Source organism: Cetorhinus maximus, chromosome 18 (genome assembly GCF_964194155.1).
Source record: "Cetorhinus maximus chromosome 18, sCetMax3.hap1.1, whole genome shotgun sequence".
Lineage (NCBI taxonomy): Eukaryota > Metazoa > Chordata > Chondrichthyes > Lamniformes > Cetorhinidae > Cetorhinus > Cetorhinus maximus.
In genome coordinates this window covers 10601450-11754882 of record NC_135896.1, presented here as the reverse complement: position 1 = coordinate 11754882, position 1153433 = coordinate 10601450, and the positions used below count along the sequence as shown (strand labels likewise).

The window sequence follows — 1153433 nt, the reverse complement described above, 5'->3', positions numbered from 1 at the left end:
AATATCCCACCCTTAGCCTCCTCGTTATTTGTTTAAAAAATCTGCTGGATTTGTATGTTAATTGCCCATTAAGGGCTGATAATTGACCAATTAACCATAAGTGATAACTGTTAATTCAATCTCTCTGACCCAGAGAGGGAACAATTTAAACGGCCGAGTCTCATTCCTGGATGTAGTAAATTGTTGTTCAGGGATTTAAAACATTTTAAATCTTTTCCTTGTTCTATGTTTTCTCTCTTAATCTAATCTTCCTTTCCCTCTCTTAATTTCACTTTCTGCACCAGATTTGATCCACCTTCTCTGTCCTCCTCCTTTCTCTCTCAATTCTTAAAATCTCATTGATTAAGGAGTTTGTTTCACTGCTCACTAAGGTGATGTTTAGTTATTGCTTTGCATCGCTGGTAAGTTATGGCGCAATTTGTTTTGACCTGATGGGCGTAGAAAAATGTTTGAATGGCACACGCCTCATCCAGTGAGATTTGGCCCAATGTTTCTCTTTGCTAAATGGACATTATTTCTTAAGAAAAGACGCAAAGCTAAAGTTTGCCTCATAATGACAAAAAGTGTAACTCAGCAACTAAAATCAGAAAATTCATTTTGAAAGAGAGCAGGCAGGTTAACATTTAGCATTTTTATTCCTGATGTTAAGCATTCCCAAGATTTACTTCTCATTTTAAACTGTGAATTCTGTTTTGATTTTGAATGCCTTTTGTGCAGATGGAGTTTATTGATGAATGACATCAGACCATAGTTTATTTTAATAGGCATTTTTAAAGAACAGAGTATAAACATTATATGCAGCAGCTTTCTGGAATTAACAATACATTTTTTGAGAGAGTAGATATTGAACATAAGAAATAGGAGCAGGAGTAGGCCATTCGGTTCATCAAGCTAGCTCCACCATTCAACTAGATCATGGCTGATCATCTATCTCTACACCATTTCTTCCCCACTATCCCCCTATCCCTTGTTGTCATTAGTCTCCAGAAATCTGTTCATTTCTGTCTTGAACATACACAACGACTGAGCTTCCACAGTACTCTGGGCTAGAGAATTCCAAAGATTCACCACCCTCTGAGTGAAGAAATTCCTCCTCATCTCGGTCTTAAATGGCCTACCCCTTACTCTGAGGCTGCGTCCCCTGTCTCTAGATCCCTCAGCCAGGGAAACATCCCATCCACATCTACCCTGTCATCCCCCGTAAGGATTTCAATTTGATCGCCTCATTCTTCGAAACTCTAGAGAATACAGGCCCAGTTTCCTCAGTCTCCCCTCATGAGACAATCCCGCCATCCCAGGGATTAGTCTGGTGAACCTCAGTTGCGCTCCCTCTATGGTAAGTACAACCTTCCTTAGATAAGTGACCAAAACTGTACACAATACTCCAGGTACAGCCTCAGCAAGGTTCTACACAATTTTAGCAAGGCATCTTTACTCCTGTACTCAAATCCCCTTGTGATGAAGGCCAACATACCATTTGTTTCCTAATCACTTGCTGCACCTGCATGTTGGCTTTCAGTGACTCATGAACAAGGACACCCAGGTCCCTTTGGACATCAACACTTCCCACTCTCTCACCATTTAAGAAGGAGAAGCAGTTTAGTTTGGGCAAAGTGGCTGCTAAATCTATTAGCCAAGGTAAGAATCTAAAGTATAGAATGAAGTAAAACCCATCTGGCCTATCTATTCCTCTCAATCAGGAAGAGCTGGAAGAAAAACCCAGCAGCAACATATATGATTTCAGTACCTCAGTGTCCGAGGATTGAATCTGACTGTTTCTTTTTTATTCATTCATGGGATATGGGCATCGCTGGCTAGGCCAGCATTTATTGCCCATCCCTAATTGCCCTTGCGTAAGAGACCACATTGCTGTGGGTCTGGAGTCACATGTAGGCCAGACCAGGTGAGGACGGCAGATTTCCTTCCCTAAAGGACATTAGCGAACCAGATGGGTTTTTTATGACAATCGACCATGGTTTCGTGGTCATCATTAGACTTTTATATATTAGATTTTTTTTATTGAATTCAAATTTCACCGTTTCAGGTGGGATTTGAATCTGGGTCCCCAGAGCATTGGCCTGTACTGCAGAAAAGAACATGGAGAGGCACAGATAGAAAGTGAAACATTACCAATGCTGGGATATCTGAAAGATGAGGAGAAAAGGACCAGTAACCACACAGAGCACGTCGGTTGGTATTTGTGTTGAGAGCAGATGGTTGATGGTTCAGGTGGCTTGTATCCTTTTCGGAGCCCTCCTGAGCTAATGAAGGGAATGAGCCCACACCATCTGTTCTCTCCGGAGGCACCGATTGACTTCCTCACTGTTCTTTTCTCCAATTAAATCAGGTTCAATCCCATTGTGGTTGCTGCCTGAACCCTCCTTAAAGCTCCAGTGTCCTTTTGAAAGTAGAATTCCCAAACTGCCTATGCTTAGTTCAACCATCCACATCTCTGGTGCACATCTCTGAGCTTTTGCTAAGCACCTAGCCATGCAGTTTAGCATCTATTCAATCTATCACCGCCCTTAAGAGGCAATGCATTCCAGATCATCAGAACTAATAGTATTTTTAAAAAAATCTTCTTCCCACCACAGTTCTTTTTCCTGTCCTTAAATCTGTCCCCTGGTTACTGACCCTCTTACTCTATCAACTTTATATACTAGGGGGAGGTGTGGTATAGTGATATTGTCACTGGAGTAGTATGTCAGAGACTCAGTATAATGATGTGGGTTTGAATCCCACCACAGCAGATGGTGAAATTTGAAATCAATAAAAATCTGGAATTAAAAGATGATGACCATGAAACCATTGCCAATTGTTGTAAAAACCCATCTGGTTCACTAATGCCCCTTTAGGGAAGGAAATCTGCCATCCTTCCCTGGTCTGGCCTACATGTTGACTCTTAACTGCCCTCTGACCAAGGACAGTTAGGGAAGCCCACATCCCACAAATGAATATAAAAAAAGCTTCCACAGATAAGTCCTGAACGATGTGGGGTGCCCAGAATGGTTGCCTGGACAACTTTGGTCAGTCCTCCTCAGACAGACCCTTTTTTTATTCTTCATCTCCACCAACTGCTTTCAGGTGCCAAAACCAGTGTGTGATAATCAACTAATTTCCCCAATTATCATTTAACTTCCCAATTTTCAAACGTGTCCTGAAAATCTGTGTATGTTTGGACCACTCTTGTGCACTGATTTATTTCCTTGCTCAGTGTATTCTAGCCGATGTAAGATGGGAGGCAGAATATGATCCAATGGTCAGGATGGCTTTCTTTATCCAACACCCTGTTATGATTTGTTGCTTTCCTGACTTGCAATTTTAGTAACTGGCAGATTTAGGTTTTCTTTTGGAACATTTGTTCTCGTTCCGTCCACAGTTGTGAGTCCTTAATTAAATATTCAAGTATTAATTTGGATGTGAACAGGTTTCCTTTCTCTTTTCTTAGGGGATTCTAGGGCTTCTTACTCTTGCTGGATATATACATTTAATTCAGTTTGTCCATACATGTGCTTTAGATTCCCCAGCTGAAGTAACCAAATCTGGAATTTATCTAGTTTTAAATAAAGTCTGACATGAAGAATTTATCTGCTCTTTCCTGATTGCCCATAATATCTCTGCCCCACTTATCCCATAGTAGTTCTTACATCTTTATCTATTAATTGTTTTTTTAATGACGCTTGACCTCACTACTCTTGGTCTGCTTGAGGGCAGTAGGTTAGTGCACTGCTCTTTTACCTCTGGGAGCTGGGTATAAATCACAGCAAGGGAATGAAAGGCTTCGTGTTGTGCTGACTGTAATGATTCTGGGCTGGGCTATCTCAATCTAGCTGCTGGTGGTGGATGTTGGCTCACAGCAGTGAAACCAGCTACACTTCAGCATTAGGTTACACCGTCATTCAGGATGTGTAAAGATGGGGAAGTGAAGTGGGTGGTTAGGGGCAGGGGTCACTGGGGGCAATACTGTTAGGGTAAAGGATGCTTTTCTGAGATTGGGGTTAAGGCCCCCTCTGATTCTGTCCATACCACATCTGACCAGGCAGCATTTAATGCTGGCAAATGGTGTCCCAAGTAAAGAAAACTGTCCCATTCTAGCACCTTTACTTTCAGGAACACAAAATTAGGGAATTGTTATGTAGAAAGTGCCACAATATTCCAGTTTGTGCTCATTTAAGGGGCTTCCTATTCCTCTTCAGACACAACTGGTCACAATTTAGACATCGACGTGTATACCTGTGGGGGCTCATCTTTGCCTCAAATACATAGGTATTTTCACAGACCTCCCCACAGCACCTCAAAAATCCACAAGGCCAGCCAAGCTCACAATTTATGATTACAATGAGTTCCAACATTTGCTGATTGCTCATTAGATATTGAAATGAGACACAAAAAAATTGGAGAAGATGCAGGTCAGGCAGCACCCATAGGGCAAGAGAGAAATAAGTTAACATTTCAGGTGGATGACCTTTGGGTGTGGGGGATGGATGAATTTTACAAAGATGGCTTTGAACTGTACATAATACACCACGATGATCTAATGTGTACCCATGGGACTGTGTGGCTCACCACATGAAAATTTAAAACTCCCAATGTATCCAACCTATATTAACAGGTGAAAGCAAGGTTAGGCTACACTGAAGGAGTTCAGGCCCAAAGTATTTCTGTTCGACTGCCACTCGAAACCTTGACAATGTATTATCTCTATGTAATTCACTATTATTCAGCATGTCAATGGGGCATTTCTTAATTGCACCAAGTGCGTACTGATGTCACTTTATATTTGCACGGTCATGTCACTCACAGATGCGCAGAGGCGTACGGCAGGCTGGACACAGCAAAATGATGTCATTGGCTTTTGGCGCATGTGGGGGCCAGTGCACATGTGCAGACCTGTTTTGGTGGCCATCTTGTGTTAATTTCCAATACACTAATTTTGACCAATATTGAAACAGTTGGTGATTAAATACAAAACAGAGAACACGAGAGTGAAGTAAGGAGACAAAGCAAATAGTGTAATAGATTTTGTTAAAGGACCACAAATGATGACTTCAAATAAAACAAACAGCATTCAATTGCGCCCGATTTGCATTTGGTATATATAATCGATTGAAGAGAATTCTAATGCATTTAATTACTAAAGTTTGACCTCTGGCAGTTTTCCTATATCTTGTTAGAAAGTTTTGCATCTTCTTCTACTTTTATGATGTGACCTCACACTCACTAATACCTCTGTCAAGACTGTAGTAAACTGATGTCACATGGGGACACTCAGCAGGGGGAAGAGCGAGAGAGAAAGAAAGAAAGAAAGAGGGCGGGGAAATGAGAGAAAAATGGAGAGAGGAGAAAACTTCCCACAGGAACAGGAGCAGGCCATTCTGCCCTTCAAGCTTGTTCTGCCATGCAATTAGATTGTGGTGGATCTGCATTTTAACTCCACCTACCCCCCCCCATGGAAACATTAGAGCTGAACTCTCCTGAAAACAAAAAATTCAATGCATTAACATTGTTCCTCTCATGGGTGCCCAACTGTTTTATTTGAAATCTTTCCCAGACCTTTAACACAATCTATTTCACTTTGATTGCATTTGTGTTGATTCTATTTTGCATTTAACTGCTAATAGGATACTGGCCCGAATGGTTGAAGTGCAGCAAAAGTCAGGCTTAAATCATGACCAGAATTAAACCTTGAACAATATGGAAGATGGAGACTGGCTTGTAGGAATTGTTGTTGGTTTGTGTTGGGACATTACCACATTCATCAGGTGATTCCTCCCTGGCCTCTCCAAATAAAACTTGGTTTTGCACCAACTAAATTGCAGCTGAGCTCAATCCTAAAGACATGGTTCGAAACGGATCTAGATGCCAGAAAGGCCTCACATTAGAGTCATGTTCTATAGCAATGATAGGGATGCAACAAATAACCTTAGTTTCCTTGGGAAAGGCAGGAGGGTGAATGGGCATCAGCCAAGGCTCCTGGTCTACTTGTTCTCCAGTAATGCCTGTAGGAGGTGCGCAAGTGTGGAAATCGAGACAGACCAGGATTCGACTTGGCTGCAGAAAATAAGTTTTATTTACGAGCTATTAGTAGGCAGGAGCGAATGTCACCTAATTAAAAGGGCAGTGTTAAGAGCACAGATATCAGTGTGCCAGAAAGGTTTGTGAATCCAAGTTACCTCAACTCCCAAAATAAGTCAGCAACAACTAGTTTCCACTTTCCAGCATCAACACACTAGCACTCAGTAAAAATAAACCACTCTCAGGATGGTGGCGGTGTTGCTGCTGCCAAGGCCAGCATTTATTACTCATCTTTGGTTGCCAAACCAAGTGGGTTGCCCAGCCACTGCTTGGTAGAAAAACATCATAGAATGTGAACAGATATTTTACTTTATTTTATAAAGTCTAATAAGACTCCATTAATTCAGTTGAACTTGGTGAGGTGAGCCAGGATATCAGACTGCGGAATGAGTCAAGGTAGCACCATTCCGTAATTAACAGAATTCCTTCAACACCTTTTACCAGATAATCCTGCACTACAACAGTGACCGCCACTTCAAAACTACTTCATTGGCTGTAAAGTGCTTCGAAACATCCAGTGGTCATGCTAGCCATGTAACAGCAGCTCTACAGGGTTTCAGTCAACATGACGAGATGCTAATAAAACAAAATAACTTGCGTGAGACAACAGAATTTGATTAGATTTATTGATGCATTTCACTGAACTGCATCTTATGCAGTAAATAAGGTTGTTAAATTATCTTTACAGTTTTAACCTTACTCTTGCAGAACTGTGCCATCAAGGATTTTAGTTGCTGCCTCAGGATCCATTTTACAGAACAGCTTTTAGAAAATTGTTCAGTGGGGAAATTCAGACACCACCATTCTGTTAAGTGATAAATGTACTTTCATTGCATGTAAAGTGTATTGATCCATACTCAGGGTGAACTTCTACAACTCACTGCTCCAGTTGAGGCTGAACCAGCATGTCCAATTCTTGGCACCACACTACATGGAGGATATGAATGCTTCAGAAAAGGTACAGACAAGATTTACCAGAATGGTTCCAGGGATGAGGAGCTTTAGTTATGTGGACAGGTAGGAGAACAACCCCAGCTTCTCCATAGAGAGATTTAATAGAGGTGCTCAAAAACATGAGGAGGTTTGGACAGGATAGAGAAAACGTTCCCTTTGGCAGAAGGGTCGAAAACCAGAGGACACCAATTTAAGGTGATTGGCAAAAGAACTAATGATGACATGAGGAGGAGAAACTTTTTTTAAGCAGCAAGCATTCAGAGATCTGGATTGCACAGCCTGAAAGTGTAGTGGCGGCAGAATCAATAGAGGCCTTCAAAAGAGAATTGGATAATTATCTGAAGAGAAAAAAATTGTGGAGTTACAGATTAGGGTAGGGGAATGGGACTAGCTGACTTGCTCTCAGAGCTGGCATGGACACAATGAGCTGAATATCCCCTTCCATGCTGTAACTATTCAATGATTCTACGATAAACATTCTAGAAATGCAGTAAAGCTTTCTCTATGCCAGTACTGCTATGGCTCCAAGTGCTTGTGGAATTCACAATCACACCTTTAATAAACCTCTTTCAACCTTGCCAAGAACAATATACTCAGATACCAAGACATGGAAATTACACTGAGTGTAAACCATGGATCTTCAATATTTGATTCACATCATGCACCAAAGGACCTCTGTGAAAGCTAGAAGATTAAGGGATACACTAAGTTATACTGCTGAACTAAGGATCTGGAGACATTAGTTCAAATCCCACAAGGGCAGCTGGAGAATTTAAATTCAGTTAGTCATGTAAACAAATCTGAAATTAAAAAAAACTAGCAACAGTAATGGCCACTATGGAAATACCAAACCGTCATTAAAAATCCTTCTGGTTCACTAATATCCATCAGGGAAGAAAATCCACTGTCCATACTTGGTTTGGTCTATATGTGACTCCAGGCCCGCATCAACATGGGTGACTCTTAACTGCTCAGTTGTCTTGTTTAGGCCATTCACTCAGTTATACGCAAGACGCTCACCAGCGATCTTCAAGACCAGTTAGCTATGAAAAATAAATGCTGGCCTTGCCAGTGATGTGTGTTTTTAATTTATTGACATGTAGGCAAGTCCAGCATAATGGAAAGGCTCATCATTCTCAGATGGTGCTCCTCTCCTACAGCTGGTTTGACATACCAATTAAAGCAGGAAGTCACTATTATTTTGTTGGAAGATATAAAGGCAAAAAATGTTGGAAACATTCAGCAAGTCTGGCAGCAGAGAGTTAACATTTCAGTTTGATAATCTTTCATCAGAACTGGAAATAGTTTGAGATTTAAATATAAAGCCGGGGAAAGTGGCGGGAGCTGGGGATGGGGGTGGGTGGGGAAACGGTGGTGAAGGAACCAAATTTATTTATAATGGAGGTTGGGGAGGGGAAGAGAATAAAGCCATGGAAATTCTTTACCAAGCTCATACACCAATGAGCTATGCTGCTAGCCTAAGCAAGTATCAAGACACCTGCTTTCATTTCACAACATTTCAGGGGGAGGCGGTGGTGGAGTGTTGTCACTGGACTAGTGATCCAGAGAGCCAGGGTAATGCTCTGGAGACCTGGCTTCAGATCCCACTATGACAGATAGTGGAATTTGAATTCAATAAATATCTGGAATTAAAAAGTCTAATGGCCATGAAATCATTGTTGATTGTCGTAAAAACGCTGGTTAAAAAATCTGGTTCATGGATGTCTTTAGGGAAGGAATTCTGCCATCCTTACCTGGTCTGGCCTACATACAACTCCAGACCAAGGCTCACAACAATGTGGCTGACTCTTAAATGCCCTCTGAAATGGCCTAGCAAGCAACTCCGTTGTATCAAACTGCAATGAAATCTAAGGAATGAAACCAGACAGATAACTCTGCATCACTTTAGGCACTGGAAAGGTCAACGGCAAACTCGGCCCAGAGGCCTCCTTACTAACATCTGGGGCTAGTGCCAAAATTGGGAGAGTTGTCCCACAGACTAGTCAAGGAACAGCCTTACAGTGACATCATAGATTACAGATAATGTCCCAGACACCCACTATCACCATCGCTGGGTCTGTCCTGCCAGTGAGACAGGACAGCAGAGGTGGCAGTATAATGGTATACAGGCAGGAGGGAGTTGCCATGGGAGTCCTCATCAACAATGGCTCTAGACTCCATGAAGTCTCATGGCGTCAGGTCAAACATGGACAAGGTAATGTCCTGATTACTGCCACCTGCCCCTCCAGCTGATAAGTGCTCCTCCATGTTGAACACCACTTGGAAGAAGCACTGAGCATGGCAAGGGCACAGAATTTACTCTGGATGGGGGATTTCAAAGTCCATCACCGAGAGTGGCTCAGTAGCACCAGAGCTGGCCGAGTCCCAAAGGACATAGCTTCCAGACTGGGTCTGCAGCAGGTGGTGATGAACCAACAAGAGGGAAAAAACATACTTGGCTTCATCTTCACCAATCTACTTGTCACAGAAGCATCTGTCCATAACAGTATCGGTAGGAGTGACCAACGCACAGTCCTTGTGGAGACAAACTCCCATCTCCACAATGATGATATCCTCCATTGTGTTATGTGGCACAATCATGCTAAATAGATTTCGAACAGATCTAGCAACTCAAAACTGGGCATCCATGAGGTGCTATGGACCATCAGCAGCAGCAGAATTGTACTCAACCACAATCTGTAACCTCATGGCCCAGCATATCCCCCACTTTACCATTACCACCAAGCCAGTGGATCAACCCTGGTTCAAGGAAGAGTGCAGGAGTACATGCCAAGAGATCAGGCATACCTAAAAATGGTGTTAACCTGCTGAAGCTACAACATAGGATGGCTTGCATACCAAAGAACATAAGCAGCATGCAATAGACAGAGCAAAGTGATCCTGCATCCAACGGATCAGATCTAAGCTCTGCAGTCCTGCCCCATTCAGTCGTGAATGGTGGTGGATAAAGAACTCACTGGAGGAGGTGGCTCCACAAATATCCCCATCCTTAATGGTGGGGGAGCCCAGTAATCAGTGCTGAAGTATTTGCAACATTCAGCCAGCAGTGCCAATTGGATGATCCATCTTGGCCTCCTCTGGAGGTCTCCAGCCAATTCGATTCACTCCACGTGATAAAGAAATGGCTGAAAGCAAAGTCTATGGGCCTTGACAATATTCCAGCAAGATTGCTCCAGAACTTGTCACACTCCAGTACAGCTACAACACTGGCATCTACCCAGCAATGTGGAAAATTACCCAGGTATCTCCAGTACATTAAGGACAAATCCAACCCAACCAATTACCACCCCATCAGTATACTCTCCATCATCAGTCAAGTGATGGAAAGGGGTCATCAACAGTGCTATCAAGCAGCACTTGCTTCACAATAACCTGCTCACTGATGCTCAGTTTGGGTTCTCCCAAGGCCATTCAGCTCCTGACCTCACTACAAATATGGACAAAAGAACGGAACCCCAAAAGGTGAAGTGAGAGTGACTGCCCTTGACATTACGGCAGCATTTGACAGAGTGTGGCATCAAGGTACCCAAGCAAAACTGGAGTCAAATGGGAATCAGGAGGAAAACTCTTTGCTGATTGGAATCATACCTAGCACAAAGGAAGATAGTTGTGGTTGTTGGAGTTCAATCATCTCAGCTCCAGGACATTGTACGAGTCCTCAGGGTAGTGTCCAAGGCTCAACCATCTTCAGCTGCTTCATCAATGGTCTTCCCTCCATAAAAGGTCAGAAGTGGGGATGTTCGCTGATGATTGCACAACGTTCAACACCATTCGTGACTCCTCAAATACTGAACCAGTCCATGTCCAAATATAGCAAGACCTGGACACTATCCAGGTCTGACAAATGGCAAGTAAATTTCATGCCACAAGTGCCAGGCAGTGACCATCTCCAACAAGAAAATCTAACCACTGTCCCTTGACATTCAATGGCATTATGATTGCTGAATCCCCTACTACCAACATCCTGGGGCTTACCATTGACTGGAAACTGAACTAGACTATCACAAATACTGTGGCTACAAGAGCGGGTCAGATGCTAGGAATCCTGCGGCAAGTAATCCTGACCCCCCCGCACCCCCAACCCAAGCCTGTCAACCATCTACAGGGCATAATTCAGGAGTGTGATGGAATACTCCCCACTTGCCTGAATGAGTGTAGCTCCAAAAACACCCAAGAAGCTTGACACCATCCAGGACAAAACAGCCTGCTTGATTGGTCACAAACATTCAATCCTTCCACCACTGAAGCAGTGCACAGAGCTGCCACAATCTACAAATATGCCCTGCAGGAACTCACCAGGGCTCCTCGGACAGCACCTTCCAAATCCATGACCACTACCATCTAGAAGGACAAGAGCAGCATATGCATGGGAACACCATCATCTGGAAGTTCCCCTCCAAGCAACAAACCAGCCTGACTTGAAACTATATCTCCATTCCTTCACTGTCACTGAGTCAACATCCTGGAACTCCCCCCCTAACAGCACTGTGAGTGTAACTACACCATATGGACTGCAGCAGTTCAGGGTGGCAGCTCACCACCACCTTAAGGGCATTTAGGGCTGGGCAATTGCTGGTCTAGCCAGTGACACCCACATCACATGAATGAATTAAAAAAACGGTCATCATACTACGATGAAAAATAAGGTATGCTTAAGTCAGGTAATTTGCAGCATGTAAACCATCACTCCCTCCAGACAGCTGATGCAAAACCTACATTGAGAGCAGTAACAAAAACAGAAAATGCTGGAAAAACTCAGCAGGTCTAGCAGCATCTGTGGAGAGAGAAAGTCGTTTCGTGTCTATATGACCCTTCTTCAGAGCAGTAATTCTGTTACATATGGCAAATGTACAATTCCTTTTAAAAAACAAAAACAAGTTTTTAATGTTGTGGCAAATTAGTGGCCTTTGGCATTACTGAAGTCGCAGTGGAATCTAGTAATGTCATAAACACAGAATGTTCTAGATTGGAAAGACAGCACCAAAAGCTGAAATGAAAATTAAGAGAAAGCATCTTCACACATTGATCCAAAATGTATTGAAAGTCTTTATTTAGAACATTATACATTTCAGTTAACATTTTTCCAAGCAGTTATTGATTCTCCAGTGTTTTCAACATGCATTGTATTTCTAACATAATGCATGAATAAATTACACTTTCATAAACCAATGATGCACGTAAAACCACGTTTAAGGTAAAAGGCCAGTAAGGTTTCAATATAAAACATTCCTGCACTTAGGGAGTCCCATCAAAAAAGTACATTTATAACATCTCATGTACAAAAGACCAGGATATGTACAGAAACAGCAATAGTAAGTGATATTAATTGCATTGATAATACACTGCAATTGGTATTCCACTATTGGAGTTTATCAGATTTGATAAAGCAAACTAAACAAACATTTGATTGCTGAAATGTGCAAAGACAGGCAGCATTTTTAAAGGGCAAAAGGAAACTTTATTTCTACCCACTGCTGCCCCTACCTCTCCAACAAATAATGGATGAAGTCACTCGCTAGGATTTCAGAAATCTCTACAAAATTGCATTTTCTTGCACTCTAGGCATAATTTAGAGACTTCTGTTACAAACATCAATGTAACATGTGGTCATTCTGGGTTAAAATTCATACAAGTACAAAAACATTAAGCAGTCGTTAACCAAAATCTTTGAGAAAAATGCAGGCCAAAAAAAAAAAATTGCATAATTTTGTACACATTTCTCAAAACGTAGAAAGTAGTAACTCTGCCACAATTTTATCCTTAAATTAAATGCCGTGAACATGGTTGCACTTGGGTGTCTGCACACAGCTCAGAGACTGTTCACATGGTGTGGTCTGAAAATTATAAATCACACAACACTTTCCTTAGTCTTTCTTGGATTGACAACCGTAACATAAAATGGATTTTTAATCCAAAGCCAAAGATATCAGCTAAATACAAAAAGTGTAGCATTAACCTATGTGAATAAAGGTGGCTCTGCTTTTGATTTTAAAATATGTTCATAGAAAATAAAGCTGCTTTAATCGGGTGGCGGTTTCGATTTCTCCCAAGTTCAAAGATTGCTTAAATGATGTGGAACTGCATCTATAGATCAACACAACACCACATCGTAAAAAGGAAACACAATTACAAATCCAGATGCTAGTCTGGGGTCAAGGGAGGATAGTGGACATCAAGTCTGACAAAAATTAGGATTCAAATGCTGCACAGGCTTTTGTTTTTAATGACATGTGGGCAATGGCCATCCTGTTTTTCAACAGCAGCACATACTGGGTATGGGTTATAATAGTCCTACTCTTGCTAGCTGCAAAGTCCAACATCTGCTTTTTTTCTGGTCCCATTAGAAATACTTCATCTGCCTTACTTCAGCAACACCTGAACGCAGCATCAGGTTACTTACCCAGACATTCCTGCAACGCTACTTGGCTTGGTTTGCATAACTACAGTCAACACTTCTCAAACATCAACACAAGATGCTACAAGTTAGCATCAACCTTTTAAAGCCGACAATAAACTGAATCAGCGTGTTTGGCGTATACATCCGTGGACGAGTTTTTGATATCTAACATTGTATAGTACAACAAAACAGACTTGCATTCAAGTTCTTCTCTTTCTCTTCCCATTTCCCATTCTAAGTAAAACTTAATATGCCACATAACAAGGCGGCGCTGTAGTTCACACTTATTAGTTTTCCACAATATAACCAGCACAGTCCCTCCACAGTCCTTCTTGACTGCACATCACCCTGAGGTGTCTTCCCTGGTCCTCCCTGCAAAAAGCACTTCCTTTTCTTTTTAAAGAAGGGTTCAGAAGTATTTTAATACCTGAAGTGTGCAAACCTGTACAGTCCTTATTTTCCAGCATTAAGACTTTAATTCAAAATAATCACTCTCTTCCTTTTTATAGTTGAAGTGAAGACTACATTGACCGCCAATGTGAAAAATTAGAAAAGATTCGTCCAGTTTTCAAAATTGAACAGCAATTTATAAAATGCAATGAGCGAAAAACTCCTGGAAAAATAAAAAGGTGACTGACTTCTCGGGATTTCCCTGTAGTGGGCGGTACAACAGACCCTAATGTTGCCAAAAGGCAATGCTTTGAACCCAGGTTTAAATGCATCAACAAGAAGTTCCTTTCGAAGCTCTAGTCACACCGATAAACCCAGTGTATCAAAATTTTGAAAGCTTTTAAAATTTCCTGATCATTTCCTCCCCGTCTCCCGATTGCCTCAGACCATTACCATTCGTTGGCAGAGAAAATGGATGTGGCCTCACCACTGCGTTAACTGGCCAGCACGAGGTGAGCACACATCATTTTTCTCCTCCATTTTCATGACGGCATGGCCGAGTTTGGGAGCACGCTCCCTATGGTGCTGAACAAACGCACCGCGTCATCTTCAGGAAATAAACAAAAGGTGCTCTCTTGCTGAAAAGAGCAAATGTGCCTAACAGAAGGTGCGGCCGACTCAGGCAACATCATACATTAATTGGCTTCCAGCGATTTATCTAAATCCTTTTCAAGAAATGACATCTTCCATCAAGGAAAGTAACTTTAAAAAAGTCATTATGAAAAATTTTATTCTTTATACAAAAAAAAGACGTTCTGCATAGCTTTAACACGCCGTAGGCTTCTGTAAGGGTCTCTGTATGGTCTTTCATAACTGCCTCGACCGTCAGTTGTATAAACACAGCTACTGACTTGTCTAGAATTGACAGCATCCTGATCACACAGCTAAAAATAACTGCACTTGTGAGCTTAAAAGAAGAAAAAAAATTAGTCGTCTTAAAGGCAAAGCTACATTGATGACCTATGATGGATTTTGGATGTACAAATATAAAAAACATCATAGCGAAAAGATTGTTTACGACACATTCAAATGTGATTTCATGAAGTTGCAAAGCATAATTCACAAATATATCAATATATCAAAAGGATTAAAGATTTATGATAATATGAAAGCTTATATGGGCACGTACAATACAGGGAGAATGCTGCAACACCTCTCCCCAGTCTCCAAAACACTACTACCACCAGTCTATCCATCAAGTTAGTGAGATCCTGTTACCCAGGCTTAGCATGCACTGTCACAGCAAAAACATTCCACTCCTGTATTTAAAGCAATAAGCTGTGGCAGAAGACATTTCTTTCTGCTGCTTGCATTTGTTCATAGTGTTTACGGAATCACCTGGACACTAGCAACTGAATTACACTCTTAAAGCTCCCAGCTAGGTGTCATTTTCTTAAACTTGCTATTCTAACTACCTAGAAGTTGTTTTCTTCTCCTGCCTTAACCTTGGATATTACTTTCCAAAAGGTATGGGCAAAGTAGATTTGAAGTTGAAGCTGAGATGTATGCCAAGTCAGCCTTTCCAATACTGAATTTATATTTTTTACAGCTAGAAATGTGTAAGTACAGTTAAATGGGCCTTTAACTACAAATATATTATCAGGGAAGTTAAAGGTGGAAAATAAATGCTCTTCTAGTATTTGGTTGTTTGTTGAATCATTGCTATTTATTTTAAAAAACATGCTTTATGCAGGAAACCTTGGCAAGCCTGCACTCTTTACACCTTAGGTGAGAGAGCTGACTTTCATCGGAGTGCTCAACTGTGATGTGCTTAAAGCAGAAAGGACATCTATACAGTTTAATCTTAAAAGGAGATGGGTCAATAAGCATCAATTGCATCTTCTACACTGCACGGAACTTACAAAAAGTCAGAAAGCTTCAGTGCAGATGAGCAATTATGAGCAGATTTCTCCTTTTTGAACATCAACTGGAGGTTACATTTCAAATCGATGGGAAAGTTTATGCTCGAATGCAAACTTCACTGAAAAGCAGTGTCCTTTTCGCATCCCCGAATAGAAGGGGAGAAGAGAAACTAGCGCCATGTCACAGAAGCTAATCAATATGCAAGATGTTATATGCAAGAGGCAATGGAGAAAACTAGAGGCAAGGCTGAAAGAGAAAGTGCATCAGAAGTTGGGATGTCATGGGGAGGAGGAAAGGAAAGAGCTTGTAGGACTTGCTTGCAGAATAAGGTAACTGTAGAATAGAATAAGTCTGGACAGTGATTTAGTATAATAATACTTTGCCTAGGGCAAGAGTCTGGTCTTTAACTGAGCAAAAACACAAGACAGAACGCAAGTCCAATAACTACAACTGCACATCCTCTTAGCAAAAAGGGAGAAGGGAGAAAGAGGCAGAACACTAACCTGGAATGACAGTTTGAGAACATAATTGTGCAATTAATTTAACTGTACACAGGCTGATTAGAGTTACTTAAAAATAAAAAGCACCATTTTGAATATATTACACAAGTTGCCTCGGTGACAGCCCACAAACACAGCTTGAAACAGGAATAGCTGTTCAAGCATTTCAATAGAACAATATGATACTCAGATTTTTCTCTTAAAAGTAGTAAACATTGCCCCAGAGAAACTAAAGCTTCATTTGCTTACAATGATCTAGTGCTTAAATCAATTTAAGCAGAAAATGAACCCAATAAACAACAAAAAAAAAATCAATTCTTGATTATGTAATTTAGTACAAAAAGTTACTACCGGTCTACAGAGAAGTTAAGAGAAGCTCATCCCTTAAATTTGAGTAGGCGAGACTTGTAATATGTTCAAACTGGTCTGGAGTTAGGAAAACAAAAACAAAGCAGAATGAATGTGGAATGATTTCAAATTGCTGCTCTGAAACAAAAATAAAGAACATGATGGCAATGGATCTGGTGTTCTCAGATTCACAAGCCTTGTCCTTCTTCATGACAATTAATATCATTCATTCAGTCTTACATTTGGGGAAAAGAGGGTACAAAATTAAAATTTCTATTCTCCGCCCCTGGTCCAGCCAACAATCTGACTATCCTTTGAATTCAATTTTCTTCTCTGCTGCCCTCTAGTTTCCTCTTCTATTTTGGAGGCACAGACTGATTTGTGTTGGGGTTTAGCTTCACAGGCAACAGTTGCCCTCTGGTACCTCACCCAAGACGCCAACCCTCAAATGCGTGCCTCAGTAGTGAGTGTTAAGGCAAGCAGATATGCATGATCCTGATCCTGTCCTCACCCAAAATCCACATGTTCCAGGAGGGGTCACTGGACAGCAATACAATATCAGTGCCACACTGACTACACAGTACATTTAACTATTGTTACTGGGAACCCACCTGTTACAAATTAATGAATAGAATCATAAAGACTACCACTTCAGAGGCATTTGGGAACAAAATACACAACATACACAGCGTGATGAGAGGTACTAGTCTGGATGCAAGCAGTATGGGAGGGCATCTCAGCCCTGTAAACCAGCATTTCTTGATATTGTCTCACTTTCACCACAGGCCCTTAAAGGCTAAAACCAATGGCCAGCATACTTAGAAACGTGCCCAGTAAGCCCATCACCCTCAACCTGAAACCTAAAATAAGCAGAATTGTGGAAGTTAACCCGTGTCTTCCACTCAAGACACTTCTATTGATATCTATATTAATTGTGCAGAAATCGTGCACCTCAGTTGCCAATCAACACAAATCTGGAAGTTTTATTACCATCTTAAACTGTGTGTGCAAGAAACACTTTCCAATATTACAATGCCACCTCCAACAACATACATGGTCTAAATTTTCAGTTCTAGCCCTGGGCAATGATCAACCTACAACAAACACACAAAACCTGCAACATGGAGGGCTGCCCTCTTACCTCATCTTCACTCATCTTGTACAAGGAAAAAAAAGTAGTTGAAATTCTAACTATGCTCCTTCCCCTCTCTCCAAATTAAAACAAATGGACTCAAAAATACAAATATTCAAACTGTTAATTGTGATAGAAGAGCAAATGTGCTATCAGGGAACTCAACAATAAATGAAATTCAACTGCATAATTTTTGTATGTGCACCCATTACTGAAGAAAGTGTTAGCAAAACATTCATTTTACACACACATACACACCAGCAAAACCATTTCTGTTTCAGGCAAGAGTGTTCTAGCACCTCAGTGTCACTGTGAGTAGAAAAGAGGAAGGAAGGTGAGGAAATACTTTTGTTATATTATTTGGGGTCTCACAGGTTACAGGGTTCAGGAGATGGTGGTAACTAGATGATTTCAGTTTTGGGTGTGACTTGAGATTTTCAGAGTACAGGTAAATTAAATTATCACGATCTCCAAAACATAATTTCTAAAACAGATACAGACAAAACCCTTCTTGCCTACTTAATTTTAAAAATCCAAAGATTCCCATTGCTTGAAATGTAAAGCTCTGGCTTCTAACAAACTCCATATACTATTTTTCTGGAATTTCAATTCAAAGTTTACAGAAGCTTATCCAGTATTACCTTCTTATTTGACAGTTTTACCCGGCTTCGCTTTTTTTGTAAGTGAAACTGCATATTATAAAAGTCGACTTAATTTTTAAAAATGTAGCTTTTGTGAAGCGGAGGAGAGAGGAGTCATTGAAATTAGGCAAAAGCCACCTAAATCAAGATAGTCTTACTCATATAATCAGTATTATTTTCAGGGAAGTGAATTAATTGGTAATTCAGTGCTAGCCAACACCTGTTTTAGCCTCAGGAGCTCTTAATTTGTCTCTTCAATTGCACACAACACTTAAAAATGAATTAGACCATTGCAGGTTACTCAATGCCACACTCCCACCCCACCTTTCTGAAGATTTTGATTGGGTCAAGTATAGGGCCACATTAAAGATCATTAAGACCAGAGTAGTCAACAAGTGCATTTAAAGCAAACGCATTGAAGTCTTGTGTGTGGAGGGAAGAAAGAGGAATGGGGGTGTGTGTAAGTAGAAAATTATTCAAACCACGCAAAAAGATTCAGCAGCAGAGATTTCATGGTTGTGGGCAGAGGTCCCATCTTGCCAATATACTGATTTGATTTATGCTGTAGCTTATAATGGACAGGGTTTAAGAGGAAAAACTTGGATCAAATGCTGCAAATCTATATAACTGAGAAATCAAAACAAATAAGGGCGATGCTGAAAACCTGCGTACATAGCTCCAGTTAATGAAACGCAATGGCTTTAGTGAATGAGCACTTATTCAACACCTTAAAGTTCAATTTGGGTTTTTAAAAAAATAAATAAACAGGTCTGAAGAGTTGAAGCACAAAAGAAGCAGAGTGGTATTGAACTGAAAGGAGAGACTTCGACTTGCAAGTGTTTGTTCGAGACAGAGCTCAGTCTTCATTTTCTTCATAGGTGGTTTCATCAAATGGATGGTCAATTAAAGGGTCCAACTTGTGTCGTGAGTATTTCAACTGCAGGAGGTCACCAACTTCTCCTATTACTTTTAAAGCCTAAAAAAAAGTGGAGGGGTAAAACATTATAACGTGCCATCAAATGCCCACTCCTTAAGAAACATTCAGCATATCTCTAATAAGCAGCCCCTTTGCCTTGACTGTGACATCTAAATGGTTAAAAAAGCTTGTAGCACCTGTGCCATCATAGCTTGAAGTACAGTCACTCGTAACACTGGAATTGTGGGTAGCCAATTTACACACAGCGACCAAACAGCGATGATGATGATGATGACGACAATGACCAACGTTAGGACATAGGAAAACTACTCTGCTTTGGATATTACATTTATCTACAGTTTAGGATTGTTTGCAAAGCAAATCATTTTGAGGTGGTTGATATTATGAGTTCTCATTTTAGGCATTTGTCAAAAAACACCACAGTAATGCTGAACAGCTGGAAAGATGTTACAACATCATTGGCTTGCTTGGCAGGAGCCCGAGAGCTTGCAGATCACAAGGTTAGCAGCACAGTGGAAGGAAAATAACGACCGATAACTTAAAGACACGTCAAAGCCTAACCCGTTCAAAGATAGCAGACTGCTTCAAAGTGAAATCAAATTAACTCAAAGGCTTTGATGGAACACCAGAGTGAAATTATTTGGAGAAGTTGCGTCCAATTTATGGAGAATTGCTCCACAGACTTTGAACAGGGTCACGGTGGTAAGCACAAAAGGGATTTAACTGCTAAATGCAATTCATTTTATTGCTGAAAGTTTAGATAATGTTTATAAAATGCTCACACCCCTCTCTTATACAAAACTAGAAAATGCCCAATGCTTCATGATCTGAAGAAAGCCTCATCAAATACTGCAAGTGACTCAAACAGTATTAAACTTAAACCTCCAGTGCTTGGTGAACGCAGCTGAATAAAAAATAAGCTAGTATTCCCATGATTGGCACAGTGGGCGGGTACAGTAGTCGGGTGCTGCAAACCGATTCCAAAGTAAATATGAAAGACATTACATTTTCCAATGGACTTTATTCAAAAATATAACTAATGGGTGAGCACTACAGGATTATTAATGGAAAATGACCACAGGGCAGCTTCAAACAAATTAATAGGCTGCGAAGTTGAACCAAAGATGCATTAAAAGCAAATTGAAAACAGCTAAGGGTATAACAGACTCAATAGTAGAGATAGTGCAGAAATGTTCTAGGAAGAGAAGAATTTGGGCCATGACTTGACCTCACATTAGTTAAAACCACCAGAAATTATCAATAAAATTTAAATGATTTCATAGGCATGTGCACCTGGTCCTTAGATTTGTTCACATAACTGTCATAGACTCCAAAAAAAGTGTGAAGCAGTCAGTTTTTATTTGGATTGATCCCACATCAAATACTTTGGCATAACATAGGCCTTTTCAAACACTACGCAAAGCACGTAGAGGTTTCGACAAGCAGCTTCTAACGTTACCAGGCTAGAAGGACCTACGTACTAATTTCCTTTTGGCTATAAAGATGTGCAAAACATGCTATAAACATGCTATAAATGTGTGCAATAACTTAAAGGCTGGAGTTTTAAAATTTGCAATTACAAAACCTGGTGCTGCAGATCTGTTTTCTTCATCCAGGAAGACTCCTGCATGACCACTGAGTGAATAATACTCCATTGCTCTTCACCACGTTGTATTATTCACTCAGTAGTCATGCAGGAATCTTCCTGGATCAAGAAAACTGATCCGCAGCACCAGGTTTTGTAATTGCAAATTTAAAAAAATTAAAAAAGAAAAAAATTCCAGTCACAAAGACTCCCGAACTTGGCATGGTACCATTCATATCGAAATCGATTTTCTTACTTTCCTGCTTTCACTGGGTTTACCGAGTTCGCCCTTTCATAGACATCTTGCAAGAATTCCAAAGCATTTCAATTGCACCAAAATCTCTGGTGCGTGATCATCTCAAAATGGGACTATTGATTAAATATAAAATAAACAATGAATTGTACAAACAGCTCCTCTCCTCCCATCTGAAGAGCTATTTTAAAAAGAGAGGCCCCTCCATAACTCTCAACTGGATAATGACCTTGGTGGGGAATGGCGGAGCATAACCAAGAGGAAAACAAAACCCATATAATCCAGACTCTTCACTTTCCTGAATAAAAACAGTATAAGAATGATCGGTTCTTCCTACGTGCATGTCAACTGAACATAGCACCATGACATCTTTTGACAGTTATATGGAGTTCATTAGATGAATCCTGAAACCCTACCAGTAATGCTTAAAACCGCACGTTCAAACAGTGTAACAAGAAACTTCTTTCGGATTAAATTGCCATGGCCATGTGGTACTGATTTTGTTATTTTGTTTAAATAAAATGTGAAGAGTTTTTTTAAAAAAAAAATGGAACTTCAGGATATAATAGGCTTTCTAATTTAAAATAAAACACCGTATGATTGCAGAAACTACAAAGAGGATATTATTTAGGAGCTCACAGTTGTATGAATACTGGTAATATATTTTCAATGTCGTTAAGGTACTTGATCCTGAGGGAGTTAGATCGTTTGATACTTAACTTTCATCTTTGGCCAAAAATCTCAGAATTAGAAAGCTGATAAGTGTTTCATTAGATAAGTATTTCAAAGTCATGGCTGAAAAACATGCCCATATTTTAACACTTTCGTCAGCATTTAAAAAATGTGCAGCTCATGTTGCTCAGCATTTTGGTTCTGTAAATGTTATTTCGCATTAACACAGCAAAAAGAAAGTGACCAAAAAGGAAATGCCATTAAGCAGGAACTTTAACAATATTCCATGATTGATAAAAAGGGATAAGGACAACATCACAAGCATCAGAATGCAACAAGTTACCAAGGGCTTTTGTACAATACTGGGAAATGACAGAGTCCCACTGATTGGTCATCCTTGTGCTTGGTGACCTGTATTGGCTCTTGTTCCTAAATGTCTCAAAGTTAAAATTCTGTGTTCACATCACTACACCCCTTCTGATCTTTAATTTGCTCCAGCCCTAAAGCCCTCCAAGTACTCTAACCTTTTCTCTCCCCCTTGGACATTTTACTCAAATTAGCTGGACTGGCTTTCAATTCCCACGTCTACTCGAGTGATCTAGCTATTAATCAGCTCTCTCTAGGGCTCATCTGCAGTTCTCCATCTTCTCTTGTTTGCTCTCTTCTAATTAGGCTCACCGAATGCTTCAGCTCTTTATTCTGCCCTCCCCAGTCACTTACCCCAACTTCAGATTCTACTGTGCTCTCTATAGACACCAGCTTTGAAATCCCTTCCATTGGGCCCAAGAACTCACTTGGATCCAACTCTGTCCATGACTGAGCAATCTTTGTAAGATGATCGTCTTTGAAGCTTTATGCTATCAAAATAATTCTGTAGTTCTAACTCAGTGTACAGGAAAATTTGTAATTCAGGAATGCATATGAACAGATACCCTACTCTGAACACAATATTAATGTTTAGTATTAGCTATGCTTAATGGGTAATGCACTCAGCTGAATCAGAAAGTTGTAGGTTCAAGTCCTCCTCCAGTAACTTGAGCACAAAATTCACGCTGAATACTTCAGTGCAGAACTGAGGGAATGCTTCACTACTGGAAATGTCATCTTTCTGATGAGGCATTGAACCAAGGCCTCATCTGATCTTAGGTGGATGTAAGAGATACTCTGCCATTATTCCAAAGAATAAGGGAGCTCTCCCTGGTGTCCCAGCCAACATTTATCCCTCAAACAGTAAAAGTTTAGCAAGGGAGCAAATTATCTGGTCATTACCATATTGCTGTTTGTGGGAGCTTGCTGTGCACAAATTGGTTGCTCTGTGCTTCCTACATTACAACAGCAACTATACTTCAAAATTACTTCATCAGCTGTACAATGCTTTAACATGTCCTGAGATTGTGAAAAGAAAGTTTATAAGCATCAAATTCATGAATCTACAGTGGAACTTAATGTTATGATTTTACGATCTAAATTAGAAGGATGGCCTTGAACCATTTTTGGTGCAGGGAAAAAACTGAAGAGAACAAATTGAGGTATTAACCTTCTCAACTTTTGCCTCCAATTTTAAGAAGAATTCATCATATCTATTTAGCTAGGAGATTAAATTTGTGAAACTTATTAACATCCACTTACATTATATCAAATTATACCTTTTAATTGCCTAAGTGACTATGCTAACTTGTAACACAATGTTCATTTCCAATAATGTGCTTCAACAACATTTAACAAAATAAATACTGTCTTTAGTACTTAGTATTCAAGAGCATCTCAAACGTGTGGTAGTAAAAAAATAATTTGTAGCAGTGCTCTGATATTTCAATGTTAAATGGTGAAAATCCATAAGTTGAATGTACTGAAATGATGCAACATCCAATCCAACCCAATTTAAGGGGCTGGCTGTTCCAAAAGGCTCTGGTGTATTGTTGTAATGCCAATTCAATGATATTTTAATGAACATTTAACAATGCGGTGGCCATTTCAGTGATGAAGCTTGCCCAGAACAGCAAAACAGTGTAAATACAACATTTTACTCTCAACTATACTGTAAGGAAAAGAATAGCTTTAAAATAGAAAAAAAAAAACTTACCGTATCCAACATCTCTCTGGTATGAGCGGCAGATACACAAAACCTGGCTCGGGATTCAATGATGGGAGTAGCGGGAAATCCAACCACCACAACACCTACGTTTCTTTTTAACATTTCTCGCCCAAAAGCACTGTATAAATAATATACACATTTCAGGCCTAAAGCTTTTTAGAAATTATAAGTGAATCATATTCAAAACAGGTAGCTGTGAGGGAGCAAAGTTGTAGGACTGTGGAGGAGTGCAACAGACAATAAGGAGGTAAACTGAGTATTAGTTAAAAGCAAAACTGCAGTAAACTAGTTTCTTTTTCTGAAGCTACATTAGAAACACCAATTATTTCTGCTTTGCAGCAGACCTTTTTTTAAAAAATATAGCATAAGAACCAATAAGGTGCTGATATTATGCGAGATCCATTGAGACAACTATTCCAGGATACTTACAAAGAAGTTGGTGACACCTATGAAGAGGCTAAAACTTGTAATAAAACCTCCTCTGCCTCAAATAGTATATGTGCTTGTTTTCTAAACAAACTGTCAACAGGATAGCCCAAATTGGTTATCATGGCCAGTTAATATTTTGTTTTGATAATCCAATGTTAACGGAATTCACTGAATGTTTTCTATTCTAAATCGGATCACCCTAACCTATCCATGCACATTAAGTCTAGTCAATCTCATGAATCGACTATGGCCTGCGACTCCTGTAACAAAGGAAATAGGAGATTCAAAAGAGAAAGTAACATTTGCTTTCTCTTTCAGTTCCACTTAACTCATGCTGCAGTACCATGGCAGCAGTACCTCAACCAAGGGCACATTGTTCCTTACATGTCCAAGTAGCCAGCATCCGTGACTGCTCAATTGTGGAAGTCACTAGAGTCAAGATTGACCTACTTTTTTATGGGCTAACTTCCAGGGAGGTGGCGTGTTCAATATCAGGCTCAGAACCCTACCAATTCCGGTCTTCCCCACCTCTGTGCAGTGACATTGAACTCAATAGCTACTCCACCATATCAGAGAGTGCCTCAGACTAGGGATCTTCTGGGTTCTATAATTCAGTGTCATACTATGTGCTGTATTCGTCTGAGGTGCTAGAAGTGGATTCTTCTAACATATTCCTCTTCATTTAAAATCTAGTTTCAGGACAGGCTAATAACATTTACTGACCACAAAATCAAATTTCACAGGTTATCAAAATCCTGCTTAAATGTTTTTGACGCAACTTCCATAGCCAAAAGTGATAATGGATTCCATATTCTAGTAACTGAAAACTTTCCTCCCAACTACGCACTTCATTCTTTTAATACTAATCCTACATTTATGCCCCTTACCAATTCGCCCACTGGTAGAAACAATCTTTCACTATTTACCTTCTCCATAACTTTCAAAACTATGAACCCATCTCTCCTACCCCACACCTTAGCTGCCCAGTGAAGTGCTCGTTTTCCCAAGTGGCTCATATTTGCATCCTCTGCCTGCTGTAATCAACCTTGTAAATATACAATTCACTTTTTTTCTTGGCTCCAATGTCATTCCTAAAACGAGATGCCTAAAGCTGCAGGAAGCACTCCAATTGTGGCCTAATCTATGTCTTGTACATTTTTATAATCACCTCTGTTTTTGTATTCAATAATTCATTAGAGTCCAGGGCAGATATGACCCAAGTCTCAAATGGTGAAGGAGATATCTAGTTAGATTAGATAGGGCATCCATGGGTCCAATTTCACTAGGACCATGAAAATGTTCCCTTCTGACATCAATAGTAAGGATCGATATTTCTGCTTTTACCTATAATTGATTTTGAATTCATAAGTTAGTAGAAAAAACTGCAAATTACACTGTTGTTGTGATCACAAGATTACTCTGCTATGCAAGGTACTTCAACTCCTGGGCCAGGATTTCCCGGTCGGCAAGTGGGGGGCGGGGCCCGCTTGCCGATGCGTAAAATGACGCAGGATGCCGTCGGGCGGAACTCCCGAAGTCACCCCGCCTCATTTCAATTTTCAGGTGGGTGGGGGCTCAGCAGAATCAGCTGTGCACCCGCCGACCTGTCAATGGCCAATTGAGGCCATTGACAAAGTAATTAGAGTACTTAATGGACCTGCCCGTCCAATCTTAAGGTTGGCGGGCAGGCCAGGAGCCCTGGCAGGCATTGGAAAAAGCATGAAATCTCACCCACGGTGGGATGAGGTTTCATGTAGGTTTTTAAATTAATAAAAGTGTTAATGAAAGTGATGGACATGTCCCAACTCATGTGACATTGTCACATGAGGGGACTGTCAGGGGAATTTTTTTTATTTTTGGTTAACATTTTAAAATTTGGCGCCAATCTCCCTGAGGCAGCACTTAGCCTCAGGGAGATGAATGCGCTCTCTCACGCACATGCGTGAATGAGCGCACTCTTGGTTTAGGGATTCCCCCCAGCCCACACAGGGAGCGCATAGCGCTTCCTTGCGGACGCCACGCTGGGCAGGCCTTAATTGGCCCGCCCACGTAAAATGGCGGCATCACCCCGATCGGGGGCGCACCCATTAATTTCTTAATCTGTGAATCACAACTCTAATCATAACTATGCTCAGCAATTACTCAATGCTTTCTGGAATGTATCATCAAGGATTTATAGCTGCAAAGTTATGTACTATGAGTAATAGGCATTCTTTTGAACTGAGCCAAATGAGGTGGACCTGAACTTGGGCTTTGAAAAGTTTTGCAACAGAAATTAGCTCAAAGGTTTTGGGTTATAATGTTATTTTTGGAAACCATTATTTCACCATCTTCTCTCTTCTCGACCCAACCCCTAAAAAGCATGAATGTTAAAATGGGAAACAGGAATAGGCCATGCAGTCCCTCAAACCTGCTCTGCCATTCAATATGATCATGACTGATCTTCTGCCTCAACTCCATTTTGACGCCCACTCCTCATATCCCTTGATTCTCTGGAAAACAAAAAAGCCTTGAATATACTCAACAATGGAGCACCCACAACTCTCTGGAGTAGAGAATTCAGAAGATTCACAGCCCTTTGAGTGAACAAAGTTCTCCCCATTTCAGTCCTAAATAATAAATCACTTATCCTGAGACAGTGACTGTGTTCTAGATTCTTCAGCCAGGGGAAACAACATCTACCCTGTTATGTCCCTTCAGAATCCTGAATGTTTCAATGAGATTATCTCACAGCTAAATTCTTCTAAACTAGAGAGCATAGGCCCAATTTACTTCATCTCTCACCACAGGACAACTCTCTCATCCCTGGAACTGATCTAATGAACAACATAATGAACCTTAGCCTCCAATGCAAGATGTGGAGACCAAAATTGCATATAGTACTCTAGGTGTGGTTTCACCCAAGCCTTAGACAACTGCAGCAAGACTTCCTTATCTTGTTCTCCAATCCCCTGCAATAAAGGCCAACATGCCATTTACTTTTACTTACTGTACCTGCATGCTAACTTTGTGTTCCTTGTATGAATACACCCAAATCTTAGCACCAACATTAAAAAATGCTCTGCTTTTCTACTCTTACTACCAAAGTGAATAACCTTACACTTCCCCACATAATACTACATCTGCTACCTTGTTACCCTCTTTCTTAACTTGCCTACATTTCTTTATAGCCGTTGTTCTCCTCAGTTTATATTCCCACGTAACTTTATATCGCCAGCAAGCCTGGATACATTGCAATCTATATTAACTTAGACGAAGAGATCGAGAGTAAACAGCTGAGGCCCCAGCACTGATCCTTGTGGCATTCCTCTAGTTACAACCTGTCATCTTGAAAATATCCCGTTTATCCCTACTCTGCTTCTTGTCCATTAACCAGTCCTCCATCTAAGCTAATTGATTACCACCATCCCCAGGAGCCCTTAACCTTTTGTGGCACCTTATCGAATGCCTTTTGTAAATCCAAGTACACTATGGCTACTGGTTCCCCTTTATCTCCCCTATTAGTAACATCCTCAAAAAAACTAAAATTTGTCAAACACAATCTACCTTTTGCAAATTAAAAACAAAAAAATGCTGGAAACGCTCAGTAAGTCTGGCATCATATGTAGAGAGAGGGACCGCGTTGATGTTTCAGATCTGTGATCTTTCATCAGAACTGGGAAAAGTTAGGTTTTGAGCAAGTGAAGTGAAAAGGGAGTGGGTGGGAAAAGAACAAAAGGGAAAGTCCGATAGGGTGGAGGGCAGGAGAGATTAAATGACAAAAGGTTTCATTATGCTCGGCCAATGTTATGGGACGAGTAAAGAAACAAAGGGTGCGTCTCGAAGACGTGCGAATGGCAGGATAGCTGCTGCCCAAATGCAAAGCAAATAAGAGAGGAACAAAAAGCAAAATATAAACCAAGTAAACACAATAAAATGGAGGCAGAGTTTAGGATCTAAACTTGTTCAACTCAATGCTGAGCCGAGAAGGCTGTGAAGTGCCCAATTAAAAGACGAGATGCTATTCCTCGAGCTTATGTTGAGCTTCATTGGAACACTAACAAGCCAAGGATAGAAAGGTCAGAGTGGAAGCAAGGTAGAGAATTAAAATGACAGTCAACTGGGAGTTGTCAGATCATACAATCTTTTCATTTCATCATTAAGACTCAATAGATCCCAGCATTTTCCTGACAACTGGAGTCAGGTTAACTGGTCTGTAGTTCCCAGTTTTCACTCCCTCCTTTGTTGAATAGTGGTGTTATATTTGCCAACTTCCAATGCTAGGGCCATTCTATAATTTAGGGAATTTTGAAAAATCATAACCAGATGGGAAGACAATGTAGACCCAACTTATAGATTAGTCTACAGTAAATAACTCTTCATGGTTGGTTCAGAAGATACAACGAAGCAATGCAGCAAAGGGATCTGGCCAATTTTGCTTTCGCTCCCCATGCACAGCCAAAACTACTAACTCTCCGTTACAGAGCAAGCCAGAGTGCAAATGGTAGGAGAAACAGGTCTGCGTTCCTGTCTCCTAACTGAGAACACAAGCATTGCAGGCATTCGGTCTAAAATCAATGGAATTTTGGCAGTTACTAACCTTTCCCCAAGAGACATATTGACTGCACAGCCCAGAATTCCAAAGGTAGTTTGCCAAATTTCAAATAAGGGGAAGTGACACTACTCAATTTTAATTTGTCCTATTGTATTTTTTATTTGAAGCTAGATTCTAGTGCAGGTATTTTGTGAAACCGCCAGTAAGGTAATAATTTTGTAACAACAGACAGCTGAAGGAAACCAAAAACAAAGTCTGAGTCTACACTACAAAGCCCAAATATGTTTTTAATTTACCCAATTTTGGCTGGCATGTACAGCATCAAAGGCACGACTGGTGAATCATCATTTCCATAGATAATGAATCCCATTTCCTTCAGTCTTCTTCTGAAGTACCGAGTGTTCTCCGCCAGCTGTTGAACCCGGGTTTGACCTAAACATGAAGCAAAGAAAAAACACACGACACATTAGTGATTTAAAACTACAGGTGCTCCTAAAAAAAGGCAATGCACCAGCTAGGAAACAAAAATGCATTGCAGAGAGGCTCATTGAAGTGCACATTTTGGTTAAATGCTCAGTGTCTTCTGAAAACTGTGTGTCAGAAATGAAATGTTAAATTACGTTGGTTGTGTGTGTACTGGTTTAAAACATGTCCTATTTAAGATCTAGCAACTCCAGAGATAAATTTTCACATTTTTCTCCTCATGTCCTCGCCTATTCAAATATGGCAATCTGTTACACAGGACTAATGCTGCTCTGTTGACTGATGCCACAATTGTGGTTTCATGGAACACGCACACATATGCATGCACACAAAATCCACTTGCTGAATTCAACAGCAAATCAGTTAAATGCACAGGCTGCTAAACTGCATATTTTCAGCTGGCAAAGGCCATGTGCTGTAAGCAGATTTAACCAAGATGAAATAAACAGCCAGAAAGTTGCAATATAATTAGGAGTGCGTGCAATAGTAAAATGAGATTTAAAAATTGTAAACTATTACATACTGGCTAAAAATGTGAATGTAAATATAGAGTTAAGTTAATACAGGGGCATAGATAGCAGGGAGAACTCATTTTTCTCAAAGTAATCATGTGTTTGGAATAATCTCATACAAGCTCTTAGGGGTAAAAACGTTGGGGTTATTCGAGGTTCAGGGATGCCATGATGATGAAGTTAATATACTGCAGTACAGGGATGATTTTCAATGGGTACTGGTCTTTTTGATTCTAAGTTGAGCTTCAATCTTGCAGTTTATGGCAAACAGATGTATTCAATATTTATCATAGTACATCAATTCACAGAACCTATTTGTGCAATTTTAATCATGAATATTGCCTTTAAAAACCATGTTATCAACTTTGAGTAAAAGAATGTTGTAACATGCCGATTAGATTGGAAGTCACTGATAACTGGCAAGGGAACTGAAACAAACAATTAATAGTTGTACCTGCTCGAGTTACCACACAACTTAGCCTCAGTACCTCCTATAATGTCATGTCATTCAAGATTTTAGAACAAACTTGACAGCACAAGTTCACCCAGTGAGTAGCTTAGTTGTACAGACCAGGAAGGCCCCAGGTTAAATTCCCCCATCTGTATTGAATTAACTCATTTCAGCTGATGTAAGTGGAATGTGCAGTTATCCTTTGTACGATTGGGCTGGGGAAGGGAGCAATTAAAAAAAAAAAATTAGCTAGTATTCCCCTTCCCAATCTCCAGCCAGTGACACCTACTTGAAAGCATCAGCAACAAGCCACAAGAGAACAGGATCTGACGTAGCTGTGGTGTCCTTCGTGATAAATGGTTTGCCAAGACTCACTGGTTTAACTCGAGGGCTGGCCACTTGAAGGTACCGGGGGTTATTGGTCTAGGAGTATGCACCCCTTCAAAAATAATCCAAATCCTAAATAATACTTTCCCGTGGAAAAAACGGTGGCCAATATTATCCCTCACCGAAGAAAATTTGAAGTGCAAAAATAAAAGGTTTGGTCCCCAACATGTCTCATTAAATGTATTGGAGTGCTGTGACTACATCGTTTCACACCAATCAATCACATGAATTACCAACTGAGCTGGAATTTTCAGAGAGGAGCAGGGTGGGAGAGAGGTTGAATTTTGCATTTGAAAATTGTGTCTTTTTTTTAAGCTTGCATTCAATGGCAGGATACGGCAGATAGTTTTAGCTTATGCCCTAAGTACAAGGCAAAGTAGTACATCAAATGACACCATTTTGTTTAAAACGAACACATTCCAACAGCTCCTGCCTTGGACCACTTAGCTCCTTCACAGCTTACTGTGATTCTATGCATTTGTAAACCAAGCAGCTCTTCGGAGGGGTGCTGGAATTTTCTACTGCCCTTCGTTGTAATGCTGAGCACAAATAAAGTCCCAACAGCTGTTGTCAATAGACTGTCAAAATACTGGGAGAGATAAAAAGGTGTTCACTGCATTGGTTTTGGGGTCAGTGTATTCACACATTCCACAGAAATTACCCCGACAAGTGCAACCAAAAGTAACAGGTCATTACTTCTGATGTAAAGAGAGATTCGGGCATCAACTCCAAAAGGTTAAGTTATCTACACATTCTGATTGATAACATGCAAAATCCAAGGATAATATTCAGTATGTAGGAATTACCAATAACATGGATACGTTTCAATAAGTAAAACCTGACGATAGCACCATTTATTATAACACCAGTGTTATAACAATGAAACCCTCAACAGAAAGGAGTTTGGAGTCATAAGTTGTGCAATCAGTTCTGCTTACTTGTTGTGAAATTATTCCCTACATTTAGTTAACTTGTTGTTCTGATATTTGTATCTGCATAAATCACCTCTCTACACATAGCTCATGGATTTCCTTCAAGAAGTTTAATCACATCAGATACCCTTTTACTATTTTCTATTGGAGTACATTTTATATATTCAATTGCTTCATGCACAGCAAAATCTGCACAACGTTAAATTCTAAAGAATATGATTACAATGACATGGGGCGGGGGGGGAAGAGAGAAGTCAGTAATTACTCCGCTCAGTGTGAGGTAGATGAATAAGTATGGTCAACATGCTTGCTGGAATACCCATGGAGTTTCAAAAAATTTACACAATTTAATAATGCTTAATGATCAAGGCTATGAAAAAGAAAGTGTGTTATTTGTGTAGAAGAGATACCTGGAATGATTTGCTGGACTACATGGGATTTAAAGGGTTCTGGTTACATCAAAGAATCAGAGTGAAGCAATTTTATTGCATAAAAGTTTAAGTTGTGGCAAACTGAAAAGCAACATTTCAATTTCAGCACAATCATTTTTGTAATAAAGTCTAAAATGGTTATTTTCAGGCTAAGTTAACAAGTAAGCCAATGTTATAGTAAATCTTTCCGTTCCTCAGAACAAATTAAGAGTTGTTCTGATCTTTCTCAAAAAAAAACCATCATCTGAAATCGGATTAAACGCCTTCAGTCTGCTAACCGTCAATCAATTTACTGATTTGAATATTGCTGAAAATAGCCACGTTGCCAAAGCTTTTCATCTTGCACTCGTCAGAATAAACTCGAGTGACAAATTTCAAATGAATAACAATTTATTACTACAGGAGAAAAAGGGTGCTGTTTGGTTATGAAGTTGACTCTTGGGCCAAGGTATACCCACAGAGGAAGCAGTGGGGAATGATAGGCTCCCCAAGTTCCCGGGTAATTCAAAAAGGCACAAGTCTTGAACATATTCCTTTCGTTTGTAGGGAACAGGTCCCTGTGCACGAATGTATCTCCTGTAGTAGAAATGGTTGCGATCATTTAAAATTTTGGCATTCTTGACTTTGTCCTGGATAGGGCAAGACGAAACGCTTTGGCAACATGTCCTCCCTTTTCAAGCAATATTCAAGTTCTGTACTACCCACCAAGCGACTGTAAATTTATTGATTAATAGCTTTTCTTTGCCAAAATTATGAAAAAAAACCTTATTTCGATGGCACCAGCCATGTACAAATGAAAAAGATGGACAGGAAAAGACCCACTGGTCTTTGAAATGTGGTTGACCAACCAATGTGGTTGACTCTTAAAAGCAATTAGGGATGGGCAATAAATGCTGCCTAGCCAGTGACACCCACATCCCATGAATGAATAAATTATAAAAAATCTAGTCTAGCCCACACAAGTACAATGCCTTGTGCATTATAATAGATACATTCCCTGCCCCACCAGACAACCATGTAACCTCCTAGTGAGGCAATAAATTAGATTAAAAAGCCCAGGCCAATTACGGAAAAATATAATCTGAAAAATTCCTCTCCTATCCCTAAAACTAGTTCAGGGGATCACTCTAACTGATTATTATACCTTTTATGCAAGGTGATCTCTGCCTCAGGGAGAAGCTAGGATGAGCTTTTGCTGGTTCTGGCCTTACATAATTGAAGATTGTGACCATTGATCCTCCCAAACTTATCAAGTTGAAACAAACTGCCTACACAAACACAATCTATTCCCTTTATCTTATAAACCTCAAATCAAATCACGCCTAAGTCTACTCCTCTCTATAGAGTCCCAGTCTTTTGAGCTTATCTTACTAAGATGCTTTAAACTGGGTATTAATCATGTGACCCTTCTGTGCACCCTTTTCAAAGCCTCAATATCACCCACCATGTAATAGTGATTGCCATAACAATTCAGATACCATAAATTTATCTGGTGTTACTAGATTAAGGATAAATGTAAAGGCAAATTCTGTCATGTGAGCTTGTATTCACAACCAACCCAATCATGCTGTAGCATATGATGTTTCATAATGTGACCCATAACATTTCAAACTCATGCCTGCATCTTACGATTCAGATTAAATCTTTATTTGATATTTTGCATCTTATGAATCTGTCAAAAGATCACAACGGTGAAATTTTTCTTAATTTTTATTTTATAAATTCACACTTGGAATCAAGCACATGCCAGTTTTAAAGGCAAATCAACCATAGTTTTGAAGTCACAAATTCCAGTATATTATTCATCCTGCTCTATTAGTTTCTGCAATTTATCAGCTTTTTCTCATTCCTCTGCTGACTCAAGCACTTTGGATTGACACGTAGGCCTGAGGACAAAACTACCCCAGTAGAGTAACTCTGACACATGCTGAGTGGTTTCACTGAAGTTTCTATTGTACTGCAATAAAGCGTAGAAGTGGAAACATCTTTAGGCCAGTGACAGCAAGCAGCTCCACGTTTACATGCACCACACAAAATAAAACCCTGGGGAGGAGGAGGAGAAACAATACAGATTAAAGAAGATAGCTCAGTGGAATTGATACTAGATGAAGAATTTTAGCAGCTTGGTTAGTTTACACGAGGATAATTACAACTAAATTTAAATTAGAGGCCTACAGTATCAAAGCAAACTCCTCTGCCAACCCATATTAGTAGTTTGTGTCAAAGATGAAAAGTTCCAACCACATTAAAGTTGTAGCATGAGAATTAAACTAAGCCTTCTGATCAACTTCACCAGAAAAGCATAGCTGAAGTATCCCACTTCCGACAGTTCTCCAAAAGGCCAACTCTGACTTGGATTATTCAAAATTAGCAGTAAAAATTGTGGTTCAACATTTTCTACCTTGGACGGGTATATTCAGTTTAAAAAAACATCTGTCATGCTCAGTTAATAAGCAAACTCAAGACACTGGGACCAACCTACAGCCCTCAAATACTAGTCAACACAGTCCTATTTAAACTTCTAGCCCTGGCTGGTTGGTTTGTTTAAATTTTGGAAGTTTGAAAAGGGCTTTTTTTTTAAAAAAAAAGTGCTGAGTGGTGGGTAAACCTTAAATTAGACAGCCAACATGGGCTAGCATCAGCAGCTTCATGCTTTATTATGTGGCTCCTTTGCTCGATCATACGCAGCTATGCAACCCACAAGGACAGAAGTGTGCACACCAGCAACCTATAGTACAGCTCTTAGTGTTAGGCATACCAGGTCAGGCCAATGGACAGGACATACTCCAATTGCACATTATTACAAATAAGAACAGTCCTGACAGTCGGATAACAGTAAAGAATAAGAAGCATGCAAAATTTTGCACTGCGAACACTTTAGCAGCGCGAATACACAATCAAGGAACTATCAGTACTGAAGGACACCACTCAGCATACTGCTGAACACTAATAGGACTGCTCATTAAATCTGAGAAAAGGCTTCCATGGTATCAATGTCACTGGCATTATTTAGTAAATAGTCTCACATTGAGAATGCACATTGAAGATAGGTTAACAGGAGACAGCATCTGTCCCAATTGAATTCCTTGACTCCAATGCTCTTGGAAATTGGATAAGGAGTTATTGTGGATTCCTGGTTTCAGAATGTTTGATCTGACAGTGTTAAGTACATTTAGTTTCAAAGGTCTTTTTGCAACATGCATCTCGTGTGTTCTATAAATACACAGCTAGTAATTAAGATTTTTGGTATTTATGTTTCTTAAATGTAGATGTTTAAGAAATACAAAATATGCTGACCACACCGCATTTTCAATGGTGGAGGTGTAAACAACACCCAGCACATTAAGAATTATAGAATGATACAGCGTAGATGATGGCCTTGATGGCTTTTTGAAAGAGCTATCTAATTAATCCCACTCCCCAATTGTAATATGACAATATGTGAAAGACAAAAACAAACTTCTGTATTTGATCCAATCCCTACCTGAACATGGAACTCCATTGATGAACACTGCAGTATTGGAATTTGAACCAGAGATTAATTTTGGATGTCGGAACAGGGAAAGAGTTGTTTTTCAAAAAAAAGTAAAAGAATTACATTAGATAGATTACAGAAAAAAGGGAAAGCAAATAATGGAAGTTGAAATGATTTTTATTTTATTTAGTTCTTAAATGAACTAGTTGATTTCCTAATTACATTTGTTGGCTTCACTTGTTTCTTTTGTGTGTGGTGCATTTTTATAATTCATTCATGGGATGTGGGCTTCGCTGGCTGGGCCAGCATTTATTGCCCATCCCTAATTGCTCTTGAGGTGGTGGTGGTGAGCTGCCTTCTTGAACCGCCACAGTTCATGTGGTGTAGGTACACCCACAGTGCTGTTAGGGAGTTCCAGGATTTTGACCCAGTGACAGTGAAGGAACGGCGATATATTTCCAAGTCAGGATAGTGAGTGACTTGGAGGGGAACTTCCAGCTGGTGGTATTCCCATCTATCTGCTGCCCTTGTCCTTATAGGTGGTAGTGGTCGTGGGTTTGGAAGGTGCTGTCAAAGGAGCCTTGGTGAATTCCTGCAGTGTATCTTGTAGATGGCACACTGCTGTTATTGTGCGTTGGTGGTGGTGGGAGTGAATGTTTGTGGGTGTGGTGCCAATCAAGCGGGCTGCTTTGTCCTGGACGGTGTCAAGCTTTTTCAGTGTTGTGGGAGCTGCACTCATCCAGGCAAGTGGGGAGTATTCCATCACACTCCTGACTTGTGCCTAGTAGAAGGCTTTGCCAGGGGGTGGGGGTGGGTGTCAGGAGGTGAGTTACTTGTTGCACGATTCCTAGCCTTTGACCTGCTCTTGTAGCCACAGTATGTATATGGCTAGTCCAGTTCAGTTTCTGGTCAATGGCAACCCCCAGGATGTTGATAAGCGGGGGATTCAGTGATGGCAATGCCATTGAACATCAGGGGGCGATGGTTGGATTGTCTCTTGTTGGAGATGGTCATTGCCTGACACTTGTGGCGCGAATGTTACTGGTCACCCCAATATTTTTCAGGTCTTGCTGCATTTGGACATGGACTGCTTCATTGAGTCGTCATGAATGGTGAATATCATGTAATCATCAGCAAACATCCCCACTTCTGACCATATGAAGTAAGGGCCATTCCAGTCAGTGGTCCTTTGCTCTCTACAAATAGAGTGTGACTTTATGAACAAAACCTGGAAAAGTGATCCTTGGGATTAAACAGAAATCCTCACAGCTGTATTTACCTTACTGAATACGCCATCAGTTCTCTTTCAATGGTCTAGACCTTCAGAAAATAGTCGAAAGAACATCATCAGTTTGTGGCTTAGACTATATTTTACACTACAGGCTATACCTCCATTACAAGGATATCTGCAAATGAGATGTGAAGATGGTAGACATTGACAATGACAACTGGTAAACAGTTGCCATGACCTCTGGAGGCTGATTGTTTGGGACAGCATTGGAAGAGGCAACCAGATAGAAAAAGCTCAGCTGGGCCAAGAAGGGAAAAAAAAAAGAGGCCAGCAAATCGCACCTCTTCTCAGCCCAATATCCTCCTCTCCACTAAATGGGAAAGCAACTACCTACCAGAATGGAGCTCCTGAACCACACCAGGTGATATTTAACACAGATGACAACCACAGTGCAAACCATTGTCTTACGAGACAAAGTTGCCACCCGCTTATTAAAAAATTAGCAATACTAGACCTATATCAATGGCTGTATGTGGGACTTTGCTGGACCTAAAGAATCTCCAGCTCGGAGAACTGAACTGCAGCAAGGCTTTCAGATATATTTCCCATCATCTCTGAAATGTGACCAGGAACAAAGAAATAATCAAATGCATATTCTTCAGACTGAAACATACTTGAAGATACAGAAAATATTTGCAGCCCCAGGGACCACTCCACAATGGCAGTATATTCTGGCTATAGTGTGAACCAAAAGTCCTTTTACTAGCTTGCAGCAACCCCATTTAATCATACATTGGAATAAAGCGAACTTCTGGTGAAATCAATACAAACATCTTTGCAATTAACACATTAAAGCCATTATGTCTCATCTCAGCCAGTATGCCCTTAGGAGTGAGCACACTGGGATAACAAGTTATTTCTTCATGCAAAATTGACTTCAAGTCCAAAATATCTGGAGAACAAGACATAAAAATACACCATGAACAGCATATTTCACTTCATCTTGCAGGGCCTTGTTCAAATTGGGACAGTACTCAGTGTATGAAAGCAGAGTCCTTGCTTATTTCCAGCTTGGTTCCTTTGCTTCAAAGGCTTTCACAGAGTGAAAGCTCATTCCATTCTCTGTCATCTCTGAATGAGATGCAAAATTGAGACTCTGACTGCCTGTTCTAGGAGTCATTAAAGAATCCCATCGCTGCATTTTTACTACGCAACAAAAGGGCGGCAATTCATTTTATGTCAAAACTCTGAGATGTGACAAGCTATCATGGTTAATTGCAAGTTACTTCTTTCTTGTAATTCTCCCTCTCCACTGTTAAAGAGTGACGGCTTTGCTGTACAGTTTCACTCCAAGTCTGGTTGTTATTCTACATTTCTTTAACCATGCAACGCACGCTACTCCATTTGCATGTGCAGATGCATTAAAACCAGCTGTGCCAACCCTTCAAGGGATCAAGTCTCATGTGTGGTCACCTAGCAGGTTAGTGCATGCGGATGGATATGTTTTGGGAGGATGGGAATGGGGATGGATGGGGGGAAGAATGAGCTTGGAATGTAATCCAAGATGCTCAGAGGGCTAGTGGGGCACAGATCAGACAGTTTATGGGTAAAGATAGAGGAAGGCCAGAATTTATTGGGGCCAAGTTTGTAAATCTATATGGAACTTCATTAGTAAGGGAGAGGGGGTTGAGAAAATCTTCATAGGGTCTAATGTGGAGAATTTATTTTGCTGGAATCTAACGACGGAAAAATCATGTACAGATTTTGAGTTTTTATTGGAGACACTGCATTTCCTGTATCCCGTTAACAGGTTAGGATTAAAAAATATACAATAAATTAATCTGTTTATGCATATTGTACATTTGTTTTGCGCTGTGCAACTGTTGACATTTTCAGGAAATGGCTTTAAGAATTCAGGTAGACTTCTAAAATGGCCAATTTTAACACTATTCTTTTGGCTGGATGGGTTTGGGATTGGGGTTGGGGGGGGGGGGGGGGGGGGGGGGGGGTAAGAGAACAAAATTACTCTATTCTTCTGCCAAAACCATAGAGAGAACATGAATGCATATACAGTAAAGAGGTCTTTGTTAAACACAGGGGCATACAAGTTGAAGCAATTTAAAGCCTGGGACCATTAAGCATGATTGTAATTCAGAGTTTCAGCCAAGTGATTTGATATCTTTTATGTCACTATGCAATTGTATTGCCCAAGATCTTACACCCTCATGGTTCTGGCGCCAGAACTTGTGTTAGGCCAGTATCGTTTTCAACTTCCCACGCATTGTTTGCAGGTAAAGTTACAGCCCTTGAGTGCAGTCGACAGGCTTAGAGAGGTCAGTTCTTGATTTCTTTCTCCCCAGACATGAGCGCATGCACCCTAACAATAAAGTCCTCTGCACCCTAACAATAAAGTCCTCTGCTACATGCCACCTAGAGACACCAATAAATACGGCAGTATTTAAAAATAACATTTGCTAAATTGGATTACATGCAGCAAAACAAGGGGGCCCACCTGCAAAAAAAAAAACATTATGAAACTCAAGGTGGGCTGCATCCTTCAAATCATGACTTTTTAAATATGCATTTAGCATCTATGGAGACAGTTTGAATTTTTTGTTGTTGTTGCCATAATCAGGATGGGAAGTACTTGGAAATTCAATTTGAAACTTTTGAGGTCTGTGAAATCTTAACTGATGAGTGCAACACCAAGAAAATTACACCTATTAACTGTACTTCGGGAAAATAATCAGGAAAATAAGCACTACAATTCACCAATAAAACAGTTAAAGAAAAACAAACTGAAGTTATGATTTTAAACATGGTTACAGAATTATCAGCAGTACCTATGCTAGCTTGGCTCAGTTGCAAGCACTCTTATCCATATCAGAAGATTGCAAACACTCACATCGAATTTCGGACCGTATGATCGAGGAGGAAATTAGTGTATTACTGAAGGAATGCTACATTGTTAGAGAATCTGTCAGTTGGATGAGGTATTAGACCGTACCATCTGCCTGTTTAGGTGTACGTAAACATCCCTTTACAATATTTAAACAATGTTGTTCTCCTGGTGTCTTGGCCAACATTCCCACAAACAAATTACCTAGTAGTTCATTAATCTGCCATTTGTGGAGCCTTGCTGTGCACCTTTTGACTACAGCGTTTGTTGATATGAAACATCACCTGCACTTACAAATTAATCCACTGGCTCTCAAACACTTTGGAATATCGAAGATTGTGACAGGGTATTATATATGCAAATATCTCTTTTCTCTACTCAATTTGCTAGTTAGATACAACAGCACCAGAATCTCAAAAAAGTAATATTTTGAGTCTGAGATTGGGATTCAAATTGATTTGAGGTAGTGACAGGCTGAAGGATTTCTTAATGCATCACACAAATAGCATCTGGCAGTGATCACATCTGCGGAAGTTGCTACACTGTTATAGAAACACGAGGTCATTCCACTCTTCATACCTATTCCGCCAAATAAATCAGGTGCAGATCTACAGTTGAACTCCAATTACCTTTTTAAAAATGTATTTATGGGACATGGGTGTTGCTGGCTAGGCCAGCATTTTTTGCCCGTCCCTAATTGCCCTTGAGGTGGTGGTGGTGAGCTGCATTCTTGAACCGCTGCAGTCCATGTGGTGCAGGTACACCTATAGTGCTGATAGGGAGGGAATTCCAAGGTTTTCACCCAGGGACAGTGAAGGAATGGCAATATATTTCCAAGTCAGTATGGTGAGTGGCTTGGAGGGGAATTTCCAGGTGGCAGTGTTCCCATGTGTCTGCTGTCCTTGCCCTTCTGGCTGGTAGTGGTCATGGGTTTGGAAGATGCTATCTAAGGAAGCTTGGTGAATTCCTGTAGTGCATCATGTAGATGGTACACGCTGCTGCCATTGTACATCAGTAAGGGGGGGAGTTAATGTTTGTGGAAGGGGTGCCAACCAAGCGGGTTGCTTTGTCCTGGATGATGTCGAGCTTCTGGAGTGTTGTTGGAGCTGCACTCATCCAGGCAAGTGGAGAGCATTCCATCAAACTCCTAACTTGTGCCTTGTAGATGGTGGACAGGCTTTAGGGAGAAAAGGTGGAGAGTTACTTGCCACACAGATTCCTAGCCTCTGACCTGCTCTTGCAGCCACAGTATTTGTATGGCTAGTCCAGTTCAGTTTCTGGTCAATGGTAACCCCCAGGATGTTGATCGTGATAATGCCATTGAATATCAAGGGGCGATGGTTAGATTCTCCTTTGTTGGAGTTGCTCATTGCGTGGCACTCGTGTGGCATGAATGTTACTTGTCACTTGTCTGCCCAAGCCTGGATATTGCTTAGGTCTTGCTGCATTTGGACATGGACTGCTTCACTATCTGAGGAGTTGCAAATGGTGAACATTGTGCAATCAGCAAACATCCTCACTTCTGATGGAAGGAGGGTCATTGATGAAGCAGCTGAAGATGGTTGGGCCTAGGACATTGTCTGATCTTTGGTCCACATCCCTCAGCCTCATATCACTATTCGAAGAGCAGCAGGGAGTTCTCCTGGTGTCCTGGCGAATATTTATCCTTCAATCAACATCACAAAATACAGATTCTTCTCCAATATTTTTATTGGAAAGCACATATAAACTCAGGCTTCATTTCCCAGAGTACTCTATATTCCTGTGAAAATGCTGAATGACCTGAACCTTGTGTGCATATATTGATTGAAAACTTGAGATATAAGGTTAAAGGAAAATTATGCTTTAATTCTATGGTGGTCACTAGACTAAAAAAGGTTAGTTTGAGTAAAATGCAAATAGCACTTCACAGTAATCAAAAATCACACCATACCATCAAAGCAGGGGAATGCCGCTTTCAGGGTTTTTAAACACAGGAGATTTGCATATCAAAGACAAGATTATGTTCCAGCACTGCAGTATACAGCATACCAGAACTGGTATACGAGTTCCATAGCTGTCTATAAATGAGTTACATCCTGGAAAAGGTAATTCTAGCAGTAAAGTTCAAAAGTCTTAGAAACCTAGTCTCTTTGGAATGGCAGGGTAAATTTGATGGCTGGGGTTGGGGCAGGGTGAGCTGCTTCAGAAGAGAAAATGAGATCAGTCAGCTTTTTCTCGCTTGTGGGAGGATGGTTGAATGGAAACAAGGGAGCATGTGTAAAAAGGCACACCAAATTTACCACCACATGAAGCAACTACGTGCAGGAGTGAAACAGTTGCAGTAAAATATAAATTCAGGTAGTTTTCAATAGCTGAAATGTGCAAGTAATTTTTTGAAAATCCCAACATTTTAACGGCTTGTTTCTGACAGTCTTCAGTGATCAAGTATCACTCTTGTTCAGTGCACCTGGCAATGCTCATACCTGGTTACTGAAGTTCAAGCTTCCCAACCAGAAAATATATTTTCTAGGCTGAAACCCCAATGAAGTCGGGTTGGCTACTGAATTGTCAGGAGCGCTGCCATCATGCTCTGCAGTTTCAAGTCAATTTTAAAAGACAGGAACACCAAATAATGTAGGGCTCAAAAAACCTCTGCAGTTCATCTGGCTGATCTTAAAAATGTATCCCAGGGCATTATTTGAACAGCAGGGCCCAGAGTTGTTCTTCATCCAACACCAAAAAGAGAGTTCAGCTGTTTACTCATGTCATCGTTGTTCAGATTGTGCTGTGCACAAAATGGCTGCTGCACTTAGTTAACAATGACTGTACGTCAATGCAAGGCTGAGCATGAAAAACAGTTTGAGAGTTTGCCAAGAAATTTCTTTTATAAAAAAAAAAGGCTCTACATAAAACACAAGCCTAATTTTTATATTGAAATCACTGCCCTGGCCCCATATCCAGTTAAATCATACTGACTAAATTTGTTATATATTTTTATGAGGCCCAAAATTCTAAAAATAACTACATGAAAAAAATGTCAGCCATAACCACCATTTAAATTCAGTTATCTTCATTGATTGGGTGGGGAATGGGATGCATCTAAATGCAAGTTGTTGTAGTAAATTAAGAATTCTAATACCATGTCTCACGATGGCACTGACTCATGTTTTGATATTGCTCCATTGGTCTCAAGACACCCTGACCTCATCCCAATGCTCATTATCCATATGAGCTTTAGCACCAATAGGGAGCTATTCCACCATGTATGACTGTTGAAGTGAAACCGCTGCTCACTCAATGCTTTTCAGTAGGAGTCAATGAATAACTGGGAAAGCAGCCTAATTTTTTATTAGCCAGGGGGTGCCGCGGGCATCTACACAAGCTTTAATGTCATGCTGGCTGAAATCCATTAGCTTGGAAGCAACTGGGTTGAAATGCTATTGTTCTGGTCTACCTGGTATATCAAGACAACAGCCAGTATACTTTCTCAATCAGTGCCATTAAACAAGAGTATTATACCAGTATAAGTCAAACTTTGTCTTAATTTTACAGAATCAATTTCAGTAAGTCTTACGCACTTCATTTGTGTCTAATTCCCTCACCTTATAAAAGATAGCCTAATGGTTATTCTGCTCGAATAGCAACCATGATAAACTGTGAAACTGAATTTATACTGTGTTAAAATGACCAAGAAAGCACCAGATTATTGTAAAAACTGTACTGGTTCACTAATGCCTTCAGAGAAGAGATTTTCCACACTGACCTGCTCAAGTCAATAGGACTAGTTCCACACTAGATAGTTAACAAAATGCCCCAAGGGCAACTGGAAGTGGGCAACAGGTATTCTCTTGCCAGTGCCATCCACATCCAAGAACAAATTTTTAAAACTGTAGAGATGCAACTTATGCACAGCCTTGAAGGATTTTTTTTTCAAGCTAGAACATTCAATAAGAATCAATTGCAATGGTAAATGAGAACTAAATTATCACTGGATTGTGCTTTATAGAGGAAGTGTGTAAAGTATTAAATTTACAAAATTGGAACTTCTTTTATTGCTCAGATATTGTGGCTGCTTATGGCTCAAAGCTACTTCATCTAGACTTTATATTTTAGCTTCTGAACTGAAGCTTTAAATTACTTGGTGCTATCACATAATAGAACAATGAATGTAATAAATCAGAGGACTTCATTAATCAGAATGTTACCATGTATCTCCATCTTAACATTTTATGGCATGGCATAGCCATGAGCAACATTCTACAAATTGATTGATGCAATCTTTTGTGCAGTTTAACAGTCTACTACAGGGAGCCATAATGCTAGCACGATCTAACTGGTAACCTGAGGAAGACATCAAGGGCCTTTTGACCTAATTCCTAACAAAAATAAATAAATTGAAACAAAGCTGCCCCACACGTTGGCCACTTACATTACTTTTTTTACCTTAAAGTAGGTGCTGTGATAATAAGTACCCTGTATGCTGAACAAGCTTTCACCACTATGGTAAGGCTCTTGCGATCTTCTGAAACAAACATCATTGCCCTGTATGATTAAAACAGACTCAGCTGTAGAACGTGACATTTGAAATGCTCCAACTACTTACCACATGATTTTGTCTCACAAACAGGTCACTTCAGGGCCCATGAAAAAATTCAATGGCAAACCCACACAGTCCATTTTCATACACTACAGTTTTAACATTAGGTTTATTCAACTTACTGGTACCAATGCACTGCAAGAAAACAAGCATCTTTGATTTGCTTCTTGTATACTATTAATTCATCACCAAACTCAAACTCAACTGAGATATGTAATCAAATTTGAAAGGATAATCTCCATATACATCACTAGGCGTTTCTGATCAGGTGCATACAGAATGAAAATACTACTGGACCATTTTACGTAAATTCTAGTGGTTCTGCTTGACAGTCTAACTTAGCAACTGACTATCCCTCTGCAATCTTATCTGTAGAGAAAGGGTTGCAACAATGACAGCAGTTTTCATTCACAGACAAAGGATGAGCTTTAATGGACGCCAATAAATACTAATGACACTGCCCGCCTGTCAAGTACAACATGGTTACACTTGAACCATTTAATCCTTTTACTTGCATCCATTAGCAGTTGTCAAAGCCTACTGACCCTCAAATCTCACCCAAAGGAATAAACCCTAAATGAAGCCCTTGGCTGTTTACAGTCCACTGCATCATTAATGATTTGCTTCAGCAAATCTAAAGTGGCACAACGTCAAACATCAGGAAAGTGATCAAATTTAGCTTAATGCCAGATACACTCTCAACCAGAACATCCCTTTAGTTCTAATAAGTAGAGTCCTTCATAGTGGCAGTTGGGGAACACAAGTAGGATTAACAGTCCCAACTTTATTTACGAGGCAAAAGGCAGAGTCAAGGGAAAGCTTCGTAATGTTGGAAGATCAGTGCTGCAATTAAAGTTCTAATTACAAACTTTGCTTCTCAAACAACCCTTACAAAAGGTGTCCAATTATTTTAAGTACTCCATTCCCAAATGCTCAAGATGAAAATGGCCACTCTCCTGGCCATATAAGGAGAAATTAAGAGAAATAAGAGATAATTCTTCCCTCTGAAAGGGTGAAACAAATGGGTCAGCACAGTCAGTTTTCAAATTAACTGCATTACAGCAATTTCATTATATATCCATTCTGTAGGTATTCTGTAGACAGGAAAATCAAAACCTTAAGTTGTGTTCTCTAGTCTATTAGAGTTAAAAATTTATTTTGTAATGTATCTGCAGCAGGTTTAAGTAACCTGCTTGTCTAATAGAGAAAACTGTTATTGAAAACATTTGAGAATATTGGCTATTGTGTGCATGTAGTCGAGTTAGGATTAGTTTCTCCTTTACAAAACAGCATTTCAAACACGTTTAGAAGAATCTAACTCAATGCTGCACTCCCACCCCACCACCCATTAATGAGGACTCCTGTGACAACAGTTCTTTGACACTTAGAACAGCAGGCATTTATCAATAGCTGTCAATCTGATTTTCATTGACTTAACATAATTTGGGAAATGAAGATATGCACCAATGGGCAGGCTTGTTACGTAAGGCTTCGGAGCAGAACCATGCCACTGCCATGACAGGTAACCAAAAGAACTTTCACAGCACCAGAAACGCGGGTAACAAAAAGAAATAAGACAAATCTGAACAGGATAGTTACATAACTGTAGGGTTATGAAGGATTTAGATAAAGCAAATAAAAAGAGAAACCATTTCCAATGGTTGAAAGGTCGATAACTAGAGCGCACCGATTTGAGATTGGCAAAAGAGCCAAAGACAATGAGGGAAAACTGGAGCAGTTAGGATTTGGAATGCACTGCCTGATAAGGTGGTAAATACAGTTTCAACAGTAGCCTTTAAAAAGGAATTGGATAAATACTCGGAGAACAAATTTCTTGGGACATGGGCAAAGAGCAGGGAATAGGACTATGAGGATTGCTCTCTGAAAGAGTTGAATGGCCTTCTTCTGTGCTTCATTATTTCACAAGATTCAGAACAAACTATCCCTGCCAGTCTACTGGCTATCCAACAACACTTCATCCCATTATAAAGCTCAAATTTGAGAAGACAATATACATGCTAGGTGTTTCAGATCAGGTGGATACACAATGAAAATGCGACTCATCCACACTACCCAATTTCTGCTGATGCCACCAACATTGTATTGTATATGGGTTCTGTTTGGAAAGTGTCAATAACTGTGTCGCTATTTCTTGCATAGCTTCCCATAATGATGGTCACAGTTCGGCAGGTCAAACTTAACCCAAAAGTCTTTAATGGAAGGCAAAGCAATTAACAGGCTGCAGATGTTTTTCTTGTCTCAAGAAAAAAAACCCCGCTGGACAAAAATCTAAGAACAGCTTCTTCATTTCCTGGAAATCTATCTTAAAACTGCAAATTCCTATTTAAAAGAGGGCGACCCTAAACCTGGGCCGAATAACCCGCAGTAATTTTCATCAACCAGCTAAGAATGGTTACCCTATTAATCTCTGCGGTTTGAGTGCCGCTTTATTTCCTGTCGAGACTATAAGACCCTTTGCAGATTGACTGATACTCTGCGTAGGCGTCCCTGCCCCTTAGAAGCTTGAAAATGGAAGCCGACCGCTGTAATTATCTGTCGGCAGATGAAAAGGAAGTAGAGAGAACTGTTTTTCAAAAGGATTCGGCCTCTACATCTGGAAGCTTTTTTTAAACCCACCCCCCCCCTTGAAATTTCTTGCAACATATCTGGAGTTACTTAAGGCCAACATGCAAGCGTTCTGGGTGCGAGAATGCGTATTGTAAGACCAGCAGTAAAATTGAATGTCAGAATGATTTACTTCAAGTTGTAACCCCCACTACCCCCGCCGCATCCCACTAGAAGTCATAGACCTGCGTAATGAGTGTGTCTTTGAATGTTTGTCATGTTTTCAAAAACCACTGATTAGGATGAGCTCCAGGTCAAATTGGTGCTTCATCCAACTGCAAAAACGTACTGGTCAAGCAACGAGATTAGCTCCAAATGTGTCAAATTTTGCTAATTTTAAGTGCATATACCTTTTTATGATACGCATTCAGGGATGGTTAATTCAAATTAATCACAATTTCAGGGTCTTGAGTTGAGCAGGTTGTACACAGTTATTTTTGTTGTGAGAAACAACTTTTCATTAACTGCTTTGCGTTCCAATACCTAAAACTTTTACTGTTACACATCTTGAAATTGAAACAGGTACATAAAGATATGTAACCACACTCACCACCCGTGAACTACAAACACAGGACTTAGATTACAAAAATATCTCTGCATCACAGAACAGGGTAATGACTTCCAGTCGAGTGGAAAATCATCTGGTACAAGTTAAACATGGAGTTCACCTTGAACATAAACAAGATGACCCAGTGAGCATTTGCTTCAACCTATGCTCATAAGAACTTGAATTAAATTGAGTAATCTGCTACAGTAATTACAAATTTTTGTTCGTCTTCAGAGAGTAGTATTAAATAAAAACTTATTGAAAATACAATAACCGTTAGTTGCTTACAAAATGTAGTTTGACTTGTCCTCGTGAAGCACTTTGCATTTCTTTACACGGATTTCATCTGCCACCTGCCTGCCCAATTCCCAAGTATATTCACATTTTCCTATAACTCATTTTAGCTTTGTCATTTCCTACACCAGCTTTCTACCATCTGCAACTTTCCATTTTCTGCGTTTGTGACTTCTACCTCCAGGTCATTTGAGGATATTAAATGAGGACGACCCAAAACAGAACAATGTGGGACCCCAATGATGAGATTCTCCCAGATGGGAGACAACCCCCAGCCCCTCACCCACCCCCTGGATTCTATTGGTCAATTAATTATGTATCCAATATAAAATATTTCCCGATTCCTTTTTCTTTATAGTATCAGCCTTTCCAGAAAAACAATTAAAAGTCTTACTGAAATTCAAATATATCACATCATCTATTTTACTCCTATAAAGCTCCTTTGTCAGACTCTCAAAAGAAAACCAGTATATTTGATTGGCAAGACCTCCTTTATAAACCACACTGGTTATTCTGTACAATTTTATTTCTATCCATTTGAAGAGGAGCAGGGGAGTTACCCTGTGTCCTAGACAACATTTATTAATGAACCAACAATAAAACTGATTATTTGGTCATTATCACACTTTATGTAATCTTGGTGTGCACAAATTGATTGCTGTTTCCTACATTACAACAGTGACTACAAAAGTACTTCACTGGCTTTAAAGTGGATTGGGACATCCTGAGGTTTGAAAAGGCACTGTATAAAAGCAAGCTTTCTCCCCCACAATCTTATCTTTAAGGATTTCCGCAACTTTACCCACAATGGGCATTTAACACTGGTCTGTAGCTTCCTGGGTCACTTTTGCTATCTTTTGGAAAAACTTAAGTAACATTTTTCTCTCTCCCACCTTTAGGCCATTCTCCAATATTCAGTGACTTCTGGAAGATTTGTGCTGCAGTTCATTAAGGATCCTCAAAATGCAGGTTATCTGGCTCCTGAGATTTATTCACCAGTTTGCTCAGCTGTTTGGCAACCATGCTCCTAGATATGAACAGTGTTACAACTTGTCTCTGCAACACCCTCTCATTCAGTTGTTTTAAAAAGTTGCCCATCTCATCCTTGATAACAATGGAGTCAAAAAATTATTTTGCGCTTTTGCAGCAAATGTAGAATCAATTGTCATGCCCTCATTTTCAATGGTTTAACACCATCCTTATTTGTTCTCATATACTTCACTTCTTGTCATATTCAATTAAAATTCCCTTCGGGATTGAATCAGTTTTAATTCATACACTTTTTTAATGGCCTTAAATGCCTCTTTTTTAAATCCAGGTTGCTTCATAGTTATGTTCAACCAGGCAGGAGTGCTTTACAGCTTAGCAATTTTGCTTTGCACGGGTACACAATGGTTCACAGGGTTCAGAATCATGCCTGAGAAGGAACCATTGGAAGTCAGCGGCATTCCACTATGGCCCTGGTGCTGGCGTGGCTCTCCTTGCACCTCCTCTCTGCGTCAGGTCTGGGCACACTCACGGATGTCATTAGCCAACTTTTTCAGTTACTAGCCCTTAACACCTAATAGCTATCCCTCCAAGGAATTTGGGCCGATGTAAAGGTCTGGAATCAGAGTTCCTGAGGATGTATGAGTTGCGACTGCTGCCCAGGTACTTGGCACACACCTGCATGACCCACCGATTATGGTCACACACCAGCTGCACAGTGATCGAGTGGAAGCCTTGTCTGATTATGAAGGTGCATGGCTGTCCACCAGGAGCCTTAGCGGCTATGTGCATGAGGTTAATGGCTCCTTGCACTCAGGGGAAACCTTCAATCGCTACAAATCCTCAGGCTCTATCCATTTGACTTTGGACATCCTGCGTGAAGATGCAATTCCCAGCCCTACGAACACTGCATCTGTGAACACCTTGATGCAATGGTGGGCAACAGGGTGTTATCCCACTGAATTCTCTACAGTTGCCTCTGTCACCTTCAATGCAACAAGGCAACTGGATCGGATCTCCCCTGCAAACCTCTCTCCAAGTGATGTCACAGTCACCCTTGAAAACCTGGGTCTTTTGTATTGAGTCTCACTCAGTTGCAGATAGCTGAATTGCTACCTAGATGCCCTTTGGGAGGCATAAAATTAGTCTACACCTCTGATGAGGGCTTCTGGGCTCCTCTTGATCGAGGTCTGGCACTGCAGTGTCCCCTTCCTGGGAAGCAACAGCATCCTGAGCCTCCCTGTGTTCCCTTCTTCCTCTCACCCTACTCCTCCTCCCCAATCCTTCTCTCCTCCTCACTGGAGGCTGTATCGCCAACTGAGACCACAACCCCCATTTGTCTCCAAGAGGTTGCACCCCTTACTCCTGGGTTACAGACAAGTGAATATTCTATGTACAATCAAAAGGCCCCTCAATGAGAGGAGATTTATCCTTATGAAAAAATATCCAAAATGTCACTCTGCACACTCAAATGAGCAGTCCCTGCTATTCAGTGAGCTCGAACTGAGGCTCTGGTCTCAGCTGCAGTTTTAAAACACACCTAAACAAGCTTGCCCTTAAAAAAAGATTCCCCACTTGTCGTAAACCTCACACTGAAGGCGTATTATTGCCTTCTAGCCGTATTATTGCAGTGAGATAAGTAATTATTAGCTCAATTGCCTTTTAAATTGCTATTTAAGTAATGCAGGCAGGTTCCTGACTCACCAGAGTGTTGTACTATCAGAAACCTGCACGATGACGTGGTAAACGGCACCTGATGTTATCACGCCCCATAAAATACTCCACAAAGTGGGAAATGCTCCCGATCTTAGATGTATTATTCAGCCCTTAAGAGTGTCAAATGTTACGATCACTGGCACTTAAATGCCTCATCCATCTTTATCTCGTAAATATGAGCACTTCTACTAAAGCAAATCTAATAGGTTTCCATCCTTTCTTTGCCTTCTTTTACAAACTGAGCCATTAACTCTAGCCAATTTCTTGTAAATTGCTATCTTTGTTGATCTTTACTAGTCACCTTCCTCATCTTACCCTGGAGTTTCAGATCAAGGGCTTAACCCAGGGATGGGGATCTAAAGCATACTCCAGTCATAGTTTACCTGTTACCATTGATTAATTCTACACAAAAGTGATTGCATAAGTCCTTTTCTTAGCATATTTTCAAGTAGCTACGATTGATTTTTGGAAAGGTTACTTGAGCTAAGTAGGGAAGAAATTAGGTGGCAAGAGAACAAGTTATGGAAATAGTATTTGGCAAGATGCCAGGTAGTATCTTCTCTTGCAGAATCATTGACCTCTGCATTAAGTTGCAAGTATATGCAGATTTGTTGCAGGTCTTCAAAAGGGAAGATGGATGAGCCAGAGTGGAAGACTTTGAATGTATCTCAGAGCAGTGACACTTGTCACTGTGGTCTATTGAAGTTCATTTGATTTCTTTTGGTTATTGGAGAGTAATTTCCAAGACATCCCCCTTAGGTTGGCCCATGCGTGTTTTGTCATTTCCAGAAAATTTACATGACTGAGGCTGTGGGTGAGTGTACATGATGGGTGCAGGTTGGGCCAATTGGTCTAGAGTCCCTTTCTGGCCTATCTATTTGTACATTGAACAATTCTAGCTTTGTAAAAAGCACATCAATGGTTAATGCTGACTGCACAGCCACTGCTCCAAAGTACTATGGTTTCCATTCATTTCCTGTCTGTGTTGTCACTAGTGAGGCAGCAGCATGCAGGTACTTAAGGAAAACATCCATGAGGTTAAACAGGGAACTGTTTGTATTCTTTCAGCCAGTAAACACTAGGTGATCTAGATATGGTATAGTGAGCCTAATATCAGTGATGGATTAGTGACTGACAAAGCTGAAGTTGAACATTGTGCATCTTAAAAAAAATGTAAGGCAGATCTGTAGGAGGGAAAACTAGTCTGCAAACAGTAACATAAATGAGTCTACCTACTCACCTGAATCAATGCAGACAACATCTAATCTGCAACCAGCTGTCCCACAGATCACAATCTGATCTGAACATTTGAACAGAATAGTAGTGTACAATTGTAGAAACTGTAATCTTTGCGGTCCACATCAACTTGGGCTGAAATTCAGCTTTTTCCCAGAATGCAAATTGTGGGAAAAACTTACTTTATTCAAACAGCTTGTCAAAACTAGTATTTTTTGTAGCAGTCTTGCTTTTCTTTGTTCTTTTCCCTCAACAAAAATGAGCACTGAAGTCCAAAGGATGAGACTGTGATTTTCAGCCTCTACAGTACAGATTTTATTGAATGTTAGACTAAGAATGGGAATACAGATCACTTTACAAAAAGCTTAGAAGCTACTGCACCAGAAGTCCCAAAGTAAAAACTGCTAAAAAATACACAGCCAGCCAATCAGCATTTGAAATAGAAAGGCAAGGCAATGGTTCAGGTGGGAGCCTTCAAATGGTTGATCAATTATCTAGATTTCTTTGCTCCAAATTGCTTAAAGATGCTGCTTGGTCTGTTTTGTGTTTACAGAATTAGCTGCTAACTTTAAAAAAACCCACCAGGAATACTAATAAACTAGACATCCTTTGAGACTTTGGAAATGAAATAGTACTTCATTATATTGGTTCCTCGGCTAGAATTAACTCACTCATTAAACAATGAGATCTGGCAGAATGTTTGATCCTACAGCTTTACCAGAGTGAGTTTTTGTCTGTTTGGACAAAATAAGCTATTCAACTTCCAGAAAGGTTGCATCATTGTCAGGGCATCACTACAGAATTTTGATTGTTTTGTATGGGAGTTCACTGATCACCAAAGGCTACACAACGTTGAAAACTTAAGTTAGACCCTTGCTCCAAAATAAAGCATTGTCATTCTGGTAAGTGCTTGTTTCCAATTTTAAGCTTACGATCCTGTGACATCGTAATGGAGGGGAGAGAGAGATGATGACCTACACCAATGCCCCTACTAAATGTTACTCTTGACCAATACAGGTGGAAGTCTTTCTTATTGTTGACTCTCTGCATTAGTCACTCCTCCTGATGTGTCCTTTGGTTTGACATTGATTTTTGTCTGTTGCAAAGCAGCTTGAATATTTTTTGCAAGTGGTGTAACACCTGCCTCTTTATCTCCTCCCAGTCCAAGACCCCAAACGCTTCAAGGTGAAACAGCAGTTTACTTGCACTTCTTTCAATTTAGTGTACTGTATCGCTGCTCATAATGTGGTTTTCTTTACACGGGGTGGGTGTGTGTGTGTGTCAAACGCAGGCTAGGTAACCACCTTGTGGAACACCTTCGTTCAGTGCGCAAGCATGAGCTCGACCTTCCGGTCACTTGCCATTTCAATTCATCATCTTGCTCTCATGCTCACATTTCCATCCTGGGCCTGCTACAATGTTCCAGTGAAGCCCAACACAAGCTAGACAGACAGCACCTCTTCTCCGATTAAACACTTTACAGCCTTTTGGACTTGACAATGATCTCTGTCCTTCATTTTGAATTTTATTTCAATTGCCCCCATCCACCCACATGCCAGTCTGTATCTTCTCATGTTTTTGCTTTCAGACAGTGCTGACCCTTTTTCTGCTATTAACACATTCTATTTTGCTTTGACAATGCTGACCTTTACTCTATTGACACCTACTCTGTACCAAAGCTTTAGTCGTTATCACTCCCTTTGTCTTATGTTCCATGATATCTTTGCCATTTAATCTCTCCTGCCCGCTAATCTATCCCTGACCTTCTATTTTGCTCCACCTGCCCCTCCCCATCTTTTCAACAGTGAAAAGCCCATCACATTTCTACCTCTCCAGTTCCAAAGAGGAGTCACACTGGACTCATATTTTTCTCTCCACAGATGCTGCCAGACCTGCTGAATTTTTCTAGCACTTAGATTTTATTTGGAACATTTTTGCTGTTTTAAGGCTGTATATAAATGCAAGTTACTGCTGTCACAGGTAAATGAGCATTCCTCCATTTAGATTTAATTAATAGAACCTAAAGTATGAAGCACGCGATTTGAGGAAAGTACTTTGAACCCAAGTATAGCTCTTGAATTTTAACAATAACTATTCAAAGGTTGGCATTAGCCTAATAGTTTGAATGACCTGTATCATTCTGTAGTCCAATCAGGAGCATCTATAACTTAGTTTCTCTCCATGGCAATTAATATTTTTACCAGTTTAATCGGCACTGATGACAAGCTTGGAGCAGTTTGAGCCAATGTGAAGGAGACGCTTTAGTAGACTCATTACCCTTTTTGTTTCACAACCTTGCAATTTCAGTTTGCATATTAGATAAACTCAGTCACATTAGTCAGGCTCAACCAATTGTTGTACGATGCTTTTAATATGGGATTTGCCAATTAAAAGTTACACATATAGTTAAACCAAGGACAGTATTAAATCATTTCATCAGTAGCAAGGAGAACTGATCTGTACAGTAGTGCTAAATTAGAAATGAAATACAATGGACATCAGGGGCAATTAAGCAGCTTAATTCTCAGCAGCAGGTTTGGATGATACTGAAATATTAAAGCAACGCTTGAGTGGTTTTTAACCACCTAGATACCAACATTATAGCTTTGAAATCACTGTGCACCAATCACAATATGCAAAAAAACTCAATTGTTATAGTAAAGCCAGGCGTATACAATGTACCTCAGCACATAATTGCATACATATAGAACCATTAAATATAGCAACACTTCTAGGAACTTGAATGAGCCATTTAAGCATGTTCTGCTGCCATTCAATTAGACCATGGCTGATCTGACTGCTACCTCCACTTACCCACTTTGATTAGGAATACCCTTGGTTAACAAAAAAAAATTGAAACTTCCAATTGATCTAACCTTGTGGGAGAGTTCCCAATTTCCACTAGCCTTTGTAAGAAGAAATGCTTCCCAACATCACCTCCAAAATCTACAGTTGATTTCCAGCAAATGAGGTACCTTATAAATAGATGGATTCAGTGTGCCAATGAAGTGCACTGGAAACTTTACATTTCCAATATCAAGTACAGCAACTCTGGTATATTGCCCACTTTCAACTTTATATTACTTTCTTCCGTCAAAATGGATTGTTCCAAAAATGATTTTTTTTTAAACAGGAGATGACTAATTATTTCCATATTTTCCTTCTTGGTTTGTGAATAGATTTTGGCAAATCACCGACTTGTTGTATAACCTGAATGATTCAAATTGTACCATTAATCAAACTACAATGAGCTTGGAATTTGGCAGCTTTTGGCTAGGTTCCATTGCTGGAACAACCTGTTATGATTATTCAATTTAGATGTTGCAGTATTAACCAACTTGAAAGGTTCTCATCTTCCATTCTCCGTAAATTTGAAATCAAAACTCTGCTGCTTTTGTCCTAACACACACCAAGCCTAGCTCAACCATCACCTCTCCATTCTTTGAACCTACTCCCTATTCTAGTATTGCCACAATTTTAATTTTAAAATTTTGATCCTTATTTTCAATCCTGCCATAGCCTTGCTCTGTAACCTTCTTCACCCCTACGACAATCAGATTTCTGCATTCCTTGAATTTTGGCTTCTTGTTTCCTCAATTTTCATCATTTCACCATTGGTGGCCAGTCTTCAACTGTCTGAATCCAAACACTTATACCTCAGCCTGCATTTCCTGCTCATCCTTTAACTTACTCCTTAAAAATCTTTCTCTTGAATAAGCTTTTGATCATCTGTCTCAATAGCTCATGGCTTGGTATCAAATTTTGTAAGTGCCTTGAAGTGTTTTACAACATGAAAACTGCTATACAAAAGGCAATATGTTGCAGGCAAAAACCCATTTAAAGCTTCCAGTTTCACCAAATTCTGCCTTAAAGAACTATTAAAATTTACCACAGTTTCTATGAAATAGGGCATATGGAGCACAGAATGAGGTAATTAGATTAAATAGGGATAACGGAAAGGGGGTAGAGATGATGAGAGGTAGCAGCCCACTACACCTCCGCTGGCTTCTCACAACGCTGCACTTGTGTGATTCTTGATTTTGTGATTCAGAATCATTACATTCTACGAAAAAGTTGGGTGAAATTTTAAAGAAATGCATCTGTTGTTGCAATGTGATGCCAATGCCACATTTATTGACCATCCTTAGTTACCCAGTGGGCCTTCTTGAAGAAATGAAATTGCTGGGTCACTTTAGAAGCAATTAAGAGTCAACCACATGGTATGAAACCAGAATCACATGTAGGCTAAATTAAGTAGGTTCACAGGTTACCTTCACTGAAGGAAGAGTGAACCAACTGAGAACAATTCAGCAATATTTTTCTTTGCCTTACTGACCCCTTTTTTTGTTTTATTATCTCTCTACATTGCTGTTGCGCAGGGTGGAGGAGCTGATTGGATGGGTTTAGTCCCGATGTTCTGGTGATCAGCAATGTTGAGCAGGCTTGGTGGACCAGCTGGTCTTATCCTGCCGCGAAAGTTTTTTTAAGCTTTTTGGGAACAAAGGGTGTTGTTTTTGGCTCAGTATTTCACATTTAGATAGACGTTTGTCTAATGACTAAGAATTAGTATAAAAGGATGGAATAAGGACTTCCACTGACCTCAGTTTATAAGCAACATTGTATCACAAGCTTTATCTTTCTAAAAGAGAGATACCTGGAGTTACGATTTAAAATAAACAAACATGATCTGAACTCTAGATTGTACCTTACTTATCTTTATCTTTTGTCCAGAAGCAACCCAGGTGCAAGTGTTTTTTTGTTCAAGTCTACGTGCACCAGTGCAAATGTTTTTTTGGGGTGGGGGGTGGTGGGAGAAATATATCAAGTCCCAAGGTTAACCTTGCACGAGTCAAATTAAAGTCAGACACACCCAAGCAAAATATTTTTAAAAAATTCTTCACCACTGGAATGCAAGTACAATATATTGGATGCAAACCTAGTTTGTTATGAAATTCCCAAATTCAGAATCTACCCATCCACTCCTCCTCCTGCTCAAATTATAGCAATGAAGCTCAAATCATCTCTATTATGAACACGAATGAGGGGGCAATGACAATTCCTTAGTCAAGTACAGAGACTCAGCTAATAAACTGAGTGAAACGCCCAAGTTCTGAAATTTAGGATACATCCCTGCAACACACAATGCACGGAATGATTACTTTCCACAACAGGTTTCTAGGCCATTTAAGAGTCCTGTTGATTCTTTGCTTTACAGGAACTATTCCATAATACTTTGCTAATCTAATGGTCTCATCTGAGCTAAGTAGTTCACTGCCAGCCAAAGTGCCCAACACTGGCGAAGGATGTAGTATTGTAGAATCCTACAGCACAGGAGGCAGCCTTTTTTTGGTCCTTCACGCCTATTCTGGCTTGTCCAGTCCAATTTAGTCCCACACCAAGTTTTTCTCCCAAATCATGCACATTAGTCCTCGTCAAGTGCATGCCAAATTGTCTTCTGAAATTTACTTTGTAATCAGTTTCCATCGTCCTGTCAGGTAATGATCAGTTCTCAACAACCCTCTGAAAAAAATTCTCATTTTCCCTCTAGTTCTTATTACAATTATTTTAAACCTACGACTGCTGGTTACCCACCCACTTACCCTCAAGCCTAGCCAATTGCCTTCTTAAACACCACCAGTGCTTCAGGACCATACAACCTATGCCTTTGACTTTCAGTTAATTATGGGCAAAGTAACTCAAGCAACTGCCTCTTGATAAGGAAACTTTTTTTCTACAATTTGTAGATTTAAGCTTTATACCTCCCTCCAATGGCCTCATAAAAGCCAAGCACACAACCAGATTTAAAAACACCCAAGAATTGTTTGTTTAATATTTGTGGACGCCAAGCTGTTTCTCTGGCCTCAAGAGTTCATGGAAAACTCAAAAAGAGGATCTAGTATCAAGAATAAACTCAATGACATTGACTAGAGAATACTTGGAGACCTCTCTCCAGCAGTAGATGCTTTCTCAACATTTTTCCATTTATGGTTCAGCTTACTGTATAATCAAAATTCCAAGTGAAGTGGAATGCAATTTTTGTTTCAAATCCTCAAGTTCCAGAAGCATCCGACAGATCAAAGCAGGGCGTGACAAGAACTCTCTACATTCAAAAATGCATTCAGATGAAGTGACTCAAAATGGCATTGGAGGACAGTTTCACGAAAGGGGCAGAACCAATAGTGGCAGATGCCCTCCACCAGGCTGTCATGGGCTTTACTATGACTTTTGCCATACCTTTGTACCCAGTTTTAAAAGGGAACTCAAAAAACACTATGAAAAGCCATACATATGTCAGCTGTCGACTAATACTGACCCAATCTTCACTCTGCACATTTTCCATGCTGAGTTTCAAAGTGATGCAAAGGAGGCTCAGCTGAAAGTGCCTTAAGACTGGCTGGAGGAGCACAGCACTGTATATTCTGCTCTGTATTGTGAAACACATCAGCATTTGAACTGGGAGGAGCTTAATGTTTGGATAATGCAAAACAAAGATCACCCAAAAAAGTGGGTTCCATTTATTCAGGCAAACAGACTATACATTTAGTGGAGAACAGCTGCCAACACTTTAGAAATCCGATTCTCATTTAGCACATGGTAATACAATAGTGGAGTAGGTGCCAATGCAACCGAATATTAAACTGAAGATTTCTCTTTCTTCTCCAGGAGTATGAAACTTGGCACCCATGGTATTAACCAACTAAACTAATTATTAACTATTAATCAACAGCACCAAGTGTCAGTCCTCTCGAATTTCTCCAGCCACCAAAACTCAATGGCATGACTGTCACCCAATTAACAGATTAGGAGTGAAGCTGTTGCTGTGTATAGCTGTATTTACTCAGGAAATTCAAGTTGCATCTCTTGGCTTCCAATTACCCCAATCCTTGTGGGTTCTTTTGATTTGTGATATTAGAATTCAGTAAAAACAAAAAAAGATGACTAGATGATGTGTGAGCTGGCACTGTAGTAGCACAAGTGGAGTTTTTTCATCACACGGACTTGATCTCAGCAAGGTATCAGTTGGCCGAAGCAACTCAATGATAATGGATTTGAGGGGTTTTGAAAAGTTCATTCACAGGATGTGGGCGTCGCTGGCTAGGCCAACATTTATTGCCCATCCCTAACCGCCCTCGAGAAGGTGGTGGTGAGCTGCCTTCTTGAACTGCTGCAGTCCATGTGGTGTAGGTAGACCCACAGTGCTATTAGGGAGTTCCAGGATTCTGACCCAGTGACAGTGAAGGAACGGTGATATATTTCCAAGTCATGATGGTGAGTGGCTTGGAGGGGAACTTTCAGCTGGTGGTGTTCCCATCTGTCTTCTACCATTGTCCTTCCAGATGGTAGTGGTTGTGGGTTTGGAAAATGCTGTCTAAGGAGGATTGGTGAATTTCTGAAGTGCATCTTGTACACACTGCTGCTACTGTTCAGTGGTGAGGGAGTGAATATTTGTGGATGGGATGCCAATTAAGCGAGCTGCTTTGTCCTGGATGGTGTCAAGTTTCGAGTATTGTTGGAGCTGCACTCATCCAGGCAAGGGGAGAGTATTCTATCACACTCCTACTTCTGCCTTGTAGATGGTGGACAGGCTTTGGGGAGTTGTGGTGAGTTACTCGACGCAGGATTCCTAGCCTCTGACCAGCTATTGTAGCCACAGTATTTATATGGCTAGTCCAGTTCAGTTTCTGGTCAATGATAACTCCCAGGATGTTGATAGTGGGGGATTCAGTGATAGTACTGCCACTGAATGTCAAGGGCAATGGTTAGGTTCTCCCTCGTTGGAGCTGGTCATTGCCTGGCACTTGTGTGGTGCAAATGTTACTTGCTACTTGTCAGCCCAAGTCTGGATATTATCCAGGTCATGCAGCATTTGGACATGGACTGCTTCAGTAATTGAGGAATCACAATTGAACCTTATGCAATCAGCAGCAAATATCCCCACTTCTGACCTTATGATGGAGGGAAGGTCATTGATGGAGCAGCTGATGATGATTGGGCCTAGGACACTACCCTGAGGAACTCCTGTAGTGATGCCCTGGAGCCCAGATGACTGACCAACAACCACAACCATCTTCCTTTGTGCTCAGTATGACTCCAACCAGTGGAGAGTTTTCCCAGTTTCCCACTGATTCCAGTTTTGCTAGGGCTCCTTGCTGCCACACTTGGATAAATGTGGCCTTCATGTCAAGGGCAGTCACCCTCACCTAACACCTGGATTCCGCTCTTTTGTCCATGCTTGAACCAAGACTGTAATGAGGTCAGGAGCTGAGTGGCCCTGGCGGAACCCAAACTGGGTGTCAGTGAGCAGGTTATTGCTAAGCAAATGCAGCTTGATAGCACTGTTGATGACCCCTTCCATCGCTTTACTGACGATCGAGAGTGGATAAATGGTGTGGTAATTGGCCGGGTTGGATTTGTCCTGCTTTTTGTGTACAAGACATACCTGGGCAATTTTCTACATAGCTGGGTAGATGGCAGTGATGTAGCTGTACCTGAACAGCTTGGCTAGAAGCATCTTCAGTACTATTTCAGAAATATTGTCAGGGCCCATAATCTTCAAGCCTTGTGCCTTTTTTTGAATTACCCAGGAGGTTGGGGAGCTTATTGCTTTCTCCATGGCAATGCCTCAGCCAATCAGAATAGACTTGCAAATCAGCACCCTTTTCTGTGGTATAAATTGTTGTCATTGTTTTAAATTTGACATTCTTGCATTTGTCCAGATGAGTGCAAGGCAAAAAGTTTCAACAACATGTCTCTTTTTTCAGCAATTTTAAAGCTGCAGGCATTAAATGTTTAACGTACACAGTTGAGTACAAATGCAGCTACTCAATAGTTACATCTGGCTGCCTACAAGCTCACCAGGGAAACCATGCCGTAGACTAACCTGAAACACTCCTATAGAATTATTGCATTAAATTTCATCCGTCAGGTGTGCACCCATTTCACCAGCCTACATCCTCTTGAAGTCTACCACTACTGTCCTCACGGTTCACAATACTTCTAAGTTTTGTCTCATCTGCAAATTTTGAAGTGGTGCCCTGTACACCTAAATCTAATAACAAAGAAAATCCTACTACTGAGCTCTGGGGAATCCCACTGTAGTCCACACTGAAAAAACACAAATATTCAGCACTGTTTTCCTTTTCCAGTCACTCAGCCCACTTTGTATCCATGCTGCCACTGTCCCTTTTATCCCATGGGCTTCAACATTGCCAGCAAGCCAATTATGCAGCACTATATCAAACACCTTATGGAAGTCCATGTACACCACGTCAATCACTTTACCCACATCAACCCTCTGTTAGCTCACCAAAAAACTCAAATCAAATAATTTGCCTTTTACAAGCTTATGCTGGCTTTCCTTAATTAATCCATGCTTGCCTGTTAATTTTGTCCCAGATTATTGTTTCTAAGAACTTTTCCGCTGCTGAGGTTAAACTGACTGGCCTATAATTGCTGCGTTTATCCTTATACACTTTTACAGACTAAGGTGCAACATTTGCAATTCTTCAGTTCTCTGGCACCATCCCCATGCCCAAGGATGACTGGAGGGTTATCATAGGATCTCAGAATTTTAACGGCACAGGAGGTGGCCATTCAGCCCATCGTGTCTGCACCGGCTCTCCAAATGAGCATCGTGACCTAGTGCCATTATTCTGCCTTTTCCCTATACCCTTGTACATTGTTTCTATTCAAATAATCGTCTAATGCCCCCTTGAATGCCTCGATTGAACCTGCCTCCACTACACTTCCAGGCAGTGGATTCCAGGCCCGAACCACTAGTTTTGTGAAAAAGTTTTTTCTCACGTCACATTTGCTTCTTTCTTTTGCAAATCATTTTGAATCTGTGCCCTCTCGTTCTTGATCTTTTTATGAGAGGGAACAGCTTCTCTCTATCTACTCTGTCGAGCCTCATGATTTTGAGCATCTCTATCAAATCTCCTCTTAGCCACCTTCTCTACAAAGGAGAACAGTCCCAACCTCTCCAATCTATCTTCATAACTGAAGTTTCTCATCCCTGGGACCATTCTTGTAAGCCTCTTCTGCACACTCTCCAATGCGTTCACATCCTTCCCATAGTGTAGTGCCCAGAACTGTACACAGTACTCCAGTTGAGGTCTAACGAGTGTCTTATATAAATTCAGCATAACCTGCGTGCTCTTGTACTCTCTTCACCTGTCCTGCCACCTTCAATGATCTATGCACATATACATCCAGGTCTTTCTGCTTCTGCATCCCCTTCAAAATTTCACCCCTTATTTTATATTGACTGTCCATGTTCTTCTTACCAAAATGCATCACCTCACACTTCTCCGCATTGAACTTCATCTGCCACTTATCTGCCCACTCCACCAATCTGTCTATTTCCTCTTGAAGTTCCACACCGTCGTCCTTGCAGTTCACAACACTCCCAAGCATCGTATCATCCGCAAACTTTGAAACCATCCCCTGCACACCAAGATCTAGATCATTAATATATATCAGGGAAAGCAAGGGTCCCAATACTGACCCCTGGGGAACTTCACTACAAACCTTCCTCCAGCCCAAAAAATATCTATTGCCCATTAGTCTCTGCTTCCTATTTTTCAGCCAATTTGCATCCACATTGCTACTGTCCCTTTTACTCCATGAGCAAAAACTTCAAGTCTGTTGTGTGGCACTGTATCAAATGTCTTTTGAAAGTCGATTTATACCACATCAAGAGCATCACCCTCACTGACCTTTTCTGTTACCTCTTCAAAAGACTCCAGCAAGTTAGTTAAACATGATTTCCCCTTTAGAAATCCAAGTTGGCTGTTCCTAATCAACCCACATTTTTCCATGTGACTACTAATTCTATCCCAAATAATTGTTTCTAGAACCTTGCCCACCACTGAAGTTAAACTGGCTGGTCTGTAATTGCTGGGCTTATCCTTTCTACTCTCATTTCCTTCAATATCCTTGGATACATCTCACCCGGTCCCAGTGCCTTGTCAATTTTAAGTACCGACAGTCTATTCAACACTTCCTCCTTATCAATTTTGAACCTATGGCCAGTATCTTTGCAGTTCCCACCCTTATTTACCTCAGCATCCATAGATGCATCCCATGTGGTCCTGGTGACTTATCAACTTTAGGTACAGTCATCAATACAAACAGAAAACGCTGCAAATATTCAGCAGGTCTGGCACCATCTTAAAAGTCACCGACCTGAAATGTTAGCTCTATTTTTCTGTCCACAGATGCCGCTAGACCTGTTAAGTATTTCTAGCATTTTGCGCTTTTAATTGCAAATTTCCAGTAAGTGCAGTATCTTGCTCAAGTACACTAGCCTTTCCAATACCTCCTCTATCACTTTTTAGTCCAGTGTTTCAACTATCTCCTCTTTCACTATGACTTTGACAGCTTGTTCTTCCTTGGTAAAGACAGACACAAGTACTCATTTAGTACCTCAGGTATACTCTTTGCCTCCATATATGGATCTCTTTTTGATCCCTAATTGTGCCCCACCCCCACCATTTTTATTACCCTTTAAACATGCATAAATACGACTTTTGTATTCCTTTTATCATTAAGTTCTCTCTTCCCACCCCACCCTCAAAGCAGCAGAGCCTTTTAACTTCACTCACGTTTATAGTACACCAAATGGAAAGCTTACAACAACCACACAAGGCAGGATGATCATAGGTCACCTCTGGGTGGAGAAAATTAATAAAACAGTCCACAAATCATTTCCCACACTGAAGTTTATGCAGTTTCCTATTAACATATGAGACAGACAGACAGATTTACACACACACTCATGTAGCTTTATGCAGAGAAGAAACCGAGTTACTCTTGTCAAGATGGCTAATCATATTAAACAGAGCCAGGGCCACAGGGAATCCTGATTGGAAAACAGTCCTAAATTTGATCAATCAAGACCTTTTTTTGACTTGCACTTGGTGCCTTGGGAAAAGTAAATGCCGAAGGGAAACTCCTATGAATCTAACTCTGCTCTTTTCAAAAAAAATGAACCATTTCTAAACACTCCAATACGTAATACCTTTAACTGGAAAATGAGAACTATAGCACAGTATATTGTGCAAGAAACAATTTTTAAAGTGAAAGGGAAGGCTCATGGCAGCTGTCGTTTCCTAGACATAGAGCCAAGGCTAATTTTCCCATGAAAAGAGGGGCAAATTTAAGCAAAACCACACTTCTTTAAAGCTGCATGTTCCCCACGTAGAATTAAACATATACATTCATGCCTTCTGTTTAATCCCCTGAGGTGGTATGCAAGACAGTGCACTTGTTTATACCTCAAATGCCTCCATGAAATAACAGTTTGTAATACTGTGGACTACGAGTGCTATGGAACCCCTGGCCTTTGACACTGCAAGCCCAGATGCCAAAGCAACAACTCTAAATGAGGTTTGCCCACAGATATCTGGAACTTGCCATTTGCAAATTTTTCATCAGACCTTCCCTAATGTATGAGGAAGACTGGTAAGGAAATCAACCAGGAATTTACATCAAGGCAGCTTTACAGCAATCTCAATGCTTAGTTTGTTCACAGACAGCGATTTCATTACAGTCATGGCACTGATGCCTCTGGTGTACAAGTGGACCCATCTTTTTAGGCAAGAGCCTGTGCCTCTGGAGTGAGCATTTTCTTGCAAGGCAAAATGCACCAAATCCTTCCTCCCAAGGATCATTTAACACCTCTCTTTATACAGTTTTTTGGCCATGAGCTCATTGCACTGAATTTGTGCCCCATCACTGCACTCTATCTTGCAGTGCTAATACACTATAACTAGTCCGTTATTTTTTCAATCTGCTTCAATTGCCAGGTCATTAAATGGAAGCTGATTACAAAGTGCTGGTGTGTATTAACTGGAATACCACAAAATATCTATGTGTTTGAATGACTTGGAGAAGAAACTGGATTACCAATGGAGGACTTTGTTGATTTTCTACCATGTCAGCAAGAATGTCACTACAAATTAGATATCCATGGACACCCATACCAAGCGAATCTTGGCAAGACATTTACTCAACTGGTTTACTTAACAAAACTATACTTAGTGGTGTCCGAGGAAATCTGCATGAACCTGGTCAGAAAGTGGACTAACATCCTTCCCAAATAGCAGCACTGTCAGGAGCTTGACTGCAAGATGCTTGCCCCTCTTCCTGGATGGCAGGGATGGCACGATGTGCTTTAGGCTGAGGTAGGGGAGGGTAGAATGAAATTAGTTGTAGACACACTGAGTTTCTGATGTAAAGCCAAAAGTTTTTTCATTCAGATAGCAGCACCGTTGCAGCTCACAGACATGGGGATAGGGGCTGGAGAATAGTTAGGTTTGCGGCAACTTTGCTTGTGATCAGTCATAAGCAGGAACAGCAACATTTCAGGTTGCATTACCCAAGACAAACACTTGCACACGCAACTCCAGGAGCTGAGGTTTCAAACCCCACACTAAATGATGGAACAAATCTTTCCAAAAGGACCTTGTCTGAAGTAATTGAGCCAGTCTCAAATTGGTTGTTAGCATACATGGGTCTGGCAGGAATTCAGCACAAACCAGCAATAAGCTGACTCAGAAATCAGAAGTATGGTGGACAGTTGTGGGAAATGGAATGACACATACATGCAGCAGGAATACTCCAAAGTTGGGCTTAAGCAGGGGAATCTGTCAATCTGAACTGTCCTGCATTTTACCTGGCAGTCCCTAATAGTCACCAAGTGCTGAAAGTAACATTGTCCCCAGTTGCCAACTTCTACCACCCTGACTCAGTCTGATTTAGTTTAAAAATGAAAAAAAAAAACATGCTAATACCCAACATGTTCAGGGAAACACATGTTAACATTTCAGCTTTACAAACCTCAAGATACTCTCCCTCCATAATCATAGAGATTCCTGTGTGATACTTCAAACAGGTTCCAATGTGTCATATTAAATATTTAAAACTGGAAACTATTATTGGAAGAGGTGGAAGATAGGAAGGAGAGGCAGGGCAGACTGAAAAGTAATGCTGGAAAATTTACTCCACACAGGCTAGCTGCCAATCCTCAAGGAATCACTCCAACATTGGAGCTCTCAAACACATACAGCACCATCCAGTGGCACCATGCTGTTTCTGCTTCCCTATCAATTTAAATCTACAGTGCATGTAACATAGAAAAATACCAAAAGGGTAAAGCTGCAATAACTTATCAGTGGAATTGTTCAAAAAAAAATTAAGAAAAATTTGTCTATAAGGTCATTTCCCCCTTTCTACTACGCTGCTCCGCCAGATTTTCCACAATGCAATAAGTGGTTTAGCACAAAGCACGGCCTTCAATTTACTTTCTCTTCATTTAACTAATTAATCAGGTTAAACCTTTTTAAAAGCAGACAAGTCAGTTGTAACCTTAGAACAGGATTAAACCAAATGCATCCTAGCTCACAAGCTTCTTAAATACCAAATCATTTCCTATTTGTACTGTGCGCACAAATCATAATTAAAGGATAAAATGTCTTTCTAAAATTTAAACAAACATTTCTACAGGACCTTTTAATACACAAAGAAACATCTCAGTCCTTTACAGGATGATGAGTAGCAAATGAAAGGAATTGTTGTGGAGGAAGCAAGAGAAAACACACACAAAGAAAACTGATCTTTTAATAATTTTCTGCATTAGCTTTTTCTGTTTGCAGGTCAGATTGTTGGAAATTGGCAGTGAGCCACCACCTGGCACTGACAAGATCACATTCGACTCCAGCCACTGCAACAAAATTTATAGATCCAACAACATCTCCATTGTCCCTCCAGGATCAGGAAGCTGAATCCAGTATAAATGAGAGAATTGGTTTCTGGAATACGACTGAAACAAGCGCCAGCATTTGTACAAAAAGCAAGACCCAGTGTGCAGACATGGTGAGATTAGCTGGATCAGGAAGCCAACATCAGGCAAGGACATATTTCTATTTTTAAAAACATGCTGACTGCAGAGAAAAGGAAAGACCAAGTGTGGTTTGAAACCTCAGATGCGTGTGAGTGTTTGCCTTGGGTAGGATTTCACAAAATCTTAGAAAACAAGTTAAGAGTCTTGGAATTTGTAGCATCTTCATTTTTAATGTATGGAAAAGCACAAAGAATGCTGAAATGAAGGAACAAAATTTAGAGCAGTGTCAACCCATGGCTGATACACTCCTCTTGAATTTTATTTCTAAAAAACATATCTCATGTAGAACCCCTTTGAGTGCTTTTAGAAGGGGGAAGAGTAATTGAAACTACTGTCAGTCAATGAAGGGGCGTTTGAAGTAAGGAGAGTTGACAAGGCAATTCAGACTCAATTTATAACCTGGATGAAAAGTACCCAGACTCAACACAAAGGGCAAGGAAAAATGCAGAGATGTACAACTGCCTTGGTGAAGGCCGTATGCTGAAAGCACAATCCAACAGATGTTTCAGCAATAGATCTTTGGGTGCTGAGTCAAAAACATGGAACTCCCTACCTAACAGCACTGTGGACATACCTACACCACCTAGACCGCAGCAGTTCAAGAAGGTGGCTCATCACCTTCTCAAAGGCAATCAGGGATGGGCAATAATTGTCTTCAACCTTCACATCCCATGAATAAATAAAAAAAGAGAACATTATCACTTCTGCTCCTCCACCCCAATCTGACTGCTATAGTTTATACTTGCAAAACATTAGGATATTGTAATGTTGAAATTGATAATTTACAGAGTAGACTTAAGGGCACTACTCTGAAGCCACAATAGGAGGAAGATCTGAATTCCACACAATTAAAAAAATCAGCAAAGTAACATCACTGGTGTAATAAGTAAACAACAAATCTTGAAATGCATAGTAGGCATTTGAAAACTAAGGTTACTATGCAAAACATTAGTCTTAATTCAAATGCTAACTGGCCGGCTCTTCACTTTCAGCATTTTCTGATTCTATTTCAGGCTCCCAGGTTTCTCTTCCTTTAATGCATTGGTAACGGGGAACAGTAACTTTTAGATTGAAATGATTGCATTTGACATGAGTCAGAGACTGTCCTGAATCCAAGCCATATGTGGTTGAAAATTCTAAGAACGTCAGGACACGAGCCTAATCGCTCACCCACACACAAAATAAGTCTGCAATCCTTGCATTAACCGCCCCTATACCTGAACGAGACTGAAGTGCATCCTTTTTGAATCATATAATTGAGGTTTGGTCAATAAACACAAACCATCTGATAAACAACTGTTGGGTGGTGGTGGGGGGGGGGGGGGGGCGCGGGGAAGAACCACTAAATCATGGTTATCTAAAGTGCAATCCACGGTATTCTTGTGAACTAAATGCAACGTCAACTGTTGCGTTTTCATTCCTGCAGGAGTTTGAGTGTTCAGTTAATTGAGAAGTGGGTAAATTTCTGGACTTTGCTGGATATGAATCAAAGGATATGGGGATAGGGCAGGAAAGGATTTGAGGTAAACGATCAATAATAAATGAATGGTGGAGGAGCTGTAAGGCCCATTCCTGCTCCTATTTCTTATGTTCTTACTAGAATTTGCCAGAAAAGCAACACTGTCATCAGGGTCCATTGCATGAATACTTACAGCATCAACACTAAAACCTGCAGGCTTTATTGGAATGTCTGTATTATGTATAAACATTTTAATAGTAAACATGATTAAATATTTGTGAACTAAAATACATTCCACAATTCTCACACACGCAGATCTCAAAGCTGGGCTGCCACAGAAACAACCAAAAGGCAGGATCTCAATACTTCTGGAATTCAACTTCATACGAAACACTGTCACTTAGCAGAACAATGCCGGTGACTGAAAAACAGAAAATGTTGGAAATACTCAGTGGGTCAGACAGCACCTGTGGAAAGAAACAGTTAATATTTCGGGTCCACTATGTTTCACCAGAGTGTTGATGAAAACTCTCAGACCTGAAACGTTAACTCTGTTTCTCTCTCCACAGATACTGTCTGGCCTGATGAGCATTTCCAGCATTTTCTACCTTTATTTCAGATATCCAACATGTGCAGTATTTTGCTTTTGTGATTGTGGTAACTTGCTGTTGACAGTGACAGCACAAAGGAATGCCAAGGAACCACAGTCTGAGAGAAGAGGATACAAACAGAATCCTGACCAATGATAGTCCAGGTCATTCCAGGTCAGATTTTAAGATTACAGAGCGAGCATAACTTGACCACATGAATTACCACATGAACAATCTGACCACTCCATTCAAATCTGAAATATTAACTCTGGATGTTGATGTATCACTTGTAGCCAAAAATTGAAATGTTTCACTGTGAAGGATTGTGAAACTCCAACATACCACTGTGGCTGCCACCTGTACAGTGACTATGACTAGAGACAGATATAAACTGGCTCCACCATTAGTCAACAACCTATGTGATTCAATTAGATTTTCTGGTATATAGGGCTCACCACACTTAAACTCGAGAATGATACCAATAGTCTAGCCAAGGTTGTATACAGAAACATATGACCAATACAATTTGCTACCCTTTACCCAACATGTACGCTATTTTATTGCAATCTCATATTTTGGCCAAATTTATGATGGTTATACCACTGGAGGGTTCCCCGTACTAAAATATGGATATTTGTCTTAAGAGCCTCCCCAGGCCAAAGTTGGATGATCTACTACCTAGGAAAAAGACTTACCAAGGGTTGTGCCATCTTCTCCCATGATGCACTTCATGGATGCAATGATTTGCTCTGCAACAGGTGCAGACATTGAGGTAGCATAGACTGTGCTGTGAGAATGTGAGCGAAGGTAGTCTACAAGCTCCTGTAATGTAAACACAAATATTTGTTGAGCTATTTCGCACTGGGTGATAAAAGATGAAAATCAATAAACTGTTAGTAGCTTGTAAACCACCCAGCTATTGATTTCTCCAAAGGTTTGTGTGTTTATACAAGTATCAGTGCACAATTAGCTCTTATAGCTTTCTTAGATGCGGCACTGAAGCCCATTTTATTCAGTGCTGTGTACAGCATGCCAGAACTTCGCACCTTGACAGCAATGTTTAAACCCAAGTATTGCCAACAGGCAGGAGACCTTATAAAGCTAATTCAAAATGAACATAGCTGTTTTCCCTGAGCTGTTTAACTTGGATATCATTTAAACCAATTTTTTTTTTAAGTTCCACATTAATGAAGCCACATCTGCATACTATACCACAGTTTTAATATTTTTGGTCAGTTAAGATTAATAAAGCACAGGGTTACTTTGACCAACAGAAGGGATGATATTAGGAAAATGAATCATTAACCACAAAGCTCTCTCAGGTTAGGTGTATTCATGAAATATGGAACAATTTCCAACCTTCAACTACTCAATGGTGAACTTAACTCTCAGCTTCAGAAAAACATTGACCATAAACCCACACCATTTACCAAGGCTCTAAAGTCTAGAGCAAAACATTGTGGGAAAAGGTTTATTTACAAATCAAAAAAACCCAGCAAAAATATTACATGTATTTTATAGTTGTGTATTGCAACATCATCAGCTGCAGCAGTTTTGCTCCAATGACCTTAATTAAGGTACATTAGAGAGCAAGGCATGGTCAGCAACCTCAGACTACATTCAGAATCAAACATTTGTTTTTTGTCATGAGCTGGACTACATTTACCAAGTACCTCACACGTCCATTAATGCTAACATGATATTTATCACTGTTGAAACTTTTCAAGTGCTTCATAAATTGCTCTTAAAAAGTGTAGTAATTTCCAGAGACAACCCATTTAAGTGATCTCACTGGTCTATGACTAAAAGTAGCAAAGTAAACTTTACCCAGGTACCCTCGCAAGCAACATGTGAAGCAAGACTAAAGGCAATTTAGTGGTAGTGTTACTCATAACTGCCAGGAGGTGGAGATGTTGAGCACCAATATCCCTGCACCCAAAATCACCATCTGCTGGTAACCACAGCTCTGTTAAAAGGAGTCTTTTTTTTTACACACAATACATACTTTGAAATATTGGGACATCCTTTTCATCCTTGTTCATTAGTTTTGCCAAGTTAGAAGATCTGAACCATTATTATTTTTGTGGTCAGCTGGATGCCTGATATGCACATTAACCAACAACTAAGAGTGCCCAAACTGAAGAATTACGAAATCCAGACAGATGGCTTGCCTGCCTAATGTGAAGCAAACATCTATATCTACTCCCTGACCCACTGGGAGACACTCCACTCATCTCATCCAGAGAGCAGAGTGTCAGTTTAGCAGGGCCAAGAAGTAGGGACCCAAGTGTGTGAAGGAATACTGTTGGAGTTTAACCAACCAATCCATGCAGTTTACCAGCACAGAGTAATTCTGTGGATTCCAGTTATCTTGGATCAAGTACTTGTAGAACAATTCCCAACCTGGCTGGCAGTTTCACTTATAATGGAATTAATTAGGCTGACTGATCAAAGCATTAACTTAAAATGCCTAAGAGATAGAAAGTGTGAGAAGCAGCTCCTTGATGTAAACTAAACCAACTAGCCTTGAGGCAATTAATCTGCAAATACAAGATAAACTATGGTACTCTAGAGCAGTCAATGCGTATACAAGGTTGAAATGGGGAAGTCCCAGGCCAGTTGTACCTTTTTGCCACCTATGTATCCACCAGCTGCTCCAAAACTCTTTGTGAAGGTTCCCATCATAACATCCACGTCCTTGGGATTGAGGTCAAAATATTCCACCACACCTCGGCCTGTAGGTCCCAGAGCCCCGATACTATGAGCCTCATCCAAGTACAGGTAAGCCTTGTACTTTTTCTTTAAAGCCACTATCTCAGGCAAACGGACGATGGAGCCCTCCATACTGTGAAACATAAACAGCACTGCTAAATCTAACACGACAAACCCAATTCATACATAGCTTGGCCATTGCCATCTAAAAGAGCCCTCTGAACTGAAATGGAGTAAGCAAGTAAATATTTAGTAATTCGTGGTAACGAGATTCATTTTATGGTCAACATTTAACAAAAAACTGCCAACAGTCAAATAAAATGCCTGCATCAGTTATAATGAGAATTCCTAATGTCAACAGGTCTTGGTGATGCATTGTTGTATCTTATGCTAATTCAATACTGTTACAGCTTCACTGAATCCTCTGATGCTGAGCAGCATCACAAGAAGTCTGCAAATAAAACATTTATCATCAAGCCCAATCAGTGCCACAGCCTAGGCAAGAAGTGGTGAGCCCTCCCAAGACCTCTGCAAGTGTCCCTCATAGCAGCCTTACCCTGGAGGAGCATAGGCACCAGAGGGCACTGCAGATTTTCCTCTGTCACCTGAAATCCGTGATGTAAACAACCAAAGTTCAGAACACAGGTAAGGTGGTATCACACATCCAGGCACAAAGATGAGTATCGAAAAATATAACGGATTATAGGTCAACAGTTTCATGTAAATACAGTGTCCAGATTATAGCTGAGCCCAAAATACCTGCAGAGGCTGGCAAAGAGTGTAAAAGCACAAGATCCGCAACGGAGGCTGTTCTCTTGAAAGTAAATCCCTTATCACAATGGAACAACATTTTAGCTGTTCTACAAGGGTAGTATGAGCCAACTTTCTCACTCTCTATATCATGAGTACTAGGTGACAGGCTCAAGGAGCTGAGTGGACTACTCTTGCTCCTATTTTTCCACTTAACTTGTGATTGTAGCCCGATGCATTAATATAAGGACCCTCTGAAACAAAAAAGGTCAAATCCAGCTCCACAGCATTTTGAAATAATACTTGAAATGCAAACCAATTTATATAAATTCAACTTAAGGTTGCTGGCATGCTCACAAACCCTCAGCTCCTACAGACCAATTCCTGTTTTGACTATTAAATCTACATTCTCCTACCACATGTTTGTAAGTGAATCACTCAAAATGCCAATGGAGGGGGAGAGACACCAAGGACAAAGCTCAGCCATCCAAATAAACGTACAAGCATGGCTTTTAACAACCCCAAAAGACAATAACTTGCATTTATATAAAATCTTTCATGCAGAAAACCTCAGCAAGGCTCAAACTACAAAAAAAAAGGACAGCAATATTTTCAATAGAATCCTTTATCTGAACATTTATGGTATCTAACCTGTCCTTCCCTTTCAGATATTAACAGACGGACAACGTATTTTCACCATTTTCTGCTTCTATTTGATATTTTCCAAATTCAGATGATGGCTTTGAACTCATAGTAAGCTATTCATTACAAATAGCAGCAGTTTGTTTAAATTGATAGTACCTTTTGCCCACTGGAGTCAGCAGTTTTGGCTGCAAACCTGCATAAGCAATGAGCCTCTGAGCACTTTGCACAGCGAGTCAGTGCTCCATTCAATTTCGTTGAAGGTTGACAGCAATGAAGATCAAAGTGCTAAAATTCTGGTTATAAACAGCACTGTTCTGAGCAGCTTTTTAAATCAGCTGGTTGAAGTGCTGGTGAGTACTGCTCAGCAATGCAGGCAAATATCCAATATACAGATCACTTGATCCTATCTATCTCTTTGTAATTCTGCCAATGTTAAATATTTTACAGGGAGGAGCAAGGAATTTCCCTGGTGTCTGGGCCAAAACACATCAGTGCTATTTACAGAAAATGATCGCACACAAAATAGTTACCCCGTTTGCCAAAGGTATTCATTATGCGAAACCCTAGGATGTTTGAGATGGAATGAGGAGCTAGCTACATGTTCTCAGCAACTGGGATAGGAGATTTGATCAGCTTAGTTTTAGTGTAACAATCCTTATTAACAACTTTACAGCAATTGCCTGCTGTGTTCTACTTCTGCTTATGTCAGTTTAATATCAACGTCACAAACTTATAGCCTTACTGCCATACACACAACGAAACTAGCAAGCACCTGTACTGTACTAACCTCAAAACTAATAGATGTGAGCTACACTTTGTCAACACCTCCTTTTTAAAGTACTACTTTTCAGAATTTTACTTGTAAAAAGGGAGGGACAAATAGAATGCAGCTTCAGTAAAATTGGTGGTTTTTTAAAATCTTAGCTTTTAAAAAAATGCATTTCTATATTCACGCAAAAAACGTGTATACGGGATCTTTAGACAGCATTTTTCTGCACTGCTGCCAGTCTGCGCAATTTCGCATTTTCCCAATTACTTATGAGACAACAACACTTGCTCGTTAATGTCACAAGAGTGATGTCAGTGAATGGGAAGGCACAAAGAATGGATCAAAAGACCTGTAGATATGAAGATAGTAGCTGCTATTCCAGAGTTGTGCGTTTTTAAAAAAGAAAAGTCAGAAGAAAGGAACACAGACCAACTGAAATTCCATTTAAAAACATGACACCATTTAAAGGGCACAAAAAAAAAGCACAAATTAAAGAGGAAAGAACAGTTTGTGGGAGGGGAAGCTGGCAAAAGGGCTGGGGCAGGGTGGGTAAAGGGATCTTATAGTTAAAATACAGTCCCTTGTTATATAGGATGAAAAGTACTCCCCATAATGAAAACCTGCAACTTAAAAGGAAAAATCAATTAACACTTCTCTCGGTATCCCACCTATAAAAAAGCAGTAACAATGCATATTTAGAGTCTTTGACCGAAGAACATCCTAAAGTCCTGCATAGAGGCACGAATTAAATGGAGGCTGGTGACTGCCTTCAGCTGCTTAGGCCCTAAGCTCAGGAATTCCCACCCTAAGCCTATCTAGCTCTTTCCTCCTTTAAGAGGCTCCTTAAGAATTATCTTTTTACCAAACTTGTCCAACTTCTCCAATATTTACTTGTGGCTCAATGTCAATTTTTTTTCAATTACACTACTGTGAAACATCTTCTGATGTTTTACTACATTAGAGGTATTATGTAAATGTCACGTATTCTGGTTGATGGAAATGTCACCTGGAGCAGAATATTACAGGATGTGCACACTGCAGAGGTGGTGACATTTTAAAATGCCAGCTCTGCAGTTACAAGATTTGGTGGCGTGAGCAGAAAAACATGAAACTTGCAAGGCAGTGAACGCAAGGTACCTTCCTAGCATTTCACTCGCCAACGTGGCTTACATACTGCAAAGTGCACAAAGCCTCATTCTGATTGAATTCTGTAGCTCAATGCAAGGACTTGTGTTTGTACCTGTAAATGCCCTCTACCACAATGAGAATCTTTTTCCATGGTCTGCGAGTCCGAGGCTGCCCGTGCACAATAGCGTCTTTCAACAATTTATCCAAGCTCTGCATATCTGAAAATAAAACAAGCATTGTAATGACTATGGAGTTGGTATTACACAAACATCCATTGATAAACGAGCTCGCACTTTTAGCTATGGTCAGCTGTCGGTACCCACAGAAAAGCTCTTCATTGTTACCTTCAAATGTTGAGCCAAATGCAAAGGATAAAGAACGAGAATTGAAGCAAACAGTATCAATACTAGTAGGTGACGCATTTCGGCTTATTGTAGCCTGTCCATCCAGAAAGAATCCACATTCCCCTAGCAATATGTTTTTAAATAATTCCAGCATTTTTGCCTCCACTGCAATCTCTCATTCCAGGATAGTGGGAACCTGGAACGCCACCCCAAAAATCTGCTGAGGCTGGGGTCAATTGAAAATGTCAGAAGTGAGACTTGTGACTTTAAGGGTTACAAAACCAAGGCAGGTAAAACAGTGAAGATACAGATCAGCAACGATTTAATTGAATGGTTGAACAGGCTCGAGTGGCAGAATGACCTACTCTTCTTCCTACTATCATTGTTCGTTTAGGTTTAGCCAATTCTTAACAATTCCTTGATAGCACTGCATAGTTAAATATAGCATTTACACAACCTGCCATTTGCTTACAATTTTAGTGAAATTTGCAGCACCTTGCTTAATTTTGCTAATGTATTAATTGCCAGAGGGGAGGGGGAGGAAATGAGCATTATTCTAACCCTGTTAAGTGCATTTGCCTTGGAGGGTGTGCCGTTTTTGTCGAAACCCTTGTATCTGGCCTTGCATCATGACAATTTAGATTACCACAAAAAAATTCTACTGCCTCCATACTTGGGATAACTTCAATGGTTCCTTTTGCTGTATGACCCTCATGCAGGAAGGTAGTAATTGTGCAGCCAAAAAAATAAACGACCAAGGTCAATCTACATCACCTCCTGCTACCCTGGAAGTTGCATAACGAAGGTGAACTAGAGTATTGCTGGGAAAAAAAAAGGATACATGCTGTCTAAGCTTTTTGTCTTGCACTCATGAGGACAGATCCTAAGATTACCAACAGTAAAGGGAACAACAATTCATACTGCAGAAGAAGAGTGTGCCGATTGGTTGGAAAGTGGACTCTAGTAGAGGCATTGCCATGGAGAACGCAGAAAGAAACAATGGTTTAATCAGGGTAGTCATTATCCTGCAGAATAATAGCCATTATCCCACTACCCTGGTCAGGTCATTGCTCACTGCATATTGCACAAACTCATGAATGGGCCTAAGGCCACCACTTTCGGTCCTGAAAAGTGCCCAGTCTACTTCAGATTAACCTGGAGGATAGATAAGGTGTCTCATAAAATTTGAGCAACACTTGAAGCTAGCCTTTTAAAGCTTTTACTGTGTAGCAGCAATACAAGTGGTATTATCCACTAACAGGATGCTGCCGTCAAGTCATAAAGGTGTTCTTGCCCATCACACAAATGAGTAATGTGGTATATGAATTTTCAGAGGTGTTGACAGCCAGGTATTTAGGCCATACATCCCAATGACTGGCGGATTGTATCAAACAGCAGGTACCTTCAGCTGTTTGCAAAATACTGACCCGTACTCAACCAGACTGTGCTTGCAAAACTCAAGTGTTCAAAATTAGATGCGATTCCACGATTGGACAACACTTGCTAAATAATCCTGACTGTGCTAAGAATTACACTGAAAATCAATTTATCAGTCAGGCTCTCAGTGTGGCTCTCTTATGTTAGAAGCCACATATATTCACACACAGGGCCCTGTCATTTGCAGACAGAAGGAGCATGCCCAAGCATTGTACCTTTTCAACTAAAAAGCTTGGGGACAGCCATTCCCTGGTTCATTCCCCATGGCAATGCCTTGGCCAGAGTCAGCCTGCCTGGTTTGAATTTGAACAAAAGCTTGGCAGTTAACTGTTCCCTGCTTCATTCTCCATGGCAACACCTCTGAGGATCAACCTGTCAACCAATCAGCACACACTTCTCATGCAGTATAAATTGTTCCCTTTACTGCTGGTAATCTTGTAATCTGTCCTGATGAGTACAAGACAAAGCTTAGACAGCACGTCTCTTTTTTTCCCAGCAATACTCAAGTTCTGAACTATTAAACAACTAAAAGATGAACTTATTGGACTCAGCATGGCCACCAACTGTTATCAATTAGTTGATACATCAGAAGGGTGCAGGGAATATTTAAAAAAAGGAAAAGGAGGTCTGATTTTCCTGTTTATCCTCCTCGGTTTTTGAATCAACGACCATGAGACTGGAAGAGAAAAGTTCTCATTCTTATATTTGGACTGAAAGGATGTTTTTGGGGGAGTTGAAGAAAGCCCCCATTCCCTGACAGCAGACAAGCACTAAAAAGGAGGTAAAAGGAAAAGGCATTACTTTTATACCTCAATCATCAGCTGTCTCCTACTTCCTGCAAAGAACTATTTCTCAGATTTAACTGTAGCCATTGAGCTAGTTGTGTATCCTCCTTCCCTCCACTGCTTCCCTTTGCTTAAACCATTGATGGTTCAACTGAGTTAAAGGTAGGTGACACACCTTTGAGGACAGCTAGGGATAAGCAATGAATGCCAGCCTTGCCCACATCCAGAGAATGAATTCTAAATGAACAGGTTAGAACTCCCCCAATCTCCAAATAGTTAACATAAAATTGTTGAAGTGATGTAAATTCTCAGAAATACGGCCATCACAATTTCCCTCTTCGAATAATTAACATGTTTCCAGCCCATTGGGTTAATAAGCACCTTTTAAATGAAGTTAATAACCCCACAAACATGCTGTTTTTCATGGATAGTGGCTTATTCATGAAAATTCCTTGCTTTTAGTTAAAAAAAATCAAATGAATCCTTTGCCTCCCACTATGTAAAACAATGGTGTCACTTCACTGTTAAATCTATGAGAAGGCACCAGAGGAAAGGCTTACAATGTAAGTGAGCTGGTTAAATAAGTGACAATCACTAGTCATCACATTAAGCAATGGGATTTATCTAGTTGAGTTTAATATTTGAATTAAGTTTACGTCAGTTAACAATCCAATTGTCTTGCCTCATGTAAAACACACAATTAATTCTACAGATCTCAGCACATCCTTAAGAAAGCCAAACAAAAGCAAAGCAAAGATAACCAAAAATGGGAATAGCAAGTTCTTGGTTCCGATGAAAAGATTCGCTTCCCCAAAATGTTTCCACCCCAGCTGCTGATTGGCCTGTTGTGTATTTCGACCCAATTTCAGCTTTTGTTGGGTTACATGCAGCCAACTGTGACAAGTAAAATGCTGGAGGTGGAATGCATCCTTTCTGGAATTTGTTTAATACCGACAGAATATTTCCTATGATAAACACTGGGTACAGAAACAGAAAGCTGAAAAATCACTGGCAGCACCATTGTTGAATTCTCTGGATAGTGGTCAGAAGCAGGATTGCTGACTGATTATTCTCTCTCTAACCTACAGATGTTTAGTTTGGTGGCTATTGTGCTTCTAGAACTCATCTGGCCAGGGTCTGATTGATTGAACTGGGGAGCTGTTGATTTGTGGGGTTCACTGCCTGAACAGCTGAGGCTTCAGGAGCCCAAAAGGTTATGGTCGTGAAGTTTTTAAAAAAAAGTGTAGTTTGTTATATAAATTGACATTAGTAAAAAAAAACTAATACAACCCTGGTGCTTGTGAACAGCTCAACAAAATGAAACTAATTTGCAATTCACATCCAGGTACCCATTATTCTGCATTTATTTCAATATGCTGAGTTTCCACTGGTCAACCCTTATTTCGACTTACTGTTGTGCTTGAAAACTCTGATGGTTGCACCTGAAAGTCTGGCTCCAAGCACCAACGAGGCATGATTCAACTCATCACTCAAGATCAGACAGCCCTGAAGATGAAAAATAGAGTTTTAGGAAAACTTCAGAACTTCATTTTGTTTTAAGCTGAGGGACTTTGGTTTGCAAAAATGCACTTTTCTTCTGCACATAGAAACAGTTTTTCCTCTCTGCAAAGTAAGTCTCTGTTCAACGCTGCTTCAAAACAGGTGAAAGTGGGACAGTGTTACATGGGGAACTGAAGGTATGATCACCAACCCTACAACTTTCAGCATGTTGGCAACAATTAACACTATTCCAGAGTACTCTGCTATACTTCAATTGCACTGGTGGGGTTGCAATCAGATCCAACTTAGAGAAAAATTGTTATTGCTCAGTAGACCACTGCTAATTGTTACTTAATCTTATTAGTTAGAGTGTTAATCCCTCAACATGGATGTCATTATCTAACTCCAGAACACAAATCAGTGAGCACCAAGATACCTGCTGTGGGCATAAATGCACATACTCAAATGTCAGTAAGCTAAACTCCACATCATGTAGTGAGGCAGACAGTGGTAGTGGTAATGTCACTGGACCCAGCTAATGGTCTGGGGGGGGCATGGGTTCAAATCCCACCATGGTAGCTGGTGGAATTTGAATTCAGTTAATAAATCTGGGATACAAAGCTAGTCTCAGTAATGGCGACCATGATCGTGATTGTGGTAAAAACCCATCTGTGGTTCACTATGTCCTTTAGGGAAGCCAATCTGCCATCCTTACCTGGTCTAACCCACATGACTCTAGATCCACAGCAATGTGATTTACTCTTAACTGTCCACTGAAATGGCCTAGCAAATCACTCAGTTCAAGAGCAATTAGGGATGGGCAACAAATACTGACTTTGCTAGTAACGCTCACATCCCATAAAGAAGAAAAAAATAGTACTCAAAAGTATTCGGGAGGAAATGCAGGGTGAAACAATCTTGCAACTACTACCAAAGGAATACTGACAATTTTGTAAGTTTCTTATACAAAAAAAATTTAGCACATTGTCGAAGTATTTTAGCATCACAAGATCAGTCATAAATATGAATCCCAATTCCTTTAGGAGACAGTCTATTTAAGAGTGAATTCATTCCATGAAAGCAGGCAAGCTAACATCCTGTTAATATACAATTCATTTCACAAAAAACTGTCTCTTGCTCATCAAAGTAATACAATAATATTCCTGCAATATAATAAATTTTGTCCAAACTCTATCATGGCCAAAGGAGGGGGGTGGGGGTGAATAAAAGGCATCAGTGTCTCCAGTCTGCTCTCACACCTGTGTGGTAACCAGCTCAGATCGCAAAGGTATCTCTGAGCACATTACTCGGCAGGCACAGGAGAAACCTTGAATTTAAACTCTTCCAAAGCTCCTGCCACCCACCTCCTCAAAAAAAGATTGGATGTTGGCTATTAGTTGCTGTACAACCCGAGGGTTCTACTGGTCAACTGGTAGGGTTGAAATGAGATGTTCTAGAGAGCTGTTAGCGTCTATAAGTCAGATCACCCAGAGTGAATCTGAAATTTTTCTCCACATTGCTAGCAAAATAAATTTGGAGGTTGGTGAGCCAGCTGGCTGGCTGGAAGAGGAGGGAGTGCACACATTACTTTGTTGTTCCATCAGTGTCTTGTTTAGATCTGTACCTCGTCACCAGGCAGTGGTCCCAGAGGATGGCTGCATTCAAGGGTCTAAACTTTGAAAAAATCGTAAACACAGTACAGCTTATACCTCAACGGCAATTCCCAACACTCTAGTGTGGAAAGATTTCACTTCAGTGACCAATGATATTTAAGCAGTGTTGCCAGGTACTTCCAAGTTCAATATTATTAACAGCTGAATTTTAAAAATGTATCTCAAAGTATGTGCATAAACAGCTCAGATTCCAGTACTACCAAAATATTCAAAATGTGTTTTATTGTGTTCACAATGTTGAAGTTGCACTGAGGTGACTTTTCCTTTGAAAAGTCTCTCACAATTGAGTGGGCTTGCTGGGTTACTTCAAAATGCATTAAGAGTCAATTGCTAGAGTCAGGTGTAGGCCAGACAAGGGGGGTGGAAGATTCCCTTCCCTGAAGGAGTAGTGGTGAACCAGCTGGGTTTCTAATAATGGTTATATTCATTTCTCCCCCGACCAGTTTTGATCCACAAATTTCCTGAATTCATTTTGACACTTTACCCACAATGGGATTTGAATTACAAACAGATTGGCTAATCCAGTATCAAAGCCATTAGTTTACAGTTTGCCAGTTTTATAATTTGTAATCATGATTCTGGTCACTAAAAATAAAAATCAGTGCACCATTAAAAAAAAACAACCCAAATGGCTGAAAATACAAGCCAGCTGCTCCCCAGTTAGCAAAGTAGGTAAACAGCTTAATGCAGCACTGAAGATCCAGATTCTATCCCTAGATCTGGACTAACTGACCTCAGTACACAAGTGCTACAGTTTGCATCAATGTTGTAGGCTCTTGTTTTTTTCTACTTCAAGGTGCTTTGTGGGGGGCGGGGGGTTAGTGGGTGGAGGGAAGAAAGAGAAAGGGAACCAGTCAGGTTCCCTGCAGAAGAGGCTGTGCAAACTTCAGGTGAGGCTTGGCTTTATCTACAGCAATAGCTTACCACTCATTGTAAAGAAAGATGTAAATGCATTAGAAGCAATTCAGAGAAGGTCTACTAGATTAATACCAGGAATGGGCGGGTTGTCTTATGAAGAAAGGCTGGGTAGGTTAGGCTTGTATCCAGTGGAATTTAAAAGAGTAAGAGGCAACTTAATTGAAATCTTTAACATCCTCAGGGGTCTTGACAGGGTGGATGTAGAGAGGATGTTGCCTCTTGTGGGAGAATCTAGAACTAGGAGTCACTGTTTAAAAATAAGGGGGTCGCTCATTAAGACAGAGATGAGGAGAAATTTTCTGAGGATTGAGTGTCTTTGGAACTCTTTTCCTCAGAAGGCAGTGGAAGCAGAGTCTTTGAATATTTTTAAGACAGAGCTAGATAGGTCCTTGATTAACAAAGGGGTGAAAGGTTATTGGGGGTAGGCAGGAATGTGGGGTTGAGGTGACATTCAGATCAGCCATGATCTTATTGAATGGTGGAGCAGACTCGAGGGGTCAAATGGCCTACTCCTGCTCCTAATTCATGTGTTCGTATAATAGTCACTTAAGTGAGATTGCAGAGGAATGTCATTGTCTGTGATTCTATACTCCAGGTCAATGCCTTCCCAGAGAGAAGTTAGGGTGGGGAAAATAAGGAAACAGTGAACAAACCTTGCCAACAAGAGAAGGAATGTTCATAGAGTTTGTTGCGAATCCCATTCCAAACGCCATGGCAGCTTCAACTCCCAAGAACCGAGCCACTAACTTTTCCAGCTCTTCATGTTTGTCTAAGTTACCTGTAAATGGAATTAACCATCTTGAGAATCTGAAATTGAATTGAGCTTGAACGTTTTTAAAGTTCTGTCCTCCATTTTTGCACAACGCCCATTATTTGATTAGAGTACGGTTCTTCCTTTGATTTAAATATCAAACAATTTTAAGAGGCATAGCTGATATCCAATTACAGTACGCTTTTTTTTCCAAAAGTCACTTGCATAACTGATTCAGTGCCTCTACTGGAAGAGCAGTACTGCAGTAGAGTTTTACACCCGTCTATCAACTTTCATCTGCCAAGGCTTGAATTTGAACACTAAAGGCCAAAGGATGGATGAACCAGAAGATGATGCTTTGTTAAGAAACCACTTAATCTTCAGAGAAAAAAAAATAAAAACAGCAAACACTGGCTCCTGAATGCATTAATGAGATCAGACAGAAATAGATTTTCACACTATCGCAGTTCTGGCTCAGCAACAACTATACAGAGCATAGAATAAAAACATTTTTATTTTCACTTTACGTTATTCCCTTTACACCCTATTGAGTGGTCAGCAGGAACAAAAATCAGCCTGTAACTGCAAGTTCACACTGGGAATTTGTCTATATATTGGAGTCACTCAGTTACAAAGCATTGAATATCCCTTTCTATTACATCTAGAATAACTTAAAAATAATCATCCCAATGTCATAGAAGCAGGTCATTAACAAAAAACTGCCACTCTTGGTACTCAGAGCTGCCCAACATGCTGTGTTCTGGGATCTTATTTACAGTAAGATAATTTACATAGAAATAGGAACAGGAAAACAGGCTACTCTGCTGAACTAGTCTGCACTGGCGTTTTCCTTCTACACACAGAGTAGCCCTAATCCCACTCAGTTGTTTCCATACCTCTTGATTCCCCTTTCCTTCGATCACCTGTCTAACTTATCCTCAAATGTTGTGATGATCTCTGCTTTAATCATGTAGCTCCAGTATAGTATTCAACTGTCTCTCAATCGTGCATAAAAAGTTTTTGCTGCTCTGTTCCAAATTTCTTGTATTTAATCTAAGCTATCAATATTCATCTATATGTATTCATCTGGAAACATCTATATTTATTAATAGGTTTTGAAATCACTTGTAGCAAATGCTTATGATTGCCTATGCAACAACCATTACTGCATTTCAAACTGGTCAAGCATTCTTCTAGTGTTTAAACAGAAAAAGGGTACCACAGAAATGTGTCATCACTGCACGTTATGACAATAGTTACCTCACACCATTCTGTATCAGAATGTTTTTCAAGCAGATCCTGATTTACATTTAAATAACTTTAACCCAGACCAATTCTTAACCAAAAAGGACTTGTTCTGCAGTCAAAGCTGAAGTAAAGCAGGCTGCCTGCAGTTTATGCCTTTTCCCCAATTATTTATTTCCCTTCTATTCTCCCTCTTGTCGTCTCCCTGTGCCCCAGCCAACTGTCGCTAAACAACTGCTTGCTGCCTTCTTCTGGCTGTCACTCTCATTCTATATTTAGAAGTAAACACCCAAGAGATACTCAGGTGAACAGATCTTCCCATTTCTTCTCCCTTTCACCCTGTTCACAAGTAGCTACTTTCTTCAGAGCAATGTGAGCCAATACAGGGAACAATCAGCATTAAGATTTCACAGCATAGTGACATGTTTGAGGCTGTGTGAAGGATCCACATACATGTCCTCCTCTGCTGCATTATTCTTGCAGTGAGCTTGAAAAAAAATTGTAACTCACTGTATAATAGCACACATCACTGGACATATTTCTTTAAGAGTAGTACTTCCTTAGGTGCCTTAGGACATTTTATTAGGTTGAAGATGCTATATAAATAGTTGTTTGCTGTAAGAACCTGTGCAACAAATGTGAAGTAGAAGGAAAGTTGTTTCAGAGAGATCATTCAGCATCAGCTGAACCAGCTAACAATACTATTTCCTCTAAAGTTTAACAACAGGTCAAAATAATTGAGATGTGTCAGTGATAGTGTAACTCACCAATTTCTTGCCGTGTGCTACAAACCCCAGCTCCATACTGGATAGTTGCTCTGGTGGCTGCATCAGCACAGAAGCCTTGGCGTTCAGCAAAGCCCAGGTAGTTGTATGAACCCATGTTGAGGACATCTTTGATAATTGTGCCGGTAAACCTAAATTTAAAAAAGGTCCATCGATCACCTTTAGCAGCTAATGTGCCAGTAAAACAATGCTTTTTAATTGCAACACAGAAAAATCAGCATCAGGGCTTATAGTAGGGGACCTCTGGAATGGCAAGATTACACTCTGCAATAAAACTTCCATCAATTCAATATAATTTGTTCTAAAATCCCAATTGTGGATTTCAGTTTCAATGTTGAGTATAAATAAGTATTAGCAACATTAAAGTTTGTTTAATACTGGTCTTTTGCCTCTGGGTCTGGAGTCCAAATCCAACTCAAACTGAACAGGTCCTTTGCTAACTAATGATCCTGTGGAAAATGAGTTTGGACAGGCTCAATCCAGTGCCACTGAGCATGGGCTTGCATCACGAAACTGCTTCTCACTTTGACATGCATTGGAAACATGACAATGATTTTTATGGAAAAATGTCATATAATGCAGTAGGGAATGTTCTGAGGCGGAGCTGAGGCATGATGTTGAGTGTTGATGGAGCTTTACCTCGCATCTAGCTGTGCTGTACATAATCTGGGAATACTTGCTATTTCAGATATCCAGTGTCAGCAGCAAGTGTTTTCTCAGCACTAATGTACTTCATCTTGATGGGGGTGGAGGCATAGCAAAATCTGAAAATGCTGGAAACGTACAGAACAGTCTACACCTGAACTCTTCACCTGTTGTCTCCTTCTGCATTTCTAACATTCTGTGCTTTCCAACCTCCTTTTCCTCTTCAAGGCTCTTGAATGTACTGTTGACTCGTGCCCATCTTTCCCAAAACGCCATGTTTGAATCACTGCAATCAGGTTTCCACCCAACGGTGCTGAAACACCATTCATTAAATGTCACAAATGGCATCTGACAACTGCAATGAAAAAAAAACTATTTCTCCTTATCCTCCACGACCAGTCTGCAGCCTTTGACATGGCAACCCCTCCAGCATCTCTCCACTGTGACCCAGCCAGGTGGAACTGCACTCGCGTGGTTCCATTCTCATCTTTCCAGTCATCCCAGAAAGAATGGCGTCCCTTCCTGCTCCCACACCAAAGTTATTGTCTTCATTGCCCACGACAAACTCATTCCTTACTCATCAACTCCATCCGTCTCCCTGGCAACCATGAAGTTCAACCACACTGCTTGCAGCCTTAGTGTCACATTTGACTCCAAGATCAGCTTCCAAAAAACACACCTGCACTAAGACCACTCATTTCCACCTCTAGTATTGTCAGATTCCACCCTGTCCGAGTTCATCTGCTGCTGAAACCCTCATCCGTGTCTTTGTTACCTCTATTCTTGACTATTCCAATACATTCTTGTCTGGCCTCCCTCAAGTTTACAGAGGGTAGAATGTGGTTGTCCAAAACACGCCTCAAGTTTCTTTCACCCATCACCCTTGTGGTCACTGATCTATACAGGCTTCTGGTTAAAGGGTCAACTTTAAAATTCTCATCCTGGTTTTGAAATTCCTCCATAGCCACCCTTTCCTTACCGCTATAATCACCTCCAGCCCCACAACCCCCTTGAGAAATCTATATTCATCCTATTCTGGTCTCTCATGGACCAATTTTAAGAAAAAATACTTGCATTTATATAAAGCGACTAATGGACATCCATACAGCCACAGTGCTTTTGAAATGTAGTTACTGTTGTAATGCAAGAAACATGGCAGCTAATTTATGCACAGCAAGATCCCCCAAATAGCAATGTGATAATGACCAGGAAACCTGTTTTTGCAATACTGATTTAGGGATATAACCAAGACACAAAGGATAATCTTCTCCTGTTCTTTGAAGCAGTGCTATGGGGTCTTTCACTTCCACCTGAAAGAGATAGGCCCTGGCTTAAAGTCACATTCAAAACATGCCACCTCTGACAGTGAGCGCACTCTCAGTAATGCATTAGAGTGTCTTGCTTTTTGTGCTCAAACCTGGGAGTGGGATTTAAAACCTGAATATTTAACTGAAAGGTGCAAGTGCTACCAACTGAGCCGCGGCTGACACTTCGTTGTCAGCCATGCCTTCAGCTGCCAAGACCCTAAGCTCTGGAATTCCCTGCCTACACCTCTCTACCTTTCTCTCTGCTCTTAGACACTCCTTAAAACTTACCTCTTTCACCAAGTTTTTGGCCATCTGCCTTAATATGTCCCAATGTAGCTTGGTGTTTGATATTGCTCTTGTGAAGTGTCCTGGGCTGTTTCGTTACATTAAAAATGCCATATAAATACAAGCTGTTGTTTGTGCAAGTTAAAGCACTAAATTGGGAAGATGGGATACAAAAATTTACTGACAAGGAGCTCTAGGAACAGTTCACCCATGAATCTGCTCCACCATTCCATGAGATTGATTTGTATTCTCAATGCCATTTACCTGCCCTTGCTCCCTATCCCTCAACAACCTCATCCAATAAACATCTATTGAACTCAGCTTTGAACATCAATTAATCCAAGTCCACAGCCTTTTGAGAGACTAGCTCCAAATTTCTACTACTGTGTACAAAAGTGCTTCCTGATTTTCCAGCTAAATTACTTAATATATTTTAAGATTATGCTTTTTAAAAAAAGTCATTCAAGCGATATGAGCACCACTAACAAGGCCAGCATTTATTGCCCATCCCCACTTACCCTTGAACCAAGGCAGTCCATCTTCTGTAGGTACACCCACAATGCTGTTAGGGAGGAGCTCCAGGATTTTGACCGAGTGACAGTGAAGGAACTGGATTTCCCTGCAAGACTAAATAGCTTATCTGTATCCACCCATCAAATACCACTATTATTTAAAACTCCCTGATTAGCTCATCCTGTCACTTCGTACTTCTGTAATCCAAGTGCTCCAAACTGAATGTTCTGTTCCAGGAGGTAAGTGATGGTGTCTTGTAGTTTGTGGGAATATCATCACAAAACATCTTTCTGAATTGCTAACCGAATTGCATATACCAATCCTAAAAAAATACATTAATGTACTAAAACTGGCCTTGTGGTCGATAGCGAGGAAGAAAGCTGTAGACTGCAGAAAGATAAAGGAACTGGTCAGGGAGGTAGAAAAGTGGCAAAGGAATTCCAGTTGGGAAGTGAGATGTGTGTATTTGAGGAGGGCAACCAAGCCAAGGTAATACACAATAAATGGTAGGATATCAAGAAGTGTAAAGGAATAGAGAGACGTTGAAATACATGTCCACAGATCACTGATGTGGGACAGGCAGATAAACGCAGTTAAGGAAGTTGGCTGCCAAGTTTCCTACATTATAACACAGCTACACTTTAAGAGTACTTATTTGATTGTGAAGAGCTTTGGAATGTCCTGAGGCACTATATGAATGCAAGTTCTTTTCTTTTGTCATAATCATGTTGCTTCAGGGCACTCAGTCAATTTTGTCAGTTTAAAAGTAATAGAAAAATGCTTGGACTCAGCTGCTTGCTGCAGCAATGCTGTTGAGATCGAAATCTCAATAAATCTAAAATAATTAATGTCCCACCACTGAAGCTTTACAATGCCAGTTTCCATTTCAATTTGCTGCTGCTGTTTTTGTGTGTGTTTTTCTCCGTTTGTGTGGTATACTTGATTAATGTGATAAGAAAATTTCCTCCCCCACAACCCATCCTAAAGGGTGTCCTTCAGTGTCAAAAAAGACTGCCCTCCTAATTCTTTCTCTATCTAGCATAATTTCCAGTGCAGCGTTAATCATTTCTGGGCATGTGTAGGTTTTAACACAAACATATAGAAATTTTATGGACTGTTTCCTTGTAGGCAAGAATGCAGCTGGAGTGAATATAAACTTCAAATACTGCAAACATGGATTCACTAAAAGAACTGGACAAACGTTAGATGGTTTAGCTGGTACTAGTGATTCAGTTACTGTAGCCTTCTGGGGCTTGCGTGTTTGTCCTTGGATGTCAGAGAAATTGTCTGATTTTCTTTTGTAGTTCATAGAAGGTAGCGTAATTGGGGAGTGGATTGATGGTACCCCAAACTGCATCATGGCTGGATAGGAATGGTTGGATGAATTATTTGGTCTTTTGCTGTCCTTTCTTTATATCCAAGTGGCATTGTGAATGCAATGACAGAAACATCCTATTTGTGCATGTTTAGGGGTTTTATGCTGCTGCTGTCAGTCGGTGGGAAAAAAAAGGAAGTGCCGGTAATGTTTACATTTCTGATATATTTATTATGTTTGATATATGCAGTTACTGTTGGAAATATTTGAAATATAGCATGGCACAAGGTTGTAGAAGGTGGGGGAGAGAGCAAGGCAATAGGAACAATCTGGCTCTGGTGTCTGCTAATTTCCCTTTCCTCTTGTACCACTTTCACCATGAAATGCAATATTTGTGATGCTTCAAAACCAACCATTTTAATGACAGTGCAATATTGACTTTATCTTAAAGGTGTTGGAAAACAAAAGTGAAGAAATGGTTGAGGGTCTGACCAAGGCCCTATGTGAAGTGCTGCATTCAGTTTTGGCCACTGAATCTCAGGAAAGATATATTGCATTGAAGGATGTACAGTGTAGTTCACCACAATGATACCAGGACTTAAAAACATTAAATTTTGAGGGCAGAGAACATAAATTTAGTAGTCCCTTGAGTTTAGAAGATTAAGGAGTTATCTTGGGATGAACTGTTTAAAATGAGGAGATTTGTTTGGGTAGATGCAGAAGAAACTATTTCCTGTGGTGCTGGATTTCGGAACAAGGGAAATAATCCCAAACAGAATTAGAGCTAAGCCTATTTGCAAGTGAAAACAGAAAGGTGATAAAAATCTGAAATTCTGTTCCAAAAAGATAGAACAAATGAGTAAAGAGTTGAGCTACAGGTCAACCATGATCTAACTGAATTTCAGAATAAACTGGACAGGCCTACCCCTATTCCCATAGGGCTGATTACTTCATGGAGAACCGGCATGGACACAATGGGTCTAATGGCCTCCTGTGCCGTAAATGACTAAAGTATACAGGATGCTTTTCTTCATTTGCCAAAGTATAGAATGCAAGCACAGAGGTTAGGCTAGAGTATATAAGACACTAGTTAGGTCCTAAATAGAGTACTCCGTACAGTGATGACCAAATTACAGGAAGGACGCAACTGCACTCGAGGTGCGGAGGAGATTTACAAGGATAAAGACAAAAATAAAAACAAAAAACTGCGGATGCTGGAAATCCAAAACAAAAACAGAAATACCTGGAAGAACTCAGCAAGTCTGGCAGCATCGGCAGAGAAGAGCAAAGTTGATGTTTCGAGTCCTCATGACCCTTCAACAGATTTACAAGGATGTTGCCAGGAATGGAGAATTTTAGCTATGAGGAAAGATTGTGGAACAAAGGAGGCTAAGGGGAGATTTAATGCAGGTGTATAAAATTATGAGGGATCCAGACAGAGTGGATAGGAAGGATCAAATTCCCTCAGCAGAGAGAGGCATAGATTCATGGTGGAAAGAATCAGAACAGTTGAGGAGGAATCTTGTTAGCCAGAGGGTGGAGGAGGTCTTGAACTCTCTGCCTGCAAAGCTGAAACCCTCATAGCATTTAAAAAGTACTCTCATGCACTTGAAATGTTGGAACCTACAAAGCTAGGCCAAACGTTGGAAAGTGGGGTTTGCCCTGCATCATTCTTTTTCAGCCAGCACACACCCAATGGACTAAATGGCCTACTTCTGAGCTGTAAATTTTGATGATTCTGCAATTGCCCTAAATACTGAAAATTTCCATAAATATATTTCAATTAAATTATGCATGCTGCTGACTCACTCTCTCCAGGCAAAACTGCTGCCCGTCTTGAAAGTTATCAGTGGGAATAAAATTGACAGGCTCTTGCTTACACAGAGCAATAGTACTTTCACCACATCACTGGCATTACACATTTCAAATATAGTGTCAGCTGTTTGAATGAGGGGCTACTTTTACTTTCAACTCCATGTGTCAAAAAAAAGTGATATCTTCAATGGTAAAGACAAACCACAATTAAAAATATTATATAAACGGAAGCTTCCGTTTTCTTTAATGATTCAATTTGCTGAACAGATGGAAACAATTACCATTAATTTTGCCTTTTGCATGCAGAGATAATGGAACACAATTAAGAGATCTTAAATATCAGTCAACCAGTCACTCCCCTTTAAATATCACTGGGTAAATGGAGGGCATTATACAGTCCTAAATTCAACGGTTTACAGAATTTCAGGAATACAGGCTATCAATGGGCTATAAGAGTACTCTTCATCACCATGACTCGGGAGTTACTTTGCCGCACTAAACGGCTGGAAAGCCTAGTGATTTGGCCTCTAATCAACTTCAGCTCATTTCCCTCACCTTCCAGTTGCCTGATTTTATCGGTTCTAGCACATTTGTGGCTGGTATTGAAAAGGTGTATTATTTGCAGAGAACAGTGCGTTGTAAAATACATAAAAGAAACTGAAACCCAAAATTTTAAACCAAATTAAAATCAAAAAGAAATACCAACCCAAATTGAAATGAACCTATACAAGCACACAATCAATGCCTCCCCTTCTGTAATATTTCCTGATTATCTATTTTTATTGACAATTTACCACCCTATCCTTGTGGCAAACTGTTAAGAAAACAAAATGTTGGCATTTCACGAAGCTGTGCCTAGAGGCAACCATGCAGTTCACATCTCGCTATTATCCCACAGTGAGACCAAACCAAAAGGAGATTTGAAAATGGTTGTGATGATCCCTTTCACACAGTCCCCATTCCCAACAGTAAAACAGCAGTAACTATATTTAATTTTCAGTTTTGAGTAACACAAGGATAACCAAAAGCCTTCAAGTCTGCTCAGCGGTTCTTGATCTTTTTGAAATTACAACTTCTGTGACATTGCTTAAAGGTGGCCTGGGAACAGCATGCAGTTTGAGACTTGCTCCAACTTACTCCCCATCCAAATAAAATCAATAACTAACCTGAAAAACTTTAGTGATGTAAACCTCAGGCATGTTTGCAATACTGTCTGTATATGGGGAGATGGTGGCACAGTGGTATTGTCGCTGGACCAGTAATCCAGAGGCCCAGGCTAATGCTCTGGGAACATGGGTTCAAATCCCATGGCTGGTGGAATTTGAATTCAGTTAATAAAGTGGAATATAAAAGGTAGTCTCAGTAATGGTGACCATGAAACTATATCATTGATTGTTGTAAAAACCCATCTGGCTCACTAATGCCCTTTAGGACCTTGTCATCCTTACCTGGTCTGGCCTACATGTGACTCCAGACCCACAGCAATGTGGCTGACTCTTAACTGCCCTCTGAAATGGCCTAGCAAGGGCAATTAGGGATGGGCAACAAATGCTGGCCTTGCCAGCGACACCCACATCCCATGAAATAATAAAGGGAAAAAAGAAATCACTTTACAACTTGTTCTTTCTTCTCCCAAGGTATCAAAACTTTACACACACTTCCAACTCCATCCCTTCACAGCCATTACCTTGGTCTGAGCCAGCCTGTTTGTAACAATGTCCTACTCGGCCCAATTTGAGCTTCTGACCCTGCACCTTATTCACATGGTCGTCCTTGGTAAAATTAGTCCTCTGCCATTGAAACCCATATTCACGTTAGTCACCTCCAAACTTTTGACTGCGAATATCAGTTTTGGATTAGTTAGGAAAGTGTGGGTTGAAGCCAGGACCTTGATACACATTCCAGGATGACACTTCAGAGAAGTACTGAGTGCTGTATTGTTGGTGACATCTTTCATGAGACATAAAACAAGGCCTTGTTTTCCCACTCAGGTGGGCATAAAACATGCTGCAACACAACTGTACTATTGGAGAAGGAGCTGAGAGTTCACTATATCCTGGACAATATTCATTCATCAAAATCAGATTAACTGGTCTTTCCTTTCACAGTATCTTTACAGTGCAGGAGGCAGCCATCTGGCACATCAAGTCTGCACTGGCTCTCAAAGAGCATTTCACCTAGTTCCACTCCCCTGCCTTATCCCTGTAACCTTGCACATTCTCTTTTCAGGTAGCAACCCAATTTCCAATTTGAATACCTCCATCGAACCTGCCTCCACCACCCTCCCAGGAAGTTTGTTTCAGACGCCAGCCACCCACAAGGTGTAATCACATTTACTCCTTTTGCCAATTATTCTGAATCCGTGCCCTCTAGTTCTTGATGTTCTCTCTAGTGGGAACAGTTTCTCACTATTTACCCTGTCCATACTCCTCATGATCTTGAGTACCACTATGTTTCCTCTCAGCCTTCTTTTCTCCAAGGAAAACCATCCTAACCTCTCAATTTGTCCTCACAGGTACACTTCTTCATCCCAGGAATCATTTGTGAATCTCCTCTGCACTCTCTTCAATGCCTTCACATCCTTTCTCCAGTATGGCACCCAGAACCAGACGCAGTACTCCAGAGGAGGCCTAACTAGTGTCTTATATAAGTTCAACATGGCCTCCTTACTCTTGTACTCAATGCCTCTAGTAATAAAGCCTAAGATACCATACGCTTTATTAACTGCTCTCTCAACATGCTCTGCCATCTTCAATGACCTATGTATATATAAACCTCCTTTAGAGGCTCTCCCTTTATTTTATACTGTCTCACCGTATCTTTCCTGCCAAAATGAATAATCTCACTTCTCTGCATTAACTTCATCTGCCACTTGTTTGCCCAATCCACCGACATGTCTACGCTCTTTTGAAGTTCAAGACTATACCCATCACAGTTGACATTTCCAATCTTCGTATCATCTGCTAAATTTGAAATCACGGCCTGCACACCAAAATCTCGGTCATTAATATATATCAAGAAGTCTTACCTAGCAGAAAGGAAGATGGTTGTGGTTGCTGGAGATCAGTCATCTCAGCTTCAGGATGTCACTGCAGGAGTTTCTTAGAGCAGTGTCCTAGAACCAACCATCTTCAGCTGCTTTATCAATGACCTTCCTTCCATCATAAGGTCAGACGTGGGGATGTTCGCTGATGATTGCACAATGTTCAGCACCATTTGCATCTCCTCAGATACTGAAGCAGTCTATGTCCAAATGCAGAAAGAGCTGGACAACATCCAAGCTTGGGCTGACAAGTAACATTCACGCCACACAAGTGTCAGGCAATGACCATCTCCGACAAGAGAGAATCCAACCGTCGCCCTTTGATGTTCAATGGCATCACCATCACTGAATCCCCCACTATCAACATCCTGGGGGTTACCACTGACCAGGAACTGAACTAGCCATATAAATACTGTGGCTACAAGAGCAGGTCAGAGGCTCAGAATCACAAACGAGGAACTCACCTCCTGACTCCCCAGAGCCTGTCCACCATCTACAAGGCACAAGTCAGGAGTGTGATGGAATACTCCCCACTTGCCTGGATGAGTGCAGCTCCCACAATACAAGAAGCTGGACACTGTCCAGGACAAAGCAGACTGCTTGATTGGCACCATATCCACAAACAGTCACTCCCTCCACCACTGACGCACAATAGCAGCAGGTTGTACCATCACAAGATGCACTGCAGGAATTCACCAAGGCTCCTTAGACAGCACTTTCCAGACCCACGACCACTACCATCTAGAAGGACAAGGGCAGCAGATAGATGGGAACACCACCACCTGGTGGTTCCCCTCCATGTAACTCACCATCCTGACTTGGAAATATATCGCCGTTCCTTCACTGTCGCTGGGTCAAAATCCTGGAACTCCCTAACAGCAGTGTGGGTGTACCTACACCACATGGACTGCAGCGGTTCATGAAGGCAGCTCACCACCACCTTCTCAAGGGCAACTAGGGATGGGCAATAAATGCAGGCCCAGCCAACGAAGCCCATATCCCATGAATGAATGAATTTAAAAAAAAGAGCAAGAGTCCCACTGACACGAGGAACTCCGCTACAAACATTCCTCTGATCAGAAAAACAACCATTTATCACTATTCTGTTTCCTGTCACTCAGCCAATTTCTTATCCAAGTGCCTACTTTCCATTTTATTCAAGGATTGCTATTTATGTACCCTGCCTGCAAATTGCCTGCTGTTTGCACTTACAAAATGCTTTGGAATGTTCTGAGGATGTGAAAGGTACTTTATAAATTGAAGCTGTTTCTTAATTTATTCCAATGTTTCCCATTCTCATCCCACTGTAAACTTCAACCCATCTGCAAACCTATACCCTCTCCCACACCAAGGTCCACTCACCCATCTCCTGTCGTTGCTGACCTAAACTGACAGTTGTTCAACAGCTCAAACTTGACTTTCTCATCTGTGTTTAAATCCCTTCACAGCCTCAGCTCCCCATCGGCTCCCTAACCTCATCCAGAGCGACAAACTGTCGCCCAGTACACTTTCAGATGCTGGCCTTTTGCACAGCCCCTCATCACTGGCAGGCATGCCTTCAGCTGTCTAGGCCTCAAGTTCTGGATTTCCTCCCCAAAACCACTCTGCCTCTCAATCTCACCCCAACCTTTCAGACCTTCATTAAAATCCATCTATATGACCTGGCTTTGGTCACTCCCCTCCTAATCTTTTGGTTCAGTGTCCCATTTTTTCCTTCTGACTCCTGGATGCTTTTCTATGTGAAATGTGGGATGTAAGCAAGTATAAATAAATCCAGAAAGGACTTTCTATATGAATATACAAACAAGGAGCAGCAGTAGGACATTCAGTCCCTCAAACCTGCTCTGCCATTTAATAAGATCTTGGCTGATCTGATAGTAACCAGAAATTTGCATCCCACCTACAACCTATCACTGCCCTGCTTACCAAGGATCTATCCAGTTCTGCCTTAAAAATGTTCAAAGACTCTCTTCCTGAAGAGGTGGTGGAAGCGGAGTTCCAAAGGCTCAGAGCGCTTGGTGAAAAAAATTCAGCTCATGTTTTAAATGGGCGACCCCTTACTGTTAAACAGTGACCCCTAGTTCTAGATTCTCCCAGAAGGGGAAACATCCTCTCCACATCCATCCTGACAAGACCCCTCAGGATCTTAAAGGTTTCAATTAAGTCACCTCTTACTCTTCTAAGCTCGTAGATAGAGCCTAGCCTGTCCAACCTTTCCTTAAGACAACCCACCCATTCCAGGTATTAGTTTGGTAAACCTCGTCTGAACTGCTTCCAATGCATTTACATCCTTCTTTAAATAAGGTGACCAATACTGTACACAGTGCTCCAAATGTGGTCTCACTAATGCCCTGTACAACTGAAGCATAACCTCCATACTTTTGTATTCAATTCCCCTTGCAATAAATAACATTCTATTAGCTTTCCCAATTACTTGCTGTACTTGCATACTAGCCTTTTGTGATTCATGCGCAAGGACACCCAGATCCCTCCGCATCTCAGAGCTCTGTAATCTCTCACCATTTAGACAATATGCTTATCTTTTATTCTTCCTGCCAAAATGGACAATTTCACATTTTCCCCACATTAAACTCCATCTGTCAGATCTTTGCTCACCCCACTCACTTAACCTATCTATTCTTGTTTGTAGCCTCCTTATGTCCTCTTCCCAGCTTACTTTCCTACCTACCTTTGTATCATCAGCAAATTTGGAAACCATCCCTTCATCCAAGTCATTTATATAAATTGTAAACAGTTGGGGCCCCAGCACTGATGCCTGTGGCACCCCACTCGTTACACCTTACCAACCTGAAAAAGACCCATTTATGCCTACTCTGCTTCCTGTTAGTAAGCCAATATTCTACCCATGCCAATATGTTAACCTCTATACCATGAGTTATTATTTTCCTGCAATACCCTTTGATATGGCACTTTATGAAATGCCTTCTGCATTCTAGTTTGTTCAAATGCAAGAACTTGATTTGTTCTTTCCCACAACCAACCCCATCCCCCTTTTCTGTTGTCTACAGTACACTTATTTTCATCTCTTCCCACCCATCCTCCAGTGAATTCGTTCTCACTAAAGCAGCCGTTATGAGAGGTCATCCATCATTATCTGATTCTGATGGGTGACTGCAACATCCAAGGTAAACAAAGCATCTGAAAAGTCCTCCCCCACCCCTAACCCCATTGAAATTAGTCTCCTGTGAGTGACAAGAATACTCAGTTAACTTAGACCTTTTAAGCCAGTTAAATAAAAAAAGACTGGAAAAATTCCAATTTTTCTTTTGGTGCTTGTTATTGTTTGAGCCTCACTGAGTTTAAACACTCATGCATATCACATGCTTCTTAAGCACATAACAGCTTCAAACAACAAATTAGATGGGTGCCCAACACCACAAACTTCAGTTAGCGAGTCAGCTCATTAACCCTGAATAAAATTAGCAGGTACATTAAGTGTGCGTAGGGTGACTCACTTGAATGTCCAGTTGTAGTCATGGGAAACCCTCTCCATTACATCAAACTTTGCCCCGGGGACACTGCAGATTGGCCGGTTCCAGCTGTCTCGAATTCTCATGTACAGGTTCCTGGTATAGAAATTTTCAAAGTCTTGGTACAATGGCACAAAATCCTACAGAAGAAAAATTTAAAATTATTCCAAGGCTAAGTATTTTGTTGTTTTATTGCAGACCTGAAGGTCTATAATCAAAACAATTTTAATGATGCCGAAATTAACTTCCTTCTCCCAATTTAGAATACTTTGCAAAATAGTGCAGTTATTAATTAACTCAGCTAATCTATATAATTAAACTCAGCAAACATTACTCCAGTTCAGTAAAAATGAACTTAAGTGTTTAAGTGTCTGGTTGTAGAACAAATACCTGCAAAATTTTGGGCAACATTTGTAAATTTGAGACTCAGCAAAACCAAGTTTAGAACCCATGATCTGGAAATTGAAGAAACCACTTGACTAAATTCATATACAACCAAAGAATGTTTTCACTGCAAGCTTCAGTGGTTCTTTGAAAGCAATGTTCTACTGCCCAATAATGAGCAGCTATGCCCCTTAGCAATGATACTGCATGACTTTTTTTTAAAGACATAAATCAGGCAAAGATCCAATAACATAGACAGTATAAACTTTCCCAATAAAAAAAATTCATATTTTCAAAATTCTGCAGTTTAGGAAAATATTTGTACCATAAGTGCTATTGTTTCAACAATTTATACTTAAGTAACACCCCTATAATGAAACATACCAAGGTGCATTATTAACAAAAATGATACCAAGTTACATAAGGAGATATTAGGTCAGATGACCAAAGGCTAAGTTTTAAGGAATATCTTGGAGGAGGAAAGCAAGGTAGAGGTGCTAAGAGGCACAGGGAAGGTACTCCAGAGCTTAAAGCACAGGCAGCTGAAGGCACAGCCATCAATAGTGGAATGATTAAAATCAGGGATACTCAAGAGACCAGAATTAGAGTGCAGATATCAGAGGTTATGGGGCTGGTGATTACAGAGATAGGGAGGGGTGAGACTAAGCAGGGATTTGAAAACAAGGATGAGAATTTTAAAATCAAGATGTTGCCTGACCAGGAGCCAATGTAGGCCAGCGAGCACAGGAATGAAAACTTTGTTCAAGTTAAGACACAGGCAGAAGAATTTTGGATGACTTCAAGTTTAGACGGTAATGTGGGAGACCAGCAAGTAATGCATTGGAATAGACAGGTCTGGAGTTAACGAATGAGGAATGAGGGTTGCAGCAGCAAAAGATTGGAGATGGATGAAATCAGGCAATGTTACAGAGATGGAAATAGGCAGTCTTCATGATGGCACAAATAGGAGGTTGGAAGCTTATCTCGGGGTCAAATGTGACACCAAGGTTGTGAACAGACCAACTTAATCTGACTGTTGTCGGGGAGAGGGATGGAGTCAGTAGGTAGAGAATGGAGTTTGCAGCAGGGACAAGAAACAATGACTTCAGTCTTCCCACTATTTAATTGGAGGAAATTTCTGCTCATTCAGTACTGGATATCAGATAAGCATTATAGTTTAACAATGGAGTCATCAAGAGGTGTTGAGAAGTAGATGTGAAAATTAAAACTACTTTTGGATGATGTCACTGAGGAACAGCATATAAATCAGAAATTGGGGGGCCCCAAGGGTAGATCCTCGGGAAGACACCAGGGGGTAACGATGCAATGCGGGAGCAGGAAGAGAAGCCATTGCAAGGGATTCTCTGGTTGCGATTAGATAGATAAGAACCACTACCTCTGGCAAGAGCAGTCCCATTTAGCTGGACGACAGTGGCGAGGAGAATGGCGTGTTCAACCATAACAAAAAGCTGTAGACAGGTCAAGAAGAATGAGGGAAAGTTCACCTCTGTCACAGTCACATAGGATGTTATCGGTGATTTTACTAAGAGCTGTTTCAGGACTGTGGCAGGGGCAGTAACCTGACAGGAGGGATTCCAACAAATTTCCAACCTTGTGGGAACCTTTGATTTATCTTCTTTCCAGTGGAGACCACCCATCATGTCTACTGCATCAAAAAGTGTGTAGGATTTGGGCAGGTAAAGGAGCAAGGCCACCCAAGAAATTCAAAAACTAGCATCTAGCACTTGCATAGCTGCCAAAACATATACATTCCACAAACAATGCTGTTTGTTTCTGTTGTAAATATGCCAGGCCAGTTTCAAAATCACTGTGACAAAGTATCCCAAACATTCTTTCTCCAACACCACCACCCCCACACCACCCCCAAAAAAAAACTTATTCCCCATAACATTTTCCCATTTAAAAGGTCTAGCGTGCACGTATACTGAGTTTTGGAAGCAAAGTCATTATCAGGAGCACCGTTAATGGTCCAAATGCTGTTATAAAGCACTTCTGAGATGCTTTGTGACTCATCAAGTACTAATACCACACCCAAGTGAGCCACATTCATTGTGTAAGCATATTAAATGTAAATAATCAACTCCTTTATTTCTCCATGTGTATTGCCAAAACATTGTGCCATAATGCATAAACAGTGCAGCTTTTATTCTACATGTTTCAAAGTAACTTCAATAAGGAATCAACTGCATTGCAATTGGATTTTATCTTGAGTGGAGGCAATGGGAATGGCTTATTTCTCACACCTTTTGCTTTGCCATAAAGGATCAGGCTTGTTTGTCCAGCAGCAGAGCCCCTTCGTGAGTTTTGAGAATTATTACTAGATAGCCAGTTTGGCTTTGGTCCACTGAATATACAAGGCCAGCTGTTGACATAAAATAGCACGAAAGATGCCCAATTAAACGCTCAAATTGAGTCAGACAAATGATGTCATTACACGCAAGCATGGGAATAGAAGGAGTATTTCGAATTCCAAATGGTGCCTCGAGTGTGGAATCAGGAGAGAAGTGGTGAACTGTAGTACCAGGTGATTTATATAAATTGCCTCCTGAAGCTAGCAAAGTAATACTATATTAAATCAGGTAGTTTGTGTCAAAAACAAAAATACCTGGAAAAACTCAGCAGGTCTGACAGCATCTACAGAGAGGAATACAGTTAACGTTTCGAGTCCATATGACTCATCAGAATTAAGAAATATAGAAACAGCTTGTGTTGTATATTAATGCTTGTAGTTCTCTGTTGGTAAATGCCATCACTGATTGTAATCACTTGCTCCTGAAGGCCTCTAATTCTCTGGTTTTCAAATATAGTTAGTTCTGTTGGCATCTGTTACAAGAGTCTGCATGCATCAGACAGGGTGAAGTGACATCAATTCTTTATTTGGTGGCTGTAGCGTGGGGTGGGGTGCAGCAGGGAAACAGAAGATCAATCTTTCAGCAGGTTAGCTTCATAGGGTAGGATCTGAAGAAACCCAATCAGTCCATTGCTCTTAGGATGACCTCTCAGTAGTGGGCAATGCTAACACTGGCATCCAACAAGCCTCCCGAGCGCAGATAGAAACAGCTAGGATAGTCATACCTTGGAGCAATGTTTGACAAGCTGTTGCTGGGCATGCTATCCACCTCAAACCACCACCCCCTTCCCACCCACAGCCTTCTGATACTTTAACCTACAACATAAAGGGTCAAGCTTCACAAATCTTTACATTAAGCACAATTATGGAGTAAAAATGAGGGATTCATTAAGCCTTGGAGCCAGTATAAAGAACCACAGAATGGATTCTCAGCACCAAGTGGCTGGATTATGACAAAGCACTGTAAAAATAAGACTAGCATACACAAAATAATAGAATAAATAGCATTTGGAACTCTCAAAGTTAAACCATGATGGGCTTGAACTTATCAATTCTAAATTTGTCTTTCACAAGATAGTCAAGAGATAGAATGATCCCACCACCCCCATTACTGGGGTCAAAATGGAAGCTTATATTTTTGGGGATATGGAGATGAAGGAGGAAAATAGATCCTTAGACATTTCTAGTTGGGTGAGCTATGTCTGGATTCATTTTTACCTATTTTATGAATGATCGAGACTGGATAAAGTGCAACGTCACAGTTGCAAGGCAGCCAAGATCTTTGTACAAATTGAGAAAATGCCCAAAAGCATAAAAAGCAGATTCAAAGTCACCTCTGCTACATTTTGCTTTCGAGCACCAATAAAAAATTGATGTCAAGAGGTCAACTAATTCTGGCATCACCACAGCCCCAAAGTCAATGTGTTGTCCTTCCCACATGGAAACTTCAAAATAATTTATTTTTGGATGTTTTATTCTTGGAATGACTTTTTAAAAAAGCATTGCAGGTATTCTGGCAGTGTGAAAGAAGATCCATTGATAAATTACATCACATGGCAGTCAGGAACTCAAAAGGAACTAATCTCATGGTTCAATCTAAATATTTCAGCTGAATTTAAAAAAAAGCAGTATAGTAAGGAAAATTTATAATTGCTTTAAAATGTCTAGGGAACCTGTAATTGTTTTTAAAAATGTTTGAAAATGTCTTGGAAGTTAACATACAAAAGCTGTGTGGCCAGACAGAGCAGAAAGCCAAAGAAGCTATTGCTGTAAAAGGGGGTGGTGGTGGCATTAGACTGGCAGATGGTGGAATCTGAATCCAATAAAAACCTGCAATTAAAAGTCTAATGACAACTGTGCAACCATTGCCGACTGCCACTAAATCCCATCTGGTTCACTACTGTCCATTAGGGAAAGGAAATCTGCCATCCTTACCTGGTCTGGCCTACATGTGACTCCAGACCCACAGCAACGTGGTTGATTCTTAAATGCCCTCCAGGGATGGGCAATAAATGCTGGCTGAGCCAGCGACGCCCACATCCCATGAACGAATATAAAAAAGAGAGAGCTGCAGCAGAGGGGAGGACAGAGAAGGTACGTTTACAAGGAGCTGTGCACGCATCCGTGCATATTACAATTAAAACAGACCAGAAAGCTAAAAACAGGGTTAGAGCAGGGATTGTGAATTGGGCAATTTTCCTGCTGTTGCTTCAGTTTCGCCTGACCGAACAGGCTGTTTAACAAGGTTTATTAGGAGGGTGGGGTGAAGGAGGCTCTGGGGAATCTGTGCCATCAAGACTGTTGTGAACTTAACCTAAGGAGGCTCTGCAAAAACGTGCTGCTCGGGTGACAACTGTTTCCAGGGACCTTGAATGGAATACAGCTGCCAGTGAACGTGACTTGAGAGCCGAATTGATTGAGTGGGAAAGTGAGATCCTACGTATCAGAGGTTGAGTTAGGGCGCTCTGGAACTGCACGTAGTGCCACGTCTGCGGGGAGCGATACAGGTGCTTGTGGTTATGTACGGCATTTCTTTGTTGTATTGACTATTTAAAGTGAAGTTTACTTAATTTGAATTAATATTTGTCTGGTGTTAATTCATGTTTAATTTGTTAAAGTAAAAGTTACAAAAAGCAAAATCTTGTGGGCAATTTCTGCACGGAGGTCTTTTGATAAATGGTTATTTTGGTTTATGCTTCCCCCCGCAGGGATTGTAACATTATGTAATCAGAGAGATGGGTTGCTTATTTTCAAGCTACTAGTTTAATTGCTGTGTTGATAGCCCAAAGTTATAATTGCAAACACTACTTCAGTCTTGTATCTTCTGACTAAACATTTCAATTACTTCCTGATTATTTTCTTTGCGCTTTTACCCAGCTCTGCACTGTTAAACTTGGTTACAAATGATGGGAAAGCAGATAGTTTATCCTTTCTCCCTTTCCATGCCAAAACTAGAAGTGAATCTACATTTGAGGGGATTTTTATTTGCTAATGGGCAGACATGGCCTCAGGGTCTGTAACACTGATTGTTTACAGAACACCAACATCTCCATTTGGAAGTACAATTTTTGCAGAATATAACTTCCAGTAACTTTAGGTCTGGCATAAATGCGAGTGTGTAAAGAAATAATCAGTTTCATACTGCAGGTGCACCACCAGTAATAGAAGTGCAATACATAAACAACAGCACACCAAAATCTCTGACAGCAGGGCTTCTGAGGGTCAGCTATGGAAAACAAGTGTCTCTATCAGAGGAGTATTCAATGAACAATCATTGTCTGCACCTCACTGTCATGCTCCTGGAGTCAGATCACTAACATAAAGAGGCTTAAAATAACTCCCAATGAAAGCGAGCTTTCGCACCACACAAGTGTCAGGCAATGACCATCTCCAACAAGAGAGGATCCAACCATCACCCCTTGATATTCAACGGCATTACCATCACTGAATCCCCCACGATCAACATCCTGGGGGAGTTACCATTGACCTGAAACTGAACTGGGCTAGCCATATAAATACTGTGCCTACAAGAGCAGGTCAAAGGCTAGGAATCCTGTGATGAGTAACTTACCTCCTGACTCCCCAAAGCCTGTCCACAAACTACAAGGCACAAATCAGGAGTGTGATGGAATACTCCCCACTTGCCTGGATGAGTGCAGCTCCCACAACACTGAAGAAGCTTTACACCGTCCAGCACAAAGCAGCCTGCCTGATTGGCACCACATCCACAAACATTTACTCCCTCCACCACTGACACAGTAGCAGCAGTATGTACCATCTAAAGCTGCAGTGTAGGAATTCACCAAGGCTCCTTCAACAGCACCTTCCAAACCCACGACCACTACCATCTAAAAGGACAAGGACAGCAGACAGATGGAAACACCACCACCTCCAAGTCATTCACCATCCTGACTTGCATATCGTCATTCCTTCATTGTCACTGGGTCAAAATCCTGGATCTCCCTTCCTAACAGCACTGTAGGTGTACCCACACCACATGGACTGCAGCGGTTCAAGGTGGCAACTCACCACCACTTTCTCAAGGGCAACTAGGGATAGGCAAATTCTGGCCCAGCCAGCAAAGCCCACATCCCATGAATGGATAAAAACATTTGGTCCATCAGTTGACCACAGTTTCTAATACAGAAATATTCCTCCAACAAGTCATCTTTGGCCCCCCATGCCTCCCCAGCCTTTCATCACATCTCAAATAGATGCAAGTAGTTTCAGGTCAGTGAAAATTCCAACAATGAAGAACTAAGATTTTCTGCAGCTTTTGAAAGGCTAATAGGTTTATACTTCCCTCATCCATTTAGAACCTATAGGTGCAATCTAGCTGAGACACAATTCTTGAGTACTTGTTGGCAAATTGAAATTGCTTTAAAAGTGGGCACTATCACTCCAGTGGGAGATTTCAAAAAAACCAACTGGGGACAAAGGAATGTTTTGCACTGCAGATGGCATCTCTGCACCAGTTACTTGCACAATGAGTTTTTGAAGTTTAAAGTTACAGCTCAACAATGATGGATCTGGTGTCAGGCACGCACTACCAATCAGATCATTATGCTCAGTGGCCTATTTTCACCTGAAAACTCCAGTTCAGGTGCTGATGACTTTCAGTCCACAACAATGGCTGCACCCAAACTCACTGGAGCTGTTTTAAAGCTGTTCGAGACCTGCACGAATGCCACCGGTTTCCAACATGTAGGGTTTCATGAAGACAACTTTTATTCTAGGTCTGTGCGGCAAGCTTTTAAATTGGCCGCCATTAGTTATGGTGAAAGATCTTTCTCACTTTGGGGAAAGACTCGTGTAATCTTATATCATGGAGTATACTTAAAATATAAGAATATGTTAGCACTACATATCATCAGAAGATTTTGATTATGGTTTGAGATAGGAAGAAAGGGCAAGTAAAGTGAGCTAGAAAGAGAAACAGTGAGCACAATAGAAAGTGAGAGAGCAACAAATTGTATTTATAAAGTGCCTTTAATGTAATAAAATGACTCAAGGCACTTCATAGGAGTATTATAAAGCAAAATTAGACACTAAGCCAGTGATTGAGGCAGATGGCCAAAAGCTTGGTCAGAGGTTAGGTTTTGAAGAGCATCTCAACGAAAGGACAGATCGAGCAACGGGGAGAGTTTTAGCAAAGCAATTCGAGCTTAGGGAGCTGGTGGAATGATTAAGTCAGGATGCTCAAGAGGCCAAAACTAGATGAGTGCTGCTGTCTTGGAAAGTTGGAGTGCTGGAGGAGAGTACTGACATAGGGAGGGGCAAAATCATGGAGGGCTTCAAAAAAGAGGGACAAAAATTTTAACACTGAGGCATCGCTTGACCAGCAACCAGAATGCCAGAGACACAGTCAGGTACAGGAAGACAAAACAGTTTTCCACATTAAAATGAAAGGGCTTATGATTAACTGGTCATTGTAGATTAGTCATTTCAACTCTAGAAATATATTAACTTAATAACTAAACCTAAAGAAACTCTAGGCTTTGGACTATTACAACATTGGATCAGAGGTCTGGCAGCTGAAGCAATTCAAGGTAAAATCAGAATACCAGATTTGGGAAATGAGTATGTGCAAACAATTGAGACAAATGTTTGGGAGCACATATCCTGTAATTAGTATATGATGCAACTTAGGAGGAAATCCTTTCAATTGACTCAAATCTGAAAAACTGTGAACATTTTTGTTTAGAGCTAGTACTGAAGGAAGTACAAATAAGGTTTGATCTTAAAACAGATTTAAAATTAATCCACCACAACTTAAAATGTTTTTATTCATGCATGGGTGTGGATGCCACTGGCAAGGCAATATTTGCTGCTTATGCTCTAATCACCCTTAAGGTGGTGGTGGTGAGGCGTTGGGCTTTTGCAGTACATTTGAAGGTATTTCTACAGGGTATTCTAAAGCTTTAGATTGCTGCTTGAAGCAGATAAAGCGCCAAAACATCCTTATATGTCTGCAGTGGGCTTCAGAGGTTCTTTCAGGATCTGTGAAAATGCCACAAAAGATTCTAAAGAGAAATATAATGCCGTTTAAACAGATAATTCCTCCAATCTAAGCATTCTTCCAAGGTCAGGGCAGTGCACATTCATTCTTGTTCATGAAGATTAAATTTGGAGTGGTCAGGAAGACCCAGTCAAGCTAAAAACACAGGTTAATCAACTTGTTGATCAGCATCAGAATGAGAAAGAGACGAAGGTTTCAGGTGATCCTTCATTAGTTTTGATGGATTACACCCTAAACTGGGATTCCCCTTTCAGGTTGTACCCTTTGCAGCAGGGTTTGTTCCAAAAAGAGAGCACCATAGATTGGAGTCCAAATAGTCGTTTGGTAGTACGGAGCTCGAGTATTGCTTGAAAAAAAAAGACATGCTGCTGAAGTTTTTCATCTTGCCATCAGGACAAACACAATGCCAAATCTCAACTGATCACAGCAATTTATATTCTGGGGGGCCTGTCCTCTGCAAGAAGAAGGAACATGCCCAGGCCTTTTAAAAAAAAATTAAACATAAGTGTGTGGAGACAACTTGTGCATTCACCATGGCAACACCTCAACCAAGCAAAGTCAACTTGCCAATCAATCAGCACCCTTTTATGTAGGATAAATTGTTGCTCCCTTTGAAATTTGGCATTCTTGTGTCTGTCCTGATGAGTGCAAGACGAAAAGCTTCAACAGCATGTCTCTTATGAGCAATACTCAAGATTGGACTCCAGTAATTAATTTGCAAGTTTAAAGCCAAACAGTGTTGCTCACTTCAGGAGGACAGTGAGAATTATCTTGAATGATAAAATCTCTCTTTTAATGGATAGTTAACACTGCACAAATACCAAACATGCAGTCTAATGCTGCCGACTGGGTAACAGCAAAATCGCTTGGGAGCTGTGCTGGACAGCTGACTTCTAAACTGTGTTTAGACAGTTTTACATTAGCACAATTTAGATTGCAGGAAGTTTCACTGAAGACTGGGTGATGACCAACCTTTTATGGACTGGCACTCTCCACTCAATGTTGTCTGACATCTAGCTGTCATGAAGGTATAATAATTTTCATAATATTTTTCTGGTTTATTGTAAAGTAGGTTTACGGGGGTAAATAGTTAGCTTTGTGCGAGATTTGGTTACATTTAAAGTCAGGTAGACTGCAGGCTTTGACTCATTAAAAGAAGCTTGGCATGCCAATGAGTAAACATGGATGTTGGCTTAGCATGTAAGGTGTGAAGGGAATTTGCATTTTTAGATAGATGAAGAGTGATTTGGATTTCAAAGGGATCTCAGTCTGTTTACAAATAGCTAGACAAGCAAGCTAAGGAATAGGTTTATTTTTCCCCTAAGGGTTACTGACAATATATAGTGACAACATGAAAGTTATGTCATGAGATATAGTTTCAAAAGACTTATGAAGCAATAGAATTTACATGTTAAGAGAAAAACATATATAAAAGGAGAATGAGGCCATGTGTCAGGAGAAGGCATTGCAAGATCTAACAGAAGTGAGAGAAATAGCCTTAATGAAGCCTCCAGTAATTTGTGCATAAGCCTGCCATTTACAGAAATTGGAGCTGGAGAAAAGTCATTTGGAATTCCACTGTCCAGGGTAGCATGCTAATCTATTTTTGGGCCGTTGCCTTAAGAGGGTGTAAGTTTATTAGGAATTTTAGGAGTTATTATAGTAGTAATTTGTAGTCCTATATACACACTTGAAATCTTTTCTTTTGTTAATAAATATTTTAATTTAGTTTTCTTTAAAAATCTCTAAAAATCTTGGCAGTCTTATTACTTTTGAATTCAGTGCGCTCATCTCAAAATAAATACAAATTGCGAAACCATGGTGATGGTGCGATCAGGTTTCCCTTGTGGATTTGCTCTGCCTGGCACACATCTGCCACTAGCCTTGGATAATCCACAATACCATTTGATTAGACATTAAATTGAAGCCATCGTCTTCAGCTCCTGCCACTGATTGCATCATCCTTCTATGTACAGTCTCAGGCTGAACCAGACTATGTGCAAGTTCCGTCCCATTCAACATGGTATACGTCTTGCAACCCCTCTTTGGCAAAGATTGCCACCTGCCCCACCGAATCACACTGCCGCCTGCTCCCCCTCCAAGTAACACCACCACCTGTCCTTCACCGAGCCATTGCCTGCCTCTGCCACTACTTTAGGTCATCTGCTCCTGAAACCCTCATCTGTGCCTTTGTGAACTACAGTTTTGATTATTCCATAAAGCTCTTGAGTGGTTTCTAATAGTCCTACCTCAAGTTCATTCACTTCCAAAACAATGACACCAAATCACACCGATCCAACCTTTCCAGCATACATTGGTCCTTCAACGTCCCAAATTAAAAACTCTCCTGTGTTTAAATTCCTTGCCTGGAATGTCCTCCAACATGACCACCATCTTCTAAATGCTCCATTCCTGACTCTAGCCTCCTGTATATTGATCCCCATTCCTCCCTTCACTCCATCAAGGGCAGTCATGCCCCTCTCTGTCTCTCATACCCAGCAGTGCCACAGGAAATTCAAAAATGTACTATTAATGGAAATTATTCACCTCTGGAAAAATACATTGTCAGAAACAGATTTCCCATATGGAAGCAGCAGCCTTGTCAGCTTTCAGCAGAGGCAAACAACTGCACGTTCCACTTTCAGTGCTGCTCCTTCCCCTTCTCATTGGGATCCAGCTCAGGAAGCTTCATTAGTTGTAATTCCAACATCCTCAGGTCAGCCAAACAAATCTTGAAATTTTTCCACAAACTCCTGAAGTTCAGAATACCCTGCTCCTCTACAGTATGCACATGTGCTCGCTTCCTCCAACACCCTGACGTAAGGCTACAAACTGGGAAATTATTATAGCCTTCTCCCACCTCCTTTCCAAACATGCGGACACAAAATATTACACAATATAAGAGCTCAAGGATTTGGGGCTCTCATGTTAGCATGGATGGAGGATTGGTTAATAGACAGAAAACATAGCAAGGATAAAAGGGGCAGTTTTCCAAGATGGTAGGCAGCAACGAGTGAAGTGTCACAAGGATCAGTGCTGTGGCCGCAGCTATTTACAATCTATATTCAGGATCTGGTCAAAGAGACACAGAGTAACGTATCCAAGTTTACTGACAATACAAGATTAGGTGGGAACGCAGGTACAGCAGGCAATTAGGAAGGCAAATGGCATGCTGGCTTTTATGGCAAGGAATTGGAGTATGAAAGTAATGAAGCCTTACTATAATTGTACAGGGCTTTGGTGAGATCACACCTGGAGTGAGTACTGTGCCCAGTTGGTCTCCATATCTCATGAAGGATTACTTGGTACAGGTACAAGGTGGTACAGTGACGGTTCACTCAATTAGTTCCTGGGATGAGGGGGTTATCCTATGTTAAGAAGCTGAGTAAATTGAATATATCCTCTCTGGAGTTTAGAAGAGCTGAGGGGTGATCTCATTGAAACATACAAAATTCTGAGGGGGCTTGATAGAGTAGACACACTGGTTGTTTTCCCTGTCTAGGGGATCTAGACCACAGAGGCAGAGTCTCAGGATAAGGGGTTGATCATTTAGGACTGAGATGAGGAGAGCTTTGTTCACTCAGACAGCTGTGAATCTTTGGAATTGTTTACCCCACAGGGCTGTGATGCTTCATTGCTGAGTATAATTTAAGACGGAGATTGATAGATCTTTGATCTCTCATGGAATCAAGAGGTATAGGGAGCAAGCAGGAATGTGAAGTTGAGGTAGATCAGCCACATCCGTATTGAATGGCAGAGCAGGCTTGAGGGGTTGAATAGTCTACTTCTCCTATTTGTTATGTTCTTATATACAGCAGTCTCAGAAGCATTACTTCCCACCAAGCTCTGAACACCAGGGATACTAAACAATGCAGCACAACCCCATCAAGATCTGTTGTCCATAGACCCAAACACAGCAGTCCAGGAACCACATATAGATCAGCTTGGAAACTAAAGGACTCCATCACCTAAGCAAGTTGTAGCTTTGTTACCACAAAAGTATGTCCTTTATGTATTTTAATATGACAAAACTTGAGACACCCAATACTACTATACTATTGAAGTCTAAGTGGGACTGTTGCTCATATTTTCAAAAGTCCAGAACTTAATGCAATTAGCCTGTTTAGTCACTGGAGTCAGTGGCCTGGCCTTGAGCATGCAATTCTGCAACATGAGACAAGGTATTTTAAATTCATCTAGCACCATTATTTTAAAACTACAATAAAATAAAAAGGAAACTTTGGAAATTCTGCCCTTACCTTTTGCTCTTCACGCTCAGTAGCATGATGACACTTTTCAATCTTCCACTCCCGAAGAAAATCCCTGAGGTAGCCAAACAGTGTAAGAATTCCATAACCCATATAGGTCAACACAGCAACGAGCATAGGAGTTTCCTCAAAGGATTGATTAAATGGCTTTTTGTATAGTCCGTCATTCTGGGCAATGTGATGAATCTGGAACAGAAAAGTCCATGCATGCCATGAATATTCTGCAGTTTTGGTAACGTTAAACTTTTAAAAGCAAAAGTTCACGAAGAGAACCACTGAGACTGTCACTCGTAAGTATAAAAGTTTAGTGCAATCAGCTCTTACACAACTTATTCCAGCTGAACTGGGCTGCTTGCAATTTTATGTTAAGTATGAAGTGATCTGGGTATTTGAGCAAAACAGAACTCAAGCATAAGATTCCAAGAAAAACTTACGTCAATCATTGAAATTAAAAGAAATGAGTTAATTTAGGATGTTTTTGAGCAATGTTAGACAGTACTGTTACAAAAACATTGATTTAGTGGGGTGGGGTGGGCACATGTTATTAATAGTACAGTACTCTTCAGCATCCAGCATTTTAGCAGTATTGAAGTCAAGACCTGCTGTCAAATCGTGGCCTGTGGAAAAAACTTTTCCTAAACCTACAAAAGGTCAGCCAATCTCACTGAATTCAAATACCAATTGCCAGTCTTCAACTGAAATGCTTATTCGGTTTTCAGTAAATTAATAAATCAAGTTGCCACTGCGGTTGTCTTAATATAATGATTACCCTAGGGATTTATTTTTAAAAAAAAAAGTAGTCCTCCTGGATATAAACTTCATTTTAGATTAAATAATGTCACTATCAGCGTCATGTTTCAACATAGCCACTCAATTACAAGACCTCAAATGGGGAATTTAACTGCAGATGAAAGCTAAGTGAACATGACAAAAGAGGTATGGAAGTGCAAATCATTTGGCAAAGTTGTGCAATAAAAACAGATTTCCATGTGCTTTAAAATATTGAGAATCACAAAAGCACCCATGTGGGAAGAATAAGCCAAGATTCACATGTTGTGGGCTTTACACGCATGTAATATTTTTCCTATGTCTTCATTTTTGTGCATGTGCATTTTTACATGGCATTGTTTTGTTTTGACATTTCGAAAGAGTCTATATTTGATATGTTAACATTGCTAACTGTCCTTAGTATTTTCAGTTTCTGTAATGTGCAAAGGAAACGCTTTTTGCCTGATATTACTGTGAGATACTGAAGCGTGTGCGCGCGGATGTCATTTAATTAAACTGCAGACAGTCAGACTGGCAAGGTTCGAATCATCAAAAGGGTTTAGGCGTAAAACAGGCATCTGAAATGGAAATGGGGATGCTAAGATGAAGTTTCAACAGATACATTGTGAATGGAGTTTGCATTTTTAGATAAGTTGAGAGGTTGTTTGATTTTCAAAGGTACATGAGGTTAACAACTGGCAAGATAAATAAGGCAAAGTTAAGTTTATTTTTCCCAAAAGTGCTGGCCATAATGACAACATGAAAGATTTTTATATTCTAGGAAATAACTTCTAAGGAAAGATTGAAACAATGGGATTTACAGATCAAAAGAGAGGAAATATATTTAAAGAAAGATGGATAGCTGTGTGGGGTGTGGCCAAGAGGGATCTTGAAAGGTGCACTATGTGAAACAGACTTGTGGAAAAAGCCTCTAGCCACCCTGGAGAAGTTTGCTGTTCCAGTAACCAAGGTTATGTTAAAAGCTCCAAGTTCCATTGTTGAGTGAGGGAGAAAAAGGAGCTGTGAAGTACCTCCCTTATAGCAACAGTAGGTGCTTGTGCTAATATTGCTGGATGTTTTATAGATTAAGAATTTATTTGGACTGTTGCCTGAAATAGGTATGTAATTGGGAGTTTAGTTAAGTAGAAATCCTGTGAGAACTGTTATAAAACTAAATGTAACTGTGTAACTGTAGTCTTGTGTGTAAAAGTTTAAATTAATTGTTGAAATCTCTAAAGGTGGTAATGGACTCATTACTTCTGACTTCAGTGCACACACCTTGTAATAAATACAAATTGCAAAATCGTTGTGATAGCAGGGTCAAGTTTCCCTTCAGGATTTGGTCAGCCTGGCAAATACCACCTGCCATATCATAACAAATACACTATAACTTTGCAATGCATATGGCAATCTCAAGACAACCATAAGTATAAAACATGCAGAAATGAAGGGCTTAAATATTTGTAGCCCGAGTCCACATTGAGATGGTTACATTTGATGTTTGCTCCGTTTTCCACCACGAAAATTTGCTAATCATTCAGGAGAACACTTCCGAGCACAATTACAGTTTTAACCCGAGTATATATTTCTAAAAATAAACTGGAACAGGAAGGATAGTATAACCAGAAGAGTTTGGCAATGTACTGTCAAACCATTCTCGTCATTAATCTACAGTTGGTCCTTTGTTGTTACAATTATAGACACGAAACATGACTATGAACATGGAGTTTTTAAGCATGGCTCTCAAACTCCAAAACCTGACTAGATCAGCTTAAGAGAATCATGGAACACAGAAATTCAAGCTACATCATCCAAAATTATTAAATATTTAATAATCTACACACAAATAGGAAGAATGATTACAACTGAATGGAGGTACCCAGATTACAGTTAGAGTGAGCTTTAGCATTTTCAAGGTGCACTGCGGCAACTCACCCAAGGCTTCTTCAAAACCTGTGACCTCTGTTGCCTTGAAGATCAAGGGCCACAGGCACATGGGAACACCACGACATGCAAGTTACCCTTCATCTTATACCCTATCCTGATTTGGAAGTGCATTGTCATTCCATCACTGTCACTGGGTCAAAATCCTAGAATTCTCTACTTCACAGCATTATGGGAGTACCCACACTTGTGGACTGCAGTAATTCAAAACAGTAGCTCACCACCACCTTCTCAAGGGCAATAAATGCTGGACTTGACAGCTAAGCCCACACACCATGGAGTAATTAAAAAAATTGTAAGATTTATTTTCATCAATATTAATTTCTAAGAAAGTCATGGAAATTGTGGGAGTGATTAGATGTGTTTTTGGTTTTGAAAGGCTGAAATGACCTCTCCTTGTTACTGGTCATGCTCTTTTGGGCATTAATAGTCAAAATGTTCCATCCACACCTCTAAGAAGCGCTACATTCTGATGAGATTCAGTGTTATCCGCTCACTTATGACCTCACAAAGGTTTCAAACATTCCAGCCAGATTCAGCCAACTCATATCTCAGTGGGTACCACTTGCATTATCAAGGTTGTTGGTGTAGAGCTCCACACCAGAGGCTTAGCGCATAATTTAGCCTGACACAGACAGAGTGCTGTACCATTGGAGGCTCTGCCTTTCAGATAAGGTGTTGACCTGAGCTACCGCCTGCCTCTCAGGTGGGCATAAAAGATCCCCTGGTACTATTTCGAAGGAGAGCAGGGAGCTCTCCCCAGTGACCTGGCCAATATTTATACTTCAATCAAAATCACAAATAAATTATTGGGTTATTATTGCATTGCTGTTTTAGGACTTTGCTGTGCACAAATTGGTTGTCATGTTTCCTACATTATTATAGTGATCATGTTTCAAAAATACATCATTTGTTGTGAAGTGCTTTGGGGCGGCTGTGTTTATGAAAGCCAGTATGTAAATGCAAATCTTTATTTCCCTTTGATACCTGCGTGCTTACAGAAGGGGAAAAATGGCTGAACAAGCTGGATGACTAGGGAGAAACTTCAAGCAAGCTCACCCATATTGGAAGCTGTCAGCAGGCAAAGCCTACAGCTAACGGAAATTTATAGCTCCTTTTGTTAGGTTTCAGCAAAAAAAAAATCTATCCTTTATTCCTGAAGCCTTGCACCAGTGGACTTGGAACAAGTTTGCTCCCTCCTTAACACCAAAGTTATCAGTGTTTAAGTTGTTACATTTATAAATGAGAAATATGAGAAACATTCTGGATTTAAAAAACATTAGTTTCCATAACATCAACAGCAAAACGCTACACCCCATTTCTCTGCTTCTGGGAAATTCTTAATATCATTGAATTCCAGGCAAGTTCATGTACAAGACATTAAACACAAGATTAGTTATAATTTACTGGAGGACATGTTGAATCAGGCAATATATTGGTATTCAGTACAACCACTGTTGATCTCATGATATATAGTTCCTCATTAATTATCTCTGACTGTACCATGTTACATCACTCGTAATGGAAAATATGCAGAGTACATTGGCAGGGAGAAGGCAACTGCAAGTTTTGTCATTGGTACAACTACACTTCCCATCAGCCAACGATAAAGAACAATTCACCTCCAAGTTACACCAGGTAAATGCAATCACAACTTGCGAAATAGGATTGGAGTAGTTTTAAAATTATAATTAATTCTCAACTGTCAATATTTGGGTCAGTACAATTGCAGGCCATCAGACTTTAAGGAAAAACTGCTTGTGACCACAAACATTAAGTATTCTACAATAGCAGGGTGACTTGTGATCTGTTAACCAGCTTCCTTGTGTTAATACAATTAAAGTGTGGAGTGCCTCATTTTTATGCAACCTAAGTGCTTTCATGATTATATACCAGTTACTGCTGCATAATCAGGTTATATGATTTGGATTGCTTGAAAAGGTCGGAGGGGGATTTTCTACAATATTATTTTCTTTACTGACCCTGCTTTTTAACCCCCTCTTTTTTGCCTCAGGGGGTTACATGGTTGTGGGATTGGGATGAGGGGCAGGGTTGGTGGAGTCACGTCATGACCCTCCAGTCATCTTGGTGTGGGGCAGCTATATAGACAAGCAGGTCTCTTCCTGCGTGACAATTTTCTATGTCTGTAGAGAGCTTTCCAGCCTGGATCCAATTGCAAGTAAGTGTAATGGAGGTCCTCCAGAGTTGAGCAGAGCTGCTGCAGGGAACGGATGTTCTGTTCTCCCTCAAGAGGCAAAATAGCAGACCCCCCCATCAGGGAATTAATCTGTTTCAAAACAAATACCGCACAACAACATTTTGTGACAGAAAAACATGGGGATATAATCTCCCAGACTTTCCTTCCCTCAATCTTTAGCAATATTCAGAGTTAACTTGCACATATTCTCAGCAGTTGGTAGTTATAAGCCTGTAGTCAAATTCAGGTTTCTGATAAAATTGCTCACTCATCATTCCCTCAGACAGATCCTGTTACTGCCTTGTTTCAACTCATTGTATATTTTTTTTGAGGTTATGTTTAACAATAAACAAAGCCTGATACAATACTACTTCCTTCCAGAAGAACAATATATAGATCTACTTGTGTATGGCTCCATTAATACCACTTTGGCTAATATTTATTAACACCTGAGTGGAATCTGACAGGCAACAACTGTGCCGGTCTTTGGGAATGTTAGACATGCACAGCAGGTTCAACAGCAGTGCTTTGGTTTGGAATGGTGCGAGTGATTTTTTTTTTGTGTTATACATTGTAATAAGCCCATCACCCTATCTACTAGTGATATTCAGGTTAGTTAAATTACTATTCCTAAATAATTCAAGACAAACACAGATCAGTCTCCATGAATGTTTTGTAGCAGGTAGGAACACAAACAAGTTCATTGCACAGGGACAATGACATTGCTTAACTAGGCTGATATTGAACAACTCAAAACTTTTGGCTAAATTTTGTTTAAACATAAATTGCTTTCAATCCAGAGTTGATGTGTACTCCCCCCACCCCCACCACCACCCCCACCACCCCCCACCCCCCAACCCACAAAAAAAAAATCACTTCCACATCTGAAGCTGTTGCGTGCTCCCTGAGATTGCACAAGCTCTGGCAACCTTAAACACAGCTGACTATATGATGGCCTCTTAATGGGCCATGACTTTGTCAAGCACCTGACAGGGAAACACAACAGTCCCTGATATCAACGCCAATCTGACATTAATTAGTGAGCAGCATTCTTTTTTTAAAGAGCACATTTTCAAATAAAAACCAAGAGCGCCCAAAAATCTCTCTCAACTAATGCTATTGTTCCCCTATCAAGCATTTTACTGTGCTCTCAAACTTATTTCCTTAAACTCAGTACAGTACTTGTACATCGGGGAGCTGGCTGTATTATATTCTAGTGTGGCATCAAGTACCACTTTAAGATTGCAGTTTATGATGTGTCAAGATTATATTGGATTATATAAAAAGTTATTTGACCTATTGAACCTGAGCTAGTAGTATGGTGGAAACAGGGATGCATTGACAGTGGCTTCAAGAAAACCAGTATTTACAGACTTCCATTCCCACAATAAATTGATTTGGATGCACATTCTTAAAATATACTGCTTACGGTGCTATAGGACTTGTCACAGGTACAGTATTGAACTAAATGGGTGCCGAGGGAGGGACCTGTGGTTGTTAATGAATTCAAATTCTACTACCAACTACCCGCTCCCCCCATATTTGACAATTAAGTTTAATGTATATTTAACAACATATTGGGCACAAGATGTTTAGTCAAAACTAAACTCACGATTGACATTCCCACGAATGTTGCCACACTGTTAGCATGTCACATACTGAAATGACAGTCAAATTTAACTTAATCTTTAACATGATTGAGTTACTCTTTCCTTAATTGTCAAAGTCTAGCAAGTTGATGATTCTATTCATAAACTGCAAGATTTTATTCCCACCCACCCACAAATCAGACGGACTTCAAGTTATTGCTTTTGCTAAACATTCAGGACATTTTTAATTACTCATTTCCCCTGCTATTCCAGCCAGTTGTGATATTTACCAGATCTCTGCTTCAGCAGATGAAAGAATGTCATGGGTGGGTCCAGAATGCTAGCAATTTTGAGGACATTCCGGCAACAAAGCAAATATGGAATGCATGGCACATAGCCATTACAAGCAGTATAAATGCAGATACAAACCTGCGCAGAATAGAGATCTATAAACATCAGCAAATCCACTTAAAACCTGTTGTAAACAACTGAAACTGGTTTGCACTGCAAATTTAGTTTTTCTTTTTTCCCCTCTATTCTCTGTCATTGCTAGTCCATGACTCTTCCATCCAGTTCTCCTTCATGCTGATTAAATGCCAAATGCACAACCTGGAGATTAATAGCTCAATACACGATAAATTTTAGAAACAACCCCGCGTCCAGCCTCTCTATGGTGCATTTTTAAAAAGGCTGCAAATCTAAGACATCAATTGTTTTCTCCTCTGATCAAACAAAACAGGACTAAATGGGTATTGAACGTAAAATGGAAACTGAATAAATCAAGTGCATCAAACCAAATAAGTAGACACCTTTGTTTTCATTGTTGCTTTAACGTCTGACCTATTTCACATTTTTAAAGCAAAAAACGGTATACAGACAAACTTACAATAAGAATTGCTTCTATCCATTACAACAGACAATTCCAATGTCAAAATGTAACTCAAATCACAGTACTGAACCATCTGTGATGTACTTGGATCAAAAGGACACTGGAAAAGGCAAATATTTTTAACTAGTCAGCCTTCTCTTTAAAGAAACTGGTGTGGATCTCATCTCCTCAGGAGATTCCAACTAACTTGTTTATCTTTCAACACATACATCATGACCATCTGCGCTCCCAATTCTAACTATAGTACTACACCAAGACGACACATATTGAGCGATAATCACAATCATGCTCCTGTGCACCAGTTCCAAACACTTGAAACTGCAGTGCTTGCAGAGCTCATGAATCGGTTGAATTTCATGCCTTCATCCTACAGACTGGCATATTCACATTCCCACAATGTATGCGGATGAGACGATGCCTCAACAAGAAACTTTTTCTCTTTCTCTCAGGTGCTAAGGAACGCAAGCTCCAACAACTCATCGACACCAACACCCATTCAGGACCCTCCGCCCCTGCCTGTCCCTCTGTCTCCATCCCATCTTCCAATCCCAGCCCCAGCCGTATATTCACCATACCTCCTGACCTTCCCCTCTCCGATGCTGAACGTTCAGTGCTCAGCAAAGGACTTAATTTCATACCCTTACGCCCTCATCTCAATGAATTTCGGGCTCGGCACAATGCTGAACTCTTCTTCCGCCGCCTTCGTCTCCGTGCTCACTTCTTGGGGCAGGAGTCCTCTCCCTATTCAACGGATCCTTTTACCCACCTCCAATATTCTCCCTCCACCTGGACCCCTCCCTCTGGATTCTTACCTTGTCTTGATCTTTTCATTGAGAACTGTCGGCATGACATTAGTCGTCTCAATTTCTCTGCTCCTCTCACCCATTCAAACCTGTCTCTCTTTGAACTTGCTGCACTCCGTTCTCTCAGGTCCAACCCTGACATTGTCATCAAACCAGCTGACAAGGGTGGTGCTGTTGTCTGGCGCACTGACCTCTACCTCGCAGAGGCTGAGCGTCAACTCGCAGACACTTCCTCCTACCTCTCCCTGGACCATGACCCCACGACTGAACATTAAGCCATTGTTTCCAGGATTGTCACTGACCTCATCTCCTCTGGAGATCTTCCTTCTACAGCTTCCAACCTGATAGTCGCCCAACCTCGGACAGCCCGCTTCTACTTCCTACCCAAAATCCACAAACAGGACTGTCCCGGCAGACCGATCGTGTCAGCCTGTTCCTGCCCCACGGAACTCATTTCTCGCTATCTTGACTCCCTTCTCTCTCCCCTTGTCCAGTCCCTTCCCACCTACATCCGTGATTCCTCTGACACCCTACATCACATCAACAATTTCCAGTTCCCTGGATCCCAACCGCCTCCTCTTCACCATGGACGTCCAATCCCTCTACACCTCCATCCCCCACTGGGATGGTCTGGTGGCTCTCTGCTTCTTCCTCGAACAGAGGCCCGAACAATCCCCATCCACCACTACTCTCCTCCGTCTGGCTGAACTTGTTCTCACACTGAACAATTTCTCCTTTAACTCCTCTCACTTCCTCCAAATAAAAGGTGTGGCTATGGGTACCTGCATGGGCCCCAGCTATGCCTGTCTCTTTATGGGGTATGTGGAACATTCCTGGTTCCAGTCCTACTCCGGCCCCCTCCCACAACTCTTTCTCCGGTACATCGATGATTACTTCGGTGCTGCTTCATGCTCTGGTCGGGACCTGGAAAAATTTATTAATTTTGCTTCCAATTTCCACCCCTCCATCATTTTCACATGGTCTATCTCTGACACTTCCCTTCCCTTCCTTGACCTCTCTGTCTCAATTTCTGGTGATAGACTGTCCACCAATATCCATTACAAGCCTACCGACTCCCACAGCTACCTCGACTACAGCTCCTCACACCCCGCTTCCTATAAGGACTCCATCCCATTCTCTCAGTTCCTTCGCCTCCGTCGCATCTGTTCTGATGATGCCACTTTCAAAAACAGTTCCGCTGACATGTCCTCCTCCTTCCTTAACCGAGGTTTTCCACCCACGGTGGTTGACAGGGCCCTCAACCGTGTCCAGCCCATCTCCCGCGCATCCGCTCTCACCTTCTCCTCCCTCCCAGAAACATGATAGGGTCCCCCTTGTCCTCACTTATCACCCCACCAGCCTCCACATTCAAAGGATCATCCTCCGCCATTTCCGCCAACTCCAGCATGATGCCACCACCAAACACATCTTCCCTTCACCCCCCCGGCAGCGTTCCGTAGGGATCGTTCCCTCCGTGACACCCTGGTCCACTCCTCCATCAGCCCCTACTCCTCAACCTCCTCCCATGGCACCTTCTCATGCAACCGCAGAAGATGCAACACCTGCCCCTTCACTTCCCCTCTCATCACCGTCCAAGGGCCCAAACACTCTTTTCAAGTGAAGCAGCATTTCACTTGCACTTCCCTCAACTTAGTCTACTGCATTCGTTGCTCCCAATGCGGTTTCCTCTACATTGGAGAGACCAAACACAGACTGGGTGACCGCTTTGCAGAACACCTTTGGTCTGTCCGCAAGCATTACCCAGACCTCCCTGTCGTTTGCCATTTCAACACTCCACCCTGCTCTCTTGCCCACATGTCTGTCCTTGGCTTGCTGCATTGCTCCAGTGAAGCTTAACACAAACTGGAGGAACAGCACTTCATCTTCCGACTAGGCACTTTACAGCCTTCCGGACTGAATATTGAGTTCAATAATTTTAGATCATGAACTCTCTCCTCCATCCCCACCCCCTTTCCGTTTTCCCCCCCCTGCTTTTTGTTTTTTCCAGTAATTTATATAGATTTTTCTTTTCCCACCTACTTCCATTATTTTTAAATGTATTTCCATCCATTGTTTTATCTCTACCTTTTAGCCTTTTTAGATTCCTTCACCCCACCCCACCCCCACTAGGGCTATCTGTACCTTGTTTGTCCTGCTTTCTACCCTTAACTAGCACCTTCCTTTAGACAATATCACCACCTTCAACACCTTTTTGTCCCTTTGTCTGTGACCTCTTTTGGTTATCTCCACCTATCAGTGGCCCTTTACCTAGCTCTTCTTGTCCCAACCTCCGCCCCCCTTCCCTAAACCAGCTTATATTTCAACCCTTTCCTATTTTTACTTAGTTCTGTTGAAGGGTCATGAGGACTCAAAACGTCAACTGTGCTCTTCTCCACCGATGCTGCCAGACCTGCTGAGTTTTTCCAGGTATTTTTGTTTTTGTTTTGGATTTCCAGCATCCGCAGTTCTTTGCTTTTATCTCTGTTGCTAAATACATGCTTGGCAACGTTCATACATTTGATAAGTCATCCAAACCTGTTCCACAGAAACATGGTGACATTGTTGCAAAGAAAATAAACACTACCACGCTTGCTCTAACTTAATAATTGATGGGGCTTTTTAAGAAAAAAACAATTCTTTGGCCAACATTAGCAAGGGCATTACCAGAGGTGGCAGTAGAATAATCAAACTCCTTATCACTAAATATTTTAGTGATTAATATAACCTGTAGGCACATTCCTGTTCAAAACATTTTAATGAGGGCAACATTCTCAACAGCAGAGTCAAGCACATGTAATGGGAATGGAAAATAAACATTTAAACAACTGTTCACATTTTACCCATGCCTCAAGGTGGCACAATACAGCATGTATTGAAAAATGCCGTTGTGGGACATTTTTATCTCTGGACAGCAGCACCACAGAAGCTGGCTTTTAAGACAACAAATGGAGCGATCAAAGGTCACGAAAGAGATAAGGTAACGTCTTGGGCATTGTTCCAGCCATGGGAAGTGCAGGAACACCCCACAAAAGAAAATCTAAAAAATTGTATACAAAAAAAAGCTCCATTCCCCATTGAAAACAATAATAGAAGCTAATCCATCTCCGGTGTCATTACACAGGAAGTTCAGTGGAGTCTTCAGAAACAACACTACAGGGGATAATTGGATCAGGATATGGAAACAAAATCCTAGCCCCAGTTTCAAGTCATATATGCTGTCCTTGCTTTTATACATCCATTAAAAATTTCCATCTTGACATTTATAACAGTAATTGCCCAGGTAAACGTTTTAATTACACTCCTGCAAGTGCTGGCACTGCAAAGCATCTACTGATGGAAGGTTTGTTTACAACATATCAAGTCCACATAGTTCCCTTACAAATATGGGATGCAGCAAGTCGTTGATGGAAAAACTGAGTGCAGATGAAAGTTTTTATTTTACAAAATTGAAGATAGAGTTTTCACAAAAAAGTGTCAAACCTGTTGTTTTGCAAGTCATTTGCCATTTTTGGCTACAGGGTATTCACATTGTGCCAACAAGTGCAGGTGGAATAGGTTGATCAATGGTTGGATGTTATATTCCCTTATTTGCTTTAAGGAGTTTCTGTTCTTGGAGGAGAATCCACTAGCTATTAACAAAGTAGCGAAAGTGAAAGTCGCCATTGTGAGGACCACAGGCTGCTCTCTCATCAGAGAGACACGACTGGTGGTAAGTTTAACCGGAAGGTCACAACACCTCAGGTGAGGTTGAGAAGGCGGGGCCTTCATGGATGACTTCAGCCGGTACAAGAATTTAACCCACGCTGTTGGCGTTGCTCTGCACCACAAACCAGCCATCCAGCCAACTGAGCTAACCGACCCCCAAAATAGATCCAAAGGCATACTTGCTTGAAAAAATAGCCTTTGTCCAATTCTGTAAACCAGCAGCTCCTTATTAATTGAACAGGGGAAAACCGCAAGCTTAAAGTATTCCTATGCTTTTATCTTGGAATTTAGAAGTGATTTGTATTTATACAGTGACCTTCAGACATCCCAAAGAGCTTTACACTCAATTGAGTACCCTGTACTTCTGAAATAAAGTCACTGTTGCAGTGCTGGGAACACATCAACCAATTTACATACAGCCAAGTCCCAAAAACAGCAATATGATAGTGAGCACATTATCTATTTCTTTAAGGTTTTGGTTAGCAGGACACTGGGGAAAATTTCCCTGCTCTCCTTCAGATAGTGCAATGGAAACTTTCACGTCTGAGAGAGTGAACTGACAGGACCCCTGGTCTAAATATATATAAAAACAAAAAACTGCGGATGCTGGAAATCCAAAACAAAGACAGAAATACCTGGAAAAGCTCAGCAGTTCTGGCAGCATCGGCGGAGAAGAACAAAGTTGACGTATCGAGTCCTCATGACCCTTGTGTTGAAGGTGCTGCCATTGAGCCACAGTTGACATGGGGTCAGGAATTAGTCTGACAATATCTTTGTTTTATTTATTTCAGCATTTCCCTATAATTATTACACCTGAATTTAGCTCTCCAAATGCTGCCAGATCTGCGGAAGGGTCATGAGGACTTGAAACGTCAACTCTTTTCTTCTCCACTGATGCTGCCAGACCTGCTGAGTTTTTCCAGGTAATTCTGCTTTTGTTTTGGATTTCCAGCATTCGCAGTAGTTTTTTGTTTTTATCTCAGTGTTTAATTGACTGCCACTCCTCTTCAAGAAATGCCTACCTTGAAGAAGTATTGCTCTGCTCTCCGACAGGATTTCCGTCTGTCTCTTCTGCCTTGTTCACCTTCATTGCTTTATATTTCACCCCTCTCCTAACTTTACTCAGTTCTGCGGAAGGGTCATGAGGACTCGAAACGTCAACTCTTTTCTTCTCCGCCAATGCTGCCAGACCTGCTAAGTTTTTCCAGGTAATTCTGTTTTTGTTTTACATTGTAAATTAAGCTGGAGGCACAATTTCCCAGATCAAAGCTTAGCTACTCAAGCCTGTCCATAGTCAGTCTCCCTTGCAACCAATGGAGCTGCTCAGGAAGGCAGGAGGCTCTGACCAGACAACGAAAACAGACATGTTAGGTCTCCTTATAATACAACAGACCAGCTTTTATAAATAATTATGACAGCAGATTTTTCAGGATAAGGCATTTGACTTTGAACAAAATATAACTTTTCCTCTTAACCATACAGCAGTTGCTGACTACTTCAAATCCTTTCAAATCACAAAGCATCACTAAAATTATACAGAAACTAAAGACAGCTCCGTAGAGAAGCTTCAAATTAGTGAGTATATTTAGTATTTTTGGGATCTGATAGTTTTGATTCAGCCTGCGGTGGGGAGGACACAGAGCTTACAAAGAGATATGGGCAAGTTAAGTGAATGGGCAACAAGATGGCAGATGGAGTATAATACAAGGAAATGTGAAGTTATTCATTTTGGTCGTGAGAATGAAAAAGCAGAATGTTTTTTTTTTAAGTAGGTGAGAAACTTCTAAGTGTCGATGTCCAAAGAGACTTGGGTGTGACTTGGCTTTTATGAGGAACACAAAGTTAGCATGCAGGTGCAGCAAGCAATTAGGAAGGCAAGTGGCATGTTGGCTTTATTGCAAGGGGATTGGAGTACAGGAATGAAAGCCTTGCTACAATTATACAGGGTTTTGGTGAGACCACATGTAGAATACTGTCTGAAATTTTGGTCTCCACATTTAAGAAAGGATGTACTTGCATTGGAGGCAATACAGCGAAGGTTCACAAAATTGGTCCCTGGGATGGGGGGGGGGGGGGGGGGGGGCGGATTGCCCTATGATGAAGCGCTGAGTATACACTCGAGTTTAGAAGTGTGAGGTGCAATCTCAATGAAACCTACAAAATTCTGAAGGAGCTTGTTAGGGTAGATGCCAAGAGATTGTTTCTGCTGGTCAAGAAGGTACAGGCTCAGGATAAGGGGCCGATCATTTAGGACTGGGCAGAGGAGAAATTGCTTCACTCAAAAGATTGCAAATCTTAGGAATTCTCTACCCCAGAGGGTTGTGGGTGCTCCATCATTGAATGCATTTAAGGATGGGATAGACAGATTTTTGGTGTCTCAAGGAATTAAGGGACATGGGGAGCAGGCAGGAAAATGAAGTTGAAACCCAAGATCAGCCATGATCATACTGAATGGCAGAGCAGGTTCAACAGGCCACATGGTCTACTCCTATGTCCTTGTATTCTTGACGTGAAGCTACTAATGTATATAACATTTTGGAAAATATTTTTCTTTTAAAATAGAGGTTTAGTCTGTGGGTGTATCTTAATTGGATTAAAGCCAGCTAGTCAGGGTGTTTTGATATGTACTAGTTTTGATATGAGAGAGCATGCATTTGCATTTTTTGAATAGAGCATTCATGAAGTGGGTGTAAACTTGACACCTTTCTAGCAGCTATCAGGCAATATGTTTATATTACTAATAAAATTGGTACAATGAATGGGGTTTCATTGTTAAAACAAAGTTCAAAGAGACTGGTGAGACAATGAGAATTTGAATTCAGTGGTGGTAGGTATAACTTCAGTAGTTTTCAGGTGTGCAGAATAGAGACAATGTAAGATCAAAAGGCAGATGCAAGCCTCCAACTGGCACCAGTGAAAAGAACCTCATTGAATTTGTATGGTGAAAATGCTTTGTCTTGTGTTTGGTTAAGGCTATGGGTTGCCGTTGTCTTAATGGAGATTAGTTTGGGAATTTGTTAAAAGTTATGATAGTAGTACTTTGTAGCCATGTGTATATATATTTTTAACCTGTGTAAATTAATAAAGTGTTTCAATTAGTTTAATGTAAAACCTCAAGAACTGATGGTCTGATTCCTGAATTTAGAGTCGCATCTCAAACATAACACTTAAAATTATAGGTCATGACAGTTGTTTAAAGTTTCCCTCTGGGACTTCTAAACAACTCTGCTTTACCAACCGCATCGGTCATAACAATTCTCATGTCATGATGATTTTGCAAACATTTGTCACCAACAAACAAAAGATGAAGAGATACTGCACATGACAAATTCAACCAAAACGACCATAGATGTCAGTGCATAAGCTGACCTCTGAAGCCTCGAAAAATCCTTCCAAAAACAGGGGTCAACTTGTAGGCTGAACTTATGCTAAAACATGAATTTTGGGGCTGAAAAGATGGGGGTCACCTTTTATGCCCATTCCACGGTAATATTTTGTCAGTAGGTAGCATTTGCCTCTGAGGTGCAAGGTTGTGTGTTCAAAACCCGGTCCAAATATTATTCAAGAAGGGAGGAAGGGATAAACCAGGGAACTACAGGCAGGTCAGTCTAACCTCAGTGGGGAAACTATTGGAAGCAATTCTGAGGGACAGAATTAATCTACACTTAGAGAGGCAGGGATTAATCAGGGTCAGTCAGCATGGTTTTGTTAAGGGGAGGTCATGTCTGACCAATTTTGATTGAATTTTTCGAAGAGGTGACCAGGTTTATCGATGAGGGCAATGCCTTTGACGTAGTGTACTTGGACTTCAGCAAGGCCTTTGATAAGGTCCCACATGGGAGACTGATAATGAAGGTAAGAGCCAATGGGATCCAAGGCAATTTGGCAAATTGGATCCAGAATTGGCTGAGTGGCAGGAAGCAGAGGGTGATGGTCGAGAGATGTTTTTGTGACTGGATGCCTGTGTCCATTGGGGTTCCACAGCGATTGGTGTTGGGTCCCTTGCTGTTTGTGGTGTATATATATATATATATAATATAAATAAACATATTACACTTGAATGTAGCTGGGTTGATCAGTAAGTTTGCGGATGACATGGCAATTGGTGGGGTGGTAAATAGTGAGGAGGATAGCTTTAGATTACAGGAGGATATAGACGGGCTGGTCAGATGGGCTGATCAGTGGCAAATGGAATTTAATCCGGATAAGTGTGAGGTGATGCACTTGGGCAGGACAAACAAGGCACGGGAATACACAATGAATGGTAGGACCCTGGGAAGTACCGAAGACCAGAGGGACCTTGGTGTGCATGTCCACTGGTCCCCTAAGGTAGCGGGACAGGTAGGTAAGGTGGTTAAGAAGGCATACGGGATACTTGCCTTTATTAGCCGAGGCATAGAATATAAGAGCAGGGAGGTTATGCTGGAACTGTATAAAACGCTGGTTAGGCCACAGCTAGTGTATTGCGTGCAGTTCTGGAATCCACATTATAGGAAGGATGTGATTGCACTAGAGAATGCGCAGAGGAGATTTACCAGGATGTTGCCTGGGCTGGAGAGTTTTCGTTATGAGGAGAGTTTGGATAGACTGGGGTTATTTTCCCTGGAGCAGAGGAGGTTGAGAGGGGACATAATTGAGGTGCATAAAATTATGAGGGGCATGGATAGGGTAGACAGGAAGGAACTTTTCCCCTTGGTGGAGGGAATAACAACCAGGGGGCATAGATTTAAGGTAAGGGGCAGGAGGTTTAGAGGGAACGTGAGGAAGAATTTTTTCACCCAGAAGGTGGTGGGAATCTGAAACTCATTGCCTGAAAGGGTGGTAGAGGCAGAAACCTTCATAACATTTAAGAAGTATTTGAATGTGCACTTGCGATGCCATGGCATTCAAGGCTATGGACCTCATGCTGGAAAGTGGGATTAAAATAGTTAGGTACTTGTTTGACCGGCGCAGACTGGATGGGCCGAAGGGCCTTTTTCTGCGCTGTAGACCTCTATGACCTCTGTGACTCTATTCCATGGCACCATTTAAAGTAGAGCAGGAGAATTCTTTAGGTGCCATGCCAACATTTATCACAACCAACATCACAAATATAGATGTGGCTATTTATTTCACTGCTGTTTTTACATAGCCTGGTTGTGTAGAAATTGGCTGTCATGTTTGCCTGCATTTCAAAACTACTTCAATAGCTGCAGAGCATTTTGTGACACCCCGAGAACAGAAAAGGTTATATATAAATCCAGGATCTTCTACTTTCATGAGTAAACCAGGTCATTCTTTAACACAACTGCGTTTGCATTTCGAAAGTGACAACCAGAAATTTAACATTTTAACATTCTTTTGTAATATTACATGGAGTTGGGACAGTGAGGAAATATCTAAGGAATGTGGATTAAGATGCAAAGTCAACAAAATAATGATGTTACCGCTGAAGAGAAATAGGGAAAAGCCCAAATAGATATGGGGCCACAGAGAAGATGTTTATAAAAGGAGAACATGATTTGCCATTTCTTTTTGTTGGGGAGTGCTGGAAGGCATGCCAAGAGGAGCACCAAGCACACCTAAAAATGAGCTGTCAACCTGGTGAAGCTACAACACAGGACAACTTGCATGCCAAAAAGCAGAAGCAGCATGCATTGGACAGGGCTAAGTGATCACATAATCAATGTATCAAATCTAAGCTCTCGAGTCCTGTCACATCCAGTCTTGAATGATGGTGGATAATTGAACAACTGGAGGAGGAGAGTCCACGAATATCCCCAGCCTCAAATGATGGGGGAGCCTAGCACATCAGTGCAAAAGACAAGGCTGAAGCCTTTGCAACCATGTTCAGCGAGAAGTGCAGAGTAGATGATCCATCTCTGCCTCCTCTGAGGGCCCCCAGCATCACAGATGCCGGTCTTCAGCCAATTCGATTCACTCCATGTGATATCAAGAAACGCTTAAGGCACGGGATACTGCAAAGACAATGAACCCTCAATATTCGGCAATAGGACTGAAGATTTATGCCCCAGGACTAGCTGTACCCTGAGCTAAATTGTTCCAGTACAGCTACAACACTGGCACCTTCCTGGCATTGAGGAAAATTACCCATGTATGTCCTGTCCACAAAAAGGCAAATCCAACCCAGCCATTTACCACCCCAGTCTACTTTCAATCATCAGCAAAGTGTTAGAAAGTGTGCTATCAAGCTGCACTTACTCAGCAATAACCTGCTCACTGATACTCAGTTTGGGTTCCGTCAAGCCACTCTATCTACTGACCTCAATACAGCCTTGGTCCAAACTTGGACAAAAGAGCTGAACTCCAGATAGGAGGGGATAGTGACTGCCCTTGACATCACACTCACATTTGAGTGCTGGCAAAACTGGAGTCAATGGGAATCGAGGGAAATCTCTTCACTGGTTGGAGACATGGCTAATACAAAGGAAGATGGTTGTGGTTGCTGGAGGTCAGTCATCTCAGCTTCAGGACATCACTGCAGGAGTTCCTCAGAGTAGTGTCCTAGGCACAACCATCTTCAGCTGCTTTATCAATGACCTTCCTTCCATCATAAAGGTCAGATGTGGGGATGTTCGCTGATGATTGCACAATGTTCAGCACCATTCGCGACTCCTCAGACACTGCCCTACCTGTCCATATGCAGCAAGACCAGGACAATATTCAGGCTTGGACTGAAAAGTGGTAAGTAACATTGCACCACACAAGTGCCAGGCAATGACCATTGCCAAGGAGAGAATCCGACCATCTACCCTTGACATGCAATGGCATTATTGTCACTGAATCCCCACTATCAACATCCTGGGCATTACTATTGACCAGAAACGGAACAGGACTAGCCATATAAATACTGTGGCTACATGAGCAAGTCAGAGGCTGGGAATCCTGCAGCGAGCAACTCACCTCGACTTCCTAAAGCCTGTCCACCATCTACAAAGCACAAGTCAGGAGTGTGACAGAATACACTACTTGCCTGGATAAGCGCAATTTCAACAACACTCAAAGCTCGACACCATCCATACCAAAGCAACCCCCTTGAATGGCACCCACCCACTCCCTCCACCACTGATGCGCAGTGGCAGCAGTGTGTACCATCTACAAAATGCACTGCAGCAACTCACCAAGGCTCCTTCGACAGCACCTTCCCATTCAGCGACCTCTACCAACGAGAAAGACAAGACCAGATGTATGGGAACAACCCCTTTCAATTCCCCTCCAAGCCATACACCATCCTGACTTGGAACTATATCACTATTCCTTCACTGTTCTCAATCAAAATCCTGGAACTCCCTTCCTAAAGTGGGTGCACTTACACCACATGGACCGCAGCGGTTCAAGAAGGTGCCTCATCACCTTCTCTACGGTAATTAGGGATGGACCACAAATGCTAGTCCAGCCAGCGACACCCACATCCCTCGAACGATTAAAGAGAGAAAAAGTACCCATGTATCCAGCAGTGAGACAGCCAGTACATAACTTTATGCTACATTGATCATGTGGCACGTTGTGCCAGGAATGAGGATAGTATTCATTGTAGTTTATAAATTGCAGATTTATATTGGAACCAGTGTACAATATTAAATATTTTGGAATAATTTTCATTTCTATCCCCTTATCAAGTACAAAGAAATGTCCAATTATTGAACAAAGTAGAATAAAGCCAGTTTTATGTAACTTTGCTGGAATTCAATAAGACTGACTCTATGCATTTGAAAAGTGGATGTAGGCAAAGTTTAAGCAAAATGCAAGAAATAAAAAGGAACTTTGTTTCAGTGCAAACAAATTAAAAACAAAACACGATGTTGGAATCTGAAATAAAAACAAAATGCTGGAATCCCACAGGACTGGCAGCATCTGGACAGAGAAACAGAGTTAACATTTCAAGTCTGTATGGCTCTTCAGACCTGCTGAGTTTTTCTAGTATTTAGTTTTTTCTAATTTTTATTTCACTGCAAACAATTTTTTTTACTATGACAGAGATAGGGTTAAATAGCTGTGGTTTCACACCCCATCCCACACTTTAGCACAATCTAGGCTTACAGCCACCTCAGTGCCATTCTAAGTATTGCAAAGTTGCAGTCTTTGAGATGAAATATTAAACCAAAGCCCTGTTTATCTTTGCAGTTGGATGTAAAAGATCCCATAGTGCTGTGAAATGGGAGTTTGCTGCTTTTGGGATCTTGAACATAAATTAACTTCTTCGTTTTGTTACACAACAGTGACTGTACTTCAAAAGCGATATGTTAAATGCTTTGGAATATCCTGAAGCTGTGATAAATTCAGGTTCTCTCAAAGTGTTAACAGCCATACTGTAGTGAAACTTGATATATCGCAGCTCCAATTGTGCATTTTGAAGGTTTAATGACCTTATCTAAGAATACTCCCAAAGCAGGCTCAAACCAGCTCCCTGCACTCAATAGTAGCTCTCTTGATGCAACAGAAGGATCTTCCTAACATAGACCAAGTGGAACTCTTGCACTTACAAAAGAACATGCATTTATATAGCGCTTTTCACAACAGGACATCCAAAAGCACTTTGCAACAAAAACAAACTAATTCATGACTGCAATGTCTACACTCAGCCAAAGTAAAAAAAATGCAAAGGTTAATTTGCACACAGCAGCAATGAGGTAAAAACGAAAAACTACTGCGGATGCTGGAAATCCAAAACAAAAACAGAATTACCTGGAAAAACTCAACAGGTCTGGCAGCATTGGCGGAGAAGAAAAGAGTTGACGTTTCGAGTCCTCATGACCCTTCAGCAGAACTGAGTAAAGTTAGGAGAGGGGTGAAATATAAGCTGGTTTAAGATGGGGGGGAGAGAAGTTGAGGGGCGGGGGGGGCGTGGTTGGTGGTTGTAGGGACAAGCAAGCAGTGATAGGAGTAGATAATCAAAAGATGTCACAGACAAAGGAACAAAGACGTGTTAAAGGTGGTGATATTATCTAAGAGAATGTGCTAATTAAGAATGGATGGCAGGACACTCAAAGTACAGCTCTAGTGGGGGTGGGGTGGAAAGACCGACAGGGCATTACAGATTTAAAAGTAATGGAAGTAGGTGGGAAAAGAAAAATCTATATAAATTATTGGAAAAAACAAAAGGGAGGGGGAAGAAACGGAAAGGGGGTTGACAGGGCCCTCAACCGTGTCTGGCCCATCTCCCGTGCATCCGCCCTCATGCCTTCTCCTCCTTCCCAGAAACACTTATCACTTATCATCCCACCAGCCTCCGCATTCAAAGGATCATCCTCCGCCATTTCCGCCAACCCCAGCATGATGCCGCCACCAAACACATCTTCCCTTCACCCACCCTGGCGGCATTCCGTAGGGATCGTTCCCTCCGGGACACCCTGGTCCACTCTTCCATCACCCCCTACTCCTCAACCCCCACCGATGGCACCTCCCCATGCCCACGCAGAAGATGCAACACCTGCCCCTTCACTTCCTCTCTCCTCACCGTCCAAGGGCCCAAACACTCCTTTCAAGTGAAGCAGCATTTCACCTAACTTAGTCTACTGCATTCGTTGCTCCCAATGCGGTCTCCTCTACATTGGAGAGACCAAACGTAAACTGGGCGACCGCTTTGCAGAACACCTGTGGTCTGTCCGCAAGAAAGACCCAAACCTCCCTGTCGCTTGCCATTTTAACACTCCACCCTGCTCTCGTGCCCACGTCTGTCCTTGGCTTGCTGCATTGTTCCAGTGAAGCCCAACGCAAACTGGAGGAACAGCACCTCATCTTCCGACTAGGCACTTTACAGCCTTCCGGACTGAATATTGAATTCAACAACTTTAGATCTTGAACTCCCTCCCCCATCCCCACCCCCTTTCCGTTTCTTCCCCCTCCCTTTTGTTTTTTTCCAATAAATTATAGATTTTTCTTTTCCCACCTATTTCCTTTACTTTTAAATATGTAATGCCCTGTCAGTCTTTCCACCCCACCCCCACTAGAGCTGTACCTTGAGTGTCCTGCCATCCATTCTTAATTAGCACATTCTCTTAGATAATATCACCACCTTTTAACATGTCCTTGTTCCTTTGTCTGTGACATCTTTTGATTATCTGCTCCTATCACTGCTTGCTTGTCCCTACTACCACCCCCCACCCCGCCCTCCCCCCCAACTTCTCTCCCCCCACCTTAAACCAGCTTATATTTCACCCCTCTCCTAACTTTACTCAGTTCTGCTGAAGGGTCACGAGGACTCGAAACGTCAACTCTTTTCTTCTCCGCCGATGCTGCCAGACCTGCTGAGTTTTTCCAGGTAATTCTGTTTTTGTTGTGCAGCAATGAGGTACATGAACAGCTAATCTGTTTTTTTTTGAAAGTTTTCTCACTCCCTCCAAATAGAAGGTGCGGCTATGGGTACCCGCATGGGCCCCAGTTATGCCTGTCTCTTTGTAGGGTATGTGGAACATTCCTTGTTCCAGTCCTACTCAGGACCCCTCCCACAACTCTTTTCGGTACATCAATGACTGTTTCGGTGCCACTTCATGCTCTCGTCTGGACTTGGAAAAGATTACCAATTTTGCTTCCAATTTCAACCCCTCCATCACTTTCACATGGTCCATCTCCAACATTTCCATTCCCTTCCTTGACCTCTGTCTCACTTTCTGGTGATAGACTGTCCACCAATATTCATTGCAAACCCACCAAATCCCACAGCTACCTCGACTACAGCTGCTCACACCCTGCTTCCTGTAAGGACTCCATCACACTCTCTCAGTTCCTTCAACTTCGTCTTTCCAAAACGGTGCTCCTTACATGTCTTTCTTCTTCCTGAACCGAGGTTTCCCACCCACTGTGGTTGACAGAGCCCTCAACCGTGTCCGGCCCATCTCCCATGCCTCTGCCCTCACACCTTCCTCTCCCTCCCAGAAGGGGAATAATAGGGTTCCCCATGTCCTCACTCTTCACCCCACCAGCCTCCATATTCAAAGGATCATTCTGCGCCATTTCCACCAACTCCAGCATGATGCCATCACCAAACACATCTTCCCCTCACCCCGTCAGCATTCCGTAGGGACCGCTCCCTCTGGGACACCCTGGTCCACTCCTCCATCACCCCCAACACCTCATCCCCCTCTCACAGCACCTTCCCATGCAATCACAGATGATGCAACACCTGCCTCTTTACCTCCTCCCTCCTCACCGTCCAAGGGCCCAAACACTCCTTCAATTTGGTCTACTGCATTCACTGCTCCCAATGTGGTCTCCTCTACATCAGAGAGACTAAACACAGACTGGGTGACCGCTTTGTGGAATACCTTCGGTCTGTCTGCAAGCATGACCCAGACCTTCCTGTCGCTTGCCATTTCAACACACCATCCTGCTCTCATGCCCATCCTTGACCTGCTGCAATGTTCCAGTGAAGCTCAACGCAAACTGGAGGAACAGCACCTCATGTTCCAATTAGGCACTTTGCAGCCTTCCGGGCTTAACACTGAGTTCAACAACTTCAGACCATGAACACTCTCCTCTATCCTCACCCAGTTTTTACCCCCTTTTTTCAATGTTCATTGTTTTATCCCACCTTTTATCCTATTTTCGATCCTTTTTCCCCACCGTCAACTCCCCCCACCCCATCCCTACAAAGGCCATCTGTTATTTGTTTATGTTGTTCTTTTCAGAGTGCTTACCCTTGTCCTGCTATTATCATATTTTGCTTTCTTACCTTAATGCCACTATCAGCACCTCCTTTAGCCCTCACCACTACCATTAAAACCCCCTTTGTCCTTTTGTTCATGACATTTTTGTCAATATCTCCTTTGCCTCCAGCTATCGCTGGCCTTCTATCCACTTCACCTGCTCCACCCCCTGAAACAGTATAAATTTCATCACATTTCTACTTCTCTGTAGCTCTGAAGAAGGGTCATACGGACTCGAGACGTTAACTATTTTTCCCTCCACAGATGCTGTTAGACCTGCTGAGTTTTTCCAGCATTTTCTGTTTTTGTTCCAGGTCCATAACCATGAGATTGACTTAACTGCTCTCCGAAATGTCCTCTCGACTGTATTCAAGACAGTGGCTCAACACAAAGGCAATAAATGCTGGTCTTGACTTCCCATGAATCATCATTTGTGGTTTAGATAAACACCATCAAGGAGTCGAGCTGCTGCAGTTCTTGTGATGTCAAACACACATCTACTAACACCTGCACAGCAGCATCATGCACAAAGCTCCCAAATTAACCTATTTTAACAATTTAGAAATGAGAAAGCTATCAAAACAGTCCTTTAAGCTAGTTATACACAGTGGAAAACCTGTAGTGTTTAATTTGGCCAGTATACAGGACCTGTATGCATACAGCACAATGTATCTTAGAAACACTGCAAAATCCTTCATATACGTATCACTTTACAACAATGTCTTAAGCTCCCAAGCAATGAAATGAGTGGTTAGTTAATTTGTTTTGGTGGTGTTGGTCAAGCGTTCAATGCTAGCCACAAGAACATTATGCTTTTCAAATAGTGCAAAGGGATTTTTGAATCATCCACTGAGCCAAAGGAATGTAAAGAAAGGACCAACTGATCACTGCAACTGATGGATCATTATCAAGCAGTAATCCCAGATGAGTTACTGCAGATCCCATGATCCAGAATGCTCATCAGCAATCTGACACAAACAGCTGCTCAGTTGCTCTTCCCCAACATGTTGCTCAAATTGTTAGTACAATGGTTTTAATTTTTCCCCACTTTTTAAAATTCCTTCTCAGGATGTAGGCACCAATGGCAAAGCTGGCATTTATTGTCCAAACCTAGTTGCCCAGTAGTACAACTCAACGGCTTGCTAGGTCACTTCAGAGAGCAGTTATCACAGTGGTGTGATACTGGAGTTACATGTAGGCCAATTAGGCAAAAATAACATGTCCTTCCCCAAAGACATCTGTAAACCATTTTCCCCTCAAGGGATTAGTCTGATAGCTTCATTACTTTATTTATACCAGCTTTTATTTTCTAGCTATTTTAAAAACAGAATTCAAATTTTCAAATGACTATGGTGGTTTCAGAACTCATGCTCCAGATCATTAGTCCAAGCCTCTTGATTACTGGTCCAGTGATATAATGTTACCACACCAACCATTTTTGAAAATCTAACACTTCAAACTCAAAAATTGGAATAGTGCACTGCCGTGGAGCTGGATATCATTACATATCTTAATGATTACATTGATAGTCAGATGGTTCAGGAGTCTGGGCTATTTGTGCCTAGCCTCTCTTAACATTTACTGTAATTATCAAGAGCAGACTGCCATATAAAGAACTCCTTTCCAGTCATTATTGTTTAATTAAAGAGTTTTGCATTACAACATCTCATAGCAAAGCTTATGACTAGGTGACCACAGGTTGCCCCATTTGGGAGGTAAGAATATCCTTAAAATACATTAAACAGTTTTGTGGGATGTTGCTCATCATAGACTTTCAGTAATTCAATGTTCTTTTACAGACAACCAGTTGAAGGTAACTAACAGCCTTTTGGTATCTCGATTATCTATTCAGTTTAGTGGTACTACAGCTGCTTTTCAACATCATGAAATAGCCATAAACTGATCACTAACTGAACTAGGCTGATCACTACAAATGATTACTACATCAATACGATCAGATGGGTTGGTGTTTAGGAAGCAGATTTAATTAGTGCCAAGTGACAAAACCATTACAAAGAGTAACAAAAACAAGAGTAATCCGTTTAACAAAGTTAATTTTACTGGTCAGACTTTCCTGTCAATTGATTGCAAATTATTTCTCCACTAAATATTACAAGCTAGAATTCTTACATGGTAAATATACCAGCACTGATATGAGTGCACCAGCAGATGCAAATTGGCATTGGGAACATAAGATTAGAGAGGTAAGCGCATGGCTCAAAGATTGGTGTGGGAGAAATGGGTTCCAATTCATGGGGCACTGCCACCAGTACTGGGGAAGGAGAGTTGTTCTGTTGGGACGGGCTTCATTTGAACCATGCTGGGACCAGTGTCCTGGCGAATCGTATAACTAGGGTTGTAGATAGGACTTTAAACTAATTAGTTGTCAATTGAAGGGAGGTTTAAAAAAACAAAAAGAAACGAGAGAGCAGAGGTGCAGGGTAGTGAAGAGGCGAACGATAATCAAAGCGTGACAGGAAGGGGCAGAAAGTATAAGCAGAAGAGTGCAGCAGAAATTAGAACCAGGAAGAGTAATATGGTAAAAAGTTGAAGCTTAAGGCTCTTTATCTGAATGCACGAGCATTTGTAACAAGATAGTTGAGTTGACAGCACAAATAGAAATAAATAGATGTGACTTGATAGTTATTACAGAGATGTGGTTGCAGGGTGACCAAGACTGGGTACTCAATATTCAAGCGTATTTGACATGCCGGAAAAATAGGCAAAAAGGAAACGGTGGTGGGGTAGCTTTGTTAATAAAGGAAGGTATCAGTATGGTTGTGAGTAGTGATATAGGTGTCATAGATCATGATGTGGGATCAGTGTGGGTTGAATTAAGGAATAGCAAGGGGAAGAAGTCACCAGCGGGAGTCATCTATAAGCCCCCAAAGTGTTGCCTTACTGTCGGACAAAGTATAAATCAGGAAATAGAGGAGGCATGTAAGAAGGGTGCTACAATCATGGGTGATTTTAATCTGCATATTGACTGGACAAATAAGATTGGCAGGGGTAACATGGAAGACGAATTTGTAGAGTGCATCAAGGATTGTTCCTTAGAGCAATATGTTTCAGAACCTACTCGGGAGCAGGCTATTTTAGATCTAGTAATGTGTAATGAGGTAGGATAAATAAGACATCTCGTAGTTAAGGGTCTTCTAGAGGGTAGCGATCACAACATGGTAAAATTTCAAATTCAGTTTGAGAGCGAGCAACTCAGGTCTCAAACTAGTGTCCTCAACTTAAATAAGGACAATTATAGAGGTATGAAGAATAAGTTGTCTAAAGCGGGCTGGGAAAATAGGCTAAGGGGAAAGTCGTAGATGAGCAGTGGCAGACATTTAAGCAGATATTTCATAACACTCAGTAAAAATTTATCCCGGTCAAAAAGGACTCAATAAGAAGGACGAATCACCCATGGTTAACAAAGGTGGTCAAGGAGAGTATCCAAATCAAAAACTAAGGTATACAAAGTGGCGAAAACTAGTGATAGGCCAGAGGATTTTTTAAAGGAACCAGCAGCAGATGACTAAAAAGCTAATAAAGAGGGAGAAAATTGATTAAGTAAATTGGCAAGAAATATAAAAACAAACAGCAAGAGCTTCTAGGGGTATATAAAAAGAGTAGCTAAAATGAGCGTGGGACCCTTGGAGGTTGCCACTGGAGAATCGCTAACAGGGAACAGGGAAATGGCACATAATTTAAACTAATATTTTGCATCAGTCTTCACGGTGGAGGATACCATAAACATTCCAAAGACATCAGATAAGGAAGGAGCTAATGGGAGGAAAGATCTTGTAACAGTCTCTATCAATAGGGACAAAGTATTTGACAAACTAAGGGACTAAAGGCAGACATGTCGCCAGGACCTGACAGCCTGCATCTAAGGGTTTTAAAAGAAGTGGCTGCAGAGATAGTGGAGGCATTGGTCAAAATATTCCAGAACTCACTGGATTCCAGGAGGGTCCCAGCAGATTAGAAAACCACTAATGTGACGCCCCTGTTCAAGAAGGGAGGGAGACAAAAAGCAGGTAACTATAGGCCAGTCAGCCTAACATCTGTCGTTGGGAAAATGTTAGAGTCCATGATTAAGGAAAGAATAGCAGGACATTTAGAAACGCAATCAAACAGAGTCAACATGGCTTTGTGAAAGGGAAATCATGTTTGACAAATTTGCTAGAGTTCTTCGAGCATATAACAAGCAGGGTTAATAAAGGGGAACCGGTAGATGTAATGTATTTGGATTTCCGGAAGGCATTTGATAAGGTGCCACATAAAAGGTTATTGCATAAGATAGGAGCTCACGCTATAGGCAGTAAAGTATTAACATGGATTGAGGGTTGATTAACACACAAGACAGAGTCGGGATTAATGGGTCTTTTTTAGGTTGGAAAGGCGTAACTAGTGGAGTGCCACAAGGATCAGTCCTAGAGCCTCAATTATTTACTATGTTAATGAATTGGAGGAGGGGGCAGAGTGTAATGTATCCAAATTTGTTGTTGATACCAAAATAGGTGGGGGTCATGTTGTGATGAGGACAAAAGGAATCTACAAGGGGATATAGGTAGATTGAGTGAGTGGGCAAAAACTTGGCAGATGGAGTTTAATGTAGGGAAGTGTGAGATCGTGCACTTTGGTAGGAAAAATCAAAAGGCAGATTATTTAAGTGGAGAGACACTCCAAAAAAGTGCAGCAGAGGGATCTAGGTGTTATTATGCATGGAACACAAAGTTAGCATGCAGGTGCAGCAAGTAATTAAGAAGGCAAATGGAATTTTGGCCTGTATTGCTAGGGGATTGGAGTTTAAAAATAAGTAAATCTTTGTTACAACTGTACAGGGTGTTGGTGAGGCCACACCTAGAGTACTGTGTACAGTTTTGGACCCTATATTTAAGAAAGGATAGACTGGCATTGGAGCCAGTTCAAACGAAATTCACTAGGGCTGATTCCTGGGATGAAGGGGTTGACTTATCAAGAATGGCTAAACAAGTTAGGCCTTCATTCATTAGAGTTCAGAAGAATGAGGGGTGACCTTATTGAAATGTACAAGATTCTGAGAGGACTTGACAGGGTAGATGTTGAGATGATGTTTCCACTAGTGAGGGAATCTCGAACTAGGGGACATAGTTACAGAATAAGGGGGCACTCATTTAAAACTGAGATGCAAAGGGATTTCTTCTTTCAGAGGGTAGTGAACGTCTGGAATTCTCCACCCCAGAGAGTTGTGGAGGCTAGATCACTGAAAGTATTTAAAGAGGAGGTAGATTTTTGAAATATCAGGGAGTTGAGGGCTATGAGGAGCTGGCACGAAAGAGGAGTGAGACCTGAATGGCACAGCAGGCTTGAGGGGCCGAATGGCCTACTCCTGCTCCTATTTCTTATGTTCTTAGATGCAGAATACTGAAACAACCAGCAACAGAAAACTGATTCAAAATGCTATTTTCTAAACGCTTAACACGAGTTTAATTTAAACCAACAGCAAAGTGAAATTCAATGACACTATTTCAGAATCATGGAATTGTCACAAAGAAGATGGTCATTCAGCCCTGTAATCCAACGTATTATTTACCTTTTTAATGTACACTTAACTATGCACACTCTGTCTTGTGTGTTAACCAACATTCAATCCATGTTAATACTTTACTGCCTATAGCATGTGCTCCTATCTTGTGCAATAACCTTTTATGTGGCACCTTATCGAATGCCTTCCGGAAATCCAAATACATTACATCTACCGGTTTTGTATTAATTAATGCAAACCAGTTGTGGTGCAACCCTGTGCATGGAGTCTGAAAGAACATTGAGATGAAAGAACCCAGACTGAAGATGAACTGCACCATGGGTTCAAATTGCAAAACATGACGGTCAATTTAGTCAAGACAAGGCCCTGCTAGAATTAGCAAGTTCTGCAAAATGAATTAAACTGTACAGGAGAACTGGCCTCAAACTGTGAGAAAGAGAGACTCTTTTGGTGCTCATTAGAGGTAGTAAAGATGGGGATTGGCAATAGTACAAAAGATAAAGTGGAGTCAGGCTGGTTCTATTCTTTAAAGCATGACTTTTAGGGGCCGAGGACATAAGGGAAAAGGCACAATGTAATTGAAAACCAATTAAATGGGCTAAAAAAGGTATTACCTTACCTTTTTTTTGCCATGGCCCTGTGCCATATATGAGAGAGTCCACAGTACCATCTTGACTGCTGTGGTTACAGCAATTTGGTCAGTTGCTCAGAAGACACGTATGGAGAATTCATCATCGGATTGACCACTGAGACAGGCTCCAGCTTGCAGGGAAGCTAAGCAACTGGTATTGAGTATGTACTATTGCTCAGTGGTTTAATAAAAAGTGTATCACATTTGGTGAAACTTCATCCAAGTTATTGTGCCAGTGACATCCAGAGTAGAGGCAAAAGAATCTTTAGACCAGATATCAGGTCTTACAGCCCATTGTGTCTATGCTGATTCTCCAGGTCTTCCCCTTCAGATTAAAATCCAATTCCCCCTTGGGTGCCTCAATTGAATCTGCCTCCACTACACTTTCAGGCTGTATATTCCAGATCCTAACCACTTGCTGCATGAAAAAGTTTCTTCTCATATCTCCATTGCTTCATTTGCCAATTACCTTAAATCTGTACCCTCTTGTTCTCCATCCTTCCATGAGTGGGAACAGTTTCTCCCTATCTGCTCTGTCCAGATCCCTCATGATTTTGAATACCTCAATCAGATCTCCTCTCAGCCTTCTTTTCTCTAAGGAAAAGAGTCCCAGTTTCTCCAACCTTCATAGCCGAGGTTCCTCAGACCTGGAACAATTCTCGTGAATTTTTTCTGCACTCTCCCTCTAATGCCTTCACATCTTTCCTGAAGTGTGGGCCTATAACTGGACACAATACTCTAGCTGAGGCCAGACCAGTATTATATACAAGTTTGCCAATCTCCTTGCTCTTAAACTCTACACCCCTATTAAAAAAAGCCTAGGATACTGTATGCTTATATTAACCGCACAACCTGTACAAAAGAATTTAGAGGTTAGAACCATTAGGAAAGGCTCAACAGGCCAGGGCTCTTTTAGTCAAGTTGCCTCCAACTCAGAAGGCTGAGAATTAAGTCCCGCTCCAGAACTACAGCACATAATCCAGGTAGAAACTTCAACAGTACTGAGGGAATGCTGCATTGTCACAGGTAATGTCTTTTGGATGAGACAATAAATTGATGCCCAATGCTTGTCCAAGTGGATGATAAATATTCCATGGTACTTTTCCAAGGAGTAGGGAGTTCTTGCAGCTATCAGGCCAACATTCACCCCTCAACCATCACCAAAAAAAAACCTGGTCACCCATCTTGTCGCTGTTTGCAGTACCCTAGCTGACACATTTACCTATAAACACAGTTGCTAGATTTTTTTTAAAAATTGAGGCAATTGGGGGATCTTGAGTATACAAAGCCCAAGTGTAGTCACTGCTTTTAGGCAAAGGCAACAGTTAACACAACTAGATAAATATCGGTTAACGTCTGCTAGCATTGCTCACAACACTGGCAAATCTCCAACCTTCTTCAAACAAGTAGCATGATTTATTTTACATTCATCTGAAGGGAGACAGGGTCTCAGTTTAACATGTAGTATGGTATTTGTCACAATGCATAACCTTCTCAGTGTTGCACTTAAATGCCAGGGTAGGTTACATCCTTAAGTCTCAAGTGAGACTTGAACCCACAACCTTCCTGCTCAGTAGGCCTCTTGCAAGACCTTTTTTTTTAAAGAACATGTTGGTATCTGACTCAAATATTTCACGATTCTTTTAATAAGCAAGCTGCCCACAATTATTCTAGGCTTTACTAAGGGTCACAAGGACAAATAACAGAAAAGAAAGAGAAACACTGATGAGAGCAAGAAACAAAATAAATATAGGAGGGCAATTCAAGTTATACAATGTCTCGCTGTGACACTTGGCGATTTCATACAAATTTTCAATAGAAATATTGCAGCACCAAAATAAAATTCCACTTATACTATCATCTATACACCTATATATGGAAAGAGGGATCTCAAAGATTCACTTTGGCATTTTAATTTGATGTTTTCTTAATGTTTCAACTATTTACCTGGATACAATATTTTTTAAGTTTGGTCTTCATATCGCTATTTATTCCCGTGGTCTAAATTATGAAGAATATTTAAGAAGGCCAACAAAGCTGCAATCGAATTCAGGTCCTGAGGACTGGCTACATATATGTTTACAATCTTCTTTGGTTATGTTAAATCCACTGGATTTAGAGTCTTGACAAAAAAACAATTGAAATCGCTGAATGTGATCTCTACAATTGTAATGATCACAGAATATTTAACAGAAATTGATACAAGTCACTGAAATTCAGAGGGCCAAATTAGCTCCTGTTTTAAGCAGAGTTAGTGGCAGCAGAAAGACTGATGCCATTATTCTCGATGTGCCAAGAAACGGCCTAGAAATGATCAGCAATAAATTCTCTGGGTTGTTTTTACATTGATAAATATACAATTAAGAATGTCTCAAATGACTTAAATGAAGGTGTTTATTTTAATGTGGATTTCTGAAGGAACCAATCTCAAGCACACATTGTTTTATCAGTGTCAACAATTGTACTTAGAAGAGCCAATATGATGAAACAACTTACTTTCCAATAACCAGACCCAAATAATATGCTGTTGGTTTTATATGATACTTTTGGTAGAACAAGTTACAGGCATGAGTCTTGTTGCTGAGTTTCAAGGTGAGCAACTGGCGCAGCAGTGTAGTGGAGTTCTCTGATCAATACATGCCGTATACTTTGTCTTCGCTTTCAGTATGGACAGATTGTAGAACTTGCTGTCTAACTAAGTAGATAAACTTCCATATCTGCGGGGAAGGCAAAAGTCAAGAGCGTGGAGAAGACAATGTCAAGTAAAGTGGGGCTCGGACACAACCCTGTTTCACTCAATTCTTCACCCCGAAACTGTCAAAGTGGTGCCATAAAACTGGACAGTACAATATATGTTATGAAAGGAGCAGATGAGATGGAGGAGCCTTGGCAGACAGTCAATTCTCCCCAAAATGTTGGAAAGTCCTGCCCTGTTGACAGTGTTGAAAGCTTCAGCGAGATCTGTGAAAGGTAGAGATATATCCTGTTCCCTACACTTCTCATGTAGCTGACGTGCAGATAAGATCATGTCCACTGTAGATCTACCAGTATGGAAACCTCATGCGCTTCTGGATACACTCCATCTGTGAGCATGAACCTAGCAAAGGCCTTCTCATTAATGCCAAGAGGGGACACACACCCCTCACTATAAGCCTGAAGAAAATCACAGTTATGGGACAGGGTGTCACAACCTCACCCCTGATCACACTAAATATCCCCCACGCCCCGACGAGAAGCAGTTAGCAAATTCTGTTACCTTGGATCCACATTGACAGACAATGTCCCTTAATGCAGGACTCAATACACACATACCACTTTAGTTGACTTATGAAATGAACATGGAATATCAAGCTGACTCTTTGGACCAAGCTGATGATTTATGAGGCCTGTGTTCTTAGCACTTTGTTGTATGGCTCTGAAGCATGGACAACTTAGTTATCAAGAAAGGAAAGCTCAACAAAGTTCATCTTCGCTGTTTGCTGCACATTCTGGACATCTCTTGGAAGGACAGAAATCACAAGTGTGGCAGTCTCCTCAAAGGCAAAGCTCCCAACTATGTTGGCATTCATCAAGCAGAAGTGACTTCGCCAGCCCTGGCACTTTTGTAGGTTGAAAGATGGCCACATACCGCAAAGATTTTCTGTACAGCAGGGTAGCTGGAACCAGAAGATCGGTAGGATGTCCAAAGCTCTGTTTCAAGGATGTTTGCATGATATGAAGGCCCTAAACATTGATTTTAGCACCTAGGAGACAAGCCAGCGTCAGGGAAAATTGGCAACATCACTGCAGGCAGGCACGCACCTACACAACAGTCAGTGGCTACAGCACCTTGGCAAGTACCAGCATCAAAAATAATCCACACCACCACCTGATAACCACTTCATATGTGACAACTGTGGCAGAATCTGCCTCATGAATTGGTCTCTTCAGCCATCAGCAAAAGCGCACCATGTGAAGCTACTCCAACCCCAACAGATTTGACTGACAGTCCACCAAATTACACATATGAAAGAGTAATATCTGGTAGCAATTGCAGGTGATGAGATTTAAGATGACTAACATTTGCCACTGACTGAACATCCATAAGGAAACCACCATTAAGATCTAAACCAGTTTTCCAGGAATAGGCAATCTAGGATTAGAATTTACTAGTCAAGAATTCTGTACAAAATGATGAAATCTTGCTGAGTGAGGAATGAAACTTCTCACTGTTGAGTCTGACTGAGGCAGAATGCCTTTATTCCTGGGTGATATGCAATGGAAGTCACTGCTTCACAAATTATTGATCCATTTTCTAATGGAGACCTCAGATAAATCTACGAGATCATTGGTGATTGGAGGTGAGCTGTAATAATGGACTTTTTAATGTACCCATTATATTCTAGTAATTACCATGCTTGCCCCTTGAGAGTCATTCATCTTTTGACAGTTAGGAACGTGTACAATGGAAAATATCCATTGTGTCTTAGTATTTACAGAGTAATTTCTGAACATGTATTCCAGCACCAAGCTTAAAGATAAGGCCATAAGACGTAGGAGCAGAAGTAGGCCATTCGGCCCATCGAGCCTGCTCCGCCATTCAATGAGATCATGGCTGATCTGATTATCCTCAACTCCACTTTCCTGCCTTTTCCCCATAACCCTTGATTCCCTTACTGATTCAAGGCTGAGATAGATTAACAACCTAGCTTCTACAGTCCTCTGTGGTAAAGAATTTTACAGATTCACCAGCCTAAGAAATTCCTCCTCATCTGTTTTAAATGGGCACCCCTTACTCAGATTATGCCCCCTGGTCCTAGACTCTCCCACAAGTGAAAACAACCTCTCAGCATCTACCCTGTCAAGCCCCCTAAGAATTTTATATGTTTCAATAAGGTTGCCTCTCATTCTTCTGAACTCCAATGAGTACAACCTACTCAACCTCCATACCTGGAATCAACCTAGTTAACCTTCGCTGGACTGCCTCCGACGTCAGTATATTTTTCCTTAGATATGGGAACCAAAACTGTTCACAGTATTCTAGGTGTGGTCTAACTAGTGCCTTGTATAGTTTTAGCAAGACATCCCTATTTTTATACTCCATTCCCTTTGAAATAAAGGCCTTCATTCCATTCGCCTTCCCTATTATCTGTTGAACTTGTGTGTTAGCTTTTTGGGGTTCATGCACAAGGACTCCCAAATCCGTGTGCGCTATAAGCCTTTCTCCATTTAAATAATATTCAGCTCCTCTATTCTTCCTGCCAAAGTGCATAAACTCACATTTTCCCACATTATATTTCATCTTCCACTTTTTTGCCCACTCATTTAACCTGCATATCAAGCATGATTTCCCCTTCATGAAGCCATGCTGGCTCTGTCCAATTAGATTATGCATTTTTAAATGCTCTGCTATTACATCCTTTATAATAGACTCTAACATTTTCCCAATGACAGATGTTAAGTTAACTGGCCTATAGTTACCTGTTTTTGTCTCCCTCCCTCCCTTTTTGAATAAGGATGTTACATTGGCAGTGTTCCAAGATCAGGATTCTTGGAAGATTACTACCAGTGCCTTCACTATCTCTGCAGCTACTTCCTTTAATATCCTAGGATGCAACCTATCAGGTCCAGGGGACTTATCGACCTTTAGCCCCATTAGTTTCCCTAGTGCTTTTCTCCAGTGATAGTTATTGCATTTATTTCCTCCCCCTCTTTTGCCCCTTGATTATTTAGTATTGGAATGCTGTTAGTATCTTCGACCGTGAAGACTGAAGCAAAATATTTATTCAGCTTCTCTATCATTTCCTGGTTCCCCATTATTTCTCCAGCTTCATTCTGTAAGGGGCCTATGTTCACTTTGGCGCCTCTCTTCTTTTTTATATTTAAAAGAAACTCTTACTGTCCATTTTTATATTATTTGCTAGTTTACCCTCAGTTTATTTTCTGCCTCTAGTTTTTTTGGTCATCTTTTGTTGATTTTTAAAACTTTCCCATTCCTCTGATTTACTGCTAATCTTTGCCACCATACTATCAAGTTAAAAGAAAATGCATACAATCCTTAACTTCCTTGGTTAACCATGGTTGGTTTATCCCCTTCTTTGAATCTCGGATACATCTTTGTTGTGAATCATGAACTACTTTCTTAAACATCTGCCATTGTTCATCAACCGTTTTTTCTGCTAAAATCCTATCCCAGTCCAGTCCAGCTAACTTTGCCTTCATTCCTTTGTGATTACCCTTATTTAAGTTTAGCACAGTTGTTTCCGACCCAAGTTTCTCACTCAAACTGAATGCTAAATTCTACCATATTAGGGTCACTGCTTCCTAGGGTATCGGTTACTCAGATCATTTATTAAATCTGCCTCATTACACATTACCAGATCCAAAATAGCCTGGTTAATTATTAATTTATGGTCATTATGTTTAGAATTCTTAACTGTACTTGTATTCCAATCTATGCTGGAAAATTCCCACACTTGTTATTTGATTCTTTAGATTAATTAGCAAAGCTGTCTCCATTTAGCTTGTTTTCAAGTAAGGTGAATAAAAGTGACATGTGCCTCTGCTCCATAAAGCTATATAGCAGTGCTGTGCTGTATTTGCAAATTTTAGCAATGAGTTTTTATTAATATGAGGACAAGTCACAGCATTATACTGAATTAAGGCAATTGTAAATCAAAACTGACACTGCCATGCTAGTCACCAAGCATAAAATGTGTTGACTAATTAAAAGCTGTTAAACCCTAATCCAGACAGACAGTTTTGCACACAATAACCCTTCTAGAAGTGGGTATAATAAATAAACTCCATATAGTTACTGCAAGAACAAATTGTTTCATCTTACAAACAAAACACTCTCCCAGGAAATTTTCATTGCCTTAAAAAGAATCTTTTACACAATATCTTAGTAGGTAATACAAAATTTGAATGATGTACAGGAATTAGCTGGGCCATTCCTAAACTGTTTCTGGGTGTGGCATTATAATCACACACTCAATACAATCACAGAACAAGTTCAGCAACCTGATATATAGATTGGATGCCAAGAGGCGCTGGATAACAATACACACAGAACTGTGACAAAGAGCTATATGCATAAAAACAAAGCGGAACTGTACACAGACCAAGAGTGCAATTACATGAAGAAACAAAATCAATTAATTGTTTACAAAAAAAACTTTTAAACTGGCTCATAACATTGCAGCAATTGTTTACAATTAGCAGGTATGAATCTTTGTCCCTCCAATTCTCCATTCCTGTTGCAATTTTAAATCTTTTATAAGCCTTTAGGTGTGTTGTGCAGCTGTTGTCACCAATCCCTCCCGAATTCTAGTCAAGGTTGGTAACACTGCATCGCATTCCCATTTTTAAATTCTTGTTTGTGTTTGAGCATTTTTTTTTGAAAGGGCTCCTGTTCCAGTTTTAGAATAAATTACACTACAAATTCTGACAAATGCAAAAATACCATTCTCAGACAGGGTAATCCTGAGTAAACATTAAAAAGAAACCTTGCAACTGAATTGTGAAGCATGCCTTCCTGGATTACGGTGTCAATATTGCATTTTCTACAGAGCACCTGTACAGTTAATGGACGTATCCAACAAGTGAGTCCTTAAAAGATAGAATATTTCAATTTGGGACTGAATTAGTTGATGTTAACACCACAGGAACTATTAGCGTCTGGAAATATCATGGAGCTCCGAAGACACCAGATCCCAAGGGGGACTCAGGTGACAAAAAGGCTGAAAATTGTCAAAGAAACCCAATAAGCTGGGCATAAAAGCTATTAAAAAAGGGAGTGATATTTTACTTTCTTTCCCATCACTAAGGCCTTGGCCTGGTCTTGCTTCATGCTCATTTTCTGCCTAGTTAGATCTTAGCAATTATAAAAATGGCAGAATTGACAATGGGAGAGACTTAGGGTACGAAACATCAAAATGTTAAGTTTAAATTAGATTTGTTAATAACATGAAACAATAACCTACAAAAAAGAACCCACCCACACAAGTACAATAATGTGACGTATTAACTTTATGGGAAGGAAATACAACAGGATCTTACAGCACAGGAAGATAATTCGGCCTGTTATACATGTGCCAGTTCCTGCAAGAGCTATCCAAATTGTCCCATTCCCTTGTTCTTGACTATCACTTGCAGGTTTTTGACATCACATTTAATTATACATTCAACAAACAGAAATGTTCACTGCGTGGTATCAGAGCCAACTAAGGTCATATCAGTAAATATCTGTAACAGTGGTCCAGCCAAGTGACAAAGTGTGTACCAATCTTAAAGAGACAGCAACAATTGCTGTATTTGTTAAAGAGGTTAAATGTGCACATTGAGGGCTCACAAATAAAAAATAATAAACACTTTCTCTAGTCAAATGGGAAACATTTGGAGACACGTGGTTTTACATATAGGAGCTTTCAGAGTTTTATCATCATTGCAGGACAAAGTAACTTACTTTTAAGCAATGCAACAGCACTATAAATTCTAATTTCAGGCAACATGCTGTTAATTCTGCTTCTACACAAGGGCTCCACTGAGCTCAGTACTGGATCCCTTACTACTTATGGTTATATATCATTGATTTACACTTAAATGTAGGGAGTATGATTAAGAAGTCTGCAGATAATATAAAAATTGGCCATGTTATTGATGGTGAGGAAGAAAGCTGTCGACTGTAGGAAGATTCCAATGGACTGGTCAGGTGGGTGGAAAAATGGCAAATGGAATTCAATCCAGAGAAGTGTGAGGTAATGTATTTGGGAAGGACAAAAAAGGCAAGGGGTACACAATAAATAGGAGGATCCTGAGAAGTGTAGAGGAGCAGTGGGATCTTTGGTGTATGTCTACAGAGCCCTGAAGTTAGCAGGGCAAGTGGATAAAGTTTGTTAAGATGACATGAGAGATACAGCTCTGAAGAAGAGCGATACGGACTTGAAACGTTAACTCTATCTCTCTCTCCCCACAGATGCTGCAGACTTGCGTTTTTCCAGCATTTTCTGTTTTTATTATATAAGGAATACTTTCCTTTATCAGCTGTGGCCGGGAGTATAAGAGCAGGCAGGCAATGCTAGAACTGTATAAAACACAAGTTAGACCGTAGCTGCATACAGTCTAGTGACCGCATTACAGGAAGAATGTGCTCACAATAAACAGCATATAGAGCCACAGAATGGTTACAGCACAGAAAGAGGGGTCACTTGACCTGTCATGCCGCTACCAGCTTTGCAAGAGCAACTCACCTAGCCCCATTCCCCCTCTTTTTTCCCTGTAACCATACAAACTTTTTCTCAAAATAATTATCCATTTCAGTTTTGAAGGTCTCAGTTGTATCTGCCTGCACCCACACAGTGTATTCCAGATCATAACCCCTTGTTGTGTAAAAGTTCTTCCTCATGTTGCCATTGGCAGAAGAAACAATCATCTTCGATAGGTGCCCTTTGGTTCTCAATTCTTCCACTAACAGGAACAGTTTTTCCCAATCCACTCGATCAAATCTCCTTTTCTCCAATCTATCCAAGTAATTGAAGTTCCTCATCCCAGATCCATTCTCTTGAATCCTTTCAACAGCCTCTCTAATGCCTTTGTTGACAGGAATGGACAATTTTAGTTATGAAGGAAAGATTAGATAGACTGGATTTGTTTTCTTTGAAAAGGAGATTTAACTGAGGTGTATAAAGATCATGGACACATATAGAACAATGGGATTGCTCTAGCAAAGAACTAGACAACAAACTAAATGCCGTCTTGTGATTCGGAGAGCTTCAACTGAGACAGTTAATATTTTAATGAACCAAATTATTCATAATGAGGACTCGAAACGTCAACTGTGCTCTTCTCCGCCGATGCTGCCAGACCTGCTGAGTTTTTCCAGGTATTTGTTTTTGTTTACTCATAATGGGTATCTCAAACAGTAGTTCGTTCTCAAAAGCCACAGCATTGCTTTCTTATAGACAAGTTTGTAGATCATTTAATATAAAACTTGTCCGAATTGCTTTAGCTGGTTCAGTCTTAGGTAGAATTTCACAGAAAAGTTGCACTTAAACAAAAGTGGCTACAATGGTAAATAACTGTGCAGCACAAGTGTTAACATAATCAAAGCCGAGCTATTACCTTCAAACTCTGCCTAATCCGCTACATATGTTTACACAGTCTAGGGTTCAAATTTGTATCTTTGGATCATTGGGTGGTTCGCAAAACATGCACACATCCCAGCTCCCCAGGGCACCCCTCTCTCCACAACATGCCCAACTCAGGGCAACTACCCCCCTCCCGCCTTCAATAGCCCCAAACACCTTCCTGTCAACACCTGTCCAGGACGGTCTGGCGCCCGCCTCCCCATCTCCCCTCCCCATCTCTTGTGCCTTACCTTCCCGTTCTGGACGAACGCCGGCTTCACGAAGCCGTTCTTCCTGGCCGACACCTTGCCCTCCGAGTGCGCTTTCTCCATGAAACCGTTGACGGTACTGTAAATGTCCCCGTTGGGCGCCAGCTTGCTCTCCATGCCGCCCGCCTCTTCACCTGCCCGGTTGCCTCAAACCCCACCTCTGCCCCCGATCACTCCACCCGACAGGGTCCGCTCTGCCTTTGCCCCTACTCGGTCCGCTTTGCCGTTGCCCCTACTCGGTCCGCTCTACCCTTGCCCCTACTCGGTCCGCTCTGCCCTTGCCCCTACTCGGTCCGCTCTCCCCTCGATCGCTATCTTTCCCGCCCTCCTGCCGTTAACACTTCTCGTCGCCTTTTCCGCTTTCCCCCGCCCCCCCCCAGTCAAGCGGAATAAAATAGATGCTTTTTCCTCCCGTTGTCCCAACCAGGGGCCTTTGCCCGCGGAAATGCCCAAAACAGCTGGAAGGCTTGCAAGCGAACGAAGGAGTGACTGATCGACAAATACCGGAAAGACGTCATGTCCCAGCCTTGCACCAATAGCCAGCCGCGTTCTGGCGTCACGTGCACCTGCGGGGAATCGCTTCACGTTCCGTGACCCCGCCCTCCCGCCGCCGATGAACTCCAGTAACCTCTGGGTGGCCTAGGTTTTCAGTCATTGAATAGGAGCCAGATGGTCAATGCTGGACAAATACTTAAATCACCCTGGCCATTTTTCCACTGTTATTTCAGATGTAAAATCACATCAAATTTATCCTTCAAAAATTCATCCACAGAATGCCAGAGGGGAATTTCCCTAGTTTTTGCCATGTTTTTTGCACGTAGGAAACATTTTGTTCCGGATATTACAATATGCTGCCGTTCTTCCCAACCTTTCTTCCCATTCTCTTCAGTTTCCTGTTGCTTTCTGAGTGCCTCTCGAGAGTCTCTAATTTGTGTTTTTGTCTGAATCACTTCAACTTTTCTAACAACCCTGAAGTCATTGACAGTAAACCAAATTTACGTGGCCCCTAAAAGGAGCTCAACTAATAGAGAAAAAAATCCCAAATTAAAATATACATTCAACAAAAGAAAAGGACATTTATGAAGGATGAGAGGAGATCTAATTGAGGTATATAAGATGCTAAAGGGGATAGACAAAGTAGACGTGGAACCGATGTTTCCCCTTGCGGGGCATCCTAGAACGAGAGGCCATAGTTTTAGGCTAAAGGGTGGTAGATTTAAACCAGAGATGAGGAGGAATGACTTTTCTCAAAGGGTCGTGAATCTGTGGAATTCACCGCCTCAGAGTGCAGTGGATGCCGGGACGCTGAATAAATTTAAGGAGGAGCTAGGCAGATTTTTAATTAGTAACGGGTTGAAAGGTTATGGGGAGAGGGCGGGAAATTGGAGTTGAGGCCGAAATGAGATCAGCCATGATCGTATTGAATGGCAGGGATGATTTGGGATAGTGGGTTCTTTTAGTGTGGATATTGGAAACCCTCATGTGACAGACAGTTCAATGAGGCCTGTTGGTTCACGGTGTGACAAGTGTCTGGGGGGAGTTGAAAAGGGATCCATGTTATCTGTTTGGGGTGGCATCTGTCACTTGGTTTCAGAGTGCGGTGTGCCTGACCACAGGTCGCCTATTGGTTTACATGGACTGTGTACTTACTGTGAACATTAGAGTATAAGATAGCTTTTGTAACTTATGATATCCTTATGAATCTGTATATATCTGTAAAGGTGGGTGAAGGAGTATTGTAATATAGTTAATCTCTTTCTGCTTAATAAATATTTTATTCTTTTGTTCAAAATTCATCAGCTAACTTCTCTGACTCTGTTCAGTAGCCACCCTCCACTTTTCTAAACAAAAAATAAAAGTTAGGATCTATCAAGCCGGGTTCCACCCTGGGATCTGACATCCAGTAGTAACATCAGCTGGGACCATAACACTTGTGACTTCCCTCTTACTGACTGATGTCCTTTGACAGACCAATTCATACAACAAAAGCCTGAATTAAATTAGAATATTTGCAGGACTTGACTATTTCCTCCTGTAATTTTGCCAATTACTTTAGGGATTTCTTTTTCTATGGCTTTTTAGAAGTTTGGAAACCATCAGAAGTGTTCAGACTAACTCGAAAATGTCTATCTCTAAATGTTAGCAGGGTTCTTGTAAAATATTTGCATCAGCAAAACACTAGGTACATCCTGATAAGCGTATGACTAATTGTAAAAATTGGGTGGTATACATTCTTCCTTCACTCTGTAATCTAGGATTAGTTGTTAGTCCTTTTGCCTCATAGAATTGCTAAATCTCATTCCAGGATTTAATCTTGGCTAACTACTGCAAAACTATACATTATCAGAGGTTTCAAACAGGAAGCATTATAAATTAATCACAGGCATGGCTGAAATTTATTGCTCAGCACTAATTTGCTCTTGGGACTGCGGTGGTGAACCTCTTTCTTCAGTCTATGAGGTCAAGGTATGCCAACAATGCTGTTAAGGAATGGTAATATATGTCCAAGTCAGGATGAAGTGTGCCCTGGAATGGAACTTGAGGTATTCCAATGTCATAATGAGCACAGGTGAAGAACCTGGATGTCTGCCTAACTGAAACAGTTCCCAGATGGCCTCATTATGAATGCTTGGCTGATCTCCAAGAGTTACACATACATTAGCTCAGCAGGAGTTTTGGTTTTGACAACTGAATTGTTTACTTTGCCTGATTGACATCTATATGTTGTTATAATAAATTATTTTTCTGTGCTCCTCTTGTCAATGTCTGAATGTTTATTTGGACAAGAATAAGAAATGTGAATTGGTTAAAGCTTCTGTTATTGATACTATCATTGCCTGATTGACTCAGTGTCTGATTGACATTTTTATAGGGTTGTAGGAACAATAGTTTTTTTCAAATGTTTCTGAATGGGTGTTTATTTTAGCATTTTGACACTTGCTATTGTTACTATATGGCTCATTGGCTCTGTACATAGTACACACAGGGCATGGAAGGGCTTTGGAGGGGTTGTGGAGTTGGCATGGAGGGCATGGAGGCCATGGGGGCAAGGAGGTGGCATGGGGAGTGGGCAGGAGTGGAGGGCTGTGTAGGGTGATGAGTAGAGGGCCCAACTTCATTTAATACAACTGAGATAAAGTCCTAAAGAACCAAGGTGGGCCTCACAACTAGCTCACCTTGGCACCTGCCTGCCGCCCCCCCACCCCCCACCTACGTTCTGCTTCCAGGGTTGGCAGGCTCGACTCAATCCCAGCCCTGTCTCCTGGGGGCTAAAATTGGGTATAACTGAGCCCATTAAACCGAGGTGGATCTGCCTAGTCAGGAAGTTCCCTGGAAAAACTCAGCAGGTCTGGCAGCATCGGCGGAGAAGAAATCAGTTAACGTTTCGAGCCTTCATGGCCCTTCGGCAGAACTGAAGCATAGTTAGGAGAAGGGAGAAATATAAACTGGTTTAAGGTGGGGGGGGGGTGGGGAGAGAGACGTTGAGGGTGTGGTGATTGTGGAGATGAGCAGATAATCAAAAGATGTCACAGACAAAAGGGTCAAAGAGGTGTTGAAGGTGGTGATATTTGTCTAAGAAAAGTGCTAATTAAGAATGGAAGACAGGATATTCAAAGTACAGCTCTAGTCGGGGTGGGGTGGAAAGACTAACAAGGTTTTAGTTTTAGATTTTAAAATAATGGAAATAGGTGGGGAAAGAAGAATCTATATAAATTATTGAAAAAAAAAGAGAGGGGGGGAGAAACGGGGTGGGGATGGGGGGAGGGGGAGTTTAAGATCTAAAGTTGTTGAATTCAATATTCAGCCCGGAAGGCTGTAAAGTGCCTAGTCGGAAGATGAGGTGCTGTTCCTCCAGTTTGGTTGGGCTTCACTGGAACAATGCAGCAAGCCAAGGACAGACATGCGGGCAAGAGAACAGGGTGGAGTGTTAAAATGGCAAGCGACAGGGAGGTTTGGGTCTTTCTTGCGGACAGACCGCAGGTGACCCTATCATGTTTCTGGGCAGGAGGAGAAGGCGTGAGGGAGGATGCGCGGGATATGGGCCGGACACGGTTGAGGGCCCTGTCAACGACCGTGGATGGAAAACCTCGGTTAAGGAAGAAGGAGGACATGTCAGAGGAGCTGTTTTTGAAGGTAGCGTCATCAGAACAGATGTGACGGAGGCGAAGGAACTGAGAGAATGGGATGGAGTCTTTACAAGAAGCGGGGTGTGAGGAGCTGTAGTCGAGGTAGCTGTGGGAGTCGGTAGGCTTGTAATGGATATTGGTGGACAGTCTATCATCAGAAATTGAGACAGAGAGGTCAAGGAAGGGAAGAGAAGTGTCAGAGATGGACCATGTGAAGATGATGGAGGGGTGGAGATTGGAAGCAAAATTAATAAATTTTTCCAGGTCCCGACGAGAGCATGAAGCAGCACCGAAGTAATCATCGATGTACCGGAGAAGGAGTTGTGGGAGGGGGCCGGAGTAGGACTGGAACAAGGAATGTTCCACATACCCCATAAAGAGACAAGCATAGCTGGGGCCCATGCAGGTACCCATAGCCACACCTTTTATTTGGAGGAAGTGAGAGGAGTTAAAGGAGAAATTGTTCAGTGTGAGAACAAGTTCAGCCAGACGGAGGAGAGTAGTGGTGGATGGGGATTGTTGGGGCCTCTGTTCAAGGAAGAAGCTAAGGGCCCTCAGACCATCCTGGTGGGGGATGGAGGTGTAGAGGGATTGGACATCCATGGTGAAGAGGAAGCGGAAGAGGAAGAGGAAGAGGAAGCCCAGAAACATGATAGGGTCACCTGCGGTCTGTCCGCAAGAAAGACCCAAACCTCCCTGTCGCTTGCCATTTTAACACTCCACCCTGTTCTCTTGCCCACATATCTGTCCTTGGCTTGCTGCATTGTTCCAGTGAAGCCCAACCAAACTGGAGGAACAGCACCTCATCTTCCGACTAGGCACTTTACAGCCTTCCGGGCTGAATATTGAATTCAACAACTTTAGATCTTAAACTCCCCTTCCCCCCATCCCCACCCCGTTTCTCCACCCCCCCCTCTTTTTTTTTTTCAATAATTTATATAGATTCTTCTTTCCCCACCTATTTCCATTATTTTTAAATCTAAAACTAAAACCTTGTTAGTCTTTCCACCCCACCCCCACTAGAGCTGTACTTTGAATATCCTGTCTTCCATTCTTAATTAGCACTTTTCTTAGACAAATATCACCACCTTCAACACCTCTTTGACCCTTTTGTCTGTGACATCTTTTGATTATCTGCTCATCTCCACAATCACCACACCCTCAACGTCTCTCTCCCCCCCCCCCCCCCACCCCCCCTCCCCACCTTAAACCAGTTTATATTTCTCCCTTCTCCTAACTATGCTTCAGTTCTGCCGAAGGGCCATGAAGGCTCGAAACGTTAACTGATTTCTTCTCCGCCGATGCTGCCAGACCTGCTGAGTTTTTCCAGGTAATTCTGTTTTTGTTTTGGATTTCCAGCATCCGCAGTAGCTTTTAGCTTTTTGTTTTTATCTTAGGAAGTTCCCTGACTGGAGCTACTTGCCTCAGTAGTGAAAATCCAGCCCAAAGGGTTCATTTTCTGATTTGGAGGATGTAGGAAATGCAGTCTGTTCAGGAGCCTCAGCTATTGATCAGAACATTTTGAGGGGGAAGGAGAAGAGCCAGAAGTTATGGTTCATGTGGAAGTCAATGACATAAGAAAGAACTATTTAAGATCCTGTGGTTAGAATTTCAGAAGCTGGGAGAAAAATAAAGAGCAGGATCTCAACGAGAGAAACAGAGGTAACATTTCGAGTCCAGTATGACTGTTCTGTGGAACTGAGGTGGGCCTTCTAACCAGCCCACCCCCATGGCCGCCAACCATCTGTTTCCAAGATCGGCAGCCCGACTCAATCCTGCCTCCACCTCCTGGGAATGAAAAGAGAAGCTAAAGTCAAGAATCGTTTATGGACTGGACTTAATAATATCTGGCCAGATTTTGCACACCATTTGAAATTTGGTAGTCCTGCATTCGTCCTGATGAGTGCAAGATGAAAAGTCTCGGCAACATGTCTTCTCTTTTCAGCAAGCATTTCTGTACTTCCAAGCAACTGTTTCCTCCTCCATGTTCTGTCATCCTGTCTGTGTTTCTCTCTCCCCCCCACTTCCCCCTCCCCCTCCCTCTTTCTCTCTCCCCTCTTTCTCTCTCTCTTCACCCTTCTCTCTCTCTCCCCCCCCACTCTCTCTCTCTGTGGCCTCCTTCTTTATGATCTCTGACTCTGCCTCTCTCTCCCCCATCCCTTTTCACTCCATGGGTGGAATTTTACGCCTGCAGGGTTTTACAGTCCCGCTGACGTTAATGGACTTTTGAACGGCTTGCCCCATTTAACGGCCCCGCCCCCGTAATGATGTGGGCATGAAATTCCGCCCTATGTTTCTCAAGTTTAGGTGCTGTCAGGAAGAAGTTCCATGAGATATTTTTGATCCATGTACAAAGTTCCAGAATATTTTTTTCAACTAACCTATAATTATAAACCACACACAAATATATATCGAGTTATAGTGACTGCAGCGGTAAGGCTGTAAGGTATTATGATAGCCATATAGTGTTAGTTTTATCTTTCCCAAGCATTGGGTGATAATTCAGCAGATTAAAGTTCATTCTATTTAGCACTATATGAAACCAGTATCTCATCTCCGGTACACAAAGGTGTGGCTGACCAGTTTGCTGTACAAAACTGTGAGAAATTGTGGCGAGGTTGACACACCTTAAAATCTGCCTGAAAAGCTGAGAGTTATTTGTCTTTGTTTTCATAAGAAAATAATTCAGCTTCAATGAGCGAGCGAGAACTGGTTTTCTGATTTATCGCTGTTTGGGTTACAGCATTCTGAATGGTTAATGGTGTCTGGTTATGTTTATTGAACTGGGTACTAATTCTGGGCACACTCTGAGAGAGACTGAGAGACTATGGCTAATACAGCACTATCATGATTTTTGGTGGCAGAGGGGTGAGGTGTGCACTTTCATGCCCCTTATATACTGACCTGAGACATATGAGGGTCAATTTTGTTACTATGCAATGACATAAAACATCTAATAGTGAAATGCCAATAAAACATAATTTCCAAACACCCTTTGCAAGACAAAATCTTGTTTGGTTGGAGCCTACCATTTCCTAATCCTCAGCCACTTTGTCCTTGGCAAAGGCAACCGACGAGTTGTGATGCCTCTTAAAAGGTTGCTGAATTTTTCTTCTCCATTGTGACACTCACCTTTAATTGCCCCACCCCTTTAAATTTTGTTTTCATGCAATTTTCTGTCCCAGCTCCTTGGGTCATCTCCAGTTCCATCTGAGTTTGCACTTGAAATTGTGAATAATTACTCAAATGAGGTTAAACCAGGGAATTGAGCACCATTTGTACTTGAGTTTCAGGTGACATTGGCACTAGTTCTAAACCATTTACAGTTGATTTGGACCCATAGGAGGTGAAATGCATCGTGGCAAAGGCACAGGACTGACTAGTTGCAATATTCCTCTGCAGACTTCAATAGACCATCCACTGACTAACCGAATCCCACAAAGGAACATAGGAACTGGAGTAGGCTATTCAGTCTGTCGAGCCTGCTCGGCCGTTCAATTAGATCATGGCTGATCATGTACCTTAACGCCACTTTCCGCACTATTTGCATATCCCTTGATGTTATTAGTCTCCAGAAATCTATCGATTTCTGTTTTGAACATGCTCAATGATTGAGCTTCCACAGCCCTCTAGGGTAGAGAATTCCAAAGATACACCTTGCTCTGAGTGAAGAAATTCCTCCTCAACTCAGATTTAAATGACCTATCGCTTATTCTGAGATTACGCCCTCTGGTTCTTGACTCACCAGCCAGGTATTCTATCTACATCCATCCTGTTACACCCTGTAAGAATTTTGTAAGTTTCAATGAGATCACTTCTCATTCTTTGAAACTCTAGAGAATACAGGCCCAGTTTCCTCAATCTCTCCTCATCAGACAATCCAGCCATCCCAGGGATTAGTCTGGTGAATTTCTGTTGCACTCCCTCTATGGCAAGTATATCCTTCCTTAGATAAGGAGAACAAAACTGTACACAATGCTCCAGGTCTGGTCTCGCCAAGGCTCTATACAATTACAGCAAGACATCTTTACACCTGTACTCAAATCCCCTTGTGATGAAGGCCTACATAGCATTTGCTTCCCTTAGTGATTGTTGCACCTGCATGCTGTCTTTTACTGACTCATGAACAAGAACACCCAGATCCCTTTGGATATCAACACTTCCCAATCTCTCACTGTCATAGAAATAATCTGTCTTTCTGTTTTTCCTGCCAAAGTGGATAACTTCACACTTATTCACATTGGTCCGTAACTTTCAGTGGAGCGGCAATTGAGTCGGATTGCAACTCTGCCTTGTAGTGACTTACCTTGAAATCCAACCTCTCCAATCTTGCCTGACCTTCTGACTTAGGTCGGCGAGATCTGTGTAACGCAGCGGGTTCCCAAGACCTACGTCGAGGGCAGCCCAATAGAAAACAAGTAAGCCATGCCCCCTTTTTCATGGCATTAGCTGCCGTAAAGCAAGTAAGCTTAATGGTCCAGCCATTTTGACAAGCCAGGGAGAAGGTAAGTGGGTAGGATTTGGTGGGTGGTTGGGTCAGGTTGGGTCCGGGGTTGGGGCTGTCGGGTCAGGTTGGGTCAGGCCTGGGTGAGGGGGGGTGGTGTGGTCGGGCCTACGGGGGAGGAATGGGCTGGATCAGGTCGGGAGAAGAGAGTAGTCAAGTACTGGAGGAGGGGGATGGGTGCAGTCCTGTGTAGGGAGTCCCATTGGGAGGGGTATTGGGGAGGTGGAGGGAGTTCCGTGGGTGGTAGGAGGGAGCACCATGGTAGGGGGGAGAGGGTGTTCAGGGCAGATCAATGCTATAGTTACCCAGGAGCTAGAAGTGGTTTTAATTCTCCTAACTTATTCTGGGTAACTACTGTATGACGGTCGGAACCATCCAAAGTTTGTGATTTGAATCGCATTTTCAGATGGTTCCCAGTGCAGGGCAATTGTCTAAAGGAAGTTTGAACTCCTGAGCAATTGCTGTGCAATGTTTACCTGGGAACCTCTGGGGGGATGTACCCCAGCACATCTTTGGGGTACTCTCCAGACACAATGTCCTGGAAATTGGATGATATGGCTCAATATTTTCCATGTGCCATGTTCTTGCCCATTCAATTAACCTGTCCAAGTCCGTGCACCCTCCTCACAACTCACATTCCCACCTAGTTTTGTGTCATTAGCAATTTTGGAAATGTTACTATTGGTCCCCACATCCAAATCATTTATATAGATTGTGGGTAGCTCCAGCACTGATCCTTGTGGTACCCCACTAGTAACAGCCGGCCATACTGAAAATGATCCATTTATTTCTACTCTCTGCTTTCTGTCTGTTAACCAATTGTCAATCTATACTAGTTATATTACCCCCAATCCCATGCGCTCAGATTTTGTTTACTAACCTCCTGTGTGGGACCTTATCAAAAGCCTACTGAATATCCAGATACACCACATCCACTAGTTCTCCTCTAGCTATGCTACAAGTAACATCCTCAAAAAACTCCAACAGGTTTGAAAAACATGATTTTCTTTTCATGAATCCAAGTTGACTCTGCCCAGTTTTACCATTACTTTCTAAGTGTCCAGTTATCACATCCTTTATAAAAGATTCAAACATTTTCTCTGCTATTGACGTCAAACTAACAGGTCTGTAGTTCTCCATTCTCCGCCTCCCTCCATTCTTAAATAGTGGGGTTACATTTGCTACTTTCCAGTCTTCAGGAACCTTTCCAGAATTTATAGAATTTTGGAAGATAACCACTATCTCTCTAGCCACCTCCTTCAGCACTCTGGGATGTAGCTCATCTGGCCCAGGGGATTTATCAACCTTTAATCCAGTTAACTTTTCAAGTACTACTTCTTTACTAATATTAATTTCTTTCAGTGTCTCAGTTTCACAAGTCCCTTTGTTCCCTAGATTTCTGTTGTATTTTCTATATCTTTTTCTGTGAAGACAGACACAAAGTAATTGTTTAGTTCCTCTGGCATTTCCCCGTTCTTCACTATAAATTCTCTTTTCTCCACCTGTAATGGGCCCACATTTGACATAGTTAATTTTTTCCTTTTCACATACCCAACCAAGGAAGCTTTTATGGTCTGCCTTTATGTTTTTCGCTAGTTTGCATTCATATTCCCTTTTCCCTTTATCAGTTTCTTGGTTCCCCCTTTGCTGGGTTCTAAATTGCTCCCAATCCTCAGGCTTACCACTTTTTCTTTAATCATTGTGAGCCACTTCCTTTCCCACTGTGGAATGGTGTCTTTTATTTCATCCACTCTCCTCCTTTCCCATTTTCCCTGACTTTTATTAAAGATCCTACAGCCTGGAATATTTAGATCCCAATCATTTCTAGCTTGTATCCAGCTCTCTGTAATGGTAACTACGTCATCCTCTGAAGCAGAATTTGTGCTTCTGACTCATTGCTTTTATTTCTTACGCAGCGTACATTACTTCTGCTTGCGTTATTGTCCTCACCCTGAAGATTGAATCCTCACACATTTTGTTACAGGTGCCTCTGTACGTTTCTATATGGGTAACTTAATGTCTCCTTAGTTATTCCCGCAATCCTGTATTTTTACAGTCAGACACAGTTCTCCAAAAATGCAGAGTATTAATGATGGTGCACATGCCCAAGGCCAACATGTTCAAGAATAGGGAGGAGCTCCCACGCTCAGATTGCACTGTGACCATATGAGTTGTTGCTAAATTGTCAATAGTATATCAGTTGGTAGCACTCTTGCCTCTGAATCAGAAGGCTGTGGATTCGAGTCCCACTCCACGGACCTGAGTATGTAATCTTGGCTGACAACTGAGCACTGCTGACGGAGTGCTGCACTGTTGGAAGTGCCACTTTTTGGATATGACGTTAAACCACGTCTGTCCCTGCAACTGGATGTAAAAATTCCACGGTGCTTTTTTGAAGAGAAGCAGAACAGTTCTCTCAGCCATCCTGGCCAATAATTATCCTTAACCAACATCACCGAAAGCCGATTATCTGGTTATTATTCTGTTGCTGTTTGTGGGATCTTGCTGTGCACAAATTGGTGCCGCGTTTCCTACATTACTACAGTAACTAAACTTCAAAAGTACTTCATTAGCTGTAAAGCACTTTGGAATGTTCTGATGTCATGAAAGGTGCACTATAGATGCAAGGCTTCCTTTCATCTTCCCATAGTCACCGAATAATACACTTTAATAAGCAGTAGCTGGAAGTCACTATGATTCCTTCATCTTATGGCAATCTGCGATACCACTGAGTGTTTCAAGGCCTTAATTAGCGACTATGAGAAAGTAAAGCTATGTACTGAAACCATGTCTTGTTCCATTGAGACACCCACAGGGAAGATCTGAAAAATGATATAATGCAGTGCACACAGCTATCAGGAGGAAACCATGTGAGGAAGTCCTGCACAGGAAAAATAACAATGCAGCATCCTGATATATAGGGTTGCCAACTGGGATTAAATTTATTCCTGGAGGTTTCATTACATGACTTGCCCCCCAGACCCTCCCACTCCCCACCCCCCAACCCCCACTCCCCGACCCCCTCTCCAGCTATTAGTTGGCCAACACATCCATCCTTGTGCCTTCCTACGCCAATTGGAAAGTAAAAAGACTTGTTACCCAATTGGATGATGCTTGACTATCAGCCAAACAGCCTTTTTTCTCCCCATTTTCAATATTTTTATATCTGGTAAAGTGAAATGGTAAAAAAAATGACAGAATAAGGCAAAAAAATTTTAATGTCCCAATGATTTTTCTCCAGGGTTGCACACAGCAGTTGTCCTGGAGATTGATCTTCAATTCCTGGAGATTCCAGGCCAATCCTGCAGGGTTGACAATCCTACTGGCATCACCTCCCAGCTATGTGGAAAATGAGGAGCAATGATTTTCTGAAACAGGTTTCAAAGCCCTGTAGACTCAAAGCAAATTTTGCCGCAGGTTTCGGGGCCAGCACAGACCCCTTTTGATTGCTGTCCTGGAGTAGGAATGTAGCTGAATGGAGTACTGAGCCCAGAACACTACAGTGGGGAGGCTCTAGGGTCCCACCTCCAACCTCCCTATTGTGAGTGACTAATCCGTCCCTGGGAGGTGCAGAGGGGGGTCAGGCCACACAGGGAAAGACAGAATCACCCCTGGCCAGTGACACTGAACAATGGGAACAGGTCACTTTTTTGTTGCTTAATTTCTGCACTATAGGGCAGTGTTGGGGAAAGTAGACTCTAAAACCTGATCAAAAAAAAGTTCATACAAAGAAAAACGTCACCATGGACCTTTCCATAACCGGAGGGGGTTAATGAAACAACAAAAACAAAACACTGCTGGGAATCTGAAAACAAGAAAAGAAAATTGGCACTTTTTAAAATCTTTTTCAGGATTTGACCATTGTGGCATTTATTACCCATCGCCAGTTGCCCAATGGCAGTGGGCTGAATTTTGCACATCCCCGACAGGTGTGTTTCCTGTGGCGGGGGAGGGGGTGGGGTGGGTGGCACATAAACTAGGGCGGCGCCCAACCCCCCCACTTTCCTGCCCACCATAATACAGTGGGCGGGCGAGCTGCCAGTTTTGGCCCCCGCCCACCCTATTTAAGTGAATAATCAAGGGTCAATTAAGCTTGTTATCAAGCCAATTAACCCTGATAATATGCTGCCCACTTTATAAAACGTTTGGCATGGGCAAACAGGGAACAGGAAGCCCAATTCTTTTCACTGAAATGCTTAAAGGGCGGAGAGGAAGGGGAGGGTTTGCTCATTGGGAGCTGTCCTTTGCTGATCGTGGAATGGCCCCCTTTAGGCTGAACACCCCCCACTTCCTTCCTACCCGCTCCCTCCCTTAAACCCAGCCCCTCTCGCACGCTGCCCCTCTCCCTAACCTACTCAAACTGTCCCGGCCCAAGACCCCGGATTTACCTGCTCTGGGGATCCATGGGCCTGGGTCTTCCTCTTTACCTTCTTCTTCTGCAGTCCCGGCGGCGGCCACTGACATCCTCCTGGCGTTGCCGGGACTACGGAGCTGCCAGCCAATCGGCAGCTCTGGAGGGCGAGACTTCCTCCTCAATGAGGGGCAGAAGTCCCACTCGGCTGTCGTTAATCCATCCACCCCGTAGCACTTTATGGCTGCAGGGCGGGTCGGCATGGAGCATGTTGGCTCTGTGCTGATGTTGTTTCCAGGGAGGCATGCAGTCTGCCCCCCTGTAATATTCAGCCCACTGCATGTCTTCAGAGGGCCACAGTGACTATACCTCCATGCCCGTATACCTATATTGGCTTTGGCATGTCCTAAGGTTGTGAAAGGCGCTATATAAATGCTAAGATAAAAGTAAAATACTGTGAATGCTGGAAATCTGAAACAAAAACAGAAATGTTGGAAAAACACAGCGGGTCTAACAGCATCTGTGGAGATGGAAACAGAGTTAATGTTTTGAGTCCGTGTGACCCTTCTTCACATACAGACTCAAAACGTCAACTCTGTTTCTCTCTCCACAGATGCTGTTAGACCTGTTGAGTTTTTCCAGCATTTTCAGCTTTTGTTGCTGTATAAATGCATGTCATTATGCCCAATAGATATACCATATTCCTAACTTTCAAGATACAGATTTTATTCAAGGTGGACTTTTTGAAATTGACTTTAAAACGTGGACAATGCGCTGCTAAAATGGCCACCAAGGGGTCTGGTGACCTTATGTGATTTCTGCACAAAGAATTAACTCAGGTCTCTGGAAAGTTCTTAAAATGTAAATGTCCCTGGGTGGAATGCCCTCCCTTGGCAAAACCAATTGTGAACTTACGCCTTCTATTGACTGAAACTCAAAATCAGTATCTAAATCAAATCTACTCAGATTTGATGTCTGCGAGCTTGACACTTTACAAAGAGAGGTTGTTATGGCACAGCTGATAGTAAATGCTGAGTTATTCAAATCCCAAGGGGAAACTTGAAACAACTGCCACAACCTGCTTTGCAATTTGTATAAATTTTGACATGCGTGCCTTAAATTCAGTAAAACCACCTTCGCTCCTTTATACATATTTTCCCTTTTGAATGCAAATTCCCATTGTTTCACTATGTCTTTGGACTTTATCTTTCTGATAATAAAAACCTCTCATAGTACTAAGTTTTACCAGTAATCTTTGGGAAAAATAAACACACTGTTTCTAAACTTCACCTGGCGAGGTGACACATTTCACTCCCTCCTTTGAAAATAATCTAGTCTGATTTATTTAAAAATGCAAATGTCCTTTTACACCTTACACTCTAAACTTCCCCATGGAAAGAATTTTCCGGTTGGCGGGGCCCGCTCGCCAACGTGTAAAATGACGCTCGGTGACGTCGGGCGGGCATCCCGAGGTCACTGCGTGCCATTTAGATTTTCAATTTGGTGGGCGCGCAGCCAAACCAGCTGCGCCCCTGCTGAACTGTCAAAGGCCTATTAAGGCCTGTTAAAAATTAATTGATATATTTAAATGAGCTGCTCGTCCAACCTTAATGTTGGCGGGCAGACGAAGAGCCCAGGTGACCTTTGCATTTTTCATGGAACCTCATCCACGGGCAGATGAGGTTTCCCGAGGTGTTTAAAAATTCAATTAAAATTACTTTTAAAATTCATTGACATCTCCCAGCTCGTGTGACACTGTCACATGAGGGGACATGTTTTAAAAGTTTTTAATTACTTTATTCAGATGTTTAAAGGTTAAAAGTACCTCTGTGCCTCAGGGAGATTTCTGCGCTCTTTCGGACGTGTGCGTGAAACAGTGCAGGCCCGGAATCAGGGAAACCCCCTTGCCCGCACAGAGAGCGCTCAGCGAGCATCACGCTGGCCCACGTAAAATGGCAGCGCGGATCTGATCGGGGGCGCCGATTAGGTTTGCGCTCGCTCCTGACCACCCCCACATAATCCCCCCACCGATGGGGGGAAAATTCAGCCCCATGTTTACCATGTTTACATGAAAGCCTTCAGGCCAGCTGCCTTTAATCCAATTAAGTCTCTCTCTCTTTCTCTCTCTCACACACACACACACTCACATATAGTCACAGATACCACTATTTTACAATAAATTCCAATGACATTATTATATCTTCCTGACAAGGTGCAGAGAAAACAGCTTATCACAAGCAGGTGTGAACATACGAACATACATATGTTCATGCAGTAAGATCATGGCTGATCTGATTGTAACCACCCATCTACCCCCAATAAACTTTCACCCCCTACTTATCAAGAATCTATCTAGCTCTGTCTTAAAAATATTCAAAGACTCTGTTTCCATTGCCTTTTGAGGAACGGAGTTCCAAAGACTCATGGCTTTCTGCAAGAAAAAAATTCTCCTCATCTCTGCCTTAAATGAGCAAACCTTTGTTTTTAAATAGTGACCCCTAGTTTTAGATTCTCCCCCAAGAGGAAACATCCTCTCCACACTCACCCTGTCAAGACTCCTCAGGATCTTAAAGGTTTCAATCAAGTCACCTCTTACTCTTCTAAACTCCAGGGGAGACAGGCTTAGCCTGTCCATCTTTCCTAATAAGACAACCCACCTATTCCTGGTATTAGCGCATTTACATCAATACTGTATACAGTACTCTAGATGTGGTCTCACAAGTGCCCTGTGCAACTGAAGCATAACCTCCCTACTTTTGTATTCAATTCTCCTCTCAATTAATGATAGCATTCTATTAGCTTTCCTAATTACCTGCTGTACCTACATACTAACTTTTTGTGATTCATGCATTAGGACTGAATCTCAGAGCTCTGCAATCTCTCACCATTTATATAATAAGCTTCTTTTTTATTCTTCCTGCCAAAATGGACAATTTCACTTTGGCCACATTATACTCCATTTGCCAGATTTTTGCCCACTCAATTAAATTATATATGTCCCTTTGTAGCCTCTTCACAGCTTACTTTCCTACCTATCTTTGTGTCATTAGCAAATTTAGCAACCATACCTTTGGTCCCTTCATTCAAGTCATTTATATAAATAGTAAAAAGTTGAGGCCCCAGCACTGATCCCTGTGGCACATCACTCATTACATCCTGCCAACCAGAAAAAAGACCCGTTTATGCCTACTCCCTGTTTCCTGTGAGCTAGCCAATCTTCTATCCTCACCGATTTGTTACCCCACTACACCATGAGCTTTTATTTTCCGCAATAATCTTTGATGTGGCACCTTATCAAATGCCTTCTGGAAATCTAAGTATAGTACATCCGCTGGTTCCCCTTTATCCTTTTTTTTATTCACTCACAGGATGTGGCCTTCGCTGGCTGGGCCAACATTTAATGCCCATACCTAGTTTCCCTTGAGAAGGTGGTGGTGAGCTGTGTTCTTGAACCGCTGCAGTCCATATGGTTTAGGTACACCCACAGTGCTATTAGGAAGGGAGTTCCAGGGTTTTGACCCAGTTTGTTCTGTCTCATTTCAAATTGCAAAATTTCCAGTTAGTTGCAAGTTAAAAAGTCACATTTTCAAAAATAAAGTGGCATAGTCTCTGTATTTTACCCCAGCCACAGTGAAGACATGGCAATATATTTCCAAGTCAGGATGGTGAGTAACTTGGAGGGGAACTTCCAGGTGGTGATGTTCCCATGTATCTGCTGCCCTTGTCTTTCTAGATGGTTGTGGTCATGCGTTTGGAAGGTGCTGTCTAAGGAGCTTTGGTGAATTCCTGCAGTGCACCTTGTAGATGGTACACGTTGCTGCTATTGCATGTCAGTGGTGGAGGGAGTGAACTGTTTGTGGATGTGGTGCCAATCAAGTGGGTTGCTTTGTCCTGGACGTTGTTAAGCTTCTTCAGTGTTGTGGGAGTTGCACTCATCCAGGCAATTGGGGAGTATTCCATCACACTCTTGACTTGTGCCTTGTAGATGGTGGACAGGCTTTGGGGAGACAGGAGGTGAGTTACTTGCTGCAGGATTCCTAATCTCTGACCTGCTCTTGTAGCCACAGTATTTATATGGTTAGTCCAGTTCAGTTTCTGGTCAATGGTAACCCCCAGGATGTTGATAGTGGGGGATTCAGTGATGGTAATGCCATTGAATGTCAATGAGTGATGGTTAGGTTCTGTATTGTTGGAGATGGTCATTGTCTGGCACTTGAGTGGCATGAATGTTACTTGCCACTTGTCAGCCCAAACCTGGATATTGTCCAGCTCTTGCTGCATTTAGACATGGACTGCTTCAGCATCTGAGGAGTCATGAATGGTGCTGAACATTATGAAATCATTAGCGAGTATCCACGGCACATGTGACCTCTTCAAATAAATTGGTTAAAGGTTAATTCCCTTTCAGAAAGCCATATTGAGTCTGCCTGATTGCTTTTTATTTTTCTAAATGACCTGCCATAACACATTTAATCATAGCTTCTAACATTTCCTCTATTACAGAAGTTAAGCCAACTGCCTATAGTTTTATGCTTTCTGTCTCCCTCCCTTTTTGAATAAAGGAGTTACATTTGTTATTTTCCCTTATTTAAGTTTAAAAGTTGAACAGCCACCATTCATCCCCTGTTACGTAGCAATGGGTTCTAACCTTGATTCGTTTGTCTGGGCAGTAGAAATATTGATCATATATGATTGAAAGTGACTTCAGATAACAAATCTTATTACTCCAAGAGCCAGCCGGAAACAGGTCAGCCTGGAAACCAACAGGACACAAAGAGGAACCATTCCTCCAGCAAGCGGAATAGAACTGCACCGGAACAATCAAGCAGTGAAACGGAGAGAGAGAGAGAGAGAGAGCGAGGGTTTGCACGGCAGATGGTGAAATTTGAATTCAATAAAAAGTCTGGAATTAGATGTCTGATGATAGCTATGAAACCATTGCTGATTGTCATAAAACCCCATCTGGCTTACCATTGTCCTTTAGGGAAGGAATCTGCTGTCCTTACCTGCACATGTGACTCCAGACCCACAGCAATGTGGTTGACTCTTAAATGCCCCCTGAACAAGGGCAATAAATGCTGGCCTAGTCAGAGATGCCCACACCCCATGAACGAATAAGAAAAACCTACAAAGATTCGCCTCTGCAGAAACTTGGCCACAACTTCATCTGGAAACCCAGAGGCATCTAACTTCCATTCATCCAAAGAGCCACAAGAGAGAACCCATCCAGGCCTTCAACGTGTACATCTTAAAGGGCTGAAATTTGGACGCTTGATTTACTTTTTGTATTTCTGCTAATCACCTTAATGCATGCTTCACCTCCAGAGCGGACGTCATGTTGAGCGGGCCTTAATTGGCCTGCCCACGTAAAATGGCGGCATGCCCCCAACTGGGGTGCACCGATCGGGAACCCCACCGCCCGCTCCCGCACAACCCCCACCCCACCAACGGGGGGAAAATGCTGCCCAACATCACACACTCAGGTATCAGGAATAAGGGACATTAAAGTTCAATAAAGAAAATTAAAATAATTTACAGTTAAGGGACCTTTGATTGTCCTTGAGGTGTAGATTCTAAACATTGTGGCTAATTTGGATTGGCAGGTTTCTTGGGTGCAGTCAGATGCAGAAGATATTGAAATTATTACGAGATCTCGGTTTGCTGGAAGGTTTCTGATAGTTGACTTCTCGAACCAGGTGAAAAACATTTCTTCCATAGGAGACAGCGGGAAAGACTGCAGCTTTTCAGCCTGTTTCCTCTGCTGAAAACTTTCTTGACACTCCCTGTGTCACTTGCAATCTCTCTGCAGTGGCTGGCAGTCTGGCTTATTATACTTCACCCATTGTGTACTTCCAATGGATTTTGGGTGGGTCTGTCTGTGGCAGCCATTGTTTCAATATCCAGAATTTTGCATTTTAATGTGTCTTCCTTAGATAGTGACGTGTTTTGATGGATCTCTGAATTATTGGAAATGTCCCTCTCTTCACACTCCCCTGAGGATGTCTTGTTTCCTTTTTCACCTTTGCCCTGGAAGGTGGCCTTGCATTTTTAAGTAGTTTTAAAAAAAAATCATTCACCGGATGTGGGCTTCGCTGGCTGGGCCAGCATTTATTGCCCATCCCTAGTTGCCCTTGAGAAGGTGGTGGTGAGCTGCACTCTTGAGCCGCTGCAGTCCACGTGGTGTAGGTCCACCCACAGGGCTGTTAGGAAGGGAGTTCCAGGATTTTGACCCAGTTTGTTCTGTCTCATTTCAGATTGCAAAATTTCCAGTTAGTTGCAAGTTAAAAATTAACATTTTCAAAAGTAAAGGGGCATAGTGTCATCTCAGCCTGCTTCATGTTTATTATTGAAAATCACAACACGCAGTAGTTTAAAAACACTCCCTCTAAAACATGTTTTGTTACGGGCAACCGAGAGGTGAGGAGAAAGGGGAAAATTTATCCTACCCCCTCTCTCTCCGATGATAACAATGTTCTTTGTAAAGTTCAACCACACAAACCAGACCAGGGCAATTGGTAGGTTTCTTTTATCTATGGGATATTAATTCACCAACTGAGTTTTATTTTACAAAACTCTGACAGCTCTGTGATTGCTTTTATTGATATATTATTTTACTTCCATTTTTTTTTTAGAAAACTGAATTCCAATTCTCGACCCGCCGTGATGAGGTTTCCCCTCATGTTCCCTGGCTTTACTAGTTCAGGAACATAACCACCACACGACCAAAGGGTTAGACACAGAGCATTGAATTTTTTTTGCATTTGCTCTTTAGGTGCTGCCTGATTGGCTGAGGATTACTGGCACCTTCCATTGAAGCAATGAACCAGTAAGTGATGAATGGTAATCCATTGCCATCTACTGGCAACAAAGGAGTTTTTCAGTGATTAGTGGTATATGCTTAAGTGCGAGGTGTCCCCTACATTTAAGTCAAAATCACTGATCTATACTGCGACAGCAAGGGAGCCAGTGTTGAGCCCTGCAGAATCCCACTGGAAACAGCCTTCCAGCCACAAAAAATACCCGTCAACCATTACCCTTTGTTCCCTGCCACTGAACCAATTTTGGATCCAATTTGCCACGTGCCCTGGCATCCCCATGAGCTTTTAATTTTCTGGCCAGCCTGCCGTGTGGGACCTTGTCAAAAGCCTCGTTAAAATCCCTAGACTGGATCGTCCAGCCTCGCCGAAAGTCAATGGACGTTCGGCTAGCCGGCTGAATCTCCCGTGGTGGGTCCTGCCACAGCGGGGCTGAAATATTCTGGCCCTTAATATTCCCTCCCTCATTGTGTAGTTTATCCTATCCAATATTTCACACCCCTCCTCCTCCTCCTCAACTACAACGTCTGCTGTCTCCGGTTGAATTCCACAGGTCTCAGTACAGGGTCCTTATTCATGGCATACATCAATAGACTTTAAATGTAGGGGGATTAAGAAACTTTCGAATGATTCAAGAGTTGGTTGTGTGGTTGCTAGTGAGGTAGGAAGCTAACGGCTGCAGGAAGATATCAATGGACTGGTCAGATGGGCAGAAAAGTGGCAAATGGAATTAAATTTGGAAAAATGTGAGGTAATGCATTTGGGAAGACCAAACAAGACAAGGGGATACACAATAAATAGAAATAAACAGTAGAAGTGTAGAAGGGAGGATCCCAGAGTGTATGTCCACCGATCCCTAAAGGTAGCAGGACAGGTTGATAAAGTGCTCATGAAGAAACATGGGATACTTTCCTATATTGGCCAAGGCTTAGAGTATAAGAACAAGGGGGGCTATAGCCAGAACTGTACAAAACACAAGTTAGAACACAGCTAGAGTACTGTATAGAGTTCTGGTCACTGCATTATAGGAAGGATGAAATCACACGAGTGAGTTTACAGAGGAGGTTTGCAAGGATGTTGCCAGGAATGGAGAATTTTAGCTCTGAGGGAAGATTATATAGGCCTACGTTGTTTTTGTTGAAACAAAGGAGGCTGAAGGGAGATTTAATGTGTATAAATTCATGAGGGCCCTAGGTAGAGTGGATAGGAAGGATCTATTTCCCTGAGCAGAGTGGTCAACAACCAAAGACACAGATTTAACACCACCAGTTTCCATGGGGTTGCAGTCAGGTCAGCCGAAGGGGGATTGACAGGGGGTAGCCAGCCAAATCGATGCCAACAGTGCTCCGGACCTGGCAATGGTAGATTTGGTGCTTGGGGGGTGGGGGGGTGAAGGCCTGACAGGCCATGCAGATTCCACACCTGCTACACTGAGTGAATATGGGGTGGGATTCCTGCCTTCCACTCACTATGACACTTAAATTAACTCCACCCAGAAACATGGGCTGGGCTCAGTGGAATTCGGGGTAGGAACATGTAGAATACACAGCGGATGAGGAACATATGCAGACGTGTTACAGGCACTTAGTTCAAACCACGACTGGGCCATTCGCAGTCTGTATGGTTTGGCTAGGTGCATGGGATCTCTCCCTCTCCCTCTCTCTCTCTCAATGTATCAGATATCAAGAAGGTATGTAATAACAACAACAACTTGCATTTATAGAGCACATGGTAAAACATCCCAAAGTGTTTCACAGGAATGTTATCAGTCAAAAAAATGAAACCATGCCACATATGAGGGGAGATGGTGGTAATGTCACTGATTTAATAATCTGGAGGCCCAGACTAAGCTCTAGGGGCAGGGGTTCAAATCCACCAGGGCAGCTGGTGGAATGTAAATTCAATTAATAAAATCTGGAATATAAATCTGGTGTCAGGAATGGTGACCAGGAAGCTATCCTTGATTTTTGTTGTTTAAAAACCCATCTGGTTCACTAATACCCTTCAGGGAAGGAAATCTGCCTTTCTTACCTGGTCTGGCCTACACCACTGTGATTGACTCTTAACTGCCCTCTGCATTGAGAGAGAGAGAGAGAGAGAGAGGGAGAGGGAGAGATCCCATGCATCTAACCAAACCAAACAGACTGCGAATGACCCAGTCATGGTTTAAACCAAGTGTCTATAACATGTCTGCATATGTTCCTCATCTGCTGTATATTCTGCATGTTCCTATCCTGAATTCCACTGAGCCCAGCCCATGTTTCCAAGTGGAGTTAATGGACTGAGCAAGCCACTCAGTTCAAGGGCAGTTAGGGATGGGCAACAAATGCTGGCCTTGCCAGCGACGTCCACATCCCCCATGTACAAAAAATACAAAGATTTTAGGACAGGAGTCCAAAGGTTTGGTCAAATGGAAGGTTTTAAGGAGCAACCTCGAGAGGCACAGAGGTTTGGGGAGGGAATTTCAGAACTTAGGGCCTAGGCAGCTGGAGGCCCAGCCGCCAATGGTGGGGCGATGGATACAGGGGAAGTGTAAGAGACCAGAAATGGAGGAGCACTGAGATCTCGGAGGGTTGTTGAGCTGGACGAGGTTACAGGGATAGAGAGGCCCTGGAGTGTTCTTCGTAAGAAAAATTGCCCAGATGTCAGTGTGGGCATCAATCAGGAAACTCCAGCTCTCCAGTGCAGTGGGAGGAACACCATTAGGATATGCCACAATGCAAGTTAAGTGTTAAAATGATAGAAGCAGACATTGTTTTCACTCCTGTATCAAATTTAATTGCCTTTTGCCAGAGGAATGGTCGAGCTGGGATAAACCACAGAGGACTGGATCAGGACAAGCTAGCAGAATTGAAATTAGACAAGTAAATACTTGATTTACTACACACGGGTGATCGAGCAGAGGATATTCTGGCAACATTTGACCTGCTGGAAAGTAAGAAGTATGACACAGTGGTGATAAAGTTCGATTTTACCATCAAGAATGACGTGATTTATGAGAAGCCTGGATCTCATAAAGAAAACAGCAGCAATGCCAGCCTCCCAAAGCATTTATTGCTGAACATCTCAGACAAGCAGAACGCAGTGAGTCAGGATGAATTGTCCAAGGAAGACATGATCATGGACGGGAGCATGGGAACGCCATCACCTCCGAGTTCCCTTCCAAGTTACACACCATCGCATCTTGGAAATATATCGCTGTTCCCTCTTCGCTGTTGCTGGGTCAAAATCCCAGAGGTACCTCCCTAACAGCACTGTGGGTGTCGCATGGACTACAATGGACTACAACCATTCAAGAAGGTGGCTCACCACCACCCTCTCAAGGGCCACTGAGGATAACTAAGAAATGCTGGCCTTGCCAATGATGCCCAGGTCCCAAGAATAAATAAGAATAGGAGTGGGAATGCTCGATAAATTCTTGAGGGATCATCTGCTGCTAAGCGTGAATGACGTTTGAGAACATGATGCGGATATATGGGAAAGCCACAGAAGTTCTATGCAATGAGAGTTGTTACACAACAACGCCAGAGTGCGGGGTTGAGACCTCAACCATACATTATTCTAACTGCACACAAACAACCAATCTGCCAGGTGCCATGTCCTGGAACAAAAGACAAAATATTCCAAATATGGGCATTATGATAAACCCAAAGATTTACGATGTGAGTTTGTATATTTGCAACTAAAACTATATGCTCTCAGTAACTACACTGAAAGAACGCCAGCTCACTCTGTCTTGCACATTTTTGACGTCACAATCTATTTGAATACCAAAATGAGTGTTTATTCGGTATATTTTGGTGTCCTATCTGTGATCATTTACAGTTAAACTGATTAACAAAGGGACAATGATGCATCAAAGTGCCCAAGAGAGCAGCTAAGCAGTGGGAATAGCTATAGTAATGGGTATTTGTACATCATGTACAAATGTAAATGTACAAATCATGTAGCGTTTATGTTCTGGAGAGGGGGAAAGGGGGGTAGGGATCCTGGATTTGATCTGCCCCTAAAATTTAGGATTCTGAGACATCATGGTATCGGGGAAATCTGACCATAACTCTTCGCTCCCATTACAGATTGCACCTCAGTAAGTACTGGGGCTAGAGGGCTTTGATCAGAGCTGAAAAAAATCAGTGGACTGATGTGACCGGCTACATCGGCCAAATAATAGGGAGAAATGGAACTCCTGCGTCCCAATAGCCATAGCACAGCGGACGTGGAATTCTATAAGTGTAAGGACAGTGCTACAGCAACCCTCGTCTCAAACATTGTGATCCTGAACAATGGGGAGGTGGTGGCATAGTGGTATTGTCACTGGACTGGTAATCCAGAGACCTGGGGTAATCATCTAGGGACCTGGGTTTGAATCCTATCACGGTAGCAGATGGTGGAATTTGAATTCGATAATTCGTAATTCAATGAACATCTGGAATTGAAAGTCCAATGATGTGATTGTTGTAAAAACCCATCTGGTTCATTAATGTATTTTAAGGAAGGAAATCTGCCGCCCTTACCTGGCCTGGTGTGACTCCAGACCCACAGCATGGCTCTTAAAAAAATGCCCCCTGAACAAGGGCAATTAGGGATGGGCAATAAATACTCGCCAGTGACGCCCACATTCCACAAGCAAATAAAAAACATTTGGACAATGGAAAGGAATGCACCAGATTATGGCGGGCGACTGCAAATAACAGAAAGACAAGGCGACAGTCTCAGTCTGTGGCACACGCTAACTCCTGAGTCAGAGGTTTGGGGTTCAAGTCCTGCTCCAGAGACTTGAGTCCACAATCCAGCCTCCCAATCCCAGTGCAGTACAGGCTCCATTGTCACAAGTGCCATCTTTCAGATGAGGCATTAAAATGAGGCCCCATCTGCCCTCTCAGGTGAACGTAAAATATCTATTTTAAAGAAGACTAAGATGAGTTCTCCTGGCGTCCTGCTCAATATTTATCCCTCATCCAACATCACTAAAGCAAATTTGTCATTATCGGTTTGCTCTTTGCGGCAGCTTGCCATACTGCAAAGGCTATGGGCCCTGACAATATTCCAGCAATAGTACCAAAGGAATGCGTTCCAGAACTAGCCATGCCCCTGGGCAAGCTGTTCCAGTACAGCTACAACACTGGCACCTACACACTATGTGGAAAATCGCCCAGGTATGTCCTGTACACAAAAAGCAGGTCAAATCCAACCCAGCCAATTACCGCCCCATCAATCTACTTTCCATCATCAGTAAATTGATGAAAGGGGTCATTAACAGTGTTATCAAGCAGCACTTGCTTAGCAATAACCTGCTCAATGAGGTTTGGTTTGGGATCCACCAGGGTCACTCAATTTCTGACCTCATTACAGCCTTGGTTCAAACATGGATGAAAGTGCTGAACTCCCGAGGTGAGGTGAGAGTGACTTTCCTTGATATCAAGGCAGCATTTGACTGAATGTGGCATCAAGGAGCCCTAGCAAAACTGGAGTCATGAGAATCGGGGGGAAAACTCTCCGCTGGTTGGAGTCATACCTAGCACAAAGGAAGATGGTTGTGGTTGTTGGATGTCAATCATCTCAGCTCCAGGACATCACTGCAGGAATTCCTCAGGGTAGTGTCCTCAGCCCAACCATCTTCAGCTGCTTCATCAGTGACCTTCCTTCCATCATAAGGTCAGAAGTGGGTATGTTCGCTGATGATTTCACAATGTTCAGCACCAATCACGACTCCTCAGATACTGAAGCAGTCCATGTCCAAATGCAGCAAGACCTGGACAATATTCGGGCTTGGGCTGACAAGTGGCAAGTAACGTTCGCGCCACACAAGTGCCAGGCAATGACCATCTCCAGCAAGAGAGAATATAACCATCGCCCCTTGAAATTCAATGGCTATGCACATCCTGGGGGTAACCATTGATCAGAAACTGAACTGGACCAGCCATATAAATACTGTGGTTACAAGAGCAGGTCAGAGGCTAGTAATCCTGTAATGAGTAATTCACTCCTGACTCCCCAAAGCCTGTCCACCAACTACAAAGCACAAGTCAGGAATGTGATGGAATGCTCTCCACCTGCCAGGATGAGTGCGGCTCCCACAACACTCAAGAAGCTTGACACCATCCAGGATAAAGCAGCCCGCTTGATTGGCACCACATCCACAAACATTCATTCCTTCCACCATCGACGCACAGTAACAGCAGTGTGTACCATCTACAAGATGCACTGCAGAAACTCACCAAGCCTCCTTTGACAGCACCTTCCAAGACTTACCACCTAGAAGGACAAGGGCAGTAGATACATGGGAACACCACCACATGGAAGTACCCTTCCAAGCCACTCACCATCCTGACTTGGAAATATATCGGCCGTTCCTTCACTGTTGCTGGGTCAAAATCCTGGAACTCCCTCTCTCACAGCACTGTGAGTGTACCTACACCTCATGGACTGCAGCGGTTCAAGAATTAAGCTCACCACCACCTTCTCAAGGGCAACTAGGGATGGGCAATAAATGTGGCCCAGCCAGTGACACCCACATCCCTAAATAAATAAAAAAGAATAAATTGGCTTCCTTGTTCCCTACATTACAGCAGTGACTATGCTTCAAAAGTATTACATTAACAGTGAAGTGTTTTGGGATGTCCCAAAGTTGTAAAAGGCACAGGTCTTTATTTACTAGAGTACAGTCTGACAGGCTGCTATGTAATCTCACCCTTCTGGAATTATGTATGTTGACACTGTAATTAGATTTGTGATTTTTATACATGCTGTATTATTGTACACCTGATCTTCCTTTGTTCTCTAGATGCAGAGACACTGGGCATTGAATGAAATTCAATTTTACTGCCTGGCCTTGATTTAATCAGAGTGTCATATGTTGAGGTTATTATGGTGTTGTCACATTTAGTTAACATCGTGCTCTTAGTAACTGCACTGAGAGAACACAGGCTCATATTTTACAACCCTGATGGGGATGAGACTGCTGCACAGAGATCACATTCAGTTACTGAGGCGATGGAGGACCCAGGCTATGAAATGAAAGGCAACAAGTGTAAACACTATTGGAGGTAAGGTGAACAGGGAGCCCAAGTTAGAAAAAAGGTAGAAACCGTCACCCTATGTACAATAAATTGTTCAGAAGAGACATTTGCCACTGGCGGACTTGAAGTCATAGAATCATCAGAACCTAGGTAGAGGGTGTGAGGAAGGTCGGGGAGTGTGGCGGTGGGGTGGGGGTGGTTGGGGCGGGGGTGGGGGGGGGGGGGGCAGTTAAAATTAGAGGAATTACTTCCTTCCTATCAACCAGCTAACAAATGTAGAATTAAAAACTGGGGAAATTAACACTCTGATGTCGGTGTAGAATTGAAGTTAGATGGACGAACATACCATTGCTGGAGTAGAATGAGCAGAAACTTTCCCCAACTAAATTTTGGGAAGACCAAAGCCCTTTGTCTTCAATCCCTGTCACAAACTCTGTTCCCTAGCCACTGACTCCATCACTCGCCCTGGTCACTGTCTGAGCCTGAACTGAATATTGCCATCTTGTTTGACCCAAGATGAGCTTCCAACCACATATCTATGTTATTACAAGATCATCTCTGTCTCTGCATATGTTCATCTGCTGATGAAACCCTCATACATGCCTTTGTTACCTCAAGACTTAGCTATTTTCTTGCCACCAGTCTTCAAAAGACTAGAATTAATCCAAAACTCTAAACTTGACTATTCCAATGCACTCCTGACTGGCCTCCCACATTCTACCCTCTGTAAACTTGAGGTCATCCAAAACGTTGCTGTCCATAACCTAATTCACATCAAGCCCAGGGGCTCCCTGTGCTCACTGATCTTCTTTGGCTCCCAGTTGAGCAATGCGTCGATTTTAAAATTCTTATCCTTCTTTTCAAAACCCTCCATGGCCTTGCCTCCTCCTTACCTCTGTGACTTCTTCCCGCCCCGGAAGCCTCCAGGGTCTCAGTGTTGCTCCAATTCTGGCATTTTTGCGCATCTCTGAATTTTATTGCTCCATGTCTTGAAGATATTAACGTATATAATGTTATTGGAAAACATTTTTAAATTGGACTTGGAGTAGGGACTGTGCCTGTGTGTGTGTGTGTGTGTGTTGTGTGTGTGTGTGTTGTGTGTGTGTGTGGCTTAATTGGATTAAAGCCAGCTAGTCTTGAAACTTTGATCTATTAGTAGTTTTGAGATGTTAATTGGGTGAACAGTAAGGAGAACAGTAAGGTAAAGAGTACATATGCATTTGTTGAATAAACCATTCAAAAGAAGGGAGTAAAATCTTGCACCTCGCTAGGAGACACAGAGCAATATATTACTAATAAAATTGATGCTGTGAAAGGGGTTTTATTGCTAGAAGAGGTGGATTTCAAAGACCTAGTGATACAATGAGAATTGACATTCAAAGGGAAAGCTCGGTATAACCCGGGAGGAGTTTGTGTGTGCAGGTCGGAGGCATGTAAAATCTAAGCAGCCTGTAAGCCCTACAGCTGTCTGCAAAGGAAACAAATTGAAAGGAACCTCATTTTGAATTCATAAGATCAAATGTGCTTTGCCTGGTGTCTGTTTAAAGTCTATGGGCAGAATTTGATGGCAGCGGGATTTTACGTTCCTGCTGCAGTCAATGGGGTTTATAATGTCTCGCTGCATTTTATGGCCCCGTCCCTGCCGAAACGGGGCTGTAAAATTCTGCCCTATGGGTTGTTGTTGCCTTGGCAAAGATTTACCTGGGAGTGATTCATTTGGGGATTTGTTTAAAAATTATTATGATAGTAATTTGTAGATATGCGTATGTGTTTAATTAGTTGTTAAATCAATAAATGTTTAAGTTAGTTTGATATAAAAAACCTCTTGAGGCTTGTGGCTTTATTTCTGAACTCAGAGCTGGACCTCAAACATACCGTTTGAACATAAAGGCTATGACAGTTGTTTAAAGTTTTCCTCTGGGATTTTAAATAACTCAGCCTTTACCAACTGCTGTGTCATAGCATCCATCATTGGCACCTGTGCCTTCAGCTGCCTAGGCCCGAACATCTGGAAGTCCCTCTCTAAAACCTCTTCGCTTCTCTGCTTGCCTCTCCTTTAAGACGCTCCTTAAAACTTTGACCAAGATTGGTCATCTACCCTCATATCTCCTTATGTGACTTAATGTTTGATAACACTTCTGTGAAGCATGAAGGGGAAACTTTACTATCTTAAAGGCACGATACAAGTGCAAGTGGTTGTTGAATTGCAGTTGGATGAATGAACACACTAATGTTAGCACAGAATCAGACATAGCCTTTGCAGGTTGGTGAATTAATTTCCTTTTTTGTAGCTCTATTTGGGCTGTGAGTGGAATTTCCCTGCATCAATGTTCCTTCACCTTTTTGCCAAGAATTTGAATCCAGCTTCCTGTTGTTGGGTCAAAGTCTCTTCTCTCTCTGCTGTCCATTGCAGGCATTGTATGTAATATGCTTGACTAATCCTAATGAAAATCCAGGCTGTAATTGGCGAAGAGTCAAAGACATAAAACTGACCTGACCATTTATGATGGAGACCATTGGCCCATCTGAGTTTCTCCATCAAGAGAAACAAACAGCCTCCAGTCGCAGCACCTAACTATGTGCTTCCAAGATTTTGACTTGCATTTCCCCATTCAGCATCCATTCCATCGAATAGAATATCCACTGGATTTTCTCTAATCATCCGTCATAAATTCCCCGGAATTTCCCTGGATCTTCCATCAGTGATCGGATGAACCCACTCGAGTCTTTGGCTGAAGAACTTTCTGCCAGTAATCCTAAGTTTACCTCTTACTAGTTTGAACCCATGTCTCCCTGTCATAGTGTAATATAAAGATATGGATTTCCATCCTTGTATCGCTTTGTGAGATTCCCTTTTAATATTCCTTCAAAACTAAAATGTGTCTCAGATGGTCCTCCTTTAACACTCTTCTCAAATCTGCATGCAAGAATTGAATGTTATTCCTGAGTCTGACCATTTGAAGTATGGCTTTTTTTTTGCATAGAATATGCAGCACAGAAATGGATCATTCCACGTTGGTGTTTAAATTTCACACAAATCTCCCTCCATTCCATCAACCACGTCTCAGCCTTTCAGCATAAACTTCTATTCCCTTTTCACTCAGGTACTCATCCAGTGTCCTTTTAAAAGCACCTCTGCTATTTGCCTCAACAACTTCCCGTTTCCACATTCTAAACACTCTCTGGCATTTCTCAGTTTTAAACCGGTTGGATTTATTAGCAACCATCTTGTGCTTATGGCTGCTAATTTTGGATTCCCCCAAAAGCGGAAACATTCTCTCCACATCAACCCTGAGATAAGGATAAAATTGTATCAAATCATGACTGAGTCTTCTCTTTTCTAAAGAAGGAAGCCCCAGTTTGTTCAATCTTTTCATATAGCTGCACTCTCTCACTTCTGGTGCCATCCTTGTAAATCTTTTTTGCACTTTATTTCTTCAACCTGTACTCACTTCTTGGGCTTTATAGCTCACATGCTCAAGTCACCCAAAGAATATTAAAAGTAACGAGGGAATTGAAGTTTTGTCTCCGTGATATTTTAAGGCATGGTTTTTACACTTATCAAGAGGACCATAAATGAACATTACAATATGGGAGAGGGTCACAGTCAAATCCTTAGGGCAGATGTAAAACTGTGACAGGAATTAAATTGGTGTTAACGTGTTCATTTTTTCCACAGCTACGTTTCAAAAGTTGCCTTTTCTTTTTGTACCAACTCTCCAAGTTACACTTTGTTTATATTTTATGTCCTTTCCAGATCCCGGCAACAGGATGATTCAAAGGAAAGATCGGCGATCGCCTTTATTCTTTTTCTTTATTTTGCTCTTAATTCATTCAGAGGATGTGGATGTCACTAGCAAGGCCAGCATTTATTGCCCATCCCTAATTGCCCTTGAGAAGGTGGTGGTGAGCCAGCTTCTTGAACCGCTGTAGACCATGTGGTGGAGGTTCACCCACACAGTGCCTTCAGGAAGGGAGTTTCAGGATTTTGGCTCAGGGGCAGTGAAGGAACGGCGATATAGCAGGTGGTAGTGCCACACAAACACAACGTGTGAAGGAAGGACTTTGTTTCCACAAGGATTGAAGCCACTTCTACCAATACTGTCCCGGACAGATGCATCTGTGACATGGGGCAGAATTTTTCCGTCGGCGAGCTGGGGGCGGGGCCTGCTCGCCGGCATGAAAATGACGTGGGATGACATCAGGCGGAACCCCTGACATCATCCCGCCCCATTTAAATATTTAGGAAGGTGGGCGGACAGCGCGATCAGCTGTCCGCCCGCCGACCTGTCAATGGCCAATTGAGGCCATTGACAGGATAATTAAGCCAATTAAAGGCTCTGCCTGTCCAACCTTAAGGTTGGCGGGCAGGCCAGGAGCCCCAGCGGGGTTCTGAAAAAACATGAAACCTCATCCACTGGCGGGATGAGGTTTCATGTCTGCGTTAAAAACTTTAATAAAGCTTATGTGATATTTATTGACATGTCCCATCTCGCGTGACATTGTCACATGAGGGGGACATGTTGATAATTTTTTTCTTTTTCTATTTTTGAAGTTTACAAACCTTTCAGTGCTCTCCCTGAGGCAGCACTTAGTCTCAGGGAGATGTGCGCTTTTCTGTGCGCATGTGCGAAAGAGCGCACTCTGACAGCTGGGGAATCCCTCCCCCCTGCACAGGAAGTGCATAGTGATTCCTGTCGGGTGGCCCGCAGGGCGGGCCTTAATTGGCCCGCCCACTCAAAATGGCGGCGGGGCCCGTTTTGGTGGTGGCGATCGGCTGCCCGCCTGCCGCCGAGCCAGTGGGGCACGCCTGCCCATCAAGGGCAAAATTCTGCCCATGTAGATTGATGAGGATGAGGCCAAGTATATTTTTCCCTCATGTTGCTCTGTCCATCACCTACCCTGAGCGCAGTCTGGCAGTTATCTCCTTCAGGGCTTGGGCAGCTTCTTTTTTCTTACTTCTTTCTTTTTATATTATTGTTTATAATTGTTATATCATTATTATATCATTAGAATTGTCATTATTCAATAATCAATAAAATTGGCACATTACCTGTCACTTATCCCTGTTACATCCAGAGATGGCTCTGAACCTAAGTGAGACTCTGTAAGAGACTCTCAACCTACAGCTTCTTCCAGCTTCTGTTCAACGTGGATAGAGGACAAGTGATAAGCAGCAGGAGGCTTCCTTGCCTATGTTTGACCTGATGCAAAGAGACCGCATGGGGTCTGGAGTCAATGCTGAGAACTCCCACTGTATCAAGAATACCACTGTGCTGACACCTCTGTTGTGTCTGTTCTGCTGACAAGAGAGGACATACCCAAGGATGATGCTGGAGAGCCTAGGATTGTGCCTCTAAGGTATGATTCTGTGAGTGAGACTATGGCCCGGATTTTCTGAGCAGCGGCAATGATCATCGAATTACCGTTGAGTTAGAAAATTCCCCTGACTCAACACTGCTGTGCATTTCTACCGGGGTATTCCGAGCCCGACTTTCAGAGAAACACGTAGCGCAGAGCATCCATTGGGGAACTCCATTGGAGCAGAGTCAGGTAAAGACAGGACACAGAGATAAAAACAAAAAGCTAAAAGCTACTGCGGATGCTGGAAATCCAAAACAAAAACAGAATTACCTGGAAAAACTCAGCAGGTCTGGCAGCATCGGTGGAGAAGAAAACAGTTGACGTTTTGTGTCCTCATGACCCTTCAGCAGAACTGAAGTATAGTTAGGAGAGAGGTGAAATATAAGCTGGTCGAAGATGGGGGGCGGGGGGAGAGAGAAGTTGAGGGTGGGGTGGTTGTAGGGATAAGCAAGCAGGGATAGGAGCAGATAATCAAAAGATGTCACAGACAAAAGGATCAAAGAGGTGTTGAAGGTGGTGATATTATCTAAGAAAAGTGCTAATTAAGAATGGATGGCAGGATACTCAAGGTACAGCTCTAGTGGGGGTGGGGTGGAAAGACTAAAAAAGTATTAGTTGTAGATTTAAAAATAATGGAAATAGGTGGGAAAAGAAGAATCTATATAAATTATTGAAAAAAAAGGGGGAGGGGGAAGAAACTGGGTGGGGAAGGGGGGAGGGGGAGTTTAAGATCTAAAGTTGTTGAATTCAATACTCAGCCCAGAAGGCTGTAAAGTGCCTAGTCGGAAGATGAGGTGCTGTTCCTCCAGTTTGCGTTGGGCTTCACTGGAACAATGCAGCAAGCCAAGGACAGACATGTGGGCAAGAGAACAGGGTGGAGTGTTAAAATGGCAAGCGACAGGGAGGTTTGGGTCTTTCTTGCGGACAGACCGCAGGTGTTCTGCAAAGCGGTCGCCCAGTTTGCGTTTGGTCTCTCCAATGTAGAGGAGACCGCATTGGGAGCAACGAATGCAGTAGACTAAGTTAGGGGAAATGCAAGTGAAATGCTGCTTCACTTGAAAGGAGTGTTTGGGCCCTTGGACGATGAGGAGAGAGGAAGTGAAGGGGCAGGTGTTGCATCTTCTGCATGGGCATGGGGAGGTGCCATAGGTGGGGGTTGAGGAGTAGGGAGTGATGGAGGAGTGGACCAGGGTGTCCCGGAGGGAACGATCCCTACGGAATGCCGCCAGGGGGGGTGAAGGGAAGATGTGTTTGGTGGTGGCATCATGCTGGAGTTGGCGGAAATGGCGGAGGATGATCCTTTGAATGCAGAGGCTGGTGGGGTGATAAGTGAGGACAAGGGGGACCCTATCATGTTTCTGGGAGGGAGGAGAAGGCATGAAGGCGGATGCGCGGGATATAGGCCGGACACGGTTGAGGGCCCTGTCAACGACCGTGGGTGGAAAACCTCGGTTAAGGAAGAAGGAGGACATGTCAGAGGAGCTGTTTTTGAAAGTGGCATCATCAGAACAGATGCGACGGAGGCGAAGGAACTGAGAGAATGGGATGGAGTCCTTACAGGAAGCGGGGTGTGAGGAGCTGTAGTCGAGGTAGCTGTGGGAGTCGGTAGGCTTGTAATGGATATTGGTGGACAGTCTATCATCAGAAATTGAGACAGAGAGGTCAAGGAAGGGAAGGGAAGTGTCAGAGATGGACCATGTGAAAATGATGGAGGGGTGGAGATTGGAAGCAAAATTAATAAAATTTTCCAGGTCCAGACGAGAGCATGAAGCAGCACCGAAGTAATCATCGATGTACCGGAGAAAGAGTTGTGGGAGGGGGCCGGAGTAGGACTGGAACAAGGAATGTTCCACATACCCCACAAAGAGACAGGCATAGCTGACTCATCCACGTTGTGTCTTAACTCCAGGAAACCACATCCAAGGGCAGTGAGGAAACCGCAACCGAGGGCAGTGAATCAGGTGGGAGCGGAGCTCTGGGACGACTGATCTTGATTTTCAGTAAGAAGCAAACAAAATTTAGGCAAGCGTAGAAGTTCGTCACTTAGGTATTGAAGAAACTGGGTAGCCGATGACATGGTTAGTGGTCCTGAGACCCACCCTGAATTACATCATTTGAAAGTGTGTCACCTTTATTAATTAATTTTACATTAACTCAGGACACGTTCCCTTTTTTATGGCACGAGCTGCTGTATGGTAAGTTTAAAGGTCCAGTTTGAATGTTAGTGAATGGGTGAGTGAGTGAATGGGCAGGTGGGTGAAGTGGTAGGATGAGTGAGGGGCAGTGAGCTGGTAAGGTGGGTGAGGTGATAGGATGAGTGAGGTGGTAGGGTGGGTGAGGTGGTAGTGTGCATGAGGTGGTAGAGTGGGTGAGATGGTAGGTGGATGAGGTGGTAAGTGGTGAGGTGCTGGGTGGGTAGGGTGAGTGAGGTGGGTGAGTGAGTAGTTGGCGTACTTGGGCGGGGTTGGGGGAGTATTCAGGTCGGGGGGTTTCATTGAATGGCCAGGGAGGTAGTTGAGTTGGGCTAGTGGGATAGCCGGGTTGTCAGGGGTTAGTCAGGTTGTCAGGGTTTAGTCAGGTGGTCGGAGGGTAGTTGTTGGGGGGTTCTGGAGGTAGTCGAGGGGTCAGGGGGGTGATTAGGGGGTTAGTTGTGTAGTTACCCAGGAGTTAGTTTAGGTTTTAATCTGTCTAACATTTCCTGGGTAACTACCCAGGTAAGTGCTGTGGAACTGACAGAACTCTAACTCAGAGTCGGAGACATTCATGGAATGTCCCAGGAAGCAGGGGAATTTCCCATCTGAAGTCAAAGCTTCCTGAATAATTCCCATATAGGTCCACACGTCAGGGCTTCCACAGGATCCTAATGTGCATCTTCAGTTGTACACCTGGTCTCTGATGATCCACTGACTGGAAGATTTGGCCCCACGCCTATGAAATAGTTTTCCCAATTTTGACTCAAGTCCCTAGATGCTACTGATGAAGACTTTGCAGGATGTGCCTTTGTTATGTCCAAATTGCTGAAACCCTTACCAGCTGCTGGGCTTCATTCTTATTAGACTTTGTCAGAATGATTTTGTGCAACTGAATGGCTTGGTTCGACCATTTCAGAGGACAGTTAAGAGACAACCACATTGCTGTGGGGTCACATGTAGGCCAGACCAGGTAAGGATGGCAGATTTCCTTCTCTAAAGGACACCTAGTGAACCAGATAGGTTTTTAGGACAATTTTCAAGTTTCATGTTTAGTGTTACTGAGACTAGCTTTTTCTCCAAGGTTTATTTAATGGAATTCAAGCTTATGTTTCTGATTTATTAGTCCAGTCATCTCACCACTATGCTACTGTACTTTCGAGGTCCCCATTCTGGGCTGGTGACTGTAGCACATTTTCCTAACTAAGTAAAACTATTTTTAACTTTGCTTTTTTCCTGCTTTAAATCTCTCCACGCTTTGATTTCTTTCCTCAGTTTCTTTTATGATCTCCTGCCCTTTGAGGCCTAGTGAATCCTGTGGTTCATTGACATTCGCAACCACTTACAGTTAAATGTCATCTCAACCCTTTGATGTACTACTATCTTATATCCTACTACACATTGTATATTATCCTATCTTCCCAGTGACATGATTTATATAATATATGTGGAATAATGGAAGAGCTGACAATAGGTGATTAGACATTTATTTAGTCGAGAGGCGCTACTAAAATTAAACAGCAACAATAACTTGCATTTATGTAGCACCTTTAATATAATAAAACCTCTCAAAGCGATTTACATGAAGGTTATAAAGCAAAATTTGACACCGAGCCACATAAGGAGATATGAGGGCAGATGACCAAAAACAGGCAGGTTTTAAGGAGCATCTTAAAGGTAGAAAACGAGGTAGAGCAGAGGAGAGATTTAGGGGCGGGGGGCGGAATTCAGAACCCAGGCTTTGGCTGCTGAAGACTCAGCCACATAAAGGTGGAACGATTGAAGTAGAGGAGCACGGAGATCCCAGAGTGTTGTGGGGCTCGAGGAAATTACAGTGATAGGGAAGAGGGGAGACCATGGAGGGATTTGAAAACAAGGGTGAGAAATTTAAAATCAAGATGTTGGGTGGAATTTTCCCTGAATTGCCTGAAGTATGGCGGCGGGTGTGAAGAATGTTTATCCCACCAGCTGCGATGGTGGGTTTTTGCACTGTATCATCCGCTTCCCAGCACATCCCGCCTCATTGATAATGTATGCACGGGAAACGTGCCGGATCGCTGGGGGGGGGGGGCGGGCTCGGATTTACTCGCCACGCCGTGACCTTGGCGCTTCCTTGCTCTGGGCGCCATATTTAAAGGGCGCCAGAGCGCAGCCTACTTCATGTCTACAGACCAGGGCTGCTCCAGGCGACAGCTGGCCCCGAAAGCAAAGGTGACGGCAGCCCCCAAATTTAGTGACACCTCCCTGGGGCGCCTGCTGGACGCAGCAGGATCCCGCTGTGAATTCCTGTACCCTCCCCCCTGCTCTGGGCGAAGATCAAGGTCACCAATCCAGCATGGGAGGCAGTGGCGGTAGTGGTGAGCGCCAAAACCCTCCAAAAGAGGGTAGCCACCTAGTGACACAAGAGGATGAATGATCTCCTCTGTCCGCCAGAGTAAGTCACTCTTCTCATCACTCTTAACTCCCACACTCACAAACCCATCACACATCCACAGGGTTCACACTCACTGCCATCACACTCACACCCTCATCTCCCCTGCCCATCATGTCCTCTTGCCATCCATGGCACCACTCATACTCCACACGTGCCAAGCATCCTTCCCATCTGGCCTGGCAGGCATCTTGCTTGCACTCTCTCCATCTGTCTCCATGCAGGAAAAGCTAGCCTACAACAAGAGGGAGACATGTCAGACTGGGGGTTGCATGCCTGAGCTGAAGGTCCTCATGGCCTTTGAAAATAGAGCCATCCAGCTGGCTGGCGAGGATCTGGACCATTCCTGTATGGACAACGAGGATCCTGCACTGCAACATCCATCAGGCAACCATACTGTGAGTGATGTCTCCTGTTTCACAATACCCTGCCATGCACCAATTATTTCTCTTTTCTCTCACAGGCTCATCCAGGGAGCAGCCAAGGGTGGCCACGAGCTAGGTCATTGACTCCAGCCTGAGGACACTTGGGAAGAGCAATCAACAGGCACCGACATTGAAGACCCATCATAGTGCTGACCCACACCCTCCACCACCGCAGAGACACACACCTCGGTGGCAACTAGTCCTAGATTAGCTTGCGGTCACAAACTGTTGTGCAAACTGCACTGTCTGATCCACAGCCGGTAGTGGCAGGGAGATCCAAGGGTGCCGGCACTCAGAGGACAGCTGGAGGCCAGGAATCTGCTGAGTTTGGGTCAGATGAGGAGCCTCTGGACTCGGTCATATCTCAACTGGAGCTGCAAAGACAATCTTAGGAACATCAGGAAGGGATGTCTGCTGCACTCCTCAGGCACGATGGAGGAGTCCATCTGCCTTCAGTCTGAGGTGATAATGCCGGCATGCCAAGACGCCGAGGTCAACACTGGTAGGAAAGTGGCCACCATGGAGACCTTGGTCTAAGGCAATGGTCTTGCATTGCTGCAGGAGCTGCACTCCATCACTGAGACACTTGCTGGCATCCATCAGTGTCAACGTGAGAGAGGAGTGGGGCATCTCAAACTCATTCCAGCGGCCCCTTCCTCTCAAGGAGTCAGCCAGGGGCCCTCCAGCACCCACAGGGAGGAGAATCAGCAGGTGCACACTCCAGGGCCATCTACCCAGGTGACCCTGGGAGTGCCTGGCCTCTTCCTGTGAGCCCTGTAGCTCCAGCTCCACAGGCTGCGGCAACTGGCCCAAAGCAGGACACCCAAAGCAGGCCGTGGCCCTCCAGGTCTTGGCCCTCCAGAGGTCATCCACCAAAGTCATCACAGACAGGGTGTAGCAGTCAGCAGGCTGCCTCCACCTCCGCTATGGGTGTCTGGGGAGCACCAAGACATAGGCAGGGTTAGGAAGGTTAAGAAGTTGTAGTTGCACAGACTGATCGTGGGTGTTAATCACTTGTACATAATGTTCATGATTGTAAATAAACTCCCAATAATGTCGCCTTGCCTATGGCTCTTTGTTATAATGAGCAGTGTTTGTCTCATTCAGATGTGAAACTTTGGTTCCTGCACAAGATGAAGATGGTGTCTCAGTCCAGGGCCTCTTTGCTCTGCAGTGTGTAACCTTCAGACCAAAGTGATTGTCCGGCTTCACACTCACTGGACACATCACTGATGCCAGCACCACTGTTGTGGCTTGTCATTGCTGCCAGAATGTCGTGGGTGGGCGTCACAGAGTACCGAGATTCTCTCTGTGTGCTCTCAGCACCTTTGAGGTGGGGCTGTCCCCCAATCTTTTCAGCTTCTGTGTCCGGTGACGGGTGCTCCTGAAGGGGTCAGGTGCTGAAGGCTGACGAAGGATCAGGTGCATTTAAAGTATCACAGCTGCGTCTCCATGATATGACCCTAATCACAGAGCACAAGTGAGCTGCCCTCAGCCAGACAGGAGTCAGACATTCCCAGAAGCAATGTGAAGATCTATGTAGTGTCCTCACTGCATGTCGTCATCATCTTCCTGGAAACTTGCAATGATTAGGGCCTCCGCTGTGTCTCCATGACATGAGCCTGAGCATTGAGGGTATGTGCGCCGCCATCAGCCACACAGGAGTCAAACATTCACAGATGCAAGGTGAGGATGTCAGGACAGTCCTCACTGCATCTCGTCATCATCCTCCCCGAATCTTGCGGCTATGAGGGCCTCCTGAGTGTGCCTGCCTCGCCTGGCCAGAGCAATGGCCTCATCGCCGGCATCCTTGCCTTCGAGGACCTCATCACCCTCACCCCCTTCAACATCCTCCTCATTGGAGAAGATGTGAAGCTCTTCCATCTCCTCCTCAGCCAGATCCTCTTCCTGTTGCAGCGCCGGGTTGTGCAGTGCACAGCAGGCTATGTTGACACCCAAATTTACTGGGGACTGATTTGCATTGTTTGACCAGACCTGTCGAGGCACCGGAATCTCATTTTCAAGGTGCCAATCGTGTGCCCCACCAAAGTCCAGGTTACGGCATGAGCCTCGTTACACCGTCGCATTGCTGCAGTCTGAGGCTGCCGCATGTGTGTCATCAGCCCCGTCCTCTGTGGGTAGCCCTTGTCCCAGAGGAGCCAACCCTGCAGCCTCTGTGGACCCTGGGAGATCTGAGACCTGCTCAGGATGTAGGAGTCGTGGATATTTCCAGGTGTGCAGACCTGCATGATGCATTTGTTGTGGTCACAGAGCAGTCAGACATTCAGTAAGTGGAAACACTTGCGGTTCGCATAGTGGGCTGCTTGTTGCCATGGACCAGGCGAATGCAGTCGATGGCACTCTACACGTCATCGTGGAAAATCAGGGATCACCACAAATCCCAGCGCTCTCGCTTCCTGGCTTGCCTGATCCCGGTTGAAATGCACAAAATTCTGAGCCTTCACGGAGATGGCGTCTGTGACCTCCTGGATACACTTGAGGGTGGAGGCTTGTGAGACCCCACAGAGTTCACCTGTGCAGCCCTGGAAGGAGCCACCAGCGTAAAAATTGAGCGCCATGGTCCCTTTCACTGCCACCAAGTCCCCGTGGCACCAAATCCTGCAGAAGGTGGTATATGTGAGGGACCAGTTCCCTAGACGTGTGCAGCCTTCGGTGACACTGGTTCTCACTCATCTGCAGGAATGACAAGCACCATCTACAGACCCTGGGTCTAGTGAGGGGCCTACGAGCAACAACTCGCTGTGGGGGAGGTCCTATTGCACCTTCATCTTGCAGGTGGTGCTCCTCCCTTTGCTGAGTCAGGGGCCACAGTTGCAATCTTCTCCTTCTTCTCTGTTCCCTGTAAGCCATAAGGCATATCGCTAGATCACCAGTCTCCATGATCCTGATGTTCTCCTCCTGCGGTATCAAAGAGAGAGACATGAATGCTAGCAATGTCTCGTAAGGGCCTCTCTTGGTTAAGTCTTCGGCTCTGGCTGTGTCTCAAGGACCCTTCATGCATGCTGAAGAGTGCTGGCCACCACTTGGATGGCCAGTGTTTAGTGTGCTTCATGGTTGTCCAAAATTGTATCTAATGTTTGTTTACGCTACAACATTAACTATATATTTCATAAACTGTGAAATACTTTGGGAGGTTCTATGGATTTGAAAGGCACTGTATAAATGTGTGTTAGCTGTGGCTCAGTTGGTAGTACTTTTGTCTTTGAGTCAGAAAGCTGTGGGTTCAAGTCCTACTCCAGAGACTTGAGTTTAAGGATCTTGGCTGACATTCCAGTGCAGTACTGAAGGAGTGCTGCACTGTCAATATCGCTCTCTTTCCAATGGGACACTAAGTTGAGGACCTGCCTTTTAAAGAGCTTTAAGAAGCTCTTTAAAACCACATGCTTTGGCCAAAGTTTTGGTCACCTACCTTAATATTTCCTTATGTGCCTTGGTATAAACTTGGTTTGATAACATCCCTGTGAAGGGCATTGGGATGTTTTTACTACACCAAAGGTGCTATATAAATGCAATTTGTCATTTTTCCATACTTTCTCAGCATCAGATTCCATGCTTGAGAGAAAAAGAGGGAAATTACCGAACTGGGAATGACCCAGTTCTGGTCTGTACTAAGTTAGTTGACTTAATTTATTTCAGTGAGTTATGATAATCTGGCATGCGCCTCCTGAAAGGCCGATGGAAGCAGATTCAACAGTGACTTTCAAAAGGAACTGGATAAATAATTGAAAATGTAAAATGTTTGCAGAACTATGGGGGAAGATCAAGGGGAGTGGGTTTAATTGGATAGTTCTTTCAGAGAGCCGGCACAAGCATGATGGGCTGAATGGCCCCCCACTGTGCTGCACCATTCTATGATTCTCAGGTAGGGCAGGAGCTGATGGGACCTATAACTGCCTCGTTGGGCTATGGAGGTACGAGATTAGCCCTCCTAGATCCTACTCCTGAACATGATTGGACAAGCCCTCCACTTGGAGTTCAGTGAGGGGAATTGATGAAAACAGCAACCTAGATTAATGGGGGGGGGGGGGGGGGGGGGGGGGGGGGTGCTGCTCAGTGGTCTTCACTGATGTACCAAGTCTCGGGGCACTTCACAGCTGAGGAAGTGAGAGAAACTGAATCAAATAGAAATCAGTTGAAGAGCCAGGGGAGGGAACTGAAAGCAAGGCCAACGAGGATGTTTTTGAGGAAGATTTGGAATGTAAGAAGAGAGGAAGCAAGGTGGCGGAGTTGTAAGGAGAGAATTTCAGGATCAGGCATTGATGGTGGGATGGGGCATTGGGATGATGCACAGTAATATTCAAATCGGGAGTATGTTGGGCTCTAGCGCTGAGGGGGTTATTGAGATAGGATAGAGCTAGACTGAGAAGAGGTATTAAGATGAGAAAAAAGATTTTATAATTGTGGGGTGGGCTTGTTGAGGACATATTTGAGCTTGGCTCTGATCCCCCAAACACCCAGTACTAATGTGCACTGTCTAGATCCCCAGGTGTGAAAATGGTCCTTTGGATGATGTACCGGAGGGCTGCTAGAATCCTAGAATCCAGAGTGAGACAGAGAGGAACAGAATGGAAGAAACATTGGACCATTTTAGGGAAAACCTCAATATATATAAGAATGCTTTAGTCCATCAGAGTCACTGGCTGAGTTTTGCCTGTTGGGGTCCTTCTAACACCTTGTAGTGCTGACACTTACAGCTCCTCCTGTGGCTTCTGCTCCCTCTGTGATTTCAGTTGCAAATCAAGATTATGAGTAGTGTGTCTGCATGTTAGACAGGTGGAGGCACATGCCCACACCCACCCACACACCCACACCCACACCCACACACCCACACCCACACACATCCACACCCGCACACACACACCCATGTGCACACACACACCCACACACACAATGACACCCACCCACGCGCACACACAGGCATCCATCCACCCACGCACACACACACCCACCCACACACACACAAAAACATACACAGAGACTGAAACACACACACACATGCACAGACACAGAAACACATGCACGCACATATACAGACAAACACACATACACAGAAACACACAGTCATACATATATAGACACGCAGCTAAACATGCACATACACATTCACAGACATGCAAACAGAGACATACAGACATACACACAATCACATGCTAATAGTTCTTTATGTTAGCTGCTTTTGGTGTGTTCAATGAATTGTCTGTCAAGGTCAAATCCAAACAACAGCAACTGTACTGGGCAAAAATTGTAATGTGTAGATATACATACATACAACACACGGAGACACAGACACACATAGACAAACAGATACACACAAATACACACTGACAGACAGACATAGACAAACACACACACAGACACATGGACATGTACAACCACGCACACAGACAAAGGCACAGACACATAGACCAACATACAAACACGCACATATAGTTTGATACACACATAAGAACACACAAACAGACTGACACACACACACATATACACACATACATACAGATATGCACAAACACATATACACAGACGCACACAAATACTTCCTTATGTCAGCTGCCGTTTGATGTATTTGACAAAATGATTTTCAAAATTCAAACAACTAAACAACAGCAGCCAAACTGGACAAAAACTGTAATATGTAAATACACACACTCACTCACACATCCACAAACACACATGTAATGTGTAAATCTGAGTTTTGGAGGTCTATGAACAATGAAACATTTTGGAGATGTTCCCTGGTTAAAGACAGAGCTGATGGATAGATAGTGTTGTAATGTGTTGGTTACAGAACATGTCTGTTAAGCAAATCTGTGTAGTCTGTATGTTAACAGCAAGTTTATTAACTACGTGTAACTAGATACATATACACAGTAAAGGGTACACATCCATGTCTAGATCTTAACAAGCATCTGCTCAATACCACACTGACCCTAGGTCTCAGTCATGTGCCTTCTTACATCATTGTGTGGGTGGTACTGTACTCAGTCTCACAATAATGCTGTTTCTAAGGGACTTCCTGAAACCTGCAATGATAATGGACAAACCTGCTCCGCAAATAAAGAGAGATTGAAGGTGAGATCTGAGTCGGAATATTCTTCAGCGTTTGAGTACTCAGGGCTGTGCTGTTTTGGCTGTCTAATGACTGGGTACTCGAACACTGAAGAATATTCAGACTCAGATCTCACCTTCAATCTCTCTTCTCTATTTGCAGAGCAGGTTTGTCCATTATAATTGCAGGTTTCAGGAAGTCCTCAGTGGTCCAACCAACCTATCGCCCACAAAATTATTATCAGACTTCCAATGGAAGTGGTACCTGAGAATGAGTCGGAATATTCTTCAGTGTTTGAGTACCCAGGGCTGTGCTGTTTTGGCTGTCTAAGGACAGTGGTAGTCTTGACATCCTCTGCTGTCTGGAGGAGATCCAGGGCTATTCAGGCATCCCTGCTCAGGAGAGAGGAAGGCTGCTTATGGAAACATATATTAGGTCAAAGATTTGTTTGCTGCTCCATGTTGTATTCTCTCCACCGGTCAGTTTTTCCTAGGCAGAGTTTAGTTCCTCTGTGCTACCTTTCAAGCTCACATTCTGTAATTGTGCCTCTACGAATTGTTTTTGAAAGACCTCATGCTCTTTAGTGTAGACTTCTACCTTCGCTTGCCATTCTACGTTCTTGATTTTCTTGATGTTTGTATATCTCTTTGGGAACATAATGTTTTTCCTTCCAAATGTACAAACGTTTTCTTCAGCTCTGCTGTCTCATTCTTGTAGCTCTCGGCTTCCTCCCAGAATAGTGAACATTCCTGAGCCTTCTCTGCAAACTGGCTGAGCAGTTATTTCACAGTGGCATTAAATTCATTTTGCTTCGTTTCATAATGTCCCGAGGGACAAGCTCGAACCTGAGGGATCCTTTTAGCTTGTGAAGATCCTTCAGCAGGTTTTTCTTCTTGTCGCGAAGCTCAGATACTTCATATCGAGTTTTCTTGTAATTTACCAGAGTCTCACTGAGTTTCTCCTGCTGTGCTGCCATTTTGCTGCTCAAGGTATTCTTCATTCCGTCGTGTTGCTGAAGGGTAAAGCACTGTTTGTGAATCTGATCCTGAAGGACAATTAGCTGTTCTTTCAACTGTTTATTTTCTTGTTTAACTCTTTTCTTCTCGCTCTGCATATCAGTATATAGCTTTATCATTACTGATAGCTCCAACACAGCTTTTTCTGAAGTAACAGTCAACTCCTCGTGTGTTTCCAGGGGCATCTATTGGTTCTTCAAAGAGTCTTTCAAGGCATTGACTGCTGGGAGGTACTTTCCTGTAGACTGTCGTGCCTGCCTGTACTTCAGGTTGAGTTCTCCCAACTCAGCTTGGGAGACGAACATTATCTGATTGTATTTCTGCTTTTTTGTGCTCTGCTTGGTGCAGGGCCTTTTCCTTGTCATTCACTACCAGCTGTTGGTACAGTTCTGGAGACATGTCCATGTCTTTGAAAAGGAAATCATTTGGGACTTTTGTTTCAGGCTTCCCATAAAGATATATAACTGGGGTTTCCAGAAAGTTCTGTGCCTCTCTGGTGCCCTCATATGATTTGTTTGGGTGCAGTCTTTGGTCTTTTTGTAAGTTTGTTGGCTGTTTTCTATGCCTCTTTTTAAGCTCTGTACGCTCCTCTACTTGAAGATTAAAACATTCGTCAAAGGCTGTTAATATTTTATGGAAGCTGGTTGAGGACTCATCAATGCACTGCATTAGAATTACATAATCAGCAAGAATGAAAAGGTATTAACCTGGACTTCTTCTGATTTCTTACTGAGACCTGATGTTCTCCAATAGTTTAAAAGCTCCGTTCTCCAGGATACTCAATTTTTCATTAGGTTTGGTCCTGGGATGAGTCTAAACTGGTCTGGTAAGTTGCATTTTTGATCCATGATAATTAAATGTTTTTTTTGTGCAGTCATAGCTTTAAATGTTGTTGCCCTTTTAAGAATGGCTGTGCAGGAACCGCTTTATTTCTCTCTTCAAAATGGCTCCACAGCTGCCAATTTTTTCTTCTGATCTTCCAACGCTTTTTGTCAGGTTGTCACAGGTTCCCACTGCGATCATGGGCCCTGTTTAAAAAAACCTATCAACTGTTTAACTCCACAAAAAAAGAAACTTTTAAACTAATAGTGTTTGCCAGCAATTTGCTCCCCTGAGCTTCAGAAATCGATTGCTAGACGATTTTTTGCTCTGCCTTCTTTTTTTCTTGAAAGCTTTATTTTCAGTGGAGCTTGTTTCAGCTCTCCAGATTTCAAGATGGTCTCGTCAAAGACAAAGGGGAGTTCCTGCACTTACCCATTTTGGCAGGCTCTGCAAAATGGCAGCGGCTCCCTTCTGGCTGAAATTTATTTACCAATGGCTGTGTGAGTTGGTGGTCTGCTGACGTTTTTCATTCAGCGATTTACTATCATCAGTAGCGAGGCGTCCAAAGCTTGGCTGTTCTATGAACTGGATGGTTGTGATGCTCCTGCGAGGCCGAGTAATTTAATTATTAATTTTTTTCCTTTCCAAACTCGGGAGCCACCTATTGAGACTCGGAGTCGGGGATCGGGATTAGCGACGGGTTTTGTTCGAACGGCACTTCCGACTGAATTAGTGAAAGGGGCTTCCCAGGACTGGCTGCTGCCCGGAAGTTAAAAAAAATTAAGCTCGCCCTTGTAGGCTATGTCATCTCTGCACTCTGAAGCTGGACTTCCAAGGGAGATTTTGGAGTCTTCTGCCGCGGTAAAAGCTCTGCCTCCAGCTTCCAGGCTCTTTTCTCTGGAGCTGTTTCCTGGTGAATTTCCTGCATCTTCACCTTCGGTTGGGAGTTGCTTTCAGTTCAGAATTCATTGAAGATTTTCTTTTACTTAGCTTTTCAGCATTCTTGTGAGGTTGAGGGTTTTTTGATCCCTAGCTGTCACCATGTTGTAATGGTGTTAGTTACAGAACGTGCCTGTAAGGAAGTCTTCGTAGTCTTCTGCATGTTAACAGTAAGTCTTTATCAACTACTTATAACTATATACAGGGTACAGATAAGGACCAATCTCCCTATCTAGATCTTAAGACATGTTTGCTCAACAGCACACTGACCCTAGGTCTCAGTTATATGCCTTCTTACATCATTGTGTACTGTGTTCAATCCCACATTAACCCTGCACAGACCAAACTCTTACACTACAGCAAGGAGTTCAAGGGGGGGGTGCAAGAGTTCTGCAAACCATCAAACTCAAGTCTCTGCCTTGAACTTCACTGCACAATCCCAATGGCCTAGCAACCATTTACACCTGCCTTTCTGCAGCCAATTTTCCAAGCAACCTTTCCTCATCTCCTCCTTCTTCAATGCTAAGATTTCTCGATGTCCCAAGTGAAACAATCAGCGAGGAAAATGTGTTTCTGGCCCCGTGACCTCTTTGGTCCTGGATACATGTATTGCAAAAGATGCTTAGTACCTCCTGCTTAACTCATAAATAGTCATCAAGACCAGGTGCCGTTCGACAAAAGAAATAATGTGAAAACTGCTGGGTCAGAACAGACCTCAGGAATATTAATTGTTTATGAGGAAAACTTCATTCGGAATAGTTTCAAAGGGATTTGAATGTAATGAGCTCTGTAGCTCCCTGGAAGATATTACAGTTCAGCACCTAATGCTGCTGACCTGGGGCTCCAAGTCCGTAAGTGCCAGGGTGTAGCTGGGCCAGATACAAACAGGATTAGACTCAATCACAAAGCAAAGTTACCCCTGCCCTGCCACCCCTCCACATGCACTCCTGCCCCCGAACACTGCAAATATTTTCCTTTGCACTATTCATTAAGAGAAGTAAAACTCGCTGTTTTCAAGACAGAATTAAATAATGCGGGAATAAGCTTAAGGACCCTTAGAGGAATCTTGTACTTCCTCTGTACGAATTGATTCCTGCTTATTCATTGCAACCAAACAGCGCTCACTCACAGGCTGATGCCAATGCTGGGTAACAGCTTTCCTCCCAAATGATGCAGGCCCATTAATATTTACTGCATACCCAGAGAGCTCCCTGTCACAGAGCGAGAGACCGGTTCACTCAGTGTCACTGCCCTCACAGCACAACATTTTACATCACACCCTGGGGCTGAATTTTACCCTTGGTGGAGGTGCTGGGCGGGCGGGAAGCTGCCCGCGATCAGCAGCGCACCGTGATTTTACGCGGGTGGGCCAATTAAGGGACGTGGCCTGTGAATGAGCGCGAAGGGGCAGGGCTGGGGGCTGGGGGCCAGGGGGCCAGGGGGCCGGGGGCTTAATGTCCGCCGTGTCCACTGGCGACCCGGCGGCCGATTCAGCCGTGGCCTCAGCAGCCCACGGAAGGCTGCCACCGAAGGTTGCGCAAGTCCTGTGCATGGAGACCGTAGCGGGTGGACATGGCAGGTGGGAGGGCAGGTGGGTGGGGCAGTCAGCCCCGCGTTCCTCAGATGAGTGCCCCGCAGCCCACCTGGAGGAGGCAGCAGCGAGGAGAGAAACATTTGTTCACAGGGATGGGAGGAGGAGCCCTCCCACCCCCCACTCCCTCCCCCCCACTCCACTCCCACCCCCGCCCCACCTCATCAAAAAGGCCTGGGAGGAGGCGGCACCCAGGGTCAGCGGCCAGCACGTGGGTCTGGCTGGTGCTGGAAGCGCCTCAACGATCTGCTGCGATCGGGAAGGGTGAGTACCGTGTTGGTATGGGTCACTTTGCAGAACAGGGAAGAGTTGCCTATCCACCCCGTGGACCCCAGAGGTGTCACAGTGTGAGTGGCAAATGTCAGTGAGGCAGGATCTGGCCAAGAGGGTGAGGTCCAGCTGCTTGGACTGAGTGCCTTGCGGCTCCAGGGTCACGAATGGGCTGAACCCTGAGAGGTGCTCTTCAGGTGGGGTTGGCCAGGCTGCAGTGGCGCTGCAGGTAGAGGGTGGACTAATCAATGCTCCTCTATCCTTCCAGGAGAAAACATCCCATAACAATGCTGAGAGGTTGTGGACTGGCGAGGGGACCCTCACACCTCCTCATCCTCAGTAGATATGAAGTTATCCAGTCTATGCCCTCAGCGTTCTCCTGAACATGCTCGTCCTCGGACTCATCACTAGACTCATCGCCTTTGGCCTGTGCAGCTGTGTCAAGATCTTCTTCCTTCAGTGCGTCCCCCCCTTTCCAGTGCCAGATAATGGTGAGCACAGCATGCAACCACTATCAGTGACACACGATCTGGGGGGGTATTGCAGTGCGCCCCCTGAACAGTCCAGGCATTGGAAGCGCATCTTGAAAAGACCAAGGGCTCTCTCTACCACCGTCCTTGTGGAGGCATGGCTCCTATTGTAACCCCGCTCGGCCTCTGTTCTTGGATGGCGGAGAGGTGTCATAAGCAACATTTTGAGGGGATAGCCCTTGTCACCCAGCAGCCATCCACCCAGTCGGGCTGGAGCACTGAAGAGCCCCGGCACCTGGGAGTGTCTCAGGATGTAAGTGTCATGGGAGCTGCCTGGGTACCTTGCACAAACTTGCAGAATCAGCATCCTGTGGTCACACACTATCTGCACGTTCATGGAGTGGAATCCCTTCATGTTGACAAAGGCACCCGGCTCACCCACTGGCGCCTTGATGGCCACATGTGTGCAGTCTATAGGACCCTGGACACGGGGGAACCCAGCAATGGCCGCAAAGCTTCTGGCTCACTCAGCCTGCTGGCCTTGTCCGTATGGTAATGAATGAAAGTCAATACCTGCCTGAACAGAGCTTCTGTCACCGGTTTGACACAAGTGTGGACTGCTGATCAGGAGATTCCACACAGATCCCCCACTGAGCCCTGGAAAGAGCCGGAGGCATAGAAGTTGAGGGCCACTGTGACCTTCAGAGCCACTGGCATGGGGTGTCCACCCACACAGTTGGAGCTGATCTCAGGGCCAATCCTCTGACAGATGGAGGTCACTGTCTCCTTTGAAAGGTGGAGCCTCCTTCGGCACTGCACCTCAGCCATATTGAGGTAGCTGTACCTGTAAACGCTGGCAGCAGGATAGTGGCGTCTTCTGCGGCCCTTTCCGCCTTGGACTTCCTGTTGGCCCTGGGCCCCTTGTGCCTGCGCCTCTCCTCCCACAGGACAGACCCCTGGAAGCTGCATAGGGACTCCTGGCCTCCTCCCCCTTCTGGCCCTCTCTTCCTCCTCAGAGAAGGTGCCTCCAGCGGAGAGCACAATCCCCATTACCAGGGTAACAGAAGGTTGTCTGATACCTGGAAGGCCCCACACGGTGTGAATCCTCCGGGGGCCTGGAAGACAACACTGAGTCCTGAACTGAAGCCTGTAAATGCTCTGGATGCAGCGCTGAAGCGAAATGAAGCTGTTCTCTTCACAGAAGCAAGCAGCAGCAAGTGATATTGAAAACTACTCAATATTCGCTTTGTCAAGGCCACTGACTCCTCTTATCCCGCCTGTGAACGATAATTGTGGGCCTGCCTGCCCGTTTTGCCCGTGTGACAGCCTGAAAATCGCACGGGCCACGTAAACTCAGAGACAATTGCTCTTTTAACTGGCCACTTAATTAATGGTGGACGCAGCTCCGTCTTCATCGCACGCCCGCCTAGCGAAATATCGCGAGATTATGTGTGTTGATGTCGGGACGCTCGTCCGACATCAACGCACTTTATTTCCCGCGCGGCGAGGGTAAAACTCTGCCCATGATCTCTGTGTGGGATCAGTATCACTTTGGTGCTCTGACTGAGAGAAAGTTAAGTCTAAGCCTTGAGTCATCCTGTGCACTGTTTTAAAAAATATTCCTATTTTTACCTTTGAGAAGCAGACACTATAATAGAGGACAGAGAGTGTGAAGTGATTGGAGATGTGCTTGTTCACAAATGACAGAGAATGCACATCTCATGAGTAGTGAGATCACGGTCAAGGTGACATATCTGTCTTCACTAGATGAGCAAATCTCTAAACAGTGGCCGATTTATATCAGTGAGATTTCAGACAATGCTATGTCTAAAACTTTCTGGAAATATTGGCCGAGAATTTCCTCAGAGAAGCTCTTGTTCCCAGGGCTCCCTGTAAATACTGACATAGAACCATAGAACCATAGAACACTACAGCACAGAAAACAGGCCATTTGGCCCTTCTAGTCTGTGCCGAAATATTATTCCGCTAGTCCCATTGACCTGCACCTAGTCCATAACCCTCCAGACCTCTCCCATCCTTGTATCTATCTATATACACCCTGGGGCTCCCGGTAAATGCTGACACACTCCCCGGGGCTCCCTGTAAATACTGACATACACCCTGGGGCTCCTGGTAAATACTGACACACTCCCAGGGACCCCCTGTAAATACTGACATACACCCTGGGGCTCCTGGTAAATACTGACACACTCCCCGGGGCTCCCTGTAAATACTGACACACTCCCCGGGGACCCCCTGTAAATACTGACACACTCCCCGGGGACCCCCTGTAAATACTGACACACTCCCCGGGGACCCCCTGTAAATACTAACACATTGCCCGAGGACCCCCTGTAAATACTGACACACTCCCAGGGACCCCCTGTAAATACTGACACATCCCCCAGGGACCCTCCATAAATACTGACACACTCCCTGGGGCTCCCTGTAAACACTGACACATCCCCCAGGGACCCCCTGTAAATACTGACACATCCCCCAGGGACCCGTTGTAAATGTGACGCACTGCCGGGGACCCCCGATAAGCATGATACACTCTCATTTGTACAGCCAGTGCGATTTTCATTCCAATTGGAAATTAAAATTCTGAGACATGTATGTGGTCCAGTATCATCCTATATACACTATCGTCTAAAGTTTATATTCATCTTGTTAGCTTTGTTATACCATTCCAGGGACTATCCAGCAGCATATAGCCACATGTAAAATTCAATAACTCAAGAAAGAATGAAAGAGAGGCGGAACACATAAGCACAGAGACTCTGCCTACAATATACACCATGAGCAACCCCAGACAGACATCAGTCCAATGACCCTACAAGCTCTTTTGCATCCTCTGTCAGCAGCCAGTGTGAAAGTCTATGGCCATGCAGTGTATGGGTGGGGAGTTTCACGGAGGCAATGGGATTCTTGGCTGCTGGCTGGAGAGCTGGTGAGAGACCTACATTGCCTTCTTTGGGGGAGGCTCCACTGAATTACGAGCCAATCAGGCAATTAATAGGCCACTGGCGGGCCTTCCCCAGGATTAGGACCCCGGTGGCGAGAAGTCCCGCCGGTAGAGAGCTGCCAGCCAATCAGTGGCTGGCAGCATTTTTGCTCAGGAGCGCCTCTGCAGAGACAGTGGCTGCTGCTGGAATGGCACCCACTGGAGACCCAGGATCGTGGACTGACCCAGGCCATAGGTAACTGATTTGTTGGGGGGGGGGGGGGGGGGGGGGGGTGGGGGGAAATGGGGTTGGGAGGTGCAGTTGTAGGGGCATCAGAAGCAGGGACAAGGGGGTGGCTCTCAGCAGGCTGCCCCCTTCCCGATGCCAGGTCTCTCAATCAGGCACTTGGTGTCTTTGAACAAGGGACCCTCACCCCCGGGAGCCCGCACACAACCCCGCAAAGGTTTGCTTGTCGTGCTCCTCACATGGTGACAGACCCACTTGCCACTGGGTTAATATCTGTGGCAGCGGAAAGAGGCCCTTAATTGGGCAATAATTGCCCACATAAAGCCCTCAATTGGCAGCAAGGCAGGTAGACCGTCCGTAAACCTTCCCACCATGGATTTAATCGGGGTGGAGGTGGGGAAGGTTGCGGCACCCCCGCCCTCCAACATCCCGCCTGATTAAATGTCCTCCCTGTCTCCAAACGCGCCACGGGGGAGGACATAAAATGCTGCCCTGTGGCGCGTATGGAGCATTACAAATTCAAGTGAAACTCACTGAGTCAAAGTAAAAATGGATAATGCTCTCAGCGCTCAGCTGGTCAGGCAGCATCTGTGTTCAGAGGAACTAAAGTAGGGTTAATGTTTCAATGATCTTTGGTCAGGACCTCAGAGCGTCCCAAAGCGCTTGACACCCAACTGAAGTGTCATCTTTGTTGTAACGTAGGAAACACAGCAGCCAATTTGTGCACAGCAAGCTCCCACAAACAGCGCTGTGACAAGGATCAAGTAATCTGTTTTAGGTTCTACGTTAACATTAAACGTTAAGTCTGTTTCTCTTTCCACAGATGCTGCCTGAGTGTTTCCAGCATTTTCTGTTTTTATTTTACATTTTAATCTGCTCAAGGTATTGGTTGAAGGATAAACAATAGACAGGATACCAGGGAGAACTCCCCATCTTTTCTTCAAACAGTGTCGAATTAGGTCCCACTTCAGGACTTGATGGCCATGGAAGATGTGTTATAAAGTGACCAAACAGGTTGATTGTCGGTCTGTAAATGCTTCTGATACACCTATGGCAGGCAGTAAGAGCAGGAGAGTTTCCTGGTCAGCCATACTGCAGAAGGCAATGGCAAACTTCGCCAAGCATAATCATGGACCAATCACAGAAGCCCAAGGTCACCAACACACTTTCAGGTCATGGTACCTGAAGAGAGAGAGAGAGAGAGAGGGAAAGAAAGAGTTTTGAATTATGACCACCTTAGAGGGCAGGCAGACCCTTGGGTCATCCAGCAGCCAACATTTCCAACAGACTCTTATAGCACTGCACTGAAACATCAGCCTGGGTTACATGCTCATGTCTCTGGGAGTGAGGTGTAAACCCACAACCTTCTGACTCAGAGGCAGAAGTGCTACCCACTAAGCCACAGGTGACACCTCATAGATCACTCCCCTGACAGGCTTTACAGCTTCATTAGAGCAATTACAATAATTAAGATGGAATCCAGGCTCAGTTACATCAGCTCTGTCAAGGGAGGGCTCTGAGGTGTCAACCATAGTTCAGTGGATAGCACTTCTGTCTCTGAATCAGAAAGCCATGAGTTCAAAACTTCATTCCAGAGACTTAAATACATAATCTGGGCTGATGTTCCAGCATCATTGGACAGGTATAGATCAAAGCACATCCGCTCTCTGCTGATTCAGAATGATTCTTATTTATCACTAGCCCACCCCCAAACAGGTGTACAGATGGCAGTGACAGACAATAATACACTGACATTAGCAATAAGGACTTTGCATCTCCTCCCCACCAGGGCTGCTTTGCGAAGTGATACAGTTTGTCAGGAGAGACAATATAAGATAAAGATTACAATTCTAAAGCAGGTGCAGGAGTAGAGGAACCTGGGGGTATCTGTGCACAAATCGTTGAAGGTGGGAGAGCAGGTTGGGAAAGGCAGATAGAACCCAAGCTTTATAAATAGGGGCACAGATACAGAAGCAAGGGAGTTATGATGAACGTTTATAAAATACTGGTTCAGCCTCAGCTGGAGTATTGTGTCCAATTCTGGGCACTGCACTTTAGTAAGCATGCAAAGATATTGGAGAAGGAGCAAAGGAAGATTCATGAGAATGGTTGCAGGATAAGGGACTTCATACTCAGTTCTGTTGAAGGGTCATGTGGACTCGAAATGTTGACTCTTTTCTTCTCCACCGATGCTGCCAGACCTGCTGAGTTTTTCCAGGTAATTCTGTTTTTGTAAGGGACTTCAGTTACCTGGGTAGATTGGAGAAGCTGGGGCTGTTCTTCTAACAACAGAGGAGATTTGGTGGACTTGTTTTCTATATGTCTTAGTTCTGATGAAGAGTCATAAGAACTCGAAACGTCAACTGTATCCCTCTCCACAGATGCTGTCAGACCTGCTGAGTTTTTCCAGGTATTTTTGTTATTTGTTCAAAATCATGATGGGCCTGGACAGAGGAGATGGACAGAAACTGTTCTCATTGGTGGAAGGGTCAGGAAGGACATGGATATAAAGTGATTAGCATTTATTAAAACTTCCTAAGCAGTTTCATAGAGACAGATGAAGGGAATGGATAAGGAATGGGAAATGGTCAGGAAGGCAGGGATTAGGAAGGAGGACTAAAAACCTGGTCAAAGACATGGGTTTGGAGAAGGCTTCTTAAATGGGGAGAGGGAAGTGGAGTGGAAGAAATGTTTAGAGAGGGCGCTCCAGAGAGTGGGACTCAGAGGCTGATGGCTCTAAACAACCCCCAGTGGTGGGACAAGGGGAGAAGGTGGTGCAGAATGGGAAGGAGAATGTGGGGATATAAGACTGCAGGGCAACATTGGGCAGATAAGATAAAAGCACAAAGCACATCTACTGTCTGCCGATTCAGGAGTACTGTTATTTATCATTATTCTCCAAAACAAATAATAGCGACAGAAAATAATACACTGACATTAGCAATAAGGATTTCATATCTCCTCCCCACCAGGGCTGCTTGTTCACAGTGACACAGCAAAGTGACACTATGATGTTTAAAAACACAAGAGTTTTTCATACCTTTAATAACTATAATCTGTTATATGCATAGCAAGAAATTAAATCTGGATGTCCTTACAAATCAGCCAGCCAATGACATCTTTCTCCTCCTCTCTTGTTGTATACTGTTATTTGCAATGGCAGCTCCACATGAACCTCTATTTGACAGCTACACGGTACCATTTCAATATTTAGATTGGGAATATTTTAACCGTTTGTGCAGATATTAACTCGGGGAGTGGGAGGAATCTCTGGGACTCAACAGATGGACCTTTTAATAAGCAGAAATTTCATAAGTAAGGCTCTCGCAAATCATTTTCTCGCAGCATTGTGCCTCCCATCGCATTGATTATTTAGTTTTCTCATGAGCAGAGTTACCCTGTAGCAATGCTCGTAGGACATCAAGGAAGAGGCACTGCTGACTCGATGCAGGCACAGGCAAGTCGCTTCTTCCCGGCGGCTTTCAGTGTAGTGCTGGGGCAAGGGATCCAGTGTGGATGGAGCCAGGGGTGGCGCAGCCAAGGTGAAACAGAGTGAAGGAAGCACACAAGCAAGCGCTGAGGATGAGGCTTGTGCCGGGGGGGAGGGAGGTGGTGGTGAGGGAAGCGCCCTTGCGCTTGGGAAAGCTTGTCAAAAGTGAGCATTCTTCCGCAGCTGAGACCGTTCAGCAGCAGCTCCATTGACAGGCTTGGAGTTGGGCCTCCGAAACTTTCCTACCCAATCAAACAATGCAAAAGCACGAAAGTGCCACCAATTGCTCCAGAACTTTTCACCCTCGGTGAATTAATGTGCGTTTTAGAGGGCAGCAGAACAATGGGCGGCCATGTTGCAGTCACTGGCGGAGGTGCTCACAGTTCCTTGCAATGTCTTTATTAAGGTTTGGACCAGTATCCATTATGGTTGAAGCTAACAGTGCAGCCTTGTGAGAGCACAGCATGCAGTCCAGTGGCTGAAGCTACCGCCAATTGGTCAAGTGCAGTAGGGCGGAGAGGGGTGGGGTTTCAGACAGCCAATGAGCACACTACACACTGGCCATCCAAGCGGTGGCCAGCACTCCCCGGCCTTTAGACTTAACCAAGAGAGGTTCTTAGGGCACATAAGCTAATACACACATCTCTCTCTTTGATTCTGTAGGAGGAGAACATCAGGATCTTGGAGCCTGATGACTTAGCAGTATGCCTCATGGCTTACAAGGAGCAGAGAAGAAGAAGAGAGTGGCAGAGGTGCCTGGCTCAGCAAAGGGAGGAGCACCTCCCTCAAGATGAAGGGCCGGCAGGGCCTGCTGTGCTCACAGTTGAAGATCCACAGAGAACTGGCGCTTGTAGGTGCCTCACTAGACTCAGCGTCTATAGCTGGCACTTGTCATTCTTGCAGATGACTGAGAACCAGTGTTGTCGAAGACTACACATGTCTAGGGAACTGGTCGGTCACATGTGCAGGATTTGGTGCCACAGGGACATGGAGGGCATCCACTGCCAGTGGCCGTGAAAGTGACTGTGGTGTTCAATTCTTACGCCAGTGGCTCCTTTCAGGGTTCCACATGTGACCTGTGCAGGATCTCGCAAGCCTCCATGCACAAGTATATCCAGGAGGTCATGGATACCATCTTCACGAAGGCACAGGACTTTGAGCATTTCGAATGGGGTCAGGGAATCCAGGAAGCAAGAGCACTGGGATTTGCGCAGGTCTCAGGTTTTCCACAGGTGCAGGGTGCCCACTGACTGCACTCACACTGCACTTAGATCTCCATGGCAACAAGCAGCCAACTACATCAACTGCAAGGTCTTCCACTCATTGAATATTCAGCTGGTGTGCGGCCACCACAAATGCATCCTACAGGTCTGCACACGAATCCCAGGGAGCGTGCTCACTCTTACACCCTTAGCAGGTCTCAGGTCCCTGGCATCTTCCAGGGTCCAGAGAGGCTGCAGCATTGGCCCCTCGAGGACAAAGGCTACCCACAGCGGACGTGGCTGATGACGCCAGTGCGGTGGCCTCAGCAGACTGATGGTACAATGAGGCTCATGCTGCTACCTGGAATTTGGTGGAGCAAATGATAGGCATTTTGAAAATGAGCTTCTAGTGCCTTGACATGCCCGGTGCAGGACTGCAATCCAGTCATCGTAGCTTGCTGTGCGCTCCACAAACTGGCGCTGTAACGGGAAGAGGACCTGGCTGATGAGGAGATGGAGGAGCTGCACGCCCCCTCTGATGAGGAGGATGTTGAAGGGAATGATGATATTGTCCTTGAAGGCGAGGACGGCGGCGATGAGGCCATTGCTCTGGCCAGGTGAGGCAGGCGCACTCGGGAGGCCCTCATAGCCGCAAGATTTGGGGAGGATGATGATGAGATGCAGCGAGGACAGTCCTGATATCCTCACCTTGCATCTGTGAACGTGTGACTCCTGTGTGGCCGATGGCAGCACACATACCCTCAGTGCTCAGGCTCATGTCATGGAGACGCAGTGGAGGCCCTAATAGGTGCTAGATTCCAGGAGGATGATGATGACATGCAGTGAGGTCACTCCACAGATCTTCACATTGCCTCCGTGAATGTCTGACTCCTGTCTGGCTGAGGGGAGGTCGATGCACTCTGTGATCAGGATGATATCATGGATACGTAGCTGTGAAACTTTAAATGCACCTGATCGGAGGCAGAGGTAGCCTCCTGACTGCTAAGCCCCGTCTGTGATCACCTTCGCAGGCGTCCACCTCCGAGGGCCGAGACCTGGAGGGCCCCTGCCTGCTTTGGGTGTCCTGCTGTGGGCCAGCTGCAACCTCCTCTGCCTGTGGGCCGGGGGTTACAGGAAGAGGGGATTTGGAATGGCTGGACATTCCCGGAGTCACCTGGGTGGATGGCCCCGGGGTGTATACCTGCTGGTCTTGCTCTCTATGGGTGCCTGACAGCTCCTGGCTTGAGGAGAAAGGGAAGTTGGAGTGAGGTCAAGCTGCCCCGCACCCCTCTCGCGTTGACACTGTTGGAGGCTAACAATGGCATCAGTGATGGAGCTTAGCTGTGCAGCAGTGCAGGACCGATGTCCAGGACCAAGGTCTCCGTGGCAGCTGCCATCCTACCAGTGGTGACCTCGGTGTGTTGTCATGCTGACGCTTCCATCTCAGACTGAAGGTGGACAGACTCCTCCGTCGTTCCTTGTAACCTGAGGAGTGCACCAGACATCCCTCCCTGTTGTTCCCCTGATCGTCTTTGAAGCTCCAACAATTGATTGGGGACCGAGTCCGGGAGGCTCATTTATCTGATTCGGACCCAGGAGATTCCTTGTCTCCAGCGGTCCACTGAGTGTCGACGACCAAGGGTGTCCCTGTCTCCGCCTGCCGTGGAACAGGTTGTGCCCCTGTGCTCACCAGATTGTGATCCCGAGGCTGCCCTACATCTAGGTTCCACAGAGGTCCGAGTCGCTGGACTGGTGGAGGGTGTGGGTGAGCGCTGAGACGGGTCTTCAATGGTGCTGCCCTAAGGGTCCTCATCTGAGGTGCTCTCGGCGCTGGGGTCGGGCTCAAGGTTGCCTGGGGGGGGGTGGGGGTGACACCTCAGATGTGCCTAGGAGAGAAAGTGGAGATTATTAGTGCTTTGCAGCCGCGTTGAACACAGAACATTGGACTCAGAATAACATTGAGAGAGAGATGATCTGGTGCAGGATCCTCAGGTGGGTGTTCGCCGCTGACCTCACCATCGCCGCAGTAGTGGTCCACGTCCTCTCCGGCCAGCTCCAATGCGCGACTCTCAAACGGAGTGCAGACCTTGATGTCCGGCACTCCACCCCCTGGCCTGGGACCTCTCCCGGTGATTGTGCGCGATCTTGTCCTGCATAAAGACAGATGGAGAGAGTGTGAGAAAAGTACATGCCAGACCAAATAAGAAGGATGCCGGGTGTGCGTGTGTGCTGAGTGGAGCCACGGACGGGATGAGGAGGCAGTCTCCAGAGGAGATGAGGCCAAATAGAGATGTGAGGGTGCATGTGAGGAAGTGCATGACGATGCCCTTGAGCTGGCAGCGAGTGAGATGCCAGTGAATGTGCGATGGGCTTGTGAGTGGGTGAGTTGAGAGTGATGAGATGGTTGACGACAACGTTGAGACCATTCACCTGTTTTCTGCGCTGGTTTGCCGACCTCTTGTGCGCAGCATTGACAATGACCATCTCTGCCGCTGCCTCCTAAGCCGGAGTGGTGAGACTGATGGGCCACCTGCGGCCAGGGTGGGGATAGAGGACCTTGCGTCGGACCTCCGCGGTGTCCAACAGGCATTCCAGGGATGCGTCACTGAATTGAGGGGCTGCACTCTTCTTGGCGTTTGGGGCCATGTCTTCAGTGGAGCCGTCCTGGGCTGCAAGCGTTGAGAAGCGCGCATGCGGCTGCATTTTAAACATGGCGCCCGGCGTGAGGAGGCGGCTAGGTAACGGTGTGGCGGGCCAATCGGAGGCCGCCTGCCAGCGAGACGGTGAGATTCCGTGACTGCCTAATTTATGAGGCAGGAAGGGGACGATAGGGTGTGAAAACTCGCCATTGTGGCTGGCGGGTAAAACGCCTTCTTTCACGCCCACTACCGCACTGAGTGCAAACCTGGGACGATTCCGCCCATAGTCTAGAAGTACATTGATTCTGTGCTTGGAGTAAACATCGAACAATAGCAGGTGTGAATCCCATAAAGGGGTGCTTGTCTGTGCATTTCCACTCGAGGGGGGAGGTCCCCATCCAATATGATTCAACTTGGAACTTTCTGGAAGCTTGAGATAGTCTGTGTTGAAGTTGCAAAGGTCACCTGACCCTTGGCGGCCATCTTAGCCATCTTAGTGTCCATTTTAAAATGTAAAAGACAGTTCCTCAAGAACGCAATCCGTGTTTGAAGTTATGAATCAGGCGTGCCTTCACCGCTTGTCATGTGGTTTTCAGCTAAGGCCTGTCTGCCAGCTCAGGTGCTCAGCCAAGACCCTATGTCCCTTCTTAAAGAAGAAAGGGCAGACTGGTGTCCTGACTAAGGCTTTTTCTCCCACCACCATCCCCAAAACCAGATTATCTGGGTACACTGAACAAGGGTCCACACCTGAATCATGGATTGTTGGTTCCTTCCACAAATACTGACTGACCTGCTGATTCCTACAACAATAACAACTTTTTTCATATAGCAGCAGGAACAGGCCAAGGTGCCTCATGGGAGAATTAAAAAACAAAGCACTGAGCCACATAAGGAGATGCCAGGTCAGATGACCAAAAGCTTGGTCAAAGAGGTAGGTCTTATGGGGTGTTTTAAAGAAGGAAAGCGAAATAGGGAGGCTGAGAGGTGTAGGAAAGGAATTCCAGAGCTTGGGGTCAAGGCAACTGAAGGCACGGCCACCAACGGTGGAGCGATTATAATTGGGAATGCTCAACAGGCCAGAATTAGAGGAGTGCAGATATCTTGGAGGTTTGTTGTGTGAGAGGAGATGACAGAGATAGGGAGGAGCAAGGCCACGGAGAGATTTGAAAGCAAGGACGAGAATTTTAAAATCAAGATGTAGCTTGACCAGTGCAGGTCGGTCAGTGTAGGGTTGTTGGGGGGAACAGAACTTGCTGCAGAGTTTTGGATGACCTCAAGTCTACGGAGGGTAGAAAGTGGGAGACCAGTCAGGTGTGCATTAGAATAGCCAAGCCTAGAGGTAATGAAGACAGGAAAGGGTTTCCGCAGCAGATGAGCTGAGGCAGGAGTGAAATCGATGCCAAGGAATCTGCAGGGCTTTTCTTACCTTTTGTCTGTCTGGATCTTCTTTTTCTGCAAACAAAATGCCGGCACAGGATAGAAATCACCACCAACAGTATGGCAGTTCCCCAGTGGTCTTTTGGACTAGATTCGATCAGCTAAAGCAGTAAAAGAGGAATTTTCCAGATTCCTACTCCTTCCAAGTTGGCCTGGGTTTTTTAACCCAGTTTTTTCCTCTGCTAGGCTATTGGGAGGGGTGGGAAGCGTATATATTGTAATGCACAAGGCATCATGTGGTACTGGCTGGATGGACCACTGAGTCTTTTCATAGTTCTGTATGCTGGTGTAACAGTAACAATAACCCATTGGTTGTAAAGTGCTTCAGGAACACCCTGACAATGTGGTTAAGAGGGAGGGCTTACTGAAGGAAAGTCTCAGTGCTCTCAGTGAGTGGTTATTATTTCTGTCAATCACAGGTGAGACAAACTGTGGCTATGCTTGGGTTGCCAGTCCTCCACAAGCATCCTGGAGTCTCCAGGAATTAAGATAACCTGAGAGATAAATCATTAGGGGTATTAAAAAGATATTTTCTTTTCATGCTCTGTCAATGCTTTGCTTACTAGTTGTAGACTAGTGGGGTGGTGGGGAAATAAGGCTATTTGATCGGGCAGGTGGTTGGAGGTGGGAGACCATGTGATGGAATATGACCAATCAAAGTTGGCATCATTAAACTGCATTCTGGGAGCGATGATGAAGAGAGTTCTTGTAGACTGCACCATTGTTGCATTCTAGAAGTTTTGTCCAGAGAATTTATACACAGATCAATACTGCGCACTCTGGGAATTGCAGTGTTGTTTTGACTTAAGTAAGACTCTTTGATCTGTTGATAACTCCAGGCAGCACCATGAGCTCGTATAGGCCTCCAATAGAAATCATTGTTAAAGACATCTAAAACACAAAAGTCAACTGCCTATTAATGCTTTATGAATTTGGAACTTTAATTTTTTACAGAAAATTATTTTAAGAGTCTTTTTACAGCACCAAGTTCTTTTTAAAAACGCACTTCTTTCTTAGGGTATGAAGGTTGCTGCCAAGGCCAGAATTATTTTTGTCCTTGAGGAGGTCGTGGGGAGCCATCCTCTTGAATAACTGCAGTCTGTGTGGTGTAGATACAACCACAGAGCTGTCCGGGGGGGAGTTCCAGGGTTTTGATCCAGCAACACTGAAGGAATGGCCAAAATAGTTACAAGTCAGGTATTTCCACAGACCTGGTGCCTTGTCCTTCCTGATGGTAGAGATCCTGGGTTTGGGAAATGTTGTTGAAGGAGCCTTGATGAGTTGCTGCAGAGTACTTTGTAGATGTTATATACTGCTACCACTGTGCATCAGTGATGGAGGGACTGAAGGCCAGTGCTCAGCGGAGTGACAGTAAGAATTTTTGAAGGGTGCTTGGAGTGCTTTTCTTGTTTCCCGACGCTATTGGTTTCTGTTTGCTGGCTTCCGTCATTTAATTGGTCATTTTTTTTGAGCTTTGTGATTGGTTGCTTCCATTTTCACTTGCTTATTGGTACATGCCAATTTTTCTCCGTTTCAATTCGCTGATGAATCTGAGATTTATGCAAATCGGATGCAAATATGATACAGGTCAAAGGTGATGCCTGAGGGGTGGATAAGCTGGGTCCTGATGGACACAGGCATGTAGGAAAAGAGTTTTAGATTTATCAATTATATGCATATTGTATTTATCCTATAAAAGAGAATAAATGTTCTCACAAATGCTGGCAAATGGTAGAAAACCCTGGAGCGTTCTGATTAAATACTGTGCAGCGAAAGCAGGCGTTATTCATTTTTATCAAACTTCTGTATGAAATGCTGATTTGTAGCTGTCATGCTCTGCCTTAAAAAAATCTGTTATTCAAAACAACATTCTTGCCCAGCAGAAGCTGAGTCGCAGCCTCCTGTTTGTGTTGACTTTCACTGAAGATTGCTGCTGGTTTTTTATAATTACAGAGGCAGAATGTCACTCAAGGAGATTGGTGTCAGCCCCCTGATAACACACAAAAGCGGTGGCCTGCGAGATCACAAACGCCTCATTAGTACCAGCTTCTCAAGGCCCACATGTGGCAGTTCCAGATAAGACCGAGGGCTGATCAGTATGTGCCAGGTTGAAGGAATAATAGCACAAACAGAAGCTCTCTCGCTCCCCTTCGCTGCTCCGGAGGTTTTGTTTGTGCTGCTGCTGAAATGTCGCGCGCTGCAGATCACTGCAGCTTCGAAGGGACGCCGCCCTGATCCATTGAATTATAAGCAAATTGAACACAGGCTTCCCAATCTTTTTTAGAAAAATTATATAAAGGAGATCAGGCTTCTCAGATGTGATGTCTCCACAACAAGAGGTCGCATCAAAATATCATCAATAAAACCAAACAGATGTTTTAAACCCTCCAAGGTGCGGAGATGAGGTGAATTTATTTATTTTTTTTGCAATGTGAGTTTTATGATCTGGAACACACTGCCTGAAAGGGTGGTAGAGGCAGATTCAATTATAAAATTCAAGAAGGGATTGGATAAATGCTTGAAAAGAAAACGTTTGCAGGGCTATGGGGAAAGGAGAGATGGAGTGAGACCACTTGGAGAGCTCTTTCAAAGATCTGGCAAAGGCACAATGGGCCAAATGGCCTCCTTCTATGTTGTGTGAGCCTATGATTCCAAGAAGCAGGGCTGCCACTGATACACTCTGCAGCTTGTTCTTGGATTTTACCTGCCAGTCAGAGAGCACAATGTAACCAGAGCATTTCCAGCATTGGCTTCTCTTCCCACTCCTGCATTGTTACCTCTGCAGTGTTATGATCCACGGATTTGTCCTTGATCCCTTGCACAACATGCTGCCCCTTCCTCGTGGTGACACCATCCTCAGTCAAAATATTAACTTCCACACCAATCTTCCGCCAATCACACCCAGCTCCACCACCTCACCATCTCTCACAACCGTCACTGCCTCTGCATTGTTGGGCTGCTTGTCCGACATCCAGTCTTGGATGAGCTGCGATACCTTCTGGCCAAACATTGTGAAGACTGAAGCTATTGTCTTCAGAGTATACTATAAGCTTCATACCCTTACCATTGATTCCATTTCTCTCCCTGACCACTGTCTCAGGTTGAACCAACCTGATTGCAAGCTTTGCATCCTAGTCAATCCTGAGCTCAGCTTTCAACCCCATTGCCTGTCCACCACAAAGACCATCTACATCCACTCCTGCCTCAGCCTTCACTGCTGTAATCTGCATCCCTGAGTACCTGACTGCTTAGTGTTTGTAGCACTCTCAGATTTTGTTTTCAATTTCCAGTGTTATGCTTTCTTTCTCTTCTCACTCACTCAAAGTTACTTAAATTCCTCATTCCGTGGGATAGGGACATTCACAGCCAGCCTAGTGAGAGCTCTTTCTGACTTTGGGTGAGAGTGGAAAATGGTGATATTTGTTTAGCCACTTCTTATACATTTTTCCCTACGTTCATTTTCATGGAAATCAACTGGGAGGGATGGGCAACTGGTGGTTCAAACACCATCATGCATTTCACAGTCAAGATCCCTCCCTTGTGAGTCTTAGATACACTTTCGTGACCCACTTGGAATTCTCTCAGGCCTGGGTGTGAGCCTTACAACTTCTGCTTCACTAAATTACACCTGAGTTTGGCACTTTGCGTTAAAACAGTGACAACAACCCACATGTATAAGAATTTGGTGGTTAAACCCTTTCTGGAAGAGACTTCAGGTTGAGAAGCAGTTCCCGGAAGGGACTGGGATTTTACATTTGAGTTGTGCACATGTAACCACCAAGTGCTTCTATGTTCCTGTATTCTGGGGCAGACACTTCCGTCGATCATTCTGTCCCTGGGGCAAGAGGACCGCAACATGGATGTGGAGAGCTGGGGCATGGGCATCAATCTCCTTCAGCATAAACCACAGGAGCTGTCACCTACTGCAGACCAAACCAACGGCTACTCCTTCCTAGGGTCAGCATGAAGAAGCACAGTCAGCAGAGATTACCCTTCATAAACAGGCAGCCAGGTGAGCTTAGGTAGGTTTAAGCAGAAACAGCACAAAACAGAAACAGGTGATAGCATCCTTATATGTGGCTCCCAGAATGGAGCTTCACTCTCCTGCAGGCAATTGTGAGGTGCCGGCAGACAGAGGGAAGGAAACGATTTAGAACGCAGGGAAGAATTTTGCATTGTTCCAGCACTGTTCACCCATGTCTTCGGGTGTCCCCAAGGTCTTCACAGCCAAGCAATTACTTTTGAGAAGGGAAAAGGGTGACTGTGCACAGCAAGCTCCCACTGAAGCATGGAGATGAACTGTTGTGCTGTGGTGTACACATATCTTTAGGGAGTGTATCTTAAACTGCTGTCCATCACTATTCACCAGGAGACAGGATGCGATGTATAATCCCATGACTCTGCAGACAGAATGCAGCAGCACTCCTACAGGTCAGACATGTCGACATAACCTTTCGGTTAACATTGCCTGTCTGTAACTTTATCTTCAAATAAAGAACCCACATTATTGTTTTCCCAATCCTCGTTGCATGATTGGTCCGTATGTGATAAACAGGAGACCGCAATATGCACGATCGGATAGTCTATTTTGAGGGATGAATATTAGGGTGGACACTGGAATAGTTCATTGCTGTTCTTTGGAAAAAACACCATGGAATTGTTTACAGCCACGGAAGTCAGGTACAGTTAAAAATCAAAAAGTTTAAGGGGGTGTTAGCCTTGAGAACAAGATGGGCTCGAACATAAAGGGGAGAAAGCTTTGCCACAGCTATACAAAGCTCTGAGGAAGTCTTTTGGTGCAGTGGGTAGTGTCTTTTCCTCTGGGCCAGAAGCTCTGGGTTCAAGTCCCCGTGCAAGGTACGTTTGTAATATGGCTACACAGGGAGATTATCAGCCTAAAAATTAGTGGTGGCCAAACTTACTGAACTTAAGAGCCACCTACAATAACCTTCAGATGTTTGACAGCTGCAAGACATGAATAAACTTTATACAGACTAATTACCCTTAGGTCACTATCCTCACCTTAAGCGAAAGGTTAAGGAAAGGTTCCATCAGATTGGAAAGTAGCAAATATAACCCCAAATCCAAGAAGGGAGGGAGGCAGAAAACAGGAAACCATAGGCCAGTTAGCTTGATGTCTGTTGTAGGGAAGTTATTAGAATCGATCATTAAGAAGGTTATAGCTGGGTGCTTAGAAGAGCTCAAGGCAATAGGGAAGAGTCAGCATGGTTTTGTGAAAGGAAAATCATGTTTAACCAATTTATTGGAGTTTTTTGAAGGAGTAACATGTGCTGTGGATAAAGGGGAGCCTGTAGATGTACTGTACTTGGATTTCCAGAAGGCTTTTGACAAGGTGCCACATCAAAGATTATTACAGAAAATAAAAGCGCATGGCGTAGTGGGTAACATATTAGCATAGACAGAAAATTGGCTTGTTGGCAGAAAGCAGAGAGTATGCATAAATGGGTATTTTTCTGATTGGCAGGATGTGATGAGTGGCATCCCAAAGAGGTCTGTACTGGGGCCTCAATTTTTTACAATTTACATCAATGACTTAGATGAGGGGAGTAAAGACATGGTAGCTAAATTTGCAGATGACACAAAGATAGGTAGGAAAGTATGTTGTGAAGAGGACATGAGGAGTTTGCAGATGAATATAGATAGGTTGAGTGAGTGGGCAAAGATCTGGCAAATAGAGTTTAATGTGGGAAAATGTGAAGTTGTTCACTTTGGCAGGAAGAAGAAAAAAGCAGAGTATTACTTAAATGGAGGACGGCTGCATAATTCTGAGGTGCAGGGGGATCTAGGTGTTCAAGTACATGAGTCACAAAAAGTTAGTATGCAGGTACACCAAGTAATTAAGAAGGCTGTTAGAATGCTATCCTTTATTACAAGAGGGATTGAACATAAAAGTAAGGATGTTATGCTGCAGTTGATGAGACTGCACCTCGAATACAGTTTTGGTCTTCTTATTTAATGAAGGATGTAAATGCATTTGAGGCAGTTCAATGGAGGTTTACTAGATTGATACCTGGAATGAGTGGGTTGCCTTATGAGGAAACGTTGGACAGACTGGGCTTGTTTCCACTGGAGTTTAGAAGAGTGAGGAGTGATTTGATTGAAGTACATAAGATCCTGAATGGCCTTGACAAGGTGGATGTCGAAAGGATGTTTCCTCCTGTGGGTGAGTCCAGAACTAGGAGGCACTGTTTTAAAATTAGGGGTTGCCCTTTTAGGACAGAGCTAAGGAGAAATTTTTTCTCTCAGACGGTTATGTGACTTTGGAGCTCTCTGCCTCAGAAGGCAGGGTCATTGAGTATTTTTAAGGCAGAGGTAGATATATTCTTGTTAGGCAAGGGAATCAAAGGTTATCGGGGTTAGATGGGAATGTGAAAATCAAAACACAAGAAGATCAGCCATGATCTTATTGAAAGACAGAGCAGGCTCGAGGGGCCGAATGGTCTACTTCTGTCCCTGTTTCTTTGAAAATCTGATATATTTCCAAGGATATATAAAGGAGCACCATCAGATGTTGATGTGTAAGGACTCCACGATGTTTTGACTTGACAAACTTCATTACAGAGCATAGCATTTCGCAGCTCTACCTTGTGCTGAAAATTGAAATGAATCGCTCACTAGTTTTCTTGAGTTGAGGATATTTTGTTTCTAGCACTCGCTCCCAGAACTCAACTGTAGATTGCAATTTATGCATCACCTATAGACCCCGGTCCCCCTGGAAATCCCATAGTTCCATTTCTACAGCAGGTGTTTCCGTAACCGGAGGTTCGAGAATTGGATGACCATCGTTGACCACATCAACCAGGAGTGGATTCACAAGGAAGGGGAGGCAGGATCTCAACTTCTGCAAGTCATCAAACCTGGCTCGAAAATTATCAAGCAGTCCTTGTATTTTTTCAGTGTATTCTTCGAGTTCATGATCTTTTACTTCAATGTCAGGGAATGGTTTAACCTCCAATTGAGATGGGGAAAGTGGTTGAAGTCTCTTTGACAGTATGTCTCTTTGTAAAAGCCTTACTTTATTCCGGAAGCTGAAAACTGTCTGAATAAAGTCAGAAATAATCTTAACCTTTCCCTGGAGTGCCAAGTTGAGAGTTTGTAGATGCTGCATAATATCAGTGAGAAACATCAGATCCTACATCCATTCGATACCTTCCAGCTGTGGATAGGATCTTTTCTTTTCTTCAAGAAAAGCAATGATAGGCTCCAACAGTTCCACAAAACTATTCAAGAGATTGTTGGTTGACAACCACCTCACAATGAAGTGGAAAAATCTTCCCCGCGTCCTGGCCTAAAATTTCTATTTTCATCTTCATACTTTTGCTTCTTACAATTTGACAGCGTCATTTTCTATCACAAAGTTTACACAGGGTTAACACTTAAATCTTCAGTATTTTTCCCTCGTAACCTTCCAGGCTTTTTCCTCTCTTATCTTCCAGGCTTCCTTCACACACTATGCAGATTATGACAAAAATAAATCTGCTTCACTGATGCACATCAGAGCGAGCACATGCTCGCTGCTTAACTGGCTTTTACAGCCTTGCTCTTCCAATGTGGAAAATCAGTCAGGAGGTTTAAAAAAAATATTGATCTTACTTGAAAAAAGAGCTGTAATCACCTCCTGAACAACAAAGTTGAATCAAAGTGCCCATGTCCCAATGCAGTAGACTCCTATTCTGTATTAAACTCTGCTTCCTCCCTTTCTAGGCGGAAGCCGCAAGTTGGAGGGTCAGCAGCGAGTGAGTGGGTTAGGGAGCTGGAGAAAATGTCCACTGTGGGTCACGTGGTCCTATGTGGGGAAACCACAAAAGAAATCTCACGACAGTTCTGGAACGAATTGGTAAATAGGAGGGGGGGGGGGCGCTGCGGTTAAGAAGATTAACGATACATTCCAGTACTGTTGCGGGATTTGTTTTGTAATTTCCCACTGGGCTGCATGAGTCAAACGACAGCACTTTAGATATGTTTAACCTCAGTGACTGCACCTGTATACCGTCACATAAAAGAATAGAATTCAGTATCATTGCAACAGTCCATATTTTAAATGTTCACGATTGTATGGAATGAGAAATTTGACTGTCAATTATCGAGAGCTTGATCTGACGATAAAAATATAAAAAGTCTTGCTAAAACTATACAAGTTTAGACAAGTTATACTAGTTAGACCACACCTAGAATACTGTGACAGTTTTGGTCCCCTTATCTAAGGAAAGATATACTGGCATTGGAGGCAGTCCGGAGAAGGTTCACTAAGATTATCCTGGGTATTGAGGGATTTTCCTTTGAGGAGAGGTTGAGTAGGTTGAGCCTGTGTACATTGGAGTTTAGAAGAATGAGAGGTGACCTTATTGAAACATATAAGATTCTGAGGGGGCTTGACAGGGTAGATGCTGAGATGTTGTTTCTCCTTGTGAGAGAGTTTAGGACCAGAGGGCATAATCTCAGAGTAAGGGGGCGTCCATTTAAAACAGAGATGAGGAGGAATTTCTTCTCTGAGAGGGTGGTCAATCTGTGGAATTCTTTACCACAGAGGGTTGTAGGGGTTGGATCGTCAATTATATTCAAGACGTGATATAGACAGATTTTTAATCAGTAAGGGAATCAAAGGTTATGGGGAAAAGGCAGGAAAGTGGAGTTGAGGATTATCAGATTAGCCATGATCTCATTGAATGGCGGAGCAGACTCGATGGGCTGAATGGCCTACTTCTGCTCCTACTTCTTATGGTCTTATGGCCTGACCAGAATGGCGATTTCATTTGCTGGAAAAACTTATAGAGATGTATTTACCGACAAAGGATGTTGTTTTGGTTGTTTCTGTTCAGACTTGCTACACAATTCCCAAATGTTTCATGGTTGATGAAGCGAGCCCTGTTAACTCAAGAGAACCTCAAAATATACTTCATAAAAAAAAAATGCAAAAACCTTTTAAAAAATGCATTGGTAACTTCTCCTTGCTATGGGTTTTTAAAAAAAATCATCTGGCAATTAAGCCGCATCTTGGGATGAACTGAATCCGGATTTTTTTTTGTTTGGTATTAAATCTGCAACAAGCACCAATGAAAGTGCACGGAAGTGTTTGTTTTAAAATGGCCCCCTGAAACTTTGTAATAAAGATTGGGTTCCTGCGTTCTCTGATATTGTCAGGGGCAATATAAAAAGAATAAACTAAAAGATACAATCATTATAGGATATCTAATCTCAATTCAGCCAGAATGATATTGAAATAACTATATTTGCCACACGGTTTACCTCAGTGGCCAGTTTCTGCTGCTCGTTGACCTCCTTAACCTCTCCCCTCCCTCCTCCCAGTGTTTCTGCCTACTCTCCGGTTCGATCCCACCTTCCTCCAAAGTATAATTAACCAGTTCCGCAGCACAAAGGAAGAGCCACACTCTACGTGTTGAAGAGCCGCGTGCGACTCGGGAGCTGTGGTTTGGCAGCCCCCCCGCCGCCCCCCCACTGTAAATCCTTCCAGGCGCCTGATAACAGGCGGTAAGAGCGGGAGAGTTTCCTGGTCAGCTGCACTGTAGAAGGCAATAGCAAATCGCTGCAGTACTTTGCCAAGCATAATCATAAACCAATCCAATGGAAGTCCATGGTCGCCAACACCCTTATAGGGCATGGCAGCTGAAGGAGGAGGATATAAAGCTTTGGTTAGACCACATCTAGAGTACTTTGTATAGCTCTGGGCATCACACCTCAGAAAGGAGATATTGTTCATGGAAAGAGTACAGCACAGACTTACCATAATGTTACCAGGGTTCTAACGGTTAAATAGTAAGGAGCAATTACATACAGTAGGCATTGGAGAGACCAAACGCAAACTGGGCGACCGTTTTGCGGAACACCTGCGGTCTGTCCGCAAGAAAGAGCCAAACCTCCCTGTCGCTTGCCATTTTAACACTCCACCCTGTTCTCTTGCCCACATGTCTGTCCTTGGCTTGCTGCATTGTTCCAGTGAAGCCCAACGCAAACTGGAGGAACAGCACCTCATCTTCCGACTAGGCACTTTACAGCCTTCTGGGCTGAATATTGAATTCAACAACTTTAGATCTTAAACCCCCCTCCCCCCATCCCCACCCCGTTTCTTTTCCCCCCCCACCCGCCTTTTTTTTCAATAATTTATATAGATTCTTCTTTCCCCACCTATTTCCATTATTTTTAAATCTAAAACTAAAACCTTTAGTCTTTCCACCCCACCCCCACTAGAGCTGTACTTTGAATATCCTGTCTTGCATTCTTAATTAGCACTTTTCTCAGACAAAGACCACCACCTTCAACACCTCTTTGACCCTTTTGTCTCTGACATCTTTTGATTATCTGCTCACACCACACCCTCAATGTGTCTCTTCCCCCCCACCCACCTTAAACCAATTTATATTTCTCCCTTGTTGAAACTATGCTTCAGTTCTGCTGAAGGGCCATGAGGGCTCGAAACGTTGACTGATTTCTTCTCCGCCGATGCTGCCAGACTTGCTGAGTTTTTCCAGGTAATTCTGTTTTTATTTTGTTTTGGATTTCCAGCATCCGCAGTAGCTTTTAGCTTTTTGTTTTTATCTTAGGTTAAGGAGTGGTTTGATTGAGGTTTCTTGGATTTTGAAGTGTATTAATAGGGTAGATAGAGAGAAATATTTTCTGTCGGAGGGGGAGAGCCTAAGACAAGGGGACAAAAAAAATCAAAGAAATTAAAAAACACTTCTTCACACAAGCATTGGCAGAAGTGTGGAATGCTCTCCATGAAAAAGGAGTAGATGTTTGCTCAATTAACAATTTTAAATATGACTGTAATACATTTTTGCTAGCTAAAGGTATGAAAGGATATGGAAGATGGAGTTAAGGTACAGATCAGCCATGTTCTCAAGGGACTGAATGGCCTCCTTCTGTTCCTATGAAACAAGCAAATGGGGCCTCCATTTAACATCTCAGCCAAAAGGCACCAGCCTCTTAATAGTCAGTTATGTTGGTTGCCACGTCCTACACTATAACAGTAATTACCCATCAATTAGATACTCATACTCTCTTCCCACATCTAGAGGTGCATGACAGACAAAGCATATACATATATCCATTTCTATAGCTTATTTCCACCTGGAGCAGGTCACCAGGGTAAAACTATAGCTTGAGGGGCACCACTCCACATCAAGCATAGCTGACCAAGTGCTCCTGCACTTACCACCTGCCGTGGGTATGTTGAAAGGACCTGCAGGTTGATAACTCGACCTGTTTGGCTACATTATGAACCACCTTATGTGGGAATCAAGTCCTAAAGGGAGACTTGAACCCAGAGCTTCTAGCTTAGAAACCAGGGCAGTACCCACTGCACCACAAGACCTCCACTGACTCAGATGGAGAACCCTTTCTCAGCTGCCATGCTGCAGAGAAGAAGCCCTTTTGGCCCATTGTGACATCATGGTTGAAAATTAGTAGCACCATGGCTTCAAGAAAAGCATTACTTACAAAATTACATTCCCACGTTAAATTGATTCTGATGCACACCTTTAAATATACGACTTAAGGTACCACTTGACTCATTACCGGTAAGGAATTCAACTAAATGGGTGCCCGAGGAAAGGGTCTAGTTATTACTGAATTCAGACTCCCCCCTTTTTGTCGACAATTGATAAATACACATTTAGCATTGACAAAACATCTTGCACCCAAAGTCATGATTGACGTGTACATGGATGTTACTGTATATTTCAGTGCCTGTTTCTGTTTGATTTTAAATTTTTTTAACTCCCCTTGAAGTGGAGTTCCTACTCCTCCCAAAACAACGAGGTCGCAGTCAGAAGTGTTCTTCACCCTGAGAAATCTCTTACATTTGACACACAGCGAGATCGACAGCTGCGGTATCTGTTCCCACAAGCCCTCACCCAGCACAGCAGCAGCAAACCTGGCTGGGTAAATAAGTCTCAGGCCAGACCTGAAAATCCACTTGAATAAACATAATCATCACTCACATATATTCAGGGGATCAACGCTTTAAGGATTAAGGGTTCTCTTTTTAAGATGAAGCTATGATGTTCCAGGAAAATCATTGATGCACTTTTACTTTGGCCCTTGACATTGGGGAGATGGGGGGGGTGCAAGGCGAAGAACAGATAACTGTCACCGGGAGAGGCAAACAAGTCAAACACTCCACAAATGCACTGGATTCAGCCTCATCGGGGTGAGGCAGTAACATTGTCAGCACTCACTCAGAATCCAGTTGGCTTGAAAAATCAGGAGTCAATTTTCTGAGGAACATAGGGACAGCAAGAGGCCATTCAGCCCCTTGTGCCTGTTCTGTCATTCAGCTGGATCATGGCTGATTTGCACCTCACACCAATTACCTGTGTTTAATCCACATCCCTTGAAACCTTTAAAATCTGTCCGTCTCATTGTTGAGGATTTCAGTTGATGGGCAGAACCGTCCCAGATTTGCACAAAGTGGGGTAGTGTGCGGGAAAAAGTCATGTTATCTGCAATGGCGAGTTTTTGCGCTGTATTGCCCCATTCCTGCCTCATTAATTATACAGCCACAGGAAACAAGCCATCTCGCTGGCGGGCGACCTCCGACTTGCCCACCATGCCGTTACCTCGGCGCTTCCTCACGCAGGGTGCCATATTTAAACTGCAGCCTCATGCACACAGTTCTCAATGAATCCAGCCCAGGACTGTTCTGGTGAAGACATGGCCCCAAAAGCCAAGAAGAGTGCAGCCCCCCGATTAAGTGACGCATCCCTGGGACGCCTTCTGGACCCCGTGGAGGCCTGTCACGATGCCCTCTACCCCACTCTGGCTGCAGGAGACCCGTCAGTCTCACTACCTTGGTTTGGGAGGTGGTGGCAGTGGTGGTCAGTGCCAATGCTGCATTAAAGAGGTTGGCCATCCAGTGCAGAAAGAGGATGAATGATCTCATCCGTGCCGCCAGGGTAAGACAACCATCTCATCACTCTAAACTCACAAATTCACAAGCCCATCACACATTCACTGGCATCTCATTCACTGCCAGCTCAAGGGACATCACCACCTATTCTCATACACATACCCTCACATTTCCATCTGGCCTCATCTCCTCTGGAGACTCCTCCAGCCCTCACCATCTTGAGGCCACTAACACAGATCAACATTTGCCCCCAAACACACTCTGGGATACCCCTCCTTCCCCAGTACAGCCCTTGCCCTGCTGCCTCTTCCCTCACCTGAGGCCACCTCTCCCCCTTCCCCAAGCAAGCCCTCGCCCTGCAGCCATTGAAAACCCAACCCTGCCTTACTGCTCGTCTGGCAAGTAGAGACCTGCCCAAGATCCCCCCTAAAAGTGATGTGGTTCTGCCTGTGAAGCCTGGCGCTGATGATCGCAGGTGCTGCCCGAAGCAAGGTGGGCAAACAAACCTCGAAGTCCCGAGCGAAATGCAGCTCACCAGGTGGAAGTTGCTTATGTACAGTTGTGAAACACGTCTGTGTGGAATCACGCCAATGGGCCCAGATGATCCAGCATGGGGGGATGATTCCGGCAAGCAGGAAACGCGTCCCACCATTGACGGGCGGAGCGGATGATCGCAAACTGGTTTCATGACGTTGTGAAACCGATTTTTGGCCATCTCGCCATACTGTCCCCCCCTCCTGCCCGCCATGACAACTGACGTCAACAAGGCTGGAAAATTCTGGTCAATGTTTCAGGGGCAGGGGTTCCACATTTTTACTACCCTTTGTGTGAAAAGATATACAGTATATCCCCTGGCCATATCCCTAGGCAGGGCATGTGTCAGCCTTGGCTCAATGGGTAGCACTCGTGCTTTTGAGTTAGGAAGTTGTGGGTTCAGGTCAGTTTGTGGGTTTGAGCTCCCCTTACAAATGCTTGCGGACAAAATTCTAATTAATGCTCCATTACGAAATGAGGGAGTTTTAAGCTTGGCCAAAGAGGAGGTTTTAAAGAGGCACCTTGGAGAAGAAGTAAAGAGGTTTAGGGAGAGCTTGGGGCCTAGACAGCAGGTAGGGTGTAGGAAATCAGAGACGCACAAGAGATCAGAGCTGGGGTAACACAGGATATCTCAGAGGGTTATAGAGTTGGAGGAGGTTACGGAAATAGAAAGGGGCAAGGCTAGTGAGGGATTTAAACACTAGGATGCAAATATTAAACTTGAGGCACTGGCAGACCAGGAGCCACTGTCAGTCAGTGAGCACAGGGCGATGGGTGAACAGGGATTGGCATGAATTGATGATATGGGCAGCAGAGTTTTGTCTCAGGCTCAAGTTTGTGAAGGGTGGAAAATTGGTGGCCAACCAGGAGTGCCTTGAAACAGTCAAGTCTGAAGGTGACAAAAGCAATGAGGAGGGTTTCACCAGCAGATTGGCTGAGGGAAAGGCAGCGATGGGCATTATTAGAGAGGTGGAAGTAGCTGGTCTTGGTGATGGAGAGGATTGGGGTTGGATGCTCAGCTCAGTCAATGAGACGCCAATGTTGTGAGCACCGTTGGGATATTCTTGGAAAATACTGAGCTACCCTATATTTTTACTCAACATTGGCATAATTTTTTGATTTATTCATTTGTGGGATGTGGGCCTCACTGGTAAGGCCAGCTTTTGAAGCCCACTCCTAATTGCCCTTGAGAAGGTGATGGTGAGTTGCCTGATTGAACCGCCTCACTCCGTGTGGTGGAGGTGCATCCGCAGTGCTATGAGAGAATGAGTCCCAGCATTATGACCCGGCGACGAGGAAGGAATGAAGATGTAGTTCCAAGAAAATTTGCAGCCATTTCATATTTCCCGAAGTGGTACAATGTGCAGAGTGCATCCAGGCGCATTGTAATGCATTACCTCACACTCTGGAGATAACGTAACATCCCTTGCTGCCCAATCCAGGTTTTTAATTGCATGAGAGAATAGAGAACAAAATCAGTCAAGGTGGGCAAACATATATCAATAGCTTTCGTTGTGAAAGCTCTTCACCACAACATTATACCAGGCCCACATCTCCCACACTTTCTAACTCTTGGTACTAGGACTGTTGCTGTCAGCTGAAAACAGTCAGAGGTAAAACTGGGAGGGATTTTGTGTCGAAAAAACTACTTAAGGCCTGCGAAACTCTTCTAACTGGGCTCATTGCCCGCCTTGAGGAAGCTAAATCCAATGAGCGTTACCATCTTTCGCGTGATATTAGAACCAACTTTGTCATTCAAAATACACGAAGGCAATTGGGGTTGAATTTAACGTTCCTCCAATGGTGTGTTTGAAGGCAGCAGAGCTCGTGAAATGCAGCATGTGGCCTTCCCACTGCCTTCCGCCTACCCCCGGCCTATCTCCCATATTACAGTGGGCAGGGGGTTGGCTATCAGCCTTCCCACCCTTCTGCGTATTGAAGCCATTTAATGCCCGCTTAAATGTCTCATCCTGCCTTGGCTATTTTACCTGGGACAGGGGGAGGCTCACGCCAGGTGGGTTAGCCTGGGAGCTTTTACTGCATGGGCTGGTCTCAGGCAAGAGGAGAGGCCTCTTTTGGGTGTCCCCTGTGCCCATTGGAAGCACATGCCCCAAGGTCATACACCACCCCCCCCCACCTCATTTACCCTCCCCCAGACTCTCAAATCCTGCCCCCCCATTCACTCCCTTGCTGGGGTCTGCCAGCTGCGCTAATACCCTGGACTTACCTTGAAGTCCGGCTCCAAAACAGGGACTGCCGGCGGTCCCAGCAGTGGTCACTGCTCCAATCTGGCACTGCTCAGACTACAGAGCTGCTGACCAATCAGATTGTCCAGCAGCTCTCTTTCCCAGATGAAGTCAGAAGTAAAGACCTGAGGTCATTAACGCTGCTTCCAGGGTAAAATGGCTGTAGGGAAGCTGGCTTTGTTGGTGGGCTGGCTTCCTACGGACTCTTTAGCTGGGGGACGGGGAATACGGCACCCAGTCAAATCCTGCCCTTGTATACAAAATCTGACAGCCCAGTGCAGTACTGAGGGAGCACTGCACTGCTGGAGGTGCTGTCTTTCAGATACGACATTAAGCGGAGGCCCCATTTGCCCTCTTCGGTGGATGTAAAAGATCCCATGGTGTTATTTCAAGGAAGAGCAGGGGAGTTTTCCCGGGCATCCTGATCAATGTTCATCCTTCAACAAACCTCACTAAAACCAAATTATTTGGTCATGATCTCATTGTTGTTTGTGGGGCCTCGCTGTGAGCCAATTGACTGCCTACAGCCAACATTATAGCAGTGACCATACTTCAAAAAGTACTTCATTGGCTGTAAAGCACATTGGAACATCCTGAAGTTGTGAAAGGCGCTACATAAATGCAAGTTATCTTCATTGTAAAACCTACAGTAAAGCAGGTAACACACACATTTGATCTTTTGGTAATTAGAAAAATGGCCTATTTAGATCAACCAGAAAAGAAAATTAAACTAATAAAATGTTTGAGTAAATCCCTTGGAATCAACTTCCGGATGTATTACCCCTGCCCCCTCAAAAAGATCATTTTAATTAATCTGAAGTCAATTCAAGAGCAGACCAGTGAAAGTCTAGCAAATTACCTGTCACACAGGCAGCATATGCTTCAGTGATCTTAATGGTAGCTGTGACCTATATTCACTTAGGAGAAACATGCAGTATCTTTGAGCGGATTATTAGATGAAGTGAAGTGAGATGAATGGTTACAGAGATGAAGTCACTTTAAAGAAGTCACTGTTTTCATGAAGAAATGTTTGGCAAATCTTTTTCTTTTTGTTTGGGAAGGGAGAATTTTCTTCTATACCTCAGTGACGTCCCATATAAATGGCCCAGTTAAGATGTTAAATGATATGTAATTGGTGGACAGAAGAAATATGGTTTGTACAACATATTTGCATGGAAGATGCATCTTCTGTCGAAAAGGCTTTAAAAATGTTTTCCCAGCAACCCGGTATCTCAGCGCCTTTAGGATGAGCTGCGCAAAAAAAGAGGATGACCCCTAGGTTCAAACCCAGGTTCATGCTGAAGTTTGCTGCCTTCAGCTGGTTCTCCAGTGAGAGGAGGTTGCAGCTGGCTTAAGTCAGCTGTGATTCAGTGGCTGATGCTCTTGCTTCTGAGTCAGACACTGAAAGGTCCAAGTCCCACTTGAACCTTTCGGGCTGTGGTGTCGGAGGTGCTGTCTTTTGGGCGAGCTGCTCAACCAAAGACGTGTCTGCCTTCTCAGGTCAAAGATCCTGCTATTTTAAAGAAGAGCAGGGTGTCCTGAACAACATCGTTGTTTTAAAAAAATCTGGCCTTCATCACATTGCTGTTTACGGGAGTGTGCAAATTGGCAACTGCATTCCCTACATTACAGCAGTGGCTACACTTCTAGCACTTGATTGGCTGTAAAGTGCTCTAGAACATCCTGAGGTTGTGAAAGGTGCTATATAAATGCAAGTCTTTCTTTTTAACGTCACTGGATTGGGGAGTAAGGAGGCTGCTAATCCCCCACGGATCCTGCTCCAAATCACTAGCTTGCTGGAACTGTCAATGTGTGGATGTTGGGTGAGGATGGAACTAGGCTGGCTTGTGTTAATGTTTGAGGCTTTACTATCATCAGTTAATAACGGGTGGGGCATTGGAGACTGCCTGATGTCTGGAGAAAATCACAACCCCAAGAGAGAGGCAATCGTTTCAAGAGAGGTGGGGGAGAAAATAGTGAGTTTTCTTCTCTGGTGGGCTTGGTTGAGGGAGGAATGTTGGCCAGGACAGCAGGAAAGTTGGCACAATGGGCTGAATAGCAGTCTCCTCTGCTGTATCCTTTGATGAACTTCGTGCTTTTATTAAGGGAGAACCATGGGATCGTCAACATCCACCTGACCCACAGGAGGAGGTGGCAGGTCCTGAGTTCAACCTTTCACCCAAAGGGCTAGCAAGAGTCTGACAATACTGCACTCCTTCAGTACTGCACTGGAATGTCAACCTCATTCCATGCGCTCACGCGACTTGGTGGGATTTTAACCCGTGATCTTCACTCAGAGAGCAGCAAGCTACCAACTGATTCCAAGTGACACGTCAAGATAGCACAGCGCACAACTAGAAATCATTAAAAAGTTCTCATGAATGTAAGGAGTTGTTTATGGATTTTCCATCTGATTACAGCTAGTAGGAATTATTGGGAACTGTGCCACAGTTTTCTGTCTGAATCACTTAGCCCTGTCGAGTCAGGAGTGTGATTCTCTGAACTAACTACAGCCTTCTTTCAAGTGCAGAATTAAGGCTCACTGAAAGAAAACAAAACAGCTTGCATTTATATAGCACCTTTCCCAACCTCAGGATGCCTCCAAGCACATTATGGGAATTGGAGTACTTTTTTAAAAGTGTAATCACTGTTGCATTGTAGGAAATGTGGCAGCCAATTTGTGCACAGCAAGATCCCACAAACAGCTACGTGTTAATGACCTGATAATCTGGTTTCAATGGTGTTGGTCAGGCATAAATACTGGCCCAGTATGCCGGGGATAACTCCCCGATCACCTTTAAAATAGTGGATCTTTTCACCACCTGAGAGAGCAGAGGGCAGACAGGGAGAGATGGTGGTGTGGTGGCAACATCACTGGACTAGTAATACAGATGCCTAGCCTAATCTTCTGGGGGGAAGCTGGGTTCAAATCCCACCATGGTAGCTGGTGGAATTTAAATTCAATTATTAAGTCTGGAACTGGAAGCTAATCACAGTAATGGTGACCATGAAACCATCAGTTGTTATAAAACCCCATCTGGTTCACTAATGCCCCTTTAGGGAAGGAAATCTGCCGTCCTGACCTTGTCTGGCCTACATGTGACTCCAGACCCACAGCAATGTGGTTGACTCTTCACTGCCCTCTGGAATGGCTGAGCAAGCCACCCAGTTCAAGGGCAATTAGGGATGGGCAACAAATGCTGGCCTAGCCAACGATGCCCACATCCTGCAAATGAATAGTAGAAGAAAAAGCCACATCCCATGAAAGGATAAAGAAATAAAAATAAAGACAGGACTTCAGTTTAACATCTCATCTGAAAGACAGCACATCCAACAGTGCAAAACCGCCCCATCAATACTGGCACTGAGAGTGACAGCCTGGATTATGTGCTCAAGTCTCTGGAGTGGGGCTTGAACCCCAATCTTCGTGTTTCACAGGCACGAGTGCTACCCGCTGAGTCATCTAACAACAAAACCAAGCCTGAGATCTGCACCTTCCCCGAGAATAAAAATAGTTATCACTGGAAATTGAACACGTTAGATTTATGAATATAGTGTAATTTATAACATTATTTTTCCATTATAAATGGCTAACTAATGGCTCGGTTTATACAGCTGAGTGTAAAAATTTCATAACATAAATCTTGTTGACGCAATTACTAGGGATGACCATGTTTGAAATATGTATCTGTGAAATGTATGGTATAACAAATAACTTATACCCATGGTATGGTACAATTTAATCCTCCTACTACACATTAAGGATGCAGTTGTTACACTGGTGCAAAGGCACTTTGGGCTGGATACTAGTCAAGTCAACAACTAAACTCCTGAATGCGCTAAATGAGAAGGGAGGAGACCTCTCCCAGTGGGTATCAGTGCCATGGAAAATTCTAGAAATACTTAGCTGCTCCGACAGCATGTGAAAAGATGTAGGTGCGTTCTCAGGGCAGGAAGATAAGAGATATTCCTAGGACTGAATAAAATGAAACTAGAAGAAGAGGAATGGGGTGTGAGAGGAACATGGAAAGGTTAAGTCAGAGAGGAATAGCCATTGAATACAGGTTTATTTCAAAGCTAGAAAGAGGTGAAAATTGGAGGATACGGAACCAGTGATGCAATGCAAAGATGGAAAAAGATACGGAGTGAAAATGAGTTTTTGAAAGAGGATGAGAAAGTTAGACACAAGAAATTTTCAAAATCCGAGCGGAGTACAGGGGAATGTGAGTGAGTAAAGGCAAGGGAGGGTGTGTGGAGGGGAGGGGCTGATGGGCAGAGGGTGAATGAAGGGGGCGATGGGCAAGGGGAGGATGGGTGGGTGGTGTGAGAGGGGAGGGTGGGTAGAGGAGAAGGAGAGGTGGGTCAAGGGGTGGGGAATTAGGGGAAGGTGGGTGAGCAGCAGGGGAGGGGAGGATAGTTGGAGAGAGGGTGAGTGAGTGGTGGGTGAGGGGATGGGGAGGGGGGCTCATGGTGGACAAGTGGAGTGGTGGGGTGGGTAGGTAGAGAGAAAGGTGAGGGAAGGTGAGAAGAGGGAGTCAAATGCTCATGAGGCCCGGAGATTAAATTGTTTCACTCCTCAGGTTTGAGAAGGGGACAGGGGGGTGAGTGGGGAACAGATTGTTGCCTTCTTTGGCTCCCGGACCCTGATTCTCTCCCTGAGTAAAAATGGGGACTGTGTTATCAAGCCTATATACTTCACAAATAACAGACACATTCCCATATCATTCCTAAAGAACTCTGGATAAAAATATCTTCATCCCCTTTCTTCATTCACCGGAATTCCATTTACACCATTTCATTTAATTCTATTCATTGAGCTGTTCAGGTTCTAAGACCAATGACTTTATTTAGAGAATCCATCAGCCAAATTGGAGAGAGGGATTCAGAGATAGGGAAATTATTCAATTTCACTGACAGGGGCTAGTGGCACTATCGCCTGTGATCTTCCCTAGGCCAATAGAGAGTTCTTACTGCTGGTTCTGAGGAGAGAGACGGTCTGCTAGTTTCACAGAAGTATTGGCTGTGTTGCTGCTTAGATCAAAATAAAGATCTTTTTTGAGTGATCCACTGCTTGGTAATGGAATATCTTTTTTTTTCTCTTTCATGCAGCCCAGGGAGATTATGATTATAATTAAGGAGCATAAATGGACCTGACACAAACTCTTTTTAACCAAAATATAGACCGCTGGAGTTTGATGATATGATCATTCTTCATAAATAGGTACTGACAGCATCTGTTGTGTGCAGGAAAGCACAATCACAATGCACTGTGAATGGTTACAAGTCTACAGGTAGTTCCTCAGGATGGTGCTCTGAACAACCGGCCTGCTTCACTGAGCTTATTCAGTAGACTCTCGTTTTAGTACTCTGAACACAGCATCAATGGGAACATTCAATGTGGAAGAGGGTAGATTGGTTGAGCAGAGATTTGAGAGATAGGGCACCACACTGAAAAGGATGAGGAAATATTTCAAATAGATCATATATGTGGACCTAACTGATGAAATGATACAAATAAACTAAATTATCATCCTATCTTACCTCACAGTCTTCCTTGACTGCCATGACTTCTTGATTTATCATATCTTCTCTCCCATTCTGAGATGGGTTTGGTCAGTCTGGTGCTGTTTGAATGTGGCTTTGTGTTTTATTTTTTGACCTGTGATGAGGTGGAGGGTTGACACCTAAAGGCCCAGTTAGTTATGGGCATTCATTCAATTTTTAAAAAATGGGATGTGGATGTTACTGGCATTTTTTGCGCATCCCTAACTGCCCTTGAACTGAATGGCTTATTAGGCCATTTCACGGGCCAGTTAAGGGTCAACCATACTACTGTGAATATGGAGTCACATGTAGGCCAGACTGGGTAAGGATGGTAGATTTCCTTCCCTTAAAGGACATTAGTGAATCAGATGTGTTTTTATTACAATCAATGATAGCTTCATTGCCACCATTATTGAGTCTAGCTTTTAATTCTATTGTATTTAAATTCCAGCACCTGTCATGGTGGGATTTGAACCCATGTCCCCGGAGTATTAGTCTGGGCCTTTGGACTACTAGTATAGTTTTTTTTCAGTCTTTCATGGCATGCGGGCATCACTGGCAAAGATATCATTTATTGCCCATCCCTAATTGCACTGAACTGAGTGCCTTGCTCAGCCATTTCAGAGTCAACCATATTACTGTGGGTCTGGAGTCACATGTAGGCCAGACCAGGTAAGGACAGCAGGTTTCCTTCCCTAAATGGGAATTAGTGAACCAGATGTTTTTTTTTCAACAATTGGCAATGGTTTCATGGTTACCATTACTAAGACTAGCTTTCAATTCATTCATTCATTGAACTTATGGTGGGATTTGAACCCAAACCCATCTCTCTAGAATATTAGCCTAGGCCTGCTGGATTACTAGTCCAGTGACATTACCATTATGCCACCACCTTCCCTATTATTACCACTATGCCACTGTCTCCCCTTAAACATCACTGTTGACCATACAGCAGGAAGTGTATGGCACTGGGCGGACCACCAGGCCTGTCACCATAGAAAGAGAGAAGGCCAAGTTTCAGTCCAGCAGAGCTCTATTCCCATTACAAACCAATATTCTATCGTGGACTCAAAGTCCCTGCCCATTAAGCTCTTAGACTCCTGCAAATGTTCTCCCCCAGAACCAAGGAAATATAATGAATTGGGCGGGTTTTATGACAATTTAACACTAGTTTTTCTGTACAATCCTTTTCTTCTTCGGGCCAGCAAACAAATTGCCAGATTTCTGAACCTAGTTCTATAATTTATCACGGTGGGATTTGAATTTACTGCCTCTAGTTTGCTAGTCCGCTATCATAACAATAATAGCTTGCATCTACATAGCACTGGATAAGGTAGTAAAACATCCCAGGGCACTTCACAGGTGCATTATCAAATAAAATTTGATGCTGAGCTTTCTAAGGAGATATGAGTTCAGGTGACCAAAAGCTTGGCCAAAGTGCGAGGTTTTAGGGAGCAGCTTAAAGAAGGAGGAAGAGAGAAAGAGAGAGAGTGGGGGAGGGGGGATCTAGTATCAAAGCTTAACTACTATTGTTCTCAGTGAAGGCACCTCTTCCCAGGTCTGTTGTCCACATTTTCTTTTACAGCCACATCTACCTCCTTGCGCCTGGTGGGGATGGCACCATAGAAAAGAACATGAAGTGGAAGAGGGGGCAAGAACTCCAAGGGTTAATGCTGCGTCGTCGGTGTGAGAAATGCAAAAACCATTACTCACTGCAGTAACAGTTGCTCAGGCAATGCAATTAACAGGCCATCATACAGGCACCACTTGTCAGGAATATAAATCAGGTTTGTGGTAATGTTGTGACTGAGCGCACACAGACTGATGTGTCTCTCCACACACGGTGTCTCTGAACTGGAGTCTGTGGCGAATGACTCAGAAGTTAACAGCACTGGCGACCTTTCACATCAATTCCCACATTTTCACTGGCAGTAAATAGCAACCTTCATTTGCGAAACCCTCACATTGACATATTCTCCACCTCGCCACTCCTGTCGGTGTCCCATCCGGAGGAGTACGGAGAAGGAAGCCTGTCTCAAACTGTTCTCCAGCACGTTTCTTGAGGTGTGCTTCATGAGGCTTTTGACAAACAGTTTTCAAGCGGGCTCAAGGCTATTTTGGTTCTTAAATTTGCAAAATCGAACTCCTTTCCATTTCTTAGCAGCTAACTGTAATCCAGAAACTTTGTGCATTCCAATTCCTGCTCTCCTGTTGGAATAGCTCTGCTCCAAAAACTCTTTTCCCATTTCCTAATTACCTTGTGGCAATGGGCGTGAAATTGGTTTCGGGCAGTAGCGCAGGACGCGCAATAGAGAGTCTGCCTCCCGTTTCCTGCACTACCCATCTTTCTTTCAATTATGGATCTGCAAATACAAACTTCCCATAGCGGAAAACCACAAGCTACTGGATAGAAGGCAAGGTGGTACAAACTAGCTAACCTCCGTTGGCACCCCATCGCCCGCTGCATTGAATACATGTTGTTAAATATTATTTACCAGCACAGAAGCAGGCCATTCAGCTCAACAGGTCCATGTTGGTAATTATGCCTTCCCCCCAACTCCTCTTCATCTAACCCCATCAACATATCCTTCTATTCCTTTCCGCCTCGTACTCATCACTGTAGCTATGCCATTTACATTAGCCAAGACAGGGGGAGGGGGCACATGGTTGAGCGGCAATGTCGCTGGGCTAACAATCCAGGAGCCCAGGTTAATGCCCTGGGGGCACAAGCTCAAATCCCACCACAGTAGCTGCTGGAATTTAAATTCAATTAATAAAATTGAAGGCTAGTGACAACCATTATCGATTGCTGTAAAAACCCATCTGGCTCACTAATGTCCTTTAGGGAAGGAGAACTCTGCCATCCTTCCCCAGTCTGGCCTACATGTGACTCCAGATCCACGACAATGTGTTTGACTCTTAACTGCCCCTCTGAAATGGCTGCACAAGGGACTCAGTTCAAGGGCAGTTAGGGATGGGCAATAAATGCTCACCTTGCCAGTGACATCCACATCCCATGGAAGAATTAAAACAAAACTCCTTGTGGTAGTGAGTTCCACATTCTCACCACTCTCCAGGTGTTTGGCCTGAATTCCCTCTTGGATTTATTAGTGACTATCTCATATTTATAATCCTAATTCAGGTCTTGCCTGCAAGAGGAAAAATCTTCTTTAGGTCTAACCTTTCCAGAATTTACAAAAAAAAAACTCACACCCCGGTCTTCTCTTTTCTTGAGAAAAGGGCTCCAGCCTGTTCAATCTTTCCTGATAGGTGTAACCTGTGAGTTCTGGTTTCATCCTAGTGAATCTATTTTTTTTGCACCCTCTCCAGTGCTTCTATCTCCTTTTGTACAATATGGTGATCCGGACTGTTAATAGGATACAGAATTCCTGTTCTCAGACCCATGGTCTTGCTCCAGTCTATTGCTACAGTTTCTTCTATTCCTTAGCTCCTTCAGTCCTCTGATTCCCCTCTTGTCTGGCACCTCCCTCTGCTTCACCATTGCCAGCAAAGTCCTTGGCCATCTTTAACTATTCTCCAGGACTCCATCCCTAACCCCCACCAGGCTTGCTACATTTCTCATTGTTTTTAAAAGTTCCCTCAAAGCCCATTTTTATGACCTCTTTCTCCTATTACTGCTTGGCATCTGTGTCCCCTTTGTGGAAAGCAGAGTGAAACAGCCCTTGGCACCCACTCTCTAGGCTGGTACATTAAAAACAGCCAGGCTAGTGAGATGCTGGGTGCAAGCTGGTTGCCGATGAAATGCCGGTGGGAATTAGTACCTTTGGGGGAAAAAGCAGAGAAAAATGAAGAAAACTGAACCGAAATTCTTACGAGAATCCACATTTCAACATTAATACAAGAGGCAAAGGCCCCTATCCTACTATACTAACCTTCCCTGAGACCCTGTGTCATGACAGCCCAGAATAGTCAGACCACCCGATTAGGTCAATCAACTCACCCAGACCCACATCTTCCCAATCACACCACCCAGCCCCTCCTCCCAGTAAGAATCCTTGCCGGATATGAACTCAAGTGCGAGTTATAAAGCTGAATTTTCCATAAATTCTCTGTTGGCTATGGCCCATCTCCTTGCATGTCAGCTGTAGTTCTGTGTGTAGCACTGTTGTCTCAGAGTCAGAAGGTTATGGGTTCAAATCTTACTCCAGGACTTGAGTGCACCTAGGCTGACGTCCCAGTGCAGGACTGAGGAAGGTGCTAATTTTTTCATGGGATGTGGGTGGCATTTATTGCCCATCTCTAATCGCCCTCGAACTGAGCGGCTTGCTAGGCTATTTTTGGATGAGATGTTAAACTGAGACCCCACCTGCCTCTCACAGGTGGACATAAACGATCCTATAGCACTACTCCAGGAAAAGCAGGGCGTTTTCCCTGGTGCCTTGGCCAAATATTCATCCCTCAACCAACATCAATGAAAGAAAACAGATTACCTGCTCACTTTAACTCATGGCTCTTTGTGGGAGCTTGCTGTGTGCAAATTGGCTGCTGCATTTGCTACATTACAACCGTGGCTACACTTCGAAATTATCCCATTGCCTGAAAAGTGCTTTAGGACTTCCTGAGCCCACGAAATGGGCTATATAAATGTAAGTGCTTATTTCTTCAACCGGCTAACAGGAACCAGTCTGTTCAGCGCGAGGCCCTCGGCCTTTCAGTTACAGTCTGGATGTCACATGAATCATTTGAGAAAAGTTGTATTAAATTTGCCTGGACATTTATTTGGCTTTGTTTGTATTCAGTACTCATTTTAAGGGATCCTTTTAGTCTAATTGGCCTGTCTGACTGTGTGTCCTGCATTCATTACCCTCTGTCTCATCGAGCACTTTCTTGTTTCCAGAGCCCACAATCAATCTCTTGTATTGATTAAAAAATGAGCAGGTTTGTTCAAACATCACGTGGATGCAGCCCTTAATGTAACTTATTTTTCTTTGTGAAAGAGGAATTTAAATCAGTGGTCATGTTCTGTTGCTCCGCGCTACAACATTAGGAAATGTCATTTCAGCAAATTGAATTTTATGTTTTGAGCTCGCTGTTTGCGATCCATGCAGAAAATGCGGGCTTTCTGTAGGGACTGAGGCTCACTGGCACTGCAGTGTAAGATGAGATCTCCAGGGCAGCTCCTCCGTGCTCCAGTAACAAAGATACTTTAATGCTCAATTCATTATCTGTCAGATAATTAGCTACCTCAGCGTTCAGAGAGAGGCTGAAGTCATGGTCCTTTCATCTCTGGGCTCAATCCAGCACAGATGGAGATGACTGGGAGAGGGAGGGAATGAAAGTTTCTTTTCCATTATGGAAAGGCATTATAAGTCTGAGGTAAAAATGCATTTTTTCCCCCTTCTACTCTGACTCCGAATGGATGTTGTTCTCAGCTAAGCGCTAATCCACCTCTACTCTTGTGCCTGTCTGGAAGGATGTGGCAGGAGAGGATTGAAGTATCATAGAAATGCAGCAAAGACACTCACACAAGACTGGGGCAAATGCCTTCTCCACCACACCCTGCCTCATCTGTATGGATCGCAACACTGGAATAGAAAAGTTATATTAAATTTGTCTGGACATCTATTTGGCTTTGTTTGTATTCAGTCTTCATTTTAACGGATCCTTTTAGTCTTACTCACTTGACATCCGTTGTGCGTTTTTCCCAGGAGTTTTCCCAGGAGTTTTCGCTGCAAGTAAAGTCCATTGTAAGGCCCAGGTTACCTCCTCCTCCACTTTCCGCCAAGCTCCATCCAGGTGCCGACTGGAGATATGCCCAAAGTGGCTCTCCAATCCGGGCAGCTCAATTTGGGGGAGTGGGGAGCTTTAGCCTAGAAATGATTCTTGGTTATATTGGCAGGCAAACACTGAGCACAGTTATAGGTCAATTCATCTTGGCCACTATATCGCAAACATTAACCCCTTTATTTAACACTTTAGTCTTTTGTTTTTACACAATAAGTGGTTCATTCCATAGAGCTGCCAACTTTGATCAAAGGCAAAAAGAAGGTTTGATTGGCTTGGACAGATTGGACTCGTGGGCTGGGACCTTGCGTTCTGGAGTCTAAGTTTGGTGCCGGGCAGAAGGCGGGGGGGGGGGGGGGTGGGGGTGTGGTTTGGATGGCTGAGTACTCATGATCTTATGCTGTTCAGCTATATACCTATGCATCCATGCAGAGCATCGCGAATCTTGTGGCGGGTATGGGCAGGAAGTCACTGGCCTGCCGTTATCAGGGAGTCAAACATCCGGGCACCACATTTAAAGGGCACCTGGACAGCTATTCACTCACTGAAGGCCAGGCGCTTCAGTCTGGCTGTCCTTAATGTTCCAGAGAAGAAAACAATGTCTGGCCCCACGGTTCAGTGAAGCCTCCCTGGAGACTCTCCTCCAAGGAGAGGCGGGAGCTGCTGTTTCCTGGGATGGCAGCAGGAGGCCCTCCCGTCTGACCACGGCAGTCTGGATGGAGGTCGCAATGGAGGTTAGTGCCTGTGGGGTCTGGCATAGAAATGCCCAGCAGTGTCAGAAGAGGATGAATGATCTACTGAGTCCTGCCAGAGCAAATGTACTGTATACTTTCACTGCAAACTGACACTCATAAGGACATCAGACAATCTAAACGTGTGAGTGCCCAGGGATGTCACACAGGAGTTTGTGTTGCAGCACTCAGCAGCAGATGGGACATTTGTACTGAATGTGTGCCAGCCACTTCATACTCTCAATCTTCTATCAGTTGCAGGGCATCCTGCTTCTTAACCACTTCCTGGGAGGGCTCAGGAGCTGCCATAGGCATGCATGTTACTGAACTGCTCATGCAACCATTGGAATGACGATCAATCCTTCTGTCTGCCCGCAGGACAAGAACGTCCACAATGAGTGGGGGCACTCACAGAGTGGAGGCAGAATTCCAGACATCCAAGTCCTCAGCCCTTTCGAGGAGCAGGGTCGCTGAATAGCCAGGACCATGCCTGTGCTGAAGGTGAGATAGACTCCCCCAGGAAACCAGTGAGGATGCTCCTTCTGGAGTTATCAGCTGTGCCAACAGAGTAACACACTGCTTTAATTAAGGAGCCTCTTTTTCTCTATTCCAGGTACCAGCAAGAAAAAGGGGAGGCCCACAGCTGAGCCCCATGCAAATGATGAGCCTCTGGACTCGACCGTAAGAGACCTGATGGAGAGGCAGAGACAGGTAGAGGAAACATCAGGCAGAGGTGATAGAGGCCATGTGTAGACTCGACTGAACGATAACATTCTATTAGTTTTTCCTAATTATTTGCTGTACCTGCATACTAACCTTTTGCGATTCATGACTAGGACACCAAAGACTTTCTGAGTCTCAGAGCTCTGCAATCTCTCACCATTTAGATAATAAGCTTCTTTTTTATTCTTTCTGCCAAAATGGACAACGTTACATTTTCCCACATTATAGTCCACTTGTCAGATCTTTGCCCACTCACCTAGCCTATCTATATCCCTTTGTAGCCTCCTCATGTCCTCTTCACAACTTACTTTCCTACCTAGCTTCGTGTCATCAGCAAATTTAGCAACCATACCATTGGTCCCTTCATCCAAATCATTTATATAAATGGTAAAGAATTGAGGCCCCAGCACTGATCCCTGTGGCACACCACTCACCCCATCCTGCCAACCAGAAAATGACCCGTTTATGCCTACTCTTTGTTTCCTGTTAGCTAGCCAATCTTTTATCCATGCCAATATGTTACCCCCTACACCATGAACTTTTATTTTCCACAATAAATTTTGATGTAGCACCTTATCAAATGCCTTCTTGAAACCTAATATAGTCCATCCACCAGTTTCCCTTTATCCACAGTACAAAGAACTCCAATAAATTGGTTAAACATGATTTCACTTTCACAAAACCATGTTGACTCTGCCTGATTACCTTGAATTTATCAAAGTCCCCTGCTATAACATCTTTAATAATGGCTCCTAACATTTTCCCTATGATAGCTGTTAAGCTAACTCGCCTGTAGTTTCCTGCTTTCTGTGACCCTCTTTTTTGAAGAAAGGAGTTACATTAGCTATTTTCTAATCTAATAGAACATTCCCCTAATCTAGTGAATTTTGGAAAATTAAAACCAACACATCAACTATCTCAATCAACACTTCTTTTACTATCCTAGGATGAAACCCATCAGGACCCAAGTACTTCTCAGCCTGCAGCTCCAACAATTTACTCAGTACCACTTCCCTGGTGATTGTTATTTTCTGGAGTTCCTCCCTCCCTTCCAATTCCTGATTTACAGATATTTCTGGGATGTTACTTGTATCCTCTATAGTGAAGACCAATGAAAATTACCTATTCAATTCATCTGCCTTCTCCTTATTTTCCATTATTAATTCCCCAGACTCACTTTCTATAGGATCAACATTGACTTTGTTAACTCTTTTCTTTTTAAATATCTGTAGAAACTCTTACTACCTGTCTTTATATTTCTAGCTAACTTTCTCTCCTGCTCTGATCTTTCCCCCCTTATTAATCTTTTAGTCATTCTTTGCTGTTTTTTTTAATATTCTGTCCACTCTTCCGACCTTGCACAATTATGTGCTTTTTCTTTAAGCTTGATACTGTCTTAGGTAGCGTGGACCTGTGTGCTGAACTATGCTGAGGACTGTGAGGCTATCCATGTGAAGCATCAGCAGCTCTAACAGGCCTCTGCAGGGTCCATGCAGGAAAGATGTTTACTGTGGCTGGGGTGTCCAGAATATCTGACCACAGTCTCACACTAATGCTAAGGCCATCTAGGACTGAGACCTGTGTGGTTGGAGAGTCTGGAGTGGTTGCAACTCATGAACCCTTGGTGCAGGTGAGATACGCTCAGTGACTGGACTCCAGAGCTACCTTGAAGCTTCTCAGCATGACAAAGATATCAAGGATTATGGGTTTACTATGAGCGAGTGGCGATTGGGGTAGGGGGGGAGACAGGAACATGGGGCAGAATTTCACCCACGTTGGGTGGGCTCGGCAGGGGTGGGTGGGGGCTTTCAGAAAGCCGCCTGCCGCCTGCCGCCCATGATCGGGGCAGGAAGGCGATTTCACGTTGGCGGGCCAATTAAGGTCTGCTCAGCATGAAACGCGGGCAGCAGCGTGAAACGCCGGCCATGCGGGCAGCGGGGGTGCTGATGGTGGGGGAGTGCAAGCGGATGAGGTTTTGCCGGTGGTTGAGGTTCCCAAAAAAGTGCAAAGGCTGCTTGGCCTTTTCTCCTGCCCGCCAACTGTAAGGTTGGGTGGGCAGCGAAAAATTTCTTTTAATTAACTTTTTAATGGCCTTAATAGGCCCTTTAATTGTCGGCGGGTGTGCTGCCGACTCCGCTGATCTTCACGGATCAGTCTGCATAGAGGAGCGATCTCGAGGGGCCAAATGGTGCTTTCATCTTTCTCCTTCCTGTGAACCCATCTATCTGGTTCTGCCTGGAAAGCTCTCTGTCAGATTTGCCTGCCTTTGGGAGCAGGTGTGAGGGTGACATCCTTGCTGAAGTTAGATTTGATTTTGCTCCCAAGTGGCCATGCACACAGACTTTGTGAGGGCATGGGTGAAATCACAATTCTGCTTACAGGTGTCCGAGTTTGCAGGAGAACGGAGTGCTGTGCAGGTTCTAATGCATGCATTTAGTGACAGGGCTCTGCATATTAGCTTAGTTTGAGGCATGCAAAGGACCAAACCACCAGCAGGGCAGATGGCAATGAATGTAATTTAATTCAGCTATCATGAACCAGGGTACATGAGAGAAAAGTATAATATCTGTAACCAAAAAGGAGCTGGGGCATTCCAAAGGATAGAAAACCAGAAAGTTAAGGAAATGTGTTTACTCTGCTTGGAATCTGGCAGCTATCAGATTGGCATGGGCCGGTCATGCTACGTTGTAGCCCCTGCTATGGCCTCTGCACGTAACTCAGCGACATCCTGGCCTTTGTCAGCTCCATTTCCTTCACCACCCTCATCGTCGAAGGAGAATTCTGGTTCTCCAAGTCTCCCTCAGCCAAGACATCCCTCCTTTGTAGTGCAAGGGCTTAGCAGACAATGATGACCTGGGACACTCGGTGGTGAGTACTGGAGAGCCCCGCCTGAGCAAACATCTGAACCTCATCTTTAGGAGGCCTATTGTCTTCTGAACTGTGGATCTGGTGGAGGCATGTGTGGCATTGTAGCTTTCCTGAGCAGCACTCTGCGGACAGCAAACTGGCCAGGTCTTCTGAGGTGTCCTTTGTCCCTGAGGAGCCGGCTCTGTAATCCTTCAAAAACCTCTGGCATCTGGGAGAGGGTAAGGACGTAGGCATTGTGAGAGCTCCCTGAGACCTGAGCGCAAACAGGCAGTATTTGCCTTCTATGGTCACATGTGAGCTGCAGGTTTAAAGAGTGGAAACCTTTTCTGTTGATGAATGTGACTGTCTGTTGCCAGGGAGCTCTCAAGGCTACATGCGTGCAGCCAATAGCCCCTTGCACTTGCGGGAAACCTAAGATTGCTGCAAATCCCAACGCTCTTGCAGCCTGGCTTTTGGGATCCAGGTGGAAATGGACTAATTGGTGCGCTTTCCTGAACAGGGCATCTTTCACATCCCGTATGCACTTGTGTGTCACTGTCCGGCAGATGCCGCACTGGTCCCCAGTGGAGCCCTGGAAGGAGCCACTGGCAAAGAAGTTTAAGGCAGTGGTGACCTTCATGCACTAATATTCATCCCATTACCAACAGGTCACTGAGAAGCAAGTAACAGACATCACTTCCAACTGTCAGTCATAGAGGAGACCCTTTGTTGGTTTTAAGGGCCTTATGTGAACAACGTCTGGCTAGTTGCAATCCAGCTGTCAGTAGGCATAGAGCTGCCCCTAGTCTGGCTTTAATTGGGGAAGCCACAAGATAGCCAATGGTAAACTGAAATACCAATACAATCAGCATGCTTTTCTGAGGTTGGGAATGAGAGTCATCGAAACCATAGTCTAGAAAGAAACCATTTAGGCCATTTTGCTGGTGCTGAGGGATGATTTTTCCATCTTAATCCTGGTTTAATTTCCAAATTCCTTTTTTAATGACGCTATAGGTTCTGCCCCAAATACTCGTAGTCAAGCACTCCATGTACTAACTTTTCATTGAAAAAGTTTCTTCTAACTTCTCGTTCCTACATCTATCCATCCATGACCCCTTGATTCTCTTTGATTACGGTGAAAAGCTCTACCGTGTTTCAACGTAGAGAGAGCAATAAACTTGCCATCAGCCTGACTCTGAACCGGGCACATCTTCAGTTTCCCAGGGCTAACAATCCCTTTCGGTGAGTGTGATTTAAAAAAAAGTGACACTCCAGACTGAGGAACACCTTCTTCCAAAAGTGAATGGGATTGAACCCTCCGCCAATGGGACATTCCACATGAAATGATCAACAATGGGTTGCCAAGGGATACCAAGGCTGTGGCATGATCAGAATTCCACTCATGGGATAACTCTCTCACTGTTAGCTACTTGAAGCTACTTTGTGGTTGATCAAAAAATCCTTCCCACAGCTTAGATCACTGAAAATGTACAAATAACACTTGCAATTATAGAACGCTTTAGTGAATCAATACATCTCGAATTGCTTCCCATATTACATTAGATGAAGTGCAGTAACTGTTAAAAAGGCAAACTCGAGGCGATCCAAATATGTCTAGAGTAAAATAGACCCCCATTTTCCAACAATAGTTCGACTCTAAGCGCATTGCTCATCAGAGAAATAGGTGCATGACCAATCAGATTAAGGACTGGAATTTGCAATTCTCACCTTCTGGCAGTGATGGTCAATAACAAGGGTAAGGTGCCAGCTGTGGCTCACTGAGTGCCCCTTTTGCCTCTAAATCAGAAGGTTGTGTGTTCAGTTCCCACTCCAAAGACTTGAGTACAAAATCTAGCCTGACACGACAGTGCAGTCCTGAGGGAGTGCTGCACTGTCAGAGATGCCAACTTTTGAATGAGATTTTAAACTCTTGAGACTCTGTCGGCCTTTTCAGGTGGAAGTGAAAGAGCCCAAGGCACTATTTCAAAGAATAGAAGGGGAGTTTGCGACGGTATTCTGGTGAACATTTATCATCTAATACTTGGAACACCGCCAGCTGGAAGTTCCCCCTCCAGGCCGCTCACCATCCTGATTTGGAACTATGGGCGGAATCGCCTGTGCCTGCTGGCGTCAGGCATGCTCGGCGGCGTGAGCGGACAATATGGCGGGAAGGCCAAAAATTGGCTTCACAGAGTTGTGAAACCAGTTTTTGGCCGTCGGCTCAGTCAGTTGATGGCGGGCCGTGTTTCCCACCATCGGATGTCGGGAACCCCATTGTAATACATCTGCATATCATCATAAGGCCAGCCCTGCGGAATCATCCCCCCACATTGGATCATCCATCCACGTTGGCGTGATTGCACGCCGACATGTTTCACAACAGCATGTAAAAGACGTGCGCTTGGCGGGCTGCACTTTGAGGGAAACTCGGAGGTGAGCGCACAGTAACATTGTGGAGCGCTCGCCCGAGTTGCCTGTTGGACTTCAAGGTGGAGGCGCGTTGGAGGTGTGGGGGAAAGGGCTGCCCTGAGGTTGAGGAGACTTGGGGTTGGGGGCAAGGGCTGCCCTGCGGTTGAAGGTCGTGCACAAGCACGTGTGGGCTCGGGGGGAGGGAAGCGGCCAGGTATTAGGGAAACCTTGAACAAAGTGACTGTCCCTCTGGAGCTGAGGCAGTTCAGATGCAGCCACGTTGACGTTGCTTGGAGTTGGGCCTCTAGCTTATCTAAAAGCAAAATACCGCAGATGCTGGAAATCTGAAACAAAAACAGAAAATGTTGGAAAAACTCAGCAGGTCTGGCAGCATCTGTGGAGAAAAAAAAACAGAGTTAACGTTTCAAGTCCTTATGACTCTTCTTCAGAGCTAAAGAGAAGTAAAAATGTGATGAAATTTATACTGTTTAAGGGGTGTAGAGCAGGTGAAGCTGGATAGAAGGCCAGAGATACGGGGAAGCAAAGGAGAGATTGCCAGAGGTGTCATGGACAAAAGGACAAAGGGGTGTTAATGGTGGTGGTGCTGGCTAAAGGAGGTGCTGATGGTGGCATTAAGGTCAGAAAGCAGAATGTGATATTAGCAGGACAAGGGTAAGCATTTTGGAAAGAACAACATGAACAAGTGACAGATGGTCCTAGTGGGGGTGAGGTGGGGGGAGGGGATGGTGGTGGGAAAAACCATCTTTATTCATTGTTTTATCCCCACCTTTTATCCTATTTTCAATTTTCTTTCCCACCACCACCACCCCCTCACCCCACCCCACCCACACTAGGGCCATCTGTCACTTGTTAATGTTGTTCTTTCCAGAGCGCTTACTCTTGTCCTGCTACTATCAAACTGCTTTCTGACCTTATTGCTACCATCAGCCAGCACCACTACCATTAACACCCCTTTGTCATTTTGTTCATGACACCTCTGGCAATCTCTCCTTTGCCCCCACCTATCGCTGGCTTTCTATCCAGCTTCACCCGCTCCACCCCCCTTAAACAGTATAAATTTCATTACATTTTTACTTCTCTTTAGCTCTGAAGAAGAGTCATACAGACTCCAAAAGTTAACTCTGTCTTTCTCTCCACAGATGCTGTTAGACCTGCTGAGTTTTTCCAGTGTTTCCTGTTTTTGCTCTAGCTTATCTGCCCACTCAAGCAACACAGGAGCCTCAAATTGCCACCAAGTGCTTCAGAGCTTTTCACCCCTTGGGCACAGAGTGCAAATGAATGTGCGTTTTAGTACACTACAGAACAGGTGGACGACTGGGCACTTTGTACAATCTCCTTGCTAAAGCGGCCATGGAGCAGTCACTGCTGGAGGTACTCAAAGCCCCTTGCAATGTCAGCATCCCGGTTTGGATCAGCCTTCCCCATGGTTCAAACTAACAGTGCAGCCTTGCAACGCGGGTTAGGAGAATGCCTGCGCCTGAGCTGAGAGTACAGCACGCAGTCCAATGGGTAAAGCTGCCGCCAATTGGTCAGGTGGAGTGGGGCGGACGTGGGTGGGGTTTCGGGCAGCCATGCAGCACACTAATCTCTGGCCATCCAAGTGGTGGCCAGCATTCTCCGAGAAGCATTAAGGGGCCTTCAGACCTTAACCAAAAGAGATTCTTAGTATACCCAAGTTAACCCAAGCATCTCTCTCTTTCACCCTGCAGGAGGAGTACATCAGGAGCATGGACCCTGCTGAACAAGCTGTATACCTTGTGGCTTACAGGGAGTGAAGGTGAAGTAGAAGAGCGTGATGGAGGAGCCTGGCTGTACAGAGGGAGGAGCAGCACCGCCGCTGAACAGCCACAGCGAACTGTTGTTGATCGTCACCGAGCTAGACCCAGGGCCTATAGATACCACCTTTCATTCCTGCAGATGACTGACAACCAGTGTCGCTGAAGACTGCATGTGCCTAGGGAACTATTTGGTCACATCTGCCAGCTACTGCAGGATTTGGCACCACGGGGACATGGAGGGCATCCACTGTGAGCAGCCATGAAAGTAACTGCAGCGCTCAGTTTTTACACCAGTGGCTCCTTTCAGGGCTCCACAGATGGCCTCTGGGATATCACAAGCCTCCACCCATAAATGCATCCACTTGCTGTGTCCCTAGCCAAGCTGTTCAGGTACAGCTACAACACTGGCATCTACCCAGCTATGTGGAAAATTGCCCAGTTATGTTCTGTACACAAAAAGCAGGACAAATCCAACCCAGCCAATTACTGCCCCATCAGTCTACTCTTGATCATCAGTAAAGCGATCGAAGGGGTCATCAACAGTGCTATCAAGCGGCACTTGCTTAACAATAACCTGCTCACTGAGGCCCAGTTTGGGTTCCGCCAGGGCCACTCAGCTCCTGACCTCATTACAGCCTTGGTTCAAACATGAACAAAAGAGCTGAAATCCCAGGGTGAGGTGAGAATGACTGCCCTTGACATCAAGACTGCATTTGACAGAGTGTGACATCAAGGAGCCATAGCAAAACTGGAGTCAATGGGAATCAGGGGGAAAACTCTCCACTGGTTGGAGTCATACCTAGTACAAAGGAAGATGGTTGTGGTTGTTGGAGGTCAATCATCTCAGCTTCAGGACATCACTGCAGGAGTTCCTCAGGGTAGTGTCCTCAGCCCAGCCATCTTCAGCTGCTTCATCAATGACCTTCCTTCCATCATAAGGTCAGAAGTGGGGATGTTCACTGATGATTGCACAATGTTCAGCACCATTCGCAACTCCTCAGATACTGAAGCAGTCCATGTCCAAATGCAGCAGGACCTGGACAATATCCAGGCTTGGGCTGACAAGTGGTAAGTAACATTCATGCCACACAAGTGTCAGGCAATGACCAGAGACGCTGGACAGAGACACCTGCCTTTATCTTGTGGAGAAAGGTTTCACATCTGAGTGACATAAACACTGCTTACCAGAACAAGGAGCCACAGGCAGGAAGACATTCTTGGGAATTTATTGACAATAGTGAACAGTATGTACAAGTACAAGTAATCAACAGCCATACCCAGGCTGTGCAACTACATCTTCTTACCTTTCCTAACCCTGCCGCCAAGTCTTGGTGTTCCCCAGAGATCCACAGCAGTGGTGGAGGCAGCCTGCTGACTGCGACACCCTGTCTGTGATGACCTTGGCAGGAGTTCTCTGGAGGGCCAAGACCTGGAGGACCCTGGTCTGCTTTCAGGGTCCTGCTGTGTGGCAGTGGCCCCCTCCTCAGCCTGCAGAGTTAGAGCTGCTGAGGTCACAGGAAGAGGGGAGTCAGATGGGCTGGACATTCTTGGAGTCACCTGGATGGATGGCCCTGGGGGGTATACCTGCTGATCCTCCTCCCTATGGGTTCCCTGGGGCTCTGCTGACTCCTTGAGGAGAAGGGATAGCTGGAGTGAGATTGGGCTGCCCCACATCCCTCTCGCTGTTGGAGTCCAACTATGGCATCAGTGATGGAGTTGAGTCCGCCCAGCAGTGCAGGAGCGACATCCTGGGCCACATGACGACCGCCAACCTACGGCCTTGGTGCGTTGGCATGCTGGCGCTAACACCTCAGCCTGAAGGCGGACGGACTCCTCCATCGTGCCTTGCAATCTGGGGAGTGCAGCAGACATCCCTTCCTGATGTCCCCGAGCTTGCCTTTGCAGCTCCAGCCACTGTGACATGTCCGAGTCCAGAGGCTCCTCATCTGACTTGAACTCAGCAGATTTCTGGCCTCCAGCAGTCCTCTGAATGCCGGGGACCTGGGAAGTCCCTGCCTCCACCTGCTGTGGATCAGACAGTGTGATGTGCTCACCAGATTGTGATCCTGAGGCTGCTCTACAGCTAGGTCCCACCGAGGTGTGTGTCTCTGCGCTGGTGGAGGGTGTGGGTGAGCGCCGTGATGGGACTTCAATTCGGGTTTCAGCAGATTCCTCTTCTGAGCTTTATTCAGGGCTTGATTGGAGGCCCTGGGTCATAGACTCTCTTGGCAGTTTCCCAATGTGCCTGCGGAAGCAAGGAGATATAATTAGTGCATGGCAATGGCCTGTGATAGAGGACACATCACTCACAGCATGGTTGTCTGATGGATGTTGCACTGCTGGATCCTCACTTGGTAGAGCAGCGCTGACCTTACCGTCAGCACAGGACCGGTCCAGATCCTCGCCGGCCAGCTGGATGGCTCTATTTTCAAAGTCCGTGAGGACCTTGATTTCAGGCATTCCTTGACCGGTCTGCGATCTCTCCCTCTTGTTGTGTGCCAGCTTAACCTGCATGAATAGAGATGGAGAGAGTGTAAGCAGAATGCCCGCCAGGCCAGATGATAAGTATGTCTGGCATGTGTGGGTGGAGAGTGGTCCCACGGATGGGATGAGGACTATGAAGCTGTGTGCGCGAGAGTGAATGGTGATGTCCCTTGTACCAGCAGTGAGCGAGGGCCCTGTGGATGTGTGATGGGTTTGTGAGTGTGTGAGTTGAGAGTGTGAGAAGAGTGACTTACCCTGGCGGAACAGAGGAGATCATTCATCCTCTTATGGCACCAGGTGGCTGCCCTCTTTTGCAGGGCATTTGCGCTGACCACGGATGCCACCACTTCCCAAGCTGGATTAGTGAGGTTGCTGCCCGTCTTGTGGCCAGAGCACAGGTAGAGGACATCACGGCGAGCCTCCACTGTGTCCAGAAGACGCTCGAGGGACATGTCATTGAACTTGAGGGCTGCAGTCTTCTTGCTTTTTGGGGCCAATCTTCCCTGCGGCAGTGGTGGGCTGGAAACACTGAGAGGTGTGCGCGTAGCTGCACTTTAAATATGGCGCCCGGTGTGACGATGCGGCGAGGTGATGGTGTGGCGGGCAAATGAGAGCCCGCCCATCGTGGAAACACCGTGTTCACCGGGAATGCAGAATTAATGTGGCAGGTTTGGGATGATACGACATGAGAAGCCGCCATTGCGGCCAGCAGATAAAATGTCGTTTTACCCACCCGCTACCGCACCTAGTGCAAATCTGGGACAATTCCGCCCCATATCACTGTTCCTTCACTGTCGCTGGGTTAATATCCTGGAACTCCCTCCCTAACAGCACTGTGAGTGCACCTCCACCACATGGGCTGCAGCGGTTCAAGAAGGCTGCTCACCATCACCTTCTCAAGGGAAATTTGGGATGAGCAATAAATGCTGGTCCAGCCAGCGATGCCCACATTCCAGGAATGAATTTTAAAAATCTATAAATGTATTATCTGGTCATTTAACTCATTGGTATTTGTAGGAGCTCGCTGTGTGAAAATTGGCTTCCCATGTTTCCCACATGACAAGAGTGACCATACTTAAAAAGTACCTCATTGGCAGTAAAGCATTTTGAGATGCCTCGAGACTGTGAAAGGCTCGATATAAATCATAGAATAATGCCATGCGAAAGGAGGCAATTCAGCCTGTGCTTATTCTTCGAACGAACTACCCAGTCACTCCCCATTCGCCTGCTCTTTCCAAATGAGTCCTGCAAAATTTTTACCTTTAACTATTTATGCAATTCCCTTTTGAAAGTTACTATTGAATCTTCTTTCATCGCGCAGATCATCATAACTTGCGGAATAAATTCTCTTTCTCCTCGTGTCGCCTCTGATTCTTTTGCCAATCACCATAAATCTGTGTCCCCTGGTTACCAACCCTTCTGCCACTTGAAACAGTTTCTCCTTATTGACTATCAAAACCCTCCATGATTTTGAACACCTCTATCAGATCTCCTCATAAGCCTCTGTGCTCAAAGGATAACAAATCCCAGCTTCTCCAGTTGCCCCATATAACTGAAGTCCCTCGTTGCTGGTACCATTCCAAACGCAGCAGAAGATCAAGGCCCTAGATCGAGGATCCAGAACCTTGAATAAGACAGCAAAGCCTTATGACTAAGTGCAATCCAGAGTCAGGGGTTAATCTTCATGAAGTGTGGATGGAACGTCAGCCCCAGGAATGTGCCTCCATGGGCAATATTGTGTAAGCACTGCTCAAACACTGCAGCCCTCACCTCATACTACTTAAGTCCGAAGTATGAAAGGTGGAATGAACTCTTGCAGCAATTTCCAGGATGGTTTGTGGCTTGGAGGGGAACTTCTAGGTGGTGGTGTTCCCATGTATCCGCTGCCTTTGTCCTTCTAGGTGGTAGAGGTCATGGATTTGGAAGGTGCTGTTGAAGGAGCCTTGGCAAGTTACTGTACTGCACTTAGTACATTGCTACCACTGTGCGTCAGTAGTGGAGGAACTGAATGTTGAAGTTGGTGCCAATCAAGTAGGCTGCTTTGTCCTGATTGGTGTAGAGCTTTTTGAGTGTTGTTGGAGCTGCACTCATCCAAGCAAGTGGAGGGTGTTCCATCATACCCCTGATTTGTGCCTTGTAGATAATGGACAGGCTTTGGGGAGTCAGAAAGTGAGTTATTCACTGCAGAATTCCCAGCCTCTGACCTGCTCTTGTAGCCACAGTATTTATATGGCTTGTCCGGTTCAGTTTCTGATCAATGGTAACTCCCAGGATGCTGATGCTAGGGGATTCAGCAATGGTAATTTCATTGAATGTCAAGGGGCGATAGAGATAGCACTTGTGTGGTGCAAATGTTACTTGTCATTTGTCAGTCCAAGCCTGAATGTTGTCCAGGTCTTGCTGCATGTAGAAATGGACTGCTTCAGCATTTGAAGAGTTGAGAATGGTACAGAAGACTGTGCACTCATTAGTGACCACTTCCAACCTTTTGATGGAGGGAAGGTCATTGAAGAAGTAGCTGAAGTTGTTTGGGCCTAGAGGCCTTGAGGAACATCTGTAGCCATGTCCTGAGGCTGAGATGATTGGCCTCCAACAACCACAGCCATCTTCCTCTGTGCTAGGTATGACTCCAACCAGTGGAGAGTTTTCCCCCTGATTCCCATTGACTCTAGTTTTACTAGGCTTCCTTGATACCTCATTCGGTCGAATGTTGCCTTGATGTCAGGGGCAGTCACTCTCACCTTGTCTCTTGGATTCACTCTTTTGCTCAGACCAAAGCTGTAATGAGGTCAGGAACTGAGTGGCCCTGACGAAACCCAAATCGAGCATCACTGAGCAGGTTATTGCTGAGTAAATGAAATGAGGTGATGCACTCCCTTTGAGATCTGCATCCTATCAGAGCAGTGGTTCAGTGTGGGGAATGTGGGTGGGGGGCTGACTTTTACATGAGCTTGGCATCAAACCTGTACCAACACTTGATGGTGCCACCAAGCACAGTTGGAGGAAAGGTAAATTTTCATTGCCTTCATCCCTCTTTGAGGTGAAGCACATATACATATGAAACCTACTTAGAGTTGGAAATTAGCAAATCCCATTCACTTCCTCAAAGGGAAGCTAACTCACTTGAATTGGCAGCCTTCAATGTTTGTGTACCTCAAACCTCCATCTGTGGCTTGAAGACAGATGTTCTCAAGAAATTTGTGAACAGGCATTGCTCCTCGCCTCACCGCTCCTTCCCAGCAGACAATCCAAAAGGAGACTGGGGTCTGAAGAGCGTGCAGAAAGTCCAGTCGTCGCCAGTCTATTGGTGCCTGCTCTAAGCTAGTCAAAGACATGATCATGAGGATGTACTATAGTTCACTGCATTAGTTAACCTCACGAGAATAACTATCCATTTATTCAGTCACACTTGCATTAAACATCTATTAAATCAATTGTAAAAAACAGCCGATTTCATCTTGTCTGCTACAATTTATAACATGTTAAATCTTCCTGTCTGCAGAACTTACTTCCACTTCTTAACGTTTTTGTCAGACTTTGTTGGTCAACTTTTCTCCATCGTAAATAATTTCTAGTGGGTCCTGCCTATATGTAAACTTGTCACACGGTAATTACGCACATCCTACCAATGGTGGCACTATAGCTTTGTCTTTCGTCTGTGCTCCACAGAAACTCCTCCAATCTCTATAATGCTGCTTCCCACTTTACTGTAAGTTTTTGCAGTTTCACTATAAATAATGATATGAAATGATGTGAAGCATATATAAAATTAGAGACCTTTAAAATGCAACTGAGTTATATCTGAATGCCCTGGTCTCTCTCAACCTGCTTAAGGGGAACACTGCACCTCAGTATGCCATTGACAGGAGAGTGACCAGTGAATGAAAGGCTTGCATTTGTGTAGCGCCTTTTATGTCCTCAGGACCTCCCAAACCACATCACAGCCAATCCAAATACTTTTTGAAGTGTAGTCAGTGTTAGAAATGCAACAGTTAATTTGTCAATAGTCAGGTCCCACAAACAGCAATATTGTAGTGACCAGATAATCTGTTTTAAGTGTTGGTTGAGGGATAAATCTGGCCTGGACATCAGGCAGAACTGACCTGCTTTTAAAGTACCTTGAGATCTTCTGCACTCACGTAGGATAGAAATCAGATCCGAGGCTTAACGCCTCATCCAAAGGCGGCACCTCCGACAGTGCGGCACTCCCACAGTGCTGCATCGCAGCGTCAGCCTGAAGTATGCGCTCAAGTCTCTGGGGTGGGACTTGAACCCACAACCTTCTGAGCCAGACCCAAGACCCACAGCTGGCCACCTGGCATAGGGTCTAGGTCAAAGCAAATTGTGAACTCGGGGTTAGGGTTAGGGTTATCCCTGTCATCGGTGACATGACTGCTGTCGGAGTTTGATGCAGGGCCTCTCAGCTCCGGGGGCAAAGTAAACATTGGGTGGGGGGGGCAGGCTTGCCCTGCAGTCTCAGGAAGCAGCCCGAGCTGGGGAAACGTGAGTGGCGTGTGGACAATTGATTTTCCTTCAACTGAGGAAAGATCACACTGCCTCACTTGGCATGCATGAGACGACAGGGCCCTGGAGGGCGAGCTGACCCGGGCATACCTCTTTTGTTACAGAAGACAAGGAGCTGAAGCATGTCGGCCGGGCAAAGTTGCTTGTGTATTCATGCTCAGCTGCAGGAAATCAATAACTGCCCGACAGCGTCCTCGTTGCTGGTTGTATAATCATTGCGTGTTTGCATTTTATATTCATTCACTGCTGCCTTCACAAGGAGGTCTATAGACTTTGAGAAAGCCTCTATATTGACCTAGCCGTGGCTGACTGCTTACATCCAGTGCCAACAAATCTATCTCTAAGACTCTGCTGCCAGTTTGAGCTGCTGCCAGGTAAAGCGGCACTGCTTCCTCATCTAACGACGCAATATTCTATATCACCTCCCCCCCATCTCGGCAAACAGTTCCTGCAATAATGAAGAGCTCCTTTAAACAGGCTCTAATGGGAAGTTTCTGCAAATGGAAAACTGTAATAGACTTGGAGTGCGGGATAAGTTTCTTGTAAGAAACAATAAACTTCATTGACAGACCCCAGATGAGACTACATGCTTGTTCTGAGACCAAGGCTAAGAAGCTCCGCCCCTAAGATTCCCCGTGCTTAGGGCTGATTCATCTGTACAGTCACACGATTCCCACAACAGTAAGAAAAGGTTCAACTTACAATTACTACCAAAACTTACTTGCACCACAGTCTGACCTCTCAAGTGGAGTAAAAGGTCCCGTGTTACTATAACCGAGCAGAGGGGGGAAAAAAAATCAGATTATCTGGTCATTTATCTCATTGCTGCTTGTGGGTGCTTGCTGTGCACAAATTGGTTGCTACACTTCCTGTGTTACAACAATGACTGCACTTCACAAGTATTTCATTGGCTGCAAAGTGATTTGGGATGTCCTGAGATCATGGAAGGGGTTATAAAAATGCAATTCCTATTTTTTCTTCCTTCCATCCTTCCTTCGAGTTATGTACCTCCGTTGCAATGTGTCCAGGGCATGAGTAAGAGAACTCGCAGGGGCCAGAATTCTGTTGCTCTCCTCCATTTAGACACGGTGCCAAGTGATATGGAGCGTGGTTGGGTAAATTGCGTTGGGGGCAGATCAGCCACTGACTTGGCGTATTAGGGGGTGGCCTCACCCAGCTGAAACCCTTTGTCGTCATTTCCAGTATTTTTCAAACCAAGGGTCAAAAGTTGTTCAAAGGAAATGAAGGCGACAGAATCTTCTTTAATGCCCTGGTGATTTTTCTCCTGGCTTTGCTTGTGGAAGTGTACGCGAGATTAATCTTTAATTCGTGGAGAAGCCACAGTAAGAAGGTAAGATTTTCTCCTCAGTCAGTCCAGGCACATCTCGAGTTCACTGTTTCAGTTTTGATAACTTTCTGGGACAATTAGCCGTATAATTAAGGAGCGCCAGGCTCTCTGGAAACGAGCGACTCATCCAAGGCGGCTCAGCACATTGAAGCCCCGGGCCAGGGACTGCACGTGGAGGATGTGCAGGAACGTGCGGTGCATCACCTACCAGGACACAGCGTAACAGAGCGCACTTACTGCCTGCTGACCAACAGGCCACCAACAGCGGGAGCTGTACATTTGCAATTTCTCAGTCTCCCTCTGAAAAACTGCAATGGAATCTCAAAATCAGATCAATGCGATGAGTAAGAATTCCTCTGATCCCAAACCTGTTTAGAATTTCACTCCAGATTCCAAAGACAGGTAATTTTCACAGGGGTGATTTGCAGGCATTCACAGGAGTGCTGTGCATGGTGGCTAGGTGGAGTTTCTTATTCTTCTGTGGGGGCTTCCACTGCCTATAGGATACGAACGTTAAGTAGACTCGGAATTTTACAATGGGGTTCAGCACGCCAAGTGATTTATTGGCATTAAGACATGACAGTTTCTCAGATAAACATGCTGTACAACCTTATTCCAGGGGCTGCAACTCGAAACTTAGAATGATCTCTTTGGTTGTTCCAGGAGACTGAGGGTTTAATTCTGTGTCAAGTCCCTCCCTAACAGCACTGCAGCACTGCCCTCGCTACATGGGCTGCAGCGGTTTGAGGCTGCAGCTCATCGCCACCTTCTCAAGGGCAGCCAGGAATCAGCAATGAATGCTGGTCTCGCCTACGGCAGCACATCCTATGAATGACTAAATATTTTTTTCCTTTAAAGGATGCTGCAAAATGTCTGTTCAATATCCCTTTGTTGCTACAGAACAGGCTGCCAGTCATTTCCCTCACAAACCACTTCTCACGGCGTGAAAGGACACCTTTGTTATGCTCCTCTTACCTTGACAGTATTAACTAATGTCCTTTGTAAGCCAGCAAACCGTTCTCATAACTGTTAAATGCAACAATGGTATCCGTGATCCCTTTCCAACTTGACCAAGGTGACCAGCATGCCGGAGAAGAAAAGAGTTGACGTTTCGAGTCCTCATGACCCTTCAGCAGAACTGTTCAGCAGAAGTTCTGCTGAAGGGTCATGAGGACTCGAAACGTCAACTCTTTTCTTCTCCGCCGATGCTGCCGGACCTGCTGAGTTTTTCCAGGTAATTCTGTTTTTGTTTTGGATTTCCAGCATCCGCAGTAGTTTTTTGTTTTTACCAGCATGCCTCCTGATCCTTGTCCAAGTTCCCATAACTCTTTGCTCCAGTGGTGTTTTAATAGTAATGGCCCATTACCTCAGTACGTTATTGGTGAAAACAAGCCCGCCTGTAATTTCGTCTGGATTGTGATTGAGTACAGGTGAGCGAGCGATCCTCAATTTCCTGTTCGCACCATCACCCGTCAGCTTACGCGGGCAGACTAAGGGCAGGATTTTTACCTCGGGTGGGCGGCACCAGCCGTGAAATCACAGCCGTTGCCTGCGATTGGGCCCCGGTTGCGATTTCACGCTGGCTTGGCCAATTAACGGCCAACGCTCAGGACTGCCGGGGTGGGGGGGGGCAGGTGGGGGGGGTGGGGGGGGTGGGGGGGGTGGGGGATGGCGGGAGGATGGCAGACGTGGGAGTTTGCACATTGCGCACTGAAAGCTCCCTGAAGGCACAGATCTGCCTCAGGGAGCTGAAGATTTATAACACTACAAATAAAGGTTTTAAAAATAAGGTAAGCATGTCCTCTCATGTGACTCTTTCACATGACAAATGAGATCTTAGCATTTTTATTTTTATTTTTAATTAACGTCAGGAGCCTCATCCCGGCCGTGGGTGAGGGTTTCTTCAAAATTCCAAAGGCCACTTGACCTTTTCGCCTGCCCGCCAACCGAACGGTTGGACGGACAGCGAAAAATCCGATTTAATTAATTAATTAATTAATTAATTAAGGGCCTTAATACGCCTCTTCATTGTCAGCATGTGCATTGTCACTTTGTGTGCCAACCGAGTGAAATATTGCGAGGGCGCGCAATGGTGTCAGGACACTAGCCCGACGTCATCGTGCACTATTTTACTCTTGATCGGGTTGGGCACCCGCCCGACGAGAGAAATGTTCTGCCCTACGTTTGTTTAGAAGCAAAACCCTTATCGTTATTTTCTATTGTGAAGGAGTTAATGTAGCTCCAGTTTCACAGTTGTCCCTGAATCACAGTAGATTGCTTAGTGGAGAGACGACAGCCTTGTCCTTCCATTACTTCAAACGGTGAAAGCTAAAACAGCACCTGACAACGACATACAGGCAAAACTATTTTGTCAGATTTATTTACAGGTGAAGGAATATATAAAATCATAAAGACGTAGCAAGACATTAAACAGTGCAGAACCTAAATAATGTGGTAGCAATCAGTCCACAATGGGTTAATAATAAAAATCATAGAAATTTATGCCACGGAAGGAGGCCATTTGGGCCATTATGCTTTTACTATTATTTTAATAGTGGTTTAGATTCCCCTGAGCAAAGGAGACCAGGTTACATAAAATTGTTTTTTGTGTGAACTCGTTCAAAAGAAAAGTGAATGATCAATAGTGGCAATAAAGCGCAAGGTGGATGGCTTCATCAGATGGAATGCACTGTGTCAGTCATCTTTACTGTTATCACAACTGGAGGACCAACACAGCTGAGTAATAAAAGTGAAAGTGGCCATTTGTCAGTGGCAACAGAGAACGATGTAGGACCAACAATCTGTTCTCAAAATGGGGTTTGAACTCAGCATTTGGCTGGTCACTGATTTAAATGGAACAAGAAGTCGTTTGGGAAATAAGCAGCTCATCCAGCGCCACAGGCTGAGATATGATTCATGAGGTGGAAGATTCAGAACTCGGAGCCCTTTCCGTGGCTCTCTCTATTTATAGAAGAGCTTGTACAGCCCCTGGCAGTCTATGCCTGGTGTAGGCACAGGATTTAACTCAGGGTGTTAAACAATTAATTGGTCCTTTTTGTGGGGAGGTTGGTTGGTGGTTGTAAGGGGGACACTATTGCATTTGGAACACCGGTTTCATTCTTGTTATAACACACTTCAATTTAGATGCATCATTTTTGTGACTACTGGCTTGTAGGCGAAAGTTGTTGAAGCCATAGAACTTATATTTGCAAAGTTAGCCAGCCAAGGTTGAATGGTGTTGATTATTTTGTTGAAATGATAATATTGGAACACAGGTACAGGAGGAGGCCATTCAGCCCTTCAAGGCTGTTGTGCCATTCAATTAGATCCGAGCTGACCTGCACCTTAACTCCATCTACCCACTTTGGATCTGTAACCCTTAATATCATTCCTTAACAAAAATCGGTCTATCTCAGTTTTGATATTTACAGTTGATCCCCAGCCTCAACAGCTTCTTGAGAGGGAGTTTCAAATCTCCATAATCCCTTTGTGTGAAGAAGTGATTCCTGACATCACCCATGAGTGGTCTAGCTCTAATTCTAAGGTTTTTTTCTTTGTTCTGGACCACCACCCCTCCCACCGCTGCCCGCCAACCCACCCTGACTAGAGGAAATGGCTTCTCTCCATCTATCCAACTGATTCCTTTAATCATATTGAATATTCCAATTGATATCCCAATTGTATAACCCCTTAATACTGAATGAGGTTAGCGTATGCAACCTGTCCTCATAACTTAACCTTTTTAGCCCTGGTATCTTTCTGGAACATGGAGAGGGTTACCTCAGCGGTGAGGGAGAAATTGAGGAGGTTTTTCCCCTGAATATTACCTGTGTTTTTTTTTCACACGCTCGGTGCAGGGGCTTGAGTGAATCGGAGGGATACTGTGGCGAATACCTTGGAGTGTAGCTGGAAGGGGCAGTTTCAAAGAGCCAGATTGGGAATTTGGTACTTTGTTCCACGATTTCTCACCTCCTCGTAGGTTTCCTTCTTTCTGGGTTTCTCCCCTTTTGCTTCATGTGGGAATGAGCAATAACCGAGGAAACATGTTAGGTTCTGAAATTCTGTAAACACAAAAAGATTCTAAAGGGGCTTGATAGGGCAGACACTGAGAGAGGGTTTCTGCTGCTGGTCGGGGAGTCTAAAACACGGGGACACAGTCTCAGGATAAGGGGCCGATCATTTAGGACTGAGATGAGGAGAAATTATTCACTCAAAATGTTGTGAATCCTTGGAATTCTCTACCCCAGAGGGTTGTGGATGGTCCATCATTGAATACATTTAAGGCTGGGGTAGACAGATTTTTGGTTTCCCAGGGAATTAAGGGATAAGGGGGGCGCAGGAAGGAAAATGGAGTTGAAGCCCAAGATCAGCCATGATCATATTGAATGGCGGAGCAGGCTCGATGGGCCGTGTGGTCTACTCCTGCTCCTATTTGCTATGTTTTGTTCTAGACCTACTTACAGTTCCCCACTCGCTACCTCCAAATACCAAAGTCTTATCACCCGCAGCTAGGATTTTGGCAGAGAGCAACCTCCGTACAAAATGAGTGGATACACCTCGTTCCAGCGGTTGCAGGAGAGGAGAGCGAGGAGGAAGAGAGCGGAGGGAGACAGGAGCTGAAAAGAGGGGGAGAAGAGAGGAGAAGGTGAGAGGAAAGTAGGGGAGATCAGAGGAGATGGAGGGAGAGGAGAGGGAGGGAAAGGAGAGTGAGGGATGGAAGAGGGCAGGGGAGGAGAGGGCAGGAGAGGAGAGAGAGGGAAAAAGGGAGAGGGGGAACAAAGAATGAGAAAGCATTTACTTCATGACCTATCACATCTTTCTTGTGGAGATTCCAAAGTCCTTTGCATGGAATGAATGACCTTCTGCAGCTCCTGTTGTGAGAGGAATGCTGTCACGTAGCCACTTTCCCTATTTCTGGGGCTTGCCGAATTGTATTCAGGAGCAAACTGATTTGACAATAAAAAGAAAAATCAAGAAAATAAATCTGTAAACAATTGAAATCTGAAATAAAAACAGTAAAATTCTGGAAACACTCAGCAGATAGTCTGATCTGGGCCCTTGGTTTGTATTGACCTTTCTGAGGTGACTCACTTACAAGAAACAAAGACTTGCATTTCAAAAGCGCCTTTCATGACTTCAGGGTGTCCCAAAGTGCTTCACAACCGGTGAAGTGCTTTTGAAGTGTGGCATACTGTCACAATGTATGGAGTGAGGCAGCCAATTTGTGCACAGGAAGCTCCCACAAACTGCAATGAGATAACTTACCAGGTCATCATCATCAGTGATGTTGGTTGATGGATACTTGGAGTACTTGGAGGGTCAGCCTACATCTTGTGCCCAAGCCCTGGTGTGGGGAGCTTGGATTCATGACCCCCTGACTCCGCAGCAAGAGCCCGATAACCACCGAGCGACAGCTGACTGGCTGACAGCTGAACACTGTCGATAGCGACTGCTGCTCCGCCCAGAGCAAATTCCAGCCTCGTTCACTAAATGGAATGTGTTAACGAACCCTTACAGTGTCAAGTCAAGAATAAGATGTGTGTTAGTTTGTTTGCACAGCACGGAGTGCTTAGAATTTTCTCAATGGGGGCGGACAAAGAATGGGCTGTTTAGCTTCTATAAATAATGAATAAGGATTGCTCACTGAGCAGTTTCTCCAATTATCATTGAATTGCCAATTAGGCCTGCAACAGGAACAGATCTGACAGGAACCAGGCTCCAGGTTGGATTGTTTCTTTAAGACTTCCTTTCTGTCTGCTCAATGTCCCCAGATGCCAACAGCCCTGTGGTGCCTCACCCAAGTGGCTAATCACCATCCGTGTGCCCGGACAATGAGAGCCACGGAAGGCATTTGTAGCTGAGATGACTCAAGGCCTACAGATCATGGAACTGGGTACTTTAATAATGGAGTCTAATCACCAACGCTGGCTGCTGCAATGAGTTACAAGCTGGTCTCTTATCTCTCTAGACCCAAGTTCAAATTCTCCATGATTTTGATGCCTGACGGTTATCCAGTGATGTCTGCTAGTGAGTTCCTCAGTGTGGAAACTGGGTAAAGATCAGGATTGGACTTGGCCTATGATGCTGTCCTCCCATACTCAATAGCCCTGCCAATGCTGGCTACCTTGGCTTAGAAGTGAACTGCAACACCTTGGGAGAACCACTTGCTCATGGTATTGTGATTTCGAGTCCCATTCCAGAGGCTGGAGCACAAACTCCAGGCTAACATCTCTCTCCAGTACTGAGTGAATTCTGCATTGTCAGAAATGTTGGCTTTTGGATGAGAGGGTAAACTGAGGACCCATTTGCTCTCGCGGGTGGACGTAAAATATCCTCACGGCATTATTTTGAAGTAGGGGAGTTATTCCTGGTGCCCTGGCCAGCATTATATCCTCCATCAGTGAGATTATCTAGTAATTACTACATGGCCAGTGTAGGAACTTGCTGTGTGCAAAGTGGCCGCAGTGTTTCCTACGTTACAGCAGTGGACAAACTTCAAACGTACTTAAGAATATAGGAACGTAAGAAATAGGATCTGGCCCTTCGAGCCTGCTCCCCTAGTCAATATGACCTTCGACCTCAACTCCTACTTTTCTGCGCTATTCTTACATTTCTCAATTCCCCTAGTACTCAAAAATCTATTGATGTCAGTCTCGAATATACTCAAAGACTGAGCATCCACAGCCCTCTGGGGTGGAGAATTCTCCTCATCTCAGTACCAAAAACTAAATGGCCCCCTCCTTTATTCTGAGACTGTTACCCTATGTTCCAGATTCCCATTATTTCTGGAATGGTTTTCGTATCTTCTACCGCGAAGACAGATACAAAGTGTTTGCTTAATGTCGCATAGCAGTTACATTCATCTAATTCAGTTTACAGCTTAACATTACACAATAATACAAGATAAAGAACATGCCATGCTTCCCCACATTAGTGGGTTACCTTTATTTGACGTAAATGAGATGGCATTTAACTTTCTCCAACCTTTTTAGTCCTGGCAAAGGCCCTTACAGCCTTCTCTTTATCTATCTGGCTGCTTGTTTCTGTGTGGTTTCAGTGGTTTACCTTTCCCCTGTTCACACCAGGAAAGGGATCAAAGATCTTCCAATCCAATGAGTGTGAAGGAGGCTTATTAATTAATGCTTACAGTCCTCAGCGAAGTAAGATCCATTAGCACATTAACCCCCTTTCATCTAGTCATCTTTTTAATTTAAAAAAAAGCCAGGATCACATTTAACTTTAAAAGCCTCACATTAAAATGGTCAGTGTTCAAAATTCTTTCTGTCGGGGGAGAAAAGGTTATTAAAATATCCTGAAATGTGACACCAAAAATGCAGAAAGCAGCTGACGGCTCTAATCTGGGTGGGAGTCGGCAGGAGGGAGAGGCTGCCTAAAGCTGAACTAAAATTCCCCACACACTCCCAGAAGCAGCACCTGCTTATGTTTGCCACTGGAGGCACTGTGCCTGGAGGTGAGCACAGGAAGAAGGTGGCATTTGTGACGGTAATCTCTACTGTAAGGGCTGCTTTGCCACCCGATTCCCAACGCCAGCTCTGGGTTAGAATGCATGGCATTGGGTTCTGCTTTATCGTCCCTCCTCCAGATCGCGTGATCGAGAAACTGAAACGCCCTTAAAAAAAACACATTCGTATTTACATAGCGCTTTTCAGAGCCACCAGACCTCTCTTTACAGCCAATGAAGTAATTTTTGAAGTGTTGTCATGTAGGAAACCTGCCAACTAACTTACGCACAGCAAGATCCCACAAACAACAATGTGATAATCTGAGTAGATAATCTGTTTTGGGATAAGTATCAGCCAGAGCACCGGGGAGAACTCCCTGTGCTCCTTCGAAATAGTGCAGTGGGATTGTTTACACTCACCCAAGCAGGCAGATGGTGCCTCTCTTTATCCAGAGGCGAGTGTGCTATCAATGGGGCCACAGCTGGCGCGCGCCCGATGTGATGTCCTGGCCTGCTTTCGAGTGCCTGAGCGGGGTGAGGAAGGAATTTCCCAGAGTATTTTTTTCACTTATCAGCCACGGGTTTTCTTTGTTTCGGCCTCTCTCAGGAGATTATGTGGCTGCAGGCAGGGGTGAGTTGAAATCGTCTATAGTCATGATGCTTGCCCATTACAATTGTGGAGCCGGCTGGATGAATCAGCTGTTCTGTCTTGCTCATCAATTTCATCTGTTTCTATCCATTCATATTTTTTTAATAATAAATACTCCTTTTTTAGGTGGGTGATATTGAAAATCAATTTCCAGGTCCTCGGCAACAATAGTAACAGCTTTTTTGCATAAACAGTGGGAGTCTTTAGAGGTGGTCAGGTTTGAAGGTGCTGAAATTGCCTTACGTTTCCACATTGGCCAAAAGAAAGCTGGGGTCAGGAACCTCAGGGACATCCTAAATAAAAAGTAATGAGTCTGTGTTGTATAAGGCACATATACTCTCCAGTGACAGGTGTTACTGGCTCCCTGGTTACTGTCGGACCCATTATGAAAGGACATATGCATTGTGCTAACATCAAGGCAAAATTCGTTGACTGGCCCACTCAAAATATCCACCGCTTCCCGTAACAGAAGAAAGCAGCCAATGAAATTCTGCTGAAGTACATTTAAAAAGAAGAGGGAACAGAAAAGGGCAACACATTTCTGTTAGCAGTTCTGCCTCAGTCTAAATCACTTTTAGTTCCTGTATATATTAATACTCATAAGGCACAAACTTCTCTCTGCGATTCAGGGGGGGAGGTGCTGGCGTCGTGGTGTTGTCACTGGACTGGTTTATCCAGAGACCCAGGGTAACGCTTGAGGGACCTGGGTTTGACTCCCACCACAGCAGATGGTGAAATTTGCAATTCAATAAAAATCTGGAATTAAAAATCTAATGATGATCATGAAAACCTAACTGGTTCACCAGTGCCCCTTTAGGGAAGGGAAAATCTGCCAGCCTTCCCTGGTCTGACCTACTTGTGATTCCAGACCCACAGCAATGTGGTTGACCTTTTGAATGCCCTCTGAAATGGCAAGCAAGCCACTCAAGTACAATTAGGGATGGGCAATAAATGCTGGCCTAGCCAGCGATGCCCCCATCCTATGAACAAGTGTTAGCCTCCTTAGTATCAGGTCCTGGATCACATGCACAGAGTAATAGATGGTTTACGTGGAATTTGAATGAGTGGGTTTGATTAGTTTTGACTGATAACTCTTGTGAAAGTGCCGAGGGATGAGTTACCACAATAAGGGTGCTATGTAAATATAAGTTGTTGTTGCGCTGATGGGCTGAACCATCACTGGTTTAACCATTTGTTGAAAAGGGAGTGGGGGGCAGAGTGTGAGATGGGGCTGCCTATTAACAATTGCCAATTTCTCAGCCCTCAGCTGTAGATTAATTACACACATTTCATTCCAGCTTCAGTTTGAAAAATATTGATTTGCCCCCCAACCTACATTGGCTTCCGGTTAAGCAACACTTTGATTTAAAATTCTCATCCTCGCTCCTCACCCTGTTCAGAGGGTGTTGGATACAGAACAGTGTCTCTTAAAGAAGTCTTACTGACTTACCCCCACGAGAGTGACGAGTAGGTTTGACACACATGTCAGTACTCAATTGCCAGGGAAACATGGCCACATCCCAATCATCTTTGTGCACTCCTGAACATATAACTGTGTTCCAGAGGGATTGGTGCTGGGACCACAATTTACCATTTACAGGAACGAGGTGGTCCCAAAATTCAGAAATTTAATCTCAAAATTTGCGGGTGACACCAAGTTGAGGGGTGTAGTTAATATGGAGGAGGACTGCGACAAAATCCAGGAAGACATTCATAAATTTGTATAATGCGTGTGTAATTAGCAAATGAACTTCAATATAGATATGTGTGAGGGTCAGGTGGTACACTTTGGTCAGAAGAATAAGGAGGCCACATAATCTTTGGAATGCAGAGGGATCAGGGGGATATTGGTATACACACCAGTAAATGGAGTGACACAGATAATTAAGGTATTTAAAGAGCAAATAAAGCACTGGGGTTCATATCTAGATGGGTAGAATTGAATGGCAGAGACGTATGTTAAACTTGTATCAAATCTTGGTTAAGCCACACCTTGGATTATTGTGAATGGACGTAGAGAAGGTGTTTTTCACTTGGTCATGAGACCAGAATGAGGGGCTGTAAATTTGAGATCGTCCCTAAAAAATTCAGCAGGGAATTCAGGAGAAACTTGTTTTACCCAAAGAGTGATTAAAATGTGGAACTCACGACTAGATGGAGCAGTTGAGCTGACTAGCATAGATGCATTTAAGAGGGAGCTAGATAAACACATGAAGGAGAAGTGTACATGACATAGAAGGGTATGTCAATAGATGAAGAGAGGTGGGAGGAGGCTCATTTGAAGCATAAATACCATCATAGACCTGTTGGGTTGATGAACTGGTTTTTGTGCTGTAAATGCTTTGTACTTAGTAATACTTTGTAGATAGAAGCTCTTACGTGCAAGACAGATGAAAATAGCAAACTGTCCTAGCGCATAAAAATGACATGATTGTGACATGTCATGGGGTAAAGGTCACCTGAACTGAAATTAAAGGACAGTGCATATAATCCCAAATGAATATGAGCTGGCCAGGTTCAGAATCCCGATAGTTAGAGTTAGGATTCTGAACAGGTTTCTAAACATGTAGCCCTCAGCTGTAGATTAATTACACACATTTTGTTCCAGCTTCAGTTTGAAAAATATTGATTCCCCCCAACCTAAATTTGACCCCCTTCCAAAGCTCTGGAGTCTGTACACTAACTAGCATCAAGTCCTGTTCACCCATCACCACAGTGCTTGCTGACCTACATTGGCTCCCAGTTAAGCAATGCTTTGATTTTAAAATTCTCATCCTCGCTCCTCATCCTGCTGGGAGGGTGTTGGTTACAGAACATGTCTCTTAAAGAAGTCTTTGTAGTCTTCAGTAGGTTAACTGCAAGTCTTTATTAACAAGTAGAGCGATTTACAAATGTACAGTAAAGAGTATAGGCTAGGAACTGTCTCCATACTTAGGTCTTTTGCCGTCTCTGCTCAACACCATGCTGACCCCTCGGTCTGGGTCATCTTTCTTCTTACATCACTGTGTGGGTGCTACTGTACTCAGTCCCACATTAACCCTGTATGTGCCTGACCCTTATACTACACCCCCCTTTCCATCTCAGTAATCTCTTCCAGGCCCACAACCCTCAGTGATATCAATGCACTCTAATCCTGGCCTCTTCTTATTCCTGATTTTAATCACTCCACCATTGGCAGTCTTGCCTTTCAGCTGCCTGGGCTCTAAGCTCTGAAATGTCCCCCCTCTCTCCACCTCTCTGCCTCACTTTCCTCCTTTAAGACACTCCTTAAAATCTAGTTCCTTGACCAAGGTTTTGGTCATCTGCCCGAATATCTCCTTTTGTGGCTCAGTGTCATATTTTGTTTCATAACAATCCTGTGAAGCGCTCTGGGATGTTTTATTAGGTGCTGGAGAAATACAAGTTGTTTTTGTACATAGTTGAGTCACTCAGGAGGGAGGCTGGAAACTATTTGGAGTTGGAAGGCTGTTCAGGATGCAATCATACTTCATATTATTTGCATCATTTGTTAAGTCAATTCGTCCATGAATTCTGATTGTCAACAAAATCAATGTGCCACTAAACACTGATTCTGGACAAGCATATGCATCAATGTCATAGAGTCATGGGGCAGAATTTAATGCCCTCCCCTGAGGTGAGTATGGAGGTGGAGGGGGCATTTAACCAATTAATTCTCATTCAGAGAACCGCCATCCTGCCCCGATACCCTTGACATCCCATGCAGGGCGATGTCTTTAACCAGAGGGTTGGGTTCAGATCTCCTGATGAATGACTTCGGATTTAAAAGTAACTAAAGCTGGTTTTACATTCATATTCTTGCAATGTGACTACACAAGAGAACGGTATTTTCTACATCACATCAATGTACTGCAATGTACTATAATGGTACTGCATTGCTGGTGAAGCAATTTGGGTCAGTTTGAGGTTGTGAAATGAGCAGGATAAAGGTAAATACTTTTCTTTTTATTAAACATTATTAATTTAACATTACACTTGCCAGTACCTTAAAAAGGAGCACAGGAGTGTGAACTAAAGTAGCTGTTATTTTCCTACACTTTTTTGTTAGAAGCAGCATAGTTGATCTATTGGTTGACATATTCTGGGGTATGGTCAACCAGAGAATTTCCAAGCCTGCCTGGCTTGCCTGAATTGATACCTCTCAGCTATTTGTAAAACTGCAGGCGACTCCATGGCCTGGGTTTTGTGCTATGAATGACGGTGGGGCTATCGGTGCTTATTGTTATTAAGGAGTAAATTGGACAACGATTCCACAAGCTTTACTGCACCATTAAACCAAATGAAGCAAGAGGTTAGATGATGCCAACTCTGGATTCTAAAGCTTATGGATTGTTGAGGAAGGTGTTGTAAAGGTTCGTTTGGTGTCTCATGGAGAGGTCTAGATGCTCGGTTAAACATAAACCATTTATTGTTAACACATAAACATATACAACCCCAAGATGCAGCCCTGCATGGGTGCTGTCTCCATGCCAGCTCCTTCCAGACTCTCCTACACACACAGTCCACTATCATGTGGCTTCCTACATTATACGAACATACCAACATATGAACAAGGGGCAGGAGTATGCCATCCAGCCCCTCCAGGCTGCTCTGCCATTTAATAAGATCATGGTTGATCTGTAAGTAACCTCAAATCTGCATCCCGCCTACCCCCGATAACCTATCACCCCCTTGCTAACCAAGAATCTATCCACCTCTGCCTTAAAAATACTCAAAGACTCTGCTTCCACCACCTTTTCAGGAAGAGAGTTCCAAAGACTCACAACCCCCTGAGAGAAAGAATTTTGCCTCATTTTCATTTTAAATGGGCGGCCACTTATTTTTAAAGAATGACCCCTAGTATTAGATTCTCCCACAAGAGGAAACATCCTCTCTGCATCCACCCTGTCAAGTCCCCTCAGGGTCATATATGTTTCAATTAAGTTGCCTCTTACTCTAAAAGCCTAATCTGTCCAACCTTTCCTCATAACACAACCTGCCCATTCCAGGTATTAATCTGTTATACTGTGGGTGGTACTGTTCTGAGTCCCACATTAACCCTTGCTCTGCCGAACACCCGTGTACTACAATGGCATGTTGCTATCCCTTAAAGGCATATACAACAAAAGGAGGGTCCAGGGTGTTCTACCATTCTGAGGCCAATACTGAATCTGAGCATTAACACTGCCTCCGGACATAACCTGGGACTTTGAATGTTTGATGGACAGCAGAGCTGGAATGGAGTGTGTGTCTGGTCTGGACCGTACCACAGTCAGGACCATGTGGAGCAGACCATTACCAAAGCGTTAATAAGGTCATTAGTTTGGACTATATTTGAAACCAGTTCATAAAGGTCAAAGGTTACTGACAACTGCTGCTGCATCAACCAGTCTCTCTGTTTTATGACTATTATATTGCTCCAACCTTCTTTCTTTCCCAACTATTTAGTTTACCTTCAGTGCCATGGCATTGACTCTTTTAAGGTGGCTTTCCTGCATATTGTGTACAAATACATACACTTGAGCGCAGTACTGAGTGAGTCCTGCACTGTTGGAGGTGCCATATTTCTCTAAATCAAGGGCCCATCTGCTCTATCAGGTGGGCATACAAGATCCCTTGGCACTATTTTGAAGACGAGCAGGGGAGTTCTCCCCGGTGTCCTGAACAATATTTCTCACTTGGTCAACATCTCAAAAGCTGGTCATTCTCACGTTGCTGTTTATAGGACCTTGCTGTGTGCAAATTGTCTGCCTCATTTCCTACATTACAACAGCGATTATACTCCAACAAGTACATTGTTGACTTTAACACTTTGACATTGGGTTGTCCTGAGGTTGTGAAGGGAGCTGCATGCACCTTGAATGTAGTGAAACATCCCAATGTGCTTCACAGGAGCATTATCAAACAGAGTTTGACACTGGGTCACAGAAGGAGATATTGGGGCAGGTGGCTAAAAGCTTGGCCAAAGCAGTAGGTTTTAAAAAGCGTCTTAAAAGAGGAGAAAGAGATAGCGAGGAGAGGTTTAGAGATGGAATTCCAGAGCTTAGGGTCTTTGCAGCTGACGGCATAGCCACCAAAAGTGGGGTGAAGAAAATTAGGGTTGTACAAATTGCCAGAGATGGAGGAGTGCAGAATCTTGGAGGGTTGTAGGGGTGGAGGAGATTACAGAGATAGGAAAGGGTGAGATCATGGAGGGAGTTGAAAACAAGGATGAGGGTTTTAAAATTGAGGCGTTGCCAGGCCAGGAGCCAATCAAGGTCAGCGAGCCCAGGGATGGTGGGTTGAAAGGGACTTGGTGTGACTGAGGGTATAGGCGGCAGACTTTTGGGTGAGCTCAAGTTTCTGGAGGATGGGAGGTGGGAGGCCGGCTGGAAAAGCAATGTCAAGAGTTGAAAGAGCTGCCCTTGGGCGAAAAGCTTGCCAGGAAGGGCAGCACTCACTCAAGTGAGCAGAGAACAGCCAGCATCTATGACACTGCTTCCCAGGAACAGTAAGGGTTAAATATGAGAAAACTGGGAGGAAATACATCTGCAGAAAAATCAAATGGTTGCAAATTTTGAAAGTATAAAAACTCCACTCAGTTCTCAAAGTGTTAGGATCAATTGTATAAATGCACCAGCAGTGATGTGCTATTATGGCTGAGATCCAACACAACCTAAAGAGTATATTGCTATTGATCTGTATTCCAGGCTGTCAGCACATCAATGTATTTCAGGCTAAAGATATTTCTTTGCCTCGTCAGGCTCTATAAGATCTTTGGCACTGTAAAGACAAACTCTAAATCCCTCAGGAACAGAAGGACATCTGTATTGTTATCATTCAAAGTCTAGTGTTTTTTTTAAAATAAAAGAAGAAATCACACTCTGTGGCTCAGTTGCTAAATTCCCCCTCTCTGCACGACACAGTGACTAGATTCCTGCGTGTAGTTGCCTGGTTTCAGATGAGGCAGTGATGGAAATGCCACATGTGGCTGCTTTGTAGGAAGAGGGGGTGGGGGTGGTGTGGGGGTGGTGGTGGTGGTGGTGGTGGCTGCAGAACAATTGGACGGGATCCACATTTCCGATTGCCGTCCAACCACCCCCCCCCCCCCCAACCCGGTAGAAAGCGCAGATGTGTTGCAGATACCAGGCGAAAATGAGGACCGGGGTCAGCTGTGATGCACCCTGCATTCAAATAGCCCAGTGGCACTGTCCAGGTGCATGTATGATGGCAGCCACTGGGGATGGGTAACCTTCCATAGGGTATACTCAGTGCCTTCCATAGACTAGGGGATGGAAGAAATTGGGTGAAAGGGAAAACCAAGGTGTGGTTAATGGAAAAAATATCAACTGAAGATCGCGCTGCAAAACTTTCATTAAAATGTAGCCTGTTAGGAGGTAGTCAAGATCAATCCTAAAGGAATTATAAATCGCCCAAATTCATGGCCTCAAGTGTTTGACAGTTAATGAAGTACTTTTAGTTGTAATGTAAGAAATGTGCCAGCTAACTTATGCACAGCAATCTTCCACAGCAATGGGATAATAAGAACATATGAGCTAGGAGCTGGAGTTGTCCATTCAGCCCCTCAACCTGCTCCGCCATTTGATAAGATCATGGCTGACCTGATTGTGGCCTCAACTCTACCTTCCTATCTATCCCTTCTAACCTTTGGCTCCCTTGTCAGTCAAGAATCGATCTAACTCAGCCTTTAAAATATTCAACGACCCAGCCTCCACTGCTCTCTGGGGAAGAGAATTCCACATGACCCTCTGAGAGAAAAAAAATTCTCTTCACCTCTGTCTTAAATGGGAGAACTCTTATTTTTAAATCGTGTCTCCAAGTTCTAGCCCCTCCCATAAGGGAAACTTCCTCTCAGAATCCACCCTGTCAAGTCCCCTCAGGATCTTATATATTTCAATAAGGTCACCTCTCATTCTTCTAAACTTGATTGAATACAGGACCAAACTGTGCAACCTTTCCTCATGAGATAACTCCCCCCATCCCAGATATCAGTTGAGTGAATCTTCTCTGAAACGCTTTCTTTTTAAATTAATTCATGGGGTGTGGGCTTCACTGGCTGGGCCAGCACTTATTGTCCATCGCTAATTGCCCTTGTGAAGGTGGTGGTGAGCTGCCTTCTTGAATCGCTGCAGTACATGTGGTGTAGGTACACCCACAGTGCTGTTAGGGAGGAAGTTCCAGGATTTTGACCCAGCGATAGTGAAGGAACGGCGATATAGTTCTAAGTCAGGATGGTGAGTGGCTTGGAGGGGAACTTCCAGGTGGTGGTGCTCCCATCTATCTGCTGCCCTTGTCCTTCTAGGTGGTAATGGCTATGGGTTTGGAAGGTGCTGTCGAAGGAGCCTAGGTGAATTCCTGCAGTGCATCTTGTAGATGGTACACACGGCTGCTACTGTGTGTTGGTGGTGGAGGGAGTGAATGTTTGTGGATGTGGTGCCAATAAAGCGGGCTGCTTTGTCCTGGGTGGTGTCAAGCCTCTTGAGTGTTGTGGGAGCTGCACTCATCCAGGCAAGCGGGGGATATTCCATCACAATCCTGACTTGTGCTTTGTAGATGGTGCATTGGCTTTGGGGAGTCAGGAGGTGAGTTATTCGTCACACGATTCCTAGCCTCTGAGCTGCTCTTGTAGCCCAAGTATTTATTTGGCAAGTCCAGTTCAGTTTCTGGTCAATGATAACCCCCAGGATGTTGATAATGGGGGATTCTGTGATGGTAATGCCATTGAGTGTCAAGTGGCAGGATTGGATTTTCTCTTGTTGAAGATGGTCATTGCCTGGCACTTGTATGGCGCGAATGTTACTTGCCACTTGTCCACCCAAGCCTGGATATTGTCCAGGTCCTGCTGCATTTGGACATGGACTGCTTCAGTATCTGAGGAGTCGCGAATGGTGCTGAACATTGTGCAATCATCAGCGAATACCCCCACTTCTGATCTTATGATGGAAGGCCATTGATGAAGCAGCTGATGATGGCTGGCTGAGGACACTACCCTGAGGAACGCCTGCAGTGATGTTTGATAAGAGAATTTTCCCCCTGATTCCCATTGACTCCAGTTTTGCTAGGGCTCCTTGATGTCACACTTGGTCAAATGTGGCCTTGATGTCAAGGAAAGTTACTCTGACCTCACCTCAGGAGTTCAGCTCTTTTGTCCATGTTTGAACCAAGGCTGTAATGAGGTCAGGAGCTGAGTGGCCCTGGTGGAACCCAAACTGGGTGTCAGTGAGCAGGTTATTGCTAAGCAAGCATCGCTTGATAGCATTGTTGATGGCCTCTACCATTACTTTACTGATGATCGAGGTAGACTGATGGGGTGGTAATTGGCTGAGTTGGATTTGTCCTGCTTTTTGTGTACAGGACATACCTGGGCAATTTTCCACATTGCTGGGTAGATGCCAGTGTTGTAGTTGTACTGGAACAGCTTGGCTAGGGGCGCGGTTAATTCTGGAGCACAAGTCTTCAGTACTATTGCCGGAGTAATGTCAGGGCCCATAGCCTTTGCACTATCCAGTGCCCTCAGCCGTTTCTTGATATCACGGGGAGTGAATCGAATTGGCTGAAGATTGGCATCTGTGATGTTGGGGACCTCTGGAGGAAGCTGAGATGGATCATCCACTTGGCACTTCTGGCTGAAGATTGTTGCAAATACTTCAGCCTTATCTTTTGAACTGATGTGCTGGGCTCCTCCATCATTGAGGATGGGGATATTTGTGGAGTCTCCTCCTCCAGTGAGTTGTTTAATTGACCACCATCATTCACGACTAGATGTGGCAGGACTGCAGGGCTTAGGTCTGATCCATTGGTTGATGGGATCACTTAGCTCTGTCTACACTTGCTGATTATGCTGTTTGGCACGCAAGTAGTCCTGTGCTATTGCTTCACCAGGTTGACACCACATTTTTAGGTATGCCTGGTGCTGCTCCTGGCATGCCCTCCTGCACCCTTCATTGAACCAGGGTTGATCCCCTGGCTTGATGGTAATGGTAGAGTGGAGGATATGCCGGGCCATGAGTTTACAGATTGTGTTCGAGTACAATTCTGCTGCTGCTGATGGCCCACATCACCTCATGGAGTTGCTAATGCAATTATTTCCCTTCTTAAATAAAGAGACCAGAACTGTACACAGAACTCCAGATGTGGTCTCACCAACACCCTGTACAACTGTAGCAGAACTTCCCTACTTTTATATTCCATTCCTTTTGCAAGAAACAAGAATTCTGGTTGCTTTCCTAATCACTTGCTGTACCTGCATACTAACTTTTTGTACCAGGACTCCCAGAACCCTCTGTGCCAGAGTCCTGCGATCTCTCTCCTTTTAAATAATACGCTGCTTTTCTCTCCTTCCTGTCAAAGTGGTCAAGCTCACATTTTCCTGCATTATATTCCGGCTGCCAAATTTTTGCCCACTCACTTAACACGAGCAGTTAGTCTGTTTCCGGTGTTGATGAGGGATAAATATTGGTCAGGATACGGGGAAATAACTCCTCTGCTCTTCTTTGAAATAGTGTAATGGGATCTCTTACATTCACCTGAGAGGGCGGATGGGCCTCGGTTTACTATGTGAAAGATAGCAATCCTATAAGATAAGGAGATGGAACGAGATGATCTCCAGTCTGACTCTATTGAAATTGTCTGGGGGTAAATCCCGACTTTGTATGGCACCGTAAAATGATTTTTATTTCCATCGGCTTCGATGGCGGACTCACTATCCCCCGTTTACACAAACACACAAAAGTCCAAGTCTTTCTCTGCGGGAAACTGCCTAATTAGATTATAGGAGCATCTTAAATGGATATCGGTTTCCCTTACACTATTCTTGAAGTGGCTCTGAAATATATTTTATCAAAGATATTGGCTGGAATTTTCCTGGCCCTTTGGAGTTGGATTTGGAATTGGGGTGCTGGGAAACTTGCTAAAATATGTTCGCTGACATGTTTCCACCTCCAGGGGCAGTATTGAGGGGCTGACAGCAACCTGCCCGCCTGTGCTCATCGAGACAGTTGAATAGGCAATGAAGCTGGATTCCCTGATGACATTCCAATTTTTCCGGAGCTGACCAAGATCCTACACCCCGCCCCCACCAATTCCCCCTCCCTCCTGCTCTACAGTGTTTATGACTCGCCAGCTCGCAGGACTGTACAGCAGGAAAACCCAACAGTTTTGAGGGGAGATGTTGGAGTAGTGGCAATGTCACGAGACCCAGTAAACTAAAAGCCTAGAGTAATGTCCTGGGGACGTGAGTTCAAATCCTGCCACAGCACGTGGTGGAGTTTAACTTCAATGAATAAAATTTGGAATTGAAAGCTAGTCTTTGTAATGATAACTATTATTGATTGCAGTTAAAAAAAACCCATCTGGTTCACTAATACCCCTTTAGGGAAGGAAATCTGCCACCCTTAGGTCTGGCCTACATGTGACTCCAGACCCTCAGCAACGTGGTTCACTCTTAATCGCCCTTATGAAATGGCCGAGTGGGCAATTAGGGATGGGCAACAAATGCTGGCCTTGCCAGTGATGCCCACATCCCATGAAAGAATAACAAAGCTTAAGCCTTATATGAGATTTGCAAATTATCTCAGGAAAACGTGAAACCTGCGTTCAAGGGTAGGCAGAGGCTGGCTATTGTGGCAGACTCTCCCTGCTGCCAGTGGGTATGTTGCATGGAGCTTTAGAGAACCAGCTTGTTCCTTCCCTCTGGTTGTGGTGCTCCCTCTTGCACCCCCCCCCCCCCCCACTCCCCTATTCATTGTAGCCGCATTCCCACTGCTAGCTATCCTCACATACTGGGTCCTGATTGTCCACCACCCCCCACCCCCCCCAATCCCTAATTGGACTGTGAACGTGGAGACTGATGGTCTGTTCTGAAGAAAGATTCCTTGACCCGAAACGTCAATTATCTCCACAGATGCTGCCAGACTTGCTGAATATTTCTGGCATTTTCCGTTTTTATTTCAAGCATCCGCAGTGTTTTGCTTTTGTTTTGCTCAGATGGTTTGTTAATTGGCCCGTCACACGTAAGGTCACACAGGAAGGCGCACCACTGTCAAACCAGGGTTCGTGTCCCCGAAATGCTCCTGATGTCTGATACTTTAATAAGTCCAGGAGATTCTGGCCATTGGATTGAATCCAAGCAGGCATGACCATTTCTCATTCTTCAACTTATTCCATCATTTTCCCATAGGACGGCTTCCTAGCTTCAAAATTATTGTATCCACTGAAAATATCCAGGTTCGATCAACTGAGCGCTAATAGGATTCACGTGTAAAATCGATGAATCACTTGCGTGAGCTTAGGACTAAGCTCTCTGCTTCCATGAATCAAACCTAAAGCCGTTTGAAAACATTTTTAAACTGACTTTCAGCATCTTCTTATACCTAGAGGAACTGTGACTTAACCATAGTACAACAATATTGAAACAAAACTAAGACTGTAGGAAAAGTGAGACCACCTTTGGACAGTAGCCAAAGTGTAGGGAATATATAATCATAATCCTAATATTTAGCACATGTTGGATTATCAGCTGTGGCTCAGTTGGTAACATTCTGCCTTCAAGTCAGAAAGTTCTGGGTCCAATTCTCACTCCAGTGACTTCAATTTAGATAAAATTTAGGCTGACATTCACAGCACTGAGGGAGTGCTGCACTGTTGAAGATGCTGTCTTTCGGATGAGATTTTAAACCAAGGCCTGGCCTTTCCTCTCGTGTGGAATGGGAAGTTTCCATGGTACTATTTCTTCGCTTGAAGAACTCTGAATCTTTAGAATTCCCTACCCCAGGGGGTTGTGGATGCTCCATTGTTGAATACATTTAAGGCTGCGATAGACAGATGTTTGATCTCTCAGGGAATCATGGGATATGGGGAGTTGGCAGGAAAGTGGAGTTGAAGCTGAAGATCAGCCATGATTTATAATGAATGGCGGAGCAGGCTTGACAGGCTATATGGTCTACTTCTGCTCCTATTTCTTATGTTCTTCCTATTTCGAAGAAGAATGGGGAAGATGTCTCTGCTGCCTGGGTCAATACCGATCCCTCAACCAACGCCTAAAACATCTGGTCATTTGTTTCATCATTGTGGGAGTTTGCTGTGCGCAAATATGCTGAGGTTTTTCCTATGTTACAACAGTGACTACACTTTAAAACTACTTCATTTGTTGCGAAGAGCCATAAGACATTGAGTTTGTGACAAGCATGATGTAAATGTAAGTCTTTCTCTAAGGTAGATGAAGATAAGCCCCACCCTTACCTTTAATAAATAATTGTGTGTGTCCAAAGATTAAATAAAAGCTCTTAAGTTGTTCTCCACCAACCGCTTTGATTGATGTTGTATAACTAGTGCTTTGCTTGCAATGGTACAAAACTGACTTAAACGTCAAATAACTCCGGATTGTGAGGCTTTGCTTCGGCTCAAATGAGGTTCTCTATCCCCAACATGGGTCCACTGTTCCCTAACAGTACATCCATTTCAGACTCTCCATCACAAAGTCCCCTTGACCAATTTCACTCAATAAAGGCCAGCAGCAAAAAACTTCACTCAGCAACTTTATCCAGTGTCTATCAATAATACAATTACAAAAAAACCAAGAACTAATCACTCTCATGTATTCCTTTAGTGTCTGTCGTGCAGGTGCCCTTGCCTGGCCTAGAGCTCCTACACAGTGTTATCCCAGTGGCCGCAGCACGGCTGGTGGAAAGCTGATACCTTTCACTGGGGGTAGATGGTATTGCAGGATAAACTTGAGCAGCTCTAAGGTAGGCTTGTGCCCCTCATGTCACTGTCACTTCCACCCAGTGACATCTCAGCAATTTTCGTAATCCGCTGGAGCACGGATTGTTGGACTGCTGTGAGAGCTTGCATGCCCTGCTGAGCACTGGGATCTGTATTCACGATGTCAGCAGTCTGAGATTGGATGGCAGTAGCCAAGGATCCCCTGCCCCTTGTCTGAGCTTACACTGTGGCAATGATGCATTAGGTGGCCTCTGCTTGTGCTGCAATGGAAACAGGCATTGGCCAGCAGATGCTCCATCATGGGTTGCTCTGGTAATGCTGTGTCATGTCCATAAGACATGAAAGATCATAAACTGTTTCAATCAAACCTTACTTTCTGCTTATTTAAAAATGGACTTTGCTGGACGAAAAGCATGGCTGCTACAGGTCACATGATTTGCAAGTTGGGTACAGTTCTGGGAACTTCCAACAGTACTTACAGGACAAAGCGCAACCCTCATCTTTGTGGAATTTCACACCTATCATTGTGTGGACCCATTACAATCAATGAAACAAGGGAGCAGCAGGTGGTCTGTCTCCGCAGCCTGGACTTATAACAAAGAGGGAGCCAACAAAACTCATTATACCTGTGGAGGCGCTAATAGTCACCAACTTTCTCCTAAGGTGAACAATGGATTTTGACCAGAGGCATAAAAACTGATTGTTCACCTGAGACTGACTCAACAGTGGGCAACACCACATGACCTAAGCTTCTTTGGCCTTTGGATAGTTTTAATGTTACATTCCTGGACTCCCAGAGCAGTCTTCTGTTAACATCCAGCCTCTCAACACCAAAGCAGGACTCCAGACTAACAACAAAGCCTGCCTCAAGCCTAAACCTCCTCAAAGCCTGGTTCTCTGGAAGATTCTTGCCATCATCTCTATAGTGGACCAAGTCTCTGTGTACCAACCTCAACATGCTGCTTCATCACCAACTCTGAAGGAATTTGGCCACTCCTGGTTTCAGCTAGCGGAACCCACCTGAACTTTAATTCCTTTGTGAAGCAACCCTCACTGGACTCTAACATGCTGGACTCTAACATTCACGTGAATTAATATCCCTATCTTTGTTTTTTTTGTTCTGTTATTCCTAGTTGTAACATTCATTTCTTTCCTATCACTTTCTTGTGTATCTGTGTGTATATGTATGTGTGTGCGTGTGTATGTGTATGTACGTGTGTGTATGTGTATGTGTTTGTATGTGTATCGTTGCGACGACCATCCCATGGGTTTGAATCAATGAATAAATAATATTTCTGATTTAACCCTAAAGAGTTTGCTGTGAGCCACTTTAAAATTGACTTCACAAACAGAGGGTTTGGGAAAGTACGCCACAGTCTATTTCAAAAAATTAAAACACCTCTGCTTAAGGACAGACGGTGAGAAAAATAAAGGAGTTCAGTTTGCATCTCTCCCCTGTCCATAACAGCTGCCATAGAGGTGCTCACTACTTCCACGTGATGTCCTGTGGCACAGTGGAGCTGGACTCGTGACTGGAGGCTATCTGGCAGGCCTCCTATGTCCCAAGCATCTTGGTGTGCATGTTTATCAGCATTCTCCTATAGTCTGCTCCAATAAGTTCTTCATCTGAATGCCCTGCAGTAGAACCGGTGTGTGGCCTCGCCTTCCAGGGAGTTCGCACACGAGCTGACCTATCTGCCTCTCCTGACGGCAGCCCACTTTTAAGCCTGTTGACTCAATACGTGCAGATTGCGACTGTGAACTAGCTTCTAACGTTTGCACAGTACCACTATCTGAGCTGGTGGCTGCGAGCATATGGTCAAGTGACGGTGCATCTTCCTCAGAGGTAAGCTCTTCATTCACCCTTCTGCCCGAGGCTGCAGTAGCTGAGCAGCCAGCAGTAACTATCTGGAAGCATAAAAACAGAAGGAGAGCCTAGGGGTGAGAGAAGCAGAGGGGTGGGGAGAAAAGCAGAAGGTCCTTGGACACTGCAACGGCAGTTCCTATTTCATGGTACCTTTCATGAGGAGTGTGAGGAGTGAGTGGAGAAGATGCTTAAGGCAGCAACTCACCGTCACCCAGGGTAGCCTCGGCAGTGCTGGGTGCCACTGGCTCTGGGGCATTGGTATCCATTATCTTGTAAACCAGCTCCTTGACGGTGGTGGAGGGAATGGATGCATGGTGGTCTATTGCCAGTCCTTTGGGTCTTCCCCTTGTTGTGAGCAACCAACTGCTGCAAGAGGAGCAGAACGTCTGTGACTATGCGTCAGTGTGGGTGAATGATGTGCCTGCTGTGGCTGAACATCTGTAGGTCTATGGAGGTGTGTAGAGATGTGTGTGTGGCTGGCATGATTGGAAGGCTTATGTAGGTGAGGTGTATTGTAAGGATGTTAGGGGTGATTCCTGAGTATCTGGGTGTGCTGCTGGGTGACTGATGGGCCTGTGGTGCATTGAGCAGTGGGAGGGCTGGATAGTATGGTGAGAGAGAGTTGTGATGTATAGACTCTGACTACCTGAATGAGGTCAGTAAACATTTCCTGGTTCTGGGAGCCACACTCTGGGCATTAACCACTCTTGCCAGGTGCTCCATTCCTTGAGGGCTCCCAGTCACATCCCCAGCCTTCTGCTAGAAACATGGCCTCCACCTCTAGGCAGAATGCTTTCAGGGTGCTGTCACTAACACAGGGAGCCCTCTCCTTCCCCGGGTGTGTCTCACTCCTTCTCCCTCTGGACTGAAATGCAATTAGAATTCAGCGCATTGCTGCAACATCCCTTTAATAAGGGCAGCATCTTTTAAAAGGGAAGGCCCCAGGGACACAAGTTCAAATAGCCAATCATAAAATCTCATCTGGTTCACCAGTGTCTTTCAGGGAAGGAAATCTGCCGTCATTACCTGGTGGCCTACATGTGATTCCAGATCCGCAGCAATGTGGTTGACTCTGAATTGCCTTCTGAAATGGCCCAGTAAGCCACTCACTTGTATCAAACTGCTATAGAAAAGTTGAATATCCACACTACATGGTTTGCAGCGGGTTCAAGAAGGCAGCTCACTGCCATCTTCTCAACGGCAATAAATGTTGGCCTCATCAGTGACGCTCACATCTTACTGTTGCGAATAAAAAAGTACCAAGGTGCTTCACAGTAGTGTTATCAAACAAAATTTGACACAGAGCCACATAAAGAGACAGGTAATTAAAAGGCTGGTCAAAGCAGTGGGTTTTAAGAAGTGTCCTAAAGGAGAACAGACACAGACAGATTTAGGACGGGCTGCTGTCTTTCTATGTAGATTCTGACGTGTTAAAACTGTAACCAGAAGTAAAATCCTGTTTCTGCAATCATTTGAGAACACGAGATTAAAAACTGAATTTAAAGAAATACTTTAAAAGGGAATGGGTAGAAAGAGTTATATAGTTGTATTCCGAGAGAAAGGGAGAGATCGATAGGACAGGTTGTAGTGTCTACCTAAATGTGATTTTTACCACATGGGCATGAGAGGGAGGAGGAGAGATGTAGCAGATATCATACTACCTGCCCGTTAGACTGCCTCCTTTTCTCATTGCTCCCTGCAGCAAAACATGAACAAAGTCCACAGCACTCAAGAAGCACTAGTAGAAATACCTCCATCTCAGTTCCAAGTCCAATAAACATAACCTAACTATGGTAGAAGCACAGCCCATAAACTATGAATTGTAAAGAGCAATAAAAATTGAATTATGCGACTCTCTATGTTCTACATTTAAAACCCAGCAACGTTGTACTAAAACCATATTTCACTCTGTTCCATAACCGAGAATGAATTGATGGTGCATGGCATGGCAGATGATGAGAGTAATAAAATTCATCAAAGGTTTGTCAGCTTAAACGAGCACCACCAACTGTTTTAAACACATTCAGGTCTTGTTATTAGAGAAATATTCTAATGGAGCTTTCTTCCAGTTGCAATGCTTGATACTGCTGGGAAAAAAAGAGGGATTGAAGCTGGGCTTGAAAAGGGGACTCTTTAAAACAATTCATTCGCTTTTGAGTGTGTGGACAGGGAACAGAAACATAGCTCCTCTTCATTGCAGGAGGCTCTTTGGGCAAAAGAAAAATTGGAGCCAGGTCATTCAGGAGAGAAGTCAGGAAACGCTTCTTCCCAGAAAAGGTGGTTGAAACAAAAGTAAAATACTGCGGATGCTGGAAATCTTAAATAAAAACAGAAAATGTTAGAAAAACTCAGCAGATCTGACAGCATCTGTGGAGAATGGTTGAAATGTTGGACTCTCCCCACCCCACCCCACCCCACCCGCCCCCACAAAAAGCAGTAGGTGCTAGATCAATTAATAATTCCCAATCTGGGATCAATAGGTTTTTTGCTGGTCAAGGGTTTTAATTATGGGAGGGAGGGAGATAATATTACTGCCCTTTCTTTAGTCACTCTGAATGCTCATTTGCCATGGAATAACCAACACTATTCCTATTGATGGGCAAAGGTTGTCTTGGAATTGCGTTCCTGCAAAGGACACACATAACCCAATCAGATCACTATTATTATTGTCCCTGGGTTATGCAATTGTATCAGTAGATGTAGCGCCAGGTAGGTCAACTGCCATAGCAGCAAGATGCTCAGACCACTTATGGGACCATCAGAACACAAAAAGGAAACTCCCACAGCCCCGCATTAGTAGCATTTACCTTTACAAGGCTAGCACTGTGTTCCTCAAAGTTCAACACTGTTAATATGTTCGCCTTAGAATTAGAGTAATAACGTGGTTATTGGTTATACATCTGACTGTGTCTTGTTCAGTCCTTGGGAGACCCAAATACTAAATGAGCTGCTTTATGTAGGGTGAAACAAAAGCCAAATTAGAGTTTAACAATTAATTAGATATTTTCAACAGTAGTAAAGTTCAGGTTTTAGAAGGGATAGTGGATAAAACACTCGTTATTTTGGTCTCTCCTGTGTTTCCTTCTATAGTCCTTGTTTCTATATTTAGTATATATTTTATATGCTTATAAGGAATTCTCGACTACAGTGGAGGGAATTTAGATACCAATTTATCAATTCTGACATGATGCTCAGCATTTGAAGTATTTCAGGCAACAGAGAAACCAATATTCATGTATGAATACTTTTTATTATTCATATGGCATAAAACTGGAACTCCCACTAGGTTTGATTACCTTGTAACATCTGTTCATTATTTAAATATCACTTCAAAGTCTCCACCTGTTACAGCATATTTTCTCTCGCAAGTAGAAGGTAACTTACAGGCTTTTTCTATACTACTGCCCAGCTTGAGGGATCAAGTCTGCCACAAGTGAAGGGTTGGGCTAGACTGCCTGAACGTCTTTTCATGGGTTTTATCCACTTACACTGTTACAAGATTCTTCTGTACTCATTCAGCTTTGTTACAACAACTGCTCCAAAGCCAGCCTTTGATGGCACGATTAATCAAAATGAGCATTAAATCAGGTAAGGTGACTGTGTGGCCAACAAACTATGTTTTCCCTCTCTGATCTTGTTTAAATTCATTGCACACTAACAGGAGGAAAGTTTTTTCTGTATGTGTTAGGTTATAATTCGGGAAATCTCAATACAGTCTCTAGAGGGCAGAAAACGGCTGTTGTAAGTTAGGCACAGAAACTCAAAAGGCCACAAAGTTGGCTGAAGAAAGAAATATGATGCCAGCTTTACAATTAGGAGTGCTACTCCAACAGGGTAAAGCCTGGGGCAAAGCGTATGATGGCTTTACAGCGAGCCTAATCCATGCTACACTTGTTAGACTGACGAGACACTGAGCTTCCCCCCCACCACCTGCGCTGGGTTCCCCAGGGTTGGGGAGCTATTGAAATCTCCATTCACATCGGTGGGACCAGAAGATCCCGCTGGCATGAGGGGCTAGAAAATTCCGGCCTGGGTATCCAACATATAGATTGTGTTCCTTTCTCCTGCACGACTTCCTTCGTCTCAATTTTTGAGTACTTGAAACAACCCCAAAATATGGGTACTGATGGTGAGACCCATTAAAACAGGTACTGACAGGAGAATGCTGGAAAATGGCTGCGGATGAGGCCACCCATGAGTGCTGGCATTGAGAGTGAGAACCCGTACTGATGGGGTGGTCTGTGAATACTGACGTGATGGAAAGATCCTTTAGTATTTCCTCAACAGTTTTTCCAAGTGCATAAGGTACAGAAATCTTGCAATACAGACGTCACGAACTAATACATCTCTGCCTCCGTGAACTTGCCAGCACACAAAAGTATCACTTAACTACCCCTCCAGAAAAGATTAGTAGAATTATGGAGACTTTGCTGCTGTTTCCAGTTTCTGTCGTTTATGTTCATTCTCCTCTTTGGGATCTTGGTGATAAGAGTACGGCTGGGAATCTGTTATCTTTTCAGTGTCTGACGTGACTGGGAAACTCTGTCCGACTCCTACCACTTGGCGCACAGTCATGTTTACCCTGGAGCTCTGTAGGTATTTCGCACAGATTTCCCAGTCACCTTCGTCACTTTGTCCATAGCTTGTGTCAGCAGAGCAGTTGTCCCTGGTCGTCGTGTGCTCTAAGCAGCTGGGGATTGCCCTTCCTTCCAGATTGGGGACAATCCGGGGAACTGCGTGATAGAAAAGACGGCTCCTGCCTGACATGATTATGATGTCACCGCTGTGAATGAACATTGGAAGGGGAGGGTCCTGCCTCTTCAGGCCTCCAAGTAAAAACACAGCTGACTGGCCAAAACTAGAGGAACAGGAGAGAAAAGGAAAACTTGAGATTAGCAATTTCAATTACTTTCAGCCTGTCTATTTTCTCCCCTCCCCTCCTGAAGCAGTGGCTTAATGGTGCTGTGATTTCACAGGTATAGATCATTCTTTGGTGCTTCACCCAGAAAACTATTCTTCAAAAAAGATGCTTGACAGTGTCTATGGATGCTTCCATCATGCTGACACAGTAACTAGTTTCATCTGACATTGGGACTAACCAGCTCAGCACAGACCAAGGACTTTGACATGGGAAACTATACAGACAGCAGAATTTTGCATGATGTTTATGGAGGGTGCATGATGGGAGGCAACCAAGAGAGAGTAATTAAGTCTGGAGGTGACAGTGAAGGACAGTTTCAGCTGTAGATGGAATGATACAATGGCAGAAATGGACTCTGTTGCAGGGGTGGAAGTAAAATGGACTGCCTGATTAGAGACAATATAAGATCTGAAACTCAGTGTTGTTTTGGCAGTTAAGCATTCTGATCCAGCTCAAGACAATGATTGGGAGGATGGGGATTGGAGCCAGTGACTAGTCATTGTACAATGCATTTAAAATAAATCAAATTGATCCAATAGTTTATCTGATTGATTCAGTCACCAAGAAATATCATAATAATTATCGTGGTCTTGAAATAATAACATTTATATATCACAACTTTTCCACATTTATTACCATATTACACTGAAAAAGATTTCAACTTCTTATGTTGCATTCAGGATAGTAATGTGTTTTTGACTTCATTAAACAGTTTGGCTTCTCACTTTGATGAATTAAAATGCCTGTATCATTCTTTGGTCACATCTATTTCATAAGTACTGTTTGACATGAGAACCCCGGAGGCTGGTGGTGCAAATGCTGGAGCAACAACACTGTTGTGGAATTGAAACTCGCACCCATGATCTTCCCCTGCTCAAATCAACTGCCAGGAGATATCCATAGCAAAGGTGTCTCCCTAAAAACACAACAAGCTAAGCTGCACTGCACTCACTGTCTGCTGGGTAATTTCAGAGTTGTTATTATCCCTCAGATGCGAATTGTGCAATACCGGGAGAAATAAAAGATCAATGTACTGCAAATTGCTAGTATTCATTACTTTCATTGATCTTCTCAATGTTTACTCGCCCCCTCTCTCTATCCAACACCTCCCTCCAGCCTGTAGAATTGGTCAACCAAGGCCATATAATTCCAAATGTCACAGACATTGCTGAGAAAAAGATTAAAGTGTCAGTGCAACTGAAGTTACAGTCTATGCAAAAATCTCTCTCCCTGCAGATGCTAAGTGTGTTTTGAGATGAGGAGTAAAGGTGCTTACAGCTTGAACAACAGTTCCTTCTCCCCAACCCAAGTCCTAGTCCACTTAGATGGAGAACAAGCTGAAGAATTGAAATTTATGGTACTCAAGGCTGTTAGGTCGAGGCACCAGCAATAAGTGTCAGCAATGGATCAGCTGGTATCCCTCGCCTCTGAGTTAAAAGGTTGCGAGTTCAAGGACAATTCAATGACTTGAGCACAAAATCCTGCCTAACACCCAATGCAATACTGAGTGAGTGTTGCAGTGTCAAGTTGCTGCCTTTTGAATGAGATATTAAACCAGCTCTGAGTTGGTAAAAACTGAGCTCTCTCAGTTGGTAAAAGGTCCCATGGCAGCATTCGCAGAAGAGCAGGAGAGTTATCCCTGGTGTCCTGGCCATTATTTATACCTCAAGTAACATCACTAAAGTCTAGATTATCTGGTCATTATCGTTATTCTGGGAACTCGTTGTGTGCAAATAGGCTACCACATTTCGTAGATTACAACAGTGACTCTATTTCAAATGTGCTCAATTGGCTGTAAAGTGCTTTGGGGTGTCCTGAGATTGTGAAAGAAGTGAGATAAATCCAAGTTTGTTTTTACTTATCCAGTAAATAACAAAGGCACCATTCTGTTTAAACTATTAATAAAAAGGAACAACTAGAATCATAGAATGATACAGCCCATCGGGCCTATGCTAGCTCTTTGAAAGACCTGGTCAGTTAATTCCAGTCCTCTGACCTTTCCTCACGGCTCCGTACATTTTCCCCTTCAGTTATTTATCCAACTCTCTTCTGAAAGTCATTACAGAATCTGCTTCCACCACCCTTTGAGATAGTGAAGTCCAGATTACAACAACTCATTATAAACAAATGTCTTCACATTTTGCCTCTGGATCTTTACCAATTACTTTAAATCAGTGTCCTCTAGTTACTGACCTCTTTGCCAATGGAAATGCTAGTTCCTGACACTGATTGAGATGACTAATAAAGATATTCATTAAAAGGAACATTTTCTTCCCCCTCCTACACAAAATGTGCCATTTTGTTCACTTTTCTTTACCTGAATGATAAAAGGGGTTTGGAATAATCCATCTCAGATTCATCCACATGAATACCCAATGATGAGTCAAAACGGTAATAATTCAGTATTCCAGCTTCTGCCTTAAACTGCTGAAAGCCACATGCTGCCGCCACTTGTTCAGACAGGTAAGCGAGGTCCGTGGGAAATGCTGTATAGTGATCGGGTGAATACTTCTGCAAACAAAACGTACGAGCAAACAAGTGCTGAGATTTGAGTGTTGGTATGGTTACAACCATCCAGACAAGTGGTGAATATTCCATCACACTCCTGACCCAGGTCTTATGGCTGGTAAAGAGGCTTTTGAGTATCTAGCCTATCTCCTGCCCTTGTTACCACAGTATCAATATGATTGGTCCAGTTATGCTTCTGCCAGTGGAAGCCGCCAAATTGTTGATGTTGGGGGAATTGGAAACTATGCTGTTGTTGAAACTCGGGGGAGCTGGCTGGGATTATCTTTTGATGAAGGTGGTCATTGCATAGCACATCTGGTTAAAATATTACATTCCATTTGTCACCCCAGGCCTGGAATATGTCCAGATTCTATTTAGGTCAGGTTGGGCAGTGGAGGGATTTTGAATGGAGTTGAACGCTCTGGAGTAGTCAGCAAATAACTTTACTCCTGATCTTATGGTCTGGAGAAGGGGAGGTCATTAAACACACACTGCGAGACTCCAGACTGGTAAAAGTAAATTTTCAGTGCCAGAGAGGCTGTTTGGCAGTAATTAAAACTCATCATACCCTTAAACATTGAACGGAACTTGAATGGACAAGTCCCAACTATTTCTGGCATGTTTAATTGATAATTAATGGGCAAGTACTGCGACTACATCTCCTTCTGAAGCTTTAATGCAGTATCTGTGAGGTACCAGTGTAGTGAAGCTGACAGTCTCACTGTTATTATTAGCGCAAAATCCAGGCTATGATCTACATTTGGGCTTTCATGTTGGCTCACGGTTAAGGCAGTGAACAGCTGAACCACATGAATCAAGGAGGTCCCAAGTTTGAATGGTCACAATGAGTTTGATGTTCTCATCTGAGGTATGTAGAGCTTGTAGCAGTAGGTCTGCCATACTGGTTTCTGGACCCTTGGGTTTACAGAATGGAAAAAGAGAGGAGGATGAAAACGTTTCCAACATTTCCCTCTGAATCACTAACCAGTTGACTTCTAATGAGAACGGGCTCGGCTGGGGCTCAGGTCCAACTCCCCTGTAATGCATACTCATAGTACAAGCTCATACAGGAAGAATGGTCATTTGGCTGAGTTATAGGAGGATATCTAGCATCATTGCTTGCTGCAGTGGGATGAAACCATTGACACAGAAAGAAAGAGTGAGCAAAAAAACAATCCACTCATGCAAGTACTTCCCCACAGAATAAGATGGTTTCAAGAAAGCACTAGTCCCCTTTTGCTTCTGGTTTACACCTCTGACAAGCTAAATGGAATCAAGTGTCAGATTTTCAGCTTCCTTGCAATCATTTAGCTTTGTGAGAGTCCTAATGGCTGCGTGGAAGTTGGCAGGAAGCTAGGAACAGGTCACCTGTTCATCTTCCCGACAGATGTAAGGTGTTAAGCTACAGGCTGAAATCACGAAATGGAACCTGATAGAAAGGAGGGAGTACTCATTTTTCCTGAAAATGTTTTCTTAATCACAGAGCAAAGTTACCTTAGTCTCCCAGTTGTAATGATATCCTAGGGTAACCCATCGCAACTTCTCCAGCAAGCTTTTAGCCTCTCGTTTACCAGGGGTTTTAAGCCTGGAAAAGATAGGAAGAAAGATAGGAAGTTCCATTAAAAAATGCACTTCACTTTTCACTCCCATTCCTAGAGTGTACAACATGGCATCTAAGGGTGTCTGAATGAACTCCACAGTGTGGTCGACCCTAAGCTCCCCAAGGACTAGCTGGATCAGCATGTAGTATCTGGAAGGGTCCCGTGCTCAGGGTTATGAGCAAAGGCCAACGGTGGATCCGACGGATTCTATGGCGGTGAAGGTGCAGGAGCTATAACTGTGGAGGACAACATAGTCCGAGTTGGTGCCAGATGAAGAAGCCTCTGGGAACAGAGGTTGTGTTCCCTTCAAATACACGGGGGAAGGTGGCAATGTCACTGGACTAGTAATCCAGAGGTTCAGGCTAATATTTTGAGGACATGGGTTCAAATCCCACTACGGCATCTGGTAGTTTAAATTCAATTAATAAAATCTGGAATTGAAAGTTAGTCTCAGTTTCATGGTCACCATAACTATCACCGATTATCTACAAATCCACCTGGTTCACTAATGTCCTTTAGGGAGGGAAATCTGCCATCCTTTTCTGGTCTGGACTACACATAACTCCAAACCCACAGCAATGCAGCTCTTATCTGCCCTCTGAAATGACCTAGTAAGCCACTCAGTTCAAGGGCAACTAGGGATGGGCAACAAATTCTGGCCTTGCCAGTGACGCCCACATCCCATGAAAGAATAAAACACATGAGGAAGGCAATGGGAAATCACCTCAAGCTTCACTCTACTCAAGTCAAATGTGGTTAGTACAAACAATTCTTATCAAGACAACAGTGTGAATGGGATTGGTACCACTTGTGTCAACACCTCTCTCGCTTCGGATGTCCACTGATGTGCAAGTCATCATGCACAACCCTCAAAAAGCTCTAAGAACAAGCATAAGAAAAGAATAACTGACACCAAAAGAATTGCTACTTGGAACGTTACAACATTCTATCAAGCAGGGCAAGCAAAAACTGTCACTCAAAAGATGTGCAGATTGTCAATCAATATTCTTAGCTTGCGTGAAGTAAGGTGGACGGAAGCTGGGAAGTACCAACACAATGATGGGGTCATTATCTGCTCGGCTGGAGAGAATCATCTACCACCCAGGCACTTTTATCCAAGAGAGTCAGTGGCCCAATGATACAGCTTGGGACTGCACATCACTGGAGTACATCCTGTCAGTCTGCACCAGTCTTCACTTTTCTTACCCATGAGATTTCGTGGTTCATATCCATACAGTACAGCATCCAGTGTTTTGGGCAAGGATGGACTAGAAACTCACTCAACCAAATAAAACAAGCGGGTAGTGATTGGCAGCTCAGGGACTCAAAGCACACACCATTAAGCGTACAGGCTGCATGCTCCTGGCAGTTGGAAACTGCATGCTTTAGTTTTCAGGAATCGTACATGTTGGTACTGCTATTTCACTGATGTTGGGGTAGGCTGCTGGAAGATTTTAATATTTACAAAATATTGCATTTGGTTGGAAGAAACAAAATCAAAAAATACCCTTTATCACTATAAAATTTGCTAATGCCCCCCTTAAAATAAGGATTAGCAATTAATTAATAAGAGAAAAAGAAGAGACATACACTGAGAGAAACGGGGAGAAAGGAAAAACAGTATGAAGAGAAAGAGAGAAATGGAAAGATACAAGAGACAGAGACAGCGGGAAATAGAAAGAAAAAAGTTTCTAGTCCATCCTTGCCCAAAACACTGGATGCTGTACTGTATGGATATGAAATACAAAATCTCATGAGTAAGGAAAGAGTTGAAGACTGGTGCAGACTGACAGGATGTTCCAAGGGTCCTTAGAGTCTGGAAAAGTTCCAGAGTATTGACAAACTGCCAATATAACACTTTTATTCAAAAAGGGAGGGAGGCAAAAAACAGGTAACTAAAGGCCAGTTACCTTAACATATCTCATTGGGAAAATGTTGGGGTCTATTATAAAGGATGTGGTAGCAGAGCATTTAGAAACGCATAATCTAATCAAGCAGAGTCAGCATGGCTTCATGAAGGGGAAAATCATGCCTGACAAATTTATTAGAATTCTTTGAGGAGGTAACAAGCAAGATAAAGGGGAACCTGTAGATGTAATGTATTTGGATTTCCAAAAGGCGTTTGATAAGGTAGCACACATAAGGCCACTTAATAAGATAAGAGCCCATGGTGTTGGGGGTAATATATTAGCATGGATAGAGGACTGGCTAACTAATAGAAGACAGAGAGCTCGGATACAGGGGGGAATTTTCAGGATGGCAACCTGTAACTAATGAAGTGCCACTGGGATCAGTGCTAGGGCCACAATTATTTACAATATATATTAATGACTTGGATGAGGGAAATTAATGTACTATCGCCAAGTTTGCGGATGACACAAAAATAGGTGGGAAGGCAAGTGGTGAGGGTGACACAGAGTCTATAGAGGGATATGGACAGGTTAAATGAGTGGGAAAAAATGTGGCAGCTGGAATATAGGGATGAATTTTCCTGTCGGCGAGCGGGGTCAGGGACTGCTCGCCGACGTGTAAAATGACGAGCGGTGACGTTGGGTGGGCGTCCTGATGTCACTGTGCGTCATTTAGATTGTCAGTTTGGTGGATGTGCAGTTGTGCGCCCGCCGAACTGTCAAAGGCCTTTAAGGCCATTAAGGAAGTCATTAAAGCTGTTAAGAATGCTGCCCGTTCAACCTTAAGGTTGGCGGGCAGGCGAAGAGCCCAGGTGGCCTTCGCATTTTTCATGAAACCTCATCCACGGGTGGGATGAAATTTCATGAAGTGTTTTAAAATGTAATAAAAATTTATACTTTTATTCTTTGACATGTCCCAGCTCATGTGATACTGTCACATGAGGGGACATGTTTTAAAAGTGTTACAAACCTTTATTTGAAACTTTAGCACTGAAACAAATCTGCCTGAGGCACCTCTGTGCCTCGGGGAGATCTCTGTGCTCTTTCGCGCGCATGTGCAAAAGGGCGCAGGGAACCTCTCAGGGAATCGCCCCCCGCCCGCACAGGGAGCGCTCAGCACTTCCGGGTGTGCGTCACACTGGGCAGGTCTTAATTGGCCCACCCACGTAAAATGGCGGCGCGAACCCAATTGTTCTCCTGCCCGCCCCCCCAATGGAGGGAAAATTCAGCCCATAATGTGTGAAAGTGTAAGGTTATGCACTTGGCAGGAAGACTAGAGGAGCTGAATATTATTTAAATGGAGAAAGACTGAAGAAAGCTGCAGCACAGAGGGATTTGGGGGTCCTCGTGCATGAATCCCAAAAAGCTAGCATACAAGTTCAGCAGGTAATAGATAAGACAAATGGAATGTTGGCCTTTATTTCAAAGGGAATGGCGTCTAAAAATAGAGAAGTCTCGCTAAAACTATACAAGGCACTAGTTAGACCACACCTAGAATACTGTGAACAGTTTTGGTCCCCTTACCTAAGGAAAGATATACTGGCATTGGAGGCAGTCCAAACAAGGTTCACTAGGTTGATCCCAGGTATGGAGGGAATTTCTTATGAGGTGAGGTTGAGTGGGTTGGGCCTGTACTCATTTGGAGTTTAGGAGAATGAGAGGCAACCTTATTGAAACATATAAGAATCATAGAGGGCTTGACAGGGTAGACGCTGAGAAGTTGTTTCCCCTTGTGGGAGAGTCTAGGACCAGAGGGCATGATCTCAGAGTAAGGGGACACCCATTTAAAACAGAGATGAGGAGGAATTTCTTCTCTCAGAGGGCAGTCAATCTGTGGAATTCTTTACCGCAGAGGGTGGGTTGTTAAATATATTCAAGACTGAAGATAGACAGATTTTTAATCACTAAGGGAATCAAGGGTTATGGGGAAAAGGCAGGAAAGTGGAGTTGAAGATTAGCAGATCAGCCTTGATCTCATTGAATGGCAGAGCAGACTTGATGGGCTGAATGGCCTACTTCTACTCCTGTGTCTTATGGTCTTAAAGGATTTTTGATTCTGCATTGAAAGATTTGGTAGCTTTCAAATTAAATCAACTATACTGAAATCAACAATAATCCCTCTGCTGATGTCCTCTGTCATTTCTGATTGACAGAAGGGAGCCTAAAAAAGGTCAGTGTCAAACTGTTTTGACAAAATTCTGTCTGAATAAACAGACAAGGGTTAGATTCTCTTTTCTTGAAATCCACATCCATGGAGTTTATGGCTGGTGAATGGACAAGGATTAGTTAATGTGCTTTTCCACACATTCAGTCTGAATTTAACTTTATTGAATGGGAAGTGCAATTTAAACAGGTGATTCCAGTTCACAACTCGGTTTCTGTGTGAGGTTACATCTGGCAATCAAGTGGAAAATGGATGAATATCATCCAATCTCTTCCTGCAAACCAGTTTCTGTAAAAGTCAGTGCTGGCACACATTAGGTTCTTGACTTTCTGGCTGAGTTTCATAACTATTTGAGCTACTGAGCTGGCCCAGATCTGATATTTTGGTTACACTGTAAGATTACACTCAACACCACATTGTAGATATATCTAACGCTTTTAAAAAGCATTTATAAACGGGAAGAACATTCAGAAAAAATAACATTTGGTTCTTGCATTACAGTCAGATCACTGTGGAATCATTACCAACATGTTAATCAGCCATAACCGTGCATTGTAGCACCTGGAGTGCACATGGAACGCATTTTAACATCAGGATTGGTTTCATTATACATCTCTTCAACAAAATAGTCAATCCAATGCTGGTGTAAGAGCCAATGAAAGTTAAACTGGCACCAAATGTGTTGCATAAAGTGTGGTTTTAAATATAAAGTTCACTGTGTCCATTAGGTCCTTGTCAATTTTATAAATACTGCACATAAGATAATGAAAGGTATTGAAAACAAAGCTAGTAATGGGGTCTGTTTTGTTACATAACAAAGTGGTATAAACACAGCAGCCCAATTTATACATAATTATACAATATTCAATGAGACATGACCAGCAGAAGAAAATCTTTTGCTGGTCTCTTGTGGAACACAAGACTGGTGGAGTGATGAAAGAAGGTCACCAGTAAGCCTTTTTGGCTGCTTATGGTGTTTAGTACAAGTAGGTACTGCTTTATATATGCAGTTACAGAAGGATCTCAATACCATTCTATTCTTTCTTCCAGTAGGAAATTCAACATCTGAATTTACTAGATTCTGTTCCTTTAGGGCCCTTGCACTATTGGGTTTGTAGTACAATTAGGAATGTGACGATGCTGCTAGTAATGGGAATCTGGAATGTTTATACAGCATGTAGCATAATAAATCAGTACATAAACTGTACTGCACAGCATTCAAGTGTAAAATTCGCAAGTTTCAAATCTACTATGTGATCACAGCTTTTATTAGCTGATGGAACAGAAAATGTGAGAGGCAATAGGAGATACAGCCTCCTTGCCACCTTTCCTCATAAAAGAACAGAAAATACATTGTCCATTGACCATATTCAGCTGCTTCATCCACCTTCCCTCTAAACTAAGGTTAGAAGAGATACTCGCTGATGATCGCACTATATTCAGTTCCATTTGTGACTCCTCAGATAATGAAGCAGACTGTATCTCAATGCAGCAAGGCATGGGCAACATTCAAGCCTGGGCTGTTAAGTGACAAAAGAATACTCACTCCACACAATTACCACCCTGAACTAGAGAGTCTAATCACTTCCCCAAGATACTTTATTATGTAAAAACTTAAATTGACAAGCCATATAAATATTAGAGGAGGCTAGCAGCTGGGTAACCTGTAGCTAGTTACTTACCTCCTGCCCAAAGTATTTTCACTATCTACAAGGCATAAGTCAGGAGTGTGATGGAATACTCTCCTCTTGCCTGGATGAGTGCAGCTCCAACAACATTTGAAAAGCTTGACACCATCCAGGTCAAAGTAGTCCACTTGATTGGCAGGGGCACCCCATCCATCAGCGATGCACAATAACAGCTGTGTGTACCATCTACAAGATGTACTGCAGCAACTCACCAAAGCTTCAAACCCTTGACCTCTACCACCTACAAGGTGAAGGGCAGCAGGTGCATGGGAACATCAACATCTCCAAGTCACACACCATCCTGACTTGGAAGATATTGTTTCCCTTCCTCCTCAGTGGGTCAAAATCCTGGAACTTCCAACTAACAGCAGTGTCAGAATACCTTCACCACAAAGACTGCAGCAATTCTAGTTGTTCCCCCCACTACCATTTCAAGAGCAATTAAGGATCGGTAATAAATGCTGGTCTTGCCAGTGACATCCATATCCTTTAAATGAATAAAAAACAAGGAGTTTGGTTAATATGTTACTACACATCTCTACAAACCTGTTCAGTATAATGCAGTAGGCAGAGGGCTGACATCGGTTATTAACTCTTTCTCCGTTCCTGCTTTTGGAGTCAAAGCACATTTAGGTGTGCTAGCAAAGAGATCCTAACTTGTATCTATTACTTAAGGATTAGTCCTGAATACTGTCTGCTTTTCACGTTTTAAAGAAAATAAAATAATTATATACCACCTGAAAAACTGAATTTCTGTACACTAGCATCCTAGATGATACTAAGGATTAAAGAAACACATTTAGAATTAAATAAAACCAGTTTATTCACAAGATTCTGTAAATGAAGGTTAGATTTTTGTTTTCAACTTGGTCCAGGCATTGAGCCAGTCAAAAGATTCAGTAAAATTACTAAGTGAGAAGCAGGCTGCAGTACAATAAAAACATTTGCAAAGCGCTGTAAACACATTTATTATTACACTGTTATAACTCTGAACAGATGCTACTGGGTCAGATGTGCATTTCCAACACTATATTTATTTCACAGATTAGCAGGATCTGGGTGCTACCCAACAATTGACCCTGAGATAAATTTTGCAAATCTCCTACATACTATCGGGTAGAATCAGCAAGTGGAAGCTAGAGAAGCAGGCACTTCTCCCGTGGGAATGGAGAAAAAGAAAGGACCATTTATCAAGCCAGTGAAGTGGGAGGGTTTGAAAACGTGCACTGTGTAGAAAGGGATCCACCAAAGCATGCATGCTATTTTCAATCCTCTAGCTGGTGGTTTAGGGCATAGTTGCTAACGTTACGTGTGTATTAATTTACTATTAACATTGTTTTCTAATAATGCTTATGTTAAAATTGATTAAATTAGTTTTATGTAAACCGATGCAAGTATTAGTTGATTTTGCGAGGGAAGATGGAAACTGGGGGGAGTTAAAGCTAGATGAAAGGCTGGAGTAGCATATTACTGACACACACACACATGCAAACACGCACAGAAGGATGAAAGGCACAAGACACATATAGCCAAAGTCCAGAAGCAAAGAGGTTTGCACACTTTTTGAAGCTGGGAATGATATGTGGCTGGGGATGAGAAAGAGGAAGAATAGATGAACATACTACTTCTCCAAAAATGCAACAAGCCTCCATGCAGAAAAAAGCACACCTGGAAAACTATTACACCCATTTTACTGCTCTTTCAAGGTTTATAAAATCAGTTGACTTCAAGGAGTACAGCGACCACATCATTCTGCATAGCTCATTAGAGATTTGGGGAGCTTGCTACAGGATGAATCTTTGGGTTGTACCCATATCCTGTAATTGTTAAATTAAATTGCAGCAAGCCGGAACAAAGGCTGTAAATGAGGAAAAACTGAGGCTTATCAATTGCTAGAATACCTCCCAGTTTGAAGCAGTTACCTCAGCTGTTCTCTACTCTGCTCCCAAAGGTCTCTGGTCTCCTCTGGTGACATGTGAAGGTCCAGGTTGCAAACGTTTGGTTTCCGAGGGTAGATTTTCAAACATTGCTTTGCCCAATAACACTGCCATCCAGGAAGAAATGGATCCGAAATGAACATGAACCCTAATAGAAAGACAGAACTGGATAGATAAAATTATCAATCAAGTAATTTACACTAAAACATTTTCAAATGATACATGGCCAAGTCTATTTGTTTCTGTTAAAAGCAAAATACTGCAGATGCTGGAAATCTGAAATAAAAACTGAAAATGCTGGAAAAACTCAGCAGGTCTGGCAGCATCTGTGGAGAGAAACAGAATTAACGTTTTGAGTCTGTATGATTCTTCTTCACTCTGTCTCTGTAACTGGAACTCTACATCTCCCCCCGACCACCTACCCATAGCAGCAGGCTGGAAAATTAGATGGAATGGCAGGGTGTGCCGTACCCTTCGCCTAACTACCTCCTTTTGAATTTCACCAGCAGCGGGGTAGATGTTGGGCGGCTCACTGTCCTTGGGCCAATTCAGGCCACTTGAGGGCCTCTTCCCACCATGCTGGTATTTTACTAGCGGTTGGGGGGGGGGGGAGGTGCCCAAGCCACATGGTGAGGCTACCTGGTAATTTGTTGGTAGCCTTGCTGTGGTTGGGAGGGGGGGGTGGGAGTGTCAGAGCCCTTCTGGCCAAAGGAGTCTCCCTCCAGTGAAAAGGGCTCCCACCCCACTTGAAGACCACCCCCTTGCCAGGGCCTGCCTCACCGGCCCTGGTGAGGTTGCTCCACCTGCCTTACAGCCTAGCCTCCTCCATGACTGCAGTGCCAGCCATGGCCACCACTCCCAGTGGTAGCAAGATCGGGAGAATGGTTGGTCATCTGATTGATCAGCAGTTCCTGAAGGAAGTCACCACCTCAGGCAGTTTCCTGGCGACCATAAAATCCAGTCATGGTTTCCTAGCCCAGTGGAGGCGGGTTCTCCCCTGACTTTTAAGCCAGTGGGCAGGGCCACTGGCTCCATGTTAAATCAAGCTCTCTATCTCCCTTGGGCAAAAATCATGGTTTTTCTCACTTGTGAGGAACCAATACATATGGGATATTAGATAGAAAAGTCATCCTGACAGCACCAGTCAAAAACCAGGCATCTAGCACCAACACAAATTCCTAGCTTATCTGGTCTGGCCATTAATGAATATTTTCAAAACAGTGGGTGCTCAGAAGATCTTCTGCTTTTATTCTGGGTAGATATATATTAGATCATGATAAAAGGTACACAGAGATATAAAGTTATGACCTAGTTTTTAAGGGATGTTCATGCACATCTTTATGTAACATCAAAGTTCAGCCATTAGGATGGTCTTCATGGAACGGTGCTTGCTGAAAAAGAGATTTTCCTCAGCAGACTGTTCTTTTAAACTTGCTCAATTTATAACACACCTCCAATCTACCAGGACAGTGTGGCTAATGTTATTGGAGAAATGTGCTGGAGCAGGTCTAGTGCTGAGCACCCTTGGACTGACTAAAATTAGACTTCTTGTCAATGTATGTAGGGGCGAGAATAATCAGTCTTGGGGGTGGTGGGGGGGATAGTGTGGGGAAGGCACTTTATTTCTGTTTTTGTTACCCAGTGCAACCATTATGTATTCTCAGCTACTATTGTACCCTGGTGCTAGGACAGATTTAAAGTAAGTGGCAAAAGAAACAGAAGTGATATGAGAAAAAACTTTTTCACGTAGCGAGTGATAAAGATCTGGAATGCAATGCCTGAGAGGGCAGCGGAGGCAGGTTCAATCGAAGCATTCAAAAGGGAATTAGACTGTTATCTGAAAAGGAAGAACGTGCAGGGGTATGGGACAAGATTCTCTCTCTCTCTTGTGCGTGCTCTCTCTCTCGTGCGCTCATTTGGAGAGCTGGTGCAGGCATGGTGGGCAGAATGGCCTCCTTCTGCACGTAAAAATTCTGTGATTATGTGCTTCTATTTATAAAATCCAAAAAACTTGACTCTTTTTAATGGCTTTATCTACTGACACGCTACTGTACAGGTTAACATTCACACTCCTCTCCTGGCATTCTAAATTTGGATTCTCACCCTCTTGTACTCTCACAATAGAAGTCCTTTACATTTCTCAGAGTGATCATTAGAACCTTTCAAGGTCCTGAAGGATAAGAAACTGCTTCTTGCTTCCATGCAACTAGTGTACTCTTTCAGAAATAAGAGGTATTTGATTTAGTATTTGGAAAGCAGAATTTTTGGAAACGCAGTTTATTTCAAAAAATACACAAAATATAAGCAGAGTGATGAAGCCACAAAATATAATTGCTACCGTTTTATAAGTGACTGAAATAAATATTTTCCACTATTCTCTTCTCGATGATATAGTACATAGCTTTTCACTATTATTTAATCTAGAATCCAGAAGAAAGAGACTGAGTGAGCATGTGCGGGAGAGAGAGCGCGAGTGGGCGAGAGAGTACGAGCGGGCAAGAGAGTGCAATCGAGCGTGGGAGAGAGAGGGAGAGCTCGAGCGCACGGGCGTCCGTGGAAGAGAGAGAGGGAGAGCGTGCCTGGGAGAGAGAGAGTTCGTAAGTGTGAGTGGGAGAGAGAGTGAGTGTGCGGGAAGGAGAGCGCGAGAGGGAGAGGATGATAGAGAGAGCGTGAGAGAGGAGAGCGATAGACTGTTAATGCCCCAGATTCAATAATGACATCTATCAACAGCAAGACAAGCTCAGTCATCTGGATAAGTACAAAGTAAAAGGTCTGATGGAACATTATTCTGAGATAAACTGAGAGCCTAAGAAAGGATTGACCAAGGATAGCAGAACACTATTCCCTACAGCTGATGCAGAAAACTGCACTAAATCTATTGCGACATCAATTTCCTACTTGCAGGCAGCCCAGTCACCTGGACAGTGCCTGCTGTTCCAAGAGCAATGTTGCCTGACTCTCGCAATCTTCATTCAAAAGCCCAGGGTAATCTTGTACAATATATTTCCCAGCTTTCAAAGAGCCAGCACAGGCACGATGGGCCAAGTAGCCTCCTTCTGTGCTGTATGATTCTATTCATGTTTATTTTGAAACTGCAAAGTGAGGGGTCTCCATTACCAGATTCAGCTGCTGCAGGATATGGGCCTGGTCAGGCTGATCATTTGAAGACACATGTACAGTAATTCCATTCATATTTCACTGGCAATGATAGGGTGCTATGATGTGCTTGGGTCGGATGATGTACAGTACCTGGATAGCCATCTAAACTATAAGCTTTCCATTTGCAAACTGGCTGCAGTCCAGCTTTACAGGCATCCTGGTCACTGATGGAGGTCACATTAAGTGGTGCGATCAATACCTGCAAGGGAAAGAAGAGGTTACACAATGATTTGGCAGATCACTGGAATTATTAAAGTGATTATTGAACATTGTATTCCCTTGATATAGAAGATTAACGAGTGATCAAATTGAGGTGTTTACGTTGATTAAAGGACTTGATAGGGTAGATAGAAAGAAACTATTTCCTCTTTTGGTGGAGTCCAGAATATGGAGCATAATCTTAAAATTTAAGCCAGGCTGTTCAGGGATAAAATCAGGGAGCACTTCCTCACATAGGTGATCGGGAAACTCTGGAACCCTGTTAAGGATATGTCAATCAGCCATAATCTAACCGAATGGTGGAACAGGTTTGAAGGGCTGAATGATTACTCCTGTTCCACCTTCCTAAAGCACAGGGTCACTTAGGATATACCACACAGAAACAGGCAATTCATACCAATCAGTCCACGCTAGTATTTATGCTCCACTCGAGTCTCTTCCTGTTTTTCCCTGTGTAACTCTATCAGCATAATTTGCTATTCTCAACTCCCTCAAGTACTCATCTAGCCTCCCTTTAAATGCATCTATACCTTTCGCTTAAACCACTCCATGCGGTAGCGAGTTTCACAATCTCACCCCTCTCTGGGTAAAGAAGTTTCTTCTGAATTCCCTATTTCATTTCTTGGCAACTATCTTAAGTTGATGGCCTCTAGGTTTGTTCTTCCCCCAAGTGGAAACATTCTCTCGGAGTCTACTCTTCCAAAACCTTTCATAACTTTAAAGATCTCTATTACGTCACCATCAGCCTTTTCTTTTCAAGAGAGGCCTAGCCTGTTCATTCTGCTCTGATTGAGATGACCATACATTTCTGGTATCATCCTTGGAAATCTCTTATGTACCCTCTCCAGTGCCTCTGTAGTTTTCTTATAATATGGCAACCAGAATTATACTCAGTACTCCAGGTGTGGTCTAACTAAGGTTTGATACAAGTTTTTAAAATATTTTCGTATATGGGATGTGGGTGTTGCTGGCTAGGCCAATATTTAAAGCCCATCCCTAATTGCCCTTGAGAAGGTGGTGGTGAGCTGCCTTCTTGAACTGCTGCAGTCCACGTGGTATAGGTACACCCATAGTGCTGTTAGGGAGGAAGTTCCAGGATTTTGACCCATTAACAGTGAAGGAACGGCGATATAGTTCCAAGTCAGGATGGTGTGTGATTTGGAGAGGAACTTGGAGGTGGTGGTGTTCCCATGCATCTGCTGCCTTTGTCCTTCTAGGTGGTAGAGGTTGCGGGTTTGAAATTTAGCATAACTTCTTTACTTTTCAATTTTATTTCTCTAGAAATAAATCCTAGTGCTTAAATTTGCTTTTTCCCCGATGACCTTGTTAACCTATGTTGCTACTTTTAGTGATCTGTATCTATGTACTTAAGACACTTATTTTCTAAGTAAATGCAATCTCTTTATTTTTCTTTCCAAAATGTAATACCATACATTTATGTTGCTTGCCAGTTGTATGGGCATTCATTTGTCAATTGTATTCAATTGCATTTCAAGACTATTCTAAATACATTTTGTGTTACTGCACAACAATTGGTTTGTTTACTGCAAATATCTCTACCATTCATCAGACTCAGAATGAAAGAGCCCTAGTTATTAAAGGACTTGTTTCTATTTTTCATCGATGCTTACGTATGGGCCATGTGACTGCAATAGCCCAGCCATGAACATCCAGTTGAATTGTTTCAATGCTGACAATTTCACACAGCAGCATTGATGGGACTTCTGATTTAGTGTGAACTCTTGCCATGAATTGGAAATTTTAAAAAATGTACTAAAAAACTACAGCCAGATGGAATTAGTAACGCAGAAGAGGGAGAAGTAATATTGACTGAATGGAACTGCTTATTAAAAACTGGGCATTTCATGAATTAGCTTATTTTTGAATTAGGCAGTAGGAAAAAGAAAAAGTGAAAAACTCTTGATGGCCACTATGCCATTTACCATCCGATACTGAAAAGGTCAAATACATTTCCTGCTAATATTGATTCTTTTTTCATGCTATTCTCAGAAATTCTACATGTTGACAGCAAGAGAGCAAAATCTACCTCGTGGTGTAAAAATTAGTGTTGATAAACGGTGGAAGGTTTCACTCTGTACCCTGAGGTGATGTCTCAATCAATGAGTGCAGGCTACCTGAGCCACCAAGCAGTACAATGTTGAAGGAAGATCAGTAACAGATCCTACACTGTGGCCCTTCTGCTGTCAGATCCAATTTGGCAGCTGCAAGAACAACATGACATCAAGGAACAAGGGCCAATATTCAGTAACATCCAAGGTTGCTGCAATAGAAATTGGGGATTATCTTTCTCCCCTATTCCCAAACACTATAAATGTTGAGATCATTGACTCCAGCATCCCTGAATTAAAAATAAACCTCTACATCGCTATAAAAATACACATGTTTGACGGATGAGAAATGGTACTGCATTCGCACCATCTTTTCTTTTTGGAAAAATATACTTTATTCATAAAATATCTGAAAGAACATTACAAGACATTTCAAAATGGACATCACAAAAAGTGCAATCATATTCAAGTTTTCCACATAGATCATGAGGTGCTTCAATACAATCAATGAATATTACAGACATTTCAACCTGGACATTACAGTCAGTCAGACAGTGCAATGGTATTTAAGCTATCCACACAGATCATGTCGCACTCTGAGGTGCTCCAGTACAATTGTGATACATGTAGTATTCACTGCATACATTCAATGTGAATCATATAACCTGAGGGGTTTATACAATTCCCAGCCCCTTGGTGCGCTATGGCAGAAAGGTCTTAGACAGCGACCTTTCCCCATTACGCCTTTGTGGTGGCTGCCCCAAACTTTAGAGCATCCCTCAGCACGTAGTCCTGGACCTTGGAATGTGCCAGTGTGCAACACTTAGTCAGGGACAACTCTTTCTACTGAAAGACCAATAAGTTTCGAGCAGAGCAAAGAGCATCTTTCACCAAGTTGATGATCCCCCAGCTGCAGTTGATGTTTGTCTTGGTCTGTGTCCCTGGGAACAACCCGTAGAGTACAGAGTCACAGAACTTGGGATGAACCTCGCCAAAAACCACCGCATCTCTCTCCAGACCTTCTTTACTAAGGCACATTCCACAAGGAGGTTAACAACGGTCTCTTCCCCACCACAGCCCACCCCGCACAAGGGCAACGTGCAGAGGGGGTGAGACTCCTGGTATGACCTTTCTCACCAGCAGCCAAGCTATGTCTTGGTGCTGATGGTGGATCCTGTCAGATGGTTCCATGAGCAGACTGTCAAAGTCATTTGGCAGAATGCCTCAACATCAGAACTTTCCAACTGCATTCACACCATCACTTATCTGCTTTTTAAAAAACGGTTAATCAAGAGGTGACAGATCATTTGAGGCTTTGCACAACATGGATGCAGGATACATAACAAGGTTGAATGGGTGAACAACCACATCCATAGGAGTATAGGAAGTAGATATTGCAATAATAAAAAATAATTTATGAATAATTAAATTAATTTTTAATGCAGCCCCATCACCTCTACGATAAGTGAAGCACAGAAACAATTATTCTTCACTGAAGTGTCAAACACAGAGATACACACAATTCCTTGGTTTTTAGGGAACTCAAGTTTCCCGCAGATGTTAGCCCAATTCTCTGCAGTGGGCAATGAAAGGCCAAACTAGTGGTAAAAGAATGAGTGTGTGGCTATGGAATTAAATGACAGGAAATGCCAAATCCTGCGTCAGGATCAATCTAATCACTTATTGGCAAACAATCGAAGAGAGTCTTGATGCTAGTGGGATTTAGTGGATCACAAGAATAATGTTCTAAGTAGAAATATTTGACTTTTAAAAAGGCACAAGCTGTGCCTGAAATAGAGGAAGATTTTCATGCACCATCCTGCTTTGATGTAACAGTATTGAGCTACCAAATGATTGAAGAACAGAAATAGACTGTCTTCACCCTCGGTGTCTCAAAGTAGTCTGAACAATTCTGTTAGAACTGTTAGAGATGATATTTTCACACCAGTGCTGGATTAAATTAACCATATACAAGAGCTCAGGGTGCACATGACTTTTCTAAATGGTTCATGCTGTGCTTTCAGTATATATCAGTATACTCTTATATTGGAACTGTTTGGCGCTAGGTCTTCAACCTAATAAATCTGTTAATAATCTGTTACTGCCTTGCACATCTCTATAGCTTTTAAAAGTGTCTGGCATCACACATTTCTAAGCACGTCACCATCACAATGATATCCATCAAATCTATGTTCATGTGTATCTCATTCGCCCTGTGCTTTGGTTGATGGTTTAACCTTGATATTTTGCCCATTATCTGTGGTTTCTTCAAGGCTCTACCTTCCACTCTGCTCTTCCTTCAAATTAAGATAAACTTTGTAGCACTTGTCAACCAATTGCATTTCCTCTTAGGCGGAGGGCACCAATCTAAATTCAGAAAATTATTTCAGATTGCGCACCCACAGTATTCATAATAGCAATTTCCGGTGTATTGCATTGGCTGAATTACTACACCTTGCTCTCTATGACTTTCAATGAAGTTGTGTAAGCATTGTCCCTTTCAATTATTGATATCTAGCTTCATATTTTCTGTTCCCATTGAGTGATCATCTCTAATTCCATCTTTAGTCTTTCTTTGTCTGCTGAATGTTTTGGTCTCACTATTTCCTTTGACCTGAAGTTAAACTCTTACACTTCTTCCATTGCTGAAGTTGCTTCCAAAAAGCCCACCTTCCAATCACTTCAAATCTGAACAGCTCTTAACTGTTTAGGACAGGCAGAGCAAGTGAGGGGTGGACAGAGTGAACAGCTCCAAGGTAGAGAATGACCGTAAGCCAGTCTTCCACTTGCCAGTCGTGCATTAACGAATGCTCCTGGAAGAGTACTACGGGTATTGTGTCTCCCTACAATGTCAGTGAGGAAATAATACGTTGATAAATACACACCAAATAAATGAAGGTAACTAGGAAGGATGATCGTGCACATGTGAAAAATGGCAGAGATGGGGGAAAAGATACGTTTCTAAGGATGACAATTAACATTATTCACACAAAAGAAATGCTGTGCATCTATTACTTTCTGTGCTAATTTCTTAAACTGGAAAGAATCTTCTTAATTGGTAAAAGCAAAGATGATGGTGCTGTAAGGTTTACCATCAGTGCACAAGACAAAGTATTTTTAGAGAAATAATCTTTAAAATGTTTTTTGTCTTTTTAAAGTTTAGACCATCTAGACAGCCAACCGGCAAAGAAACCAATTATACTGAACATCCCTACAGGGAATTCAGCATGCACGAATTAAAGGAAGCAATGAAGGAATATTACAGCCTCAGTAAAATGCAAGTGCACATTATGCAAGGCAATCATAACCTTGCAAAAGCACAGTTTAAAATTAGATTAGGTTGCAACAGTGTTCAACTACAGGCTGGATGTAATTATGATAGAGTATATAAAGGTGATAATTTACAGTGGCTCAAGTAGATTGAAAAAGAATAGTCACAACTGGAACTTCTCTTAAAAATTAAAATAATTACAAACAACGATTAACCTTAAACACTTTTGGTTTATACGACTGCTGATGGGATTAAATCAGTAGAACTGGTGTGGTGGAGATGCTGAGCCAATATGGAAGGAGGAACACTGATCAATGGTCTAAGTCACTCGGGTTCCTGTGCAGGCCGCACCCAAGTTGGCCCCTTTAAATTACTGTGTGTACACAACCGCACAAAAAAAAATTAAAGGGGCTGTGCACCTAAACAAATTAGCCGTGTACTCCAAAGAAAAATTAGAGGATATGTTGACACTAATATAGATATGACCATTAACCCATGATGTTGCAGTGACTGCTATGATACTGCATGTTTAGCTCAAGTTGCCATATTTCTTCTGCAGAACTATTTTAACTAATGAAATTTTAACTAATGAAATCAACAAAAATTAAGTCTTTACAGTAACGTTATCCAAATGAGAAAAGAAATAAGGAATGCAAATCCCTTAAAACCAAATAATCTCCTAAAGCAGGTCATTTTATTTTAATAGAGATTACTCTAGAGATAGTTTAGATTAAGTGTTTTTGAATTAGTTTAATTTAAAAAATACTGGCAGGCATGATGAATGAGGACATCCTTTCAATCCAAGACAGGGTCAAAAGAAAGACTCAGGGATGACTACCTTCTATCAGTTGGCTGTAAGGTTCCTGCTTACATGAGCGTGCACAGGGAACCTAGGTTCTGATGGATGCCAGTGCATAGCCTAAAATTCCCCAGAATTGACTATTTTATTCAGAGAGGTTCTGTGCAATGTGAAAATGCTTTACTTTATTGGGGAAAAAAAAAGGGAGGGCCAAGAACCATAGGATGCACATTATTGACATTAAAAAAAGCAAAAAAGTTAGGAAGTAGTGATTAGTTGACAACAAACTCAGAATTTAAAAGTGTAAAAATCGAGAAGGAAGTGATAAAAGCTTTGGAAGCTCATAGTGATAGAGGAATCTTCAATCAGAAGGCAGGTTTTATCTTGTATTTTGTCCAGATGTGTGAGAGGTGTAAGAACTTCCATTGATGTTAAGAGATCGCAAGAATTAGGAGCAGTAGACCATGCAGCCTCTCGAGTGTGCTCTGCCAGTCGATAAGATCATGGCTGATCTGATTGTGGCCTGAATTCCTCTTGCCTGTCTTCTCCTCATAAATAGCCTTCGACTCCCTTGTCCATCAAAAATCAATCCTACTCAGCCTTGAATATAACCAATGACACAGCCTCCACTGTTCTCTGGGGAAGAGAATTCCACAAACTAATGACCGTCAAAGAAAAAAAATTATTCTCATTTCAGTCTTAAATGGGAGGCCCCTTAATTTTTAAACTGTGGTCCTTAGTTCTAAACTCCTCGACAAGGGGAAACATTTTCTCAGCATCCATCCAGAAATAGCCTGCCTTAGTGTCAACACTTGAAAGTGATAGTTCTGTTGGTAAAGGTGTTTTTGTATGTCAAAACATACACAATCAGGAAGTAATACTTCTATGTGGAAACACGCTCTGAGAGGCTTCTTAATCAAACAAAACAAATTTTATTTACACAACAGCTTCTGTGGTTGCTTGTATCCAGCCAGCCCCTCATACAACCAATTTCTATGGAGCTCTTCCCCTAGAATTTATTTCCGCCACGCTAGCTACACATTGGTTGGACAAATCACGTGACCCCTACTCAGTCGAACTGATCTTAAAGTGACAGTCATCACATTCCTCCCCCGTAGTTCTTTTGTACATTTTTCCGTTAACAATTGCTTTATATAATTGAACCAAGAATTTTCTGAATTCTAGAAATAATTACATATATTGTTAGCCCAGACTTCAATTACATAATTTATAACTATGGGGTCTATTGTATGTATTAAGTCTTTGGAGTGGATTTTGAATTCGCGTCGAATGGCATAGTTAGAGAGGTTGTGAGGCTGCTTCTACTGGATCGGCATTTTCTGGAACTGTACTAACGGGTACTTCCTTTGGTACAGACAATTCATTATCATTAATTTCCACAGGGATGTCTGTGACGTTTATTACAGGTCGACCAGAATCTTCGATACCACCAAGTGTTGGTGAACCTGTGTGTAACACTGACTGTGGGAGTGCCTCTCTACGCCTCAAGTGGTCAATGTGCTTCCGAACGATCCTTCCCTCTATTTTCACTTGATACGAAAGGGGTCTGGTCTCAGAGGCTACCGTTCCAGGAATCCACCCAGGACCGCTACCGAAGTTTTTCACGTACACATTTTCATTGGTCGAGAGCTTCCTAGATCTACTGTGAGAATCATGACTCGTCTTCTGGTTGCACTGACTTGACTCTACCCTCCCCTGCAAATTTGGAAACACAAGACTTAACCTCGTCCTGAGATGACATTTAACGAACAGTTCAGCAAGAGGAACACCTGTCGTTGCGTGTGGGGTGGTGCGGTAACTCAGCAGAAAACGTGAGACTCTTGTAGCTAAAAAGATCCACCTGATAGTTTTTTCATACCAGATTTACAAGTTTGGATGGCTCTCTCGGCTAAGTTGTTTGATGCTGGGCTATAGGGCGCTGTCTTTGTGTGTTTTATACCATTGAAGTTTTGAAACTGCACTCGTGAACACTGTCCCATTATCAGACATAATTACTTCAGGCAAACCATGGAGCTGCAAAACAGTACCGCGGGATTTCAATGGTCGCTATCGATGTTGGTGTTTTCACCTCAAGAATTTCTATCCATTTGGAGTGTGCATCAATTACTTAGTCCTTTATTCATAAATGGTCCTACATAATTAACATGGATGCCGACCCATGGGCAGCCAGGCCATTCACAAGGGTGTAGTGGAGCTGTGGTTGGCAGGTTTTGCTGCAACTGGCAATGTTAGCAGTGCCTTACCAGGTTTTCAATATCAGTGTCGATTCCAGGCCACCATACATAACTCCTGGCTAGCATTTTAATTTTTGAGATACCAGGGTGGCCACTGTGTAGTTCCATCAGGAGTAGCTCCCTGCCTGGCACAGGAATGACCACTCGCACTCCCCATAACACACTACCATCTTGACAACTGAGTTCATGTTTACGGATGGAGTAGGGTTTCATGGCCTCTGAAACAGCCTCATTTCCCCTTCCCGTAAGGACTTTATCTCCGGATAAATTCTGGAGAACAGTGGATCCCGACTGGTCCAGGTTTTGATTTGTTTTGCACAGACTGGTAGCATATCCACAAAGTTTAAGGCCAAGATAATTTCTTGAGGAATAGGTGTACATGTAATACTTTCTCTCAAGGGCAGGTGACTCAGTGTCCATATTCGCAGTATGAACCCCAGTCAGTGTTTAAAGGTATATATTCGTATGTGGCCAGGATCAATGCCCGCCTCTGAATCCTCGCAGAGGCTATTGGTGGAATAGCCTTGTCCTCCTTAAAAAGGCCCAACATGGTCTGAAACAATAGTGAAGTGTCTCCCATGTAGATATTGATGGAATAAACTCATCCAACTCAAGCTGTTGGCAGGCATGACTGATGTCCAGCTTGGTATATGACTGGTTCCCAGCCAGTTTTGCATAAAGATCTTCGATTCATGGATGAGGATATTTGTCCAGCTTTGCAGCCTGATTGATGGCTTGTTTTTAAATCACCTCAAATGCGGATAGTCTTGTCGGGCTTCAAGATGGGAACGAAGGACACAACCTATTTCGAAAACGGAACTGGCTGCATAATACCTAGTTCTTTTAACCTCTTTAGTTCAACAAACACTTTCTCACACAGGGCATATGGTACCAGTCTAGCTCTGAAAAATCGGGGAGTGGCTTCCGGGTCCATGTAGATTTTGCCATGTAAGCCCTTAATTTTGTCTAACTCGTCCCGGAAGACACTGTCATATTTTTTAACAATTCTGACAACCCCCCTGTCTTTATCTGGAAAATGTCAGTCTAATTTAGCTTTATTTTCTTGAGCCAGTCACAGCCCAGAAGGCTTGGTCCTTCACCCATTACTACTATGATAGGTAGCTGGGCAGACTGCTGTCCATAGCTTACTGGTGCAATGGTGGTACTCCTCACCTTTACTTCTTCTCCAGTGTATGTTTTCAGCTTGGCTGAAGTGCTCTCTAAATTTAAAGGCTGGGCAGCCCCTCTCAAATACTGGAGTATGTGCTCGTCCTTTATCTACTTCCAAACTCAGAGGTCTCCCACTTACACGGAGAATTACGATGATTGGGTCGGGCTTAACATCCTTGAGGTTGAAAAGTGAGTAAATATCAGACTTACTGTTACCAGGGTCTTCCACACTGTGTACTTGTAACATATTTTTGGGTTGGCTATTCAGCTGCCTGGACCTAGCCCGGCATTGTCTCCTCAAGTGTCCCTTTTTTCCCCAGAATAATGGCACTCAGCCTCCCTAAATCGACAAGACTCAGGAGTGTGATTACTCCCGCATCGATAACATTGGACCTTAGGAATCGCTGCCTGACTGCCTCTGCTGTATCTTTAGTTCTGTAGATTACTGGAACGGTTTCCTTTTTAAAAATTCATTCACAGGGTGTGGGGTTCGCTGGCTGGGCCAGCATTTATTGCCCATCTCTAGTTGCCCATGAGAAGAGGCTTCGGCTGATTTGGCGCCACAGCTGGCTGCCGATTCCCACCCTAATTGGTGTCCTGCGGTTCCAATGCATCTGCCTCAGTGCTTTCCTTGCAAGTGCAATCGCCATTGCACATTTCAAATCAATTTCAACTTCCGCTAAGAACCGACATTGTACGGCATCGTTATACACACCACAGACTAATCAATCCCACAGCATATCACTTAGGGTCGTACCAAAATTGCAATGCTCTGATAATTGTTTGAGTTTCTCAATGTATATCGTGATTGATTTCCCTGGGGCTTTCACTCGCGAATTAAACTTAAAGCGTTGCATTATGACTGAAGGTGTCAGTTGGAAATGACCCTTAAGTAGATCCACAAACTCACTGAATTATTTGGAGTCAAATGCTCTTGGAGTGGTAAGGCTGCAGATCAGACTGTAAGTCTGGCTTCCACAAACGCTCAGAAAGTTCGCCTTACGCTTCCTCTCATCCCTTATTTCATTTGCCTGAAAGTAGAATCCAAGGTATTGACCCCATTCCTCAGCAGAGGAGTCGAATGGGTCTATCAGGCCAAAAAGAGGCATCTTGGTGAGTAATATAATTTCCTATTCACAGTCGTTGATTAAACACGATCCTCACAGATGCAGGCGGGAGGCAGTGCCAGGATAGTTTTTCCTTATTGCTAAATGTAGAAACACGCTCTGAGAGGCGTCAAAACAAAACAAACTTTATTTACACGAGAGCTTCTGTGGCTGCTTGTATCTAGTCAGCCTCTCATACAACCATTTTCTTGGGAACTCTTCCCCATGAATTTATTTCTCCCGCATTAGCTACACATTGGCTGAATAAATCACGTGACCCCTACTCAGTCGAACTGATCTGGAAGACACCTTGCATTTATATGGCACCCTCAACATAGTAAAACTTCCCAAGACACTTCGCAGGAGCCTAACCAGATAGAAATCAACGCAGAGTCAAAGAAGGAAACATTATGAAAGATAAAGGAAAAAGGGCAAAAAAGGAAGACGTATATTTATATAGCCCTTTTCATGACCACTGGATGTCTCAGCTTTACAGCGCTTTATATTTGAAGTGTAGTCACTGTTGTAATGTAGAAAATGCGGCAGCTGATTTGTGCTTGGCAGACTCCCACAAGCAGCAATGTGATAATGACCAGATTATGTGTTTTTGTGATGTTGATCAAGGGATAAATAATGGCCAGGACACTGGGGATAACTTCCCTGCTCTTTTTCAAAATAGTGCCATGGGACCTTTTACGTCCTCTCAAGCAGGTTTAACGTCTCATCTGAAAGACAGCCCCTCCAATAGTGCAGCACTCCCTCAGTACTGGCACTGGAGTGTCAGCTTTGATTTTTGTATTCAAGCCCTGGAGTGGGACTTGAACCCAGAACCCTGTGATTCAGGGATGAGAACTCTACCAATTGAGCCATGGCTGACAAGTATGTTTGAAGCAGTGTCTTAAAGGAGGAAAAATAAGTGGAGAGACAGAGACGAATTCCAGAGTTATAAGGCCAGAAGTATATAAGAACATACGAACTAGGAGCAGGAGTAGCAATTCAGCCCCTCGAGCCTGCCCCACCATTCATTACGATCATGGCTGATCTCATTTTGGCCTCAACTTCAATTTCCCGCCCTCTCCGCATAACCTTTCAACCCATTACTAATTAAAAATCTGTCTATCTCCTCCTTAAATTTATTCAGCGTCCTGGCATCCACTGCACTCTGAGGTAGTGAATTCCACAGATTCACGACCCTTTGAGAAAAGTAATTCCTCCTCATCTCTGATTTAAATCTACCACCCCTTATCCTAAAACTATGGCCTCTCGTTCTAAGATGCCCCACAAGGGGAAGCATCTGCTCCACGTCTACTTTGTCTATCCCCTTTAGCATCTTATCTACCTCAATTAGATCTCTTCTCATCCTTGTAAACTCTAGCGAGTATAGGCCTAAACTACGCAATCTCTCCTCATAAGACAAGCCTCGCATCTCTGGAATCAATCTAGTGAACCTCCTCTGAACCGCCTTCAGTGCAACTACATCCTTCCTCAAGTAAGGGGGCCAAAACTATGCACAGTACTCCAGGTGCGGTCTCACCAATGCCTTGTACAGTTGTAACAACACTTCCCTATTTTTATACTCTATTCCTTTAGCAATAAATGCCAAAATTCCATTTGCCTTCCTTATTACCTGCGGTGCCTGCATACTAGCTTTCAGCGATTCATGCACGAGGACACCCAGATCCCTCTGCACTGAAGCATTCTGAAGTTTCTCTCCATTTAAATAATAAGTCGCCTTTTTATTCTTCTGACCAAAATGGATAACCTCACACTTATCCATGTTAAACTCCATCTGCCAAATTTTGGCCCATTCACCTAACCTGTCCATATCCATTTGTAAATTTCTTATTTCTTCATTGCAACTTACTTTCCCACCAATTTTGGTGTCAAATATCAGTTGAATTGCAGTGGAATGGGAATGGAAAAATGCAAACTGCAGCTGACCTTTTTGACAGTCGCTCAAATCAACTTTTGGTTGGCTCAAGTAACTTACCCCACTAGGGCTATCTGTACCTTGCTTGTCCTGCTTTCTACCCTTAATTAGCACATTCCTTAGATAATATCACCACCTTCGACACCTCTTTGTCCTTTTGTCTATCTCCACCTATCACTGGCCCTCTATCCAGCTCTACTTGTCCCACCCCCCTTTAAACCAGCTTATATTTCACCTCTTTTCTATTTTTACTTAGTTCTGTTGAAGAGTCATACTGACTCAAAATGTTAACTGTGCTTCTCTCCGCAGATGCTGCCAGACCTGCTGAGTTTTTCCAGGTATTTTTATTTTTAACTTACTTCACTGATTGTTTCCTTTCACTAAAGTTCTCTGGTACAAAGTTAGACAGAAAAACAACAGGACACAAAAGAGCAAATGTAGCAGAGGGTAATGAAAAATTCAGATAGGAAGGATATTCATTCATTGTAAGTAGGAAATTACTGAAAAATGGCACTTGGTCTTTATCATTCAGACCAATGAATGATTCATTCTCTCAGGTTGTAGAAGATTCTGACTTTCCCAAGAGCAGCTAGTAGCCAGATTTTTTTTTCACAGACAGAACAGAGCCTTTGAGGTGTACAAAAGAAAGTTACAACTATACAGTATTGTAGAGAGGTAGACTGGGATGTTTTTACATTTGAAAAGAAGGCCCTGGTAACTACATTTAGCAGAGCTTGTAGTAGCTGTAAATTGGAACCAGCATGGAGAGGTTACATTGCTTTAAACACATTCCAAAAAGTAGCAGATAGACAAACCAAACAGAACCCACAAGCCATGTTCTCAATCACCATTGGTCGTCTATTCACCTGTACAGACTGATATAGAAAACGATAAGCAATGTATTAGGTCCTGTTGAAAGATTGCTTATAGAATATAGGTCAGCTGCTGGAGCAAACTAAGAGAGGTTACTGCTTTACAGCACTGGTCCCAGTAGACATATTTCTATTAAGAACTCCCATGCTTTCACAAACTATTCACATTTTGAGACATTCAGGGAAAGTTGATAAGGTCAGATGTTTTTAGTGTCATATATAGTCAGGATTATAAGTACTCACCTCCTAATCCCTGAAAGCTTCTTCACCAACTATAAGGTTCAAGTCAGAAGCATGATGCACTTACCCATCACTAGCCTGGATGGATTTTTAAAAATAATATTCATTCAATTGGATGTGAATGTCACTGGCTAGGCCAGCATTTGTTGCTCATCCCTAACTGCCCTTGAGAAGGTGGTGATGAGCTGCCTTTTCGAACTGCTGCAGTCCATGTGGTGTACGTACACATAGGGCTGTTAGGGAGGGAGTTCTAGGATTTTGACTCAGGATGTGGCCGAAAACAACCACCCTGAACTGAGCAGTTTGTTTGATTTGCTAGTCTAGAGGATACACTGCAACAACTCACTAAGGTTGTTTTGACAGTACCTCCTTCCATTGCCACTGAGCAGGACAAGAGGAGCATCATCATCCCCTTCTAAGTAACATCACACTGCCTTGGACATATGCTGCTGTTCCTTTATTGTCTCTGGGACTTCCTATCAACATCTTTAATGGGAGCCCCTACACCACAATGACGGCAGGGGAATAGAAAAAAGGCCCAAGGCCATCTTCACTGGGTGACTACTAATGGTCATCACCACTGCCCACATCCTAAGAGCAAAGAAAAATATGTTGCCCTTCAATGTCATTATCCGTCAACATGGTCTTTTTCAAATGTATGCGAATAACATCCAGTTCCATCTCTGTTGTCTGACAGTAATGATGAGCCAAAACTACCTTCCATGGAACAATGAGAACAAGAAGCCATCTTATTTGGTCCCTGTCAAAACCTTATAGCCACTCTTGGCTGCTTTCCCAGGCTGAACCAGGGCGCACAATCTTTCTGTTTGATCCCAAGGGAAACTTCAAGTAGCACGTATGCTCACCAAGCTTACTTCTTTCTACTTCTAAAATGCAGCCTGCCTCTGACCGCAACTCATCAACTAGTTAAACCTTTACCCACCCTATGCCATTTCCAAAACCTTTACCCACACTATATCTCACCATTATTGAGGTCTTGTGGCTCAATAGGTAGAGCTCCTGCCTCTGAACCAGAAACCCTGAGCTTAAATCCCACTTCAGGGCTTGATGGTCACAGGAGGAGTGTACATGATGTGTTTTATGCAGGTTGACAATCAGCCTGATAATCCTTGCAACACTTCCCCACTATTGTCTATAGAGCAAAAAAGTGTCTGAAGATACAAAGTAAACAAATAAACATCACTATCACCCAAAACTTTATCTACACTCCACCTCAGCTTCACGAAAACGTTTATCCACAATACATTTATTGGCAATCTAAGTTTTGATCTACACACCACTCAATTCTGTTGCCTCAAAACATAACTTCTCCGAAAGCAGCTTTACCAACCTCCTCAACTCCACCCAATACAAATCCCAATTCATTCAAAACTCAGGTGCCCACATCCTATCTGGCTTGCCCATCATGCCCGCCCTCCATTAGCTACTTTTACCATAACACATTAAATTCAAATTCTTATTTACAAATAACTCCATAGCATTACCCCATCCAGTTTCTGCAACTTCCCCCAGCTGTATATTTCAGCATGTCGTCTTCAGCTCTGACTTTGGTCTCCTTTGCATCCTCTCCACTAATTGTGGTAGAGCATTAAGCCTGCTCAACTCTAATCACTGGGCCTCCATTCACCTTGTTGCTTCAATCACTGTTTATAACACCCTCTCCCAGAACTATCTTTCTCATCACATCTTCAGTCATTCTTCCCAATTCTTCCACCATGGCGTCCATACCTCATCAATCAAATACCTTAGTTGAAGGCACCATATCAATTCCAGTTGATGATTGATGCTATGCAAAGGGATCAGCACAAATTTAAGTGGTTGGAAAGATTAATTTTACGATGGATTGTTGTGAGAAGAAAACCTATCAGCAGAGGAACATGGCTCATATACGAGATTTAATTCTAGACCATTCGACGTAAATAAATTCAGTCAATATATGCCTTATGAACAGCCAGTACAAAACTTTAAGACCTCATTAGTGAATGCAGTATCAAGCTGCACAGTATTGAAAGGGTATGGAGGCTTTCGAAAGCGTACAGCACACATTAACGAGGATTCAGTCTGATGTGAAGAAATACAAAAAGACATGAAAACCTGCAGCTTTTTATAGAACAATGCCAATTAAAAGTGTAGATCTTATAGAAGCATTTAAAATTACAAAACGATGGGACAGTGTAATTGAAAACAGGCTGTTTCCAGCAGTTTTTTAAAATTCATTCATGGGATATGGGTGTCACTGTCTAACCAGCATTTATTGCCCTTGAGAGGGTGGTGGTGAGTTGCATTCTTGAACTGCTGCAGTCAATGTGTTGTAGGAACACCCACAGTGCTGTTAAGAAGGGAATTCCAAGATTTTGACCCAGCAACAGCAAAGGAACGGTGATATAGTTCCAAGTCAGGATGGTGAGTGATACTTTCTGTTATTTTACTGATGATTGAGAGTAGACTTATGGAATGGTAATTGGCTGGGTTGGATTTGTCCTGGTTTTTGGGGACAGGAGTGTTGTAGCTGTACTGCACCAGCTTGGCTAGGGTGTGGCTAGTTGAGGGGTCTAGATGGACGTGCTATAGATACAAATTTAAAATTACAATGCTTAGAGCAGAGGGCTAGAGAAACTTCTTTAGAGAGTGATGCAAGGCTACGGAATTCACTTCTAGGGTCAGTGATCGAGGCAGAAACTGTATTAACATTCAAGATTAGAATGGATAGATGAAGGAAAAGAAGGTGAAGGGATAGTGGAACTGGGTAGGTTACATGGACGATAAACAGACTGAGTGGAGGAATGGTCTATTTTCATATTGTAATTTCTATGATGTTGGTCAAGAATTCCCAATGTCATATGACAATTAAAATAGATAAAAGTAATGTCAATTTTCTGTTATGCCTTTGGTTACCTATGTTATGAATGCTGCATCATTTATTTACAAGGACCATTAATTGCTCCCAGTGGTATTGCAGTCGAAAATCAATGCTGGTTCACTACTTTCAATTTATTCTCTTCCATGTGTGGTGTTTATTTTGCAGGTCGCAGTGAGTGTGACTTTGCAGTAATGTGAAGCATGAGAATGGACAAAAAAGTTCAACCCTAAAATTAGCCCTGCAAAAGAGCAGTAACAGAGTGATGCTACTGTTGTAGAAAGCCTACTCATATAGAAAGACTGAGTGAGGGGCATCTCAAACATCTTTGAGGTAAAAAAGTAAATGAGTCATAGAATATTATAACAAAGGAGGAGGCCATTTGGCTCATCAAGTCTACACCGGTTTGTTCGAAGAGCAATCCAGTTAATCTCACTAACCACCTCTTTCCCCATTTCCCTGCATATTTTTCTCTTTCAAGTATTTATCCTTTACTTTTGAAAGCTATTATTGAATCTGTTTTGACTAGCCTATTTGCATTGTAAATTCTGACCACTCAGTGCAAGAAAAATGTTTACCTCAGGTTGCCTCTAGTTAAGAGAAAATCTACAAGTATGTGTTCAAATTTAAATTTATAGAAGAATATAAAATTCTGTAAATTTTATTCTGCTTTTCAGTAAAGGCAGCAATTTTCTTATCCCGCTAGGCTGTGTTTGTGATATCAAAAGGGAAAATTTCTCTATATAATCTCACAGTGGGGGCTCTTAACTGCAAATTGAGCTAAATGCCATGTGTGAGATGCTTGACACACTTGTGGCTAAGTGACAGTCAGCAGTTTTTTAAAATTATTCATTCTTGGGATGTGAGCATCACTGGCAAGGCCAGCTTTTATTGCCCATCCAGAATTGCCCTTGAGAAGGTGGCGGTGAGCTGCCTTCTTGAACCACTGCAGTCATTGTGGTATAGGTACACTCTCAGTGCTTAGGGAAGGTATTCCAGGATTTTGACCCAGCTTCAGTGAAAGAATGTCACTATAGTTCCAAGTCACGATGGTGTGCGACTTGGGTTGATAGTGTTCCCATGTGTCTGCTACCTTATTCTTCTAGATGATGACGTTCACGGGTTTGGAAAGTGCTGCCTTGGTGAGTTGCTGCAGTACTATTCCAATGCGCCAGTGGTGAAAGGGGTGTCCATTAAGCCGACTGCCTTGTCCTGGATGGGGCTGAGCTTCTTGAGTGCTGTTGGAGAAGCAGTCATCTAGCCAAGTGGAGAGTATTTCATTCTGTCCCCAAGGAGAGTCATATTCAACTCAAAATGCTAACTCTGTTTCTTTCACTCTCCACAGATGCTGCCAGACCTGCTGAGCATTTCCAGCATTTTCTGTTTTTATGTCAGATTTCCAGCAACCGTAGTATTTTGCTTTTATTTCAGTATTCCATCACAGCCCTGACTTTTGTGCTTTGTAGGCAGTGGACTGGGTTACAAGAGTCAAGAAATGAGTTACTCGCCAAAGAATTCCCAGCCCCCGCCTCCCCCCAAAACAGCAACACCAACTATGCTTGCGAATCCTCCAGGTGTGGCTTGGACTCTTCGGGAATTTAAGATTAATCTCCAGGACATTGTCTGTTTGATTGGCAGTCAAGAATTATCCAGTTGGCCATTGCAGAGTCTATTTGCTTTCCAAGTGGCCATGGCAAAGCAGTACTGTGAGGATGGAAGCATTGGGTGACCAAGGGCAGGTGTGGGTGAGGGGGTTGAAAGAGCGGTGGTATTGGAAGGAGATCATCATGTGGTGAAATGTCCATGAATACATTCAACCAGAGTTGGCAACTCCAAAACTTTTCATTTCAGTGGGTTCACAAACTGAATCCAAACCCAAACATGGGGGCAGATGAAAAACATAACTGGGAAAGCATTCACGGTTTCAGTTCTGGATGTTTGTTGCGCTTTTGTTAAAAATTCCATAACTAATACCTTCATTTCAGAATCCAACAGGAGCTGGCCATTCAGCACCTCAAACTTGGTCTGCTGGTCAATTAGATCATGTCTGATCAGTACCTCAACATCATTTATTCATATTTGAGCTACATCCTTCGATACCCTGATCTAATGAAAATTGGTCTTTTGAATTTACACTGATATGGATCCATAGCCTTTTGGGCGGGAAAAGAAACAAACACAACCTTCAGTGTTTTGATCATAGAAATGGTGCAAAATTTTGCAGTTAAATGAATTACACAGGCACTCCAAAATAATAGCTCCTGTGGATGCTGTGACGAGAGAGAGCAAAAATATACTCAAATGCCAGGAAAGGAAAGAAACAAAATTCTCCTCCAACCAGATACCGCTGACAAACTAGAATACCGTTCATCCAATTTTGGATTGGGTGGTTTGCAAATACCTCAAGTGTCAGGTTTCAGCCATGGCCCAATTGGTAGCTGTCGGGTCAGGGAGTCAAAACGTCTGTGTTTGCTGCAATGTTGGAGGTGCTGTCTTTTGGATGAGACATTAAATCCAAGGGCCCACTGGCCTCTCAGGTGGATGTAAAAGATCCCGGGGCACTTTTTCAAAGAAATGCAAGACAGTTATTCCCCTGTATCCAGGAATAGGTCATTAGGTTATCACATTGCTGTTTGTGCAAGCTTGCTGAGCACAAATTGGCTGCTGCATTTCCTACATTACAACAGCAACTACACTTCAAAAGTACTTAATTGGCTGTAAAACACTTTAGGACATGCTGAGGTTGTAAAAGGTGCTAAAGAAATGTAAGTCATCCTTTTTCAAATGTACAGGGGCCACAAAAAGTTTGAACTCAAATTACTTGCAATGTGGAGGCACCATGATATGGTGCCAAAATTAACAATATTTCATCCAGTACTGTTTACTGAAGTACAGTCTTCAGAACTAAAGAAAATCCCATAGGTTGACATGCCTCCATAAAAGTTTGAATGAAAATTTAAAGAATTCTAAGCAGTACATTAAGCCCATCAGTGACCAAGCTCAAAATGTTCATAACAAACAGATCCAACTGTATACAGCCCAAAATGCTTTGCTAACCCCTTGTCCCAGCCCTTAATTGTTTTACTGAGAAAAATCTTCCACAAACTTCAAATCTCCTTGCCTGCTAAGGGATTCATTTAAGAAAACTGTGTTGAACTTTTTCTTAATTAATGTGACCATTGGTTGATGGTGCACCTATGTGAAAACTCCCTGCAGGGTGGGAGATGACCTTACCTAGTACCCAGTCTTTCGCCCACCATTGACCCAACTAGATTGTACCAAGTGAAGAAAGACAAGTTACTGGCCATGTTTTCAGATGGGGGGGGGGGGGGGAGGTTTTTATCATAAAAATGAAAGTCTCCCGAGTTAAAAGCACTTACTTTACAATACTGCTGAGCTCTGGAAAAGTCGACAATCCCCGAGAAGTCGGGCGGGGGTTGGCGCCTCTTGTAATATTTGAAGAGCCTCCTGAAGGCGTCTTCCCCCTGCTCCAGGAGAGCGGCCGCCATCTGCCGCTGCCCGGCAACACCGCCACCAACAACAACAACAACAACTGCCTCATTACATTCGACCTCAATTTCGATTTTAACCGACCCCCTCGTGTTTTGCAATGAGTTATATTCAATGTTCCGCCCATTTTGCAAGCCCACATCTTTTAATTTTCATACCGGCCAGGTTGGGCGGAAGGTCAGGGGTCAGCGCCAGGCGGCCGTTACAAGATGGCGGCCGCTCCTACTAGAAAGACTTTCGAGATTTTCGTGTCGCGGGTCCCGTGGACCCTGGCTGGCAGTGAGTGGCGCCGCTTTCACCTCTGTGTTTATTTATTAGTCGCGGTTGTGAGGGAGTGTTTTGGTGGAATCGAGGAAACGGCCAGTTATGGTGGTTTCCACTGGGTGACGAAATCTTATGAAGCAAAATAAAGGGCTGTTCGACCGTGGAATGAGAGGAATTGGGGGGGTGGGGGGTGGGGGTGAGGATAGAAAAGAGAATACTGGCGAATATGGAGCGGGGGGAGGATGATGGTGAATATAAGTGGGGGGGGGGGTTAGGATAGAAAAGAGAATACTGGTGATTATAAGGGGGTGGGATGGTAGTGAATATAAGTCGAGGGAGGATGCTGGTGAATATGGGATGGGGGAAATACCGGTGAATATGGGATGGGGGAAATACCGGTGAATATGGGATGGGGGAATACCGGTGAATATGGGATGGGGGAATACCGGTGAATATGGGATGGGGGAATACCGGTGAATATGGGATGGGGGAATACCGGTGAATATGGGATGGGGGAATACCGGTGAATATGGGATGGGGGAAATACCGGTGAATATGGGATGGGGGAATACCGGTGAATATGGGATGGGGGAATACGGGATGGGGGAAATACGGGTGAATACGGGATGGGGGAAATACGGGTGAATACGGGATGGGGGAAATACGGGTGAATACGGGATGGGGGAAATACGGGTGAATACAGGATGGGGAAATACGAGTGAATGCGGGACGGGGTGGGGAAATACGAGTGAATGCGGGACGGGGTGGGGAAATACGAGTGAATGCGGGACGGGGTGGGGAAATACGGGCGAATACGGGACGGGGTGGGGAAATACGGGCGAATACGGGACGGGGTGGAGAAATACGGGTGAATACGGGACGGGGTGGAGAAATACGGGTGAATACGGGACGGGGTGGAGAAATACGAGTGAATACGGGACGGGGTGGAGAAATACGAGTGAATACGGGACGGGGTGGAGAAATACGAGTGAATACGGGACGGGGTGGAGAAATACGGGTGAATACGGGACGGGGTGGAGAAATACGGGTGAATACGGGACGGGGTGGAGAAATACGAGTGAATACGGGACGGGGTGGAGAAATACGAGTGAATACGGGACGGGGTGGGGAAATACGAGTGAATACGGGACGGGGTGGGGAAATACGAGTGAATACGGGACGGGGTGGGGAAATACGAGTGAATACGGGACGGGGTGGGGAAATACAGGTGAATACGGGACGGGGTGGAGAAATACGAGTGAACTTCAGATGGGGGAAAGCTGAGGTGGAGAGCTGGCTAAGTTTAATTGGGTAAATAGACTAAAAGGTATAACAAAAAATAACAATGGGAAACATTTAAAGAAACAATTCAGTGTTCACTGTGGCATACTAAAGTTAAGGATAGTAGTGGATTAAAAGAAGAGGCTTATAATGTGGCAAAGAATGAGAGTAACCCTAAGGATTGGGAGAGTTTCAGAAACCAGCAAAGTGCCACCAGAAAGTTGGTAAGGGAAACATTAGAATATGTAAGTAAATAAGTTAGTAAGGAATATAAAAACAGATTGTAAAAGGTTTTATAAGTATATTAGGAGGAGAGTAGCTAAAATAAGTGTTGGTCCCTTAGAGGCAGAGACTAGACAAGTTATCATGAGGACATGGCAGAGACACTGAACAAATACTTTTGTCTGTCTTCACTGTAAAACATACAAATTGCATGCCAGGAATAGAGGGCACCCAAGGGGCTACTAAGAATGAGGAAATGGAGGTAATTAATATCAGCAGAGAAGTACTGGAGAAACCTAAAGGTCTAAAATCTGACAAATCCCCACTTGGCGAAGGGCATCTGGAAGACGAATTTGTAGATTGCTTTCATGACAGTTTCCTGGATCAATATGTTGTTGATCCAACTAGGGATAAAGCTTCCAGCTTTTTAAATTTATTTGCCCGTGAGATATGGGCATCGCTGGCTAGGCCAGCATTTTTGGCCATCCCTAATTGCTCTTGAGAAGGTGATGGTGCCCTGCCTTTTTGAACTGCTGCAGTCCATATGTTCTTTGGGGATGTAATAGATAAAGGAGAACTAGTGGAGGTAGGATACTTGGATTTCGAAAAGATATCCAAAATGGCACCACACAAAAGAGTAATATGCTAGATATGGGCTTATGGAGTTGGAGTAATATATTAGCATGGATAGATTGGTTAACAGACAGGAGGCAAAGAATAGGAATAAATGGGACATAGTGGAGTGCCGCAAGGATCTGTGCTATACTCAGCTATTTACAATTTATGTTAGTGACTTAGATGAAGAGACTGAGAGTAATGTATCTAAGTTTGATACAAAGCCAGATGGGAATGTAAGCTGTGAGGAGGGCCCAAAGAATCTGCAAAGAGATGTAGGCAGGTTAAGTGAGTGAGCAACAAGGTAGTAGATGGCATATAATGTGGGAAGTGTGAGGTTATTCACTTTTGTAGTATGAATAGAAAAGCAAAATAAGTTTTTAACAGGTGTGAAACATGTGTATGTTGATTTTTCAGAGGGACTTGGGTGTACTCATTAAAGGAACACAGAAATTTAGCATGCAATTACAGCAAGCAATTGGGAAGGCAAATGGCATGTTGGGCTTCATTGCAAGTAGATTGGAGTACAAGAATAAAGAAGTCTTGCTACAAATGTACAGAACTTTGGTGAGACCACACCAGGAATACCGTGTAGTTTTAGTCTCCATATTTAAAGAAAAATATACAGGTACTTGCCTTGGAGGCGGCACAGCAAAGGTTCACTAGTTAGTTCTTGGGATGAGAGGGCTGTCCTTTGAGAGGCTGAGTAAACTGAGCCTCATGTTCTTTGGAGTTCAGAAGATGAGGTGATCTCATTGAAACATACAAGATTCTGAAGGAGTCTTACAAGAGTAGATACTGAGATAGTTTCCCTTGGCTGGGGAATCTAGAAAATTGGTGTGTAGCCTTGGGACTAATCATTTCAGACTGAGGTGAGGAAATTTTCTTCATCCAGAGGATTGTGAATGCTCCAACATTGAGTACACTCAAGGCTGGGATAGATACATTTTTGATCTGAGAATGCATATTGGGTGCTGGCAGGAAAGTGGAGTTGAGACAGAAGATCAGCCATGGTCATACTGAATGGCAGAGCAGGCTCAAGGACCATATTGTCTACTTTTTTTATTTCCAATGTTTTTATGTAAGTGTGGTTTACATAATTTAATTAAGCTTTGAGTGTTTAGAAGATTGTAGGATTAAATGTTCCTCTCTGTATCTTTGCAGAAGAAATCAAAGAATATTTTGGACAGTTTGGACTAGTCAAGAAATGTCTTCTTCCATTTGTGAGTATTTAATTAGCTGGATTAGTGTTTTTTGTTCTGTTCTAATAAATGTAAATTGGAGATTACTTTGTATTCTGTGGACTAGATTATTCTGTTTCTAAAGTCAATTGGGTGGAGTCCTCAGGTTCTTGATGCAGTATTAAGACACTTCATGTCTGATAGAGTCCTAGATGATAAAGATCTGGTAAGTGATGTACCTCAGAGGTCTGCTTTTTATTTTCAAATATCTTATTTACAGAAAAAAAACATCCATAGAGTTTCCATTTATGTTGGAGGCATGAGCTAATTTGAAGATATAGCAAATTGTAACAGGCCATTAAGGACTGCAAAAGCGTTAACATAATGGCAGATAGGTCGCAGATGTAGTTAATGCTGAAAAAGGTGAAGAATGAATTTTTGAAGAAAGTATAGAAAGGAAAAGCATCCTCAGTTGTGAGATTTCAAATCGAACAGAGAGGTGGGGCTACAAGGGTCACTAGTAGTAGAGGCACAAGCAGAAAAGGCCACCAAAATAGGTGGGGAAAGTAAGTTGCAATGAAGAAATAAGAAATTTACAAATGGATATGGACAGGTTAGGCGATTGGGCCAAAATTTGGCAGATGGAGTTTAATGTGGATAAGTGTGAGGTTATCCATTTTGGTCGGAAGAATAAAAAGGCGACTTATTTAAATGGAGAGAAATTTCATAATGCTTCAGTGCAGAGGAATCTGGGTGTCTTCGTGCATGAGTTGCTGAAAGCTAATATGCAGGTACAGCAGGTAATAAGGAAGGCAAATAGAATTTTGGCATTTATTGCTAAAGGAATAGAGTATAAAAATAGGGAAGTGTTGTTGCAACTGTACAAGGCATTGGTGAGATCGCACCTGGAGTACTGTGCACAGTTTTGGTCCCCTTACTTGAAGGATGTAGTTGCATTGGAGGCAGTTCAGAGGAGGTTCACTAGATTGATTCCAGAGATGCGAGGCTTGTCTTATGAGGAGAGATCGAGTAGTTTAGGCTAAATACTCACTAGAGTTTAGAAGGATGAGAGGAGATCTAATTGAGGTATATAAGATGCTTAAGGGGATAGACAAAGTAGACGTGGAGCGGATGTTTCCCCTTGTAGGGCATTCTAGAACAAGAGGCCATAGTTTTAGGCTAAAGGGAGGTAGATTTAAATCAGAGATGAGGAGGAATTACTTTTCTCAAAGGGTCGTGAATCTGTGGAATTCACTACCTCAGAGTGCAGTGGATGCCGGGACGCTGAATAAATTTGAGAAGATAGACAGATTTTTAATTAGTAATGGGTTGAAAGGTTATGGGGAAGAGGACGGGAAATTGGAGTTGAGGCCGAAATGAGATCAGCCATGATTGTATTGAATGGCGGGGCAAGCTCGAGGGGCTGAATTGCCTATTCCTGCTCCTAGTTCTTATGATGTAAAAAGCAAATGATGCTCCTAGTCTTGTATTTTGAGGCACAGAATGCAAAGGCAAAGCTGTAATGTTGAATTTATACAAGTTGTTAGGCTGGCAGTACTGTGTACAGTTTTGGACATGGAATAAAAGGGATACTGGAAGTGTGGATACAAAGTTGCCTCAAGCAGAGTAGTAGTGAATGGTTGTTTTATGGACTGGAGGAATGTATGTCGTGGGGTTCTCCAGGGATTGGGACTAGGATCAATGCTTTTTTTTAAATAGGTATTAATGATCTAAACCTTGGTGTACACATTTTGGTGTGAGGCGGATGGTGATAAACTTCAAGAGGACATAGTCAGGCTAGTTGAATGGATAATCATGTGGCATTTGAAATTTGACGCAGGGAAGTGTGAAGTGCTACATTTTCGTTGGAAAAACGAGGAGAGACAATATAACAAGAATGGTGCAATTCTAAAGGTTGGGGGGGAGCAGGAACAGAGACGTGGGGATATATGTGCTTTAATATTTGAAGGTGGCAGGAGAGGTGGAGAAAGTGGTTATATAAATTGGTTTTATAAATAGAAATAGAGTACAAAAGCAAGCAAGTTCTAATGAACCTTTATGAAACACTGGTTTGGCTTCAACCGGAGTATTATGTTCCATTATGGATACCTACTTTAGGAGCGATGTGAAAGCTTCAGAGAGGATGCAGAAAAGATTTAAGAGCATGGTTCCAGGGATGAGAAGCTTGGGCTGTTTGAAGAGAAGATTGATAAGAGATTTGATAGAGGTATTCAAAATCATGAGAGTCCAAACAGAGTAGATGGAGAGAAGCTATTCCTGTTGGCAGAAGGGTCAGGAACCAGAGGACACCAACTTAAGGTGCTTGGAAAAAGAACCAGTGGTGACATGAACGTTTTTATGCAGCAGGTGGTTATGATCTGGAAGGCTCTGCCAGAGAGTGTGTTGGAGGCAGATTCAATCGTGGCTTTCAAAAGGAAATTGGATAAACACCTTAAGAGAGAGATATTGCAGGGCAAGGGGAAAGGGTTGGTAAGTGCGACTAGCTGATTTGTCCTTTTTAGAGAGCTGATATGGATGTGAAGGGCCGAAAAGCCTCCTGTATTGTAACTGTTCTGGGATTCTATGATGCTATGATCTCAGAAAGCATAGAAGAAATGGTTAGTCACTGGAATGTTACTGGGGGTGAGAGCTTATGATTAATTATCAAGAGAAATGTGACAATTTGGAGCTATTTTTTATCAGGTGAGAATGTTGAACAATGACTTTGCTGTGCATGATTATAATGACATTGTTTCAACAGAGCTTAAGAAATAGGAGCAGGAGTACACGGTATGACCTGCTCTGCCATTCGGTGCAATCATGCTTGATCTTCTGTTTCAACTCCATTTTCCTGCTTGCTCACTCGATTGATTGTGGAGACCATTGTACAGGCAAATTTAAGATAATGATTAAAAGGGTCAAAACGTTTACTTATGTGTTGTTAGAATGTGAAGTTCTCCAGCATAACATATTGTTGACATATGTGATTTTAAAAAGGAATTGTATAAATTGATGAAAAGGAGGAATAATAGAAGATGGTGAGTGAGGCAGACATCACTGCAGGAATTCCTCAGGGTAGTGTCCTAGGCCCAACCATCTTCAGCTGCTTCATTAATGACCTTCCTTCCGTCATAAGGTCAAAAGTGGGGATGTTCTTTGATGATTGCATACTGTTCAGCACCATTCGCAACTCTTCAGAAATTGAAGCAGTCCATGTCCACATGCAGCAGGACTTGGACAAAATCCAGGCTTGGGCTGAGAAGTGGCAAGTAACATTGCACCACACAACTGCCAGGCAATGACCATCTCCAACAAGAGAAAATCTAACCATCTCCCTATGACATTCAATAGCATTACCATCACGGAATCCTCCACCATCAACATTCTGGGGGGACTAGCCATATAAATACTGTGGCTACAATAGCAGGTCAGAGGCTAGGAATCATGCGGTGAGTAACTCACCTCCTGACTCCCCAAAGCCTGTTCGCCATCTACAAGTCAGGAGTGTGATGGAATACTCTCCACTTACCTGGATGAGCGCAGCTCCCACAACTCTCAAGAAGCTTGACAGCATCCAGGACAAAGCAGCCCACTTGATTGGCACCACATCCACAAACATTCACTCCCTCCACCACTGACACACAGTGGCAGCAGTGTGCACCATCTACAAGATGCACTGCAGGAACTCACCAAGTAATAGCATCTTCCAAACTCACGACCACTAGAGCAATCTGGAGGGACAAGGGCAGCAGATAGATGGGAACACCACCACTTGGAAGTTCCTCTCCAAGCCACTCACCATCCTGACTTGGAAATATATCAAGGTTCCTTCACTGTCGCTGGGTCAAAATCCTGGAACTCCCTCCCTAACAGCACTGTGCGTGTACCTACACCACATGGATTGCAGCAGTTCAAGAAAGCAGCTCACCACCACCTTTTCGAAGGCAATTAGAGATGGGCAATAAATGCTGGCCGAGTCAGCAACATTCATGTCCCATGAATGGGGAAAAAATGTCGATAGGTGGAGTAAAACAGTGGTGCAGACTTGATGCGCTGAATGTTTCCTGTACTCAAGTATTCCATGATTTCATGCAAGATGGGGTGGTAGCACAATGGTTATGTTTCTGGACCAGTAATCAGAGACCTGCACTAATGATTCGGAGACACAAATGCATATTCCTCCATGGCAGCTGGGAAATTTAAATTCTATGAATTAAATAAATCTGGAATTTAAAACTAACATCAGTAATGGCGACCTATATCATAAAAATCCATTCAGTTCACTAATGTCTTTTAGGGAAGGAAATCTGCTGTCCTTGCCAGGTCTGGCTTATAGGTGACTCCTGACCATCTGACCCACAGCAATGTGGTTGATTCTTAACTGCCTGCTGAACTGGCCTTGCCACCGACACCCACATTCTGTGAATAAATTTACAAAAAAATCTCCAGCTAACGTGAGGAACTTTCTAAATGATCTCATGCTGATTACATTTAAAGATTATCATTCATCCGATCTGTATTGGTAAACAAACAAACAACCACCTTTATTGGATTTCATTGAAGTTGAAACTAACAAATTGGGCGCTAGGCAAATTGATCTGTAACTACTGTTGTGAAGATAGCAATTTTTTTTATTGAGACTGGTGATTAACACACTTACCTACAGTATTTGAAATCTGCTTCCACTCCAGACTCAATATTTTAAATGGGGCAAATCAGCAACGAAGGAATGTAAGGTCAAGTAGAACAGAGTCATCAAGCCTTGTGGTATGCATGAAGTCTGTGAACTGGGATTTGGACACCCAATCTTAAATCCTAAATGACACTAACAAGGACTGTGGGACACTGATTGATTAAGTGTACAAATTATCAGTTTAATGGGCAGGTTTACAGGACAGTTTGGAAGAATATATTATTGTTGTTGTAAAAAGTACTTTATTCTCCGTACCATATGTCAGCTGTTGCTCAGTTGTCAGCAATTTTATCTGAGTAATAAGATTCCGGGTTCAGGTTCCACTGCAGGGCTTGAGCACAAACTCTCAGCTGACACTCCAGTGCAGTATTGAAGGCGTGCTACACTGTCGCTCTTTCAGATGAGATGTTTAACCGAGGCACCATCTGCCTGCTCAGGTGAATGTATGCACAATTTTGAAGAAGAGCAGGGAGTTACCCTTGCTAATATTTATCCCTCAATCAATATCACATTTCTGTTTGTGGGAGTTTGTTGTACGCACATTAGCTGCTGCCTTTCCTACATTACAACAGTGGCTAGACTTCAGAAGTACATCATTGCTGTTAAGTGCTTTATGATATATATGTAAATGTCTTGGTGAAAAAGTTCTATTTAGTGTTCTGCTATGGTCCAATCCGTTGGCTCAAAATTGATCTGAGCAAAAATTCCTTTTTAAAAAAGGTCTTGAGTGGCGTGAACTTACTTGCTACGTTACTCCCAAGACTACATATTCATCCGTGAATAGCTGGGTTGATGGTTTTGAGCTAGTCTGAGAGCTCGGGCGCCCTGCAAACTACGAAAAGCACACCACAAACTACAATGGGTTCATGTATTCATTGCTTCAAAATTTTTTTACTAATTCAACATTTAGGTTCAATAGTCTTCACATTGAACAGATGCATGAAAAATTCCAAGTGCTTGGATCTGGCAAAACTAACTTCCAATGTTGGAGTCAGGAGATGGGAGCATCTCCTGTGAACTGCATAGTAATATATTTGCTAAAACTTGCTAACTGTTTGACATTGCACTAATCAGCTGCAAATCATTTTCCACCAACATCAACATACAGATTTATAAAGTGCTAATAAAGCAGAAGAATGTTCCTAGTTGCTTCAGAGGTGTGAGGAAAATAGACACAATGGTTCACCTTCTGTGCTATTGAAAGGAGACGGTCGGATTGGTGACTGCATGTTTGTTCAAGGGATAAATGAGTTGTTAAGCTGAGGCTGAAGGACAGTGGACTGGAGGAATTCTGGGAGAGAATTTGAGAATTGGATCTGGGTGGCTGAAGGCATAGTTGCTAAAGGTCAGGCAAAAAAGGGCTGAGGATTATGTATGAGAATTTGGGAGTGGGAGCCTCAGCATAGGGGACTTGATGTGGAGTAAGATGCAGGCAGGAGGGATTTCGATGAACTGGCTGGTAATGAAAGAATCGGAATAATTAAGCCTAGAGCCAAAGGCATGGTTGTGGGATTTAGCAGTTGGTGAAATTGGGTGGAAATAGCTAGTCTCAGCAAGGGACTATGTGGGCAGAAACTGAACTTGGGTTAACTTCAGCCTCATTCAGGAGCATTGGAGGAGAGGGCTGAAGGTGATAGGTTTGCTGTTTAGCTGCATGTCACGTAAGTAGTCTAATGGCATGGATTAAGAGATGGTGGTGAAGTATCACTGGGCAGAATGAGCACACTGACAAACTAGGGCTTGAATGGATATGTGAACCATAGGAAAATTTCAGATGGAATAACTAATAATCCTTTGCTGAACATTGAGTTCATTTTTGTTACTGAAACAATGATAAATGTATGCTGTGCCAATTACTGGACTAAAATGTTCTGGAAATGTCAGTACCTTAATTTATAATGTTCAGTATGAAACTTTATATTGCAGGACAAAGAGACTGGATTTCATAAAGGATTCTGTTGGGTTGGCTTCAATACAGAAGAAGGGCTTCAGAATGCACTACAGAAGGAACCACATCTTATAGAAGGGGCAAAGGTAGTTTCAAAACTTTTTATCCTTACTCAAATTTATGGGTATAAGTAATTTTGCATATGATGGGGCAGAATACAAGAGGCTTTATTGTGTTTAACCGATATGCAGGTCATGCACGTGTTCAGTTTTAACTGTGGCTGAAATGAAAACTTCCTTGTTAGCAACAAAAATATAAACCTCAAAAGGCACAGGAAAGTTTTTTGTTTTATTTTAAAAGTGAACAGAAGTGCAGTACCAAACAGTGGCCAGCAACCTATGATACAAAGGCCAATTTTATCAACAGCTGAGTGCTGTCTGCTACCCAACCATCTGGTTAGCATTCAAAGGAGGTAATTTAAACTTCAACTAACTGGCCACATTTAGTTGAGTTTTAATGGTACAATTTACAGCAACACATTCCATAGGGATAATGTTGGTATTACATTAAAGCAGAAGTCGAAATTGGATAACTCATTAAAAATTTATTCTCTTTACAGCTTCAAGTTCAGAGAAACAGAATTGTTTCAAGGGCACAGACCAAATAATAAAGTCACCGAATCAGCAAGTTGACACTGCATGTGGAGGATGCAGTTAAAGGTGTTTTGTCCTAATTTAATTAAAGATGGCGATTTAAACACTTCTGTGACTTCTTGCTTATATATATTATTTAAAAACAGTCTTGCTTTACAGACCCAGAGTGCTTACTCTAGTTTTAATTAGAAAAAAGTGCCCAGACTGAATTTAACTTTACAGAAGCCTCTCTGTAGATAGAGTCCCCTAATGGGAGTTCTAACAGTTTCCAAGATGTGGTCTATCATGATATTCAGTATGTCCGTGCAGAAACAAACCAAAGGATACTAGTTTGAGTTAGATTTAGCTATAAACACTAGGCTATACTATATAAATGGTCCATCTATTCCTTTCGTCGCTTCTTTCCCTCATGTTCATATTCTTTTGAACGACCACTTTCAGGCCTCTTTGAACCACCATGTTGCTTGGCTTCCTCTAAGAACTTGTCCAGACCAAAGGGATCTTCTTCATCTCTCTCAAATTGAACAGGGCCTTCACGACGCTGCCTGCGGTCTGTGCCAGAGAATTCTCGGTCGGGGACAAACCTAAACAAAAATGCAATTGTTTATATTTAAATATAAACGCTGCCATTTGACAACAAATACTTCCCCACTCCTGTTGGGAAGTCACAGGTATCCAAACAGTTTAATCCAAAATATACATAACTGACAACTAGTGTCAGGATGGAAGGGAATAAATGCTTCGATTTTTATCAATTTAAGAAAAGGCTTGTGAGTCGTGGCAGATTCTTACACCTCTTATAAGTACCTTCCACTGAATAAGTATCACCAAAGGTAACAATGGTTTCTGGTAAGTTCACTTATACTCCAAATATATTAAAATGGGAGATTTAATCACACTATATATATCTTTAGATGACACAGTTGCAGAAAATATTCTACCAAAAATCTTAATAGGGCTTGAGAAGAGAGGGTGGGGAAACTATTGGAAGCAATTCTGAGGGACAGAATTAATCCACACTTGGACAGTCAGCATGGTTTTCTGCGAAGAGGTGACCAGGTGTGTAGATGAGGGCAATGCATTTGACGTAGTCTACTTGGACTTCAGCAAGGCTTTTGATAAGGTCCCGCATGGGAGACTGATAACGAAGAGCTCATGGAATCCGAGGCAATTTGGATCCAGAATTGGCAGGAAGCAGAGGGCGATGGTCGAGGGGTGTTTTTGTGATTGGATGCCTGTGTCCAGTGGGGTTCCACAGGGATCGGTGTTGGGTCCCTTGCTGTTTGTGGTGTATAGGAATGATTTAGACTTCAATGCAGGAGGGTTGATCAGTAAGTTCGCGGCTGACATGAAAATTGGTGGGGTGGTAAATAGTGAGGAGGATAGCCTGAGATTGCAGGAGGATATAGATGGGCGGGTCAGAGGCAAATGGAATTTAATCCAGATAAGAGAGAGGTGATGCACTTGGGCAGGACAAACCAGGCATAGGAATACACGAATAGTAGGTCCCTGGGATGTACCGAGGATCAGAGGGACCTTGTCAGTGCAGACTCGATGGGCCAAAGGGCCTCTTCTGCACTGTGATTGGTGTGCATTAAGGTAGCGGGACAGGTAGATAAAGGTGGTTAAGAAGGCATATGGGATACTTGCCTTTATTAGCTGAGGCATAGAATATAAGAGCAGGGAGGATCTACTGGAACTGTATAAAACGCTGGTTAGGCCACAGCTAGAGTATTGTGCGCAGTTCTGGAATCCGCATATAGGAAAGATGTGATTGCATGAGAGAGTGCAGAGGAGATTTACCAAGATGTTGCCTGGGCTGGAGAGTTTTAGTTATGAAGGAGAGATTGGATAGACTGGGGTTATTTTCCCTGAAGCAGAGGAGATTGGGGGGGGCAGGGGGGGGGGCATATGATTGAGGTGTATAAAATTGAGGGGCATAGATTGGGTAGACAGGAAGGAACTTTTCCCCTTGGTGGAGGGATCAATAACCAGGGGCCATAGATTTAAGGTAAGGGGCAGGAGTTTGAGGGGATGTGAGGAAGAACTTTTTTCACCCAGAGGGTGGTGGGAATCTGGAACTCTCTGCCTGAAAGGGTGGTAGAGGCAGAAACCCTCATAACATTTAAGTATTTGGATGCGCACTTGCGATGCCATGGCATACAAGGTTATGGGCCTAGTGCTGGAAAATGGGATTAGAATAGTTAGGTACTTGTTTGACTGGCGCAGACTCGATGGGCCGAAGGGCCTTTTTCTGTGCTGTAGACCTCTGAGACTTTGTTTCATGATCTTCATGGAACAAAGATCAACAAAATGCTAGGTTTTAAGTAAAATGAGAAGATTCATTAAAAACTCAGGGGTTTAAAAATAAGTTATAAATTTATATCCAATGGGGAAAACAAACTTTATTTTGATACAGCGGACTATCTTAAGCTTCTCTGCACAGCTAATAGTAGGCAGTCAGCCTGCGACTTAAAGCCTGTCAGCACTGCTGTGAAATCAGACGGCAGCGGGGCCGGGGGCTAAAAAAAGAGAGCACTGATTCTCCCAATTGTTTAATGCTATCACAATAAACTCTTTTTATTGATTCACGGGATGCTGGCTGGACCAGCATTTATTGCCCATCCCTAGTTGCCCTTGAGAAGGTGGTGGTGAGCTGCCTTCTTGAACCACAGCAGTCCATGTGGTGTAGGAACACCCACAGTGCTGATAGGGAAGGAGATCCAGGATTTTGACCCAGCAACAGTGGAGGAATGGCAATACATTTCCAAGTCAGGATGGTGAGTGACTTGGAAGGGAACTTCCAGGTGGTGGTGTTCCCATCTATCTGCTGCCCTTGTCCTTTTGGTGGTAGTGGTCATGGGTTTGGAAGGTGCTGTCAAAAGGAGCCTTGGTGAATTCCCGTAGTGCATCTTGTAGATGGTACACACTGCTGCTACTGTGTCTCGGTGGTGGAGGGAGTGAATATTTGTGGAGCCAATCAAGCGGGCCGCTTTGTCCTGGATGATGTCAAGCTTCTCAAGTGTTGTGGGAGCTGCATTCATCCAGGCAAGTGGGGAGTATTCCATCACACTCCTGACTTGTGCCTTGTAGATGGTGGACAGGCTTTGGGGAGTCAGGAGGCGAGTTACTTGTCACACGATTCCTAGCCTCTGACCTGTTCTTGTAGACACAGTATTTATATGGCCAGTTCAGTTGATAGTGGAGGATTCAGTGATGTTAACACCATTGAACATGATGGGGCGATGGTTGGATTCTTTGCTGGAGATGGTCATTGCCTGACACTTGTCAACCCAAGCCTGGATACTGTCCAAGTCTTGCTGCATTTGGACATGGACTGCTTCAGTTTTTGAGGAGTCGCAAATGGTGCTGAACATTGTGCAATCGTCAGCGAACATCCACTTCTGACCTTATGATGGAAGGAAGGTCATTGATGAAGCAGCTGAAGATGGTTAGACCTAGGACACTACCCTGAGGAACTCCAGCAGTGATGTCCTAGAGCTGAGATGATGGACCTCCAACAACCACAACCATCTTCCTTTGTGCTAATTATGACTCCAGACAGCAGCTAGGATTCCCATTGGCTCCAGTTTTGCTAGGGCTCCTTGACACCACACTGTCAAATGCTGCCTTGATGTCAAGGGCAGTCTCTCACCTCACCTTGGTGGTTCAGCTCTTTTGTCCATGTTTGAACCAACACTGTAACGAAGTCAAGAGCTGAGTGGCCCTGGCAGAACCCAAACTGAGCAAGTTATTGTTAAGCAAGTGCCGCTTGATAGCACTATTGATGACCCCTTCCATCACTTTATTGATGATCGAGAGTTGACTGATGGGGCAGTAATTGGTTGGGTTGGATTTGTCCTGCTTTTTGTGTACAGGACATACCTAGGCAATTTTCCACATAGCCAGGTAGATGCCAGTGCTGTAGCTCTAATGGAACAGTTTGGCTAGGGGCGCGGCAAGTTCTGGAGCACAAGTCTTCAGTACGATTGCCAGAATATTGTCAGGGCCCATAACCTTTGCAGTATCTGGTGCCTTCAGTCGTTTCTTGATATCACATGGAGTGAATTGAATTGGCTGAAGACTGGCATCTGTGATGGTGGGGACTTCCGGAGGAGGCCGAGATGGATCACCCACTCAGCACTTCTGGCTGAAGATTGTAGCAAATGTTTCAGCCTTACCTTTTGTGCTGTTGTGCTGGGCTCCTCCATCATTGAGGATGGGATATTTGTGGAACCTCCTTCTCCAGTGAGTTAAGTGTCCTGGTATGCCCTCCTGCACTCTTCATTGAAGCAGCGTTGATCCCCTGGCTTGATGGTAATGGTAAAGTGTGGGATATGCCAGGGCATGAGATGGTGCTTGAGGACAATGCTGCTGCTGTTTATGGCCCACAGTGCCTCATGGGTGCCCAGTCTTGAGTTGCTAGATCTGTTCGAAATCTATCCCATTTAGCACGGTGGTTGTGCCACACAACACGATGGAGGGTATCCTCAATGTGAAGGCGGGACTTCGTCTCCACATTGACTATTGACTGTGCGGTGGTCACTCCTACCGATACTGTCATGGACAGATGCATCTATGGCAGGCAGGGTGGTGAGAATGAGGTCAAGTTTGTTTTTCCCTCTTGTTGGTTCCCCCTCCACTTGCCGCAGAACTTGAATGGAGTTAAAGATGATACAAACCCACATCCCTATAATAAACTCCCTACAACTTAAAAAAGACAAACTCACCGACTATTTTTCATAAGTGTGTCCAAATCATCACCATAAGTGTCTTTATCGGCATTCTTGGTTGGTCTGTACACATTTTGGGCCATATCTTTGCCAGCTCTCCAGGGCTGATCGTAAACATTGTAAAGCTCATCCTCGCCTCCTGCGAAGCCACTGTCCATCCCCTGGCAACATAAAACAAGTCTTAATCCAAATGAATTCTCAGCAGTATTCGTGAAATTTTTAACTGAAAATTAATCTTGTTGCTGCTCGTTTCATGTATATTTAAATAATGCAGTTTTGGGTTTACCTGATTTTATTTCACTAATCTCTGCCAGATTGTTTGAACCTGAAAACTGAAAACTGATTAAAAAAAAAACAGAATGGATACAGCCCATTTGGCCCAACAGGTCTGTGCCAATGTATACACTCCCCACTCAGGATTAGATGAAAAACGGTGGGAAAACCCAATAGCATAATCATCTATTTCTTTCTCCCTCAGGTATTTATCTATCTTCCCATTATCTACGCTGTTTACATCATGTGGTAGCAAAGTCCTCATTTTCTGGGTAAAGAAGTTTCTCCTGAATTCCTTATTGGATTTATTAAACACTACCTCAGTTACGGCCCTTAGCTTTGGACTTCCTCATTAATTGGAAACATTTTTTTCTATGTCTACCATATCAAACTCCTTCATAGTTTTGAAGACATCTATTAGGTTACCCTGTAGCCTTCTCTGATCTGGAGAAAAGAGCCCACCTTGATCAATCTTTCCTGATAGCTACAACTCAAGTTCTGGTATCACCCTTGGGGAATTTTTTGAGCCTTCAAACCAGAACTACACACAGTACTCATGTGGCCTAATCAAGGCTCAATACAACAAAAGTTCTATGAATGATGATAAGATAGCTCAAAGATGAAATTGAAAGAGATTGAGGAACATTCTAAAACTGAGTACTCAACAGCAGAAATCAAAGCAAAAACAAAAAGTACTGAATTATACTGCCAAAACATTAGAGTACAAGTCAGCAGTCATCACACTTGAACTGTATGTTCATATGTTTAGATCATATTTTTCCACACAAGGAGACATGAAGCACAGACAGAATGTTGATCCTGAGCATAAGAGAATTGAGTTATAACGAAAGAAACAAGCTTTTTAAGTGAAAAGGAGGTGATCATAGAGATATGCATGATAAGATCGTATTTCAAATTAAAACAGAGCTATGACAATGGGAAGAAAACAGTACATTAAAGAGGAGTTCCAAAGTTTCATCTATTTCAGTTCATTCTTTTTGTAATGGAAAAGGGGTAAGACTAATAGTACTAATGGCGGATGTGTGAAACGTTATGCATCTAAAATGTGGGTTGAGTTCGGAGTATTTTTTCCTGTATAACACTGGGGTAAAGTACTGATGATGGTGGTAGGATTGGGAGCAATCTGAGAAGGCAAAGAAAGAGCATCATGCATATTAGCACACTGCAGTGTATTGGCTTAAATGTGATTCTTTTCCCCCTATAGTCTACTGGTCAAGTGACAACACTTGCTTTTTGCTTTCACTGCTACCTCAGTCTAATAACAACAAATTGTATTCACGTAACACTTAATAAAATACCCCAACATGCTTCATAGAGACATTATAAATAAAATATGACACTGCAGCACATAGGAGGTATTGGGGCAGATGACCAAAAGGTTGATCAAAGAGGCAGATTTTAAGGAATGAGAAAGGAGGAAAGCGAGGTGGAGATGCTTACGGAGAGAATTTCAGAGCTTAGGTCCTAACCAACTGCAGGCATAGCCGCCAATGGTAAAGCAATTAAAATCAAGGATGTACAGGAGGCTGGAATTAGAGAGCGGAGATATCTCAGAGGGTCGTGAGGCTGGAGAAGATTACAGAGATACGAAGGGGCCGGGCCATGGAGGGATTTGAAAACAAGGATGAGAATTTTAAAATCAAGGAGTTGTTTAACCAGGACCCAGTTTAGGTCAGTGAGCACAGGCATAATGGGTGAATGGTATTTGATCTGAGTTAGGACATGGGCAGCAGAGTTTTGGATGACCTAAAGTTTATGGAGGGTGGAATGTAGGGGGCCAGCCAGGATTGTGTTCGAGCAAGTCTGGAGGTAACAAAGGCAAGGCTGAGGATTTCTGCAGCATAACAGCTGAGGTAGAGGTGGAGAGGGGCAATGTTAGAGAGGCAGAAATTGGCAGTCTCAGTGACAGCACAGCTATGTGGATGAAAGCTAATCTCAGGGTCAAACATGACACCAAGGTTGTGAACAATCTGACTCAGTATCAGACAGTTGCCAGGGAAAGGGATGGAGGAAAGGATCAGGAGGAAATGGCTCTTCACAGGTTCATTGGACTATGTTCCATATTTGCTAGGTTGAATATCTAACTCTCATGCTATGGTCCTTCTGATGGCACGGTGTAAAGCTGAAGAGAAACTTGGCCAACTGGGGAAAAGAAATAAGAGCACCAGATAATTTTCTGAACAACCACACGTTGAGGAATGAGGCAGATAACCGCGGAAATCGCTAGTTGACATTTTTTTGTAATGGCCATTTTAGTTTACCTTGTTCTGGTTAAAAAGTCTTTGGTCGTACTGTATTTCAGTTGGTGCACGTTGATTTGGTACACCCAAGGCAATCAATTCGCTGATGTCTCGGTCCTGATCCCTTTGCAGCTTGGACCTGATATTTAAACAAGTAGAATTACTTATGCAGCAGAACTCAAGTTGCCACTGTGAAATCAGTGCAGAAATTCCTTCTGCAGAGTAGAAATGTTAGAAAGTTTCATTCTCCTTCATTAAGAATTTCTGAAATATGCTGAACTTCACTCAACTAAAATGTAAAACATTAGCACAAACCTATCCACAATTATACCAATTGGCTTTAAAGATAAACTTTCTTTGCTTCAAACAGCTTTTGCTATTGTCACCTTTTGTTCAGTGTTAACACTGTCCCCTTGAAGCCAGAGTGTTGTGGGTTCAAAGCCCATTCCAGACACCTGAGCACAAAATCCATGCCGACACTTCAGTGCGGCATTGAAAGGATATTACTTTAATAGAAGAGCTGCCTTTCAGTTGAAGCATTGGGTTCGGCCTGCTCAACAAGAAAGATATACCACATCAGTATTTTAAAGAGCAGAAGTCTTCTCCTGGTTTGTTGGCCAATATTCATCCCACAAACAGCAGCATCATAAAATTAACTGGTCATTTTTAATTGGTGCAGTTTGTGGGACCTTGCTGTGTGCAAATAGACTGCTGTATTTCCCTACAAACTTCCAAAACAGCAGTGACTACACTGCAAAAGCAATTCCTTGAATGTATCTTCAAGTGCTCTGGGATGTCCTGAGGATGTGAAAGGTACTATGTAATTGAAAGTTTTTCTAAAAAAAAAGTGACAAGCTCTAGGCCAAAGATAGAGAAGAGGCTATCACAACGTCACCTTAATACAGCACGATATGATCTAACACTCAAATCAGTGATATTTCTCAGAGATTCATCAAGTTGTGACCTACCTCTTATCCGGGGCTGCCCGGGCAAGATTACGGTCATGCTGTCGTTCTTTTCTTCTTTCGTGTCGAATTTCATCCCGCTCTCTGGTTTCATTTTCCTCTTCAGAGAAAAAAAATTACATTTCTTTTAAAAAGAAGAGTTTTTTTTAAAACAAATGGAGGCTACCCATTATTCTGCTTGTGACTACTGTAGATCAGATTTTTGAATTTTGGGTGTACTCTCTTTCGTCAAGGTGCAAATTAACAGAGTTTGAGAAAGTCAGTCATTTTCTGTTTGTCATGTCCTTAAGCATTTGTATAGAGTGCCTTATTTATAATCAACTGACCCATCTGTGCAAGTGAAGCCAACTGCTATCACAATGCACTGCAATGCATGCAGTAGTGGGATGTGGATTCAAATTGATCATCACTATACAACTTGGTCTAAATTGCAGTGTGGTTGTGGGCCACACCAAGCAGAGGTCAGAACGTTTTGGAAACAGGGCAAAAATGGCGGCAATAAACTCAATCCATTGTTCCACATATCCTAGTTTTGAACAGCGGCAACTTGGGAACAGTTTGCCCAAGTGCTCTCTTCCCCATAGATGGCACTGGAAGAGAAATAAAACTGAGTTGCTTTTATTTTTAAAGTTGCATTTTCTATTTTTCGCACTGCAATCAGACTCATTTAAGGGTTTAAGCCTTGAAAGAAACAAGTTAATCAACACTGAATACGTGGCAGCCAACAATTCTGTAACAAACTGACAGAATAAGAATTTGTCACACCGAGGTGTTTTTGTCCTCAATAATGTTTTGGCGTGTTCGTGAACTGCATTCAACACAAGCCACTGTACTTAAAAGTAGCTCGATGCATGTGAAATGGAGGCACAGTAGGATGCTATCCAAATTTTTCTTTACAAATATCTCATACCTTTCTCTATGTGAGTCTTGATACCAGCTCTTCTCTCCCTGGCAATCTGAGCCAATTCACGGAGCTTCTCTTCCTTCTTCTCTTTCTCCTTCTGAGCCATTTTCCTTTCAACTTGCGCTCGCATCTCTACAGCTTCACGAGCCTATGTGCACAATGTAGGTGAGTTAGGGAGCAGAATTGTTTCTCATGACCTTCATCAAGTTAAACATGAACAGAAGCAAATGGAGATGATTCAAACAAGATTGCACCTTGCAACATTTCAGGAGTTCAAAAAAAATTACCTTTCTGTCTGCAATGTAGAGAGCCTCTGCAAGCTTAGCAAAATTCTCATTGATGTGAACTGTTTGAAGTCCTCTGCCATCGGCAGCAAGGCGCTTGTCCAACGGAATCGTGTAACCCTGGAACACACAACAGAAGCACATGATGAAGAGCTTGACAAACGTGCATCCAGTATCTCAATCAGAAAACATAAGGGTAGCACAAAGATTTTTTAATAAAAATTGGGAATGCAGGCACTGAGTCTGATGGTTGATTCAGCAGCCTAGGAATCTTGATTTTCAACTCTCATGATATCTTAATGAGATCCTCCAAAATTGGAGGCTTTTTATAAGGAACTGTACAATTTCTCTTGAAAGTCTGCATTCCAGTTGATCACCAGTGTAAACTTCATTAAGAGTTAAGCCTATTGGGCCATTGGAAAAAAAAAGGCGACCAATTTGAGAACTGACACTTGAAGAAAAATAAATCTGACTTGGTTTTATTTTTAAAGTTGCACCCAAACGTACCAGATAATTTTACACAGGAGCGCAATGCCGAGAAGGATAATAAAATACTGGAATGCAAGTGTCGCACATATAGTTTGCTGGAAATAGCTTCTGTTCACTGAATGATAAAACTTGTCAAAATATTAGAGTATGCAAATGAATCAACTTTTTTTGGATAATTTTAAGTCAATTAGCAAAGCTCTAGTTCAATATTTCAATTAATTGCTATGCTCAACTTCCTTTGCATTAGATCACATTTCAGCAGATTCAGGAACATTCATACAATACTATTTGAACATAACGACAAGAACGTTCTCCCTGGGGGCATATTTGTTTGAGAAATACATCAAATGTTCATTGTCCCTTACAGATCACCAGCCTCTTCCAACAAATTTTCTCAAATAAGCAGATATGCCAAGGTTCAAATTTCCACAGCCAGAGGTGGAGTTCCACTTCCAGCTAATCAGGACGTGCCATCCAAGTATGCACCTCATGTGCAGTGTTTCGCTGAGATCAGCCTAAACCAGAGAGAGTGATTGCTACGGTCAGGGACAAAACTAGATCGGGATCAATTGAAAAGAAATGAGATGAGGGAAACGGAGAGGCAGATGTGACTGTTGCCACACTGCCCTTTTCCCTCCTGGAGGAAGTTAACGCTTCTTTGGCCACGTTACTGCTACCACGTGTCAAACAACACCGCTACTTTCCCACTCTCTCAAAAAAATCTTCAGTTTTATGAATTTTTCCAAAGGTGCTGAAGCCAGATTTATCACCAGTTCAGTTTGTAGTATGCCAACCGAGTAAATTTTATCTAAACTTGAAGCAAGTTGCAGAAAGGTCTCTACAAATGCATACGAACAAGGAGCAGGGGCAGGCGATTCAGCCCCTCGAGCCTGCTCCGCCATTTAATAAGATCATGGCTAATCTGATAATAACCCAAAATCCCACCTACCCTTGATAACCTATCACCCCCCTTGCTTACCAAGAATCTATCCACCTCTGCCAGCATGTAACATCTTGAACACATCCTTAAAGATACATTTTAAAATGAAGCTTTTAACCGTCTGATTCTTGATGAATAATCTTATTACTTGCAGCATACAGCACTGTTTTGCATAGAACTGAATTGGGAAATTTTTATTTTACTAAACCAACAATGCAGCGTGAATTATTTCAAACTATTCTCTGGGTTACTGGTGCTGGTAAAGTGAACATTTTATTATAATTAAACTGATGGTTACAGCATATATATATTTTTTAAAAGAGACTGCAAAAAAAAAAGTCCAGGTCTCTTTACCTTTGCGTTCTTCCAATTTGATATGCATGGAGGAATCTTCCACTCTTGCTGTTCTTTCACAGTCATCTGAAACAAAGATATGAGAAATGCTGTATTAAAGGAATCCATCAAACTCAAACAAGGAGGCTTCATAGCACAGCTGACTTGAAAAAATAAACACTACTGTGGCAGCTTTCTTAAAGGTTTCAGATTTCAGGTAAGCACAAACCAGCTTGCATTTGAGGACATCTCAAAAGTGCTTCATGTGAATTACTTTTGAATTTCAATCAATTGAAAATTGTTATGTAGGCAAATGTGTGATCGGCAAGATTGTACTAACAGTAAATCAATCACAAGTTAAATGCTTGCTTTGGCGCGGATGAGGGAATTTAGAACACCAGGAAAAGTCCCAACTATTTGAATAGTACCACGCAATCTTTTACTCTGTGTAGACAGGTGGTGCCAACCTTGGTTTCATCCAAGTGATCACGGCATTGCAGTGTCAGCTTAGCACATATCCACAGAGCAGGTTCAGTATTTTGGGATTAGGGTGATAAAAAAAAGAGTTCATCACCTGATCTTAGAATTTTACTGTACTGAAGGTCATTTGACCCATTTTGCTCCTCTGATAAGCTATTCATTTAGTCCTCTCTTCCCATATCTTTGAACTTCTACCTTTTTCAGATTTGATCTACTTGCCTGTTGAAAGCTATTATGGATTCTGTTTTCACCACTGTTTGTGGTAGGACATTCTATATTCTAATGACAGCTCTGTGTTTTAAAAAAAAATCTCCTAATATGACTCTTTGGTCTTTAGATGATCTTACAACAAGGCAGTCTCGTTACTGGCTCACCGATTGTTACACAGCAACTCTTGTTGTAAGCGTACTTGTGAATGGGTGGCAGCTGTGATAATTAAAATAGCCTGCTCATACTCTCCAGACAAGTTGACAGTGGCCAAGGTACTGGAGGACAAATGAAAACAGTGATCACAGTGAAATCCATGGTTCAAAGAGGGAGAAAGACTGATAGAAAAGCAAGTTTTAAAAAAAAAAGGCTTTTGCAAAGGCAGGCAAATATTCAGGGGTTCAAAGGTCATCATGAACCTTGGTTAACATTTGAAACCAATACGCTCTAGAATGCATGGCAACGTTTGTTTCTGGGTCTATTTCTAGGCATGTTTGATTCTACCAGTGATGATGTCTTTGATGGACAGCAGGTTGCCCAATAAATCAAAGATTTTCAACAGCAGAGCTGTGTTTTCCTTCCCTGCAGAGTAATTATACTGTACAGGTATTTTATTTCTCCATTGAAAGTTGCAGGGCCGTGTGGGCTGTTAGCAATTTGCTGCTCTGGTCCATCACTCCATTACTTAGATTTTCTGACAAACTTCACCTTGCTGCCAACAGATAACACAGCAAGTTTTAATCCATCTGCAGTAATCAAGTTTGAATGGCACCAAAGCCATAATTCTGTCGAGGGGATTTAATTCATTATTCCTAGAGTTACAGAGCCATGCAAAGTTACTACTCAATCAGGTTTTGATGAAGACGTCACAGTACAGCTAGACTTAGGATTTCTGCTACTGTGTTATTAAAGACAGTGTAAACACATTAGAAAAATACTCCAGTTAAGTCCTCAGCGAAATACTGGCAAGTAATATTATCTTGCATTAGTTGATAAATGTTGCCCTACCTTTCTGCTCGGAGAGTGCATGACAGGTGCGGGAGGCGATGGGGGACCTCGAGGAATCTTCTTATTAATTCTAAAAGCAAAGATGACAGAACAGGTCTGATCATAATGAACATGCCAAGAAGTAACAGCAGAGTCACAAACACATGTAGGTTTCTAATCCAAATGCCAGCCTTAAAAAGAAAAATACTGCAGAAATTAATAGGATGAAAAGCTGAAAAACCCCCTGGAGCTGGTGAGCTATATCCGAGGGTTCTATATGAGGTAAGTGCAATGGTGCAATCTTCCAAAATTCCTTAGACTCTGGAACAGTCCAAATGGATTGGAAAGTAGCAGGTATGACATCATTATTCAAGAAGAGAACAAATAAGGGACTACAGACCAGTTAGCCTGACATCAGCCATTGGAAAATTGCTGGAATTAATTGCTAAGTGGTTGCAGAGCACTTAGAAAACTACAATATGACCAGACAGAGTCAACATAGTTTTATGAAAGGGAATTTGTGTTTGACAAATCTATTAGAACTTTTTGAGAATGTAACGAGCAGAATAAAGAAGAGGAAAACTAATATCATATATTTGGATCTTCATAAGGCATTAGATAAGGTGTCACACAGAAGGTTGTTGCACCAGATAAGGGCTCATGGGGCCGGAACTAATATATTAGCATGGAAAGAGGATTGGATAAAGGACAGAAAACAGAGCAAGTATGAATAAATGGGCCATTTTCGGGTTGGTGCCGATGTTACTCGTTGGGCACCACAAGGATTGGTGCTGGGGCCTCAGCTATTTACAACATATATTTTTTATTCTTTCCTGGGATGTGGGAGTCACTGGCAAGGTTAGCATTTGCTGCACATCCCTAATTGTCCTTAGTGACTTAGGTGAAGGGACTAAGTGCAATGTATTAGTACTGGAAGGTAGTATACTTATAGTTAGTGGAAGTGGAACTGTCAAACTATCAAATTGTCCAACTGACCATTTCAAAATATTGCATTGGGGCCCTTGAAAGTCATATGCACATTCAGATTTCATGACCTTATTTTGAGTTTTACATTGGCTGTTACGAAATAACAATTTCATTGTGAATCACCATTGAAAGGTCTGTACACTACATTGCTATCCACTTACTTGAATCGAGGTGGTTCCATTGGGTCCTTTTGCATTTCCACCATCCTAATAACTCTCTGTTTAGCCCCTGAGTTGAAAGCAACGCCTTGTTGAGAAGGAGTGTATCTGAGCACAAGGAAGAAAAATAATGTTTAACTTGCTGATATGGTTAACTTTTACATACCCGCACAACTTAATTTTTAAAAATTAAACTCTGGAAATAGCTTCTCTTTCCATTCCTGCAATGTCACCCTGGTGCCTCCAAGGATCGATCCTTGGCCCCCGGTGATTCTTATCTGCATGTTGCCCCTTGGTGAGATCGTAAGCACAATGTCAGGTTCCACATGTACACTGGTGACACCCAGCTCTACCTCACCACTGCCTCTCTCAAACCTTCACTGTCACTGATTTGTCATACTACTCGTCTGACATCCAGTAACGGACGAGCAGAGTTTTCCTCCAGTCGAACATTGGGAAAACTGAAGCCATTATATTTGGTCTCTTGCCACATACTCCATTCCTGAGCCAGCCACTCCCTGGTAACTGTCCGAGTCTGAACCAGGCCACTGGCAACTTGGATGTCATATCTGACTCTGAGCTGAGCCCGTTACCTCCAGACCTGACCATTCCAATGCTCTGCTGGCTGGCATCTTCCACCCTACATAAACTTAAGCTGATTCAAAACTCTGCTCCCTGTACCCTAACTTGGACCAACACCCGTTCACCCATCACACTTGTCTTCACTGACCTACATTGACTCTTGATCCGGCAAGGTCCTAACTTTAAAAATTCTCATCCTTGCCCCTCCCAAACTGTGTAACCTCCTGCAGCTTGCTCCTCCATTCAATATGATCATGGCTGATCTTCTGCCTCAACTCCACTTTCCCACCTGCTCCCTGAACCTGCCTATCTCACCCTTAAATATAGTAAACGATGGAGCATCCACAACCCTCTGGGGCAGAGAATTCCAAGGATTCACAACACTTAGCACGAAGAACTTTCTCCTTACCTCAATCCTAACTAATCAGCCCCTTATCCAGACTGTGCCCGCATGTTCTAGATTCCCCAACCAGGGGAAACAGCATCTCAGATCCACCCTGCCATGCCCTTCAGAATCTTATGTTTGAATAAGATCACACCTCATTCTTCTAAACTCCAGAGAACATAGGCCCAATTTACTCGTCCTATCATAGGATAACTCTCTCATCCCAAGAATCAATCTAGTAAACCTTTGCTGTACCAACTCCAAGGCAAGTATATCCTTCCTTAAATATCTCCGCTACTAGTTCCCCCTCAAAAAAATTAATAAATTTGTCAAACATGACTTCCCTTTCGTAAAACCACACTGACTTTGTCTGATCAGACTATGATTTTCTAAGTGCATTATTAAGCCTTCCTTAATAACAGATTCCAGCAATTTTCCCAACAGCGGATGTCAGACTAACCTGCCTGAAGTTCCCATTTTCTCTTTCCCTCCTTTCTTGAATTACGGTGTTACATTTGCTATCTTCTAATCTGCTGGGACCCATTCTAGAATATTGGGAATTTGGAAAATTATAACCAGCACACCCATTATCTCTGCAGCTGCCTCTTTTAGCAACCTAGGATATAGGCCACGAGGTCCCGGGGATTTGTCAGATTTTAGTCCCTTAGGTTTCTCCAATACTCGTTTCTCTTCTGATTCTAAATAATCTCAAGTTCCTCACTCTTATTAGCTTCTAGGTTACTCTCTACTTCTGGTATGTAATTTGTCTTCTATTGTGAAGGCAGTCACAAAATATTTGTTCAATGTCTCTGCCACTTCTTCAATCACCCTGATAATTTCTCCTGTCTCTGCCTGTAGAGATCACTGTTTACTTCAGCTACTCTCCTTTTCATATACTTGTAAAAGCCCTTTCAATCTGTTTTTATATTCCTGGCTACTTTAATCTCATTCTATTTTTCCTGTACCAACTTTTTGGTGCCCCTTGCTGCTTTCTAAAACATTCCCATTCCTCAGGCTTACTTCCATTCTTTGCCACGTTATAAGCCTCTTCTTTTAATCCAATACTATCCTTAACCTCCTTAGTAAATCACGGATGGATCTTTCTTCCTGAGTTTTTGAGTTTCAATGGAATGTATTTGTGTTGAACGTTTGAAATTATTTCTTTAAATGTTAACCACTGTTTATTTTTTTGCCATGCCTTTTAGTCTATTTACCCAATCAACCTTAGCCAGTTTGCTCCTCATACCTATGTAATTAACTTTGTTTAAGTTTAAGACTCTTATTTGAGACTGGAGTCTGCCGCTTTCAACCTTAAAATAGAATTCAGTTGTACTATGATCATTTTCCCCAGAGGATCTTTCACTATGAGATTGCTAATTAACCTTGCCTCATTGCACAACACTAGATGGAAAATAGTTTTTTCCCTAGTTGGTTCCACAAGGTATTGTTCCAGGAAACTGTCACAAAAGCATACTACAAACTCATCTTCCAGACCAGCTTTACCAATTTGATTGATCCAGTCTATATGAAGATCAAAGACCGACACAATTATTACAAACTCCAATTATTTCTTGCCTAATGCTTTGTTAGGGGGCCTATAAACTACTCCCACCAGCACCAAGGGTTTTCTGACACTTGTTATTCTTAATCTACATTCATATTAATTCTATTTCCTCTTCAGCATCCCTGATTTTAATCGCTCCACAGCAAATAACCATGCTTTCACCTACTTTGGCTCTAAACTCTGGAATTCCACCCTTAAACTCTGTCCTCCTGCAAGACACTCTGTAAAACCTATCTTTTCGACCAAGCTTTTGGTTACCTGTTCTAATCCTAGTCCAGGATTCTCTTAAAGTTAACTTGCAGGTTGAGTCGGTAGTTAGGAAGGCAAATGCAATGTTGGCATTTATTTCGTGAGGACTAGAATATAAAAGCAGGGATGTGCTGCTGAGGCTTAATGAGGCTCTGGTCAGACCACATTTAGAATATTGTGAGCAATTTTGGGCCCCGTATCTCAGGAAGGATGTGCTGGCCCTGGAGAGGGTCCAGAGGAGGTTCACGAGAATGATCCCAGAAATGAAAGTCTTAACATATGAGGTACATTTGAGGACTCTGGGTCTATACTCGATGGAGTTTAGAAGGATGAGGGGGGATCTGATTGAAACTTACAGAATACTGAAAGGCCTGGATAGAGTGGACGTGGGGAAGACGTTTCCATTGGTAGGAGAGACTAGGACCCGAGGGCACAGCCTCAGAGTAAAGGGAAGACCTTTTAGAACAGTGATGAGGAGAAACTTCTTTAGCCAGAGAGTGGTGAATCTATGGAATTCATTGCCACAGAAGGCTATGGAGGCCAGGTCATTGAGTGTATTTAAGACCGAGATAGATAGGTTCTTGATTGGTAAGGGGATCAATGGTTACGGGGAGAAGGCGGGAGAATGGGGTTGAGAAACTTATCAGCCATGATTGAATGGTGGAGCAGACTCGATGGGCCGAATGGCCTAATTTCTGCTCCTATGTCTTATGTCTCCTTATATAGTTACATTTTGTTTGATAACTCGCCTGTGAAACGCCTTAGAACATTTTGCTACATTAAAGGCACTACATAAATGCAAGCTGTTGTTGGGTTTAGAGGACTGATCTAATAGAGGATTTTCAAATGATAAAGTGATTTGATAGGGCAGGTACAGAGAAATTATTTGATCTGGTGGAGGCATCCAGAACAAGAGGACATAATCTTTAAATTAAAGGTAGGTCAATTAGGACTGAAATGAAATCAGGACCTGGGTAATGAAAATCTGGAACTTGTTCCTCCCGGAAGCTGTGGATACTGGGTCACTTGAAATTTTCAAGACAGATTGTTTAAATTTTGTTAGGCATTGACTATTGAGGGATAGGGAACAGAGATAGAACTGAATGTCGATCAGCCATGATCTAATTCAACAGAGAAACAGGCCCATGGGGCTGGATGGACTACTCCCATTCCTAAATTCCTGCAAATTAATTTTGTAAAAAAAAAGTGTCATTAGTGAAGTGGGAATCAGATATTACCCCTTACCCCCACAGTTGAAGCTCTATGATGAGTAAAATCATTATATTAAACCGAGCAAAATTTCATGTAGGCAGGAAAGTGTGTCTTTTTTTGGTAGCAACCAATGGTACCAGATTGAGGGAAAAATTACATCACATCTTTTAAGAATTTTTCAACATTCATCTCCCATCAGAGTGTGGGCAGCTGATTTGGTGTCTGACTTACGTCAGTGCTTGAGGGCCAACACAAGCATGGTGAACTACAAACAGCTGAGCATCTGGAGCAACAGTGGCTGTGGTCATCAGTCCAACAATATCGCAGGAGGTATCCAACTGTTGGATTGACCCCTTTCCCCTTTAGAGGGGAAAAACTCTCAAGCTTCCACTCTATCACATTCTGGTGGCTGACCTGAGCTCACTGCAACCATGCAATCAGACACTGTATCCAAGCATTGGAGAACATTACACACTAGATGCACTGATTACTCGAATACTGTGCTTATTCCAAAAGCCAGTTGAGACATCCAAAACATGAATACTGCTCGAGTGGCTCTTCTAACCTGATGTACTGTGCAGGGGCTAGTTTCTCAGCTGCCCGAACAGGCATAGCTGCTGCAACCTTCTGTGAAACTTGTTTTTCAAGAGCTGAACGTGTCTTTTCGGTCAACTGCAATGAAAATAAAGAGAATTTATAAAGTTAATATGCATTTCTTTACCTCCAGGCTTCATGTGGTCAATGTTCCAAACAATGCAGACAATTCTACCTCCAATTTTCATTCTCAAGGACTAATGGGCTATTTCACCTGTGGCAAAGTCAACTGTCAACCCGTATTAGTCTTAAAATTGAGGTGTTAGAAATATAATTTCACAAAGCCACAGAACATATGAAGCTGCCCATTCCCAATGGTTAGAACATAATCCTAGCCACAATAAAGGAGTTTTCTTTCCCACTGCATTGACATCGTATTTTGTTTCAAAACAGACAGCATACAATCTACTGCAGCACAGGATTTACGCAGTAATACTAAAAGGTATTCATGCTGATGTTAAAAGCCTATTTTTTTCCTCCAATTCTACCATCACAGAGTTTTTGACAGGCCTCCCACACCTCACTCCAATGGCCATTCATGTGTGAATCTTAACCGTTAGTATCTGTAGGCTATTTAACTACAAGGAGCATCACAGATACGCCACTCAACATCTAGAGACATACTTTAAGGCAGAGACCAATAGTGATCAGAATGGCAGAACAGTGATTTTTCCTTCTCTATATCTTAGTGATATAGCCAATTCTTACAACTATGATGCTGTGCCAAATGAGCTTAATCAGCTCAGCACTGATGAGGGGGGTGTGGGGGGACCTGTGATTTTGATGAACTTATGTATGACTTAGTAGCACAGTGTGCCGCTAATTTACCAATTGAGCCATCAGAATGCCCTGGAACAAGAAAAGTGTCAAAGTTTAACTAGGATATATTCTTTCCTGCATCTCACTGGGCCAATTAGCCTGGACTCAACTTCCAGTGTATGTGCAGAACATTCTTAAACACATCCAACTTAATTATAGTACATCCACACCATTTTATATAAACAGGGAAAAAAATAAGATATATAATGAAATCTCTCAAAGAATTCAATACATTAATTCTTTGAGAGATTTCATTATATATCTTATTATTTAGTCCAGTGATTGAATACAGGGATGAACAGAACATTACAGCTTAATATAGTATCTTTCATATAACAAAATGTCCAAAGTTCACCACACAAACAGCAATATCTTGAATAAGAAAAGGACTTGCCTTTATATAGCACCTTTCCTATCCTAGGAAATTCCAAAGTGCTCCATAGCCACTTGATGAAATTTACTCCCTTCATTTTCACCCATTGGTATGAGAGGTTTCACTTGCCTAGATTCCACTCCTTGGACTTCCGTCCCTAAATCCTGCATCCTTCCATCTGCTTCTACTACTTTACAATCTTCCACAGCCCCATCATTCTGGCCAAATTTTTGGTCACCTCTCCTAATCTGCTCCCACCTGACATGGCACTTGTTTTCCATGTGATTATCTGTGAAGTACCATAGATTTTTCAAAAATCTTGAAAGTACTATACAAATGCAAATTATTGATTATATAGTGAAACAAGGCAACCATCCACACACAGCAAAGTTTTACACACACAAACTGAGAGAAATGACCAGTTTAATGTACTTGGTGGAGTTAGCCATGGAAGGCCCTCTTCAATGTGCCATGGGATCTTCAATTCTACCCAATGTCTTTCAACAGTTTGATGAACACATCGACTTTACAATGCTCAGAAATGATGGTTTGGATAGATCAGCATACCTTCCAAATCTCCCATCAGGTCTCTCAACATTTCATATTTATCACTGACAATACTATCCCTCAAAACAGTAATACACCTCATGCCAATACATAAACACCAGAGTTATAAATAACCCACCTCCTTTATACTTTCTTCATCAGGTCTCTGCAGCTCTGGATCATCTTCATTGATGACCTCCTTTGGAATCAGGTCTGTAAACTTGCTGTAGATCACCTAGATAGGGAAAAATCATTATTTTACAAATATCACTAAAAATTATTTGAGTTGGGCTCAGGACTGCATAGCAAATATTCTCACGAAAGGTGGAACCCCACTACCCACCACTTCACAACAATTGTACAATTTAAAGATATGTTGTTTGGGGCAGCATGAGAAACAGGGTGATGGAGCATTGATTTACATTACCACCTGAAATGCACTCCAGCCTGTGTTCCACTATTGAAAATGGAAGACAGGGTAATTTAACAGGTCAGTGGAGAAGAATTGGACTGATGTTGTGGTGCATGTGTACCTTGTCTTTCGACTGCCCCTGCCTAGCAATAGCGTCAAATTTGATCTTTCCCTCTGCATCCACTTGAATCGCCAGTGCATTGGACGTCTTTTTCTTGCGACCCATTTCCAATGGGAATTGTGCCATGTGGACCTCTGGGAATGCACCTCCATCCCCAAAATCCTGGATAAACAACAACAAAGACCAAATCTTAATCATCAAGAGTTGCAGAACCCAAGTCATATTCAGGAGCTCTGGAGGGGCAAAGCCATACTGGTTATTTATGTGTTATGTAATATGGTCAGTTTTACTGATTGTATTTATATTGACTGCTGCCATCCCTTCCTATAGTTTTGTTGGAAGGGGAACGGGAACACAATTCTCTGCACAAGACCATGAACGGGCCTACAGGGACAATAGTAGACCTCCCTTTGCATCTAAAAGCAAAACTCTTCTGTTTAAATGTTTAAGAAAATATTTTAAAAAACATCCGACTGAGGACAGGATCAGGGAACTGAGCCAACCTAGTGATGGGACTTTGTGACAAAATAACAATGAGATCAATCTGCTGAACCTTGAAGGAACAGGGAGGAACAAGTAATGCTGCAGATCAGGAGTCCAAGGTCTCTGCTGCATTCTGAACAATGTAAACTAGGAGGTATTTGGCAGTGCTGTCAAACGCATAGGGTCTTCAACTATAAGCAGAAGCACTACATTTTTGTTCAGTCACAATGCCAAGCAGTGATTCTCTCAGGGACCCTCTCACAAGACCTGCCACAATATACGGTATTTATTTTTCTCACTCAGACCCATGGAGCTTCATGTCTCTCAAATTCGTGGCGTAGCAGCGCTGCTGAGTCCACAAATGATAAGGGGACAGTTGGTTGCATGAAACCATCCAATCATAGTACACATTGTGCTCCACAGTTACCAGTCAAAAATGTTCTTGGTATTAACGCCAAGATTTTAGGCAATACGAGTGTAGTGATTGGACAGCATTTCACCAGAGCCTTACAGCAACGACATGGTGAAGTCAGGTCCAAGGCCACAAGATGTTGATTATAAACAAAGGACTTCCATGTTAAAATTATGAAATCTAATTCTGTCCTTTCATATGATCTGTTTATAAACAAGACACATCCTGGTTTAAAAAAAAAGCTGCAAATGCTAGATGTCTGTAATAAACTGCAGGAAAACCACAATTTGTCAGCATCCATTCTGATAAAGTCTAGAACAGAAATGCCTTTCCTCTTTAAACGCTGACAAACTTGGTGTGCATTTCCAGTACTTTAATCTTGTTCTGTGCTATCTGACGATCGCCTACTGTGCATTAGCAACTAACCCCAAAATGTGAATGGCAGATGTGTCCACAAAAGCAATTAAACATTTGACATCAATATAAACATGCTAACGGGAATCTACTCTGCACCCCCCCACCGTGATAAGCTGCAGCAATTCTGAGACAAAAACTGAACACCTGCAATTCATTGAGATATTCAGTCTCCGCCACAGTAGATGGTAATGCTAAAGATACAAACGAGCGTAAAGATTTACTTTCTTGCCATTAACTACATCTTCACATGAATTCACAATGCTAAGTGCTATGGTTGAACATTTAAGCTTGTGATACAGAATAAATTACAAGATTTTCTAATCCAAGTCACTGCCGATGTTACCTCCATGGAGCGAGGAACCCATCCCTTTCTGTGTCCATATGGTGGAGGTTCTCTCCGCGATGCCACTAATGCCGTCTGTCTAATTCGTTGGGAGCGAGCTTTTTCCTCAGCTTCCAGCTGGTCCTGGGACAGCTGGGTTGGTGCAGGCAGAAAACTTGAAAGTAGAAGACAAGAACCTTTATTTTAACCATTCCATTCAACATGAGCAAGGCAAAGGTGCCCCGACATCTCCACAATCACCAAATTAGCAACGTAGCTGGTATATATACACAGTTAGCTTGACTGAGGAAAGGTATCATAGTGGTAATGTTTCTGGGCTAGTAATCTAAAGGCCTGGATTAATGATCTGGAGACATGAGTTCAAATCTCACCAAGGCAGCTGGAGAATTTAAATTTAATTAATAATTCTGGAATAAAAAGCTAGTCTCAGTAATGGTGATTATGAAACTACAGGTTTGCTGTAAAAATGTCCTTTAGGGAAGGAAATCAGCCATCCTTACCTAGTCTGGCCTACACGAGACTCCAGGTCCTTTGTGCTCTTAAATGCCCCAGCAAACCACTCAGTTGTATCAGTCGTTACAGAAAAGTTAAAGGAGAATAAAACCGGACAGACCACCAAGCATTGACCTAGGCAATGGATCTGACAATGGCATACCCTGTACACTTCATCCTGCAAAGTCCTCCTCACTAACATCTGGGGACTTATGGCAGAATTGTCCCACAGACCAGTCAAGCAACAGCCTGACATAGTCATACTCACTGAATAATATTATACAGCAATGTCCTAGACTCCATTACTACCATCCCTGGGACTGTCCTGCCAATGGGAAAGAGTTGAAGGCACAGTGCCTATACAGTGACAAGGGAATGGCCCCAGGAGTCTTACACGCTGGACTTCAGGCCCCATGAAGTCACATGGGAAAGGAAGCTTCCTGCTGATTACCACCAACAATCCTCCCTCTGCTGATGAATAAATACTCCTCCACGTCAAATACCATTTGGAAGAAGCAGTGAGTGTAGCAAGGACACAGAATGTACTCTGGCTGCGGGTCTTCAGTGCCCATCACCAAGAGTGGCTGGGTAACATCACTACTGACTGAGTCCTGAAAGACATATCTGCCAGGCTGGGTCTGCAGCAGGTGTGGTAAGAGAATCAACAAATAGGTAAAAAACCTACTTGACCTTGTCCTCACCAATCTCAGCGTCATAGGAGGTCTACAGCAGAAAAAGGCCCTTCGGCCCATCGGGTCTGCGCCAGTCAAACAAGTACCTAACTATTCTAATCCCATTTTCCAGCACTAGGCCCATAGCCTTGTATGCCATGGCATCGCAAGTGCACATCCAAATACTTCTCAAGTGTCATGAGGGTTTCTGCCTCTACCACCCTTTCAGGCAGTGTCACCGATGCCTACCTGTCATCGATGCATCTGTGCGTGACAGTATTGATAAGAGTGACCACCTCACAGTCCTTGTGGAGTTGGTTGTGTCTTCATATGGAGGACACCCTCCATTGAGTTTGGTGGCACTACCACCATGCTAAATGGGATAGATCCAGCAGCATATTCCTCATTATCATTACCAGGAAGCCAGTGGACCAACCAAGTTCAATGAGGAGTGCAAGAGAGCATGCCAGGACCAGCACCAGACAGACCAAAAAATAAGATGCCAACTTGGTGAAGCTACATGCAACATAAACAATGGACGCAGCATGTTATAAACATGCCAAGCAATCCCACAACCAATGCATCAGATCTATGCTCTACAGTTCTGCCACATCCAGTTGTGAATGGTGGTGGACAATTAAACAACTAACCAGAGGAGGAGGCTCCACAAACATTGTTGGGGAGCCCAGCGCATCACCTCAAAAAACAAGGCTGAAGCATTTGCAACCATGTTCAACCAGATGTGCCAAGTGGATGATCCATCTCTGCCTCCTGAGGTCCCCAGCATCACAGTTACCAGTCTTCAGCAAATATGATTCGCTCCATGCGATATCAAGAAATGGCTGCATACGCTGGATATAGCTATGCCCTGGCAACAACATTGCAGTAGCACTGAAGACTTGTGCCCCAGAACCAGCTGCATCCCAAGCCAAGCTGTACCAGTGCAGCTACAACAATGGTATTTAGCCCAGATATGTAGTGTTTACAAAAAGGCCAAATCCCAAGGCTTTTACTCAGCAATGACCTATTCATTGATCCGCATCTTAGACACCATCAGGCTCGAGGTCTCATTACAGCCTCGGCCCACACATGGTCAAAAGAGCTGAATTCCAGAGGTAAGGTGACACTGATTGCCCTTGACCAAGTATAATATCAAGGAGCCCCAGCAAAACTGAAGTCAATGGGAATTGGGGTAAAACTCTGCACTGATAGGAGTTATATCTAGCACAAAGGTTGTGGTTGTTGAAGACCAATCATCTCAGCCCCAGTACATTGCTGGAGTTCCTTAGGGTAGTGTCCTAGGCCCAATCACCTTGAGCTGCTTCATCAAAGACCTTCCCTCCAAAATAACGTCAGAAGTGGGGGTGTTTGCTGATGACTGCAGTGTTCAGTGCATTTTGTGACTCCTCAGGTACTGAAACAGTCCGTATCCATAGGCAGCAAGACCTGGACAACATTCGGGCTTGGACTGATAAGTGGCAAGTAACACTCGCACCATACTAATGCCAGACAATGAACATCTCCAACAAGAGAACTCGATCATCTCCACATGGCATTCAATGGCATTACATCACTGAATGACCCACTATCAACATCCTGGGGGTTCGCATTGACCAGAAACATAACTGGACCAGCTATATTATATGCTACATATTTTTACTGTGATTACACGAGCAACTCAGAGGCTGGAAATTCTACAGCAAGTATCTCACGTACTAACTCTATCATCTATAAGGCACATGTCAGGAGTGTGATGGGATATTCTCCACTTCTATGGCACCCCATCCACCACCTTAAAACATTCACTCCCTCCACCTCTGGTACACAGTGGCAGCAGTGCGTACCATTTACAAGATGCACTGCAGCAACTTGCCAGGCCTCCTTCAACAGCACTTTCTACACCCGCAGCCTCTTACCACCTAGGAGAACAAGGGCAGCAGACATATGGAAACACCATCACCTACAAATTCCTCTCCACACAATCCTGACTTATAATTATTATCACCATTCCTTCACTGTCACTGAGAAAATCCTGGAACTTCCTTCCAGGTGGGTGTACCAACACCACACAGAGGGCAGTAGTTCAAGAAGGCAGCTCACCATCACCTTCTCAAGGGTAATTAGAGATAGGCAATAAATGCTGATCTTGACAGTGGTGCCCATATCCCCATAACAAATTTTAAAAAGGCGCAGTTAAACAAAATCCGTTTTCCAAAGAAGGTGCCAGGCACAGCTGACCGATAGGCAGGTCTGGGGGACAATCCTACCACAAAGCTTGCAAGAAAGTCAATTGTGTTTGGTGAGTTGACAGGACAACAGAAAGATTTCAGCAGGAAGTCATTCCTGAAACAAATTCAGCCCTGTGAACCCTGTACCAAGAAGAACGAGTACAAATTATGCAGAAAAGCGATTTATCAAATTTTCAACATCTTTTTATTTATTGGAAATCCTGATGAATCTAGTAAGATTACTTCTTACCATAACAAAAAAAAGAGGCTGAGTATTAAGAATGGCAATGTCTTTGGTGAACATTCAGTTGGTTTTGTAAACCAAATGTACGTTACCACGAAAGTGGACATAAGAGCCAGTTGATGGCATAGTCACAGCAGACTGATATTCTGACCACATTCCTTCTGTGGCAATCCTAGTTGCTTCAAACTCTAACTCCTTCCAAGCACACAGATCACCATAATCCTTGCAGGATCCTTGCAGCAGCATGTAAGAAATATATTAAGAATATGGCCAAGTGTGCATTAAAGACAGATGTAGCTGATATTGCAATCGACATTTGTATCCATTTTGAGTAGCGGCCGGGAACAAAATAATAGCGCTAAAAAAGGAAACTTAAAATAAATCAGTGGTGAGTAATTTATTGTAACAAAATGGTAGTGGAGTAAATATTGGGACTTAAAATGGATAAATCTTGAGGACCTGATTGTTTCTATCCCAGGAAATTGAAAAGTGAGAAATTGTAAAAGCATTAGTTTTCTGAAGATATTTCGATTCTAAAATTGTACTATTAGATTTAAAATTTGGTTATGCCACCATCATTTGTGAAGAGTGGAAGAGAGGAACCAGGTAATCACAACTCTGTCATTCTAAGCTCTGGAGGGGAAAATCAGGCAACATTTTGTCACACTAAGTAAGGGTAGTCAAAATTTGGAAAAAATCTCTCCCCAAATGAATGTGGATGTTGGGGGTTTACAAGACTGAGATAGACAGATTCTTGTTAGGTGAAGATATCAAGGGATATAGATCAAAGGGAGAGTTCAGGTACAGATCAGCCATGATCTAACTGAATGGCAGAGCAGATCTGAAGCAATAAATGGTCTACTCCTGTTCCGAACATTCCTTTAGGTGCTGTATCTTATTGATCTTTGCATTATTTGCTAGATAGCTTGCATGGTGTTTTAAGACAGTCTACATTCTCTAGAATTGTTCCTTTGGTGAGGGAGGAGCCAGAGTACCATGTGCAGGTTGATAACACACATGCGTTTTGGAAAAAAATAATTTGACTAAATTGTAGGCTTCATTTAAAATGTCTAGCAATGTGAGAAGATCACTGGCAAAATAAGCCACAATTCTAAGAGCTGTCAGCTATGTCTGCAAGGACCATTAGATTGAAAAGCTTTCCATCTGGTTGGTACTTTATTTCTATGACACAGGATTGACAGAAACTTGAGATGGAAAAGCTGCAAAGAAAATAGCCAAAAGGATTGGTGCAACCATGTACCCTTCCCATCCCCCAACCTTGTTTCACTCCAGTTTCAATGGGGAAGGATTCAGGTTGAGATCCAATGTGCAGCGCCCCTCCTTTAATATTAGCAGACTCAAATTATCAGACTTAATCTAATCGCAAGTGCGCATACCTGTCATTGCCTATTCGAGCCAAATTTAGAATCATTGAATCAAACTGCAGAGGGGGGCCATTCGGCCCTTCATGCCTATGCCAGCACTGTGAAAGGTATAGAGCTTCTCTCACTCCCCTGCTTATTACTTTATTTTTTGATAGGTTGACATTTCATTTTTGATCTCCAATATGTGCACTTTTTTTGGTTTGGGTGATGGTTACCATGGTAGCAACTATGTGCTAGCACCATACACACCTCATCATAATTGGTTAAAGAGCAAACCATAAAGGTTTGATCAGCAAAACACTTGTATATGGGCAAATAAATAGTTTATTCGTTGAATTTATACATCGTATTACAAAATGATAAAAACCTGTAATCAGAAACTTGACAATTAAAATAACAAAAAAATCATAGTTAACCCTCCCTTCCCCACTCCAGTCACTGGGATTAATAATCATTCACAGCTCCTTTAAATTTTGAGGCTGTCCTGTAAGAAAATAAATAAAAAGTTACTCCAAGTATGAGCTTTTCCACACACTCCTCCCAGCGCTTCTCTCTTCCTCAAACCGGGCTGAGAATCAGGCAAAGGCGAGGCTTTGTTGGGCCTAGCTGGAGTCGCGAATAGAGCATCCCTGAGCCCCAGGAAGATTCCAGCGATCCGGATCCGTCTGCAGCCCTCGGTATAACGGCAGGAGAAGGGAAAGAAATCCCTTTCCCAGGATCCCGCACTGAACTGGCGGCCAAATAATGACGGAAATTTAAAAAACCAAACACACACCAACCTCGTCAGCGCCATTTTCTCCAGAATGTTGCTGCTCCCGCCGTCGTGCGTCGGGCGTCATTCCGCAGCGACACAACGCCTTTTACGTATGACCTCATCCCGCAAAACGCAGCGGTCCTTTTGATGCCTTTGCGTCTGACGTCACGCCGCACCCCGCACGTTCGGCGGTCTCTTTGATGCTTTTTCCGTCTTGCGCTCCCCTTAGCCGCTTCATGCTGTCAACCGCAAACCCTTGTGGGAGACGTAGCCTTCCATTAACGTTTTGGATTAACCCGTTTCCCTATAAAACCAATGCGCTAGGGTTTCCCATTGTGAGTGATGCCCATCCAGGTTAGCGAACTAAATGTGAAAACATTGCTGGGATTTCGTCTTTTTAAACGGCCTGGACGTGTTGTAGTTTTTCTTCTAGCCTGCCCCCATTGAAACAAGGGGGAAAGGTCGGCCGGATGTGACTACAAGTCCCAGCGGACTTTGCGCGATTCGGATGCACCATCATTATCACAGGACGGGGGTGGGAGATCTCAAATGTCAGAGGGCGAAGGTGACTTGACACAGTAATCGGTAAGTGCAGGCAGGCGAGGCACTGTTAATGTGATTGTAAGGAAGTATAGAGGGCCTGGTTTGTAAAGGAATCATACTTGTAACTTTTGAACATATATACCTAATTTATCGAATGCTGTTGTAAGCAAATGGTGTGGAAACTAAATTCACAGTTTCAATTGTATGAATAAAAGGTCAGCTCTGTAAAGTGTAGAACATGGCACTTCAGGGAGGCTGGGAAAGGATGATGTAATATAAAACCATGTGTCTAATAAGGTTTAGCTAGAAAGGTTTTATCCAAATAAAATTTGGAAATAAATTGTGCGACTTGTGTCAAAGGGGGTTGGGTTCATTCCAAGTTGTATAACCTAGCCTCAAGGTAGTGTGTTGGTTGTACGAATACCTAGCTGCTGCTGCAAAAGTTGTATAAGCTCTGCTTATTTCTTAATTCCATGATCACGACTGCCGCACTCTGTTCCCATGATAAGATCGTAAGACGTAGGAGCAGAAGTAGGTCTTATGGGATGTTCCTCGTACCCTGAGATCCTGGTGTTCAAATGAAAGAAGGGCTTGAAAACAAAAAATAAAAATTACCTGGAAAAACTCAGCAGGTCTGGCAGCATCGGCGGAGAAGAGTACAGTTGATGTTTCGAGTCCGAAATGACCCTTACTTAGTTCTACTTAGTTCTGTTGAAGGGTCATGAGGACTCGAAACGTCAACTGTACTCTTCTCCGCCGATGCTGCCAGACCTGCTGAGTTTTTCCAGGTAATTTTTATTTTTTGTTTTGGATCTCCAGCATCCGCAGTTTTTTTTGTTTTTATGAAAGACGGGCTTGCATTTACCATAGTGGTTTTCATGAACTCAGGGTGCCCCAAAATGTTTTATAGCCAATAAACTCATTTTGAAGTTTTTTTTTCTTTATTCTTTTCATGGGATGTTGGTGTCACTGGCAAGGCTAGCATTTGTTGCCCTTCCCTGATTGCCCTTGAACTGAGCGACTTGCTAGGCCATTGCAGAGTTAAGAGTCAATCATATTGCTGTGGATCTAGAGTCACATGTAGGCCAGAACAGGTAAGGATAGCAGTGAACAATGGGATTTTACAAAATCGACGATATTTTCACAGTAGTATGATATGACCATTGGTATTTGCTGGGCTGACCAAATCCCAAAGGGAAACTTGGTCAGGCTGTCACAACGATTTTGCAATTTGTATTTATTACAAGAAGGTATGTGTACTGGAGTCAGAAGTAAAGATTCCGCTACCACTTTTGGGGATTTTAAATACTAAATTAAAACATTGATTAACAAAAGAAAAAAAAACTTATACACCCAAGATTACAGTTACACAGTTAAATTTAGTCTTACAACATTTCCCAAAAAATTTCTGCTTAGCTAGACTCACAAATAAACACCCTTATCCAGGCAACAGTCTCTAGAGATTCTTAATCTATAAAACATCCAGTGATATTACTGCAAGGCACTTGCTGTTGCTATAATGGAGGTATTTCACAAGCTTTTCATTCGCTGTCACTCAATAATGGAAATCCAAGGCTTGTAACAAAGCCTTGCTTTCTGGAACAAACGAGCACTGCTCTGGGTTGGCTATAAGCTGCTTTTTCACAGCACTGCTTTTTCACAGCACAGCACACTCTTCAAGATCACATGGCTAAACACCATGCAGCTTTCAATCTTTCCTTAAATATATTTTCTCCTCTTTTATCTTTTAAACCCATTGTTCTTAACCTTCTTTTGAATGTTACCTTTCCCAGAATCTAAAAATCTTTCATACGAACATATGAACAAGGAACAGGAGTAGGCCATTCAGCCCCTCGAGCCTGCTTCACCATTTAATAAGATCATGGCTGATCTGATTGTAACCTGAAATCTGCATCCCACCTACTGCCAATAACCTACCACCCCCTTGCTTACCAAGAATCTATCCACCTCTGCCTTAGAAATATTCAAAGACTCTGCTTCCACCACCTTTTCAGGAAGAGAGTTCCAAAGATTAACGACCCTCTGACTGAAAAGAATTTGACTCATCTCTGTTTTAAAAGGACGACCCCTTGTTTTTAAACAGTGACGCCTAGTTCTAGGTTCTTCCACAAGAGGAAACATCCTCTCCACATCCACCCTGTCAAGACCTCTCAAGATCTTGCATGTTGCAATCAAGTTGCCTCTTGCTCTTCCAAACTCCAGTGGATACAAGCCTAGTCTGTCCAACCTTTCCTCATACGACAGCCCACCCATTCCAGGTATTAGTCTGGTAAACCTTCTCTGAACTGCTTCCAATGCATTTACATCCTTCCTTAAATAAGGTGACCAGTACTGTACACAGTACTCCAAATGTAGTCTCACTAGTGCCCTGTACAACTGAAGTGTAACTTCCCAACTTTTGTATTCAACCCCCCTCGCAATAAATGACACCATTCTATTAGCTTTCCTAATTACTTGCTGTACCTGCATACTAGCCTTTTGTGATTCATGCACTAGAACACCCAGATCCCTCTGCGCCTCAGACCTCTGCAATCTCTCACCATTTAGATAAAATGCTTGTCTTTTAATCTTCCTGTCAAAATGGACAATTTCACATTTTCCCACGTTAAACTCCATCTGCCTGATCTTTGCCCACTCACTTAACCTATACATATCTGTTTGTAGCCTCCTTATCTTCTCCTTCCAACTTACTTTCCTACCTATCTTTCTTCATCACCAAATTTGGCAACCATCTCTTCAATCCCTTTATCCAAGTCATTTGTATAAATTGTAAACAGTTGAAGTCCCAGCACTGATCCCTGTGGCAGACCACTCGTTGCATCTTGCCAACCTGAAAAAAGACCCATTTATGCCTACTCTCTGCTTCCGCTTAGCCAGCCAATCTTCTATCCATGCCAATATGTTACCCCCAATCCATGAGCTTTTATTTTCCACAATAAACTTTGATGTGGCACTTTATCAAATGTCTTGTGGAAATCTAAGTACAGAATATCCACCAGTTCCCCTTTATCCACAGCACATGTTACTTCCTCAGAGAACTCCAATAAGTTGGTTAAACACGATTTCCCTTTCACAAAACCATGTTGACCCTGCCTGATGACCTTCAGCCCTGCTATAACTTCTTCAATAAAAACTTCTAACATTTCCCCAGGGCAGATGTTAAGCCAACTGGCTTGTAGTTTCCAGCTTTCTGTCTCTCTCCCTTTTTGAATAATGGAGTTACATTTGATATCTTCCAATCTAATGGCACCTTCCCAGAATCTAGGGAGTTTTGGAAAATTAAAACCAACGCATCAACTATTTCTCTAGACACTTCTTTTAAGACCCTAGGATGAAGTCCATCAGGACCCGGGCTCTTGTCAGCCCGCAGCCCGCAAGTTACTCAGCATCACTTCTCTGGTGACTGTAATTTTCCTGACTTCCTTCCCCACTTCCATTTCCTGGTTTATAGCTGCTTCTGGGGTGTTACTTGCATCCTTTATAGTGAAAGCTGATGCAAAATAGCTGTTCCATTCATCTGCCATTTCCTTGTTTTCCATTATCAATTCTCCAGACTCACTTTCTATAGGACCAATGCTCACTTTGTTAACTCTTTTCTGTTCTAAATATTTATAAAAACTCTTACCATCTGCTTTTATATTTCTGACTAGCTTTCCCTGATACTCTAATTTTTCCCACCTTATTGGCCTATTAGTCATTATTTGCTGTTCCTTATATTCTGTCCAATTTTCTGGCCTTCCACCTTTCTTTGCAAATTATATGCTTTAAAATAAAATTGATACTATCTTTAACCTTTCTAGTTAAGCACGGATGGTGTGTCTGTCCCTTGCTCGACTTCTTCCTCTTTGGAAAGTATCTATTCTGTTCATTCTGAAATACCCCCTTAAATATTAGCCACCGCATCTCTTTTGACCCACCCTTAACCTAATTTGCCAATTCACTTTAGCCAGCTCAGCTTTCATGCCCTCATAATTGTCCACATTCAAGTTTAAAAACTTAGTCTCAGACCCACTCCTCTCTGTCTCAAACTGAATGTAAAATTCAATCATATTATGGTGGCTGCTACCTTGGGGTGCCTTCACAATGAGATCATTAATTACTCCCATCTCATTGCACAATACCAGGTCTAGCATAGCCTGCTTTCTGGTTGGCTCCAGAACATGCTGTCCTAAGAAACTATCCCGAAACCTCATCTAGGCTACATTTGCCCATCTGACTTTTCCAATCTATGTGTAAATTAAAATCTCCCATGATTATCGCCGTGCCTTTCTGACAAGCTTCAATTATTTTTTCCTTTATGCTCAACCCTACTATGTGGTTACTGTTAGGGGACGTGTACACAACTCCCACAAGTGACTTCTTGCCTTTACCACTTCTCATTCTCTACCCAAACCGTTTCCACATCCTGGCTTCCTGAATTTAGGTAATCCCTTTCTATTGTGCTAATACCATCACTAACTAACAGAGCCACCTCCTCCACCTTTTCCTCACTTCCTGTCCTTTATAAATATTCTGTATTCAGATCCCAATCCATGTCCTCCCGCAGCCATGTCTCCGTAATGGCTATTAAATCATAATCACGTTGTCATTATCGCCAGCACTTTCAGGAAAAATAAACTTAATAATTATGCCTTATTTATTTATGACCTTCACCAGTTGTAAAACTTCCTGTTATGTCTCTTTGAAATTCAACAGCTAAAAATCTAACTCCTTATCTTTCTCCTAATGCAAATTCCTATTTACGCTGTATTGGGATCCCATCTCAGCTTATTTATTTCAGCTTATCCATTTCCACTTCAAAATGCCTGCTTTTACACCTAACCCCTTTGATGATTTAAACCTTGCAGCCTGATGGTCTTCAGTTTAATTAAATTAGGCACACATACACACACACACACAATGTACACACAGCCCCCACAAGCCTGCTTCACAACAGTAATATTGGAAAAAATGATATTTTCTTAATAATGGTCACCATTACTGCAAGTAGCTTTCAATTCCAAATGTATTAATTGAGTTCATCCTACTAACTGCTGTGGTGGGATTTGAACAGATGTTCCCCTAAGCATTAGCCAGAGCCTCTGGATTTTTAGTCCAGTGACATTAACCACTACTGTACATTCTCCCCAATGGGGTTTACTCCTTTTACATTACAACAGTAAACTTGTAAAATGCTTCAGCTAATTTGTGCACACGAAGCTTCTACATTGGGATCATAACAGCATAGCCTGTGCTTTAGTGATGTTGGTTGATGTAAATATCGGATATGACAAAATTGGACTTTGCACTGATCCCTCTGGGGTACATCACTTGAAACGTTGTAGTCTGAGCAACATCTGTTAACCCGGCCCATTGTTCCCTGTCCATCAACCATTATTTTGTTTTAAGTTCTTGTATTTCCTATTGGGACCATGCTCTTGATATTTTATAACAAGCTTCTTGAGAGAGATCTCACTGAACATCTTCTGAAACCCATATAGACTCCTGTTTTCTTTGAACTGTCCTATCAGCCAATTCTCAACAATAACTCTAGCAAATCTGTCAAACATAACTTGTCTTTAACAATTCCATGCCTACAGTCCCTGATTTATCCTTGCATTTCTAAGTGCTGATGCTCTTTATCTCAAATAATGGTTTCTAAGAATTTGTCGCCACTAAGTGGATATATTTTTAATCTGGTGTTATATTGAAAACCCTGCAATCTGCTGGACAAAAAATTGCTTGCCTAAAAATAATTTTAAAAAGTTGTGGTCAGTACCTCTGTGAGCAACTGTCTGACTTCCCAGAGTGCATAAGAGCATAAAAATAGGTCATACAGACCCTTGAACTTAATATGCTATTTAATAAGATAGTGACTGAACTTCTACATCAGTTCCTCTTTCTCACCGTAACTCTCTATATTCTTTGATTCCCTTAGTGCCCAAAAACCTACCAACCTTGGTCTTGAATACACTCAACATTAGAGCATTCATAACCCCTTGGGGTAGAGAATTCCGAAGATCCGGAACTCTCTGAGTGAAGAGAATTCTTCTCCTCACAGTTCCAAATGGTTGACCCCCTTTTCCTGGGACCATAACCGCTAATTCTAGACTCTTTAGCATGGGAAGCAGCGGCCATAATTTTCCTGCCATGGGGAGGTGAGTCCTGGTGCATGCAGGCTGGTAAAACCCTGGAAACTGATGTTAAGTCAGGACCGAGATGTCACCCGCCCTCTTCGGGCTTTCTTCGGAGTGGATCTCAAGCATTTCAGGTTGGGTCCGGTGGGGAACCGATTGGACCGATTAACTAGGCAATTAAGAGTCTTTTTAACTATGAATTTCTTCTTTCCCAACTTCCACGCTGTGTTCACCAGGGTCACCAAGGCGAGTGCATGGCAGGAAGAACTTCTTCAGTGAAACTGACAAGCTGTGAATGCTTTGACCAGTTACATTGAAGAGTTCCGGCCATGGCTAGGAGGTGGCTGTCCTTATCACTTCTTCTCGCAGAGAGTGCTATCACCGCTTGACAGGTGATTGCCAACTTCATGGAAGGCAATTCATCTGTCCAGTATTTTGCTCACTTTCAGTTGCATTTCCCTTCTCCCGCCTTCACCACGACTGGGAGCAGATTGTGCAGATCCACCTCTGCTGAGGGTCAAGAGCAGAGGCCACACCACCACTAACTACTCCATCAGGAGCAGGAGCAACACCAGCAGCAACACAGGATCCCTGCTGCTGAGCCGCGTGCTCCTCCACGGGGCAGTGGCTACCGAGATCCAGCTGGAAGGAGGTGAGACCCTCAACACAGGGTCTATAAGCAGAGAATTGGCTCTCCCAACGTGTGAGAACTGGTGGCAGTTCTCACCAACACCACCACCCCGCTTTGCCCCCTACCACTGTCCTGGGAGCCCAGACTCCCTATCCCCTTTTCCCCCCCACCCCAAACTCCGCGCCTCCCCCCACTGTCCAGGGAGCCTGGACTTCTCTCCCTGACCCCCCTCCCCCAACTTGCCACACACACTGTTCAGTGTGAATGGATGCCTGATTATTGAGTGGCTGTTGGGAGAGAACAGGATTAATCTTGGCTTTGATGTCCTCCATTAGCCACTAGTTTGGCTGTGCTCACCCTCTATGTGCTCTCATGTAGAGTGTCCACTTGAGTATGGCACCAGAGGGCTGCTGGCCCTTTTTTGCACAGACTGGCTGGCCCCTTCATCTCCAAAATAACACTTCAAGAGATTGAAATGACTGTGAAGCACCTTCTGGAAAACATGAGATGCTCTGAGTACATTCCATGTAAACATACTCCAGCTTCAAGTCCAAGCTTTCAGGGAAAGGAGTGGGTGAAAATTGGCAAGAAGTGAACCTTGGTTCAATACTTCAACAGGTGGTTTCACTGATATTTATAAATTCCCAAAGCTGCCTTTTATCTACCAAGGAGAACCAGATTTCAGAGTGAAAGCTTCTTTTATGCCAGCTTGGCTCAGTAGTGTTCTTTCCTCTGGCTGTTGGTTCCATTCCCACGTCAGTCTCTTTTCATGCTTTGCGATAGCACTCCATTGCAGTACAGAGAGAGCATCATATTGCTGGGTGTGCCAGCCTTCAGATAAAGTATTTAAACTAAGGTCCTCTCTCCCTTCTACATCACTACCCACTGCCCCCCACCATGCTCAGTAGTTCAGGTGGGCATAAAGATCCCATGACATGATTGAGAGAAGAGTTCGGGGAAACTCCTGAACCCCTGGCCAATAATGCTCCTTCAGTCTACATCAAGAATTGATTTATTGCTCATCTTGGTTGCTGTTGGTTGGGATCTTACTCTGCACAACGGCTGACATAACGGTTAGCACACTTCATTTTCTGTGATGTGCTTTGAGGTGTTCCTGAGAGACAGGGTAAGGTGTTGGATAAATGCAAATTTTAGTTTTCAAGAGCAGCTGCTAAATCAGCCGATAATGTTGTCACACGACTTACTAACATACACAGGGAGTCTAAAATTAGTAAAGTGTGGGAGCCTTTATTTTCCTTCTAAATGTTGATATTTCACAAAATACACAATTGTTTTTTGCTTCTGACATATAAAGTTTAATAGCAGTGAACATCCTGTATGGGAATCAACTGAATGCAACAGAGCTCCTTAATTCTCTCCGTCACAGGACTTGGCACATGATATGTTACCAGCAGCACAGTCTTGGATGAGCTGAAGCTCACAGAAGCTGGTGGGTGGGAAATAGTCAAGTCTTTAGGTGACAAGGGCATGGATGGGAGCTTCAGTGGCAGGTGGGCAGAAGTGGATGACATGGAGGTGGAAGCTGTCTTTATAACGGATAGTACTTGTTGTTAGATACTTAGCTTAGGGTTGACTAGGAGGTCGAGACTGTGAACTGTCTGGTTCAGCCTAAGACCATGGCTGGGGATAGGGGGCTGAGCTCCAGTGTTTCCCCAGGACTCAGCTGGAGGAGATTGTGCTTCATCTAAGATTCTGTTGCATAAGTGACCTGGAGCCAAAATAGCTGGTGGAGGAGTCATGAGAGATGGTGGAGAGGCACCAGTTGTGTGGCATTGGCATACATGTGAAAGCTGACCCCATGACTGTGGATGGTTTTACCAAGAGGACAGCTGAGGAACAGAATGGTTGGTGGGGGGGGGTGCGGGAAGGTGCCCAAGGACGGATCTGTGGAGGACTCCAGAGTTAACGGTGGGGAGATAGGAAAGGAAGCCATTGCTGGGACTCTTGGCTACGATTTGATGTGATATATGTTGTTGTTGTTGCCTTTTGCTTCCCAAATGTTGTTAATAATCACACTATAGGCTTTGGAAGATCAGAACTCTTTCAGTTTAATTTTGTCATTCTGCCTTAAACAATAGAAGGTCCGAGATTGAACTGATTCTGGTATACATCACATGAGTCTCTGGTGTAGCTGTGAAATATGGCTCCTTGGAACACCACACAATAACATTACCTCCCTGCTAAGTAGTTCCTAGCTATTTACAGACACTTACCTATTGTCATACATTGTAGTATTATATGTAAGAGGTGGAACCACACAAGTACAATCCACCTGAATTGGAAAACAGAGACGAGGGGTTGATGGGGATGACACGTTTGAGATTGTCAAAGGTCAAGGAGGATAAAAGAGATGATGCATCACAGTCACTGAGGATGTAACTTGTGACTTTGATTAGGGGCCTTTCAGTGCTTTTGAAACCTGACTGGAGTGAATTAAACATGGATTTACATGGGGTTGAGAGATTGGCACAAACTTGGGAGGATGGCAACACTTCCGTGGACTTAGGAGAGAAAAGGGATGTTGGAGATGGGGGCAGTAGTTTGCAGAGTTTTAAAAGTGTGCGAGACAGTATGAAAGGAGAGGGAACCATTTACAATGTCAGTTAACATGGGGGGCAGGAAGGGAGATTGGATAGTTAGTAGTTTAGGGAGAATGGGGGTCAAGGGAGCAGTCAGTGTGTTTCCTCCACAAATGAACGTCAGGGAGATAGAAGAGAAACTGGAACAAGTCATGGGTTTATGGCTCAGGCAGTGGATTGGGGGAGGGGAGCATGGGGGACATCTGGGGGAGATTTGGCTGGGTGGGTAAGAGGGAAAAGAAAGCAGCTGAGGCAGCTAGACAGATGGTGCCAATCTTAGTGAGCAGAACATGACTGCCGTGCACTTGTTGGAGGTGAGATTGGAGGAGTGGGGAGAGGGATTTAAGGAGATGTTGGTGGTGGAGACAAGAAGCTGGGGTTATCTTTGAACTCCTGGCTAATCCTGAGGTGTCCGTGTCTGTCTGTATCAGAGGAGACTGAGGCTTGACTGCACGTGAGATTCTATTCCCAGCTGCTATTCTTCCTATTCTGAAATAAAGTACTTCACACTTGATGTAAAACTGCTGCTGCAGTCATACTGTCCATCTGCTTCATCTATCTGTCCTCTTACAATTCACTATAACTCCCAGATCATTTTATTGGCAAACTTAGATTGACTCTTCTCTATTCCCAGATCCTAGGTATTGGAAAAGTTGAGGCCCAGATTGATTGAATTTATTCCCATCCCTACTGTAAGAATGTCTTTTATACCTTCCATCCAGATGGTCGTGAGGCTGCCTCCAATTCCATGCATCTTTCCATGTTTTAGATTTTGTTATTTTTTTTAAGATCCTTTCTCCAAAGAACTTTTAATGTTGGGGTTTTAAAACAAAATGTATTCACACCAGGATTTAAAAAAAACAGATTATAGTTAATAGAAGTTGTTTTCCCTGAAGACTGCACACAATAAGCAATTTATTGGTCTGGAGTGGTAATCGATAAAGAGCTCATGTCCGTTCTGTAGGTAAGTCTCTGGCCCTGGATGCTCAGCAGGACATGCCTGGCAGGCTTTTTTTTGATTGTGGACAGGGTGAGATGTCGTCTAGACTAACAAAGGGTGGGAGAAGACAGGTTTAAGCCTGTTAGGAATTAAAATATGAAATATTGCTGAAAAGAGAGATGTGTTGCTGAATGAGTTTGCTAATAGCTACACTAACAACCAATTTAAGATAATCAGTCAAGCTCATAATGTGGCTCATTTATGCTTGTTATAAGTGACATACATTCAGACACAGGGACCTGCTGTCTGCAAACAAAAGGAATATGTTCAAGCCTTGAGCCTTTTTGGAATTACCCTGGAGCTCGCGGAGTTTATAGTTCCCTGTTGCTTTCTCCATGGCAACACCTCAGCCATTTAGAGTTGACTTGTCAACCAGTCAGCGTGCTTTTCTCCTGTAGTATAAATTGCTGTGATCGTTTGAAACTTGGCATTTTTACATTTGTCCCAGTGAGTGCAAGATGAAGAGTTTCGGCAACATGTCTCTCTTTTTTCAATAGTATTCAAGTTCTGTACTACCAAGCGACTGTTAAAATATGGAAGGCCAGCTTTCTCAGCTGGAAGCTGACCTGAAAGGACACGATAAGTGAACATTGCAGCTTCTTTTCTTGATTCTGTGTTTCTTTTTTACTGGTTTTGTGTTGATAAAGGGTAAGTTGAAGAGTCTTGAATTATGTTCAGTCACTCATGTTCTAACAAATAAACCGAGTTCTTGATTTGTCCTTGACCTTACCTTGCCAGATGGTTCATCTGTTCCATGTAATGAAAGATTGAGGAAGTGGAACTAAGGGCATGTGTTAGAGACATGATATGCAGCCGCCTGAGGTCACAATGCCATACAATTAGACATTGGGCAGCGTAAGCTAACCCTGGCATGTAAAGGGCATTAGGTGGAGACGGTCGAATAGTGGTAATGTCACTGGACTAGTAATCCAGAAACCCAGGCTAATGCTCTGGGAACATGGGTTCAAATCCCACCATGGCAGCTGGTGGAAAAATAAAATTTGGAATTGAAAATTAGTCTCGGACCCATTGATTGTCGTTAAAAACCCATCTGGTTCACGAATGTCCTTTAGGGAAGGAAATCTGTCATCCTTACCCGCTCTGGCCTACATATGACGCTAGATCTACAGCAATGTGGTTGACTTTAACCGCCTTCTGAAGTGGCCTAGCAAGCCACTCAGTGAAAGAGCAATTAGTGATGGGCAACAATTGCTGGTCTTGCCAGCAGTGCTCACATCCCATGAAAGAATATGAAAAATAATCCAGCTACAGGGGTGGCTATCGCTTCTGAATTCGAAAGTACCTCACCAGAACCCAACACTGTAACGTGCACCAGTTGCAGTTAGCAATCTCAGGTGTGGAATTTCAAGTGCCTTCTGTAAAATCTGTGTATGCAACATCTGCTGATCCCTCTCTCTACCAGCTCAGTGACTGTCAAAGAGTCTATTACCTTTAGTGAGACATGATCTACCTTTCACTGAACAGTGCTGATTCTCCCTAATCAGCTTATACATTTCTAAGTGCTTACCCACTCTGTCACCAGTGATGGATTAGAACAAATCTTCCCACGAGCGATCTTCCCAGCCTTGCTCGTAGTTTCTTGGTTTGCCACTCCTTTCTTCTTGAATAAGGTACAAAGTTTCCTACCTCCTAATCTTTTGGCAAAATTGAATGAGTTCTGATGGATTCCACCTGATGCTCCTCACTTGTTTCTTGTTTACTATCTTTGGATGAGAAATGGGTGTGGAGATTTTCCCAGCTTCAATCCCACTGTCTTATCCATTAGTTTTTCTGTTTATGTTGACCCCTGTAAATCTTTTCCCTTCACTAGTCTGTTGTCTATTCTCCAAACTTGCGGGCTTCTATGTATCTCTGGTATTGAATTTTCCTCCATTTTGATGACCAAAAATGAAGTATTAATTTAATATTCAGCCATGTTCCTACCCTCTACTGCCCCTCTGACTGTGCCCTCTCTACAGCATTCAGTATAGTTGACTATGCCGTCCTCTTTCAACATCTCTTTTCCCCCATTGTCTACCTCAGTGGGACCTACATGCCCTGCAATTACCTATCCAAGCATAGTCACAGCACCTCGAGCAATAGCTGCTTTTCCTCTCTCACATGGGCACTTCCAGAGTCTCCAAGATCTACCTTTGCTCGGAGCAGAAGGCCATTCATCTTTCAAACCTATTCCTCTATTCAATTAGTTCATGGTTGACCTGTTTCTTAATTTTATTTACCAGCCTTGGTCTCCTAAGCCTTCATAGCCTTGCCTAACAAGTCTATAAATCTCAGCTTTGACATTTTCAGTTAACCTCCCTGGTCACAACAGCTTTTTGAGGAAGAGAATTCCAGATTTCCACGAGCCTTTCTATGAAACAGCGCTTACTGATATTGTTCCTGAACAGCCAAGCTCTCATTTTAAGATTATGCCACTTTGGCATGACACTATTTGCATGCTGTTTCACTGCAAGATCATCTGCACACATCGGGGCCAGCATCTACACACATGTCAATGATACCCAGCCCTGCTTCTCCTCCCTGCTTTCCACCCACGGTGGTTGACAGGCCCCTCAACCGTGTCCGGCCCATCTCCTGCGCATCCGCCCTCACGCCTTCCTCTCCCTCCCAGAACCATGATAGGGTCCCCCTTGTCCTCACTTATCACCCCACCAGCCTCCGCATTCAAAGGATCATCCTCCGCCATTTCCGCCAACTCCAGCATGATGCCACCACCAAACACACCTTCCCTTCACCTCCCCGGCGGCATTCCGCAGGGATTGTTCCCTCCGGGACACCCTGGTCCACTCTTCCATCACCCCCTCAACCCCCTCCCACTGCACCTTCCCATGCAACCGCAGAAGGTGCAACACCTGCTCCTTTACTTCCCCTCTCCTCACCGTCCAAGGGCCCAAACACTCCTTTCAAGTGAAGCAGCATTTCACTTGCACTTCCCTCAATTTAGTCTACTGCATTCGTTGCTCCCAATGCGGTTTCCTCTACATTGGAGAGACCAAACGCAGACTGGGTGACCGCTTTGCGGAACACCTTCGGTCTGTCCGCAAGCATGACCCAGACCTCCTTGTCGCTTGCCATTTCAACACTCCACCCTGCTCTCATGCCCACATGTCCGTCCTTGGCCTGCTGCATTGTTCCAGTGAAGCTCAACGCAAACTGGAGGAACAGCACCTCATCTTCCGACTAGGCACTTTACAGCCTTCCGGACTGAATATTGAGTTCAACAATTTTAGATCATGTACTCTCTCCTCCAACCCCACCCCCTTTCCGATCCCCCTTTTTCCCAATAAATAGATTTTTCTTTTCCCACCTATTTCCATTATTTTTAAATGTATTTCCATCCATTGTTTTATCTCTACCTTTTAGCCTATTTCGATCCCTTCCCCCAACCCCACCCCCACTAGGGCTATCTGTACCTTGCTCGTCCTGCTTTCTACCTTTAATGTCACCTATTATCACATTCCTTAGATAATATCACCACGTTCAACACCTCTTTGCCCTTTTGTCTATGACATCCTTTGGTTATCTCCACCTATCACTGGGCCTCTATCCAGCTCTACCTGTCCCACCCCCCCTTAAACCACCTCTTTTCTATTTTTCCTTAGTTCTGTTGAAGAGTCATACGGACTCAAAACATTAACTGTGTTCCTCTCCGCAGATGCTGTCAGACCTGCTGAGTTCTTCCAGGTATTTTTGTTTCTGCTTCTCCTCAAGCTGTTTTAACTGCCTCTGAATTGGTGACTCTCTTAGTTGATGTCCAGCCTTGGATAGGGTCTTAAGTTCCTTCACCTTAACTTTGGGGAAAACAAAGGTATAATTTTTGGCCTTGCCCACAAGTTCTGTCCCCATGTCACTGATTCCATTCCTCCTTTGCTGGCCACTCTCTTGGGCTGAAGCAGAAGGATCACAGGTCTGGCGTCCTGTTTGGTCCTGAATAACAGCAGGCCATTGGGAGCTCGTCGAGGCAGAAATTTCCAGACTTCCATGGGGGCTATAGAAGCGATGTGAGAGAGCCAGAGTTCGGGAGCATAAAAGTAGCGAGAGCTTGGGGCCATAAAAGCAACACGAGAGAGCGAAGGTTCGGGGCCATCAAAGCGGCGAGAGAGGGTGAGAGTTGGGGTGAGAGCTGGGCTGGGCTGGGTATTACACAGTTTGTGGGTTCAGAGCCACATTCAGAAACAAAAATTGAGGTGTAAGAACACATGGAAGTTTTAAGTTGATTGGCTGGCGAGTATTGCTGCTTAGGGACTGAGTTTAAACAACTGGCAGATTAAAAGTGATAAAGATATTACATATTAATAATAACTAGCAAGTGAATAGCTGGTTGAGTCTTACATTTTATTTTTAGGAACATAGGAACAGGAGAAGGCCATTCAGCTCGTCGAGCCTGCTCCACCATTCAATATGATCATGGCTGCTCGAACACTTCAATGCCTTTTACCCACACCATCTCCATAACCCTTTTCATTATTGTTAATCAGAAATCTATCAATCTCTACCTTAAACATACTCAATGACTGAGCTTCCACGGCCCTCTGGGGTAGAGAATTCAAAAGATTCACAACCCTCTGAGTAAATAAATTTCTCCTCATCTTGGTCCTAAGTGGCTTCTCCCTTATTTTGAAATTGTGTCCCTTGGTTCTAGACTCCCCAACCAGGGGAAACATCTTACCTGTATCGACTCTGTCTACTCCTTTAAGTATTTTGTAGGTTTCAATGAGATTATCTCTCATTCTTTGAAACTCTAGAGAAGACAGGCCCAGTTTCCCCAATCTCCCTTCATAAGGCAGTCCTGCCATCCCCAGAACAAATCTGGTGAACCTTCGTTGCACTCCCTCTATTGCAATAATATCCTTTCTGAGGTAAGGGGACCAAAACTGCACACACTACTCCAAGTGCGGTCTAACCAAGCTTCTATACAATTGAAGCAAGACTTCACAGCTCCTGTACTCAAATCCTCTTGCGATAAAGGCTAACATTACATTAGCCTTCCTAATAGCTTGCTGTACCTGCATGTTAACCTTCAGTGACTTATGGACAAAGACACCCAGGTCCCTTTGTACATCTACACTTTCTAATCTCTTACCGTTTAGGAAATATTCTGCACATCTGTTCCTTCTACCAAAGTTGATATCCTCACATTTTTCCACGTTATATTCCATTTACCATGTTCTTGCTCACTCACTAAGTTTGTCCAAATCCTCTTGTAGCTGCTTTACATCCACTAACTTGGAAATATTACATTTGGTCCACACATCCAAATCATTGATATATATTGTGAACAGCTGGGGTCCATGTACTGATCCTTGTGGTACCCCACTGGTCACTGCCTGCCAATGTGAGAATGACCCGTTTATTCTTACTCTCTGTTTTCTTCCTGTTAGCCAATACTTAATCCCTGCCAGTATATTGCCTCCTTTCCCATGTGCTTTTATTTTGCTAATCAACCTCCTGTGGGGGACTTTATCAAAAGCCTTCTGAAAAGCCAAGTATACTATGTCCATCGACTCTCCTTTATCAATTTTGTTGGTAACATCCTCAAAAAACTCCAACAACTTTGTCAAACATGATTTCCCATTCGCAAACCCATGCTGACTATGCCCAATCAGATCGTGAATATCTAAGTATCCATTTATCACATCCTTTATAGTAGATTCTAGCATTTTCTCTACGACTGATGTAAGGCTAACAGGTCTGTAGTTCTCTGTTTTCTCCCTTCCTCCCTTCTTAAATAGTGGGGTGACATTTGCTACCTTCCATTCTTCAGGAACCATTCCAGAATCTATAGAATTTTGGAAAATGATCACCAATGCATCCACTATCTCTATAGCAACCTCTTTCAACACTCTGGGATGCAGAATATCATTCCTCAGGGACTTATCAACTTTCAGTCTCATTAATTTCTCCAATACAACCTTCTTATTTATACTAATTTCCTTCAAGTCCTCATTCTCCCTAGTCCCTTGGATCTCTAAATCTGGATGATTTCCTGTATCTTCCTCCATGAAAACAGACACAGTAATCATTTAGCTTCTCTGCCATTTCACTATTCCCTATTATGAATTCCCCTGACTCTGGCTGTAATGGACCTACATTTGTCTTAGCCAAAATCTTCCTTTTTACATACCTAGAGAAGCTTTTACAGTCCATTTTTATGTTTTTTGCTAGATTACATTCATATTCTATTCTCCCATTCTTTACAAGTTTCTTGGTCTTCCTTTTCTGTATTCTAAAAACCTCCCAATTGTCAGGTTTACCACTACTTCTGGCAACTTTATAAATCCTTTCTTTTAATCTTAAATTCCTTTGTCAACCACGGTTGACTGACTTTTTTTGGGTTTTTGCACCTTGAAGGAATGTATTGGTGCTGTAAGCTATGTAATAGTTCTTTGAAGACTATCAATAGCCTATATACAGTCATACTTTTTAATGCATTTTCCCACATGCCTTCATAATTCCCTTTTATTCAATTTTAACACCCTTGCTTCAGATTGAACTACCTCACTTTCAAACATAATGTAGAATTCTATCATATTATGGTCACTCATCCCTAAAGGTTCTTTTATAACAAGATTATTAATTAACCCTTTTTCATTACACAATACTAGATCTAAAATAGCCTGTCCTCTAGTTGGCTCCTCAACATACTGCTCTAGAAAACCATCCCTAACATACTCCAGAAACTCGTCTTCTACAGCATTAGTGCTCAATAGGTTTACCCAGTCTACATGCAGATTGAAGTCACCCATGATTGCTGAATTACGTATGCTACATGCTTCTCTCATCTCCTGATTAATACCATGCTCCACATTTACCATTACTATTTGTTAGCCTATAAACAACTCCAACCAATGTCTGCTGCCCCTTGCTGTTTCTTAGCTCTACCCAAACAGATTCAACACATTGTTCTTCTGATCTGAGATCCTCCCTTACTAATGCACTGATCCCATCCCTTATTATCAGCGCAACTCCACCTCTTTTCCCTTCTTGTCTGTCCTTCCTAAATGCCGAATAACCTTGAATATTCAGTTCCCAGTCTTGGTCACCATGCAGCCATGTTTCCGTAATGGCAATTATATCATACCCATTTACCTCTATTTGTGCCTTTAGATTATCTACCTTATTGTGAGTGCTGCATGCATTCAGGCAGAGTGCCCTTAACTTTGTCTTTTTGACATAATTCCACATTTGAAGCATACTCAATGCTCTGCTTTGTTTCTCCCGGCTTCTAGTCTCACTACTACTTCCTGTTACCAACTTTACTTCCTTCCAGTTTGGGTCCCCCCTCAGATTCCCACCCCACTGACAAGCTAGTTTAAACCCATCGCAACAGCACGAGCAAATCTGCCTGTGACTATATCGGTCCCAGCCCTGTTAAAGATGTAACTCGTCCAGCTTGTACAGTTCCCACCTGCTTCAGAACCGGCCCCAATGCCTCAGAAATCAGATGCCCTCCCTCCTACACCAGTTGTCCAGCCACGTATTTAATCAATCAATCCTCCTATTCCTATGCTCACTAGCACATGGCACTGGGAGTAATCCTGAGATTACTGCTCTTGAGGTCCTGCTTTTTAATTTCCTTCCTAACTTCCTGAAATCTGCTTTCAGGACCTCATCCCTCTTGCTACCTCTGTTGTTGGTACCAATGTGGACCACAGCTTCTGGCTCATCCCGCTCCCCCTGAAGGATGTCCTGCAGCTGCTCCGTGACATCCTTGACCCTGACACCAGGGAGACAACACGCCATCCTGGAGTCACATTTACTGCTGCAGAAACGCCTGTCTGAACCCCTGAGTATGGAATCCCCTATCACTGTTGCCCTTCCATTCTTCATCCTCCCCCTTGGGTACAGCTGAGCTGCCCGTGGTGCCACAGGCTTGGCTCTGGCTGCACTTCCCCTGTGGAATCATCGGCTTCATCAGCACCCAAAATGGGAAAACTGATTAGCAAGCAGGATAGACCTGGGGACTCCTGCACTACCTGCCTGGTTCTCTTAACCTGCCTGGTGGTCACCCATTCCCTCTCTGGCTGTATACATCTGACTTGCGGTGTGACCACCTCCCTAAATGTGATATGTGCACAACAGTGACTCCAGCCACCGCTCAAATTCCGAAACCCGGAGCTCAAGCTTGTGCAGCTTGTGACAATTCCTACAGATGTGTTTGTCTGGGACACATGGTGCATCCACGACTTCCCACATACCACAGGATGCACAGTCCACTTTGCCGAGCTGACCTGCCATCCTGTAACTCTAAAAATTGTTTATTATACTTAGAGTAAGTAGAATGAGTAGAATAAATTACTAGTAACAACTTTACTATGATTACACTAACTTTGTCTTTCTTTGGTTTACTTTATTGTTTTATTTCACTTTGGCTTGATTTAACTTTACTTCCCTATTGCTAGTGTTCCTTACTGAAGTCCATGTAGCTACTTCTTTATAAATGATAGGTTTTTCTAGTTTTAAGCTATTTAAACACACTTCCTAACAGCAGCTTCTCACCAGCCAATGAACTTACAGTTTTCCTGTGATGTCACTCCTGAATCTTTCTCAAACTCAGCCTGCTGTCCGAGTAGAGGTGGCCCTCGCAGGTCCGGCTGTCTCTGCTCCTGGAAGGTGAGTCATGTAAGGTTTATTATATGGTCCACCACCCCACTTCCAATTTCCACCCCTCTATCACCTTCACATGGTCCATCTCCGACACTTCCTTCCCTTTCCTTGACCTCTCTGTCTCAATTTCTGGTGATAGACTGTCCACCACTATCCATTCCAAGCCCACCAACTCCCACAGCTACCTCGACTACAGCTGCTCACACCCTGCTTCGTGTAAGGACTCCATCGCATTCTCTCAGTTCCTTCGCCTCCGTCACATCTGTTCTGATGATGCCACTTTCCAAAACGGCGCTTCTGTCATGTCTTCCTTCTTCTTTGACTGAGATTTTGCACCCACTGTGGCTGACAGAGCCCTCAACCATGTCTGACCCATCTCCCATGCCTCTGCCCCCACACCTTCATCTCCCTCCCAGAACCATAATAGGGCCCCCCTTGTCCTGACTTTTCACCCCATCAGCCTCCGCATTCAAAGGATCATCCTCCGCCATTTCCACCAACTCCAGCATGATGCCACCACCAAATGCATATTCCTCTCGCTGCCCCCCCCACCCCCTTACTGTCAAAATTCTGTAGGGACCGTTGCCTTTGGGACACCCCACCCTAGTCCACTCCTCCATCACCCCCAACATCTCATCCTCTTCCCATGGCACCTTCCCATGCAATCGCAGATGATGCAACACCTGCCTCTTTACTTCCTCCCTCCTCACCATCCAATGGCCCAAACACTCCTTTCAGGCGAATCAGCCATTCACTTGCACCTCCTTCAATTTGGTCTACTGCATTCGCTGCTCCCAATGCCCCCTCTAGAGACCTCTCTACATTGGAGAGACAAAACGCAGACTGGGAGACCGCTTTGTGGAACACCTTCGGTCTGTCCACCATCATGACCCAGATCTTCTGGTCGCTTGCCATTTCAACACACCACCCTGCTGTCATGCCCACATGTCCGTCCTTGGCCTGCTGCAATGTTCCAGTGAAGCCCAACGCAAACTGGAGGAACAGCACCTCATCTTCCGACTCGGCACTTTACAGCCTTCAGGACATAACATTGAATTCAACAACTTCGGACCATGAACTCTCTCCTCTATCTTCACCCCTTTTTTTAATCCCTTTTTAAATCCGTTTTTGCAAAATTAATTTTAATTTTTTATCCACTTTTTAAAAATTCATTTTTATTTTTATTCATTTATTCATTGTTTTATCCTCATTTTGACCCCCCTTTTATCCCATTTTCGATCCCTTTTTCCCCCACCACCGCCCCCTCCCCCCACCCCACCTCCACAGGGGCCATCTGTCACTTGTTCATGTTGTTCTTTTCAGAGTTCTTACCCTTGTTCTGCTATTATCACATTCTGCTTTCTTACCTTTGCCACTATCAGCACCTTTTTTAGCCCTCACCACTACCATTAAAACCCCCTTTGTCCTTTTGTTCATGACATCTTTGTCAAAGTCTCCTATCGCTGGCCTTCTATCCAGTTCCACCTGCCCCACCCCTCTTAAACAGTATAAATTTACTCACATTTTCATTCCTCTTCAGCTCTGAAGAAGGGTCATATGGACTGAAAATGTTAACTTTGTTTCTCTCTCCACAGATGCTGTCAGACCTGCTGAGTTTTTCCAGCATTTTCTGTTTTTGTTTAAGGTGTATTATTACTAGTAAGGCGTGTTAAATGTTAGGATTTATCAGTATTAGTAAGGTTTATTAATAGTAAAGCTTATTGACAGCAGTAAGGTTTATTAGCAGTAGCAAGGTTAGCTAATAAATAGAGAAATGGCAGGGCTGCTCCGACCTCTAAAGTGCCCATGGTGTGCTATGTGGGAACTCTAGGACGCCTCCCATGTCCTGGATAACCATTTGTGCAAAACGTGTCATCAGTTGCTGCAGCTTGAGCTCCAGGTTTCAGAACTTGAGTAGCAGCTGGCACCACTGCAGTGCATCCGTGAGGTTGAGAGCTTCATGGATAGCATGTTTATCGATGTGGTCATCCCACAGCTTAACGCTATGCAGGGAGGGAGGGAATGGGTGACCACCAGGATGTCAAAAAGGAACAGGCAGGTAGAGCAGGAGTCCCCTGAGTGCATCCCACTCACCAAGGAGTATTTAGTTCAGGATACTGACGAGAGTGATGGTTCACCTGAGGAGTGCAGTCAGAGCCGGGCCCATGGCACCACGGGTGGCTTGGTAGTACGAGGGGTTACAAGGAAGACTGGAAGAGCAATAGTGATAGGTGATTCGATTAGTTATGGAAATAAAATGATTTTCTGTGACCGCAGGTATGAATCCAGGATGGTGTGTTGCCTCCCTGGTGCCAGGATCAAGAATGTCACTGAACGGTTGTAGAGCACACTGAGGGGGTGGGGGTGGGAGGGTGAGGGTGAACAGCCAGCAGTTGTGGTCCACGTTGGTACGAACAACATAGGCAGAAAAGAGGGATGTGGTCCAGCAGTCAGAATTTAGAGAGCTATAGGTAGGAAATTAGCAAGCAAGACCTCAAAAGTAGTAATCTCTTGATTACCCCCAGTATTGTATGCCAATGAGTATAGAAATAGGAGGATAAAACAGATAAATGTGTGGCTGGAAAGATAGTGTAGGAGGGATGGCTTTCTTGGGACATTGGTACTGGCTATGGGGGAACTGGCACCTATACAGGCCAGGTGGGCTGCACCTGACAAGAGCCAGAACAGAGTTTCTTGCGGGGTATTTTGCTAGGGTAGGCTTTAAACTAACTTGGCAGGGGTGTGGGAACCAGGCAGTAATATCAGAGGAATACCAAGGTGCACAGAATACTGGGAGAGATAGCACTGGAATAAGGAATAGTAAGTTAGTAGATGGGGTCAGAGTAAGAGTGAAAGTAATAAAGTCTATATCAGGGTTACTGTGTGTGTATGTGAATGCCTGGAGTGTGGTAAATAAGATTGGGGAGTTACAAGTGCAGATTGCCATGTGGAAATATGATAACGTGGCTATAACAGAGACCTGGCTCAAAGAAGGGCAGGACTGGGTGTTCAACATTTCTGGATACAAGGTGTTCATGAAAGGTAGGAAAGGCAGAAAAGAGAGAGGGGAGGTGTTATTGATTAAGGAGAGCATCGAGGTGCTGGGGAAAGAGGATGACCCAGAGGGGTCAAGGAGAGAATTATTTGGCCAGAGCTAAGGAGCGAAAAAGGTGCAATTACATTGCTCGACATAGTCTATAGGCCACCAACTGGTGAGAAGATATAGAGGAACAAATTTGCAAGGAAATTAGATACAAAAATTGCAGAGTACTTATAATGGCGCGGAGGGGTGGGGGGCTTTAATTCTTGAATACAGATAGTGGTAATGTAAAGGGCAGAGAGGGGCAAGAGTTCCTAGAGTGTGTTCAGGAGTATTTTCCACAGCAGTGTGTGTCCAGTCCAACAAGAAAGGAGGCACTGCTAAACCTAGTTCTTGGGAATGAGGTGGGCCAAGTGGATCAAGTGTCAATAGGAGAACATTTAGGGGTGATCATCATATAGGGAGGTGGTGACGTAGAGGTAATATCACTGGGCTAGTATTCCAGAGACCCAGAGTAATGCACTGGGGACTCAGATTGAATTCAATAAAAATCTGGAATTAAAAGTCTGACCATAAAACCATTGCTGATTGTTGTAAAAATCCATCTGGTTCACTAATGTCCCTTAGGGAAGGAAATCTGCTGTCCTTACCTGGTCTGGCATACATGTGGCTCCAGTGTGGTTGACTCTTAAATGCCCTCTGAAAAAGGGCAATTAGGGAAGGGCAATAAATGCTGGCCTAGCCAGCGACGTCTACATCCCATGAATGAATTAAAAAAAAGATCATCGTATCACAGAGTTCAGATTGGCTATGGAAAAGGACAAGCAACAATCTAGAGTAAGAATAATTAACTGGAAGAAAGCCAATGTCAATGGGGTAAGAATGGAGAAGGTTGGCAGGAAAAACAATTGGTGACCTTCAAAGAAGAAGGAGCTTGGGCATGGTCAAGGTATATTCTCTTGAAAGGAAAAGGTAGAGCAAAGAAATCCAGAGCTCCCTGGACGACAATGGAGATAGAAATTAAGATAAAGAAGAAAAAGTGTGCTTATGACAGATGTCAGGTAGAAAATACAATTGAGAATCGTTCTGAATACAGAAGGTTCAGAGGAGAATAGCAACTAAGAGAAGCAAAGAGGGAATGTGAAAAGAGACTGACAGCTAGAATAAAAGCGAATACCATATAGGTGTATAAATAGTCAAAGGATGATAAAAGGAGGATTGGGGATCAAAAAGGGGATTTTCACATGGAGGCAGAAGGCACACTTTGTATCTGTCTTCACTAGGGAAGAAATGCTACCCAGGCCATGGTGAAAGAGGAGATAATTCAGACACTGAAAGGGTTTAAAATTGATAAGGAGGAAGTTTAGATAGGCCGTCTGTACCGAAAGTGGACAAGGCACCAGGACCGGATGAGATGCACCCAAGGATACTGAGGGAAGTGAGAGTGGAAATTGCAGAGGCACTGGCCATAATTTTTCAGCCTTCCTTAGTCTCAGGGATTGTGCCAGAGGACTGGAGAATTGCAAACGTTACACCCTTGTTCAAAAAAGGATGTAAGGATAAGCGCAGCAACTATATGCCAGTCGGTTTAGCTGCAGTGGTGGGGAATCTTCTAGAAACGATAATTTGGGACAAAATTAATAGTCACATGGACAAATGCAGGTTAATTAAGGAAAGTCAGCATGGATTTCCTAAGGGAAAATTGTATTTATCTAACTTGCTGGAGTTTTTTGAAGGGGCAACAGAGAGGGTTGAGGAGGGCAATGCTGTTGATGTGGTGTACATGGATGTCCAAAAGGCATTTGAAACAGTGCTGTACAAAAGACTTGTGAGCAAAGTTATAGCTCATGAAATAAAAGGTATAGTAGCAATGTGGATACTGAATTGGCTGAGTGACAGGAAACAGGGAGTAGTGGTTAATGGATGATTTTCAGGCTGGAGGAAGGTTTGTAGTGGAGCTCCCTGGGGGTCATTGTTGGGAGCCTTGCTTTCCCTGATATATATTGATGACCGAGACCTTGGTATACAGGAAAGAATTTCAAAGCTTGCGGATGCTACAAAACTTGGAAATTTGTGAACTTTGAGGAGGATTGTGTAGAGCTTCGAAAGAACATAGACAAGTTGGTGGAATGGACGGATAGGTGTCCGATGAAGTGCATTGAGGAGAAATGAAGAAATTTACTTTGGTAGAAAGAACATGGAGTGACAATACAAAATAAAAGGTACAACATTAAAGGGGGTGCAGGAGCAGAGGGATGAGGTGTATATGTTAATGAACCATTGAAGGTGGCAGGACAGGTTGAGAGAGCGGTTAATAAAGCATACAGTATCCTGAGCTGTATTAATAGGGGCATAGAGTACAAGAGCAAGGAGGTTATGTTGAACTTGGGTAAGACACTAGTTCAGCCTCAGCTGGAGTATTGCGTCTAGTTCTGGGGGCTGTATTTTGGGAAGGATGTGAAGGCATTGCAGAGATTGCAGAAAGGATTCATGAGATTGGGTCCAGGAATGAGGAACTTCAGTTACGTAGACAGACTGGAGATGTTGGGACTGTTTTCCTTGGAGAATAGAAGGCTGAGAGGAGATTTGATAGAGGTATTCAAAATCATGATGGGTCTAGACAGAGTGGATAGAGAGAAACTGTTCCCCCTCGTGAAAGGATGAGAACAAGAGGACGCAAATTTAAAGTAACTGCGTACGGAAAAAATACTTTCCACAGCGAGTGGTTAAGGTCTAAAATGCACTGTCTGAAAGTGTAGCAGAGACAAATTCAATCAAAAGATTCAAAAGGGAATTAGACTGTTATCCGAAAAGGAACAATGTGCAGGGTCATGGGGAGAAGGTGGGAGAGCGCGCTGTAACAATTGTGGGATTTTGGGAAACTTTGAGCATATTCCGAGGGGGAGGTTCTCCTTACGACATTCTTCCGCTTTCTGTCGTGGAGAGTTCAGCCTTTGCTGGTTCTTTTCTCCCCATCTGGCATGGCTTTGATTGGGAGCTTGCTCCATTGGGAACTGCAGGCAAGAAAGCCCATGCCTTCTCACTCTGACCTCCTCACCTGGGCACTGATCTGACTCAGCTGTGGTGGCAGATTCCTTACTTTGGCAGATTGGAAAAATACTGCAAAGTAATGGATGAGCGAGGGGATGAATGAGAGAGAGGCTTGGGATTGATTTTCTTTGGGTCAATTTGCAATTGTGGCTTTGTGGCATGTTGTCTGTGTGGCTCAGAAAGGTAAGTATTTAAAAAAAACAGCATATGTTAACGCCTTTTGAAGAGTAATAGGGTACAGGGAGCGATTGCTCAGCTATAATCTAATCACGAAGGTGATTCAGACAGTGTTAGAAACAGCAAACTTAGATTCCAGCCTTGGAATTGTGGACTCTGTTGTGTTAAATGAGATATAGCTAATGGTTATGTGGTCATTTCTTCCCACTGTTCTACTGGTAGCCAGCTGTATGTGAAAACAAATGGAAAATCGAGACTCATTGCAGAACTCACAGACCTACATTAGCTCCCGATCTAGCAACACCTCAATTAGAAAATTCCATTATGTTGTTCAACCCTGCTCCTGCCATGGCCTTGGTCCTCCATATCTCTGTAACCTCCTCCAGCCTTACAGTCCTCTGAGATCCCTGCTCTTTACCAATTCAAGCGGCCTTCAGTTACCTAGGTCCTAACTTCTGGAATTCCCTCCCTAAACCTCTCCACCGCTTTAGCTCTCTCCCCCTTTTCGTTGCTCCACAAAACTTACCTCTTTGACCAAGCTCTTGGTTACCTGTCCTAACATTTCCTATGGCTCGATGTCAAATTTGTTTGATAATGCTCCTGTGAAGCACCTTGGGACATCTTTACCAGCTTAAAAGTTTTATTTAAGTACAAGCTGTTGTTGTTGCCTTAACTAAAATTCTTTTTGTTTGATGAACTGGGTGGTTGACGCATGCAGAAACCCATCAGCAGATATCAAAATCTCCGAATTAAGCTGCTGAGAAATCTCTCTCCCACCTTCACCCCCTCCCCACCAGCTGAAGAGTTTGTGTTGGTGTGAGGGGGCTGGTGACGTTGCTTTACACCCTCCTTTGGCCTTTGTGTAAGTTCTGGTTAATTAGAACCAAACTTTAGTATTTTCTGAGTAAGGGCAGGGAAACTGCTAGAGGTCAACCAGGTTAAACTATACAACGGACCCACAGATTGCTGCTACACTACCCACAGCCTGCCCAGGTTTAGACATCAACCTTTTTCCTTCTCCACTGTGAGAGAAGATGAGGTTTTCTTTTTTTTGAACACAGTCTTGTTAGGATTTTGTGCATTTAGACGCTGCTGGCAGTTGCACTGTGACCAGTGTTGAAAGGATGGTCGCCTGTTTCAGCTGGTCAGAGGCTGGGAATTCTGGGGCGAGTAACTTGCCTCTTGACTCCTTGAAGCCTGTCCACCATCTACAGGCCACAAGTCAGGAGTGTGATGGAATACTCCCCACTTGCCCGGATGAGTGCAGCTCCAACAACACTCTGGAAGCTTGACACCATCCAAGTTAAAGCAGCCGTCTTGTTGAGCAACCCATCCACCACTATACACACTCACTTCCTCCATCGCTGGTGCCCTGTGGCTGCAGTGTGTGCTATCTACAAGACCAAATACAGATTGAGTGATTGCTTGGCAGAACACCCCTGTTCAGTCTACAAGTGTGACCTTGAACTTCTTGCCATTTTAATTTTCCATCCCATTTTCATTGATCTCTCTGCCCTTGGCGTCCTACACCGTTCCAATGAAGCTCAACATAAGCTTGAGGAACAGCACCTCATCTCTTGATTATGCACTTTACAGCCTTCCAGACTCAACACTGAGTTCAACAATTTCAGATCACAACCTCTGCCCCCATTTCTTTTGGACAGTAGCTGTTTGACATGATCATGCTATGTCCATTTACACCTCCTCTAGGCTCATCTTTGTTTCTTTACTTGTACCATTACGATCTCCTCTTCCCTTGCGCCATTATCCCTTTGTCATTTAATATCTCTTGCCTTCCACACCACCACCTTTTTGTTCCTTTCCCCCCTTTTCCTATCTCTGTATACATCTGTTACATCCCTAACTTTTCCCAGTTCTGGCGAAAGGCAATCGACCTGAAACGTTAACTCAGCCTGACATGCTGAGTAATTCCAGCATTTTCTGGTTTTATTTTTGCCTTTAAAAAGTCTATGTCCACAGTCCTTGATTAAGTCTTGCATTTCCAAATGCCGACTAACCTTATCTCGAATAATCGCCTCTGAGTTCTGGGTTCAAGTCCCAATCCAGCGCAAAAATCAAGGCTGACACTCCAATGCAATATGGAGGGAGGGAGAGAGATCACTGCACTTTCTGTGGTATCACCTTGCAAATTATACCAAAGTCCCTCCCTTCCCCCTCAGCTGGAGGTCAACGACCCCTCAACACTATACGAAGAAGAGAAGGATGTTCTCACCAGTACAAAAGCAAAATACTGCAGAAGCTGGAAATCTGAAGGTGGAAATCTATACATCACCAGATTTCAATAGTCATATTAAGTGAATTGGATAAATACTTTGAAGGGGGAAAAACCGGCAGGCCTATGCAGAAAAGGCAGAGGGCTGGGATTAATTGGATAGCTCCACCAAAGAACTGGCACAGGTACAATGGGCTGAATGGCCTCCTTCTGTGCTCTGTATGATTTCTATGATTTGATGATTGCCAGACTTGCTGCAAAATCAGTGCACCTCTTCCAAGGTCTTATTCGTGGCCAGGTGCTTTGTATATCCTGCCCTGCTGTCAGTCGCTGTATTCCTGGCCGCAGAGGGCACAGAGGAAATCAGAATGGTGTGACCTATACTCGGTTCTGGATGTTGGTTCGAATCCCCTGACAGGCAGTGTAAGGACGTAATGATTGAGAGGGGTGAGACGTGAGCAGCACACTGTTAACCAATGTCTTTCTATCACAGTAGGAAACCACGCCATTTTAACACTTCACAAAACAAAAAAGAAATGCTTCCTTTCAAATTGGAGAGCTGATTCTCACCAGTGCCAGTGTAGACCATGATTTCATGTTTGCCTTTTGATGAGATTGCCTGTACACTGCTGCCCTTGAGAACTACCCATGCGATGATACAGTCAGAATGGCTGGCAGTGATTGACACAGCTTCTGAAACATGGCAATCACGCAGTCAGCTTGGGGTTAGTGAAGAGACAGCTTTAATGGTAAAATCTCTAGATTGAACTGAGCTGGGATGGCATGGAGGAGTGTTAACTTGTACAGGCAGCACTGACACGGGACATTAAAAGCAGCGGAGTGTTCAATTCCACAGCCTCAGTTGAGCATAACTTGTATGGAAATCTCTCTCTTCACGTTGCTTCCTCGTTGTCTGAGGGTTGCCGGTCATGGCTTATACCATGATACCATCATGGGGCATGGTGAGGAGCCAGGCCCCAAGAGGTGCCTCAAGCTGATACGGGGATTGAACCAGCCCTGTTGGCATTCTTCTGCACCATACGCTAGATATCTGAACTAACTGACCCCGGACTGTCAGAACTTTATATATAGATGGGGGCAGAACTTGCCAAGCCAACCTTGTTTGTTTACGTCCACGCAGTCCTCAAATGGGGTTAATTTAGTGGCAGCGTGGAATTGAAGCAGAGTCCATAAGGCCAGAGGCTTTTGGGAGTACCTGCAATGCTAAACGCCTTGTTTTAGGAACTTGGGAAATAGGAGCAGGAGTAGGCCATTCGGCCCCTTGTGCCTGCTATGCCATTCAACTAGATCATGGCTGATCCTCTACCTCAACATCATTTTCCCACATTAATTCCCTATCCCTTGATGTCGTTAATATCTAGAAATCTATCCATCTCTGTCTTGAACATACTCAGTGACTGAGATTCCACAGCCCCCTGGGATAGAGAATTTCAAAGATTCACCACCCTCTGAGTGAAGAAATTCCTTCTCATCTCAGTCCTAAATGGCCTACTCCTTAGTCTGAGACAGTCATCTCTGGTTTGAGACCCCAACGAGGGGAAACCTCCTTCCTATTGAACCCTGTAAGAATTTTGCATGTCTCAATGAGACCACGTCTCACTTTTCTAAACTCGAAAGAGTACAGGCCCGTCTCCTCGATCTCTCCTTGTGGGACAATCCCGCCATCCCGGGGATCAGTCTGGTGAATCTTTGTTGTGCCCTTTCTATGGCGAGCATATCCTTCCTGAGGTAAAGAGACCAAAACCATACGCAATACTCCAGATGTGGTCTCACCAAGGCTCTACACAATTGCAGCAAGACTTCTTCAGCAAGACTTTTATATTAGCATTTTGCAGTTTTTAAAAAATCCTTTCACAGGATGTGGGCATCACTGGCTGGGCCAGCATTTATTGCCCATCCCTAATTGCCCTTGAGAAGGTGGTGATGTGCGGCCTTCTTGAACTGCTGCAGTCCATTATTACAGCCTGTTATTGGAGGTGTAGCACTTGCTATTGGTTCAACTCAATTCGGTAATTAATATAAACAGGAGGCCCGTCACTGCTTAGAAAGTTTGTTTTCAACGTTTTTCTCTCCGCCTACTGTGCTCTCTCTCTCTCCCTCTACTCGTCAAATTACATTTTGTCACCTTCCTGATTTATAAAAAAAATGAATCTTGCAGCTTTGCCCTCTTGCTGGGGAATTGATGCTGTCACTTTCCTTCAGACGCCGGCTGCTTATCTCTGTCGTTCAGAACCAACTTTGTCAGGGTTTTATTTTTTGTTTTGCTGCGACTCATCCTCTGATCAGAGTTTCAAAATTCCTCGCTGGAGCTGGACAGCGGGTCAGGCAGTTTCTGTGGAGAGAGAGAAACAGAATTAACATTTCAGGTTGATGCCCTTTCATCAAAACTGTTTTACAAGAACATCATGCCTGAAGAAAGGTCATTGACGTCAAAGGTTAATTCTGTCTTTTTTCTCTCCCTGTCCACAGATGCTGTCTGACCTGCTGAGTGTACCCAGCATTTTCTTTTTTTAATTTCACATTTCCATCATTCGCAGTATTTTGCTATGAAATAATATTTCACTTTTAGAGTGCCTATCCTTGTGTTCAAATGCCTCCCCAGCTCTGTAACCTTTTCCAGCCCTACAATCCTGCCATCCTGCAATCTCTGCACTCCTCCAATTCCAGCCTCATGAGCATCCCAATTTTAATCGCTCCACTACTGGCGGCTGTGTCTTCAGCTGCCTGGGCCCTAAGCTCTAGGATCCTCTCCTAAACCTCTCCTCCACTACTTCCCCTCCTTTTAAGCAGCTCTTTAAAACCGACCTCTTTGACAAAGCCGTTTATCCATCTGTCTTAATATGTCCGTATGTGGCTCAGAGTTAAATTTTGTTTGAGGTTGAAGTGAAAGATCACAGGGCACTATTTTGAAGAGGAGAAGGTTGGAGATCCCCAGTGTCCTGGGCAATATTTATTACTTGATCAGCATCACAACAACAGATTATCTGCCCATTATCATTGTTGTGTGCAAGTCAGGTGCCACATTCCACGCTCTGCTGAAGTAATTCATTGGTTGAGGTTGTGATAAGGGGCTACAGGAATACCCCCCTTTCTTTATTTCATCTGCAAGTCCTGCACTTCCATGATGAACTCTGGCCAGTAGCATTCCATGGCTGGCCCATCCATGGTCCTTACAGCACAGGAACTGTCCTGTTCCAAGAGTTTTAAAAAATAAGATTATTCTTGGGACCTGGGGTGTGGCTCCTCCAATTACAGTTTATTGTGCATTTCCGATTGTCTTTGCTCCATCATTGGTGGATTTTGGCATTTATTGCCCATCGCTAGTTGCCCCTTGAGAAGAAAGTGGTTGCCCCTTGAGAAGATGGTGGTGAGCTGCCTTCTGGAACTGCTGGTGTCTGTGTGGTGCACATACTCCCACAGTGCTTTCCGGTCCGGAGCCTTAGGATTTTGGCCCAGCAATGATGAAGGATGGTGATAAATTTCCAAGTCAGAATGGTGTGTGAGTTAAGGTGAAGGTTGTGGGAACGAGAGATCACATTACCTTAGTATGTCTGTCCTGAGCTGTCTCTGGGGCCAGCATGCATTGAATTAAAACAACCTTTTGCTGAGTATGGCATACATTGTGTAAACGTCAAGGATATCTACTCAAGGAAGGTGATGGAATGTGTGAAATTAACATCTAAAGATGCACTGCAGCAACTCACCAAAGCTCCTTCGACAGAACCTTCAAGAGTTGTGACCTCTACCACCTAAAAGGGCAAGAGCAGTAGATGCATGTGAACACCACCACCTGGAAGTTCCCCTCCAAGCCACACATCACCCTGACTTGGAAATATATCACCGTTCCTTCAATGTCGCTGGTTCAAAACCCTGGAATTCCCTCCTTAACAGCACTGTGGGTGTACCTAGAATGCGGCTCACCACCACCTTCTCAAGGGCAATTAGGGATGGGCAATAAATGCTGACCTGGCCAGCAACGTCCACGTCCCATAAACGAATATGTGAGAAAAAGTAAAAGGCCGTGACTCTGATGGTCTGGAATATGTTAGCTAGAATATCTTAGGTCTCTTGTGCTTATGGGGAATGGGAAGAGCTGGTGAGGGCATAATGATAGTAATAAAACGATGGGAAGAGCTTAAGAGGGGCATATGGTAACAGGGTGATTAGAAGGGATTGAGAAAGGCTACGTACATTTTTGCTGGCTCCATGTTGTCATTCTGCTGTCAGTTGCATGTACCTTTGTTTCACTGTGATTTAATGATGGTATGCATTGAAACTGGAGATCAAAAGTAGAACTAGTATAAGAAGTGTGGATGCGACTCTGTATCCTCACTCAACTGGAATTCTGAAGTATAACATACTTGAGCACGCATTCTGGATTGTGTGAAGTTTGATGGTTCAGGTAAAGACCTGATGCTGCATTGTTACATCTGCATGTATGTGTACTCTGATGTTACAGGCGACAAGATGAATTAGAACCAAAAAGCAGTCCAACAGTGGTGATACCATGTAGCTGCTTCCCTTGTCCTTCCAGATGGTGTTTGTTTGCCTCTACCTGAGCTGATCCCTCTAATCTTAAATTGCATTTCTCAAACTCCAATTCTCTTCCTCAAAAGACAGTGAGGCAGAATCTTTGAATATTTTTAAGGCAGAGGTAGATAGATCCTTGATAAGCAAGGAGGGGTGAAAGGTTATTGGAGGTAGGCAGGTCTTTTGGAGTTGAGATTAAAATCAGATCAGCCATGATCTTATTGAATGGCGAACCAAGGTCATAGGGCCGAGTAGTCTACTCCTGCTCAGTACTCGTATGTTCGATTGTTCGTAGCGAGTCTTCACAATTCCCTCACTTGAGTTCCCTCCCTCTCATCATCACCAGCAGCCTTTTGAGTGGCACTTAGTGTGATGCTGTGACACCTAGACTAGGAAGGTCCATGGATTTCATCCTAATCTCTGCTGAGAAGGTGGTCAGAAGTCAGGGTAGCTGTAGGAATTGGGCTACAAATCGGGGTTCCGACCCCTGATTGCTCAGTAGCCTCTCCCCTGCCATTCCCCATCAAGCTTACCGTACTGCGCATCCATTTATGGATGTCAGATGAAGGTTGGATTTGTTTTTGGGTTGTGATGCCCACTGCTATTGAATAACCTGCTGACTGTGTAGACTCAAGTGTGAAGAACATTTCTTTGAATGAGAGAGCAGAAAGAAGAGACTGAAAGAAAGAACTTGCATTTCTCTGGCGCTGTTCATGACCTTGGGGACCTTGAAGCATTTTACAGCCAATAAAGTACTTTAGAACTAGTGTTTTGATGTAGGAAACATGACAGCCAATTTTGCACACAGCAAGCTCCCACAAACAACAATGGAATAAATCACCAGATAACCTGTTGTTGATGGTGTTGGTTGAATGATAAGTACTAGCCAGGAGACTGCACTTGTTGCAGTGCCTTTCATGACCTCAGGTTGACCTGAAATGCTTCACAACCACCGAGGTGCTTTTGAAGTGTACTCATTGCTGCAGTGTAGGAAATTCAGCAACCAGTGTACCTTTTTTTTTGTAGTATATGGCCAGTTCATTTAAATGCATGGGTCCTTTAAATTTTTTGGTGCAGCCAGGCACACGCGGTAGCTTAAAGGAACTGACTTGTGCGCATCCTGTGGGTGGACTTCCGGGTGGCGCGCACTCTATAGAGGTTAGGTTGGCGGCAGCCAATTTGCGCACAGCAAGCTCCCACAAACAGCCATGAAATGAATGACCAGCAATCTTTTTAGTGATGTTAGATGAGAGATATTGGCCAGGACATCCAGAGAAATTCCCTTATCTTCAAAAAGTTCCGTCGGATCTTTTATCTGAGAGGGCAGATGGGAACGTCAGTTTATCATCTCATCTGAAAGACTGGCATTGATTTCAGATCATACAGACCCCTGTACTTGACCATAGATTTGTGTCCTTGGAGTACACAGCTCCTGTAAATCTTCTAAAAAATAATATATTACTATCTGAAACTCTGAAGCAGAGCATTCCTTGTTCCTTCTGGAATTTTGGTTTGCATACGAACGTATAAAAATGATGGGCGTGAACAGACCATTGAGTCCATCAAGCCTGCCTGACATGGCCGTAAGGCATGAAGTGTCATGATTGGACACTCACTACCCCCAGCAGCCTTGGGGGATGAAAAGAAAACAGAAAAACCCAAGATCAGTTAGGGAAAAAATGTCTGGAAATCTTTCTGACTACTGAGGTGTTTAGAAACTTGCATGTCTTAGCCCAAGGAAGATTTCTAATTTCTTGCCTAACTTTCTTAGTAACCTGAGAGTGGATGCCTATAAAAAGCTCCAGGACTAGGTGTTTCCCTAATGTCATCATTCTCCTTTTTGATGTCTGTGCAAGATACAGCAACAATCCTTTCATGTCAAGGAAAAGCCATAACAAACCAAGAGTGTTGGACTTAGAGCACAGATTTTACGTTAGACTTGCTAGTTCATGGTTTGCCAAGCTGGGTTATCAGTTTGGTTCCTTAGGCCATTTTGTATCTCCTGTCCTTATGAGTAGGAGGTAAGTCAGGAGCAACACTTTGATACCAAAAGAGAGGGCAAAAGGATTTAAGTTTGTGAAGGGGACAGGTAGGGCGGATGTTTACTTAACCAGAGGTTGATCAATAGTTGGTAACAAAGGTTGATTGAGATTAGAACACTGGAACCATCTCAGTCATTGTTAGATACTTCAATGGGAAGATGAAAGATATGATCTTCTGACGGGATAAGATCAAATGGGCTGAAGAACTTCCTTCCGCAATTCCAAGTACTGTGAAGAACGTACATGAACAAACTGCAGTGTCACATCAAGTCTACATCACAGAAATAGGCCATTTGTCCCATCAGGTCCATGCTACTGCTTAGCCACTTCCCTTGATCTCACCCTATCACCGTATCCTTCTATTCCTTCCTCCGAGACACAGACATGCCAAATATAGATAATCTCACATCAGCTGAGGTGGAGGGGTGAACATGTCATCAGAATGCCTGACCTAAGACTCCCCAAACAGGTGCCAGTGAGCTTGTTCATACTGGGGCCAAAGGAAATGTTTCAGAGACAATCTCAAAGCCTCCATGAAGGTCTGCTCTGTTACCATCACCACATGGGAAGCAGAGCCCAATCGTGACCAAAATAGTGATTATCATCAAAAATGGCCTCAAGACCTTCCTACCAACAAGGGCAGCCATTGAAAGAGAACGGCAAGAGGGACTGAAAGAGAAGGCAGCTGCTCGAGCCAACAATCCACCCTCTACTGACAATTGACGTCCTCATTGTGGAAGAGCCTGTAAGGGTCAGTTAGGGCAATAAGCCACCTGCAAACCCACAGCCAATATCTCTCTTTGACCCAGCCATCTGCAAGAAAGAATCATCCTGGAGGGGTTATCACTGAATAGATTTCTGCGGCCTCATCTGCTTATCTAATTTCCCCTTGAATGGCAACCTCAACTAGCCCATGTAGTAGCACATTCCACATCCTTACCACACTCTGGCTAGAGAAGTTTTTCCTGAATTCCCTATTGGAGTTATTAGTGATTATCTTGTACTTAATGGCTTCTCATTTTGATCTCCATGTTCAGCCCGTGGAATCCTTTCATTATCTTTAAAAAAAAACTTGATTAGATCACCCCTCAGCCTTTATCAGAGAAAAATGCCACAACCTGTTCAATCCTTCCTGATAGATATAATCTCTCAGTTCTGATATCAACACTGCACCAATACCTGTGTATCCTTTTTACTATTATGGAGAGTGGAACTGTGCACTGTGGAACATGACTGTTTTAGTAGGAGGGGGGTGTAGGGAGGGAGGTAGGGGGAGGAGGGTGGGGTTGGGGGAGGTGGTGATGGGGTGTGATAAGGGAGTGGGTTAACACCTGCCCACAGGCCCAGCCAAGTATGGGCCCATCCACCATAAATCTGTGTAAAATTCACCATAACCGCTGGATCAAAATATTCTAGCATTTTTAAATAATGTCAGAAGAGGGCAATGCAGAGTTGGTTGGAAATTGGTTTTCTCTTGTTCACAAAAGTAAGGCACAGATTTTCATGTTATCTGTGTTTGTCTTTTCATACTTAGCTGCATGCTTGGTGTTATTAAAAATACAATTTCTATTAGATACATTTACATTTGACCTATGAGTTTATCATTGCATTGTTAACCATCCTTCTTAAAGCAAACATAGTTATTTTATATCTGTCTGTACGTGACTGTAACATTCAAATGTAGTTCATAGTGATATGATTTGCTTTCCTTTTAATGCAAGGTATAAATATTCTATTTCTTCATTTTACCCCCATGAACATAGGAACATGTTTGCGTGTGTGTGTTCAAACACGTTTGTGTTTTAGTGAATGGGGTGGAGGGAGCCGTTGTTCAAGAGGTCTGGAGGACCCCACAATGCTCTCATTGCCCTACAGGACCCTTAGAATATTGGTCCCATTAGTTATAAATAACAACAGTATCAAGGATATCTTCAAGCAAGATGTGAACATGGTGGACATGGACATAGACAACTGGGAGACAGCCACTGACCTCTGGAGGCTGAGTGTCTGCAGGAGCATTGGAAGAGGCGAGCAGATACAGAAAGCTCAACCGACTGAGAAAAGGGCCCAGAGAAAACAGAGACCAGCAAATCCTGCACCTTCTCAGCCCACTGTCTTAACTGCAGCAAATGGGGCAGAGACTGCCATGCCAAAGTGGGACTCCTGAGCCCTGTTGTAAGGTTGTATGTTGCCTCATGAAGAGGTCTAGGGGCTTGTATGGTTGAACAATAACTTTATTAATAACACATATCTAGGTACATATATCCAGGATACTGTCCTGATTAGGTGCTATCATCATGCTGACTTCTAACAGACTTATTACTATACTGTATTACTCCCATGTGACTCTCTACATCATAATGTTTCCCCAGTCTCACATTGACCCTTACAGTCCTGAACATCCTAATAGTAGACCCCCACCAAATGTATTTACAATAATATTTACATGCTACCCCTTCTCCCCACCCACCCCCCGACCAAGCCTCTGACTTCGCAGATTCAGATGGACTGGAGGCTTTACGTCTCTTCCAGATCTCGTTCTTTTCAAGTTTGGGGGAGTCGTAGTCTCAATGATTTGGGCTGACTTTGTTGTCTGGAGTTGAGGTCTTGGTGCTTGATGATTCACATATTTGGGTTTCTACATCTGATTCGCTCAAATGTGTGATAGGAGGTTCACCACAAGGTATGAGGAGAAAACTTCTCCTGTTCTGTCTGACTGTGCTTTCTGGAGTATGTATCAAGTGAGACAGTCACTGATCTTCATCCCTGAGGACAATGACCCCTTCTCCATCAAGATCCCTGATTCAAACTTTGTCACCTCTGTTTGGCCTGGGCAGGTTTCTGGTTCGGTACCTCCAGTTGTATGTGGAAGCCTGTCGCTGTCAGTAGGAGTGTTCTCGGTCCTGAACCTTCTGATAGCCCCTGACTGCCAGCCCTGGGATTAATTTCCTCAGCAGCATGGGAAGTTGAGTGTGAAGATTTCTGCCCATCAGAAGCCCTGAGGGGGCTGATCCACATTGCAGTGGAGTGGAGCGATATATCACAAGCTCCATCCAGGACAAAGCAGCCCACTTGATTGGCACCCCATCCACCACCTTCAACATCCATTCCCTCCACCACCGATGCACAGTGGTTGAAATGTGTACCATCTACAAGATGCACTGCAGGAACTCACCAAAGCTCCTTCGACAGCACCTTCAAAACCACCAACCTCTACCATCTAGGACAAGGGCAGCAGATGCATGGGAACACCACCACCTTCAAGTTCCCCTCCAAGCGACACACCATTCTGACTTGGAAATATATTGGCATTCCTTCACTGTCGCTAGGTCAAAACCCTGGAACTTCCTAATAGCACTGTGGGTGTATCTGCACCACATGGACTGCAGCAGTTCAAGAAGGTAGCTCACTACCACCGTCTCAAGGGCAATTAGGGATGGGCATTAATTGCTGGCCTAGCCAATGACACACATATCCCAAGAAAGAATTTTAAAAAAGCATCGTTGGAAAGTCGTCATTTTTAGGGGGTTTTAATAGTGCAGACGCCCCTTTCTACCTCACCGTTAGATTGCGGATACCTTGGGAAGATGTTGAAATCCGTAATTTCTGGCCAAACAAGTGAACTATTCAGGAGCAAATTGTGGGCTATTGTTGGACCACCTGGTCTGAGATGCCATGGATCGCAAAGATTTCTTTCAATGACCTAATGACGAACTCTGTGGTCGTTGACTGTAAATGCTTCACTTCGATCTACCGAGAGAAGTAGTCAACAATGAGGAGGAAGGACTTGCCATTGGATATGAATAGATCCATTCCCAAATGTTCCCATGGTCTGGTGGGGAACTGGGGATAAGGGGCTCCCTCTGGACTGGTTTGTGCAGTGCGCACACCTGGCAGCTTAAAATCATCTCTTCAATTGTTCTTGATATTTCCAGCTGCCATACTGCAAGCTAGGCTCCTGCCCTGCATTGTAACGCCCAAGTGGCCTTGGTGGACTAGTTGAATCTTTGGCTGAAGTGAGATGGGAATGACCAACCGCTCATCACACGCTAGCAGATCATCAATTACAGTGAAGTGTTTCTGTTGTTCAAGTAAACTTCGATAACATTACCACCTGGTGGCCAACCTTTGTAGGCAGTGCTGATGAATGCAGACAGTCTTCATCTCACACCTGCTCCAGGCATACCTATTGAACTTTTTTGGAGCTCACCAGCAGTTGTGTTGTCACAAACTGGAACTACGACTCGAGCTTGTCAACCAGACTGATATCATGTGTCACAGGATGGTCAACTGTGGCCCTGGACAGTGTGTCTGCAGTTGTTTGATGCTTCCCCTGGATGTATATTATCTCGTATGCAAAGCAAAAGAGATACAAGGGGAATCCCTGAATTCTGGGGGGGAGATTCTGGCGAGTTCTTTCTCATCCAATAGTGAGACCAATGCTTTGTGATGTGTCTTGATGATCACTTTCAGCCCAACGATATAGTCAGAGAGCTTCTCGTAAGCCCACATTACTGCATTACGCAACTCTGTATCTGACAGCCAGCAACCCTAGATATGTAATATACTGGTCGGCAGCATCCATCCAGCTGCTATTGGAACAGAACTGCCCTTAGTCCTGTTAATGAGGCATCCACTGCAATAGTAGTTGGCAGGGATGGTTCGTAGTAAGCTAGGATATCTGGTGAGGGCAGCATGTCTTTGATCTGATGGAATTCTTGCTCTTGGAATGCATCCCAACACCATGCTTGGGCCTTATTGAGAAGGTGTCACAGAGGCTTTGTGACCTGCGCCAGGTTGGGCAGAAATTTCACCAACTGTTTCACCATGACCCGGAATCTTTGAAGGTTTGGAATGAATGACGAGATTGGAAACTCGCAAATTGCCTTTGTTTTGTGTGGGTCTGCCACGACTCCATTGCTGCTCCCAATATGACCTAAGAACGGAATGGAGGCCTGGGAGGACTCGCACGTATCATTCAGCGCCAATCCTGCTTCCTGCAAGCATTTCAAGACAGCCATGAGTCTACAGTCATGTTCCACAACAGTCGTACCATGGACAAGGACAGCATCCATATACTGGATGACTCCTTTGAGGCCTTATAAGATGGCCGACATTGTGTGCTGAAAAATCTTGGATGCCGAGGTAATGCCAAAGGGTAAAGGATTGAAGCAGCATCTGCCAAATGTGGTGGTAAAGTTGTCAGTGACTTAGATTTCTTGTCTAATAGAACCTGCCAGAAGCCATTGTTGGCATCAAGTTTTCGGAACACTGTGCTCGTGGAGAGATTGGTCAAACTGTCAACAACCGAGGACATCGGGTGGATTTCCCTTGTTGTTGCCTTGGTGAATTATGTCAGGTTGACACAGACGTGAATGGACCCATTTGGCATCTGGCCTGGAACCATCTGGGGCATCATTCTGTTGATTGAGTGACGGAGAGATGGCCCCTATCTTGGTCATCTTTTCTAGTTGCTGTTGGACTTGCTTCATAAGCAGGTGTGATATTTTTCGTGGTGTAAACAAGCAGATGGGTTTGGCATTGTTTTTCAGTGGTACTCTGTATGCAGTCTTCAGTCGCCCTGCCCCAGTGAAAAGTTTTGGAAAATCCTTTTTAAAATCGGAACCAGACCCTTGCTGGTTAATCTCGTCGACGTTTTGGATGAGATTGAGGTTGACGCAGGCTTTCCTGCTCAGGGGAAAATATTCTTGGTTGTGGAGCACATATAAGGTATTTGTTTTTATATTGGAGCGTTGCTTGCAACGTACCTTTGACCTGGAGCTTGACGCCTCTTGGTCCATATAACAGTGTTGTCGGTGGCTTCAGATGTTGTTTCACTAGCCACGGCTCCTCATCCGACAGGACCATCACACTGGCTCCTGTGTCTAATTTGAAATTTGTGAGGTGACTGTTTACAGGTATGTCAGCATTCCAAAATGCGAATCGGGGATTCTTTACTTTTCCCCGGAAGCATTGTTGGATGACTTCTTGGTGCGGCTCATCTATCTCGTGGACTCTTTTGGGATCCTCTGCACGTCTCAAGGTTTTGCACGTCTTTCCGAAGTGTCCCAGGTGGTTGCAGTGAAAGAACTGCACAGTGATTGCTGGACACTGCTGGCGCCTGTGAGGTCTTTCGCTGCCACAGCACTGACATGGTCTGCTGCAATCTTGTGTTTCGCTTGGGTATTGCTTTTCTTGCCCTGGAGTTGCCTTTCCCTTTTGTTGCTTTGTGAGTTGGACTGTTGGTGTTTCTCTGTACCACGGTTGAACTTCACCACGCAAAATGGATTGGTTTTGCTGGCGGACTTTTGATTGACGATTTGGATGGATTTTCTCAAAGTCAGACCTTCTTTTGGATGTATTCTGATCTAAAGAGTATCATCAGTCACTCCCACTACTATTCAGTATCTTATGGGCTCCGACTTAAGGCCACCATAGCCCCAGCCTTCAGCCAACCTGTATAACTCATTTATGAAAGAATCTACGGGTTCCCCGGGCTTTTGGACGCTCCTGTTAAATTTTGCTTACTCCAGAATTTTATTGCTGCTTCTGTCAAAGTAGGTGTCACAGGACTTCATGACCTTTTCGAAGTTATAAGAAGATTCATTTATTCCTTGTCTGGCAATTATGTCACCAGCTATTGGACCTACTGAATATAATAGTGTATCCACTTGTTCTGTTGCCTTTTCTTACTCAAGACTGATACTATCATATATCTTAAAAATCTTCTTATCCATAATGTCCAATTTTGCACCTGGTTTGGCCCTTCCATCTACCTTTAATGGTTTGGCAGTGTTGATTTACCATCCATGGCTGTTTTCAGCACATGGGGTAACAGCTTTAATTTTTCTTTTAAATGGCACCACAGTAATCGTTTTAATTCTGCGTGTGCTTGTCGGGTTTTGATGGGCTCCTGTTGCAGTTACAGAGCTGTTTTAAATTTCAGCAATTCTGCAGAAAATCTTTTGAACAAGTTGTTTTGGCCAGCTAGTTGCTTTCCTAAGCTTGGAGAATCGAATTGAAGCCGGTTTTTTGCTCTGACTTCTCTTCCCTTTTTTTTCGTTCGTGTGTGGTCACCGTGTGTCACGGCACTGAATCTGGATCTGGGCTGCAGTGTTCTTATAGCTGTGCTTGTTAAAACAATCGGTCTGCCCTTGCTGCCTGATTACTGCACCGAATTTTAAAGCTTATTTCATTCTTTTTTGTGGCGTTTGCTCACCCTTTTGCGATCTGGCTAGGCCCTTTGACTCTGCTTTCAATCGGGTCTAGCAACAGACCTCTGTGTGCTCTTCTGGAGTCCTTAATTGCTGCACAGTAGATCTTTCTTCTGCCCTTCAGCCTCCACGCCTGTAATGGAGCTTCTTAGGTGATCTCCAGCTGTGTATTTGACTTTAAGCATGTAGGTGCAGCAGGCGGTAAAGAAGGCAAATAGTATGTTGACCTTCATAGCCAGATGATTTGGATACAGGAGCAGGGATGTCTTACTGCAATTATACAGGGCTTTGGTGAGACCATATCTGAAATATCGTGTGCAGTTTTGGTCTCTTTATCTGAGGAAGGATGCTCTTCCTATAGAGGGAGTGCAGTGAAGGTTTACCAGACTGATTCCTGGGATAGCGGGACTGACATGAGGAGAGATTGAGTCGGTTAGGATTATATCTGCCGGAGTTCAGAAGAATGAGGGGGGATCTCACAGAAACCTATAAAATTCTAACAGGACTAGACAGGGTAGATGCAGGAAGGATGTTCCCGACGATGGGGGAGTCTAGAACCAGGGGTCACAGTCTGAGGATATGGGGTAGACCATTTAGGAATGAGATGAGGAGAAATTTCTTCACCCAGAGAGTGGTGAGCCTGTGGATTTCACTACCACAGAAAGTAGTTAAGGCCAAAACATTGTATGTTTTCAAGAAGGAGTTAGATATAGCTTTTGGGGCGAAAGGGATCAAGGGATTTGGGGAGAAAGCGGGAGCAGGCTATTGAGTTGGATGATCAGCCATGATTATAATGAATAGCGGAGCAGGCTTGAAGGGCTGAATGGCCTACTCCTGCTCCTATTTTCTATGTTTCTATGTTTCCAAGTTAGGCGCATTTCTCTCAGGTCAGACTGAGACTCAGGTCATTCTTCGGGATTTTGGGGTCCTTCACCTGCTGCCACCATGTTGTAAGGTTGTATGTTGTTGCGTGAAGAGGTCTAGAGGTGTATATAGTTGAACAATAATTGTTTATTAATAACACATAACTATGTACATATATACAGGATACAGTCCTGACTAGGTGCTATCCTCGTGCTGACCAGAAGCACTACTACACTCTACTACTCCCATGTGTTTCTCTCATCATAATATGGGCGATACTGTTTTCTCAGTCCCACATTAACCCTTACAGCCCCGAACACCCTAATCCTAATACTACAATCCCCACCAGCTGATGCTTAACAGAGTTGACCACCAAGGTGCAAGCCATCATCCCACAATACGGAAGGTTACTAATGACAATAATAACAACATCTAGCTGTTTGTGGTCTGGGACCTGTACTCAAACCCCACTTGCTGTGGTAATAAGACCATAAGACATAGGAGCAGAAATTAGGCCAATCGGCCCATCGAGACTGCTCCGCCATTCAATCATGGCTGATAAGTTTCTCAACCCCATTCTCCCGCCTTCTCTCCATAACCTTTGATCCCCTTACCAATCAAGAACCTATCTATCTCGGTCTTAAATACACTCAATGACTGGCCTCCACAGCCTTCTGTGGCAATGAATTCCATAGATTCACCACTCTCTGGCTAAAGAAGTTTCTCCTCATCTCTGTTCTAAAAGGTCTTCCCTTTACTCTGAGGCTGTGCCCTCGGGTCCTAGTCTCTCCTACTAATGGAAACATCTTCCCCACGTCCACTCTATCCAGGCCTTTCAGTATTCTGTAAGTTTCAATCAGATCCCCCCTCATCCTTCTAAACTCCATTGAGTATAGACCCAGAGTCCTCAAACATTCCTCATATGTTAAGCCTTTCATTCCTGGGATCATTCTCGTGAACCTCCTCTGGACCCTCTCCTTCCTGAGATACGGGGCCCAAAATTGCTCACAATATTCTAAATGTGGTCTGACCAGAGCCTTATAAAGCCTCAGCAGCACATCCCTGCTTTTATATTCTAGTCCTCTTGAAATAAATGCCAACATTGCATTTGCCTTCCTAACTACTGACTCAACCTGCAAGTTAACCTTATGAGAATCCTGGACTAGGACTTCCAAGTCCCTTTGCACTCCAGATTTCTGAATTCTCTCCCATTTAGAAAATAGTCCATGCCTCTATTCTTCCTACCAAAGTGCATGACCTCACACTTCCCTACGTTGTATTCCATCTGCCACTTCTTTGCCCATTCTCCTAACCTGTCCAAATCCTTCTGAAGCCTCCCTGCCTCCTCAATACTACCTGTCCCTCCACCTATCTTTGTATCATCTGCAAACTTAGCCAGGATGCCCTCAGTTCCTTCATCTAGATCATTAATGTATAAAATGAAAAGTTGTGGTCCCAACACTGACCCCATGTGGAACTCCAATAGTCACCAGCCACCATCCTGAGAAGGACCCCCTTATCCCCACTCTCTGCCTCCTGCCAGACAGCCAATCTTCTATCCATGCTAGTACCTTGCCTCTAACACCATGGGCTCTTATTTTACTGAGCAGCCTCCTGTGCGGCACCTTGTCAAAGGCCTTCTGGAAGTCCAAGTAGATAACATCCATTGGCTCTCCTTTGTCTAACCTACTCGTTACCTCCTCAAAGAATTCTAACAGATTTGTCAGGCATGACCTCCCCTTGATGAAACCATGCTGACTTTGCCCGATTTTACCATGCACTTCCAAGTATTCTGAAATCTCATCCTTAATAATGGACTCTAAAATCTTACCAACGACCGAGGTCAGGCTAATCGGCCTGTAATTTCCCATCTTTTGCCTCACTCCCTTCTTAAACAGGGAGGGTTACATTAGTGATTTTCCAGTCCTCTGGGTCCCTCCCTGACTCCAGTGATTCCTGAAAGATCACCACTAACGCCTCCACTATCTCTTCAGCTATATCCTTCAGAACTCTGGGGTGTAATCCATCTGGTCCAGGTGATTTATCCACCTTCAGACCTTTCAGTTTTCCTAGCACCTTCTCCTTGGTAATGGCCACCATACTCACCTCTGCCCCCCGACTCTCTTGAACTTTGGGGGTGTCACTCGTGTCTTCCACTGTGAAGACTGACGCAAAGTACCTATTCAGTTCCTCCGCCATTTCTTTGTTCCCCACTACTACTTCTCCAGTGTCATTTTCCAGTGGCCCAATGTCCACTTTTGCCTCTCTCTTACCTTTTATATATCTAAAAAACTTTTTGCAATCTTCTTTTATATTATTGGCTAGTTTACCCTCATATTTAATCTTCTTCCTCCTTATTTCTTTTTTAGTTGTCCTCTGTTGGTCTTTGTAGGCTTCCCAATCCCCTGGTTTCCCGCTGCTCTTCGCCGCATTGTATGCTTTCTCTTTAGCTATTATGCTGTCCCTGACTTCCCTTGTCAGCCATGGTTGCCTCGTCCTCCCTTTAGTATGCTGCTGCTCCCTCTCTTTGTGCAGCAGCAGCATTCCTGAATATTAAACTTGGTACCGTCCAGACCTGAAGCTTTTGATGGGAACAGTGCAGTGTCGCCACTCTGCATGTTAAAGCAGCGAGCAGGGCCTGACCCAGTTGAGGGTTGAAACATGGGCCTTGTAACTTACATAAAGGATATTCTGCCTCATGTTAAACACCCACTGGATATCAGTGGGTCAGAAGTAATTTATCTCAACACCACTTACCTAAATTGTTCATATGCTGTGTGCGTGTGTACAATTATTTCATCATTCTGGGTTGAATTAATATTATTTAATGCAACACAACGTTGGAGTTGGAATATAATTAGTTTCCAAATTGTTTTGAGATGTCTCTAGTGAAGTTTTATTGATGTGCAGCCCATTCCAATGTATTTAAAGGTTGCAGTGGTGCTGATTATTAATTGGTAAGCATGCAGTTTTTGTACCCTCAGATCGTGTGTGTTAAACCACCCTCTGATTGGCAGGGGCTGGGCGTGGTACCAATCCCGGCTGATAAAATAATCTCTTCATTTTCATTTCTCCTGTGTCATTTTCACTGCTCCTTTGAATTTTCCTATCCCTTCCCAACTCCCTCCTTTCTCACTGCGCTGAAATGATGAGAGATCTAGATAGAGTGGGTAGGAGGCCGCATTCCCCCTGGTTGAAGGGTCCATAACCAGTGCGTATAGATTTTGGGTGGGAGTTAGGAGGTTTAGAGGGGTTCCAAAGAGAATTTCTTTTTCTCCCTGGGGGTGGTGGGCGTTTGGAATGCATAATCTTAAAGGGTGGTAGAGACAAATCCTCACAACATTTATAAGTGCTTGTAGGATATGGCACTTCAAGGATTAAAAGCTGGAAAGTAGGATTAGGCTGGATGGCTACTTGTTGACTGGCATGAACACGATGGGCTTAATGGCCTCCTTTCGTGCTGTAAATGTCTTGGATTCTATGAGGAGGAGGCCGTTCTGCCCCTTGAGCCTGTTCTGCCAGTCAATTAGATGGTGGCTGTTCTTTATCTTAACTCCCTCTACCTGCTTTGGTTTTGTAACCCTTAATACCCTTGCCGAACAGAGCATGTGTCAATCTCTGTTTTGATATTTTCAATTGACCCCCCAGCCTCAACATCTTTTTCAGGAAGAAAGTTCCAAATTTCCACTAGCTTTTGCATGAAGAAGTGTTTCCTGACTGCAGACACTGAATGTCCTAGCTCAATTTTAAACTCTTGTCCCCTTGTTCTGGACTCCACCACTCCCGAGGGAGGAGCTTCCATCCACCCTGTCAAATCATTTAATCATCTTAAACAACTATGGGCGGCCCACACGTGACTTGCCCATATGTGCAGCTGGCAGCTGAGACTCTGTCACTGGCGGGCATTCCTACCATTTACTCTTGAGGCTCATCGCCCCATTTCTGACTCCAGCTCATTATTTTCCACTGCTTCAAAACCGTGCGCTAACTCTCTCACCATTCCCCTTCGCCTGTATCCGACAGCCTTTTACAACTCAAGTTTGTCCATTACCCAGTTATTAACTCCTGCAGCTATATAGCCTGTTTTGAACCTTTTGTTGGCTCCTGCCCACTGGACCTTGGCTGTTCACCTGGGCTTCTAGGGTGACAAAGATTTGGTGTCCCTCTGCCTCCAGAACGAAGCTAACGCCGTTATCCACTGTTGCTTTCTCACATTTCCGTTTTAAGAACCAGTTGAGTTGATGTTTCTATAGCGATGGATAGAAATAGCACCAGCACTGTAATTGCAGGTTTTATCAATTTTCTTCACTTCAGACATGATCATGAAACACGTTCTGCAATCGGAGGCGTTGGCGTTGTTTCAATTGGCACAGCTAGTGCACTGCCTTGTGCTCTATATGTTGGATTTGTCAGATCTGCCGTCTTTTGGATGAGACATTACTCTGAGACCCTGTGCCCTCTCAATTGGATGTAATCGATTCCTTTGGTACTATTCGAAGAAGAGCAGAGACTATCTCCCCATGCACTTCCCAACATTTACCTCTTGCTCAACACGAACGAGAATTGGCCATTCATCTCTTTGCTGTTTGTGGCACTTTGGCCATAAAGCAACAGTGACTGCACTTCAAAAATACTTAATTGGCTGTGAAGTGCTTTGGACTGTCCTGAGGATGTGAAAGGCACTATATGAATGGAAGCCCTTACTTCATATCCAAAGTGTTCAAGAAACCCTGATCAGAGAAGGGTTTGAAGCCAGTAGTGGTTGTGGAGTTAGTGAAGGAGGCAATCTACATCCACAGCTGCACCTGATAGTCAATTTCTGCCCTCATTGACCCTAATGGGAAGGCTCTGAACACTGAGTTGATGCTTAGTGTTGCCAAAAGGTTGGACATATTCCTGGAGGTTTCAGCATGTTACATCCTGTCTCCAATCTCATTACCCCCACCCCCCATCTCCTCTTCTATATCCATATAGCTAATAAACAAATGTGCTTAATGATAATGGAAAAACACACACCACACACGCAAAATGCCACTAACATTGTTCTCGATAGTGTCCAGGAGATTATGGTTGTCTTAGAGTCTCTAAGACAAAGATTAGAGTGTTGGCTTTTTGTACAGGAAGTGAGGGGTGTCTGCGGGATAGAGGAGCATCCAGGTCATTTCCTGTTTCATATAGCAACTTTTACAGTAGAACAAGAGGGTGGTGGCAGAGGGAGGCGGGGGGGACATTGTGGGTGGGAGGGGGTCGCGCTGACATTCTTATATTTTCTATCCTGTTGATGGAGATTTATTGAAAACCTTTTTTTGTTGCAGTGATCTTGGGTCCTGTCATGGCGAAATGGTTCCTGAGGCTTGGAGCAGTAATTACAGGAGGGTTAGCATTGTCTGATTTATATGTTGCAACCCATGTGGACCCTAATGATGTTGCATTTGTTCGAATTGTACGAGCTGTGGCCACTGTAAGTTGTGTTATTAAAAACTTCCTCCCACTCAATTTCCTCTTATGCTGTCAACATATCCTTCTATTCCTTTCTCTCTCATGTACTTATCTAGATTTACCTTAAATGCATCCAGCATATTTGCCTCAACTATCTTGTTGGTAGCTGGTTTCACATCCTGCCTACTCTCCAGGTAAAGAAGCTTCTCCTGAATTCTCTGTTGAATTTGTTAGTAACTATTTTATATAAGACAAGCCTGCTTTATGTGATCTCTCCTCATAGCCTAACCCTTGGTAACATTCTGCTGAGTCTGTGCTGCACTCCTTCCATGACTGATACCTCCTTACTAAGATGTGGTGCCCAGAGCTGTACACAGTACTCCAGATATGGTCTAACCAGGGCTTTGTTTAGCTGTGGCAAAACTTCTTCTCCTTTATATTCTGTCCCTCGAGTTATAAAGGATCACATTCCATGAGCCTTCTTGATTATTTATTAATTTGTGTACATGGGCCCCTGGACGCCTTTGGACCTTTACTGTTCCCAACGTTTCATCATTTAAATCACACCTGGAGCCCTCCTTTCTCAGTCCAAAATGGAGGACCTCACATTATCTGCATTGAAATCCATCAGCCAGTTTCGCTCACTCGTTTAATCTATCAATGCCTCTTTGTAATTTTGTTCTCTCATTTACACAACTGACTATATCACTAATCTTTGTGCTACAGGCCAACTCGGATAAATAGCTCTCCATCATACTATCTAAGTCATCAATAAATATAATGAATAGTTGAGGCCCCAACACAGGTCTTTGTGGGACAACATGAGTCACTTGCTTCCAATGTGAGATTATTCCTACCCATTATCCTTACTCTCTGTCTTCTGCAACCTAATCATTATCCTAACTAGGTCAATAAGCTCCCAGGAAACTTCCCTTTAATTTTCCTCAAGGTGTTACTGTGCAGATCATTTCCCTTTAGTGGACTTTAACCGCAGTTTCATTGTAGTAGCTATATATCCCTAATTGGGTTGCCTATAAACAATGGAATTAGGAAACATAGGTGTGGTGGTGTTAAAATGTAACAACAGTAAATTTTAAGAAACCTTCCTCACAGAGAGGGGGGATCTGGTCATGCCTCCCCCCCACTCCCCACCCCAACCTAGCTGCTCCTGTGAATCTACCAACAGCTGGAATAGAATGGCATGGTGAGAGGCCTAGGACACCCCAGTAAACCTGCCTGCCCGGGGTGAACAGTGGAGTATCGAAAAAGGTAATAAGTCTGTTAAAGAACCTTTTGTGTCATTTTAATTTCAGACTGCAGTCATCAGTTTTGACTACATGACCTCACTCAAGAGGACAGAGTATGGGACGGAAGAATACGAGACTGTCAAATCACAGGTAAGTCCAAATCTTCAGTGCTGGTTGTGCCTGTTGCATCTTAAGTTGGTCTGTGACTTCCTGTAAAGCATTTTGGTCTGAAGATGGTGAAGAACTTTGGAATCAGGCTATGTTGTTGGATGTATGTTGCCTGTGGGCCTAGTTTTGAACAGAGGTCCCAGAAGTACCTGTGGATGAGAGCTGGTAGGAGGGAGGGAAAGAGGAAATCGAAGGGAATGTTGTCACTGGGCTGCTCTGGTGCTCCTCCTGTTGATTGCTTTGAAAACAGCATTGACGGAGACTTTGATGTGGGACTCACTCACCAAAGTAAAATAGGATGAAAAGATTTGTAAAACAAAAACAGAATTACCTGGAAAAACTCAGCAGGTCTGGCAGCATCGGCGGAGAAGAAAAGAGTTAACGTTTCGAGTCCTCATGATCCTTTAGCAGAACAGATCTTGAAAAGATTTGTGTTTAGAGTGGGACTGGTGGAGGCCGCACTATCAGGATCCTGTTATAGTATTCCTCTGACAAATACCTCAGCTAGATAGTGAGAGGTAAGGATTGTGAGGGTTTAATATTGTTTAAAATGGAACTGGATAAATATTTGAACATAAACTAATTACATGTATTTATGGGAAGGGGGATAAACTGTGTGGATAACTTTTCAGGGAGCTATCACAAGTGTAGTGGGCCAAATGGCCTCCCCCTTTGCTACATGGTAAGGTAATGAGCTAACTGGATAGCTTGTTCAGAGAGCAAGTACAGGTACAATGAACCAAATAACCTTTCATACTGCACAGTTTTTTGATTCTATCCTATGAGTCATATCCATGGTTTGCATTTCTACTGTGGGATAAAGTATGCTTTATCAAGCAGTTTTATTTTAGTGGGATTGGAAGGAGAAGTTCTTGGCTTTGTTTGACACGGAATTTCTGTGCTGTGCCATATGACAAGATCCATCTTGATCTTGGCCCTGGATAAAGCACGAGGTGTTTCCAGATGCCTACCTTTAGACTGTTAGCGCAATGATTGTGTGAACTCCGAAGGGGTGGTATTGTGAAAATCTGGTTTATAATTTTACATGTTTTAGAATATAACTTTTGGCTTTGGCAATCAAATTGTTAACCAACTGTTAAAAAATTGTTAATTGCTTCTTACAATTTAAGAAACTGGTATGCATCTCAAATGAATGCAATTCAAACAAGCTTGGCATTAATTACAATTGAAAGCTAACCTTCGCTTATCTTAAGAAGGTAGTGGTGTGAAAGCAATAAACAATAGGGGTCTTCTATCATAGCTTAATGGAGCCAGGAGGTCTACCCTTACTTCAATAAAGTATTTAAATTATGTATGTAGTTCCCAAATGAAAAGAGGTTGGGGATAGCTGGTCAACAAGGCAATTCCTTGAAAGGAACAGAAATTCTGAAAAAGGGTCATAAACTCTATTAGCAACATAAATTATTCATATGGGTTACAGAATCGCAGTTGTTGAAGGTAAAATAATTAGTTTACATTTCTGTTTGAGAACGCCCCAAAGCATGCCAATTTGTCATGGAGGTGGACTTTGGGGGTTAGAAGGTTCCTTTGTTTAATTTAGCTGGAGGTTTTTCACAGAAGGCAGTTTCAGCTTTGGTTTGGTGTTGACTGCAGCTCACTGGTTGAGAAAGCTAAAGGAGAAGAATGTTAGTCAGGCCTACATTTAAGCAGAGAAAATGCTAGCTTTATCGTTCATTGCGTGCAATATGGATGGGGCTTGAGCTCTGGTTGGAATTCATGAGGGGAAAACAAGCTGGAAGATTCACTCCAGTTTGAAGCTAGTGGTCCTCACAGTGCCGTGTGACAGAAAGCAGTCAGCAGAGTTAGCTTGGAAGGCTGTGCGATGGCATTTGGGCATTTACTGACAACCAGAACAAGCGACTGAGGCATCCACAGTCATGAGTTCTTAAAGAAAAGCTATAGGTTTGCTTAGCCAAAAAGCTAATGGAAGGACCTTCATAAAATCTTATCTTGGAGAAGAGCTGAAACACTAAGGACAATCAAAGTGAATTCCAGAGGGCTGTGGCATACCTTTGGGTTGGTCCCTAAGAAGTGAATGAACCTTCAAGATTCTTGTAATGTATAAGAGAACTCTTGGGGGAAGTAAAAAGCGGAACTAAGTTCATAGTAAAAGTAGTTATAAACTATAGTGTTAATAGTGCTCGCTTTGATTAATTCTTTTTATATACAGTAAAAGCATGAAATCTTGTGGTAAGTTCTTTCAGCTAATCATTGCTTGTTCAGATTTCTCTTTCAATTTTAACGGTCCTGAACAGGTTCGTAACAGTGGATTCATCCTTGAATTTTCTTAAGTTCTGCAAATAAAGAGCCCTTCTATTTCATCCACTCCAAACTTTAACGTACCCTCTTTCCCCCACTCCTCCAGTTTTTAACCTTTTTACAAATGTCATCTGCTTGCTGTTTCATAGGCTTCAGTAACCCTTCTGCATCTCATTCAAGTGGCTTTTTTTTTGTTCATGGGATGTGAGTATAGCCAACACTTATTGGGTCATGGATACTTTAAATGATATTTCCCTAAAGTCGCCTGTGAACAATGTATTTGTATGCGAGTGTGTATATTTGATCCTTGAAATGAATAATCCAATTTGGAATAACCCAGCAGTAAGGCCTTTGTTTACTTAAAAATGAAAAAATTAATTAAGTTCACCCCATTACTGTGGAAGTTACTTAAGAAAAGGTAAAGTTAAAAACACATACACAAAGATTAATTTCGAATGAAGATTAAACGATACATATAAATGTGACTTAAATTCAGTCTATTTTGGTGCAGGCTTAATATGTTTTGAAGTCGAAGTTGTGTTGTCTGAAGTGAAGGTTTTGAGGTTGGCTCTGCAGCTGCAATGGCTTCCAATGTCGAATTGCCAGAGGTTGCTTTAACGAGCGGGCTTAGTAGGCGAGATCAGGTTTACAGGGAGGAGAGAAAGGACTTTTAGCTGCCCAATTACTTACAGGAGACCATTAGCTGTTTTGGGATGTCTCCTTCCCCCTCTCCCTCTCGGGATTGAAGCTTCCTAAGGTGGATCGCCAAGATGGTTCTGCCCCTCGGCAGCTTTCTGCCTTTTGTGTGCAAACATGGCTGCTGTCACGCTGAGTCATTGTTCCATATAAGGCAAATGGTAATTCCATTACAGTTATCCGAAGTCACCTTACCCGCTGTAGTGATCAAGAGGGTCAAGGTGGTCCATGCTATACAGAGGCTTATCAGTTAGCGTCTTTTGTGTTTGGAGGGAAAAACCATGAAGTCAATGAATTTCTGTTTACTCTTTTGGAATACCCATTTTAAAATATATGTCTGAGGATGAAGGAATTCCAGCCTGGAAGGAAAGTCATGTGACCCTCAGAGCCCATTTTGAAAAATAGTCTTTCAACTCCGTTCAAGGTCTTAAAAAATGTAACTTTTAGAATAGTGTTCCAAAAATTTGTAATATCATAGCTGCTCACTGTAACAATGATCTAACCCCATTCGTCCTTGAGAAGATGGTGGCGCTGCAGTCTGTGTGGTGCAGGTACACCCACAGTACTGTTAGGAAGGGAATTCTAGGCTTTTGACCTGGTGACAGTGAGGGAACGGTGATACAGTTCCAAGTCGAGATGGGTTTCGAGAGGAACTTGAAGGTGATGGTGTCCCCATCCACCTGCTGCTCTTGTTCTTTTAAATGTTAGAAGTTACAGGTTTGAGAGGTGCTGTTGAAGGGGCCTTGGCGATTCACTGTAGGGCCTCCTGTGGGTGGTATACACTGCTGCCAGTGGTGGAGTGAGTGAGTGTTTTATTCACAAGCTTTGACTTTGAGTGTCAACGGTATAATGAATAACGGGGCCCTCACAGTGAAGCCCAGTCATGTATCCCTATGCAGGAGTTTCGGGATAGTATAGACAGTGTTGTAATGTAGAAAACATGGCAGCCAATTTGCACTCCCACCAACAGCATTGTGATAACTTGTTTTTTCTGATGTTGGTTTAAGGATAATATTGGCCAGGAGACCAGGGATAAATCTGCTGCTCTTCTTCAAAATACAACAGGGAACCTTTAACACCTACCTGAGCAGGCAGATGGTTTAAAGCCTCATCTGAAAAAGGGCACCCCCAACAGTGCAGCACTCCCTTGGTGCTGCACTACAGTGTCAGCCTTGATTTTTGTGCTCAGGTCCCTGAAGTGGGACTTGAAACCGGAAGCTTGTGACTCAGCGACAAGAGTGCTACTAACTGAGCCACAGCTGACACTCTTGATCCACTTGAACTGATGTAGTTATTGTGGTGAAGGTGCCCCCTCAGCGCTGTTAGGTAGGGAGCTCCAGGATTGTGACCTCTTGACGATGTGCAGTGTACTAATTATACACATGCATTGGGAGAAGGCCAATAGTGGTTGACTAATTTGTGCTCAAGTGCTGCTCAGTTGAATGGCATCCAACTAACAATTCCAAATTATATTTGCTGAATGTTTACCATAAGGAGAAAGTGAAAAACTTCACTGACTGCACTGCTGCTAAGATAAGATGTGATAAACTGCCGTAAGCAAAGGAAATCGCACCATCGCTGAAACCTTATGGTGTTGAGTGGCTTATTTTGCTTTTCCCGTTGAACCATTTGTGTTTGGATTTCTCATCAGTGGGTTTGAACGAAGGCACAGCCTGGAGAAATGAACTGTGCAAAGTAGGGAGGTCCCAAGTTTACTCTCTGTTCTGTATTGAGAAAGAACTTTCATTCATATAGAAAAGCAAAATACTGCAGATACTAGAAATCTGAAGTAAAAACAGGAAATGATGGAAATACTCAACAAGTTTGGCTTTTGTCTGATGAAATGTCTCTGACCTGAAACGTTAAATGTTTCCCTCTCCAAGACCCGTTGCGCATTCCTAGAATTTTCTGTTTTTATTGCATTTATATAGCACCTTTTTATGACCTTCAGGCATTTCAAGTGCTTTACAACCAGTTAAGTACGTTTTGAAATGTGGTCACTGTTGTGATGTAGGAAATGTGGCAGCAAATTTGTGCACAGCAAGCTCCCACAAACAGTAATGTGATCATGACCAGTTAATTTGTTTTTGTGATGTTGGTTGGTTGATTTGAGGATAAATATTGGCAGGTCTTTGAATTAGTGCCATTTTATATCCAGCTGAGGGGACAGGTGGGACATCAGTTCAAAGTCTCATCTGAAAAATTGCATCTCTAACAGTGCAGCACTCCCTCAGTAGTGGAGTGTCAGTCTAGATTTTTGTGCTCGAGCCTCTGAACCTACAAAGCGTCAGACTTAAGATGTGAGAGTGCCACCAACTTAGCCATGGCCAATATCAGTTGGTGAAAGCAATTGGATGTTGGGGTGGGATAGGCTTCCTATTCCTGCAGGGCAGACTGTGATGTTGATTGAGGGCAGACGCTAGCAAGGTGATGAATAGGCTACTGACACTTGCTTTCATTATTGATCCATTAATAATGCTCATTTGAGTAGAAGGCAGGGGGATAAAAAGAAAGACTTGTATTTATATAGCACCCTTCATAATCGTAAGACATCCCAAAGCACTTTCCAGTAAATTAAATTCTTTTGAAGTGTAGTCACTTTGTAATGGTGTTACAATCTCTGCAGAGACCAATAACTTTTAAAAAGAGATATAAACTTCCCAGTGACCAACACCAAGATTTAATGTTCTAAGACTCTTACTGTAACAAACGCTAAAATCAACATAGACTAAACATTGCTTATAGGCAACTAATACACTAAACAACAGAAAAGGTATCCCCCATAATTTAACACACAAACCCCACTTATAGAGTACACCACATTTTCAATGTAATTTATTTTAAAGTCCCAAAGTCCTCCTGGCTTTAACAGGGTCTCTTCTCCGTGTCCCACCAAGGTGAATCTTCCAGTGTCCTTCTAAATAAAGCCGTCTCCACTCAATCTTCTGAGCATAACTGAATGGACTTCCAGTAGCAAAATGTCCTCTGTTGATTCCATGGCCTTTAATTCTTCAGAAGCCTTGTTTCTTCGAACTGGGAACGTGTTCTTGCAAGTGCTTTGCTTGTTGGTTAACCCGAAAATGGTCCTTTTCCTCTGCTTGGCACAGCAGCACCTGTTTCAGTCTCCCTCTTCAGATCTCTTTATCTGACTGGGACCCCTGTTCTTACAAAAATCAACTGCCCTTTCTCTGTGAGTTATTGTGTCAAGATGTTAAAACTTATACCTTACTTTCAACAAATTTGACCTGGCCTCTTCTCTGTGGCAAGGTCACATGGGGCTTGTTTCTGGGCAGATACTGTAGGAGGTCCCATCCCCTCCTCCAAACAACTCCGTTTTACCTTGAGTTAAAGGAGAGTTTCAAAATCACAGCATGATTCTGTAACAATGTAGGTGACAGGCAGCCAATTTGTGCACAGCAACTCCCACAAACAGCAATGTGAGAACGATCAGAAAATCTGTTTTAGTGATGTTGATTGGGTGTTAAATTTTGTCCAGGTCACTGTCCTGCTCTTATATAGTGCCAGGGATCTCTCATGCCCACCTGGAAGGGAGGATGGGTCTTCATTTTAACTTTTCACCTGAAAGACAGGGCAGCATGACATTAGTACTGCACAGGAGTCTCATCCCGAATTTTGTGTTCAGGTGCCTGGAGTGGGCTTTGAACCTACCACCATCTGACTTGGGCAAAAGTGCTACTGACTGAGCAGTTCGCCTGAAATTCCAGTGAGGTAGGGTGGATGGATGAATAGTTGGTCAATTGCCCACACTGTGGGCTGGTTTGGGGGTGAAAAGAGGAATTAGAGGCAGAACCTAGATCCTCCACCTCACGTAAGATCTAGTACATGAGTCTTCAGCCCAGCATTTGTCCTGAGAAAGGTTTTGAAGGTTATGAGACAGGACCTCTTTTTTTAACTTATTTTTTCATGGGATGTTAGCATCGCTGGCTGGGTCAGCATTTATTGCCCATCCCTAATTGCCCTCGAGAAGGTGATGGTGAGCCGCCTTCTTGAACTGCTGCAGTTCACATGATGTAGATACACCCAGGGTGCTGTTAGGAAGGGAGTTCCATGATTTTGACCCAGAGACAGGTAAGGAACGGCAATAAAGTTGCAAGTTGGGATTGTGTGGCTTGGAGGGGAACTTGCAGGTGGTGGTGTTCCCATGTATCTGCTGCCCCTTCCCTTCTAGGTGATAGAGGTCGAAGGTTTGAAAGATGCATTTGAAGGAGCCTTAGTGAGTTGTTGCAATGCATCTTGTAGATGGTACACACTGCTGCCACTGTGCGTCAGTGGTGGAGGGAGTGAATGTATGAGGTAGTGGATGAGGCGTCAGTCAAATGGGCTGCTTTGTCCAGGCAAGTGGAGAGTATTCCATCACTCTTCTGACTTGTGCCTTGTAGATGGTGGACAGGCTTTGGGGAGTCAGGAGGTGAGTTACTCGCCGCAGAACTCCCAGGCTCAGCTCCACCACACCCTGATTGTTTCAGTGAACCCCATCCCTGCAAATTTGCTGGGGCTAGAATGCGGCTTCAACATGGGTAGATGTGGGTTGCTCCAACATCAGTACAAGGACCCCGGGATTTCTTTGTGACTGCTCCAGTGATGGTGATGTCTTTATTAAGGGTGATGAGAAGAATTTGGGCCTTTTCTCTTTTGGATTAACAGAGGGTTAGTATAGTCTAAGCAAAGTCTTTAAGATTACGCTTGGGAATTACAGTCAAGCACCAACAAATATGGTTTTTAAAAAGTGATGTATCCATGGCTCTATTAGCCCTAAGCTCAGGAAACCTTTTCTTAAGTTTCTTGACCTCCTGTTCTCCTTTATATTGCTCATTGATACCTACCTCTTTGGCCAAGCTTTTGGTCATCTGTCCTAATATTTCCTATGTGGTTCATGTCAAACCGTGTTTGATAATTGCTCCTGTGAAGATTTTACTACATTGTAGGCACTGTATAAATGGAAGTTGTCGTATAAACATTGTCACCCTTTCTTACACCTTACACTTTCTTTGTACACTTTTGTGAGTTATAAAAGATCTCGGACATGAGGTACGGTGGAATCATCCAATTGGGTAATGAACCGTCTATTTGCTTTCCAATTGGCGTAGCAAGGCGGGGCATGGTAAGGGTTGACCAATGACGTGATTGGGGTGGTTGGCGGTAGTAGATCATGTTATGACAGCACCAGGAGTATGTCCCAACTAGTGTTGGCAACCCTCTAGTGATGAGACTTGAGTTGCCTTGCAAGGTGTTTTCCTGACAACCTGTGCCAAGGCAAATATTATTTAAAAAAAACTAGGACCTATAAATTATAAATTTCACATTATAGCAGCTAATGAAGATTGCCTTCCTCCTGGGAAATCTCTGCGATTAGTCAGCTCTTGGTGGAGGAAGCCCACGTTTATTGAAATGTTATTGTGATGAAGTGCAATACCTCACGTTCACCTTTGGGATGGATGAAGAGGCGAACATTTGTCAAATGCGCAAATTAAGTGCCCCTGCAATTCATTCATTGTTGGAGTGAATAAGAGCAGTTATTAAATTTATTCTGACAGTAAAAAAACCAGCAGGTTGCGAAATCCTCCGTGGGTTGTTATTTGGCATAACTTCTCCCTTATTGTACCAAAGTTGTAACCTAAATGTTTACGAATAATGCTAATAAAGGTGATTTATTATTTAAAACTCTCAATTGCTAATTTTGCCTGTTCTTAAAAAAAACTATTAAGTGTGCACATTGGAGGGAAGAGACAATTAGAACACAACTATGAACTAAACTATGAACTATCCCATCACACAGTTCCTATATTTATTTCTGAAAATGGAAAAGCTGCAAAAAAACATGATTTTCCATCTCCATAATCTCAAACCGCTAATTCTCAACACAGTTGGTCCTCATCAGCAATCATTGCTTGTGCTATGCCAACATGTATTACACAGCATGCAAAACCCTCACATCATATTTCAACTGACTTGTCGGCACCAGAACTGTGGCTTTTAAAATCTAGCCCGAGGCTTTAGGCCTACACTTCACACTACCATGTAAAGCATCTACACTCTGTAGGTCTATCACACAAAGGAACTAACTCTTTGGAAGTTGTACAGAGGTTGAAAAGAAAGTTGCAATATATGAATAACATTTGGTTTTGAAGATCTCCTTTTATTACCTGACTCTAATACATATTTGCTGTATTGCTGACACGTCCCCAGCTGCAGTTGCACTTTTGGTACTGATCTCGGACAGATATTAGTGCAATGTATTGTGCGTTGGCAGAATGGGGTTATACAGTCAGCTTTTTGCTGTCCAGGCTGCTACAACAGTGATTATAGTATCAGATTTAGAAAAGTTATGGAAAAGGACAAGGAACAAATAAACTTAACCCTCCTCCAGTCAAGTATTTTTTAACTTCAGCGAATAGGGAAAGGGTCTGGCCCAGTAGATTATATTCAAAGGTTGATAGACAAAACAGCAATTGAACAATGGGAGGTCTTCAAAGTGCAGATGGTTCAGATATAGAGTTAACACATTTTCCATGAGAGGGAAAGTAAGGTTATCCAAAGTTAGGGCTCTCTGGATGAATGAAGAGATAAAGGTTAAAATTAAACAGAAAAAAGAGGCTTGACAGATGTAAGGTTCATAATACAGTGGAGAACCAATCTGAGTATAGAAAGTGCGGGCAAGATTTAAGAAACAAATAAGAGGTAGAAAGTAAGATGATGAGAATAGATTACTGGCTAACATAAAAGGCAACCCAAAAGTCTATTCTCATAAATAATAAGTGAAGAGGGCACTCAGTAGAGTGCATACCTCCACCACGCAGTGTTAACTCAACATCATTACAATTATACAGCTCTTCCTTAAGGCTTTTCCCGGTCTGGTTAATGCCCTGTAACTGCAAAGTTGAAAAAAAATATTTTTATTAAGTGCTTCCATCTTACTGAGGAGGCTTCAGGCCAATCCACATCCAACAACCTGCTCTGAAAACTCTGCTCATATTTTGACAGCTGTGATAAATTCTGCCACAGCAGCTAAGACAATCCACAACATTCGAAAACAACCAACATTCTAAATAAAGCAACCTACAATTACATTCTAAGTAAAACAACTTACAACTTTCTTTTAAAAAAAAAAGTCAATTCGAACTATCTCCCAATGTTAACGGATCCATCAAAAAATTCCAGGATCCGGATCTTCGCCAAAAGCTAATGAGTTCTTCCTTGGGTCATACTGATTCTATGTACCATATTTGGTTGAAATCTGTCGATTAGTTTTTGAGCTGTGTTTCTTACAGACTAAGAGGGCAGAGGTAATAAAAGGGTATTCAGAGGAAGGATGGGACCAATTAGGAAATGGTAGTGGTTGTGGGTTTGGAAGATGCTGCCTAAGGAGCTTCAGTGAGTGCCAGAGGACTGGAGAATTGCAAATGTTACATCTCTGTTGAAAAGGGGGAAATGGATAAATCCAGCAGCTGCAGGCCAGTCAGCCTAAAGTCTGGGGTGGGGAAATTTGGGGAAAAAAGTAATCCAGCCTCAGCTGGAGTATTCTGTTCAATTCTAGGCACTATACTATAGGGAGGATGTTGGGTCCTTGGAGAGGGTGCAGAAGAATTTACCAGGGATGAGGCACTTCAGTTGTGTGGAGAAATTGGGGAAGCTGAGGTAGTTCTCCTTTGAGCAGAGAAGGTTAAGAGGAAATTTGGTGGAAGTGTTCAACATCATGAATGGTTTTGAAAGAGTAAATAAAGAGAACCTACGTCCAGTGGCAGATGTGCTGGTAGCCAGAGGGTACAGATGTATGGTTGTCAGCATGAAGAAACATATTTTTGCTCACATTTTTATGGGGAGGCAGCGGTATAGTGGAATTGTCACTGGACTAGTATTTCAGATACCCAGAGTAATGCTCTGGGGACCCGGGTTCGAATCTCACCACCAATCGTGAAATCATGGTCGATTGTCGTAAAAAAACCGCCTGGTTCACTAATGCCCTTTAGGGAAGGAAATCTGGCCTACATGTGGCCCAGACCCATAGCAATGTGGTTGACTCTGAACTGGCCGAGCAAAAGCCACTCATTTCTCAAGGGCAATTAGGGATGGACAATAAACGTTGGCCCAGCCAGTGGCGCCCACATCCCATGAACCAATTAAAAAGAAACACAGCGAGTTGTTATGATGTGGAATGCGCCGAAAGGGTGGTGGAAGCAGATTAGATAATAACTTTCAAAAAGAGAATTGGATAAGTATCTGAAGGGACAAAAATTATGGAGAAAGTGAGCGGGAGTATGAATAATTGGGCAGCTCAGCCAAAGAGCCAGCATAGGCACAATGGGCTGAATGCTCTTGTTCTGTGCTGTACCATTCTCTGATTCTATAAAACCCTTCAATTAGATTCTAGCCTGTAACTTTTCCCTAGGAGCCTAGTACTAGATATAAATCATTTTATCCAGTTTATAAATGATTTTATTTAGGAATTTATTTGTGATCTCCATTCCCGTGATGCCCCTTAACATTTAGATAAGGTTGTTAAACTATTTTGATGTCACTGCCAGCATGTTAAAAAATAGTTTGCATTTAATTATCGGGGAAATTAGGCATCCTGTGAATACTATGCACTTTTAAGTTGTCTAATTGACTACTGCAATGAGCATAAACATGAATAACAAGATGTCAATATGAACTTGAAACAGTTGATATATAGGAGCTGTATTTTCTCCAATAACCTGGTGATGGCGCTCCTAGTGGAGCAGAAATTGAAGCACGTTTTTCTTTGAAATAAAGGTGACTTGTCAGATAATTGTTATCTTCAAAAGAAAGCAAACTGTGCTTTTGTTTCTGATTTTCCTTCCTCTATGGGGTCAGTTTCTATCCAGTCCCCATCCTTTTCTTTCCATTACAGAAACACATATAATGGCTCTCTTTTAACATCAAAGCCGCTGTATTATATAAATGGAAACTGCATTGAAAAGAAGGAAACCTACACCATCTCCAGGGTGACCCAAAGTACTTCATGCCCATGTTTTATCTCTTCAAATATTATCGCAATATGTTAACAGCTAATTCGCACACAGTGACACCCCACAAAGTACAACGAGGCAAATGTTCAACTAAGTAAGTCCGGGAGGATCAGGGGGTCACAATCCAAAGCTATGTAAGGTCAGAACTAGGTTTCTCATAGAACAGTAGACCTCTTGAACAGGCCGAATGCACCAGTGGAGCTTTCCCTGTTTGTCATTGTTTTTTTTAATGAACATAAAACAGTCAATCTGTTTAATGTGATTTTGATGTGGGGGAATGTTGGCGAGAACACCAGCAATTCCATCTTTAACAACTGGGGCAAATGGCTTAACTTCTCACCTGAAAAACAGCACTTCTAGTAATTATGCAGCAACTCCTTGGCGCAGTGTTAGCTGAGGTTATGTACTCTCACCTTGGGTATGGGGCTTGATCCTCCTACCTTCCGAGTCCGAGATGAGAGTGTTACCAACTGAACCAGGCTGACACCTGAGGAACAAGAACAGTTTTTTCCAAATATTTATGTGAGAGGGGGACATCACAGCTGCCCTCTGCTCTCAAATGTGAATTTCAGTTATTAAAATTGTCGATCATTCTAGAAATTTTCATTTGGCCCAAGGTGTTGAATTCATCACAATGTAACACTTCATTTAGAACCTCCTTCATGAGCCATTATACACGGAGGAAGAGTGAGAACATTGGAAGTGATGCTTTAACAACAGAGTTTCTATGACTGTAAGAGAGTGACCTCTGTAGAGACAGGGCTTCACAATGGAGATGCTTTCACCTGAGCTTAGATTTCACCACTTTATGATAGTCATCTGCAAAAATAAATAACAAGATTAGACAGAAGTTGCATTTTTTTTTTCCTGGCACACAAGTGTTGGTCAAGAGGCGATGAGTTTAGAAATATTATGTCAGCACTGTGAGTCTTTCAGGGTGAACGTTGTCACACCTCACAGACAGTGCTTATCTATTGATGTTAACTATGGTGGTCCCTTATTTCAGCTTAAAAATGTAATGAAGACCCAATGCGAAACATGGTTAATGTAGGAGAGCAAAATACTGCGAATGCTAGAAACCTGAAATAAGAACCGGAAGCGGTGGTAATACTCAGCAGGTCAGGCAGCACGAGTGATGAGAGAAGCGGAGTTAATGTTTCAGATCTGACCTTTCATCAGAACTGTGAAAAGTTAGAGATGTAATATATTTTAAGCAAATACAGAAGCAGAGAAAGGGGAGAGTGGGAGAAAAAGGACAAAAGGGAAGGCCTTTGCCTGAGTGGAAGGCAGGAGAGATTAAGGCCAGGATTTTGGAGTTGGGATTTAGAAAAAAACAGGCCACTGAGTGGACAAGGTGGAAGTCCCACTTCTGTTTCCATCTCTGGCTATTCTCACCTGAGTGGGAAAGGGAGCAGTTTGGGAACCCAGCACGCTGCGGCTTTCCCACACAGTTGTAGAAGTGAACACTTCAGAATTTGGAATTTTCATTTGAGGCAGCTGCATTTTGGAAGCTCTCCTAAATGACACCTGCAGAGTGAAGGCATGAACCATGGATTGGAGGTAGAAGTAAAAATTGTTGCATCCTTTACTGTTCGTCATGAAATCCTATAGCCTGAGTTACATCTGTGTTTACTAAAGTGAGTAATGATAGTGCTGTGATTGGAAAATGTAAGTGACCATTAAATAACGTGGCCGCCAGGTTGTTACTTCTGACAACTGGCAAGCTCAAAAGTGAAAGAGTAATCGTGTAAATGTGGAAAAGTCTTCAGATACATTAGATAGGTTATCCAGTGGATGAAGCGCTATTCTGCATCGTTCAATATTGAAAGCCTAACCCAGTCTGAGATTCAGAACTAATTGTTCAGACTTTCCCCATTCCTTTAATTCATTCTCTGCAGATCAGCTCAGCTATCTGTTTGTCTGTTTGAAAGTTTTGACAGAAGAATAAGCATTTGGCTGCCTTCATAAGCACTAATGGATTCCATAGTACAGAGTTTGATTACTCAGTTGTCATGGGGAATGTGAGTTTGGTGCTTCGGCACTTGTGACATGTCTTCCTTCTTCCTTAACTGAGGTTTCCCACCCACTGCAGTTGACAGGGCCCTCAACCGTGTCCGACCCATCTGCCCTCACACCTTCCACTCCCTCCCAGAACCATGATAGGGTCCCCCTTGTCCTCACTTTTCACCCCACCAGCCTCCACGTTCAAAGGATCATCCTCTGCCATTTCCAGCATGAGGCCACCACCAAACACATCTTCCCCCTCACCCACCAACCTCCACGCACCCCCCCCCCCCCCGACTGTCAGCATTCCATAGGGACTGTTACCTCCGGGATACCCTGGTCCACTCCTCCATCAGCCCCAACACCTAATCCTCTTCCCACAGCACCTTCCCATGCAAATGCAGAAGGTGCAACACCTGCCCCTTTACCTCCTCCCTCCTCCTGTCCAAGGGTGCAAACACTCCTTTTAGATGAAGCAGCATTTCACTTGCACCTCCTTGAATTTGGTCTACTCTGTTCGCTGCTCCCAATGCGGTCTCCTCTACATTGGAGAGACCAAGCGCAGACTGGGTGACCGCTTTGTGGAACACCTTTGGTCTGTCCGCAAGCGTGACCCAGACCTCCCTGTCGCTTGCCATTTCAACACTCCACCCTGCTCTCATGCCCACACGTCCGTCCTTGGCCTGCTGCAATGTTCCAGTGAAGCTCAACGCAAACTGGAGGAACAGCACCTCATCTTCCGATGAGGCACTTTACAGCCTTCCGGACTTAACATTGAGGTCAACAACTTTAGACCATGAACTCTCTCTCCTCTCCCTACACCCCTTTTTAAAAAAATTCATTTAAATTTTTTTATCTACTTATTTTTATTATTCATTTTTATTTTCATTCATTTATTCATTGTTTTATCCCCATTTTTTATCCTATTTTCGATCACTTTTTTCCTCCCCCCACCCCCACGAGGGCCATCTGTTACTTGTTCGTGTTGTTCTTTCACAAGTGCTTACCCTTGTCCTGCCATTATCAGATTCTGCTTTCTTACCTTAATGCCACCCTCAGCACCTTTTTAGCTCTTCCCACTACCATTAATACTCCCTTTGTCAACCTCTTTTGCCCCCACCTCCACCCCACTTAAACTGTATAAATTTCATCATATTTCTACTTGTCCGTAGCTCTGAAGAAAGGTCATACGGACTTGAAACGTTAACTCTGTTTCTCTTTCCACAGATGCTGTCAGAGCTGCTGAGCTTTTCCAGCATTTTCTGTTTTTGTATGAGTTTGGTTTTGACAGATTTACATGTTTCTGAAGGGGATGCTTTCCCTCCCAATGTCTATCCAAGTGATGTTTGTTAATTTTGACAAATTTATGAGCTACTGAAGAGAATAATAGCTTTTCATGTGCCTATTCAATTGATGTTTACTTTGAGAGATGTATGAGCCTTTCATTGACTTCTATATGTTATTATAGAGGTTGTGAATTCTGTTTATGAAGTGGTTACCGGGTAACTGGGTTAGGGGTTGCTAAGGGGTGAGGATGAGGGGAGGCCTTAATCTGATCTGGGGAATTGGACAGATGATTATGGGAACGTAGGCAGGCCTTTTATCTTGGCCTGTTTGGCACTGGTCGGCTTCTGTCTCTGCCTCGGGCTTTCCACCGCTGGCCTTTCCAGTTTTTATTTCAGATTTCCAGCACCTGCAGTATCCTGCTTTCAGGCCATCGTGGCTGTGGTACTTTGTTGTTTTCTGAATTCTGCTGCATCTATCTTTGATTTAGTTCAGCACATCTGTTCCTCTGTGGCCCTGCCTACTAATGGTTCCATTCTCAACCTGTCTCAGTGTCACCAGCACATTTGCAAAGATTTCTTATCCCATTCCATGCCTTTGAACCAGGAGGTTGTAGGTTCATATCCCACTCTAGAGACTTAAGGACAAATATCTAGGCGTAGCTCTGTCAATGACTTGCTGCTTATGCTGTTTGGCACGCAGGTAGTCCTGTGTTATAGCTTCACCAGGTTGACACCTCATTTTTACATATGCCTGGTGCTGCTCCTGGCATGCCCTCCTGCACTCATCATTGAGCCAATGTTGATCCCCTGGCTTGATGGTAATAGTAGAGTGGAGGATATGCCAGGCCATGAGGTTACAGATTGTACTCGAGTACATTTCTGCTGCTGCTGATGGCCCACAGCACCTCATGGATGCCCAGCCTTGAGCTCCTAGATCTGTTCAAATTCTATCCCACTTAGCATGATGGTAATGCCACGCCACATGATAGAGGGTATCCTTAATCTGAAGGCAAGGCTTTGTCTCCACTCCTACCAATACTGTCATGGACAGATACACCTGTGGCAGATAGGTTGGTGAGGATGAGATCAAGTATGTTTTTCCCTCTTGTTGGTTCCCTCACCACCTGCCCCAGACCCAGCCTGGCGGCTATGTCATTTAGGACTCAGCCCGCTCGGTCAGTGGTGGTGCTACTGAGTCACTCTTGGTGATGGACATTGAAGTCCCCAACCCAGAGTACATTTTGCACCCTTGGTGCTTCCTCCATGTCAAGAAGATATAATTTCCAATAACATTATAGACATTTTAAAATAGAGTTTAGTGGTATCTGTGTCCATCTGTGTGTGTGTCTTAATTGGATTAAAACCAGCTGGCCAAGAGGCTTTGATATATGAAAGAGAAGTAGATTTGAAATGTTAATTAGGTAAACATGGGGGCAATTTTCATTTTTCTTTAAATAAACAAGTGCAGCTTGTGTTCAAAGAGAGGGAGCGAAATATTGCATCTAACCAGGTGAAGCTCAGAAACAGTGTGTTTGTTTATTTTTCCCAAGGATTACTAATAAAGTGGGTATTATGAAAGGGTCTTATTATTAGAAGAGGTAAAGTTAAAAAGACATAGTGATACAATAAAAATTTGCATTCAAAGAGGAAACTATGTATAAAGGAAGAGAAGGCTGTTGGTAAAGAGGAGAGGGATTCTCAGATCTAAAACCTCCAGCCTGTAAGCCTCAAACCACTGACTGCAAGGACCCAGAGCTGAAAGAAACTCATTTTGAATGTGACTGCCCAGAGTGTACGTTGCTAGAGGCCTGTTTAAATCTGTTTTTTACTGTTGCCTTGACGGAGGTGTAACTGAGTGTCAGATTAATTAGGGGATTTTTAGAAGTTATTATAGTAATAGTTTGTAGACATATGAATGTGCTTACAATCTTTTAATTAATAAATGTTTAATTTAGTTTTATAAAACACTCTCGAGACTCAGTGGTCTTATGATAACTGAATTCAAAGCCTGCATCTCAAAACATACAAATTGCGAAAATTGGTTATGACAGTTGTTTCAAGTTTCCATCTGAGAGTTGAACAACTCAGCATTTACCCTCTGCTGTGTCGTAATACTCCAAGTGGTGTTCAACATGGAGGAGCACTGATTCATCAGCTGAGGAGGGCGATACTTGGTAATGAGGAGGAGGTTTCCTTGCCCATGTTTGACCTGATGAAGACTTGAGACTTCATGGGGCCCAGAGTCGATGTTGAGGACTCCCAGGGCAACTCCCTCCTGACTGTATACCACTGCTGCTACCTCTGCAGGGATGGTGATGGTTGTGTCTGGGACATTATCTGTAAGGTACGATTCCATGAGGATGACTATGTCAGGCTGTTGTTTGACTAGCCTGTGAGACAGCTCTCCCAATTTTGGCACTAGCGCCCAGATGTTAGTAAGGAGGGCTTTACAGGGTCGACAGGGTTGAGATTGCCATTATTGTTTCCGATTTCAATGCCAGTTTCTTTCATTTTTTCTGACTTTGTAGTGGCTTGATACAACTGAGTGGCTTGCTAGGGCATTTCAGAGTCAACCACATTGCTTTCAGTTTGGAGTCAAGATCAGGTAAGGATGGCTGATTTCCTTCCCTAAAGGACATTAGTGAACCAGGTGGGTTTTTACAACAATTGACAATGGTTTCATGGTCATCATTAGACTTTTAGTTGCAGATTTTTATTGAATTCAGATTTCACTATCTGCTGTAGGGGGGATGTCGCTGGACTAATAATCCAGAGCATTACCCTGTGCCTCCAGATTACTAGTCCAGCGACAATACAAGGCCATCGCCTCCCCCTAGTGTAAATTAGAAATCCTTCAGGGAGTGCTGGGGATAATAAGCATGTGTCATATTCCTTGAGGTGATGCTGCTTTCCAAAAAAAAAAAATTTCCATTAATTGCATTTTATTAATAAACGATTTGCCTTTTTTTAATGTAAGCAATGCAGCCCCTTTCTAAAGTGGACCAATTTTAATTGCAAGTTATTTAAACTGCTTGTAGCCATTTAATTTTTTTTTACTATCTTCCAAAGTGAAATGCAATTCAACACGATTAACAACGAGGCAATATAGCACGGGAAGAGTGTGTGACATGCAGGTGCCGGAAAGGTCATTCCCACTCTATGGATATCAGAGTCCGGGCTGTCTGTTTGCTGCCACTCTGCGTCACCTCTCTGGCCTCAGCACTCTTCTGTTTGATGGTTTCTGATGATGTATTGATTCTCAACAACAATAGCACAATGTGTGCTGCTCACTCTAGCAGTGCTCTGCCATCGCTTCAAAAACCAAGTGTTCAGCACTTTGCTATGCGACCAATGAACGCAATTCTTTGTCAGTGGCCTGCAGGGAATTGATGTTTTCCTTGCCGAGTGAATAGGTACATTGTGGCACTGATTTGTACTGCAAATTGCGATGTAGAGGTTGTTATTCTACTTGCACTGAAATAAAAAAAAAATTTTTAAATTTTAAAAAATTCGCCTCCGTCGCATCTGTTCTGATGACGCTACCTTCAAAAACAGCTCCTCTGACATGTCCTCCTTCTTCCTTAACCGAGGTTTTCCATCCACGGTCGTTGACAGGGCCCTCAACCGTGTCCGGCCCATATCCCGCGCATCCTCCCTCACGCCTTCTCCTCCTTCCCAGAAACATGATAGGGTCCCCCTTGTCCTCACTTATCACCCCACCAGCCTCCGCATTCAAAGGATCATCCTCCGCCATTTCCGCCAACTCCAGCATGATGCCACCACCAAACACATCTTCCCTTCACCCCCCCTTGACGGCATTCCGTAGGGATCGTTCCCTCCGGGACACCCTGGTCCACTCCTCCATCACCCCCTACTCCTCAACCCCCACTTATGGCACCTCCCCATGCCCACGCAGAAGATGCAACACCTACCCCTTCACTTCCTCTCTCCTCACCGTCCAAGGGCCCAAACACTCCTTTCAAGTGAAGCAGCATTTCACTTGCATTTCCCCTAACTTAGTCTACTGCATTCGTTGCTCCCAATGCGGTCTCCTCTACATTGGAGAGACCAAACGCAAACTGGGCGACCGTTTTGCGGAACACCTGCGGTCTGTCCGCAAGAAAGACCCAAACCTCCCTGTCGCTTGCCATTTTAACACTCCACCCTGTTCTCTTGCCCACATGTCTGTCCTTGGCTTGCTGCATTGTTCCAGTGAAGCCCAACGCAAACTGGAGGAACAGCATCTCATCTTCCGACTAGGCACTTTACAGCCTTCTGGACTGAATATTGAATTCAACAACTTTAGATCTTAAACTCCCCCTCCCCCCATCCCCACCCCGTTTCTTTTCCCCCCCCACCCGCCTTTTTTTTCAATAATTTATATAGATTCTTCTTTCCCCACCTATTTCCATTATTTTTAAATCTAAAACTAAAACCTTTAGTCTTTCCACCCCACCCCCACTAGAGCTGTACTTTGAATATCCTGTCTTGCATTCTTAATTAGCACTTTTCTCAGACAAAGACCACCACCTTCAACACCTCTTTGACCCTTTTGTCTCTGACATCTTTTGATTATCTGCTCACACCACACCCTCAATGTGTCTCTTCCCCCCCACCCACCTTAAACCAATTTATATTTCTCCCTTGTTGAAACTATGCTTCAGTTCTGCCGAAGGGCCATGAGGGCTCGAAACGTTGACTGATTTCTTCTCCGCCGATGCTGCCAGACTAGCTGAGTTTTTCCAGGTAATTCTGTTTTTATTTTGTGATGAAAATGACACATGGATGTATTGCGGGAAGGGGTGAATTTTTGAGAACGTGATTAGGTTGATTAGGAATGGGAAGGAGATTTATTATGGATCAAAGGCACCTTATAAATGGCTTAGGAGTGCTTAATGCAGACATGGATGTCAAAAGTAGAAGAGAGTTTTATTCTCCAATCTGAATAGTTAGCTCACTTGGTGAGTACATTTAAAAAAAAATCTGTTTGAGCATCCTGGTTTGTTTTATCATATCAATGTGCTTGTGCTGCTTGAAAGCTTCATCAGAATGCACACCATTTTGAACATCAGGCAAAGCTGTAAACCTCTTGTTAACAAATAGTGAGATAATGATTAAGGTATGTGATAGGGTAATAGAGTGCAGGAAATGTTGCAGGACTGTGATTCCTTTTTGAAGAAATAGAGGTTGCAAGTTTATGAAGATGGATTCGCAGTGGTTTGCTGCTTGTAGTAGCAGGTTTCTCTGGTTTCACTCCAGTCAAAGTGCAGTGGAACCCCTGCAGTGAAAACCTGGCTTGGTTCTTCAAATAGATGGGTAAAGGCAGGCCAAATTTTCTGCCCTTTGATGGGATCTCAGGCAGGGTCTTGTTCCTTTGCTGGTTTGGTTCTGTTTCCCACCACCCCCATCCTTCTCTGTCTTGCGCTCTCCGCTCCAAAAATATGCCTTATCAAATGTCTCTTATCGGAAATAAAAACAGAAAATGCTGACAGCACCTGTGGAGAGAGAAACAGAGTTAACATTTCAAGTCGGTAAGACTCTCCTTCAGAGCAAAAGAGAAGTCGAAATGTGATGGATTTTACACTGTTTGAGGGGGCGGAGCAGGTGGAGCCAAATAGAAGGCCAGGGATAGGCGGGAGCTCAGGAGAGATTGACAAAGATGTCATGGACAAAAGACAAAGGGAAGGTTTAAGGTAGTGGTGAAGACCAAAGGAGGTGCTGATAGTGGCATAAAGGTAAGATAGCAGAACCTGTTAATAGGAGAACAAGGATCAGTGCTCTGTGAAAGCACAACATAGAAACAAAGGCGACAGATGGCCCTGTGTTGGGGTCGGCAGGAGGGCATTGGGGATAAAAGAAATAAAAGAAATAAATAAAAAAGTAAAAATAAATAAAAGTAAAAAATGGATTAAAAAAGGGGGTGGGGATGGAGGAGAGAGTTCGTGGTCTGAAGTCGTTGAATTCAATGTTAAGTCTGGAAGGCTGTAAAGTGTCTAGTCGGAAGATGAGGTGCTGTTCCTCCAGTTTGCGTTGGGTTTCACTGGAACAATGCAGCAGACCAAGGGTGGACATGTGGGCATGAGAGCAGGGTGGTGTGTCGAAATGGCAAGCGACAGGAAAGTCTGGGCCATGCTTACGGACTGAGCAAAGGTGTTCAGCAAAGCGGTCACCCAGTCTGCGTTTGATCTCCCCGATGTAAAGGAGGGAAGGACGGGTAGTGAGGAGAAATCAGGGCTGTTTAAATTAAACCCCCTTTGGTCACTAACAGTTAGTCACTGCTGTAATGTAGGGGGAAAAGCCAGCAATTTGTGCACAGCGAGCTCTCAAAAACAGCAATGTGATAATGACAAGATAATCTGTTGATTGTTCTTGGCATTTCTTTGCAGACGAAGATTTTTAGGAAGGTTGTACTCATTGTTTGCAGGCCCTCTGTTAGCTAGCCAGGCCTAAACAAGATTCTCCCACAATGGGTGCAGGCGAAGGTGTAGTTGCTGCTGGGTACAATTGGGCCCATCCTTCTCCTTTTCTCTTTCATGCTGGCTCTTCACTCACTCTCTCAAAGGTGTCTGTAGCACTTCCGATGTGGCATCTCCAGGCATCACGGTCTAGGGTCTGCGCTTCCTACTGGCGATGGTTGATGTGGCACCAAGAGAGCAACGACTTCAGGGAGCCTTTGAAAGGTTTGTGTGGGGCTGCTTTATTCTCTTTACTGGTGGTCAGCTCTTCGTACAACATGACCTTAGGCAGGTGACTGTCGCACATCCAGGCAACGTGATCCACCTAACACAGTTGGCTTTGCAGAAAGATGGCTTTGATGCTGGTGATGTTGGCTGTTTCCAGGACTTCAGTGTTTGTGATGTGGTCTTACTAGCAGACCTTGAAGGTGCTGCAGAGGCAGCACTGATGGAAGTGCTCTGGAAGGCGTACATGACAGCGGTACAGGACCCATAGCTCAACCCCATACAGAAGAGTGGTAAGGACTAAGGTTTTGTACACTGAGTTTGGTCTGTGCTCTGAAGCTCTGGTTGCTCCACACTCGTTTGTAGGGTCTGCCGAATGTGCTGTTTCCTTTGAAAGCCTGTAGTCCACTTCCTTGTCTATGGTGGCATCAAACGAGATGACGCTCCCTAAATAGATAAATTGCTTAATGGCATTCAGCTTGATTCCCTCGATGACAATGCTTAGTGGTCTATATTCTCCTCTGGGGTGCAGGCTTTAAACCAATCTTTAGTCCGAAGAGCTGTGAACCTCGGAAAAACGCGTTGTTTTGCGTTGCAGGCCTGACTCACTGTGGGCCAGGAGAGCGCAGTCATCAGCGAAAGAAAAAGTTCACGGACGAGTTTTTCTTGTATCTTTGTGTGAGCTTAGAGACATCTGAGGTTGAAAAGACCTCCGTCAGTCCGGAAGCCTATGTCAGCTCACTCATTTAAGGTCTTCCATTGCCTGCTGTGGCATCGTGCTGAAGATGATGTTGAATAAGGTTAGGGCTAACACACATCCCTGCTTCACACCACTGGAGATTCAGAAGGGATTCGAGAGGTTGCTGTTGTGCTTGACTTGTCTGTGCTGATTTTCATGAAACTGCTTCACCATGACCAGGTACCTGGGTGAGCATCCTCGTTTCTCAAGGATTTTCCAAAGTCAGTCTTTACTTGGTGTCGCATGCCTTGGCGGGGTCTACGAAAGTGACGTAAAGGCCTTTACTTTGCTCATGGCACTTTTTTCTTTTAATTGTCTAAGTACAAACGCCATGTCTGTGTTGTCTCTGTTTGCTCTGCAACCAGGTTGGCTCTCTAAGACGTTTTCTTCTGTGATGGTGGGTACAAGCCTGTTCAGAAGTCGGGATCTTCCCAGCAATAGAGAGGAGGGTGACCTGTTATGAAAGAAATTTGGTAGGAAGAACATGGACAGATAATATAAAATAAGAGGTGAAATTTGGAAGGGGGTGCAGGAACAAAAGACTTGGTGATATAGATATGTGCATAGATCATTGAAGGTGGCAGGACAGGTGGAGAGAACAGTTAATAAAGCATATCCTGGGCCTTATTAATAGGGGTATAGAGTACAAGAGCAGGGAAGTTATGCAGAATTTATATAAGACACTCATTAGACGTCAGCTTGCATATTGCGTACAGCTCTGGGTGCCACACCATAGAAGAATGTGAACACATTGGAGAGAGTGCAGAAGAGGTTTACAAGAATGGTTCCAGAGATGAGAAACTTCAGCTATGAGGACAGATTGGAGAGGTTGGGACTGTTCTCCTTGGAGAGAAGAAGGCTAAGAAGAGATTTGATAGTGATGTTCTAAATTGTGAGGGGCTGGTCAGAATAGTCATGGAGAAGCTGTTCCTGCTCGTAAAAGGATCAAGAACGAGAGGGCACAGATTTAAAGTGATTTGCAAAAGTAGCAAATGTGACGTGAGAAAAAACTTTTTCACACAACAAATGGTTCAGGTCTGGAATGCACTGCTTGGAAGTGTGGCACTTGCAGGTTCAACTGAGGCATTCAAGAGGGCATAATGTGCAAGGACAAAAACAGAAACAGAAATACCTGGAAAAACTCAGCAGGTCTGGCAGCATCGGCAGAGGAGAGCATGGTTGACATTTCGAGTCCTCATGACTCTTCAACAGAACAAAGTAAAAATAGGAAAGGGGTGAAATATAAGCTGGTTTAAGGTGGGGGGGCGGGGGGCGAAGGGGCCCCCTTAAACCAGCTTATATTTCACCCCTTTCCTATTTTTACTTAGTTTTGTTGAAGGATCATGAGGACTCGAAACGTCAACTGTGCTCTCCTCTGCCGATGCTGCCAGACCTGCTGAGTTTTTCCAGGTATTTCTGTTTCTGTTTTTGTTTTGGATTTCCAGCATCCGCAGTTTTTTGTTTTTATCTTTGTTTTTATCTCTGTATTATAATGTGCAAGGATATGGGGAAAAGGCAGGGGAATGACACTAGGTCATAATGCTCATTTGGAGAGCTGGTGCAGACGCGATGGGCTCCAAAGGCCTCTTCCTGTGCCATTAAAATTGTGTATTCTGTGATTTTTCTGGTTTGTTGTAAAGTAGTTTTATTGGGTGTGAGTGTAGATAGTTCTGTCTGTGTGGTTTAATTACATTTGGAGTCAGGTAGACTACAAGCTTGAAATTATCAAAGGAAGCTAGGTGTAGGAATATACTTGAAATGCTAATGAGTAAACATGGATGCTGTCTTAACATGTAAGGTGTGAAGGGAATTTGCACTTTTAAATAAATGAAGGGATTGTTTGGATTTCAAAGGGATGTTAGCCTGTTTACAACTAGCCAGATAAGCAAGGCTAAGCAGTGTGTTTATTTTTTCCAAAGGTTACTGACAATATTGGCAACATGAAAGTTTTTATATTATGGGAAAAGTACAGTTCCAAAGACACATGGAACAATAGAATTTAAATATAAAAAGAGAGAAACATATGAAAGGCCATGTTGGGGGCCATGTAAGATCTAACAGGAGCAGCAGCCTTAAAGTAGCCTCCAGCCATTTGTGCATAGGTCTGTTGTGTCCAGTAACCAATGTTAAAGAAAGCCATTTGGAATTCCACTGTCAAGGGGGTACTGTGTTAACTTGCTGTTTTTTTAAATCTAAAATCTATTTTGGACTGTTGCCTTAGAGCAAAGTGCAACTGGGAGTCAGGTTAATTAGGAATCTTAGGAGTTACAGTGTTACTATAAATAATTATAGTCTAATGTATGTGCTTGAAATCTTTTATTTTGCTAATAAATATTTAAATTTATTTTTTAAAACCTCTAAAGGTCTTGGTGGACTCATTAGTTCTGAATTTAGTGCACACGTCTTGTCACAACAAATCGCAAAACTGTTGTGATAGCATGGCCAAGGTTCTCCTGTGGATTTGGTCCACCTGGCACACGTCATCTGCCACGTCATAACAGATCCCACCACATGCAATATGGTGTGGCATGACTTTGGTCCAGAACATGGTGGTCATTTGAGCTGCATGGAATCGTTCCATCCTGACCGTTATCTTTGTCAAGGAAGACATCGCCCAGGTGGTGTCATGTTCATCAGTTCCCCCCCTACTACATTTTGCCTGTCAGCTGAGATGGTGAGCTGGGATGTAGCGCTTGAAGCCAGCAGTGAGAGTTGGGTGTAGTGATTCCAGTCCATCCTACAAGTAGGATGCAGCTGACTGAAAATACAAGGGTCCTACCTGTCTGAACACCTCATGTACCCATGTGATGTTGATTAACGAATAAATATTGGCTGGGATAACTCCCCTGCTCTTCTTTGAAATAGTGTTATGGGATCTCTTGCATCCAGCTGAGAGAGCATACAGGGCCTCGGTTTTGTGTTTCATCTGAGAAACAACACCTCCAACAGTGCAGCACTCCCTCAGTATTAAAGTGGAGTGTCAGCCTAGATTGTTTTTTATTCTTTCATGGGATGTGGGTGTTGCTGCCTTTGCCAGCATTTGTTGCCCAGTCCTAATTGCCCTTGTGCTCAAGTCTCTGACTTGGGAGATGGTGCTACCAACTGAGCTACAACTGACATGACTGGTGCACTTTGTAATCATGTGCATCAGAAACTTTGAGTGACTTGGGGTGACAGGGCAGGGAAAGGAACCAGACTTTGACTTTTAATATTTTTGAAGGTGGTGGAATAAATCAAACCTGCGAGTTGGAGGATCAAGACAACCTAGTGATCTCTTGGTGTACAGGCAGTTGTGATTAGAATGAGGTGAATTACTATCTGCTTCATACGAGTTATGCAGCAGGGTCAATGCACAGAGGCTTTTAACTGCTATAGATGGGGAGGATTTATGTTCGACTCCAGCTTGCTGGCCTGTTCATCTATCTCTGAATGTCGTCGTCCTATTCATTATAAAGGAGCGTCTCGGTCAGTATCTTTCACTGTCCTTTGTTCTGTGACAATGCAATATTCAGAGATGCCCTGTCAGGAAGTGACTGTCTGCAGATATGGGAGAAGATAGGAATGGACTTGGATGTGATAGTCTATGAGATTTGAAAGCCCCTGGTACTGATTGGCTCTAGGCTTACATGTAAAGAAAGAAAGAACTTGTACTTCTATAGCACCTTCCATAACCTCAGGATGTCCCAGTGTGCTTTACTGCCAATGACATACTGAAATGTAGCCATTGTTGTAATTTATGAAATACATTTTGAGGACAGCAATCCCCCACAAAAAAAATAAGGTGATAATGATGAGAGAATCTGCTTTTACTGATGTGAATTGAGGATTAAATATTATCAAGGCACTTGCTCCTCTTCAGAATAGTGCCATGGAATCATTTATGCCCACTTGAGGGGGCAGATGGGCCTCAGTTTAAGGTCTCCTCCCAAAAAATGGCACCTTCAGCAGTGCAGCACTCCCTCACTTCTGCACTGGCATGTCAATCTAGATTGTGTGCTCAAGTCTTTGGAGTGAACCCACAACCTTCTGACTCTTGAGGCTAAAGTGCTACCCACTGAACCACAGCTGACATTGGAGGGTAGAGCAGCGCTGGTGCTTGTGCAACTGGTGTGACTTCGGAAGGGATGCAGTGATTATGCTAACACCACCTACTCCCATGTATCTCCAGGAGAATCCCTCAAAAGCTGATGAAAAGTGTGATAGCCTCCATGTTGCCATTTAACCTGTCATAAAATTGAACAGCATCTTTCAGAATAAACAGGATAAACAGGATGGAACATTCATAGTGTAATAAATATTGCCTTAATTGTTGGCGATTTATTAAAATATATGTAAATTTCTATAATAAGACAGGAAAAGCCCTCCAGGAGTTAATTTTATTCTTATTATATAGTTCATTACTTGAATGAATCATCTTGTCGTGCTGATGTGCTGACTTGCATGTTTTTGCACGAAGCAATGAATTGGAATCTGAGCAATCTGAAGGAGGAACATATGTAGCTGACTGCATTAAGCCTGCTGGCTGGCATAAGTTTGAAACGCATTGGCCGCCGTCTCCACCGTATTAATTAGGTGTGTTTTATGATAATTTAATAACAGTGTGTCAGAGGAATAATCGACGTACACTTTAGGAGCGGACGGGACAAGACTTGCTGTCACTTGCAGCCCGTGACAGTCGGAAGATGTTCCAGTTCTCTCAGGAGGGGACACGTGGGCCTCTCCTCACTGTGCTGCCTGGCTGTGTGATGTGACAGCATTGCAGCTGTGCAGACTGTCAGTATTAGCAGAGTCTCACTGGCAGTGGCTTGTTACGATAAAGCACCCACATCGCACTTCTGACTCAGCGGACTTGTTACATCTCTCGGAGGATTTACAGCTGACACCAATGTTTCCACTCTCTGACAGTTTAGTTTTGTTTCCTTCTCCATGTGTTTATCATGCCTTTTTTGGGCATTTTTTTTCCTTTGTGGTAGCGATGCCTGCTGTGGCTGTTGGGGACCCTCTGGTATTTTTTTCCAAATGACTTTAAAAAAAAATGTATAGGTCTGAATGATGTGTTGTGTAAACTTCAGCTGGCCATAGCCTATCCTACTCACCCTTCACCTGTACCTGATTTGTATTGCCCCAAATGTCCAATTCTCATCCCTGTGTTTAAATCCCCTCCCCGTCTCTATAACCTCCTACGATAACCCCTCTTCCCCTAGACTCCACAAACTCTTTTTTTCATCTGATTCTGACCTTCTGTTCCTCCAGCCTACTTTTGCCCACCAATAGTAGCTGCACTTTCATTTATGTAGACCCCAAGCTCCCACTCCATCCCTAAACTCCACCTCTTCACGTCCCCCCAAGTCTTTAAGAGAGTCTTTAAAGTCCAGCACTTGAACTAAGCTTCTGGTCGCCTCTCTTAATATTTCCACCCCATTGCCTGACTACATTTCTGTGAAGCAGCTTGTTTCCATGTTAAAAGTTTTTTTTTGCAAAAATATACTTTATTCACAAAATATCTTCAACAACATTTCAAACCATTTCAAAATCACCATCACAAAAATACAATCAGGTTCAACTTTTACAACGTGTATCACGAAATGCATCAATACAATAAATGAATATTACAATCATTTGCAGACATTCATTTTGAGCTGTACAGCCCGAGGGGCTCTAAACAGTTCCCAGTCCCTCGGTGCACTGTGGCAGAAAGGTCTTAGGCAGCGACCTTTCCCCCATTGCGCCTTTGCGGCGGCTGCCCCAAGCTTTAGTGCGTCCCTCAGCACGTAGTCCTGGACTTTGGAATGTGCCAGTCTGCAACACTTGGTCGGGGACAACTCTTTGCGCTGGAAGACCAACAAGTTTCGGGCAGACCAAAGAGCGTTTCCATGTTAAAAGTGCTTTATTAAATGCCATTGTTTTGCTGCTGATAAAGGTATTCAGCTTTGGAGAAAATCAGACCTAAACCTCAGGTGAAACCACAGTTTACTTGTACTACTTTCAATTTAGCATGCTGCATTCACTGCTTACCATGTGGTCATCTCTGCACTGGGGAGACCAGAAGCAGGTTTGGTTACCTGCTTTATGGAGCACCTCTATTTAGTCTGTACTTCCAGTCACTTGTCACCTTTATTCTCCACCTTGCTCCGACTCTGAACTTTGTGTCCTTGGCAAGCTATAGTGTTCCCATAAAGGTCATTGAAAGCTTGAGGAACGGAACGTCCTCTCTCAACTTGGCATCTCGCAGCCTTCTGGACTCAACATTGAGTTCAACAAATTTAGGCCATAACCTGTGCCCACATTTATTCTCCTTTATCTTTGCAGGTTTTGGCTTTTATCTCTTCTTTCTCTCTCCCTTTTTTGCTTTGGGATGGCAGCTGTTCGGGATCCTGCCATTCACACCTCCTCCAGGCAGATCTTTTGTTTCTTTACTTGTCTCATTATCACTGCTGTTGGTCTTGCTCCATGAACCCTTTTGCATTCAATCTCTTCTGCCCTCCACCCGATCACAGATCTTCCCTTTTCTTTTTCCACCCTCCCCCTCCCCCTTTCACTTGCTTGAAACCTATTACATTTCTAACTTTCCTCAGTTCTGGTGAAAGGTCACCGACTTGAAGCATTAACTCTGTTTTTCTTTCCACAGATGCTGCCAGACCTGCTGAGAATTTCCAGTATTTTCTGTTTTTATTATAGACCCAAACCTTTCACTATCAACCTACTTGTGCATTTTTTCAGGATAGGTCACTGGATTATGCTCACTGAGTGGGAACCCTGGCTGACTTTAGTTCATGCAGCAGAGACCTTGGACTTGCTTCATCTATATAGTTCGTTAACCTATTGAGAGAGAATTTACAGCACAGAAGCATGCCATTTAATCCAACCAGTTTATGCTCCACATGAGTCTCCTTGCAACCCTCTTCAGCTCAGCCTATCAGCAAATCCTTCCATTCCTTTCTCCTCCATTCTTAGCTACCTCCTCAGTAAGGGAGTTTATATCTTATTTTTTAGTTATTGATTGGCTTTGTTATTTTTACACTGATGCTGAGTACCATTTGCCTGCTGACGTGATGACCTGTTACCAGATGTTCAAAACTTCCAGTTTCATCTTCCCCTTCCTCCTGCCTCCCTACCTTACCTGCCCCGCCCCGCCCCGCCCCATAATAGTCCACCAGAGTTCGTGATTAGGAACATAGGGATTGCTATATGAAAAGACCATGATCCATTTTCCACCATGCAAAATGCAATGATAATGAAATTGTTGACTAATCCTTGCAATGAACCTCAATCAATTAGTTCATAACAGACCCGGACATGAGCTGAGGAAAACCTCAGTGTTGGAGAGCTTCAGGGACAATCGGCTCAAAGTCAACTGCTTCACCCAATGACCACAGGTCATCTCTCCGATAACTAATTATTCGGATGTCACAGGTGTGGACCCCCATCTATTGGTTTTGGGGTGATGAACAGAGTTTCTCACTATTTTCATGTACAATTATATTGTACCATAGGTTAAATCCTGAGCTTTTGGTTCAGACCCTTCTGTACAGTGTTAATCTCAGTGCTGTTGGTAGTTTCTGCATGTGTGAAAGGCCCCTCAGTGTGCATTGAATGTGTCTGAACTGACAGTCAGACACCCAGATTTAGACTTCCAGGTTGCTGGCTCAGTAGCAAAACCAATGGAGGGGAACTCCACCAGCCAACTGGCAGTGCCTGTGATTGGGGATCGGAGCCTAAGAGAGCTGCTGCAGCTTGGCCTTCTGTCTGCTGTTGGAAAATAGCAACCAGGAGTTATCATTATCTGAAGGTCCCCTGTCATCCTGAAGAGGAAGTGCCAACTCACCTCACCCGCTCAGACCCAGCACCAAATTTCCTGGGCTGCCATGGCCCCTTGCTCTCCCTCCTTTACATTCCAATGCTGGACTTATACCTATTGGATCCATCCACTTGGGGGAAATCCTGAAATCCCAGAATAATGCAAAAGGCTAGAAGCCAAGCTTAATGGGACTCTACCCCCTTTTCCTCTCCTGGTAATGAATATAGCCTTGGTTCTGTAGGAACTCCACCAACACCTGACGCAGTTGGTGAGAGGTGTTTTGGATTTGGAACTAATGTGGTCTTGGTCACAGGAACTCCCTGTCCGTATGGTTACATTGCTGAAAAGTGGTTCCAATATTCTGACAGTAAAATCAAAATGCTGTATAGGTTGCCAACTTTGCAGGCAGCTTTTGCTCGTGTCATGTTTGCTTGCATTACAGTGGGTCACTTGTGTAGAATGGTCTGTGTACCACATGAATAACCTGACATAATGAAAGCATTGGACATAGATTTGCTTTCGTAAGTGAGAATAACAAACAATATGTCACAGAGTATTGTTGAGGGTTTCTTTATCAGAGGTGCTTTTTTTCCCCCGCTTATGCCTTCAGTCATTGAATCTGATGTCTAATATCCAAGTGCGAGCTTTGTGGCCTCAATTGCTTATGTGATGGTGTGAGGATAAAGGGGAAGGAGTTCCCAGTTCGCAACAAATTGCCCCTACATCCCAATGGACTTGTGTGCAGCAGTGTACACCTGTAAACACAGGCAATTAAAAAAATTGTTTTTATCTAGAGCCTTTCATGATGACCAGACATCACAGTGCTTTTTTTAAACAAAAATTTCATTGAATTTATTCAAGGCAGAATTTGGAGAATTTTTGATAGACGAGATTCAAGGATTATGGGCGGCAGACAGCAAAGTGGAGTTGAGACCATAACCAGATCAACCATGATCTTTTTGAATGGCAGAGCAGGCTTGAAGGGCCAATGGCCTACCCCTGTCCCTAAGTCCTATGTTGCTATGTTTGCTGCCAGTGAAGTACTTTTGAAATGTGGTCAGTGTCATAATGTTAGAAACACAGCAGCCAATTTGTGTATAGCAAGCTCCCACAAATAGCAACGATCAGAGAACCTTTTTTTGTGATGTTGTTTGAGGGGCAAATACTGTCCAGGAGCTAGGGAGAACTCCCCTTCTCTTTGAAATAGTGCTGTGGGATCTTTTAAGCCTACCTGAAAGATTTCTGTCTCATCCGAAAATGGCACCTCCAATAGTGCAGCACTCCCTCAGTACTGCACGGGAGAGTCAGCCAAGATTATATGTTCAAGTTCCTGGAGTGAGACTTGAGCCCATAACTTCCTGGCTCAGAGGTGAGAGTGCTACCAGCTGAGCCATGGTGTCAAACCTCATATATTCCCTTGTGTTCATGTAATCTCAAACCCTCATGTACGTTCATAGACTTTGGGCAGGATTTGTGGCCCCACTCACTGCTGGGATCATCTGGTCCTGCCAAAAGTCGATGGACTTTCGGAACTGGAAAATCCTGGCCCTAGATACATGCACTCATATGCAATAAGTGTATACATCCCATGAACGAATGAAAAATAAAATTCCATGAACTCCCGTAAACTCTTATGTACTGTTTAAAACCTCTGTATTCCTATAAACTTTCTTATACTCTCAAACTCCTTGTTTCCCTCAAACACTCCCAAATACACACTTTTAATTTCATATATTGATGCACTCCCTTGTATTCATTTACTCAAGTTATCAAAAACTCTCATTTACTCCCATATAATTTCATATGCCCCCATGTATCTCTGTACTCCTATGTATTCTCATAATGCCATGTATTTACCTACTCCCCTATACCTTTGTGCTTTCATGTATTCATGTACTCCTGTCTACGTTTATTGAAGCACTGTATCCTAAACTCCTTGTTTAACATGGACTCCAGGAACACAGAAGGGTTTCTGAAAAATGATAGAAGCTATTATCTGGAATCAATATGCATTTTGTCTTGGATCTTTTCCCTATAGCGCACCAACGCAAAAATTTCAAATGGGAAAGAATAATTTAGTTTTCTTCAAAGTGGATAAAACAACCAAGTCTTTGTCTTTGGCGTTGGAAAAATGATCAAACGGCTTGAAAGATTTCATGCACAATTTAACTGTCCTTCATCCATTACCAGCTCTTATCTCGCTTGAACGGGACAGTGGAGGAGTACTTTGATTGTCTTTCTTTTTCCCCCTTTGAGGAGAGGAGAAGAGGAAGAGGCTCTGAGAGTATCCAATCCTGTTGCGGACATCCAAATAAAACGGGGCCAGAAATAGGGTTTTTTTGTTAATGTTCATCAACAAACCTTAATCTGAATCTAATCCATCAACAGCCAATCAACAATTCAGATTACGGAGGAGGGCATCTTGTTTCCACGACAACCCCTGGGAACCGAGGGAGATAGGCGAGGCTGTGCATCTCCCTGAAAAGCTGGTAAAGTGCCATAGGCTTCATAGTTTAAGCAATTCCCTACCCAGCTTTTGTAAAAGAGTGTCAGAAATTCAGCAGCTATGATAAGACCAATGCTGATTGCTACAATGCAGTTAGTGACACCATAACACTTTGCCTGAAGTAGACAAAGTTTGAAATCCCAGTCACCCATTAAGATAATAAAGCCACAAGATTCCGAGATTTTAGACAATCCAAATAAACTTTACTATACAAAGTCAGAAAAGTAAAATAATCCACAATATCTATTTTATTCTGGCACAATATTCAGAATTAGCATGATGTAAATATGAACTAACTAACTGAACTATGGTCAAATACATCACACTGCAGATTAAATGGTAGATGTGACCAAGACAGATCCCATAGATTTCTCAGCAACCCACCCAGATGCCAGTGACCACTGTGAGTCGAAATATTATGTTCAGATTCAGTATCCCTCATGAGGGATTTCAACTCTTGATTTTCGAAGATCTAGCCTCTGAAGTTCCTCAAAAGCCACTCTGACTCAGATTGCCTCAATGACTGCTGCTCACCTTCCAATGGTTCAATCTCTCCTCCTGAGATTGTGTTCCACAGGCTTCACAAAGCTGCACTCCTGCCTCTAATTACCTGCATGCTTCCAACTCTTTTGCAGACCACTAGCTTCACTAAGCTCGCACTGCCCCTGGTTTCTCCGAACTCCAGTCTCCCAGCTGCACCGAGCTATAATTGGCTCCCAGGGCTTTTGCTGAGCACCAACCCTCTCCAGCATGGAACCAGTGACCTTCCACCGCCTTCTCAGCTCCCCAGGACTTCTCTGAGCCCTAACTGCCTGGAACCTGCAAACAGCAGCACCTTTTTGGTATCCAATCTCCTCCTCTGCTGCAGAACATTCATTCTCCGAGCAAACACACAGATAAATTGAAACCAGAGAACCTTCTTAAGCTCCATTCATCTCCATGACAATGTAACCTGCTCTGACCTATCCTCAAATTGACCTCCAAGCAAATTATTCCTCCTTTTCAATTTCTCCACCTGGCTCCATTCTTCTAGCAGTTATCCCTTAAGTCAACATGGCCCCAACCTTTTGAGTGTAATAGACTCTAAGCTGCTTTAGTTGCATTTATCCCATTTTCTACCCTTAAACTTTAATCTTCCCAGGACTAAACAATACCTCTAAGATAATAACTTTAACCATGAACTAGATTTTCATCACATAAACCTCTGAGTCAGAAGATTGTTGGTTCAAGACACGAGTGTATAATTTAGGCTGTCACTTCAGTGCAGTACTGAGGGAGTGCTGCATTGGCACAGATGCTGTCTTTCTGATGAGAGTTTAAACCAAGGCACTGTCTGCTCTCCCAATTGGACACACAAGATCCCATGTCACAATTTGTAGAAGAGCAGGAGAGTTCTGATGTTTTGGGGTAAATATCTATCCCAAAACAATCTGTCACAATTACACTTTACTTTCTGAGTTCTGATAAAAGGCCATCAACCTGAAATGTTTCTCTCCCCATAGATGCTATAAGACCTGCTGAGTATTTCCAGCATTTTTATTTCACACTTTACTTTCTCTGGTTTTGTCAATCTTCAGTCCACCTCAGAAGTTTACCTTCTGACCTTGTACGCTAATCATTGGTAAGGTGTGCTATTGATAAACCTTGCTGAAATCTAAAATATCACATCCACAGAACCTTCATGACCGAGGAAGTTTGCTATTTTCTTTAGGACATTTGTTGAGGGGAAGAAGAAGAACATGCATTTATATAGTGCCTTTTCGTAATCTCAAGATGTTCCAAAGTCTTTTGCAGTCAGCTGGCTACTTTTGAAGTGTACTCACTGTTCTTTTTATTGACAAACATGACAGCCAATTTCATAGTGAGGTTTCATCAACAGCAACAAGACCAAGTGACCAGTTTATTTGTGTTTTAGCAATGTTGGTTGAAACATAGGGAGGGAATTCTCAAAGCACTTCACAGCAAATGTGCTTTTGAAATGTAGTTGCTGTTGTACTACAGGAAATGCGGCAGCCAGTTTGTGTACAGCAGGCTCCCATTAACACACCGTGATTATGAGCAGATAATCTATTTTAGTGATGTTGAGGGATTAAAAATAGGTCAGGACAGCAAGATTAAATCCCCCACTCTTTTGTGAAATAGCGCCATGGAATCTTCCCTGCCCACTTGAGATAGCAGGCGAGAACTCGGTACAGCGTCTCATCTGAAAGAATGATGGGATGATTTGTTCTGTAAGCCTTTGCTGATCTTGGTTTTGACAAGACTGTAGCTGCATTTGGCAGTCTTCTGTGGTGAATTCCCTTGATACAGGCCATGTTACTCCAATATAAGCACTTCCACTTTCCTACTGCCTTAACATCACCATGACCATTCAATTCAAAAGGCAGATTCAGTGAATTTTATTGGTCTACAAGAAATATAAAAATGCTTGTTAAAATTGACTTTATTCAGTTGAGGATACACACCAACTGTTACAGATCAATGTCTCGTCTAGCAATGTGCTACAATAAACACCTTCACTCGTGAGATGATGATAAACCACTCACGTCATTCATCACCAATTGGAGCCATCTGGTCAGCTCTGCCTCTGTTAATATTCATTGCTCATGATGCCTGACCATGATCTATCCTTTGTTGATGTTGTTTGATATGAGAGCAGTCTGCTGTAGTTCAGGCAAAACTTGGATTCACTTTATATTCAGTGACTGGATCTGTAATATGATCAAAATAATCATTGTTAAATTGGCTGTTCACATTCATTTACGCAAAATACTCTATGTGAGGATCTTCAGATAAAATTTCTACCAATTTACCTCTTTAGGTGTTCAACATAACGTCTACAATTTACGTAGCTTAAGCAGTAATTGGATTCCTCTACAAATTACCTTCTATTATTCATTCTTCTGTTAGAGTTGTATGACTTTCAATCCTTACTATTCTTTGCTTTTTGATCATTTTCAATGGTCTTGTTTCCTATACAGCCAGTCTATCCCTTGTGTTTTTGTTTATTCCAGGTTTGCAGATGTTGTACAAGGTCACAAGAATATTGGGAGATTCTTTATTGACAATCATACAGAATTTGGTTGAATGAAGTTAACAATGTTTGGTTAGTAATAGGGTCCAGAGATGCCTACAGTATGGGTTGTTAGGTCTGGTTAAGTACTGCCATGCACTCTCTAGGTACAATTTTTAAAATTCATTTACAGGATGTGGGCATCGCTGGTTAGGCCAGCATTTATTGCCCATCTGTAATTGCCCTTGAGAAGGTGGTGGTGAGCTGCCTTCTTGAACTCCTGCAATGCTGTTAGGGAGGGAGTTCCAGGATTTTGACCTAGCGATAGTGAAGGAATGGTGATATATTTCCAAGTCAGGGTGGTGTGTGGCTTGGAGGGGAACTTCCAGTGGTGGTGTTCCCATCTATCTGCTGCTCTTGCCCTTCTAGATGGTAGCTGTCATGGGTTTAGAAGGCGCTGCCTCAGGAGCCTGGTGAGTTTCTGCAGTACATCTTGTAAATGGTACACGCTGCTGCTACTGTGTGTCGGTTGTGGAGGGGATGAATGTTTGTGGATGGGGTGCCAATCAAGCTGGCTGTTTTGCCCTGGATGGTGTCAAGCTTCTTGAGTGTTGTTGGAGCTGCACTCATCCAGGCAAGCAGAGAGTATGCCTTGTAGATGGTGGACAGGCTTTTGGGAGTCAGGAGATGAGTTACTTGCCACATGATTCCTAGCCTCTGACCTACTCTCCTAGCCACAGTATTTATATGGCTAGTCCAGTTCAGAATGATACCCCCAGGATGTTGATTGTGGGGGATTCGGCGATGGTAATGCCATTGAATGTCAGTGGGGCGATAGTTAGATTTTCTCTTGTTGGAGATGGTCATTGCCTGACACTTGTGTGGCACGAATGTTACTTGCCACTTGTCAGCTCAAGCGTGGATATTGTCCAGGTCTTGCTGCATTTGGACATGGACTGCTTCAGTATTTGCGGAGTCGCGAATGGTGCTGAAGATTGTGCATCAGCTAATATCCCCACTACCACCTTATGATGGAAGGAAGGTCATTGATGAAACAGCTGAAGATGGTTGGGCCTAAGACACTACCCTGAGGAATTCTGCAGTGATGTGCTGGAACTGAGATGACTGACCTCCAACAACCACAACCATCTTCTTCTGTGCTAGGTATGACTCCAACCAGTGGAGAGTTTTCACCCTGATTCCCATTGATGCTACACTCGGTCAAATGCTGCCTTGATGTCAAAGGCAGTCACTCTCACCTCACCTCAGGAGTTCAGCTCTTTTGTCCATGTTTGAACCAAGGCTGTAATGAAGCTGAGTGACCCTGGCAGAACCCAAACTGAGCGTCAGCGAGCAGGTTATTGCTAAGCAAGTGCCACTTGATAGCATGGTTGATGACCCCTTTCATCACTCTACTGATGACGGAGAGTAGACTAATGGGGCAGTAATTGGCTGGGTTGGATTTGTCCTGCTTTTTGTGTACAGGACATGCCTGGGCAATTTTCCACATTGCTGGGTAGATGCCAGTGTTGTAGCTGTACTGGAACAACTAGGTGAAGTTGGAAATCCTGCCTTTGTTAGAATTTTATAGCTTTTCAATGGCCAAGATTTGGTATTGAGGGATCAAAGCTGATCTATAAGAGTAAGTTAGAATTAGCTCTAGATACAATGATCAACAACTTGGAGACTTACTGCCTGGATATTAATGTGTGTAAGTGATCTAAAATCTCTTATAATAAAACATAGTTACAGTAACAGAGTGGTTATGTTACCAAACTAGTAATGCAGAGGTGGGGACTAATCTGGAGATGAGTTCAGATCCTATCACTTTCAGATGAGTTCAGATCCACTTTGTGAATTTGAATTCAATTAATTAAATAAATATAGAATGAAAAGCTATTAATTGCCGCTGTGAAAATATTGGGTTCTCGTGAAAACTCAACTGGTTCACTAATACCCTTTTTAGGGAAGGAAATGTGCTATCCTTAGCTGGCCTTTCCAGAACCAGAGCAATGTGGTTGAATCTAACGTTCTCTGAAAAGGCCTAGCAAACCACTTAATTATATGAAACTGCTGTAAAAAGGTATAACAAGAATAAAACCGGCAGAACCACCCTGCATTGACCTAGGCATTGGACATGAAGGCACACCCAGCACAGCTGGCCATTCAAAGTCATCCTCCCTCACATCTGGGGAATAGTGTGCCAAAACTGGGGGAGCTGTCCCACAGACCAGCATAGCCTGACATAGTCATACACACAGATTCATGCCTTACTAACAATGCCCTAGATTCCTCCATTATCATCCTTGGGTATGTCTCATCCCAACAGCAGGCCAGATCCACCAGAGGCAGCACAGTTGGAAGGGAGTGGCCCTGGGAGTCCTCAACAATGACTCTGGACACCTTAAATTGTCATAGTGGGAGCTCAAACATGGGCAAGGAAGCCTCCTCCTGTTTGCCACTACCACCCTCCCTCAGCTGATGAATTAGTGCGTGGGATGTACTCTGGGTGGGGCTGTAATGTTTGCTGACTGAGTCCTGAAGGACATTAGCTGCCTGACTAGGCTTGTGGCAGGTGAGAGAATCAACATGAGATTAAAAAAAACCTACTTGACCTTGTCCTCTCCGATCTACCTGTCGCAGGTGTATCTATCCATGGCAGTATCAGTAGGAGTAACAACTGCGGAGCCTTTGTCGAGATGAAGTCCCTTTTTCACACTGAGGACATTCTTCATAGTGTTGTGTGGCATTACCACCATGCCAAATGGGATAGATTCAGGACAGGTCTAGCAGTTCAAAACTGGGAATCCATGAGGTGCTGTGGGCCATCAGCAGCAGCAGAATTGTGTTCCACCAGAATCATGGCTCGACATATCCCTGACTCTACTATTGCCATTATGTTAGGGGACCAGTTCTGGCTTTAATGAGTAGTGTAGAAGAATATGGATGGAGTAGCATCAATTGCACCTCAAAATGAGATGCTAACCTGGTGAAGCTACAGCACAGGAAGGCAAACATGCTAGGCAATGGAGGCAGCCTGCTTTAGACAGAGCTAAGTGATTCCGCAACCAGCGGATAAGATCAAAACTCTGCAGTCCTACCACATTCAGTTGTGAACATCTTCAACTGCTTCATCACTGACCTTCTCTCCATCATAAGATCAGAAGTGGGGATGTTCGCTGATGATTGCTCAGTGCTATTTGCAACTCCTCAGATACTGAAGCAGCCCATGCCCACACGCAAGACCCGGATTACATTCAGGCTTGGGCTGATCAATGGCAAGTCACTTTCATGCCACACAAGTGCCACACAATGACCATCTCCAGCAAAAGGGCATCTAACCAACTCCTCTTGACATTCAATGGCATCATTCAATTGGCGAAATGCCCACTATCAACATTGGGGATTACCATTGACTAGAAACTTAATTGGACCAGGAATGTAAATACTGTGAAGAGCATGACAGAGGCTGGTAATTCTGCAGTGAATGACTCAGCTCCTGACTCTCCAAAGCATCTGAAAGTCAGGAGTGTGGTAGGATACTCCTCCACTTGCCTGGTTGAGTGCAGTTCCAACAACACTCAAGAAGCTCAACACCTGTAAGTTCCCCTCCAAGTCTCACGCCATCTTCACTTGAAACTATATCAATGTTCCTCACTGTCACTGGCTCAAAAACCTGGGACTCCCTGAGTACTGTGTGTATACCTACACCACATGGACTGCGATGGTTCAAGAAGTGGGCTCACCACTAACTTTTCAGGGGCAATTAGAAATGTGCAATAAATGTTGGCCTCATTAGTGACACTCACATCTCATTTTTTAAATTTTTATTTATTTTTTCGTGGGCTGTGGCTGTCTCTGGCCAGGTCAGCTGCCCATCCCTAAATGGCCTTGAGAAGGTGGTGGTGAGCCGCTGCCTTGAACTGCTACAGTTCATATCATGCAGATACGTCCACATTGCAGTTAGGAAGGGAATTCCAGGATAACTTAAATACAGTTATTTACTTAAATAAATAGCTATTCTGAGTTGACTCTGGGAGAAAAAAGGCACCTTTTTATTTTTGCTCTGTTTTTTGTATTGTAGCAAGTTATTTCAAAAGGTAAAAGCAGGAAAATTAAAATGTAAAAAAAAAATGTCAAGAATGAGAAGCCTATTTGACTGCAGCCATTCACTTTGCTTTGGTGGTCCGTGACAAGATGCTTCTGAACATCTCTTCTGTCCAAAAGGCTGAGTGCAGACACTAGTCTAGATGTTAACAGACACCGTTCGCTCATTGTGCTCTTTTGAGAACACTTGCACCTCTGGCAAGACTGCCAACATGGCCCGGCTTCACAGGACAATCACAGAACTGGTCCTTGCAAACCATATCATTGAGCATGTTTTTTCTCTCTGTGGCAGCAATGACATTTTGAGCACTTAGAGTCAGACCAGCTTTTTCCCAAGAATGGGAATAGTCTATATGACCCAGTGAATTTATCCTTCTAGTGCTTTCGACACCCAATTGTGCCTCGAATTCCCTGGATCTCTCTCATTCCATTCCATTATTTGGCCAAATATCCCAAGTGCTTTCGCCCTTTAGGAATTGTTTGTGTCTAATTTGACTCTTCCTTATTCTATTGCACAACCTTGCAGCATTATCCTGCATTCACCTAACCAATACCATTTAATAGCTTTGCACATCTCGATGAGGTCATCCTTTGATGGTTTTCTTTCTGGTCTATTGAATGTAAGATTCTTCAATTATTCCTTGTGGCTCATTCCCAATCCACTGGCCATGGGACTGCTTTGCTGTGCTTTGTGACTGGAGATTTTTTATCAGACTTCCTTTTAAAGAGTTGGATATTCCTTCTGGGTTGTTATTGTAGTTCAGTCTTAAAGATGTGTAAAGGCTTATTCTCCCACCACCACCACCCGCCCCCCCCTCCCCAGTTATGTTCTTAGTGTAGTCTTAAAACTTCTTTTTCATGACTGAGATCAATTTGAGAAGAAAAAAAAGCTTTAGCTCAGATCGATAAGAACCGAATGTGGGGGAGGCCCAGAGACGCTGGCAGAATTTCTTTGTAACATTGCAGTTGCTTACCTTTCACCCACCCTAGACAATTGAAAAGAAAAAAAGGAGCCTTAGATGAGTTGTACCTGCCACAGGCTGACTGTGGTGGGGGGGGCGGTGGGAGAAAGCTAATCTGACTCTATATGCTCAGAATGTTGTTGTTGTCAGAGAGAGAAAAAACATGCTCAATGACATGGCTTGCAACGACCAGTTCTGTGATTGTGCTGTGAAGCTGGGTCATAGTGGCAGTCTTGCCAGAGGTACAAGTGTTCTCAAAAGAGCACAGCAAGTGAATTGTGTCTCTTGATGTCCAGACGCGTGTCTGCACTCAGCATTTTGGACAGAACAGATTGTTCAGGAGCACCAAAGCAAATTGAGTGGCTGCAGTTTCCCATTAGAGATGAACTTGTTTGGGAAAACTTATATACAGCTTCGAGGTACCTTCCGGGAGAATGTATTTCACAAAAGCAATTGGATATGTATTTGAAAGGGAGGTATGTACTTGAAAGGGAGAAATTTGCAGGGCAATGGGGAAAGAGAAGGGAAGTAGGAGTAATTGGGTAGCACTTTCAAAGATAAGATGGACCAAATGGCCACCACCTTTGCTATGATCAGTGAGGCTGGTCCATTTAGGTAACCCCTCTGAGATCACACTCACCTGTTGAATGTTTAACTGTTGCTTACTAAAAGACTGGTGGCCAGTTCCAAGGCTGCAGTTCAATTCCATGGGGATGTTGATACTCAATGTGTTTGAGTGCCAAAACAGATCGCAGTTGAAGTGAGTTGTCATGAAGCATCCCACTCCAAATGTGAGCCTCCTTTCTCTCTTGCTGCTGCTGAACCTTTCTGCATATCGGGCATTTTCTGCTTTGCATAGAATCAGACAGCATGAAGGAGGCCATTCTGCCCTTCGGCCTATGTTGGCTTTTTGAAAGTGCTATCCTCTCATCTTTCCCCTTAGTCCTGCAAATCTTTTATTCCTTCAAGTATTTAACCAGTCTCTTTTGAATATTGAATATATTTTGAACATAATAGGGAGCAGGAGTTTGGCGGAGACTCTGGGCACGAGTTTGGCAGAGACTCTGGGCGCGAGTTGGAAATGGGGTGGGCCAAGTAGATCAAGTGCCAGTAGGAGAACATTTTGGGGCTTAGTGGTTATTGTATCATAAGGCTTAGGCTGACTATGGAAAAGAGCAAAGAATAATCCAGAGTAAGAAAATTAACTTGGGGAAAGCCAACTTCAATGGGATAAGAGCAGATCTGGGCTGAATAAATTGGAGTCAAAGGTTGACTGGAAAACAGTGGCTGAATAATGGGTTATCTTCAAAGAAGAGCTAATTTGGGCACAGTCAAGGTATGTTCCCTTTAAAGGGAAAGGTAGGGCAAACAAATCCAGCGCTCCCGGGATGACAAAGGAGATAGAAATTAAGATAAAGAAGAAAGTGTGCTTGTGACAGGTGTTAGGCAGAAACTACAATTGAGAAGCAGGCTGAATATAGGAGGGTCAAAGGGGAGGTGAAGAAGCAAACAAGGGCAACAAAGAGGGAGTATGAAAAGAGACTGGCAACTAGCATAAAAGGGAATCCCAAAGTCTTCTCTTGACACATAAATAGTAAAAGGATGTTAAAAGGAGGAGTAGGGATGATGAGGAACCAAAAAAGGAATTTACATGTGGATATAGAGAGCATACCTGAAATATCAAATGAAATACTTTGCATCTATCTTTACCCAAGGAAGAAGATGCTATCCAGACCACAGTAAAGGAGGAGGTAATTCAGACACTGGGAGTGGCTTAAAATTGAAGAGGTGGTGATATTGGATAGGCTGTCTGCACTGAAAGTTGATAAGGCACTAGGACCGGATGAGATGTGTCCAAGGATACTGGGGGAAGCGAGAGTGGAAATTGCAGAGGCACTGCCATAATTTTTCAGTTTTCCTTAGGCTCAGGAGGTCATGCCAGAGGACTGTAGAATTGTAAACATTACACCCTTGTCCAAAAAAGGGTGTAAGCATAAGCACAGTGACTATGTGCCAGTCAATTTAGCTGTAGTAGTGGGGAATCTTCTAGAAACAATAATTCAGGAGAAAGTTAATAGTCTCATGGAAAAATATGGGTTAATTAAGGAAAGCCAGCATGGATTCCTTAAGGGAAAATCATGTTTAACTAACTTGCTGGAGTTTTCTGAAGAGGTAACAGAGGGGGGTTGATGAGGGCAGTGCTGTTGCTGTGGTGCACATGGACTTCCAAAAGGCATTTGATACAGTGCCACACAACAGACTTGTGGGCAAAGTTGTAGCTCATGGAATAAAAGGGACAGTAGCAACATGGACAACAAGGAATTGGCTGAGTGGCAGGAAACAGAGGTTAATGGATGTTTCTTATGCTGGAGGAAGGTTTGTAGTGGAGTTCCCCGGGGGTCAGTGTTGGGACCCTTGCTTTTCTTGATATATATTAATGACTTAGGTCTTGGTGCACAGGGCACAGTTTCAAAGTTTGTGTTTGATACAAAACTTGGAAGCATTGTGAACTGTGAGAAGGATAGTGTAGAACTTCAAAAGGACATGGACAAGTTGGTGGAATGGGTGGATTGGTGGCAGATGAAGTTCAATGCAGAGAAAGGTGAAGTGATTCATTTTGGTAGAAAGAACATGGCGTGACAGTATAAAATAGGGGGTACAACTCTAAAGAGGGTGCAGAAGCAGAGGGACCTGGGTATATATGTACATGAGTCATTGAAGGTGGCAGGACAGGTTGAGAGAGTGGTCAATAAAGAGCTGTATTAATAGGGGCATAGTGTACAAGAGCAAGGAAGTTATGTTGAACTTGTATAAGTAACTAGTTCAGCCTCAGCTTGAATATTACTCCCAGTTCTGGGCAGCAGACTTTAGGAAGGACATGAGGACATTGGAGACAGAGTGCAGAAAAGATTTGTGAGATCGGTTCTTGGGATGAGGAGCTTTAGTTACGAAGATAGATTAGAGAAGTTAGGACTGTTTTCCTTAGAGAAAAGAAGGCCGAGAGGAGATTTGGTAGAGGTATTCAAAATCATGAGGGGTTTGGACAGAGTAGATGGGAAGAAACTGTTCCCAATTGTGAATGGATCGAGAGCAAGAGGGCACAGATTTAAAGTAATTCGTAAAAGAAGCAATAGTGATATGAGGAAAAATTTTCTCATGTAGCGAGTGGTTAGGGTCTGAATGTGCTGCCTGAGAGTGCAGTGGAGACAGGTTCAATTGAAATATTCAAAAGAGAATTAGACTGTCATTTGAAAAGAATGAATGTGCAGGGCTGTGGGGAGAAAGTGGGAGAATGGAACTAGGTGAGTTGCTCATTTGAAGAGCGGGTGCAGACATGATGGGCCAAATGGCCTCCTTCTGCGCTGTAACAATTCTGTGATTTTGTGATTGCTATTGAGTCTGCTTCCAGCACCCTTTCAAACAGTGCATTTCAACTCGCTGCTTAAATGTTTCCTCATGTCACCTCTCGCTCTTCTGCCACGGATTTTAAGTCTGGGTCCTCTGGTTACTGACCATTGGAAACTATTCCCACTTCTTTCACTCTGTCAAAAGCCTTCGTACCTGGAGCACAAACAAAAACTAACACTGAGAAACTGACCACAAGAAGTAGTCACCTTGACTCCAGTCAAGTGTTTTGTTGACCTCTTGAGATACATGGCCCTTTGACCTCTCTTTTCCGTACTAAATAAATCTGAACTTGTCCAAAATCTGCTGCCTATATCCTAACTTGCACCAAGTTCTGTTCTCCTATCACCCTGACATACGTTGACTCTCTGTCCAGCAATGTCTCAATTTTGAAATTCTCATCCTTGTTTTCAGATTCCTCCATAGCTTTGTCCCTCTCTCTCTCTCTCTCTCTGTAACCTCATGCAGCTCTACAACCCTCTTGTGATCTTTGTGCTTGTTGGGATGTTTGGCTATGTTCAAGGTGCCATGTTCTTATCAATAATGGATTGGCCAGCGCCAGTGTCTGAATTTTCCTCTTTTTCATCTTTAGCTTCATAATTATCTATCTTGCATGCTGTCATCTCCCTGAATTTAAATTAAGCCCCAAACACTCCTTCCAAGTGAACAACTTAGCATACTCTATTCTCTGCTCATGATACATCGGGGAGACTATACGCAGACTAGTTGACCGCTTTGCTGAGCATCTGTTTAGTTCACAAGTGTGACCCTGAGCTTCCAGTTACCCGGTCGTTTTAATTCTTCGCTCCACTCCCACTCTGACCTCTTTGTCCTCCGCCTCCTACACTGTTCCCATAAAGCTCAACGCAAGCTTGAAGAATGGCACCTCATCTTTCAATGGGGTAACTTACTATCTTCCAGACTCAAAATTGAGTTGAACAATTTTAGATCATTAAATTTGCCCCCATTTTCTTTGTTTTTGGTTGGCAGCTGTTGGTGATGATTCTGCATTTTTTCATTTATATCTTCTCCAGACCCATCTTTTGTTTCTTTACTCATCCTATTTCAATTCCCCCTTTTACTTTGCGCCATTAGCCGTTTGTTATTTAATGTATTTAGTCCATTCAGACCTTCCCTTTTTTGCTCATATCCTCCCCCCTTTCCCAGCCTCTGTACTTCTTCCATCTCTTTTTTTCTAGCTCTGAATGGTTCTTGACCTGAAGCATTAAACTTGGCCAGAATTTCACACTCCTCCACTGGGAGGGGTCTTTAGGTGGGTAGGGGAGCGTGAAATTGAAGGGACATGATTCCCCCTGGGTTCCCGCCTGCCCCGACCGCACAGTGATTTTATGCCGGGGAGGGCAAGGCCTTGGGCGGGAAGCCCACCCGTACCCCAGTTGAGGCCCTTAAGTGGCCAATTATTTACTTATAGGATTTAACTTCCATGGGGGAAGCCCGAGAAATGAACAGAGTTGCATCTTGGGTGGGAATGGGTGGTGGGGGGAAGGAGTCTCCATCAGAAGCCTCCCCCCCACCCCCACTTAAGGTGCGGTGGCCTCCGGATCTCCCTCCACCTCCACCACCATCCCCTGGACTCTCCCCCAAGACCCAGATTGCCCCCTTTGCGCCCCCCCCACCCCCCGGCCAGGCCTTTCCTACCCTTCCCACCCAGGACACCTTGAACTTACCTGGGCCCCTGGTGCCCGGACTTAGGCTCCGATGTCCTCCTGCATTTCTTCTTCTTCCCTCCTCTGCGGCGCTATCGCTGCAGGGACTGGAGCGCTGCCGGCCAATCTGATTGGCTGGCAGCTCTCTAAGCCGGGACTTCCTCTCCAGTGAGGGGCGGAAGTCTTGCCTGCAGCCACTAAACGCTCATTCTCGCGTGAAATGGCTGCGGGACACTCGGAGTCAGTGGGGATGCGTCCTCACCGACTCTTCAGATGGAGGGATGCGAGACCCCGCCATCTGAAAAATTCAGGCCTTTGTTCCTCGCTCTCCACAGGTGCTGCCCGACCTGAGTATTTCCAACATTTTCTGTTTTTCCTTGGAATTAAGACTTGTGATTTTGCTTGCTCTATCTCACTCTTTCCCAGTCCTTCAAAACCATGGAATTCCTAGCTCACCTCAGCTTTCCTTTCCACCTACAACCTATAGGTTTTAAGACTCATGATTTCTGTCAACCTATTCCATTTTTTTGACCTACCTCCAGTCTCTCCTAATTTTGTTTAACCTGGTGCTTCCTCTTTGATAATGAAGCATAAATTAGATTGAATCCTGCATTATTCACCTGGTAATTTTTACCCCCTCTCCCCTGCACCCAGCAAACACATGTTCTCCCTCTTTGGGTCAGTAATATTGTTACTATGTACCTATGTTGGTTCTAAGTTATTGAAATGATTAAATGAGATGGGTTTGAAGGTTATGGTGGTCGAAGAATCCAAATAACTGCATGTCTGTGCATTGATGGTAGTCATGTACCCTCCTGGGATAATCGCAGATTCATCTTTCCCTCTGCTTGGGTCAAGTGCATTAGATCTACATTATCAAGTTGATGCCTGTTTTAGAGCATTATTCAGAGAGGCAAATTGTTTCTCTGCAGCACCGTTTCTTCTGAGTTTCTTGTTTTAAGTTATTGAGTTCTGCCTAAGAAAAGCGTTATGTACTCTCTCTAGTGTTTTTTTCCACAGATGCACCGAGTGGAGGTCTTGTGCACAGTGGGTAGCGTCCCTACCCCTGGGCCAGAAGCTCCGGGTTCAAGTCCCACTTCAGGACTTGATCCACGGAAGGTGTGTTCATAATGTGGCCAAACACGTTGATTAACAGCCTGAAAATCCTTCCAATATGCTAGATGGCAGGTGGTAACAGTTTCCTGGTCAGCTATACTGCGTAAGGCAACGGCAAACCACCGAGTACTTTGCCAAGCATACTTGTGCACCAATCCAATGGAAATCCATGGTCGCCTTTTGGGGCATAGAAGGAGGAGGAGGGTGAATGCACCAGAAAAAGTGTTGGAGTGGTTTCATGTTATCTGCTGGTCATATTCTACAGTCCAGCAGCCTTGCGTCTGATGGTGAAGGCAGGAAAGTGCTGGCTGAAGTTTAATGTTAGACAGCCACAGTGGCTTCTTTTGAGAGACTCTGTTACTAAAGGGCACTTTAGAACAGCGGAGTGGCAATGCCCATACACGTGGGAGTTGATGGGAGCAATCAATAGTTTTCGCTGGCCCTTTTCCAAAAGACCGTATCTGTTTTTACTCATTTTGACCATTGTAGCACTATTGTTTGTTCATTCTCAGGATATTGGTGTTGCTAACATGCCTGTCATTTATTGCCTATGCCTAATTGCCCTTGAGAAGGTGGTGGTGAGCTGCCTTCTTGAATCGCTGCAGTCCATATGGTGTAGGTACACCCACAGTGCTGTTAAGAAAGGACAGTGAAGGAACAGCGATATAGTTCCAAGCCAGGATGGTGAGTGACTTGGTGTGGAACTTGCAGGTGGTGATGTTCCCATACGTCTGCTGCCCTTGTCCTTCTAGGTGGTAGACATTGCAGGTTTGGACGGTACTGTTAAAGGAGCCTTGGCGAATTGCTGCAGTTGTCGATGGCACACACTGATGCCACTGTGTTGCAGGTGGTGGAGGGAATGGATCTTCAGGGTGGTTGATGAAGTATCAACCAAGATAACTATTTTGTCCAGGCTAGTGCTGAGTGCCTTGAGTCTTGCTGAGGACACAGCATCCAGATATGTAAGCAAAGTTCTAAAAAAAATGTGGAAGCTTTAAAGGGGAGATCTGCTTTTTAGCATAGCAACAATTATTGTGCTTAAGGTCTTTGAGAGGACTGTCAATATACTTTTACTTGTATATCCACTGGGAAAGTACCACTGTGACCTAATGGATTTGTCTTTGCTATTTGCTGATCACATTCAGTGAAGTAAATACACAGTAGGTGCAAAAACAATACATTTTTCTTGTCAGATGTGAAAACTCCTTTTGGAGTCTCTGACTCATGATTCTGTTATTTACTTGGGAGTAAAGACAAGGATAGACATGACCCTCTGGGCTCCAGAATCACTACAATTTAGCCTGCAGCCATTCTTTTTCAAAGTCTAAAATGATTAATTGGATCTCACGTCCTCTTTTAAATCATTTCTGGCATATTTCCTCTGCCTGCTGTTTGTAGTACAATGACATATGAGTATCATAGAGCACAGGAGGCCATTTAGCCCATTGTACCTATGCCAGCTCTTTGAAAGAGCTGTCCAATTGGTCTCACTCCACCCCAGAGTACTGCAAATATTTCATTTCATGGTGGCTGTGTACTTTATACTCATTTCTGAATATTTTCTGACAATAGTTAGAGTATTATAGTTCGATAATAGACTCTACCCCTTAACCGTTCATGAGTGTAATTAAAGGGGCAGTCCCATATTGAAAGTTTTCCTATGTGTTAAGGAGGAGCTGATGAAGCCTGCCCATCTTTCCATCACAAGAAACCAAGGTGAAGGGCCAAGGCTCATGGAGCAGGAGACAGCCAACATTGAATAGACTAGAAGGCCAGATAAGGTCAATCAAGATCCAGGTCATCCAGTCATGGTTAGGTGACACCAAGGCTAATTTTAAAGAGAAGTAGGTTGTAGGAAGGAGAAAAGGCTGAGGGAGGTTCCGAGTTCCACAGTCTGTAGGCCTGGGATGGAATGAGTTAGAACAGGTTTCACAGCGTGATGTGTCTTGAGGATTCAAAGGAGGAAGAAGAGTGTGTAAAAGGAGGTGGTTTCTCTCTTCCTATCCATGGTCGTGTACAATTCCCTGATTGGGAGGGCAGCTGGGTGATAAGTTTCACTGAACCTGGCAGTGCATATTCGACTGGAGTCAGAGGCCTACTCCAAGGCGTGCTGCTAAGTGTATGAAGACGATGTGGGGTAGACTTATCCTCCTGTTTTCAACCATCCTGTGACTCTATTTCCTTCAGTCACAGCATGTAACTGTTAATCGTAGTTCTGATTCCTGATGTACCCTGTGATTACTGACGTAACTCATAGCGTTCTTGTGATGGAGCATTCCATCAGTGTAGTGTGGGTGTTATTATTTTCGGAGGCACTTGATAGTCACGTGAATATGGCTTAACAACTGCAGCATCCTCCTTCAGTTAGCTGCCCCTGGCAGACTCAGTAAAGTAAATGACAGAGTATTCTGAGCCTTGAATTAACTAACGTGGCTGCTTCTCTTCAGATGCCCTGAACTGAACTTGCGGTATGGTGGAACCACCAAGGGGAATGCCGAATTGACAGATTTTATTCTTGTAATTATATTGTCGACATGTTGCATGCCAAACCAAAACAATGTTATTTTAATCTGTGATTGTGAAATCTTGGCGTCAGAGTTTTTAAATTGTTATAAACCGGAAATAGCCTCTGGAGTTTGGTGGGGTTGGTAACTTCTGTAAACGGGCTAGCTATGATCTAATTTAATGGCAGAACAGACTCGAGGGACTCAGGAATACCACTTCAGTGTGATGAGGCCAGATACGACTCAATTGAATAGAAAAAGAAATTGCTGGAAATACTCTGCAGGTCAGGCAGCATCTGCGGAGAGAAAAACAGTTAATATTTCAGGCGATGACCTTTCATCGGAACTTTCATTGTGACTCAGTTAAGCTGCTTCATTTTTGAGATGGAAAGTGAACATACCGATTGACAGTTCAATCAAATCTTGGTTTCTTTCACCTTCACAAAAAATAATTTAGAAGAAGCACACTACATTATCCTGTCTTAGCAACCTCACTTTTTCTGGCCAGGCACCTGGTCCTAACGGGATTATGATGAATGAACTTTCCCTTAGGAGACCAGGCTCCAATCCCAGACCTAACTAGAGGCCCGAGGCCTTTCTCTGTTTCGGCAGCTGTACCTCCTCAGCTTGTTCTTTCCAAGCTCACCCTGAGCAGTGAAGCCTCTGAAATTACTGACTGCTCATCTTAAGCCATTTTATTTCCAGGGCTTCCCTAAAAAGCCCTCCTGAATTCACCAGGGCCTCCTGAGATTTTTCACATCTTCTACGGGGCATTCAAATTTGTGCAACTTGGTCAATTACTTCTGCAGCAACCAGCGCTAAGATCAGACGCGAACTGTATTGCTCTGATCTTATCTTGCCTGAGCTGTGTGGTGAGTGGGGGCTTGGTCCCTCCCTTCTGTCATTTGGGGGTCACGTGATGTACAGCGGGGGCTCCAACCAGTAAACTTTTAGCGCAGGCAATCCTGGGGGCTGAGCTTCCTGACGAGAGTCCTGGTCGAGGTAAAAGCATCTGTAAATCTCTCTGTAACAGAGTTAACTGTTTCTTGATGAAACCTGTTTGCTCCGTTGAGTCATCACAACCGGTGACGAGGGTAAAATCAGCTCCGACTCTGCGCCTCACCCTATTACTGTGAGTACATCGAATTTCGAAAATAAAACTACTGGCCAGTCAGGCCACTCTTCAACAGAAGTGACCCATATGATGTGACTATGGAACACTGGAGCCAGTATATAGAGCGCCTCAGATTTCACTTCGTAGCAACGAGATTACCGCGGAAGAAAAGCAGAAATCGATCCTGTTGAGCGTACGTGGGAGTAAAACGTACAACCTGATTCGTAACCTGACGGCCCTGAGCGAGTCCAGTTCCAAGCCCTAGAATGAATTAGCTGACCTCATGAAAACACTAGCGGACCTCATGAAAACACACTTCCATCCGTAATAAGGCAGCGTCTTAAATTTAATTCAAGAGTTAGATCGCGATGGACTCCCCCCGGGGGCACTACGTCACAAACCTCAAGCAGTTAACAGAACACTGTGACTTCGGGGACACATGAACCGTTATGCTGCGGGGCTTACTGGTTTGTGGAGGTACGGACGACGCCATACAGCGCAGTTTACTCGCCGAGCCGACATCTACTTTAAGCCTTAGAAATCTCCCTCGCCATGGAAAACGCTGAGAGAGATTTGCAGGCTTTGCAATACATGGAAAGTGGTGCTGTACTTCATGTTGGGCGGGGAACCTGCCGCCGAGTGTGGTGCGGAAGCCAGACCTGCAGAGGCGAAGGGCGATGCAATGTCGGCTGTGAGAAATACTAAGAAGACTAGCGGAAACGCTTCAGCAGCAACTTCAAGTCAAAGTTGTTATAGATGTGGGAGTGACCATGGAGCGGATACCTGTAAATTCAAACAGGCGGAATGCCATTGCTGTCATAAGAAGGGTCATGTGGTTAGACAGTGCCGGACAAAGTTAAAGCAGTCTGCAAAACAGCAAACAAACCTGATAGAAGTAACGGGTACAACAGCGGCTGAAGCTGCTGCTCCTAACATTTACCCCTTATATAATGTGGCAGTGCGAGAGCGGCGGAGCAGATAAAACAGCTGGTGGTCCTCCAGACCAGGGGACTGGGACCAGAAGGCACTGCGAGAGGAGTGGCGGCCTTGGTAAGATTTAAAAAGAGCCGGAGCTGAGAGCCAGAGCGGAGATTTAAAAAGAGCAGGAGCTGGACTTGGCTGAAAGCGGAGCGAGGACAGAGTGAGAGTTCCAGGGAGACCCGGGGCTGAAAGCGGAGCGAGGACAGAGTGAGAGTTCCAGGGAGACTCGGGGCTAGAAGCGGCGCGAGGACAGAGCGAGAGTTCCAGGGAGACTCGGGGCTGAAAGCGGAGCGAGGACAGAGCGAGAGTTCCAGGGAGACTCGGGGCTAGAAGCGGCGCGAGGACAGAGCGAGAGTTCCAGGGAGACTCGGGGCTGAAAGCGGAGCGAAGACAGAGTGAGAGTTCCAGGGAGACCCGGGGCTGAAAGCGGAGCGAGGACAGAGTGAGAGTTCCGATCAGACTCGGGGCTGAAAGCGGAGCGAGGACAGAGCGAGAGTTCCGATCAGACTCGGGGCTGAAAGCGGAGCGAGGACAGAGCGAGAGTTCCAGGGAGACTCGGGGCTGAAAGTGGAGTGAGGACAGAGCGAGAGTTCCGGGGAGACTCGGGGCTGAAAGTGGAGCGAGGACAGAGTGAGAGTTCCGGGGAGACTCGGGGCTGAAAGCGGCGCAAGGACAGAGCGAGAGTTCCAGGGAGACTCGGGGCTGAAAGCGGAGCGAGGACAGAGCGAGAGTTCCAGGGAGACTCGGGGCTGAAAGCGGAGCGAGGACAGAGCGAGAGTTCCAGGGAGACTCGGGTAAGAAAGCGGCGCGAGGACAGAGTGAGAGTTCCAATCAGACTCGGGGCTGAAAGCGGCGCGAGGACAGAGCGAGAGTTCCAGGGAGACTCGGGGCTGAAAGCGGCGCGAGGACAGAGTGAGAGTTCCGGGGAGACTCGGGGCTGAAAGCGGAGCGAGGACAGAGTGAGAGTTCCAGGGAGACTCGGGGCTGAAAGCGGAGCGAGGACAGAGCGAGAGTTCCGATCAGACTCGGGGCTGAAAGTGGTGCGAGGACAGAGTGAGAGTTCTGGGGAGACTCGGGGCTGAAAACGGAGCGAGGACAGAGTGAGAGTTCCGGGGAGACTCGGGGCTGAACGCGGAGCGAGGACAGAGCGAGAGTTCCGATCAGACTCGGTGCTGAAAGCGGCGCGAGGACAGAGTGAGAGTTCTGGGGAGACTCGGGGCTGAAAGCGGAGCGAGGACAGAGTGAGAGTTCCAGGGAGACTCGGGGCTGAAAGCGGAGCGAGGACAGAGTGAGAGTTCTGGGGAGACTCGGGGCTGAAAGTGGCGCGAGGACAGAGTGAGAGTTCCAGGGAGACTCGGGGCTGAAAGCGGAGCGAGGACAGAGTGAGAGTTCCGATCAGACTCGGGGCTGAAAGCGGAGCGAGGACAGAGTGAGAGTTCCGGGGAGACTCGGGGCTGAAAGCGGAGCGAGGACAGAGTGAGAGTTCCGGGGAGACTTGGGGCTGAAAGCGGAGCGAGGACAGAGTGAGAGTTCCAGGGAGACTCGGGGCTGAAAGCGGAGCGAGGACAGAGCGAGAGTTCCAGAGAGACTCGGGGCTGAAAGCGGAGCGAGGACAGAGCGAGAGTTCCAGAGAGACTCGGGGCTGAAAGTGGCGCGAGGACAGAGCGAGAGTTCCGGGGAGACTCGGGGCTGAAAGCGGAGCGAGGACAGAGCGAGAGTTCCAGGGAGACTCGGGGCTGAAAGCGGAGCGAGGACAGAGTGAGAGTTCCGGGGAGACTCGGGGCTGAAAGCGGAGCGAGGACAGAGTGAGAGTTCCGATCAGACTCGGGGCTGAAAGTGGTGCGAGGACAGAGCGAGAGTTCCAGGGAGACTCTGGGCTGAAAGTGGAGCGAGGACAGAGCGAGAGTTCCAGGGAGACTCGGGGCTGAAAGTGGAGGGAGGACAGAGTGAGAGTTCCGGGGAGACTCGGGGCTGAAAGCGGCGCGAGGACAGAGCGAGAGTTCCAGGGAGACTCGGGGCTGAAAGCGGAGCGAGGACAGAGCGAGAGTTCCAGGGAGACTCGGGGCTGAAAGCGGAGCGAGGACAGAGCGAGAGTTCCAGGGAGACTCGGGTAAGAAAGCGGCGCGAGGACAGAGTGAGAGTTCCAGGGAGACTCGGGTAAGAAAGCGGCGCGAGGACAGAGTGAGAGTTCCGGGGAGACTCGGGGCTGAAAGCGGAGCGAGGACAGAGTGAGAGTTCCAATCAGACTCGGGGCTGAAAGCGGCGCGAGGACAGAGCGAGAGTTCCAGGGAGACTCGGGGCTGAAAGCGGCGCGAGGACAGAGTGAGAGTTCCGGGGAGACTCGGGGCTGAAAGCGGAGCGAGGACAGAGTGAGAGTTCCAGGGAGACTCGGGGCTGAAAGCGGAGCGAGGACAGAGTGAGAGTTCCAGGGAGACTCGGGGCGAGGATGTCATGATTCAAAAAATGACGAGATGCAGGGGAGGCAGCTGATTGGTTAACAGGGTCAGATAAGCACTCCTACTTCTACTTTTTCTACTAATTAAACTGCTGCAGCCCATTAGCTTGAACAAAATAGGGTGAAGACTTTGGGTTGTCGTGCGAGTGTTTGGCATGGAATAAGGCCCCTAGCATAATTAGTATTAATTAAAGGGGGTAACTAATGAGCTTAATCTAAAGGGAAGTCATGACATCGCACCCTTGATATGCTCCTCCTGCGCTATGTGGGAAATTATGGACACTCCCAGTGTCCCTGGCGACCATGTGTGCAGGAAGTGTCCAGCTGCAGCTACTGGCTAACCGCATTTTGGAGCTGGAGCTGCGGGTGGATTCACTGTGGAGCATCCGCGATGCTGAGATTATCATGGACAGCACATTCAGTGAGGTGGTCACACCGCAGGTAAAGACTGAACAGTCAGAAAGGGGATGGGTGACCACCAGGCAGAGTAGAGGAAGGCAGGTAGTACAGGAGTCCCCTGTGGCTGTCCCCCTCTCTAACAGATATACCATTTTGGATACTGTTAGAGGAGACGACTTCCTGGGGAAAGCAGCAGGAGCCAAGTCCATGGCACCATGGATTGCCCTGCTGCACAAGAGAGGAGGAAGAAGAGTGGCAGGGCTATAGTGATAGGTGACTCAATAGTAAGGGGAACAGAAAGGTGTTTCTGCGGCTGCAAAAGGGACTCCAGGATGGCATGTAGCCTCCCTGATGCCACTAGCAATGATACTGGGGAGGAGGATTTCCTGCAGTGTGTACGTGATGGTTTTTTTAAACCAATACATTGAGGGAACCAACTAGAGAGCAGGCTATCCTAGACTGGATATTGTGCAATGAGAAAGGATTAATTAACAGTCTTGTTGTGTGGGGTCCCTTGGGGCGGAGCGACCATGAAGTGGCAGAATTGTTCATTGGGAAATCAGCATTATGAAGAAAATCAGTATTAGTAAAAAATGGTGCTAGAGAAATTAATGGGGTTAAAGGCTGAAAAACCCCCAGGGACTAATGATCCCAGAGTACAGCAGAAAATGGCCCTGGAAATACTGGATGCATTGGTGGTCATCTTCCAAAATTCTATAAACTCTGAAGCAGTTCCTACAGATTGGAGGGTGGCAAATGTAACCCCACTATTTGAAAAAGGAGGGGGAGAAAAACACAGTGAATTACAGACCAGTTAGCCTAACATCAGTAGTGGGGAAAATGCTAGAGTCTATTATAAAAACGTGGTAACAGAACAATTGGAAATCATTAATGAGATTAGACAAAGTCAGCATGGGTTTATGGAAGGGAAACCATGCTTAACTAATCTACTGGAGTATTTTGAGAATGTAACTAGTAGAATAGATAAAGGAGAACCAGTGGATGTGTATTTAGATTTCAAGAAGGCTTTCGATAAGGTCCCACATAAGAGGCTAGTGGGCAAAAGTAAAGCACATGGGACTGGGGGTAATATACTGGCATGGATTGAGAATTGGTTAATAGACCGGAAACAGAGAGTGGGAATAAATGGGTCTTTTTCTGGGTAGCAGGCGGTGACTAGTGGTGTACCGCAGGGATCAGTGCTTGGGCTAAGGGAACCAAATTCAATATTTCCAAGTTTGCTGACAACACAAAACTGGGCGGAGTTGTGAGGAGGATGCAAGGAGGCTTCAGGGCGATTTAGACAAGTTGTGTGTGTGGGCAAACACATGGCAGATGCAGTATAACGTGGATAAATGTGAAGTTATACACTTCGGTGTGAAAAACAGAAAGGCAGAGTATTATTTAAATGGTGATGTATTGGAAAATGTGGATGTACGAAGGGATCTGGGTGTCCTTGTACACCAGTCACTGAAAGTAAACAGGCAGGTGCAGCAAGCAATTCGGAAGGCAAATAGTATGTTGGCCTTCATTGCAGGAGGATTTGAGTTCAGAAGTAGGGATGTCTTACTGCAGTTGTACAGGGCCTTGGTGAGACCACACATAGAGTATTGTGTGCAGTTTTGGTCTCCCTACCTAAGAAAGGATATACTTGCCATAGAGGGAGTGCAGTGAAGGTTCAGTAGGCTGATACCGGGGATGGCAGGACTGTCGTATGAGGAGAGTGGTTTGACTGGGCCTGTATTCACTGGAGTTTAGAAGAATGAGAGGGGATCTGATTGAAATGTATAACCCTGTGGAATTCTCTACCACAAGGCGGTGGAGGTTGGGTCTCTGAGTATATTCAAGAAAGAAATTGATAAATTTTCGGATAATAGGGGCAGTAAGGGGTGTGGAGAGAAAGTGGGAATATGGTGTTGAGATAGAGGATCAGCCATGATCATATTGAATGGCAGCAGGCTCGAAGGGCTGAATGGCCTACTCCTGCTCCTAGTTTCTATGTGACTGCTGCGAAGACTGAATCTATTACTGTAACATTACAAGTTAATGAGAAGCCGCTGAAAATGGAAGTGGACATGAGTGCCTTGACCATGGTGGTGGGATCGCACACTTTCACGTACCTTAATGAAGGAAGACGGTCAATAAACCTGAAGCAGGCAACCGCTAAATTAAGAACATACACGGGAGAATCTATTCAGGTAAAGGGCATCGCCACCGTCCCAGTCACTTACAAGCAACAGACAGCCCAACTGCCTGTAATAATTGTGAAAGGAGAAGGAGCCAGCCTTTTAGGCTGAGACTGGCTACAGAAGATCAAACTCAACCGGTCTGAAATATTTTACCTCAAATCAGATGGAGTTCCAGAACTCCTGAGAAAATACAACATGGATTTTCAGGATGAACTAGGGAAGTTAAAGGACATGCAGGCCAGGATACATGTGGAGCCACAGACGACACCTCGCTTCTTTAAGGCAAGACCTGCGTCTTATACATTGAAAGAAAAGGTTGATGTGGAGCTGTGCCAGTTAGAAAAGCCGGGCACTATCCAACCTGTTCAGTTCTCGGAATGGGCTGCGCCCATAGTTCCAGTCGTTAAGCCCGGCCCCACCATACGTATCTGTGGAGACCATAAATTGACCGTAAATAAGGCAGCCAAACTAGACAAGTACCCTATCGCAAGGATAGATAACTTATATGCCAAACTGGCTGGAGGCAAGTCCTATATGAAATTGGATATGAGCCATGCTTACCAGCAACTGGAGCTGGATAGCACATCGAGGGAGTACGTAACCATTAACACGCACAAGGGTCTCTATCAGTGCACCTATCTACCCTTCGGAGTCTCGTTGGTGTGTGCCACCTTCCAGAGAACAATGGAGAGCCTTTTGCAAGGACTTCCATGAATAATTGTATATCCAGTTGATGTCCTCATCACAGGGTTAACCAAGACAGAACGTTTGACCATCCTGGAGGAGGTGCTAAGGAGGTTCATGGAAGCTGGCATACATTAAAGAAGGAAAAGTGCACATTCCAGGCACCAGGAGTGACTTATCTAGGCCACAGGGTTGATGCCTTGAGATTGTACCTGGTAGAAGATAAAGTTCAGGCAATAAAAGATGCGCCATCACCATCCAGTGTAACGGAACTCAAGTCCTTCCTGGGCTTGATCAACTACTATAGCCACTTCTTACCAAACCTGTGTTGGCACCGTTACACTCGTTACTAAAAAAGAACCATCGTTGGCTTTGGGGGAAACAACCGGAAGAAGCCTTTGTGAAAGCAAAGGAATTGTTGCATTTGTGGTGCCTATTGGTACACTACGACCCATCGAAAGAGCTGGTATTAACATGTGATGGCTCTCCCTGCAGGGTGGGAGCTGTGTTATCCCATAGAATGGAAAATGGGTCTGAAAGGCCCATTTTCCAATGTCTCGAGAGCCCTCTCCACAGCCGAGAAGGGCTATTCCCAGCTAGAAAAAGAAGGTTTATCAGTAGAATTCGCAGTGACGAAATTCCACCAGTATCTGCATGGTCATCATTTCGCCATTGTGTCAGACCATAAACCATTAATGGGTTTATTCAGAGAGGACAAGACCATCCCGCCAATAGCATCAGTGCGGATACAACAATGGGGCTCGGACATTATCTGCGTGCGAGTATACTTTTTTGTACTGTCCTGCCTACATATTGCACATGCAGATGCACTGCGTCGTCTCCTGTTGCCGGACAGTATTGTGCATATTGTTGTTCCACAGGAATTAGTGCTATTATTGAATTTCTGAGATACTTTGTCTGTGTGCGTGAAATAAATTGGAAATTGGATGAACCGAGATCCAACATTATCGAAAGTTGGAGACTTTGTCTTAAAAGGATGACCAAACTTGCCTGAATCAGAAGAATTTGAGACCATTCCATGTCAGACAGATGGAATTGAGCTGCCAAGGTGGGATTTTGTTGTGGGGGTCAAGAATGGTGGTCCCACCACAAGGCAGAGAGCCACTCTTGACAGAACTCCATAGTGCCCATCTGGGCATATCAAAAACGAAAGTGCTTGTGCGAAGCAGTGTATGGTGGCCAGGCATTGATCGAAAACTTGGTCAAGCAGTGTCTCTACTGTCAGCAACAACAGAAGTTGCCTGTTCCAGCTCTCCCATGAGAGTGGCCTGGTCGACCCTGGGTTTGACTACATATTGATTATGTGAACCATTCTTGGGTACCGTGTTCTTGTTAATTGTAGATACACATTCCAAATGGATGGAGTATACGAAGTCAAGTCACCAACTCAACTATCGAGAAGCTACGTCACAGTTTCGGCATATATGGCCTACCTGAAATTGTCGTTTCGAATAATGGCACCGCTTTTACCAGAACAAGAGCTTCAGAAATTTATGGACCTGAATGGAATCTGACATATTAAAACAGCCCCATACCATCCCTCATTGAATGGCCTCGCCCAGAGGGCAGTACAAACTTTTAAGTATGGTATGAGAAAACTTTCGGAAGGCACTCTGGAGCCTCAACTTTCCCGCTTTCTTTTCTGTTATCGTACAATGCCACGTTGGACTATGGATTCAACACTGTCAGAGTTATTAATGAAACACCATCTGTGTATGCGTCTGCATCTCGTCTTTCCAAACTTAGAGGGGAAGGTGGCACAGAACCAGAGTAATCAGAAGTTTAACCATGACATACACTGGAAAGCGTGCACTTTCAGCGTAGGTGACACGGTATATGTACGGAATTTCGGCAGTATCCCTGTTGGGCTCCTTTTAGCCCTTGCCTCAGAGACTGGTCCAATATCTTACAAAGTACAAGTGGGAGGTGGAATACTCCAAAAGTACGTAGATCGTATTCATGCCAGAGAGACGTTCCCACAACCAGCTGATCCACCTGTGACTAACGTCGAACTGTTAATTCCTGAGGTGTCTTATCAACCTAGAATAGACATGCCAAATGTCTCTGAAGAGTTGTCAAATCCTGAACTGCCACATTCCGATGACATGTCTCATATTGCAGCTCCAGACCCTGCTGATCCCGTTCAGGAACCTCCAGTGGTAGAGCTATGCCGCTCTAGCCGTAGAAGGAAATCACCTCAGAGATTTGATTTATACTCGCCTGAAATTGTGTATATGTTTGTTGGATTGTTCAAATGTTTTCTTGTAAATACAAAATTATAAAAAACTAAAGGGGGAGGAAATGTGTTAACTGGCGGTATGGTCCCTCCCTTCTGTCAATCGGGAGTCACATGATACACTGTGGGGGCTGTAACCGGTGAGCTTTTGGCGTGGGCAATACTGGGGGCTGAGCTTCCTGACGAGAGTCTTGGTCGAGGTAAAAACATCTGTAAATCTCTGTAATGAAGTTAACTGTTTCCTGATGAAACCTGTCTGCACCATCGAGTCATCACAAACTGCTTGCCTATTAACTTCCTTGGTGTCAACATCATTTTCTATCGAAGCATTGAATGGCATATAGATGACTAAATTCTCATTTCCCTGACCTCTGCTTAAAGAAAGAGAGACTTTTATATAGCACTTTTCATGACCATCTCAAAGCATTTTACAGCCAATGAAGTACTTTTGAAATGTAGCCACTGTTTAATGTAGGATATGTGGCAGCCAATTTGTATGGGAAGAGATGTACACAGCAAGCTCCCACAATGGCATTGTGTGAATGGCCAGGATAATCTGTTTCAGTGATGTTGATTGAGGTGTAAATATTGGCCAATACACCAAGGAGAATTCCCCTGCTCTTTAAAATAGCGCCATTGGATCTTTTGCATCCACTCATGCAGGCCTCAGTTTAACTTTTCATCTGAATGACAGCACCTATGCCAGTGCAGCACTACCTCGTACTGCGTTTAGAGTGCCATTTTTGTTTTTTGCTCTCAAGTTCTGGAATGGGATCTGAGCCCCAGAACCTTGCGATTCAGAGGTGAGAGTGATACCAATTAAGCCAGAGCTGACTTATTCATAGAACCCAAATATTCCAGACAAATTTTGACCATGGTTACCTCTGCAGCCATCTATAATCCTCCAACATACGGCTGTCTCATCAACAAATAAATGCCTCTTGGACTTGGAGGCTGCTTCTTGTGGCTGTAAATAGACCCTTAAGCTTATAGAATACTGAATGGCCTGGATAGAGTGGACGTGGGGAAGCTGTTTCCATTAGTGGGAGAGACTAGGACCCGAGGGCACAGCCTCAGAGTAAAGGGAAGACCTTTTAGAACAGAGATGAGGAGAAACTTCTTTAGCCAGAGAGTGGTGAATCTATGGAATTCATTGCCACAGAAGGCTGTGGAGGCCAGGTCATTGAGTGTATTTAAGACCGAGATAGATAGGTTCTTGATTGGTAAGGGGATCAAAGGTTACGGGGAGAATGGGGTTGAGAAACTTATCAGCCATGTTTGAATGGCGGAGCGGACTCGATGGGCCGAATGACCTAGTTTCTGCTCCTATGTCTTATAAACGTAAGTGAAGCAACTCTGACTTAAGACGCGTGCCATTTCTCTCTGTGGGAATGTGATTAGCAAATCCTGTAATATAACATGATGTAGAAAGAGCTATTGGTTCTAGAATTGTGCTCAGGAAAGCGATAGGAGGTTTGGAAGGGTAAATTACATTGATCTTCTGCCCAAACCATTACTGTGCTTCATGTTTCTCTTCAGCTGTGTGCCTTGTACAGCTGGACTACACCAAAGAAACCTTTTCAGACCTCTTTTTTTTAAGACGGTAGAAAGAAATGCCTGCATTTATGTAGTGCCTTTCATGTCCCAAGGTGCTTTGGAACCAGTAAAGCTAATGAAGTACATTATAAGTGCCCTCACAATTGTATCTTACGTTCTGTCTGTGACAGTTGACTATGTGCTCTCTTACTGCCCATAATCAGGATGTTTTATATGGGAAGAGGTATGTTGTTTTCTTACCCTTGGAGTGTGCATTCCAATTAAATAATTCAGCAACAAGCCTTTGTGAGTTTAAAAATAAAAGTTGTTTATTCTCTCCTACTTACCCTGAATTAAATGCAACATCTGACATACTCATTCTCACACAAACACAAAGATTAGATACAGATAAAGGTCAAGCACTTTACAGATTACAGGTATCTTGGTCTCTGGTTTACAATTGCTGGTCTCCCATGTGGCAGGTCAGTTGTTCCTTGGATGGGTTCTGTGCTTTAAAGTTGAAGGGAGGGTCTTGTAAAACAAAGGTTCATAGGTTGTGAGGTGTCCTGTAGTCGAATAGCTAGGAGGTTGGTTCTCAGGCGAGCTTTAATGGGAGCAGGTTGGTGGGGAGGGGAAGAGCGGAGAGATCTTCTCTGTGTTGGGATCTCCCTCTTTCAGGATATTGCTATTAATTACCTTGGTTTCTTGATGACTAGCAGCTAGTTTGTGGTCTACCTAGATTCTATGCTGAAGTCTCTGAAGTGGGGCTTGAACCTACAAACTCAGAGATGAGAGTGCCATCCATTGAGCTACAGCTGTAGAGCTGAAGGACCCTTTCTTTAGGCAGGCGGAACCTTCCTCTTGGCTGCTGACCTTACTAGTGCGAGTAAACCAACTGGGATGCATTGTGCTTTGGTGATGACATCATTACACATGACTCCAACGTTCCTGTTGCAGTGACATTATGCACACTGACCACAAAACGCCACGATTAATGGAGGAGGGCCCAATATGGTGCAGCTGGCCCACAAATCGAAATAAAAACAGAAAATGCTAGAAATACTCAGCAAGTCAGGCAGCATCTGTGGAGAGAAACTGACCTTTCTGATGAACCCTCACTCTTTCTCTCTCTCCACAGATGCTGCCTGATTTGTTGAGTATATCCAGCATATTCTGTTTTTATTTCAGATTTCCAGCATCTGCAGTATTTTACTTTTGTTCCACAATACTGCAGATTAGAATGGGAAAGGGGGGCAAGTGATGAACTTATTCCAAGTTACATTGAGTCTGCAGCAAAGAATTGGTCTAGCTGGTCCATGCCAGTGTTTATACTCCACGTGAACCTTCTCCTATCCCTTTTCATCTATCACTCTATCATCGTACCCTTCTACTCATTTTTCTCTCGAGCTTTTCTAGTTTTCCCTTTAAATGCACCTATGCTATTCCTCTCAACCAGTGAGTTACACACTGTATAAAGAAGTTTCTCTGGAATTCCCTACCAGATTTATTATATTTCTAGTTTTGATCTCCCTCAAGTGAAAATATTTTCTCCATGCCTACCCTTTCTTAATAAAGTTAGCTCGTTCCCCCTAGACCTGGACTGTACAATGTAGTAAAAACAGCTGTTAAAGGACTGCCATTGTGTATTAATGGTTAATACTAAACTGCCTCATGCATTTTCTTTTCAGCAGCATTATTATATACTGGTCATTAAATTCCTGGTAATCAGTGTCAAATTATCTCTTTTCATAAAACTTGTGCTGATCGATAGTGATTACCTCAGTGTGAGCTTCACTGTGCAGGGGTAATACAAGACAGGTCTACAACTACCTTAAACCACACCCCAAAATGCTGAAAAATCATCCATAATGTGAACTACATATGTAATACAAAAAAACCTACAGAGGCAGCAGTTATTGCAATAATCTGATCCAGGGGTTCAGCTTTACTGTCACTTCTTATCACAGCTAAACCCCTCGATTCTAGCTTGTTCCTGGCTCCCAGGTATTCATTGTTCTATTCATAAACCAGCTGAATCTCTCAATTAGACTCCAGCCTCTAACTCACTCTTAGGTATCTATTATTGCAATTAGAAACCACCTGAATCCCTTAATTTGTTTCCAGTCTGTAAACCACTTTCAGGTATCTTTTTTATTATTCATTCATCGGTTGTGGGCATCACTGGCTAGGTCAACATTTATTGCCCATCCCTAATACCTTTGAAGGTGGTGGTGTGCTGCCCTCTTAAAGCGTTGCAGTCTATTTAGTGTAGGTAGATGCACAGTGCTGTTAGGGAAGGCGTTCAATGGTTTTGACTCAGTGACAGTGAAGGAACGGTGATACATTTCCAAGTCAGGATGGCGAGTGACTTGGAGGGAAATTTCCAGGTGGTGGTGTTCCCATGTGTCTGCTGCCCTTGCCCTTCTAGATGGTAGTGGTCGTGAATTTGGAAGATGCTGCCTAAGGAGCCTAGGTGAGTTCCTGCAGTGCACCTTGTCGATGGTGCACACTGCTGCTACTGTGCGTTGGTGGTGGAGGGAGTGAATGTTTGTAGATGTGGTGCCAATCAAGCGGTCTGCTTTGTCCTGGATGGTGTCAAGCTTCTTGAGTGTTGTTGTAGCTGCACTCATCCAGGCAAGTATTCTATCACCCTCCTGACTTGTGCCTTGTAGATGTGGACAGGCTTTGGGGAACCAGGAGGTGAGTTACTCGCTGCAGGATTCCTAGCCTCTGACCTGCTCTTGTAGCCACAGTATGTCAAGGGGGGATGGTTAGATTCTGTCTTGTTGAAGATGGTCATTGCCTGGCACTTGTGTGGAATGAATGTTACTTGCCACTTGCCAGCCCAAGCCTGGATAATTGTCCAGGTCTTGCCGCATTTGGACATGGTCTGCATCAATATCTGAGGAGTCGCGAATGGTGTTGAATATTGTGCAATCATCAGTGAACATCCCCATTTCTGATTATATGATGGAGGGAAGGTCACTGATGGAGCAGCTGAAGATGGTTGGCCCTGAGGAGCTCCGGTAGTGATGCCTTGGAACTGAGATGATTGACCTACAACAACCATAGCCATCTTTCTTTGTGCTAAGTATGACTCCAACCCAGCGGAGAGTTTTCCCCCTGATTCCCATTGGCTCCAGTTTTGCTAGGCCTCTTGGCCACACTTGGTGGTTTATTTTATATATAAATCGCCTGAACTCCTTGATTAGATTCCAGTCTTTAACTGACTCCCAGGCATCCATTATTCTATATATTGCTGAAAAGAGAGAGATGTTGCTGAAGCTTTTTGTCTTCCGCTCATCAGGACAGACGCAGGAATGTCAGATTTCAACAGTTTGTACTACAGGAGAAAATGGTACAGATTGGTTGACAAGTCAACTGCTAGATGTGATTCAGCATTTAGGCCGCACGTGCTGAACAACCCAGAGTGTGATAATAGCTGCAGGAACAACCAATTTAAGATAATCGATCGCGCTTATAATGTGGCCTATTTACGCTTGCTAGAAGCAACACCCATTCATATGCAAAGACCGGTTCTGTGCACACAGAAGAAATATGTTCAAGCTTTGCACCTTTTTTGAATTACCCAGGAGCTTTGGGAACCGATTGCTTTCCCTGCTGCTTTCTCCATGGCAAAGCCTCAGCCAATCAGAATCGACTTGCCAACCATTCAATGTTTTCACCCCTGTAGTATAAATTAGTGTGGTTATTTGAAATTTGGCATTATTGCATTTGTTCTGATGAGTGCAAGATGAAAAGCTTTGGCAACACGTTTGTTTCTTTTCAGCAATGTTCAAGTTCTGTATTACCAAGCGACTGTTTGTTTTTATTCTATATAAACCATCTGAACCTCATGAATTTCTTGTCTGATGTACACTATTACCTGAAAAGTAGCTTTGCAACAAAGCCCAGGATATCTCCTTAATCCCCTCCTAATTTATAACACATGTAGCTCATCAAAAAATGTCTGTGAACACCAAGAAATTGTACCGTCGTGATTTCCTCACACGTCTGATGTGACACTGCCTCAGCCTATTCCCTGGTGTCACAGTCCTTATCGCACTGCTGCCTTCTGTCAGAGAAACCAAACAAAAATAGAAGCCCTTGCAGTAAAGCTCCATCAGGATGGGGGCAGGAGATGCTCGCAGGAATTAGATTCAAAATGACACATCTGTCATTTTGGTCTGCAATGTTGATCCTGTAAAATCTCCTAAAAGCAGCATTAGCAATCGCAGCATCAAGTCTCTCAGCATTAAACTGGTCAATGCAACTTTATAGTTTTATTATCCAGGAACTTCTTTATTCAAGAAAAAAAAAAGAATCCCTTCCTCTCTCCTCTCTTCAGTCCTCTAAGATGCTGGGATGTGGTGCCATGGGCACTCGGTACGCTGTAGTGCCTCACCCACTATTAACAATAACAGCAATAGCTTACTTCAATGTAGATAAAATCTCCCAAGGCACTTCACAGAGACACAAATTAGACAAAACTGTACGAAAAATGAAATATTAGGAAGGCGACCAAAAGCTTCTTCAAAGAGATATGTTTGTAAGAGTGTCTTAAAGGAGGTGGAGGGGGTTTAGACAGGGAATTCCAGAGCATTGGCCAAGTGCCCTTACCAGCAGTGGGGGTGAAGGGATATGGGAGGGTGTGGGAATGGATAAGAGGCCAGAGATGGAGGAATGGAGAGTTTTCAGATGCTTGTAGGGCTGGAGGAGGTTAGAGGGAGAGGAAGGAGTGAGTCCATGAAGTGATTTAAATATAGCAAAAAGAATCTTAAGTTGGAGTCATCTGGGGGAAGATGTGGGATAAATCGGGAGCCAGTGTAGGTCAGCAAAGGCAATGGTGAGTGAGTGGGACTTGGTGCGAGATAGGATATGGCCAGCTGAGGTTTATAGAGGATGGAGGATTGGACAGCCACCGAACAGTCAAGTCTCGACATTTCTCACATTTGGCCGAAACAATGGTGAGGGGCAGTACAACAAAGCCTTGCTCAAAACCACCTTGCCAGTAGGAATAATGGATAGGATTAGGAGAAAGTACTCTGCCAGTAGCCCAACAGTTCATAGACCAACTTTTCAGCCCTCAGGATTTTGGCCATGCTGGTAAGGCAACATTTATTGGCCATCACTAGTTTCCAAGAGAAGGTTTCGGTGGGCTGTTGTGTATTGCACTAAGACTAACACATGCTCAACTGCAGGCAGCCATTATTGAACAATTCGATGTACCTTTCCCCAGCAGAGAGGGCAGCAGAGAATGCAATATAACAAAAGACTCAGCTATTAGAATATACCATGTGGGCCATCGTCTTGACTCAGTTGCCATGTGGTTGAAGGTGCCTCCCATGGTAGTGATATATGCCCGAGTCAGGATGGCGTGTGACGTTCAGGAGAACTTAATGGTGATAGTATTTCCGTTCTTGTTCTTTTTGATAGAAGTTGCAGAGGATGCTGTAGACAGCTTGGTGAGTTGCTGCAGTGTGTTCTGTAGATTAGAGCCATTGTGCCCTGATGGTTGGTGGATGTTGAGTCCTGTGATAGCGGTGCTGACCCTGGCTGAGATCAGCTGAATGACCACAGGCTCCTCGCATCTGCATAGCTCGCAGTATGGGCAGGGCCGTAAAATGCGGCAAGCCGTTCAAAAGCCCATTGACCTAAGCGGGACCGTAAATCCTGCCAGTGTAAAATTCCGCCCATAGGTTTGTCAACCGCCTAGAATTGTCCTGGAGTTTTCAGGAATTAAAGATTCACCTCCAGATCAGCCCTGTGAGCAATTTCAGGAGAAAAACCATTAGAGCATTTAAAAAAAAAACCTGCCTTTTGTCATTTTCTTTGAATATATCTGCTTATTATTCATAAAAATTTGGTTGGACGTGGGAAAACATGCTGACTGTCATGGATCATTCAGTCGAGAAATAAAGCATCTATTCACTTTCCAGTTGGCTCATGAAGATGTCGTGCATGAGGATGGTCATGTCAGGTGCAAATGGTGGGGTGGGGCTGTCCAGGACATGCGATTAAATCTCCAGGAATAGGTCCAATCAGAGTTGGCAACCCAAGTGCTACAAGTCAGTTGCGTGATGGAACACTCTCCACTTGCCTGGATGAGTGCAGCTCCCACAACACTGAAGAAGCTGGACACCACCCAGGACAAAGCAGCCCCGCTTAATTGGCAGCCAGTCCACAAAGATTCACTCCCTCCGCCACCGACACACAGTAGCAGCAATGTGCACCATCTACAAGATGCACTGCAGGAATTCACCAAGGCTCCTTAGACAGCACCTTCCAAACCCACGACCACTCCCGCCTAGAAGGACAAGGGCAGCAGATAGATGGGAATGCCACCACCTGGAAGTTCCCCTCCAAGTCACTCACCATCCTGACTTGGAAATATATCGCCGTTCCTTCAGTCACTGGGTCAAAATCCTGGCACTTCCTAACAGCTCCTGGAACTTCCTAACAGCACTGTGGGTGTACCTTCACCACATGGACTGCAGTGGTTCAAGAAGACAGCTCACCACCACCTCAAGGGCAAATAGGAATGGGCAATAAATGCTGGACCGGCCAGCGAAGCCCACATCCCGTGAATGAATAAAAAAAAAGCAGCCTGCTTGATTGGCACTCCATTCACCACCTTCAGCATTCACTCCCTCCACCGCCGACATACAGTGGCAGCAGGGTGTATTATATACAAGATGCACTGCAGCAGCAACTCACCAAGGCTCCTTCGACAGCACCTCCCAAACCAGTGGCCTCTACTACCTTGAAGGTCAAGGGCAGCAGACATTTGGGAACACCACCAACTGAAAGTTTCCCTCCAAGGCGCACACCATCTTGACTTGGAGATATATCGCTTATCCTTCACTGTTGCTGGGTCAAATTTCTGGGCCTCCCTAACAGCACTCTGGGTGTACCTACACCACTTGGACTGTAGTGGTTCAAGAAGGCGGCTGACCACCACCTTCTCGAGGGCAATTGGGGATGGGCAATAAATGCTGGACTCGCTATCGATGGTAACATCCCATGAAAGAGTAACAAAGAAAAACATCAGGTAGAGCATTAAAGTGTTAACCTATTGGTGGATGTGAAGCGGGTTTAACTGCTGGCTTGTATTTTTGATATGATAACCAGCTGGGCTTTGATTGACACTCTATATAACAGATTAAATTTGACACTGTGAATGATTCACCTCCAGGGGCCTGGCAACTCTAAATGATAATGCTTTTTGCAGATTGGTATTGCTGCTAGTGACATTTTTGTCAATTTTAGCATCGCATCTTTTTAAAAAAAAAACTCAGCAGACAAGAAAGTTAAGTAGGGAAGAAGTTTAGTTCATAACAAAGTCTTGCTGGAAGAATTTGAACCCCTCTCTTTTGCACTTTTTTTCAAGATCTTGTGTTTCTGCTTTTCTAACTTCAGGACCTGGAGCCTGGGGTTGAGATTTAGAGCTGAGAAGTTGGAGATTTGAAGTCGAGGGGTATTTTGTGTTTTGGGGGGTATTAAGAAGCCTTCTGAATCTGAAATCTGAGAGTTGTAATCTATGGTGACACTCCAATGTAGTACTGAGGAGGCACTGTATTGTCAGAAGTCTTTTGGATAAACTGTTAAGTTGAGGATCTGTTCCAGTTCAGTTGGTGTCTGAGCTTCTTTCCAGTGTCCTGGCCTATAATTATCCCTCAACCAACATCATGTTAAAGGCGCTATAGAAATGTAAGTCTTTCTTTGTTAAATAGTCACTTGGCGGTATAGAATTTGAATATTGCTGAAAAAAAGAGACATGTTGTCAAAGCTTTTCATTTTGCACTCATCAGGAAAGATGGAAGAGTGCCAAATTTCAAAGGGAGCAATAATTTATACTGCATGAGAAAAGGATGCTGATTGTTTGGCATGCAATAGGGCGCATCAAAACTATCATGCAGGAAATAGCTACTTCAGATAATTACTTGCTGTGTATTGCATGTGCTCGTGAATTGACCGAAGGCCGCCACTTGGACCTGAAAAGTGCCCAGTACACCTCAAATTACCTTGGAAGGGTGAAGCATCTGAAAAATTTAAGCAACAAATGGAGCTAGCTGCTTCGCACTGCAACACAAATGGTATTTTCCACTAACGATGCTGCCGTCAAACCAAAAAGATATTTTGCCTAGTGCATGAATGAGTAATGTAGTATATGATTTTCAGTGCTGGTGTGATGCCAGGTACGTAGGCCATACATCTCAACGATTGGCAGATTGTGTAAAACGGCACGTCCATTCAGCTGTTTGCAATAGGCGGTGTACTGACTGTACTCAACCAACCCATGTTTGCAAAACTCAGAACATAATGTGGAATGTTAGATGTGATTTTGTGATTAGACAGCACTTGCTGAACAATCCCGAGTGTGCTAAGAATTACACTAACAATCAATTTAGGATTATGGGTCAGCTCTCAATGTGGCTTACTTATGTGTGCTGGAAACTACATATATTCATACACAGGGACCTGTCATGTGCAGGCAAAAGGAATATGTCCAGGCATTGCACCTTCTTTGAATTAAACAAAAGCATGGGGGACAATAGTTCCCTGGTGCATTCTTCATTGGGCAACACCTTGACCAATCAGAGTTATCTTGCCAACCTATCAGCGCCCTTTCCTCATGCAGTATAATTGTTGCTCCCTTTGAAATTTGGCATTCTTGCGGCTGTCCTGATGAGTGCAAGACAAAAAACTTCAACAGCATGTGTCTTTCTTCAGCAATGGTCAAGTTCGTTCTTCATCATTGTTTTCTCAACCAACACCACCCAAAACACACTAATTGGCTGTCCCTCTCATTCTGTGCAAGTTGGTAATTATTTTTCATGGTGAAGAAAAGTAACCAATTTGGTTTCAGATCTTTGCTAGTAAGTATATGTGCATTTTTTTTCACATGAGTGAACAAAGCCTATGCTTTTGTTATGAGGACTGTTTCAAGTAACTATTCATAAAGTGAAGCATCAAATTCAAATATGAAATTTCTGAGGAGAAATGAAGAGATGAGAAATCTGGCAAAAAAGGAGGATAGGGGGAGAAGATGAACAAATAACTGTTATTTTGGTGATGGGTGCAGATTGCTAGTGTCTTTTCCTGAAGCTAAAAGTGCACAGACCTGTTTATGAAATCGCAGTGCAATTTGTCACATGATACTTGGAGATACACCAGGGGTGCACTTTGATAATTGTGTTGGAAATAGCCCACTCTTCAGTGATCAGAATCATGTGGCAACCCTGTGTGACCCAGCCAAACGTGTTTTAAGTGGAGTTCATATTGTCACCCTTTCTGAATAAGACTCACATGCTTGTTGTAGGGCCTAAGAGTTCTGCGGTTGAGTTCTAGCAGCAAGTGTATCTGGTTGTCAGGGTTGAGGAGAGCTCTGGAGGAGTTCCTGGATTAAAAAAAAAGGATCCTTTGTAGGCCTCAGCCACGTCGAGCGGAAATCTCCCATTTCCACATCACAGACAGGAAGCCAGATTCGAGCTCTGAGGCAAAACCTCCGCCTCAACGGCTTCCCCAGACCTGTTATCAGACACGCCGCAGAATGTTATCTGGTATATGGAAGAGCACGATCCGATGGAACTGATGGTGGGGCTGATAGCGGTGGGGGGGAGAGGAAATTTCAGATTCTCTGATCATGATTGGACAGTAAAAGTCTTCAAGACATTTTTTTTAATGAACAGCCTGATCTAGCTTAATCCGTTATGGCCAAAGTAATTATGTGTTTATCAGGATTCAAGGATATTTATAGATTAACTGGCCAAACATTGCTGAGCTCACCCATAAGTTGTTGCCATTCTTATGAAGCTTTAATCATGACCTTGCAAACAGCATCATAAACATACACACAAGAGCTGCTGAAGTGAGCACTAATGTCTTCTCTTTCTTAAATTTTAAATAAAAATGCAGCCCATTTTCCGATACTGAATAAATCAGCTGTCAGTGTGAATTGCCAACTTTCTTTAGGCAGCTGAAACTTTCAGTCTCCATTATCAATACCATTTTTTTATGGCCACTTTGTTAATCCTTAGCCAAGAATCTCGCTGAATATTTGATGAGTATCAAACTTTTTTTTTGCAAGGTGTGTTGCAATGTGAAGCAGTATCCTGCACACTATTGGATCAGTTTGTATTTTGCACTCTCTGTGCTGTGTACTCTCATATATTGCACTCTGTGTGGTATTAGTTTGTATCTTGCATTCTCCCACTTTTGCCTTTTGGTAATGCCTCTTGGTCTGTATACTGAATATCATCAGACCGGTTCCCATTTGTAGCTATCAACAGTGTGTTAATGTCCATCGATATAGGAATTGATTTGTAACCATTATGACAAGGTAAAACCCATGAAGGTGTTTTATTTCATCAAGTAATGTGAGCGGACAGACGCAGAAGAAACTGATGTCTGATACATTGTGATAACATTGAAGTTTGGTTTTATTCTGGGCAGCAATCCCTTTCAATTCAGGCACAGGACTTGATGGGTAGACATTGTTTATTGAGGGAGCTGATCTGTGCAGCGCGCCAACTGTCCGATAGTGCCACTGGAACGCCTTGCCCATTCAGAGGGCAGGCCTTGTTGATATGCAGCCACAGTATTCATGGACCTTCATCAGAGTCGGTTTGGGGCAGAGGTTGGTGTGTTTCTGGAGTGGGAAAGGTGCAAAGGCTTTAACCACCTGTATTGATTAATTAACTTGGAGTTTGTAGTCCTTTACTCTCTCAGTTACTATTTGGGTAGAATTATAAAATCGTTACAGCATTGAAGGAGGCCATTCGGCCCAACATGTCTCTGTTGCCTCTCTGGAAGAGCAATTTAGCTAGTGTCACTTCCTCATCCTTTCCCCATAGCCCTGTAATTTTTTCCTGTTCACATAATTATCCAATTCCCTTTTGAAAGTCACGATTGAATCTGCCTCCACCAGGCTCTCAGGCAGAATATTCCAGCTCCTAACCACTTGCTGTGTAAAATGGTTTTTCCTCATGTCTCCTTTGGTTCTCAGTGTTCTCAAATGGTAGTGGTGGGTGTGATATGATGGACACTAACTGTGGATGATCAGAATATGTTCTGTGGTCATGTGTTCAGGTTTAATCCTTATGTATGGTATTTTAAATGTTGTTAACCAGTTCATTTTAAACAATTGGAAAGAGTGAACTAAGTGGCTTCATCTTTTATATCGTCCAACATGTTAAAAATAAGACTCAGATAAATTTCAGTGTCCCTGTGCTGGTGAAGGGAGGCCCCTGCATGTATTGTGTCAAACACACAATGTTACCAGTTAGCTAATTCCTGTAAATATGAGGGCGAGAAAATTCAATACCAGAGGCTGATTTATGGACTTGAGTCGCATTGAGGGGGTTTTTGATGACGGCTTCCTCCATTTCACCTCAAGATGTTGATTATCTAGCAGCCATTCTCATGAATCTGTGTGAGATAGCTCTATATGTGTATTGGAGCTTGACTCCTTTAAATCAGTTTTGTGAATGGTAGGTGCTGTGGGAAACACTCAGAAGGATTATTGATGACTGTATCATGCAGTTAGAGCAAATTTATCCACCTTTTAATCCTGAGAATTACACTGAGCATCTATCTGTAAGAGTATTGATATTTCAGCTTGAACTTCCAACCCCTCCCTCCCGTGCAACCTTTCCTGAGTCATTATTTAAGCTCCAAAATGTGCTGCCCTGCATGCACTTCCTCCTTTTGACATCCTTGCCTCTTCCTCATTTTCTGCAGTGATCCCAAAACTGCAGCACTCATGTCTCCAGCTTTCCTGCTTTCAAGATCCAATCACCCAAGTGCTGCTCCTTGATCTACCGAGTCTTCACTCCCACATTATCTTTATACCTTGGTGCTGTTCTGCATTCCAAGCAATTGTCCTTTTTCATGTAGGTTTCTTGATATGCGCATAAAGGTGCTAAATAAATGTAAACCGCTGCTATCTTTCATTTTCACTGACTGCATTTTCTTCTGTAAAAGAAAGGGATTGAGTTTATAGAGTGTCTCGGAGATTGAGTTTATGGAGTGTCTCAGGATGTCCCCAAGTGCTTTACCGCCAAGGAGGGACTTCTGAAATGCTGTTGCAATGTAGGGCAGGCATTCTCGAACCTTTTGCTTCTGTGCACCGTCACCCACTCGGCCCCACAACCCGAGCGTTGTGTTACAAATGTGAGGTTTATAAGATTATTGTGTTTTAGGACTATATCTTCTAGTATCTCAGATTATCATCGTTTAGGACTGCACCTTTAAATGTAGGTTAAATGAAAAGGATCATGTGACCTATGTGGAGCGTGTCTGATAGTAAACCTGAGTGGTTTAGTTGTTAAAGGTCAAAGGGAAAGTCGGATTGGGAATGGAGGGGCTGGGTATTTACCCTTGGAAACAGCTGTCATTGTCCACAATGAGAAGACTAAGTCTCCCAAGACACAAAAGAAAGGTGTTATCAATATCAAGTTATAAGCAAGTGTGCTGAAACCTATCCCTTTTGTTTCTAAGATGGAAGGCAGTTACGATCAGAGACAGCTGATTGACATTTCCACTTGGATACAAAACTAATATGTTTCCTTTTGCCATGGAGAAGGGGAAAGAGGAAGCCGTTTAGAGACCAGGTTCCCTATAAACCCAGGAATATCACAGATAGGGGCAGTTACAGTTTTTGGTCTTGGGTGGTCTGCAGCCGACAGGGATTTAGAGTGGAAAGAAAATTCAGCCAGGCTTGTGCCTTAAACAGAGAAAATGCTGATTCTATGGCCAGGATTTTATGGCCCCCCCCCCCCTGCCTGGCGGGATATTACGGTCCCACCAAATTGAATGGAGATTTAAATGGCTCGCACCATCTGCCTGTGTGGTGGAGGGGGTGCGAGACACAGTGCGGTGGGGCCATAAAGTCCTGGCCTATCATTCACCACGCGGTACACGGTGGGAGATCACGCTCAGTTTGAAAATCAAGTTTGTAAGGAGTTAAAACGAGATTGGATGGTTCGTCTAGTGGAGCCAGAGGGAGAGTCCCCAGGAGAAATCTCACTGTGGAAGATGGTGTTGGGAAAGGAAAAGAGCAGAACTAAGCCTCGGAGAACTATGAATCGCTTTGGATTGGACCCAGCGGTCATAACAGTTGTAAAAGTTTCATGGACCCCCTGATATACAGCACAAGTATTTGTCCTGTATAAAAATTAGTTATACAGTGAAGCACACCTATTTATTACTATTTTAGTTTTAGTTAGTGTGAAACTTGTTGCTGGTGCTGAGCAACGGTTCTGTCAAGGCTTGGAGGAAGCGTTAACAAGCACGCGACAATGTCATGGTCAATATTTTTCTTGGCTCCGTACTTTGTTTTTGTTGATGCCAGTGTTGAAAATCCAGCTTCTCACAAGTAGGTTTACAATAGAGCTGAAGTAACTTACTTTGTGCAAAGGAGCCTTTATTACAATAAAGTCCAGGAAATGAACTAGAAGCAGCAAGCGCATTTCTCACGACAGACTTGTTTGATGCACACTCATTCGGGCTGGACTTCAATTCCAGGTCCACATCCTCCATTTCGGAATCAGAACGTTCCTCTTACATTAATACCAAACTCCAGCACAGTGGTGAAAGCCAGTGACTTGAACTGACAGCACCAGTAACACCAGGGGTGATGTCACATAAGGGAAATGGAGAAATAAACAGCCCTTGAGTGACTAAACGCACCTGACCTCAGTGCTGTAAATCCTACAGTGACAAAGGTGGCTCTCCCCCCCCCCCCCACCCCTTTCCTCCCCAACCCCTTCACAAACAGGCAGCAGTGTCTCAAAGGACACGAGTGTTCAGATCAGGCCCAAACGCCTGTCAGAGAAGCACATGGCATGAGGGAAATCATGATAGCACTTTCAGCTAAATTGGCTGTAAAGTGACTTTGTCAGCCAAGATTTGCTGAATTGTATAAACAACATTTTATTGAGAAATGACTGCTGTGGGGGGGGCAAGAAACAGCTCTTGCACTGGGCAACATCCCAGCATCATATCGTGTGTCTGACTGGTATGGAATTTTAGCTGGCACTGATGGTGGTTCCACTACAGTGCCCTACCGCACACTGACACCAATAGCAAACCAGATAGCCACATGCTGCAGTGTTGGTGTGCTACCATGGATTGGTTGAAAAGGTGAGGGTCTCTACTGAGCTTCCTCAGCTACTGAGTTGCCAATTGGTGGAGACTTTGAGTTAGAGCAAGATATTTTGACCCGTGAAGAAGGATGACTCACCAGAGGCCCCCTATCATGCATTTCACCTTTTCTTTTGCAAAGTGGCAAAAGAGGCTTTCGCAGTTGCTTGTCTGCTCTTTCAGTTGGGGAATGGAATATGACACGAGGAGGTGCCTAAGTAGAGCGGAAGAAAGGAGTTAGAAGTGAAGGCAAAATACTGCTGATGCTGAAAGCCCAACCTGAAAAAGCTGGAAACACTTAGCGGGTCTGGGAGCATCTGTGGAGAGAGGAACAGTTATTGGTTGCACAGTTTGATAAGACCTGTGAGCAGTCATGAGGATTGTGGAGTGCGATTAACCAACATCCATTGCCTCCGATGCAGGTAGGACACAAACTGCATGCTGCCTGTTCGTTTACATGTTTGGAGTGCTGAGTGACTGCATGCGTGAGCAGTGGGTGCTAAGTCGTGACACATCAGCAAGAATTTAAGCCAGCTTGCATGACTGAAGAGGTACAGGCTGGCTTTAAAGAGAAGATATATTGTGGATAGGACGGGTGCTGGAAGTCATTCTAAAAGTGAGTTTGACCTGCAAAAGACACAAGGATGCACCACATGACAGAGAGCAAGCTTGCGGATTTTCCAATGCTGCACTGGAGGCCTTGGTCGATGAGGTGCAGATGAAGGTCAATGTCATCTTGAAGTGGATTATAATCTTAGCCCCTTTCTGGGACTATTCTGGACCAGGCGAACTCCTTGGATGATCACTCTCACTTAAGGCTGAGAAAGACACTTAAGTGAGTCTAAAGGAAAGGAACCACCAGAGAGTATTACTGTCTTCCAGATAGTCTTTTTAATAAGTTTTAGCTAGATTATAACAATCCAGGTATTATAAGGGTTCAGACATCTCATCTCAACAATATACCTCCACACTGAAGAGTATACAGAGATGGGTTTTCAAGTTTGGATACAGAAGGCTATATGAGAATATAGTTTCTAAATTATATGAAAGTTTATTAAAGAAATGAACATGCAATTCAATTGATGGTAATCACAACATTGATAGCTCTGGGAAAAGAAAGCATAATCTTGCTTCTAATAGAGAATCCAAGTCTTCTTAATGTTACAGAGAGATATTTAACACATCCTTCAATATTTAAAGTAGTATTTAACTTAAATCCCTGAGTAGGAAGCTACCATGTCTAACAAGGTACCTCTATCTAAATTAAGGGGAGAACTATCATCACTACACTGCAACAGCTATGCCTTTACCTTGAGAGACACTGGAGTGAATCCAACAAATCAAGTCTCCTTTAAAGAGAAGGTATATTTTGGATAGGGCAGGTGCTGGAAGTCATTTTAAAAAGTGGCTCCAAAGTCCTACTGTGTGTGTGGTTCCAATATTTACCATAAAAAAACTGAACCAGCAGGAAGCATGTTGAGCACTCATGCTGGACAACTTCCTTTATTTTCATCAACATCCTTAATTTTAGTCAATATCCTTCAAACAAACAGGATACTGAGAAGTGCAGATAGTGGCCACTACACTTAGTTTCCAGGTTTCATTTGACAAATTATTTAGGTTCATCCTTAAGGTTATCCATTGTTAGATTTTGGTATCTTACAATTTATCAATGCCTAGCTGAGGTGATGCAGAGGTTAATTCCTGTTTTTTCAGAATTGCCTTATGTTCGAGGATATATCATATCTGTGCTACAGGATGTTGCTGTCCTTGAGCACACACTTATGCCCAGGCATGTTTATAAATTTTTAAACTTTGTCTAGCAGATGAACTCTGCTGCTAATTTTTAATCCCTACTTCATAGGAGAGTCACTCTTTTTAATCTTATAATTCCTTATTTATAGCTGGATTCTCTTATAAATCTGCATTTATAGCTGCATTCCTTCACAATCTGTCGACAGGGTGCTGCAAGAAATTCAATGACCTCACATGATCAGTCAAGGTCGGTGAATGTATCTTCAAATGCCATGCTCCATCAATTGCACCACTAGCCTCTCACATTGCTCAATGCATCATATCCCCATCACTCACCAATGATCAGTCTCTATCAATCAGGACATATAACTGATATTCACAGATATACTTCACCCTTGCACACATAACACTGGTGCAAGACTCACACCCAAATCTTTCAGATTGTGCACAGTGCCAGCTAGTCAACATGATAGCTACAACACCCAAACCGATTGCACTATGCTCAGTGACACACTTTCCTCTCCCTTTCAGGACAAGGTGGCACATAACCAGAGGCAGTAGCACTCAACCGGCAGGGGTCAGGCAGGGCCGTATGTCCTCACGCCCATGTAGGAGACAGTGCTGGTCATTGTTGGAGTGGCCGTGGCGGAGGCTGTAGCCAATTACAGTATTGAAACCATTGATGATAGTGCTATCCTTATTACCTCACCCCCCTTCTCACATCCCACTTCTCCCTCATTCCCCAACTACTTCTGATTTATTAGTTGCAGGTGGTGTAAGCATTCACCTTTTTTTTTTGCTTCCCCACCCGTCTCCTCTCTGCAACCCTACCCTTGTGCCTTTCTCTATTCAGGCACCACTGCCACCTAACCTGGTGGAAGTCAAAGAGGTAGAGTAACGGGAAGACAGTAATGATGATGAGGAAACACCATAACTCATTCCCGCACTCTCAGCCACCAGTTCAGATACTGACACTGCACCTACTTTGGAGAGTATCTTTGAAGCAAGATCTGCATATGGTGAGACACCGTGCACAAGTGGCCTGTAGACAGAACAGGGGAAAGAGGGTACACATGCATTCTGCTGTGGAGGATTCAGATAAAGATTTCAATAGGGTGGCCTACAGGAGAAGGTTGATGGGTGTGAACAATCAAATGCTTGGTGCGTTTGGCAAACTTGCCAGAAAGACTGCTGTCAAGGTCAAGGAGTCTGTTGTGGTCACTTTGACAAACGGACCACAGGAGTCTCAGGTACAGGTCACGATCGTTTATTCGAGCAATTGCAAGGAGAGCACCATCTCAATACAGCTTGAGACAGTACTCTGCTAAATTACAAGTGTTCAACATATTTATACATTATTGGTCACGTATAAGAACAGTTTCCAGATTCCAATCTCGTCAACATATAGGTTTACATTAAACAGACATCTCTGGTATCAGGTACATGCATCGTATGTCCCTATTCACCCAGGCAGAGACCTTCCCTCCTACCTAAACTAGGACCATCTGTTCTTGCCCTATCTGTTGAAGAGCACACTTAATCTTAGTTGATATTGCCAATGCTCTGACTGCAGTCCGGCTCCCAAGGCCTTTCTGTTGTCTGCAGGCCCTAAGGCTGTGCAAGGTTCATCTGGTAACCTTTAACTGCCAGTGTGCTTGGTAGCCCTGGTTGCCTGGAGATTTTAAGTAATTCATTCCTTTTCAATAAATTCTCCCTTACCATAAATTCTTACTTACTTTCTTCCCTCTAACAGTCCCACCTTTTGGCCCTTGGCCTAGCCCAAGGTAGCCAACTCCAGTGGTACTGTCCGCCCTCTTTACGCACCGTCACCCATTGACACTGGCCAGGTATCCAGCTTTGGCACGTAAAAATTACTGGTTAGACCATCTGTATCATCTGGTCCTTTAATTTAAACCTCTGACTTGCCAAATTCCTTCTCCACCTGTTAAAATTCCCCCAGCGCCACCTTTTTTGTGACTTCTGGGTGCGATGAATCAAGTAGGTTAGATAGATAATCAATATCAGCTGAAGTATAACTAGGGCATGGGAGATAAACCGAATTCAGGATGTTTGAGCCCCAGTTCCACCACCACCATGTGAAGGAACCTATTTGTTCGATATCCTCCTTTTAAGGCTCTAACCTGTTGCTGCAGTGTATAGTAAGTTCTGCATACCTGTTGAGCCTGACTCCGAATCGTGGTTAGGTGCTTGGGTAATAAGGGAATTTCATAGGAGGACTGGTTCAAATACTGTGTCAGGTTATCCTTAAGGCTTTCCTTGACCTGAATAGTAGTCATTCCTCTCTTGTATATTTCGACCAGTTCCACTTTCCCTACCCTTGCTGGTGCCTGTGGGTGTAGGCACACTGAATGATTGTGGATGGGGCACATCCGGTTGTTCCCATACTGGATTCTTTCCTGCCACGTGGTGATACTATATCTCCCATTCCCTGTACATGCAACATGGGTCAGTTCTTTTGCAGCCCATATAGTTTCCATTGTACAGTTTGCTGCTGCTTTAAATCCACTTCACTTCATCTGTCTCATATATTGGGCGTGCACCTACTACTGCCGTGGCCTCTATCCTAAACTCTTCTAATGTGGTACTAACTATATTCCCTTCTATGTCTACTGCATATGGTGGAATGTCGTGATACCTAATATAGTAATTCTCCCGTATAACCCCAATATTTTCTACTCTATATAATGTCCTGCCGGGTGTTGACATAGGTATGACAGATAATACTAATACAATGCCTATTAGCATATTACTATTCACTATACATTCAACATTCATTCTATATACGCGTGTTAAACCTCTGAGCTGGCAACCGGTCAAGTCATGATCCTTGTGTCGTGAAAAATTAAATAGATGCTCATCAGTTACCCTTAAAGGGACTACCCCTTCATTAATCTATCTTAAATTCTCTCGGGCTTGTTCCAGTGCCCAAGATCCATAGGTGCTGCTTGCTTCGTTTGAAATATTTTTCCCTATTTCAACCAGTCTGTTGATAGTCCCCACATGACTTTCGAGCACGGTAGCCAGGCTTTGGATTAACCGTGTCATGTCCTGGTCTGTGTTTAATTGGGTGTTATGAATTTCCTGTCCCCGCTCTAAAATCTCCTTAAGCTTAAAGCTCAGGGTCCGGTCCTTCTGGTCAACAGTTGCCAGGTTCTGAATTAACCACTGATGTCCTGTATTGAGTATCGTAGCGGCACCGTTTATCAGGCTGCGCTTAACTCGGTTCCTTCCCAAACCTGATCGCATCCCACTGTTGAACTGAGATGCTTCAGTCATCAGCTGGCCCATTAGAGCCGTATATAGTGCTCGAATATGGGTTGAGCACCACAGGGGCGGGGCAATTCCGGATATGTTCAAGACTCCGGGTACCAGCTCGAGGTGTACATTATCAAACAAAACTTCTGAACCAGTACCAAACCATTCGTCGGTCCTGGCTGCATTGTCAGACAAGGTGGGTCAGTCGGTGTGGTTTGAGGGGCTTCAATTATCTCTGCTTGGACTGTGGAAGTAGATGTGGAAGGTGGCTGGATAGTGGCGGACTCCTATGCCCGATCTGAAGCAAACTCTTACTACAATTCGAAAGCACTTGTTCTCCTACTGTTACGTTTATTATTCCCCGTTGCATGTCGCATTCGGCACTGTCTGTGCTGTACCAAAGTTCCCCCTGCGGTGCGGGATGAGCAATGATGATCCCCAACCTTGTTGCCAGTACTGATACGCCCACGACCAGGATCATAGATCTGTGGAGACATTAACATCGGCTCCCGTTCTCCAGGTTACCGCTTGGTCAACTGTCATGTATCTTTAACTGTGTATAATGCCTCCATTTACTTCCTGTTCTCATATCTACAAATGCGCATGTATCATTTGTCATAGTTACCTCGTATGGTCCATGCCTGTTCGCTCCAGGCTCACCTTGACCATCACCTTGTTCCCCACTTGGTTCATTGTTGCTCCTTGGATTTGCCTGTTTCCATATCCTTAATCACCTGTCGGTCTTTGACTTCTTCCCTTAACTCATGCATTTGCTGACTTATTTCCCTCACATAGTCTCGCATCCTTCCTTTTAGTGGTCCCACATCTCCCACTCCTACTATGGGCAGAATCTTCTGGCTGGCGTGCGGGTGGCGGAGTCCGCACGCCAGCACTTAAAATGTTGCGCGCTGACATCAGGCCTTCCTGCGCGGCTTCGGTGATGGTTATATTTCAAACTGTAAACCGCCAGCACGGCTCCGCTTCCTCTTAACTGGGGTCTGTCCTGAGTCGTCCTCCTGATTCTTTAATACTCGGCTGGACTACTCTCGGGTAGGCTTACTGCAATAACTACGGGTGGTAAATGACATATATTCACCCACTTTGCAGAGCCATCCCGAGGGTCCAGTCCGAGTATCCTGCTGACTGTGTCAAACTGTTGTGGTCTTTTTGACAAACGGACCACAGGAGTCTCAGGTACAGGTCACGATCATTTATTTGAGCAATTGCAAGGAGAGCACCATCTCAATACAGCTTGAGACAGTACTCTGCTAAATTACAAGTGTTCATCATATTTATACATTATTGGTCACGTGCAAGAACAGTTTCCAGATTCCGATCTCGTCAACATATAGGTTTACATTAAACAGACATCTCTGGTAACAGGTACATGCATCGTATGTCCCTATTCACCCAGGCAGAGACCTTCCCTCCTACCTAAACTAGGACCATCTGTTCTTGCCCTATCTGTTGAAGAGCACACTTAATCTTAGTTGTTATTGCCAATGCTCTGACTGCAGTCTGGCTCCCAAGGCCTTTCTGTTGTTTGCAGGCCCTAAGGCTGTGCAAGGTTCATCTGGTAACCTTTAACTGCCAGTGTGCTTGGTAGCCCTGGTTGCCTGGAGATTTTAAGTAATTCATTCCTTTTCAATAAATTCTCCCTTACCATAAATTCTTACTTACTTTCTTCCCCTTAACAGAGTCTGACACCAACTTGGCACAGGGGTTTTGCACAGGAGCTTGGAGCCCATCAGCTTGGAAGTGGTGGCCAATTTTGTATGTGAACCCATCAGTGGATCTGAAGAGCCTTTCATTGTGCTGCACTTCAGGGATTCTTTAATGTCACCACTGAGCCAGTCTTCCAGACACATTACCTCAAAATATCTTGCCAGCACAATAGAGCGTAGCAAGGATATCTCAGTCTCGGCAAGTATTGATATATTCAGCTGGACACCGATTCCCTGAGGAGCTGCAGATAAGCTGGTCAGCAACTTTGAACCATGTTGAAAGCTTATGCTAAAAAACAAAAACAAACATCAGTTACAGCTTTGTAATTGAGAATGAAGAAGCCTTTGGGCAATTTACAAATCACGTCTAACTGTACATTAGTTTTTGATCACGGTTTATTGGCTTTTGACCAATGTGGATAAAATGAAGTACTCAGAAGGCCAGTGTGGTGAATTGCTCCTCTGAACCACTTTTCTGCTGCCTAGATTTTTGAGCTTATCAAAGTGAGCCATGTTACTACGTAGCGCAATTAAACATTCACAGATTTCAGTACTCTCTGTCAGCATCAAGCACTCCAGGTCAGCTATAGCTGGATGCAAATTAAATCTCCCTGTCCCCTCCAAACATGGACTTTTCCCCAACCTTGCAGTTGAGTGCTTGGTGTAATGTGCTTCATTTCCCACATCACTAATTAGGATGGACAAATTACCCCCTGCAGGGTTTGATAGCAAAGATGACAAACATAATTTATAAAGAACCTTTGATGTTAAAATATAGGCCTCACTGGCAAGGTTACCATTTATTGCCCATCCATTTTTTTTTTTCTTTCATGGGATGTGGGCGTCACTGGCAAGGACAGAATTTATTGCCCATCATTAATTGCCCTTGAGAAGGGGGTGGTGAGCTGCCTTCTTGACCCACAATGTGGAGTAGTTACAGTGACTGTGCTGGGAGTTCCAGGTTTTTGACTCAGTGACTTGAAGGAATGGCGATTTAGTTCCAAGCCAGAATGGTGGGCAGCTTGGGGAACTTGGAGATATAGGTGTTCCTGTGCGTCTGCTGCCCTTGTCCTTCTAAGCGGTAGACTTTGCAGATTTGGAAGTTGCTGTCAGAGGCAGCTTTCCGAGTTCCTGTAGCGCATCTTTTATATGGTACACACTGCTGCCACTGTGCGTTGGTGGTGGAGGGAGTGAATATTGAAGGTGATGGATGGGGTTCTGATCAAGCAGGCTGCTTTGACTTGGATGGTATCAAGCTTCCTGAGTGTTGTTGGAGCCACACTCATCCAGGCAAGTCATCACACTCCTGTCTTGCACCTTGTAGATGGTGGACAGACTTTCAGTGGCTAGGAGGTGAGTTACTCGCCGCAGAATTCCCAGCCTCTGACCTGTTCTTGTCGCCACAGTATTTATGTAGTTGGTCCAGTTCAGTTTCTGGCCAATGTAACCCGCAGGATGTTGATAGAGGGAAATTCAGCGATGGTAATGCTATTGAATGTCAAAGGAAGATGGTTCGATTCTCTGTTATTGGAGATGGTCATTGCCTAGCACTTGTGTGGCATGGATGTGCTGGGAAGGTGATAGGTCCTCTTATTTATAATGATTTGATACAACTGAGTGGTGGCTTGCTAGACCACTTCAAGGGGCAATCAAGAGTCAACCACATTGATGTGGGAGTAGAATCACAAATAGGCCAGACTGGGTGAGGATGCCAGGTTTCTTTCCCTAAAAGACATTAGTGACTTAATTGGTTTTTGATGGCAACTGAAACTTTTAAAAATTAATTTCCAGATTTTGTAAACTGAATTCAAATTCTCAAACTTCCATGGTAGGATTTCAACTCATGCACTCTGGATTATTGTACCAGCAAATTAATCACTGCATAACCATATCCATGAGAAGGAAACGGATGCTGAAAATTTGGTAATAATGGTAGGTTTTGAGAAGGTTTTTGAAGTTGGAGGGAGAATTGAAAGTTGAGGGGGTTTAGGGGGAGAATTCCAGAGAGGAGGGCTGAAACGACACCTTTGTGATAATTCTCGGGGCATTTTTTTCTTCAAGGCTGTGGATGGATTTGAAGTTAAAGACTTCTACATTCAATGCATTTGGATGTGAGGGAGCTGACTTTTGAACAAGGTGGAGTTTTTGAAGGTGGTCGATGGGAGGCTTGTATGGAGAAAGTTGGGAAGAAAACCCTGGATAAGGCATTTTCTCCAAATGTGCATTTCAGCTGGGTAGTGGGTGCTGTAAATCTCCTTTCAAGGGGTTGGGGGTGGTGGGTAGCAGGGAGAAACTGGCGAGAGCCGTTTCTGAACTTATAACCCTCCCAGGCTGTCGGGGAGTTGGTGGCGTAGTGGTAATGCCACTGAACTAGTAATCCAGAGGCCCAAGCTAATACTCTGGGGACATGGGTTCAAATCCCACCATGGCAGCTGGTGGAATTTAAATTCAATTAATAACCCTGGATTGTAAAACTAGTTTCGGTAATGGTGACCATGACGACAATCATCAATTGTTGTAAAAACCCATATGTCCTTTAGGGAATGTGACGGAACAGAACCTAGCCCTGTATGTTTTCATAAAAAGATATCCTTTTTGCTATTTCTTATTTTTAAACTGGACTTTTCGCCTGAACAAAGGCCAGTGAGATGGCTGACCCTCTGGCTGTGAGGTATCATCTGTGAGTCTCCAGAACAAAAGAATTCACTTCTCTAGTTTCAAGAATGTCATGCCTCATTATCTCTAAGGAGCTTCTACCAGACCACCTGGGGACTGCACAGCCAACTTCAGAGCCAGAAGGCTTTGAAAAACCATGCTTGCTGGTGGAGTCTGAGAGTCGATGAAGATAATGACTTCCCAAACACCAGACCCTCAGCAAATAGCACCTCTTTCAACCCATAATGGCTGAGACTTTAACAGCCTGGAGAGAACAGCCAATTTCCATACAGTGGATAAACCACCTATGTTGAAGACGTTGTGGAGAGGTAAGGTCATATTCCCTAAGATTCTGGTTTGTTGAACAGGTTAATATTTCGGACCCTCCTTTTCACGGTTTTTGAATGTGTGTAATAAACTAACGTTCTGAGTTAATCCTATCTCGAGTTTGCTGTGGGGTTACTATTGGAAATCGGATCACCCAAAAACCAAGGGGCTGGGAAATAAGCTGCTGCTTATTTAAAAAAAAGGCAGCTCAAAACACCTTCTGTTGATGGAAGAGTGGTGAGAGGAAAAATCAGTACTGTTTGAACTGATCCCCTTTTTGTAACAGGAAGGAAATCTGCAATCCTTGCCTGGTCTGGCATACATATGACTCCAAGCCCACAGCAATGTGATTGACTCTTAACTGCCCCTGAAATAGCCCGGCAAGCCACTCAGTTCCGGGGCAATTAGGGATGGGCAACAAATGCTGACCTTGCCAGCGACGCCCCATATCCCATGAAAGAATAAACAAAAACAAACACCAATTTCACGTGGAAATATTGGACACCTTGCAAGCAGAGGTGGGTGATATTCGGGGTTATGATGCAATGATGTGAAGGGATGTTTTTTTTTAAGAAGAAGTTTCATCATTCAGGCCCATGAGTGGTCTGCTGCTACAAAGTTAGTTTGAATGTGACGGAACAGATGTGGCAGCACCGCTGTGTGTGATTTCCCAATCTGTGATGGGTCTGGGTGGTGAAACTGGATGGTGAGCCTCCCTTTGGTGCAGGATTTGACTCCTTCGGAGTTGATTGTCCATGATTCAAAGCATTGTTCAACGTGATGTATAACAGACTTTCTCAGCTTTGATTCGAATGTGTGTTCCTTACTGTATATAACGAACACTTGATGATTAAGATTAGAAGTGTGAAAAGCAAGCATGAAAGGGATAAATCTGTAGCTTGCTGTATACTTTGATGCTGCCGGAAGTTAAGTCAGAGCATTGATCCTAAAATAGGTGGTTCTGTACGACCATTGCTGCATTTTCTCAGGCTTCAGGCAAAGGGAGCTGTAATTTTAAAAGTGCGCCAAAATCCAATGGTCACATTTTCTTTTACTGTATAAGAAAAAAAACACTGATACTAAATAGAAATATATTCGTTAAGTACGGACACATTGTGAGACTTCTGTGATTTGATGCATATCCCGTGTGGGGGCTTGGCTTGACAACTTGCAAAAGGTAAATTCACAAATGAGTTGGTGCCACAAGTGTGATATTACTGATATCCTGCTGGCATTAATAATAACTTCTGTTTATGCAAAATCTGAAGGATTTAGTCTGGTGAGAAATTAGGTAAAGTCAATTAAGTAAATGGGTGAAAATAATTGATCTTAATGTCATCCTGAACCTCATTAGAGTTATGTTGCAAGGTAGTTCAAAGAAGAGTGAGCGCTCACTACTGTATTCCCCTATGGATTTAGAATACTTTAAATTTAGTGTTCTTTTCTCTCATTGATATGTGGCATGGGTTTAAAATGTTTACACTCCGAAGATTCTTTAGCTCTATTGATGTGTGGCACAAGTTTGTTCTTGGTCTATTAATGTGTGATGAGAGTTTAGATTCTTATGTGAACATTATTCTTCTGTACTTACAAGTCAAAGGTTTAGAATGCATTGCTATGTCATGCAGGTTTACAATTTTTTTTTTTGTTTTAAAAAGCTCCTTGATTGTGGAAGGGCACACAATGACAAACATGGAAATTTCACGTTTCTCACGTGTCAGTGCAGACTCGATGAGCTGAAGGGCCTCTTCTGCACTATGTGATTCTGTGAAAAGCAAAATACTGCGGATGCTGGAAATCTGAAATAAAAACAAAATGCTGGAAATACTTGGCAGGCCTGGCAGCATCTGTGGAGAGAGAAACAGAGCTAATGTTTCAAGCCAAGTACGACTCTTCAGAACAAGAGGAAGGTAGAAATGTGATGGGTTATGCCTTTGAAAGGGAGAGGAAGAATATCCTGGTTCTGTGGCAGCATGCTTGATGCTTGCCTCGATGAGTCAGAGTGTAAAGTGTTCAGGCCCCACTCCAGGAAATTGAGCGCAACGTCCAGGCCGAAAATTCAGTCCAGTTCTTAGGGAGTGCGGCACTGTTGGTGGTGCCATCTTTTAGTTCAAATGTTATATTGTAGCATCTGCTTGAATGGACATAAGAACATTCCACAGCACTCTTCAAAGAATAAGAAGGGAGTTAACACAGTGTCTTGGCCTGTATTTACTGCTCAACCAACACCAGAGAAAATAATTATCTGGTCAGTTATCTCATTGTTCCTTCCAGAAACTTAAAATTTTCAAGTTGGCTGCTGCCTAACAGCAGTGACCACACATGAAAAGTAATCCATTGGCTCTGATTTATGTGGGACATCCTGAGGATGTGAAAGGTATATAGATGTGAATTTGTTCTCAGTTTACCTGAATGCACTATTAATGGATCCCTGTAGATGCTCTTCAAGAATTTTAATCATAACATAGTTACTGAAAGATAAACTATTAAATAATTCATTGGGATATAGACTGCTGAATACATCAGTGATGCATGCTTGCCTCCCATTTGCTTAAGTCAACAGAACTTAGCATTAATTTCCTCTGAGTCACCTCACTCAATACAATCGCAATTAATATTCTAAAACTAGTAATATTTTAATCACCAGCTTGCATTGGTCTTGTTTTCGCTGAAACTAGGATTTTAAATGGACAATATTGAAGGAACAAGCTGAAAATAGCAAAATATTAAAGTAGTTTAACTTTTTTTTACAAATTAATTCTTTGTCATGGGATATTTGTGTTTATATGTTAATGAGTGAGATTTGAACCTCTGGATGCAAAAACCATCCAAGTTCAGGCCAAAATGTGGCCATTTCATGAGGTGTCAAACTTTAAGATGAAGCATTCTGTGTGTATTTTTAAGTACCATCGATGTTGGGCAGTGGAAGTTGCAAAAGAAAGGAAGGCTTTTAAAAATTATTTCACAGCCTGTGGGTGTCGCTGGCTAGGCCAGCATTTATTGCCCTTCCCTAATTGCCCTTGAGGAGTTGGCGGTGAGCCACCTTCTTGAACCGCTGCAGTCCCTGTGGTGTATGTACACCCACAGTGCTGTTAGGGAGGGAGTTGCAGGATTTTGACCCACCGACAGTGAAGGAACAGCGATATATTTCCAAGTCAGGATGGTGTGTGGCTTGGAGGGGAACGTCCAGGTGGTGGCATTCCCATGTGCCTGCTACCCACATCCATCAAGACGTCACAAAATGCTTACAACTAATGAAGCATTGTTATAATCTGGAAATGCGGTGGTCAATTAGTGCACAGCAAGCTTCCACAACAGCAATGTGATAATGATCAGATAATCTGTTTTAGTGATGTTGGTTGGGGGATAAATATTGGCCAGGACACCTGCTCTTTGAATAGTGCCATGGAATATTTCATCTCCACTTGATAGGGGGAATGATGCCTTGGCTTGATATCTCATCCCAAGAACTTACAGAATTTGCAACACAGAAACAGCCCCACAGATCTCTATGTTTCACACGAATCTGCTCTCACCCTACTTCGCCTTGCCCTGTCAACATGTCCTTTTATTCCTTCGCCCCTCATGTATTCGTCTAGCTCCCTCTTAAATGGATGTGCTCTTTGCCTTGACTTCTCCATGTGATAGTGAGTTTCACATTTGTTGCTGCATGAAGTGGCTTAGACAATTAGCATAGATCAGCATTGTGTAGTAATTGTACTGGTGTTATTCATGCAGTAGTTTCTGTAAAGTTGCGCTTGTGTTAATGCTACCGTGGAATTGCAGTTACAGCCAGAAACGGCACTCGTGACTCCCGGAATACCCGTGAGCAGCATCGTGAGATGTTTATTAGTCGCTCTTTCAATATTTCTGAATTTACTTAAAGAAAATTGCAAAAAGTGGATATATATACTTGAGAAGGATATGTAGGGCCATGGAGAAAGAAGAGGGGGCATGGGTTGAATTGAATTGCTGTTTCAAAGAGCTGGTACAGGCATGATGGGCCGAAGGGCTGCCTTTTGTTCAGTAGGATTCGATAGTTCTATGAGTGCAAATCCTCCCGTACAAAATATTTATTCTACTGTGGGCTGGGGAAATGGCAGCACCTGTAAGTCTAATATTAAACAAGGATTGATTCTGGTTAATTTTGAGAATTAGTAATTACTGTCTGTGCATAAGAAATGAAATCAATTTAAGTGCTTTGGTTCTCAGTCACTTTATAGACTGGATACCTACAACAGTACTGTTCTTTTCAATCTGCTCATGTTTCATGACTGCAACATTACTGCTTTTTTAAAGCGATCTTGTTAGCTTTGTGTGATTTGAAAATTCCCATTCTTGTGTTTTAAATCCCTTCATGGCCTCACCCCTTTCTATTTCCATAACCACTTCCAGTCCTACAACCTTCCAGGATCCCTGTGTTCCTCAAATTCATCTGCGTCTCCACCTGCCCTCTTTTTAGATGCTTCTTAAAACCTACCCCTTTGACCAATCTTTTGGTCACCTGTCCTAATATCTCCTTATGTGGCTCAGTGTCAAATATTGTTTCATCACACTCCTGTGAAGGACCCTTGGAATGTTTTACTGTGTTAAAGGCACTATATAAATGCAAGTTGTTATTGTAGATGAGGAGATTCAATTTCCAACAGTACTCTTGGCCCTTAGGGAAGAGGTTCTCGAGGCATGGGAGCTTTCTTCTGCATCTGGTAGGACATCATAATCTGCAGAATAGGACAACACTTTAGCAGCGTTGCTGTCAGCATTGCTGGGAAGCAGGGTGTTGGTTTTAAGATGACTGAACTGCAAGGACAACAAAGACTTTTCAACGAAAGACTAATTCAAAAGAAATGACTGAAGAGAATCGACCTTTGGCCCCTCTGGGACTAGAAGAGAAGATTCGGGACACTCCCTGAGGAACTTGCTTCTTCCTCAAAGGACTCTGGGAAGAAGCTCCAGAAGAGGAATGATCTTCAATTCCAGGAAAGACTGTCACAGCTGTATTATCCACAGCTGCATCATAGACTGAAAGGCATTGAATATCCGATTTCAATAAACTTGGACAATGAGGGGAAAAAAACTGACAAAATTCCCTTAAGACTGTCAGAAAAGAAGAAATGATTTCCCAATGATTTTTCAGGAGGATCGTCTATTTTCTGTAGGCAGTGGTAAGAGAGCCATGCTTACCTCCGTATGAGGTTGCTCCCCTGTGGGCAATGGGGAGAATTTCTGAGAATATGGAGTCAAGACAGCCTCATCTTCTGCATTGAGAGGCATTTCCTGTGGGCAATCAGCTTGGTAACAAGATTGCTGTGCAGGATTCTGCAGCTTCAGAAGTGCTAAAGATTCTGCCACAGCTTCTGCGCTGACCTCCAGCTCTGAGGGAAGACGACTTTCAACTGTGACTGATGTGGTGGGTGTCAATTGACTTTCACCCTGGGAAAGTACCAGCTCTTTAGCAGTGTGATCCTCTATGGACCCTGACCTGGACTCAGGCAAGGTGTTCTCTGTGAAGACTCTTCATGAACAACAGGCGATAAAGTAGGCAATACTTTGGTAGCAAAAACAGAATTACCTGGAAAAACTCAGCAGGTCTGGCAGCATCGGTGGAGAAGAAATCAGTTAACGTTTCGAGTCCTCATGACCCTTCAAGACCCTTCATGACCCTTTTAGCTTTTAGCTTTTAGCTTTTTGTTTTTATCAATACTTTGGTAGGTTCAGTGGAGCTGAGATCTGAATGCAGCACAGCCACTAAAAACACACAGCTGATTCTTCGATAAAGACAACTGAAACTTCACCAAAGGGCACCTAACAATGGGAAAGATGAATCATTCTCTAGGATCTCTGCATTGCAGGGGTCTGGGTTCAAGTTCCAATCCAATCAAATTCTCTCTACATCTCTCTCTCTCTCTCTCTCTTTCTCTCTCTCCCCCTCTATCTCTCTCTCTATACACATTACTGACTAACTAACTATCACTGGCACATCATCATCTACATTATACATTAGCTTATCGTAGAGGTTAACCCCTTTATACTACATCTGAGACAAATGGCATCCCGGGAAGCCTGCTGGTTGCTCATTTTATCTCTCAAACATCTGGATAATGTCTTTTTCAGAAGTTGCTTGAATTGTGCTACCTTTGTGCAGATGTATAAATGAGAAATCTCTAATCACCAACTTTATATGATGGTAAGCATTGATATAAATGAGCGAAAGCAAGGGATCAAGTACTAAGTCCTGTGGAACCCCACTGGTAACAGTCTCCCAGTCGCAAAAACACCTATCAGCTATTACCCTTTGCTTCCTGCCACTGAGCTAATTTTGGATCCACTATCCCTTGAATCCTAAGGGCTTTTACTTCGTTGACCAGTCTGTCACGTGGGCCCCCATCAAAAGCCTTGCTAAAATCCATGTAGACCAGATCCACTGCACTGCCCTCATCAACCCTACCTGTCACTTCAAAAAAAAAATTCAATCACAGGGGTATTGGCATTCAACTCTAGATAACTCTGTAAAACCAATGATTTAACAGTGGGATAGCTGGACAAGCACAGAAGTGGCCTACCAGTTTTGCGCTGGAAGTCTTTAATCTCTCCACCATTAGACAGTGGAATTTTTGAAATTACTGTCCAATGTTTTTAACTCGGTGAGTTGTACTGATCTGGAATGCACTGCCTGAAGGGCTGGCAAAAGCAGATTCAATAGTAACTTTCAAAAGGGGCTAACTGGTGGCTTGCTTAAAAAAGAAATACTTGCATCACTATGGGGAAAGAACTGAGCGGGGGGAACTAATTGTCGCCTCTTTCACAGAGCCGGCACAGGCATGGTGGGCAGTTTTACTTTGGTGAAGGAGTACAGGTGAGACATGGAACAGCTTGTGTGCCTTGCACAGGATGTCAGTGGACACTACAAACTAAAGAGGAGAAACAGAGGTGGAGCCGGGAAGCTTCTGCTTTACGAATGTGGTCCCAGACTGCTTGGTGTGTGGCTTGGACTGGAGTACCACATGACCTCCACAGGGTTAGCATGAACACTGTCAGGCATTCCCTGACATCTTTGTAGCATTTGATTGATTAATTATTTTGCTGTTGAAACTTCAATAGTCATTGGGTAGTACAGAACTTGAGCATTTCTGAAAAAAGACATTTTGTCAAAGATTTTTGTTTTGCACTCATCAGGACAATCACAAGAATGCCAATGTCATGGGAAGCAAGAACTTTATAGAAGAGAACGAGAGGAGATAATTGGTTGGCAAGTGGACACTGTTAGAGGCATTGCTGTGGAGAATGCACCAGTTAATGGTGACTGACAGTTAACTGCCAAACATTGTTTGAAATTTTAAACCAGGCAGCTTGACTCTGGTCAAGGCATTGCCCTGAGGAATGAAAACCAACGGGTGGCTATTATCTTAATCTATTTAGCTAAAACAGGCACAATGTGTGTACATGTTCTTTCTGTCTGCAAAGAACAGGGCCCTGTGTATTAATATATGTAGCTTCCAGTACACGCAAATGTACCACACTGCGAGCCCGACTGATAATCTTAAATGAGTTGTCAGCGTAAGTTTTAGCACACTGAGGATTATTTAGTAAATGTTGTCCAACTGCGGAATCACATCTAACATTGGACACTTTTTTTGCAAGCACGGGCTGGTTGGGTATGGTCAGTACCTTGCCCTTTGCGAACAGCAGAAGAGACATGCTGTTTGATATGATCTACCAGTCTTTTGGACGTATGACCTACTTATCTAGCATCACACTGCCAGCCCCATAAAGATCTTAAGCTTTGCTTTACAATTCATAGAGAGAGACAAGAATGAAAGAATTGATGAAGGTTACATCCTCTATCCAGAGGAAATGTGCATCTTTTATTTCTCAGTAGGACTGTTGTTCAGATGTGAAAACTGATCCAAACGCAATAAAGCTTATTTGCAACTGAACTTTATACCATCACTGAAACCCTCAACCACGGCCCTTATCAACACTCGACTTCTTCAATGCCCTCCTTGCCAGCCTCCTGAGCCCCACCCCGCATGATATTCATCTGATCCAGGTGTGCTTGCTTGTTTTTGGTCAAGTTCAACTCGCCAATCTCCATAAGCACACTGTTCAACACACCAGACATGAAAAATGTCCTTTTCCCTAACTCTTCCAACTTGGAGTTGCTGGTCCTTTGACTTTTTTTATATTCGTTCATGGGATGTGGGCATATCTGGCTAGGCCAACATTTATTGTCTGTCCTTAATTGCCTTGTTCAGAGAGCATTTAAGAGTCAAACACATTGCTGTGGGTCTGGAGTCACATGTAAGGGCAGCAGAGGACATTAGTGAACCAGATGGGTTTTTATGATAATTGGCAATAGTTTGCGGTTGTCATCAGAGTTTTCATTCCAGATTTTAATTAAATTCAAATTGCACCATCTGCAGTGGTGGGATTTGAACCCTGGTCCCCAGAGCATTATCCTGGGTTTCTGGGACACTAGTCCAGTGACAATACCACTATGCCACCACCTCCCCTCACTCACAGGATTCTCGATGGCACGAGTGTTGTTGAAAAGATGTCCTGATGATGAGACTCCATTGAGTTCTGATCCAGTTGATAATCTGTATTTTAAAAGGTACCCTGGCCTTTTGTGCAGTCCTCCTGCTCCTCCTATACCCATCCCCACAGCCAATTGGCTTGCTTAAGATTGTATTTTCTGAAAATTGCTGAGAAAAATCACGGAGGAGCTGAATAGAAAGATGGGTAATAGAGCTCTTCGTGTCATGTCGCTGCTCTTTCCTTTGCCACTATTCCATGCAGGCTTTGGTTCAAGAGTTGAAGACCTTCAGTTCTTCAGGACTACTTGGTTCTGGTAGTGGGGGCCTTCTATGAGATAGTTCATTGTTTGGGATGCCTCTCCACAGTCACAGTCGACAGAATTCGTTTGGCTGTATCTTCACTTCTGCATTAGGGCCTTTCAGTGGCTGACACCAGTCCTGAGGTGATTGAGACACAGCCAAGTAGGCCATTTTTCACTGGCTCCTGGTGGGAGGGATTCCTCTGTCATTAGACAATTCTTGTGTCTTTGTCTGTAGATGTCTTGACCATTCAGCAAGTTGGCAGCTGTGGGAGTTACAGTGTAGGGGCTGGGTAGTATGTAAAAAGTTGTCCCTTGACATGAGCCCCTTTGTTGCTGGCTCTTTATGGAAGAGTGAATGACAAGGGTCACTGGTCTGCTTTGCCCATTTTGGTTATAGAGCCATAGATAGGATCTATCCTCAGCTAATACTACTTATGCCTCATAGACTTGTAGGCCTAGAGAGCTGCCTTAAGAGAGGGATGTGCACAGCAACTGGAAACAGAACAAAGGGAATCAGACAATTTAGGTGGTAACTCGTGGTCACCTAGTTGTAAAAGATCAGGATAATACCCGTCCTTTTGTATTTATTGCCTTGTTACTGTAAGTAATGAATTGTATTTGTGTTTTAAGATTTCTGGTTGATACTGTTTTAGTTGTCCCATTGAATTGGTCTACATTGGTTGAAACTGCTTTGTCTTGTTACTTTGGTCCCCACTTTTAAAAGCCTTCTTCAAAATCTACCTTTTCAATCATGCCAATGACCACCTTACTTGTTCCATATGAGACGCCTTTGGACAATTTTAGCATGTTAAAACTGCCATTTAAATAAAACTAATCAATCAATGTTTTCAGAGTAGTCCTTACTTTAGCTCTTTTTTAGACAACTGGATTGGTGCTGGTTACCCTGTAATTTACTGTCCATTCTTTCTTTCTCGACTCCCAGTCATGATGTTAGAATCGTTCGTGCCTTTGTGTGAGCACCATACATGATCAATGCGATGGAGTCTGGTATTAAGGATGATAACTGCCACACAAATGGGCCTGAACCTGAATCAAGTACCCAAATGTGTCAATGACCATGTTACTTTTTGGATGTGTCATTAAAAATCAACATTTATGCTGGAAGCATATGAAGGCTGGGATTTAATCATGAGGTTCAGATACACCATTCATAATTCACGCTTCACTCTTGTGTCTGATTAAAATCCGCAAACCCATTTATTAGATGCAAAAAAGCTGCACATTTTCACTAATTTTCTCTTCTGCTTTATTCACTATTGAGGCTGCTTATGCCCATTTTCATGCATGAGTCAAACTTGGATCATAGAATGCTACAGCACAGAAGGAGCAGAATGTGCTGCACCACAGACACCGAATGATGCAGCACATTTGGCCCATCGTGTCTGTGCTGGCTCTCTGTAAGAGCTACTGAGCTAGTTCTGCTCCCCTGTCTTTTCTCTGGAGCCCTGACATTGAGTGTCAGTGGAATATTTGACTGCGGGGGTGAGGTAGCCAAGTCCCAACCTGTCCTGAGCTTGCATCCTTCCACTGGAGTGTCCTTGGTCTTTATTACTTACACACATCATCTCTCTTGCACGCAAGAGTAACCTCACAAAAGTAACCAGGTTCCTTAGAAAAGTGACGGGCTGGAAATGGCCATCTGGTCCGTCAAGCCTGCCTCACATTATGAAAACCAGATCATCATAACTAAGCATGTCGTCCATCTCCCTCATCTTCCACCCATACTAATGTAATCTCTTGGAGGCAAAAATCATTTAATTAAAAACTCCCTCTCAGAAAATTCCTCTCTGACCCCCAGCACCAATCCAGAAGATCATACGGATCAAGTATTATCTGTAAAACTCTTACCTTCTACATGATGCTTCCAGGTCCATCTCCCCCTTGAAGGTGTACAGGTATTCAGCACCCATCGCAACAGACGGCAATGTAATCCAGAGGATCGCTTCTCTCTGCTAAAGAACAACCACCCAGCATCTGGCCTGTTCCTACTCTAACAATGTTTAAGCTCATATGCAAGGGAGAAAGATACCTGGAATTGATCAATGATCAATACTGGAGATCTTAAGTAATAGCTAAAAAGGGCAAAAAATGCAGAGTGTGTAGGAGCTGGAAGGTCAAAGACAGGCTATCGGATTGGCTGGAAATCTTCATCAGAGCAGTTTTCATGTGAACTGAACCTATTTCTCTCCAGCAGATACCTACTGACCTGTTGTGCACTTCCAGCATGTCCCACGTTTATTGTATTTTAATATTTTGCTTTGTTGGAGGAACATGTCTAGGCTTTGACATGAATCTGGAACCATGAATATTTACTGCTCTGTTTCGTCCCTTGGGCCCCCTCTGGTACCTTCACTGCTCACCTTCACATCCAGAGAACAATTGCATTGCATTTGAGTCACTGCTGTTCCTATTTACTCAGTGAAGTTAACGGAATTCATATTGCCATAAGCTCCCTTTCAAACAACAATAATAAAATGAAAACCCCTTGAGGCATTCGTAAGGTCAGTAAAGGGGTCTCAAAGTATTTTATAAAGGGAGAAAGGTCAAAAGCCTCAAAACCATTCCCCCCAACCTGTCACGACCGTGACCGTTTGTGTATTCCTACCTGTGTCTCCCCATCTTTGCAAAATGCTTGGCGACGTCTTTTTGTGTGTGAGGTGTGATGTGGAAAATATTCCAGTGCACGAAGCAAAGAGCAGTGTGGGCGGAACCCAGTGGCTTTGCTGAACCGCCTGACTTATGGCTGGTGAATGTGGCTACTCAGTCCCGAATAAAGTTGGTATTCATCACTGTTAACATAGAAAATAAGCAAATGAAGAGTGCAACGCTGAATGAGTTTGCCTTCTAGCCTGACCTTGCATGTAACTGTTGTGCGATGAATGTGCTTCAGAAAAACACAAGGGCACAGGGTTCCATCATTACATGAATATTTAATTTCAGCAGTAGTGGAGGTGGGTGGGATTGTAATTTCTAAAATTTTTGCCTGCAATTAGTAGTCACCTCCTAATTAAGTCATTACATCGTATTACTGGGTGACGTGAGGGAGGTCAAGGCATTCTCACCACATTACAGCCACCATGTATTCAACATCCATGGATTTGCAGTACAGTATTTATTGTTCAATTGTTTGGTGTTTGATCATGTGTGTCTGTTGGCTTTTCTCTGTTCTGTGTGCTGTTAGTCAAGGCTAGGTATGGTTACTGAGAAAGAGGAACTAAACTAAAGCAAGAAGCAGGAAGCGAGAGAGAGCAGATGTTTTAAAAGCACCGTAAATAAAGTTCCTGTTTAGACACATAAACTGGTGTGTCATCTCTGCATATCTCCAAGGCATAAACACAACATGCAAGTCTTGGATTTTGAGCAACTAACCTTCTAGAGTCATTAGAAACTTGCCAGCTGGCCCGTGCTGCCTCTGTTGATGTGTGACACTTGTTTATCTTCCTAGGAAGCTGTGGTTTCTTTTTAATTTGTCCTTGGCATCACTGGCAAAGCCAGCATTTATTGCACATTCCTAATTGCCCTCGAGAAGGTGGTCATATTGTTGAATGATTACAGTGAAGAGTTCAGTTAAAAGCCAACTACATTGATGGCCTGGAATCACGCGTAGACCAGACTGAGTAAGCACGGCTGATTTCTTCCCTGAAAGGTTTTTAGGACAATCTGGCAGTTTCATAATTAATACTAACTGAGACTAGCATTTAATTCCAGGTTTATTTAAATAATTAAATTTAAATTCTCCCAGCTGTGATGTGGGATATGAACTCATGCTTCTGGAACATTAGTCCAGGCCATTGGATTACTAATCGAGTAGCAGTACCACTACACTACTGTCCCCAAATATGCATTTGAATTGCAGACATTCAACAGGACTTGATTAAAGTTATATTCCAACGAGAGAGAGAGAGAAGATATGTTGATGCACATTGCAACCCTTGAAATATTTGAACTGCAGAATTCATTTCCCAATCAAACATTTCTCATGTTAAAACATGTTTACATTTGTCCTACAAGGAACTCGCTTGCAGAAATTTCAGGCTTACAAGCTGGTCTCCTGTGGCATTGCTCACAATTTGCTTTATCAGAGGTTCCCAAAGCTTTTCTTTTTAGCCAAGCCCCCCTTTGGAAATTTATGTCCCAGGCACCCTCCGTCACCCCCCCATTAGGGTGGTTGGATCTTTTAACCATGGCATGGGCATTAAATGGGCATCAGTGGATAATGCACCCATTAGACACCTTGTCAGCTATTTTCCTTTCAGTTGACTTCAATGCAAAGGATGAATCAGGGTGTATAACAGGTACCTGATCCACGGCAGCCCAATTGTGTGTCCCTGCCAAGGTTGAAAGTTCGTCTTGTGGAATATGCTTTTAAAAATGAGGAATGGCTTAGATGTGATGAACTGCAATAGTCCCCTTATGTGCTGTAATGATTACGAGCTGAGAGGAAGCAGGATGATTTCATTTTTTTTTAACACAAATTATAACAGAATAGGTTGTGGGAGAAGACAAATCAAGCAGATGGTGGGAATGAATGCAAACGGCAATGCAATGTCTTTCTGGGGTTAGAAGGGTTTGACAGGTATGTTGAAAAGCTGAAGCTGGGGTTGGTGGTGCCAGCTGTGCCTTAGTTGGTACACTCTTGCTTCTGAAGATTGTGGGTTCCAGTCCCCACTTTAGGGAAGTGAGCACAAAAATCGAGGCTGACACTCCAGCGCAGTTCTGAGGGAGTGCTGCACAGTCTTTTGAATGAGATGTCAATCTCTTGGTGGACATAAAAGCTCCCACGGCGCTATTTCAAAGAAGAGCAGGGGAGTTCTCCCCAGGTGTCCTGGCCAAGATTTATCCCTTAATCAACAACAGCAGGAACACATTATCCAGTCATTACCACATTGCTGTTTGTGGGAACTTGCTGGATGCATGTGAGGTGTCAGCTGTGGCTCAGTTCATAGCACCCTCGCCTTTGAATCAGAGGGTTGGGGGTTCATGTCCCACTCCCGGAAACCAAGAACTGTGATTGTACTCGAAAGAGTTGAACGTTGCATTTCCTGTATTACAACACTACTTCAAAAGTATTTCATTGGCTGCAAAATGCTTTGGGACTTCCAGAGATGGGGACATGCGCTATCCAAATGCAAACTTTTCTTTCAAGTCCTACTTTCTGATCTATGAGACAGGAATAAACTGAGAACATCAAACGATCTTTTCCTGTTCTTAAAATATAATTCTCATCATTTCAATACTGAATTTACTGCTGAATCCACTTTGGGTCATGTTGACTTAACAAATCAGAGCAGCTGGTTAAAGTTTGAATTTGACAGATGTTCTTCAGCCACACGATGCACTGCTCAGACCATATGTTGAACTAATTGACTGAAGTGCAGGGATGAATGGACAGCTGAGGATGTGTGGCTTGGCTTGGTTTGAAGTGTGCTAACCCACTCCATCAAAGTCAATGTCAAAATAGAACCTTTGAACCCTGCTGTTCCCACTGCTGTGGCTCTCAGTAGCTGGCAGTGCTGGAAGCCTTAAATAACAACGCCAAAACATTGCAACTAAACAGCAGCTCGGCAATCGGCATCTCGGGCAGGTTCAGGTGCAATCCTTCATCAGAACCTGGAGCTATTTGCTGTTATGACGTGGAAAGGGTGGTGCAAGAAGGTTCAACAGTAACTTCCCAAATGAAAATACATAGAAGAGAAATAATTTGCAGTGCTATGACAAAAGAGCAGGGGGCACGGGGAAATAATTGGATAGCTCTTTCACAAAGAGCTGGCACGGGCACGATGGGCTGAATGGCCTCCTCTTGTGATGTATGCTTCTATTTAAGGTGACAAATACTTGAGCTTATGTTGACTCTTGAAACATAGCAAAATGCACCACCCAGGAGTGTGGGAGTGAGAAGAGTGAATATCATGCAGGGGTTAGAATTACGGGAGGTGTCTGTTTTTCTCAGAAGTTTGTTCATGGGTGGGGGGTGGAGGGGGGCGGGGGGGAGGTGCACAAAGGGGCTTTAATGTCCATCTTTAAACACCCAGTGAAGGAGCTGTTGCTGGGCGGCTGCTCGAATCACTGCAGTCCTTCTGCTGATGGCGGAACTGTCACGATATTTCTGCCCATTGTGGAAATGGGCCCGTGTAATCCGTGTGACTGGGTTCCAACCAGCTCCAGCTCCCTTGTCCAGTTGGGCAGAGCAGGAAGTGTAGCTGCTTCCTTTCTATGGGTTGCATTGTTCCTTTAAAAAGGGTTCGAGCATGGTACAGTAATGTTGCTCTAATGCAGGACAGTTCAACCACAGTTTGCATTTAGATAGTACCTTTTAACATAGTCACTTCTTTGAAGATCCTTTATTATCAGACAAACCTTTGACACCGAACCGCACAGTGAGATTAGGATAGGTTGGTCAAAGAGGTAGGTTTTAAGAGTGTCTTAAAGGAAGAGAGAAGGGTAGAGAGGTGGAGAGGTTTAGGGAGGGAACTCCAGAACTTAGGGCCTTGGGAACTGAAGACAAGATGATCACATGTGGAGCACTTTAAAATCAGGGGTGTGTGGCCAGAATTGGAGGGGCGCAGAGATCTCTGATGGTTTTGGGATTGGAGGTTATAGTGATAGGCAAGTTGAGGCCATGGAGGGATTAAGAAACAAGGATGATAATTTTAAAATCGAGGAATTGCTAGACTGGGAGCCAATGTAGGTCAGTGAGCAGGGAATTCACTGCTGCCTCCAGTGGCAAAGTCAACCAATGTGTTACTTGGTGTAACACTGGCTAGGCTTGTACAGAGTCACTATTACTCTGCCCCTTGAAGTGCCCCTTTACTTCTAATATAATAATTCATACTCTATCTTCACCCCCCTCAATGAGGGGCAGAAGTCCCACTCGGCCCTCATTAGACCACCGGCAGCACTTTAAGGCTGCGGGGTTGGTCGGCGTGGAGCATGTCGACTCCATGCCAATATGGCCCCTCCACACCTCACGTAGTATTCAGCCCTATGTCGTGCCTTCTAGTTTATAAAATGTTTACAGCACAGAAAGAGGCTACTCAAGCCATCGTGTCTGTGCTGGCCCTCTGAAGGAACAGTTCACCTACTGCCATGCCCTTGCCTTTTCCAAATAATAGCCCTGCAAGTTTTTCCATTTCGGATAATCTAATTCCCTTTTGAAAGCCTCAGTTCACTGTGCCTCCACCACACTCTCAGGCAGTGAGATAGCGGCAGGGATAACTCCCCTGCTCTTCTTTGATATAGTGCCATGGGCTCTTGTGCACCCACCTGAAAGGGCAGATGGGGTCTCAGGTTTAATGTTTCATCAAAAGATGGCTCCTCTGACAGCGCAGCGCTCCTTCAGTACTGCACTGGAGTATCAGCCTGGATTATTGTGCTTAGGTCCTAGAGTGGGCTTTGAAGCTGGGACCATCTGACGCAGAAAGGAGAATGCCACCAATTGAGCTACAGTGGACACCTTAGCTGGAGGGGAGGTATTGTGGAAAAATGTTAACACCTTTAATTCTGGTACAGTTCTTTCTGAGACAATATTGCTTTAAAAGAAAGCATTTTGAAAAAAAAAAATTCTACTTTGGACCAGGGAGGTACAATACAGCTGCATTATCCAACATTCAGACATGCAAAATCTTCGGATAATGGCAGATCACTTTCCCCTCCCTACCCTCTCCATTCGGGAATGCTGAGGCCAATTTTAACACCTGGACTCGCTCCCCCTCCTGAAAATAAAGCATGCATTTGCTTGTATGTGTGTTCATTTATGTCTGTGTGTTTGTGCATCACACAGTTATTGGGGGTGTGTCTGAAGTCCACACTGTACCATTACCTTGTCATGTAGGTTCAATAGTAAAATTGCCATGTATTTCGGAGGAGCAGTGGGAGGCTGTTGACGAGGATCCAAGCTGCAATATTGAACCATGGTAGACCTTTTCTCGCAAGTAATCTCATCACGTTCTCTTCCATCATTTTTCTCTGGAATATTTCACTTTAGCTGTACTGGAAGAGCAGAAATTTTCTCCAGTTAAATATCAGGAAGACTGGAGCCATTGTTTTCAGTCCCCACTCCAAACTCCATTTCACAGCTACCAACTCCACCTCTCTCCCTGGCAATAGACTGAAATTAAGTCGGTCTGTTTGCAACCTCAGTGTCACGTTTGACCCTGGGATTTGTTTCCAAGCTTATATCCGTGCCATCTCTAACACTGCCTCTTTCCATCTCCAAAACATGGCCTTGTCTCAGCTCTTCTGCTGTTGAAACCCTCATTCCTGCCTTTATTATCCCAGACCTGACTATTCCAACGCAGTCCTGGGAGCTGTTCACCCACATTCTACCCTCTGTAAACTTGAGGTTATCCAAAATTTTTCTGCCCATGTCTAAACTTGCAGCAAATCCTGTTCCCCTATCACCCCTGCGCTCGCAAATCTACATTGGCTCCGGGCAAGCAGTTTTAAAATTTCCATCCTTGTTTTCAAATCGCTCCATGGCTTCGTCTCCTCCCTATCTCTGTAATTTCCCCCAGCCCCACAACTCTGAGATATCCACCCTTCTCTAGTTCTGGCCTCTTGAGCATCTTTGATTTTAATTGCTCCACCATTTGTGGCTTTGTAGTAATGTGATGTGTCATATACCTTAAAGACAAATGTTGTAATGCAAGATCACATGATCTTGATACCCAAGAGCAGAGTAGCGTGGGCTACCTCTGTCGTCAGTGGTCTTGAGTTAGAGTCTGAAGAGTAAAGACAGAGTTTTGAGTTGTAAGCACACAAGTGTAGCTGCTGAGTTCTGCTTGTAAATAAACAGAAGGTGTCTTTTCTAAGAACAGTCTACAGATTTTCTGTCTTGGTACCAACTCAGTCACCCTGAAACAAGTGTGCAACCCAGATCCTTTAGCCCCGACAAACCAGGGCATTGGATCCAACAAATTCGCAATGAGAGTAAAAAGCAAGAAAAGGCGCGAAGAGACCAAGGTAAAAACCAAGAAAGAAGAAAGGAAATCAGAAGAACCGAAATTGGGCCATAACTCGCAGGATAGTTGGAAGCAAAGAAAAATTTCCTTCCTGATTGTCGAAGCGACCCCCTCGGAGCACGCCGCAGTTTGGAAGGATTAAGGCCTTTCGATCCAACCATTATGTTGAATGCCTTGTGTTCTTCTTCCAGATGAATGACGTCGCAGGGGGGGAGAGAAAGTGCGCGATCCTCTTATCCATGTGCGGGAGTAAGACATGCGGATTAATTTGAAAGTTGTTGGCACCCGGTGCCCCAAATTCGAAAAGTTTTGATGACTTAGTGAACCTCGTAAAGAATCATTGCCAGGCCAAGCCGTCGGTGACAACGCAACGGTTCAAATTTAACTCGAGGAACAGAGCTGCGGGGGAGACAGTTGCTTGTTATGTGGCCAGTCTGAAACAATTAATTGAATATTGTGAGTTTGGTACATCTATCAATGATGGGCTTAGAGATCGTTTGGTGTGCGGTATAAATGAAGATGCGATTCAGAAGAGATTACTGTCCGAAACAAATTTAGATTTTCAGAAGGCATTGGAAATCGCTCCGGCAATGGAAGATGCAGTGCGAGGCTCGAAATCCACAGAGGGAGCGTAAAATGGCGCCATCCTCTTTGTTGGGCGGGGAGCCTCAGCCAAAAAGAGCGTGAAAGTGCAAAGCTCCGCTCAGAAGCGGGAAGCAGCCACTGCTAGCAGACAAATTAAGAGATGACTTGGTAGCAAAAAAAATGGCATAATGGTAACAGAGGTGGAAGCAGACAATCTTGTAATGAATCACGGTTTAAAAAGATCAAATGTTTTTTCTGATATAGAATGGACACCACTGAGACATTGTAAAGATAGAATCAGGCAGACTTTCAGACAAAAGCAAAAGCCCAATGAGATAAACAGTGTTGTAAAGCCTGAAGTAATAGATTCAGATATTTGAAACAAAAACAAAAATTGCTGGAAAAACTCAGCATCTGACAGCATCTGTGGAGAGAAAAACAGTGTTAACATTTCAAGTCCTTATGACTCTTCAGAACTAAAAGAAAGCTTCAGATATTTATTTGTTATATAATTAAAAGGTAGGAAGAACAGAACCTATCTATGTAACCATGAGAGTGAATGAGAGGCCAATCAGAATGGAGGTGGATACTGGAGCAGCCACTACGGTGATAGGTGAGCATACTTTTAAATACCTGAATCATGGGGAACGTAAACTAAATTAGGAAGAAACTGATGCCAAATTGAAAACTTTACACGGAAGAAGACATACAAGTGTAAAATCACAGTACACCACGGAGGTCAAACAGTGAAATTACTGTTGGTGGCACTACGTAAGGGACCTAGTCTCCTCAGACGAAACTGGCTGAAAGAAATTAAATTGGAATGGACAAAGATCTTCCTATTGAACTAATGTGCTATCAGAGCTACTACAAAAATATGCCTCAGTTTTTAAGGACGAATTTGGAAAGATTGAGGGGCTACAAGCAAAAATTCATGTAGATTCAGAGGCATCACCAAGGTTCATGAAGGCAAGACCAATACCTTATGCAATGTGAGAAAAGGTAGATGCCGAACTGGACAGATTAGAAAAACTGGGAGTGATACAACCAGTGCAGTTTTCAGAGTGGGCAGCACCAACTGTACCGGCTCTCCAACCTGACCGAAGCATTTGAATTGGTGGGGTCCACAAATTAACAGTCAATAGAGTGGCAAAGTTGGACAGACACCCCATGCCAAAAATTGAAGTCTTGTACACTAAACTGGCAGGTGGAACTGCCTACAGATGTGAGTCATGCTTATCAACAATTGGAATTAGAGAAGGCCTGCTGGAAGTTTGTCACCATTAATACACATAAGGGATTGTACCAATACACCCGTTCATCTTTTGGCATATTTTCAGCTTGGCCATATTCCAAAGAACCACGGAAAGTTTACTACAGGGATTGCCCCACTTTGTAGTTTATTTGGATGATGTTCTCGTGACTTGACTCACTGAAAAGGAACATTTGATGAACTTGGAAGAACTTTGGAACATTTTTCGCAGGCTGAAGTGCTGTTGAAAAAAGAAAATTGCACATTCCAAGCGAAAGAGGTAACTTACCTAGGAAACAAGGTAAATTCAAGGCCTAGCTCTAGTTGAAGAAAAGGTGGAAGCTATTGGAGAAGCACCAGCGCCAAAGAAAACATCCGAACTGAAATCATTCTTGGGGATGATCTATTACTATGGAAGCTTCTTGCCTAATTTTTCAGCAGAACTGGCACCCCCTGTATTACTTGCTCAAGAAAAACCAATGATGGTCTTGGCAAACACCACAGGAAGAAGCTTTCACAAAGTGAAACAGTCGTTACAACCATCTATACTTCCAGTACATTTTGACCCAAAAAAAGAGTTGGTATTACCGTGTGGCGCATCTCCCTATGGAGTGGGAGCAGTGCTTTCCCATTGAATGGATGATGGATCAGAATGATCTGTAAGATATGCATCGAGAACACTCAATACAGCAGAGAAAGGGTACTCTCAAATAGAAAAAGAAGGCCTGTCAATCATTTTCGGTGTTAAGAAGTTTCACCAATATGTACACGGTTGCCATTTTACTAACATATTGGACCAGAAGCCATTATTAAGATTATTCAGCGAAGACGAAGCTATATCCCCTATAGCCTCAGCAAGAGTACAAAGATGGGCATTGATCTTGGCAGCGTATGAGTATACTTTCTTTCATAGACCTGGAAGTCAAACTGCAAACGCAGATGCACTCGGTTGTTTGCCCATGCAAGTATAAGATGAGGATGTTCCAATTCCTCAAGAGCTAATTTTATTATTGAACTTCCTGGACTCATCACCAATATGTGCTGGACAGATTAAGATTGGACAAATTGAGACCCAGTCTTATCCAAAGTGCGAGATCAAGTTCTTCATGGTTGATCACAAGAGCAAGAATCTGATGAAATGAAACCGTATTTCCAGAGAAGATACAAAATAGCCAGCCTTGAAGCTATCTTATAGTGGGGAGCGCGAGTGATTGTTCCTCCAAAGGATGAAAGTGACTGTTATCGGAACTTCACAGTGCATACCCCAGAATTTCCAAAATGAAGGCAATAGCACTCAGCTATCGATGGTGGCCTGGGACAAATGGAGAAATAGAAAACTTAGTGAGAAGTTGTATGCAGTGTCAGCAAGTACAAAAATTACCTGCAACTGCTCCGTTACAGCCTTGGGAGTGGCCAGGAAGGCCATGGGTGTGAGTACACATTGACAATGTGGGGCCTTTTATGGGAACAATGTTTCTACTTATCGTCGATGCACATTCAAAATGGATGAACATATATGAAGTGAAGTCGCCGACATCTTCTGCTCCAATAGACAAGTTACGACAAAGTTTCACAATCAATGGACTACTTGAAGTGGTCGTATCAGACAATGGAACAGTGTTCACGAGGGCTGAATTTCACCGATTATCAGCCTCAACGGTATTACTCGTGTGAAAACTTCACCACACCACCCTTCTTCAAATGGACTGGCCAAGTGCCAAGTGAGCAGTTCTGACGTTCAAACCTGGTATGAGGAAATTGTCTGGAGATTCTATAGCGACTAAATTAGCACATTTTCTTTTCCATTACAGAACTACCCCTCACATGACAACAGGTGTCACACTGGAATCGTTGATGAAGCGCCGTCTCCGATCGAGATTGAGCCTAATTATGCCAAACTTGGGTGGGGGAAGGTGGAAAGGAGTCAGGGAAGTCGGAAAACTGGACATAACTGTCACAGTCGTGACAGAATATTCAATGTCGGAGAGAAAGTATTTGAAAAATTTGAGAGAAGAGCCAGCGTGGTTGTTTGGTGAAGTATAAGTGCAGTAAGGGGGCCTTTTTCCTACCACGTGAAAGTGGAAGATTGAGTCATATGGAGACATGTGGATCATATAAGAAGAGGAGAAACAAAATACCCAGAAATGATTCCACCAGTGTTTGTGACTGAATCAACATCTCCTGTTGAAAGAACTCACCTGAGTACAGATGTGTCTGAAGGGCCGATTGTACCTGAAAGAGTCGAAGAAACAGATTTGCAGGTTCCGACTGAAGAACCAGATGCTCAAACGACTACAGTGAGGGAGGTTCCGGGTCAAACATCAGGAGCTGTAGAGCTGAGATGTTCTACATGCATAGGGAAATCCCCAGAAAGACTGACTTTGTTATTTATTTATCTGTGTGAATAATTTGATATTTTGAGAAAAATTGTAAAATGTGTTTGAGTAAAGGGGGAAGGACGTAGTAATCTGATGTGTAATATAACTTTAAGACGAATGTTGCAATGTAAGATTACATGGTCTTGACACCCAATAGCAGAGTAGCGCGCTCTACATCTGTAGTCAGTAGTCTTGAGTTAGAGTCTGAATTAGAGACAGAGTTTTGAGTTGTAAGCACAAATGTAGCTGCTGAGTTTCTTTTGTAAATAAACAGAATGTGTTTCTTCAAAGAATGGTCTACAGATCTTCTCTGTTTTGGTACCAACTCGGTCACCCTGAAACAAGCGTGCAACCTGGGTCCTTTAGACCCAACAAAACCAGGGCACCGGATCCAACAGGCTTCCTGAGTCCTAAGCTCTGCAAATTCCTTCCTCTCCATCTCTCTATCTCTGCTTCCTCCTTCCAGCCATCCCTTGAAACCCACCCCTTCAGTCAAGCTTTTCATCATCTGTCCTAATATTGTCATACGTGGCTTGGTCAAATTAGGTTTGATAATGCTGCTGAGAAGCAGCTCGGGATGTTTTACTGCGCTATAAAAGTGCTAGTTTGCTGCGTGTAGGTTGTGGTGATTGCTAACTTGCAGTGGTTAAACAGTGGGGACTGCCATTATTGCCGGTTTGGAGTGGTTAGACTGTGGGGACTGCCATTATTGCCGGTTTGGAGTGGTTAGACTTTTGGGACTGCCATTATTGCCGGTTTGGAGTGGTTAGACTGTGGGGACTGCCATTATTGCCGGTTTGGAGTGGTTAGACTGTGGGGACTGCCATTATTGCCGGTTTGGAGTGGTTAGACTGTGGGGACTGCCATTATTGCCGGTTTGGAGTGGTTAGACTGTGGAGACTGCCATTATTGCCGGTTTGGAGTGGTTAGACTGTGGAGACTGGCATTATTGCCGGTTTTGAGTGGTTAGACTGCGGGGACTGCCATTATTGCCGGTTTGGAGTGGTTAGACTGCGGGGACTGCCATTATTGCCGGTTTGGAGTGGTTAGACTGCGGGGACTGCCATTATTGCCGGTTTGGAGTGGTTAGACTGTGGGGACTGCCATTATTGCTGGTTTGGAGTGGTTAGACTGTGGGGACTGCCATTATTGCCGGTTTGGAGTGGTTAGACTATGGGGACTGCCATTATTGCCGGTTTGGAGTGGTTAGACTGTGGGGACTGCCATTATTGCCGGTTTGGAGTGGTTAGACTGTGGGGACTGCCATTATTGCTGGTTTGGAGTGGTTAGACTATGGGGACTGCCATTATTGCCGGTTTGGAGTGGTTAGACTATGGGGACTGCCATTATTGCTGGTTTGGAGTGGTTAGACTGTGGGGACTGCCATTATTGCTGGTTTGGAGTGGTTAGACTGTGGGGACTGCCATTATTGCTGGTTTGGAGTGGTTAGACTGTGGGGACTGCCATTATTGCCGGTTTGGAGTAGTTAAACTGTGGGGACTGCCATTATTGCCGGTTTGGAGTCTGTGGGGACTGCCATTATTGCCGGTTTGGAGTGGTTAGACTGCGGGGACTGCCATTATTGCCGGTTTGGAGTCTGTGGGGACTGCCATTATTGCCGGTTTGGAGTGGTTAGACTGTGGAGACTGCCATTATTGCCGGTTTGGAGTGGTTAGACTGTGGGGACTGCCATTATTGCCGGTTTGGAGTGGTTAGACTGTGGAGACTGCCATTATTGCCGGTTTGGAGTGGTTAGACTGTGGAGACTGGCATTATTGCTGGTTTGCAGCAGTTAGGCTATGGGGGCTGCCAATTTGTAGTGATTAGACCATGCAGTGGGTTCAGAACACTGGCCCCACGTGCACTGTGGTGCATTTGTACATGTGTTTGCTCAAAAGATGTGCATGCAACTGTCAGCCTCTGAAGCTGCTGTGGCGTGGGAGCGAGATCCAGAAATAGGTTGAAATGGTGTTAAAACTGCCTGGGCAGCATGCACTGACATTCTCCTGGGGGGAGCCACTGTAAATACTGACACTCTCCCAGGGATCCTCAGTAAATATTGACACATTGAATCTGGGAAATATTCAAACACACTTCGAGGGACTTCTGACTCCCTGCTGCACTCACAATGCCCCCTCACACTGCGAACATTGAGAACAGAGTGGAACCACAGGCGTGTGTATCCTGTTAAGAGATGACTGGAGCGTGATGTCCCTGCGGAGTTGTTACCCAATTAGGAAAGAGCCCAGTGTGACTTGAGAAAAAGAGAGACATTTCTGGTTGGAAATGAAAGGTGTGAATTCATTTTAACTATTTGCTGAGTGACTGAGCGAGTGCCACAGCCAATTAAAGCCATCTCTGTAGCAGGAAAGAGCCCCACAAAAATCAATTGATATTTCATTTCAGTTCAGTGTGTGCCTGAGATAAACTAAATGGGGATGTTACAGGCATTGGGTCAGGGGGCCTAACCCACTACACTGGAATAATCACATGCTATCAGTATAATGGAACGTGGGCCAACCTGAGAGGCAAGCTGCACAATACCTTTTATCCAGTGCCTTCCAATAAGACAAACACTGTGCAGCGTATAAGAAATCAATCTTTGCTTCAGCCAGGATTAAAATGTTTCGTAAAGGTAAAGGCTCCTGTTTCTGGAATGCCCTTGTGAAATGTTTTTCCCCTCCATACAGACTAAACACTGGCTTAACGGGGTGTGGTCAGTATGGTTTGTTCACCATTCTGATCCTTAACCAATTCTCCTGCGCTGTGTCGTTCTCCCCGCCCCCCCACCCCCAGGGCTCCGTCAGGCTCCCCGCCCCCCCACCCCCAGGGTTCTGTCAGGCTCCCCGCCCCCCTACCCCCATGGCTCTGTCAGGCTGTGGTAACGTACCGTGCAGACCCCAGGCCTGTGTTAGTCGGTCAGCGATGGGGCGGGGGTGCAGTTCGGTCAGCCTGAGCCTCCTCTGATCAGGATGTGAGAGTTATGCTGATTGCGGTTCTGCAGCACCACAGTGAGGAGAGAAGCAGCCCCCTTGCTAACTGGAAAAGAAGATGAGACCAACTTGAAGAAAGTGCAGTGTTACGCTGCAGTGTGACAGCCCGCTTTGAGCAATGGGCGGCCATGCTTGGTGTGGGCAGGACAGCTAGATTTGCCTCAGTAAATGTTTGACTCTGGGTTCAATCTTGTTATCCACTGACCCTTACTAAAAAGTGTGGCTGGTTGATGTTTGCTGGAAGATTAGACAAGCTCTAATATTGGACTGGTGTTTGGAGGCTTTCTTTCTTAACTGTCTCAGTCTCTGACTTGTGTATCTCAAGTTTCTGTGCCTCGTTGTCTCACTCTATCTCTGTTGCTCGTTCTCTTTAGCTCTGCTGCCTCTCTCTCTTCCTGCTGTGTCTTTCTCTGCAGCGTCTTTGTGTCTGTGTGTGTGTCCCCCCCTCTGTGTGTGTGTGTGTGTGTGTGTGTGTGTCTCTCTCTCTCTCTCTCTCTCTCCTTCTCCCCTGTTCCTGTGCCTCCCTCTCTCTGTCTTTCTCACTTTCTCTCTCTCACACAGCAGTCCTGATGGTATTTAGGATTTCCGTTCAGGCTGTCACCTATATATTTTTGGAGAATCATTTCACGCCAGCACAAAACTGCAATGTGTGAGATCACCAAGTACAAGTCCACAGGAATTTTTGCAAAATTTTAAGAGAAAATTAGTGATGAAGAGGAGAGAGACAGCTCCTCTCGCAAATAAAGCGCACAATACAATGACAGTCATTTATTCTTATCATGTCACCAGGGCACGGTTACTATCTGACCCTGAGCTGTCTCCAAAACACCATGAGCCTTGCTGTCTTTCTCCTCCTTTCAGAACCTCCTTAAAATTTGCCTCCTTGACATAGCTTTTGGTCAACTATCTGAATATTTCCTTCTTTGGCACAATGTCATTTTTGTCTGACTGTGCTCCTGTTAAATGCCTTGCAATGTTTTACTACATTAGAAGCACTATAAACATGTACAAGTGTTGTTGTTTCTTCCTGTTGTCCATTTTCGTTGTACCTGTTTTTGATGGTCCTCTGTCTGTGCTTCCCTGTTTCTATCTAAGCAGCTCCTCTATCTCTAGCCCTACATTTTACTTGGAGAAGATGATCTCAAGAATTGCCTTGCTCAATATCTAGTTAAACAATAGTGAGATCCTTGGGCTATAATGCACTGACTTGTATCATGTGCTGTCATTTTCGTCATCTCCACTCGCGACTGGAATACATATTTGGGCGTCATGGGTTATGTTGTCAGTCCCACAGAGCACCTCTCAGTTGGTACTGGTTCTAATAATGCAGGAATCCATATTTCCATGTGAGAACATTTTTGATCTAAAAAAAAGACTTGCATTTATATCGGGCTTTTCACAACCACTGGACATCTCAGCTCTTTACAGCCTATGAAGCACTTTTGAAATCAGCAGCCAGTTTGCACAAAGCAAGCTCCCAGAAGCAGCAATGCATTAATGACCAGATCATCTGTTTTTGTGATGTTGAATGAGGGATAAATATTGGTCAGGGCACCAGAGGAACTCTCCCCCCCAACCATCTGTTGTTCTTTGAAGTAGTAGCCATGGGTTCTTTTACATATATCTGAGCAGGCAGATGGGACCTCGATTTAACATCTCAACCCAAAGACAGCACCTCTGACAGTGCAGCACACCCTCAGTGCTGCAATGGAGTGCAAGCCTTGATTTTTGTGCTCAATCCCAATGAGTTGGACTTGAACTTGGAATCTTGTGACTGAGGGGCGAGAGCGCTGCCCACTGAGCCATGACTGGCATATAACAAAGTTTCTATATTCAAACCTACAAAGACAGACAGGCCTAGTCCCTCTGGTCCATCTAGCCTGTCGCAAGCAATTATCATACCTTGTGTAACACTATACTGACACTCTACACCCTACCCAAAATTGTGATATCCTGGGAGAGGCACAAAAACAGATCAAAACCCAGGCCCAATTTGGGTTTCAAAAAGAAATGTTAATTGTGTCAGATATTACTCCTTTGAAATGCTAATGTAGTTAGAATTTTCTGAATCATCTCAGGCAATTATAACAACTTCTGCTATGGTGCAGTGTTAAGTGCAAATGAGTCGATGGGCAGCCAAGAGACTGTCATTCACGCTTTATGTACTTAAGTGCTAGAAATTATTAATATCTTGATTGCTTGACATTGAGAAAAAAGAGCCATTTGTTCCTGAAATGAGTTTGCTTTCAATTGAAAGAAATTTGAGGATCGTATCAAGACTGCAGTTGTAAGTTCTTTTCAGTTCTCGGCTTCGTATTTCCTATTCAAATGTAGTTTAACAGACATATCTGAAAGGGGTTCAGTGAGGGTATTTATTCATTAAAAATGTGCTCCAGGAGCTCTAGGAAGGAATTGCTGAAGTTACAGGGCTTTGTATTGCTTCAAAACGATTTATATACTTAAGTCAAACATTTCTATGCTGTTCTGCTTCTGCATAATTATTTTACTTGTGAATAAATCCAACTATTAGTTTAGCCTGAATGTTATGACCTGACCACCTTCTATTTACTGTCTGTTGAAATTGATAGGAGAAGGTGGTGGGCCTTCATATGTAATGTCCACTAAAACTGTGGTAAAAGAGGTATTTTGCTATCCCATCACACAAGTGATTAAGCTTTAGTTTGTAGGATCTGCTTCCAGAGATTGCTTTTGCACTGTGAACTCGAATAAGAAAGCTTTGGGCGAACTGGAGTACCGGAGTCCCGTCTGATTCCTTGAGTCATTGGTGAAGATCCCAAGGCATTACTTGAAGAGCCTGGAAACAATTTCAGATCATAATCGCTACTCCCATTTTTTTCATAAAGCGGGAGCTTGCAATGGTTCTGCTGCTGCCATTTACTGCTGCTCTCACTACACCTTTTGTTTCCTTCCTTATCCCATTGCTACTCATCTTTTGCCTTCCACTGTTATCCCTTTTGTCATTTAATCTCTCCTGCCTTCTACCCTAACACAGGCCAGTTCTTTTCATTTCAGACCACCAGCATCTGCAGTATTTTGCGTTTATCTCAGTTCTTTTGCTCTTTCCTACTTTCTTCAAAAACCTGTTGTTACATTTCTAACTTTTTTTTCCAGTTCTGACGAAAGATCTGATCAGATACTGCCAGGCCTGCTGAGTGTTTCTAGTATTTTCTGTTTTCATTCCAGATTTCCAGTATCCACCATATTTAACTTTGGTTTTAGAGTTCCCCCTGGTGTCCAGGCCAACATTCCTCCCTTAACAAACAGCAACAGAAATAAAATGAGGTGACTGCCCATTCATTTACTGTACATGAGCTGTATCTGGTAGCGAATGGCCGCTGTGTTTGCCAAGCTAACAGTCGCTGCTTTGAAAACAAAAACATAATTTGCATGAAAACCTTTGAGACGTTTCAGTGACATGATAAGGTGCTGCATGATTTTATTTTTAAATTCTTGGGCATCAATTGATGAGTTTGGTTTTATTGCCCACCTTTATTTTTTCCTTCAAGAGAATGGTGGTGATCTGTCTACTTGAACCCACTGTTGTCCATGTGATGAAGCTGCTTCTACAGTATTGTTGGGTAGGGAATTCCAGGATTTTGACCCAGTGACATTGTCTTCTGTGCTACATATAGTAGGTCTGTACAGGAACAGAGGGACCTAGGGGTATATGTACACAAAGCATTGAAGATGGCAGGACTTGAAACTCTGTTCCTCTGTTTCTCTCTCCACAGATGCTGTCAGACCTGCTGAGTTTTTCCAGCATTTTCTGTTTTTGTGTTGAAGATGGCAGGGCAGGTTGAGAAAGTGGTTAAAAAGGCATATGGGATCCTGGGCTTCATAAATAGAGGCATAGTATACAAAAGCAAGGAAGTTATGATGAACCTTTAGAAAGCTGTGTTTCAGTCTCAACTATACTCAACTGGAGTATTGTTTCCAGTTCTGGGCACTGCACTTTAGGAAGAATGTGAAGGCATTAGAGAAGGTGTAGGAAAGATTTACAAGAACGGTTCTAGGGATGAGGAACTTCGGTTACAAGGATAGATTGGAGATGCTGGAGTTATTCTTGTTAAAGAAGAGAAGATTAAGGAGAGATTTTAGGGGGAGGTGGTGGCATAGTGGTATTGTCCCTAACTAGTATTCCAAAGACCCAGGGTAATGCTTTGGGGACCCAGGTTTGAATCCCACCATGGTGGTGGAATTTGAATTCAATAAAAATCTGGAATTTTATGTCTGATGACAACCATGAAACCATTGCTGATTGTTGTAAAAACCCACCTGGTTCACTAGTGTTGTTTAGGGAAAGGAAATCTGCTGTCCTTGCCTGGTCTGGCCTCCATGTGACTCCAGCAATGTGGTTGACTCTTAAATGCCCCCTGAACAGGGCAATTAGAGATAGGCAATAAATGCTGGCCTGGCCAGCAATGTCCACATTCCATGAACGAGTAATAGAAAAAAAATTGATGGAGGTGCTCAAAATCATGAGGGGCAGGGTATACAGGGAGGAACTGCTCTATCGAGAATCAGGGAGACAGATTGGCCAAAGAACCAAAGGCAGCAGGAGGGCAACGTTTTTTATGCAGGGAATGTTTGCAATCTGTAACGCAGTACCTGTGAGGGTGGTGGAGGCAGATTCAATCGTGGATTTTAAAAGGGAATTGGGTAAGCACCTGAAGATAAAACATTTGTGGGGCAGCTGGACAAGGAGAGGGAGTGGGACTAGCTGAGCTGACCTTGCAAAAAACAAGCATGGAATGAACAGGCTGAATGGCTTCTCTTTGTGTTATAACTACCCTATGATTCGTTGTATGCTTTTTGTGGGGCGGATTCTTTTTGGTGAAAAATTGCGGCAATGTCTGACGTTTTCCATTACTTCAGCAAGTTTACCTTGTGATCTTTGTTTTAAACAAGAGAGCCTCGCTTTTCAGGTTTCAGACTGCTGGAACTTTCTTTTTGTTTCCCTCCCCCCCACCCTCCCTCCCACCAAGGTCCATCGTCGCTCTGCTGAGCGCTTGCTCAACCTTTGCTGCGCCAACAGGGGCACATTCATCAAAGTGGGCCAACACCTGGGAGGCTTGGACTACCTGTTACCCGAGGAGTACACCAGCACGCTGAAGATTCTACATAGTAAAGCCCCACAGAGCAATCTGCAAGACATCCAGCAGGTCGTTGAGGAAGATCTCGGCAAAGGGGTAATGTGGAAACTTACACTTGATCTTCTTAAGTCTTCTATAGAATTATTTTTAATTGAAAGGAGGAGAAAGTCTGAAGCTAGCACTCTCCCCACCAACACATACTAATGTACACATACACACATATATCCTGCTATTGGTAATCTTAATGTCTTTAATTACAACAATTCAGAGTATTTATCATAATTATATTTTCAGGTCTTGAGTGATATTGTTAATTTCGGTACCTTTAATTAAAACAGTTCGGAGTATTTATCATATAATTATTTTTAATGTCATGAGTGGGTCAAATAATGTGTTGGTGTCATAGAAATGACCGTGAAGCTGTCTCTTTAACACGATGAATGCTGATAATTAGCCATTGAAGCGTTGAGAATAAGCAACAGAGAAACAGGACCCATGTTTATGGAGGCAGTAAGATGGGAATAGAGAGATAGGTACAAACATAAATTGAGCAGTGGGATAGATGATGACAAAGGAGAGACTGAGCAGTGGATGAAAAGGAAGCAAGCAGGAAGAAAGAGAAACACAAATAAACACATTGAGAAAGATGGATGAAAAAGAATGGAATCCACACACCCAGCACAAGGCAGGCAGGCACGCACGCTTGCACACATGAGCACACCCAAGCACACGCATGAACGCAAACACACAAACAATGAAAGCAGGTATACATGTATATGGATAGTGTGATACATGCACACATGGATAGACTGGCGCGTGTGCACACGACACAGCCACATATACACACAGACACACACACACACACAGAAAGGGATGCACCGGTTGGCAGGCTCTGTAATGACTGTTTGCAAGTGATGCATTCTCTATGCATCAAAATGGCCATTGAGAGTAAAATGTCTGTTTCACTCTTGCTGTAGGGAAGTCGATTGTGCCTGGCATGCGAGCGCAGGGGGGGAAACAGCAATCAGCCCCAGTTAGCAGGGTCAGAGAGCAACCCACAGGCCAGCCGCGTGACAATCTGAGGAATATTCAAGCGCCTTTTGTTCCCAATCATTTTCTCACTGTGTGCGAGCAGAGGGCAGGGACAGCAGGGGCTCTGAAGGGCAAGGTTGGAGCCTGAAAATAATGCCGTTTCACATTTCTTTCTGATGCATCATTTTTTTCCAAATCCAAGAACTAGGGGGAGGGGAAGGTGTTGAGGGGAAAACATTTTTCAGGGGAGAAGGAGAAAGAAATTTGCCTTTAGATTTGTTTTCAATCGCTGATCCACCTTAATTTATTTGATGTGCTGGAGCTGCTAGTCACACTTCACTGATTTCAGCAAAGCAGCTGGGTAAGTTCACCATCATTTCACAGTAAGAGCATCCCCCCCTCCCAACCTCCCTGTTATACTTGCTGCCTTTTAACCCACCCACTCCTCTCGCTAGCTCTCTTTATTTTCATCCTTCTTCATTCTGTGAGGAGACTGAACACAGAAATAGAATTCAGAACCCAATGCCCGAGGCTGGACGTCTATTGTACATGTTTTTTTTCAATGCCCCTCAGTTCCCAGTTGTTGGCAGCCTGTGTGCAGGGGTGGGAGATTGGCACTGGGTGAGCAGGGCATCGGCCAACCCAACTACAGCCGAGGACAGTCCCTGTAGCAGCAGACGAAAGCTTCTTTCCCCAGCCCTGTTGGGCTTTTATGTTCAAATAAATAAATAGTGAGATGTGCATATTTGCACTTGGGTGAATGCTTTAAAGTGGATCCTGCTACTTAGCAGCTTAACCTGTCTCTCCTTCAGCCGCCATACTGCACCCGGCCCCAACCCCCCCACCCCCTCCCCAATTTTTCCCCTCTGTTCCCAAAGATGCTGGCACTTATTGGGGTGTGATTCCAGAGCTCATGGCCTCCGTATGCTGCATTGTTCAAGTACTCAATTGCTTACCTCTGAGTCAGAAGGCTGTGGTTCAAGTGCCACCCCAGAGTCTTGAGCGCAAAAATCTGGGCTGACGCTTCCCAGTGAATTGCTGCGGGAGAGCTGCACTGTCAGCTGCGTCATTTCTCTGTCGGCCCTTTGAGGTGAACGTAACAGATCCCATGGCACTGTTTTGAAGAAGAGCAGGGGACATAAACCTGGTGCCTTGGCCAATATTAATCCCTCAATCAACATCACAAAAAAAGCAAGTTATCTGGACATTATCACATTGATGTTAGTGGGAGCTTGCTGTGCGCAATTTGGTTGCTGTGTTTTCCTATATTGCAACAGCGAATACACTTCCAAAGTTTCTGAAAAAAGAGACACGTCGAAGCTTTTCATCTTTTACTCATCAGGACACTTCGCAAGAATACCAATATAAAGGGAAAACGACAATTTATACTGTGAGAAGAGGGTGCTGATTGGTTGGCAAGTGGACTCTGATTGGTAGAGGCATTGCCATGGAGAATGCACCAGTGATGGTGACTGACAGTTAAATGTCAAGCATTGTTTCCAGGCAGCTTGACCCTGGTTGGTCAAGGCATTGCTCTGAGGAATAAGTCAGCGAATGGCTGTCACTTATTTTGTTTAGCTGAAACAGTTGCAATGTGTGTACATGTTCTTTCTGTCTGCAAAGAACAGGGCCCTGTGTATTAATATATGTAGCTTCCAGTACACGCTACACGCTAATCTGCCACACTGCGAGCCTGACTGACAACCGGAATCACACCTAATGTTGGACACTGTGTTTAGAGTTTTGCAAACACAGGCTTGTTGGGTATGGTCTGTACCTTGTCCATTGCGAACAGTGGCATCACACTGCCGCTGAAATTCGTATATCACATTACTTATTTGTGTGACAGGCAGAACATCTTTTTGGCTTGACGGCAGCATCCTGTTAGTGGCGAATACCACTCATGTTGCTGCTGCATAGTAGCAGCGTGAAACAGCTAGCTTCACCTGTTGCTCACATTTTTGAGATACCGTACTCTTCCAGCGTAATCGGAGGTAGACTGGGCACTTTTCAGGGCCAAAACTGACAGTACATGAGTTTGCGTGATATACAGCGTGAAATGATCTGATCAGGGTAGCCACTAACCTGCAGGATGCCTTTGATGTGTCCTATTTCAGCATCAAGCTTGCATGGTGTGCAAATGGCTTGGGCCCTATTTAAAAGTTTGCTGATAAGACCAATCGTATAGCATTGGTATAATGCTATATCAACGGAACTGTAAGAATCCCAACGCGTATATCGACCAGTGAAGGTAGCTTGCGGTAGACCGTGGTAGAGAACCCCATGGCAGATTTCTCAACTCTTAGTCAAGGAAGGGGAGCTCATTTGACTGCTCCATTTCAATGGTGAATTTGAGCACAGGATGGAGCCCATTAAGACATGTAAGGGTGCATCAAAGGTATGCTGCAGGATAATGGCTACCCTGATCAGATCATTCCGCGCTGTATATCACGCAAACTCATGAACAGGCCTAAGGCTGTCACTTTCGGCCCTGAAAAGTGCCCAGTCTACCTCAGATTACCCTGGAAGGGTAAGATGTCTCAAATATTTGAGCAACAGGTGAAGCTAGCTGTTTCACGCTGCTACTATGCAATGGCAACATGAATGGTATCTGCCACTAACAGGATGCTGCCGTCAAGCCAAAGAGACATTCTGCCTATCACACAAAAGAGTAAAGAGTAATGTGGTATATGAATTTCAGTGCCAGTGTGATGCTAGGTATGTAGGCCGTATGTCCCAAAGACAGGTGGATCATATCAAACAGAATGTCCCTTCCACTGTTCGCAAAGGGCAGGCTATAAACTGTACCCAACCAACCTGTGCTTGCAAAACTCAAAACACAGTGTCCAACATTAGGTGTGATTCTGCGATTAGACAACATTTGCTAAGTAATCCTCAGTGTGTTAAAGGTTACAGCCAATTTAAGATCGTCAGTCAGGCTCAGTGTGGCACATATGCGTGTGCTGGAAGCTACATATATTAATGCGCAGGGCCCTGTTCTTTGCAGACAGGAAGAACATGTACACACATTGCGCCTTTTTCAGCTAAACAAAATAAGTGACAGCCATTCGCTGGTTCATTCCTCGGTGAAATGCCTTGACCAGAGTCAAGCTAACTGGTTTAAATTTGAAACAATGCTTGGCCATTAACTGTCAGTCACCATCACTGGTGCATTCTCAATAGCAACGCCTCTATCAATCAGAGTCCACTTGCCAACCAATCAACACTCTCTTCTCACACAGTGTAAATTGTTGTTTTTCCCTTGCATTGTTATTCTTGCGAAATGTCTGAATGAGTGAAAGATGAAAAGCTTTGACAAGTCTCTTTTTTTTCAGCATTGCTCAAGTTCTGTGCTTCCAAACAACTACTTCCAAAATTCTTCAGTGGCTGTAAAAGCACTTTGGGACCGCCTGAGATTGCAAAAGGCGCTATATAAATGCAAGACTGCCTTTCTTTTGTTCTCCATGTATGAATGTCAGCAATCTGTTTAACAATGGAAGACGGAGGCCCCGAGCTTGATACCAGCGGCACCTGAGGTCCACATGTTTGCATTTGCCAGCTGGGGACACTGGTTGGCAATCGGGAGCGAGAATGACTTAACCTGAGGCTTGGATACCAGTTGTGGCACCTGTTTCACCACCCAGGCTGAGATCAGCTCACTCAGTACAGACCAGGGAAACGACCCTGTTACCCTCTGAATCTGTACAATTCAGCACAAAGCCAGGCAGTGCATCTAAACGGAGCCACCAGGGCAGTTGGAGCCATCAGGGTAGTCTGCCTTTCATCCACTACTTAGTTGTTCCCAACTAAATTTCAAAACTTCAATATGATGATGGGTTTTGATAGAGTAAATGAGGGGAGAATGTTTCTATTGGCAGGAGAGTCAGTAAGTCAGAATCCCGATTTTAAATAATCGGCAAAAGAACCAGAGATAAGATGAGGAATTTATTTTTACACAGCGAGCTGTTATGATCTGGGATGCACGGTCTGAACAAGAGGTGGAAGCAGGTTCAACAGTAGCTTTCAAAAGGGAATTCTATAAACACCTTAACAGGGAAATTATTGGGAGGTTATAAAGAAAGAGCAGAGGAGGGAGTGGGATTAATTGGACAGCTCTTTCAAAGAGCCAGCATAGGCACGATGGGCTGAATGGCTTCCCTCTGTGCTGTATTATTAAGAACATAAGAAATTGGAGCAGGAGTAGCCCATGTGGCCATTGAGCCTGCTCCACTGTTCAATACGACTGTAATTGATCCTCAGCTTCAACAGCATTTTCCTGCCCGCTCTCCATCTCCACTGATTCCCTCGAAGACCAAAAATCTGCCTATCTCAGCCTTAACTATGTTCAATGATGAAGCATCCACAACCCTCTGGAGTAGAGAATTCCAAAGATTCACAACTCTTAGGGGGAAGAAATTTCTCCTCATCTCGGTTTGAAATGATTGGCCACTTTCCCTGAGATGGCGCCCCCATGTTTTAGATTCCCCAGCCAAGTAAACAACCTCTGCGTCTATCCTGTCGGGCCCCTTCAGAATCTTGTATGTTTCAGTGAGATAAACTCTCATTCTTCTAAACTCCAGAGAGTATAGGCCAGTGATGGGCAACCTAGGCTTGTGAGTGGGCCGCATGAGTGGCCCTCCTTCCTTTCATTGGGCCACAAGATTGAAATCGGCATGAGCACTAACCATGACCCCATGAAGAAGAGTTTGCTGGGCATGCTAATTGAACCATAGCAGTGCTTTGATTGAACGCAGAGGGAGTGCACGGCTCACAGTCAATGTTGTGTGCAATCAGCATGCACCTCACTTCACATTCCCTTGCTACGCGTGCGTATCACTTTAGTAAAACCGGAAGGGAAAAAAACTACGGGGACAGAAACCAGTGGAATCTGGCAGCCCTGCACGTGGGCAACAGTCAGCAAAACGTCTCGCGGGCCGCACTCAGAACCCTGATGAGCCGTATGTTGCCCACCACTGGTGTAGGCCCAATTTACTCAGCCTCTAATCACAGGACTTTTTGGTGGCCCTTTGCTGGTTTCTAAAACACTCTCAATCCTCAGGCTTACTACTATTTTTGCCATAATATAAGCCCCTTCTTTTCATCTAATGCTATCCTTAACGTCCTTAGTAAGCCATGGTGGATCTTTCTTGCTTAGTTTTTGTTTTTTAATGGAATGTATTTCTACTGAGAAGTTTGAATTGTTTCTTTAAATATTTCCCACTGTTTATTCACTACCATACTTTTCAATCTACTTATCCAATCAACCTTAGCCAGTTTTCCCCTATAATATTTAACTGTCTTTGATTAAGTTTAAGACTCTTACTTGGGTCTGGTGTATGTCACTTTCGAATCAAGTCAACAAGCCACAGGTTGAATTGTGATTGAAATCATAGCATCAAACAAGATAGGAGAAGGCCATTCGGCCCAGCATACCTGTGCTAGCAAATCTCATCCCTCTAGCCGCACCCCCACCCACCCAGGTCAAGATATAGAACATAAGAACATAAGAACTAGGAGTAGGCAATTCAGCCCCTCGAGCCTGCCCTGCCATTCAATACGATTATGGCTGATCTCAATTCGGCCTCAACTCCAATTTCCCGCCCTCTCCCCATAACCTTTCAACCCGTTACTAATTGTCTTATCTCCTCCTTAAATTTATTCAGTGTCCCGGCATCCACTGCACTATGAGGTAGTGAATTCCACAGATTCACGACCCTTTGAGAAAAGTAATTCCTCCTCATCTCTGATTTAAATCTACCACCCCTTGGCCTAAAACTATGGCCTCTCGTTCTAGGATGTCCCTCAAGGGGAAACATCCGCTCCACGTCTATCCCCTTTAGCATTTTATACCTCAATTAGAGCTCCTCTCATCCTTCTAAACTCTAGCGAGTATAGGCCTAAACTGCTCAATCTCTCCTCATAAGACAAGCCCCACATCTCTGGAATCCTCTGAACAGCCTCCAACGCAACTACATCCTTCCTCAAGTAAGGGGACCAAAACTGTGCACAGTACTCCAGGTGCAGTCTCACCAATGCCTTGTACAGTAGCAACAACACTTCCCTATTTTTATACTCTATTCCTTTAGCAATAAACGCCAAAATTCCATTTGCCTTCCTTATTACCTGCTGTACCTGCATACTAGCTTTCAGCGATTCATGCACGAGGACACCCAGATCCCTCTGCACTGAAGCATTCTGAAGTTTCTCTCCATTTAAATAATAATAACAATAGGAGCTGGTGGAATTTAAATTCAATTAATAAATCTGGCATTGAAAGTTAATCTCAGTAATAGTGACCATGATATAAGAAATAGGAGCAGGAATAGGCCATTCAGCCCCTCAAACCTGCCCCGCAATTCAGTAAGATCATGGCTGAAATGCCCCGAGCCTCAACTACTCTTGTGTGCCAGCTCCTCATAGCCTTCAAATCCCCGATATTTCAAAAATCTATCTACCACTTCTTTAAATACTTTCTGTGCTCTGAGGTAGAGAATTCCAGACATTCACTGTCCTCTGAGAGAAGAAATTCTTTTGCATCTCAGTTTTAAATGCGTGTCCCCTTATTCTGTAACTGTTCCCTAGTTCGAGATTCCCCCACTAGCGGAAACATCTTCTCAACATCTACCCTGTCAAGTCTCCTTAGAATCTTTTACGTTTCAATTAGATCACCCCTTATTCTTCTAAACTCTAATGAATAAAGGCCTAACCTGTTTAGCCTTTTTTGATAAGTCAACCCCTTCATCCCTGGAATCAGCCTAGTGAATCTCTTTTGAACTGCCTCTAATGCCAGTTTATCCTTTCTTAAATACAGGGTCCGAAACTGTACACAGTACTCCAGGTGAGGCCTCACCAATACCCTGTGCAGCTGTAACAAGACTTCCCTATTTTTAAACTCCAACCCCCGAGCAATACAGGCCAAACTTCCATTTGCCTTCTTAGTTACTTGCTGCACCTGCATGCTAACTTTTTGTGTTTCATGCACAAGAACACCCAGGTCCCTCTGTCATGCACTTTTTTTGGAGTCTCTCTCCATTTAAATAATAGTCTGCCTTTTGATTTTTCCTACCAAAGTGCATGACCTCGCATTTCCCTACATTAAACTCCATCTGCCAAGTTTTTGCCCACTCACTCAACCTATCTATATCCCCTTGCAGATTCCTTATGTCCTCATCACAACATACCCTCGCACCTATTTTTGCATCATCAGTAAATCTGGATACGTTACACTCTGCCCTTCCTCCAAGTCATTAATATAGATAGCAAATAATTGAGGCCCTAGGACTGATCCTTGTGGCACTCCACTAGTTATGTCTTTCCAACCTGAAGAAGACCCATTAATCCCGACTCTCTGGGCAGAATCTTTTGCCTGTCGGGCAGGCAGGTCGGGGGCGGGCGCAGGGCCGATCGCCACCCGCGATCAGCTGCGTGCCGCCATTTTCGTGGGCGGACCAATTAAGTGACTCGCACCCGGTAACGCTCAGTGCTACCTGCGCGGGCGGAGGGAGGAAGGAGAGTCGGGGCCTGTGCTCTTTCACGCAAGCGTGCGAAAGAGCGCAGAAATCTCCCTGAGGCATGGAGCTGCCTCAGGGAGATTTAGCTTCATTTTTAAAGTTTGGAAAAAACGGAAGATTAAAATTATTCAGACATGTCCCTTCATGTCATAGTGTCACATGAGCTGGGACATGTTTATGAATTGTCAAAATTTAAAAAATTTATTTAATAAAACCTTCATGAAGCCCCATCCCACCCGTGAATGAGGTTTCATGAAAAACGTGAAGGCCGCTTGGGCTGTTCGCCTGCCCGCCAACCTTAAGGTTGGACGGGCAGTGTTGAGAATTAGTTTAATTGGTGTATTAATGGCCTTAACAGGCCTTTGACAGTTCGGCCGGCGGGTGCGTGCCCGCTGGATGGAAGGCCTGAATGTCGCACGGTGACGTTGGGAGGCACGCCCGATGTCACTGCGCGTCATTTTACATGTCAGCATGCGGGGCCCACCCCCGCACGACGAAGAGAAAATTCTGCCCTCTGTCATTTGTCCTCAATCCATACTAATACATTACCCCCAATACTGTGAGCTCCTATCTTGTGCAACAACCTTTTATGTGGCACCTTTTCGAATGACTTCTGGAAATCCAAATACACTACATCTACCAGTTCCCCTTTATCAACCCTGCTTGTTATATCCTCAAAGAACTCTAGCAAATTTGTCAAACATGACTTCCCTTTCACAAAACCATGTTGACTCTGTTTGATTGTGTTAAGGTTTTCTAAATTCTTAATAATGGACTCTAACATTTTCCCAACGACAGATGTTAGGCTGACTGGCCTATAGTTTCCTGCTTTTTGTCTCCCTCCCTTCTTGAACAGGGGCATCACATTAGAGGTTTTCCAATCCGCTGGGATCCTCCTGGAATCCAGTGAGTTCTGGAATATTTTGACCAATGCCTCCACTATCCCTGCAGCCACTTCCTTTAAAACCCTTGGATGCAGGTCATCAGGTCCTGGCTTTAGTCCCATTAGTTTGTCAAATACTTTTGTTCCTCATGATAGAGACTGTTACAAGATTTTTCATCCCATTAGCTCCTTGCTTATCTGATATCTTTGGAATGTTCATAGTGTCCTCCACCATGAAGACTGATGCAAAATATTGGTTTAAATTATCTGCCATTTCCCTGGTCCCCGTTATCAATTCTCTAGTCGCATCCTTCAAGGGTCCCACGCTCACTTTAGCCACTCTCTCTTTTTATATATCCGTAAAAGCTCTTGCTGTTTGTTTTTAGACAACTATCATTGATTGTTGTAAAAACCTATCTGGTTCACTATTAGGGAAGGAAATCTGCCGTCCTTACCTGGTCTGGGCCTACCTGTGACTCAAGACCCACAACAATGTGCTTGACTCTTAAGTCTCTGAAATGGCCAAGCAAGCCACTCCGTTCAAGGGTTAATTAGGGATGGGCAACAAATTCTGGCCTTGCCCATGATGCCCACATCCCATGAAAAAAAAGAGAGGGGGAAAAAAATGCCCCTGGAGGTGATTACAGAGCAGCCAGTACGCAAAAACAACATTCAGGATGTTGGAAAATGGGATTGGAATGGGCGGCTAGATTTTTATTTCAGCCAGTGCAGACACAATGGACTGAATGGCCTCTTTCTGTGCCGTAGCTTTTCTATGGGTCTCTTCTGTGATGGGCCAGGCAGCACATTTTCTGTTCTGCCGTTTCTCTCCCAATCATTTTCCACTTGCTTTACTCCTTGTGCTAATTATTTTGATCTGTCTCTGAAGGGGCGTAGCAGCAGCTATATTCATGGTAAATGTATAATTATGCCACTCCTTGGCTTTGAAAAGATTCAGGGTCTTAAAGAAAAATCAGAAAAATTTGATAACATTGAAAAGAACAATCTACCTGAGAGGGAATGGAATAGATCCTTCTAATCTCAAATCCACAGCACAATCATTGCTTTACAAGCAGAAACCAAGGTACAAAAGGAATGATTCATTCTTTGACCTAACAATCACAGGGATGGAGAGTGAGGGGAATCCCAGTTACATCTTATAATAACACTTGAGGGCTAAGGATTCATTAGCTCTGACCAGTATTTCGGCTGTTTGTGACCCCTCTCGGAAGAATGGTTTGAAATCTTATTTATTCGCCCCTTGTTGCATCGAGATGATCAATGAATTGGAGAGTCTTTGCTGTTTTTTAAAAAAAAAACCCATAAAATGCTGGGACTGCAGAACACAGGACTGGCCAGGAGTCTCCTGGAATTGAAGATTAATCTCCAGGCCTCTAAGAAACTTTGGCTCGGAACTTCTGAGCATCGGCAATGATGGTCGGATTGCCGCTGTGCTGAAAAATTCTCCCGATTTGATGATGCTGTACATTTTCTCCAGGGTCTTCCGATCCCGGCTTTCAAGGAAATGTGCAGTGCAGCGTCCTCCAGAGAACTCTATTGGAGCGGAGTGGAGTCAGGAAGACAGGTCACCACCCCTCTCCCACCCCCACCCTTTTTACAGCTCTATGCCGCATAGTAATTTTAAAGATCCAGTCTTAATGTTAGTGAATGGGTGAGTGAGTGAATATGTTAGTGAATGGGTGAGTGAGTGAATATGTTAGTGAATGGGTGAGTGAGTGAATATGTTAGTGAATGGGTGAGTGAGTGAATGGGAAAGGTGGACAGGTGGGTAAGGTGTATATGTGAGTGGGTAGCCGGGTCTGGTTGGTGGCGGGGGGTAGTCAGTTCTGGTCACAGGGCTAGTCAGGTTCCTGGGGTACAGTCAGGTTGTCAGGGGGATAGTCAGATCTGTTTGAGGGGGTGGGGGGCGGAATGGTAGTTAGGACCGTTCAGGGGGCAGAGTGCTATTGGGTTAAGGGGATAGTTGAGTGTTAGGAGAGGTGGTTGAGTCTGGTTGTGGGGGAGTAGTGATGTCGGGTCTGGGTTGTTAGGTCGGGCGGGTGGTTGGATGGTCGGGGGGTGGTGGTCGGGTTGGGTTGGGAAAGTAACAGGTGGGGGAGGGTAGTCAGGTCAGGGGTGTGGTTGTGGGGTCAGGAGGGGTGATTAGAAGGTCAGTTGTGTAGTTACCCTGGTGTTAGACTAGGCTTTAATCTGTATAACATTTCCTGGATAACTACCCAGGTAAGTACCCTGGAACTGTCTGAAGTCTCCAACTCTAACTCAGAGCCGGGAATGTTCGCAGAGGGTCCAGAGAGCAGGGGAATTGTCAATTTGGAAGTTGAAACTCCTGGGAAATTCCCACGTAGGTCCGCGTGTCAGGACTTTCACAGGGTCCCGACACACATCATCTGTTGTATGTCTGATCTCTGACGATTTGGAGACTGGAAGATTTGGCCCTTGTGTGAAAAGCCACAGGGGCATTAGACAATAAAATGTGTTCCTACCCCCGTAGAGACCGATTTAAGTTTTGAAAGAAAGAAATCCCCACGAAGCCAATAGAATAAAAGCCAATGGACAAGATTTCACTTTTTAAAACTTTTACTGTAACGAACAAACCAAGATCAACTTAACCCAAACATTAATTAAGAGGTGATGGATTTTTCAAATAAAAAAGCTAAATTTTGCTTTAAATAGTTGATAAAACAACGAGACACTTCACGTAGTTACAAACACTTGCATTACTTACCACACAAATGAGGTAACACAGTCTCTGCTCTACTCTCAGTGATCTGCTTCAACACCAGGATCTGTTTGATAACTGCCGAATAGAAAGTTCTTCCACTTGGAGGGAACCCTGATTATTTCCTCTTTACATGAATTCTCACTGTGCCCTGAAATGCTAAACAGAAAATAGACTGAAACCCAACCTCATTGTAATTAGCTTTCTATTTACTCTTTGCTGCTTAGCTGTCGATCCCCTTGGCAACCCCTGGTTTGATGGGCATTTCTTGGAACCTAATGACATCATAATCAGGAAATCAATTAACTTTCACAGAATCACAGAATTTTAACGCCACAGAAGGAGGCCATTTGGCCCATCGTGCCTGCACCGGCTCGCTAGTGAGCATTGTGACCTAGTGCCATTGCCCTTCCTTTTCCTTGTATCCCTGCACCTTGTTTCTATTTAAATAATCATCTGATGCCCTCCTGAATGCCTCGGTTGAACATGCCTCCACCACACTTCCAGGCAGTGCCTTCCAGACCCGAAACACTTGTTGTGGTTCGGGTCTGAATGAACTTTCTTTCAGAATGCTTCCCAGCCCACTTTGGTTTAAAAGGGACATCGCACAAAAAGGAAACGCATACTTCCCAAAACACATGGGTCATCACAATTATTTTATTTTCCTCCAGGCATTTTCATTTGTCATTTGTAAAAGTGTTGGAGATAGGAAAGTTGGTGGTTTGACTGAAAGTCTCAAGCCACCCAGTCGAGTAATAAAGAGTTTGTTCACTGTGGACTTGGTGTGGGCAGTGCCTTGCAAGGGTGGGAGAGTAGGGGAAATGCGTTTGGAGGCTAGACATCAAATGATATGTCCAATCAAATTTGGCAATCTAGTATTTTACCTGTTCTAGTGCAGGATCTCACTTTAACTTGTCTCTCTCTTTTAGATGCGATGTGTAATGAGGTTGGGTGGAGGGGTGGAGTAGAACAGAACTTCCCCTCCCTCCCCTCTCTCTGACAGCTGTGTGTTGTCGCTCCCAGTTAGGATGAGAACAAAGAACTCTATTACCATGACAGACAACAAGACACTGCACACTCTACCATCTATGAGGTGCAAGTCAGGTGTATGATTGAATATTCTCCACTTGCCTGGATGAGTGCAGCTCCAAAAACACTAAAGAAGCTCAACACAATCCAGGGCCAAGCAGCCTGCTTAATTGGCACCTCATCCACCACCTTAAATATTCAATCCATCCACCACCAATGCACCATGGAGCAGTGTGTGCCATCTACAAGATGTACTGTAGGAACTCACCAAGCCTCCTTCAACAGCACCTTCCATATCCACCACCTCTGCCACCTAGAAGAACCAGGACAGCAGACACATGGGAACACCACCACCTGAAAGTTCCCCTCTTAAGTCGCACACTCTCCTGTCTTAGAACTATATCACCAATCCTTCACTGTTGCTGAGTCATAATCCTGGAACTCCCTTCCTAACAGCACTGCATGTTCCTACAACACATGGACTGCGACAATTCAGGAAGGCTGCTTACCACCACCTTCTCGAGGTGAATTGGGAATGGGCAATAAATACTGGCCTTGCCAGCGATGCTCACTTTAAAAAAAGCAGACAGACGTCTGTGTGAAGTAAGGGGGAGGAGTGGCCAAAGTGACAAGTGAGGAAAATGATGCTGAAAATAAATTGAAAAAAAAAACAAAAAAGGAATAGGTGAAGAACACAAATTCTAAATGCAGCATTGATTCAGTGTACAAAGAAATGATATTTTGTTAACGTGGCCTTGTAGATTTACTGCATTGCCTCCAGCTTCACTGAACGTACAAAATGTACCAAAGCATTGCTTCAACAGGCTTTGTCTATCTGAACATGTACTGTCATTTGAGATGGTACTGCAATGCCCCCAGAGCCCTGCTGGTTTAAGGGCTGAATACATTTTATTAGGGAATTTACTAGGGATTTTCAAAAAGTCGAAATGTTTTCAGAAGGTAAATAAATAAAATAGTGCTGTTTTCACTGCTGACAAGGGGCATTGATTGAGGATTATCACAGAAGAATGAAAGGGGAAGTTAGCTGAATTTTTTTCACAGAGGTTTACTAGAATATGGAATGATTTATTACAAATTACTATTAAGGTAGAGACTATTTTACATGAAAAAGGAATGTATTTCAACAGGAATGCTTATATAATGGCTTTTCAGGCCCTCAGTATATTCCAAAGAGCGACATAACCAAGGGGTCCTTTTGAAGAGCAGCCATTGTTGTTAGATCATAAGATCAGAAGTAATAGGAGCAGGAGTAGGCCATTGGGTACATTGAGCTGCTGTGCATTCAATATGATCATGGCTGACCTGATTATGGCCTTAACTCCACTTTCCTGCCTGACCACCTCCCCCTCCCCCTGTAACCTTTGACTCCCTTGTAGATCAGAAACCTGACTAACAGACCCCTCTGTTGCCTCTGATTTGTCAAGCTGCTTGTCTGTCATCCAGTGTTGAATGAGCTTAAATTTTCTCCAGTTAAACATTGGGAATACCAAAAGCCTTTGTCTTTGGTCCCAGCCACAAACTCCCTCAGGAAAATTGCCTAACCCACCCCCCCACCTGCCTCAGCCAGCTGCTGAAACCCTCACTTGTGCTGTTGTTGACCACAGACTGGACTATTCCAGTGCTCCCCTGGTTCAGCTCTCATCTTTTCCCCTCCTTAAAGTTCACCTCATCTAAAACTCTGCTTTCCATATTCTAACCTGCACTGAGGCTCGTTGACCTGCATTGGCTCCCGGCCCACCAATTTTTTTCCTCCGTGGCCTCACCCCTCCCTATTCTGTGCAACCTAATTATTCAGGAGAAACATCTATCCAGAGACCGGTTGAATTGTGTGGAATTCCCGACCGAAAGGACTAGTTGAGGCGACTAGCGTAGATGTTTTCAGGGCGAAGCCAGGTTAACACGAGGGAGAAAGAAATCGAAGGACATGTTGATGAAGTCAGGTGCAAGGAGGCTTGTGTGGAGCATAAACCCTGGCAAGGATCTAATGGGCCAAAGGCCAGTTCATGCTGTAAATACTATGCAATGTAACCTCCTCCAACCCTCTTAACCCTCCATGAACTCTGCATTCTTCCACTTCTGGTCTCTTGCCCATCTTGCCCATCCCGGATTTCATTCGCCCCTTTATTGGAGACCAGCCTTCTGCTGCCTGGACCCAAAGCTCTGGAATTCCCTCTTCGCCTCTCACCTTTCACCTCTCTGGTCCTTTAAGACATTTGTTAAAATCTCTGACCAAGCTTTTAGTCATCCCTCACAACATCTCCACCTTTGGCTTGGTGTCAAAGATTTGTCTGATAACGCTCCTGTGAAGCGCCTTGGGATTTTTTTTTTTCATGTCTGGCACTAAAGTGGGCTATAATTGGAAGTGTAGAAATTTGCAGCCTGCCAAATTACACAGTGTATTTTTTTACACCATCTGAGCACCAAAATGTAGGCATATTTTCCTTCATTCACTAATGTCACTAAAATAAGTCATCACAATCGCGCCTGCTGTCACCTTTTGAAGCTGACAGTGTTTAATCCAATGTACCAGCTTGTCAGTGTTTCATTAGCGAAATCTACCTTTTCCCTTGCCCAGAGTTTGGCAGTTGTCAGCAGCAACCAATCAGATCATTCGGAGGGGAGAACTAGTAGCTATCACATCTAATCAGGTCAAGTGGAGGGTTAGACTGGCTAGTTATCATACCCAATCAGATCAAGGGGAGGGCTGGCCTGGATAGTTATCACAACCAATCAGATCGAGAGGAGGGGGTGGACTGGGTAATTGATGGAACCAATCATATCAGTTGGAGGGCTGACAGTTATCACAACCAAACAAAACTGCTATTTATTTTAAATGGATTAAAATCACTATTAAAACAATAGACAGCAGTGACTTCCAGCCAGTTTTTAGGATTAATACAAACAAAAAAAGAAATGTACTGCAAGGTTGAAAGGAACAATGGAACTAGATATTTAGAGCACAGGAGCCTTTTGCTTGAACAGTACGGAACTGCCCTGCTCTCTCCATAGCCCCTGTATCCACCTCTACTTCAAATAATGATCCAGTTTACCTTTAAAAGGTGTAATGGTCTATACTTCAACTGCCCTCTGGGGCAAAACTTCAAAAGAGAAGAAAAAACTTGCATTTATACAGGACCTTTCACAACCTGTTACTGTTGTAATGTAGGAAACGTGGCTTCCACTTTGCACATAGCACACTCCCACAAGCAGTAGTGGCTTTGCCCCCATCCAGCTTCACCTGCTCCACCCCACCCCCCTTAAAGAGTAAAATTTCATCACATTTCTACCCCCCGCCCAACAGTAAAATTTCATCACATTTCTACTTGTCTTTAGCTCTGAAGAAGGGTCACACGGACTCGAAACATTAACTACGTTTCTCCCTCCACAGACCTGTTGAGTTTTTTCCAGCATTTTCTGTTTCTATTTCCCACAAGCAGCAATGTGATAATGACCAAATAATCTGTTTTCTTTAAGTTTTTTATTGGTTGGGGGATAGATATTTTCAATGTTCCAAAATTTTCCATTCTTCAACATCCTATTGCATAAGGAGTTTTTCTTGGAACTGCTTTTCTCACACCCAGTGATCATTTTAAATTGATAATTTGTCACCAATGATTGCCCAGCCTCTTCCCATCAAAATTTATCATAATTGTAAAAGGAACGTCTCATAAATCTTGTAATAGCTGTCAAGTCTCTACTCACCAGCAGTTACCAAGCAATGATGAGGAGTGAGGCTTTCTGCACGAAATAGCATATGATGAGAGAGACTGTCGATACTCATGGGTGGAGGGTATTCATTTGAGTGAAGTAGCAAGGGGCAATCAAGTGGCTGTGGAAATGCACCCCCCAAATTGTTGGTGTTTGCAGAAAAGGAAAAGAGAAAACAGAAGACAGAGACAGACCAAGCCTTCCCTTGCATTTCCACCCCTGTGCTTGCTGAGCTACATTGACTCTGAATTTGGCAATACTTCAATTTTAATATTTACATCTTTGTTTTCAAATCCCTCCATGACTTCAACCCTCCCTATCTCTGTAATCCGCTCCAGCTGGTACAGCCCCTTGAGGTATCTGCATTCCTCTAATTCAGCCTGTTGGACGTGCCCGATTTTAATTGCTCTGCCATTGCTGGCCGTGTCTTCAGCCACCTGGGCCCCAAGCTCTGGAATTCCCTCTCTAAAACTTGCCATATCTGTACCACTCTCTCCTCCCGTCAAACCTATCGTAATTGTAAAAAGAACCTCTAGTAAATCTCATACTCGCTGTCTCAAGCCTCTACCCATAATCAGAGTTACCAAGCAATGATCAGAAGTCAGGCTTTCTGCACTAAATAGCATATGCTGAGAAGGGCTATCGATACTCATGGGCGGAGGGCATTCATTTGAGTGAAGTAGCCAGCAGCAACCAAGTAGCTGTAAGATGCTACTAAAAAAACTACCTCGCTGATCAAACTTTTGGTCACCTACCCTGATATCTCCTTATGTGGCTTGCTGTCAAATTTTGATTGACAACTCCCTTTGATCGATGGCTCCTGTGAAGTGCCTTGGGACATTTAATTCTGTTGAAGATCCAGATGCAAGTTGTTGTATTATGTAGTCCGGTGATAGAACCACAGATGTACTGCAACAAAATAAGATTGGAGCCGCTCTTCATAAAACATATGCTGAGAGGCATTATGTTCCTGTCCAATTAATCTTATATATTGCAGCCTCTTCATTCACTATATACAACATTATATGTTGAAATTTAATGCAGAGAAGTATGAAGTGATACATTTTGGTAGGAAGGATGAGGACAGGCAATATAAAATAAAGGATGCAATTTTAAAGTGGTTGCAGGAGCAGAGGGACCTGGGGTATATGTGCACAGCTCGTTGAAGATGACAAGACAGGCTGAGAAAGCGGTTAGTAAGGCCTATGAGATACTGGGCTTTATAAGTAGAAACACAGAGTACAAAGGCAAGGAGGTTTTGGTGAATCTTTACAAAACACTGGTTCAGCCTCAGCTGGAGTTATGTGTCCAATTCAGGGCACCACGCTTTAGGAAGTATGTAAAAGCTTTAGCGAGGGTGCTGAAAAGATTTACAGGAATGATTCCAGGGGTGAGGGATGAAGGAAGAGTTGTGTGGATAGATTGGAGAAACTAGGGTGTTTTCCTGAGGGAAGAGAAGATTGAGAGATTTGATAAAGGCGTTCAAGATCATGAAGGATCTGGCATGAGTACATAGAGAGAAACGGTGAAATGGGACACCGATTTAAGGTGTTTGACAAAAGAAGCAATAAGTGACATGAGGAAAAACCTTTTTACGCAGCGAATGGTTTGGAACTGGAATGCACAGCCTGTGGTAGAGGGCACTATGTAGGGGCTTTCAAATGGGAATTCAATAATTATCTGAAGAGAAAATGTTTGCAGGGCTATGGGGAAAAGTTCAAGGGAGTGGACTAGCTGAGTTGCTCTTGTATAGAACCAGCATGGTTGGGCTGAATCGCCTCCTCTTGTGCTGTAACCACTCTTAAGATTCCACTTTAGAACTAGGCTGAATAAAATTTATCAGTGGCTCCCCTCTCCACAGCCTCTGACCTTTTTATGTTGTGACAGTTTTGCAGTGACCTCTGCCAATGATTGTTATGAAATGAACTGTGATAGGGACGTGGCAATCCCTAATGCTGCAGGACACAAGAACCTGAAGAGAACATGCAAAAAGAGGTGAAAGCGTGAAGTTATAGAGACTCACAGTTTAGCTTTATACTGGCGTGCTTACCATCACTAGGAGCTGGCTTATAGTCACACTGCTCTCCTGAATTTGAGTTAACATTGCACATTATGAAAGGAGCTGTTGGTGCAGAACAGGTCCTGCAGGGACCTTTGGAGAGCCTGCAAAATGTTGCTTAAAGCATAGTGGAGATCTGTGGTGATAAGTTCCTACTTTTGCTATTGTGAACAACGAGCTGACCTTCATTGGTCAGTATATGCATTGGGATTCCTACATCTCCACACTCTTCATGATTGGCCTTATTGACAGTGTCGTAAATAAGGCCCAGGCCATTTGCTCACTATGCAAGGTTGACACCGAAATAGGGCACATCAAAGCTATCCTGCGGATAATGGCTACCCTGGACAGATCATTGCTTGCTATGTATTGCACAGACTTACGATTGGGCCTAATGCCACCACTTTCGAGCCTGAGAAGTGCCCAGTCCACCTCAAATTACCCTAGAAGGGTAAAGTATCTCAAACATTTGAGCAACAGGTGAAGCTAGCCATTTCACGCTGTTACTGTGTAGTGGCAAAACAAGTGATGTTTTCCAAAAATAGGATGAAGCCAAAAAGATGTTTTGCCTGCCACACAAATGATTAATGTGGGATATGAATTTCAATGCCGGTGCAATACCAAGTTTTTAGGCCATACACCCCAACGACTGGCGGATTGTATCAAACAGTACGTCCCTTCAGCTGTTCGCAATAGGCAGAGAACTGACTGTACTGAACCAACCTGTGCTTGCAAAACTCAGAACATAATGTCTAACAGATGTGATTCTACGATTGGGCAGTGTTTGCTGAACAATCCCAAGTGTGCTAAAAATTACACGAACAACCAATTTATGGAAAAATGAATATGTCCAAACATTGTTGTTGAGAAAATGCTGGAATCTGTTCTTAAAGAAGCCTTAACAATGCACTTAGAAAAGCATAGTATGATTAGAACAAGTCAACATGATTTACTGAAGGGAGATCCCGTTTGACAAATTTATTAGAGTTTTTTGAGGATGTAACTAGTAGGGTAGATGAAGGGGAACCAGTAGATGTAGTATACCTGGATTTCCAAAAGGCATTTGATAAGGTGCCACACAAAATGTTAATAGACAAAATAAGGGCTCATGGAGTTGGGAGTTATATTTTTGCATGGATAGAGGATTGGTTAATGGATAGAAAGCAGAGTGGGCATAAATGGGGCTTTTTCAAGTTGGCAGGCAGTGAAGAGTGGAGTACCACAAGAGTCAGTGCTGGGGCCCCAGCAATTTACAATCTATATTAACGATTTAGATGAAGAATCAGAGTAATGTGTCAAAGTTTGCTGACGATACAAAGCTAGGTTGAAAGGTAAGCTGTGGGGAGGACACAGAGAGGTTGGAAAGAGATATAGACAGGTAAGTGAATGGGCAATTAGATGGCAGATGGAGTATATTGTAGGGAAGTGTGAAGTTATTCACTTTGGTCATAAGAAATAAAAAGCAGAATATTATTTGAAGGGTGTGAAGTGTTGATATCCAAAGAGACTTGGATGCGCTTATACAAGGAACGCAGAAAGTTAGCATGCAGGTGTAGCAAGCTATTAGGAAGGCAAATGGCATGTTGGCCTTTATTGCAAGGGAATTGGAGTACAAGAATAAAGAAGCCTTGCTGCAGTTGTACAGGGTTTCGGTAAGACCACATCTGGAATATACTGTGTGCAGTTTTGATCTCCCACATTTAAGAAAGGATATACTTGCGTTGGAGGCATTGCAGCAAAGGTTCACTAGATTGGTCCCTGGGTTGAGGGGGTTGTTCTATGATGAGGGGCTGAGTAAACTGGGCTTATATTCTCTGGAGTGTAGAAGAATGTGAGGCGATCTCACTGAAATAGACAAGATTCTGAAGGGGCTTGTTAGGGTCGACGTTGAGAGATTGTTTTCGCTAGTCGGGGAATCTGGAACATGGGGCCACAATCTAAGGATAAGTGGCCAATCGTTTAGGACTGAGATGAGGAGAAATTACTTCACTCAAAGGGCTGTGAATCTTCGGAATTCTCAACCCCAGAGGTTTGTGGATGCTCCATTGTTGAATACATTTAAGGGTGGGGTAGACCGATTTTTCGTGTCTCAGGGAATTAAGGGATATGTGGAGCAGGTGGGAAAATGGATTTGAAACACAAGATCAGCCATGATCGTATTGAACGGCAGAGCAGACTCAACAGGCCATCTGGCTCCTCCTCCTATTTCTTGTGTTGTTGTGTTCATTGAACTTTTTTTTAAAGAAACAAAAACATGGGGGGCATAATAGCTCCATGGTGCATTCCCCATGACAACGGCGTGACCAATCGGAGCCGACTGACCAACCAATCAGCAGCCTTTTTTCTCATGCAGTGTTAATTGTTGTTCCCTTTTGAAGTTTGGCATTCTTGTGTCTGTCCTGATGAGTGTAAGGTGAGAAGCTTCAACAACATGTCTCTTTTTTCAGCAATACCCATTGTGAATTTGTTAATGAGTTTAGAAAGGGCTCACTTATAATTTTATTACAAATAGCAAACAGAAGCTAACACACCCCTCCTCCCCACCGGATCTCGATGCACCTCTTGATGCGCTGCAGTATTAACTACTTGCTGAGTGTCAGGTCCATTACTGTTAACTTGTAAGCCACTGTCTCATTTACTTATTTGCCCTCCTTTCCCTGAAGGCGCTGACTCATGTTGAGGTCCAGTTTCAGGGGTGACATTGATCTGTTGAACTCCGCCCGAGCAGCTGTGACCAAGGCCTGCTTATGGAACCATGACGGGAGAGATGGGTGCAGCATTGGAGCCGATGCTGACCACATCCCGGGGAAATGGCCCTTGGGGGCCACTTGGGAGTGCCAAACCCTGGGAGGTATTGGCACTTCCTCCCTGGGGTGGTGGGCGGGGCGGGGGGGGGCACTCGGCCCAATGCCAGTGTCTCTCCGACTATCCCTGGTGTGTACCGTCTTTCAGATCTGGTTTAAAAAAAATCTTTAACTCGATGTGCAGCAGACAACGGGATTCTGTGGTTCTTGGATTTATTTGATATTTTAACTATATTTGATTTATAGCACACTGAAGGATGATAATCCATATTGTGCAAAGACTAATCTATCTATTATGTTGCTGTGATAAAGCCCAGCTGTGCCTGTTTACCTATTCATGGAGTTTAGTTACTGCCTGTGCTTTAGAAAATGCTGAAAAACAGAAAATGCTGGAAATACCCCGAGAGAGAAACAGAATTTATGGGCTGGATTTTACGTGCCCCTGCTCGGTGTGTTTTTGGCAGGGGGGGTGGGGGGCATGGGCCATGTAAAATAGGGCAGGTGTTGGGGGTAAACCTGCGCCGTGATTTGCTGCAACACGCTTTAGGTCAGTGACCTTTCATCAGAACTGTTCTCAGTGCATTGGTTCAGGGATAAAATATTGGCCTAGGAGGTTGAGAGAACCACACTACCCCTCTTCAAAATAGTGACACGAGGATCTTCCACATCCACCTTGGGGGGCACAGAGGACCTTGATTTAACAGCTCATCCAAAAGATGGCACCTGCAGCAATGCAGCACTCCCTCAGTATTGCCCTGGAGTGTCAGCTTGTGTTTTGTGTTCAAGTCTCTGGAGTGGGACCTCAAAAGTCTCTCAAGTGATACCAGAACTGAGAGGATATAGCTATCAGGAAAGGCTGAACTGGCTGCCCTTTCTAAAGAAAAATGAAAATCGAGAGGAGACCTGATCCACTCAGCAGAACTTCACAATTCAAATTTTTTGGATTTGACCATGTACCTTGGTCCTTCATTATCGTTAAGTCAGAATCCCTCCTTAACAGCACTGCAGGAGCACCTACACCATACTGACTGCAGTGCTTCAAGGTGGCTCACTATCACCTTCACAAGGGCAGTTAGTGAAAGGCAATAAATGCTGGCTTTGCCGGTGAACCCCACACCCTGACATTGAATTTTTTGGAAAGATTATCTTCTGCAATTGGGAAGCCTTGGAGAGAATACAGAGGTACCCTGGAATGGTAGCAGCGACTAGGGGTTTCAGCTGCATGGAGAGATCAAAGAAGCTGGGATCGTTCCCCTTAGAGCGGAGAATGGGAGATTTAATTAGAGCTGTTTAAGGTTAAGAGGAGATTTTGACAGAGTAAGTGGGGAGAAACTGTTTCCACTGGCTGGAGAGTTGGTAACCAGAGGCGGTGGATTTAATATAATTGGCAAAAAAGACAGTGTGGGTAGCCGGGGAATGAGTTGTCATGATCTGGAATGCGCTGCCTGAAAGAGTGGTGGAAGCAGATTCAATGGCAACTTTCAAAAAAGAGTTTGATCTTTATTGAAAAAGGGGAAAGTTTGTGGGGCTGTGGGTCAGGAGTCATGGAGTGGGACTAGTTGGATGGATGCTTCAAAGAGCCAGCAGAGGCATGTTGTGCCGAATGGCCTCTTTCTGTGCCGTTTAGTCCTCTAATGCATATCAGCTCAATATAGTTCTGTTGTGAAAAGCAGGTCAGTGCCAGAGAGCAGGACAACACCTATTGTAACGTTTGAGAGTGCTTGTACTTATTTGATACACTTGAATGGGCAATGAGCTCTGTTTGGGGATTCACGTCTGCCAGAATCTTCATCTACAGGCCTGTTCAGCCGCTCAGCCAGGTGGTGTCAGCAGTTTTTATTCTCAAAGTGATTTGAATGCCTGGTGGGTCTGTGTGAATGTTGGGAATGTCTCTTTCACTCAGGACGGGACAGTGAGAAATGAGAAGCAAACACAATCGGGAGAAACCTTTCAGCAGGGGAGAGTGGAGAAGAGGAGGGATCTAGTGAGGTCTTTTGAGACTTGCTTGCTTTTCTGTGCCCAGTAAAGCTAACGCTTAACCCCCACAGCATTAATTGGTACACTGATTAAGACAAATAGCCACGAGTGTAATGCACAGTTACTGTGTATACCAGTAAGCATAGTTTTTCAATGGATTCTCGGGATGTGTGGGATTTGGAGGGGAACACTGTGGTGATGGTGGCAGGGGAGGGGGGATTATTAACCTCCAAAAATGGATATGTTGGGAGCAGATGGAGAGTTAAAATAATTGATTTTTGAATTGTGACTGCAAGACCCACTCCTGGGTCTGATGGAGGTGCATACAAGTTAGGAACAGGAGTAGGCCACTCGGCCCTTCGAGCCTGCTCTGTTATTTAATAATAGCATGGCTGAGCTGTCTATAATCTCCCGCCTACCTGCGATAACCTTTCACCCCCTTGTTAATCAAGAATCTATCTACCTCTGCCTTAAAAATGTTTAAAGATTCTGCTTCCACTGCCTTTTGAGGAAGAGAGTTCCAAAGACTCTGTACCCTCTGAGAGAAAAAATTTAGACCATAAAAATTTAGACCGCTTTCTCCTCGTAACCTTTGATTCCCTTGCCAATCAAGAACCTATCTATCTCGGTCTTAAATACACTCAATGACCTGGCCTCCACAGCCTTCTGTGGCAATGAATTCCATAGATTAACCACTCTCTGGCTAAAGAAGTTTCTCCTCATCTCTGTCCTAAAAGGTCTTCCCTTTACTCTGAGGCTGTGCCCTCCGGTCCTAGTCTCTCCTACTAATGGAAACAACTTCCCCACGTCCACTCTATCCAGGCCTTGCAGTATTCTGTGTTTCAATCAGATCCCCCCTCATCCTTCTAAACTCAATTGAGTATAGACCCAGAGTCCTCAAACATTCCTCATTTGTTAAGCCTTTCATTCCTGGGATCATTCTCGTGAACCTCCTCTGGACCCTCTCCAGGGCCAGCACATCCTTCCTGAGATACGGGGCCCAAAATTGCTCACAATATTCTAAATGTGGTCTGACCAGAGCCTTATAAAGCCTCAGCAGCACATCCCTACTTTTATATTCTAGTCCTCTTGAAATAAATGCCAACATTGCATTTGCCTTCGTAACTACCGCGTCAACCTGCAAGTTAACCTTAAGAGAATCCTGGACTAGGACTCCCAAGTCCCTTTGCACTCCAGACTTCTGAATTCTCTCCCCATTTAGAAAATAGTCTATGCCTCTATTCTTCCTACCAAAGTGCATGACCTCACACTTCCCCACGTTGTATTCCATCTGCCACTTCTTTGCCTATTCTCCTAACCTGTCCAAATCCTTCTGCAGCCTCCCCGCCTCCTCAATACTACCTGTCCCTCCACCTATCTTTGTATCATCTGCAAACAGCCAGGATGCCCTCAGTTCTTTCATCTAGATCATTAATGTATAAAATGAAAAGTTCTGGTCCCAACACTGACCCCTGTGGAACTCCACTAGTCACCGGTCACCATCCTGAGAAGGACCCCCTTATCCCCACTCTCTGCCTCCTGCCAGACAGCCAATCTTCTATCCATGCTAATACCTTGCCTCTAACACCATGGGCTCTTATCTTACCGAGCAGCGTCCTGTGCGGCACCTTGTCAAAGGCCTTCTGGAAGTCCAAGTAGATAACATCCATTGGCTCTCCTTTGTCTAACCTACTCGTTACCTCCTCACAGAATTCTAACAGATTTGTCAGGCATGACCTCCCCTTGATGAAACCATGCTGACTTTGCCCGATTTTACCATGCACTTCCAAGTGTTCTGAAATCTCATCCTTAATAATGGACTCTAAAATCTAACCAACGACCGGTAGTTCTGTCTTAAGCGGGCGACCCCTTATTTTTAAACAGTGATCCCTTGTTCTAGATTCTCCCACAAGAGGAAACATCCTCTCCACATCCACCCTGTCAAGACATTGCCAACACCCACTTGGATGCCAGCATCCGTTTGGATGCCAGCGAGCAACCTACTCACTGAAACCAGGGCTTTAATTAGCACATGCAGGCTGGAACTTATTGCTGCAATTAACAGTCTTAGGAGACATTAACTTTTATTAATGTTTTAAATTTGAATTTTACTGATATTTAAATTTAATGTCTCCAGCATGAGGCTTGGGAAACTGACCAGGGAAATGAAAGTGAGCGAGATGGGTATTTAAACTGGCCATTGCCCCACCTGCATTAAACCTCGCTTACTGGTGTCTCAGGTTCTCCTGGCACACATTTGGTAGCGAGTCCTGTGCCCACGTCACATGGTTTACAGACAAGTGGGCTCAGCTTCCTTGACCCCTCGGAAGAACAGTGCCGCCCGTGGGCTGAGGTTGGCATGCCAGGTTGTGGCAGACCCCTACAGGCTCTGAGAAGACAACCTCCACCCTGCTGGACAGGGATTACTGTCACCACTTCCCTCAACCTGTCTGCCTCTGGCCCCTTCCAGGGCTGTGCCAGAGACATTTCGAGGATCTCGCAGTCCGCTGCGCATAATTGCATAAGGCAGCTGACATGTTTGCCAGGCTCTGCCAGTTGCGCAAAATTCCCTTGCGCTGACAGTAGCCAGAACGAACGGGAACTTGGATTTGCCTCTCTGGCTGGATTCCCACGTATACCGGGTGCCATTGATGGCGCAGCCGTGCCAATCCGGGCACACCCACGTCAACCAGGCTGCAAGGGGTTTTCATCCATCAATGCTCAGCCTGTGCGTAACCATGCCGTATGCCACGAGCATCCCAGTTACAGCTCATACAACAAGGTGCAACTTTTTCAGGGGTTTTTATAGCAAGACTAATGGTGTAAAAGTGAAACTTCACGTAAAATTGAAGTGATTTCTAAAGATTCCCAACTTCAACAGAGTGGAGATGGGGTGGGGGAATCACTGACTGTGAGCTCTAGGTTTTCTGCGTTTAACTGCACATGTGCGGATGCTACAAGTTGCTGCCAGTTTCACAGTCATAACGACAGTGTACGCTGGCAGTTTTGCTGTCATTATAACCGCAAAATCTGGGCCAATATATGGGCAGCTGCTGAGTAGCAGATATGTGGAATCACTTGGCTGACCCGAGGCTGTTATGTTTGCCAGCTCCTTGCTTTCATCCTCTGGTGAGCTGCCATCTGGAGATAGTGCTCGCTCGCTTGCTCTCTCTCTCTCTCTCTCTCGGCAGCAAAGGGAGCAATCTCTTTGATTATCGGAGAATCTGGAACTCACCTGGTCTCCAGTTGCAAGGTACTGTTAACCTGAGCCATGAATGACAGAAAGACCTGCATTTACAGAGTGCCTGTCACATCCTCAGAATGTCCCAAAGCACTTTAACGTAATTGAAGTACTTTTGAAGTGTTGCAGTGTAGGGAATGGGTGGGATCAATGGAACACTGCCCAGATTAGCACAAATCTACGTGCTTACTGTGAAGTACAATTCATGAGGATAATAATCCCAGGAAAAACTCAAATAGTAACTTCTGTTCTGATGGAGTGGGCGTTAATTTGCCACTCTTTGTGCTGAATGAAAGCCAGAAAGCTCATTGACAGGAGTTGATAATACACTTGAGTGATGTGATTCAAACTACTGTGGAGCAATAGGGAGAATACTTTGCAATATGAATGGCGTAATGCAGTTGTAGATTATTAGCATGAAGTCGACACCCTGGGTGTCAACAGCAGTGAGTGTAGAAAAATTGCTTGATGGGAAGGAACAATTTACTGTGGACTAAAGTGACAACCTGTAGCGTCTACACATGTGCAGTTAAACACAGAAAACCTAGAGGTCACAGTCAGTGATTTCCCCCCCCATCTCCACATTGTTGAAGTTGGAAATCTTTAGGGATCACTCAATAGTGGCATTACGAAAGGTATGTTTTGCTTAATCAAGATGGGGAAATACACTTGTCACCATTGGAAATGCCAGATTCATACCTCAATGAATCTGATCTCTTGGTCTTTTCATTCTCTGCTAATTCCACTTGTGGCCTTGACAAATGACAAGCATCATTTCAAAATTTTATGAAAAGGGTAATGTTTGAGTTTTGAAGTGAAAGCAGTGATATCATTAATGGGGGTAATAATACCTAAGTACATGCCCCTGTGTATGGTGTCCTCGTGGATTGGAAAGAAAAATAGACTTGCATTTATATAGCACCTTTCACAGCCCCAGGATGTCCTAAATCACTTTACAGCCAATCAAGTACTTTTTGAAGGGTGGTCACTTTGTAATCAAGGAAATGCGGCACAGCAAGCTCTCACAGACAGCAATGTGCTAATGAGCAGATAACCTTGAAGTTGATCCAGGGATAAATATTGGCCAGGACGCCCGAGAGACCTGCCCTGCTCCTCCTCAAAATGGGCATGGGATCTCTACCAAACATTTGAGAACACAGACAGAGCTTCACTTTAGTCTCCCATCCAAAGGATCACAGCTCTGACAGTGCAGCACTCCTTCTGCTGCGATTCTGGAAAGCTCAGTCCCTAGGCTGAAGCCTGTGTTGCCGATATCACTGCGAACAGCTCAAGAGCGGAGGAGTCGCTATCTCTCTCCCTTCGACTTTACTGGACTGCACAGAGTAATATGAATTGAGTGTTGCAGGTTATTAGAGGCTTTGCAATACAGCAAGCTTATTGTATCATTGAATAACTAGAACACAAAGAGTGCACCTTTTTCAAAAAATACACTTGTAAAGAGCTATCATTAAAGTCCTCACCAATGGAAAACCTTCACTTTTATTGTGCTGAAACATCTCCAGTCTTGAGCTGCGAACTCGTGTATTGTGAAAAGGTCAGTGAGTTGTTTTTTCACCTGTATTATTTTTTCTTTAATTTCTCAAGAGTATCCGCTCCCTAGTTTTTTTCTTTTCATCAAAGGTAACAGTTCAAAAAACAGCCTCTTCTCCTAATGATTTGTAGTAAAATAGCTAATACTGAGGCTGTTGCATGATGAGGCAACCCCATTCACTTTAGTTTAACTAAAAGATTGAAAATACTGGTTTTGCATGAAGGATTGGCCAGTAGTTAGACCGGTTAATATTTTGGGTGAGATTCATTGGAAATCGCTCTCACCCAGAAAGTTAACAGTCTGTCTGTCCCCTTTTATGATGATGACTGGCTCATTATGTACATCCAGCATTATCTTTCTCATTCAGGTTTCAGGCCATTCCACTTTTTTCCAATATACTTCAATTCCTTATAAGCAGCTTGTGGATTCTTGCCTATTCATGGGATCCAATTTCTCCAGAGGGTTTTTTGGAAATGTCATGTCTCTTTCCAGCCCTACAGCCCTCTGAGATTTCTATGCCCCTTCAATTCTGTCCTCAGGCCGATGAGAGATGACCTTAAAAATGACGGGTGGGACCAGGATGTGGAAATCTCTCCCCCATTTCCAGTAGATCCCATTTTTGTTAGCAGGGGAAGGGGAAATCACATATGCAAGAAAATCGAACTCAGCAGGGTAATTTGAAATTGTTGCTGAGTTGAAACAGTCTCCGTTTTTGCTGTTCCAAGAGCCTTAACCTTGCAGTGTGGGAGTCAAGAATTGACGAAGGAGACGTAAACACACTTGAAGTGCGGATAAGATCTTTCTAAGTGTCGTGATCTGAAGTGATTTAAATCCCCAGCCGTTTTAAAAACTAATAAAAACTAGGCTGCAGCAGCTAGTTAAAGTAAAAAGAACAAAGAAGCGATAGTGGAGTGCATTGATTGATAGGCCACCTGGTTTAGCTGCAATAAGCCATTACCGTCTATTCCTGCAGTTTCAATAGACTTCATTGCTGACATTTCCCAAGAACAGTTATTGCAGCTGAGCCCATTATGAATGCTTGGTTGAGTTTCAAAAGCTCCAAAATCACTTAACTTAGCAGGGGTCAGCGTTCACATTTTGATTGACAGCTTCAAGAATCTTTTACGGTATTAGTTGTCATTGATGTGGTTAATGAACAGAAGTTAGATTTTAATGACAGATTGTCACTTAAGGGGATTTAAAATCTTTGAATGGGCTTTCATGTATGAGAGGCTTTTTCTCAGTTTTGAATGAGTGAGAGCTCTATTAGATTGTCAGAAGCTTATTTTTTCCATCTCCGCATGGGTTCTGAGGTCTGCCCATAATGTATATTGGAGTTGTTATGGAGGTGGCATGAGCTGCCATGGATGTGAGAGAGTGGTATGAGGCGGCATGGGGTGTATGAGGTAGCACAGAGGTGGCATGGCAGTTTGTGGTGCCATGGAGGTGGCATGGGTGTATGAGGTGACATGGAGTGTGGAATTGGGATGGGGGGTTGTGGTGAGAGCTAGAGGGCCTCACAGCCTTTTATAAAACTGGGCCGAATTGTTAGAGAACCAAGACGGGCCTTCCAACCAGCCTGCCTCAGCACTTGCCTGCCTCAATGGCCACCTCCTAACTGTCTTTGGAGGCGGGAGACTGAGTCGATCATGCACCTGCTTCCTGGAGCGAAAATTGCACGTGATGCAGCTTTTTATATCGAGGTGGGTCTGCCGAGTTGGGAAATTTCCTGAGTCAAGCTACCTGCCTTGGTAATGAAAATCTGGCCCGTGTGTTGCTGTTGGTTCTGGGTGACTCAAACTACTTTTTTTTTTGTTTATCCTTCTTCTCCCAATAGAGATTGGATAGTTTTAATTCAGGCAATGACCGAGACGTTGGGGCTCATTCTGGGTGTGCGAACATTGTTGAAACATTCTGGCAAGATATTTTCGTCATTAAGAACAAGGGTGCGGGAGACACTTCTAAGATTAGGGTTAAGGTAGATTGTAGAGGGAAAACAGCAAGAGCTTTGCTCTGTGTCTTACTGTGCTATAGCTGACCTGATGGCACTTGATGCTAAGCTAGTAATCACTGTCAAAGCCTTGGAGATTGTGTGACTGGGGAGGGATGTGGCTTGATGATGGACAAGCTAAATGGGCCAGAGCTTATGGTCCTGCCTTTATTTCAGACATGCATAGAAATGAGAAAATGCCTATTCCACAACACTCGCATCTTTTACGTTTGAGGGCAAAAAAACTGTCCTTGAGAAAGCAGCAGTGAAAATCTAAAGTGTCCTCAGTCCTTATCAGTGTGTTGCTGGAGCTTGGATAAGTCCCAACCCTTCTATGCAGTGTGTCCAGAAAGATATGAACCAAGATATCAATGTTTGTCTGCTTTCAACTTTCCATGTTTAAGCGATCAAACGAATGACATTTGGTTATCCTGTAACGTGGAATAATTTGATTGGGGTTTCTAAACGTTCCCTGCTGCTTTTGGCATGGCAATGCCTCGACCAATCAGTAGACTTGCCAACCAATCAGCATCCTTTCCTCCTGTGGTATTAATTGTGGTGATGGTTTGAAATTTGGTATTCTTGCATTTGTCCTGATGAGTGCAAGATGAAAAGCTTTGGCAAAATGTCTCTCTTTGCAGCAATATTTAGTTTTAGTAAACCTGGGTTTGTTGTGGAGTATTACTGATTCCTTTTTTGGGTGGGGCTAAATTTGTCGTGTTTCCCTGATGAAATGCTTTTACAGTGATTCATATCTCTGAAGAATTCTGATTTACTCTTAAGCTTGACCGTGTATTATTGTTAAAATTAATTTTAAAGCTTTCGCTAATTGCCTGCGGCTTGGCTCCTCCCAAACCCATGTGACCACTATCACCTCCAAGTCATTCATCATCACGACTTGGATATGTATCACTGTTCCTTCTCTGTCTCTGGGTCTAAATCGTGGAGCTCCCTACCTACCATGTTGTGAGAGCACCCTTCACCACATGGACTTCAGCAGGTTAAGAAGGTGGCTCACCGCTACCACGGTCTCAAAGGCAACTAAGGAAGTGCAATAAGTGTTGGCTTTGCTCGTGTGCCTACATCCCAAGAAGAAAGGGCACTAGAATGAGAGATCTCCAGCTTCTTTTGCAGCAGGGTGTCATAGAAACAGCCAAGATCTTATCCTTCCATTCTGTTCTCTGTCGAGAAGCTGCTTCCTTTACACAATGGCTCCTTGCAGATTATTAAGCATACAGAAGTGCCCTTTTGTCTAACCCTGCATTTATAGGCTAACTGGAGGTGTGCTATGAAGTGCCTGGTGGCATACTGATGGGTGAAAACCCTCTTTAAGTGGATTCTGAAGCCCTCTAAATCACACAGCAATGTACTGTTTGCAGAACCTGATTCAGCAGCTGCACAAAACATTCAATAACAGGAGCCCAGTGGTGCAAATGATGATTTCTATTTCGTGTCACATTTCCTCAAAATACATTACAAGGAAATCAGGTTGAAATGTTATTAACTAGTGTGGGTTGCCTGGGATTTGCATGACACAAATCGGCCCTCCCGGCTTAAATCAACGAGTACCAGAATACCTTTGAGGATGTCACCAGCTCCTGCCCTGTGGAGCTCAAGCAGCGAGTGGCACAACTGTAAGGAAGTCTGCCAGCTTCATTAGGGCTGGCACTATGAAAGACCATTCGGAAATACCAGGTGCCACCATCCACCGGTCTTAACGAGTTTAATTTTGGTATTTCCACTGACCATGCAAGACCGATGCATTGCAGGCCCAATTGATGAGGAAAGGTCAGGGAAGTTCAAAAAGAGGAGACTTCTAACATGCCTTATGCGGCTTATCAAGAGATCCAGCAAGATTAGAGATGGGCAAGTTGCTCACTATGGTGATTGTTGGAAGTTTAAAATATTAAAAGAATCCAACACGAGGGCCCATAAATATAAGCTGGTCTCTACTAATTCTAATAAAGAAGTCAGGAGAAACTTCTTTACACTGAATGGAGCAAGCAAGTCGTTGAGGTGAATAGCATAGATAGATTATGGGGAAGCCAGATAAGCTCATAAGGGAGAAAGGAACTGGAGGATAAGCTGATAGGGTGAGTTAAAATCGGGTGGGAGATGGCTCGTGTGCATCGTGAACAATGGCCTGGACCAATAGTGCCAAGTGGCCTGTTTCTGTTTGCTGCATCTTCTATCTGATTGAATGTCATTAGCAAGGTGAGACTAAGAAGGGAGGCCCAAGGAAACGTATTCACCCAAAGGCCAAACGAGTTGTAGAATAAATCATTAAAGAAGAACACTGAAGCAGAGAACATCAAGAGGTTATTAACTGTATTTCTGGAGACACGTGTTGAGGGTCATTGGGATAAAAGAAGAAAGGGTGGTTGTGCCCAATGACTGTTTCCTGTTCTTATGTTGTAATGACCTTTGCTGGTTGGGTATGAACTTCTAGCAATCAAATTACAAAAGATTAATTTCGAATCGAAGGCAGCAGGCTTGTTTGGATTTTCTATAGCTCAAGCCCTGAGCTCCTCTGCCGTGGCTCTGTCCTTATTGTCCGATGCAGGATAGAGCTCTAGGGTGCTCTCTTCTAAAAATATTAATCACTCAGATGGGTAACCCTTCAGCCAACATATTCTATTCAATGGTGAGTGACGATAAGCCACTCAGCTGGGGAGGCCATAGGATGAGATTTTAATTCACTCCAAACTCATTCACTTAGAGGAAGTTAAAATTGGGCCCATCATCACTCAATGTCAACATGTGCAAATAGTTCTCCAGTCATCATGGAACTGTGATCAGGCTTGGGAACCATGGCTCTCACACACTGTCAGGGACACACTTCACCCCCCACCCCCGTAAATGTTAACACATTGTAGGGAACTGGCAGCCATTCGTCACAGACTGTCAGGGACCAGGCCCCCACTGCATAAACTGACACAAGCACAAGGAATCCTCTGGCAGATATTGACACATTCCTGGGGACCCCCAATCAAATGTGCAATTATTGACATCCCCCGAGCTGAGTCATGTAAGCTGCCATTGAAAACCAAAGTAGCTTCATTGCAGAAACAATTTCTTGTCAGCATGTGGAGCAACAGGAATAGAGCAGGTGTTAACAAATACAGATCAATACAGAACACGTACTTCCAGTGACATGCAGTCTCGTCTGGGTTCAGCAGATTGAAGTCTAATTACCTCATGGGTTTCATGGGATAACTGTTGGCATTCCTGGGCTGGAAAATCAGAAGATGCAGGAGTTAGGCGCAACTGACAATCACTGTTCAGTGACGAGGGTTGGGAAACGTTTTCTAGGGACCCTTGGATGAGGCCAACATTAGTTTTGGCTGTCCTGCCCTTCGCTTAGGAGTAGTTTGCTGCCCCTCATTAACTAGACCCATACCTGATGAATTTTTAAAACTTACTCTTGGGGCACAGGCATCGTTGGCAAGGCCAGCATTTTTCATCTGTCCTTAAGTGACTTGCTAGATCATGTCAGATGATCGAGTTGGACTTGAGTCCCAAATAGAGCAGACTGGGTAAAGGACAGCAGCTGTCCTTCCCTGAAGGACATTAGTGGATTTTGATGACAAGCAGACAGCTTCATGGTCATTTTTACTGCGCTAGCTTTTCACAAACAGTTTATTTTACAAGTGGATTCAGATTCTCAAATTGCTGAGATTTGAACTCCTGTTCTCTGGATTTTTGGTCCAAGGCCTCTGAATTACCACACTATTGTACCTTTAAAAATTATATAGGGTTACGTAAAATGTACCATGCAGAAACAGGCCATTCAGTCCAACTGGGCAATGCCAGAGTTTATATCCTACACCAACCATACTTTATCCAACCCTATCCACATACCCTTCCATGCCTTTTCTCCCTCATGTGCTTATCTAGCTTCCCCTTAAATCTAGAACAGGTTATAGTCATTCCTACCCCAACCCCTGTGAGTCTTGATGACATCATGACAAGCAATAGGATAATACTTTACAGAGAACATATTTACCTCCTGGTACTGAATCATAGAGAGCCCTTTCTACACTACACTAGATGGGTCAGCATCTATCAGTAATGGTGTAGATAGGGCTCCCTCTGTCAGTATCTGTTAATGCTAATGTAGAGAGGGTTCCTTGATGGGTCCGAATCTATGGGTAATAGTATAGAGAGGGCTCAGTGGGTCAGTATCTATTGGTCATGGTGAAGAGAGAGCTCCCCAATGGGTCAGTATCTATCAGTGATGGTGTAGAGAGAGCTCCTCAATGGATCAGTATCGATTGGTGATAGTGTACAGAGAGTTCACTGGACCTATCATCAAGCCACTGAGCCATAGATATTTCTCCATACTTACATAGTGTCTACAGTACAGGAGTTGACCATTTAGCCCAACTGGTCCATGCTGGTGTTTTTCTGTCCCTGCACCTTTTTGTGGGACCATATGAGCAGACAATTTGGGGTTAAATATTGGGATCCCCGCTTTTAACTCAGTTCCCTAGTTACTGACTCCATCCCGCTCCCTGGCTACTGTCTAAGGTTGAAGCAGAATGTTCACAACCGTGGTATCATGTTCGACCCTGAGAGGAACTTCCGAGCACATATTTATGCCGTCGTTATTATTGTCTATTTCTACCTTTACATCATTGCGCAGCTTCACCCCGTCTCAGTTCATTGGCTGCTGAAACCATCGTTCATGCCTTTGTTACCTCTAGACTTGACTATTCTGACACACTCCTGACTGCTCTCTCACATTCTATCCTCCGTAAACTTGAGGTCATCCAAAACTCTGCTGCCTGTGTCCTAACTCGCTCCGAGTCCGGTTCACCCATCACCTCTGGGCTTACTGAGCTCCATAGGCTCATGGTCAAGCAAGATCTTGATTGTAGCTCTCCCTCTAATTCTTGTTTCCAAATCCCTCCACAGCCTCGCCCCACCACATCGCTGTAATATCTTCCACTCCCACAAGCCTCCGATATATGCGCTGCTCTGATATTGGCCTCTTGGGCATCCCCGGTTTTAATTGCCCCATCATTAGTGCCTTAGCTCTCTAGGCCCTAAACTCTGAAATTCTCCCCTTTAACCACTCCTCCTCTCTATTTCTGTTTCTTCCTTTAAAGACGCTCCTTAAAACCTCCTTCTTTGACCAAGCTTTTGGCCATTTGCCTTAATATTTCTGTATGTGGCTTGGTGTCTAATTTTGCTAAATGGCACTCCTGTGAAACGCCTTGGGGCATTTTTTGATGTTGAAGGTGTTGGATAAATCTAAGTTGTTGTTGATGATGATGATAGAAAGACCCACTGTGTGAAGGGTAGTCCCATGTGTAGAAGGCAGTGGCTTCACATCGTCAGGTAAGCAGAGTGACTGATGGTGGAGAGAAGGAAGCAGGAGCTGCAGTCTAAAATGTAGGTTAATGCTGTCCTCAAGGCATTTCGTTCAAACTCATTCTTAGGTTGATCCAGCAGAGAGGATTAAAGGGATGTTGTTGACTGTTGTCGACTGTTAAAGTAAGCAGTTTGCTGCATAAACCTCCTGCAAGCAGCTGACGATAATGGGTGGGGTGTGGGGGAGGGGGAGAAAGGGAGGAAATCTCAAAGCCAAGAGCAATCACAAGGGGGCACTGCACCTTTGGTAGTTTGGCTATTGACTGGGACAAAAGAAGCATTATCCTTTCGTACTGACCCCATCTTAAGCTCCGAAATTAATTGAAAATGGAATTCTGTTCAAAAATAACATGCAAGCTGCAGCCTTAACCTTGAAGTGGCAATTGTTAGTTTTGTCACAGAAAATCTTACAGGAGGTAGACTGATAAATAATTCCACTGTTTTGGTACAGTGTGTCTTTTAGATAGAGTCAGCTTGGTTTTATAAAGAGGTACATTCCAATACTCCGGCCAACGGAGAAGTATTAGCAGAGAATTGCTAGTGAGGAAGAGATAATGTTCAAATGCTTGCTTTTAAGGGAGATAAGAGGTTCTCATTATCAGACAAAGTCCCCAATCGGTATTCCTGTCTGATGAGTTAACTGTGTTTCTACTGACAGTATCTTGGTAAAGAACAGCCCCATTGTATCATCATCCATTTCCCAGTGAGAGAAGTGGCACCAAAGAAAACAAAGTTTAAAGTTAAAGGAAAATCTTACTTATCAAAGTAATTCAAAGCTTCAATCAGAAACTGAACTGGACTAGCCATTTGGATACTGTGGCTACAAGAGCAGGCCAGAGGCTAGGAATTCTGTGGCAAGTAACACACCACCTGACTCTCCAAAGCCGGCCCACAAGGGACAAGTCAGGAATGTGATGGAATACTCTCCACTTGCCTGGATGAGTGCAACTCCAACAACACTCGAGAAGCTCGACACCATCCAGGACAAAGAAACCCACTTGATAGTGGACTTTCATTCCCTCCACTACTGACGCACAGTAGCAGCAGTGTGTACCTGTCATGAAGCTATTAATGTATATAATATTATTGGAAAATATTTTTCTTTTAAAATAGAGGTTTAGTCTGTGGGTGTGTCTTAATTGAATTAAAGCCAGCCAGTCTGGCTGCTTTGCTGTGTACTAGTTTTGAGATGTAAACAGAGAGGTACAGTGCATTTGCATTTTTTGAATAGAGCATTCAAGAAGTGGGGTGAAATCTGGCATCTTTCTATCAAAGACCAAGCAATATGTTTACATTACTAATAAAATTAGTACTATGAAAGGGGTTTTACTGTTAGAGAGGTGGAGTTCAAAGAGGTTGGTGATACAATGAGAATTTATATTCAGTGGGCTGTGCTAGATATAACTTCAGCAGTTTTGTGTGTGTAGGGCAGAGACAATGTGGGATCAAAAGCAGCTGTAAGCCCCCAACTGTCTCCACAGGAACCAAAGTGAAAAGAACCTCATTTTGAATTCGTAAGGTGAAAACGGTTTGCCTGGTGTCTGGTTAAGTCTGTGGGTTGCTGTTGCCTTAATGGAGATTAGTTTGGGAATTTGTTAAAAGTTATGATAATAGTAATTTGTAGCCATGTGTATATATTTAACACAAACACAAAAACAGAAATAGCTGGAAAAACTCAGCAGGTCTGACAGCATCTGCGGAGAGGAATGCAGTTAACGTTTCGAGTCCGTATGACTCTTCATCAGTTTAGAGTTGCATCTCAAACATAACACTTAAAATTATAGGCTATGACAGTTGTTCAAAGTTTCCCTCTGGGATTTTTAAATAACTCAGCTTTACCAATGGCTTGGTCATAACAGTACCATCTCCAAGATGCACTGCAGGAATTCACCAAGCCTCCTTAGTCAGCACCTTCCAAACCCACGACCACTACCATCTAGAAGGACAAGGGCAGCAGACACATGGGAACACCACCACCTGGAAGTTTCACTCCAAGCCATTCATCATCCTGACTTGGAATTATATCGCTGTTCCTTTACTGTCGCTGGGTCAAAATGCTGGAAACCCCACCCTAACAGCACTGTGGGTGTACCTACACCCTGAATGGAAAGAAAAGGGAAAAATGTTTCTTCAGTGCAATCCTGTTCTTTTAAGCTTTATTTTATTGAATTACAAAAATCTTGATGAAAAGCACAAGGTCCCTAGTTTGGGACATGACCAATGCTGCAAAGAACAAGAAATAGTGGCTGGATGACAGCAAAAAAGAAAGAAAGAACTTTCATTTATATGGCACCTTACACATCCTCAGGAATTCACAAAGCACTTTACAGCCAATACAATCCTCTTCAAGTATAGTCACTGTTGTAATCGTGTCTTGGCTGAATCCAATGTTTCAACTTGCCGGTGAATGAATTTGCCGGATTACGCATCTACGCACAACTTAAACAGTGTGCAAAGGACCCACATTTTCAACTGCACACGGAGAGTGTGCTGCACTGTCAAAGGTGCCATTTCAGATGAAATTTTAAACTGTGACTCCCGTCTGCTCTCTCAAGTGAATATAAAATCAGGGTGACAAACCCTTATGGAGTAAAATAAGGGACTCTTTGAATGGTGGAGTAGGGAGAGTGCTTGTGAGTGGCAGTGGGGGATTTTGGGGGAGGTTCCTGGTGACCATAAGAATGGGGGAGGGGCGTTTTTAAAGCAACTGAAACTTGCAACTTTTCTTGTGGAGTCACAGCGTTACAGTGCACATGGTCACACAAAAACAGAGGCAAAGGGAAAAGGAGACATCCAGTCTCAGCCTCCCTCAGGCTGTCCCAGAAATACGTGACAAATGGTGTCCCGTAAGGAGTGCTAGACAAACAGTCAAAACAAGGGACAATCCCAGAAAATACAGGACTGTTGGTAACCCTGCATAAAAGATCCCAAGTATTACTTCGAAGAAGAACAGAGTTCTCCCCTGTGTCCTGGCTAAAATTTATCCCTTGACCAAAGTTTAAAAAAAATCAGTTGATTTAGTCATTATTTTATTGCTGCTTGTGGGATCTTGCTGTGTGTAAATTGGCAGTTGTGTTTTCTACATTACGTAAGGAACATATATTTTTATTTTTGTTGGACTGTTGTAAAGAACATATCTTTGTATTTTCTGTTGGATTGTGGATTGAAATTACAATGGCTGCAGATTGAAAGACACATCCACTGGAACAAGATGAGAGATATATATATACACTGTTACAATCGTGGAACAGAGCATGGCATGAAAGACAGGATGGTGCTGGAAAGGAGTCCTGGACCAAGGGAGCTGCCTGACAACAGCATTTAATTGGCTCCTGACCAGCTGACCAAGTTCTGTATGAGAAGCGGTGCAGCAGAATTACTCCTAGCCTGAAAGGAACATGACATAAAACCTCTTTTTCCTGTGTGTGGAAGATTCCAGTAATTCAACAAGAATAGCTAGCTGGCTTTTTCTTCTCATATCTCTATAACCTGCTCTCTCTCTGAAAACCCCTGTCAAAAGGCAAAGGGGAAAATCACTGTTAGAGACATTGAAAAGCAAGTGCTCAGTGAACCAAATACTGAAAGTGCTGGAAGACTGCCTCGTGTCATCAACAAGAACTGAAAGAAATTTTGAAGATATTGATCAAAATCAACCCATCTAAACCTGCACTCCGGATTGGTGTTATTGAGCTGTTTTATCCCACCCTTAAAATCCATGTTTTTGTGTGTCTTTTGTGTCTTGTGTGCATGTGTACAGGGATTTAAGAAGGGAGCAGAGTTTAGGTTGAAGAGTTAGAAATGAGCAGTTCATATTTCTTTCTTTAGCCACTGGTTAACGACAGTTTGTTCAATAAACAGTTATTTACTTATTACGTTCACAAACCTGGTTCTTGTATTCCTTTAACCTAAATTAAACAATTAGATAGCATTGGGGCAATCTGGTGGTTTGGTCAAACTTTTCACATTTGTCATGGCTCAGGGAACAGCGGGCTTGATATTACAGCGCACTATTTCCAGTGAGTCATGACAATTACAATAGTGGCTACACTTCAAAAATACTTCATTGGATGTAAAACACGTTGGAGTGTCCTGAGGCCACTAAGGGTACTGTAGAAATACAAGTCTGTCTTTATTCACTTATTGCTTTTGATGTAATTAATGAAGAGGTGAGAAATGTAATCTCCCGTGTCTGTAGCTTGTATCAAAATTTAGAATCAAAGGATCAAATGCCACACAAGGAGTCCATTCAGCCCATCATGCCTGTGTCAGCTCTTTGAAAAAGATGTCCAATTGGTGCCACTCCCCTGCTCTTTCCCCATAATCTTGCAAGTATTTCCTTTCCAATATTTATTTAATTCCCTTTCGATGGTATAATAACTAGACAGTTGTGTTCTTAATCTGAAAGAAATCAAATGAGTGATCATAGCATGCTAGAATTCCTAGTGCAGTTTGAGAGTGAGAAACTTGAGTCCCACACTAGTGTTCTGGAGTTAAACAAAGGTAACTATGTAGGCATGAGGGCAGATTTGGCCCTAGCGGACTGGGCTGGAAGACTACAAGGTTGGACAGTTGATGAACAGTGGCAAATATTTAAGGAGATATTCAATTCCTCCCAAGTAAAATATATTCCAAAGAGGAAGAAAGATGGAAAGAGGGGGAAAAGACATCCATGGCTAAGCAAGGAAGTTAAAGATAACATTAAGGCAAAAACTAAGGCATACCAAATTGCAAAGGTCAGTTGCAGGCTGGAAGATTGGGAAACTTTTAAAGATCAACAAAGGGTTACTAAAAAAATAATAAAAAGAGCAAAGGTAAATTATGAAAGAAAACTAGCTCAAAATGTAAAAACTGATCGCAAAAGCTTCTACAAGTATATAAAAGGAGAGTAGCTAAAGTGAATGTTGGTCCCTTGGAGGATGAGACTGGGGAGTTAATAGTGGGGAATGCAGAAATGGCAGAGACGCTTAATCAATATTTTGCCTCAGTTTTCATGGTGGAGGACACTAGTACCACCCCAATAGTAACAGGTAGTGCAGAGGGTATAGAGAAGGAGCAACTTAGAACAATCACCATCACTAGAGAAAAAAGTACTGAGCAAACTATTAAGATTAAAGGGTGCCAAGTCCCTAGGACCTGATGGCCTACATCCCAGGGTCTTAAAGGAAGTGGCAGCGGAGATAGTGGATGCATTGGCTATAATATTCCAAATTCTTTGGATTCTGCAAAGGTTCCAATGGATTGGAAAAACGCTAATATAACGCCCTTATTCAAAAAGTGGGGGGGGGAGGAAGAAAGTAGGAAACTATAGACCAGTTAGTTTAACGTCTGTCATTGGGAAATTGTTGGAATCCGTTATTAAAGAAGTAGTAATGGGGCATTTGGAAAGTCAAAATGCAATCCATCAGAGTCAGCATGGTTTTATGAAGAATAAATCATGTTTTTGTAAATCGTATTTGCTAGATTCTTTGAAGATGTGACAAGCAAAGTGGATAATGGGGATCCTGTAGATGTGGTATATCTGGACTTCCAGAAGGCCTTTGATAAGGTGCCGCACAAAAGATTAATACATCAGATAAGATCACATGGAGTTAGAGGTAATATATTAGCTTGGATAGAGGATTGGCTAACCAACAGAAAGCAGAGAGTCGGGATAAATGGGCCTTTTTCTGGATGGCAATTTGTAACTAGTGGGGTGCCACAGGGTTCGATCCTTGGGCCCCAACTATTTACAATCTATAGTAATGACTTGGATTCAGGGATAGAAGGTACTATAGCTAAACTTGCAGATGACACCAAAATAGGTGGGAAAGTAAGTTGCAGTGAAGAAATAAGAAATTTACAAATGGATATGGACAGGTTAGGTGAATGGGCCAAAATTTGACAGATGGAGTTTAACGTGGATAAGTGTGAGGTTATCCATTCTGGTCGGAAGAATAAAAAGGCGACTTATTATTTAAATGGAGAGAAACTTCAGAATGCTTCAGTGCAGAGGGATCTGGGTGTCCTCATACATGAATCGCTGAAAACTGGTATGCAGGTACAGCAGGTAATAAGGAAGGCAAATGGAATTTTGGTGTTTATTGCTAAAGGAATAGAGTATAAAAATAAGGAAGTGTTGTTGCAACTGTACAAGGCATTGATGAGACTGCACCTGGAGTACTGTGCACAGTTTTGGTCCCCTTGAGGAAGGATGTAGTTGCATTGGAGGTTGTTCAGAGGAGGTTCAATAGATCGATTCCAGAGATGCAGGGCTTGTCTTATGAGGAGAGATTGAACAGTTTAGGCCTATACTCGCTAGAGTTTAGAAGAATGAGAGGAGATCTAATTGAGGTATATAAGATGCTAAAGGGGATAGACAAAGTAGACGTGGAGCAGATGTTTCCACTTGTGGGACATTCTAAAATGAGAAGCCATTGTTTTAGGCTAAGGGGTGGTAGATTTAAATCAGAGATGAGGAGGAATTACTTTTCTCAAAGGGTCGTGAATCTGTGGAATTCACCACCTCATATTACAGTGGATGCCGGGACGTTGAATAAGTTTAAGGAGGAGATAGACAGATTTTTAATTAGTAATGGGTTGTAAGGTTATGGGGAGAGGGCGGGAAATTGGAGTTGAGGCCGAAGTTAGATCAGCCATGATCGTATTGAATGGCAGGGCAGGCTCGAGGGGCTGAATTGCCTACTCCTGCTCCTAGTTCTTATGTTCTTAAAGAGCCACCTGGGTCCAAATATTTCTTGAAGTTCATAAGGAATTGGAGATAATGAGAATGCTTTTGAATAGTGATGGATGGAGCCGGGAGTTTTGTGGTGAGGAACATTTGAATTGGAGGATAATGATTATAATCTAACATCAGTGTTTCCTCATCTCTTGCTACATTCTTATCTCATCTTGGCCACTTTTTGACGAATCCTAAACTAGACAGCAGATGGGACTGGAGCAGAAGGGAGGGGAGATCTGACTCATTTTTGCTTTTAATGAACAATAATGAAGGACTAATAAAGTAACATATAATATTGGCATAGGATAATGACTGAAGCGAATACAAAAGACAAGCTTTTATTTTGGAAACCATACCTTAGGTGTCTGGCTTCCTTTACAGAAGTTCATTTATGGAAGATAACATTAATTACAGCCAGTGTGGTCGTCTTAGGCAGTCCCTTGGGATCAAGGATGACTTGTTTCAACTCCGGTTTAATGGATTCTGAAATGCTGATAAGTCCATTGCGCAATCTGTAGACTGTGCCACATGCGGGGCAGTTGGCGCTTGAAGGGTTGAGGAGATGAGGTGTTTGGAGGTTTGTGTACTCCCTCCGATGCTTTGACTTCACCTCTGCGTGTTCCCGATGAAGTCTCTCAATATGTTCGATATCTTCCTGAATGAACCTTCTCCATTTTGGTCAGTCACGTTCCAGGGACTACCATGAGTAGGCGAGGATGTTTGACCTCTTCAGGGATGCTTTGAGGACATTCCTAAAGCATTTCTGCTGTCTTCCTGGAAGTCTCCTGCCACGACCAAGTCCCTAGTTGCTTTGGGAGCCTGGTGTCTGCCATGTTCTGCCCAGCGGAGTGATTAGTGCCTTGATAATGGGCAGGCTGACTTGGAAGAGGACACTGCTGTTGGACAACCTTTCCTGCCACCGGCTTTGGAGGAACTTGAGAAGGCATCGCTGGTGGTACTTCTCCAATACTTTGAGGCACCTGCTGTAGGATGCCTATATAGCAGTGCAGGGATCACTGCTGCCTGGTAAACCATGACTTTAATCTTGTATTTGAGGTCCTGCTCAAATACTCTTTTCCTCAGTTGGCTGAAGGCTGAGTTGGCACATTGGAGGCGATGAAGAATTTCATCACCTATGTTTGCCTTTGTGGAGAGGAGGCTCCCAAGAAAGGGCAAATGATCCACATTTCTCAGGATCTCGCTGTTGATCTTAATTGATGGGAGAGGTGTTCTGTGGGAGCTGGTTGGAAGAGGACCTTAGTTTTGCGGGTGTTTAGAGAGAGGCCCATTTTCTCACTGCGTCAAAGAACGAATCAACAATGACCTGGAACTCGGTTTCGGAGTGAATGCATGCACTGTCCTCTCTGCGTACTGAAGCTCAATGACTGAGGATGGAGTGGTTTTGGTTTTGGATTGAAGGTGGCGTAGATTGACCAGTTGCCTGTCTGTTCCATAGATTATCCCCACACCTGTGGGTAATTTGCTGGAGGTGAGATGCAGTATTGCAGTGAGAAAAATGGAGAAGAGAGTTGGTGTGATGACACAACCTTGTTTGACCCCAGTCTTCACTGAGATAGGGTACGTGGTGGTTCTGTTGGTGGGGATCACACCTTGCATGTCATCGTGGAGTAGGCAAAGGATGGTGACAAATTTCTGAGAGCAGCCAAATTTGAGCAGAATACTCCGTAAGCCTTTGTGGTTGATAGAGTCAGAAACTTCTGTCAGGTCACAAAAGGCTACGTACAGTGGTTAATGCTGTTCCTTCTCTTTTTTCCTGAATTTACCACACGGTGAAGATCATATATGCGGTGCCTCTTGATGGTCGAAAACTGCACTGTGACTTGAGGAAATAGTTCTTCAACTACTGGGAGGAGGCCTGAATAATGGGCAGGTAATGGCCACAGGGTCTATTCATCTTTTATTCTTAACATCTCTCACTTGACTTTTCTGAGTTTCCCTATAAGCTCATTGCAAACAAATTAATGTAATATCCAACAAAGGGAGCTGTATGGATCAGTATCTAGCAGTGATAATGCAGAGGGAGCTGTATGGGGCAGTGTCTAGCAGTGATAATGCAGAGGGAGCTGTATGGATCAGTATCTAGCAGTGATAATACAGAGGGAGCTGTATGGGTCAGTGTCTAGCAGTGATAATGCAGAGGGAGCTGTATGGATCAGTATCTATCAGAGATAATACAGAGGGAGCTGTATGGGTCAGTATCTAGCAGTGATAATACAGAGGGAGCTGTATGGATCAGTATCAAGCAGTGATAATACAGAGGGAGCTGTATGGGTCAGTATCTATCAGTGATAATACAGAGGGAGCTGTATGGGTCAGTGTCTATCAGTGATAATACAGAGGGAGCTGTATGGATCAGTATCTATCAGAGATAATACAGAGGGAGCTGTATGGGTCAGTGTCTATCAGTGATAATACAGAGGGAGCTGTATGGGTCAGTATCTAGCAGTGATAATACAGAGGGAGCTGTATGGATCAGTATCTATCAGTGATAATACAGAGGGAGCTGTATGGGTCAGTATCTATCAGCTATAATACAGAGGGAGCTGTATGGGTCAGTATCTATCAGCTATAATACAGAGGGAGCTGTATGGGTCAGTATCTATCAGTGATAATACAGAGGGAGCTGTATGGATCAGTATCTATCAGAAATAATACAGAGGGAGCTGTATGGGTCAGTATCTATCAGTGATAATACAGAGGGAGCTGTATGGGTCAGTATCTATCAGCTATAATACAGAGGGAGCTGTATGGGTCAGTATCTATCAGCTATAATACAGAGGGAGCTGTATGGGTCAGTATCTAGCAGTGATAATACAGAGGGAGCTGTATGGATCAGTATCTATCAGTGATAATACAGAGGGAGCTGTATGGGTCAGTATCTATCAGTGATAATACAGAGGGAGCTGTATGGGTCAGTGTCTATCAGTGATAATACAGAGGGAGCTGCATGGGTCAGTGTCTATCAGTGATAATACAGAGGGAGCTGCATGGGTCAGTGTCTATCACTGCTGCTACAGAGGGAGCTGTATGGGTCAGTATTTATCAGTGATAATACAGAGGGAGCTGCATGGGTCAGTATCTATCAGCTATAATGCAGAGGGAGCTGTATGGGTCAGTGTCTATCAGCTATAATACAGAGGGAGCTGTATGGGTCAGTATCTATCAGTTATAACACAGAGGGAGCTGTATGGGTCAGTGTCTATCACTGCTGCTACAGAGGGAGCTGTATGGGTCAGTATCTATCAGCTATAATGCAGAGGGAGCTGCATGGGTCAGTGTCTATCAGCTATAATACAGAGGGAGCTGTATGGGTCAGTATCTATCAGCTATAATACAGAGGGAGCTGTATGGATCAGTATCTATCAGCTATAATACAGAGGGAGCTGTATGGATCAGTATCTATCAGCTATAATACAGAGGGAGCTGTATGGGTCAGTATCTATCAGCTATAATACAGAGGGAGCTGTATGGATCAGTTTCTATCACTGCTGCTACAGAGGGAGCTGTATGGGTCAGTATCTATCAGTGGTAATACAGAGGGAGCTGTATGGGTCAGTATCTATCAGCTATAATGCAGAGGGAGCTGTATGGTTCAGTATCTATCAGCTATAATGCAGAGGGAGCTGTATGGGTCAGTGTCTATCACTGCTGTTACAGAGGGAGCTGTATGTGTCAGTACTCCTTCAGTACTGGATTGCCATATTAGCTTACGTGCTGAAGTGATGCAGTGGAGCCACAACCTTCTGATTGTGTGGCAAAAGCTACTGGAGAATTAGCTGTGTGGAAGTATTGTTTTCTTTGGAACAGAGGCGGCTGAGGGGAGATTTAACTGAGGTGTGTGCAATTAGGAGTGGCCTCAATAGAATGGATAGGAAGGACCTATTCCCTTCACCCAGAGTGTGGTAGGGATCTGGAACTCACTGCCTGAAAGAGCAGTAGAGTCAGAAACTCTCATCACGTTTTTAAAAATGTTGCTGGATGTACACTTGAGGTACCATAACCTACTGGACTTTGGGACCTGGGAAGTAGGATTAGGCTGGATAATATTTTTTCGACTGGCAGAGGCATGATGGGCTGAAATGCCTCCTCCCGTGCCATCAATTTCTATGATTCTCTGATACATTTTACCCCAAGCTGCAGAAATTCTGGCTAATTGCCCATCCATAATGGTCTTTCTGGAGAACTACACAACTGCATTTGTACCTTCTTGCAGTAAGCTCTCTTTTGAAGCAATCTCCTTTGAACAATTTTACTACAGGCCAAAGGCATTTTAAGTAATAGCCCATCCTGTGAGAGTACTATTGATCATACAACTGCTCCCTTTGGTACTGTCATATCTCTCCCAATCTGCATCATACGCTGACATTGGGGAGCCAATTCAAGCACCAGTTAGAACATTATAACCTCCCCTGCTGCCCCTACACCCACCCAGAGCTATGAGAGAGCCCTGTCCTGTGCTGCCTGAGGCTCATGATGTTTCAGTAAATGGAAGCATGCTCAATTTTGAGGGCTAGACTGAAGAGAAAAAATGCTAACCCTGGGAAATGAAGGGAAGCGGTGCAGAAATACCACAGCATGCCCTCAAGGTTAATCGCATGTGACAAACGCTCTCTCCAAAGACACAAACCATCTTATTTTTTTTCTCTCTCCTGCTGCTGGTTTGCCAAGTCATTACAAATGAAATTTCCAGAACATTCCCATTTTCAGCCATGTCTTGCTGCCGGAAAAAGAAGAGAAGAAAACAGCGCTTATAGATTTTCTTTTGAAACATTTCCCGAGGGAGATTGGTCATTGTCGGAGGAAATGAGCCTGGAGTTGATTGGCTGACTGAGCTCCAGTGATTGAGAGATCCAGTGCAATGGTCTTGCGTGTAAATGACTGTGACCTGAAGAAAAGGAAAGCTTACACTTCTACAGCCTGAGAAGACCAGGCAAGGCAGTGTGTTTTCATGTGTTTAGATGAGAGAATCTGTGTAATATTAGCTGCTTTTCTCAGCAGTTTATTACTAATTGCCTTTGGAGCTTGTAGGATTAATAATCAATCTGTCACCAGCTGGTTTTTGGGGAGTGGGGAGGGGGAGGCACGATTAGTCTTTTTAGCACAAGGGGGACATGCCGATAGGAGTAGGAAGCTGAGCCAGTCCTTTCTTCCTCAATCGCCAGCCCCTGGGCCAGGCATGTTGCTACTGCTTAACCAACTAACCTGGCTCCCAGAGAGGCTTCTTCCCATTCTGGTCCTGTTATCCCGTCAAAAGCTGTGATGGTCTGAGTAGTGGGAGCTTTAACCAGTGCTGAACTAACACCCAAGCACATGGGGGTTATTTTGGTGAAAAGGTGAAAATAAGACATAGGAGCAGAAATTAGGCCATTCGGCCCATCGAGTCTGCTCCGCCATTCAATCATGGCTGATAAGTTTCTCAACCCCATTCTCCCGCTTTCTCCCTGTAACCTTTGATTCCCTTACCAATCAAGAACCTATCTATCTCGGTCTTAAATACACTCAATGACCTGGCCTCCACAGCCTTCTGTGGCAATGAATTCCATAGATTAACCACTCTCTGGCTAAAGAAGTTTCTCCTCATCTCTGTTCTAAAAGGTCTTCCCTTTACTCCGAGGCTGTGCCCTCAGGTCCTAGTCTCTCCTACTAATGGAAACATCTTCCCCACGTCCACTCTATCCAGGCCTTTCAGTATTCTGTAAGTTTCAATCAGATCCCCCCTCATCCTTCTAAACTCCATCGAGTATAGACCTAGAGTCCTCAAACGTTCCTCATATGTTAAGCCTTTCATTCCTGGGATCATTCTCGTGAACCTCCTCTGGACCCTCTCCAGGGCCAGCACATCCTTCCTGAGATATGGGGCCCAAAATTGCTCACAATATTCTAAATGTGGTCTGACCAGAGCCTTATAAAGCCTCAGCAGCACATCCCTGCTTTTATATTCTAGTCCTCGCGAAATAAATGCCAACATTGCATTTGCCTTCCTAACTACCGCGTCAACCTGCAAGTTAACCTTAAGAGAATCCTGGACTAGGATTCCCAAATCCCTTTGCACTTCAGATTTCTGAATTCCCATCCCATTTAGAAAATAGTCCATGCCTCTATTCTTCCTACCAAAGTGCATGACCTCACACTTCCCCACGTTGTATTCCATCTGCCACTTTTTTTCCCATTCTCCTAACCTGTCCAAATCCTTCTGCAGCATCCCCGCCTCCTCAATACTACCTGTCCCTCCACCTATCTTTGAATTATCTGCAAACTTAGCCAGGATGCCCTCAGTTCCTTCATCTAGATCATTAATGTATAAAGTGAAAAGTTGTGGTCCCAACACTGACCCCTGCGGAACTCCACTAGTCACCGGCTGCCATCCTGAGAAGGACCCCCTTATCCCCATTCTCTGCCTCCTGCCAGACAGCCAATCTTCTATTCATGCTAGTACCTTGCCTCTAACACTATGGGCTCTTATCTTACTGAGCAGCCTCCTGTGCGGCACCTTGTCAAAGGCCTTCTGGAAGTCCAAGTAGATAACATCCATTGGCTCTCCTTTGTCTAACCTACTCGTTACCTCCTCAAAGAATTCTAACAGATTTGTCAGGCATGACCTCCACTTGATGAAACCATGCTGACTTTGCCCGATTTTACCATGCACTTCCAAGTATTCTGAAATCTCATCCTTAATAATGGACTCTAAAATCTTACCAATGACCGAGGTCAGGCTAATCGGCCTGTAATTTCCCGTCTTTTGCCTCACTCCCTTCTTAAACAGGGGGGGTTACATTAACGATTTTCCAGTCCTCTGGGACCCTCCCTGACTCCAGTGATTCCTGAAAGATCGCCACTAACGCCTCCACTATCTCTTCAGCTATCTCCTTCAGAACTCTGGGGTGTAATCCATCTGGTCCAGGTGATTTATCCACCTTCAGACCTTTCAGTTTTCCTAGTACCTTCTCCTTGGTAATGGCCATCATACTCACCTCTGCCCCCCGACTCTCTTGAACTTTGGGGATGTCACTTGTGTCTTCCACTGTGAAGATGGATGCAAAGTACCTATTCAGTTCCTCCACCATTTCTTTGTTCCCCACTACTACTTCTCCAGCATCATTTTCCAGCGGCCCAATGTCCACTTTTGCCTCTCTCTTATCCTTTATATATCTAAAAAAAACTCTGCAATCTTCTTTTATATTATTGGCTAGTTTACCCTCACATTTAATCTTCTCCCTCCTTATTTCTTTTTTAGTTGTCCTCTGTTGATCTTTGTAGGCTTCCCAATCCCCTGGTTTCCCACTGCTCTTCGCCGCATTGTATGCTTTCTCTTTAGCTTTTATGCTGTCCCTGACTTCCCTTGTCAGCCATGGTTGCCTCGTCCTCCCTTTAGCATGCTTCTTCCTCCTAGGGATGAATTTTTGCTGTGTCTCCCAAATTACTCCCAGAAACTCCTGCCATTGCTGTTCCACTGTCTTTCCTGCTAGGCTCATCTCCCAGTCATTTCTGGCCAGCTCCTCCCTCATGCCGCTGTAGTTGCCTTTATTCAACTGTAATACCGTTACATCTGATTCCAGCTTTTTCCTCTCAAATTGCAGGGTAAATTCTATCATATTATGGTCACTTCCTCCTAAGGGTTCCTTCACCTTAAGCTCCCTTATCAAATCTGCCTCATTACACATCACTAAATCTAGAATTGCCTGTTCCCTAGTGGGCTCCACCACAAGCTGCTCCAAAAAGCCATCTCGCAGATATTCTACAAATTCCTTTTCTTGGGATCCACTACCAACCTGATTTTCCCAGTCTACCTGCATATTGAAATCCCCCATGATCACTGTAATCTTGTCTTTCTTACACGCCTTTTCTATCTCCTGGTGTTTTTTGTGCCCCACATCCTGACTACTGTTCGGAGGCCTGTACATAACCCCCATTATGGTTTTTTTACCTTTGCGGTTCCTCAACTCTACCCACACAGATTCTACATCATCTGACCCTACATCATTTCTTGCTATCGATTTAATTTCATTTCTTACTAACAAAGCAACCCCACCCCCTCTGCCAAGCTGCCTATCTTTTCGATAGGATGTATATCCTTGGATATTTAGCTCCCAGTCCTGATCCCCTTGCAGCCATGTCTCCGTAATGCCCACCACATCATACCTGCCAATTTCAATCTGCACCAAAATAGGTGCAGTGCTTTTTTTATTTCTTTGTTCAAGGGATGTGGGCCAGCATTTATTGCCCTTGTTCAGACGGGATTTAAGAGTCAACCACATTGCTGTGGATCTGAAGTCACATGTAGACTAGGTAAGGATAGCAGATTATTGGTGAACCAGATGGGTTTTTAAGACCAGCAACAATGGCTTTATGGTCATCATTAGATTTTTAATTCAAATTGCACCATCTTCCTTGGTGGGGTTCGAACCCAGTTCCCCAGAGCATCTGGAATACTAGTCTAGTGACAATACCACTATGCCACGACCTTCTGTTGCGAATGAGACATGTCTGAAAGTCACACTGAAAGACCCTCTCTCCTTCAGCAGCTGGTGTTGCTCTGCCTGGCTTCCTCCGATCCTCCTGTAAACCAAGCGGGCACTCTTACTAAGATGCCTATGACAAGCTGTTGATTACCATCATTTGAGTTTTTCTGGAGGTGCTAAACCAGAAACCTGCAGGCTTAGCGCTCAAGTGCTGATTAGATGCAATTTTCACAATGTCAGGTTTCAACATGATTCAGGGACTGAGGAAGAGGGCACACAGATTCTCGGAGGTGGCATTGGAGCTCCTAGTAGAGGAGACCCAGAGGAGGAGGGATGCACTGTGCCCACAGGGGGAAGGAATCCACCTCACCCTCCTGACCCTCTCTCCTTCAGCAGCTGGTGCTGCTCTGCCTGGCTTCCTCCGATCCTCCTGCAAACCAAGCGGGCACTCTTACTAAGATGCCTATGACAAGTTCTCCTTTCTCCTGGTGACTCCTATCAGGTAGAATAGCACAACTCTGCTCATTCTAGGTGAGGCCTCAGAGAATTTCTGGAATAAATGTTATTTGAGCGTTGCTGAAATCTTGACATAGCCTCCCAATGTGTTTCAAACGTTCCCCTCAAGCCTCCAGCAGAAAGTGAACAGTAAAAGGTGATATATCCTTAATTAGCACTCAAAATCCTCCGCGATGACTAGTTTACTTCCAATCTGGAAGGCATTTCCGATCCAATCTGGACGGCCTATGATGGCAAGCCCTACTTCACCAAGGTGTAGCTGGCTTTGAAGCAGGGTGGATGACAAAGGCGGAAGACACAAGAGCAAGAAGAAAGCTCAAGAAGGCATGCAACCCCTCACGGACTGAGCAACTAGCTGATTGATGACTGCCTGTGTGGATTGAGGATTTTGGATTCTTTCTTCCCCTCTTAATACTGTTTCTCCCTTGCCTTTTACTCTCCCTTTTCCACCTTCTTTACCTTGCACTCTATTCATCCCTATCCCCTGCAGCCTCTCTCCTTCCTTCTATCCTTTCTTTTTCTCTCTCTCTTGTCTCTCTCTCTCTTGCTGTCTCTCTCTCTCTCTCTCTCTCTCTCTACTCTAAGACTGCATGGGAAGTGTCCTCCTCGCACTGAGGAACCACCATTGTATCATTTCCAATCAGCTGGTTGCTGTTAGGAGAGGGCGTCAGTTTAAACCCTAGCCACCAAAATGCTGTTCAACCTCCTTAGTGAGCGCTAGCAGGCAACTTAAGTGCCCGTGAGTCCTTAACAATCCTCTGGACAGCGTTCCTAGTGCTGGTTTCGATTCCTTTATCAAGGCGGTGTCTTGTGCTAACGTGGCTGAAACCAGACTTTCAGCTTAAGATCCTATCTTGGTCACCTCTGAAGTTTTGTAGCACCTGAACAAGCCATCAATAATTGCATCCCTTGACTGACTGAATACCCCAACATTTTGATTTTAACCAAAAACCTTAATCCTTCCTCTTTTACCAAATAAGCTAAACTCCTTCACCATACTCTCTCCCCAGCTCCAAAGCTTCCTCAAAGCCTCTGTTTCTGACTATGCCTTCAGCTAATTCTCCTAAATCGTCCCCTAGTGCTCTGATCCAATTGGTCACTTGTGAAGTGCCTTGAGATGATTAATAAAAGGCAAGTTGTTGGAACTTTTCAGTGGATCATGACCCCCAAAGCATTCCTTTTCCACCTTTGCTAATATCTAGATATGATGTCCTTGGTTGATTGAGGATGCTGTGTGGTGTACTTAAGTGCTCAACAATCACATTCCTACATTTTCAAATGTCGGGTAAACTCTGGTCCTTTTCCAGTGGTGAGGATTGGAATCTAGGGTGAATTTAATGCCCCCAGCAATCCCCCTCTCCTGCTACAGAGATGAGTTCCAAGGCTGGGGGTTGCTGTTTAATCAGACGAGAAGGTGCTGGGTGGAGATCCTGCTGCCTCCCTACTTCCTCCCGATCAACCTGGGGCAAGGAAGCTTGCACGTGACCTTCTTGACCGGACACCAACTGAGTCCTTTAAATGGGTAATTTATAGCCACTTAGGGCCTCATCAATCAATGGCGGGCAGGGGAATCGCCATATGGGGGTTCCCTTCTTCAAAGGCTCTCAGTGCCTGAACGAGGGACCCGACATTGGGAAGGAGGATGTCTGTTTAGAGCCAACCCCTTGCCCTTTCTTCCAACCCCACCCCTCCCCACCGGTGACCACCCCACTGCCTTCACTAAATTCCGCCCTTAATATCTGACTCTCATCTGATGACTAACTTCCACAGTATTATGTGGTTAGTGAATGCCCAGCATTTGACGTTCCTCCCTCAATCCTGTGTAGATGAAATAGTGACTTGTGTACTAATTAAGTTATTTTCTAATTCACCACATTTTCATTAATATGCAACCTCTGAGTAGCACAATTCTTTCATGTTTCCCCCTCATTTTACTCTCTGAACTTCTCTAAAGATGAAACTTGCTGACTTTGAATTGTTTAATTGCCTCCATTTCCCTAAGTAAATTGTCTGATTAACATAACTCACATATTTTATTATCCTTAATAGCATAACAGTTCTACTCTGATTCAACCTTGGTGCCATGTGTTTTTATTTGAGTGCTAGGGGAAATGGCTGCATCTTAATTGACCTCATTTGTGAGATGTAAATTTAACTAAATTAGCATACCTGTATGTAAAGGTTTTATCTGGCATAAAATAATGCCAATGGCATATCTATTGGAAATTTGAAACGGTTTCGCAGAAAGTTGTTTTACTTTTCTCTGCAAGATTGTAGGATAGGAATGGGTGAGAAAGGCCATTCATTACAGCCTAGCGCACTCATTCTAACTCACTGATCATAACGCACTTAACCAAATGCACTCATTCAAGCTCACTCATCCTAACTCGTTCACTCATCGAGAATGACTCAACAGTGACACCTACCCCCCCTCCCCACACCGCTCCCCCATTGTGGCGTCGACTCTTTCTTAAAAAACCCCGGGGTTTTCACCTCCACATCTGACTTTGAAGTCCATCCCATACGTTGATCACCCTTTATGGAAAGCACAGCTTCCTGACATCAATCCTAATTCAGCCTCTTGGCATTTGTGGCTCCCCTGCCACAGTTGACCAGATTCACCTGTTCTACGCTGCTGTCTGTCTGCTACGTCTCGAACAAGGTCCCCTGTTCCTATGTCTCCTCTGGAAGACGAAGACTTCCGGAGGATTTCTGTGCTCTCCCCACATTTTTGATGAGGTAGCAGAGAGGATTCATGAGGCTTATGCAGTTGACGTACCGTATGTGGATTCCAAAAGGCGATTGATAAAGTGCCACACTTGTCGGAGCTCTTGGAATGAAAGGGATGGATACAGCGTAGGCTGAGTGACAGGAAACAAAAAGTAGTGCTAAACAGGTGTTTTTGGACTGGAAGAAGATGTACACTAAGGTATCCCAGGCGCTGATACTAGGGCCACTGTTTTTCTTGATATTTATTAATGACCAAGAGTTGGATGTATAGGGCACGAATTCAAAATTTGCAGATAAGACAAAACTTGGAACTGTGAACTATGAAGAGGATAGTTGTTTGGTAGTACAGAACTTGAGTATTGCTTAAAAAAAAAAGACATGCTGTTGAAGCTTTTTGTCTTGCACTCATCAGGACAGTTTGCAAGAATACCAGTAGTAAAGGGAACAATAATTTATACTGCATGAGAAGACAGTGCTGATTGGCTAGCAAGTGGACTCTGATTGGTAGAGACATAGCCACGGGGAATGCAGCATGGAACAGTTAACTGACAAGCTCTTGTTCAAATTCGAACCAGGCAGGTCGACTCTGATTGGTCAAGGCATTGCCATGGGGAATGAGTTGGACAACACTTGCTCAACAATCCTGATTGTGCTAAGAATTGCACTGAAAATCAATTTAAGATTATCAGTTGGGCTCACTGTGCGAGAAGCCACATATACTCACACAAAGGGCCCAGTCCTTAGCAGACAGAAGGTGCGTGTTCACATATTTCACCTTTTTCAACTAAACAAAGCTTGGGGGACAGCCATTAATCTCCAGGGCAATACTACTGGCAATCCAAGAAAAAAACATAGGCTTACTAAAATAATTGGGATTTTTTGCATTTTCTCTGAACTCTTCAATTTATTAATTGTAAACTATTGGAGATGAGGTTGTTGGAGAAAGGGCTGTTTGCTGTGGTGGCGGGCATGTAGGCAGAGGGTTGGGTAAATGGGGGACGAGCTGCGTCGGGGTAGCTTGCCGACTCGTTCCCGGTGCCAGAGAAGTTTCCCAGGGATGAACTGGAAAGTGGATTGGCTGCTTGCTCCATGGAAGTGGACAGTCAATTAACATTGTTGAGATTCTAATTAGGGGTGGCTTTGTGGCCTCTTCGTTATTTTGCCAGCAGTATAGCAGCTACCTCTACCACCCACCCCCCGCTGACCCCCCCCCAACACTGCGTGCAGACAGTGCCAGCTCAATGAAGTGGCCTCCCTGCAGCAGGCCGGGTGCCATTGGAGCCGGATGCCCCACATCCCACAGAGGAAGTTACATTAACGCAGGTTGCAATCATGGCAGAGACTGATCCAGCCAAGGGGTTTCCCCTCCACCTACCGACCTTGATGTTGGTTATTTGAAGACTGATATGCAAGCCAGTGAGGGTGTCTCCATGTTGAGATGCCCTCGAGGTCCTTGACCTGCATCAGCAGCATCCACTTCTCCCACTCTCAGGGGGTGCGGAGGTTCCAGAGAGAGGGCCAACAAAAGAGCCCACCTGCTGTCATTATTAAGTTCCACATAAAAGGTTAATATGCAAGCTAAGGGCGCATGGAGTTGGGTAATGTATTAACAGGGATGGAAAATTGGTTAATGGACAGGAAGCAGAGAGTAGGAATAAATGGGGCATTTTCAAGTTGGCAGCTGTGACTAGTAGATTGCCATAAGGATCAGTGCTGGGGCCTCAGCTATTTACAATCTATATTAATGACTTAGACAAAAAGACCATGGGTAACATATCTGACGAAAAGACTGTGGGTAATATATCTAAGTTTGCTGATAATACAAAGCTCAGTGGGAATGTAATCAGTAACGAGGACACAAAGAGGCTGATATAGACAGGTTAAGTGAGTAGGCAGCAAGGTGGCAGATGGGGTATAATGTAAGGAAGTGTGATGTTATTCACTTGGGTAGGAAGAGTAGAGTGGCAGAATATTTTTTGAAAGGCGTGAATCTTTTAAATGTTGACGTTGAGAGCAACTTGGTTGTACTCATACGACGATGTTGCAATGGCACCCTGGTGGTACTTCTCAAGTACTTTGAGGTGCCTGCTGTATGTCGGTTGTCCCAGTCTCTGAAGTGTATAGGAGCATGGGGACCATTGCTGCCCAGTAAATCATGACCTTAATCTCTGGTTTAAGATCCTGGTCCTCAGATACACTGGCACATTGGAGGCAATGATGATCAAGATGCGCCAAATCCAGTGGCAAGAAAGGTGGTCCAACAGCAGAGTCTTCTCACAAGCCAACTTGTCCAGCAGCAAGGCATTAATCACTTAAAACCAGCCCTGCTGGGCAACACATGTCACTCGTATGTCTGACACCAGACTCCTGAAAAACAGCTCGACTTGGAACTTGGTTGTGGCAAGAGACTCCCAGGAGGACAGCGGAAACACTTTAGGGATGTCCTCAAAGCATCTCTGAAGAGGTCAAACTGCCCTGCTGACTCATGGGAGCCCCTGGCTTGTGACTGAACAAAATAGAGAAGATTCATTTGGGAATGCACTGAACACATTAAGAGACTTCATCGGAAATATGCAAAGATGAGGCATCGGAGAGAGCGCACAAACCTCCAAACAACTCATCTACCCACTCCTCCAAGCATCACTTGCCCCACATGTGGCAGAGCCTGCAGATAGCACTTTGTACTTCTCAGCTATCTCAGAATCCATTGAATCAGAGTAGAAGCAAGCTATCCTTGATCCCAAGGGACTGCCTGAGAAGACAAAAGACCCCTACAAGGAACACAAAGTTAGCATGCAGGCACAGCACGCTAGGAAGGCACATGGCATGTTGGCCCTTATTGGAAGGAGATTGGAGTACAAGAATAAGAAAATCTTGCTAAAGTTGTACAGGGTTTTGGTGAGACCTCATCTGGAACACTGTGCTCAGTTTTGGTCTCCATATTTAAGGAAGGATATACTTGGATTTGGTAGAGCGAAGGTTTAATCAATTAGTTCCTGGGATGAGAGGTTTGTCCTATGATAAGAGGCAGTGTAAATTGGGCCTATATTCTCTGGAGGTTAGAACAATGAGAGCTGAACACATGAACATAGGAACTAGGAGCAGGAGTAGGCCATTCAGCCCCTCAACCTGCTCTGTCATCTGATTGTGGCCTCAACTCGACTTTCCTGTCTACCCCCTATAACTTTTGACTCCCTTGTCAATCAAGATCTTGTGATCTTATTGAAACATACAAGATTTGGAGAGGGCTTGATAGGGTAGACATTAAAAGGTTGCTTGTTCTGGCTGGAGAATCTAGAATATGGGGGCACAGCCTCAGGAAGCGGGATCGCTCATTTAGGATTTCTTCATTCAGAGGGTTGTGAATCTTTTGAATTATCTACCGCAGAGGGTTATGGATTCTCCACTGTTGATGATATTCAAGACTGAGATTGATAGATTTTTGCTCTCCCAGGGAATCCAGTGATATGGGAAGTGGGCAGGAAAGTGGAGTTGAGACAGAAGATCAGCCATGACTGTATTGAATGGCAGAGCAGGCTTGAGGGGCTGAATGGTTGTCTCCTGCTCCCATGTTTTGTTTTGTAGGACGGTGAGCTCAGAGGTAGGCAAGTTAGGGGACCGCCTCCGGGAAGATTACACCGTCCGTCTCGCTGCTGGCAAGTGCGGGCTTAGGACCCCCAATTGATCCCGATGTCAGGGTCCCGAGGCTTGGGACAAATTCCAGCCCAAAGCCTCTGTTCCATGTTCAATTGGCTGTGGGAAGGCAATGCACCTGGAGGATGGACCAATAGTGGGAGCGTGCGCATGGGACTGTGGAGGTGGGAGGTAATATGATTAAACCTCCAGGAACACACCCAACCAGAATTAAGAACCATTCTCCAGAAAACCAACCCTGCTGTACAATATCACTTTGAATAAAGCTGGTCCTTTTGCCCATTTGATTATCCACCCTGTCCTCCTGGGATCGAGTGGAGTACAGAGAAGGACAAAAGCTCAGGGAGAGTATGCATTCCTCCGAACCATGCCGCATTGAGTGTGAACATTGAACTATCATAGTTTCATAGTGAAGCATCCAAAGTCAGCCCTATCCTAGCTGCTACCTCCTTGCAATAGATCATACTAAAGACATGTTAATGCACATTTATTGCACTGTAATTACAGTATGCTTTATATGCTTATTCAAGGCCTCTTCAAAATGAAGTGTCATTGATACTTATTACTGTTTTATTTACCATACAAGTGAATATAACTAATGTATTCATTACAAATATTATAAACACATATATAGACACAAAATATATACGCTTACATAACACATGCATGCATTTACAGGCCTAATATTCACATACAGAGACACACACATAAACATACACAAACATATAGACACACATGGATACATACCTGTATGGACATGTATACGCACAGAGACGGACACATGAGCACAAAATTACACTCACGGACATGCATGCGCATGCGTGTTCATGCATATTTGAAACTTCTGCCACATTCATGTGACATGCTGAATATTTACCCATCATAATTAAGTGCTCCTATCAAAATTCTTCCAAACCTAATCAGCCATTTCCCTGCAGGCAACTGCTTCCCTGATTAAATAAACTGCAGATTATGACAATAAATGCAAATAATCTTAAACAAGACAGACCATTTGGACAGAGGAAAACAAATTATTTTTCAGCGATCAGACTGTAATCAAAGCCGAGTGTGCAAACTTTGGCAAGGCAATTGTATCAAAGAGGACGAGGTGCCCTGCTAGTTCTCGGTGTAACAATCAAGACTTGTCCATCCCCGTAGACCAGAGACAGATGTAATTTACCAATCCAGCAGCACAATGTTGGTGGAAGATTAGCAGATCAGTGCTTAATGAGGCTGTCTCATTCATCAACTGAATGTGTTCACTTGCTCAAACGCTGCCTGGGAATTTAGACTAGAGCCACAAGCAAATGTTGAACAGGAGGGTAGGTCGGATTCACATCATTCATTGGGGCCTTCTGGAGGTTTCAGTACAGAGTGTGGCAGGCTGGCTTTTCAAATTGGATTTTCCTCTAATCCATTGAATACTCTTAATGGTTTATCGACCACAAAAAGCCATAATCCATTTCAGACCTGGTGACTAATGATCAATAGTCTTGTCAGTAGCCTCACTGTGGTTGAATTTGCTTTTTTTTTATTTGTTCGTGGGATGTGGGTGTCACTGGCTAGACTACTATTTATTGCCCATCACTAATTGTCCCTGAGAAGGTGGTGGTGAGCTACTTTCTTGAACTGCTGCAGTCCATGTGGTATAGGTACACCCACAGTGCTGTTAGGGAGGGAGTTCCAGGATTTTGACCCAGTTACAGTGAAGGAACGGCGATATAGTTCCAAGTCAGGGTGGCGTGTGGCTTGGAGGGGAACCTGCAGGTAGTGGTGTTCCCATGCATCTGCTTTCCTTGTCCATCTAGGTGATAGAGATTGTGGGTTCGGAAGGTGCTGTTGAAGGAGTCTTAGTGTGTTACTGCTGTGCATCTTGTATATGGCACACACTGTTGCCACTGTGCATCAGTGCTGGAGGGACTGAATGTTTTAAGATGGTGGATGGGATGCCAATCAAGCAGGCTGCTTCGTTCTGAATGATGTCGAATGTTGTTGGAGCTGTACTCATCTAGGCAAGAGAAGAGTATTCCTTCACACTCCTGACTTGTGCCTTGTAGATGGTGGACCGGCACTGGGGAGTCAGGTGATCAGTTACTCGCCACAGAATTCCCAGCCTCTGACCAGCTTTTGTAATCACAGTTTTTCTATGGCTGGTCCAGTTAAGTTTCTGGAAAATAGTAACCCCCAGGATGTTGATGGTGGGGGAATTCAACATTGGCAACAGCCAATGCTGTTGAGTGTCAGGGAAGATGTTTGGATTCTTTCTTGTTTGAGATGGTCAGTGTCTGGCACTTGTGTGGTGCAAATGTTACTTGCCGCTTATCAGTCCAAGTCTAAAGGTTGTCAAGATGCATTTGGACACGGACTTCTTCAGGTGCATGTAGTTGCACCTGGCAGCTGCCATGACGCTTTCATCTTTTGGCAATCAAAGTTGCTGCTACTTTTCATGGCACTGTGGTTGGCTTCTAGGTTGGCATTCTGCTGCATTCCACTTAGAACCTTAGAAAAGTTACAGCACAGAAGGAGGCCATTCGGCCCATCTTGTCCATGCCAGCCCGAGGACACCCAGGTGCCCTTTCTAATTCCACCTTCCTGCACCTGGCCCATAGCCCTGCAACTTACAGCGCTTAAGGTGCAGATCCAGGTACTTTTTAAAAGAGTTTAGAGTTTCTGCCTCTACCACCAACTTGGGCAGCGAATTCCAGACACCCACTACCCTCTGCGTAAAAAAGTTCTTCTTCATGTCCCCCCTACACCTTCTGCCACTTATCTTGAATTTATGTCCCCTGATTCTAGAATTCTCCACCAAGGGAAACAATTTTATCCTGTCCACTCTATCTATTCCCCTCATAATTTTGTACACCTCAATCAAGTCACCTCTCAGCCTTCTTTGTTCTAAGGAAAATAACCCCAACCTATCTAATCTCTCCTCATAGCTACACTTTTCTAACCCTGGCAACATTCTTGTAAACCTCCTCTACTCTCTCTCCAGAGCTATTACGTCCTTCCTGTAATGTGGTGACCAGAACTGCACACAATACTCCAGTTGTGGCCTCACCAGTGTTTTATACAATTCCAACATTATATCCTTACTTTTATATTCTATACCTCTGACAGTGAAGGAGAGCATTCCATATGCCTTCTTTACAACCTTGTCTACTTGAACTGCTGCCTTCAGGGACCTGTGCGCTTGTACGCCAAGATCTCTCACTTCATCTACCCCTCTTAGTATATTCCCATTTATTGTGTAATCCCTGTAACTGTTTGGCCTCCCTAAACGTATGACCTCACACTCCTCTATGTTAAAATCCATCTGCCACTTTACCGCCCACTCCACCAACCCATCTATATCGTTTTGGAGATTATGGCTATCCTCTATACTATCCACTACTTGGCCAATCTTTGTGTCATCTGCAAATTTCCCAATTGTGCCCCCCACATTCACGTCCATATCGTTAATATATAACACAAACAGCAAGGGTCCCAACACCGAGCCCTGTGGAACACCACTTCAGACAACTTTCCATTCGCAAGGGCATCCATTTTTCATCTTTTGCCTTATTGCCATCAAAGAATGGAAACACAAGTTTGTGTTCATGCAACAACATGTCCATTGTAATGAAAGATTATAATGTTACACATCCACAAATAAAAGACACCCAAGTGATCTGCTCAGTGCTATTAACAATGCAGTGGTCTTCCAGTTTCTTGCCACTTAAAAGCCCAAACCTGGATATTGTCCAGATCTTGCTGTATTTGGACATGGACTGCTTCAGTATCTGAGGAGTCGCAAATGGTGCTGAACATTGTGCAATCATCAGCAAACATCCTCACTTCTGATCTTATGTTGGAGGGAAGGTCATCGATGAAGCAGCTGAAAATGGCTGGGTCGCGGACACAACCCTAAGGAACTCCTACAGCGATATCCTGAGATTGAGATGATTGACCTCCAACAGCCACAACTATCTTCCATTGTGCTAGGTATGACTCCAACCAGTGGAGAGTTTTCCCCCTGATTCCCATTGACTTCAGTTTTGCTTGGGTTCCTTGATGCCACACGCAGTCAAATCCTGCCTTGATGTCAAAGGGCAGTCAATCTCATTTCAATTGATTCCTCCGAATTTTTCTGCCTTGCTGGTCTGCTTCTAATCACACCCATAATATCATTGCATGCCTAATGTTTTGGTGTGCCAAGTGCTTTGACTCTACAACAACATGTTTGGCACTTATTGACCTCCCCCGATGGTCAGTTTGCCAGAGCAGGGCATTATGGTACTATTATGGTAGTATTTGGTTCTGTTGAAGGGTCATTCGGACTCGAAACGTTAACTGTGTTCCTCTCCGCAGATGCTGCCAGACCTGCTGAGTTTTTCCAGGTATTTTTGTTTTTGTTTTGGATTTCCAGCATCCGCAGTTTTTTGCTTTTATCATTATGGTACTATTGTTGGGTAAATCCCATCCCTCTCCCATTAGGCTATCTCAGCCAGAGAGATAGGGAAGTGCAACAATTAAGCCACAGAAGCCCTAATCTCGTGATTTGAATGAAAACTGGGGCCATAATCCCTATGCCATCCCCCAATCCTCAAGCCTTACAATCCTTTGAAGTCTTTGCACTCCTCCAATTCTGGCCCGGTTTTAATCACTCCACCGTTAGTGACTATGTTTTTGGCTGTCTGGGCCCTAAGCTCTGGAATTCTAAACCTAACCCTCTCCAACTCTCTCTCCCCCTTCAAGACACTCCTTAAAACCTCCCTCTTTGACCAAGCTTTTTGTTACCTCTCCTAATATCTCCAGAGGTGGCCTGGCGTCCAGTTTTGTCCTGCGGAGTGCCTTGAAACATTTTACTATGTTTAAGGCAAATTGTCGTTGCTGTCGGATCAGAGGGGCTCGGCAGCGTATATGTGAGTTCCTGTTAATTCAGTTGCCGTGTGCTTCACAGGGAGTACGGTCTTACTGGTGATGTATAATGTGAATCAGTGGTGGTATGACCAGAATGATCGATTGTATTATGAGGAGTAAATTGACTGTGTTCTCGCTGGAAAAGGGCAGGTCGAGAGGTGATATGATTGTTGTTTTTTTAAGATTCTAAAACTACTAAAAAAAAATGTAGACCATGACCCTTCACCTTGACCAGAACTGCTTAACCAGAGGACACAGACTGTGCTTGAAGTAGGATAAATTTAAAACTAATCTGTGGAAATATTATTTCAGTCAGTTAGTAAATCTATGGGAAGACTCCCTAGGGAGACGGTTGAAGCAGACAGTGTTGATTAATTTAAATGCAGATTAGATTTTTTTTCCGAAAATAACATTTTTAGACACAGTATATGGGTAATTTGAGACATGATGTGAGGTGAGTATAGCATTGCTTTGGAGAAGTGGGTATTTTTGGACCTATGGTTTCCAAAGCTCTCCACCATTGGAATTTTTCCTCACTTTGTATCTGGGTCTGTTATAGAGTCACTAATAGAGACTGATTGCAAGGATTAGTCAACAACTCTTCTTATTATTGTTAAATTGTGCAATCACCAGGATGATTAAAGACAAATTAGATGGACCTTGGTTTTTCATTTGTTCAGCTATTTCTATATATGATTAGAGCCTCTGCCTCATAGCAATATGTAGAGTCAAAGAGTCTACAGCAGAGAAGGGGGTCATTCGGCCCATCGAGTCCGTGCCAGCTGTCTGGAGAGCAATCCAGTCAGTCCCATTCCCCCACTCTATCCTGGTGTCCCTGCAAGTTTATTTTCTTCAAGTGCCCATCCAATTTCCTTTTAAAATCATTTGTCATCTCTACTTTCACCACCCTCGTAGGCGGTGAGTTCCAGGTCATTACCACTCACTGCATAAAAAAGTTCTCCCTCACATCCCCCATGCATATCTTGTCCAACCCTTAAACCTGTGTCCCTTAGTCCTTGTACCATCAGCTTTTCTTCTTTATCTATCTTATTTAAACCTGCCATAACCTTGTACATCTCTGCAAAATCTTTCCTTAATCTCCTAAGCACCAAGAAGTACAACTTCAGCTTCTCCAACCTTATCTTATAGCCTTGTAACCTTGTCCCTGGAATTACTCTGGTAAATCTCATCTGCATTCTCTCAGGGAGCCTCACATCCTTCCTAAAACGTGGTGACCAGAACTGGATGCATTACTTCTTCAGTTGTGCCTGAACGAGAGCTTTATAAAGGTTCTGCATAACTTCCCTGCTTTTGAACTCAATACCTTTATTTATGAAGCCGAGGATCTCATATGCTTTGCTAACTGCTTTCTCAACTGCTGTCCTGTTACCTTCAAGGATCCCTGCACCCTTAAGACCCATCTCTCCCTACACCCTCTTTAGAACTGTGCCATTGGACGGGATTTTCCTTCTAGGGCGGGTGGGTGCGGTGCAACAGAGATTGGGACTGTTTCTGGGTCCTGATCCTGTCACCTGGGGGGGAGGCAGTCACAGCTCCAGATTTTCACAGGGGTGGACTTTTAATTACGCTACGTGATCACAAGACTACAATTGGGTTTAGGTAATAAAGGCCCCATTTTACCTCATCCTGCCAGAATATCAACTCTCCTGTCTTCCCAATGGAACATCTAGTTGTTTCTTAACTGAATTCAGTATCTTCACCTCAGTTAGCCTTTGTGGCAAGCTGCTCCAGCTGTTGAGTACTCTCTGTGTCAAGAAATACTTAATGACATTCTGTCCTAGATTTACAGAATGTTATGCCCAGTGAAGGCATGTCCTGGTCATCACATTAAACATTAAACATGGACTGTGCTCATATGGAAGCTTCAGGAACAGTCTTATTTTTTTAAAACGGGCACTTACAAAGTGGCTAAGATGGCGGCTAAGGACAGGTGGCTTTTGCAACTTCTGCCTCAAACCTCAAAAGTTCCTGATTGAATAGCTAGGGGTACCCTCCCTCCTGGGGTGCCCTCCCTCCCCCACCCCCCCCCCCAACCCCCACCCCCGCAACCCCCTTGAATGGACATATGCACACTATCTGTGGAACTTACACTTGCCATTGTTTGGGGATTTACGCAAAACAAAAGTCCAGACTCCATGTCACTGAATTGGAAACCTAACAATAAGAGCTGGGCAGTAATCAATTCATCCAGAGCAAGTGTGAGGAACTCATCCCTTATCTCCATTGTATAGCGAGCTTCAGGTCATTCTAGATGGACAATAGCAGTTGGTTATGTGACCAAAACCAGCTTGAGATAATGAGTTTTAATACCTAAAGACCCAGAAAGATCTTGGCAGTCTGCAAAGAACGCCGAAAGCTGCAGAACAGCAGCAATAAAAGGCAGAGTTATCTTTGCCTTTAAGAACCCGGAGGCTGTGAAAATCTCAGCCTAATTCCTTTTCTCTCAAAAGTTCACCTTATGCTAAGGAAGCGACTTTGTGATCTGCTGAGAAGCCGTCTCTTCGAGGAAATCCTGCAATAATCCTGATATTCGCCCCCAGCTATTTGAACTCCTCTAAACTACAATTCAGGAGTAGAAAAGTCTCTTTCTTTACCAGGCCCACAATGACTGTTCTCCTACAAACATGTGAATTATAAATTATTCTTTTGTTTAAAACTTATAAAAGTACACTACTCTCTTTAAATGTATCTCTCTTGGGCGTGAGTGACTTAGCATTCAGTCTTTCGGGATGAATGTGTGAATAAATAATCCTCTTTATTTAAACCCATGAGAGCTTGTGGCTGTTATTTAAATTGACCACACACTGGGGGTTAAGAAACAGACACATGTTCCTTTCTGAAACCACACTGATTACAGACAGTAAGTGAAAGGGTACAAGGGTTTCAGTTCTCTCTTGACCCTGTCCGTAACACAAGTCATGATCTACCTGAAACCCATGTCCTCTTTGGTGCTTGGAGTTTACTTGCTATCGCTTGTCAAGTATCTTACATGGTCCCATCTGAGGCAGGTCTTTTCTAAGGCTTAAGAGCCATAGGTTTTTGAGCCATTCCTCATACATCAGCTCTTTAACACGGGGGTCCAACCTCATTGTCATCCTCTGCGCAAGAACATTGGTTGTATTCTTGGATCACAGTGACCGGGAATGTATAGATTTAAGGAGGAAATAGACAGATTTTTAATTAGTAATGGGTTGAAAGGTTATGGGGAGAGGGTGGGAAATTGGAGTTGAGGCCAAAATGAGATCAGCCATGATCATAATGAATGGTGGGGCAGGCTCGAGGGGCTGAATTGCCTACCCCTGCTCCTAGTTCTTATGGTCTTATGTTCTTATGTACTCAGTACGCCAGGTGTGGCCTGACCAGGATTCTGTGCAGATTTCTCATGCTTTCATGATTTCTAGCGATTTGAACTCAATTGATCGAGTAATTTAGTACAACACCCTGTTCACATTGTTTATTAGATGTCACACACTGTATTGACATGGCAAGTAATGATTACCTATCACTCTTAAATCACCTTCAATTCTTCCCCCAACTATCAACTACCACCACTCTCCCCCCTGCCATTGCCTCCCCTCACTACCTTGGCCAATACTGTTCCATCCACTGAATATATGCATCCTACTTTCTGATTCCCTTGTGCAGTTTTGACAAAAATTCACAATCCTGAGATGTTAACAATGACCTGGGTTTTGCTGTGGTAAGGACAATGAAACTGACTGCATTCGCCATCATTCTGACAGCAACTTTGGGATTCTGCAGGTGTGCAGATGAACACGGAAATCCAGCCATTGCTGCCAATGACTCTACACTTCCCGTAGGTGGCAATGATGAGGTCTTCCCAGAATGTGATCAGTGGGAGATCTATGAATTGACAAGAACTTCCATTTCTTCAATGTTAGGCTCGCGGTAAAAACCTTTGAGATAGTTAGACATTGTTGATTGAGGGGCGATTGGGTTTTTAATGGCATACTAACCACCCCACCCCCTTAAACCAGTTTATATTTCACCCCTCTTCTATTTTTACTTAGTTCTGTTGAAGGGTCATTCGGACTCAAAACGTTAACTGTGTTCCTCTCCGCAGATGCTGCCAGACTTGCTGAGTTTTTCCAGGTATTTTTGTTTTTGTTAATGCTCTGGGAACCTGGGTTCGAATCCCACCACGGCAGATAGTGAAATTTGAATTTGATAAAAATAACCAGTGATACCCACATCCCATGAATGAATTTAAAAAAAACAGTGATTATGAAATGACTTCATTTGGTTGTGAAGTGCTTTGAGACCTCCTGAGATCATGAAAGACCACTCTATAAATGTAAGTTTTTTTTAAACATTTTGGGAGTCATTGTGAACAGTATATGTTGAATTCCTGATGGTATAGGGATGGTATGCTATAGACTCCCAATGGCACAGAGCCATATAGATGTATGGTTTGATATCAGTGTGGGCTGATTGTCTATGGGTGACACTTATGGTCTGGGGGTTGAGCCTGTATCAGAGTACTTGGCGACCTAGTAGTGATATATCCTCACTGAGAAGCCCAGCTTTTAATATTTCAAATGCTGGATTTCAATTATTTGGAACATTAAATGCCCTGAATATTAATCGAAGTGCATATATTGCGAATGTTTCCAGCTGAAGATGGGAATGTAACATCAGATGTTTAAATCAACAACAACAAAAAAAGGGCAATTCTGAAATTTAAAGCCACAATTTGAGGCCGGAGTTGACTGTTTCTCAGCTGTGGATCTTGTGTAATGTAACAGACTGAAGACGTTCTCCTCTGTAATCAGCATCATTCACGGCATTCTAGCAAGGGTACTTTCCCAGAGCAGTTGTGGCTGTAACATAAATTGGAACAGGGAAAACAATTTGGTTTTACTGCTGAGAAAGCAAGCAACGACTGACAGCGCAAAAGAAAACAGGAGCCACTTTTCACAGCCTCGCCTCTGCTTTCCGTGCACACGTTTTACTCATTTAAATATTCTCACTGGGCTTGCAATCAAGACTGGCTTCCAGTCCTCTTCATTGCACGGACCACTTATGTACCCTCGGTCTTTTCTGGTACATTTCAGAGCTTTCTTTTTAATAACTCCCTTTTACCTCAGTTTTAAAAAAAATTTGAATTATATGATCACTCCCCTAGGTGAGTCCTCACCCTCTGTGCCCAGAGGAGAAGAATGCTTTCTTCCATTTTCCCATTTTTGGTCAGCCCACTCCATATTGAACCAAAGTTGATCTCTTGACTTGATTTTAATGGAGGAGTGAGGGATATGCTGGGCCATGTGGATACAAATTGAGGTGGAATACAATCCTGCCTCTTCTAATGGCCCACGTAGTGTCTTATAGATCAAAAACAAAAATACCTGGAAAAACTCAGCAGGTCTGACAGCATCTGCGGCGAGGGATACAGTCGACGTTTCGAGTCCGTATGACCCTTCATCAGAACGGTCATACGGACTTGAAACATCAACTGTATCTCTCTCCGCAGATGATGTCAGACCTGCTGAGTTTTTCCAGGGATTTTTGTTCTAGATTTCCAGCATCCGCAGCATTTTGCTTTTATCTTAGTGTCTTATAGATGCCTAGTTCGAGCAGGTCTTGTGAGGTCATTGAACTTGTGCAGCACTGCATCCAGTTCCTCAGGGCTAGACTCCTGGCATTGACTGCAGCAGTTATCCAATCCCACTGCCTTTATCTGCAGGGCTCCTAGCCCCCTGTGGATAAATCATCTCTCTTCTGCTTTACACCTCCTCCGCCAAAGCACAGAGTGCAACGTCAGAGGAGCTTGGAGTACACGCTGTCCTCCACTGCACCATAATTCACTCGTCTCATACCCTCTTTCACAAACAGTTCCAGCATTTGCTTCAGCCAAAATGCACCTCCCCTTTAGTAGATGCAGGCTGTATTTAAGTAATGCAGGCCAGCATTAAGTGATGGCCTTGCATGAACTTGAGCCTCTTGCTGGAACATGTAGTGTTATGATCTCAGTGGACTACTGACTTTTTTTTTGAAATCCAAAAGCCCGGGTATTTACTAAAATAATGAAGCCACAAGGTTGACAGTTTAAAGCAACATAATTTCACTACACAAAAATCAAAGAATATGAATACCAATAACTACACTCTATCTTAAATAGTCAGGTACCTTAAAGATATTAAAAGTACAATGAACAAAGTTACTTATACTCTAAACCAAACTTCTTAACTCAGAGTTCCTTCTACATCCATTTGGCTTATACCCTCAAGAAACTCGAGTCAGATACTTAGCAAATTGGAAGATTAACCACTTAGTCTGAGTACTTCATATCCGGAGACCCGAAGACCTGGGCCATCTCCTTACGTGATTCTGTGTCAACTCTGCAGTACAGCACCTTGGGATGACTGGCTATGTTAAAGGCACTAGATAAATGCAAGCTTTTTTTGTGTCATCTGGCCATGATGCATTGACTTATCTGGTCTCTGTCCTCCTCTGTTCAATACTTCTGATGTCTAGCTACGGGTCTTGTCCCTTCATGTCTGTCTCTCAACAATAAAGACAAATTCAATCCATTTGTAGACTTATTCAGAGCTCAGAAGACAGCCAAATGGCTTTTTAAGCAGAGTCTGCCTTGTACTCGATGCATTATATTGTCCAGTGAGGTAGTAACAGTAATTTTCAGTGAGCTGAACATATTCTCAGAGCAGATTTACTGGTGCAGAAATCTTTGATGTAATGAGAAAATGATGACTTTATATCTCAACCATGACTAGCACTGATTGATGGCTGAATCTCAGCCTCTGATTGGCTCATTTTAATCAGTGTAGACAAACAAGGTGCATTGAGAATTTCAGGTAATATCCAGTGCATAGCGTTTTTGCCTGAATTGGCTTGCAGTCAGTGTTGCTATTGTATTTTTTGCATTGGTGCAAAGCGGTTTTACTTTTGCGTTAATACAAACTGCGTGGTGTGATGATAACCTGGTTCCAATTCTGTCAAGAGGCCTGAGACGTTCTGCGGAGGATGCTCTCATCCAGCTTTGCCCTTACAGACACTGCATTACAACCTTTAGCAAGAGGAACACAAGCCTTAGTCAAATTCTTCTGTCAACATTAACACGAACTGAGCTTCACATTCTCTGGCCAGAGAGTGGGTATGGAGTCAGCAGTATGACTTTAGTCCATTGGGCATGCATCATCACCACTGAGCAAGCTTAAAAGAGATATGATGATCCTCCTTAAATTGGGAGCAATGGCGACGTTTTAATTTCAAAATGGAGTTAGCGCTATGCTTTAAACTGCATCATTAGCCTTTTCTGAAACCAAATATAATAACCCATTTTTACCATTGTTTCCATTATCAGCTTTCCATTAACTCGTCAAAATATTGCTGTTTAAGTAGTGAAGTGCTGCTGATATTTGGGGAATGGACTGGACTGATCGCAGAGAAGTCAGTGGACGGTCAGTAATCTTTTCTGTCAAGTACCAAATGGCAATTCAGCTGCCCAGAGCTTCAACCGTCTCTCTGAGCCATCTTTCTTCACTCCTTGAACAAAAATATTTGACAACTATTTTCCCACTGATCATGGATCCATCCAACTGCCGAGCTTCACTCAGCCTACCTTTGCCTTGCGTTATGCTTGGGGTGCCTATTGGGCCTGTTGGAGACCCGATACAAGAAAGATTTCCGTTCCACCTTCCGCCTTAGCCACAGTTCTTGGGACTCATGAAATTCCAGGTCTTAGTCACCATCAGGATCTTTGAGGTCACCCTTTATGTGGATAGTGAGCCAGTGGGAGTATTGTGTATTTTCCTCCCATGTTATCAACATAACAATGCCAGTGGATTGGGTTTTTGAACACGATGGGCAGAATTTAATGCTCTCCCTCCCTGTGGCAGGTTTAAGTGCCCCCCCCCCCACCACTAATCAGGCAGGAGGGTGGCAAGTGGGGAGGGACCCTGCTGCCTTCCCGCCTCCATTCCGATTATGTCCATGGCAGGAAGGCCAGTGGACAGTCTTCCCACCCCTCTGCCAATTGTGGCCCTTAAGAGGGCAATTAATACCCACCTAAGGGCCTCATCCTGCCTGCCGCTGGTATTAACTTACTGGCATGCGGGGGGTGAGGTGGGGGGGCTCACTATGCAGGCAGCATGACAAACAAATCCAAGAAGCCCCTTTTTCAAAGGCACTCAATGTCTGATCGAGGGACCTGGCATCGGGAAGTGGAGGGCCTGCTAAGAGCCACACCACAAGCCTTGCAACTTTACCCCTCCCCTCCCATAGCCTGCACCCCGCAATCCCCATCGCTTACCTGTGGCCTGGGATCCAGTGGCGATCTTAGGCCTTTGGCGGGTGTTGTACCAGCAGCAGCCATCGCTTCCCTGGTCTCTGATTGGTCCAACAGCTCTGTTGGACGGCAGCGCCACCCATAAGACAGTGGCTGCTGCTGGTATGATACCCACCCAAGGTGGAGGATTGTCATAGATTCAGGCACAGGTGAGACATAGTGGGGTTGCAGTGTGGGGGTGGGGGGGTGGGGGGAAACGTGGGTTGCCTGTCAAGGGGGAAGGGTAAGTGAGGGGGGAGCAGCAAGGGTGGGGGGATGGTGGTGGCTCTCAGTGGTACCCCACACCTTCTCATTGCCAGCTTCCTCAGTCAGGCACTGAGTACCTTTGAATGAGGGACCACCCCCACATCTGGGAGCTCGCAAGCAGCCCCCCATAGGTTTGTTTGTTATGTTCCCCGCACGATGAGCCCCTGCCCACAGTTGTGTTAATACCAGTGACAGTGAGATGAAGCCCTTAAGTGGTCAATAATTGGCCACTTAAGGGCCTCAATTGGCATTGGGATGGGAAGGCCATTCATGAGCCTTCCTGCCATGGACATAATTGGGGTGGAGACTGGAAGGTGTTGGGGTCCCCACCCGATTGAATGCCCTCCCTCCGCCACCAAACTCGCCACTGTGGAGCGCACTGAATTCCGTCCTATGGGTATGATCCCTCTCCCCTGCAAATATTAACACATCTCTGGGCACAGTAAATACTGACACAGTCTAAATGCTTCCTGCATATATTGATGCACTCCCAGGGAACCCCTGCAAATATTGATTCACTCATAGGCTCCTCCTGCAGACACTGACGCTCTCCCAGGGACCCCCTGCAGATATTGACACTCTCCCAGGGACCCCTGTGGATACTGACGCTCTCCCAAGACCTCCTGGAGACCTCCTGTCGTAACATTCAAAATCAGTGCCAGTAACCCAAAGAAAAATAAATGTATTAATGCAGAATTAAAATGTTTCATGCACATGCTATTCTATTAAGCAGCAACAGTCATATCCTCCATCCTGTTCTCCTTAACTCATCTCCATACAGCGCCCAGTTCCCAACCATTAGTGACAACATTGCTGGGAGCCAATCTGAAATATTTAAAACCTTGCAAATTTGCTGATGTTAGTGCCAAGCCTGCCGAATGGGCCAAAGATCCATGCTGTTTCCCTACTGGCAACAATTGCTCCACCCTGCATAACCTATTCGTGAGTATTTGTGGACTGGTTGATAAAAAGCCCAGTCCTGGGTTCAATTAACACCCACTGGTGTGCACTTTCCAACAGCACAGGACACTGAATAGAAATTCAGCCATGGATTCCTGAGTGTTGTTTTCCCCCCTCCATTCCAACCCCCTCGACCTTGGAGTGTGACTCACTTTCTGACTCCCCAAAGCCTGTCCACGTCTACAAGGATCAAGTCAGGAGTGTGATGGAATACTCTCCACTTGCCCGGATGAGTGCAGTTCCAACATCATCCAGGACAAAGCAGCCCCATTGATCGGCACCGTGTCCACCACCTTACACATTCACTCCCTGCACCACCACGCACAGTGGCAACAGTGTGCACCTCCTCGGACATGCTGTAGCAACTCATCAAGGCTGCTTTGACAGCACCTTCCGAATCCACCACCTCTACCGCCTAGGAGGACAAGGCAGCAGAGGCATGGGAACACCACCAACTTTGAGCTCCCATTCAAGTCGCCATCCTGATTTGGAGCTGTATCACTGTGCCTTCACTGTCACTGCATCTAAATCCTGGAACCCTCTTCCGAACAGCACTGTGGGTGTACCTGCATCAGATGGACTGCAGCAGTTCAAGAAGGTGGCTTATCATCACCTTCTCAAGGGCAGTCAAGGATGGGTAACAAATGCTGGCCTAGCCAGCAAAGCCCACATCACATAAATGAATTCAAAGACCACCAATAGTAGCACCACATCAATTCTGATGAGCTAATTCAACAGAGACAGGAGATTGATTTTTCAGCTTTTCTGTCTCGACATGACATGTTAATTTTTGGCCTGTCCAATTCCTGATGCGTGCAGAAGCCCATCATCATCCTCGAAGGACTTGGGCAGTTTCCATTTGCGTGGTGCCTTCTCCCTTGAGGGACAACCCCACTCCTCCACTAATTTTTAAATTTTAGAATCCAGATCAACTTCAATATTAATTATGGTAAGGTAATTAGCTGTGGTCCACAAAGGGACATAGGCATCTCTCTCCATTTGAGAGAGACAATTGGTTATGTATAGCTTGAGGGACACCACTCTGCAAGGGAGGGGTAAGGCAAGGAGGCAGGCCTCCATGAACTACCAAGGCTGGCACAAGGATTGAACCAGCGTCATTCTGCATCACAGTCTAGCCATCTAGATGTCAACTGAGTGGATTTGGAAGGTGCTGTCAAAGCAGCCTTGATGAGTTGCTACAGCATGTCCGAGGAGGTGCACACTGTTGCCACTGTGCGTGGTGGTGCAGGGAGTGAATGTGTAAGCTGGTGGACACGGTGCCAATCAATGGGGTTAGTAGCAATGTTGCCTCTGAGTCAAAAGGGGCATGGCTTCAAGTCCCACTCCATAATCACAAATCTAGGTTGACATTCCCAATGCAATACTGAGAGATGTTAATTAATCTAGTCAACTGTACACTGGCTTAAAGCACATCCTCCATACGTGCACAGATTTTCACTTCATCTCATCCCCAATCAATGGCCAAGTGCTCCCTTCAAATCCTTCAGATGAGAGGCTAACCAAATGCTCTACCTGTTTCTTGTTCCACTGACTAATGACTCCAGTGGGAAGTTCTATCCTGACAAACACTTCTCCACTCAAACACCACTGCCAAATGGCAAACCCTCTTGGTGATCATTTAGCTGATCGTTTACCTCACCGGTATTTGTATGATATCTAGTATGAAGAATGTCTGCCATATTTCCCTATGTAATCCTCTTTTCAGTTCACAAAATTGTACACAAGGTGCTCATGGGATAAGGTGCAAAATCAATGCAAGTGTCTTTCTTCACTATTTGTCTTCAAACAGCATCTTGGTTTCAAAATTCCCTGTGCTCCAGCATTATTATCCAGCAGAATTTAAAAAAAAAAGATTGAAGCAAAAAAAAAATCCCCCTGGCCCTCACCCACCCCCCCCACCCCCCAAACACTCCCCATACCCCATGCATGCCAACCTATACCACCTCATGCCCCTACTCACCCCCCATGGCCTCTGACACCCCCTATGCCAATAAACGCCCCTGTACCCATCCTCTATGGTCCTTCATATCACCTATGCCAACAGATGTCCCTCTAACCACCCCCAGGGCCCCTCATACACCCTTTGCCAGAAATGCCTCTCTACCTACCCCCATACCCCCCACATCTCCATGGCCCTTTATAGCCTCTATACAAACTTAGTATCAACTCATGCCAACCCATGCACCTCACCCACCACCCTTTACCTTTACCTCCTCCGTGCCAACTCACCTAGTATCCTTTGGCAGTTCTTTGACAGCTTGACAGTTCTTCGACAGCTTTGACAGTTCCAATGAGTTTGTGCACTTTTTATGTACAATCTTGTTTATTTTTAACAATCCCAAAGGGTACCTTATCTCTCCCAAAGGCGTCCCACGACCATATCCAAAGGGACACCGTACCTGTCCAAAGGGCTATCCAAACAAGTTCAAGCCAGCTCTTACCTGGCCTAACCTGCACACTCCGGGATGCACACTCCTGGCCTACCAAAATCTCACTTCCGTGGAGGCAGTTGGTGCTTCCGTAAACCATGCGTTCGAAAACCCTGGTCTGACTCCAGTCTTGCCCCTGCGAAAATAGGAAGTGCCATGTTTGGTGGTGGGATTTCCAAGCTTGCCTGTAATTTTTGACAGCTTTTGGAGAGGTTCTCCGCTCTCCGTCGTGGTGAGAACCTGGGCCTTTGTTTTAAAATGGTCCTGTGACTTTTGACTTGAATCATCGATTCAGGGCTGTCAGAGGGAGGAGCTCCTGTGCTGAAACCTCCTGGGATATGTTCAACCAGAGTTTGCATCCCCAACTGAGGTTTCAGCAGACTGAGAACGATCATGTTCTGGGCTTATCTGTTTTACCTTATCATCTGAAGTTGGGGGCTGGGCTAGGCTAGTGATTCTCTGTCGCATGAATCCTTACACCAAAATTGACTCAGGAGCTTGGATTCACTGGAACATTGCTCCCACAGGCTGTGTAAAGGCACTTCGCTGGCTGGTAGGCTTGTCAGCTCCGGTCGGAGGTCTTCTTGGAGTTTTCGTCATGTTGCTTTCCATCCAGAGGTGGGAAGCCATGCCATCTTTCAGAGGAGCTGGTAAGCCAAGGTCCTGTCTACCCTTTCAGGTGTATGTAAAATGCACTATTTTGAAAGAGAGCAGGGGAATCTTTCCAGTGTCTTGGTGCCTGTGTTTATTCCTCAAACAGCACCACAAAAGCAGATTATCCAGTCATTATCACATTGCTATTAGTTGGACTTTGCTGTGCACATATGAGCTGGCATGGCTTCCACATTGCAACAACATAGATACATGTGAGGTGGTGCATTTCAGAAGGGCGAATAAAGGGGATATGCACAGCTTGGATAATAAGAGTCTGAATGGAGTACAGAAGCAAAGATACACATTCACAAATCACTAGAAGTAGCAATGTAGGTTAATGAGATCATGAAAAAACAAACCAAGCACCAGGAATCATTTCTAGAAGGTTAGAATTGATAAGCAGAGAAGATTTGTTAAAGTCATATCCAGCTTTGGTTAGACAACACTTGGAGTACTGTGCACAGTTCTGGCTGCCATATTGTAACAAAGATAGAGTTACTGGTGATGCAAAACAGATTCACAAGTATGATGCCTGACAGAATATACTTATCAGGAAAGACTCTTTTTTTTCTAGAAAAGTGAAGGCTGAAGGGTGACCTGTTAGAAATCTTTAAGATGATGCAGGGCTTGATAGCGTAGATGTAGAGAAAGTGTTTTGATTTGTTGGAGTCCAAAACGAGGGACTATAAATGTAAGATAGTCACTGATAAATTGAATAAGGAATTCGGGAGAAGCTTCTTAGCCCAGAGAATGGTTTGAATGTGGAACTCACATTGTAGTGAATAGCATAGATACATTTAAGGGGAAGCTAGATAGGTATGTGAGAGATAAAGGAACAGAAGGATATGTTGATACTGTGAGATGAAGTAGAGTGGGAAGGGACTCATGCAGCACATAAACTACTTGGGCCAAATGTAATTCAAAATGTGCCTCAAAAATAAAACGTCCTGGGGCGTCTCGAGGTTGAGAAGGGCGTTATATAAAATGCAAGTTCTTCCTTACCATCCAATCCTGGCATTCCCACTTGCAGTTACCTTTCTTTGTTTAAAAAATAAACTGAGTCTTTGGAATTCCTGTCGTCGGGCACATCTGAATAAAGAGCCTGTTTGAGTATTGGAAAGTAAAGCTAGTTTTGGAGTGCAGCCAAAGTGTAGCGCTCCTCATCAGTCACTATGTCCAGTCCCATCTACACTGCTCCTGACAGGCTAGTTCTTGAAAATGGTCACAGGTTCAGACAATTCTACTGGTTTTCAGCTCTAGTGCCTCTTTTACATGCTGGCTTCTCAACTCTTTCACCAGTAAGAAAACATCACTTCAAATGCTGATGGCAGGCTACCCCATGTTGTCCCCTCGGCCTGACACGAATGAAGGTGACAATCAAAGAAATCCCACAAAGTAACCTTATAATCCTTCTGTCTCTTAGTTTGCAAACCCTTTCAGTTCCAGCGATATTCCTCCTGTGTTTCAGATTCCTACAGAGACCTGAGCTGCATATGTCGCAGAGAAGTTTCTTATAAGGTGATTGATTTGGAATTGGATAACTGTTGGATAAATAGTTGAAGGAAGAGAAAATTACAGGGCCTTGGGAAAAGAGCAATGGGAGCAGGATCAATCGGATAGCCCTACCAAAGAGCTAGCACAGATACAATGGGCTGAATGACCTCTTTCTGTGCTGTACGATGTTATATTATGATACTATAATTCTATGACACATCTTCCTGACCATTTTCTTTGCTAATACTGCATTTAAGTAGAAACAACTGAAATACCCTCCTGATAGTACAAATCAAACCATTATTTTATGCCACAGAATCTTTCCACCCAAATCAGAGTTTAATAAATCTTACAGTAGAAGCCAGGAATCCATTATTACTGATGGTGGTGCCAGAATGCCTAGGAATACAGCAAAAAAAAAGGGAAATCTCTTGAGCTGGTGTGGTAGTAAGCCCAGTACGCAGTGTAGGATGGAACCATGTAAACAGGTGGGGACTCAATTCAATCTCTTGTCAGTATTACTAATAAGGCTGCCAAGCCTCCAGGATTGCCCTGTATTCTCCCACGGTTAAAGATTTATCTCCAAGACATTGCAAACGCCGGTGAAAAATCGTGAATATGCTTGTTTATTACTTATAAAAAAAAAATCAAGGATGAAGAAAAAAGCTGTTTGACAGTCAAGAATCATCCAATCGGGCAATGAAAAGGCCCTATTCATTTTCCAGTTGGCATGGAAAGGGTCGGCCATTAACCAGCTAGAGTCAGTCTCTGGCCCAGATTTTGCTGTTTCTGTGACATAGATATCCCCTTTCCCAATGTCAGTTTGAATGTGGTATTAAGTCAAGGGGATCTCCAGGAGCCCAGCAACAGCGATGCCATCTGATAATGACTGCTAGACTTTATAAGATGGTTGTGTTTTCAACTGTCTGTTTAAAGATTGTTGAAGGCAAGGGTGGAGAGGCCAGGGGAGAGAGGTTTAAGAAGATGATCTGCAGTCGACAAAAGAAGCCAGGAGTTAATTTTGCACTCCAAGGTGACCGTGGAATAGTGAACAGTTTAAGCAGATGAGAGCAGGACCTGATAATTCTTCCATGTGGTCCAGCCAGATCTGGTGGTGAATGGCCTTATAATATCCTTATAGGTCTGAGTCCCTTAGATTTAAGGAAGCGGAGATGAGGGCTGTACCTGGGGAAACAGCCAGGGTGATAGAGAGCGTTGAAGTCTAAAGGGCATCAAAGGTGGAGGTGAGTGTGCAATTGAGTAAATCAGTAGCAGCAGAAATGTGAACAGAGGGCCAAACACCAGGTAGTTGGGATTTTGAAAGTGCAGTTATAGGCGAATTGGGGGGTGGCAGTTTTTTTTCCAGATTGGATACAGAACAAAGTATAGTTTGCACAAATATACATATTTAGTTTTACAGAACTAGACAGGTTGTCCAACAATAGTTATGACATAGTACACCATTAAAAAACCCAGTTATACCTCACTGTCCGGGTGTAACATTTGCAGGATTTTCTTCTCCAGCGTTAACACAGTGTAAAAGGGAGGTTCTCGTCAGCTCAATGATTTTTAATTGATTGCCAAATGTGGCGACTTCAACAGTGTACGGAAAAGTCATTGATGGCATCTGTGCTGTTATTCTATGATTCTATCTTCTGGATTTCCATGTTTAGCTGTGCATTTGTGGACTCCGCAAGTTGCTGCCAGTTTCAGAGGAGTAATGACGGTGAACGCTGACAGTTTCGACATCATTACGACTGCAAAATGTGGGCCATTAATGAGCAAAGAGTTGGTTACTGGCCAACAAGGGTCAATGGCTTAAGTAGAATAAGGCAAAAAGGATAGGGAGTTAAGGGAAAAAAAAACTAAATAGTAAATTGGGTTGTTGGATTTTGAAGAGAACACAGAAAGGTCTTTGTGTCCTTACTTTAGGAGCTCAATGATCTATTGTAGACAGTAAGCCTTCACTTTAATGTTCTCTGATGTACTACATCCTTTGAAGTATTGTTTATGGTGCCTTCACTAATAGAGAAACTGTATAAATCACTCTCTTGATAACAGGCCTCTCACTTTAATACACTGATAAATTCTCCGGTGTCAGGTTAAGCTGTTATGGTGCACAGTGTCACTCTGTACTGTAATTCTCCAACATTTATAGTTTGAATAAGCATTACCATCATGCTCAAGTCATTACATTGCGATTGGACTGGTCGGCAATACAGGTTCAGCTCAGGCATTCTGTTCAAGTGGTAACTCTTATTGACCTTGAGACAAAGCTCTGTGTTATTCATCACATCATTGGCTATGGTTTCATTTTCTCTGGTACTCTATGTTGAAACTCGAGTGTTTGTGTGTTGGAGTGTGTCCTGGATTAAAATGGTGCCTCCTTTCCCAGAGCACTCTGGAGATTGCAGGGACCGGTGCTTGTTATTATTTTCACAAGCATGGTCTTTGAAGAGAATTTGCAAATTAATTGTTATTTTATGATCTCGAGATGTGAGTGATGCTGGAAAGGTCACATTGATTGCCCACAGTGGTTGTCCTCAGATGATGATCTTGAGCCTTTTACCTTCAACCATTGCAGCCCTTGTGCTGATGCTGCTCAGTAGGGGTTCCCAGGTGGTATATTTCCAAGCTGGGATGGTGTGTGACTTGGAGGGGAACTTGGAGGTGATGGTGTTCCCAGGATCTCACTGCACTGATCCTCTATGATAGGAGGCTGTTTGAAGCATACTTGGTGAGTTGGTGCAGTGCTTTAACCATACTTAGTGCGGCCACAATGCACCAGTGGTGATGGAGAGAGTGGATATCATGTCCAGTGAATGGGGGAACCATTCATCACTGGGTTCCCAATGTCTGTTCTGCACTTGTCACCAAATTGTTGATATGGTCAGTTCAAATGCTCTTCCAGTCAGTGGTACCCCCTAGGATGTTGACAGGGTGGGGACTTAGCAAAGGTTGTGCCGATGAAGGTCCATGGGGAATGCCTGGGCATTTCCTTCTTTGAGGTGGTCTTACTCGATAGTCACCTTTGACCAGACACTGGACTGGACCAGCCGCATAAATACTGTGGCTGCAAGAGCAGGTCAGAGGCTGGTAATTCTGTGGCGAGTAACTCACCTCCCGATTTCCCAAAGCCTGTCCACCATCTGCCTACCAACATCTACATGGCACAAGTTGGGAGTGTGATGGGATTTTCTTCACTTGCTTGGATGAGTACAGCTCCAACAACACTCAAAAAACTTGACACCATCTAAGACAAAGCAGCACCCTTGATCGGCAGTCCCTCCATCATCAGTGCACAGTGGCAGCAGTATGTACCATGTACAAGATGAACTGCAGCAATTTGACAATACTCCTTCGGCAGCACATTCCAATCCCACAGCTTGTACCACCTTGAAGGACAAGGACAACAGATGCATGGAAACACTACCACCAAGCCACGCACCATCCTGACTGGGAACTATGTTGCCATTCCTTCATTGTCTTGGGATCAAAATCCTGGAACTCCCTTCCTAACACCACATGGACCTCCAGGGTTCGAGAATGTGGCTCATCACCACCTTCTTAGGGCATCCGGTGATAGGAAATAAATTCTGAGCTTGCAATGATGCCCACAACTTAAAGAATGTATCAAAACTGGTCAGAGAGTCAGTACCCAGTACACCAGTTAGCAGTGAGGGGCTCACTACTCTGCAGGAGAGCTGCTTAACATCCAACCTATTCCTACTCTTAAAGCTTGAACCCGTGTTTCTCGATTTCCCCCCTCCATTCTGTTAAACTGGAAAGGACTGTCAATAGGCTCTCTATCCAGCTCTGTAATTATTTTATAGACCTCTATTAGGTCACGTGAGTGGAATAACATCAAGTTGACTCTTAGGCCAAGGTAATGGTTTATGAGGCCTGTGTTCTCAGCGCCTTGTTGTACGGCAATGCAGCATGGACAACTTACAGTTATCAAGAAATGAGGCTCAACAATTTTCATCTCCATTGTTTGCGGTGCATTCTGGACATCTCATGGAAGGACAGGATAACAAATACAGCAATGCTTTCAAAGGCAAAGCTTCCAAATATGTTAGCATTCATCAAGCAGAGGTGACTCCCCTGGTTTGGCCACATTCGTATGATGGAAGATGGCCTTATACCCTAGGATTTCTTGTACGGAGAGTGAGCTGGAGGCAAAAGACCAGTAGGCCAAAGTAGACCAAAAGCTCTACTTCAAGGATGTTTGTTTGATGTTAAGGCCCTAATATCGATTTTCGCACCTGGGAGACACCAGTCAATGACAGAGGGAAATGGCGACATCACTTGTGGGCTGTTGTGCACCACCATGACAGTCAGTAGCTGCAGCAACTTGGCAATAGATGCCAACATTGAAAACAACAACCCACAACACCTGATAATCACTTCATTTGTGGCAGAACCTGCTTCTCATGGATTGGTCCTTTCAGCTGTTGTGGTGTCTTTGATAAACGGACCACAGGAGTCTCAAGTACAGGTCATGATCATTTATTCGAGCAATTGCAAGGAGAGCACCATCTCAATACAGCTTGAGACAGTACTCAGCTAAACTACAAGTGTTCAACATATTTATACATTATTGGTCACGTACAAGAACAGTTTCCATATTCCGATCTCGTCAACATAGAGTTTTACATTAAACAGACATCTCTGGTAACAGGTACATGCATCGTATGTCCCTATTTTTCACCCAGGCAGAGACCTTCCCTCCTACCTAAACTAGGACCATCTGTTCTTCCCCTATCTGTTGAAGAGCACACTTAACCTTAGTTGTTATTGCCAATGTTCTGACTGCAGTCTGGCTCCCAAGGCCTTTCTGTTGTTTGCAGGCCCTAAGGCTGCATGGTTCCTTGCAAGGTTCATCTAGTAACCTTTAACTGCCAGTGTGCTTGGTAGCCCTGGTTGCCTGGAGATTTTAAGTAATTCATTCCTTTTCAATAAATTCTCCCTCACCATAAATTCTTACCTACTTTCTTCCCCCTAACACAGCTATCAGCAAAAGTGCACCATATGAAGGTACTTCAACCCCAACAGATTTAATTTGCTGTATAAAAACAAAAAGCTAAAAGCTACTGCGGATGCTGGAAATCCAAAACAAAAACAGAATTACCTGGAAAAACTCAGCAGGTCTGGCAGCATCGGTGGAGAATAAATCAGTTAACGTTTCGAGTCTTCACGACCCTTCGGCAGAACTGAGTATAGTTAGGAGAAAGGTGAAATATAAGCTGGTCTAAGGTGGGGGCGCGGGGGGAGAGAGAAGTTGAGGGTGTGGTGATTGTGGAGATAAGCAAGCAGTGATAGGAGCAGATAATCAAAAGATGTCACAGACAAAAGGATCAAAGAGGTGTTGAAGGTGGTGATATTGTCTAAGAAAAGTGCTAATTAAGAATGGAAGACAGGATACTCATGGTACAGCTCTAGTGGGGGTGGGGTGGAAAGACTAACAAAGTTTTAGTTTTAGATTTAAAAATAATGGAAATAGGTGGGTAAAGAAGAATCTATATAAATTATTGAAAAAAAAGGGAGGGGAGAGAAACGGGGTGGGGATGGGGGGAGGGGGAGTTTAAGATCTAAAGTTGTTGAATTCAATATTCAGCCCGGAAGGCTGTAAAGTGCCTAGTCGGAAGATGAGGTGCTGTTCCTCCAGTTTGCGTTGGGCTTCACTGGAACAATGCAGGAAGCCAAGGACAGACATGTGGGCAAGAGAACAGGGTGGAGTGTTAAAATGGCAAGCGACTGGGAGGTTTGGGTCTCTCTTGCGGACAGACCGCAGGTGTTCTGCAAAGCGGTCGCCCAGTTTGCGTTTGGTCTCTCCAATGTAGAGGAGACCGCATTGGGAGCAACGAATGCAGTAGACTAAGTTAGGGGAAATGCAAGTGAAATGCTGCTTCACTTGAAAGGAGTGTTTGGGCCCTTGGACGGTGAGGAGAGAGGAAGTGAAGGGGCAGGTGTTGCATCTTCTGCGTGGGCATGGGGAGGTGCCATAGGTGGGGGTTGAGGAGTAGGGGGTGATGGAGGAGTGGACCAGGGTGTCCCGGAGGGAACGATCCCTACGGAATGCCGTCAGGGGGGGTGAAGGGAAGATGTGTTTGGTGGTGGCATCATGCTGGAGTTGGCGGAAATGGCGGAGGATGATCCTTTGAATGCGGAGTCTGGTGGGGTGATAAGTGAGGACAAGGGGGACCCTATCATGTTTCTGGGAAGGAGGAGAAGGCGTGAGGGAGGATGCGCGGGATATGGGCCGGACACGGTTGAGGGCCCTGTCAACGACCGTGGGTGGAAAACCTCGGTTAAGGAAGAAGGAGGACATGTCAGAGGAGCTGTTTTTGAAGGTAGCGTCATCAGAACAGATGCGACGGAGGCGAAGGAACTGAGAGAATGGGATGGAGTCCTTACAGGAAGCGGGGTGTGAGGAGCTGTAGTCGAGGTAGCTGTGGGAGTCGGTAGGCTTGTAGTGGATATTGGTGGACAGTCTATCATCAGAAATTGAGACAGAGAGGTCAAGGAAGGGAAGAGAAGTGTCAGAGATGGACCATGTGAAAATGATGGAGGGGTGGAGATTGGAAGCAAAATTAATAAATTTTTCCAGGTCCCAACGAGAGCATGAAGCAGCACCGAAGTAATCATCGATGTACCGGAGAAAGAGTTGTGGGAGGGGGCCGGAGTTGGACTGGAACAAGGAATGTTCCACATACCCCATAAAGAGACAGGCATAACTGGGGCCCATGCGGGTACCCATAGCCACACCTTTTATTTGGAGGAAGTGAGAGGAGTTAAAGGAGAAATTGTTCAGTGTGAGAACAAGTTCAGCTAGACGGAGGAGAGTAGTGGTGGATGGGGATTGTTGGGGCCTCTGTTCAAGGAAGAAGCTAAGGGCCCTCAGACCATCCTGGTGGGGGACGGAGGTGTAGAGGGATTGGACATCCATGGTGAAGAGGAAGCGGTTGGGGCCAGGGAACTGGAAATTGTTGATGTGACGTAAGGTGTCAGAGGAATCACGGATGTAGGTGGGAAGGGACTGGACAAGGGGATAGAGAAGGGAGTCAAGATAACGAGAAATGAGTTCCGTGGGGCAGGAACAGGCTGACACGATCGGTCTGCCAGGACAGTTCTGTTTGTGGATTTTGGGTAGGAGGTAGAAGCGGGTTGGGCGACTATCAAGTTGGAAGCTGTGGGAGGAAGATCTCCAGAGGAGATGAGGTCAGTGACAGTCCTGGAAACAATGGCTTGATGTTCTGTGGTGGGGTCATGGTCCAGGGAGAGGTAGGAGGAAGTGTCTGCGAGTTGACGCTCAGCCTCCGCGAGGTAGAGGTCAATGCGCCAGACAACAACAGTACCACCCTTGTCAGCGGGTTTGATGACAATGTTGGGGTTGGACCTGAGAGAACGGAGTGCAGTGAGTTCAGAGGGAGACAGGTTAGAGTGGGTGAGAGGAGCAGAGAAATTGAGACGGCTAATGTCACGCCGACAGTTCTCAATGAAAAGATCAAGAGAAGGTAAGAATCCAGAGGGAGGGGTCCAGGTGGAGGGAGAATATTGGAGGTGGGTAAAAGGATCCGTTGAATGGGGAGAGGACTCCTGCCCAAAGAAGTGAGCACGGAGACGAAGACGGCGGAATTTGCTGTATGTCCATCATCTTATGTAGATGGAAGAATGCCAATGATAGGTCATTTTTTATGTAGAAGGGAGTTAAGGGTTATGGGGACAGGCAGGAATGTGGGCTAGGTGGGAGTAGAGGGGGTGGTGGTTGGTCTATCCTGATCGCCCACCTTGTGTCTCATGAAGGCTCCCCCCCCACCAAGTGCAAAGAGCCTTCCCTGCTTGATCACCATCCTCCACACTGGCCTTACTGGCCCCAGCAAGCCTACCCCACTTACGAGAACTCCAGGCCTCCATTGCAGCTCCTGGTGGGGGACTGGGTACAGCTTCAGAAGTGGCCCTCACTTCCAGTGGTGCTGGTGGGACTGAATAGCTACCAGCCATCTGGCTGGCAGCTCTTGGAAGTGGGACATCCTACCTCAGAGGAGTGGAACCTGTGCCCTCAGGCAAATAATTACCTGAGCCACGCAAAGTAGCGTCATAGCTTCCAGGCCAGGCACAAAGCCAGGCTCACCCCCGACTTAACAGCAGTGGGCGTAGCCACCGCATCTACGTTAATTCATGGCCAAAATCCAATGTTAGCATCAAACGTTCACAGGTCTGAATTATTGTGCATTACGTATAGAATCAAAAATCTCTCCTTTATTCACATTATGTGAAGAGATTATGATCCCTTTCTTAATAAATGGATTTGCATAGGACATTGAGTCAAGGCTCCATCTACCAAATCAGATGGATGCAAAAGGTCACATGAATTATTTCAAAGTAAGCTTTTATCTTCTGCAGTAGCTTGGTTTATTTCCCCTCATCTCTTTGAAGAAAACTTAGAACCAGCAAAGGACCTCAATTGTCAATCTCACCTGCAACCAAAGATTTCCATACATTTCTTCCTGACGTCTGTGTGAACTAATGTATTAATACCCTCAAGCCTCCTTATAGGGCTTGGCAGGGAAGATGCTGAGCGGCTTTATCCTCTGGCTGGAGAGTTTAGAACTGGGTATCATAGTCTCAGGATATGTATGGGGTTGATTAGTTAAGATTGGCATGAGGAGAAAGCTCTTCAACTCCCATGGTCTTTGGAATTCTCCAGTCCAGATTGCTGTGGATGCTCAGCCATTGAGATTGGTAGACTTTTGGACACCAAGGACATCAAGGGATATGGGAATAGGCGGGAAAGTGGAGTTGGGGGAGAAAATCAGCCTTGATATTAAATGACGAAGCATTCGTGCCACACAATGACCATCTCCAACAAGAGAGAATCAAACCATCTCCCCTTGGCATTCACTGGCATTATCATCACCAAATCCCCCACTATAACAAATTTACTTTCCTCTAAGACACAGAAACCCAACAGGAAAGGTGAATCAACCGTGGTTAGCAAAAGAGGTTAAAGATTGCATTCGATCAAAACAAGTAGCTTCTAAGGTTGCCGGAAGAAGTAGTAAGCCTGAGGACTGGGAGATACTTAGAACCCGGCAAAGGATGACCAAGAAACTGGTAAAGAAAGGGAAATGGGAATATGAATGCAAACTAGTGACAATCATAAAGGTGGACTGTAAAAACTTCCTTAGAAATGTGAATAGGAAAAGATTAGCAAGGGCAAATGTGGGTCCATTACAGGCAGAGACGGGAGAATTTATAATGGAAAATGGGGAATTGGTGGAGAAACTAAATAATTACTTTGTGTCTATTGTCATGGAGGAAGATACAAAAAATCTCCCAGAAATACTGGGGAACCAAGGGACTCGTGAAAATGAGAAACTGAAAGAAATTATTAATAAAGAAGCAGTACTCAAAAAATTAATTGGATTGAAGGCTGATAAATCTCCTGGACCTGATGAGCTACATCCCAGAGTGCTGAAGGAGGAGGCTAGAGAGATAGTGGATGCATTGGTGGTTATCTTTCAAAATTCTATAAATTCTGGAAAGGTTCCTGCAGACTGGATAGTAGCGAAAGTAACCCCACTATTTAAGAATGGAGGGAGGGGGAGAATGGAGAACTGCAGACCTGTTCGTTTGAGGTCAGTAGTCAGGAAAATGTTATAATCTATTATAAAGGCTGTGATAACTCGAAACTTAGAAAACAATGGTATGATTAGGCAGAGTCACCTTGGATTTATGAAAGGAAAATCATGTTTGACAAACCTTCTGGAGTTTTTTTTGAGGGTGTTACTTGAGGCATTGATAAAGGAGAACTGACGGATGTGTTGAATTTGGATTTTCAGAAGGCTTTTAATAAGGTCCCATGCAGGAGGTTGGTAAATCAGATTAGAGCGTATGGGATTGAGGGAAATAGACTAGTATGGATTGAGAATTGGTTAACAGACAAAGCAGAGAGTAGGAATAAACAGATCATTTTCAGAATGGCAGGCTGTTACTAGTGGGGTACCGCAAGGATCAGTGCTGGGGCCACACTGTTCATAATCTTTATAAATAATTTGGGTGTAGGAACCAAATGTAATGTTTCCAAATTTGCTGATATCACAAAACTAGGTGGGAATGTCTGTTGTGAGGATGATGTAAAGAGGCTTCAAGGGGACTTGGACAGGCTAAGTGAATGGGCAAGAACATTGCAGATGGAATATAATTTGAATAACTGTGAAGTTATCCGCTTTGGTAGAAAAAACAAAAAGGCAGAATATTTCTTAAATGGTGAGAGGTTGGGAAGTGTGGGTGCCGAAAGGGACCAGGATGCCTTGTTCTTGATTCATGAAAAGCTAGCAGGCAAGTGCAGCAAACAATAAGGAAGGCAAATGGTATGTTGGCCTCCATTGCAAGGAGATTCGAGTACAGGAACAAAGATGTCTTGCTGCAATTGTATAGAGCCTTGGTGACACCATACCTGGAGTTAGGTGTGTCAGGAGTGTGATGGAATACTCTTCACTTGCCTGGATGAGTGCAGCCCCAATAACACTAACGAAGCTGAACCATCTAGGACTAAACAGCCCACTTGATTGGCATCCCATCCACCACCTTCAACATCCACTCCCTCCACTATTGACGCACAGTGGCAGCAGTGTGTGCCATCTACAAGATGCACTGCAGCAACTCGCCAAGCCTTTGACAGCACCTCCCAAACCCATGACCTCCACTACGTAGAAGGACAAGAGCAGCAGATGCATGGGAACGTCACCCCCTGCAAGTTCTCCTCCAAGCCACACAACATCCTTACTTGGAACTATATCACCGTTCCTTCACCCTTGCTAGGTCAAAATCCTGGAATTCCCTGCCCATCAGCCCTATAGATGTAGCTACACTGGATAGACGGCAGCAGTTTAAGAAAGGCAGCTAGCTCTCCACCACCTCCTTTAGGGCAATTAGGGATAAGCAACAAATGCTGGCCTTGCCAGCAATGCCCACATCCCACAAAGGGAAAAAAAAAGCCTCGTGGGACTTTATGCTGTACTCCTGCTCCTATTTCTTATGTTTTATCACGTAACTTTAAAGGCGTTTTTTTAACCCAGACCTGGACATGGGTCTCGAGAGAGAGGGAGGGCAACATGATCACTCTTGTGTGTTAATACAATGAGATGGTTCTGGTTTTCTTGTAGGTTGGTTTCAAACCAGACAGTGTGAGCCCCCTATTGCTGGCACTGTGCCATCTTCTACACCGCACACACATGAAACAAGCTGGTTGTTCGCTGGGCCTATTACGTTCTTCTGTTTCCTTGTATCATTATGCTTTTGCATCTCCAAAGGAGCCTTCTGTGCACCCAATTGGCTCAGTGCATTCATATGATCCCTGGAGAGACAAAGGAAGAGAGATTGTACGACAGCGCCAGATTCCATAGCATGGGGCTCTGTTGCCACGTGTTGTGTGTGAAGGCTAGCAACTTTATAGTTGTCAGGAAGACTCACGTGTCAAGATTAAATGCCACTGGAGTGATGCTTCCAGTTCTGGTAACATCTCAATTTAAAGATTCTCATCCTTGCAGCCCTACAATTCTTCGAAATCTTTGCCTAACCCTGGTCTCTTCCACATCCTCAATTTTCATTGCTCCACAATTGGCAGCCATGCCTTCAGCACCCTGGGCCCTAAACTCCAGAACTCTTCTCTAAACCTAGCTTCGTGCATCTCCTCCTTTTAAGTCGCTTGCTTAAAACCATTCACTTTGACCAAGCTTTTGGTCACTTGTCCTAATTTCTCTTTAGGTGGCTCTTTGTCAAAACGTGTTTGCTCTTGCTCCTGTGAAGTGCCATGGGTCATTTTTCTGTGTTAAAGATGCTGTATAAATGCAAGTTGTTGTATTGGAAAAGCACCTACCGGATTGCTGCTGGAATTAATTTACAGCTTCTCCCCGCGAATTAAGGGATTCAATTAAAATAATGTAAAACAAGGTGAACCGATAGAGGCGTCGGCTGAGAAAGGTGTAAACTACAAGCAGCTGCCAACGGTAATACAGCACAGTTAGATTGATAATACAATGACCGACTGTTTCGAGGGCAGGCAGTCACTGTCAGATTGCTACTCTGCACCTATTTTTTGCACGCTAAGGGAGGAATTCTCTCCCATTGCACTAAGTGCGGGAGCGGGGAGAAAAACAGCGTTTTTTCCTGTCAGCCACAACGGTGGGTTCTCGCGCCACATTGTCGGCTTCCCGCCTCATTAATTATGCATGCATGGGAAACTCACCGGATTGCTGGTGGGTGGCCTCTGATTTGCCCGCCCCGCTGTCAGCTCACTGGTATCCTCCCTCTGGCCGCCATATTTAAATGGTATCCGTGCACAGCTTTCTCAATCTCTCCAGCCCAGGTCTGCTACAGATGGGCCCCAAAAGGGAAGAAGACAGCGGCCCCCAAGTTCGGGGGAGGTATCACTGAACGCCTGCTGGACGCCGTGGGGGCCCCTGCCATGCCTCCTACCCCTGTGGTAGCCGCAGGTGGTCCACCAACCTCACCACCCCGGTTTGGGAGGCAGTGGCAGCGGGAGTTAACGCTAATGCTGCCCACGAGAGGTCAGCCACCCTCGGCAGAAAGAGGATGCATGATCTCATCTGTGCCGCCAGGGTAAGTCAACCATCTCATCACTCTCAACTCTCGTACTCAAGCCCATCACACAATTACAGGGCTCTCACTCACTGCCAGCTCAAGGGACATCACTACTCACTCTCACACACAGCTTCTCATCTCCATCTGGCCTCATCTCCTCACTTCCTCATCCCGTCCATGGCTCCACTCACCACCAGTCCTGAGCTTATCGTCAGCCCTGGCATGTGTCTTGCTCACACTCTCTCCATCTGTCTTTATGGAGGACAAGCTCGTGCACAATAAAAGCGAGAGGGCCCAGAGTGCCGGAACTCAAGGTTCTTTCTTCCTTTGAAAATTGCGCCATGGACCTGGCCGGAGAGGATGTCAACTGTGCCTGCAGTGATGGTGAGGTTGGCGGCATACACCCATGTGAGGATCCTGCACTGGTTCATCCTTCACTCAACGCTACTGTGGGTGCACTGTCCTGTATTTTATTCAGCTGCCATGCACTAATTATCTCTACTTTATTTCATAGCCACCTCTGCCAAGTGCCTAAGGCCCTCAACCAGCCAGGCCCTTAGCTCCAGCCCCGAGGACACCTCAGATGAGGGACCTGAGGACAGCACCTTTGAAAACCTGTCACAGCGCACACCCACACCCTCCGCCAGTGCACAGACACACACCTTGGTGGGACCTAGTTCTAGAGCAGCCTCTGGGGCGCAATCTGGTGAGCACAGCACCCCATCTCGTGATGCACCACAGCAGGCGGAGGGAAGCACATCCGAGGTCGCTGGCAGTCGGAAGACTACTGGACGACACGAATCTGCTGAGTCCGAGTCTGATGATGAGCCCCTGAAGCTGCAGCAACAACCACGGGAACATCAGGAAGGGATGTCAGCTGCATTCCTCAGATTGCAACATACAGTGGAGGAGTCCATCCACATTCAGTCTGAGGACATAGCTCTGGCATGCTTACTCGTCGAGGTCAATACTGGCTGATGGCGGCAGCCATCAGGACCTTGGCCCAGGACATACGAATTAGGAGCAGGAATAGGCCACTCAGCCCTTCGAGCCTGCTCTGCCATTCAATAAGATCAAGGCTGATCTGATTGTAACTTCAACCCACATTCCTGCCTATTCCTGATAATCTTTCATCCCCTTGTTAATCAAGAATCTATCTAGCTCTGCCTTAAAAATATTCAAAGACTCTGTTTCCACTGCCTTATGAGGAAGAGAGTTCCAAAGACCCCCAACCCTCTGAGAGAAAAAAGTTCTCCTCATCTCTGTCTTAAATGAGCGGCCCCTTATTTTTAAACCATGACCCCTAGTTCTAGATTCTCCCACAAGAAGAAGCATCCTCTCCACATCCACCTCAGGATCTTAAAGGTTTCAATTAAGTCGCCTCTTACTCTTCTAAATTCCAGTGGATACAAGCCTAACCTTTCCAGCCTTTCCTCATAAGACAATCCGCCCATTCCTGGTATTAGTCTAGTAAACCTTGTCTGAACTACTTCTAACTCATCTACATCCTTCTTTAAATAAGGAGACCGGTACTGTACACAATACTCCAGATGTGGTCTCACCAATGCCCTGTACAACTGAAGCATAACCTCCCTACTTTTGTAGTCAACTCCCTCATAATAAATAATAACATTCTATTAACTTTCCTAATTACCTGCTGTACCTGCATACTAACCTTTTGTGATTCATGCTCTAGGATACCCAGATCCCTCTGAATCTCAGAGCTCTACAATCTCTCACCATTTAGATAACAAGCTTCTTTTTTATTCTTCCTGCCAAAATGAACGATTCCACATTTGCCCACATAACACTCCATTTGCGAGATCTTTGCCCCCTCACTTAACTTATCTATGCCACTTTGTAGCCTCCTTACGTCCTCTTCACAATCTACTTTCTTGCCTATCTTTATGTCATTAGCAAATTTAGCAACCATTCCTTCAGTCCCTTCATCCAAGTCATTTATATAAATTGTAAAAAGTTGAAGCCGCAGCACTGATCCCTGTGGCACACCACTTGTCACATCCTGCCAACCAGAAAAAGACCCATTTATGCAAATTCTCTGTTTCCCGTTAGCTAGCCAATCTTCCATCCATGCCAATATGTTACCTCCTACACCATGAGTTTTTATTTTCCGCAATAACCTTTGATATGGCACTTTATCAAATGCCTTCTGGAAATATAAGTACAGTACATCCACTGGTTCCCCTTTATCCACAGCACATGTGACTCCTTCAAAGAACTCCAATAAATTGGTTAAACATGATTTCCCTTCACAGAACCATGTTGACTCTGCCTGATGGCCTTGAATTTTTTTAAGTTTCCCGCTATAACATCTTTAACAATAGCTTCTAACATTTTCCCTATGACAGACGTTAGGCTAACTGGCCTAGAGTTTCCTGCTTTCTGTCCCCCTCCCTTTTTGAATAAAGGAGTTATATTTGCTATTTTCCAATCTAATGGATTGGAAAATCCATTATTCCCAAATCTAGTGAATTTTGGAAAATTAAAACCAATGCATCAACTACCTCACTAGCCACTTCTTTCAAGACCTTAGGGTGAAGTCTATCCGGACTCGGGGATTTGTCAGCCCGCATCCCCAACAACTTGCTCAGTACCACTTCCCTGGTGATTATAATTTTCACGAGTTCCACCCTCCTTTCCATTTCCTGATTTACAGCTATTTCCAGGATGTTACTTGTGTCCTCTATAGTGAAGACCTGTTTAATTAATCCGCCATCTCCCTACATTCCATTATCAATTCCCCAGATTCACTTTCTATAGGACCAATGCTCACTTCAACTCCTCTTATTTAAATATCTATAAAATCTCTTACTATCTGGCTAACTTTCTCTCATACTCTAATTTTTCATTCCTTATTAATCTTTTTGTCATCCTTTGCTGTTCTTTGTATTCTTTCCAATCTTCTGACCTGTCACCCAACTTTGCGTAATTATTTTCTTTAAGTTTGATACTGTCTTTAACTTTTTTAGTTAACCACGGATGGTGGGCCCTCCCCTTGGAATTTTTCTTTCTTATTGGAATCTATATATTCTGTGTATTCTGAAATATCTCTTTAAATGTCTGCCACTGAATGTCCATTAACCTATCCCTTAACCTCATTTGCCAGTTCACTTTAGCTAACCCTGCTTTCATGCCCTCATAGTTGCCCTTAAAGTTTAAAATACTGGTTTCGGACGCACTCGTTTCTGCCTCAAAACAAATGTAAAATTCAATCATATTATGATCGCTGCTACCCAGGGGTGCCTTCACTATGAGGTTATCAGTTAATCCTACCTCATTGCTCAATACAAGGTCTAGTACAGCCTGCTCTCTGCTTGGCTCCAGAATGTGCTGTTCTAAGAAGCTACCCCAAAAACAATCTAAGAACTCCTCATCTACGCTACCTTTGCCCATCTGATTTTTCCAGTCTATATGTAGATTAAAATCCCCCATGATTATTGCTGTACCTTTCTGGCAAGCCCCCCATTATCTCTTCTTTTATACTCTGTCCTACTGTGTAGTTACAATTAGGCGGCCTGTACACTACTCCCACAAATTACTTCTTGCCTTTATCATTCTTCATCTCAACCCAAATCGCTTCTACATCCTGGTTTCCTGAACGTAGGTCATCCCTCTCTAACGTGCTAATGCCATCACTAATTAACAGAGCCACCCCTCCACCTTTTCCTAATTTCCTGTCCTTCCTGACTGTTACATGCCCTTCAATATTCAGGTCCCAATCTATGTCATCCTGTAGCCGTGTCTCTGTAATGGCTATCAGATTGTACTTATTTATTTCTGTTTGTACTATCGGATCATCTGTTTTGTTTTGAACGCCTAGTGCGTTTAGATACCGAGCCTTTAGTTTAGTTCTTTTATTATTTTTGTAGCATTTAGCCTTATCTGCTGATTTACTCTTAGAATTGTACTCTCTGGCCCTTCCTGTCACAGTCTGTTTATCATTTCCCATATTAATACCTGTCTCTCTTGCCTTGTCTCTACTCTTTGGTTTACCACATATTCCCAAATTTGATCCCTTGCCCCCACTTGAATAATGGGGGCAATTGATCAAAACCCTCTCTACTTCCCTAGTTATGCGGTTCGTGAAGACAGCAGCCCCAGCATGGTTCAGGTGTAGACTGTCCCAACAGTATAGCTCCCACTTTCCCCAATATTGGTGCCAGTGCCCCACGAACAGAACCCCACTTCTCCCATACCAGTCTTTGAGCCACGCATTCATTTCTCTAATCTTATTTGTTCTGTGCCAATTTGCACATGCCGAGAGACAGAGAGCATAGGGAGTTGCACGATAAATGACCCTTCTCCATGCATGAACACACCTCTCCTTGTCCATTGCACCTTCACCTTTCAAGAATGCAGACGAGATAGGAGAACACCTCCGCCTCAGTCTTAAACAGCCAAGAATAAACATGACATGACCCTGCAGAGCATGTGAACGAGGTCCCTTCCACAAGCACTATTAATATTAAGGTCGAGGCATCATTGATATCAAGAATGATGTGCAAAAGGGACACACATTGTGGTCATGTGGAAGCACACTACATAGGCGATAGCGCCATGTGCGCTAAGTGGGGGGAGGGACCATGGTATCACACCTGATTGACAACAACACAACTCATCATAAAAAGTAGGCATACACAAGAGGAGGTGTGAAATGAGTGCCATTCTATTTACATTTGTGAACATTATATACATGTTATGAACACCCGTACCACAGTTGTGCTCCTAGATCTTTGTAACTTTCCTAACCTTGCAGTCACTGATGCTAATTCTAAATGGTAATTTCTGGCAGGCAATAGAGGCTTTGAGCAAGCTCTGGAAGTTCACATGGTTGCTTTAGACAACGTGTAGGGATGCAACGGGATAGGACCGAGGATGTACTGAAGCTGAAGTCTGCTCTTTGTTAGCAATGATGCATGCCCTTGAGGGCTTCATGGTGTGTGTGCATTTTGGACTTGGCAAGGACCAAGGCTGGTCACGAGGGTACAATGTCAGCTTCAAAGAGGAGGCATTCCAAGTGTTGGAAGTGCCATGCTCTGGTGATCTGCATCCATATCAAGCTAAGGATAAATGCAGCCCAGGATCCCTAACTGAGAGTGCCAATGTCAGTGTGATTTGGAAGAATGCACCACAGATGACTGAGTCATCTCTAGATAGATTCACAGCAGTGGCATGTCATTGGCTGCCTTGTCCCAAGTGTGAATTATCTGATTCACCATGGATGTTACACAGAGTTTGTAGTTCCACTACTATAGATGGATCTCCTTGTGGAGCCTTGTCACATTGAAGGCATACAGCCAGGAGTCCACTGAGGATCGACCGACAGCTCCTGGCTCTTGTGGGCTGCTGTTGCTGGGATGCTGGAGAGAAGCTTGAAAAGGCAGTACCTTTCGATGTCTGATACCAGCACAACCTCCTCCAGTTAGCACCTCACCTCAGCAAGGACACATACCGCCGATGGTTCATTATCCTTCAAAGGATCAGGACAATGTGAGCCAGGTGTGTAACTATTCACTCTCATATTGAAGTATATGGGCGAAATGAAAGGAATTGCAATGCTGGTGTTGATGCTGGCCCATGATGGAGGGCTTATGTGCAATAGGGTACTCACTACAACTTACTCACTATAACTTGTTATCCTCCTGGTGGAATCTGGTGGCTATGAGGGCCTCACATGCTCGCCTTCCTCATCTGGCCAGTACTATGGCCTCTTGCCCTGCAGCCTCAGCTTCCTTGAACTCATCACCCTCATCACCTTCCAGGTCCTCCTCATCAGAGGAGACGTGCAGCTCCCCCATCTTGTCATCTGACAAGTCCTCCCCCTTTGCAGCGCCAGGTTGTGCAGTGCGCAGCAAGCCACGATGATCCATGAGGCTCTCTGGGGACTGTACTGGAGTGCTTCGCCAGATCTGTCAGGCATCAGAATCACATCTTCAGGTTCCCTATGGTGTGCTCCACCAATGCTTGGTTAGCGCCAGGAGCCTCGTTGTACCTTCTTTCTGCAGGAGTCTGAAGCTGCTGCATGGGAGTCATTAGCCATGTCCTTTGTGGGTACCCTTTGTCCCCAAGGAGCCAGCCCTGGATCCTGCTTGGTCCCTCAAAGATAACCGGGATCTCTGATCTACTCGAGATGTTTGAGTTGTGAACACTTCCTGGGTATCTGGCGCAAACCTGCATGATCAGTTTCTTATGGTTGCAGACCAGCCGTACATTGAGCGACTCCTTTCCGGTTTATGTATTGCAGTGCCTGTTGCCAGGGAGCTTTTATTGCCACATGAGTGTAGTCAATGGCACCCTGCCCCTGTGGGAATCTGGCAATCTCAACAAAGCCCAGTGCTCTGGCGTCCTGTCTTGCTTGATCTCTGTCAAAGCTGACATAATTGTGGGCCTTGGCAAAAAGGGCGTCTGTGATCTCATGTATGCATTTGTGCGTGGACGCTTAAGAGATCCCACAGAGGTCCCCAGTGGAACCCTGGGAGGATCTGGATGGTCTCCTCTCTGCAGTATCAATGTGTCATGAAACTATCATATTTTTCATAATATTATGGCAGGCTTATGGGTGTGAATGTGGATGGTTTGGTCTGCGTGACCGATTGATTTAATTAGACTAGAGATGCTGAGACTACAAGATTGAAATTATCAAAAGAGTTGGGTGTAAAGCAGACTTTTGAAATGGAGATTGGTAAACTAGGATGAGGGGTCCGCAGTTGGGGTGTGAATGAAATTTGCATTTTCAGATAAGTGAAGGAGTTGTTTGATTTTCAAAGGGATGGTGTAATGTTTACAAATAACCAGCTAAGTGAGGCAAATCAATACATTTATTTTTCCCAGAAGTGCTGAACATAATCATGACAGGAAAGTTTTTGTATTATGGGAAAAGTAAATTGCCAAATACATGTAGAACAAAGGGATTTTACGCATTAAAGAGAGAGAAACATATATGAAGAAGGGAGGAAGGCTATGAGGGGATGTCAATGTAAAATGTTGAAAGGTACACCGGGTGTGAAATAGCCTTGGAAAAAACCTCTAGCCACTCTGAAGAAATGCTGCACTGGTAACTAAAGTTGTGTTAAAAAGCCTTTGGGATTCCACTGTTGAGTAGGTGCTTGTGGTAACTTTGTTGGATTGCCTATTTAAATTTAAAATCTATTTTGGACTGTTGCCTTAAAAGGGGTGTGTAGTTGGGAGTTGGGTAAATTAGGAATTTTGGGATTTGTTACAATATTAAGTAACTGTAATCATATGTATGGGTTTGAATTCTTTGGTTAATGTTTTAATTTAATTTTTAAAATCTCTAAAGGCGTTAGTAGACACACATTCCTTCTGAATTCAGTGCACAGATCTTCTCATAATAAATACTGTTGTGATAGCGTGGCCAAGTTTCCCGTGTGGATTTGGTCTGCCTGGCACATGCCACCTGCCACATCATAACAAATGAGAAAGAGACAAGTGCCAGCCATAGTCTCCAAGGATCTTCTTTCTGCCAATGACTCATCAGTGAATGTGGGTTCAAGGGCTTTGTTCCCGTGTCGAGGGTACTTTCACCTGAAAGGATGGCCAGTGCGAGGTGCGGATCAAGGTTTGTTCCCCCCCCCAGCCCTAAACATGACTTACTGCTATGATATTGCTTTGGCCAGGCGCTTGGATGTGCTGCTTTCAGCCCAGGCACTGGGAGCCTCAGTCACTGACTCTAATACTATACCCTTGGGAATAATCATGAGGGTAAATGTTCATTTAGGAAATGAGATTATTTGAGGTGGGCCTGAGTCTTCTCTTCTGTGCACTGTCCAGCGCCAACTTTCTAACAGGCTCCTGGAGTTTGTTCATTCGCCCAATTGCTATGGAGTTTGTTATTACCCTGGGGAATTTCCATGCTGGGGACAAGGGGTTAAATCGACCAGTGCCACTTTGTGGGATTAGTCTCTCATGAATGGGCATCATTGCTTCAATCTCCTGATTCCCTGCACTGTCATTAAAAGGTTCCTAATATGTCTCACCTGTGCCTTTCTCCTCATATGGGAATGCACAGTTCAGTTGCGTGCCAATGTAATAGGACACCCCCCGCCCCACCATCCCCAGGGCATGTACCTGCCCTCCAATCCACCCACAGAACCCTCACCAGCAGAGCTTCTCTTCATTTTAATTTTGCACTGTGCCATCACTGCAGTTTGGAAGATGGCGGTGCACAACTCTCACTGCCAGACCAGCTTGGACCCTCCCTGTGTGAGTGTGGAAACCCCTCTCATCGTCCCGGAGGAGCTTCATGTTCAGGTTTCCCTCCCTCATATACCTCCCCATCCACCCCCTGTGCTCCTCAATCCTCTCGTGCTTCTGCTGCATGTCCATCTGTTAGCCCCTGAACCTTTTGAAGTGGATGTGCCTATGGCCCTTGTGGACCTCACCCATCCGCATCTTGAACTGTTGAACATATACCCACCCCATCCCCAACCCTCCCCCCAGTCATATGGCTGAGTGCAACCTTCTCCACCCATAACCCCCAGTACAAGCCTAGCCCTGAAGCCCTTTCCTATGCCTCAGGCCAGTTCCCCCCAGTGCAGCCCTAACCCTGCAGCCCATTAAAAGGCACCAACATCTTACCGCTGGCCTGGTAAGTAAAGACTTGCCTATGACCCCCTTTGAAAGCGATGTGGTGCTGCCTGATTCCCGTGAGTGCTGCGTGATGCAAGGTGGACAAACGAACCTCGAAGCGATGAGCAAAGTGCAGGTCGCCAGGCGCGCGATGCTTATATACCGTTGTGAAACAGGTCGTAATAATTGCAGGCAGAAGTGCCCGCATGAACAAGCGTGGGGGACTGATTCTGGTGAGCGGGGCTTATAATGAGATGCAAATGCATTAACATGACGTTCCCGGTGTGCCCTGGCGGGAAACAGGGCCTGCCATTGATGGGCGGAGTGGACGATCGCAAACTGGTTTCACAACAGTGTAAAACCGATTCTTGGCCTCCTCGTGATATTTTATGCTCCTGCCCGCCATGACGCCCGCCATGAATGGGTGCGGAAATTCCCGGCCTAAGATGGAGCTCCACATTTCCGGCCCTGACATCCGAACCAGGTCTCTTCAGAAACGCGGTTCACTCCTGTTCTGTATTGCAGGATCGTCCGGTGAAGCCAAGCCACATCCCCTATTAACAGTATGAGCTGCCATATTTTTGTTACATTTTCATTTACTAATACACTGAAAAAGCTTTGGGACATTTAAATAGCTTTGCAGTGTGTGGGTGAGGTAAGTGGGTAAGGTGGTAGGGTACAAGTGGGGAAGGGTGAGTAGGGTGGCAGGTGATAGGTGGCAGGGTGGTGAGGCCAGGTCAGGTCAGGTTGGGTCGGGGTTGGGGGGGAAGTCGGAGGGTGGGAAGGTTCAGAGGGCGGGGGGAAGGGAGCTCAGAGGGCGGGGTGGTCGGAGGGTTGGGCAGGAGTCACGGGGAATTCGGAGGGCTGGGGGCTTTGGAGGGTCAGGGGGTTCAGAAGGTTGAGGGGGGGAGTCAGAGGGTCGGGCGGAGTCGGATGTTGGGTGGGGTTGTTGGAGGGTCTGGTGGTTGGACAGGTGTTGTACTGGAAGGTTGGGGGGATTGTTGGAGGGTGGGGGGAGTCGGGGAGTTGGAGGTTCATGGGGGTTTGGAGGGTCGAGGGGGGAGTTGTGCGGGGAGGTCAGTGGGGATGCAGGAGTGGGGTGGGTGTCAGTTGTGTAGTCACCCAGGAGGTAGACATGGATTTTACTGTCTAACATTTCCTGAGTAACTATCCAGGTAAGTGAGTTGGAACCCTCTGAAGTCTGCGACCCTAAAGCAGAGCTCGAGACTTTTTCAGAGGGTTCCAGATGCAGGGGAATTGCCCATTGGAAGTTGAAACTTCCCAGGTAATTCCCTTGCATTGGGACTTCTGAGGGTTCTCGTAGTGCATCTTCTGGGGTACGTCTGGTTTCTGACTATCTGGAGACTGGAAGATCTGAGCCATAATCTTTGGTTGATTAAGTCCATGCTTATCCAATTAAATACTTCCAGTGGATAGTGACAATACTGTGTCTTCATGCTTATTGTTACTGCCTAGACTTAGAGGGATATGCAAGGCAGTAATTCGACTGAGAGTTTTTGGCTGACTTGTTAAACCCTGGTCCCTGAGGCTGTGTCTGTTCTGAAAGAGATGCCAAGGCTGAGGTGTCAAAGTGAAGTTGAGGCACTGTATCAGAATCTTTGATGAGTGCTCCATCAGTAAGTTCCACCATTCAGCAGTCTGAATGGGAGCTCAGAGTTAAAAACAGTTGTTGAGAAGATAAGATAGATTAAGATGGCAGAGAACAGAGAACATTAAGCTGCAACAAATTTTGACGTAGGGCCTGTTCTTGCTGGGCATTGACCCCGGTGAAATTTCTGGTGGACATATTGGACATAAGCAAATGAGTTGGTCATAATGGGATAATATCATGCATCCAAATTCTTTTCAATATTGCTCCCACTGTAGAAAATGAGTTTGCGAGCTGATCCTGTTGAAATGCCCTGAACCTGGAGAACCTTGGCTTATATCACAGCATTCACTTGATCAACTTGAGCGTTTTATTCCAGAGTTGTTGCGGAAGTCTACTTCAAACTACTGGATTGAGGGAATCAAAAAACAACCCATAAGCCTGTGAAAGTAAGGAGATGATTGACAAGTAGAGCTCTTTAATGGTTGGCCTTCAAGCTCCATTTGACACAGCTGACTGGCTCTTACCAATGTGTTGGGTATTTAGATGTGCTATCCCATGACTAACCCTAATGGTTCGTATAGATTCTGACGGTGTGCCAGGTGAGAGACGTTTGACTACACAGGTGGATCGAGAGCTTCTTGAGGCTGAGGTGACCCTTGCCTCAGGCCTTCTGAGTTCAGGTGAGGACCTGCATCCCTGTCACAACTGCCTCACGAGTTGAGTTGGCATCAGGCAGGCTGAGGGTGCATGCGCTGCTGCCCTAAAAGAAATGCAGCATATAATTTCGGAAGACTCCTGCCACGCTACAGATACCTGTTCCAGGGTGGCCACTGAACAGTAGCGGAGCTGATCTCATACTCCCACCAGGAAGGCCCCCGTGAGGATTTCTTGCCACCCGATACCAAATGTTGGCAAGTTGGCACTGCTCCTTCTCAAGGGCTACCAGACCACTCTGGTGATGTTGAGAAGCACTTCTGCACACAAAAGGAATTTGCAATCTGGAACTCTCTTCCCCACCCCCCAAAAAAGCTGTTGAATCTAGGTCAGTTGAAAATTTCGGGGCTAAGATTGATAGATTTTGTTAGGTAAGGATATTAAGGATAATGGAATTAAGGCACATGGATGGAGTTATGGTAAATATCAGTCATGGTCTAACTGAATGGTGGAACAGGCTCAAGAGGCTGAATGGTCACCTTCTGCTCCTATGGTCTGTGCATCTAATGAGGAGGAATTAACTTGTCCTGGGACATTTGTGCTTGGAAATGCTGCCATATACCCCATTGATGCCTGCAAAGAGGAAATGAGTTTTTAGATGTTGCAGCATATGAGGCCAGTGGGCAACCCCCTATGACTTCTGCCATCTGCTGCATGCCTTGGGAGATGGAGCCCAGTTCCTGTGTTCATGTGTGATGCTTGTCGAGCAGTCCTCTTTCCAGAGGAGACCCTAGCACCTCAGCCATTGGCAACCATTTCCTCAGCCTCTGCTCAGGAACAGCTGAGTATGCTTCCACTCCCCACACCTCTAATGTCCTCCTGGTCTGCAACTCTCCCAGTGCAAATTCCTCACCACCACTACCTTTCTGCACTTGGTGAGTGTCTCTGAACTGAAATGAAAGAGGGGGTGAGTGTCACGAGAGGGTGTATGGCTGTATGTACTGTATTCATGGTAGACTCCTCATTGTTTGAGTAAGTCCAAGCTGTAAATGATTTAATTGTCTTCTGTGCGCCATCTCAAGACTGAAGTGCCCAATGCGAGATTGGCACAGATGTCCATTGAACTGGCAGTTCACGTTGTCATTGTTGGTGCTTGGGGGAACTTCTGCAACTGCACCAGCTCTGGGCACATTGGATGTTGCGCGTTTGGTGTGGGTGGTCCTCGATGCATGCTGAACCAGATTTCAGTGGTTGCCTCCTTGTGGACTCGACGGCTGCAATGTCTTCCCAAGAGAGATGGTCTGCAATGCAGGAGTTCGTAAGACTCTTGTTGAGGGTGTCCTTGTATTATTTTTCTTGACCACCTTGAAGTCCTATGCCCAGAGACAGTCCCCCATAGAAGACCCGCTTCGGATTCTGTTATCATCCATGTGTGAGGCGTGGCCTGCCCATCTAAGGAATTTTCTGGAGGGTGTTCTCCGTGCTGTTGATTCCAGCATGATGGAGGACCTCATTATTTGTAGTTTTGTCCTGCCATTGAATTCTCACAATAGACCTCCATCCCCAGGGGCTGACAGATGGGCAGGAATGGGAGGGGAGGTGCGGTGTGGTGTAAAATCAGGTCCCATGATGGTGATGCCACGCCAGTTGCTTACCTGCCTCCACTGGCATAGGACAGCCCCCTCCCTTGGCCCTTAAGTGGCCAATTAATGACCACTTAATGGCCTCCTTCTGATGCCCGCTGGCATTTTGTGAGTGGCGGGGCTGCCCAAGCCACGTGGTGAGGCTACCAGGTTTTACCTGATGGAATTTTTGCAGGCTGTTGATGGGGGTTGCCCCTCCTGTTTGGGAACCCTGTGCCTAACGGAGGCCCCTGTCCGCAGTGCTCTCTGCTCCCTCGCCACCTCATCCCCAACCCCTGCCCTCCTGAACTTGGTCTTCTGCCCGTCATGCCAGGACCTGCTAGATTGGTCGCAGCAAAACCTCCCCTCCCACCCACCCCCGCTCACCTTGTTATCCAATTCCATAGCTCTTTAGTGTTGGGGACTGCCTGCAGTCCCAGCAGTGGCCACTGCTCCCGGTGGCGCTGCTGGGACTAGAGATCCAACTGATTGACTGGCAGCTCTCAGTAGGAGTTCCTCCCTGACCCGGGTTGGCAGTTTCGCCTTGAGCCAGCTGATGGCCTGATGGCCGTAAAATCAAAGGTTGGCTCACCCCTGACTCATCAGCTGGAGGAGCAAGGCCATCAGCTCTGTGTAAAATCCATCCCACTGATTTTTTTTTTCATGGTTAACTTCTCAAAGAGCTATTTAAAAGCTTGTGAGATCATCCCCTTGATGTTTCAGGGAGCTTTTCCAGTGAGTACCTAATTCTATAGGCCCAGAAGGTCTAGGAATCAATTCCTGGCTTGCACTTAGCTGATCTTAGCTTGGACTATAATACAATTACCTTGGCAACCCTAAATGGCCTTTCCTTCAGCCCTATAACCCACCAAGAAGTCTGTGCTCCTCTAATTTTGGGCCCTTGAACATCCCATATTCTAATTGCTCCACCATTGTTGGCCATATCTTCAACTCCTAGTCTTAAGCTCTGGTTTTCCCTCTCTAAACCTTTCTCCCTCTGACTCTCTCTCCTCCTTTAAGATGCTCCTTGAAACCTACCTCTTTGACCTAGCCTTTGGTCACCTGTCCTGATATCTTTGTGGTTCGGTGCCAAATTTTGTGAAGTAACTTGGGATTTTTTTATAATGTTAAAGGCACTATATAAATGCACATGGTTGTTTGGTTAGGAAGGCAAAGATAAACCAAATTGCCTGCTCCTGATAATTAACCAGTGACCTATCACCACCCCTCCCGGTAGTGTTTGTGTTTGAAGGTTGGTGAGACCAGCATTGGGTTTGACTGTGATCCCATTGATAGCGTGACTAACCTCGCACATGAATAATAGACTGGGCTGAAGCACAAGAGGAAGCCTGTTGCCAATGGTATGATTTTCTGTGAAGATTCAGAGTCTTGAAGAGGTGAAGAAAATCAGCAAGAAAAATAAATTGAATTAAAAACAAAAAGAAGACAGTTTGCAAATTAGAGTTGCACTATTTTCAGTTTTTAATTATGACATTTTAACAGAAAAAGTGAATCAAAATAAAAAAGAACATTGAGAGAGCAAGGACTGTACACATTTCATCATGGTGGTTGTGTTGCAACTAATATGATGGCTGCGCTGATTAATCCACAAGAAAGCGCTGGGTGATGGATATCTGTTTGCCTGCATAACAGTGACTGTACATCAGAGCAATTCATTATACATGGAGCACTGAGATTCCCTCAGATATATGGTAAGGCACAATATAAATGCAAATCTTCCCCTTTTATCTCTTTCGAAGTAGGAATGAAGGTTATAGGTATACATATAGACGCAAGTCAAATGCCTCAGGGAACACAGTGGTTCTAAGATAAGCTAAAAAAAAAGGCGCTCGACAATGCATCCTTCCAGGACTGAATTGTGGAGATTTGAGGATCTTAGAGGATTCTAGAGTTTAGCTTCGTCATGTTTAGGCATCTGGAGTATGTATACTGAACTTTTCCCTCGAGATTAAATGAATGAGGTAAGTCATTTGATAGGGAAGATTGTGCACAGCCTGTGGAAGGAATGGATTAAATGACGTCTTCGTTACATGATTTCTTTATTAGGGTCGCCAACCCCCTTGGAGCCTTCCGGAATTTCAGTCCCCCGGGGACACCTGTGAGCAATCCGGGGGGAAAAGCCATGGAGACGATTTCTTTTTTGGTTTTATAGCACACAGCAACAAGCCCAATGCAACCCTGGCACGATGGCCACAGTGATGGGTAGAGCAGTTTCTGGGGTGCAAATCATTGTTGGTATTGTCACTGCCGTTATTGACTGACCGTACCAGGTGGCCAATGGCAGGAGCATTGAGGGGTGGTTGGCTAGAAGCAGGAACTTACGAGAGGATACCTCTTGGAATATGATCCAACTAAAGTCCTACCTTATGTCTATAGTATGTATGCTGACCTTTAGAAACCTGATCTAATTTTGTACAGGGTATTATTTATTAACCAGAATACAGCAATCTCCCTTTAAATCAAATAGCTAACGAGAGACAGCAATCTTCTCATTGTTGCTTCAGGTGATTTAACGGTAATAGACCTGGTTTGTCTCCTGACACATGAAGTATGTTCCTCAGTTATTGCTAGATGGCTCCCATTTTCCTGAGTTTATCTTTTGCAAATGCTGAGCTTGTGACAGAAACAGGTTCTGTATTGCAAGCTGTGCAAATAAATTCAGTATCCCTGGGGCCAGATATAATACAATTGCAAAAGCTTAATAAAATTCATTTTCCCCACAAAAATGTTAGGAAAAAAAACACATTCGCAATTGAGAAATGACCATCTGTAAAGGATGGGTTTTAAACGTCACTTTCACATTCGTTGCCCAGAATTGATAAGATGGCTCATTGACTGAAGCTAAAGACTACATTTATTTTCTGGCAATGACTTTCAGTTTTCAATTCCTTTTTATATTACAATACTATGAGTAAAAATGGCTTCATGTTCTCAGTATACGGGCATCTTTTATATCTATTCCTCTAGTTTCAGTAATTCTAATCAAAGTCAAACCAACAGACAATGTGGATTCAGTATTCTCTTAAACTCAATGGCCCTGAAGTTGTGCATAAAAAACAGTTTAAAGTTCATCTGAAATTCCTCCCTCTGCTGCCTTTTATGTTTACATAACTCGATCAAAACCTGTATTAGAATAGCATAGAAAATAATTTTAGGCAAATATTGTCAGTGCACTCCTACCTCAGGATAATATCAATTTTCATCAATTGCTGCCCATATTTAGATTTACCCATCCCACAACCATTTGACATGAACTGCAGACTGTGGGAATATTCACAATGGAGAAAAGGCAATGAATCTTTTAGATCTTTGTTCTTAGGATGTGGGCAGTGGTGGCAGAACTGTGTTTATCACGCATCCCTAGTTGACTTGAGAAGGTGATGGTTGTTCTCCCTCGGCAAGAGAAGGGTGAGAGGAGATTCGATAGAGGTGTTCAAAATCATGAGTGGTCTGGACAGGGTAGATAGGGAAAACTTGTTCACATTAACAGAAGGGCACAGAACCAGAGGACACTGATTTAGTGTTTGGCAAAAGAATCAAAGATGACATGAGGGGAAAAAAGATTACGCAGCAGGAGGGTTAGGGTCTGAAATGCACTGCCTGAGAGTGTGGTGGAGGCAACTTCAAACATGGTTTTCAAAAGGGAATTGGATAAGCACCTGAAAGGTGAAAAAAAAAATTACAGGGCACGGGGGAAAGGCTGGTGAAGTAGGATTAGCTAAATTGCTCTTTCAACGAACTGACACAGGCTCCGACGGGCTGATTGCTCTCCTGTGCTGCAGTAATTCTATGATTCCCCTTGAACGGCTGTATTTCTTGTGGTGTTGATGCTCCGACAATGGTGTTAGGTAGGGAGCTCCAGCATATCAACTCAGTGACGATGAAGGAATGGTGATATGTGCCTGAGTCAGGTTGGGAGGGAAACTTAGAGGTGTTGGTGTTCCCGTGATAACGTGACTTTAGTCATTTTTGAATGTAGAGGTAGCTGGAGGGAGGTAAGTTGTTGCTAAGTTGCTGGTGGTGTGATACAGTGCATCCTGTCGATCCTGCAAACAGTTGCCATGGTGTGTCGGTGATGAACATGATGGATATTGAGCATCAATCAAGTCAACTTCTCTATTGGATGTTGTTCAGCTGCTTGAGTATTTTTACAGCTGATCCCATCCAGGTGAGTGGTGCATTTTTCATGGTGGGCCGTAACTTTCAACTAGTGTCAGAAAGAGATGGCCCACTGGAATTAGAAGAAATAAACACATACTTACCAGCCCTTGAAAATTACGTTGTCACTTCTGTTCGCCAGAACTGCTTGGGGCCTGCATCAAAAGACTCCTCCTAGGCACCAGCCAAGTGGAGCTCTGGTGGATTCAAGGAGACCATGCCCCCTTTTTTGATGGGATATTGAAACAGCTTTTCAGTGTGTTAATGTATGAGTGAATGGGTGAATATGTAGGTGTGTAAGTAGATAGGGTGGCAGCTAGGTATGGTGGTAGATGGGTAGGATGAATGAGGTGGTAGGTAGGCCGGGGGGTAGTTGGGTCAGATTGGAAGGTGTTGTCTGGTTGGGGGCTAGTCAGATCTGGCTGGGGCGGGGGAGAGTGGGTGGTGGGGGCTAGTCAGGTTTGGTCGGGGGGAAGGTAAGACTGATGGGGAGAGTTGGTTGGTGGGCACTAGTCAGCTCAGGTTGGTGGGAGGTTGGGAGGAGTATGATGCTGGGGGCTAATCAGGTCGGGTTGGGCAGAGTCAGGGTTGGGGGGAGTTAGGTGATGGAGGCGAGTCAGGTGGAGTCGGGAGGTTGGGGGCTAAAGGGGGGTGTCAGGTGGTGGGGCCTAGTCAGATTGGGTTTGGTGGGGGGCACGGTCTGAGGGTTGAGGGAGGAGTCGGGGTATCAGTTGTATAGTTACCCAGGAGTTCGACTCGGATTTTTCTGTCTAACATTTCCTGGGTAACTATCCGGGGTAAGTAAGTCAAGATTGTCCGAAGTCTCTGACTCTAACTCAGAGTCAGAGACTTTTTTGGAGGGCCCCTGGGGGAATTGCCCATTGGGACTTCAAATTTCCCAGGCAATTCCCACAGAGCCATTGCTTCGGGACTTTTCAAGGGTCTCAAAACACATTTGGGGAATATGTCTGGTGTCTGACAATCTGGAGACTCGAAGATCTGGGCCCATGTTATGTGATTTGAATGTTACCTGCCAATTGCCAATGCAAATACTGATGTCATGCATGCCTTACAGGAGGCTGGTTGGATAGTTTCATTATTGGAAGAATTGTGAAAGAAACTAAGCAGTTGTCAATGTCCCAATTCTTACCTTATGATGCAGGGGTCGGTCATTGATGAAGGAGTTGAAGATACTTGGTCTAAGGTCGCATACCTGAGGAGCTCTTTCAGGGATGGCCTGAGGCTGTAATAACTGGCCTTCCTCAGAATTATGCAAGACTCCAGACACTGGAGGCTTTTCCTTCTGACCCCCATTGTTTTCATTTTTTCAACAGCTTCTTTGTACCACACTCAGTTGAAAGCTGCCTTGATGTTGAGGGCAGGTATTCCCATTTCTCTCCCAGCTTCCTTCCCTAACTTATTTCCTTCGGTACTGTTCAGTTGAATGATTTTTTGGGGACATTGGCGAACCAACTGGGCTGTCACGTCAATCTGAAACCTTTTAATGGTTATTTCTCTGGCGCTAGCCCACAAAATATCGTATTTATTGAATGAATTTTCCTAACTTTCCCTAATGAGATTTAAACACACTCTGAGTCACTGACACCAGACTTTTTATTTTAATCATTCATGGGATGTTGATGTCGCTGGTAAGGCCAGCATTTATTGCCCATCTCTAATTGCCCTTGAGCTGGTGAGCCACCTCCTTGAACCACTGCAGCCCGTGTGTTGTGGTTGCACCCACAGTGCTGTTTATGGCTTACAATATTTATTATATGGGACCAAGATCAAATACACACAATATCTTGAAATAGGAGACATTCAGAGAAATAAAACAATACAACCATCTTTACTTTCTCTGGGTAGAGATCTTTGCTTTTGTGCCTTTCTGTCCTGAGCTGTGCTACAAATTATTAAAGAATAAAGCTTGAGATCTTATAGTGTGCGTCTCATGAAACATTGTCATTATTACATTGTGACCAATAGTCTTATTTCTTAACAAAACAACAGATGCCACATGTTTTTATCCTGCTGACCGTTATTCCATCCCTTAGCTCCAAGCTGCCTAGACTAAGGTTTCCCAAACGTGACTTTGAAGGCAATCACGAATATTGTATCCTGTATGTCAGCAGAAAATTAAAACATGGAATCAGCTAAAGGTGCACCCTGACACCCGAAACACTATAACATCCTGGGAATGAGCAACTTTTAACCATGAGTGTTGCTGAAAAAAGAGACATGCTGTTTAAGCTTCGCCTTGTACTCGTCAGGACAGAACATTACCAACAGTAAACCAAACAACAGTTTATACTGTGTGAGAAGAGAGTGCTGATTGGTTGGCAAGTGGTTGAGGCGTTGCCATGGAAAATGCAGTAGGAATGGTTAACTGCCAAGCTTTTGTTCACATTCAAACCAGGCAGGTTGACCCTGATTGGTCAAGGGATTGCCATGGGGAATGAACCAAGGAATGGTTTAACTTTTAACCATTTCATTCAGCATTTCCATCATAAAGTCAGAAATGGGGATGATCACTGATGATTGCACTACGTTCAGCGCCATTCGCGACTCCTCAGATTCTGAAGCAGTCCATGTCCAAATGCAGCAAGACCTGGACAATATCCAGGCTTGGGCTGACAAGTGGCAAGTAACATTCGCACCACACGAGTGTCAGGCAATGACCATCTCCAACAAGAGAGAATCTAACCATCACCCCTTGATGTTCAATGGCATTACCATCACTGAATCCCCCGCTATCAACATCTTGGGGGGGGTTACCATTGACCAGAAACTGAACTGGACTAGCCGTACAAATACTGTGGCTACAAGAACAGGTCAGAGGCTAGGAATACTGCAATCAGTAACTCACCTCCTGACTCCCCAAAGCCTGTCCACCATCTACAAGGCACAAATCAGGAGTGCGATGGAATACTCCCCACTTGCCTGGATGAGTCCAGCTCTCACAACACTCAAGAAGCTTGACACTGTCCAGGACAAAACAGCCTGCTTGACTGGCACCACATCCACAAACATTCGCTCCCTCCACCACCGACGCACAGTAGCAGCAGTGTGTACCATCTACAAGTTGCACTGCAAGAATTCACCAAGGCTTCTTCGACAGCGCCTTACAAACCCATGACCACTACCACCTAGAAGAACAAGGGCAGAAGATGGATGGGAACACCACCACCTGGAAATTCCCCTCCAAGTCAGTCACCATCCTGACTTGGAAATATATCGCCGTTCCTTCACTGTCGCTGGGTCAAAATCCTGGAGCTCCCTTCCTAACAGCACTGTGGGTGTACCTACACCACATGGACTGCAGCGGTTCAAGAAGGTAGCACTGCACCATGTTCTCAAGGGCAACTAGGGATGGGCAATAAATGCTGGACCAGCCAACGAAGCCCACATCCCGTGAATGAACAAAAAAAATAGAAACCAAAATCCTAACTCATGTGAGGCTAAACCAAATTCTAATCCAACGGATATGTACATGACTAAGGTACCTTATACCAATTACTCATCCAATGGTTCTGCATATTCTTATACTTTTTTTGAAGTGCTAATGAAGGTGAGGAAACAAACATATTTTCAAGGCTTGGCATCAAACATCGCTATAAGGCTCTCACAGATCAGGTTCTGTAGGAGACCACACAAAGAATAAAGCTGCATTCCCCTTCCCGCCCACCCTCCTACCCCTCAGTCAATGTGCTTTAACTCTGATCATTGCACCAGTTGATATTTCTAATTGTAGTACTGGTTATTTAAAGAAGTTGTGCTGTACCATCTGTCCTATCTTGGGTTGTGCCTGTTGTATGTGCTGCACTTGTACCTTTTATAGGTCATTCCATCATAAATGCTGCAGCAGAAATAAAAGCACAATCAGGAAACCTTGCAGGACATCACCTGGAAAAGCATTAGTCCATCACACGTGTGAAAGAAACACAAATACTGCCTCCAATTTTTGTCAAAGACATGTGTTATTAACACAGTCGGTACTAGTAAGCAGTGTCGCTAAGCCTTTGTGCTCATGTAGTATGATGAAGATGAAAGCAATCCTCAGATTTTGGCTTTTCCTAGCTGATTTTCAAAATTCTATAGCTTTAGCTTTATCCCCATCAGTTTATTTAAGCAGGATATTCTTCGAGGCATATTTATCCTGTAGAATGCTGTGATTGTGATTATCATTCCACGACTTTCTTTCCCTCTCTTCCCCACTCCCAGAAACCCTGAGGACATTTACTATGATCTGATTCATGATCGCCATTTCAGCTTTTGGTAATTGCCCTAAATGGCAGTTCTTCATGTAGGGAGTGCCTACATGGGTGCATTTTATACAAAGGCTAGTTGACTTTTCGAATTAAATTTGAGAATAAATGGTACCTTGCGAGAGAAAGTTTGAGGCAGCTTGGTGTGAAGTTAGAATTTGTCTGTCAGGAAAGGGACGAATTTGTGGTTGGCCTATATGCTATTTTATGCACTGCAGCAATTCACCTAACTCAAAGTTACTTTGGCAGCACCTCATAGTCATGCCACTTCTATCACCAAGGAGAGCAGAACACCAGTATCATAACACCGACACTTCCCATTTCGCTCACAACAACTTGCATTTATATAGTGCCTCCCTCAATGCCTTTGGTTGCTTCACAGGAGCATTGTCAAAAGGAATTTGACTTGGAGCCACATAAGGAGATATTAAGACAAGTGACCAAAAACTTGGTCAAAGTTTGATTTTAAGGAGTAAATTAGAGGAGGAAAGAGAAGTTCGTAGACTTTTGGATGTCTAACTTTGGAAGTTTAGAGAAGGTTATGGAAGCTAGTGGGATAAATGCTTCCTGGGGAGAGACGGCTTGAGGGAACTTTCTATGAAAGTGGATACATGGCATTGGTTTGTCAGAAAAGTGCAACTTTGTTGAGACTAGAGAATTTTTACCATTTCTAAAAATTTGAAAAACTAAAGAGATCAGAGTGGTCTACTTTACTTCTCTGTGTGATGGATAACCAACAAAAACTGCTTGTATTTTCACAGATTCATGAGCTATTTGTCAGCTTTGAAGAAACTCCACTGGGTGCTGCGTCCTGGGCCCAAGTCCACAAGGCAGTGTTACATGATGGAAGCACAGTGGCAGTCAAAGTCCAGCATCCAAAAGTTCGGGATCAATGTACCCAGGACATCATTTTAATGGAGGTAAATGGAAAATTTTGATCAAACCTTTCGAAGCAAAGACAATGACATTTGGAGTAATTCAGATAACTGGATCCCTAAGAACAACACATGCACTAGTTTGTCTTGCTTTTGAATTCCTCCGACTCTGGCCTCTTGAGCACCCCTGATTTTAATCACTCTGCCATTAGTGGCTGTGCCTTTAGCTGCCTAGGCCCCAAGCTTCGGAATCCTCTCCTTAAACCTCTCACCTCTCTCTCCTCTTTTAAAACACTCCTTAAATCCTACCTCTTTGACCAAACCTTTGTCACCTGTCAAAACATCTCCTTATGTAGCTCAACATCAAATTTTGTTGCTAACATTCCTGTGAAGCGTATTGGGACGTTTTACTGCGTTAAAATGTAAGTTGTTGTTACCTTATTTTTACAGGAAATTCATGCCTTATGCTTTCCATGCCTTACACTGCAATGGTTACTTCAGCATTCTTAAGTCACTATACCTTAAGGAACACGCAAGACAATTATTTTATTACATAGACAGTACAGCACAGAAACCGGCCATTTGGCTCACCCTGTCTATGCTGACATTTATGCATGCCATGAACCTGCTCCCACCAGTCTTCATCTAACCCTGTGAGCGTTTTCTTCTATTCCTTTCTCTGTCTTATCTAGCTTCCCCTTAAATACATCCTTGCCAATTGTCTCGGCTATTCATTGTGGTAGCGGAATTGACATTCTAACCACTTTCTGGGTGACTATCTTATGTTTATGGCCCCTAGTTTAGGCCTCCCTTATTAGTAGAAATGTCTTTACATCTACTTTATCAAACCCCTTTATAATTTGAAAGACTTTTATTAGATCACCCCTCTCCTCTTTTCTAAAGAAAAGAATTCCAAAAGAAATATACCATCATCTTCAGAGCCACAATGATCAGGAATGGGCTATGGCAGTGGTTGGTACTGGCCAGAAACCCAGATGTAGTGAGGTCAAATACCAACGTGTTAAAAATGATTTATTCATTCATGTGAGGTGGGTTTCGCTGCCAAGTCCAGCATTTGTTGCTCACACCTAATTGCCCTTGAGAAGGTGATGGTGAGCTGTTGTCTTGAACCACTGCAGTCCCTGGTGTAGGTACACCCACAGTGATATTAGAAAGGGATTTTGATCCAGTGACAATGAAGGAAGAGTGATATAGTTCCAAGTCGGGATGGTGTATGACTTGGAGAAGAACTTGCATCTGGTGGTGTTCCCAAGAACCGGCCCTTTTTCTTGTAGATGGTAGGGGTTGCAGGTTTGGAAGGTGCTATTGAAGGAGCCTTGGTGAGTTGCTGCAGTGCATCTTGTAGATGGTGCACCTGCAGCCACTGTCTGCTATTGATGGAGGGATTGAATGTTTAAGTTGATGGATGGATTAAGTTGTGACTTTGAATTTAATACACCTGGCGACTTTGTGGCTGGCACCAGAACAAAATGTTCATAGGAAGAAAGCACTGGATTTGTATTAAATTAAAAAATCTAAGAGAACCTGCTCCCCTGTGTGACCTACACGTGATTGCAATCCCAAGTCGAAGGGACACTATGACCTTCACTGGACAACTAGGCAGGGACAAGTAATCCTGGCTTTGTCAGAATCACCCACATCGTAAGAGAAATGAAAAAAAAAACAACCCATTGGTTGGATGTTAAGTGCAGCTTCCTCTTCTCCCAGGCAATGACGTACCCTAACTCCAATCTCACTACAATCCTGGGTGCCCAGACTAGGTGAGTGATTCCTGATGGCTGATCACTGAGGAGAATTGATGAAAGATAGGGAACAGTTCTCCTTCCACTGTCACCACCTCACCTTCCTTGTCAGGCATGAGTGAGAGGTACTGATGGAAGAGGAGGTGGGGAAGGGATAGAAAAGGAACTTTAAGGGGTTGCCCATACTTGAGGTAATTAGGAAGCTGGCAGATGGGGACACTAATTGACATTAAACCTTAATCAATTCACTTTGTGTGTTTTCATGCAGACTACCATTATTAAAGCACTCTTGCTTCTGTTCCCTGTAAGCTAAGGATTATAAACCCTGTCATGTCTTTTTTATTTAAAGAGCAGCTATTCCTTAATGATAGATATTTATCTATCCTCTTGTTGCCTGGATTGGTTCAGTTTTTTCTCATCTTTATTGTTCTATAAACCCACATGGGACAGAAGTCCAATTGGTCAATATTCTAACTATGGTTTTGTCCAGGTTGACACCCCGAATATATGGTATTGCAAGTTATTTTTCTTCAGATATTTCCATTTCCCTCCAAGATCCACCAGCTGCCGTCCAATGAGATACAAGGGTGGCTGTTCTTCAAACTTGGGCATTGAAAGTCAGCAGACCATTTGAGCTCCTGCCCTCACTTGGTGCCCACATGTATACACTTGCTGTTACTTAATTTTCTTGCTTTTAGATTCCTCTGTGGTCTTTATCCAACCGATCTCTTTAACCTCCTGCAGCTCTGCAAACGCTCCTCCCTCCCTGGGATCTCTGCCTCCCTCCAAATCTGACCTCACATGCCCCCCCAGTTTTAATTGCTTCACCAATGGCGGCCGTGCCTTTAGCTGTCTAGGCCCTAAGCTCTTGAATTCTCTCCCTAAACCTCTCTGCCTTTCTACCTATCTCTCTTCTTCTTTAAGGCACACAATAAAATCTTTGATCTTTGACCAACCTGACTTAACATTTCCTTTAGGGGTTCAGTGTCAAATATTGTCTGATAGCACCCCTGTGAAGCACCCTAGGATGTTTTGCTATATTGAAGGTGCTCTAAAAATGCAAGTTGTTGTTGTTTTTGGGGGTGGTGAAGCTAATTTGTCACGCTGGCATCTGTTGCCTAAGCTGCGATCGACTAACTCAGCACAACCTCTTCTGGTGTGTGTTACTTTGTGCCATATTGGGCAGCAGCCATTACCTCTGTCCTATGATGTATGTGAAATCATTGCATAGTAGTTGAATTTTGTCTAGATTAAGGGGCATGGATAAAAATAGCTGTTATTCAAATTGGGAATTTAAGCCTTATCAACCTGAGGTTGAAGTCTACTGGTGAATCTGTCATTCGCTCATGTTTGGACATAAAATAAACATTGGCTAGGTTTTTTTATATTCTTTCTTGGGATGTGGACGTCGCTGGCTAGACCAGAGTTTGTTGCCCATCCCTCATTGCCCTTGAGAAGGTGGCGGTGAGCCACCTTCTTGAACCACTGCAGTCCATCTGGTATGACTTTTCTGTAGCAGTTTCGTTCAACTGAGTGGCTTGTTAGGTCATTTCAGAGGGCAGTTAAAAGTCAACCATTTTGCTGTGGGACTGGACTCAGGCCAGGTAAGGATGGCAGGTTTCCTTCCCTAAAGGACATTAGTGAACCAGAAGAGTTTTTTACACAATCAGTAATAGTTTTATGGTCACCATTACTGATACTAGCTTTCAGTTCCAGATTTATTACCTAACTCCACCAGCTGCTGTGGTAGACTCTGAACCCATGTGCCCAGAGCATATGTCTGGGCCTCTGGATTCCCTAATCCAGTGCCATTACTACTACTCTACTACCTCCCTCTAAGTTAAGTGTTCTGAGATGGTCAGAATTAAGTCACAGAAGACGTTATATTAATGTGCGTTTTTTCTTTCTGCAAAAGCATGGGTGAACATGGGATTTGCTGGCCTGCTTGACTTCATTTCCCAGATGTCTCCACACCTTGCTTTCCTTCTCCCCCGAGCGTCTGACCATGAAAGAAGGAGTACTGCCATATCCCAAAGGAAATTTTCCATTTTACTGAAAAAGTTACAATATAGGAAAGCAAAGTGGTCAAATCGACAGGAAAGTGCTCATTAGACACCCAAATAATCAATGGAGGAGTAGGAACAAAGGAACAGAAGTAGGCCATTCAGCTCTTTCAATCTGTCCCTTCATTCAATTCGGTCATAGCTGATCTGTAACTTGACTTCATCTACCTGCTTTAATTCTGTAACGTTTGCCTCACAAAAACTTGCCAATCTCAGTTTTGAAATTTTCAATTTACCCCCAGCCTCCAACATCTTTTTAGGAGAGAAACTATGCATCAACACATTTCGCAAGTTAGGTTCAGATGACAAAGGTTTATTTTGTCTCATCCACAATACTGACCTGTCTTCCTATTCTAGTATCTAGTCCAATTAGTGCAGTGTTGCGATGTCAGCCTGTGAAAGCAACCCAATGTATGGACTATCAGTCTGAGGCTAGGGGAGAGGATCAGAGTGAAGGTGTCAAAATGGACCTTTGTCATCTGAACCTAACTTGTGAAATGTGTTGAAGGTTATGGATGAAGACTTTGAGCAAGTGAATAGCTTCAAGTACCTGGGGGTCTATGAGGTAGAAGATGGAAGTATGGGAATGGGATTTAAGCAATGAATTATCTCTGGTTGGTGTAATTGGAAGAAGTACAGCAGTGTCATGTGATAGAAAAGTATTGCTGAAACTGAAAGGAAGAATCCATGAGGCAATTGTGAGACTGACCATGTTATATAGTGAAGAAAGTTGGGTAACGTCATGAAGAGAGGAACTACGGCTGGATACCAATGAGGTGCAGATGCTGAGATGGATGTGTGGAGTGATGAGAAAGGACAAAATCAGGAATCGGCACATCAGGGGGTCAGTGAAGATCGTGGGAGTATCGAAGAAAGTGGCTAAGAAGAGATTGAAATAGTATGGCCATCTGTTAGAGAGAGAGAGAGAAAACGTGGTGATGTTAAGTGATGGAGATAGGACTGCCAGGAAGACAGAAAAGAGGAAGACCTAAGACCAGAAGGGAAGATGTGTTGGTGAGAGACTTAAAGACAATGAGATTGGAAGAGGAATGGGTGACTGAAAGGAGGAGGTGCAGAAGGGTGATCAACCAGCATTGCGGTGACCTCAAATAAAATGGGAGATGCTGAAAGAAGAAATTGTGATGTCAACCTACTTTTCTATCAGCTTGCTCTACATATCTCAATTGTGAATGTGGCACATGTGGACTTAATGAGAGATGCAAGCTTGAGTTCCAATGTGAAAAGCATATTTCTTCACTGTTTCCCAAAACTGGTAATAATGAACCCGCTTCTGTGATTTGCTGTTTCCTTGAGCTGGTAGAAAAATTCTGGAGAAAATAAGGGAGGAGAAACTCGACCTATTGGAACTATAAAGTGGCCATGATCTAAGGATAGTGAGGAAGATAAAACTGATTGTAAAAAAAGAGATTTAGTTAGTAAGAGAGCAAAATCCTCTTAGATGTGCCCTACTGGTTCAAATGATGGGTTAGAAGATGAGCTTTATCATAACATTGGAAAGCATGAAATGAGTAAAACCCGCAGCCCATTAAGTTCACCTGATCATTGATCATCACAATTTGCCTGTTTACTTTTTTTTTATTCATTCATGGGATGTGGGCTTCCTTGGCTGGGCCAAAATTTATTGCTCATCCCTAGTTGCCCTTGAGAAGGTGGTGGTGAGCTGCCTTCCTGAACTGCTGCAGCCTATGTGGTGTAGATACACCTACAGTGTTATTAGGAAGGGAGTTCCAGGATTTTGACCCAGCGACAGTGAAGGAACAGCGATATATTTCCAAGTCAGGATGGTGAGTGACTTGGAGGGGAACTTCCAGGTGGTGGTGTTCCCATCTATCTCCTGCCTTTGTCCTTCTAGGTGGTAATGGTCGTGAATTTGGAAGGTGCTGTCCAAGGAGCCTTGGTGAATTCCTGCAGTACACACTGCTGCCACTGTGCAATGGTGGTAGAGGGAGTGAATGTTTGTGGATGTGGTGTCAAACAAGTGGACTGCTTTGCCCTGGACGGTGTCCAGCTTGTTGTAGGAGCTGCACTCATCTAGGCAAGTAGGGAGTATTCCATCACACTCCTGGTTTGTGCCTTGTAGATGGTGGACAGGCTTTGGGGAGTCAGGAGGTGAGTTACTCATCACACAATTCCTAGCTTCTGACCTGCTCTTGTAGCCACAGTATTTATATGGCTAGTCCAGTTCAGTTTCTGGTCAATGGTAATCCCCAGGATGTTGATAGTGGGGGATTCAGTGATGGTAATGCCATTGAACACCAAGGGGTGATGGTTGGATTCTCTCTTGTTGGAGACGGTCACTGCCTGACACTTGTGTGGTGTGAATTGCCACTTATCAGCCCAAGCCTGGATACTGTCCAGGTCTTGCAACATTTGGACATGGACAGCTTCAGTATCTGAGGAGTCATGAATTGTGCTGAACATTGGGCCAATTATCAGCAAACATCCCCACTTCTGACCTTATGATGGAAGGAAAGTCATTGATGAAGCAGCTGAAGATGGTTGGGCCTAGGACACTATCCTGAGGAACTCCTGCAGTGATGTCCTGGAGCTGAAATGACTGACCTCCAACACCACAACCATCTTCCTTTGTGCTAGGTATGACTCCAACCAGTGGAGAGTTTTCCCCCTGATTCCCATTGACTCCAGTTTTGCTATGGCTCCTTGATGCCACACTCGGTCAAATGCTGCCTTGATGTCAACGGCAGTCACTCTCACCTCACCTCGGGAGTTCAGCTCTTTTATCCATGTTTGAACCAAGGCTGTAACGAAGTCAGGAGCTGAGTGGCCCTGGTGGAACCCAAACTGAGCATCAGTGAGCAGGTTATTGCTACACAAGTGCCGCTTGATAGTATTGTTGATGACCCCTTCCATTACTATACTGATGATGGAGAGTAGACAGATGGGGTGGTAATTGGCTGGGTTGGATTTGTCCTGTTTTTTGTGTACAGGACATACCTGGGCAACTTTCCACATAGCCAAGTAGATGGCAGTGTTGTAGCTGTAGTGGAACAGCTTGGCTAGGGGCGTGGCAAGTTCTGGAGCACAAGTCTTCAGTACTATTGTTGGAATGTTGTCAAGGCCCATAGCCTTTGCAGTATCCAGTGCCTTCAGCTGTTTCTTGATATCACATGGAGTGAATTGAATTGGCTGAAGACTGGCATCTGTGATGTTGGGGACCTCCGGAGGAGGCCAAGATGGATCATCCACTTGGCACTTCTAGCTGAAGATTGTTGCGAATGCTTCAGCCTTATCTTTTGCACTGATGTGCTAGGCTCCTCCATCATTGAGGATGTGGACATTTGTGGAGCCTCCTCCCCCAGTGCGTTGTTTAATTGTTCACCATCATTCACGATTGGATGTGGCAGGACTGCAGAGCTTAGATCTGATCCATTGGTTGTGGGATCACTTAGCTCTGTCTATCACTTGCTGCTTATCCTGTTTGGCAAGTAAGTTTCATAGCTTCACCAGGTTGACGCCTCATTTTTAGGTATGCCTGGTGCTGCTCCTGGCATGCCCTCCTGCACTCTTCATTGAACCAGGATTGATCCCCTGGCTTGATGGTAATGGTAGAGTGGGGGGTATGCTGGGGCATGAGGTTGCAGATTGAGTTCGAGTACAATTCTGCTGCTGCTGATGGCCCACAGCACCTCATGGATGCCCAGTCTTGAGCTGCTAGATCTGTTTGAAATCTATCCCATTTAGCACGGTGGTAGTGCCACACAACACGATGGAGGGTATCCTCAATGTGAAGGCGGAACTTCATCTCCACAATGACTGTGCGTTGGTCACTCCTACTGATATTGTCACGGACAGATGCATCTGCAGCAGGCAGGTTGGTGAAGATGAGGTCAAGTATGTTTCTCCCTCTTGTTGGTTCCCTCACCACCTGCCGCAGACCCAGTCTAGCAGCTATGTAATTTAGGACTCAGCAGCTCGCTCAGTAGTGGTGCTACCAAGCCACTCTTGGTGATAGACATTGATGTACCCCAACCAGAGTACATTCTGCGCTCTTGCCACCCTCAGTGCTTCCTCCAAGTGATGATAGAATGTCCTAAGTGATACTCCACATAACGTACTTGTTTTCCTAAGGGAACTTGGATATTGGGGAAGCAAAGGTGAATCTTTTCTGGAACCTTCTTACTTAAAGGTTTCCACCACACTGGACTTTGTACAGTATTGTAACTCTCATGGCCAACCTTGGTTAAAAAAGGGTGTTCTGGCCAGGATTCAGTTTGAAGAAAAAAAGCTCCAATGTTTAGGAGAGCAAAATACTGTGCATACTCTGAAATAAACAGAGAAAATTCTGTAAATTCTCAGCCGGTCTGGCAGCATCTGTGGTCAAAGAAACAGAGTTGATGCTTCAGGTTGGTGACCTTTCCTTAGGAATTCTGATGATAATTCACAGACGTGAAACATTAACTCTGTCACTGTTCCTAGAGATGCTGCCAGACCTGCTGAGTAGTTATAGTATTTTCTGTCTTTCTTTCCAATCTTTAGGAATTGTTTGACTAGTTCCCAAATGTTCATAGCTCAGAAATTATATTAGTCCTGAATGTGATTCCTCTGTGTTGCTAATTTCTGTGGGTTGTCTGTCTTCTGGTGTGGATAATTGCCTGAGAGCGTCGACTATGATTAGATCATAAAAGCCTAACAGCGCCAATTGGAGAGCCAAATTGAATTCATAGTTATTGAACTGTGTCCTTGGACAGCAACAGCCAAGATAATTGGGATTTAATACTGGCTACTCTGATTTAATTAATATATTGTTAGTAGCATAATTACTTACCTTTGATCTCTGTTAAATAAAGAGTTGTATTCTGTTACACAAGCGGTTTGCTACCTCAGATTTGTTCAAAACCTTGTAGAGTATGCCAACTACTATCATTGATTAAATCGAACCCTTGCATCTTATTGCAGGTGATAGGTGTTACTAAGGGTACATACTAGGGGAAACAGTGCCATCTGAAAATGCTGTGAATTTGTGTGAAAGTCTTTTGTCCATTATTTTTGGTATAGTGGTTTTGTCACTAGACTAGTACTCCAAGGGCCTGACCTGATAATCCAGAGAAAGTGAGGTTAAATCCCATCATGGCAGTTTGTAGATCTGAATTCAGCTGGCATCTTGTCCATCACCGCCTACTTTTTAATTTCCTATTGTCTATTTCCTAAAATCCATTTCTTCCATCAGATCAAAGGTGGCATTTTAAATGAGGGTTATGTAGTTGAAGTCCTATTTAAGGACACCCCAGAGTATGCTACGTTGTCATTGAGATAGCTGGAGCTCAGGGAGGTTCTGTGGTTTCAATTTATCTGGATGCGTGCTAACAGAGTTAGTTGCAGCTTGGAACTGGTCTCTGCAGTTTGCAGTTCACTGAGAGAAGATAGCCAAAGTAAATGACAATTAGTTGGCTAAGCAGAGTAAAAGCTAAATAGAATGTAGGTGTGGTTTAATCTCAGTTGAATTTTGTGAGGGAACAGAAGCTGGAAGATTGCCCAATTTGGAGCTAGTGGAATAATCTACAGTGGTCCTCACTGAGTCAGATGGCAACAGAAAGCAATCAGTATTTTAGCTCGGAAGTATTCAGAAGGCAACCAGAACATGGAACTGAGCCAAGAGGCAGTAAATGAAAATCTTACCTCTGAGATTAGCTGTAACTGAGGAGATTTAAAACATTTTCCAGGGGACTATGGCATACTTTAGGTGGTCTCTACAGAAGTAAGTAACTTTGAAATTGATGTGCCTTATAAGAGCATTCTTGGGGGAAGTAAGAAGTAAACCTGAGTGCATACCATACAGAATTACAAACCATATTATTTAGCTAATACTAATAAAGGATGTTATTTTTGTTTAAAACCATGAAATGTTGTGGTGTAGTTCTATTGGGTAAACAAGGTGTTTGGATTTCTTTTTAAGTTCCTATATGGAGCTGGGGGCTCCTGGCAGCATTTTAAATCCAAAGACTAATATGAGGTGCACTAGGATATTGGCTAACAAGATTTCACACTGAACTTTTATTTATTGAGAAACAGTATGGCTTTGTTAATTGCTAAAACTTAGCAAGAAATGAGTTCCGTGGGTCTTCTTGCTATCTTGACTCCATTCTCTCTCCCCTTGTCCAGTCCCTTCCCACCTACATCCGTGATTCCTCTGACCCTACATCATATCAACAATTTCCAGTTCCCTGGCCCCAACCACCTCCTCTTCACCATGGATGTCCAATCCCTCTACACCTCCATCCCCCACCAGGATGGTCTGATGGCTCTCAGCTTCTTCCTCGAACAGAGGCCCGAACAATCCCCATCCACCACTACTCTCCTTCGTCTGGCTGAACTTGTTCTCACACTGAACAATTTCTCCTTAAACTCCTCTCACTTCCTCCAAATAAAAGGTGTGGCTATGGGTACCTGCATGAGCCCCACTTATGCCTGTCTCTTTATGGTGTATGTGGAACAATCCTTGTTCCAGTCCAACTCCGGCCCCCTCCCACAACTCTTTGTCCAGTACATCGATGATTGCTTCGGTGCTGCTTCATGCTCTCGTCTGGACCTGGAAAAATTTATTAATTTTGCTTCCAATTTCCACCCCTCCATCATTTTCACATGGTCCATCTCTGACACTTCCCTTCCCTTCCTTGACCTCTCTGACTCAATTTCTGGTGATAGACTGTCCACCAATATTCATTACAAGCCTACCGACTCCCACAGCTACCTCGACTACAGCTCCTCACACCCCGCTTCCTGTAAGGACTCATCCCATTCTCTCAGTTCCTTTGCCTCCGTCGCATCTGTTCTGATGATGCCACTTTCAAAACAGTTCCTCTGACATGTCTTCCTTCTTCCTTAACCGAGGTTTTCCATCCACGGTGGTTGACAGGGCCCTCAACCGTATCCAGCCCATCTCCCGCGCATCTACCCTCACACCTTCCTCTCCCTCCCAGAAACATGATAGGGTCCCCCTTGTCCTCACTTATCACCCCACCAGCCTCCACATTCAAAAGATCATCCTCCGCCATTTCCGCCAACTCCAGCATGATGCCACCACCAAACACATCTTCCCTTCACCCCCCCGGCGGCATTCCGTAGGGATCATTCCCTCTGGGACACCTTGGTCCACTCCTCCATCACCCCCTACTCCTCAACCCCCACCTATGGCACCTCCCCATGCAACCGCAGAAGGTGCAACACCTGCCCCTTTAGTTCCCCTCTCCTCACCATCCAAGGGCCCAAACACTCTCTTCAAATGAAGCACTTCCCTCAATTTAGTCTACTGCATTCGTTGCTCCCAATGCGGTTTCCTCTACATTGGAGAGACCAAACGCAGACTGGGTGACCGCTTTGCAGAACACCTTCGGTCTGTCCGCGAGCATGACCCAGACCTCCCTGTCGCTTGCCATTTCAACACTCCACCCTGCTGTCATGCCCACATGTCCATCCCTGGCCTGCTGCATTGCTCCAGTGAAGCTCAACGCAAATTGGAGGAACAGCACCTCATCTTCCAACTAGGCACTTTACAGCCTTCCGGACTGAATATTGAGTTCAACAATTTTAGATCATGAACTCTCTCCTCCATCCCCACCCCCTTTCCGATTCCCACCCCTCCTTTTTTTTCCAATAATTTATATAGATTTTTCCTTTCCCACCTATTTCCATTATTTTTAAATGTATTTCCATCCATTGTTTTATCTCTACCTTTTAGCCTATTTCGATTCCTTCACCCCACCCTCACTAGGGCTATCTGTCCCTTGCTTGTCCCGCTTTCTACACTTAATTAGCACATTCCTTAGATAATACCACCACCTTCAACACCTCTTTGTCCTTTTGTCTATGACATCTTTTGGCTATCTGCGCCTATCACTGGCCCTCTATCCAGCTCTACCTGTCCCACCACCCCCCCTTAAACCAGCTTATATTTCACCTCTTTTCTATTTTACTTAGTTTTGTTGAAGAGTCATACGGACTCAAAATGTTAACTGTGTTCCTCTTCGCAGATGCTGCCAGACCTGCTGAGTTTTTCCAGGTATTTTTATTTTTGTTTTGGATTTCCAGCATCCACAGTTTTTTGCTTTTATCCCCAGAGTATTACCCTGGGTCTCTGGATTACTAGTCCAGTGACAATACCACTACATCACCGCCTCCCCCTTGTCTGGAACCTGTTTAGCAAGGACCAATCCCGTTGTGGTCGATTAAAGCCTGCCATTCGATAGGTGGGGTTTGTCACAAGCGGCTTATTAGTGACTTCCTGTGAATCCCATGCCTTGGTCCAAAGGATGTCTGCTGGTAGATTTGCTCAGGGCGATTACTCCATATGCGGCACCGAGATGGAAGGCGAGCAGTATGTGGAATTAAATATACCATTGTGGTATGGCAAGTGAGGTGCATCATGGATGTTTTCATCAGTCAGCGGTGTATGGGGGAGTGATGTTTGTGAGGACAGGAAGCCAAGGGAGTGGTGTCGAGTGGAAAGTTCCAGTTATTATGCACATTGTTGCATTCAATTGAGTGTCAACATGATGGATGTGTGATGACCTGTGCCAGACAGGTCCACAGTACTCTACTGCGAAGTATGATAGGCAAGTGCTAAGCAGGGGCACAGCGTTTGAGATTGGAAGAAGAAAAGCATAAACCTCATACAATGCAGTTTGACTTGGCTAGAATTCAGTTGTAGATAAAGAGCTTGAAATCAAAAGAGAAAAAGAAATTTAAAAACTTGAATTCGAAAGAGCGGGAAAGGAAAAAGAGAAATTTGAAGGCTTGAAATTGAACCCCAGAAAGAGAGGTTAGCAAGGGAGGAAAGAGAATAGGAAAGAGAGCTTCAAAGAGAGAAAGAAATCAGACAGTATGAACTGGCTTAAGTTACGGGGTGAAAGAGGAGATAGTAGTTCTGATGATGAGTTGAGTCCTATGCAGAGTTTTGATTTGGCTAAGAACCTGTGCCTATTGAGGATGGAATTGAGAGATATTTTGTTTTGTTGGAGAATGTTGCTACAAAGTTAGGGTGGCCAAAGGACACATGGACTCTTATTCTGCAAAGAGTATAAACTAGGCAAGGATGTTTATTAAAGTCTTTTAGCAGAGCAATCTTCAAATTATAAAACCATTAAAACTGCAATACTTAATGCATATGAACATGTCCCTGAAGTGTCTCAATTAAAATTTTGGACTTTAAAGAAAAGACAGAATGAAAGGTTTGTAGAATATGTGAGGGAGAATGAAATGTTGTGGCGTAGTTCTATTGGTTACAACAAGGTGTTTGGAATCCTCTTTAAATGTTAACGGTCCCTAACTGGATCGTAACATAACCAACCGTGTCAAGTCAGACAAACAGGTCATTAGTCCCATTGCCATCTTTGGGACCTTGTGTACACATGTCTTCACCACTTGGCTATAAACATCAGTGTAATTGGTTGCAAAGCATTTTTGGATATTTATGCAAGTGGAAGGTGCTATATAAATGCAAATCTCTCTATTGCTTTTGGTTAAATTATTTAGAAGCTACATTCATAAAATTCTGATTTTCATAAATCCACGATCTAGCCGTCTGACATGAATAATGTTCATTTATATAGTACCTTTAACTGTCCCTCTATCTGTGCATCTGAAATGAGCTACGTCCCATCACACCCCTATTCTGGCTAATGAGAAAAAACTCTTTACTATCCCAGACATAATCATTTGTTGGCTTTATCTTAGTTTGTCTGTCAATTAACAATGAATATCCTACTTGTCCTTCTCCAATGTCAAAAGCCCATTGACTAATTATAATAGGTCTCTAACAATAGGAGATCTATGAATAGATGGAATCTCTATTTGTTGAACATTACTGTAAAATAAAACAATGGGAGCTTTAATGTCATTGCCACTCAAACAGGATCAGCGTTTTCTATGTCCACCCTGATTTATTGCCTGTCATTGCCAATGTGGTCAAGTGCAGGCATAATCTTCTAAATGCACTTCTATAGAGGCTTTAACATATTAAAAAAATACTTCTAAAGGCACTTCACAAGGGTGTCTTTAAACAAAATTGATGCTGAGTCAGAGATAGTTATAGTTGGGGACACATAGTGGAGGATTCAGTGATGGTAATGCCATTGAACATTAAGGGACGATGGTTAGATTCTCTCTTGTTGGAGATGGTCATTGCCTGACACTTGTGTTGCACGAATGTTGCTTGCCACTTGTCAGCCCAAGCCTGGATATTGTCCAGGTCTTGCTGCAGTCCATGTCCAAATGCAGCAAGACCTGGATAATATCCAGGCTTGGGCTGACAAGTGGCAACTAACATTTGCGCCACACAAGTGTCAGGCAATGACCACCTTCAATAAGGGAGAATCCAACCATCATCCCTTGATGTTCAATTGCATTACTGTCACTGAATCCACCACTATCAAAATCCTGGCGATTACCATTGACCAGAAACTGAACTGGTCTAGCCATATAAATACTGTGGCTATAAGAGCAGGTCAGAGGCTAGGAATTGTGTGACAAGTAATTCACCTCCTGATTCCCCAAAGCCTGTCCACCATCTACAAGGCACAAGTCAAGAATGTGATGGAATACTCCCCACTTGCCTGGATGAGTGCAGCTCCCACAACACTCAAGAAGCTTGACACCCTCTGAGACAAAGCAGCCCGCTTGATTGGCATATCCACAAACATTCACTCCCTCCACCACCGACACACAGTAGCAGCAGTGTGTACTATCTACAAGATGCACTGCAGGAATTCACCAAGGCTCCTTAGATAGCACTTTCTAAACCCTTGACCGCTAGCATCTGGAAGGACAAGGGCCGCAGATAGATGGGAACACCACCACCTGGAAGTTCCCTACCAAGTCACTCACCATCCTGACTTGGAAATATATCGCCGTTTCTTCACTGTCGCTGGGTCAAAATCCTGGAACTCCCTTCCTGACAGTACTTAGTGTACCTACACCACATGGAGTGCAGCAGTTCAAAAAGGCAGCTCACCACCACCTTCTCAAGGGCAATTAGGGATGGCAATAAATGCTGGCCCAGCCAGTGATGCCCACATCCCATGAATGAATAAAAAAAAACTGGAGGGTGACTGAAACCTTGGTCAAAAATGTGGAGGGTATTAGAGGAGAATAGGGTGGTGGAGGGGCAGAATGGTTTAGGAATGGAAATCCTTATCATGGAAATTTAATGGCTGAAGGCACAAAAGATGCCAGAGTTAGAGGAATGGAGAGTTTGAGTGGCTGGAGAAGGTTGCAGATCCTCACAGCCAATTAAGTGCTTTTGATGTGTACTCCATGTTGTAATGTATGACATATGGCAACCAATTTGCACATAGGAAGCATCCACAAAGTGCAATGAGATAAATTTCTAAATAATTAGTTTCAGTGAACAATGCTTGAAGTATAAATAATGGATAGGGCAGCGGTGACAACCTCCCCTGCTTTCATGCTTTTCAGACTGGGAGGCCATTATCGGGTATTTAGCTGTCACCTTGGTGACAGTTTATGGGTGTTGCTAGCAAGGCCAGCATTCGTTGACCATGTGTAATTGCCCTTGAGAAGGTAGTGGTGATCTGCTTTCCTGAATCGCTGCAGTCCATGTGGTGTAGGCACACCCACAGTGCTGTAAGAGAGGGAATTCGAGGATTTTGATGCAGCCACATGAAAGAACGGCAACATAATCCCATGTCAGGATTGTATGTGGCTTGGAGGCTTGCAGATGGAGTCTGCTGCCCTTGTTCTTCTAGGTGGTAGAGATTGTGGGTTTGGAAGTTGCTGTCGAAGGAACCTTAGTGAGTTGTAGTGCATCTTATTGATAGGTACACACTGCTGCCTCTGTGGAGGGAGTGAATGTTTAAGGGCAATGATCAAGTGGGCTGCTTTGGCCTGAATGGTGTGGAGCTTCTTGAGTGTTGTTTGGAGCTGCACTAATTCAGGGATGTGGAGAGTATTCCATCATACGCCTAACTTATGCCTTGTAGATGGTGGACAGGCTTTGTGGAGTCAGTAGGTACCTTGGAATTCCTAGCCTCTGACCTGTTCTTGTTAAGTTTCATCAATGGTGACCCCCAGGATATTGATGGTGGGGGATTCAGGGATGATAATGCCATTGAATGTTAATAGGAGATAGTTAGATTCCCGCTTGTTGGAGATGGTCACTGCCTGGAATTTGTGTGGCCACTTAAAAGCCCAAGCCTAAATGTTGTCCAGGTCTTGCTGCATGTGGGCATAGACTGCTTCAGTATCTGAAGAGTTGTGAAATGGAGCTGAACACTGTGCAATCATCAGTGAACATTCCCACTTCTGACCTTGCATTGGAGGGAAGGTCATTGATGAAGTAGCTGCAGATGATTGGGCCTCAGACACTATCCTGAAGAACTCCTTCAACAATGCCCAGGAGCTGAGATGATTGGCCTCCAATAACCACAACTGTCTCCCCTTCTACTATGTATGACTCCAACCAGTGGGGAGTTTCCCTCTGATTCCCTTTTACTTTAATTTTGCTAAGGCTCCTTGATGCTACAATCCGTCAAATGCTGCCTTGATGTCAAAGGCAATTAGTCTCACCTCACCGCTAGAATTCAGCTCTTTTATCCATGTTTGAACCAAGGTTGTAATGAAGTATGGAGCTGATTGACCCTGGTAGACCCCAAACTGAGCATCAGTGAGCAGATTATTGCTAAGTGCTGCTTGATAGCACTGTCAACAATATCTTCCACCACTTTGCTGATTGAGTATAGACTGATGTGGCAGTAATTCGCCAGATGGGATTTGTGGATATGACATACCTGGGCAATATTCCACATTGTCGGGTAGATGCCAGTATTGTAGCTGTACTGGAACAGCTTGGCTAGGGGCGTGGCTAGTTTTGGAGCACGTCTCCAGATCTACAGCTGGGGTCTTGTCAGGGCCCATAGCCTTTGCTGTATCCTGTGCCTTCAGCCATTTCTTGATATCAGGTGCAGTGAATTGAATTGTCTGGCAAGTTTTCAATGAACTAGTACACACAGGAAGACTAAGGGTTGGTTGCCATCAACTGAATTACGTCTAGTGATATTCCACATTTTGTTGTCTGCTATTCACTGCAATCGTGCTCTGTACGATGGAAAAAAATAATTAGTAACGCCGACTTTCCAATTTATCAAGATTTGGAAAACTCACTACCAAATGGACAAGTCATAGTATAGCGACCAGTGCCTGTGAAGCCTCTGCCAATTGTAGCATTAGGCACTGGGTTCAGGAGAAGAAAAGGTTTTATAATAGCCAGCTGTGGCTCAGTTGATAGCACTCTTGTCTCTGGATCACAAGGTTCTGGGTTCAAGCCCCACTCCAGGGATTAAGCACAAAGATCGAGGCTGATCCTCCAGTGCAATGTGGAAGGTGTACTACACTGCCCAAGGTGCTGTCATTTGGATGAGGCGTTAAACTGAGGCCCCATCTGTCTGCTTGAGTGGGTGTAAAAGATCTCACCTCACTATTTTGAAGAAAAGCAGGAGAGTTATGCCCTGACAAATATCAATCCCTCAACATCATAAGAAACAGATTAAATCATCGTTATCTCATTGTTTGTGGTAACTTGCTGTGTGCAAATTGGCTGTCGCATTTTCTATAACAGTGACTACACTTCAAAAGTACCTTCGTGTTATAAATTGCCTTGAGACATCCAGTGATTGTGAGAAGAACCATATAAATGTAAGTCACTTTTTTCCTCATATTAAAATGAATCTGGTATATATTGTGTGAAGGAACAAGAGTGCACAGCACTCAGGTTTCTGCAGTAGGATTGTGCACTGTGTAAGGAGGATGTGGCAGCAATCTGCACATATCAGGAACATCAACAGGAATTGGCTAATGGCAGCATTCTGTCCTTTCATGCGTTTTAAAAATGCAGTCAATACAGAAAAACAAAGGACCTTTGAAACGCTCTGCAGTGAATGGGAGGACATGATTAATGGGACCTGGGTGCTTATCTGGGGCACATTTTATTTGTTCACCCCGACAGGTCTCATAAATGCTGTGCATCATTCATTACCTCACTGTAATTGGGAGCAAGAAGGTGACACATTGCCAGGCCCACTGCCAGCAGTGTTCCTGAGCTGGTCGATAGTTGATGGGCATGGGTTACACCCCTAATTTCCTATGGGTGAGACACCCAAGCTCTCCACTGCTGCCTGCAAAATGCCAAGTCCAGCTCGGTTACAGGAAGGGACTGGAGAAGCTGTGATTGTTCTCCTTAGAGAAAAGGGGGTAAAAGGGAGATTGATAGTGCGTTCAAAATCCTGAGAGGTTTTGATAGAGCAAACAGGGAGCAACTGCTTCCCTTGGCAGGAGGGTCGGTAGCCAGAGGACACAGATTTAAGGTCATTGGCAAAAAGACCAGAGGGGAGATGAGGTGAGTTTTTTTCTGCAGCGAGTTGTGATCTAGAATTCGCTGCCTGAGATGGTGGTGCAAGCAGATTCAATACTAAGGGAATTTGATATATCTTGAGAAAATAAAAAGTTTGCAGGGCTGTAGGGAAAGAGCAAGGTGAATGGGTCTAACTGGATAGCTCACTCAAAGAGTTGGCACAAGTATGATGGGCCGAATGGCCTCTTCCTATCCTGTGTGACTCCACAAAATACTTTGTACTCAAAACTGGCGACATTTGGAGAGAAAATCAGTCTTGTCAGCTGTTGAAGTCAGTATGAGAGGTCAACTCTGATACTTGTTCCACAGACGAGTCCAGCCCATTCGGCATCTACAGGCCACCCCTACCCATGCTTGTTTTTCACAGTCACTGCTCCTTCTTGAGGAGATTGACGTGCTCATTCTCAAAATGGCTGATGTTTCACTGCTGTGCATTAACTCTTGGCACTTGCCCAGGAGAGTTTACCACCTGTCGATGTTACGGAACTGAAGGTACGGCCAGCGCTGCTCACCCTGATTTAACTGGCTGGGTGAGATAAAGCCTCACTGTTCTCGCAGAGACCATTACTTGCTGCAACTATTAACAGCACATTGTTAGGAACTAGAGATAGTTTTAGGTAATTTATATTTGTATTTGTGGGGGTTAAGAATAAGTGATAGATTTGAGTTTAATTTCTATTTTTTATTTTGTGTGTTGAGAAAAGTGAAACCTGGGTTTTGGTTTCAGTTTAGAGTTTTCTGAGAGTTGGAGCCAGGAGGTCTCTTGGCCCTGTTTGCACACATGCATTTATAATGAGGTTTTATGACACTTGAAAGTGAAGAACTGGGTTACTAAGTGGTGGGGGTGGGGGGGGGCGGGGTTAGTAGCTTAGGGAAGTTAAATAAATACACTTACAGTAGAAAAAAACTGTGCTGTTGCCTAGCAAAAGGGGTCCAGAGAGAGACCCATAGAGACAGGCAGGAACAGAAAGTATTTTTTTTAGTCAGTTGCTATGTGTATATCAGAGAGAGTGAATACAGGAAAGTCTAAGACTCCAGTTGGAAATTCTGTCAGACTGCTAAGGAAATGAGTTTAAGGAACTCACGTGTGTTGCTCTAAAGTTAAAGTAATAGTGAATTTAGAGTGAGTTTTCTGGATATCTCAAGGGAGATACCAATTGCGGAAGGACTTCTAGTGAATGTTTAGAAGTCTACTGGAAAATAAATCTATCTGCAACTGAACCAGCTTTAGCTTCGGAGTTGAAACAGTGGGACAGCTTCACTGGAGTGTTGGGTCTGTAAAGATTATTGCTGGGGTAAAAGAGAAAAAGCGAGTTTGAATCATTTGTTCTCTTGGTGTCTGTGTTGAAAATCTTTCCAACCTGTTTGTTATCCAGTGTAATATAATTAACGTTTCTTGTTTAATAAATGCTTTATCCTTTGGCTAAAAAGTTAACAGCAGGCTACTGTGGATCTGTTCAGTAAATACTCTCCATGGTTAAAAAAAATAAAAAATTATGATCTATCAAGCCAGGTTCTGTTCTGGGATCTGACTTGTCCACTAATAACACCAGCTGGGATCATAACAACGCACCTATACTCAGTGCTTCCTGACACATCGAGTTCAAGGGTCAACACTCCATGCTGTTTCATATTCGATGAGGAATTTCTGGTTTCATTCTAACAGGATTTTTTTTTTAAACCGGAATTTTTCTTTGCGCCTGTTATTGGGTTAAGAGATGTGAATGGTGAACAAGAGGAGGATTCTCTACCACTGTCAGCATCAAGCACGCTGGGGTCACTTATAGAATTCATTGTTGCAACACACCAAACATCCCTGCTGAGTGAAATACCCACTTTAATGCCAAGTTAAGGGCATTAAGTTTCACATAAGACCAATGCAGCTGTGAGAGGGGATTTTCAGCTAATCATTCTGTGAGGGATTTCTGTGACCTCAATGCCAGAGGTGAAAGGGCAGTGTGGCCACCAACTGCACCCATTCTCTGATGATTGAAATGTTGCTTTTACCATTATTTGATAAAATGTTATGGCGGCACACTGCATTTCTGGCTGAACACAATGTGAATTACCTCAAACACAGGTTGGAGTGGATGACGTTGAGTAACTGTGCAGAGATTTTAGACCCACATTTTAAACATTGTACTGTCCTCAAATCTGAAAAAAGGTATTTCAAAATGCAATCTTTAAGCAGCCGAAGACCTTAAGAAAGACACGTTGCTGAAACTTTTTGTCTTGCACTCATTGGGACAAACTCAAGAATGCCAAATTTCAAACTATCACAACAATTTATACTACAGGAGAAAAGGGTGCTGATTGGTTGGCAAATCAACTCTGTTTGGCCAATCAGCACCTTTTTCTCCTGTGGTATGAAGTGTTGTGATTGCTTGAAATTTGGCCTCCTTGCATTTGTCCTGATGAGTGTAAGACGGAAAACTTCAGCAACATGTCTCTCTTTTTAGCAACATTCAAGTTCTGTACTACCACATAGCTGTTAGCCAAAGACCTCGTGAGAAACAATCACAACATAGATATATATTGATCAAAATATCATTATTTTAAGTGAGCCCTTTCCACCGTGCACCACCCAATTTCCCCGCCATCCCTCATGCACCCCTATCACAACTCTATGCACTTTCAAAACTGGAAGTTTGTTTCGCTAGAGTATTTATCCTTGTGGTGTGATCCTGACCATTAGGACGGTGGGACGGGCTTCACTTGAACCGTGCTGGGACCAGCATCCTGGCGAATCAAATAACCCGGGCTGTGGAGAGGGCTTCAAACTAAATAGAGGGAGGGAGAGGGCTTTCTGGAGAGGGGGTACGTAGGCTTATAAAGCAAAAGGATATGGCAGCATTGCAGGGCAGCTATTTAGGTAATGATATCCAGAGGGTGACAGGAAGGGACAGAGTGTACAAACATAAAAAACCAGCAGCCAATAGGGTCAAAGGGGAAAAAAAGGGTAATAAGGCAAAATTAGTGGCTCTTTACTTAAATGCACTTAGTATTCGAAACAAAATAAATGAATTAACGGCACAAATAGCGGTTAATGGGTATGATCTTATAGCCGTGACGGAGACATGGCTACAAGGAGATCAAAGCTGGGAACTAAATATTCAGGGGTATGTGACTTTTCAAAAGGACAGGCAGAAAGGAAAGGGTGGTGGGGTAGCTTTGTTAGTACAAGATGGAATAAGTACAATAGCAAGAAATGATCTTGGATCAGAAGATGTAGAATCCATATGGGTGGTGGTAAGAAATAACAAGGGGAAGAAGGCACTGGTGGGAGTAGTCTATAGGCCCCCTAACAGTAGCTATACTGTAGGACAAAGAATAAATCAGGAGATAATGAGGGCATGTAAAAAAGGCAGCACATTAATCATGGGTGACTTTAATCTTCATGTAAATTGGGGAAAATCAAGTTGGTAAAGGTAGCCACGAGCAAGAATTCATAGTGTATACGGGACAGTTTCCTGGAACAATATGTTGTGGATCCAACCAGGAATCAGGCTATTTTGGATCTGGTAATGTGTAATGTTGCAGGTTTAATAAGTGGCCTCATGATCATTTATTATCAAATGATCCCCTAGGAAACAGTGACCATAACATGGTAGAATTTAGCATTTAGTTTGAGAGTGAGAAACCTGGGTCGGAAACAGCTGTTCTAAACTTAAATAAGGGTAATTACAAAAGAATGAGGGAAGAGTTGGCCGGAGTGGACTGGGAAAGGAGTTTGGCAGAAAAGACGGTTGATGAACAATGACAGGTGTTCATGACTCACAACAAAGATTTATCCCAGTGAGGAAGAAGGATTCTTGGAAGGGGATAAGCCAACCATGGTTAACCAAGGAAGTTAAGGATAATATCAAATTGAAAGAGAAAACATACATCATGGCAAAGATTAGTGGTAAACCAGAGGGTTGGGAAAGTTTTTTAAAAAACCAACAAAAGATGACCAAATAAAATAGAGGGAGAAAATAAACTTTGAGGGTAAGCTAGCAAGTAATATAAAAATGGACAGTAAGAGCCTCTTTAAATATATAAAAAGGATGAGAGAGGCCAAAATGAACATAAGCCCCTTAGAGAATGAGGCTGGGGAAATAATAATGGGGAACCAGGAAATGGCAGAGGAGTTGAATAAATACTTTGCATCAGTCTTCACGGTGGAAGACACTAATAGCATTCCAAAAATATTAAATAATCAAAGGGAAAAAGGTTGGGGAGGAAATAAGCACAATAACTATCACTAGAGAAAAAGTACTTGGGAAACTAATGGGCCTAAAGACCGATAAGTCCCCTGGACCTGATGGGTTGCATCCTAGGATATTAAAGGAAGGAGCTACAGAGATAGTGGATGCACTAGTAATCTTCCAAAAATCCTTCGATTCTGGAAAAGTCCCAGAGGATTAGAAAACTGCCTATGTAACACCCTTATTCAAAAAGGGAAGAAGACAAATAACAGGAACTATAGACCAGTTAGCTTAACATCTGTCATTGGGAAAATGTTAGAGTCTATTATAAAGGATGTAATTGCAGAGCATTTAGAAATGCATAATTGAGCAGAGGTCAGCATGGTTTCATGAAGGGGAAATCACGCCTGACAAATTTATTATAATTCTTTGAGGAGGTAACAAGCAGGATAGATGAAGGGGGACCAGTAGATGTAATATATTTGGATTTCCAAAAGGCATTTGATACGGTACTGCACATAAGGCTACTTAATAAGATAAGAGCCCATGGTGTTGGGGGTAGTACATTAGCATGGATAGAGGACTGGCTAACTAATGGAAGACAGAGAGTTGGGATAAGGGGGGCATCTTCAGGATGGCAACCTGTAACTAATGGAGTGCCACAGGGATCAGTGCTGGGGCCACACTTATTTACAATATATATTAATGACTTGGATGAGGGAAGTGAATGTACTATCGCCAAGTTTGCGGATGGCAAAGTGGGAAGGCAAGTGGTGAGGATGACACAAAGAGCCTACAGAGGGATATAGACAGGTTAAGTGAGTGGGCAAAAATTTGGCAGATGGAATATAATGTGGGAAAACGTGACATTGTGCACTTTGGCAGGAGGAATAGAGGAGCTGAATATTATTTAAATGCAGAAAGACTGCAGAAAGCTGCAGTACAGCAGGATTTGGTGGTCCTCGTGCATGAATCACAAAAAGCTAGCATACAAGTTCAGCAGGTAATAGGGAAGGCAAATGGAATGTTGGCCTTTAATTCAAAGGGAACGAAGTTTATAAATAGGGAAGTCTTGCTAAAACTATATAAGGCACTAGATAGACCACACCTAGAACGTTGAGCAGTTTCTCTCCCCTTACCTAAGGAAAGATATACTGACATTGGAGGCAGTCCAGAAAAGGTTCACTAAGTTGATCCCGGGTATAGAGGGATTTTATTATGAGGAGAGGTTGAGTAGGTTGGGCCTGTACTTATTGGAGTTTAGAAGAATGAGAGGCAACCTTTTTGAAACATATAAGATTCTTAGGGAGCTTGACAGGGTAGATGCTGGGAGGTTGTTTCCCCTTGTGGGAGAGTCTAGGACCAGAGGGCATAATCTCAGAGTAAAGGGTCGCCCATTTAAGACAGAGATGAGGAGGACTTTCTTCTCAGAGGGTAGTGGATCTGTGGAATTCTTTACCGCAGAGGGTTGAGGAGGCTGGATCATAAGTATATTCAATGCTGAGATGGACAGATTTTTAATCAGTAAGGGAATCAAGGGTTATGGGGAAAAGGCAGGAAAGTGGAGTTGAGGATTATTAGATCAGCCATGATCTCATTGAATGGCAGAGCAAACTCGATGGGCTGAATGGCCTACTTCTGCTGCTACATCTTATGATCGTTTGGAAGGGAGGAGAGGAAGATGTGGTGAGGGACGGGCACTGTGGTGGATTGGCAATTGTGCTTCCCAAAGTCATTCAGACTGTTGAACCTTTTTAGGCACAGACTTGGATACTGGCCACTGAGTTGAGGGGGAGAGTCTACAGGCAGCGGGTAGAACTTTACCCCAGCAAGAGTCAGCCCCTTCAATGAAAGGGAGGTGGTGGAGAAAGAGAGGTCAGGGTAGGGCGGTGTCATAGGGACGCATATGCTTGCGTTATGGAATAAAGCTGGGGTGTACTTGCTAAATCCTATTGGGCAGTTGTCAGGACTCATTGAAGAAAGAAATAAGTCAGGAAAGTCTTGCATTTCTATAGCGCCTTCCGGGACCTCAAGAATGCCCCAAGCCACCTTACAGTCAAAGAAGCAATTATGAAGTGTAGTCACTGTTGTATGCAGGAAACACAGGCAGTCGATGTGTGCACAGCAAGCTCCCACAAACAGCCATGAAATATTAATCAGGTAATCTGGCAGGGATTTTCCAGCCCCACCGTGCCGGGACCTGGGAGATCCGGCGGCCCAGCAGGACCGGACGATCCCGGTGACAGGTGGGGCCGGCAAACCCCACCCTCTGTTTCAGAGATGCCGATTATTGGCCAGGGCACTGGGGAGAACTCTTGTGCCAAAGCGTTTGCTAAACGCCCTGATACAGTGCAATGCAAACGAAATGCTGCGAGTGCTGGAAATCTGAAACAGAAAATACTCAACAGGTCTGGCAGCATCCGCGGAGAGAGAGAGAGTTAATGTTTCAGGTCGATGACCCTTCAACAAAACTGGCAAATGTTAAACGCTTTTTAAGCAAGAGCTGAGGAAAAGAAGGTGGGGAAAGAGCAGAATTAAAGATTTGTGGTATGGTGGAGGGTGAGAGTGATTAAGTGACAAAAGCTGATGATGGCACAAGGCAAAGAGAGACAAGTAGAGAGATAAAAAATGGCACCAGAGGAAGTGTACATGGTTACATCAGAATAGCAGAGGACAGGGGAAACAAGGAAAATCTTGCAAAGGGAAGGGGCCCCTGGCCTGGGAATGTGGCTGACGAAAGCTATCGTGCCGCAGTTCCCATGTGTCGCTACGTTTTGAAGTTGTCACTGTGTTTGTCTTTGACATCATGGCCCTCTCCCCACAAGAGTAAAGACACTGTCTCTTTCCAAACCTGCCTAGTGCAAGCTTTGAAAAGCAACCACGTACTTTGGGTTATAATGACGATCTTGTTTCCCCCCACCCCGCCCCCCAACCCACTCCCGGCCTCACTCACCGCAGGTTTGAAATGAGAGATGGCGCATTTCAAACACGGCACTTTAACAGGGATTAGTGCCCTCCTCGTTGACCTGAATGTATGAGCGATGTGTGATCAGAGCCTGCGGGGCATCATGTAAATTCTGCAAATGTGCTACTTCCAGGAGCTGGTGTGTTGCCCGAGCAACAATCTCCAGATGCATCGGCTTTCACGAAATGCCGGGCAGTGCAGGACCATTAGGAGACTCTCACTTGACCTGCAGGACATTTCTTACAGCTTCATCTCAACCAGGTGAAGAGGATAAAGGAAGGTCAGCAAAATAGGGTGTGACATAATCATCAGATTGATCAGTGTGGGGGGGATTAAACTGTGTGCATGTGTTGAAAGCATGAGTAATCCTTGCAGTGCCACAGAACTCAGCCTTTGTGTTCTGTCCATGCATGTAGAGTATTTCACATGGCAGACCACAACAGCAGTTTACATTTATATAGCACCTACACATAGTAAGATGCCCCAAGGGGCTTCGCTGGTGCGTAATCTGACACCGAGCCAGACAAGGCAATATTAGGACAGGTCAATGAGCATTTTAAAGGAGGATAGAGAGGGTATAGGGAGGGGAAGGAATTCCAAAGCTTCCACCCCAGGCAGCTAAAACATGGCTGCCAATAGTGGAACAATGAAAATTGGGGGTGCGCAAGAGAACAGAATTAGGGGGGCACAGATATCTCAAAGGGCTCTGGGGCTGCAGGAGGTTACGGAGATAGGGACGGCCAAGGTCATCGAGGCATTTGAAAACAAGGATGAGAATCTTAAAAATGGGGTGTTGCTGGACCAGGAGCCAACGTAGGTCAATGAGCACAGAGGTGATGGGTGAATGGGATTTGGTGTGACTTTAAGAATGGAATCCTTTAAGCCCGTTTGAATACTGATCTGTGAGTGAAGATTCCTCCTTGCCTCTTTCAGCAGGCAGCGCTTGATCCAATGTACCTATCAGTTGTAACTTATACTTTGCTTGGAGACCTTGTGAGTTTGACTAGTAATTTGCAGATCGTGTTGCCAGATTCCATTCTGTATGTGGGCTTTTCCAAAGGTAACGTGGAAGTGTTTGAAGGAAAGATTTTGCATTTCTATCACGCTTTTCATGACTTCAGGACATCCCAAAGCACTTTACAGCGAATGAAGTACATTTTGATGCGTCGTCACTGCGAATATGTGAAAGGAGGGAGAGGACTGTGTTAGACGATAATGGACGTTCGCAGTGGCTGAATCACTTGTTTGGTTATTGGTATTTATTGTCACTCCATGCAGAGAGCCAAGCCTTTTGGCACTTGATTTCAACAGTAAAATGTCAGCTTGTTCCTGAAAACTAATTCCATTGGAACTATTTATGAGCCATTTCTGTGCACGTTCACCTGCAACTCTTCCTGTGCGAGGGTAAATGAGAAATGATCTCACTGAGAGTGGAAGCGAGGCAAGTAACTCTCCACTATCAGCCATTCTATTTAGTGTCTTCAGCACTGATAGGTCATACGGTATCACAAGAGATGGCCGACGGGTGTTGCAGACAATTCTGAATGGATCATGGAGCCACTTTTAAACTTTAAGCAAAACTAATAGCCGGTGCATCTTTGTCTGCCTATCCTTGACCTTCTTTCCCCGTTTCAACTGCCCGAGCTGAATCTTACACCTAAGTGCTGCTTTGAGTTCCTCTCTTGGAAGTTTGGCAGTCTCCACTTCTACAAGCTCCCTGAGCTAATCTCCTGTTATGGCTCCTTGAATCTTATAAGCTCCCTGAGCTTATCGGCTGTGCCTAGGATTCCCCTGAGCTTTACTTAACCACCACCTTTGGTTGCAAGAGCCAACTAGGCTCTAATGTCACTCAATCCAAGTAAAGTCCCTTGTTGGTTTAAACACTCTCTGCGAATTTACTTAAATGGCTGATTTTCCATCGTTCTTACTTGCTGTTGTTTCTCCTTCTCCCTCTTACTCATCATTCAAATAGGCAGTTTTGTTATCGTTAACCCCGTCCCTTATCTTTATGAAAGTGCATCACCTCTGTTAGCACTCTGAAGCTTTAGTAATACCTTAAAACCTGGTTGTAATCCAGGGTTTCTAGCCCGTTTTTTGTTTTAATTTCCCTTAAAACTGTTTTCAAAAGTCCATGTTGAAATTACCAAACTCCTTCTCCTGTGATGTTGTAATGTTAGTGGACTGACATGAGGATCTACTCACCACCTTTAACAACGCACCAACAGTGAGACTTTCCCTTTAAGAGAGATCACAATATTGTGATACTCTTTTTAACTAGGCTCAGATGTAAAGTACAAATCGTCCTGTTCTCATTTTGCTTCAGTGGATATTTAGTTTGCGAGACATATTTTAATATTAATCTAGCTGCCACATGTTGACAAGCTAATTAATTTTGACACTGTATGGCCCTGGTGTGCACCATTCTGTGGCCTTAGTCTGGAGCTGCAGGATTGTCTATCCCCTATCCCCTGACCACACGACTAACCCCTCTCACCAGGCCCCACCCCCCAACCCCCTCGACCACCCAACTAGAAACCCGGACTCCCCACACACCTCCTCTGACCACCTAACTAACCCCCTACTCCCTGATCCTCCCAAACCTCCAGACACCTCCTGGCCCAGTCCCCCAAACCCCAGCTTCACCCCCCACCCCAAACCCTCCCCCACAGCCCTCCTTCCCCTGACACCACCACCCACCCTGCCCTACCCCCTCACGCAGGGCCTGGCTTCAATTCAGGCTTCGCTTTTCTTCACAATGTTTTTTTTTTCATTTTACTGCCAGTGATTCCCAACAGCTCCTTTTAATTAGGACGGCGGGGCCTGTTCCAGTCAGGATCCCACTCCTCCAATAGATGGGTTTCTTTATTACAAAGAATTACATTGGGCCGAATCTTGCGTGGAGTAGCAATCACCGTCAGATTGCTATTTGGCTCCTTTTCACTTACCTTAGTCTGAAGCTGCACATTTCTTTCCCGGACTTCCGACACGGGCCTGTTGGGAAATGTGCAGCGCGGCTGTACCTGGAGGCCTTCAGTGTAGTGCAGGATCATCGGGGAGATTAATGCCCCAGCTGCTCTGAACGGTTAAGTTTAAATGTCCCAGCCACTTTGACAGGGGACAAGGTAAGTGCGTGAGGGGGTAGGGCAGGGTGTGGGTGGTGCTGTCAGGGGAAGGAGGGCTAGGGGGGAGGGAGGGTTGGGGGGGGTGGTGAAGCTGGAGGTTGGGGGACTGGGCCAGGAGGTGTCTGGAGGTTTGGGAGGATCAGGGAGTAGGGGGTTAGTTGGATGGTCGGAGGGGGTGTGTGGGGAGTCCGGGTTTCTAGTTGGGTGGTCGAGGGGGTTGGGGGGGTGGGGCCTGGTGAGAGGGGTTAGTCGTGTGGTCAGGGAATAGGGGATAGACGATGCTGCAGCTCCAGACTAAGGCAAGTAAAAAGGAGCCGAGTGGCAATCTGACAGTGATTGCTACTCCACGCAAGATTTGACCCAATGTAATTCTTTATAATCAAGAAACCCATCTATCGGAGGAGTAAGGTTCTGACTGGAACAGGCCCCGCCGTCCCAATTAAAAGGAGCTGTCGGGAACCACTGACAGTGTCAGTTAGTCAGGGGGGTTGTCAGATGGTTAGGGGGTGGGGCTGTTGGTTGTGTGCTTGGGGATCGGGTATTACCCAAGAGTTAGAACTGGTTTTAATCCTTCTAACTTTTCCTAGGTGACCATTCTGCTAAAAGTCGGAACCATCCAAAGTCTCCGACTTTAAATCGGAGTTTCGGAGGGTTCGACGTGCAGGGTAATCGCAATTCCCATGCAGTCTTTGCCTAGGGGCCTCCGGGAGCCCCGAGCTCATCCTCTGGGGTACCTCGGGGGGGAACAACTTGGAAACAAGACCATTTGGCCCATCCAGCCCATCCTGGCATTTATACTCCACTTGAGTCTCCGCCCATCCTTCCTCATCCAATTCTGTTGGCAAAACCCCCGATTCCCTTCTTCCTCAGATGTGAAGCGCATCTATGCATCCATTTCAACCAATCAGTTCCACATTCTCACCAACTCTCTGGGTAAAGAAGTTTCTCCTGAATTCCCCATTGATGACTATCCTATAATGATGTGTCCACACAGTTAAAACCTTTCATAATTTTAAAGACCACTATTAGGTTACCCCTCGGCCTTCTCTTTTTAGCCTTCTCATTATTCTCAAGGTCACGTCCCCCAGTTGTAGAAAAGATGCCAGTGAACATTCCGTGACATTGCTGTCACTTTCAAAACAACATCAAGCACCTGCTCCTGTTGAAATGTGAACCAAAACCGAAAAGGCTGGAAAAAGCTCAGCAGGTCTAGCAGCAGCTGCGGAGAGAGAAAGACAGTTGACGTTTCGAGTCCAACAGACCCTTCTTTAGAGCCGAAGAGAAGTGGAAATGTGATGAAATTTATACTGTTTAAGGGGGGTGGGACAGGTGGAGCTGGATAGAAGGCCAGCGATTGGTGGGGACAAAGGAGGGATTGACGAAGATGTCATGAACGAGTTTTGGTAAACACCTTGTCAAACACCAGGAGGGAAATGGAAAGCAATGAAGGCGAACAGGGCAAAGTAGACAAACGGAAATCCTGCCGGAGAGAAGAACAGTACTTCTTCAAGGTAAGCATTCCTGGAAGAGAAGTGGCAGTGAATTAAACGGTAAGATAAAAGCAAAATACTGCGGAAGCTGGGAATCTGAAACAAAAACCGAAAATGCTGGAAAAACTCAGCAGGTCTGGCAGCATCTGTGGAGAGAGAAACAGAGTTGACGTTTCGAATTAAAATGCACCTCCCCTTTAAGAGACGCAGCCTGGCTTTAAATTGTACAAGCTAACTTTAATTTGTGGTGGCCTCTCACCACTTAGCGCTGGCTGTACACTGCAATCTTTGCACTTAACAGACCGCACAACGTTCCTGCATCAGAAGCAATGGGTGCGGTGTAATCCCACATCCTGATCCTTGTGCCTGTTTTTCGTCCCTGTCCAATTTTATCCGCTATTTCTGCATCAAAACAATGGCCAGTAAGTGCACAGTTTAATAGCTTCGGCTGTTCGTGAAATTGCCATGCGCTTGAGCAGGGGTGTGAAAAGCAGGCCATTCTTGGAAGTGAATGATATGTGTAAATACTTCATCTACACATTTTGCCTCCTCTGCACCTTCTTGCCGTTTTGGTCCCTGTGTTTAAGAAAGGATATACTAGCATTGGAGGCATTTCAAAAGAGACTTACTAGGCTGATTCCTGGGACGAAGGGGTTGACTTATCAAGAACGGCTAAACAGGTTAGGCCTTCATTCATTAGAGTTCAGAAGAATTAGGGGTGATCTTATTGAAATGTACAAGATTCTGAGGGGGCTTGACGGGGTAGATGTTGAGAAGATGTGGGGAATCTCGAACTAGGGGACGTAGTTACAGAATAAGGGGACACTCATTTAAAAGTATTTAAAGAGGAGGTTGATAGATTTTTGAAATATCGGGGAGTCGAGGGCTATGAAGAGCTGGCATGAAAGAGGAGTTGAGGCCTGGGGCAGATCAGCCATGATCTTATTGAATGGCGGGGCCAAATGGCCTATTCCTGCGCCTATTTCTTATGTTCTTATGCATGCCCTATGCGGTCAAACCTAGTCAGTACTGACATGATGGGCTGAATAACCTCCTTCTGTGCTGTAACCATTCTATGATTCCATTCCATGCACTCTTTCTTGTGGAACTTCTTACCTTCCTCAGTCTTCCTGCAAACCGCCCAGTGTCTGCTCCCTCTTTTACAGCGAGATCCAGTGATTGTTCAGTAAAAGGTTATTTCAACACTTCTGTAATGGGCAGTAACTCTCACCTCTCTCAGGATGCATTTTATTTTGTAGCCCTATTCATTTGCAGGCTTTAATTAAATTCTGTTTCACTTGTTCACATAACAATGTGGATTTGCCCTTAGTGAGAAAGCAATATATTGCGATTATTTCACCTTTTTAAAAAAAAATCAGAGAGGTTACTAATTGTATGTGAAATGATTCGTGGTTCGGTTCAGCGGGGGATTTACTGAAAGGTTTCTGCGGTGACTCCAGACACCTGCTTCAATACCTTGTAACCCTACCCAGCTTTAAATCGAAAGCTATTGCTTGCAATTAAATAAATCAAATGTTGGTGGGATGATTTGTGGATTCTGTTCAAGCAATGTGGGTCCCACCTGCCAGTTGGAGAACCGGTGGGAATACCGTGCCACCTCCCAATGCAGGCCCACCGCAATTAAGTGCCCACCAGGCACTTGACTGGTGAGCATCAGGCCTCCCACGCAATTAAGGACCCTGGAGGGCAGAAACCCCGGTCCCAAATGCTGCCGGCCAATCAGAAGCTCACTGCTGCAGGCAGTGCCACCAGGAGCCGTGGCTGCTGTCGGTAATGCACTGAGACCCCAGGGTCGAAGCTGGATCCCAGGACACAGGTAAGTGAGGCAGGATTGGGGTCGCAGGGGGAGGGGCTTACCAACGAGGATGTGGGTCGGAGGAAAGCTTTTAGCTGCCAGAATTTGCTGCCCAGAAACAGGCCATTTGACCCAGCTGATCGATGCTGGTTGTTACGCTCCACACAACCCTCCTGCCGCCCTTACTCCATCTAACCTTCACAGAATTATCCCACCTTATCAGCTGGCTCGGCATTGGTCTCACTAATAGCCCAAAGAGTGCAGAGGAGCTTAATCTCCATCCCCTTCACTTCCGATTTCTCAGAAGACACAGCCGTCTCTGCTGCAGGACGCTCCTGTTCAGCTGTGTAGACAAGAAGTACAAGTTATACTTATCTCTGCATATATTGCCCATTCCCCTTTGAACCGAGCATTACTGCTGTTTCTTCATGATAGTCACTTCGTAATCATTTATCACCTCTTGGAGCAGCACTCTCAATTTCAGAAGAGCGTGCTGTGTCTTTGTGATAGAAAATAGATTAGTTTTCTTTCTCAAAAGAAGATGCTATCTTCGCGCGGTAAAAAAAAAAATTCCAAAAGCAGTTTGCTGGCAAAATAAAAAAAAACCTTGGGGTGCCGCGGATTTGAATTTTTATTAAATCAGACATAACCGCCACTTAAAATGCAAAATTTATAAAATGACACGGAGGGACAGAAGAGAAATCAATGCAAGCCTCTGCAGAGTCCAAAAAGACACTCAGTGGATTAAGAGCGAACGCAGTCTTTGTACTCGGGTGGTTTACATAGAAGCTTGGAAGATTCAAAGGCAGTGCTGTGTTTTTTTTCTCCCTCCTTGAAGTTGCCACTTTAAACAAAGTTCTCCAAATCTTGTGTGTAACTGAGTGAGGCAAAGAGAAAAGGGATGAAATTTCAATCAGGGAGCAAGCTGGTAGCAGCTTCTTTGCAAATTGGTTGTTTAACCAGTTCCTTTTGTAGATGCCACATCAGACTGAATTTGAATTAAAAAAAAAAGTTGATGTTTGAAAAGTTCCTCGCAGGTATCGTTGCTTCGTGTCCAACCAACAGAACTATCAGGAAAGACCGATCAGGCTGCGTGTGGCTCCTCTCTGTAGAAAAGCAAAGGCTTGATATCGGGTTTTGAAATGATAAAGATGGGTTTGAGGGAAATTCCCCGACTTGCCCGATCCTCCTCGGTAAAAAGTACCCTGAAATGCGTGATTTTTCACTCTGAGGGGTGGGGGGGGGAAGGGAGGGCAGGTGCGGGCGTGGGATAGAGTTGGGCCCACCGACCCCCGTAGCAGAACATGGGCAGCCACGGGGGCGGGCAAGTGCTGAGGCGGGCTGGTTCTCTGGGGCTTTGTCCTAGTTGTTTTAGAAGTTGTTAGGCCCTCTAGCTCTTGCCCCTCGTAACCTCTCAACCTCTATCCAGCCCCTGATCCCTTATACCCTCCATGCAAACTCATGCCCCCCTACCAATCCACCATGGCTCCTCATATCCTCCGTACCACCTCGTGGCCACTCATCCAGTATGCAATATGGGCAGACCTCAGGAGCCATGTTGAGATGATAAAAAAAAGCTTCTCACAATGTAATACAGCTCTCACTCCTACATACTTGATAGTGAAAAAACTCTGATTCATAAAAATCCATTCAAAGCTTTTAAATGTCCTCAAGTAGTTAGTGTCTTATAAAAAAACCAATCAATCGGTAGCCACATCAAAGGCAGCTAATCCTTTAATAGCCTCTTTAATCTCTCAACCAAACTGTGAACTCAGGAGTCCCAGTTGAGATAATTGTAGCTTTTGAAACTAAGCCAAGCATTCATCATTTATAATAATAGCCCTTTGGGAAATTCAACAAAGAGCTCTATTGAAACTGCATGACCAGGTGCTACTATTTTCTTCTAACCTACACCTGTCAATCAAAATAGTTCAGATAAGGGTTCTTTAAATCTCACTGACAGCTGCAGCCTCTAGTTTTTTAAATTTGAAGAGAGGGGAATTTAAAAAAATACTTCAGAACATGACAGTTAAACAAACCTTATCTGTCCTTCAAGAGCTTTTACATCTACTCCATCAATTTGTGATTCCCACATTGCAGGTTAAGGCCCTTGAAGCTGCCAAACTCAGTACTGAGTTCAAATGGCCCTCCTGAGTTCGGGTTTCCCACCTGTGTGAATCACACCCTGCTCCCTCTCCCCTACCAGCAAAAACTGGATCTATTAGAAATGGGAGCGAGACTTCCACATCCGGGTCCCACCCACCAATTTTAAAGATCTGCGGAGACTTTGCGAAAATCCAGCCCAAAATGTTTCCACTTGTGGGGTCTCCAAAACTAACAACCATGCATATAAGATAGTCATTAGTAAACTCAGTAAGGAACTTGGATTTACTTAGTGAGTGGTGAGAATGTGGAACTCCACACACAAAGAGTAGCTGATGAAGTTGCAGCCAATCTTTACTCCATCTTACATTTATTTACAGAGTGAAACATTCCAAGCATACACCTCCTAACAAACATACTGCAGTTTCAATAAGTGTCTTGAGTTGCTGTAGTCCAGGTACATCCACGCTGTTAGGCACACCCACAGGGATTGTGACCTAGCAACAGTGAAGGAACAGTGATATAATTCCAAGTCAGGATGATGTGTGACTTGGAGGGGGGAACTTGCTCCCAAGTTGCTGATGCCTTTGCCCTTCTGGGTGGTAGAGGTCACGGATTTGGAAGATGCTGTCAAAGGGGCCTTGGTGAGTTGCTGCATCTTGTAGATGGTACACACCGCTGTCACTGTGTGCCGGTGTGGAGGGAGTGAAATTGTTCTGTAGATAAATACATCAGCCTGGCAGAACAGGCCCGAGAGGCCGAATGGCCTACTCCTGTTTCTACATTCCTAATTTTCACACCGCAAGGCCCCATGACAGGTTTCCTCCGTGATGTTGGTTGAGGGATAAATGTTGGATAACTCCCCTGCCCCTCTTTGAATAGTTCTGTGGGACCTTTAACATCGACATGGAGGGATTTTGGTTTAACATTTTCAAATAAGAATATAGCACTTGCTCAGATTTGTCATTTTGAATTACATGCAGAAGTCCCAAAGTGAGATTTGAAACAGAATACTCCATATATTCAAAAGTGATTGTGCTGACACTGAGACTGCATTTCCACGGTTAGAAATCCACTTTAGACAGTGCTAGCACACAAATTCACAGCGCAGCTCCTCATTTAACTAGGTAACACTTTTTCATACAAAAGATGCTCCCGTTGAGTAAATACTTGGTAAGCTGTGCTACTGAGCCATTCTGAGCTGTAAGGCCCCTACCTCAGCTCACCTGCTGCTGAAACCCTCACCCGTGCCTGACCAGTTTCCCACATTCTACCCTTTGTAAACTTGAGGTCATCCAAAACTCTGCTGCCAATGTCCTTACTCGCACCAAATCCCCATTCACCCATCCCCATGCTTGCTGGTCTACCCCTTGTTGAGAAACGCCTGAATTTTATAACACCCGGCCTTGTTTTCAAAACCCTCCATGGCCTTCCCTTTTCCTATCTCTGTAATTCCCTCCAGCCCTACAACCAATGTTCTTGTTAAGCTTCTTGGGTGCTTCACCATGCAGCTGCCTAGAAGGTGCAGCACAGGCCTTGTCCCGTGATATATACCAAGCGTGTGTGACTGCAAGATAATGTAAAAGGAACTGTGCATTGTAAAAAGTCTGGCAGCGCAGGACCAACTAAATTTTAAAGGTAACATTGCCAGCAACCCCCACCCCCTCCACCTCCACCAGTTCTGGCCTGTTGAACATTCCCAATTTTAATTACTGCACCATTGGTGGCTGTACATTCAGCTGGCTAGGCCCGAAACTCTGGAATTCCCTTAACCTCCCTACCTCTCCCTCTTCTTTAATGTCCTTTAGGGAAGGAAATCTGCCACCCTTCCCTGGTCTGGTCTACATGTGACTCCAGACCCACAACAATGTGTTCGACTCTTAAATGCCCTCTGAACTAGGGCAACTAGGGATGGGTAATAAATGCTGGGCTGGCCAGTGACGCCCACATCCCATGAACGAATTGAAAAAAACCACGCACCTTAAAACTTACTTCTTTGACCAAGATTTTGGCTATCTATGTTAATATCTACTTATTTGGCTCGGTGTCAGATTTTGTTTGATAGTGGTCCTTTAGAGCACCTTAGGACATTTTACTGCATTAAAGCGCCATCTCTAAATGCAAGCTGTTGGAGGAGGTCAAGTTAAGTTGTTAAGTTGCTCATCACCATTCAGGGCTGGGTGTGGCTGGGTTGCAGCATGACATAGAATAGCATATAACCCAATTAATGGACCAATAAATCTCAGATTGCAACTTTATCACCTGTTTGCCTCTCAACAACAACAGCTTGTATTTATATAGTGTGCTTAACATAACAAAACACTCCAAGAAATCACAGAATCATACGACATAGAATGAGGACCTTATTTCACCTTTCTCCTAACTATGCTTCAGTTCTGCCGAAGGGTCGTGAAGACTCGAAACGTTAACTGATTTCTTCTCCACCGATGCTGCCAGACCTGCTGAGTTTTTCCAGGTAATTCTGTTTTTGTTTTGGATTTCCAGCATCCGCAGTAGCTTTTAGCTTTTTGTTTTTATAGAATGAGGACGTTTGTCCTGCTGTGCCTAACCTAGCTCTTGGAAAGAGTGACATGATTCGCCCCCAAATGCTTTGCTCTTTTCCAGCAGCACTGCAATTTTTTTTCTTTCCAAGTATTTGTCAAATTCTCTTTTTGAAAGTTACTATTGAATCAACTTCCACCATCCTTTTGGGCAGTGCATCCCAGATCATAACAGCTTGGTGCATTAAAAAAAAATCTCCTCATTCCCCCCCACCTTTTGTTCTTTTGCCAATTATGTTAAATCTGTATCCTCTGGTTCACAACCCTTGTGCCACTGGAAACAGTTTCCCCCTATCGACAGTATCAAAACGCCTCGTTATTTGAAAGCTTCTGTTAAATAACATTCTCTGCTGTAAGAAGAAGAATCGCAGCTTCTTATCTTTTGCTACCTTAACATCGCCCATGACAAACTGGACTCTTTTTGAAAAGCATCACACCCTCCTGTGCTGGGGCCTCAATTCAGGCTGTTAGCTTACTGGCAAACAGTAATATGTAGTCAGTGCATGTAATTGGGAAGTGACTGCTGACTACTCCCCGTCACTGACATGACCCGCTCCCAACAGAGCAAAATATTAGTCGGAGCCAAAACATCAGCAGAAGACCCTGTGCCCCGCATGGTGAATATTTTTGTTCTGCAATGTGTGGAATATTTAATAAACTGTGCAATAAAATGGATTGTGAATAATTACTCACTTAGATTTCCTGACTGTTGGGGATAATTGATCAAGCTGTGACCTTTAAGAGGAAAAAAATATTGCCCCAAATCAATGCACTGGCATACACTTCCATAACCTTTATGGCAACAATTTATCACTGTAGTCTAAACAACAACATATACTTGTATAATGAAATCCACCGGGAAGTTAATGATTGTGGAACTGAAACAAAAAGGAACCGTGTTGGTTGATATTGGGGCCATTAATTAAATGAGTATCATTCCAGAATCAAAGCAATGGCGTAAGTTTTCTGAAACACGACAGTCTCAAAGGTTAGTTGTGGAGGTTTTGTTAAAGGAGTTATAAACCGCCATTAAAATCAATAAGCCCTGAGCAGTTTTATGCTGTGATTGCAGTCATTTTGAAAATTTGATCGTTTACCAACCCTAAGCAGAGCTACCATTTTGGAATCAAATCCCTGAACCAGAAAAACTATCCCAGTATTTGCTAAGGTGCGGAGGTAGCACATGTTCACCTTTTTAAAGAGGTGCATTGCCATTCGAAAATGTTTGACGGACAGATGCAAGTAAGTTTGCATAGTGCAGTGGACCTGTGGAGGAGTGGGTCCCACTAAAACTAGTTTAATGTGGGAGGCATCTAATCTAAATGAAGAGAGGACTGAAGATCATTGGAGTGATCAAATGCCCCATGATGAGATGACATTTTAACTGTGCTGCTGGGTTTGAGTTGGAAGTAAGGGTTGCGTAGTGGAGATATATGAATCAATGAGCAGATAGTTTGAATTTTTGTTTCATTACCCTTTGGAGATCAGGGAATGTTTGTGCAGAATATTCCCTCAGGACATTGTGTAAGCCAGGTAGGGTCCATGAGAGTGTAGAATTGATATGGACTGCAGAAGGAATGAGCTGGTTGAGCTGACTGGCTGAGCTGTCCTGTCCTCTCACATAAGCATTTTGTTTGTTACCTGTAGTATAACAGGATGATATTTGTGAAGTTGAAAACTATTTTTGCATTGTCAATCCTGTGTTGAAGGGTTACTCTTCTGCATCTTCTCCATTCCTTGGACAGTCCCTCTATAAAACAACTATGGACACACAATTCATAAAGAATGAGATTTGTAAACTCCCCCTGTAAGTATTAATTTCATCAGGTCAAATGCGTGTTTTTAATTATCTGCTCTTGCGATGTGGTAATGTTGGCAAGGCTGCGCTCATTGCCCATTTCTAATTGTCATCAGGAAAAGGTTGTTGTCCTTATCCTGAAACTTATGCAATGGTGTTAAGAAGGTAACTCCAGGATATTGAGTCAGTGATGATGAAGGCATGGTGAAATATGTCCTAGTCAGGGTTTGGTATATGACTTGGAGAGGAACTTGGAGGTGTCATGGTGTTCCCATGTTCTAGAGGGCAAAGAGTAGGGAAGTGCTGTTGAATTAATCTTGGCGAGCTGCTGCAGTACATCCCAGTAGATGACATAAACTGCAGCCACAGTGTGGTAGTGGTGTAGGGAATGGATATAGAGTCCAGGGATAGGGACACTAATCAAGAATACTGCTTTGACCTGAATAGTCTGGAGCTTCTTGAGTGTTGTTGAGGCTGCAGATGAGTGGGGAGTATTTGATCACCAGACATGATTTGAACCTTGTAACTGATGGAGAACCTTCAACCGGTTAGCAGCTGAGGCAGCCATCACAGAGTACTTAGAATGTATTGTGATCATCTAGCCATGTTGGTAATATGACTGACTAAGTTTAACCTCTGGACAGTGGCAAAGCCCCAAAAATCATGATGGTGGAAAACTTGCTGATGGTGTTGCCATTGGAATTCTTCTTTTTCAAGATGGTTACTATCTGGCACTGTAGTGTGAATGCTAGCTGCTAGTTGCCAGCCCAAGTTTAAATGTCCAGCCGTTACATTGGGCTGCTTCATTATTGTAGTTATGAATGGAATTTAACACTGGGTGTCCATCAACAGCCAACCCCATTCCTGACTTTATGATGGAGGATGGTCATTGATGAAACTGCTAGAAATAGAGGACCTTCCCTGAGGAATTCCAGAGCAATGACCTGGAACTGTGGTGACAAGCCTCTATGATAACCATTTTCCTTTGTGTTAGGTATGACTCTAGCCACCGGATTGTTTTCCCTTTGACCTTTCCCCCTCGATCCCCCCACATCCATTGACCTCAATTTTTTCTGGCATTCTTTAGTGCCACACTTGATTTACTGTTGCCTTGATGGTGAGAGCAGTTACCCTTGCCTCTCCTCTGGTATTCACCTCTTCCACTCATCTCTGGGTCAAGGCTATGAGGGGGTCTGGAATCAAATGGTTCTGGATGAGTGTTGGAGGAGCAGGTTGGTACTTGCCAAGATCTCTGCTCAGCAGAGTGTTGACTGTAAATGTAAATAGCCAGCTCCAATGATGCTTACCACTGGCTGCCATTTTTCTGGCCTACCTTGGCAGGCTGAGAACTCGGCCCATGTAGCCCAGATATCCAAGATCACAAATGTCATGCACTTAGTAAACATATAGATTTAATACCTTGCTGACAGGAATTCTCTGTAAAGCTCTCAGCACCTTCCATTTCATTGTGGTCAAAAACATAAAGCCACATTCCTATGAATTAATGTGTTTACAAACCAGTTGTTGACTGTAGATTGATTCTTGGGATGAGAGGACTGTTCTATGAGGAGAGATCGAGAAGAATGAGCCAATTTTCTTGAGCGTTTAGAAGGATGAGTGGTGATCTCATTACACCATATAACATTCCATAGGGCTTGACAGGGTAGATGTTGAGAGGCTGTCCCCCTGGTTAGAGAAGCTAGGACAAGGATTCATAGTCTCAGGATAAAGGATTGGCAATTTCGGGCTGAGATGAGGAAGAATGCTTCATTCAGAGGGCTGTGAATCCGTGTATTTGTGAATCTTCTCCAAAGAACCATGGATACTCTTATTGCGTATATTCAAAATAGAGGTCTATAGATTCTTGAGCCTCAAAGGGAATCAGGGGATATGGGGACAGGGCTAGAAAATGGAGTTGATGTAAAAGTTCAGCCATGATCTTTTTGAAGATGGGGCGGACTTGAGGTGTTGGATGGCCCACTTCTGCTATTTATGTTCATGGGCTGTATTTGTTTATGACACAACACCAGGGGAGTACTTCTTGCACATGCTCAGTTGCAGTTTCAGTGTCAGGGTCACCTGACAGCATTAACACAAACAAGTTGGTTTGACACAGACTAACAGTATAGTTCAAATTACCCATTTTTTAGGAACACGCTCCACTTGCCTGGATGAGTGCAGTTCCAACAACACTTAAGAAGCTTGACACCATCCAGGACGAAGCAGCCCGCTTGATTGGCACCCCATTCACCACCTTCAACATCCATTCCCTCCATCACTGACAGTGGCAGCAGTGTGTACCATCTACAAGATGCACTGCAGCAACTCACCAAGGCTCCTTCGAAAGCACCTTCCAAACCCTCGAGCTCTACCACCTAGAAGGACAAGGGCAGCAGATGCATGGGAACACCACCACCTGCATGTTCCCTCCCAAGTATCACACCATCCTGATTTGGAAATACATCGCCGTTCTCACTGTCACTGGGTCAAAATCCTGGAACTGCCTCCCCTAACAGCACTGTGGGTGTAGCTACACCACATGGACTGTGGTTGTTCAAGAAGGTGGCTCACCACCACCTTCTCGAGGGCAATTAGGGATGGGCAGTAAAATTGCTGGCTTAGCCAGCGATGCCCCCATCCCATGAAAGAATAAAAAAGTCTTAACCAATTGCAAGTTCTGGTGTTTAGACAATGACACATGCGCAGTTTTTTTTTGTCAATGGGGGAAGTCGTGAGCAACTGCTCTCTTGCACACTCCAGAATGAATTCCATAATGAAATACAAAAGATTAAGTATATTGATGTTCCTAGATTCGTCAAGCAAAGGCAAGGGGAAAAGAAGGTTTCCTTTAAGGTCTTATTGCAGAATATGCAACACTGGCAGCGATTGTAATACAGAATTTTATTAACAGACTCTGGTTCAAGGCGTGTCATGGATGTTCCCCGACTTCAGTTTTGCATGGCTGGTTGACGAAGCAAAGAAAAACACGCCACTCGAACTGGACTTCCTGAAAGAGGGCCACAATACAGAGGAGGTGGCTAACATGCTCAAGCACTTTCACTTTCTTAAGGTATGAATTTTAGAGCTATATTTGCATGGTCTCCAACCTAAATGTAGTTGGCATTAATTGGGAAATGCCCCATCAGCCACAAAGGATCTTTTTATTTATATAAAACCCTACTTCATTTTGTCACCACTTTGCTGCCTTTACTCCGAAAGCGAGCCATTTGTGGGCTGCTCCCTACGGAATTAAAACGGAAAAGGATTATTTGGTAAAGTGACAAAGTTATCTTCCGGAACATTCCACGTTTGATGTACAGGCCAGGCCGCGGGATTGTGCTTCTGTTACACGATAATGGGTATCGAAATAAGAGGATAGAGCAGATGAATACATGGCTGGAGAGATGGTGCAGGACATTGGGATCGATTCTGGGGGAAGCAGGACTGGTACTGGGCCAGATGGGAACGTGCACCAGAACAGAGCTGGCAGGGCGGTTTCCTGGTGCTATTTAGAAGGGTTTAAATGAACTTGGCAGGGTGATGGGAACCAGAATGTAGCATTAGAAAAGAGTAACAAGATGCACAAAGGATTAGAAGAGACTGATTACAAAATAGTAAGGTATTACATAGGGTCAGAGTAAGGGAATGCAATACAATCTAAATTAGGTTTATAGTGCATGTATGTAAATGTATGAAGCGTGATGAATCAGGTTGGTGATCCGCAGGCACAAATAGCTACATGGGAGTATGATGTCGTAGCCAGAGATCTGGCTAAAAAAAGGACAGCACTGGGTACTATATATTCCTGAATACAAGTTGTTCTTGAAAGATAGGAATGGGTTGTGGGGGTAGCACCATTGATTCGGGAGAATATAACAGTGCTGGAGAGAGAGAGCTGTCCTGGCTGGTGGGTGGGGGGAGCTGCAAATGGCCTGCAACCATTCAATGATTGACATTGTAATTTAAAACTGTAAAATAGTTTTGTTATAGCTCCAAACGGCTATTGTATCACCCGTCGACTATTGAATGAACCCTCTTTATTCAAAATGACTCTGCTTAAAATACATTTCTCGGAAGAGTAGCAATCCCAGCAGAGCAGTCCTGAGTGAGGAAATATTAGGAATGAGATTTAGAAGCGTAGTTTTCACTGATGCCTCTATATTCCCAACAGTTTCTCCACATCTATCCCTTCATATCTCTTGATTCTCACTCCTGACCCTCATTTGATCTCTCGGCCTCTCTCTCCTGAAGTTTTTTTTGTCCATTTAGTTTGCTTCAGTCTCTCCACTCGCTCCGCACAGCCATCCTACAGCAGCATGCCTCTATTGCCGTGAGAATCCCTAAAACCTCTTTCGTACTTTTGACCTAGAAAATATATTGTACTTGCATCGTGCTTCATACAGCACTGGTCAATTTTAAGTTATTCAAAATCAATTTTGTCACCTGGAAAATTAAATTACATCATGAAACTGGAATCCACTTGCAGTGTGACCTCCGAGCTGACCTCTGAACTGTAACCAAAAATGGAACCGTTTTGTGAATGTGGGGAACTACTTTAAATCATTTGTTTTTTTTTAAATTCCCGTCTGCTTCTCATAATGGGGCTGGGAACAAAAACTGAGTTTTTAATGATGTTTGCTTCCTTCAAATGGTTTGCCTTGCCAGGCCCGACACCTGAGTCTTCCGATTTTTCAAACAGCTGGTTCAAGCCCTATATTGTATTTTACTTCATTGCCACACTGCCTCTACCAGGAGGCATCTCCCCCACACCCACCTCTGCATCCACCTGCTCCTAGGCCTCATTGTAGAGGAAAGAGACTTCCTAATGACCAGTTTCAACACATTAACGATGAAGACATTTGATAACACAGTACAGTACAACACGGCCTGTGCGTTAATAAAGTCAGGGGCCAATATTTCAGGAGCTGCAAAAGTCTTTTGTTTGGCTGCTGGATTCCAGGAGATATTGATGCTGATCTGTCCTGTTCCTCAATCCCAAAGGTCCCTAAAATTCATTGGGAACTGTCAACCAGTCGTGTCCTGACCATGGAGTTTATGGAAGGTGGTCAGGTAAATGACAGAGAGTACATGAAGAAAAATGGCATTGACGTGAATGAGGTAAGGACTAGTTGGGTCACGTAGCTTGAAGGGAGGGAACTGGATCTGCTTTTTATTTTCCAGGATTAGCGGTGTGGATTATTACCTTTTAATTGTTCTACACGTTTCCAGATGATCGTGGTGCTTAATGTGTATTTAACAGCGGGTGTCCTGCATTATTCCTTCTGCTTTTCTTACAGTCATGTGGGTGAAGAAAAATGCTCCTTTATTCGTTTTTCAAGCATTGAAAGGAGCGGATCAGAAATTTATTCATGTTTGTTTTTTTAAAAAATTGACGTCCCTTCTTTTGAATCTGTTTTAAGGTAGAGTGAGATACACTTTCACAGTTATGCAGGCGGCGGGAGCTCGCAACCACATTCAGGTATGTAGGCAGGTAGCGGGCCTACGAGCCTTGATGTGGAAGGTTCCCCCCCTCTCCAATGTGCTTCCGGACCCCGTGTAGTTCTGCCCTGGGATCAGTAATCTATAAGATCTACCCCCAGAGTCTTTGTGCAACAGTTTGGCGTGCTGATTTCTTTGCATTTTTATAGTGCCTTTCATGCAGTGTAATGTACCAAGGTGCTTCACATGAACAGAATCGGGCACAATTCGACACCAAGCTACATATAGATATTTGAGCAAATGACTAAAGATATGACCAGATGGGTTTTAAAGAGCATTTAGAGGAGAGAGAGCTAGCAAATGGAGAGTAATAGGATAGACAAAAGCCACTTGCCCTTTTTGCTACATCTAAATGTGGATTATGCTTCAAACACAAAGCGCTTTGGAACATTTTACTATATGAATTAAAGTTGTTCCTGCTCAGTCTCATTTGCAGCACCATATTGTGTATTTAGCACAAAGCCCAAAATCTCCTGAAGGACCTGCTCAATCACAGCCCTAGGCTGGAAACCCTACCACGAGTTGCAGAGAGAGAGAGAGCTCAGTTACCTGTCATCTCAGGAAAAGACTGACACTCAATGTGCAAGTAGCGCAAGTAGGGTTCTTAGCCCTGGCTGAATGTATCACTGGAGTTTTCACCACATGACCTTCTGCCTCTTTCTGCCCCGTTCATGGTATGTTAATTACATTGTTAAGATAAAAACAAAAATAAAAATACCTGGAAAAGCTCAGCAGGTCTGACAGCGTCTGCGGAGAGGAATACAGTTAACGTTTCGCATCTGCATGACTCTTCAACATAATGAGCTTCTGTTCTGTTCAGTTCTGTCGAAGAGTCATACGGACTCGAAACATTAACTGTATTCCTCTCCGCAGATGCTGACAGACCTGCTGAGTTTTTCCAGGTATTTTTATTTTTGTTTTTGTTCTGGATTTACAGCATCCGCAGTTTTTTTGCTTTTAACATTGTAAAGATACTCAGTGAAGGGTGTTGTTTAATTAAGTACCTGGAGCACATATAAAGAGAGACCACTGGGACACAGGGGTAATAGGTAGGAAGCAGCCATATGTAATGCTGCATTCTGTAAATAAACCTATTATCAAGAAAGTATTCGTGTCTAGTTTCATACTTCACCAACTGGCTTGGGATTGAATTGACATGTCCTTCCCCCATGCTCCCCCCATTGGTCACTGAACATGTCCATCCTTGCAGTGCCTCGCTTACCCCCATCCAATTAAAAAGCAGAAATGACTTCATGGGGTGAATTTTGCCTGTCAGTAAAACAGCCTTTTTGCCCAGATGCAGTATTTTTACAACTAATAAACAGAAACGTTCAACAAAAATTAAACACACAATTTTACCTTAGTGGCCCGGTGATTTTTTTTTAACGGAATTTCTTATAGCAGAGTTTTGGGGACTAGTTTTTTAATTCCAGGATACTCCAGGCCAATTCTGGAGGGTTGGCAACCCTAAGCATGACTCTGGTTGTGGAAGTAACAAGCGTTAGAAATCATATTTGCTCCTCACTCATAAAAACAGAGGGAGAGTTGGAGCCAGAGACTGGAAAGGCAATGATGCTTTTAAAAACTGTGATGTGAAAGCTATCTACAATTTTCTTTGCTCAAAGCTCTTCCAGATACAGAACAAGAGTTCAAATTCCAAGATATATTTGTCTACGTTTTGAGGTTCAAATGTATTAGAAACCTTCCTTGTGAATTTCTGATGTTGTCCAAATTCCTCAGTTAGGTCACAAACTAGTAATTAGCCCCTGACATCTAAGATTGAATAGATAATGTCCTATGGGGATTGAATGGGCCAGTGGATTAGTGCTTAGTGCTTATGTTACTAGACCATTAATGCACAGGCCGAGATTAGAAATTCAGTCATTGTGGGTTCAACTCCCACCATTGCAGTTTGAAATTTTGAAAAAAAATATAGAAAATGCTGGAAATACTCAACAGGTCAGGCAGCATCTCTGGGGAGCTAATGTTTCAGGTCAATGACCTTTCATCAGAACATGAAGATTTTGAAGTCAGTTTAAAAAAAATCTGGGAATTAAAAACAGGCTGGTATCAGTAAAAATGACCATAAAGTTCCCCTTAACCTTACCATGGTCATATAGTCCACTGCCAACATCCTGAGTGTCACCATTGACCCGAAAATGAACTGGACCAGCTTCAAAGGTAATGTGGCTTCGCGAGCAGAGCAGAGGTTGGATATTCTGTGGCTTGCTCCAAAGCCTTTCCAGCATTGACAAGGCAGGAGTGGGATAGAATTTTGTTATGGCCAGATGAGGAGGCGTGAACTGGCTCCCCTTGATTCAGCCTCCTCTATTGGCCACAACAAAGGTTTCCACATTCCTTTTCCCCATGGATGCCTTTTTCCAAACCCTAATGTATCTTTTACTATCTAGGCAGTGAACAATAAGGAGCCAATCACGGGGTTTCCTTGAGTCGAAGAAAGAACAAATCTGTTAGCTACTAAACCCGAGGGGGAAATATTTTTAAAAAGACGCAATGTTACATACACACAAGCATCAAAAGTAAGGAAAGTTAGAGTCTAAATAAAAAATTAAAAGAACATACAGTTAAGTCCTTTGCTTGTCCTTAGGATATAGATTGTTGAATGTTGCGGTTGTTTAAGTTAGCTGGTTCCTTTAAAATCCCGGAGTTGAATTGAAGTCCATGCAACAGTATTTGCTGGAGACAATTTCCCTTTTTTAAATCCATCTTCCAGAAATCAGTGAGTTTCTCCTGAGGTTATTCCTGATGGACATTCACTATCTGTTGTGCTGGATTTTTAGACAATAGAAATAGGGCTTTACTTAACTTAAGAGTGAGAGGAGAGACAGAGAGATTCCGTACTGCTCCATTAGCAGCTTCTGAAGACTCCTCTCTTGTGGGTTTTTTCAGCTGTACATCAAAAGATTTCAAAATGGTTTCTTGAGTCATGTGACCACCTTCTTCCACAATGATTTCATAAAGGGCTTGTTTATCTGGTGTCTCAATCTGGCTTTCCTTCTATGGTTTAATGTTCCAGTCATTAGCTTCTGAAGGAGTCATGATCTATTATGATGACCCTGTTCCAGGTAGCTATTATCTTGGTAGACTCTTGGTCTCCACTGGAGAGGTAAGCTTATAAAGATACAAATGAAATGCCCCATTCCTTTCAATAGTTCCTTTTTGAAATGGACCTTGACACCTCCAAGTGTGAAATTCCATGAGCAATGTGTGAGGGCATATCTGCAGTGCAATCCATTTCGTAACTTTCCAGAAATGGTCAACTTATAATTCCAGACATCAGGTATGGCATGGCAGCCATCTTTAGTCAGTGTCTTTTGTCTTTAAAAAAGGGGTCCTTTTTAAACAGTCCGTCATGCGTTTGGTTAGCTGGTGAAGTTATAGGTAGCTATAGCTCGGTTACAATTTCCCATTGTCATGACAATATCTTACTTGGATGAGCGCAGCTCTGCTAACTTCAAGAAACTCATTACCATCCGAACAAAACCGTCCTTGTGTTTGGCACCCATTCACCATCTTAAACGTACACTCCCTGCACCACCAGCTCAATGTTGCTCCAAGGTGTACCATATACAAGATAGACTATAGCAAGCCTCCAAGGCTCGAGTATTGCTGAAAAAAGAGGCATGGTATTCTTGCGAGTGTCCTGATGAGTGCAAGATGAAAAGTTTAGACATGTCTCTTTGTTCAGCAATACTCAAGTTCTGTATTGCCAAATGACTATCTCCAAGACTGCTTAGCACTTTCCATAGCTCTGACCTCTACCACCTAGGGCAGCAGGTCAGTGGGAGCATTATCACCTCCAAGTTCTCTGCCAAGTCACACTCATCCCAACTCGGAACTGTCACTGGGTCAAAATCCTGGAACTCTCTCCCTAACAGCGTTGTGGCTCACCACCACCTCCTCAAGGGCAATTAGGGATTGGCAGTAAAGGTTGGCTTACCCAGCGATGAATGGATAAATGAAAGAAGAACTGCCAGGTTGTTGTAATTGTAAAAATCCAACTGTTTCATTACTGTCCTTTTAAGGAAGGAAACTTGCTGTCCTTACCTGATCTGCCCTGTATGTGACTCCAAATACACAGCATCGCAGTTGACTCTTAAGTGCCCTCTGAAGTGGCCTTTCAAGCTGCTCAAATGTATCAAATCACCCGAGGAACTATTTCTCACGGAATCTAGGGATGGACAATAACAACATAGTTATTTAAATGGGCAATTACCGGCTACTGACCAGGATTGAGCCTGGAGCTGAATCTCGCAGTGCCACTTTGTGCTGTGTATGAAACATGTCATTATTTCACCCAATTCCTACTCTAATTGTTGTGCTGAAGGATAAGACTCAAGTTGAGGTTCAATGCACGGAAGATTCAGCCAAACAGCCGCCGAGGATTAAAATGGTTTTTATTATTTAGATGTACCGCACTAAAATAATAAATTCTCTTCGATCCTTTTAGTGAAGGAGACACTTCCTTACTTGTAAGTGCACCTAATAAGATTTCACATGCAGTAAGAGTGCATCAATGTAAATTGAACTTGACATCCCCAACCGGCTCGCAAGACAGTAGCTGTTTGCTTAATGTATAGTGTGTATAATTTAGCAGGCAGATTGTGATCTGTTGCGACTGCTTCCCAGTTTTATTTTACAAATACAGTTTCATTTCGCGAGGGGACCATTGGAGTCAGGTGGTTTAAATGCATTCACTGTAAGTTGCAACTTTCGTAGATTTCATCTAAGATGCTATCCAGTAAACATACAGTTTGACCTCCAGCTTTTTGACTGCTTGTGGAATTTATATTGTGCGTGAATATGGCTGTCACAATTAATTTTTAAAAAAATTGTTGATTTCTGGTGGATTTGCCTTCAGTTTTACACAAAAAATGTAGAGGTTATTATTGACCGTATTAGGCAATGGACATTTCAACCATAGATACAGCCTTTTCAGTTTTTTAAAAATATATACTTTTATGCCATTGTTAAATTAATGGACAGAAAAGGTCCTATTAATGTGTTAAAAGCAAAAAAAGGCATGTATTTCAAAAGCACCTTTCACAACTTCTGAGCACCCCAAAATCCTTGACAGACAATTATCTTTTTTTTTTAATGCAGTCACTGTTTTAATGTAGGAAACACAGCAGCCAAAATGTACACACAAACGGCAACAACAACCAGATCGTTTGTTTCCTAGTGATCTTGGCTGAAGGATGAATATTGGCAGAGCTCCTGTCAGAGCAGGATGCATTTGCAGCACCCCTGACAGTGCGGCACTGCCTCAGTACTGCACTGAAGTAAAAGCCACAATTTGTGTTCAGGCCTCTGAAGTGGGGATGGAACCCACAACCTTCCGACTCAGAGGCAAGAGTGCTGCTCACTGAGCCACAGCTGATACTTTAGGTGTTAGTCCACTAACATCAATAACATTTCTCTACAATAAAGGCTCTGTTATTTTTTTAAAATCTTTTTTTATGCCCTGCTAAAATTTCAGTTGAACGCATGGCTGTGGATCTTATTGTGAGGTTGTGTAAGGTGATTTACCCGTCAGGTAGAGTCTATTGACATTGTCTAATGCAGACTTTTAAGGATTATCATTAAATCTTTACGAATGTATATTAATCTGCTGAGATTAGTCTCACTGTTTGACTGTCCTGACATTTAATCGTTGTATGGTTGAGTTTCAAAGTAAGTGCCGCCCCCTGTACAGTGCAAGCTTCACTCTCTTGCATGTGCTTCAGTGATATAAACCCTAACACGTTGACTAGTGATTTTGCTCCTGTAAAGTCCTTGGCTAGTGAAGGTGTCCGGGCAATAAACAGCATGCAGCTGGAGGCAGCTTTGGACAAAATCTTATCTTGCTTAAAATTTACAGTAGCTTTTCCCTCTCTTGGGCTGGGGAAGGCGCAGGGATGGTTAATTGAAAGATTGGAAATGCATGAGAGGATTGACAGCAGCCAAGAAATGGAAAGACAGGTTAACGTTTCATTTGGGCACCCATCAGCGGATCCCCACTGCGTCTTTCTGGCATTTTTTTTCTATTCCAGCGTTTTTCATTTTATCTTAACTAAAATATTCAATTGATCATGGAAGGCTGGACACGTTGTGACTCCATGGGACTTTCAACAAGCTCTTCAGGGGAGGATGGGAAGAGGGGATCTCAGATTGCAGTCATTGCAAGTATCCTCTGGAAATGAAGTATATGCCTCAACCTGTGCCCAATTTGCATTCATTCTGAAAGGCAACAATGTCACTGTTAGAAAAGCAGGACTGAATAAAGTTCAGGGAAACTAGCAGTGCTCAGAGTAAGGGCTGGATTCTTGTAAGAAAAAATAAAAGAGCTTGCATTTATATAGTGCCTTTCACCACCTCAGGGCACTTACAGCTAAATACGTACTTTTGAAGTACGATCATTGTGAAAGGTGATCTTTCTCTCTGATGACACTCACCTTCAGTATGTGACAGTTGTTCATAGTTGTAAGGTGGGGAAATGTGGCAGACAGTTTGTATACGGTTGTGTTTGCTGCCAACGCCATGCATGCACAGTTGTACTGTATTGCTCCATGACATCATTGCAAGCGACGGAGTAGGCAGTGGCCAAGAACAGAGATGCTCATTAAACAGTTATTAAAGACAGTGATTAAAAAAGCCTCACCTTTTCTGAGTTGGTAGGGTGGAGGGAGGGGAAGCCTTTGATCCACCTGGTGATGGCCGCAATCCCTGGTTACAACCTCCACATTCCACGTTTGTAGCTTCTTCTGATTGGATCTTATTCGGACCCTGAAGCCGTTCGCCCAGTTTCTGAGACCTGGGGTGGGCGGGCAGTCGTGTGCAGCCTCCCCGCAGTTTCTGAATCTCCTGCTCTGGAACCTCTTCTCCTTAACCCTGGCCTGTCACCAGGAGGAAGCCCTGGAGAAACCCGGAGGGTGGATCAGAAACCTCCCCATTCTGATCCCTGGAAAATGGCAACCATCTTGCACGGCCATTTTTTTTTTAATGCGTTCATGGGATGTGGGCATCACTGGTTAGGCCAGCATTTATTACCCATTTCTAATTGCCCTCATTTCATGGTCTTCGTCAGACTTTTAATTCCAGATTTTGTATTGAATTCAAATTTCACAATCTGCTGTGGTGAGATTCAAACCCAGGTCCCCAGAGCATTAACCCGGGTCTCTGGAACTCTAGTTGAGTGACAATACCACTATGCCATCGCCTCCTCCACCATGGTCAGAGACACAGTGGTTTGTATATATTGTACATTGTGTACATTGAGATAAATAAGATAATCTATTTTCAGTGATGATAGTTGAGAGATAAATATTGGCCAGGTTTGTTTTGTTGTAAAAGGACTTAATGCACCACGGCACACTTTTTTGAGTAAATGTACTCTATTTAAATAATTTGGTGTATTTGTTCCTCTTTGACCAAGGTGAAGTTGTTGGCATCTGTTCAGCATCTGTTCTGGGCAAGGGCCTTTCACCTTTGAGACCCAGATAAAGACTCGACAGATGTAGAAGGGTGATCTTTCTCTCTGACGACACTCACCTTCAGTATGTGACAGTTGTTCATAGTTTCAATTCACTTCCCTCTAGACGTGTGTCAGCTGTGGAAAATCCTCGAAATATTTGCACTTCATTTCGTCAGCTCGCTCAGAAGGAGGTTGGGGAAGGAGCAAATGGTGAAAGGTGCCGTCATACAAGTTCAAGTGGTGGGATGGTGGATTGTGGAGGCGGTGCAGGATGAGGGAATTATTTCAGAAGCAATAACCAAGGAACCTAGACAGTAAAACTCTGCTTTATCTGATCCTGTCACTGGGAATGAAGTCCTGATGGGTTTCTGACATTATAACAGTATTTCAACAGTACTTCATTGACTGTAAGGCAGTTTGAGGTGTCCTGAGGTTATGAAAGGGGCTATATAAATGTATATCCCTTCCTTTTTCCCCCTATTTAATCTATATGAGGTTCTTCCCATCAATGAACAGTAACATCAACGCAAACTCTCTTTGTCTATTAATATCACAATGAGAAAGACCAGCCTTTCGTTGGGTGGCATTATACACTTAGTCTTCAAGACTTCAGAAAGTCTAAAGCTCCATATTGGTGATCAACAGGAATAGAAGGTATGGGTGTTGGACAAAGAATTGGCTTGAAATCAGAGGTTAGCCATGAATGGAAACAGGAAATAAGCTATAAGCAGGATACCTTTGCAGTCAGTTCTTTTACCAGGATAGGGATTAGATCAAAATAGGAGGCAGGGATAATGGTGAAGAACAATGAAACCAGATTGAGGAGAGTTTGAAGCAAAAGATGCTGGAAATCTGACACCAAAACAGGAAGGTCAGTCAGCACCTGGACAGTGAAAAAAGCAAGTCAGTGGGGGTCATTTTAACCCCTAAGAACGGGTGGGTTTGGATGGGATGAGAAGTAAAAATTCTAAAATGTTCAAATCTGCCGCAAACCCGCCCACTCCCATTCTTAACAGATGGAACAAGGCTACAGGTCACACTCAGGAGTCAGGCAGGCTGATAACAGCTTTTAAGAAGGCAGTATGCCTTAATTTTTCCAGGCTTTTTTTATTTTTAATCCATTTCACCTGGGTTTCTTTGACCGCAGGAAACCCAACAGGTAAAAGGAGGTGAGAAGGGCCGGATGCTTCTGGTAGCTTTATTGATATCTTCCCTAGGCACCAGTTTCCTATCATCCTACGTAGTGACTATAATTGCTGAAAGGGCTTTCTAAATTATATTTTTTTTAAAATCATCCTCTTTTGTTTTAGCATTGCATGCATTGTAAAGCCACTCTTTGCTTTAGACAAAGGGTAACCTAATCCCTTTGTCCTGGTGGCATAGGGGAAATAGCTGGCTAGCTGTTCTAATAAACTGTATCTATAGGAGCATGAAGGACTATGTACATCAGTAAAGTGAAGTCTATGTTCCATTTCTTATTCATAAGGGGCAGGAAAGAAAGATGGGTGGTAAGTGTCTTTACAGCACTGGGCTTAGAGGAGCAGGGTCTTTTCCCCCTTCAGTCCAACAAGCCCACCTGCTTCCAGCTGGCATGATCACCCAATCTCCTACCACCTCCACACTCCCAACGCCTCCATCGTGATCCCCCCCCCCCACCGCACCCACCAACCATAATCCCTAACTCTTAACTTCCATAATCTCTGACCCTCCGCCACCAAGTCTCCCTCCTTGACTAAGAGTCCACCCTCTTCCCCAACTGTGAACTCTCACTGCCTCCCGCCTGATCCTCAGTTGCTTCCCTGTGCCGTGGGCTTTCCTGCACATCAATCTGGGTCGGAAACCCGCAGCAAGAATTTGAAATAAGTCCTGCAGTGAATACACTCCCCAGCAACCCCACTCTGGATGGACACTCCCGTAACTAGGCGTGCCAAGGATCCTACTTCATTACTGATAATTGAAAGCTGAACCAGCATTTTACCAACAAAAATTCAGAATCGATCTGAAGAGATATTCCATCACAGTTTACGTTTGCATCACAGCAAAGTTTGCATTACACTTAGTCCAGAAACGCTGTGGCTTACAGAGACGGGATGAAATCCTTTGTAAAACCATGGTTGCGACCCCGGAGCTGAGTTTTTTAAGCAGATAATATTTCAGCACTGAAGCAGTGCTACACTGGCCAAATGGTCCATCTGCCTATTGTGGTGCTTCAGATGAACAGCTCTTTGACCAAAAAACTGCGGGTTTGCCCAGCATCCTGATTGAGAGGTTTCCTTCAGCCAGTGCTACCCAAAACGGATTAACTGGTCACTCATCTCATTGGTGTTTGTGGGATCCTGCTGTGCATAAAATGGACGCTGCACTCCAAAGTAATTCATTCACTGTGAAATACTCAAGAGTCATTCCAGAGAGATGTGATAAGGTCTTTCTTTACTTGCAATTACTTGTGTGTCATGAGAAACAACCATTTGTTGCCTTAAGCTGTAAGTTGTAGAGTCAATGAATTTTATATGCTGTTACCTGTATCTTATTTGGTATTAGCCAAGTGTATTGCTTGGTCTTAATGCTAAATCCTTGCCTAAAGTGATTTATGAGTTCCATTTATTGGGAATCACTATCCCATCTTTCTTTCCTGCCCCTTATGAATAAGAAATGGAACATAGACTTCACTTTGCTGATGTACATAGTCCCTCATGCTCCTATGGATAAAATACAGTGTATTAGAACAGCTAGGCAGCTATTTCCCCTACCCCACAAGGACAAAAAGATTAGGTTAACCTTTGTCTAAAGCAAAGAGTGGCTTTATAACAACGCTGAAACAAAAAGGGACTGTGATTTTTTTTTATTGTATATAATTTAGAAAGCTCTTTCAGCAATCACAGTCACTATGTAGGATGATATGAAACTGGTGCCTATAGAAGATATCAGTAAGGCTACTAGAAGGAATAACTCTTAGACAGTACAAATCACTGTTATATTGACTTTGCTGTCAGCATGTGCAAAACTTGACAGGGTCATTCTAGACTCTGCTATATCCTTCAATGATGTATTGCTTTGAGAATGGAAATTCTGCAGTTTGTGGATTCTGACTGTAGGAGAAGGATCAATTATTCACCAAAGAAATAAGACAGAAAAAGGAATTTTTATCATTAGTTTTATACACCTTTGAATCACTGAGATTTAGAGTGCGGAGCTGACTGTCTGACTATGACAAAGAGGAGATTCCTTTTTATCAGGAATTATTTAGGATGAGGAGGATTTTGGGCAGCAGACTTCTGATCCATCACTTTCTCCTTTTCACTTATGCTCAGCCTTGGTTCACTGAGTAGCGCCCTCATCTTTGAGTTAGGCCTCATGAGATCATGTTGCACTCCAGAGACGTGAGCATGTAATCTAAGCTGACGTTCTGGTGTAGTACTGAGGGAGTGACGAACTGTCGGTGCTTCCATCTTTTGGATGAGACGTTAAACCAAGGTTTTCCTCTTTCCTCTCTCAGGTGAGTATGAAAGATTCCATGGTGCTATTTCAGAGAAGAGCCAGGAAAACTTGCCCGTTGTCTTGGCCAACCAACACCCTGGGCATAATCTTCGACTCGGCGAGCGGGGGCGGGGTGTAAAATGGCGCAGGGCGTGTGACCTGACGTCACTGCGCGTCATTTAGATTTTCAGTTCGGTGGGCATGCAGCCGAGTCGGCAGCTCGCCTGCCGAACTGTCAAAGGCCTATTAAGGCCTGTTAAAAAGCAATTAAGCCAATCAGCTGAGCTGCCCATCCAACCTTAATGTTGGGGGGCAGGCGAAGAGCCCAGGCGGCCTTTGCATTTTTCATGCAACCTCATCCACGGGTGGGATGAGGTTTCATGAATGATTTTAAATTTTCAGAAAAATTTTTATTAAAGTTAATGTACGTGGCTCATGTGACAGTTTCACATGAGGGGACATGTTATAAAAATTTTTTCAACACTTCATTAAACTGTTCAAGCCTAAAACTAATCTCCCTGAGGCACAGAGTGCCTCAGGAAGATTTCTGCGCTCTTATGCGCGAAAGAGTGCACTCCTGACTCAGGCAACCCCCGCCCGCACAGGGAGCGCACACAGCGCTTCCGGGCACACATCATGCTGGGCGGGCCTTAATTGGCCCACCCACGTAAAGGGGCGGCGCCCAGCCGATTCGGGGGTGCTGCTTTGCTGCGCGCCTGCCTGTGTCCACCCCAGCACAACCCCCTTGATGGGGAGAAAATTCTCCCCGCTGTTTCTAAAACAAAAAGACGATCCAATAGGGAATTCAGGAGAAACACCTTTACAGAGAACCATTAGAATGTGGAACTCACTACCATAGGGAACAGTTAAAGTGAATAGCATTGGCGAATTTAATGGAAAGCTAGACAAATGAGGGAGTTAAGAATAGAAGGTGCATTGACGTGGTTGGATGAAGAAGGGTGGAAGGAGGTTTGTGTAGAGCATAAGCAGCAGCTATTGAGCTGAATGGCTCATTTTGAGCTGCAAATACTTTGCAAAACATCACAATCATTATCTCATCGCCATTTGTGGGACATGCTGTGCCCAATTGCCTGTTGCAATTCCTATACTACAATAGTGACTTTACTTCCAAGATACTTAACCGGCTGTAAAGTGCTTTGGGATGTCCCAAGCTCACAAAAGGTATTATATAAATGCAAGTTGTTTCATTTTTTGCTTCCTCCTGTACCTCATAAACTGGAGTGGTTGTGGCTACCATTATTGGATTGAATGAAATAGGATGTTTTGGAGGGCAAGGTGGAGGGCAGACCAGAAACTGAACTGGACCAGCCATATAAATACTGTGGCAACACTAGCAGGTGAGAGGCTGGGAATTCTGCGGAGAGTAACTCGCTTCCTGGCTCCCCAAAGCCTGTCCATCAACTACAAGGCACAAGTCAGGAGTGCGATGGAATACTCTCCAATTACCTGGATGAGTGCATCTCCAACAACACTCAAGAAGCTGAACACCATCCAGGAAAAAGCAGTCCGCTTGATCGGCACCCCATCAACCACCTTAAACATTCACTCCCTCCACCACCAAAGTACATTGGCAGCAGTGTATACCATATACAAGATGCACTGCAGCAACTCACCAAGGCTCCTTCGACAGCACCTTCCAAATCCACAACTGCTATCACCTAGAAAGACAAGGGCAGCAGAAAGATGGGAACCCCAACACCTCAAAACATTATCTCTCTTCTCTCTCAAAGATGCTGCCAGACCTGCTGAGTTTTTCCAGCACTTTCTATTTTTATTATTAATGTTCTGGGGGCAGGGGTTCAAATCCCTCCATGGCAGCTGGTGGAATGAAATTCAATTAATAGATTCTGGAATTGAAAGCTAATCTCAGCAATGTGGAGCTATCATCGTTTCAAAAACCCATCTGGTTCACTATTGCCCTTTAGGGAAGGAAACCTGCCATCCTTACCTGGTCTGGCCTACATGTGACTCCAGACCCACAGCAATGTGGTTGTCTCTTAACTGCCCTCTGAAATGGTCTAGCAAGCAACTCAGTTGAAGGGCAATTAGGGAGGTGCAATAAATTCTGGCCTTGCCAGCGATGCCCACATCCCATGAAACAATTTAAAAATAAATCCTTGTGGTAGCGAGTTCTACATTCCCGCCACTCTCCAGGAGTTTCACCTGAATTCCCGCTTGGATATATTAGTGACCATCTCTTATTTATAATCCTAATTCAGGGCTTGAACATTTCCCTCGTCGGGCACACGCATTTGGCGAGCCTGGGAGTGGTCCTCGACCACGATCGACCCCCCCCCACCCCGCAACTGCGATTTCACGCCAGCTGGCCAATTAACAGCCCGCCAGCATGAAACGCGCGCTGAAGAGCTCAGCGCTGACAGGGTGAGGGCGGGAAGAGGGCGGGCGACGATGTCACTGCGGGCGAAGGGGTGAGCGCTACAAGAGAGCTCCCTGAAGGCAGACAGCTACCTCAGGGATCTGCAAATGATAAAATAAAGCACAAAAAAGCTGCAAAGAAAATCCAAGCACCTGAATGCATACCTGGTAAAAATGCTGTCACCAGATATTTATTTCTGTTTTATTTCCTAACGGAGATTCCATCCCCCGCCCTCAGATGTAAAAGCTGCCTGGCCGATTGGGCCCGTCCGCCAACCGTAAGGTTGGACAGTCCACGAACAATCGCGTTCAATTGCGCCGTTAACGGACTTAATTGTCTGCTTAATTGTCGGCGGGCGCGCTTTCGTCTGCCGCCCGTGCCTGCCGAGAGAAATATTGCGCGAGTGCATGATGACATCAGGACGCTCGCCCGATGTCATCACGCGCGATTTTACACCCGATTGGGTCGGGCGTGTGCCTGCCCGCCCGCCCGCAGGATGTACAATTCTGCCCCAGGTCTTGCCTGCGAGTGGAAAGATCTTCTTTATGCACATCCTGTCAAATCTTTTCAGAATTTTAAAAACCTCATGCCCCAGTCTTCTCTTTTCTTGAGAAAAGAACTCCACAAGTTGCCTGTCATTACACCTTTCCCGCAGGTTTCTGGCTGATTTGTACATTAATAACGGCGCTCATCGTTATTTTTTTTTCAAAATCTGGCCCGTCATAAATGGGCAACTTGCATTTTTGGCGAATTGTGCCAATTTGGGTGCAAAGGGAAGGGGCGAGGGCTGAAGAGTTTCTGTGGTGATTCTTGTGCGTACATTGATTTGGCTAATTGGCCTATGTGATGGAGAAGTATTTTCTCGAACTGTGACATCTTCCTTCATGTACTGGTTTAACTCCGGTGGATTTATCCAATTCCTCCAAATGTAGGGGCAGTTCCGCTTAGTCGACACTGTTCAGTTGACCTTTTTCAATTTAAGAATTCCCAAGTCTTTGTCTCATTTTGCCTGACTGCTGTTGTGGATTGGGGGCTTGTGCACTGCTAATTGCTTCAAAGGTATTTTCCAGTCTGAGTTATCTGAAAATGGAAAACTTTTGCAACATGTGTTGCTGAATATTCTTACCTTTAAGTGAAATCCTGATTCTAACATTAATTGGCTTGAATGAAGACTATTGTCTTTTTGTTTTCAAAAATATAAAGAGACAAATTAAAATGCACCTGTATTGCACCTGCAAGAATAAGATGAGATTAAGATCAATTAGTGATTTTTTTTTTTCTTCAAATGATTGTGGAAAAAGATATTACAAAACCTTAATGAGTTGACCTGTAAATTTGTTAAAAAAAGGCTTGCGTTCATACAGAGTGGAGAGACAATATAGTGTTGTGGTAACGTAATCGGATCACTAATGCGGAGGCCCACGCTAATGTTCTAGGGCAAGGGTGCAGCTGGCGGAATTTAAATTCAATTAATAATCTCAAATTGAAAGTTAACCTCAGTAACGGTGACCATGAAACTATGTGGATTATCGAAAAAACCCATCTGGTTCACTAATGCCCTTTAGGGAAAGAAATCTGCCATCCTTACCCGGTCTGGCCTACACGTGACTCCAGACCCACAGCAATGTGGTTGAATATTCACTGCCCTCTGAAATGGCCCAGTAAACCATTCAGATCAAGGGACAATTGGGGATTGGCAAAAAATGCTGGTCTTGCCCACAGCCCATCAAAGAATAAAATAAAATAGTCGTTTGGTAGTACAGAACTTGAGTATTGCTGAAAAATGATATTTTGTCAAAGCTTTTTGTCTTGCATTCATCAGGACAATCGCAAGAATACCGATGTCAGGGAAAGTAACAACTTTATACTGTATGAGAAGAGAGTGCTGATTGGTTGGCAAGTGGACTCTTATTGAGGCGTTGCCATGGAGAATGCGCCTGTTAATGGTGACTGACCATTAACTGTCAAACATTGTTTGAAATTTTAAACCAGGCAGCTTGACTCTGATTGGTCAAGGTTTTGCCCTGAGGAATGAGCCAGTGAATGGCTGTCACTTATTTTGTTTAGCTGAGCAAGCACAATCTTTCTGTCTGCAAAGGACAAGGCCCTGTGCATTAATATATGTAGTTCCCAGTACATGCAAATGCACCGCATTGTGAGTCTGTCTGACAACCTTAAATTGGTTGTCTTCATAATTTTTAGCACACTGAGGATTATTTAGCAATGTTGTCCAATCGCAGACATTGTGTTTTCAGTTTTGCAAGCATGGGCTGGTTGGGTATGATCTGTACCTTGCCCGTTGCAAACAGCAGAAGGGACGTGCTGTTTGCTATGATCCGCCAGTCATTGGGACATATGACCGACATACCTAGCATCATGCTGGCACTGAAATTCATATACCATATTATGTATTTGTGTGACAGGCAGAACATCTTTTTGGCTTGGCGGCAGCAACCTGTTAGTGGTGAATACCACTCGTGTTGCTTCTCTATAGTAGCAGTGTGAAACATTGGTATTCTTGCGATTGTCCTGATGAGTACAAGGCGAAAAGCTTCGACAAAATGTCTTTTTTCAGCAATAATAAAATAAAAAGTATACCTGTAGTGCAAATAAACCAAACAGGGCTTCTTCCTGCCTCTTTCTTTTTGTACATTCACCCCTGCCCTCTCAATCCAGTTTGCTTCAATGGAACAACAAGAATAACCATCTGACGTCTTCATCCAGAAAACCTACCTGTTCAGATGCTGATGGACCTGCCACATTTTTCAGAATTAGGTTGTGCATTGTCTGTTTCCCCTTTTCACCGGCTGTTTTTTTAAATTTTCATATGACCTCTGTAGCCATAGGTCCCCTGGCACTACTTTGAAGAAGAGCAAGGGAGATCTCCCCAGTGTCCTGGCCAATATTTATCGCTCAGCTAACATCACTAAAAAAACTCTGTATTATCTTTATTTCATTCATTCATGGGATGTGGGCATTGCTGGTTAGGTCAGTATTTATTGCCCATCCCTAATTGCCCTTGAGAAGGTGGTGATGAGCCACCTTCTTGAACCGCTACAGTCCATGTGGGCATAGGTACACCCACAGTGCGGGTTAGGAAGGGAATTCCAGGAGTTTGACCCAGCAACAGTGAAGGAATGGTGATATAGTTCCAAGTCAGGATGATATGTGGCTTGGAGGGGAACTTGCAGGTGGTGGGGTTCCCATGCATCTGCTGCCCTTGTCCTTCTAGGTGGTAGAGGTTGGAAGGTGCTGTTGAAGGAGGCTTGGTGTGTTGCTATAGTGCATCTTGTATATGATATACACTGCTGCCACTGTGCAGTGGTAGTGGAGGGAGTAATGGTTTACGGTAATGGATGGGATGCCTAGTCATTACTATTTGTGGGAGCTTGCTGTGTGCGATTTGGTTTCCTGCATCACAACTGTGTCTACACCACATATAAACTACTTCCCTATCTGTAAAGTACTTTGGGATTCCCCTGAGGTTGTGAAAGGCACTAAAAATGTAAGTTCTCTTTTTCTTTGTTGTAATCCTCCTTCTAGAGGTTTGTAGTGCATGTTCGTAAATATGGTATGTGAAATTCACGAGACTTGCCAGTGACATCCAGTGGGAGATCATTAACATTGCACTTCTATTGTATTGACAAGCTGCCCAATCGAGTAGGCTTCAATCTTCATTGCAATGTTGAGTCAGAACATTAATTATCTGCCCCTCACGACCGCTGAGGAATGGGCCCATGGTTGGCATCTGATGGATGACGTATGTGAACAACTTGAGCCTCCTTGTGGCTAACAATTTCATCTGAATCCATTCATTAGGTCCTCACAATCCCCTCCATTCATTAGATCCTCACAATCCCCTCCTAGCTATCATTCCACATGGTGGTATTTTGCAGTGCACAGACAGCTGTGTTATTTGTAACCAACACACGCCTCCAAGAGGATTGACTGTACAGGGTAGCACAACATGGGGAGAAAGCTGGCACTAGCATGACTTACTCTTAATGGAATGATACCTATTGCTCAAAGAAAAGCATAGCTTTTCAGATGAAAAGCATAGCTGAGGGAGGCCATTCAGCCCACCCAACTCACCCTTCTATAGAATTGTACCGTGCCCTCCCTAGCACAACATCTGAATAATTCTAAAGTGCTTTGCCTCCAAAGTTTGCGCCAGATATTAATTAGGAATTTTCACTGTGAGCTGTTTACTGAGAATACATCGCCTTATCCTCGATTCAAAGTTTAACTCAAGATAGTGCAGCGGATTAACCTTTTAAATTCAATTCAGCATCTCCCACAGCTTTGTAAAGTCTCATCTCACTCACCTCCTTTCCTGTTTTTCATCATCTGTTATCAGCTGTATTTGTAATGGGCATCATCAGAAACTGTTGGGAGGACCTTCTGTTGAATGGGAGGGAGCAGAGCTGCCTGTCTTTCTCATTCGGACAACATCATGAGCAGGTGATGTGCTTCCACACAACTTATGCCATGGCACCATCACAGGGGCAGGTGTTAGTCTGTGCCAGCTGGGTAGAGTGGAAGATCAGAAGCGGAGAATCACATGCTTGTAATGGATTCCGCTTCTCCTTCCATTCCCTTACATGGCGTCCCATGATTCAAAGTTGGCCAAACTATTTTCAACCAAAAGGCAAAAAGTTGCAGATAGAATCATAAAATAATAGAATTCTAGGAGCGTAAAACTGTAAAATCATAGGGCACCAAGGGAGACCATTTGGCCCTTTGTGCCTGTACTGGCTGTTTACAAGAGCTGCCGAACTAGTTCCACTTTCCTGCTGTTTCCCTCATAGATGCCTGAAATCTGACACAAAAATAGGAAATGTCTGAGAAACCTGTTATCAACATCTGCGGAAAAAAACTGGGGAGCTGACTCTTCAGTAGTTCTAAAATATCTGCATCCTAAGTGTCAGCGGGTCTGTTGTCTCCACGGAGGCTAATTTTTTTTTTCTGTGATGTTAGTAGGGAAACCTCAGGCAGAATTTTTAGGTAAGCGTGCAGGCGCGCGCCCGACACCCGATCGGACATGAAACCCTGCGCGGTGACGTCGGGCGAGTGTCCCGACGTCCACCCGTGCTCGTGCAATAATTCGGTCGGCGGGTGTGTGCAAGTGTCGGAAGCAGTGCCCGCCGACAGTGGAAGTTGTTAAAGTTCCAATTGCCCCCCATTTTTCGTGGCCCGTCCAAGCTTACGGGCGAGCGAATCCGCCAGGCGGGCTTTGCATTTTTGACGAGACCTCGTCAAAGGGTGGGAGGAGGTTTCTGTTATTAAATGAAAAAAATAAAAATGTATGGACAGAATTTTCATCACATGTAGGTTCAGGTGACTGATTCTGATGCATGGACGTTTTTTTTTCGGATTTTGAAATCTCTATTTCATAGCTTTGAAGCCTTTAGCTCTCTGCCTGCAGCGAGCTTTCATTTAGCGCTCGCTCACGCCCGCACTTACGTCAGCGCCAGCCCTCCTCCCCCCCACCCCCCCCCACAATCCCAGCAGCGCTGAGCATTTCGGTGCGTGCTTCACACCGGCTGGCCGTTAATTGGCCAGCCAGTGTGAAATCGCGGTCGGGATCCGATCGCAGGCGGCGGGTCCATTCCCCGGCCGCTCCCGGGCCCCTCCGATTGTGCCCGCACGCCAACCTAAAAATCCTGTTGCTTGACTCAGAAGAAACACCCTTCAAATTTTAAGTAGAAATGGATAGAAGGTTGAAAGATTAGATTTTAGTGGATTATTGTACGGGCACCAGCTGATACTCTGGTTCTCATACTGCAGTGAGAAGACTATCAACCCAACTGTCGTTTATCCCATTTCTCCAATTAAAAACGAATGAAAAGTGGCCATTTTTTGCGCATGCTGGTTTTGAGGTTTCGTTTGACCGGAAACATTGAAATCAGCTGTTGGTAAATACCTGCTGCATCCTAAAATGAAACCCAACTGTTAATAATCTGAGGGCATTGGGTTTAATCAAAACAAATTTGGGAACAAAATAAACTGAACAACAAAATGAAGTGAATAGTAAATGCTTACAATTGTCTACATAAAGCATCAGCCATAAAGTTGGTGGCAATCCGCAACTCACACTATGTCTCTTCTTTGCCACAAGTTCCTGGGTGATATTTACACAATTTATGTGTTAAACCCCCCCCATTATTTTCCCACCAAATTCTGGATCATTTATGTTTCCCCCCCTCTTTGTCAAAGCACCTTTGCAGCACCCAGGAGACTGGAGGTGTCCTCCATGTCAATGTTGCCAATCAGTACACCGAGAGGCGGGGCTAAAAGGGCTCCAGTATCAAACATTGGAACTTGTTGATGTTTTCAGGTTTAATTCTAATATCGCTATTCATCTTTCGGTGTGCAGTTCCTGGGGTTTAGTTAGATAATCCTGCAACTCCCTCCCTAACAGCACTGTGGGTGTACCTACACCACGTGGACTGCAGCGGTTCAAGAAGGCGGCTCACCACCACCTTCTCAAGGGCAATTGGGGATGGGCAATAAATGCTGGCCCAGCCAGCGACGCAAATGAATTTTAAAAAGTATTATCCTTAAGTGAAATGGCTTAATTATTTTACCTTAATTCCTGAACTCCCCAGATACTTCAGGAATTGTGTCAACAGGCGCGTTGGTATCTTCATTCACAGTGAAGCTCGGAATTCATGATGCAATTCTCAATAGTTGGTAACTATGTGCTCCTAATGGTAGACATAGTACACCTTTGAGAGGTAATAGTCAACGCTGCATTTAACCAACAACCACTCAGCAGTTTGCATTTGATTTACACTTGCCTTTAATTCACCGATTTGTTAGGGTAGAGTTTGTGCTTTGAGTAGGGTCAGGAAATTGCACTCAAAGTGGATGTGAAATTAGGGTGGTTAGGTTAGTCTTCTAGCCTCCTCTAAAACTGATTTGGATAAGCACAAATGTAAAATCTTCCATGAACTATCAGACAGCGTAATAGAACAAAATAATTTCTTTCTCATCTTGCCATTAAGAAGTACGCCTGGTTGTGTTTAAGAGTTGGAACCTGCTGCAGTTTTATTAATGCAGCTGAAAATGGTTTTATCATTTTTCATAAGGGTGCCGTGTCCTTCACTGGAGTAACTTGATTTTAATCACTGAAAATGACTGAAGAAAGCCGAACAGTTTCATTAACTACTTTCATTGGTGTGGACTGTGGTCAGTTTCTTAGGCCAGAATCTTCTGTTCGGAGTGCAGGGGCGGGCCCCGCACACCGATGCATAAAATAACACGTGGTGATGTCGGACGTGCATTCCGACGTCACCACGCGTCATTCCAATCTTCAGTTCGGCGGGTCCGTACCGGAGTCGGCTGCCCGCCCTCCAAATTGTCAAAGGCCTATTGAGGCCGTTAACAATCTAACTGATCAGGGCTGCCTGTCCAACCTTAAGGTTAAGGGAGCAGGCAAAGAGCCCAGGCGGCCTTCGCATTTTTCATGGAACCTCATCCACAGGCGGGATGAGGTTTCATGAAGGGTTTACAAATTCAGTAAAATGCTTCAACAAAATTCATAAACATGTCCCAGCTCACGTGACAATGTCCCATGAGGGGACATGTCTGAATAATTCTATTTATCCTTTCTTTTAATTTTTGAGAATGAAATTAATCTCCCTGAGGCAGCTCCAGCAGGCCCCAACTCTCCCTCCTCCCTCCCGCCTCTACAGGTAGCGCTGAGCACTTCCAGCTGTGCATCACACTGTCCGGGCCTTAATGGGCCCGCCCACGTAAAATGGCTGCACAAAGCCGATCGTGGGCGGCAATCGGCTACACGCCCGCCCGCTCCCGCCCAGCCACCCCCCCCCCCCACCCCTGACGGGGAGAAAATTCTCCCTTTAGTAAACTTAATACTTTTTGATGTGAAACCTTTTAAAGCTTTACTCGTGTCTGTGTGCTAAATAAAATCAGTGCAATTTGAAGAGTGTCCCTGAGGGCAATTGGCAGAATCTTGCAGTTTCGGACTGGGGTGTCTGGTCATGTTTGTGGGCAGGGGCTGCTTCAGACAAACTGAATCTTGAACCAGCATTAAAAAAAATCGAGAAAAAACATTGGCATAAGTGATTCACTTAACATTTCCAATTCTTTTGTGCTGCTTCGGCTGATTCTGCCCAGAGTGCAAAACTGGCAGAAATTCCCTTCACCCCTCCTCAATCTTTGCAGTTTAGACTATTTTTTAAAAAAAATTCTGAGGTGCTATCTACACTCTGGTGACTAATGAACCTGACCTTTTTGTACCAGATGGTACTCACAGTGCTCCACTGAGATATTAAAACTGCAACGCTGCCCTACCTTTTACATAGTTTTTTTTTAAATGGAGTGCTATAGGCATCAGCAAATGGTCAGTGAAGCCATTTAGTAGCAGATGGGATAGATTTTTTTCAGTAATGAATGATGGAAGCTTCCAGAGAATATTGATAGACTGACGCATAGACTGCAACTACAATGGGGCAATCTCTCGGGGTATGCTGACAAAACGTGTCATTTTAAAAAAAAAAATATTCTTTCATAGGATGTTGGTGTCACTGGCAGGGCCAGCATTTGTTGCCCCTCTCTAACTGCCCTTGAACTGAGTGGCTTGCTGGGCCCTTTCAGAGGGCAGTTAAGAGTCAAACACATTGCTGTGGGTCTGGAGCCACACGTAGGCCAGACCGGGTAAGGATGGCAGATTTCCTTTCCTAAAGGACTTCAGAGAACCAGATAGATTTTTATGACAATTGATGGTAGCTCTCATGGTCACCAGTACTGAGGCTGGCTTTATATTCCAGGTCTTATTAATTGAATTTAAGTTCCACCAGCTGCTGTTACGACTACCCCACCATCTCCGCCCCCATGCAAAGATTGATTGCGATTGAGAGAAGCTCTTACTTCAGTAGGTGAACAGCAAACGACATCACAGAGAATCCTACAGCACAGAAGCTGGCCCAACTGGTGAATGCTGGCATTCATTTTCCACACAAGTTTCTCTCATTCCCCTCTTCATCAAACCCGATCGAACACATCCAGCAGGGCTGGAAGAAAAGCAAATATTTGGATCAAGAAATTGATGTGGAAAATGAATACATTTTCTTTTAATTGTCAGCTGATTGATATTCTAATTTGAAATAAAATGTTTTTAATCTCCAGTACAACTCACAGTCAATTTAGGTGGCCATTTTATGATAGACCTTTTAAACAGAAGTAAAAATTGGTACAACATTTCTGCAGTATATGGTCGGGAAGCAAGAGATTGTCTGCTATCAGAACAATGTATCAGATTAATGATGCTTTGGTAGTTAAAGTCTAATTAGATTTTTACAGACTCTAATGCCACGTGCAAATAAAAAAGGGAGATCATTTCAAGGGCATGACATCCAATTACTGGAACAGAGTGTTCATAGCACTGTAGGAATGACAAGCACCATGAGTCTTCATCTCACTTGTTCACAGACAGATTGTATCTCTGGTCCCTGCCATTCATTTGTGTTTACCATAAGATGCAGTTCTGCTGAGTCACTGTGAAAGCTTTACCTTTGCCACAAGTGTCCTAAACAACTCATAACACATTTTTCGAAAGCGAACAAGTCCCATTCTCTCTTCCTGCCCAAACCTACTGAAGTAAAGGCTTCTCTCAGTCCCGACAATCTGTTCATGGGGGGAGATGGTGGTGTATTGGTAACGGCAGCTGGTGGAATTTAAATTCAATTAATAAGATGTGGAATTGAAAGCTATAGTCTCGGAATTGGTGACCACGGCAATTATCAAACCCCTTTTTAACCATTCTCGACCCCATCTATCTGCCTTCTCGCTATCTCTTATCCACTTTTACAGAGGATTGCATTGAATATACAGCACAGGAGCTGGTCATTTGGCCCTGTTGGTGTTTTCACTCCTGACAAGTCTTCTCCTATTCACTCTACCTCACCTGAGCCTTTCAGCATATATTTCTATCCCCTTTTCTCTTCATCTCCTCATCCTAGTTGTTCCTTGAGCTTACTGTACCACTTCAATAGCCTTTGATCATAAGGAAGAGGGGCAGGAGTTTAGCATTTGGCCCATCGAGCCTGCTCCGCCAGGCAATAAAATCATGGCTGATTTTGTTATGGCCTTAACTCCACTTTCCTGCCTGTCCCCCATAACCCTTAACTTCCTTGTCGATCGTAAATCTGTCTATCTTAGCTTTGAATATATTGAATAACTCAGTCTCCACTGCTCTCTGTGGAAGACTAACCACCCTCAGAGAAAAATTCCTCCTCATCTCCATCTTAGGTGGGAAACCCCATGTTTTTAAAACTGTGCCCCATAGTTCTAGATTCCCCCATGAGAGGAAACATCATCCCAGCATCTACCCTGTCAAGCTCCCTCAGAATCTTATATGCTTCAATAAGATCACCTCTCATTCTTCTGAACTCCAATATAGGCCCAACCTGCTCAACCTTTCCTCATAAGACAACCCCTTCATCCCAGGAATCAACCTAGTGAACTTTCTATAAACTGCTCCCAATGCAAGTTTAAGGTGCAGATAAGATTTACGAGAATGGTTTTGGGGATGAGGGACTTTAGATTCACAGAATTATTATGAATTAGAAGGAGGCCATTCAGCCCAACGTGGCTCTCCAAATGAGCAATATGACTTAGTACCATTCTCCTGCCTTTTCCCAGTACTGCCTTGCACATTCAAATAATTGTCTAATGCCCCCTTGAATGCCTCGATTGAACCTGTCTCCACCATACTTCCAGGCAGTGCATCCTAGACCACTCATCGTGTGAAAAAGTTTTTTTCTCACATCACATTTGTTTCTTTTGCAAATCACTTTAAATTTGTGCCCTTTCGTTCTCGATCCTTTTATGAACGGGAACAGTTCCCCCTTCTCTACTCTATACAGCCCCCTCATGATTTGGACCACCTCTATCAAATCTCCTTTTAGTCTTCGCCTCTCCAAGGAGAACAGTCCCAACCTCTCCAATCTGTCTTTGTAACTGAAGTTTCTCATCCCTGGAACCATTCCTGTAAACCTCTTCTGCACTCTGTCCAACGTGTTCACATCCTTCCTATAGTGTAGTTTGATGGACAGATTGGGAAAACTGACTAGTGAGAGGAGATTTGAAAGAGGTGTTCAAAATCATGAGGGGTCTGGACCGAGTAGATGGAGAACAACTGTTCCCATTGATGGTAGTGTCGAGAACCTGAGAACACAGAAACAAAAGAACAAATGGGTAACGTGAGGAAATTTTTTATTTTACGAGGCGAATGGAGAGGATCTGAAATGCACTGCCTGAGCGTGTGGTGGAGGCAAATACAACCGGGCTTTCAAAAGGGAATTGGATAAGCACCTGAAAAAAAAAATTGCAGGGCTAAGGCAGGGAGTGGAACTAGCAGAGATGCTGTTTCAGAGAGCCAGCAGGGACTTAATGGGCTGAATGGCCTCTGTCAGTGTTGTGATCATTCAAGGATCCTGTGATTAAGCACATCATTCAGAGTTAAATTTCGGATCTTATGGCCTGTATGCCTCAGTAGCACACCGGACATTACAGTAATGCAAAACAAAAACAGAATTACCAGAAAAACTCAGCAGGTCTGGCAGCATCGGCGGAGAAGAAAAGAGTTGACGTTTCGAGTCCTCATGACCCTTCAGGTAATTCTGTTTTTGTTTTGGATTTCCAGCATCCACAGTAGTTTTTTGTTTTTTTCTCTACAGTAATGCAGCTAACTGTGGGTTCACAGGCTCACGATCCTTTGCCTGCAATGGAAGAGGGCGCTGGAGAGTTGTATGTTGGAGCAGCCATGGCCAGGATTTTACGACCCCGCCGCCGATGTGACGAGCCATTTAACTCTCCACCCAGCTCAGCGAGGCCTTAATAACCCACTGGGCGGGAGTGGCCGTAAAACCCTGGACCGTGTCTTTTAGAGTTGCTGACATCACATGTAGCCTTTGGGAGAAAAAAATGTGCCCAGCTTCCCATGATACTCCTGATCTCATTTTTAACTTACACCTCTACTGCCACGATGGTTTTTGAACAGGTTGCAATAGGAAGAAAAAAGACTTGCATTTGTACAGTGTCTTCCAAGGTTGGATGTTCCAAAGCGCTTTACAGACAATGAAGTACTTCCAATGTGTAGTTGCTGTTGTTATAAGAAATGGGAGCAAGAATAGACCACAACTGTGCCCCTCTCCCACCCCTCGAGCTTGCTCCATCTTTCAATACGATCATAGAGTCATAAGAGTTATACAGCACAGTAACAGGCCCTTTGGCCCATCGTGTCCCTGCTGGCCATCAAGCACCTACCTATTCTAATCCCATTTTCCAGCACTTGGCCCGTAGCCCTGTATGCTATGGTGTTTCAGTGCTCATCTAAATACTTCTTAAATGTTGTGAGGGTTCCTGCCTCTACCACCCCACCTCAGGCAGTGTGTTCCAGATTCCAACCACCCTCTGGGTGGAAAACATTTTCCTCAAATCTCCTCTAAACCTCCTGCCCCTTACCTTAAATCTATGCCCCCTGGTTATTGACACCTCCGCTAAGGGGAAAAGTTTCTTCCTATCTCCCCTGTCTATGCCCCTCATAATTTCGTATACTTCTACCAGGTCCTCCCTCAGCCTTCCCCGCTCTAAGAAAAACAACTCTAGCAGATCCAATCTCTCTTCATAGCTGAAACACTTCAGCCCAGGCAACATCCTGGTGAATCTCCTCTGCACCCTCTCCAGTGCAAACACATCCCTCCTATAGTGTGGCGACCAGAACTGCACACAGTACTCCAGCTGTGGCCTAACTAGTGTTTTATACAGCTCCAACATAACCTCCCTGCTCTTATATTCTATGCCTCGGCTAATAAAGGCATATGCCTTCTTAACCACCTTATCTACCTGTGCTGCTGCCTTCAAGGATCTATGGACATGTACACCAAGGTCCCTCTGATCCTCTGTGCTTCCTAGGGTCCTACCATTCATTGTGTATTCCCTTGTGTCCTTCCTAAATTCATCACCTCACACTTCTCAGGATTAAATTCCATTTGCCACTGCTCTGACCATCTTACCAGCCCATCTATATCGTCCTGTACCTGATCGAGAGGTCATCATGGCTGATGACCATGATAGTCATCATGACTGATCTTCTGCCTGAACTCCACTCTCCTGCCCGTTCGCCATATCCCTTGATTCCCTGAGAGACGGCCTATCTCAGCCTTAAATGTACTCAATGATGATGCATTCACAACCCTCTGGAGCAAATTTGGAAATCTTGTGCATTAATTGCCCACTGAAGGGCCTTAATTGGCACCAGGGCAGGAAGGCTGTCCATGGGCCTCCCCACCACAAACTTAATTGGTGTGGAGATGGGATGGTGGCAGGGGTCGCTACCTGGCATCCTCCCTCCTGATTAAATGCCCCCTGCTACCAAACTTACCTCTGGGGCGGGCACAAGATTAATTCCAAATATTCACAACCCTCTGAGTGAAGAAATTTCTCCTCGGCTCAGTCCTAAATAATGAATCGCTTATCCTGAGACTGTGTCCCCTGCTTTCTAGATACCACAGCCAGGGGAACATCGGCCAGAATCTTGTAGAGGTGACAGGGGCCTCGGGCGAACCCCACATCGCCTCTTTTTGGGAAGGCCCATCACCATCTTGTTCCACTCAGGCACATAAGCCAGCAGTGGGCCTACCTCTGGTGGCAGACATCCTGCCCGCTAAAAGCTGCCAGACAGTCAGAGGCTGGCAGCTCTATCGAACGACGGTGCCACTGGGCAGGCGGAGGCTGCTGCTGGTATGACACCAACTCGAGGCGTAGGATTGTCGCTGGATCTCAGGCCACAGGTGAGTGATGGTGGGGTGGGAGGGTTACGGGGTCGGGGGGGGGCTCAGCAGCAAGGGCAGGGAGGGGACTCTCAGCAGGCCCCCCCCCTTCCCAATGCTAGACCTCTCGATCAGGTACTGAGCGTCTTTGAACAAGGACCCCCCCCCGGAAGCCTGCAAGCAACCCCACACAGGCTTGTTGTGCTCCCTGCATGGTGAGTCCCCCTGCCTGCAGCTGCAGTAATAGCGACGGCAGCAAGTTGAGACCTTTAAATGGGCATTAATTGCCCACTTAAGGGCCTTAATTAGCACCAGGGCAGGAAGGCTGTCCATGGGCCTTCCCACCACAAACTTAATTGCTGTGGAGGTGGGAATGTGGCAGGGTCCCCACCTGGCATCCTCTCTCCTGATTAAATGCCCCTTGCCACCAAACTCACCACTGGGGTGGGCACAAGATTTCGCCTGACCCTCAGTGTCTATCTTGTCACACCCTTTCACAATCTTGTTTCAGTGAGATCACTTCTCATTCTTCTAAACTCCAGAGAGATAGACCCAATTTACTCAGCCTCTCATCAGAGGACAACCCTCTCACCCCAGGAATCAATCTAGTGACCCTTCACTGTGCCGCCTCCAAGGCAAGTATATCCTTCCTTATATATGGAGACCAAACTGCACACACTACTCCAGATGTGCTCTCACTAAAACCCTGGACAGTTATAGCAAAACTTCCTTATTCTTGTACTCCAATCCCCTTATAATAAAGGCCAAAATGTCATTTACCTTCCTAATTACTTGCTGTATCTGCATGCTAACTTTCTGTGTATGAGTACCTCTGAACATCAAGTTTTACAAATTTCATGCTTTTGAAAAAATATTCTGCTTTTCTATTCTTACTACCAAAGTGAATAACTTCACATTCCCCTACATTATACTCCACCTGCAGCCTTGTTGCCCATTCACTTGACCTGTCTATATCTTTTTGCAGTCTCTTTGTGTCCACCTCACAGCTTATATTTGCATCTAGCTAGGTATTGTCAGCAAACTTAGTCTACTCTTGGTCTCTTCACCTAGGTCATTAATATGGATTGGAAATAATTGAGGCCCCAGCACTGACCCCTTATCCTGAGACTATGCCCCCTGTTTTAGATTCCCTAACCAGCGAAAACAATCTCTAAGGGTCTACATATCAAACCCCTTTCAGAATCTTGTATGCTTCAAAGAGATTGCCTCTCATTCTTCTAAACTCCAGAAAATCTAGGCTCAATTTACTCAGCCTCTCATTACAGGGCAACCTCTCATCCCAGAGACCAATTTAGTGACCCTTCGGTGTCCCGGCTCTAATACAACATTGCTGTATTGTAATATTCCTTAAATATGGAGACTAAAACTGCACATTGTATTATGATCACTATTTCACAGGGGATCTTTCACTATGAGATTACTAATTAACCCTGCCTCATTACACAATATTGGATCTAAATTAGCTTTATCCCTAATTGGTCCCACAATGTATTGTTCCAGGAAACTGTTGTGAAAGCATTCGACAAACTCCTCTTCTAGACTACTTTGGCCAAGTTGATTTGTCCAGTCTATGTGAAGATTTAAGTCTCCTACAATTATTACATTGCCTTTGTTACAAGTTGCAATTTCTCCTTCCTTAATGCATTGTCCAAAAGTAAAACTATTGGTAGGGAGCCTACAAATTACTCCAACCAGTCTTTCTGACCCTTGTTATGTATAATCACCACCCATACCGATTCTACTTCTTGATCTTCTGAGCCAGGATCCTTTCTCACTATTGTCCTTATGTCATCAATAATATCAGGGCTATTCCTCCTCCTTTTCCATTCTGCCTCTCTTTTCAAAATGTTGCGTACCCTGGAATATTTATTTCCCAACCTTGTAACCATGTCCTTGTAATGGTGATTAAATCCAAACCATTTACTTTTATTTGTGTTGCTAATTTGTCTATTTTATTAGGAATGCTTCATGAATTCAGGGATAAATCCTTTAATTTTATTTTTTGAATACTCTTCTTTGCATAGACCTTTTATGCTGATGCACAATTACCATTAAACTCTCTGTCCCCTCCTGTCTGATTCTGCTTGTCTTAACCAAATCGTTACACTGTTACTTCAACTTTTCTCTACAGATTTTTAAGTTTCTCTTCACTTGAGCAAACCCGCCCCCTCCAACTTTTGAGTTTAAAGACTTCCATAGCCCTAGTTATATAATTTGCCAGCACGCTGATTTAATATAGGGAATGCAGCAGACATTTGAGTACAGCAAGTTACCACACTCACAATGGGGTAAATTACTAAGTAGTCCCTTGTTTTCTGATGTTGATTGAGGGATGAATATTGGCCAAGACAGTGAGGACAAATCCCCTCTTCTTCTTTGTGTCAGGGGGGGCTTTTACTTCCACCTCAGAGGCCAGATGGAGCCTTGGTGGAACGTCTCATCTGAAAGATGGCATCTCCAAGAGTGCAGCCCTCCTTCTGCTGCATTGGGAATATCAACCTCAATTTGAGTGCTCAAGGCCTAGAATGGGGTTTGAATCTACAATCTCCAGATTTATAGGTGACAGTGCTACCCCCTGAACCATGGCTAACACTAATGAACAAGACAACTAAACCTACTTGTCATTCCTCTTGAAAATGTCAATCAACCTACAAGGTTTGATCACATGAAATTCCGAATTATATAACTAGGACTGTGGAGGACTTTAAACTCAAAGGTTGCCAGGAGGGTGGTGGTTTGCTCAGGTGAAGAGAAATTTAAACATTTGTAGAGAAAAGTTGAAGCAACAGTGAGTTGGTTAAGACAAGCAGAATCAGACAGGAGGGGACAGTCTGACCACGTGATATATGATAACTTGATATCTGACCAAGAGTTATCAAATAACCTATATGCAATTAATAGTGATAGGTAAGATATTGAGACATTAGACCTATAACTAGTAGTAATTCTGTAAACCGCAGATGGTCATCTTGAAACTACAGTCAAATTCCTCTCTACAATGTGCAAGCTGAGGTGTGACTCAATACTACTTTGAATAAGTCCCACTCTGTCCCTGCCTCTTTGGGCTTTGGCTTGGACTTCAGTTCTGTGTGAAGGGTGACCACACTGAACTGGGAGCCTGATGCCGAACTAATTAACTTCAAACCTGAACCAAAACCAAGAGACTGCACAATGTGCAGTAGGCTTGATGTTTGTGACATTTCTCACAACTAGGTACTAACATTTCTAAACCAGTCCCGGGCTCGGACTTAATAAAGAGGAGGTTTCCGAGAATGTTAGAAATTACACAGAGGAGATGACGCTTCCCCCTCCTCCTCTCAACCTCCTCCCCCACCGATGTCAGTGCTGGTGCTTAAGTTCACTCCTGGAACCCCATTTCTTGCAGATCTTTTAAATTCCTATTTTTTCAGTATTTATCCAATTTCCCTTCGAAAGTCACAGTCTATTCCCTGCCTCAATAGCAACAAGTAATGAAGATCTACATGCCATCCTACATGTACACAATTCCAGAGATTTACTCACTACCTCCAATCCACTCACTACTGGTGATCCATTCACTACTCCAGACCACTCACTAGCCCAGATCTACTCATGACGCAGGTTCACTCATTGCCCAAGATTCACTCACTACCCCAGATCCACACACTCCTGGAGAGCCACTCACTACTCAGATCCATGCATTGCCCAGATCCATTTGCTGACCTGCATCCGCTCACTGCCCGAAATATTCATACCACAATGCGACATTATTGAATTGGTGGTTTGAATAAGATAGTAGTTTGTAATCAGTGCGGTATACAAGAGCAATGTGAACTCAGAAGCTGATTGATGTGCTGATGACATTGCCCTATTGATATGAGGATGCTCCACAGTGATGCTTTGCGATTGCATTCTGGGGCGGGGCTTTTGTTGTGCTTTGTAATCAATCAGATTGTGGACACAAAGTCGTTTTAATCACCTGAAAGTCAAATTCCTGCGTTCTGTCTGGTGACATTTTCTGGAGTTTATTGGCAGACAGCTGATTTAATTGAAAGGATCGTTAATGCTGCAAAATGGAACCTGTCATCTTGAAGTGCTTTCCATTTTGTGTTCATTTTCCTATTCCCCTTCGTTCCTGAAAAGGGTAATGTAGCCTCAAACATGTTGACTATTCCTAGCAATCTCTATGAGTTAGTCCATAACAGACCAAACGCGACATGAGGTGGTGGAGAGCTTTGGGTACCATAGGTCCAAAGTCATCTCTCCCTCCCAAGCAATCTACACTTAGCACATATCAAATTACCCATATACTGTATCCCAAAATGTTATTCTCTGAAAGAAATCTATCCAATATCTATCTGAATGAATCAATGCTAATGGCTTCCACCATCTCCCTGGGGAGCCTTCTCCATAGATTTCCCACTCACTCACTGAAACAACGGGCATGATTTTCAACTACCCGAAGATTTGACAGGGAATGCATATGCGCCAAGGAACGTTGATTGGCTGGAGATGGGACTTCTGCCCCTCACTCGGGGGGGAAGTCCCCCCCTCTGAGAGCTGCTGGCCAGGACTGGAACAACAAGAAGTCCCCAGACTCTAAGACCAGGACCAAGTAAGTGTGGGGGTGTCTCACAGTGGGGAAGGGAGGTGAAGTCCCCGAGGAGTGGGGAGAGAGGAGTGAAGATTTTGATGGAGAGGCCAGGGGTGGAGGGAGCACCAATGGGGCAGACCTTGGTGGGGCGTGGTGGTGGACCCAGTGTGAAAAGGTGGCCCTTGAAGGTGGTTTGATAAATCACCAGGATCGGATGGGCTACATCCGAGGATGCTGAGGGAAGTTGGGATGGAAATTACGGAGGCACTGGCCAAATCTTCCAGTCCTCCTCAGATGTGGGCGTGGTTCCAGAGGACAGGAGAATTGCAAATGTTACGAATCTTGTGTTTCCTGGCCCCAGAAGGAAAATCTGTGCCCCAATGTCATTATCTGTCACTCCCATGTCAGGTATAACTGTTGCTGAGTCCAAAAACCTGGAACTCCCTTCCCAACAGCACTATGAGTGTACCTATAGCGATTGCAGACGCTGCAGTGATTCATGAAGGCAGCTCACCACCATGTTCTCGAGGGCAATTAGAGATGGGCCATAAATGCTGGTCTAGCCAACGACACTGACATCGTGTGACAGAATTTTAAAAAGGCTATGTTCAGAGTAACGTTGCTGTACAGTTCTGGCCACAGTTAGATGCTTCAACTCCTGCCATGGAAGAGCACTCCCTATTGCCATTGTGTCGTTCCCATACGTTGGCTCTGATTTTCTTCGGGATTTCCTGAACTCCTGAAGCCACAACCTTGGCTGTTAATCGGCAGGAGTTCTGGAGGAACGCTGTATAACTGGCTGAAAAGGTGGGGATTGGGATGGCCCTCTGTGGAAATCGAGGACTGTTCGCTGTCAGAGTGAAATAGTATTAGACCTTGAACTTTAATATAAGCTAACATTCCAGCATTGTACTGAAGGTAATATGGATGCTACCTTGCTTGTGAAGCCGTGTCTGCCTGTTTCAGAGGCCACTATTTATCAAAGTGTCACAAAAAGCAGATTATCTGGTCAATGTCACGTTGCTGCTTGTGGGAGCTTGTTGTGCACAAATTGGCTGCCACACTACCTATATTACAACAGTGACCACACTTTAAAAAGTATTTCATTGGCATCAAAGCATTTTGGCATGTCCTGCGGTGATGCTAGGCACTATAGAAATGCATGTTTTTTCTCTTATCTACTAAAAGGGGGGCCAGAATGCCCCTGATATCCTACCACACGGGAGCTGCTGTTCCCTGTGATCAGCCTTGCTCTTGGAGATGACAGAAAAGCCGGCCCATCAATCAGCACATCAAGGCAAGCGATGGCCACTGGCTGTTTTATTTTCCCAGACATTCTAGACACATATTTGGACAGCGGGAATAATTGTACGCACTGCTGTTTGGTAGTTAGAGATGCCCTTGATTATCTTTTTGTATTCCGCAGGCATGAACTTGTCACTGCCCAGGCATTTTATCTTCTTTCATTCTAACCTGCTCATACATTGAGCGACCCATCATACTGGCGAAATGAAAGGGGGAAGAATATGATTTATTTGCAGGCCACACATCTCCCACAGTGACCCTTGTCAAGAACTGAAAGAGAATCAGCACTAGGTCATCATAAATGGAGGAGGTGGCTATCATAATTCAGAGTCAATAGTTGTTGACTCAATATCGTTTTACTCTTTATCCTTTCATTTTTCTCTCATATATTTCTCACTGACACAAACTAGGGTCCAAGTGCGAATTTACCCTACCTTCATTTTATTTGAAATGTTTTAATCCTCCTCTTCAATTTATGTCTATTGTAGTTTAAATTTCTCACATTGCTGCCAGACAACACAGTCAACTCCACATGACATGATGACACATCTATTCCAAGAAATGCACAGAATCACTGCCCATTCACTGCCTTTTAGTCAGATCCTCGAGGGACTGTGTAGCAGCAATATCCATTGTCCCCTCTTTCTGTTAATGCCCAGGTACCTGGCTTGTTGTCAGTTGTCAGTACGTTGCTGTATCTCGCCTAAAGGCAGTGGTAGCATCAGTGAATTTCTAGGCCAGTGTGTTTAGTCCTTTCCTGCACCCTTGATTGTTAGTGGGACTTCTATGAGGGGAGGTGGTGGTGTAGTGGTAATGTTGCTGGGCCAGACCCTGGGGGCCTCCGGTTCAAATCCCACCATGGCAGCTGGAGGAATTTTAAATTCAATTAATAAACCTGGAATATAAAGCTATCATTGGTTGTTGTAAAAACCCATCAGATTCACTAGTGTTCCTTTGGGGGAGGAAGCCTGCCGTCCTTACCTGGTCTGGCCTACTTGTGACTCCAGATCCACAGCAATGTGGTTGGCTCTTAACTGTCCTTTGAAATTGTCTAGCAAGCCACTCAGTTCAAGGGCAATTAGGGAGGCACAACAAATGTTGGCCTTGCCCTCAATGCCCACATCCCATGAAAGAGAAAAGAGATGACAGAAATCCGGGTATGTTTGTTGATCATCCTGAAGGCGACCAAATTCCAAAAGGCTGCTTTTGGAATTCCCCCAATGTGCTGCGACACAAATAGAGATGGGGTACAGGTCCAATTGGCTGTTAGGTTCTTTATGTTCCTATTTTAACTGGCGCAACATGACCATGGAGTCTAGATTCGGGAACCATGTGCGTTGCTATTGGTAGACTGCATCTGGGAATGTATTTCTATTAAGGTAATAAGGTGCATTGCCATAAGGTGGATTGTAAAAGATCTGAAGACACTATTGGAAGAGCAGGGAATCCCCTCTTCTTAACGTTCATCTCTCAATCAGCTCTACCAAAAACTAAAAGAAAGATTGCTTGGGCATTCACCGCTGTTGCTTGTGAGATCTTGCTGTACTATTTTGCCTACTTGACAATGATTGCACTTTAGGAACAATTCATTGGCTGTGAAATGCTTGGAAATATCCTGACCGCTTTGCAAGATGCGGTGTAAATGCAAGTTTATTTATGCATAATGAATTCAACACAACTCCAATACCTGAAGAGACTCTTTGAGGGGCTGACTACTTTGGCCATTGTTTCCTCTGAACCTTCCTCACTTGCTTCTGCTAAGTTCCAAATACACTATATTCTATACAATCTCCTCACTGTGTTCAAGTGACCGCACTTTAGATGGCTTTCTACACGAAGATAAGGAATGATAATTATGGAAAAGGTTTGAGAATTCATTCTTTTGCAATACTTAGGCTATGAAACTCTTCACTTCCCTAATTACTCCTTTAATCAAAGTCAGAAGGTTTTGGTTCAAGTCCCACTCCAGGACTTCAGCACAAAAATCGAGGCTGACACTCCAGTGCAATACTGATGGAGTGCTGCACTGTCAGAGGTGCCATCTTTTGGATGAGACCTTAAACTGAGGCCTCATTTGTCCTCTTGGGTGGACAGAAAAGATCCCATGACACTATTTCAAAGAAGAGCAGGGGTCCTGGCCAATATTTATCGCTCAATCAACTTCACAAAATCAGGTAATCTGTTATCATATTGCTGTTTGTGGGAGCTTGCTGTGTGAAAATTGGCTGCACTGTTTCCCACATTACAACAGTGGCTACACTGCAAACGTAGTTAATCAGCTGCCCACTGGTTATGAAATGCACTATATAAATGCAAGTTTTTTTACTCTATGTTCCATAGGTTCTTAAATGTAAATACAGCTACTTTTGGTTAATTACTAGTTGATTACCAATTATTACTATTTTATTGCTAATTATTCCGACTTGATTACTAATTACCAGCCCTTGGCTCATCTTCTTTTACTTTCTTCAGCTTACCCTTTGTGCAGGACTGTGACTTTGGCCTTCCAACATTGGGAATAAAGTAAAGCTGGGAGAGGTACTTGATGAGCAACACATTGAAAGGGTTTGAAACATCACTTGACTTGCATAAAAAAAAAAATGGGCAATGAAATCATTGACAATGATTGCACTTTAGGAACAATTCATTGGCTGTGAAATGCTTGGAAATATCCTGACCGCTTTGCAAGATGCGGTGTAAATGCAAGTTTATTTATGCATAATGAATTCAACACAACTCCAATACCTGAAGAGACTCTTTCCTGGCGTGGCGGTTGTGGGGCCGGAAAATGCGGCGAGCTATTCAAACGTCCATTCACGTTGGCAGGGCCGGAAGATCTCACCGGCTGGAGGGACGGGAAAATTCTGGCCATGATAACCAGTGAGCGGAAAAAGAAATCTGCGTTGGTACAGTTATCACTTTGGTCCTCTTGCTAGCACACACCTGAGCCAGAAGATTGTGGGTTCGAGCCTCACCACAGGACATGAGCCTTTAATCTAGGCTGACACCTCAACAGTTTACTGAGGGGATACTACATTGCCGAAGGTGCCATCTTTCCGATTCAGATGCTAAATCGAGGCCCAACCTGCCTGGTAAGGGGGATGTGAAAGATCCTGCGGCACTATTCAGAGAAGAGCAGGGAATTTTCCCTGAGTCCTGGACAGCATTCCTCCTTCATTTGGCTTCACCATAATCTGGCTAGCTGGTCTTAGCCTCATTTGCTGTTTGTGGGACCTTGCAGTGCCCAAGATGGCTGTTGTGTTTGTTTCCCTAAAAGCGAAAGAGAACTTCAAATAATTCATTGGCTGGGCAGCCCTTTGAGATGTCCTGCCATTGTGAAAGTTGCAACTTCTTTGGTCTGTCAGCTTTTTCTGAAATGGTTGATCAGTAGTTGCCAATATATAAGTTGAAATGCTCGTCAACACATTGACCATGAAAGTAGTGCTGTGGCCTGGCATGCGATAACAAGAATAGTTACTTGCTTTAACACGAAATTAGCCTTCAAGTTCAGAAGTGTAATAGTGTCAGCTGATGCTGTAATAGTGTTAACTGTAATAGAGTCAATAGTTCCAGCTATAGTAGTGCCAATTGTGGTGTCAGTTATATTTGCTCAGCTGTAACAGCATCAACTGTAGTGGTGCCAACTGTAGAGTCAACTGCAATAGTGTCAACTGGGAAACTAATGGATGCTCCCTTATGTCAGTCAAATATGCCTGTACATATAAACCATTCTTTATATTGCCTTTTGCCGATTCCTGAGTGAGCTGGTACTGTAAAAGTTTAACTGTCATGTTAAATGCCATCTGGGTGCTCTTATAAGTTTCCTGATTCTGCTGTTCATTGAAGAAATTTAATTAGGACAGCATTCTTAAGAGCGAGGGTGAAATTAAGGCTTACATTTATATAGGGCTGCTCGCTCCCTCTGGATGCACCGTAGCCAATGAAGTGTCTATACTTATGAAGTGCAGCTATTGTTGTTTTGTGGGCTAATGCGGCAGCAAATTGTGCAAATCCAGATCCCCAAACAGCAAATGAATGAGAGACCAGATAATTTATTTTTTGGTCATGTTGGTTTAATGTTGGCCAGGATCCTGAGGGTGTAGACAGGGCTTTGGTCTAATGTCCCCTCAGAAAGATGGTGCATCCGACAGTGCATGGTCTCCTCTCCTCCGGGTGTCAACGTAGATTGTGTTTTCAAGTCTGTGGTGGAGCTTGAATCCATGACCTCATGACTTAGAAGTGAATGAGTGCTACCAACTGAGCCAAGCTGATACTTGTGTACATTGGAAGAGCTCAGTGCATTGTAGAGCTGGCTATTTTTTTTTTGTATTGATGAAACTCCTTTTTTCATGGGTCCTATTGGTTCTCTGTGCCCAACCCTGCCCTTCGGTTAGAGAGTTGGTGGCACCCTACTCTCAGTCTTCTGCTGACGCCACCCCATAGAATCACAGCGTCATAAAATAGTGCAGCAGAGGAGGAGACCATTTGGCCCATTGAGTCTGTGCTGGCTCTTTTGAAGAACAAAAAGAAGCACTCAATCTATGCTCACCTATTGAGTTTGTATAGGATATAGTCATTATCCCTTGCGCAGCTATGTAGAGATATCATAGGATACTGTTGTACATCCTTTACCTCTAATGCAAGTTTGAAGACTAGGGCCTGAATTTTTTGGCCGTTGAGTGCGAGAGATCAGCAGGTCTGGGAGCGAACTGGAAATGGGCCACTGGCTGTGATCGGCCCCCGACCGCCATTTCATGTTGGCTGGCCAATTAACGGACAGCCAGCAACTGCTCAGCGCTGCCGGGGAGGGGCAGGAAGAGGGCGGGCACTGATGTAACCGAGGGTGTGGAGTGAGCGCTTCAGGAGAGCTCCCTGAAGGCAGACAGCGGTCCCAAGGACACGACAAAAATGCCGCAAAATATGTCCATGCAGCACAATCAAGCACCTGAAAACAGACCTCATAAAAAAAAAACCAGTACCCAGATATCTCCTTTTCTTTTATCTCCCCACGGAGATTTCATCCCACCCTGGATCGAGGTTTGAGCAAAAGTATGAATGCCAGCTGGGAGAATGGCCCGTCCGCCAACCATAAACGTGGGCGGGCCACATGAAATCGCTGTTGATTCCATCGTTAATGGGCTTAATTGCCCACTTAATTGTCGATGGGCGCGCTTCTGACTGTCATACTCGCCCGACGTCATCTCGCGCTATTTCATGTCCGTTTGGGTGGAGCACGCGCCCACCCACAGGACCTAAAATTTTGGCCTAGGAAGGATTGAAAATCTGATTAATATTCTTTATTAAGTTGTCAGTGTGATAATAAAATACAACCCCCTTAACTGCATATGAGATATAAGAACCAAAGCTCCTGCAGGAGGTCACAAGGGTGTCAACTTGTCTTGCTGAAGCTAGCATAAGCGGCCTAGATTCCCAAGGAGCTCCAGTGTGTTGTGCCTTTTATCAATTTAATTATGTAGGACAAATGTGGGCGCCACATCACCATGTTCTGTATGCGCGCTATTGACATGCAAGCTCATTGGTGGTGAGGTTAGCTGTTACCATTTGTTGTACATGCCTTCGATGTTTTAGGTTGTTCATCACACTCTGGACATTCCACACACGAATGCTTATTGTGTTTTCTCTATTTGTTGTGCATGACCTGTGCAGACATTGCTACCACTGCAGACTTGTTGATATATATCTCATATTAACCAGGGCTTGCTATGGCTATTTAACCTGGTACACCAATACTCACATGACCCACTTCCATATAGTTTTTTTAGTCAGTCAAGTGGTGTTGTTGGCTAGGCCTGCATATATTGTCCATCCCTAATTGCCCTTGAGAAGGTGGTGGTGAGTCCTTTCTTGAACCGCCGTAGCCTTTGGTGGTGTATGTACATCCACAGTGCTGTCAGGGAGGGAGTTCCAGGATTTTGACCCAGTGACAATGAAGAAACTATGATATATTTCCAGTCAGGATGTGTGTGACTTGGAGTGGAATGAGATGGTATTCCCATGCGCCTGCTGCCCTTGTCCTTCTAAGTGGGGGGCTGAAGGATATGTGATATTAGGAAGACAAGTTGCACCAGCTTGTGTTGGCAGAATGTCAGGTTCCAGTCTAGCTATCCCTTTGTTTCTCTTATCCCCATAACCATCCATCAAAATGGCATCGTCCAACATGTTTTTCTTATGTGTATGTTTTTTCTAAAAAATATATCATTTTATCCTTATTTACTGATCAGCTAATTACTGACAAACATGCTTCATCGTGAGACAGTTGCCTATAAAAGTAGGGCTGGTGCTTGATTCCAGCCATTAATTCACAGGTCATGATTTCCATTTGTCAATGCAGATTGAGCAACCTTCAGGTCCTCTCCACATACTGTGTAGCTACAGCAGGGACCATCTGAACTTGTGATGGTGCCTTAGCTGCTACACCGACAAACTGCAAATTGGAATCTCCAATGAGTTTCCTGACTAGCCACAGGATTGGCTTTTCGAAGTTGTACACAATTTTGGCAGAAATGTCATAGTAATTAAGCTTTTTCTTCTCGCGGAAGATGGTAGCTTTTGCTTTACTTTTTTGCCCAATGGTTTGGAGCTGGCCTATGAGTTCCTGTTAATCGGTCCACAGAAGCCTCTCCCAGTTCTGTTCTTCTTCATGTTTCCTGCTTAGAGCTGGTTTCGACTTGCATTCACTCAACCTGCCCAGGATTGCAGACAATAACAACTTTGAGAACAAGTTGCATCTAGTTAACATATTTAACATGGTAAAGCATCCCAAGGTTTTTCATTGGAGGGCTATCAAGCAATTTTAACACCGAGACGCATAAGGCGACATTAGGGCAGGTGGCCAAAAGCTTGGCCAAAGAGTCTGAGTTTGAAGGAGAGTCTTAAAGGAGGAAAGGGAGATAGAGAGGTGGCACAGTTTAGAAAGGTGAATTCCAGAGCTTCGACACACTCACCAAAGATAGAGCGATTAAAACTGGGGATACACAAGAGGTCAGAGTTGAAGGAACCCCGAGACCTTGGAAGCTGTAAGCCTGGACAATATCGTGCACCAATTGATGAACGTTGATCAAACAGGAGCAGCCTTCTTTTTGCAGTGATTAGAAACATGTTAGACCAGTTGTCCAGGCCCAAGAACCTCAAAGAGCTGAATGTTCCAGAGCAGGACAAGGAGAGGGAAAAGAGGGGAACATAGCAGTCAGTGTGAGGCTTTGTTTTATTTGGTGTAAGATGAAATCTTACTTTTCTACATGTGGTGAGAGCCATTATATGGGAGCATTCTCACATTTAAGCGGCCTGCTTTTTTGCGTTCAGGAATGGGGTTTCACTTTCTTCATATACGGGTCTTATTTGTATGTGTAATTACAAGGTGGCTCCCATTTCTGTGCAGCCACATGCAGCCCACTTACCGTTCTGACTCATGTATCTAGCCTCTAACTTCCAAAGGTTGCAGGCTTGCTGAAACTAAATTAAGTAGGCTGTTCATCAACTTGTTCAGACACTTTCCATACTGGCACTAAAAAATATTCATGCAGATAGTATGTTATGTCCTCAGGATGATCCAGAGCATTTCACAGAAGTACATTGCTTCTGAAGTGCTCTCACTGTTGATATAGTATCGGCAAACTTAGCAGCAGCCAGTTTGTGCAAGGCAAAGTCCCATATGCAGGTAATGAATAAATGGCCAGGGAATCCTACTTTTGATGGCGTTTGGTTGACTTGCTCTTCTATGAACATCACTGTAGAATCCCTTACATCCAATTGAACAGGTAGGCAGTGTTAAGGTCTCATACAAAAGATATCACCTTCCACCTTACAGTACTCCTTCAATACCATACTGAAGTGCTAGCCTTGATTATGCAGCCAAATCTCTGGAGTGGTACACAAACTCAATACTTGTGAGACAAGGGGCTGAGTTTTTCCCAGGTTGGTTCTGATCCCGATCTAGGATCGGGAAGTCTGGTCACTGTGGCCGCTGCCCAGGGGCCATCAGCAGGAGCGTCAGTGATGCCATGGAGGTGTCTTCAGTAGGTTAGCAACAAAAGCTACGTTAATGGAGACATTAGTCTCTGTGAAGAGGCTGCAATGGCATGCCTTCTGATTGGGGAGACCTGAGCACTGTGATTTAACGTCAGCAACTTAATAAAAGGCCTCATATGCTTTGCAGTTCGGACCTTCCGCTGTGAAACCACCTCCACTCAATTTCTGGGCTCCTGACACAGCAGGGAGCCCAGGTGCCATTGGATAAATTGCAATCTATTTCCGCAGTAGGGAATAATCGCCAGATTAAGTGTCATGATTGGCTACGCACCACCGCCAGGCGTTTAGCTGTCGCATCTGGGATGCCCGCCAGTGGGAAAATAGCATAGAGGTGGGAACATGTCACGGAGCGGGTAGACCTGGGTGGGCTGCCAATCAGTCACAGCCCTTTTAAGCACTGCTGGTTAAGTTGTTCAGGATGTTGCAAACATGTAATATTCCTCAAGCTTTCATCTCACAAAGCCTCTCACCTCCAACCTCCACAACCAATAATAACAGCCGAAGCCTGCAAATCACAAGCTCTGAATGGGGCAAAGAGATTTAACAATCCAGGTCAGAAATGGGAGTAAGAGCCTCTTTACAATATTCAAACAGGTCCTGTGCTCGTTTCGGCGGGGGACACAAGGGCCCACCATAAAAAAAGGCCCCAACCAATTTAACCGTGATTGGGCAAGGGTCTTTGCACTACTAAATTTTTTTTTGTTGTGCCCGGTTCCAGCTGGTAAAATGGGGGAGGTGATGTTAAATTAAGATGCTAACATTCCTACTTAACAGGCAGATCCTGGATTAGGTAACCTTTCAATTACATAGGTTTACAGCACAGATACAGGCCCTTTGGCCCAATCAGTCCATGCCGGTGTTTATGCTCCACTCAAGACTCCTCCAATCTTTTCTCATCTAAATTAACCATTGTGACCACAATGCTCTCTAACCCTCAAACGCTTCTCTAGCTTCCCCTTAAATGCATCGATAGGGTTCACCTCAACCATTCCCTGTGGTAGCAAGTTCCACATTCTCAGCACTCTTTAGATAAAGGAGTTTCTTCTGAATTCCGCATTGGATTTCTTGGTGACTGTCTCATATTGATGGCCTATAGTTATGCTCTTCTCCAAAAGTGGAAACCTTCTCTCTGTATCCACTCTATCAAAACCTTTCATAATTTTAAAGACCTTTATTAGACCCCTCAGCCTCCTTTTCTCAAGAGAAAAGAGACCCAGCCTGTTCATCCTTTCCTGAGTTATACACCCACTCATTTCTGGTATCATCCTTGTAACTATTGAATTTTTTATAAAGGGTTCTTTATGATCAGAACCCATTCTTAATATAATGAAGATTAAATAATCATTTGGTAGTACAGAACTTGAGTATTGCTAAAAAACGTAATTCTTTGTTTTGCACTCAGGACAATTCGTGAGAATACCAAATGTAAACGGAACAGCAATTTATATTATATGAGAAGAGAGTGCTGATTGGTTGGAAAGTGGACTCTGGTAGAGGCATTGCCATGGAGAATGCACCAATTGATGGTGACTGACAGTTAACTGCCAAGAATTGTTTGAAATTTAAACCAGGCAGCTTAACTCTGGTCAAGGCATTGCCCTGAGGAATGAACCAGCAAATGGCTGTCACTTATTTTGTTCAGCTGAAACGGGCGCAATGTGTGTACATGTTCTTTCTGTCTGCAAAGAACAGGGCCCTGAGTATTAATCTATGTGGCTTCTAGCACACGCAAATGTGCCACACTGCGAGACTGACAATCTTAAATTGGTTGTCAGCGTAATTCTTAGCACAAGAGGATTACTTAGCAAATGTTGTCCAATCACGAAATCACATCTTATGTTGGACGCCGTGTTTTGAGTTTTGCAGGTATGGGCTGGTTGGGTGCGGTCTGTACCCTGCCCATTGTGAACAGTAGAAAGGGACATTCTGTTTGATATGATCCACCAATCTTTGGGACATACGGCCTACATACCTAGCATCACACTGGCGCTGAAACTCATATACCACATTACGTATTTGTGTGATAGGCAGGACGTCTTTTTGGCTTGGCATTCTGTTAGTGGAGAATACCACTCGTGTTGCTACTGCATAGTAGCAGCGTGAAACAGCTAGTTTCACCTGTTGCTCAAATTTTTGAGATACCCTACCCTTCCAGGGCAATCTGAGATAGACTGTACACTTTTCAGGGGGAAAGTGATGGCCTTAGGCCTGTTTATGAGCTTGCGTGATATACAGCGCAAAATGATCTGATCAGGGTGTTCATTAGTCTGCATGAGGCCTTTGATACGCCCTATTTCAGCATCAAGCTTGCTTGGCCCTATTTATGAGGTTGCCGATAAGGCCAATCTTATAGTGCATGGAACTGTCAGAATCCCAACACATATATTGACCAGTGAAGGTAGGCTTGCAGTAGACCGTGGTAGAGAATCTCCTGGCAGATTTCTCAGCTAGTACATTAAGGAAAGGACTTCATTTGACTGCTCCATTTCATAGGTGAATTTATGTGCAGGATGAAGCCCAGTAAGACACGTAAGGAAATTATTACATGCAGCTGCAGATTTAAATATAGCAAACGTATAATCCACATATCAGAAATATGCAAGGGTTAGGATGTTAGGCCTCATTCCATCGAAGACAAGTTTCTCATGGGTCCCAACTAAGATGTTTCTGAGAGCTGGGTTTAGAGGGGATCCAATGGCAACACCATCTCTTGGGCATACATGGTGTCATTAAAACTGAACTCAACTGCACGAGTTGCCGAGTTCATAAGTTTGATGAAGACTGATTCATGTGATGGTGGCAGGTCTAGATTGCCATGATATAGTGCTGCAGTGCAACTATCTCTGGCTTCCTTAAGTCCACTTGCCAACCAATCAGCACTCTCTTCTCATATAGTATAAATTGTTGTTCCCTTTACATTTGGTATTCTTGCAAATTGTCCTGATGAGTGCAGGACAAAAAGCTTTGACAAAAAATGTCTCCTTTTTCAGCAATAATGTCGATTTGTACAGGCACGCACAGCCTATAACCACAAGCTTTGACAACTATCATCTCTCATCAAGTCATTAAGCTGAGTTTCATGAATTTGGCTATACCAATGGAATACTGGACAGCTCCCAAAGAAATCATTATCTTCCTGCTTTCCTTCCTCTGCCTTTTTATTTTCTGATGCTCAAAGGCATATGTTGAGGTCAGTGTTTAACTGCAGACTCAAATCAAGAGTGAAAAGTGCTGATCATGAACAGAGAACATGTACGAAATCTGACCATGACATTGCCTAAAGTTAGGGGCCTGCGCAGTCGGAGTGCTGCCTTTTAATTAGTGTTTCTGCTGATGTACTGCTTTGTGCTGACAGAGGTGATAATGCCAAAGATGTCAGACAGCTTGGGAATTGGGTGTCATTCCAAGCTGGCTTGCTTTACAAACTCATTCCGACGGGTGCGATTTTAACTCATTCAAAACCCACCCACTTGCCCGGAGTTAAAATTGGGCCCATTATCATTTTCAAATTGGGTTGTGAACCCTGCAGGGATGCCCTGGAGACTCTAGGACAAAAATTACAGAGGCATTAAAAAAGATTTTTTTCAATTTTGATGGTTATAAAAGTATTAGAAATGGATAGAAGAGGATGATCGGCTGGATGGGCTGTTGGATGTGACAGGTCATGCGGTGGAACTTCAGGGATCTGTTGAATCAGAGTTGATAATCTTGTTTTCTATTGTTGTTCATTCTTCAGTTTTCTGGGGTACCTATTATTCCAGACATGCTCGGCATAATTGAAGTGCACCATTGCTAATAATGCGGAGGGCAGATCTAGTTCTTCAACCAATGCAGTTGTAGTGGTTGCAACATTGTTCTATTTACACTCTTGGCCAATTTCATCCCCCGCCCACCGGCCACCCAGCGTCCCCCTTCCGAAGGCATAGACTTCTGGCTGGATTACATTTCTGCACGGACTCTCCAATACCGGGGAGAGTGCCATTTTTGTCTTGGCCTATTCAGCGAAACACTTCTGGGATGACAGTCAAACATGAGAAGGAAGGAGCTTGACCCTGTGCTAAAATGTTTATTGAACATGACAAAAAGAAATAAATCTAACCTTACATTTCCTATTTTTTTTTTGGTATTGCAGATTTCTCGAAATCTTGGGAAGCTGTACAGTGAAATGATCTTTGTAAATGGCTTCGTGCATTGTGACCCACATCCTGGCAACGTGTTGGTGAGGAAGTCCACACAAACTAACAAGGCTGAAATCGTGTTGCTGGACCATGGATTGTATCAGGTGGGCTCTGATTCAGTTTGATGTTTGGTTCAAATCTGTGCTGCCCGTTGAGATAGGGCTATGTCAGAAGGCTGTGGACTTAAGTCCTCCATGAAAATTTGAGTGCATAATCCAGGATATTGCACATCCTGAATTTTGGTTGCCCCACCATTGGCGCTGTGTCTTCAGTTGCCAGTGCCCTAACCTCTGGAATTCCCTCCCTAAACCTCGCCACCTCTTTACCTCATTTTACTCTAAGACACTCCTTTAAAACCTCTCACTTTGATCAATCTTTTGGTCACATCTCCTTATGTGGCTTGGTGTCCATGATACTATAGGTAGGGTTGACCACCTCAGTCCTTGTGAAGATGAATTCCCGCCTTCACACTGAGCATACCTCCATTGTGTTGTGTGGCATTACCATCATGCTGAATGGGATAGATTCAGAACAGATAGCAAAATTGGACATCGTTAAGGTTCAGTTGGCCATCAGCAGCAGCAGAACTCTATTAACCACAATCTGTAACCTCTTGCCCTGGCATATCTCTTAGGCTACCAGTACCATCAAGCCAAGGGACCAGCGCTGGTTCAATGAAGAGTACAGGAGAGCATGCCAGGAGCAGCACTAAGGGTACCTAAAAATGAAGTGTCAACCTGGCGAACACAGGATTAGGTGCATGCCAAACAGCAGAAGAAGCATGCGATAGACAGAGCAAAGTGATCCCACAACCAGCGGATCAGATCTAAGCTCTGCAGTCCTGCCACATCCAGTTGTGAATGATGGACAAGTAAACAACTGACAGGAGGAGGTTCACAAATATTCCCCCACTCAATGATATGGGAGCATATCAGTGTAAAGGACGAGGCTGAAGCATTTACAGCCATCTTCAGCCAGAAGTACCAAGTGGATGATCCATTTCAGCCTCCTCCTGAAGTCCCTGTATCACAGATGCCAGACTTTAACAGCTACCACAGCTACCTCGACTACAGCTCCTCACACCCCGCTTCCTGTAAGGACTCCATCCCATTCTCTCAGTTCCTTCGCCTCCGTCGCATCTGTTCTGATGACGCTACCTTCAAAAACAGCTCCTCTGACATGTCCTCCTTCTTCCTTAACCGAGGTTTTCCACCCACGGCCGTTGACAGGGCCCTCAACCGTGTCCGGCCCATATCCCGCGCATCCTCCCTCACGCCTTCTCCTCCTTCCCAGAAACATGATAGGGTCCCCCTTGTCCTCACTTATCACCCCACCAGCCTCCGCATTCAAAGGATCATCCTCCGCCAACTCCAGCATGATGCCACCACCAAACACATCTTCCCTTCACCCCCCCTGACGGCATTCCATAGGGATCGTTCCCTCCGGGACACCCTGGTCCACTCCTCCATCACCCCCTACTCCTCAACCCCCACCTATGGCACCTCCCCATGCCCACGCAGAAGATGCAACACCTGCCCCTTCACTTCCTCTCTCCTCACCGTCCAAGGGCCCAAACACTCCTTTCAAGTGAAGCAGCATTTCACTTGCATTTCCCCTAACTTAGTCTACTGCATTCGTTGCTCCCAATGCGGTCTCCTCTACATTGGAGAGACCAAACGCAAACTGGGCGACCACTTTGTAGAACACCTGCGGTCTGTCCGCAAGAAAGACCCAAACCTCCCTGTCGCTTGCCATTTTAACACTCCACCCTGTTCTCTTGCCCACATGTCTGTCCTTGGCTTCCTGCATTGTTCCAGTGAAGCCCAACGCAAACTGGAGGAACAGCACCTCATCTTCCGACTAGGCACTTTACAGCCTTCCGGGCTGAATATTGAATTCAATAACTTTAGATCTTAAACTCCCCCTCCCTCCATCCCCACCCCGTTTCTCCCCCCTTCCTTTTTTTTCAATAATTTATATAGATTCTTCTTTTCCCACCTATTTCCATTATTTTTAAATCTAAAACTAAAACTTTGTTAGTCTTTCCACCCCACCCCCACTAGAGCTGTACCTTGAGTATCCTGTCTTCCATTCTTAATTAGCACTTTTCTTAGACAATATCACCACCTTCAACACCTCTTTGATCCTTTTGTCTGTGACATCTTTTGATTATCTGCTCCTATCACTGCTTGCTTATCTCCACAATCACCACACCCTCAACTTCTCTCTCCCCCCGCCCCCCCCACCTTAGACCAGCTTATATTTCGCCTTTCTCCTAACTATACTCAGTTCTGCCGAAGGGTCATGAAGACTCGAAACGTTAACTGATTTCTTCTCCACCGATGCTGCCAGACCTGCTGAGTTTTTCCAGGTAATTCTGTTTTTGTTTTGGATTTCCAGCATCCGCAGTAGCTTTCAGCTTTTTGTTTTTAACAATGTTATATTTGCTGCTATCAGATATGCCGGTCTTCAACCAATTCAATTCACTCCATGTAATATCAAGAAACGGCTGAAGGCACTTGACACTGCAAAGGTTATGGGGCCTGACAACATACTGGCAATATTACTGAAGACTTGTGCTCGATAACTAGCCATGCCCCTAACCAAGCTGTTCCAGTATAGCTACAACTCTGGCATCTACCCAACCATGTGGAAAATTGCCCAAGTATGTCCCGTCCACAAAAAGCAGGACAAATCCAAATCAGCCTCCTCTCGATCATTAGCAAAATGATGGAAGGTGTTGTCGACAGTGCTATCCAGCAGCAATTATGCAGCAATGACTTGTTAACTGATGCTCAGTTTGGATACCACCAGGGCCACTCAGCTCCTGATCTCATAACAACCTTGGTCCAAACATGGACAAAGGAGCTGAACCCAAAAGGGAAGGTGAGAGTGGCATCAAGCCTTGACATCAAGGCAGCATTTGACTGAGTGTCAAGGAGCCCTGGCAAAATTGAAGTCAATGGGAATCAGGGGAAAACTCTCCACTGGTTGGAGTCATACCACAAAGGAAGATGGTTGTGATTGTTGGAGGTCAATCATCTCAGTCCTAGGACATCGCTGCAAGAGTTCCTAAGGATAGTGTCCTAGGCCCAACCATCTTCAACTGCTTAATCAATGATCTTCCCTCCGTAAGGTCAGAAGTGAGGATGTTCGCTGATGTTTAGTACAATTCATGATTTCTGAGATACTGAAGCAGTCCATGTCCTTACGCAGCAAGATCTGGACTGAGATGAGGAGAAATTTCTTCACCGAGAGAGCGGTGAGCCTGTGGAATTCGCTACCACAGAAAGTAGTTGAGGCCAAAACATTGTTTGTTTTCAAGAAGGAGTTGGATATAGCTCTTGGGGCAAAAGGGATCAAAGGATATGGGGAGAAAGCGGGAGCAGGCTATTAAGTTAGATGACCAGCCATGTTCATAATGAATGGCGGAGCAGGCTCAAAGTGCCTAATGGCCTACTCCTGCTCCTATTTTCTATGTTTCTATGGACAACATCCAGACTTGGGTTGACAAGTGGCAAGTAACATCGTGCCACCCAAGTGCCAGGAAATTACCATCTCCAACAAGAGAGAATCTAAGCATCTCCCATTGACATTAAATGGCAGTACCATCACTGAATCCCCCACTATCAACATCCTGGGGGTTGTCCTTGACCAGAAACTGAAATGCACCAGCTATATAAATACTGTGGCTACAAGAGCAGGTCAGAGGCTAAGAATTCTATGGAGTGTAACTCACCACCTGACTCCCCAAAACCTGCCCACATCTACAAGGCACAAGTCATGAGTGTGATGGAATATCCTCCACTTGCCAAGGTGAGTACAGCTTCAACAACCCTCAAGAACCTTGACACCACCTCGGACAAAGCAGTCAGCTTGATCGCCACCCCAAGCACAAGCTTAAACATCTATTCCCTCCAACACTAACACACAGTGGTAGCAGTGTATACCATCTAAAAGATGCACTGCAGCAAATCACCAAGGCTCCTTCAAAAGCACCTTCCAAATGTGCTATCTCTACCATCTAGAAAGAGAAGGGCAGCAGGCACAAGGGAACACCACCACCTGCAAGTTCCCTTCCAAGCTACACACCAGCCTGACTTGGAACTATATTGCTGTCCCTTCACCATCGTTGGGTCAAAATCCTGGAACTCCCTTCCTAACAGTGTGTCAGGGTGCACATGCACTGGAATACCAGAATCACAGAATTGTAACGGTGCAGAAGGAGGCCATTCAGCCCATCGTGTCTGCACTGGCTCTCCAAATGAGCAATATGACCTAGTGCTATTGCCCTGCCTTTTCCCTGTACCCCTGCACATTGTTTTTATTCAAATAATCATCTAATGCCTGTTGAATGCCTCGATTGAACCTGCCTCCACCATACTTCCAGACAGTGCATTTCAGACCCGAACCACTTGTTGTGTGAAAAAGTTTTTTCTCACGTCACATTTGTTTCTTTTTCAAATCACTTTAAATCTGTGCCCTCTCGTTCTTGATCCTTTTACGAGCAGGAACAGCTTCTCCCTATCCACTCTGTCCAGCCCCTTCATGATTTTGTACATCTCTATCAAATCTCCTCTTAGCCTTCTTCTCTCCAAGGACAACAGTCCCAACCTCTCCAATCTATCTTAGTAACTGAAGTTTCTCATCCCTGGAACCATTCTGCTCTCTCTCCAATGTGTTTACATCTTTCCTATAATGTGGGGCCCAGAACTGCACACAATATTCCAGCTGAGGTCTAACGAGTGTCTTATATAAATTCAGCATAACTCCTTGCTCTTGTACTCTATGCCCTTTAATAAAGCCCAGGATACTAGAGCTTTATTAACTGCTCTCTCCACCTGTCCTGCCACCTTCAATGATCTGTGCACATATCCACCTAGGTCTTTCTGCTCCTGCACCCCCTTCAAAATTTCATCCCTTATTTTATATTGTTCTTCCTCCTAAAATGCATCACCTCACACTTCTCCTCATTGAACTTCATCTGCCACCTATCTGCCCTCTTCATCAATTTGTCTGTCATTTTGAAGTTCTACACTGTCCTCCTTGCATTTTACAATACTCCCAAGCTTCATCTCATCTGCAAACTTTGAAATTGCCCCCTGCACACCAAGATCTAGATCATTAATATATAACAGGAAAAGCAAGGGTCTCGATACCGATCCCTTGGGAACTCCACTACAAACCTTCCTCCAGACCGAAAAATATCTATTGCCCATTACTCTCTGCTTCCTATTTTTCAGCCAATTTTGTATCCACGTTGCTACTGTCCCTTTTATTCCATGAGCAATAATTTTTCTTACAAGTCTGTTGTGTGGCACTGTATCAAATGTCTTTTGAAAGTCGATATATACCACATCAAGAGCATCACCCTCATTGACCTTTTCTGTTACCTCTCCAAAAAAACTCCAGCAAGTTAGTTAAACGCAATTTCCTCTTTAAATCCATGCTGGCTCTTCCTTATCAATCCATATTTTTCCATGTGACTACCAATTCTATCCTGAATAATTGTTTCTAGAATCTTGCCCACAACTGATGTTAAATTTACTGGTCTGTAATTGCTGGGCTTATCCTTACAACCTTTTTTGAACAAGGGGGTAATGTTTGCAATTCTGGCACCTCCCCTGAGTCTAGAGAAGACTGAAAGATTGTGGCCAGTGCCCCTGCAATTTCTGCTCTCACTTCCTTCAATATCCTTGGATGCATCTCGTCCAGTCCCGGTGCCTTGTCAACTTTAAGTACCGACAGTCTATTCAACACTTCTTCCTTATCACTTTTGAACCCTTCCAGTGACAGAGTTCCCTCGTTTGTCACCATTACCTGGTTAGCATCTACCTCCTTGATAAAGACACATGCAAAGTATTCATTTAATACCTCAGCCATGGCCCCTTCATCCATGTGTAAATTCCTTTTTAGGTCCCTAATTGGCCCTACTCCTCCTTTTACCACCCTTTTATTATTTATATGCCTATAGAAGACTTTGGGATTCCCCTTTATGTTGGCTGCCAGTCTTTTCTCATAATCCCTCTTCGCTTCTCTAATATGCTTTTTCACCTCCCCTCTGAACCTTCTGTATTCCTCTTGGTTCTCAATTGTATTTTCTACCTGACATGTCATAAGCGCACTTTGTCGTCTTTATCTTAATTTCTATTTCCTTTTTCATCCAGGGAGCCCTGGATTTTGTTTGCCCTACCTCCCCTTTTGATGCAATATACCTTGACTGTGCCTGAACCAATTCTTTTTTGAAGGTAGCCCACTGTTCAGCTACAGTTTTTCCCACCAAGCTTTCGTTCCAGTCTCTCTAGCCCAGCTCTGTCCTTGTCCCATTGAAGTCGGCTCTCGTCCAGTTAATTATTCTTACTCTGGAATGCCAATTGTCCTTTTCTATCATCATCTTAAAAAGTACAATACAATGATCACTATCTCCTAAATGTTCCCCCACTGACACTTGATCTACTTGGCCCACCTCATTTCCAAGAACCAAGTCCAACAGTGCATCTTTTCTTGTTGTATTGGGCACATACTGTTGTAGAAAATTTTCCAGGACACAATCTAGGAACATTTGCCCCTGTCCGCCTTTTACACTGCCACTATCCCAGTCTACATTCGGGTAGTTAAAGTCCCCCATTATAACTACTCTATAATGCATGCACCTCTCTGCAATTTCCCTGCAGATTTGTTCTTCTACATCCTTCTCACTAGTTGGCGGTCTGTAGGCTACACCGAGCAATGTAATTGCACCCTTTTTGTTCCTTAGCTCTAGCCAAATTGATTCTGTCCTTGACCTCTCTGGGACATCCTCTTTCTCCAGCACTGCAATGCTCTGCTCAACCAATACGGCCGCCCCTCCTCCTTTCCTATCTTTTCTGAACACCTTGCACCCAGGAATATTTAACACCCAGTTCTGCCCTTCCTTGAGCGAGGTCTCTGTTATCCCCATTGACATCATATTTCCACATGGCAATCTGCGCCTGTAACTCCCCAATTTTATTTACTATACTCCGTGCATTCACATACATGCATAGTAACCCTGACTTAGATTTTGTTACTTTCTCCCTCACCCCGACTCCACCTAATAACTTGCTATTCTCTATTCTAGTGTTATCTCCCAGTATTTTGTGCACCCTGGTATTCCTCTCTAATATTCTCTCCTGGTCCCCACACCCCTGCCGAGTTAGTTGAAAACCCTCCCAACAGCACTAGCAAAACGCCCCACATGGAACTCAGTCCCAGCTCTATTCAGGTGCAATCCATCCAGCTTGTACAGGTGCCATCTTCCTCTGATCCAGTCCCAGTGTCCCAGGAATCTAATGCTCTCCCTCCTACACCATCTTTCCAGCCACGCATTCATCTGTCTTATCATCCTATCTCTGTACTCGCTGGCACGTGGCACTGGGAGTAATCCGGAGATTACTACATTTGAGGTCCCGCTTGCTAATTTTCTATCTAGCTCCCTAAATTCTGATTGCAGGACCACATCCCCCTTCCTACCTAAGTCATTGGTACCAATGAGAACCACGACCTCTGGCTGTTCACCCTCCCCCAGAAGAATGCCCCGCAGCCGCTCTGTGACATCCTTGAACACGGCACCAGAGAGGCAACATATATCCTGGAGTCACGTCTACAGCCACAGAAATGCCTGTCTGTTCCCCTAACCAATGAATCCCCTATCACTATTGCTCTTCCTTTCTCCTTTCTCCCCTCCTGTACAGTCGAGCCGCTCATGGTGCCACAAACTTAGCTCTGACTGCACTCATCTGAAGAACCAGCTTCCAAAACAGAAAACTGACTGGTGAGCAGGACCCCAGTGGACTCCTGCATTACCTGCCTACTTCTCTTGGACTGCCTGGTGGTCACCCATTCCCTCTCTGTCTCCAGGCCCTTAAGCTGCGGTGTGACCACCTATCTGAATGTGCTATCCACGTAGCTCTCAGCCTCGTGGATGCACCGCAGTGACTCCAGTCGCCGCTTGAGCTCTGAAACCCGGAGCTCAGGTTTCTGCAGCTGGCTGCACTTCCTGCACGTGTGGTCAGCTAGGACACTGGTAGCATCCATGACTTTGCACATATTACAGAACACGCATTCCACTTGACTGAGCTGCCCTGCCATGTCTTAACTCCACTTCCCTTACAATATCCTACTTTGGATTATTTATGTTACTTTATTATATTGGCCCTAAATTTCCCTTATTCCTGGTGCTTCTCAGTTAAATCCAAGTATAACTACTTTAAAAAAATTTACACTTTTCTAATTTACTCACAGGTCCTGATTACCAAGGCCACCGCTCTTCTTTCTGAGGATAGGTATAAAAGGAAAGGAGCATCTCCTCCCTCCTCACCAAACTCCCTCAATAACATCTCACAAAATCTTACCACTTCTCGAGCTGCTTTTATAGCTCCCCTGCTCTCCTCTAGGTGCTGCTGACTGCCTGTCCCAGGGTCCTCCTCTCACACTCTCCTCTAGGTGCTGCTGTGCCTGTCCCAGGGTCCTCCTCTCACACTCTCCTCTACACACTGCTGACTCCTTGTCCCAGGGTTCTCCTCTCACACTCTCCTCTAGGTGCTGCTGTGCCTGTCCCAGGGTCCTCCTCTCGCACTCTCCCCTGAAATAGGTTCAAGAAGGCGACTCACCGCCACTTCTTCAAGAGCAATTGGTGATGGGCAACAAATGTTGGCCTTGCCAGTTTCGCCCACATCCTATGAAAGAATAAAAAATTATACACAGGTATAAGCAATAAGAAAGAAAGAACGGCTTGCATTTCTGTAGCGCTTTTCTCCTGAATATCTCAAAGCACCTTACAGCCAATGAAGCACTTTAAGTGTAGTCGCTGTGGTAATATTGGAAACATAGCAACTAATTTATGCTCAGCAAACTCCCACAAACAGCAATATGATAATGACCCAGATAATCAGTTTTTGCAATGTCGATTGAGGATAAATCTTGGCCAGGACACTGGGAAGAACTCCCCTGCTCTTCTTCAAAATAGTGCCATGGGATTGTTTACACGCACCCAAGCAGGCAGATGTGGCCTTCATTTAATGTCTCATCTGGAAGACATAGTATAACAACAACTTGAATTCATACAGCGCTTTTAACATGGTAAAATAAGTCACAGGAGCATTGGCAAACAAAATTTGACAACAAACCACATAAAGAGAAATTAGGACAGCCGACCAAAAGTTGGGCCAAAGAGGTACAATTCAAGATGAGTGTTAATTCAGTTAAGGAACGTCAAAAAGGAGGAGAAAAGAGAGAGAGTTGGAGGAAGATTAGGGAGTGAAATTTGGAGCTTAGATCTAGCCGGCTGAAAGAAGAGCCTCCAATAGTTCTTGATGGCAAGAGGCCAGAATTGAAGGAACACAAGGATCTTGAGGATAGGGGGTGGGAAAGTTGTGTGCTGGATGAGGTTATAGTGATGGGGAAGGGTAAGGCCATAGAAGGATTTGAAAACAAAGGTAAGATTACATACGCTGTACACAATGGTACGATGTGCACGCCATGCACAAGTTGCAAAGGCAGAGAGAGCAAGAGTCGAATTGTGAAAGGCAACAATTAGGAGAATGGGCAGGGTAAGAACAAGAATAAAAGTGGAAGACAAGTGCTTGAGGTAGCACTCCCTGTTGAAAAAAATTGCCAATATCTATTTGTCAGAGTGAGATGCAAAGTACAGATTGGATTCTGAAGCTTCCATAGTTCTGTAGCATTGAATGTCATTTAAAATTGCTGAATAGCAAAAAAACTAAGTGTTACATCAGCCTGAGTGTTCCATCTACTCATGTCTGCTCTTGGCAGTTTACAGGCCAGGAGAGATGCAGCTTTGCCAAGCAACTCCAGTGCCTTCTGCTGTGACTTTAGTTTACATGGGCTTCCCTTCACTGTCATTAGATCATTTGTCTAATTTCATGACTGACTGTCCACAAAAGTTGGGCCAGTTGTTTGTCTCGGAATAAGTGAAAAAAAAGCCCCAATATAATTCCGTGACAGGTAATAAATGCTGGGAGTACACAGCAATCTGTCAACATATTGGTTGTCGGAGTTTCATCCACCTTTCAGTTGCTGACAAACCTGCTGCGACAAGAGCTATTTATGGAAGTACAATAGACAGTGGATGCAATGGATTTGATGGATTTCACTTCTTTTAACTTCTCTTTGAATTCCTTTGTTGTTTTTCCTCCCTCGGCACCATCCGAATTGGACAGAGCCAGTTATCTCCTCACCAGCTATTGCTAGAAGATGCTTATTAAATGTCTTTGTTACCTCCTCCAGACTAACTAATCCAACGCTTTCCTGGCCTGCCTCTCACCTTGCAGCCTTTGTAGACTTCAGCTTATTGAAAACACTGCTGCCTGTTGTTATGATTCCCGTGGGGATCCATAAACCAAATTTACCGAACAGCCCCCAAACGCAGAAATTACTAAAATTACTTTTTGCAATTTTTGCTCTAAACCGAATCAGAATCAATGCAAATGAAGCATAAATTAACTAGTAAATTGTGGTTTGTAAAAACTATAAATCACATGGAATAGCCAAAATAACAAATATGGATCTCACAAATCTCCTAGGCAGCCCACTCTGCCTGTATGGCATCAACTTCAGCCACATAGTTCTTCCAAGCTCGATCTCCCTCAGAAAGAATTCCAGTCCCTTTCCTTCAAGGGCTTAGCGGATTTTCTGCAGGCAGCAGTGTCTGTGTGAATAGGGTGCCGCACAAGCAATCTGCCACGCCATGTACACTTCTTCCCTGTATCTTCTCAACTCTCAGCTTTTGTCATTCATGGTAGTGTGGATCTATCAAAAAACCCCTATACCTTCACACAGCATGGCTGGTGCTGGGCATTCAGTCGCTCACCAGTAAATGAAACAGTGACAGCAGGCTTAAACACGCTTTCTGACCGCTTAGACCTCTGGCTCCCTGAATTGGCTCCTCTCTGCAGCTCTTCCCTTTCCTCTTTTGTCTGCCTGCCATGTGGCCTCTGTATTTTAACACCCTGTTGGTACTGCTTCCAGGTCAAGGGTCACCAGGTCACATAGTTAATTTCTTATTATCCAAAAATTGTAATTGATCTCTTTACAAGTGATGTAACTCTTATAAGTCCTTTTCAAACATTTTTAAAAACAATTGAAGATTCCCCAAACATTTTAAAGTAATTGCAAACTTTCCTTACTGTTTTGGTTCGAAGGCCAACATACCGTTTCCTAATTCACACCACATCCCAATCATCCATTCACCCTGCGCTCGCTGGCCTACATTGGCTCACTCCATGACCTCTCTCCCTACCAGTACAACCTCCATTAGGCCACAGCCAAGGGAAAAAAACACGTGGATTTAAAGGAGCTGCACACCTGTTAGCGTTCAGTCTGAGCTTCTTGGCAGCAATTGCTGCGTCGGAGCTCACAACCCCAAAATTTCATCAAGCGCCTCCACAGGGGGTCTCGACTTAAGCCCTGCTGTGCCTTGGGCTGAGGATTTACTGGTAAAGGAGTTCTGTGGGCTGGGGGAGGGGGTGTGCATGGGGTGATGGTAATAGTGTGGTGCTAGGTTTGGAATCACTGGGACTGGTGTTTTGGAAATCTGGAGACAGTGGGAGATGGATGGCGGGCTTTAGGAGCAGGGGATGTCATGTTCAGCACTATAAGCGTTGGGGAAGGCCTACATGTGTAGCGTGTTATATTCCAGAAGTCCAGGTAGTATAGGTTAGAACTGAAGCCAACCTTTAAATACTTAGACAAATGTTTATTTACAGAGATACACATGACAAGCATATAACTCCTCAACTAACAAATACAGTTTCAAGCTGTTCCTCTTTATAGAGGCACAAGTGAATCACAGAATCACAGCATTGTTACCGCACAGAAGGAGGCCATTTGGCCCATCATGTCTCCACTGGCTCTCCGAATGAACAATAACAGTCTAATTCCCTTTTGATTGCTTTGATCAAAGCATACTCTCAGGCAGTACATTCCAGATCTTAACCACTTGTTGTGTGAAAAAGTTTTTTCTCAGATCGCTTTTGCTTCTTTTACCAATCACTTTAAATTTGTGCCCTCTCATTCTCGACCTTTGCACGAGTTTCTCCCTATCTACTCTGTCCAAACCCTTCATGATTTTGAATACCTTAATCACACCTTCTCTCTGCTTTCTTTTCTCCAAGGAAAACTGTCTTCACTTCTACAATCTATCTTCATAACTGAAGTTCCTTATTCCTAGAGCCATTCTCGTGAATCTTTTCTACACTCTCTCCAAAGCCTTCACATCCTTCCCAAAGTGCAGCACCCAGAACTGAATGCAATACTCCAGTTGAGGCCTCAGTTAAGTCCACCAAATACAATTAAGCACAATTCATAAACAATTAACAGAGTAGACTACTGGTGAGGGGTGTTGGTTCTGAGACCATTGAGAGGGAAATGCAGTAATTCCACATCCAACAAAACAACCTATATTTACAGAGCAACTGTAATGTAATAACGTGTCCCAAGGTGCTTCACAAGAGATTTTAAAGATAAATTAGACACCAAGGCAGCTCAAGTGATATTAGGACAAATGGCCAAAAGCTTTGTCAAAGAAGTGGGTTTTAAGGAGCCTCTTAAAGGAAAAGAGAGGTAGAAAGTGGTGACGTTTAGGGAGGGAATTCCAGACCTTAAGGCCTAGGCAGCTAAAGGCACGGCCATCAATGGTGAAGCCATTCAAATCGGAAGTGCTGAAGAGGCCAGAATTAGAGGAGCGCAGATATCTTGGAAGGTGTTAGGGCTGGAGCAGATTACAGAGATAGGGAGGGGCAAGACCATGAGAATTTAAAAATTGAGTTATGCTTGACCAGAAGCCAAGGTCAGTGAGCACAGGGGTGATAGGGGAACGGGATGCTGCTCAAGTAAGAACACAGGCAACAGAGTTTTGGATGAACTCAAGTTTAGGGAGAGTAGAATATGGGAGGCCAGCCAAGAGCGCATTGGAATGGTAAAATCTAGAGGTAAAAAAGACATGAATGAGAGTATTACGGATAGGGTCGGGAGAAAACTTAAACCCCTGCACACTTTCCCTTACTGTGCGCAATCACTGTGGCTTTGGAGAGGAAGATGTGAGTGTTTCTTAGCCCCCTGGAATGTATGGTCAATTTAAATAACAGCCGCAAGCATTCGTGGGTTTAAATAAAGAAGTTATTTATTCAAGCATTCACCCCGAAAGTCTAAATGTGACACCACTCACATGCGATGAGAAAGAGAATGGCGCACTTTTACTAGTTGTAAACAATGGAATAGTTCATATATTTGGCTCGCTATAGGAAAATCAAGCTTTGTGGGCCTGGTAAAGGTGCTGTTTTCACTCTGAAAGGGTGGTTTCAAAAACTGTGGTTGTATGTCACGGATTGTTGTAGGATTCCCTCGAAGAGATGGATGTTCAGTCGGTCACGAAGTTAGTCACTTGTAGTTTCTTCTTACCAAGCGATCAACTTACTTTACAGGTGGATTTGGAATAGGAATTAGGCTGGGAGACCTTTTAGATGTAACATCGCCACGTTTAAAAAGACATCTGTCTACTGCCTTTTCTACTACTGATGTTCTGCAGCTGCGGTCAGTGTAGTCCAACTGAGTTTCTCTCTGGGTCTTGAGATAATTACAGCTTGCTATCTGAAGATAGTCTCGGCCGCATGATCAACTTTTATTTTCCACCCAGAATGATCTGGCAGTCTGAAACCATGGCTACACAATGAGGTACTGGATAAGTTCTTCACACTAATGCAGGATGAATTGGTTCTGCTCAGCCCTCATTGTTAAGGTTCAAACTTGGAGATATGAGCCAGGATTTTCTGCTCCAAGGGCATCAGGCGTCATGGTGGACCTGAGTGGACAATATGGCGAGAAGGTCAAAAATCAGTTTTTGTCGTTGTGAAACCAGTTTGCGATCATCTTCTCTGCCCAGCAATGGCGGGCTGCCTTTCCCACCGTCCAACTTCGGGAACATAATTTCAATGCATTAGCATCTCATCATCTTGCCTGCCCACCAGAATCGTTCCGCGTGCTGGATCATCCGGGCAATCACACCGACGTGTTTCACAACTGAACATAAGTGACGTGCACCTCACAAGATGCACTTGACGTGTGACTTCGAGGTTTGTTTGCTTACCTTGCTTCAAGCAGCACTCGCAGTCTTCAGTGCCAGGCATGGCAGGCAACGCCATATCACTTTTAAGGCGGCTCACAGACAGGTTTCTACTTACGAGACCAGCCGTAAGGCGGGGGCGGCTTTTCAACGGCTGCAGGGCTAGGGCTTGTTTAGGGTAGGGGGAAAAGTGGCCTCAGGCAAGGGAAGAGCCTGCAGGGCTAGGGCAGTACTAGGGAATGGGGTATCCCAGGATGTGTTGGGGGACACACGTTGATCTGTGCAAGTCGCCTTAAGAGGGTGAGGGCTGAGGAGGCAGTCTCCAGAGGAGATGAGGCCAGGTGGAGATGCGAGGGTGTGTGAGAGACATTGAGTGGTGATGTCCCTTGAGCTGGCAGTGAGTGAGATGCCAGCGAATGTGATGCCGTTGTGAGTGTGTGAGTTTAGAGTGATGAGATGGTTGCCTTACCCCAGCGGCACGGATGAGATCATTCATCCCCTTTCTGCACTGGATGACGAACCTCTTCTGTGCAGCGTCGGCACTGGCCACTGTCGCCACTGCCTCCCACACTGGAGCAGTGACACTGATGGGCCTCCTGCAGCCAGAGATGGGGTAGAGGGCATTGTGGTGGCCTTCCACTGCCACCAGCAGGTGCCCTAGAGAGACGTCACTAAATTTGGGGGCTGCCACCTTCTTTGCTTGCTGGACCATCTGTTGCCTGGAGCAGCCCTGGCCTGAAGACATGAAGTAGGCATGCGCCCGGAGCAAGGAAGCGCTGAGGTCACAGCATGGCGGGCAAATCTGAGCCTGCCAGCCAGAAAGCCGGCATGGTCCCCATGATGCATAATTAATGAGGCAGGGTGCGCCAGGATTGGGAAGACAAGGTCCGAAAAGCCGCCCGCTACCGCACTTAGTGCAATTCTGGGACCATTCCACCCATGGAGTCTGTACTTGCATTTTTCATCAATCCACAAACAATAGCAAGTGTAAATTCCACAGATAGTATTTGCCTTTGTATGTCAATTCAAGGGGGAGCACTCCGCCCATAGGCGTTCGAGTAGGAACTTTATGGAAACTTGAGGTAGTCTGTGTAGAAATTGCAGAAGTCACCTGAACCTTGGAGCCACCTTAACAATCTTGTTAGTGACCATCTCATTAAATAAAAGATGGTTCCAGGGAGGTCTATGCTGAGTGCAGTCCACGTTCAAAGTTATGAATAGGACATGTTCCACGGGGCATGACAGTGGTTATCAGCAGATGAGTTGTGAGATCCTGACAGTGAAGAAGGAGAAACAGCAACAAAAACAACACATACCTATTTCATAATTATTATCCCCTTAGATATCTCTTTCATAATTGGATAGCTCTTTCAAAGAGCCAGCATCGTTACAGTGAGCTGAATGGCCTCCTTTACTGTATAATGCTATAGGCAAGGCAGAGAGGGTATATACACAGTTGTACAACATTTCTGCGCCCATTACTAAACATGAAACAAATATGACCGTTTAAGTTGAGCAGGCACTTTTTTGCATTAAATCGGAGACAAGAAATGTATTACTTTCAATATCAAACCTTGAGACCTGCTGCCCTGAAGGAAAACACGTTCCCAGAAAAGCCTATTAACTTGAGACAATTTTCATTTTAGCGGAGAAGGTTGGTGTTGCTGTGACAGTTTTTCAGAACTCCAGCTATCGTGACAGGTTACACATCTGAGCCGGGATGCGATTCTGAAATGTTTCCCTCAAACGCTTTTCTGCATTTAAACCCATCTCGTCTCCCTGTTGGGATTGCCTACTGTTCAGCTGTCACTGCACATTGATTCTGCGACTGAGGCACTGTATTACAGTGGGATCGACTGACACCTGACATGATGTTAAATTGACATCCTGCTTATGAACATAACCTGACCCGAGCTTCTATTTTAGTTGCTTCACCACTGTCGGGCTCTCCTGCGGAAATTCTCGGATTCATTTGAAGGTGTTTGATGCCTGTATGGTGTCTGGGGGATCATTGGCAATCCCCTACTAAGATATCTAATAGCCACATGACTTTCGGGGATTGTTGGAGATTTCCTGAAAAAATATTTGCTATATTTCCAGCTTTAAGGATTACCAGGGGCTCGCCTCATCAGTAGGCGATGTCTGCCTGCCTGTCTCGAGGTGTTGCCAGGAACTCTCTGTGAGGGTATTTGACTGGATCTGGAAATTAGCATCAGGATTTCCCTGCATGTCTGTCACTATCCGCACAAGTGAAGGAGGCAGGTTGATATTTCCAATGGAAGCTGTAGATTTGACAAAGCATTCTACCCACACTCATAGATTCATAAGATCTCACAACACACAAGGAGACCATTCAGCTTCTGTCTGTGCAAGCTGTTTGAAAAATCTGTCCAGTTTCGCTTCCAGAATTTTCAGTTTTCTTTCAGATTTGCAGCTTTCTTTGTTTCTCCTTCTTTATTCTTTGCAAGGTATTTGCTACCGAGCTTGGATTATTGGGGCTTCCCACAAGATGCCAAGGGTTGTTAATCAATGGAGAGAAACACAATCCCTCAACCAGCACTTATTTATCGTTCAGTCTTCATGATTCAAGCTGCCTTAATGTATTAAAGGTGTATTTTAACATTTTCAGTCTGAAACCCCGCCCCGCACATTTACTGGAGTCCGAGCTGATTGACTACAATCTTGGATTCAAGCTGTCTGGCTAGCGTTCTGTCTCACAGCATTAACACTGATGGAAGCTTGTCAGGTTTTTCTCAACCCTAACCGCCCCCATTTCTCTCTGCAGAAGACCTGAAGTGTCCATGCAAATATACGCTGTAAAGCTACAGAGGCGTTATGTTTAGATGTAGATTTTAAACACTGACCTCCAGATTACGAATCTTTCTCCTTATCCCACCTCCTGGCTCCACCCACCCCCACACCCCAGCTCCCATTCAACTCCCAAGAGTTTGTATCCTGTGGGCCTCCCTCTTCCTCCTTACCACAATTCTGTCTTACAACCTTCTTCACACCATTGTACAACTTTACAAGTAATGGGAAAAACAAAACAAATCAAGCTGTAGCCATCGATCGAGGCAGCTCCTTAGCCACGATGGAGATCTTGGACACTGGGGTGGGGTGGTGGGGTGGGGTGGGGTGGGGTGGTGGGGCTGTGAGGTGGTGGGGTGGGATGGCAGGGGGTGGTGGGGTGGGATGGCAGGGGGTGGGGTGGCGGGGGGCGGCTGGCTGTGTTGAATTTTAGTGCCCCCTGTCATAGCTAGAACTCTGAGGAAACCCGTTCCTTAAATCCCAGTGAATCCTTTCGTAATGCAGCGAGGTTATATACCTGGGTCCTGCAGTCTTTTTGGAGAGATTTCAACTATCAATCCTTGCCAGTCGAGGGATTCTGTGATCCCTTGAGTATACATTAGAAAGGGGATTTGAAGCATTCACACCGGCCTTTTAGAATTTTATAAATAGCTTGTTCACAGGCATTCTGGGGGTCTTTGGACTAAATTGAAACTGCAGGCATTTTATCAATGTATCTGACTTGAAGCATTTTGAAAAGTTTTTAATGTTTCTGCATAGCAAGTTGAGAATGACCTGGCCTCATAATCGGAGAGTAGACAGAGAGAGAACAAAGACAAACACCTTGAATAGGCTGCAAAATTTGACCAAGCACATGATTTACCGAGTCTACTAAACCCATGCCAATCATATACTTAAGCCCGTAGACAGTCTGTACTGGGTGAACGGCAGCTTGGAGGAGTTCGCTTTGCAGTAGCCGAAAAAAAGTTTTTTTGCAGGACCATTGCATTCAACAATTAAACATAACTTCACAGCTCATCTAAAGCAAGCTGTGGGGGATGATGTGATCAGGACCAAGTACCGTGGAGACTGGGACATGTAGTTTGAATTTCTAGAAGCAGCATTTCAACTGTCTGGCTCAGAAGTAAAACGCAAAGCAAATCCATCACAGCAATAAGGTCAGCAGGAGAGCCAGTATCTGACCCCACCCACCTCCAGACACCAATCACTGGAATAATTTTAACTGGATATTTTCTATTGCCCCGTGTGAGTGATATAACAAGAAATTCTGACAGGAAAAGACCAGGTGTCGCTGGCCATCAAGCTTGTACCATACTCGTGGCTTGAGCATCAAGATGACACATCCCCTACACCTCCACGCACCACCCCCTCACAACCCGCCCCCGCCACTCCAGCCCCAAAGAGGCAAAAAAAAGGCAAGGCTCACAAGTGGGGGAAAAAAATCTTGCAAACCCCCTGAGGTGATCAAGACAAGTTCAGGAGACCTCATGGACTATGTGTACAGAAACTATCCGTTTACTTTCTGTGTGCTGCGATCTCTGCCCAGCCAAGGACCAGTCTCGCTCCCTCTTTGAACGCGCTCAGAGAGTCAGCTATAGCAGCTGTCAGTGCATTCCAGACACTCTCTACCCTCTGGGAAAAGAGGAACTGCTTAACGTCCAGGCTATTTCTATTTTCCCTGCTATTGTCCTCATGTTCTCCCCAATCTGCCATGGAACACTTGATCAATGGGCATGTAATCCAGCCCTTGCATTATTATATAAACCTCAGTCAGGTCACCTCTAAATCAGTGCTGCTCTAGAGTAAATAGAACCAGTTCTTAAGAAGCCCACCGACTCTTACAGCTACCTGAGCTACAGCTCCTCACACCCTGCTTCCCATTCTCCCAGTTCCTCCGCCTCCTTTGCATCTGTTCCAATGATGACCAGGCTCCGATCCCAGTTCTTTATAACCTAGCTGACTGATTAAGGCAAAGACAAGTCCAACTAGGATGCTGCCAAGACAAGAGCTTTTCTGGTAAAAGTATTGCTGGAGGTCAAACGTTGTTTGCTTAACGTTGGCTCTTAGATCGCACTTCTAGAGGACAGCATCTCAAGCAACAGTTGGGAGGAAGAGGGGAAAGAAGCTGTAGGGTTCATATAGCTGACTATGCTTCATGGCCTGTAGTGATACATTAGAGAGGACATGTAGAAAGGGAGTTATCAGTACATGCACCTCTGAAAATGGGTGTAAGGAAGTGATCACTGACTACAAAAGGCTTACTGGGTGTGAGTATCATTATGAATAGTCAAACTGCTCTGCCAGCAATGTAGTCTCCAGCAGCCTGCTCATTAGATACGAGGATAAGGAATTCAACTTCAGGTACTGACAGTAGCTGGGAGGCAGCTAACATTTAGAAATTCCTCTGCCCGGATCCTTCTCTATGGTGCCCACAAGTTCCCACATATGTTTATATTATTGGTTGGGAGATAAATAACTCAGTTGCTCTTCTTCAGCTAGTGCCACAGGATCTTGTAAACCCACTTAAGAGAGCAATCTCTTAGTTTAGGATCTCATCCAAAGACCACAGTGTCAGCAAGGATTGTGTGCTCAAGTCCTGGGACTGGGGCTTGAACCCACAACCTTCTGACATGGAGGCACGAGTGCTACCCACTAAGCCAAGGAGCCATTCCCTGGCACTGTTTCAGTAAACTAATCATTCGAAAGAGATTTATGTTCAGGGTAAATGAGATTTTTATGAAACATTCCTGGATTCCTGCTGTCATAGTACGGGTATTTTAATGAATATCATCACACTGGTTGGTTTGCATTGTGAGCTGTGCTGTCTCAATCATAGGACAGGGTTGCTCTAGCATGCTGCCAGGATCCAGCAAATATTTACTTTCAGACAGGCTGCATAGATTATAGCACCCATGCGTATGTCTGGGGAGTTTCTTTTTGAAACATATAATATTACATTACACCTATATAAAAAGTTTTTAAGTCCGTCACATTTCAGGCAGCATATATTAAGTGCCAAAATACATATAAAAAGAGAGTACAACTGGCAGCAATTTAATTCTGGTCTTTTCTGTATTGGAGCTAGGAACTTACAAGCACTTTCCAATCTCGACTTCCTTTCCCCTCCAGTTAACCTTAGGATGGCCTATAAAGACAGCACCTCCAACAATGCAGCACTCCTTCAGTACTGCATTGAAGTGTCAGCCTAGATCCAGTCACCGGTGTAGGATTTTAATCCACCTCTTGACTTTCAATGACATTACTATCACTGAATTCCCCAACATCAACATCCTGAGAGTCACCATTGACCAGAAAAATAACTGCACCAGATACATAAATACTGGAACTACAAGAACAGAATAGAGTCTGCATACTCTTTGGCAAGTTACTCACCTCCTGACTCCCCAAAGCCTTTCCACCATCTACATGGAATAAATCAAGAATGCGATGGAATATTGTCCATTTACACGGATGAGTGCGGCTTTAAGAACACTCAGGAAGCTGGACACCATCCAGGACAAAGCAGCCCACTTGATTGAAACCCCATCTTAAGCACTCACTCCCTCCATCACTGGTGCACAGTAGCAGCAGTATGTACCATCTACAAGATGCACTGCAGCATCTTTCTAAGGCTTCTTCAACAGCACCTTCCAAACCCACGACCTCCACCATCTTGAAGGACAAGGGCAACAGACGCACGGGTACACCAGCATCTGCAAGTTCTCCTTCAAGTCACACACCATCCTGACTTGAAACTATACAGCAGTTCCTTCACTGTCACTGGGTCAAAATCCTGGAACTCTCTCCCTAACAGCAGTGTGGGTGTACCTACACCACAAGGATTGCATAAGTTCTAGAACGCCGCTCACCACCACCTTTCCAAGGGTAACTAGGGATGGGCAATAAAGGCAAGGTGAGAGTGACTGCATTTAACCGAGTGTGGCATCAAGGAACCCTAGCAAAACTGGAGTCAATGGGAATGAGGGGGGAAACTCCCCACTGATTGGAGTCATACCTAGTATAAAGGAAGATGGCTGTGGATGTTGGAGGTTGATCATCTCAGTCCCAGGACATCACTGCAGGAATTCCTCAAGGTAGTGTCCTAAACCCAACCATCTGCCGCTGCTTCATCAATGATCTTCGCCCCATCGTGAGGTCAGAAGTGGAAATGTTCGCTGATGATTGCACAATATTCAGCATCATTCATGACTCCTCAGATATTGAAGCAGTCCATGTCCAATGCAGCAAGACCTGGGCAACATTCAGGCTTGAGCTGAAAGGTGGCAAGCAACATTCGCGCCACACAAGTGCCAGGTAATGACAATCTCCAAAAACAGAGAATCCAACCATCTCCCCTTGAATTCAATTGCATTACATTGCTGAATCCCCTATTACAGCATTGTGGGGGCTTACAATTGACCAGAAACTGAACTGGACCAGCCACATAAATACTGTGGCTACAAGAACAGGTCAGAGGCTGGAATTCTGCAGCGAGTAACTCACTCCCTGACTCCCCAAAGCCTGTCCACCATCTACAAAGCACAAGTCAGGATTATGATGGAATACTATCCACTTGCCAGGATGAGTGCAACTCCTACAACACTCAAGAAGCTTGACGCCATCAAGGACAAAGCAGCCCACTTAATTGGTGACCCATCCGCCACCTTCAACATCCTTTCCCTCTACTACCAATGTACAGTGGCAGCATGTACCATTTACAAGATGCATTGCAGCAACTCACCAAGGCTCCATCGACAACATCTTCCAAACCTGTGACCTCTACCACCTAGAAGGACAAGGTCAGCAGCTGCATGGGAACACTATGACCTGCAAGTTCCCCTCCTAGCCACACACCAGTGGGCTGAGTGGATGATCGCGAAGTGGTGTCATGCCGTCGTGAAACCAATCGTGCCATAGTGTCCGCTCACGTCACCGAACACGCCCGACTCGGGCAGGCACAGAAAATCCCGGCCAAGATATATGGTGACTGTAGCTTGTTTTCCTTCAGGTAGTTACATGACGCAACGATAATGGAGGTTTTAATTATAGCAATCAACCTCTATCAATTAGTCTACAACAGATACAGACATGCGCCTGAACTATCCCAATCCTACAGGGAGGGGTTTGGAGGCATGACCAGGATCAAAATGAGAGAACTTTACTCTGGGACGATCCAATTAAGTCCCTACTTTGTGTTAATTGGTGACACCGCCAGGATCTTCCCAATGGTGGATGGAGCTCCCTCGCCACTGAAGACAAAGCCCTGACATCTCTTATAGGTATCCTCCCAACGGAAGGCCAAGGAATTAGTTTAAATATCCTCCCCCCTTGTCCTCCTGTTTTCCCCCTCCACACTGATGGCTTGGCTGGTGTGGCCTACTTTTTTTTCACACTTTTACGATTCTTCAGGTTCCTTCATTTTCTCCTACCTACATCGGCAGCATCCACTTTTCCTGTTGGGACTGCTGGCTGGATATTGCTGTAGGTTTTCCTATTGGCCCTCCCTGTTCATCCACCACCCTTATTTCAACGGGGGTCCTAGAGGTAGCTCCTTAATTTGATGCGACTGATATCCTGTATGACCTCCACTTCTAGTTTCCCAACCTGGACTTGAGCCTGACACCATGTTTCCAACGGTCGTAGCAAAATCCAGCCTATGAGGTGATGATAAACCCAGGTGGTGGACTTTGGGAACCATAGGGTCAAAGTCATTTGCATCTCCCAAGCAAGCTACAGTCACCACATACCTTGGCCGGGATTTTCTGTGCCCGCCGGAGTCGGGCGCGTTCGGTGGCGTGAGCAGACGATATGGCACGATTGGTTTCACGACGGCTAGAAACCGCTTCACGATCATCTGCTCAGCCCACTGATGACGGGCTGCGTTCCCCGGCTTCAGATGTCAGGAACCTCATTGTAATACATCAGCATATCATTATTAGGCCAGCCCGCCGAACTCATCCCCCCCCCATCCCCGCCATTCGCTGGATCGTCCAGGAAAATGTGCCAACGTGTTTCACAACAGCACACAAGCAATGTGCATTTGGCGAGCTGCACTTCACTCAGGACATCGAGGTTTGTTTGCCTACCTCGATTCGGCCAGCACTCGCAGTCATCAGCGCCAGGCTTCACAGACAGCACCACATCACTTTTAGGGTGGCTCATGGACAGGTCTCTGCCTACCAGATCAGCCATATGTGGGTGGCTCCTCAACAGCTGCAGGGCAAGGTCTTGCTTGTGGAAGGGGGAGAAGTGGCCTCAGGCAAGGGAAGAGGCTGCAGGACAAGGGCTCAACTGGGGAAGGAGGGTATCCCAGGGTGTGTGTGGGGGGTACATGTTTATCTGTACAAGTGGTCTCAAGATAGTGATACCTGAGGAGGCAGTCTCCAGAGGAGATGAGGCCAGATGGACATGTGAGGGCATATGTGAGAGACTGAGTGGTGATGTCCCTTGGGCTGGCAGTGTGGGAGATGCCAGTGAACCTGTGATGGACTTGAGTGTGTGAGTGTAGAGTGCTGAGATGGTTGCCATACCCTGACTGTATAGATGAGATCATTCATCCTCTATCTGCATTGGATGGCCAACCTCTTCTGTGCAGCATTGGCACTGATCAACACTGCCATCGCCTACCAAGCCGGAGTGGTGATGTTGCTGCCCCTCCTGCGGCCAGAGCGGGGGTAGGGGACATCACAGCGGGCCTCCACGACGCCCAAAGAGCGCTCGAGGGCTGCAGTCTTCTTGTCTTTCGGGGGCATGTCTTCTTTGCTGCAGTCTGGACTGGAAGCACTGAGCGCAGTTGGGCTTTAAATGTGGTGCCTGGTGTGATGAAGCGGCGAGGTGACAGCATGGCAGGCGAATCGGAACCCACCCACCATGGAAATGGCCTGTTTCCCAGGAACGCATAAAAAATAAGGTGGGTTCGGGACGATACGGCATGAAAATCCGCCATTTGCATTTGTGCAAATCTGGGACGATTCCACCCCTTGTCTCAAATTACTCACACTGTATTCCAAAATATCATTTTCTCATTTGCATTTAGATGAATCGATACTAACTCTTTCCTCCACCTTCCTATGAGCCTGTTACACAGATTGACTGCTCTCTCATTAGTCACAGCCTAGTTTTGAATATACCCTCATTTAAGTTCAGGCTGTACCTTCCAGTTGATGACAGCTGAGCTCCCTATTGGTCTGTGCATACATCACTATCCATTAATGCAAATGTTTGAACCTTTGTGTTGGGATAAGATGCAAAAATAACAACTAGATAAATCATGTTGACGGCAATTTTGTTGACACCAGTTTTTTTTATGCATTGCACCTGATTTTTGCATCCCTTGAATCTGATGGGTTGTTCACTGGTCTGGAAAAGTGCACATCTTTGTTCCATTAATGCTGCTGGAGCAGAATTGTCCATATGTTTGACATTAAGCATGAACTCGTAGAAGTAGAGAAAATGGAAGAATCCAGGATCTCATGTCATCAGGAATCTCGTGTCATCAATATAATAAAAACAGAAAATGCTGGAAAATCTCAGCAGGTCTGGCAGCATCTGTGAAGAGAGAAACAGAGTTAACGTGCCAAGTACAAAATGAACCTTCTTCGGAGCTTTATTTCAGATTTCCAGCATCCACAGTATTTTGTTTTTGTTTTTTTTGCTATCAATATAAGATAGAAACTGATAAATCCAACAAAGAATTCACCAGAAACGTTTTTAACCTAGAAGGTGGTTAGAATGTGGAACGTGCTGCAGCACGAAGTGGTTGTGGCTAGTAATATGGATGCCTTCAAGGGGAGGTACGATGAGTACATGAGGAAAAAGGAATAGATGGGTGTGCAGATAGTTAGACAACAAGGACTTGGGTGGCAACTTGTGTGGAGTGCAGACACCAATATAGACCAGTTGGGCTGAGGGCCTGTTTTTTTGCTGTAAATTCTGTGTATAGATTCTAAAACCTATTGTGTGATAAAGCAGAGTTAGCTACTGACGTCACTTCTGTAGATAAAATGATGCTCAGTTCTAATTATGGCCTGTTTCTCCTGACCTCTGTTTTATTCTTGGTTTTGTCCAGAACTTGACAGAGGAGTTCCGTCTCGACTATTGTCACCTGTGGCATTCCCTGATTAGAACCGACATGAAAGGTATTGAGATGTACAGCAAGCGTCTGGGGGCCGGAGACTTATATCCACTCTTTGCCTGCATGCTAACGGCCAGATCCTGGGCTTCTATAACCAAAGGAATTGACCAAATGCCCGTCTCCAAGACTGAGGTGAGGACCGTTTGGAAATCTAGCAGGCTTATAATTAGCCTTTGACAAGGCCTTAACAAGGGCTCACAATAGTCCAGATTTGCTTGACTGATTTGCAGTGGGGATTGCAGGATTCACGTCAAAACCATGGGCTGCTGCTGCAGTATATAGTGACCGCTGTGATTCAAATTTTAGCACATTTGTCTCTAAGCCAGAATTCATGGGGTTTAAGTCCCACTCCAGTGACTAGAGAACAAAGTCTAAGCTGGCACTCCAGTGCAGAACTGAGGGAGTGCTGCACTGTCCGAGATGCCATCTTTCCGATCAGAACCCCTTGCTGCCCTCTTGGGTAGACGTGAAAAACTCCAAGGCACTATTTCGAAGAAGAGTAAGGGAATTCTCCTCATTGTCCTGTTAAATATTTATCCCTCAACCACCATCACTAAAATAGATCATCTGGTCATTATTATATTACTGTTTCTGGGAACTTGCTGTGCACAAGTAGTTTGTTGCATTTCCTACAATACAACAGTGGCTACGCTTCTAGTACTTCATTGGCTGCAAAGTACTTTGGGATGTTCTAAGGCAGTGGAAGGCGCCATATAAATGCAAGTCTTCCTTTCTTTTCACCTGGTTGCGTTCACTCATAGGAGTAATTCAGTTATCAGGCTTAAAAAGTGAGATGCGAAAACTGCCTTGCGTTGAGGCCATGTTTTGACAACCGTGTGTGGTGATCGCTGGAAATCACACACACACTGCTCAATATTGGGAAGCTTTGCCCACCATCAAACGAAAATCCACTAAGAATCTGTAGATAAAAGCAAAATACAGGAAATCTGAAACAAAAACAGAAAATGCTGGAAAAACTCAGCAGGTCTAACAGCATCCATGGAGAGAAAAACAGAGTTAACGTTTCGAGTCTGTAGTTACCTTGTGATGCTATGGTCCTGTACACTAATAAATACAGTGGTTGTCATGGAGATATCACTGACGCTGTGAGACCTAATTATCCTCCCACTCCTGACTCTTGGATGCCCGCTGTTCATTGTAGAGGTGTGGATATAGCTGTGTAATTCAATTTAACCAATACGAGTAGCTTTGAAAATGAATTTCATTTTATTTCAGGTTAATGTTCTCATTTTGAAGCATGTTGAACGACCTTTTCCTGTTTTCCTTCTTCAAAGCCCTAATAGAATAAAAGCCTAAATTTCCCTGTGTGATGTCTTAAGACAAAGTAGATGTGAGTAAAATAAAGTCAAAGTAAAAAAAAAGTCAAAAGTAGTAACAACCTTTTCACCTAATTTCAACTCATGCTCCTGTGTTAAAACCCATCCATGGGAACATCTAATTGTAAAACCTTTTTACAGTTTAATCAGGAGACTGTCGAGTGAAATTGGGCAGGACAATGGGATAGAATTGAAAAGGAATATTTACATCCACACCTTTAAATGACTCAGGCCTACTCCTGTTCCTATATTCCTTTCAGCCCCCTGAGCCTCTTTCACTATTCAGTTAGATCATGCCTGATCTGTATCTTAATTCCATGCACCCACCTCCATTCTATATTCCTTTAACACCATTGCCTGATAAAAATCCATCACTCTCAGACTTGGATAAGTGTGTGACTTTGATGACTAGTGCTCATTTAAATGAATTGTGCACATGGAATATTAATAACTGTGGTAATAGTAACAGAATTAATCAGTCAATATTTTTGAAAGCTACGGTTTAGACAACCTCCATTGTCCTTTATCATACAGCTAGTTTATGGTACAATAGTTTCTCTGGTGTTAGACTCTGTGTCTGGTGATGTGTTTCATAACACAATGCGGACTTAATGCAGAGAAAAACAATTTATATCCAAAAGAATTAGTGACTCATGTCTTGGGTCAGTGTCCAATCATGACAGTACAAAGTCTGTTGAATAAATTAATTTGACTGGCAGCTAATTGTCTTTAACTGTCTTTTGTACCACTCTATTAAAGAAAGGAAGAAGAAAGGACTTTCATTTATATAGCACCTTAGGACATCCAAAATCATTTTACAGCCAATGAAGTGTCTTTGAATCGCTGTCGCTCTTGTAATGTAGGAACTAGAGCAGCCAGTTTGGACACAGCAAGATCGCACAAGCAGACAACGAAACGAATGACCCAGACCTTACTGGTTACTAAGATAAAAGCAAAATACTAATGGATGCTGGAAATCTGAAATAAAAACAGAAAATGCTGGAAAAAAAACTCAGCGGGTCTGGCAGCATCTGTGGAGAGAGAAACAGAGGTAACATTTCAAGTCCGTATGACTCTTCTTCAGAGGACTCGCTATGTTACCTCTGTTTCTCTCTCCACAGATGCTGCCAGAGCTGCTGAGTTTTCCCAGCATTTTCCTCTTTTCATTTCAGACTTTATTCATGTTGCCGAGGGATAAAAATTGGACCAGAGCACCGAGGAGAATTCCCTTGCTCTTCTTCGAACAGTGTCATTGGATCTTTTACGTTTGCATAAGAGGGCAGATGGGGCTGCATCCAAAAGGTGGCACCATGGACAGCTCCATTACTGGCATATGGCCCCATCCCCCGTGCAGCTCCATCTTTCTCCTTGCTCTTACAATGAACAGTACTTGCGATGAGAATGGAAAGCTCAGAGCTTGAAAATGCCATTCAGCCAACGGTGCTCATTCCCCCTTGGAGCCCAGCAGCAAGCTGCTCTGCCACCTGAGCCCGGTTTCTCAAGTTTGTCTATTCAGCCTTTTCCTCTGTTACAAAGGAATCAAAGCAACAAGAATAAAATTAGAATTTGCGATTTGCTCAGTTTTATAAACCCTCCAAGTGCAGCTCAATCTGATTTAAATGAGAATTTTGGATCGCCTGGCAATTTCTAATCTTCCCATTGTAATCTATCTCCTGAGATCATCAACTCGAGGATCTCGATGTCATTAATGGCGAACTCTTTGCATCTGCTGCTGTGGATTTGAGGTTATTAAACAATGGAAATGCCTGCACCTTTGGGTCTATGATTGGTAAGTGGATTGTAAGTGCTGCCCAAGGAACATTATGTCTTCAAGCTGAGGGAACACAATCTTCTTCAGGGGCCTTCACAGCAAGAAGGAGCTCTTTCAATAAATCAACATTTTCATAGACCGGCAGTCCGTAACTGAATGAGAGGCATACCTCTTCACTGGACTTTTGACCGTTTGAGAAGTCAGCATGGAACATTATGGTGACTGGCCTGTTTCCCTTTCCACAAATCGGTTTAATATCAGTTGTATAGAATGGATCCATTGAAAAGTGTGTGAAAATTAAAGAAGTAAACCTTTATTCAGAGAGAAAGTAAAATGTGTGCCAAATTGTGTAATATTGATGGCAGTGCTGGAGTCAAAGAGGCAGAGCAACTATTCATTCTTGTAGGAAAGCAACAGAGACATCATAAAGATAAAAAAATTTTCACAGCAAATTGTCATGATCTGAAGGGCACTGCCTAAAAGGGTGATGGAAACAGATTCAGCAGTAGCTTTCAAAAGGATAAATACCTGGAGGGGAAAATCCTGTGGGGCTATGGAATAAGAGCAAGGGATTATTTGGATAGCTCTTTCAAAGAGCCGGCACAGATATAATCAGCTGAATGGCCTCTTTCTATGCTGTATCATTCTATGATTCAATGTGACCAGCGAAACCGAGGAAGACAGATAGTGAAAGAAAGCGCCGACATTGCATTTTTGTGCTGTCAATTATTTTTATCCTTGAGATGAAGACAAGTTGTACTGTTGTGGTCCTGTCATGGTTGCATCGGTGTAAACGTAGCTGCAAAAGTTACTGGGGTATGGTATGGATGTGACTGTAAAGCACACCATGGGGCCAGACTGAGCCAATTCCCCTTCAGGAGGCAATAGTTATAGTTCGGGCCTTTTTCCCACCTCCATCAAGCTGCTCACTTCAAATAGTCTTCAGATAAGACCAATTGTAAAATCTGGGCTATGATCCACCACAAGTGAACCTGCCTCTTTTCCTCTCCGATTGTTTAATTCATGTAATCCAATCACAAGGGTTTTTACCGCAGGATGCTTGCTATTGCTGGCTATGTGGTAGATAGTAAATATTCACAACATGACCAGACATTGCACAGGCTAAACCACTGTCTAGATTTATTTACGAATAAGATAATACACAAACTCCAATCTGTACAGCTCTTGTAACATGCACGACTGTGGTGACCATTCACAGATCCGCTATTCACACAACTCCTTCCAGCAAACTGTTGGAAAGACATGGGCCGAATCTGCAGGCAAGTGCCTTTCTGCGGCAGGAGTACCTGATCTCGGAGCCAGCTCCACCATTGGTGATGGTGAGGTGCTTACAGAACTGTATAATACCTCCACCTGTAACAGCACAAAGATCAGAAAATGATGATCAAAAGAAGAGATATAGCGGAGGCTAGAGTTGGCAATGCGTGCTCGCATGTAGGGCTGTGGGTGTTATAGAGACAGAGTGGAAGGTGGCTCTGGATGGATTGGGAAATGAACAAAAGGTCAGAACTGTACTTGTGCCAGCCTTGGCCCTGTGGGTAGCACTCTCACCTCTGAGTCAGAGGTTTGTTGCTTACATATATAAGTATGAATATAGTGCTGTTTTTTGGATGAATTGCTAAACCAAGGCGACTTCTGCCCTCTCGGTAAAAGATGTAAAAGATCCCATGGCTCTATTTCTAAGAATGGCAGGGGACTTATCTTGATGTCTTGACCAATATTTATGTCTCAAACAGCATCACAAAAATAAGTTATCTAGTCATTATCATTGCTGTTTGTGGGAGCTTGCAGTGTGTAAATTGGCTGTGTTTCCTACATTACAACAATAACTACACTTCAAAAGTACTTTATTGACTGTAAGGAAGACACTTGGTCATAAAAGGTGTTATATAAATGCAAGATTTTGAATTCATTGCAATAGAAGAACCAATGGTATTTGGCAAGGACTTTGCTGATGATCAAGAAGTAGACTGATGCAGCAGTAATTGGCTGGGTTGGATTTGTCCTGCTTTTCATGGACAGGTCATACCTGGGCAATTTTCCACATTGTTGTAACTGTTCTGGAACAGCTTGGCTAGTCCTGGAGCAGGAGTCTTCAGTGCTACAGCAGAGAAGATGTTAGAATGAGGTTGGCTATGGGATCGTTAGCTCTGTCTATCGCATTTTCTTTTATGCCATTCCTAATTGCCCTTTTTCAGAGAGCATTTAAGAGTCAATCACATTGCTGTGGGTCTGTGAGTCTGGAGTCACATGTACCTGGAGTCACCAGGTAAGGAGAGCAGATTTCCTTCCATAAACATTAGTGATGGGTTTTTTTTACAACAATTGGCAATGGTTTCATGGTCATCATTAGACTTCTTAATTCCAGATTTTTATTGAGTTCAAATTCTGCCATCTGCCATGGTTTTGAACCCGGGTTCTCCAGAACATTACCCTGGGTCTCTGGATCACCAGTCCAGTGACAATACCACTACACCATCACCTCTCCCCGTGCTGCTTTCACTGTAGTACTGTGTTGTAGCTTCACCAGTTTGGCATCTCAGTTCTAGGCATTCTTGGTGCTGCTTCTGGCATGCTCTCTTGCACTGCTCATTGAATCTGGCTTGATGGTAATGATAGCATGAGTGATATGCTGGGCCATGAGGTAACATATTGCAATTGAAAATAATTCTACTGCTACTGATGGCTCACAGCACCTCATGGATGCCCAGTTTTGAGTTGCCAAATCTATTCTGAATCTATCCCATTTGGCATGTTGTTATAATGCCTGACAACACAGTGGAGGGTATTCTTGGCATCAAGATGGAACTTTGTTCCACAAGGACTGTGCGGTAGTCACTCCTACTAACACAGTCATGGATAAAAGCAACAGGTAGATTGGTAAGGGAAAGGTCAAGTAGGTTTTTCCCTCTTTTTGGTTCCCTTACCGCCTGCCGCAGGCCTAGCCTGGCAGGTATGTCCTTTAGAAGTTGATCAGTAGTGTGGCTAACGAGCCACTCTCGGTGATGGACATTGAAGTCCCCCACCCAGCGTACTTTCTGTGCCCTTGGCACCCTCAGTGCTTCTTCCAAGTGGTGTTCAACTTGGAGGAGTACATCAGCTGTCAGAGGAAATTGGTCATAATCAGCCACAAGTTCCCTTGCTCGTGTTTGAACTGATTCCATGAGACTTCATAGGGTCCAGAGTCGATGTTGAGAACTCCCAGGGACACTCCCTCCTGGCTGTATACCTCTGTGCCGCCACCCCTGGTAGTTATGTCATGTCTTGATGGTGGGACAGGGAATGCTAAGGAAGGTGTTGGAGTCTTGAACATTCGCAGTAAATAATGATTTGACAAGTATGACTATGTGACACTGTTGCTTGACTGGTATGTCGGACAGCTCTCCCAATTTTAGCACAAGGCCCCAGATGTTAGTGAGGAGGAATTTGCAGGGTCGACTGGGCTGAGTGTACCTTTGTCATTTCTATTGCCTCGGTCAATGCCAGTGGTCCATCCAGTTTTATTCTTTCTTGACTTTTCTATAGTGGTTTGATACAACTGAGAGGCTTGCGAGGCCATTTCAGAGGGCAGTTAAGGGCCAACCACATTGCTAATTTGTTTCATGATCATCACTTCTGAAATGAGTTTTTTAAATCCAGACTTATTCATTGAACTTAAATTCCCTCAGCTGCCGCGGTGGGATTTGAACTCATGTCTCCAGAGCGTTAGTCTGTGTCTGTGGATCACTAGTCAGTAACATTACCAGTATGCTACCATTCCCAAATGGGGGAAAACAAGCTGCCAAATATCTGGCACATGCAGCAATCTAGGGAGTTCCGTTTGGCACAACTATTGACCCATCAACTGAAGAACATCAAGAAACAAGCTGATCTAAACAGCTTGGAATAGCAAATTCCTGGCTGCCGATGTAACTGCTCTGGCTCCTCACAGCTGTACAAGGAGAGAAGTTAATATCAAATGCTTGAAATTACACACTAATGGATGTTGATGTTCATATTGGTCAGGGGTCAATACTGCTCTGAGGAAAGCACTGTCAACTGGAAAATCTTAGGGTCCTGGAAGGCCTTTCAACCAAGGTCCATTAGCAGACAGATCGCACATCCACCCAGCTTTTCCCCTTTCCCGGGTTGTCAGAATTCTGGGACAAGGTGGGGCTTTTGGGTGCCTAAATGGGCGGGTGCAATAATGACAGCAAATGCATTGACACAGCACATTTAATGCAGAGATAAAGTCCCCAGGTGCTTCACAGAGGCATCAGGAATGCCAAAGGAGGGTGATCAACAGCTTGGTCAAAGTGCTGGGTTTTAAGGAGGGTCTAAAAGGAGAGAAGTAGGGAGGCGGAGCGGTGTAGCGAGGACATTGCAGAACTTGGGGCCCAGACAGCTGATTCAGGACTGCCAATGATGGGGACAATGGAAAGGCAGCATGTACAGGATAGCAGAGTCGGAGGACCGGAGAATTCAAGAGGAGTGGTAACAGATTGAATGGTGAAAGATCGTTAAGGGATTTAAACACAAAGATGAGAATTTTAAATTGGAGGCATTGGAGGACCTGGGAGAAAATTTAATTTAGTGGATACAGGGGTGGTGTCTGAATGGATTGGTCAGTGCTTGGAGTAAAACCAGAAACACTGCACTCCTTGAACATTGGGACTTGATAAAAGTGCTGTGCCTGATGTCTCAGCCAAAAGAAAACTTCACTGACAGTGCAGCACTCCATCAGTGATGCACTTCAATGTTAGACTGTGCGCTCCTGGTGCGGGAATTGAACCCACAACCCCAGAGGCAAGAGTGTTACCTACTGAACCAGGGCTGAGCGCAAAAGATTGGTGAGCGAGCACTCTGGTAGATTATTATAAAACCCAGAAAAGAGGGATGAAGCTGAAAGTGATCACACAAGTTCCAATAAGTAGTGATGTTTGAATACCTTTTAATTTAGGCCTACCAAAAAAAATACAAGGCAACTACGATCAAGCCCCTTAAAAGCTATGAAATATACCCCGGTGCTTTGTTTATTTTGCCATTTGAGTCATGTACTTGACTGACTTTGAAGTCGAAAGGGCAAAATGTTTTTTCCATCACATTAAGCCATCGTTAACAAGCTGGTGACGCGGGCTGTCTCTTGACACTACGGCTGACTGATGATCTCAGCTATTTTAGGGCAATTGTTAGAATAAGAAACAAGCTGAAGCAAAAAAAAAACATACCTCGCTATTTCTGCTGTTCCATTATGAGATGAAAGCTGTTGTAAAGTTTTGAAGATTTTTTTTTTGAACCATTGAAAAGTTGTATTCACAATTTATTTCTCCGTATTTCGAATCACTGGATTCAGTCAGCTGAGGTCATTAATGAGAGCTGTGCTGGGTGCTAATCAGCTGTCCTGCCTGATTATCTGTAGCTTAACCCCTCCCCCCCTCCCCTGCCTCACCCACCCACTCCATCACTGAAGCCAGGAACTACAATCTGAAACCAATCCCTCTGAGGGTTTTATTCTTGAGTGTAAAGCTGAAGGACGCTGTCCATGCCCATCAGAGCCTGATGAGGAAAGGACATGTTGGGGGGAAGAGGGTGGGGTCAGAATTTTCTTTGTATTCATTCAGGGGATGTAGGCGTCACTAGCTAGGCCAGCATTTATTGCCCATCCCTAAAATGGAGGTAGCATTCTTCCCTTTGACCCTTGCCATTTTTATAATAGGCTTTTTGGATACCACAAATGTTCAAATGTTGCCGTCTGATGATGCCTTTCAGACCCCAGGGCGGATCTGAATGAACGTTGCCTATATCTTCACCCAATATGGGCCTCACGGAAACAAGAGGGTGCAGACGTCAGACAGCCAATTTTTCTGAGCTTTTTTTAAAGGTTTCCTTTGTAGAATTGGGAGGAGCAAGAGTGCTGCAGGCCTGATGAGGAAACCTAGGACCTTTCCTCCCACCTCCACTTCCTCCTCCCCTGACTGTGATGGACTCCACTGCTAACCGCTTACCATTATGTACGTCCCCAGAGGCCCCGAAGTCCCGCTCCCTTCTTACTACTCGGCTACTGATTCCCAGCAGGAGACTCCATTAGCAGATGGAAGCAAAGCTCGGATGTTAAAATGGCACCGGTTTCACTCCACTGTGGCCTAATGAGCTTTAAGATAACTCCATTCACCCCCCCCAGACACCAAACTCATACTCAGAAAAAAGCAAAATACTGCGGATGCTGGAAATCTGAAATAAAAACAGAAAATGCTGGAAAAACTCAGCAGGCCTGGCAACATCTGTGGCGAGAGAAACGGAGTTAATGTTTCAAGTCCATATGACTCTTCTTCAGCCTGAAGAAGAGTCATAGAGACTCGGAATGTTAACTCTGTTTCTCTCTCCACAGATGCTGCCAGGCCTGCTGAGTTTTTCCAGCAGTTTCTGCTTTATACCAAACTCATACTGTTGCACATATCAAGTTCGTGGTTCATGTATTTTAGAATATACCTTTTATTTTTAGAATGTAACTTGTGGTTTAAGAATTAAAGTTTTAACTGTAGAAAATGGGGTAAATGCAACGCAAACAAAGTGGGAGGTTTATTGAACGTAAAAAGTCAGAATAGAAGAGATAGTGCTATCAAACAGCAGGTGGAGAAACTTAAACAATGCATGACCTAACTGAAAACAGAGACTTAAACAGAAATACACAGGGCAACATAGAAAGAAAACTGACCCTCCCTGTTTGTAATCAAACAGAAACTGAACCTGAGATTTGGAAACCAAAACCTCTGGGCAGACTGAAACTGATTGAAGTATATAAAGGGATGCAGCGCCATCCAAGCTCAGTGGTAGTTGCAGCTTAATTAGAATTGGTGTGTGCAGTTTGCAGATAGCCAAGCAAATGGCAATTAGATAGACCTGCACTGTAAGAAGAGTAAAAAACTAACTTCATCATTCACTGTGTGAAAGGCAGCTGAGGCTTAATCTCAGTTTGAATTTTGTGAGGGAACAGAAGCTGGAAGATTTCCTAGCCTGAAACTAGTGGAAGAGCCTACAGTGGTCCTCACAAAGTCTTGTGGCAAAGAAAGCAACCAGCAGATTAGCTTGGAAGTATTGAGGGCAACGAGAACAAGAGACAGAGGCATCCACAGTCAAGAGGTAGTAAATGAAAGTCTTACCTCTGAAAATAGCTGGAGCTGAGGAGAATTAAAGATAGTTTCCAGCGGACTGTGGTGTGCTTATGGTTGTTCCCTGTAGAAGTAAATCACTTTAAAATACCATCACATATAACATATTATTAACAATGAGAGAATTCTTGAGGGAAGTAAGAAGTAAACCAAAGGGCCTAGCATATGTGGGTATAAACTATGGTGTTGACTTAATTGTATGTGCTTTGCTTAATTTGTTCTATATACAATAAAGATTGTATTTTGTTAAAAAAAGTGAAATCTTGTGGCATAGTTCGATTGAATACTACAAGGCGTTGGGATTTCACTTTAAATGTTAACGGTCCATAATCGGATCATAACAATACCCCAAGGTACAATGAGGACTGAAGATTCATGACAGATTAGGACAATAATTTTTATTTAACTTTACACCCAGGGAAATATAACTCGTCGCTGAGATGCCTTTTCTGCATAAATTAGTGCATCCCTTATATTCTATAGCTGCTATTCTTTGCTGTTATTCTTAATGTTCCTTCAAGTGTCCCCATCTAAAGAAATAGAATTGAAAAGTTAACCTTGTATAGAACCTTGGTTAGACCACATTTAGAGCTACTGTGCAATATTCTGGTCCCCACATTCCAGAATAGATATAGAGGCACAGGAGAGTGCAAAATTGATTGACAAGGATGTTGCCAGAACTGAGAGGCAATATCTACGAAGGTGGATGATAAAAAGTCTCAGTGTACTATTCAAAGAAGAGCAGGGGATCTCTCTCAGTGTCCTGGCCAATATTTATAATTCAATAAGCAACTAAAATAGAGGGTTATTTATCGAATTGCTGCATGGGAATTGCTGTGCACAAATTGACTACATTAGGACAGTGACTATATTTCATTGGCTGTAAAGTGCTTTGGGACACCCTGAGGTCATGAAAAGCGCTATATAAATGCAAGTTCTTTTCTTCCCTTAGGCTTATCTTTTCTAATTTTGTTGTATTGATTATATCAAAAAATTCAGGGCAAGGAAAAAAATTCTTTCTCGGTGGGTTAGGCTGCTCAGCTCAGAGCACCTGTCCTTGAATAAAGGATATTGGCGTTCAGCTGAAGGGCCTCCATTTGATGCGATCTCCTGCTGGATGTATCCCTGCTTCGCATTGTGTGCTTTGCTAACAGCTGCTGGTCAGATGTTCCTCACGCATCAGAGGTCCTGCTATTGCAGGAGGATGACAGCTGACAGTCTTTCGGAATAGGAATCACTTGCCTTTTTCCAAACAAAAAGAGGGCAGGGCAGCTTTGTGGATGAAGTTTGGTTTTGCTTGTGCTACACAAATGCAAAATTGTTGTTGTTCCTTGCTCACACCTAACACTGTAGCGCAAAAAAGATGTGCAGAAGAAGTGCAAGAGCATTTTTGAAACCTCAGGCGGAATTTTACAGCCCCGTCACGCCGATAAAATGCGGCGAGCTGTTCAAAGGTCCATTGAATTCAGCGGGACCGGAAAATCCCACCAGCGGGAAGAGCCATAAAATTCTGCCCTTAAGGTATTTGGTTCCCTGGGTGGATTATGTAAATGTTATTTTGTCATCCGTTTTGATGTTTATAGAGCTGTGAAAATATTGACACTGCTGTCAAGTTACAATCCAGTTTAAACTGCACACAAAGAGAAAGAATATTGTGATTGAAGTCGCCTCTATAATTAACCTTTTCCCTAATGAATGAAGAGTAATTGAACACAGTAAACAGTGAGTCAGGCTTGTTGCTCACCTTCACTTCTAGGTTGGAAACCGTTTTCTTATTTACTCCTTTGAAGCTGCAGATTATGACAGGCGGTGTGGTTATGTTGGCAACACCACAGCCAACTTAAGCACAGCAAGCTCCCACAAATAGCAATGTGATAAATGCCCAGATAGCCTGTTCAGTAATACGTATTAGCCAGGACACCAGGAAGACCTGACCCACTCTTCCTCTAAATAGTGCCATTGAATCGTTTTTGTCCACCTGAGAGGGCAGACGGGGTCTCGGCTTAACGTCTCGTCTGCCAACCAGCACGTTCCAATCCAGGCTTCCTTCACCAACAAATAACTTCAGGATGACTGAGAAAGACGGCACCTCCAACAGTGCAGCACTCCTTCTGTACTGCACTGCAGTGTAAACCTAGATTATGTACGCAAGCGTCTGCAGCTGGACTTAAACCCACCACTGACTCAGACGAGTAAAGTACTGCAGAGGATGCAAATCTGAAATAAAAACAGAAAATGCTGGAAATACTCAATGTCTGCTTCTGTCAATGGGTCATCATCCTGAAAGGTTAACTCTCTTTCTCTCTCCACCGATGCTGCCAGAACTGCTGAGTATTTCCCGCAATTTCTGTTTTTATTTCAGAGTTGAAAAAGCTACCTGGAGAGCTATGGCTGACAGTTAAGGTCCAATTTTACAATCCACTCACTCTCTGATTATGTCATGGACTTTCATGTTTTTCTACATTTTATCTTATTAGTGTAATCCATTGGTCTTCAGAACTGCCCACTCTTGTTCCTCCTTAGCTTTAAGAAAATCATTCACTCCACTCCTCCTCCTCCATGTAACTTCACCAAGAAAATTCTCACTGTGTGCATAAGAACTCTGCTTTCTCCCCATCTTTCTGTAAAATCAGAGGAGCCATTCAATATACATAGAACGTTATAGAACAGCACACAGACGGTCCATTTGGCCCAAATGGTCTATGCCAGTGCCTATTCTTCTGCCACTTGCACACTTTCCTACCTCTTCATCCAACTCCATCGGCATATCCTTCTATTCTTTCCTCCCTCATGTATTTATCTAGTTTCACTTCAAATGTGTTTATGTTATTCGCCTTGACTACTACTTATAGTAACGAGCTCTACATTCTGACCGCTGTCTGGGTAACAAAGTTTCTCCTGAACTTGAGTGACTTTGGCCAGAGAGAGCTACTGACCAGATAAATCTAATCCTCTTCGCTTCCAGTTGGAGGAACCTCAGGGGGTATCGAATAGAGGCGTACGTTAATGACATAAAGTAAATCGTTTCGGATATCTCCAGACCGCTGGCTGTGAGGGGCAAGCCTGGAACAGATGCATTCGTTCCAAGCTGCATCTCGGATGGAACCAATAGCTTACATACCAACATACGATCAAAGAGCAGGAGTAGGACATTCAGCCCCTCGTGCCTGCTCCACCATTCAATAAGATCATGGCTGATCTGATAGTAACCTGAAATCTGCATCCCACCTACCACCGATAACCTATCACCCCTTTGCTTCCCAAGAATCTATCCACCTCTGCCTTAAAAATATTGAAGGACTCTGCTTCCACCACCTTTTCAGGAAGAGAGTTCCAAAGACTCTCAATCCTCTGAGTGAAAAAATTTCGCCTCATCTCTGTTTTAAATGGCCGACCCCTTACTTTTAAACAGTGACCCCCTAGTTCTAGATTCTTCCATGAGAGGAAACATCCTCTCCACATCCACCCTGTCAAGACCCCTCAGGATCTTATATGTTTCAATCAAGTCGCCTCTTACTCTTCTAAACTCCAGCGGATACAAGCCTTGCCTGACTAACCTTTCCTCATAAGACAACCTGCCCATTCCAGATATTAGTCTGGTAAACCTCTGAACTGCTTCCAACGCATTTGCACCCTTCTTAACAAAAGCTAACACAGCTCACTACTGCCTGGATATATAGTGAGAGGTAATTACACTGAAAATACTGTGGGGACACGAGCTTCTAATTTAAGCTGTATTTCTTCACGCCTGATGGGAAAAGAGCGTTACCCATGTTGAAATGACAATGTTTATTTTCTGCTGGAGTAAGGGTCTGAAGGCGGTCAAACATATTTCCAGAATCTGCTCATCTTTATTCTGCATTCAGCGCACTTCCAGTATTTTAGAATTGACAATGAACCCGGGGGTAGCATTCTACTTTAATCTAGAAAAGGAAAGATTTTTTTTTTCCAATTTTGTTGAAACACACTCTCTTGTGCCCGTTGGGAATTCATTATCTTGCATTAAACTTCAAAATGTCTTTCTCCCAGTTACAGCTGGATGATCTGTTACTCAGAGAAAAAAAACCAATTTAATCAATTTTCATTCTTTTTCTTTTAAAATGGCCTAGTAGCAAATGCGGGATTTGTTCCCATTCCTTGTCAGACAACAGAACTCTAGTGGCTCTCAGATCCTGACTGAAGGTCCTCAATCTTTGAACCGTTTCAATGACTAACTTCACTAAATACAATTGTTGAATACCTGGTTACTTGGAACAGCCACAGAGACACTGGAGTAGAGTTTCCATGTGCATTTAGAGTTTTTACCAAATTTTGGTGAAAGTGACGGGGAGGTTTTGTGAGAAGACTCTATCCTTATCTTCTTGTAGAACTTCTGCTCTAGAGCTTCAGCTGGTGGCTGCCCGTAACTACGATTTTGTCCTTCTGTGGGCTATACGGCAGGGAGAGTGGGAATGTAAATGGTCAAATCCAGTTTCAGTCAAAGCAACATCTTGCATTTATCTATCGAGCTTTTGACAGAGGAAAACATCCCAGAGCACTTCACAGTCAGAAAAATGGGACCAAGTGAAAGGAGATATTAGGAGGGTTGTCTTAAAAGCTTGTTCATAGCGATAGGTGTCAAGGAGGATTTGAAAGGAGCAGGAGCAGAGAGGTTTGCGGAGGTAGATTTCAATGCTTAAGTGCATAAATAGTGGAAGGTAATGGTTACCAGCAGTGTTGTGGCAAAGTGAATGGAGAACTCACTATAAGCTAGAGTTTGTGGAGCTCAGAGATCAGGTGGGTTGTAGGGATGGAGCAGGTTACAGAGATAGGAGGGACAAGGCCATGTAGAGGTTTGAACTCGAGAATTTTAAAACGGAGGCATTCAGTGACTGGGAGCTACTATGGTCAGCGAGCACAGGGCTGGTGACTGAATGGGACTTGGCGCTAATTAACACACGGGCAGCAGATTTGGGCGTTATTACTGCACAGGGTGATTTCGCTTAAAGTGTGTGGATGTATGGATTCATGTCACAAAAATTCAAACCAAGTTTCTCACGATTCCTCCCCCTCACGAAAGCTCCACTTGCGAATTCTCCAAACGTGGCTCAAGTTAAAAGACCAGATTTGCATTGATTGTACACAAGCCTGAACCAGTTCATCACCTTAAACCCTCCCTCCCCCATTCCACAGACCGCAGCCCACCTCAAACCCTAAATTCAGCTCCCAACCTCGGTGACTGACACTTCCGACTGTGGGGTGTGCAATCCTTCAAAAAGCCACAGAAAGCCTGTGGCCACATCTTGCCAGTTTAGTTGCTACCTTGCTCCAGGCGAGACAGCCCTCCTCTTTAGTATCAGAAATCGGAGCTCACTGCAAACCACACTGGAGGCCTATCGGAACCACTGCAGCGACCTAGAAAATAACTGGCTGCCTGTTGCTTACCATCAAAAAAAAAAGAAATAATCAGGCTTCTGTTTGGACCTTGCCACATCTCTATCTGCCAGATGCTGTTGGCGTGGATCAGTTACCACATCCCCACGCCCCGATTAAAGTGTCAAACCTGACTGGGCAATTTTGAAAACACAATTCGTCGCCACACTTTCCCCACCCCGACCGCGTACGCTGATTTGTTCAAGGCTGTAGATTCATTTAAGGGGCTGTGCCTCCAAAAAGTGACAACATTTCCCTCGTTTGTGACTGGAAGAAGGAAGGTTCCCTCACCTTGCTGTGCGCCTGACACATGGTGAATGAAACAAGAAGCTTTGTTTCTGGTTGTTGTTCCAATAGAAATCACAAGTCTGTTTTCACACACTGTATTTAAGATTTCAATAGTAATCTTCCCACTATATTTATGATATTGCAAAACCATGGCAACCAGAGGAATTAAAACTTCACCCTTCAGCACCAACACCCTCCACCCACCGAACACCACCAGCGTACACTTATACTGCTGAGGAGGGTATCAGATACTCTGACGAATGATCTTCAGTGTCTACTATTCTACCAAATGCTAGTTGACAAATTGTGCTAGTGTAAATTCAAGCAGTATCTTTACAATATATTAAACATGTTATATATGGTGAGCACTCAGAATCACAGTGCAGAAGAGGCCCTTCGGCCCATCGAGTCTGCACTGACACGTGAGAAACACCTGACCTACCTACCTAATCCCATTTACCAGCACTTGGCCCATAGCCTTGAATGTTATGACGGTGCCAAGTGCTCATCCAGGTACTTTTTAAAGGATGTGAGGCAACCCAACTCCACCGCCCTCCCAGGCAGTGCATTCCAGACCAGACTCCTTGTCCAAATTTATTCCACTTCCTGTTTTTAGGTAACATTTTATGTCTCAGTGTTTACAGAGGGGCCAAACTGATCCTAGAATTCCCAGAGCCTCGCTCAGCGAACACCAAACCTTCCTGACACCAGACCCCTGACTCCCACTCCTTTTGCTGAACCCAGAGTCACTTAAGGGTCATCGTAATGATGGTATTTGCCCCACAGAGTTTCCAAGTAGCACTGTGCAGTTACTGTAGCGGGATGCAGTGGAGTGATTCAGCAGGGAAGGAGGCCTTTTGGCCCATCGTGCCTGTGCTGCTTCATTGAAAGGATATTATCCAATTTGTACCACTCCCCTGCTCTTTCCCCATGGCTTTGCAAAAACATCCAACTCCACTTTTAACTTCTCCTCTTTGGCCCTATTTTTCTGGCTCTGCTCCTCGCTCCCTCCTTGCCTTTTAACTTTCCTTGGGTTCAAGTGCTGCACTAGATCGACTACCTTTTCTATATCGATGATCATCTATATGTTTGTGTTATGCCTGCTGCCCTCCCTGCTTCACTTTGAGCATTGCACTTCTTGCAAATTCTGCCCTGGGGGTTTACATCTCGTGACTTGCTCAAAATCTTCTGATCATAAAAACTGTCAAAGGGTCACGAGCTGTAACTGTAGCAATTAGGGTTAGTGCCCTTAAAGGGACTCACCAGTTACATGCTTTAGCAGCAGAATAATACATCGGGGACAATTTTAACCGAATCCTCCTGTCAGCCAACTAGCAGGATTGGGAGTAACGCTGATTTTAAACCCTGACCCATTTCAGTCGCCACTGAAGTTAACAAGACAGCGATGTCGGGTGGGGTCTAACACCGGCCTTCCACATAATTGTGTGGGGTGCCCACGTGGCAAGTTAGATTGAAATGACCCCCATCCTATCTTGAAGGGTCTCATGAAGAAACGTATACACCTAATGTGGACACTGCCACTTCAATGCTTCAAAAACGATGTAGTTGGAAGTAAAATTTGCTATCCTGGCCTTGTGCGTAGTAAGCATGGAACAATACTTGTCTCAGGAATACCTGACACCACTCGGTAAATTTATCACAGTAATCTAATCATGCTCATAAATAATATATCTACAGCACTCAAACTTTGCTCTTGTGCATCTATGACTCAGTCTGAGCCCCGGCGTTGAATTACGACCTTGCCTGTAATCCCGTATCATGTTTGAGGTTCTGCCATACAATGCACAGCTGGCACTACCATTGTGCACCCAGTTTGTTAAGTGCAACAAAGGTGACATAATGTAGATGAAAGGTTAATAGTGGTGACTGTGAGAAGTAGAAGCTGGAACGTGGATCTGTGTGCAATTTTTACTCAAACTAGACAATGGGAAAACATACAAGATAACCTGTCATTTTTAAAACTGTGGTTCATCTTCTTTGGTTGCTAAAGTTGGTGGAAGGGAAACACTTTCCATTTTAGGGTCAGGTATTGCCAGGCAGGGTGAAACCCCTTCTGTTTCACCGAGCTGTGTGTCTCTTCCAAACTCAGAGGAGACCCAATCAAGTATCAGCCTCTTGGAATGAGAAGACAAACCACTGGTCAGCTTTGTGCAGTAGGACAGGGATGGAAACTAACGTGAACACTGCCCAAACTTCTTTCAGGCTAGATCCTTACAGCTGACAGACAATTACTTGAGCTAATAATAACCCACGGAATGTGAGTTCAAAAGCTGCCCTGGCAGTTTGAGAATCTGAATTCAGTTTTGAAAAATATGGAAATAGAAAATATGATGTCAAGAAAAATGAACGTGAAGCTATCAGATTGTTGTAAACCACTAATGTCATATGGGGAAGGAAGCCTGCCATCCTTACTCGAACGGGCCCACATGTGACGCCAGGCCATACCAATGTGCTCAACTCTTCACTGCTCTCTGAAGTGGCCAAGCAAGCCACACAGCTGTACGAAATTGCAGCAGTTTATCTGAGCGATTCTAAAGTCAGATGGACAATCCTAGGGGAGAATTTTCACGTTGGTGTGCAGGGGTGGGCCCGACACACCGATGCATGAAATGACGCGCAGTGATGTCGGGCGTGCGTCCCGATGTCACCGCGCGTCATTCAGATCTTCCGCTCCCGTGCCCGCCGTACTGTCAAAGGCCTGTTAAGGCCATTAATAAACCAATTAAACTAATTCTCAAATAAAAGCAAAAAACTGCGGATGCTGGAAATCCAAAACAAAAACAAAAATACCTGGAAAAACTCAGCAGGTCTGGCAGCGTCTGCGGAGAGGAACACAGTTAACGTTTTGAGTCTGTATGACTCTTCATCAGAACTAAGGAAAAATAGAAAAGAGGTGAAATATAAGCTGGTTTAAGGGGGGGGCGGGTGGGACAGGTAGACTAATTCTCAACGCTGTCCGTCCAACTTTAAGGCCTTCACGTTTTTCAGGACACCTCATCCTGAAGGTTTTATCAAATAAATAAATATTTTTTCCACAATTCATAAACATGTGACACTGTCACATGTGGGGATATGTCTGAATAATTTTTATCTTTCTTTATTTCAAACTTTCCATACGAACTTAATCTCCCTGAGGCAGCTCCGTACCTCAGGGAGATTTCTGCGCTCTTTCGCGCATGCTCTCCCTCCTTCCCCCGCCCGCACAGGTAACGCTGAGTGCTACTGGGCACACATCACGCTGGGCGGGCCTTAATCGGCGCTGAAAAGGCCCTTGGGCCGTAAATGACGGCGCACAGACGTTCATGGGCAGCTATTGGCACCCTGCCCGCTCCTGACCAGCCTGCCCGACGGGAAGAAAATTCTGCCCCTAATGTCGGGTGGGCTGTTCTAAAGTCGGTTGGATAGTTCTCAAGTCGGGTGGGCGGTTCTAATTTCTGGTAGGCTTGTCTAAAGTCAAGTTGACATGTCTAAACTCCGGTGAGTGGTCCTAAAGTCGGTGATCTTTCTAGAGAGGGTTGGCAATTCTGAAGTCAGCTGGATGGTTCTAATGTCGGTTGGGCGGTTCTGAAGTCTGCCGCCTTCACATCTAGGGACGCTCAATAAACTTTAGATAAATTAATTAATTCTTCACCCTCTCCACCTCTCCCTCCAGAATGTATGTTTGCTTTTGAACAAGACTCTTGCCATCCATGAGCTTATTGTGGATGATCACATTTGACATTATGGCCATGACAGAAACTTGGCTGAGGGGTGGTGACCTTTTCCCCTTTAACAAAGCTTCTCTGTATGGCTATACTTCCAGGCGACCTTTTGCCTCTCGAACCATCATACTGGTGGTGTAGCCCTTAACTGTAAATTACACCATGGCCTGTCTCCCAACTCATCAGGCAATATATCTTCCCTGTTTTCCTCCTTCACCCTCTGCACTGAATTGCCATCCTCTGTGATTTTTAACCTCCAACTCAGCCATTCTTGCTCTCTCTAATCTGAGATTACTGCCCTCCTCTCTCTCTTCACTAAACCTCTCTGTTCATACAAACTCTGCTACCCAAATAAACTGCAACCCCCTCACTCTTGCCATCCCACATGGCCTCACTACTCCCATTGATACTATCGTTGAAAAGGCAATCTCTGATCATTTTCTTGTATCGCACTCTAACCATATTCCACTCCCCAGCCCCCAGTCCAGCCCCACTACTTTCTGTGCCCACTTCTGGAAAAAATCTCTCCCTCAAGTCACTTACGACTGCACTTTCAAATTCCCAACTATCTAGTCTACAATTCATCATGACATTTCTGCAGCTACTGATTAACTAAATCACACCCTCTCCCACTACCTTCAATGCCCTCACTCTCTCTCACCGCAATCATCCCCCCCTAGTATATCTTGGATCACTTAAGTCCAAGAGGTGCAAATTTGAATGACTTTGGCAAACCACTGGTTTAACCATCCAACTAAAATTGAGAATCATATAATAATATATTAATTATAATATACTAATAAATGATCAGATTCATAAAACTGCTCAATATTCAAAGATTATCCAGGATCATCCAAGATCATCTCTTCACCACCACAGTCTGCCTTCTTAAGCCACCCTTCCTCCTCCACCTTCACTTCCGACAGTGAGTGTGAGGAGCTCCCGGACTTCTTGTCACAAAGCTATCCATTCAGCTGCCTCTCTGCTTCTCTGTCTTCCCCTAGCCCACCAGGTAAACTTCCTCGTATGTGCCCCACTGCCCTCGCCCTGAATTCATGTCTTTCTCTCAATTCTACCTCATCTCCTTCATTGATCTCTGACCTATTCCCGCTTCCCCTTCACATCTGCTGTTGTCATCACTTTGCTCGAATAACCTACCCTTAATGCCTCTGTCCTTACAAACTACGACCCCCTTACCAGCCTCCCTTTCCTCTCCAAAGTCCTTGAGTGCATTGTTGTTTCCAAAATTTGTGCCTATCTTTCCCATAATTCCATGTTTGAATCTATCCAATCAGCTTTCCCACCCAGCTACGGTAATGAAATGTCCCTTGCCAAAGTCACAAATGACTGTGATTGTAAGGAATCCCTCCTTATCTTTCTCAACCAGTCTGGAGCTTTGTACAGAGTTGACTGCACCATTATCCTCCAATTTCTCTCCCCCCGTCTCCGAGCTGGATGGAACTGCCTTAGCTTGGTTCAATTCTTGATCTATCGAATCATCATCAGAGAATCACCTGCATTCCCTAAGGATCCCTTTTTATTCCTCAAGGAATTATTCCCTTGGTCCCTTTTTATTCCTCAAGTGCAGGCTACACCTTGGTGGTAACAGGCTGTACAAGTATACTGACAACATTCAGCTCAATCTCCCCATCACTTTTTTGGACACCTTCACTGTCTCTGATTTGTCATAATGCATGTTCAACTTCAAATATTCAATGAGCAGAAATTTCCTCCAAATAAATATTGGATAGACCGAAGCCATTGTCCTTGGTGCCCATCACAAACTCTGTTCCCTGATGATCATTTTCATCCCTGGCAAGCTGAGTAAACCAGTGTGTAACCTTGGCATTGTGTTTGAGCCGGAATGAACTTCTGACCTCATATTTGCACCATCACTAAGGTCGCCTACTTCCGCCTCTCTGTAACATCGCCTGACTTTGTCCCATGCTGAAACCCTCATCCATGCCTTTGTTACCTCTAGGCTTGACTATTCCAATGTCATCATGGCTGGCCTCCCATCTTCTATGTTGTTTAAACGTGCTCATCCACAACTCTCCTGCCAGAGCCCCAACTCAGTCCCATTCACCCATCACCCCCATACTTGCTGATCTTCACTGGTGACTGGTCTAGCAACACCTTGATTTTGAAACCTTCATCCTCGCTTTCAAATCCCTCCATGACCTCACCCCCTCAACCACCACCACCCCCACCACCCGCCCCACCACACCACCCCCCTGCCCAATCTCTGTAACCTCCTTCAGCCATACAAGCCTCCACAATATCTGTGTTCATTCAATTCCTGGCCTCTTGCGCATCCCCAGCATTAATCACTCCACCATTGGTGGCTGTGCCTTCAGCTGCCTAGGCCCCAAGTTCTGGAATCCTTCCCCTAGACCTCCCTGCCTCTCTTCCTCGCTCTCTTTTAAAATGGTCCTTAAAACCTACATCTTTGATCAAGCTTTTGGCCATGAAATGTCTTCCTTTGGCCTTCACTCTTGTTAAAAGACTTGGATCATTTTATGATACTCAATAAGCTAAAGAAACGTACACTGTTGTTGTTGGGAGTGTCTTACCCCTCTGGCCTAATTTGAATTGGAACCTCAGTCCCAGAGAGGCAGAGGGCGAACACACCACGTCCCTGCTATTCAATTATCACTTGAAGGGTACATCATTATTCTTTTAATAAATGGTATCCTTGCCAGCCCCAACCAGTCTGCTCCAAAGGCACGTCAAAAGATTTGGAGAATTAAAAATACATTATCCTTTGTGTGAATTTGGGTAATTGCTTCTTCATTTTAATATTAATTCAAATTCAATAATTTATGTGACAGCGGCTCAGCTAAAATATCCCTTTTCACTAAGATTGATGTTTCAATTTAAAATGTGTTAAACTGCTCTAAGATCAACAAGTATGAGTGTTAGAAAAGAATATTTTTTTCTCTGAACGAGCTCTGTGCTCCATTCAGTGTGCAGTGACATTACCCATATGCGTGAGGCACAGCTGGTGATACTAGGAACTCAGATGTATATTTAAGAACATAAACTTTCTTAGTATCAGCAAAAACGCATTATGCTTAACAAGCCTCTTCAAGTCTAACACGTTCAAAGCTGCTGCCTACATTTCAACTTAAATGTCCGCCTTGGCTCAGGAGGTAACATTCTTGCCTCTGAGTCAAATAATTGTGGGTTCAAGTTTCACTCCAGAGATTTGAGCACTGAATTTAGGCGGACACTCCCAGTACAGTACTGAGGGAATGCTGCAGTGTCTGAGATGCTGTCTTTTGGATGAAACGTTATACCGAGCTCCTACCTGATGCATCGGGTGGACCTAAAAGATTCCATGGCACCATTCGAAGAGGAGCAGCAGAATCCTCCCAGTGTTCTAACACTTGCCCCTCAACCAACAGTATTAAAAACATATTCTTGTCATTTACCTCATGGTTGTTTTGTGGGATTTTGCTGTGTGCAAATTGACAGCTGTATTTTTTACATGGCTACACTGACTATTCTTCAAAAGTACATAATTGGCTCTAAAGCACTTTGCGACATCCTGAAATCATGAAAGGCACTGAATAAATGCGAGCTCTTTCTTTAACCTTCCCTCACTCTGTTCCCTTTCCACAGACCAATCCAATTCCTCTCTGAATCTACTTATCCTGCCTACTTCAGTGATCCTCCTGTTCAGTTATTCTGCAACACTGCGACTCTTTGTAGGACGAGTGTCACCTAGTCTTTCATCATATCTCTTATCTCAAGTGGATGATCTCATCGTTTGAAGGGGAGCAGGGGAGTTCTCCCCACTGGCATGTGTAATATTTTTTCTCTCAACTAACATTGCTGTAATTGGTCCTTCTTGTGCACAAATTACTTGCTGCATTTCCAACTTTAGATTAATGACTATGCTTCAAAAGTTTTTCATTTTTGTAAGCTGCTTTGGGAAGCCCTGAGGATGTGAAAGGTACTTCTTTCCTTCTATGGATTCCCAAAATTTAACTTGTCTCCTTCGAGTCTTCCGCTGTGGTAGACAATTTGCCGTAAGAGTAGTTTACGCTAACTTCCACAGAGCAAGTGGAAGGGCCCTAATTAAACAGATCTTTTGCATTGGTTGTGCAGTGCTAGAAAGGGTCTCAACTCCCACTTGACACTTGCCCTGAGTTGCATTATTGAAATTGGGCATTGAATGTGTCGTGAATTCTTGTCCAGACTCGTGCCCCATTATAATGAAAAGGGAAAACACTGGAAATACTCAGCAGCTCTGGCAGCATTCTTTTTTTAAAATTTGTTTTTATTCATTCATGGGATGTGGGCAACGCCAGCTGGGCCAGCATTTATTGCCCATCCCTAATTGCCCTTGAGAAGGTGGTGGTGAGCTGCCTTCTTGAACCATTGCAGTCCATGCGGCATGGGTACACCCACAGTGATGTTAGGGAGAGAGTTCCAGGATTTTGACCCAGCGACGGTGAAGGAACAGCGATATATTTCCAAGTCAGGATGGTGAGTCACTTGGAGGGGAACTTACAGGTGGTCATGTTCCCATGTGTCTGCTGCCCTTGTCCTTCTAGATGATAGTGGTCGTGCGTTTGGAAGGCGCTGTCTAAGGAGCCTTGGTGAGTTCCTGCATTGCATCTTGTAGATGGTACACACTGTTGCCACTGTGCGTAGGTGGTGGAGGGAGTGAATGTTTGTGGATGTGGTGCCAATCAAGTGGACTGCTTTGTCCTGGATGGTGTCAAGTGTTGTTGGAGCTGCCCTCATCCAGGCAAGTGGAGAGTATTCCATCACACTCCTGACTTGTGGATTGTAGATGGTGGACAGGCTTTGGGGAGTCAGGAAGTGAATTACTCGCTACAGGATTCCTAGCCTCTGACCTGCTCTTGTAACCACAGTATTTATATTGACCAGTTCAGTTTCTGGTCAATGGTAACCCCCAGGATGTAGATAGAGAAACAAAGTTAACGTTTCGGGCCTGTGCTTGAACAATGCCTCACTATATTTGTAGTTAATGGATAGCTCTCCTACCTCCTGCTGGCATGCACAGAGAAGACAGGCCTGGGAAATGGTTTGGGGAGACAAACTGACACACTGTGAATCCAGTCTGCCAATACAACAGAATACTATAGTGCTGCAGCAGTACCTTTGCCAATGGACTGCAGCAGTTCAAGAAGGCAGTGCACCACCAGCTTCTCTAGGGCAATTAGTTATTGGCAGTAACTGCTGGTCTTGTCAGCGATGGCCACATCTCATGAACAAATTAATTCAGAAAACAAGAACTATGATAGCAACTCATTGCCCTGGCTCTCTTTCTCTTTATGATAACCAATCACCAGAGCATCGCTCCAGCATCTTCGATTTCAAGCAAACTTGTAAATGCAGTGAGGCCCACCAAACCTGGACATTGAAATGACTGATGTTTGAAAAGTGCTATCAAGCAGATCAAATCCAATCACAGGCTGGCTCCTGCCTGCATTTGCACTAGTGAGCAAAGAGCGGGAAGATAAGTATTGAAGGTAAGTTTCAGGGCCCAGAGCGAGAGGCAGCCGGAGAGGCGGTGCAGGAGCCCAGGCGAGGCAGCTGGAGTGGCGGTGCAGGGGCCCAGGCGAGGCAGCCTGAGCGGCGGTGCAGGGGCCCAGGCGAGGCAGCTGGAGCGGCGGTGCAGGGGCCGAGGCGAGGCAAATGGAGCAATGGAGCCCACTGGCTTCTGAGTAAATAAGTGACTGGAGCCTGAGAGAGAGAGTATGAGGGGATGGGGAGAGAGAATATCAGGGGATGGGAGAGAGAGAGCATGAGGGGATGGGGAGAGAGAGAATATGAGGGGATGGGGGGAGAAAGAGAGCACGAGGGGCTGGGGGAGAGAGAATATCAGGGGATAGGAGAGAGAGAGCATGAGGGGATGGGGAAAAGAGCGCATGAGGGGATGGGGGAGAGAGATTGTGAGGGGATGGATGGGGGAAAGAAAGTATGAGGGGGTGGTGGAGAGTGAGGTGGTGGAGGAGAGTGTGACTGGGCGGGGGAGAGAGAGTGTGTGGCATTGGGGAGAAGAGAAAGTGCGAAAGGATGGATCAGGAGAGAGAGAGCATGAGGTGATGGATCGGGGGAGAGAGCATGAGGTGATGGGGAGAGAGAGTGAGGGGATGGAGAAGAGTGTGAGGGGGTGGAGGAGAGTATGAGGGCATGGAGGAGAGAGAGAGTGAGGCAATGGGTAGGGAGAGAGAGAGTGGGAGGGGATAGGGAGGAGATAGAATGTGGGGGTGGGGGTGAGAATGTGGGGGTGGGGGTGAGAATGTGGGGGTGGGGGTGAGAATGTGGGGGTGGGGGTGAGAGTGTGGGGGTGGGGGTGAGTGTGTGAGGGGGTGGGGGAGCATGAGGGGGTGGAATAGAGAGAGTGGGGGAGTGGAGAGAGAATGTGGGGGCAGAGAGAGAGTATATGGGGGGAGAGAGAGTCGGGGGGGAGGAATAGTGTGGTGGCAGGAGGAGAGAGGGTGGGGAGAGAGAGTGATTCACATTAATTCCTCAGCTGTGATGGCCTAAGGATGTGAGATGTGGTATAGCGTTTGTATCCCCTGCTGGTAGCTTTACACGGAATTTATAGCACAGAAGCAGTCCATTGGGCCTACTCCATCTATGTTGGTGTTTATGTTCTACACAAGCCTCCTCCGCTCCTTCTTGATCACACTATCAGGGTAACCTTCAGTTTCCTTTTTCCTCATGTGTTATCAACTTCCTTGAATGTTTCTATACCAGAATCATAGAATGGTTATAGTACGGGAGGAGGCCATTTAGCACATTGTCTCTGTGTCAGTTCTCTGCAACAGCAACTCAGCTAGTCCCAATCCTTGACCTTTTCCCTGTAGCCCAGTAAAATGTTTCTCTTCAGATAATTATCCGGTTCCCATTTGAAAACCGCAATTGAATCTGTCTCCACCACACGCCCAGACAGCGCTTTCCAGATCCAAACCACTTGTTATTGAAAGAGGCTTTTTCTCATGTCGTCTCTGTTCTTTTGTCAGAGGGTTCTTGACCTTCTGCCGATGGGAACAATTTCTCCCCATTTACAGTCTCCAGACCCCTCATGATTTTGAACCCTCTAACAAATCTCCTCTCAACCTTCTCTTCTCCAAGGAGAACAGCCCCAGCTTTGCCAATATATCGACATAACTGAAGTCTCTCATCCATCAGAACCATTCTCGTAAATCTTTTCTGCACCCTTTCTAAACCTTCACATCCTTCCCGTTGAGGCTGAATCAGTGTTTTATGAAGGTTCATAACTTACTTGCTTTTCTATCTTTGCCCCTATGTATAAAACCCAGGATTCAGTATAATTTATTAACTGCTTTCTTAACCTGTCCTGTCACCTTCAATGATTTACTCACATATACACCCAGGTCCCTCTGCTCCTGCATTTCCTTTAGAATTATACCCTTTATTTTATGTTGCCTCTCCTCGTTCTTTTGTCCAAAATGTATCACTTAACACTTCCCTACATTAAATTTCATCTGCCATGTGGTCTGCCCATTCCACCAGCCTGTCTATATCCTCTTGAAGTCTGTCATTATCCTTCTCACAGTTCACAATGCTTTCAAGTCTTGCATTGTCTTTACGTTTTGAAGTTGTGCCCTGTACACCCAGGTCTTGGTTATTAATATAAATCAATAAAAGCAGTAGCCCCTCAATATACCATCCCCCAGTCAGAAGGAAGTAAAGCTTTCCATCATTCATGTTTTTAATAGGTTTAAATTAAATAATTAAACTGTTGCATAATGAAATTCTAGCTATGCTAAAGATTAATGTTTCAAAATACCACATGGTTCAAAATAAAATGCCTACCGGCACTAATATTTTTCACTTAAAAAGCATAGCTTTACTGACGTTTGGGGACTGAAATGATTAAAACGTAGGGAAACAACGTAATAGATTTAGAAATGATATGGCCAACACATTTTCTTAGAGCTCCTGCACCTCAAAATTTCCCACTACATTGCTGGGAATAACTGAAAATAGGGTGGGAAGGAGAAAGGGCAATGTAACTGGGTTCTAAGAGTGTTGAGAGGAATGAAATGACCAAGTTGGATTATGAGCACAAAGGGGCAGAGAGTCCCTGTAAAATCAAATAAAGTGTTCCCAGCTACATTGCACCCAATGCACTGCAGCAGAATGGTCTGGCAGTTTAAGTGCCCTTCACTGCACTCTATCTCTGTTCCTCCAGCCCTACAACTCTCCAAGAACTCTACATTCCTTGAACTCTGGCCTCATGGTCATTCCTCATCTCCTGCCAACCACCACGGGTGACGGTAGCCCAAACCTCTGGAATTCCACCTTGCGCTCCTGCACCTCTCCATCTCGCTGTTGAATTAAGATGCTCCCGTGAAACCCACCACTTTGCCCAAGTTTTTAGATGACTTGGCCTGAGGTGTCCTTTTGCTTGGTATTAATTTCCGTCCGCTTACACTCCTGTGACGTGCCTCAGCAGGTTGAAAGGCTGTGTGAATGAAAGTAATTTTGTTGCCATCATGTGCTTCATGTGCTCCAGTGCATACTGACAAATAGGAGATGCAGTTGGACACCAGTCTCGCAGCATTTCTGCTGCTAAATGTGTAATTTGATCCAGTCAGTGATTGCAGTTTTATAGCGTTTGCAGTCCACCCCCACCACCCGTCGTGTAACACCTGTAGAAAACAGATTGATGGGGCAGCTGCTTTTGCTGGAAGCTTAAACTAATCGCTCTGTTTTATTAAAGAAACCCAGGTTCAGGGGGGTCAAGGCTTATAAACAAATTGATGGTTCAGAAAGGACAGCAGATAAGGTAGTTCAGCGATGATTAGTTGATGGTCCAGACTCATGGCCCATTATTCTTTAATCGTTAACCGCTGTTTCTAAGAGTTATGCACCTATTGTGTCAGCTGTGGCTCAGAGACTAACACTCTGAGTCAGAAGGTTGTGGGTTCAAGACCCACTCCAGAGACCCGTGCACAAAAATCCAGGCCGGTGCTCCCAATGCAATACTGAGGGACTGCTCCACTGTTGGAGGTACCATCTTCTGGATGGGAGATTAAACCAAGGCACTGTCTGCCCTTTTAGTTGGAAGATCCCATGGCACCATTTTGAAGAAAAGCCTGGGGACCCTTCACAGTTCCCTAGCCAATCTTTAGCCCTCAACCAGCATCACTTAAAAAAAAACAGATCCTTTGGTCATTATCACGTCGCTGTTTGCGGGAGCTTGCCAAACTGCCTGCTGAGTTTCCTGCATTATAACAGTGACTGTGTTTCAAAACTATCTCCTGCTCCTATATACAGGGAGAAACAGGTCTGGACGATAGGTTGGGGAGGGAAGCTATCATACTGTGAATCCAGTCTGTTACTACAACAGGTTAATAGCCCAGAACACATGGAGAAGTGGTGTTCATCACCTCAATATATCCTGGATCTATTTCTCTTCATGATTAAATGAGAGCAAAAGGAAAGGGAAGTGTAACTGGGTTCTGAACTGATTAGTGGAATGGATCGCCAACCAAAGGGGACCATGAACTCCAAGTGGCAGAGAGACCCAGAGAAAGCCAATAATGTTGTGCTCCTAGTCGATGCCTGGGATTTAAAAGCCTGGAGTACTTAACAACATAGTCATAATGAAGCAATTTTTTGTCTTCCAGTGAAGATCCAGACCTCTAAGAGCTTAGAGATGGGAGATAGGCTGTGGGGTCCATCCGATAAACAATTTATCACTTGCGCTGATGGATGGGCAGTTTCCTGTAGTTGTACATGCCCTGCTTCTGATGAATACAGATGAGAATAGCTGACAGCTTTAATTACTGCCTCCCCCTTGTTCCTGATCTCTCTGGTTTGCCTGCTGTGTGCTGAGCAGCTGCAATGGTGTGACAGCCTTTCCTGGTGGAAGGCTCTCAGCATACTCTGGCTCGAGAGCAGCATTTACAGCGCTATTGACTTCATGCTATTGGACACATTTTTATAATTCATCCTTTTGTTTAACTTTTAAAAAAAAATGTACAGTGGAGTTTACATTTGATACCAACAGGAGCATCAGAGGATTAGCACACTGTGGGCACAAAGCTTACTAGGCTACGAGTTTTTTGACTGAGCCGTGCAGAAGATTGCTGAGATATAATCCTGACACTAAAGCCCTGATCTTAATTCTCAGTGGGTGTCCTGAGGGCCTGGGGGTGGGGGCTGGGGGTGGGGGTGCAGATGGTAGAGAGAGACATGATCAAGGAGGGTGAGGAATGCCACGGTAGTTGCTGTGGCTTTGTTTTTGCTCAGTGCGTTATGGTCTGCAGTGAAAGGATGATGGAAACAGATTCAATACTAACTTTCAACTTTCTGGGAGATACCTGCCTACAAGGGGAAAATTGGCTGGCTATATGGAAAGAAGGAGGCCTTGTGGTACAGTGGGTGGTCTCCCTGCCTCTGAGCCAGAAGCTCCATTTTCAAGTCCCACCCTCAGGACTTGATGGCCAAGGAAGGTGTGTTCATAACACGGCCAAACAGGTCGAGTATCAACCTGCAGACCCTTCCAACACTCGCCAATGGCAGGCAGTAAGAGTGGGAGGGATTCCTGGTCAGCCATGTCATGTGATGGAAAGAACATTGGAGCCTCTACCATCACTGTCCTTAGTTCCCGACCACAAGATGCATGTAAAATGTGCATGTTGCCATAGCAACTCGAACTGCCTGAGTGAACAGTAACACACCACCTCGGGGAAAGAGCAGTGGAGTGCGCCTAATTGGATAGCTGTTTTAGTGAGTCAGCACTAGCACAATATGTCAAATGGTCTCCTTCTGCGCTGTCTCAACCTATGATTCTGGTCGTTCTCTTCTTTCTGCTGGTACATTGTAACTGTTGTTCACTCTTGGGTCCTGTGGGATGGAGCCAACTCTCCTGACAGTTATGAGCAGCCAGTCTGGCTTTGTTCCTCCTGGGAGTAAACACATCCTCTTCTGGATCAGTTCAAGAAGGCAGCTCACCATCTCCTCAAGGGCAAATAGGGATAAGAAATGGAGCCTAGTCAGAAATGCTCACATCCAAAGAACAAATAAAGAAAAGTGTTTGCCAGATCACAGACATCATAGAAATCAGAAAATTTACGACACAGAAGGAGGCCATTTGGCCCATCATGCCTGTGCTGGTCAATGAAGAGCTACCCAGCCTCATCTCATCTTCCTGCACCTGCTCTGTAAACCTGCGGATCTGGGTAGTCACTTTCTTGGTTTCAAGTCCCTCCTTGGCCCTCCACATGCATCCCTGTAACATCCAGTCCAAAAGCACTCTAAGATCTCCACGCACCTCCAATTCTGGCCTCTTGCTCATCCTCAGTTTTCATTGTGCCGCCATTGGCAGGCGTGCCTTCACTCTTCTGGGCCTTAAGCTTTGGAATTCCCATTTTAAAGTCCCCCTCTCTAGCTGCCTTTAAGATGCTCCTTATAATCTACCTCTTTGACCAAGGTGCTTAGCTGGATCAGCGTCGAATTTTTCTTCTCAATACTTCAGTGACGCACCCTGGGCAGTTGTACAACAATGTCACAGGCTTCATCTGTAATGTTGCCTGGTCTGCTCAGCTGTCCCACAATGTTGTTGTACAGCCTTTGCATGATCCAGTGATGAGATAGAATCATAGAATAGTACTGACAGAAGGAGGCCATTCAGCCCATTGAGTCTGTGAGGCTCTTTCAAAGAGCAATCCAGTTAGTTCATTCCTCTGCTCTTTCCCCGTACCCCTGTGAATTTTTCTTCTTCAAGTACTTATCCAGTTCCCTTTTGAAAGTTACTATTGAGTCTGCTTTCAACAGATATAGAGGCGCCAGAGAAGGTGCAACAAAGATTTACAAGGATGATACCAAACTGCAGCACTGCACCTATCGGGAAAGGATGAACAGGCTGGGTCTCTTTTCTCTCGAAGGCTGAAGGATGATCTAGCACAGCTCTTCAAAATGATGAAAGGTTGTGATTGGGTAAATACAGAGAAAGTGGGCTGAACTTAATGGCCCCATCCACGGGCCTGAGAGCAGGGGGTGATGATGCCACAGGTATTTCTGGGAGCTTCAACAGGATTAAATCCCAATCAGGCACTCTGCAGCCTGCTGCCAGGGCCTTCAGGACAAGGATCTGCCTCAAAAAGCTGCCGGCCAATCAGAGGACCGGCGCCATTTTAGAACCAGAAGTGCCACCGGGAGCATGCAATGGCCATTGCTGGAACTCCAGGACGCCCAGGATGAGGAGCAGCAATGGAGGCCCCAGAGGAGAAGTAAGTGGAGGTATCTTGCTGAGGATAGTCAGGACCTCAGGTAGGCCCAGTGACGAGGAGGGAGTCCATGTTGAGGGCAAATCAGGGGGCCTTCCTGTGGAGGCAGCCCTTGTAGCCTGCGAGACTCTCAGTTGGACATAGGGTGCCCGAACAAGAGGGAACCCACCCCCTTAGCCCACAGGGAGGTAGCCAGGGAAAACCTGGCAGCCTGCCCATTTGTCGCAAGTCCCACTGCTGCTGGTCGAATACTAGATGCAGTATGATGAGGCCCTTAGGCCACTTAAGAGTCTCAATTGGCCTAGAGGAAGCAAGACCTTCCCTGCCTAGACTTAATCGGAAGTGGGGACGTGGGCGTGGGGAGCTTCGTAGGGGAGTCAGGAAGAGGACAGGCTCTCCCCCTCGTGCTTCCCTGCTTGTTAAACACCCTTCCAACTCCCAAACCACTCCCCTTGGGAGCATTAAATTCCACCCAGTGTTTCCACTTGTGTGGACTTAGAGGCTATCAATAGAAATTAGAGACCATTAAATCCAATATGGAATTCAGAGGAAACTTCTTTATCCAGTGGTGAGAATGTGAAATTTGTTACCTCAGGAAGTAGCTGAGGCAAATGATAAAGATGCACTTAAGAGGAGGGAGAAGGAAATAAAAGATTATCCTGATGGATGAGGAAGCGTGAAACTCGAATACTTACCTTGGAGGTTGGAAACTCCAGTTCCCAGTGGGCCTCAGTCCTTCTGCGCATGCGCAACCCAGGAAGTGGTGCATTTCATCATCTTTAGGCCAGGAACCGTCTCCATGCACCTGCGCTGAAATGAGGAAGAATGGACAGCGCAAAACTGCAGGTCAGGTGACCTGAACCGAAGTGTCATTACTGAAGAAGGTGTCCCAAGGAACAGGACACAGGGAGGGGCAAAGGGAGAGGTCCCAGAAGAAAGTCCCAGGCAGGGACAAAGACAGGGATCAGAAAGCAGTCCCAGAAGTCAAGTTAAAAGAAAGGAGCAGAGAAATAAGCTCCAAGTTAAAGAGAGAGCTGCAAGGAGCAGACTTGAAGTAAAGTGGGCTTGATAGAAGCCCTGAAGATCTAAGGAGTCAGCTGAAGGTTGGTGATTCCTTACTGTGGGCTTTTTGGAGCAATGGTGTTCTGCTTGGCATGGCGGAAGATCTGAAATTGTGCTTGGAAGGTGAGGCTTGAGTGTACCTGGAGATCCAGGGGAAAGGAATCTCGGAAGGTGAGATTGAAACCCTGGAGGTGGATCCTTGTTGAAGCTGTCCGAGTGGGAGTGACATTTGAACAGAATTCCAAGGCAAGTTCTTCAAATGTGGTGATTGGAAACCCTCGTGAGAAAGGCAAAGTTTCTGTAAGATTGATTAGCTCACATGTGACAAAGGTCTGGGTGGGTTATTGAGAAATCCACGGAATCTGCATTGGTCGCATCTGTCATTTACTTTGGAGTGTGGTGTGTCTGACCGCAGTTCGCCTGTTAGTTCAGAGATACTGCATACTTACCCTGAATATTGGAATATAAGTTAGATATTGTAAATTGTTTTATCTTTCTGAATTTGTTTGTGTCTATAGAGATATTGTTGGTGTAAAGGAAGAGTGAATATTAGAATTACATTCTTGTGTTTGTATTGAGAATTTTTTCCAACCTTTTTGTCTGGTGTAACATAGTTCAGTTTTCTTGTTTAATACATTTTTTTGTGTTAAAAGTTTATCAGCAGACTCCTGTGAATTTGTTCAATAACTTTCCTCCACGGTTTCTAAAAGAAACTCAGAGTTAGGATCCATCAAGCCCAGGTTTCACTCTGGGATCTGACTTGTCCAGTATTAATATTAGCTGGGATCATAACAGAAGGAAGGGAGGATGTTTGAGTGGAGCTTGAAGACCAGTATTAACTCGTTGGGCAAAATGGCCTTTTCCTTTGCTGCATATTTTATGTAATTCTATGTAACCCCTCATCCCAACAGATTGAAGCAATGTGATTACACAACACCTGACACGATGAAGCCGTAATGTGCACAAGCACAGCAACTATCTCACAGTATGCTGTGAAATGAAATCTGATTATCACTGCAGCTTAAATCCTTCTGGTGAACATCATTGTTTTCTCTAGCTTCTTTTGAATGGTCAATTTATTCCAAATCAACTACTTTCTCTGGGATTCTGTTTCACGTCTTCATTCCCCTGTGAAGGGCAAAGTTTTATTTAACCTCCAACCTTGTGTCAAGTTGCTGAATGTTGCGTTTGTGACCTCTGATTCTATGCTTGCAGTCCAAGTTATACAGCTTGCATGCTTCCGATACCCTGTTATTTATTTTATATGCCAGTATCTCCTTCCTCTCAGCCTTCCCTTCTCCAGAGAGGATAATGATGATTGTTAACACGTCATTTGAACCGCAGTGATAGTCTGATTTTATTCTATGGCACGCCCTAGGACAGTGTCGGAGAGCTTCTCCAAGTGATGGAATCATAATGTCAGTTGTTTTTGCAACCACGTTTCCTTGATATGTCAAGCAGCTTCAAAGAAAGAAATGAAATGGCCACGCTGTTCAGCATTATCCCAACATGACACTGGGGATGGTGGAGGAATGACTGTAGCCAGGAGCAGTAAGCGAGTTATCTGGTCCTAGTCCCTGTTGCCAACCGACAGCCAGTGTCGTCCCCAGCGGGAAGTGGGAGCTCCTGGCAGAATGAGCAGCATGGTCTCTATGAGTGCAAAGGCAGAGGATTTTCCCATTGACATAAATCCTCTTCTGCATGGCTGCACTCATTCACTGAACATAGTGCTGCCATCATTAAAAGTGTTCAAGTTTTATCCAATGCCTGAAGGCATTCAGTGCCAAGTGGCCCAGGCTCTGTCAGTCCCCATGTCACTGACCCCTTCCACTGGAGGTCAGAAGCTCCAGCAGAGTTGAAGAACATGCTCAATTAATTTTTAGTCTTTCTAATGTGTTCTGTTTCACCAGCTTTGTCATTTTTAATTTTTGTTGTGACTTGATGACATTCAGTGCCCAGTGGGCCAAATTAAAAAATTTGTTCCTGGTTGTGGGGATCGGTGGCAAGGCCAGCATTTAATACCCATCCTTAAATACCCACAAGAAGGTGTTAGTGAGCTCTCTTCCTGAACCACTGCAGTCCATGATACACCCACAGTGCTGTTAGGGAGGAATTGCCAGGATTTTGACCCAGCGACGGTGAAGGAAGGGTGATATAGTACCAAGTCAGGATGGTGACCTTGAGTGGAACGTGCAGTGGTGGTATTCCCATTCACATGCTGCCCATAGAGGTTTCAGATTTGGAAGGCACTGTCGAAGGAGACTTGGCGAGTTGCTACAGTGCACCCTGTAGATGGTATACACTGCTGCCACTGTGCGCCATAACGAATGGGTGCCAATCAAACAAGCTGCTTTATCCTCCTTGGGTGTGGTTGGAGCTGCATTCATCCAGGCAAGTGAGAATATTCCATCACACTCCTGACTTGTGCTTTGTAGGTGGTGGACAGGCTCTGTGGGGTCAGGAGGTCAGTTACTTGCTGCAGAATTCCCAGCCTCTGACCTGTTCTTGTAGCCACAGTATTTATATGGCTAGTCCAGTTCAGTTTCTGGTCAATGGTAACCCCCCCCCCGAGGATGTTGATAGTGGGAGATTCAGCGATGGTAGTGCCATTGAACATCAAGGGAAGATGATTAGATCCTCTCTTGTTGAAGATGGTCATTGCATGGCACTTGTGTGATGTGAATGTTACTCTCCATTTGTCAGCCCAAGCCTGAACATTGTTGCATGCGGGCTGGGACTGCTTCAGTATCAAGGAGTCACAAATGATACTGAACATTGTTCCCTTCAGCTTGAGGTGAGAAGCTGTAGATTCTGCAGCAGAGTTGAAGACCATGCTCAGTTGATGTTTAGGTCATTTATGTGTGTTCAATTTGACCAGTTTTGTGTCATGAAAAGACCGAGAGTGGTAGATAGAAATCATATTTATATCCACAGTGTTTTTTAATTCGCACACTCGTGGTTAGGCATTCTAACATCATTCTATCATCCAGAAAATAACTTGGTCCCAGGTATTCTGAACTGGAGAGCTTACAGCGTATTGGGGATCCGGCATCGAATAGCATTTGCATCAAGGGGCAGAATTTTACGGTTCCCTGCTAACGGATTTGCAGGTGGGGGTGGGCCATAAAATTCCCCAGGTGGCCTTCCTGTCACCCTCTCAGCAGTCCCGGAGCTGTCCTCAATTTTACAGGAGACAGGTAGGGCCTAGTCCAGCCCACAAATGAGGCCTAATAATTGGCCACTTAAGGGCTGCTTCTCACCTGGCCTCAATTTTGAGGTTGGCTGGAGGAGTGTAGGGGCAAGTGGAGGCCCTGCCTGACACCTCCTCGTGCCTCGGGTGGAAAGAGGAAGTCCCTGTCAAAGGCCCCCTTTCCATATCAGGTGCTCTCCCTCCCCGCCCCCCTACCCTCCAAGGTCTGCCCCTACCCCCCCCCCCCAACCAGGTGCTCCCTCCCCCTCCAGCCTCTCCATCAAATAGCCCAAACCCCTCCCCTTACTCCCCTGACCCCAGGCCTCACCTCCCCTGCCTGCACTTACTTGGTCTTGGACTCCAGGACTTCGAATCTGGGGATTGGCTGTAGTCCTAGTCCTGGCCGCTGGCGCTGCTGGGATTACAGAGCTGCTGAACAATCAGATTGGCCGGCAGCTCTCTGAGGTTGGCCTTCCACCCCTCACACGGGCGGAAGCCCTGTCCCCAGCCAGTTAATGCTACTCGGAGTGTAAAATGGCAGTGGGGCTGCTATGATCGGCTGGGAAACCTGTCCATCCATAAAATCCTGGTGTGTGGTATGTGCAGCATGCTTGGGTGGAACAGGTGACTATGAACCTATGGCTGCCAAAGCTCTTCATCACTGGGGGTTTTCCTCACTTTATGTCTCGTTCTTTTGTAGAACAAGTAATGGAAATTATTTGCCTTGGTTAATCAACAATTCCATTATTGTTGCATCGTGCAGCAATGTCGGGAAAAGAATTCGATGAACCTTGGTCTCTTTTTAATCTAGCAATTCCTATGTTTGTAAAGAATAGAATTAGAGTCAGAACTTCCTCATGCGCCAATTCTAGGAGCAGGCTGTTTGCCAACACTGTTTGTCAAGAATGGTGCATGGCCTGGTTAGAGAGGAAGAAAATACACACATGTTTTCTGAAATAAGAGGGTTAGCAATGAATTAAAAAAATAATCTTGAAATAGCTGAAATCCCAGTTGCTGGATTGTACTAAGAGGTTTAATTTTCTCTGCACATTATTTTTTTTTTAAGCAGATTGCATGATGCATTCTCCTTCAGTTCTTCTTGTGTTCCTTTAACCCGTTTCTTTGCAACAGCTCAGCTACTGTGCTGAAGGAGAACCAACAGGGGCTTAACACCAACTTTAAATATAGGAAGCTATCAAATGGTATCTGCGTGATCTTGGAAGATCAGCTCCCCTTCAATATTTTGTCTCTGTCTTTTATCTGGATCAGTCCAGAGTTCAATGCCTTTGTAGAATTAAGGTCATGGCATCATACAGCATGGAAAAAGGCCAGTTGGTCCATCGTACCTGTGCCAGCCCTTTGATAGAGCTATCGACTAGTCCCAGTCCCCTGCTTTTACCCTATAGCCCTGCAATTTTATTTTTCCTTTTAAAGTGGAAATCCTACCTTCTTATGTAAGTTACTTCTGAATCTGCTCCCACCACCCTTTCGGGCAACACATTCCAGATCATGACAACTCACTGAGTAAAAGAAATTGTGTACATTTCTCCTGAAAGGTAAGAAAGCTTTCCCCATGATTGAGTGGAATGCTTTGAATATTGCAAGGGACAATGCTATGACAGAAGGTTTTTTGCAATCTAGCCATTTAAAGAAATATATATATATATATATATACATATACACAGAGGAGAATACAACACGGAAGCTGGTAGTGTGATGCCACCATTGTGACTCCACTTGTCCCTGCCAATATTTTTTTTTTCAGTTTTTCCTTCTTATGCCTCGTTTTCCAAATGTGCTGGTTCACACTGGACCAGGAGGTGTCAGCTGTGGCTCAGTTCATAGCACCCTTGCCTTTGAATCAGAGGGTTGTGGGTTCATGTCCCACTCCCGGAAACCAAGAACTGTGAATGTACTCGAAAGAGTTGCAATCTGTGACTGTTGATAACTCGAAAGAGTTTCACACTGGACCATAGGGACAGTTTTTATGATTGGGCCTCCCATAATCGGAGAATCCACACAATCAGAAAGAGAATCCTTTGGCTCCATGGTCTTAAAGTGAGCCTGAGTGCAGGCCCTGCAACCACGTTAATCGTCACAACTGAGCTGGGGCCAGTGCTCCAACAACTTACATTCATAGGTGTAGAAAATCACCCCAAGGCATTTCGCCGGGGCAAAAAGCGGATGCAAGCCAAAGAAAGTATTAGGAGGGGTGATCAAAAGCACAGCCAAAGGGATGGGTTTTAATGGAGTGTCTTAAAGGAGGCAAGGGAGGCGGTTCCCGAGTGCCAAGGGTCACTGGATAACGATCGGGATAGTGACTAATTTTATTTCCCTGTCTCCACTGCGTGTCCCACTCGTCTCTTTCTTCCGTTTTAATTTGACTTTAAGCAACAATGAAAATACTCAACTTTTAAAAAAAAAACATGCCCTGAAACCATACGTGCTGAAGATAATCTAGCATACTGCAGTAGGAGTTTTTGAGTAGGAGTGTTGCTGAGGAGGGAAGTTAGTGGTTAGTACAGGCTGTTCTAGGGAAAATGTCTTCCTGAACACACATCTGTGGTAATAATGGGTTTTGATAATGATCCCTTCAAACGCTGGTTCTCCAAGTTTGTTCTCCTGTTGTCACAGTGCAGTGCAGTGCAGTGAAGGGACTGAGTATCTGAAACTTGTGGCAATTAGTCGTGTGTTAAATAGGTCACTCTATTTGATTTTGTTGCTCATCTGACTTAAACCATCTACAGTGAGCTAAGTGTTTCATCTCATATAGATAAAAACTGCCCTAAATTCTGGTCATTTATTGTTGAAGAAGTGCAATTGTAAAAAATGTTACACTTTGGTCACTCACTACTTGAGTAAGAACTGAATGTTCAGTTTCCAAGAGAAATACAGCAGTAATGGAAATAGCTGGTAAGCCCACCAATGAGCCAAAAAGATTGGGTGGAATTTTCCGGTCCCGCCAGCAATGGGTTTCGTGGTGGGTGGGGGCGGAAAATTCAGAGAGAGGCCAAAAGCCAGATTCCCACCGGCGGGAAAACAAGGTCAGAATTTTCCCCTCGCCACTTTCATTGCAGGATGATGTCTGATCCATGTCGGGAACGCCACTTGCATTAGCAAAACGCAACTCGCCAGAATTACGTTCTCCTTCCCAATCGCGTGCTACACCAGTGGGAAATTAGACCGGTCGAAATCACGACCGGATATAAGTGGCGTGCAGCAGACCACCCTCACTGCACTCTTGACTTTGGGGTGAGTGCAACATTCAAAGCCTACCTGCAACAGCACTGCTCTGGTACATCAGCGATGCCAGTGTTAGCACACTCTGGTGGGGGTGTATGGTGGGGGCTGCTCACCTTGGGCTGCTTCGGGTGTTGAGCTGGGCTGCTCACCGCGCTTCTCTGGCAGGACAACATTGTGTGCTGCGAGTCTCAGGCAGGGCTGCACTCTAAAGCAGAGACCAGCGTGGTGGCGGGGAGGGGCAGGGAGTGCAGATGACAGAGAAATGAGGGTGAAGGGTGTTTGGTAGGGTTGGAGGTGGGGGAAGATGACAAAGACATGAGGGTGCAGGAGCTTTGGTAGGGCTGGAGGGGTCAAGGAACAATGGCAGGCAGACGGAAGATTGGGCATGGAGAAGCTGGAGCCCAACGTGGAACAGTAGAACACAGACACAGAAGCGGGTGGAGAGGATTCAATTTGAATGAAAGAGAGGGGATGCACGCAGGCTCTAGTGAATGAAAGGGGGTGTGGTGGTTGGGGGGGGTGGGGGGGGGTGGTAGTCAGTGTGGTACAAGATGGAAGGCTTGCACAAAGACTCATGGGGGGTGGGGAGAGGGAAACGGTCTTGTGGTCATTCGTTAAGGAGCTGAAGAGCTGAGTGAAAGACAGTCTTAGTCCCTGGACTGTGGCCAAGAGGTCGGGGTGAGAGACTAAAGGCAGTCCTGGGGTTCCGTGGACTTCATAGTCAGGGTGAGAGATTAAAGGCAGTCCTGGGGCTCCATGGGCCATGCTACAGGCCATATATGGCACGCACGTTGTGTTCCTGCTCCAGGGAGGGTCAAGACCTGGTGCTCAATGTGGATCAGGCACAGTTTGGTGTGTAGGACGTGGTCATAGTCTCATATTCAGTGGTGATGGGGGTGTCTGGCTCGGTATGGGCTGCAGATGGGATGGTCATGGTCAGGGGAGGCATCTGCAGCCTATAAATGGGGAAAACGTAACAAAGAGGGTGGTACTGAAAGCTCTGCTGGGGGCGGGGTCACCTCTGTATGTGACTGAAGATGGGGAGGGGTGAAGTCCACATGGGGCATGGAATGTACACTACAATGACAATGGGATCCAAGTTTACTGGGGGAGACTGGAGAATCAGCGGTGGGGGTCCTACTTGCACATCGTGAGGCTCCAGAGAGATGGGAGGAGACCCAAACTCTGACAGGGGGAGGGTTGAAGCTGGTCTCAAAGTAGAAATGCAGCACCACCATCTTGAGACCCCAAAGTTATGACACAGTTTAAAATTGAAACGGGAAAATAATCTGCAAGGGAGGGAGCTAAGGCAGTGTGGGAGGAGCCCACAGCTGGACCCAGGGACCCTGGGCCATCTTCGCACTGCTTAGAGTAACAACATAGAAACGCAGTCTGAGCTGATACACCTCAGGAAGAGTTCATTGAGAAGGTGCTATTGAAGCCACTGGTATTTGGAGCACTTTAAGGTGAGAGTGCAGAAGCCATTGGGTTCACAATGAAGTTGATCAATTTGAGCATTAACAGAAAAGAATGGAAACTCTTTCGAGTTATCAACAGTCACAGATTGCAACTCTTTCGAGTACAATCACAGTTCTTGGTTTTCCGGGAGTGGGACATGAACCCACAACCCTCTGATTCAAAGGCGAGGGTGCTATGAACTGAGCCACAGCTGACACCTCTATGCAAGAATGGAAGATGCAGCTGAACATGAAGGGGGCACAGCTGCTGGATATTTGCAAGATGATCAATGAAAGCTTCTAATGTGCTTTCCCCAGTTGACATGGCCAATGAGCTAAAGAGCATCCAGTCATTCCAAAAGTGCAGGTTAGGCATAATAAGTATACCAGATCAGACATAGTAGGAGTACATTGGGTAAGGTTGAACATAGCCTGATGCGCTCAAGCCTCTTCCAACCTCCCTGGGATTCAGATGTCAAGTAGCTGGGGTGGCATCTTGGTCACCTAGATCTGTGAGGTAGCGCCTCAGCTGGAACGCTAGATCAGGGAAAGGTGAGTAGCACAGACGCAGCTCTAGGGCATGACAGTGGCTTTCTGGTTGCAATTGGGAGCTCTACTATAGTTGCCCATTACTCATCAATCTATTGGACCTACCAGTCCACAGGGAGAAGGAAGATCAAATAATGGAGCCTGCTCTCAATGCTGCCTTCTTAATGGCAGAGATCCGATTGAGGAGGAGAGGAAGGGCCCTGCGTCGCCTAGCACAGCTTCAAGAAGAGGCCCAGCCTAAGGACCATGGTCCAGGGGAGTCCCAGCAAGACCCGGAGGGTGAAGAGGTCAGACCCATCCCACAGAGGTGAACTCACACAACCAGGGGTCTACCGAAGACACCATTCCTATCTGGAGATGAGCGAGAGACGATGCTGCGCATATCTACGCATGTCAAGAGTTGTGGTGGTTCATATCTGCCGCATTCTGTGGAAGGATCTAAGGTGGCATGGACTTGGAGGACATCCCCTGCCAGTGCTCTTGAAGGTCACTGCCACACTCAATTTTTTTGCCAGAAGGTCATCCCAGGGATCCACAGGACACCTAGGTGGAATCTCGTAGTTCTCAACACACAAATGTATTAAAGAGGTGACAAATGCCCTCTACAGCAAGGCTCATCATTATGTGAAGCTCACTGGATGAAGCTAGCTTGGCTGCTGGATTCCTGGGTTTCTAGGCAATCTCAGGCTTCCCTAGAGTACAGGGTGTGACCGATTGCACGCTGATATGACCAGAGCCGTATTAATTGCTGCGCAAACCGTATCCCAGAGGGAAACTTGGCTTACGTGCATAACTTTTTTTTTGTATCCTGAAAACAAGAAGAAGACGTACCGACCTCAGCAGTAAGAGGTCCAGTAACACTTTTGGGATTTTAAAAATTAAAAGTAAAAGTTTTATCAACAAAAAGAAAACTTAAGCACACAAGATTGCAGTTACACAATTAAAGTTAGTCTTACAAAACATACCCCCAAAAACTCTCTACTTGGTCAAAGCCACAAGTAAATACCTTCCAGGCAACATTCCCTTATAGATGTCTACTATGAAATCCAGTAAAATTACACAAGGCAAACTACTGTAGCTTCAATGAAGGCAAACCACATGATCTCTACTCTATTCCACTCTACGGTGAAATCCACTTCAGAATAAAACTGCTTGTTACAGCCCAAGAATTTTCTGGTTTGTCTAGATGGGTGATTCAAACTGCATCCTCTCCCAGCCAGAGCTCCAGCTAGAGCTCAATAGCTCAAACAGCTCCAGCTATCTCCACTTACCTTTGTAGTTCCAGCTCAACAGCAACTCTAAAATATATATATTTCCCCCACTTTCATCTCAGTTCCATTGTTCTCACACCTCTTTGAAACTCAAACCCTTCCAAATATAAGATCTTTCATGTTTCCATCTTGTCTTTGCTTTCAGGTCAAAAAAAATATAATAGCCCCTTTACTATTTACCTATGGAACTCCTGTAAGATGCAAACATATTTTTTGCACCTCTGACTCCCCTTTGACATTCAAACAAACTCTCAACTTATTGAAAAATGCAAATGTTAGATTTAACCTATTTACTTGTACCTCAAACTTAACACTTTTCATGCATTAAACCCTCCCCCCCGCCCACCCCCAGACAACTTGACTCCTATCAATCTCTTGCCCAGCTTAATTAAATCACACGCACACACGACCTTCTTTACAGAATAACACATTCCTCAAAAATGTTTTTAAAAATACATTCTCACAACACATGTGGCTTTGAGAGCTCCATGGCAGTAGCTCCTATTGTTCATTAAAAGGAAAGGGTTTCACTCCCTAAACGTTCAGCTGGTCATCATGCACGTTTGTGCCAGGTATCCTGACTCATGCATCCTGTTCCCATGACTCATACACCCTGAGTCACTCCCAGATGCCTCAGATATTCAAAGGGCTTACATGCCTAGCTGCTTCGTGACAAGGAGTATCTGCTGAAATGATGGCTCGTGACACCAGTGCTTCGTCCTCAAAGTGCCCCAGAGGAGAGATACAATGCCTTGCATTGTTTGACAAGATCCATCATAGAGCAGACCATTGGAATTCTGATGCTTAGACTGCTCAGCTGGGGCAGTGCAGTACTCTCCACAGAGGACGTCGTGCATCATCATGATCTGCTACGCTCTGCACAACCTGGCGCTTCAAAAGAGAGAATCACTTGCCAGAGGGAGATATGGAGGAGGCTGAGAACACCCTGGATGATGAAGACCTGGAAGGGCAGGAACCTGAAGAGGGTGATGATGGGGAGCTTCCATTTGAGGATACCATTGAAGCCGCAAGAAGTGGAAGATGTGCCCGTGACACACACATAGCCACAAGGTTCCAGGAGGAGTAAAGTTCAGGCAAGGGTACATTTCTCCTGTCCCTTAGTGGCATGCCAGTGATCTGAAAGGCCTTTACAACCATGAACATCGAAAGCAAGGTCAGCATTGGACCTTGGACCTCCAACCCTCTTATTGCACCAAGCCCTAATCTGTGGAAAGGTCAGCAGCCAAAGCTGTACGTAGCTGCTTTGGGAAGTGAAAGGCAGACCACCAGCGGAAAGCCTGCTTCAAGTGGACTTGATGCAGTCGTGGCCTCCTGAATGAGACACTTCCTGCTGCCACAGAGATATGCACATGGCTGGAGAGACCATCATAGCTGTAGCTCTTGTGCTTGGCCACTAACAATGAAGACAGCTATTTGATGATAGGACAACATGAATGATAACCCTGCAATGCAGTTGAGCATGCATAACTCAATGATGTCTTTTAATGAATATCACTTCCTAACGCAATTTGCAGTCACTTTCAATAAAGAGGTTGACACATCTCCCTGACATTAGACAAGGGGCAAGTGGCTAACATGAATCAGCTAGACATCACATGAATGTGAAGCTCACAAAGGAAGGTGATCACAGAATGGGAGCTTGGATCACCCTCACAATAAGAGGCTACGTAGATGCATATGTATGTCACATTCAAATGATGAGACAATTGTCATGAACAGCAAACGTATTTACAAAGGAAAATGACATATACAGTGAGTGAACACCCATGACCCAAAAGTGATATCAAGGTTTCTTAATCTTTCGAACCCTACTGCTACTTCTAGATGGATCCCCGACATCCACAGCAGAGGTGGAGGCAGCCTGCTGACTGCTACGCCCTGTTTGTCTTTGATGAATTTGGCAGGTGTCCTCTGAAGCCTTGAGGACTGGAGAGCCCCACCTGCTTTGGGTCTCCTGCTGGAAGGCCTGTGCAGCTGGAGGTGATGGGGTCACAGGCAGAGGGGGGTTGAGATCAGCTGAACACTTGCGGAGTCACCTGAGTGGATGGACCCGGGGCGTCCAGCTGCTGGTTCTCCTCCCTCTGGGTGCCTGAGGGCCCCTGCCTGACTCATTGAGGAGTTGGGGCAACTGGAGGGAGGTCAAGGTGCCCAGCACCCCTCTCATCTAGCCACTGAGGGATCCCACCAATGCCTATAGCAATGGAGTGAAGATCCAAGTGAAAATTCAGTAGAACCTGCTGGATCCAGGTCTCCAAGATGGCTGCCACCCTTCCCATGGAGACCTCAAGGCACTTGCATGTCTGAACCACGACATCAGACAGAGCGCAGACGGACTCCTCCATCCTTCACTCTGGTCTGTTGACTGTCTCTCGCCAATGTACCTGATGTACTGCTGCCTGTCGTTTCATCTCAGCATGTTAGCAACGGCCGCTTCCAAAGGCTCATCATCTGACTCGGGCTCAGCCAGTGGCTGTTCTCCAGCAGCCCTCCAAGTGCCAGAGACCTGGGCTGTCACTGCCTCTGACTGCTCCAAAGACGTGTCAGTAAGATATTCCCCAGAAAGCGACCCCGAGCCTAATCTAGAACTTTGACCCACTGGGGTGTGCGTCTCTGCTCTGGTGGAGGGTGCAGGTGAACACTGTGATGGGTCTTCTTCAAATGGCTCCTTAGCATCCTCCTCTGAGATGGCCTGGGGGCTGGGGCTTAGTTGCCTATGCTGGTGTCTGGACCTGCTGCTACCTATAAGAGAGAGAGAAGAAGACTGGGCTGAATACAACATTGCATGTCACTCACTGTGAATGTCAGGATGCGATCAATTCATCCACACTGGTTTGCTGGGAGAGGCCGATCTCGCCTTCCCCGCAGGGAGCGATCTCTGTCTTTGCCTGCCAACTTGACTGCATTCTCCTCAAACTTGGAGAGATCCTGGATGTTTGCTGTCCCTCCTCCTGTCTGGGATACCTCCCATGTGTTGTGGGACAAAGGGATGGAATGCGATGGGAAGGGATGGAGCAGAGGTTGGGGAGCATGCATGCCTGCCCTGTGTGCTGAGCCCTGGCCAGTGAGAGCTGAAAATGCTGTTTGTGCAAGACGACAGATGAGATGCTGGTGAATAGGCTTTCAATGCTGATATCTCCCCCGCTAATATTTTGTGAGCTCCCTGAGCTGAGTGACGCCCTGAATGCATAATGCCATTGTGAGAGTATGCGTTTGGAGTGAGATGAATGATGACTTATCTTGGCTGTGTGCATGAGACCATTGATCCTCTTCCTGCACTGGATGGCATTTCTCGGGCGGGTGCCCGACAAGCTGACCTCCCTCTCAACCACCTCCCAGGCCAGCAAGGTGAGGTTGTTGGACTCCCTGGAACCATCCCTCGGGAAGCGGACATCCCGGTGTTGGCGCACACCACATCTTGTCGAGCTGGCTTTTCACTCCAGCTATGGTTCCATTGTGAAGTTTATGTCTTCTCCCAGTCTAGATCATTGGATAAATATCATATTTCCCTCACTCAACCCCTGTATTGTCCCTGCTCAGTGAGGATCTCGAGCAAGTCTGTACACAGCAAGGCTCCTGGTGACAATATTAGAAATGCAGGTCCCTTTAAGAGTAAACCAGGACAAGTTACAGAGTGAATTGAGAGCAGGTGATGCTCATTGAAGCCTGTACTTAAGAGCTGGGATTTCCCCCCGTGAGGGAGTTTCTGCTTCTGGACAGAGAAGGGATCCAGAAGGGAAGAGTGAAAACTGGTATTTGTACTTAACTATAGTTTAACAATAAAACAATTGTGATTCACAGAATGTCTTCTGCTGCGTGATTCAGTAAATGGATATCCACCTGTTTAGACACCCGGGAGGCCCATCCTATTCCTGGAAGCTGCTGGCCATCCCTTAGAGTCATTCTATTAGTTCATGAAACTGAATTCTTGACACCTCGCCCACTGCCACTCTACATTGGTGCCTTGGGCAATTATGTGGTTGACTCCATGAAGGCCTTCCATGCATTTTCTAGAGTTGGACTTGGAAATCTTCAGGTGTTGCCCCTTTGACACTGAGAAGACATGAATAATGAGATCATCATTATCATTCAGTTGGAAGAGGGAGGTTCGATCTCATATAATTAAAGTCTTTTTAAAGTAATTCCATAAAATCCGCAAATCATCTAGTCCTGCCCGACCATATTCCAACACCTTCAGAGAAGACTAAACCCATTTCTGAGAACAATTTCTGAGAAGTGACAAAGACTGAGGCCAAGATCTTACCCCTGTCCTGACACAGTAATACACAACGGAATGAAAGGTAATGGACTGAAACACCAGAGCTCTTCCCCCAGAGATTGCGTAGAATTCTCTCGATTGGGATAGTCAATGAATCCGCTCCATGCAGAGAAGTTAATATCATCACTCAAGCCTGAAAGCTACTATTTTCACTTCTGTCATTTTTTGACTTTCAATTGTTGGGTAATAATGAAAGAATAATAATGAAGTTACTTCGGAAGCTGGAATAGATTGCTTGTATATTGTTAATCCATGTTCTAGCCAGCAAGAACGATCAAAGGATGCAATCCGTCTATTTTCCAGCTTTTGATCAGCCGTTTAGCAGTTATCCTTCACCAAAAAAGCCCACCAAGGTTCTCTACAATTACTTCTTTGACTGGGTAGTGTGGGCAATCAATCAGGCATAAGTCCATCTTCTGTGGATTTCCATCCTTTGGTAGGTTTGCCTACAGCTGCCATTCCATTCTCCACAGAAGATGCAACTTAGACTGTTGGAACTTTCCTTTCCACTTGAATCAAATTGTCCACTTGGATTAGGAATAGAACTTGAGGCTCTGAGTAAATGTCTCTCTCTCTTTGGTATTGCAGACAACTGAGCTTGATCCTATACTCGCCCAACACTTACATAAGTGTTTAAATCCAATTAATAAGTCAGGAACTTAAAAAGCTAGTCTCATTAATGATGAAACTATCATCAATTGTCATTAAAAACCCATCTGGTTCACTAATGCCCTTTAGGGAAGGAAAGGTCTGGCGTACATATGACTCCAGGCCCACAACAATGTGGTTGACTCTTAACTTCCCTTTGAAATGGCCAAGCAAACCACTCAGTTCAAGGGCAATTAGGGATGGGCAACAAATGCTGGCCTTGCCAGCGACGCCCGCAGCCTACGGAAGAATAAAAGCTTGGGAGAATTGTAAGCTATGAGGAGAACAGTGTAGAGCTTCAAAAGGACATTGACACATTGGTGGAGTGGGCAGATGGGTGGTGATGAAGTTCAATGCGGAGAAGTGTGAGGTGGGTAATACACATTGATACAAAGAACATGGAGAGACAGTATAACATAAAGGATATTATTCTACAGAGTGTGCAGGAGCAGAGAGACCTGGGTGTATCTGTACATGTCATTAAAGGTGGCAGGACAGGTAGAGAGAGCTGTTTCTAAGGCATACAGTATTCTATGCTTCATTAATAGGGACATAGAGTACAAGAGCAGGGAGGTTATGATGAACTTATATAAGACACTAGTTAGACCTCAGCTGGAGTTTTGTGTTCAGTTCTGGGTGCCACACTATAGGAAGGATGTGAACGCATTGGAGAGAGTGCAGAAGAGGTTTACGAGAATGGTCCCAGGGATGAGGCACTTCAGTTATGAGGAAAAATTGGAGAAGTTGGGATTGTTTTCCTTGGAGAGGAGAAGGCCAAGAGGGGATTTGATAGAAGTTTTCAAAATCATGGGGGGTTTGGACAGAGTAGATAGGGAGAAACTGTTCCTGCTTGTAAACAGATCGAGAACCAGAGGGCACAGTTTTAAAGTGTTTTGCAAAAGAAGCAAATGCGAGGTGAGAAAAAACTTTTTCACACAGCGAGTGGTTAGGGTTTGGAATGCACTGCTTGGAAGTGTGGTAGAGGCAGGTTCAATTGAGACATTCAACAGGGCATTGGATGATTATTTAAATAGAAACAATGTGCAGAGTCACGGGGAAAAGATAGGAGTTTGGCACTAAGTTAAAATGCTCAGAGAGCTGTGCAGACATAATGGGCCGAATGGCCTCCTTCTACACCGTAACAATTCTGTGATTCTGAATGTTGAAAAAAAGTGCAATATTTATTTAAAAGAAGGTTGGCTTTACAAGTAGGCCTATGAGCATCTGTAATGTGATTAGGAGTATCGTTGAGTTTGTTTTCAGTCTGGGACGCTGCAAAAATATGATATTTCCCCCACCGGCTAATTTGGAGGGAAGGATGTTACTCTGATGTACAATATTTTTCTCCTTTTGCGAAAGCTACACTGCTGTCCTTGGAGCTTTATTTTAAGCTCTTCTTGGTATGTGGGCAATACCAGCAAGGCAATATTTGTGAAGTATATGATAGGAGTCATGTGTAAACCAGGTAGGGGTGGCAGGTTGCCTCCACTGAAGGACATCGATGAAGCCAATTGGACCTTTATGACATTCATTCAGTCATTTTCATGGTCATTACCCCCATATCCTTTACCCAAAAGTCTATCAACCTCCGTCTTGAACATACCCAACGACTGATCATCCACAGCTCTCTGCACGGGGTAGTGAATTCCAAAGATTCACAACCCTTTGAGTGAAGAAATTTGTCCTCACCTCAGTCCTAAATAGCCAACCCCTTATTCTGAGACTGTGACCATCGTGTTCTAGATTCCCCAGCCAAGGGAAATATTTCTCAGAAATTATTCTGTCAAGTCCCTGAAGAATTTTATGTTTCAATTAGTTGAAGTCTACTCATTAGTCTAATCTCATCTCACAGGCCATTCCCCTCATCCCAGTAACCAGTCTAGGGGAATTATGTCCTTCCTTAGGTAAGGAGACAAAAATTGCAAACAGTACTCTAGGTGTGGCCCCATCAATGTCCTATATAATTATAGTAACACATCTTTAGTCCTATACTTCAATCCCTTTGTAACAAAAGCTAACATACCATGTGCCTTCCTAATAGCTTGCTGTAACTGCATGCTAAATTTCTGTGATTTATGTACAAAGACACTTAGATCTCTTTGAATGCGCACATTTCCTTTTTTCTCACCATTGAAAAAGTATTCTGCTTTTTTATGTTCCCTACCAAACTGGATAACTTCCCATATCATCACATTGCATTTCACCTCACATGTCGTTGCCCGCTCACCTAGCCTGTTGACATGGCTCTGCAGCCTCTTTGTGTTCTCCTCACTGCCTATTTTCCTGCCTAACTTTGTATCATCAGCAAACTTGGATACATTATAGTCAGACACTCTATTTAAGGCATTAATATAGATTGTAATTGGCTGAGGCCCAAGTACTGACCCTTTGACAGATAGCATATGTTGGGATGGTGTTGGTTACAGAACGTGTCTGTTAAAGAAGCCTTTGTATTCTTCTGTATGTTGACAGCAAGTCTTTATTAACTACTTGTAATTATGTACAAATATACAGTAGAGGGTACAGGCATGGAGCTATCTCCATCCTAGGTCTTAACAAGTCTCTAGCCAACACCAAACTGACCCTAGGCCTAGGTCATGTGCCTTCTTACATCACTGTGTGGATGGTACTGTACTCAATGCCACATTAATCCTGTATGTGCCAGACCTTCTATCAATGAATATGATGTGGGAAAATGTGAACTTGTCCACTTTGGTAGGAAGAATAGAAAAGCAGTCTACTATTTAAATGGAGAGGGACTGCACAACTCTGTGGTACAGAGGGATCTGGGTGACCTGGTATATGAATCGCAAACAGTTAGTGTGTAGGTACAGAAAGTGATTAGGAAGACAAATGGGATGTGTTATGATATGGCAGGTGGTATTTGCCAGGCTGAACAAATCCCAGAGGGAAACTTGGCCAGGCTGTCACAACAATTTTGCAATTTGTATTTATTATGATGAAGTTTGTGCACTAAAGTCAGAAGGAACGAGTCCACTACCACCTGTGGAGATTTTAAAGATTAAATTAAAACTTTTATTAACACACAAGATTACAGTCACAGTTATTTAGTCTTATAACGGCTCCCAAAATTTTCCTACTTAACTAGGCTCCCAACTACACACCGCAATGGTGGGTTTTCACGCTGTATCATCCCAAACCCTCCATCTTATTAAACCCTCTGCCATTACCTCACCGCTTCATCATGCCAGGCATCAAATTTAAAGTACAGCTGCGCTCAGTGCGTCCAGCCCAGGATTGCAGCAAAGTAGACATGGCCCCGAAAGACAAGAGGACTGCAGCCCTCAAACGCCCTTTGGACACCATGGAGGCCCGCAGTGATGTCCACTACCCCCGCTCTAGCCGCAGGAGGGGCAGCAACATTACCATTACAGCTTGATAGGCGATGGCTGTGGTGATCAGTGCCAATGCTGCACAGAAGAGGTTGGCCATCCAATGCAGATAGAGGATGAATGATCTCATCCATGCAGCCAGGGTATGGCAACCACCTTAGCACTTCACACTCACACACTCAAGGCTATCACACATTCACTGGCATCTCATTCGCTGCCAGCTCAAGGAACATCACCACTCACTCCCTCACACACATACCCTCACATCTCCATCTGGACTCATCTCCTCTGGAGACTGCCTCCTCAGCCCTCATCACCTTGAGGCCACTTGCACAGATCAATATGTGCCCCCACACACACCCTGCATTACCCTCCTCCCCCAGTACAGCTCTCGTCCTGCAGCCTCTTCCCTTGCTTGTAGCCATTGAAAAGCCACCCATGTATAGCTGATCTAGTAAGTAGAGACCTGCCGTGAGACCCTTAAAAGCTGTCTGTGAAGCCTGGTGCTGATGATTGCGAGTGCTGACCGAAGCAAGGTAGGCAAACAAACCTCGAAGTCCCGAGTGAAGTGCAGCCCGCCAGGTGCACGTTGCTCATGTGCTGTTGTGAAACACGTCAGCGTGTTTTCCCACTGATATGGGCAAATGATCCAGGGAGGGGCTGTGGGGAACGATTCTGGCAGGCCAGCCTAACAATGATATGCCGATGTATTACAATGAAGTTCCCGACGTCCGTGGTCCGAGCGGATGATTGTGAGCTGGTTTCACACCGTCATGAAACCGATTGCACCATATTGTCCGCTCATGCCACCGAACACGTTGACGCCAGCGAGCACGGGAAATCCTGGCCAATATCTTTCGTTCCCCTTGTTAACCCTATCCCCCCTTCCACCCTGAACCCTAGCGTTAAATGATATTATCTCCAGTCTGTTTGTCTTTCGGAAACGATGGGAAAAATGCAAAGAATATTCTGTCGTCAGCACAAGCAGCACTAAGGTCCTGTTTATTCTCAAGGAGCTGCCAGGTGTATGTTAATTCTTAGCAGAACACAAGGGGTTAATGGTTCAATTGTCCTGGTTAACTCAGCTGCTCTTTTTTAAAAATCTCTCAATGCCAGATTTATTGATTCGGCCACACCTGACATTGTCCCTGCTCTTCTTCACAAGGATTCCTTTGGACAGAAGGTGTCTTGCTGAGGCAGAATGAGCTGCTGGGACAGAAAGCTACCTTTCTATCCCTGTTGTTCACTCTCTTTCTCCCCTGTCAGATGGATATTTTTGCATAAACTAATTTTATTGGAACAGATTATTTTTTTTTTTTTGTTGGGCAAATGCTCAATGCAGCCTGAGGGCCCATTCAACCCATCGCTATTCTCAAGGGCAAGCTGCATGCAGGATCAGCCACTGTAGCAAAGCACAATCAGACACCAAGGAGCACAAACCTTAACAGTAAATGGCCTCGGTTCATCCACAATTTTAATTAGAATTCATCTTCCACCTAAGGTTGTCCATTCTCTCTTGCATCTAGTAGCTAACTTTTCAGGAGAAGACCTGAAAAAAGCTCTGCCAAACATAACACTGTAAAACTCCTTGTAATTGAAAGATTGCTGAGTTTAAAATGGACCAAACTCATCAGGCAAATCCCCTTGAAGGGCCCATAGCTGAAAGGCTAACCTCATCTTTTCTTTGATGCTGTCAGCCCTGCTATGGATTTCCACCAGTTTGTGTTTTTATTTCATCCATTCTTAAGGTCCCTTGGAATTCGACTACCTCTTAACATCCAGAACTTCATTCCAGGCTAATAGCAGGATGATCTTGCCTCTCTGCCTCTGTTTCTCTCTGTCTCTCTCTCTCTCTCTCTCACTCACTCGCGCTCCCTCTCTCTCATTCTTTTGGGCACCTCATCCGTGCTCCTGTTAGGCTTGGTTGTTGCATGGCAATCTCTAATGAGATGAAATTCTCACTATCACTGCAGGGGCATGATGTCCTGAGGATTGCATTGTTGCAGGAGACTGGAGTATTATCACTGACATTAAAGTACCCTATGCTGAAAAATTGGAAAATTATTTATTCCCCAGTACTTTCCTTACTTTGATGAACAGCAAAAAATAGCACCAAACAGAAATTTCCAGTAAAAGTGCCTTGGACATAATCGTTTTATAATTATTGACATTTAATACAATTGATTGTATTACTAGTTTCATAGAAGTTTTCACATTTATTTACCCTGTTCTGTCGTTCATTGATTGAACCAAGAGCATGTTCACTGTTTTCTCAATTGCCTTCTGTCCTGAATTGGATGCCCTTATTTTTATCCAGAATCTGTACTCCATAGGAGTGTTTCCTGGCCATGATGGTATGCTGTCCCTTGTTCATTATGGCAAGTGATAGCTCCGTCTAGGCAATAGACTTCTCACCAAACTAAGTTGTAAAAGAAAATGGTCAGTGATTGTGGTAATACTCCATGATAATAGTGCACCTTTATAATTGTCACTGACTGGCTTTTATGTTATGTGTAATCACTCCCAGGTAGATTCAATTATTACAATTCACTGTAAAATTATTTGATGGTATTTTCTATTCCTTACATTATTCCTCCTTTGGTATCCTCTAAAGATGCCTATCAGGAACATAATATATCACTAAGACTGCCTACTCCCACTTTCACCCCACATCAGGTCATTTGTTGCTGTAACCCTCATCGATGTCTTTGTTACCTCTAGACTTGCCTATCCCAATCCAATCCACTCCTGGTCAGACTCCCATCCTGCACATAACCTTAGCTCACCCAAAGTGTTGCTGCCTGTGGTCCTAATTCACACTAAATACTGTTCATCCATCACCCCTGCACTCACTGACCTACATTGGCTTCTGGTTGAGCAATGTCACAATTTTTACATCATCATCTTGTTTTCAAATTTCTCCATGGCCTCGCCTCCCCCACTTTTACCTCTAACTTTCTCCAGCTCTACAACCCTCTGGGATACCTGTCCTCCTCCAATTTTGGCATCTTAAGCATCCCAGATTTTAATCATCCCACCATTGGTGGCTGTCCCTTCAGCTGCTGAGGACCAAAGCTTGGAATTTCTCCCCCACCCCACCCCCACCCAAACCTCCCTGCTTCTCTACCTTTCGGAAAGCTTTCAACTCGCCTTAAAACATACTGCTTTGACCAAGCGTTTGGTCACATGCTCTAATATCTGCTTATGTGGCTTGATGTCAAATTTTATTTATTAATGCACCTGTGAAGTACATTAGGATGATGTACTGCATTAAAGATGCTGTATAAATTCAGGTTGCTGTTGGTGTTGTTGTTGTAGTCTCTATGTAATGCCTCTCCCATAATTTTTAAAAAATTAATTGCCGGGAGCTTGGCTTCACTGGAAAAGCGAGCATTTATGGCGCATCTCTGGTTACCCTGAGATAGTGGCGCAGCAGCTGCTTGAACCATTGTTGTCTATATAGTGACTGTTCTCAAAAGATGCTGTTAGGTCGAGACTGCTAGGATATTGACTCAGCGATGATGAAGGACGGGACAGGGATATGCATTCAAATCAGAATGTTGGTGACTTGGAGGGAAACTTGGAAGTGATGTTGTGTAATCCTTTTCTGTTACCTCCTGTCTATGTGTAATGTCTTTCAGTTACCTCCTATAGAATCTCCATATAATCTCTCTCAGGTATCCCTCTCGGTGCAATCTCTCTCAGCATCTGCTATCTCCGTGTAATTAGGAAGGGCCCATGCTGAAATCAGATTCTCTAGGTTAGCAAGCATTCAGGTTACAATGCTTCACTGTTATGACACAGCAGTTGGTAAAGGCTGATTTGTTTAAATCCCAGAGGGGAACTTGAACAACTATCATAACCTATATTTTCAATTGGTATGTTTGAGATGCAGCTCTGAATTCAGGAATAAAACCACCAAGCCTCAAGAGGTTTTTTATATAAAATTAAATTAAACTTTTGTTAATTTAACAACTAATTAAATACATACACATCTACAAATTACTACCATAATAACTTTTAAACAAATCCCCAAATTAATCACTCCCAGGTAAATCTTCACCAAGGCAACAGTAACCCATAGACTTCAAACAGACACCAGGCAAAACACATTTGACCTTACAAATTCAAAATGAGGTTCTTTTCAATTTGCAGACACAGTTGTTGGCTTACAGGCTGGTTAGACCTTACATGTCTCTGACCTGCACACACAAAACTCCTTTCTGTTTATACCTAGCTACCCCTTTGAATGTAAGTTTTCCATTGTATTACTAGGTGTTTTTAATTTTACCTCTCCTAACAAAAATCCTTTCATTCCACCAACTTTATTAGTATTATAAACACATTGCTTGTTGTCTCCCAGGAAGGTGCAAGATTTAACCTGTTCTTTTGAATGGTTTATTTAAAAATGCAAATTGCACTTTACCTTTTAACTAACTTACATTTATCTAATTAACATCTCAAAACCACTATACATCAAAGCGCCCAGACTAGCTGGCTTTAATCCAATTAAGGCACACACAGATACACACACAGACACAGACCCTAATACAATTCCAATTTAAAAATAATTTCCAATAACATTATAGACATTAATAACTCTTCATAGCATCCTCCTCCCTTTCGAAAAATGAACCATCATACATTTAAAACACGGCTTCATTTTTATTAACCCATCCCACGCTATCTCTATATTTATTACACTATTATATTACCAGATGCATGCATTAATATAACAATATATATACACAATTCCTTGGTATCAACAGAAATCATTCCAGTTCAGTTTCCAGGTATTTTTTAAAATGTCCAATCTTCCCTTTAAGCTTCAAATTCTTGACAACGCATCTGCGAACAGATTTTTCTCTACCAGCAACGTGTATAATCTGTAGATTAAACGGTTGTAATAATAGACTCCACCTGAAAAGTCTTGCACTTTTGTCTCGCAATTTGTCCAAAAACTTCAAAGGATTGTGGTCTGTATAAACAATTGTTTCTGATGAATTGTTGGCCACATAGATGTCAAAATGCTGCAATGCTAACACCAAACACAAGGTCTCTTTTTCGATCGTTGAATATCTTCTCTGTTGTACATTCAGCTTCCGTGAAAAATACCCTATCGGTTTTTCAATTCCAGTGTCATCTCCTTGGAGCAGTACTGCTCCAATGCCTATATCGCCCGCGTCAACGGCCAATTTAAATTGCTTGGCATAATCGCGTACTGCCAAACTGATGTCATAGTTAATATAGTTTTCAAACTATCAAATGCCTCCTGACACTTCAGTGTCCATTGAAACTTCTTGTTCTTTTTTAATAGTTCATTCAGTGGAGCAACCACGCGGCTAAAATTTGGTACTAATTTCCAGTAAAAAATGCACAGAAATCTCAAAACTTCTCGTTTTGATGTAGGCGCTGGGAAATTCATGATAGCCTTGACTTTCACATCTCTTCGAGCCACCTTACCATGTCCAATGGTACGGCCTAGATACGTATAACACGTGCTTTTGCAAATTCACTTTTGGCCAAGCTCATCACCAAATTAGCTTCTTGTAATCAAGTAAATAATCCTTCCAGATGCTGTGAATGCTCCTCCCATGTCTGAGTGAAAACTATTAGATCATCAATATAAACAGCACAATTGCTTAGACCTGCAATTACTTTGCTAGTCTTTGAAATGTCACAGGTGCATTCTTCATACCAAATGGTATGACTTTAAACTGATATAGTCCACTTGGTGTTGCAAAAGCCAATATCGCCTTTGATTTTTCTGACAATGGTACTTGCCAATTTCCTTTTAGCAAGTCAATCTTTGTGATAAATTTTGATTGTCCAACTTTCTCAATGCAATCTTCCAACCGTGGTATGGGGTATGAATCTGCTTTTGTCACTGCATTCACCTTTCCATAGTCTGCACACAGCCTTGGTGTTCCATCCGGTTTCCAGCACAATAGGCAAACTCCAGTTCCTGCAACTAGACTCAATGATATCACTTTGAAGCATGAAGTCAATTTCTTTTTGTACTTGTGATAACTTTGCCGGATTTAATCTATAAGGATGTTGCCTTATTAAAGATGAAACCTGTACAGACACATCATGTATAGCTAAATCTGCCTTCCCCAATTTATTCCCACAAATAGGTTTGTTTGACAATAGCGTTTCCAAATCACTTTGACACTTGTTTGGAAGGTTACTCAATATTTCATTTAAATGTTCAAGTACCCCCTCATTATCCAATTTGATTAGAGGAAAATCAATTTTAGAGTCCTGCACTTCTACCTGTTTCTCATCATCCACCATCACTAATATCTCTCTTTGTTCCTCTTCCCTGTCAAAGTATTTTTTTAAGCATATTTACATGACACACCCTCTGCCTCTTTCTTCTACCTGGAGTATTTATTAAATAATTTACTTCACTCAATTTCTTTTCAATCCTGTAAGATCTATTAAACCTTGTATTTAGTGAATCACCTAGCACAGGTAACAGAACAAGTACCTTCTCCCCAGCAACAAGACTGTGAGCTGTCACTTTCTTGTCTGCCTTCATTTTTCATTACTCGCTGTGACATCTTTCAATGTCCCCTAGCCAACTCAAATGCTCTGTTCAATCTTTTGCTGAAGTTTTATACGTAATCCAGGAGAATAGTTTCTGAGTTTTGACCCTCCAGTTTCTCATGAATCAATTTCAGTGGTCCCCTTACCTCATGACCATAAACTAGTTCAAAAGGACTGAAACCAGTCGATGCATTAGGAGCGTCTCTAACAGCAAATAACCAAGAATGGAATTCCTCCATCTCAATCCTGTGGATAATCCTGACAGTACGCTCTCATCGTGGTTTTTAAAGTTTGATGCCCCCTTTCCAAAGCTCCTCATGATTCCAGATGGTAAGCTGTTGACCTAAACTGTTTTATCCCAAACTGTTCATTACTTCCTTAAACAGCTGTGACATGAAATTTAACCCCTGTCTGATTGTATTTCCTTAGGTAAACCATATCTTGTAAAAGATTTAGTTACTCCTCCACGATCTTCTTAGTTGTAAAATTTCTTAAATGTATCGCTTCAAGAAACCTGGTAGACACATCCATTATTGTCAGTAAGTACTGATTTCCACTTTTAGTCTTAGGGAGGGGTCCTACACAATCAATCATGACCTTAGTGAAAGGTTCTTCAAATGTTGGTATTGGGATTAAAGGCGCCAGCTTAATCACTGCTTGTGGTTTCCTTGTTACCTGACATGTGTGACATGTTCTACAGAATTTGACTACATTCCTATGCAATCCTGGCCAAAAAAAGCCTCTGTATATTTTCCTGTGTTTTCCTAATTCCTAAATGTTCCCCCCCCCCGCCCCCATTGAAATGTCATGAGCAATTCTCAGAATCTCATTTCTATACCCAAATGGGATAACAATCTGATTCACCTCATTCCAGCTTTCATTTGCTGAGACATGATCCGGCCTCCATTTTCTCATTAAAACATCACCTTTAAAGTAATAACATACTGGAATACATTTTGCTTCTGTTTCTGAGTAAGCTTTCTGATATAACTGTTTTAATTGCAAATCATGTTTCTGTAGCTCCACTAACCTCCTTGAGTTAAAGCTTCAGAGGAATTGCCCTGTAGTTGTTCCTCCTGAACCATGTTATTAAACACCGTGCCAGATAATTGGATTTCAACACCTTCTCCTTGCCTTTGAATTGCTTGCCCTTCTTGTTTTTCTTGTTTCAACCTGTGTGCCCATAATATCGTTATCACACAATCTGGAAACAATCCAGGATGTTCCTTCAGCACTTCTGCAGGCTGCTCAACTACGATAGGCATCACCCACATCTGTGACCCAGCTATATCATTACCCAAAATAAATTGAACTCCTGCAATGGGCAATTTTTCCACCACTCCAACAATAACTTCACCTGTTCTCCATTTGCTCTTTAAATTTATCTTCCACAAGGAGATAGGTTTAGCATCTCCATGAACCCCACTTATTATCACCTGCTCCTGCAATACTCCCTCTGAACAAAAAATATCACTATCCCACAACATTAAGGATTGACTAGCCCCTGTGTCTCTTAAAATTTTAACATCTTTACCTACTCCACCCAGTACACATGGAAAGACTTTCCTTTCACACACAAAGCCTTTAAACATTTCTGCAACCTGCTCCTCAGAATTCTCAGAATGTGAACACATTCCCACTTCTTTACCTATCACTGATTCTTCCTGTTTTTCCTGTACACAAACCACTGGTTTCTCCTGTGCCTGAACCTCAGAACCGCCAGTATTTTTACTTCCAGAACTTTTCTGCACCCCAATAATTCCAACAGATTTTCCCTGCAACTTCCAACACACTGACTTCATGTGCCCCACTTTATTACAATGAAAACAACTCAATTTTCGAATGTTACTTCTACTCTCAGCACCTTCCTTTTTATTCTAAGAAAAAACTTCCTGGGAATTTCCAGCTACCCCTTTTCTTCCCAGACTACCTACCTTCCTTCCACCTTCCCACTTTCTGTCCTTTTATCATTAGAGAGGGTGACAAAAAAGGGTTTAGCTCTATGACCGAACTCATAATTATCAGCCATCTCTGCTGTTTGCCTTACAGAATCAATCCTCTGTTTCACCACATGAGTTCTCATTATTGAAGGAATTGAATCTTTAAATTCTTCCAAAAGAATTACTTCCCGAAGAGCTGCATATGTTGCCTCTATTTTTAATGCCCGTATCCACTGGTCAAAATTACTTTGTTTTACTAAGTTTCTATTTGTATACTTCAGGAACCAACTCATATGCACTCAAAATAGCCTTTTTCACCACATCATAATTCACCGATACTTCTTCAGACAGCAAAGCATATACCTCATGCACTCTACCCACCAACCTAGACTGTAACAATAATGTCCAGTTTTCCTGTGGCCATTTCATCTGTAAAGCTATCTTCTCAAATGAAATAAAGAATGCTTCAGTATCTTTCTCCTCAAACTTTGGAAGAGCTTGTACAAATTTAAACATCTGCCCACTGGGTTCTACTCTGGAGAGAAGTCCTTCCTCACCTCCTGGCATCTCTTTTTTAACTGCCAACATTTTCAGTTGAAATTCTCTCTCTCTTTTTTCTCTTTCCTCCTCCTCTATCTTCACAATTTCTAATTCCCTTTGAAATGCCCTTTCTCTTTCCTTTTCTTCTAATTCAAATTTTTTTCAGTTCCTTTGCTTGTTCAAGTTCAAATGTCTTCATTTGTAACTGAAGTCTCACTACCTCCAGCTGTGACTCCCTAGTGTCAGGTATCACGTCCAACTGTAGATGCTGTGCTATACCTTTAATTATATCTGCTTTCCTAGACCCCCGAAGGTAACCCCAATTATAATTTATTCTCCAACTCTGTTAACTTACTCTTGGTTACTTTTTGTAACCCAATCAGAGTTATCTCTTCTACTCCCAGACAAGTCTTAGCAATTGCCAAAGCCATCATACAGTCTCACCACTTATAAAAACCCTCACCAACTCCTGAGCTCAAAGTGCTTCTCGTACTCATAGTCTTAAGATTCACCAATTCCAAACCAATCAGGGAATTACAAATAGTATCCTGCCAAAAGCCCCCAATTGTTATGACACAGCAGTTGGTAAAGGCTGAGTTGTTTAAATCCCAAAGGAAAACCTGAACAACTGCCATAATCTATATTTTCAATTGGTATGTTTGAGATGCAGCTCTGAATTCAGGAATAAAACCATCAAGCCTCGGGAGGCTTTTTTTATCTAAAACTAAATTAAGCATTTATTAATTTAATAACTAATTAAACACATATCCATGTCTATAAATTATTACCATAATAACTTTTAAACAAATCCCCAAATTAATCACTCCCAGGTAAATCTTCACCAAGGCAACAGTAACCCATAGACTTTAAACAGACACCAGGCAAGGCACATTTGACCTTACAAATTCAAAATGAGGTTCTTTTCAATTTGCAGACACAGTTGTTGGCTTACAGGCTGGTTAGACCTTACATGTCTCTGACCTGCACACACAAAACTCCTTTCTGTTTATACCTAGCTACCCCTTTGAATGTAAATTTTCCATTGTATTACTAGGTGTTTTTAATTTTACCTCTCCTAACAAAAATCCTTTCATTCCAACAATTTTATTAGTAATGTAAACACATTGCTTGGCGTCTCCCATCTTTGGTGCAAGATTTAACCCGTTCTTTTGAATGGTTTATTTAAAAATGCAAATTGCACTTTACCTTTTAACTAACTTATTAACGTCTTATTAACATCTCAAAACTACTATACACCAAAGCACCCAGACTAGCCGGCTTTAATCCAATTAAGACACACACAGATACACACATAGACACAGATGCTACTACAATTCCAATTTAAAAATAATTTCCAATAACATTATAGACATTAATATCACTTCGTGATATCACTAAATTATGCATATTTTTACTGAGTGAAAGCGACTTTCTTTTGTGGAACACCTTCTCAGAACCATTTCCTCTTCCATTATCTAGGGGTTCTAAATGCACAAACTACGCCAGATGCAATGCGGTTTCTCTTTTGATTTCATCTACGCAAGCATGACTGTGCACATCTTCAGTCAGTGATGTTTTGATGCTTACTGCCTTACCCCTCAACAAACAAACTTTGCTTAAAAGGTTAGAGATGAAACATTAATGTGTCCCATCAATGTGTTCACTGTGCATCGTAGTGCCATAACCAGCTATTCACTCCAACTGCCCCCATGTTGCACTAAATATAAAATCCCTCACTCCTGGTCTGGCCAAATGAACTCAGCAGGGAATTCAGAAGAATGTTCTTTAGCCAGAGAGTGGTCAGAATCGGGAACTCGCCACCACAAGGAGTGGCTGAGGAGAATAGTATGGATGACTTTAAGGGGAAGCTAGACAAGCACATGAGGGAGAAAGGATTAGAAGGTTATGCTGATTAAATGAGGTGAAGAAGGGTTTGGGGAGGCTGTGTGGAAAATTATGTGATAAGATTTGACTAGAAACTAACCTGTAAAAAAAATGCTGATTCAGACTGGTGTTAAAGGGAGCTGTGCATCCCTTTATTCACTTGGACTCTAAGCTGTGCTTTGTGATAACAGGCTGCCTGTACCGAAAAATAATAGGAGCCATCTGTTGTTAGATTAAACCAGTTTTCACATCACTGCCGTCTTCAGTTGATGAGCTTCCACTGAGGGGAGTACCTTCTGATCCACTCTTTGATACACCAAACTCACTCTAATGTTCACTTTCTCCTTTCTACACACACGCACACACAAAATGAAATGTACTGTCTTGAGGAGGGTTATGTAACAATTGTTTATGTACAGGTAAAAGAAAGATGGGAACTCCAAAATAATGCCCAAAGACATCGTGTGCCAATCAATATTGGAAGAAGGGAAGACAGATTAACTAGTGGCCTTTAGATCAGAATGTAGTCCAGAGGAAGATTCCAGAACACAAACGTTAATCTGTCGTTTCTCCTCCAAATGAAAATGTTGTGTTGTCACTTGTCCCGATTCTGTTTCCACTTTGAAGTCCAAATGAAAAAAATCTCACTAATTGTTTTTTGTACATTCACATTTATCAGAAAGGCCAGCAGGTAGCTCTGGGTAACCAGCCCTGATATAGAGGATAGTGGCCAACCAGGGAGAATTTCAAGGAGAAAAATGCACATCTGTGTAAGAACAGTAGGAAGTAGCTGAGAAGGGTGTCAGAGGAGCCAATTTGAGCACAGCAAACTCCCACAAACAGCAGCATGATAATAATATGCTTTTGTAATAATGACGGGATGAAGATTGGTGAGGAGACTGGAGAGAACTCCCCTGCTCGTCTTCAAAATAATGCCATGGGATCTTTTACCTGGGATGGAATGGAAGGAGGACAGGAAACCGGGGAAAGCAGCACCAGCTGCTGAAGGAGAGAGGGACAGGAGGGTGAGGTGGACTCCTTCCCCCCCCATGGGGACAGGATATTTCCCCTCCTCTGGATCCCCTTCACCAGGACCTCCAGTGCTGGGTCTGGAATCCTGTGATCACTCTGGGTCCCTGAGTCACCCTGAAACCTGCCGCTATGTGTCATCCAAACCTCCCTAGTAGTTGTGCGAAGCCCACATATACTGCTGCACAAAAATTGTGTCTAATCAGCGCTCAGGTAATAAACCTGGATGTGGCTGTTTAACACCTCCAGACAAGTTCAAATTATGGTAATTAGCAATTAGGACCAAAGTTGCTACCATAACCGGACTTTCAAACTGGTGCGTCTCATTAGCAGAGCTCCCATTTATCACCTATTTTCACCCTTTCACCAAAATAACTCCTGTAGAGTTGTCCTACTATTTTAAAAGGGAGGTCTTGTGGCGCAGTGGGTAGCCTCCCGGGTTCGAGTCCCACCCCAGGACTTGATGGCCAAGGAAGGTTCATCACATCGCCATGTGCAAGTATCAACCTGGAAATCCTTCCAACATACACCAATGGCAGTAAGAGTGCGAGAGATTCCTGGTTAGCCATGTGATGGAGAGAATGTCAGAGAGACTCTACCATCTCCAGAGTGTCAGAGGCTCAGACTTTCTCTCCATTGCTATCCATAGGTCCAGATTGCAACATGCATGTAGAAGTGCATGTTGCCACAGAAACTTGGACTTCCTGAATGAATTGTAACTCACCACCACCACTATTTTAAAGAGAAATGGAGCCCTCTGTTGTGTGTTAAGGTGAGCAGACCTGGCTTGCTATTTGCTGTAAGCTGAGAGACGTGGGACCTGATAAAGAAGGAAAGATGCAAGTTTGTATATTGCCTTTCTTGACTTCAGGGTGTCCCAAAGCACTTTGCAGTCAATGTCAGTACTTTTGAAGTGTAGTCACTGTTGTAATGTAGGTATCCCCCTATGGGCTCTTAATTGAGTAAGATCTGAAAGAAGACATTTTCCACAATTAGCAAGGGACTTTATTTCCTTCAGCCTTTGGCTTTGGTGAGTGAACACTGAGTGGTAGTGGTTTGTTATTTTATTACCAAATGCAGCAGGAGTACATGTAGTGTATAGAATCAGACATTTATATTCTTCCTCTTTTCCCAGTGGATCCAATCTAATTGGTGGACCTCCTTTTAACCCATCTAACTCTGTTACCGAAAAGCAACCTGCAGCAGTCTATAATTCTATCACCTCACTGAGGAGACCAGAACTGTCACAGTGAGGGATAGTTTGTTTTCCCTGAATCCCGTGGCTAATGCAACTAAACCTTTTACTCATGTGTCAGGGCTCCCATTTGAGTTGACACATTTTCTGTTTTGCAGTGACATTGTTTTGGCACTTAGCAGGTTCCACTATGAATGTGATAGACCTGGGCACACATTATAGTCTAAGTAAATGTCTGTTTGAAAGCATAGTGTTATGTTTTTCATCCTCCCGCTTAGAAATGACTCATAGCCCACGTGCATAACAAAGGCTGGGCCACCACTTGTGCCTGACCCCTTCAGGACTGCGGAGTGCCCTGGCTTCAGTTATGCAAGCTTCATCAACCAATGGTGTGAATTTTCAAAAAGATCTCTGCCCTCTTGTATGTTGTTGCCATGCCAATGTTGGCTCCATTGTGTTAACTACTGCTGAGTAAGACACTGTTCTGTGTCCAAAGACATTTCATTTTTGGGGGGATGGGGTAGGGAATTTTTTTTTTAAATACTGTGTATTTTTTTCGTTTAAATGCTCAGAAGAAGAAGAGTAGGTCCATTGAGCTCCATGAATGACCTGTACATCACTATACACTTGCCACCTCCCATAGGAGGCATCCTTGGAGGATTCATCACATGCCATCTGATCATGTAATTTCTGATTTTAACCTATCTGCTCACATGACATTGTCTTATGACCATTGAGACCCCCCCCCCAGGTAGTTGCCCCAGAGCCCCTTTCTAAAATGGTGCCGTGATCCACTGGACCCTCCGGGCAGGAGATATTCCTAATTATAATCTTTCTTTGTCAAATATTTACGTGAAGAGGTTTTGAAGTAAATTTTCAGTTTGGTTCTCCTGTTCTAGAGTCTTGCTCAGCTGGCCACATCTTAGGAATTCAGGAGCAAAGGTCAATGCACTGAAATTGCACCTTTCACTTTTTTTAGGCATTTTATTTTAGCTTCAATATATATTTACGTAGTTGTATAACATTAACCGCACAGCAACAGGCTAGTCAGTCCAACTTGTTCATGCTGGTGTTTATGCACCACATCGGCCTTCTTCCCTTCTTCTGCATCTAACCCCATCAATATATCCTTCTATTTCTTTCTTCCTCGTGTGTTTATCCAGCTGTGCCTTAAAAGCACCTATGCTATTCACCTCAACCGCTCCATGTGGTGACGAGTTCCACGTTCTTACCACCACCTTCTCAATGGAAATTAGGGATGGGCATTAAATGCTGGCCTCGCCAGAAATGCTCACATCCTAGGAACAAATAAACAAAAATTTACCTTCCTGTGCCTTGGAAATGATAGTGAATGGAAATTATTCCGGAAACAATGCAAAATAGAAACTAAAGAGGTTTTGTGGCCCCTTGCCCATTTTAAAATGGACAACGTTGGTGTTTTGCCCATCTAAACAGTAGTGGGAGAAGATTTCCTCTGTTCCTGTGGAATATTTTGGGTGTGGCAGCCCAGGCACTTTGGCCAATGAAGCTCAGTTCTATTCGTGTTTATCTTTCTCAGTCATTTAGTTTTGCTCGAATTTTATGACCTTGGAGGATAAATCCTAAATCAAAAAACCTGACCTGTTGGTATCTTCACCTTGAGATATTTGCAAATTGCACGAATTATATAGAACATACAGAACAAAAACAGACTATTCTGCCCAGCTGGTCAATGCTGGTGTCTCTGCTCCAGGCAAGTCTTTTTCCACTCTACTTCATCTAACCCTATCAAGCAAACCCTTCTATTCCTGCCTCCCTCATGTTTCCTATCTAGCATTATCTCATTTCCTCAGTTACTCTTTGTGGTAGTGAGTTCTGAAGAATCCACCACACAAGTGCCAGGCAATGACCAACTCCAACTAGAGAGAATCTAACCATCGCCCCATGACATTCAATGGTATTACCATCACTGAACCTCCCCAGTCAACATCCTGGGGGTTACCATTGACCAGAAACTGAACTGGATTAGCCATAGAAATACTGTGGTTACATATAGGTCAGAGGCTAGGATCCTGCAGCAAGTAACTCCCCAAAGCCTGTCCAACATCTACATGGCACAAGTCAGGAATGTGATGGAATACTCGCCACTTATCTGGATGGGTGCAGCTCCCACAATGCTCAAGAAGCTTGACACCGTCCAGGAAAAATCAGCCCACTTGGTTGGCACCCCATCCACAAACATTCATTCCCACCACCACCAACGCACAGTGGCAGCAGTGTGTACCATCTACATGATGCACTGCCGCAACTCACCAAGCCTCCTTAGACAACACCTTCCAAACCCATGACCTCTACCACCTAGAAGGACAAGGGCAGCAGATACATGGAAAAACCACCACCTGGAAGTTCCCCTCCAAGCCACTCACCATCCTGACTTGAAAATATATCGCCGTTCTTACACTGTCACTGGGTCAAAATCCTGGAACTCCCACCCTAACAGCACTGTGGGTGTACCTACACCACATGGACTGCAGTGGTTCAAGAAGGCAGCTCACCACCACTTCCTCAAAGGCATTTAGTGATGGGCAATAAATGCTGGCCTAGCCAGAGATGCCCACATCCCATGAATGAATGAATGAAAAATATCCTGCTTCGGACACCATGAAGTAGGTTTTGTAGTCTTGTGTATATTAACAGTGAGTCATTATTAACCACTGATAAGCATGTATATATTTATACTACAGCATACAGGTATGGAGCTGACTCCAGTCTAGGTCTTTATCCTTCTCTGTCCATATCTAGGCTGACCCTGGCTCTGGGTCATGTACCTTTTTACATCACTGTGAGTGGTACTGTACTCAGTCCCACATTAACCCTTTATGTACCAGACCCTACTGCTACACTTTCCCCCATGTCTTTATCCCCATGCATATAGAGTTACTTTAGTTTACTTCCAAGTCTTATATTGTTATACGTCTTGTGCATTAGCTTTATTGTTATAACCTTCTAACATTATTGCTATTACAGTATTAACATTAACAACATTCTCACCACCCCATCTCCTCCTTCGAGTCCTTGAAGTTAGAGGTTCAGGCAGTCTGGAGGCCTTATAACCCTTCCACGTCTTGTTTGCCATTCTGTTGGGAGAGTGGAATGCTCTAGTGTTTCTTGTTCTTGTTGTTGGTTTGGAAATTGGACTGGTGTTTGGGCATGGTTTCATCTGTGTCTTCCATTGTTTGAGGTTAACCCACACCTGGTTGGTCTGGCTGGCTTGGCAGTATATGATTGTTGTTTGTCTTGACCATTGCTTGCAGAGCGGATGAAAATGGTATTTATCTACTTGGTGGTGTTTTATCTTCCTTTTTTTTCATTTAGGCTATTTGGAAGGTCTCTGATGCTGAGGAAGAGTGTACCTGCAGCGAGAAGAAGATTGAGTAGCATGCTCACCCTTGCTTTTTGTTGTTGATGGTGCACAACTGTTACCAGGTTCCAGCATCCTTTGTGGTTCTGGCACGATGACTGGAGGTTGCCATGTGTGCACAGTGGTTGGTGTGTCTACTGACTGTACCATCATCGTAGATGGAGGTAAAGGCCCCTCAGACTGTTGATCCTTCTCTGGTACCACTTCCACTGAAGGTACAATGGTAATCTCATGTGCAGTAGGCTAGCCTGAACGTTGGGGACTATCTGGGACTTGGAATGATGATAGACTGTCCTCCACCGCAAAAAGAGTGTTCAGAGTCTGAACACCTTTTAGTGTTTGAGGACTCAGACCCATGCTGTTCTGGCCGGCTAACGACTATGGTAATCTTGACATCTTCCGCTGGCTGAAGAAGATCAAGGGCTATGCAGGCATCTCCTCTCAGAAGACAGAAAAACTGATTGCGGACGACATACATCAGTTCAAAGATTTGTTTCCCACCATACCTAAGTGGTTCAATGGTCATGTCGAGGATTGGGAGTTGCATTCCCTCACTCCATACAGTGGGGTGTCTATCATTCGAATCCAATGACTTTAGAGCTATAGTTCCTCGTCTGACAGGACTGTCACGCTGGCACCTGAATCCGATTTAAAATTTGTTAGATGACCATTTACCAGGATGTCAGCATTCCAAAATGAGGAGCCGCATTCTCTGGTGTCTCCCAAGAAGAGTGGCTATGCATTTTCTGGGTATTCCGTCTCGACCTTGTAGATTACCTTTGGGATGTCTGTGTGGAGCTGGAGTTTCGACTTATGCGGTTTGCCAAAGTGTCCCTATCAGTTGCAGTGGAAGCATTGGGCAGTACTCCCGGGAAACTGAGCTTTTCTGCGAGGGCGCTTCACACTGCAGCGTTGGCAAGGTCGCTCTGCTGGGCAGTTCAGGGTTGCTTTCCCTGAAGTGTGTAGTCCCTGCATTTTTGTGACTTGATATGGTGGACTGAGGGTCGGTTTCTGTCTCATGAAGTGTTCGCTCCCCTTCGGGTGGCCCTGTGTTGTTCATGTAGCTTGGACAGTCTAGCTAGCTGGTTAGCCTTGTCGAGGGTAAGATAATGTTTAGTTTCTAGGAGGTCAAAGGATGAATTGTCTGCAACACTCACCATGATTCTGTCTCAGATGAGCTCAGACATTAAGTCGCCATATTCACAGCCTTCTGCCACCCAATAGAGATCGTTAATGAACGAATCAACAGGTTTCCCGGGGGGCTGGATTCTCTTATTAAATTTAGCTGTCTCCAGTATTCTATTGGATCTCAAGTTGAAATAGATGTGAAAGATTTCAAAACATTATCAAATTTGGCAGATGGTTCATCAGTAGCTTATTGTGCAATTATGTCATCTGCTATTGACCCAACTGAGTATAGAAGTGTACTAACTCGATCTGCCTCTGATTTTTTATTGAGACCTGCAGCAATGCTGTATCTTAAAAATCTTCTCCTCCAAAGACTCCAGTTGTGTGTCTGGTCTGAGCCATGGGTGAATCCCTGTGGAGCTGGAAGCGTGGAACTGTAATCTATTTTGAAGATTCAAAAAGTGTGGGTACTGCTTTAAGAGATTACAGGCTTCCAGGATGGAGTCGCCGGATACTGCAGAACAAAGGATCTTCCCGTGCTTGACAGTTTTTGGCGGGCTTTTCAAAATGATGGCGGCACTCTTCTGCCTGAAGAAGAAGGGACCACAATGATGGTGTAGGTAAGCTGGCTGCCAACTTAATTAATTCAGCGGTATCATGTTATAAGTCGAGACTCTTGGAAAAGAATCACGGGTTTGCTGTTTCTAAACTTGGACGGTTGTGAAGTACCCCGAGTGGACGAAATTAATTATTAGTGACATTTTTTTTGCTGGACTCGGGAGCCACGTGTTGAGACTCGGAGTCTGCTTTCGGGTTTAGCGATGGGCTAGTTTCAAACAGTGCTTCTGACTGAATGACTTAAAAGGAGTGTCTCAGGACTAGCTGGCCTGAAACTTAAAACATTTATGTCGCCCTTGCAAGTTGCAAGCTCTGTTTGCTGAAGCTGGACTTCCAAGGAGGATGCAATGGAGCCTTCTGCTCGAGTAAAACTTCTACCTTTTCTTGTTTGCTACCAGGCTTTTCTGTCTCTGGAGCTTTTTCTTTATTTTCTTTTTCTGGTGAGTTTTCTCAGCGTCTGTAACTTCAGTTGGGAGCTAGATCCGTTGAAGGTATCCTTTTTGTTAATTTCTCAGCATTCTTGTGAGGATGAGGGTTTAGATCCCAATACTGACACCATGAAGTAGGCTTTGTAGTCTTGAGTATATTAACAGCAAGTCTTTATTAATAACTCATAACTAGGTACATATTTACAGTAGAGGGTACAAGTATGGAGCTGACTCCATTCTAGGTCTTTACCTCTCTCTGTCCATCTTGCGACTGATCCTGGCTCTGGGTCATGTGCCTTCCTACATCACTGTGTGGGCGGCACAGTTTTCAGTCCCACATTAACTTTTTATGTACCAGACCCTACAACTACAGTTCCATATTCTAAGTGCTCTCAGGATAAAGATGTTTCTCCTGAATCCCCTGTTGGATTTATTAGAGACTATCTTATGCATTATATATATGGCCTCTAACATGTGGAAACTTCTCATCTATGTCTATCCTATCAAACTCAACATTAGAAAGAAGAGTAAGCCATTCAGCACCCAAAACCACCCAACCCCTACCCAACGTCTCACCACCATCAGGACTACACTGATATTCTCTATTGAGTTGAGTCTCTGAATTCCATATTGGATTTATTTGTGACAATTTTATATTTACGGCCCCTAGCTCTGGTCTCCACACACAAGTGGAAATAACTTCTCCATATCTACTCTACCAAACCCTTGTATAAACTTAAAGACCTCTATCAGTTCACCCCTCAGTCTTTTGTATGCTAGAGAAAGATCCTGTTCAATCTTTCCTGATAGGTATAACCTCTCATTTCTCTGGTAATTTTTTTACACTGTCCCCATTGGCTCTATTTCCTTTTTATAAATTAGCGACTAGAACTGTGCACAGTATCCCCAAGTGTGGTCTAACCAGTGTTCACATCAAGTTTATTGTAACTTCTCTACCTTCCAGTTCTGTACTTCTAGAAATGAATCCCAGTGCTTTGTTTTTTTTTATGACCTTATTAACCTGTATTACTACTCTTAGTGATTTGTGCATCTGCATCCCAAGATCCCCCTGCTCCATTCAGACATTTATTTTCCAAAGAATATTTGATCCCCTTATTCTTCCTACTAAAATGTACCAGTTCACTCTTATCTACATTGAAGTTCATTTACCAATCATAGGCTCATTCTGCAAGTTTATTAATGTCTTCCAGGATTTTGCCTCAGTTCTGCTCTACATTAACAACACACCCAATTCGTAACATTTGCAATTGTAATTCTGATTCCTGTCACATGAAGCCCTGGACTGAGAGGACTAAATCGTATTCCTTTTTCCTTTCCTGTATTGAATTCAAGCATATTCAGTGCTGAAGTGTGAGGCCAGTGACATCACATTGTATCTGCAAGATGCCATCACATGTAAGATGTCCTATGTTCAGTTTTGTAATGCAATTATTGGCATGTGTATAAACCATGCATTTTCCATTTTTGTTGCAGTTAGTGAGGTTCCCAATGTTTCTGCTTTTTGTGGGTTGTTAAGGCTGTCAAGGGAGTTAGAGCAAAGGTGGGTAAAAGTAGTTTGTGACAGGTCAGGCATGAGCCAGTGGGATAGCAGTCTCGGGTGGGGGGGCTGAATGGCCTACTCTTGTTTCTCATGTTGAGTTTGATAGGGTAGATATAGATAAGAAGTTTCCCTCTGTTGGGGAGACCAACGCTAGGGACCGTGAATATAAGATAGTCACTAATAAATCCAATAGTCCTGAGAGCAGTTAGAATGTGGCACTTAATACTACAAGGAGTAACTGAGGCAAACAAGATTATGCTAGGTAAAAAAAAACACGAGGGAGACCTCCTGGTAATGCTCGGTGCCGCTAATTGGGCATCTATATTTGAAGATGGTGTTGCGCGAGTGACGCGGATGTGACAGGGAGTCAGGACCTGGAAGTTATCCGAGCGTCAGTTTGCCAAACCTAGGGTTGAATTTTACGTGCCCCCAGTGTGGTGGCCGTATTTCCCACGGTGGGAGGGGGCATGTAAACTGTGGTGGGGGTCCATCCCACCACCTTCCCGCCCACCCCAGACTTCATCCCCATAAAACAAAGGGTTGAGCAGGCGCCCACCATCTTAAAATGACCAATTAAGGGTCAGTGGGCTTGATAATAATACACGGCCAATGCCACAATACGTTTGGCATGGGCAGCAGGATGGGAGCGGGAAGCCCGATTTTTAACCTGAAATGGTTAAAGGGCGGGAAGGAAGATGGGGGAGTTGCTCTTCAGGGGCTGTCCTTTGCCGATCGCAGGGTGGTCCTTAGACTGAACCCCGCCTTTGTTCCTACCCGCTCCCTAACGCTCCCTAACCTCCCGGCCCAAGGCCCCGGGGCTTGCCTTCTCCGGGGATCCTTGGCCTGGGGTTCCACTCCTCGCTTGCAGTCCTGGCTGTGGCCACTGACGCCTTCCTGGCGCTACCGGGACTGATGGAGCTGCGGGTCAATCGGATTGGCCGGCAGCTCCAGAGGGTGGAATTGGGGCAGAGGTCTCACTCAGCCCTGGTTAATGAGCCTCGCAGCACTTTGTGGCTGTGGGGCCGCTCGGCGCTTTGTCAGTCAGCTTCATGCCGACGTGGTTTCCTGCCGGGGGTGGTGGTTGGGGGAGGGGGTGGGGGGGGTGATTGCCCCTCTCCCCCAACCCCCCCACCGGATTATTCAACCCCTCGATTGAAGATCAAGCCCCTTGCATCTGGAATTAAAACTTCCAGCTCAGCTGCCTCCCTCGTATCCACTCATTTGCTGTAAGCAACTTAATTTAAATAAAGAAGAATAAGGTTGTGCAAAGAAACAAGTTGTTGGAATGACACTCAGATTATTTTTTATTTTATATGATTTTAGAAAATAAAGAAGCGAAACTGGTTTAGGATGAGGCTACCCTGAAGGCATCCATTCTCATGTCAGAACTCATTGTTTGGCCTCACAATTGGAGAGGTGTCTTTTTTGAATTAAATGCACAAAAATAAGGGGAGGGAAAGAAATTTATTTTTCATAAATGCTCTTGCCTCAGGAGGCATGGGCTTATAATCATTTTCCAATTGCTATCGCTGCTGTGTATTATCATGAAATTGAGTTTATTCCAAAACGAGAAAGTTTCAGCTGCTGAATGCCGATGGAGATAATGAAGGTCAGCCCCTCCCCACCCCCACCCCCACCCCCACCCCCACCCCCACCACCTCACCAGTGAAGCGACTGTTTGGAAAACATGTCCACGCCTTCAACTTAAAAATAAAAGGAGTTTGCGGGTCTCCTTGTGTCTGAAATTAAAGCTTCCTGCTCAGCTGCCCCCTCTTATCCAACTTTTTCCCTCCTCTTGCCACCTTCCAAACTCCTTTCCCAATCATCCCTCAGCTTCCTTTGAGGCCTCCCAATGAGACCGACACACCTGCTTCTTCAACCCCAGCCGACTCAACTCCTAGTGTCTCCTTGTTGAAATCATCAATCTTGCCTTTCTTCTGGCGTTGTCCTGCGCTCTTCAAAATTGGTGACAATCTTCCCCTCCCCGGCACCATACACTCCAGTTCACAAAGGTCGACCCTGGACCCCTCAGCCATCTCCAACTACCACCCTACCTCCAGCCTCTCCTTCCTGATTCTCATGTGCTTTGTGTCCACCCACAACTCTGCACTGACCTCTTACCGCTCCCCTGCATGAATTCCTTCAGTACAGTTTCTGGCATTGACAAAACTATTCTCAAGTCAGTCTTATATGCCAAGAGTCTCTTTTTTTTTCTCTTTTCTTGCCTTCCTACTTCTCCTTATGGGAGAATGGTTCCACAGACACTCATAGGTCTTGGCGCCCTTGGCAAGTGCCATTGTTTTATGCATAGGCCTGTACGATGAATGGACACAGACTGTTCAATCTCACAGGGGATCATTGACAAGCCTAAGGTCAGGATTTTCTGTGTTTGGTGGCGTCAGTGGACAATATGGCGCAATCAGTTTCACGAAGGCATGAAACCAGTTCGCGATTGCCCGCTCAGCCCGCCAATTGCAGGCTACATTCTCTGCCATCAGACGTCGGGAACCTGATTGTAATACATCAGCATCTCATGAGGCCTGCCCGCCGGACTCATTCCCCTGCTGCATCATCAGCCCATGTCAGTGGGAAAACACACCGACGTGTTTCACAACAGCACATGAGCAACGTGCACCTGGCGGGCTGCACTTCACTCAGGACTTCAAGGCTTGTTTGCCTACCTTGCTTCGGGCAACACTTGCAGTCATCAGCGCCAGGCTTCACAGACAGCACCACAACATTTTTAGGGTGTTCATGGGTATGTCTCTACGTACCAGACCAGCTTTATGTGGGTGGCTTTTTAATGGCTGCAAGCCTAGGGCTTACTTGGGGAAGGGGGAGAAGTGGCCTCAGGCAAGGGAAGAGGCTGCAGATTGAGGTCTGTACTGGGGAAGGAGGGTATCCCAGGGTGTGTGTGTGGGGCACATGTTGATCTGTGCAAGTGGCCTCAAGATGGCGATGCCCGAGGAGGCAGTCGGATGAAGCCAGATGGACTTATGAGGGTGTGTGTGAGAGAATGGGTGGTGATGTCCCTTGAGTGAGGGAGCTGCCAGTGAATGCGTGATGGGCTTGAGTGTGTGAGTGTAAAGTGCTAAGATGGTTGCCATACCCTGGCTGCACGGATGAGATCATTCATCCTCTATCTGCATTAGATGGCCAACCTCTTCTGTGCAGCATTGGCATCGATCACCACAGCCATCGCCTACCAAGCCATAGTGGTAATGTTAAACAAAAACAAAAATTGCTGGAAAAACTTAGCAGGTCTGACAGCATCTGTGGAGAGGAAGACAGAGTTAACGTTTCGAGTCCGTATGACTCTTCATCAGAACTGGTAGTGGTAATGTTGCTGTGCCTCCTGCGGCCAGACTGGGGGTAGAAGACATCACAGCGAGCCTCCACAGTGCCTAAAAGGCACTCGAGGGCTGCAATCCTCTTGCCTTTCAGGGCTATGTCTTCTTTGCTGCAATCCTGGGCTGGAAGCACTGAGCATGGCTGTACTTTAAATGTGCTGCTTGGCATGATGAAGCAGCATGGCAGGCGAATCAGAGCCCACCCCTCATCGAAACAGTATGTTTCCTGGTAATGCATAAGTAACGTGGCGAGATTGAGACAACATGCCGTGAAAACCCTAAAACATTGTTTTACCCGCCCGCTACTGCACTTGGTGCAAATCTGGGACGATTCTGCCCCAAGTCTGTCTGACCATATCCAGGAGTCGACAGATAGTCAATCAGGAGTAGGAACCCTGGCTCACTTTACTCTTCTCCAACCTAAACATATGTCAGCGGTGTGTGATTAGCTACTTCAAAAGAGATATAGGATCATACTTGTGACCTTCTGATTTCCAGGGTTCAATGCCACACCTGGGTTGTCTGGTTATTCACTGATGCTGCATGGTCCTTCCTTAAACCTACATTACTTAGATGTGTATTTACATTTGAGAAGGTTTTTGGATAGATCTCATCACTGATAGATATCAGGGTCGTACCTTGAGGCCTCTGACATGCTGGGGTTTCTGAGGTTGGGAATCCCCCGACGCTGGGAGAGTTTCTGATCCCACGCCCTGCACTGTGTCAAAAGTAGACCTTGACGTGATTTTTCAGGGCCCGGCCAATTAATGGCTAGAGGGTGTGCTTGCCATCCAATTAAGGATGGTGAGTAGGCTCCCGAGACTGGAAGGCCAAAAGGAGGCGAGATCTGGTGATTATTGCAGGCGAGAGAGAGCGGGCACCTCAAGATATAAAAAATAAAGAGGCTACAACTGTCAGGCTGTCATCATGTAAGAGAAACCTCTCCACAGGGCAACCTGTTGCCATAACTGTGATCAATAATCACAACATGGTGGCACTGGGTGGAAGTGTTTAAAAAAACCCACTGCAATATTAGCCCCTCAGTCTGCTGCCAAGAGGCCGCCTTCTCCCACTGGCCTTGTTTCGGTCACCAGAAAGGGCCTTAATAGGCTCCTTCATTACCTTTATTGGCTACCTGCCACTTGTGAGGGGGCAGGGTATTCATTCCGAACTCAACATGACTTTTTGAAAATGGCTTGGGGTGGAAACTGCACTGGCAAACTGTCCCGCCAAGCTAGCAGCTGCCCGCCTGCCTTCATTCCCACCCCCATTGGGCTTTGAAAATCCAGCCCCATCTGTTTGCTTTCGAAGTTGTGTTTCATAGACGCAGCGGGATTGTTCAATGAGCAAAGACAAGTTAGAAAGGAAAGGAAAAATATTTCAATCATACTTCAATCATTCTTTGGTTTCAGTTTTAGTTTATGAATAGGAGAGGGTTTCCAACAACTGGCGACCAAAAATATATGAAAGTAAGAAACAGTTAAACAATTTCTAACCTTCTAAACACTTGACTTCTACCACCAGGAAGAAGCACTCACATGGGAACAGCGCCACCCGCAAATTCTCCTCCAAGCCACACACCTTGGAACTATATCGCCATTCCTTCACTGTCACTGAATCAAAATCCTGGAACTCCTTCCCTAACAGCACTGTGGGTGTACCTACACCACATGGACGGCAGCTCACCACCACCTTCTCAAGGGCAGTTAGGGATGGGCAATAAATGCTGGCCTTGCCAGCAACGCTCCCGAGACAAATTTTTAAAATGAACATAGGCTAAATCAATGCAGAACGCTACCCTCCAAGGGCTTGAGAGCTCGACTCACCTCCAATTCTGACCTCTTATGCATTCCCTGACTGCCCCACCATTGGTGTCCATGCCTTCAGGTGCCTAGGCGCTAAGTTCTGGAATTATCTTCATAAACCTCTCCAGCACCAACTCTCTCTCCTACTTTAAGATGCTCATTGACCAAGGTTATGGTCAACTGTCCTAATGCCATGCTCCTGTTAAGTGCCTTAGGACATTTTACTATGTTAAAGGTGCTATATAAATGCAAGTTGTTGAAGTGTAAGAGACAGGGTGCAGTGTTATGAGCTGGCACATGTATGAGCTACTACAATTTTATTTTTGAAAAAATAAACAAAGGATGAGAAACCTAATTTGGAACGGTCTTTATTGGCTGGTAGGCGACTGGAAGAAAGCCCACACATTAGTGATGAGGGTACAGATACCTTATGCTTATAGGATATTTGTAAGCCCAAACAGTTCAGTATAAATCCATCAATCTCAGTTGCCACTGCAATCCATTCTCCTTAAATTGCTCAATTCAAATGCTCTCGCAATTCAACTTTTCATAGTGCTAAATTCCCATTTGATTATTGTGTGCTTAATTATTAGATAATTCAACGTTTTGGTGCAAAAAAGAGTTGTGGGCCAGATTTTGCCAGAGTGAGGAATCGAACAGCTTCTGCCGTTAATTAGAATGGCCCCATACAACCCTCAGTTCAAAGACTTTTGCCTAATAAGTTGCTGGAAATGTGAACTGATAACAGTACAGTGAGGAAAATGGGGCATCTAGGACCTGGGTGAACAGGGAAACCAACATGGTATTTCCTTAACTAATCATGTTGAAGAACTGAGATATAAAAAACAGTGGGACTTGAAAGGAGGATAACTTAAAAGGAGTGAAATCAATGCCAAATTAAGTTCGGAAAGAGAAATAAAGTGGGGAAGGAAGATTGGATTCCAAGGAAGAGACAAAATAGTATAGAAGAGAGTTTACCTTTAAATTTGGCATCTTTAAAATCTCCAACAACAATTAATGCCTGAAGGAATGAGACATCACATTTGTAATGGTTAGTTTTCAGTGCCAGAGAGGTTGATTGGCAGTAGTTGACATTTCCACATCTTGCTAAAAAGGTACTTGTATTTGAGATGACGAGAATGACCTTCCTATGGTAAATTTAGTTCATAGCTATGACACAAATGCAGCAATTTCAAACCATTCTCTGCATTTCAATGGTGAGGCAGACAGCAATATGCCATTTTCATGAAATTTAACAATGGAACAGCACAACACATACAGAAATCTTTGGACATTGACATTTAACCTACGCCACATGGACTGCAGCGGTTCAAGAAGGCAGCTCACCACCACCTTCTCAAGGGCATCTAGGGATGGGCAATAAATGCTGGCCCAGTCAGAGAAGCCCACATCCCATGAATGAATTTAAAAAAACGCATATCTAGCCCTCACCTGAAGCCATTGTACCATTTATGTGTAAGTAATGGTGAGTACCATTAGCCTCACCATTATTTTGACAGCAAAATCTGGTCTTTTGATTTTAGAGGGTAGACTTTTACCCCACTTTACCTTGTAGGTAAAAAAATGTTTTCAATTTTGAGCTTATCAATGTGAGAGTAGTCACCGCTAAGATTAGAGAAGCTGGGGTTGTTCTCCTTAAAGCAAAGATGGTTAAGGGGAGATTTAATAGAGATGTTCAAAGTTTTGAGGGCTTTTGATAGACTAGATGGGGTGAAACTGTTTCCACTGGCACGGAGCTCCGTAGCCGGAGGATATGGATTTACGATAATTAGTTGAAAAAAAAGCCAGAGAGCAAATGAGAAGAAATATTTTTACGCAGCATGTTGTTTTGATCTGGAATGCAGTGCTTGTAAGGGTGGTAGAAATAGATTCAATTGTGACTAGCAAAGGGGAACCGCGTCTTAATTAAAAAGAAAAAAAATTGCAGAGCAATGAAGAGCAGGGGAAAGGGACTAATTGGATAGCTCATTCAGAGAGCCAGCACAGGCACGATGGGCTGAATGGGCTCCTTCTGTGTTGTATTATTCTACAAGGTAGACTTCTCCGCAGTGACATTGGTGTAACTCCACCATTCATAGAAATGCATCAAATACAAATAGAGGTCATTCAGCCCAGCCGGTCAATGCTGGTGCTTATGTTCCACACAAGCCTCTTCCCACGTTACTTCATCTCACCCGCTCAGCATAAAGTCCGATTACTTTCTCCCTCATGTGTTTATCCCCTCCTACAAGCAGCAGTGAGATATCGACCAGATAATCTGTGTTCCTGATGTCGATTGAGGGATTGGCCAGAGCACTGATGATAGCGCCCCTGCTCTTCTTAAAACTAGCGCCATGACGTCTGTTACATCTACCTGAGAGGGCAAACAGGGCTTCAGTTTAAGATCTGAGAAACAGCACCTCCAACAGTGCAGCACTCCCTCAGGACTTTTGTGGAGTGTCAAGCTTCAATTGTTGAGCTCAGTTGCCCTGGAGTTGGACTTGAACTCTCAAACTTCTGTTTCGGAGGCGAGAGTGCTACCCTCTGGGCCATGGCTGACACCTCAATGAATGTTTGGTGCCGCTCTTTCACTGCTGTTAGCAAAATCCAGGTTATTGAATATAGTCGGTTACATCCATTTGATGTCAAAATCACCTCTGATGATTATCATTTTTGACATCGTTTTAACATAAAAACAAATTCACACTCACCTCCATTGCCCTGACAACGGCTGCTGCACCGCGATGATGATTCTTTTGCATCATTGAGAAAGTAAGCTTGACAATACTGTGTGGATAGCATCAGCAGAGTTGAAAATGGCAGTGTAGCCCAGCTCAGTCACCGAAGCCTGGTCAAGTACTTCGAATTGAACTGCAGGCAGCAGACACAGGAGTAGGCCTCTGCAGGAATATTCTTTCTTAGCACTTAAAATACTGTATATGCAGCCCTGCAGGAAAGAATAACCAGCTCACTTATTTTTGATGTTGTGTTTGTTTTGTTGTGAGTGTTAGCTCCGTGAGTACAGTTTCAGGTAGCTGAAAATCCAAGATTGAAAGTACAAGTTCACCAACTTAATTGAATGGTTTGATTAAGCATTTTCTGCTACTTGCCAATTCAGGATTGGGGGCTAAGTGAAAAAAAAATCGAGTCATTTGATTACTTAGCTTTTTGCTGCTCTCTCATCCCTTATTGGCACCTGCCCAGTGAATTGCATTTGACATGTTCACATTTAGTCGATCAGATATGTGATTAATAAGCTCACTAATTTCTCCTAGACAACTGCAAGACACTTTGACGTGTGCTAGCCTAGAATGTGATGCTTTTGCGATGCAATGCCTCAAGGACACTTCCAGGTGCTGTGCTTGAAAGCTGTGACACGACTGGTGCATATTAGGTGCGAGCCTATTGGAATGATTTCAGAGGAGTGTTGTCACATACTCTTGCGCCACATTTAATCACAGTCAAATTTGTCAAACTGTATTAATTTATAACCCCATGCTACGAGCTTCCTGGGGATATAAAAATTTTATTCCACCTCAAGCATGTTTTTCTGCAGCTGATTGGGCGCCATGCAGATTTCATTCGGATTAATTTAGATGTTAATTCGTTGGAAGAATAGACAATCTAACTAACCCTCAGGAAGCAAAAGACGATGGCGAGGGCAGCCCTGCATAACAGATGCCATCACTCGACCCTCGTGCTTTCAGACACCCTCTCAGATTGGCACCCCACGTACTTCAGGGTGTTGGGTTAAAGGATTTCGCGCAGAATGTCAGAGAGCATGGAGGAATCCAACTCCAACTTCCATGCTGTCTTCATGCACAGTGTCTAGGCCATGAAGTCAACCATGGATGTCTAGGCCATGAAGTCAACCATGGAGAGAGTGGTCAGCTCAATGAGCACTAGGAAAGTCCTCCTGTCCACTGCCTCACCCCAGGGTCCCCACCTGCACCTCTTGAAGTCATTTCTTCATTTATCCTTCCACTGTGTATCCATTTTCAGGTGTCATGGAGCCTTAGTGGGATCCCAGATTGATGCCAACATGGCTCCAAGGTCCAGCATCACCTCTGACTCAGAGAGCCTGCAGGACAGCAGAGGTAGGAGCTTTGCGAGCCTCCCGCTGCTCATGTTCTCCCACATGGAGCAGTGGGATTGCTAATGCTCAGCCCCGAGACTGGTATTAAAGGCACCATTCCAATCTCACTATGAGGAGAATCCTAGATGACAATCTGTGCCCTGCCTACTCAGCAATATGTCTTCCTGCACCAAGATGGTCCCAGATTTTTAATTTGATTAAAATGAACTTCTATCAGATAATGCCCTGCGAGTGAGGTTTGTATTAATATCAAACATAAATAATGTACAACTCAGTAAATTATTTATCTTTTATTAATATAAGCGTTTAAGGAATCTTTAAATTATTGAATTACAATGTGAGCTCATCCTTCTCAAAAATAAAAACATACTTTGCCTATCTGTTAGCATTTTCCCGTGAGGCTTGGAATTAAATGATTTACAGTAACTTTGTGAACATGAGACTTGCACAGGCGTTCTAACTGCCATTCACTCAAGGATTCCTCAATAGGGCACCAAGCGTGGGGTCGGCTAATTGGAAGGCTGTCTCGGGTAAAATAGCTCTGCAAATCTGCCTCTGGCAAATGTGGGCTCAGGACCCCCATTTTGTCCTGACACTGGGTGTTATGATCCAAGCTGAGGTTATCCCGGACAAGCCTGATCCCAGAGTGGAACCCAGCTTGATGGATCCTAACTTTTATTTTTGTTTGTTTAGATACATGGAGAGTAGCTACTGAACAGAGGCATAGGAGTCAGCTCCAGGGTTTCGAACTCTTCTTCTGATGTTCCTCTTCTCTGGGTCACCACTTGCACTCAGGCTGTCTTCCATGCACTCTCTCTCACCAACTCAGCCTTAACAGTACACCACTGCTTCACATGCCTATAGCAAAGAATTACTTCAATTGTCTCTTAGAACCTTCTTGTTTCTTGCAAGCTGTTCTCACTTTAAATCTTAAGCTTAGAGCCTTTCTCTCTGCCCCTCACTCTTAACTTCACTTAACAGGACCTTTTCCCAGGTTCCTGTCCTTCCTTTAACTAGTAGGTCTTCTTTGGACTTTCTCTTCATCCACTCTCCTGGACTTTTGGGGTTTTTCTTAGCTTGGGACTTGCTATCTGTCCCCTTTTAGGCTGCTTCTGCTTCACAGCTACCATCAAACCAAATGAACTCAAACAACTTCCAAAACAAACTGCTGTTTTTCTTCTTCTGTGTGTGTGTCTGTGGGAGGAACCTGCCTACCTGGCCCCCCTGTTGCTAGGCAACAGCACTGTTCTTCCTACTCTTGTGTTTACTTTCACTTTATAGGGGTCGTAAACATCTCATTAGAAATGCAAGCAGCCTTTTAAAGTAAAACTAAAACTCCATTTGACCTTTCTTAACACATAGATACAGATACACAAATCAAACTTAAACTTTAAAGCTAAAACTCATTCCTAACACCCACAAATACAAGTATAACTTACTTAAGCTATCTCTATTTCCTAACATTTAGGTCTCAAAGCTGAGGGAAAATCCTACTCTTAATGTCTGAAAATGAATAGAGCTATTTGCTTAAGGATGTAAATGCATTAGAAGCAGTTCAGAGAAGGTTCAGTCGACTGATACCTGGGATGGGGGGGTGGGTAAGGGTTGGGGGGGCGGTTATCTTATAAGGAAAGGTTGGACAGGCTGGGCCTGTATCGATTGAGAGATGACCTTATTAAAACATATAAGATCCTGAGGGGACATGGCAGGGTGGATGCGGAGAGGGTGTTTCCCCTTGTGGAAGAGACTAGAACTTAGGGACACAGTTTAAAAATAAGGGGTCACCCATTTAAGACAGATTTGAGAAGAATTTTTTTCTCTCAGAGGGTCATGAATCTTTGGAACTCTCAACCTCTGCCTTAAAAATATTCATTGACCCTGCCTCCGCTGCCCTCTGGGGAAGACAGCCTCTTCACTAACAAGGAAGTCAAAGGTTATCAAGGGTAGGTGGAATGTGGAGTTGAGGCCACAATCAGATCAGCCATGATCTTATTGAATGGTGGAGCAGGTTCGAAGGGCCGAATAGCCTACCCCCGCTCCTAATTAGTTTGTTCTTATGCCTCAAACTTTGACCTTCAGTTTCATCACCTGACCTCTGTCCCCAATGTACTTTATTTTATGGGACCAGTTTAAACCTGTTGCTTACTCATCAAAATGGGACTTTGTGGATCAACTTAGAGCCAAGGACGCAAATCATTCAGCAGTGACTAAAGAATATTTTCAACAAGTTGGAAAATGGGATTGAATGATGTATCACAAAAAAGATGGTGAATGTGTTGAAGCCTAAAAATTCAAACTTTATGAATTTTGCTTTCTTATCCCATGTGTACATTCAAACTTTATGAATTTTGCTTTCTTATCCTATGTGTACATTCAAAGTTTTTGAAGTTGCGTAAGAATTTTCTAAACAACCTGTATACATGTGTATATGGAACCTGAGCTATATACATTGAGCAAATTAGATTTTTCTGTCTCAAATGATACAAAACATGCCCTTTGAGTACATCGCCTCTTTTAAAAAAATACTGTTGCTCTCATAAAGTGGCATTCCAAGGGGCATCTGCTGAGAAACTAAATTCCAATTCCGATATACGACCAGAGGCTTGTGACACCCTGTATGAACCACCCAACATTGGATTGCCATATGGAGAATACAGCATCGAAAAGGAACGTTCAGTCAGGTTAAACATACGTTAGTGTCTTGGGCATGACCCTCATCAGCTTCAGTGAAGTGTCAACTTACTTTTCTATTTTCAGATGCTGCCTAACCTGCTGTGTACTTCTAGTATTTCCGATTTTCTACTTTTCCGCATTTGTGTTTTTTTCCCTTTTGTACTCCAAGGTCACCCTGGCTACATATCCTCTGACATCAAAGAACCTCAAGTTATTCCCAGTGAACCTTCCAGCCCAAAAGTGGACAGGAATTTTGAATGAGTGAAGCTACTAGTTTATGGTGGCTGAATAGGTCAAACTCAATTTTCACTGCATGGCACTCTAGGATTTTCATTGGTGCTTGACGAGCAGATCTGTGATTTTTGTTCATCCCCAAGAATCAGATTCTGGAACTTTCATTTGAGGACCTAGTGATTGTATTTGAATATACCTGAAAGGGCTTGGCAGGATAGACACTGGTGGCTGAATTTTCAGTTCCGTCAACGTCAGGAATGGAGGTGGACAGGGCCCAAAGATTACGAGGACAGCCAATGTGCCAGCTTCCTGACCCTATTCCCGACATTGGCCATTTTGGCCGATGCAGGCTTGGGGCATTAGAAGGGAGCCTGCCCCCATGAGCCGGATGGGCTATTAGGTTAGAGCCTGGTTAAAAGAGTTTAGGAGGCTGTCCGGGACTGGGATTTTTGTGTTTTGTCTTTAATTAATGGAAGGCCTCTGATTGGCCCACCAGCTTTGAGAGCCCCTCCGCCACGCTTAATTGGACAGGGAACTTGTCTCCGTGCCATTTAAAGCCTCATCCATGTGAAAAGCTTGATTTAATCAGTTTACCACTGGAGACAGGTTTGGGATTTGAAAACAGTCCTGACTCCTGGTTCCACCTCCAGAGGGAACGCCCTGAGGGGCTGTTTCCCCTGACTGGAGAGTATAGAACCAGGAGGCATAGTCTTAGGATAAGGAGTTGGCCCTTAAGGACTGAAATTAGGAGGAACTTTTTCACTCAAAGGGTTGCGAATCTTCTTAATTCTTCACCTCAGAGAGCTGTCGATGCTCAGTCGATGTTCAAGGCTGAGATTGATGGATTTTGGACTCCAAGAGAATTAAGATTAGGTGAAAAAATGGAGTTGAAGTTGAGGATTAGCCATGATCTTATTAAACGGCGCAACAGGCTTGAGGGGCGTATTGCCAATTGCTGTGTTTTTATGTTCTTTATGACTCAATTCTGGGATTCACACTGATCTCTGAAGCCCTGATTCTGGAATTCTCCCTGATGCTTGAGGGCCAGATTCTGTGATTTTCATTGCTTCCTGGAATTTCAATTACTGCCCTGCAGTGAACAATGTGCAAATCTTCCAATGCACATTGTTTTGGACTCTACCCCTTCTCTGCCAACCCCACCCCCACTCTTGTAAGGCTCAATAAAATCAATTCTGGACGTGGTACAGTGACTGGAAACAGCTTTTACGTTTTTGTTTTAGCTGTTTCTCATCGTCTTGCCCCAGGGAAAGTTTGTTGGCATCAAACTAACAAAGAAACAGCGTAACGGGTACAGAGAAAGAGCCCTAGAAATTCAGCCATGCAGTGCCCATATTTTGGGTGCTAAACACCCTCCTAAGCCTCCAATATGACAGACAGGAATTAAACGTACGGTTATGATGCTTGATATGACTGGCAGTCACCAGCATGTGGCTGCCATCACTGGCTGCAAGAGAGAATGTGCAGCAACAAGGAGACTCAGTCTGAGGCAGCAGAGCTTGAGACCGGATAGCAGGGAGAACTTGAACTGAAGTAACCAGTGGAATTTGGGACAGGTCAGGACGACAGTCAGAACTCAGCTGTTATGGGACTTAAAAAAATTTCCACTGGTGAATTGAAAATCCTGGTGGTCAGTTGGTGGTTTCCGATGGCTTGTGACTATGATGACTTCTAATGGTTTGTGATGGATTATTATCAATTGTGGCGGCTTGTGATAGATTATGATGGGCTTGTGATGAGTTATGGTGGGTTGTGGTGGTTTCTGATGATAGTTGTAATGGATTGTGATGGGTTTATGGTGAGTTGTACTGGATACTGAAACAAAAACAAAAATACCTGGAAAAACTCAGCGTCTGCGGAGAGGAATACAGTTAACGTTTCAAGTCCGTATGACTCTTCATCAGAACTGTGCTGGATACTGATGGCTTGTGATGGTTGTAATGGGTTATGATGGCCGGTAATGGTTTGTGATGGATTATTATCAATTATAATGACTTGTAATGGATTATGATGGGTTTGCAATGAGCTATGATGCGTTGGGATAGTTTCTGGTGACTTGTAATGGATTGTGATGGCTTGTAATGGATTGTGACGGGTGCTCAGAAATTCCCCGTGAGTAATTAGCAGAGACCCGATTTCCATGTCTGACCTCCAGCGCCTTTAACATATAAGAATATTCCAAGATACCTCACAGGAGCATCATCAAACAAAATACGACACCGAGCCATGTAAGGAGGCATTAAGGCAGTTGAACAAAAGCATGGTCAAAGTGGTAGGTTTTAAGGAACATCTCAAAGACGAATAGAGAGAGGTTTGGGGAGGAAATTCCAGAGCTTAGGACCCAAGCAGCTGAAACACAGCCGCCAATGGTAGGGCGATTAACATTAGGTATATGCAAATGACCATAATCCCTCTGCTTCCAAGCGATACCAAACAGATGTGGTCTTCACAAAGATTTTTGTAACACCACTTGTAACAGTAACCAGGAGAATTTCAGGATGCAAAATGCTCGGTTAACTGTGGAGATGGAACTACTGCATCGTGTAAAGTTGAATTAATGTTCTGGAGTTCCGCTTGATTACCTTGGAAGGTGAGCGAGAAATTTCAGCTTCATCTTCTTCAAGATTTTACCTGTGACTGGTTGGTTCCCACAGTAGATTGAGTGGGCTGGAGAGAGCAGCTGACAGGAAGGAACCATTCTTCTCCCAAGGTGCTGCATTAGCTCTCTTGTAGTTCATGAATGATTAAAAACTAGTTGCGCCACTCAGTAGTTTATTTCAATGCATTAGTTTCAATTTGCTGTCCAGAGGAGGGGCCAAGCTATCCAATTCAAATGAGAACATCTTGGACAAATTGGATTGTTCTTTCAATGAGTTAGCGTGGGCACAATGGGCCAAATGGCCTCCTTCTGTGCTGTAAGATTCTATGATTTTACGATTTTGCTGGCACCCTTCTTGGTGCTTAACACATTTAATTAAATAATTGTTTAAATGTACTTACACAGAATCATAGACTAGTATAGCACAGAAGGAGGCCAATCAGCCCATCGATTCTATGCTGGCTCTTTCAAAGAGCCGTCCAGATGAGCCCTCTCCGTCACTCTTTCCCCATATTGCTGCAATATTTTTTCTCTTTCATATATTTACCCAATTTTCTTTTGAAGGCTACTATTGAATCCAGCTTCCCATCAGGCAGTGTATTCCAAATCCCAACTACTTGCTGTGTAAAAAGGTTTTTCCTCATGTCACCTTTGCATGTTTTGACAATCACCTTAACTTCTGACACTTCCCTTCCCTCCCTTGACCTCTCTGTCTCAATTTCTGGTGATAGACTGTCCACCAATATCCATTACAAGCCTACCGACTCCCACAGCTACCTCGACTACAGCTCCTCACACCCCGCTTCCTGTAAGGACTCCATCCCATTCTCTCAGTTCCTTCGCCTCCATCACATCTGTTCTGATGATGCCACTTTCAAAAACAGTTCGTCTGACATGTCTTCCTTCTTCCTTAACCGAGGTTTTCCACCCACGGTGGTTGACAGGGCCCTCAACCGTGTCCGACCCATCTCCCGCACATCCGCCCTCACACCTTCCTCTCCCTCCCAGAAACATGATAGGGTCCCCCTTGTCCTCACTTATCACCCCACCAGCCTCTGCATTCAAAGGATCATCCTCCGCCATTTCCGCCAACTCCAGCATGATGCCACCACCAAACACATCTTCCCTTCACCCCCCCAGCAGCATTCCGCAGGGGTCGTTCCCTCCGGGACACCCTGGTCCACTCCTCCATCACCCCCTACACCTCAACCCCCTCCCACAGCACCTTCCCATGCAACCGCAGAAGGTGCAACACCTGCCCCTTTACTTCCCCTCTCCTCACCGCCCAAGGGCCCAAACACTTCTTTCAAGTGAAGCAGCATTTCACTTGCACTTCCCTCAATTTAGTCTACTGCATTCGTTGCTCCCAATGCGGTTTCCTTTACATTGGAGAGACCAATTGCAGACTGGGTGACCTCTTTGCAGAACACCTTCTGTCTGTCCGCAAGCATTACCCAGACCTCCCTGTCGCTTATCATTTTAACACTCCACCCTGCTCTCATGCCCACATGTCGGTCCTTGGCTTGCTGCATTGCTCCAGTGAAGCTCAACACAAACTGGAGGAACAGCACCTCATCTTCCGACTAGGCACTTTACAGCCTTCCGGACTGAATATTGAGTTCAACAATTTTAGATCATGAACTCTCTACTCCATCCCCACCCCCTTTCCGATTCCCCCCCCTTTTTTTTCCAATAATTTATATAGATTTTTATTTCCCCACCTATTTCCATTATTTTTAAATGTATTTCCATCCATTGTTTTATCTCTACCTTTTAGCCTATTTCGATTCCTTCACCCCACCCCCACTAGGGCTATCTGTACCTTGCTTGTCCTGCTTTCTACCCTTAATTAGCACATTCCTTAGATAATATCACCACCTTCAACACCTCTTTGTCCTTTTGTCTATGACATCTTTTGGCAATCTCCACCTATCACTGGCCCTCGATCCAGCTCTACTTGCCCCCCCACCCCTTAAACCAGCTTATATTTCACCTCTCTTCTATTTTTACTTAGTTCTGTTGAAGAGTCATACGGACTCGAAATGTTAACTGTGTTCCTCTCTGCAGATGCTGCCAGACCTGCTGAGTTTTTCCAGGTATTTTTATTTTTGTTTTGGATTTCCAGCATCCGCAGTTTTTTGCTTTTAACTTATGTGTCCCCTGGTTATAGACTCTTCAACCAATGGAAATTATTTCCCTTGATTTACTCTATCTAAACCCTTCATGATTTTAAACACCTCTGTTAAATCTCCTCTTAGCCTTCTAACTTGGTCCAAGGAGAGTGACCTCAGCTTTTCCAATCTACCCACATAACTGAAACCCTTATCTCTGGAGCCATTCTCGTAAATATCTTCAGTGCCCCGTCCAATGTCTTCACATCCTTCCTAAAGTGCAATGCCCAGAATTGAGCTCAGCACTCCAGCTGGGGCTGAACTAGTGTTTTATCTCTGTTTAGCATAACTTCCTGGCCTTTGTGCTTTATGCCTCTATTTATAAAGCCCTGGATCCCAAATGCTTTGTTAACTACCTTATGCTGCCTTTAAAAAATTGTAGACAAGCGCTCCAAGTCTCTCTCCTCTTACACCCCATTTAGCTTGTATTGTCATTCCTCACTCTTCCTACCAAAATGGATCACCTCACAATTTTCTGCATTGAATTTTATCTGCCATGTGTCTACCTTCCACCAGCCTATGTCCTCTTGAAGCCTATCACTATCCTCTTCACTGTTTACTTCACTTCCAAGTTTGGTGCCATCTGCCCTATTTGTTATTTTTGGGAATGTATCTCTCAGCTTCCTTGTTCCAAATTGAAGTCTGCCTTGGAGACTTTATAGATGGCTCATATTGTACAGGTTGTACTTTAGCACAACAGCTCATGAATATTTCTCATTTGTTACTCACTAACTGAAGCACAAAAAAGTAACAGAGCCAACAACAATGATGGATAGGTATGAAGTATAGAGGAAAGGGTTTGATTAGTAATTTTTTAACAAACAAATAATTTTTTTTTCCCAGCTCCTCAGCCTGACTTGACCTCCAGCCAACTTGACCTGACCCAACCCCTGGAGCTGACCTCCCATCCTAACTCCTAGCCCCACCAGATGAGCAACTTAGGTGAAGGTCACTGAGATGCTAGCATGGACTTGACTTTGTGCAAGCTATCTCCAGTGGGCTCCAGAGCTACACTGGTTCCATTATAACAAAGCCGCACTATTTGCAAAAGCCTTGGGCCTCACCATTCAGGCACAGGGAATGTACGCACACCCCTGTCCACCACCCCACCATGCACCCCCATCACCAACCCCTACACTGCCAGAAATGGATACTCCCATGGGCCCTCAAATATTATACCTTGATCTGACACCAGGCCTGTGAGTCCTAAAGGACACTTCATCAATATTTATTTTCTAAAATTACTTCCTTGGCTCCCCTGATTACTGGAGGAGTAAATGCATCATCACAGAACAAAAAAAAACTGGTGTTGAATTAGCATATTTGAAACTGGCTTTCAGCTCAGGCAATAAACTTGGGAACAGCATTCCCAGCTTAGGAAGGGTAAAACAGTCAACGTTCCTGTTCCTCAGGATAAGGGGTCGGCATATAGGACTGAGATGAGGATAAATTTCTTCACTCAGTGAGATGTGGATCTTTGGAATTCTCTACCCTGGAGAGCTATGGATACTCAGTCATTGAGTATATCCTGTCAATGTCTTAACAATTGCATTGTTAAGGTTTGTTAATGTCAATTACATTAAAAAGGTTAGATAGGATAAACATTTTCTTTGAGCAGCTATAAATAGGGGATAGCTGGGACACTGGGTTGTGTGGGAGGAAAGCTGTGAGACTGAACAAGTCAATAAACTCTGTCAGTAAAGAAAAGCTCTGGATCTTGGTTTTGGCTTCACCAACCGGCTTGCATTCCATTAACATATTCAAGGTTCAAATCGATAGATTTTTGGACTCCAGATTTTTGGAATTGAGGGAGATAAGGATCAGGTGGGAAAATGGAGTAGTGGTTGAAGATGGTCATATTAAATGCTGGAGCAGACTTAAGGGACCCTATGGTTTACTCCAGCTCCTATTTCTTATCTTCTAATATCATTATCCAGTGGCCCTGGTGGAAAATGCTTGTGTCCTTGGACTTTGCATGAGACCTTGGGGGGGTGGGGTGGATACAGTGGACTGATGTTGGGTGAGGGCAGTGGTGTGATGTGGGGTGGGGGCCGTGGACTGATGTTGGGTGAGGGCAGTGGTGTGATATGGGGTGGGGGCAGCGGTGTGATGTGGGGTGGGGGCAGTGGTGTGATGTGGGGTGGGTGCAGTGGTGAGATGTGGGGTGGGGGCAGTGGTGTGATGTGGGGTGGGGCAGTGGTGCGATGTGGGTTGGGGGCAGTGGTGGCATGTGGGGTGGAGGCAGTGGTGTGATATGGGGTGGGGGCAGTAGTAAGATGTGGGGTGGGGGCAGTGGTGCGATATGGGGTGGGGGCAGTGGTAAGATGTGGAGTGGGGGCAGTGGTGGGATGTGGGTGGGGGCAGTGGTGTGATATGGGGTGGGGGCAGTGGTGCGATATGGGGTGGGGGCAGTGGTAAGATGTGGGTGGGGGCAGTGGTGCAATATGGGGTGGGGTGGGGGCAGTGGTGCGATGTGGGGTGGGGGCAGTGGTGCGATGTGGGGTGGGGGCAGTGATGTGATGTAGGGTGGGGGCAGTGATGCGATGTGGGGTGGGGGCAGTGGACTGATGTGGGGTGGGGGCAGTGTTGCGATGTGGGGTGGGGGCAGTGTTGCGATGTGGGGTGGGGGCAGTGGACTGATGTGGGGTGGGGGCAGTGTTGCGATGTGGGGTGGGGGCAGTGTTGCGATGTGGGGTGGGGGCAGTGGACTGATGTGGGGTGGGGGCAGTGGTGCATTGTGGGTTGGGGGCAGTGGTGCAATGTGGAGTGGGGGCAGTGGTGCGATGTGGGGTGGGGGCAGTGGTGCGATGTGGGGTGGGGGCAGTGGACTGATGTGGGGTGGGGTGGGGGCAGTGGTGCGATGTGGGGTGGGATGGGGGCAGTGGTGCGATGTGGGGTGGATGCAGTGATGCGATGTGGGGTGGTGTGGGGGCAGTGGTGTGATGTGGGGTGGGGTGGGGGCAGTGGTGCAATGTGGAGTGGGGTGGGGGCAGTGGTGCGATGTGGGGTGGATGCAGTGATGCGATGTGGAGTGGGGGCTGTGGTGTGATGTGGGGTGGGGTGGGGGCAGTGGTGTGATGTGGGGTGGGGGCAGTGGTGCGATGTGGGGTGGGGTGGGGGCAGTGGTGTGATGTGGGGTGGGAGCAGTGGTGTGATGTGGGGTGGGGTGGATGCAGTGATGCAATGTGGGGTGGGGGCAGTGGTGTGATGTTGGGTGGGGTGGGGGCAGTAGTGTGATGTGGGGTGGGGGCAGTGATGCAATGTGGGGTGGGGTGGATGCAGTGATGCGATGTGGGGTGGGGGCAGTGGTGTGATGTGGGGTGGGGTGGATGCAGTGATGCGATGTGGGGTGGGGGCAGTGGTGTGATGTGGGGTGGGGTGGGGGCAGTGGTGTGATGTGGGGTGGGGTGGGGGCAGTGGTGTGATGTGGGGTGGGGTGGGGGCAGTGGTGTGATGTGGGGTGGGGGCAGTGATGCGATGTGGGGTGGGGTGGATGCAGTGATGCGATGTGGGGTGGGGGCAGTGGTGTGATGTGGGGTGGGGTGGGGACAGTGGTGTGATGTGGGGTGGGGTGGGGGCAGTGGTGTGATGTGGGGTGGGGTGGGGGCAGTGGTGTGATGTGGGGTGGGGGCAGTGATGCGATGTGGGGTGGGGTGGATGCAGTGATGCGATGTGGGGTGGGGGCAGTGGTGTGATGTGGGGTGGGGTGGGGACAGTGGTGTGATGTGGGGTGGGGTGGGGGCAATGGTGTGATGTGGGGTGGGGTGGGGGCAGTGGTGTGATGTGGGGTGGGGTGGATGCAGTGATGCCATGTGGGGTGGGGGCAGTGGTGTGATGTGGGGTGGGGTGGGGGCAGTGGTGTGATGTGGGGTGGGGGCAGTGGTGTGATGTGGGGTGGGGGCAGTGGTGTGATGTGGGGTGGGGTGAGGGCAGTGGTGTGATGTGGGGTGGGGTGGGGGCAGTGGGTTATGTGGGGTGGGGTGGGGGCAGTGGGTTATGTGGGGTGGGGGCAGTGATGCGATGTGTGGTGGGGGCAGTAATGTGAGTCCTCATGTGTTGAAGAGCCCAGTCACTCTTGCTTTCTAAGCTTCCAGGTAGAATGGCTATTCTGCTGCTCTGCTTGATGTCGTTCTCATGCCTCGTGTCTTTCCAAAACATTTTATTGCACCTCACGAGGGAGCGGAATATGATCCACTGATGCTGCCTGACTGCTCTTTCTGATTTCAGTCATTGTTTTTAAGGATGCACTTATTTATCAGAGCTGATATGTGTCCCATAATCCTGCCTCTCAAAAACAGTCTCAATGACTTTCACTGCGACAGATGAGCCTAAAGGCCCAACATTAATCTTTAGAAAATCGAAGAATTTCACTTTTGATCATCTCAGTAAAAGTGCCAGCTGCAAAGCAGTGTGTGTATTAGAAAAGCAGCAAGTCATTTTGGGGCCTTCACTCTGGTGGGTCTGTCTTAAGTTCATCAGATGGAATAACAGGATCAGACGTAGACAATAAGATTAGAAAGATGCCTTTTGACATCAAGGGAAGTTTGACCGATAAATACCATTTCTGAAAATCAAGAATGAAAGGAGTTTTCCTTCCTCCATGTGTTGAATCTGGTCAATAGCCGGCAATCCCATCGTGGCTTAAATCATTCAGTGATGACAAAGCCGACAATTTTATGCTAATGAGCATCTTGCCCATCCCCAATTTTTGTCACTCCACCATTGGCGGTCTTTCCTCCAGCAGCCTAGGTCCTTAGCTCTGGAATTTCCTCCCTAACCTTTCTGCCTCTTTACCTGTCTTTCATCGTTCTTTAAAACCTACCTTTTTTATTCACTCACGGGATGTGGGCTTCGCTGGCTGTGCCAGCATTTATTGCCCATCCCTAATTGCCCTTGAGAAGGTGGTGGTGGTGAGCTGCCTTCTTGAACCGCTGCAGTCCATGTGGTGTAGGTACACCCACAGCGCTGTTAGGAAGGGATTTCCAGGATTTTGACCCAGTGACAGTGAAGGAACGGCCGATATATTTCCAAGTCAGGATGGTGAGTGACTCGGAGGGGAACTTACAGGTGGTGGTGTTCCCATCTATCTGTTGCCCTTCTCCTTCTAGATGGTAATGGCCATGGGATTTGGAACGTGCTGTCAAAGGAGCCTTGTTGAGGCAATGGCATAGTGGTATTGCTGCTGGACTAGTAATCCAGAGATAAAGGCAAAATACTGCTGGAAATCTGAAACAAAAACAAAAAGTGCTGGAAATGCTCAGCAGGTCTGACAGCATCTGTGGAGAGAAAGACACAGTTAACGTTTTGAGTCCATATGACTCTTCTCCAGCACAGTGAAGGAACGGCGATGACTCTGAAGAAGAGTCATACGGACTCGAAACGTTAACTCTGTCTTTCTCTCCACAGATGCTGTCAGACCTGCTGAGTATTTCCAGCACTTTTTGTTTTTGTGTTAGTAATCCAGAGACCCGGGGTAATGCTCTGGGGGACCGGGGTTCGAATCCCGCCATGGCGGATGGTGGAATTTGAATTCAATAAAAAATCTGGAATTAAAAGTCCCAATGATGCCCATGAAACCATTGTCGATTGTTGTAAAAACCCATCTGGTTCACTATTGTCCTTTAGGGAAGGAAATCTGTTGTCCTTACCTCGTCTGGCCTACATGTGACTCCAGACCCACAGCAATGTGGTTGACTCTGAAATGGCCTAGCAAGCCACTCAGTTGTAACAAACTGCTACAAAGTCACCTATTTGGCTTAGCTTTTGGCCAGCTATCCAAATATCTCCTTGTTTTATTCTGTCAAGTTTTGTCTGATGACACTCTGTATTGGGATGTTTTACTACATTAAAGGTGCTATATTAATGCAAGTTGCTGTTGTTGTTGAGCATCCCTGAATCTGCATAAAGCGTGTAGCAAATGGGCATCCTTTAAATGTGCTTTATCAGAACCAGGCACCTTGCAATAATTAATTAGATGCTCCTGTAGCATTTTTAAAACCTTTTATTCCCACAAAAATAAGTTGATAACTGCAATTAAGAATTGTAAATATGTAAATAGAAAATATGAAGGAAAATATTTGAGGATTAAACTACCACATAGTTGGATGAAGGGTAAACGTATGTGTTCTTACTTATAATTTACTCTGCAAATGAGTATGCGTTGCAACATTGAATGCTATTTGTCACAGATCTATTAGACATACACTAATTAAATACATGCTTAATAGCAATACTTAAGTCAAAACCTTGCAAGCTTTAGGTTTAGGTTTTGTCTTAAGTACTGCTATTAAGAGTACAGCGAAGAATTCAATTGTGTTGCTGCCCTCAACTCGCTGGACTGGTTGATCAGACCTTAATCAAGTTCCAAACTACCGATTGCAACATCCACTTTTTATACCATTTCCTTAACCCCTCTGACAATTTGCATATTTTTCAACATTATGTTTAGATCACTAAAATGCAGTAATCAGGTACAAAAATAATCATAAATGATAATGGATTCTTAGCCTTTATAGCTAGAGCGTTAGGATATAATGGGGAAAAAGTTTTGATGCAGTTGCACAAAGCCCTCCATGGTTAGACCACATATGGAGTATTGTATACAGTTCTGGGCTTTTGCACCTTAGAAAGGAGGCAAGAACAAAAAATGCTGGAAACACGCAGCAGGTCTGGCAGCGTCTGTGCCAAGAGAAACAGAGATAACTTTTCAGATCAGTGATCTTCCATCGGAACCCCGAAAACAATGGTTCTAGGAATGCTGAATTTCTAGGCGATATCTGTCATCGTGGCTAGATCCAACACAAAGGGTGGGGTTCCAGTTGGAATTCATGTCAAATAAGTTGGAGCTGGAGACCAAAAACCTTTGAGGGAACGCAGTGCACATTCACCTGAATTTTACCAGGGTTACAATGGTTAGATCACAAGGAAAGATTATATAAACTTGACTTTTATTCCCTGGACTACAGAAGGTTAAGGGACGATTTGATTGAAGTGTTTAGGATTTTGAAAGCAACTGAGAGGGTAGATAGAGAGAAACGTTTTCTATGGTGGGAGAGTCTAGAACAAGGAGACGTAACCTTAAAATCAGAGACAGGCCAGAGAAGTTAGTGTGTGTGTGTGTGAAAGAAGTGTGGAACTCTCTCCCACAAATAGGAATAGATGCTGACTCAATTTTATATCCGAGGGTGGATAGAATTTTACTGGCCAATGGTATAGGTAAGGTAGTGGATAGAGTTAGGGTACAAGTCAACCATTTGTACCCTATTGAATGGCAAAATAGGTTTGAGAGGTTGGATGGCCTATGTTCGCATTGCATTGCTATCATTCAACATTGATTAAATGATGTTCTGTCCCTAAGGTGACATGCTGTGATAGGCGTGGATCAGACCAGCAACCTAAAACACCTCTGTTTCTGTCATTACTTGACAAGAACCACGCTCTCTAACCTTATAGCCGACAGGCTGTGCTAGTTATCTTAAATAAGGCATCAAGGCATCCCTCCTAATAAATTAATCTTATCACTTCCTTTGGTACAGAGGGAGTTCTTCCACCAGCCCTGTCCCTGTGCTCCTGAAGGGAGTAACCCTTTTCTTCCCATATCTCCTATTCGCTTTCCTCAATCTGTGAAGTTCTTATTATTTTAACTATCACAATTTAACAATCTTACTTCCCTACTTAGCAAAGGTGAAAAGCTGTCATCACTGCAATATGAAGAAGAACCATTCGCAGTTAGTCATGTTAACCCTTTCCTCACAGTACAGCTGCTATATTTTAAGCATTTATAGTATGTAAAAAACAACAAAAATTGCCATCTATTTGACTGAAAAAGTGGGAGCGGATGCAGCTGAATTCAGCCTAGGAGCCAAATGGCACAGACAGCTCAGATCACCTTTAAAAAACAAAGAAAAAAACTGAACCCACTGAAAATTCATCCCACACTTATATGTAATTTTATGTAATTAAATGTCTTGAGGCTCTTTATAAGAGGATGGAGCAACCCATTGGTAGAGAGAGGGAGTTGGATTAACTGGCTGCAGCCATGGTCAAGGAGAGAGGTTTTGAGGAGTTTTTTTGGAAGATAGACAGGCAAAGGGATTTAGAGCGAGATCTAGAGCTGAGAGCCATGATGATTGAAGGTTTGGTTGTTATAGAGTCATTATGGCAGAGAAGGCCATCATGTCTAAGCTGGCTCTCTGTAGAACAATCCAGTCCCCCTGCTTTATCCCTGTAGTCCTGCAGGTTTATTTCCCCCATGTGTCAATCCAATTTCCTTCTGAAATCATTAATCCTCTCCACTTCCATCACCCTCATAGGAACCCAGTTCCAGGTCATTATCACTCACTGCATAAAAAAGTGCTTCCTCATATCTCCACTGTACCTCTTGCCCAAAACCTTAAATCTGTGGCGCCCAGTCCTTGTGCCACCAGCTAATGGGAGTAACTTTTGTTTAGCTTGCCTAATTTAAACCCGTCCTAATCTCGTACACCTCCATCAATCCCCTCTTCAACCTTCTTTGCTCCAAGGAGAACAGCCCCAGCTTCTCCAGCCTAACCTTGCAGCTAAAATCCCTCATCCTTGGAACCATTCTGGTAAATCACCTCTGCACTCGATCCAAGACCCTTGCATCCTTCCTAAAGCGTGGTGACTCAAACCACATGCAGTTGATAGTGGAACGGGGTTTGGGGTGGAATCGTGGTTACCAGAGAAGATTGTTTTGGCAGAGAAAAGCTGTCGGGCTAAAACCCTGAAAGGGAAACCACCTTGCATTAAGCAGTGTCACCTTCACACCTCCAGTCACATTCCTGACGGTGCCAGAACAGTACAAAAGAAATGCCCTATCCATGCATTAAAAAATCGGTTTCATTTTAATTTATTTTGTGGGCGGTCGCTCAACAAGCATATGTCTGAAGAGAAATGCAATTAATTGATAGAACAGTAACTGAATGTGGTAAACTTGATGGCCACTCTCCAAATTTATCATTGTGATGCTAATTTGAGATCACCATGGCAAACACTGTGAACTTTGAACAAAAAGAAAATAACCCCAAGAATATCCAGTTACTTTTGATTAATTTAAAATGTAATTTATCTAAAGCTGCTCGCCATATTCGCCTTGTCTGAAACTTCATGAATATTAATAAGCAGCAGCCCATTGTACAATTACATACTTGAGATAATAGCCTTTCAGTCCCTCTATTATTTTTAACAGGGGCCTATAACAGGCTGAGAGACAGGAATACAGTTACCAGCATCAAAATAATGCCGCATCTGGCAGCCAACTGCACTGAATTAATAGTTTGATAGCCTGCTCTTTGGGAGAAATAAATTGGGTTCCCGTTCAAAGTGAATCTCGCCTTGTAAATAGTACGGTGCATATTTACTCAGTGTGGAAGGAAGAAGTTCAGCAGAGGCACCTGCTCCCAGCTCCTCCTTGCTGCCGACAAGCTCAACTTGACCTCTGGCAAATTCTCCACTGCTTTCTTTACACAGACAGCATTTGCTGTACTTTCGCTGTGAAGGAAGAGCTGTTACTGCACATGATGGTAACCATCACTCAGACTCATCTCCCATCTGTGCTTTCTCCTGCGTATCATTTCACATGCTGTGCTTTGACACCCAAACTGTAGTGGCTCCCTGCTCCTCACATTTCCATCACTGCTCCGCTCCCCCAACCACACCCCTTTTCTCTTCTTTTTACCCCTCACTATTACTGGGGTACGGTTTTGTGGGCCTTGGCAGCCCCTCCCTCCTCGCTCCCCCTTAACACCACCCCCCCCGCTACCCCCCCACACCCATCACTTCACACAGCTGATTATTCTCCCTGATTGAATTTTGGTGGACAAGAGTCAGCGAGTCACTTGTATAGGGATACATTTCCTCACCTGATATCCCTGCATGGCCACTTTCCAGCAGAGAAGCCCCTGGATAAGCTATCAGTGGCAGCCCCCTTCAACCACTGTCCCCAGTAGGAGCATAGAGTACAAGAGCAAGGAGGTTATGCTGAACTTGTATAGGACACTAGTTAGACCTCAGCTGGAGTATTGTGCACAGTTCTGGGCACCACGCTTTAGGAAGAATGTGAACGCACTGGAGAGAGTGCCAAAGAGGTTTACAAAAATCATCCCAGGGATGAAAAGCTTCAGTTGTCAATATAGATTGGAGAAGTTGAGACTGTTCTCCTTGAAGAGGAGAAGGCTAAGAGGAGATTCAATAGAAGTGTTCAAAATCATGAGGGTCAGTACAGAGAGAAACTGTTCCCACTCGTAAATGGATCGAGAACGAGAGGGCGCAGATTTAAAGTGATTTGCAAAAGAAGCAAATGTGATGTGAGAAAAAACTTTTTAACACAGCGAGTAGTTAGGGTTTGGAATGCAGTGCCTGGAAGTGTGGTGGAGGCGGGTTCAATCGAGGCATTCAAGAGGGCATTAGATGATTATTTAAATAGAAACAATGTGCATGGTTACGGGGAAAAGGCGGGAGAATGGCACTGAGCATTGAGTCATAACGCTCATTTGGAGAGCTGGCGCAGACATGATGGACCGAATGGCCTCCTTCTGCACTGTAACAATTCTGTGATTCAGATCAGCTTGTGGGTTCAAATCCCACTCCAGGCACCTGAACATGTAATCTTGGCTGACACTCCAGTAGTACTGAGGGGGTGCTGCACTGTCGGAGGTGCCATCTTTCAGACAATATGATAAACTGAGGCTGTGTGTGTGTGTGTGTGTGTGTGTAAAAGATCCCATGGGCAGATTCGTGTGTAGGTGACAGGGGTCTCATCCGCTGGCCGGAGACCCGGCAAGACCCCCCCCGTTGCCACTTTTTGAGAAGGCCTGCCACATTTTGCACCACTCAGGCACTTACCAGGCCAGTGACGGGCCTTCTCCTGGGATCAAGGACTCTGGGGTGGGGTGGGGGGGGGTGAAGTCCCACCTGACAAGAACTGTTGGCTAATCAGAGGCCGGCAGCTCTACTGTACTCAGCAGCCACACCAGGGAGGCAGTGGCTGCTGCCAGTACTACACCCGCTTGAGGCCTCGGATTGAGGAGGGACCCAGGCCATGTGAGTGATGCCGGGAAGCGGGTTGTGGGGAAGGGGTTTCAGCAGCAGAGGCTCACAGCGCCAGTACCCCCCCCCAATCACCCTTCTTGATGCTGGGTCCCTCGATCAAGCACTGAGTGCCTTTGACTGAGAGACACCCTGGGAGCCCACGAGCAAACACGCCAGGGTTAATACCAGCGGGGATGGTATGAGGCCCTTAAGCGTGCATTGACTGGCCACTTCACGGCTTTCCCGCCCTGGAACTAATTGTGGTGAAGGCAGGATGTGATGGGGGCGGGGTCCCCAAGCGCCATCCTCCTGCCCAATCAAATGCTCCCCCACCCCCCCAAACTCACCACGGAGGAGGGGCACAAGATTGAGTTCCGTGGCACTGCTCGAAGAGGCTCTCCTTCCGCGCAGTAAGTTCCTGCGATCAGCCGCCCAACCGATCAATTCCCGGGGCTCTGGATTAGCTGAGACACGGCCCTTCAGCTGGTTTTCAAGAGCAAAGCTCACGGGCTCGTTTTGCAAGTTGCTTCAATCTCCAAAAAAAACAGATGGTGGGAGCCAGGAGCGTAAAGAGTAATGTTGCTTGGAAAAATAACAGGTAGAAAAGGTAGATTATGTGAAGAAATAGTGAAATTAGACTGTAACAATAAAAATATCTTTAAAAAAGAGGAAGGGACAAGTAAAATTTAAAGAGTTTAGTGTTACTTAAAATTAATAATTTTCATGAATATTTTAGTAGGCTAGATGGCTGTTACAGTAGTGAAGATCCTGCCAATATTTGAGTGTTTGTCAGTGTAATTTTGATCTTTTTTTCAGTATCAGTAGATTTTTTTAGCTCAGTTATTAAGCCCAGGGGGACGGGACAGTCTTGGCAACCTCCAGCGACCCACGGGTTCCTGTGCAGGCAGCAGAACCTAAACAACCAACTGCGCTTCGCAAGTGCTGAACGAACTCAAACTCGATTAATTCACTCCGGCAAGGGGAGACATTCGGATTGATCCTGCAATCCCCAGAGAAGGGGCTCTGTGCTGTGGCTCAGCGGGTGGCCCTCTCGCCAGTGACAGTTGTGCGTTCAAGTCCCACGCCAGAGACTTGAGCATTTCGCTTACCTATTTCACTAAATCTCGGCTGACACTCCAGCACCAGTAATGAGGAAGCACATGCGCTTTGGAGGGTGTCTTTCCGGGCGGCAAGTTAAACCGAGGCCCTGTCTGCCCTCTCAGGTGGATGCCAAAGGGGCACTATCTTGAAGAAGAGCAGTGGGATGGTGGGGGTTATTCTGGCGATTATCCCTCAATCTACGTCCCAAAAACAGATTATCTGGTCATTTTCACATTGCTGCCTCTGGGAGCTTGCTGTGTTTCCTACAAATAGCGCCTGCAGTTTAAAAGTGCTTCGTTGGCTGTAAAGCACTTTGGGACCTGAGACCGTGAAAGGTGCTATATAAATGCATGTCCTTTCCTTTTCTTTAAATGGGAGCTAAGGTTGGGATTAGAGCTGCAATAATGCAGGCCCCATTCAGAGATCCACCTTCCCTGCTAGTGTGGCTCCCCGAGCTGCAAGGTGGCTTGGCAGAATTAGACCAAACACCAATTGTTGTGGTCCGCCTACATTCCAGGGGAAAACTGAATTATTCCGTGGAATCCACTGTCTAGGCACATGCCTGAGTTAACCCAGGTCTCCATCTATTTATCCCTATCTGTCTCTTAGCCTGGATAAATAAGGGCAACAATTGTGCACTTTCACAAGTAGATTGGTTTGTCAACAGTGACACAGTCCAACTGGTGGACACCACAGATCATGAGCTAAGTGAAGAAGACCATTCAACTCGTCTAACCAGAAAAGCCTACATTTTCCCCAATCATGGTCGTCCATAAATGATTCCAAGGTGTTTCCCTCCACAGTTCTACCTGAAACCATGGGATCATTTCCTGGTATCAGTACCAAAGTCTTTTTTAATCATTAAGCAAAATACCGCGGGTGCTGGAAATCTACAATAAGAACAGAAGATGCTGGAAACACTCGGCAGATTATGGCAGCGTCTGTGGAAAGGAACAAGGTTAATGGTCGGAATCTTGTGCTGTCGCTGGTGGTGAGCTTGGGGGAGGGATAGGCAAATAATTTGGTGGGATGGTGACATCCCAGAACCCCGCCACCCTCTGCCTCCACCAGAATTAAGTTCTGGGCAGGAAGGCCCATGGTCAACCTTCCCATCCCCATTGAGACCCTTAAGTGGCTAATTAATGACCACTTAAGGGCCTCGCCCACCGCCACTGGTATAACCCCAGCTGCAGATGGACCTGTCGCCATGCGGCATGCAAGACAGGTAAAACTGTGTGGGCAGCTTGTCACCTTGGGGGTTGTGATGGGGTTATGGGTCCCTCGATCAAAGGCTCTAATGCCTGATCGAGGGACTGGACATCAGGAAGGCGGAGCCCACTGAGAGCCATCACCCTGCCCTTGCTGCCAACCTCCCTCCCCCGCACCCCTCCCCCTGTGACCCACACCCTGCAAACCACCCCGCCCCCCCCACCCCTTGCACATTAGTTATCCCTGGCCTGGATTGATCCTGGGACTCCAGTGCCTGTCCTTCCAGGGGCAATCACCCAGTGGCGCTGCTGAGCACAAAAGCCGCTGGCCTCTGTTAGGCTGGCAGCTCTCAGTAGACAAGACTTCCGCCCCCTGGGTCTTGATCCCAGGGGAAGGCCCGCTGGTGCCCTCGCAACTGCTTGGTTGGCTTGCTGGTCAGCGTGACTTAAGAGGCAGCTGGGTCTCTCGCTGGCTCTCCAGCTGGCAGGTGAGACCCCCAACGCTTTAACAAGATTCTACCCAATCTTTCAGGTCTGTGACCTTTCATCAGAACCGTTTCTTTTCTTGTCCTGTCACCACTCCCTTCGGGCCCTAGCAGACTAACTCTTCTGTCGTTCACCCTCTCCAGTCTTTCACCCTGTCACAGACTTTCCTCTTGTCTGTGGCCCACCTATCCCTAGCTCAAAACCTATTATGCCTCTAGTTTTCATTTTCCAGTTCTGATGAAACATCACAGACTTGAAGCATTGACTGTGTTTCTCTCCACAGATGCTGCCATAACCTGCTGCATATTTGCAGCATTTTACTGTTCATATTCAATTTTTTTTGTTTCACCAGTTTAAACCTGAGCTTCTTTTTTCCCTACTGCCGAGCTTTACGTTATTCTTCTTATTGTCCTGTGGACCACCTAATGTTTTTTGTTAGTCTGCTCAAAGGACCCTCATCAGTCAGCCTTTTCTGGGTTAACAAAGGCCAATTTTCTCCCAGCCTTTGTAATAATAACTGTGGATCAGTATTGATAAGAAATTACCATCAGTCGCAGTTAGATCAATTGTAAACATTTAAGGCTCAAGCTGTTACTCTGTAATAAGTCGTTTTCAGTGTGCTACAGAAACCTGCTAAATTCTGAATCTCAGTTCCAAGATTTAATGTACCAAGTACTTCATACTCCATCGAATGCATGATGAGAGCAATGGTGGAAGGAGCTCTCTAATGTCTTACACTCTGAGGCAGAACCTGAGACTATTGCTGAAAAGAGAGACGTTTTGCTGCAGCTTTCCGACTTGCACCACATCAGGACAAATGCAAGAATGCCAAATTTCAAATGAATACAACAGTTTTAACTGCAGGAAAAAGGGTGCTCAGTGGTTGGCAAGTTGACTTTGTTCCCTGTTGCTTTCTCTGTGACAACGCCTTGGCCAATCAAAGCCAACTTGACAACCAATCAGCACCCTTTTCTCCTGTAGCATAAGTGATTGTTTCAAATTTGGCATTCTTGCATTTTTCCTGAAAGGTTTAAGACACTAAGCTTTGGGAACATGTCTCTCTTTTCAGCAATATTCAGGTTCTGCGCTACCAAACGACAACCTGAGACTAGAGAAGCAGCTCCGATCTGGACCATTGACTCAGTTTCTCTCTCACAGATGCTCCCAGACCTGCTGAGTATTTCCAGCATTTCCTGTCTTTATACCAGAGATGGGGATTGTCCTCCTTAGAGCAGAGAAGGTTATGGTGAGATTCAAAATCATGAAGGGTTTCAGTAAAGTAAATAAGGAGAAGCTGTTTCCAGTGGCAGGAGGGTTGGTAACCAGAGGACATAGTTTTAAGATAATTGAAGAAATATCCAGAGACGAGATGAGGAGATTTTTTTTGTCATTGTGACCTTGAATGCATTGTCTGAAAGGGTGGTTGAAGCAGACACAGTAATAACTTCCAAAGGGGAATTGGAAAAATAGTTGAAAGAGAAAAATTTGCAGGGATATGGGACTAATTGGAGAGCTCTTTTACAGAGCCATCACAGGCACAATGGACCGATGCTGTATCATTCTATGATAACTAGGGTTTCATTCTCAAAACCATTTTCTTTGGAATCGTTTCCTAAATCAGGAGAAAAGTCTAAAACTGCTGGTTCCTCATATTTTAGAGACGTTTAATTTTCCCTCTGAACAATTGCCATGGAGTTCCAGGGAAAAACACGTTCAGCCAGAGTAGTCCAGAACTTGAACACTGCTGAAAAGACAGACATGTTGCTGAAGCTTTTTGCCTTGCACTCATCAGGACAAATGCTAGAATGCCAAATTTCAAATGATTACAACTGTTTATACTACAGGAAGTATAAATTGTTGTGGCCATTTGAAATTTGGCATTCATGCATTTGTCCTGATGAGTACAATACAAAAAGCTTCAGCAACATGTCTCTCTTTTCAGCAGTGTTGAACAAATATTTTGTTGCTTATTATTTCAAAGCAGCAGATAGAAAGACAGAGTGTGAGAACTGAGAAGAAGCATTTGAAACCTGACTATTGCCAGTAGGCCCAGATTAAGGTTTGAATTGTTAAATTGCATTCTGCGGTTGACCACGATGGTACCAAACACTCCCAAAACAGACTGTGAGTAGCAAGGGAGGCAAAGAGTGGAAAGGAGAAAGAAGAAAGGCAAAAACGAAGATACCGATGCTAACTTAGGAAGCAAGCAAAAACTGACAAACACTTTCAAGAAAGCTGACTTCAAAAAAAATCTCTTAATATAGCCTCATGCTATGTGAAGGCAAGATGGACAGTGTGATGGGACACAGGCTTGTGTTGCAGCTCTAAGTCAGAAGGTTGTGCATTTAAATCCATTCCAGAGAACTGAGCATAGAACCCAGGCCGACATCTCTGTGCAGTACCGAGGGAGTGTTGCACCATTAGAGGCGCCGTTATTTAGATGGGATATGAAACCAAGCCCCGTCTGCCCTTCAAGGTGTCTTTTTCAAAATTATTTAGATTCAGGAACGGCCCCATTAGATTGGAAGTTGGCAAATGTTACACCACTTTTCAAGAAAGTGAGGGAGGAAGAAGGCCAGTACAGGCCAGATAGCCTAACGTCAGTTGTTGGGAAAATGCTGGAATCTATTACTAAGGAAGTCTTAACAATGTACTCAGAGAAGCATAGCATGATTAGAACATGTCAACAGGGTTTTACTAAAGGGAAATCATGTTTGACAAATTTATTAGTGTTTTGAGGATGTAAATAGTAGGGTAGATAAAGGGGAACTAGTAGATGTAGTATACCTGGATTTCCAAAAGGCATTCAATAAGGTGCCACACAAAAGGTTAATAGGCAAGATAAGGGTGGTATTTTAACATGGGTAGAGGATTGGTTAACAGATAAGAAGCAGAAGAGTGGGCATAAATGGGGCTTTTTCAAGTTGGCAGGGAGTGAATAGTGGAGTGCTGCAGGGATCAGTGCTGGGGCCTCAGCTATTTACAATCCATATTAATGACTTAAATGAAGAGGCAGAGAGTAATGTATCTAGGTTTGCTGATGATACCAAGCTAGGTGGGAAGGTAAGCTGTTGGGAGGACACAGAGAGGCTGCAAAGAGATATAGACATGTTAAGTGAGTGGGCAACAAGATGGCAGATGGAGTGTATTGTAGGGAAGTGTGAAGTTATTCACTTTGGTCATAAGAGTAGAAAAGCAGAATGTTTTTTAAAAGGTGTGAAACTGTAAGTGTTGATGTTCAAAAAGACTTGGATGTGCTTGTACAAGAATTCAGGTATAGCAAGCAATTAGGAAGACTAATGGCATGTTGACCTTTATTGCAAGGGGATTGGAGTACAGGAATAAGGAATTCTTGCTGCAGTTGTACAGGGTTTTGCTGAGACCACATTTGGAATACTGTGTGCAGTTTTGGACTCCATATTTACATACATTACTCTCTGTCTCTTCATCTAAGTCATTAATATGGATCGTAAATAGCTGAGGTCCCAGCACTGATCCTTGCGGCACTCCACTATCCACTGCCTGCCAACTTGCAAAAGCCCTGTTTATAGTTGTCAATGTTGCAGGAACGCAGTAGCCAATTTGCACACAGCAGGGTGCCACAAACAGCAATGAGATAATGACCAGATAATCGATGTTTAATGATGCTGGTTGAGGAATAAAGACTTGCCAGGACACGGGGAGAAATCTCCTGCTCTTCGAAATAGTTCCATGGGACCTTTTACACAAGAACACAGGAAATAGGAGCAGGAGTAGACCACACAGCCCATCGAGCCTGCTCCACCATTCAATATGATCAAGGCTGATCTTGGGCTTCAACTGAATTTTCCCACCCACTCCCCATATCCCTTAATTCCCTGAGAGACCAAAAATCTGTCTATCCCAGCCTTAAATGTGATGGACCATCCACAACCCTCTGGGGCAGAGAATGCCAAAGATTCACAACCTTTTGAGTGAAGTAATTTCTCTTCATCTCAGTCCCTTGATCGGTCTCTTATCCTGAGACTGTGCCCCCGTGTTTTAGATTCCCCAGCCAGCGAAAACAATCTCTCAGCAGCCACCCTATCAAATCCCTCAAAATTTTGTAGATTTCAATGAGACCGTCTCTCATTCTTCTAAACTCCAAAGAATATAAGCCCAATTTACTTAGCCTCTCATCATAGGATAATTCCTTTATGTCAGGGACCAATATAGTGAACCTTCACTGTATCGATCCCAATGCAAGTATATCCATTCTTAAATGTGGCTATAATGCACTTTGAGATGCCTGAAGCCATAAAGGCGCTTTATAAATAGAAGTCTGCCTTTCAGGTCATGACTCAGGTAGTAGATCTATAAATAGTCTTTTGGTAGCACAGAACTTGAGCATTGCTAAAACATGAGACTTTTTTTGGCAAAGTTTTTCATCTTGCATTCAACAGGACAATTTGCAAGAAAATACCAATGTCAGGGGAAACAACATATTTATAGCGTATGAGAAGAGAGTGCTGATTGGTTGGCAAGTGGACTCTGATTGATAGAGGCACCAGTTGATTGTGAATGACTTAACTGCCAAGCATTGTTTGAAATTTAAACCAGACAGCTTGACTCTGATTGGTCAAGACATTGCCCTGGGGAATGAACCAGCAAATGGCTGTCAATTATTTTATTTAGCTGAAACAGATGCAATGTGTGTACATGTTCTTTTTGTCTGCAAAGAACAGGGCCCTGTGTATTAATATATGTAACTTCCAGTATACACAAATGCACCACACTACGAGCTTGACTGACAATCTTAAATTGGTTGTCAGTGTTATTCTTAGCACACTGAGGATTATTTGGCAACTGCTGTCCAGTTGCAGAATCACATCTAATGTTGGACACTGTGTTTTGAGTTTTGCAAGCACGGGCTGACTGGGTACTGTCCATACCTTGCCCATTGTGAACAGTGGAAGGAACATGCTGTTTGATACGATCCACCAGTCTTTGGGACGTATGGCCTACCTACCTAGCATCACACTGGCTCTGAAATTCATACGCCTGTCTTGAAGCTATTAATGTATATAATGTTATTGGAGATTATTTTAAAGTGGATTTGTAATAGGGTCTGTGTCTGTGAGTGTGTGTGGCTTAACCGGAGTAAAGCCAACTGGTCTGGTTGCTTTGATGTATAGTAGTTTTCAGATGTTAAACAGTAAGGAAGTTAAGGTAAAGAGGACATTTGCATTTTGTTGAATGAACCATTCAAAGACTAGGGGTGAAATCTTGCACCTAGCTAGGAGACACCAAGCAATATGTTTATATTACTGATAAAATTGGTACTATGAAAGGGGTTTTATTGTTAGAAGAGGTGGAATTCAAAAGACCTGGTGATACAATGAGAATTTGCATTCAAAGGGAAGGCTAGGTATATACAGAAGAGTTTTGTGTGTGGAAGTCAGAGGCATGTGATATCTAAGCGCCTGTAAACCTACAGCTGTCTGCAAAGGAACCTCATTTTGAATTCATAAGATAAAATGTACTTTGCCTGGTGTCTGTTTAAGTCTATGGGTTATTGTTGCTTTGCGGATGATTACCTGGGAATGATTAATTTGGGGATTTGTTTAACAGATATTATGGTAGTAATTTGTAGACATGTGTATTTGTTTAATACCTTGTAAAATTAATAAATATTTAATTTAATTTATATAAAAAAACCTCTGGAGGAATGGTGGTTTCATTTCCAAATTCAGAGTTGCACCCAATTGAAAATATAAGTTATGACAGTTGTTGAAAGTTTCCCTCTTGGAGTTTAAATAACTCAGCCGTTATAAACTACAGTGTCATAACACACCACATTACTCATTTCTGTGATAGGCATTTTGCCTTTTTGGCTTGGCGACAGCATCCTGTTAGTGGTGAACACTATTCATGTTGCTACTGCATAGTAGCAGAGTGAAACAGCTGTTGCTCCCAAAAACAGTCGCCAACACCATTCAAAAAAGTAAGGGCCACTTTTCCTGCCATCTGAAGTGGGCTGTTCCTGTCCAGGCCAAGGAGTGTAAAGATATTCTTGTCTTAGACACCCCAGGAAGAGGGCCTAGCACTGGAAGAAGGGGCAGAGGTTGATTGGGTAAATAGACTAAAAGGTATGGCAGTAAATAAACATTGGAGAATATTCAAGGAAACAATTCAAAATGTTCAGCAAAAATACATTCTGCTGAAAAACAAAAATTCAGCAAGAAAGATCCATCCATGGCTTACTAGGAAAATAAAGGATAGTATTAGGTTAAAAGAAGAGTTTTATAATGTTGTGAAGAATAGCAATAAGCCTGAGGATTGGGAAAGTTTTAGAAATCATTAAAGGGCAATCAAAATGTTGATTAGAAGGGACAAGTGGTATGTGAGAATAAACTAGCCAAAAATATAAAAACAGATTGTAAGAACTTTTGCAAATATATAAAAAGGAGGAGAGTAGCTAAAGTAAACCTTGGTCCCTTAGAGGCAGAAACAAGATAAATTTTCATGGGGAATAAGGAAATGGCAGTGATGTTGAAAAAAAATGTTGTGCCTGTCTTCAGATAATAGACACAAATTACATACCAGAAATAGAAAGCAACCAAGGGCTAAAGTAATTAATATCAGCAGAGAAAAGTAGTGGAGAAACTTAAGGGACTAAATTCATTTTCATATATTAAGTCTGTTAATTCAACGTGACGTTTTGTAAATTGCCCTTAACTTATAGTTATTACATCAACAACGCCAATCCTATAGCATGGATGCATTAACTATCCACTGCCACTGACATTCCTCACAACGATGCAATTGTGGAACAAGAATATCAAAATGTGAAATATGTTCTCATATTACCTGATACAGAGGAGTGACATCAAGGCTATCCTCCCCCCCGGAGTTCCGATCACACTTCTTATGGCTCATGAGGTGATCTGGACCCATCAGTTAGATTCTAGCCTGGAATTCACTCATTGGGTGAAATCTTGAGCCCTTCCCTGTGGCGAGTTTGCGGCAGGGTTGGGAGGGGGTTGCGTTTAATGGGCAGGAGAGTGGTGGGTGGGGATCCCACAGCCTTCCCGCCTCCTACCCAATTAAGCTCCGTGGTGGGAAGGCCTGAGGATTGGCCTTCCTGCCATGCTACCAATCGAGGCCCTGAAGTGGACAATTAACGCTCACTCAGGTGGGCCTCAAACCAGCAGATGACACTGCCTCCCCAGTGGCGCTGACGTTCGGTGGAGCTGCTGGCCTCTGACTGGCCAATTCAGGCCTCCTGCTGAGACCTCTATCGCCTCCGCAAGATTCCCACCCCAATAACCATTCACCTATATATAGAGCATCTGAACCACTCGATTAGAGTCCAAACTGTAACTCCCTCCCAGGTATCCATTATGCTATACATAATTCACCTGAACCCCTCGATTAGATCCCAGTCTGTAACTCACTTCCCGGGTATCCATTATTCGATGGATAAAAAGTTTAAAAGAAAGTCAGTCTGAGACAACAACATTTGCAAATCCCAATAAGATCCTATAATGTGTTTTCTTTGCCAAACTGTGGTGGCTGTATTGATTGGGCTTTGCAGAATTATCAAAGTTATTGCAGCTTGTAAGGAACAGCATACTGACAGAGAAACAGCTCTCAGTTGACCCTGAGCAGCACTGTGGTAGCAAAGTAATTTTCTTTTCGGGTCAGCAATCCTGGAGTGGGCATTTCTTTCACAGTAAGTAATTATTCAGTCAGTGACAGCTAAGGTGCCGCTGATTTGCGACTGTTGTGTTGCCGAGGTTACCGGCATCTGGCAGTTTGAGAAGGTGGAAGTAGGCATTGCAGAGCGTGCAAGCATTGGCCGAGTTGCAGATTCGGATTGATTTACCAATAGTCGATTAATTGACAGCGAATTAAACTCAACCCTGGAGCTTGCACGTAAGACAGTGGAAGTGTGCCGTGCTGGATACCGTGCAATGTTGGAGCCTGACTGCACCTTGAGTACTGCGGCACTTGGGTTGCTGGAGGCCCGAGGGAGACATCCCGGTCCTGGAGGCGTTGTAGATAAAAGCCACGTGGCTGATTTCTGGAGACTTCTGAGAAGTCTGGCTTATCAGCCTTGAAAAATAGGTGACTTATTCCTCCTTGGAACAGAGGGTGTTAACAGCAACAATAACAACTGCTCATATTTATAACCCGCGTCTAACAGAATAAAACATCCCAAAGCACTTCACAGGAGCATTATAAAACAAAATATGGTGCTGAGCTACATAAGGAGATATTCAGTCAGATGACCAAAATCTTGGTCAAAGGTTTAAGGAGGGAAGAGAGTTGGGGGAGGTGCATGGAGGGAATTCCAGAGCTTATAGAGCCTGGACAACTGAAGGCGTGGCCAAGAGTGGTGAAGCAATTGAAATTGGGGTTCTCAGGAGGCTAGAATTGGCTATCCCAGAGGGTTGTTAGTGGGAGAACTGATGGAGGTGTTCAAAACTGTGAGGAATTTTGATAAAGTCAGTGAGGAGAATGTGTTTCCTCATTAACCAGAGGGCACAGATCGAAAGTAATTGGCAAAAGAACCTAAGGTGAATGAAGAGAATTTCTTCCAATGCAGTGAATTGTTATGATCAGGAATGCACTGCCCTATAGGGTGGTGGAAACAGTTTGAATAGGAGTCTCAAAAGGGAATTGGATAAATACTTGAAGGGTAAAAAATTGCAGGGCCAGGGGAAAGGGCAGTGGACTAATAGGATAGCTTTTTCAGTGAGCCTGCCTGGACACATTGGGCCAAGTGGCCTCTTTCTGTCCTGTATCACTCTATGATTCTACGCTATGATTTGAGGTGTATAGTTGTAAACAGTGTAGAAAAAGTAAAAGTGGAGCATTATTTACTACTGGTGTCAGGAAGCTCTTCATAAAAAGAATGATAAATATAAGGAAAGGACCTCTAGGTTGGGTACGAACCACGACCCTTGGAATCATTTAAGTGACAGTTGGATGTTTTACAGAGATGTTGTAGATTTTTCCAGATCGATGAGCTAAAATAGGCTGAATGTCCTACCTCACCTCTATCTTGTGATCTTGAATTATTGCAGTTTGTTCTCATTACCTGTAATGCAGCTCATGGTTCAGTTCTACAGTGGAGATTCACTAACTGTTACAAAGTCAAACCGTTCACGGAATTAACAGGAATAACACCTTTCTCCCTAAACTTCTTCCCCCCACCCCCCAACTTTTGTGAATTTTTGCTTATCAAGAAAGCAAAAGAAAGAATTTGTATTTACATAGCTCCTTTCACAACCGCCAGATGCCTCAAAGCCCTTTACAATGAATAAAGTACTTTTGAAGTGAAGACACTGTTGTAAGGCAGAAAATGCAAGGCAACCAATTTGTGCATAGTAAGCTCCCACAAACAGCAATGTAATAATAATCAGATAATTTTTTTTAAATGATGTTGGCTGAGGGATAAATATTGACCAGGACACCATAGTGAACAACCCTGCTCTTCTTTGAAATTGTGCCATGGGATCTTTTTTAGCCTAAGAAAACAGATGTTATTGTTGAGAAATGGAGCAGCTTCTAGATCAAGCAATGAGCCTTTAATTTCTGTATTGAAATTTATAGTTGTCATGGTCCAGTGGGAAGAAGCTTTCAATAATAAGGCTGAACATTGGCCACACAGCCTGCTTTTTAAGGATACAGTGGTGTACTGGGCAAGCAATCCAAAAGTCATAAATTCTTGGCGTTATGTTCCAGAAAGCCAGCTGGTGAAGGATAGAACTGGAGCCAATCTTTACACAGTTTCATATTTATTTAGAGTTACACATTATAGGCATACATCTCCCAGCCAACGACCACAGTGCCTCTTCATATAGAAGCTCAAGAGAATCCCCAATTAATGGCCACCACCTCCATACAATTAAATGCAATTAATATATACAATTAACACACGGCACATTATGAAACCAAACTTGGTCATTTATGGCATAGAACCAGGGGCAGAATCTTCTGGCTGGCGTGCGGGTGGCGGAGTCCGCATTCCAGCGCTTAAAATGTCACGCAAGCGTCCCGACGTCAGCGCGCGGCATTGTGATATTTCAGTTGGTGGGCGCGCTATGCAGCGGGACGCACCCCCACCATTAATTATAGGCCATTAACTCTCCAATCGACCAGGATTTTGAGGGGCCCGTGCGAACTTCGGGCCGGCGCACGAGTCCAACGGGCAGGCGGGTAAGTGATTTTTTTTTACAAACCTCATCCAATGGCGGAATGAGGTTTGATATCGGGTTTAAAAACTTTTAATAAAGTGTTTGTGTTCTTCACCAACATGTCCCATCTCGTGTGACATTTTCACATGAGGGGGACATGTTAATGATTTTTTAATTTTTCTATTTTTAGAGTTTCACAGAGTTTCAGTGATCTCCCTGAGGCAGCACTCAGCCTCAGAGAGATCTGCGCTCTTTCGCATAGCGCTTCCCGTCGGGCGACACACTGGGCGGGCCTTAATTGGCCCGCCCACTTAAAATGGCGGCGGGGCCCGTTTCGGCGGCAGCGATCGACTGCCCGCCCATCGAGGGCAAAATTCTGCCCCAGGTCTTCAAAGCAGTTCTTTGTTGTAAGAACCCATACTGCCACCCCTATCCAACCTGACCCACAAGTCCAGTCCCACTATATGAGTGAGCCTCAGTCCTCTGAACTCACTAGGTCAAGGAAAGGATCTGCTACCATCTTCGCAGTGTAACTATGAATGGAGAGGAAAGCTGTTGCTTTACCAATGCTGTTCAAATCCAAAAACAAGTAATGAAATAATCTACCCTTTCTGCATTACTGGAGACAGGGAAAACATGGTTCGATGCAGATCAAAAATATCCTTATTCTGGAGCAGCAGTGTATCTCAGCCTAAGCCTCAGTAAAGCATCCCTTACAATACTAGAGTGATGTTTTCCATTTTCCAACTTGCTTACCCTTTGGCTTCTCTCAATGAGTTTGCCACTTAGAGCTCCATTAGAGGAAGTTTTGTGCTCGGGCCTACATTGGGTTGAGATTGCCAACCCTTCACCCTATTATTCCAAGTTGTCTTCAAATCCAGATCGCTAAGGTGAAAAGCCAAGGGAAAGGCCAGATTAAGTAGCTAAGCATCACAGACAGACTGCCACCTTGCCTGATTGTCCTTGTCATTGACCCGATGGAGTGTCTCATGGGTTGTCAATCCGATGTCAAGAGCTGCCATATTCCCCACAATGTCACGTGACCTTTCAACTGTGTCCATGACGACAAACACCTGTCACACTCAAACCAATTCAAAAACACTTCGTGGTCTGAACACATCTCAGGTTCGTTTCCAAGTCCACTCAGTGACCAAGTTGCTTGCTCCCCATCCCTCCCCTGCCCACTCACTGCTAGAGATAGACTCATGATGAGCAAAGCCATGGGAGATCTGATACTATTAATTAAGTGACATAAATGTTTTGGTACATTTTCATAATTATAAAAGCATGGATATAGTTGGTATGAATTTGGAATTGGACAATCTGAAAAACAATAGATGCAGTCAAACAGAACTGAAAGTAAAAAAGTTGATAGATATAAATTGACTAGGGCGAAAAAGGTTAAATTATGAGGACGGGTTGCATAGATTAGATGTGTGTGATCTCTTGAGTATAGAAAATTAGAAGTTGATTGAACTGAGGTGTTTAAGATGATTAAAGAAATGTATAGGGTAAATGGAGAGAAACTATTTCCTCTAGTGGGGGAGTCCAGAACAAAGGGGCATAACCTTAAAACAGAGCTGGGGTGATGTCGGGAAGCACTTCTTCATACAAAGCGTACTGAAAACCTTGTACAGTTTCCCCAAAAAGCTGTTGAGGCTGAGGGTCAATTAAAAATTTAAAACTGAGACAGTTGGGTTTTGATTAGACAAGGGTATTAAGAGTTGTGGAATCAAGGTGGTTAAATGGAGTTGAGGTACAACAGACTTGACCTAATTGAATGGTAGTACAGGCTTGAGGGGCTGAATGGCCACCTCCCCGATTTGGTGTGTTAGGCACCAGCAAACCAGAAAATGGTGATGAACAAGCAAGAACTTTTGGCTACAGTTCCCTCCCTCTCCCTGACAAGGCACTTCCCAAATCACAACTGGGTGTTGATAACATTTCCCAGGTACAGCTTTGTTATCAGGGCCTGGCCAAAAAAAGGCAAATGGGTTCACCTTAATCTCCATGAATCTTCAGAGAGTTACATGCCATTTCTGATGCCGCAGCTCAATTCAGCACAGACAAAAACAAATGATAATGGTAAGTGACTACACAGCTTATCTACTGGAGCAGAGCTGTCCTTTAAGTGGATTTGACTGCACAAATACGTGCAGACTATAATAATAAGGATAGTTTTCTACAGGCTACAGGTTACTCGTCTTTTACAGGGACACAAAGTAAATTGTTTACAACAAAATTTTAGGTTTGCGTAAAATTAATTAGCCTTACAAATATTTTCTTTCCTTCATGTATTTCTGAGGCAGTTTTGAACATTTCCCATTAAGGGCAGCATTTCAAAGAGAAAGTTTGCAAAAGGTGAATGCTGACATTTCTCCGTGCTTTTGTTGTTTTTACTGCCAGTCGTGGTTCAGTGGGTAGAGCAGGAAGGTTGTGGGTCCTTCTCCAGGACCTGAACACATAATCTAAGCTGATATTTCAGTGGAGCACTGAGAGAATGTTGCAGTGTCAGAGGTGCTAGCTTCTGGATGAGATGTTAAACTGAGGCCCAGCCTGCCCCCTCAAATGGACCCTAAAAGACCCATGGCATGATTTCAAAGTGTAGGGGACTTATCCGTGGTGTTGTGGCTAATATTTATATTTCAACCAACAGCACTAAAGCAGATTAACTCTTAAGTGAATCATTCTGTACCCTCTCTACGATCTTGACGTCTTTTTGAAAGTAAGGTGCTCAATATTGGACGCGTTGCTGAAATTATTTCCTAAACAGTTATTTCTTCAGGCTCAGCATTATCTCTTTGCCCTTCTGCTTCATACCCATATTTACAGTTCTGCATGCTCTTTCTGTGCATGTTCTTCAACTTACCTTCTGACTTTTAAAGTATCCATGTCTGAATCTTATCCATATCTGCTCCTCTATTCCTTTCAAAGTATTACCATTCAGTGTTCCCGATCTGTACTATTCATACTCCCACAGTGTATCACCTTGTATTTTCTGCTGCATTCAATCTCACCTGACATTTAGCTACAGATATGCCATTTGTATCAAGAGTAATCAAGTGTTCCAATTGTCTTACAGGACATGGAGATTAGAGTAAATGCAGTTAAGTATCTACCTCGCATCAACGAACTGCTGAATAAGGTCCCTCGCCAAATGCTTCTGCTCCTAAAGACTAATGACCTCCTTCGGGGGATTGAAACATCACTCCAGACCCGGGCCAGTGCTACTTACTTTATCAACATGTCTCGTTGCTGTGTCAGAGCTTTATCCAGGTAGGTTAAAATGCCTTGCACCCAGTTGGTATCATTCTTCAGTGCTTCAAGTTCAAAAATGAGAGGCAGATTTGGCTGTATCTAGATTTGTTTTGGATCACCTGGTTACTGTACGTGGAGGAACATCAAGCCGGCTGCCTTGTTCCCATGAAGGTTCTCATCCACCCCAGTTTTCCTCTGTGCCTTACACCCAGGTCATCCAATGTACCCCCCCAGGAACATCTGCCTTTAGTTATTCTCTCTTCGTAACTACTGTGTTCAGTGCTGTGTCACACTCCAGTAATTCCCCAGATTTCATTACCTGATCCATACTCAATTACCTGATCGCCGCTGTGGTGATAGGGGCAGCACCATTGAGAGAAAAAAATAGCCAATGTTCTTACTCCTGGCAGTTTTCTAGAGATGCCTGCTAAAAGATCGGATGAGAGCAGGAACAGGCCCAACTATGATTGCAGTTATGATCAAACAGCCTGCTGATGTTGATCCATAGAAATACATAGAACTTAGCCCATCAAAACAAGCCATTCAGTCCAATTGATACCTATTGGCATTTACCTTATTTTTGAACAAACAGTTCTAATCACATTTACCCCTCATATACTTTCAACCTCTTTTCTTTTATCAATCTCGAATGTTGATATAGTTTTGCCTCAAGCATTAACTCTGGAGTTCCACAGCCTTACGGCTCTCTCTGTGTAAGGACATTTCCCCTGCCTTTGTTTAAAATCTTATATATTTAATTTTTGTTTCCTTGTTCTTGATTCTCTCTGTACTGGAGATAGTCTGTTCCTATCTACTCTGTCCCAACTTTCATCACTTTAAACATTGCCCCAGAACTCCCATTGTTCTCATGAAAACAGCTCAATATTTCCAAGTTATTCTTCATGTTTGTATTTCCTTGCACCAGGCGGCTTCCTTGTGAATGATCAGCTCAAACGTCAATCTCCTTCCTACCGTGTGGAGCCCAATCCTGCACATGGAGTTCTAGCTGAAGTCCTATTGAGGTTTTATATAGATTCATTGTTCCATAGGCATTTATATTGTATAGCACTTGAGATAAAACCAATTCCATTCGTTTTTCTTTATTGCCTTACCATCCTGAGGGTTCTGCCTTGAATGTTCTATGATGCTGTACTCCTAAAACCTTCTACACTTCCACAGCACCAAACCTACTTCCCATCAGAGCATGATTATTGCTGTATTTTCTTTCATCCAAGGTGCATCAGACCTACTGAGATTGATTCCTATCTGACACATTTCCCTCCAGTTTATCAATATCGATTTGCTGATTCCTCTCCTCTTCCAAAGGCTTAAGTGTGCCTCATATTTTGGTATCCTCTCCAAATTTTAGCACCAATCTGTCCAGGCCTATACCCCAAATCCATTGATGGACACAGTGAACAGAAGTGAAATGAACACTGCTACCTGTTTTCAGGAGGAATTAAAATCGGGCGGGTTCTGTAATAGGCAGGTGGGCAATCCGTCCATTTCATCATCCACCAGATTACCAGCCGAGTGGTAATTGTTAAAATCACCTCCTATCTGTCAGCCGTGGCTCAGTTAATAGCTTGTTCAAAATCCTGGAACTCCCTCCCTAACAGCACTGTGGGTGTACCTACACCACATGGACTGCAGCGGTTCAAGAAGGCAGCTCACCACCACCTACTCAAGGGCAACTAGGGATGGACAATAAATGCTGGCCCAGCCAGCGAAACCCACATCCCGTGAATGAATTTAAAAAAAACTCCTGTGTCTGTCTTAGACAGAGTGGGTTCAAATCCCACTCCAAGGACTTAGCACAAATTCTACACTGACACTCCAGTGCTGCGCTGAGGGAGTGCTGTACTGTCAGAGGTGCTCTCTTTCATTTCAGAAGTTCCCTGTCTGCCCTCTCAGGTGGATGTGAAAGATCCCATGATCACTATTTAAAGAAGGGTGGAAGATCACCAAAAATAATTATCTGGTCATCCATCTTACTGCTATTTGTCGGAGCTTGTGGTGCCCCAATTGTCATTTTACTCTGAATTATGGCAGTGACTATGTATCAAAAGTACTTCTTGGTGCTTTGTGACACTCTGAGGTCATGAAAGATGCAATAGAAATGCAAATTTTTCCTATCTTCTACTCCTTTGATGCTTTTGGTCACCTTCCCTGATGTGTGCTCAGTGCCTGCTTTCATTGCCACTCTTCTTTCCCCACACATTTTTTGTAAATCACTTTGGGGCATTTTGTTCAGCAAAAGGCATCTCTTTTTTTCCCATGTGGCCAGATCTCCATGTCACCACCCGTCATTGGGCAACTGGAGGTTCTGGAAGGTTCTGAACGGCGAATGTTGGCCGCCAGTGCTCCTCCGTCCTCCCAGTGACCCGACCCCTCGCCCCCCCCAGGCAACTGTCATGAGGAGACAGTCTTAATATTCATGAATGGGGCAATAGAACTTTCTGGATATTGGCACTGCTGTCAAAGTAATGGCCTCACCAACCATGACTGGCATTTTTTTTTTTATTTTTCCAAACACTGATTTCCTCTATTCTGCTGCTCTGTTTAACAATCTTTAGTTCAATTTCACAGAATCAAAGCTAGCCAAGCAGTGACACCAGCGTGCTGGAGCTGACAGCTCAGGGGATATGTTGCCAGCACAAATGTTTGAAGTAAACTTATTTCTGAAAATGCCAAGCAGGCGACGTTTTCCCTGTTACAGGGATCACAAAATACTGCCGAGCGCTTTATTTCACCCTTGACTAATTCGTCTTTTTTCTCATTTGGGATCCAGGTTGAACTCAATGCAATGAAAATCAAGCTGGTCATACAAAGAGTGAGCTGATTGCTCCACCCCATTGCTCCCCTGGCTCCCGCTTCCCCCTCCCCCCACACCCGCTCCTTCAAATCAACGAAATGATGAATATTATCTGAGAAATATTAGCCATCGGCCAAGGTGCTTAGGAAAGCCTCCTTCAGTCACAGCTAATTGTATATTTTATGTTTCATATTGGATTGGAAATTCATGTTTATTGGATAAGTTGACCTCTCAGTGGAAGTTGCTAAAATATAAAACCAGGAAGTTTTCTGGTTGGGATTTCCTACTGCGCGGGTTAGTTGAGTTCATGCTGCTCCTGGCCTCAGGACCAATGGGTTGAGGAAAGCACAAGTCAGCCAGGGTTCACCTTCCTCTGGAGCCTGTCGGTGACTGGATGGTCGGCACCTTGGGTGGTTTTGCTACGTTATGGAGACTATATAAGTGTTGTTGTTGTAATGGGTTCAGCTGTGATGCCATCCCGTGCTTGAATGGCCTATTGTTGACTACCACAGAGCTACTAGCGCCTGCTGAACTACTTCTTAACATGAATCGATGTGTTGGGCAACAGCGGGGGAGAGAATTAAGCGGATTTTTAATTTTTTTTAATGGCATGGTTTTAAAACCATGAATAAAAAAGGCCGGTATGAAAGGGTGAGTCAAATGCTGACGGTTTGCTGAATGATCACCAAAGAGCCTCATAGTGTCTTTGTTTCTTATTCCCGTAGGGATTTAACACAGATTTTCTGTTTAATTTGGCAGGTACGAGAGGTATAAGTGTAAATCCTGGTACGGGAAGCTGAAAATCTCCTGGGCCGAAACTCTTGACCTCTGGCAGATCAACATGTACGAGGTCTTGCTCTGGATTAAAGCGACGTTGCTGGGGAGTTGGATTGCTGGCATCCTGGGCTATGATCATCCTCTGCAATGAAGCCGCTCTCTGACAAAGAAAAGACCATTAATATTTATTCTTGGGTTTTCTATTCTTCTGCTGCACTTAATGACCATTTTGGCCAGCCTAAAGCTTCCTGTGTGCCGTGAGATTGTAGCAGGCCAGGCCCTAATTAACTTATGGACTTGCTAGAGTTTGTTTCCTCTCGTTGTTAAAGGTGGAACTCATTATCATATTTCCAACCATTTACTCGCGGCGCTTGTTGTGTTGAATCAGTCATGTAGCACTCCACTGCCCCTCCCCACCCCTCTGCCCTGTAAGCATCAGAAATCCGATCCTGGGATCTATCTGAATAAAATAATGACCTCTGATGGTTGTCCCATCCATGTCTGAACATGACCATCAAGCTCTGCTGATGGCTCAGCTCCCTTGAGCTTAGAAGATTAAGGGGTGATTGAATTGAGGCGTTCAAGATGAAGGAGTTGATGGTAGATGAAAACTTTCCTTTGGTTGGTGAGGGTGGGGTAGGTGGGGGGGTTGGGCAGAGTGGCGCTGTGGGGGAGTGGGTCATCACTCAGCCATTCAAGGGTGATGTCAGGAAGCACTTCTTCACACAATGGCTAGTAGAAATCTGGAACTCTCCCCCCACCCAAGATGGGGAATCAATTGTAAGTGTCAAAATGGAGCTCAAACTCGATTTTTGTTAGGCAAGGGTTATGGAAACAAGGTGGGTGGATGGGTTAAAGATACAGATCAGCTGTAAAAACAAACAAAAAAAATGTTGGGAATACTCAGCAGACCAGGCAGCATCTGTGGAGAGAAACACAGTTAGCGTTTCAGGTTGAGGTGACCTTTCCTCAGAACTGAAGAAAGATAGAAATGTAAGAGCTTTTAAGAACAGGGCAAGTGATGGGGCAGGAGGCAGAAGGAACAAAAGGCAAGCTCTGTGATAAAGTGAAGGGCAGGGGGGATTCAATAACAAAAATTTCATGGGCGTAATGTTGGAAATGCAGCAGCCAGTTTGTGCACAGCAAGCTCCCACAAACAGCAATGTGGCAACAACCAGTTAACCTGATTCTTAGTGATATTGACTGAGGGATAAGTATTGTTAGTCATTCCAGGAATAACACCCCAGCTCTTCTTCAAAATAGTGCCATGAGATCCTTTACATGCACCTGAGTGGCAGGCAGCAGCTCAGTTTAACACCTCATCTGAAAGTCAGCACTGTCTGACAGTCTAGCACCCCTTCAGTGCCAGCCTAGATTTTTGTGCTCAAGCCTCTGGAGTGGGACTTGAACCCACAACGTTCTGCCTCAGAGGCACAAGTGCTACCAAGCTGAACATCAGCCTTCAATCTTATTACTCCTAGTGGTGAACAAATTTTGCAATTCCACTTTGTTGCGAGCAACCGCTTCCAACTGACCCACTCTTTTTACTTCAGTATTCACAACTTTACAGCTTTTCTTGGGTCTGCCTGATTTTTTGTGTTGGAGTTTACTTTTCTACCAGTGTCGAGTGAGACAAATTTAGAGTTTTCTCAGGAGATGTCCAACCCATCCCCACTTTCCCTATCTTATTTGCGAATCCATTCTCTCCTCCCAGTCTTAGCCCCCGTAGTTCCTCATTCCCCATGGTCTCTGGCCAGCAAATGTCCAAAATTATTGTTCCTTGTTTGCTAAGGTCCTCATTCCTCCACTCCATACGAAGGCCCTGATTTTGGCATTGGTGTTAAAAATGCAATGTTGAGATAATGTTTGGGATTCAGATGGGACCATTTGACAACTTGGCAGTGGCTTTCTTCAAAAGAATTAAGTTCGCTCCTATATGTGAGGCATTTTTTTCTTCATGGCCAGATTAAACCGCTTGATGTTCCAATACAGCCAGAATCCATTCTGTCTTACTTAGGCCCAGCAAGGGTAGGTTGTATCGCTTGATAAAATCTGTGCAATCTTACTGATTTGATACATAGAATGGTTACAATACAGAAGGAGGCCATTCAGCCTGTCAAGTAAGTGCCAGCCCACTTCCATAGTCCCACCTTACTCCATAGCCCTGCGAATGTCTTATCTTTAGCTGTTTATCCAATTCCCTTTGAAAGCCTCAGGCACATCATTCCGGATCTTAACCACTCTCGGTGTTAAAAAAAAAATCTTCTCTTCATGCCAGTTTTGGTTCTTTGCATCAGTTTGATGTTCCGCGATTCAGACCAAGTGATCCCCTCAAGTGTATGAAGACGAGGCATCTGTGAGCTGACATCCTTTCAGCTTTTGACTGTACCCACCTCATCCTTACCCCCACTCTTGCCTCAGGCCTTGTTTGACAACTGTATTTGCGGACGTTTCAGAAAAGTAATGCCTACGGTATTTTTTTTAAAAAATCAAGGTTAGGCGGGTGAGCTAACTTCAATCATCCTCACTTTTTCCTGGCCTGGAATCGGCAGCTATGTTGAATTGGAACAGGTGAAGCCTGTGGCACCCACATCTCCAGCCCATTTTGGAAGTGGAGGCGGGATGTTGGAACGTGTGAACTAAATGAATTTAAATGGTAACTCATTCTGACTGGCATTCGAGATTTTCTTTTAATTTTGACTCTCCTTGAAGGGCCAACTGTGTAACGTGCTAACTGCATCAGTAGAAAAGTGTTGAAAATCCTCAGTGGATCAGTCAGAGTTCGATAGGGAAACAGGTTGTTGGAACTCTCATTGGATCTCTGAGTTTGAATGTGCTGGGTTAAACCTTCTTCTGTGTATCACTTTCTCCTACATTTCCTTTCTAACTTTGGGTTTCCTGCTGCCACCGGCTACCCCGGGACAGGTGGATAAAGTGCTTACAAAACCGCATGGCAAGCTTTCCTTTATTAGCCAAAGCATAGAGCATAAGATCAGGGAGGTTAAGCTAGAACTGTATACAATAAAAGTTAGACCACAGCTAGAGTACTGCGTACAGCCCTGGTCATCATGTTGCAGGAAGGATGTGATCGCGCTGGACAGGGTTTACGAGGACGATGCCAGGACTGGAAATTTTTTATCTAAGGGGAAGGATAGGATAGGCTGGGGCTGTTTGAATTGGAGCAGAGGAGGCTGAGGGGGGTGACTTCATTGAGGTGTATAAAATTATGAGGGGCCCAGATAGAGTAAATAGGGGCGACTTGTTTATCTTGGCAGAGGGGTCAATAACCAGATTTAAAGTAATTGGCAGAAGGATTAGAGGAGAGATGAGGAAACATTTTTTTCATCCAGAGGGTGACAGGAATCTGGAACTCACTGTCTGAAAGGGTGGTAGAGGCAGAAGCCCTCATCACATTTAAAAAGCACTTGGATGTCTACTTGAAAAGGCATGACCTGCAGGACTACGGACCTAGTGCAAGAGGGGGTTGGGATTAAGACTGAGTAGCTCTTTGCCTACCAGCATGGGATGTGATGGGCTGAATAACCTCCTCCTGTGCCATATATTTACTATGATTCCCCCCCCACCGACCCATTTACCCACACACTCTCACTTATGGGCACCATCATTTGCGCAAGTGGGCACACACTCACTTCCTTCTGGCAACCAGTGGATTATTTGTTTCCATTCAGCCAGTAGGTGATGCCCTTCAGCGAAGCATAACTGACCCTACTTTACGGCTTTGAAATGATGAAGGGAACTGGTTAAAAGATGCAGGGAGGTTACTCACTATGGTGAAGGGGTCATATGTTAGGGGACAGGAGTCAGATGGAAAAGCTGAGTGGAATTTTTCTGCCCAAAAACCTGTCAGAAAAGCTACCTGGGGTGGCTGTTATGCACCTATAGAGTTTGAGGGTCCTGTTCGAGGAAATACTTGGGCTTGAGGGCTAACAGAAAAGAAAAGGTGAGCGGCCTGGGAGGTGCTTTGGTAAAAGGAAGTAGAGCAAGACCATCCCAAATAGCAACCCAGCTATGGATGTGTTCAAAAAAAAAAACCAGGGTGGGTAACCAGACAAAATACAGGTGACTGCAGCCATTCTAAAGCTGGGCTTTCTCTGTGTGATTCCAGCACTCGAGGGCAACCAGGCCACCAGAGACAAAGAGAATAGACAAACACAAACGTAAGCCAGAAAAGAAGTTATTTCCTACGGGAATTTAGCTTGAAAGAGTTAAGATAATTTACTTGGGAAATCCTCTTTTTCTTTGGCCACAAATCTGGTTTTGTCAGGGGTTACTTCAGAGGGATAAAAGACCTGAAATATTGGGGAGAATTTTTTTCCCCATCGGGCGGGCTGGTTGGGAGCAATCGGCTGCGCGCTGCCCTTTTATATGGGTGGGCCAATTAAGGCCTGCCCAGCGTGACGCTGAGGGAGCTCCGTGCCTCAGGGAGATTAAGTTGAATTTGAAACTTCAGAATAAAAAAAGTTAAAAATCATTTACACATGTCCCCTGTCACATGAGCTGGGGACATGTTTATTGAATGTTTAATAAATATTTATTAATTTAATAAACCCTTCATGAAACCTCATCCCGCCTGTGGATGAGGTTTCATGAAAAATGCGAAGGCCGCCTGGGCTCTTCGCCTGCCCCCCGCCAACCTTAAGGTTGGACGGGCAGCCCTGTCAAATTGTTTAATTGGTTTGTTAATGGCCTTAACAGGTCTTTGACAGTTTGGCAGGTGCACAGTGAACTCCGGTGCGCGCCCTCCAAACGAAAGATCGGAATGACGCACGGTGACGTCGGGACGCACGGCCGACATCACTGCACGTCATTTTACGCGTCAGCGTGTGGGGTCATTAAAATGCCAATTTGCAAAGACAGGTTGTGTGTAATATCGAAGTACTGATTTTCAGCACAGCTCTTGCAGGATCGCTGAGCAACACTTATCGGAATCTTTAATTGGACAATTAGCCAGGTGACCCAAATCTTCTCAGCAAGTCCACAAGCATCTGAGTCCACTCATTGGCTGATTGAAATGCTGGTGTATATTCAATATCAGGACAAGACAGATTAAAGTGATTAGGCGTTAACTGATTGTGGTGATGGTGTGGTGGGGTGGGGTTTGTTGGTGCATTTGTGATTACCCGCAAGTTGCAGATGTGCAAAGCCGCACACTTGAGCATGCAAGGTTCTTGCCAGTTCAGAGAAATCATTAAAAAAATTACAATGCAATGGCCATTCGGTCCATCATGTCCATGCTGGTCAATGAAAAGCTACTCAGCCTCATCCCACCACCTGCCTTCCTACTCTTATTCCTCCTGTTTAGGCAGTTCCTCCCGTTTGAGGATGATTTGCTTCCACTCCGGTTAGATGGGCTCGGAAATGGCTGATAAGTCCAATATGCAATCTTCAGACTCTGCCACATGTGGGGCAGGTGGCGTTTGAAGGGTTAGGTGGATGGGTTGTTGGGAGGTTTGTGTGCTCTTTCCGATGCCTCAACTTCACCTCTGCACATTCTCGAAGTCTCGGTGCGTCCGGTGCCTTCCCAAATGAGCCTTCTCCATTTTGGTCAGACACAAGTCAGGGCCTCCCATGAGTCAGCAAGGAGGTTTGACCTCTTCTGGGATACGAATTAGGAGCAGGAGCAGGAGTAGGAGTAGGCCACTTAGCCCATTGAGCCTGTTCCACCATTCAATAAGATCATGGCTGATCTGACTGCAACCTCAACTCCACATTCCCACCTGCCCCTGATAACCTTTCACCCCCTTGCTCATCAAGAAACTATCTAGCTCTGCCTTCAAAATATTCAAAGACTCTGTTTCCATTGCCTTTTGAGGAAGAGAATTCCAAAGACTCACAACCCTCTGAGAGAAAACAAATTCTCCTCATCTCTGTTCTAAATGGGTGATCCCTTATTTTTAAACAGTGACTCCTAGTTCTAGATTCGCCCACAAGAGGAAACATCCTTTCCATATCCACCCTGTCAAGTCCCCTCAGGATCTTATATGTTTCAATCAAGTCACCTCTTACTCTTCTAAACTCCAGCGGATACAAGCCTTGCCTGACCAACCTTTCCTCATAGGTCAACCTGCCCATTCCAGGTATTCGTCTAGTAAACCTTCTCTGAACTGCCTCCAACGCATACATCCTTCCTTAAATAAGGAGACCAATACTATACACATTACTCCAGATGTGGTCTCACCAAAGCCCTGTATAAATGAACCATAACCTCCCTACTATTTTATTCAATTCTCTCCCAATAAACAATAACATTCTATTAGCTTTCCTCATTACTTGTTGTACCTGCATACTAACCTTTTGTGATTCATGCTTTAGGACACCCAGATCCCTCTGCATCTCAGTGCTCTGCAATCTATCATCATTTAGATAATATACTTATTTTTTATTCTTCCTGCCAAAATGGACAAATTCACTTTTTTTTACATTATACTCCATTTGCCAAATCTTTGCCCATCACTTAACCTGTTTATGTCCCTTTGTAGCCTCCTTATGTCCTCATCACAACTTACTTTCCTACCTATTTTTGTATCATCAGTAAATTTAGCAACCATCCCTTTGGTGCCTTCATCCAAGTAATTTATATAAATTGTAAAAAGTTGAGGCAACAACACTGCTCCCTGTGGCACACCACTCATTACATCTTGCCAACCAGATAAATGACCAATTTCTGCCTACTCTCTGTTTCCTGTTAGCTAGCCAATCTGCTATCCATGCCAATGTGTTACCCCCTACACCATGAGTTTTTATTTTCCGCAATAACCTTTGATGTGACACCTTATCAAATGCCTTCTTGAAATCCGAGTACAGAATATGCACCGGTTCCCCCTTCTCCACAGCATATGTTACTTCTTCAAAGAACTCCAATAAATCGGTTAAACATGATTCTTTGAGGACAATTCTAAAGAGACCGCTGCTGTGACCAAGTTCCGAGTAGAGCAGTTGCTTCGGAAGCCTGGTGCCAGGCACACGAGTGACATATCCTGCCCAGCTGAGCTGGTTTTGAGTGATTAGCGCCTCGATGATGGGTACCTTGGCTTGGGAGAGGGCGCTGCTGATGGACTGCCTGCCACCAGATTTGGGGGATCTTGTGAACCAGGCCTGTAGCCCTGTAGAGGTCACAGCTCTTCAAGTAGGCACCCAAGTACTTTTCAAATGTGATGAGAGTTTCTGTCTCTACCACTTAACGGCGGAGAATTCCAGATCCCTACCATCCTCTGGGTGAAAAAAATGTTTCTTCATCTCCCCTCTAATCCTTCTACCAATTATTTTAATTCTATTATCCCTGGTTTTTGACCCCTCTGCTCAGGTAAATAGGTTGTCTCTATCTACTCTATCTAGCCGCGATCCAAGGAAAACAACAGCAGCCTCTATAATCAGTTGAAATGGAGGAAGGACTGAAGAGCCCTCTGAGCCATGGAGCACAAAGAAAATTGAAACACAGAATTGTGGATGCATAGGTTGCCCCAAAAATTAGTCGGGGAACCCCTCACCTCCTTCACCCCAGGGTGAGGGAGGGATGGCCATCGTGCACCACTCAATATTCATGAATGGTGCAATGCGCTCAATGTTCCCTGTCTTATCTTCATCTCCTGGAGGTGATGATGTGGCATTTTTTTCCTCGGACAGCAAAGCCGCCCATCAGAAACTTTTAAAGCAAGCTGTAACCCTCTGGCAGGGAACCCAGGCTGCCTGTGTCATTGACCTATCTGACTGCAAGACCCATTAGAAGAAAACCCAGTCGTGTCTTCTACAGCTTTGCCTGTACACGTGTACTAAGGGTGGGATTGGAATCTTACAGTAGGAAGCCCTGAATGATCATTTTATTCTTCTCTTGCCTAAGGAAACGAATCTTAGAATCTTATAACACAGGAGGCCATTCGACCCATTATGCCTGAGCCGGCCCTTTGAAAGAGCTATCCATTTAATTCCATTCCCTTGCTCTTTTCCCAGAGCCCTGCAATTTTTTTCCTTTATTAGTATATGTCTAATTTCCTTTTGTTTCTGGTGAATCTGCTTCCACTATCCTTTCAGGTAGTTGCATTTCAGATCATGAGAGCTCTTCATGTAAAAATAATTCTTCTCACCTCCCTACGATATTTTTCATATTGCTTGACTAATACAGAATATATAATGAGTCTGCAGATGTATATAAAATAGGAGCTTTATTGGAACACATCTGGTTTATATCTTCCATGAGGCTGAATGAGAGAGCAAATCATAGTGATGTTCCATCACTTCCTGTGATGATGTGTACAGTATTTGATTAGCATGTTACATAGTTAGAATTAACCCATTAAACTACATCTCCTCCCAAGTCTGACTCCCATTTCTATATTGCGATGATCGAACAAGCCACAACTTTAAACTCTAGTGTGTTGTTGTCCTTAATCTTGTCTTCTTCTAATTAGGCCCTCTTCTTCCTCCCTTCTTCTTATATGAACAACCACTGTTTCACAAGTCTATCAGAATGGGTCATCTTCTTCTTTAGAGAGGATTGGGGGGTTGAGTTCTGTGGGTGGTCTCTCAGACTCTGCTGGTCAGGAGGGCAATTGGTGGATGATTCAGGATCATCAGTCAGGTAGTCATCTGGATTGGTGGATGAATGCAACATCTCTGGCCGGCTAGATAGGATAGATGGATGCATCCACTGGGTAGGATGCTGCTTTTTTGTGGCGACCAGTGCACATCTGTTCCGCCTCACCATACAGTGCTCTCTTTGGATGAAGTAGGACGGTGGATCTGGTGTCTGTTCAACCACTTGTCCACAGTGAGCTTGGTCTCAGATCCAAACTGGTTCCCCTGGTTGGAGGTCTGGCAGGTTGTGGTGCCTTATGACGTATAGCATAGTTCCAAATGTGGCTGGAATGATATTTATCATCTTTCTCTTTCACTTTGTCCAAGTTATCAGCTTGTATTTGCGGCGTGTGTGTGTGTGTGTCGGGGGGAGTGGGGGGGGAGGGTGGGGAGGGTGAAGAGTAGGGAGTTGAGTTCTCAGTCTCCTTCCCAGGAGGAGTTCACATGGTGCTAGACCATTTTAGAGTGAAGTTGAACGACAGCTCAGAAGTGCAAGTTAGATGTCATCATTCTTCAGCAATGCTTTCACTGTAGCGCTCATCTTTCAGCTTCACCATTGGCTTGAGGGTATCTTGGGGAGCTGGTAGTGTGGACAAATCCATACGATGTTGTGAACTCTTTAAAGCATTAATTGGCAAACTGCATTGTCTAAGATTACAAGGTCTGGGATTCCATGTATTACAAATATCTCCTTCAGCATTGCAATCACTGCTTCTGAAGTGTAACCCTGCAGTTGCTTGGCTTCTATCCATCTGGATAGTTGTCTACTATGGTCAAGAACATTTTACCTCTGTGTTCAAAGAGATCCATCCCAAGCTTGATGGAAAGGAAGATGACATCAATGGTTCTCTTGTCTCCTGATGATGAATAGCACAAGGAACCCAGCTTGATATCATCTCCTCCAGAAACCTGGCCACCAAGAATATCCTGCCCTGGCTCGACATTTTGTGATACCCAAAAAACCTTGGTACAATCATTGTAATATATCGAATCCCAGAACTCTTGGAATGACCACTCTCTCATCATAGCTGAGTAAATCATCAACTAGAGTGAGGTGTCCGTTCTGTTCGTAGTACCATCTGCGTGACATGTATGTTGGGCATCCTTTGACACAGCATTCTCTGACCTGAGCACATTCTTCATCAGATTCCTGTGTACCTCTGATTTCATTGAGATGCTGAGTCGTTGCTGGTAGAGTTGTGGTTGCTGTCGATTTAAAGGTTTCTACCTCTTCAATGAAGGCTACATCTCCTTGTTCAGGCCTTGCCACTGGACTATGGGATCTCCTATATTCTGCTGGAACATACTCTGTCTTTTCATCAAACCTCATCAACTCAGTCTGGATTATTGTACTCATAGAGGCAATTTTTGCTAACTCCTTAGAATCTAAGAGCCGTCACTCAGGGCTTGTGGTCTGTCTCTATCTTAAAGCGGGGACCTAGAACATAATCTGCAAACTCTTTACAAGCCCATGTAACAGCTAGTGCTTTTTTCTCTTTTATTCATAACTCTGGTCAATCTCTGTCAGTGTAAAGGATGCATAGTAAACTGGTTTGCGCTCTCCATCCGTCTGTATCCAAAAGATTATCGCTCTCAGCCCTGTAGAACACGCATCTGCAGCAATGATAGTGCGTAGCCCTGGGCCATAGTGAGTTAAAATATCAGACGATGTCAGCATCTCTTTGATTTTCTCAAAAGACCTCTGTTGTGCTTCCTCCCAGCACCATGTATTATCCTATCGTATCTGCTGATTTAGTGGCTCATTGACGACAGCTATGTTGGGTGTCAGGCGGACCAAACCCACAAGGGAAACTTGGTCGCGCTATCACAATGGTTTTGCAATTTGTATTTATCATGAGATGCGTGTACTGAATTCAGAAGTAATAAGTTCACCAAGACCTTTAGAGATTTAAAAAAATTAAAATAAAAATATTTATTAACAAAATAAAAGATGTCAAGCACCTACATAAGACTACAATTACTACTATAATAACTCCTAAAATCCCTAATTAACCTGACCTCCAGTTACACTCCCTTTAAGGCAACGGTCCAAAAGTAGATTTTAGATTTTAAACAGATCCAGTAAGTTAACACAATATCCTGGACAGTGGAATTCCAAATAGCTTTTTCTAGCTTCAGTTTAGATGGACAGCAGACTTATGCACAAATGCTTGGGGCTTCATTAAGGATATTTCACACACTCCTGTTCGATCTTAAATGGCCTTCTGACACATAGCCTTTCATTCTCCTTTATATATGTTTCTCTCTTTTTAAATTCTATTGTTCCATACATCTTTGAATCTCCCTCATAATATAAAAACTTTCATGTTGTCACTATATATTGTCAGTAACATTTGGAAAAAAAATAAACACATTCCTTAGCCTTGCTTACCTGGCTAGTTGTAAACAGACTGAGACCCCTTTGAAACCCAAATCTCCCTTCGTTTATCTAAAAATGCAAATTCCCTTCACACCTTACATGCTAAGCCAGCATCCATATTTACTCATTAGCATGTCAAGCACCTAGCTTCTTCTGATGAGTTAAAGCTTGCAGTCTGCTTGACTATAAATGTAATTAAATCACGCCCAGACAGACCCCACTATAGTTACCCCCATAAACTTACTTCACAATAAACCAGAAAAATATTATGAAAATTATTATACTTTCATGACATGGGCAGGAACTTTTCTGACTCGGTTTACCACATCCATGAATCTTTGGAGCTCAGTCACATTCCAAAGAGCTGTAAACTTCTTGATTGATCTTGTTTTCTGTGGATTAACTCTGACACTAGATCCATCCACAATACGCCCAAAGAACTTGACTGCGAGCATTTGCATTTGTTGTTGAGTGGAAGTCCTGATTCCTCTAGGTGTCGCAACATAGCTCACTCTTTAGAGTCTTGTTCTTTCTGAGTGGACCCATAGATCAGGGTCATCCATGTGACTTACGACTCCATCCAGTCCTTCTAGGATACTTGACATTGTCCTCTAGAAGATTTCTGGCACTGATGTGATGCCGAAGGTGTAATGAAGGTTGTGGGTAACTTAAACTCTTCATCAAGGGGTTGTTGCCAATAACCATTATTTGCATCTAGCTTTGTGATGATTGAACTTTTTCCCAATTTAGCTAAACTCTTGCCCACAGACCACATAGAATGAACTTCACGTTCAACTAGTTTGTTCAGCTGTGTAAGACCTATGCAAATTCTGATGGGCCCATTGGGTTTTGGCATCAGGACCACCCCCCAGCTTGTTGGTTCTGTCATAGGTGAAGTAATCCCTTGCTTCAGCATTGATTAAATTTCCTTCTTTGCTTTTGGCAAGAGTGAATGAGGAAATTTTCTGGGTGTATACAAATACACTGATATCCTTTCCAGACATAGATTTCCATCATATGCTATCTTCAGCTTTCCTAGCCCTGTGAATGGTTGTGGGAATTCAGCTCTGAGGTTTTTGGGCTTTCCAGTTCCTCTAATCTGCAAATCAGATGCAAGTCCTGCTCAGAAGTGAACAACTCTGGTTCTAAATCACATACAATGTTTCTGTGATTTCTTTCTCTCAATGTTGGATGGTTGCCTTCAGTTCCCCTGTGACCTGGAGTTCTATTCCTCGCTGCCCATATAGATTTTTTGCATGATGGTCAAAGGGAGGTTCTCTCCAACCACAGTTCAGCATCAGAGAGAATCGAAACTTCTGCACCTGCATCTAACTTGAAGTGCACCTTGTTTCCCTCGACTAGGGTATCAGCACTCACATAGTTTCCGCTTGGTTCCTGGATCTCTCCAAGGAAAGGAACCTCAATATCACGGATATGATCTACTTCATGGATCTTGCCATCTTTCGAAGGCTTCCCTTTGTGCATGTTCTGTACAGCCTTCTCGCTACAGCCCACAGCTTGGAAATGGCCCAAGTTTCCACTTAAATGACACTTGGCCTCTTTCGCAGGGCAGTTTTCATACCTGTATTTTTGTTTTCCTGCCACACCAATCACTGTTAGCTTGAGCTGTTGATGGACGCTCTTCCTGTCTGCCCTGCTTTTTTTTATGACACCCTTTCCTTTCTTTATTTGACATACTCTATTAAGTCAGCAGCTTTTGGTTTAGGGCTCTCCCTGTCACTTCAAACCACAGGTCGATGCTGCTTCCTGACCTCAGCTTGGCTGCTCAGTTGGATTGCCTTAGCTAAGGTTGGATCATCTCTTGACTACAAGTGGCCAGACAGGGCATCATCCAACATTCCCACCATGATTCCGTCTCTGAGCAGTTCATCTTTCAAGCTGCCATCCAGTCCTCTGCAAGTCTATACAGGTCATTTGTAAATGCATCAACACTTTCCCCTTGATGTTGGGTACATTCATGAAATTTAGCCCTCTCAACAATGGTATTTTTTTTCAGATTGAAGTATGTATAAAGTGCCTTGATTACTTCATTGTATGTGGCTTTCTCCTCATCGATACCCTGCGTGATGAGGATATAATTCGCACGGTCACCCATCACATTTAACAGCATACTGACCTGCTTACTGCTCACCTTTGCAGCGAGGCCTGAAGTGGTGCAAAATCTGGAAAATCTCCGATACCATTTCAGCTATGTTTCTGCTTGGTTAAGGCCTGCAATATTCTTAAAACTATCAGGCAATGGTAGCGATTTCGCCATCATTTTTCATACACTGCCACAAGATAATATTCTTGGTACAGTTTGACTAATACAGAATATATAATGAGTCTGCAGAGTTATATAAAACAGGAGCTTTATTGGAATATACCTTACTGCTCTGGCTGTATCTTCCATGAGGCTCCATGAGAGAGAGAAAATCACGTGGTGTTGCATCACTTCCTGTGATGATGTACACAGGATCTGAATAGCATATCAAACAGAATGAACCCATTACACTACACTCCCTCTAGTTCTTTTACCAATTATCTTAAGTTTGTGTCCTCTAGGTAATTTATTCTTTCAGGGGATGTGGACATTGGTGGCAAGGGCAGCATTTGTTGCCCACCCCTAATTGCCCTTGAACTGAGTGGCTTGCTCGGCCATTTCAGAGGGCAGTTAAAATCAATCTTATTTGCTCTGGAGTCACATGTAGGTCAGACCAGGTAAGGGCAGCAGATTTCCTTCCCTAAAGGACATTAGTGAGCCAGATGGGTTTTTTTATGACAATTAATGATAGTTTCATGGTAACCATTACTGAGACTATCTTTTAATTCATTGAATTGAATTCCAGCAGCTGCTGTGGTGGGATTTGAACCCACGTCCCCAGAACATTGGCTGGGGCCTCTGGATTACTAGCCCAGTGACATTACCACTATGCCACCATCTCCACAACTGACTCTTAGCCTCTTGACGTTTCGACTTACTTACTCTATCAAAATCGTTTGAACATCTCTATAAATCTTCCCTTCCGGTGTGGCTCAGTTGGCTGCGCTGTCACCTCCAAGCCGGAAGGTTGTGGCTGAAGTCCGACTCCTGAGACCCAAGCACAGAATCTGGGCTGACACAACCAGTGCGGCACCAAGGGAGCACTGCACTGTCGAAGGCAAATCGTTTATTATCGTACCATTCTGATAAATAGGGACAGGAGGAGGCTATTCGGCCCCTTGAGTCTCCTGAAATTCAGTGAGATCATGGCTGCTCTGTATCCTGACTCTGTCCAACGGCCTTGGCTCTGCATCCCTTAATAACATTGGCTCGCAAAAATCTATTGATCTCAGATTTAAAATTATTAATTGAGCTGGCATCTGGAGTGTTTTGTGGGAGAGAGTTCCGCACATCTACCCATCCTTTGTGTGAACTAATGTTTCCTAATTTCTCTGATTTTAAGGTTACGCCCCCTTTATCCCTTGGCTCTCCTACCGGTGGAAAATGTTTCTCTGCACGTACCCTGTCGATTCCTTTCAAACTCCGAAAAATCTAGAATCCCTTAACCTTCTATATACTCCAGGCAATACAAGCCTATTCAATGTCATCGCTCCTCGTAATCTGATACTTAGAGCCCCGGTAACATTCAACCACCCTCTCCCACCCATCACCACCACCATTGCAGTTACAGGCAGTCCTCGACTTTACAACGTTCAGGTTACGGCGAACGGCACTTCCGACGTTTATAAATTGACAGCCTGTTTTAACTTTCTCACATCGGTTTCGACTTTACAATGCCAAGCCAGCGGACAAATTCAAACGTTCATACATGCGCTGCACTGCCCATCTCCCTGACTCAAGACGCTCAGTTGCTGTTCTGATGCCATTAGTACAGGACTGTAATTCGAAATGTATTTTTAGCTTATTATGTGATTTTTTTAAATGTCAATATGATTGCTATTTACAACATAAATACATTAATGTTGCTATATTACTTGCCTATAATTGATTGAGTACAAAATTCTGGGTTGTTTTGGTGAAATAGGGTATCGGGCCTTGATTCAGGAACCACTCCCCCATTTGTAACACTGTTCTTATGGGAAAATCGGTCCTGAGCTACGACGTTTCAACTTAAGGTGCGGTTTTGAGGAAGCAGTTGTGTCGTAAGTCTGAGGACTGCCGATACAACAGAGAGCAATCTTCATTTTGTTAAACGTCAGAGCACTTGCTTGGAAAGCCCTGACGTGCCCAAGGCAACGATGCCAACCACAGCCCTCTCCCAAGCTCCAGGCCCTCGAAACACAACAGATCAGCAACTAGGAAGCATAAGCACAAATGGGATTGAGTTGTTTGGAATCTGAGGGCAGTTTGCCAGAATATAGGGGCATGAATGAGTCTATGGCCATTGCTTGCTTCAGGGGACTCTGACAATGAAGAATCAAAGGGAGATCTTGACAAAGCAGCATATAAGAAAAAGCTTGAAATTATACAGCACCTCTGTTATCCTCAGGACATTCCAAACTACTTCACAAACAATTACTTTCAAAGTGCAGTCACTGTTATGTAGGCCAATATAGCAGCTAATTTTTTTTATTCTTTCATCGGATATGGGCGTCACTGGCTAGGCCGGTCTTTAATGTCCATCCCTGCTTGCCCTTGAGAAGGTAATGGTGAGCTGCCTTCTTGATCTGCTGCAGTCCATGTTCCATAGGTACACCCATAGTACTGTCAGGAAGGGAGTTCCAGGATTTTGACCCAGTGACAGTGAAGGAACGGCGACATAGTTACAAGTCAGGATGGTGTGTGGCTTGGAGGAGAACTTGCAGGTGGTAGTGTCCCCATATGTCTGCTGCTCTTGCCCTTCTAGGTGATAGAGGTCGTGGGTTGGGTCGCTGTTAAAGGAGCCTTGGTGAGTTGCTGCAGTGCATCTTGCTGATGGTACACACTGCTGCCATGATGCATCGGTGGTGGAGGGAGTGGATGTTGAAGGTGGTGGATGGGGTGCCATCCGTGTCAACAATATATTATAACATGCGAATAGCAAGGCCCCACAGTCAACACTGCAATGAATAATCAGATAATTCCTTTTTTGGTGTTGGTTAAAGGATGAATATAGGCCAGGACACCAGGAGAATTCACCAGCTCTTCTTCAAGTTACACCGTGGAATCTTTTAAGTCCACCCGATGAGGCAGATGGAGCCTCAGTTTAACATCTCATTCAAAACACTGCACGTCTGACAATGGAGCACTCCCTCAGCACTGCGTTGATGTGGATTTTGTGCACAAGTCCCGGAGTGGGACTGATGCCTGATATTAAAATGTAGCTTTGAACAATCAGAAATTCTGCCTTAGTGCTAAAGAAAGCACCACTTCTGTTTTGAACTTTCCCATGTCAACCCATTCCAACCTCAAGTTATCCATTGAATTCGTGTCACCATCTGAGTTGATGATGTGGAATTATCAGTTTGTTGACTGCACTGTCACTTGTTGAACAAGGGTGTATCTGGGTGTAAGAAAAGGAGTGTAACCTCCCTGTTGGAACCTTGCAAAATTTCTCAAATTTTGAAATCTGGAACTCTCTCACCCAAAAGGCTGCTGGTGCTGGGGCAAACAGAGCTTTCACAGCTGAGATTGATTGTAAGGTAAGGGTATCAAGGTTAATTGGAGCAGAGGTGGGTAAATGGAGTCGAGGCACAGATCAGCACAGATCTAATTGAATGGCAGAGCAGTCCCCAGGGTCTGAATGACCTACTCTTGTTCCTAATATTGGGCTTGACATGGAGAAGATGTTTCCACTTGTGGGATAGACCAACTCTAGAGTCTATAAACATGACAGTCACTAATAAATCCTATAGTCAATTCAGGAAAAAACTTTGATACCCAGAGTGGTTAGAATGGGGAACACTCTACCGCATGACCTAGTTGAAGAGACTAGTATAGATTCACTTAAGGGGAAACTAGATAAAAGCATGAGAGAGACAGGAATAGGAGGTTATGCTGATAGGGTTAAATAAAGATAGGTAGGAGGAGGCTCGTGTGGAGCAAGAAGATCAACACAGACCAGATGGACCTTTGTCCTGAACCTGTGGTAATGGTCATTTTGTCTCCTCTGTGCACCCTGAAACCAGCAGAGCCAAACACTGAAATGTTTGTCCTGTTGATTCCCACTTACTAACACCAGTTTAGTTTGCTGTCTGGAAGCAGTTTGAGCAGCAAAGGGATAGATACCTTCATAAATATTTCATTGGTCGTAAAGATACCTCCCTGTCCCTATTAAACCTATTCCAGCGAGGGCTGATGAAGGACTAATATTACAGCAGGGCCACACCTCAAAAGTACTTCATTGCCTGTCGAGCTCTTTGAGATATGCTGAAGTGGTGAAAGGTGCTGTTTAAGAGCAAGGTTTTGTTTTAAACTCTAATCTTCGAATGATTTGTATTCAAAGTCATGTCTCCTCATCAGAAATTCATTGCTCTATCATTGTAGCAGCTCAGTTATCTGCTCTGACGAACTGTTTAAATAAAATACAGTCCAGTAACCACAAAGACCCCACGCCCCAATTCCCGCCTATTTAGCTTGGAGCCAAGAAACTGCCTCAGCATTACTTTTACATCTAGCTAATAGTATTCAATTATTTATACACTTGTTTTCATGTACCTGTGAGTTTTAGAAAGGCCAATGACCCATCAGAAAACACTGACAACTGAATCTGAAAGCTTCACAGATGATGAATCCCTTAAGGAAAGAGCCTGGGGGAATCTCAGTCCACCTTACGTCTGTCTCCCTTGCCCCTTTATTTCCAGCTAATTTGCACTAATATCTCACTCAAGGAGGCCAGAAGATAGCAAAAGCAGGAAAGAGAAATGAGTCCAGTGGGGTAGGGCAAGGGGAAAAATTGAGGCTTATTGTTATGCAAAGTAACAAGAGCCTTATATGGAAATCCTTTGATGCTGTACTTAAATGTAGGACTGCTTAGAATCATGTAACACAAAGGGAAGCCATTTGGACCTTTGTGAACATCCTCACTCGTTGAAAGAGCTAACTCATTAGTTCCACTCCCCTACGCTTTCGCCATAGTCCTTAAAATATTTTCTCTTTAAGTAAGGACCTAACTTCCCTATTGCATTCGCTTCCACCGCCCTTTCAGGCAGTGCATTCCAGATGGGAACAACTGGTTTGATGTTAAAGCCAGATGTCCATCATGAGAAAGCTCCCATGTTCTAACTCCGCTCACCTCTATGAAGACAAATTCACGAGCAGTTTTTTTTTTGTCACATTGACAGCCCTGCCTGTTCCTAGCAAATCAGCACTTTGCCATGTCTGAGCCGCCATTGGCACCTGTCACTCTATCCCACTCCCTACCCCGTCCCTTTATGCAGCCCTACCTTATTGTAGGCACACTTTGGAAAGTGAACATGCCAGGTATTCAAAAGGTCAGTTGTATAAGAAATAGGAACAGTACTAAGCCATTCAGCCCATTGAACTGGCTCCACCATTCAATTTATTTTATACAAATGTATTTGTGCACTGAAATGTTCATACTTGTGCAATCCTTTTATTATTTTATCCTTTATTTCATTTTAATGATTGTCTGCATCTATATTATGAATTATGATTACTTGTTTTATTTGTATCAATGTCATAATTTGGCACGGGCCACCATGATGATTTTTCAATAAACGGTTGTCTGTCTGTCTATCTATCTACCTAATCATAACTGATCCGCTTGTGGCCTTAACTCCACTTTCATGCCTACCCCGCATAACCCTCGACTCCCTTGTCAATTAAAAATCTGTCTAACTCAGCCTTGAACACATTCAGTGATCCAGCCTCCTCCGCTTGCTGGGAAGAGAATTCCAAAGATCAACCACCCTCTGAGAGAATAAGTTTTTCCACATCTCCATCTTAAATGGGAGGCCCCTTATTTTGGGAACTGTACCTCCTAGATTCCCCCCGTGAGGGGAAAGATTCTCTCAGCATCTACCCTGTCAAGTCCCCTTGAAATGTTTTATGTGTTACGATCCTTGACCAGATCCTCAAATTTTTGGTAAGATTTGTTTAGGGACTAATAACATGGTGTTTAAAATAGACAAAATTTGAGAATTTAAGACACTTGCTCAGGTGAATAAAGCCACAAGATTCCACAGGTTTTGAACAAACAAAAATAAACTTTATTATACAAGGTCAGAAAGATAGAACAATTTACAATATCTATCTTACACTCTAACATTCAGGGTTATTATGAGGTACATGTGAATTAACAAGCCAACTGTGGTCGAACACACCACACTGCACAATAAATGCCAAATACGACCAAAACAGAGTCCATGGATTTCTCAAAAACCAACCCAGACATCAGTAATACTGTGAGTCAACCAATCTCACTAATACTCTTGTCTCCCTCACAAGGGATTCTAGTCTTCACCTTCTAAGATCTAACTTGGGAATTCTCTTCATAAGTAACTCCAGCTCAGGCAGGATCAACAATGACCCACATCACAGAGTTTCAATTTCATCTCCAGAGATTATTCCCCTGGATTCCTGAGTCTGTACTCATGCACCAACTCACAAGCACCATTTCAGATCTTCGGCCATGCCGAGCAGAACACTGCTGCTCCAAAGAGGTATCTTTTCCCCAATGGCCTGCAGCATGGAGTCCCCAGCTTCAGCTGCCATCTTGGATCTTCAGGGCTTCTTCAAAGTCCTCTTCAATTACCAGGGCTTCCCCTTATCCCTTTTCATTTAAAGTCTGCTACCTATAGCCCCTTTCCTATTTGGAGCCTTTTTTCTCTGCTCCTCTCTTTTTAACTGAACTGGGACCTCTTCCTGTTCCTGTATCCTGTCTGGACTCTTCTTTTTGGACCTCTTCCTGTCCTCTCTCCCTGTGGGACCTCTCCCTGTCCTCTCTCCCTGATGGACCTCTCCATGTCCTCTCTCCCTGTGAGACCTCTCCCTGTCCTCTCTCCCTGTGGGACCTCTCCCTGTCCTCTCTCCCTGTGGGACCTCTCCCTGTCCTCTCTCCCTGTGGGACCTCTCCCTGTCCTCTCTCCCTGTGGGACCTCTCCCTGTCCTCTCACCCTGTGGGACCTCTCCCTGTCCTCTCTCCCTGTGGGACCTCTCCCTGTCGTCTCCCCTGTTGGACCTCTCCCTGCCCCCTGCCTGGGACATTTTCTTCTCAATGGTTCTCTTCTCCCGGTCACCTTCTCCGGGCTTTTTGCGCCGTTTTCCTTCCTGCAAAGGCACGCTGGGCCCAAAGAACATAAAAATGCCGATCTGCACACGAGCCATTTCCCAATCTGGGCAGGTGCAAAAGCTCCGAAGCCCATTGGGAGTTGAAGTTCCGGACCTCTGCTGCCAGCATTAAGGTAAGTTTGACTTTCATAACATATGATCCAATAGATCACTTCTTATCCTTCTAAACTCCAATCACAGGCTTGACCTGCTCAATCTACCCTCATAAGACAAATTGTATCAGACAGACATTACTGGCACACCAGGCACCAATACTCTGCCAGTATTGTACTTTCAAGCTAATTTGTACTGTCTGATGTAACTTGATTTTGATCTCAAAGAAAGTGCAGAAGGCATTGGTAAAATGGTACATTTAGCCGTGTAGCTCCGCGCTGATGAATTGGGATGTATTTTATCACGCCTCAGTCTCCTCCTCCAAACGATTCTGATTCTATGGCTGATCGAGATTGGGTTGAATCATAGAATCGGATATTTACAGTGCAAAAGGAGGCCATTCGGCTCATCGTATCTGTGCCAGCCGTGCCCCTTCCAAAAGCTGACAATAGTGTCAGTATCAATAGCATCATTTATAAATGAAAGTAGTTTTCCTTGTGCACTTTTCAGGGGCCATCACTTAGCGGGGAAACGTTGGATTGTATATAGTAAGATAAATAAATTAAATTCTGCTTCAACTGGCAATAATGGCCACGGTCGCAAGGTTCACCGGCAACGACCTGCATTTACACAGCACCTTTAAAACTCAAGTAAGCTGTGCTAACCAACGTCACTGAAACAGCTTTCCGGGTCGTCTTATCCCAATGCTGCTGTGAGATCTTGCTGTGCACAAATTGGATGCTGCATTTCCCTACATTGCAAGGGTGACCACACTTCTAAAGTATTCTATTGCCTGTTAAGTTGATTTTGGGGTAATCTGAGGATGCGGAAGGTGCTATAGAAATGCCGGTTCGTCCTTTTCTTTAACCGTTTGGAGAAATCTATTCAATCTGACGCTGGGGGTGAAAATATTTGTGGGGTGGGTGGAGCGGTGGGGCGATGAGGGTTGTTCAGTGTGGAGCTGGATGCTGAGTAGGCAGTGTTTGGTTAAAAATTTGATGAAGTTGAATGGATGAGGATGGCCTTCCCTTATTTTTTACTTTTCTTTACAAAAATTAGAGAAAACTGGGAAAATAATTATCCCCTGCAGTAGAAGTGTGCTACTGGACAGAAAAAAAATTAAAATAGATCATTGTCATTCACAATTAAATGCCAGATTCCCTTGAAAAAGTGCCAGCGGATCCTTTCATCACCATTATGCCCCACATAATATTCCCACATTTACACTGTTGTATGACTTAACCTGCAAGCAAAACAAAAGGGTTTGTCTAGCATGCTTTCCTGAAGACGTTGCCCCTTTAAGAAACAAACAGAAAGCTAGTTTGACCTTTCCACCATTGTACCATTTTTATGGTTCTAGCAAATATCCTAGTAACCAGTGATATAATTACACATCTTTTAACAGAAACCTACACCTCCCACACGACCAACTGTCAGGCTCTCTCCTGATGATGTGCTGTGCACTATCAGTGTCAGGCTGCTTTTCACTCTTCTTCATTCTTTTTTGAGACTCCCATTACCATTCATCCTTTTCTCTCTCGGATTCCACCACTTCTCTGGGCCCTTTCAAATGTTCAACCCCGACAGCACTGCGGGTGTACCTGCACCACAGGGACTGCAGCGGTTCAAGGAGGTGGCTCACCACCGCCTTCTCAAGGGCAATTAGGGATGTGCAGCAAATGCTGGCCCAGCCATCAACACCCACATCCTTTGGAAGAATACTTTTAAAAAAGTATGGCATTGGAAAGGTCTGAACATTAAAATGCCATTTGGGACATCAAACCTGTTTTCTCCATGCTCCGTATAGGACCACCTTTGTCATAGTCTTCTCCTTCCCATTAACAATCCGTATAGGACCAACTTAGTCATAGTCTTCTCCTTCCCACTAACAATCCGTATAGGACCAACTTAGTCATAGTCTTCTCCTTCCCACTAACAATCCGTATAGGACCAACTTAGTCATAGTCTTCTCCTTCCCACTAACAATCTGTGCCTTCTCATCCTAAATTCCATGTAAATGAAGTGCACCTCTTAGTCTCAACTCTACAATCTCTGCATGCAAAACCACTTACTTCTACCTCTGTAACATCACTTAGCTTGATCACTACCTCAACCGATCTGCTACTCAAACTGTGCCTTTGCAACCTCGAGACTCGATTGTTCCAATCCTCCCTTGGCCAGCCTCACATGCCCCACCTCAGCTCATTAAAACTCTGTTGCCCACACCAAGTCCCACATCACCCATCAGCCTGTCATCACTGACTTTCATTGGCTCCTGGTCCACCCTTGCTTCAAGTTATACATTTTCATCGTTGTGTTAAAATCCCTTCAAGGTCTTACTCCCCTCTCTATCTCTGTAACTTCCTTCACCCTTACAAACCACCCAAATCCTCTGTTCCTTTGACACTGGCCTTTGGTGCTTCAATATCCATTGCCGCACCATTCTTGGCCTTTAGCTGCATGGACTCCATACTTTGGAGTTCACTCCCTCGAAACCTTCCTCATCTCTCCACCTTTCTCTCCTTGAAGACTATCCTTACTCTCCATCTCTGAGCTACCTCCTAATTTAAATCTGCTGACCAATTAAAATGGTGAGTGGCTGCAGCATTCCAAAGACATTACATCTGTAGTTGGTGTTATGGTGGATGCTTATGTTATGTGACACATTAAGCGCAGTATGGCCCACCTAATGTTATATAATAGACCCTCTCCAGTTAACCTCTAGTCCCCTTCATTGCAATTCAAGGCCGTTGAGACAAGAAACCCCTGAACCAATAATTTCCATATTGATGATTGACACTTCTTCCTTGTATCTGTTGTGACAATCTGTGTAGTTAATCTCAGTTACTGTATTGTCTAGTCTATGTCCCAGCCTCCTCCTCCATGTCAATCAGGGTACAATCCCTGGGAAAGTCACAGGGCCGTTTTGCATCAACATATTTAATCTTTTATGGGCAAAGGTGTGCATTCATACAGCCCTGCCTCAAAAACTTATAAAATGGGGGTAGGGGAACTTGAAATTGAATTTAGATTACATCATGAGGTCAGAAATGAGGATCTTCGCTGATAATTGCATAGTGCTCAGTTCCATTCTCATTTCCTCAGATAATAAAGCAGCCCTGTGCTGGTACATAACAAGACCTGGGCAACATTCAGGCTTGGGCTGATGAGCAGCAAGCAACATTGGTGTCACACAAGTGCCAGACAATGGTCATCTGGCCAGCGATGCCCATATCATGTGAATAAATGAAAAAAAAAACATTGACTGGACTTTATAGACCTTGCTCAATTTCCTTTCCACTTTAGTTAAAGTTGAATGTTATCCACTTGGCCCCCACACCCCCTCTACCCCCAGAGTCAAATTGCCTTTTCCTCATTCCATGTGTTCTTGTGATCCTGGGAAGGAAAACCAAGTGAACACTTAATGATTAGTGCATCAATCAAAGATTTCTCCCTCGTTTTCTTTTAGATGTGTTCACACTTATGCCAAAATAGCTGGAAAGAGGAATAAAAAATGCAAGTGCTGGAAATACTCAGCAGTTCTGGCAGCATCTGTGGAGCGTAGAGTTACTGAGCTGGATTTTCCCAGTTGGGTCACGACCCTGACTTCAATCTCAACTCTGGGCCGGGAACCCAGAAGTGGCCGTAGCCGAGATTGGCCATCACTCCCGATCTCCCCGGAGGAGGCCGATTAAGAAACTGCTTCCAGAAGCCCTGTCCACCTGTCCCTGGTCATCTTGTGGCACCCATTCTATAGCTGCCTTAGGCCCCGCAGAGGAGCTTGTATCTGCGCTGATAGAGGGTGCAGTTGAGTCCTGTGGTGGTGGTTCCTCAGAGTGCAAGTCATCGTCGGAGGTAGCCACAGCCATCACAGTCAGTCGCTGCTGGTCCTCTCATATCAGCCCTGTGTAAGAACCTCCTTCGTCTTGATCTGCAGGTGCTTCAACAGACATCTTTAAAGTGGTTATTCTGGAAAGCACCCACACAGTTGGAAGCTGCTCCAAGGCACATCCCTGGAGCGTTCAATAAACTATCACCCTATTTCTGCGGTGCACCAACCTAGCTGCCATCAACCGCCCGCACTACTGCCACCCTTTCAATGTCAAAGGCCTCCTCCTCCTCCTCCATGTTGGTGGCTCCCCACCACCATCTCAAGGGCAATTAGGGATGGGCAATAAATGCTGGCCTAGCCAGCGATGTCCACATCCTGTGAACAAATAAATTGAAAAAAAGGCATCAATGTCGCCAGGTTGGCCACTCCACCCGAGCAACTCTTCTCTCATGTGTTGTGTGCAATGTGAGGATGGAGAGGTCAGCTACACTTAACCTTCCTGATTGCCCGCCCTGATCGATCAGAAGTGATGCTTCTGCTATTGCACTTGCCCAGGACTTACTTACCATCTACTGAAGCTTACTTTGCTTTGCTCTCTCCCCTTGGCTAGGGGTTGGCAATGGGAAATCTCCTCAGTCTCCCTAATCAGTGCCTGGCTTGAGGGGCCGTCATTCTCAGAGATGTGCTGTCCCTTTAAGATTGACAATTTGGCTTTGCTTCATACTCACCGTCCCAGTATGCAGAGCATCATTGAAGTGTTTCCTGCACTGGACTCAGGTCCTGCCCACCAGCTGTGGCAGCTGACCTCTCTGACAATCTCCAACCACACCGGCTTAGTTTGCCTGGCCGGCCTCCTCCCGCTGCTCTCCGGAAATAAAATGTTTTGCCTGGCTCAGCCAACCTCCATCATCACCTCCAGGGAGGAGTCAGTGAAGCTTGGGGCTGACACGACAGACTTCCATGGGCCTGCTCTGATAGATTGTTCCCTCAGGACTGATTTTCTCTGGATGCTTGCACTTTGAATCCAGACGCACGCCCTTTAAATAAGGCCCTGCTACTTATAACTCCCGCAAAAAAAAACGCTGACATACAGCGCCGTCCAACCTCCAGCGGGGTCGGAATCCATACCGAGATGGGGGAAATCCAGCCCAAAGTGCCAGACGATCAGCTGTTTTCCCCCCGCTGGCTGGTCATGCTTCAGGTGAAGTTTAGTTGCGCGATTCTCCCTGACCCGACCTGTTTTGTGATTCTGAGTTCTAATGGCGGATGTTACTACCCAGAATGCAATGTGTGCCAGAAAAAGCCCCATCCATTTTAGTAGAGACCTGCATGAAGCCACAGAAGGGGCCTTTTGCACCTGGAAGAAAGAAGCCCTTCACCACTGAAGCAAGTAACTTCACCAAATATGCAGCAACCAGTATTGACTGAAATGCAGCATTACCATAGCAATCTGTTATAATTATGGCGAATATTTATCACAAAAAGGTTCGCAGTACACAAGTATATGCGTCTGGTGAATTTAGAGATGTTTATCTTCATTCTTCAGTACACATTTTTAAAAAAAAACCCACTGAATAAACTTAGAGTGTCATGTCACAGGAACATGCTACATTTCAAGAAAGAGAATTTCCAAATTGTAGAGAGGCAATTACATTTACTCGTGGAATAGAGGAGGTAAAGATTTTCTTTAGCAGCAATGCTTGCTAATGGCTTCAATAGGCAAATTAGCAGGCATTTAGGAAAGGTCAGATGGTTGTACATAGATTTAGAATTCAGATATTACAGCTCTGACAGACTGAACCCTCTTCTGGTGCCACAGTGATTGACTGTGAAAGGTCAATGTGAGGAGAGAAAGTCTCTCGAAGCGCTGATCCAATTTAAATTTGACTGGCAATTTGCTGAGATGTTCCCCACTTGGGGAGACAATCTTTCTCATTTTTATTTCAGCAGTGACTAATACAAAGACTAACTCCTTCACCTTCTGCTGGGTAAGTTTGGTCAAGTTGGTCGGATTTCCTCAGTCATACCAGCATAAATTTGGCCAATCAGAACTCACCAGTAATAACATTCATTTTCCACTTCCCCCAATGTTTTTGAAGGAGCTGTAACCATTAAAGAAATGTGGCCAAAAACTGTTGATCCAGCTCTAGAAATCAGGAAATAACATAAGCATAGCATTTAAATTGCACAGGCTGATTAACATGACAACACTGCCTGATTTTGAAAGGCAGTTTTATTATCTCAGGAGCTGGACGCAAATATGTACAATCAATCCTTGAGTTTTGAACTCAGAAACAACGATTAAATTTACAAACCGTTAGTTTGGTCTACTTGTCAAAATTGCACTAAAAAATGTGAGGCAATAATGTAACAACATAGAGACATAGGACTTAGGAGCAGGAGTGGGTCATTTGGTCCTTCGAGCCTGCTCTGCCATTCGATAAGATCATGGTTGATCTGGTTGTGGTCTCAGCTCCTCTTTCCTGTCTGTCTCCCATAACCCTTGACTCCCTTGCCTAACAAAAATCTAACTCGGCCCTGTATAAACTCAAAGACCCAGACTCCACTACTTTCTGGGGAACAGAATACCTCACACCAATGGCTCTTTGGGAGAAAATGTTTCTCCTCACCCCTGTCTTAATAGGGAGACCCCTTATTTTTTAAACTATGCCCCATAGTTTTAGTCTCCCTCACAAGAGGAAACACCCGCCAGGTATCCACCCTATCAAGTCCCTTCACGATCTTACATGTTTCAATAAGATCACTTCTCATTCTTCTAAACTCCAATGGGTATAGGCCCAAACTGTTCAACCTTTCTTCATAAGATAAGCTCTTCATTCCCAGGAATGAGTCTAGTGAACCCTCTCTAAACTGCTTCTAAAGCAATTATATCTGTTTTTTAAATAAGGAGATCAAAACTGCACACACTACTCCAGATGTGGTCTCACCAAGGCCCTGTACTGCTGCAGTAAAACTTTTATATTTTATATCTATTCCTCATACAATGCCAACATTCCATTTGCCTTCCTAATCACTCGCTCTCCTGCATACTTACTTTGTGATTCATGTACCAGGACACCCAGATCCCCCCTATACCACTGAGTTCTGCAATCTTTCTCCATTGAAGTAGTACAGTGCTTTTCTACTCTTCCTGCTAAAGTGGACAAGTTCACGTTTATCCACAGTATGCTCCATCTGCCAAATTTTTTATTGGTGCAAATCATCCAATGTCCATGTTTAAAAGGTGGATATCCATTTAGCAAATCAGGCAGCAGAAGACATTCTGTGAATCACAACTGTTTTATTGTTAAAGTATAGTTCAGTACAAATACCAGTTTCCACTCTCCTCACTGGATCCTTTCCCTATCTAAAAAAGCAGAAACTCCCTCACAAGAGGGTGAAACTCTTTCGAGTTATCAACAGTCACAGATTGCAACTCTTTCGAGTACAATCACAGTTCTTGGTTTCCAGGAGTGGGACATGAACCCACAACCCTCTGATTCAAAGGCGAGGGTGCTATGAACTGAGCCACAGCTGGCACCCCAGCTCTTAAGTACAGGCTTCAATGAGCATCACCTGCTCTCAATTCACTCTGCAACTTGTCCTGGTTTACTCTTGAAGGGACCTGCATTTCTAATGTTGTCAGTCCAGAGCAGTAAAACCTGGACTGAAGTCCGTGTTGCATGTCAGGACCCTGCAGAAGTCCCAGGTGCACGTACGTGTGCTGGAATTGCCCGGGAAGTTTAAATTCCTGATGGGCTGATTTGCACTGCTGCTGAGGCTGGAGGGTCAGTTGAAAGTTTTGGAAATGAAGTTGACAGATTTTTGTTAGGCAAGGTTATTACGGGTTACTGAATCAAGACAGGTAAATGAAGTTGAGATACAGATCAGACGATCTAATTGAATGGTGGGACAGGCTTGGGCAGCTGAATAGCCTCCTCCTGTTCTGAAGTTCCTACAAGGTTCATCATCTCTATGATGACATGTACATATTGGCTTCCTTGACCTGTTCAAATCACCTTTTACATATATAACAATCACCATAATTTGGCTTTAATTATCCAATTGATTGAGAGGGTGGGTGGCTCTCAACAGTTATTGATGAGATCCTAATACAGGCCCATTGTTTTTGGAAAGCTCTTTAAAATAGAGAAATCTCCTTTTGCATGACTGTTTGTAAAAGTTCTAGGAAAATAAATATTTAAGGCGGCTGTGTCTGCATCATGTATTCCAGAAATGCTAATGTTACTGTTGTCAGTCCCAGGAAAATTTATTTGAATAAGTGTGTTTTTCAATTAAGGTGACGGGTTAGACGGAGGTCTTCAGAAGTTTAATGCTTCATTGGAAATATTAACATATTTTACAAGTTCCAGACATGGAGAAACAAACTGTCAGAGGGAATAGCTATAAGAAGGTGTTTATAGGCATGTGTAGCCTCCCTATAGAAGGCAAATGCCATACCATCAGCAAACTACGTTATTTGTTCAGGTGTCATGTGATTACGCGATCTGATGTCCAGGAATCTATCCAACCAGCATTAGCAACCCTCATTGGGAGGGGGGGAACCATCACAGTTTAGCCTAATCCCAGGCTCCCTCGAGCATACGGCATGTACAGGGATCACTGGACATTATCCAGGACTGACTCAGCACAGACCTGAGGGTTTTCTCATCTGTAAAGTTCAGTGCTACATGAGCCATGAATCCACTAAACCATAGAGTGTTCCCAATGAACCAATTTTTATAAAAACAGTGAACAATCCCTTACATAACAGTTCATGTGCAAGTCTGCATATATGCCCCACTGTCTGCAGAGGACATGAATATATTTGCCAGTGCACATCAATGCAAGAATCATCTTTTCTTACTTGTTGTTTTATGGGTGAGTGCAATCGCTTGTGGGACGAAAGCTCAGAAACTTGGGTTTAAAGCGTTGGAATACCAGCATGAGGCTCACCGAGGGAAAATGGATGGTTAAAAAGAATGACACTTTCATTGCTGCACAAATGGTCACCTCAAGCTGCCGGTGAGACATTTGATTGGCTGTCAGGCTCAACGTGATTTGCAATCACTGTAGCAACAGGCTGTGCCTGTGGTTGTCAAGCATACTGATACCACAGTGCATTACACGTATCCCTGCTGCTGACTCAATTGGCTTCCTTCACAGAAGGCTTGCATCTTCCAAAGTTCCAAAGGAACAAGACACAATATTTATAGGAGTTAGATCAGTGCAAGATGAATTAAAGTAGAGAAAACAATCAGTAGCATCTGTTGAGAGAGAGAGATCAGAGGTCCTTTCAGGTCAAGGACCTTTCATTGGATCTGGATGATGTCATTTTTTAAAATTCAGATGTGGGTGTCAGTGGCTAGGCCAGCATTTATTGTCCTTCTTAGAGGGCATTTAAGAGTTAACCACATATAGGACAGCAGATTTCCTTCCTAGCCACACAACAATTGGCATGGTCATCATCAGACTTAATATTAGTCCAGCGACAATACCACTATGCCAACACCTTCCCTCCTTTTTCTGAGCTGAGAAAGCAAAGCATAGGACCATGGCCCTGAGGGTAAGGGAGAAGATGGAGTTCATGTACAAAGGATGGGTTAAGTGAAGCCAGGGCCAGGATTGTAAAAGCCTGTCTACTGCCTGGTCATGATGCTCCAGGCATTAAGAATGTGGGAGAGGCTGAATGGTGCTTTCCTGCCCAGCATTCCCAAACATGAGTATGAGGGAGCACAAACAGAGCAAAATATGCCTTATACAGAATTACACTGAATGCAATGCGCAGAATCAGACCTTTGAAAATTGAGAAAGTGAAGAAAAGTTCCAATGGATGGAGAGATTTTTTAACGGGGAGTGAATCTTTGGCTTCAGGGTAATGTTCTGCCTCAGAGGGTTCGAGGTTTGAACCCAACTCCACATGAAGTGTTCAAAACTCTTCACAGATAGTGGCACAGCTGAGCAGCATGGGACACAAGTGAATGGAGAGCCCAAATGTAAGGAAGTATTCCACTAAAATGGAGGGAGGAAGCCTTATTTTTGTTTCAAGAAACATAGGTAAAAAGTCAAAGCCCAAAGTGCAAGACACCACCAAAGCCGGGAAGGTTAGGAGAGGTAATCTAAGAAACAGTGGGCCAGTGACACAAATCTTGGCCATTAAATTATAGTTGCAATGGAAGACTGAGAGTGGTAAGAGACCCACAGCTCTGAAGCCCTCGGAAAGAAAGAGATGGAGTTGGAGGGTGTGTGATGGGTCTCTTGGTTCTGCTAATATCAGCCATAGTTCAGTAGGTAGCACTCACACGTTGAAATAAAAAAGTTGCGTTCAAGTTCCCCGCATACAGAGACTTGAGCACGAACTCTGGGTTGACCTTCCCAGTGCAGTACTGAGGGAGGGTTGCACTGTTGCAAGTCTTGTTTCTCTGGCGGGATGTCAAGCTGAGGATCCGTCTGCTTTCGGAGATGAATATAAAACATCATATGGCACTATTCTGAAGAAGAACAAGACAGTCTCCCTGGCTTTGCAGCAAAGATTTATTCATCAACCAACCTCAATAAAACAGATAATTTGGTCGGCATCACTTTGCTGTTTGTGGGAGCTTGCTGTGCATAATTGACTGCTGCATGTCCAACATTACAACAATGACTACAATTCAATAGCACCTCACTGGCTGGAAAGCTCTTTGGGATGTCCGGAGGCCATGAAAGGCCATAAATACACCGTTTTCTTTCTCGCTCTCTCTTTCTTTATCTCTCTCTCTCTCTCTCTCCTTCCCTCTCTTTCTTCCTCTGTCTCTCTCTTTGTTTTTTTCCCTCTCTCTTTCAACAGAATGTGGATAGAAGAAGTGAAGTAAACAAATGATGGGTAATTTAGTCTACTGCATTCGTTGCTCCCAATGCAGTTTCCTCTACATTGGAGAGACCAAACGCAGACTGGGTGACCGCTTTGCAGAACACCTTCGGTCTGTCCGCAAGCATAACCCAGACCTCCCTGTCGCTTGCCATTTCAACACTCCACCTTGCTTTCATGCCCACATGTCCATCCTTGGCCTGCTTCAATGTTCCAGTGAAGCTCAACGCAAACTGGAGGAACAGCACCTCATCTTCAGACTAGGCACTTTACAGCCTTCCGGACTGAATATTGAGTTCAACAATTTTAGATCATGAACTCTCTCCTCCATCCCCACCCCCTTTCCGATCCCCCTTTTTTGCAATAATTTATATAGATTTTTCTTTTCCCACCTATTTCCATTATTTTTAAATGTATTTCCATCCATTGTTTTATCTCTACCTTTTAGCCTATTTCGATCCCTTCCCCCCACCCCACCCCCACTAGGGCTATCTGTACCTTGCTCGTCCTGCTTTCTACCCTTAATTAGCACATTCCTTAGATAATAGCACCACCGTCAACACCTCTTTGTCCTTTTGTCTATGACATCTTTTGGCTATCTCCACCTCTCACTGGCCCTCTATCCAGCTCTCCCTGTCCCACCACCCCTTAACCAGTTTATATTTCACCTCTCTTCGACTTTTCCTTAGTTCTGTTGAAGAGTCATTCGGACTCGAAACGTTAACTGTGTTCCTCTCCGCAGCTGCTGTCAGACCTGCTGAGCTTTTCCAGGTATTTTTATTTTTGTTTTTGTTTTGGATTTCCAGCATCCGCAGTTTTTTGCTTTTATCTATGGGCAAGTGCCCTCCTGCTCTATATTTTGCAAAATAATTTTGCTGTTACCAAAATTTCAGGACAATGTGTATGAAGGTATTCTTATCATAGCCTCAGTGGGTACAGCAGCAGAGCTCAGGATGTTCCTGCCTGTCAGCTTTTTAGTCTGTCAAGCCCGACATTGACGTCATTGTAAAATAACAGCATCGCTCACATAAGAATTGACAGGCTGCAATAGAACAAGTGTACAATGCTCCCCTCTCTCCACACGTGAAAAGGAAAAGCTTGGCCAAATGGAAGATGTGAATGTGAGAATCTAACCCAAGGCAAGGCTGTGCTCACAGAACCAACCAGCACAGAAAGAGGTCACTCAGTCCACCATGCACTATCCAATTAGTCCCACTCTCCTGCTCTCTTACTGCAGCTCTGCAATTTTTTTCCTTTTCACATTTGCATCCAGTTCCCTCTTGAAGGGGAATTAAGAGCAGAGGCCTGGGAATCCCTGAACGTTATTCTGTGCCAAACTAACCTGACTGGCCCTGTTTGTTCCCGATATATTTGGAGAATGGTATATACAGAAGTGTGAACTATATCAGGTCTGCAGATTGGAAGTATCTCTACATTTTGAACACATATATAGGGTAGGACCTTCTGGTCCAGCCTGCCGTGGGAATCAGCCAAAGATCATCGACTTCGGGTGGGAGGGAACTAGAAAATCCCAGCCATGGTCAGCACTAACCATTCTCAACACATGTTAGATGAAGAGTTAATGTCCTCATTAGCAGTAGTTTTGGAAAAACACCCCTCTGTCCACTGGTATGACATTCCATTTCCCAATCTAGTCATATTCATGTCCTTTGAGAGACAGGCTGCCAATTTTACATACGTTTTGTGATGTTGACTTGGGTCCAAATTCTTACAGTGGACAGATAGACAGAGGACTCACATCCCATCCGACCGGTCCTGAAGCAGAGGGGAAAATCTTAGGGCCTTTAGCGCACACCTGACGTGAACTCTGGAGGGAGTACGGTAGCCACAGATTAGGAGAGCTCCTGGAAACACTGGATCCCAGCCTTCCTCTGGTGTTTGCACAGGGCCTTTTTGGGGTAACATGGGAGGAGTTGTTTTCCTGAGATAGGCCAAGGACAGCACTGTCTGCTTCCAAGTCAAGTGAGGCCAAGTGAAATGGCCACTTTCAGAAGTAGAACTGGGGCCTACTTAAAGGTTCAGGCCTTAGCTCCCCCAAAAAGAGGAGAATAATAAGAGGAAGAAGATCTTTCCACCAATATGTGCAGAACCTTGCTCCTAAGGAGAGATGGTGGCATAGTGGTAATGATACTGGACTATTGAAACATATAAGATCCTGAGGGGTGTTCACAAGGTGGATGTGGAGAGGATGTTTCCTCTTGTAGAAGAATCTAGAACTAGGGGTCACAGTTTTAGAATAAGGGGTCGCTCATTTAGACAGGGATGAGGAGAAATTTTTTCTCTCAGAGGGTCGTGAACCTTTGGAACTCTCTTCCTCAAAAGGTGCTGGAAGCAGAGTCTTTGAATATTTTTAAGGCAGAGGTAGATAGATTCTTGATAAGCAAGGGATTGAAAGGTTATTGGGGGTAGGCAGAGGTTACAATCAGATCAGCCATGATCTTATTGAATGGTGGAGCAGGCTCAAGGGGCAAGTGGCCTACTCTTGATTTGTATGTTTGCATGTAATCCCCGGAGGCTCAAGCTAATGTTCTGGGGACATGGGTTCAAATCCCATCAGGGGAGCTCATGGAATTTAAATCTGGAATATAAAGCTAGCCTGAGTAATGGTGACTATCACAACTATTGTTAAAAACCCATCCGGTTCACAAATGTCCTATAGGGAAAGAAGTCTGCCATGTTTACATGGTCTGGCCTACACATGACTCTAGATCTGCGGCAATGTGATTGACTCTTAACTGCCCTCTGAAATGCTCACAAATATTTCAAAAACAATTCTAATATTTGATATTTGTAGCTTGTGGGCAACAACCAGGCTATAACTAACAAACAGAGGGAGCCTCACTACCCCCACTGCTCCTTGATTTGACTTCTGTTCAACCTGTTTCAATCTGTTAGGCTTTAGACTTTGTTCCTTCACTTAAGTACCTCAATAAGCAGAAACTGGAAAATCCTATCCCCATCAATTGTCTTCCCTGGCACGAATTGGACCAAAAACACAGCAAAGAAACACCTACTACTGCACAAATAAAGATATGTTTCTCATAATTAATAGCCAGTGCCAAAGATTGATTTCCAGACAGTAATCTAATCTCATTGCTCGTGTGTCTGCTGTAAACTGATCAAGTTTACCCCAGGGCAGAAGGCAGGATTGCAAACAAAGACTATCTGAATGTAGCCACAATATCAATAGTATTACTTTCAGGCAAGGTGAAACCTTGCAAAAGCAGTACACTGAGTCTGTAATATGAGCCCCGGGAAGGGCGCGAATACACAATCAGAGCTTCATTTCAATCCCTCTGTACCTTCAAACACATTTCTGCAAGTATCTTGATGGATTATCCCGCATTATCCAAGGTTAAAAGATATTACAATTCAGACTCATCAGAATGAACAATTTGATTTTAATCCTTTAATGCCCTTTCATGTACTGGGATGGTACTTCCTATTTCATCTTACTACCATTTTGATGCCTGAAAATTACATGGTGGGATTGAGAATTGCACATTCTCCAGTAGATGAGAGAAATGTTTAGTGTATTTAAGACCGAGATAGATAGGTTCTTGATTGGTAAGGGGATCAAAGGTTACGGGGAGAAGGCGGGAGAATGGGGTTGAGAAACTTATCAGCCATGATTGAATGGCAGAGCAGACACGATGGGCCAAATGGCCTAATTTCTGCTCCTATGTCTTATGGTCTTATGGTCACTCATTTTGTAACTCACAACAAGTCCCATTCACTTGTCACTCCTGTGCCTGCTGACCTATATTGGCTAATCGTTAAGCAACGCTTAAATCCTCATAGTTGTTTCTGAGTCCCTCCATGGCCTTGCCCCTCCCTAGTTCTATAATCTCCATCAACCCCAAAATGCGCTGAGGTATCTGTGCCCCTTTATTCTGGCTTTTTAGGGTTAGCCCCTCTTTTAATTGCTCCACGATTGGTGGCCTAGATTTGAGCTGCCCGTGCCCTGAGCTCTGGAATTCCCTCCTTAAAACGCTCCACCTCCCTATTGCTCTTTCCTCCTTTAAGACACTCCTTAAAACCTGCTTTTGGTCACCAGCCCCAATATCTCCGGCTCTGTGAAATGCCTTGGGACATTATATTACAATAAGGATGTTATATAAATGTGAGTTGTTGTTGTTGTTGTTAAATGTTGTGCCCTTTGAGGCCTGTTAGCCTTGGGGAATGGAGTATTTTGCATGCAGCCATTTAATGACAACACTAAGCACTTGTGGCTTGGACGTAGCACAAGTTAGATGCAAAATTTCCAACTTCCTTGAACCTGCTACTGCACTGGCTGGCATTTATTTCGTATTACCAGATGTCCTGTCATCTTCCTGAGCAAGATTGTCAATTGCTGACAAACTAGGGGCAAATGTTGTGTTAAAGACTATTTCTTACCAGGTTGAGACTTCCAAATTCATTTCCAAGAGGCCCTTTACTGCAAGGTATGAATCTGATTCATAATCTTAGTAGCTACGCATTCAATTTTTAAAAAATGGCCAGTACAATTATTTATGTAGTCTGTATTGTCCTACCAATCTACCAGCATTGGTGGTGTTGTGCAAGGGCAGTGGTTTCACCAACATTAACCACGCCTGGGCCTAAACTTGTGGTGGGTAGCACATTAATTCCAAGCAGAGAGGTAGGAGATCATTTGAACCATTCAGGAGAATGGTTCCAGGGGTGAGGATTTAATCAGTTAACATGTGTAGGTTGGAGAAGCTGGGGCCATTCTTCTTGGAGAAGGGATGATTAGGAGCAGATTTGACATGGATATATCAAACTCATGAGGGGTCTGGACAGAGTATAAAGGGAGAAACTGTTCCCGTTGGCAGAAAGGTCAAGAGCCAAAGACAATGATTTAAGGTGATTGGCAAAAGAAGCAACAGCGACCTGAGGAAAAACCATTTTATGCAGCGAGTGGTTGGAATCTGGAATGCACTGCCTGAGTGTGTACTGGTGGCAGATTCAATCGTGGCTTTCAAATGGGAATTGGATAATTATTTGAAGAGAAAACATTTGCAGGGCTACGGGGTAAAGGCAAGGGAGTGGCACTAGGTGAGTTGCTCTTGCATAGATATGATGGGCTGAATGGTCTCCATCTGTGCTGTAACCATTCTATGATTCTATGATTATGTCTGGCTGTGGGTCAAGTATCGTGCTTTGAGATTCAGGGTGCTGACCCAATGCAACAGTGGATGCAAATTGAGAATATAGGTCTTGTAGGTCAGTCGGAAACCCTGTTCAGCAGCTTTTGAGGTGGCACAATAATGAGGCCACACTATGGAGTATCCATGTGAGGATAAAAACAATTTGCATTGATGTCCTGCCTTTCACAACTTTTCAAAGCACTTTATAACCAATTAAATATCTTTGAAATATAATCACTATTGTAGCATAGGAAAAATGATGGCCATTTGTACAGAGCAAGCTCCCGTGGAGCAGCAATGTGATAGTGACCAGGTAATCTGTTTTGGTGGTTAGTTGAGAGATAAATATTGACCAGGACAATGTGTGGAGCTATCATGGGATTTTTTTTACAAGAGCAGACAGAGTCTTAGCTTAACTTCTCATCTGAAAGCCAGCAGCACCAATAGTGCAGCACTCCCTCAGCACCGTATCGTGGTATCAGCCTAGATTTTTGCTCAAGTATCCGGAATGGGACTTCAACCCACAAATGTTCTGACTCAGAGGCAAGAGTGCTACCAACTGAGCTATGTTGACCAACCCTTATTTGCCCTGCATATAGGCGGTGGTGCACAGTTGTTGCAGTAATCAAGAACAGAAGGGGTTACTAAATGTTGCTTTTGCTGGGACATGGTTGTATAGAGAGAGACAGCAGGCTGCAAAACTTTTGACATTTGAGGCCAGGCAGTTTGCTGAAATGCATAACATGGTGCCAGTTAAGTATGCCTACAACCCATGCGATATAGTGCTCTAGGCCGAAGGGCTAGTGTGAGATGGGGCTAGTGGTTTAAACATAGGAGACAAGGCTCTCAGGAACATTTCAATATGTCTTGTGCAAAAGACTTGCTGACGTTGTTCAGGCCAATTCACCTGAGCAGGAGGGCAAGCATCACAGAAGTTAAAAAAATGATTCAATGAGTTCCTTGGTTGTCGGGAGAGGCATGTGACACAAACCGTGCCTTTCCCCAGTGTCGAATGAAGAAGGTTTCTGTGCTGTTTTAAATGATTTGAGATAGACAGGGGCAAAGGTGTCTTGAAAATCTGTAACATCCAGTGGATATCTTTTATGTCTTGGGTAAATGAGTTTGTTGGCCAACTGAACTCTAACTGCACGCCTTCCTATGTTCTCATCAATTGCTGCTTGCAATCAATAATGAGGAGAGACTGATGTAAGAATAAATAGTGATGGTTTATTGAGACATAGGGCAGAGCACCAGATCATACGTGCTCGCTCAGAAACCTCCAAAACTAGGCTTACAGTTCCCAGTTGCCCGCTCTATGATTCGCCAGTGCTGTCACAAGATCAGTACACTTGCATTCTCTTAAAGGGACAGGGTACCTCACCTCACCATAGTATCTATACAGAAAGCACATTGTGTATGTAGGATGGAAACTTAGGCCAGAGATGTTTGAATTGTAGCTAATCAAATTATTGTTGGTTTGAAAGACAGCAGGTATTTTCTATGTTAACTCCAGCTCATGGCAATCAGATGAAGGGTAGTGATTTCAATTACTGTCAGATGTCAAAAACAATGAGGCTGTCAGAAAGCTAGGAGGCTACAGTTCATAGCTTATTGATTTAAGTGTTTCATAACCAGACAATTGAGAAGGACTTGTGTGTTCAGCAGATGAGCCTGCTTTCATTTCAAAGCAAAAACAAGCAGGTATTTTCAGAACTGCCTCACAGCTCCCAGTTCCCTGCTTCTCACTCCCTCAGCTATGTGAGGGGCTAACTGGGTTTCATACAAGGTCACAATGCATGTAACCTCCGTCAGAAACCTGTCAAGTCAAAGAAAATCTTGTATTTGGGATCGCATGTGAGGATTGAGGGGACAGGAGCTTGAAGGAGGTGGTTTGTAACAGAGATCAGGTGTTTGCCTTTCAAAATGACCCTGGGCTATTAAGAGAGGATTCTGTTGCTGGCAAATGAACCAGTGCGAGCTGGAGTCCGTGACTCTTCAATTTGATGACGCAAAGGTGGACCCTGAACCACTGGGAGGGCTGAAGGTGAGATAACCTCAAGGATCTGGAGAGGACAAGAGCATTGAATGCAGGAGGAAGGAGTTACTCAGTAGGTTGATAGAGGCAGCCCCATTTTGACAGGCATTGGGCTGTAGGGGAAGCAGCTCGGACACCATGCTGACATAGTCTTTCCAGGGATGTCCAGTGATGGATCTGGGTGACAGGGAAAGCAAGGAATTGGTCAAAAATAGTTGTATCAACGATAAAACCCTCAGAAATACTGAAATGACATGTTCATCACACAGTGTTCTATAACTGAGTCCTACCAAGATCTTACAAATTGCAGCTTTCATCGACACACATCAACATCCGCGATCCAGTTTATGTACCTATTTATTTATTTCTTGAAACACCAGCCTCAGCCTTCCTTAGGGCAGTGGTAACATTGAACTAGCTTTTCAATCACTGAACTCTGATACTGTGTAGTCGAAGCTTCAATTCTGGAAAGCAAGTGTTGTTCCTTCCACTTAAACTCGGAAGCTTCCAATCAATAAAAGTGGGTATTTCTTAAAAGTAAAAACGTATTATGAGAGTTACAGTTGATGTATTTTCCATGGCTAGTGCGCCTTCTCCCAGCAAGTTAACTGAACAACATGTCTGAGCAGAAGTATAGATTATCAGATCAACACTGTAATATTGATGAACAGGGACACTGGCAATCCATCACAATGAGTCTGAGGAAGGTTTTGTATGATATTCATTCCAGAACTGATATCACCCGGTCCTAACACTTGACCTGGCTCAGACAGCAAATCTTCCTTTTTTTTTCCCCCTGATTGCTGGTTCTTTTCAGGGGAACCTATGGTGAATATCTAGAGGAGACGCTGCAGTGGTATTGTAAGTCTCAGCAGTATCTTAAAGCCATCCTCTGACGTGATGTAAATATTACCAAACCCCTATGAAGGCTCCCTTGCTGCTGCTCCAGAATAGGATCACTTTGAACCTCTTTCCTGATTGAAAAGATGCACATTCCAATAGCTGAGGCAAATGACATAGACACGTTTAAGGGGAAACAGAAGAAAGAGGAGCCGGAGGAAGCTATTTGACCCTTTGAGCCTGCTTTGCCATTTAAGAAGATCATGGCTGGGATCTTCTACCTCAATTCCACTATCTCCATATCCCATTAGTACCCAAAACTCTTATCGACCTCTGTCTTGAATATACTCAACAGCTGGGCATCCACAGCTCTCTTTGGTAAAGAATTCCAAAGGTTTACAACCTGTTGGCCAGAATTTTCCAGCCTGTCACCTCCTCAGGAGAGGGGGGGCGAGCCATTGAAACCTCCGTTCACATCGGCGGGGCCGGTAGATCCCACCGGTGTGGGGAGGGGTTCTGGAAAATTCTGGCCATTGAGTGAAGAAATTTCTTGAGTTTTGCTGAAAAAAAGAGACAAACGCTTTGACAAAAAACATCTCTTTTTTTTCAGCAATACTGAAGAAACTTCTCCTCATCTCCTTCCTGCACAGCCAACCCCTTATTCTAAGACTGTGACCTAGATTCCTCAGGCTGGGAAAACATTTCTCAGCATCTGTCTCATCAAGCCCCATAAGAATTTTGTACATTTCAAATAGATCACCTCTCATTCTTCTAGTCTCCAGGGAACAGAGTGTCTAGTCCACTGAATCTCTCCTCACTGGACAATTCCCTCATCCCAGGACCAGCCTAGTGAAACTTGGCGGCACTCCCTCCACAACAAGTATGTCCTTCCTTAAGGAATGAGACCCAAACTGCACACAGTACTCCAGGTGTGGCCTCATCAATGCCCTGCACAACTGTAGTAAGACTTATTTACTCTTATATTTCAATCTGTTTGTACCAAAAGCTAATATATCATTTGCCTTCTTAATTGCTTGCTGTGCCTGCATGTTAAGTTTCTGTGATTCATTTACTAGGATCCCCAAGTCTGATTGCAAACATTTTCCAGTCCTTCAATATTCAAAAAATATTATTTTATTCCCACGAAAGTGGGTAACTTCACACTTCACCACGTTGCATTCCATCTGCCATGTCCTTGCCCACTCACCTAACCTGCCTGAATCCCTCTGCAGACTCTCTGCACCCTCCTCACTGCTTACATTCCCATAAAAAACTTTGTATCACGAACATAGTTGGGTAGGTTACACTCAATCCCCTCATCTAAGTCATTAATGTAGATAGTAAATAGCTGAGGCCCAAGTATTGATCCTTGTGGTTCACTTTAGTTAGAGCCTGTTAACCTGAAAATGTCCCATTTATTCCCCCTCTTTGTTTTCTGACCATTAACCATCTTCAATCAATGCTAACATATTATCCCGAATCCCATGAGCATAATTTTTGTGTAAAAATCTCTTTTGTGGCACCTTAGCAAATGCTTTTTGAAAATAGAAATACACTACATCCACTGGCTCTCCCTTTCCCACCCTACTAGTTACATCCTCAAAAAAACTCTAACAGATTTGTCCAACATAATTTCCCTTTCATAAATCCGTGTTGACTTAATCACATTCTGATTTTCTAAATGCCCAGTCTGGGAAGCTAGATAAACACTTGAGGGAGAAAGGAATGGAAGTGAGATGAGGAAGGTTTGTGTGGAGCAAAGCATGAACATAAACCTGTTGGGCCATATGACCTGTCACTGTGCTATAACTTTGCAACATAACTTTTCCCCATCTATTGTATGACTAATTTTACAATGTAATAAACATACAAAGCTTTGAGAAACCATTGATGCAAACGAGAATTCTTCTGTCCCCTTGTATTCTACCCCTTTCTCTTGTATTTTCTTCCCACCCTCCATATTTTTGTGCTATCTCCCTCCTCCATAGCTTGGATTAACAAAAGGGTGGATTTGAACTGAGCAATTGAAAGAGTAATGGGATAGAGGTGTTTAAAGTTATGAAAGAGTGGAGCAGGATGGATAGAAGCAGATTGTCTGGTTCAGAATAACACCAAGAGCGTGGGCTTGATTCTTGTTCAGGCTGAGGTGGACTTGGGACCTGCCACTGAGAGTGGAAGGCAATGGCAAGCCACCACCAGCAATAAAAAAATGCCAAGAAAATGGCTCAGGCTAAAGCATCATCAGACAATAAGCCAAGGACCTGCCTTGAGCAAAGCTAACATGAATGAATGCATGAATTCCCTTGCAGAGGGACTTTTCTTATATAACACTCAGACTATTCTTTTTATTCTTTCACAGGATGTGGGCGTCACTGGCTGGGCCAGAATTTATTGCCCATTCCTAATTGCCCTTGAGAAGGTGGTGGGGAGCCCCCTTCTTGAACTGATGCAGTCCATGCATTGTAGGTACAGCAGAAGCAGAGGACAAGTTATACTTCCTTCCCCTCCGACATTTCAAAGCCACCACAAACTGCTTCAGTCAAACAACATTTCTTCATGTGTACTTCCTATGTATTCTGTCGGATAAAGGATATCCTGGGTGGAGGGGGAGTGGGGTGAGTTACAGACTGGAGTTTAATTGAGGGGTTAAGATGAATAAGAGTTACCCGAATGTGAAGCAAAGTGGTCACGCTGTCAAGGTTCAAGTGGCATCAGAGCCCAAGGCGAAGATTAAACAGCTTAAAACCAGCATGTGAAAATTAGGCTTACAATCACCTTTTCTGGTTTCTTGTAATGGATTTGGAGATGGTTCTACCGAGTTTTGAGGTTAACAGTGGCTGTCTGATAGAAAATTGTTAGCTTGTGCACAAAATGACAGATTATATTTGGTCAAGGACTAAAATCCTGTTGATTATTGAGAAACAATACAGTCTGTTAAACAGATCCAAGCCAGATGGTGAAGTATTAAAACTTATCACACATCCTCTTCTTGATAGTAGGTTTATTCACAGTTTTAGTACGGCCAGAATATTCACATCGGCGTGCTGGGGCGGGCCAGGCACGCTGACATGTAAAATAAATCGCGATGACATCAGGCGTGTGTCCCGACATCACCACACGTCGTTCAGATCTTTCGTTCAGCGGGCGCGCGCCAGAGGTTTGATGAGGTTTCCTGAAGGTTTTATTAAATAAATTTTTTTTTTTTTTTCTTCACAACTCATAAACGTGCCCCAGCTCAAGTGACACTGACACATGAGGGGACAGGTCTAAATAATTTTAATCTTCCTTTATTGAAAACTTTCGATATGAACTTAATCTCCCTGAGGCAGCTCCGTGCTGGAGCTGGCCCTGACTCTCCCCCCCTCCCCCCTGCCCGCACAGGTAGTGCTACCCGGCTGGGCGTCACGCTGGGCGGGCCTTAACTGACCCGCCCACGTAAAATGGCGGCACTCAGCCGATCACAGGCGGCGATCAGCTCCGCGCCCGCCTAATCCCCCCGCTCCCGACCGGCCCACCCGACAGGCGGAAAATTCTTACCTGTGTATCTCTGCCTCCTGCTTACTAACCACCAGTGTCCCAGCAGTCTCTTCTCCATATGTGCTCAAGATACTTCATCAGTCTATACCCGCCACCTGTTTATCCTTAACCGTAACAATATCGTTAACATAACATTAACACGGTCAATATGCATCATTCATAAAAATATTAGTGTAAAGTTTTCAAAGCATCAGGCTCGAGTCAGTGAAATTGATACGTTTGAAACAGTAACTGATGTATTCTACACAGGTAGACAAAAACTGACAGTTCAGACACATTTGGTATTGAAACACAGGCACATGTCTCACCAACGTGTGTGTTTGTGTGTTGTAATCTGGGTCCTCTTTTTTTAGCAGTTACAGCAAAGGGGCTGATATTTGAGAGGAAGGCAAGCTGTGCTGATGATGGAGAAGCCAGACTATCTTTGTTTCACATCGCAGATGTGGAGACGCAGCATCTAAAGGGTCTGCATCTCCTTACAGATGGCGAATGTGTCCTGCATACAATCCATGCAGCTTCTATCATGAGCCCCGTAGGACGCATATCATCTTAAAAGCCACCCTCAAAGTTCGTAGCCTCCTCACTACCCTATACAATCAGACTTAAGTGAGAAAAATGCACACCTACAATGAGAAAGAAAGTGAAAGAATGAAAGATTGAAAGAACGAAGAAAAGAAAGAAAGGGAGGGAGAAAAAGAAAGGAAGAGAATGACACCGCAAAATGATTTGCAGCCAATAAACTTGTAATGTAGGAATAGGAGCAGCCAGTTGTGCACTGCAAGATCCCAAAAACAGCAATATAATCATGGACAGATAGTCTATTTTAGTGATGTTGGCTGAGGGATAAATATTAACCATCACGCCAGGGAGAATTCCTCTGTTCTTCTTTGAAGCAGTGCGATGGGGTTTTTACATCCACCTGAGGGAGCAGGCTGGTTTAATGTCTAATCCGAAAGATGGCACTCCTGACAATGCAGCACTCCCCCAGCGCTGCACTGCCATGTCAGCCTAGATTTTATGCTCAAATTCTGGAATTGAACTGGAGCCCACAACTCAGGAGAGAGTGCTACCGACTGAGCTAGAGCTAACACAGATATTTAACGATATCTCAGAACGGTAAGCTGCTGTAGTTAAACCACAAACGATACCAAAACAAGTTGGCGCAAAGCTAACCTCATTTCTTGGGTCAGGTTTTTATGAATGTTACTGTGCAAAAGTTTGTCTTCAAGGGAAGCTCACCCTTGTTTTGGCTGTGGATTTTTGTTCACCGCGCCTCTTCCAGAGGTCTCCACTGTTGCTGAGTTACCTCTCACAAGCACCAGGCTTCTTCCAGTATCTCTACCTGAGTGACCCACTCTTTGTGTAAATATCAGTGAGCCAGTCGGCAGTGAAAGGGGCATCACAGCATCCGACTCTTCCCTTTTTCCCAGCCCAGGAGCGGTGCTGAAGGTTGATTGCATTGCAGCCAATGCAGTGACTATCAAACTCAGCATAGGTTTGAAATCAAAAACGGGGGAGGGGGTGGTGGGATGGGGGGCGGTGGGGGGGTGGGGGGGCGGTTTTTTCCCATTGAAGGTGGGGATATAGGAATTGGTTCGATTCCGGGTCAGCAAACTGGAGGTGGGGCGCTAGGGAAGTGGGCCACCCTCTGCCTGAATCGACTGGCATTCTGTGCCCGGCCTTTAAAAAAATGGGAGGATCTGCATGTTCAAGGTGGCCGGGGTAAATGGAGAGCTGGGGCCTGAGATAGGGAAAGGTCGGTTACTAAAATTTTATTAATTTTTTTTTTTTTTGCAAAAATATACTTTATTCATAAAATATCTTCAATCACATTCCAAACCATTTCAAAAACAACATTACAAGGGTACAATCCAGGTTAAACTTATACAAAATGTATCACCAGGTGCATCAGTACAAACAATATTACAATCATTTACAGCCTTTCATTTTGATCTGTACAGCCCGAGGGGCTCTAAACAGTTCCCAGTCTCTCGGTGCGCTGTGGTAGAAAGGTCTTAGACAGCGACCCTTCCCCATTGCGCCTTTGCGGCAGCTGCCCCAAGCTTTAGTGCGTCCCTCAGCACGTAGTCCTGGACTTTGGATTGTGCCAGTCCGCAACAATCGGTCGGGGACAACTCTTTGCGCTGGAAGACCAACAAGTTTCGGGCAGACCAAAGCGCGTCTTTCACCGAGTTGATGATCCTCCAGCTGCAGTCGATGTTTGTCTCGGCGTGTGTCCCTGGGAACAGCCCGTAGAGCACAGAGTCCTGTGTCACAGAACTGCTCGGGATGAACCTCGACAGCAACCACTGCATCTCTCTCCAGACTTTCTTTGCAAAGGCACAATCCACAAGGAGGTGAACAACGGTCTCTTCCCCACCACAGCCACCTCGAGGGCAACGTGCAGAGGGGGTGAGCCTCCTGGCGTGTAGGAAGGATCTGACGGGGAGGGCCTTTCTCACCACCAGCCAAGCTACGTCTTGGTGCTTGTTGGAAAGTTCTGGTGATGAGGCATTCTGCCAAATGACTTTGACAGTCTGCTCGGGGAACCATCCCACAGGGTCCACCCTCTCCTTTTCCCTCAGGGCCTCTAGGACGTTACGTGCTGACCACTGCCTGATGGACTTGTGGTCAAAGGTGTTTTTCTGCATAAATTTTTCCACCAGGGACAGGTGGTACGGCACGGTCCAACTACTTGGAGCGTTCCGCGGCAGCGTGGCCAGACCCATCCTTCGCAACACCGGGGACAGGTAGAACCTCAGCACGTAGTGACACTTGGTGTTTGCGTACTGAGGGTCTAAGCACCGCTTGATGCAGCCACACACAAAGGTGGCCATCAGTATGAGGGCGATGTTGGGCACGTTTTTTCCCCCTTTATCTAGAGGCTTGTACATCGCGTCCCTGCGGACACGATCCATTTTCGACCTCCAGATAAAGCGGAAGATGGCTCGAGTGATCGCCATCGCGCAGGAGTCTGGAATGGGCCAGACCTGCGCCACATACAGCAACAGCGAGAGTGCTTCACACCTGATGACCAGGTTCTTTCCCGCAATGGAGAGGGAGCGTCGCTCCCACATGCCCAGTTTCCTCTTCACCATAGCCACTCGCTCCTTCCAGTTTCTAACGCATGCCCCGGTCCCTCCGAACCATATCCCCAGCACCTTCAGGCCGTCAGCCCTGACAGTGAAGGGGACAAAGGATCGGTCAGCCCAGTTCCCAAAGAACATGGCCTCGCTCTTCCCACGATTTACCTTGGCTCCCGAGGCCAGTTCGAACTGGTCGCGGATGTGCATCAGTCTGCGCACCGACAGCGGATCCGAGCAGAAGACGGCGACGTCGTCCATGTACAGGGAGGCTTTTACCTGAGTGCCTCCACTGCCTGGGATCATCACTCCTCTTATGCCCGGATCCTTCCTGATGGACTCGGCAAAGGGTTCTATGCAACACACGAAAAGGACAGGCGAGAGAGGACAGCCCTGCCTGACTCCAGATTTAATCGGAAAGCTATCTGTTTCCCACCCATTGATTGAGACTGCGCTACTGATGTTAGTGTAGAGCAGTTGGATCCAATTTCGAATTCCCTCCCCAAACCCCATTTTGGAGAGCACATCCCCCATGTAGGTGTGCGATATTCTGTCAAAGGCCTTCTCCTGATCCAAGCTGATGAGGCAGGTATCCACACCCCTGTCCTGTACATAGGCAATCGTATCCCTGAGCAGCGCCAGGCTGTCAGAGATCTTCCTGCCTGGCACAGAGCAGGTCTGGTCAGGGTGAATCACCAATTCCAGAGCGGATTTGACCCGATTGGCGATGACCTTGGACAGAATCTTATAGTCCACATTCAACAGTGAAATGGGTCGCCAATTTCTAATTTCCTCCCTTTCCCCCTTGTGCTTGTAGATGAGGGTGATGATGCCTTTCCTCATGGATTCTGACATACTACCGGCCAGGAGCATACTCTCGTACACTCCTAGCAGGTCTGGGCCGATCAAGTCCCACAGAGCCCAATACAACTCCGCCGGCAAGCCGTCGCTTCCGGGGGTTTTACTCTTCTCGAAGGACTCAAGGGCCTTAGTCAGTTCATCAGGAGTTAGCGGTTTGTCCAGGCTCTCCCGCGTACTGTGGTCTAAGACCTCCGTGATAGAGGACAGGAAGGACTGGGAGGCCGTGCTGTCCGTGGGCTTCACGTCATACAATCCGGCATAAAAGGATTTGCTGATCCTCAGAATGTCGGACCGTGATGACTTTACTGAGCCGTCTTCTTCCTTCAGGCTGCTGATCACAGAGCGCTCTCTGTGTACCTTTTGGAAGAAGAAACGTGAGCACGTCTCATCCTGCTCCACGGAGCGGACTCTGGAACGGCAGATGATCTTGGAGGCCTCCGAGGCAAAGTGCGAGGCTTGCTGGCCCTTCACCTCTTGGAGCTCCTCCTTGACATCGACCCCCATCGACTGCAGCCGGAGCAGATTCTGCATCTTTTTCTGGAGTCGGGACATTTCCCTCTGTTCCTTTCTAGCTTTCTGGGTGCCTTTGAGGATGAAAAACCTCTTGATGCTTCCCTTGATCGCTTCCCACCAGTGTGTCGGGGACTCAAAGAGGGGTTTCACGGTTCTCCAACCTTTGTAATCCCTCTTGAGCTCCTCAATGTTCTCTGGGGTCAGCAGTTGCACATTTAGCTTCCATGCCCCCCTGCCCACCCTCAGGTCCTTCTCCAAGTGGCAGTCCGCCAGTAGGAGGCAGTGGTCAGAGAAGAACACCGGCTTGACCTCGGTGGATCTGACTGTGAATGCACGGGACACAAACAGGAAGTCTATCCTGGAACGAATGGACCCGTCTGGCCGCGACCAGGTGTATCTACGCTGCGCTCCGTCTGCAGGGTTGCTGAAGACGTCGTGCAGCTTGGCATCCTTAACTGTTTCCATCAGGGATCTGGACGTAGCGTCCAATCTGCTGCCGGCCCTGCCGGATCGTCCAGCCGCATCGATGATGCAGTTGAAGTCACCGCCCAGAATGACCGGCCTGGAGGTCGCCAGCAGCAGTGGGAGCTGCTGAAAAACCTCCAGCCGCTCAGCCCCTTGTGCCGGGCCATACACGTTAATTAACCGGAGTGGAGCGTTCTTGTACATTACGTCTGCTACGAGGAGTCGCCCGCCCACCACCTCCTTGACCTCGGAGACGGTGAAGTTGCCTCCCCGCAGCAGAATACCCAGGCCGGAGGAACGAGAGTCGTTTCCGCCCGACCAGATCGATGGCCCATGGGACCACCATCGTGACCATTGCCTGTAGGAGCTGAGGTGCGGTATCGCACACTCCTGCAGAAACAACAGGTCAGCTTTGACCTTGGCTAGGTAGTCCAAGGTCGCAACACATCGCGTAGTAGATTTAATGCTACGCACATTTATGGATACAATCTTTAAACCCATTTTAAAGCATTTATTCTCCTACCAAACCCACTGTCTCTGAGAGTCCCAGACCTTTAGTCTGCTCCTTCATACCCGTAGTGAGCTCAAATTCCTTCACTTTGGATGGGCTGAGGTAGATCTCCTTGGCCGTGTTCTGCTCCGGTAGCATCTGGAGGTTCACGTAGAGAGCGGGTTTTGAGATGACCTTTGCTGGAGAAGCTTCTCCAAAACTCACCCCCTCTGGGGTGTTGCTGTTCCCGGCTTCCTGGAGCTGGGGTGCGATGATTGCCTCACTGCTCCCAGATTCCAGGGGCTGTGGTGCACTGGCCTCCTCAGGTTGCAGGCAAAGTTGGGGTGCGCTGGTCTCCTTGTTGTCTCCAATTTTCTGGAGCTCGGGTGTCTCGTCCTCCAACGCCCTGGAGCTTTGCCGCCTCTTCTGTCGGTGCCGCCCTGGCACTTCATCATCCGAAGAGCTGCTGCCCTTGTCATCCATGTCGGATGGGAGACGCCTCTTGCCGCTTCTCTGGGAAATGCCTTTGCTTCTTCTTCGCTCCTTCTTCCTTTTCTTCTTCTTCACCGTCCGCCACTCCCCCTGCTGCTTTTCCACTGCTGCCTCCTCCTCCATTGATTCGCTGTCCTGAGGACTAGGAGGTTCAGGGGGTAGTGCTGCTGATTGGCTCTCTGTTGCCTCGATCTCTTTCTCCACCTTGTCTCTCTCTGTGTCCTCCTTTGTCCCGTTGAGCTCCCTGGGGGCCTTGGTGGTTGGAGTGACACGAAATATTTCTTCTGCTTCCCCCTGGTCGGCTTTGGCTGCCTGTGCGTAAGTACGGCAGCGTTTGGGGCAGGTCCTGTAGAGGTGACCTGCCTCGCCACACAGGTTGCAGCACTTGGCCTGTTTGCAGTCTTTTGTCTGGTGCCCTTCCTGTTTGCAGATCTTGCAGAGGGAGGCGCTGCAGTTGGCCGCCACATGACCAGCCTTGCCGCATGAGCGACAATGCTTGGGTTACCCAGCGTAGACCAGGTAGCCACGGTTTCCCCCGATAGCGAAACTGGAAGGAGGGTGGAAAATGGCTCCCTTACCATCGGTCTTTAGCGTGACCTTAAACAGGCGTTTGCCTGTCCAGATCCCCAAGTCGTCTCGAATCTCGGTGCCGCTCCCCACCTTATCGAAGTACCTGGTGAGGAAGGTGACCACGTCGGCGACAGGGACGAAGGGGTTGTACACATGCACCATCACCACACGTTCCCGTTGCAACGGCAGAGAAAAGTGCGGCTCCGCCGTCAGGATCTTCATCTCCGGCAGGTCTCTCTTCTCCTCGAACACCCTCAGGAGCTGGACGCAGTCTGCCACCCGCTTGAACGTGACGTCAAAATAACCACCTTTGCGGGAGTCATGCAGGGTGAAGATCTCCGGAGCTTCGAAGCCGCACGCCTTCAACAGGATCCTCCTGGTGAAGAAGCCCCGATCCATAGGTGATCCTCCTTCGCTGTGGTTCACCGTGTCTCGGACGGTGATAGGTAACCCACGGTATGGATTTCGATTGCGATTGGTTATAGCCCTTCCATCCCGACCTTGCCTTGGCAGGACCATGGTGTCGCCCCTGCAACACTTGATCTTAGCCAAAAGGCCGAGAAGCGATGCTCAGTACTTTGTCGTCCAGGCTTTTGCTTTTTTTTTTGTGCGTGAAATGAAGCTGTTTAAACACTGCCCCTGTTCCCACCAGGTTGCAGCTGGCCAGCCAATGGCTGCCCTCCCCCATGAAAATCTCAGGAGGTCAGAAGGTACACTCTTAAGGAGCTTCCGAATGACCTCAAGCTGCCCAATTAACAGGGTGGGAAACTTCACTTTCCCGGCATCTTGGTGATCAGTTAACTAATGCATTCTCCATGGCAAGGCCTCCACCAATCAGAGTCCACTTAGCAACCAATTAGCGCTCTCTTCCCATGCAGTATAAATTGTTGTTCCCTTTCCAATTTGGTATTCTTGCAAATTGTCCTGTTGAGTGCAGGATGAAAAGCTTCGACAACGTGTCCTTTTTCAGCAACACCCTAGTTTCCCCATCATAATGAAGCCTCATCTGAGAGGGATCCCCGAGGAGACATCCAACTCCTGCGCATCCATTTCTTACCAGAGATGAAAAACAATTGTTGTGTTGAAAACCTGGTGATGAGGCTTTGTGGCTCCATTATCCTGCCTGAGTCAGCTGTCAGCAAGGACTTTAAATGGGCTCCCAGGAATCCTGCCCGAAACAGATCACCAAGATCTACATGTCCCTAGCCTTGCCAGCCTTGCCTTGTTTTGTTCTGTTGAAGGGTCATGAGGACTTGAAACGTCAACTCTTTTCTTGTCCGCCGATGCTTCCAGACCTGCTGAGTTTTTCCAGGTAATTCTGTTTTTGTTTTGCCTTGTTTTTGGCCTGATCGGCACCATCTCCGCTGGGGCCAATGATGCTGTGAAGCCTAATCCATTTGCTTCATCAATTTTCTCCATTGCCCTGAAATGGTTAACAAAGGCCCCTTTCGGAACAGAGACCAAGTTCCTTTACCACTTAAAATATCCATTATTTAACCACCCAACCCCGTACCTTCCTCTGATTATCTGACCAGAGTGACGCACAGGCCTGACATTTACTGGAGTGAGATTTCCACAGACAGAAGGATTTTGGCCAGCAGAATGACATGGCATGCCTGCTTTTTTTCTGAACAGGTTTCCCACCTGGGAATTCAAGCTGATTGACAGCTGACTGCCTGTGGGGCAGGAATAGCTTCAGGAGAGGCTACCTCAGGAGCAGGTAGGTTTCCTGCTGCTTGCTGTGTTGGAGATCGTGGGGTGGGGCGGGGGAGGGTTGGGAGTTGATCGCTCAGAATAATATAGAGATCAGGCACAGTGAATGGGGTTGGTGGTCTCAAGGGCTCAGTCATGGGTATAGAGTTATCATGGGGTTAGTGATTGTGGGGGGGCACGGCTGCCATTGTCAATATTGTCATATTGAATGGCGGAGCAGGCTCAAAGGGCCGGAAGACCTACTCCTGCTCCTATATTCTATGTTTCTATGTTTCTGCTCCCCATAAGTTTGAAATAATCATGCTTTAGACTCAAACTGCTGGAGCTTCATCGAGTGTGTTTCTTGGATCTCTCCATGTGGCTGGTGGACTGATGCATTGTTACACGGCACGGTGACAGCAGTGCAGCAATAAAATGTGGCAGCCCCGGATGTACAGTCTCGTAATGATTAGTTCCTATTTCTTTATGAATCATATAACAATGTAACAGCGGTGACCCCAAGATCCAATCAGTGATCTTCGGAGGCAGCGGGGGCAGACCGGTGGTGGGGGGGGGCATTGAATAGATCATCGATCGTGAAGGATTGTCCAGGCGAGTTGGGGCATGGGACAGTGACTGCGTGGATGTTGGGCTGGGGCTGGCTTTCAATCATGTGGAGGTGGGGACGGGAGTGGGGCAGGGTTGGTCACCCACTGAGCATCCACAGTCATAGCAGCATAAGAAATAGGATGGATGTGGCCATTCAGCCCATTGAGCCTGCTCCACCATTCAGTTAAGGTCATGGCTCCTCTGGGGTAGTGAATCCCAAAGATTCACAACCTTCCTGAGTGAAGAGAGTCCTCCTTAACTCAGTCCCAAATGGCCAGCCCTTTATTCCGAGCCCGTGACCCCATGTTCTAGACTCTCCAGCCTCTCAACGTTTACCATGTCAAACCCTCTTGGAATTTTATATGAGATCACAGAGGTCTTGTGGGGCAGTGGGTAGTGCCCTGCCTCTGAGCCAGAAGCTCCGGGATCAAGTCCCACACCAGGACTTGATGGTTCATGACGCGGCTAAGTAAATCCTTCTGACACACGCCAATGGCAGGTCTTAAAAAGGGGAGAGATTCCTGGTAAGCCATGTGACGGAAGAAAATTGGAGCCTCTCCCATCATTGTCCATAGCTCCGGACTGCAACACGCATGTAGAAGTATATGTTGCCATAGCAACTCAGACACCTTGGGGGTGCCAGCTGGCTGGATGGCCGGCCGGTGTGGATCAGATTGGTGCCACCAGCCTGGGGTTTGATACCCACCCTAGCTGGGGTGGGTTAGGGGCCTGCCTCCATGCTGTGTCTGTGCTGGAGATTGCGGTGCTGTGGGCCAGACCCGTCTTCAGGTAGAAAACTGAAGAAGAAAAAGAAGGAGACCATCTGCTCTTCGAGTTCTTCTAATGACCAGGTATCAGATGTCAAGCTGCCCGAAATAAAAACGCACTTTGAAAAACTGAAACAGGAAATACAATAGCCTGCTGTGATGTCACCTCAGTATTGAGCACCATATTGTATCAAACAGCTTGTGCATACATTACTGTTTATATATCATTAGACTTATAAGACACTCAACTGTGCTGTATTTGGAACGACTCAGCATGCTCCTGGATCTGGGAGCAGCACTGGTTCCCCTGCTCTGTGCTCCCGGAGTTGGATACCCAATTAATTAGCCAGTAATCTGGTGACTGAGTTCAACACAATCTCAGACTTATTAAACTTGCCAACTCTCGCCAACTTGTTCCTCCCTGAAGGGGGATCGGGAGCTGTTAAAAAGTGGCTGGGTTGAAACTTGTAGAAGTAACAGATCCGCATTTGTGTAGCCCCACCAGCATCACAGTCAAGGTACTAATGGGAGAAATGAATTTAAGGGATACTTAAAAACACAAAACATTCCAGTTCCCCGGTTACTTCCCTCAGCCTTTTGGCTTATCAGAATTATCCTGGTGAATGGAACCTACTTCTTTGCTGTAGCTTTTCTCAATAGACGGAGTTAGTTGTGTTACAATCGCTCTTCTCAGATTTCTCAGCACGTTCGCTTTTGCCACTCTTCATTTCGATACGTCTTCGAAAATTGATCACTCTCCTGATTTCTGCTTTTCAAAATGAGTCTCCTCACTCTCGTTTGCCCTTTTCACTTCTATTGTGACCTGAACTACTCCTGGCCACAATCCTCTGGGCGTAAAAAGTATCTGTAGATGAAAACTGAAAAGCTATTTAACACAGCCATGGTTGACCTACTTCCTGAATCGACTTCCGCATTTTGGGAACACATTTATCAAAATACATTGTTCTTGGTAATGTTTATTATTTCACTTGTACTCAGTCAGGGGAATTTGCCAAGAACATTTACAAAGTAACACCAACATCAGTGCAAAGTATTTTCATCCTGGGCCTCAGAACCAAGTTTAGTGAAAAAATAAAACAGTTTGCACAATTGCTTCTGACCAAACCTATCTGTTGCCTCCTTTGCTTTTACAATTTAAACCTGCTGCTTAATTAGAGTACATTCCTCGCGTATTAGTATAATAGCGTCTAAATTATTTTTTCTCAATATTGAATCCCCATACCTCGTTGTCCTGAGGGCTTTAAGAGTCACCAATGTCATGTTAGACTAGGTTTAGGTGTAGGGTTTGACTGGGTTGATTCCTGTCCTTTTAGGAGATCAGTGAATCTATGGATGCATTGTGAGAGGAGACCTTGTGGGGACTAGCAAAAAATGCAGGATTTTAACTGTCAAATGGAGGTGGCTCGGGTACGGGCAGGGGTTAATGCCCTGGAAAATGGCATCAGGTCAGGAACCTGGCATGACCCCGCCCACTTCCGGGTTTCACTAAGGCGGGTTTCCAGGTGGGCGGGAATCCCTTGCAGAGCTGTTGGATAAGTAATTAAAACATTTGGACGGACCCCCCCCTACCGGCTCAGGACTTAACCCCTAATTCTGGCTTTATCAGCCAGCGCGCGGGTTTCCCAAGCTGAGTGGAACTTGCCGGGGTCAACATTTGCCAGGGGGTGACGGTGAGAGATGATAACAAAGAGGAGGGTGAGTGTGAGAGATGGCTGATCGGATGGGAATGTGAGGAGGTGCCTGGAGAGAGTGAGGAATGAGTGGAGCTGCAAAGTCGTGTTGGGTTGAAGAGTGCAGTGCAAGAGAACGCTGGGGAAGTCAGAATGCGAGACTTGGCACACGAAAGTGCGATGCCACTCACCTGTCATGACCTCCTGGATCCACTGGGGGCACTGTCTCCATGTTGGCGGGAACCCACACTTCGGCTGCTGACTTCTTTGGCCACTTCCATTCACACCTGCTTGGTTTGAGAGACTGGCCTCTTCATCCCACCCTTGACAAATATCACCTCATTTCGGCCCCTCAGATCCTGCAGCAGGGCCTCCGGGTAAGGGTCAGATAGCTAGAGGGGATGTTCTCAGGCCACGTTCCATTCCTGTGGGTTGCTGAAGCTTCAGGGATCAACTAACCTTCTAATGACTCTGTCCGCTCCCAGGTTCCCTTTAATTAGAAATCCTTCTTTTGATAGATTTGGTGCGTCATCCGGCCTGCCCTCTCTGATTGGTCAGCGACCTCTGAAGCAGACACCAATGACCTAGCTGATCTAAAGAGCCGTGGCAAAGCCCGCCGACAGAAAAAAACACGTTCCTGACCCACCACCAGCCCCCTCACTGCATGCCCTTGCTTTCAGGAACTCCTTGACAACAGGACTGTCAACCAAAATAGAATACCTCCCAGAAATCTACCTCATTCGCCAGCTCCATAAACCAGAGGCTGGGAGACCTGACCTTAGGCCCGAATTTTACCCTTGGCGGGAGAGCGCGACTGGCGGGCGCAAGAGTGGCCGGGAAACGGACCGCCAACCGCGATCAGCCCCCCCCCCTTCCGCAAGTTCATGACGGCTGACCAATTAATGGTGAAATGTGCGCTGAAAAGCTCAGCGCTGCCGGGGTGAGGTGGGTGAGGGGGGCAGGAAGAGGGCGGGTGATGATATCACCACAGGCGTGGGTGAGTGCGTCGAGAGACCTCCCTGAAGGCAGACGGCTGCCCCCAGGGAGCTGCAGACCTGCAAACAATGAAATAAGGCTGTAAAAAGCTGCAAAAAAAAAAAAAAATTCCCATGCCTCACAATCAAGCACCTGAAAGCCTACCTCATAGAGATGCTGTCCCCGGGTATTTATTTTTACTTCATTTCCTAACGGAGATTCCACCCCCCCGCCCTTGGATGAGGTTTGATGAAAAATGCAAAGGCCGCTTGGCTGATTCGCCTAACCGTAAGGTTGGACAGGCCACGAAAAAAATCGCTGACAATTGAGCCACATCGATGGGATTAATTGCCCTCTTAACTGACGGCGGGCGCGCTCCCGACGCCTACGCACGGCCACCGAGCGAAACAGACAGGACGCTCGCCCGACATCATCGCCCGCGATTTCACACCCGGCCGGGTGGGACGCCTGCCCGCCTGCGAGGTGTTAAATTCCGCCCTGATGTTGGTCGAGACAGAATACATAACGGGCAGGATCTTCTTAAAAAGCTTTCTGCAAAGCATTTTCAGACGCAGCGGTGAGGTTTGTGTGAGGAGATCTGACCTGATTGAGATTCAATAAGCGACAGATGAAGATTTTTTAAAAAAAAATACTGTCAATCTAGATTGGTTCGTGTTTGAAAAAAACTTGGCAACTGATGATTTTTAAAGCAGGACCTCTTGACTCTCAAGATTTTGTCCTTTGATTTTTCAGACGATGGGGTCGACGCTGTTGCATTTTGTGAGTAATCCTGCAGACCGGAGGGTTAGATACTAAACTAATTATTACCTTTATTTACAAATACATATGAATATAAACCTGAGAATCAGAAATTGCAAAGGGAGACTCTGTGGACCTTTAATAATGGCATCCGTGACCCGATTCCGGGATTCCCCGCCCCATTTCCTGCACTTCCAATTTTCACCAGTGTGGGCAAAGGGTATGGGCTGGTGTGGATTGCGAATCCACACCCTGCACTCCCAGCCTGGCCCAGCTACATTGCAAGGATAGGCAGCTCACATCCCTCCGCCTTTTTCATGGAGTCGGGCCAGATTTTCAAGGAGTCTCACTTCACGGTCCCTCAGAGGTGTCACGAACCATAGTCTGGATGAAGAAACCTTCTGAAAGGTAAGTTCAAAAGGTCTTACTCATACCCCCCCATGCCAAGCTATGCCCCTCTGCTCACCCCTCATGGCCCCTCATAGCCCCCTTGCAAACTTATGTCACTTCACGCACCACCACCCCCACCATGGCCCCTCATACCCTACTTGCCAACTGTGACCATTCACCCAGTATACATTCTGTACTTCTTTAAAAAATCATTCATTCGTTGAAATTGCTTTTACTACTGCCTTATAAAAGTGTCAATCATCCAGACCCTTTAAAGTATCAATGGCAGAAACTGGAAGTGCTTTAAACCTCTTTATCTTGTGTCAATAAAAATTGTGCAATTGGCAGAATAGATCTCAGTTAAAGAACTATTAATGAAGCAAAGTTCTCCCTGGGGAACAATGTTTCAACAGAGTAATGGATGCCTGGGCTCTCAGCCAAGCCACATTAAGCATTCGTGGGGACTGGTTGGAGAGGCATAGGTTGGCAAGGAGGGTATGAGGGGCCATGGGGAGTGGGTAGGGGATATGAATTGGCATGGATGAGGTATAGGGAGTGGGTGGGAGGTGAGGGGTGAGTGCTAGATGGCTGCATTTTGCTTTATTAATTTTATTGTAACTGGGGGAAGTCCGAGAGCATCAAGATGGGCCTTATAAACATCCCGCATTGGCACCCAGCAGCCCCTGTGGCTGCCTCTGAGCCCTTTCCAGTGACGATGGGCCCAACTTCAGTTACCTCCCACAACCCCGGAATGAAAATCCCACCTTTTCAGACACTTTCTCCCAAGACGGCTGCGCCAAACCAGGACATTTCCTGACTCCCGCTACATGCCTCGAAGGTGAAAATCCAGCCCTAAAAGTAGTATAACCGTCAATTCTCTGTGTTCCTCCAATTCTGACTCTTGAGCATCCCTAATTTTCATTGCTCTGTACCCTCAACCACCTAGGCCGTAAGCACCTTCCAAACCCACGATCACTACCATCTAGAAGCAAAGTGCTGCCTCAGGGAGATCGCTGACACGTTTAAAAATATGAAAAATAGAAAAAAAAAATTCCCTAACATGTCCCCCTCATGTGACAATGTCACATGATATGGGGACATGTTCATAATTTACATAATAAGTTTATTAAACATTTTAAAAACCCTACACGAAACCTCATCCCGCCGCTGGATGAGGTTTCATGTTTTTTCTAGTTGCCGCCGGGACTCCTGGCCTGCCCACCAACCTTAAGGTTGGACGGGCAGGTCCTGTAATTGTATAATTGATCCTGTCAATGGTCTCAACTGGCCATTGACAGGTCGGGGGGCCCGCAGCTGATTTTGCCGCGCCCCCGCCTTCCTGAAAATTTAAATGAGGCGGGATGACGTTGGGGGTTCTGCCCGACATCATCCCGCGTCATTCTACGCGTTGGCGAGCGGGCCCCGCCCCCTGCTCGCCGACGGCAAAATTCTGCCCCAAGTTTTTAAGTTTAGTATCCTCACTGGGGAGTTGTGCCTGTAGAGAGCACTGGTTGGAGAAGCAGTATTGGCCTGATAGAACCCTATCTGTAGCCCACTTTGTATCTGGGGTGTAACTCCTCACAAGGAACGCTCAAATTGTTGTGTTGCATTGAAGCCGGTGAAACATACACCATCTATTTGTTTGGCTGGCAGGTTCTTTTCAAAGTTAAGCTGCATTGCGTCTGTACACATGCAAATTTGACCTCTAAATAGCCAATTCGACCATGGGTGGTGGGGGGGGGGAGGTGAGGAGTGGGGAGGCCCTTACCAAACCCCTACCAGAAAACAAAACGCACAAAGAAATAATTGTAAATATAGCCACAGCAATAAAAGCTTTTAATGTTGAGGGGACGTCACGTCATCCATCAAGTCATGCCAAATATGGAAATACACCAGCGTGCAGGGGTCCCCAACATGTTTTCCCTCTTGAGTCAGCGGTGACTCCGTTGGCTTTATCCTGCGAGCTGAATGGATGACGGCTGCATTCTCATGATCGTGTCATTGGCCCAAGACCAACAGGTCACCCACGCCTGCGATACAAGGATGTCTGCAAGCAAGACCTCAATTTGACTGGGCTTGGAGCTGATGCACAGGTAGTCCTCGCCGCTGACCGGAGTGCTTGGTGAGAAGCAGTCAGGAAAGGCATGGAAAAAGCAGAGGACAAAAGACGCCACCAGATGGCGGGAAAGGGAGCCTGGCAGAAAGAAAAAGGCGCCAGTCGACCTCGAGCCAACGCTATTCACCTGTGCCAGCCGCGGAAGGCACTGCCACTCATGAGTCAGCTTCCACGGCCACAACAGACATGCTAAATCCAGAGGCGACACACATCCTGGGGCACAGTCTACCGCCTCCCAAGATGGACGGATGTCACTAGTAAAACACAGAGACGTGGGGCTGGTTTCCCTACTGCTGCTTCCAGTTCCAGAGTTCTCTGCCATATGAGATGCTGAGGTACACTTTACATGGTTATATGTATGATATAATACACTGAATGACTGTAAAACGATTTCTTCAGCAGAAACTCCCAAGGGCACCCCCCCTCCTTAAACCTCAGCCGAGCAAACTGCACTTCTGGTGGATTAATACAAAAAGCATTAAATTGCAGCTTGAAAGCTAGATCGACCTTGTGTGGCATCGCCACCCCTTCTGTCATTAAATTCTAACAAAACTATTGTCAGGAATCTTGTCTCCCAGTTAAGTTAGAAAATATGCTTAGTAATCACTCATTGCCTGTCCACAAGGAGGCTGCCGACACACTGAGCTCCCTTCATTTTAATGAACTCAATTTTCGTACAGAGTGATGGAATAATCCCCTCCTCTTTACTTGTCGAGCGTAATTTGTCAGTGTAGTGCAACATTTACCAGCAGCTTATTTGAATCACGGGGAGAAACTAATCCCTAGATACGCCTGGCAATTGGGTAACTTGCTATTTCTGAATGAAATCTGCATCTCTTCAAGGCTTTTGATTTGGCCCAATTTACATTGTAGTCTGACATTGCACCAAAGTTACAGAGTGCCTCAAGAGAAGAAATAAGGGGAGGGAAATGGGTAATTTGACACGAGCGTTAACAAGATCGGAATATAATTTGTGTTTTAGAGATAGATTTTAAATTAACTATCCAACTTCAGACTCCTTTTGAAAATGTGGGTTTTTCCCAATAGTCAAAGGTGCCAATGATATAATGGAAGGCAAGGTGATGACCTGAAAGAGTTTCTCCTGCCTGTCATTCTTCAATCTGCAAGGACTTGTAACCAGGCCACTTGTCATAACTGAGAGAAGCATGAAGGGCAGAGCAGAGCAAATCCATTTACACAAATTTGAACCAAATCCAAATCTCCCTGGCATCATGAAATGGAAATGGTCATTTATCCCTATTAAAACAGAAAAACTTAATGTGGGAAATTCAGGAAATTTTCACTCAAAGGGCAACAGGTTCATGGAATCTGTTAAGCAGAAAAAGTCACTGCAGCAAACAGCATATATGAATCTGTATAAACTTCTGGGGAAAGAGGAGATTGAAGGACAGGAAAGGAGAATGGGAAGATCTAGTTGATATCAACCAAAAAGCTGAAGACTTGTTGGATCAAATGTCCTTTTCCAATTCCTAAGGCTTTCTCACTCTGTCTATATGTTTGAAAACTGCTGAAAAGAGAGACATGTTGTTGAAGCTTTTCGTCTCCCACTCATCAGGACAGACGCAAGAACGCCAAATTTCCAACAATCACAGCAATTTATGCCACGGGAGAAAAGGGTGCTGATTGGTTCGCAAGTTGATTCTGTTCACTGTTGCTTTCTTCATGCAATGCTTTGGCCAATCAGAGTTGACTTGCCAACCAATCAGCACCCTTTTCTCCTGTAGTATAAATTGTGGTGATTGCTTAAAATTTGGCATTCTTGCATTTGTCCTGGCGAGTGCAAAATGAAAAGCTTCGGCAACCTTCCTCCCTTCCTTCCTCCCTTCCTTCCTCCCTTCCTCCCTTCCTCCCTTGTTTCCTTCCTTCCTTCCTTCTCTCCTTCCTTCCTTCCCACCTACCCACCATTGTTTAATGGAGCAAAGCTACCTATTTTTATACCGACACCACCTCATTGTGGACCACTGGTGTTGATTCTCCCATCTAAGGCAAGATTCCATTTCTACCAGCACAGCTTGGGAGAGGTGCCTGAAAGTGGCAAATGAGCAGTTGGGGGATGACCTTGAGGCATGGCAGCCAAAGAATATTGGTCTAAGGTCAAGTTGTCCACCCACCTTCTTATCAATGAGGTATGGGAAGGAGGAACTACAGAAGATGCATAGTAAAATGTAATGTTCCTACCCACGCAACCCTCCAGCAACAGCATCAACAGACATCCCAAGGTGCATCGCAGGATTATTGTAAAACAATAATTGTAAAACATGACCCATAACGAGACGTCAGGTCAGATGACCAAAAGCTTGGTCAAAAAGGAAGGTTTTAAGGAGTATTTTAAAGGAGGAAGACACGGGAGAGAGACTGAGAGGTATAGGAAAGGAATTCCAGAGCTTGGGGCCTAGGCAGCTGAAGGCATGGCCACCAATAGGCAAGGAATGAAAATTGGGAACGTACAAGAGACCAGAATTAGAGGAACACAGATATCTCAGAGAGTTGTGGGGTTGGAGGAGATTACAGAGATAGAGAGGGCAAAGTCATGGTGGGATTTGAAAAGAAGGATGAGAATTTTAAAATCGAGGTGTTGCTTGACCGGGAACCAGTCAACCAGTCAGCGAGCACAGTGGTATTAGGGGAATGGGCAACAGAGTTTGGGATGATCTCAAGTTTACAGAGGGTAGAATGTAAGAGCCAGCCAGGACTGCGTTGGAATTGTTGAGTCTAGAGGCAAAAGAGACAAGGGTGAGGATTTCAGCAGCAGATGAGCTGAGACAGGGGTGTAGCTGAGCGATCTTATAGAGGTGGAAATAGGCGGTTTTAGAGATGGCACGAATATGAAGTCAGAAGCTTAACTCAGCATCAAATGTGACACCAAAGTTGTGAACAGACTGGTTTAGTGTCAGACTGTTGCCAGGCAGAGTGATGGAGTCGGTAGTTAGAGAGCGGAGTTTGGAGTGGGGACTGAAACAATGGCTTCAGAGAAGGGATGATGGTTCCCCGCTTAAGGAGGTCTTGTGATGCAGTGGGTAGTGTCCCTGCCTCTGAGCCAGTAGCCCTGGGCTCAAGTCCTGCTCCAGGACTTGATGGCTGCAGAATAACGTGGCCAGAGAGGTTGATTGTCAACCTGCAAATCCTTCTAATACACGAATAGCAGGTGGTACGAGTGGAAGAGTTCCCTGGTCAGCCACAGCCACAAATGCCTCCCCATGTTGAAAAACTCCACGCACAAGCTCTTGCCCTGGGCTGTCCCGTGTGCCAATCATCCTTGCTCCAAGGGACTGCTGGTGATCACGATGATGCTCCCTGCTTACTGACTCCCTCGGGCTGCAGAAACATCGGGTGGAATTCAATCCATTTCATTTTTTCCCGCGGTGGGATAAGTGCCGGCTGGGCCCACTGAGTTGCGTCCGAGGCTGCGTGACAGGGTGCCGGTGGTGGGAAAACCTCCCACGATGAAGTCGGAGGAGGGAAGGGGATGATACGTGCAACTCGCTGACTCGCGGCGGGATGTCACTTAGTCTCATCAATGAGCTGCTTGACGCTAGTTATCCCCGAGTTTGCCAGAAGTTATTGGTAGCTCAAGGATTAAATGGGAGTTTGCACGACTCTCCCGTGCCTCCCGAAGGCTGCTCAGCAAATCCTGCCAGATTTTCCTGCAGCCTCGGGGGTGGGGGAGGGGAGCTGGTTGTTGGTGGTGGGGGAGGGGGGTGGGAGGGGGCGGAGGCGGGGGCACTCCCTCATTCACAGGCACTCAGCGCCCGATTGAGGGATCTGGCACCCGGAAAATGGGTGGGTGGGGGTTGGTGGAAACATTGAGTGTCACCCCACTGCCCTTGCACCTGGCCGCCAACCACCTCTTGTTGTTGACACCCTCCTCGCCACCCTCATCCCACCTCATTCACCCTGTGTCCAGGGATCCAGCGATGATCCCCGGTGAAGCATTTGGAACATCCCTGACAGCTCCCAGTGGAGCTGCTCATAATGGAGAGGCCAGCAGCTGTCGGGGTGGGATTTCAGCCCCGGGGTCCTAAATCCCAGGGAAGGATGGTTAAGTGCCTCATGGGCACTTAATTTGGTCAGGCCTCCCCCACAAAAGCAGCATGGGGCTCCCGACAGTTTTCCAACCGGTGACAAGACCCCCATTACCCACAATCAATCCTGACCATTGAAAGTGGTGCAACCTCCCAGTGGGGGAAGAGTAAGCAGATATATTTTGGCGCAGGAGGAGGATGATGGTGTGGTGGTAATGTCACTGGGCTAGTAATCCAGGGGCCCAGGCTAATGCTCTGGGGAGATGGGTTCAAATCCCACCACAGCAGCTGGTGGAATTTAAATTCAATTAATAAGATCTGGAATTGAAAGCTAATCTCAGTCTTGGTGAAGATGACAGCTATCACCGATTGTTGTAAAAGCTCATCTGGTTTTTTAATGTCCTTTAGGGAAGGAAATCTGCCGTCCTTACCTGGTCTGGCCTACATGTGGCCCCAGACCCACAGCAATGTGGATGACTCTTAACTGCCCTCTGAAATGGCCTAGCAAGCCACTCAGTTCAAGGGCAACTAGGGATGGGAAACAAATGCTGGCCTTGCCAGTGACGCCCACATCCCACGAAAGAACGATGGAAAGGAAATATTTACTTCAGTGTTTCTCCTGATACTGGAACACATCCCAAGTATGATGGATTGAGAAGATAACGTTTACAGCTTTGCTATCTCAACTGATGTACTTTGATGCTCTGTCTTTCCAGAAGTCATCAACCTACAACCCTCTGTGTCCACACCTCCAAGGACTTGGGGAATCAACACTGTAGACTTTGTTGGGAATATTTGGACTATGAAACAATAGAGTCATAGAAATTTACATCATGGACGGAGTCATTGTGTCCATGTCAAGTGACAAGTAACCATCTAACCTAATCTCCAGGACATCACGGCAGGAGTTCCTCAGGGTAGTGTCCTCGGCCCAACCATCTTCAGCTGTGACCTTCCTTCCATCATAAGGTCAAAAGTGGGAATGTTTGCTGATGATTACACAATGTTCAGCACCATTCAAGACTCCTCAAACACTGAAGCAGTCCATGTTCGAATGCAGTAATGACCTGGACAATATTTAGGCTTGGGCTGACAAGTGGCAAGTAATATTTGTGCCACACAAATGCCAGGCAGTAACCATCTCCAACAAGAGAGAATCTAACCAACCCTTGACATCCAATGGCATTACCATCACTGAATCCCCCAATATCAATATCCTGGAGGTTACCATTGACCAGAAACTGAACTGGACTAGCCATATAAATACTGTGGCTACAAGAGCAGATCAGAGGCTAGGAATCCTGTGGCAAGTAACTCACCTCCTGATTCCCAAAGCCTGTCCATCATCTACAAGGCACAAATCATGAATGTGATGGAATACATTTCACTTGCTTGGTTGAGTGCAGCTCCAACAACACTCAACAAGCTTGACACCATCCAGGACAAAGCAGCCTGCTTGGTTGGCACCCTATCCATAGATATTCACCATTGATGATCAGCAGCAGCAGTGTGTACCATCTACAAGATGCACTGCAGGAACTCACCAAGGCTCCTTGCAGCACCTTCCAAACCCATGACTTCTATCATCGGGAAGGACAAGGGTAGCAGGTAGATGGGAACACCGCCGCCTAGCACTTCCCCTCCAAGCCACTCACCATCCTGACTTGGAAATGTATCACCGTTCCTTCACTGTCGCTGGGTCAATATCCTGGAACTCCCTCCCTAACAGCACTGTGGGTGTACCTACATCACATGGACTGCAGTGGTTCAAGAAGGCAGCTCACCACCACCTTCTCAAGGGCAATTAGGGATGGGCAATAAATGCTGGCCTAGCCAGCGACGCCCACATCCCATAAATGAATTTTAAAAAATCCTATTTTCCTGCTTTTGGTCTGTAGCCTTGTAGGTTATGGCACTTTGAGTGCATATCCAAAGTACTTTTTAAATGTCAGCAGGGTTTCTGCCTCTACCATTCCTTCAGATCCCCAACACCTATGGGGTGAAAAAAAAATTCCCCTCAAATCACCTCTAAATCTCCCACCTCCGACCCTACATGCATCCCTCAACCAAGGAGAATAGGGCCTCTCTGTCCATTTTACCTAGACACCTCAAAACTTTATACACTTCAAACTGGGTCTCCCCTCAGCCTCCCTTGTTTCAAAGAAAACAACCCTGGCCTTTCCAATCTCTCCTCGCAGCTAACATTCTCCAGTCCAGAAAACATCCTCATCAATCTGCTCCAACTAGCTGCCATGCTTCTTCAAAAGTGTTAAACCCAATTTTAGGGTGAGCAGCGGCCCTTTAAGAGCTGCTGACTTACCCACATTTACATCTCCCAGTCACCCAACCTGTGTGGGGAGCATGTGTAAATGTTGGTGAGACGTTTGCTGCACAAAATTCAGGATGGACCACCTCCCTGTGCCTGTTGCCAGTGCTCCCAGCTGGTAAACCTTGGACTTGCAAACTCCGTGTGAATTTGTGCTGCTATTAATACATGCCTCTTCCGCTAACTGGTATAAAATATGTAAACACTTGTGTTGACAGTAGAACCGTATGAATTTTTACAGCCTCGGAGACAGTTAAATGAACACACATATGCACATACACACGTGTGAGAAACACTGAGGAAAAATAAGCCATGAGTGCATCAAGCGTGTTTCAAATATCTATGTTATTAATGGTCTTTCAGGCAGCTGTCATAGTGTGAAATTGGTTTTTATCTGACTGCCTTTCTAGAATCTTACATATATAAATCCCTTGTCTTTCTCCTTTCTTGTGAACCAGCCTATGATTAACTTCTCAGTCCCCTTTCTAAGGTCAGTCGAAGAAGCTTTCATTTATTTTCATTACCGACTTTTATCTAAAGGTTGTTTGATTGCCTTTCCCTCCGGCTGCTGAATGTATTGAGCAGTTTGTTTAGGGTTAAAGCTGAATAGATCACAGAGGTACCCGGTTCTTACCCACGCCTGTGTTATTAACTCAGCCTTGGTGGAACTACAATTAACTCCAGTAGCTCTGAGCTACCAGGGCGCAGGAGGGGTGTGCGGAAGAGAGGGAATCTGGTGACACCTGTTGAATAATTGGTTGAGATGCCAATGCTCACCAGCTGGGCTCACAAGATGGCAGAAGTTGAAGGCAAAGATTTGGATGGCATCTCAACAAATTTGCCGGTAAACTAATGGACCGGAATAATAATCCAAGGAACGCGAGCTGAAATCCCAACCCAAGAATTTGAAGCCAGTATAGAAAAAGTCAGGGCGAGTGAATCAGATTGTTGTAAAAACAAAACAGAACTGCTTGACTAATGTCCTTCAAGGAAGAAAATATTCTGCCCTTATCTGGTCTGGTTTATGTGTGACTCCAGCTCTAAACTAGCATGGTTGACTCTAAACTGCCCTTTCTAAACACTCGGCAAAGCACTCAATCAGGTCAAACTGCCTCAAAGAATTCTACATGAGTGGCAGTGGTTAAAGAAGGCAGCTCACCACCATTTTCTCAGGACAATTAGGGATGGGCAATAAATACCAACCTTGCCAGGGATGCTCACATCCTTGGAATAGTTTTTTTTTAAAGAAGGCTAAAAGCCAAAGGGGACTAAGAAATGATGAGAAAAACTGAAGTGAAACTGTAATAAACTTGATGCACCAGACAGTTTTCATACTTGAAACAGACAACTTTATTACCGAGCACTTTTAGAAGCTACAGGCTTGAACCAGGTCCACGACTAGAAAAATCCACCTCTCGGATTACCCACGCTTAGGGCTCAGTTGTCAGCACAATCACGTGACCCCTAAAGGCAGTAGGAAATGTTATCCCTACAATCATTACATTCCTCCCCCTTTAATTTTTTAAATATTTTTTATTTCCCAGGATATCTGAATCCATAACATATACATATATACACAGATCACGTGACTAAAGATTAAGTCTCTGAGGTGTTTTTTTTAATTCGGTTAGAGCGGTGCACCTCTACCACTTGAGATTTATCCACTGGGTTGACATGATCAAGAACTGCAGCATCAGGTACATCCTTAGAAATTGACAGTTCAGGATTAGACAATTCAACAGGAACATCAGGTATGTCTATCCTAGGTCAATGTCACCTTAGGGGGTTAAAGGTTGGATATCAATTACAGGCAGAATAGCTGGTTGTTGGAATGTCTCTTTACTCCTTGGATGACCAAATATTTTCTAACACTCCGGCCTTCCACTTCCACTTGGAATGCCAAAGGCCCAGTTTCAGAGACAATTATACCAGGAACCCAACTATCCATTCCAAACTGTCTCTCCCACAGTAAATCTTCGAGCTTTGCTGTGAGTATCATGATTCACTTTCTGACTACTCTGGTTCTTCTCTACCTTCCCCTCTAAGTTTGGAAACATCAGACTTAACCTTGTGCATAGGCAGTGTTTCATCAGTAATTCAGACAGTGTTGAGCCCGTAGTCGAGTGAGGAGTCGTACGATAATTGAGAAGAAAACATGAAAGTCGAGTTTCTGGAGTACCTACGGATAACCTCTTCGTTCCTGATTTGGAAGTTTGCACAGCTCTTTCAGCTAGCCCATTTGATGAGGGATGATATGGTGCTGTATTAATATGCTTAATTCCATTTAAACTCATGAATCTCTGAAATTCTGTACTAGTAAAGACAGTACTGTTATCTGAAACAATGACTTCTGCTAGGCCATGTACACTAAAACATTGGCGCGGCTTTTCAATAGTTGCACACGATGTCAGTGATCTAACTTCATACACATCCATCCACTTAGAAGGTGCATGTATGATCAATAAAAACATGGTACCTAAAAATGGACCTACATAGTCTATATGTAGTCTAACCCAGGGTCGCCCAAGCCTCTCCCATTGATGCAGTGGAGCTGAAATGAGCAACTTCTGTTGCAGCTGACACTGGAGACAGTGTTTGACCATGCTTTCAAAGTCACTGCCTCTGCCTGGCCACCAGACATAGTTTCGTGCAAGCATCTTCATCTTCAATATGCCTGGATGCGCACTGTGAAGCTCTGTCAAGTGTGGCTCTCTTCCTTGTGAAAGGACGACGACACTTGATCCCCAAAACAAGATTCTATCTTGACAACTTAGTTTTACAGGCATGGAATGGTCTCATCTCTTCAGACACTGGTGGGTTTGACCATCCTCACAACACCTGGTCTTGGGGCAGAATTTTTCTGCCTGTCGGGCGGGCTGGGAGGGAGCGCAGGTAGGCACGGACCCAATCGGTGCCCCCCCCCCCCATAGGGTCCGCGCCACCATTTTACGTAGGCGGGTCAGTTAAGGCCTGCCAAGCGTGACGCGCACCCAGAAGCGCCTCAGGGAGATTCGTTTTAAGTCCAAAAAGTTTAATAAAGTGGCGAGGAAATTTTTATGACATGTGAAACTTTCACATGAGCTGGGACATGTGCATTAATTTCAATAAAAATTTTTGTCAAAATTTAAAATCATTCATGAAACCTCCTCCTGCTCGTGGATGAGGTTCCATGAAAAATGCGAAGGCCGCCTGGGCTCTTTGCCTGCCCCCCGCCAACCTTAAGGTTGGACGGGCAGCTCCGTTAATTACTTTAACTGAGAGTTAAATGGCCTTAACAGGCCTTTGACAGTTTGGCGGACGCGTAGCTGACCCGGCTGCGCGCCCGCCTAACTGAAAGTCTGAATGACGCGCCGTGATGTCGGGACACACGCCTGACATCACCGTGCGTCATTTTATGCCTCGGTGAGTGGCCCCCGCCCCCGCTCGCTGAGCTGAAGATCCAGCCCTTGGACTTTTGACAAAATTGGATCCCTGTTTGTCCAGTTCCTTGTTTGTTTCGCACAGACTGGTGAAGAATCCAAGAAATTCAACACAAGCACAAATTCAAATGTGTGTTCTCCCACCACTGTGGTTGAGGCTTCCCTGTGTCAACCCCCATAACTAGAGGCTTCCCATTCACTTGAAGGGTGACAGTTATTGGTTCAGTTTTTACTGCTTTGACATTGTACAGGGAATAGATATCAGTATCAGCAGCTTCTGGTTCTGTTACATTATTCACTTCAGTCACCCTGGTCTGCTGTCTAATTCGCTGTCTCGATTTCACCCTGCATTGTTTTACAACATGCCCTCTTTTGTGGCAGTGATGGCATTCTGCCTCCTTGAATCTGCAGGTTTCTGGTACTTGGTTACCCCAGCATCTGTAACAGATTAACTTCAGAGTTGCCGCTGAAATGTTTCCACTAGGCCTTTTCGTTTTTTGAGAAGCGGAGACTGTCTCCCGCTACGTGGCTGTCTCTCTCTGGTTTTCGTGCCACTCCTGGCGGTAGGTTCCCGCCCCAACTGAAGAACGGCGCCATGTTGCACACTCTGTAAAGTCCGCGAGTCCCCCTGAGCACTTTCCATGGCTAGCGCTATTTCCACGGCGGGCTTCAAATCAATGTTAACTTCTGCAAGTAAACGGTGCTGAATGGCACCGTCGTGAAGGCCACAGACAAACCAGTCCTGCAACCTGTGATTGAGTGTGTCTCCGAAGTCGCAGTGCTCAGTTAACTGCTTCAACTTCATTGTACAAGTTGCGATGGACTCTCCCAAGGCCCTTATTCTGGAGTTGAACTTGAACCTCTGCATTATCACCTGAAAATGTGTCTTCACAAGGTCTACCAATTCGTTACAAGATTTAGAATTGGGCATGTTCGGGGCTGTCAGACTGCAGATTTGGTTAGATGTTTTGCTACCACAGACACTCAGAATAATTGCTTTCTGCTTCTCCTCCCTGTTTATTTCATTCGCCGTGAAATAAAAACCAAGGCGCTCCACATACTGGCTCCAGACTTCCATGAACACGCCATTACGGTCGATTCTGATGAAGGGTGGCATGACTGGTGAGCACATCTTTCTTTCTTTCCTTAAGAGCTGATGCATTCACATTCACAAGGCGAGGTGCAGCGCTGGAGCGATTTTACCCTCATCGCCAAATGTAATAAACTTGATGTACCGGACAGGCTTCTTACTTGATACAGATAACTTTATTTACAGAGCTCGTTTAGAAACTACATGCTTAAACCAGGTCCATGACTAGAAAACTCCGCCCCTTGGATTACCCGCACTTAGGGCTCATTTGTCAGAACAATCACGTGACTCCTAAATGCAACAGGAAAAGTTATACCTACAATCACTACAGAAACCAAAACCCAATGTACAGGTATAAGTCCACATGCAAGAATTGGAGCAGGAAAAATACTTGACTCTGTGTTTTCATGGCGCTCATGCGGAAGTACTTCATGGCACAAACCCAGCTGAGTATCATAGAGTCATAGAGGTCTACAGGACAGAAAAAGGCCCTTCAGCCCATCAAGTCTGTGCCGGTCAAACAAGTATCTAACTATTCTAATCCCTTTTTCCAGCACTAGTCCCATAGCCTTGGATGCCATAGCATCGCAAGTGCACATCCAAGTACTTCTTAATACTTCTTGTTACTATCACTGGTTGTGCCCACCCAATATTGCATGGTGGCTGGAGGTGTCCCCGCAGCAGTTCATGCAAATAATGGCAGACAAGTAAAGAGCCTCTTATCCACATAGCCTATCCCACAGAGTTGTGATCCCACGCGTATCGGAATATATGCAGCACCCCCATCCCACCCTGTGTGATACACTGGGAAAGGATAAAAATGCAGGTCAATTTAGGAAATAACTAAGCTGGGAAATGCCTCTCTGATGCATACAATCAGTCCAAACTTGTCCAGAAGTTTTACATCACTCTCCTCTGCAGAGCTAAACTGTGTCACGACAGGTCCCCCATGCTCATGTCCTGTAGGTGCAACAGAACCTGTAGACGTGGTTGTCGGTGAATGGAACTAATCAGCATACGGTGCCTGATCAGATGCCCTGTGCAGCTGAAAGTAAGACACTGGGATTGGGATCTTGCCTTGGGATCATCCGACATAACGATTGAGGATTGTCTGCTCTTTCATCTTCCTTTGGGAAGAAGAGCTGCTACATGCACTAACTATGTATATGACTTCTGCTCAGCTCTGACCACAGGTGCTAGTGTAAAGGTCCCGGCGGGTACGACATAAACCCCCAACACGGGTCCCGCTCCTCAGTGTTTTTAATGCTGGACTGAAAAAGAAGACGGGCAGATTTAGCATTTGAACGAAGGACCTCTAACTGGGGAGCACTCCTTCGGCACTGCAGGAGGCTCTGTGCTCAAGTCCTGGATTAGCGGTCAAGCCGCAGCCTTCTGATTCAGACATAAGCTTTTGACAAATTGAGACCAACTGACAGCTAAAGCAGAGTTTCCACAACCAAAAAACAAGGTGCATGATCTTTGCACATTCCTGCGCTCGCTGACCTGACCCTGTTAAGCAACGCCTTGTTTTTAAAATTCTTATCCTTGCTCCAAACTGCCTTGAATCACCTCTCCCTTCCCCACCTCTGCAATCCCCTCCAGCCCCACAACCCTCCAATATATCTGCACTGCTCTCATTCTGCCCTCTTATGCATCTCCAATTTTAATCACGCCGCCATTAGTGCCCAAGACCTTAAGCTCTAAGCTTTCCTCCCTAAACCTCTTTATTTCTTTCCTCCTTTAAGTTGGTCTGTAAAAACCTAGATCTTTGACCAAGCTTTTGGTCAACCGCCCTAATATCTGCCTATGTGGCTCGGTGTCAAATTTTGTTTGATAAACGCTCTTTCTGAAGTGCCTTGGGATGTTTCATTATGTTAAAGATGCTATGTAAATAGAAGTTGTTGACAAGCTCCAGAGTTAGCTGTCTATCATCAAATTTAATAGCTTAATCTAAATGATAGGCTACTGTATTGAAGTAGAGTACTATCTCAAGAGTAGCTTTGCATACACACTGCAGGAAGCCATCATTATTTAGGCATCTTAGCAATAAAACAACACCCCAGCTAGTCGGGACTCAACATATCAATTTGGTGGGATCCATTGATCTTTGTTTGGACCGCTTAATTTCTCCCATCTAACTCCAGTCTCTTACCAACTCAGGACTCCTGTGCCCCGGTTGAGTTTTATTTTTGTCTTTTATTCAGATGGTTCCCCTTTAGTAGACAACCATAGTCCCTCTACAGTCATGCCTAAACATTGCTGTGGAATTGTTCGAATGTAAATGAGCTCCCCCATGGCTTAGTGATAAAGACACTGCCTTGGGTAGTATTGTGCTTTTTTTTTTTTGCAGATCACAACACTCATTCCCACCCTTTCATTACAATAATATGAGACAGATGCCACCTAAGCTGATCACTGCAGTAGCATTAGGCAGATACTGGCATGATTTCACTGCTCTGTTTATCAGTACCATTAATTTATCCTCCAGCTCTGTTCTCACTTTTTTCCACTCTAATGAATAAAACAGGTCACTTCAGTAAACGAGAGTTTTCTCTCCCCTTCAGTGTACTTCATCTCTTTGCTTTAAACACAAGAAAGAACTTGCATTGATATAGGAACTTATTCAATCTCAGGATGTCCCAAAGCACTTTCCAGCCAGTTAAGTTCTTTTGAAGTGACTGTTATAATGTAGGAAATGCAGAGAGAGCAGGAAGGCCCTTGGTTTAATATCCAAAAAACAGTTCTGACAGTGCAGCACCCTCCCCCAGTACTGCACTGGAGAGTCAGCTTATATTATGAACTTAAATCTTTTGAATGACTTGTATTTTGCTTGTGTATTTTGTGGTGTTATATCGCAGAGAAATGCAGAGATGACACTAGTTTCTAAGTGTGCAAAAGGTTTATTTACAGTGTTTTAAAATATCTCTGCAATCACAAAATGTCTACATTCATGCTGAGAGCTCAGTTTCGTGGTCTCTCTGTTTACTTTTGCTCAGTGTTAACACCCAGGCTTAACCAGTCAGGCACAGTGAGCATAGATCAGTTACCAAACTCACATAATCAAACACAGAACAAATGAACAATTGAATACCACAATGGTTATTTGACGTAGAGGGGAGAATGCTACCACTGACCCACACCCCGATTACACAATTCCTTCTCTAAACAAAGCCATGTAGGTTTGGAAGTCTGAAGCAAGAGGTAAGGAAGTTATTGGAGGAAGAACCTTACTGGGGTCAGCCTCCCGCACCTCCCTGTGCTGAGTTCCTGACTGCAACGTGTAGGCTGGCCTTTCAGCATTGATTCAGAGAAGGTTTAACATGAAGCAGCTGCGTTTTCTATTTTCCTTTCAGCTTTGATGGTGTCACCCCGACCTTAAAGCTTTGCAACCTTTACAGAAATGAGCAGAGTGCTGAGATCTACCTGTGCTCCTGAACGGCGATTTCATCTTTGAAAAGGTGCAATTGAGACATTCAGTCAGTAAACTTGCAAAGATTAAGGCCTGGATATTCGCCCACAAGTCGGTTATGCAGAGGTGGGGTGATTCCTGGCTCCTCGGAGCCGACTTTTAAAAACGGCTGCCCGGATAACAGGTTTTTGCTTTGGGTTGGGTGGGCTATGTTAGAAGCCAGGTCAGGCAGCCCCGGAAGTAGTGAGGAGGGCACCGGGTGCCCCGGGGTCTTGCACTGTGTCCAAAATAATTTAAAGAGGAATAAAACATGAAGCATCCCTCCAGCCCTTACCCCCACACCATCCCCATTCCCCATCCATGCCACCTCATGCCCTGTACCCACCCCTCATATCCCTTTAAAGCTTCTATGCCAACTCATGCCAACCCATGCTTCCCCCCACCCAGCGCCCTTTGCTCCTTACATCCGCCATACAAACTCACTCAGCGTCCACCATGGACAGACCTCAGGACCCATTCAGAGATTTTAAAAAATAGAGTCCTTTGAAATAAAATTCTAGGGGGAGAATTTTCGGCTCAGTGAGCCGGGGAGGGGCCCGCTCGCCGAGGTGTAAAATGACAGGGGGGGGTGGTCGACATCGGGCATGTGTCCCGACGTCACCGCACGTTATTTAGATTTTCAGTTCGGCGGGCGCACAGCTGACCCGCCGAACTGTCAAAGGCCTATTAAGGCCATTTAAATGTCAATTAAACTAATAAACTGAGCTGGCGATGAGCCCAGGCGGCCTTTGCATTTTTCATGGAACCTCATCCACGGGCGGGATGAGGTTTCATGAAGGGTAAATAAATGTTTTCGTTAATGTTCATTGACATGTCCTAGTTCATGTGACACTGTCAAATGAGGGGACATGCCTTAGAATGTTTTCTTTTCGTTATTAAAATTTTGGGAACTTAAACTAATCTCCCTGAGGCAGCACTGTGCCTCAGGGCGATTTCTGCCCTCTTTCGCGCGCATGCATGAAGGAGCGCAGACCCCGAATCAGGGAAACCACCCCCCACCCCACTCCAGCCCAGACAGGGAGCACTCAGCGCTTCCGGGCGCACGTCACATTGGGCGGGCCTTAATTGGCCCGCTCACATAAAATGGCAGTGCGGACCCCATCGGGGGCGCTGATCGGGTCCACGGCAGCTCCTGCCCACCCCCGTACAAACCCCCCCCATGGGGGTAAAATTCACCCCTAAGTGTCTAATTGCAGATTTCACTATATTGAAAAAAAATCTAATTAATAAAACAACCATTTACTACATTTACATTGCTTCAACTACATATTGTCTCAAAGAGTCCAGAACCACATTTAACTATCAAACTGTGAAATGGGAGGCACCCTACTGTGATAAAGGACAGTTGTGGAATCAGTTGCACAGCACTAATCCAGTATTGGAAACCCTCAGGCTTATGTCAACAGACAGGGTGAAATAGCAAGGACTTTTTTTAATGCTCAATTTTTTTCAAAGATTTAAAAGGCAGGACTTTTAAATTCCTTGGCAGCTTGACAACTCCCATTGACAGTTGCTTTTAACGCTTTTGACAGTTGATTTTGACAGGTCTACTGATAGTTCAAATGAACTTGACAGCAAATGAGTTTATGTACTTTTTACACACATTCACGTCTAGTTTTAACAATTCCAAGGGGCACCTTACCTCTCCCAATGGGCACGTTACCTCCCCAAAGGGGCACCTGACCTCCCCCAAAGGTGCCCCAAGACCATATCCAAAGGGGTACCCTGGCTATCCATTGAAATACACAAAGTTCAGACCAGATTTTACCAGGTCTACTTAGCGCACTTCAGGTTTCGCACTCCCAGGCTACCAAAGGCCGACTTGAGTAGAAGCAGCTGCCGATTTAAATGGCCAGCTGCCTCCGTGAAACATGCATGTGCGAAATGCGAACCATTCCCCCATTCCGCCCCCCCCACCACCCCCACCACCCCCAACCAGCGAAAATGGGAAGTGCCGTGTTTGGGCACGGGACTTCTGATTTTCGGGCACTTCTGCCATTTTCTCCATCATGGTGAAAATCCAGGCCCAAGTGTTTTGCCACACAAGGCACTGGTTTCTATTGATTTGTGAGGTACACTTCATTACAGGCTAAGCAATGGAAAAATAATCACTCCAGAGCTTCACTGTAAGCTGTAATTTCATTACAACAGGGGTGTTTTTTTCCTGAGAGTGATTTGGAATGCATTCAATTTAAATAGCTTTATTTTTATTGTCTGACTTATGAGGAATGTGTATCCTAAATCAAGTTATGGAGTCGTTTTGACAGAACGTTGCAGGGCCCTGCGTCGCCAGTGGGAGGCCTCGCACAGATCGGGCCACTTGTCACAAAAAGGCCGGTGTTTTGCCGGTGATTTTTCCATCCAGAAGTGTTGGTGAGCCGGTAAGTTGTGCGTGAGTCTCTGTCAGCGGCGCATAGCTTGGAAAGATCTTCCCCCCGACAATATCACTTTCAAATTTGGGATACCCACTAAGAATGTCCTGGATTTAAATTTGTCGATGGCAATATTTACATCCCTGCACCAAATACCCTGCCTCACACTCCCCGGATATTTTCGTAGCAATGCTGAATCTATTTGTCAGTGATATGAGAAACGAGACTCAGCCTCTAGCAAGTAATGAAGTCTTAATGCCTCCACCACCAGTCCTTTTTATAATAGTTTGAACCTATTGCAATTCTTTCCTACTACATTTATGAGATTTTCATCTATATTCTTATCTCCTTTGCCTTTATCCCTGTAGTATTCAGGCTTGTAAGAATTAAGTTCCTGGCTTCGAACATAATCAACGTAAAGGACAAGAAAAGTTATTTTTGAAGATGGAATGATAAACAGAGGAGGGCCTGCATTTATTTAGCGCTTTACAGCCAGTGATGTAAATAACACGGCAGTCAATTAGCAGAAGGGAAGGTCTCTCAGACAACAATGAGAAGGTGACCATACTGTTTTCGCCATGTTGGTTGCAGGGTAAATATTGGCCAGGACTCCAGGAAGAACATCCCTGCTCTTGTCAGTGATGGTGTGATAGGGGTGAATTTTCAGTCCCCTGTCAGCAGGTTTGCAGGTGGCCTTCCCACCAACTTCCCATCCATCTCCATCTGTCCAACATGGGGTGGGTGAGGTTGGGGTACTTCACCCCAACTGAGGCCCTTATCAGCCAATTGTTGGTAGCGGGGGTGGTGGGGGGGGCCTGGCGAATCACCCTGTACAGGCCTCGGTTGGGAAGGGGGCGGCATCTCCCTCAAGTGCCCCCCTTCCACATCGGGTGCCCCCCACCCCCGCCCCCCATCCCACCCCACCCCCTGCAGGTGCTGCTCCCACCCATCCCCCATCCTCTCCATCAGGATTCCCAGTCTCTCCCACTAGGTCTCACCTCCCCTCCCGTGAGACCATCCCTCACTCCCCACTCTGAGTCCTCCCCACCACCCCCCCCAACCTTACCTGATCCTGGACTCCGGCATTTAGGATCTGGGGAACTGCTTGTGGCCCCAGTCCTGCCCACTGCTGCCGCTCAGAGTGTGAAATGGCTGTGGGGCTGCTGGGATCAGCGTGCGGCAGGGCGGGAAAATCCACCATCCGAGGAATCCTGCCCATTGTGTCTTTCCTGTCCAGCTGAGAAGGCAGGGGAACCTCTCAACCCTGAATGGAAGCTCAACCGAACATGCAGTGAAGGTGATCTCAGCAAACGCCCACGGTCGATCACTCGTCCTGTTTCTTCAATGTGCGAACTATTAGGAGTGGGACTGCCATTCCTACCTGGATACTATCCTAATTGGCCGACCCGCCGGTAACAAACGAACAGAGCGCGCTTCACCGGAGAAAGGAACTTCCCGGATTTGCCTCATTAAACTGGAATATGCTGCGCAGTTTGACAAAATAAAGGGAGAGAAAAGCGATGGGGAATCGAACAACCAGGGGAGGATTGAAGATTTAAAGCGTGTCCCTGAGAATGTGTATCTCCCACTAGTGATGTCATTGTGTTGACACAGGCAATGACCGGGTATCAAATGGTGCATCCGTCAATTAAGGAATTAAAACCGCATGGATAGATTGGGCCTGGAACATGAGAACACTGCCGCTAGGTTACTGTCAAATAAATTGTTATTTATAATGTCCAGTCAGCTTCCATTGACCTTTCAGTCAACCTTACTCGGGCACACAGATACACAAATCCCATTTGCTTAACAGTAATAGCCAGGAAGAAAAACCATTCTCCTTTTCCCAAAAGGCCATACAAGAGGCAATGCGGAGCTCAGCATTTTCACCAGAGATTACTCTCATGCCATTTTTGAAGTGTTTTTTTCTGTAGCAAATTAAGAAGAGGAATGCCCCCATTCAGTGTCTTCTAAGCTGGGTCGAGCTGGTGGGGAAGGAGGGCAAGTGGGGAAATCAGTGCAAGCGCGTGGGGGGGAGGGGCTGCGCTCAGTGAAAACTCCCTGGAGGCTCAGAGCTGCCTCAAGGAGCTGAAGATTTTTCACATGAAAAATAAAGGATGGAAAAATAAGGAAAACATGTCCCCCTCCACTCCCCCTCCCCCCCCCCCCCAACCCCCCACTCCCCCTCCCCATGTCACTGTGTCACATGAACAGGGACATGTTAAAAATGAGTTTTAAAAGGTTTTTTTTAAAAAAAAAAATCACTGGCAAAAACCTCATCCTGCCCGTGGATGAGGTTTTTCTCCGCTTGGCCTATTCGCCCGCACCGCAACCGAATGGTGGGGCGGGCAGTGAAAAATTCGATCCGCTTAATGGATCAAGGGCCTCAATCGGCCTCTCAATTGTCGGAGGGCGCATTGCCGTCTCTCGCGTGCACCCGCCGAGTGAAACAGCGCGAGAGTACGCGATAACGTCAGGAAGCTCGCCCGAGGTCAGCGCGCACTGTTTTACTCCCGATCGGGCTGGGCGACAAGGGAAATATTCTGCTCCTGGGGAACTGCTCAGCAAGTCAGGCAGCATCTGCGGCGAGAGAAACAGTGTCAGTGACCTTTTTTTTTCAGAACCGGAAAAAGTTGGAGATGCAGACTGGGCTCTAAACTAGCACAGAGGCAGAGAGGGAAGGTGGGGAGGAGGGACACAAAGAAATGGGGAGGCCCATGATAGGGTGAAAGGCGGGAGAGAGTAAATGACGAAAGGGACAAGGGCGCAAGGAAAAAGCGGATGGTAATATGACAAGTAAAGAAACAAGAGATGAGTCTAGCGGGAGGTGTAAATGGGAAAACAGTATCATTTACCAAGAGTTGTCATCTGAAAAAATGGGGAAAAGGCTATGATCTGAAATTGTTGAACTCAGTGTTGAGACTGGAAGCAATGTATGCAGTGTGAGTGGGAGATTCAACAGTCAAAGCAGTAGACAGCTGCTACCGCAAACTGGAAACCTGACGCTCGAATCACGTGCAGCCTCTACGACAACATAATAAAAAATACAATGGAGCGAGTGCAGGGGCTCTTGGTGGGCCAGGGAAGAAGGTGGAATCACCATCAGCAGTGGTTCATGTCTCAACCCACAGTGTTAGGAAGAAGAGGATTCACACCCTGAAAAGGAATTACATGAAGAAATAGACCACAGAGAAAGAAAGGCTTGTATTTGTATAGCATTTTACATAATCTCAGGGCATCTTGAGGTGCTTTGCAGATAGGTGCTTTTAGAATGTTGCCATTGTTGTAGTATAGGAATCACAAGACAAAGGATTTTGGTAAGTATCTGTTAATGTCATGTTAACATTCACCGATGAAGGGAATTGTTTAATTAAGTACTTAGAGCACTTATAAAGAGAGACTGCATCATCACCCTGGAAATAACATTTTGATTTAATTAGATAAGTTTCCTTTTAATTTTTGACCTTTTGTTATAGTGCCCCTTTGAGGGGTTATCACTTTAATTTAATTTGTTAATTTAGTTAATTTGCCCATTTGTTTAATGTTGTACTCAAAGAGTATAAAGGGAGACTGCTGGGACACTGGGTTGGTAGGTAGGAGACAGACTGCATTCTGAAAATACAAGAAAAGTATTTGCTAGTTTCATACTTCACCACCTGGCTTGGGATCCATTTACCAGTGTCCATGCAATCGCTAGTATTCTTCTTCTTGAGTCCTCTGCCTGAAAGCAGGTCCTCGCCAATTATTTGCCAAAACACACGGGTAGGAAGCCAGACCCCAAGTCTGTCTTAACCAGAAAGGCGATCAAACCCTGTGCTGTTGGTGTTGATCTGATCCACATTCCAGCTGTTTAGCCAACTGAGGTAACCTCACCACCTCATGGTTTCTGCCATTCCTGGACCACTCATTCCAGATTCCCAATCCCCGGACCTCAATTCTCGTACACCTGATTGTTAACTCCTGCTTTGGGCCTCATCGTTCAGTGTGGGTAATAAAAATGGCAGCCTGGATAACAATAAACAATGTAAAAAACCAGTAAAGAGTGAAAAGCGAATAGGTGAGAACATGTTGGAAATTAAGGTATGGGATAAGTTTCCCATTTTTGAAGAAACTCTCATTTTGAATGGGAGTGAAGGCAGTTATGAAGCAGGGGAGCAATTGAGTCTGAGACCCTCAGTGTGGGGGAGGCCCTGAGGTACTCCATCAGTTAGTCAGCCCCCAGATGTTTAGGCATTTAAATTGAGCATAGGTGAGTTTATAAAGCGCTTACAGTCCTGTGGATTCCTGGAACACTTTGTAAAGCAGCTTCAACACACGTATTGGGTTTACACTTGATGCGATCTCACCTTGTATCTTCCTTCAATGACACTGCCCCGCACCCCCACCCCAGAGACTGCTTCTCTGCTTCGTTCTAAAATCAATTTGGACCCTTACTCTGAATTTACGTTGTCAGGTGTCATCGCTTCCCATCAAAGCTAAACACAGGCTGAGTGTGAGGGAGTGAGTGGAATAAGTTGGCTTCTAGTATGTCAGCATTGCCAGTAATGCTGTAGATATAATTTCCACTTCTGTTCTCTATGGTACTATGTCCATACCAACTTGCTGCTCTACTTGTGCTTCAGTCCAGTGGTGCCTGTGACTGCAATGGATCACTCTGACTGGTGGGAGTGATATATTTTGTAAGTTATCTGAGTGCTTGTATCCAGTACTGTGCATAGATGCTGGGTTGTTAGCACTTGCACTTTTATTTATTCGTTCATGGGATGTGTGCATCACTGGCAAGACCAGCATTTATTGCCCATCCCTAATTGCCCTTGAGAAGGTAGTGGTGAGCCGCCTTCTTGAACTACTACAATCCATGTGGTGTAGGTACACCCACAGTGCTGTTAGGAAGGGAGTTCCAGGATTTCGACCTAGCGACAGTGAAGGAACAGTGATAGCGTTCCAAGTCAAAGAGGTGCGGGGCTTGGAGGGGGATTTGCAGGTGGTGATGTTCCTATATGCCTGCTGCCTTTGTACTTCTAGGTGGTACAGGCCACAGCTTTGGAAGATGCTGTCAAAAGATGCCATCGTGCATCTTGCAAATGGTAAACACCATAGCCACTGTGCGTCAGTAGTGGAGGGAATTAATATGTAAAATGGTGGATGGGGCACCGATTAAGTGGGATGCTTTGTCCTGGTTAGTGTCAAGCTTCTTAAGTGTTGGAACTACACTCATCCAGGTAAGCGGAGAGCATTCCATCACACTACTGACTTGTGCCTTGTAGGTGGTGAATAGGCTTTGCGGAGTCAGGAAATGAGTTACTTGTTGGTGTAGCTACAGCATTTGTATTTCTGGTCCAGTTAAGTTTCAGATTAATGGTGACCCCCTCACCGGGAGTTGATGTTGGGGATTTGACAATGATAATGTCAATGAATATCAAGGGGAGATGGCTGGACTCTCTCTTGTTGGAGATGGTCATTGCCTGGCACTTGTGTGGTGTGAATGTTACCAGCCTACTTACCAGCCCAAGCTTAAATGTTGTCCAGGTCGTTCTGGGGTTGTGTTGATTGGCCTCCAACAACCACAACCATCTTCCTTTGTTCCTTAGGTATGACTTCAGCCAGTGGTGAGTTTTGCCTCTGATTCCTATTGACTTCAGTTTTGCTAGCATTCCTTGATGCCAGACTCAGTCAAATGCTGCATTGATGTTAAGGGCAGTCACTCTCTCCTCACCTCTGGAATTCATTTTTGGACCAAAGCTATAATGAGGTCTGGAGCCAAGTGGTGCTGGTGGAACCCAAACTGAGCATTGCTGAACAGGTTATTGGTGACTAACTGCCTCTTGATAGCACAGTTAACGACACCTATCATCACTTTGCTGACAGTTGAGAGTAGGCTGATGGGGTGGTAATTGGTCAGATTGGATTTGCCCTGTTTTTGTGGGCAGGAAGTACCTGGGCAATTTTCAATATTTTTGGGTAGATGCCAGTGTTGTGGCTGTATTAGAACAGCTTGGCTAAAGGTGCAACTAGTTCAGTAGCACAAGTCTTCATTCTACAGCAAGGATGTTGTTGGGACCCTCAGCCTTTGCAGTATCCAGTGCCTTCAGCCATTTCTTGATATCACCTGGAGTGAAGTGAGTTGGATGGGGACCTCTGGAGGAGGCTGCGATGGATCATCCACTTGGCACTTCTGGCTAAAGATGATTGCAAATGCTTCAGCCTTGCCTTTTGCACTGATGTACTGGGTTCAGTCATTATTGAAGATGGAAATATTAGTGAAGCCTCCTCCTCCAGTTAGTTGTTGAATTGACCACCACAATTTATGACTGTAGGACTGAAGGTTGTGAGATTGTTTTGCTCTGTCTATGGCATTATCCTTCCACTGTCTAGCACGCATGTAATACTGTGTAAGAGTTTCATCAGGTTGGTGATTCAAATTAGATATGCCGGCTACTGTTCCTGGCATGCTCTCCTACAGCCCGCATTAAACCAGGGTTGGCCCCCTGGCTTGTTGACAAGGATAGAGTGAGGGACATTCCAGGTCACGAGGTTACTGATTGTGCTTGAATACAATTCCACTGCTGATGATGGCCTACAGGGGCTCATGGATTACCGGTCCACTAACATTACCACTGTGTTACCGGTACAGTAAAGCTTGTTCTTAGTGTGGTGTGAGTGTTCATAAATGCCTGCTAAGATGTGGGAAACTATGCCAACATTAACAACTTGTATTTATATAGCACCTTTAACATGGTAAAACATCCCGAGATGCTTCACAGGAGCATTAATGAACAAAATTTGACTCCAAGCCAAATAAGGAGATATTAGGACAAGTGGCCAAATGCTTGGTCAAGGGCGTAGGTTTTAAGGAGTGTCTCAAAGGAACACAGAGAGGTAGAGTGGCAAAGAAGTTTAGGGAAGGGTATAGGCAGTTGGAGGTATGACCACCAAGGGCGGAGTGATTAAAATCGGAGAGGCCAGAATTAGAGGAATGCAGAGATCTTGGAGGGTTCTAGGCTGGAGGAGGTCAGATGGAAATGGAAGGACAAACCTGTGGACGGACTTGAAAACAAGGAAGAGAAGTTTAAAATTGAGGTGTTGTTAAACCGGGAGCCAGTGTAGGTCAGTGAGCACAGGGTTGATGGGTGAATGAAACTTCAGCCACGGTTTTAAATATATGTTTCTTGCTGCCCTAACATGAAATGTCATCAAAATCACTTCTGACATGCCTTCCTGAAAATGTGGATTGTACTGTCTCATTCTCTAACTTTCTCACATATATCCCTCCTCTTAGTCACATATCCCTCTTTGCCCACGTCATTCCACCTTCCCTCTCTGAGCTATTACCTCCCACTTACTATTTTCCCCTCTCCCGTTCTTTCTCTCACCTCTCTCATTCTCTCATTCAGCTTTTGGAATCATAAAGTTATGGCATCACACTGCATAATGGAAGGCCATTCAGTCCATCGTGCCTGCACCAGTTTAATGAGAGAGCTATCGAATTAACCGCACTCGCCTGCTCTTCCTCAATAGCCTGCGTATTTTTTTTTTCACTTTCAAGTCTAAATCCAATTCCATTAAAAAAATTTCTGTTGAATTTGATTCCACCCCTGTTTCAGGCTCTGCAATCCAGATCACAGCACACGGCCAAATAATTCTTTCCATATCACACCTCTGAATCTTTTGCTAATTGTCTTAAACCTGTGTCCTCTGGGTACCGAGCTTTCTGCCAGTGGAAACAGTTACTCCTTGGGCAGAACTTTATGGCCCCATTGCAGTGGGGATGGGGCCATAAAATGTGGCCCATTGACTTCGGCGGGAGCGTGAAATCCTGCCAGCCTAAAATTCCGCCCCTTATTTTTGCTGCTCTTTGTGACTTTGAACCCTTTTCCCTATGTGCTGTCTCTTCCACTCTCTCATTCCCGCCCTCACACTCTATTTCTCTTCCCTGCCTGCTTCCCATATCTCAGAAACGGTGAAGAGAAGGAAAAGGTGAGTTCAGATTAAGGGTAGGGAATCTAAATCCCTCAACATGACCTGACGTACGAGAGGGATGAGCCCCTGAGGCACTCCAGCAAATAACAAGGCAGAGAGGCCACAGACATTACAGTTTATGAGCCTAACTATATATATATATATATATATATATTTTAAAATTAATTTATGGGATGTGGGTTTCACTGGCTGGGCCAGCATTTATTGCCCATCCCTAATTGCCCTTGAGAAGGTGGTGGTGAGCTGCTGTCTTAAACCATGTGGTGTAGGTACACCCACAGTGCTGTTAGGGAGGGAGTTCCAGGATTTTGACCCAGCGACAGTGAAGGAATGGCGATATATTTTCAAGTCAGGATGGTGAGTGACTTGGAGGGGAACGTCCAGGTGGTGGTGTTCCCATCTATCTGCTGCCCTTATCCTTCTAGGTGGTAGTGGTCGTGGGTTTGGAAGGTGCTGTCTAAGGAGCCTTTGTGAGTTGCTGCAGTGCATCTTGTAGATGGTGCACACTGCTGCTACTGTGTGTTGGTGGTGGAGGGAGTGTATGTTCATGGATGGGGTGCCAATCAAGCGGGCTGCTTTGTCCTGGATGGTGTCAAGCTTCTTGAGTGTTATGGCTCCTGCACTCAGGCACTTATAACAGGCATTTATAAGATAACTTAATGACAGACATATCCCTTTAAGATGTATACAGCTTCCTTTATCATCCTGTTTTATCACGGCATCATCACAGCATCTTACATATATGATTAGTAAAATCGGACTTCAGAACATGGAGTTTATTTCCCTGCTATTTTGCTGTTCTGACATCAGACACCCACTGTGATACTGCTGATTGGAAATTAAATGCCCACTTTGCTTCATTCACCTTATTATTCAAATCAGACTGAAACAGTATTTTTCATCAGCGGAGGCAAATATTACATTGAATAACAGATGCTCTGAGACTTTCAATGGATGTATTTAAGATCCCTGGATGGCTTGAGCTTGTAGGCACATCCATAGTCGAGCAGAATTAGCCCAGAACCAGCTGTAGATTATAATCCTGTCACTCAGCCAGACCACACATTATTTTATCAGGACAATAGTGCAAGGCTGCACTCCCAGTGTGGACCGTCGCTTAATGGGTCTGGTGTTGGGGGTCAAAGATAGGGGGCTATATCACTACACGGCTGATAATGAGATTCGCGCTTTGGCCATGTGCAGTTCAGGACTGGGACCTCTCCAACCGAGCCCTGATATCTAGTGGACGATTGATGCGAATACTGCAAAGGCCTCTTGAAAGGCACTGCTACTGATCTCTGGAGATGGAGCTGATCAGCCCAGAGCTGTTGCTGACAGTGACCCTGACACTGAGAAATGTAAACCTTGTTAGAGGTTGCATCAAACCTGATGTTACATCGCGACAATGCAGTGCATCAGGCCCTACTGTTATAGACATGGCACAAAGGAGTGAGTCGAAGCAGGGCAGTGTAAAGAGCACAAAACAAAATCCATGTACACCAAACATTCAGCACTTGGGTTAATTGTGGACATCATTTTCCATGTTTCCGCATTCTGAATGCTGTGGAAATCAGATGATTATATTTTTTTTTTAGTTGTGATGTTCAATCTATAATTCTGTGGATTCCGGATTGTGTTTTATAAATTTAACAGTGTTCCATTTAAAACATCGCTCGCCTGCTCACCTCCTTATCAGCCGGTGGTGCTGTCAGTACTGGAGAGCCGCTGGCCTCTGATTGACCCGACAAACCTCTCCAGGCTGTGGGACGGCAATCCTTCGCCTGGGCGGGCTCCCCCCCGCACCCTCGCTTTTTAGCCAGCGGCAGGGTGGTGGGGGGGGTTCGGCGGGGGTGGGGAGGGGACAGTGGGGGAAGGTGGCGGGGAGGGGATGAGTTGGGTCACAGCGACCCATAACATTCCGCTTGTTAATTCTGTTTCTTTCTCCCCCAGACGCTGCCTGACCTGCCAAATGCTTCCGACGTTTGTTGATTTCCTTGTTGGCTAGGCAGAGCGAGAGCAAAATTGCAGCGCAGTTAATTAACATTTTCAAATGATGCTTACGCACCCCTAAGTAGTTTGCGTGCAGTCAATTCCATTGGCTGTTGCTATGCAGCTGGCAGTTTGAACGCAACATGGGTCCGCAAACTACTACCACAAATAATGACCAATAAATGTATAACTAGTGTTGTTGGCTGAGGTGGGAATCTTGGCTGGGATATCAGCAGAGCTTTCTGATCTTTATATAGTGCTGTGAGGTCTTAAACACCATTTCCTAAAGGGTAGTGCCCAGAATTGAACACAATTCAAAAGCTAGGTTGATGGAAATATGGGTAGAAAAGACGAAAGACTTGCATTTATTATGTAGTGTCTTTCACAATCACAGGACGTTCCAAAATGCTTTACGGCCAATGAAGTACGTGGTCACCATTGTAGCAAGTACGGCGGTTAATTTGCGCACAGCAAGCTCCCACAAACAACAATGCGATCATGACCCAATAATCTGTTATTTTGCAATGTTGTTAATAAATATTGACCAGGGTGCTGGGGAGAACCCTCCTTTTCTTCTTCAAAGCAATCCCATGGGATCTTTCCACATCCATCCGAGTGGGCAGACAGGACTGGGGTTAACATCTCGTCTGAAAGACGTACTGTCTGACAGTCCTGTACTCCCTCAGTGGAGTGCCAGATTAGGCTTTTGTGTTCAAGACCTGGAGTGCCACTTGAACCCACAACCTTTGGGCATGGAGGTGACAGCACTGCCAGACGGGCCTCAGCTGACTTTTAAAAGGGAAAATGGGATTGTGAGTTGTATGGAAATGAGCATAAAAAGATAAAACCATCTAACCATGAAGCAAACAGTTGATGTTGAAAATTTGCATATGACATTATCAGGACCACAATTGGACTTACAGTGTTGAGAAAGCCATAATAGGAAGGATATCTTTGCATTTATTATTGGAAAAGGACACTGTGAATGTACGCTTCATAGACACCAGTAATGAGGAGCTAAAGTTATAACAATCAGCTCAAGTATTTTTTTTAGTTCATTTATGGGATGTGGGCTTCACTGGCTGTGCCTGCATTTATTGCCCATCCCTAGTTGCCCTTGAGAAGGTGGTGGTGATCTAACTTCTTGAACCGCTGCAGTCCATGCGGTACAGGTACACCCACAGTGCTGTTAGGAAGAGAGTTCCAGGATTTTGATCCAGTGACAGTGAAGGGATGGTGATATATTTCCAAGTCAGGATGATGAGTGACTTGGAGGGGAATTTCCAGATGGTGGTGTTCACGTCTATCTGCTGCCCTTGTCCTTCTAGATGGTAGTGTTGTGGGTTTGGAAGGTGTTGTCTGAAGAGCTTTGGTGAATTCTTGCAGTGCATCTTATAGCTGGTACACGCAACACACTGCTGCTACTGACCATCGATGGTGGGGTGAGTGAATGTTTGTGGATGGGTACCAATCAAGCGGCTGCTTTGTTCTGGATGGCATCAAGCTTCTCAAGTGTTGTGGGAGGTGCACTCATCCAGTCAAGTGGGGAGTATTCCATCACACTCCTGACTTGTGCCTTGTAGATGGTGGACAGGCTTTGGGGAGTCAGGAGGTGAGTTACTTGTCGCAGGATTCCTAACCCCTGACCTGCTCTTGTAGCCACAGTATTTATTTGGCTAGTCCAGTTCAGTTTCTGGCCAATGGTAATCCCAGGATGTTGATAGTGGGTTTTCAGTGATGGTAATGCCATTGAACGTCAAGGGATGATGGTTAGATTCTCTCTTGTTGAAGATGGTCATTGTCTGACACTTGTGTGGTGTGAATGTTACTTGCTACTTATCTGCCCAAGCCTGGATATTGTCCAGGTCTTTCTGCATCTAGACATGGACTGCTTCAGTATCTGAGGCCTTGCGAATGGCGCTGAACATTGTGTAATCATCAGCGAACATCCCCATTTCTGACCTTATGATGGAAGGAAGGTCATTGATGAAGCAGAATCACAGAATCAAAGTGCAGAAGAGGCCCTTCGGCCCATTGAGTCTGCACCGACACGTGAGAAACACCTGACCTACCTACCTAATCCCGTTTACCAGCACTTGGCCCATAGCCTTGAATGTTATGACGTGCCAAGTGCTCATCCAGGTGTTTTTTTAAAGGATGTCCTGCAACCCGCCTCCACCACTCTCCCAGGCAGAGCATTCCAGACTGTCACCACCCTCTGGGTAAAAAAGTTTTTCCTCACATCCCCCCTAAACCTCCTGCCCCTCACCTTGAACTTATGCCCCCTTGTGACTGACCCTTCAACTAAGGGGACCAGCTGCTCCCTATCCACCCTGTCCATGCCCCTCATAATCTAATACACCTTGATCAGGTCACCCCTCAGTCTTCTCTGCTCCAATGAAAACAACCCAAGTCTATCCAACCTCTCTTCATAACTTAAATGTTTCATCCCAGGCAACATCCTGGTGAATCTCCTCTGCATCCCCTCCAGTGCAATCACATCCTTCCTATAATATGGCAACCAGAACTGCACACAGTACTCCAGCTGAGGCCTCACCAAGGTTCTATACAACTCCAACATGACCTCCTTACTTTTGTAATCTATGCCTCGATTGATAAAGGCAAGTGTCCCGTATGCCTTTTTCACCACCCCACTAACATGCCCCTCCACCTTCAGAGATCTATGGACACACACGCCAAGGTCCCTTTGTTCCTCAGAACTTCCTAGTGCCATGCCATTCATTGAATACTTCCTTGGCAAATTACTCCTTCCGAAGTGTATCACCTCACACTTTTCAGGGTTAAATTCCATCTGCCACTTATCTGCCCATTTGACCATCCTATCTATATCTTCCTATAGCCCAAGACACTCAACCTCACTGTTAACCACCCGGCTAATCTTTGTGTCATCCGCAAACTTACTAATCCTACCGCCCCACATAGTCACCTATGTCGTTTATATAAATGACAAATAATAGGGGACCGAGCACAGATCCCTGTGGTATGCCACTGGACACTGGCTTCCAGTCACTAAAGCATCCTTCTGTCATCACCCTCTGCCTCCTAGAACTAAGCCAATTTTGAATCCACCTTATCAAATTACCCTGTATCCCATGTGCCTTTGCCTTCTTTATAAGTCTCCCATGTGCGACCTTGTCAAAGGCTTTGCTGAAATCCATATAAACTACATCAATTGCACTACCCTCATCTACACACCTGGTCACCTCCTCAAAAAATTCAATCAAATTTGTTAGGCATGACCTCCCTCTGACAAAACCATGCTGACTATCTGTGATCAAACCTTGCCTCTCCAAGTGGAGATAGATACTCTCCTTCAGAACTTTCTCCAATAGTTTCCCTACCACTGACGTGAGACTCACTGGCCTGTAATTCCCTGGCTTATCTCTACAAACCCTTCTTAAATAGCGGAACCACATTAGCTGTTCTCCAGTCCTCTGGCACCTCCCCCGTGGCCAGAGAGGAATTAAAAATTTGGGTCAGAGCCCCTGCGATCTCCTCCCTTGCCTCCCTCAGCAGCCTGGGACACAAATCATCGGGACCTGTAGCGTGCTTCCAGACAGTCCCTTTCTTAAATACAGCTGACTTAAGCTTCAAATTTAGTTAAGCTTCAAATAGTAATTAACCCCGATTCAGGCCCTAATCAGGCTTCAGGTGATTGACAGTTAACTATTGCACAGTCAGCTGAGTCAGCTACCTTACCAACCTTTTAACTAGACTACTGAACTTACAAAAATTAAAGAGAAATTAAAGAGAAAGATTTACCAGTTCAATTCCCGCTTTGCACCAAATTCCGAATACCCACTCTGGCTGTGCCCCTCTCAGGATGTGCTCGGTCTCCTGTTCGTGTGCAAGCAGCTGAAGATGGTTGGGCCAAGGATACTACCCTGAGGAACTCCTGCAATGATGTCCTGGAGCTGAGATGAGTGACCTCCAACAACCACAGACATCTTCCTTTGTGCTAGGTATGCCTCCAACCATTGGAGAGTTTCCCCCCTGGTTCCCATTGACTCCAGTTTTGCTAGGGCCTCTTGATGCCACACTCGGTCAGATGCTGCCTTGTTTTCAAGGGTAGTCACTCCTGCCTCGCCTCGGGAGTTCAGCTCTTCTGTCCACATTTGAACCAAGGCTGTTATGAGGTCAGGAGCTTAGTGGCCCTGGCAGAACAAACTGGGTGTCAATGAGCAGGTTATTGCTAAGCAAATGTGCTGGATAGCACTGTTGATGATCCCTTCCATTATTTTACTGATAATTGAGAGTAGACTGATGGGGCGGTAATTGGCTGGGTTGGATTTGTCCTGCTTTTTTGTGTACAGGACATACCTGGGCAATTTACCACATAGCCAGGTAGATGCCAGTGTTGTAGCTGTTGGAATAGGTGGCTAGGGGTGCAGCAAGTTCTGGAGCACGAGTCTTCAGTACTAGTACTGGAATATTGTCAGGCCCCATAGCCTTTGCACTATCCAGTGCCTTCAGCTGTTTCTTGATATCATGTGGAGCAAATCGAATTGGCTGAAGACTGGTATCTGTGATGCTGGGGACCTCCGGAGGAGATGGATCATCCACTTGGCACTCCTGGCTGAAGATTGTAGCAAATGCTTCAGCCTTATCTTTTGCACTGATGTGCTGGGCTCCTCCATCATTGAGGATGGGGATACTTGTGGAGCCTCCTCCCCCAGTGAATTGTTTAATTGTCCACCACCATTCATGACTGGATGTGGCAGGACTGCAGAGCTTAGATCTGATCCATTCGTTGTGGGTTTGCTTAGTTCTGTCTATCATTTACTGCTTATGCTGTTTGGCATGCAAGTAGTCCTGTGTTATAGCTTCACCAGGTTGACACCTCATTTGTAGCTATGCCTGGTGCTGCTCCTGGCATGCCCTCCTGCACTCTTCATTGAACCGTGGTTGATCCCCTGGCTTGATGGTAATGGTAGAGTGGGGGATATGCTGGGCCATGAGGTTACAGATTGTGTTCGAGTACAATTCTGCTGCTGCTGATGGCCCACAGTGCCTCATGGATGCCCAGTCTTGAGTTGCTAGATCTGTTTGAAATCTGCCCCATTTAGGACGGTGGTTGTGCCACACAACATGATGGAGGGTATCCACAATGTGAAGGCGGGACTTCGTCTCCACAACAACTGTGCAGTGGTGACTTCTACCAATACTGTCGTGGACAGATGCATCTGCGGCAAGCAGGTCGGTGAGGATGAGGTCAAGTATGTTTTTCCCTCTTGTGGATTCCCTCACCACCTGCCGCAGACCCAGTCTAGCAGCTATGTCCTTTAGGACTCAGCCAGCTCGGTCAGTAGTGGTGTTACTGAGCCATTCTTGGTGATGGACATTGAAGTCCCCTACCCAGAACACATTCTACGCCTCAGTGCTTCCTCCAAGTGGTGTTCAACATGGAGGAGCACTGATTCATCAGCTGAGGGATGGGGCAGTGTGCGATAATCAACAGGTGGTTTCCTTGCCCATGTTTGACCTAAATTTCAGGGCAGGTTAAGGGAATCTATTAGAAGTTTTCAAAATAGTGAAAGGTTTTGAGAAGGTGAACAGTAGAAAATTGTTTTGACTGTTTGGCGAATTGGCAGACAGCATGAGGAACAGACACAGGATTATCTCTAAACAGGAGATTCAAAGGATCTTAAGAATCCTTTAACCTCAAGTGATTATTGAGGAAGGCACTCTTCACATGGATTGAAAGAGAATGGAATAAGTATTTGAAAGAAAAGAATATAAAGGATGCACAGAAAACTGAAGGGAATTGGATTAGGGTCAATATTCTCAGTTGAAGAGCTAACATAAGTACAGGCACTTTGGATTTAGGGGTGTCCCCCTTGTGTTGTAAATGTTATGGTTCAGTATAAAGTCTTTGATTTCTGCACTAACACTGGTACTGATTCGGAGGCTGCACATTATAAGTAATCAGGGAATTTGCAACTGCATCTGTTCCATTTCGCCTGTCTCATCAACTCTCTAAGACCTGCCATAATAATAGTACCCTCCCCTCCCGTCGACCAAAAACAAAACAGTTTGCACCAGGATATGTACGTGTGTCTGATGGACTTAGTCTAGCATCCAGCATAAAGTTCATACACGCACAACCAAACCTATTCCTGTATGTGAATGTGCCCAAAGACTCATTCTAGTGAGGTGTCGGCTGTGGCTCAATGGGTAGCACTCTTGCATCTGAGTCAAAAGGTTGAGGGCTCTAGTCCCATTTTAGAGGCAAGAGCACAAAATCTAAGCCAACGTTTCCAGTGCATTACCGAGGGAGTGATGCTTTGTCGGAAAGGCTCTCTTTCAAGTGAGACATTGTCTGCCCTCTGCAGTGGGTGATAATCACCCCACAGTGCTATTTAGAAGCGGAGCAGGTGAGTTATCTCTGGTGCCTTGACCAATATTTAACCCTCAACCAGCGTCACAAAAAACAGATTATCTGGGAGCTTGCTGCGTATAGACTGGCCGCTGTGTTTCCTCCATTCCAACAATGACTACACTTCAAACGTATTTCTTTGACCTTCTCACCAGCCTGCCTCAGCACTCGACTGCTGATGTGGTCACCGGTACTCTGCTTCTGGGATCAACAGGCTCGACTCTATCCCGCACCAGCCTCCCCGGAGTCAAAACCGCAGCATTCGGAGGCCTTTCTAGCAAGTCAGGTCCAGCGAGTCGGGGATTTCTCGGTAGCATAAATATGGCCCAAAAATACTTGTCGATGTTAACAAAACTGCTTCTAGAGATAGAAGCAAAGTCCATTACTTTCTTTTGCTATCTGGTAAAAACGAGGCTATTGAACATGAGATATCCACATGGGATATCCACATGAGATACCCACATGAGATATCCATCTTGCCTGAGAATCTGAACATCTATTTAAAATATATTTCTATGGACACCCCAGCTCCTTGCGGGTAAGTTCCTGCATATCTGGTACTCAGAAGGGCCCAGTGTAGGCTTATAAGACCAGAAGTCCCAAACTGACAAAGGTTGAAGTGATAATGTGTTCTCATTTAAATATTTAAAGGGACCCATTTTTACAAAGGTATTGTATAGTTCTTGTGGACCCACTCCAGCTGGCACATCTTTCAGTCCCAGTGAGTTAGGTTGCTCCGACATAGAGGTCTCTGGAAGAGGTCCCAGTCACTTATGCTGGAACAGGCATTAATTCCGCCGCCCCCCCTCCTTCACCAACTCCCCATTTTCTCCACCCAATATATTGTTGATCCTATAGCGCTCAAGCTGTAGACATGAATTTTGCCTCTGATTGACGGCCATCGGTAGACAAGCGCCATGTGCTGCTCTCATGTAAACAATGGACACTTGAGTGAGATAGGGTCTTTGCTGCATGTCAAACCTTGTCGTAGTTGGCACATTTTAAGGGGAAACTACATAAGCACATGAAGGGGAAAGGAATTGAAGTGGTGAGAATAAAGAGGGGTAGGAGGAGCATAAACACTGGTATGGACCAGTTGGGTGGAATGGCCTATTTCTCTGCTGCAGACTCTACATAGCTTTACAATGTGTAACCAAGGTTATAGATATTTCCTTTTTGGCCCTTTGTAATTTTGTCTGATATAATTGGGATATCTGCCTTCATGCTGATATCCATTACATTGCTTATTTCTTTTGCTATCTGATAAGCACAAAGGTTGTCGAATAAGAAATCGGATTTCACCCTTCCCTCAGTGAGTTAATTTCTATCTCCTCGAGATGAGTTTGATTCTTAAAACCTTGAAAGTTAAAATATTACTTTCCATTTGATCCAAAATGCCAATGCAGTTTAGCGTAGAAACAATGTGGCTGCAGAAAATTGAACAGAGCCAGTACCTTGATGGTTCTCCCAATGAATTGCTCAGCCAAAGGCTAGTTGAGAAAGAACAACCATTTTAATACTAGAACAATAACCTCGGAGGATTGTCACAGACTGATCTCGGGAGTGTTTACTTTGAATTTTAAAGGAAGTATTTTACCATGAATAGCCTGCAGAATATAATAATGTTCTTCAGTAAATCCTCCAGAATGCTACAGGAATACATCATTGTCATGAGGGCCCCATAGTGAGGTCCTTTGAAAAGTGATTCTATCTCTAGAAGCAATTTTGTTAACACTGACAAGTATTTCTGTCTACATGCTTGCCCTCTTCGCTGCAATGTCTTTGTAGAGAAGTCTTCAGCAGTGTATTATGTCTATTTCTTTAATCCAGGGTGGATTAGGCAGCTGAGTCAACCAGATAATCCAGACTGAAAATAATGAAGCACCTTCATGAATTAGCATTTGGTGAAGTCAATGCCAATTTAAAAAAAATATATTCTTACAGGTTGTGGGCATTACTGGCAAGATCAGCATTTATTGCCTAGACTCTGGGGGTGAGCTGGCTTCCTGAACTGTTGCAGTCCATGTGGTGTAGTTACACCCACAGTGCGAAGCGAGTTCCGGGATTTTGACTCAGCGGCAGTGAAGGAATGGCGATATAGTTCCAAGTCAGGATGGTGTGTGGCTTGGAGGGGAGCTTGCAGGGCTTGGTGTTCCCATGCATCTGCTGCCGTCGTCCTTCTAGGTGGTAGAGATCGCAAGTCTGGTAGGTGCTGTTGAAGGAGTCTTGGTGAGTTGCTGCAGTGCATCTTGTAGATGGATGGTCAACACTGCTGTCACTTTACATCAGTGGTGGGAGGAATGAATGTTTAAGTTGGTAGATGGGATGCCAATCAAGCGGGCTGCTTTGTCCATCTGAAACATTAATACAGAATGTAGGGTGCAGATGTGGTCCAGATGCACAAGATACATTTTATACAACCTCCACATAACCTTAGATCTGTCAATGCTGTAGAAGCCCTGATGGAAGAAGTGGGCTGTTCCAGTGTTTTCCAGAATTTAACCAGGGGTCAAGGCCTATAGTGCACGGTATCAAGGTGGAATAGTTTAGAATAAGAAAGGGTTAAGAGGTGTTGTTTAAGAGATACCTATCTTGAGTTTTAAAAGTCTGTAGATTGTCGGGAGAAGACAAAACAGTTTTTGAAGTCCGAGACAAGTTGGTTAAAAAAGAATTTGCAGCAAAGTGTGTTTCAAGGAGGTTTCATCATGGGAAGTGACCAAAAATGGTTCATTTGAACTATGCAAACCGACCAGCTAGCCACTAGTACAATTATCAAATGCTTCAGTTAAATTACATAGAACTGCATGGAAGTTACAACACAGGAACAGACCATACATCCCAATCGTTCCATGCTTTGGCTCCTGCTCCATCTGAACCTCCTCCCATTACTCTTCATCTAACCCAATCAGCACAACCTTCTATTCCTTTCTTCCTCATGTGTTATTGAACTTTCCCCCAAATGCATCTATTCTTATCTATTCTTTGTGATGGTGTGTTTCACATTCTAAGCATTCTCTAGGTAAAGAAATTTCTCCTGAATTTCCTATTGGATTATCTTATACTTACGGCCCCGAGATCAGGCCACCCTCATAAGTAGAAACATCTCTACGTCCACACCAAAAATCCCTTGCATAATCTCAAAATCTCTATCAGGCCGCCCCTCAGGTCTATTTTCTAGAGAAAAGAGCCCAGCCTGTTCAACCTTTCCGGATATTTCTGGTATCATCCTTGTAAACATATTTTTGCACCTTCTCCAGTGCCTCCACATCCTTCTCGATTTTGAGTCTAGAACTGTGCACCTTCTTTCCTTCATATACTCCAAGTATATTATGATTTTTTTTGATGTGAAGCAATTTTCACTTTGCATCAGTGCAGAGATGGAAGCTTAATCAAGATATTCAATTTTCAGTTGAAAATATCCACAATAAGATGGCTTTTTTCATGATGCCAGGATGTCCCAAAGCGCTTCACAAACAATTAAATATTTTTGATGTGTAATCACTGTAATGCAGCAAATGTTGTAATGTGGCAATCAATTTGCACACAGCCATCTCCCACAAGTAATAATGTGAAACTGACCTGATCAGCTGTTTTAGGTGTTGGCTGAAGGAGGAATGTTGGCCAGGACACAAGGAAAGAACTCCCCCCGCTCTTACTTGAATAGTGCCTTGGGGTCTTTATTGTTTACCTGAAAGGACAGGCGGATTCTCCATAGATGGCACCTGGCAACAGTGCAGCACTCCCTTAGTAATGCACGGAAGGTAGCATTAATTTGCCCCAAGGGATTAGTGGAGTGATGTGGAGTATTATTAGAGGAGCAGTTTGATCTTTCTATTCTGGGGACAATGAGCTCAATTGAAGTGGGTTCATTGTTGCCTTGGCTGGGATCTTCTAACCACAAATGGAGAAACTGTGAAGGTTGAATAATAAGAGAAAACGCTGAGGACATTTCAAAGGAAAAGTGGGCCTGAAAGTTGTGATAGGTTTCCATTCCTTTTGAAAACCATCAAAAGCTAGTAGCTTTTTTGGCGGTGAGTTGTCAGTGGGGGACGGTGGGAGGGCGCAGACTCAGGAAATGCAGACCTATTAAAATCCATTGTGAATGAGAAGAAAATGCATGACCATTTTCTTTATTCACATCCCTTAACAAAACCGGACACCAGAGTCACCTGTGAGCTCCAGGTATCTTCTGCTCAAAACCCTGCCGCTCACATGCTAACTTCCAACAAGTCTTGTTCACCCATCACCCATGTGCTGCCTGACCTACATTGGTACCTGGTCTGACAACGCCACAATTAGAAAATCTTCATCATTGTTTTCACTTCCTCCAGGGCTTTATCCCTCCCTGGTTTCTAACCTTCTCCAGCTCTACAGCTCTTTGTGATCTCTGTCCTCTTCCAATTCTGTCCTCCTGCATATTATTGATGTTAATCGCTTCGCTATTGGTGGCTGATCCTTAAAGCCTAGGCCCTTAACTCAGGAATTTCCTCCCTAAACCTCTTTACCTTTTTTTTTGTTTGATCATCCTCCTATGAAGCGCCCTGGGGACATTTTATTACATCAAGGGTGCAATATAAATGCAAGTTTGTTGCTGTTGTGTCTATATTGCTAAGGCAGTTTGGAAGGGAAGCATCTGAAATTTCCAAACCAGTTTTGTAGAAGGATTGATTGCACGGCTTACACCGATAGAAGGCAGGAGTAGGTTTTTCAATCTTGTTATGATCGCTTTCTAAGCTCTATGGACTTGCTAATGTTGTTCTGAAATTCCTCACCCCCACCCCACCCCCAGTTATCCCTGAACAAGTACAACTGCCCACCCAAGATGTAAATTAGCCTGATCCTAGTGTTCCTGACACAGTCAGGATTGTCCATGGTGGCAGACGGAAGTTCTGCTCCATCCTCTGCTTCACACCGCTTCCCACGAAGAAACACTGATGCACAGTAAGCTTTCAATAGTCTCTGAGTTTTGTAGCAGGGACCAGATTTTCTGAATTCTTTCAAGCGACAATTAGATGCTGTGTTAGAGGAACTGTAGGTGTCTATGGAAGATTGAGTTAGATGGAACTATTGGACTGCCTCATCTTTGCTTAGCCTTGAAAATACTGCTACAGCACAAATTGAAAATGTAGATAGAAATCCTTGAAAGTGAGAGAGGAGATGGAACCTTTTGTTCAAAGGGGTTTGATGGATGTTCTTATTTGGCGGTCCTTGGGCAATATTGACCTCGTGCGATGGTGTAAGATGGGCGATTGTTGCTTGGCCATTGAAGTCAAAGGGAACAAGAGCTGGGGAAGATATTAAATGGTTTGACTCATCATTGCCTATTTTATACCTTTGATGCTTTCATCTGAATGCCAGAAGGGATTTCAGAATCACGAGGCCTTTTGATACAGTATATAAGGAGAAACTGTTGATGCTGGAAGGAGGGTCAGGAATGGAAGGACACAAATTTAAGATCATCAACTAAAGAACCGGAGGGGAGGGGAGTTTTTTTTTAATGCAGTGAGTTGTTAAGATCTGAAATGCACTGCTTGAAAGGGTGCTAATGGAAGCAGATTCAATGATAATCTTTAAATGGAAATTAGATAACTACTTGAAAAGGGAAAAAAATAAAATGCAAGACCATGGCGAAAGAGCAGGGGAGTGAGACTCATTGGATAGCTCTTTCAGAGAGCTAGCATAGGCACAATAGGCAGAATGGCCTCCTTTTGTGCTCCATGAGTATATGATCGTTAAAAGTTTGAATATTGACACCTTTAATCACATTACGCTTTGTTTGCAATCAGCAATGGTCGAAAACATTTGTGTGATAACTCTAAGAGAAGTTAGAATTGCCAAACAGTCACTTTGGTGCCAACGTGATGATAAAATTACATATTGTAAGATTGCCAGCCGTTTAAAATTCACTATAACTATGCTAGTAAAATAGTTAGTCTAATCCAGTGGGAAAAGATCATTTAGGAATCCAACAGAGCTGCAGTACAAATTTTGGCAGCGATTGCTGGCCCCAGGGAGCTACCTTCTGTATAATCACATAGGCCACCACAGATCGTAGTTATCTACTCCAGGAAGTCTTTAAAAATCAATTCTTTTTTCTCTCCCTCTCTCTCTCTCTCTGTGTCTCTCTCTCTGTGTCTCTCTCTCATAATCTCTGTGTCCCTGCCTCTCTGTCTCTCTTTCTCTCTGTCCCTCTCTCTCTCTTTCTCTCTGTCTCTCTCTCTCTCTCTGCCTGTCTCTCTCCCTCTCTCTCCCTCTCTCTCTCTTGCTCTCTGTCTCTATCTCTCTGTCTCTGTCTCTCTCTCTCTCTCTGTCTGTCTCTGTCTCTCTCTCTCTCTCTCTGTCTCTATCTCTCTCTGTCTCTCTATTACTTTTTATCTTTCACCCTAAGCCTTTTCTTGCCTCTCCTGCCTCCTCAACCTGAAATTGCAACCTGTGAAAATTAGTATGAGAGCACTTGAAGCATCTGCATTCAGAGTTTGTCTGCTGTTTCATCAAGTGTTAGTTATTAAAATAAGCCTCCACTAAAATAATGGATAGCAGAATTGCCTGCAAACGTGTTAGTCATTCAAAGCCTGGTATTTGCACAGTGTGACTTCAAGGCTTGCGTTTTGATCTGCATGCCTCTTTCTCTCCTGGCCCCAGTGTGTACATTGATAGACTAGAAAAACCAGCCTTGACAAACAGATTCACCACTCCCCCACAGCTCGCAAATTGCAGACTTTCAAATGACATTAGCGAAATGCGTCCAATGAAAATTGCAATCCTTCATACTACACTTTAATTCATCATCCATCATTCTTCATGCTTTTATTTGGTTAGCTATGGGGGACTCGATCAATGGAAAAGCTGACTGAACTCCCAGTGCTTTCAATCGCCATCAGTTATCCACCCAGCAATGCAAATGATCATTCCACTCAGATTCAGTCTGAATCTCTAAAGTGCCATCGTGATTAAGGGAGAGCCAGAATCAGTGACAGATAAATTCGAGAGAGGTCAACCCCAGTAGAGGCCTGGGATTTCTCTCAAGCCTTGATGATATATGTCTTTTAGACAGAAGCTTGTGGGTTCAAGTCCCACTCCTGAGACCTGTGTACAAAACCTAGGCTGATCTTGCAGTGCACTACTGCAGGAGTACAGCACTGTCGGAGGAGCCGTCTTTCAGATAAGACATCCTCTCAGGTGGATGTCCTGTGGCACTATTTCGGAGAAGAGCAGGGGAATTATCCCTGATGTCCTGGCCAATATTTACTCCTCAATCAACATCTTTCAAAGCATTATCATATATAGTCACAACCACATTTCTGTTTGTGGGATTTTGCTGTGTTTTTTGTTGCCTGCTTCCTACATTACAACAGTGACTATACTTCAAAAGTACTACAATGGTTGTAAATCACTTTGGGAAGCTCTATTGCCCTCTTAAGAAAGATAGGAACATAGGACTTAGGAGCAGGAGTAGGCCATTCAGCCCTTTGAGCCTGCACCACCATTCAATAAGATCATGGTTGATCTGGTTGTGGTCACAACTCCACTTTGCCATTTTCCCCCCATAACTCTTGACTCCCTTGCCTAGCAAAATTTTGTTTAACTCAGCCTTGAATAAATTCAATGACCCAGCCTCCATGGCTTTCTGGGGAAGAGAATTCCACAGACTAACGATCCTTTGAGAGGAAGGAATTCTCCTGATCTTCATCTTAAACGTAGACCTCTTATTCTTCAACTGTGTCCCCCTAGTTCTAGTCTCTCCTGCAAGTGGAAACATCCTCCTGGTATCCACCCTACCAAATCCCCTCAGGGTCTTACATGTTTCAATAAGGTCACCTCTCATTCTTTCTGAAGTGGAAGTTTTTAATAGTCAATCATTGACCCAGCTAATGTGATATCAAGGATCCTTTAGGGTTACCTGTGCTTGCATATATCCATCAGTAAGATCATAAATCATAAGAAAACAGAAATAACGAAAGGCCATTTAGTTATTGACTTAGTCCTGTTACCATGTCCATACTTCTGGATTTCGTCACCAACTTTGTGTTTTCTCCCTCAGCACAAGACCTTTTTACCTTATTTCCTGTTGACCGAAGTACCTTAAAGAATCATTCATTAAGCAGCTCAGGTAAACCAATGAGCCTCTGGCCTCAAAGTTCTTCCACTGCAGAACCTCTCAATGTCTTCAAAGGCCCCTAATCTGCCATCTGCAGAACTCTAATACCTCCATTCACCCTGGGGAGCCTGCTCGGGTGCTAGGCCAGAATAAAAATTACACAGGCATAATCATTGGACTGCAAATCTTGGGATTATGAACTAAGTCAGCTTCATGCTACACAGGAAAATCCATCCCCAGAGGCAGAATCTTACATCCTGCGGGCGGGAGCGCCCGACCCAATCGGGTGTAAAATGATGCGCAGTGACGTTGGGTGAGCATCCCGAGGTCTTGGCGCACTTGCGCAATTTTTCAGTCGGCGAGCATGCTCGAGTGTTGGCAGCGCGCCTGCCAACAATTAAGAGGCTATTAAGGCCGTTAAAGTTTCAATTAGCAATGATTTCTCACTGCCCGCCCGCCAGTACGGTTGGTGTGGGCGGGCGAATCGGCCTGGCAGCCTTTGCATTTTTGAGGAAACCTCATCCAAAGACGGGATGAGGTTTCCAATATCAACTAAGAAAAATGTTTGGTAGAATTTTTATTATCCATATGTTTATGTGAATGAGTCCGATGTGTGGACATTTTTTTCTGCATTTTTACATTCTTATTTCTTGGTTTTAAAATCTTCAGCTCCCCGAGGCAGCCCTCTGCCTTCAGGGAGCTTCCATTCTGTGCTCCCCCCGTGCCCGCACTGACCTCAGCGCTCGCCCTCCTCCCACCCCCACCCCAGCAGCACTGAGCCTTTCAGCGCCCCTTTCACGCTGGCTGGCCGTTAATTGGTATCTCTTACTATTGGGGGTGCCATTCTATGGATACTGCTACGAATTTCAAAGAACAGGAAACACTTATAATGGGATATCTAGTTTCGATGGCGTCTTGGGACGCCAAGTGAAGAAATGAGATCCCTCCCACAACAGATCTTAGCGGACGTGTTTATGTTCCACGGTTTGAGATTCATGGTCACAAACGCACTTCAGCTACTCCCTTACCTTCCACTTATGGAGGAGGTGACTGCATCGCCCATGCTCTGTGTTGTTTTGGTTGAGCATTGCCCACTGCCTTCAAGGGAGGTTGAATCCAGGGACCTCGGCTGTTGGGTCAATGGTGAGATGTTGGGTTCTCTATGCTGCATGTGTCTGACTATTCCATCCATATGAATGGTGGGTTGTCATTAGCTGCTTGTTTCCCTGAATGGCCAACACCATTTTAAATACTGCCGTGGTAGATTTTTCAGGTCTTTGTGAATGGGAAGGTTGATGTTGCTGAAGGCTTTTTCTGCCTCATGGAGCACAATGGCATGCATCATGGGAAAATGCAGGCAGGACAATGTAGGACAGCATCAGGAACCAATCAATAGGACTGGACTTAAGCACCCCGTTTTTTATGGATGAGATTTGAAACCGAAGTCTTATAGCTGCCTGTGCAGCTTGAATGTGAAAGAATCCATGTTTCCGTTTGAGGACTGGGGAAATCTCCCGTTATTCTTCTCTCAACCAACATTACAAAAACCGATTAGTTGACTTAAGTTGTGGTTTTCACATCTTCGCACTCTTGCTTTGGAGGGTTCTGTGCAGCAGTGGAAGATATACGCAGGCTGACTGCTCAATTCTGGTTAGTCTTATCTGGCAGGAGGGTTTTAATGGGCCCCCATAACTCATACTTTGAGGAGTCAAGGGCCAATCCCCATTCACCAGTAACCTGCTGGATATCAGCCAAATTATTCATAGTCATAACTGCCCTGATTGAACTTGGGCGAGGAGAAGGTGATTTATCTCCCGGATCCTGTTGCAGTATTCAACGAGATTATAGCTGATCTGTGATCTTATACCCGCCTTTACCTCCTATCCTTTTGGTTAACTGAAATCTATCAAATTAAGACTTAAAATTTACAATTGATCTAGCATCAACTGCCATTGGTGAAGAGGGTTCCAAACTTTTACTAAGATAAAGGCAAAATACTGCGGATGCTGGAAACCTGAAACAAAAACAAAGAATGCTATAAAAGCTCAGCAGATCTGACAGCATCTGTGGAGAGAAAGACAGAGTTAACGTTTTGAGCCTGTATGATTCTGTAGAAGAGTCATACGGACTCAAAACGTTAACTCTGTCTTTCTCTCCACAGATGCTGTCAGACCTGTTGAGTTTTTCCAGCATTTTTTGTTTTTGTTCCAAACTTTCACTACCCTTTGTGTGTAGAAATATTCCCTAACTTCACTTCTGAAAGGCCTGGCTCTAATTTTTAGCCTATATGCCCCTTAGTGGCAGACTCCCCAACCAGCAGAAACCATTACTATCTACCCTATGAGTTCCCCTTAATATCTTTAAAAATTCAAGCAGGTCAGCCCTTAATCTTCTAAATCCCAGGGAATACAATCATCGTTTGCGTAACCTCTCCTCATTTAACCCTTCGTTTGTTAACTCTGCGCTGCACTCCCTCCAAGGCCTGTACAGGCTTCCTGAGATGTGGCTCCCAGAACTGAACACAGACCCCAGGTGAGGTCAAATCCTGCACTTTCTGGCTCAGAGGCAGGGACGCTGCCACTCGGACAAAGACTTATCTCCTCACTTCATGTGTGAACTTTGCTGTGCACAAAATGGCTGCCGTGTTGATCAACTGCCACAGCTTCTTCGCAGTAATTAATTGCATTTGAAATGCTTTGGGACGTCCCTGAGGGATGATAAGATGCGGCGCAAGTGTCAGTCTTTATAAGATCAACGCAATTTGCACAGTTAAATAATCTACAGTGTCAGAATTAATTGGCATCGTAGGGCATTTAAGAAGCCGCAAAAATAATCTGCAGAAATCTTTTCTGGCTCCGCATTCAAATAATTTCATATTAATGTGCATCCATTTAGAAGCATAGGAGTTGGAAATATTGCTGAATGCCGTATTGGAAATATTGCCCAGAGAAAACACAAGCTCAATGCAGCACAGATCCCCATTCTCAGAAGCTGTATTCTGTAGTTTGTCTGCCTCAATTTGTTTTAGTCATTGCTCTAATACAGTTGCAAATGACTGGTAGGCATGACATGGATAACAAAAGCAGATGGAGTCAAAAAAAAAAGTGAAGGTTTAATTATAGTAATTATCACCAGCAGCAGGAGGACAGGCCGTGCAAAGCTGAGAGTCTTCAGAGTAAAGTAAAATAAAATGAGTCCTAGAGAACAGGCATATTTACCTCCTCAACAATAATTCCACAGGCTAGAAGTGTAGCACCTTATGAAACGTTAAGTTTACAGAAAGATGGTTTAGACAGCAGTGTCTTACTGGCTTGTTGTTGCCTCCCTTTCTACTCCGTTTACATGTTTTGACAATATTTTATTGCGCTGATCTAACAAATGCAAATAGTATATTGGAGAACACCCTTATTGTTATCAAACAGCATATCATCCGATCTACTGTTCAAAAAGGCCAGTCATTAGCTTGTCACCTATTAGTGACAAGCAGTTATAGCTGATTGACCACAGCAGGTATTATTACCTGGATTCACCTATTGGGAGCAGTGGCCTGAAAGGGACAGCCAAGGTTAATAGGTAAACATCGCTTCTGTGCTCATGAGTTGTGTTTTAGTACATTCAAGTTACGTTGTTTAGAAACGATTTTGTTGAAACTCTACATATCTTTACAGAGCCTCTGCACAGTGGTGTTACCATAAATTTCAGTGTTCAAAGTTGTAAAGGGTTTTGATACGTTGTCAGGAAGGCCAGCAGAGGACCACAGATCGGAAATAATTGACAAAGAAGCCGGGGCCGGGGAGATGAAGAACTTTTTCTTTTGGTCAGGGAGTTGTCGTGACCTGGAAGGCGCTGCCTGAAAGGTTGGCAGAATAGTAACTTTCACAAGGGAATTGGAGCTCTAGTTGAAAAAGGGAAAATATTACAGGGCGATGGAGAAAAAGCAAGTGGGGTGTGGGACTAATTGGATATGATGGGCCGAAGGGTCTCCTCCTGTGCTGCACGGCTGTATGAAGTATTTTTAATGAGTTGCTACAAAATGGACCATGTTAGCGGCACAAGATGCAATCCCAAGGGCAGGATTTTTAGGTTTTCGGGCTGGCACGATCGGGGCGGGGTAGGGCCCGGGAACAGCCGGGGAATGGACTGCGATCGGCCCCCCCAACCGCTGGTGGCAGGAGGGGAAGCGCTGACAGAAACCTCCCTGAAGGCAGAGAGCTGCCTCAGGGAACCGAAGACCTGAAAAGCATGAAATGAAGTTTTAAAAATCAGAAAAAAAATGTGCAAGCGCCACAACCAGTCACCTGAACATGTATGTGATAAAAATGCTGTCCGTAGGTTTTTGTTTTTCTCTCATTTAATAACGGAAACCTCAACCCGCCTGTGGATGAGGCTTCATGAAAAATGTAAAGGCCGCCTGGCCGATTCGCCCGTCCGCCCACCGTAAGGTTGGACGGACCGCGAACAATTGGAGTCAATTGCCCCGTTAATGGGCTTAATCACCCTCTTAACCATTGGCAGATGCGCTTCTGACTTTTGCGTGCGTCTGCCGACCGAAACATCGCGCAAGCGCGGGATGACGTCGGGACGCTTGCCCGACGCCAGCTCGCGCGATTTCATGTCCGCTCGGGCCAGGCGCGTGCCCGCACACCGAGCTTAAAAACTCTGCCCTGAGCTATGTCCAGAGCATCCCTACTGTGGGAGCCCTGAGAACCTTGCTACTGTTTGTGGGATCACGATAAAGACAAAGGCACCTTCAGTATTGACAAAGAGTCATTCCAAATCCTGGCACACAACCAGAAATCGATGGGCCGCAGCAAGTCAACTGCTCTCTGGATTTTGGACAGGGACTATCCATTCCGTTCTTAATACTTCTTTATTTTTATTTCCTATCTGACCGACCAGGGAAATATGCCTTGAACTGGCAAGAGTCTCACAGAATTTCCCCTCGCACTTGGGGAACATGTTGTTAAGGGAATCATGAGCATTGTAAGGTGGAAAGCATCAGAGAGAGTGTGTGGCTCAGAATGTGGTAAAATCTGAGGGAAAATTCATTGGAATTGCTGAAAGGTTAACTGGAGCCTGAGGCCAATTATTTCAGAGTAATTTGATCTGCAAGTGGCCCTATCTATTATCTCTTTACCAATCTGATATGCAGGGAGCAGTGTTCTCTGAAAGAAAAGGGAATAAAGTTATATGAGGTGAACGGTTTTTCATAGAATTTGTTTAGTGGCAACTCGAGTGGAATTACTTCTGCTGCACTAGAGCTCGGGATCGATGCCTATTGTCATGTTCAGCTCGGACTTTCTGATCTCATTATTGGGTAGGTGGTGAATTCACCATTTGTTATTAGAATCGCAGGTAAATTGGGAGAGAAGGTTATTGTTCCATTGATTACATTTGTGCGGGTCCCAGGCTTCCACCTGCTCTATTTATCTTAATCTCCTTTCCTGGCTTCTATTCATTCAGCAAGTGTTTACCTGAGGGTCGAATCTTCACTCCCCGTGGGAGAGTATTGCGGATTCAGCCCTGAGATAAGCCATATTTAGGAGGGGATTACAGGGATGAATTTGCAGTCTGCACACTCCAAGCAGACGGTAGCATTCCAGGAGAGAGAAAGAGAGCATCGTGTGAAATCGTGGCTGCCAGCCTGCAATTCCCCCAATCACTTATTTTAACGGGGAAGAACTCAAAAGCTGCCATTTTCCACAACGCCTCCCATTGGGCCGTGTGGGAATGGTCCTTCTAATTTCCCCTTAAATGTTGCATTCAACTTGACTTCAGCCGCCACTTGTTATGAAGTATTCCACACTACAGGCCAGAATTTTTAGCTCGGCGGGAGGGCGCGCGCCTGGACCTACCGAGCGTGAAATGACGCGCGATGGTGTCGGCCGAGCGCGCCAACGTCAACGTGCAGTCGCGCAGCAGTTCCGTCGGCAGGCGAGCGTCAGCAGCGCGCCCGCCAACAACGAAAAGGCCTGTTACGGCCATTGAGTTATCAATTGTCGTTCATTTTTTTCACTGCCCGTTCAACCTAACGGCTGACGGGCGGGCAAAAAAGGCCAAGCGGCCTTTGCATTTTTTTTGGCAACCCCATCCACGGGCGGGATGAGGTTTCCAAAAGCAAATACAAATGAAATAAAAAGCTTGAATTTTGAATTAAAAACATGCCCCTGCTCATGTGACAGTCTCATGAGGGGACCATGGTTTATTCAATTTTTCTGCTGTTTGATCATTTTTTTCAACACATTCTTCACCTGGAGCTGCCTCACTCGAGGAGCTCATTCGTCCGCAGAGCTGCCTGAGGGAGATTATTCAGCGCTCTCTCTCGCGCGCACGTGCGTGAAGTTCGGGCTAGGGGCCTGCTCGCCCTCCTCCCCCACTGCCTGCCAGCGTATCATGCTGGGCGGGCCTTAGTTGGCCCGCCAGCGGGTAATCGCGGTGCGCTGTTGATCGTGGGCAGAGGGGGTCGGCTTCCTGGCCGCTCCCACCCATCCCTTCCCCACCACCCCGCCAATCCCGCACGCCAGGGGGGTAAGATTCTGCCCATAATAATGCATTTGTGTAAAAAGTCATCATGGGCAGGATTTTACAACCCCATCGCGACAGGGGGCAGGGCCAGACAATGCGGCGAACGGTTCAAAAGTCCATGGATTTCGGCGGGACTGGAAAATCCCACAGGTGGGAGGGGCCAGAAAATCCCAGCCCCCAGTCTTCATCTCGCTCGTCACAGAGTTAATTCAGCAATTAATAGAAATGAGCCTTCGCTATTGTTTTCCTTTCCAATTCTTTCATAATCTGGAATGTTTTAGATCCTCATGAACACCCTCTGCTCCGTAGATCCTACTTGCCACGTGGAATCACGTCATTTTGCAACATAAACCCGAATTTCACGAGGCCCCTGTGTGATTCTGAATCACTGTCCAATTGCAAAAGCAGAAAACAAATGGTTGGCAGAAATGTGTGTTTAAAATAATTCCACACAGCAAAAATGGTTGATTGGAGACAAGGAAACACCATGATTGATTTATTCTTCGAGCTCGGGTGACCAACGATCCATTTGAATTTTATTTTTACGATTGATATCACCTGAAATTCTCCATGGGAGTGAGCCTTAGCTCAATCTTTTTTTATTTGTTCATGGGATGTGGGCATCACTGGCTGGGCCCAGCATTTATTGCCCATCCCTAATTGCCCTTGAGAAGATGGTGGTGAGCTGCCTACCTGAACTGCTGCAATTCATGTGGTGTAGGAACACCCATAGTGCTGTTAGGAAGGGAGTTCCAGGATTTTGACCCAGCGACAGTGAAGGAACGGCCGATATATTTGCAAGTCAGGATTGCGTGTGGCTTGGATGGGAACTTGCAAGTGGTGGTGTTCCCATGTGTCTGCCGCCCTTGTCCTTCTAGATGGTAGTGGTCGTGGGTTTGGAAGGTGCTGTCTAAGGAGCCTTGGCGAATTCCTGCAGTGCATCTTGTAGATGGTACACACACTGCTGCTACTGTGCGTTGGCAGTGGAGGGAGAGAATGTTTGTGGATGGAGTGCCAATCAAGCAGACTGCTTTGTCCTGGATGGTGTCGAGCTTCTTGAGTGTTGTGGGAGCTGCACTCATCCAGGCAAATGGAGAGTATTCCATCACACTCCTGACTTGTGCCTTGTAGATGGTGGACAAGTTTTGGGGAGTCAGGAGGTGTCTCTCAACCTCTTGAAGCAGATATCTATGTGATAGGCACCTCGCTGAGCAGAGTCACAGGATTCTAGACGAATACCTCTTGAACCTGCCTGTCTGTTCAATCTGCAGCAGGAAGGTTTGACTGGAAATTGCTGTGCAAATATCTTCGAATGTCAGCACATCCTACAGCGGTATGTGCACAGATATTTACATAATCCATTAACTCTACCAAGGCTAATCTCTTGTATAACAAAATATTCAAGCAGTTCTATTTAATAAGAGAACATAGAGTTGTGGAGAGAATCTCCTCAGGTTTTTTGTCTCTCTTACGAACAGTAGGGAGTGCAGGGGAGAGGAGGTGGTGCATTTTTTATTTATCCAGGTGCAAATAATTAAATAATTTGCTTTCTTTTCAAACAGTGCGCTCAGCAAATTCAGGTGCAATGCAAAGCTACAGGGTGGGATTCTCTAGCCCCGACACCAGCAGGCTTCATCACAGGTGGGACGGGGAAATTTGGAGAACCGTAAAAGGTCAATGGCTCTCCAAATGTTCCCGTCCCGCCCCCGACAATGCCCAGCTGTGTCCCAAGCCTTTTGCAAACAACATTTTCTTTTGTTCTGGAGAGTGTGTGTATCTCTGTCTGCACCTGTGTGCACCTGATTGTGTTTGCGTTTGTATATTGGTGTGCGTGTGTTTTTGTCTCTGTGTGTGTCTGCATCTGTGTGTGTTTGCATGCGTGTATGTGTGAATGTTTTCCCCATGTGTATGTGTCTGTATGTGTGTCAGTGTGTGGGTGTGGGTGTGGGTGTCAGTGTGTGCGTGTATGTCTGTGTGTGTTTGTGTGTGTGTTTGTGTCTGTCAGTGTGTGCGTGTTTGTGTGTGTTTGTGTCAGTGTGTGTGTCAGAGTGCATGTCTGTTTGTGTCAATGTGTGTGTGTGTCAGTGTGTATATCAGTGTGTGCTTGTTTGTGTTTGTGTGTGTCTGTGTGTCTGTGTGAGTGTGTGTGTGTATGTGTGTGAGTGCCAGTGTATGTGTGTGTGTGTGTGTGTGTGTGTGTCTGCATGTATGTTTTTGTGTGTGTGTATATTTTTGTGTGTGTGTGTGTGCCTGTGTGTATATTTTTGTGTGTCTGTGTGTATATTTTTGTGTGTTTGTGTGTGCCAGTGTGTGTGTGTCTGTGTGTATATTTTTGTGTGTGTCTGTGTGTATATATTTGTGTGTGCCTGTGTGTATATTTTTGTGTGTCTGTGTGTATATATTTGTGTGTGTCTGTGTGTATATTTTTGTGTGTGTGTGTGTATATTTTTGTGTGTGTGTGTGTGTGTGTGTGTATATTTTTGTGTGTGTCTGTGTGTATATATTTCCTTCCAGAGGATCGTCACCTTTCTGTGGTGGAGAGGCTTGCATGTCCCAATGAGCCCGAGGGCGATGCCATCCAGAGCTTAGGCTCCTGGTGGGGTTGCCCATGTTGGTAAGGTCGAGGGGGAGGTTCCAGACAAAGAATGACCCAAGAAGTTCTCAATGGCAGAGTAGGCGGAGGAGGGCTGCGAAGGTGGAAGAAGGCTTCAATGGGTAAGTGGCCCAAGTCGTCATGGTCTGTCATGCCACTGAACTCAGCCACCCACTGCCAAGACCGTGTGGAACCCAGCTGCGCACCGGAGTCCTCACGCTAAACTACGCCACATGCAGGTCTCCATCAGGTGAAAAACCGCATGGTGATGGAGGATTGGTGACAGGGGCAGGGCTGTGATACCTGGAGGCCCCCAGCCATGATTTCGCACACAGGCGGCGGCTGTGTGGAGGTCGTCGGGACAGGGGTGCCTTTCGGCAGCTGTATCTGCGACTGAGCAGCCCTCTTCAGGATACCCTCTGCTCACCCCGAATGGGGAAAGGGCTAGAAAAGGTGCCCCAAAAATAGACTGTCCCATTTCTTCTGGTTGGGAAACTACACCCAGCAGAGAAAGGAGAAGGAAGCCAACCTGGGCTGCGATTTCCACTCCCCTGCGCAACAACGTGGCTCACTGTGGAAGAACATGTGAATCCAGAAGTGTCTGTGTGTATATTTGTGTGTAGATATTTATGAGTGTGCTATTGGTAATGTTAGTTAATGTATTGGTAATGTTAGTTAATGTGTGCTATTTGTAATGTTAGTTAATGTATTGATAATGTTAGTTAATGTATTGATAATGTTAGTTAATGTATTGGTAATGTTAGTTAATGTGTGCTATTGGTAATATTAGTTAATGTATTGGTAATGTTAGTTAATGTATTGGTAATGTTAGTTAATATGTGCTATTGGTAATGTTAGTTAATGTATTGGTAATGTTAGTCAATGTGTGCTATTGGTAATGTTAGTTAATATGTGCTATTGGTAATGATAGTCAATGTGTGCTATTGGTAATGTTAGTTAATGTATTGGTAATGTTAGTTAATGTATTGGTAATGTTAGTTAATGTGTGCTATTGGTAATGTTATTTAATGTATTGGTAATGTTAGTTAATGTGTGCTATTTGTAATGTTAGTTAATGTATTGATAATGTTATTTAATGTGTTGATAATGTTCATTAATGTATTGGTAATGTTAGTTAATGTGTGCTATTGGTAATATTAGTTAATGTATTGGTAATGTTAGTTAATGTGTGCTATTGGTAATGTTATTTAATGTATTGGTAATGTTAGTTAATGTGTGCTATTTGTAATGTTAGTTAATGTATTGATAATGTTATTTAATGTATTGATAATGTTAGTTAATGTATTGGTAATGTTAGTTAATGTGTGCTATTGGTAATATTAGTTAATGTATTGGTAATGTTAGTTAATATGTGCTATTGGTAATGTTAGTTAATGTATTGGTAATGTTAGTTAATGTGTGCTATTGGTAATGTTAGTTAATGTATTGGTAATGTTAGTTAATGTGTGCTATTGGTAATGTTAGTTAATGTATTGGTAATGTTAGCTAATATGTGCTATTGGTAATGTTAGTTAATGTATTGGTAATGTTAGTTAATGTGTGCTATTGGTAATGTTAGTTAATGTATTGGTAATGTTAGTTAATATGTGCCATTGGTAATGTTAGTTAATGTAATGGTAATGTTAGTCAATGTGTGCTATTGGTAATGTTAGTTAATGTATTGGTAATGTTAGTCAATGTGTGCTATTGGTAATGTTAGTTAATGTATTGGTAATGTTAGTAAATGTGTGCTATTGGTAATGTTAGTTAATGTATTGGTAATGGTAATTAATGTATTGATAATGTTAGTCAAGGTGTGCTATTGGTAATGTTAGTTAATGTATTGGTAATGTTAGTCAAGGTGTGCTATTGGTAATGTTAGTTAATATGTGCTATTGGTAATGTTAGTTAATGTATTGGTAATGTTAGTCAATGTGTGCTATTGGTAATGTTAGTTAATGTATTGGTAATGTTAATTAATGTGTGCTTAGTTAATGTATTGGTAATGTTAGTTAATATGTGCTATTGGTAATGTTAGTTAATGTATTGGTAATGTTAGTTAATGTGTGCTATTTGTAATGTTAGTTAATGTATTGATAATGTTATTTAATGTATTGTTAATGTTAGTTAATGTATTGGTAATGTTAGTTAATATGTGCTATTGGTAATATTAGTTAATGTATTGGTAATGTTAGTCAATGTGTGCTATTGGTAATGTTAGTTAATGTATTGGTAATGATAGTCAATGTGTGCTATTGGTAATGTTAGTTAATGTATTGGTAATGTTAGTCAATGTGTGCTATTGGTAATGTTAGTTAATGTATTGGTAATGTTAGTTAATGTGTGCTATTGGTAATATTAGTTAATGTATTGGTAATGTTAGTTAATATGTGCTATTGGTAATGTTAGTTAATGTATTGGTAATGTTAGTTAATATGTGCTATTGGTAATGTTAGTTAATGTATTGGTAATGTTAGTTAATGTGTGCTCTTTGTAATGTTAGTTAATGCATTGATAATATTATTTAATGTATTGACAATGTTAGTTAATGCATTGGTAAAGTTAGTTAATATGTGCTATTGGTAATGTTAGTCAATGTGTGCAATTGGTAATGTTAGTTAATGTATTGGTAATGTTAGTTAATGTGTGCTATTGGTAATGTTATTTACTGTGTTGGTAATGTTAGTTAATGTGTGCTATTGGTAATGTTAGTTAATGTATTGGTAATGTAAGTTAATGTGTGCTATTTGTAATGTTAGTTAATGTATTGATAATGTTAGTTAATGTATTGGTAATGTTAGTTAATGTGTGCTATTGTTAATGTTAGTTAATATATTGGTAATGTTAGTCAATGTGTGCTATTGGTAATGTTAGTTAATGTATTGGTAATGTTAGTTAATGTGTGCTATTGGTAATGTTATTTAATGTGTTGGTAATTTTAGTTAATGTGTGCTATTGGTAATGTTAGTTAATGTATTGGTAATGTTAGTTAATGTATTGGTAATGAAAGTTAATGTGTGCTATTTGTAATGTTAGTTAATGTATTGATAATGTTATTTAATGTATTGATAATGTTAGTTAATGTATTGGTAATGTTAGTCAATGTGTGCTATTGGTAATGTTATTTAATGTGTTGGTAATGTTAGTTAATGTGTGCTATTGGTAATATTAGTTAATGTATTAGTAATGTTAGTTAATCTGTGCTATTGTTAATGTTAGTTAATGTATTGGTAATGTTAGTCAATGTGTGCTATTGGTAATGTTAGTTAATGTATTGGTAATGTTAGTTAATGTGTGCTATTGGTAATGTTAGTTAATGTAATGGTAATGTTAGTCAATGTATTGGTAATGTTAGTTAATGTATTGGTAATGTTAGTCAATGTGTGCTATTGGTAATGTTAGTTAATGTATTGGTAATGTTAGTAAATGTGTGCTATTGGTAATGTTAGTTAATGTATTGGTAATGGTAATTAATGTATTGATAATGTTAGTCAAGGTGTGCTATTGGTAATGTTAGTTAATGTATTGGTAATGTTAGTCAAGGTGTGCTATTGGTAATGTTAGTTAATATGTGCTATTGGTAATGTTAGTTAATGTATTGGTAATGTTAGTCAATGTGTGCTATTGGTAATGTTAGTTAATGTATTGGTAATGTTAATTAATGTGTGCTTAGTTAATGTATTGGTAATGTTAGTTAATATGTGCTATTGGTAATGTTAGTTAATGTATTGGTAATGTTAGTTAATGTGTGCTATTTGTAATGTTAGTTAATGTATTGATAATGTTATTTAATGTATTGTTAATGTTAGTTAATGTATTGGTAATGTTAGTTAATATGTGCTATTGGTAATATTAGTTAATGTATTGGTAATGTTAGTCAATGTGTGCTATTGGTAATGTTAGTTAATGTATTGGTAATGATAGTCAATGTGTGCTATTGGTAATGTTAGTTAATGTATTGGTAATGTTAGTCAATGTGTGCTATTGGTAATGTTAGTTAATGTATTGGTAATGTTAGTTAATGTGTGCTATTGGTAATATTAGTTAATGTATTGGTAATGTTAGTTAATATGTGCTATTGGTAATGTTAGTTAATGTATTGGTAATGTTAGTTAATATGTGCTATTGGTAATGTTAGTTAATGTATTGGTAATGTTAGTTAATGTGTGCTATTTGTAATGTTAGTTAATGCATTGATAATATTATTTAATGTATTGACAATGTTAGTTAATGCATTGGTAAAGTTAGTTAATATGTGCTATTGGTAATGTTAGTCAATGTGTGCAATTGGTAATGTTAGTTAATGTATTGGTAATGTTAGTTAATGTGTGCTATTGGTAATGTTATTTACTGTGTTGGTAATGTTAGTTAATGTGTGCTATTGGTAATGTTAGTTAATGTATTGGTAATGTAAGTTAATGTGTGCTATTTGTAATGTTAGTTAATGTATTGATAATGTTAGTTAATGTATTGGTAATGTTAGTTAATGTGTGCTATTGTTAATGTTAGTTAATATATTGGTAATGTTAGTCAATGTGTGCTATTGGTAATGTTAGTTAATGTATTGGTAATGTTAGTTAATGTGTGCTATTGGTAATGTTATTTAATGTGTTGGTAATTTTAGTTAATGTGTGCTATTGGTAATGTTAGTTAATGTATTGGTAATGTTAGTTAATGTATTGGTAATGAAAGTTAATGTGTGCTATTTGTAATGTTAGTTAATGTATTGATAATGTTATTTAATGTATTGATAATGTTAGTTAATGTATTGGTAATGTTAGTCAATGTGTGCTATTGGTAATGTTATTTAATGTGTTGGTAATGTTAGTTAATGTGTGCTATTGGTAATATTAGTTAATGTATTAGTAATGTTAGTTAATCTGTGCTATTGTTAATGTTAGTTAATGTATTGGTAATGTTAGTCAATGTGTGCTATTGGTAATGTTAGTTAATGTATTGGTAATGTTAGTTAATGTATTGGTAATGTAAGTTAATGTGTGCTATTTGTAATGTTAGTTAATGTTTTGATAATGTTATTTAATGTATTGATAATGTTAGTTAATGTATTGGTAATGTTAGTTAATGTGTGCTATTGGTAATGTTAGTTAATGTATTGGTAATGTTAGTTAACGTGTGCTATTGGTAATGTTAGTTAATGTATTGGTAATGTTAGTTAATGTGTGCTATTGGTAATGTTAGTTAATTTATTGGTAATGTTAGTTAATGTGTGCTATTGGTAATGTTAGTTAATGTATTTACTAATGTTAGTTAATGTGTGCTATTGGTAATGTTAGTTAATGTATTGGTAATGTTAGTTAATATGTGCTATTGGTAATGTTATTTAATGTATTGGTAATGTTAGTTAATGTGTGCTATTGGTAATGTTAGTTAATGTATTGGTAATGTTAGTCAATGTGTGCTATTGGTAATGTTAGTTAATGTATTGGTAATGTTAGTCAATGTGTGCTATTGGTAATGTTAGTTAATGTATTGGTAATGTTAGTAAATGTGTGCTATTGGTAATGTTAGTTAATGTATTGGTAATGGTAATTAATGTATTGATAATGTTAGTCAAGGTGTGCTATTGGTGATGTTAGTTAATGTATTGGTAATGTTAGTTAATATGTGCTATTGGTAATGTTAGTTAATGTATTGGTAATGTTAGTCAAGGTGTGCTATTGGTAATGTTAGTTAATATGTGCTATTGGTAATGTTAGTTAATGTATTGGTAATGTTAGTCAATGTGTGCTATTGGTAATGTTAGTTAATGTATTGGTAATGTTAATTAATGTGTGCTATTTGTAATATTAGTTAATGTATTGGTAATGTTAGTTAATATGTGCTATTGGTAATGTTAGTTAATGTATTGGTAATGTTAGTTAATGTGTGCTATTTGTAATGTTAGTTAATGTATTGATAATGTTATTTAATGTATTGTTAATGTTAGTTAATGTATTGGTAATATTAGTTAATATGTGCTATTGGTAATATTAGTTAATGTATTGGTAATGTTAGTCAATATGTGCTATTGGTAATGTTATTTAATGTATTGGTAATGATAGTCAATGTGTGCTATTGGTAATGTTAGTTAATGTATTGGTAATGTTAGTCAATGTGTGCTATTGGTAATGTTATTTAATGTGTTGGTAATTTTAGTTAATGTGTGCTATTGGTAATGTTAGTTAATGTATTGGTAATGTTAGTTAATGTATTGGTAATGTAAGTTAATGTGTGCTATTTGTAATGTTAGTTAATGTATTGATAATGTTATTTAATGTATTGATAATGTTAGTTAATGTATTGGTAATGTTAGTTAATGTGTGCTATTGGCAATATTAGATAATGTGTGCTATTGGTAATGTTAGTTAATGTATTGATAATGTTATTTAATGTATTTATAATGTTAGTTAATGAATTGGTAATGTTAGTTAATATATTGGTAATGTTATTTAATGTATTGATAATGTTAGTTAATGTATTGGTAATGTTATTTAATGTATTGATAATGTTAGTTAATGTGTGCTATTGGTAATGTTAGTTAATGTATTGGTAATGTTAGTTAATGTATTGGTAATGTTATTTAAAGTATTGATAATGTTAGTTAATGTATTGGTAATGTTATTTAATGTATTGGTAATGTTATTTAATGTATTGATAATGTTAGTTAATGTATTGGTAATGTTAGTTAACGTATTGATAATGTTAGTTAATGTGTGCTATTGGTAATGTTAGTTAACGTATTGATAATGTTATTTAATGTATTGATAATGTTAGTTATGTATTGATAATGTTAGTTAATCTGTGCTATTGGTAATGCTCCTCCTAAATGTGGGAATCTACAATTTCTGAAAATCTACTTACCCTCTACAGTTATGATCCATGTGTGGCTGAGAAATCCACATTCATAACCTTCTGTGTGAATTTATTAAATCTAAGCTACGTGGGAGAAAGTGGTTCCCCATCACACCCGATATCTGAGCACCAGTTAGGAGTTGGAAGAGAACCAATCTCTAGCCGTGATCTTTGGTGCCCGATCCACCCCAATAGTGCGGCAAAGGCCACAAAAGGACCGAGGATCCAGGAGCTGCAGGAGCTCTTCTCCTGGCTTCACAGAAGTACTGTGCCTGCAGTTTGCCAGTATTGCGTAGACCAGGCCCAAGGCCTGTTTTCCAATGCGCCTCCGGCCTACTTCTGCAGGTTGTCAAGGATGCACTTCCATCTTTACGCCAGATTCTACTGCAAGGCCAATTTCCCGCCCTATGTGGCCAATGTAACCCTTTTTAAGCTTGAATCTGTACTAGAACAAAGAAAAGTACAGCACAGGAACAGGCCCTTCAGCCTTCCAAGCCTGCGCCGATCATATTGCCTGTAAACTAAAACATTTTGCACTTCCGGGGTCTGTATCCCTCTCGTCCCATCCTATTCATGTATTTGTCAAGCTGCCTCTTAAACACCACTATTGTACCTGCTTCCACCACCTCCTCTGGCAGCGAATTCCAGACACTCACTTCCCTCTGTGTAAAAAACTTGCCCCGCACATCTCCTCTAAAGTTTTCTCCTCTCACCTTAAATCTATGTCCCCTAGTAATTGACTTTTCCACCATGGGGAAAAGCTTCTGACTATCTACTCTGTCCATGCCACTCATAATTTTGTAAACTTCTATCAAGTCACCCCTCAATCTCCGTCGCTCTAGAAAGAACAATCCGAGTTTCTTCAACCTCTCCTCATAGCTAATAACCTCCAGATCAGGCAGCATCCTGGTAAACCTCCTCTGCATCATCTCCAACGCCTCCATATCCTTCTGATAATGTGGCGACCAGAACTGCACGCAATATTCCAAGTGTGGCCTAACCAAGGCTCTATACAGTGCAGCATGACTTCCCAGCTTTTATACTTAATACCCCTGCCAATGAAGGCAAGCATGCCATATGCCTTCCTGACTACCTTATCCACCTGCATTGCTACTTTCAGTGACCTGTGGACCTGTACACCCAGATCCCTCTGCCCGTTGATGCACTCAAGGGTTCTGCCATTTACTGTATAATTCCTACCTGTATTAGACCTTCCAAAATGCATTACCTCGCATTTGTCCAGATTAAACTCCATCTGCCATTTCTCCGCCCAAGTCTCCAATCGATCTGTATCCCGTTGTATCCTTTGACAATCCTCTTCACTATCTGCAACTCCTCCAACCTTAGTATCGTCTGCAAACTTACTAATTAGCCCAGTTACATTTTCCTCCAAATCATTTATGTATACTACAAACAGCAAAGGTTCCAGCACTGATCCCTGCGCAACTCCACTAGTCACAGTTCTCCATTCAGAAAAGCACCCTTCCACTGCTACCCTCTGTCTTCTATGACCAAGCCAATTCTGTATCCATCTTGCCAGCTCACCTCTGATCCCGTGCGACTTTATCTTCTGTACCAGTCTGTCATGAGGGACCTTGCCAAAGGCCTTACTGAAATCCATGTAGATAACATCCACTGCCCTTCCATCGTTGATTATCTTTGTCACTTCCTCGAAAAACTCGATCAAGTCACGACCTCCCCTTCACAAAACCATGCTGCATCTCACTAATATGCCCATTTGCTTCCAAATGGTAGTAAATCCTGTCACGAAGAATCTTCTCCAATAATTTCCCTACTACTGATGTAAGGCTCACCGGCCTGTAATTTCCTGGATTATCCCTGCTACCCTTCTTAAACAATGGAACAACATTGGCCATTCTCCAGTCCTCTGGGACCTCACCCGTAGCCAGTGAGGATACAAAGATTTCTGTCAAGGCCCCAGCAATCTCCTCCCTTGCCTCCCTCAGTACTCTGGGGTGGATCCCATCTGGCCCTGGGGACTTATCCACCTTAATATTCTTCAAGATGCCTAACACCTCCTCTTTTTTGATCTCAACGTGATCCAGGCTATCTACACACTCTTACCTAGACAAATCGACCGCTAAGCCCTTCTCTTTGGTGAATACTGATGAGATGTACTCATTTAGTATCTCTCCCATTTCTTCTGGCTCCACACACAGATTCCCACCTCTGTCTCTGAGTGGGCCTACCCTTTCCCTGGCTACCCTCTTGCTTTTTACATATGTATAAAAGGCCTTGGGATTTTCCTTAATCCTGGTTGCCAGTGACTTTTCATGACCCCTTTTAGCCCTCCTGACTCCTTGCTTAAGTTTCTTCCAACTTTCTTTATATTCTCCATGGGCTTCATCTGTTCCCAGCATTCTAGCCCTTACAAATGCTTCCCTTTTCTTTTTGACTAATCTCACAATATCTTTCGTTATCCAAGGTTCCTGAAACTTGCCATGCTTATCCTTCATCCTAGCAGGAACATGCCGGTCCTGAATTCTTAACAACTGACGTTTGAAAGCCCCCCACATGTCAGTTGTTGATTTGCCCTCAAACATCCGCCTCCAGTCTAGATTCCTCAGTTCCTGCCTAATATTGTTATAATTAGCCTTCCCCCAATTAAGCACCTTAACCCGAGGACTCCTGTTATCCTTATCCACCAGTACCTTGAAACTTACTGAATTATGGTCACTTTTCCCAAAATGCTCTCCTGCTGAAACTTTAACCACCTGGCCGGGTTCATTCCCTAATACCAGGTCCAGTATTGCCCCTTCCCTAGTTGGACTATCTACATATTGTCTCAGGAAGCCCTCCTGGATGCACCTTACAAATTCTGCACCATCCAAACCCCTAGCACTAAGTGATTCCCAGTCAATATAGGGAAAGTTAAAATCACCCACCACAACAACCTTATTGCTTTTACATCTTTCCAAAATCTGCCTACATAACTGTTCCTCAATTTCCCGCTGGCAATTGGGACGCCTATAGTAAACCCCCAACATTGTGCCTGCACCCTTCCTATTCCGGAGCTCTACCCATATTGCCTCGCTGCATGAGCCCAACGAGGTGTCCTCCTGTTGTACAGCTGTGATATTCCCCTTAACCAGCAGTGCAACTCCCCCACCTCTTCTACATCCCTCTCTATCCTGCCTGAAACATCTAAATCCTGGAACGTTTATCTGCCAATCCTGTCCACCTTCAACCAAGTCTCTGTAATATCAATAACATCATAGTCCCAAGTACTAATCCAAGCTCTAAGCTCATCTGCCTTGCCTGTTATACTTCTCGCATTGAAACAAATGCATTTCAGACCCCCAGTCCCACTGTGTTCAGTAATTTCTCCCTGCTTGCTCTTCCTCTTAGTCCTACTGAACATATTCACTAGTTCCCAGTCATTTATTTCACCTGCTGAACTATTGCTCTGGTTCCCACCCCCCTGCCATACTAGTTTAAACCCTCCCGAGTGACACTAGCAAACCTCGCAGCCAGGATATTGGTGCCCCTCCAGTTTAGATGCAACCCGTCCTTCTTGTACAGGTCCCACCTGCCCCGGAAGAGATCCCACTGATCCAGATATCGGAAACCCTCCCTCCTACACCATCTGTTCAGCCACGTGTTTAGCTGCCTATCTTCCTATTTCTAGCTTCACTGGCACGTTGCACAGGGAGTAATCCTGAGATTACAACCCTAGAGGTCCTGTTTTTTAACTTTCTGCCTAACTCCCTGAACTCCCGCTGCAGGACCTCGTCAGTCTTCCTGCCTATGTCGTTAGTACCAATGTGTACCACGACCTCTGGCTGTTCTCCCTCCCCCTTCAGAATGTCCCGTACCCGATCAGAGACATCCTGGACCCTGGCACCAGGGAGGCAACATACCATCCTGCTGTCTCTTTCACAACCACAGAAGCGCCTATCTGAGCCCCTGACTATAGAGTCCCCTATGACAATTGCTCTTCTGTGCTTTGACCCCCCCTGGTGAACAACAGAGACAGCCATGGTGCCACTGCTTTGGCTACTGCTGTTGTTTTCCCCTGATAGGCCATCACCCCCAACAGTATCCAAAACGGTATACCTGTTAGAGAGGGGGACAGCCACAGAGGATTTCTGCACTGACTGCCTGCCCCTTCTAGCGGTCACCCATCTGTCTGTCTGCATCTTGGGTGTGACCATGTCTACAAAACTCCTGTCAATGACGTTTTCCGCCACCTGAATGGTTATTGTGTTTGTCATCAAACATTTGATTAGTGTTCAGTTTATTCCTACCCCTTAGTACAATCTCAGGACAATCTCACCTGAGTTATTGCCTTTCCTCTAGAGAAACCATTCCCAGTTCTCTGAGTCTTTCCTCATTATTTAGAAGTCCAGTCTCTCATTCATAGTTATGTTGTCCTGCTCTTTCCAAAGTCAAAATACTCTACATATTCGTCAGGGAGAGTACGTGGAATGTGTTTATTTTAAAACAGGCTGAAAATAATAATTTTCAAGATAAAGGTTCAATTTAAAACTTATCTTTGGATAACTTAAAATGAAATTTATTTTGGGGGGATTAGATGGGTTTCTTATGGCTGTGTTCAGTTTAGGCCAGGAATCAGTGGAGGAAATAAAGTGGGATTGGATTCATGATAATAGCCATAAGAAATCCGTCTACTCGTCAAAAACATGTAGGCCTGAATTTTCCACTGCCCCGCTGGCGGGTTTGTTTGCGCGGGGTGAGCGTCAAATAGCACAGGTGGGCTTCCTGCTGGGTTCCCGCCCACCCCGGCCTCTCAGCTGTCTTACACTGGGGCAGGCGAGGCCTGCCCTTGCCTCAATTGAGGCCTTTAAGTGGCCATTACTGACCGCTTAAAGGCCGTTTCCTGCCCAGCCTCAATTTTTAGGATGGCGGGAGGAGTTCCCAGGTGAGGGGGAAGCCTGAAAATAATCGATTTTAAGCCTCAGGTGGGGAGGAGTGGGGGGAGTGCGCCTCCATCAAGGGCCCTCTTTTAATTTCGGGCCCTTTCCCCTTAAGGTCCATCCCTCCCCCAACAGGCCTCCCCCCCACCACCCCAATCCCCTACTGTCTACACCACCCCTCCCCCCCAGGACTTCCCTACCTTCCCCGCCCTGAGACCCCCCCAAAACTTACCTTTTCCTGGAATCCCGGTACTCTGGCTCCGGGGAGCGCTTGCAGCCCCAGTCCTCCCCACTGCAGCTTCTGGCACTACTGGGACTAGGGAGCTGCTGCCCTATGAGGTTGGCCAGCAGCTCTCTAAGGAGAGACTTGTTCCCAGGTGAGGGGCGGAAGTCTTGCCCGCAGCCAATTAACGCTCATTGGACGGGACCGGAACCCTCGTCATCCTAGAAATCCTGGCTATGGTTTTCAAATTAGACTTTTTTTTCTGGGAAATTATTATTTTTAACCTCTTTTATGTTGACGCACAAGCCCCAGGTTCAGATCATAGCTTCATATCTTTCATAAGAACGTAAGGAAGAGGAGCAGGAGTGGGCCCTTCGGCCCTTCAAGCATGCTCTCCCATTCAGTAATATCATGGTTGACCTGACCGTGGCCTCAACTCCACTTTCCTGTCCGCCGCCCCATAACCCTTGACCCTCTTGTAGATAAAGAATCTGTTTAACTCAGTCTTGGATATGTTCAATGGCCCAGCCCCCACTGCTGTCTGGGGAAGAGAATTCCAAAAACCAACGACCCTCTGAGAGAAGAAATTCCTCAATCTCAGTCTTAAAAGGCAGATCCTTTTTTCGGAAACTGCGCCACCTAGTCCTGGATTCCCGAAGAAGGGAAACTTCCTCTCCGTGCACGCTAGATGTAGGGAAGGGATGAATTTTGCCCAAAAAAAACCTGTGGGGAAGAATTTTCCCCCCCGGTCATGGGGGAAGTTTAGGAGCGGGCACGTGGAGGGGCGCCTCTGATTGGCGCCCCCAATCAGGGGCACACCGCCATTTTAAGTGGGTGGGCCAATTAAGGCCCGCCCAGCGTGACATCTGCCAGAAAGCGCTATGCACTCCCTGTGCAGGCTGGGTGGGGGGTTTCCTCAGCCGAGAGTACGCTCTTTGGTGCATGCGTGTGAAAGAGCGCACTCATCTATCTGAGGCTAAGTGCAGCCTCAGGGAGATCGGCGCCAAATTTTAAAATGGTAAAGGTGCAAAAACAAAATTTCTCTGACATGTCCCCTCATGTGACACTGTCACCTGAGTTGGGACACGTCCATCACTTTAAATCGCACATTTATTAAATTTTAAAAAACCCTCATGAAACCTCATCCCACCCGTGGGATGTGTTTTCTGAAGCCCGCCAGGGCTCCCGGCCTGCCCGCCAACCCTAAGGTTGGATGGGGAAGTCCATTAATGAGGTTAATGACTTTGCCAATGGCCTCAATAGGCCGTTGACAGGTTGGCGGGCGCACAGCTGATTCTGCTGAGCCCCCGCCCACCTGAAAATTGAAATGAAGCGGGGTGACGTCGGGAGTTCCGCCCGATGTCATCCCGCGTCATTTTACGCGTCGGTGAGCGGGCCCCACTCCCCGACCTAAAGATCCTGCCCGTAGTCTCTGTGCCTAAACCCTTCCTATTGTAAAAACAGCAAATTGGAGCTAATGATTCCCTTAGTGTCCAAACTCTATCATTCCCAGTCTTGAATACCCTTATTGTGCTGGATTTTCGGCTTGCTGGCGGGTTTGAAGGCAGGCGCAGATTTGGGTTTGAAGGCAGGCGTGTGTAAAATCCAACAGGTGACCTTCCTGATGCTTAGAGGCCCACTCTCGACCTGCCTGATATTTTGCAGGGGGGCAAGGGAGGCGTTGGATGGTCCACCCGCCCTTGAGCTCCTTGAGCCTATTAAGGCCATAATGTGGCTAATTAATGGTGACTTGAAGAGCCCACCCACACCCCCCTCCCCCAGGTCTTTTACCTGAGATGGAGGCAGGCTCATGCCATGCGGGAGACTGGCAGCTTTAGCTGTGCAAGCTGGTGTCAGGCAAGGGGGGGAAGGAGACCTCCTTTGTGGGCACCCTGAGGCGATCAGAGGGACCCCCTGACAAAGATCCCTCCCTCTTCAACCCTCCCTGGCCTCAGGAAACTGGGCCCCATCCCCTCATCATGACCCCTGACCCCGGACATACCTAGGCTCCTCGGGGGTGGTGGGACCGCTCCCAGTTGGCGCTGCTGGGGCTGCAGAGCTGCCGGCCTTCCGGGTTGGCCAGCAGTTCTCTAAGGCAGGACTTCCCTCCCAAGATTGGGGCAGAAGTCTCACCTTAAAAAGCACTCACCCTACTCTCAGCGTTAAATTGGAGTGGGGCTGCCACAGGAATCATGGGCAGACTCTGCACCGATATTTTTGTCGGTGGGGCGGGGTCTGCGGCACCCCCCTTAAACTCCAGCTCATTGACTGAGCATCCTGAGGCAGAGAGTCCCAAAGATCCACCACCCTCTTGAGTGAAGAAATTTCTCCTCGTTTTAGTCCTAAATGGCTGACCTCTTAACCTGAGATTGCGAACCCTCGTTCTCGATTCTTCAACGAGGGGGGGGAGCATCCCCTCAGCATCGGCCCTCTCGGGCCCCCGCAATGTGTTCATGAACGCGCACGCTGAGACACGGGCTGGGATTTTCCAGCCCCCTCATGGGGTCCCGCCACAGGAGACTCGGTGGCCCTGCCAAAAAGGCCATTGACTTTTGGTGGGACCGGACAATGGGGAGGGCCAGAAATTCCTGCCCATACGCGAACAATAAGTGTTTCTTCTACACACGTGTGTGGAATGCAGTTAATGGCTGATTCTTAGCTCCCCACTGACTCACCCGTTGTCCAGTGAGTAGCCAGTTCGACTGGGGAGTTCCGGTCCCCAGTTCGTCTGGAATTGAAGAAATCTCAGACTATCTTAGGGGTCCTGATGGAAGGTCACAGCCCAAAATGTTAACTCTGCTTTTCCCTCCACAGGTGCTGCCAGACCTGCTGAGTGTTTCCCGCATTTTCTGTTTTTATTTCAGGTTTCCAGCATCTGCAGCGTTTTGCTTTTGTGTCAGTGAAGGAACCTCACTTTGTGCTACAGTTGGTCTCAGCGCAGCTCAGTTCGTCAGGGACAGGGTCAGCCAGAGGCCCCTGCGCCTGATCGCTATCGAGTGACTTCTGCCCGAGCTATGTTTGCAAGGATAGGTCCAGCTTCAGCTGCATTGTGCTTTCCCGCACCTCATTGAAAGGTCCCAGTCAAGGACCTTTCAAAATAATGGGCAACTTCGGCTACAAACTGAAGGGTGACCAGTTAAACTCCATCTAAGGTGGGAGCCAGTATTTTTCGGAGAGGACAAGGGAGAGAATCGATGAAAAAAAACATGCTGATCGTTAAAACTTCAGCGAGTAAAATAGTCGAGGGCACAACCTCTATATTTACTTCTTGCCTGAAACCAACCTTCATTGGTCACCTGGGATCACTGGCACATTCGCTAATGTGGAAATAGACTTTGACACCGCAATGTGAAATAAATACCCAAAGCAAGTATTTTGCCAACGGCTCACATCGCTTAAATGAAATGGTGCAGATTAACCCTTTTTTGAGTACTGAATGTCTTTTGGAACTTGCATGTTTGTTAACTGGCAAAATAAAAAATCGTGAAACACCGATTGAATCAAAGGGAATTATTAAGTTTGTGGGTCGGGTTTTTAGGAAAGTACACTGTCTCTGCACTTTGAACACTGTGGCAAACCCATTCATCCGGAACTTGTTTATTTTTCTGCGTTTCATTCATTGGGAGAATTGGACAATTTTTTCCCACATTTCTCCCCCCAAGGCCGCAATTTTTCATCTGGCCCTAAGTCTTCTCAGCCCCGAGCGCACCGTTTCTTCATAATGTTATGACGTTCAGATGTACTTTTCTTTGTTCAATATCTTCATCGCTGTACCTGTGAATAGGATACGGAGGCCCACATTAACATAACATTAATATAATTATGGTGTGATTTGCAAGTCTTCTTCATTCTCCTTGGTGTTTCACAAAATTGGCTCGAGGGATCATAAAGGATCCAAAGTATGTAGAACAGTAAACAATTTTATCTATCATTTCGGCAGAAGCACAAGTAAAAATGCCAGAGTGTATCTAATTTTTCAGAGCATCAAAAACACTGCAGAACAATCTAAGCAGAGTTGTTCTTTTTGCAATCTACTTTTCTCTTAATGTAATTTAAACATGGCTTTAAAGATTAAATTTAATTCAGTTAAGTTACTTTGCAACACTTAGCGCAAATGAACCAAGAATATAAAAGCACCAATATGCAGAATGAATATCAACTATAAAGAGGGCCTAACCACTTAAGTAACCAAACTAAAACTCATGAAAGGTCACAACCTGAGACATTAGCTCTGTCTCTCTCTCCCTCTCCATAGATGCTACCAGACCTGCTGACTATTTCCCACATTTTCTGTTTTTATTTTGGATTTTCAGCATCCGCAGTATTTTGCTTTCAATTGACAACTACAGAAAGTCAAAAAATGCTCCATACTTGGAACAGACCCCCGCATAGTGTGCTACAGATCTACACATTGGAGTCATGAGACATAAGAAATAGGAGCAGGGGTGTATTGCCATACGGCCCCTTGAGCCTTCTATGCCATTCAATACAATCATGACTGACCTTCAACCTCCTGCACTGTTTCCAAACACCTCCATTCCCTTAGAGTCCAAAAATCTATATCCTGAATGCCTAAACATTCACAGCCCTCTGGTGTAAATAATTCCAAAGATTCACAACCCCCTGAGTGAAGGAATTCCTGCTCGTCTCAATCCGAAATGGCCAAACCCTTAACCTGAGTCGGTGCCTTCCAGTTCGGGGCTCTTCGGCCAGGAGAGACAGCCTCTATTCTGTTAAGCCCTCTTAATAATCTTATATGTTTCAATTGTGTCATTTAATAGAAAGTTGAATACTGTGAGGGAAGCACCATAAGTTGGACTGAAGTGACATAACTGTTCACTGAATCAATTCACTGAGCCTTATCTCCACTAATTTCTAATATGCCTAGTCTAATGTATATACCTCCTGTGGCTCGGGATGCAAGTAGAAAATTGACTTGATCTTAGGTGATCTTAAATCTATTTGTTTTATGGTTTAACTTTTGTGGTAAATCAAAGTCTCTGCAGTTATAACATCTTCTGAATTCTAACATAATTTTAAGTAAAGCCTTGGCTGAGTGGTAGCGCTCTCATCTCTTGAGTCAGAAGCTTTTGGGTTTGAGTTTTACTCAAGAACTTGAGCATGTAATCTCAAGTGATGTTTCGGTGCCATACTGATGAACTGTCCCTTGTATGAGACGTTAAAGTGAGGGTCCTTTTGTCATCTCAGGTAGACCTAAAAGGTCCCCCATGTCACCACTCCTGGCCACTATTTATCCCTCAATCAATATCACTAAAGCAGATTATCTGCTCGTTACATAGAAACATAGAAAGTAGGAGCAGGGATAGGCCATTCAGCCCTTCGAACCTGCCATTCAATATGATCATGGCTGATCCTCTATCTCAACACCATATTCCTGCTTTTTCTCCATGCCCCTCGATGCCCCTAATATCCAAAAAATTATCAACTTCTTTCTTGAATATACTGTGACTCAGACACTCCACAGCCTTCTGTGGTAGAGAATTCCACAGGTTGACCACCCTCTGAGTGAAGAAATCTTTCCTCACCTCAGTCCTAAATGGCCTGCCCCATATCCTGAGACTGTGGCCCCTGGTTCTAGACACCCCAACCAGGGGAAACATTCTCCCTGCATCTAGTCTGTCTAGCCCTGTTAGAATTTTTATACGTTTCATTCAGATCCCCTCTCATTCTTCTAAACTCCAGTGAATACAGGCCCAGTCAAACCAATCTCTCCTCATATGACAGTCCTGCCATCCCTCGTAGTAACCTAGTGAACCTTCACCGCACTCCCTCTATGGCAAGTATATCCTTTCTTAGGTAGGGAGACCAAAGCTGCACACAATACTCCAGGTGTGGTCTCACCAAGGCCCTGTATGACTGCAGTAAGACACCCCTACTTCTGAACTCAAATCCTCTTGCAATGAAGGCCAACATACCATTTGCCTTCCTAATTACTTGCTGCACCTGCCTGTTTACTTTCATGACTGGTGTACAAGGACACCCAGACCCCTTTGTACATCTACATTTCCCAAAAAATCACCATTTAAATAAATATTCTGCCTTTCTGTTTTTCACACCGAAGCATATAACTTCACATTTGTCCACGTTATACTACATCTGCCATGTATTTTCCCACACACACAACTTGTCTAAATCGCCCTGAAGCCTCCTTTGCATCCTCCTCACAACTCAAAAACCCTGCCTAGTTTTGTGTCATCAGCAAACTTGGTCGATCAAATCCATGAGGGAAACTTGATCACGCAGACACAATGATTTTGCAATTTGTATTTTTATTTCAGGATGCGTGCCTTGAATTCAGTAGGAATAAGTCCACCAAGACGTAGAGATTTTTTACAAAACTAAATTAAACATTTATTAACAAAAGAAAAGATTTCATGCACATACATAGGTCTACAAATTACTACAATAATAACTCCTAAAACCCTTAATTAATCTGGTTCCCAGTTACACCTCCGTTAAGGCAACAGTAAAAACAAATCGATTTAAACAGACCCAGGCAAAGCAACACAACACCCTGGACAGTCAAATTCAAAGTAAGTTTTCTCAGCTTTGGTTCCTGTAGACAGCAACTTGATGCACAGAGGCTAGAGGCTTCTCACACTTGTGTTAGATCTTAGAATGCCTTCCCCTCTTACACATAGCCTCACGTCCTTTATACATATCAAATTCCATAGTTCCCATATGTTTTTGCAACTTTACTTTTCTCATAATCTAAATTTTATCAGTAACCTTTGGGAAAAATAAACAGGCTTAGCTTATTTGGCTTAGCTTCTTCTGGCTAGGTGTAACATCTTACCATCTCTTTGAAATTCAAACTACTCTGGATTATCTAAAAATGCAAATTTTCCTCACACCTCACATTCTAAATCTTCAGCCATGTCTACATATTTAGCATTTCAAACCTAGCTTCCTTTTTGATAACTCAAAGCCTCCAGACCAGCTGTTTCCAATCCAATTAAATCCTGCACACATACACACATGGAGAAACTAATCCAAACCTCACTATTAACCCACTTATCAATAAATCGCAATAACCTTATGAAAATTATTATATTTCCATGACAAAACTAAAGTTCACACAACCCAAGTACCTCGATGCCCTGAGCTGCCTGGGTGATCAATACATGATGAGTAAGAAAGGGTTTTCCACTGAGCCTGGGAAGTGTTGTGTAAGCAGGCCGAAGGCAAGGATACTTCCTCAGACTAAGGAGCAGATGCAATACGTGAAATTCACTCAGTTATGTTTCTGATGGTCTGGAAGATATTAGCCTCATCATTTGTGTTTATAGTCATAAAATGATGGGGCGATGTGAGGGCAATATAAGCACGGAGTTGAAGAGGGAAATATATAACCATGATAACAGAATGGTTAGAAGAGATTGAGAAGAGTTAAGTGCATTTTGACGGTTGCATGTGGTTACTCTGATTTCACTTTTATGTATCTTTAATTTTGTGGCGGTATGCATGGAATGTAAAGATAAAAGGTAGAATTATTACTAGAAGATGTTGTACTCACACTGGAATCATGAGATGTGCCAGACCTGAGCACACATGTTGGAGTGCATGTGTAATATAGTGCCCTGAAAGATCTGAGCATACCTTCTGGATTGTGAAGTGTGATGTCTCACTAACAATCTGATTCTGCATTGTTGTAACTGCGTGTGCCTGTACTCCGGTGAAATAAAACAAGAAAGCAGTCCAACAACGACACTTCAGAAGTACCTAAAGTGCTTTAGGATGTCCTGAGGCTGTGAAATGTGTTACATATGTAAGCTCTTTCTTTCTTGCTAAAATGCTTCAAAGGTAACATAGGTGCCTACCCAAGATCAAGTCAAGTTTCTACTTGCATCCCGGGCCACAGGAGGTATATACATTAGACTAGGTGGATTAGAAATTAGTGGAGATAAGGCTCAGTGAATTGATCCAGTGAATAGTTATGTCACTTGTTTCAGGAAAATCCCAGGTTCAATCACCAGTCAGTGCTAATACATCTGGTGTCAGCCATGGCAGCAGCAGCAGAGAGGCTACAACTGGTCAAAGTACCAGAGGACTACCTAAAACGTACAGAGCCATGCCCCATGAAATAGTCAATGTGATTGGGGAGAAGAAGGACAAGGGAGAAAACTGGCAAGGAAAACTGCTGAAAAGCATAGGATGTGTTCAGCAAATTAAGAAGACCTAAGAAGGCTGGTAACATTCACGCCTCACAAGTGCCAGGTAATGGCCGTCTCCAGCAAGAGGGAATCTAAATATTTTGCCTCGACATTCAATGGCATTACCATTGCTGAATGCCCATTTTGCGCTCATTGCACGGGCAAAACGGGCAGGCAGGCAGCCCACATTTTGCAAAACCTCGTCCAAGGACAGGATAAAATGGGTCAGCAGCATTGCGAGTGAGAGTAGTGAGAAGTTTAGGAGATAGTTTGCTGCTGGTTGCTTATTTGAACTTGACAGCCTCATCTCTGTTCAGAGCTTCATTCTTAGCATTTCCAGGCTTCATTTCAGGACTCACTGGTGTCTTCAATGCCCCCGGAGGATTTTGACCATGTGGACCCTTCCAGGTATCAGACAGTTGTCTGTAAGCCTGGCAATGGGGATTGTGGCCTCCGCTGATGGCAACTCCTCTGAGGAGGAAGAGAGGGGCAGAAGGGAGAGGAGGGCAGGTGTCCCCATGCAGCTTCCAGGGAGGCAGCCTGTGGGAGGAGAGGCACTGGCACAAGTTGTGCAGGGCCAGCAGGGAGCCCAAGGCGGAAGGGGCCGCAGAAGACGCCACTATCCCGCTGCCAGGGGCGATGTAGCTCCCTCAATATGTCTGAGGTGCAATGCTGAAGGAGGCTCCACCTCGCCATGCAGACCATGACCTCCATTTGTCAGATGATTGAGCCTGAGATCACCTCCAACTGTACGGGTGGACACCCCATCCCAGTGGCTCTGCAGGTCACAGTTGTCCTCAACTTCTATGCCTCCAACTCTTTCGAGGGGTCAGTGGGAGATCTGTTTGGAGTCTCCCAATCAGCTGTCCATCATTGTGTCAAACTGGCGACTGACGCTCTGTTCAGGCGGACAATGACATTTATTCATTTCTGTACGGACGAGGCCAGCCAGGCTGAGTGAGCCAGAGGTTTTGCACCGATTGCTGGGTTCCCCTGCAACCAGGGTGTCATCGACTGTACACATGTGGCCATCAAGGCGCCAGCGGGTCAGCCGGATGCCTTCGTCAACAGGAAGGGATTCCACTCGATGAATGTGCACATAGTGTGTGACCACAAGCTGCAGATTCTGTAAGCCTGTGCTAGGTACCCTGGCAGCTCCCACGACGCCTACATCCTCTGACACTGCTAGGTGCTGAGACTCTTCAGTGCTCCAGCTGGACTGGGTGGATGGCTGCTGGGTGACAAGGGCTACCTGTTGAAAAAGTGGCTTATGACGCCTCTCCACCACCCAAGAACAGAGGCAGAGCCGTGTTCAAGGGCAGTGATAGAGAGGACCATAGGTCTTCTCAAGATGCGTTTCCGATGCCTGGACCATTCAGCAGGAGCAATACAATACCCCCCAGAGCGGGTGTCATTTGTAGTGGTTGCATGCTGTGCTCTCCACAACCTGGCACTGGTAACGGGGACCCACTGAAGAAAGAGGATCTTGAGGCAGCTCCACAGGCCACAGATGATGAATCCAGTAGTGAGTCAGAAGAGGAGCACGTTGAGGAGAATGCTGAGGGTGTGGAGCCAGACGTTGGTAACCTCCATGGAGGCATGGACACCAGGGACGCCTTGATCCAACACTCCTCCAGCTAGGCTGCCAAAGACCTGCTTCCACCTCATACCAGGGCTGCTGCCTCCATCCTGGATGTCTGAAACAACCCTTTCATTTGAACCCAAAGTCCACTCAGTGCCTGTGTAATAAAGTTTCAAGCCACTCATGTTCAGCATTACATACTGGCATCAAAAAAATACAAAGGTGAAGCAAACTCGGGCCATTACAACAAAAACAAAATTTATCTCACTTTGACAATCCAAAAAAATGAACATCAACTTCTCTGGTCTTCATTAGACTCATAGACGCCTACAACCAGAAGGAGGCCATTCGGCCTATTGTATCTGTGCCGGCCAGCAAAGGATGACACTCACTCCATTTTCCAGCGCTTGGCCCATAGCCCTGGAGGCTATGGCAACGCAAGTGAATATCTAAATGCTTCTTAAATGTTTTGAGAGTTCCTGACTCAACTACCCTTTCAGGCAGTGAGTTCCAGACTCTCACCACCCTCTGGGTGAAAAAAATTCTCCTTAACTCCCCTCTTAGCCTTCTACCTCTTACCTTAAATCTATGCCCCCTGGTTATTGACCCCTCTACTAATGGAAAAAGTGCCTTCCTACCCACCCTATCTTTGCCCCTCATAACCTTATACACGTCTATCAGGTCCCCTCTCAAAACAACCCCAGGCTATCCAACCTTTTCTCATAGCTCAGACCCTCCAGTCCAGGCAGCATCCTGGTAAATCTCCTCTGCACCCTCTCCAGTGCAATCACATCCTTCCTATAATGTGGCGACCAGAACTGCATGCAGTACTCCAGTTATAGCCTAACCAGCGTTTTATACAATTCCAGCATAACCCCCCTGCTTGTATTCTTTGCCTCGGCTAATAAAGGCAAGTATCCCATATGCCTTCTTAACCACCTTATCTACCTGCCCTGCTACCATCATGGACCTGTGGATATGCACATCAAGGTCCCTCTGATCTTCAGTACTTTTCAGGGTCCTACCCTTCATAGTGTAACTCTTTGCCTCGTTAGCCCTCCCCAAGTGCATTACCTCACACTTTTCGGGGTTGAATTCCATTTGCCACTGCTCTGCCCACCTGACCAGCCCATTGATATCCTCCTCAATATTTATCCTACCAGTTTTCATGTAATATCTACATTTAAGTCCAAATCATTTATGTACACCACAAACAGCAAGGGCCCCAGCATCGAGCCCTGCAGAACCCCACTGGAAGCAGACTTCCAGTCACAGAAACATCCCTCTACCATCACCCTCTGCTTCCTGCCTCTCAGCCAATTTTGGATCCAACCTGCTGCTTTGTCTTGGATCCCATGGGCTCTTACTTTCTTGACCAGTCTGCCTTGAGGGACCTTATCAAAAGCCTTGCTAAAGTCCATGCAGACCACACCAAATGCATTACCCTGGTTACCTCCTCAAAAAATTCGATCACATTTGTCAAACACGAGCTTCCCTTAAAAAACCCATGCTGACCATCCCTGATTAACCTGTGTCTCTCTGAGTGCAGACATGTTCTGTCCCTCAGAATTCTTTCTAGTAACTTCCCCATCACCGAGGTTAGACTGACTGGCCTGTAATTTCCTGGTCGATACCTTCCTCCCTTTTTTAATATTCCCAGACCAGTAAACATAAACAAAACATTACACAACAGAAGATCACCCGTGACCAGTCCCTCTTGCGCTCGTGGCACTTTAAACTTACATTTGTGAGTGATACGTCTTGGTGCCCCCTACCCCCAATCTCGCGGGCAGCGGCATTGGAGCCAGCCTGCTGACTCTGCTGTCCTGTTGGCCTTGATGACCTTGGTGGTCATCCTCTGGCCAGTGGAGCCTGTGCTGACCCCCCCCCGGGAGGGAGTGGCCAGTTCTACGACTGGCATCTCCTCAGCCGCTGCAGCCTCATCAGATGCCATGGTCACTGGCGAAGGAACTGCTGCCCTAATCCAGAGCGCCCTGAGAGGAGCCTGCAGAGATGACAAGCAGCCCGTGCGCCAACTGGAGGTTGCTCTGGACCTCCCTGCCCGCCACTGATGGACAGGCACCTAGCTGGGAAAGTGGGTGCCTCATCCATCTCCCACACTGGCACCGACTACCTGAGGTCAGTGCCTGTGTGTCAGGAACCCTTAATTCTGTTCCTGGAACTGCCTCTCCGTGAGGGTCACCACTCTCTCAATGGAGAAGGCAGTGCGCTCAGCCATGAGGGTCAACACAATGCTCATACTCTGCATGGGCTCCTCCACAATAGAGACCATGGCACGCGGACCCTCATGGATCTCCACCAGATCCTCCTGCACATCTCGCTGGACATCCAGCATCTGCTGCCTAATGGACAACTCCAGAGGCTCAGCATCTGTCTTCAACTGAGCATCGTCCTGGTCTCCAGCACTCCTCCAACTGCCGGCACCCGGGGCACTCTTTGCCTCTGCCTGCACCTCAAGTGAGTGTGAAGTGACCTCACCGCTGTGCTCTGACATTCTAGCCAAGGACCTAACGCCCACTAAGGTGCTGGTATCTGCGCTGGTGCCTGGTTCAGAGAGTGGATGTGACGCAGGTACATGTGAAGCCTGGTGGTCCTCTGGCGTCAGGGGTGGCTCTTCAGGGTCCTGCGATTGGGCCCGTGCTGGATAATCTAAGGGAGAACAACAACATGTCATTAGCTTAAGTCATCACACTGTCACTATGCATGCCAGGCACCCTGGTGAGACAATGGAGACCTGCATCACGATGCCATCATCTTTCAATGATCAATGGGGAACCCAGTTTTGAGGCTCCCATCAATGATGAGACTACACTACAATGTTTGCACCATCCGAAACTCTCACCTCTGTGCACTGCCTTCATCTTAACTTCGTCCTGACACCCCAGCCTCTCCATGGCCGGTTGACCGTGGTGCATGGCGCCTCTCCAGCTCCAAGTGGTCCTGCTCAAGTCTGGATGGATTAGGAGGTTTGGGGGGCCTCGGCCTGTCTGTGACCTTTCAATGTTGTTATGGGGCGTCTGCCCCTGAAAGGACAGAGGAGCGTGGATTAGTTCACTCTGCAGTTTACCTGTAGCACCATTATAGCCTGGCCAACCCCACCTAGGAAACACCTCGCGCGGCACATCTGAGTCATGGCCCTTGAGCCACAAGGCACTCAGTCCAAGCAGCCAGGGCTCACCCCCTTGGCCAGCTCCAGCGTCATTGACAGTTGGCACTCAGGCTCTAACACCCCTGAGATTCATTGGGGAGGGGATGGCCAGACCTTAACACTTCAACACACTGATCCATGCCAACAAGGTACTCACCCTTCCCGAGCGCAGCAGGTCATTTAACCTATTGCGGCTCTGCATCCATGTGCGCCGCACAACATCATGGCTGCTGATCTGCACTGCCACCTCCACCCAAGCTCTTTATGTTGGTGAGGTGGCCTCCTCCTCCCCTCTCTGGGGAACGAGGCTGTCCCTCCTGGCAGCCACCTCCTCCAGGAGAGCCGCAAGGCACTCATCCGAAAAGCGGGGGGCCGAGCGCCCACCTGATCTGCCCTCCCACCTGGCGTCTCCAGCCGCACTTGATGCCATAACTTCAGTGTTCGCAACATAGAAGATACGCTCTTCCCTGGCAGCCTTCAGAGAGCGGCCTGTGCCATTTTTAAACCGGCCGCCAGGTCGCCATTGGACCCGGCGGCTGATAGGCCCCTGCCCCCAGCCCGGCCCCTTCCCGACTATTGGGAGGCCGCGTTTCAGGCTGGCTGGGCCTTAGTTGGCCAGCCTGCGTGAAATCGCGTCCGGGGGTCGATCGGGGGTGGCGGCTCATTTCCTGACCGGTCGCGGGCCCACAGATCGCCCCCCCCCGTCCGCCAAGGGTAAAATTCAGGCCTTTGTGTATTTGTGGGGTTGAGTGGGTTCTGGGCTGCATTGGTTAAATCAGATGAATCACATCACCTGCCCTTGACTAAGTTTGGCAAAACCTTTAGGCCGTGGTGTTAAACTTACTTTAAGGGCGTGGTGTGTGTGAATCCAAGCTCACTCCTTTCTGCTGTGAAATCACGACGAAGTAAGAGGTCTGGTTTTGGCCTTACAGAATGCCTTCACACAACGTTGCTTCCTGTGCTAACCTCACTCCTTTGTCGGGCTTCCACAAAATGGCCACACAAACATATTGAACATGCAGAGATAATTAAATTCCAAAATGCTTCACTGAAACGTTCTCATTAAACTGAGGAAACAATGTTTGCCCCGGGGCCTAAGTTATATTTTTAGAACAGTAAGTCAATTAAATCAAGACTATATATAGTCCTGATCTCGTTCTGACTAGAATCCCAGTTTTCTCAAAAAGCTAAAAGTATTAGCAGGGTTTGCTGATGCAGTGTTCTTCGTTCATTTTCAGCATGGATACTGTGCTTTAGATTGTCACTGAGGGCCTGTGGATTTCCTGGGAAAATAACGGGTGTCATCGAAACCTCTACAAGTATTTATGAGTGCATTCTTTCATGGGGGATCTTCCAAACTTTCTATCAAAGTACCTCAGCAGGTCTATCAGCATCTGTGGAGAGAGAGAGAAAGTTAATGTTTCGATTCTGTAAGAAGCATCATACGGACTTGAAACGTTAACTCTGTTTCCCTCTCGACAGATGCTGTCAGGGCTGCTGAGTTTTTCCGGCATTTTCTGCATTTGTTTCAGGTTTTCAGCATCCGCGGTATTTTGCTTTTATTTTTGCTTCCGTCAAAGTACCTGTTTGATCGACTGACACTCAGGAGCAACGTAATACGCCCAATGTACATCATCTGATGGGAATGGTACGCTGACGCCTGATCTGCAGCTAATTATTAGTTGTGTGGGTTTTTTGTGTGTATGCCTATAAAGTTTAGCTTAATCTCGGCTTATTCAGATAATGAATGGATGAACGTTTAGCAGCTCACACAATACGATTTGAACAGATGCATTAACCCCTTCAGAATAAATGGGTCAACACCTCCATTCAAATGCCATACAAAGGGAAGTCATAGGAATGCTTTAAGCATTTTTTCCTGCCAATACGATCAACAGTAACTACTTAACCATCGCGTCATAACTTGGCCTTAAGGCTCTCTTGGCTCTTTCAACCTAGTTATAGATTGCGAGTCGCCTCGTTCTTTGGAGATGTGTCTCCGAGACTGAGCCCAGCTATGCGTACATGCCACAAAGCATTGCCATTAAACAGAGCGCTATTGGTCGTGCCTTTGGACAAACACAGAACAATCAGCAGCGAAACAAACTACAGTCGCACAATGAACCTGTCGCTTTGGTTTAGTGCTGGTTAGGTCCGAGTGAAAAACTCCTTGGTTTAAATAAGGAGATTGGAAACTTTTCCGGTAGAGAAAGTTTAGATAATGATTGGTTCCTCCACTAAAATCTTATTTGCCCATCAATTCTGGGTCGTAAATGACATCAAAGGGAGCGGAGTGATGAGCTGCCTTGGCTAATTTGTGTATTGACTTAGCCCCAAATAGAAAATGCCTGTCTAGGTACAAGAATGTTATGTAGATAGGAGTTACGACTGGATTCCCTACTTCTAAGCAACACTATGGTTAAAAACTTCAATTAAGCCTATTTATGTGCAAGAACAGCAGATTCAATTAACTCTAATAACATTGCTACTTTCCCATTTTTACATAGCCTATTCATCTGGACTTCTGACATTGGTATGGGAAGTCAATTTGATGAAAGTCTATTGTTATTGCGTGGAATGAACCTTGGAAAATGAGTGAATTCTCCTATATTGATGCATGTGGTGGTGTACAAGTGTTGACCACAGTTGTGCAAGCCATTGTATTTATAGCAAATGCCCTGCACTGTTCAGTATTTTACAGTGCAATATTCTGAAGGTGTACGTACTGAATAGGTAACACACGTGATATTATACACATAAAATGTAATGGGCAGCAAACAAGACACCCACCCTCCAACCCTTTGGACAGGATCATCCCAGAGTTGCACTAAGTGCAGTAGCGGGCGGGAAAAAGGATGTTTTACCTGCCGGCCGCAATGGCGGGTTTTCACAACGTGTCGTCCATTTCCCAGCTCATTAATTCTGCAGTTACAGGAAACACGCCGCCTCGCTGGTGGGCAGCCTCTGAATCGCCCGCCACACCGTTACCTCACTGTTTCCTCACTCCAGGTGCCATATCTAAACTGCAGCCGCCCACACAGTTCTCAATGCTGGCAGGCCAGGACTGCTCCAGCGGAGACATGGCCCCGAAAGCCAAGGAACCATCACTGGGATGGCTTTTGGAGGCCCCCTGTGATGTCCCCCCCGCCCCGCTCTGGCCGCAGGAAGTCCAGCAATCTCACCACTCCGGCTTGGGAGCTGGTGGCAGTGGTGGTCAGGGCCAATGCTGCACAGAAGAGGTTGGCCATCCGGCGGAAAAAGAGGATAAATGATCTCGTCCGTGCCGCCAGGGTAAGGCAACCATCTTATCACTCTAAACCCATATACTCACAAGCCCATCACACATTCGCTGGCATCTCACTCACTGCCAGCTCAAGGGACATCACCACTCACTCTCTCATGCACACCCTCACATCTCCACCTGACCTCATCTCCTCTGGAGACTGCCTCCTCAGTCCTCACCATTTGAGGCCACTTGCACAGATCAATATGTGTCCCCTCCTTACCCCTGTGTAACCCTTGACTTGCAGCCCCCTTCCTTGCCTGAGGCCACTTCTCCCCCTTCCTCATGAAAGTCTTAGCCCTGCAGCCATTGAAAAGCCACCCCGACCTTATGGCTGCTCTGGTAGGTAGAGACCTGCCCGTGAGGCCCCCTAAAAGTGATGTGGTTCTGCCTGTGAAGCCTGGCGCTGATGACTGCGAGTGCTGCCCGAAGCAAGCTGGGCAAACAAACCTCGAAGTCCTGAGCGAGGTGCAGCTCACCAGGTGCATGCCGCTTATGTTCAGCTGTGAAACACATTAGCGTATAATCACACTGACATGCCCAGATGATCCAGCATTGGGGGGGCGCGGGGGTGATTCCAGTGAGCAGGGCTTATAGTGATATGTAGATGTATTAAGATGACATTCCTGACATCCGGTGGTGGGAAAGGCAGCCTGCCATTGGTGGGCTGAGTGGATGATCGCAACCTGGTTTCACCACAACATGGAATGGAATTTTGGCCTACCCGCCATATTGTCCGCTCATGCGCGCTATGATGCCTGATGCCAATGGGCACGGAAAATTCCACCCTTTAGGTTTTTGACCAGGTGTGTTCAGAAACTGGTTGTACCAGATGATGTTACTCAGTTTAGCCCTATTGAAAGGAGCTCTGACGACTTTGGGTCTCATGCGCTGAGTTGCAGCAATTCACAGGTTGAGAATTGCTCTGATTAGTCTGTGACCTGTCCGACAATCTGCACCTCGCATTGCACAGGTAATTCATACATCCTGGAGATCCCCCTGACACACAATGGTGTAGTCAATCAGATGCCACTGTTCTGGCCTTGGATGCGTCCAAGTAGCCTTGTACTTACCAGCTTGTCTGAACGTTGCGTTGACAATGCAAAGATTGTGCTCAGCACATGTGCCCAGGAGTAACAGGCCATTGCTGTTCAGTTTTCCAACCACGTGATTACCTAGAATTCCTTTTCAATTACCCCTGACTTTCCCCACACAGGCGTTGATGCCTCCCAGGACCATGAGCTTATCATTGACATACACGGACTTAATGAGTTGATCCAGATCCTTGTAGAACTGTTCTTTCATGTCCTCAGGGCTGCTGAGAGTTGGTGTGTAGGCGCTGATGATGGTCACGTGATATGTTCAGTTGCATGGTAAATGCAACATCATAAGGCGCTCGTCGTTCCCGACAGGAAGTGTAGTCATGTCTTTCATCAAAGACGCTCTGATCGTGAATCTTACACCATGTATCCTGTCCTCACTCTCCATTTCTCCCTTCCAGAAAAAAGTGTAGCCCCTTCTTGTCTTCCTTTAGCGAGCCCTCATCAGCAAGCCTTGTCTCACTCAGTGCTACAATGTCGATGCAATCGCATACTAGCTCGTTGGATTTAAGGGCTGTTCTCCTTTCAGATCCTGTTCCAGTAGAGTCTGGACATTCCAAACTCCAATGGTAAGCAGTTTTTGTTTCTTTGATTTTGATATTATTTGACCGCCTAATGGATGATCTGCCAGCTGCAGTAAGCTAGCCAGATGTTTGTAGGGCTGGCAATGTTTGAGGTACGTTTTCTAACCCCCCTCCTTTACAAAGGGTGGATAGTGCTGTCCAAAGGAGGACTGCCCAGTCACCCTGGATGCTGCCAAACTCCTCTGCTGCCCTGGGTACAGAGTCAAGCAGCCACTAGTCCAAGGGCTGCCCACGTGCAGGTTTGCGACTACCACCGCGAGTGGTCACCTCCACCTGTCACTTCGCCACACCCCCATCACTGCAGGACTTTGGAAGAAAGAAACAAGGATGAGTTTTGACAAAAACTTGTTCGAGAATGCTTTTAAAGTGGGAGGACCCACTCTTTCGGTCACAGAAGCCTGAGTTCAGTGGCATGGAGTGTCATTACAATTGAAGACTTCTTTGGCTGCAGTGGATGACCATGACATCTTTTGTAAATAAAAACAAAAAACTGCGGATGCTGGAAATCCAAAACAAAAACAGAATTACCTGGAAAAACTCAGCAGGTCTGGCAGCATCGGCGGAGAAGAAAAGAGTTGACGTTTCGAGTCCTCATGAGCGAAGGGTCATGAGGACTCAAAAGGTCAACTTTTTTCTTCTCCGCCGATGCTGCCAGACCTGCTGAGTTTTTCCATGACATCTTTTGTGCCTTGTCATGCTCTTCACTGCTCTGGACTACCTTCTTGACCAGTGAATCAATCAATCTGCCCAGTCCGCCGGAACAGTCTTCACATATTAGAGATGGACAAATCCCAAACTCATGGAGGGTTTGAGACCCATCAGTTACCCTCACCTGGTTTAGCCCGCATGTTGATGTGGTTGTCCATGGCGTGTGGCCCTTGCCGCATGCAAGCAACTTCTAGGAGCCACAGATGAGAGCTGGGTGTCAGTTGGGGACCAAAGCAGGCGAGCTACTCAGGGCATGACACGCTTCCCCATCAGTGGTACTACCCCTCCCCGAGCACCCCATACATCACAACCCATGGTCAATGTAACATTTCTGGGAGCCCGGGAGAAAGAGGAAATAGGTTCAACAATTCCAGTCAACCCAACTTAATCATCAGAACAAACATATGCTATAGCTAAATCATTCTGGAATTGATGACTGCTTGGAAAACATAGAGTAAACAAGGTTATTAAACCTACCCCTTCTGCAGACTGTATTCAAATGACTCTAACGCATACTCTACAGAATTGGTTTAATTTCCAATTAGAGCAAAGCTTTGCTCTGAACCTCTTAAATTAACTGAGTAAAAGTGCACAGTGCCCATCAATCCTTCCATCTCCTTTACCAACTCTGGCATTCCACAGGTGAAATATTCATTGACTCAGCAGGTCAGGATTGTGCAAGTACAATCATTGTAGTCCCACAAAGTTTCTGATCTCTGTTTATGCATTCCTTTGTCACCTACAATAATATTTATGACTTTGTTTTTATTCAGCTGCTTTTAAAAGCAATTATCTGGTATGCCCTTGAATATTTTTGATGGACATTTGTTCCACACAACCAATGTCATCTGTGAGGGAAAAAAAGTTCTCCTAGGTAAGTCTCATTTTGCAATTGATATAAGCAAAATACTGCGGATGCTGGAAATCTGAAACAAAAACAAAAATAGCTGGAAAAACTCAGCAGGTCTGACAGCATCTGTGGAGAGGAAGACAGAGTTAACGTTTCGAGTCCGTATGACTCTTCATCAGAACTGAAGAAGAGTCATACGGACTCGAAACGTTAACTCTGTCTTCCTCTCCACAGATGCTGTCAGACCTGCTGAGTTTTTCCAGCTATTTTTGTTTTTGTTTCTCATTTCGCAATTGTTAATTTTGTGTTCATGTTCATAATTGTTAATTATGCTCCTGGAAACAGCAACATGATAAGGACCAGATTATCTGTTTCCATGATGGTGATTGAGGAATAATTGCAGCCAGGCTCACCTCCCTGCTCATCTTCACAATAGCTCAAGGGGTTCTTATCAGAGAGGTAAGGCAGAGGCTCAGTTTAACATTGCATTGCCAACCATGTATCATTCACTCAGTGCAGGACTGAAGCATTGGCCTTGATTCTTTGTGCTCAAGTCCTGGGTGGGATTTGAGCCAATGGCCTGCTGATCCAGAAATGAGAGCACTACCAACTGTGTTACAGCTGAACTTTTGCTCAAGTCATGTGAGATGCTCCACTGATGTGACACTATGGCATGTGTTTTATTTTGTAACGTTATGTGAAGATACGCTGCTCTGATTGGACCATAACTGTTGCTCTGTTCCAGCTCAGTCACTGTGGAATAAAGCATTTTAACATTTACTAAATGAGCCAGATCACAAGAGGATGGTTTTGATATATGCCTTGGTTATGCTGTTACACAGGAAATCTGTGCCGGCTGACATTTAGCCTGAGATGTTTCTGTTCCTTATCGTACCTCCTGTCTAACAATGTCCTTTTGAAGGTAACATGTCCAAAATTCCACAGAATATTCTAAATGTGGCTTCATCGATCATTTCTGTAAAGTTGGGATAGCTTGTTTTATTTAGAATTAAATGTCCTTGAGATGCATCTCAGCACTTGATTAGCATGGTTGATAATAGCTTCACATTGGCCATCTGCTTACAGTATATAAACAATAGACTCTACAAGCCTCCCAAAATGTAATTATCAGCCCGATGAAGCTCTTTGAATACACTTTCAACTAATTCTAATTATCTTTGTATGCCTCTTCAGTCCAAAACATTAAACAGTATTAAACAATTTTACTCAGTTTATTCCTGCTGGTGTCAGGGGTCATCCTCACATGAGCAGGAGTAGCACTCACATAGTTACATAGATTTACATAAAATTTACAGCACAGAATCAGACTATTCGGCCCGATTGCCCATACTGGCATTTATGCTCCATGCAAGCACCCCCCCATCCCCCCACCCCTCTTCCTCTCAACCTATCACCATATCCTTCTATCCCTTTCTTCATCATTTATGTTCTCAAACACTCCATTGTATATATAGTGAATTCTACATTTTCACCACTCGTTGGGCAAAGAGGTTTGTCCTGAATTCTTTACTGCATTTTCTGGTGACTATTTATATTAATGTCCCCTATATTTTTGGACTCTCCCCACATCTTCCCTTTGTCCACTCTATCAAACTCTTTCTTTATCCTAAAAACCTCCCTATCGGGACACCCCTCAATCTATGAGGTTCAGGAGCAAAGTGCCATCTTTGCTGTGGAACAAGTGGACCTCTTGGGCAAGTCCTCTCTGTGGTGTATTATCTTTCCCTTAGGCCTGAGACCGATAGAGGCCTTATGGTGCAGGATTCCTAGGATAGCCTAGGACCCGCTCCCAGAAATGCCCCCTTAATATAGAGGAGGGACTCACAGAAAATTCTCCTAAGTCTCTAATTTGGGTTCTCCTAGTTTTACCCAGGTTTTGATCAGAATTTCAGGCTGCTCATGTTAAAAATTATGCACTGCACCTTGATGTAAACCAGTGAATGGTTATGTATGCATTCTTTTGACTTCACATTGTAAGGTTTCATAAAACCTGATCATGCCAACAAACTTTTTCAATGCCTCAGTACTCCATCTCTCTCATGTCAAAAATCTTGATAATACATACGTACAAATTATGGCTAAATATCACTTATTATGAGAGCAGTTAATTAGTTAATAGGGAACTACGTGCAAACAAATTGTATATGAATTGTACATGAGTGCTGCTCAGACAGTTAATTCATTTTCTAATCATGTTTTCTCCACAGGAAAAAGGAAGGCCATTTACAACTAGCAAATGCTGGCTGGTCTAGAGAGATAGTTAGCAGCTATTCCTTATTGGATAATGTCTCATCCTTACAAATATGCTTGAACACTGTGCAATCATCAGTGAATAGCCCCACTTCTGTCCTTATGATGGAGGGAATGATATTGGTCGAGTAGCTGGAGAGAGTTGCGTCTAGGACACTGGCCTCAAAAAGCCCACAGCGAGTTCCTGAGGCTGAGATGATTGACCTTCAACTAACACAACCATCTCATTTTGTGCTCGGTATGCCTCCAGTCACTGGAGAATTTTACCCCTGATCATCATTAAATTTGGTTTTACTAGGGTTCATTGGTGCAACACTAAGTCTAATGCTGCCTTAATGCACTCTCTCCCTATTGACTCTTATTCCTCGCAACCTGTGGTACTTCAATGCAAAAACAAACTTGCTCTATGAGGGGATGTGTAACTCTTAATCACAAAGTTCTCCACCGATCTCTCTACCTACAGATCAACTCTCTCCATTTTAGCCACTGCCTCTTCCTCATCTCCTTCCAATGGGCCTGCAGCCTCAAGGGGCTTCTCATTGTTCTCCACTTTCTCCTTCTTCGTTATCAGCCCAAATCTAGACATCGTCCAGGTCTTGAGGCATGTGGCCTTTCAGATTCTGAAGGGGCCACAAACGATGCAGAAAGCTGTGCAATTATCTGTGAATATCCCCACTTCTGATCTTACCATTGGAGCAAAGTTCATGGATGAAGCAGCTGAAGGTGGTTGGGCCTTGGAAACTACCCTGAGGAACTCCAGCAATGATGTCTTGGGATGAGTCGATTGGCCTCCAACAGCCACAATTATCTTCCTTTGTGCTGGAGATGAGCTCAGCCAATGGAGAGCTTTCCTCTGATTCCCATTGACTTTAATTTTGCTCGGGCTTCTTGCCGCCACGTTTGGTCAAATGCTGCTTTGATATCAAAGGCAGTCCCTCTCACCTTACCTCTGGAATTCAACTCTTTTGCCTATTTTTGGACCGAGGTTGTAACGACATCTGGAGCCAAGTGGTCGAGGTGTTTTCTCATTCCTTTCGTCCAATGACTCCTCCCCCTCGCAAGCAGCTGCTGCATTTTCCACTCAACATGAACACATCCTCACAACAGCTTCGCATGTGTTAACTAATTTCCACAATAATACCATTTTTCAGATTAATGTTAACAAATGAGATTAAGGTTATTTGGGCCACTACAAGTGATGTAAAAAGCAATGGAAAATATGTTTGTTCCCACTCTTCCAGACTCCACATTGCTTGGACTATTGTGGACCCTGCCCGATTTATCTCATTTCATTGAGGAGGTGGTTAATTACAGAGAACATGTTGAGAAGATAAAACTTTGTGATTTATTTTCTCTCGAAGGCCTTGAAGCAACCTAGCAAAACTCCCAAAATAATGATCTAACAATGCAACTTACCTTATTTTGGGGAGACGGTAGCATAGTGGTGTTGTCACTGGACTAGTAATCCAGAGACCCACGGTGCATTCGAACAAGGAGCAGAGTAGGCCATTCAGCCCCTCAAGCCTACTCCGCCATTTAATAGGATCATGGTTGATCTGATAGTAACCTCAAATCTACATCCCACCTATGCCCGATAATCTATCACCACCCCCTTGCTTATCAAGAATCTATCCACCTCTGCCTTAAAAATATTCAAAGACTCTGCTTCCACCGCCTTTTCAGGAAGAGAGTTCCAAAGGCTCATGACCCTCTGAGTGAAAACATTTTGCCTCATCTCTGTTTTAAATGGGCAATGCCTTATTTTTAAACAGTGACCCCTAGTTCTAGATTCTTCCACAAGAGGCAACATCCTCTCCACACCCACCCTGTCTAGGCCCCTTAGTAATGCTCCGTGGACTTGAGTTCGAATCCCACCATGGCAGATGGTGAAATTTGAACTCAAGAAAAAAACCTGGAATTAAAAGTCTAATGATGACCATGAAACGGTTGTTGTAAAGACCCATCTGGTTCGCTAATATCCTTTAGGGAAGGAAATCTGCCGTCCTTACCTGGCCTGGCCTACACGTGACTCCAGACCCACAGCAATGTGGTTGACCCTTAACTGCCCTCTAAAATGGCCTAGCAAGGTAATTAGGGTTGAGCAATAAACATTGGCCTAGTCAGCAAGGCCCCCATCCCATGAATGAATTTTTAAAAAATCAGTTCTGACCAGTTTCATTTCAGGTTCATGCTTCTGGCAATAGAAGAAAAATACCCAACACATCGCTGTTTGTGGGATCGTGATGTGTTCAAATTGGCGGCCACGTTTCCTACATTACAATAGTGGAACTCTTCAAAAGCACTTCATTGGCGGTAAAGTTTTGGGAAGTCCTAAGTGAAGGGCACTATACAAATGCAAATAATTCTTTCATGAGAAATTAGAAACAGTGAAGGGAAGAGTATTTTCATGGTCTGTCTCCTGGTTTAGCAACCTCTCTGAAGTTCGAAATGAACTGAACCTCAGGAGCAAGAAGACCCCCCTTTGGAAAACAGTTACCATAAATAACAGGCCAAGACCATTGGGCCCAACAAACCTGGCCCTTTTCATAGAACCAAAGAATGATAGAAGTTTACAATTCTGTTGTAGATTTGTATAGAAGGAGGCTATTTGGCCTTTTGTGCCTGTGGTAGCTCTTTGAAAGAACAGTCAATGCTTCATCCCACACCCCTGCTTTTCATCTATAACTTTGTAAGTTCCTCATCCTCAAATACCTGCCCAATTCCCTATTAAAATTATTTATGGAATCAGCATCCAGCACCTTTTCATCAAAGTATTCTAGGTCTCAACAACTCACTGAGTGAAAACCTTTCTCTTCATCTCCCCCCTAGATCAATTGCCTTTAAGTCTATGATTTTTCATAGGCTAACCTCAGCTACCTGCCTTCTTACTATATCCCTCAACATTTTCTCCTTCCAGGAACCAATGCAATATTTACAATGCCCCCTTTATTCGCTATCCCTAGTGACGTACATAGAACAGGCCAATTGACCCCAACCAGTCCATGACAACATTTATGCTTCATTCAAGACTCCTCCTATCTTTGATCTAACTCTACCAGTATAACCCTCTATTCCCTAACATGTTTATCTAGCCTCCCCTTAAATCCACCTATAGCATTCTCTTCAATTACTTCCGATGTTTGTGAGTTCCACATTCCCACCAGTTCTTCTAGGTAAAGAAGTTTCTTCTGAATGTTCTATTGGATTTCTTGGTGACTGTCTTATGTTGATGGCCTTTGCTTTTGCTCCTTGTATAAGGTCAACTTTCAGCCTTTACTTTTCGAGGGAATAGAGACTCAGCCTGTTCACCCTTTCCTGATAGTTATAGCCTTGTAATTCTGGCATCAGCCTTGTAATTTTTTTTCCCACCATTTCCAGTGCATTTTAGTCTTAACAATGTTCAATACAAGTGTGCATAACTTTTCTACTTCTCAATTCTATTCCTCTAGAAATAAACTTGAGTGCATGGTTTACTTTTGTTATAGCCTTATTAACCTGCACTACAGTTTTTCATGATTTGTGTATTTGTACTCCCAAATTCCTTTGTCCCTCTACCTCATTTAGATTCTTAAAATGTGACCTCCTTATTTTTCTTACCAAACTGTAATATTTCACACTTATCTAAGTTGAAATTTATTTGCCAATCATTTGCCCATTCTGCATGTTTGTCAATGCCATCTTATAATTTGTTGTTTGTTGTACTCTGCCTCACTGTTGACTATCTCCCAATTTGGTGTTGTCCACAAGTTTAGAAATTGTGCTTATGGCTCCAGAGTCTAAATCATTATTGTGAATTATGAACAACATTGTTCCCAGCATTGATCCTTGTGGGACCCCAATTCTTACCTTCTGCCATTCTGACAAGCTACCCTTTATGCCTCCTTTATGCTTTTTGTCTTGCACTCATCTAGTTATTCATCCTGCTTCTTATCCCCTGACTCCACATGTTGTGGCCTTATTCATTAGTCTATTGTGTGGTGCCTTATCAAAGGTATTTTGGAAATCTAGATAAATCATATCTACTACATTACCTTTGTCTACTCTCCCTGTAATTCTTCAAGGAATTCAATGAGATTAGTCAAGCAAGACTTTTCCTGTTGAAATCCATTTTGTCTGTTCACTGTTATATTTTTGGGTTCTAGATATGGGGATTCTATTATTTCTCAACTCTCCTACCCTTTGGGTGATGAATGTTGTGATGCGATGTACATGTACCTTTAAGGGTGTGATTCTTAAATTGCTGTCCACCACTATCCACTACAAGGCAGGGCGTGAAGTATAATTCCATGGCTCTGTAGACAGTCTTTCAGGTCACTTTCTTGTGTCTACATAGCCTCCTAGTTACTTCCGTATGTATAAGATCTTATCTTCAAATAAAGAACCCATAGTATTTGTTTTACCAATTCTTGTCTTATGAACGGTAAGTTTGTGATGAACAGAAGAACACAACAATGAAGTTCTGTCTGATTTCTATTCTTACTTCTGAATTCCTAAGATTAAAGTTATGCGACTTTTGGTATTTCAAACTTTCATCATAGTGCACAATTTTTTTGGAAATATAGGCCTAAATTTTCCAGTCCCCCACACCTCAGGAATCATCACAGGCAGAACAGAAGATTTGACAGACCAGCAAAAGGTCTGTTACTTTGGGCGAGCAGGACCATAAAATCTCGCCCATAGTGTTGCTGATTGTCTAGGTTAATATATACCCCATCATTTTTGTTTTTAAGTGTTTAACTCTATTCAGAGATCACTCAGCCATCATGCTTAAAAGTCGGCTAATGTGTAAAAATTAATGCACTGACCAATGTCACCTAGTCTCTGTCATAACCTGTAATGGGTGTTGCGATGCCTGTGCCATTCACTTCATCTCCTGTGCATGGTAAGGTCATGAATTGGAATTCAGAAGGATGAGAGGTGATCTCATTGAAACATATAAGATCCTGAGGGATTTGATAGGGTAGATACAGGGAGGATGTTTCCACTTGTGGGAGAGATCAGAACTAGACTTGTTTAAGAATAAGTGGTCTACTGTTTAGAGGTGAGAAGAACTTTTTTCCCTCAAAGGGCCATTGGTATGTAGAATTCTCTTCCCCAGAAAGCAGTGGAGGCTGGGTTATAGAATTTAGTCAAGGAAGAGTTAGATAGATTTTGGATAGACAAGAGGGGGGCAGACGGCAAAATAGAGATGTCCACGAAAGGCAAAAAGACTGCATCCCCCAGGTTTAATGACGCATCACTGGGCTGCCATTTGGACGCCATGGAGGCCCGCCGTGATGTCTTCTACCCTGGCTCTGACCGCAGGACAGGCAGCGGCATTACCAATCCAGTATGGCAGGCGGTGGCAGTGGTGGTCAGTGCCAATGCTGTACAGAAGAGGTTGGCCATCCAATGCAGATACAGGATGAATGATCTCATCCTTGCAGCCAGGGTATGGCAACCATCTCATCACTCTAAACTCACACACTCAAGCCCATCCCCCACACAGTCACTGGCATCTCACTGTCTGCCAGCTCAAGGAACATCACCACCGATTCTCACACACATACCCTTACAGGTCCATCTGGACTCATTTCCTCTGGAGACTGCCTCCTCAGCCCTCACCATCTTGAGGCCACTTGCACAGATCAACATTTGCCCCCACTGACACCCTGGGATACCCTCCTTCCCCAGTACAGCTCTCGTCCTGCAGCCTCTTCCCTTGCCTGAGGCCACTTCTCCCCCTTCCCCAAGCAAGCCCTAGCCCTGCAGCCATTGAAAAGCCACCCACATATGGCTGGTCTGGTAGGTAGAGACCTACCCGTGAGCCCCACTAAAAATGATGTGGTGCTGTCTGTGAAGCCTGGCGCTGATGATTGCGAGTGCTGACCGAATCGAGGTAGGCAAACAAACCTTGAAGTCCCGAGTGAAGTGCAGCTCGCCAAGTGCACGTTGCTTATGTGCTGTTGTGAAACAGGTCGGCATGTTTTCCCGCCGACGTGGGTGGGCAATCCAGCGGGATTGGAGGGGGGAGACGATTCCGGCAGGCTGGCCTATTAATGATATGCAGATCCATTACAATGAGCTTCCCGACCTGTCCAACGGTGGGAAACACGGCCTGCCATCAGCGGGCTGAGTGGACGATCGCAAACTGGTTTCACGCCATACCGCCCGCTCACACCACCGAACACACCCGACACTGGCGGGCACGGAAAATCCCGGCCTAAGTCCTATCTCCCTATAAATGGTAAAGCCATGAAAGGATTTAACAAAGGGCTTCAGAAGATAAACCTGGGACCTACAATCTGAGCATACCATCATGTGAAAACCGTGGCCTGTGCCTCTGCACTGCTCATTAACTTAATTGGAACAAAGGTGTGCATGAGCCTTCACACCAGCCAACATGAGCTCACCCACTGACTGCTGGAAGCCTTGTTTAGCCTGCTGTGTGCCATCTGTTCCAAACTGACACATTACAATTGCCTAAACACAAAATACCATCTTCTCTTCAACCTCCTCTAAAGGCTTTGTGCCACATGCCATGCAGCCTTCTTGATAATTTATTGCAAGTTAAGTCAATGCAGTGTGTTGGTGCCAATGTTTGCTTGAACTGCTTACAAACATGCCTGTGCATAGAGGAAATGTTTGCAAGAAAGGGCAGATTAGGGTTAGCATTGACTGGCTTGGCATCTGCTCCCTTATATATTTTTTTCTTGGAGTCTACCATGGTGTATCATAATTTGCCCAGATGCTTCTGGGAACGATGCAGTGAGATTGGTAATTAGTAATTTCCCTACCCACATTGAGAGTGGCTGCCTTGGTGCCACAGTAAGTACCAAGTTTGGCATTGAGTTACACAGATGGGAAAAAAGACCCAGGCCTCCCTCTCCCTCACAAGGTCACCAAGGCTAGTGATAGTGCGACTATGACTGAAGTCAGATAGCTAAGTACAGAAGAGGAATTGAATTTGAGGTTTTTGGGCTGCATGGCCCTATTCATTAGCGGAGCAGGGCAATTACTTAATGAGCCTTCGGGTCACTGGACTTCAAAGCTCATTTCTGTTCCCTGGTATCAGGTCTGGCTCAGTGGGTAGCGCCCTTACCTTGAAATCAGGAGATTGTAACTCTAGGGACTTAACCACAAAATCGAAGCTGTCACTCCAGTGGGGAACAGAGGGAGAGCTGCACTGTCAGGAGTGCTGCTGTTTGGACGAGGCATTAAACTAAGACCCTGCCTCCCCTCCCATGTTGACGTAAAGGATCCCATGACAATATTTCAAAGGTGAGCGGGGGGGGAATTCTCCTTGTGCCCCGGCCAAAATTTATCCTTCAATCAACATCGCTTAAAGAGGTCATTTTGCTATTACCTCATTGCTATTTGTGGGATCTTGCGTTTTTCCTTTGCACATTGACGGCTGCACTCCCTGCATCAGAACAGCGACCACAATTCATAAGCATTTCAGTGGCTGTAAAGCACCGTCGGATGTCCTGAGGTCGTGAAAGACACTATATAAATTCAAGTCTTTTTTTTTTAACTCGAATTGTAAATATCCCACTCAATTACCTGAAGTGCTTCCTCTGCAAAGATAGATAGCAGAAAGCTGAGGTCTACGTGGTGCAGGCTGACCTTCTTTTAAAAATATATTTTGACCTTCACTCTTTTGCACCAGAAGTAGTAAATCTATTGTAAGTTGATTACAAGACGATTTAAATGTAACCCCTGCATTCCAAGACTGAGTGACTGCAGCCCAGCAGGATAAAAATGGGAGGAAAGGTCAATCGCAAAGACACCCAAGCAGAAGGCACCGCTTTCTTGTCAGTGTTTCCTCACATTAACCTGACGTATATACGGCTCCCAGGAGCACGCAGGAATCACATCTCTATACCTGGCTTGGATAGTTAGCATAATTTAACACGTGCTGTAAGTCTCTTAAAGAGGAATTCTTAATTTGCCTGCTCGGAAAATTGAAATGGTTAAAAGTAACTTTTTTTTTGTCTTTAATAGGATGTTGGTGTCACTGGCTAGGCCAGCATTTGATGCCCATCCCTAATTACCCTTGAAGCAGGAGCAGTGAAGAGTCAACCAATTGCTGTGGGCCCGGAGTCACATGTAGGCCAGACCAGGTAAGGACAGCAGATCTCCTTCCCTAAAGGACATTAGTGAATCAGATGGGTTTTTACAACAATCAGTGACAGTTGTCATGTCACCATTACTGAGGCTAGCTTTCCATTCCAGATTTATTAATTGAGTTTTTTATGTCTTGGGTAAAGGAGTTTGTTGGCCAACCGAACTCTAACTGCACGCCTTCCAATGTTCTCATCAATAACTGCTTGCCATCAATAATGGGGAGAGACTGATGTAAGAATAAACAGTGATGGTTTATTGAGACATAGGGCAGAGCACCAGGCCATACGTGCTCACTCAGAAACCTCCAAAACTGGACTTACAGTTCCCTGTTGCCCGTGCTGTACAGTGATTCGTCAGTGCTGTCACATGTTCAGTACACTTGCATTCTCTTAAAGGGACAGGATATCTCACTTAACCATGTCCCTACCCCTTTAACTTAAAAATACAACTAACAAGCTTAAAACATGTTAACTATTTACACAATAACTATTTACAGGTCAAGTCTCTCAGGAGGCCTTCTTTGATGGGTTGAGCGTCATAGCCCAACAACCTCGGCTGGTGTTTCTGAGACCTCCTCTTCAGGGGCAGTTGCTCACTATGTCCCTCAATGGATGATTTCATCATTTTCTGGGGGTGTGGTCACGTTCACTCCTGCTGCCCCTTCCCTCCAAGCCGAAACAGATAAAGGGCAACAAGCACAAAACAATACGGCGATGAGCAAGAGGAAAAGGAAAAAAAAAAAATCTTTTTGTTTTTCTTTCCGAGGACTGTCAATAATTTCTCTTTTTCTTCCTGCATGTCCTTTGCTTGGGAGCACTGACCCGTATCTCAGTCTTCTCTTTAATGTCGCTGTTGGCTGGATTAGACTTGGGCGTGAGCTGAACGTGAGTGAGCTCAGTAGTTGGGTTTCCTGGCAGCTCTTCTGAGAATTCAGGGCCTTCCAGTTTTAAAATTTCAGGGTTTTTACGCAGCTGCTGCTTCAGCTCTTCCAATTCTTTCCTATTCTCATTAATACTTTCCTGGAGAATCGCCTGCTCCTTTTCAGCTAATTCATTCTTTAACCCGGCCAGAGACAGGTCTAACTCTTCCCTTTCTTCTGCATATCTTTTCAGTGGCACAAACTGGGAGCTGATTGAATTTTGTAGCGCATAAAAGTCCTTTAATCGATTTTCCATTTCCTTTCGAAGGATGCTGACCTCAGCTTGAACTCTGTCCCAGTGTAGCATTTCTACGGGCTTCTCCCGTTGGGTCTTTGCATACACGTTCTTTCTTGCAGCAACACTTCTGGTTTTGAATTGGGAACTTAGGGGGCCCTCAAGATTTATCTCTCCCAGCCAGTTCCTTCCAAGGAGACTCAGTCCCCTGCCTGACATTACAAATAGGGGTAATTTTACAGACTGTTCCTCATATTGTACCTTGACTTGACATACCCCTTTCACATTTATTTCTTCACCCATGTACGTCCTCAGCTTTGTGTCCGAAACTTCTAGCTTCAAAGGTTGGGTTCCTTTACTCAGGTATCTAAATGTATGCTCTCCAATGACGGACATCGACACTCCCATATCAACTTCGAAATTAATGGTTGATTGTTATGGCTACTTGGATTGGTTCTACCCACTTTGTGGTTATATAACGAATGGATGTCTGATTCTATTTCTTCTGGCCCTTCCATGAGGCATGTTTCAGGATTTTTCCTTTTGCCTTTATAGTGCTGTTTTTGCCTTTCTCTGCAGTGCCACCTTATGTGGCCATAGCGGTGGCATTAAAAGCACTCGGCTTATTTGAGTTGTCGGTCACTCACTGGAGGCCTGGATGTATTTCCTCATTCATTTGGTGGGTTTTCACTGCAGTATCGTTGTTTTTCCATGGTCTGGGGCTAGGGAGTGTTTCCTGCCTTTCCATAGAGTCCGAAGTTTTTGCGTCTGTTGTTGCCAGATTGTCCCTCTCGACCTGATGGATGGCACCATTTAGCATATCTTTTATAGCTTCAGAATTTCTAACGTCACTCTCCATCGTGGTAGCTAATTCTAATACCTTATTGAAGTCTAGACTAGGTTCGGCTAGCAAATGCCTTGGATAGTATCATCTCCAATCCCGCTTATCTCAACATATCACTAATGGACTTTCCGAATTCGCAATGCTCAGTTAACGTCTTTAAAATGGCCACATAGTCAGCTATTGTCTCCTCCGGAAGCCTGTTCCTTGAATTGAACCTGAAGCGTTGCATAGTAACTGAGGGCTTTGGTCTCAGGCTGTTCTGTACAACTTTTATTAACTCATCGAAAGCCTTCGAGTCTGGGGCGCTAGGTGACGCAAGGCTGTGGATCAGCCCGTACGTTTTGCTCCCGCATGAGGACAAAAGAATTGCCCTCTTCTCCTCCTCCCCCGTGATGTCGTTAGCGGTAAAAAAGGACTCCAGGCGTTCAACATACTGAGACCAGTCGTCTGAAATGGGGTCAAATGGATCGATAGGTACAAACTGTGGCATTGTGAACGACTGCAAGGGGGCTGCACTTCCGATAGGCTTTCTAGGTAATGACAAATTTAGGTGTTTGGCTCACTGCAGAGTCGCGTTCTCTCTAGGGTCTCTTATAATTTTCTGTCCATAGCCATTTTTCAAGTATTTACCCGTTTAAATGTATTGTAGCTTTAAGAGCAGTCACCGTTTTGTTTTAAATCTGTCTCTGCAGCTGTCGGCTTTTCTCTGGTGGGTTTCGCGCTCTTTTTGAGTTTTAGCGGGATCCCCGTGATCGCGATTCTGCAGGGATTTTCTAAAATTTAAACTGCAGCGCTGCTTTCTGCTCTGACTGCCGGCTGTCATCTATTTTACAAGGTAAGTACAGATGCTCTTTCCAATGCTTTGCTCACCCATCTTGTGGACTCTCACTCAGGGGTCTTGCAATGTTTTTATCCTCGTCGGTGCTTTTATGTCTTGGCTAAATGAGTTTGGTGGCCAACTGAACTCTAACTGCACACCTATGTTCTCATCAATTGCTGCTTGCAATCAATAACGGGGAGAGACTGATGTAAGAATAAACAGTGATGGTTTATTGAGACGTAGGGCAGAGCACCAGATCATACGTGCTCACTCAGAAACCTCCAGAACTAGACTTACAGTTCCCAGTTGCCCATGCTGTACAGTGATTTGTCAGTGCTGTCACATGATCAGTACACTTGCATTCTCTTAAAGGGACAGGGTACCTCAGTTTACCACAGAATTTAAATTCCACTAGCTGCCAATGTGGGGTTTGAACCCATATTCCCCAGAGCATTACCCTGAGCCTCTGGATTACTCGTCCAGTGGCATTACCACTACACCACAACTCCACTACCCCCCTCAACTTCAACAGCCTGTCATTATTTTATTTTAATTTCCTCCCCACCCTTCCTAAAGACACACTCAATGCTGGAGTAGGATTCCTCGCCTGGGCCTTGTACCCCAGTCGTCATTGCTCATATATAAGTTCAGGCAGTGAGCAATTCAATTGGAGGGGAAGATGGCATCACAGCTATAAGTCCTTCCCAACATCTGTAAGCAAGCATTGTCCAGCAAGGCAACACTCGAGAGCAGTCAAGAGAAAGTTTGGCTCATTCCCCAGTACACCTGCCCAGCCTCATTTTACTGCAAAATTTAAAAGAAATATTTGTTCTTGGAATGTCGGTCACCGGCAAGACCATCGTTTATTGTCCATCCATAGTTGCCCTTGAGCAGGCGGTCATGAGCCACATGCAACTGAATGGCTTGCTCCGCCATTTCTTTTTCCTTATTCATTCAAGGGGTGTGGGTGTCGCTGGCTAGAACAGCAATAATGCTGGCCTAGCCAGTGACACCCAAGTCCCATGAATCCCCTAGTTTAAAGGGCATTTAAGAGTCAATGACATTGCTGTGGGTCCGGAGTCACATGTAGGCCAGGCAAGGACATTAAATTTCTTTCCCTAAAGGGAACCAGATGGGTTTTTAATGACAATTAGTAATGATTTCATGGTTGCCATCAGAATTTTAATTCCAGATTATTGTTGAATTTGACCATCTGCCAGAGTGGGATTCAAACCTAGGTCCTTGGAGAAGTACACGGTGTCTCAGGAATACTAGTCAGTGACAATACCACTATGCCACTGTCTCCCCAGAGTCAACCACACTGCTGTGGGTCTGGAATCAGGTGTGGGCCAGGCCAGGTAAGGGCAGCAAGGTTTCCTTCCCTAAAGGGGCAGTAATGAATTCAATAACATGATCACGATTAATGAGACTAGCATTTTAAACCAGGTTTATTAATTGATTGAATTTAAACTCATCCAGCTGCTGTGGTGGATTACTCACAGATGTACGCACCGTGCCACAAGACCTCTGCAGCAGTCAGTTAGGCACAAACAAGGAATTGAACCTGGAGTCTTATTGTTCTGCAAGGCACCAAGTGACATAAATACCAATTGGCTAATCAGAGAACCTTATAATTTCTTTTTGCCTGGGACATAAGATGACGGTGAGTGTTGGTGATCTCCTTGCTGTGTCGGTTGAGTGCAGTCACTGAGCTCAGCTGGGTGAAGAAACTGAATTGGTACCAGTGGACAAGTTCATCCTCCCAGGGTGCTACAATCATCATGTTATTCCAAATGTGTTAGTCGCTGCAGCTTTGTATAAGGAGAGTGCATGTGTCAAAGTTGCCAGGAGACCCTGTTGGGCTGAAGGAGTAGACCTGTAAGGTCCATTTTCTTTGATCCACCAGTTTGAGATTTGGTTACAGGTACAACTTGCATTTTTTTAATGAGGGCCCAATAGTAACATCGGAATAGAAATAATTCTGGACCTGTTTCTATTTTCTTATTCGTTCATCGGATGTGGGCGTCGCGGGCAACGCCAGCATTTATTGTCCAACTCTAATTGCCCTTGAGAAGGTGGTGGTGAGCTACCTTCTTTAACTGCTACAGTCCACATTGTTGTTAGAGAGGGAGTTCCAGGATTTTGACCCAACGACAGTGAAGCAATAGTGATATAGTTCCAAGTCAGAATGGCGTGTGTCTTGGAGGGGAACTTGCAGGTTGTGGGGTTCCCATGCATCTGTTGCCCTTGTCCTTCTCGGCGGTAGAGGTTACAGATTTGGAAGATCGAAGGAGCCTTGGCGAGTTGCTGCAGAGCATCTTGTAGCTGGTACATATTGCTGCCGCTGTGCGTCGGTGGTGAAGGGAGTGAATGTTGAAGGTGGCGGATGGGATGCCAATCAAGCAGGCTGCTTTGTCCTGGATGTTGTTGAGTCTTTTGAGTGTTGTTGGAGCTGTATTCATCCAGGCAAATGGAGAGTATTCTGTAACATTCCTGATTTGTACCTTGTAAATGGTGGACAGGCTTTAGGGAGCCAGGAGGTAAGTTACTTGCTGCAGAATTCCCAGCCTCTGACCTGGATTTGTAAGCACAATATTTATATGGTTAGTCCAGTTAAGTCTCTCTTCAGTAGCAACCCCGGGATGCTGCTGATAGGAGATTCAGGAATGGTAATGCCATTGAATGTCAAGGGGAGATGGTTAGATTCACTCTTGTTGGAGATTGTCATTTTCTGGCACTTGTGTGGTGCAAATGTTAATTGCCACTTATCAGTCCAAACCTGAAAGTTGCCCAGGTCTCACTGCAGGTGGGTATATAGTGCTTCAGTATCTTCAGTGTCGTGGAGAGTAGCTGAAGATGGTTGGACCTAGGACACTATTCTGAACAACTCCTGATGTGATGTTCTGGGGCTGAGATGACTGATCTCCAACAACCACAACCAACTTGCTTTGTGCTAGGTATGACTCCAACCGGTGGAGAGTTTTCCTCCTGATTCCTATTGACTCCGGTTTTGCTAGGGGTCCTTGATGCCACACTCTGTCAAAGTTGCTTTGATATCAAGGGCAGTCACTCTCACCTCACCTCTATAGTTTAGCTCTTATGGTGGTTGTGGGGGTTGCTGAAGAATCCTGAGCAGCTCGACGTCTCCCTACTTGTGAGGTGTCCATTTTGTCAAAGAGGTTCTTTCACGGGTGTTAGACACAAATTTACATATTTAAAGAGCCTAATGCTAGTTTTAGGTATTTACCCAGGCATGTTGAGTTCTGTTGAAGGGTCATGAGGACTCGAAACGTCAACTTTGTTCTTCTCCGCTGATGCTGCCAGACCTGCTGAGTTTTTCCAGGTATTTCTGTTTTTGTTTTGGGACAAATACCTGTGCAGGATGAGCACCAGGCCAGCCCATTGCTAAATTGGCATATGTTACACCTAAATAGGCAGGATGCACACCAATTGCTAAGCTTTATTTCAGAGCTTGTGCACATGCATTTCAAATGATGCAATCGCGTAGGTGACATAATGAAAATGCATCCTGGCTCCTTTAATGGCAAAACGAGCAAAGATCTGACATCATGTTTGCCGATCAGAAAGTTCCAGGTTCAAACTGCTGTAATTGCTAAAGTAGCCGGCTATCAGGGTGCTACAATTGTCTTAAGTGCCTGTGGGGCAGAGGAGGAAAAATTATCTAGCTTTCCTGTTCCCAATCATCATATTGTGACTTTTTGCTGAATACTCCTTTTTTGGGCATCTGGTAATAGGATTGGGTCCGGTTGTTCCCTACACTCGTATGACCTTTCCTATTCTCACATTCTAGGCTCGCACAGAGTATCATGGAATGACGCAGCAGAGAAGCAAGGCCATTTGGCCCATCATGCCCATGTTAGCTCTCTGCCCAGTTAGTCCCACTGCCCCCTTCTTTCCTCATATCCCTGTAAATTTTGCCCTCAAGGTGAGTTTTATGTGAGGTATAGAGCCATGGAACGATAGTCAGCTCCACTAGGAGAGAAGCAAAGGAAGGACTTGCAGTCATAATAGCGCCTTTCGGGATTGCATGATATCCCAAAGCGCTTCACCTCTGCTGAAGAACTATTTTGGAGCGTATAGTCAGTGTTGTGATTTAGGAAGCCCATCAGGCAATTTGCACAGCAAGGTAGCACAAAGCAGAAATTTGATTACGACCAGATAATCTGTTTTTTTTTTCCCCCCCTGGCGACGTTGGAGAAAACTAGCAACACAATCCGGCCAAGTGAGTACAGAAATTCCGCGTTGCCTGTGAAGCACCTATTGCAAACGTGGCAACATTCATAATCACCATGATGTCTGACTGTGCTGGAAAAGATAGGTTGGGGGGTAACATGTTGCAGGTCAATCGCTGTGTGGATCTCACCCGTGCTAAGTGGCAATCAGCATCCGTTCAGGTCTCGGATTCTGATTCCAGCGCTCCAGCATAATTAAAAAGCGCTGTAAAGGCTACGAGACTGACAGATGCAAACTGTGGGGAGCCTTTTCAGCTGAAAGACTCGGGTCTTTAGGCAGGGCTGCTTTGTTGGCGAAGAAAAGTTGAATTTCTGCTTTTGCAGGGAATAAATTATGAAACAACTTTTGTAGTGTGATGCGTTTACAGGGCAAGTACTCCAGAACGTCTTTTCATTATTGGGAAACACTTTGAGAGGTCACTGTCAGCATTGAAGTTGAAAAGGGCAGGGATATTGAGTTAACCAAGAAACCTGGATAGAAACTTGCATTTTAAAATCTTACATATTTTATGTACTGCCTTTCATGACCTTAAAACGCCCAAAGCACATGAAAAACCAATTGAAGTACTTATTGAAGTACAGTCACTGTTGTAATGTGGGGAACACAGCAGCCAATCACACGGCAAGCGTCTGCAAACAGCAAGAAGAAAACCACTGGATAATTTGGTTTCATCTTTTGAGTGTTAAATATCAGCCAGGACACCAGGGAGAACTCCCCACTCATATCTTTGAATAATGATTCTTTTGCCAACCTGAGGAAGGGGAGACTGCGTTTCACGTTCTATCTGAAAGATTGTGTGAGGAAGCGCAGACTGGTGGAGGTAAGGAGTTTCATTATTCTGATGTTTTGGAAAATAATTAATTAGATTAAGTGGTATCTGGAGATTATTTTTGACTTCAACAATGTAGATGGAAGGGATTGTACGCTTGAGTCTTGACAGAGAGAAAAGTTGGCGATGAAACTGTTTTCAGTGGCAGGAGGGTGTGTGACCAGAGGACCCAGACTCAAGATGATTGGCAAAAGAACCAGAGGCGACATGAGGAAAAGATTTTTTACGCAGTGAGTTGTTACGATATTGAATTCAGCGCCTGAAAGACTGATGGAATCTGTTTCAATAATAACTTTCTAAAGGGAATTGGATGAATACTTGAAGGAGAAAATATTCCAGAGGTTTTTTTTTATTCGTTCATGCTATTACAGACAGGAATAACCATACCCTTTTCTCATCTCTCGGCTGACCACAAACAAGGTGCATTTTTGAGAAGGAGTGTTTTAACTCTTTTTAGTGCTGTGACATTAAAGAACAGACATGAACAGGTTTTCTTGTAATTTTAAAATCAAAAGAAAGGGTAAACGTTTATTGTCACAATGCCTGTAGTGTAAACTCAACAAAAAATCCAATCCCCAGGAACACACACACACACACACACACACACACACACACACCTGAAAAGATGATTTCTAGAGAAGTAACATGCACTTAGCTTACTAACAGAGTAACAAGGAATTTGTTTTTAACCAGTGCTTTAAGTTGGAAGTTGAAAAGTGCTGCTCTCTTGGTTCCTTGGAGACAAATGGAGGCTGGAGGTTTCTGGCTTTTCCAAGCAAAATTGTGGCTGAGCTCCTGTAGTAAAGAAATATAATCTTGCAGGTAAAATGAATTAGCCGCCTTTTTTGCTGCCTGAGATGACTGTACCTGTATCTCAGAGCCAGGGTTCATTTCTTCTTTGCTGGGTGTGATCCCTGTGTGCTGCAGGTCCCAGGCTACCTCGCTAGGTTCCCTTGTGGAGTAATAAGGTGTCAACATTACCCCCTTCCCCCTACTCCCCCTGCTAGTTTCATTTATCTGATCGCAGCATTGAGGTATCTCATTGTCCACAGAATGGGTTGGAGCCGATGTAATTGGAACACAATGGGAGGATAATTGATGTCCCATTAAGATTCCAATATGACCAACCCCACTGAATGACTTACTTAAAGTCACATCTTCGTAGGGCTGACATGTCTGGTAGCCATTGCCCTTTCAAACTCTTCCATTGAAATGGTGAGGGGAAGACAATTAGCACCTGAAAAACACATTTGCGTTTTTAAAGTTACTTCGCAGACATATCGGGCGGAATTTTCCGTGCCCGTTGGCGTCGGGCGTGATCGGTGACGTGAGCGGACGATGTGGCGCGATCAGTTTTATGACGGAGGGAAACCAGTTTGCCATCGTCCACTCAGCCTGCCGATGGTGGGCCGCGTTTCCCGCCATCGGACATCGGAAACCTCATTGTGATACATCAGCATATCATTATCAGGCCAGACCGCTGGAATCAAACCCCGCCCTCCCCCGTCGCCTACTGGATCGTCTGTCCACATGGGCGGGAAAACACGCTACCGTGTTTCACAACTGCACATAAAGGCGTGCACTTGGCGGCCTGCACTTTGAGGGGAACCCGGAGGTGAGTACACAGTAATGTTGTGCAGCACTCGACAGGGTCACCTGTTGGACAAGCTTGAGGGGCACCGGGGGTTCGGGGTTAAGGGCAGCCCTGCCATTGAGGTGACTTGTGGAGGGGGGGGCCAAGCCCCTGCCATTGAACATAGCACACAAGCATTCAGGGTGGGGGGTAGGGTGGGCGAGGGAAGTGGCCACCCATTAGGGGAACATGTATAAAGTGACCATTCCTCTGCAACTCAGACAGTTCAGGCACAGCTACAGTGATATGACTGGGGTCGGGCTCCTAGCTTATCTGCCCACTCAAGCAATGCAGAGGCATCAAAGTGCCACCAAGTGCTCCAAAGCTTTTCAGGCCCCCCACAAATCCCCAGCACAGGCTGCAAAGTTATGAGCGTTTTAGTGGACTGTGGAACAGTTGGACGACTGCACACGTTGTACAATCTCCTTGCTAAAGCGGCCATGGAGCAGTCACTGCTGGAGGTGTTCACAGTCCCTTGCAATGTCGTCATCCCAGTTTGGACCAGTCTCTCCCATGGTTGAAGTGAACAGTGCAGCCTTGCAGTGCGGGTTAGGAGAATGCCTGTGCCTGAGCTGGGGGCACAGCATGCAGTCCAATGGGCAAAGCTGCTACCAATCGGTCGGGTGGAGTGGGGCGGAGGTGGGTGGGGTTTTGGGCAGCCATGCAGCGCACTAAACTCTGGCCATCCAGGTGGTGGCCAGCACTCTCCGGGAATCATTAAGGGGCTGGTTCTCAGTACACCCAAGCTAACCACGTGTCTCGCTCTCTTTCATCCTGCAGGAGGAGCACAGCAGTGTCATGGAGCCTGCTGAACTAGCTGTATACCTGATGGCCTACAGAGCGCGAAGACGATGGAGGAGAGAGTGACTGAGGATCCTGGCTGTGCAACCAGGAGCAGCAACCTCTGGACGTAGTGGCGACTGGGGCTCCCGCACACGCTGCCCAAAAGCCACAGCGCGCTGTCGCAGGCTGACGCTTAGCAACACCCAGGGTCTATAGACATTGCCTTTCATTCCTGCAGAGGACCGAGAACCAGTGTCGCTAGAGACTGCACATGTCTAGGGCACTGGTCACTCACATCTGCCACGTGCTGCAGGATTTGGCACCACGAGGGCATGGAGAGGCATCCACTGCCAGTGGCTGTGAAAGTGACCATGGCCAGTGGCTCCATTCTAGGCTCCACAAGTGACCTCAGAGGGATGTCACAAGCCCACACCCACCAATGCATCCATGAGGCCATGGATGTCATCTTCGCGAGGGCACACAGCTTTGTGAATTTCTCCAGGGACCAGGACAGCCAGGGTGCAAGAGCGATTGGATTTGCCCAGATCTCGGGTTTCCCACAGGTGCAGGGTGCGATCGACTGCATTCATGTGGCGCTCAGAACTCTGTCACAACACACGTTGGACCACATCAACTGCAGGTGTGCACACGGTTTCCAGTGAATGTGCACGGCGCCTACATCCTCAGTCAGTCACAGATCCCTAGAGTCTTCCAGGGCCACAGAAACCGCAGGGTTGGCTCCTCGGGGACAAGGGCTACCTGCAGAGACCATGGCTGATGATACCTGTGCGGTGGCCTCAAAATACAGTAGAGCGATCCTATAATGAGGCTTATGCTGCAGCTCGTAACTTTCTGGAGCAGACCATCAGGATGCTGAAGATGAGGTTTGGGCGCCTGAGCTGATCTGGTGGAGCCCTACAATACAGTCAACAGAGGATGTCACACATCGCCGCCATTCTGCTGGGCCCTTTACAACCTGGCGCTGCAACAGGGAGAGGAACTGGCTGAGGAGGAGATGGAGGAGCTGGAGGTTTCCTCCAATAAGGAGGACAGACAGGAATGAGAGTGAGGAGGTCCTCGGAGGCGACGACGATGAGGATGAGGCCCTGGCACTGGCTAGATGAGGCAGACATGCTCAGGAGACCCTCATAACTGCTAGATTTGTGGAGGATGATGACAACATGCAGTGAGGTGACCCCATAGATCCTCACATCGCATCTGTGAACGTTTTACTCCAGTCCAACTTCGGGCAGCATGAATACCCTCTGTGAGAACGTTCCTGTCATGGAGATGCAGTTGGAGCCCTAATAGTCGCTTGATTGCAGGAGGATGATGACGACATGCAGTGAGGACACTCCATAAATCTTCACCTAGCCTCTGAGAATGTCTGACTCCTGTCTGGCCGAGGGCAGATCGCTTGCGCTCTGTGATCAGGGTCGTATCATAGAGACGCAGCCATGAAACTTTAGAAGCATCTGATCCTTTGTCCGCCTTCAGCACCTGAGCCCTTCAGGAGCACAGCGTCACCAGTCACAGGTGCTGAAGAGATGGGGGCCAGCCCCACCTGAAAGGTGATGAGTGCACACGGAGAGAATGACAGAACGCTGTGACGCCTGCCCATGACATTCTGGCAGCAATGACCAGCACCATCGAGGTGTGGGCATCAGTAATGTCTCCAGGGAGTGAGAGGCCGGACCTGGCATGAAGGCTGCACAGAGCACAGGGAGGAGGCCCTGGGCTAAGACAAAAACAAAAAGCTACTGCGGATGCTGGAAATCCAAAACAAAAACAGAATTACCTGGAAAAACTCAGCAGGTCTGGCAGCATCGGTGGAGAAGAAAAGAGTTGACGTTTCGAATCCACATGACCCTTCAACAGAACTGAAGTATAGTTAGGAGAGGGGTGAAATATAAGCTGGTTTAAGGTGGGGGGCGGGGGGGAGAGAAGTTGAGGGTGGGGTGGTTGTAGGGACAAGCAAGCAGTGATAGGAGCAGATAATCAAAAGATGTCACAGACAAAAGGAACAAAGAAGTGTTAAAGGTGGTGATATTATCTGAGAGAATGTGCTAATTAAGAATGGATGGCAGGACACTCAAGGTACAGCTCTAGTGGGGGTGGGGGGTGGAAAGACTGACAGGGCATTACAGGTATAGATTTAAAAATAATGGAAATAGGTGGGAAAAGAAAAATCTATATAAATTATTGAAAAAAAAAACAAAAGGAAGGGGGAAGGAACGGGGTGGGGATGGGGGGAGGGGGAGTTTAAGATCTAAAGTTGTTGAATTCAATATTCAGCCCGGAAGGCTGTAAAGTGCCTAGTCGGAAGATGAGGTGCTGTTCCTCCAGTTTGCGTTGGGCTTCACTGGAACAATGCAGCAAGCCAAGGACAGACATGTGGGCAAGAGAACAGGGTGGAGTGTTAAAATGGCAAGCGACAGGGAGGTTTGGGTCTTTCTTGCGGACAGACCGCAGGTGTTCTGCAAAGCGGTCACCCAGTTTGCGTTTGGTCTCTCCAATGTAGAGGAGGCCCTGGGCTAAGACACCTGCCTTTATCTTGTGCAGAAAAGGTTTCACATCTGTTCATCAGAACAAGGAGCTATAGGCAGGGAGACATTCTTGGGAGTTTATTGATAATAGTGAACAGTATGTACAAGTGATTAACACCCGTGCCCAGGCTGTGCAACTAATTCTCCTTAACTTTTAATTGACTCAAAAGAGTTAAGTCTCCTTAACTTTCCTAACCCTGCCGCAACGTCTTGGTGCTCCCTGGACATCCACAGCGGAGATGGAGGCAGCCTGCTGACTGCGACGCCCTGTCTGTGATGACCTTGGTGGGTGTCCTCTGGAGGGCTGAGACTTGGAGGACCCCGGCCTGCTTTCGGGGTCCTGCTGTGTGGCAGTGGCTCCCTCCTCAGCCTGCGGAGATGGAGCTGCTGAGGTCACAGGAAGAGGGGAGTCGGATGAGCTGGACACTCTTGAAATCACCTGGATGGATGGTTCCGGAGTGTGCACCTGCTGATCCTTCTCCCTATGGGTGCCTGGGGCCTCCAGGCTGACTCCTTGAGGAGCAAGGGTAGCTGGAGTGAGATCGAGCTGCCCGGCACCCCTCTCACAAACACACTGTCGGAGGTCAGCTAAGGCATCAGCGATGGAGTTCAGCCACGCAGCAGTGCAGGAGCGAAGTCCTGGACCAAGGCCTCTATGATGGCTGCCATCCTGCCAGTGTTGACATTGGTGCGTTGGCAAGCTGGCGCTATCACCTCAGGCTGAAGGCGGACGGACTCCTCCATCGTGCCTTGCAATCTGAGGAGTGCAGCGGACATCCCTTCCTGATGTTCCCGAGCTTGCCTTTGCAGCTCCAGCCACTGTGACATGTCCGAGTCCAGAGGCTCATCATCTGACTCAGACTCAGCAAATTTCTGGCCTCCAGCAGTCCTCTGAATGCTGGACACCTGGGAAGTCCCTGCCGACACCTGGGAAGTCCCTGCCGACACCTGCTGTGGATCGGACAGTGTGATGTGCTCACCAGATTGTGATCTGAGGCTGCTCTAAAGCTAGGTCCCACCGAGGTGTGTGTCTCTGCGCTGGTGGAGGATGTGGGTGAATGCTGACACGGGACTTCAGGGAGGATGCCTCCAGATTTCAGAGGTTTCTTAGGGGCTTGATTGGAGGCCCTGGATCATGGACCCCATCAGCTGTTTCCCAGATGTGCCTGTGGAAGCAAGGGGAGATGATTAGTGCTTGACAGTGGCCTGTGAAACAGGACTCATCACTCATAGCATGGTGGTCTGATGGATGTTGCGCTGCTGGATCCTCATTTGGTAGAGCAGTGCTGACCTCACCGTCAGCACAGGAATGGTCCAAATCATTGCCAGCCAGCTGGATGGCTCTGTTTTCAAATTCCATGAGGACCTCGATTTTCAGCATTCTGCCACCGGTCAGCAGCCTCTCCCTCGAAGACAAAAACAAAATACTGCAGATGCTGGAAACCTAAAACAAAAACAGAAAATGCTGGAAAAACGCAGCAGGTCTAGCAGCATTTGTAGAGAGAGAAACAGAGTTAACATTTCGAGTCCAAATCACCCTTCTTCAGAGCTAAAGAGAAGTAGAAATATGATGAAATTTATACTGTTTAAGGAGGCTGGAACAGGTGAAGCTGGATAGAAGGCCAGCGGTAGGTGGGGACAAAGGAGAGATTGAGAAAGATGTCATGAACAAAAGGACAAAGGGAGTATTAATGACTAAAAAAAGGTGCTGATAGTGGCTTAAAGGTAAGAAAGCAGAATGTGATCATCGCAAAACAAGGGTAAACATTCTGCTTTCTTCCTCATAATATAAAAACTTTCATGTTGCCAATATTGTCAGCAACCTTTGGGAAAAATAAACACACTCCTTAGCCTTGCTTATCTGAATAGTTGTAAACAGGCTAACATCCATTTGAAATCCAATAATCCCTTCTCTTATCTAAAAATGCAAATTCTCTTCACCCTTACATGCTAAGCCAGCATTCATATTTACTCATTAGCATCTCAAGCACATTTCTACACCTAGTTTCTTTTGATGATGTCAAGCTTGTAATCTATTGACTCCAAATGTAATTAAATCACACAGACAGAACCACCTATACCTATACCCATAAGCCTACTTTACAATAACCAGAAAAATATTATGAAAATTATTATACTTTTGTTAGACTTTGGGGAGTCAGGAGTTGAGTTACTCACCACAGCGTTCCCAGCCTCTAACCTGGTCTTGTGTCTGGTCCAGTTCAGTTTCTGGTCAATAGTAAACCCCAGGATGTTGATGGTGGGGGAATTCAGTGATGGTAAGGCCGATAAATGTCAAGGGGAGTTGGTTTGATTCTCTCTTGTTAGAGATGATCATTGCCTGACACTTGTGTGGCATGAATGTTGTTTGGCACACATCAGCTCAAATCTCACCATTGTCCACGCCTTGCTGCATGTGGACACAGATTGCTTCAGTGTCTAAGAAGTTGCGAGTGCTGATGGGGAGAGAATCTGGGAGCGGAACCAATTGGAAAGCCCTTTCAAAAAGCCAGCACTTGCACAATGGTCCAAATGGCCTCTTCCTGTATCATTCTATGATGGTCACGGCATCCGCCATGCTGGGATTAATTCTGCTACATTTATGCTATTTTTTAATTAAATTCTGGTAATTCAAAGCTAATGATCACATGCCCTCTGGGGAATAAAGAGTGACTGTCATCAGTCGCATTGTGTGCATTAAAAGCAGCAAATTCACACTCCCTGTACTTTAAAGCTGCTGTAAGGGTGGGGTGATCCTGATGGATGAGCATTCTCCCACTGATAATGAATCCTTTTGCTCAATGCTACACCATGGTTACCATAAACTAATGGGTATGAAAGTGTGATCTTCCTGTTCTGTTCTCATGCACTCCTGGTGCCCATTTACATTGCCTATTATCTGCACTCTAGGGGAAAAATGTTCTCCCCCATTGGGGGGGAATTGCGGGAGAAGGTGCGGGCGGGCGCGCCTCCGCCGCCATTTTTCGTGGGCGGGCCAATTAAGGCCCACCCAGCGTGACATCCGCCAGGAAGCACTATGCGCTCCCTGTGCGGGCGGGCGGGGGAGGGAAATTCCCTGAACCGGGAGTGTGCTCTTTCACACGCATGAGCGTGGAAGGGTGCACTGATCTCCCTGAAGCTAAGTGCTGCCTCAGGGAGATCAGCTCCGATTTAAAATTTGCAATAAAAACGATAGAAAAATTTCCCCGACATGTCCCCTCATGCGACACTGTCACATATGTTGGGACACGTCCGTAACTTTAACTGAAACTGTTATTAAAGATTTAAATACCCTCATGAAACCTCAACCCGCCCATGGATGAGGTTTCATGCTTTTTCTGAAGCCCGCCAGGGCTCCCGGCCTGCCCGCCAACCCTAAGGTTGGACGGGCAGGTCCATTAATGATTTTAATTCATTTCTCAATGGCCTCAATAGGCCGTTGACAGGTCGGCGGGCGCACATCTGACTCGAGAGTAGCACCCAAGGTCATCCCGCGTCATTTTACACGTCGGCGAGCGGGCCCCGCCCCCCCTCGCCGACCAGAAGATCCCGTCCGAGGAGCACAGCACATACTGGCCGGGGGTTTATGGCCCCATCGCGGTGAGGACGGGGCTGTAAAATGCAGCGAGCCGTTCTAAACTCCATTGACTTCGGGCAGGTCTGTAAAATCCCGATGGTATAAAATTCCGCCCACTATCTCTGTAAATCAAAGCAAAATACTGTGGATGCTGGAAATCGGAAAAAAGACAGGTGGTTCTGATGGATGAGCATAGTTCCAGTGATTTTTGCTGGAAAAACGCAACAGGTCTGGCAACATCTGTGGAGAGACAAACAGATAATGCTTCGAGGCTGTATGACTTCTTCAGAAAAGCTCTGCCTTTAAAGACTATCTTTTTGACAACTTATTTCAACGCTGAACCTGATGAAATAATTTAAAACTCCTTAAATATATTTGAACTGCTCTCTTAAAATGCCGACTGACTCTCCGCACCTGAATATGTTGCCGAGTTTGATATTCTATTTTGTTACAAATCCTGTGCAGCGTTCTGTTCCACCGTGGCTTTTTCTGCCCTTGCTCTCTCCTTCCTCTCCCCAGACAGTTTTGTTTTAGCATTTTTTTTCCCACTTTTGTCACACACAGTTAGTTAAGAAATGTAACAATCTGTGTGTGCTCGCAGGCTCCAATGCGAGCGGGGAGGATGAGCTCAGTGGCTGCTAGTGCAGATGGAATGTTCTGGCAACATCGCGTCAGAAGTAGTCAGCCCCTGCTTTTCAGAAACATTATATTCGCTCATTAGGAGCTCAACGGGTCATTTTTCTTTCATCTTGTTTCAGCCATGGCTTCGTTGATAGCACACTTGCCTCTGAATCAGAAGGTCCTGGGCTTCCGCTCCCACTCCTCGGACTTCACTGGGTAACATGTGCTGAACGGCAGGCAGCCATTACAGGACAACTTTATTTACACCAGCTCCCCAGCAGACAGGGCAGTCTAACAAAACGCTTGGCGTATTGCAATAGGCGACACAAGGCTGACACTCCAGTGCAGCGCTGAGGAAGTACTGCACTGTCAGATGTGCCATCTTTCAGATGAGACGTTAAGCCAAGGTTTCTGCGTTGCACATTGTACCTGATACCTACATACTTTAATGCGTCTCTCAATCCTCCTCTCTTTTATAATCACATAAAAATGCTTGAGGTCATCGGGCGGGCGGTGAGCGGGCCTGGGAGCAGACAGGAAAAGGTCCTCCACCCGTGATTGGCCCCCCCGACAGCGATTTCACGCTGGCTGGACAGTTAGCGGCCAGCTGAGCTGAAGCGCTCAGCGCTGCCGGGGTGAGGGTAGGAGGAGGGCGAATGCGGAAGTCTGTGCATGCGCGGGGGAGCACACGCACAGAGCTACCTCAGGGAGCTGAAGGATTGGGCACTGGCCAATAAAGATTTTAAAGATGAAAGAAACTTGTCCCCACGTATGACTCAGTCACATGAAGAGGGATATGTTTGAAATGATGGCAAATTTTTTTTTTTACCAGTTTTATATTTACCGTTGGAAGCCTCATCCCGCCCGTGGATGAGGTTTCGTTAAAAATGCATAGGCCGCCTGGCCTATTCGCCCACCCACCAACCAAGTGGTTGAGGGGGGCCACGAAAAATACAACTTAATTACTCTCTTAAGGGCCTTAATCGGCCTCTTAATTGTCGGCATGTGCACTGCCAACTCGCGCGCGCCCACGGACTGAAAGGCCGCAAGAGTGCGCGATGTTGTCAGGATGCTTGTCCGACATCATCGTGTGTGATTTTACGCCCAATTGGGTCAGGCGTGCGCCCGCCCGACGAATGTAAAATCCTGCCCATGGATTTTCAAGATGGCAGGTCATTCAGCACAAGTGCTTTGTGTCAGCATTCACCTCCACGCAAGCATATCAAAATAATCACATTGATGGGCTGAATTTTTACCAAGTCAGGATGACTCAGGGGCCCTTTAAAAATGGTGGGCAGATACCAATTCCAGGATTTCGGACCCAGTTCCTGGGCTGTCTGATTTCCACGAGTGCCTTTAAAGGGTGCTGGCTGATTCCTGTCAAAAGCCGACACAAAGTGCTCCCAAACTGGCCAACTCCATTGCAGAGATAGGCAAGTCCTACTCATCCGCAAGTTTCGTGGAGTCAGGCCAGGTTTTTACAGACTTGTGGTTCACAGCACCCCAGAGGTGTTGTGTACCTTAGTCTGCATGAGGGAATCTTTTCAAATGAGGCTTGGCTGAGAGCCCAGACATCCATTACTCTTGTTGAAACAGTTGCACTGCGGAGAAAACATTGTTTGATTGACAGCTCAGGATCTCTGATCTATGTGGTCAATTTCACAATGTTTATTTACACAAAGCCAAGAGGTTTCAAGGGCTTGCAGTTTTTGTTATTAATACTTTAAAGCATCTGGATGATTCACACTTGTACTGCCTTGTAGTGAGATGATTTATCTTAACATAGTAGAAAGTTATGAATGAATTACTTATTCAAAAAGTTTTTTTTTTACACATTCTACTGTCGCTCTAGGGTTCATTTTGGGTTCTATTCAGTGTATAGTGGGTCAGTGGGCATAGAAGTGCCATACCTTGGCATTGGGGCATCAGGGGGTATGGGGGGGGTGGGCGGGGGCATGAGCTGGACTGGATGGGACATGGGGAGTTTGTGGGGGTGGGGGATGAGGGTTGGAGGGCTTTTGCGTTCTTATTTTAACTGGGACAAAGCCCCACAACGCTGAAGCGGACCTTTTAAGCGGCCTGCCTTGGTACCCTGCAGCCCCTGTAACTGCCTCCAACCACATTCCCGGGTCAGCTGGCCTGACTCCAGCCTGCACCTGCCCGCTTGACAATGAATGAAGATCCCACCTTGCTGGCACTTTCTCTTGAGGTGGGCGGGCTGGGCCAGGAATTTTTCTGACTTCCACTACCCGCCCCGAGGGTGAAAATCCAGGCCAACCTGCCCAAGTGCATCTGTTTATTCCCTTTACCATCAATCACTGATCCACTTAGATTTTGAACATTGGCATAGCTTGAGTCTCAGCCATTTACCCTGGAAATGAATTCCATGGCCTTGCCTCGTTCTGTGTCGAAAAGATTTCTCTTGCTCTCTGTTCTATATATTCTTACATTTAATCTATGGCTCCTGCTTCTAGACCCCTCAACTGCTTTTACCCACCCTTGCATAATTTTAAACGCGTCTGTCACGTCGGCTTGTAATCCGCGTTCCTCTCGCTAAATAAGACCCAATTTTTCAAGGTTTGCTTTGTATTGGTTTTCCCTCACTCCAGGCTGGATCCCAGTGGAACGAAAACAGAAAGTGCTGGAAAAACTCAGCAGGTCTGGCAGCTTCTGTGGAGAGAGAAACAGAGTCAACGTTTCAAGTCCAAAGAAGAGTCATATCGGACTCAAAACGTTGGCTCTGTTTCTCTCTCCACAGATGCTGCCAGACCTGCTGAGTTTTTTTAAGCGCTTTCTCTTTTTATTTCAGACCTCCAGCATCTGCAGTATTTTGCACTTATTTTTTAGTGCATCCTAGTGAATCTCTGTTGAATCATTTTGAAGCTCAAGTATCCTTACTATAGTGTGGAGTCCAATAAAGCGCCTTGACTGGCTGGAGAGCTGGTAGCAGCCCTGCCATGGTCATTCTAGGCCCTCAATACAATTTAATGCCAATCAAGCACTTAACCTGGTTGTTGACAGGCCCCCTAGCTGAGGCTTCATTAAGGTTTGATGTGAGGTGTCAGCTGTGGCTCAGTTCATAGCACCCTCGCCTTTGAATCAGAGGGTTGTGGGTTCACGTCCCACTCCCAGAAACCAAGAACTGTGATTGTACTCGAAAGAGTTGCAATCTGTGACTGTTGATAACTCGAAGGAGTTTAAGGTTTGATGTATAGACTTTTGTTTATTAGGCTCCCGATTTTTACATTCTATATCTCTTGTGATAAAACTAGAATTCCATTAGTTTTGTTTAATGACTTTATCAACCTGAGTTGCTGCCTTAAACCTCCTGTAAACCTTTACCTCTTCCACATTATTGTTCAGAGTATAATTGCTTCAATTACTACAGTTAGGTCTTTGGAACCAAAATATATCACCCCTCACTTACTGACATTGAATTTCAATTTTTTTTGTCTCATTTCCCCATCTTATTAACCCACTGCCACTTCCTTTGGCATCTCAAGATTGAATTACGCTCCCTACTTTGGTGTCAGCTGAACATTTCATTACCACTCCCTCTAGCCAATATCTAATCATTGACAGACACAGTGGACAGAAATGGACCCTGAGGGCACCATTGCCCACTTCTAATCATTCTGAAAAACAGTCTCTGATGCTTTCTCTTTCTTTTCTCCATTCTGACCGTTTTGTAATCCCATTTGTTATCCTTCCCATTAACCCAACACCTTTTATCCACTAATGTCCCATGTGGTCGCTTGTCAAAGGCTTTCCTAAAATCCATGTAGACTCCATCCACTGCGTTTTCCCCTCTACAATGGCTCAGCATGTGCAGTCAGTGGTGAAACAAGAGGTGCTTGTCGCTGACCTTGAAGAGAGACTCGCTGAGTGATTTAATCATCTCAGTGGTGAGAGCTTTACCTCTCTCAATAAGCAGTGGTTACAGTTTAAAGGGGATTCTTGGCGTCGAGCTGCAGTGAAATCGTCAAGCTGCCCAACCAGCCAATCGCCTTAAAGAATTCTCACAGGTAGCCAGCCAGGAAACAAAAAGCATTAATAACCCAAATCGCTCTTTTGAAAGTTTTTCAGAGTGGGCGGAATTTAATGATCATGGAGGTGGGCGCATTGACAGGCTGGAGAGCTGGTAGCAACCCTGCCATGGTCATTCCAGCACGCCCCCCCAATGCAATTTAATACCAATCAAGCACTTAACCTGGTTGGTGACAGGTCCTCAGCATCTTCGGGGTGGATGTCCCGCCTCCGAGAACTGCTGGCCAATTAGAGGCAGGCAGATCTCCAGTGGGAGCGGTGGCCACTGCCAGTGCTGCCATAGGAGGCTAGGAGCAGGATCATTGCTGGAGCCCTGGAGAAAAGGTAGGTGAGGCAGGATTGGTTGGGGCAGTCAGGAAGGCCCCAGCAAGGGTGGAAGGGGGGGGATCAGTTAAAAGGACTGACAGGGTCTTCCCTCATGGGCGGCCCTTGTCACCGGCACTTCTCTCCAGTGGACATGGTGTGCCCAAGTAGGAGGGACCCCCACCCTCCCTCACTAAATCACAAGGATACCTGCCAGGGCTTGCCTGGTGGGCTGCCCACATGGCATGGCTCCTGCCCGCCACTGGTTTTTTTCTTTATTCTTTCATGGGATGTGGGTGTCGATGGCAAGGTCAGCATTTGTTGCCTGTCCCCTAATTGCCCTTGGTCTGAGTGGCTTGCTAGGCCATTTCAGAGGGCAGTTAAGACTCAACCACATTGCTGTGGGTCTGGAGTCACATGTAGGCCAGACCAGGTGAGGATGGCAGATTTCCTTCCCTAAAGGGCATTAGTGAACCACATGGGTTTTTACAACAATTGATTATAGTTGTCATGGTCACCATTACTGGGAGTCGCTTTCAATTCCAGAGAATTCTTACCCCTATACGAAATGCTCATTCTAAAGCAGTGGGGTGGCCTGTGATGGCATTACTAACCCTGATTTAATAAGAAAGATCAGCAGCCAAAAATAAATTAGCGAAGGAAAAATAAATTGAAATGCTGGAACAGCCATGGTGATGACTGTAATTCTGACTTGCTCCAGAGATGTCACTGCGCCCTCTCTCCCTCTGTTACAAGGACAGTGAACAATGCCCGTTTCTCAGACTGGCTGTGAGTTCGACAATAGGACCTTCAGTGGTATATAAAAAACATAGTTGTATATCGATTATGGATCTGTTATATTTCAGGCATCACATTTCACAAGCATCACAAAGGAGAAAGGAACAAAGGTTTTTTTCGATCCAGTTCTGCTGAAGGGTCATGTGGACTCCAAACATCGACTCTTTTCTTCTCCACCGATGCTGCCAGACCTGCTGAGTTTTTCCAGGTAATTCTGTTTTTGTAAAGGTATTTCCTGCTAGTTTAACCTGGCCTTTCCCCACTGAGATTTATTTGCAGCAGCCAGTTCATACAAGTTTCGCCCAATCATTCACCTCCAGATCTGCCCACTTAGACCCGCTTCCACACTTTGAGCACTCGAACAACTCATTTTAAAAATTCCTTCTGGGGACTTGGGGCGTCGCTGGCTAGGCCAGCATTTATTGCCCATCCCTAATTGCCCTTGAGAGAGGGTGGGGCTGAGCCGCCTTCATGCACTGCCGCAGCCCATGTGACAAATGTATACCCACAGTGCTGTTAGGTAGGCAGTCCAAGATTTTGGCCCAGCGATGATGAATTATGACGGTATATGTCCAAGTCAGGTAGGCAGCTTTTAAAATGTATTCATTCGCGGGATGTGGGCTTCGCTGGCTAGGCTAGCAGTTCCTGCCCATCCCTTGCTGCCCTTGAGAAGGTGGTGGTGAGCCGCCTTCTTGAACCGCTGCAGTCCATGTGGTGTAGGCACACCCACAGTGCCGTTAGGGAAGGAGTTCCAGGATTTTGACACATGCATGTGATTTGGAGGGGAACTTGGAGGAGACATATGCCCGTAGTGGTTGCAAGCCTTAAAGGGACAGACCAAGTTAAACGTAACTCCATCTTAGCAGTTGAATATCACACTGTGTGCCAGAGTATTGATATCTGACAGCAGTGCAGATCTGTCAGACCAGGTAAACTACCGCGCAGCAATCCTTTGAACAATGTGTTCCTTGCACTCGCGTGTAACATCATTGGCCTCCCATTTTAAACAGCCTCCCCTGCAAATGGAGGAAATACTGTAGATCCACAACCTCCAACACAGTATCCTTTCTGCAGCATGTGATTGGAATCTTGATAAATGTCACATCTTGAACCTTGTACTGTTTATGTTTCATGCTTCTTGCCTTTTATCTTGGACAAATTAATCAAAGTCTGAGCGTGTACTCTGTTAAATTAAATATGAACGTTTCTTTGTTTCTGTCGGGTGGAATGGCCCCAAAGATCTCTAATTGTCTGAAGAAGTCATTGGAAATACACCAAGTGGGCAGAAGACAAGCTGGCAATGTTTGAAAAGACAAATTATATCATGAGTAATGTCAATAGACATTTGAACTCCTAATTTGCTTTGCCTAATCAAAACAAAACCATGTGCCAGCTTTTTTTATTCATTCACGGGATGTGGGCTTCGCTGGCTGGGCCAGCATTTATTGCCCATCCCTAATTGCCCCTTGAGAAGGTGGTGGTGAGCTGCCTTCTTGAACCGCTGCAGTCCATGTGGTGCAGGTACACCCACAGCACCGGAAACCTAACTGATTACGTGATGCTTTATACATGCTGAGAAAAGTAAAATGATCTTTCCTGTAAAGATCCTCCTTAAAAAAAATACTTGGAAGGATGTGAAACATTAAAGCCGGCTTCACTTTCTAGCTGGCTATGCTCCAGGCTAGTGACGCAATTTTTCAAGTTGGTGCAAATTTTCATTTTCATTGGCCACTGTGGAGGGAGATCACACGTTTAAATATCTAAATGAAGGTACCCAGCCACTGAATCTGGAGCAAACCGCGGCTCAACTGAAGACGTACACTCAAGAGGCAATAGAGGTAAAAGGCATCGCCACTGTACCTGTGCACCAAAGGCAACAGGCAGCCCAGCTTCCAATGATCATAGTAGCAGGTGAAGGACCCAGTTTTCTGGGCCACGATTAGTTACAAAACATTAAGCTCAACAGGTCAGAAATACTTCAAGTGAGAACAGGAGGAATTCCTGAGCTGTTGAGCAAGTACAACAGCGTAGTTTGTGACGAATTGGAAAAGATAAAAGATGTACGAGCAAAAATACATGTAGGTTCGGAGATGACATGCCAGTTCTTTAAGGCCAGACCTGTGCCTTATGCCCTAAAGGAGAAGGCGGGTGCAGAATTGTGCCACTTAGAGAAGCTGGGCCTCATCCAACCAGTCCAGAATTGTCAGAATGGGCAGCGCCCATAGTCCCTGTGATGAAACCAGATCAAAGTATTTGCATTTGTGGAAGTTACCAATTAACTTCGAACAAGGCTGCTAAATTAGCTAAATATCCTATCCCGAGGATTGAAGGTTTGTACACTAAGTTTGCTGGAGGAACATCCTACACCAAACTGGACATGAGCCATGCACAGCAACAGCTACAGCTGGACAGCACGTCTAAAGGTTATGTAACTATTAACATGTACAAGGGCCTGTACCAATATGCACACCTACCCTTTGGTGTATCATCTGCCTGTGTAATCTTCCAAAGGACCATGGAAAGCCTATTGCAAGGACCTTCCCGAGTAGTAGTGTACCTGGATGACGTCCTGATCACAGGATCAACTGAAGCCGAAAATTTGGCCAACCTAGAAGAGGTTTTAAGGTGATTTTTGGAAGCTAATGTGCCATTGAAGAAAAAGAACTGCACTTTCCAAGCAATTGAAGTCACTTACTTGGGTCATCACCAAGGGATGCATCCAGTAGAGGAGAAGGTCGGAGCAATTAAGGAGGCAACCCCTCCTACCAGTGTCACGTTTTTGGGCATGATAAATTATTGTGGTGGCTTCTTGCCAAACTTGTCAACAGTGTTAGCCCCTTTACACTTATTACTGAAAAAGAACAATCGTTTGTCGTGGAAGGGGCAAAAAGAAGAAGCCTTTGTAAAAGTCAAGAAGCTATTACACTCATCATGTCTACCAGTACTTTATGACCCAGCAAAAGAATTAATATTAACCTGTGATGCATCTCCCTTTGGTGTGGGAGCGATGTTTTCACACAGGATGGACGATGATTCCCAAAGGCCAATCGGCTATGTCTCCAGGACCCTCTCTGCAGCCGAGAAGGGTTACTCACAACTTGAAAAGGAAGCTTTGTCCGTAATATTTGAAGTCAAGAAATTCCATCAGTATCTGCATGGTCGCCATTTCACCATTGTGTCAGATCATAGACCATTAATAGGTTTATTTACTGAAGATAAAGCAATTCGCCGATAGCCTCAGCCAGAATTCAACGTTTTTATGGGCGTATTAGTCCACCTTTATGCACCATCCTGGTGTGCATATTGCAAATGCAGATGCACTCAGTCATCCTCCGTTACCAGATGGCATTGTACATGCTCCACTGCCACAAGAATTTGTGCTTGTGCTGAATTTCTTGGACTCTTTGCCGGTCTGTGCAAAGCAAATAGGGAATTGGATGCACAGGCATCCAGTTTTACCAAAAGTCCAAGACCAGGTATTGCAAGGATGGCCTAATGCAGCAATCTCTGAAGAGATAAGACCAGTCCATGCCCATAAAACAGAGTTAAGTTGTCGAGATAGAATCTTGTTGTGGGGATCAAGAGTCATCGTCCCTTCACAAGGAAGAGAGCCACTCTTGACAGAGCTTCACAGTGCGCATCCAGCCATTTCAAAGGTGAAGATGTTTGCACAAAGTTATGTCTGGTGGCCAGGCATGGGCAATGATATAGAAAAAATGGTTAAACATTGTCTCCAGTGTCAGCAACAACAGAAGTTGCCCGTTTCAGCTCCACTACATCAGTGGGGTGGCCCGTTCAACCTTGGGTTAGAGTACACATAGACTATGTAGGTCCATTTTTAGGTACCATGTGTTTATTGATCATCGATGCACATTCTAAGTGGGTGGATGTGTATGAAGTTAGATCACTGACACCGTGTGCAACTATTGAAAAGCTGCGCCAATGTTTTAGTGTACATGGCCTACCAGAAGTCATTGTTTCGGATAATGGTATGTCCTTCACTAGTACAGAATTCCAGAGATTCATGAGTTTAAATGGAATTAAGCATATTAAAACAGCACCATATCATCCCTCATCTAATAGGTTAGCAGAAAGAGCTGTGCAAACTTTCAAATCAGGAATGAAGAGGTTATCTGAAGGAACGCTGGAAACTCGAATCTCACGTTTTCTTCTCAATTATCGAATGACCCTTCATGCAACTACGAGATCAACACCATTTGAATTATTGATGAAACGCCACCTTTGTACAAGGTTAAGTCTGGTGTTTCCAAACTTAGAGGGGAATGTAGAGAAGAACCAGAGTAGTCAGAAAGTGAATCATTATATTCACAGCAAAGCTCAAAAACTTACTGTGGAAGATACAGTTTTCATGTGAAACTTTGGAAATGGTCCTAGTTAGGTTCCTGGTATAATTGTCTCTGAAACCGGACCTTTGTCATACCAAGCGGAAGTGGAAGACCAGATTGTTCAAAAACATGTGGATCACCTGAGGAGTAGAGAGACACTCCAACAACCAGTTATTCCACCTGCAATTGATGCCGAACTTTTAATCCCTGAGGTCCCAGATTGACCTAGAATAGACATCTCTGACGTCTCTGTTGAATTACTTAATTCTGAACTGCCATTGTCTAAGGATGTCCCTGATGTCGCAGTTCCTGATCATGTCGATCCAGTGGGAGAATTTCAAGTCGTAGAGCTATGTCGCTCTAACCGAGCTAGAAAACCACCTCAAATGCTTAATCTTTAATCACATGACCCGTGTATATATGTATATGTTGCGGATTTAAATATTCTTGTAAATAAGAAGTGTAAAAAAATTAAAGGGGGAGGAATGTAGTGATTGTGGGTAAAACCTTTCTTACTACTTTTAGGGGTCACGTGATTGTACTGACGAATCAACCCTAAGCGTGAGTAATCTTAGGGGCAGAGCTTTCTAGTCGTGGACCTGGTTCAAGCATGTAGCTTCTAAAAGAATTCTTTAAATAATGTTATCTGTTTCAAGTTAAGAAACCTGTCCAGTACATCAAGTTTACTACAGTGGGGCACGTGATTACCTTCCCTTTGGGGCAGTCAGCATGGAAACTTTGTGCTGCATCCTGCCCTTTCCATGATTTCTGCTTGCAGTCCTTGCAATGTTAGCATGTCTTCCAGCTAGCTTCCAGGTCTAAGGTAGTCTGTCCCTCTTAAAGGGAAACCGCATTGAACCAAAGGAGGCTATTGCTGACTGACAGTACTGCAACTGGAGACTAGTCATGTTGAATGTTGGAGCATAGATAGTTCACAGATTTGGGGTTTGGAGGCCTCTCAGTCATGGATGTTGACATGAGGAGAGATGCCATAGTCACATGGGGGAAGGGGTCATGGGACCCTCAAGGAATGCCCTCCGTAGGGAGTGGGAGCCAGGCAATCTGGCACCAACAATCTGGCAGTAGTGCCACGAGAAGTCTAATGAACAAATGCAGGTGCTCAAGGTCAGTGAACGTATTTGTGCGTGTCATCTCTAACCCACCACATCTGATGCACCACACTCCCATCGCTGACCCATCAGTCACCCCTGGCATTCAGGGCTCATTGCCTAACATCCAGATACTCCACCTTATTATCGCACAGCTACAAATGCTACCAGCCTTGCACCCACCTCTCACTGCCTCCCCGCGCCTCCAGCTATTCAGCTTCTCCCACAAACTTCAAGGTGATGACGCCCAGATAATCTGTTTTGGGTGATGTTGATTGAGGGACAAGTATTGGCTGGGACACTGGGGAGAACCCCCCCAGCTCCCCTTCAAAATAGTGCCACGGGGTCTTAAACACCCATTTCAGAGAGAGCTGTCTCATCTGAAAAATCAACATCACCAAAACAGATTATCTGGGCATCATCGCGTTGAAGTGTGTGGGAGAATCTGAATAGCTGGCGGTGTGAGAAAAGTAGCATTTCCGACAGTGCAGCACTCCCTCAGTACTGCACTAGTGTGTCAGCCTAGCCTTTTTCTTGCTCACAACCTCATGAGTCCACAATCTTTGAACTCAGAAGTAAAAGTGTTACCCACTGAGCGACAGCTGACATGTTTTGGAATTTGCTGTGCAACACCATCTGAGAGATCCATTAGGAGCGTGTCTGATATTAGAGGGGGAAACTGGAGGTGAATGTATCCCTATGGGTCTGCCGCCCTTGTCCTTATGGGCAGTGCCAGCTGCTGCTTGGGGTAGGGATGGGGGGGCAGGGGGTGGTGTCGAAGAAAATGTTAAGTGAATACAGAAATACGTTGGGTCAAAATCCTGGATCTCCCTCCCTCACAGCACTGTGGGTGTACCTACACCACAGGGACTGCAGCGGTTCAAGAAGGCGGCTCACTACCTCCACCTTCTCAAGGGCAATTAGGGATGGGCAATAAATGCTGACCTAACCAGTGACACCTACATCCTACATGAATGAAGAACAAAAAAGTAACTTTTTTTTTTACAGTTAACTTCATATCTGCTGAAGTGCAGGGTGATTTTTTTTTCTCTACTGTGTGCTAAAAATAAGAAATGATAATTCTACTTGGCAGATAACAGCCGTTGCGATACAAAAAACACCAGAAGAAGCCTGCGAGGTAGTTCAGACCCAAATCAAGATTCCCTGCTGCCATTCTTACCAGCGCATCGATCAGTCCATTGGCACAGACAGCTTTACCTCATGTTTTCATTAAATACATAAATAAATAAAGGTCTAGCATCACAAGGATTGCTCTGTTACTGTACTCCCTGTGTGTAATCAATCTTCTGTCCTTCAAGCAGGGATTTCCCCACTGCCATGAAAGATAAATAGACAGTGAGATTGGTAGATGGATCGACAGCCTTCTGACAGAAGAGCTGGTAAACAAAAGAAAAAGATGGGCAAGGCAAAGAGTACGTAGCCAGATTGATGGATCAACGGAAAGATTAGGAAGTACAGTCAGGGAGATAAATATGTGCATCAAAAAATGTAGAGACAGAGCCAGTAGATGGACAGGTACCTAAATGTACAGTGAGGTAGAATGACATATAAACCCAGAGAGTGTGCAAAAAAATATCATGTACCCTGTCTGAGGGAGAGGCTCTAAAGAGGGGTGTGCAACCTGGAACCACCAGGTATCTGCCACTTAAACGACAGCAACTTCTATTTATAAAGTGTCTTTAATGTAGTACAACATCCAAGGCGCTTCACAGGAGCATTATCAAACAATATTTGACACCGAGACACATAAGGGGATATTGGAGCAGATGATCAAAAGCTTGGTCAAACTGATGGGTTTTAAGGAGCATCTTAAAGAAGGAGAGGTGAAGAGATTTAGGGAGGGAATTCCAGAGCTCAGGCAACTAAAGGCACAGCCACCAACAATGAGCAATGAAAAGTGGGGATGCTCAAGAGGCCGGAAGTAAATGAGTGCAGACACCTCAGAGGGTTTTACAGCTGCAGGAGGTTACAGAGATAGGGAGGGGTGAGACCATGAAGGCTTTTGAGAACAATGATGAGAATTTTAAAATTGCAGCTTTGCTTAATTTGGCACCAATGTAGGTCAATGAGCACATGCGTGATGGGTGAACTGGACGAGGTGCAACAGCATTTTGGATGAACTTAAGTTTACAGCAGGTGGAAGTGCCCACATCGTGGTTGAAAGGTGTGGGTCAGACTGTTGTCTCTGTGTCCCAATTGCATGGTGGCAGCATTTTGAGGGATATTTCTAGAGACGTGCCAGGACTACCTGGAGAATTCAGCCAGAAGCACCCAACAGGACTTGAATCAAGGGAGAGGAGCGGGTCGGGCCTAATTTGTTCTGATGAGAGTTGGGAAGTGTGAAAGGAATCAGCATAATTGATCCCAGTTTCTGCTGGTGCCATGGGGAGCTGCAGGAAAGATTACAAAACATTTTGAGCCTTTTCCTTCAGCCCGAGCTAGACCTCTGTCTCCACCTGTTGGATTGGGAGTGTGCCCACATAGGTCAGGCCCAGGTGTTAAAACAAGTCGAGGTCGGACTGCTGCAGCGGCAGCTGAGTTTCCAACTTACATCACGGCCCACCCACCAACCCAGAACCTGCCGGAATTAAACAGCCCATTCCACATACCTGGAAAGACTGGAGAGCTATATCTAGTCATTAAAGAGCTGAAAAGAAAAACTGCCACATGGTCCGTTGAGAATTTGCAACAGCTTATTCAGGGCCGTCTGGTATTCTCTACATTTCGCTTGTTGGGGAAAATTTCCTCTATTGGCCATTGATGGTGAAATGTTTAACCTGTTCCTGATGTTTATAATGACAATTTCACTACAAAGAGCAAACAGAAGCCTTCCACTCATTGCCTTCGGGAGCTTAAACAGACAGCACACTACTCTGACCCAAGTGAAAAAAGGTGAAAGTGACTCTTGTGTGTCTCTCGGCTGATGAGAGAATATTTCTAGCTCATAAGTTAATTTAGGCTTGATTTTTGAAAAGGTCTTTTAGCTAATGGATAAGTACTTCTAAAACCATTGTTCCAGAGGTCATCTGTGCAAGATGCAAGGAAATTTCATAGAGGAGTGAAGAACTCTTGTATGAATTTAAAGTTTGTCTTTGGTGGTCTTTGGCACCTCTACTCCTTGCAGCTTGCTGCTTCCTCAATCAAATGATTGTCTGTTGGCCTCTGATAGCAGTATCACCTCATGCCCATTGAGCTTTCTACTCCTGACTTCAAACCATAAGACCATAAGACCATAAGACATAGGAGCAGAAATTAGGCCATTCGGCCCATCGAGTTTGCTCTGCCATTCAATCATGGCTGATAGGTTTCTCAACCCCATTCTCCCGCCTTCTCCCCGTAGCCTTTGATCCCCTTACCAATCAAGAACCTATCTATTTCGGTCTTAAATACACTCAATGACCTGGCCTCCACAGCCTTCTGTGGCAATGATTCACCACTCTCTGGCTAAAGAAGTTTCTCCTCATCTCTCTTCTAAAAGGTCTTCCCTTTACTCTGAGGCTGTGCCCTCGGGTCCTCGTCTCTCCTACTAATGGAAACATCTTCCTCACGTCCACTCTATCCAGGCCTTTCAGTATTCTGTAAGTTTCAATCAGATCCCCCCTCATCCTTCTAAACTCCATCGAGTATAGATCCAGAGTCCTCAAACGTTCCTCATATGTTAAGCCTTTCATTCCTGGGATCGTTCTCGTGAACCTCCTCTGGACCCTCTCCAGGGTCAGCACATCCTTCCTGAGATGGGGCCCAAAATTGCTCACAATATTCTAAATGTGGTCTAACCAGAGCCTTATAATGCCTCAGCAGCACATCCCTGCTTTTATATTCTAGTCCTCTCAAAATAAATGCCAACATTGCATTTGCCTTCCTAACTACCGACTCAACCTGCAAGTTAACCTTAAGAGAATCCTGGACTAGGACTCCCAAGTCCCTTTGCACTCCAGATTTCTGAATTCTCTCCCCATTTAGAAAATAGTCTATGCCTCTATTCTTCCTACTAAAGTGCATGACCTCACACTTCCCCACGTTGTATTCCATCTGCCACTTCTTTGCCCATTCTCTTAACCTGTCCAAATCCTTCTGCAGCCTCCCCGCCTCCTCAATACTACCTGTCCCTCCACCTATCTTTGTATCATCTGCAAACTTAGCCAGGATGCCCTCAGTTCCTTCATCTAGATCATTAATGTATAAAGTGAAAAGTTGTGGTCCCAACACTGACCCCTGCGGAACTCCACTAGTCACCGGTCGCCATCCTGAGAAGGACCCCCTTATCCCCACTCTCTGCCTCCTGCCAGACAGCCAATCTTCTATCCATGCTAGTACCTTGCCATGGGCTCTTATCTTACTGAGCAGCCTCCTGTGCGGCACCTTGTCAAAGGCCTTCTGGAAGTCCAAGTAGATAACATCCATTGGCTCTCCTTTGTCTAACCTACTCGTTACCTCCTCAAAGAATTCTAACAGATTTGTCAGGCATGACCTCCCCTTGATGAAACCATGCTGACTTTGCCTGATTTTACCATGCACTTCCAAGTATTCTGAAATCTCATCCTTAATAATGGACTCTAAAATCTTACCAACGACCAAGGTCAGGCTAATCGGCCTGTAATTTCCCGTCTTTTGCCTCAGCCCCTTCTTAAATGGGGGGGTTACATTAGCGATTTTCCAGTCCTCTGGGACTCTCCCTGACTCCAGTGATTCCTGAAAGATCACCACTAACGCCTCCACTATCTCTTCAGCTATCTCCTTCAGAACTCTGGGGTGTAATCCATCTGGTCCCGGTGATTTATCCACCTTCAGACCTTTCAGTTTTCCTAGCACCTTCTCCTTGGTAATGGCCACCATACTCACCTCTGCCCCCCAATTCTCTTGAACTTTGGGGATGTCACTCGTGTCTTCCACTGTGAAGACTGACGCAAAGTACCTATTCAGTTCCTCCGCCATTTCTTTGTTCCCCACTACTACTTCTCCAGCGTCATTTTCCAGCGGCCCAATGTCCACTTTTGCCTCTCTCTTAACCTTTGTAGATCTAAAAAAATTCTTGCAATCTTCTTTTATATTACTGGCTAGTTTACCCTCATATTTAATCTTCTCCCTCCTTATTTCTTTTTTAGTTGTCCTCTGTTGGTCTTTGTAGGCTTCCCAATCCCCTGGTTTCCCACTGCTCTTCGCCGCGTTGTATGCTTTCTCTTTAGATTTTATGCTGTCCCTGACTTCCCTTGTCAGCCATGGTCGCCTCGTCCTCTCTTTAGTATGCTCCTTCTTCCTAGGGATGAATTTTTGCTGTGTCTTCCAAATTACTCCCAGAAACTCTTGCCATTGCTGTTCCACTGTCTTTCCTGCTAGGCTCATCTCCCAGTCAATTCTGGCCAGCTCCTCCCTCATGCCTCTGTAGTTGCCTTTATTCAGCTGTAATACCGTTACATCTGATTCCAGCTTTTTCCTCTCGAATTGCAGGGTAAATTCTATCATATTATGGTCACTTCCTCCTAACGGTTCCTCCACCTTAAGCTCCCTTATCAAATCTGCCTCATTACACATCACTAAATCTAGAATTGCCTGTTCCCTAGTGGGCTCCACCACAAGCTGCTCCAAAAAGCCATCTCGTAGACATTCCACAAATTCTTTTTCTTGGGATCCACTACCAACCTGATTTTCCCAGTCTACCTGCATATTGAAATCCCCCATGATCACTGTAACCTTGCCTTTCTTACACACCTTTTCTATGTCCTGGTGTATCTTGTGCCCCACATCCTGACTACTGTTCGGAGGCCTGTACATAACTCCCATTATGTTTTTTTTTACCTTTGCGGTTCCTCAACTCTACCCACACAGATTCTACATCATCTGACCCTACATCATTTCTTGCTATCGATTTAATTTCATTTCTCACTAACAAAGCAACCCCACCCCCTCTGCCAACCTGCCTATCTTTTCGATAGGATGTATATCCTTAGATATTTAGCTCTCAGTCCTGATCCCCTTGCAGCCATGTCTCCGTAATGCCCACCACATCATACCTGCCAATTTCAATCTCCGCCAAAAGCTCATTTACCTTATTTCGTATAATGCGGGCATTCAGATACAACACCTTCAGTCCTGTATTTCCCGTCCCCTTTCTCATTGTCGTCCCTTTATCCGATGTGTTTGAAGTTAGATTCCTAGTCCTTTCCAAACACTCGGTCCTATTTTGTGTTCTGGAGACTTTAATAGCCTCCCCTGGGCTCTCCTTTCTTTTCAGTTTTTTCATAATTTTCCATGAAGTTGAATCCACCCCCCCACACGCTAACCTGCTGCTTTGTTTCCCATTAGTCATACTTCTTGGAGTTTTACCCTTCCCTCCACCCCCCCACTTTCTAGTTTAAAGTACTGTTCACCACCCTATTTACCCTTTTCGCTAGAACATTGGTCCCAGATCGGTTCAGATGGAGACCGTCCCAATGGTACAGATCCCGTCTGTTCCAATACTGATGCCAGTGCCCCACGAAATGGAACCCCTCTTTTCCACACCACTCCTTTAGCCACATGTTTACTTCCCTTATTCTCGCGCCCCTATGCCAATTTGCACGTGGCTCGGGTAGTAATCCGGAGATTATAACCCTTGAGGACCTGTTCTTTAATTTAGTCCCTAGTTCCTGATAATCCCCAAACAGGTCCTCTTTCCTAGTCTTCCCATGTTATTTGTCCCGACGTGGACCACAACAACTGGATCCTCCCCCTCCCTCTCCAATATCCTTTCAAGCCGGTCAGAGATGTCCCTCACCCTGGCACCGGGCAGGCAACATACCATGTGGGACTCTCAATCCTGCTTACAAAGGAAGCTATCAATACCCCTAATTATAGAATCCCCTACAACTACCACTTGTCTTTTTGCTTCCCCCTCTTAGATGGCCTCCTGTGCCATGGTGCCGTGGTCAGCTGGCTCATCCTCCCTACAGCCCTCTTCCTCATCCACACAGGGAGCAAGTATCTCATACCTGTTGGACAAGGTCAAGAGCTGAGGGTCCTCTGTTCCTGAACACAGGATCCCTCTACCTGCCTCACTTGCAGTCACACCCTGCTGACCCTGACCACTGACCGGACTTGAGGTAGTTAATCTACCGGGTGTGACCGCCTCCTGATACAAAGCTTCCAGGCAACTTTCCCCCTCCCGGATGTGCCGCAGCGTCCGGAGCTTGGACTCCAGCTCATCAATTCTGAGCCGGAATTCCTCCAGCAACCAACACTTGCTGCAGATGTGGTCACTGCAGCTCGCAATGGGATCTGCCAGCTCCCACATCATACAGCTACAGCACATCACCTGCCCAGCCATCTCTACTTAGATAATTAATTAATTAGCTTTGTGGTTTTTTTTTTTGGTGCAGATTTCCTACTAACCAATCAGGTCACAGTTTTTTCAGTTTTGGCTTCAGTTACTCTGTGCCCCAAGGTCACCACTCCGGTGCTCCTCCCTCCAAATCTGCTCCCTAGAGACAAGGCCGTGAATCCCCGAGGTAAGCTAGATTTATACTCACCACTCCGGTGCTCCTCCCTCCGAGTCTGCTCCCTGGAGACAAGGCCGCGAATCCCTGAGCTAAGCTAGATTTATACTCACCACTCCGGTGCTCCTCCCTCCAAGTCTGCTCCCAGGATTTACTCACCAATCAGCTGCTTTTTCTTTAAAATCCACTTTCAGAAGAGTGTCCCTCGCAGGTCTGGTGCACTTCTGAAGGCACTGTCTCTTCCTCTCTCTCTTTTTTTTAGGTTTGAGGAGGAGGGTGGGATGGAAACACTACAGCAATGTAATGTTTGGGGCTATTCCGTTTTTTGACAGTGGGTCCTCCTCGATTCCCTCCTGAGTCATGGTGGCTGCGATGACTTCTCCCAGAATGCTTCAGTCACTTCTCACCAGCACCCTCTGTTGGATGCCCTTCCTCCCGTCGAGTGCAAGAGTCCTTCTCCTCGATTCCCTCCTGAGTCGCGGTGGCTGCGATGACTTCTCCCAGAATGCTTCAGTCGCTTCTCACCAGCGCCCTCTGTTGGATCAGGAGCTAAGAGAACCATGCAATCGCTGTTAGCACTTGGCCTGAGATTTGGTTCTGTCCTCATTCAGTTATAGTAGATTTCCCAGCCAGGAACATGCAATCAAATGCAATCAAATGCAATCAATTGCAACTGAATGGCAGCAGCCAATGCTTGGTGCCTGATTTTTACAGTTGCACAAACTGTAACTGACCAGAGGTCTAAAGGAGTGTGCAATCTAATCTCCAGTTCAGTTCATTTTGGATACATAGAATTTTAACCTGTAGAAAATGAAACTGAATTATATTGAGGGAAAACTAAAATTTTAGTGAACAAAAAAGAATGGAAAATGACAAACTTTGAGTTTGTGAGTTTCTTTCCAGGTTTTAGACATTTTGAATTCTTCTGTCTTCTTCAGCTGTGATCTTAAACAATTTTAGATGTCCAATCCTAAAGGAATCATTAAAGGTTCAGGATTGGTTTTGCTTTAAAATTCAGGCTTTACAAATGTAGATCCCTTTATGATGGCTGTAGGGGAAGGGTGGAGTTCACACGGACAAGAGTTAAAGAGAACAAGAGTCAACCACAGTTGGACTCACAATCACCCACAACAACAAAAACTTATACTTATATAGCACCTTTAATGTAATGAGACATCCCGAGGTGCATAAAACAAAGTATGACACTGAGCCACATAAGGGGATATTAGGTCGGATGACCAAAAGCTTGGACAAAGATGTAAGTTTTAAGGAGTGTCTTAAAGGAGGAAAATTAGGCACATACTAACATACAACATACAAAGGAGAAGCAGGAGTGTTAGGGGGAAATTAAACATATATATTAAAAAAGGAGAACACAGTAAGAATTTGCTGAACTTACTTAAAATCTCCAGGCAGCCATTGATGCTAAACCGATTGAAAATTGAGGATAAGCAGATGGACATTGCACACAAAGAGGCTTTGAGTTTTTGTGTGATTTACACAGAAGTCAAGAGAGGAGCTAATGTCCAGTAACAGGGAGGACAGCCTCTGTTAGGCAGGACAATTCAAGTGGTGCAACGATGCGGTGAAGCCTTGAGAGCTAGACTGGAGATAAAACATGGTATAAAGTTAGATTAAGTGTACCCCTCTCTCAGATAGGGAAGGGGCAGATGGTTTTAGCTTAGATATGGGAGGACATACAATAGACATAGAGGGGGCTTTGATGAAACACAAACAGTCTTGAGCTGTGAGAACCAAGACCTTTGCATACGTGTTTTAATTTTGATTAGATAATATAATTATGTATACATCCTTTAGAATAATTGGTTAGCAAAATCACATGTTTATGTACTCAATAGGATAGTGTTAACATGGGACCTATGTGTCAGTTACTGATTGGATATATTCAAATGTATTCAAATGTATTGTGATAAGAAAAGGTACAAAAGTAGTGAAATGTAATCAATCTGGGAGCTGGTCTTCATTCTCAGGAATGATTGTGGCTCCCTTGCATATGCTCGAATAAAACCGTTTAAAGGAAGCCTGAGTCTCTGTGGTCGCTGTGTGATCGGGGATTGTAATTTCTCCTCTTCATCTGGCCTCTGTGGTAGTTGCTGGATTGGAGGGAGTACCTTCTTCAAGGAGTAGGCCACTCAGCCCTTCAAGTCTGTCCTGCCATCCAATGGCTGATCGGAGTGTAACCTCCCGCCTACCCCTGATAACCTTTCACCCCCTTGTTAATTAATAATCTATCTAGCCCTGCCTTAAAAACATTTAAAGACTCTGTTTCCACTGCCTTTTGAGGAAGAGAGTGGCGAAGACTCAGGACTTTCTGGGAGAAAAAATCTCTCCTCACCTCGGTCTTAAATGAGCGACCCCTTATTTTTAAACCGTGACCCGTCGTCCTAGGTTCTACCACAAGAGGAAACATCCTCTCCACTTCCACCCTGTCAAGACACCTCAGGATCTTAAAGGTTTCGATCAAGTTGCCTCTTACTCTTCTAAACTCCAGTGGAAATAAGCCTAACCTGCCCAACCTTTCGTCATAAGATAACCCACCCATTCCTGATATTAGGCTAATAAACCTTCTCTGAACTGCTTCTAATGCATTTACATCTGTCCTTGAATACGGAGACTAATACTGTACACAGTACTTCAGATGTGGTCTCACCAATGCCCTGTACAACTGAAGCATAACCTCCCTACTTTTGTAATCAATTCCCCTCACAATAACAAATAACATTCTATTAGCTTTCCTAATTACTTGCTGTGCCTGCATACTAACCTTTTGTGATTCATGTGCTAAGCCACCCAGATCCCTCTGAAACTCAGAGCTCTGCAATCTCTCACCATTTAGATAATAAGTTTCTTTTTTATTATTCCTCCCAAAAGGATAATTACTCATTTGCCCACATTATACTCCATTTGCCAGGTCTTTGCCCACTCACTTAACCTATCCATGTCACTTTGTAGCCTCCTTATGTTCTCCTCACAACTTACTTTCCTACCTATCCGTGTGCCATCAGCAAATTTGGCAAACATACCTAGGTAGAGCGGTGGAGGGGTGCGGGGAAAGTTTTCCAGAGCTTGGGGCCTAGGTAACTGAAACCACGATCAACATTGGTGGAGCAATTGTGGTTGGGAATGCATAGGAGGCCAGAATTAGAGGAGCACGGATATCTCGGAGAGTGCGGGGCTGGAGGAGATTACAGAGATGGGGAGGGGCAAGACCATGGAGGAATTTGAAAACAAGGATAAAAGCTTTAAAATCCAGGCATTTCTTGATCAGGAGCAAATGTAGGTCAGAGACCACAGGGGTGATAGGGCCTTACTGCAAGTTTAGACATGGGCAGCAGATTTTTGGACGACCTCAAGTTTACAGGAAAACCCATGAAATCTATTCGTTCCTCAGACCATTTACAGTCTCCCCCCCCATGGACTCTACCTGACTCATTTTATCACCTGAGGGACACATTCAAATCTCCTGATCCCCAAAGCTTCTCAAGCAAAAATCCACAATACTCAACCATCCCCTTCATCTCTCCCACCTTAGCCCAGTGCCCAGTCATCTCTGGTCTCAACATCACAGGGAGGCTGCAAAAGAGGTTCACGAGAATTGTCCCAGCGTTGAGGAACTCGGGCTATGTGGATGGATCGGAGGAACTGGGGCTATTCTCCATAGGGAAGAAAAAATTGGAAGGAGATTTGATAACGGTGTTCAAAATCATGTGGGGGCCGTGATTTAATTCTTTGAAGAGGATCATGAAGAGTCTTACTTTCCTTCGTGGGTAGGGTCTTACTAGAAGGACCGATTGTCTGGAGGCCAGAAGCCATTTTGGGCAGCAAGTGGGCCAGTGGCCTGTTAATGAGGGCTGGTTACTGAGAGTGCCATGGCTTTCTCCTGCTGCGGATAGCAGGAACTAACTGAAACCAGCGGCTTAACGGCAGAAACCATCGGCAACTGGAAGTCCTCCCTCAGTCTTCATCAAGCTGGTGGTAGGAAGACCTGAGAAGATTTGTTGGTGGTTGATTTTATAGCTCCCTTACTGCGGAATCGAATATTTCCCCTCATCCTGGGAACTAGTTAAGCAGATTAAAGGCAATAAGGCCCATCTGGCCGTGACTGCTTATGTGTTCATTCCTGTTCTCGAGGGTGAGAAATACAAATCCGACCAAAGTGCAGACACTTGGGCTTTTTAGACGGCGGTTGATCTTTTCTGCTAGGACACATTTAGTAACATCATTGTTCGTAATCGAGCAGAGATCTGTTCACTGCAGGGGTGAACATTTGCTCGACTTGCATTTTAGTGGGATAATAGGAAGAATAGTCCCTTGAGGTTTTTTTTTTCACCTTTCCTCTATATTCAGCACGTTGGGTTCTTGGTTGAGGTATTGCTCGTATAGTACACTGAATAACATCCGATTGACAGCTTCTGAGGGGCTTCTTTATTCTTCACTTATTTCATCCATATTATCTGGTGCATCTGCTCTTGCTTCACGCCGCTCGAAGACGTGGGAATGTTGGACAACTTCTGCTAGGACAGCTTTGTCATGGGCGAAGGAATAACAGAGACTCATGGGCGCAACAGTGCAATGGTGGGTAGTGCAGAGCGGTGGTGGTATCCCACACTGTCGACTATAAAGGAAAAGAAAATAGGACGGCGTCTTGGATGGGTCACCTGTTCAATATTCACATTTTGTGTGAATCTACCCACGACCAATTTCACCTCCATTTTGCTCTACCATCTCCTATGTAAACAACAGTGATGCGCAATGGATAACTGATGTACAACTCTGCTGGAAATTACTATGACTTTTTAAAAATTTAATTGCCAAATTGATATTGGAGGATTAATGATAATAATAATAATAATAATAATAATAGTGGCTATTATCACCAACAAGACCAGAGGAGGCAACGTGCTTTTATTGTGGGCACTGTGACCTAGAGTTCATTAATACAAGTGTACTTAGTCTCTTATATATTAGATGATGCAATTATTTTCAGCATCTGCTAGCAGTTTGTTGGATACCAATCATTTCTAGTCTCAGCGGCAAAATGTGTTATCATAAAGCCAAGTGGTAGCCTTGGTGATAACACTGTCATCACCAAATCAGAACATTCCAGGACTACAGCACGTATGCTAGGTTGACACTCCCGGTGCAGTACTGAGAGAGTGCTGCACTGTTGGGGCTGTCATTCCTTGGGTGACGTGTTAAATTGAAAGTCCAGTTGCCTTCTCAGGTGGATGTTTCTTTTTATTCATTCATGGGACGCAGGCTTCGCTGGCTGGGCCAGCATTTATTGCCCATCCCTAATTGCCATTGAGAAGGTGGTGGTGAGCTGCCTTCTTGAACCGCTGCAATCCATGTGGTGTTAGGGAGGGAGTTTGACCCAGCAACAGTGAAGAATACCGATATATTTCCAAGTCAGAATGGTGAGTAAAAGATTCCATGGCACTTTGGGAGAGCAACAGGGAACTTCTCCCTGTGTCCTGGCCAACATTTATGCTTTGACCAATACCACCAAAAGGTATTGGTTGCTTATCCCACTGGTGGGACTTTGCTGTACGCAAATTGGCTGCAAGGCAACAGTGACCAGGCTTCCAAGATACATTGGCAATTAAGAATTTTGGGTGTCTTGAGGATGTGAACAACGCTATGTCAATGACAATTCTTCCTCTACTAGTTGGGAGAACAGTCTTGCTGATGTGTCCAGGAATCCACAAGGAAATGACTTTATAGTGGCTGTGCAGAGCGACTCCCTTCTTAGTTCTGGTTGCTGTTTCAAATATGTGGAAAGTGCACTGACGGACCTGGTGACTAGATTGCGTGTGGACAACAACAACTTGCATTTATATATCACCTTTAATGTAGCAAAATGTCCCAAGACATTTCACAGGGGAGTGACCAAACAATATGTGACACCGAGATAACTATAAGGGGATATTAGGACAAACTTGCTTAAAGGGGTAGATTTGAAGGAACATCTTAAAGGAGGTGAGAGAGATGAAGAGGCAGAGAGGTTTAGGAAGGGAATTCCAGAGCTGAGGGTTGAGGCAGTTGAAGGTACAGCCACACTTGGTGTCTAGAACTCCCAGAGCAACACCACCTGGTGTACAGCTGAGCAATTACTCTTTATACATACGCAGCGTACTCGCTATTGCAAGGACTTGGATAAGCAGTTAATTGGCAAGTAATGATTCTGCAACTAAAGTGTTCATATTTTAAAAATATATGCTGATTTATCAGACTCAATAAATTGAAAGAGCTAATGAGGTAAGCAAAAAGTGCTGCTAATACAATACTCAGTACTGGTAGGGCTGTGACTGTGGAGTACTGCACTTACAGTGGTATTCAGGGCTAGGAAGAGTGCCAATCCCTGATCCTTCCACTCACTGATGGACAGTTGGCCAATAAGCAGAAATAAGCACGAATTCCATCCTGAAGATTTTTCGACAAGTTCCAAGCAACTCACAATTGTGATGCAAAACTCGGATGAGTAGCACCAGTTGGTTGCCATTTGAGCTGCAAAATGGGGTCTGACATTGCATGGATGAGGGTGACTTGCACTAAAAGCCATTTTGTGAGGGTGTTAGCATATGTGTGGCAAACATCTGCCAGGAATGCACAGAGAAGGCAGATCATGAAGTCAGTCAGTGAGTAATGCTGCTTTAACATCAGTGCTGTCATTTTGGAGGTCAACACTCCAAGTAACACCTTCTCTCAACCTCACACAGTTGAACACACATTCAGCAGCAGAAACCCATCCCCTCCCCCCACCCCACCTGTGCTATTTAAAGGGATCATCAACTACTTTCAGGTTAGGTCCTGGTTGATTTGTTCTGGCTGTTGCTACGATTTTGCAAGTGTTAATTGCTTTCAAGAGTTGTTTCAAGTTGCAAAAGTCTACAGGGGGTGCTATAGCATGTGCTGAAGGACTTTGTGCTGACTTCAAGATTCTGCACAAACCAGTTGCTTCCAGACATGTGTGTACCAGTGGGCATTCCTTTTGGAATACACAAGACCTAGGGAATTCCTGGGACTCAGCCTCAGGCAGCTCCATGCAGTTCCTCTTCCGGCCACTGCAGTGCTGTTGCTGCAGGGTCTGGAGAGCTGCTGGCCAATCAGATTAGCCTGAAGCTCTGCAAGATGAGACTTGCTCCCAAGCGAGGGGCAGAACTCCCGCCTACTGCCAATCCACGTTCATCTTGACGACCCTAAAAATTCAGGCTTTGGAGTTTCCAACCTCTTTTCCCAACGAGCAGGTAAGTTTGGGTTTCGTAACATTATATTCAGTTAAGACGCACAAAGGTATTCAAATGATATTTTTCCATGAGCCGCAATTTAAGTGTCAAAGAGCCACATGCCATGATTTGGCCACACCTGTCATATAGAATTGGTGAGAGTTCATTATGCATTGCGATCCCTCTGCCTGTTTTTGGAGGTAGAAGAATAAATGTCAGTCTTTCACCGGTGAAATGTAAAGAGGAAACAGCTTGTAACTCGAGTAACTTTCTCCCAGATTGATATTCACCTTCAACATACGAATTAGGGGCAGGAGTGGGCCACTTGACCCCTCGAGCCTGCTCCGCCATTCAATAAGATCAAGGCTGATCTGATTGTAACCTCAACCCTACATTCCTGTCTACCCCCAATAGCCTTTCACCCCCTTGTTAATCAAGAATCTATCTAGCTCTGTCTTAAAAACATTCAAAGACTCTGCTTCCACTGCCTTTTGAGGAAGAGAGTTCCAAAGACTCTCAACCCTCTGAGAGAAAAACTTTCTCCTCATCTCTGTCTTAAATGAACGACCCTTTATTTTTAAAACAGTGACCCCCTAGTTCTAGATTCTCCCACAAGAGGAAACATCTTCTCCACATCCACCCTGTCAAGACCCCTCAGGATCTTAAAGGTTTCAATTAAGTTGCCTCTTACTTTTCTAAACTCCAGTGGATACAAGCCGAACCTGTCCAGCTTTTCCTTGTTAGACAACCCGCCCATTCCTGACATTAGTCTAGTGAACCTTCTCTGAACTGCTTCTAACGCATTTACATCTTTCTTTAAATAAGGAGACCAGTACTGTTCACAATACTCCAGATGTGGTCTCATCAATGCCAAATATAACTGAAGCATAACTTTCCTACTTTTGTATTCAATTCCCCTCATGATAAATGATAACATTCTATTAGCTTTCCTAATTACCTGCTGTACCTGCATACTAACCTTTTGTGATTTATGCTCTAGGACATCCAGATCCCTCTGAATCTCAGAGCTCTGCAATCTCTCACCATTTAGATAATAAGTTTATTTTTTATTCCTCCTGCCTAAATGAACAATTTCACATTAGCCCACATTACACTTAATTTGCCAGGTCTTTACCCACTCACTTAACCTATCTATGTCACTTTGTAGCCTCCTTACATCCTCTTCACAATTTACTTTCCTACCTATCTTTGCGTCATCAGCAAATTTAGTCAACATTCCTTTGGTCCCTTCATCCAAGTCATTTATATAAATTGTAAAAATTTGAGGCCCCAGCACTGATCCCTGTGGCACACCACTCGTCACATCCTGCCAACCAGAAAAAAGACCAATTTATGCCAACTCCCTGCTTCCTGTTAGCTAGCCAATCTTCTATCCTTGCCAATATGTTACGTCTTACACCATGAGCTTTTATTTACCACAATAACCTTTTATGTGGCACTTTATCAAGTGCCTTCTGGAAATCTAAGCACAGTACGTCCACTGATTCCCCTTTATCCACAGCACATGTCTCCTTCAAAGAACTCCAATAAATTGGTTAAACATGATTTTCCTTTTACAGAACCATGTTGACTCTGTCTGATTGCCTTGAATGTTTCTAAGTTTCCCGCTATAACATCTTTAACAATAGCTTCTAACATTTTCCCTATGACAAACGTTAGGATAACTGGCCTATAGTTTCCTGCTTTCTGTCTCCCTCCCTTTTTGAATAAAGGAGTTACATTTGTTATTTTCCAATCTAATGGAATCTTTCCCAAATCTAGGGAATTTTAGAAAATTAAAACCAATGCATCAACTACCTCACTAGTCACTTCTTTCAAGACCTTAGGATGAGGTCCATCCAGACCTGGGGATTTGTCAGCCCGCAGCTCCAACAACTTGCTCAATACCACTTACCTGGTGATTGTAATTTTCCTAGTTCCTCCCTCCCTTCCATTTCCTGATTTAAAGCTATCTCCGGGATGTTCCTTGTGTCCTTATAGTGAAGACCAAAACAAAATATCTGTTTAATTCAACCACCATCTCCCTACTTTCCATTATTAATTCACCAGATGCACTTTCCTTTGGGCCAACACTCACTTTGTTAACTCTTTTCTATTTAAATATCTATAGAAACTCTTACTATCCGTCTTTATATCACCAGCTAGCTTTCTCTCAGGCTCTCATTTTTCCCTCCTTATTAATGTTTCTATAATTCTTTGCGGTCCTTTATATTCTTTCCAATAAATAATAAATAATTTCCGAGAAATATTGCCCTCTTGTTTGGTTCTGTTCGGCTGCAGTTTTCTTGCAGAATCACATTTCAATGTTTCAGCTTTGTCAGCCTGTTCAGATAAAGCTGGTGAAAATGTGCAAAGACCCGATAGCTTCGTGTGACGGTTTTGTAGCACTTGGCAGTCAGGAATAGCATCCTTCATAATGGACATGGGACAGTGAGATGCCAGAGCTGTAAAGCAGCAGCTAATTATTGAGGTGAATTCACTTGATCCTTTCTCTGCTGTTCAACAGTCCGTCCTACTATCTGACCCAGTTCTGATACCCACCATATCCAATTCCCATTAAAATAGACAACTTCAAGTCACATCATGAAGACTGTGAAGACTTATATGCCAAAACAAAACATATTCCTTCCAGCAGATTCGATTCCTAATTACGAAAATGACTGCTACATATCACCCTCCAAGATTCTGGCCTCCAATTGCAAATATTTTATTTTCTTCAACCTAGCTGTGGAAGCAACAAGTGAGGAGACCAGCCAAAGGAGCCTGCTAAACCTCAACTGAGGTCACTTGACATGGTGATGGTGGGTAACCTTGAGGACCTCTGGCCATTGGAAAGTTCTCTGGCTGGCAGCCCAGGGTGCTTAGAAGGCCTCTGTGGCTTGGCCATGGTGGACCCTCAAAATCTTCAGCTGGACTTTGTGCAGCATGTCTAGAATGTGGGCTCTTCACCCCAATGTGCTGCTTGCTGAGCTGTTCCTATTTCTCCCTGCCCTTGCTCCTATGCACTTGTGCTGGGTAAATCTCCAGGTACAGGCCTCTCTATCCTGCCCCTGAACTACACACTCTGCCAGCCTCTGAGGTAATGTCTGAAAGCGCAAGGGCTGTTCTGTCCAGTATCTCTACCTTCTTCACCCTCTCCAATGTATAAAGAGCTGTTTGGAACCTCAGGAGCTGAAATGGAAAAAAAGGACAGGAGTGAATAGGTGGCATAGGTAAGCAGAGACAAATAGTTGTTTTTTTTGAAAGCAGCAACAATTTGTCACGCATACATACCACATTTAAGTGAGAAGGGAAGGGGGTAAAGACGATTTAAAACCCTGCTGGACTGCCACCTCCAATCCCAGCAGGACCCAGCCCCTTCCCAAGATGTCCATCGCCTGCTCTTCACATAAGGACAGCATCTGAATGAAGAATGGATCTCCTCCTGGAGCGGTCGACTCCCGCCTTGTCCAGCAATAATTTCAATTCAATGGCCGGAATTTTCCAGCCCTTCACGCAGGCGGGATTGGAAGATCCCGTTGGTGTGAATGGAGATTTCAATGGCTCGACGGTCCCCTGCGGGGGAAACCACCTCAGTGGGGGGTGGGGGGTGGCTGGAAAATTCCAGCCAATGAGTTTCAACTTTAGATAATAGCTTCTTATGAGGGAATTGGTAGAATATCCACTGAAAGTCCATATATATATATATATATCACCCCTTTTGGCTCTCTCTGATCTGCTGAGCCTTTAAGGTGTTCAGTCACTCTATCCCTAAGTATAAATTCTACTAATTTCCTGATATCAGGTGTTAAGTTAACTGATGCCCAATTCCCTGGCTCCCCTCTCTCACCTTTTTTAAATAGCGGAGTGACATGTACAGTTTTCCAATTAAAGGAGCGGTCCCCAAATCGAGAGAACCTTGGAAGATTCTTGTTAGGGTATCTGCAATGCTCTCACCTACTTCCTTTAAAACCTTGGGATGGAAACCATCTGGTCCTGGGGATTTGTCACACTTTCGTGCCATTATTTGCTTCATTACTATTATGTTGCTTAAATTAATTTTGGTAAGTTATCTTCCCTGATTTAACACTAGTTCCCTTGGGATATCGGAGATGCTATCCGCTTCCTCTACTGTAAATGCCGATGCCAAGTAATTATACAACATATCTGCCATTTCCTTATTTTCATTGACAATATCACTGCTATCAGTTTTCAAGGTGCCCACAGTGCTCATGACCATCCTTTTCCCTAACATAAAAGGAAAAAATTTATTTTGATCTTGATAGCCCTTATAAGTTTCTTTTCATACACACTTTTTGTTGCTCCTACTATCTCTTTTGTAACATTTTGTTATTCTTTTTATCTCTTCCAGTTTCCAGGGTCTTTGCTATTTTTTTTTGCTTTATCTTTAAGTTATGTGGTGTCTCTTGCCTCTTAAGTTATCAACAGCTTTTTTTTTTAGACAGGAAGAGCTCTTGTCGCTTAAGGAGATAAGCTGGGTTCTGTACCACATTAAAGTATTTTTTGGTACATCTTCCATTGATCTTCTGTCTTTTTACCCATTAACAGATTTGCTCAGTTTACTGTGGTCAGTCTCTGTCTCTTGCCAAGCATTATCATGGACCAACCCAATGGAAGTCCATGGTCATCAATGCCCTCTTAGGGCCATGGTACCTGAAGGAGGAGGAGTCTGTTTCATCGCATTAAAGTCAACCTTACCTAAATCTAGGAACATTGTAGCTGTTTCACGTTTCTCCCTTTCATTGCTTGTTACTAAACCTAGTGCAACCTGCCTCTTCTTGGTTCTAGAACGTAATGTTGCAGAAAACTATCCTGGACACACTTAAGGAAATAACTACCCTTCTAACATGCTCTAGTCTGCTTATTCCAACCTACATGAAAGGCAAAATCCCCCACTAAAACCACCTCTTCCTTTGCCACACGCTTGTTTAATCTGTGCATTTATATATTCTACCACTTACCAGCTATCACTAGGGACATATTGACAACTCTCACTAGAGGAATAAATCCTTTCCTGTTGCTTAATTCTACTCATTTGGCCACTGCAACTTGCTAACCTTTCCATGGGCAGAGTCATAGAAACATATAACACAGAAAAATAAAAGCAGGAGTAGGTCATTCAGCCCTTCAAGCCTGCTCAGCCATTCAATACAATCATGGCTGATCCACTACCTCAATGCCATACTCCCGCTCTCTCACCTTACACCTTGATGCCTTCAGAGTGTAGAAGTCTATCTATTTCCTTCTTAAATATATTCAGTGACTTGGCCTCCACAGTCCTCTGTAGTAGAGAATTCCACAGGTTTAGCACCCTCGGAGTGAAGAAATTTCTCCGCTTCTCAGTCCTAAATGGCCTACCCTGTTCCCTGAGATTGTGACCCCTTGTTCTAGACTCCCAGCCAGAGGTAATATCATCCCTGCATCCAGTCTGTCCAGCCCTGTCAGAATTTTATACATTTCATTGAGATCCCCTCTCATTCTTCTAAACTCCAGTGAATACAGGCCTAATCGGCCCAATCTCTCCTTATACGACAATCCTGCCATCCTAGGAATCAGTCTGGTGAACCTTCACTGCGCTCCCTCGATGGCAAATATATCCTTTCTTAGTAAGGAGACCAAAACTGCACACAAGGTTCTCACCAAGGCCCTGTATAGCTGCAGTAAAACATCCTTGCTCCTGTACTCAAGTCCTCTCGCAATAAAGGCCAACGTACCATTTGCCTCAAACAAAAACAAAAATAGCTGGAAAAATTCAGCAGGTCTGACAACATCTGCGGAGAGGAACACAGTTAACATTTCGAGTCCATATGACTCTTCATCAGAACTAAAGAAATATAGAAATGAGGTGAAATATAAGCTGATAGAGGGGGTGGGACAGGTAGAGCTGGATAAAGGGCCAGCGATAGGTGGGGGCAAAGAAGAGATTGCCAAAGATGTCAAAGACAAAAGGACAAAGGGGTGTTGACGGTGGTGATATTATCTAAGGAATGTTCTAATGGTGACATTAAGGGTAGAAAGCAGGACAAACAAGTGACAGATAGCCCTAGTGGGGGTGGGGTGGGGGGGGGAAGGGATCGAAATGGGCTAAAAGGTGGAGATAAAACGATAGATTCAAAAATAGGTGGGAAATGAAAAATATATTTAAAAAATATATATAAAAAATATAAATAATGGGAAAAGGGGGATCGGAAAGGGGATGGGGTTGGAGGAGAGAGTTCATGATCTGAAGTTGTTGAACTCAATATTAAGTCCAGAAGGCTGTAAAGTGCCTAATCGGAAGATGAGGTGCTGTTCCTCCAGTTTCCGTTGAGCTTCACTGGAACATTGCAGCAGGCCAAGGACGGATATGTGGGCATGAGAGCAGGGTGGAGTGTTGAAATGGCAAGCGACAGAGAGGTCTGGATCATGTGTGCGGACAGTCTGAAGGTGTTCCACAAAGCGGTCACCCAGTCTGCGTTTGGTCTCTCCAATGTAAAGAAAACTGCATTGGGAGCAACGAATGCAGTAAACTAAATTGAGGGAAGTGCAAGTGAAGCACTTTTGGGCCCTTGGACAGTGAGGAGAGGGGAAGTAATGGGGCAGGTGTTGTACCTTCTGCGGAAGGTGCTGTGGGAGGGGATTGAGGTGTAGGGGGTGATGGAGGAGTGGACCAGGGTGTCCCGGAGGGAACGATTCCTGCAGAATGCTGCCGGGTGGGGTAAGGGAAGATGTGTTTGGTGGTGGCATCATGCTGGAGTTGGCGGAAATGGTGGAGGATGATCCTTTGAATGCGGAGGATGGTGGGATGATAAGTGAGGACAAGGGGGACCCTATCATGTTCTGGGAGGGAGAAGAAGGTGTGAGGGCGGATGCGCGGGAGATGGGCTGGACACGGTTGAGGGCACTGTCAACTACCGTGGGTGGAAAACCTTGGTTAAGGAAGAAGGAAGACATGTCAGAGGAACTGTTTTGGAAAGTGGCATCATCAGAACAGATGTGACGGAGGTGAAGGAACTGAGAGAATGGGATGGAGTCCTTACAGGAAGCGGGGTGTGAGGAGCTGTAGTCGAGGTAGCTGTGAGAGTCGGTAGGCTTGTAATGGATATTGGTGGACAGCCTATCACCAGAAATTGAGACAGAGAGGTCAAGGAAGGGAAGTGTCAGTGATGGACCATGTGAAAATGATGGAGGGGTGGAAATTGGAAGCAAAATTTATAAATTTTTCCAGGTCCAGACCATTTGCCTCCTTAACTGTTTGCTGCACCTGCATACTTGCTTTCAGTGATTGGTGTACAAGGACATCCAGGTCCCTTTGTACATCAACATTTCCCAATCTATCACCACTTAAATAATACTCTGCCATTCTGTTTTTCCTATCAAAGTGGATAACTTCACATTTATCCAAGAAATACTGCATCTGCATTTTATTTGCCCACTCACTCAACCTGTCTAAATCGCCTTGAAGCCTCTTAACATCCTCCTCACCACTCACATTCCCACCTAGTTTCGTGTTGTCAACAAACTTGGAAATATTACATTTGGTTCCCTCATCCAAATCATTGATCTATATTGTGAATAGCTGGGGCCCGAGCACTGATCCCTGCGGTACCCCACTAGTCACCGCCTGTCACTCCGATAAAGACCCATTTATTCCTACTGTTTCCAGTCTGCTGACCAATTCTCAATCTATTCCAATATATCCCCCCCAATCCCATGTGCTTTTATTTTGCACACTAATCTGTTACGTGGGACTTTATCAAAAACTTTCTGAAAATCCAAATACATCACATCCACTGGTTCTCCTTTATCTATTCTGCTAGTTATGTCCACAAAAAACTCCGGTGGGTTTGTCAAACATGATTTCTCTTTCATAAATCCATGTTGATCTTGCCGAATCCAATTGATATTTTCTAAGTGTCCTGTTATCACATCCTTTATAGAAATTAGCTTCATGCCACCATGAAATCACAGCAGTATCAGGAATCCTGCTGGAGGCAGATCTGCATCCCGCTAATGGGCTTGACCTGAATCGTCCCCCGCTACGCCTGGTTTATCTTTACGCTGGCAGGAAAACAAGCCGGCCCAGAATACGCCTGGACAAGCGGGGCTTACCTTTAGGGCCTTGCTCGGATTGCGGACATCCGAGGAGAAGAAGATGCTGGAGGCCTACAGCTACAAGACCCTGGAGGAACACGTGCATCGCATGCTGGGGGTGGATCCTCAAGGATCCGCAGAGCCGCTCTCGGAAGGTGGGAGGTCTCCACGCAGCAGCTTCAACTCCGCTGAGGTTTCAGAACTTCACGGACTTTGCCTGGGCTCGCACCGTCTTCCATGGTCTCCGTTGATGCTTCAGGCCTGTGCCGGGACTTCACGGAATTCACCATGGATGATTAGTGAAGGTGGTGGGAGGGGAATGTCTAGGTGTGAGTGGGAGAGGAAGGTGTACTGGGGGGGGGCAGGGGTTTGAGGTTGGAGTGGGGGTGTCAGGGGTGTGAGATTGGGGGTGGGGTGGGGGCAAAGGTGTCGGGGGGTGGACGGAGTATGGGGGGAGGAGGTTGTAACGGGGGGCGGAGGGAATGGTGCAAGTGGGGAGGTAGGTGTAAGGGGGGGAGGAAGGTGTAAGGGAGAGAGTTTCGAGAGGAGAAGGTGTCTGGGAGAAGGAGGGAGTCCGGAAGGGGAAAGGTGGGAATAAGAGAGGAGGAAGGTGTTGGGGGTCTAGGTGAGCATGCAAGGAAGGGGTCTGTGGAGTCAATGCCTAGACTCCTGGGGACTGAGCTCAGGGGGGGTTTGGTAGAAGAGAATGGTGAGTGTGAGAGGAGGCAGTGGGAGCTGGTAGGGTGAGAGGCTGAGGGAGCGTCAGTACCAGTAAAAGTGGTGGCGAGGGTGGTTGGCGAGGACACGGAGGCAAACACGGACCTTGGGGGTTGGAAGGAGCAGGTTGGGGAGGTCAATATGGATTTGTATGGGATTTTCAGGCAGGTATGGAATGTACACGTTCACCTGGACATTCGTGAAGGAGAAGGGTTCGGGCTGTAGGGTAAGGGTAGGGAGGTGGAAGGGGATGCCAGGGGTGGGTGGCCTGTGATGGGGGAAAGGACATGGTTAAGTGGGGGAGGGGAAAGGACAAGGGGAGCTTACCTCAAAACTTGACAACTACCATTTTGCAGAAATCGAAAGTGAGCGGAGCCTGATGTTGGACAGGCACGGGCGCTGCACGGGAGTGTGGTCAGTGGGTGGCCGGAGGTGCAGGTCGGCTCAGGTGGACAACTGAAAGAGAACCCCAGCAGGCAGCACTGAGTATGCTCAGGACAATGAAATGAGTGCGATGGATGAAGGCTCCGCGTGTGTGGGAGAATCCTTGCAATAGGCTCTGAAAGGCCCTGCCACGCACGCACACCTCTCCCTCCAGATTCACTCCTGGCCTAGCTGCGTGCCGCTGAACTGCTAGCTGGGGAGGACTCGCAAAGCCTGTAAATGAAGCTGAAAGACAACATTATATATTATTCAGTGAAAGTGAATAAATTTCAGATTATTAAGTGACAAAATGTGTTCACTCACGCAGCCACATGTGATCAGAATGTGTTAGGGCCGAATCTTCAGCTCAGCGAGTGGGGGCAGGGCCCGCTTGCCGAGGTGTAAAATGACGCGGGGTGGCGCCGGACGTGCCCGACGTCACCGCGCGCGTCATTTAGATTTTCAGTTCAGTGGGCGCGCAGCTGCCGAACTGTCAAAGGCCTATTAAGGCCATTTAAAAAGCCAATAAAGCAATCAGCTGAGCTGCCCGTCCAACCTTAAGGTTGGCGGGGGGGGCAGGCGAAGAGCCCAGGCGGCCTTCGCATTTTTCATGGAACCTCATCCACGGGCGGGATGAGGTCTCATGAACGTTTTTAAAGTGTTTGAAAAATTTTTAATAAAATGAATGGACATGCCCCAGCTCATGTGACAGTTTCACGTGAGGGGACGTGTCCTTAAATTTTTTTTTTACCTCTCTTCAATGTTTCATAAGTGAAAGTAGAAAGTACAGAGGTGCCTCAGGGAGATTTCTGCGCTCTTTGGCGCGCACGTGCGAATGAGCGTATCCTCGACTCAGGCAAACCACCCGCCCCACCCCTCTGCACAGGGAGCACACAGCAATTCCGGGTGCACATCATGCTGGGCGGGCCTTAATTGGCCTGCCCACATAAAATGGTGGCGCAGACCCGATCGGGGGCACCAATCAGGTCTGTGCCCGCCCCGCACAATCCCCCGACAAGGGGAAAATTCTACCCATGGTCCCCGTAACCTCTTTTTCATACCTAAAAAGACATGTTGCCTCATCTTAACTAATGTTGCTGGAAATGGCCAATTGGTCAATAATGTTGTAAGGTTTATCTTCATTGGTTCTAGCTAATTGCATACATTCCCTTAAACTTGAGAGAATGTCTTCTCTGAGCTATGTGCTCCTTATCTTAATGTCTTTAGAAGCATTCCACTCATTAGATCAGAACCTCAGTAGTCAAGGTCAGTGTGTTCCTGATGGGGAGGATGCCAAGAGTTCAGGCTGTCTCTCTTCCCTTGACTGTGACAGCACTTCTAGTTTTTTCATACAGATGTTAGCAAAAAAATACAGCAATATAACATAATCCAAATTCTTATTGACTTATTGATTATTAATTGCTTATTCTTAAATCACAGGTTAATTGAGATACTTCCTTCTAAAAATTAATCTGTCGCTAGTCGGTGAATACTTGATCAGGTTAGTTTCTGAGGTGTAATTGTTAGCAACATCAACTTGGCATCTTTTCTGCCCCCATTTTAGTATAAAAAGGCAACTTGACCAAGTTGGTTCTTTGCAAGTTACATGGTTGTTGCGAGGGGACTTGAAGACAAAAGTAGGGAGGTTATGCTTCAGTTGTACAGGGCATTGGTGAGACCGCATCTGGAGCATTGGCCAGAATTTTCCCGTTGGCGATTTGGGGGCGGGGCTCGCTCGCCGACAGGAAAATGACGCGGGATGATGTCGGGAGGAACCCCCGACGTCATCCTGTTCCATTTAAATTTTTAGGAAGGTGGGCGGACAGCGAAATCAGCTGTTCGCCCGCTGACCTGTCAATGACCAATTGAGGCCATTGACAGGATCATTAAGCTCATTGAAAGACAGGCCCGTCCAACCTTAACGCTGGCGGGCAGGCCAGGAGCCCCAGCGGGCTTCTGAAAAAAGATAAAACCTCATCCACTGGCGAGATGAGGTTTCATCTCAGTTTTTAAAAAGTTTACTAAAGTTTCACTCATATTTATTAGCATGTCCCATCTCGTGTGACAGTGTCACATGAGGGGGACATGTTAATAATGTTTTTCTTTCTCTAATTTTAAAGTTTTTTAAACATCCAGCGCTCTCCCTGAGACAGCACTTATTTTCAGGGAGATGTGCACTCTTTCGTGCGCATGTGCGAAAGAGCGCACGTTGACAGATGGGGAATCCCTCCGCCCCACCGCACAGGAAGCGCATAGCGCTTCCTGTCGGGCAGGCCCCTGGGCGGGCCTTAATTGGCCCACTCACTCAAAATGGCGGCAGGGCCCGTTTCGGTGGCAGAGTTCAGCTGCCCGCCCGCCACCGAGCTGGTGGGGCCCGCCCGCCCATCAAGGTCAAAATTGTGTACAGTATTGGTCTCCTTACTTAAGGAAAGATGTAAATGTGTTAGAAGCAGTTCCGAGAAGTTTTACTAGACTAATATCAGAAATGGGTGGGTTGTCTTATGACGAAAGGTTGGACAGGTTGGGCCTGTATCCACTGGAGTTTAGAAGAGAAAGAGGCGATTTGATCGAAACCTTTAAGATCCTGAGGGGTCTTGCTAGAGTGGATGTAGAAAGGATGTTTCCTCTTGTGGGACAACCTAGAACTAGGAGCCACGGTTTAAAAATAAGGGGTCACCCATTTAAGACAGAGATGAAGAGAATTTATTTTCTCTCAGAGGGTCATGAGTGTTTGGAATTCTCTTTCTCAAAAGGTCTCAGTCTGTGTTTGGTCCCTCCAATGTAGAGGAGACCCCATTGGGAGCAGCGAATGCAGTAGATCAAATTGAGGAATGTGCAAGTGAAGTGCTGCTTCACTTGAAAGGAGTGTTTGGGCCCTTGGACGGTGAGGAGGGGGGAAGTAAAGGGGCAGGTGTTGCACCTTCTGTGATTGCATGGGAAGGTGCCGTGGGAGGGGGTTGAGGTGTTGGGCGTGATGGAGACTGGGTGACCACTTTGCGGAACACCTTCGGTCTGTCCACAAGCATGACCCAGACCTCCCTGTCGCTTGCCATTTCAACACACCACCCTGCTGTCATGCCCACATGTCCGTCCTTGGCTTGCTGCATTGTTCCAGTGAAGCTCAACGCAAACTGGTGGAACGACACCTCATCTTCCAATTAGGCACTTTAGAGCCTTCCGGACTTAATATTGAGTTCAACAACTTCAGATCATGAACCCTCTCCTCCATCCTCACCCCTTTTTGATCACCCTTTTTCCAAATATTTATTTTTTAACTTTTATATATATTTTTTCCCCACCTATTTCTATTATTATTTTTTAAACTTTATTTCCACTCATTGTTTTATCCCCACCTTTTAGCCTATTTTGAACTTTTCTCCCACACCATCCCCTCCCCCACCCCACCCCCACTAGGGCCATCTGTCACTTGCTCAACCTGTTTTCTACTTTTAATGTCACCATTAGCACCTCCTTTAGCCAGTATCACCATCGTCAACACCCCTTCAACCTTTTGTTTATGACATCTTTGTCAATCTCTCCTTTGCCTCCACCTATCACTAGCCTTCTATCCAGCTTCACCTGTCCCACTCCCCTCAAACAGTATATATTGCACCACATTTCTACTTCTCTTTAGTTCTGAAGAAGAGTCATATGGACTCAAAACATTACCTCTGTCTTTCTCTCCCCAGATGCTGTCAGACCTGCTGAGTTTTTCCAGCAATTTTTGTTTATGTTTCTCTCATTCTTAACTGGATTGGCCTTTAAGTACAAAAGAAGACAAAAGATAGGAGCAGGGGTAGACCATAAGGCCCTTTGAGCCTGCTCTGCCATTCAATATGGTCATGACTGATCTTTGGCTTTAACTCCACTTTCCTGTTTATTCCTTATATCCCTTGATTCCCCGAGAGACCAAAAATATGTCTATCCCAGCCTGAAATATATTAATTGATGGAGCATCCACAACCCTCTGGGATAGAGAATTCCAAAGATTCACAACCCTTTGAGTGGAGGAATTTCTCCTGATCTGAGTCCTAAATGATCGGTCTCTTACCTTGAGACTGTGCCCCCGTGTTCTGGATTCCCTTTCAAACCTAACATGGAATTCAATTGTATTATGATGGCTATACTTCCCGGTGGATATTTTACTATGAGATTACTAATTAACTCTGCCTTATTAAACAAAGCTAGATCTAAAATAGCTTTATCCCCAGTTTGTTCCACAATGTAACGCTGCAGGAAACAGTCATGAAAACATTCTACAAATTCATCTTCTAGACCACCCTTGTCAATTTGATTAGTCCAGTCTGTATGAAGATTAAAATCCCCCACAATTATTACATTACCTTTGCTACTTTATTCTTTTGTCCAACAGTTTACCTACTGTTCAGAGACCTGTAAACTACTCCCACCAGTGTTTTCTGTCCCTTGCTATTTCTAATCTTCACCCATACTGATTCTACACCATGACCTTCTGAGGCTAGATCCTTTCTCACTAATGTCTTTATGTCATCCTTTACTATCAGGGCTACCCCTCCTCCTTTTCCATTCAGTATGTGTCTTTCTGAAATAGCCTGGAATATTTATTTCCCAACCTTGCTCACCGTGTAATCATGGGCAGAATTTTATGTCCGGCGGGTGGGTGTGCGCCCAACCTGATTGGGCATAAACTAACGCGCGATGACGTCAGGCGGGCTTCCCAACATCATCGCGCACTCACGCGATATTTCAGTCGGCGGGCACGCGTGAGAGTCGGCAGTGCGCCCGCTGACAATTAAGAGGCCCTATTAAGGCCATTAAAGTATTAATTAAGATAGATTTTTCGTGGCCTGTCCAACCGTACGGTTGGCGGGCGGGCGAATTGGCCAGGCGGCCTTTGCACTTTTGAGGAAACCTCATCCACGGGAGGGATGAGGTTTCCGCGACATTAATTAAAAGAAAGATAAAATGTTTTGACACAATTTTTATTCTACACATGTTCTTGTGAGTGCATCCTATGTGGGAACATTTTTTTTCAGATTTTCCACATCTTTATTTTTGACTTTAAAACCCTTCAGCTCTCCGAGGCAGCTCTCTGCCTTCAGGGAGTTTTCATTCCGCGCTCCCCCCCGTGCCCCCGCTGGCTTCAGCGCTCGCCCTCCTCCCGCCCCCCCCCTCCACCCCCGGCAGCGCTGAGCCTTTCAGCGCACGTTTCACACTGGACAGCCGTTAGTTGACCAGCCAGCGTGAAATTGCAGTCGGGGGCCGATGGCGGCCGGCTGACCGTTTCCCGGCCGGTCCTGGGCCCGCCCGACAACCCGAAATTCCCGCCCCGTGTGTCTATCATGGCGATGAGATCTGAACCATTTACCTCTATTTGTGCCACTAGTTCATCCATCTTATTGCACTGTCAGATTAAGAGCCTTTCATTTCAATTTGTTGCTACTATTTCCCCACATGGACCTTACCCGCTGATGCACAATTACCGTCAAACTCTCTGTCCCTTCCTGTCCCACTCTGATTGCTTTTACCCAATTGCTACACTGCTCTGTTACCTCGACCTTTCCCTTTGGATTTCTAAACCTCCCCTCACCCAAGCTGATGTCCCCAACCCACCGAACCCCCATCCCCAGTTAGTTTAAAGCCCCATCCACAGTCCTAGCTATACGATTCACCAGGACAAATGTCCCAGCCAGGGACATAGTTATCCTCTCATTTTTAGACCGGTGGGTAGATTTGCCTCTCATTATGTTATAACCATGGCCCAGTGCAATTCTGCTACTCAATCAAAACAGTTTGCTATTGTATGATCGATGCCACACATTTATCCATTCTTCAATGAGACCCTTTCATTCTTACATCGTAGAATGAAGCGGCAGTGAAAGAAGAAACTCTGAATCTGGATGGGAAATTGTGTTAATTGGGATTACCCTGTTCAGGAGCTGGTAGAGATGTTCTCCTCCAGTCACTCCTGCCTCTTCCATTTCAACAACTTGCATTCATGTAATGCCTTTAGCATGGAGTACATGGCAGGGCAATTTATCTTTTAACATGGAACACATATGCTGAGCTGGAAGCAGCAAAGGGAAAAGCATAAAGGAATAAATCTTGGTGCAAGAGTTTGGAAAGGTAGCTGGAAGCTTTCCTGTAAAGCCAAGCTTTCAGAAGGCTTTTAGCGGAGGAGAGAGGTTTTAGGAAGGGAGTTCCAGAGAGAAGGCTGGGACATCCTAAATGCTATGGGACCAATTCACACGAGGAAATCATATCTGGAACAAGCGAAAGGTTAGAGCTGGAGGAATAAAGGGTGCAGGATGAGGTGGCTTGCAGGAATAGGCTGATGCACAGCTATTGCATACTATTATATTGAACATAAGGATTTCAAATTCAGTTTTTTGTGTAACAAAGAAGCAATGCAGGGGTCAGCTGTGTTCGGAGTGATGGACAAACTGGACTTAGTATGGTCCAGGATAAGGACATTTATCATTACCCAGGATAAAGGATGGGAGACCCGCGAGAAAAGATAAAATTGAGTCCAAAGGTTACAAAATTCCTACTATCAGGTGTTTATTACCGTACTTAAAAATACCCTGATTGCTCTCAGGAATGCTTGTTTTAAAGCTGAGGTGAGGAAGACCATAACAGTAAAATCAAGACAAGTCCAGAGCAGGATGCTAGTGTTTAATATAGACTTTGTGAGAAGGCTTTACAGAGAAGCGTGGAACTCAACAGCCTTTCTTACAAGCTTTCAGACCTTGTCATTCATGAATGATTGAATCAAATACTCCAGTTGAACACTGTGGAATGTGTATTATTTAAACACAAAACAGGTTTAAAGCATGTGTGTCTTTGTAATATCTGTCTATTCTTTTAAAAGTGCATTGTCATCAGGTAATGTGCTTTGTAAGGCACTTTAACAGGATTATATCCAATAACTTTTCACAATGACATGATGAAGAAAATGTCAAGTATTGGCGATGGCTCAGTGAATGGCACTATTCATTCCTGAGTTAAAAGGTTTTGAATTCAAGTCCCACTTCTAAGACTTGAGAAGACAAATCTAGCTGACACTCTAGTGAAATACCAAGGGAGTGCTGCACTGTCAAAAGTGCTGTTTTTTGGATGAATTCTACAGGGACCGAGCAGATGGCATGGGCGGAAGTGGAAATGGGTGTATCGTCCACTCCTGCCCCGTCCCATAGTCCTGCAGCAGTTTAACATCTGTCAGGGCATTCATTGCCTAGGAGTAAGGTTTCAGCCCCCCGTCTGGGGTGGAGGTCCTGCCTCCGAGATCTGCTGGCCAATCAAAGGGCCTCCCTCTGACGTCTTCCCCGCTGCTTGTAAAATTGCAGTAGGGGTAGGGGCAGAAGGGCTGGCACCATTGGCATTTTAAGAATCCTCCCACCTACAAATCCACCCGCGGGGGAGTGTAAAACTCTGCTCGTTAAGCCGAGGACCTGTCTGCTCACTCAGGCGGGCATAAAAGATCTCGTGGCCTATTTCAATGGATTCAACAAATCCCTGATGCCCTGGTCAACATTTACCCCAAAACAGATTATCAGGTCATTATCACATTGCTGTTTTTTTTCCCCTTTCATGGGATCTGGGTACTGCTGGTAAGGTCAGCATTTGTTGCCCATCCCTAATTGCCCCTGAACTTGCTAAGTCATTTTGGAGGACAGTTAAAAGTCAATGTGGGCCTGGAGTCACATGTAGGTCAGGTAAGGATGGCAGATTACCTGCCCTGTAGGAGGTTACAGAGATAGAGAGGGCTGGAGGAGTTTATCAGGACATTAGTGAACCAGATGGGTTTTTGCAACAATCAATGTTGGGCTTCACAGGCCCCAATCATTATAATTCCAGATTTATGAACTGAATTCAGATTCCACCCTTTAACTTGGTGGGATTGTGAACCCATGTCCCCACAGCACTAGCCCAGAAACATTACCACTATGCCACCACCTCTCTCAGTTTAAAGTCTTGTCCAAAAGTAAGTAGCCCTAACAATACAGCACCCTCACAGTACTGCAGAGGAACGTCAGCCAAGGTTAAGAATTCAAACTACTGTGGAAAGTTGTCTGCCATGTTATGTACTTTATAAAATGACTGCACTGCAAAAAGTACTTCAGTGGTTGTATGAACACACACACGCACACACACACGCACACACATGCACACACACACGCACACATACACACAATGCTTGCTGTCATACAATTGTTGGTGCCATGCATGCCATGTTTTGGCCAGGGTTTTCAGCCTGTGCTGCACCAACACCTCCCTGTTGATGCAGCTAGTTTCCGCTTTGTTGTGCAGGACACAATTCCTTCCACCAACTACCCACTCACTTTCCGTGGTTACCAATTTTGGTACTCATTTTGACGTATTTGGTTGCATCCTTATAGAGTTTTACAGTCATTTTGCAAAGACCATATCATTTCTTTTTGGATTTATTTCTAATTTAATCATGATCATGTTGATTCGTGTGGTCAGTTCTCCACTTGTTTGGCAGTGGATCTGGAAATGGCCTTGCCCTTGAAACAGGCCAGGGTTTTTAAAAAAAAAAATTCTGTGAAATAATCCTTATTAAAAAATGCTTAATTTCAATCCTTTGCAGGTAAGGAAAAGAAAGAAACACTTGACAGCATTGATGAACCTTCTCAAAACAGTGAGTTACTAAAACTCACACTTTGCAATAAAAAGTGGACTAAATTCCGGCACTTAATGTGGAAAATATATTTGAAGTGTAGAAGTGAAGGGTTGGGGTTGGTCCTGTTTCTCAGGTGTATAGTGGGCCCAGTGTGCCCCAATTTGGCAGTGGGGATATGGCCAATCCACTAAGGGATTGGTCTTACTGCTATATTGGTTTTCTTATCCAAATTTTAACCTGCCTAAAACAGGTGTGAGGCACCCAGAATGTCTAAATTAGGGGCCAAACTCCTGTAAAAGGACCACTTTGACTAACTAGTCACCTCATGAGTGGGGGGGTGATTGAACTTGCCCTCATCTGCAACCCTCATGGCCATCAACCAAGTTTTTAAATTGTTTTTCAAGACACCTTCCTGTGCTACCAGATGAAGCAGAAGTACCCATCCCCTCCACCCCCTCCTCCCCAACCCCATCCCACTCCATAGCCCATTCCAACTCCACTTCCTGGACTTACCCAAGGGCCATTGCCAGTGCTGACAATTCACTCCAGTTTTGCAGTTAAGGCCCAAGGGCCATTTTGGTTTTTTTTTGGCCCTTTGGCCTCTGGCTTCAGACGTGCACTGCTTACATGGTGCCGAGCCTGGCTGTCGACAGCGAGTCCAGCCTAATGCCTGCCTAATTCTCAAAGGAGCATCTTGTTAGCATAAGATTTGAGTTTGAGGGTCGCAGATTACCCAAAAGAAAAAGGAGGTTGACCTCATGAGTGATTTTAAAATAGTTTAAGAATCAAAGTTTAAAAATAATGCATGAACTAAATAGACAGAAAAAGCATACGACCTGTGATGGGTGAGAGCAGATTACCGGTCTCGGAAGACCAACGGGCATAGAATGTTGATCTCTGGAGCTGGTGGAGCCAGCCTTCTGCGCTCTAGCTGAAGTGTTGGGAAGCTCCTCCCCTGGCCTCCCTTGCTCTTCCCCGGTTTTCCTCCGTCTAATGAAGGCTGCTGATACTTCCCCTCTGAACATCCGTTTATATATTTTATTTATAGGGGCCGGTGGCCTACCCTGTCTCAATCATTTGTTCAATCCATTCTGGCAAAGGACAAATTACCAAGGAGTAACCTCCCTTCCCTCTGTCCATCATTTTGCCTCGAGGTCATCCTATCTCATGCTGGGTGCCACTTTTTAACTCCTTCCAGACACTTGATAAGAGGGTGTAAGACGTTAGCTTGTCAGTTCAAGAATGCCAATATGGAGGCCTGTGCCAGGAGACTGTGAGACTAGACTCCTGAGAGCACCATCCTCCTTGATACTTATTGTCCATTAATGACATAAAGGCATCAATCACTCATAAAGGATTGTGTAAATCGTTGAAGTGTCAGTTATTTAAACTAGGCACATGAGACATCAGAGCTATACTCTGTTCTGTTCGCAGGCAAAAGTGAAACCAAAACTGGATTGCATGACACACTTTCCTTCTAGTGATGCCATGCTTCTATCCCTTAAAGGCATATTACAACAATTATCTCTGTTTACCTCTGCCTGGCTGCTAAGAACTGTCTGTTTTTGAAGCAAGAGAGGAAAGAAAGAATCTTTTGTCAGGCAATCACAATACGATGCCTGGTAATTCCAGAAGATACTATTTCTCACAGTAGGAACATAGGAACAGGAGTAGCATCTTGAGCCTGCTCTGCCATTCATTGAGATCATGGCTGATTTGGTAATACTGACAATAGCATTTTCATTAGCTATAGTGATGAAATAGGACACAGCTGTCACATATTCCTTTTTCATAAGTATGTAATCTTTTTAGATTTCACAATAACTAACTTTGGTGGTTTCGTTCTTTTTTTGTCCTCTTCAATCTTTTTCTTCATTTTCCAGAGGTCAGTGGTTGTGACTTTCCATAACTGTATCAAGCTCTTAATCTTGGCTGGCATTGCACTACAGCACTGTGAGGGTGCTGCATTGTTGGGGCTACTTACCTTTGGACAAGACTTTAAACTCAGGCCATGGCTCCTATTTCAACAGCTCAAGGTTCCAGGATGCTTTTCAAGATGTACAGGGAGCTCCCCTGAGGTTTTTGGCCATCGTTCCATTCTCAGTTAGTACTACCAACAAAAAACAAGGAATCGCGTTACTAATTGTGGGATATTGCTGTGCATAGAAGTGAGGTTCGTGCATTTGTCCACCTAACATCAGTCACCAACTTTAAAAAGTAAATAATTGTATCTGAAGTGCAATCTGACGTTTTTGAGAGACATAGAAACATAGAAAATAGGGGCAGGAATAGGTGATTCAGCTCTTTGAGCCTGCTCCGCCATTCAATATGATCACAGTTGATCCTCTATCTCAACGCCGTACTCCCAGTCTCTCCCCATACCCTTTTACACCTTTAGAGTCCAGAAATCTATCTATTTCCTTTTTAAATATATTCAGTGACTTGGCCTCCACAACCTTCTGTGGTAGAGAATTCCATAGGTTCATCACCCTCTGAGTGAAGAAGTTTCTCCTCATCCATAAATGGTCTACCCTGTATCCTGAGATTGTGACCCTTGTTCTAGACCCCTCCAGCCAGAGGAGACATCATCAGTGCATCTAGTCTGTCCAGCTCTGTCAGAATTTTATACATTCCAATGAGATCCCCTCTCATTCTTCTAAACTCCAGTGAATATAGGCCTCGTCAGCCCAATCTCTCCTCATACGACAATCTTGCCATCCCAGAATCAGTCTGGTGAACCTTTGCTGCACTCCCTCTATGGCAAGTATATCCTTTCTTAGGTAAGGAGACCAAAACTGCACACAATACTCCAGGTGTGGTCTCACCAAGGCCCTGTATAGCTGCAGTAAGACATCCTTGCACCTGTACTCAAGTTCTCTGGCAATGAAGACCAACATACATCTGCCTTCTTAATTACTTGCTGCACCTGCATGCTTGCTTTCAGTGATTGGTGTACAAGGACTCCCAGGTCCCTTTGTACATCAACATTTCCCAATCTATCACCACTTAAATAATACTCTGCCATTCTGTTTTTCCTACCAAAGTGGAAAATTCCACACGTATCCACGTTATACTGCATCTGCCATATATTTGCCCACTCACTCAACTGGTCTAAATTACCTTGAAGCCTCTTAACACCCTCCTCATCAATCACATTCCCACCAAGTTTTGTGTTGTCAGCAATCTTGGAAATATTACATTTTGGTTCCCTCATCCAAATCATTGATATATATTGTTAATAACGGGCCCAAGCACTGATCCCTGCGGTACCCCACTAGTCATCGCCTGCCACTCTGAAAAAGACACATTTATTCCTACACTCTGTTTCCTGTCTGTTAACAAAATATCAATTCATGCCGATATATTACCCCCAATCCCATTTGCTTTAATTTTACACACTAACCTCTTATGTGGGACTTTATCAAAAGCTTTCTGAAAATCCAAATGCACCACATCCACTTGTTCTCCTTTATCTATTCTGCTAGTTACACCCTCAAAAAACTCCATTAAATTTGTCAAATATGATTTCCCTTTCCTAAATCCATGTTGACTTTGTCTAATCCCGTTGATATGTTCTAACTGTCCTGTTATCACATCCTTTATAATAGACTCTAGCATTTTCCCCACCACTGATGTTAGGCTGACCGATCTGTAATTCCCTGTTTTCTCCAGCCCTCCTTTTTTAATGGTACAGTTTTGTGGAAATGCAAGCCTCTCATTAATTTCCACACCTTCTCAACACCTTCATTTTACTCTAGAATTTTGCTCACCTTTCCTTGCAAATTTCCAGAAAGACAGATTTGCTTCTTTCTCTCATTCGTACTCCATTATTACTATTAAAAAAAGTTAAAGGTGAGTGGGAGTCCTTTCAATGTAGATTGTAGACTTCCCCAAGCCTACTGGCGCATAAGGCAGACAAAGCACATGCTTATGCCTATTTCCATAGCTAGTTTTTTTCCCCCCCCAAACAGGTCACTAGCCTGTCACCAGAGGCTGAGGGGCACCACTCCACATCTTGCATGGCAGACCAGGAGACTATCCTGCTCTTACCACATGTGATATCAGAAGGATTTATAGGTTAATAGTCAATCTGGTTGGCCATGTTATGAACACGCTTTCTAGAGCAGGACTCAAACCAGGAGCTTCTAGCCCAGAGGCAGGGAAGCCGCCCATTGCATCACAAGACCTCCCAATGTAGAGTATAAGAATGTAAGAAATAGGTCACATCCTTTATTCATAAGAAAGAAAGAACTTGCATTTAAATAGCTCCTTTCATGACCTCAGGATGTCCCGAAGCACTTAACAGCCCATTAAGTACTCTTGAAGAGAAGCTGCTGTTGTAATGTAGGAAATTTAAATCTTTAGTTCAAAGACACTTTTGTACACTCCAGAGGACAGCCATTTACATCAGTAGGAAATAAGGCAGACATACTCTATTGATGTCACTGTTGGATAGCAAATGATGGTTCCCAACTGGTCTGTAAAAATACCACTTACATTGAAATCAATGCCAGTTAGTGGATCAGTGTGGTCACCTACACTGATGTCAATGGAATTTATCCATTTCACCTCGAATTGATTGCAATGGCTATTGTCACGGTCCCAGTTAGGGACTGTTAACATTTAAGAAGAAATCCGAATACCTCGTTTTAACCCAATGGAATTACGCCACAAGATTTCACTTTTTAAAAACAAAACACAAACTATATTGTATGTAGAACAAATTAAACAAAGCAAATATGAGTAAGTTAACACTATAGCTTATAACTATGTATGTGATGCACACAGGTTTACTTCTTACTTCCTCCCCAAGAATGCTCTCATAAGACACATCAATCTTAAAGTTATTTACTTCTGTAGGGACCGCCCATATGTATGCCACAGTCCTCTGGAGAATTCTCCTTAGCTGCAGCTATTCTCAGAGATAAAACTTCTATTTCCTTTTGGCTAAGATCAAGTGTTGCTGAGGCGACACCATGGTCCTGCCAAGGCAAGGTCGGGATGGAAGGGCTTTAACCAATCGCAATCCAAATCCATACCGTGGGTTACCTATCACCGTCCGAGTCACGGTGAACCACAGCGAAGGAGGATCACCTATGGATCGGGGCTTCTTCACCAGGAGGATCCTGTTGAAGGCGTGCGGCTTCCAAGCTCCGGAGATCTTCACCCTGCATGACTCCCGCAAAGGTGGTTATTTTGACGTGACGTTCAAGCGGGTGGCAGACTGCGTCCGGCTCCTGAGGGTGTTCGAGGAGAAGAGAGACCTGCCGGAGATGAAGATCCTGACGGCGGAGCCGCACTTTTCTCTGCCGTTGCAACGGGAACGTGTGGTGATGGTGCATGTGTACAACCCCTTCGTCCCTGTCGCCGACGTGGTCACCTTCCTCACCAGGTACTTCGATAAGGTAGGGAGCGGCACCGAGATTCGAGACGACTTGGGGATCTGGACAGGCAAACGCCTGTTTAAGGTCACGCTAAAGACCGATGGTAAGGGAGCCATTTTCCACCCTCCTTCCAGTTTCGCTATCGGGGGAAACCGTGGCTACCTGGTCTACGCTGGGCAACCCAAGCATTGTCGCTCATGCGGCAAGGCTGGTCATGTGGCGGCCAACTGCAGCGCCTCCCTCTGCAAGATCTGCAAACAGGAAGGGCACCAGACAAAAGACTGCAAACAGGCCAAGTGCTGCAACCTGTGTGGCGAGGCAGGTCACCTCTACAGGACCTGCCCCAAACGCTGCCGTACTTACGCACAGGCAGCCAAAGCCGACCAGGGGGAAGCAGAAGAAATGTTTCGTGTCACTCCAACCACCAAGGCCCCCAGGGAGCTTAACGGGACAAAGGAGGACACAGAGAGAGACAAGGTGGAGAAAGAGATCGAGGCAACAGAGAGCCAATCAGCAGCACTACCCCCTGTACCTCCCAGTCCTCAGGACAGCGAATCAATGGAGGAGGAGGCAGCAGTGGAAAAGCAGCAGGGGGAGTGGCGGACGGTGAAGAACAAGAAAAGTAAGAAGGAGCAAAGAAGAAGCAAAGGCGTTTCCCAGAGAAGCGGCAAGAGGCGTCTCCCATCCGACACGGATGACAAGGGCAGCAGCTCTTCGGATGATGAAGTGCCAGGGTGGCACCGACAGAAGAGGCGGCAAAGCTCCAGGGCGTTGGAGGACGAGACACCCGAGCTCCAGAAAATTGGAGACAACAAGGAGACCAGCGCACCCCAACTTTGCCTGCAACCTGAGGAGGCCAGTGCACCACAGCCCCTGGAATCTGGGAGCAGTGAGGCAATCATCGCACCCCAGCTCCAGGAAGCCGGGAACAGCAACACCCCAGAGGGGGTGAGTTTTGGAGAAGCTTCTCCAGCAAAGGTCATCTCAAAACCCGCTCTCTACGTGAACCTCCAGATGCCACTGGAGCAGAACACGGCAAGGAGATCTACCTCAGCCCATCCAAAGTGAAAGAATTTGAGCTCACTACGGGTATGAAGGAGCAGACTAAAGGTCTGGGACTCTCAGAGACAGTGGGTTTGGTAGGAGAATAAATGCTTTAAAATGGGTTTAAAGATTGTATCCATAAATGTGCGTAGCATTAAATCTACTACGCGATGTGTTGCGACCTTGGACTACCTAGCCAAGGTCAAAGCTGACCTGTTGTTTCTGCAGGAGTGTGCGATACCGCACCTCAGCTCCTACAGGCAATGGTCACGATGGTGGTCCCATGGGCCATCGATCTGGTCGGGCGGAAACGACTCTCGTTCCTCCGGCCTGGGTATTCTGCTGCGGGGAGGCAACTTCACCGTCTCCGAGGTTAAGGAGGTGGTGGGCGGGCGACTCCTCGTAGCAGACGTAATGTACAAGAACGCTCCACTCCGGTTAATTAACGTGTATGGCCCGGCACAAGGGGCTGAGCGGCTGGAGGTTTTTCAGCAGCTCCCACTGCTGCTGGCGACCTCCAGGCCGGTCATTCTGGGCGGTGACTTCAACTGCATCATCGATGCGGCTGGACGATCCGGCAGGGCCGGCAGCAGATTGGACGCTACGTCCAGATCTCTGATGGAAACAGTTAAGGATGCCAAGCTGCACGACGTCTTCAGCAACCCTGCAGACGGAGCGCAGCGTAGATACACCTGGTCGCGGCCAGACGGGTCCATTCGTTCCAGGATAGACTTCCTGTTTGTGTCCCGTGCATTCACAGTCAGATCCACCGAGGTCAAGCCGGTGTTCTTCTCTGACCACTGCCTCCTACTGGCGGACTGCCACTTGGAGAAGGACCTGAGGGTGGGCAGGGGGGCATGGAAGCTAAATGTGCAACTGCTGACCCCAGAGAACATTGAGGAGCTCAAGAGGGATTACAAAGGTTGGAGAACCGTGAAACCCCTCTTTGAGTCCCCGACACACTGGTGGGAAGCGATCAAGGGAAACATCAAGAGGTTTTTCATCCTCAAAGGCACCCAGAAAGCTAGAAAGGAACAGAGGGAAATGTCCCGACTCCAGAAAAAGATGCAGAATCTGCTCCAGCTGCAGTCGATGGGGGTCGATGTCAAGGAGGAGCTCCAAGAGGTGAAGGGCCAGCAAGCCTCGCACTTTGCCTCGGAGGCCTCCAAGATCATCTTCCGTTCCAGAGTCCGCTCCGTGGAGCAGGATGAGACGTGCTCACGTTTCTTCTTCCAAAAGGTACACAGAGAGCGCTCTGTGATCAGCAGCCTGAAGGAAGAAGACGGCTCAGTAAAGTCATCACGGTCCGACATTCTGAGGATCAGCAAATCCTTTTATGCCGGATTGTATGACGTGAAGCCCACGGACAGCACGGCCTCCCAGTCCTTCCTGTCCTCTATCACGGAGGTCTTAGACCACAGTACGCGGGAGAGCCTGGACAAACCGCTAACTCCTGATGAACTGACTAAGGCCCTTGAGTCCTTCGAGAAGAGTAAAACTCCCGGAAGCGACGGCTTGCCGGCGGAGTTGTATTCGGCTCTGTGGGCCTTGATCGGCCCAGACCTGCTAGGAGTGTACGAGAGTATGCTCCTGGCCGGTAGTATGTCAGAATCCATGAGGAAAGGCATCATCACCCTCATCTACAAGCACAAGGGGGAAAGGGAGGAAATTAGAAATTGGCGACCCATTTCACTGTTGAATGTGGACTATAAGATTCTGTCCAAGGTCATCGCCAATCGGGTCAAATCCGCTCTGGAATTGGTGATTCACCCTGACCAGACCTGCTCTGTGCCAGGCAGGAAGATCTCTGACAGCCTGGCGCTGCTCAGGGATACGATTGCCTATGTACAGGACAGGGGTGTGGATACCTGCCTCATCAGCTTGGATCAGGAGAAGGCCTTTGACAGAATATCGCACACCTACATGGGGGATGTGCTCTCCAAAATGGGGTTTGGGGAGGGAATTCGAAATTGGATCCAACTGCTCTACACTAACATCAGTAGCGCAGTCTCAATCAATGGGTGGGAAACAGATAGCTTTCCGATTAAATCTGGAGTCAGGCAGGGCTGTCCTCTCTCGCCTGTCCTTTTCGTGTGTTGCATAGAACCCTTTGCCGAGTCCATCAGGAAGGATCCGGGCATAAGAGGAGTGACGATCCCAGGCAGTGGAGGCACTCAGGTAAAAGCCTCCCTGTACATGGACGACGTCGCCGTCTTCTGCTCGGATCCGCTGTCGGTGCGCAGACTGATGCACATCCGCGACCAGTTCGAACTGGCCTCGGGAGCCAAGGTAAATCGTGGGAAGAGCGAGGCCATGTTCTTTGGGAACTGGGCTGACCGATCCTTTGTCCCCTTCACTGTCAGGGCTGACGGCCTGAAGGTGCTGGGGATATGGTTCGGAGGCACCGGGGCATGCGTTAGAAACTGGAAGGAGCGAGTGGCTATGGTGAAAAGGAAACTGGGCATGTGGGACCGACGCTCCCTCTCCATTGCGGGTAAGAACCTGGTCATCAGGTGTGAGGTACTCTCGCTGTTGCTGTACGTGGCGCAGGTCTGGCCCATTCCAGACTCCTGCGCGACGGCGATCACTCGAGCCATCTTCCGCTTTATCTGGAGGTCGAAAATGGATCGTGTCCGCAGGGACGCGATGTACAAGCCTCTAGATAAAGGGGGAAAAAACGTGCCCAACATCGCCCTCATACTGATGGCCACCTTTGTGTGTGGCTGCATCAAGCGGTGCGTAGACCCTCAGTACGCAAACACCAAGTGTCACTACGTGCTGAGGTTCTACCTGTCCCCGGTGTTGCGAAGGATGGGTCTGGCCACGCTGCCGCGGAACGCTCCAAGTAGTTGGACCGTGCCGTACCACCTGTCCCTGGTGGAAAAATTTATGCAGAAAAACACCTTTGACCACAAGTCCATCAGGCAGTGGTCAGCACGTAACGTCCTAGAGGCCCTGAGGGAAAAGGAGAGGGTGGACCCTGTGGGATGGTTCCCCGAGCAGACTGTCAAAGTCATTTGGCAGAATGCCTCATCGCCAGAACTTTCCAACAAGCACCAAGACGTAGCTTGGCTGGTGGTGAGAAAGGCCCTCCCCGTCAGATCCTTCCTACACGCCAGGAGGCTCACCCCCTCTGCACGTTGCCCTCGAGGTGGCTGTGGTGGGGAAGAGACCGTTGTTCACCTCCTTGTGGATTGTGCCTTTGCAAAGAAAGTCTGGAGAGAGATGCAGTGGTTGCTGTCGAGGTTCATCCCGAGCAGTTCTGTGACACAGGACTCTGTGCTCTACGGGCTGTTCCCAGGGACACACACCGAGACAAACATCAACTGCAGCTGGAGGATCATCAACTCGGTGAAAGACGCGCTTTGGTCTGCCCGAAACTTGTTGGTCTTCCAGCACAAAGAGTTGTCCCTGACCGATTGTTGCAGACTGGCACAATCCAAAGTCCAGGACTACGTGCTGAGGGACGCACTAAAGCTTGGGGCAGCTGCCGCAAAGGCGCAATGGGGAAGGGTCGCTGTCTAAGACCTTTCTACCACAGCGCACCGAGAGACTGGGAACTGTTTAGAGCCCCTCGGGCTGTACAGATCAAAATGAAAGGCTGTAAATGATTGTAATATTGTTTGTACTGATGCACCTGGTGATACATTTTGTAAAAGTTTAACCTGGATTGTACCCTTGTAACGTTGTTTTTGAAATGGTTTGGAATGTGATTGAAGATATTTTATGAATAAAGTATATTTTTACAAAAAAAAAACTTCTATTTACCCTCTCTTGACTGTGGAGATCTCAGTCCCTTATTCTGGTTAGTTTTCCAATACTTCCTGTAATGTTATGGGTCAATGTTAAATATGTAACTAGACAATCCACATCATAGTGTTGTAAGATCACATGACAACAAAGCATGCTGAGAGATAGTTCTATGTGAAGCCTTGTGCTAAGACTTGTGTTGTACTACTTGGAAGAATATTTTCATAAAAGTTAAAGTCTACCAACAGTCTTGCCTCCCAATAGTTTCTATCAATCTTAACCAAGGACAACTGAAGCTAAAATCCACAATCATGATAACAGACTTCCAAGCTAATTCAGCTGATTGCTTTCTTTTGCAACAAGACACGATGAGGCCCACTGAAGATTTTCTCACTTGCTTCACACTAGGCAATCTTCCAGCTTCTGTTCAAACTGAGAATAAGCCTCATCCACCTTCCACACAGTGAATGATGAAGTTAATGTTTTATTCTGCTTGCAGCACAGGTCTGTCCAACTGTAATGTATTTTTGCTAACTTCTTTCAATGAGCTGCAAACCATACAAGGCCCAAACTGCAACTATAAACCTCCCCCAGCAAACATCCAGATAAATTGAGACCATAGAGCCTTTCTAGGCTCCACCCATCTCCATGAAAATGTAGCCTGCTCTGGGCGATCCCCAAACAGATTTTTAAGTTAATTAGCCCTCATTTGCAATTTCTCCAGCTAACTAAGCCCGCCTGCTGTTTTATAGCTCTATCTTTTCAATTCTGACTCTATTAACCAAATATGGGTAACTTTCTGAATTTCTTTAGCTGTCCTGGCAATCACGAAAGCCCAGCACTTTAATGACCTTACCTTGACAACAATAATCTTCCCAGAATGAAACATTACTTTTAAAATATAAACATGAACCACGAACTAAATATTCACAACACTATCGTCTCAGTAATTTGGAAAAGCTCACCAACTACAGGTATTAATGACAAGAATGAATAGCCCTTAATGGTCCTTTAAACTGATTGATTCCGTAACTTATTTTTGGACAGATTTGGAGTGAAGGCGAAGCTAAATGCTAGACAGTGACTGACATTTAATTTCTACACCCTGACGCACTCCTATATCTCCAATTTTCTCCATGTGCAGTTAATCAATGCATGGTTTATCTTAGTTATCCACTCTTGGGACATTAATGAAATGATCAGATCATGTTGTGTTTGAATAGGTTGACTCCAAAGCTAATTTGCTGTCTGCTCTGTACTCTAATAATCATTTGTTCCAATTACAAGCCTTTCACTGCCAGTAGAAGCAGCCACTTCAAGCTCTATTTCTGATTTTGGACTGTTCTAAATTGGACCAGGTCCACAAACGTATTTGCCCCTACATGTAAGCCCAACGCTAGCAAGAAAGTAACTTCGCAGTCATTGTGGTTTCTGTTGTGTAGAAAAAGGATTGTTCCATCAGCCTTCACTACATTCCAAAAGTAATTGAAGCACTTTGGGATATTTGAAATAAAGGAATCGTAGAATAATAGAATAATACAACACAGGAGGATGCTTTTCAGCACATCGATCCTACACCCAGCTCTTTTGAAGATCAATCCGGTTAGTCCCACACCCCAGCTCTTTCCCCATATCACTCCATTTTTTTTCTCCTTCAGGCATATATCCTGTTCCCTTTTGAAGGCTGCTACTGAATCTCCATTGACCGCCTTATCGGGAAGTGCATTCCAAATCCTAACCGCTCGGTGCATAAAAACGCTTCTCATCCTTTTGCCAATCACCTCAAATCTGTGCCCACTGGTTATCAAATTCAGCCACTGGAAACAGTTTCTCTTTACTTGCTACTGTCTTAACCCATCACAATTTTAAACACGTCTGTCAAATCCCCTCTTCGCCTTTTCTACCCCAAGGAGACCAACCCCAGCTTCTCCAGTCTATCCGCATATCCATAATCCCTCATCCATTTTGGTAAATCTCTCTGTACCCTCTCCAAAGACTTCATGCCCGTCCTAAGGCCAGGATTTCCCGGTTGGCGAGCGGGGGAAGGGGCCCGCTTGCCGACGTGTAAAATGACACAGGATGACGTCGGGCAGAACTCCTGGTGTCACCCTGCCCCATTTCAATTTTCAGGTGGGCGGGGGCTCAGCAGAATCAGCTGTGCGCCCGCCGACCTGTCATTGGCCAATTGAGGCCATTGACAAAGTAATTAAAGTAATTAGTGGACCTACCCATCCAACCTTAAGGTTGGCGGGCAGGCCAAGAGCCCTGGTGGGCATTAGAAAAAGCATGAAGCCTCATCCACCGGTGGGATGAGGCTTCATGTAGGTTTTTAAAAATGTAATAAAAGTGTCTTTGAAAGTGATGGACATGTCCCAACTCATGTGACAGTGTCACGAGGGACATGCCAGGGAAATTTTTATTTTCTATTATCAGGATTTTTTATTGTGGAGCCGATCTCCCCGAGGCTGCACTTAGCCTCAGGGAGATGAATGCGCTCTTTCGTGCGCATGCGCCAAAGACCGCACTCTGGGCTGAGGGAATCCAACCTCCCGCCCACACAGGGAGCGCATAGCGCTGCCTTGCAGACGTCACGCTGGGCGGACCTTAATTGGCCCGCCCACGTAAATTGGCGGTGGGGCGCCGATCAGAGGCGCGCCTCCACGCGCCCACTCCTAAAGATCCCCCACCCCGACACAGGGAAAATTCTGCCCTAAGGGTTTTTGTCTGCTGTGCCTGTATTTATACAGCCCATTCACTGCTTTGTTAACCCATCCTTCCACTTTTGAGGATTTGTGCACAAACACCCCTAGGCCTCTCTGTTCTCGCACCCCATTTTAAAATTGTTATCATTTACTGCGTGTGGCATCTTTTTATTCTTCCTACAACACTTCACAGTTTTCTGCATTGAATTATTATCTGCCATGTGTCTGCCCATTCCACCAGCCTGTATATGTTAGCTTGAAGTCTATTACTATTTTCCTCACTGTTTACTAACAGGCAAGTTAAATCAGGAATATAAAGCTAGCCTCAGTAATGGTGACCATGAAACTATCATTGGTTGTCGTAAAAACCCATCTGGTTCATTAATGTCCTTTAGGGAAGGAAATCTGCTGTCCTCACCTGGCCTGGCCTACATCTGACTCCAGACCGAAAGTAATGTGGAAAGTAATTGCCCTCTGAAATAGCCTAGCAAGCTACTCAGTTCAAGGGCATTTAGGGATGGGCAACAAATGCTGACCTTGCCGGTGCCAAGTTAAGCACCTTTCCTTCATGGGCCACAACCCATGAAAGAATAACAAAAAAAATTAGCAAGCAGCTGGATGGACTGGGTTAAAACAAAATACATTGGAAAGGGACAATTGTGGATGGTAAATATGTCTATAATAAAGTGCCAAATATTAGCTTTGTTAGCAAAATTGAAGCCCATGGGATAAATAACTGCTTGCTAATTTTTTATAAGTTCTTTATTCTTTCGTCTGATGTGGACATCGCTGGCAAGGCCAGCATTTGTTGCCCATCCCTAAATGCCCTTGAACTGAGTGGCATGACATGAATTCTTATCTTGGCAATCATGTCACTCTCACAACTACTCCCACTGAGGAGTAGACCTTGCAGAAGGCTCCTTTGGGCAGGACCAGAGACATGGGTGCACAGGGAAGAACAGCTCGCGTAACCGTTTGGGTCCTCGAGATTGCTCCTCCATGCACCTTGATCAATGAAGTTCTTGTGACTGCTCCCTGATTACCAATCGCACACAGTAACCCCACATCCCTTGACATTTTTAACATCTCGAGAAGTATCGAAGTAACTGTCGAGTCCACGCAATGACAGTGCCTCACCTGTTTTATGAGGTGTAGAGGTCCAACCACTCATTACCCCCCTCAGTTCCAGAGGAGTCCTACACAGCTCAGTCCTAGTTAGCCTTGGTAATACTGTGATGTTGTGGTATGTCATTCTGGACCAGCCAAGTTAAGCACCTTTCCTTCATGGGCCCTGCAGAGCCCTGTAAGAGTTCCTGATGCTTCACATAGATAGCCTCACAGCCCTCTGCACAGTCCAGCGCACAGACCCATTCTACTCGCTCCCACCTTGTAGGATCATACCCCGGCCTTCAATGATGTCCGGTGCACTTCGGTTGCAATCCCTTTATGCATGGTCTATTTCTACCTTTTTAACCCTCACGCTGCATCTGCAGTGTTCCTTGCCACCCGCATAGCCTGTTTAACTCCCCTTGAGGACTCTGTGCATCCACCTACATCTCACATCAGGGCAACAGCAGCAGGAGATGCAATGACTACGCTGCACACTCTGCACAGACATCACTTTCAGAGCTCAGAACCTGTTGAGCTGCAAATAATGGATTGCATGATGTGTGCTCAGGCCACACACACTCACAAATGATGGCCAGTGCTTAAGCATCCCTCATGCTGTAATATTCAGTAATCACAATATTAATAATGTGAGTGAAGCAGCTCTATAGGAGGACATTATCAGACTCTGATGGGGGAATTAAGTTCCAAGCCCTTAAATGCCCACGACCATTGAAGCAACTATCAGCAAAATGAGAATCCAAGACACCTCCATATGGTGCAAGTGAACATATATTTACAAGTGCCAAAGGTATATACAATGGTTGTACACCTGTGCCACCTGTGTGCCTTCAAAACTTCTACAGCTTTCCTTTTCTACCACTAGGCCTAGATGCACCCCCGCCAACCACAGCTGAGGTGGAGGCAGCCTGCTGACTGCTATGCCCTGTTGACTGTGATGACTTTGGTGGGCGTCCTCTGGTGGCCCAGACCTAGAGGGCCCCGGCCTGCTGAGGGTCTCCTGCTCAGGTGCAGGTGCATGCTCCTTGGCCGGACCTGCTGGAGGTGATGGGCAGGTTGAGCGGCAGGGCACCCTTGGAGTATCCTGGGTTGAAGCCCCTGGGACGCCTCGCTGGCACTCCTCCACTGTTTGGGCCCCCGATGGCACCTCCCTGACTCCTTGAGGAGAAGGGGCACCTGGAGGGAGGTCAAGGTGCCCCATCCCCCTCTCGCCTAGCCACTGCTGCACCGCACCCATGGCTAGAGCGACGGAGTGCAGGTCCGAGCATATATTCAGCAGCCACTGTGTGTTCTGCTGGATCTGGGCCTTTCCATGGAGGCATTCAAGTGCTCGCATGCCGTAACCACGACAGCAGACAGACCGTGGACGGACTCCTCCAGCCTTCGGTCCGGTCTGTGCATGGCCTCTGGCACCTCTGCCTGATGTTTCCTCTGCCTGTCTCTGCCTCTCCATCAGGTCTCTTATGGTCGGGTCCAGAGGCTCGTCATCTGCACGGGGCTCAGCAGGGGCCTGGTCTCCAGCAATCCTCCGAGTGTCAGAGACCTCGGCTGTCACTTCCTCCATCAGCTGTGGACCCGTGTCGGGGATGTGCTCACCAGCTTGTGACCCCGAACCTACTCTGGAACGTGCACCCACTGAGGTGAATGTCTCTGTGCTGGAGGGTGCAGGTGAACGCTGTGACAGTGCATCCTCTGAGGTTTCTGAGGCAGCCTCCTCAGGGGTGGGGTTAGAGCTGGAGCGGGAGATGTGTGTCACCTGGGTTCTTTTCCTCCCCTTTTTCTTGCTGGTACCTGGAGGGGAGAAGTGAAAGATTTACCGGATGCCTAAGCAGGCTCCCTTACCAAAACAATGTCTCACTCTGTCTGCGGACCTGACAACTGCAGGCTGGAGGCAGCCTCACTGGCTTCCTGAGAGAGCCCTATCACGCCTTCAGTGCAGGCATAGTCCTGCTCCTCCCCAGCTAGCTCAGCAGCCTCCGCCTGGAAGGTGGTGAGCACTCTGATAGCAATTATCTTTATTTTGATTCATTCATGGGATGTGGGCTTCGCTGGCTAGGCCAGCATTTATTGCGCATCCCTAGTTGCCCTTGAGAAGGTGGTGGTGAGCTGCCCTCTTGAACTGCTGCAGTCCATGTGATGTAGGAACACCCACAGTGCTGTTAGGGAGGGAGTTGCAGAATTTTGACCCAGCGACAGTGAAAGAACAGTGATATAGTTCCAAGTCAGGATGGTGAGTGACTTGGAGGGGAACTTCCAGGTGGTGGTGTTCCCATATATCTGCTGCCCTTGTCCTTCTAGATGGTAGTGGTCGTGGTTTTGGAAGGTGCTGTCTAAGGAGCCTTGGTGAATTCCTGCAGTGAATCTTGAAGATGGTACATACTGCTGCGTCGGTGGTGGAGCAAGTGAATGTGTGTGGATGTAGTGCCAATCAAGTGGGCTGCTTTGTCCTGGACAGTGTCAAGCTTCTTGAGTGTTATGGGAGCTGCACTCATCCAGGCAAGTGGAGAGTATTCCATCCCACTCCTGACTTGTGCCTTGTAGATGGTGGACAGGTTTTGGGGAGTCATGAGGTGAGTTACTCGCCACAGGATTTCCAGTCTTTGACCTGCTCTTGTAGCCACAGTATTTATATGGCTAGTCCAGTTCAGTTTCCGGTCAATGGTAACCTCCAGGATCTTTATAGTGGGGGATTCAGTGATGGTAATGCCATTGAACATCAAGGGGCGATGGTTAGATTCTCTCTTGTTGGAGATGGTCATTGCCTGACACTTGTGTGGCACGAATGTTGCTTGCCACTTGTCAGCCCAAGACTGGATATTGTCCAGGTCTTGCTACATTTGGACATGGACTGCTTCGGTATCTGAGGAGTCACGAATGGTGCTGAACATTGTGCAATTATCAGTGAACATCCCCAGTTCTGACTTTATGATGGAAGGAAGGTCATTGATGAAGCAGCCGAAGATGGTTGGGCCAAGGACACTACCCTGAGGAATTCCTGCAGTTGTGATGACTGACCTCCAACAACCACAATCAGTGCCACACAACATGATAGAGGGTATCCTCAATGTAAAGGTGGACTTTGTCTCCACAATGACTGTGTGATGGCCACTCCTACCAATACTGTCATGGACAAATGCATCTGCAGCAGGCAGGTTGGTGAGGATGAGGTCAAGCATGTTTTTCTCTCTTGTTGGTTTCCTCACCCCCTGCCACAGACCCAGTCTAGCAGCTATGTCCTTTAGGACTCAACCAGCTCAGTCAGTGGTGGTGCTACCAAGTCACTCTTGGTGGTGGACATTGAAGTCCCCCACCCAGAGAACATTCTAGGCCCTCAGTGCTTCCTCTAAGTGATGTGTTCAACATGGAGGAGCACTGATTCATCAGCTGAGAGAGGGTGGTATATGGTAATCAGCAGGAGGTTTTCTTGTCCATGTTGGATGCCATAAGACCTCATGGGGGTCCAGAGTCAATGTTGAGGACTGTATACCACCGTGTTGCCACCCTGTTTGGTTTGTCCTGCCAGTGGTACAGGCCATACCCAGGGATGATGGTGGTGGTGTCTGTAAGATACGATTCCGTGAGGATGACTATGTCAGTCTGTTGTTTGACGAGTCTGTGAGACAGCTCTCCAAATTTCGGCACTAACCCCCAGGTGTTAGTAAGGAGGACTTTGCAGGGTCGACAGGACTGAGTTTGCTGTTGTCATTTCCAGTGCCTAAGTAGATGCTGGGCAGTCCATCCAGTTTCATTCCTTTTTTGGAGGCTTTGTAGTGGTTTGATACAACTCAGTCACTTGCTAGGCCATTTCAGAGGACAAATTAAGAGTTAATCATACTGCTCTGTGTGTCTGGTGTGTAGGCCAGACCAGGTAAGGTAAGGACAGCAGATTTGTGAACCAGATGGGTTTTGACAACAATCGACAATGGTTAATTCCAGATTTTTATTCAATTCAAATTCCACCATCTGCTGTGGTGAGATTTGACCCCAGCTCCTTTAGGTCTCTGGATTACCAGTCCAGCGACAATACCACTATGCCATCTGGGCCCATTCCCTCTTGTTGTGCCAGTTCTTGTCCTGCAGACAGACAGAAGGATTGCTTGTCACCCCGATGGGTGCATGAACAGTTTCGGAGCGTGTATACTTGTGCCAGCTCCTGAGCCTTCCCAGTAATTCATTAACAAGCAGGATGTCCTGCAACGGATGGAACATTGAGAGCACGACGTGGCTGGCACACATTCAGAGCACAGGTCCTATCTGCTGCTGGGTCCTGCAACCCAAACTCCTGTCTGACATCGCTGTGCCACATGCACACTTACACTGCCTGATGCCCTTACGAGTGTCACTTTGAAGTGAGCATATGGTACCATTTACCTAGGCGGAGCGCATCAGATCGTTCATCCTTTCTCTATACTGTTGGCCGGTTCTCTTGTGTGCCCCACTGGCAATAGCCTCCTCTGCGACCTCGGCCCAGGCCACCTTGGTCAAGTGGGAGAGCCTCCTGCTGCCATGTCTGGGAAACAGGGCCTGAATGGCCTGGAGGAGTACCTGCAGGGAGCCATTGGTGAACCGCGAGGCCGCACCTTGTCTACTCTGGGTCATTGTGATCGATTTAGAATCCTGGCTTGCAGTGAGTCCAGGCGACCTTTAAGTACGACACCAGGACCTTCGACCCCATGAGGTAAGGACGGGGATGGCGACTTCCCACCTGCCCCCGCTGCGAGATTCACCGTGCTACTTGCACATGTAAATGTAATGAGCTGATCAGCACTAGATTGCATGTGGACATCCGTCCTATCCCCAAGCGGATGTCACTCTCATTTCTGTTCCCACCACCCAACTTATACTCCGGAGTGGAAGATACCGCCCATAGATACACAAACAGAAATATACGCATGCACACACGCGCGCGCACACACATGCACACACTCATACACGCACAAGCACACAACCACACACACGCAGATAAACACACACAACCACATACACAGACAGGGACACACACACATGCACACATACACGCACAAACACATACACACACACACGCAGATAAACACACACAACCACACACACACACACACACACACACAACCACATACACACAACCACATGCACACACAGACAAACACACACATGCACACACTCATACACGCACAAACACATACACACACACACGCAGATAAACACACACAACCACACACACACACACACACACACACAACCACATACACACAACCACATGCACACACAGACAAACACACACATGCACACACTCATACACGCAGCAACATACACACACACACACACAGACAAACACACATACACACACACACTGGGCCAGAATTGTCCCAGATGGGCAGTAAGTGCGGTAGCGGGTGGGAAAATGGATGTTTGACCCGCTGGCTGCAATGGCAGGTTTTCCCACTGTATTGTCCCAATCCCACCTCATTAATCATGCATCCCCGGGAAACACGCCATTTTGCTGGCAGGCGGCCTCCGATTCGGCCACCGAATCAACTCGCCGCTTCCTCATGCCAGGCACCATATTTAAAGTGTAGCCACATGCACACACCTCTCCAGCCCAGGGCTGCTGCACAGAAGACATGGCCCCGGAAGGCAAGAAGACTGCAGCCCCCCGATTCAGTGACACATCCCTGGGACGCCTCCTGGACACAGTTGGAACCTGCCACGGTGTCCTCCACCCCCCACTCTGGCCGCAGGAGGCCCATCAGTGTCACCATTTTGGCTGTGGGAGTGGTGGTCAGTGCCAATGCTGCACATGAGGCTCACCATCCAGTGCAGAAAGAGGATAAATGATCTCATCTGTGCCGCCAGGGTAAGGCAACCATCTCAACACTCTAAACTCACACACTCACAAGCCCATCACACATTCACTGGCATCTCACTCGCTGCCAACTCAAGGGACATCACCACTCACTCTCTCACACACACCCTCACATCTCCATTTGGCCTCATCCCCTCTGGAGACTGCCCCCTCAGCCCTCACCCTCTTGAGGTCACCTGCACAGATCAGCATGCGTCCCCACACATACCCCTGGATACCCCGCCTTCCCCAGTAATGCCCTCAGCCTGCAGCCCCTTCCCCCGCCTGAGGTCACTTTTCCCCTTTCCCCAAGTAAGCCCCGGTCCTGCAGCCACTGAAAAGCCACGGCAGGCTTATGGATGGCCTCGTGAGTAGAGACCTGCCCATGAGTTCCCCCTAAAAGTGATGTGGTGCTGCCTGTGAAGCCTGGCGCTGATGACTGCGAGTGCTGCCCGAAGCAAGGTGGGCAAACAAACCGCGAAGGCCCGAGCGAGGTGGAGCTCACCAGGTGCACGTTGTTTATGTTCCGTTGTGGAACACATCGGCGTGCAATCGCACTGACGTGCCTGGATGATCCAGTGTGGTGGGGGTGGCGGTGGGGTGATTCCAGCGAGCAGGGCTTATAATGAGATACAGATGTATTAAAACTAAGTTCCCGATATCCGGCGATGGCAAATGCGGCCCGCCATTGATGGGCTGAGCAGACAATTGCAAACTGGTTTCACGCCATCAAGAAACCTGTTTTTTTGGCCTTCCCCCCATATCGTCTGCTCACACCCGCCGTGATGCCCAATGCCAATGGGCACGGAAAATTCCGCCCATCCTGCTTGTTGGCACTTTGAAGGTTTCATTCATTGCTGCTTATTTTGGCAGGAATCTCAACTCATCGCCATAAGAACATGGGGCACTCATTCAGCTTTCCAAACGCGTTCCTTTCACAGAAATATGAAAAAACAGAATCATGGAACCAAAAATTTAATCCGAACCTATATTCCTCTGACTTGCAGATCATTAATCACATTTGTCCAGTTCCGTCAGTTTGTATCAACTGTAATTCTTGTGCCATGATGACCTGCTGGGGCTCCTAATGGATTTGTAATCCACTGCAAAATTTCATCAGAGTCAGGCCCTCCAATGTTCTCTGAATGGGTGATGTACATGTGTCAACCAAGGCAAGTTGTATTTGGTCACAACGTTGTTTTCTTGCATTGTTCATGACCCAACAGAATGTGAGATATGGATCGAGCAGCCATTTCTCTTTCGGTGTGGCACAAGCACAACATGCCTTACCTAAGCAGGATAATGGACATGGCACACAGCCTTTTGCACGTTCCTGGGATGGAGGAATTACTAGCAACGTGAGTATTCGTTGCCCATCCCTAGTTACCCCTGAAAAGGTATTGGTCTTTGTTATGGCCGATGCAATTGGTAAAGCGGAGTGATTTCAAAATCCCAGAGGGAACTTTAAACAACTGTCATAACCTATAATTTTAAGTGTTATGTTTGAGATGCGACTCTAAGTTCAGGAATCAGACCACCAGTTCTCCAGGTTTTACATTAATCTATGTGAAATATTCTATTCATTTAGACAGGTTAAAACATAACTGCAAATTACTACTATCATAACTTCTAACAAATTCCCAAACTAATCTCCATTAAGGCAACAGCAACCCACAGACTTAACCAAACACCAGGCAGAGTATTTTCACCTTACGAATTCAAAATGAGGTTCTTTTCACTTGGTCCCTGTGGAGCCAGTTGGAGGCTTGCAGCTGCCTTTTGATCTTACATTGCCTCTGCCCTACACACCCGAAAACTACTGAAGTTATACCTACCACCACTGATTGAATTCAAATTCTCATTGTCTCACCAGCCTCTTTGAACTTCACCTTTTAACAATGAAACCCCTTTCATAGTACCAATTTTATTAGAAATGTAAACATATTGCTTGGTAGCTGCTAGATAGGGATCAGTTTTCACCCTACTTTTTGAATACTCTATTCAAAAAATGCAAATGCACGTTATCTCTCTTACATATCAAAACCAGTACACATCAAAGCACCCAGGCTAGCTGGCTTTAATCCAATTAAGACACACCCACAGACTAAACCCCTATTTTAAAAGAAAAATATTTTCCGATAATATTATATATGTTAATAGCTCCATGACAGTATTTTTGAACTGCTGTGGTCCATACAGCGAAGGCACTCCCACAGTGCTGGTGGATAGGCATACATGCCTTTGAACTAGGAGCAGGACTAAGCCGTTCAGCCCCTCAAGCCTGCTCCATCATTTGATAAGGCCATGGCTGATCTGATTGTGTCCTCAGATCTACTTTCCTGTCTCTCCCCTATAATCTTTGACTCCCTTGTCAATCAAGAATCTATCTAACTCAGCCTTAAAAATATTCAATGACCCAGCCTCCACTGATTTCTGGGGGGACAGAATTCCACCGATTAACAGCTCTCAGAGAGAAAAGAAAAATTCTCCTCATCTCCATCTTAAATGGGAGACCCCTTATTTTTAAACTGTGTCCCCTAGTTCTAGATTCCCCCGCAAGGGAACCACCCTCTCAGCATCCACCCTGTCAAGCCCCCTCGGGATCTTATATGTTTCAATAAGATCACTTCTCAATCTTCTAAGCTCCAATGGATACAGGTCCAACCTATCCAACTTTCCTCTTGGATAACCTCTGCAACCCAGGAATCAACCCAGTGAACCTTCTCTGAACTGCTTCTAATACTATTATATCTTTTCTCAAGTAAGGAGAGGAAAACTGTACACAGTGATCCATATGTGGTCTCCCCAACGCTCTGTACAACTGTAGTGGAACTTCCCTACTTTTATATTGTATTCCCCTTGCAATAAATGATAAAGTTCCAGGACTTTGACCCAGTGACAATGAGGAAACAGCCTCCACCCTTTCCCTCCACAAAAAGCATTCACTCATCATTGGAATGCGGTTGCAGAGATGCCCACTCCAATGGCTATGCCTCGTGTCAGCCCAGGCCACGTGACTACTCAACTGCAGGTGGCACTGCACACCAGTCCAATTCTGTTCTCAACCCTCATCTGCACACTTCCAGTGGGAGCCATTGCAAGCTGATTAGCAGTGGGAACCCTCTCGTATTTTCCCTTCTCCGATTGAGAGCCACTGCACCTAATTGTAGCAGATAACTTTGCGCACATCGAACCTGGCACCTCCCCAGCCATTAGAATTCAGCCATTCCCTACCTGGACCAGCTATCCCATGGAGGATATGGACCACCATCCTTGGGAAGAGGGGAGGGGGGGCTTGATAGGGTAGATGTTGAGAGGACGTTTCCCCCTCAAGGGGAACATGAAGCAGCACAGTTTTAAAATATGGGGTCTCCCATTTAAGATGGAGGTGAGGAGAGATTGCTTCTCTCAGTGGGCCATGAGTCTTTGGAATTCTCTTCCACAGAGAACGGTGGAGTCACTGAATTTATTCAAAGAGGAGTTACACATTTTTTTGATTGACAAGGGAGTCAAGGATTATGGGGGGGTGTGTAGGCAGGAAAGTGGAGTTAAGGCGACGATGAGATCAGCCATAGGCCGGAATTTTACGCCGGTTGTGCGGGCACACACCCCAACCCGACAGTGCGTGAAATCGCGTGAGAAGATGTCGGGTGCACGTCCCAATGTCATCGTGCATTCCCGCGATATTTAGCTGCACGGGTGCATGCAGCAGTCAGAAGCGCGCCCGCCGACAATTAAGCGGGCAATTAAGCCCATTAAGGACGCAGTTGAAAGCCATTTTACGTGGCCCGTCTGCTTTTACGATTGGTGGATGGGCCAATCGGCCAGTCGGCCTTCACATTTTCGCTGAAACCTCGATCCAGGGTGGGGTGAAATGTCCCTGTTGGAACATAATAAAAAAACGATATCTGGGGACTGATGTTTTTTTGAGCTCTGCTGTCAGGTGCTTGAATGTGCTGCATGGACACGGTTTGCTGCATTTACTTCTTGTCATTTAATCTGTCCGGGTCTGCAGCTCCCTGAGGCAGCTCCGCAGCAGCTGTCTGCCTTCAGGGAGCTCGCTAGAAGCGCCCGCCCTCACCCTCACTTTTGCCGCCGCCCACCCCCCCCCTCTTTCCCCCCAACCCCTGGCAGCGCTGAGGCTTTCTCAGCGCGTGTTTCACATTGACTGGCCAATTAACAGCCAGCCAGCGTGAAAATGCATTTGGCGGGGGGGCGATCGCAGGCGGAAGTGCACTTCCCGTCCACTGATCGCGCGCACCCTACAAACATAAGCTTCAGGCCATAATCTTATTGAATGGCGGAGCAGGCTTGAGAGGCCAAATGACTTACTCCTGCTCATATGTCTGATGATCACATGGTCCCTTTTCCCCATTGTGCCAAATAGTACAAGTTATCGAGAATAGAATACCAATCAGCCATAAATTGGCATGCAAAAGCAGTCATATTAACCTCTTACGTGGACAAAACTTGCATCAGGCGTAAACTCAGTTAAAGAGATGACTAAGGTATTGGGTGGACAGTGGATTGGTGCGAAGGTTTGGAACTGTGACTGGCCCATGCTGTGCGGACTCCCTGCACTCCAGATACAGCATTGCCTTTGCGTAACAAGTGCATTTGATCCTCGCACTGGAGCCCTGCCATTTCCATTGTTTAAGATGAGTCGGATTGGCGCGGGAGGGAAATAAAACAGAAGCCACGATGTGGGCTGGTGAGAATCATTTGGCGTCCGGTTCTGCCTTGTTCAAAACTTTGGTCTGCAAATTCTCGGAATAGGGGCATGTTCTGGGAGCGAGAAATCGCCTTCGTCTGGGCAACTGGGAAATGGAGAATAAATAATTTACTGGGACCTCTTTGATCCTTCCCCTTATTTAAAAAAAAAGATAGCGAAAGTTTCAAGTATTTGACATTTGAATCATGCTTCGCGGCTTAGAGTCTCTTTCGTGGGGGGGGCGGGTAGACCCGAGATTGTGCTCATTTTGCTAACGGTAAGTTACACCCCAATTTTCCCTCATTTCATTAGGGAATTCCCAAACTTCTAATGGTCTAAGTCAGTGTAAGCAATCAGAGTCCGGGAGAAGCATCAATCATGCACCATAATAGCCTCTCCCTTGAGTTATGAAAATTTGAGTTAAAACTCATTTCACCATCGTTCATGCGCTTCAGGCACAGCATGTTTCAGAACCTGCAATCGGGGAAGCTTTTCAAATTTTAATAAGACTTACATTTACGCCATGAAATGCATTAAAATAAACAGAAGGTACAAAGCAGGTTACAGTCAGGAGAAAATTAAAGAAGGAACATTTTTAAAAAAATGCAATAAAACAGCGGAAGAATAACTTTTTTGTAGCACCACCCAAAAACCTTGAAGTAACGTCAAAACACAGCACCCCCTCCCCTGCCCCAGCGCCTGCCCAGCGCAGTGTGGTTGGCGAGCGCTCACGTTGGAGAGTGGGGGTGTGGCCATGTTAATGGGCAGAGTGATGGGTGGTGGGTTTGATTGACAGCTACAGAATTATTGATTAACATCGTTACCTGCCCAAAATTCAGCTGTCTCTTAAGAGCATAAAGGAACAGGAGTTGGCCATTTGGCCCTTTGAGCCTTTTCCACCATTCAATAACATTATGCCCTGACCTTTGACCTCAATTGCACCTCCCTGCCCTACCCCCTCCATCCCCCAATTCACTTTGTACCCAAAAATCTGTCGACCTCTGTCTTGAATATATGTCAGGTGGACAATGGGTTGGGTGGATGGGTGTGAAGGTTTGGAATTGTGATTGAGCATGCACATCTCAAAGATTCACAGCCCTTTGATTCAAGAAATCTATTCCCAGCCTGGGTTTTCCGGGGTTCAGCAGTTTCCCTCAGCCCCACCTCCAGCTAAAAAGTCGGGCAGGGTGCGCGGGCGGTGCCAACGATTCTGACAGCTGCCCCAATTATGCTGAGAGGGGCTGTAATTGTTTTAAGGTGAGACTTCTGCCCCTTTCTCGGGAGGAAGTTCAACCTTTGAGAGCTGCGTGCCTATAGACCCAGCAGCACCACTGGGAGCCACTACAGGGACTAGAAGTGGTCCCTAATGCTGTCGAGGCCGTGCTGACTGGTAATTCCAGGATTGGGGGTTGCAGCCAGCTGGGTAAGTAAGGACAAGGGGGATGAATGGGGGTTTGCGGGCTGGGTTCAAAAGGCCAGGCGAAGGGTTAAAGGGCAGATAACCTTGAGGGGGTCGGCGGGGGGGGGCGTGCCACCGATGGGCCCAGGGGACCCCCCAGAAGAGGCTCCTTCACCCCACCCATCCCCACCTACCCCCACCGCCTGCCTGACACCACCTTGCTTAGCTAAAGCTTTCCGGCTTCCTGTATGGCTTGGCCTTCCCCTGCTACAGATAAAATACTAGCGGGGGCAGGATGAGGCCCTTATGTGGCCAGTAATTGGCCACTTAAGAGCCTTAATAGGCCCAAGTAAAACCGGAGGTGGGCGGGTAGGCCTAGGATTTTATATGCTGCCCCCACCTTCCCTGCTGGCAGCAGAGTGTAAATTCTAGCCCCTCATCTCAGTCCTGAATGATGGGCCCCTCTGAGGCTCTCCAGCCAGGGGAAATACTTTCTCAGCCTCTACCCTGTCAAGCCCTTCATGAATTTTACACGTTCCAATCAGATCACCTCTCATACTTGTAAAATCTCTGGAATTTTGGAGGTTTGCACCAATCTTACAGTTGCCTCTGGGCACAAGTTAAGGAAGGAGTTCCAGGTCCCCTTTGTTTAACAGGCAGCTGAGGAACATCAACCAGATCATAGCTCGCAGAGAAACATATTTCACCTTTTGCCGTATTTCAATGGAAATAAAAAGCAGGAAAGAAATGTTAAGGGAGCTCCTACTCACTAGCATCCATTTAGCACTATCACACAAAATCAAGGCCTACCCTTGAGTGTGGCGATGGGGATGGGGGTGGAGCTGAATCCCTCAGTCTCAGCAGTGAGACCACTATAAGTTTACTCATGCTGACTGAGTGGAGCAGTTGGAGTTGGATATGTATACAATGCTAGGAGAACATAGCAAACGGACACTCACAGAAGCTGTGAAAATGTGAAATTTATATCAAATATACTTGCCTCTCTACTGACATGATGGACTATTTTCTATAGTGTATGAAGACGTCTGGATATGTGCCTAATGCCAAACTTTTAATTATATAGATAATAGAGAAGAACCCTTAAAATAGTCCCTTCCAGTTACTCACCAATAACCTGCTCACTAACGTTCAGTTTGGCATCCACCAGAACTCGATCTTAAAGCCACAGCCTTGACCTGACCCAGATAGCTGAATGTTAGAGCATTGGTGAGAGCAGCTGCCCTCAACATCAAGGCAACTGTCAATTAGGTGTGGCACCAAGGAACCCCAGCAAAAAACCGGGGTCAATGTGGGTCAACGGGGAAAGCCCTCAATGGGTTGGAGTCATACTGCGTCACACCTGTATTCCACCAACATTTACGTGGTTAGTGCCAGCTGAACCAGACATGACCTGCTGATATGATAGTCATGATAATGAAAAACCTATAGATGAATGCGAGCACACAGGTGTCCCTGACTCAGAGAAACATGATTTTGGCTGTTGGAGGCCATTTATCACAGCGGCAGGATACTGCTCCTGTAGCTCTTCAGGGAAGCGTCCTTGGTCCAACCATCTTCAGGTGCTTCATTCTGCCATTAGGTCTGGAGTGTAGCTGTTTGCTGACTGTTCCATAATGTTTGCAGCGTTTAGCTCCATTTACAACTGTGAATAATGAAGCAGCCCCCGGCAAAATACAGAAGAGCCTGAATATTGCTTGAGTTGATAAGTAGCAGGTAACATTCCTGTCACATAAGTGCCCAGTGACGAACATCTCAAACAACATAAAAAGCCCAACCATCTCCTCTTGACCTTCCATGACACCACCAGCACAGGTCCCCTACAATTAACATCTTGTGCGAGAGGGGGCTCCAGAACCTTAACTGGACCAGCCATATCAATGCCATGCCTACATGAATAGGCTAGAAACTGGGTGCGCTGCATGTATGAAAGTGTTTCCACAATTCTTACTCTTTGTAACAGCTTGCTACAAGTGAGTGTCTTCCTAAGCCGCGTTAAAGGACATGAGTCAACATTGATGTGGAATCGGAGTTGCATATAGGCTAGATGGCATGTTTGTAAGGCATTAGTGAAGCAGTTGGATTTTTAACCACAAACCAACAAATTCTTGGTCACTTCAGCTGACTCCGGTTCTGTGTCCGGACTTTGTTTAACTGACTTCAAATTCTCAGAATGCTCTGAAGGAACTCGAAATCACTGGATTATATAATCTAAGACTCCGGATTTCTAGTCCAGCTATGCTACTGGACATCATCTTCACACGTCAACTAGTGATGTGTAATAAGTGTGGCCTGGCTAATTGTGGCCAAAATTCTGAAAACAAATTTTAAAAATCAAAAACCGTAGCGATCTCAACGTCCGACCAAAATGCTGGTTCACAAATTACTAACAACAAAACAAAAACAAATATCACCCTGTATATGCATTGCTGTGTCAGTGTCTCCAGTCCCACCTTAGTCTCATTACTTATTTTGTTAGGCACTTTAAAATTCAGGAACACTAACATTTATTAGCCCTTTTCTAAATCAGGGTTTCTACATGTTTTAGATTTCTCACACCTCCTTTCACTCAAAGCAGCAATGCAACTCAATCAGAAACCAGCTACCCGCTGAGCTAACAGCATCTTACAACCCATAATATTAAAGTAATTGGCAAATGAATCAGAGGTGACGTGAGGAAATGCTTTTTTTTTTAACACAGCGACTTATTATGATCTGCAGAACACTGCCTAAAAGATCAGTGGAAGCAAATTCAATAGTAACTTTCAAAAGGGAATTGGATAAATACTTGAAGGGGAAAACATTTGCGCAGCTTTGGGAAAAGACCAGGAGAGTGGGACTAACTGGATAGCTCGTTCGGAGAGCCCCCACAAGCACGATGGACCTTCTGGCCTCCTTCTGTGTTGTATCATTAGTCTATGATTCTATGAATAAAAAAAATGGCAAAAGAAGCAGAGGGGAACATGAGGAAAGGTCTTTTTTTTCTTTACGAAGGGATTTGTTATGATCTAGAAAGCATTGCCTGAAAGGGTGGTGGAAGCAGATTGAATTTTCAGGCCCTAAAGCTCTGGAATTATCTTCTTCACCTCGCGACCTCTCCACTTCTCTCTCCTCCTTTAAGATGCTCCTTCAAACCTCTGCCTCTTTGATCAAGATTTTGATCATAGGCCCTGATACCTGCTCCTGTTGCTTAGCATCAAACTTCTTTTACTAGCACTCTCGTGAAGCGCCTTGGGACATTTTGTAATGTTTAAAGGTACTGCAGAAACCCAAGTTGTTATAATGACAATATAACTGTTAATCCTCTTTAGTGGCTACCCTGTCATTTTCTATCATTGACGTTACATATGTTTGTGTGCCGACAATGTATCCGTTAATTAACTTAAATTGGTTTTGTCCATAAACTTGACCTCATTTGTAACATTTTGAGCCAAATATGGTTCCTCTTCAGGACCCTGAAGAGTTTGACTCGAAACGTTGACTCTGTTTCTCTCTCCACAGATGCCGCATATTTCCAGCACTTTCTGTTTTGATTTCAGATTACCAGTATTCGAAGCGTTTTGGCTTTTAATTCACCTCATTCTTATTGTTCCTGTCCATTTTAGACAATGTTTTTCTAAACCAGTAACACACGAGAACCGCAAGTTGAATCTGCCACTAAAAATTGCACATTATCAGCTTCAAAGCTAAAATTGCTTGTTCGTTTAATTCTCTCTTCAAGGCAGAGAAGTGAGATTATGGGTGTGAATGTCGCCTCCCAGCACTACCAGGCAGCGCAATGGAAGCCTAGCGGTGGCTTAGTGGGTTGTGCTGCACCGCCAGCCAACTCTACCGTGACCCATGCAGCCTGCAAAGGTGCCCACGCAGGCAGCGACCAGAATGCACCAGAAGGCTCAGCAAAGAGCTACCCTCATGTCACTTCCTCCTTCTCAGGCAGTCCCTCAGGGGCGAGGATGACTTGCTTCCACTCGGGCTCGATGGGTTCTGAGATGGCTGATCAGTCCAGTCCGTGATCTGTAGACTCGGGTCGGGTGACTTTTCATGGTTTGAGTAGGTGGGTTATTTGGAGGTTTGAGCACTCCTCCTGATGCCTCGAATTCGCCTCTGCACGGCCCTGACGAAATCTCTTGTTGTGCTTGGTGCCTTTTTCCCAATGTCACACAGCCCTGCTGGCTATTGTGATGCCTAATTTGGAAAATGCAGATCGGGACAACGAATTTATATGTCACTCTACAGAGAGTAAGTGCTGAACTATAAGATGGAGTCTGCATTAGCATTATTCATAGTGCCAGGCACGCAACTTGCAGATAAGGTCATTTTGAAAACTGCTGACCCTGTGAAGCGTCTGGGAGTACTTTGGAGTGTTTTTGGAGGTGTTGCGGTGAGTTTCTCGATTTGTCAAGGAGCGTTGCTGCATCTTCACAGGGAGAACAAGGGGTGGATGGCAGGTAACCTGTCCACACAAAGGATGCAACAGGTATGGGGGTAGTAGTGGGAGAGTCTCTGGATCTGCAACACAACAGGGAGATGGAGCAGATGCTCCAGAAAGGGCAAGCTGTGCACGATGCCCTTTGCCAACCTAGTACTGGACTCCTCTATGCTCCTTGTCAGTGGCAGGTGGTTGCCTGGCAGGCCGGCCAATGCACCCAGTATCTCAGCCCATCAGCTTTTATGCGACCCTGTTGAGTCCCCCATCCGAGTCCTTTGCAGCAGAACTTGTCTGCAACCCCATCCTCCGGTGAGCTGGAAAAGAAACTATTCTGACCTCTTCTCTTCCCTCCTCCTTGGGCTTTTGTGACTGGGCAGGCAGCACTTCCTGGGTATCGGAAAGCTGGAACTCAGGAGGGGAGGGTTGGCACGAGGGAGGTTGGGTGGAGTGGAAAGTAAGAGGTCAATAGCCGTACTACCTGCAGCTTGTTCATCACATCAGATAACAGGATCACAGCGTGAGCTGGGAGTTGAGAAGAAAGGAACGTGCCATCCTCAGCGATTCCGGATGCCAGGGATTCTGTAGTGGCTGGCTGCATCTTGCCGGGAGCCATCTCCCCTGTAAAGCTCAGGAAATGCAGGTATCTTTGTCCCTGCCAATTCCGCCCTGCTCCCTTCTATTGTGCGTCACCTTGTCCAGCACGAGATAAGGCAGAAGAGCAGTGGTTGCATTGTGCTCTGTTTGGATGATGTACCTGCCAAAGCAGAATGACTGGCGCTATATAGAGTCAGCAAGAAGTGGTTGTGAGACTGGAGGCACTGGTAAGTGTGTAAGGGTGAGGCAGAGTATCTGGATGTGAGTCCTGAGTGCCAGTGGGTGCTGCTGGGTGAGCGGTGGGGACGTAGCGCATGGAGGAGCGTGAGAGGCTGGTGGTGTGATTGGTGGGCGTGACACGTGAAGAAAGATTCCTTTACTGCTGAATGTGGTCATTGATCCAGACGCCGGGAGTTGACCTCCCTGGCCACCTACTCCCACTGCCTTCTGAGGGTGCTCCTTCAGGGTCTCCTGCCGCACTCCCCGCCCCCACCCCTGAAGAACCATAGGGCTGGATTTCACATCTACAAATCAGGCAGCCTGCCCCACCCTCAGGCAAATGTGAAATAGGGCGTGATGCTGCCGTGTCAGAGATATGATGTCCTCATGTCAGCCTTCCAAATTATGGAAGGCGCGCGGGCGGGCGAGGAAATTAGCAGCCCACCCACCATTTTGAAATCATTAACTGACCAGCTGTTGAACTTGCTAACGGCCCGATCATCTGGAATTTTTCTTTGCCTGCTGAATTATTGGGCATAAAACAGTTTGGGAGCATTTTACGGCAGCTGTAACGAGGCAGCACAAGGGTGGAAGGGAAGGCCTGGCCACCAGGATGATGGCTGAATGTAGAGGCAGATTCTGCTGGAGGCGGTGGCAGAATCTGTGTGTCTTTTATTGACTTTTTTTTGCACTTTCAATAAAAGAATAAAGGCTGTTTCTGAGAGCAGGGGCCCTTTACAATTCAAGTCGTGACTAACTTCCAGTTCATGACATTACCCCTCTGCTGCATAATGTCCCAGCCTACCCTGCCGATTGGGCAGGGAGCCCCCGTTTTGCTCCTCTAATTGGCCTCCTTCCTGTTGGACGGCCACTGATTGGCCATCTGACACTTGACAGTGGGGGCGGGAATGAGCAGGCCCCTCAGCTTCCATTCTATCTCACTCACCCTGACATAAAATCCAGCCCATAGTATCTCTTCTCCTGCCCACCTCTTCTACCAATTGGTGTAAGGTTCTTTGGTGTCTCACCAAGAGGCCTGGAGGCTTGTGTGGTTGAACATCAATGGTTTACTGTTAACACACAACTATATGCATATCTCCAAGGTATAGTCCTATCTAGGTGCCATCTTCATGCTGACTTATTCCTCTACACAGTTTACTACCATGTGACTCTCTACATCACAATGTAAGCGGTACTCTTTGCTGGTCCCACATTAACCCTTGCTGTGCCAAACATCTTATATGACACTCTTGCCCTCAGCACTGCATGCATCATCTGGGAATCCACTCTCTGTCTGTCTGCCTTGGTGTTCCATTTTCCATCTTTTAAACTGCAGCCATAGTTTTCAGTGCAGCTTCCCTTTAAAGAGGGACAAAATGCCTTTATGGAGGTTGGGCTGGCTGCACGGTGTGCTCTGAACACAACGCTGTTCACGCCCCTGCTGAATGCCGAGGTAGCCAGCAGCCTGAAGAGTGAGCCAGCGGCAAGGCAGACACTCAGCACTACACTCCTACTGTAGGAACGAGGGTGGGAACATCAAATTTGCACACCGCCCACCTTGTACGAACATACAAAATAGGAGTAGAAGCAGGCCATTCGGCCCCTCAAGCCTGCTCCACCATTCATTAAGATCATGGATGATCTGTTTGTGTTTCAAATTCCACATTCCCACCTACCCCTGATAACCTTTGACTCCATCAGCACAGGCAAGTCACAAATTGCATCTCCTGCCCTGATAACCAGTGTAAGTCCATTTTTAGCCCAATATCCCTAATTTTAAAATAAAGAATTTTAAATGTTTTCTAAAGAATTACTTACTGGAGTAATTGGTTGACTCCCATGACTCTTCCAGACCATCCGTAATCTTTATTCAACAGCTAATCCTGCCTGTTCGGCTATCCACTGCCTGTCAGAACCTGGCTACTGAAGTGCATTGTGACTGTACAACAAATGCAGAAGGCTACGACACAGAGAAGGCCACTTGACCCATTGTATCTGTGCCAGCACTTTGTCAGGTTATATCTAGAATCAGGATACGCCATCAATCTGGACTCTACATATATATCCTTATAACTACATCTTTCTACTTTTTTGATCTCACAATACCGTTTGAAGAAGAACAGGACCGTTCTCTCAATATCTTTCCCTCAACCACAACACCTATAAACAGATAAGACAATCATGATCTCAGTGCTGCTTGTGGGAACTTGCTGTGTGTAAATTGGTTGCTCCCTTTCCTACATTACACTCAGTGAATACACTTCAAAAATACTGGAAAGGCTTTTGGACGTTTTGAGGTTATGAAAGGTGCTATTTGAGGGCGAGTTTTCCTTTTATAAAAAAATAGACCTTCACTAATACAGGGTTAAACACAGGGAGCAAGACGCTAACCTTGCTGACTTCAATATCTCTTTACCCCTTAGCTGCAGTTTCCGTGAGAAATTGGGTCAGCTCAGTGAAGCTTTGTCCTGTTGTCTTTAGCTTGTGGAAACCGCCAATGTAGATTTGTGACCTTGAGGTATTAAACCTTAAATTATTTCTCACGCTAAATTCTGTTTTGATGGCATATGGGAACATAGGAGCGGAAGAAGGCCATTTAAGCCCTTGAGCCTGTTCTGCCATTCAAAGAGATCATGGCTGATCTGTGACCTAACTTCACATGGTAGTAACAGTAGCACACCTACGTCTCTCATGTACCCCTTTTGCTTGCTGTTAGATTGAGTAGAGTGGACTGATTGTAAGCTTGGTTTAACTGACTGGACGTTTTACTTGTGGTTCAGAGCATGCCATCCATGCTGACACTTCAAGTGCTGTACTGAGGGCGTGCTATGACAAAATATTACATATATGCATGAAACAAAGTAATTGAACAACTGTAGAGTCTAATAAAGTGCAAAAAAGCAGAGATCTAGGTTGTAAAATCTACTGCTTTATTTCCTTCAGTAATGGTTCTGGCACAAAAGCAATGACTGAACCATTAATTTTACTTCAATTCCACATAAAACAGTGGAATTGATTATCAGTATTAAATTTGTAGACAATTCTGCAATAATTTACTAAACAGCAGTCAACATAGATTCAGAAAGTGGAAGATCTTCCCTGAGCAACCTTTTCAGCTGCTTTGAGGAGTGGATGCGCATCCAAGTGGGCGGGTGATTCACCCAATGACGTGATTTGACTTAACAACAAAAAATGGTGCAAAAACTCAGCAGGTCTGGCAGCATCTGAGGAGAGAGAAACAGAGTTAACATTTTGTGTCTGAGTGACTCTTCTTCAGAGCTGAAGAGAGGTAGAAAGGTGATGAGTTTGGGGTAGGTTGGAGCTCAGGAGAGGTTAAATGACAAAGATGTCATGGACACAAGGCAAAGGGAGTGGTAATGATGGTGTTAAAGATTAAATCAGGTGTTAATAATGGCATAACTCGTTCTCATGTTTTGCTTTCAAAAAGCGCTGACCCTGGTTCTACTATTAACGCATCCTGCTATTTGACCTTTATGTCACTATTAACACCTGCTTTAATCTTTAACACCATCATTACCACTCCCTTTGCCTTGTGTCCATGACATCTTTGTCATTTAACCTCTCCTGAGCTCCAACCTATCCCAAACCCATCACATTTCCACCTCTCTTCAGCTCTGAAGAAGAGTCAGCCAGACTCGAAATGTTAACTCTCCCTCTCCACAGATGCTGTCAGACCTGCTGAGGTTTCCAAACATTTTCTATTTTTATTTCAGATTTCCAACATCTGCAGTTAATTTTGCTTTTCTTACCTAGTTGACTGGTTGGAAGACTTTTGAGGCAAATACAAGGCTATTCATTAAACTGGAAGATGTGGGGATTAAGGATAAACAAATAAGGGGACGGTCCTGGACTTAATTTTAGGGAATGAAGCCGGGCAAGTGATAGAGGTTTCAGTGAGGGAACACATTTTGCCCAGATAGTGATCATAACTCCGTTAGTCTCAAGGTTGTTATGGAAAAGGACAAATTTGGGCCAGAAACCTAAGTTCTAAATTGGGGGAAGGCTGTTCTTAATAAAATCAGATATGATTTGGCCAGAGTGGACTGGGAGCAGCTACTTTTAGGTAAACCTGTGTCAGAGCAGTGGGACTCATTCTAGAAGGAAATAGGGAGAGTACAGGCCCAACATATTCCAGCAAAGATAAAGGGTGGGACCAACAAATCCAGGGAACCCTGGATGTCGAGGGGTATACAGGATTGTATAAAGAGAAAAAGGGAGGCTTATGGCAGATACCAAGGGCTCAAAACAGCGGAAGCCATAGAGGAGTATAGAATGTGTAGGGGGGGGGGGACTTAAAAGGAAATTAGGAGAGCAGAAAGGGGGCATGAAAAAACATTGGCAGGTAAAATAAAGGAAAATTCAAAATTATTTTACAAGTACATTAAGAGTAAGAGGATAACTAGGGAAAGAGTAGGGCCCATTAAGGACAATAGTGGTAATTTGCGTGTCGAGCTGGAAGACGTAGGTAGGGTTCTAAATGAATACTTTGTGTCGGTTTTCACAAGTGAGCGGGGTGACGTGGGTATGGAAATCAGGCAGAAGGACTGTGATATAATTAAAGAAATTAGCATAGAAAGGGAGGAGGTTCTAAGTGGTCTGGCAGGCTTAAAAGTAGATAAATCTCCAGGCCCGGATGAAATTGATCCCAGGCTGTTGAGTGAGGCAAGGGAGGAGATAGCAGGGGTGCTGGCAATCATTTTCAGTACCTCTCTGGCCACAGGAGAGGTGCCAGAAGACTGGAGGACAGCCAGTGTGGTACCGTTATTCAAGAAGGGAGGAAGGGATAAACCAAGGAACTACAGGCCAGTCAGTCTAGCCTCAGTGGTGGGGAAGCTATTGGAAGCAATTCTGACGGACAGAATTAATCTACACTTGGAGAGGCAGAGATTAATCAAGGACAATCAGCGTGGTTTTGTTAAGGGGAGGTCATCTCTGACCAATTTGATTGAATTTTTCGAAGAGGTGACCTGGTGTGTAAATGAGGGCAATGCATTTGATGTAGACTTCAGCAAGGTTTTTGATAAGGTCCCGCATGGGAGACTGATAACGAAGGTAAGAGCCCATGGGATCCAAGGCAATTTGGCAAATTGGATCCAGAAGTGGCTGAGTGGCAGGAAGCAGAGGGTGATGGTCAAGGGGTGTTTTTGTGACTGGATGCCTGTCCAGTGGGGTTCCGCAGGGATCGGTGTTGGGTCCCTTGCTGTTTGTGGTATATATAAATGATTTAGACTTGAATGTAGGAGAGTTGATTAGTAAGTTCGCAGATGACATGAAAATTGTTGGGATGGTAAATAGTGAGGAGGATAGCCTTAGATCACAGGAGGATATAGACAGGCTGGTCAGATGGGCTGATCAGTGGCAAATGGAATTTAATCCAGACAAGTGTGAGGTGATGCACTTGGGTAGGACAAACAAGGCACAGAAATACACGATGAATGGCAGGACCCTGGGAAGTACCAAGGATCAGAGGGACCTTGGTGTGCATGCCCACCGGTCCCTTAAGGTAGCGGGACAGGTAGATAAGGTGGTTAAGAAGGCATATGGGATACTTGCCTTTATTAGCTGAGGCATAGAATATAAGAGCAGGGAGGTTATGCTGGAACTGTATAAAACGCTGGTTTGGCCACACTAGAGTATTGTGTGCAGTCCTGGAATCTGCATTATAGGAAGGATGTGATTGCACTAGACAGAGTGCAGAGGAGCTTTACCAGGATGTTGACTGGGCTGGAGAGTTTTAGTTATGAGGAGAGATTGGATAGACTGGGGTTATTTTCCCTGGAGCAGAGGAGATTAAGGGGGGTACATGATTGAGGTGTATAAAATTATGAGTGGCATAGATAGGGTAGACAGGAAGGAACTTTTCCCCTTGGTGGAGGGATCAATAACCAGGGGGCATAGATATAAGGTAAGGGGCAGGGGGTTTAGAGGGGATGTGAGGAAGAATTTTTTCATTCAGAAGGTGGTGGAAATCTGGAACTCACCGCCTGAAAGGGTGGTAGAGGCAGAAACCCTCATAACATTTAATAAGTATTTGGATGTGCACTTGCAATGTCATGACATACAAGGCTATGGGCCTAGTGCTGGAAAATGGGATTAGAATAGTTAAGTACTTGTTTGACCGGCGCAGACATGAGGGGCCGAAGGGCCTTTTTCTGTGCTGTAGACCTCTATGACTCTATGGGAAGAATTTTCGGGTTAGTGAGCGGGGGTGGGGCCCGCTCGCTGGCGCATTAAATGATGCTCGGTGATGTCGGGCAGGTGTCCCGATGTCACCGCGCGTCATTTAGAATTCCAGTTCGGTGGGCGTGCAGCCAAGTCTGTTGCACGCCCGCCAAACTGTCAAAGGCCTATTAAGGCCTGTTAAAAACAAATCGAACTAATAAAATGAGCTGCCTGTCGAACCTTATGGTTGGCGGGCAGGTGAAGAGCCCAGGGCGGGATGAGATTTCATGAAGTGTTTAAAAATTCAATAAAAATTTTTTTAAAAATTCATTGACATGCCCCAGCTCATGAGTCACGTGAGGGGACATGTTTTAAAAGTTTTCAATTTCTTTATTTAGTTGTTTAAAACTTAAACTAATCTCCCTGTGCCTCGGGGAGATTTCTGCGCTCTTTCGCACACTGGCCACGACTCAGAGGGTAGGATTTTCCCCCCGTTGGGGGGAACTTTAGGAGCAGGTGCGTGGAGGCACACCTCCGATCGGCGCCCCCAATCGGGGGCACGCCGCCATTTTACGTGGGCGGGCCAATTAAGGCCCACCCTGCTTGTGTCCGCACGGAAGCGCTATGTGCTCCCTGTGCAGGCGAGGGGGATTCCCTGAGCCGAGAGTGCGCTCTTTCATGCATGCGCACGAAATGGCGCACTCATCTCCCTGAGGCTAAGTGCTGCCGCGGGGAGATCGGCTCCACAATAAAAAATCTGAAAAATAGAGAAAAATAAATTCCCTGACATGTCCCCTCGTGTGACACTGTCACATGAGTTGGGACATGTCCATCACTTTTAAATACACTTTAATTACATTTGTTAAAACCTACATGAAACCTCATCCCACCCGTGGATGAGGTTTCATGCTTTTTATAATGCCTGCCAGAGCTCCCGGCCGGCCCGCCAACCCTAAGATTGGATGGGCAGGTCCATTCATTAGTTTAATGACTTTGTCAATGGCCTCAATTGGCCATTGACAGGGCGGCGGGAGCACAGCTGATTCCGCTGAGCCCCTGTCCACCTGAAAATTGAAATGGGGCAGGGTGACGCCGGGAGTTCCACCCGATGTCATCCCGTGTCATTTTACGCATCGGTGAGCGGGGCCCACCCCCTCCCGCTCGCTGACCGGGAAATCCTGGCCAGGAATCCCCTGCACCCACACAGAAAGCACTCAGAGCTTCTGCACACGTAAAATGGCGGCGCGGACCCAATCAGGCTCGCGCCCGCTCCCACCCGCCCCCGCACAACTACCCCCCCGACCGGGGGGGAAATTCTACCCTATGACTCTACTGGACGTGTCTGAAGAGTAGGAAAGGAGTACTTGTTAAAGGCATTTATTCCAGAGTTGGGGGAAACAATGATAGGGAGTTGCTCGGGGATCAGTGCTGCCTCAAATTTACCTGGATTCAGAAACTTAATGCAAGCTGATCAAATTTGCAGACAATTCCAAAATAGACGAGGCAGTGGAACCGGATGAGGCAGTTCAGGTATTACAGAATAAATTGTTCAAGTGGGTAGAATGTGAGCAGATGAAATTTACTACAGACAAGCGTACAGATGAAGAAAATAATTGGTGTTGAAATAGTTAAGATGAAGCTGAAGAAAACCTTGAGGCCTGAGCCGAATCTTCATTAAACATGTCCATCCCCAAATCAGGACAGCAATCAGCAGAGCGAATACAATGTTGAACTGCGTAGCCAGAAGAGTGGAACAGTAAGTCAGGGGAGGAAGGATTTGGGATCAAATTTTATGGTGCTCTAGTCAGGCTGCAACGTAAATATTGCATCCAGTTCTGGTCGCCAAGAAGCAAGAGAGACATTGAAGCCCTGGGGCAGAACAACAAAGAGCCATGAAAATAATTTCCTGTGCCTGAGGTATGAGATATGAGAAAATGCGAATGAAATTTGGGTTTCACACCCTGAACATAAGGCAACTGGAAGCTTAGGGTGCAGGAAGGTCCTTACAGAGGGTTTGCCCGGACCACCGTATGGTTTAATCATCTGGAACATGAACCTGAATTATTACCTTTATGTTACACTGAACAAATAGAAATTGGGAACCCAGGTTCCGACTGGAGAAAGGTACTTTTAGGACAAATATCATTCATGTATTTCAATTGTTTTTATTCATCACAGCGTGTTACTTTTCCTTTCTCCCTGAATGGTTTATGCTTCCCCTTTTCCCTCTTATCTCACTTTTAATTTGTTTGCCGATCCATTGAAGGCCAGGTTTGTTTAGCCTGAACTTTGTTGGTTTTGGCAATGCCTGCACAGCATTATACCTTTAGAGGTGTTCCATTTGTCTTCTGCCAAAGTGTTTTGAACAACCCGCCACCAGTCCATTTGACAAAGCTGTTCCCTCAGCTGTTTTGCTGAATTTCACCCTTTTAAAATTCCGTAACAGACTCCTGGTTTTATGCATTTCTGACTCCCAGATCGTCTTGAAGCTAATTGTTCTGTGGGGGGGGGGGAACAAGGGAATCAAGAATTGTTCGTTTAGCTTTCCATCAATAAAACTTCAGAGGAAGAATAATTCATAATATGCTTGACTAATTTTAATTGAATGTTTCAAGGAGATCGGGGTGGGTAAATGATGGAAATGCAATGCATGTTAGATAAATGTATTTAAAGAAGATGTTTGATACAGAGGCATCTAAGAGATTTGTTAAAATAAGTGAATGCAGATGGGAGTAAACTTTTGCCTTAAGTGAGCAGTAAAGTCATCTGGGGGAAGGGATTGCCTACCTTCTGTGAAAAATCATATGAGCTCGATAACAGATGAGTGATCTGCCCCAACCCACTGCTCAAAGAATGAAGGCAGAGATTAATTCCAGGATGCTGAAGCCAATTCAGCTGCATGGATAGAGAGAAGGCTCAAAATCAGAAAACAGAGTAGGGAAAATTGATGTTTATCGGATAGAAGATATGTGAGTTTGATATTCTTCAGGGTTCTGAATTGGGACTTCTTATTTCCTATTTATAGAAAGGATTTGGTCATATGTTGGAGAACCTTACTTTTATGTTATTCCCAAAGATAATAGGGTTCAAAGGCATTTATTGGCTTTCATATGAATTATACATACAATGAATAACTATTGTCAATAATATTCACAAACACGATCATACAATTTACCAGAAAATTCACACATTAAAATTCTCTTGCCCATGGGGAATGGCTGGTCCGATTTTGTTGAAATTTGAAGTGCCTCTTCAAAGATTTGAATGTTTAACTTTCAAATCTTTCTTTCGCTCTGCCTTTGCGGGAATCGGTATGTTTCCACACTGCTGTGCTTCATCCAATTAGCTGCAGTTTTAACAAGAGTCACCCCCTAAGCCTTCACGTTGACTGAACTGTCTATGAAGTCATTCAGTTGGGGAGATTAATACAGAGCTAAGATCCTCCCATAACTGAGCTCTCACTTGCACTTGTACAGAGATGTCCTTGGAGAGTTCATCCCTTGAGGGGGGCAGCTGAGAATTCTACGGCACTACGATATAGTAAGCCTGTAGCTGAATGCCTACCCGCTCAAGTTTTGGGTAACTTTTAATTCCCTATGAACATTGAAATGTACTTATAAGGCAACATGCTAAGAGTTAAAATACAGAATTAATTGTTTCCCCACACATATGCAAAAGAGGACTGATAATGAAATTTGCTGGCAGTACTGAATTAGGGGGCATGACAAGCTATGAGAAAGAACCAGGAGATGGCAGGGGGAAGGGGCACATAAGATGAATTTGTGAAGTGAGGCATTTGATGGGCATTGCAGTACAATGGAGAAAAATATAGATACAGGAATATTGAAAAGGCCATTGCTATTTATCTGGCTGGTTCCCCCGGTGAGGTAATACATTTTAGGGAGAAAAACTGTGAAATGAGGTACACCTTAATGTTAAGATTCTTAAAAAGTAGCAGAACAGTGATGTAGGATGCAGAGACATGGGGAGAATGTTATTGCCCCCTGCTGGATGTGTTTGAGTCAGGGGGGGGCATGTAAAATAGGACAGGTGACGAGCCCGCTGCCTAACCGCCCACAACTGAACTTCCCCCATGATACATTGGTTGGGTAAGGCATCCGCCAGCCTGCCCATCCTTCGGCCTATTGAGGCTCTTAACGGGTTAGTTAATGGGCAGTTAATGGCCTAATTTCACCTCCGCCACCATAATACGGTGGACAGTGCAAGGCAGAGAAAAGTGGCCGGCCTATGTTTTCACCATCTGAGGTGAAAAGGCAGGAAGTGGGGAGGGGGGGCGGAGGTACCTCCTTTGTGCGCATCGGGGGGCAGCCCCCAAGATGTTAACTCCCACCCCTTGGGCCTCCCTTCTTGGCCTCCAAAGCCCGAACCCCCACCACACCACCCCCCCTCCCTAGGGTCCACAACCTCTACTTGTCCAAAATCTCTGGGACTCATCGTTGAGTCCAGTCCGCCATGATTATTATCCCGGGACTTCTTAGCAACAGCCGCTACTGGGTTCTGATGTTGCTGGACTATTCAGCTGCTGGCCAGTCAGATTAGGCTGTCAGGTCTCAGGGTGGGACTTCCTGTCCCTGAGTTGGGGGTCCTGTCTCTCAGCTGGTTAAGGCTGCCCCAGCGTACTATCACTGCAGTGTATAGTCTTTTTAAAATTCCGCGAATGAACCTTTAAGGTGAGAGTCCATGTAGAGAAGGCTATAAAAATGATTAATAGGGTTTGGGGTCTTAATTTGTTGTTGAATCTGTACATGATGTGAGTCACAAATGTAGCATAACATGCAGACCCTATTATAGGAATACTACGATAGCCATAAAAATTGACACAGGAAAAATTCACTAGTATGGTGTAACTTCTGAATAAAGGCTTGAAAAAATCAGGACTGTATCACAGACAGAGAAAATAAAGGTAGGGTGTAACAGAATTTTTCAAAATTTGACAAAGTTTTCAGAGGATAAACAGTGAAGGATAGTTTCCACCAGTTGTGACTCAGTGAAAGGAGAGTATACACTGAGGATATATATGGTACACCAGAGGAGTAGAGGGGGAAGAATTTTTATACACACAGAGATTCATAGATTCAGAGAATATAGAATGCTTCAGCTCAAAGCGTCTTTAGAAATAAACATTTCAAGAGGTAATTTTCCAACTTGCTGCTGTCAGCAGGGAATCTTACCCTGGTAATGCGTTTTGAAACTTTAATCAGGAAATGATGCACCACAAGCACCCAACTTTCCCATGTGTGCGATTGGTGGGCGATGCTTTCCAGACAACAGTGCAAAGTCAGAAAATCACACCTACAGATACCGTTTCAATGGGAATTAGGTAAGTATTTTAAAATTTGTGCACTTTTTTTCAAATCCGTCCAAATCCTCCCCATCTCTATAATCTGCTTCAGTTCTGGCCTCTTACACATCTCCGATTCTCATTGGTCCACCATTGGCAGCTGTGCCTTTGGCTGCCTAGTCTCTTCCCTTGCTAAACCTGTCCACCCGTACCTCTCTCCCCTCCTTTAAGATGACCCTTAAAATTTTAACCTCTTGACCAAGTCTATTCTACTATCTCTTTATGTACCTCTGTGTCAAATTTTGTTTGATGACACCCGTTAAAGTTGCTATTTAAATGCGGGTTGTTGTTATATTCAAAAATGAAGAAGGAAAATGTTGTGCTTTTATAATGATATGAAAGCACCAATCACTCATAAGGGATTGGGTAAACATGTTGAAGGTTCATTTATTTAGACTAGGCACATAAGAACAGCTATACAGAGGTAGAAAACTTGAAGACCTCACCAGCAGAGCTGTGTGCGCTATATTCTGCTCACAAACCAAGTGAAACAGACTGGATCACGTGACACAATTCCCTTCTAATGATGACATGCTGCTATCCCGTAAAGGCACATTGCAACATCCCCCTTTTTTTTTAAAGATACTTTTCCCCCTTCCAAAGAAGCATAACTATTTACAACACATATTCGTATTTAGTTTCCATTACATAAGTGTATAGGACTTGTGAATCTATGAGTCTCTAACGTGTTAACCAATCCCACTGCTGCCACCATGTCATGTTTTTATAACGAAATAAAAGCACCAATCACTCATAAGGGATTGGCAAACATGTTGTGGGTTCATTTATTTAGACTAGGCAAATGAGGACAGATATACAAAGGCAGAAAGCTTAAAAACATCAGCAGCAGAGCTGTGTGTGCCTGCCATTTCAACACAACACCCTGCTCTCATGCACACATGTCCATCCTTGACCTGCTGCCATGTTCCAGTGAAGCCCAGCTCAAACTGGAGAAACAGTACCTCATCTTCCAATTCAGCACTTTACAACCTTCTGGAGTTAACATTGAGCTCAACAGCTTCAGACTATGAACTCTCACCTCTATGTTCACCCCTTTTTTTAAGAATTCTTTTTTATTTTTTTATCCACTTATTTTTATTTTATTTCTTTTCATTTTTATTCATTGTTTTATCCCCTTTGTTATCCCCCCTTTTATCCCATTTTCTATCCTTTTCCCCACCACTGTCCCCTCCCCCACCCCACCCCCCATATTGTTCCATATTGTTCTTTCACAGAGTGCTTACCCTTGTTCTGCTATTATCACATTCTGCTTTCTTACCTTTGCCACTACCAGTACCTTTTTTAGCCCCTACCACTACCATTAAAACCCCCTTTGTCCTTTTGTTCATTACATCTTTGTCAATCTCTCCTTTGCCCCCACCTATCGCTGGCCTTCTATCCAGTTCCACCTGCTCCACCCCCCTTAAACAGTATAAATTTAATCACTTTTCTACTTCTCTCTAGCTCTGAAGAAGGGTTATACGAACTCAAAAAGTTAACTCTGTTTCTCTCCCCACAGGTGTTGTCAGACCTGCCGAGTTTTTCCAGCATTTTCTGTTTTCGTTTCAGATTTCCAGCATTCGCAGTACTTTGCTTTTATCTGTGTGTGTTGTGCTCTGCTCACAGGCCAAAGTGAAACTGAGACTGCATCGCATGACACACTTCCCTTCTAGTGATGGCATGCTGCTATCCCTTGAAGGCATATTACAACAGAAAAGGGTCTGCAAGTGGAAGTAGAGTAGATTTCACAGTTGAAAAGCTAGAAATGACATGGGTGCAATGAGCCAGGTTCCTCCTTCTGTGTAATAACTTCTATGATTCAATTAATCAGATCACCACACCTTAGGAAGGGTGTAAGGGCCCTTGAGAGGATGCAGAGGAGATTTACCAGAATGGTTCAGGGTTGAGTGATTTTAGCTACAAGGTTAGGATGGAGAAGTTGGTGTTGTTCCCCTTGGAGCAAAGGAGATTGAGGAGAATTTGATCGAGATGAATAAGACTATGAAAGGTTTGGATAAAGTAGACAAGGGTAAACTCAGTTTTAAAGTTTGGGACGAGAGATGCAGGGGGATTTTTAAAAATTCTTTCACAGGACATGGACATTGCTGGCTAGGCCAGCATTTTTATTGCCCATCCCTAATTGCCCTTGAGAAGGTGGTGGTGAGTTGTCTTCTTGGACTGCTGTATTCCATGTGGTGCAGGTACACTCACAGTGCTGTTAGGGAGTGAGTTCCAGGATTTTAACCCAGTGACAGTGAAGGAACAGCGATATAGTTCTAAGTCAGGATGGTGTGTGACAGGAAACTTGCAGAAGGTGGTGTTCCCATGTATTTGCTGACCTTGTCCTTCTAGATGGTAGAAGTCACTGGTTTGGAAAGTGCTGTTGAAGAAACCTTGGTGAGTTGCTGCAATGCATCTTGTAGATGGTACGCACTGCTGCCACTGTGCATTGGTGGTGGAGGGAGTGGATGTTGGAGGTGGTGCATGGGGTGCCAATCAAGCGGGCTGTTTTGTCCTGGATGGTGTCAAGCTTCTTGAGTGTTGATCAAGCTGCATTCATCCACTCATCCTGACTTGGGCCTTGTAGATGGTGGACAGACTATGGGGAGTCAGAAGGTGAGTTACTCTCTGTAGAATTCCCTGGACTCTGACCTGTTCTTGTAGCCACAGTATTTATACGGCAGGTGCAGTCCAGTTTCTGGTCAATGGTAACACCCAGGATGTTGATTGTAGAGGCTTCAGTGATGCTAATGCCATCGAGTGTCAAGGGGTTCTCTCTTGTTGGAGATGGTTATTGCCTGGCACTTGTGTGGCACGAATATTACTTGACACTTAACCTGACTATTGTCCAGGTCTTGCTGCATATGGACACGGACTGCTTCAGTATCTGAGGAGTCGTGAGGAAGAACTTGTTTACACAGTGAGTGGTAATGACCCTGGAACTCACTGTCCACGAGGGTCGTGGAAGTGGAGATGATGAATGATTTCAAAAGGAAATCAGTTGGGCACCTGAAGGAAATAAACTTGCAGGGATACAGGAATAGAGCAGGAGAACAGAAACTGCCAGAAATGACTCATGATTATATCTCTATGACTCTTAAGTATGACCACTTAATCAAAATAAAACAACCCTTCATCCATTGTAAAACAAGTTAAAAATGAAGAGAAAAGAACTTTGCCTACAAAGAAAATAATTAAGCATATTCCATGGTTGTCTGGCCAAATGCCAATTATATTGATATTTACTTTGATTCTTTGGCCAATTAAATTAACAGGTTGGCTACTGTACAAGAGCAACATCACTCAATAAAGTGCCATCGGGCATTAAGCATAACAGCAGCTTAAGCCAACTTAAAGAATCAAATTGATTTAAAAAGATGAATTGTGTTGAAAGACATTCAAAGTAGGTCTTGAAAAAAGGCTGATGGGTATTGAGCTATCCCTTTTACAGTAGTCATTACTCTTTTGTGTCTCCAATTCGACCGTGGAACTTTGCACTTTATTTCTGAATTAAACTTCAAACAATATTAACATATTTTAATCCTGACCTGCTGGAATATGACCCACTTTTCACACTGTCATGGTTTCCAATGGTGAGACAGGAGTCAGTGGAAATGTCCACTTCAAACAGATGGATACTTTATGTAACCTGGAGACCTGCCAGCTCGACTTGCAACTTCATTTTCTTTAATTTATTCTTTCATGGGGTGTGGGTGTCAGTAGCAAGGCCAGCATTTGTTGCCCGACCCTCATTGCCCTTGAACTGAATGGCTTGCTAGGCCATTTCAGAGGGCAGTTAAGAGTCAACCACATTGCTGTGCATCTGGAGTCACATGTAGGTCAGACAAGACAAGGATGGCAGATTTCCTTCCCTAAAGGACATTAGTGAATCAGGTGAGCTTTTATGACACTTGATGATAGTTTCAATTGATGACAGCCTTGGTCACCATTACTGAGACTAGCTTTCATTTCCAGCTGCTTTGCTGGGATTTGAATCCATATTCTCAGAGCATAAGCCTGGGTCCCTGGAATATTAGCCCAGTGACATTATCATTATGCCACCGTCTCCCCTCCATGCCGTCTCTGGTGTGTATGATGTCAAATGTCACTTACATCGTTGTGAAATGGATATTCAGGCTTGGCAGTCATTTTGCTAAAAATGGCTGATATTAACGTTTTTTTTTCTTATTAAGGTAAGCCATTTTTTTTTAGTTGATGCCATTTAGGTTCTCAGGAGCCTGTGGTCCAACTATATCTCATTTATTTTTCACTGTCATTTTAGTACTGATCCCAATGGGAATTGTCCAATTTGAATTGATTAGGAAGAATTAAAGGAGGTATATTTAGAAGCCAGGCTGATCAGTTTGCACAAGGGGTTCGCTGTCCCCACATTCTGATAACAGCATAGCTGGAGATGCACATAGAAGTCACCTTGTTTTCAGGGCAGGCAGAGGTGCCTTTTTCCAGGGAAATTGGATCACCAGATCCAATGCCATCATTAAGCTATGTGAATCCCTGATGAACTGTAATGTAGGTCATGCATATAACATTATTGCTTGTATATGTTGATCAACAGCCAATATGGTCTGTTTGACTGCACCCATCAAGCTGCCACCAACTACTTCTGCAGGACCTGACACGCTTATCTGACAGTGTCGGTGGGCAATTGTCTCCCCAACATCTGGATCAGCGGAAAGGCAGAAGCATAGCCATATCTGCTGCAAAGACGCTTGCAGCCACATGCATCATAGAGACAACACATTCATCCTCCATCGAGGTCAGCTATGGCCTTTAACTTTTTGCAAGAATGCTAACCTGTGAGGCTTCAACTCCTTTACCAAGGTGGCATCGCATTTAACCCGGGCTAAACTGGTGGTTCAGCTCAATACTCCATCTTGGCCACCTCCGAGGATCATTAATGCCTGAATGCGCTGCCCGAATATCACACCCACACAGTTCTGTGACAGAAATTTGCATTTATGCTGAACCTTAAATGCAGAAAGACGTTCGAAAGTTCACAGAACATGAATTAAACGGTGGGAACTCTGTAAATTGCCCAGTGGTGCCCTCTACAATTTCGTCAAGCTTGTCACTGCATGACAATCACCAGGATGAAATTGATGAGACATCCATCCCTGTTACAGCTGTCTCCTGTTGCACTTTGTGGTTGTGTCAGCAAAAATACAGAGGAAAAAAAAAGTTAACTGCATCGATCTGATTTGAGAACCATACTAGTAATAAATAAAGAAATGCCTTACCATCCAGTTCTTTCACCCTGCCGTAGATTCCTTATCACATATGAAAAATGGGAAGGCCTGGATAAGACAGTGGATTTGAATATTATGCTTCTGGACCCGAGACTAAGAGTTGAATCCAGGCCAAAAGTAGCAAAACAAAATTCTGTTTTCCTTGGACGTTGTGGGAGGCTTTAGTGAAATGTATCGGGATGGTCTCGCCACAGCTATAAGCTGTCATGAATCTGCCACAGATAAAGATGTAACATGCCACTTTAATTAGGGTTCCAAGCCTTACCCACAAACGAAAATGAATAAAATTAAAAGTGTTTCCACTTGTAGGGGAGACCAAAACTAGGGGACGTAAGTATAAGGTCACAGAGTTGGTTGATTGTAACAGGCAGAGTACATACCATACTCAACCAGCTCGGCATGCAAAACCCAGAACAAATGTCTACAGCTAGATATGATTCCGTGATTGGGCAGCACTTGCTGAACAATCCTGAGTGCGTGCACCATCAACCAATTCAAGATAATCAGTCAAGCTTGAAACTTGGCTCATTTATTCTTGCAAAAAAAGGCATACATTCCTACACAAGGACCTGTTCTCTATAAACAAAATGAATATGTTCAAGCCTTGCACCTTTTTTGAATTTCCCCATTGCTTTTCCCATGGCAATGCTTTGGCCAATCAGAGTCAACTTGCCAACCAATCAGCAACCTTTTCTCTTGTAGTATAAATTGTTGTGATTGTTTAAAATTTGGTATTCTTGTGTTTGTCCTGATGAGTGCAAGATGAAAAGCTTCAGCAACATATCTCTCTTTTCAACAAATACTCAATCACAGAATTGTTACAGCACAGAAGGAGGCCATTTGGCCTGTCATGTCTGCACTGGCTCCCTAAAAAGCAAGTCAGGAGAGTTTTGTTTCCTCAAGAGTGGTAAAAATGTTGACCTCATTAACTCTAGGAGTAGATGAGGCGATTAGCATAGATACATCTAAGAGGAAGTGAAATAAACACCCAAGGGAGAAAGGAATAGAAGGATAGGCTGATCGGGTTAGATGAAGACGGTGGGCAGAAGCTGATGTGGAGTATAAATGCCAGCATAGGTCAGTCGGGCCGAATAGCCTGTTTCTGTACTGTGGGTTTTATATGATTATACATATGGAAAATCTCACATTGATATGGTGCAGGGTTGCCATTGAGGATGGGGTTAAGGTACTATTTTTGGGGCAGAGTCAAAAATCTTTAACACTCTTAACCTGCGCATTCTTAAAACTGACACTAATGTTCAGCTTCAGTAAGGGGCAGTAAACTGGTGGCAATGGATTGGCTATTTGTTATGCACGGTGTCCAAAGGTAAATGGAAAGCCAAATCATGCGGGGTTCCTCATGGGCACCCAACCTACCCTACCACCAGCTTTCTGTGCCCAGCTGAAGCTGAAAATTTCCCCCTCTACGTCTGAACCATAAGAGTGTTCCATCCCCCAGTACTGACATCCCTCACTTTGATGAACACAAATTCATCTGAATTATAAATAGATGATCATTTTCTTTTGATACATTAAAGATGATAGTGATCATAACACTTTGGGAAGTGGACTTGATCTGCACTTGGGGAACGTTGATAGCAATCAAGCCTTATGGTTGTAACATGAAACTGTTGGTAAATGGCATAATGCTTGAATTAATTGCATGTGGTGTAGCTGTGACATCTGCTAAAGTTGGTCTTTGCCGTGTCAGTCTAGAGAGTGATGTGCAGTCTGTGGAGAAATGTTTCAACTTCAGCGGGCACGGAGAACTGGCAGTGAAACTTTCAACAATTTGGTCCCTTTCTTGACAATGAAAAAGTAAAACAGGGGACTTGGGCTGACTGAAAGGCTTTTAACCAGTTGGAATGAAATCAAAGCTCACTAGCAGGTGGGTTCACCTGTTTTTCTCCCGGTTAGGACCGCTGCATGATGGAGCGTTCCTAAGCTTGGGACGCCTTTCCTGGGACAATGTCAGCTGAATTTCCAAGGCCGGCTCATGGTTGTGCCCTCCCCCCAGAGTTTTTCTCTCCTGAAGGTGGTGAAGTGCTGCTGTAATGCCATCTGGGCACCCCAGCTGCCCTCGCGTAGCTAATTCACGTGACAATTCCTCTTGGGTGCTGACTCCCTTGATGCTTTCAAGAAGGAGTGGGATCAGTTCTTGGCTGGGCTGGAGATTGCATCATGTAAAAGGCTGGCTTTAGAGGTAACGCATGAAGTGTGAAAATCCCTAGACTGATTACGATTCCCTGGGGGACAGAGGGGGGTGCAGGGAGGGATGTCAGAGAGGAATTTTCTGGAGTATTTTCACCCTTATTAGCTCTGTGATTGGTTTGTTTTAAGTTCTCCCAAGTGATTACTTGTCTATGGGGGGGAATGGGATGTAAGTAATTCTGATGCTCCAGCATCATGGCTGTGGGGCAGATAAGGGCAGATAAGGAAGATGGTGATGGGGTGGTAAGGTTGCTGGACTAGTAATCAGAGGCCCAGGCTAATGGTCTGGGGACATGGGTTCAGATCTCACCATGGCAGCTGGTGGAATTTGAATTCAGGAAATAAACCTGTAATATAAAGTTAGTCCTAGTAATGGTGACCATGAAATTACCATCGATCGCCATGAAAACCCATCTGGCCCACTAATGTCCTTTAGGGAAGGAAATCTGCCGTTCTTACCTGGCCTACATGTGACTCCAGATCTGCAATGTAGTTGACTCTTAATTGCCCTCTGCAAAGGCCGTGCAAGAACTCAGTTCAACGGCAATTAGGTTTGGACCACAAATGCTGGCCTTGCCAGAGATGTGCACATTCCGTGAAAGAATGAAGACAAGACTGGATAGACCAGCTGGTCTGTTAATTTCACATGTTCATCTGCGAGTGCCTGGAAACAAAGTTTCAGGAGGTAATCCAATCATAGGATATATCACAGCTGAGCTTGGCCTGGTCTCCGTGCATGAACACCTGCTGGTACTGATCCTGTTCCTCGCCCCAGCGTAGTGACGCTAGGGCACCTTGTAACACTGGGCAGGATTGTCCGGCCCCACCCGCTGCCGGGATCGTCCGGTCCCACCGAAAGCCAATGGACTTTTAGCTGGGCCACTGAGTCTCCTGCACCGGGTCCCACCACAACAGGGACGAAAAATCCCGGCCACTGTTACTGCATCCTCCACCGAGGTTGGCAAAGCAAGGAAAAGACACGGGAATGTTTCTGGTCTGTACGGCCCAGTGTTTTGTTGCTGTTGAGAAGATAATCAATCAAGAACCACGGCCAACTTGTTGTTGATCTATTTACATGGCAGGAATTTCTCAGCCATTAGCTAAACTTATTGGCTTTGTGTAAAATGGACAGTAGCTGGCGGGTGGCTCATTTTACATCTCTTCTGATTTATGTTTACCCACAATGAAGCCTGACAACCACTTCACATGCGGCACTTTGTGGCAGAACCCACCTCTCAGCCATCGGAAAAAGTGCCCCATGTGAAGCCACCCCATCACCAACAAATTTGCTGCAAGTCCAACACCTTATGTAGATGGAAGGATGATTTATATTTTTATTGACTTCAGGTAGGAGAAATGTACAGGCTGCTGACTCACTATCATCCATTTTACATGGTAGCGTAAAGCCAAGGTCCTCCTCACTGAGACTTAAGAGGTCAATTTTAACCTAATTCACCCTTTGAAAAACAGAAGAGATTGGGTGCAATGCTGGTTTTACACCTCTCTGGACACTACACTCCACAGTAGAGGGTAATATTTGGAAAGGTGTATAATCAGCGTTACATCTCATCCTGTTGGTGTTCTGTCCAGTAAGTTGGGTTAAAATTATCTCTGGCAGAAAAGCATGTTAAAATGAGGACATTTAGAGGAGAAATCATGGGATGGATGAGATAAGATTCATTTTCTTCTTCTTAGGCAGTTTCTCAGGATCGAGGATGACTTATTTCCATTCCAGTTCAATGGGTTCTAAGATGGCTGCTAAGTCCAATGTGTGATCTACAGACTCTGCCACATGCAGGGCCAGTGGTGCTTGGAGGGTTGTGTAGATATTTTGTTTGGAGATTTGTGTGCTCTCTCTGATGCTTTGCCTTTGCCTCTGCATGTTTACGACAAAGCGTCTCGATGTGTTCAGTGTCTTCCTGAATGACCCTTCTCCATTTTGGTCAGTCACAAGCCAGGGACTCCCATGAGTCAGCGGGAATGTTTGACCTCTTTAGGGATGCTTTGAGGACATTCCTAAAGCATTTCCGCTGTCCTCCCGGGAGTTCTGAGTTCCGAGTAGACAAGTTGCTTCTGGAGCCCAGTGTCAGGCATATGAACAACATGTCCCGCCCAGTGGAGCTGGTTTTGAGTGATTAGCGCTTTGATACTGGGCAAGTTGGCTTGTGAGAGGACGCTACTGTTGGTCTGCCTTTCTTGTCATCAGATTTGGAGGCTCTTGTGAAGGCATTGCTGATGGCACTTCTCCATTGCTTTGAGGTGCCTTCAGTAGGTTGTCCAAGTCTGTGGTCTATAGGACCGGGGGAATCACCGCTGCCTGGTAAACCATGACCTTAATATCCTGATCCTCAAATATTCTTTTCCTCAGTAGGCTGAAGGCTGAGATGGCACATTGGGGGTGATGATGAATTTTGTCACCCATGTCTGCCTTCTTTGAGAGGGGGCTCCCAAGATACAGCAAGTGGTCCACGTTTTCCAGGATCTCGCCATTGACCTTGGAGGAGATGTTGTGCTGTGGGAGCTGTTTGGAAGAGGACCTTGGTTTTGGGGTGTTTAGTGAAAGGCCTATTTTCTTATATGCTTTGGAGAAGCAGTTGACAATGACCGGGAGCTGAGTGAGCGCACTCACAAGTATCTTCTGCATACTACAATCAGTCAGTGACTGAAGTTGGAATGACTTTGATTTTGGATTGAATGAAGAATAGGTTGAAGTGTTTCCAGTGAAGATTATCTTCACACTTGTGAGTAATTTACGGGAGGTAAGATGCAGTATTTTGGCGAGAAGAGGGTTGGTGCGATGACAGAGCCTTGTTTGACCCCAGGTTTCACTGAGATAGGGTCTGTGGTGGCTCCCCTGGTGAGGATCATGTCTAGCATTTCATTGTGGAATAGGCGGAGGATAGTGACAAATTTCTGAGGGCAGCCAAATTTGAGGAGGATACTTACCCCTTAAGCCTTCAAGTTGAGTCAAAGCTTTTGTGAGGTTGAAAAAGGCCATATAAAGCGGTTGGTAAGATTCATATTCCATTAGGGGCTGATTGTTAACTCACAAGTAATGAAGTCCTAAGCAACTTAGAATGAATTAGGTATAATTCATATCTCAAAGATCTCCACCACATATTCTGTTTGAATGACAATTAGTCAAGGTTGGTTGTCAATGTTAACTTTTAAACATAAGTTGTATTGATGCAATGACTGCAGAGTGATGTCATTATAGACAATATGTTTCCCCTTCAAGGAGGTATCTCTAGGTTTTATTCATAAGGCTGGGCAAGTAGTTACACTTCGATGTCAAGGTTAACAACCCATTCAACGGCTTCAGCTAACGCAGTGTGAATGGTTGTGATGCCAGCAGAAATGGATCTCTCTGGGCAGGAGTTCAGTATGTGGCCGAGGGTGGATGTGGATGGCCACAGTCACAATTGTGGGACGGAGACAGCAACCTTCACGTGGTCATCCTGTTGAAGTAAGTTTTCCAACTTAAAAACCTGAGCACTAATGCTGTCAAGAAGGCAACTGAACCCTGGTCACTGGGGTCCCAGCCCAAGTGGTAACTACCCACTGGAAAATAGCTGTAAGTGGGATCATCACTATGAAATTAGAAAAACATTTTCTGGAGATAGGAAGGAAACGATTTACATTAGTATTGTATCTTCTCACATCACTAAGTTCATTATATACAATGAATTTGTGCCATCTCCAAGACTGCCTTTCTCCACCTCTGCAACAGCGCTCGACTTCACCCATATCTCAGCTCATCTGATGCTGAAACCCTCATTCGTGCTTTTATTACATTTAAACTTGACTATTCCGTTGCACCCAGGATGATCTCCCACAGTGTACCTGATGCAAACTTGATAGCATCCAAAACTCTACTCTCACCGATGTAGATTAGAGTCAGGAGATATGTACCTGTAATGTTTCACTCTGTGAATAAATCTATTCCAAGTAAAGACTGGCTCTGGTTTCTTCCTTCGCTAACTGGCTATCAGGAATAGAACAAGATGGCCTATCTAACTCCTGCATTATACTTTCACTTTGCATCATTGCATGCCAAAAATCACTTTGCATCAATGAAATTTAGTGGTCAACTGGCTTGAATGCAATGGCACCTTTGTAATGCCATTCAGTATTATATATGAATTGTACAGATGCAGAGTGCTTTGACTGGGTCTAATTGAATGGCAGAATAGGCTTGAGTAGCTGAATGGCTTATTCCCGTTCAAGTGTTCATATGACTGAAGCAGGCCAGGAAATTAAAGAGTATGATTGAGCATTGATATTATGCATCTCAGACCATTAATACTTTAAAGCATAAATTACCCTTATGGCATGAATGCTAATTGTTTTGAAACATTGCCAATAGAGATTGGGTGAATACTATTGAGAAATTTCAATTAAATCTTGAGGAGTTGCATAATTCTCTTTCTCTGTACTCTATAGTAAATAAAATTGTAAAATAACAGTGAAGACTATTATGTAATTGTTTTTAAATGCTAGTTGAACTTCTGTGTTGTTTCTAAAACAAAAAATAAAAATCATGTCTACTTTCCTGTAATTGTGTATCTCATTTTTTCTGACTTGTTTTTTTTCCTGTCCTCCCTCGGTCTATTTGCTTATCTCTCCCTCTTTTTCTCTGACCATATCTCACACACTTTTCCTGTCATCCCTGTGTCCTGGCTAATATTTATTCCTTAATCAACATCACTGAAACAGATTATCTGGTTGTTATCACATTACTGTCCGTGGGATCTTGCTTGGAGCAAACTTGCTGCATTGGCTTTGACATTGCAACAGTGATTACCCTTCAAAAATACCTAGTTGACCGTAAAGCGCTTTGGGATGTCCTGAGTTTGTGAAAGACGCTGTCTAAATACAAGTCTTACTTTCTACGTGTTTGTCCCTGAGCCCAGTCTTCTCTGTTTCTATTTTCATCTGTTCTACCTCTGTATGTTGCTTGCTGCCTCTCTCTATGCCTCTTGCGCATGGTCCTTTATTAATTTACTGAATTTGTGTTATTTTATCAGTTTTAAGGAGATGGGTATAAAGGCTGGGTAAGGAGACACTATCTGTTTGCTGTTGCAGGTCACATCAGTTGAAGAGAGTAACTAGCGCTTGAGTGGGAGAAGGGAATTCAGATTGATAGAGAACAGGATACTAGAGCCCAAACTGAGGGAGGTCAAACTGAGGATAGCGGGACCTGATATCATGCATCAGAATCTCCCAGCCACATGGTCTGCCTCTTGGAGTGCATCCTTGACTGGCATTGGAACCTCAAAATTCCGCTCCAACATACACATGTCTGTAAGAAACTGGGGATGCCGGGTATGGGTGTAGCTGGTGTGCAGTGCTCCGCAATGGGAAGGCCTGGCATCTGGCTGGCACAGACCCTGAGCAGGAAGGGAGCAGTTTGGAACATTTAGCCTGTAGGTGGGATGAGGAGAGCAGCAGACCCCAAGTTCCAAAGTTGGAAGGGTGGGGGGAGCAATTTGGAGGGGAAAAGGTAACTGTGGTGTCATTGTGTCAAGAAAATTAGAGGAATGTTGCCAACTAGAATATGAGATGGAGCTGGGGAGGCTGCAGGATGTTGCTGCAGAGTGGGAACAGCAACTCTAAATTCACTTGGCACTGGGAATGGTAGATCAGCTGATTTTTTTTTTAAATTTCTGTTTCAATTAAGTAAAATGGAGAAGCAGCAGCATCAGCAGTTGAAAATCAGATAACCTGACAGTCCTTGAGGTGAACACTCCAGTGCACCATGGTGTCATTGAGTTAGGGATATAGGCTGACACTGGGACTGGACCTGGTTTAGAGGCCAAGAGAACATCAGATCAGGCTGAGATCAGGGCTTGGGCACAGAAAGAATTGACAGGGGATGAGTGGGATGTTTTATACCACTCAGCTCTTTTCTTCTATGTTACTAGGGCAAAATGGTTATGTTATGGGATCAGGTTGCATAGGCTAGGCTTGTATTCCCTTGAATATAGAAGATTAAAGGGTGATCTAATTGATGAGTTAAACATACAAAGAAATGTACATAATGGGAAGGGAAAGAATTTCATGGCTAGAACACTTCTTCCTCACACCCATCCTTGTAGCCATGACATCTCTGGGAGAGGTAAAAAAAAAAGCTGAATAAACCCAGGACCAATAAGGGGAAAAGAACTCTGTAAAATTCATCTCCAATCAAGTACAAGAGATCACTCGGTCAAAGTGGTTCCTGTTAATACACTTTTCTCCCATATGATGATTGAAGGAACTGCTCGGATAGATCAAGAGAAACTCTTTCCTCTCATGGGGGTGTCCAGCATAAGAGAGCACAACCATAACATTAAGGTTAGGCTTTTCATTGGTGATTTACCCCCATCCTCAATGATGGGGGAGCCCAACACATCGATGTAACAGATAAGGCTGAAGCATTTATAAGAATCTTCAGCCACAAGTGCCAAGTGGATGATCCATCTCGGCCTCCTCCAGAGGTCCCCAGCACCACAGATGCCAGTCTTCAGCCAATTCAATTCACTCCACGTGATATCAAGAAATGGCTGAAGGCACTGGATACAGCAAAGGCTATGGGCCCTGACAATATTCCGGAAATAGTACTGAAGACCTGTGCTCCAGAACCTGCTGTGCCCTTAGCCAAGCTGTTCCAGTACAGCTACAACACTGGCACCTACCCAGCTGTGTGGAAAATTGCCCAGATATGTTCTCTATACAAAAGGCAGGACAATCCAACTCAGCCATTAATTGCCCCATCAGTCTACTCTCAATCATCAGAAAAGTGATGGAAGGGGTTATCAACAGTGCTGTCAAGCCACACTTGCTTAGCAATAACCTGCTCACTGATGTTCAGTTTGGGTTCTGCCAGGGCCATTCAGCTCCTGACCTCATTACAGCCTTGGTTCAAATATGAACAAAAGATCTGAACTCCAGATGTGCGGTGAGAGTGACTGCCCTTGACATCAAGGCAGCATTTGACTGAGTGTGGCATCAAGGAGCAACTAGCAAAGCTGGAGTCAATGGGAATCAGGGGGAAATCTCTTCACTGGTTGGAGTCATACCTAGCACAAAGGAAGGTGGTTCTGGTTGTTGGAGGTCAATCACCTCAGCTCCAGGACATCACTGCTTAAGTTCCTCAAGGTAGTGTCCTAGGTCCAACCATCTTCAGCTGCTTCATCAATGACTTTCCTTCCATCATAAGGTCAGAAGTGGGGATGTTTGCTGATGATTGCACAATGTTCAACATCATTCGCGACTCCTCAGATACTGAAGCAGAACATGTCCAAATGCAGCAAGACCTGGACAATATTCAAGCTTGGGCTGACAAGTGGCAGATAACATTCATGCCACACAATTGCCAGGCAATCACCATCTTCAACAAGAGAGAATCTAACCATCACCCCATGGCATTCAGTGGCAATGCCATTACTGAATCCCCTACATTCTGGGGTTACCATTTAATAGAAACTGAACTGGGCTATTTATAGCCATATAAATACTGTGGCTACAAGAGCAGGTCAGATGCTAGGAATCATGTGGCGACTAGCTCACCTCCTGACTCCCCAAAGCCTGTCCACCATCTACAAGGCACAAGTCAGGAGTGTGACAGAATACTCTCCACTTGCCTGGAAGAGTGCAGCTCCAACAGCACTCAAGAAGCTTGACACTATTAGGACAAAGTAGCTCGCTTGATTGGCACCCCATCCACGAACATTGACTACCCCACCACCAACATACAGTGACAGCAGTGTGTACCATCTATAAGATGCACTGCAGGAACCCCTTAGCCAGCACCTTCCAAATCCATGACCACTACCATCTAGAAGGACAAAGGCAGCTGATAGATGGGAACACCACCAGCTGGAAGCTCTCCTCCAAGACACTTACCATCCTGACTTGGAAATATATCGCCGTTCCTTCACTGTTGCTGGGTCAAAATCCTGGAACTCCCTCCCGAACAGCACTGTGGGTGTACCCACACCACATGGACTGCTGCGATTCAAGAAGGCAGCTCATCACCACCTTCTCAAGGGCAATGAGGGATGGGCAATAAATGCTGGCCTAGCCAGAGAAGCTCACATCCAATGAATGAATAAATGTCAGGAAGCACTTATTCACAGAATGTGGTAGAAGAAACCTGGAAGCTCTCCCCTCCAAGAAAGCTGTGGAGGCTGGGGTTCAATTGCAATTTTCAAAACTGAAATTGATGGATTTCTGTTAGGCAAAGTTATTAAGGATCATGGAACTAAGTTGATAGATTGAATGGAGATACAGATCAGCCATTATCTAATTGAATAGTAGAACATGCTGGAGGGGCTGAATGGCCTCCACCAGTTAGTTTGTTCCACTGTTTGTTGGGCTGGCAAGAAAATGAAGCTGAAGATGACCAGGAACTCAACATGAAATTAGTTTGAACAGGTTACTTATTTTAAATTTTGATTGGTTTAGAACTAACCAATTTGAAAGCAGAAAATGAGCCTTCATTGAACCAATAATAAACTTTACACATGACACTTGGAAGGGGCTGGAATGATAATATAAATGCTAAATAGGTTGATTGTGGTAAGGTATTTGTTCCTGGACAGGGTGGCAAAGGAGACTGCTTTTGAAATATAAACATCTGGTCCAGTTATCTATTTTTCACTCAATCATACAACCTATTGCTTTCTTTTTTGAAGAGCTACTGTATTTTTAAGCCTATGTTGGTTTCAGTGCCATAGCAAAGCTTCAGTGTAGGAAAATTGAATGCTTTCATAGTTTGGACTCCCTGTGTCAGCATCAAGCACTTTAAAACTACATGCAGCACAAGCAGCATTTGAAAAAGAAATCCTTCCAAAGTAATCATTGAGGAATCTATCTGAAGGGCTAAAAGTCTCATAGTGAGAGGCATCATCAAAGTTGAATCATGAATAAATAAAAATATATGGATCAAGAAGTAGTGGTTAGGTGAAATTAAGATTCCATGTTAAGACGTGTACCTTTTTAGAAGGCATGGAACACTGAGAGAAAGTTAGGCTCAATTGTTTCCTGGTCTTGAGAAAGGACGAGGGGAAAATGGTGCCCAGAGATGCAGAGAGAAGGAAAAGGCATATTTATCACTTGAGATGAGAAAAGCATTCAGGGGAGCATTGATTATAATAATATGGATAAAAGTGTCCATGTGTCAAGTGTAAGGACTGTTATTGGTTCAGTGACTATCATTTTCTTCTCTCAGACTGGTCAATTGTCAACCAACTAAATTTAAATAGAAATCTGAAATTCTCTGCTTCCAAACAGGATGCGAAGGCTGGAATAACCGGAGTTTTCAGGATTGAGATTGATAGATTTCTGTCAGGTAGATGTATCAAGGGACAAACTCCATTTCATAGTCACTGATTCCACTCCCCTCCCTGGCCATGCTCTGAGGCTGCCCACAAGCTCGACACCCTATTTGGCCCCAAGGAGAACTTCCGACCTCACTACCTTTCCAAAACCCAGGCAACTTACTTTCACCTTGTAACCTTGCCTATCTCTATTCTTGCCTCAGTCCCACCTGCTGCCGGAATCCTCATTCATTAATGTCCTTTTCACCATCAGACTCAACTATTGCTGGCTGGCCTCCCATCTTCCACCCTCTGTACATTGCCATTTATTCAAAACTTTGCTTCCCATATCCTAAGATGCACCAAGTTCCATTCAGCCATCTCTCCTGTGACTGGCCAATAGCTCCCAATCTGGCAATGTCTCAAATTTAAAACTCATCCTTGTTTTCAAATTCCTCCATGGCCTTGCCCCATCTGTAACCTCATCCAGCCTCTGAGATCTGTGCACTCCTTCAATTCTGGACTGTTATGCGACTCTAATTATCATCACTCCACTATTGGCGGCTATGCCTTCACCCACCTAGGCTCTAAGCTCTGGTATTCCCTCCCTAAACCTTGCCATCTCAGTCTCCTCCTTTGAGTCCTCCTTAAAACTCAGTCTTTGAGCTTGGCTTAACATCTCTTGATGCGGCTTGTCCTGTGAAGCCCCTTGTTAAAGGTGCTATATAAATGCAAGTTGCTGCTGATGTGTGATGAGGTGGCTGATAGGTTAAGATGATGCTCCTCCATTAGGCTCCGCATGTGTGGGTTTGAATCCCATCCCTTGTTACTAGCACATGAACTGTTTAATAGGTTACTTCTTTGCTTTGGAACAGTGTTTGACATAAAGTAGCTCTGGAATCCCATTCTTGTCATGGTCACACTGGAATTTCCAGGATTCTTTACATGGATTCAAGGTGGATTGTTAAATTGAAAACTGAGATTGACGGAGTTTTGTTAACCAATGATATGAAGGGATATGGAGCAAAGGTGGGCATATAGAGCAGGGTCACAGATGGTAGAAAAGGCTCAAATGGCCTCCTCCTGTGCCTATAGAGAGTTAAGGCGGGCAAATAGAGTGGGGGTACACGTCAGCTTTGATCTAGTTGGATGGCAGAGCAGGACTGAGGGGCTGAACGGCCTGAACTCCTTTCCTGAATGTTCCCAAATGACCAACCACCAGGAAGCTCATTTTGGAGACCCCTCGACGTGTGGTGGCCAACTCCACCTCTATTCTCCAGGCAGCGCTTCGAGATGAACTTACATTCAATCATTCGTTGAGTTTCGCCAAAGGGCAAAAAATACAAGTCGGAAAATGCAAAGCTTCCCACAGCCACCCCGAATGAATTGCCCCACTGTTTCTCTTCCTTGGATAATAAACAGGCACACTTCTACAACGCCATCTGTTTGCCGTTTTAATGCGGTTGGCTGGAGTGAGTGTGTGTCTCTCTCTCCACACACACACACACACAAAACAGAAAGCAAATGCTGTTTCCTTTTTAAATGCTGCGGTCGGTGGGTGTGAAGGGCGGGGTTAGCACGCTGTGCATCCCGAGTGCTTTGCCAGAAACCGGAGTGCCAGAGGGAAGAGAGGAGTCGTGACGTGCGGAATCCGCAGCAAAAAGGAGAAGAGGGCCGAGCTGTCGCGTTTCTCTCCCTCTCTCCAGCTGAACTGCCCGTGTCCTGGAACCACTGGACACCGGGTTACATCCGATCGCGCGTTCACCCACTGGGGGGTCTCAGCAGGACGGATTTCGCCATCGGGAGGGATTTAACTGAGCGAAACGTGTTGGATTGTGTGTGTGTGTATGTGTGTGTGTCCGGGACAAGACTTAAACAAGGTACGGCTTGGGATTCAGGCAATGGAATGCCTTCTCTTTACACTTACCTCCCTGTGTTTTCTGATAGAGGGAAATGATGGTAATAAACGGCTAGTTTTATATATATAATTGCGCGTTAATGAACAAACTAGCGGCTAATGATGAGTGGGCATCAAATGCTTTTTTTGTTGGGGGGGGTGGGTAAGGGAGACATTGGAGTGACTGGGAGATGTGGGACAATCTGGTGATAAAAGTTGTGACATTTGTCTCTGTTTTTCTTTTAAATCCCCCCCCCTCCAAAAAAAAAACCCCATATGAATTAGCAAAAGCCAAATAGGTGGAGATTTGAAATTTAAAACAGGAAATGCTGGAAATGCTCAGCAGGTTAGGCAGCGTCTCTGGAGAGGGAAACAGTAAACATTTCAGGTCGATGACCTTTTTTGTCGTCTGTTCATTGTAGGCAGGTTTCGAGGAGAGGATATATATATATATATATAAAACACCCCAAAATATATGGTTATGGAGAGGCAGTGTTTGTTACAGTTCATCTCATCCGGTTTAATTTTCTAGTCCCTCCCGGTTCACGGTCTAAAGCTGCACCTCAGAACCGCACAGGAAGGGCGGTGTGGACCAGCACACATTTGCCGTGAAGTCCGGTGACTTTGACCGGGCAGGTGATCTTGTCTTCAAGTTCAAAAATGCAGACAGCGCAGCTTCTTACCGTCTACCGAGGAATGAAACAAATACATTTATAAAGACAGGGTAAAATAATAGTACTGGCCGAAGCTGACTTTTTAAGAAGAAAGACGGTCCAGATGTAATGATGTTAAAAGGGCTAGGCTGACTATTCCCTGTCTCCCCCTCTCTCTCTCTCGCACCGGGTTTCGCTCGTTTGTCATTGGTACACGACCATCTACATCCAGTCCACACACCACCTCAGCGGGTGTATCCCGCAGACCTGAACTGGCTGTAACCGTGCCGACGTTTTGATGATTCTTCCCAAAAACAGCGTGCCATAGTAAAACGTGATGGGGGAGAATAACTGCATTAACTTTAACTCTTTCTTGCCGGGGTGGGAAACATCTCAGTTGTTGTTGTGGTTGTGGCTTAGCCCTGGTGGATAAACCACAGAGGTCGAGCCAAGTTAGCAGGCGGGAAGATGTGTTGCTTGCTCTGTGTTTTAATGCTTGCGGTGCACACTTTCAACTTGCTCTCCATATTCCTGCAATGTCCACATAAAGTGCAAGTCTCAAAACGGCATCATTTCTCCTCGCCCTTTTTCCACGCGGTAAATTCCTCTTCGGATACCTCAACACTTGTTTTTCCTTTCGTGCAGGTCGACGGTATTTATTTATTTTCCCTTCCCCTCCCTCCCCTCTCCTCTCATTCGGACTTGAGAAGTCACACCTGCACTTGAGATGCATTTTAAAATAAAATCGTTGCAATAATTGCTGGTGAAGATTGAGGGAGCTTCCGAAATGGTTTCCGCTATGCAATATGAAATTAAATGTATATGATGTAGCATATAGAGGGAGCAAGTCTCTTGTAGGACATGTACAGGCAGCAAGTGCGACAGAACAGTGTGGGCTAATGGTTCTGGCACGGTTCCTGCGAGCGGGAAACCGTGTGTGTAAATATATATATATAAATATATATATACAGCTCCATCTGATCTAAGCAGAGTCCCTCTCCCCTTCCCCATTACATAGGTAGAAACTCTTTTATATCACTTGCACAGTGGATGGAAAGTAATGAGAGATTTTAGAAAGATAGATGACAGTTCCAGACGACATGCCTCTCCTCCTGGGCGCAGAGAGTCGTTAACTTCTCTAAATGGACTCTTACTACATTGAGATTTCATTCTTGCTGAGGTCCACATCGTGTTACGCGGTGTCTTCTAACCCCCATGGTGCTAATCTATTAAATTTCCGAATTACAGCAATGCAAGGTAGACTTTATTGAAAGTTGGTAAGTTTATTTTATTCAAGGAGCGATATTGGTTCAGATGGAGAATGGTGTATGGAGTCTGAAGGATTAAAATGGATCCTTTGGGGTGATTTTTAAAAAAAAAAATATTGGCTGGGTTTATTGTGTGTGTTTGGTGAATATACTCTGAGGGTCGTGAAGACTTAAGTTTTTTTAAACATTCCACCGGTGTATGGGGATGAGCATTCCTACTAGTCAACAAGCAGTGATAATACACAATGCGTGAATTAAGCAAATTAGCCTTTTAATCATGGTTGTGTATGTTGGACATGTTCAGTCAGTACTTCGGCGTGTGCTATCCAGAGAGATGGAAATGTTGGGCACTGCTCTCTCGCTCTCTCTTTCTCTCTCTCTCGTCGTTTTAAATCAGAATATTTTAGCAAACGCCGATTATTAATCGGGGTTGGGAGGAGGGAAAGGAGGAAAACTATTTCCCCTCCAAAAAAATAAATACGGATTGAAGCAGGCTTCTGATCAGCCATGTCGTGTCAGTGTACAACCGCGCATCCATCATCCCATCCTCCTGGCCAGCCCACAGTGTCGATTTTCATATCGTGTTATATTAAAAAGATAATTGCACTTTGACTTTCCTTGAACGTTGGAAACTTCACCATTTATCATTGTGGGGTGGGGTGAGGGGGAAATACACCATAGCTGGTGAAATAGAAGCGATCCGGGGAGGGGGGAGGGAAATCGTCGAATCATTCAGCCATAACTTTTTTTTTAAAGTAATACACTATGTAAATGAAAGCTAACGGTACGCTGGCGCTGTCGAGGTAGAAAAATAGTACATTTGAATGTATAAATAGTTATGATTATTTACAATAGCGAGGTACCTTGTGATGGGCAGCCAGTGATCTCATTAATATGCATTTCACAGGCTGTACAAAAATTACAGTCTGCAGGGAGTTGCCATTAATGAACATGAGAGCAGGTTAAAAAGCTTCAAGCGGTTTTTTAACTCTTCAGTGTTGAGGGGACGGTGAGCTGGTCTGGGTTGGGAGTACCATCGCCTTAAAGGCCGGGCCTCTTGACCCTCAGCTAAAATTGCAAACGCAATGGTCAGCGCCGGAGAGGTGAGTTCCGCCTTGTTTTTTTGGGATTAGGGTGGATCCCTTCTTCAGAATGGCTCTTCACTCCTTGGCCATGCTGAGTTGGCGTGATCACAGCATTCTCTCTTCTCCCCCATTGCAGTAACGCAAAGGTAGATAAAGAGAGCTGGATTTGGAAAGAAAAGTTGAGATTAGACCCCCCACCAAGTTAAAACCGCTTCTCTTTCTCCTCCTCCTGGAATAAATGATCTTATCGGTTTATTAGCGCGAACTCGTTATTTCGGATCCTTCGGTAATTCATTGCAATTTTAAGTTACCTTGGGAGGGGGGTTAGTGTCCGAGGAATAGATTCGGGCTGGAGGAAACAAGACAAGGCAGCTTTTTAAAGCCAAATAGATTTCCTTTATTTCTTCTTCTTTAAATTGAAGAACGCCGAAATAAATGCAAATGTTTGCAATGGATTCACTGAGCATATCTGAACGGGGTAAGAATATTTCCCCTGCCCAATATACCACCTTCATGGTAAAGTGGAGAAAATGCCCATGCATTTTGCTATTTAATGCAACACCGGGGGTGAAAATGCATGGAAGAGAAGTCGTGTTTTATTTATTTGTTTTTAATTTAAAGTGCAAATTGCGGTGTTTTGCATGTTTTTTGTTTGCTGCATTATTCTTTCCAAGTGGGAACCATACAGCTGCTTTGCTGCTGCTGCTGGTGGTGGTGGTGGTGGTGATGGGCGATGAGCAGCGAAAGGCTGTAGGTGTTGTGCCCGCGGATTGTTTTGTTCTTCTTCCATTTAAGAGAGAGAGTGCGCGCCCCCGCGCGGGCGGGGCGTGCCCCCGCGCGCGGGAGCCGCCCGTTCCCGACGCGCGTGTCCCCCCCCCCCCACCGGTGCTGAGGCGCGCGCGCGCCAGCGGGGCTGCAGCAGTCCGTCCGTCCACCCACCTGAGGGGCACATTCCCATTTCATGCCAGGCAAGTGCCCTTGAAGTTTGCTCCTGTGGTTCTCCCATGGGGGATGTGGGCCTCGCTGGCAAGGTCAGCGTTTGTTGCCCATCCCCGGTTGCCCTTGAACTCGGCGGCTTGCCAGGAGGTCACTTCAGAGGGCAGTCAAGGGTCAGCCACATTGCTGTGGGTCTCTGGAGTCACCTGTAGGCCAGGCCAGACCGGTGAGGACGGAGATTTGAAACCAAAAAACAGAAAATGCTGGAAAATCTCCGCAGGTCTAACAGCATCTGAGGAGAGAAAGACAGAGTTAGTGCCTGGAGTCCGTATGACTCTTCTTCAGAGCTAAAGAGAAGTAAAAATGTGTTGAAATTTATATTGTTTAAGGGGGTGGAGCAGGGGCTCCACTAGGGCCATCTGTCCCTTGTTCATGTTGTTCTTTCCAGAGTAATAATGTCTTTCTTCCTTCCTTAACCGAGGTTTTCCACCCGCTGTGGTTGACAGGGCCCTCGACCGTGTCCGACCCAACTCCCGCACCTCTGCCGTAACACCTTCCTCTCCCACCCAGAACCATGATAGGGCCCCTCTTGTCTTCACCTTTCACCCCACCAGCCTCTGTGTTCAAAGGATCATCCTCCGCCATTTCCGCCAACTCCAGCATGATGCCACCACCAAATGCATCTTCCATTCACACCCCCTGTCAGCATTCCGTCGGGACCGTTCCCTCCGGGACAGCCTGGTCCACTCCTCCATCACCCCCAACACCTAACCCCCCCTCCCACGGCACCTTCCCATGCAATCGCAAAAGGTGTAGCCCCTGTCCTTTTACCTCCTCCCTCCTCACTGTCCAAGGGCCCAAATACTCCTTTCAAGTGAAGCAGCACTTCACTTGCACCTCCTTCAATTTAGTCTACTGTATTCACTGCTCCTCTACATTGGAGAGACCAGATGCAGACTAGGTGACCGCTTTGCGGAACACCTTTGGTCTGTTTGCAAGCATGACCCAGACCTCCCTGTCGCTTGCCATTTCAACACTCCACCCTGCTCTCATGCCCACATGTCCGCCCTTGGCCTGCTACAATGTTCCAGTGAAGCTCAACGCAAACTGGAGGAACAGCACCTCATGTTCCGATTAGTCACTTGACAGCCTTCCGGACTTAACATTGAGTTCAACAGCTTCAGACCATGAACTCTCTCCTCCATCCTCACCCCTTTTTTTTAAATCCCCCTTTTTCAACATTCATTTTTGTTTTTTAGTTTTTATTTTTATCCACTTATTTTAATTTTTATTTATTTTAATTTTTATTCATTGTTTTATCCCCACCTTTTATTTTCGATCTTTTTTCCTACCACTGTCCCCTCCCCCCACCCCACCCCTGCTAGGGCCATCTGTCAGTTCATGTTCTTCTCAGAGTGCTTACCCTTGTCCTGCTATTACCACATTCTGCTTTCTGACCTCAATGCCCATCATCAGCACCTCCTCTAGCCAGCACCACCACCATTAACACCCCTTTGTCATTTTGTTCATGACATCTTTGTCAATCTCTCCTTTGCCCCCATTTATCGCTGGCCTTCTATCCAGCTTCACCCGCTCCACCGCCCTGAAACAGCATAGATTTTATCACATTTTTACTTCTCTTTAGCTCTGAAGCAGAGTCATACGGACTTGAAATGTCAATTCTCTTTCTCTCCTCAGATGCTGGTAGACCTGAGTTTTTCCAGCATTTTCTGTTTTTGTTTCAGAGTTCCAGCATCCGCAGCATTTTGCTTTCATCTTAAGGACAGAGATTTCCTTCCCTGAAGGGCATTAGTGAACCAGATGGGGTTTTTATGACAATTGATGATAGTTGTCATGGTCAACATTACTAAGGCTGACTTTCACTTCTGGATTTTATTAATTGAATTTAAATTCCACCAGCTGCCAAGGTGGGATTTGAACCCATGTCCCCAGAGCATTAGCCTGGGTCTCTGGATTACTAGCCCAGTGACATTGCTGCTATGCCACTGTCTTCCCCCTTCAACCACCCCCCCACCCCCGACAAAAAGTTTTGAAATTCCGAAAACTTGCGAAATTTTTTAAAAGCACAAGTCTAGCATTTAGGAACAGGAGGAGGTCGTTCAGTGATATATTGGCTGACTCCATACAGCCACCAGATCCTTTTTAAAAAATTAATTCACCGGACGATTCGCGAGATTGGTTCCAGGGATGAGGAATTTCAGTTACGTAGATAGATTGGAGAAGTTGGGACTTTTTCCTGTTTGGAGAGGAGAGGGTTGAGAGGAGATTTGATAAGTGCTCAAAATCATGAGGGGCTCGGGCAGAAGTACATAAGGAGAAACTGTTCCCACCGGTGGGAGAATCGAGAATGAGGGGCCACAGATTTTAGGTAATTTCCAAAAGAGGCATCAGAGACATGTGGAGAAACTTTGTCATGCAGCAATTGATTGATATTTGGATTGCACTGTCTGAGGGTCTGTAGGTTCAGGAGGAACCTGAGGGAGGCAGGTTCAGTCGAGGTATTCGAGAGGGAATTGGGTTGTCTGGAAAGGAAGAATGTGCAGGGTTATGGGGAGAAGGTGGTGGAGTGGCACTAGGTGCATTGCTCATTCTCAGCCAGTGCAGACACAGTGAGCTGAATGGCCTTGTTCTGGTGCTGTAACAATTGTGAAATGAGCATCACTGGCATGACCAGCATTTATTGCTCATCCCTAATTGCCATTGAGGTGTTGGTGGGCCACCTACTTGAACCACTGCATATGTCATAGTTTGGGTGCCATTGATTGCTTTGCTGGAACGTTTCAAAGGACAGCAAAGAGTCACCAAATTGCTGTGAGCTCTGGAGTCACGTATCGGTTAAACGATAAGGACAGCAGTATTTTTTCCCCAAAAGGGCAACTAGTTAAGTTTTAATAAGTTGGTAGATTCACAGTCACTATTACTGCTACCAAGTTTATTTAATTAACTGAATTTAAATTCTCCAGCTGCCCTGCTGGGATTTGAGCTGATGTCCCCAGATCATTAGTCCACCAGGCTTCTGGATTACTAGTCTGGTAACACAACCACTGCACTCCTTTGCCACTTTTTCACTATGCTCCAGTATCCTCCTGTTACCTTGTTTCTGAGAGAAAGGTGGATAAATGTTTGCGTAGAACTCTTCATCGGAAGTCCCTACATGGTTCACTTAGTACTTTCATGGGGCAGAGAATGAATAAGCCCCAAGGAACCATATTAACAGTTTTTTTTAACCCTTTCAATTTTATTTTCCTTCTGCTTCCATGATCTTTAAGCTAAAGGCATGCTTCAAGGATAGCAAACCCAGTCTTGTCATCAGTCTGATAAGTAATGTCTCTGCATGAATAATTCACCCACTGTTATTTTTATATTGGCTTGGAGTGCACAATATCAAAATGGAACATTTTAAGGGACTACTGTGTGATATTTATTGCCAATATAACAGTTTATATTTTTAAGATGTTATTCCTATTTTAGTTTTTTTTTAGTATTGAAACTTTTAGTGTAAAAATCTTTCATAGCAGCTGTTAATCCAGGTGAGGCTTGTTCTTGAATCATCCAGGCCATCTTGTGTGATTGCTGAGAACTAGCTTGAAACAGCCAAGAATCCATTGAAGTCCTATTGCCTACAGTGATTCAGAGTCTTGGCCCACAAATGGAAAATGGTCTAGTGGGCCTGGATTACCAGGGCTTGTGAGCCATATTCAGGAACAGTATAGAGAGGAGGGGAAAGAATTGGATGGAAAAATATTCTTATTCCATCATTGGTCTTTAGTATCTTGGCATTAATATCGAGTCTCAGAGGATAACTCAAGTTCATCATTAGCCCTACTCATAATTAATGGGCTATTTATCTCTGATATTTACCTTCTTTTAATGGGCACAGGTTTTATAGATGACATAAATATTCAAAGGTTCTTTATTTTGTGCACACCAACTCAATAAAAATTGGGTTGTGTTGCTGAATCTTTAGTTTACTTGATCTATATATTTTAAGCCTGTCATTGGCAATTGTTTGTTTAGAACATAATTACGTTGTTATGTTGATGCATGCTGATGGAATGTCAAACAGACATTGTTGCAGAACTGGCTATCAGTAAGAGAAAACACAATCATAGACCTGATGTGCAGCCAGAAATTTTTCACCTGTAACTGTGCAAATGTGCATGGGTACAGAATATACGAACTAAAGGGATGGCTTTTTTGTTTCTTCCAAGTGCAATCATGGATTTCCTCTAGGCCAAGGGAGATTCACACAAATATTGAATGCTGATTATTGCTTCCTCGACCACAAGGCATGACTACAGTTGAGCTGATATTTTCGAAATAGCTTGACAAGGTGGAATAAACGCTCTTATTTAAATGCCAGAAAAGTGACTTTACGAATAATTCTAGGCTTGAAACCAAAGTCATTGGAGATGAATATCACCAAATAACAATTTCTATAGTATTTTTTCTACAGATCTGTTTTCTCTACAGCACAATTTTTTTTTCATGATAATATAAGTTGAAAAATCAATTGCTGGAGTATCTAAGGGTATAGATATAACACAGCCACCTGTCAGACAGATAAACTAGAGTTATATTGGGGTACAAATTAATCTCTAGTGACAAAACAAAATGGGTGATGGTAAATCAGCATCCCATTTTACACTCTGCCCAATTTTCTTTTGCGTTGACTGGCTGCCTATTTGCTATTCTTTGCCCTAAACAATTTATACACAAATGTCTGTTTTACTTTTGTGAAAATTTTGCAGTCAACCATTGCTATCCTTTGGGGGTGTTTACATATTATAGGCACATTATATAGCAACATCTGGATTGTCAAAAAAACAACCTTTGCAGCAAAGGTTCCTGTTTTCGAGGTGTTCTTGCCTCCACATGGTCATTCAAGTGGAAAGGATTTTTTTTACCTGCTTCTGTTAGAATATGTAAACCCACCTTCACTCCTATAATGGGTCAAGAAGTCGGAGGTATAATTTGACTTTTATAGTTCCATTGAAAACTGTTTTACATTAAGGCAAAAATGGTTGTTTAACTTTACCCTGAATTAGACCCCATTTTGTGTTTATTTATCCACTAGATTATGTTTTTAAAAAATTAATGTGTGCATGCACTTTCTGTAAATCATAGATATCATCCCACTTGTCGAATGCAAAAATCTGGACTATGCTTAAAAAACACAGGAAAACTCCAAGAATGGAAAATACTGGAGCCACAACGTCTGCAGGCTCTTAAATGACCTTTCCATGAACAAAACCAGAGTTTTGCTATTTAGTCTTGAGTCGTTATTAATCCCAGTGATAGGTACATTAGATGAGTCAAGTCAATTAGGTTTTGTAGCCTTAAAGGGATACATATACACCTACACTTTAACAGCAGATTAATAAATCATGTTTTACATGGCATAATGTTACTGTACCTATAAAACAGTACATCCTGTTGTACAACATGAGATTTTTATATATATGTATTTCTGATACAGCTAACAAATCACAATATATAAGCATGTAAAGAATATTTTACAAATCACAGAGCAATACCTTTACTTGCTGAATTTAACAAAGGTCTTGATTTTACTCTGGATCTGTTACAGGTTCAGCACTGCCCAAAACAAGAGGCCAAGGTTTGCCTAAAATTGATTCTTGGGCCTCAGATATTTGGAAAGTCAATTTAAGGTCTCCTGCCTCACTGGTAAATTTTCGAGGTTGATAGAGTTTGGGGGCTGTGGCTGATGTGAAGCTGGCAGTGGGGTAAAGGGGATGGGAGATGATTGCCAGGGCTGAACCACTGTTGCTTCTCCTGGTTCAACAGAGATTTTATTGAAAAAAATATATATATTAGCGTGTGCCCTACAGGCCCACTGAAGAATCCCAAGTGTGCCCCACTCATGGTCAAATAATTTCACTCGGGGTCCTTTTAACAGCTTTGGGTCCCTAATTAACATATTAAAGGAGCCTATTTTAGACGGCCAATCAGGGTGCCTAAAGAAAAATTGGCCACACAAATTTAGCATTGAGGCCAGCGTTGATTGGGTGTAGGCTGACCCACTGCTCAACTGGTGTGCACTTAATTTACACCTGGAAACTGAATGCAGTGCATACCAATTCCTGCCCCATGTTAGACCATGAGACTCAATTATGGAATTGATCAGGAAAAAAGTCATACTGTGTTCTCAATTTGCCAAAAAATCTCTGATCATGCAGCACATTAAAATGGTGATCAGTGCCTTTTGTATTTTGCCCATAATGCATTATGGAGCTTAATGCAGAAGGTACTATAGACTAGCATTTGTATGTAGATTAGATTTTTAGCACTTGTGTGTACATCTTTTCTTTTGGCTCAGTAGTGTGATTATGGGCAATATATAATTATCTTTTTATTCTTGCTTTTTGTCGCAAATGTTTATAATTGCGGCTGAATGTGATGAGCAGGAAAGGGAAGCGGCTCTCAAAACGTCCATATACCTGTTTGAGTAATTGCACTATTGCTGCACGTGATGCCATTCCCTGATTCAATGTTTTAGTTGGTGTCACATTACAGACACAAACCATTCTGAACAGAAATTCATTAAGAACTCCAATCAGCGGTCGAATGCTGATCGCTGTGTTCAAGTGTGTAATCGCTGAAGACATATTTATTACCAGCACCGATCCATAATATTTGTTTCAGACTATTCTTAAATTACAATTGTAGTCTTTCACTCTATTACTGTATTGCGGACAGTTTAAGTAGCCTTGGATTAAATATTAAATGCCAGAGCACGTACTAGTACTAATGTACAATAAAATGTGTGCAGCCTTGGAGAATTAGAAGTTATTCCGATCACCAAAGATGCATTGAAGCAGTATTGTCATGATAATAGTCTAAATCCAGAGGTGAAGCTTCAACGCATATTAAAGTGGAGATGATGTTTCCACTTGTGGGGGAATGTCATAAATATAAAATAGTCACTAATAAATCCAATGGGGAATTCAGGAGAAACTTCTTTACTCAGAGTGGTTGGATTGTTGAACTCGCTACTATATAGAGTAATTAGGGTGGATAGCTTGGATGCATTTAACGTAAAGCTAGATAAGTACATGAAGGAGCTATGTAGCTCCTGAATTACAGCAGGAGGAGGCTCCATGTGGAGCATAAACATTGGCAGAGACCAGTTGGACCAATTGGCCTTTTTCTGTACTGCAAATTCTATGTCATGTTTAATTTTCTGAAGAGCAATAAGTCCATTTTAGTATGTTTTTGTGAGGATTAACTAATTGCCCTAATCTGTGAATAAAACCAAGACAAGAAGCAAATAGCTTCCAACTGATTGTTTGTTTAGATTTCCCGGTTAGGATACCAGAGGAAAAGTTGCAAAATATTTTTATGATAAAAATATTAGTTTAATAAACTTTTAGGTAGACCACAAAGAATCGAGAAGTCAGAAGTGGACTCTGAGTCTCAGCTCTCCAGTTGATGGTTAAGCACAAGTGTGATAGGCTGACTGGCCACCTTCTGAACTATTCTGAATTGTTACTATGAATTATTTAATTAAATAGGAGGTTTTGCATTAGTTAGCTTTGTAAAGTGATCCTCTGAACAAAAGAGGGAAGTTAATGTAGCCTTTTCTTTCCTGAAGCTGAAGAAGGCGAGTTCTCTTCAGTTCCCTGGCCAATATTTGTCCCTCAACTAACACTTCAAACAGATTATCTGATCATTACTGTTTGTAGGAGCTTGCTGCATTCAAATTGGCCGCTGCAGTTTCCTACATTACAAAGACAGTACATTAAAGAAGTTTCATTGGCTGTAATGCCGTGAGGTTGTGCTAATTAAATGTAAGTTTTTGTTTGCTCTTTTATAAGCACATGCGCTTTTTACTTTATCTGGCATAAAGGGCATTGATATCACTGACAGTGGTACAGGTCCATTGAACACACATGCCACCATGTCTCAGTCATGCTGTAACAAACTTGCCCAAACGCCTTTTAATGACATTAGCTACTACATTGGCAGTGCTTGGCCTGACACACAGGAGGTCTCAAACAATGGGTTACATAAGAGAACTGTCACTGATATCAATTTCCCCCTCCCAGTGGTTTTAACTGTCTGCTCTTGGACTTGGCGAAGGTGCAACTTTAATTGCTACCACTGATGTAAAGCCCTATTATTATATTCTGTATTATTCAGTCAGATAAAGACTCATTAACTGAGTCTATGTATGGCTCCCAAAGTCTCTTTTTTTTTTGTTTCATTGTGTAGTTTATGCTCGTGCTCCTTCACAACACAACAGTATTGAGACAATAACAGAAACCAGCTGGAGCCTTAATAATCTGGATCCATGTAACTTAAGTAGCTGTATATTAGATGGGCTATCCATTACCAAAATGTAAAACTTAATAGCAGTGTGCATTAATTTAACAATGCCAAGCAGGTGGTAAAAGGCTTGCATTATATTTCACATAATTCATTTGCATTGTATTACTGTTTACTAGATCAGGTAAATGGCTATTCATGTTTGGGATAGCATAACCTGCAGATCTGGATACATATTACATTTCCATTTGCGCTTTACTTTTGAAATCCTAACTCTCCCCAAGAGCTTGTGACAGAACAGTTGTGGTAGGTGATTTTTTTTACCCCATTGGTATGAGCCCCACTATATTTCATCGCTTTAAATGTATTCACCATTTGCATAATGACTTGCTGTAAGGTTGAGAGATGTTTTGGTTTCTCATACTGTGGTCTGCCTTGGCTACTGCTGGACTCCTAGAACATGCAAGTGTGATTACATGCTAGTTGTTTTTAATCTGCTCTATCTAGTGCATCGTCCCTTCATTCCGATTTATCATTTTATTGGAGAGGGGAATGATGAATCCTACACTTGTGAGGCTAAGGAATTCCATTTTCTGGTTTCAAAGAGGCTGTCCCAGACTTGTCTCACTTATTGTCTAAAACTGAAAATGCAGTCAAATTATTATTGCAACCACATTTAGCAAACGGTGCAACTTGCTTTCCTGCCAGTGGGAACGTAAAATGGAATCCACTTCACGTGAGGCTTCAAGTACAGGCTTTAAACTCCCACAAGTAGTTTTACTTAGAATGTTGCTGCAATATCGCTGCATCTCTCCAATTTTGGCTTCTTGCGCTCCCCCAATTCTTGTCACCTCACCATTGTCACATTGGAGTCGAAACATTAACACTGTCTCTCCACAAGTGCTGCCGGACTAGCTGAGTTTCTCCAGCTATTTCTCTCCTTTCCGTGTAAAAGGGAGAGTAGATGAAGTAAATGTTGGTCCCTTTCAGAGGCGAAGAGAAAATAAATTTATCATGGGGAAGGAGGAAATGGAAGAGATGCGGAACAAGTATTTTGTTTGTTTTCGTAGCAGAAGACACAAATTACATACCAGAAATGAAGTTAACCAAAGGGCTAATAAGTGAGTAGCTCAATGTAATTAATATCAGCAGAGAAAAAGCACTGTAAAAAAAAAAATAAAACTTAAGGGACTAAAAGCCAACAAACTCTCCCGGGAGTGAGTGGGCCTGCATCCAAGGTTCTAAAAGAGGTAGTTGCACAGAGTGCGGGTACTGGTTAGCACATGTAACCTGCTATTCAAGAAAGGAGGGCTATAAAAACCGCGAACTACAGGCCAGTTATCCTGACGTCACTCGTTGGGAAAATTCTATTATTAGATAAGTTTTAAACAATGCACTTAGTAAAATCAGTGTGATCATACCAAGACAACATGGTTTTATGAAAAGGAAATTGTCTTTGACAAATTTATTAGTTTTTTTGAGGATGTGACTAATAGGGTAGATAAAGGGGAACCAGTATATGTAATATACTTGGATTTCCAATAGGCATTCCATAAAGTGCCACACAAAAGGTTAATAGGCAAGACGACAAGGGCTCATGAAGTTGGGGGTAATATGTTCGTATGGATGGAGGTTTGGTTGACAAGAAGGGATAAACGGGCCATTTTCAAGTTGACAGGTTGTAACTAGCAGATGCCACAAGGATCTCTGCTTGGGCCTCAGCTATTTACAATCCACATTAAAGCCTTGAGTCGACGTTTCGAGTCCACATGACCCTTCAACAGAAGTTCTGAGTTTGAGTTCTGTTGAAGGGTCATGTGGACTCGAAACGTCGACTCTTTTCTTCTCCACCGATGCTGCCAGACCTGCTGAGTTTTTCCAGGTAATTCTGTTTTTGTTTTGGATTTCCAGCATCCGCAGTAGTTTTTTGTTCATATTAAAGTCTTGGATGAAGAGACCCAGGTGGGAATGTAAACTGGGACACAGGTGCAAAAAAAAAATAAAATTAGTGGGTGGGTAACATGGTGGCAGATAGAGTTTGATGTGGGGAAGTGTGTGTGGCTGTTCACTTTTTCAAACAGACTTGGGTTTACTGGTACAAGGAACACAATGTTAGCATGCGGGTATAGCAAGTTATTTGGAAGGCAAATGGCAAGTTGGCCTTTATTGCAAGGGGTTTGAAGTATAAGAATGAGGAGATCTTGCTACAGCTGTGTGGGGCTTTTACGAGACCACACCTGGGTACTTTTTGTCTCTATATCTAGCGAAGGATATACTTACCTTGGAGACAAGTAAAAGATTCACTGCATTGGTTCTTGGGATTGCCCTGTGATGAGAGGCTGAGTAAAGTGGGCTGAAACTCCCTGGAGTTTAAACAGTGAAAGATTATCTCATTGAGACATACAAGGTTCCGAAGAGATGGCAGGGTAGCCATTGAGAGGTGTTTCCCCTGGCTGGTGAATCTAGAACACTGGGGACAGCCTCAGGACAAGGAGTTAATAATTTAGGACTGAGATGAGGAGAAGTTTCTTCATTCAGAGTGTGGTGAATCTTTGGAATTGTCTATCCCCAGAGGGTTGTGGACTCTCCATCATTGAATACAGACAAGACTGAGATCGATAGGTTTTTGATCTCTGAGAATTAAGGGCTATGGGGAGCGAGTGGGAAAATGTAATTGAGGAGGAAGATCAGCCATGATTGTATTAAATGGTGGAGCAGGTTGGACAGGCTCTATGTTCCACTCTTGCTCTTAAATTATATTTGATGCTCCCTGTGAAGTACTTTTGGGATGTTTTACTGCATTAAAGGTGCTATATAAATACAAGTTGCTTACGGATTGCAGATTGTGCTAATTTGATCACATCATTCACCATTTTTAGTGGTGTAAAATGTTGAGTATTTTAAATTTCACCTGTTTCGATGTATTTTTTTTTGAGTGGGCTTAAATTTCTCTC

General features: G+C 44.3%; 5 protein-coding genes across 10 annotated transcripts; 2 read left to right on the top strand and 3 right to left on the bottom strand.

Annotated features, from left to right (window-relative positions):
* Positions 1 to 12078: 12078 nt before the first annotated feature.
* On the bottom strand, positions 12079 to 149720 carry LOC144692928 (serine palmitoyltransferase 2-like). Of its 2 annotated transcripts, XR_013579428.1 has the most exons (13): positions 149570 to 149720; positions 109515 to 109709; positions 96467 to 96621; positions 84050 to 84198; positions 81940 to 82064; positions 78608 to 78701; positions 74742 to 74847; positions 71251 to 71470; positions 69321 to 69447; positions 29183 to 29318; positions 23912 to 24041; positions 17985 to 19357; positions 12079 to 17817 (listed from the first exon to the last, which is right to left on the bottom strand). XR_013579428.1 is itself a non-coding variant. In XM_078562082.1 (12 exons), exons 1-12 carry the CDS (start codon positions 149702 to 149704, stop codon positions 19238 to 19240), a joined length of 1692 nt encoding a protein of 563 aa, XP_078418208.1. In that variant the 5' UTR covers positions 149705 to 149720; the 3' UTR covers positions 12079 to 19237. The 2 variants fall into 2 exon arrangements, 1 of the variants encoding a protein (XP_078418208.1); XM_078562082.1 differs by having other exon boundaries at positions 12079 to 19357.
* Positions 149721 to 280696: 130976 nt separating this feature from the next.
* Positions 280697 to 317778, bottom strand: alkbh1 (alkB homolog 1, histone H2A dioxygenase). The gene is made up of 6 exons (XM_078562080.1): positions 317544 to 317778; positions 297445 to 297553; positions 294181 to 294343; positions 286390 to 286480; positions 284705 to 284898; positions 280697 to 282324 (listed from the first exon to the last, which is right to left on the bottom strand). Exons 1-6 carry the CDS (start codon positions 317670 to 317672, stop codon positions 281883 to 281885), a joined length of 1128 nt encoding a protein of 375 aa, XP_078418206.1. The 5' UTR covers positions 317673 to 317778; the 3' UTR covers positions 280697 to 281882.
* Positions 317779 to 317801: 23 nt separating this feature from the next.
* slirp (SRA stem-loop interacting RNA binding protein) lies at positions 317802 to 328578 on the top strand. The gene is given in 5 exon segments (XM_078562081.1): positions 317802 to 317952; positions 321220 to 321278; positions 327856 to 327963; positions 328437 to 328456; positions 328458 to 328578. Coding segments are annotated over 5 exon segments (309 nt in total). The 5' UTR covers positions 317802 to 317882; the 3' UTR covers positions 328510 to 328578.
* On the bottom strand, positions 328147 to 356864 carry snw1 (SNW domain containing 1). The gene is made up of 14 exons (XM_078562079.1): positions 356783 to 356864; positions 350984 to 351137; positions 349329 to 349490; positions 348935 to 349030; positions 347029 to 347135; positions 342475 to 342579; positions 341348 to 341417; positions 339674 to 339739; positions 337894 to 338010; positions 337613 to 337754; positions 336706 to 336802; positions 335759 to 335876; positions 333201 to 333364; positions 328147 to 329054 (listed from the first exon to the last, which is right to left on the bottom strand). The coding sequence occupies exons 1-14, from the start codon at positions 356794 to 356796 to the stop codon at positions 328853 to 328855; spliced, it is 1614 nt and encodes a 537-aa protein (XP_078418205.1). The 5' UTR covers positions 356797 to 356864; the 3' UTR covers positions 328147 to 328852.
* A 104-nt stretch (positions 356865 to 356968) lies between these two features.
* Positions 356969 to 866889, top strand: adck1 (aarF domain containing kinase 1). 5 transcript variants are annotated; one of them, XM_078562073.1, is made up of 11 exons: positions 356969 to 357111; positions 404784 to 404929; positions 406221 to 406304; positions 521625 to 521828; positions 633116 to 633274; positions 674410 to 674568; positions 676500 to 676616; positions 722226 to 722375; positions 747246 to 747443; positions 862639 to 862832; positions 866389 to 866889. In XM_078562073.1, the coding sequence occupies exons 1-11, from the start codon at positions 356994 to 356996 to the stop codon at positions 866555 to 866557; spliced, it is 1698 nt and encodes a 565-aa protein (XP_078418199.1). In that variant the 5' UTR covers positions 356969 to 356993; the 3' UTR covers positions 866558 to 866889. The 5 variants fall into 5 exon arrangements, with proteins under 5 accessions (XP_078418199.1, XP_078418202.1, XP_078418200.1 ...); XM_078562074.1 differs by lacking the exon at positions 356969 to 357111 and adding an exon at positions 357148 to 357342; XM_078562075.1 differs by lacking the exon at positions 356969 to 357111 and adding an exon at positions 357467 to 357515.
* Positions 866890 to 1153433: the final 286544 nt, after the last annotated feature.

Excerpts from the sequence above, each read along its gene's own strand:
- LOC144692928 (XM_078562082.1), bottom strand. The coding sequence starts at position 149,704 with ATGGAGAGCAAGCTGGCGCCCAACGGGGACATTTACAGTACCGTCAAC. Across the intron at positions 96,622-109,514 it reads CTGAGCGTGAAGAGCAAAAG|GATTTTGTGCCATTGTACCA; the intron begins GTAAGGGCAGAA and ends TTTCTTCTGTAG. Across the intron at positions 74,848-78,607 it reads CAGAGTTTTCAAGCACAACA|ATATGCAGAGCTTGGATAAA; the intron begins GTAAGTCGAAAT and ends TTTTATTTTCAG.
- alkbh1 (XM_078562080.1), bottom strand. The coding sequence starts at position 317,672 with ATGGCGGCCGCTCTCCTGGAGCAGGGGGAAGACGCCTTCAGGAGGCTC. Across the intron at positions 294,344-297,444 it reads TAGTTTAGATGGCTATCCAG|GGTTCATGTTCATTTCGGAT; the intron begins GTACTGTACATC and ends TCTTTCTATTAG. Across the intron at positions 284,899-286,389 it reads ATTACAACTGGGAGACTAAG|AAGTATTCACCCGATCACTA; the intron begins GTAACTTTGCTC and ends TTTTGTTTGCAG.
- snw1 (XM_078562079.1), bottom strand. Across the intron at positions 341,418-342,474 it reads ATGGAACCACCTCGATTCAA|AATTAATAAGAAGATTCCTC; the intron begins GTAAGTGGATAG and ends CTTTGCTTTTAG. Across the intron at positions 335,877-336,705 it reads CGGGCAGCCCCGGATAAGAG|GTCCAAGCTGCAAAGGGATC; the intron begins GTAGGTCACAAC and ends TTTAAATATCAG.
- adck1 (XM_078562073.1), top strand. The coding sequence starts at position 356,994 with ATGCTGTCAACCGCAAACCCTTGTGGGAGACGTAGCCTTCCATTAACG. Across the intron at positions 676,617-722,225 it reads ATGGCATTGACGTGAATGAG|ATTTCTCGAAATCTTGGGAA; the intron begins GTAAGGACTAGT and ends TTGGTATTGCAG. Across the intron at positions 722,376-747,245 it reads TGGACCATGGATTGTATCAG|AACTTGACAGAGGAGTTCCG; the intron begins GTGGGCTCTGAT and ends GGTTTTGTCCAG.